Consider the following 1,068,203-nt stretch of genomic DNA (forward strand, 5'->3'; position numbering starts at 1 on the left):
GAAGAAAGTCCAGAGAAGAGCAAAAAAGTTAACTAAAGGTCTAGAAAACATGACCTATGAGGGAAGATTGAAAAAATTGAGTTTGTTTAATCTGGAGATGAGAAGACTGAAGGGAGACATGATGACAATTTTTAAGTATGTAAAAGGTTGTGCAAGGAGGAGGGAGAAAAAATATTCTCCTTAACCTTTGAATATAGGACAAGATGCAATGGTCTTAATTTGCAGTGAGAGTGGTTTAAGTGGGATATTAGGAAAAACTTCCTAACTGTCAAGGTAGTTAAGCACTGTAATAAATTGCCTAGGGAGGTTGCAGAATCTTAGGGATTTTTAAGAGCAGGTTGGACAAACACCTGTCAGGGATGATCTAGATAATGCTTGATCCTGCCTTGAGAGCAGGGGACTGGTCTAGAAGACTTCTTGAGGTCCCTTTCAGTCCTGTGATTCTGTGAACTCAGAAATTTTATTTCCATCCGTTTGTTTTGTGATTGGTGACATTCAAAATGAGCAATATCAGTCAATCTATATTTGTTCCACTGGAAAATTTCCTTTATTGTTTTTAACTGTTTTCTATTTTTATCAAAGCTTAATGTTTGCAAAAAACAATACATCCCAATAAACAAAGTACCCACTGTAATTTTCCAACTATTCCTTCCCACTGCAAGCAAGCCAGTTTTAGATCAAGCTGGAGGACTGTAACTCAAGGTTATTGAGGTTTTTTGTGTTTTTTTTTTCATGAAATAAATGTTAGAATAAATATTAAGTTACACTAAAATATCAGGTTATGTATGTTAAGGATTAGACTTAACCTGAAAAAGTTATATTTTACACTGTAATGGAAACAAGGATTTAAATTTGTGAAAGGGCTTCCTGACTCTTACATTCCATGCCATTCTGGATTATGAGTTTTGACCCCTAGCTTCAGATACAACTAACTAAGGCGTTTTTCAAAATAAAAAACGAGACATGGGATCATTTGGGCGGGGTGGGGGTTCAAAATACACATACAAAAGTACATTTAAAAAACATTGTGGAATGGAGTTCCTACAGCTATCTTCTGACCCAACAGTGATGTATGCATTTCTCTTAGTGGAGGATCATTTTATTAATTTAGTGTTCTGAATGAATTTATAATAAAATATTGAACAGGTGTTGTTGACTTTAATTTTGAGTAAAAGAACAGTTTTCTCTTCAACTTTTATATTCACTCTAAACACCATTCCTCCTGTGGAATACTTGTTCCATTGAACTATTTTCCCTTCATAAACACAGAGCAAATTCTATATAGTATAGCAATATATCTTGACAAACATTTTATAGCTTGAAAAAAACCAAACGTTTCAGGTTTCCTGAAAGAAGTTCCTGGAATACAATATAAAAAAGTAAGATGTATGATTATTTTACTTATATCAGTCCTGGTTGTTGTACCATGCTATTGAACCCTACTATGATAAAACATGTCCCTATTTGGAGATACAATTTATAATCCTTACAGGTATGTAAATCTCACTGAAGCCCCCTGGGTTGTTTGCATGGGTGTAAAAGCTTGAGGATCAACCTCTAAGATTGTTATAGAAAAACTTGATGTTTCACTGACTTTTTGGTATTTTTTGAAGATATTACAGTAAGAATAAATATAGAGAGGGGGACATAATATGCAAGATTTTCAGAGAACATTTAAGAAACTTCCACATCAGAAGATCACATCTAACGCAATATGGTCTTGGAACAAGTTCAGTGTTGTCACTGTAGATAAAAATAGCTTAAAGGTCAAAGAGCTATGCTTAAATAACCCACTGTTTTTCCTCTATGAGAGGGCAAAAGATTGAAAGCCTTATTACTAATTATATACATGCATTGAATAATGCTATTGAAAGGTAGATTTCCAAGCATGCAAATAACATTTAAGGTGGGTGGAAGAGCAAATATTAAAATGATATAAAATACTTAACCTATTTACATGCCTGGGATAATGACAAATATATAGTTTATTTTCATAATAGAAAATCTTTGAGCAAGGAGTAAATAGATGCTATTGTTCCTAATAGTGAAACGAAAGATGTATGTATTTACGTATTTGTGTGTGTATGATAGTTGTAAATCTGACTAAAATACTTCCTCTTTAAATAGCAAAACCTGCATAAACAGAAGAAATGAAGTATATCCTTCTTTATTTTCTACATGAAGTCACCATCACTATTTTGTAGGGGGAAAAAAAACATCTGTAGGTAGTCCATTGTATCACCCGAATACATCAGAAGCAACCTGAGAGGGAGACCACATACATAAAGCAGACAACAGAACATTAGGAAGACTTAAATAATACTGGAAATCATATAATCTTGTTATAGCATGATCTTGTGCAACAGAGCCAAAAAGTTTGCATCAAATTGCTTCATAAAATACACATCTCCCCAGTCTGGCAACTACTAACTATTATGTTCTGTTTATCGGATGCCTATTGAGGCACAACCATGCATCTGTTGCGGTCAACGGGATTTTTGCCATTAATTTAAATGAACACAATATTGGTAAACTCCTGAACCTGCAACTTGTTTCATGTGGGCAGCTTGCTGCATGCACATGGAGTCTTACAAGAAGACTGTAGCCTGAAAAACCAGAATGGGGCAGTTGTTCTATACCTAGTAGGACACAGAGCAAGTCAGATGCTTCATATATAGAATTTTGTTTTACCAAGAGATAACAACATGTATCTTTTGCTTCTATTTAAAAGCTGTTTTTGCTGCTGTACATCTCATTGTTCAATGTCTTGGACAAAGTTGCAGGTAAACGTGTTTTTGTTTAAAACTTGGAACATTTTATTAGGAATAAATGCTGTCTCAATCCCATATGGCTGTCTTTATGTAGGGCTTGCTCCTGCTCCCACTGCCCTAGGGAGTAGAATTTGGCCTTTAGTGATCAGAAAATGTACACAACACTTCCTATCCTTTGAGACCATTTACTTATTCATATATATTTCTGCCTGTTGAGATGCTGCCTCAGAAATGGAACTTTAAGTTAATTTCCTGTCATAGGATGTTCACAAGAATTACCAGAATCAACCCAGGTATGTTAACCAAAATGGTTATATATTTAGAGTCAAATACTGTCCCCCTTCAATGGCCACAGATACCTCCAGACATAACAGAACTGGTCCCATTTCATTTACACAAAGAGTGAAAGGGCACTTCAATTATTAGAAACTGAATGATACATGAAAGCCAGTCTACCACCATTAAGAATAACCAAACTCCAAGAGGTACAGTGGATACATGAAAATTGTATACCCCTTTTAAAACTATACAAATTAAAGGAGAAAAGGTTACTTTATATTACTGCAGAGAAGGAGTTTTGTAATTTACGCTGCTCAGTTTAAAAGCATCACATTTTTTATACAATAACAAAAAAGCAGAAAGTCTGAGTCATTAGAAAAATACTTGCACAGCTGGTAAATTGTATTTTCTATGGATCTTATACATGTGATTCTAGGTGCTATGTACACACATTATAGGGTCAATCTAAATCCAGGCTGTTGAAAAATCCTGAGTGTTGGAGGATTTAGGATCTTCCTGTGGATTTTGTTGTAGCCTTCAATCTATGCTTTCATTAAACTAATACATGTTCCAACTTTCTGGGTTCTAAAGGGAGCCTTCACAATGTAAGCCAATGTACTGTCATTGATTATACAGCCAAGTAGGCTGAAACAATACCACAAAGATGTATAAAATAATATTTTGTTCTGTATTTTTGTCTTTTCATAACAGATTAATTCATCAGTTCAGAAGTGAAGTGCTACTGTGACATGGCCCCAGTCCCTCAATCACATGAAGGTAGCTCTGTTGAGATATTTTGATAGCAAACATCCTTTTAAGAAAGGACATGAACTGCCTGGTGTCCCTCTACTAGAAGGCAAGGAGCTAGGAGCACTCTCTCATTCTTTTCTGATTTTCTGGACTACCAGAAGGGAATGGGAAGGGACAATATTGGTCTGCTGAAGAGATGACATCTGTTCTCCATCAGTTCTCTGTCCTACTGTCTGAAAATAAATGTGTAATCAAATTTCATGCTTCAGCAGGTCTCCTGCAGGGGTCAGCAAAGAATTTCCCCACCCAATACACAATTAGTCAGATGTATCCTGGGTTTTTTTTTGGTTGGTTTGTTTGTTTTTTTCACCTTCCTCTGATGCATCAGGGATTAGCTACAGCTGAAGATGGGACAGTGGATGGTAGGACAGATAGTATAGAGAATCTTTTCTAGATGCCTAGCTGATGTGTCTTGCTCATGTGCTTGTGGTCCAACTCATCAGAAGATTTGGCATCAGGAAGGAATTTTCCCACATATCAAACTGGTTAGGACCCTGGGTTTTATTCAACTTATTTTGCAGCATAGAGCACAGATCACCTGCTAGGATCATCTGGGCATATTTCACTTAATCAATTCTTTGCCATTGCAGGGGCCTCAGGAACTGGTGGGACTTTGGTCTCTCCTGTTCTCTGCCTGTGCCACATAATAGATGATCTAATGATCCCTTCTGGCCTTAAACTCTGAAATAAACACAGGGCCAAACAGGGTCCTAATGCATAATTGAGAAAGCCCTATAAATAACTAATATAAGTAACTGGATATTTAGCAGTCTTCAAATGAAAAGTAGCTGCCATTTCCTACACCAATTCCATTCTCCACAGAGACAAACGTTAGCTTCAATGCTATCATTCACTTGTTACACTTTTTCTGACTGTAAAAGTGATATTAAAAAGTAACATTAGGACAAAATTGACTTATAAAATTAATATTTACGCTTAAAGTAAATGGACATTATTCTCATCACACATTTTCTCCTTAAGCCTTCAAACAGGACTATTTCAGAGGAAGGGTATGTTGGATATTGCCATTGAAGTAACTATTTTTTTGCTTGAACAGTACAGCAAGACAGGCAAAATCTGTATGAAAATTTTAGCATATAAATCTACTGATGCCTGGAGGTTGTAATAAATTACATGTTTCTTTACAAATATGATTTAAAACTATTTGTCATACTTACACTGCATGTACTGAAACCAGCAATAACATCATTTTGGCTAACTTTGCTTGTTTTTGGATGTATTCACAAGTTAGTTGAACAAATGAAAGATGTCCTTTTATACCCAAAGGCTACATAAAACAATAAAGAGTGTGAAAATGGGCCAACATTTTTTTATTCACTAAAACCTTAATATTGAATGAATGGTAATCTGACTCTTTTGTTTCCAATGTATCTAAAACTTTGAGTACTGTAAGTTTTAACCCTAAAAAATTAGACATGCATACACACTTCCACATTTCACTTATAAATTATACCCTTAAAGACTAATAATACATTCTGTGTACACTACAACTCTATTCAGGGTTCTTGTACTACACCTGTCATCAGGGGCATGCACAAGTGGGGTCAAGCAGGGGCCTGGGCCGCCCTGATAATTTTTGGGGACATAGAACTCTGGCCCTGGGGCTGCGGAGGGGAGGGGAGGGGAAAAGGGAGATGGACAGTGAGCTTCTGCTGGGGCAGGGAGAGCGATACCCCTGTCAGGGTGGGGTGGGAGGGAAGAGTTAGCACCTGCCGGGTCTGGAGGGGTGGGGAGAAAGTGAGGACCTTTCAGGGTTGGTGTCAAATTTAAATTCTTGCACATGCGCCTGCCTCTCATTGTGGTATTTGAATGTAAGATTAGGTTCCAGCCCCCAATGTTCTGGGGAAAAAATGCAGTGGTCATAGTAATTCCAAAAGCAAACTGAATTTATGTAAATGGACTTTTTGTATGTATCTTATTATGTTATAGTACTTTTAATTTGTGTTTAAACCCTTATACATTTGAGAAAACACACACATATCCCCTGGCTGCTCTGATCATTCTCTTTCCCAGTCAGCACTGCTCACTCCTGGTAGGTTGCTGGTGCCCTTTGTACCCTCTTAAAGAAGGGAGGTTGTAGATGATTTGTGAAAAACGACACAATCCACTGAGAGAACAACCCACTGACGGGACGCACTGGAGGAAGCAGGCAAAGATACTGAGTAAATCTGGCCCAAATAGGGTAAGGCCCAAATATTCATAAATGTGCACTAATATGCCTCAAAAATAGTTTGGTGGCCAACTTGAGACACCTAAGGCATTATGGGCTCAGTCCTGAAAGGGGCCAAGCACTCTGGTCTTGATCCTCCAGAGTGCACCCAAATTTAGTGGATACATTGGTAAGTGTTGGCTAGAGTGATTTCATAGAAGTGTAGGGCTGGAAGGAACCTTGAGATGTTATCTAGGCTATCATGCTGAGGCAGTCCAAATATATCTAGATCTTCCTTGACAGGTGTTTGTGTTGTTTCCTGGGGGTACCCAAGGTTTTGAGGTACCTCATTACCACCTGCCCTTAGCACAAGAAAGCCTTGTCTGTGCCCAATGCGGGTCAGCTCCCTCACTCCAATGGCCATAGGCAACACAAGCACTCCCCTCTAGGCCTTGCAGGTCCTGCTGTTACTTTACAGGTTAGTGATTGGCGCACCCCAACCCTCGAGCCTTCTGAATGTCTCCCTGAAGTGTCTAGCCCCTGGTCCACTCGCAGTATTCACAGATTTTCTTCTTCCAAAAAAACAGAACACTTTAGCTGACCAGTTCCACCTCAGATCAATGCTCTGCTTAACATGCAGCACTTAGATATGTTTACAGCAAAGTCAAATCAAAACATATTCAAGTAACAACAAGTAGAAGTATTGGAAACAAAGGGTTGCAGATAAAATAAAATTATAACATGCATTCTAGAGTCTAGACTTAATTAACAAGAGACTCTCATGTCCTGTAAAATAATGCTAATCCAAAATCCTTGCAGCACTTTACAGCCAGGTTGGCTGTGACCCTCCTTTCATGAGACAAGCATGCTGTTCGTTTACCTCCTAGGTGAAGGATCAAGTGTCGTTTTGCACTCCAAGATATAGCAGACCAAACCATTGTCTTTGTTCATAAACAGGACACCACTGCTGTTTTTTATTCATGTAGATTTGCTCTCTTATAGAATTTATAATATCTTATTTCGCCTGTGGCTCGGTATGCAATGCACTGATGGTCAGACCAGTAATAGGTGTCTCTTATCTCCTGCCTGAAAGGAACATTTCTGAGATATGTTACCTTCTGGTGACCTGCCTTAACTCCAAGACCTTAAGAACATAATTTTCAGTACAGATACGTAACTTCTTAAATATTATCCCTACATACATTTTGCAACAATTATGATGAACAATGGGCTACTGACTCTTAGTAGATACCTCACATGCCCCTCCGCCTTTGGTGAACTATTATGCATATATCTGACTCAAGGGATCCTTATAAAAACCCTATGCATCCCCTGTGACCTCTGCCAGTAAGCACCAAGGGATCTCCAGGTCACAGTGTCTGTCTAACTTGGTCTTAAAAGCCTGTATTGACAGGGATTCTACAACCTCCCTTGGAAGCCTATTTCAGTACTTAACTATCTTTACAGAGCAAGACTTTTTCCTAATATCTAATCTAAATCTCTCTTTCTGCAGATTAAGTCTATTACTTCTTGTCCTACCTTCAGTGGACATGAACAATTTCTCACTGTCCACTTCGTAATAGCCCTAACATATTTGAAGACTGTTATCAGGTCTCCCCTCAGTCTTTTTTCACAAGACTAAACATGCCCAGTTTTTTTAACCTTTCCTCATGGGCCAGGTTTTCTAAACCTTTTATCATTTTTGTTGCTCTCCTCTGGACTCTTTCCAGTTTGTCCACATCTTTCCTAAAGTGTGGTGCCCAAAACTAGGCACAATGCTCCAGATGAGGCCTCTCTAGGGCTGAGGAGAGTGGGATAATTACCTCCTGTGTCTTACATATGAAACTCCTGTTAAAACACTAGAATTATATTAGACTTTTTAGCAATCGCATCACATTGTTGACTCATATTCAGTTCCATTCTAGCTCCCAGAACCTTTTCTGCAGTACTATTGCATAGCCAATTATTCCCCATTTTGAATTTGTGTGTTTGATTTTTCCTTCGTAAATGTAGGACTTTACACTTGTCTTTATTGAATTTCATCTTGTTGATTTCAAACCAATGCTCCAATGTATCTAGGTTTTTTTTAATTCTAATCCTGTCCTCCAAAATGCTTGTAATCCCTGCCAATTCATTATCATCTGCAAATTTTATAAGCACTCTCTCCCACCTATTATTAAAGTGATTAATGAAAATATTGAATAGTACCAGACCCAGGACCAACCTCTTTGGGACCCCACTACGTACAGTCTCCCAGTTTGACAGCATATCATTGATAACTACTCTCTGAGTATGGTTTCCAACCAGTTATGCACCCACCATATAGTAGATTGCACGCTCAGCAAGTTTGCGGACGACACTAAGCTGGGGGGAGTGGTAGATACCCTGGAGGGTAGGGATAGGATACAGAGTGACCTAAACAAACTGGAGGATTGGGCCAAAAGAAATCTAATGAGGTTCAACAAGGACAAGTGCAGAGTCCTCCACTTAGGAAGGAAGAATCCCATGCACAGCTATAGACTGGGGACCGACGAGCTGGGCAGCAGCTCTGCAGAAAAGGATCTGGGGGTAACGGTGGATAAAAAGCTGGACATGAGTCAGCAGTGTGCCCTGGTTGTCAAGAAGGCTAATGGCATATTGGGCTGCATTAGGAGGGGCATTGCCAGCAGGTCACGGGAAGTGATTATTCCCCTCTATTTGGCATTGGTGAGGCCGCATTTAGAATATTGTGTCCAGTTTTGGGCCCCCCACTACAAAAAGGATGTGGACAAGTTGGAGAGAGTGCAGCGGAGGGCAACCAAAATGATTAGGGGGCTGGAGCACAGGACTTATGAGGAGAGGCTGAGGGAACTGGGCTTGTTTAGTCTGCAAAAGAGAAGAGTGAGGGGGGATTTGATAGCGGCCTTTAACTACCTGAAAGGGGGTTCCAGGGAGGAGGGGGCTAGGCTGTTCTCGGTGGTGGCAGATGACAGAACAAGGAGCAACGGTCTCAAGTTGCAGGGCGGGAGATCTAGGTTGGACATTAGGAAAAAGTTTTTTACTAGGAGGGTGGTGAAGCACTGGAATGGGTTACCTAGGGAGGTGGTGGAATCTCCATCCTTAGAGGTTTTTAAGCTGAGGCTTGACAAAGCCCTGGTTGGGATGATATAGCTGAGGTTAGTCCTGCTTTGAGCAGGGGGTTGGACTAGATGACCTCCTGAGGTCCCTTCCAACTCTAATATTCTATGATTCTATAATTTCATCTAAACCACATTTCCCTAGTTTGCTTATGAGAATGTCATGTGCAGCAGTGTCAAAAGCCTTACTAAAATCAAAATATATCATTTACTTAAAACAACATAATGAGTCAGTGATGAGCTGGGATTAGATATCAGAAGTTACCTGTCTTCAAATCCTAGACTACATCAGTTTGCCATACTACATTTTCCAATTTTCATCTCGTTTCTCCTCACCACAAGCTCACACTAATACTCAGACACGGTTGTAAATTTTAACCGCACATTTACAAGACTTTTTGAACTCTGAACATCTATTTTTAGGCTGCAATAATTCAAAAACCCTTGGCCAATTCCCTTAAAATGTTGCTGAAAAAATTTCCTCTGGCCAAGACCTAATCTACCAATGTTGATGCCAATTTTACTTTTCTAGTGGATTTTAGAGGGATAGTAGAACAAAACTATGCTAAAATACTTATAAAAGAAAATTACTTGCAGTTTTAACTATACAGTGACAGTGTGAATAAAGAGACTTAAAACCTTAGGCTGACAAAGTACCAAAGCTTTGATGATCCCTAGTTTCACAGGACAGAGACTGAAGCAGACACTGCCCCTGCATACAGCTTGATGAGTAATATCATACAAGCTTCCAGGGTGAGAAACTAAAATACCTTACAGAGAACCAGCATGCAGCTGAAAGCTAAGGACTCGCTCAGATGTTAGCTTTTTATGCTGTTGTATGAGTACAACTCATATAACAGTTGTACTCACCTTACTCCTCTATGACTGTGAGACATGGATGCTCTACCAACGCCCCATCAAACAGCAGGAGACTTCCATTTTTGCTGCCTAAGATCTATCTGTAACATCAAGTAGCAGGTCAGGATCCCAAACACAGAAGTTCTTGAGATGCCAAATCCCTGGCATTGACAGCATGTTCATCAGGGCTCAACTTCATTGGGTCAGACACATGGTCCACATGGAGGTTACCAAAAGCAGTGCTCTACAGCTAACTGAGCACAGGAACCCACTCTAAGGCCCATCCTCAGATATAAAGACATCTTGAAGGCCAACCTTGAAGTATGCAAGATAGATATTAAAACTTGGGAATTCATTGCACTGGACAGACCCAAAGGGAGAGATCTGTACTATGAGGGCATGTCCGCTTTTGAGGAGTGGAGTGCGAGGTCTCTGCAGGACAAGAGAGCACATCATAAGGCTAATGCCTCAAACCCTGCCTCCAACAACTACACCTGCAAGATATGCAAGTGAATTTGCAAATCCAGGATCGGACTCATTTCCCATGTGAGAAGCCAGGAAAATAAATAAATCCAGAACTCACGTAAATACTAGCTGAACATTCATCCGTCAAAGCGATGGGAGATTCCATCATCATTAATCCTGTTATATGTTGTAATATCTCATAAATAAGATATCAAGCCAAACTAGCTTTTCTTAATATAGTGATAATCTAATTATGTTTATATTCTGCTTTCTTTTTAGTTGGAGGGATTTTTTCTCAATTTTCAATTCTTTATTCAATTTTTTGAGGGGACTTTATTTAAATATATCCTCATAGGAGTAAAAATTGGGTTGGACCTTTTGTGCCTTTTTACAAAGAAAGTCTGAAAGCTTTTTTCATACATTTTTTGAAAACTACACAGTCAGAGAATCAGAATTATGACATCACAGATAAGCAAGTAAATCTTCATTAAAAGGGGAGGAGATTTTTATTCATATTGTTTAAGATTATTTTTTGTTTTTGGTGACATATGTAACTTAAAAATGCCCTTTAATCTGTTAGAAGAAAAGATCTGTTTGTTAAAGATTCAGCTTTCCCTTTCCCATCAGTTGGAGACTGAGAAAGCCTCCAATAAAAACAGGAAGAACAAGATCTGACATTTTGATATTGCTAAGGTAAAAAGCAGAAACAAACAAACAAAAATTTAACCCTTCTTTAAACATCACCAAGCTGTGGGGAAAAAGATGCATAAATCCATTTTTGTCTTCCATAGGTGACATTAAAAAAATCTCAAAACTGCTTGCTGGATGTATTGAAGGGAAGAAACCCAGATTCTGACACTAGAGGGGTACGGGTAACAGCTTTAGCTGTCAAAAAACAGAACTATAGGGACCTTTCCAAAAGCTGCAGCAAAGAAGAAGTAGGGTGTAGTTTGTGTGAACAGAGTATGAGAAGCAAAACTGAAGGGGGACTATATATTTTTTATTCACTTTATTGTCTAATTCCTTTTGGCTTTAATATTCATTTCAGCCTCTGGCAGTAAGTTAGCCACTTAATCACCATCTGGATGTCCTTATTTTCCTCCTCTTTCCTCAACTTTTCTACTGTCTTTATATCTCTATTTTACCCATCTAAGATTTGATCCTACATCCAAAATATTGAACCGCAAAATGTGTACCGTATCAATAACCCAAATGACTCTGCACCTTTTATATGAGATGTGATCTGCTTTATTTAAAAGTACAAGAACTACTGATATTCATGGTAACTTAAGGAGCTGAGACCCTTTTAAATCATTAGATTTAGGATCAGCCCCTTAATCCCCCTTGTCAGCATGTATTTTCTTCCATATTTTTTTCTAACTATTGTAAGAAAATTACAAGTCTAAGGAAAATACTCTGGGTAGAGAAGTTTCTTGAGAAACTTCAGTTAGACCCTAATTTTTGAGGAAGAACCAGCCAGCCAAGCACCTGAGAAAGAGAATGCTTGGTGCCACCTCAGAGCACCAATCTTCCCCATCCAGTGTCCCATCTCCAGCCATGGCCATCCCTGATGCTTCAGAAGGAGGGGAAAAATCCCCCACCCATAAACACCTGAATAGATTGGGGAGGAAAAAATATTCCTTCCTGGCCCTACAAGTGGCTGGTGAAAGCCCTGAAACGAGTTTTTAGGAACAGAAGTGAGTGCCAGAGCTGTTGAGCCCTGCCCCCATCATCACACGCAACTCTGTCATACAATTGCACTCATAAATTTGTCCAGCTCTGTTTTAAAACTATTTGTATACCCCCACAATTCTTATTGGGAGGTTGTTCCAGAACCTCATTCCTCTTACGGTTAGAAACCTTCATGTAATTTTCAGCCTGAATTTGTTCATGGTTAGTTTACCCATTTGTTCTTGTGGCAACATTGTCCTTTAGCTTAAATAGTTCTTAATGCTCTCTTGTGTTTACCCCCAATGTATTTATAGACAGCAGTCATGTCCCCTGTCAGCCTTTGTTTTGCTAGGCTAAACAGGCCATGCTCTTCCAGTCCCATCTCATAAGATAGGCCCTCTATTCCCCTGACCATCCTAGAAGTTCTTCTCTGCGTCTGTTCCAGTCTGAATTCATCTTTCTTTCACAAGGGTGACCAGAATTATATACAATATTCCAAACGAGCTCTTACCAGTGCCTTGTATAATGGCATTAATACTTCTCTATCTTTACTGCAAATGTCTTGCCTGATTCATCCTAGGATCATATGTGCCTTTTTCACAGCCATATCATACAGGTGGCTCATAGTCATTCTGTGATCAAAAAACAAAGCAAGGACTCTCTCCTCTGTCACTTCCAACTTGTAACAAATATTTATTATTAGATCCAAAGCACATGACTTTGCACTTTGTACTATTAAATTTCATCCCATTTCTGTTGCTCCACTCCGGTCCTCCTTTGTAGTGATCATGCCCCCAAACTTTATATCATCGAATTTAATTAGCACACTCCTACTTTTTGTGCCATTAATAAAAATATTGAATAAGATTGGTCCCAAGACTGATCTCTATTAACCTTCCTCCAGTCCAGTAATTCACCTTTCAGTACACCCCTCTGACTCCCCTCTTTAGTTCTTTATCCACCTTACAATTTTTATACTAATCCCCGTCTTCTCTAATAATTTCCTAAGCGGTACCATGTCAAATGCTTTCATGATGTCCAAGTATATTAGATTTACTATATTTCCCTTATCTAAAAAAAATAAGTTATTTTCTCAAAGAAGGAAATCAGGTCAGTCTGGTATGACTTTCCTTTAGTAAACTCATTTTGCATTGCAAACCCTTTACTTCCATGAATTTAATTATTCCTTCATTCACAATTTGTTCTAAATATTTGCATATTCCTGAGGTCAGACTAATGAGTCTGTAATTGCCCAGATCACTTTTCTCCCTTTCTTAAATATAAGTACAACTCTAGCTATTCTATAGTCACAAGTACTACTATATATATAGTATATATATATATCAGATAGTATATATCTGAATAGATATATTTATTAAAAACCCTTGCTACTGGGCTGGCAATCTCTTGTATCAATTCTTTCAGTAGTCTAGGATGGAAATAATCTGGCCGCCTGATTTGAGCATGTTAAGGTCTTTTAAGTTTTTCTTTCATCATAGATGTGGTAATATCCATTTCTATACCCATTTCTATCACTCATCCTGCCCTCATGCCCATGTTTCACTTTATCTTCCTTATTAAAAAATGAGGCAAAGTACTGAGTTAATTTTTGGGCTGTATGTAGATTAACTTTAATCTCCTTCTCATCCACACTGCATATAAACCCAACCCCATCCTTCCTTATTCTCAGTTATGTAACTAAAACCCACTATTTTAATTTCTTTGTCAGGAGCAATTCACCATGACTTTTAGCAATTCTCACTTTATTTCTACATTTTCTAACCTCTAATCTTTGCTGCTTAATCCCTTTTCCCATTCCATATAGCTCTCTACATACTCCTAATAATCTTTTTGAGGTGGTGATTCACCCAGCTGTGTCTGGAGCATTTCCCAACCAGTTTTTTCCCCCCTTGCTTGGGATGCAAATTTCAAATAGTTTTGTATACCTGATTTAAAGAAATTTCAACTCTCCTCCACATTTAAGTCCCTGAGTTCTTCAGTGCAACTGACTTCTTTAACTAGTGGGTGCACACATAAAGAGTTGCACTTTGTTGCTTTCATAAGTCGAACACTTTGCACACTAGGAGCTCCTTGCATTCCTCCATTCCCCACAAAAGGTCCATGTGCCATCCTATTACCCCCCTTTGTATCAAAGACTCCCTACAATCCCCTTCTCCGGCTCTGTGTGACCTCCATTCCTCCTCCACCACATTCCAGTTTTTTGTGTTCCCACCTATTCCCCCCTTTTGCACGTGCCAGGAACCGTATGTCTTTGTTGTTCCCCCTATACCATTTTCCCCTGTTCTCCTCCCATCCCCATGCTAGGGCTATGTATGCTTCTTCATTCTCCCCATACAAGGATCCCATTCTTCCAGCTATGGCAGGGGCTCTGTGTCCCCTTCCCCCACTATTTTTCTTTCTGAGAGATAAGTCATTCAGAGTGTCAACATTTTAAAACTGTATTGGGATGAGCAGAGCTGAGAAGGTAGTATGTGTTATGATGGAAGGTGTTAATGGTTGCTATCAACTGGTCCTTTGATTTATAGACATTTCAGAAGTGGTTGAAACTACTGGCTCTGCTAACCAGATGCCAGGGGCTCTGCATCCCTCAATCTCCTCTTCTGGTTGTCTTAATTTTCACCAGGCAAAAAGGGTTGAGGGTTCAGTGCCTAAAACATTCCCTAAAGTGTTGGAATTGATCAGATGTGGTGTTCAAAAGTTATGTTACGAAGGGACAGACAAACAAAGAATGCCATTGAATTGAGTGTAAGATCCTGCTTTGCTCAGCAAAGTCTGAATATAATCCTGGTACTGTAGTTTCAATAATGCTCCATACTTAAAAATTACAGTAAAATTATCACTGTTTAGTCCACAATTCAAAATGAATCTCTTACACATCATACATAAAACTGAGAATGGCTACTTCGATTATCTGTTTTATACATTTAAATAAATTACACAGCGGGGTGGAAAAAGTAGGACTCTCCTCCCTCATGATGGAAGTCAGCAGACAGTAACTCCGGTATGGGAGGATTTTCTTGTGTTTCAGGGCGAGATTTCCAGCCTCGTTTACCACACGGGGAGACTCAACAGGTGCAAACCCAACCCTGTCCCTCACACACAGCACAGCAGGTCCATCCCTCTCTGACTCTGCTCAGTGGTGTCTGGCTTCTGTCTCCCTTTAGCTCAGGGCCCTGCTGCTACCCAGGCAAGGCTCATCGAAATGAACAGGCTCAGCCACAAGTTTAAAAAGAACAACCCCATCCCAAGCCATATTACTACCTTTTCCACAGCTGGGGGCTGTTACCTCAGAACAATTACTCCCCCATCTGCACTCGGCGGGGCTGCGCCTTCCTCCCCGCGCGGTGCTGAGCCCCTACCCCTGCCACGCCACGCCACGCCACACCACACCGCAACAACTGCATCGAGGATACCACGGCCAGCCAAGGCCTGCGCGCCCGCCTCCCGTTCCCAGTCCCGGTGTCACCGCCCGGCCTTCCGGCCGAGTAGCACAACCGAGCCTGCGCCGAAGCCGCGGGGGGCGCGTGAGGGGAAGACACATCAGCCCGGGAACCCGGAACTGCCCGGCCGAGCGGTAACGGCCGCGGCTGCCAGCCGTCACGGTGAGTCGCAGGGGCAGGTTAGCGCAGGGCGGGGCGCAGAAGCTCAGCTCTCGGGGTCGGCGCGGGGAGAGGCCGGGCCCTGGGCACAGTGTTAGGTACGGGAAGAGTGGCGGGAAGGTGGGGCGTGCTGAGGGCAGTAGCGTTAAGGGGTTGGTAGTAGTCGTGAGTGGGGGGACGTGGGGTGGTGAGGAGGGAACTGTTGGGGGGGAGGACGGAGGGTTGGGGCAGCAAGGGGCGAGCGTGGAAGGATTGGGGCAGGCGCAGGGGTGGGGGGGGGGTGAGTGTGGGAGGATTGGGTAGGCGGGAGGAGGGGGTCAGGCGGTAAAGGGTGGGGGGGAAGGTCGGGAACTTTTACCCCAGCACAATTACCCCCTATCTCCACCTGGGGGGCCTTTACCCTGGCACCATTTACCCTTCTCTGGAGGTGGGGGGCTTTTATCCCTGCACCATTTACCATTGCCCCAGTGGAGATGGGGTCAGGTGGCAGTAAGGGGTGGGGGTGAGATTGGGGGAAGGCAGGGTGAGGGGTTGGTGGGGAGGGGGTGATGGGGCAGGAGATAATAAGGGGCGAGTGGGAGGGGGTGGATGTTGGGGCAGGCAGGGGTGAGGGAGGGAGGAAGGGTTGGGGGTGGGAGCAGGAGCAGGTGATGGTGAGGGGCAGGTGGAAGGTTGGAGGCACATGGGTGTGAGTGTGGGAAGGTTGAGGGCAGGCAGGGGTGAGATGTGATGATGAGGGTGAGAATTTCGGGGGCAGGTGCTGGTGAGGGGTGAATGTTCTGATTGTAGATAGGCTTGGAATGATTAGAATTGTATTGGTAAATGTCGGGAAATGTTAATTTCACAGTTGACACACAAACTTACACAAAATTTTCTTTGATAATAGAAATTTACAAATAGGCAAAGTAAGAAAAATACTGCTTGAGAACTTATTAGAGTTTGATATAAGGATATTTACTTTGTTTTGATATGTGATGTTGACAATTTGTGTTTTAATGTTCATAAAGCTTTAACTTTTTGAATCTGAGTTTCTACTTTAATTAAAAAAAATATTCTGACCCACCCCCCATAATTTCCTGCAAATGTGAAAATGTATATGGATGATAATTGAGAAAAGTGCTTAAAATAAATATTATCTGTCAAAATTATAAAATAAATAAAAATCAAATTCTGCCAGTCCTATTTTTAGGATTTATGTAGTTCTGAAGTGGGTTGACATAAGATGTCATGAAAATAAGATGTGCAGGTCTTGTGGCTATCCATGTCAGAGACCGTGCTATGCTAAATGCAATTTATGTTTAGCTGGATTTTGAAAAACTTTGGTTTTCCAAGAATGGCAGGAAATTGAACTTCTCTCTTGATATCCAAAAATTGTTCAAAACTCATTATAAGATCAGTGCCAGTTCAGTGTGAGTCAATGTTCTAATCTGTCTTGTCATCAGCGAAAGGTGAGTTTATGAATTGACACGATTTGTATAGATCCAGAGATTACTATTTTCCTGTAAAGTGTTATATAAGGATATGGCAGGCATGCTGTCCTGCTGCTTTATTTTTTTATATATTGTACAATATATATTTTTATATATTATACCTGATTCTAGTGCAAATGGGTTGGAAATTCATGAACTTAAATATTGAATGTATGTACGTTTTGAGTCTTCAGTGTTTTCTTTTCATAGATATAACTCCTCTTTAGTAAGCAAAACTTGAAATAAATTTTCATATTTCCAAACATTGCGTTAAATAATGCTGCTAATTTTTAATGTGACATCTTATTGATATTTTTTAGTGCTTGGCATATAATCCAGAAATCTACCACGATGCTAGAGTCCTACGTGACTCCTATTTTAATGAGTTACGTGAACCGCTACATTAAGAACTTGAAGCCCTCAGATCTACAGCTGTCACTATGGGGAGGAGATGTGGTTCTTAGCAAACTTGAATTAAAGCTGGATGTACTTGAACAGGTATGTTGAATTATAATAGCTACTGTGTATGTGGCTCAGTTTAAAATAAGTTAAGTAAAATGTTCAAGTTGCTATCTGTAGATCAATATTCACTTACAATCATGATTATATTTGCTATCTGTTTTGTTTCCATCTACACCCCTTTGGAGCTTTTTTCTCTCGTTGGTCAGCCTTTAGCTGATCTGGGAGTGGATGAACAGGGAACATTTACGTTTTTGCAAATCACTGGGCTTGCGGAGACAGCCATCTCTTTATGAGCACATCCCTTCTTTCAGTGACCAGTCATTTCACAGTACCAGTGCTTAACTGAAGTGCTTCTCCCATTTAAAAATATTACCAATCTTTTCTTTTACTAACTGAATTTAATGATATTAAAACCATTCAAAATGTTGTGAATCAAATTGAAATCCTCTTTTAATCATTTAGATGCAGATTTTAACTTACAGGACTCATTGCAGAGAGCCTCTAACTTCTTAAGTAGCAGTTTTCCTCATTCTACTGGGCTGTGCATGGCAAGACTGTAGTTCTACAGCAAATTCCATTCCCTCACAGAGTGTCCGATTCCTTTTGGTGATCTCAGTTTGCAAGTCCACGTCCAGCTGGGTATCCTTGCTGGTATCTGATGTTTTTGGCATATTCAGTTTCCTCAGGTCATTTGTCAATTCATATGGGGACTCTTCTACCCCTTAGCTGAGTCATGGCAGGTGAAATTGATGGCTGGCTCCAAACTTCATATCAGAGGTTTGTACCAACTCAGTTTCTCTTGTTGTGGTTTAAGTTCTACAGCACCATCAAAGCTGGTCCACTCAAATTAGCAGTGAGAACACCCTCAGCCCCAAACACTCTTCTGTTCATATCACCAACCATTCATTCAGGGTATGGTGAAATGAGCTACGAAAGCCTCCCAGGAAGTTTTTCCATCAAAGATAGTGGGACTTTTGAATTATTTTAGCCCTTAAACATCTTCCTAATCAGAACTTTTGCAGTGTACAAACAGGGTGGAAAGCATTTTAAATCTCCAGTTTTACCTAAATTCTCTGGTTGGGCCTGATTTGTATGCCAATTAACTAACTTCTAAGGTTGTCTGTACCTCTTGAGTCTTCTCTCAAAACAATTTTTCAGTCCTTTCTGCATCTCATCTTTGTTATCATGTTCTGTGTTGGCCAAAGATTTCTGGTTATTTCCATGTCCTGAAAAACTTTTTGGTCCATGGTAGTCAAGTCATTGGTCACCTGTTCAATCCACTTTGCAGCAGAGACTAGGTGTTTTGTAGCTGGGTTTCAAAACCTGTCCTGACCCTTCATGTCGTCTTAACCAATAGAGATTTTGTTTCCAGCTGATTACATTTGATCTTTGCCTTTGGGCTATCCCTCATTTCTTCCTGAGAAGTTTCCAGATCCTGTCTGGTTGTCTTTTAATTTCTTCTGGAGTACTTTGATTTCTACTAGTGCCTCATCTATTTGTTCCGTCTTGGTTCAGCAGCAATATCAGCTCACAATTTATCTCCTTGGAAAGTATCCTATTTTGAGGAACACCTGTATTGCGCCTCTAATGAGTGATAGAACCTTGTAGGTCAGTTTTCCTTTGAAGGAGAAATTGGTAGTGTGGACTATGAGTATTTTCTTTGGGTAACTTGTTTTTATTTACACCGTATACACTAATCCTTGAGCAAGTGCATTCACAAATAGTATGTAGACAATCCCCTCTTTCAGGAATCTCAGTTCCTGGTTCTTAAGAAGCCAGTCTGTACCTAGACTTGACTTCAGTTAAATTAAGGCAGACAGCAAAACATCTTGTTGCTTTCCACAACTCCCTCAAAGGGAAACTGTTTAGCAGCCCTACCAGAATTCAGAGTGTGAATAGAAATTAAGGATGGACTACATTTTGCCTTATAGAGCTAGTTGCTCCAAGCTGGGGTGGAGGTTCACTGCAAAAGCAACACAAAGAAGTGTGTTGAATCCATTCTGTCAATGCAGAGTTGGAGCCAGTACTCAGTAAAGTCAACTGAAAGTTTTTCAGTCTTCAGGGCTGTCAGGCCAGCCTCCTATTAACGTAATTTTTTTTTAAAATAGTGTGCAGAATTTTACCTAAATAATGCTAAGAAGTGCATATAAATGACATTTAACTGTGGTTCAATTTACCTCAAGACCATATGTATTTTTTCTTTATTATGGAGGCACTGGCTGCAACTGTGTAGTTAAGCCTGAGTCCCATTTTGCACTTAGAGCAGAGATTCAACCTCTTTGTTATGAATGAAAAATGTGTGTCTACATCAAAATGACAGCACCTACTCTTAGAGTACAGAATTATTTTTCTGAGAATTTACAAGTAGATCTTTAGTTAGAGTTAAAATTAATTAAAAATATGGTCCTTTAAGAAACTTTGGACATCAGTCTTTGCCTTGGGCCAAATGATCTTAAGAATGGAATAATGGAGACTCATCAAACTTTTTATATAATTAAAATCTTGTACATAGACTGTAGTGGAAGAAATAATGTTGAAATTAAGTTAACTATTTTGTATTGTTATTATAAGCACTATAGAAGGGGTCATTTCAACAGCTGAGGTAACTGTTAAGTGGGTGGGCCACTGCGGTATCAGAGGAAACTCGACAAATCACAATCTTTCCTTTACAGCTGTCTTACATGCAACATTTCTATTGGTTGTAATGAATCAGTAGCATGAGGGAGATGGGATACATGTCAGGCATTCTCTTTGGTATTATTATTTGTATTACCGTTGCCCTTAGAAGCAGTAGTCATAGACCAGGATTCCACTCTGTTAAGTATTGTACAAACACAGGAAAAAAACGATCGTCTTTTATAGATTCTTTGGTCTGTTCCACTGCTGTTTAAAGGTTCTGTGGCTGCATGATGATTGAGTGTTTGTGGTCAAAAGGCTCTCTGCTGTGCTCAAAGTAGCGGTGCCGGGGAACTGAGCCAGAAATGCAGAGATCCCTTATCACATACAACCAATAGGAGTTTGGGGCTGACTCCTCCTACCTCTTTCTCATATTGCTGGTCTCACTAACACAGCTGCATAAATCAATAAGTCAACTGCAAAGTAAGGGACAGATTCACCTAACATTTTGATAGTTTATGCTTCTTTGGCAATGCAAAGCAGCTGTAAACCTCGCTTAAATGGCGAGTACACTCTGTCTGCTCTGTGTTTCTCCAGCGTATTGGTGAATTTGCCCTTAAAAGTTAAACTAAAATAATGTTTTAAAGTTGTTGTGGTATATCTTCAAATCATTAGAAGTACTGAAAGGTAGCAGTCTCATTGGGTTTCTTGTTTAGTGTTGCTGTCTTTTTAATAACTTTTTTAAAAACCAAGACATTTCCAGACAAAAACTACTTTAAAATAGTTAAAACTGAGGGTACGTATCAGTACCTTAAGGGCAAAAAGCATTACAAGGATATTACAGCAAAACAATGAGAGTTCTGTGGCACCTTAAAGACTTAACACATTTGTTTGGGAATAAGCTTTCGTGGGCAGAAACCCACTTCATCGGATGCATAAAGGATATTACAATTATCCCAAAACAAGGTGGATTAATTTAAATCAAGGCAATTTAAATCATGATTTAAATCACGAAGAGAAAATCATTGATTTAGATCAAGTTTCTCACTGATACTTCTTCACATATTTCTTAAACAATGATGCAGATCTGATCACTAAAGTATATTAATTTACAGCTCAATATATAGCATTTTACAACATCTAGGAGAGTATACTTTGTGTAATTTTTTAGTTAACTTAATTTTTATTAATTTAGGAAATAGCACATAATACTCATTACCTATTCAAGCTACATATGCAGCAGTAGTACATTAGGAATGGTAAGAACTAAATCACAAACACAATAGCGCTTATATTTTATTAAACTAAATCTTAAATGTTGCATAAATGTTTCATATTTGCAATTGCAGCAGTCTCCTGAATTGCTGTCTGATGGCTGTCCTTAAACGCTTTTTAAAATTTTAAAAATTTTTGATTAACTCTAACAGACAAGTTATCACAACACTAAATGTACACAGTCCTTAAAACTTCTACAACTAACTCTCATCTTCCCCACTCCCACTGTCATTTTTATTCATGGAGTGGAACAGAAATACAAGTTTCCCTGCTTTTTCAACTCCCAGTCAATTTTTTAGCTTTGAGTGAATAATATCAAACGATGGAAATATTCTCTCTGTGCCTGTAGAGGAAGCTACTGCTGTGAAAAGTTGGCTTAGCAACTGAAGGAACTCTGTTTCAAGGTGCCTGGCTAATGATTTCCACCAATTCAAAGGAGTGACTTTGTTCAAAACATCATCATCAGTAAACATGTACTGTTTTTAAATGGTTCCGCTCCAGCTCTGACATTTATTATGACTGGCATAATTGAGGAGTGATTTTGAGATGCCCATGCCATGGCAGCAGCATCATCTTCAGAAGTTAAGCATCTGCCTTTATATCTGGGGTCGAGAATGTTTGCAAGAAAGTGAGGTGGAGTTAGTGCTTGATCCTTTCGCTTCTTCATTGCCTGCAGTTTAACTTTCTGGTGAGGTATTTCTTCAACGTCTCTTTAAGTGCCTTCCAAATTTCGATAGCATGAGCAATGCAGCAGCAATTTCTCTGAAGTTTAAGGCTATGGATATAGGCTTCAGCTACTGAGCATATCTTGTACATTCCTTTTTAATCCAATGTTAGATACTTTGGATGTGATACTTCCATCTATTTTATCAGGGTTTTCTTCACAAAGTTTTATGAGAATAGGCCAGTTCTTAATAAATTGTTCAAAACAATCAACCACAGAATTCCATCGAACATTTTGAGGGAGAATTAGTTTGGATCCTCCTGCTCTCTTCAGTGAAGCTGAAGCAAAATGGTTGTTACGGAAGTATTTTGCGACTTCAGCAACATTTTCTTTTATTCCTGGAGAAGATGTACTTAAGTCTTTGGCTAAAAGATGCATTAAATGGGCACTGCAGCCATATGTTATTAAGGAGCATCCTTCCATTTCTTCTTCTAAGTATTTTCTCATCTTTGCAACTTTTGCAGCACTGAGTGAATAATACCAAACAATGAAAATATTCTTTCTGTATCTTTAAGACAGTGTCTTAACTAACTCCTCTGCCTTGTTTGGCCCAGCTCCACCACCATATAAGCACAGAACAACAACAGTCCTATCCAGCCTGTGTCTTTTGCACATGTGACTTTAGTCTGCTGAGAAACAGAAACTGAAAGCCCAGAACGTTCAAGAAGCGTAGTTAGGCTGGACAGACTAGAGCCATTAATTCATTTTTATGAGACTGTAAGTGTAAGTTTAGCATGTGTGTGATGAGATTTAATTGTAACTTGTTTTTTAAATGAGAGAGAAATTTAGTATTGATTTAAAAAAAAAAATCTATTTAATAAAAAATCATTGATTTTTATCCACTCTGTCCCAAAAACAAGCATTACAGATCCAGGAAATAGATAGATTCCAAAGTCAGAAGAGACCATTGTGATCATCTGGTATTACCTCTTATATAACACAAGCCATAGAACTTCCCGAAAATAATACTGAGAGCATAGCTTCTAGAAAAACATCCAAGCTTGATTTAAAAATTGCCAGTGATGGAGAATCCACCATGACCTTTGGAAATTGTTAGAATGGTTAATTACCCTCACTGTTAAAATTGACTCCTTATTGCAGTATGCATTTATCTAGTTTCATCTTGCAGCCATTGGATCTTGTTATACCTTTCTCTGCTAGACTGAAGAGACCATTATCTAATATTTCCATGTAGGTACTTATAAACTGTAATTAAGTCACTCTTTAATCTTCTCTTTGTTAAGAGAAAGATATAGATTCTAGGAGCTCAGTCACTAAAGGCATGTTTTCTAATCATTCTCATGGCTCTTCTCTGAACTCTCTTGAATTTATCAATAACCTTGAATTGTGGACATCAGAACTGGGCAGAGTATTCTGGCATTGGTTGCATCAGTGCCAAATACAGAGGTGAAATACCTGCTACTGCATCTCAGTAGTCCCTTATTTATGCATCCAAGGATTGTATTAGCTCTTTTGGTCTCAGTATTGCACTGGGAGCCTATGTTCAGCTGATTATCCACCATGACCTCCAATTTTTTTTTAGTCACTGCTTCCATGGTTGGATCCCCTATCCTGTAAGTAAGGCCTACATTCTCTGTTCCTAGAGATATACATTTACATTTAGCCATATTAAAACACACATTGTTTGCCTGCGCTCAGTTTACCAAGCGATGCAAAGATCGCTCTAAATCACTGACCTGCCCTCTTCATTATTTACCACTTCACCCATTTTTGGGTCATCTGTAAACTATCAGTGATGATTTTATGTTTTCTTCCAGGTCATTTATAAAAATATTAAATAGCATAGGGCCGAGAACCAATCCCTGTGAGACCCCACAAGAAACACAACCCCTTAATGATGATTCCCTGTTTACAATGACATTTTGAGATCTATCAGTTATCCAGTTTTTAATCTATTTAATGTCATATTAATTTTTGTATAGTTCAAGTTTTTTAATCAAAAAGTCATGTGTTACCATGTCAAATACCTTACAGATGTCTAAATATATTATATCAACACTGTTTCCTTTATCAACAAACCTTTAAAAAAAGATACCAAGTTATTTTGACAGGATCTATTTTCCATAAATCTAGTTTGTGTGGCCTTAATTATATTACCTTCCTTTAACTATTTATTAATTAAATACCATACCAGTCCCTCCATTATCTTGACCAGGCTTAGAGTTAAGTTGTCAGGTCTATAATTATTTAGGTCCCATTTACCCTTTTAAAATATTGGCACAATGTTAACTTCCAGTGTTCTGAAGCTTCCCAAACATTTGCTGAAAATCAACATCAGTGGTCCAGCAAGCTACTCAGCCTGCTGTTTTAAAACTTTTGGATGCAAGTTACCTGGACCTGCTCATTTTAAAATGTCTAACTTTAGTAGTTGCTGCTTAAAATCCTCCTGAGATACTAGTAGAATTTAAAGAATGTTATATGAGGTGACTATATCATCTGTTTTTCCGCAAACACAGAACAGACATATATATTGAACTCTTTTGCCTTTTCTGCATTATTATTTATAATTCTACTATTTTCATCTAGTAATGGACCAATACTATTGTTAGGATTCTTTTTATTCCTAATGGACTTAAAAAAATTCCTTTTAATTGTTCTTAACTCTTCTGGCCATAGATTTCTCCTTATGTTCGTCGTGCTTCTTCTATCGATTTTTTTCTACGGTTTCTAACTTTTGGTTTATATTCATTACTATAAACTTCCCTTCTCCTCCATGTAGTTTTTTTAAAATTTTTTATTTTTTATAACTACCTTTATTTCACCTCTAAACTAAATCAGTATTTTAGCTGATATGGTCTTCTTTGCTTGTGGGATTGTGGCTTGTGGAGCATATAGTAAAGTGTTTTGTAACATTCCCAAATCATCATTACATTCTTCTGATTAAAATGTTTCTCCAGGCTGATTTGGTTCATAACTGCTTTCAGTATTGTGAAATTGGCCCTTTTAGATTAGTTTTGGATATGGTTACATTTAAGAGAAGTCCAAACATGTTAAGGTACAAAAATGCACAGTTAAAGCACTCAAACAACCTTAACCGTGCTTTGTAGCAGTACAATGAAGGAAAAAATATGAAAAAACTCTGTTTCTTTAAAAATTAGTTTAATCTAATCTGGGAACTTCTAACACTAAAATGCCTTAATTATTAATATATGGCTGTTGAATGGTATCACTGTAATATATTATTTGTAGAGCAGAGTCTTGAATGTTAGGAAGACAAGTTTGATTTTAATATGGAAGTAGAGGTGACAATACTTGATTTACCTACCTATCCCACAGGGATGTTGAGGATTTGTAGATTTTTTTTTTTTTTTTTTTTTAAGGCTAGAAGGGATCATTAAAATAATCTAGTCTGACCTCCTGTAATAACACAGGCCAAAGAATCTAACCTAACAGTTTCTGCATTGAACCTGTATCTTCTGTTTGAGCTACAGCATATATTTTTTAGTGTTTGTATAGTACTTCAAACATATAAAATGCTATATAAGTGAAGTATTAAACAAATTTAATCTAGTATAGTTACAAGAAATATTATTCAACATTTCTTGTAATACTTAGTTTAAGGGGAAAAGATTCCATGGGAATGGAATGGGAATAAAAATAAAGCCTCTGTTATGATTTGTTTGTTAAATTACTAAATGTGGCACACACATTTGTTCTGTGTTGCCTCAGTTATCTTTCTGAAGTACCACAACAAAGGGTTTGCATTCTATCACTGCAGAGACAACTATTTGTCCAGTTAGGATAATGTCAGACAACATTTGTATCAAAATTTCTTTGACACAGGAAGGTTGACTTACCTTCTAAACATATAGGCAATCTGTGTGTGTCTGCATTTTGCTCCACTTCCTGCTTTCAGAAGTGTGTGTTTTTTTTCTTCAAAGGGTTTTTCCATATCTTGTAACATTTGGACACAAATGGGACTTTGAGTGAAATCCATCTGGTAAATACTGGGAAAAAAAAACTATTTCAGAATGCCTTTTAAAGTAAACTTAGAATTCCCACATGTAAAGACAAATCAGGGTCAAAATAAACATTGCTATACTGATGATTGGCATAGAAATTAAATATTTGAGAGACAAGAAGCCTAGCTTACTTCCATAACTCAATTAAATTGCTGCTAATACTAGCCTGTTACCTTGCTGTGTGGAAACCTCATCTGTATGCTGTAAATTTTTTATTTTGTCTAGCTGTTGGAGAGCAGAGAGCTTTTTATTTTTAACCACTTGTTTCTTGTAGGTTCTTGGAAAGCAGATATAAAGTAATTGGCTCCATTTGTTACAGGCAGCAAAATGTAGAAATTCTTATAGTTAAGTTTGCTCTACACTGTCCATTATAAGACTCTGTTTTCAGCTGCTTATAACTTTTCCAAATATAGACAGTTCAGGTTAAAATGTTCTTGCCGGATGTCTGCTGATTTTTTTCTTTTAAGGGAAGTTTCAGCTAAAATGGTTCAGCTGTTTCTGAGAATGAGGTTAAGGAAAAATACATTTTGCACATTTAAAAAAAAAATCTTATAGCTGTTTCCTTGAGAAAATCTAGAGCCTTCATGCTCTGGAACATGGACTTGAAATTGGCAAGAGAGTAGCCGTGTGAAAATTCATCCACATTTGGCCAAATTCTAAGCCTCTGAAAAATTGCAGCTTTCACATGGTCAGTAGAGGTTTGAGAGTTTGGCAGCTATCCTTTTTGAAGATTTTGTCTGCACTTAGCATGCTGCATTCCCTCACAACTCCTATGTGCTGTGTGGATGAAGTGGAGACAGCCTGACTGCAATGCAAATGGGGGAGGGTGAGGTCTGATGTGGGAAGAAGAGATGTGGAGGGAGAGAAGGTGGTTAGGATCTTGGCAGGGAAGGTGGTTAGGAGCAACAGCTGGGAGTGGGGAACAATGGCAGGAGAAGGGGGTGCAGAAGCCTGATGGAAAGGTGGATTAAAAACAAGGATGGGGAGGAAGGCAGGGACCCAGGATTAGTGAAGACAGAAACAGAGGGAAGTGGGATCATGTGCCGGAGCAGAGGGGAGGGTGGGGCAGGAGCAAAAGCAGAAGGGAACCACAAAAGGTTGTGGAGTATGGGATGGAAGAGTGTATGACCACTACACAAAAAACTCCACCACAACCTGGAACTGAACCCAGGAGTCCCGAGTCTTACCATTTCTTTGTTGTCTAGTAAATAGTAGAGATCTGTGGTGTGGATCTAAAAATCTGAGCTTTGCTGATGATCTATGGTGGGTTAATGCTGTTCTAAAGGATGAATTTTTTTGATTTTTTTTCCAATTTAAGTTTAAAAAAAAAATTAAGAAATTACATTAAAAAAAATAGAATACTGTTAAGGCTGCAAAGTCTAGCACTCAAAAGTTAGGAAATGTCAGATTTAAGGTTGCACATGGACTCCTGCCTCAATCATTGCACAGGCCAGACTGTGCTGTCAGAGTTAAGCAGGGTTCTGTAGCGAAGGAGGCAGTTTTCTGTAGAATCTCAGCTTCATTTATTGCTGAATTTGAAAGGTGTGTGGTGAATGAGTCAGGGAACTACAGGAAGAAAAAAGATGATGATGTGGTTAGTGTAGTTGAATGCTACCCTGGAGAATTCATTGCTTTTGCCACAGAATTCCTATGTGATTCTGAGCAAATCATGTAAACCAAAATTTTTACAGGTGGCCACTGTGTCCTTCATTTTTTGGGTACCCAACTTGAAACAACTGGGCTCTGATTTGCACAAGTGCTGCGTATTCTCATGTGCTACTGAGGTCAATTGGAGTTGTGGCTTGAATATATAAAAAGTGTAGTATTATATGCTAAATACTCATTAAAAAATTAGGCCTTATGCCTCTCAAATTGGGCACCTAATATTTATTGACACATCTGACAGCTTTGGCTTTAATCTCTGTGCCTTATTTCCACCACTGTAAAATGGAGATGGTAGCACCACCTTACCTCACAAGGGTATTGTGAAGATATATTCATTAATATTTGTAAATCACTACGATATTATGATCAGACTACCACAGAAAAGCTCATGAAGAATTTAATTCTCAATTCTGTGCAGGGTTTAGATGATATGCAATAAATAATATCTGGGGCCATACGCTGGATGATGAGGATAAAAAAGAAATGTATTTGAAAAGCTGCTCATTCAGCTAATACCATCCATCCTGTTCATTGCGTGAGGCAGGGGTTGAGTGAAAGAAGAATGTGACTGGGATATGACTGTATCATAATGCATTCACACAAGGGGGCCGAATAAATGGTTGCACAGGCAACCTTAATTCTGGTACTTCCTAATCTTTAAGTGGTTGACTTTGCAACCTATATGTTCTTTTAACTAGTCTTTTTTAATATATTTTTTGTTTTAAATTTGTGGGTTTTTTTATACATATAATGCAAACATCTAAATGTATTTCACCCTGACAGTGTTCAGTATTTTGTTGTGTATACAATATGTTCAGAAACTCTCATCAGTATGTCAAATAAACTACAAAGTAAATCTTTGCTGTATGGAGTGTAGCCTGATTTGATTAGTCTTCCAATGCTGAACTCCTTTCCTCCTATTTTCCTTGCTCCCTTAATTTTGAATATTATGTACAATTGGAGGAAAAGAGCACAAACTCAATTTTGTATATAAAAAAGAACCAACAAGATACATGTGTAATAAAATCATCTCTTATAATCTTTTACCATAGCCTTCATTCTTTAACTACCTGCTCCATCTTCATGTTTGTCATTTCTTGGTGTCTGTCATCTGATTTGGGCCTGTTCGCAAGAGGTACTGAGCGCTTGCAACTCCTGCTAATGTATGAAAAGGCTTTTTGAGGCAAAGACCTCCTCTGCCCCCATGCCTTTTTAATATTAATCTGTAAAGCGCTATGTACTGTCCAATCACTTTGAAATAATACAGTACAGTATATGTATGACTATAATTAACTTTCATATAGTTAATTGTTGTAAGTATGCTCTAGTTATGTTTCTAGAGTAGTGATACATTTCACTGTAGCTGCATATAAGAGAGACTGTGTTTTTAAACCTTTTTTAATTATCAGGGACATAGTATAATCCAGATGTTTCCTTTGAACACACAAGTGCAGTAAATGTGTGTGAGTAAATGCATGTGACCAATTGTTAACAAAAGTGCCAAGAATTATGCCATATGACTGACTGTAGAGAAAAGAACTTTTGAGGGTTTTGGAGGGGCGGCCCTTAAGATTTTATCGTTAGTCTTTATGTAAAGTAGCAAATGTGTCTTTGACAATTTTGATTTAGTTTTTAATTAATTTTTAATATCTAATTGGTTAATTCACATTTTTTAGGAGCTGAAACTACCATTTACTTTTTTAAGTGGACATATTCATGAATTACGAATCCATGTACCATGGACAAAACTAGGCTCAGAACCCGTTGTCATCACTATCAATACAATGGAGTGCATCTTGAAACTAAAAGATGGAGTCCAGGTAAGAAGCCTTTAATGAGTTTACATAAAATAGAGTTGTTAAAATTGAGGGTTTTAAAAAAAATTGATAAAGTAGTTAATGTTGTATTATAGGAAGGCTAAAGATTTTTTGTTTGTCATGTCTGTCCAAAAATCTTTGTCTGCACTCAAGCAGTAATTAGGGTTAGTGTTACTGGGGCTGTGATGCTTTCTGTTTAAATTTTTCCTATTCTCTCACTTTATTTGCTGTAGTGTTGTGTCTGCAGGTGTAAAAGCAGGTTAATGGAGCTCTCTGCCAAAATTTTCTTTTGACTAGGCAGCAAATGAATCTCAAGAGCAACATAGCATCTTAAGTGCTTCCAGCTTCGTCTACCACCCAAGAAGCTGTGTCCTGCTGCTGGATTAAGTTATATAGAGCATCACTAGGCTGTGTCGTCAAGAGATGAATTATTACTATAGGAGTGCTCTATTAAAGTTCCTATTAATTCAGTATAACTATCTTTTTTTATTTTGATGTAATAAGTTATTTGCTTAAAGTATAATGTCTTCTTGGAAGACATTTTGTGTCTTTTAAAAGCTTTTTATTTAGTGGTTCGTGACAGACACACAGCATTTCAAGTCTGTAAAATTTTTATTCCACCATGATGAAATTTGGTATCACACCAGCAACTGGATATTATTATTTTTTGCATATATATGAGTCAAAGAAAGCTCTGAGCTTTGTAAAAGATGCAATACTGTAGTATCTTGCCATATTTTAGCATTCATTGTCAATTAACAAATATTTGGGAACACTTGAACAGTAAGGTATACTGTTGGAAGTAGGAGTTTTCTGTAATAGTTTTAAGAATGATATTCATGGCAGTGTCTTATTTGACTAGAGATTGCTACCCAGGGGTTCAGAAGGGTTAAAATATATATGGTTAATACATATAAAGTAAAAAAAATATATAAAGTAAAAAAAACTAGAACTAAAACAGAGCATGTTTTAGTTCTAGTTTTTTACTTTGTCTAAACATTTATTTCATTTCAATAGATACTTCAGTTGTATTTAGTTTAGAGCTCTGGGAAATAAACATGAGATTTACACATCTCCTATGGAACTTCCACAATTTGCTTAATGATCCGTTAAAATTTGATATGAATATTTAGATATCTGAAAGTAATTACATTAGAACAGTTCTGCATTACATTTATATGATGAATGTTCTGTGATGAAAATCAGTCTATTTCTGGAATTAGAGATTTTTTTGTTGTTGAAAAACCTGGTCCTGGTTATGCCACCCATGCAATGTTCTTTCTCTCACTGTCTCTTTCATATATATCTCTCTATATATCTATATATATATTAAAAAAAAAACATTCGACGACTAAGTATTTTTTCAATGCTAAGGTAGAGGATTCAACGCCAGATGTCCCATAAGAAACACATTTTAGAAGCGGCAAATTACAATTAATTATAGATGCTTTGGAAAAAGATTTGTAACACATGACTTTGTGCAACCCAGAACTAATATTTGATATTGGACCATGCAGATGGCTACTGCTGGTATGATCAGATTTCCTGCTTGCATGGTATTTGAAACTTACATTTTGTGGTGCATGCAGCAAAAGGTCAGATGTCATGAATGTAAAGCACTCTCAAAACAAGTATTTGTTACAGATGTTTAAGATTCAGAGGCAAGAAAGGATTTTTGAAAATTACAACTGACATTTGGACAAATTATTCAGTGGTATGTACACCCTGGAGAGTAACACTTGGGTCTGTGCCAATTATAGTGTTTATCTTTAAGTAGTAATAATGCAAATGAAAACATTTTATTGTTTTCTATGAGTATATTTTTAAAAGAAACTATGGATTTAATTTTTTTATTTCATGAAAAAATACTTCTATTAGAAATAAAGTATCAAGGAAAAAATGAAAATATCTCATGACTTCCATGTCAAATTCATTTAAGTATTTTTAGGTTATTTTAGTTTTGTGCTATGTAATTGTAGGTTGAATGACTAAGACGAAGTCTTTTATCAAAATATTTGCTTCTTAGAAACTGTCGAAATGTATACGTATTGTAATAGGTAAAACGTCTTCTCAAAACACTGATGATAGAATGAACTTTTAAAAACATTTTATTTTGAATTAATTATCAACTAAAATAATTGCACCAAATAAGGTCAAATCAGCAAGTTAGTAAGAAAACTTTGTATCCTATCCAGTGTTAATTCTCAAAGATTATGGGCTTAATTCTGGCCTTCCTGCCTCAGGCAAAATGTCTATTGGACTCATGAATAGTTTTGTCTGAACAAAGTGTGTGCAATCTTTGGACTAACTTACAACCACGAAAACCTGTGGTGAAACCTGTGGAGAAGAGGTGAAGTTAGTTGGGTTTCTGATTAATATTGCCGTGGGCTTACAAAGGAGATAGTGTGTCATGGTTTTAAAACATGATGATCCTATGGGTCTCCATGGAAAGGAAGCTCTGATCTTGTAGTGTGCTTCCATATATTCCTCACAATGGGGATCATACACCTGCAACTCTTTAGGAGCTGTGCTGCTGCTGGTTCCTTTGTCCATGTTTTTGCAATATCCCCTCCCCAAGTGAAATGAAGGCATGGAGTGGAAGATCAGGCTGATTCTAGTAGTTTTAACTTCTGCTTAACTTCCATAATGATGATTACCTTTTTAGAAGAGGAGAATGTTTCTGTTTATTCCCTCTGAAACATCTGGCACTGGCCACTGTCCGAAGACAGGATGCTAGGCTAGATGGAACATTGGTCTGTCCCAGTATGTCTGTTTTTATGTTCTGATGTAGTGTACAGTGATTTATTTCACCCAGACATACTGTAAACCCACAAAGTAGAAGTAGAGGTATTACCGTAAATTCCTGGGGATTAAGGGTGCATGTAGACACTGCCTCTCTAACTTTTGTGCTTCCCAATTTATTTTTGCTCAGTTACGCTTTCTGTGATGAAGTAGGAGTTTTTTGTAATAGTTTTATGAATGATATTCATGGCAATGACTTATTTGATTAGGGATTGCTACCCAGAGGTTCAGAAGCGTTAAAATGCAAAGTGGGAGATGTGAGGTATTTGTGTCATGTAACTATCAGGGTGGTATAAATGGTTTATTAAAGACTGGCTGAAACTCACACCAGTGGAGGATCTGGAAAGACAGTGGGAACCCCAGTGATGAACAGGTGACACCTAATGATAGGAGACTCTAGCAGGCAGAATATGTGAACTCAGCAATGGTCCTTCGGGAGGAGGGCAGTAGAACGAGAGGTGAAAGGAGGTTAGCATAAGACCTGGCCTTTTTGAGAGATAGAGGAAGCTCTGACCTGGAGCTGATAAGCAAAGAGACAGAGAAAAAGAAAACCAAGATGGTTCCTAGAGTAGCATGGTGTAAGGATGCCTTGGCTTTAGCCAGTATGGAGTACATCTTAACCTTAGTTTCTCTGTACTAACCTCAGGACTTTCCAGTGCTGTATTCCAGTTGATTAATAAGCTCTACAGTTTTAAAAAGTTGGCATTGTGGCTCTGCAAATATTTGTTGAGATGCATTAATCCCTGAAGAGGGTGAAAGTCTCTGAACAGAAGTCTATTTTGGTTGGACTTGCTGGGCAGAGCTCACAGTCAGACCCAGGAATGCTGGAGCTCAGAAATTCAGTCTCAGAGGTGTTGGAACCATGTGGCCTCTCCTTAAGGAAGAGTGAGGAGGTCTGGCACACTAAGGGACTGTTTAAAACCTGAGGCATAGTATTGATCATGTGGATCTGTGACCCTTTCTTCGTCCCACAGGTGGATGAGAGCATTAAGTAAGCATGACAATTTACTAGCTAGAAAAATAGGTTGCTAAGTATGTTCTTTCTATTTGGAGAGGGAGTTTTTGAGTGAGCCATTCATAAGATGTGCAGCTGAATATATCTTGATTACAGTTTCTACAATACCACAGTAGTGGTTGCATTAGAAATCGGGTCCATTCTTGCAAAATACCCTAATGCCTGTATGGCAACTCAGTGAGTCAGTGGAACTCATGGAGGTGTATGGATCACCCTGGTTGTCTTTCACGTTTTGTGGCCTAAACAGCAGCGTTTGATGTCAACTTATGTAACTGGCTTACCTGAGTGTTACTGTAAGGTGTAATACCCAAATAAGTGAGATTCTGAAATAGGGACACTTGGGCGGTATTTACTTGTGGTGATTATTTCTCAGATAAGTTGAAGTTTTGCTGATCATGAACATAGGTGAGTTGTTCAGTCCTGCTGGAAATTGTTGTTAGAAAATTACCTATAAATGATGGAATAGTAATTTCAGGTATTGGGCTTACAGGGAACCACTTAGCAGTGTACATAATCAAGCAATTTAAGCTACCAGATGCCAGAGAAGGGTTGTTTGAAACTGGGGGTTGGAAGAGAGGGATGCAATAAAACAGAATAAAAATGAAATGAGTGAGCATTTATATTTAATATTCCAAACAAAAAGCCTACATTTGAGTTTCATTTTGCAGTCGAATGTTCTTTAAAATCAGGAAATGGTAGGTAAGGTAAGTTTACTTGTATAACCTTAACTATGTCTATGTAGATTCTCATATAATCTATAGTTGCATAACTACACACTATCCTGTCCCATTCAGTGTGCAGGATTGATGGTGCTTGGTGAATGAGACAGTTGCCTTGTATATTTTAATTTATAATTCAGTGTGTTTGACTCATTCCTCATGTTCTGCAGTGTCATTCTTTCCCTGTCCTGAGTAAAGTATGTCAACTCCAAAACTCTACTTCATTCACTGTACATCATCCAACTTCAGTAGTTAGTGAGAAGTGATTTTATACCCCAACAGCATTTGCTACACAACACATGCTTATACACTGTGCATTTTCAGAGGCAGGACCTTGCATTAAAAGATGAAACACTGTTTAATTGTGTAATAAAAGACTATATTGTAATGTATATTCATAAGGTAGTTTACATTTGTTTGCACAACCTTGACTTTTCCTGACTTTGAAGAAGATTGATTAAGAAATAAATTCCATCATAGGTAACTATTTGCTAGACAGAAGTAGAATGCTCTTTACAGCACAGTATGTGCAATTAATTGAGGTGAGAAAGCTTGTCTCTGCCTATATACACTTTCATTTATGGAAACTGGCTAAGCCCTGTCAGTTTAAAAAAAAAAAAAAAACAAACCCTTTCTTTTAGCACTTAGCCTACTTTAACATTAAAATAGATATTTAGTTTAGTAAATCTCGCTATAATATCAAGTTTTAATCTTTGTGTATGAATGTAAAACTTAAAAAGTGAAAGACCTGTCCTGTAGGCAGCAGTACAAACCATCTGGGCTGGCAGCCAGAGTTACTTGAACTCAGAATCTCAGGTTCTCATTAAAGTGCCTTGTGTCCACGCACAAGCTTTTTGAAAAATGAATTATGTGAGGTGTCAGGTCTCAGTAATTAATCCTGTTTGGAATTGGAGTAACTCTACTTCATGGTGAATTTGTTAGCTTATGATTCATATGGATGTATTCCTAACTACTCTGCTTCTGGCAGTTCTCCCACGGCTATCCCACATTGCATTGCTTCACCCTTGGATCAGCCTGTCTTTGTATCTGTATGCCCTTCCCTGCTCCAGTTTAATTTTGACTGGATGTTACCTTTCTGTTTCAATGTTGGTATGCAGCCATGTATGCTCCTTTTTGATATTTCATTTGTCCATTATAGCAGCCATGCCCCTTTGTGCTTTTTTGTGTGGACACTTGCAGAGCTCCTGGAATTGATTTGCCCTCTTTAGACAACTGTATGTCCAATCCCAACTGGAGAAGTCACTGGAATGCAAACATCTACAAGACATTGTCATAGCAAATGACAGCAATGGTCACTCCCAGACTTGTTCCCAGTGCCAAGTCAAAGCAAAGGAGCTCTGGCAGAAGTACCTGAAGACAAGGGACCACTAGTAATGTTCCTACTACCTGCCTGTACCGTAAGTAACTGGACTGGATTTTTGCAAGCGATGCCACTGCTTCACCCAAGAGTGGTGTGGTGGGCAGTTTTCCATAAAGCACATGAGATACCCAAGCATCTAATACACCACAGAAAACATCCTTGACCTCACGTATAGCATGGGGTCTGACCAGGAGGAATTTCTTCAGGGGAACTAATAACTGTACGACGTAGCAGATTGGGAGATTACACAATTACCCCATGCAGACAGCCATACTGAAGCTGCTGTGGAGGAGAGCTCTCCCTCTTTAAGTATTCAGTAAAAGGCTTCTTAAGCAAGGGAAGCAGTCATAACTCTGTTAACGTCTATAGTGGTCTGCGGTGTAAAAATTCACCTGCTCATTGCAGCAAACATGCCTGAGTTTCTAAAGATCCTGACATCATGGTTCTTTCCAGACTGCCTATGTGAATATTGGTGAATCTTCCACAGTGATCTACCAGGACTTTCAGCACCATGGAGAAATATCCCTTCTTGTAGATGATAAAGGCATTGGCCTGCCGTGGGAGGCAAACAGTAGGTATGTGGGTCCCGTCAGTAATGCATATGCAGTTTGGGAGCCCCATCAATGCAAAGCTATCAGTAACCTGTGCATTGCCAAGTTTGCAACATGGCACAGTAGGACCCTCCTCATAGCACTGGAAACCTCCATAACAGTATCTTCATCAGTTGATCTACTTATGCCAAACTAGTAAACTACTGATTGACAGTCCTCAAGAGTGGTGAGCTTTCAAATGGTAATGGCCACACATTTCTCTCTGGTGAGGAGAACTCTTTTATGTTGGTGTTCTGCTGCTGTAGCTCTGGTAAGAGATCTTCATAAGCTTTAGGAAAGTAGTCTTCTGCATCCGGAAGTTCTGCTGCCACTGCTGGCCATCCCAGTTCTGTGTCATTATCTTGTCCTACCAGTCAGTGCTAGTTGATTACTTCCAGAAGTGGCACTCCACTGAATAAAGCCCCTCCAGGTACATGCTGTGCAAAAGTAACCGCTTGATTTCATCCTTCTGCTCCTTCTGTAGCCATATTGCCATGGCAGAGTCAAATGCAGTCAGCTGAACAACTGCAGTAAATGTGAATCATCCTGTTTGTACTAATTATTGTGATGATTACGGTGTTCAGCAGTATGTCCTCCATACTGTCTGACAGCAGTTTGTATTTTGCCAGCGCCAATTTTCAGATGATTCCTGTCTTGGCAACCCATAGTTCATGGGAATTGATTAGTGTGACCCTACATCCCAGAATTCCTGTAGCTTCTGGTAGGCATTCCACAATGTATCCTAAGAAAAATCCCAGAAAATAGAGCTGAGAGGCAGAATATTGCACCATGGGATGTCTGTTCACTATGCTGCATGGTTATCTTGAAAAAGCAGAGAGGTGTGGTGGATGCAAAGGTTAACAAGGAAAATATCATAAAACCAGCATAACAAAGCATCATGGATTCACTTACTTTCCCATCTATCTGTACTCATCTGTTGTCTCTTGTCTTATATTTAGATTTAAATTCTGTCATTTTTTGTTCTGTTTGTACAGTATCTAGCACAATAGGATTGTCTTGTGACTATGGTAATACAAATAATAACAATGGTTGCACCTCTTTATGGGAGTTTTTCTGGAGATCTCACAGTGGTTGGCTGTAGTGCCTTGAGCACCTTTGAAAGCGTATAGTCTTAATTTACATTAATTTTATTATGTTACAGTGTCAGCCTATTGGACATGTAATTTCTTTAGGACTGTTGTTTGGATATTGGTTCTATATTCATTTTCTGTGCTATTTTCAAATCAAGACCAACTTTTGAAAAATTAATCTCCAGATGTTTTCCTATTTAACACCCTTCATTAAAATTCATCTGCAGTAAACTTTTATTAAGGGTCATTATGGTTCTTTTTTAGTCTCTAGTTTCTTGTTTCTACTGATCTTTTAGTAAGTTTTGAACTATGTATTTTACCTGTGTGATTCGAGAGGAAACATAGAAAACTTACCGTTATGCATTTTGGCTTTTGGCACAAATTGAACTGATGATCTCAATTATGGCTGTGTGATAATGCAGTTTTCATTCAAAGGGTTAGCACATATGAAGTATATGTAATGGGTAGGTATCTTTAGTCACCAACACCTGGTTGGGCCGATTTGAGTATTGGAAAAATTGTACTACAGATTGGGTCACTAGAAAGTTGTTTTTATGAATAGATAGTGGCACTGCAATGTCTAACTTTAGATCATTCTTGAACAAAATTTATGGGTGAATGTGGTATGCTATTTAACCTCTCTAGAGCTAAATCTTTTTTCCTTCATGAAATGGTTTTATAAAAAGAGCATGGATTTGAAGGTCTGACTTTCAAAGTAGTAAGAGGAGGAGAGTGAAGCTAGCGACAGTGAATTGTGGAGAAATGAGTCAAGATGGAGGAACAGAACAGAGGAAAAGGATAGTTGTGTGGAGAAGAAAGGGTGCTACTTTAAGCAAGTAAGAGATCAGTTTCCCTTTAACTTAATCATATTAATAAATAATAGGCAATATAAAACAAATAGTTTAATCATCTGAGGTAGCATTCTTGCATCAAGATTATCAATGGCCTCTTGTGAATCACATGGCTGATAATGAAACCTTTTATTTCTTTGAATGGAGCCTTGCCATGATGCTACTGTCTTTTGTTGTTTTAATGTTGCAAGTGTAGGAATAGTCTTCTTAAACATATTGGGTATTTCAGGAAATTCTGGATCGTATCACTCAGGCCAGGGTCTACACTACCACTTACTTTGGTATAACTTACATCGCTCAGGAGTATGAATAAGTCACTCTCCTGAGCGACGCATGTTACACCGACCTAAGCACTGGTGTGCACAGCACTATGTTGTCAGGAGAGCCCCTCTTGCTGACATAGCTACAGCCTCTTTCGGAGGTGGATTTATTATGCTGATAGGAGAGCTCTCTTCTGTTGGCATTGAGCATCTACAGCGGTGCCGCTGCACTGACGTAGTGCTTCTATTGTAGATTAGCCCCGAGTTTCTTGCCTTTGTGGTAATCCTGAAACCTTAATCACTTAGCATGATAGTTTGTCTCTGTTCTCTCCCCCCCACCCCCAAAATCTTAACAAATGAATATGATAAATAAATAGTTCTTTAATAATGTGCCCGAAATGTGTGGATGCCAGTGGGCAGTATTTGAAATTTGTTTAACTTTTGTATAGTACAGTAAAATTGCAGTTGGAACCAGTGCATCTTGTCTCCTCATTTGCTCCTGACCTGTAATGACTTATGTACTTGTTTTAAGTGTTAAATTTTAATGTAATACTTATAAAAAACCAGATGACTAAAAGTACCCTTTTATCCCCATTTCAAGTGTCTGTTTTAAAATGTATGATTTTTCCCTGTTCTCTGAACTGAGGCATGTTCCTGCAAAATGCACTTTATTTTATGCCACACATGTTTCCGATCTGTACGTTTGGTTTGGAAAGCCCATAACATTTGGGCAAAGATGTTTTTTGTTTTCAGTCTTTTTCATTCCCTGTTGCTTCTTTTGTTCTATTCTTGGATCTTCTTATGCTGCTTTTTAAGTTCGTATGAAGTCTTGAACACTGTTTTCTTAATTACCTGCTGAAGCTTTTCCTTCTTGTTTGGAACTTTAGTTTAGAAGTCATTGTTCTTTTTCAGTGGTCAGTAGAATTTAATTCATATTCTTTGTTTAACCTCTTCACCCTTCTGATTTAGGGCTGTTTTTTCTCTGTCAGTGTTCTAATGCTTTTGTTCCTGAATACTAGAAAATACATTTAAGACTTTTGATATTATAATGTTTCACTGGTTCCCATAGGGTTGTGAATACTGTACATTTTGAAAGAAAGAGGATATATTGTGAGGTAGGTTTATCTTGTCTCTGAGGATGTAAGCAGAAATGAGCAACAAGTGTTTTAAGTACTAAGGACCAAATAATTTTCCTATTTAAGCAAATGGGGAAAAAAAATCATGCTGACTTAAATTTTGGGCCCCATCCTGTTTCCAATAAAGGACTGGTTTGGTAATTAGGGTGGAAGAATTTTAATCAAGGCAGTTTTAAATCACGATTTAAATTGCTTGATTTAAAAAAAAAAAAAAAAAAAGACAAATCAAGTTGTGGCTTTATAAAACCAATTGAAAACTTGTGCTATGGCAACTTTTTATTAACAGTGACAATGAACTAAATTGTAAATGCTGTTTTTTAAAAAACAGATGCCAGTATTGGTGAAGATATTTGAAGTTTACAAAACTGCTCTGGGCAAAAAACAAAAATTGATAATAATCCTGATCCTATCATCACTTAAGCAGTTACAACTTGACATATTATGAAGGTCTGGAAGCATTGTTGCTGGAGAGGGGAATTATTTTGTTTACTGTCCAGCAACACTTCTCCTTTGATTGACTCATAGAGTGGTGTTAATAGGCTTAAAGAGTGAACCAGAATGAACATGGAGCCCTTGGGAGGAGGAAGAGAGGAAAAATGAGGGTTCATGGAAGACTTGACTCATTCCTTACACTGCTGTACAAAGGGATGAGAGGACTATTTCAATGGCATGGATATTCGTGGGGAGTGAAAATGTATCACACTTCTTCAAATAATAGGGATACTGATTGTGAGTCCATAATTAAAGTTGAGTTTTGCATTTAAAACGGAGATCCAGCCTCTTTATGTAGAAAGAATTCAGTATAAGAGCACTTACTTTTTTAAACACAGAATGAACTTTACAAGTACATCTGTTAGTTTGAGTTAAAATCTCAGAGAATTAATTAATTTTTTGTCCTGAATTCTTTTGACTGAATAACACAATCTTTAAATATTTGATATAGTTAACTCATTGAAATCACATGGATAGACTATATTTGTGAAAATTGGAATGTAACTAATGTTGCTAAGTTACTAATGAATGTTATATGTAATTATGATTATGTAGGCTTCACCATGGCCAGCTTATTTCACTCTGGTGCGATTGTGACCTCATAGGTATGACCAGTATTGCCACCCCAACTGTTCAAAATCATGAGTGTGGCCCCAAAGAAGATAAGTTTCATTTAAAATCATGGGGGAAAATTTGGGGGTTTCTTTTTATTTGCTGTCTGAGTTTTGAACGTATAGGGTACCCTTAGGTCATGTTCTCAAGCCTTTCTCTGCAGCCGTAAGGGCTTGAAACTTACTTATTTTTAAATGAAAGCTGAGAGTCTCGCATAATTACATGATTCCGGGAGCTTGTACTTCAAGAGAAATACTAAGTACTGCAAGTGTCATGATAAAATTACAAGAGTTGATAATGCTGGGGAACTCAACCAATCATCACCCTTCCCTTATGCTTGGTCAGAGGGTCAGTTGACTGGTCATATAATATAAATTAACTGCCTATTATTTGGACATGGTCAAATATTGTCAAATATTCCAGCAAGAATGCTCTAAGATAGCGGTGGTCTATCATTTTGATTGCATCATGGTGCCATATGTTAGCAAGCCTACTTAAATGTCTTGATCACTCATTTTACTATGTGCTAATGCCATATACTGGGAAAAAGATTAACTAACAAAGTTGAAAATCTTGATTGGCTGTAAACTTCTAGAACAAACATTGTATGTATGTATGTATGTATGTATGTATATATGTCTTTATTTGTATACCAGGCCATCAGTGTGTGTGTGGAGGTTTACAAACCATGTTAAAACAAACAAGTTAAAAGGCATGGTCCTTGCCCTAAACAGCTCACAATCTAAACCGACTAGATAAACATACAGAAATTAACTCAGAAGGGAGTTGGGGAGGCAGAGGAGGGTTCACAGTCATTAATCCACCTCCCCCAACATAGAGAATAGATACACAGCCATTAAGTTGCTTGAAGAGTTGGCCTGCTGCCTACCTAGCGAGAGACAAGATGGGTGGGTGAATAGCTCCATGTAAGCTCAAAAGCTTGTCTCTCTCACCAACAGAATTTGGTCCAATAAAAGACATTACCTTACCCATCTTGTAACCATGTTGATCCCAGGATATTAGAAAAACAACAGCACTTCATATGTAGCATAAGTGCATTTATTTTTTTCTTTTATAGTTGTTTGTTTTATTTTTGTTTAATTAAATTATTCTTTTGTTAACTGTTCAGTGTAGAATAATGTTCACATTAAATGCTAACATAACATTGCTAAAGTTAATTATTTTCTTTTTAGAATTTCACTTCCTTTTATATTTTTGAGTTAAAATAACTCAATTAAGTACTTGCTTTTTTGTAACTAAGCATAAGTATCTAAGGTGAAGCCTATTGGAGACCATCAAGTCTTACTTGTTTTTTGTAACTGTTGCTTTTTTGTTAAATTAGTGCTTTAAAATGAACTTTAAATTTTTTTTACATTATTTCACCATTCAACCGACCAGTTATTTTTGGACCGGTCAGATTCCCCAACCTTACTTCCTCTACAGTGAATTTTCATGCTAAAATTCTGTCCGTTGTAATGTCAGTGGTATGAGAGACTGGATTCATGTATCGAGATATCATTTTGTAGATGAAGTTGGGACCAAGGCCTGATCTAACCTACAGGTTGAGGTTGATGTAAGCTGCCTTGTGTTAACCTAGCTGTGGAAGTGTCCTCTCTTAAATTTGGCTTCTGCTGGTGGAAGTGCCTCTCTATGCCAATTTCATAATGCCACCTCCTCAAGTGGCATAGAGTCATGGTCGATGTAATTGGGTCAATGCAGTATCAGTGTGTAAACACTGCGTTGCTTATGTTGACCGTTACTGGCTTTCAGGAGCCATATCACAGTGCCCCCACTGACAATATAATTTATGTAAGCACTCCTAATGAGGATGTGCACTGTTGACACAAGGAGTCAAGTATGCGCACTGGCAGTTTAATAACTGCGGTGGCTGTTAGGCTGATATAGTTTTGTAATGTAGACATGCTCCAAGTCTTTAAGGCTGACTTCACTAGGAAGAAAGTTGTGTTCTTAACAATAGTTGGTACTAGTTATGTAAAACAAATCCCAATTTTAACTTAATTTGCCACAAGTTCTATTTTAAAAAAAAAATCAAACACCACACCAAAAGCCAGCAAAACCACTGGACCCCAGATTCACGCATTTCTTGTAATCAGTCATGCTCGTGGAAACACATAAACCCATGCCAAATGCCAACACTAACAAGGCCTATATTATTTATATAAACCTAAAGCAGGTTCTTCCCTATCCTTTATGTATGAAGGTCAGGCTACTGTGTGTATCTACCATCCAAAGATTCTTTCAAGCTGCCACCTACGTTATCGTTTCCCTTGACATGGTTTTCCCTATATTTATCTGAGCCCTTTACTTCCATGTAAGTCTCCTCCTCTGTTTCCCTCCTCTTTCATTCTCCCTATTCTGTTCTTCTCTCTCTTTTTCTTGCACGAGTCTTATCTATCATCTGTTCTCCCTCTAGAGGGGTTGGGGAGGTGAGAGTAGAATAGTTTTCTTGTGAAGGGGAGAGAGCAGTTAGGGGTCACCAGGTTGGGACATCTTTTCTCATGTCAGCTGCTGCTTCCTGTACTGGTGTTAAAACTAGGAGCTCCAAAAACTCTCCAGCTGTGCATCCATATCACCTGCTTCTTCTACTTCATGTTCCTTTGCCTGGTGGACCCTTCTCTAACCAGTGAGGAAGCAGGAAAAAGTAGTCACCTTGGGAAGCTCTACAGCTTTGATGTTCCCCTGTACTCTCACCTCAGCATTAGGGTTTTTCTACACTGCAGCTAAACAGCTGTGGCTGGCCTGTGTCAACTGACTTGTGCTCCCGATGCTTGGGCTATAGGGATGTAAAATTGTGGTGCAGGCATTTGGACTTGGGCTGGAGCCCAGGCTCTGGGACCCTCTCCTCTTGGAGGGTCCTAGAGAAAGTACCCTAGGCTGCAGGTGACTCAGAGGTCTTGTCCATTCCATTACTAGCCAACGTGAATGGCTGAGCTGCCCAGGAAGAAGCCCAGCTTCACTAAGAAAGGACTGTTCTCTACTGTGACCTCCTAAGTGATGACATCCTCAAAATGACCATTTTGACCTGCTGGCTGAGGATCACGAACCCTCTCCTGCTCTGGATTTTATGCTGCAGATGTCTTCCCTCCATCCCAGGGGAGCCATCTCACACATTTCCTACATTTCTAGGAGCTCATCACCTTGGACAGATGGACCCTGGAAGTGATATCTACAGGTTACTTCATCCTATTCAGCTCATTTCCACCCCCTTATTCCCTCCCCCATCCCCTACTGCCTTCTTCAGGCACTCCTCTCACAAGAGTCTCTTGAGAGAGGAGGCACAATCTCCCCTAACACTGGGGGTGATCAAACTTATCCCATTGAACTTCCTTTGGAAAGGATTTTGTTCCAGGTGTTTCCTGGGCCCGAAGAAAAACAGGATGGAGACCATTTCAGGACCGTAGGACACTAAATGCCTTTGTCCATGCTCAATGATTGAGAATGGTAACCCTAGCAATGATAATTCCCTCTCTGGACCCGGGAAATTGTCTACTTCGACCTCCAGGATGCTTATTTCCATATAACCATGCATTCTTTTGCATGGATATTTCCTATGTTTTGTCATGGGTAGAGACCATTACTGGTATCTCATCCTACCTTTTGGTCTTTCCACTGCTCAGAGGATCTTTACCAAAGTTCTGTTGGCCATCACTGCCCATTTTTGTCAAATGCGAATAATAGTTTTTCGCTAGCTGAATGATTGGCTCCTGAAAGATCAGTTATTCTTTGAAGCACAAACAGCAACCAGCAGGGACCTGTCTCTGTTCTGCTCTCCGTGCCTCCACCACAATGCCAGAAAGTCTGTTCTAACACCCACCTAACAAAATGAATAGACCTCATCAGAGCTACTCTAGAATCTTTTCCTGTCAGAACAGATTCAACACTGTATCCCGCCTTATCTCAACAATACAGCAGGGCCCACAAACCAGAGGAAAGGTTTGCCTATAACTTGTGTATTGTATGGCTCCTTGTCCATTTGTGAGACCCTCGACAACACTACACTTCCAGTGTCTTTAGGCCTGGAGTAGCCTATGTTTGCTGGATTATGGGTGGTTCTATACAAGCAGGTGTTGGTAGCCCGGAGAGTTCTTGATTTTCTACTTTGGTGGAAGTATCCACAGAAGATGCGTGTAGGAGCTCCCTTCTTACCGCTTCCTCCCACAAAAATCATCTCTGTAGATGCCTCTCTGATAGGATGTGGCACACATTCAAAACCTCACAGCTCAGGGCAAGTAGTCCCCTTGAGGCTGTCCTCCATATCAGTAAACTAGAGTTCAGAGCAGTTCCACTTGCCAGTACTTCCTTCTACACATCAGTGGCCTCTCAATCAGAATAATGCTTGACAACAGAGCAGCAGTATATTATAACAATTGGCAAGGAGGAGCAAAATCCCAATCCTTATGTGCCGAATCAGTAAAACCATTGAACTAGTGCATATTGCACCACCTGCAGAGCTCAGTGGTTTGTCTACCAGGACTATGGAATACAGTAGCCGGTTTGCTCTGCAGACATTTCGGTATTGGCCACGAGTGGGAACTGAACTATGAGGTATTCAGAGAGCTATGTTTTACAAGGGGCCATCCAAATGGCAACAAAAATGATTAGGGGGCTGGAGCACAGGACTTATGATGAGAGGCTGAGGGAACTGGGCTTGTTTAGTCTGCAAAAGAGAAGAATGAGGGGGGATTTGATAGCGGCCTTTAACTACCTGAAAGGGGGTTCCAGGGAGGATGGGGCTAGGCTGTTCTCGGTGGTGGCAGATGACAGAACAAGGAGCAACGGTCTCAAGTTGCAGGGCGGGAGGTCTAGGTTGGACATTAGGAAAAAGTTTTTCACTAGGAGGGTGGTGAAGCACTGGAATGGGTTACCTAGGGAGGTGGTGGAATCTCCATCCTTAGAGGTTTTTAAGCTGAGGCTTGACAAAGCCCTGGCTGGGATGGTGTAGCTGAGATTGGTCCTGCTTTGAGCAGGGGTTGGACTAGATGACCTCCTGAGGTCCCTTCCAACTCTAATATTCTATGATTCTATGATTCTATGATCCACAGATAGATCTCTTTGCAACTCCATCCAAAGCAAAGTGCAGATGATTCTGCATGGCTGGAACTCGATGACAGATGCCCTAATCATTCCTTGGCCTTACGTACTGCTGTAGGCTTATCCCCTGACTCTGCTATGCTCAAGGTTCTGAACAAATTGAAACAAAAAAAAAAAAGAATTTGTAGCTATCCTCATAGCACTGTCATGGCCAAGATAGGTGTGGTTCTCAGAACTGGTTCGCATGTCTCCATCACTGACACACCACTTTCCCCTGACTATGAATCGTCTCACTTCCCAGGATCCATCACCCATCCTAATCTCTTGATGCATCTCAAGGCATGGCTACTAGATGATCCTGACGTAGAACTAGACTGCTCTCCAGAAGTACAAACAGTGCTGTTTCATAGCAAAAAATCTGCAAGAGAAAGACATCTGTAGAAGTGGAAACAGTTTTAAACTTGGTGCAGTCACCGATCTATGCTTCCTCTTGAGTTTCATCTAACATACATTCTTGATTACTTATTCAGTTAAAAAACACAGGGTTATCCCTGAGTTTGATTAAAGTTCACCTAGCTGCTATAACACCCTTTCACTCTCCCGCTGAGGGGTTTTAGTCTTCATTCATCTAATCATGGTGAAGTTTCTCCAAGGCCTCTTCAACCTCTTCTGTCCAGTTAAAGAACCCACTCCACCATGGGACCTCAACTTAGTCCGTAATGTGCTGAGGAAACCCCCATTTGAACCTATGGCAAACTGTTCTCTCCTCCATCTTAGAGAGAAAATGTGAGTGAGATAATGTCTTGTCCAATAAAAGATGTTACTTCACCTATCTTGTATCTCTAATATCCTGGGACCAGCATGGCTACATCAGCTCTCCTCCATCTGTCTCTTAAAACCTCATTCCTCAGAGCCATTATCTTGGCCAGGATGGTAGGGGAGTGTGAAGCCCTTGTGGTTGACCCACTGTATGCGGTGTTCTAACTCAACAAAGAGATTCACCTACTGGTGTTTTACCCCAAATCTCATTCTTCAAGAGATTAAATGAACCTTCATATGCTGGATATAAGAAGAGCTCTTGCCTTTTACTTAGACAGGAGGGCTTTACCCAGACTTCTTATCTCAATTGCAGAATGTATGAAAAAACAGGTGATTTCCACTCAAAAACTGTCCAAATGTGTTGTAGGATGCATCTTAACCTGTTACAAAGTCTCAGGAGTTTTACCCACTCCAAGAATTATTGCTCACTTCACCAGCAGTCAATCCAACCCTGTTGCCCCACTGAGAAATGTACCTATTTCAGACATTTGCACAGCAGCACCTTGGTGTTAGATATACAAGTTCTCCCAGCACGGCACTCTTGTGACTGCTTCCAGAGCTGATGTGGCTTTTGGTAATACTGTTCTACAATCTGAGCTGAAACCACCTCCAAAGTGATGGAGGAACTGCTTGGGTGTCTCGTGACATGGGACACCCACACTCAAAGATACTACTACTTAAAGAAGGAGAGATTACCCTCATACCTTAACTGGAATTCTTTGAGATATGTCCCTTTTGGGTGCTCCACTACCCACCTTCCTTCTCCTCTGGCTCAGAGTCTCTCATTGGACTTCCAGGGTTGAGAAGGCACTGAAGTGGCAGGTCCATTCCTCCCTATATGCTCTGACTGGGGCACAAGGCCATCTAGGGTACAGATGCTACTGATGAAAAATTTCTGATTCAGAGTACGCAGGTGCATACACATACTGATGTGGAGCACCCTTAGGGGGACATATCTCGAAGAATGCTAGTTACTATAAAAGGTGAATAATTACATCAGTTATATCAAAATAAGTGGGGATATGGCAGAACATCTTGTCAGACTTTCATAAATTAATAAATATGCGGAAAATTGTAAAATGTATAAATACTCTGCGTGCATATTGGTTAACATTTACACCATTGGTATAATGCAATTGCAAGTTTTGGGAGAATGCAACCTTGCATTTTCAAGAGAATCAAGAGCATAACACAAATGTTGATTTGGTTGAGGAACTGCTTCCTTTGATTTTTCAGGTGTCCTTCTGGTTAGAAGAATAAGATGAAAATGGCATCTTCCTAATCAGTAGATATGCTTCTTCTATTCAAATTCTGTTGCTTTTTTTAGTGACAAAAGTAAGTTTTTTAATACTTCATTGTACTGCTGAGCCAAAACAGCTCTGGGAGTGGAAGCTGGATTCTGTTCTGGTTTGCACATCATTTGACATAATTAAATTCTAATTTCAAGGCAAATTTTGCTCTTGTTTACCCTGCTGTATCCTATTTAAAAACATTTGGGTTGCACAAGGTTGAGGTCAGAACTGGATAAAAATCTTAATACCGGTGATGAGGCATGAGCTAGAAAGAAGGCATCTTGACTCTTGGGTCCCATGCTGAATTTGATGAATTTGTAGGACTGATAATTGGGAGGGGGGGGGTGGGTTAGGTGGGGGAAGGGAACATGTTTGGTATGAGAATCAATATACAAATACTGAACCCTCACAATGCTATTTCTGTAGAATCGCACATTACAGCAGAACTGCATTTGAAGTTGATATAAGGGAGCATAAGTTTTAGCCTGTTTCTTTTATGGAGTTGCTATTTCAAGTAGCTGAGTTAAAAGGTTTTTTTTGTTTGGTTTTTTTGGCAGTTTCCTGTGTGGCTGACTGGTTCTCGGTGTTTATCTTATAAAATATTTTAGTGACTCTAAGTTATTAATTTATTTTGTGTTCTATGAATAGTCATGGTTTTTCATGACATTTGCATTAGTGCTTCTCACTATTTTCCAGAATAACACAAATTCTTTCTATTTTTAGATTAATATATTACTTTACTTCTGGATTTGCCATAGTAATTTTGTTTATTTATAGAGCCAATGATTGTGGTAGTTTAGGAATACATTTCTTATAGTAAAATACAGAGAAAACATTACTCTGGTAAATGTAGAAAATATATTTTATATTAGAACTACAAAACTACAGTACTTATTGGTTCACAGTCAAGCTGGAAGGGCATAGTGAGTGGGGTACCGCAGGATTGTTCCAGTTCTGTTCAAATCTTCATAAATGATTTAGATAATGGCATAGAGAATACACTTATAAAGTTTGCAGATAATACCAACCTGGGAATGGTTGGAACTGCTTTGGAGGCTAGGATTAAAATTTAAAATGATCTGGACAAACTGGAGAAATGTTCTGAAGTAAATAGGAGGAAATTCAATAAGGACAAATGCAAAGTATTTCATGGAGGAAAGAATGATTAGTTGCACGCATACAAAATGGGGAACAACTGCCTAGGAAGGAGAACTGCGAAAAAGAATCTGAGCGTTACAGTGGATCACAAGTTAAATATGAGTCAACAGTGTAACACTGTTGTAAACAAAGCAAACATCGTTCTAAGGTGTATCAGCAGGAGTGTTGTAAGCAAGACACGAGAAGTAGTTCTTCCTCTTTACTCCATGCTGATAAGGCCTCAACTTGAGTATTATGTCCGCTTTTGAGCGCTGCATTTCAGGAAAGATGTGTACAAATTGGAGAAAGTTCAGAGAAGGAAAAAAAAATGATTAAGGTCTCGAAAATGACCTAGGAGGAAATATGACAAAATTGGGTTTGTTTAGTCTGGGGAGGAGAAGACTGATGGGGGAGATAATAGTTTTCAAGTACATAAAAGGTTGTTAGGAGGAGGAGGGTGAAAAATTGTTCTCCTTAACCTCTGAGGAAAGGACAAGAACCAATGGGCTTAAATTGCAGCAATTTGGCAGCAATTTGGTGAGGAGAGTTAAGAGCCTTAGTAGCTGACCCTCCCTACACAGTCTTTCATAGAAACAAAAGTGTACTTAACCCGCATACAACATTTTTTACTAAAGTTAGTACTGGAGTTCCACCTCAATGAACTTACCAAGTTTCTTTCCTAAGCCTCATTCTCATAAGGATGAGGAGAGACTCCATACCTTAGATGTTGGAAAGACATTGGGTTTTTACTTGGGCAGGACTTAATTGTTTTAGTCTTCATCTCAATTATTTATGGCAGTTGCAGAGAGAATGAAGGGCCTTCCAGTTTAGATGCAGAGGATCTTGTTGTGGATTTCCTCATGCATATGCATGTGCTGTTACATTGTCAATGTAACCTTGGCAAGCAGAATGATAGCACACTTGACAAGATCTCAAGCAATTGCAGCACTTTTTTAGCTGAAGTGCCTAAAGTAGATATTTGTAGGTTTGCAATTTGGTTGTTGGGTCATACCTTTGACACATTATGCCACATCTCAGTATTCCGGAGACTATGCTAAATTTAGATGTGTAATCCTTCAGTTATAGTTCAGGTAGACTCCAGTCCTGCCTCTGGCTTGAACTGCTTGTGAGTCACTTGAAGTGGAATGGTGGACATGTGCATCACTTGAAGAAGAAGAAAAAATGGTTACTAATTTGTCCTAAAACTGTTCCTTGAGATGTGTTGCACATGTCTATTCCACGATGCATTTCCTCCCCACCCTTCTGTATATTGGAGTCTGTCCAATTAAAAATGAACAGAGGAGGGTCAGGGGATGGCTTTGCCCTTTATATCATTGTGCAGCTGCATGGGGCAACCGAGGGTGCATGAGCCACCTTAGGTACTGCTAAGGGAAAAAATCTCTGACTGGCGAATCTTCAACTCTTGTTCACTGGGTACTCACATGGCTGAACTGGAATGGACATATCCAATACATCTTGAACAACAATAGTTATAGGACAGGTTAGTAACTCCTTTTTTCCTGTGCTTGATATACTAAGTATCTAATATTTCTGATGCAGATGTCATCATCTTCCAATAATCTGTTTATATTAGTAAAAATACAGCCAAGCTTTTGTACTGTATCAGTTTCCTATTAATAAATCAGCTGTAGAGAGAACTGGTTGGAAATTTTCCATCCAAATGATTTTTCTAAAATAACTAGTTTCTATAAAATCATAATGTAATTTTTCCCTTTAAATGTGGCACATTGATTTACAGGAGTTGTAGTTTGGACCTCATACTTTCCTATGGGCAGAGCTCCCTCGAGGACTACATGTCCCATGATGCAGCGCAGATTCCTTTCTCACTAAGCTACATGATGTATCATGTGAATTACATGAGTGAAGATGTATCATGGGAGCTGTAGTCTGCCAGGGAGCCTGGCATATAGGGCATTTGGCTCCCAAAGTACAGTTCCGATTAGGCAGTACACCACAATAAGGAAATGCAGTTCAACAACCTGAAGCAAAACATTCCAATTTGGGAATGTTGAAGTTTTTCATTTAGAACAAAAATGTCAAAACACTTGGACATTTCTAAATCAAAAATTTTTGGAATATCATTCAACAAAATATTTCAATGTTTTGTCCCAAATTGGGATGAAAACAAAAGTTGAAATATCAAAATTTCCAGCATGATAGAAATTTTTAATTTTTCTCAGCTCTCGTTAATATAAAGAAATGCGATTTACATCTTTTTTATTTACTTTCAGTGTACAATATACTGTTCCCAAAAAGTATCTATCCAAGATTTTTGATATCCTTGGTAGACTTTCTGATTCACTCACTGCTTTGGGGATTGTAGTAAAGGAAAAAACCTTAAAATTGTTCAGTTTCCACTGAATTCTTTCTTGTATTAATGAATGGTGTAGGACTGAGACTGTTCACCACTCTTCATTTCTGATGGCTTGTTATACTATGGCATCCTCTTGGTTAGAATGGAATTCTGCCTTTGCCATTCAAGTTTGCCTTTCTACTGGCTGGGGGTTTCTTTACTATTTGGGTCCTACACATGTAGGTTGTGCAGCCTAGAGCTCAGTTTCTGTATTGGGTCCCAGTTTGAGGAGGGGGGAGGAGAACATATTAATCTTTTCCTGTAAATTAGATGTAACACCAATATTGATACTTTCTCATATTTTCTCAGTCTACCATCCTCTCTCTTTCCAAATCACTTTGTATTTATTAGGACCCTTGTATGCTCTTTTAAGTTAACATGATATTTCTAAGTGAATAGTGACTGCAGTGTGAGAGAAAGCACTTCTGCCTCCAACTGGAGGCACCAGAAGCCAGGTTTTCAGTTGGTTTCTATTTCCAGTAGAAGGCCAGATGTTAATGCTGGTTTTAAAGATAAAATGTATTTATTCATTACTTGAATGTAGCGGTAGCTTTTATTTGTCTCTCTAAAATGTTGTTACAATTTTAAAATTAGTAGTGAAGGAAGGAAGCCTGAATTTTTAAATATTTAATAATAATACCTAGCTTTTAAAGTGCTTTTGTACACAGATCTCAAAGCATTTTATAAAGGAGGCTAAGTATAATTAATTCAGTTTTACAGATTGGGAAAGTGTGGAACAGAAAAGTATTCATGCATCAGTTTTAGTTACAAATAGTGCAATAACTTTTTCTTTACAACTTAATCACTTTCTTGCTAAGACTATTTAGTTTTGCAGAGTACTATAAAGTCTTAGTAGTATTATATCTTGTGTTTTGGTAAAATAGAACATGACATTAAAGCATCTGTTCTTCTATACTTGTCAGAGGATAGGCTACTTAAGTTTTGTGTTCTCAAGTTACTTAACTTAGATATGATCTGATGTGAGTCCTAAACTATTCTATTCACCTCTTCGTTAAACCAGCCTCCTTGTAACACCAGCTATGGCCAACTTAGTCAACATACCATAAATTGCAGTATTCAGAAAAGAAGAGATCAGAGTAAAATTGACAGTTTTTTATCATTTTAAAAGCAGAATTTAGAATACATATCTAGCTGAAGCTGATTTCAGCTGTTTTTATTATATTAACATACAATTAATAACTGAAAGTTAAATGGAGGGTGTAGTCTTTGCTTTAGTGGAAATAGTCATTGGATATGTTTGTTTTATACTATTTCTAGTGTTCAGTAAAGCATTTTACTGTCTATCTCACTGTATTAAAAGCTTTGTTGTGGTTTATAATATATGCACAATAACCCATCTACTACCTTTTCAGGAAAAAGTTTGGCTTTTTTCCTCCTACAGATGCTGAGCACTTGCAGCTCCATTTGTTGTCAGTGGCAACTGTTGTGGCGCAGCAGCTCTGAAAATCCGGTCCTATTTATTTTTAATTTTATTAGATATTTGCAGTTAGTGACATGCCTCCAATTGCTTATCTTGAACACTTGAACAGAATATCTTTGGCATTGTCAGAACTGCATTGTTTTGTACAGTCCTGTTTTACATCAGGAGCAGCTGGATGCATCTGAAGTGAACATTAGATCCTGTACTCTGAATGTTCTGCCATGAGGTATTCAGATGGTTGAAGAGTAATCACCTAAACAAATGTAGGTTAATAAGGTAAAGGATATTTGTAATAACTATTATAAATAATACTGAATTTACATGTGACTATAGATATGATTGATTAGTCTGTAGGAAGGAAATTGATTAATCAGACTTAATTTTGTTTTTTGATGCTAAACTAAATTTTACTGTGAAAGCTGTTGTTTTTTGGCAGCTAATAGTACTAGAATTAAGATTTACTGCACTGTATATATTTCATCTTGGTATTTTGCAGTTGACTGAAGTATTGCCATGGGATGCTTGTGGGAGTTTTTTTTCATACTCTTTGGTTTGGCTGTTATTCAGAGAGCCATTTTCAGAAACTTCTTTCAAACTCTTTTGGTAAATGTACTGGACTTGTAAATAATGAGTCACTTAGTGAAGTTTGGTGCACTCTGACCTTTAGACACACAACCACACATACTTAGCTTTCACTTCAGAAATTTCGCGAAAAGGGACAGCAATCTTTGAAGGAAAATATTAAGGGTCATAATACAGTTTTTGTCTCAGCTTGCATCATGTGGCCTACCATCTATTTCCTACGATTGAACATGTTCTACTGAAGGCAGCATTTGTGGTGGTGGTTGTGGTGGGATAATTTTTTGTTGTTGTTGTTTCTGCCTCACCACTTTTGTCTTTTTTTCCCCCTCTCCTGTTATCTGCATTTTATCACACCTCCTCCTTACCTTCTCCCACTTACAAGTCTCTTCTTTCTCCAACTAGCAGCAGTTTTGTCATCTAATGCTAGATGTCGTACAAGCAATAGCTGGTAAATGTTGATGGTGCTTCTTGTCATTCTAGATTCATAGTGTGGCCAGAAGGGACTCTTAGAACTAATCTGACTTCCTGTATAACACAGGCCATAGAATCAGTTATCCTGGTATTGAGCCCAATAATTTGTTTGACTAAATTACATCTTGAAAGGCATCTAGACCTCAAGAGATGGAGAATCTGTCACTTCCCTTGATAGTTTGTTTTAAAGGCAAATCACCCTCACTGTTAAAAATGTATGCTTTATTTCTAATTTGAATTTGTCTGGCTTTCAGCCATTGGATCTTATGTCTTTCTGCATTGTGTTAGAGTCTTTTAGTGCATGGTATTTTCTCCCTGTAATCCAGTCAACCTCTTGAGCTCCTTTTTGGTAAACTCAACAGATTGAGTTTTTTAAATCTCTCACTACAAAGCATGTTTTTTCCAGCCGTTGGATCACTTTTCATGCTTCTTTTCTGCATCCTTTCTAATTTTTGAACAACTTTAAAAAAGTTATTAGTTATTAGAATTGCTGTTAATTCTAATTGTAGGTGTGGTTGGCAGGATAATTAAGTATGCTAGTTACTGGCTTTCAATGCTGTGGTGTCAACATCTGATATGTAGGGTGTGACGTCACTGCAGGTTTAACCTGGGCTCTTACCCAGGTTTTGGTCCAAGACCCCCTACTGTCCACACAGAAAAATCTCTGACCCTGGTTTGGAGGTGCTTTTTAGCTCAGGTTAGCTTACTTGGCTGCGGTTATAGGTTGGAGCTCTACTTCAATAAGTCAGGCTGGACTCTGCTTACTCTGCAGTGAGCACACAAGCAAAATCACTTGAGTGCTATTAGTCCTTCATTACCCTTCCCACAATTCCTCCTGAAGGACAGACAAGTTCTCCCAGTATTGGCAGAATTGAATGGGAAAAATCTTAGTGTGTCTTTGCACAAAGAATCATGGACTATGCCCCCAGACGCAAATTGGCGAGTGCAGAAACAGTGAAGGCTCAATAAAGTTAGTAGGGTTTTGCAGTGGGAATACTTATAACTGAGGTAGGCTAAACTGGATGCTCAGACCTAAGTGTCAGTGCACCCAGGTTAATTGTGCAGTCAAGATCTACCCTATATAACAGCTCTTCTCACATCCAGAACTTACTGTTATAAGGGATACGGTTTTGTTCATTATTAAATTGACATTGGACATTTAGGATGCCTCTGACCAGTAATATATTTGAATTTTACAATTGAAAAAAGGAGATTCAAGGGGCAGTTGTCTGGATTTTACTGAGTTATTTTATATATTTGTGCATATTTTAATAATGCTCAAGATATTGCTCAGTCAAATTTAAAAAATGCAGTGCTGTCACTCACTTTTTTAAAAAAATGAATAAAATGTTCTAACATGATTTAATAGAAAATCGGATTTGTGGCTTTATTTTGAATTTGACAGGAATATGGAAATTTGGAGTCTTTGAGAGCCAACCGCGTTTCACGTTTGATCAATGCCAGCAGTCTGATATTAGGATTTTTGTTCCTTGTTGCTTTTCTTAAACCTGGATGATGAATTATAGTGCAGTGAAAGTGAATTAAATACACTCTTCTTATTATTGTTCACTTTTCTGGTGAGGTGGGGAGAAATCTTTAAATGCTATCTTTTGGCCCCAGTTGCTCTGTATTTGCTTGGTTGCAGCTTGCTTGTAAGAACAGGTGAGTGGGAGGTTTGACTGGGGCAGCTCATCTGTTAATGTGTAAAAGTAAGTGTTCTCAAATGAGCTCAGAGGACAAAAATTTCAATGGAGCAAAAGAGCATTTACTTTATCATACTTTTGCTTGAATTGCAGAATCTTCCTTACAAAGCTCTGTTCGTGCACCTCAGATCTAACCTCTATACACCCTGACTGTTCTACACACCAATGCCTCTCAAGTGCATAAATACAATGTTTTGAAATATAAATTGTTGGTTATTTGTTTAAAAGGGGTAGAGAAATAGAATGCCAAACACATTCAGAACTAGCCTATACAGACTGCAAAAAATACAACTGAGAATAAATAAAACATCCATATTTTTTAAATTGAGCTGCAAGCAGAACAAAGACTGAGGCATGAGTGTAATCTTGGCCTTCTGGTACTGAGTCCAGTTGCAACTTTTCAAGGATTCTCAGGCTGACATATATTGTACGGAGGGTTAAAAAGTTTTCTTCTTAAAGAATATATTTCAAAATCATGGCCACCTATGAGAGAAGAAATATAAAATAAATTCCTGGTTTAGTAAATCATATTGGTTACCTTTGATTCAGTTTCAAGTCTGATTATAGTATTAAAATTTTAAATCACACAAACAGAAAAAACACTAGAACTAACAGTGTATTTACATTTAAAAACTGAGCAATTTATCAACCTTAAAGTAAAACAATAAATCTTCACTTCACCTAGTGCCAAATGTCCAAAAAAAAACAAACCAAACCAAAACAAAACAAAAAAACAACTTAGATTGTTTTTGTGCACAGATTACTCATTTTAGTGTGTATGTAAGTCATACATGAAGTTTCTGTTTTTATCAATCCATCCATGCAACCTAATTTAACTTTTTCACAGCATCTTTAACAATATTAAAACAGAACAATTTCCCGAGTTTCCAACATGTTTTAACTTTCCATCCTCTCCCACAAAACCCTTCTTCATACATTAAGAATGGCATTCACCATGAAAACAAGTTAATTTTTTTGTTCCTCAGGACATTAGCTTCTCTGGGTTTTCTGCTACAATCTGAAAAAGAGAGAAGAAAGGAAAGGGGTAGCAGGTCATGTTCATGGTTCACATTTAGCTCCCAAAATAAATTGTTCAAATAAGTTTTAAATAAATTATTGCCCTCACCTCCAACAATAACTAGACTTGGGAAAGAGATATAAAGTAGCCAAGATCCACTCACTTAACATAATAGCAGGCTGGAGGCTCTGAAGTGCAAAGTGGGAACAGAGAGAGAAAATCCTCCTTCACTCTGAGATGGTGTGTGAGTGGGGAGGGGTGAAGACTTTAAATTTATCATACCACTAGCCAGAGGCTGATATGAAAAATGGGAGCCCCAGAGCAGGGGTTCATGGGCGACACTGTTTGGAATCCTAGCAGCTGTAGCCCGAGGCAAGGGGGATCTTTTGTTAGGGTTCTGTGGCTAGTAGGCTTTGTTCCACATCAAGTATGGGCCATAATATCTGAACTATGTCAGTGGTTACTTGGATGAGTGTGCATGGTGGGCATGAGAGTGGAGGGAAGATTGGTTGGAAAATTTAGAAAAGACAAGCACAGTATACATGCAGAAATACTGGGGGAGAGAATTTGGAGATGAAAGGAGAGTCAAAATAAAGAGAAAGAGGTAGTTCATAGTTTGGTTCTTCTCAGCCACTCTAGAGTGTGATGTGCAGCATAGTTTTTAGGGTTTCATGTCTGCTTCCATAGCGCTATGTGGGATACTCTCAATTTATAGATTAGATTTGTTGCTTCTGTTTTCCAAATCCTTTCGTTCATTCAGCAGAAAAACCATCTCTGCTTTCAGTTGCTTAATGTCCTTGTGTTCTTTATAGTTCCCAGCCCTCTATGTCTTTGATAAGCAACTTCAAATATTTTCTGGAAACCTTCTAATTTTTACTCTATTATTTATTTTTAGTTGTGGAGACTTTAATTTTGGGTTACTCAGTTAAAATATTTTGGGAGGATTTAATCTCCTTCATGAAGTTTACCAGACCCATCTCTTCTACTTCAGAGAAATTCTCCTTCTTTTCCAGATGGCTGCAGCCTGCCTGTCCAGCCAGGATGCTCCACTGGGAACTCTTTCTCTTTGGGAACTGTAATCCCTCACAGTAGCTTTAGGTTTTATATATGCTTTGCTGCTTTATTCAACTGTAAATTACACATTTGATCAGCAGGGTGAAAAGCAAAAGCATAATGCGATCAGTGGGTTCCAACCTTTTCCATACTGGGGTTCCCCAACAGCCTCATAACTCCGTTTCCACTTTAGGCAGTACCAATCTTCGATTTAGCAGTATGGGAAGATAGAATAGTCATAGTCTCTGATGCTGTATATGACCCTCAGGTTGAGAAACCCTGGGTTGGTCAATGCTGTGCCGTCTGGTGGCTCTACAGAGTGGATTTTTAAAAATGATTTATACTAATGTTTTCCTTAATGATTTAAACAAAGGTCTCTAAAGGTGAAAAGCTAGCATACTCATTGCATTTCCTAGTTCCACCACACAACTTCTTAAAATTAAATTAAATTAAATAAATCCTAGTCTGAAACCTTGTATATTAGGTTTCTTCACTGAGCAAATTATTAGGTCAAAGCTGTAATGTTTATAATAGAAATGTTACAAGGATCTTCATTAGTGGTCATAAAGCTTTACTACATTATATTCCAGAAAATAAATCATTTTTGTACATTTAGAGCAGAAACTTTAGAAATGCCTACTTTCAGTTATCTTTATTCAGCTTTTAAAGTAGTCTGTTTAAAGCACAAAAATGGATATACGAGTCATTTTTCTGTTTTTTAAGGTCAAATGTGCATATGTGTAAATATTAAACGAATAAGTTTTAAACTTATACATTGTGTTTGGTTTAACCCACGAAGCGATTCTTGACTACATGTTTGATTGCATTATGATAGTGTTCAATTATTTTGTACTATAAATTAAGTATAGCAACACAAATTAATAGTGAAAATTTGTTAGTATAGATAGGCCATGTACATTTTCATCTTAATTTCATAGTTAAATGCCATTCTCTTGTATTTTATCTAAGAGTGTACTGATGATTGAAAAGAGATTATATAGTAGTTTGCTGCTGATTAAGTTTTTAAAAATCTTGCTATAGAGAGAAGAAAATATAGTTTCTAAAATGTCTGTCTACAAAATATACTGGATCATTATGATGGTGTAAATAGTATAAATATACCAGTATGAAAAATTACAATTACAAGATTCTACAGTGAAGAGAATTTTATCACATTAGTGTTTATATAAAGAGAGGCTACTTACTAGTAACTGTTGTTACTTGAGAATTGCAATCACATTAGTGTGCCTGAAGATGAAGGTAGGCTGCTTGATACCACCACCATGACAATCTTGGAGCTCATTTGGGCCAGGATAGAGCTCTGTAAACAGGAAGTAGCAGAAAAAGAGCGTGAGCCCCAGCAACGGATGGCAGAAATTGCAGCCAAGAAGAATGAAGTGGCACACTAGGAACAGCTGGAGGTGGATGTGACGGGGGTCCCCCAGGGTGCAATCTCAAAACTGTGGGAATGCTGTGCCCTCTTCACTGTCCAGCCTGGCCTGTCTCTCACAGTGCCTTGCTAGTGACAAGCAGCAAGCCCCTCCAGACGCTATCATCACCTAGCCCAATGGCATGCAGAGCATCACACCCAGCTAGATCTCATGAATGTTAACCTGGGTTGCTTCTCACTCTGTGATGCTGTCAGAAAGCTACATTTACTCAGCCAGCTACAGACAGAGACACACTCAATAGATATGAGTGCCTTGCCTAGCCACTCACAAACCAACAATAGAATGCACCAGCCAATTACCACCCCCCCCGCTCCCTCAGTTTGTAAAAACTGCACCGAAAGGAGTCTGTCCCTCAAATTATATTAATAAGTCTGCTCCACGCTTGTTGTGAGGAAAACATGTAACAGCTTTTGTTACTGAGCTAAGATTTCTAGACACTCCAATTCGAGACCACACTGGTTGAGAGAAAACATTAAACAAGTTTATTAACTACAGAAAAATAGATTGTGATTATAAGTGGCAAATGTAAAGAGATTAAAAGAAATTACCAAATGAAATAAACATAAAATTGCAGTCTAAATTCTACACACTAACAAGATCTTGAATTAGCAATGTCTCACCCTTGTTAGCTGGTACAAACAGTTTCTTAAATGCAGACTGGGCAACCATCCCTGCTTGGGACTCCACTCCTCTCTTTCAAAGTCCTTTTGTCTTCCAGACAACCCTTCAGGTGTTCAGATGAATGGGAGTGAGCCCCTCTATGATGTCACTCCTTTTCTTTTATAGTCTGTCCCAGCATGCTAGAACACTCTGTGCATATGATGTGGGGGCTGTTGCCCTTTGTGTACATGCTTTCTTGGTGAAGTGTCCAGGGATGGGGATAGAGAGAGGGAATCCTCCTTGATAGGCCATTAGCACGCCTGGTAACTTCATTGTTGTACCTGAATGGCTGGTTTAGGTGTTTCACACCTCACAACATGTTCTAATAGCATTTGCAACAATATTTCATAACTTCACATACCATGGTAGCACATACAATTCAACAGGATATTAATTTATAGCAGATCGACTTTTAAAATAATATGAAACAAAGGCATACCTTGTACTGAACACATAATTACATGATATTGGTGAATATGGAGTTTCTGGGGTGTTGTTCTCAGACATGGGTGTCATAGTGGAAGAAGCCGCTCATCAGCGAGCCATGGAGCTGCATACGAGAGCATAATATAAAACTCCTTCGTGCTGGAGGCAGGTGGAAACAAGGTGAATCTCAGCCCTGGGAGCCCTGAGAAGAATTATTATGACCTCTCTTCCTTCACTGAGAGTTTTGTGCATTCCTGTTGCTGGGAGATTAGAAATCACAGTCCCCATCAAAAAAATGGTGGGCAAAAATGAAGTGAAAGACTCCTCTACTGAATAGAGCAACAGAATATGATTCCAAGTTCAATGAGTAGTGTTTAGTGTAGCCTGATCTATAGATTATATTGTTTACTTAAGAATACCCAGTTATCACTTTGAGGGTTGAAAGGTTCTTGTGCCAAGATCAGGCCCAGCATTATTCAAATATTATATAGTTGGAAACCCCGATGTCTACAGTTACAACATTCACACTATAGAAACTCTTCTGTAATTACAAATAGCTTTATTAATACATTTAGCACAGTCACAAACACTCCAGCTCAGTAAGGTAGATAGAGATACTATAGAATGTACATCTGCACATGCATATACTCATACCATCCCTTGTAGAACAACCTGAAATGTTAGCCGTCATCTTCCTCATCACCGTCATTTTCCCCTTCATCACCAGTGGCCATTATTCTAGTACCTCTCAAGTATTACATCTTTTTCTCCTGCGGTCCCAAGGCTGGGATGTAACTTTTATAATATGATATGCTGACACCACTATGTTTGATGCATATTCAACAGAGGATTTCCCCCTTTTTCTTATTTGTATTTTCTCACCTTACTTATGTTGGAGTGTTCTCCTCCTGTAGGTTAGTATATCAATGACGTCAATTTGTTACCATGGCCATCTTATGATTAGGTATCTGCGGATGGAGTTCATGTACCTGTTATGTAAGTCAGTTCGTTGCCATGATCTTGTGGTTGAGTCATGTACCTGTGGTTAGAAATTCTTCTTAAACACTCTATTTGCAGCTCCCAGTACTTGAGGGTTCTCTTTGGGTCATTTATCTGTTCAAAGTTTCTCTGTTCAAAGTTCTTAGGCCTTAAGTTTTATGCTAACTTGCTGAAGCTAATGTCTTACACCGTATACAGGCTTGAAGGTTCCTTGCATTACTGCTGAATATAATAGAAAGCAGTGAATAGAATAAAGGCAAGTTAGCCCTATGGGCTACATTAGTGAAAATATGACCTGAGCTCCATGTTGCTGCTTTGCAAATATCTGCTGAGGAAACTCACCTTAAGCAGGCTACAGAGGTATCTGTGGCCCTAGTGGAGTGCATGTTTAACTTCATGGGTAATGGTTTCCTAAATAAGAAGTAGCTTTGTTTCGTACATCTCGTGATTAAGTGGGAAGGCGTCTGCTTATTAATAGGTTCTCCTCTACATATCTCCCATAAGCCACAAACAGTTTGTTTGATTTTCAATAGGTTCAGTCCTCCCTAAATAATGACATAGGGCTCTTTTAACATCTAATGGTTATGTGTACACTGCAGCTAAAAACCTGTGGCTGGCCTGTGCCAGCTGACTCAGGCTCGCAGGGCTTGGGCTAATATTTAAAGCAATGTTTCAATGCAATGTAGATATTCAGGCTTGGGCTGGAACCTGAGTTCTAGACCTGTGAGGTGGGAGAGTCCCAGAGCTTGGGCTGAAAATTGAGACTGAACGTCTCCACTGAGGTTCACAGAGGTCCTTGTAGGAGAACCCGTGTGGTTCTCCATCCCTCTGTAGTAGCAGACCACAAAGAGACTGATAAGTCAGCTACAGGTTTTGAGCTAACCATTCTGAGTCTTTTAGCTCAGGCAGTAGATGCTCATTTTTTAGATCTATATAGTCTTGGATTCAATCCCTTGGAGTTGATGGCGTCCCACCATGGAGCAATGTGTTACATTTAGATAGACACTGTTGGCCGTTGTTAAATAAATTCTCTTAATTAGGTTGCATTCCTTGGGAGGTAGCATGTGATTGTCTAATTAGACTGTCTTGTAATGCATGCACATAAAGGGGCAGTGTGAAGATTGTGTGGACAACCTACTTAGCATTTACTGCTTAAGTTCTTAACTATGTAATGTTAATTTAAAAATATTTTTATGGACTATATTTGCATCATCTATATGGTTTAATATTTTAAGGTCAAATTGTGGCAAATTTAATTTAGGGAGTTGTGATGTGAAAAAAGTGACAAGTTTAGCTGATCCAGCACAGCTTGATTGAGGATTGTTAATGTTTGCCTTTCTTTTGGGGATGTCATGAAAATACATAGCAGAGTATAAAATTCAAAGCTCTCATTTGAGTGTTTTCTGAATCATGATTTGGACTGCAAACTTGATTCCATAAGAATGAATAATTTTGTACTGCAGGAGAGTAACTGCATAGATGGAATTAATTCCATGTAGTGCTATTAAAACATTTAAACGGGCATCTGCATTTTATTTTTTAACCATTACATGTTACAATGAAATTTAATCTGAATTTTTAAGTAAAGTTTAATATGGAATACCCTATCTGTTCATTCTAAAGCCTGTCAAAAATGTAATAGATTTAAAAAAAATGAGCACATAGAGTATGTAACAAGGTAGCATATTTTGTTGGAGATGTTGTGCATATTTTGTGTATGTGCGTAAATAGTGTATGGTAGGAATGAAGCTCATAGTAAAAATAACAGATGTTGGGGAAATTATAAAGTCATAAAAAAACCAGTAATATTTAATGATGTTGCTAATGGTAAATGACTAAATCATTCTTAATTTTAGAATAAAGGTTACTTTTGTGCTTTTGCTTTCTAAACTTCATAATTTGTTTGCTACTTCTGGTGTCCCAAAAGCACACGTCTAAAAATTTCAAAATATCATAATGAAGGAAATATAGGTAAAAACACCAATATTTAAATATCAGTGTATGATTAGTATATGATAGGAATTATTGCAGTATAGAGCACTACCATGGATGTGTCCTGTGGTAGTTTTCTGGACATGTATCGGAGTACATGTATTTATGTGGGCTCTATAATAATATTTAAATCCTGGTTTTGATGCATATATAGGTACCGAAACTAAGTAAATGGGAATCTGCATATATTTATGTATCTATTTGAGCATCTGTAGTCTAATAGCTTATTTTTAGGGTTGAACCTGAAAAATATAAAATTTCCAACATCTGATTGTCATCTTAACTGTGCTGTTTGCTGATGTTTTTATTTTGTTGATTAGTTACCAGGACAATAGTTTAAATTTTCATTGCTGGCTATTAGCCAATTTGTAAATAACAGTCCTCCAAATGACCTTTGAGCAGCCACTGTTGCTAGCCCCAAAACAAAAAAGAGATACCTGAGCTTCTTACTGCAATTAGACAGAGCTTCTGCTCTAAGTTTTATGTAAATATTGTTGTTTAAAAATTAGGGTATTCACTCCATATTCTGCAGTGTTTATTCAAGGAAGATGAAATTGAAGATGAACAAGTGAACTCATTCAGAATTGAAGTGTGTTTTCTAAGGAGCTGAAAAAATATTAACTTATAAAATAATTAGCTTTTACATTGAATTGTCTAGTTTTGTTTAGTTGGTACAGCCATAGGCATGGTAGAAATTCATACATTAAAATTGTAAAATGCCCTTCATATTGATTCTAAAAACGTTTTTAGTATGAATATGGGAAATTATTATTGTATTTTATTTTTGAGAACTTGTGGAGGACAGGTGAAGTCCCAGTGTATCTCAGAAGGGCAAACATAGTATTTATCTTCAAAAAGTGGAAAAAAGAGGATCCGGGGAATTATAGACCAGTCAGTCTAACTTCAACACCAAGAAAGATACTGGAACAAATTAAACTATCGGGTTATTCAAAACTGGAGGATAGTAAGGTGATAAGTAATAGCCAGCATGGATTTGTCAAAAACAAATCATACCAAATCAATCTAATTTTCTAAAAGGATAACTGGCCTAGTGGATGGGGGGGAAACATTAGAGGTGATATATTTTGATTTTAGTAAGGGTTTTGACACTGTTTCACATGGAAGTTTCAAAAGAAAACTAGGAAATTATGAAAGATCAGATTACTATCTGGTGGGTGCACAACTGATTGAAAATCTGTACTTAGTAGTTATCAGTGGTTTGCTGTCACATTGGGAGGATATTACAAATGGGGTCCATTGCTATTCGAAAGGGTCTGTTTTTGGGTCCATTGCTATTCAATATTTGCATTAACAACTTGGACGATGGAGTGGAAAGTATGCTTATAAACTCTGAGGACAGCACCAAGTTGAGAGGTGTTGCAAGCACTTTGGAGGACAGGATTAAGAATTCAGAATGATCTTGATAAATTGGAGAACTGTTCTGAAGTCAATAAGATGAAATTCAATAAGGACAAGTGCAAAGTGCTACACTTAGGAAGAAAAAATGGAAATAACTGGTTAGGCAGCAGTACTATATAAAAGGATCCAAGGATGATAGTGGATCACAAATTGAATGCGAGTCAACAATGTGATACTCTGGCAAAAAAGGCAAGTGTCACTCTGATTTGTATCAACATGAGGGTCATCTGTAAGACATGTGATGTAACTGTTTCACTCTGTTCGACCCTAGTAAAGTCTCCGGTGGAGTACAATGTCCAGTTTTGGGCACCACACTGTAACAAAGATATGAATCAATTGGAGAGAGTCCAGAGGAGAGCAACAAAAAAGATAAACCGTTTAGAAAACCTGACCCATGAGGAAAGACTGAAAGAATTGGGTATATTTAATCTAAAGAAGAGAAGGCTGAAGGGGCACATGGTAACAGTCTTCAAATATGTTAAGGGCTGTCATAAAGAAGATCATGACCAATTGTTCTCCATGTCCACCAAGGGTAGGATAAATAGTAATCAGCTTAGTTTTGGAAGCAAAGGAGGTTCAGATTACATATTAGGAAAAGCTTTCTAACTATGACAATTGTTAAATACTGAAACAGGTTACTTAGGAAGGTTATGGAATCCCCATCATCAGAGGTTAGAAACAGCTTAGACAAACACCTGTCAAGAATGGTCTACGTATACTTAATTCTGCCTCAGCATGGGAGGGCTGGACTTAGATGATCTCTTGAGGTCCCTTCTAGCCTTATTTCTATATTTCTGTGCATTATTTACCTGTACTGTGCAAGCGCACTGTAGTGTATACAGCACTGGATTGGGATTCAGGAGGCCCGGATTCTATTTCTGGCTCTGCCACTGGCCTGCTGGGTGATGTTGGGCAAGTCACTTCCACACACTGCTTTTTTTTCTGTAAAATGTTGATAGTGATACTGACCTCCTCTGTCAAGTGTTTGAGATCTTCTGATCTATATAAGAGCTAGATACTATTATTTATTATTTTATTTATTTTTTGCTTGATTTAAAAAGAACCCCAAACAAACAACAGCTTCATCTATTTGGAAAAAGTGGTCTGTTAAATATGTCATTTATTTAAATTTCATTTTTTTTAAAAGTGCAGTGCTTTTGAGGTTAATTTATAGTGTCAACACAGTTCTCCAAATTTACACAGAAAGCTGATTAAAAATATTTGCCATGCCCAAAAATACTGTTAGAGAAACCTGGATGACTTGGAGACTTGCATACTTGTTTTTTTCCATGTGAGAAGAATTGGGCAAATTAATGACTATGTCTACAGTACAGTCACTATAGTGATACAGCTACAGCGCTGCAGCATCATAGTGCAGATGCTTCCTACAGTGATGGAAGGGCTTTTTCCATTTCCCTAGTATCCCTGTCTCTTAACTAGGGGTTGGTTTAATTATGGTGCTCAAAGGTGTGAGGCTGAGCACTATAGCTGTGTTAAACCTAACTTTTAAATGTAGATCAGGCCTAAGCCACAAAGACAAACTTTATCACTATAATATGAACATCAGTTAGAACACTGAAAAAAAATTATAGACTTAATAGTTATTTTTTATTTTCAGCTTGACTCTAAATCTGCCATAAGCTATATAAACTGCTTGTTCTATATTATTCAGTAGTACTGTTGCAAAGGTTATTCTGTGCTTTACTTCAGTTTAAAATGAGATGCATTCTTTTCTCCTTACACACTAAAATACTCCCTGAGCTATTCTGTTTGGCATTATATAAGATTAGAAGATGTTTCCAAATTTTTCATTTTCCCACACTCATATTTTTTTCCCAAGTTACTTTTAAATCTTTTTTTCTCCACTCTGTTGGCCAGTTATTAACCTTTGCTTTTGCCTATGTTCAGAGTACAGCTGAACACCACACAGTAACAATCTTTTCCCCCTTTCAGAAATATTTATATATTTTGTTTCCCTTGGGTATCTAGAATCCACTCAGTTCCATTTCTTGCTGACACTTATTTTCCTTCCTCTTTTTAAATCTTTACTATTTCTTTCATTAGAAATTAGACCATGGATGACAGAAAAATTAACTTCTTTTCCAGGAAGAACTAGTGCCAAAGACTAATAAAATGAGCGTTTGCAGTCCTTATTTTTAACTAGAAATATTCTGATTAGTTAGTAACAACAACAACAACAACAAAAAAGTTTGGTTTGAAGAATTGCTCATGTCAGTCTTCATGTAAGAAAAAATATTTGTCATGGATGTGGTCACTTGAAAGGATAATAAACAGTGTGCTATTAAAAAGTATCAACTAGTTGAGATGAAACACATTGCTTTTTAAATTGACTAATGTGATAAGAATTTACATGTTATGATATTATAATTACGGAGATCTTTTGTAAAGCTTTCTGACAGTTATAATGTGCAGTTGACATTTGCACGCCTTTTAATGTATAAAATTTTTGGCGGTTTCGGTGATACATATCTAAGGCCTGTTTTGGAAGATAAATAGTTGTTAGCTCAGCATTAAGTTACTAGTTTGAAAGCCTTTCTTGGTATTTGAAAAGTGATGCATTATAAATAGTATTAAATTCTATGAAACAGTGTACACATCACAAAGATTGACACTTATATAAAAGAAATGATTGATTGTAAGTAGAAATAGCAGGCTTAATTTAAATGTCTTCAATGAGTTGTGCCTATGTGTGCTCTTGACACACATTAATCAGAAAGCTTGTAGAGTGACCCAGCTACCTTTGCAGTTTAATCCACTGGTTTTACAAGTCTTTTATCTGAGCACTTGGACTATTTTAGTTCACTAATTACATTTGGTGAAAATTAATTTTTGGTCCTTACTGGTATATAACAGTAATTTAAAATATAACTAAGAAGTAAGTGTGAAAATAAAGGAAGCTTAATGTATTTCTAATTACAAAATACAGTAGATTTAGTGCATTAATACTATTTGAGTAAAAGTTTAAAAAGCAAATGGAAGAAACAAGCACACTTATTTTATGGAATCTCTTTTCTTTTTTGAATCTTTTATGGAAGGCCGTTTCAGTAAATCGTATCTGAAGAAGTTGTCTGAGTAGCTAGGGATAAGTGGAACTCAGCACTAACTTGACTTCTATATTGGAAGATTTTGACCAACTTGAGATGTATAAAGTTAACTAAAGTCATAGCTTAGGTAATAGTCCTCTTGCCAGGTAAAATAAATATTTTAAAACTTTGCACACTGTTACATTCAACTAATGTTTAATTTGTGGTACAGCCATCCTAAAAAGAGAGCTTATTTTGAGTGTAGTAGTATGTGCATGTGTGGGTAAAATGCAAAAAAGTACATTGTAGAAATATAAATTTGCAGAGTAAGAATACATATTCTTATAGTAATTAAGTTGGCCTTGTTCCACATACATAGTGTTCATGTGTTTTTTGAGAAATATATTTAATTTCCTTGCTCTTTTAAAAAGAAAAAAAAGGGAGGACAGATTTTTTTTGTTATTTGATGATTATATTTAATTGGTTCTAATTTGTCTTAATTTGTGGGATTTTTTTAAAACGCCTTTGAATTTGCAGAATGCAGCATAAATTGTGGAGACACTCAAATATGTTTACACCCATAGGATGAGACTCCAGTCCCTTTATTCGGGGTAAACTGGAGTGTAGTAAAGAGTTCTGAAAAACCCAGTTCCAATTGGGAGAGGATTCCCCCCGACGTGGAAGACATCCACAAGCACATTTGATTCTTGTCATCTGGAAGAGAAACAAGTGCCATAATTTTATAGTGGAATTGTGAACAGGAAGAGGGAGAACTGCTGTCAAGCTAACATTAAAATTAAATAGTTAATTTGGCAATGTGAGCACAATGAGGGTTCTACTTGGCTAGACTGCACTAGTCTCAAACAGTGACCAATAAAAAGAAAACTCTGCTAGATTGATAACCATGATCCCACCACATTTGTGTGTATGTGTTTTGTTATGAATGGGGAAAAAAATTTTTAGATAAAATTTCTTGTGGTTTAAGACCCTAGGCTGGGACTTGGGAGATATGGATTTAATTCCTAATTTTGTCAGAGATTTCTGTGTGATTCTGGGTAGGTCATTTAATCTTTCTGTGCTTTGCCTCTTTGTGTGTAAAATGAAGATACCAATAATTCCCTACCTCACAAGAGAATTGGGAGGGTAGGTTCATTGGGTGGGTCACAAACAACAAATATTCTGGTGATGAGGGCCATGTAAGTATCTAGATAATCATTTCTTTTACAGTCTTATAATCATCTAACAGCATTATGGGAAGCAATAAATCTCCAAGAAGTTAGTCTGCCCTGAAGAGGGTGAATCTTTTCTTCTTGCAGTGGGCTTAGCCAGCTCAAGAAGATGCAGTTTTTGTCTCCCTGTATCAGCTTTGTTGAATTTGGCCCAGTGTTTTGAATTATTTATAAATATTCACTCCCATAGTATGATCACTTATGTTTGGACAATCGAAAAGGAAGTCATGACTGGGAAAAGTTTGGGGAAAAAGGGAAAGGCTTGGGCTAAAATAGTTTTGTTTTACACATTTTTATGTTGTTAAAGTGCCAGGTGGATTAGGAACAAATTTAAGTGCTCAGGGTGCAAATGAGCTAGAAAATTCACTGATAGACCTGGGGGAGAGCATGTCACTTGTTTGGGCCATAGAAGAAAATCTGAGGCCTTTACTCACTGAAACTCAATGGGAGTTTTTCTTGAGTAATTACAGAATTTGACCCTTCATTATTAGTCAGTTTTTTCAAACTTGTTGGAGGATGTACCATAGAATGAGCATTATGTATCAAATTTGAAAGCTCACACATTTGTGTGTGTTTGGGGATAGGGTAACAGTGTTTTAACAGTGTGAAAAGTTTTTTGCCCCCTAAATCTATCCATAACTCAACAAATTTTGAATCAGTTCTTCAAAACTTCCCCCCAAAACAAAATATCTTTCAATGAGATCAAAAATAGAAAATTTTAGGCTAAAAGAATATTCAGAAAGTAACTGAACATGATGGATTTATAGTTGAAATCGTTTTGAAATTGTAATTAATGATTTTCTAGCAACCAGTTGTTTTTTTAAAAAAAACCCAAAACATATATGAACTACAATCTACTATATTTAATTACATAGTATGTAATTCTAAGTGTATGTCTGGTACAGTGAGGAGGTAGCCCCCCCCCTTTTTGCCTCTCCCCATAACCCTCAGATGAGGGAGGATGGTGGGGTCTCAATGATTCTGGGACTAGGCTAACTGAATTAGGGGCTGATGGCAGGCCCCTATGTGGTGGAACGGATTATAATATAAAGGATGATTTGCATTGGACAAGTTATTGCTGGATAGTTCCTGTATGTGTTACTTAATAAAGCGTTAGCCTGGTTAAACCACATTCCTGGTGTTTTGCCTTTCTTCCTATGGTGTTCAAGATAATGCCCTTGCTAAACACTGTAGGCACTGTGCTGCTAGTAATTCTTTTAAAAGAAGTGCCCTGACTATTCATAATTACTGAAGGTGTCATGGCACTTTTCACAGGAATAGGGATATTAATAACATTTGATGCAATGTCTTTACAAAATCTTACTTATAAAATAAATTAATACTGGCTTGGCAATTAATCGTCACATGGACTGGAAAGAGGCTGAAGGAACTCAAAGGAAAGGGTTGTGGGCACACAGGAGAGAGTGTCTAGCAAGGTGCTGCAAGTGTTAGTTCTTGTCTTTATATGGAGCTCTTGTACTTTGAATTCGCACCCTACCTTAATACGAATTAATTTTCAAGAGTGGAGAAGACCCTGATGCTGATCTTATTTAAAATGTTAATGATTGGGACGAGGGCATTAACAATATCTTAGTATCTATGAATGTCATTAAATTGGGTTCTGTGAACACCAGTCAAGAGAGCAAAAAGATACCTAGAGGACTGTGACCTCTGTGGGACAGGCACTCAATGTTTATTATTTTCCTTTTAGTGCTTACTACAGTGAAGTCATTGAATGGGACTTGTAGGTGCTAGTGTAATACACATAATATTATGACATTTAAAAAAGTTTTATTTTAAGCTAAACATCAGGAAAAACTTCCTGAAATATTAGGAAGAATGATGTGTCTTTGGATTAGTCTCCTAAGGGAAGTTTAAGAAGCCCTATATATGGAGATATGCATTATTTTTATGCTTTTATTTTGATTTTTTACAATAAAAAGATACTTTCATCAAGTTCTAGGTGGTCTGATATTTTTTAAAAATCACAGCAAATACAACAAATATACCTATTCCAGTAGATGACCCGGCTCCCATATAATCAAATCTGAGACAGTCAACAGGATTACAGTATAAATCACCCTCCCCCAAAAGAAAAAATAACATCCAACCAAGTCAACCCTGTCAAAGAGTCTAGACAAATAAAATGGACATTGATGAATTTTGAATATTGCTAACCAAGATGATGAATGAATTCAGAATTGAGGGGCCGTAATGGCGTACAGTCCCTCTTATCTGTCTGTGCTTTTGTGGACCTTATCACCATAGTTTTTCAGAACCTAGCAACTCCCTCTTATGTAAACCAAGGGATGTTGTACCCAGGTACTTGTTCTAATCACAACAGTAACAGTACTGCACATAGCAGTGGTTCCTCTCAGAAACTAATAGGCAGCCAGTGCATTTCCCAGAGCACCAGTTCCAAATGTTCCCTGCAAGCCAACTTGCTTCCAAAGTGGGCTGCTGCTGCTTCATTCTGGATTGTCTTAAGCTTTCAAATAGATTTAAATTATAGAACCATTTAGAGCACATTGTTTTCGTTAGCTCTATATTATTTTACAGCATAGATAATGGTAGCAAGTTCTGCAATCAAGAATAATGGATTCAACTGCCTGACCTGATGCAGATGGTAAAAAGCTTTCGTCATTGTTGCCATTGCTTATTTGAGTCTAAAATCAGCTTGGGATCTAAGTCCTACTTGGGAAACCTAGTAACAAATGCAGACAAACACTCTCAATCAGAATACCTGTTACAGTCTTTTCTAAATCCTTTGGTTGTTTTCTCCACCAACCTTCCTCATTTATGCAGGCTGAGCCTTTACCTCTTTACCCTCATCCATGGCCAGTCTCAACTAGACAATCATTAAGGTTCCACACCAGCTGGCTCGGATGAGAAAGAGAGAAAGAGATGGATATCTTCATTGTACTGAAAATACCTCAGACTGGGACTCCTTACTATCCCTTCTAATAGTCTGATATATATTTGAATAGAAGAAATGATAAAATGGACCCTTGTGGAACCTCACATGAGAGCACTCTTGGGAGCAAAATACAGACCCTCACAACAAGCTCCTTTGGGGTCTCTGGAGAGAGAAACAGCCATTCATGACCTACTTTGTCAACTTCCGTCCTGGTCTGCAAGTGAGTCAGTAACATCTCTTTATTAAAGGCAACTTGATAGCTCTAATATCAGTATGGGCACCTAAAACATCTACTGGAAGATATTTAAAGCTAGACTGCATAATAGTGCAAGAAAATATGCTCTCATAAACAATCTAACTCTGGCATGGGGATAAATATCTAATTCATGACTTCATAATAGTAATTCCAAAGTAGTAGCCAAATTCCAACCTGGATAATTTTATTTACTTAAAAGTGCCCCCTGCACTGTCAGTTAAACATATTCTTTGTTTCCCCTTCAAGGAAACAGTTGCTATTACTGTGCAAAACAGTTCTGTGAAAAATTGATACCACATACGACCACTCTTGGGACAGAATTTCAGTGTTGGAGGAGTATACAATCTCTAAATCATTTTGGAACCCTTCAAAATTAAAAATGCTATATTTTTTAGAGTTTTGAATAACTTTGCCTCTTTTCTTTTTAGGCTAAATAATGCTGATTTTAGCAATACTTTTCATAAGTGTTGCCATCTCTTTAACCAGATGATTATTCTGTGAATTTTGAAGTGCCTTTAGATACATAACATGGCAATCATATTTCATTCTATTATCTGTTGGTTTCTACTAGTCAGTCTGCTGTTAAAGTTCCCAAGAGCCCAAATTTTATCACAGTTAAGTTTATATCAAACAGATCAAAGCAAATTAATTTTCTGTATCCTCTGTTTTTACTTGTTTAGATTGCTCGTCATTAGAACAATAGTAAAATTTAGTCTGCATTTTTCATGGTTTAGTTCGACTTTAATATTTATTCCCAATAAAGTAGCTTTGCAAAATCTGCTTGCCTGCTTTTACCTTTAATATTAATCTGGGGAACAAGAAATATTTTACTCAGAAGTAGTACTCATCTTGGATGAATAGCCAGTTAGAATTTTGCAAGGGTGTAATGAAGTGCTCTATTAATGTATTTTTCAGATACGTGCATCTAAATTTTGATGCCCATAGGGTTGAACTCTTTAGGAGACTATACCACCACTGTATTTTTTTCTGCAGTGAAATTCTGCAAGTCCTAACCAGTTTAACATAGATTTGTAAGAGATCATGAAATGGTTCTTTGCTCAACTTCCTATGGGTAAGAATGTTTAATTTTAATATACCCCTATGTTTAGAAGCTATTTTGTGGCGCACCAACCTTCCATCCATTAATAGGAATTGGATTAATCATTTTGGGTTTCTGCAAGAATCTTGGAAAGGAAATTAGGTTTATTCGTTTAGAAATAATAACTGTTAGAGTAGCAAGAGGATGAAGAAGAAATTTGTTAGGGGTAGTCAGAGTGGAGGAGGGAGGGAATCAAAACACTAACTTGAAACAACCTATCAATATAAGTGTGCAAGAAGTTTTCTTTAAAGTAGGTAGTTAGACTGCGTCACTATGATTTCGCCATGTAATTTCACAACTGGCACTGATTTTTTTTTTACTGCATTTCTCCCTATTTTAAAAAAATGACGTTATTACTTGGTCTCTTGAGAGCATAGGGCAATATTTGCAGAAATAGCCATGTGGTCCCCAAGAGAAAACATTCTTCTCCCATGAAGTATTCTCATTAGACATCTTGGAAGTCTTGCAAATTAAACAAAGCTTGTGTTGTGAAGCATGTTTTAAAATGGAAAAAAAAATCTTCTAAAATTAATTAAAGCAAAAGAGTTGTCTGTTGTATTTAAATAAAATATTTAATAGACTATTTGGAAAATTATGGTAAAATTCAGAGCATGCTGTCAAATATGACTTGTTTGTGACAAAATGGCAATAGCTGTTTTATTTATAAAATATTTCACGTCAAATTTGATTGACAGAATATTAATCTTAATTTATTAAAACATGTCTCCAAGGATATTTTACTTATTACTTATATAGCACTAGAGGTGCATGTGGTGCTTTTAGAAAACATTAAAATGAAGTCCCTTGGCTGAAGAGCTTGGGGGGTAGGTGGGAGGAGGCCAGATTCTGCAAATATTTATGTATATGAGTAACTTTACGCATGTGAGGATTATATGCATGAGATTTGTAAGATCAGCAGCCAAGTTAGAAAAAGAATAACACAAGTAGATGACATACTCTGGGGTGGTTGAATGAAGGGGAAGATAGGAAATCATAACTTTCAGTATAGTTACTTTCTATTAGAGAAGTATGGATAGTTTATTTTTGTTTAGGAAGGAGATATCTATCTTCTTTATTTACACTAAAGATGATTCTTCTTGTGTCTAGTATTAAAAGCAAACCTAAATTATTGTTAAAGGCCAGCATTATAAGTTATTGCATAGTTATTTCACAAAACATTTTTAGTAAATTATCATTGTGTTTCTCTGTAAAGATCAACACTTAAAATACCCTTTTGTGTCTTTTTACAGTCTAGATAGCTTTTGTTATCATTTATGTTTGCAATCATTCCCATTACTGTTAAAATAAATATGCAGTTTACTAAACTTAATAGCTAATGATATTTTAGAAATATATGTATATTTTTAAAAGTGTTCCTTTAACTTTAAAATATTTGTCATCTGGTGTGATCTAGATTTATTAGACTGCAGTAGTTTTAGTGCATTTTGGCTGTGATGTTTATGATGACATCACTATAATCTATATACAGTATGTGATTTCAGTTGGTTCCAGTGTTAAATATTTTCATAATTATGCTAGTTTTGGCAGTTCACTTGGAACGTTTTCTCTTTAATGAACATGTTTTACTTCTGGGCTTATGAAACAGCCACATGGTTGAAAAATTAATAGCATGCTTTTAAAGTTAACATTGAGCAGAAGTGTATAACTACAGAACTTTTTTTGAATGTAAGTATAATTAAATAGGAGCCTAGTTCCTGTAAGGGCATGGCCACAGTAATTGTCATCTAGTCATTAGTGACATTTATTTTACAAAACATCAGTAGCTGTTATGGAAAAAATGTTTCGTTTAAAAAAAAAAAAAAAAATACATGCTATGCAAAAGCTGTTGGATAATTGTGTAGTTTTAAGTAAACTAGTGCGTATTATCTAGCATTAAATATAGCACTTAAACATTATTGTATCATGTTGAGCTCTTTTTACTCTATAGCTAGATACATAGTGGTACAAGTGTTCACATATCTGGGAGTAAAGTTGTGAGTCTTCTATTAGAATGTTTTTAGTAATAGCCATGTATAGTTATGTTTCCAGTGTAGTGCTTATGTATTATTTTTGTCGCCATCCTGGATCATGTAAATATTATTTTGACTACCTTGTTGGAGCCAACACACTAAACAAACTATTGCATCCTCTTCCCCCCTCAGCGAAGACTAATTTCTCAGTAAGTTGTAAAATTATAAACAAATGCAATATAACAAAAATATAATAAAATGACAGAATCTTAAAATTTTTTATTCAAACCACAAATGAAGGGATTCATTTAAATAAAACAGATTGAAACAAAGGTCTTTGTTCTTAAAAAATCCTTAAGAGGATGAAAAAAGCTTTAAAGCGCTTTTTATAAATGGAGAGGAATGAAATGAGACTGATTTTAGACATAAGCGAGTTCTATACTATGTAGGAGTCATGTTGCAAAAGTGCAATTGCCAGCAGACTTTGCATGTGCTGATGGGATCCTTGTATAACAGGTGGTTTTGCGTGTGCCTGCTGGTCAGTACAAGGCTGAAAAAGTAGTACTTGAATGAATCTAGAGTCAACACAGTTTAATGGCTTAAAAATAGGTAATGATAATTTAAAGGCAATCTGTCTTTTTATTGGTAGTTCAACATCATGGTTGTCATCAGCTATCCCTTGATCTGAGGGTACTGTCTGTCAGGAGGAGAATCATTGATGAGACTTAAGATGGCTGAGGAATCCAATTTGTACTCTACAGATTTTTTCACAAATGTGACAGGTGGTTGCTTGGAGAGAACACAACTGCAGGCCAGGATGCTGTACACTTTCCTTCCTCCTCTGCCGTTTCTCAGCCTCTTGAGCAAGGCAGTTCTCTTCAAAATGGGCTAAGGCTTGATGTATGATGTGATGCCATTTCAGTCTATTGCCGGCCAGCTCTTCCCAATTCATGGGGTCAATGCCTCCCTTCTTAAGATATATTTTCAAATATTCTTATAGCATTTCCTCTGTCCCCTGTGGATCCTCTTACCATGATTAAGTTGAGAAAAGAGGACTTGCTTTGGAAGACGAGTATCAGCCATCCATACATAATGAGCAGCCCAATGAAGTTGATGATTCATAATCTTTGCCTCAACACTGGAGATGTTAGCTGCAGAGAGAAGGCTGGCATTGGTACGATGGTCTCTCCATCTGATATGGAGAATCTTCTTGAGGCAGCTCTGTTGGTGCCACTCCAGATGCTTAAGATGGCTTAAATATGTCACCTGTGCCTCACACCCATAAATAAGAGTGGGGAAGACTGTTTCCTTGTAGACCAGGTTCTTAGTTTCTATCCGCAGATCTCTGTCAATAAAGACACAATGGAACAATTTTCCGAAGGATACACTGGCCCAACGGATCCTGTGTTCAATCTCCACATCAAGATTGGCTGTCTGGGAGAGGTAGCTGCCAAGGTAAGGGAAATGCTCAGTGTTTTCCAGGGGATCACCACCGATGACAATTTGTGGGAGGAGGAAGGCAAGTTGTGCAAGACAGAATGGTGGAGCACCTTAGTCTTCCCTATGTTGAGGGAGAATCGTAGGCTATGATAGGCGTCTGAGAAAAAGATCTAGGTTGGATTGCAATTCAGTCTTTGTGTGCACGAGGATAGCACAGTTGTTAGCATACTGAAAGTAAGTAATAACAGTCTTGATAAGCTTAGTTTTAGAATGAAAACACTGCAGATTGAAGAGCTGGCTGTCCATGTGATACTCAGTCACAATTCCAGAAGAAAGGTGATCACGAATAAGAAACAATATTACTACAAGATCGATGGAGAAAGGGTTGGGGCAGTAACACAGCTCCACGTAATGCCAGTACAGATGGAGAATGGGTCCGTCTCCAAACCATTACAAAGGATGATAGCGGTCATTCCATCATGAAGTAGCCTGAGAATACAAATTAACTTCAGTGGACAACAAAACCTAGACAGCACTTTCCATAATGTTTCACAATTGATGGTAATCAACATAACTATCGCAGGGCAAACATAATATGATCGTAGTGGTTCATATCAATAAGGAGTCCTTCCAAAACATTGTGTCCAAGAAGGAAGTGACAGAGTGGCTCTACCACAACGCAGGAAAGAGGAAATCATGCTTATTGAGCTGTGTAGTCACCACTATATCTGTTGTTTTTGCAAGGTCAAAAGATAAATAAAAGTGCAGTGACTCATCTGAAAAATGCTTACATGTGGAATCTGAAACATAGTTTTCTAAAGAAAGGGCATGATCAAAATGATGCCAAAATTCTAAGCTTGAAATCTGTGAACAAATTTTCCTCAATAAATTGGGACATGAAAATTGAGCAAGCTTCCTGTTAATGAAGATCTCTAACAGCAAAACTCCTGTTTTCCAGTATTGAGGATGAGAGAGGGCAAGTGTATCCAGGTGTCATTAGTGCTCAGCTATCCTTCCAAATCAGAAACTGAATTTGCAAGATCAATGGACAAGAGAACAATGATGATGATGATTACTGATGATACTCTACCATATGTTTAGAAGTGCTGAACAACAGGTGTTAAAACAAAATATTGGTGAGATGCTCTATTATCCATAATCACCAACTGATTCCTATCTTCTAATTTTGTCCAGAATCGCTGGAATATAGTCCCAGACAGAACCAGCAACATTCCTTAGTTGTTTATACAATTGATCAATTATATAAAAAGAAAAGAGGTCCAGTATCACCCAAGTGACTAGCCAATTCTAACTTAAGATCAATGGAAGATCACTGGTAATTTCTGCATGCACGATTTCAACTCCAAAGAAGTCTGGAGAATTTACAACGGTTATTTCCTGGAAACAAGTGTCTCTTTTGCATTCCCCTTTGCAAAAACCCGTGGAGGATTGAGAAAGACAGTCTTTGACATCCAACTTGTTCCATCGTGGCTGCAATGAGCCTTGTACAAAAACCAGGATCGATCTGCCATCAGCGTTCTCTGCTTTCTCATTTTCTCAAAGCTATTAAGAGAAGTGCTGCATCTGGACCTGCCAAAACATATATGCAGTCTCACCCTGAAAAGCAGATGGAAGTAGATCTTCAAATTGTGCACACTCCTACTTTCCAGAAGTATTTGGGAAACTTTTTTCTTCACTGTTATGATGCTAGGAGAGTAGACACTGCAGTGATCTCTAATTCTTCAGCAGAAAATTTGAGATAATGAAGAAATCAGGACCTTACTCTTACAGGCTTCTTATAGATCAAGTTTCTGTCCTTTTATAGATCATGAGGAAGGTGCAAAGTAGTAGCATCTTCATATGTTGTATTAATAAGATTTGAGAAAGTTTGTTTTATTGTACTCTCCTACCTTCCCAGATTTAGGATATCTCTTTTGTGTTTGCAGTGCAGAAGCCCACTGATGCCAGCTAGAAAATGATTCCCTATGCTGTTGTGATACAGAGGTCGGTGGGTGCCAGCTGGCAAAGGGTTCACTACTCTGTGTCAGCACTCCTACCAGGCCTGACAAACTCACTACATCCAACACATTGCTTTTGTCATACTTATCCAAAATGTGTCTTATAAGTTATCAAATGAAAGCTGATGACACACTGGTCATTAATGTCATTGTGAAATGTATGTATTGACAATTTCAGTATATATACACACAATTTCTTATATATTATGTTTTAAAGTCTGTAACAAGGCAGAGTGGACAAACAAGTCTGCATATATGTGTCTGATGCAAATTAAGGATTGTAAGGCAACACAGTGGAAACCCTATTTACATGTGGAGTCAACAGAAAAATGGTTGATGGGGTGGGGAGAAATGTGAAACCAGCAGTGGGCAGCACACTGGAGAACAAGCCACAGGGGAGAAGAGTCTTGTCTGGGATAATACCACTTCAAAAGGGATATTTCAAAGATGTATTGAACTATAAGAGGAAGAAACAAGGGCCCCTTTCTTATCCTTCACGGAGGAAGCAAAAAGGACAGCACTTCTTGCATTCCTGAAAGTTGGATCCAGGCCATGAGAGCTAGTGATGTTGGGAGCTTGCTTTAAGTGAGAAATTGCTTAAGACAAGGATTTTAGCCTGTTAAAAGTTAAGTTTAGACTCTAAGAGAAGCATGTTATACCTTTTGTTTTACATATAACCTGTTTATTATCCTTGCTCATTAGCTCTTATCTTAATCTTTGTAAATAAATTTGTTTTCACTATAAGTAGATTCTGGTACTGTGTTGTTATAAAGGACCTAATCCTGAGTTGTGCAAGTCAAGTTGTGTGTACACTGTCTCTTCAGAGACAGCTTACCTGGTTATTTCTCTGAGTGTCCAGTGATGGGCTGGATACTACAGAGAGTCACACTGGCAGAGGGGTTCGGGGATTGGTTTGTGTTTGTCTCTAGTCTACACAAGAGAGGGGTGAGGTCTGTGGAGGCCTGGAAGACGGTACTTATCGGTGGCTGGAGGCTGTTTGTTTCAGGGAGCTGAGACACAGCAGGCATCAGGCAGAACTGCTTCATGCTAAGAGTGGGCGGTGGTGAGGTACTTCACAGCCCTGGATATCCCTGGCAAATGTCACAGTGGTGTCTTAAGTGTTATTTTTAAAATAAGCTTTCTCTTCTGCCCTCCTAGCATTTGGGATCCATTTTTTTCTGTAAAAGACCTATTCTTACCTGTCCTCCATATTTAGGTGGGTCAATTAGTTATTGATTTTTATGTTCTGTCTTATATTTAGTTTTCTTCCAGACCAAGGTGGTGGTATGTATGATCTCTGCCTTTCTTTCTAATATGTTCTTTAATTTATGTCAATCAGTGAAATCTTCCCTTCCCCCGCCAGTTTTTCTCCCTCTTCCAAATATGAAATGGTGGAAAGGTTGTGGCATTCCCTTGAATGTTTTTACATCTCTTTAAGTTCTATTTAGATACAGACTTTTTCATAAGTCAGACATGCTTAAATGTTGTTTGAGGAAACATAGAAAAGCCAAGAAATATGAAATTAAGGTAATCCTTACAAGAATACTAAACAAGAAGTGTTAGAAAATCAGGAAATACAGACTGATGACACTTTTCACACACCATAACCACTCAACTTTAACTGTGTTGTCGCAGGAATGTCACACTATCTTACCTCTCCATAAAAAATGGCCACTATATTGCCCACCATAGTTCCATATCAGGATTTCTTTTCATACCCTTCAGCAACCCTTGTGATCTGGGGAGCAGCATGATCCAGGACATACTTGCTGCTGATAGGCTGAAATCACATCAGATAGAAAGATTTAAGAATTGATAAGGTACCATGATCTCCCCAGGGGAACTCAGGACAGGGATCACAAAGCAGCAGAATTACGTTTTTTTTTCCATGTAATATTAATATTATTGTGAGAGGGCACTAACTGTAATTTCTGGTTTTCTAACGTGAGCTTAGGTAATTAAAATCACATTCTGGAAGGGCACAGGAAACATGGCACAATAGTTGAGCCTTTGCAATCCTAATTCCACACTGTTTTTTGTGTGTGAATTTTCCATGTTGCCAGTATTTATTATTTGAGATATATTTTTAACCCAATTATTTTATGAGTGAGCCATGTTTTCTGTTGCCAAACTGCTGAAGGTAAACCAGTCATATAAAAGCTTAAAAGATGAGCAGTTACTCCAGGTTTGTTTATCTACTTTAGGGCAGTGTTTGCTGTTTTAAGGGTCTGAGAGAATGTCTTGCTTCATGAGGCAGCTTTAATTAACTGTGATAGAAAGGACATGACTCTGACATGTTGGAACTGTTGGAGATTGTTTCATGAGCAAACACTTAGGCTAATCCGATAAAGGTGGATAGTGTTTCTCACATTTATTTTTATAGTCTATAGGTTTTTTTCTTTGATTTTTTCAGGAATGTTTTGGCTGAATTGCAGCTAATTACGGTCATCACTATATGTGTGACAGTTGCTAAAAGAAAACCAATAAATTAAAAATTGGATTGAAACTCAGCTTTTATTTGCATTTCAAATAATTTATTTTACTTTCTAGTTAATTCCTAATTACTGTATAATTTATGGCTAAACACAAACTATAGTGCTCAAAGAACAATACTGGCAAAAATATTATGTTTATCAAATCTAGTAATCATAAATCCCTTACATTCAGCTGCTCTTTCAGTTTTTTTTCTTCTTTGAATAATTCAGATGAATATTTGTTTCATTTACAGGAGGACCATGAAAGCAGTGGTTCTAGTTCAACGAACCGCAGTACCACAGAGAGTGCAAAATGTGTGAAACCACGACGAATCCAGCAAACTGCTCCTTCTGACCCTGATTTACCACCAGGTAATGTACAACATAGCTTTCATGAACTGGATTGTATTTGTGTTTATGTATATGCTTTTTATAGATTTTATAAATAAAACTGGTTAAATGTTTATTAACTTGGGTCCAAATTTTCAAATCTGTATACTTAAAGCTAGGTGCATTAAACATATTTAGGCACATAACAGTGGCCTTATGTTTCAGAAGTGCTGACCATCCACAAATCATGCACAAAGATCTACCAGGATTCCAAAGCACAACTAAATTAAAATAAAACTTGAAGTTAAAAAAGAAAAGACAAATCTTGTCCTGCTAATTCCTCATAGGTCTTTGCACAAAAACTAGCTCTCTCTTCACAAAGACTAGTTATTTTTATCTGATGGCCCTGTGATCTCAGGTTCATGTAGGCATTACTCTAGCTTTAAGAATATTAAATATGAGGTTGCTTCATCCTTGAGTTGTCTGTCCATTGGTAGAAACACTGATCAATTGTTTTCTGATGAAGATTTTGACTCTATTGAGCCCGAGGACATTGGCTTGCTCTTTATATATATGTCTGCCTAGTTGAACTGAGGATAGTGGCTTTGTCTGTGATGTTTCTCTCTCTATGTTTAGATGGAAGGCAGTTACTTTTATATGAAGTGTACATCTGTGTGTTCAGAATGATAAAGATTGAGAAGCTTATCTTAACATCTTATTTTCTTTGTCTTCTTACCAGGTTTTCAGTGTGTGCTAATGTGAATTTGAGAAATCATCCTCTTTTGTGCACATAGCATTGGATGTTTTCCTTGTGGTGTTTCTCTTGCTGGCAAACTTCTTGATCTAGGGCACACCAGGTTTTGTTTTTTGTTTTTGGACATTATCATTCTGGGCCTTCGGAGTTGATAAGGCATTTCTCTACCTCTTCATAGCAGCAGAAGGCTCAAGTTAGTAGTTGTCTCATTAATCTGACCTCAGGAGAGGACATTAGTTTATGTGCAGAGCAGTTTGTGTTAGGGAATATCATGATAGCATGAGGATAATCCTGCCTCAATGTATAGAAATGGACTATTGGACTCTTGAGGTGCCCTACATTTCTATGATTCTATTATATGTGGTTTTGGCTCACTTTGGTACATGGGCACCTGTGTCAGAGCCAAGGGTTTAAAGACTGCGTTGATTTGTTTGCCTTCATATTTTGGTGTTGAAGGCAGTCTGGAACTTTAGTGACTTGTAAATACAGGAGTTTTGGCACACATTATTTCCTACCTGCGCAGCGCTTCAGCTCATTGATTCCACTAGATGAGCTGGTCAAGCATTCATCATCAGTTAGCTGATACCACTCGTTTGTCCATCTTGGCTCATTGTGTCCTATCTCTGCATCATGAGGTTCAGAGACCTAGATATCCTGACCCAACCCACGAAAGACTTGTGAGGGAGATTGTCAGTGCCTCAGTGATGGTTTTGGCACATTGAAATATTGGTTTCTCTGAGAATCTTCGTAACATAGGTGTTCTGGAGGCATCCTTTTTGGAACACAGGCATCTCATGGAGTGTAGGGCAATCCAAAAGGAACACTTCTCCAACGACAAATGCATCATGGAGTGTGCTTTTCCAGGCATGGCCTTTAATTGCCTAAGCTGAGCACCTTGTTGGGCATATCAGTATCTTGTCAAAGCATCAAAACCTGGTGGCTATCACTTCTCATGTTTTTCTCTTAGTGCTTCAGTGGTTACTTCGTGACCTTGATGCTCTTGTGGATCTGTAAGTACATTGTCACCTCTGGTCTGCAGGCACATACTATGCATTCATTGGTAAAAGAAGGAACAGACACTCAATGCATCAGCTCAACAACTTGGACTCTTACCAGGGAGCATCAGTAAGAGATGGTGTCTTTGGCTGGATCATGACAGACTTTCAGTGTAACTAAATTGTCCAAGTTCTGTTTTGTTTCTTTGATGCATTTAGCATCAGGAACCTGCCATGTCACTGAAAGGTTCTATATGATACACAACATAGGAATCCCAATACTCTGACTCGTTCTCTGATTTGGAAGCCATGTCCTAGGTAGCCTTTAATCCACATACCTCACTCTTATTAAAGCAGCAGATCTCCCACTGCAAACAGACTGCATTTGGTGTTTAGCAAGCATTACACCAGAGTGCTGGAATCACTCAATTCAATATCAGGTGCCCAGAGGCTCAGGTATTTTCTCAGAGACAGGTGTAGTGTAATGAAAGAAAGTGCTGCTCAGTAGAAATCAGCACAAAATCTTCCAGTGTGGGACAAAATTCAGGGCTGTTAGTCTGCAAGGAGACATTACCAGTCCAGTAGAAATAGTTTTCAAGGGTCAACAGATGACTGCCCAGATTATACTGTAAGTGGCGGTAGTGCCAACTGAGAGGGGGCACAGCAGGTTTGTAGAGTTTTACAGGGATGCCCTAAGTCATATATATGCATAATAGTTCACTGAAGGGTGGCATGTGAGGACTCTACTGAGAGCCAGTAGGCCACTGGTCGTCATAGGCATTGCAAAATATGTGTATGGATAATATTAAGGATTATATGTTTATACTGAAAATTATATTCAGAGTTGACATGGGTCATACATGTTTTTTCAGGCAGAAGGTAACATGCTTATCTCTCTGTCTGGTCATGTGTATATTGTATGCCTCACAACGTAGGCCTATTTGCATATTGAGCCATAGGCAGAAGAAAATATTGTGAAATCTATAAGAGAAGAAATTCACAGGGTGAAACAAACATCAGGCAGTGCCGTTAAAGACTAAAGACAAAGGATTGTTAGGTCATTAGGTCTTAAGTACCGGACTCCACCTCCCCCATTGTTCTCAATGCACCTGGATATCTATAAGATGCCTCTGTGTTACCTATTTTCTGTATTACTGCATCTAAAGAAAGCTGAAGTCTCTCGAAAGCTTATGTCTGCAAATATTAAATTTGTTAGTCTTTAAAGTGCCACAGAACTCTTGTTGTTAGTTTATCAGTAGGACATAAGTCCCTGTCGTCAGTGGACTTATCGTTCCTGGGGCCAAGTATGCCCCGGTTTCTGGGTTTCAAACCCTTTGCCTCCTGTGGAAAGCACATGCCCATCAGTGACCCATATGTCAACTACTTGAAGAGCATGGGATTGTTGCATCGCAGAGATAATTGCCAGATTTGCCGGGGCTTCACACCTCACACTAGAAAGGAGCGGGATATAAGGCTAAAGGCTATCCTTATGGAAGGCACCTTCCAATCTGCCTCAGAGCCCAGATGCTCTGATTCCACACTGAGCACGTTGGTCTCGGTGCAGGGTGTGCCACTGGTACCTAGTTCTTCCTGGCACCGTTCTCCATCTCCGGTGCTGAGGAAGAAGCATAAAAAGCAGCACACTGACAAAGAGCGCTCATCAGCAGAAAAAAAGGATAAGCGAGCAGAGGGAGTGCAACCCGAGCCAGGCCACTCCACTACCCCGGAACCTATGTTGGTGCCATCGAATCCTCCATGTTGGAGTGTCGAGTCTGGTGCAGGACCCCCTGCCAACTCTGGGCATGACCAGCAGCCTGGTGGTCCCGTCAAAGTCAGAAGCTTTACAGGCAGTCAGAGACCTGCTGTCCCTGCAGGTTCCACCAACTCCATCGGGATACTGGACACCGATGGTTCCTTCCGACAAAGGAGGCCCCAAACACCTTGCTGGCACTGGGTTCTTGGACACCTTCCAGAGGCAAGCCCCAGATGACTCTGGTGTCCCAATCCCCGGCACACTACTGGTCCCCAAAACGGCACCAATCACCAACACAGCGCCGGTTTCCAATGTGATACCGATCTCTAGTATGGCATTGGTCCTCAGAGCTCTGGTGCCCGACAGAGGCAGAAGCTGGCATTGCTCCACCATGGTCGCAGGGAGAGGAATCCTCTTCGGGATCCATGGGAGAAGAGGTGCAAGTGAGAGGACATCATAGGCACCCAGCTTACCCCTCCTTGGGCTTTGGCACTGGCCATCCAGCAGCTGGCTGGCCAATGCATTGGCCCTATTGGCATCCCTGAGTGTTCCCTCCAGTGCAGGCTGCTCCCTTGTACTATTCATACTATGGAGAATCTGAAAAACGGCACCACGTCTTCTCATTCAGCACCGGACCGCAATTCCAGTACTGATGGGCAGGAATTGCTGCCAGGGAATGTTGTCGAGGAGGGAGCCCCTCTCCTAGTACAACCCTCCGCTTTGTCCTCACCAGATGGGGCAGTGGTGGGACCAAGTTAAACCACTGTCCCAGCACGACATTAAAGCCCACAGGACTTACTAAAGCTGGTGGCATCAAACCTGGGCTTAGAGATGGAGGAACTCAGCGAGATTTCTCACAGCCTCATAGATATCCTGGCTGCAGCTGCCCCAGTCAAGGTTGCCTTGTGTTTCGACAAGGCAGTGATAGGCCCAGTCAGAATCGTCTGGCAGATGCCTTTCTCTCTGGCCCCTATGTCAAAAAAGATAGAGGAAAAACTACTATGTCCCAGCAAAACAGTTTGAATACCTGTTCTCTCACCCTTCCTCTGGTTCCCTGGTGGTGGCCGCAGCAAATGAGAGGGACTGACTGGGACGGCTGAGTATTACCCCTAAGCAAAAAGACGTCAAGAAGTTGGACCTTTTTGGTAGAAAGATTTATTCAATGGTTAGCCTCCAGCTTCGTATCACCAATCAGCAGGTGCTCCTCGGCAAATATGATTTTAATCTGTGGGACTCTGTAAATTCAAGGATTCACTGCCCCAATAGTTGAGGCAGGAGTCCTTGGCCCTCTTGGAGGATGACAAAAGTGTGGCCAGGACGTCCCTGCAGGTGGTTTTGGATGCAGCTAACTTGGCAACCTGGACGGTGGCCTCTGCAGTCACGATGAGGCGAAGCTCCTAGATGCAGTCCTCTGGCCTTCCCCAAGAAGTCCAGTAGTCTATCCAGGACCTCTGGTTTGAGGGATCCGTGCTCTTTTCAGAGCAGATGGTTACCAGGCTACATGAACTAAAAGAGTCAAGGGCCACCCTTTGCTCCCTGGGCATGTATGCTCTGCCGGCTTCCAGCTTCAGGCCTCAGCAACCCCCATGATTTTCAGGGCTTCCTAGACATGAGCCCTATAAAAGAAAGAGCAAGGGTTAGAAATGGCGCCACCCATTCCTGTCTTCCTTTGACCCCCTCCTCGTCTGTCGGGTACTCAGGGGTATTTGGGCAGGTCTAACCCGACCTTTTTAAGGTGTGTCCAGGGGCGCTGTATCAGTCACCACTGTACCACCCAGTGCTTCTGTTTCATCCTGCCTTTTATTTTGGGACTGTCTGTTGCCTTTTTGCCCTGCATGGGCACCTATAACATCAGACTGTTGGGTCCTTAACATGGTGACAGTCGAGTACACCCTGCAGTTTTTGTCCACCCCTCTCTCCGATCCCCCTTCTCCTGTCTGTTTTCAGGGACCCTTCTCTTGAGCAACTATTTGTCCAGGAGGTTCAGACCCTCTTATGCATGGGAGCTGTGAAGTTCCTCAAAACCTGAGCTAGAAGGGGTTTTAGTCCCGATACTTTCTCGGATTCCAAAGGCCAAAGGGGTACTCCGGACCATTCTGGACCTACATCACCTTAACAAATATCTCAAGAAGCTGAGATTTCATGTGGTCTCTCTGGCCTGTATTATCCCCTCCCTAGACCCAGGAGATTGGTATGCTTCCCTCAATTTAAAGGATGTATATTTTTATGTCTTCCCTGGCCACAGAAGGTTCCTCAGGTTCGTGATGGACCGTTGCCACTTTCAATTCACTGCCCTTCCCTTTGGCCTGTCAGCAGCCCCGAGGGTCTTCACAAAATGTATGATGGTTGTGGCAGCTTTCCTCAGACATTGAGGTGTGCAGGTGTAGCCCTACCTTGACGGTCAAGGGTTGGTCGCTGGCACAGGTGCAACACAACATCAGCATGGATCGCGCCACCTTCCAAGAACTGGGCCTGCTGATAACTGAGCAAAAGTCAGTTCTGGTCCCTGTTCAGAGAATAGAATTCATTGGGGTAGTGCTTGACTAGATCCATGTCAGAGCCTTCCTCCTGGAGGCACGTTTCTGGATCATGTTGGATCTTATTTCCAAGTTACAGCTTACCCCATAATGACAGCGCAGACCTGCCTCAAGCTGTTGGGCCACATGGTGGCATGTACTTACCTGGTACAACGTGCAAGAATACACCTCAGACCCTCCAAAAATGGCTGTCGTCAGTTTACACTCCAAGCAAACATCAGTTGGACTCTGTTCTTACAGTCCTGCCTTTGGTTATCCGTCCTGGCGGAATGACCCCAGTGCAGTATTGAAAGGGTGCCCTTTGTGCCCCCTTCTACCATCGGTGACATTAATCATGGATGTATCGGACTTAGGATGGGGAGCCCACCTTGGCAGCCTCAAGACTCAAGACCTCTGGTCCCAAGAGGATCTTGTGATGCACATAAATGTCAGAGAACTCAGGCTGGTATGTTTGGCTTGCCAGGTGTTCCTCCCCAGAATCTCGGGTACAGTGGTACAGGTCCTGACAGACAATAGCACTTCCTTGTTTTACATAAACAAGCAGGGGGGCGTCTAGTCCTCGGCCCTGTGTCAGGAAGTCCTGCATCTCTCTGGGACTTCTGTGTGCAGCACGACATTAATGTTGAAGCAGCATACTTTCCGGGGGTCAGAAATGTGCTCACGGATCACCTCAACAGGACATTCTCTTCTCACCAAGAGTGGTCCCTCCACCCGGAGGTCATGAGGGTCATCTTCCAGAGACGGGGATTTCCCCAGGTAGACCTATTTGCCACCAAGCAGAACAGAAAATGCCAGCAGTTCTGCTCACTGAGTGGGCACAGGCTGGCTCTGTTTTGGATGCCTTCCTGCTCTAGCGGGCAGACCGTCTTCTGTCTGTCTTTCCTCCGGTCCTTCTGGTTCAGAATGCTCCTGAAAATCAGACCAAACAAGGTGAAGGTCATCCTTATAGCACTGGCATGGCCATGCCAGCATTGGTTTGGCATGCTGATGGACCTTTTGGTGGCAGAGTCCCTTACGCTTCTGCTGTGATTGGATATGATTTCGCAGGATCATGGTAGGCTACTGCACCCAAACCTCGCTTCCATGCACCTGACAGCATGGTTACTGCATGGCTGAACCCTGCAGAGCACGCCTGTTTGGAACAAGTTAGATGGGTCTTGTTAGGTAGTAGAAAGTTTTCTCTCAGAGCAACTTACCTGGTGAAATGGAAATGTTTCACTTACTGAGCCTCTGGACGGAATCTCGCTCCATCTTATTCTTCATTGGTCCCTATTAAACTATCTGCTCCATCTGAAGCGCCAGGGCTTGGCGCTCTCATCTATAAAGGTCCACTTGGCAGCCATCTCAGTCTTTCACCCGCCGGTGGGTGGCAGGTCAGTGATCTCTCATGAAATGATGGTTAGGTTCCTTAAAGGGCTAGAGATACTCTATCCTCAAGTTCGTGTGCCTACTCTGCCATGGGACTTGAATCTGGTTCCATCCAGGCTTACAGGGCCCCTCTACGAGCTGTTGGCCTCGTGCTCCCTGTTTCTTCTGTCTTGGAAGGTCGCCTTCCTGGTCGCAACTACATCAACCAGAAGGGTTTCCAACATGGTTTTCTTCAAAGACAAGGTCCAATTGTATCCGCATCCAATCTTCCTGCCAAAAATTGTCACAGTTTCATATCAGTTAGGACATCTTTCTTCCGGTTTTCGTCCCAAAACCTCACAAGTCTGCTGAAGAGTGGAGGCTCCATACCTCAGATGTTAGGAGAGCCCTTGCCTTTTACATTAAGAGGACTAAGCCTTTCTGCAAGTCCATGCAGCTCTTTGTAGCGATGACAGAGATTATGAATGGACTACCAATATCATCTCGGAGAATAACGTCATGGCTAACTGCCTGTCTCAAAGCTTGCTATGAGCAGGCGAATGTCACACCTCCAGCCATAGTGACAGCCCATGCCACCAGAGCCCAAGCATCCTCGGCAGCTTTCCTTGCTCAGGTACCAATCCAGGACATCTGCAGAGCCGCAACATGGTCATCAGTGCATACCTTGTGTCCAACTAGGCTATCACTCAACAAGCCAGAGACAACACCAGTTTTAGGAGGGTAGTGTTGCAACAAGCACGTCTATGAACTCCAAGCCCACATCTGGGGGTACTGCTTGTGAGTTACCTAACATGGAATGGACATGAGCAAGCACTCGAAGAAGAAAAAACAGTTACCAGCTTTTTGTAACTGTTGTTCTTCCAGATGTGTTGCTCATGTCCATTCCATGACCCGCCTTCTTACCCCTCTGTTGGAGTCACCGGTAAGAAAGAACTGAGAGGGCCATGGTGCCCCTTATACTGGCGCATATGAGAGTGTCCCCCCAAGGGCACTAGAGCCAGTCCTACAGATACCAGTAGGGGAAAAAATCTCTGGCAACTGTGCATGTGGCGTGCACAGACCTAACATGGAATGGACATAAGCTACACATCTCATAGAACAATAGTTATGAAAGGTTAGTAACCATTTTTCTACTTGCTATTACTTGAATCTTTGTGTTTTGTTAAATAAACTTTTATACCTGATTTCACTATAAACATATCTAAGTGTTGTGTGTTAAGTTGAATGGTGATCTGAGGTTAAACTGATAAGATGGGGAGTACTATTTCTTTGGAAACAGTGAATCTGTGAGTACTGTGAGTGGAACAAGGGCTGAACATTTCAGAGAAATGCTTGGAGGGTTCAAGAGTTGGAGTGTGCCTATCGCTCACATGTAAAGAAAGAATGGGGCCAGCAGGGCATAGAAGGGAGTGTTTGTATTGCTTATGGCTGGTGGAGTTTAGAAGCTGATCATATATAAGGCTTCCTCATACTAATGGCATGTGTTAGCGAGGTGTCTCATGATCCTGGGTAGCCCTGGGAAGTATCTCACTCATCCAGCCTGATCCTATTTAGTTTGGAAGATCCAGTTTCTCCTTCTCTTTATATTTGAGCAATGTAATTATTGACGAAAGATTAACGACTTCAGATTTTTTTTAAACTTTGATAATTGTTTTGCACCAAAACTGTGTGGGAGATGATTGATATAACTTGCTTCCAATTTTTTGTTCTCATAATCAGCGTTTTCTACAGCCAGAAACCTTACTACTTTGTGGTTATGCAAACGATGGTGAATCACTGAGAGAACATCATGGATGTCAAAACTGCCTGGCTTTGAAAGGCTTATGAAGTCAGGATATTAAACAATTTCCATTTGGACAGGTGGAGGACAGGTTCCACAAAGCTGGAACACTTGTTGTTTCTGTGTCAATGATATCTGGGGACTCTGTCTACCCTTTGATGCCAGTGTAGTGAAGCCATACCCAGATTTTGAGGGTTCTGAAAAATAATGGTTGAACTATTCAATCATGCCAGAACGTTGCCTTCTGGAGACTGAAGGGGAATTAGCCATTCCTTCTGAAATAAAATTGTACAAACCTGTAGTACATCCCTGCAGTAATTGCTGCTAGCTGTGTGGTCCGTAACATCTGCGAACAGAAGGGATCATTATGACTAAGATATTAGGAAAGCAGTTATCAGTATTTTAGAAAAGAATTGCATTCCATTTACATTTCAGAAATTAAATTTATAAGCTTACTGCTCTCTGAATTTTCTCATGTTTCATGCTTCTTACACATTTTGCCACAGTTCACTATATGCAGTTGTGAATATTTTCCCCTATATTTAGGAATTTTATACATTTTGATGTACTTTAGTCTATCATATCTTAACAATTAGAACCCTTTTCATTATACATTGAAATATGGGTAAAATCCTGAGCCTACTGAAGTCAGTGGGACTTTTGACATTGATTTTTACTGGGTAATGATTTCACTTTTTGTACTGAACCTGATTCTGTTTGTCTGTTGCAAATCAGTAGTAACTCCATTTAATTTACTAAAGTTATACCAGAAGGAAACAATATAAGTTTAATCAGAATCAGACCACTTTCATTTTTACCATATAATATAGTCTAATTGATATTTGTGTTGTGCACATTACAACTTTTAAAAAAACCTAAATACTTTGATTCCCATTTCCTATTTGCAGTCAGGCCACTTTACACCACTCTAATCATGTAAAGGGGCATTAATGTAGATGTAAGTATAACTTACTCCCACTTTTTTCCTTTACACCTCCAGAGCAGTTTAAAGTGGACTTAGTGTAAATAAGCATCAAGCCCGTTATAATTTACAAAGCCTTCTAAAAATATTTTTAATCTATATTTTAGTGTTCATCAAGGGTAAACTAATACATTTCACCCTTTCTCATCTTCTGAATTTCAATTACAAGTTTGGTTTTTTCAGCAGATTTTATACTTCTGCATGTTCATTTCAGCAGTTAGTTGGTTGACAGTAGGGCAGAAGGGCAGATTCAGTTAGTGAAAAGGTCATGTCAGGTTAGAGAACTGTAAGTGTTACATCTTAATATTGACAACTTTCACTTGGCCTCCTGCATTCCATCTTGTTTCCTTACACAAGTCTCCAGCAAAACACTTCTCATGACTTAATATCATATTTATCATGTTTTAATACAATCATGATAGTGGCAAGATCATAGCATAATAGAAATGGCTAAAAATAAATAATTCTGTGGGTATTAAATTTGTTCAACAGCTACATAATCCAAAAATATTTTTCATATAATGAAATATTTATTGCACCTTTCATATTAAATCTTTAAAAAACACTCAAACACTGAATACTGTTGATTCTGGATACGTTCTAGGGAAATCTTAAAACCACAGTTGGTTATATGTGAAATAACTGGTTTGAAACATGCAGTTGAAGACTTCAGTTTCAGCCATTTTTGATTTATGCAGGTGTAGATCTTCCAACAGGACCATTTTCAAGGGAAGTATGTGAATTGTAGTTTATATAACTTGAAAATGGCTAATAAATTTTGCTCAAATGTGGACCAACCTCACCCCCCACATTTTAGGATAAAATGAAGAAGAAAAAAAAAAAAAAAAGAAAATTGCAGCCCAAATTTTGTATGAGGAAGTTCTGAGCAATTGGAAAAAGGAGAGTTGGAATAGAAGTTGATTGTCAGCTTTAATGCTAGTTACCTTAGCTGACTGAATTTTTTTTTTAATTGCATACAAATCTATTAACATGGAGGGATGGTTCCTGATGTCCTTTCTTAAAAGACAAATATTAAAACTGCAGGAAATCCTGAATCGTGGGTCTTTCACAAACTTCAGAAATCACATCCCCTTTTTATACATATTTCAATCAATACCTTCATATGCAAGTACAAATAAGAAATCAAAATTTACATATTTGCTTCAGCTCTGACCACAGTAAATATGAATTCAATTTTCAGTACATATAATTAGGCATATTTATATGCTTAGAACTTTTGTAGGCCATTTTTGAATTCTCAGTTTTTAACAATTATAGCCTTACAACATTTCTCATGTTTGTGTTTATGTAAAATAGTATTACACCAAAGTGATTCGTATATCAGAAAACATTTTCTCAATGTATTTTACAACATAAAATTACTGAAACAGGAAGAAAAATTACAGAATTCTGCATAAAAATATTTTTAAAATAATCCTGATTTGTATTTGTTTCATAATCTTTAAAAATCACTTTATTTCAGATATTATTTCTAACTGCACATCTCCACATGCTCTGATCCAAAATGCTGCATTAATCTGGAGTAAACAGCACACGTTAAAATAACATTCTTGTACTCTTATATAAAAACTCCTAATCATACTTTAAAGTATAATATGAGAAATGTGTATGTGGTCAGGGTTCAGGTATATTCAGGGTTCATGTGTATATGATCAGGGTTCAGATATCTTCAGCTCATGCATAACTATGGAGCTACGACCAGCACCGACATAATTTATACTTAAATGTCACCATACTACCTGCAATATTGTGTCTGAAAGAGGAAATAATTCTACACTTTGTGAAAGAACCACAACTTTGGGGTTTCTTGCATTTTTATATTTAGGAATGGACTTCAATTACTCAATATTGAAATAGATTTTTTTGTGTTGAAACTTGGGTTTTTTTTTCTTTTTTTTCTTTTTTTTTGGAGTGTGAATGAAGAATTATTAACACATAAGCACAGGTTAAATGAGGTTGATGAAGGAACAATTTTTATTAAGTAAATATTATAAAATTTAACAAACTCCCACCTAACTAAGTAACAAAATTTTCCAGTTTTACCAGCCAGTGAGGATCCTGTAGTGAGAGACAAAAGCAGGAGTACTGTATTTCCTCTGAGGCCCTGTCAACACAGGGATACTCAAGAAAATTGAGATGAATTAATTAAAGGTGTGAAATGAAAGCACATTTGTTAGTGCAGATTGCTGTCATTCAGAAGTAAAGAGGCCTTAGTTTGCCATTTAATCCTTAGGATTAGTCCATATGTTCAGTATGTTAACTCTGCATTTACACTTTAAAAAACAAGGGAGGTGTCAATTCAAAAATTCCTTTAATATTTGGTTATTGAAGTCCATTCCCAAACACAGGCCTTGGGATTAAGCTCTAAAAGACCTCTTAAATCTAGTTCACCATCAGTTTCTATAAAGAGATTATCCTCAAAATAATCTTTATTTATAATTTAGTGCAGAGGGCAGATCCCACTTTATATAAAGTGTATCAAGAAATAGAGCTCCACATTAAAAGCAACATTATGAGCTCTCATTAATATAGTAACTGAACTCACTGAGAATGTGAAGGCTCTTAAGAAAGTGAATGTTGGCAATCTGTCTCCTAGTGATAATGCCCTATCCTGGGCAGATGGTACACATTTGTAACAGGGACCTAAGTGTTGACTGTCTCTTGAGCGTTGACACTACTTGTATTCTGTGTCATGGCAATGAGGTGGTATTGAAAAAAATTAATTGAATTTAGCAGTGGTGTCTAACTGAATGAGGGATGAGGCATTAAACAAGGGAGGTGGAGTGTGAGGCACAACGGAGTCCTCTGGGAGGAAAGCATGGGATTGCAGGAATGCTACATGTTTAGTTTCAAAGAGTGAGGCTGCTGCATGGAACTGGGCCACAGAGAGCCCTGTTTTGACAGCTTGTTGATGGCCCTATAAATCCTATGTGCAGCCCCAGTTAAAGGCATCTTTACATTTGCTCTTGTTTGGTAAAAATGCCTTTCCTGTCCATAGAAAATGACATCCATCACCAAATGTCTTGACCACCATGAGTGAAGTTATGGAAGTTGTATAAATAAATGTTTTATTGTGTAAATATTAAATTCATTGTGAATCCTATACTTGAGACATTATTATCAGTACCTGTAGTATGTTTGCATTTGCTACATTTTAATAACATTGTTTGAGAAGGGCCCAAACAACTGTTAAAGATTGGGGGTGGGAGGAGTTCAAAAGTAGGCCATTTTTAAATACTTCTCATTTTTAGCTGACTCAGTGGATTTAAAACACTAAAAAGTAAATCAGACTCCATTAGTATGTGACATGAGTTCGTGAAGGCAATATTTTATTTTGCATAATCAGTGGAATAAGTTCCAACTTTAACTGCCTTTTTTCAATCAACTTTAACCATGGTGAACATCAGGGTCTCCATAATATGTAATTTGCATGTGTTTTTACATATGATGTGCAATGTATGGGTAAGTAATAACTTAAAATATAGTGATGTATAAGTAATGTAACTTAAAATTTAATAATTTTTGGATAGTTGTATCTGTGTTTTTTCTTTAGCAGCATAAATTAATTGGCATTGTTAATACATTCCATATATAGGAAAAATTTCAACATGGATAGAATTGCATTTCTTTCCTGTATTGTTCAGATGAGAATTTTTACCCTCCACTGGGAAAGCATAAAAGAGTTCGTTTTTCCAGCCATGTTATGGTTGAACAAATTTAAATAGGTTTCTTCCCAGTAGGCTTGATTGAAGGTGCTAACTATGTGAGTTGTTGACAGAAATTGATTCTGTTATACCTAACAGAGTTCTTACTGAGGAGCACATGAATATATTGGTCATTAAAATTTAAATTGAGTCATAAAAGTACTAGAAAGATGGATATTGTTCTGTGACTTTTTGTAGACTGATTGATTGAAAGAGAAAAATATATGTAAAGGCATGTATATTTGACTAATGTTCTCATAACTTTGTATATTTAGTCTTTCCAAGTTCATTTCTATCTCTCTTTGAATATAGTTATTTTTGTGTCTTCACATAACAAAATACTGCTACTAAAAGATTTTATCTATGGGGGAAAATTTTTTTTGCACTATTCTGAAAAATTAAATGCGAAGGTTAATTTTTGCCATCAGGTTTCCACGTAATAATCTAGTACTGATACTGCATTAAAGTCTTAGTAGATGAAAATTTTTTTTTATATTTTCTCTGCCACACTTGCTAGAGGCTAATTCACTCAGTAACACTGAATACAGTTTTAAAGCCATTATGTGCATTGTGCTTTTGGCTAGGGAAAGGTTAGTGTGATGCTGGTATTCTGATGAATGGGAACAGAGTGCACCTTGGAAATAATTTGTTGGGGTTTTTTTTGGTAATAATTAACAAATTTGTGGGGAGAGATTAATAGCAGCATCTTCCCCACAGCTTCTGAGAACTCTGACAATCTTTCTAACCATTTAATTCTCTTTTTTGTTTCCATTTGATAGGTTACGTACAGAGTTTGATTAGGCGTGTTGTAAACAATGTCAACATTGTGATCAACAATCTCATATTAAAGTATGTGGAGGATGATATTGTTCTCTCAGTCAATATCACTTCTGCAGAATGCTTTACAGTGGATGAATTTTGGGATCGTGCATTCATGGACATCTCTGGTGAGTAGATATTTTGGGTCTTAGATTCTACAGTACTAGGACTCTTATGCCTTAGATGAGAGTATAAATTTCATACAAGTAGCTTTCTAATTTTGGAAGTGAAATTGCTTCCTATTATATTTTCAATTTTCTTTTTTTCCTGTTACTTATATCTGGCGGGCCATAGTATGGTAACTTTATATGTTTACTGTTAAGTAGGCTGGATGGAAATGCAAAAACATGCATTGCATTATATGGGATAGAAAGATCATCAGTTATTGTATCAATTATGTGAAATAATACATGCCACACCACATTTCAGTAGGGGAAAATATCAAGTTATCTTTTCATTTTAGGTGAGGTGTATAGTCCCCAATATCTTGGTATCTGAGAGTCTCATAATCTTTAATCTATTTATCTTCACAATTACCTTGTGAGGTTGGGAAGTCCTATTATCCCCATTTTACAAATGAGGCACTGAGGCAGAAGAGAAACTTTTCCAGGATAACATAGTAAGTATGCAGCAGAGCAGAAAAGTGAACATGGGTCTCTTGAGTAGTGTGCCATTACCCTAATGGCTGGACCATCTTCTCTTGGTAAAATTATTTATAAATTAGTTTAATTTAATAGCATTATAAAATATAGTTGAAGCAGAGATTATTATAAAATATTTTATTTTATTTTGGTTCAGAAATTACAGGATAAAAACTTAACCATCCAAAAATGCACATTTTTGTCAGGTATCAAAATCTACAGAACTCTCCCAGGGAGAGAAAAATTAGTAGGGTGGTCTCATCCTTGTGCATAGACTACAATAGCTAGGCGTGTTTTAAAGTGAGCTCTGAGGTCTGGAGTAAGTTGGGAAATTGGCATTGTGCATGGCTGTAGCCTCTGTTGTTCTCGCTTTTATGACCACCAAATTCACAAAAAAGACCATCTTTGAAATATGCATTTTATTAAAAGTTAAACTGATCACAGCATGGAAAAACAGGTAAAGGCACACTGCCCTTCTTAGCTATCGTTGGATTGCGGAGAATGGTCTGGAGGGTGATCCATACCTCATGGCTACCCAGTTGCCCCAGTCATGCTAAGTAGAGTTCCTCTAAGAGGAAGGGTCTTACTGGGTAATCCATTTGACTGGGGCATAGGACAGTTGATAAAAGGACCAAGCAAGGAGAAAACCTTCTGTTGCAAAATATAAAATTCTTCTTAAATGCGGGAAAAATATAAATTTTTTTCTCATTTAGTCAAGGCCACGCAAGTTCTTAGAAAGAAACTCCTTTTTTTTTTTTTTTTTGTGAAATAATTTTGTATCTTTAGGTTTTACTACAACTCTGTCATTTCTAGCAAAATTGGGACTATAGGGAAAAGTTCATTTGTTTTAGGTTTATGATAATGCAAGGATTTTTTTTGTCCTTGCTGATTTATAATCAAATTGAGAAAATATTTTGGATATTCACGTTTCAAATTCTCTATTGCCTAATTTTTAACTATTGGCTTCAGCTGTTTTTTTGTATTCTGATTAAAACTGAAAGTACCCTTTGAGTGTATTATCGGAGGTCTTAATGTTTAGATTTATTACTTTATTTTCTCTTTCTTTGAAGATCAACTCCCTCCTACCCCATTCCACTCTTTCTTGGGTAATCATTATTGCCTGGGATTTGAGGCCTCTGGTATGTTTGGGACAATAGTTTTCAAGTATGAGTGGGATTGTTATCTTTGTGGAAGTGTTTTGTCCTAAATACTTTGAAGAGCAGATTCATATAATGACGTTTTTTAAAAAAGTGTAAAACATACATTTTAAAGTGTATGTTTAAATACAACACATTTTAATAAGTTGTAAAGATAAATATACTATTACCAAATGCTTACTTAGAAAATTACTGTTTTTGCTAAAGCTCTTTATTTTAGCCATGTGAGCCGGTAATATTTGTGGTAGCTTAAATAAAAGATAACATTGTTAACTACAATGGTAGTCTCTTCTTTTTCTGTCAATCTGTTTAATTTTTATTGCTGTTTGTTCATAGATTAGTATTCCATGCATATTATAGTATTTACTTTTTATATTTTATGTTTATAAACTGTTAATATTTGTTCTTATCTTTTTTTAAAGCAACTGATCTGGTACTAAGGAAGGTGATTGATTTTTCTGACTGTACAGTATGTCTTGATAAGAGAAATGCTAGTGGTAAAATTGAATTTTACCAGGACCCTCTTCTTTACAAGTGTTCCTTCAGAACTCGTCTGCATTTTACGTATGATAACCTTAATTCCAAGATGCCATCTGTTATCAAAGTAGGTACCAAAGTGTCCTTTTCCCCCCTCAAATCCATATGTATGAAGTACTTTTCAGGTTTTAATTGTACAGTTTGATATTCATAAAAAACCCAAAGAACATGAACACTAATATAGTACATTAACTACTATGGAATTTTTGTGTCTTGGTTTATTAATAAACTGCATGTATTATGTATACTAACAGCTTTAAACGAAGAGTCATGCTCAATTCAGACAGTTATTTGCCTGAGCTTAAAAAATGATTGTATTAATTGTACCACAGAATAAAGATTTGAGAAAACAGACCAAAAAAAAAAAAAAAAAAAAGAGAGAGAGAGAGAGAAATTTAAAGTTTAGTTGGGGAACTGCATGATTTAGGAGACTAGTAATGGGACATAGAGGTGAAATGCTCTAAGTTGTTGTTTCAAATCTGGACCAGACATTAGTATGTATTAAGCAAAACTTAAAAAAATTAGTGGTCCAATCCAGTTCTTAATGTGCAGGTGTCTAGTATCACACACACATATCTGGCACTAAATTATATCTTTATTGGTAGTCAAAACATAGAAGCCAATAGCCCAATGGGCACAGAGGCCGAATTTCCTTTTCACCCTTCAGAACTTTTCCTTCAGTTCAAGTTGTAGGACAGAATGGGGGGAAGCTTTTTGCTACTACCTGTTCTGTAAACATAGCACTATTGATCTTGAAGATCCCAAAGCATTTTGCAGACACTTAATGCTTATCCAGAAATGTGTTCATGCAAAATGCTGTACAAACATTTGTTTTGCACACATGAACATCCAGTAACATACATGCAAAGCAGGCAATCAGCATCTCTCATGAAAATAAATTTAATTTTTCCTGATACCTATGTCTGATTGGAAAAATTACAAGAGTGTATCTTAGTACATGAAATAGACCCTATCATGCACTGATCATAAATTCATATAATACTTAGGCACAGTGGGACCAGTTAATCTTGTGTTAAATTTTTTTTATTTTCCCAGGTTGAGTTGCAATTTTTAATTTTTTTGTGATTTCATTTCTTTTGTGTTATTTTAGAAATGAGTAAGAGCTGAATATTTAAAGATGTTAGGCCCTTTTAACTAAATGGTCAAAGATTTTAAAACCTACATGGACAATCCTGATATTTATCATATGATTGGCTGTGACATACTTATAAGGTCTTTACTATCTGTAATATTAGTACAGCTGGCGCATAATGTTCAGTAAAAATGCATCCTAAAAATCCTGTATTTTTTGCATTTAAAATCAGTCAAGTTATTCTTTTTAATTTTGGAAAAATATTCAGTGACAGGCTTGAGATCTTTTATGCCAAATTGTAACACAGAACAATTTTTTATGGGCTGAATTACAAATCTCTGACAACAGACATTTATAGTGGAAACATTGACACAGTCTTCAGGATAGTGTCAAATAGTGTTGCTATTTTAATAATGAGTTCTTTCTTTTACTTTATTATAAAAAAAAGTTTTTATGGATCCTAGATTACCATAAAACACGTGCCAGAGTACATGGAGCAGGGTTAGTGTAATTAAATTTATACTTATATGAAACCCACCTGTTTATCTCTGTTGGTGGTCAGTCAATTCCATTTTTTTACACAATTCAGTATGTTCAAAGCTGTATCTTACCCACTCTCCATAATTTGTGATTTTTGGTGATATTGTCCCTTGTTGCCATATTGTTTTTCATTTTCAGAATGTGATTTACAGATAGATTATCTTAACTTTGTACATTGTCCTTAGAGATATCAGTAAAATAGATTACACTATTTGGTCTTATGCTGCTGGGTGAGTATTGAAGTGAATCATCAATTGTTGTTAATAAAATAAGCAGCACAGTAATATTCAATGGCAATGTTCTTTTATACTATTCTAAAACTATTTTTATACTACTTGATTCCTATAGGTTTAAACACTGGTGCCGTGATTTTTGATCTAGTAGAGAAATATTTGCTCCATATATCATTAATAATTTTTTGCATTCTGATTGATATAAACAAGATGGTTGCATGCTTTAGCTAGTCAGGGAGCAATTATTGAAAAAAATATCATTTAAAAATATATATACTATTTTAAATGTTAGGTTTCTGATTGGATAAGGTGTTCTTTAAATGTACTGTTGTGATTTATACTAAATGAAGTCTGTGCTAGCAAATCAGATCACTGGATGACTGACAGTCATTCATGAAAACTTTAAAAATGTTAAACTTCACTGCTGTATGTGAAATTAATTTATAGCTTCAACCATCTCTTCTAGTAGGTAAGCGTATATATCTCCAAAATCTTTATTACTGCAGTTGTCACTAATTAGTTGTCTGTCATAGCGAAGAGGCTAGAGGCTGGAAAGGTCTGGCCCTTATTTCTGTAACCTTAAACCCAAATATGCAGCCTATTCCCCTGGAACAGGTATGAGGAAGGCTGTCAGATAGTTTGCATTAATACTTCCTATACTATCCTGGTTCTGTATCTAAGCAGTCTAGGTGCAGTCTGTAAGAATATTTGTTTCACTTCATGGAATTACATTTATTTAAAAATTTTTTTTTGCATAGCTGGAGACTAGTGTATTCATAAATTGTCTCTTTGGGGGAAAAAAACCCACAAAGACATTTGGCTTCCAATCTACGATTTCTCCTTTATGGTGTTTTCCAGTCTTAGTCCCACTGATTTCTTTAAATTACAGGAAACTTTGAGATCCAACCCACAAATTCAGTCTAGATTACCCCTGGCAGCTCTGTCTTCTGCTGGCACTGGGCTGGATCTGACTGGTGCTCAAAATGGCTGCCAGTTTTGTATCCCTGATAGAACTCACTACTTTCCTGGTTAGGAGCTTCCAGCTTCTAATTAAGAGTGCATGTGTGTACATGTAAGAATGTCTGCACATGTAAGAATGTCTGCTGTTAATGAAGCCTTCCACATCAGCTTCAAAGCAGCTATTGAGTAGTTCTCTTTCTGAACTCCTTTTAGTGTGCTGAAATAGCAACTATTTGTTTGCAGTCACTCAAATCTCTATTCTGCCACCTTGACTAGGAGTGTTTCCAAATCGACTCAGAGCAAGTAAAAACTGCAGCTGCAATTACAGCAATCAGGATTTTGGCTGAACACCAGAAAAAAAAAGAAAAGAAAAGGGGGATACAGGAGCACAAAGATTTCCTTGTATTTTTCTACATTCTTGGATGTCATCATGAGCATCTTGGACTATGTTTGTGATTTTATTTTGAGATGTAGAGTCAATACCAATATGCAGAAATGCATTTTGCCCTGTGTGGATACTTGGGTCTATTATCAAATCACTTTTCATGTTTCATGAATGTATATAGACTTTAAAGTCAGAAGGGACCATTATGATCATCTAGTCTGACCACCTGCACAATGCAGGCCACAGAACCTCACTTACCTACTTCTGTAATAGACTCGTAAACTATGATTGAGTTATTGAAGTCCTCAAATCATGGTTTAAAAAGACTTCAAGGTATAGCGAATCCACCAACGCGTGATCTGTGCCCCATTCTGCAGCGGAAGGCGAAATCCCCCCAGGGCCTCTGCCAATTTGCCCTGGGGGAAAATTCCTTCCCACCCGAAATATGATGATCAGCTAAACCCTGAGGTTGTGGGCAAGACTCACCAGCCTGACACCCAGGAAAGAATTCCCTGTAGTATCTCAGAACCCATTCCATCACAAGCCCTTGGGCATATTTACCACTGGTAGTCAAAGATCAGTCAATTGCCAAATTAGGCTGTCCCAACATACCATCCCCTCCATAAACTTATCAAGCTCAGTCTTGAAGCCAGCTATATTTTTTGCCCCCACTGCTCCCCTTGGAAGGCTGTTCCAGAACTTCACTCCTCTGATGTTAGAAACCATCAAATTTCAAGTCTAAACTTCTGATGGCCAGTTTATATCCATTTGTTTTTGTGTCTACATTAGCGCTGAGCTTAAATAATTCCTCTCCTTCCCTGGTATTTATTCCTCTGATGTATTTATAGAGAGCAATCATATCTCCCCTCAGCTTCTTTTGGTTAGGCTAAACAGGCCACGCTCTTTGAGTCTTGATGCTCTTTGAGTATTAATGTCAATATTGATTCTTTTAGTTCTTCTTTTTAATTTTTCCTGTGTTTCACTGGCAGCATCTATTAGTGGATCTGTGAGTTTAAATCTGCCTGGCAGAATATATCTAGGATGATACGTAATTTATTATAATAGCTGATTTTGTGCTACACGGAAGATTAAAAAAGAAGGTAGCAACCTTTTTATTAAGTTTGGGTTTTTGCCTTTCAAATGTTTGTTCTGCATATTTCCACTTATTGGTAATGCCCTGACCAGTCTACCCCTCTCTGCATCTTTGAACGTTTTGAGGACAAGGTTATGCAAGGAGGTGTTGCACACTGTACTGCCTCTGTTCCTTCCAACTGAACTGCTTCTGCCAGCTAAAAGTGAACTGATCCGATCCTTTGGAGCCAAGTTTTTTTCTCCTGTAGAAGAGCCTTCGATAATTGTTGTTGGTAGTGAATTGTAAAGCACGAAGGATTCTTTCTCCAAGAATCAGGCAGCACAGACAATACTGAAGAGGTTTATTCACGATACCAGGAAGTCTGATAAATCAGCTTCAACTTCATGGTGTTACAGTGGTCAGATATATACCCTTTCTTATCGATTACATAGTACGTTTTAAATTCTTTATCTATTCACTTACAAATACAGACATTGTCCTATCCGGAGAGAACAACAGTGATAATGGTCGTTACACACATGCAGAAACACTTTTAATCACTTTACTTACATCAAGGATGCTAGGGTTACACTCGGTGGGGGGTAGGTTGGAGGAAGAAGAGGCGGGGAGGATCCTTACAGATCCGTGACAGATAGACAGAAATTCTAAAAGCAAATGTGCCGTTCTCATTGGAATTAGAATCACTAAGAGGACATCTGGGTTTCTGAGCCATCGGCTGTTTACACTAGCCATTATCCTTGAGGATCAGGTATGCTCATTAGCCATTTACATGAGATTCGATTTACAACTTGTTAGCTGAAAACCATCTCAAGCCTTACAGTAGTGTTACTTAATATAGAGAGTGGGGTTCAACAGAAGTGCTAGCTGTAGTGTCTTTCCCAAGCACATCCCTTCAATAATGCTCAGCCCAACTCCCACCCTGGCAAAAGGGGGAGGATAGGCTCAGGGAAGGGAATTCCAGGGCAGGAGGCTGGGACAGAAGCTGCTTGCCCCCCCCTTGTGCATGCCTCTGTGTGGAAGAGTTACCTAAGGATCTGTGGGGCCAAGAGTTTTATTCAAGGTATTTCTTGGTATGGAAAAAAGCTGGGGGTTTCTGACCAGTTTTGGATTTAAGAAACTTGAACAGGTTGGTTTGGAAGTTTCATTTTTGAATACTAATTTTAGCCTCCATAAGTCCCTCACTTTCAATTATGGATTGGTTTACAGCTCTTGATATAGAAGACATGTATTTTGTGATACGTCAAGGTTGAAGGGCAGCCAGAGACTGGTCTATTTGTGTTCCAGGAAGTGCTAAAGACCCCTCCCTCAGCCTAAGGGGAGGAGTCACTGGACCCGGGATGCAACTGATTCCGTGGGACAACTGACAAAACAGGAACTGGTGTGGGGGTCATAGGGTCAAATGGAGGGAACTGGAAGGGGACACCAAGCAGAGAACCCCGGACAGTGCCCACTGCTCCCGGAAGGCATCTAGGGAGCCAGCAGGTGTTGCCCAGAGGAACTCTGCCCGGATGCGTGAATGGATGGAGGAACGGAAATAGGCCTGACAGACGCAGAGCAATCCCCCCCAGCCAGCCTCGTCTCTCTGGTTTAGTAGATGGCCACTTTGGCCAGCACTAGGAGGAGGTTGACAAGGAGGTCCTGTGATTTTGTGGGGTCACAGATGGTGCGTGCGTGCGTGCGTGCGCGCCCATGCTCACGGCTCCGTGAAGGAGCCGCCAACTGATGTCCCCGGTGGACCGTGCAGTCAGGGTGGAATAGAGACTGGCCCACTGGAAGTCCTCACCCTCCACAGCTGGTATCAGGTCCTGCCATTTGGTGTCTGGGTGGTAAATGAGGATGAGGAAATGGAGGGTGTTGAGCATGAGCAGCTGGAGAATGGTAGAAGGGAGGTATAGAAGTCCTAGAATGATCAGGGCCTTGTTCCCTGTGGACTAAGCAGAGGTTATTACAGGGCAATTAGGAGCACCTGAGGCCAATTAAGGCACAGCCAGGGGCCTGATAAAAACCCCTGCTCCAGACAGACAGAGGGGAGCAAGCTGGAGCTAGAGTAGGAGGAGTGCTCCGATTGACTGGAGGATTAGAGAAGAACCTCGAGAAAGGTACAGGGACCAGGAGGGGGAAAACTTGCTCTAGCAGAGAGGAGACCCTCCCTAGTCACAGAGGCCTGAGATAAGAGAGGGGGCAGGGAACGAGGAGCTTGAAGGGGCAGAGGGAAAAGTAGCTCAGGGAAAATAATTGCAGCCTCGAACATTGTCAGCAGTACATAGCTGCTATTCATAGGGTCCCATGGGCTGGGATCCGGAGTAGAGGGTGGGCCTGGGTCCTTTCCCTCTCCCCTCCCCTCTGGACATCACTGGAGGGGCCCGATGCTTGAAGATGGGGTAACTGTGGTTCCCTGGCTCACCAGAAGAAGGAAAACTGAGAGACCTACTGGAGCAGAGCTGGCAGTTTGCCACAATTTCCATATTTCTGTCCGCAAAATCATGAGGAGTACTTAAATTTTGTGATGGCACAAAGACATTTTCAATACAAGGTCCTGCTTTTTGTCCTTTCTACTGTCTGAGTCTTTACAATATAACTTTCTATAGAATCATCTGATGAAGTGGGTTACAGCCCATGAAAGCTAATGCCTGCAGAAATTAAATTTGTTAGTCTTTAAAGTGCTACAGAACTCTCGTTGTGGGTTTTTTTTTTTTTTAAATAGAATCATTGCATCTCAGAAGACAGAATATTTATGTTTACCCATATTTAGGTGATTAACTGCCAAAGTCTCCTTCACACAAAGATCTGCTGTTTACTACATCCTGTTTACTACCTCCCTTCTTATAGATTTATGATTGCTTTTGAATATCAAAAAGTCAAATCTATACTCAACTCAGAAGATCCATTTTATAGGGTCTATACTGGACTCAGTAGTAGGAAGAGCTTTTCTCCCAGAGGAAAAATTCCTGAAGATAGTGCAATCTGCTTTTGAAATAGATCATTGTTGAACCCAGAAAGTGATTTTCTTTTTGGGTCTGATGGATCTTATGGCAGCAATTATTTATGTCACTCCACTTATATACCGCAGAATGAGGCAAAGTGATGCTGGTTGTCTTGAGTTTACAAGCTGAATCTGGACAGCCTTCGCATGTTAGTCACCATGCTTAAGAACATTTTAGAGTCTTTGGAAATATGAATCTGTCCCATATATGTCCATATAATATTTCAGAATGATACTTCCAAAAAATGAGGGCGGGGGGGAGAACCTTCCAAAATGTAATTGATTTATATTTTTTTTCAGGGTGGTGTGTATTTGTGGTTGTGATTTTTATAGCCTTGAAATGCTGTGACCATTTTGTCCTACATAGCAAAATGTGTTTAGTTTCATGCACTGCAAACTTTCGTTGAGAATTTTATCCTTTATTATAACACAAGTTGTTTTAAAAATGTAAATTAAAATATTTTTTATGCAAATCTCTCTACCATTAACACAGTAAAACTGTTTGTTTTTATTTAGGCTCCAAAATGTCAATGTTTTTGACCTAAAGATGTTATAACTGTGGGTTTTTAAAGAGAAAATATAGAAGTCTGTACAGTAAGCATTATATCTTACATTTTAAAACTTTTTTTATTGAAGACAAAATTATATTATTTCTTTGCTTCTTTATTTTTTATGCTGTAGATTCATACGTTAGTTGAAAGTTTAAAGCTTTCCATCACTGATCAGCAGCTTCCTATGTTTATACGCATAATGCAGCTTGGGATTGCTCTTTACTATGGAGAATTGGGAAACTTTAAAGAAGGAGAAAATGAAGACCTGGTTTGTCATACTAAAGATATATTGGGAAACATCTCAGGTATGTACAACTATTATTTCTCAACCAAAAATAACATTTAAAAACATTCTGGTTTATTTTCTGATATTTAAAAATGTGAGGGTTCAGGACAAACTATTACAGTGCCTTGACAATCTGTAATTTGTTAGAGCCAATGTATTTTGCCATGTAAGTGTGTAATACTCTAGCATTATTTGTGTGTTATGATGAGAAAGCTATTTTGATGATCCTAGCTAAGCTGAGATTGTGCTTTCTGGACAGTGTTTGTCTTGAGAGTCGGAAGCAGCAAGGGAATTTAGATTTTGATGATCCGAATGTGGCAGGAACTTGGTATTAGCTTTTGATATTTTAAAATTTATTTAGAATATCACACCTGGACTCCAATATCTTCTTTGTGTTCAGACTTTGGAACTTTTTTTTTTTTTTTTTTACTTTGAATAGAAATGTTATCAACATTGTTGTTCTTCTTTGAGTGGTTGCACATGTGAATTTCTACTCTTGGTGTCTGTATGCCCAGTGTACAGCCATCAGAAACTTTTCACCTCAGTGGTACCTGCTGCGTGGCTTGAGCATCCTCTGCTGTTGCCTGCCAGTGTAAAAGGCACCCAGCCCCTCTCAGTTCCTTCTAAACACCTGCGAAAGTTGTTGGAACCCCTATTCATTGCTAGAACAGTTTTCTAGCAGCCTTCATGTACATAGTCTTGTTGTAGTAAGTAGTTGTAGTTTAGTTTTAGTTGTCAAAAAAAAATTATGCTTTTACAGTTTTTCCTCATTTTGGATTTCTGTTGCCAACCCCAAGGCATGCCCATGTCACCGGGCTTTAAACTATGTGCTTCCTGCTCAAAGCCTATGCCTGAGAGCAACCCACACAGCAGTTGTAACAAGTGCCTGGGCGGGGCACATGTGAGGTACCAGTGCCAGATTTGCCAGAACTTCAAATTTAGGATGAAAAGAGATACAAAGTTTAGTCTGAAGTTCCAACTAACGGAGATGGAGCTGAGATGACTCTCAGAGCTGTTCTGGTCTGACTTGGTGCTGAGTGCTGAAGCTTCAATCAGAAGTTTGCTTCCAAGACTGTCAGAGTCCCAGTGCGGGTGACCTGTGCTGTCACCTAGGCCTAGGAAGACGCATAAGTCTTCCAGAGAAGCTCCAACAGAGGAAGATCTCCACCCCCATGTCTGCAAAGCAGGGGAAAAGGGAGTTAAGTAGAGGACAACCAAGATCTAATCACTCCTCCTCAAAAATCAGTGCCTAAGACTGCACGGTTGGCTCCAGTGCCAGAACAAGCACTGTTGAGTCCTTTGCCAGAAATGGCGCTATCAATTTCAGCAGCACTGCATCAACCAGATATGATCTTGGTACTGACTACGCTGGAGGTGTTCGCAGCAGCGAGGAGTTTACTTTGTTCGTGTTGGTGGTACAGGAATCAGCTTTCTCGGTACTTTGTAAATCACCCTGTGCCAACAGCTGTGGTGCAGCACCCAGTAGCTCACCAGCTGCCTACTTCCTAGACCCTCTACCCATTGGTGCCATCTAAAGGAAAGCCGGCAATGATGGATTCTCTCTAACTAGCACTGGGATCTTGGCACCAGTCCCTGGAACCAATAGGGACAGCCCCTTCATGGTCTGCAGAAAAGGAGTCATCTTCTTGGTGGTGATGGGAGACTTCAACTACCCTGACATCTGTTGGGTAAATAACACCTCAGGGCACAGATTATCCAACAAGTTCTTGGAATGTATTGGAGGTGGTGGTGATGTCTCCAAGGAAACCACATCATCCAGAGAGGACGAGGATGAAGCCAAGATTAGAAGTGGTTGAACTTCTTTTATAAGAAGAACCTAACATAGCTAATATATCAATCTGGTGATGAGAGGATTCTCTGACTTCCTCAACCTGAATGCCTCAGTCTGAAGTGCTGAGTTACGGTTGCTAGATGATATTTCATCCCCTTGTAGAATGCTGAAAACCAGGAAATGCACAGTTAAGGTAGCCCTCTTTCAGCAATGCCCCAACATGTCCCATTAACACACATACCTTTATTGCCAGCCCCACAGCTGCTGGAAACGTACAAGCTTTTCACCCCATTATACAACCCATTCACTTGGTACAACTCACTAGCCATGCACCTGACCCATTCACTGTATTTCCCTCTCCATTCTGCTCCCCAACTCCCCCTCCCGCTCCCCTGACATCTCCCTGAAGTGTTGGCTTCCTGATATACAAACTTTACTGTTTTAATTACTTCCTCCCCCTATCTGTAATCCAACTCATATGCAGTGTCTTGAGTGAAGGAGAATTATGTTACAGTGAACTGGTGCTCCTGTTCATTTTTCAGAATTGTTGGAAGGAGGTGTTTGTGGTAGGACTGGTGAGAGAAATCAGACATGTTTTCTGTTCCAAAACTGACAGTTTCATGTTAGAGAGAGTCTCTCACCCTGTCCAATAGATGTACCCCCATCTCCGAGAAACTGTGAGGTGTCAGAGCTTCTAATCCACACCCCTGAGATGATTAGGGTAATTATAGGCCTGCCAGGCTGACATCAATCCTGAGCAAATCAATCTCTAGTAAAGAAAGATATAACATGACTCAGTGGCTGTAAATTGAAGCTAGACAAATTCAGATTGGAAATAAGGTGTAAATTTTTAATGGTGAGGGTAATTAACTATAGGAACTCTTTACCATGGGTTGTGGTAGATTCCAGCAATTTTAAAGTCAAGATTGGATGTTTTTCTAAAAGATATGCTCTAGGAATTATTTTCTGGAAGTTCTGTGGCCTATGTTATGCAGGAGGTCAGAATAGATCATCACAATGATCCCTTCTGTCCTGGAAACTATTAAAGCAATGCAAGTCAGCCAAAGGAAAGATATCCTAGAGTTTTATAGGATGGTTTGAGGATCAGGACTAACACTTGGAAAATACTGTATTGAACTGTAACTGCAACTGTATTGAACTGTAAGAAACAAAGGAGAATATCTAATTACCATCACATGACCAGATTTTTTAGTGCCACCAACTTCAGCTTCCCAATAACATGCAGATTCCCATCATGAAACTTGAACTGTGTGGTCCATACCCTAATAAAACTACAGTTCTAATCTTCTAAGTCGGTATCTGTGTACTACTACTCATTGGAAGTATCTTTCCTATTTGCTATGACTTTATTCAGGCAGATTTCAGCATTTGGTAGACCCTCTGTTTTATTATCATGGTAGTTCTTGAGGTCGTCATGCCCAAGGTCAACACACTATCCTAGAGAGGGCAGAAAGCAATATTTGTATCATTCTGACAAAATCTGGAACATCCAAAGGAAGTAGAATAGCATAAGTAAGAAAGTGTTGATTTTTTTGCTTTCTACACCTCACTGTTGAAATTGTCAGACGTGGAAGCTTCAGCTAAGGGAAAATCTGGTCTGTCTTGTGAACTTTTTTTCTTGGGTACTCCGTGTCCAGAAGTCTGATCCTTTCGTGGAGGATCACTTTGTCTTCAAAGTGGTTATGGCAATTACTTTCTTGTTAAAGAATTTTAAAAGGATACAGTGTTTGATTTTTCTTCCATGAAATCCCTTACATTTCTTTTCAAAGCTCTGAGCTTTGAGCTGAATATTATTTGTTACCATTCTTGCCTATAATAAAAGTTATCATCAGGTATTACTAAGCTTGCCCGACACTTCCTATTCTAAGACCCTGTTTTCAGTTGCTTATAACTGTGCCAATCTTCAGTCATTTGGAATGAAATTTTCTATGCCAGGTGTCTGCTTCAGGCTGAAAATTTTTGGAAAATTTCAGCCAAAACAATTATCCATTTCCCAGAACAAGGCTAGAGAAAAATACAGTATTTTACCCAAATTGAAAAAATTCTTGTCTTTTTCTTTTAGAAGCACTAGCAATCCCATTCTTTGTGGGGGGGAGGAGGGCTTGAAATTTGGCATGGGGGTGTTTTATATCAGGGATATACTTTTTGAATATCTGTAAATCTGCCCGAATTTGGCCAAGTAATAAGACTTTGAAAAATCTCACTTGGGATGTGCTCAGTAGGGTCTCACTATAGCTTCATAGTTAATCTCCTAAATTTCCATCCTCACTGAGCATGCTGTAGTCCAGGGCTGAAAAGGACTTTCTGTGCAGTTTCAGCTCTGGGGTCTGGGTATCAGAACTGAAAGCAGGAAGAGACTACACCGCCTCACTCAATCACCAGCTATTGGCAGGGGGAATTAGCCAATAAATCATTAATCGCTCCTGGCCTTTGAACAGGGCAGGGCAGACACACGGTCTGTAGCCCCCAGCCCTTAGGGACAAATAAGCAGGCTGTGGAGCTCCGGTCCTTCGGTAGGGGCAGGGCCGATTAGCAGTCTATTGCTCCTGGCCCTCAGGCAGGGCCAGGCAAGCAAGCAGTCTATTGTCCCACATGGGGTTGGTGCACCAAGCGGTCTCGGGACTCACGCCTCCAGTGGGGGAGTTTCCACCCCAGAGGTAGGGTGGTAGGGGGATGCAGGCCCACTCGACTCCACTCCATTCCAGCCCAGGGCCCTAATAGAGGGGGTGGCAGGTTGTGCCCCACCACTGGGTCAATGGTCAACTCTCTGTAATGCGCTGACCGTGCCTCTGACGGCACTACAGCCGGACTGGAGTCAGTTGCTCCTGAGCTACTTCCTACTCTTTCCTTGGGGTGTACCTGGGTCCCCTCTGATCAGGGGGAGGCCACACTACCTCACTGCAAGTGTGATCAAGTAATTAGACTCTATCATAATGCATGTACATAAAGGACCAAATTAAGGTTGCACAGACAACTTTAATTTTGGCATTTCCTAACTTTTGAATACTTGACTTTACATCCTTAATAATCTTTTAATGTATTTGTTTTGTGTGTGACAGAGTATATATTTTTGGTTCTGGAATTTATTTTTCTGGAGAGTTCTTCCTGAGGCATGGTACTAAATCCTAGCTTTAAGCCAAACATCTGGTCTGCCTTTGGTTTATAAAGTGAAGAAGAATGCCTAGTATAGAGATTGTTGGACATGTAGATTAGCAGAAAACAACTCTCAGGTGAAACCAGATTTTCTCAACTCAGTGTGTTGAGCACATGTCAGGCCTCTGGCATGGAATTATAAACAGACATTATTAGCTTTGCTGATTAATCTCAAGTAAACAGGAGTGCATGTGTGTCAATGGACAAAACTGAATTTGTTGCAGCTTTTGAATTTTACATCTATTGGGACTCAGAGAGAGGGTTTCTATTTCCGGAAATATTTTGAAAAATTGCTGTAGTCAGAAAACATTTTAATATCAAAAGGAACAGGACTTAACACCCTTGCTCATCTTTTTCTCTTCTTTGTGTTCGTATTTTTCACTTTTGCTACTTTTAGGTCAGGTGATTCAAACCCTTGGATATAGTGATCTTGAGTCCAGGGATATTGGCTCATAAAGCTTTAAAACTCTCTTCTAACAAGCAGCAAGCTGTATTAGTCTCTCACAAAGAAGTTACAGATCAGATACATTTATTTGTTTTCAAGGGCCTGTGAACATCCAAAGCATCAGTTTCTGGCTTTAACTCTGAATATGCAGATTGCCCAAATGCTCTTGAGGGACTTGGAGTGGGTCAAGGCACATTCCTGCAGAAGTTTAGTCATCTCCTTAGTAGAGGTTCAGACATTGGCTGTTGATATTTGTAAGACTGCTGTTTGCATCAATCCCTATTCTTTTGAGGGCCATGACAATGTTTCCTATTTTTTCAGCCAATATATAGTGCAGACTTAAAGATCTTGAAGCAGTTATCTATGTCCAGCTCCTTCTTCATTGTAAAATACTTTGTCAAATGGAAGCCAAAAAATTTAGCAGCAGCTTTTCTTATATTTTCTTAGCTAATTCTTATGTTTGTTTTTTGGATGGTGAGTCAATCATAAAAAGATTGCAAATATCTAGTGTTAGCTTTTCTTTCTTTTTGACTTAGAGTAATTAAGCAGAACTGTCATAATGGAGACTTGCAAAATTATCTGTACACTAACGTGTTAGTTAATACTGCCTATATTTTTAAAAAAAATTTTTATATTATCTCTGAGTGGGCGCTGGATAACATTTTTCCTTAGTTCTTCATAGTGTATTAGTCATCCAAATTTCCAACCACAGATTTGAATTTTTCTGAGGAAACTTCAGCATGCTGCTTTTTTCAGACAATTCTATTATCACATTGACTAGTATAATAAATAATATCTGTTATCTGCTGTGCTATACAAATCACATGCTTTTCAATAGCAACACTTATTGATTCTCAGAAGTAATTTGAGTGAAGTTACCATCGACAATAAATGGGAAATGATGCAGATTGGGATAAATAAAGAACACATCAGAGGTCTTCTGACCAATTTGAATTAATTCAAATCAGCAGGGCCAGATGCTATTCATCCCAGGGTACTGAAGAAATTAGCTGAAGAAATCTTGGGGCTGCTGGCAATATTTACAAACTCATGGATAACAGGAGAGGTGCCGGAAGAAATGCCCATTTTTAAAACAGGGGAAAAGGAAAAGCCAGGAAACTATAGATCAGTCAGCCTGACTTTGATACCTGAGAAGCTACTAAAGCAATGTATAACATATTCAATTTGTAAATAGCTGGAGGATGAAGGGGTAATCTGGGCTATAGACAAGAAAATGAAATTTAACAAAGACAAATGTAAGGTGCTACACTTAGGAAAGAAAAACCAAATGCACAAATACGGAATGGGGTATAACTATCTTGGCAGGAGCACTGCTGAGAATAATCTGGGAGTTGTGGTGAATTACAATCTCAGTATGAGTCAGCAATGTGAAGCTCTTGCAAAAAATACCAAATGCAATTTTAGGTTGCATTAACAGAGGTATAGCATGCAAGTCACAGGAGGTGATAGAACTGCTGTACTTGGTGCTAGAGAGGACTCAGCTGGAATACTATGTCCAATTTTGGTCACCAATGTATAGAAAGGATGTAGAGAAACTGGAAAAGATACAGATGCAAGCGACAAAGATGATTAAGGGGATGGAATGCAAGCCATATGAATAAAGGCTGAAGGAATTGGCTATGTTTAGTTTGGAAAAGAGGAGATTGTGGGGGACCTGATAGTGGTCTTTAAACACTTGTAAGGCTGTCATAAAAAAGACCGAGAAAAGTTGTTCTCTCTTGCAACAGGGGGCAGGACAAGAGGCAATGGGTTCAAACTACAACATAGCACATTTTGATTAAATCTTAGGAAAAAGTTTAACTGTGAGAACAGTAGGACAATGGAACAGACTGCCTTGGGAGTTTGTGGAAGCTCCTTCACTGGAGGTTTCCAAAAGGAGGCTGGATAGCCATCTGTCTTGGACGGTTTAGACCAACAAATCCTGTATCTTTTCTGTGGGTTAGACTAGATGACCCTTGCAGTCCTTCTAACCCTGTGGTTCTATGATTCTCATCCTTTTTGAGACCCAAACCTTTAAAATGGAAATAACTGCATGCTCAAGTGCTTCTTATAGAAAATTCAGGAAGAAGAAGAGTGGTACCATGAGGAGATCCTATAATAAAATAAATAGGGTTAATTGATCTATGGAACTGCTTGGGTCTGAACTGGAGAGGGTTTGTCACAGAATCCCCTACCGGCCAGCTCAAAAGAATTTGTGCCACCAAGAAAACCCAGTGCAAGTTTCAAAGTTGGAGAAAGGAAGATTATACTCTGCAGTGTCTTAGAAGGGTAAAAACGGACAAGCCAGAGTAGGTTCCCTTTTTCTACATTTACTTGAGACACACAGCTCTGTGCTCAAGGAGCCAGGGAGTTTGCACAGAGGAGGGGCAGTCCCAATGAGCAGACAGTGACAGCAACACTGATTCTCAGATACTCTCCAGTTAGGCACTTCCTGCTGGGGTCTGAGTGTAAAGAATGGGGATATTTGAGAAAAATGCCTTTTGTCTCCATTTTGACTGAAACCTTGCCAGATAAAGACGTAGAGATTAGATTTTTTAAAATATACTTTCCTGTGCATTTTTCTCCTCTTTTTTTTTTTTTTTCCCCCTTTTTTGCGGATAGAAGTGATTGGGGCTTTCATAAGGAAGTAAACGTTGTACACTGCTGTTTCAGCCAATAAAGGGGCTAATGAGTAACATTTTTAGGCCTATTTGCACACTTCTGTTTTGTTTAGGTGTTCAGATCTTTTGGTGATGAGCATGATACTAATGACATTGAAAGGAAATTTTTCTTCAATGGACTTGATGTCCAAAGTCCTGTGGATACAGCCACAATCCATGAATTATAGCGTGTGGGTTGAGGTATAAGTTTAGGACTATGTACAGTGGATCTCCCACTCATGTCAGTGAGTGGTTTGCACAAATATCAATAGTAGAACAAGGTCATTATTCAACTTTTACTTATCAGTATTTATTATTTGTTCAGTACCTTATTGTCACAGTCAGCATTACTCAGTGGGAAAATACCCTTCCTTTTTCTCTGTTGCAACTTTTGGTCTTGTTTTTTACCTTTTCTAAGAGAAGCAGCTGCAGAAGTGATAGTCACACAGTGGGGAAGGGGAGCACCTCTGCCCCCCACAGAAGTGTGCAAGGGAGGCAACAGGCTTTTAGGGACACCAGGCTCCATGCAGCTTTTAATTCCTGTCCTCCCATAACAAATAAAAATAAAAAATTGTGGAACTAATACAACATTTGCAAGACATCACATTGTTAACTCTGCCTCTGTTTTCCCTGCCCAACCCCAGCCATTTGTTTATCTTGTCTTTTTAGTGTGTAAACTCTTTTTGGAGCAGGGACTGTCTCTTAGTCTAGTACCTAGCACAATGGAATTCTGATCTGAGTTGGACTGCTGAGCACTATAATAGTAATAAATAACTATGATGCTCTGTTTTTTTTCCTTTTATCTCTCTGTTTTTTTACCCATTTTATTCCTTTCAGCATTTCCTAATTCCTTCTCTCATGGGCTTTATTTCCACTCAACCAGTAAGCTTAATAGCGTCAGTTTTGTTGCATACTCTTACATTAAAGGGCTGTCATTTTAATTGGAATAATTTTGCCCAGGTTATTTGCCTGGGCAACAGCTTTGCCAAGCGCTGAGACTTTCTGTAGATGCATTGTACAGAGTTATTCAGATTTTATTTGGCATCTTCTCCTCTCAAAGGGAAACATTAATATTCCCCATCAGTCATGGACCCCAAAAACTCTACTAGCTTTCTTCAATTTTGAGAGCTGTAGGTTTGTCTCACAGGTTTATTTGCTTTATTAATTGCTCATAAAAAGCTAAATACCAGATTCTTTTTCTAGTATTTTCTTTAAAGGGCTTTTCTGTGGATATGTAGCAGCCTAGTAGAGGAGAAAAACTGAGACTTTATGTTTGATTTCTGTAATGTATCTGCATGTGCACCTCCATATGTTACTTGTTTGCCTGAAAAAAAGATGGAAGTTGCTAGGTTGACACAGTTGCAAAATGTCGGCAATTTTTTGAGTGTTTCCTAAGAGTGAAGCCTTAATTCCCATCACTTTTTTTAGATTGACCTACAGGAGTCAAAACAAACATTATTGGTTCATCATTTACTGTATTTGTGGCCTGGTTCTTTGATCAAATTGGTGGATGAATTCTGTATGCTCTTTAGCTAGACGGGATTTCCCTAACAAGTTTGGATGATTATTTTTTCCTCCCTTTTCTCTCCACTTGTTGGCTCTGGTTTTAGCTAGTTTCAATTTATAATAAACTTAAAAGAGTTGTATGTGGATAGGAAGACCATGTGTGGAAACACCATCTAACAAATGGCAGCATGATTCTGACTTGGAGCGTCTCTTGAGACAGTGCACCTTGTGAAACAGAAGCTGAAACTTCCCTATAACAGAACACATAAAGAGTATTCCATGTCTAGCAGGCTGTATGACAGCTCAGTTGTGAAAGAGAGTTCTAATTTCTTCTTTTAAGACTATTGTTGGCCTACAAGGCACCTGTTTGTCTGGCCCAGTAGCATCCAGAAATTGTTCCAGGTTAATCTGGATGCTATTCTTGACATGGGAATCAATAATAATCCCTAAATCCTACTATATTTCAGTTTTAGACCCCAAGCTACTTGAACCATCATGTGGATTATCTTCTTGTATAAAAAGATGAAAATATTTGGTAACTTAATGTAGGCATTCTCCACTAATAATATGGCTGTTATAACATTGCATTCACACTGCAGTTGTCATGATGTAAAGTTTTCTAGAATTTAATACTCTTTTGAGCAGGAGTTGTGGAGAATGACTTTCAGACTAGAATTTGGTCTATAGGATTTTGGTTTCTGGTGGTGGTGGTGGTATCACCTCCAATGGCATAAAAACTTCTGCATCAGCATTCCTTGCTGTCCATGTACATGTATGGATCCCCATTCTTTGTTACATGCCATGTAGTAAGTGCATTTAAACATCTGAAGTTGGAAATACTGGCATAGTCAATAAACATCAGTTACTTTGTGACACTTGAGTTTTTGTCTTGTATCATTTGGATTCACATACTATATATTTTTTTGGAATAAGAACCTTTGTGGTATCACTGCTATCTGATAACTGTATGAAGCACGTTGGGGAATTTGCTCAAAAAATGAATCCAGTAATTTCCTTGTACTGGCAATAATAAATAGATTTGGGGCAGTGAGGAAGTTGCAAGAAAAAAATGTCTTCCTGATGTTAAAAGGAAGCCTATTTGGATTTAATAATTTGAGATGGTTCAAGAACCAGTTAATTCTTACATAACGCTCGTGCCTGTAGGGCTGCCAAGATTAACATCAAGCTTGCATTATTAACCATGTAAATCTTGACTGCACAATGTAGAACTCTTTAGGGAATTTATTCCAGAATATTTTGAGTGTTAAAGTTAGTGTAATTATTGTTTTATACTGGGTCCTCCTTCCCTTTCCCCACTTTTTAACTTGTTTACCCACTCTTTCCTTTGAGGTATAGCAAATGAAAGAATCGCTAGACAATGCATGTTGTTGTAAATTGGATAAGATTACTTTGTCAATTTTGAATGATGAAAAACTTAAGCTTTTTATGCAGGACAAGACACAGAATGTTAACAGTTAAAAGCTCAGTGTGACTGAAAAATGAATTATGACAATATATTTAAATACTTTATAATCGACTCTGTTTCACTCCTCAATGAATTCAATAAGTAAAAAGTCTTCAGATATACTCCTGATGTAATTCTACAATATATCACTAACAGCTGTGTGTTTATAGCTTTTCCTTTCATGGTCTAAAGCTGATAAAAGATATGGCTGTCAAATCTCATCCTTTTATCCAATACTCAAAGCTACAGGAACAGATAATTGCAGCTTCACCCCTGAAGCTCTTACTCAGCCTCATTAATCTAAAGCTTTCACTTAGCATCGCTAGTCAGCAATTTGTCAGTTATATGTTCCTAATCTTTAGTCTTCACTATCAGAAATCTGAAGAATTCTAATCCACAAAACCCTTTTTAAAAAGGATAGTGGAATTAACTTGATATGGACACAGAAACAGTAAGACATGGGCACCATAATATGGTTAAATACAAAGGCAGAAACTTTATAGCAAAACTGTTGCTGAACTGGGGTAGCCATTCTAGATTATGTGGTAGGTTGTGCCAGTCTAGATCTCAACTGGCACCAATGGCCTCAGTGGACTATAAACCGATGGTGAGTGTGAAGAGCATGCCCCCTTTATACTCTCAGGGCTGTCAAGGGACTTTGACTGGAAACCAGAGTCCCAACCTGAACTCACTCTGGAGATAGGAGAAATAATATGAAGGGGAGCCATAAACTGTGTGAATCACAGAGGCATACCCCCCAAGACCAATGCCCAAACAGCTCCCTGGATTATAGTGACTTCACATCAGACTCCTTCTAACCCACCAACTGCACTGGAGCCTGCCAAAGTTGCACAATTGTAACTTAAGTCCAAAGGCAGACCTCCCGGACACTGGGTGGATGGTGAAAAAACCCACATGTTTACCAGTGTTGCCCTATGGAAGAAAAATCCCTTTCAGACCCAATCATCTTAGCCCTTGTCATTACCAGAGATTCAGCAACAAGATTAAGAATGGGGCTGAAACCGAGAGCCCATAATGGCTACCTGCCCCAGGCAGCAAGCTGTATCAACCCCTTTCATGCACCACTGCCACCACATGAGTGCCAATCACCTGGCCTTAGCACCACCTCCACTGTCTGGTGGCAGTGGCAGAAGGTGAGACAGACCCCTGAGCTCAAGCCCAGATGCAGCATGTTACTCTCTTCTTTCCCATGCCCTACAACAGGAGGAAAGGGGAAGAAAGAAGCAACTCCCAGATCTTGAAGGCAAAAGGAATGGTAGAGCTGACGGGACATGGAGAGGGATGATTATACCAGGGCCCTGACCTTAGGGGGACCCCCAAAGCATCTGTAACATCTGTATGGGAAAGAAGTAAAATGGGAGGGGTGAAATCCCAGCAAACCTAATGTACCCAGGCCCCAAATTTCTCTTGACTGGCCTGGTGAGAGTAAAGGAGAAGTGGTTATATTGAACACTACCTCAGCTCTTCACAGTTGAGTCTGTCCTTTCCCCATCCCAGAGGGCATCTTCACTGCTCTTGAAGCCACAGTGCCCCACTCTGACTAACGGGGTGAGCACTACTCATCATCTTTTATAGTTTAATGCTGCTGGCTGGAAAAGATGGGTTTTTTAGAAATCTCTTAATAAAGTAAATTACTAAATATTTGCTATTTCTTGTGGTTTGGATAATACCCCTACTTGGAAAGTATTTTAATGTATAAGGAGCTGGCAGTTGGCTAGATAGCCTCATCCAGCATCACAAACATCGCCATTTCCTCTTCCTTTGTTTGCCCCATAGTTTTTATCCCTTGTGCCTCTAGTTGAGAGCTAGTTCATGTGCATGAGGCAATTAAGTTCTATTTTGAGAAGGAGAAAATGAATATGGCTTAAACATTTATTTCCTCTGGTGGTGGTGAAGTAATTTTTGTGGGAGTTTTGACTGCTGTGCAGTATGTGTTGGGACAAAACGCTCTCTCACTGTTAAAATATATGGACACACACAGTCAAAACATAAGGTTGTTATTAGTATCGCTATAAAATTCTTACTATTAAAAATACTAAACCAAAAGTGGACATTAGTTTTGGGGTTTTTGGAGGATTAAGATGTGATAAAAACATTATTTGAATTTTATATATACTGGCTATCCCTTATAGTGGATATAGAGTATCAGAACAATGAGAAAAAAAATTTATTTCCAAACCCAAGCTGAATTTCCATGTGACCCATGTTGTTGTTTTTAAGATGTACAGAAAATCACTTTGGACAGAGACTTTCCCTCCCCTCTACAGTATCAGACTGTCTTCTGCTTCCTCTGTGAAACTGGCAATGGAAGGCAGACCATTTTGTCTCTGGGTCACAGGTTCAGAGTTGGCTCAGATCAATAACAGTAATTTCCAGTTGCTGGCTTTTTCTGTGGCCTATGTGAAACCAGTGGATAGGTGTCTAAATTCCCTCCAAAAACCCATCAGCCAGAACTGTTTGTTTTTTCTTCAAATAATGTCCCCATGGGTGCATCCATTTCAGGTGTCCTTACACCTCATGCACCTTTGATGAGAGATTTTTGGTTAGTAGTGCTGGTTTAACTTGAGCATGAGCAAAGCTTTTTATAAGGTCTCTCACAGTATTCTTATCAGCAAGTTAAAGATTGGATGAATGGACTATGAAATGGATAGAGAACTGGCTAGAGCATAGGGCTCAACGAGTAGTGATTAATGGCTCCATGTCTAGCTGGCAGCCAGTCATAAGTGGAGTGCCCCAGGGGTCGGTCCTGGGGCTGGTTTTGTTCAACATCTTCATTAATGATCTGGAGGATGGGGTAGATTGCACCTTCAGCAAATTTGCAGATGACACTAAGCTGGGGGGAGTGGTAGATACCCTGGAAGGTAGGTATAAGATACAGAAGGACCTAAACAAACTGGAGGATTGTGCCAAAAGAAATCTGATGAGGTTCAACCAGGGCAAGTGCAGAGTCCTGCACTTAGGATGGAAGAATCCCATGCACAGCTACAGACTGGGGACCGATGAGCTAGGCAGCAGTTCTGCAGAAAAGGACCTGGGGGTTACAGTGGATAAGAAGCTGGATCTGAGTCAGCAGTGTGCCCTGCATGCCAAGAAGGCTAATAGCATATTGGGCTGCATTAGTAGGAGCATTGCCAAGAGATCGAGGGAAGTGATTATTTCCCTCTATTCGGCATTGGTGAGGCTGCATTTGGAGTATTGTGTCCAGTTTTGGGCCCCCTACTACAAAAAGAATGTGGACAAGTTGGAGAATCCAGCGGAGGGCAACAAAAATGATTAGGGGGCTGGTGCACAAGACTTATGAGGAGAGCCTGAGGGAACTAGGCTTGTTTAGTCTGCAGAAGAGAAGAATGAGGGGGTATTTGATAACAGCCTTTAACTACCTGAAAGGGGGTTCCAGGGAGGATGGAGCTAGGCTGTTCTCAGTGGTGGCAGATGACAGAACAAGGAGCAATGGTGTCAAGTTGCAGTGGGGGAAGTCTAGTTTGGACATTAGGAAAAAGGTTTTCACTAGGAGGGTGGTGAATGGGTTACCTAGAGAGATGGTGGAATCTCCATCTTTAGATGTTTTTAAGCTGCGGCTTGACAAAGCCCTGGCTGGGATTATTTAGCTGAGGTTAGTCCTGCTTTGAGCAGGGGGTTGGACTAGATGACCTCCTGAGGTCCCTTCCAACTCTGATTCTATGAGCCCTGAGCATCCTTGTGTCCCACACTGAGGCTACATAAGACTGTGTGGTCAAACTACCCTCAATTCTTTCTCAGCTGCCTCATCCTGAGATGGAGCATTAGTGTGCCTCTCTGTTTGAAAATATTCTTTCTTTCTTTTGGAGGGATTGGTCTCAATCCCTTCCCCCTTTATTGGGGAGAACTTTCTCCTCAGATCATTACTCTGGGGTACGCCAGGCTCTCCAGGTTTCAAATGGTGCCTCTCTTGCCCAGAAGCTATCCAGGTCAGTTATGGCCATTCCCATTGTATCTGCTCCTCGCGGGAGTTGCATATCCCTCAAAAGTGCTCCATCTGCTCTTCTTTTAAGGGCAGGGCTAGGAAGAATCCATCAAACTCTTAATGATGGAGTGTGCTTTCCATGCAGCCTCAGATCCAAGCCAGAACATCCCCTGACCCATCAGACATAGGCCTGGCAGTGAACACAGTACCCCTTTGATTTCAGCACGTTCACCCGGATTTGTTTGTGGTAAATCTTCAAAGACCCGTAAGAAGAGAGCATGTTCTCCTCAAGAGCAGCCTATTTCAGAGAAGTCTGATTCCTCCAAGTAAGACCATTTCAGAGACCTTATGTCTCACTCTAGGTACCATGAGGCTCCAGGCATCATCAGTACCAACCTCATATCAGGGCTTCCAACTCTTCTAAAAATAGAGGCATCGAACATGCTTCGGTATTGAGACTGTACTGCAGAAGCAGAGCAGTGCACCTCAGGAGTCTAAGCACTTTTCTTCTCAGAAGGCAGTACTTACATCTCCTTTGGTACCATCTGTACCAATATCATCCTCTAAGACATTCTTGGTACCAGATAAGCACCATGCCTGTCATATAATCTCAGTGCCTCCTAAGGCATCATCATTAGTACTGCAGGAGAGACCTGCTGGAACAGCTTACGTCCTCTGTACCAATAGCAGAAGTGTCCCTGAACCTCAAACGTACCTAGTACCATAGTAATTCAGATATTCCAGAGATCTTTTTTTCTGATAAAATGGAGTCTCCATTGCGGGTCAGATGTTTCACCCCAACCTGAGGATTTTTCATCATAAAGCTTGGCTCCTCAATGGTCTTGGGAATAGATACTTCCTGTTCTGAGGAGTTACAAGAGGTATTAATAGAATGGAGTCCATGAGGTACATTATCTTCAGAAGTGGAAAAGGTTCAGCTTTTGGTGTAATCAGAGATATTCTCCATCTGCTCATTAGTCCCTCATGACCGTTTTGGACACTACCGTCTAGAGTTCTAAAGACTGAATTATCATGAGTTCCATCAGGGTACATATAGCAGCCATAACAGCCTTCATTCCTCCGTTGAGGGATTCTCAGTTTTCGCTTATCCCACAGCTCTGAGGTTTCTCAGAGTATTGGGGAACCTTTCCCATCAAGTTAAGAAACCCACTCCAATTTGGGATTTGGATCTATTGCCTTTTGCCTTATGAAATTTTATGAATTTTTTCTTTTCAGCCAATGGCTACCTCTTTCTGCATTTATTTATCTAGGAAGACAATCTTTCTGGTGGCTATCACCTCTGCCCAAAGGGTTGGAAAAATAGGAGTTCTAATGTTGGACCCCCCTTTTTATAGTATAGTATTTTTTCCCATGCATGCTCTCCTGTGAGAGCAGCTTGAGTGCCTTCTGCTGGCACTCACCCTTGCTTGCAGAAGTACAGAGTGGAGTTGCCCCTGTCCCTTACCAACTAGGATGGTTGTTGGAATCTGTTGGTTGTACATTAGGAAGTTTTTTGCATGTTTATTTTTGTAGATAGTTGCTTATTGGCTCATTGTTAGAGTTAGTGGATTAGTTTTTGTTCAGGGGAAAAAATAATTTTTTTCAGTTCATATGTTTGTGGTCCCATATTTAATACTAAGGAATGACTTGGTTACTGGGCTTCCAAGCCCTATTTTTCTTGTTTCAAGCTGATGCGTATGAGTGACCTGCACTCCAGCTGTTTAAAGTGTTTGGGCGAATCTCTCGTAAGGAATCACTGTCAAGTTTGTAAGGACTTAAGCTATAAAAGATAGAGAGGCCAGGCTGAAGTTTTTTTTTGGTGAAGGTTACATTGAGACCACATGGAGAGGGTGTGGAGCGCTTCAGCTTCCGTAAGATATGCTTCCCTCAATGATGGCTGAGTCCTGGCACCACTCGCTATCTCCAGTGCCGAGGAGGAAGTATAAGGCTTCTAAAGAAGCTGCCAGAAAAGGAAGAACTCCTGTGCCTAAGTCCATCAAGCAGGGGGATGGAGGTTCAAATAGAGTGCATTCATAATCTAAGCACTCCTCATCTCAGTCATCAGCTAAAGAGGCATCGTTGACTGAGTAGTCGCTCTTGAGTCCAATACCTAAAGTGGCACCTTCAATTACTGTGGTGTTGTCTTCTTCTGTTACTCACCAATCAGAAACTATGCCAGTACTATCCATGCAGAAGGAATTTGCAGAAGCAAGGAATTTGAGTTTGTCAGTGCTGGTTTCCCCAGTGGTGCAGGAAATTGCTCTGCTGGTACCATCTGCATACACTATGTCAGCTCCCTCAGTGTAGCACCTGGTATAGCATCAGCCTATCATCTCTTGGAGCTCTAATCCTATGGTACTGTGAAGGGGAAAGCCAGCAGTGATGGCTTTGCTTCTGTTGTCTCTGGGTTCTCAGCACTGGTCCCAGTGCTGACGGGGATAGCCACCCCGTGGTCACAGGATGCTGATTCTTCAAGAGATGGTCTCCTATGTCTTACAAGTGCATAGTGCTTCTCACTAATCCCCTCCTAGAGCTGACCACCTAGGATACTTCCGAGATCCTGCAGCCTGCACTGGTAGGAACATGTGGCTGGGAAGGCATTGGGGTCCAGTGCCTTTTCAGTGGCCTTTTGAGAACCCCTGGGGGTTCCCTCCCAACTCCTGGTCCTCCCCACTCCATTTCCATTCAGTTTCATTGACTAGGCATGGGGAGTTTTCCTGTCAAGTTCCTTGTGATCTCACACCCAATACTGAGCAGGAAGTAACAATTCAGGGGAATACTGCCAGTCATCAGAGGAGGCTCCTCTTCTTCCCTAGATGAAGCAGTATCCCCGTGAGTGTCCTGGCCCTACCTACTAACTCTAAGGCTCACCAGGAGCTCTTAAAAAGGGTTGCCTCAGTCTTGGATATCCAAGTAGAGGGAAGTTGGGGAGTCGTACTGTAGAATTATTGACATTGTGGCCACAGTTGGCTATCTCATGTGGCCTTACCAATTAATGAGTTGATTTTACAGTCCATCAATGCCCTGTGGCATATCCCCTCCTTCCACACTCAAGAGGGCTGAGTGTCGCTTCTGTGTACCCTTCCAAGGCTTTGAGAATTTCTGTTCTTTTCCCCCATTAGGGTTGTTGGTTGTCTCTGCTGCCAACTAGAGGGAATTCCAGAGCAGCCAGCTGCTACCCCTAAATCAAAGGATGCCAAAAATACTTGACTTGTTTGGAAGAAAAATCTTTTTTACAGCTGTGTTACAACTTAGAATCGCCAACCAACAGGCTTTATTAGGGCATTATGAATTTAATATCTGGAACTCTATATTGAAGTTTAAGGACAATTTGTTGGAGGATGCAAAACGAGTTTCGCTGGTAGATGAAGGGAAGCTGGTGGCTAGAACATCACCACTGGCCAGTTTGGATGGCTGCTTGGACCATGGCCTTTGCCACCATCATGATGCAGGTGCTCATGGCTGCAGTCTTTGGGACTGCCTTGAGAAGTCCAGCAAACTGTTCAGGACCAGCAATTTGAAAGGTCATCACTCTCTCAATAGAGATGGATGAGAAACTTGATGGTTTAAAGGACTTCAGGGCAACTTTATGTTGTTGGGTATATATACATTGGCCCTGAAAGGGAAACACTTTTGTCCTCAGCAGTTCCACTGATATTCTGTTCTGGAGGTTTTCCAAGATCTGCCAAGGAAAAAGAGTAGGGATTATAGGTGAAAACCATATCCTTCTATTGCAGCAGCTCCTGATTTATCTAGACACTCTGGGGGCGCTAAACAAAAATTTTAATGGATTGATCAAATATGCCATACCAGTCTCCAAAATTCCAGCCTCTCCTTGCTCTCTTTGCAAACAGTCTATCCTACTTCCTAAGTTCTTGGTCCTGAATTGCTTCAGACCAATGGTTCTCAAGCACTGCGAAAGTAGGATACACCCTTCAATTTGTTTCTACCCCTCCTTCCGACCTTCTTTCTTTGTCCCTCTTCAGGGACCACTCTCATAGGGAAGTGCTCCTCCAGGAGTTACAGTAGCTCCTGGGGTTGGGAGCCAAAGAATGGGTTCCCTACCTGGACAACTGGCTTGTGAGAGGCTGGTCCAGAGTTCATGTACTGTCCAGTGTAACTCTTATCCGGTCAACATTCAGTGCACTGGGACTGTTAATCAACACAGAGAAGTCTATCCTCTTCCTAGTTCAGAGGATAGAATTCATAGGAATTGTATGAGACTTCTGGAGCACATGCCCTCTTACATATACATAGTCTGGCATGCCAGGTTGTGCCTTAGGGAACTACGGATTTGCCTCTCCCTCCATATTCTCTCCGAACTGTCACCTTTTAAGCTTTGTGGTGGGGATACACTTTGTTTTAGTTTCTCTGGATTGGTGGATGAACCCTTTAGACATATGTGTTGGTGTTCCCATTGTCCTGTGTTAGCCTTCATTGATGTTAGTGACACGCATCTGGGTTTGGGAGCTCATCTGGGTTCCCTACAGATGCAAGGTTTATGGTCCACAAAGGACATGTCTCTACACATAAGTGTCAGGGAGTTGAGAGCTAGCCAACTGGTGTGTTAGGCTTTGCTAACCCACATCCAGGGAAAAAGCCTGCTCACTGTCGAAGATAACACAGTAGTGATGATCTACCTCAACAGGCAAGAAGGGGCCTGATCATCCCTGATCAGCGAAAGGCAATCCAAATCTGGGATTTTTGCATTGCCAATTTGATTGATCTCAAAGCGTCTTACCTTCCAGAAGTGCAGAATGAGCTTGCAGACCACCTAAACAGATCATTTACAAGTCACCATGAGTGCTCTTCATTTGGATGTCGGCAAATACATTTTTGGGACTGAACAGGCGGACTTGTTTGCAGTGAGAGCCAACAGGAAGTGCCTGCATTTTGCTTTCTGCAAGGTCGCATTCCAGGTTTCTTCATGGATGTTTTTCTGTTGACCGGGAGATGCAAGCTCCTGTATGTTTTCCCACCAATCCTACTCTTTAGAGTGTTGCTAAAAATCAGACAGGACTATGCTTGAATCACACTTATAGCCCCAACTTACCCTTGACAGCACTAGTTCCCATTCTCCTGTTCCTTTCAGTGAAAGCTCTGATATCAGTTCCATTGGACCCAGAACTAATTTCTCAAGACCATATTGTCTACTTCATCCAAACTTGCAGACGATTCATTTAACAGTCTGTATGCTCTATAGTTAGACCCTTCAGAAGAGTCATAATCAAAAGAGGTTCAGGATGTGCTATTAAATAGTAGGAAGCCATCTACTTGATCTATTTACTTGGCTAATTGGAAGCAATTCTCTGTCTGGTCTTGATAATCTAGAGTGTCACCGACACATTCTTAGATCCAGTTTATTTTTGACTCTATTACCCCTAAAACAACAAAGGTTGGCTGTTAGTTCTGTTAACGTCTAACTAGCAGCTGCTTCAGCTTTCTACTGAGTTGATAATCCATCTGTATTTGATAAGTTGTCATAAGATTTTTGACGAGCCTGGAACAGTTGTACCTTCAAGTACAAGATCCTGCTCCCCTGTGGAACTTGAACTTGGTATTGTCAAAGCTTATGGGACTTCCCTTTGAGCTTTTAGCTACAGGCATGTTTGGAGTCCATCACTTCTGCCAGGAGGGTAGATGAGTTATGTGCACTGATGTCTGGCCCTCCTTGTACAATTTTCTTTAGAGATAACGTTTACCTATGTCCTAATCTGAAGTTTATTTCAAAAGTGTCTAAGTTCCATATCAACCAGGCAGCTTACATACTTTTGTTCTTCCCAAAGCTTATTTGAATAAAGATGAGGAGTGGCTGCATACTCAGGTGGTCAGGAGAGTATTGGTACCCTACCTTGACATGTCTCAGCAGTTTCTCTTGTCTTTGTAGCTGTTTGGGGTAGTCACAGACAGGATGAAAGAGCTCTCAGTCTCTTCTCAGAGATCTTCTCATTTAAGATTGCTTCTTATTTTTGTTTGTGCTACAACTTGGCTAGTGTTACACCTCCAAGCAGAGTGACACCACATTCGACAAGATTGAAAGTGACCTCTGTGGCCTTTCTGGCTCAAGTGCCTATCCTAGATATTTGTAGGATAGCAGCTTGGTCTTAAACACACAAGTTTCAATCCTATTATGCCATCACACAACATTCTAAAGATGATTAGAGATTTGGGCAAGTTGTCATCCAGTCCTTATTCAGACAGACTTCAATCCTACCTCTTGTTTTCACAGCTTGAGTCGCCAAGACAGAATGTACATGTGCAATCATTTGAAAAAGAAAAAATGGTTACTAACCTGTTCCGTAACTGTTGTTCTTCCAAATGTGTTGCACATGTCTGTCACAACCTGCCCTCCTACCCCTCTTCATGGAATTTTCCAGCAAGAAGGAACTTGGAGGATTCAGGGGTGGCTTTGTCCTTTATTCTTGCACACAGAGGGCGTGCAGCAGCAGAGGGCACTTGTCCTCCTCCAGAGGTTACCATTGAGGGGAAAAATTTCCTACAAACATGCGCACACACTAAGAGTGGAAAGGATGTGCAGCATATCATGAAGAACAATAGTTACGGAACAGATTAGTAACACATTTTTCTCTCCCTGGCTCTGGTTCATGCTATAATGGTCTCTTGACTGGAACTCTGGAACTTCTTCCTCTTCAGTCTTCTCAGCTGTTTCCTCTTCAGTTTATCCAAAATGCTGCAGCTGAAACCACCTTCTTTCCCACCACTCTATCCAGTTGACCCCTTTCTCTTTAGAGTCCCTTTACTGACTCTGGCCTGTTTCCACACAGAACTTAACCCCCTCAATCTCATTTTACTTAATTCTTCTTTGCTTAATTTCTGCCCTTGTTTCCTTTTACCAGGGGTTTGAAAAAATTACTTAATATCCACTCACCAGGGTGAAAAAAAACCCCGTGCTGCCTTGCCCTTTAAAATTCACACTTTTTGCAATTTAAAAAGGACGAAACAGTTGTTTATGGTTTGTAGTCCTGTTTATACTTAATTGTAACTAGGACTGTCAATTAATTGCAGTTAATAATTTGATTAGTTCAAAACAGATTAACTAGATTAAAAATAGTTGCAATTAATTACAATTTTAATTGCATGGTTAAAATACTAATTTAAATTTATTATAAATATTTCAGATGTTTTTCAAATATGTTAATTTTAGTTAGAACCCAGAGTACGAAGTCTACAGTGCACACTTTATATTATTTTGGATTGCAAATATTTGCACTGTAAGAAAGGTAAATAAAAGGTGAACTGAAAATGCTATTTGTAACTTATTGTAAATTAACTTTCTATTAAACCTTTGCAATTATAAATTACACAGCTCTCATTTTTTGTATAGCATGTTTCCTTTGTTGGCTTCCCTCTCGTCCCCTCCGCCCCACCTCCTCTTTTTGGAACAGTGGGAATTGAGCTCTCTTTCTGCAGACTTTGGAAGACAGCACTGCACTGATTTACATCAGGAGTAGTCAGTTATTTTTTGCCATGGTCCAGATTTTTTGGTCAAGGTATAGACAAGGTCCAAACTTTAGAAAAAGATTTAGAAAATAACAACAGTAATGATAATAAGTAAATAAAAAGATTTCAGAGCCTGTTCAAAAGTATCTGGCGGTCCAGATTTGGCCCTTGGTCCACTTATTGACTGTCCCTGGTTTACACTGTGCTCCTATTTGCAAGGTCATCTGCACAATCATAAGGATTGAAATCTTTCATTTAAATGGAAACTCAAATTTTGCAGGAGTTGATGGTACTCCAACTCCAAAAAGCTGTCTAATAACCTAAGGAGAGTGATTTTTTCCCAGCCTTGCCTTTTATTACTTCTCTTTTTAGGGTTGCCAACTTTCTAATCTCTGGAAACCGGACACTCCTGCCTTTTCTCTTCCCCCTGAAGTCCTGTGCCCCCCGTTCTTTCTTTTATCCCCCCACTTGCTCCCCTGTCCCAGGAAGCTGATATAATTGAGAAAGATGGTGTGGTTTAAAAGAAGTGTTTGTTCTTTGCCTTTTGGAAAACTTTTTCCCCATACTTGATTCCTTTCTATAACAAAATTCTCCACAGAGAAGTCATATAGAAAAACCTCTAGCTTTAGGAGCATCCATTAAATGCCTCATCTGTTCTGTAGGTAGGCTTTCTCCACACACCTTCTCAGGGACTTCTTTTATTTTTAAAATAACTTAAATGAAGCAAACCTAGTGAATCGATTCAGCATGGTAATATACAATACTTATGGACATTTACTCAGTGTGCATCTATTTGCAATTGTGTCCTAATACTTAGGGCTTGTCTATATTAGAAATGTTGTACAGTCTTAACTACATTAATTTGAAGTCTGTGCAGTTAAACAGATGTAGATGCACTTAAACCTGTTTAATGTAGATGCACTTAAACCCATTTAATCCTTGTTTATCATCTACTAGTAAATTCCTAAATTAAACTAAACTGGTTTAAATGAGGGTTAAACAGGTTTAAATGTATCTACATTAAGTGAGAAACCACCACTAGTATCCAAAACCAAAATTTAAAAAACTTCCTATAAATTGGTTAAAAGCCCATCCCACCTCTTTTCTATGTACCACACGATACAAGAATGTGAATTTTTTCTTGGGGTGAGGGCTAATGAGAAGTTCCACAAACTTAGAAAAGGAAGGTTTTAGCTATACAAATAAGAATGGTTTGCTAAAACATAATATCCCAAGATAATGCCAAACAAACCTGGCAGTACATGTAATTCTGCTATAAAATGCAGCAACCCATTTGCCAGGCTGCTGCTAGCTACCCAGCTTTCATTGTCCTAATTATCTTATTTCTGTTTTAGAATTTCTAAATTTGGTACAAATTTTATGCTTCTGGCATATGATGCACAGTAAGGGCTGGTGTACACTACAGTTTTGTCGTCAAAAGTCAGCTTTTGGTGACAAAACAGTGGGGTTTAAACACTACAATGTTCTCCCTGCTGACAAAACTCCTCTGCTTTGGTGACCAAATAAAACCACCACGACGAGAGGCGTAGAGCTTTTTGCGGCAAAGTTAGAGCGACAAAGCATCAAGTTAGGTGCCGTGTGCGGTAACTGGGCTCTAGGCTAAGAGCTATCCCATGGTGCCCACCCTGACTGCTCTGCTCACTGTTTTGAACTCTGCTGCACTGCCCTTCTGCATTCCAGCTACTCAGGCATGTGCCCCTCCCCTTTCAAAGCCTCAAGAAGATGTGAAATTGCTCAGCGTGGAGAGCTCAGGCAGCTATTGCCCAGCTGAGTATGCCAGCTCCCAGCAGCAAACACAATTTTGCCTGGACTACAGGAGAGGGGATGGATCATTCTCATGGGTCCATCATTCTTTGACATTAAGTTAATAGTTCTCCTGTGCTAAAGGAGAAGTTATAGTATACACCTCTGAAAACAAGGGGTTGTTATATAATTGAGATTCTGAGCGTGATGAAACCTTAAATATAGTGTATTTATAGGGTACCGATCACTATAGTATATAGCATACGACTGTGTTAAACTTTCATTGCTGTGGGTTTTAAAAACAAAGCTTGCCACCCTTCTTTTTTTATAAAATTAACTTAAAAGTTGTAATATTGCCTTACTTAATCAGATTCAGTTTAAAACGTCAAGAATAGCCTCAGTGAAGGACGTCTGAATGTGACTGAGCAGCATGTACCATAGAGGAAAACACTTGAAGTCCATAGCATTTCTGTATTATAATGAAATATATTGGTGAAAGTCATCAGAGTTTAGATTTGCTACCTTAAAATACAAAAAAATGTTTTTAGGTGCTCAGGAAGCCTTAGAGGGAAGCTTTTATTTATAAAAATCTGTATGGACATTAATGAGACCAGAGACAAGAGAATGGTGTGTGAAACTTACCCCATATAAACTGCTTACGTATTATAATTGTGGGCAATGCATTAAAGAAGATCCTTTAAGCATTGCTGAGTTGAAATTTGACTTATATTTTGTATCAAAAGGTGTAGAAGATGAAAGCAGTTCAGATATGCAATATTCTACACAGTATATTAACCAAGAACCCTACATGCATCAAGATGATGATCAGCAGCAGGGATGGGTTTCGTGGGCCTGGTCTTTTGTTCCTGCTATTGTGAGTTATGATGATGGAGAGGAGGACTATGCTGAGTTAGAAGGTGGAACAATACTGCATCAGCAGAAGTCTCAGGCCTTTAAGGATCCTATTGCTTCTATTGGGTTTTACTGCACAAAGGCAACTGTAACTTTCAAGGTAAGTACATCTCTACATTATATAGAGTGTAATAATTGTTTTGTTGAGCAATAAATTAATGTATTAGGTTTGTGTATGGTCATTTGTCTTTTTAGTAAAGAGAGGAAAAGCTTATATTGCTGAAAATATTAGGCAATTGAAAAGTTTTATTCTTATCAAACAATTTGTAGCTAACTAGGATTTGTGAGATGATGATTGATGTAAAATTTAGTCCAATGAAAAAAATACGTAGTTATGAATGGAAACTATTTTAATTTAGCACTATAATAGATAAAAATGAAAAAGTTCTTCATACTAAAGAGTATCCATGAACATTCATTTTAATATTATCTTCTGAGTTTACATAAAGTTTATGCAAATTCACTTGACTTCTTTGCAAATTACTTTTGCTGATATATCAGTCAACTGATATAATTTTCTTTACTGTATAGTAATAGATAGAAATGGATGTGTTACTCTGGAACACCCAGAATTAATGTAAATTTTAATTGAGATAATTTTTAAATACGTGTAGTTCTATTGGGAATAACCTTAGGAACAGTAAAAGTAAGAAATATATATATTTAATTATAAATTTTCTTAAATCACTTATCAAAATAATCTCAAACAACAAATGAATAAATCTCTACATATTCCTCTTGTGAGTTTTCAGAAAGCAATACTGTTGCACTCATTGTTTTTATGCAATTAACTTCTTTACTGGTAAAGCACTGAGAATTACTGACAGGATTTGATAAAAACTGGGGCCCAGTTTAGCAAGGTACTTTAACACATGATGAATTTTATCTCTGTGAGTAGCCTGACTGAAGACTACTTATGAGTTTATAGTTAGGCACATGTTAAGAAAGGCCAGAGTGCTTTAGAGCAGGAAAAGAATGGATGATGGAGAATCTGCATTTTAAAAAGACATGTAGATGAAAAAGGGCTGAAAGTCAACCACTTCATTTCTGAAAGTTGCTAATTATTTGACACTTTAATCTGATATAATAATGTGAATATTTTATTTAAAGTATTTATTACGTACTTTAAACACATCTTCAGGTCTCCTGTTTAGTTAAAAATGTTTGTTAATATTAGTGGAAGAAAATATGCAGCTTTTCCATGGTTTTCACGCACCTTCTTTTGTTTAAAAGAATGTTAGTTGTAATTTTTTTAAAATCAAAATTGGAACTTAAACAGTTTTGCCTTTTTTGTATTCTCATGTCTAGTACTAAATCTTGGTTCTACAGCCCTTGCTCACATGAAGAATCCTATTGAAGTCCTTGGAACTATTTACGTGAGCAAGGGTTGCAGGATTGGGCTTATTAATGTTGCGTTAACAGGCTTGTGCATTTAATGTTAGGATGTGGTAAAAATTACTTACTATGGCATCTTGCATTTTATATTTTTAGAATGTAAAGTGGTGTATGAGAGCAGTATGGTGACATTTAGGAGGAAAACATTAGAATTCATTGTTCTTCTTGCATGCAAAGAATGTATGGAATTAATTTGTGGTTCATATTTTGGTCAAAAAATAAGGTCAAGTTTCTGCATTAGCATTCTGAACAGTTGATACCATTCCAGCTAAAAAATCATGCCAAATTAAATGTAGCATTTTTCTAATAATGTTGAAAATTGTTCTTGTAATGTCTGAGTTCTTTTAATCAATTAATTGCTTTTCCTCTACAATAATTGCACACAGCTGAAGGGTGATCAGTTTTTTGGTTTTTTTTAAATCAATTTTACTTGAGCTTTTGGATTACGGATTTTTACTGAGAAACTGCAACCATTTGTACACGCTCTTGGAACTAACTAAGTAATGAGAGCTGGTGGATACTTTATATAAAAATTAAAATTTGTCTTATTCATTTCAGCACATGAAAGAATTCAAAAGTAAGAAAAGTTATGTTAAAACGTAAACCCTTCTCTGTTAACGTACCTTTTCCTTTCATATAATAATTATTGAATGTTTACCTGTATAATATACTTTTTCCATTGTGTGTTTTAAAGTTTTGATAAGTATAAGTATTTGTGAGTATCTAGAGCATACAAAAATAAAATTGAATAGTTTTCTTTTAAAATAACATGACAAAAAGACATCCAGGTATGATTCAAATTCATAATGTTTTCTTTAATGATATTTATGTTGTGAATTATTTACTATGCAGCATAAATCTTTTAATAAGTTTTTGGATTTTTAGAGCAGTTTATAAACTGGCATGTGTGTTGCAGCTGTATATCTGTTATTTTACCTTTTATATATTGTTGACATAAGAAGAGAAGCTAAATAAAAATACTACAGTATTTAAAGCTTTCTTATGCAATACTTGAGATTAAATTGGCATATTCAACTAGAAGTTCTTGTGTTCTAATATGGATAATGTGTTACAGCTGTTTTTACTGCACCTGTTTCCTGCCTAATAACATTTTTTGACCTATACTAAAGTTTAATATGTCTTCATCAATTCTATATAGTAATGACAGATTACTACTATTTAATGCTAATATTGGCTTATATAAGGTGTTTATCATATTGTTTCATAGCTTACTGAAATGCAAGCGGAGAGTAGTTATTATAGCCCTCAGAAAGTAAAATCCAAAGAAGTTATACGTTGGGAGCAAGAAGGAACCACAATTGAGGTAATGTTCCACTATGACTAAATTTTTCAGGTTATAGTAAATGTCTTGGCAAATTGATGTTTAATAAATATTTCTCATCAGTTAAATATTTTGAAATGGCAATTAATATTTGGTTTTATATTTATATTGTATTAGATAGTTCACTAAAGTAATTCCTATTCTCAGTTACTACAAAGTTAGAACACCATAGCACTAAGATTTGCTAAGAGTGTACTTCTAAAGATATTACTGAATTAATTTCTTGATTAATTAAAAACTGCACTTGTAAAGCTTACCATATAATATATTTTCATTTTCTCTGCTTTTTCTATTTTAAGTTTTTAATATCTTCAGTTGTATAGTTCTTGTCGTCATTTTACTTTTTTCCTCCAATAGGCCCTTATGATGGGAGAACCTTTCTTTGACTGCCAAATAGGTTTTGTTGGTTGCCAAGCTGTATGCCTTAAAGGAATTATGGGAGTTAAAGACTTTGAAGACAATATGAATAGAAGTGATACAGTAAGTACATTTGAAATACTGCTTGATTGTTAAATACAGCAATGATTATGTGCTTTATTGATTAAAAATATTTATTTTTCTTAGGTGTGGCAAAGGATATAGTCTCACAGTTTAGTGGTAGCATGTATAACTGGCACGATTTTGGGGAATTGTCTCAGTCAGAAAGCAGAGATGCTGTATAGTTACTGAATCATAAAAACTATACTTATTTCTTAGCACTGCAATTTCCAGCACATTTATTTGCCAAGAGTTTCTGATTTAATAATCGTACAGCTACTGATACTTTGCAGTTATGCAGCACCTTCCATCTAAACATTTCTAAAGGTCTTTCAAAGATAGTTATTTTGCAGCAGTCATACTGTCTGATTTTTCTATATTGAATCCTGGCTGCTACCCTCAGATCACCCTATCCTTATGCCTGCAACAACCATGGTTACCTTAATTTTTTACTGTGTTCCCACAGTGTCATCCTACCTAATTTCAGATAAGATTATGTCCTTTGTAAAATGATAATTTAATAGGAAGTGAGAATGCTTAGCTTCACTCAGAAGGCAAGGAGGAGCAGTTGGAGGGCTACAGACAAGACTGTGGCTGGAGGGGGAGAAGGTAGTGAGGAGGTCATAGGTTGAAGTAGCCATGTTTATTGTGGGTGGATAAATGATTGTGAGGGCAGTAAACTAGGAAATGGGATTTATAATGGTAAGGCAGAGCACAGAATTGAGAAGATGGAGTGCATATTTCAGTATAATAATAGTTTGAGTGTGATCCTGTTAATATCAAGTTAACAGTATTCTGGGCCAGCAAACTACAGAACGGTAGAGTTCATTAGCCCAGGATATTTTTATTAACTTGTAAATGGGGAAAAGCCTTGAAGTTAATTAAATAATTCTGTTTTAATGTCTTGAGATATACCAATATTTCTTCTGAAAACTGAGAAGTGGATTTAAGTTTCATCCTGTTTCAAGTTTTCATGAGAATTCATGTGCATTTTGCACATACATCGTTGTATGAAGAAACAACAGAAATGTTTGGTCATACTAATCTAACTTTTTTTCTCATGTTTGCTCTCTCTCTTTTTTTTAAACCCACCTTTTAAGGAGGCCTGCTTCTTCAGTTGTGGAGAAAATCTGAGTACAAAAGGAATGACATACCTTACCAATTCACTATTTGATTATAGAAGTCCTGAAAATAATGGTATTCGTGCAGAATTTATTTTAGATGCAGCTCATCATAAGGTTAGAGAATTAATTTTTTCTTTTTTAAACTTTTAAATGGATTTTGAAATCTATGTATTTTCTAAAGGCCAGATCCTGCCACCCTTTCTTATGTTGAATAGCACCATACTCTACAAAAGGTCTTGATGCCCCCCCAAAAGGGCAAATTTGGCCTTCAGTATGTATTTTCAAAAGATACTTAAGAAAACTAGGCACCTAAATTAGTGGCCTGATTTTCAAAAGTGCAGCACACCCAATACCTACATTGATATGAGAGCCTGAGCACCTGAAGAAGAAACCAGAAATGAAGAGGAACACCAGCATCATGTATTCAGACAATTCTTCATATACCACCAGCAAGTGCTTCTCAAATCTACCAATGGTCTATGGACTATGGGTTGGGAAATGTTTCTTACAGGCCCAAGTCTGGGAGAATGTAAATCTTATTGTCCTTGCATGCCATATCTGTCTACTTGCAAGCTGTACAGCTAATTCTGCTTGTATCTTTGGTGATGGGGCAGTTGTATGCTTTGACAGCTATTGTGTTACACAACATGTAACATTTGTTACCTCTTCAGTCAGATATCAATATACAGCTTCACTCTAAATTAGATTGTCTCTTATGTTCACTAATAAGGTGTTTGGCAGTCATTTGTTCACTGTGTAATAATTTCTCATTCCCATTAGAGAAACACAGTAATTTTAAATTACTAGAATAGATGTCCTTTGGCATTTCATCTTCACTATTGTTGTTCTACACTGTTGAAGAGAAACATGCTGCTTCTCTTGCTATGACTGTCTGGGTTAGCTGGGATTCAGTAATTTTTCACATCACTCCATATTACTTCTGTATTTGGATCTGATCATGTTTTATGAGATTATACAAAGAATTTAAGAAATTGAATCAATTGAATAACTTGAATATGGTATTCACATATTGGAGAAAAGGGGTATAATATTTAGTAATTAACAAAATCCCTATGCTTTATAATGCCTACAGATTAGAAGTGGTTCAGAGAAAACTTGCGCAACATGGAGTACCAGACCAACACATTTCTGACAATTAGACCACACACAAAATTCTTTATTGAATAAGAAGTTTTTTTAGGTAGAAGCCTTTGTACTGTTTCAAAGGAGATGAAATTAATTTTCCCTGAGTCATTCTGATCATGTATCTGATTTGTAAGGCTGGCCACATTCTCAAATACACACACTTTTTAGAACTTCATGTGCCAAGAGAGGTATTTTTGGATTTAGTCTAACAAGTCTCCTTTCTTTGTACATCATTAGAGTTATTAGAGAGCACGTCCACTTTACAATCAGGACTATTCTGAATCAAATCTGTCAGATTGCAAATTACGGGTATAATTTTGAAAACCTGCAAAGTCCCATTTTCAAAAGAGATTTGGGCACATAAGAGTCTGAGGTCTGGTCTACACAACAGATTTTCTGGCATAGGTACGTTGTCTAGGAATGTGAAAAAAATCACACACCCAAGCTGACATAGCTATGCTGGCAGAACTCCCTGTATAGCCCCAACTATCCTAACAGAAGAGTGCCTCTATTTGCATAGGGGAGCTGGTGTAGCTATGTTGGCAGCAGAACTGTTGACATACGTTGCATCTGCACTAGTGAGCTGTATTGGTATAGCTATACCGGTCAAGATTCTGTAGTGTAAACAAACCCTGCACTATGTCTTTCAATGAGACACAGATTCGTAAGTGCCTAAGTCACTTATAGACATACCCTCAGTGACTTATGTGACTATTGCAGTTTAAAATCACTGCTGGCCCATGTCAGCTGACTCAGTTGGAGCCTGAGCCTGAATGTCTACATTGCAATTAAACAGCCTTTTTGCTCAAGCCCTGGGAGCCTGAATCAGCTGACATGGGCCAGCTGTAGCTATCTAATTGCAGTGTAGATATACCCGTAGGCACTTCTGAAAATGTTATTCTACAAATCTTGAAATTTGGAATAAGGTACATGTTGATAAGATAACACTCTGATTTTTTAAAAAAAATTAAGTCTTATGATAGAAAGCTTTGTGTCAGTATTATCTTATAAATATATATGACATTTTTAGAACAAGAAACAGAAGTCTCCAGAACACAAGACATGATAGTAATGGGGGATTTTAGCCACCTTGACATGTGTTGGAACAGTAATATAGCAAAACATACAATTTCCAAGAAGGAGGAGGATGTAAGCAGAGGGGAAGCCCATTATAAACTTCATTATGTCTAACCAGGGAGGAATTGTGTATGAGGCTGGAAAGCAGTTATGGTGATCATGAATTGATAGTTTCTGTGATCCATGGAAAGGAAGGAATGAGAGCAGCAGAATAAGAACAATGGACTTCAGAAAAAACAGACTTTAACAAACTCAGGACTGGTAGAGGAGGTCTCTCGGGAAGAAAAGCCAGGGGAAAAAGGAGTTCAGAAAAACTGGCAGTTTCTCAGAGGCAATGCTTAAGGCACAGCAGCAAAATATCCTGATGTAAAGAAAAATAGGAAGAATAGTAAGAGGCCAGTATGAGTCCACCAGAAGCTCTTTAATGAGCTGAAAATCATAAAGGAATACTGAAAAGGACAGCTGCTGTGGGTGTGATATCTTGATTTTAGTAAGGCTTTTTGACATAGTTTCATATGTCCATCTCAAAAGCAAACTAGGGAAATGCAGTCAAGATGAAATTACTATAATGGTGGGTGCACAACTGTCTGAAAGACCATACTCAGAATAATTACCAATGGTTCGCTGTCAAACTGGGAGGACATATCTTGTGAGGTCCTTGGAGGGTTCTCTCCTAGGTCTAGTACTATTTAACATTTTCATTAATGACTTGGATAATAGAATGGAGTGTATGCTTATAAAATTTGCAGATTACAAAAGATGGGAAGGGATATAAGAATTTTGGAGAACAGGATTGGAATTGAAAAGGACCATGACAAATTAGAGAATTGGCTTGAAATCAACAGGATGAAATTTAATAAAGATAAGTTCAAAGTACTGTACTTGGGAAGGAAAAATCAAATGCACAACTATAAAACTCTAGTGACACCATCACAGGTCCTAACCACATCAGCCACACCATAAGGAGCTCATTCACCTGCACATCTACTAATGTAATATATGCCATCATGTGCCAGCAATGCCCCTCTGCCGTGTACATTGGCCAAACCGGACTGTCACTACGCAAAAGAATAAATGGACACAAATCAGACATAAAAAATGGTAACATCCATAAAACAGTCGGAGAGCACTTCAATCTCTCAAGACACTCCAGCTGACTTGAAAGTTGCTATACTTCTACAAAAAAACTTCAAAAACAGACTTCAAAGAGAAACTGCAGAACTGCAACTCATATGCAAACTCGACACAATTAAACTGAGTCTAAATAGGGACTTGGAATGGTTATCTCATTACAAGAAGTAATTGTCACTGTTCACACATTCTCACCTCCTAATCAATGGTTGTGAATAGACCTCAACTACTCTAACTGAATGGACTTTGCTCATACCTAAGTTCCCCACTGTTGTTCCTTATCCTTAGATGTGTATATATATATACCTCCTCTCTGATTTCTATTCCTTACATCTGACAAAGAGGGTTACAGCCCACGAAAGCTTATGCCTGCAGAAATTTAATTTGTTAGTCTTTAAAGTGCTACAGAACTCTTGTTGTTTTAACTATAAAATAGGGACTAAATGACTAGACAGTAGTATTGAGGAAAAGGATAAAAAAATGATAGAAGGTTTAGAAAACCTGACCTTTGAGGAAAGGTTAAAAAAACTGGGCATGTTTAATCTTGAGAAAAGAAGATGGAGGGCGGGATCTGGTCATTTTGGAAATATGTTAAGGCAGTGGTTCCCAACCTATGGCCCAAAGGCCAAAAGTGGCCCATGGGAGCTTTCAAAGTGGCCTGCCACTCCCTTCCTGCTGATTACAGAAGGAAGCTGCTGCCTGAGGGCCCAGGCAGAGCGTATTGCTGCGGGGCTAAAAGACCAGTGCAGGCTCCTTGCTGCAGCCAATGGGATGGGAGATCATCACTCCCCTTCCTCTGGCTGTAGCAAGGAGTATGGCAAAGCACTCCGCCTGGGTCTATAGGCGCTGGGGTCCCTGCTGGAGCCAGAGGGAGGGGAGCACTGATCTCCCATCCCCCTGGCTGCGGAAGGGACCCACTGCCTGAGGACCCAGGTGGAGTGCGTAGGGATATAGGACATGTGCGGTTTCCCTGCTGCAGCAAGGAGGATGAGAGAACAGCAAGGAGGGAGGCAGCCTTTTGCTGAACTCCTTCCATCTGGCTGCAGTGGAGGGTGGCGGGGGGACTGCTGGCGGAGACTGATGACCTTTCAGGGTTGTAAAAATGAAATCTGTGGCCCTCGAGCGAAAAAGGTTGGGAAACACTGTGTTAAGGCTTTTGTAAAGAGGATGGTGACCATTTGTTCTCCATGTTCACTGAAGGTAGGACAAGAAGTAATGAGCTTAATTTGCAGCAAGAGAGATTTAAGTTAGATATTAGGAAAGATTTCTAACTATATGGATAATAAAGTATTGGAATAGGCTTCCCAGGAAGGTTGTGGAATCCCTGTCACTGGAGGTTTTTAAGAACAGGTTGGACAAACACCTGTCAGGGATTGTCTAGGTATGCTTGGTACTGCCTCAGAATGTGGGTGGATGGACTAGGTCATCTTTCAAGGTCTCTTTCAGCTCTACATTTCTATGATTCTATATACTAATTATAACAAAAAGAAAAACAATTAAGAGCAGTACAGTAGGTGTAAATGGGAGATGCCACCACAGAGTGAAATTGGTAAAGCCCCAAAACATTTCTGGTTGTTCATGAATGCTCTTTACTTCCCCTGAATTAAAAAATGCTCTTTCCTGGGCAATTTTTCAATGGTTCTCTTTCATCTATGAAAATACATTGTGGAATATTTTCTGAAAATTGTGATGATGTGTAGTGACTTGGTTTCCAAAAGGCTAAAGATAAAATGCATTCTTTTGTGTAAAATAATCCAAATATTTTAGAATTAACAAGCTTTAGTTTTAAGTTTACTGTATTAGACAGGTCTGGTGGGATGTGGGGGAGGTTAAATCAAGATTATTTACTCCATTAAAGGTATTAATTAACTGGATGTTATTGGTAAAGAGGTCAAAATGTCCAGCAGAACTATGGATCTCCTTTTTGTGTGATTGCAATAGAAGTTAGATTACCCATCTCAAAGGTGAGTTCTCTGAGATAACCTCTGTCTTTTGTTTTGATAAGCCTTTCCGTGTGTTAATGCACAAACCCAAACAAGCATATATGTCTTTGATAATAGGTCTATTAGTATGTAATCTCAAGATTCTTTCCTTATACAACTTCTGTTTTATTTGCTTTGCTTTGCTTTGTTGGTAGGAGACATACACAGAGATAGCTGGAATGCAGAGGTTTGGAGCCTTTTACATGGATTACTTGTACACAATGGAAAGCACCAGTTGCAAAGGTACTCCTTTTCTTTGTTTTGCCCTCCCTTGAATAACAGAAAGCAAAGACTTTTTGAGAGCCACCTGGGCCTTGACCGGCTGTCCTCTACTTTACCTTAGATTTATCTTTGGGTTGCTTGTTGGAATGGTTTAATCTGCACTGACACATTTGAGTTTTCTTAAAATCTTGGAATTTTAACTTGTTTTTTCTCAGAGGTGATTGGAAAAATATTTTTTATGACCAACAGTTAAACTTAAAGTAGTTTTCATATGCACTAGATAGAATTTCATGTGAAATGTCATATTTGAATGACTTGAAAAAAAATCCAGCACTGTTTAAAAAAAATTGAGAAATAATTTTAGGTTTAGAATATAATATTTTCTGTGCTTTCTTCTCATTTTATATTTAGTTGATTTATATGATAAGATCTTTATTTCTTAAGAATTAATCTGTTTTTGCTGTTTATTTTCTACTTGATATCTTAGGGCCATATCACATTCTTCTTTGAAAAAAAGTTCAGAAGAAGAAAATTACAACATCTAAATCACATGGCTGAGTGTATAGACAACCCTACACATTTATTATTTTGAGATGGTGGGATTAGCAAGTGCACAGAAGATGGCAGAGGGTGTGGTATTTTAATTATGCAGACTTTGAGGATTTATGAGAAATATTGGCTCAAACAATGTATATATAGACTTCTGCACTAATTATCAGTCATTCTTGATCTTTCTAATTTTGACAACATGTCTGGCGCTGTTAAAAGAGCACTTGTTCCTTTGAGGATAGTTATTGCCACAGAAGGTTAGTTAATGTTTCAACATGTAGCATTTTTTACATTATAATTTTGCCATAAGTAACTCAAGGTCATTTTCTTTGAAAGAATACCATATAGAGCTGCTATTCCATAGCTCCATCCCCTGGTTGGGTAACTGCTTCTTTCCCTACTTGCATCTATATACAAATGAATATAGTTGCCATGCAGGTTCTGCTGGTGCCTACTTTGTGAGCATCTGACCAAGCAGATGTATATGTGCCTAACTGCTCAGCGCTCCATAGGAGCTGTTTTCTGCATATATGCTTACTTCCATGCTATGGAACTCACAATTGTCTGTTGTAAAAAAATTATCAGATAGATAGATTAATGATATCAGCTGGGGAATGGTGAACAGATACTCTTAAAGAAAATATGTTGTTCTTATGCAAAGCCCTCAATTTAAAATACATTTAAGTTTAGTACCTCTAAAATTGGATATTTGTCTTCAGATGTCCTGTCCATACTCCCACTCTTGAGATGCTTGGGACTGGTGCAGCCTGACCCATAGAGCTTTAACTGGCAGTAGTCATTAGAGCGCTCATACTCCTCTCTTGCCCCTTCACACAGAGAACATCGAATGTTCCATGGCAAGGGTATAAAAAGGGTGTGACACTTCAGCTGTCTCAGTTCCTTCTAACTGCAACTAGCTGAATGTTTTTGTGGAGCTCTGGTATCCTCTCAGATCTGTGATTAATTAGTTTAAAATCTTAATTGTTAGTAGTTTTAGAGAGTTCAGTCTTATTGTTCGTATTAGTAAAGAGAGTTTTTGATGGAACCAAAAAAGAAACCCGTTTTCAAAAGATGTGTATCTTGTCTGGTGATGTTCCCAGCATCTGGGGCACATGCTGGGGAAGGGCACTCACCCTCCAAGTGCTCGCTTTGCTCCACAAAGAAAGAAAGACAGAATAGATTACAAGCAATCCTGTTGAAAGAAGCCGTGGCTGCAAAGCCATCTGGGACCAGCCATAAACAGACTCCCAAGATGACACATAGACTATCATCCGCCCCTGATGATTCTATGGGTAAAAAAAATGTCACCTTTGTTGGACTCTAAGAGGAAAACCTCTATGGTGTCAGCCTCTATGTAGAAAGCCAGTCCTCTTGATAGCGATTTATCCACCCAGGCAGATGTCTGTAGTCAGTCCTCGATAGTGTTGGCCTCTGTTAAGAGAGCCAATCCATGAGTGAAGGATTCCATTATACAAACTAAATGTAAGGAACCAAATACTGACATGCAGCTGCATGGAAAGATGAGGAAACCTTTTTCGGATCTGTTACCTTCAGATTTGGGCAAGGCAGTTCCAAAAAGGAGACTTGAGCTGGTGAAGCAAGGGCATACTGTTACATCAGTGACTGATCGTACAGCACATGATTGTTCAGGTGCAGGTTTATAGACTGGATCTGACCTCAAATCTGCCAAGTATGGATTCAGTTATGTTATTGGAGCAAGGAGAAATCATACTCCAAAAGTCTCAAATATGTCTGTCTCCAGAAGAGAGAGGCTATGTAGAGGAGTTTGGAGATTCCCTTTCCCTTCAACTTCAAGGACGTTTTCTGGATCCCTAGAAAATATTTTTTCCAGCTTCCCTTGTTCAGTCAAGGTTATTGTTATCTTCAATTTTGTTGGAACTGAGAGCAGTTTTGGACTAGAGAGAGAATTTGTGGACTGGATCCGCGAAAGGAGTCTTATGAGCAAAGTCACCTGTACGATGTAGAGCTGTATGAACAAAGATATATGCATCCAGATCCAAATATGCGGTTTTGGCTGGACTGGTAAATACTACAGTGGATGTGTTGGCCTCATTGGCTTTCCCCGGTTCCTTATCAACAAATCTCGATGTATCAGGAATAGGGCTTCTCTGAATGTATGTATAGATGAGGTTCAGCCTCCAGATCTGAAAGACACTGATCTGATAGAGTCTGTGGGCCCTGATAAGTCTCCTATAACACAGAAGGCATTTTGTTGGAAAAGGAAGAACTAGTGGGATTGAGAGCCAGATTCATACTCTGCATGCATGACATCCCCAGATGAAAATGTGTGAGCTAAGTCAGCTTCATCACCTTTAGAAAATTCGGTGGCTTTTTCATGAGTTAGTGGACTGCATAGCAAGGACTCTTCTAGCACTGGTTGGCAATAAACTACAGATCAAGTTTAAAAAGTATGCACCATAGATTAATAAATTCCACAGCAAGTGTTTCCAACACTAATGTGGTGGACAAATGCTCAAAATGTAATGATGGGTATGCCCTTTAGTAGTTCTTCCCCATCACTGATACTTACCGCAGATGTGTCTACACAGAGTTGGGGGCCCATTTAAACAGCAAGCTATTAGTCAGAGCTCATTGGACACAGAAACAAATAAACAAACGATCTCAACATCAAAAATTAGAACTGGGATTCCTTAAAGGCATTTTTTATCTTAGGTACAACACAAGGTAGTTCAAGTAGTAACAGACAATATGACATGCTGTATTATCTGAACAAATAAGGAGGCTCATTCTCTACAGTTGTGTGTGAAGGAAAAGAGCCTTTGGAACTGGTTTATAAGTCACGATGTTCACCCAATAGTGATCCGTATAGCTGGGGAGCAAAACACTCATGCAGAAAATCTGAGCAGGTCAAAATGTCAGATGCATGAATGGTTTTTTGAAGAATAGAGTAGTAATACACCTCTTCAATATTTGGGGGAATCTGATAATTTTTTTGCATTCAGTAACAACAAAAAGCATCAAAAATTTTTGCTCAAGAGAATCAATGTCAGATACTTTTCTAATTAATTGAGGTCAGGGTCTGACGGATGCATTTCCCCCAATTCTCATTCAAAAAGTCATAAACAAAATAAGACCGGACAAGGCCAAGGTAATTTTAATTGCACCAGTTTGGACAAAGCAGCAATAATATCTAGACTTAGTTCACCTGTCAACAGGTGTAATGGAATCTCTACTGGTACTGGACTTGTTGTCACAGCAGCATGGCATGATTTATTATCCAAATCTTCTGTCTCATCATCTAACAGCATGAGGGATAGTTCTCTGGGAAGTTTAGAAATGAGTTGCTTCTTGGAAGTACAGGACGTAATGTTACATTCTAAAAAGGAATCCACAAGGCAATATTACATCACAAATGAGAGAGGTTTTATTGTGGATTTTTGTGTGTGATATCTATTCATATATAGCACCAGTTAGTTACCTTTTTCTGTATCTGTTGTGCTTAAAAATAAGCAGATCTCTCACCGTTTTTAATAAAAATTCATCTCTCAGCCATATCTGTGTATTACTTACCTGTGGAGTAACTATGCTATTAGTAAAAAAAAAAAAAATTTTTTACTAATAGCATAATTAAAAGGTTTTTAAAAGGCTTGAATAACTTATACTCTCCAATAAGACACCCTATCCAATCTTGGGATTTGAATATAGTACTTTCACAGTTGATGAGCCTTTGAGTAGCTGTGATTTATCTTATTTGTCTAGTAAGACTGTGTATTTGGTAATCATTACATCTGTTGAAGCATATAAGTGAAGTGCATGCATTGATGGCTGATCCACCATACCTGAAGACTAATTTATATAATTCTCACAAAACTTATAGGACTAAAATTGAAGTCAGAAGGCGTTTTGCATGATGTTCAGTTATTTTAGGCCCCTTTTCACTCCTGGTTGGTATAAAAGGGCCTTAATATAACTTAAAATTAGACATTAGTCTTTAGAGGTTTATTAGTTTTTGTCTGTGGTTTTCAATACAGTTGCTAAACCCATGACCTATATACCCGCTGGAAGAGTTTGGAAAATTTTTCATGACATATCACATTGTGTTATATTGCCACAGACCACTACTTCCATAGAAGGCTATAGCTTGTGGCCAATTTAACTTGTTTAGATACAGTAATGGAATTATATTAGCAAATTATAGGGTGCCATTAGCAAAATTGTCATGGTACAGTTGCATTACATAAATCTAATATCATGCTATGAGGGTCCTAGCACTTTTGCTTTCTGAATTTATTTGACAGATCTCTGATAACTAGTTTAGTAGAATCATTAATTGGTAGACTGTTCAGTGGGTATATTTTAAGCTATACTTTGGGTCAGAAGTGAGAAAATATATATGAACTTGAGTGTCTGTTGCAGTTTGTGTGTGTTGTGATTGGTGACACAGTTATACTTCGACAATGTGTTTACAATGATCATGTAAATAAATATGAGGACAAGTGTTAAGAGTTTCCTATGTTAGCTTCCCAGATAAACATCTTCTGCCTTTTTTATCTCATCTTGACTTTTTATATCTGAAGTCACTTCAAAAAGATAATGTGCTAAAAATAATATGCCCAAATATATACAGAAGTTTTAAAAAAATCAAATTTTGTTGAAGAGGTTCTAAAATATTTCAGGATTTTAATAACAATACAAATCCTACTACTTCATTTTAAAGAGACAAGGTGGGTGAGGTAATATCTTTTTATTGGATCAGCTTCTGTTGGTGTGAAAGACAAGCTTTTCAGCTTATGCAGAGCTCTTCTTCAGGTCTTCTTCAGCTCTGTAAGCTCAAAAGTTTGGTCAGAAGCTGTTCCAATAAAAGATATTACCTCACGTACCTTGTGTCTCTAATATCCTGGGACCAATCTGGTTACAACTACACTGCATACTTCATTTTAAAATATCAAGTGGGAATTTAAAGAAAAAATCTTCAAGATTTTTACTGTTTGTGATTCTGACAGTGTTACACATCTGATATTATATACTGTAAATATGTAAATTAAAATAGTAACTATGATTGTAAGATTTTTATCTGTCAAATAATTTTGGTCTGTCACCTTCATTGGCCTTTGAACCTTCCCTGGAACATACAATTACTCATTAAACTGCAAGTGTATTAACCTTAGGAGGTTCATCTGTCATTTATTTAAGTGCACTAATCATTTCTAGTATTTTGAGTAAAAACAAGATTGTTTGTTTTGAAAAACTAACTATGCCCAGTAGTTTAATTTTGAAATTTCCACCCTGTCCCCATCCTCTTTGCCTCAGTATTCTATGCTATGGATCTGAATAGAAAATATGACTTTTATTTATCTGACAGAATGTGTAGTATATCAGCTCCCCTAATGAACAAGCAGATTCAGATGATGTACAAATGAAATAAAATGTATTTTTGGAATGTCATGCTGCACATTAGTATAGGTATGTGTTTTTTTAAATATGCAACACTCTCTCAATTTAATATGCATTTCCAAAGTATTAGAAATGGTTTTTCCTAGGGCCAAATTTTCAAATGGTTCTTAACCCATCCTTCCATTTGTACATATACGAACTTTCAAGTGCAGTTCTTGAGCATTTAATGCTTGTACATATAACTGATAGAATGTACCTTCACACATCCTTTCTGTGCTTAATTTCTACTAAACTTTTTGTGCAAATGGGGTTTGTACAAATTCTGTCACTTGTATATACAAAGAGTAGTACTCAAAAATTGTGCATACAAGTAACTTTTTTTGAAAGTGTGGGCCATTATTATTAAAAGACTTGTGATCCCAGTATCACATGATATCTTGTGTGAAGTTATGTTTTCTGTCCCCTCTTTGTTGATCTTCACAGTGGGATATTCCCCTTCTCTTGAAAACTGGAAGCACAGAAATCTTTGGCTCTGAGTCAAGGTTTGCCTCTAGCCCTGAGGAAGAATGTTTCAATGTTCTCGGTATTCAAGCCTGTGCAGATTGCAGACTCTAGATTTCCCTTTTAGTAAAACCTTTCACAGGATTTTAAGAGTTCTTAAATTAAATTCTTAATCTTTTCAGTGCTTTTGAGGTTTTTTCTCTTCAAAACTTCTGCCTTATTTGTCTTGGGCTTCTGAGCATATTTTATGGGGCTAGTACCTTTTCCTGTCTCTTTCTCCTCAGAAACGGCAAACAAAAACAGCAAGTGGAAGCAGAGGACAATAAATGCTGTCATTGCCTAGTCCTCAAAGGCTGACGGACTCCTAGGGAGAAAGGTGGAGCTATTAGGTAGTATGTAGGCAAGGTCCATGCAGAGCCAGCTAAATAGATTTCAGGGAATGTGTGTGTCTAACTGGAGCATAGATTGGGTTCATTCTGAGCAAACTGAGCAGGCTGCAGGATAGCTCCCTTCACAAAAGCTAGCTAAGATCCAGTAGCAATTTACCAAGGATACCAAAAAAAGAAATCCTTCTACCTGAACAGGGGACCCTAACTTCCATAGATGGCAGAACTGGCAAGAAAGCTTTACAGTGCTTCCTCAATCATGGGGAAAGTATAGGTCTCTCCTTATAGCAACCAGAAGGAAGAAATTATTTTTTCAAACTAGTCTATAGGTGAGGTTTCCCCCTTAATTGGTTGAGAAGGCTGTAGAGTTACACCCAACCCCAGGTGGCTTAACAGTAATGCCTTAGCCACCCAGAAATGTGCTAGCTCCTACTACAGCCCCTTGAAAAGACAGGTATGTATCTGTGCAGTAGCTCTGGTTCCCACCCATCTCCCACTCCCATCTGAGTATTTGATTCCTTTTTGCAGTTCCCTAAAATATGTCAGTCCAGACAGATTGTCACTGAGGAAGGTGATATACATTCTTCAGGTCGTGAGGTCCGTGGAGATATCACATCAGTGACCATCTTGCTTAATTGGTTTAAAAATTTAAAAAATTCACTGTTACAAAAAAAAATTGAACCGAAGTTATTTAATCTCAACATTTACATAGAACATTGTGCAGACAGACAAAGGTTCATAGCTTCGTTCCTTTTTTGTAACAGGAAAGCTGGAAAGGTGCTTACTTCTTGTTTACCATATTGGCTAAGTAAGCTTGTTGGTTCTGGACACTTTGTGATCAGTGTGAATACCCCTGAGACATGGTACGCCTGATTTGCAGATCAATAATTAATGTGCCAGGTTTTCTATAAATATACTAGTTAGATACAAAGCCTAAAATTAGCTACAATATATCATACTCACTAAGCCTGGAGAGCTAAGCAGTCACTCAGAAGGCTGTATATGGGAATGGCTTTCTTCAGGGGCCCCGCCAGGGAGTCAGTGGCCTCTGGTCCCACCGGCAGCTCCTCCCGCGGAGTCAGGTGTTGATGGAGCGCCCTCCTTTGTCTAAGTGGTAACTACTTATACCCTTCCATAAACAACCTTCACCTAATTATTTTTCTCATCATATATACTAATTACCTACTTTGGGTTTCCACCCTTAACTACATTTCATTCTTACCATAATAATTGGGGTCGTCAAAACAACATCTGGTGATAGGAGGGGCAGAGTAAAAATATGCCCCTTGGCAATAAAACAGTGTACCCCAGAGGTTCAAGGATAGCTTCTTGTTCCCATCACCATTATCTATGTGCAGCTTCAAGCATACAGTATCTGTATTTTGTCTTATGTGCCGTGCTATGCCGAAACTGAGACATGTATACTGTTATTCAGTCTCTGCCAACTGAAAGATGTCATGCTATAGGGGTCAGAATAGCCAAGCAAGCAACTGAATGCTATGCTAAGCCTGTAGGACAGTGGTCAAGCAACTCAAATTGTACTGGGCCCCCAACAAGCTGACTGCCAAAACAGAATCAGTGTTATGATAGAAATCGGATCATCAGTCTACCATGGTTTTACTTTAATAAAAAATTTGGGATTTAGGGCCTTGAATTTTCAGGGTTGTTTTTAAGACCCTACATAAATTCAGACATTTTTAATAGTGACTATAGAACTGTGGTACAAGGTCTACATTGATTATTAATTTTACATTAAGAATTTTTTACCTGGGGCTCTGGTGACCACACTGTAGCACACAGTCGCAAGTCAAATGAGCTAAATCCGAGACTCCCTAGCACCCTCCTGAAATGTGGTTGCTCTAGCCCTTTGACTGTGGTGCACTGTGGGAAAACTTTACTATCCAACCTGAATGTTACAGGAAATTTCAACAGCCCACCCACACATCCTGCTGAACAAACTGGAGGAGGCACCTTTTCTAGAACTTTTCTTGCTTGTACTTTCACTCCTGTGTTAGGAATTAGGCAAAGCTTCTGTGAGGTGCTGGTGGACATTTCAGCAGTGCTTTCTGATCCACCAAGGCACTTGACAAAGCATCTGATGGAGCAGGAGAAGGAGGAGGCTGTGGCAGAGGAAGAGGAGTACCCAGGCATGGCAGACTCAGACTGGCTGATGCTGCTCATGACACTCAATATAGCTGCTGATGCCCTCTCTGTAGACTGGTGTTTCTGCCACAAGGCCACAAGCAAAGACTGTGGGATCACATTGTCATGCAGACCTGGGATGACAGCAGTAGGTCCAGAACTTTCGTATGAAGAAAGCTACATTTGTGGAGCTTTGTGAGCACCTTTCCTTGACCCTCCAGCATTAAGACAAACAGATAAGAGCGTCCTTGCAGGTGTGGAAGAGAATGGCCCACAGTTGCCCTGTCCTGTTCAAAACGAGTTCAGAGATGACCACAGGTGCCTTGACAGATCAAAGCCTGGTGGACAGATGGTTGGGTTAGTCATCATCATTGACAACTTGTTGCACCAAGCAGATTCCACTTTCATGTCCTGTGGTGGTATAAATGACCATTAATGGCATCTAGAAGACAGATGAGCTGGTGCGTGGTTGAAGAGGTCTGCATACAATGGACGGTCGCTATTCTCACAGAACTTAGCCAGCAACATGATAGAGGCCTTTTCACAGCAAATATGGGGCAGTTCTATATTGCTAAGTATCAATAACCATGGCAACGGAGTTGCCTGTAATTCCCGGTAACGATACACATAGCATGGAGGTGGCTGCATCTGGGCAACAGAAGTCAGGGATGCTTTGTGCTCCCATGTTACAGATTGCATGGCCCAATGGAACAGGAGTAATAGTACTTTTATGAATGTGCCTTTGATGATGAAGGGGGCAGGGGTTGATTATTATGCAGTGTACTTAAGAATGACATGACCTCTTATGAAGTGGGTGGGGGATGATTGACAATGTGGATTTAGATAAGGAGGTGATTGACATATGGATGATGTACATGAGTGTATAGAGGAGTAGTGTTTCCTTACTAATTCTTAATTGTCCCTGGTCATGTTTACTTTTATTATTTCAAATACAAATTTTATGATAAGATGCTCCATTTTGAAGCACTTGGATGAGGGGAAGGTGACCAGGAACTGTCAGCATGGATTCACCAAGGGCAAGTCATGCCTGACACATCTGATTGCCTTCTATGAGGCGATAACTGGCTCTGTCGATGTGGGGAAAGCTGTGGACATGATATACCTTGACTTTAGCAGAGCTTTTGATACGGTCTCCCTCAGTGTTCTAGCCAGAAAGTTAAAGAATTATTGGTTGGATGAATGGACTATAAAATGGATAGAAAGCTGGTTAGATCATTGGGCTCAATGGGTAGTGATCAACGGCTCGATATCAAGTTGGCAGCTGGTGTGAAGGGGAGTGCCCCAATGGTAGGTCCTGGGGCCGGTTTTGTTCAACATCTTCATTAATGATCTGAATGATGGGGTGGATTGCACCCTCTGCAAGTTCGCAGATGACACTAAGCTGTCGGGAGTGGTAGATATGCTGGAGGGTTGGGATACTATACAGAGTAGCTAGACAAATTGGAGGATTGGGCCAAAAGAAATCTGATGAAGTTCAACAAGGATAAGTACTGAGTCTTGCACTTACGACAGAAGAATGCCATGCACTGCTACAGACTGGAGACCGAATGGCTAGGCAGCAGTTCACTAGAAAAGGACCAGGGAGTTACAGTGGACAAGAAGCTGGATATGAATCAAAAGTGTGCCCTGGTTGCCATGAAGGCTAATAGCATATTGGGCTACATTAGTTGGCGCATTGCCAGCAGATCAAGGGAAGTGCTTATTCCCTTCTATTTGGCACTGGTGAGGCCACATTTGGAGTATTGTGTCCAGTTTTGGGACCCCCCCCCACAAAAAGGATGTGGACAAATTGGAGCGAGTCCAGCAGAGGGAAAGAAAAATGGTTAGGGGGCTGGGGCACATGACTTAGGAGGAGAGGTTGAGGGAAGTGGGCTTGTTTAGTCTGCAGAAGAGAATAGTGAGGGGGGATTTGATAGCAGCCTTTAACTACCTGAAGGGGGGTTCCAGGGAGGATGGAGCTAGGCTGTTCTCAATGGTAGTAGATTACAGAACAAGGAGTAATGGTCTCAATTTGCAGGGGGAGGTCTAGGTTGGATATTAGGAAAAAGTTTTTCACTAGGAGGGCGGTGAAGCATCGTAATGGGTTACCTAGGGAGGTGGTGGAATCTCCATCTTTAGAGGTTTTTAAGCTGCAGCTTGACAAAGCCCTGACTGGGAAGATTTAGCTAAGGTTAGTCCTGCTTTGAGCAAGGGGTTGGACTAGATGACCTCCTGAGGCCCCTTCCAACTCTGATATTCTATGATGTAGCAAAAATCTGTGCTTTTCAAGTAAAAATACACTTTAAAGATGTTCTTTTCTGTTCTGATTTCCCTGATACCATTTTGAATTCCACATGTCGGGGGCAGGGCGAGTGACGCAAAGGCACTGGCATACAATTCTCCATTAATGGATACACCCTGTGGGCTGGGGCATTTCATAACTTTTGCATACATTCATAGAGCAGAAAACTCTCCAATTATTGCATTAATAAACACTAAAATGGAGCCAGAAACTTACCGGGCTCAGGGGCAGCTTCTATACTTTCTGTGTCTGCTTTAGGCTCCACTACTGACTGTTCCTCGGGGCGAGGGTATCAGATGGTTTCTCTGGGTATGGACCCCAGAATGTGCTGCTACTGCTTGTGCTCCAGACCCTGTTCTGGGATTGGTTTCAGCAACAGAGTGACTTCATTGTCCTCAACCAGTGCCTGCTGCTGGCTCCCATCAATCCTCATGCTGGATTCTGGGTCCAGCAGGGCTTCCGCCTGGCTAACTGGGTCATCTTGCATCACCATTGGCTCCATGCTGGGTGCAGTGTCCAGCACCCTGTCAAACTCCTCATAAAATGGGCATGATGTTGGTGAGTTGCCTGAGGTGCATTTCTGGTCTCTGGTTTTCTGGTACTTTGCTCATGAGCCACTTAATTCAGTCCCTGCACTGGTCACAAGTCCAAGAAATTTGTAACGCTGCCATCTTCTTTGCTATTTGCTGGTATGCCTGGTCCTGTTACTCTTATTAAAGTCAAAGTTTTGCTGGCTTTGCACCAGAGATTTACCAAAATTTGTCTGTGCTCCTGTGACCATGAAGCAGCGCATTTTGCAAAAGCTTTGTTCTGTTCATTGGAAACACATAAGACTCTCAGACGTGTTTGCTGCGTGGTGGTCAGAAGACAATAGAAGGGTCAATGGCTGACTCAATGTGCTGCTGATGTACAGCAAGGGGGGGTTGTTTCCATTTTCATTGGAGTCAATTGGAGATTCTTGGGAGAGGATATAGAAATTTGGCCCATAGAATTGTGAGATACTTTTGACGGACTTCCAGAACCTGAGCTTAGGTCACGGCTTGACTCTGGCTCAGACCCTGGAGATCTGCAAAGTCCTGGGACTCTGGATCCAAGCCTTGAGTTAGTGTGATTTGTGTGTAGATAGAAGTGGGGTTAGGCTTTATTTGGAGTCTGAGCCCAACCTTGTACTGCAGTGTAGACATACCCTCAGAGGAAATTCAGATGATATTTATGGAATCAATTAGGCAAGTATTAGTGTTCTCAAAGCCAATTAAAGTAAAAGACATTATAGCTTCTACAAGACAGCTTGACTGGGGAACTCAAGGATTACATTTTGGTGAGACAGGTGGCTGCAAGTGAAAGGTTTGGTAAACTCCAAGAAACCAAGGTGATACTCTAACCATCATCACCTTACCAGATTTACTACTCACCAGTCTTCCAATAGTGCACAGTAATACATATTGGGTGCTGCAGGCTCTCATAAATCCATCTTCGTAGCCTCCACGGTCAGTGTGTCCATACTTTAGTTTTGGTAAAAATGTGTTTGCTATTACGTTTCCTATTTGTCACCACTTTGGTGAGGTGGAGTTTGGGGTTTGGTGTGCTTTCTAAAGAACATCAGTTATCCACATACCATCAAGATATGATAGTTCTTTGAATGGACTAGGCTCTTATTCCTCATTCTTGACTGAGATTTTTCTTGTTTTTGTGAGTTTGCCCTATTCTTTTGTGTGTTGTTAGAGAAATAGGCTGGGAGTTAATCTGATCTTGGTTCTAATTTTGTGTGACCTTGAGCAAGCCATTTGATATTTCAAATCTAGAAGGACATTCTAAAAACTGCTTGCCACTGAAAATGAAATGAGTCTGAATGGACCTTTCCTGAGGAAATCTTTTAATGAATAATAAAAAGAAAAAAAAAGATGTTTTAACATCTTAATCACTCAAGTTTGAAGAATTAGGCGGAAATATTTTACTATAAAATAGCTTTTTAATAAACTAGTCTCTACTGTCTTATGGTTAATCAGTGGTGTGTGTACAATGAGTTGGTCGTTTCAATCCATTTTCTCCAAATGTCTATATCACAAGAACTACCATCACATTTAGCTCTAATTAGTATACATATTGGCAGTCTCAGAACAGAGAGCAAAAATCAATTGGTCATGGAGACTGAACAACCCTTTCATCCCTGGGGTGGTCCTTCAAAAACAGAAATGAGGTACATTGGTGAGGAAGTTTGCATTCTCACTGCCTGGGTTGTACCTCACCTGTGAATGAACAAGAGACATTTATCTCCCAGGGTTCTCAATCCAGTTTATATCACAAGAATTTAGGTTAAGATTCTCAGTTCTCCTCATGCCCCTTTACATCAGGTAAAGGGGCTTTAAAAGCCCAATTCCAACTTTGGGAGAATTCCTCCGATGCAGGAACTGAGGTCACATGAGAGGTTATTGGGATTTGAGGCTACAATACAACACATTGCAGAGATTTTGAGTAGCACAGCTACCCATAGGTAGCTGGGATCAAGCTTATGTAATTTAGACAGCTTCCCAGGGCTGCCCAAATTATCAGGGGCTGGTTTTTAGCTTCCAAAAACATGATTTAAAGCCATTTTAGTGGTTCCTCCCTTTCTCCCTGGTCTGCTTTTATATATTGCACAGCACAGAATCTCACCCTTAGTTTGCTCAACATTTAAAAGGAACAATAATTCTTTAAAATATAGATTAGCTCTGTGTTAACAGAAATGTTGCATTTACTTTATATTTCCTGTGATTTTTTTTCTGCTAATATATCTGGAGTCATAATAACTGCATCAAAAATAATTGACAAAGTTAATACTTTGACATTCCCAGTTGTCACCGTTCATGTTACTGACTGAAAAACATACACTTTTATTTAGTTTCTGGAAATCAGCAAGACCTTTCTTCAACAAAAAGTGAAGATTTTGTAAATGTGCAGGAGATGTCTACGAAAAGCCTCATTGTGGGTCCACTTAATCTTCAATTGGATAGCAGTGCAATACACAGGATTATGAAAATGATAGTTTGTTCTGTGGAACATGAATATGAGCCATATAACAAGCCCAAAACAGGTATGCTACTTACTTATGAGTATGTTTTTGTCAATAATAATAGACCAGATTCAGCACTGCTGAAAAGTGCAAAGTGCAAATATTGGAAGTGAGGATGCAGAGAGGAAATTTAATCTCTGACTGTATCTTCATGGGAGTTGCACCAGCGAAAGCTAGAGGGAGGGTAAAATGAATCAGCATATGCCCTGGCAATCCTAGCTACACCCTTCTCTGGCTAGCACAGACCACTTTTATGGCTATGCTGTTCACCTACAAGTCCTCTGGTGAGAGGAGGCTTTGTATCATTTCAATAGCCACATTTCTCAGTGCACTTTCTCCTCTAAAATCCCAGAGAATAAAGGAAATCCTTAATGTGAGTTAATGTATGTGAAATAATGGGATTAAACAGAAAAAGTGAATGACGCTAATTATGACCAGCTATTAAGGTTAACATTTTAGATAAGACAGAGAGCCCAGTGGAATTCCAAGTGAGGAAAGAATTTATTATTATTATATTTAACATTAGGTTGAGCCTAATGTACAAGGCATAATATTTCCAAATATAGAGAGATACATAAAGATTACAAAATTGCATTTCAGTTTTACTAATCCACAAAAAAATACTGGACTAGTCACTGGGGAAAATATTTATAGATAATTCTAGGCCTATCAGCCTGACATCAATCCTGGGCAATATAATGGAGTGGCTGATATGGGACTCAATTAATAAAGAACTATAAAGGAGGGTAATGTAATTAATTCAAATCAACATGGGTATATGGAAAATAGTTCCTGTCAAACTAACTTGATATCTTTTTGATGAGATTACAAATGTGGTTGATGATGTTAATACTGTGTGTGTAAAATACTTAGACCTTGGTAAGGTGTTTGACTCGGTTCTGCAGAACATTTTGATTTAAAAAAATTAGAATGATGTAAAGTTAATATAGCACATATTAAATTGATTAAAAACTGGCTAACTGATAGGTTTCAAAGTGTAACTGTGAACAGGGAATCGTCATCGAACAGGTCTGTTTCTAGTGGGCCCTGCAGGAATCAGTTCTTGGCCATATGCTGGTGAACGTTTTTATGAATGACCTGGAAGAAAATGTAAAATCATCACTAATATAGTTTGCAGATGAGACAAAAATTGGGGCATAGTAAATAATGCAGAGGACATGCCACTGATTTAGACTGATCTGGGTGGCTTGGCAAATAATCTGTGTTTTAATATAGCTAAATGTAAATGTATACATCTAGGAACAATGTAGGCCATATTTTCAAGGTCGCAGACTCTATCCTGGCAAGCAGACACTTTGAAAAAGATTTGGGGGTTGTGGTGGATAATGAGTTGAACGTGAGTTCCCTGTGCAACACTGCGACCAAAGGACCTAGTGCAAACCTGGGATGCATACACAAGGGAAATCTTGAGCAGGAGAAGAGAGGTTATTTTACCTCTTCTTTGGCACTGGTGCAAGCACTGCTGGAATACTGTGTCCTATTCTGGTGCCCACAATTCAAGAAGGATATTGATAAATTGGAGAGGGTACAGAGAAGAGCCACAAGAATGATTAAAGGATTAGAACACATGCTTCATGGTGATAGACTCAGCGAGCTCACTCTATTTAGATTAACAAAGAGAAGGTGAAGAGGTGACTTATAGTCTCTGAGTATCTACGTGAGGAACAAATGTTTAATAATGTTCAAGTAGAGACATATGTAATTCGATCCAATGGCTGCAAGTTGAAGCTAGACAAATTTAGATTGCAAATAGGCATATATTTTTAACAATGAGAGTAATTAGCCATTGGAAAAATTGACTAAGGATTGTGGTCGAGGGAAATTCTGTGGACTGTGTTATACAGGATGGCAGACTAGATAGTCACAATGGTCCTTTCTAGCCTTAGGATTTATGAATTTTAAGATAATTCATTTACATATTTTAGTCATATGCCCAGTTTATATGTCTAATTCTGATTGATTTTAGATATTGTGGAAGGAAATAGAACTATGCCAAACTCAGAAGAAATAGCATCTTTGGAGGAATACATTCCCACTCGACTCACAAGTTTTACCATTCTTAAGTGCACCATTACAATCTCTATGGCTGAATTCAATTTACTGGGCCATTTGCTGCCTATAATCATGCGACAGAAGGTATGATGTTTTTATCTACAGTAAAATTTGTATATATTTGCTCAGTTTGCGTGTATATATATTTTTGTCATAAAAATAACCTAAGATTAAAGTACATTAAAGTTGAATATTCAAGCTTTCATTGTCATGGTTACAGGGCTAGCTCCATCTGAGTCCACTTTTTGTGGTTTATCTCAGTGCACTCCATCAAGTCCTATGCTTATGCCTTTAGATTCTCCCTTTCTTAGACCAGGCAGTGCAGTACAGAACCCTCGTGTCAACCAGTCTTACCAAGCAGGTCCAAATAGGTTTAGTATCTGTTGGTCTTCCCTTCAGGAGTTTGTGACCAGTGGTGTGTACAATAACCAGACAACCTTTTCAAAACTAAAGTATCATTTATCATAACATTAGAAACAAAGTATTTAGAGAAAAAGTATTTGAAAACTACTACCAGTCTACAGGCATGTCTATTTTACCATTCTTTGATAGTATCCTTAACTGGCCTACCTTCTTCAGCCATGTGAGTGAGTACCTGTTTCAGTATGCTCTCCCAGAACAGCTCCTGAATAGTCAGCACCTATCTCCATTGAGAGTCCCTTTTTAAACTGCTGTAGTCCTTTGTTCTTGTCAGTTTGTTCTTGTCAGTTGTCCCTTGTCATTAAAACTGGGTCTGCAAATTGGCTAGGTTCAGGTGGTAGAATTTTCAAAACTAGTATAGTTTGGGTATCGTCTTTCAACAACCATTAAGTGTTTACTGCAAGTTGGCTTATCTTGAGCCATAGTTTGCTTGCTTTTGCTTACAGCCTACTAAACCAAATTACATATTCATACAGTAAGCATCCCAGTAACCAGGTCAACATACAGTATTCATAGATTATTACAGAGCAGCTCCACTTCTGTCAAATTCATATGCTAGGAGATGCCAGAATTAAGTTTACCTGTGCAAACTTCATTTCCTTGTGCCGTATGCATTATGATACTGTGTTTAATTACATGATCATATACTACTTTTTCCATGGAATTCCTGCCTCATTCATTGCACAGGATTAGAAGGTATTAAGTGAACAAGCGTTGCTGTGCAGTATTTCTTTTTATCCTAATCCTTCAATGTGTGATCCCATGACTTGCTTACTACACACCATCCAATATTTACATGGAGTATGAATTTATTTCCTCATGGGATTTCTGTTGCACTCATCACCATGGTTTCTGATTGCCTCGTAAACATTAACTAATTTATCTTCACAATACTCTTGTGAAATGGGGATGTACCAGGGTGTAATCAACTCTTGCCTTCTTGAGGGTTGGACTAGATGACGACCTGAGGTCCCTTCCAACCCTAATATTCTGTGATTCTTGCACCACAGAAATCTGCTCAGACTCCACTGGTTGGGTATCCACACTGTGCTGTTTGTTTATGTTCTTTCCACCAATACTTTTACAGTTTTGTGCAGCAATACTATTTACAATATCACTTTTATCCTTGGCTCTCTCTCAGTGCTTAAAGAAGAGAAAAGGTTGCCCTTCCCTGAGATCTCTCTCTCTGGGCTTAGCTAGCCCTGCTCCTCTCTCTTGCACTTCCTTCCTGCACCTTTTATTATCAGTCCTTAGCTGATGGGGGCTAATTAATTTTTTAGCTCACCCAGTCTACTCTTCTGATTAGCTAATTACATTTCATTCCCCAGTCTGACCTCTCTTGGGAAACTAATTAATACCAGAATGATCAGAGTGCTGGTTCACTTGCTAGCTGCCAGCATTCTGTCACAAGGGATAATAACACTTTCTTATTTAACAGGTGGAGAAATGAAGTGCAGAGATATTTAGGCCAAAATTTATTAGTAGACTCACAGATTTTTGGGTGTGTCAATAAGTGGGTGCCCAATCTGAGATAATTAGGGCCTGATTTTTTTCAGAGGTTCTGAGCAGTTGCAGTTCTGAGTGTGCAGAACATCTGAAAATCAGACCTTAGGGGGTGTCAGATTGTACACCCAGAAAATGAGGAATAAACAGTTTGTGGCTACTTACAAAAATTCTGGTTTAAATGACTTCCCTAATATCATACAGAAAGTCTGTAGCAGACAGAGGTAAGGGTGGAAACCAGTGCTCACAGATTTAATTTAGCACCTTAATCACAAACACATCTTTTCTCTTGCTGAAGGCCCCTTCCTCATTCATTATACGCTTTAAAAACATTGTCAGCCAACGAGGCAGGTGTTTTCTGAACAACAGTCTTGTTGACTACAGAATCTTGCCATATTCACTGCATGCTACCCTGTGTACTGAATGAGGCAATGAATTTTTTCCTTGGAAAAATTTTTCGATGATATAATTAAAGATAGTTTCATAAGACATAAACAGAAGGAGGCATGCAGCTTTGATTCTGTCATTTCCTAGTTTTTGAGTGCTTGACTTTGCAATCTCATAATGTTTAACCTTATTTTTGTATGGAATTTTCTAGGTGTTTTTCAGGAGGAAAACTGAAAGGAATCTAAGAAATTGTATCATGTGCAACTGTTACTCCCCACAAACATTGTCAGACAGACCTCTTCCATTTGATCTGAAGGAATAAGCAGCTGTAACAGGCTGTTATCCTCCATGTAAAGGGGTCAGTGGTGATGGGAAATATGAGCAGGGGAGGTGACTGTAAGCCAGGGTAGTGGAGAGAGAAAGATCAGATGAGGGACTAGAAGGGAGCAAGCTGGGAGGGACTTGCTGGCAAGGAGCGGTGAGATGGAAACTTGGTACGGTTGCATAAGGTGACTAGGACTGACAGTAGAGGGGAGACTGTGAGGAGAAACCTTGAGGAGTGGAAATTGAGACAGGTTATATGAGGAGAATAGGACCGGTATGAGGAGCTGGAATACCACAGAGACAAGACAGGGACAGGTTGAGAGGAGACTGGGCTTGGGATTGGTTCTGTACCTAATAGAACACTTCTTCAGAGCCTGGAAGGAAACCCAAGAGTACTGAGTCTTATGATTCTTCTGCTTTCAGCAAATATCTGTGAAACCCACTGATAATTTGTGTTTCATCTCCTGATAGTGCCAGTGCTGTTCCACACTGAGAATAGCACCATATTATTGCTATTGGTTATTCAATTAGCTTAAGTTGCAGAGATCTGTGTGGGAGATCTAAGGGTTCAAACCCTCCTGATGACCCATGTGTGGGTTTCTATATGTTGTATATGATAGAATGCTATTTTTTCAGTTTCCTTTTGTAAAAACCTATGATGATGCACGTGCGCATGTGCACACACATTAAAAACCCCTGTTGAAATTACACAATTTAGGTTCTGTTCTGCATAGGTTTTATACCACACTCATCACTATGGTATCTGTGCGCCTTCCTGTAGTGCATTAAGCCACTTGCATACGTGTCACACATTGTTCTCTCATCTTCTCCCCAGAGGGAGATGCATGTGTAGTGGAGTGTCCTGTTTTGATAGAGTTTTATTTTAATTTAATTTTAATTTTTTTTATAAGTTGAACTGTTGCTATGTGTCTAAATTAGAAAAGGCAAGGTTAAAGAAGCGTGCTGTGCATTTGGAGTGAAAAGTGGTAAAATTTGTGATGGCACTTCATTCTTTGGTGAGTTCATTCCATGCTCTTGGGCTGCCTCTGGAGAAAGTTCTGTCTTCTGTACAAATGAGCTTTACTCTTATTGTTGAGAATTCCATTGTGCCAGAGGAATGTATTTATCAACCATGTTCTTTGTCCTGGACCTTTAGATAGTCTGTAGGCATCCTAGGCCCAGCCCTTGGAGTGATTTGAGGAGAGGGTCCAGACCTTGAAGTTGATTTGAAGTTCTATTGGAAGCCATTGTAGAGAGTGGAGGACAGACGTAATGTAATTGTGGAAGCCTAGGTTGCTCATGAGATGTCCTAGAGTTCTGTACTAGCTGGTGTTTCCTAAGTGCTGAAGGTTTCATGCCCAGATATTGCATTGCTGTAATCCACCTGAGAAGTGACAAAGGTCTGAATGGTTGAGGCCAGATCTTTATCCGCTAGGATGGAATGGAGTTTCTTAGCCAACTGGAGATGGTAGAAAGTGTTACTTTTGACTCTTGCTATGTGAAGTTGCAAAGTGAAGCACACAAAAGTTAGGAGATGCTAGAACTAAGGTTCCCTGGGCATCCTGTGAATGGAAGGAGGCGGGGGTGTTGTGGAAAAAATAGTCTTTATTTACATGATCACATACTATCAATGCATACACACACATGAGCCAAATTAAGGATACCTTATTTCTGGCATCTCTTTACTTTACAGTGCTTCATTTTGCACTGATTTTCTTTTAATGTTTATGTCTAGTAAAGTAATTATATGATACCTGCCTGAAACGTTACCTTCCTGAACCTTAACCCACCTGAAATATTATCTTCTGTCCCTCAAATTTGGAATTCTTACCTTTCCTCAGATTTCTAGCTTTCCAGTGGGAAACAACACTTACTTGACTCTGGAGTGAGTCAAGAGATTGGACTTTAAAACTGCAACAATTTTCTGACTATCAAAGCTATTTTAGAAGTTTTTAAAATGTCTCATTTATAATTCTTTGTTTCCTCTGAGACCTTTACAGTTTGACTTGTGGTGTTACTAAGTGAGCCTGCATTTACAGGCTGAGGAATATGAAAAATAGCTTCCGTAAAGAAATTAAAACCCTTTCTGAAGGATTTGTATTTTTAATTGGACTTGTTTGTGTTGAGTGAATGGCTTGCTTGTGGTTTAGTCTCTTTTGAGTTATGTAGCCATCTCAAACTCCAGTTGGTAAAACCTTTATAGCAGACCATCATGTATTCTGTATAAACATTTAAATGTTATAATCATTGGGTGTCAGTGACCAGGCCAATGGTGGCTTGTCATCCAATTTGTTATGCTAAAGCTGAAATAGCCAGTGTGCAGTTCGTGGGTCACATGTCATCTAGCACATATCTGAATCTTTTCTGTTAGACATCACTAGTGATTTACAGTTAGATAAATGTGTTAATTTTAATTGGTTAGTACCTTTTCTTTATCTTTTTGATGCTCTTGAGCTCCAATTATTTGGCTCTTAGCATACTCCTCCGTAGTAAATCCATCTTTCAATGCTGACATTCATGAGCATCATTCTGAATAACTCAGTGAAGCCATCACTCAGTGTGTCTTGGGCTGCAGATTTGTCATGGCATTTTTTACCAAAAATCATGGAGCAGTAACTGTATATGTAGTAAAAGTCATGGGTTTCATGATTTTTTTATTAAAAAAAATGCTTTGACAAATGAGGAGCAGCAGCCCCGGCAGTCGGGGGGTAAAGGGGGGAAGGGAGCAGGCAGGGTGTGCAGGATGAACCTACCCTGCACTCACCCCTCAGTGGCAGCTCCTGTGGCTGCTGTCGCACAAGGGTTGGACCCGGTTCTGTGCTCCAGGTGTTGTGACCTGCACATGGGGTCATAGCACTGCTCAGGATTTGACCCATCTTCCCCTCCATCATGAAGAATTTATTGCATTTGTACCAATAGCTACAGTTAGCTTTGCAGCTAGCTGGCTAGTGAAACAGCATAGGGGCTGAGGCAAAGACTCCTCTAGCCTTTGGTAAAATGCACGAAGTCTGAGGTAAAGGCTTTGGACAACCTTGAAAGGTGATCATGCATTATGGCAAGAGTGCCAGCTAACCTTACAGGGTTTCATATTTCTCCTGTGTACTTAAGCAGGGGTGGTTCTGTTGAATTGTGGCAGAGTTAAAGTTTCATGTGCATCCTTAAACTCTGGCATTTCCTAACTTTCCAGGGTTTACACTGAAAACATAACACTTTTTTGCTTTACATACAATTCTATAAAAAAAAGTAATCTTAGACATGGAGAATTGAACTGCCAAAGTAAGCAATGTAGCTGCTAGGAAATTACAAGCATGACACATGGACTTATTAGCCATTCCAAAACTGACAAACTTCTAGCAGAATTTCACCAAGAGCATTATTTATAGCTTGTCTGTTTAGTACAGGTCCATAGTGGTGCTGCAGAGATAGACTTGTTCTAACTGACTGAGCCAGACTCTCATTACATAGAAAGCAAAAAGAGAAAAATAGGAATAAGTAGTAGAAGGAAAAATGGCACCCTGTGGAGAGGATCATATTGGGAACCTTAGGTTCATATCTCAGGTTTTGATTAAGATTAATTGTACCCAAATTAGATATTGGCGTCCTCTGATTTACTTCCCTCATATGGTCATTTTTCATGTTTAGAACACTGGAGGTCTAATGGTTTGGTGGTAGGTCCCTGTAGGAGTGGCGGCAGCCATAATGATGAAGTTTGCTTCCACTTCTGCAGTTAGATCCTTTTAGCTGTAGGAAGCAGTCAAGCCAAGTTAAACAAGATGTCAGATGACCATCAGAAAAGCCAGGATAGGGGGAAACTTTTCCATCAAAATGAACCAATAAAAACACATAACTGGTGAGTCCTTTTACTGTCTTTCTCATACCCTTGTAGTTGTCTATTATAGCAGTTTTGTGGCCTCACGAGAGATCTTGAAAACCCCCAATCAGTTTTTAGTTGAAACACATCCTGTTTGTACTAGCTTATTTCGTAAACAATCTTTATGTAACATGTTTATGGATCAAAATGAACTTTATTACTTTTCACCCATTTTGGACATCTTTGCATAAAGACCAGCCGTACAACATCACCACAATGAAAGGGACCATCTGTTTGTGTAGAGCTGATATAGCAGCTTCTATGCCATGCCCCTTTCTGCAGCCAGAGTATGGCCAGAGCTTGATATGTTAAAATTTCAAAATTTTAATTTTTGGAAATGAAATGCATTATTTTATTCTAATAGTTAAGATATCTGACACAGTTATAAATACCTGATGGTTCAGAGTAGTGTAAAGGTTATATCAGCATGAGTTTGGCATGGGTACTTCACTTTCAAGTGGTGACGCAATGAGTAAATAACTGTTATAGTATAGTATACTGTACCTTCACATATTCTGTGCATAAAAATTTGTTACAGGAAAATTATTTTAGATAGAAGTGTTTCAGACTCTTAAAAAATGTTATTGATAGAAGTATGAGGTCCTACATAGGGTACTGCATAAAAGTTTGCTATTAGAATATTTTTTTCTTTTTCTTTCTAGAATTCAAGTGGCTTGTTAAATGCTACAAGCTTCCAGCCTTTACGGCCTTTGCCTGCCATTAGAATATTGATGGACAAAATTAACTTGGAACATTCTGTGCCAATGTATGCTGAACAACTTGTGCAAACAGTCAGCAGCCTTAGCCAATCTTCTGATAACCTGCTTCATTACTGTTATGCACACTGCTACCTTAAGGTAAATGAAAATATGAATTGTATTTATTATTATAGAACACTGAAAAGAATTAATGCAAATACAGATAATCCTATATGCTAAGAGTTGTGATCACCCAGAGCATGTTCAGTTTTCCCAAAGGGATATATAGCAAATATCAAATGCTTAGTTTTGCACTATTACCTTATGCAAAATTTCCCATTACTGGAATGAGAATTCCATCTCTATAAGGAGTGCAGGCTGATGCCCTACTGAGCTAATTATTTATTATTGTTGTTTATTCAAATTATTTGGAGCAAAACATTTGCGAAATTGTATTTCATACTAACATAGTTAATACATTTGTAACAAATCTTTATAAATTTTGTAAGATGCTATGAAGAACATGTTTAGTATGAAATTGTTATGGTAATATTTGCCCTTGATTACAGTGAGCCACACATTTTAAGACTCTTTTTTGCAGAACATTAATTCCAGCACTGTTGCATGTGGGAGGAGAACCTCTAAACACTGCATTTTAATATCCTTTGTGGGGGGAGGGGCCCTTTTGCTAGGTTAAGAGACATTTCAAAAAGCCATTGAAAAATCACTTTGAGAATGTACAATAGGTATCTGCTAAGATTTTAGAAGAATCTGTTGAAACTCTGCCCCTTTTAGATCGTCAGGACAGTTAGTTTCCCTTCCAGGCCAAGTGCTGTAGTTAGAACAGTTTGAAGGGTCTTTGGGTGTGACCATAATATAATAATTTAGTACCATGACTACTAATATTACTACTAACTGTAACTGTCTCATTTGAAACTAGGGTGACCAGATAGCAAGTGTGAAAAATTGGGAGGGAGTGGGGAATAACAGGCACCTGTATAAGAAAAAAGCCTGAATATTGGGACTGTCCCTATAAAATCGGGACATCTGATTTCACCCTATTTAACACACAGAAGCATGAGTCTCCCATCCTCCAGTGCAGTTGTCTACTTATACCATAACATTCTTAGAATGTCCTTGTAAAACAATAATACTGTGTTCCATAATTACATGGCAAGTTTTCAGTTTTCAGTTAACCTCGTATCACATTTAAAATAATTGGGACAGCAATATCACATTCAACCCTCCTAAATGCTTTTCAAGCTTTCATTAGGATTTTTCTTTTCCCAAAGTTAATATATAAATGTTAAAGAAAACCCTTGATGTTTTCAGTACTGAAGGGTACAGTTTCTCTCCCATGGATTCGGAGCAGTTGATGGGATCAGTATTTAAGCCCATTTTTTATCTTCCAGTTTTAGTGTAAACATATGAATTGTACTCTCACTGGAGGTGTGGCAACCCGTGTGGAAAAGATTCAGCTGCACAATAATTAATTTTCACTAGTACAGAAAAAAATTAAAGAACAATTGTAAAATACTGTGTAGAATACAATTTAAATCTAAACACATTTTATTCAAAATAACAAAAGTTTTGAAGAAAACTACGTTTGTCACTTAACCCCACTGTTTTTGTAAAAATATTACTCTGACTACAAAACAACTTCATATGATTTGCATTTTGTTGATATAACGCCTCTCTCCCCCACTTCCCATTTTCTTCTCTTTCAACTCTTCTCGCCTCCCTCTCTCCTTTTTGCTGTCATCTACCATTCACCTAGCTCCCCACTATCAGCCTTCCTCTCTGATTTTGACTCCTGGCTCTCTCTCACTCATCCTCAGTGATTTCAGCTTCCATGTTGATGACCCATTCAACCCCTTAGTTGTGTGTTTCCTCACCCTGTGGTCTTCATTCGACCTGTAGTTCTGGTTCAATTTTCCCACTCACTGAAAGGACCACTCACTTGTCCTGATCTTCACCAAGCACAGCTCTGTCACTTATCTCTCTGTTGCTGACTTTCCCATCTCTGACCATCACATGGTATCATTATCACCATCCATTAGGCTCCTTTACCCCAAAAAATCTTTTATGTTCCCTACCCTTGACTCTTTTGCCCCTCTCTCTCATCTCAAGGTCTGCCCTGCAACCCCTCACCCGGGCTCACCCCCAAAATTAATTTCCTCTCTCCTGTTCTCATGCTGTCAAGTATCTCTGGTGGAAATCCCAGGACCAGTCTGACTTTCCTTCATTACAAATTTGTTCTCTCCTCTTTCACTTCAGCCATCTTCCTAGTTATGCAACTCTACTTTTCCAATTTACTTGAATCTCATATCCACCATCTCAGCCAGCTTTTCAGCACCTTTGAGTCACTCTTTGAACCCTCTCCTTCTGCTGCCTCCACTTCTCTGTGCACGATCTTGCCATTTTCTTTCAAAAAAAAATTGACAGAATTCGACATGAGGTAGCCTACCCTTCTCCCTTTTCCTCCCACAACTCTCTTTCTCTTTTCCTGACACAGATGCAGAAATTTTTCATCTGCTCTCCCCCTTTAACCTCTATACTTGCCCCAGTGACCCCATGCATCCCATCTCATGAAATCCCTCGTGCCCACTTTCATCTTCCTCCCTTACTCTCTCCTTAACCTCTCACTTTCCTCTGGCACTTCCCCTCACAATACAAAACTTGTTTTAATCTCTCCTATCTTTAAAAAAATCCATCCTTGATCCCATTTGCCTCTCTAACTACATTCCCATCTCCCTTTCATTTCTAATTTATTTGAACTAATTTATTTCAACTGCTGTCTGGAGTTTCTCTCTTCCATTTCCATCCTAGACTCTGCAGTCTGGCTTCCACCCCTTTCACTTAACTGAAGCAGCTGTCGTCAAAGTCACTATTGACCTCTTCCTAGCCAAAACTTGGAACTATTACACCGTCCTCATCCTTCATGACCTGTCAGCCACTTTCAACATAGTTTACCCATGCTGCTCTTCTGGAAAGTTTACTCTCCTATGCCTTCTGTGACTGTCCACTTCTGGTTCTCCTTTCTCTAATTGCTCCTTCTGCATGGCCTTTGGAGGATCCTCCATATCTCCCCTCTAGCTTTCTATGGGAGCTCTACAGGGCTGTGTCCTTGGTCATCTTGTCTGGATAATCTCATTCACAATCATAAATTCAACTACCATCTCTATGCTGATGATTCACAGATCTGTGTCTCTACTCCAGACCCGTCTCCTGTCCAAACTAAAATCTCAGCCTTCCTCTCTGATATTTCCTCATGTATGTCTAGCTATCAGATAAAGCTCAGCATAGCTAAAATGGAGCTCTTAATCTCCCTCCTCCTCCCTAAAGCCTCTTTCCTGATGACTGTGGATAACACCACTATCCTGCCCTTTACTGTCCATAACCTAGGTGTCATGTTTGACTCAAACCTCTCTATAGAGCCTCACATCTAGGCTATGTCTAAATCTTGCAGATTCATTCTGCATCAACAGTCTTTCCTGTCCATCCATTCAGCTGCAACTCTTGACCAGGTTCTTATCATCTTGCGTCTTGATTACTGCAACATCTTTCTCTGTGTCCTTGACAAATGCAGTCTTTCTCCACTCATCAAAGATCCTCTTCAAAGATCATTTTCCTAGCTTTCACTTTAAAAATGTTACCCCTCCCTTTGTATTCCTCCAGTGGTTCCCTCTTCTGTAGTGTATCAAACATAAACTATTTGTCTTCACTTTCAAGTCCCTTCCCAGATTACCTCCAGCCTATTGATCCTCTCTCATTCAGTATCGAAAAGTTGAAAAAATTAGCCTCTATTGTCCTCTTGTTAAATTTTCAAACAGGCTCATTTGTGCTTTCTCCCCTCAAATCCTTCCTTCAAACTCTGCTTTTCTGTGGTACCTACAAATAACTTAACAATAGTTTGGCTGCTGGTGTGCTGAGAACACAGCCTATCATGCCAACCAATATTTTCTCATTGTTTTTTTGTACTCTGTCAATCTGTCTGTATCCATCTCTTGTCTCTTGTCTTGTACTTAGATGTAAGCTATTCTGGGTAGGGATTGTCTTTTTGTTTTGTGTTTGTGCAGTACCTAGAACCTATGATTGGGGCTTCTAGGTGCTATGATGATAAAAATAACTATGCTATTGTAAGGAAGCGTATGGGATGATGTTTAAATCTTAATGGGTGAATTAAAATAAATTTTAAGTTGTTTTTTCAGCAGATCTATTTCTCTTAAAGTAAAACACTTGCACATTTTTATTTTTGGAAAGAACTTGGACATGAGGAATTTTTAAGTTATTTGTGTGTGCTGGGAAAGTGTTCTCTAATTATGATCAATAATTATTTTATGTTTAATTTTAGAAAGTTGATATTTTGGGGAGTTGGATTGAAAACTAGAAAGTTTATTTGTACAGTTATTGTAAAGAAAATTTAAACTGGTAGATCTAATCTTGTGCTTATTAAATGTTAGAACATAGTTTGACCTTTTTTTGTTTTTGTTTCAGGTGTTTGGTTTTCAGGCAGGATTGACCTCTTTGGACATTAGAGGATCATACTGCTTACCTGCTCCAATTATCCCCTCGTTTAGCACTGCTATTTATGGCAAACTGCTTAAGTTTCCCAAATATTGGTGAGTATTAAACTTTTACAATAGGAAACAGTAACAGATAATCTTTCACTTAATTTTTGTGTTTATACTTATTGACATAGGTTAAACATAAATGGAACTGTAATTAATATAGTCCCAAATTTATTTCTAGGTCTTTTTATTTCTTGTAGCATATATTATCATGTTTGTCAGCAATAAAATGTACTGGTGTGGATGTTGCTGTTAATTGGCATTGTAGGCCCTTCTTTAGTTGAATAAACAAAAGGAACAAGCTACAAAAGCCTATAGCAAATGTTTTGCTTTTAAAAATAATGGAAGTCTTATGGACCAGTTCTTCTTTGAGTGCTGGTCCGTGTGTGTATTCCACACATGAATATGCATGTGCACTATGGGCCTGAGATTGAAGATTTCTAGCAAGGAATGTCTGTTGGTCTGTGCCTGCACAGTTGCTCCTCTTGTACTCTGAGCCAAGGGCATGGGTAGTGGTATGGGCCACCCCCTCTACATTTCCTTCTTGCTGCTGCATGGCCTGAGTTGGAATCTTGTGTCTAAATGGGTCAGTCCAGTCAATGACTCTTTTTGCTCCATCTTCTGGCAGCCTTGGGAATTTGTGTCAACAAAGTAAAGTTGACGTTGATTCTCACAAAGACTATGGACTTTGTAGGAGTTACCCTAGATTTGACCTCGGCAAGGGCCTACCACCTTACAGAAAAATTCCAGACCATGAACAATTTGATAAGACATAACTTTTTCAGACCAAGAACCACTGTCAGTTGGCCTTTTCCTACAAGGCCACACGGTATCACGTACTTACGTAACACCATTTGCCAAACTTCACATACGTTGCCTACAAGACTGTTTCTTAGTCCATTTACTCACCAAACAGAGACCACATAAACAGCAGAATAACAAGAGCCACCTTGTCTGGTGGATGAACCTGGAACAAGTATATGTGGGAGTTCCTTTCACTGCATCCACACCAAATGTGACTGTTCTCCCAGAGGCATCTCTTATTGAATGGGGAGTCCATCTGGATAATCACACCACACAATTCATTTGAACTCCATGTGAGGCCAGAATGCACATCAGCCTGTTAAAACTGAGAGCCATCCATCTAGCCTGCAATGTATTCCTCCTGCTATATCCAAATAACGTCAGACAGCATGACAACTCTCTTTTACGTAAACAAAGTGGAGCAAATTTCTTTCTCTGAAGCAATAAGTTTATGGAATGACTGTATCAGAAACCAAATAATTGTCTTGGCTACATACTGGCCAGGTGCACAGAATTCTATAGTGGACATTCTCAGCAGATACTTCTCCACAAACCATGAGTGTTCCATCCTGAATGATACACATGGTGGGAAACACCTTCTTGGGATGTGTTCGCATACCAAATGAATAAGTAGCTCACCATTTACTGCTCCAGGACAGCTCTGGATAATTGCTCAATGGGCAGTGCCCTTCTGTTATCCTGGAGAGACTTGCTCAGATAACCTTTCTTCCCACCCCTCTGCTACCACAAGTTCCACAAAAGATTCGCTATGACCAAGCTCAAATAATTCTCATAGCATCCAGCAGGCCCATACAATTCTGGTTTCTGGACCTTTTGCAAATGTCACCCCATTCTTCCATAAACATCCAATTCTACTTGGGCACAACACAATCAGTCATCTCCAGAATCTGCAGCTATCCTTACTATTTTAGACTATCTCCTGTCCCAGAAAACTTCAACGCTTTCCACTAGTTCCCTCCAGGTCCATCTAGCAGCAGTTAGTGCCTTCCATCCTCTAGAAGTGGTATATACCATTTTTACTCACCCAATAACAATTAGATTCCTGAAATTCCTTATTAGGACCATTCCACCAGTGGTGAAATCTGCACCACAATGGAACCTCAACCTTGTACTGTGAGTACTTACCAGACCACCATTTGTTTGAACCACTGGCCACATGTTCTGTGACCCACCTTAACATGAAGATTGCCTTTTGAATTGCCATCACATCAGCTAGAAGGGTGAATGAACTGGGAATGCTCATGGCTGACCCACCATACTCTGTTTTTCATATGCCTTCACCTGAAATTTGTCCCTAAAGTAATTTCTGAGTTTTCCATAAATCAACCTGTTCACTTACAGGTATTCTTCCCAAAGCTTCATGCTTTTAATGAGGAGGGGAGACTTCATTCTCTGGACATCACATGAGCTCTGGCATTCTGCCTGCAAAAGACAAAACCAATTAGAAAATCAACAAGACTGTTTGCCGCTATAGTGTAGTAGTCACAAGGACAAGCATTATCTGCTTAGAGATTCTCTAAGTGAATCTCTCGCTGCATCATTCTGTGTTACCAATTAGTATTTATTCCTTCCCAGGATGGGGTGAGAGCCCATTCCATTAGGGCACAAGCAATCTCAAGAACATTTCTTTGAGAGGTATCTGTAGGGCGGCCACCTGGAACTCCATCCATACATTCATGAAGCATTACGCGTTAGTTCAAGCCATCTCTGGAGATGCAGCTGTTGAGACTGCAATATTATAATCACCTATACTAACTGTATCCTTGCTCCTCCCGTCTTGTTTAAATATTGCTTATCAGTCACCCACATCTGGAATACACATAGGGACCAGCACTCGAAGAAGAAATGGAGGTTACTTATCTGTAACTGGACGTTCTTCATGATGTGTGGTCCCTGTCTGTATTCCACTACCTGCCCTTCCTTTTCTCTGCTTCAGATTGTATCTGATTTGCAGTAAGAAGAGGAACTGGAGAAGCAGTTGGTGTGCACTGCCCCTTATAGCCTTGGTTTGGAGCCCAAGTGGAGCAACTATACAGGTGCGACTAATGCTGATCTAAGGTGCATATGCTTTACCCACATATGGAATACAGACCACATATCTCAAAGAGCCCACTGTTACAGGTAAATAATGTCCATTTCTCATTTTTTCTTGGATGAATACCAAAGATAACTTTATCAGTTGACATCAAGTCTAACATATGTAACTGAAGAGCTCCGCTGTTTAATCAAAATCAACGAAACACAGGGTTTGAAACAAAGTAAGGCACTAATCTACAATCTAGCTCCACAAATTAGGTTTTATGTTTAAAATAGTATAATAGTTTATATTATATGCTGTATAATAATTTATTTTTATATAACAATTTATTTTTGTTTTAAAAAGCATTTTCAATTAAATATGCCTTTTTGCCTGTCATAGTAGGCAAAACATCAGAAATTGTTAGGTTTTTGCCTCTGGTTCTAAAATATAATATATATATTTTTGATAATATTGAATGAAAGTCTTCAATTTGAGGAATATTATTAAAAAAGAATCAGAAATCAAGGGAAAAAAGTTAGCATGTTAGAAACACTATCATATTTAATAATTTATACACATTAATGGGAAAGATTTACAATAATTTTTGTCCTATTAATATTTATGAAATATGCAAATTGACTTGCCATTTATATATAATGATACACTGGAATATATTTATTTGTTAACATAGTGTAGCTATTAGTAGTAATCTTAATGGATAAGAATATTTTAACATAATCAGTACACCACCAGATGGTGGTAGATTAATTTTAGTTGGTTATATTTTTCATTGATACTTCACAAAAACACCTAATACTTTATGTGAAATAGTGTACTGACCTTTAATTTTGCTGATGAAATACTGACTTTATTATGAAGTTTATTTAGAAGTGATGTAAATTGTCACCACTGGTGAAGAGTACATTAGTAGTTTGATTAGATTAGGAAGAACAAACTTTTTTCACTCAAGTTTAGTTTGCTGTACTTGTTAACAAGTATTAACTTGTAAAAATGAATTAGATGTTTGAAACCTAAATATAAACTTTGGTTTTACATTATTTTGAAAAGTTTGTGTACATGTACAAAATGAAATTTTAAAATGATCTAATTCTTTTAAAGATAAGTCAGTCCTGAAAATCTGTTAGAAGGCAAACTACCTGTTAGTGTTTAACAATGTACGCCTCCATGCATATTATGCCTTATTATACCATTCTTTTTTATTTGTACACCATAGGTTGCTTTATATGATATAACATGATAAATTCCCGAGCCAGAAAAAACAACTCAAAATGCCATCAACAAAAAAACCCCCTCATAATTTAAACAATTTAGGTGTTGCCTTAGAATGAGAAAACATTTATTAATATTTGAGAGCAGGACTTATAACCAGAATAGCATCTATAGCTTACTACATTTCTAAATTCTTTTAATAGTGAGTTTGATCATTTGTCTTTAGGGCATAATACATTTATATTTTTTTAAAAAATCTAGAAAAGCATTTCACAATCTTAATAAGATAAAACTAATTTATGCAAACAATTTATCTAAACCAAGCAACACCAATTTGAGGGTAATAAAGTAGAAAAAATGAGTACAACAGCAGCCTACTTAAATGAAGTGTAGTTTGAAGTGAATAAAACGCCAGATGAAATGAATCAAATAGCACTTGAACTAAATCGAAATCAGCATGAGGACTGAGAGCTTCCTTGAAGTCATGCACTGAGTGAGAATTAGTCTGGTAGAATAACCTGGTAATGTCATTAAATTTCAACTCATTTTTTTCTTCAAAATTATACCACCTGCTTTATTTGGATTTTTAGATTTCACATTCCAGAATTTCTTAAAGTACACACATCTGATGCTACAGATGTTCTTCTATTTCTTGGGAGAAAATATATACCACAGACCATAGCTTTTAAAAACAAAGACATTTTATGAACTGTTATGGAATCCCTTAGGTAGTATGTTTTTAGTTAGCAGTAAAAATCTCAACTTTATTTCTGACATAAATCAACAGAATAGCTTTCATTTTTCTTGTTTCAAAATAAAAATCCCAAACTGTATACTAACTATATACAATATGTGGCATTTTAGTTACATTTACATTTTTAAAGTTTAGTTGAGAAACCTAGGTAACATACTTTGATAGATGAAAGTATCAAACTAGTTTCCCCCCCCGTCCCACCACATAAAGATGCTGGCAACTATTTTTCATCATTTCAACAAATATTTGTTTTTGTTTACTAATTTGGTGTCTTAATACCAATTAATACATGGGCTTAATGCCAAGAGATTTGCTCGGAGCAATTAGTTCAATGTGTTGACTGTATTTTAAATTCCTGCATATGTAACTTAATTTTAACGATAAAATTAAAAATAACTTCTATGTCATTGTTCACAATGGCAGTAAACTATGAAATACAATATTAATATTTGTGTTTTACAACTAATTCATATAGTGTTGCATGCCAGGCTATTAAGCAGCTTTCTAAGCTTTCAGGCAAATGCTTAAACGCAACTAAAATATTAGCAGAATATGGCTGGATAGATATACTGACTAACAACAACACTTAGCGTGAAACAGAAATCTTGAGAGGAATTAACTGTTTTTCATTTTTCTTTTGGCTATAATTTATTTTTCAGCAGATGAGGTAATTGGGTGTAGGGCAGTATAGTATTGTAACACAGTTTCACCAGTAGAATAGCACTTTGTTGTTCTGCAGATGAATTTTTGTTAAGGTTCCTGTGGTATTAAAGATTAGGTTCCTAAGAGCATTCTGTGTTTTGTTTTTTGTTTTAAATATCTGGGTTGATAAAGAAGTGTTTCATCTATATGTTTTATGAGCTAGACTTTGGTTCAGCTCATAAGTCATTTATATAATTCTTTTCTAATTTGCACATTCCCGTGCTTGGGATGCACCAACAGTGCAGCCTGGACTAATGCAAACTGCTGGAAGCAGTGTCAGTTGGACTGTCCTCAAATCGACTCTTTCCTCCCCTGGGAAATCTGAATGTCTGGAGGGTGAAAACAAAAAAGAGGGGCAGATTGACCGAGTCACCGCAGTTCCTTCCAGGTGTGGTACTAAGTGGACCAGGAGCTTCCCTCGCTTCACAGACCCAGTCTTTTTTGGAACAGTTGTTCCCGGTTAATTCACTATATTTTAGCTACATCTACTTAGTACAGTCCAGGCTAATGTTAGTTTAGTGTTGTTTCATGTATTTCTTCTTTTCTTTGAGAGGGTTGTGTTGCCCTGGCATGGGATCTTTGGTTCCGCTGAGGAGGAACAAAAAGCAAAGAAACTGCAGTTCAAGAGTTGTGCCGCTGCCTCTGCTGTTTTCTCTTCCTTGGATGCTCATGCTTGGTGCCTGGACTGTCAGGAGGAAAGCCATTCCTCCATCCTTCATCCCAAGGAATAGAAAAGAGGGACAAAATGGATTCCAAGCAGTGCTGCTCCAGGAAGCCTTAGCATCAAAGACTCCTGATTCTGAGGGACAGGATTTTATAAATGCCCAGAGATCTGTTTCAGTTCCAAACATCAAGGATGTTAAGGTTGCTTGGCCAGTGCAAACCCTATAAAGTAAGGAAATACAAAGGGTATGTCTATACAGCAAGTTAGTGCATGATAAGCTGGATTGTTCCAGCTGGTTTGCACTAACTGTCCATGTGAACCCTGCTGTTGCAGACTGAAAGTTCTGTAGCGTGCTTTGTGTACTGCTAGTAGGTCAGAGATTGTCATGTACTAACACTGTGTATCAATAAGCCTACATTACAAGATATGTTTCTTAAACACATCCTAATGTACCACACAGGACATTTCCAGTGATTTATCCAGAATCCTGTCAAAGAACTTCCTTCTGTTGTTAAGGAAACACACAACAGGAGAAAATTCCTCATGGATAACCAAAAACTTAATTATGGTCTCATGCCTCGCCCTTAAGCACTCTCAATCTATGCACATATGTCAACCCAAAGTATTTGCTGATGTTGCTAAGGTTTGTAATTAAAGTTGTAGAAAGGGGTATTATGCTGCAGCATAATACATCAGGAAGAAGAGGATCTACTTTGCCTGCATCCTGTTTGGAGCTCTGGTTCTGTGGGTATCATGTGAAGGAAGCTCAGTGGGCCTTGGGAGCATGTGTAATGCAGTTGGAATGTTAAAGAAATTAAGGGATAAGCATATGACAAGTTATTTTGCACAGCTTCTCTCCTCATTTGTCACTAATGGGTTAATGTCCTGCACCTGTGCAATTTGGAGGCAGTCTGGTGTTGTTGCTGGAGACTTCTGGACTAAGCTTTGTCTTGCTGCTCGGGCCACCAGATTGTCTGCCTCTATCACTGGAACAAATTGTCAATTCAGTTCGTCCCAATCATTTTGTTTTGTAACTTTAATTTCTATTTGTTTTTATGCTGTAGTGATTTATAATCTTTCTTCCACCACCTCCTGGATTGGGTATCTGGCAGCATGGTGGTTTCAATCACCTGGATCTGTTATTATAGTGCCTCCCTTCTGGGCTTCTGTTGTCCCCACTCAGGCATGGCAGAGAAGTCCTGCAAATTCTGGGCTAATTATAACTAGTGTTTCCTTTGTGAGGCAACATTTATACTCTCTACAGAGGGCAAATTAAGTTCTGCCTGTTCACAGCCATATGACCTTGCACTGCCAGTGCACAAGACTCCATTGGACTGGCATTTTGGGTCCCCTCCCTGTCCTGAGAAGCCACGACTATGAAACAGAAAAGCCTGATCAGGAGCTTCTGATGATTTGGGAAAGAGTGTCTAAGGATGAGGAAGACACTATTCAGCCAGCTCAAGGGGCAAATCCCACAACAGACCTTAACCAGAGGGGAAAACCTCCTGAAGAGGATCCAAAATCCAACCCCCACATACTGGAGTGGGTCCTCGGCTCCCTGGGGAAAGAAGCAGGGCTCCCACACAACTCCCTTTCCTCCATCTGTACATCAGGGCATTCTTATGATTCTCAGGTGTGAGTCTTGCAAACCCTAGAAACTTTGGGTCCCAGAATGGTAAAAGCAACCATCATGTTGGACAACATCAACCTTGCAACAGTTAGTGTGATTAATGAGCAAGTGGGGTGAAAATCAGGGTTTAACTCCCTTCTCCTTTGCCTGAAAGAGTGTTTGTTGAGGCCTCTCCTGCACTGCAAAGAAAAAATGATGGCACTGAGTCTCAGAACCTGGGTCAGTTGACTTGGGCTCACAAGGCTTGGGCTGTGGGGCTTAAAAATAGCAGTGTAAATGTTTAGACTTGGGTTGGAGCCTGGACTCTGAAACCTGAGGATCTTGGGCTGGAGACTGGGCTCTGTCCAAGCCCAAAGGTCTACACTGCTATTTTTAGCCCTGAACCCTGAGCCTGAGTCAGTTGAACCAGGTTCTGAGATTCGATGCTGTGGGTTTTTCTTTGCAGTCTAGAGATACCCAGAGCAGCTCCTGTGGTGCTCTGTATCAAGCTCACTGCCACTCTCCCACACTGCAGCATATCTGGGCGTACCGAGGATCCTGACGCTGTTCTATGAAATCATTCCTCAGGTTGCAATGTAAAGGGAAGTGCGCCTCTCTGATTTTCAACCCAAGGACCCTTGTTCTGCCAGGAAAAAGGGCTCAGATTCAGGCAGCTGTAGAATGGGATTTGTGCCTTCTGATCATCAGCTGTAAACCATTGTTATGTCAGAAAAGGGTCTCCGAGTCTGAAAAGCAGAAAGTGGTTTCTCTCTCCTCCCTTTTCCCACTTCACATATTGGCTCCACATTAAAATGTAGGCAATCTGTGACCAGAACAGAGGCACACAAGGATTCTACTCCTCAGAAACCTGTACCATCATGGGATTACTGGGGCTGGGGGTGGTGGAAAGAATCCCTTCCCATGTTCAAAATGATCCTGATTTACTGATAAAAGCCCTGAGTGCTACTAGGTTGTTTCTATAGTAATTACTTGGGTGCTAGACAACCTGGGGGAGTAGGCAGGCAGCCTTTCAGGCTCCCAGGGATATTTAGCAAGCAATTTCTATGGTTGAGGTATTTGTATGTTACCACAATGGTAAAAATTTGCAAAGGTCCTAAACTTCATTGCATCAAGGCATTTCCTGGCAGTGGTCATATGTAGCAAATTATCTCTAATGGCTAGGATTGCTGGTGCCATGCATCAGCTTCATCCACTGAGCGGGTTTGTTAAATTATGCCTACAGAATTTCCATCTGATTACATGGAAGCACACACCTGATGGAATGCAAAATTAGATGTTATTCTCAGATCACAGCCAAATGTCCTTTTGTGGGTAACTAAGTACAAACAACACACTGACTGCCAACCCAGTATTCAGTCCAGACCCTGCATTCTCAGCATTATTAGTATGGAAGCAAGAGAGTACACATCCATTTATTCATGTCTGAACAAAAAAAAACCCCTAACCTATGACTATGGCCTTATAGGATTGACCAGTGGTCCCTCAAATCCAGTATTGTCTCTAGGACAGTGGTCAGTGCTAGCTGGTTTAGAAGAACGTGCTAAGAAATCATATAGTGGGAAATTATGGTGCTCACAGGGGAAGTCTCTTTCTACCTCCTATTAGAGATTGGCTTATGATTCAGGCATGAGTGTTTATATTCCTTCCAAAACTAGTGAGTAACCAGAGTTCAGGTTTTTTCACAGAAATGGGAATAATGTCCAGGGCAGAGGAGAATCTGCCATCTTTCAAAGCAGTTCACATAAAGGGTATAGAAAAATTGAAAAGGGAAAATTGAAGTTGTCGTCCTATTCTTCCAATAACTTAGAAGGCACTTTGAATTTGCTAGACAATCATTGAACCAATTCTGGCACTAAAGATTCTTCTTCGAGTGATGGTCCCTATGTGGATTCCACTACGGGTGCACATGCGCGCCATGTGCTGGAGCCGGAACTGTTGAAAGCTGTGTCCATCGACCCGCGTGCATGCCTCACGTTGCCCGCATAGTACGTCCGAGGTCTTGTATGTCTGCGCGGGTAGACGCCCACTCAGTTTTCTCTTACCACCGCATGACTAGTCGGAATTCCATCTTCTCCTCGTAGATCCTGCGTAGCAAGTAACATTTTTATTAGAAATAGTTGTTAGCTTTTAGTCTCAGCATAGTTAGTGTAAAAAAAAAAAAAAAAGAGTTTTTCAAAGTTAAAGTTAGAATTAGATAAGTCTCCAGGGTTGTTCCCCACCCTGAAAATAAAACAATCAAAACAAGCCGGTTTTAAAAACTGCACCATGTGCCCTCAGTCCTTCTCGATGAGTGATGGGCACCAACACTGTTTGTACTGTTTGGGGACTCCCACGTAGTTTCACAGTGCTCTGTTTGTCACGCCTTCCCTTTAAGAACCCGAGAAGTGAGACAATTTAGGCTTCGCAAGTTCCTGTTGGAAGAAGCTATGTGACCATGTGCACACCAGAAGGTGGCACTGGCAGACCCGCTTAAGCTTTAATTACAATCAACGGCTCCAGTGCCAGCGGCTGCATCAGTACTGGCTGCGCCGATAACACTGGCCAAGTCTCATAAGAAAAGACATGGTCACGGGCACAAAGGCAGATCCCTGAGAGGGACCACCCCTAAACATCATGTTCTTTTTCGAGTGCTTGCTCATGTCAATTCTATTGTAAGTGTGTGCGCATTTCCATGCATGGTTATCGGAAGTTTTTTCCCCTTAGCAGTACCCGTAGGGCCAGCTTTGGCACCCCCTGGAGTCCCGCACACATGCCACAGTATATTAGGTGCCACCGGCCCTATACCCCCTCTGTTCCTCCTTTCCACCACTGATGGTTACTGGAACTGCATTTGTCTCTTGCTTCTGCAAGTGCCTCTTAGCATTTTAGCCTCTTAGTCAAGTGTTCTTAAGTAGTTGTTAAGTAGAAGTAATTGGTGCATTGTAGTAAATAGTTGTTAATAGTTTGGTAGTTAAAATTTAGTCTCCTTAGGGACCTCTGCCTGGCAGTGGGGCATGCCCCGATCCCTGGGCTTCTAGCCCTGTAAGTCTTGTGGCAAGCCCTTCCTGCTTAGCGATCCTCACGACTGTTGTCTGAAGTGTCTGGGGGAGTTGCATAGAAAGGACAAGTGCTGCATCTGTAAGGCACTCGGACCAAGGATGCAGAAGGAGAGAGATATTCATCTGAAGGCCTTACTGATGGAGGCTGCCTTAAGACCTGCCTTGGAGCCGTCTCTCACTCTCTCGGTGCCGAGTACCTCGTTGGTGCAGAGTGCCCCGCCAGCACTGGAACCTCCATGGCACCAATCTTCTGCTTCACCTTCAAAGAGAAGCAGAAGAAGCAATGTTTGGAGAGGGGCTGCTCCCCCACACCTAAGAAATCCAGGGATGCAGGGTCGAGCAACGGACCATTGCAGAGCCAATAGGCTGAGCACACTCTGCAGAAGCAAGGCTCGTTGCCTGGGACCTTACGTCCTCCAAGGGAGCCTCCTCCAACTCTGAAGAATGGAAGAGGGCCTCCACAGATCGTGGTGTTGTCGACGCCAAAGGCGTTTCAAGCAGCCAGGGACTTAATGGCATTGCCCTTGCCCCGACGCCTATGTCCCGGGAAAGGCTCTGGTCTCAAAAGGGAAGCCCCTGATGGGACCCCCCTGATGGCTGCACTCCTCTCTGGAGCCCTGGCATACCTCCTTGTTTCCCAGGTCACCAGGGAGAAGATCTCCTCCATCCCAGCATCGGTCCCTGAGGGTGCGTCCACTGTCCGGACAGGTCAGCAGGGAAGGAGAGCCAACAGCGCAGGCCCTCAGCGGCGTCAACTCAGCACCGGTCTTGGTCGATGACCCCTAAGACCTCAGGCCCGGCAGGGCGGCACCGTTCTAGATGGATGTTCACCATCGGGGAGTCGGCACCGATCGATTTCACCCATGCGTTCACAGACCAGAATCCAGTCGTCAGCATCAGGATGTTTCCATAGGGAGGAGCAGTGCCTGCATCAATCCCCGGCACCGGGGCACTCACCTGTAGCGTGGTGCCATTCCCTCCCTGGGATGGTGGTTAGACCCCAGGTCAGTGATGGAAGGGATCCCCTTTGCTGACCCCTCGGTGACTCTTGTATTGGATGCATCGGACTTGGGGTGGGGGTCGCACATCAGCTTGGGTCACAGCACACACGGGACCTTGTCAAGGAAGGACCAGGGGTTGCACATAAATATCAGGGAGCTCAGGACAATCCGACTGGCATGTGGAGTATTCCTTCCTTTCCTGAGAGGCAAGGTGGTCCAGGTTCTGATGGATAACACTGCTGCAATGTATTATATCAACAGGAAGGGCAGGGCCCACTCCCCAGCCCTCTGTCAGGAGGCAGTGAACCTGTGGAACCTAGTGATAGGGCATGATATTCACCTGGTGGCTTCACACCTCCCCGATATCAGGAACACCACAGTGGACCGCCTCAGCAGGACGTTCGTACCTTTCCATGAGTGGTCTCTCCATCTGTCAGTAGCAGATATGATTTTATGGAGGTGGGGGTTTCTCCAAATGGATCTCTTTGCTTCCAGGATCAACAGGAAATGCAGTCAGTTTTGCTCCATTCGAGGGCTAGATGACGGAGCTCTGTCAGACGTCTTCCTGTATTCATGGTCGGGGAGGCGTCTGTATGGTTTCCCTCCCATTCCGTTGATTCCTAGGGTCCTGTTAAAAATCAAATGAGACAAGGCGAATGTCATTCTTATAGCACCCGCGTGGCCCAGGCAGCACTGGTTCAGAATGCTACTGGAGCTGTCAGTTGCCCACCTCCTAGAGCTGTCGCGTTGGCACAACCTGCTTTCCCAGTACCAGGGGTGCCTTCTGCACCCGGACTTGGAGTCCCTGCACCTGATGGCATGGAGGATGAGTGGCTGAGCCTAGAGGAATGGGCTTGCTCATCTCAGGTGCAGGCTATACTAATGGGTAGCAGGAAACCTTCCACCAGGGCATCATATTTAGCCAGGTGGAAGAGATTCACTTGCTGGGCCGTACTAGGCATCAATCCAGATGGTGTTGGATTACCTGTTGCATCTTAAGCTCCAGAGCCTAGCCACTGCGTCGTTGATGGTGCAATATCAGCCTTCCATCCACCAATTCAAGGGAGGTCAGTCTTCTCTCATGCAATTGTGGTTAGGTTCCTGAAGGGTATAGAGAGACTTTACCCCCAGGCTAGGGACCTATTGCCCCCCTGGGACCTGAACTGAGTCCTCTCCAGGCTCACGGGGACACCATTCGAGCCTTTGGCTACCTGCTCCCTGTTGTTGCTCTCGTGGAAAGTAGCCTTCCTAGTGATCATCACCTTGGCTAGGAGTGTATTGGAGATTAGAGCACTCTACCTCGGCGTCAAAACATCTTCCTGCCTGTATTCTTCCTGAAGCCACATGCCTCAGAGGAAGAATGGAGGTGGCACATGCTGGACGAGCACAGAGCCCTGGCTTTTTATATCGAGAGGACGAAACCGTTTCGTAAGTCTATGCAGCTGTTCGTGGCGGTGGCTGACAGGATGAAAGGCTCACCTGTCTCTTCGCAGCGGATCTCCTCTTGGATAACCCCCTGCATTAGGTTCTGCTATGAGCAGGTGAAGGTTCCCCTTCCAGGAAGTGTCACAGCTCACTCTACTAGAGCGCAGGCCTCTTCTGTGGCATTTCTGGCATAAGTGAGGACATGTGCAAAGCTGCTACTTGGTTGTCGGTGCACACCTTTACATCCCACTACACCATTGTTCAGCAGGCAAGGGACGACTCATCTTCGGCTGGGCGGTGCTGCAGTCAGCTCATCTGTGAACTCTGAATCCGCCTCCAAGGTACTGACTGTGGGTCACTTACAATGGAATCAACATGAGCAAGCATTTGAAGAAAAGACAATTACTTACCTTGTTACTGTTGTTCTTCAAGATGTGTTGCTCATGTCCATTCCATGACCTGCCCCCGGTCCCCATGGTTGGAATTGACAGCAAAAAGGGGCGTAGGCTGGTGACCCCTAATATATTGTGGCATGTGCGTGGGACTACAGGGGGCGCTGAAGCCAGCCCTACAGGTACTGCTAAGGGGAAAAAAATTCCAATAACCGTGCATGGGATTGTGCACACACCTATAATAGAATGGACATGAGCAACACATCTCGAAGAACAACAGTTACAAGGTAAGTAACTGTCTCTTTCCTCCCTGAGCCACGAACAGCCGCATGACAAGTCGTGAGCAGACTCAGCAGTTCTAGTGCCCAAGAGGGCAAAGACAGACAGAAAATCAAAGCACACCACTAGTGCGGCTGCTTCCGGGGCACCTGCAGACTACAGGCCATCGCTGAGCCCGCCGGATCCGGTACCTCGCACTTCAGGCCATCTGTTGCTGGTAACCCCCATGCCATTATCCCACCATCTGCATCACCAGCCAATGATCATGGCCAATATCAAGATCTACTGAGATATATGGCAACAACCCTCAAATTACCTGCAAAGATGTCACAGAATCTCAGGATGAGTTTCTGGATGTTCTCCAGCCAGCAGGCTCTTCCAGGATAGCTTTGCCCATTCATAAAGCCATCTTACAGCAGCACAAACAATCTGGCATACCCCAGCATCCTGTGCTCCATCACCTAAACGTGCAGAACACAGGTATCTGATCCTGGGTAAGAACACAGACTTCCTTTTCATGCACCCACCACCCAATTCATTGGTGGTCCAGGCCACGGTGCAACGAGCCAGACAGCAACATCCTAGAGCTACTCCCCCAGAACAGGCAGCAAAGAAACTGGACTTCATTGGCCACAAGGTATACTCATCAACAGGCTTACGGTTCCATATAGCCAGCTATCCGGCCATATTAGCTAAGTACGATTTTAAATCATACTCCAAGCTAGTGGAATTTCAGGCCTCGCCACTGGAAGACAGACACGCAGAATTCCAGACTCTAATCAAGGAGAGCAAACTGGTATCCAAAGTTTCTTTCCAGGCAGCAGTGAATGCCGCAGATACAGTGGCACGATCCCTAGCTTCAGGTCTTATATTGAGGAGGGACTCATGGCTTCAGACCTCTGGATTCCCTAAAGAGGTTCAGACGACCCTAGAAGATTTGCCATTCGACAATCAGAAATTATTTAGTGATTAAAATATGGAAGCCTACACTCATTGAAGGACTCCAGGGCTACCCTCTGCTCCCTGGGCCTCTATACTCTGACCCCCACACATTTTTAGCAGACAAGCATATCGACTCTGGTACCAACCTAGACCCACTTACCAACCCTTCCAGCCTTACCCCCTACATCCACAGAAGCAACAGCAGCACCACCAGCAACGCTTGCAACGGCCTAGTCATTCCCCTGCTACCACCCCAGCGGCCTCTACCCCTTACCAACACCGAAGACTGCACTTTTGACTCTCTCACAGAGATCCACAAACCTTTTCCCCATCCAACCTCAGGCCCTCCCACTTGCTTTGGAGGCCGTCTTGCCTCATTTTACAACAACTGGAGCCAGATCATCACTAACCATTGGGTCTTAGACGTACAACAAGGGTATTCCATAGAATTTCACAGCTTTCCGCATCGTCACCCATCATGGGCCACCGAGGTGTATGCAAACCAAACTCAGCTCCTGCACAAGGAAACGTTATCTCTGCTCCAAAAAGATGCCATAGCGCAAGTCCCACCCAGATATCGGGACCATGGATTCTACTCCCCATACTTCCTTGTTCCAAAGAAGGGTGAAGACCCATTTTGGATCTACGGGCACTCAACAAATTCATCCACAAATTTTGTTTCCAAATGGTAACAATACCTCAAATCACCCTTTCCCTTCAACGTGGGGTCTGGTTCGTGGCTCTCGATACGAAAGATGCTTATTTTCACATCAACGTAACCCTGCCCATCGCAAGTTCCTCTGCTTCTGAATAGGACATTCACACTACCAGTTCCACATCCTCCCCTTTGGGATAGCCACTGCCCCATGGGTATTCACAAAGGCTTTCTCAGTAGTGGTGGCCTACATGAGACAACTAGGTCACTCGTTATTCCCCTACCTAGACAATGGTTACTAGTGACACCCTCGCACGAACATCTGCTAGTGATCATTCAGACTCTACAAGACTTGTTGACCAACCTCAGTACATGTATCAACGAAGAAAAGTTCACCCTCATCCCTACCAAAAAGCTCATGTTCATTGGAGCCCACTCTAGATTCTCGAGTGGCACAGGTGGTTCTCCCCAAAGATCACTATTCCACCCTCACAAACATCATTATACGGCCACAACACCATCCTCACATATGTGTTAGTCTGTGCATCTGACTCCTTGGACACGTGGCAACATCCTCATCAGTCACCCCACATGCTCGACTTCATATGCGCTTCCTGGAACATTAGCTACGAACGTTTTAGGATCCCACCTGAACAAACGGATTTCCCTTCCCCCCACTAGTGCTGGCCTCCGTGAAATAGTGGCAGGACCCGACCAAAGTCTTGGTGGGCCTACTGTTCCACTAACCCAAACCAGTTATTACACTAGTGACAAATGCATCCCTCAGTTGGGGTGCCCATGTGCAGGGCTGCACAACACAATGACTGTGGTCCCCCAGGGAGGCATGGATGCATATCAACATCCTAGAAATGAGAGCAGTCATATGAGCTTGCCATGACCTCCTTCCTCTGCTCTGGGGCAGACATGTTCAGCTTCTAATGGACAACATGTCGACACTTTGCTATGTAAACAAACAAGGGGGAGCCAGATCAATATCTCTATACCAGAAAGTGGTCCGCCTCTGGAACTAGTGTTTGAAACACAACATAACATTACAGGCAACACACTTACCTAGGACAGACAATGTCCTTGCAGACAAACTGAGTTGCTCCTTCCATCTCTCTCACGAATGGGAGCTCCATGACCCCTTTCCCCACGACATCTTTCAACAGTGGGGAATCCCAACGTGGGACCTTTTTGCCTCGTCGATGAACAGCAAGCTCCCCTTCTTCTGCTTCAGAGGTTTGCTGGGAAAGGGATTGATGGGGGACCCCTTTCTCATGCCCTGGACATCAGCTCTCCGATACGCCTTCCCGCCCATTCCGCTAATTCCTCAGATGCTCCACAAACTGAAGCAAGACCGGGCACAGGTCATACTTATAGCCCCATTGTGGCCCAGACAACACTGGTACTTGGACCTGCTACACCCCTCCATCCACCCCCAGATCTCCCTTCCCCTCCCACCAAATCTTCTCTCACAGCAACACAGACACATCCAACACCCCAACCCAGCAGCACTCCACCTCACAGCATGGTTTTTGGATGGGGCTCATGAATAGATAACGGCAGTTCTTCCCCAATATGACAGGTACTTATGCACAGCCAACGTCCGGCAACCAGAGCCTGTTATCAAGCTAAGTGGCAGCGATTCACTCAATGGGCTTTGAACAATCATCATCTTTTATCCAGCATGTCTGTTCTGGGAGTCCTAGACTACCTCCTCCACCTACAACAATCCGGCCTTGCACACTGCTCCATAAATGTTCATCTGGCGGCCATTAGTGCTTTCCTCCTGCCAGTGGATGGATTATCTGTCTTTAGCCATCTGGCTGTCACTAGATTTTTACAAGACTTGCTTAATTTGTTCCCAGCCATAAGAAGCCCCACCCCTGCCTGGGACCTTAATCTAGTCCTTTCTGCACTCACAAGGCTTCCCTTTGAACCCTTATCCTCCTGTTTGCTTACTCACCTGTCTATGAATGTGGTCTTCCTTATGGCGATTACCTCAGTTCAGCGGGTTAGTAAGCTAGCAGCCATGATGGCAGCCCCCCCCCCCCCCCCTTACTTTCTTCCACAAGGACAAAGTCTCTCTCCAGCTTCACCCTACATTCCTTTCTAAGGTAACATCTCAGTTTCACCTTAACCAGGTAACCCACCTTCCTGTTTTCTACCCCTAACCTCACTCTTTCACCAGGGAGCGAAACCTCCAATGAACTCGTCCCTATAGGATGTTGCCAAAACTCTTTGTGGCTATAGCAGACCACTGCAAGGGACATGCACTCTCTTCCCAGCATATCTCCCGCTGGATTGTCTGCTGCATCATGGAGTGCTACTCCCTCTCTAACGTTCAACTCCTGCCAAGTATCAGGGCACACGCCACAAGGGCACAGGTGGCTATGACAGCCTTCTTTGCTGACGTCCCTTGGCAGGACATTTGTAAAGCAGCAACATGGACCTCCATGCATACGTTAACAGTTCACTATGTGTTGGCTAACACTACCTCCATTGATGCAACTGTAGATACTTCAGTCCTGGAAACTTAAGCTTCTGCAGAGCCTTAGCCCCACCTCCATTCTGGTTATTGCTCACTACGTTTCCCACGGTGGAATCCACATAGGAACCATCACTCGAAGGAGAGATTACTTACTATAACGGATGGTCCTTTGAAATGTGTGGTCCCTATCTGGAATCCAATTCTGCCCCCTGTCTGCTCTGCTTAGGGCTTGATGACTAGGAGTAAGAGGAAACTGAGGGGGCATCGACCCATGCAGACATATAAGACCTCAGATGTACCACGTGGGCAATGTGAGGCGTGCACGTGGGTCGACGGACACTGCTTCCAACAGTTCCGGCTCTGGCGCATTGAGCGCTTGCACACCCACGATGGAATCCAGATAGGGACCACACATCTCAAAGAACCATCAGTTACAGTAAGTAGTCTCCCCTTATACCTACAGGAAAGTACATAGGAGGAATGGTGATGCATGTACTTTGATTTTAGGGCAAAAAAAAAAAATAGGGGGGATTATGCACTAAGCAAAGGTGGGCTTATCATGGGTGTCAGGGATGGGCTTCAGGAGTGTTTCTGCAACAAATATTTTCTCAGGATAAGCCTGTAGAATTTACGGTGTGTATATATATTGTAAGTTTTGTCTCTGATTTTATCATGTATGTTGTGTACATATTTTTTAAAAAATTAATTGTAGGTCTGTTGTCAGTTAACCAGTCAGTTAAGAAGGGGTGAAAGGCAAAATGACACGAGAAGTTTTGAAAGTTCCGAATCCAAGCTAGTGTTGACATTTTTTTATGTTGTTTTAAATTCTTTGGATTTTCATTAATATGTAACTCAAAAACATCTCGACCAATTTCTCTCAAACATACCCCCCCAACAATGTCCACATACTCTATTTTCTCACCTGAAATGAAGTATGTGAGTTTACAACCAAATGTTTTTGTTTGTTTGACAAAGTCAGGGGAGCAGAGTTGTGAAGATAGAGAATTATTCCATTCCTGAACATTTAAAAATGCACAATGGTTCCCAAATAAAGTATTCAGAAGAACAGTAAACATTATGTAAGAAACAAGGATCTAGGAAACATTTGCCTAACATGGTTTTGGTATTTCTTTTGTAAATCAAAGAATGTGCAAATGTATTTATGAAGATGGATTTTAGGATTATTTTTTAATATTGGGTACTATTTACTTTGCTAAGAATTTACGTAAAGTATTTAATAGTTATATAAGATAAGGCACATTCTAGTGGCTAAAGAGCAGGACCGAAAGACTGGCTATCTGTTATTTATATGCATAAAATATGACTTCAGTACTTTGCCAACTTTTTTTCTTTTTTAAATAAGGTGTTTCCAGTTGGCTGAAGCACAAGTCTGTTTTTCAGTCAATCTATTTAGGTGTGCAATTTCATATGCAAAAATTGTATGGATGAAATCCTGGTCTCACTGAAGTAAAAAATTTCAGCATTTCAACCTCTTTTCTAGTTACTTGTGGAATTACATCTTGCTGAGTGCTTAAAATGCATTTTTTGCAGTCTCCAGTATACTGAAGTCATTTGGCATAACAGAATTGAAGTTATTGTAGTGGAATATTGTCTCAGACTGAAAGTCTCTTGCTTTGAAAATAAGTATATCAACTTGTATAATATGTATAAGCAACATATATTTTTCATAAATGTCTTGGCTTTGCCTTTGCATTTATGTTACAGCGGGAGAATGTTATTCTGTGACATTTTATTATACTGACAGTATCTTTTTAAATATGTCTGTATCTGATTATTTTGAGGGTCTTGAGACTCACCAGGGTTTATAGAACTATTTAATGTTAAATAATAGTAACAAGACACTTTCAAAGTAAGTAGGCCAAAACTAAAGCCACCTTTTTTTTTCTTACGTCTGCGAGGTCTTTTTGTGTGTGTTTAAAAACTGCTTCAGAGTTCTTAATTCTTTTTAGAAAGCCATTGAATTTAAATCTAAAATACAGTTTTTAGTAAGGGCTAGCATAACTGTTGGAAAGAAATTGAACACATTTACTTAGTATACAATTATTTACATTTAATACAAACGACTTTTTAAATAGTACCTTAAATACTTTACAATTTTTTAAAATAAATTTAAGTTGTGAGACTGCCAATAAAACCTTTCCTTTTCAGCCTTCACACTTTCTGCTACTTATACAATTCATATTCATAGAACATAAACATGAACTGTAATGTCTCCATCAGTACCATGTTTCAGCTGGACATTTACAGGTTTTTTTGTTGTTTTTTCCTCTCTCTCTCTCACTTACCCCATGCCTCAATCCTTTTATTCTTTCTCCTCTGATCTTTTCTAGTGATGATTTCTTCAGCCCAGTATTCACTAGAAAAGGTTGCTGGTATAGGTATACCTGTGGAGATGTAGTTTATTCTGGCAAAAAAAAAGTATCCTTGCCAGTATAGCCCATGCTAGTTTCCCAAGTGAAATTAGCTGTGCCATCGAAAGCACTTTTATACTGATAGAACTGCTTCTACACTAGGATTTTGCTGGCATAGACATGTAAGAAGAAAAATCACACCCCAATTAACATTACTATGCCAGCAAAACTTTCAAATGTAAACTTTAGCTTAGTCTGTAGTGTGACCTAAACAGTTGTGTATTGTGTGAATCTTCAGAAATAGAAATGAAACCAGTGTCTTAGTCCACAGCCAAATTCCGGCCTTAAAAAAAAATACGGTCTATGAGTTCCTTTCAGTAAGCAGTAGTCAATCCTCTGCTTACGATAAACTCATACATGCCAACATCTTTAAAGCAAAAAGCACCAGATGAACAAATTTATTTCAATTTGTCTATTTTGCGAACATTTAAATATATTTTCATGGGAGTACTTAGAGCTGAGGATAGAAATGGTATGCAAAAATAGTATAGAGGGAACAAAGGGGAAGGGAAGGAAAGGAGAGGGTTAGGACTCCAGCCTTTAATTCTCTTCCCCTTCCCAGCATCAGCATTTCATTCCACAGCCACCATCCACTTCTGTCTCCACAAAGAAATTTCATTCTTCCTAGCCCTCACTTCCTCTTCCCAAGTATTTCTACTGTACACACTCCTACTACCCCCCCTCACCTTCCAAGTATTCCCCCCACCCTTACACCCTCCTCTGCAAGCATTTCAACTTAACTACTTCATCCCATATTGCCATTCCTTCATCCCCAGACCTTCCCATTCTTCTCCTCTCCTAGCACTTCATTTGACTCCTCTCCTCACATTAGAAACCTGGGAAAAGTGGAAGTGATGGGAACCTCTTCTGCCCCATGAGCATCCTGGCTCTGCAGCTTCCCACCCTTTTTTGGCTTCTTGTGCTCCTCTGCCTCCAGGCCAGGGAGGAGATGAAGACACTGGTATTGTCCCGTTTGAGAACTCAGAATGAGATGATGAAATCCTTGGATTTCCACCACCTCCCAGGTGGCTCCTGCCCAGAGGACCCCTATCTTTGCTTCCACCAGCAAGGTAGCACTTATCCAGAACTTGTTCCTGCCTACCTGACCCTTCTTCCCAGTCCTATGCTGGCTCCCACAAGCCACCACTCCTAATCCCAGGACATAAGTCCCCCTGTATCTCAGGTGTCTTCTGGGAGGGTCTCATGGCTTCCCATCTGCCCCATACATGTGGCCAAATGCTCCCCATCTCTAGTCTTTGTGGGGAGGATGCAAGCTAAGGGGAAGCTCCACCCATGTGAATGGCGTTTGCCTGCCCATGTGTTGGAGATTCTTTTGGTCCCTGTACAGCTGGTAGTGTAAAGCAGGTGAGTTACATAAGGATATGGTTTAATCTACAAACTTCCAAAGAGTTGTAAGAAAAAATAATTAAAGATGAGATCAACTACAACATTTCGGATAGGGAGGGAGTTCAGTCTTAAATTATTCATAGTGTTTTGGCAGACTTAAAAGATTAAGGCACATTTACTTTTTAAAATACTATATTTGAAAATACTCATTTTCCTTTGACCTGCCAGCTCCTGCATTTGTTGTTCTCTGTTTCCCATGCAAAAGTTGATAACTTGGTGACAACCTAAAATAATATGAGAATTAAAAATAAAACAATCCAGAGAGTTTATATATATATATATATATATATATATATATATATATATAATTAATTTAATTATAATTATATTATAAAATTATAAAATATATTATAATTTTAATTATATATATTGTGGTAGGATGGCCTTTGTGCTCCTGTGGGCTGAGCGCTTTTTCAGTATGGTGAGCACAAAATGGCCACCCGGGGCTCCCACCAGTCTTAAGATAGCAGCCGTCTCGCTTCTGTCCTGTCCTCCTTCAGGCCTTTGCAGGCCGAGCAGTGCCCTTGGGACCTTAGGTTCTAAGGTTGGGGTAGGGGGTGTCCGAGCCCGCCCTCTTCTTTGGACACCAGCCCAGAGACCCTGGCTGACAGCAGTGGCTGGCTGCTGCTATAAGGCACTGTGTAAGACTTCTCTCTGGGCTGCTTCCCTACCCTGGTCTTTGTTGGGGCTAAGTAGCTACTCCAACGGGCAAGCCCCTGCTTTCCTCTGGCTCCTGCCACTCACAGTTCATTCTCCTTCTCCTGCTCTCCAAAGCTCCAAACTCCAAGAGCACCCTGCTTGCCTGTCAGGGAGCTTTTATCTGCTCCCAGGCAGCCCTTAATTGGTCTCAACTGACCCTGGCCTCAGCTGGCCCTAATCAGCCTGAGGGAAACCTTGGGCAGCTGCTAGGGGAACAGAACCTTGGCCATTCTTAGGCTAACATAGCATCCTTCTACTACCTTCCGGTAGCCCCTGTCACAATATATATATAAAACTCCCTGGATTGTTAAAACTGAAAGAATTTTAAAAATCTATAATACTTTCTACTGCATTTACTTTTTCCATTTCCTGAGCTTGGATGATGAAGATGGATCATTTAGTTAAGATGGATCATTTAGTTTATCTTTTGCATCTAATCAGTTTTTAATCAGTTTAACTTCTAAATTCTCATGCATGAGCATAATGATACAATGCTAGATTTACAAATAATATGAGGAAATGCTTTTTTGGTTCAATGTCTTTAGCCAGCTGCTGTCATTCAGAAGTAAAGGAGCTTCCTCACTTAGTGGTACTGCATGACATTTTGATTAAAAAACTAGAACAATACAAAATGTACATGGCTCACGTTAAATGGATTAATAACTGGCTAACTGACAGGACTAAAAATGTAATTGTAAGTGGGAAATCATCTTCAAGTGAGTGTATTTCTGATGCAGCCTATAGGGAACGGTTCTTGGCCCTACACTATTCAACATATTTATCAATATTAAATTCTACACCTTACTTAGGATTATTCTCTAAAGTGTCACTGAAGCTTGCATTTTGTTTTTTCCCTCACAATTGTTTCTAGCAAATGTTTTGTCAATCTATTTTTTTTAAAAGGCAGTGTTGTTGTCAGTTGTTGGATGTGTGTGTGTTCTCCTAGTGTGTATGCTGTTTCAGCTCTGTGCAGGTAACTGAGACAACACTCCATGATCAAATGATTCAATAAGACCCCAGATCCTTTCAGTAATAAAGGCACCAGGCCAGGTTTATTGTAGACAAGCATGGTCCTAGTATCCCGCAGACTCTACAGGACCGCTAACACATGTATGCTTGTTACAATGGATCAGCTCAGTAAACGGCAGGACTTTCCATTTCCCCCTCGGCAGACAAAGATGCTTCCTCTGAGTCCCTATTTTATACATTGATACAAATAAGTTGCATATTGCTCCTCTGACGTGTGTGTAGTTGCCACCCCCTGACAGGGCAAGGTACCACCCTTGGACATCGTAAGATACCACCCATTACCTTGTACTGAATGGTTTGGTCAAAACATCTCTTCATCACATTAACAAGACATTCCTCTCCATTATAGCGTAATTCGGAGAGATCAATAAGCCCTCGTTATCTTTGGGGTATTAGAATATCCTGGTACCTTCCTTGAATGTGCTTGTGCCTAGCACTTCTTTGGAATATGTGTTTGTTATTCCAGCTCTGTTCTTTCCCATTACTGTAAACCTGCTAGCATTCACAGCATGACTTTTGCTAATTTTGCTTTATAGCAGACTTGACTATTACTTTAGCTCAGACCTCATATTTGGCCTGTTATGCTAGGCCTCAGCTTCATACATGGCCTGTTTTATTAGGCCTCACGTCTCAGGCTCTTACTTTCTACTATAAGTGTGTCCTCTGAATTTTCAGAGAACAGAAATGAAACTTCATTACTACCCAGCAAGACTTTTCAGCCTTGCCATTAAACAGAAAAACTTTGGTTTGTGAATACCACAATTTAGTGGTTTCACCCTTCTGATGAATTGTCTGACTAGCATGCTTTATAGAGGTCAGGTTAGAAAAAATGAGTGGTACATCCTGAACTTTCACCCATTTGAAAGACCAAAATGAGATGCCATGCAGTCAGTTCTTCTTCGAGTGCTTGCTCATGCACATTCTCATGTGTGCCTGTGCTATGTGCATGTCGCTGGAAGCTTTTTTACTAGTGAGATGTTCTGGGTTGGCTCTGGTGCCCCCTGGAGAGGCACCTTCATGGCGCGGTATATAGGTAGCTGCTGCCCTGCCACTCTGTCAGTTCCTTCTTTCCATTGGTGACAGTCACTGGAACGCTGTTCTTCTCTTGCTTTGCAAGTATCAACCAGTGGTAGTGCCTGTAATTATTTGTAAACAGTTAGTTTATTAAAGTATAAATAGTTAAATAGTGTATATTAGATTAGTTAAGCACTTAAGTTCCCCGCCCTGTGGGGCTTGCCTGCCCGGGGCACTGGGGCATGCCTCGTTCCCAGGGTTTCAAGCAGTGTGCTATCTGATTAAAGAAGATACCAGTGAACGACCCACACAACAGCTGCCTGAAGTGCCTGGGAGAGGGGCATGTCCTGGCGAAGTGTCGAATTTGCAAGAACTTCAAGCCCAGTACCAAAAAGGACAGAGACAGTAGATTGAAGTTCCTCCTAATGGAGGCTGCACGTCACCTGGCGTCAGAGCAACAACCAGACCCAGTGTCGAGCACCTCCCTGGTGAGAAGCACATCAACTCTATCAGCCTCAAAGAGGCCGGGTGTCCCTGGCATCTAAAGCCCCCCCGGTGCTGTGCTTCTCCCTTGACAGCCAGATCATTGGTACCGCTGGTTCGGCACTATGCCACATGACTGGTGCCAAGGAAGAGATTGAAGAAATCAGATCATGGAGGCTCCTCAACAAGGAAGGGCATGGAGAGGGTGAGGCTGTTAATGGGCTCCTCTTAGATAGCAGTTGGCCACCCGGCACTGTTGACTCCAGCCCCGCAAGGGGTAATGTAGAGCCTGGTGCACATGGACTCCTCATTGAGGGTGAGTCAGGAAGGGGATTTGACCCTGGCAGCACTATGAATGCCAGAGGCTTACGAGACAGCAAGGAGTCTCTTGATCTTCCTGGTGCTTCCATCTCCCTGAAGCCGTGACCTGCAAGGTGCAGCCCTGCCCCATGAGGCCACTATGTGGAGACCGACTCCCAGCATGGGAAAGCTGGCAGTGATGTTGAGGCACTGTCCCCCAGCTCGTCCAGACTCATGAACCTTGGCGCCACAACAGCATTTGCCGGCATGGCATGGGTCAAGATCCCACCAATGGTTAGAGTCCCGGCACTGATCATGGTTGCAACGATGGTCCAGGTCATGGTGCCGTTCTGGGTCAAGACAGCTCACCATCTCTGTGCTGATCACCGTATAGGCCAGGGGTCCTGAAACTTTTGACTCTATGCCCCCCTTTATCTCTGTATGCATCCCTCCCCTAGCTGGGACCAGCCTTCTGGGGGCTGTGGCGGGCCCTGGTGACCAGGAGCCCGGCTAGGGCCCGTGCACTGCAAGGCCTAGAGCTGAGCTCGGGAATGGGGCTGGGTGGTTCTCCCTCCCTGCTCCCGGGTGGGGGTGGGCCTGGGCCTGGCTGTGCCCTACCAAACGTTCTATGGCGGTGCACCCCACACTGAGAAACTCTGGTCTAGGCACTGCTCACCATCATCTCGGCACCCCTTACCATCACAGCACTACTTGATATCGCAGCACTGATACACAGCACAAAGGGGCATGGTGCCACCATGGTTGCCCAGAAATTACTCCCCTGGATTAGCATCCCAGGTGGACCCACAAGGATCGTGATGAAGCAGATACTGGTCAGGCTAGGGATATGAGGCAACATCTCAAGGGCACATGCCACCAAAATGGAGCCAAACCCAGTGGCAGATGCTGCCCCAGTGGCCACTGTTGGTCCTGTGGATGCCCCAGATCTTCCAAAGCTCCCACATGGGTTGGTCATACTTAATCCACTCGGAGGCGACAGCACCTTCTCCTCCCCTGTTGGAGAGCGAATCGGTACCGGGAGCAGTGATGGAGGAGGCCTGCGAGCCTTTGGCGGGAGATCCGCCAACACTGGAGGAGCTTCAATACCTTAGGGTGATCCTGGCCACATCATCATCTTCTCTGGCTGAGGTGGTAGCAGATATGTCGTAGCCCCAAAGCAGGACGATTACAAGGCCCACCAGGAACTCTTAAATAGGATGTCCCAAGGCCTTGGTTTGAAGGTAAAGGAAATCCAGGAGTCTGACCTGGCATTGGTGGGCATACTGACACCGCCAGTTTAACAAGGGTGGGCTTTACCCATCAGTGAGGCCATTTCAAAGTCAATAGAAGCACTATGACAAACTCCCGCATCCCTCCAGCCCATGGCGAAACGGGTAGAGAGGAAGTACTTCTCACCCTCCAAGGTGTACGAATACTTGTATATACACCCTTCTCCAGCATCCCTAGTGATAGCCGTAGCCAATGAGCAGGAGCAGCCAAGGGCAGTAGGGTCCATCTCCCAAGTCTAAGGAAGCCAGGCAATTGGGCCTGCTAGGGAGAAAGTTATACTCCACAGGGGGTTTCCAGTTAAGAATGTCAAACCTCTAAGCCCTCTTAATCTTATGCGACTTCAACCCGTGGAGTCACGTCTAAGTTTTAGGAACTCCTTCCATCGGAGTCTTCGGTGGAGTTTGCGGCTTTGATGGTGGAAGACAGGACTATAGCCACGGCATCGCTTTAGGCCTCCTTGGATGCAACGGAGTGTGCCATGGCACAGCGGTGGTAATGATGTGCAGTGCCTGGCTTCAGTCGTCAGGTCTATCCTGAGAGGTACAGATGATGGTACAGGACCTACCGTTCGAAGGAGGCTCCCTCTTCTCTGACCAAATGGACTCTCACTACTGCACAGCCTGGTGAAGCACTGGAATGGGTTACCTAGGGAGGTGGTGGAATCTCCATTCTTAGCAGTTTTTAAGGCCTGGCTTGACAAAGCCTTAGCTGGAATGATTTAGTTGGATTTGTTCCTGCTTTGAGCAGGGCATTGGACTAGATGACCTCCTGAGGTCCCTTCCATCCTTCATCTTTTATGATTCTATACTACCCTCGACTTACTTTCATACTTTCACACAGGGATATTCCCAGGCCACAGGAAGTTCCTCCGATTCATCGTAGGCCAAAACCATTATGAATCACTACTGTTTACCCTTTTGGCAGCACCCAGGGTATTTATAAAGTACATGGCGGTGGTGGCATCCACCCTCAGGAAAGCAGGAGTGCTGGTTTGCCCATACCTGGAGGACTGGCAGATCAGGGGCTGCTCCAAGGAGTTGGTAGAAAGGCACGTGAGGCTTTCTCAGTTCAGTTTTTCGAACCTGGGGCTTTTGATAAACCAGCAGAAGTCAACATTTTTGCCAGTGCAGAGGATAGAATTTATAGGAGCGGTCCTCTATTTGACCAGGGCCAGAGCTTACCTACCAGAAGTTTGTTTCGAGACATCAAAACCCTCATACAGGGCCCAAGAGCTTTTCCCATCAGCATAGTGAGGAACTGCCTGAAGCTTCTGGGTCACATGGCCTCTTGTACCTACATGGTGCAGCACGTTCGTCTCAGACCTTTCCAGGCATCAGTATATACACCAAGCTGTCACCCTTTCAACAAGGTGGTCATAGTCCCAACAGTGGTGACCTTTGCCCTGCAATTGTGACTTGACCAGGACATGGTGTGTGGCAGTATCCCATTGTCAAGACCAGTCCTGTCAATGATTTTGGTCACTGATGCCTCAGATATGGGATAGGGAGCCCCTCAGGACCCAGGTCCTGTGAGCACCAGACGAATTGTCCCTTCATGTTAATGTCAGGGAACTTAGAGCAGTATGCTTGATGTGCTAGACGGTTCAGTCCCACCTGCAGGGCAAATTCATCTCCTTAGTCACAGACAATACCATGGTAGTTTTCTTCATAAACAGACAAGGCAGGGCCCTCTCCTCCCCCCATTTTGGGAGGCGTTGAGTCTTTGGGACTACTGCATAGCCAAGTCCATTCACTTGGGGACTTCTTACCTGCCAGGTTCTCAGAACAAGCTGTCAGAGCACCTGAGCAGATCCTTTGTCAACCATCACGAGTGGTCTATTTGCCCAGGTGTCCTAAATACCATTTTCCAGAAGTGGGGATTTCCCAGAGTAGATAGAATCAACAGAAAATGTTCCCAGTTCTGCTCATATCTGGGGCACAGCCCGGGATCCCTCTGACACCTTTCTCTTTCCCTGGGGAGGGAGCCTGTTTTACACTTTCCCGTCCACTGCTCTGATTCACAGGGTGTTGGTCAAGGTCAGGAGGGACAAAGCGAGGATGATCCTTATAGCCCCAGCATGGCCACGATAGCATTGGTTCTCAACCCTCCTGCGCCTGTCAGAGGACAAATCTATAAGCCTGCTGATGCTCCCAGATCTGATCTCTCAGGAACACTGCAGCCTACTTCACCCAAACCTCCCGTTGCTGCATCTGACAGCATGGAAGCTGCATAGTTGAGTGAAGTGGAGCAGGGCTTGTTCAGACGGTCCTTATGAACAGAAGGGAGCCATCAACCAGATTGGTGTACCTGGTGAAATGGAAGAGATTCTCGTTGTGGGCATCAAGGAAAGGAGTCCTGCTAACAAGACACTCTTGCCTCTTATCCTGGACTACCTGCTTTACTTGAAAAAAGAAGGCTTTGTGATAACATCCATAGAAGTGCATTTGACTACGATCTTGGCTTTCCCTCCACCGGTCAATGGCAGAAAAGTCTTCGCTAATCAGATTTGCTCCTGTATTTTGAAAGAACTGGAACACTTATACCCCAGGTGCACCAGCCCCTGCCTCCATGGGACCTCAACCTGGTGCTGTCGAAGCTCATGGGGCCCCCATTCAAGTCTATAGCGATGTGTTCCTTACTGCACGTTTCCTGGAAAGTAGTCTTCTTAGTTGCCATCACTTCGGCTAGAAGGGTTTCAGTGATCAGGGCCCTTATCGCCGAACCATCATATACTGTATCCTTTAAGGACAAAGTGCAACTTCGGCCACATCCATCCTTTCTTCCAAAAGTGGTCTCACACTTTCACAGTAACCAGGACATTTTTCTCCTGGTCTTTTATCCAAAGCCAAATGCTACCAGGGAGATACAAAGGCTTCATTGGTTAGATGTTAGGCATGCCTTCAGATTTTACATAGAGAGAACCAAACCATTTCGAAATACCGCTCAGCTTTTCGTAGCAACTGCAGAAAGAATGAAAGGGGATCCAGTCTCAGCCCAGATAATCCCCTAATGGATTATGTCATGCATACGTAGTTCTATGATCTGGTGAAAGTCCTGCCTCCCCACCTGACAGCACATTCCACAAGACCATAAGCTTCATCAGCAACATTTGTGGCACAGTTTCCTGTCTTAGACGTCTGCAGGGCGGCGACTTGGTCGTCTATACGCACATTTACTACTCACTATGACATCCCACAGCCAGCAAGGAGTGATGCTGCCTTAGATCAAGCAGTCTTATGGTCATCTCAGCATGGAATGCCAACCCCACCGCCTGATTCACTGCTTGGAATTACCTACATGGGAATGGATATGAGCAAGCACTTGGAAAAAAAAAACAAAAACGGTTACTAACCTTTCTGTAACTGTTGTTCTTTGAGATGTGTTGCTCATGTCCATTCCAAAACCCGCCTACCCGCCCCTCCATTGGAGTAGCCTGCAGGAAGGGACTGAGAGTGCAGTTGGTCGGCAGCTGCCTATATAATGCGCCATGAATGCACCACTCCAGGGAGCACCAGAGCTGACCCAGCACATGCCACTAGGAAAATGCTTCTGGCGACAGTGCAATGTGCGCACACCTACATGAGAATGGACATGAGCAATACATCTTGAAGAACAAAAGTTATAGAAAGATTAGTAACCGTTTTTTATGCAGAACTTAAATAAATAGAGGTGACTTCTAATGGATCACACTTGAGGCTTATTAATAGATCAAAGGAATACATTTTTATTGCATCTGGTAGTGTTATATTTATTTTTGTTTAATTTGTTTTATTGGCATTTCTGTAGCACTGATAGTGCCTCAAGAGTGAAGATGCATCATTTATTTCTACAAGGTAGAATTTCCTCCTATAAATTTGTGTGAATGTCTACCAAAATTATTTAGGCTTTTAAAGTATGTTTAGGTTCTTTTCAAGCACATTCACTAGGTTCTAGTAGCAGGTTACCAGTTTTGTTGTTTTGGAAAAAATGAACTAATCGTATTTTACTGTACAGGATATGAGTAATAACAAAAATTAAATTTTTGGAAACATTTTGCAGGTTCCAGTCCTGCATTTTGGGACTCTGTATAAACCTCTGGAGCCAGCTGTTCACCACTATATTCTTTCCGTCACTATGAGGTGTTGATTTTAAAAGAATGGATTGCTGTTCCTTAAGTCTATACACTGCAAATATTTCTTGGCAACTCTGTGAACTTGCATGGATTGGTTATATTAATGCCTATGTTTGGAGCATAATAAGGACCAATTCATGATTTCATCCAAAAACACTGAAGAAAGCTATTTTCTTTAATGATATGCCAGATTTATTTAAATATCTCAGCAAGTTGGTATTACAGTTTGTCAGCAAACAAGGTACAGCAAAGTGTATTTAAAAATCATTTAGTTAGGACAGATTCATTTTCACTCCATGCCTCTACACAGCAAGACTTGCTTGTTCTTATTTCCTTAAATTTATCCTGGAATTGGTCCAGGTTTAGCTTTAATGAGTTGCCTAACCCGCTAGTTACATTAGGATTTATTTTGCCCTAGAGAATAGTGTTTGAATTGATAGTTTTTTAACTTGTTCTGTTAAATGAACATATGTTCAGATTTGGATATAAGAAAGATTTGAGAAATAATTATTTCTATTATCGGTGTTAATTAGATTTTTAAATGCAATTTGATTAGTACTTTTTAAAGCATAGAAGTCATCAGTAAGTTTTAATATGATTTTAGTATGAATTCATATTCAGTTATTTCTTAAATGAGCTACCAAAATGTAATGCCACAAATTTGAAATAAAGATCTGACTTGGTTCAATGAAAAAAAGTTAGTTTTACTTGAATGTTCATTTATATTGTTTGTTTGAATATATCTCTTTCGTCATAAAAGCTGATTAAATATAGCTCATTAAATTTATTAATAGTGGATTTTTTGTATTAACAGGTATAGTTTGGTAGCACGTATCTATTATAAAGTACTTTTAAATGCATTGTTTTACTTCAAAACCATTATAATAAAATTTGAATTAGAAAATGAACTTTCATCGTTAGCCAGTCCTAGTTAAAATTTCATTTAAGAAACATTTGCTGCACACATGGTACAGAAGAATTTTTTTCTCCTTTTTTGTTTCCTGCCTTTCTGTATATAAAAGGATTTATTTTCTTCACTTCCCCAAAAATTCTCTGAAAATGAACAGTATATTTTGTCCTAATGGTATTATAGAAAACTACAGTAAGTTTAGAATTTGTATACTGTAAAAAACATTTTCATTTAATACACAATTACTACCCATCAGGGAATCTTTTACATGAAATTTGTAAGTGTAAAAGTCACTATAGTTCAGAACGGTAGCTGCACTTCACATTAAATGAATAGTCTGTTTTTAAAACGAAGTTTTTCCAAGATGTTACATTGTAAATCACTATTGTTGCAGCTCTCTGGAGATTCCCTTTTCTCTACAAGTACATTTATTAGTCGTTAGAAATGCATCACTATGGAGACATGATGAATTTGTAATTATATTAGTCTTAAATTTTGTTGAATTAGGAGTTTTGTGTGCTATTACTTTTTGCTGTCTTTTTTTCAAATGTATGTTACAAAACATTCTTCTGTCAGATTACATATTAAGGAAATTGGAAACGTTTAGTTTAAGGAGCCAGACATTAAAACCAAAGAAATCATGCTGTGGAAGAAGAAAACAAAAAGTAGAAGTGGAGTATATTTTTAAGAGATATTAAGGAAAACGGAGCTATGACACTAACGCATTGGGATCTATATTACAAATGTGGGTGCGGCTTGAGAGAAGACATGGTAGGAAGGATGACAATTGGCAGCACTGTAGTAGTACATCAACATTTAGTAGTTTCCCTTCAGGGAAATTTGGAGATTTTCTGTTAATGTCTGCAAAAACCTCTGCTAACATGCATTTTTGGGCTTCGGCTTGTGACTGTTGTAACTTTGCACTTTTGACTTTCACATGGGCTAATGGTGTGTTGTGCCATGTTAGAGAGAGGGGACTAGTGGTATGAGACTCATGGCACCCCTCTTTCTGCATAATGTTTTTATCTTGGGTATTATAAATTAATGTTATATTTATGAATATGCTATTGCATATATTTCCACAGTGAATTCCTCTTCAATATAAAATTTATTTTTGTATTTTCCCATATGAGATTTCACTGAGAGATTTGGGTTTGAATAATTCAAGAGAAGCAGGCTCAGATTTTAGCATGAGGCACAGACAATAGAAAAATCTTTAGTGAGTTGTCATAGCACTGCACCAAGAGTGAGTGGCACAGTGTGCGGAATGTTGGCATGTCCATGATGCCCAGAGTATTAGGTATTTCATCTGGGCATGCTCAACTAGTATGGCTTCTGTAGAGTTTTAGGTGCCAATTATCTGCTTTTTCCCAGAGGAAAAAAGAAGGTTCCCCTGGCCTGAAGAGCTTCCAGTCTCTAATTTTTTTAGATGTGACATGACAGGTGAGAATATCAAACAAAAAACTGTTTATAATAATTAATTTTTACATATTCTCAGTCCACCATCTTTATACAAAACTAGCCTATTTAACCACTTATTGCTGCTATCCTCTCCACTCACCCTTCCCTTTTTTTGTTTCCTACACTCACTTGTGTCTCATCTTGCATTAGTCACCAGTACTACAAAAATATATCCTATGTTTAACTTTTCTCCTGTCAGTATTCCCATTGAAGTCTATACGACTTCTTGACTGTATGACCCTCAAATAGTGGCAGTAAATGAATGGTTACACAGGTGGCGACGGTGAGGGCTTTGGCTTGTTCGACAATGAGCTGATGTTCCAGGAAAGAGGATTACTTTGTTGGGATGGGCTCCATCTATCAAATACTGGGAAGAATATCTTTGGATATCATCTGGCTAACTTGCTAAGGAGAGTGTAAGCGTTGTGGCTCCGTGGGAGGCCACAGCGGCTTCCCACGGACAGGGGAATAGCTCGCGTTTGGCGAGTGATCAGTTTAGGCAATTCACCCAAATGTAGGGTGAGCACTCAGTCTACCGCTCAGGCCCCCAGTCGGGGCGAGCGAACAAGGAGTCTGTTGCTCCAACCCCTAGGCAGGGTGAGCAGAGGTGGATCGCTCAGGCTCTCAGGCAGGGCGAGCGAACAGGAGTCTATTGCTCCAACCCCTAGGCAGGGTGAGCAGAGGCGGCAACCCCTAGGCAGGGTTCAGGCGGGGTCGGGGGAGAGCAATTCTCCTGGGGTGGCTAGGGACAAGGGGAGGGGGACGCAGGCCTACCCGTCTCCACTGCGTCCCAGCCCAGGGCCCTAGCAGTGGCAGAAGCGGCTGCCACTGTGTCGGCGCGGCTTCAGCCACGGGCCGTGGCTGTCCCTGGGCTACTTCCTCCCCACTGACCCTATACCTGCCTCCTCTGTGTCGCAAGGATAGTCCACCTGGGGTAGCGCTGTTAGTCCTTCCTCATCAACTGGGGGTAAGGCAGGAAACTCCTCTTCAGGGGGCAGCTCCTCCAGGTCGTTGTATGTTGGGAGCGGCTCAGCCTCGGGCAGCTCCTCCAAGTCCTGCCCCGCTGCAGGGAGGGGCTTGGCGGCCGGCAGTTCCTCCAAATCCGGCCCGGCCTCTGGGGGTGCCCGCCACTCGGGCTGCTCTGGGGTCTCGGCCCAGTCTGGTGGTTCCAGAGCACGGCCCCAGGCTCGGGGTCGGGGTAACTTGGCCCAGTCGTCCTGGCCGGGTTGCCTAGTCCAGCTTCTCGAGGGCCCTATCTAATCCCCGGGTCCAGGTGGGGCCGGGGTTCGGCGGCGGCTAGGCTCTGGCCTAGGCCTCTGCTGGTGGGGCAGCACGTCTGCCTCTGGCAGCAGTCTGGGCCCTACTGAGCTCAGGGGCCAGGCTTTTGTACTTCCCCTTCCTGTTGGGGCTCCGCCCCGCGGCTGCCAATTGGCCTGGTTGGGTGGTCGTATCCCGGCCCGGGTCCCTTGTTGCTGGGCAGACTCCGGGGCAGGGCGTGAGTTGGGCCAATCAGAGCTCTCGGGCCCTTCCCCAGGCTCTGGCTCCGTGGGAGGCCACAGCGGCTTCCTACAGAGAGCTTTAAACTAAGTCCTATGGGGGATGGTGATAAAAAAACGGCCAATGTGCATCTAGGCTCAAGTAATGAAGACAAGGGGAAGGGGCTAATTTCTGGAGAAGGGTCTAAAAATCACAACTGCATTAAAAAGGCAAAAAGAAAAGCAACTGTGTAGTCTGCAAAATATCTTTGATAACTGTATATAAATATAAGGAGTATGGGTAACGAGCAGGTTGAACTGGAAGGCATGGTATATGAAGAAAATTATGACTTAATTGGCATCGCAGAGACTTGGTGGGACAACTCCCATGATTGGAGTATCAGCATTGACGCTATAGCTTGTTCCGAAAGGGTAGGTATGGGGAAAAGGGTGGAGGTGTTGCACTGTATGTCAAGAATGTATACACTTGCTCTGAGGTCCAAAAGAAAGTGAGTGACAGACATACTGAGAGTCTCTGGGTGTGGATAAAAATGGAAAAGAACAGTAGTGATGTTATAGTGGGGGTCTATTATAGACCACTAAATCAGGGAGAGGAAGTGGATGAGTCAGTCTACAAGCAGGTAATAAGATTAGTTAACACACATGAGCTAGTATTAATGGGGGATTTTTACTTCCCTGGTATCTGTTGGAAGATTACTGCAGTAAAACATATGTCCTGCAAATTCTTAGTTTGTGTAAGGGACAGCTCTCTGATTCAGAAAGTTGAGGAAACAACTACGGGGTTATCCATTTTGGAACTGATTTTGATCAGAAGGGATGAATTATTTTTTGCGAATGTGAACCTGGTCAGGAGTTTGGGATCATGATCTGATAGAATTCAAGATCCGATGAAAAGGAGAACATGAGAACAAGAAAACAAAGACACTGGACTTCAGGAAAGTGGATTTCAACTGACTCAGAGAAACAGTAGGAAAGATAAGAAGAGCCACATAAGGCCAATGTGGTTGCACAAGGAGTTTTTTAGCTATCTAAAAACCAAAGGGGATATTACAGGAAATGGAAGAAGGGGCATGTCACCCAGGAAGCATACATGAGAATACACGAGCATGTAGGGACAGAATCAAGAAAGTCAAGACAAAGGATAAGTTATAGCTGGCAAGAAATGTTAAAGACAACAAGAAGAGATTCTTCAAACAAGACAAAAAAGAAAGATCAAGGATGGTGTGGATCCACTGCTCAGTGGAAAAGGTGAGCTGATAACAGAGGATGATAGGAAGATAGAGCTGCTCAAAGCCTTCTTTGTTCCAGTCTTCTCACAAAAAACGTGTGACTGGATGACTAGCGAAGTTACCATAGACAATAAAGGGGAAGGGATGCAGATCACGATAAGCAAAGAACACGTCAGATATCTTCTGACCAATTTGAATGAATTCAAATGAATGGGGCCAGATGCTATTCACTCAAGGGAACTGAAGGAATTAGCTGAAGAAATTTCGGAGCCCTTGGCAATAATATTTACAAACTAATGGATGACAGGAGAAGTCCCAGAAGACTAGAGAAGGGGTAACATAGTGCCCATATTTTAAAAGGGGTAAAAGAAGAAGATGGGGAACTATGGACCAGTCAGCCTGATTTTGATACCTGGGGAGCTACTAGAGCAATGTATAAAACATTCAATTTGCAGATACCTGGAGGATGAAGAGGTAATCCCTAGCAGCTGCAATGGATTTACCAAGAACAAATCATGCCAAACCAGCTTAATTTCTTTCTTTGACAGTGTAGCTTGTTTGGTGGATGGGGGAATGCAGTGGATATAATATATTTGGACTTCAGCAAGGCTTTTAACACAGTTCCACATGACATTCTGATAGGTAAGGTGGAGAAATGTGGGTTTGGTGGAATTACCATTAAATGAATACATAATTAGTTAAACAACTGCAAACAAAGAGTAACTATTAATGGAATGATTGGAGGGAAGTCTCAAGTGGGGTTCCACAGGGATTTGTTCTGGGTGTGGTGATATTTAATATCTTTATTAATGACCTGGATGTAAGAGTAGAGAGCATACTGATCAAGTTTGCCGATGTCAAAAGCTAGGGGGGTTGCCCATACTTTGGGGGATAGAGCTAAAATTTAAAGGGATCTTGATAAATTGGAAAATTGGGCTTTCAACAAAGATTAATGTAAGGTGCTACATTTAGGGAAGAAAAAACAAATACAGAATGGGGGTGTGGCATTCTGTGCCTCAAAGCAAAACCTTGAAAACCCCATATTCACTACTGTCATATAATTCTGATATGTTTTGTACAAAGTATGCCTTTGTACACCTATGAGGTGTCATTTTAAAAATCTTGATCTGTTGAACATTAATATTCTGTTGGATTGTATGTGCAGTTATGAAGTATTGCTGTATATGTTACTAGAATATTTTGTGTGGAGGGAAACACCTGCAACCAGCCTTTCAGATAGAACAATGGAGTAGCCAAACAGTATTAATGATTCACCAGCACCCATAAATGAAAGAATCCACTCTCTTAGGAACTGTTTACAATGAAGACCTCACAGAGAGAGCACGGAGACAATGGACACTGCTTGACCAGTGAGGGCAAACCCCCTCCCGCCCACAAGCATGAATCTTTCCAGCAAGCTGGAAGAAGCTATAAAAGAGGGTGGTGACATCATTACTTGGTTTAACCCTCCCTCCCTGCCCCCCCCCAACTCAACATCTGGAAGGATGTGGCCATCCGGAGGACAAAGACTTTTGAAATGGGGAGGGAGTCCTGGGGTGGAAAAGAGTTCCAGCCTGTGTATTGAGGAACAGAAATCTGTTTGTACCATCTGTTAGGGTGAGACACTTCTTCATTTAAATCCTGTTTGGTTTGTGGAACTTAGACTGCAAATTTACTTTTGTTTCTTAAGTAACTAACTCTGATCTTTTATGCCTGTCACTTAAAATCTACCTTTCTGTAGTTTAATAAATCTGTTTTATATTTTACCTAAACAGTGTGTTTGGGTTGAAGTGATTGGGAAATCTGCTCAGATTACAAAGGCTGGTGCATGTCCACTTGGCTTTGAAGAAGTGGCAAACTAAATAATGAATTTACACTGGCCAGGATTATGACCAGTGCAACACAGTACAGCTCTGGGGTGTAGTGCTGGGAGCTGGGTGGGAAGTGGCTGATGCCTCTCTATTGTTGGTTTATGAGTGGCTGGAGAAAGCATACATGTAACTCAGTGGGGTGTGTCTCTGCCTGTGGATCTCTGTGTAGGTGCACTATCTGCCAGAGGTTTGTAGCTTGTTAGCATCACAGTGTGAGAGGCAACCCAGGTAAACATTCATGCAATCTAACTGGATATGGGGCTTCACATGCTGTTGTGCTAGGTGGTAACAGCACCTGGAGGTGTTTGTTGCTGTCAGTAGCAAAGCATTGTGAGAGAGAGCCCAGGCTGGAGAGTTAAAGGGGCACAGCGGTCCTACAGTTCCAGGCTGCACCCCAGGAGTTCCTTTCACAGGGAGATTACTGTCTTGGCAGTAGCACTGCTAAAAAGGACCAGGAAGTTGTGATGAATCACGACCTCAACATGAATCAGTTATGCAATGCTGTTGCGCAAAAAAAAAAAAAAAAGTAAATGCAATTTTAGATTGCATTAACAAGGGCAAAACATGCAAGTCACAAGAGGTAATAGTACTGCTCTACGCAGTGCTGGTTAGGCCTCAGCTGGAGTTCTGTATCCAGTTTTGGTCACCAATGTATAGAAAGGATGTGGAGAAACTGGAGAGGATCCAGAGGCGAGTGACAACAATGATCAAAGAGATGGAATGCAAGCCATATGAACAAAGGCTGAGGGAACTGGGTATGTTTAGTTTGGAAAAGAGGAGATTATGCGGAGACATGATAGTGGTCTTCAGATACTTGAAAGACTGCCATAAAAAAGATGGAGAAAAGTTGTTCTTTTTTGCCACAGAGGACAGGACAAGAGGCAATGGGATCATACTACAGCATAGCAGATTTAGATTAAATCTCAGGAAAAACTTAACCTCCCACGGCAGTCTGCTCCATTGTCCTACTGTTCTTACAGTTATCACTGGGGTTTTCAAACGGAGGCTGGATAACCATCTGTCTTGGATGGTTTAAACACAAAAATCCTGTATCTTGGCAGGGAGTTAGACTAGATGACCCTTGAAGTCCCTTCTAACCCTATGATTCTTTGACAATTTGTATGAGTAAACTTATACATAAGCATATGAGAGTCTATGGGATCAGGACCCTGAATTGTAATGTTTGGCGGCTGGGACTGTATCTTTTTCTGTGTATAAGCAGCTTCTTTTACAATCATGCTCCTACCTTGATTGAGATCTCTGGGCCCTACCACAATATAAGCAAATAATAAAATGGATGGGGAAGGACATAGGTTAATGTGATAACATGGAGATTTACATAGTCCTGATTATATGCACACCGGCTTGGTTGTATAAAATGTGTATTTACACACAATTTAAAAAATCTTGTTAATTAACATATTAGTAGGTAACAGTAAAAATGAGTTTATAGTAAGAATATGAATTAGGAGTGGATAAAGATTTTGTATGCAGTGATTGAAAGGTATACCAGGCATAGGGAGCAGTATATATATATATATAAAAAAAAGACCTTGAGACAGAAGTGGGAGAAGGAAAGAAAGGGGGTATCAAAGCTGGTGTGACTGGCAGAGTAAGGGGTGGAATATATGAAAGAATTGAGATCAAGGAGGTGTGTTTGGGAAGAGTAGTGTAGCACCTTGAAAGTGAAGATAAGAAATGTAATATGATGTGTGGGGCACTGGGAAGCCAGTTGAAAGATTTTAAATGGATGGTACCATAATCTAAATGGATGGGTATGAAAAATAATTTTGATGGCATTGACAGGATTTTGGACAGATTGATGGGGACTAATATGAATGTCAGGAACAGCAGATTGCCATGATCAAGGTAGATGATAAGGGTAAGGACAAGAAAGTGTCAGATTTTAGATCTATTGTGAAGCAAGAAACTGGAGGATGAAACTATTGGTATGTCTTTGGTTTTCAGTGGATACATCTATTTGTTGTTTATAACATATAAATATTACCTGAAGCTTAAAGGTATATGTAACTCCTGACTACAGATGTAAATTGTAACTTGCCAGCATTGTGTTCAGTAGGCTACAAATGTATTTTTATGTCTTTTCCAGAAGTGCTGTCCTTGGAAGCAGATGTACCTAGAAAAAAATTAAGATAATATAGTGAAAAGGAATCAAACCATGAATAAGAGCTTGAAATATGATAGTGGCTAAGTAGAGTCCATATTCAGTGAGTTCTAAGTATGTGAGTCAAGTATAGTGTTTGAGGAAGAGATCGTTTCTCTGACTGTATCTCGGCAAATAAAAGTAAATGTGGCTGCTTTTATTTTCTTCTAGTAGTTTAACATAGCAGATGTTTCACTTAGTGACTCACTACATTTTTTAAAATAAAATATTTGCGTATAGTTCCATTTATAAACATTTTCTTCCATTTTAGTATTGTTAAACAGCTAAATTGCAAAATCTATAACTAGTATGTAACAAAAATAATTAAAAAACATGCTGTATATTAATATTTCATATGTATTTGTACATAATTTATATCTATTTTACTAGCTTTAAATATAGTTAAGATCAGAAAAATGACGCATGGGTTTTATGAGGCTAAATCCCTAAATACTTGGGAAATGTTCAGATACACTAGTGGTGGGTAGGTCACAAATACATAGATAGAAAATAGAACAGCTAGATCTGATGGAGTGGTCGGGGAAGGTTCAGAAGCAGGTCAAGATATGAATAGCTGGAAATGCAGTAGTGATAGGAGGATTGATGGTGAATGAGGATGGACAATGGAAGTGGGGGAGAATTTAGGGGAAGATCTGCAGTAGCAGTTTGGGGCATCTGAGGTTGGAAGATGGTGACAGTAGCAGCTCTGAGAGAAGAAAAAGGTGAAGAGAGCATTAATTGGAGTACAGAGGGAGCAGCATGTGCCTTGATTCATATTTTATATTAAAAACCTCTCAGGAATATTTGAATTATGGAGCAATAATACCATTGAGGAGTTCTGGGGATTAGATTAAATATTTGAGATTTGTTCTTGTGGTTTGTCATCACTAGCACTCACCAATGGACTATAACCCCATAAGTCATTTTCCTGTTGTTTGTTCTGTATTTTGTGCACTGTGTGGTTGCTGTACATGTGCCTGATGATTAGATTTACAAGAGTGAAAACACCAAGTACTATTTTAGCGGGAACATATCAATATAACAAGGTTGATTTTGTTAAACATTTTAAGATTTTGAGATAAAGGCATGAGAAGTCAGTTATTTTTTCTAATTGTGCATGATATATACATTTTCTTTAGGCTGATGATGAAAAATGAATTTTCGTTTGATATTCAATCATATTTGTAGTCTAGTGATTTTCTTAGTTGTGAAATGCCACCAATAAAGTATAACTTGAACCTTATAAGCCAGCTGCTTGCAGCTTCAGCTGTCAGGATTACAGTTTTTTGGTGTTGTTGCCAGTATTATGCACTAAATTAATCACTTTCTCTTTTGTCTTTCAATTTTTAAAACAGGACCAAGCGATCTCATGTTCCCCTAACAGAATACATATTTGAACTTCCCAATCTGACAGTTCAAGCAACTAGAGCTCAGACACTTCTGCTACAAACTATTTATCAAAGCTGGTCTCATCATGTTGGGAATGTGAGTTCTGCAGCGGTAAATGAAGTTTTGCTGAATGAAGTCTTCCAAACTTTAGGTAAAAACATAATATTTCTGACAAATATGGTAGATTAAAATCTCTACGATAATATAAAGCACTGTTAATAGCAAATGAATGCACATACAACTGCATCTTTTAAATCCAGGTTTTAGCATACTGTAGTTAATTGACAGAATGTTTTTGTGTGCATATTGTATTTATAACTTATGCTTAAAATCCAGGATGTAAGCTAAGCCACCAAGCTTCGCTCTCTGGCACCAGTTTCTGGATGTATTTAATATTCCCTTACAGGATAATTTTTCCATATTTCCTTCATCATTTGAGACATCCAGCCTTGTTTCCTTATATTGTGTAATGTAGTAATTTAAGATCATTCAAAGGTGAAGTTGTTGAATGAAATACAAAGCAGTAGGTTTAAGGGCTTTATTCATCAAGGACATTTTGTGGTATGCGGATGTGGATTTGTGTAGAAAGAGCTGCAAATGTTCCTCGTCTTAGCCAATTTAATTAAAAACTGTTTCTGACTCTTCTGACGTGATGCAAATCCAAGAGGTGCAAGAAATAAAGGAGCTGACTACCTGGATTCATAATGCAAAACATGGAGGGTTTTCAGAAAAAAAAGTTGTTTGTGCAAATTAAGAACTGATTCAACAAAACTCTTGAGCATATACTTATAACCATTTTTGCACAGCTGTACACATGCTTTAAAATAATCAGGTACTTAAGTGTTTGGCTTAATCTGGGCCTTGGTTAGCCCAAAGACAAGTCAGGTTACTTTGTTCAAGTTTACATAAATCCAAGTATTCACTGGCCTTGGCAGCATTATGTGACTAATAGTTTTACTATGGATGAATACTTTCTTCAATGTACTGATTCAAAGTCTTTGAGAAAGCCTGCCTTCTTTTTCCACCTATTTTTCCCCATGAACAAATCCATTTATTTTGCCCAAAGAAGGGGAAAAAAACCACTCTTTTATTTCATTTTTTCCCCTAGTACGGTATAAGGGCCTTGATTCAGTGTACAATTGTATGTTCACTCCGTGGTGGGTATTTTTTTCAAGACTTTTATGTCATCCAAGGTTATATGCTGGCTGAAGAGGATTAAAGGCAACATCTAGTAGGACACCAGAAGAGAGAGCATGAGCTCCATCTCTAAAAGCAGACTATGGTGAGGTCTGATGAGGTCAAACTATAGTGAGGTATGGTGAGGTCAGACTATGATGATGTCCACCTCTTTGAAAAAGGTGTAAAGCAATACAAGTAGTCCATTTTGACTCGGGGCTGGCCCTTTCCAAGACTAGCAAGGACTAAAAAAAACTGGAGTTAGTTTGGCGGTTGGTTGTTAATTGACCGATTAAAGCTACATAAATTGCTTATCTTGTCTGAGTGTACCTAGAGAGGAAGCTAACAGAACTGTCAGACATTTCCCTAATAAGAACTCTAGAGCAGATATCTGGGAAAAGAATTCTGCTGCTGTATTTTGGTACTATATATTTTTTATGATAACCAATGCTCTTAAAACTATAACCAGGGCCCTGTATACTCCTCTGAATTGTTACAGAATTATGCTTTAGAATCTGTTTTCATTTTTAAAATAATGTATTTAGCCCGTATGGTTGTGATAAAAACATTAAAAAGGTATACTGAGTGGAAACCAATGCAATATTATCTTCCTGGATCCGAAGAAGGCCTGAAACAATAGCTCTGAGAGAAATGAATTATTCTATTCATCTCAGTGAGGGTCCTTGCATATATTGTGATTCTGTGGCCACAAAAATTGACATTTTCCCAAGATGCTGAAGAATTCAGCAGTTTTACAATGGAATTTACCATTTTTCTGCAGCCAGACACCCAGTATTTTTTTTAATGTCTTTTGACTGGCCTGCACCTGCCTCTTGCTCTCCACCTTTTTCCATAAGAGAATGATAGTTGGGCTACAGTGCATGCCTCCTGTATTATTTAAGGCAGCAGAAGGTCAGAGAGCCAGAGCTGGAGTCCAATGTGTTGCTAGAGGGCAGAGAGAGCCAGAAGTGTAGATATCTTTAATTCAGCATGGCGATTTCTTAAGCATACTGTAACAGAATTACAAAAAGTATGCATGCCCCTAAACAATAAAGAAATAAGGAATAAAAGAAAAAAAAATAGTATGGTTAAATGGCAAAGTTCAAAAAGTTCTCCAAGCCAAACATACATCTTCAGAAAATGGAAATCCAAATCAAGTGAAACCAGTAGAAAAGAGAATAAATTATGGTAGGTACAATGTAAGATGGAAATTCAGAGGTCTAAGAGGGAATTTGAAGACCATAAATAGCCAAAGAGATAAAAACAAAATAAAAAGAAATTATTTAAGCATATTGGAAGCCTATGAAATTCAAAGGCTCCAATCTTTTCCCAGGGAGTAAAGTGAGCAATTTGAGGTTAAGGACAGAGTTGTTAAATGATTGGTTTGCATCTGTTTTCACCACAGACAATATTTGAGGGGAGTTAACAAGTTGTGATTTTTTCCGAATCTGAGAAAAAAATCAGTGGTTTTTTTTTTTTTTTTTAGAGGAAATTTTTTTTAAAAGGTACACATTTTATTAAATGAAACAAAAGATTATGTGTTTCATTTTGTAAGCACGTTTATTCAACAAATATAAAAATGAACTTGTACCCACAATGGATGAAATTGCAATTCTCTTAGTAAAACAGAACATAGTAATTGAGTCACCTGTCCACTAACTAGTTGGGTCTATCACTCTTCACAATTTCCCCTTCAATAGTGATACACTTTGACCAATTTATGTTCTTTTTCAGTACCTAGCTTACTACAGAGTTTCATCCAAACTAAGCTGACTATGTGCACTCACTTGACTGATCTTCAGCTGGTTGATTGGTATTGCAGATGTTCTAAAAATTGACACAATTCTGAGTTCAACTTCCATCTTCAGTCATGTTACATCTACAAGTTTCCACCATTTTGATTCAACAAATTGTGAAACAATCTCATTCACAAACACTGATTTGGAGTAGAAATCTGAATCCTAAATTTTAAATGCTTGAAGGAGAAGGAAGGAAATTATCTGTCTTCTGAAACAATCACTTATTTCCTGCCACTTCCTTCCATTTTCTGTGTGTTGAATCAATGTATGCACTTGCAATACTGGTCGTCAGCTATCACATTTATAATGAAAAAAACCACCTTGTGAATTCAACAATCAGGCTGAAAAATAAGATGAGAAAGTCAATATTATGCCATAATTTTATCAGAAGTGTTTCTTACCTTCCATGTATGTCTAGTTACTAGCAAACATAACCCCATATCAATTTACAGCTTAATCCACTTCCCTCTCTAGCATCTAAGGACAGTAGAAGATTTTTATTTCTTCTTGTCTTTTATTATTTGTGTTCCAGTAGCTATGTCCCTTTCTCCAATAACCAGTGACTCCATCCATTCCCCTTCTTCTCTGCACTTCTGTATAGTACTTTTTTGTTTCCTAATATGTGTAAAAGTAACTTTGATCTCATAGCTACCATCTTAACCTTTTTAGAATAATTAAAGTTTGGATTCACAGATTGAATTGTCCAAATGAGAGGTGTTGGGGAAAAATAATAAATTTACTAACAAGATGACCAGAGTTCTGAGGGAATTTAAGAATTAAATGGTTGACCTGCTTGCAAAATTATGATACTTATAGACACATTATTGTAGTCTGTTAATTTTAACCATTGAATAAAAAGGCCTGGACAGCATTGTGGGTAGCTCAATAATCCTGGGACTCACGAGCAGATCAATGTGCAACAACAGTTAAACGAACAAACAAACAAGTTGTTAGAATGCATGAGGGATGGGTTAGGGAAAAAATGGTGAAATTATTTTAATGCAATTCTATATCACTGAGCCTTATGCTATCACCTAGAACGCTTTAATTCACTTCTGCTAAGCTAGTGCCAGATTTTTAAAAGGTGTTTTATGCACCTAAAGCTGCAGATAGGCACCTAGTGGGATTTTCAAAAGTACCTACATTCCTAACTCTGATTGAAATCACTGAGAGTCAGGTGCCTAACCGGTTTAGGTGCTTTTGAAAATCCCCCTGGGTACTTACCTGCATCTTTAGGAATCTAAATACCTTTGAAAATCTGGCCTTCAGTGTCAAGAAATATACAACAGAAACGGGCATTCAGAGGTGAGTAATGAAAATCATTAGAGGAATGAACAGAGTTCAGTGTTGAGACATTGAAAAAATTGGGACTGCTTAGAACAGGAGATGTATAAGAGGGATGTGGTAAAAATAATACATATATAATTTATACAAAATGATAAATGGAAAAAGAATACACAAGCTAGATGGGGCAAATATTCACTATATTTCATAATTTGAGAACAAGGGGGACATTTAATGAAATTGGAAAGGCAATAAATTTTAAACTGATAAAAAGAATTAGAAATAAGGTGTCCCAACCTTATGCTCTTTTCTTTAGGTTAGTGCTGCCTCATGTTTTTTCAAAATATTTCCCGCTGTTATAATATGTGAGTATTAGTAGTAGTATACACATTTTAATTAACATACTATGCCAGTAATGAGAGAGGCATATTTAATAATTCAGTTTCAGTGAGAGAGGAAGCTTGGGTCTGAAATGCTTCATGTTCTCTGCATATGAACAGTGAGCATTGGTGATTACAATAAACTCAGACAAGAAAATATTATCACATTTGATTATAAAAAATACAAATATAGGAAATAGTTAAACATTGCAAAGCAATATTTTCATTAAAGAGCTATATAATTATTAATCCTTTGGAGTTATTGTTACATATTTTTTTCAGTTAGTGTGTACCTAAACCACTTCGTTTCTAACCATATCAGCCTGCCAAGAAAACACATACACAGTCACATATGGCTTTACTTTGCTCTGGAAAACTGGAACTTGCTACCACTTTTACCTTGTCCTGTTCAGGTAGTTCATTATTTTATTGACAGTCCAGTTCCATTAATCTGGCATATTTGGGAAAATTGGTTGCAGACCTTAAATTTCTCTGTTGAAGGCGATCAAATAGGCATTGGAATCCCCCATGTAAATGATGTCTTAAAGTTAAAATAAAATCTACTTTCCAGAAAGTAACTGTAAAACTATTTTATGCAAGATTTCATGTGGGATACCTTAATGGTTGAATAATAAATTTTACCTCATAAAAATGAAATTCAATAATACAGTAGCTTTCTCAGCGCAGTAGCATCTGGTTGAATCTCATGAGAGCCAATATTTTCCAACTCATTAGGATCATGTCGTTCTGTATGTCGTCAACATTGACTTAGCCAAGCTACCTTTACTTACATAACCGCCAAACTATTAAATAGGTCTCTTGTGGAGTGAAGTCAAATATTCCTCTTATTTTGCTTTTGCCTGGGAAGAAGAGAAGAAAATGTGCATACTGTAACATTTAAACATCTGGTCTAAACCACATCAGGGTAGCGCTGAGGAAAGTAACAGCAGTATTCTTCCCAGGTGTACATATAAAAAAGGGTTTTGGAATTGCTGCATAGTTTTTTAACCACTTAGGAAAAAGATTGAAATATAGTGATTCGCTGTTCTAATGCTCCTATTTTAAAACTACTTTTCCCCTCTTTACATTTCTAAATTCAGTTGTAATGCAGATTGCTGAGCTGTAATCATTTCCTTGCAATGTACTGGCTTTGAATCTCTGTTCCACATAACGTGGCCAAGGTTGGCATTCATTTTGAGGACTATGAGTTAGACTTTCTGTTTAAAATCAAAGTGCAAGAGTGCATTCTCTTGAGTAATTGTTTGGGAGGGGCAGAGCACAGCTGTATAAAACTTGCATAGTATAAACATTTTTCTGTCTTTCATGGATGATTGTACCCACATGTGTTCTGATCCTTTATGTAGGTTTCTGCATACAATGCATAAATAGAAGTGTTTTTTTACATCCAGTTCACTTCTGTGCAAGTAGTACATTTGAAATTATATAGAAACTGATAATCTGCAGATAGTTTGGAAATACAGATCAGGATCAAATTGTGGTTAATTCAGATATGTTGATTGATTGGCATATATGTGATCATATCACCTTTAATTGTTATGATGATGAATATTCAAGAATATTCTTAAAACATGAAGATGTGGGAGCACTGCAGAGATAATAACATTGATTTCAGTGGGAAGGTGACAGTGTGTTACTCTTACAATCACCATTTGTGTCTAAATTATGGAGAAGTTTCTTGTGTCTTAGAGAGAACTTCCTGCTACAGCAGTGGTTTTGGAGTGACCCAGCACTGATAAAAAAAAGTTAACAAAATAAAAAAAAAAAAAAAAAAGGATCTAGCATGTGAAGTGTGTTGTTTATAGAGCACAGTGGTTAAATAATTTTAATTAACAATTTCAGATTTTTTTTATTAACTTTGTTTAAATTCGTGTTGCTCAGTCTAAATATGTAAATTAAAGACTTCTATAGTTGCAAGTTTTGTTAACCTAAATAAAATTCAAAGTTAAAATAAAATAATGTTACAAAAAGTGAAAGAAACAGTAAGGAAATGTACAGTTAAGACACCCAAACAACCTTAACTCCACTTGGTAAACAGGATGGGGGGGGGGAAAGAAAAGAAAACAAACAAACGTCTTTAAAAATCATTTTAATCTTCTTTGGGACTACAAATGAAATGGCCACATTTGCTGAAAATGTAAAAATGGGGGCTCAGTAATCCAATGAAAAGGAATAAATAAGCCAATAATATGGTATCCCAGAGGGCACTCACCTCCTGAGTGCCTCCTATCAGCTGGATGTTGTGCTGCAATTGTTTTTTCTGCTCCTGGTGCCCCCTGAAGGTTGCCAACCTCACTAGGCAGGTCTTCAGTGGCTCAGCCCTCTGGCCAAGTTACCCAGTCAATGTGAATGAACCTTTTCTAGGGTAGCAAAAGTCCAACAAAATTATCTGCCTTCACTAAGGTCTTCAACCCTGTATCTGGGCCCTTTTTAATCCAGCCCTTTGCTTAGCCTTCTTTCCCCTTTCTTGGGGCTTAGGCCACTTTCCCTGTGCCCGGTGGCAGAACCCGGGTCTGCCCACTACTCCAGGCCCTGACCCAGGGACCTTATGAACAGCAGACACATACTACTACTTCTGACTGTTTGCTTCTGTTTTCCCTGGGCTTCTTCCCATCTGCTCCCTTTCCTTTCACCATTTACCTTAGGGTTACAGTTCTCAGGTTCTCTCTCCCATGCCCAGTAAATGCAACCCATCAATCTCCTTTGGCCACAGCAGAACACTTTTCCTTGCGCCTCTGGTCCCAGCCAGGAACTCACCTGCTCAGGTCCAGCAGCTCTCTTTATCTGAGCCTGCTGGGCTTTGGTTGGCTGCTTCTATGATGCCTCTCTAGGCAGGCCTGGAGGGACCCACCTTCGCTGCTCTTTTCCTGGGATGGAGTGAGGTAGGACCATGGGGCCTCCAGCAAGTGGCCATGAAGGCCTAGTACACCCCGTCACACATAGAAAAGGAAGGAATGATTAGATTTGGTCCAAAAGATGAACACTACTGGATTAATACTGCCACACACGTGGAACCCCCTTAACTTGAACAGAGTTATACTGTTGTTGAAGGCACAGTTTAGCCTTGTGTGTTTGTTTAGGGTAACATAAGCTCCTGTGGGCACAATGATGGGCTACCAAGAACAACAACAAGCCAAACATGGGTAAGCAACACTACCCTTATTCTGAGAATTTGGTTCATTTGCACTGATAGTGGCCATGGAAGCACTGCTGGCAATCAGGCCACCATATGTGACTCTGATCCCTTCCTTCCTACACTGGGGGGAGGGGGGAGAGAGGAGAGAATGCTGGGATCCTGACTAAAAGTGATTATTGACACCTCTTTTGATGGGAAAAATTTGCTACCCACCCTAATATATGCAATAGTCCAACAATCACTCAGTGAGAGTAATTGCTCAAACTACTGCCCAAAGTCTAACCTCAGCTTTCTAAGCACCCTAATGAAACTAGCATAAAGCACTCTTTAATGAAAAGTCACCTGCCAGTCTTCTGGGTCCTTCTCAGTGAGGTTTTAGATCTGTTCATGGTACAGAGGCAGCACTTATTATGCCAATGGATGTCCTCCTCTTGTCCGTAAATGAAGAAAATAAATCTATACTTATTGTGTGATGACCCGGCTAGGCTAGGCTATGCTAACTGTGAGGTGAGGCAGAGGCAACAAAGACAAAAGGGATCATATTAACTTTTTAGAACTTTGTAAGGGAAAACCCTCAAATTGTACAATGAACAAACATACATAATATAGAATATTACCAAAGACTTACTATTTATAATTATAATCTATGGGTTACCAATTCATTAATCTTTATAACATTGTACACAGGTGCTGTGCAGTTAGTACCAAATGAATTGTTGTTAACAAAAACAAGAGACATTACTCTACAATATATTGTGTCACTTCAGAGAAGAATCAGCTTTTTTATCCTTGGCTGTAAGTCCAGCTCCACTCTTGTTGTTCTATTGTTTGTATCTCTTCAGATTGAAGTGCTTCTTAGACTTAATGTTCCTGTGACTGTATCTCTTTTCACCGAATTTATCCACAAGTGGGGTTCCTTCAACTAGTGGACCCTCACATTTCCATTAGGTAGCCTTTAACGGTATTCCTTCAATAGATCTTCAGTCCATTCATGTCCTTTAGGTCCTTTGTGCGTGGGCTTCTTGCTTACTGTTTCCAGATCTGTTTGCACATAGCTTTTTGATCAATTCCCTTTTTCACTAATTATATTTCCTTTCAATTGTTTTCCCTTGATATTCGCTCTTTGGTAAGTCTGTAGATTTTATTTCCCTCTACTTCCTTTTTCTAATAGTGTCGGCTCATGTACCCAGCTTTGTTTTTTCTGCTTATCCTGACCTGAAATCATTCCTGTTTTCCTTCATCCCTCCTTCTCACTTCCTAGTTCCTTACTTTTATTCCCCTGTTCTTCTTTTATTTTATCACCTCACCACCTACCCAGGCTCCAGTTCTTCTGCTAGCTCAGCATATCAGTTCTTCTCCTTCTCTCTCAGGTTTTTCCAACTGCCTCTTCAGATGGATTCAATGTCTAGTGGCAGATGGTAAGAAGCCAAGTACCTCAGGGGTCGGAGCTGGGGCCAATTTTGTTCAACATCTTTCTCAATGATCTGGAGGATGGGGTGGATTGCACCCTCAGGAAGTTTGCAGATGACACTAAACTGGGGAGAGTGGCAGATACACTGGAGGGCCGGGATAGGATACAGAATGATTTAGAAAAATTAGAGGATTGGACCAAAAGAAATCTGATGAGATTCAACAAGGAAAAGTGCAGAGTCCTGCCCTTAGGACAGAAGAATTCCATGCACTGCTACAGACTGGGGACTGAATGGCAGTTCAGTAGAAAAGGACCTGGGAGTTACAGTGGATAAGAAGCTGGAAATGAGTCAACATTGTGCCCTTATTGCCAAGAAGGCTAATGGCATATTGGGCTCCATTAGTAGGAGCATTGCCAGCAGATGGAGGGAAGTGATTATTCCCCTCTATGCGGCACTGGTGAGGTCTCTTTTGGAGTAGTATACAGTTTTGTACACTATAGAAGGGATGTGGACAAATTGGAGAAAGTCCAGCGAAGGGCATCAAAAATAATTAGGGGGTTGTTGCACGTGACTTATGAGGAGAGGCTGAGGGAACTAGGCTTTTTTAGTCTGCAGAAGAGAAAAATGAGGGGGGATTTGATAACAGCCTTTAACTACCTGAAAGGGAGTTGCACAGAGGATGGAACTAGGCTATTCTCGGAGGTAGTAGATGACAGAACAAGGAGCAATGGTCTGAAGTTGCAGTGGGGGAGATCTAGGTTGGACATTACGAAAAAGTTTTTCATTAGGAGGGTGTTGAAGCACTGGGATAAGTTACCTCCGGAGATGGTGGAATCCCCATCCTTAGATATTTTTAAGGTGCAGCTTGACAAAACTCTGGCTGGGATAGTTTAGTTGGGGTTGGTCCTGCTTTGAGCAAGGGGTTGAACTAGATGACCTCCTGAGGTCCCTTCCAATCCTAATCTTCTTTGATTCTATGAAATGACTAAGTTCCTCCTTCTTAGATCACAATTGGAGGGTCTATTATGCACAACTGTGCCTCTGTCTCTAGAATCCTCGCCTGCAGAGTCCCAAAACGCTCATTTTTCTCCTGTACTATTCAACATCCACATTAAACATTTGGGAGGAGCTGCTGAGATGACACTAGTTGAATTGGTAACATTACATAGATGACACCAAGCCCTATAGCTCCTTCATATCAAATGTGTAACAGTGCTATTTCCCAGCTTTCTCAATGAGTAGCTAAAAATCAGCATTTGGATGAAGAGCCGTCTGACTGGAGCTCAACTCAGACAAGACTGAGCTGATGTTCGTGGAAAGAGGGAAACTTGTCAAAAATGTATCTCCTTTATAACCTCTCCCTCTATTGATATGTATGTTGTCACTTAGGCGAGACTGAAGTGCCGTTCATTATGACTTCATCAAAATGGTACAACTCGTCATTTAAGCCTAAATAGTCTGGTAGCATCAATGGTGAAATACACCACTTTCTGTTTTCAGCTTGTTAGGAAAGATTTTCTTCTTCGAGTGCTTGCTCATGTCCATTCCATTATAGGTGTGTGTACACCTCCATGCATGGCTACCCAGAACTTTTTTCCCCTTAGCAGATCCCGTAGGGCTGGCTCCGGTGCTCCCTGGAGCCCCGCACACATGCCGCGGCATATGAAGCGCTGCCGGCCCTATGCCCCCTCTGTTCCTTCTTTCTGCCCGTGTTGGTTGCTGGAACTAGCCTTGCTCTCAGCAAATACTATTCCCCTTGTTTGGACTTGTTTGATATTCTAAGTTAGTTTTAGTTAGTTAAGTAGTCGTTAAGTGTTGTTAAGAGTAGTTAGAGATAAGCTTCGAGGTGCCGGGTCATGCACCGGTCGCTGGGATTCAAGCTGTATGCCTCCTGCGGGAAGGCCTTCACACTCAGCGACCTCCACGACTGCTGCCTTAAGTGCTTGAGGGAAGCCCACAGAAAAGAGAAGTGCAAGATCTGCAGGGCTTTCAAACCGAGGACTCAAAAAGACTGAGAAATCCGGTTGAAAGCCCTGTTGATGGAGGCAGCGCTCCACCCAGCGTCCGAGCCGACCCGCTCCGCCTCAGTACCGAGTGTGACCTCAGTACAGAGCGCACTGTCGGCACCACCCTCGACTTGGCACCGCGCCACGTCACCGGCACCGAAGAGGAAAAAGCAACGTGCGGAGTGCGGACATTCCCCAGCGCTGTCGGTCCGGGCAGGGTCGAGTACGAAGCTGCACCGGACCTGGCCCGTCGAGACTTTTCCGGTGCCTGCATCTCCAGTCAGGTAGCCTCCCCTGAATCCCGTCAACACCGGAGGCTTTTTAGGTGGCAAGAGCCTCGTTGGCCTTGCCTACGCCACCTCCGCCGCCCCCTCCGTCGTTGCAGAAGGGGCCGGTGTCACGGGGGAAACCTGCGTTGGGTTCCCCTGAATGGTGGTGGAGATTCCCAGTGCAGGGAAGAAGATCTCCCCCTGGATGGTCTCTGAGGGTAAAGCAGAGCTGCTCCCCCAGTAGTCACTCCTGGTCGATGTCATCGAACCGACTTGCTCCGGCACAGGACATGGAGTCTCCCTCTCGGCGCCGACGTCAATCCCTGTCACCGAAGGGAGCGCATGCCAGGAGGCGGCACCGGTCGAGGTCTGCCAGGCGGTGCTCAGATAGCTCCTGTTCCAGATCCCCGGCACCGAGGAGTTCGCCTGTACCTAGATGGTGCAGAACCCGGTTGCCGTTGGAGGACCCGGCACCGAGGAGTTCGCCCACAATGAGATGGCGTGGAACCCGGTTGCCAGGGGAAGATCCGGCACCGCGCAGTCCGTGATGCAGAACCAGGTCGCCGGAGTCCGGCTCGGCATCGAGGAGTTCAGAGTGGTCACCGAAGGTGTATGCAGGGCCGCAAGGGACGCGGCAGTGGAAATCATCGGTACCGAGACGACACTTCGGTACCTCTAGCTCTTTGGAGCGCACCCCTGTTGGTCGGCACTGCTCGTGGCGACGGAGGCAGTCCTCATCATCCTCCAGGTCAGAGGCGTCAAGAGGGCAGTCCCCGGCATGGATGGGTGCCCGGGACAGAGGACATACATGGCACTGCCGGTCTAGGGCCTCTGACTATGAGGATGACTCGGGGTCTCCCAGGAAGGACAGTCGTCGGGCGAGCCGACACCCCCACGAAGCGTCAGAGCATGTGGCACAGTCAGCCCTGGGTTGGCCCCAGGGACAGTGGCCGCAACAATGGCCTTATTGGGCCCCATGGGGTATCCAGGTGGGGCCGGGGTCCCAATCCATTATGTCATCGGGGGTGCAGTCCATACCTCTGGAACAGGAGAAGGCCCATAGACACCACTCCTTGGATGAGGAGTCAGACCCCATGGAGGGACCCTCAGCAGGTGCAACCCTTGGCCACTTCACGGCCTGGAGGCTCTGTGGCTGACGGAAGGAGAGAGAGCCTGCTCGGTACAGGTCCAGCAAGTCCTTCTTGGCAGCAGGAAGCCTTATTCACAGATTGTGTATCAGGCTAAGTGGAGGCGGTTTACCTGTTGGGCGGAGTCCTGGGGTATTCCGCCCAGCTTCTTGCCTATACAGGCAATCCTAGAGTACCTGCTCCAGCTAAAGCTCCAGGGTGTGGCGCTGGCCTCGTTGAAGGTTCACCTGGCGGCCATTTCGGCCTTCCATCAGCCGCTAGAGGGGAGATGACTGTTCTTCCATCCCATGTCGGTAGTTTCTTCAAAGGGGTGGAGAGGCTTTATCAGCGGGTCCTTGACCCTGTGCCCAGCCTGGTCCTCTCGAGACTCATGGAGCCCCCCCTTTGAACCCATGGCTTCATGCCCTCTGCTCAACCTTTCATGGAAGGTAGCCTTCCTGTTGGCCATTACCTCAGCCAGGATGGTCTCCGAGATTAGGGCCTTGACCTCGGAGTCCCCTTATACAGTATTCTATAAGGACAAGGTTCAGCTGAGGCCATATCAGGCCTTCCTACCCAAGGTGGTTTCCCAATTTCATTGTAATCAAGATATTTTTCTCCCCATGTTTTTTCCCACACCTCACGGTTTGGAGGAGGAGAGGAGATGGCATTTGCTGGACGTGAGACAAGCCCTGGCCTTCTACATCGAGTGCACAAAGCCGTTCTGGAAATTGATGCAGCTCTTCATCGCAGTGGCCGACCGGATGAAAGGCTTATCTGTCTCCACTCAGCGCATCTCCTCATGGATTACATCACGCATCAAGTTCTGCTACGAGCAGGCGAAGGTGCTGCTTCCGGGAACCATCACAGTGCACTCAACCAGAGCTGAAGCCTCATCGACAGCCTTCCTGGAGAGAGTGCCCCTGCAGGACATCTGCAAAGCTGCCACCTGGTCGTCGGTGCATACCTTCACGTCCCACTACACCACCATCCAGCAGGCGAGAGAGGACGCGGGATTCGGCAGAGTGGTGCTGAGGGCAGCTCACTGGTAACTCCGACCTACCTCCAAAGGTATTGCCTGGTCAACTACAGTGGAATGGACATGAGCAAGCACTAGAAGAAAACAAGGTTCCTTATCAGTAGCTGATGTTCTTTGAGATGTGTTGCTCCTGTGCATTCCACAACCCACCCTGTCCCCACTGCCGGAGTTGGCAGAAAGAAGGGACTGAGGGGACATAGGGCCGGCAGTGCATCATATACTGCAGCATGTGCGCGGGGCTTCAGGGGGTGCCAGAACCGACCCTGCAGGATATGCTAAGAGGAAAAAAGTTCAGGGTAACCATGCACAGAGGCGTGCACACACCTATAGTGGAATGGACATGAGCAACACATCTCAAAGTACATCAGTTACTGGTAAGTAACCTTGTTTTTTTCTTCTTGATGAAGATATGGCTACAGTCATCCATACATTCTTCATTTCCAAACCAGATGATTGTCACTGGGACTGAATATGGGAGCAGTGTATAGACTCCATCTTGTGCAAAATGCAACTGTCCACAGCTTCAGTGGAGCAGGACCTTGCACACTTATTGTCTTCCATTACCTTGTTGTGTTGCTAGCTGAGGCCTTGGTCCTGAACTTCAAAACTTTCAAGGAGTGAATAACCCAGATGCATCACCGATCAGTAAATATGTTGGTGTATGCTATTGGTGTACTGTGATGAGTATGTTCAGCAACTGTGGCACTACATTTGATTGGTAGATTGACAGCTGTAGAAATATCAGCTCTTAATTTCTGTCCTTTCAGACTGCTTCTTTCTAGATTAAAGAATCATGAAAGAATGCTTTGAATGGTTTTGTTTCTAGCATGCTCATACGGTGAGATACTATGCGAGAGAAGTGAAAATACAGATAACTTAAGAATTAATCAGGCCAAAGAATATATACAGAAGTCAACTAATTAACAATAAGCCTTTCAACATAGGTTTTCTTAAAAGCTTCTTTTACTTTAAAACACTATAACCTTCTTCAGCTACAGGTGCTGATTCAGCCTTTACAGAGTTCTGTTGGCTTCATCTCCACTTTTTGGGTTTGATGTCTAGTGGTAGTTATTTTTAAAATAATAAGTATATGAATATCACGTGAATCAAAGTCGTAATTATTGTTCGAAAAGGAGGCTGCCACGTTAAATATCAGAGTATTAACTAAAGTTGAATTCCTTTTTGTTACTAGATTGTTAAAATTGAAGTAATTTTGAAAAAAATAATTTGTTTACTATGTTTTACTTTTGCATTTCACTTAGTCTGAATAGAAGTAGATTAGTTAGTTCTGCTTTCTGGCTTTGCTTCACTAACAATATGGTCATGGTGACAGCATACCTCAAGAAGAAGGGACTCCATGTCTTCCTGCATCTAGAAGACTTTCTACAAAGGGGTAAATTCAGAGAAGTAATACTTTCTCATATGTTTATTGCACTATGCATACACGACTGTCTGGGTCTCATCCCAAACATCTGAAAGTTAACATTGTCCCCAGCCCCCCACAGAAAATCGTGTTTATTTGAGCCCTCTATGAGTTTGTGTGTGTCTGTAGACTCACTGTTTCCAGACAATTTGTCACCTTCATTTTGGTCTGCAATCTCAACCTTCTGTGATAGTTTGCGTGTGCCTGAGTGTCTTGGGCCACATGAATGCAGGAGGTTCAGTTTGCAAGGTTGTGCCTTCGCCCTCTCTAAATGTGACTCAAGACAGTTTACTGTCTGACCCTTCAATCCTTGGACAGGTTGGCCCGCTTCCCCCATTGATCCTGGACTCCTTGCACTGGTAGACAGTTCAGGGGAATGTATGTCAAGACATTCCCTTCATCTGGCCCTTACTAATCAGGACTGTTGTCACCGACACCTCCCTGATGGGTTGGGAGTGCATCTGGGGTCGCTGAAGATTCAGGGTCTGTGGTCAGAGCAGGAAGCTTCACTGCGTATCAGTGTCCTGTAGCTTTTGGTCATCTATAATACCTGTCACGCTTTCCTAGACCACATCAAGAGTTCAGTGGTTCGCACACTTACCAACAATATCACCCTCATGTATTATGTGAATAGTCGGAGCATGCTCCAGGGTGCTCTGCCAAGAGGCAATGAGACTGTGGCAGCTCTGCATTGAAGAGAGTATCATTCCAATAATAGATCACTTGCCCAGGGTCCATAATCCTCCAAAGAACTATTTCAGCAGGAATTTTTTCCCTAAAGGCCCAGTGTTCTGAGAGTCATCTTTATAGCATGGGGCATTCCAATGATTGATTTATTTGCTACAATGGACAACAGTAAATGTCTGTTCTGCTCTCGAGGAGGCCTCATTCCGGGGTGCCTGATTGACACCTTCCATTTCAACTGGCAGTCAACTCTCCTATATGCTTTTCCTTTGATTCTGATAATTTCACAGATTATCCTCAAAATGAAAGTGGATTAGGCCAAGGTCATCCTTATTGCCCCAGCATGGCTGAGAAAGCGTTGGTTTTCTGACTTTCTTGTGTTGTTGATTCTGCCTTCCATATTCCTCCCTCTCGATCCTAACCTACTCACACAGAAACACGGTCGTACTTTGCATCCCACACAGCTCCCTGCATCTCACAGCATGGCTGCTCCATGGTTGAATGAGGTGGAAGAGCAATATTCGGCAGCTGTTTGACAGGTCCTATTTAGTAGTAGAAAACCCTCTACCAGGATGGCTTGTCAGCAAATTAGAAGCGTTTTTCAATGTGGTCATTGGCCTGTGGAGTTCAGCTGATGCTGGCTAGTATCCAAGACATCTTGGAGTATTATCTGCATTTTCAGTCATTCGGCCTCATGTTTATCTCATTGAGGGTATATCTAGTGGTGATCTCACCCTTTCATCAACCCATTCATAGAAGATCAGTCTTTTTCAATGCCGTAGTGGTGAGATTCTTAAAAGGAATCCATCTCCGTTTGCTGGTGTGGGAATTGGTTCCCTTGTAGGACCTTAATATGGTCTTGGCGGCTATAATGGGACCTCTTGCATCCTGTCCCTTTCCTCTTACGTCAAAAAAAATTACATTCCTTGTGGTGATCATATCTGCGAGAAGAGTGTGGGAGTTGCAGGCTGTGATGACACTGTCTCCTTACATGCAATTTTCCATAGATAAAGTAATGATGTGGTCACACCCAAAATTTGTTATGGTATGCTTGTTTGGGTTTTTTCCTAAACCACATTCATCTCTAGAGGAGCAGTGTCTTCACACATAAGATGTTAAATGATGTTTGGTCTTTTATCTGGACAGGACTAAACTCTTTTGGGCTTCAACTCCTCTGTTTGTGTCGTGTGCAGACTATATGAAGGGGCGGGTAGTCTTCTCACAGACTATCTCTGAATGGATAACTTCCTGCATCAAGACTACATATGAAACAGCTTTGGGCTATACCCCCTCTACAGGTGCGAGCTCATTCTATACGAGTGCAATCTATATCAATAGTGTTTATAAGTATTTGCAGGGCTGCCACATAGTTGTTGATACATACTTTTACAAACCATTATGCCATTACTGCAGCATCCAGAGCAGATGCAAACAAGTCCTGCAGTTCTTGTTTAAATAGACTCCAAGCTCCACCTTCTGTGGATACTGCTTGTGAGTAACCCAAGTGGAATACACAGCTGCATCTATTCAAAGAAGAAGAAATGGTTACTTACTGTGACTATGGTGCTTTGAGATGTGATGCAGGCTTTGTATTCCATGACCCATCCTCTGTCCCCTCTGCTTTGGAGTCCAGTCTCTGGGCATTTGGTGCAAAGGAACTGAGGGGGGTGAGGGTAGCGCTGCTTCTTATAGCCAGGTGAGGGGCTATGAACACGAGGCACTTGTGCTGCCTTTTTACAGGTAAATTCAGTAAGGGTGGATGAGGCCATTCACAACAGTTGATGAGAAGGTGTGCACTCTCACTGTTTTGCTAAAAACAGACTAACAGGGCTACCACTCTGGAACTCAACAATACATAGAAACTTTTAAAAGGCTTTTAAAGCAAGCAACAATACATAGAAAACTTTAAAAGGAAACATTTAAAATTTCACTTTGGTCAAAAATGTGTAAAGTTATTCGAGGGGAGAAAAAGTAACTAAATGGGGAAAAGAGATTATCAGTCTACTAGAGTATAGGTTACTACTATTCATTGAAGAGCTGCTCTGTCTATGTGAAATGAAAGCTGAGAAGGAGAAAGAATAAGAGAAATTTAAAGATTTGTTGCTTTCTCCAAACATCTTTTTAGCTTTATAGATATGCACCTGAAGATGCAAGCCCTTCTGTTTTTCCGCTCTGAAGTGCGGGCACATCACAACAGAGAATAATCTGAGAAAGATGTGCCTCAGAATTCTTTCTGCTTTGCTGGGTAGCTGCAACACTTTTCAAACAAACACCCTCTGTGGGTGGTGTTGTGTGGTATTATATTAAATCATAAAGCAATTGCAAACTATGTCAGTGGATTCCATGTAGAAAGACCAGAGGTGGTCAATACCTGAGCTTTGTCTGACTAAAAAGAGGATCCCTACGTCTGCCCAGCAATCTTTAGCTATTCGCTGTGGAACTGTCATAATACTGACTCAGAGAGAGGATGTCATCAACATTATTTCCTGAAACACCTTTGGAACCTCCTAAATAAGTACTGTCCCTAGCCTGAGCTTGCTTAGCTTTTCTCTTTTGAGACTATATCATGAGGTTGCGAGGGCTGCAGATTATATCAAAAGTGTCATACACTTTTCCCTTATTTTTTTTATCTCTGGCTTGGTCTTTTTCCTTTGTTTTGGGGCCAGCGCAAGACACAGATCCTATCCTTAACTCTCCTCCTTGTGATGATGACTGGGCTGCATCTGAACCTTAACCCTTCCTTTTTTTACTTGTGGCTGCTGCACGTGATCCCAGGGACATCCTACTACCTTTCCTTTTCTTAGGCATCCTCATCTCTGATGTTTCCTCTCTCCACTTATTGGCTGCCCTCTCTGTTCCGGTTTTCCTTAATTAGTTAGTAACAGTGAGCTATTTACAAAGTGGGATTTGATCTTCTCTTGAATGAATCATATTCTACTGAAGTTAACTCATCACTTGCTGTTGAATAGTTAAAGTAAAAACTATGTGGAAAGTGCCACATTTTTAACATATAATGTTAATGCTCTTGAAAATTAGGGTTAAATGAATATACTTTTAATTAACTAAAGATTTAGTCTTACAAAAGATTCCCCATCCAAGAAGTGGTCTATAAAAGCCCCAGCTGTTTCTCAGATGGCAAAAGCAGCAGTGGACCAGCCAAAGAAAGAGTCCCTCTTGGCCTCACTCCTTGATTGGTATTTTGAAGGGGGGAGTTTTGAATTCCTCCTCTCCCCACTGAGCTCATGGATCCTACAATACTTCCCTGAAGCCTGGTGCCAGGCAGCAGCTTGTAAAATACTCCTGCTCTGCCTAAGAGGGCAGGAGGAGCCATGGCAGCAGCAGAATACCTGGGAGTAGGAGGATTTCAGCTGGAGAAACCTTATTGTACAATAGCTGATTATAGACCACAGAGCTCTTTAAAAATCTTCCATCAGATAGGAGACTTCAGCAAAATGTAAACTAATGGCACTTCTTTATTCCTACAAACATTTCTTTGGTCTGCCATTTGACCAAAGACCTTTAAAGACCTAGCTTGAAATAAAAAGTTCATGTATTTCATGCAGAAAAAGAGCAAAAACTCGATATCTAGGGATTATTCTTGCCTCAAGACTAATTTATTTCTGCAAACCATGGAGAAAGAGGGATTTAGATAGTGATTAGTCACCAGAGACTACAGCTGCCATAACTGAAATGTAATTACAATTTTCTCTGATTTTAATACCCCTAAATCTCTCTACTTTTAGGGCTACTCGTCTTATTTTCAAAACCTATTTCTGGGTATTTCACATTGTTATTGGTGGTTTTGGTATAGATTTGCTATAGCTCTCCTCATTCATCCCACACCCAATATGTTGTGTTCTCTTTTCTCTTGGGAGAAAGGAAACCTAGAACGTAAGAACAGCCATACTGGATCAGAAATGGTCCATCTAGCCCATTATCCTGTCTTCTGACAGTGGCCAATGCCAGGAGCTACAGAGGAAATGAATAGAACAGGTAATCATCAAGTGATCCATCCCGTCGCCCATTCCCAGCCTCTGGCAAACAGCAATCCCTGTTTATCCTAGCTAATAGCCATTGACCTATTCTCCATGAACTTATCTAGTTCTCTTTTGAACCCCGTTCTAGTCTTGGCCTTCACAACATCCTCTGGCAAGGAGTTCCATACATTAACTGTGCATTGTGTGAAGAAATACTTCCTTTTGTCCATTTTAAACTTGCTGCCTATTAATTTCATTTGGTGACCTCCTAGTTTTTGTGTTACGAGAAGGAGTAAATAACACTTCCTTATTTATGTTCTCCATACCAGTCATGATTTTATAGACCTCTATCATATCCCCCACTAGTCATCTCTTTTCCAAGCTGAAAAGTCCCAGTCTTATTTCTCTCTCCTCTTATGGAAGCTTTTCCATACCCCTAATCATTTTTCTTGCCCTTTTCTGTATCTTTTCCAATTCCATTATATCTTTTTTTTGAGATGGAGCGACCAGATCTTCACATAGTATTCAAGATGTAGGCATACCATGGATTTAGAAAGATGTAATTCAATATTTTCTGTCTTATCATCTTTCCCTTTCCTAATGATTCCTAACATTCTGTTAGCTTTTTTGATTGCTGCTGCACATTGAGTTGATATTTTCGGAAAACTATCCACAATGATTCCAAGATCTCTTTCTTGAGTAGTAACAGCTAATTTAGACCCCATCATTTTATATGTATAGTTGGGATTATGTTTTCCAGTGTGCATTACTTTGCATGTATCAAATTGAATTTCATCTGCCATTTTATTTCCCAGTCACTCAGTTTTTTGAGATCCCTTTGTAGCTCTTTGCAATTTGCTTTGGACTTCACTATCAGGAGTTATGTCATTTGCAAATTTTGCCACCTCACTGTTTATCCTTTTTTTCCAGATCATTTATGAATATGTTGAACAGTACTGGTTCCTGTACAGACCCCTGGGGGACACCACTATTTACCATTCTCTATTCTGAGAACTGACCATTTATTCCTACCCTTTGTTTCCTATCTTTTAACCAGTTACTGATCCAGGAGAGGACCATCTCTCTTATCCCATGATCACTTAGTTTGCTTACAGGACTTTGATGAGGGACCTTCTCAAAGGCTTTCTGAAAATCTAAGTACACTATATCCACTTGTCCATATGTTTTTTGAAACCCTCAAAGAATTCTAGTAGATTGGTGAGGCATGATTTTACTTTACAAAAACCATGTTGATTCTTCCTCAACAAATTGTATTAATCTATATGTCTTATAATTCTGTTCTTTACTATAGTTTGAACCAATTTGCCTCGTACTGAAATTAGGGTTTCTGTCCTGTAATTGCCAGGAGGGCCTCTGGAGCCTTTTTAAAAAGTAGAGTTAAATTAGCTATCCTCCAGTCATGTGGTACAGAGGCTAATTTAAATGATAGGTTACATACCACGGTTAGTATCTGCAGTTTCACACATGAGTTCCTTCAGAACTCTTGGGTGGATACCATCTGGTCCTGGTGACTTATTACTGTTTAATTTATCAATTTGTTTCAAAACTTCCTCTAATGACACTTCAACCTGGGCCAGTTCCTCAGATTTGTCATCTAAAAGGAATGGCTCAGGTTTGGGAATCTCCCTCACATCCTCAGCCGTGAAGACCAATGCAAAAATTGATTTAGTTTCTTAATAATAGCCTTATCTTCCTTGAGTGGTCCTTTATCAGCTTGATCGTCCAGTGGCCCCACTGGTTTTTTAGCAGGCTTCTTGCTTCCGATGTACTTAAAAAAATGTTTGCTGTTACTTTTTCAGTCTTAGGCTAGCTGTTCTTCAAATTCTTTTTTGGCCTACCTAATTATATTTTTACATTTCTATTGCCAGATTTTATGCTCCTTTCTATTTTCCTCATTAGAACTTTAACTTCCACTTTTTAAAGGATGCCTTTTTGCCTCTAACTGCTTCTTTTACTTTGTTGTTTAGCCAAGGTGGCACTCTTTTGGTCCTCTTACTAAGTTTTTTTAATTTGGGATATACATTTAAATTGAGCCTCTATTATGGTGTCTTTAAAAAGTTTCCATGCAGCTTGCTGGGTTTTTTTGCATTGTACCTTTTAATTTCTGTTGAACTAAGCTCTTCATTTTTGTGTAGTTCTCCTTTCTGAAATTAAATGCTGCTGTGGTGGGCTGCTTTGCTTCCCTTCCTCCTTCCCCCCCCCAGATGTTAAATTTTATTTTGTTATGGTTAGTATTACCAAGCAGTTAAGGTATATTCATTTCTTGGACCAGAACCTGTACTCCACTTAGGACTAAATCAAGAATTGCCTCCTTTTGTGGATTCCAGGATTAGCTGCTCCAAGAAGCAGTCATTTAAGGTGTCAAGAAACTTTATCTCTGCATCCCATTCTGAGGTGACGTATACCCAGTCAATACTGAAAAACAATGAGAGTTCTGTGGCACTTTAAAGATTAACAAATTTGTCTGAAGACTAACAAATTTGTTAGTCTTTAAAGTGCCACAGAACTCTCGTTGTTTTTGCTGTATACACGGCTACCCCTCTGGAACCAGTCAATACTGAATAGCTGAAATCCCCCATTATTATTGAGATTTTTGTCTTCCCTACTGCTATAATCTTATTATTCAAGCATGGAATTATTATCCATAGAGATTCTGTGGCCCAGTTTGGTTCATTTAAGATATTATTTCATTTGACTCTATGCTTTCTTTCACATATAGTGCCAGTCTCCCACCATTACAACCTGTTCTGTCATTCTGATAAATTTTGTACCTTGGTATTACTGTGTCCCATTGATTATTGTCATCCCACCACGTTTCTGTGATGCCTATTATATCAATATCCTCATTTAATATGAGGCACTCAAGTTCACCCATCTTAATATTTAGACTTCTAGCATTTGTATATAAGCACTTTAAAAAAATTGTCACATTTTAGCTCTCTGCCATTATGTGATACAATTGAATGGGACTGTCTTTCATTTGACTGTTTCTCATCATAGTCTACCCATATTTTATCCTCTTCCATCCTCTCCTCCTTACTAGGATATAGAGAATCTCATTAATAAATCATCCCCTATGGGATATCTCTGTCCAAATCATATTCTCCTCCACACCTGTCAACTTTTCTCCAGCCCTTAGTTTAAAAACTGCTCTACAACCTTTTTAATTTTACGTGCCAGCAATCCGATTCCATTTTGGCTTAGGTGGAGCCCATCCTTCATGTATAAGCTCCCCCATTCCCAAAAGGTTCCCCAGTTGCTAATAAATCTAAACCCTTCCTCCTACACAATCATTTCATTCATGCATTTAGACCCTGAAGTTGTGCCTGTCTAACTGGCCATGCATGTGGAACTGGAAGCATTTCAAAGAATGCCACCATGGAGGTCCTGGATTTCAATCTCTTTACTTAACAGCGTAAATTGGGCCTCCATGACTTCTCTCCTATCCTTCCCTATGTCATTGTTACCTACATGTACCATGACCACCGGCTCCTCCCCAGCACTACACATAAGTCTGTCTAGATGTCTTGAGAGATCCGCAACCTTTGCACCCAGCATGGAAGTCACCATGCAATTCTCAAGGTCATCACAAACCAAGCTATCTATTTTTCTAATGATCGAGTCCCCCGTTACTGTTACCTGTCTTTTCCTAATAAGTGGAGTTCTCTCCTCTGAAGAGGTATCCTCAATGCGAGAGGATACTATGACATCATCGAGAAGGAGGGTCCCAACTATGGGATCATTTCCCTTCGGTTCAGTTTGATGTTCTCCTTCCCTGACACTTTCATTCTCTCTAACAGTACTGGGAGGTGGGACTGTTCCACTGTGTCCCAGAAAGTCTCATCTATGTACCATAGCTCCTCCAGTTCAGCTGGCCTGGTCTCCGAAGCCCGTATGCAGTCTCTGAGGGTTAGTAGCTCCTTGCACCAAATGCACATGTACACCACACGCCCATAGGGCAGATAACCATACATGTTGCATTCAGAGCAATAAACTGGATAGCCCCCAATCAGTTGCTGGACTTCTGCCTGCATCTCTTTTTAATCCTGTAGTTATTGCCTTTATTGTTTTTTTTATCGGGTGGGTGGGGTGGGGTGGTTATTGTCTTTAGTTTACAGAATGTTAATGAAGTGTATCTACCCCTTCAAACTCCCTCACAAAAATCCCCTGTTAGCTGCCCCTGGTCGCTAGGTCCTCTGGTCACTTAGGAATGGGCTTTTTAAACTCTACTTCTCCCTGAGTAGCCCCATCCCCTAATTAAGAGTTGATGGATACTAAAAGGGTTGGGGATCAAAGCCTCTTTAAAAAGCTTGCAGCCTTGCCGAGCAGGCTGCTAGGATCAGCACACAGTCCCCCGAACAAACAGACCACACAGTATACGTCAGGGAAGCAGCAAGCATACCAGAAACATAAATATATACTCTACAGACAACAAATTCACCCTAAGGGTCATGTAGTCATTCCTCCTTCAGCTGGAGAACTCCCTTGCAAAATTCCCGTTAGATGTTCTTATGTTCTCTTATCTTTTAAGGGGGGCTTTTTCTAATTTTTCTTGGGCTTTTATAACAGTTTATAACTGTTGTTTTTTTTGGGGTAGAGTAAGGTGAATGTAGGACATGGAAGATGGTTCAGGAGAAATGCAGCTCTGAGTGAGTTCTATAGAATTGTTTTATAGTTAAGAATTGTAAGGGTCATGTTTATTTTCTGTGGACTTCATCAATTATAGCTTGTATGACTTGACATGGGGGGTAATGAGAGTCCTTAGTTTTTATCAGTCAGCCTGTCATTCTATTGGAATTAGAAAAAACGTCATTGTTCAAAGAAATTTAAACTAGTTAAGATGTTTAACTTAATTTTTTTAACATTGTGCGAACCATAGTGGCTCAGACTAGTGGTTCATCTAGATCTGTATCCTCTCTGTGACAGTGGCCAGTACCTGATGATTCAGAGGAATGTACAAGAAATCCAACCATGCACAATTATGGAAGAACCAATGCCATGGTCATGATTATACCTCTCTCCTCTTTCTGCTTTTTCCTGTGCTGGACTGCTTGCCTTGGGGTGAAATATCACAATTCTCCCATTCTTATACTAGGTTCTGGATACAACTTCCCATCTGTGTCAAATGCTTTCAGGCAAACCTGATTGGAGTTCAGTCACCTGCTTGATCCTCTCTTTGGGGTCCTGTGACCAGTGATACAGTGACTTCTTAAAACAAGTATGTTTATTATCCAGTGGAACAAAGAATTAGAGAGAATTATTTCAAAATAGTTAACAGCCTACGAACACACACATTGACTTCAAGACAGGTTAGATGGGATTCCCTCTAGAGTTACAGAAAAAGAACAGATCCTTCTTACACTCTGTTAGAAAGCCAAGGCACTTCTGCGACCAGGCTTTGTCTCTGTGTGTCTATCCATCTGTTCGCCTCTTTCTCAGGGAAACAGCCTTTTCTGAAAGATGCTATGTATATCTGAGCCGAGGTTTCCATATTGCTCAGTGGTCTTTGTTACAGGGCCTGGGTGTGAAGTTTTCTTTCTGCATCTGACTGGTTTTTCTTAGTTGGCTAGATTGGCCATTTAGGGAAATGCCCCATGATGGCTGTTCGTTGTTTGACAGTTAGACTCATTCAGCCCTACTGGCTTGAAATTACTGTCTGCTCCCCTCTGAAGAAATCCAATCCATCTCAAGAAATCCAATACATAATCCCTATTTTGGGGGACAAATCAATATTCCTTACTGAGCACCCTTACATTTTTCGCAACCTGTAGAAAGGGGAAATTATCAATTCTTCAAGTAGTATCCCTATGGGTGCTCCATTATAGGTGTGTCTGTGTCCCCGCACTGCTGATTGGAGATTTTCAGTAGCAGTCCGTACCACCCACACATGTGCTGCTCCTCACCAGCCAAGAGGCTAGCGATGTGCGCGGGCATTCTGTCCTCAGTTCCTTTTCAACTCCCCCTGGCTGGAGACGGATCTAAGAGCTGTTGGTTTACAGATTGTTAATTCTTTTAGAATTGCTAATTTAAGCTTTTCTGAAGCTTTCTTTCTTTATTAGTTTGCATTTACTTTGGCCATGCCTTAAAAATAATAATAAAATTAAATTAAAAATAAAATAAAAAAGAAATAATGATGAAGAACAGAGAGGGACTCTGTCCTCCAGAACCCCAGTGTGAAGGGCTAACCCTGGACAAGGGTATGCCCGGCTCTCCTGCCTTCAAAAAGTGCACTAGCTGTAAGGAATTGATTTTGATCACTGACGGACATTCACAGTGTATTTACTGCCTGGGAGAAAAGCTCATTTCACAGAAGTGTGGATTATGTCAACAACTGAAGCCCAGGTCAAGGAAAGATAGAAAGCTGAGACTGAAACTGCTGCTTATGGAGTCAGCACTTTGACTCCCGGAGCCATGGCAAGAACCCTCCCCACAACCCTCTACTTTGAAAGGAGATGAGTCCAGGCAAAAGCCTGTAAGCCACTCACGAAAGGTCTCTTAAGAAAATGTCAGTGAGTTCCCATCACGTGTCCAGACTAAGCCAAAAACACTTTCTGGCTCGGTGAACTACATCGGTACTAGCAGCATTGAGACAGCCTAAACCAGGTATCCAGGGCACACGCAATACCAAACTGACAAAACAAGTTGGAACGCCTACAGACGCAATTGGCACAGACAAGGAAGGTTTGGTACCACGGAGGCATGAAAAGCAAAGAAGATCCACCTTGGGGATGGCTTTGTCGGTACAGTCATCAGTTTCGGTACCACCTACCATCAGTTCCACATTGCTGACCCCGTTGGTACAAGCCTCATGGCACCGACAGCCAACCCTTGTATCATTGCCTCCTGCACTGCCCAACTTTCAGTGCATGATGGATTTTTCAGTGTTGGACGCACCAGACTCTCTGCTGCTCAGTACCGGGGCCCCAGTACGGAACCCACCCAGCACCCTGGGCTCACCAGAAACCGCATGCCACGCACCGCCACTCTCATAAGTGGAGTGAGAAAGTGAGCAAGAGGACTTGATTTCCCAACGTTCATCTCCCCCACCCTATGGTGTCCAATCCTATAGACAAATGGAATTACGACCTGGCTGACCAACCTTCTCTGTTTGGACAGCCATGGTTCCAACCACTGGCACTCTTTCCAGGCCAATGGCCATGTTGGGGCCCTTGGGAGGCCCAAAGGCAACATACCTCATTGGGCCCTAGTAGAACCTTACACCAACAGAGGAAGTACCCTCCCTCAGCTGCTGCCTCCAGGGCGCCTGGAGCGAATACAAGAGGAACCAATGCGCGAACCAGAAGTGGAGGAAGACATCACTCCTCAGACCCAACTGTCATTGTCAACAGACGAGACTGTCATGCTCCGTCCGCCCTCCATGGCAGATGATTTCAAAACATATCAGAATTTGGCATAAAGAGTAGCGAAAGCTCTGAAAATACCACTTCAAGAAGTGACTGTGTCACATCATAAGGTGGCAGACATCTTATATTCATCCCCAGCTGTAAACGTTGCTCTAACAATCAATGAGACCCTACTGGATCCTGCCAAATCAGTATGGCAGACTCTGACATCCATCCCTCTAACATGTAAAAGGGTGGGTAAAAAATATTATGTTCCCTCAAAGAGCACAGAATTTTTGTTCTTGCACCCATCTTCTAATTCCATCATTGTGGACGCAGTAAACTCTAAAGGATGACAATACTATTTTAAGTCCATCCCTTATGACCAGGACTGCAAACGGCTAGACTTATATTGGCAGAAAAGCCTATTCATCAACAACCCTCGAGTTCAGAGAGGCAAATTATCAAGCCCTATGGACAAAATACAATTACAAGTTGTTGGCAAAGACATCTCTTCAGTCAGCTCTGGATGCAGCTAACATGGTGGCCTGTTCTATTTCAACAGCCCTGGTGATGAGATGGGCTTTTCTAAGGAGATGCAAACAACAATAGAATACCTCCCATTCAAAGGAGCGACCCTGTTCACTGAAAAGCAACATTGCCCTATAAAGGACTCAAGAGCCATTCTCAGATCCTTAGGGATATACACACCTGGTTATAAAAGGAAATAAAACCCTCAATCATCATTTAAATCCAGATTACAGTATTCTTACTCATACTTCTCTCAATACCCAGCTCAATACCCCCATACCTCCATACAAGCCACAAAGGAAGAAACCAAGGTTCCAAACCAGACATAAGACATCAGGTTCCCAATAAGCTTTTTCTCAGCCCCCCACATATGAGACAATTTTGTCTCCAATTATGTGTTGGTTGAGACGCCATTCGCAGTACCTGAGAATGAATAACCTCCGACAAGTGGGTGTTGGGGATTGTCAGCAATGAATACTCCATCCATTTTTCTTTCCTCCCACTTTCCAAACCTCCTTCCCCTTCCCTCTTCAGGCACCTTTCTCATGAGAGCTTACAGGAGATAGACCACCCCCTTAGCGTAGGAGCAATAGAGCCAATGCCTGTGTATCTAAGGGGCAAAGGCTTCTATTTATTTTACTTCCTGATACCAAAGTAAAAAGACTGTTGGATACCTATGCTGGTCCTCAGAGCACTCAACAAATTCATCAAAGCTCAGAAGTTCAAGATGGTTACGTTATCTGTGATTATTCCAGCGTTAGAAAAGGAAGATTGGTTCTTGGCCCTCAAGACTGAAGATGTATATTTCCACACGTAAATTATACCGAGCCACAGGTGTTACCGCAGATTCACAGTAGAACAGGACCGCTGTTAGTACAGGGTACTCCTTTTTGGCCTCTCATCAGCCTCCCGAGTATTCTCCAAGGTCCTGTTGGTGATGGCGGTAGCCCACCTATGTTCTGAAGGCATCATGATTTATCCTTACATGGACGATTGCCTCTTTAAGGTTCGATCCTTCATAGATGCCCAGCAGGTCACTCGGGTCACTTTGGACCTGTTTCAAAGTCTGGCTTGCAAGTCAATGAACAAAAGTCAACACTGATATCAGTACAAAGGCTGGAATTCATATGAGCAGATCTCAGCTCTGTTCAAGTGAGAGTGCTCTTACCACATCACAGATTCCTGCCTCTCCTCATTGATAGAGAAAGTACAGTCTAGTCCTCAAATGTCAGGTAAATGTTGCCTCCAGCTTCTGGAATACATGGCGGCAGGGACATAACTGGTAGCCCATGCCAGATTACATATGAGATACTTGCAAGCTTGATTTGGTTCGGTTTACAAACTGAACAGAGACAGCATAAACAAATGATTGTCAATACCCGCCAGGGTCAAGCAATCCCTGAACTGGAGAAAATATCCAGTAAACGTCTGTGCAGGAATCCTGTTCACCCAGCCTTCCTCATCAGTATTCCTGACCACTGATGCATCCGTCAGAGGGTGGGGTGTGCATTTCAATGGCAACATGAATCAGAGCAAATGGTCCTCAAGCAAGATATGCCTATACATCAATCTGCTCGAACTCAGAACCATCAGAAATGCATGTGCTCATTTCCTAACACTGATAAAAGGCGCACACACCAGGGTTATGACAGACAACATGGCCTTCATTTATTATATAAACAGGCAGGGAGGGGCCAGATTGCACTCACTATGCACAGAAGCACTAAAGCTATGGAACTGGTGCATAGCCCACAACATATTAATAGCAGCATCCTACCTACCAGGAATACACAATGCAACAGCAGACAGCTTGAGCTGCAGATTTACTCATTACCACAAGTGGGAGTTAGATTCCATGATCTTCCACAATATTTTTCAACTATGGGGGACTCCAGCAATAAATGTGTTCACCATCTACCAGAACAGGAGATGTCCGTAGTACTATTCCAGAGCAGGAATCGGCCGCTACTCTCTTCCTCCCGTGGGACGAAGGCTTACTATACGCCTTTTCCCCATTCCCTGTACTGTTAAACTGTACCTACTAACGATGAAGGGGAAAAACAACCGTCATACTGATTGCTCCTATGTGGCCCAGAGAGACGTGGTATCCTTATCTGTCTCAGCTGGCACTTTGCCTGCCATTGACTCTCCTGACCATTCTAGGGCTCCGGTCACAGGATAGAGGATGTACTTTCCAACCCAGTTTGAGGGTCCTTCAGCTCAAAGGGTGGCTTCGTCATGGTTTCAGCACATAGAGACATCCTGTTCTGAGGAGGTACAGGGGGCTTTGCTGCACAGCAGAAAGGGAAGTAAGTACTCATCATACCTACTTGCAGGAATGGAAGAGATTCCGGTTGTGGTGCTAACCCAAGAGTGTCACCCCAAATGTAACCACCTTGCCTATGGTTTTGGACTATATGTTAGCCCTCAAGAAATTGGGCCTGTCTGTGAGCTCACTGAAAGTCCACCTGGCAGCAATCTCAACCTTTCACTGATTGGTGGAAGGATATCCCTTCTTCTTCCACCCAACCACAAAGGGGTTTATCAAGAGCATAGAGAACCTCTTTCCACAGCCCAGACCACTCACCCCTCAGTGGGACCTTGTTCTGGTGCTAAAATAACTTATTAGACTGCCATTTGAACCCATGGCTATATGTTCTTTAACTTACTTGTCCATGAAGATGGTGTTTCTCATTGCCATTACTTCAGCGAGAAAAATAGGGGAAATAGTAGCCCTAATGGCTCATCTCCCTTTCACGGTGTTTTTCCCAGATAAGGTCATGCTTGGACTGCATCCAGATTTCATTCCCAAGGTGACTTCGGTGTTCTACATAAATCAGCTAATTCAGTTTCCAGCCTTCTATCCCTAGTCTCTTCAGGATAATAAGGAAGCCATTCTCCATACACTTGCTGTAAGGCGAGCTTTGGCCTTCTACTTGGATAGGATGAAGGCATTCAGAAAATCCCCTAGACTTTTATTGCAGAAAGATCAAAGGGAACAGCTGTTTTAGCCCAAAGGCTGTCCAAATGGGTTTTAGGATGCATTAAACTCTTACCAATTGCGTAATGCAACACCTCCACCTGCAATACACAGGCATGCTACAAGATTGGTCTTCTGGTCAGTTGCCTTTTTGAGAGGTATCCCAATATCAGAAATATGTAGAGCAGCAACCTGAACATCTTCACATACATTCACAGAACACTATGCCATCCAGGGGGAATCAGATGCAGACACCAGGTTTGGTGTCACATTATTATCATCTATGATACAATTGGCTCTGAAGTCCTAGCCTTCAGTGATGTGCACTGCTTGGGAATCACCTACAGTGGAGCACCCATAGGGACACTACTTGAAGAAGTAGTTACTCACCTTGTGAAGTAACGATGGTTCTTTGAGAAGTGTGTTCTTATGGGTGCTCCATGACCCACGCTCCTCCCCTCTACTTTGGAGCTTGATTAGTTGGCTCTGCATAGAGAAGGAACTGATGAGGGAATGCCTGTGCATTCTGTTAGCCTCATGGCTGGTGAGGAGCAGCACATGCGTGGACGGTACGGACTGCTACCGAAAATCTCCGATTAGCAGTGTGGGAGCGCAGTGGAGCATCCATAGGAGGACACATCTCAAAGAACCATCATTACTGCACAAGGTGAGTAACTTCTTTTTCTAACAATAGTTACATTAATTATATCATTTTCCTTTCCTTCTCTGAAATCTTTTTGTGAACAATCATTAATAATATATTGAAATTTGCATTTTCCTTGATAAATTACTTTAAGCCTGAATGAGACTCTTTTTTGTCTAACCAATTACTTTTCAACAAGTTGTCTTATGCTTCCCAGTTTTAAAGCATGTCTTTTATTGTAGATGCTTAGCAGTGAGTATTTGCCAGTTGTTGTTCTGAATCTTTATATTCACTACTGAAGATACGTTTATGGTATATTGCTTTTCTACTTACTGTATTTGAGTCTGTTCCAAATTCATTGCATATTGTTGTCAATAAAAATCTGTAATTGTGGTACATTTAGAACACTGCTGTGGAAAGCAGGGGTTCTCAGCCTGTTTTTTTCTGAGGCCCCCCAACATGCTATAAAAACTCCATGGCCCACCCGTGTCACAACAACTGTTTATCTGCATATAAATCCTGGACCGGCATTAGGGGGTAGCAAGCAGGGCAATTGCCCGGGGCCCCAAACCACAAGGGACCCTGTGAAGCTAAGTTGCACAGGCTTCAACATCAGCCCTGGGTGGGGGCTTTTAGGGCCCCGGGCTTCTTTGTGTGACTGAGCTGCCAGCCCTGCTTGGTGGACCCTCTGAAACCTGCTTGTGACTCCCCCAAGGGGTCTGGGACCCCTGGATGAGAACTGCTCGTGTAAAGTTTAAAAATTACATTCTGTATATTGTCTAACTTAATGTAATCTAAGAAGTTTAGTCATTTACCTAGGGCTTTTCCCTTTCTTTTAAGATGTCTCTCTCAGTAGACTCATTTCCATATTCTTGAACTTTATTTAATGTAAGATTTAAAATATGACTTTGTCACATTGACTCAACAGTGATTTCAACTCTGTCATGGGCAATAGGAATGTCTAGGATCCAATACATTTCACTGTGTAAAAGACTGTATGTTCTTTTGCGAATAGGATCTGGACCTTTAGCTTTCTCTTGCAGCCCCACGACCTATGAAGGTTTAGTTTGTTGTTTTCAAAAAATACTTCCTCTAAAAAGAGGGCAAGCTCTCTCTCTGTTCTTGTTAATTTATAGTTTTAAAAAATGTATTGTCATGTCTCTGTAAAACTTCAGGTTTTTTAGGTCTTGGTGATAAATCATCCACCTTGTCTTCTACATACTTAATGACACTAAAGTAATAAAGCTATCCCCGTGGAAGTGCTTCTTTCTAGTGTTGTTTACCCTGTAAGAAATGATCTCAGTTCAAGGTTGCTTTGTGACTTCCTCCCCTATTCAGAAGCTGCCAGTAGTCAAGTTGATCCTCTGGTACAGGTGAGCTCAGTGATGCAGAAAACCCTTTACAGGCCATTGCAGCAATGCAGGGGACCCCATCCACTTTCCCTCGATCCCTCACACTGCATTGGGAAGAAGAAGTGCACAGCTGGCTCTGTGGCTCCCAGAGATAGCTTCTTGGTATTTGGAGTATTTCATGGGGAGCTTATGCAGCTGTTTTGGAACAATTTTGTGCCAACTATACTGGCAAAAGGAGCCACAAAGCAATCCACTTTGGACCTTCAATAGGCAAGAGTTTAAACACTCTTACAGAGATTCAGTTGCAGCATGAGATGTTTAGTTAGGTTTGTTGTCCCACAAAGTTACAAGATGCTAGAACAAAAACAGAAACAAAAAACAAAACAAACTAATCAATGCTATATTTGTATTGCTATTCACTAGTTTTAATTGAACTCGTAAAGAAATCATAAAATTGGGGGCATGACATGAGCCATTCACAAAGGTGTACAGACATAATGAAAAGTATGAAAAAATGTTTGCATTCTGTTTAAAATTGTGTGTACACCCTTAACTTTTTTTATACATTGAGGCCTGTTTCAAGCATTCTGCATATTTCTTGCAATTGGGAGACAATTCCTTCACAATATGCAGCTCAGATTATTTTGAGCTATAGTTTACTTTGCTACTGGTTTCTTTAGTTAATTCTGAATTCCTTCTACTGGATTTAGATTAGGTGGCTGTGATTACCAAGGTGCCAAGTACTTGATCTTCTTTCCTTAAGAAAACTTTTTATAAAACCTGTTTCGAAGTGTGAAGCTTCTTTTCCATTGGGATAATTTTTTATGCTGTTATCCCTTCATACATTGCACTATCCCATATGTTATCAATAAAGCACAGCTTGCCAACGAATTTAGAAGAGATTTGGTCTTCACTAAGACAGTGCCTCCACCATGCTTTACAGTAGGAACCAACCATTTTTCTTTATTTAGCTAGCTTTTTATTTATAAAATTCTAAACTCTGAATACATCTCAGTGCACATTTAAAAACACAGAATTTTACCTTGATAACAATTAAAGGACCATCCTCAAAAGAGAACAGATAATCCCATACCAACCTTCATTGCTATTATCCTCATCCTTTCTCATTCCATCCTCTCCCAACTCTTTTCTCACTTTTATTTGTTTTACAACATGTACATTTAGATGGCTAGCTCTTTGGGAACTGTCTTTTTGTGACATGAATAAAGAACAATCCTAGCCCAGCCTCCTGAGGGCAAATGACTGACAGAAGAGCGAGGCCTTGCAGTATGAAATAAACATCAACAGATGTGAGCACTGTCAGACCAGTGAATTAAACATTCCAGAATCTTCAATGAAAGTATATTCCAACTCCCTTCACCAAACATTAACCCAAATGATTCAATTACCATGTTACTTGTGATGAAAGGTGGCCTCCTAGAAAAACAGGACTTAAGTTATATAGAGCTTTTAAACACCTTGAGTTGCACACAGAAGTGAAGAAAAAGATGGTGAGTTTCTGGTGAACTAGTATAATATGTTCTTACAGCTGCCACATTCTGAAGTAGTTATAGCTACTGAATTTGCCTACGAGTACTTAACGCCATGTAGAATGTCTGGGCTTTCTCCTTATCCATGTACAATATTTAAATATTTGCATCATGGTGAACATGTTAATATGTTTTATCATACCTGATAACTTTGCTCCAAAATTTTTCATCCTTCTTGCAGATTGTCTTGAATACTTGAGTTTTGTTGTTTCTTTCATGCAGGGATGATGCAAGCCTCTTCGGGATGGGGGGTGCTGTGCTATGCATCTTGTGGGTACACATTTATATATTTATTTAACAATATGCAGTTAAACATTTTAATCTATCTTCAAAAGGAGAATAAAAATGTAAACAGACAGATTGGTTTAGACTTCATGTATGGTAGCACAGCATTTAATCACAGAAAATCAATAGGAAAAAAACCTAAGCAAATAAATAAACTAATAATATTAACAATAATAATAATAATAAACAAATGCAAACTTCTGGTAAAAATGACTGGCTAAATAATACTAATAGCTAATTACTTTAAATCGGAGAATGTACTGTTTTATATTTTAAAATTAGCCATTTGCATGCACAAAGAAATCGAATCAACACCACACACACAGCACTACTATTTAAAGCAAAATAAACAACAACCGGCCAAAATGAAATACACATTTTTTTCCATGGCCGATCAGCCTGTATTTCTATTTCAGTCAAATCAAACCCAATCAAATACATACAATCTGAAAGTTCAAAACATTTTAAAATCTGGGGGGGGGAGTTTGGGAGGAGGGCACTTTTCCCGTGAGTGTTGTGCAAAAGAATTCAGCTCTTAACTAAATGTACTGACAATTAATACAAAAACAAAAAAAAGCACAAAATAAATAAAGCACTGCATAAAGCACAAAAACAACATTTGACAGGCAGCAAACATCAAGATGTAAATATAAGTAATTTCTTAAACATATAGTGTGGGGCAAGTGTTTTTTAAGATTTCCGCTAAATCAGTGAAAAACTGATGTACGTTGTGAAACAAAAAAATGCATGCACAAAGATTGAGCTACTACTCACCACAGAAAAGACGTTTCACTTAAGGACCATGAGTCTGTTGTGATTTGCAACAAAAGACTCAATAACATAATCAACATTTAGTCCTTTTTTTTATTGGACTTATGCAAAGTAAGGCGAGATTACGGATTCCGCAATCTCCCTGGCAGTTTCATAAGTAGTTTTTTAGTCATAGGCAGGGAAAGCTACATTCGCATGCAGCTGAATTGATTGCTAATGTCACACGAATGCACACAAGTTTGTACAAATCAATAAATGCATCTCGATATGGTTGAAAATTCAAGTGTAGAGTTAACATGTCCCTACTGCTTTTTTCTTTCAAGAAAATGTTGACCTTAATGAAGTTTGGCGGCCAGATTGTCTTTGCAAATCCCATATTGGTGGGCCATTGGCAGAACGCACTGTTTGTCCAGGAATTAGTTATATTTTGGATGAAGTGCAGACACACCTTTGAGAATATCACAAGAGTCATGCGAAAAGCGCTGATTCAGTTCATTAACCAAGTTGTCTATGACTGGTTAGAAGCAGTGGTTTCGATCATCATCAGGTGATGTCAAGGGCTGTTGTTCCTCTATTTGAGAATCCACAATGAAATCGTATAAATGGCGTGGCTGTGCTTTTCTTCACTGTTGATTCTGCTCTATATTGATTCCAGCTAGTCCACATAGGTTCTTTGCACTGGTCCTTCCTATGTTCTTTGTTGCACTTATTCATTAGGGCAGATATGATTGATCTTGTTGATTCAATCTCAGAGGCCAGTTGCATTTCAGGGGATTGTAGATGATCGAATAATGTTTTTGTATGACTGAGAAAGCACTCCATCATAGTGAGACTAAATGTAAATGACTGATCTATCAGTGTATTCAAAGCTGTTGCCTAAGTTGCTATGTGAGCGTTTGACTGGTTCATGACATCCATTAGTGTTGCACATATAGCTGGCAATGTTTTTTGTATTGCCCAGCAAGCAGCATATTGACAAGCCCATCATGTGTCAGATAGTTTTTTCAGTTCAGCAGGCTTTTTGTGGGCTCAAGTTCCTTATGTTTTTGAATGAACAGGTCGTGTACAACTGTTCCAGAAAAGAATATCTGAATTGTGGCAAAAAACTCAGCAATTGTTTGCACATTGCAAACACAGTCAACTAAAACTGAACTGAGTCGATGAGCATAGCAGAATACATAAACAGCTTGTGGCATTTCTTTCTGAAACATCTTCTGAACATTCTGATTGCACCCTGAGCATTACAGTAACTCCATCATAGCATTGACCTACGCATGCATTTTTATCAGTCTTGTATTTGCATAGTGTATGCTTTATTTTCTCCACAAGGGAGTGTGTGTCAAGACCTTCTTTTGGGGTGAATTATAAAAACCTCTTTGTGAATGCTGTTGTTCAGGTAGCACACAACTACAGATATCTATCCTTCTTGCTGATATCTTTGCACTCGTATACTTGCAAAGTCAAGTGCTCTGCTGCCTTCACTTATTTGTTTTCTAATCACGTTTGCAGTTATATGCACAGCTTCATTCTGTATGTCATGATTGACATATTTTGCATTACCTGGACCATCTGACAGTTTTTTTTTTTAACCACTGTGTCGAAATTGCTTAGCAGATGTAAAAGTTCTAAAAAGTGACCTCTGTTGGTAGACTGCTCATCTGCCTTGTATACACATTGTGCAATATTTTGACATGCAGTGAAATAAAGTGATTCTACTACTGCTCACATGTATCTTCGATTCTTCTCAACAACTTTTGCATGAACAAATTTCATTAAATTTTTTGTCTTGGACCCCTTTTCCTTTCGAAGCTTGAATTCGGCCCAGAATTTCATGGAATATCTGTGCAGTGTAGCTGTATCGTGGGTCTTCAGAGAGACACTTGCTTTCTTCCAGTTCCTGAAATGGTCATGGGTAATGGTAGTTTCGGTATGTCCAGGCTGTCCAACATGTGCAAAATGCGGCAAGCAAAACAAAAAATGGCGTCCAATGCAATTGAATATTCTAACTAAGAGTATTGTTCATATTAGCGAGTGAAAAACTGTCTTGTTTATCAATATTTGTGATGGATATCTTTTAAGTTCAGGGTGCCGTGGTCCATCATCTGGAAGTAAACTGATATCATCAGGCCCTGGGGGGGCTATTGCAGTATTAACAGCAGTAGCACATTTTTATTTGTTGTCTTCTACCTCATTTAAAATAGTGACATACCGTTCATCACTCTCATTGCTGAGAGAGAGAGAGAGATTAGATTACTGTAGTCATTGGTCTTTTTGGTTTATCTTTCTAGCAGCAGATGTGGGGAGGTGATGGGGTGAAGGCTCTTCAGTCTATCGGGCAAAGGTATAACAAAACACAGTGACTGCAAGCTGAAGACAAATTCAGACGGGAATAAGGTATACATTTTTAACAGTTAGGGTACCATTGGAACAGTTTACAAAGCATTGTGGTGCATTCTCTGTCACTGAAAATTTAAAAATCAAGACTGGATATTTTTCTAAAATATATGCTGTAGTTCAAACAGGAATTAATTCAGGGAAGTCCTATGAACTACATTATACAGGAGAGCAGACTAGATGATCACAGTGGTCCCTTCTCCTGTATAATTTATTAATCCAGTCCAAGACCTGCTCTTAACACAAGCTCTATCCATGTTAGTCACCAAAATGAGAGTATGCAGTGCTCACAATATATTGTGCGGATGTTCAAAATATCACTAGGTGCTCTCTGAACTCTATTATGCTCTTTGACCTTGGCTGTCCCTCACTGGGGTTGGATTATACACACTACTCTGCTGAGCTCCTTAGGCTTCCTTCTTTGTTTGGGAAAAATGAAAGTGGCAGTATCTCCCAAATAGGAGTTACATGGTTCACCAATGTGAAACCACAGAATACTGTGTCGATTTGTGATCTTCCCTCTTTTTTCTTACAGGAGGAGTGAGATAATTCAAATGACAAACAAATTAACTATCACTGGGCATCAGGGGGCTGGAGCACATGACTTATGAGGAGAGGCTGAGGAAACTAGGCTTGTTTAGTTTGTAGAAGAGAAGAGTGAGGGGGGAATTGACAGTGGCCTTCAACTACCTGAAGGGAGGTTCCAGGAAGGATGGAGCCAGGCTGCTCTCAGTGGTGGCAGATGACAGAACAAGGAGCAATGATCTCAAGTTGCAATGGGGGAGACCTAGGTTGGATATTAGGAAAAACGTTTTCAATAGGAAGTTGGTGAAGCACTGGAATGGATTATCTAGGGAGGTAGTAGAATCTCCATCCTTAGAGGTTTTTAAGGCTCAGCTTGACAAAACCTTGGCTAGTCTGGTTTAGTTGGGGTTGGTCCTGCTTTGGACTAGATGACCTCCAGTGGTCCTTCCAATCCTAATATTCTATGATTCGAGTTAACACCCAACTGAGAAGAATGAGTCAGTTTACAACTCCCTAAACTATTGTTTCAGGCTCTCTGTAGACTTGGATAGATATCCCTTTGTCAGTTACACTTGGTTCAACATATTTGTGGTTTACATATCACCATAATAGCTAGACATACTTTTATCTTTAAAAAAAAAAAAAAAAAAAGCTGAGGTTCTGCAGAAACAGATAAGAGTGAGAGGCCATGTAAAGTATTCCCCCTTCTTTCCCCCCGTGATATGAGTAGTGCCCAAGGTTGCCAACTGATAATGCCAAGGTCAGGGCAGGCTGCAAAAGGGGAGAGCAGATTCTCCCCACGCTGGTGGGTGACACTGAAGCCTGGCTTCCCAACCAGCCACGAACTGCTTCTGATTACCCCACACTGGATATCAAGAAGCCAGTCCACAAATGCCCACAGCCCCCTTTACTGCATCTCAGCTCCAGGCTCCCAAATCGGCACTAGGTCCAGCAAAGAGACCAGTTATTAGAACTCGGTGCTCTTTACTAAAAAGGTTCCCTCTGACCCCAAAGGGCCAGCCACAGCACCAGACCAATATAAGTTTGGACCTTACCTAAAATATCACGCTGCCAGCCAATCCTTTAGTATCTTAAACTAAAGGTTTATTGTACAAAGAAAGAAAGAAACAATGAGAGAAATGTTAAAGGGCTAAAGTAAATCACAGATATACAAATGATTAAAAGTCCATATACTTCAGGTTTCTGGAAGAAATGTGGATTTGCAGGCTTGTGTAGTTCTCTCTGGTTCACATCCAATATCTGGATGTGTCTGAGCCGTTCGGTTCAGTTGCAAGATGAATTGGTCCAGAGATAGGTGTATGTCTGCAGACTGGACAGGAACAATGACAAGATGGTTTCTCTGGCTTGATCTTATAAACCCCCTCTTCTGGCCATGCGGCCTTTGGGCAATCACAAGACCCAAAATGGAGTCCATAGTCACATGGGCCAATCCTGGTGACTCCCCTGGTGTGCCTGGGGTCCATAGTCACATGGGACAGTCCTGATGCTTCATCAGGAAGGCTGCCTGCAATGGAGTCCAGAGTCAGTAAGCAGGTTCTGGTGACTCAGTGGTGATGCTGGCCTCTCCCTCAGGGCCCCTTGCACCTGGGAATGCCTTAATGGGCCATTATGCAGGCCATTGTTCTGCAGCCTATCTGGGGTGTTGCCCAGGCAGAACAATTTGAAATACAGGTATCTCAAATACATCTATAACTTCCATTTCAAATATCACACATGAACATAAGTATTATTATCTTACTTAGCACATTATAACCTTCCTAACCGTACCTGACATGGCATATCCCACGTGGATTATTATGATTCTGCCATACTGATGTCACCCAATATAATGCCCCCCACTCAAGCCAGCTCGCATGACACCCCCAACGCGAGACTGGTGTAGAAAGGAGTAATTGGAGCTCCTGAATACACCTCAGAGGCCCCCCTTATCCAGACAGCATGACACCCCCCGTAAGGGTTAATATATTAATTATGTAAGTGGTACCCAAACACTACGGTGATGGAACCGTATAAATGATCAAGAAGAATTGACACACACAATTCATTAGATAAAATAGTTTAAGGTTGGTATTGCACAAATACTGAAGGAATGAAGAGACCATAAATACGCTATCCCCTCTCTTTCAACTCTGCTTTGTGAGGGCTGAGGACAATGGGAATCCCTGTGCTCAAGAATATGAGAACTTCGTAGAATAAGTGTTGCTAACTTCCAAGTCCTCCACTTTCTTCCCACTCTGCTGACCAGTCACAGCGGGTAGTGCACCCTACAGCCCTTCCAAGGTGTAGGAGTAGCCTCTCTAATTCTGTGCTACTTGGTGCTCCAGGCAGCATTGCCCCCTTTAAGTACAATTCTATCCAGATCTCTGATTGGGGCACTGTGCCTCTGCACTACCCCCAATACAGGCTGTGGCTATTAACAATAATCAAGCCCTTTGGTTTTTCTTGGTAGATGTCATCCAATGTCATTGTAAGACAATCTGTGTTCCATTTTTACTGAGGTTTTATATTTAATTTGTCTCTTTTGCTGATACAAGGTTTCTTTGTCTGAGATGTTTGTTCTTCTTCAAGTGCTTGCTCATGTCCCTTCCCAATTAGGTGTGTGTGCACCACATGCACTGGTGCTGGAAATTTTTCCGTTAGTGGTATCCGTAGGGACGGCTCTAGTGCCCTCTGCAGTGGCACACAATGGGCCAGTATACTGGGTGCTGCCGGACCCCCTCCCTCTCAGTTCTTTCTAACTGCCTGTGACAGTGCTAGAACACTCTCTTGCTATGGCAAGCTCTTCCAACTAGTGTTTTTTATTTCTTAGTTACATAGTTCAGTTGTTTGTTGTTAAGTGTTAGTATTAGTAATAGTATTAGTTTAGAGATTGGCACAGTGATGGAGCACGCCCCAGTCTCTGGGTTTTAAACCCTGCGCTTCACGTAAGAAGCCTCTGCTAGTTACCGACTTGCACCAGAGCTCTTTGAAGTGCTTGGGAGAGGTTCACATGTGGGAAAAGTGCAAGATGTGCAAAGGTTTCAGGCCCCGTACCAAGAAAGATTGGAACATTAGACTGAGGGCACTTCTAGTGGAATCAGCACTTAGACCAGTATTGTAACCGAATTGGTTGGACTTGGCGGCACGTACATCTGCCTCAGTGTGGAGTGCCCCTTCGGTGCTGTCATCTTCCCAGCACTGATCACTATCTTTGGTGCCTAAGCCAAGCTCAGAAGAGACAAAAAGGGCAAGATCGGCCTGTGTTGGGCCACTTGTCCCCACCAACTCATGGCACCCACACTCATCCAGGTCTTGAGCCCAACTCCAGACCCACCATCCACTTCGGGGAGCGGCAAGAGTCCCCAGCGCCTGACGATGCCCATGAGGCTGGACACTTTCCAGGTGATCAAGGACATCAAGTGACCATCCCAGTGCCTTCAGTGTCCTGAGAAGGAAGACCCCCAGCACCACCTTCATCCACGAGACTTCTCAGGGGAACCAACAATGAGACCTCCGCAGCACTCCCGGACACCGAGGTGCTGGTCTTGGATTCGGTCTCTGGACCCACAGTGCTGGTCCGCAGAACTGCACTGTGGGCGGTTGGGCTCTCACCACATCTCCAGCCACACGGCACTGGTCTCCAGACGGACGGCACCAGTCACTGGAATGTCGGTGGTCTCATGAGTCCCGGTAGCAATCCCTGTATAGTCGGCACAAATCTCTGGTATTCCAACCCCGATCACTGAGCCCCTACCAGAAGACAAGGATGAGAGCCGATCATGAGATAAGCAGCACTCAGACTCCCAACACCACTCCCAAGCACAAGAGCATCCATGCTCCAGCTTCAGTGCGGAAGGGCAAATGGCTTCGGCACCCCCATGGTTCCCGAGAAGCAGTTCAGACTCGGAGGGAGAGGAGGTAGTCTTGCCCAAGTCTTGCTGCAGTGACTACAGGCTTCCTCTTAACACCTCAGATAGGAACATAGCTCCAAGGTCAATGGGCAGAGCCCTGGCAGTTTTGGAACCCGTGGGATCTTCCTCCAATCACAGGCTCACAAAGATACTCCCTTTCTGGAGTCTCGGTGCCGTGAACATGGGCGGCCGCTCACCTGGCACTGAACCTAGATGGGGACTCAGACCAAGAGGAAGCCCCTACAGAGGATCCAGAGGAGGCTACACTGACTAGGGAGGACAGCCCTATTCCTCCGTCTTTACCAGCCTCCTCCTCGCCAGACGAAGCCATGGCAGGATACTCTTATCACTGACCTACTGGATCGTTTCAAGACTCATCAGCAGTTATTGAAATAGGTGGCATTGAATCTGGGGCTTAAGGTGGAGGAACTAAAAAAGCCTGAAGATGACCAGTTTGGCATCCTGGCTGCAGCAGTCCTATCCACGGTGGCCATCCCTGTTCCTGAGTCAGTGGTGAAACTGGTGAAGACCCTGTGGCAGACCCCAGCCTCCCTGCTTCCTATGTCCAAGCAGGCAGAAAAGAAATATTATGTTCCTGCGATGGGGGTTGAATATTTTCATACCCACCCCTCCCCAGGGTCATGGGTAGTAACAGCTGCCAATGACAGAGATAGGCACCGACAGGCAGGTTCGACCCCAAAAAATAAGGACGCAAAAAAGCTAGACTTTTCTGGACAGAAGGTCCAATACAGCTGGTCCACAAAGTCCTAATAAAAGAGAGAAAGGGCCTGGTCATCCTGATGGCCCCTGCATGGCCACTCCAGGATTGGTTTGGGATGCTCCTTGATTTGTCCATAGCATGCCCCTGGGCACTCCCATCATGTCTGGATCTTCTCTCCCAGGAACATGGCCAGCGGCTTCATCTGGACCTCGCCTCCCTGCACCTGACTGTGTGGATGCTCCATGACTGAGCCTGGAAGAGCAGTCCTGTTTGGCATAAGTCCAGCAGATCTTGTTGGGAAGCAGGAAATCTTCCACCATGGTGTCATACCTGGCCAAGTGCAAACACTTCACCTGCTGGGCATCTCTTCACAACATTTCCCCATCTAAATCATCAATCCAAGTTATGTTGGATTACCTGCTCCATCTAAAACAAGAAGGTTTGGCCTTGTTGTCAATCAAGGTACACCTAGTAGCCATATCGGCTTTTCATCCTCTTGTACAGGGTAGAACAGTCTTCTCACACAACATGACAGACAGATTCCTCAAGGGCCTTGTGATGGGGGGTATCAGCCACGCACTGGTATAGCGAGGGTTAAGGATTCATTGCAGGGTGAAGATACCACACACCCCCACCTTTCTTGGGACTGCTCAACTGGGAAGGGGGGTATAAAAGCCAGTCACCCAGCTCAGTTGGGGCAGACGGCTGAGCAGGGAGAAAGCATGCTGCTGGCTCTCTCCAGGCAACCGCTACCGATGCTGGGGACAGAACCAAACACTGCCAAACCCCAATCGGAGCCCAGGCTGGCAGGCAAGCCCTGAACAGGGACCGAGCCATCAGGAGCCACACAAATGGGGGACCCTGTAGGCCCCGGAAGAGCATGGAACATTGACGATGACGACAGGGCAGGAAGTAGCCCAGGGGCCCTGAGGAGTGTAAAAGGGAGAGCAGCAGTGTCGCTGTCAGTGTGTTTCGAGTGGAGCCCCGCTGACTTGGTGACCAACACCCTCGACAACACAGGTGGCGCCCCACTACCCCAACGGGTTGTTAGGCCATGCTGCCCCGACGAGGAGGCTGCGCTACTGACTCTGGCTACTAGACCACATGGCCCTGATTACGGGGGCACCCTGCTAACTCCAACCGTTAGGCCACACTGCCCGGAAGGAAGGGCGACCCTCAGTGACTGAGATTGCCCTGTTGCCATCCCGGAAGAAGAGCTAATGGAGTAGGCGTATGCCCAGGGCCTTTTCCCCTCCTCCCCCGCATACGTGAACTGATGCCCGTGCTGGGGTGTGGCAGCCCCATAACAAAGTGGTGGAGAATGTGAGCGTAGGTCAGAACTTGCTTGGAAGGTCCAGGAAGGAGGGATTTGTCCTGGGCTTGCTATACGAACAAGCCATGGATACGAGAAATTTCTGAAGTGGGTGCTGGAGAGCCAGCAGCAGCAGGTGACACCAGCAGCAGCAGAACAACAGCAACCTGCAGCAAATCGCCAGGCAACACATGCTCCAAGTTGACACAGCAGCATGAGCAACAGCAGCAACTGTTGCAGGAATTGTCAGTCTAGCACTAGACCTAAGAAGAGCACCTGATTCAACAGGTAGCGATGCTCTTACAGCCAGCAGGGCCATCCGGATCTAACCCTGATGGCAGGCTGGTGGGTGCCATTGCTGGCCTACCCATCAAACTCACTAAAATGGGGCCTGAAGATGAGCCCGAGATATTTCTCGTTACCTTCGAATGGGTCACTACGGCAGCCCGCTGTTCCCCAGGACACTGGGCCAACTTTTGGCACCATACTTGACTGACCCTGCCCAGATTTTGTACCGTAACCTAAAGCCCAGGACTATGATGGGGTGAAAGCCGCTAAACTAGATCAGACAGGCATCTCCCTGGAGACCTACTGACAGCGGTTTCGTAAAGAATGATTCCCAACTAGAGCTTGGCCCCGTGCCGTGGCCCAATGGTTGTGAGACACTTCCTGGAGATGGTTAGCTCCCGAGGGCCTAACAGGCCCCAAGATGGCAGAGGCGATGGTTCTCGAGCAATTTACCGAAATCTTACCTGCTGGGGGAAGGAAATGGGTGCAGCGCCACTGCCACTTAACTCTCACTGAGGCCGTCTCCCTGATGGAAAACTACCAGGCGGCTGCGGATGCGGAACAGACCAACCTCAAATTGGAGGGCATGACAGGACGAAGACAGAACCCAGACCACAGAGCATTGCAGCCGGGGATAACAAGTCCCCGCCAGCACCTCAACATCGTCGGGTCCCCACCGATTGTTCGGGAGAACAGGGTGATGCCCCCCACCCCATGAAAGGATGGGGTCTCCTGGCCCACAACCAGTAACCCATAGCCCTGTCCGTGGATTGAAACGCCGAAGGGCCACTGCTATGAGTGTGGGCATGAGTGGCATTTTGGAGAGATTGCCCATCCATGGATTGCACCTAGGGGAAAGTATGGACGGCAGACCATTGGGCTCGGTGCAGAGACCCAGCTAAGTTACTGGTGATGGTGCAGGTGGAGGGGACCCCACAGACCGCCGTCGTAGGTTCGGGATGCAGCCAGACTTTGGCTCGTGCCGAATTAGTGAAACTTCCAGACCCTGCAGGGAAGCCCATCTACATGCAGTGTATCTTTGGAGACATACGACTGTATCCCACGGCGAGGGTCCGGCTGCTAATTGGGGGCCATGAGGCTGAGTGTCGGGTGGGTCTAATACGAGCCTTAGCCTACCCCGTGGTCCTAGGATGGGACTGGCCATGGTTCCAGGAAATTTTACGAGACTGTAGGCATTCATGTAGAGAAGAGGAGACCCTGGTACCCTCACAGAAGGAACTCTTGTGCAAGGAGCAACAAGATGATCTCGGTGAGTGGCCCTCCAAGTAGGGGGGCCGCTCCTCACAACCCCAGGTGAAGTTAGACCCCAAAAACAACAGAGACCAAGACTGGCTGGCTGTGGACAGGGATATTTTCCGAGAGCAGAGAGAGGACCGAACCCTCAGTTGAGCATGGGAGCAGGTCCAAGAAGAGGAATCAACTGCCAACCATAGCACCAGAAGCTTCAAGGGACCCCGTTTTGAGGTCCATCAAGAATGTCTTTACTGGGTGACCTGACTATCCCAGACATGGGAGGAGCTCCACCAGTTATTGGTTCTGCAATGGTTCTGAAGGGTTCTGTTACAGCTAGCACACGCCATATCCTATGTGGGACATATGGATGAGAGAAGATATTATAGCAAGTGACAATGAGATTATTGTAGCCCTCCATCCACCAGGAGGTGCAGAGCTTCTGTGCTTCCTGCCCTGAATGCCAGCAGGTCAGCCCAAAGGGAATACAGATGGCACCCCTCATCCCACTTCCAGGGGTCGGGGTTCCATTCGAACGGGTCGGGCTAGACTTGGTGGGCCTCTTAGAGAAGTGTGTGTCACGGTTCCAATACATCATGGTGGTCATCGACTATGCGACTCGCTACCCGGAAGCGGTTCCGATGCAGAACGCTACAGCGCCCACCATCGTCATGGAGCTTCTCAAGATCTTCGCCCAGGTGGGCCTACCCAAGGAGATCTTGACTGACCGGGGAACTAACATTTTTTCCAAACTAATGGCTGAACTGTACCAGCTGTTGAACATATGGGACCTCAAGACCTCTGTCTATCATCCACAGACTGATGGACTGGTGGAAAGGTTCAATGGTACCCTGAAGACGATACTCCGGAATTTTGTAGAAGGTGACCCCTGGCAATGGTCCAAGTGATTACCAGCACTCCTATTTGCAGTGCGTGAAGTGCACCAAGCCTCCACAGGATTCTCTCCTTTTGAACTCCTTTATGGGAGATCACCTAGTGGAATCCTAAAACTTCTCTGCGAAACCTGGGAGGAACAGGAGTCTAGGGTCATGGGGTCTGTCCCTTCCATTCTACAACTAAGGGAGCGCCTTCAGAAACTCTGAGTTTGCACAAGAAAACCTGAGGCAGGCGCAGCCAGGAGCTCCAATACAACCATGGGACCAGGCTGCGAACCTTTGAACCCGGCAACCATGTCCTGTTCCTGTTACCATCTTCCAAGGTGAAGCTACTCGCTAAGTGGCAAGGGCTGTTTGAGGTCATGTGGCATTCAGGATCCATAGACTATGAAATCCGAATTCCCAGATGGCAGAAAGACCCCCGGCTCTATCATGTGAACCTTTTAAAAGAATGGAAGGAGCAGGAGGGTCTACTGATCACCCATTTCCCAACGGAACCAGAATTGGAACCAACGGCTGCGGGGGGCCTCCCGACCCCGCTATGTTCACACTAGGGAAAGACTTTGTACTGGAACAACAAGCTCTGCTGTGATGTTTGGCCCAAGATTTCCCCTCAGGGTTTTCAGCCCACCCAGGCAGGACCGAAGTTATGAGCTGCCATATCAAGACCATTCCCAGACAAAGGGTCCAAAACCAACATTGGCCCCTACCGTGGGAAGTGGTTCAAAAGGAGCTTGAGGCGATGCTGACTCTTGGGATAGTTGAATCCCAGAGCGACTGGCACAGCCTCATCATCCTGGTCCCTAATCCTGACGGAACAATGAGGTTGTGGATCGACTTCAGGGGTGCCTAATGCCATCTCCTGCTTTAATGTCTATCCAATGCCCTGTGTTGATGAACTTTTGGAATGGCTGGGGAGTGCCAAATTCCTGTCTACCCTCGACTTGACAAAAGGGTACTGGCAGATACCCCTTACTCCATCGTCCATGGAGAAGACAGCCTTCCCAATGCCATTTGGGCTGTATCATTTTGTCACCATGCCCTTTGAGCTACACGGGACCGCAGTTACATTCCAGCAGTTGATGGACCAGCTACTACAATCACATCGGCAATACGTGGCCGCGTATGTTGACAACATAGTAGTTTACAGCGGAACGTGGGAAGAACACCTATGACACCTCACTACAGTACTGTGAGCTCTGAAGGAAGCGGGACTCACTGCCAACCCTGCCAAGTTTCACCTCTGGCATTGGGAAATAATTTACTTGGGTACACTGTGGGGGCCGGACAACTCCGCCCCTTGTAGATAAGGTACAGGCCCTGAGAGACTGCCCCACTTCTACAAGAAAAAGGAAGGTGAGGCAGTTCCTTGGCTTGACAGGATACTACTGATGGTTCGTCCCCGACTTTGCCACGATCGCAGCTCCCCTGACCTACCTCACAAAGAACTCGCAGCCGTGGCATGTGCGGTGGGCAGCTGAATGCGACCGGGCCTTCCAGACCCTAAAAGAACGGTTCACTTGGGAACCAGTCCTGATTCACCCTGACTTCTTGAAAGAGTTTATTTTATAGACCGACGCATCAGAAGTAGGGCTGGGGGCCGTGCCCATTTGGCTGTCACAGGAAAGAGAGGGAGAAGAGCACCTGGTGCTGTACATTAGTCAGAAGGTATTCCCCTGAGAGGTCAAATATTGCACCATCAAGAAGGAAGCCTTGGCGATGAAATGGGTAGGATGAAATAGATATTACCTATTAGGGAGCCGGTTCTGCCTCATTACAGCCCACGCACCCCTGCGCTGGTTTCACACAGTGAAGGAGAGCAATGCCAGGATCATGACTTCATGGTGTCGCATTGGCCTGGGAAAGCCCATGTAAATGCCAGCTTCTTCACACGAGCACAGAAAGAGTAAGGTGAGGAAGAACCTCGGCACACTCCTGTCTTGAGTGGTATGGTGTGTGACAGGGCATATCAGCCCTGCACTGTTATAGCAAGGGTCAAGGACTCATTGCAGGCTGAAGATGCCATGCCCCCCCTGACCTTTGCTGGGCATGCTCAGCTGGGAAGAGGGGTATAAAAGCCAGTCAGTCAGCTCAGTTGAGGTGGACTGCTGAGCAGGGAGGAAGCACTCCGCTGGCTCTCTCCAGGAGACCGCTGCCGACACCGGGGACAGAGCCAAACACGAAGCCACAACCAGAGCCCAGGCTGGCAGGCAAGCCCCGAAGAGGGACTGAGCTGTTGGGAGCCACAGGGATGGGGGACCCCACAGACACCAAAGCAGTGTGAAGCATCGACAATGACAGGGCAAGAAGTAGCCCTGGGAGCCCGAGGGGTGTAAAAGGGGGAGCAGCAGAGTCACCATCAGCGTGTTTCAGGCGGCGCCCCAACAGGCTGTTAGGCCGTGCTGCCCCGACGCAGGGGGCTTCTTCATGGACTCTGGCCATTAGGCCATGCTGCCCCAACAAGGAGGCCACGTTACTCTGCCCATTCGGCCATGCTACCCTGATGAGGAGGCTGTGCTATTGACTCTAGCCTTTAGACATGCTGCCCCGACGAGGAAGCTGCGCTTCAGACTCTATTAGGCCACGCTGTCCCGACAAGGAGGCTGCTTTACTGACTCTGGCTACTAGACCACGTGGCCCTGATTACTCAAGAATTAGACCACACTGCCCGGAAGGAAAGGCAATACTCAATGACTTGGACCACCCTGCTGCCATCCCGGAAGAGGATCTAATGGAGTTGGTCTTTTCCCCTCCTCCCTCACATACGTGAACCAACACCTGCGCCAGGGTTTAGTAGCTCTACGACAAGTCTAGAAAGGTTCTTTCCGCTGGTGTGGGACTCAATCCCCCAATGGCATCTGTACCTTGTCCTCTCCAGGCTCACATGCCTGCCCTTTGAGCCTCTGGCTTTCTGCTTTCTCCTGTATCTGTCCTGGAAAGTGGCTTTCTTGGTGGCTATCACATTGGCAAGGTGAGTCTTGGAGATGAAGGCTTTGATTTTTTAACCCCCTTATACAGTTTTTCTACAAGGGCAAGGTTCAACTGTGTCCGCACCCAGCTTTCTTGAAAAAAAAGTGTCTCATTTCTATGTAAATCAGGATATTTTCCAACTGGTTTTCTTTCTGAAGCCCCACAATTCCAAAAAGGAGAGGAGGGCTGTAGCATTCTACATTGATAGGAACAAACATTTCCATAGATCCATGTAAGTCTTCATTGTGGTTGCCAAAAGGATGAAAGGGTTGCCGATGTCATCCCAGAAAATGTCATCCTGGATCACCACCTTCATCAGAGCATGCGCTGAGCAAGTGGGAGTTGCGTCTCTGGCCTCTTTGACAGCCCACCCAACAAGAGTGCAGATGTCATCAGCGACCTTCCTGGCTCAGGTTCCAGTCCAGGACATCTGTAGAGCCACAACCTGATCTTCCGTGCATACTTTGATGTCCCACTACACCATTACACAGCAGGCCCAGGACCACGCTGGCTTTGACAGAGCAGTGTTGCTATCAGCACATCTATAAACTCCTGCCCGCTGCCAGAGGTACTGCTGGTAAGTCACCTAATTGGGAAAGAACATGAGCACGCACTCGAAGAAGAAAGAATGGTTATTTACCTTCATAATTGTTCTTCAAAATGTGTTGCTTATGTCCCCTCTTTCGGCGTTCTGGTAAGAAGGAACTGAGAGGGGCGAGGGCCAGTAGTACCCTATGTATAGGTGCATTTGTATGCTGCAGCTGGGGGCACTAGAGCCAACCTTATGGATACCACTAGGGGAAAAATTCCTGGTACCAGTGCATGTGGCGCACACACACCTAATTGGAAATGGACATGAGCAGCACATCTCAAAGAGCAACAGTTACGAAGCAAGTAACCATTCTTTCCTGCTGCATGTTCAACTAACTGGACACTTATGAGTATTACATTTTTTATCTGTAGTAAATCGTGGCTGTGTTTATAAGCTTTTATTTTTGGTAACCTAACTTTGAAGTTCTCAAAACCAAATGAGCGAACAAAGCTTATTGGCTGTGCCTCATTATAAAAGAGATGAGTTTGGTTCTTGTTTCTCACAAATCCTTCCAGAGTTGAAATGCTTTACTGATGAAATTTTTTTAATATAGCTGTTAAGTTGGTTTAAAATAAACTCCTTAAAGTGACTGTGTTGGTTAAACTAGTCTGAAATACTAATTCCTGATGGCTATCATTTCATTAATGAATGGAATCATGACATGCTTTTACAAGAGAGAATAGAAATGTTTATTGTTAATATACAACTGTTCATAGTGATTTCTTATATTACTGGAGTCTTTTTTTACATTATTTAGAGACCATCCAAGAAGTAACTATGTAATTTTTAAACTTGTACATATTACCAATCCTTTAGAATTACATTGTAATTTTAGAAATTGTACAGTAGTTGCCTTGTTTTACTGAAGATACAGTAGGTTTGTTTATATTTGTATATAATATAATAAATATCTATTATATATAATACAATATATATAATATCATAAATATTTATATTTATATTTGTTTATATTTAGTTGACCATCTCAGTTTTTAAAAATATTTTTGGTACTTTCTTTCAACAAAGAAAACTTTGTGGTAATAGAAGAAAAGATTACATTTTAAAGATTTATAAAAAAAATGATTACTTTCGTGGAGTGGTAGCTTGGGTCAGCACCATTGAAGGTAGGTTATGGAACTGGTGGGCATAGACTTACCTCCCTGCCAGCACTGCTATTCATGCCAATTTGTTTTTTCACAAAAATGAGATGTTGTCCAGAAGAAAGCTGGATTTATGTGAGATCACCATATAGTGATCAGCCTGTTGCCCATGCAGGTTGACCATGTTGGATGTGAACATGGAACTGGGAATCTGGAATCACTGCTCTTGAGCTAATGCCTTTTGGCGTAATTGGGAAAATAATGTAATCTCCCCAGCTTAGTTTCCACATTTGCAAAATGAGTCAGTCATCATTCTTGGCCCTGGAATCCAACTTCATCAGCTGAATTCTGTAGACCTACTAGCAAGACAGTCATGTCATTCTTGAACCCAAGTCTTCTCACTACTGCACAGTGTCCTGCAATACTACTATTTTTGTAGAATTTTTTTAATTCTGCATATATTTTTCAGAAAAGTCTTCCGTAATTTTTAAGCACAATAGAGTTATTTTTACATCATTCTCATCTGTGTTAAGAACTCTTTTATTTTAAGTTGTAGGAGACTATTTCCCAACAAAAGTCATGTGACATAAGCAGAGAGGTGCAATAAAAGCTCTCTTAGGATTACTTTAAATAGAATGGAAGACTTTGGGTATGTAAGGTTGTGTGGCCTTGAATGTGATTTTTATTTGATATATGAGCTGTGACATAGCTATTGCATGACTGAGATGGGCCTGTAAGCGATGTAGTATACAGATGGAGTTTCTCTGAAACAAAGCCAGAGACTAAATCTGAATGTGCTCATTTAGAGGGTAAAGAATACTTCATAAAACATATGGAAACATTTCTATGTTTTTTCATTAAATAGGCTTTTTTAGTCTTTAAGCCCTTTTTTTTATGATTGATCATGTTAATGTGTCATTTACCTGAATCAAGACCACCTACATCTATATGGGTTAGTAAAAAGAGAGGTGGGGGAGAGAAGAGAGAGAAAGTACTGTTACAATGTTATGAAATATTTACAAAAATAATTTGAGAAATTTTTGTATTTTATGATTCCAAAATTTTTAGTGTATTTAAGTGTTTAAAAGTTGAGAAACAATATACTTCTACACAGTCGTTTCATTTGTCAAATGGTTAATGCTGAAATACATGTATGGTTTATGCAGCATTGTAAATAATGAGAAGGACAGGGCACTCATACAGCGTGATCTGGATTGTTTGGTAATTGGGGCCTATTAAAATAAAATGCATTTTAATACAGCCAAATGCAAAGTTATAAATCTAGGCGCAAGGAATACAGGCCATGCATACAGAAAGGGATACTGGAAGGCAGTGACTATGAAAAGGATTAAGAGGTCAGAGTGAATGAACAACTTAACATGAGCTCCCAGGATGTTTGTGGCATAACAGGTTAATGCAATCTTTGGATGTATAACTAAGGAGTAGGTATAGGAAGGTGATTTTACCTTGATCTACAGCATTGGCGAGACCCATACTAGAATACTATATACAGTTCTGGTATCCCCATTTTTAAAAAGATGTTGAAAAATTGGAGAGGCTGCAGAAAAGAGCCACAAAAACAGTTTGAGGGCTGGAGAAAATGCTTTACAGTGGGAGACTTAAGAGTCTGATTGTGTATTAAATGAAATTTTAATATTGTTTGAGATGGTATACAATGGTAGTATGTTCCAGTTTAAGAACTTTCACTAGATCAAATTGCCCAACTTGAATAAGATAATATGTACTGTTCAATATGTTTGTGTGTGCACATGCATACACATTTGTTTAATTGATATAGCAACAATCCCATAGTTATTTCTGACCTGTAAGCAGAGACTGTGGGGTTTACTTTTCATTCTGTTATACCAGTTTAACATTAGTGTAACTCCATTGATTTCTATGGAGTTTATACTAACATAAAACTAATGGGATGGAGAATAATGCCTTACTTATATCTTAAGTTTGTGTGGAAACTTACCCTGTAAAAGAAACACAAAACAATATTCACATCATTTTAATTGTTAGTACTGGCATATGCAAATGACTAAAGTCAGCTAGTGACTAAGATTCACAATCTGAGGATGATTCTGGATACTCTGCTGATTTTGGATTCTCATGTAGCATTGGTGTCCACAGGTGCGTATTTTTTATCTATTCAGCTAAGTGAATATGTTACTCTAAACTTCAAACCCAAAAGACCCTATACTGGCTTGGGTGTACTAATGAACCAATCTGAAGGCTTACTTCTATAAGCAGGTAACTAAAAGTGGTTTGGAGATTTACAAGGATTTACCAGGGGTTTCCATTAAAATCATTAGGAAACTCTTTAGACCTGCCTGCTTTGAGGGGACATGGATGCAGCCCTCCATTCAAAGGATTGACACTCAGACAGTAATTTCTTCAAAAACAAAATATCTCCTTATTAAATACTAATTATAATACAAGTGGATTTTAAATAAAAAAAAATCAACATAATGTAACATATGAAATAAGCTGCTTTAGACCATACAAAACACAATAAACTATATAACTTAATGCGACAAAATCAAATATAATGTAAACCATAAAATTGCAATGCAATACTCACAGCACAATGTAACATTTCCTTAGCACATATTACAATGTTATGAATACTTAATTGTGATGCGGCATAATAAACATACAATGTTGCAACATATAAAAAAATTCTGGATGCATGCGTATAAAGCCTTAATACAATGTTATATTAGAATACCATACAACTCTTTTCTATACAGGTATACGGTAACCTTATACTAATACATATTTAATACTATTACTACAAACTAATTAACATTCTATGAGTATTGATCAGACAATAATAGAACATGTGGGGTAGGTGAACATTCAGGCACAAGCATCCAGCTTTATTCACAATCATAACATCATAGGGCTGGAAGGGACCTCAAGAGGTCATCTAGTCCAGTCCCCTGCACTCATGGCAGGACTAAGTAATATCTAGACCATCCCTGACAGGTGTTTGTCTAACCTGCTCTTAAAAATCTCCAATGATGGAGATTCCACAACCTTCTTAGGCAATTTATTCCAGTGACTAACCACCCTGACAGTTTTTGTTTTGTCTGTGGTCCTTCTGTTCTGTCATTCAGATGGTCTCCGTTCTGCAACTGTTGCTGAAGTTCTCTAGATGTCTTGTCCTCTGATTGTGATCACACACACCCAAGCTGCCGGATATACTATTTTCTGCCCTTTCCTGATTGGTTGCTTTCTTGATATCAATCAACAGCATCTTCCCCACCAGAGGTGATGATATTTTCAACCAGTCAGCTGTCCAATTTGCTAATTAGCTTTACTTGTTTACCTCAAACGTGGACCTCCTTTGGATCCTTCTTCGTACTACTGACCCCTCCCTGCAGGTTTTAGGAGTGATCTTTATTTCACCCCAGTCTACCTTTCTGCTATTGATCAGTTTCTTAACATCTCCATTTTGTTTCTCTCTCTCTTAGCAGTAACATCATTGGCCACCATTTTAGATTTCTAGCTAAAACTTGCTCTAAACTATAATTATTTATTACTTATCCAAAGCCTTAAACTTAAAACTAACTATATTTCTATTCATGTCTAATCATTGTGATACTGTTACCATCTTTATTGTTTAAATTAGAACAGATAAAATCCATGATGTTTTCTCCCCCTCTGCCTGCTTTTCAGCTGTGTGGCTAAATGCTGTCTCTCTGGTTCTGATCTCCTTACATGGTCTAGAACAGCTTAAAAATCCCTTGTATCAAATACATTACTCCTAATATAGACCTTGTCACAGATGCATGTGCTTTTGTGAGCTGAAGGTTTGATGTTACCTTTGAAGGTTGAAGAACGATTTGTGGTTAAACCTAAGATTAACAATTGGAAGTTCTGGGTTCCAGTCCAAACTCTGCGGGACATGCTGTGTGATATTGGCAAAGGCATTTCGTATTACATTGTTTGTTTGCTCATCTGTAAAATGAAGGTAATGACTTGCCTCTGCAGGGTGTTGTGAGACTTAATTCATTAATTTTTATAGATTGCTTTAAGATCTTCAGATGGATGGTGTCAGTTTATTATGCCAGTTTTCTGAAGTATGCTCTGACTTCCTCTTGATTTCCAGCTGCAATTAGAATAATAGAATCATAGAATATTAGGGCTGGAAGAGACCTAAGGAGGTCAATCTAGTCCAACCCCCTGTCAAAGCAGGACCAACCCCAATTAAACCATCCCAGCCAGGGCTTTGTCAAGCTGCACCTTAAAAACCTATAACAACGGAGAATCCACCACCTCTCTAGGTAACCCATTCCAGTGCTTCACCACCTCCTAGTGAAAATCTTTTTCCTAATATCCAACCTAGACCTCCCCCACTGCAACTTGAGACCATTGCACCTAATTCTGTCATCTACTACCACTGAGAATAGCCTAGTTCCATCCTCTGTGCAACTCCGTTTCAGGTAGTTAAAGGCTACAATCAAATCCCCCCTTATTCTTCTCTTCTGCAGACTAAACAAGCCAAGTTCCCTCCACTTCTCCTCATAAGTCATGTGCTCCAGCCTGCTAATTATTTTTGTTGCTCTCCTCTAGACTCTCCAATTTGTCCACATCCTTTTTGTAGTAGGGGGCCCAAAACTGGACACAATACTCCAAATGTGGCCTCACCAGTGCTGAACAGAGGGGAATAATCACTTTCCTTGATCTGCTGGCAGTGATCCTACTAATGCAACCCAATATGCTGTTAGCCTTCTAGGCAAGAAGGGCACACTGTTGACTCATATCCAGTTTCTTGTCCACTATAACCCCCAGGTCCTTTTCTGCAGAACTGCTGCCTAGCCGTTCGGTCCTTAGTCTGTAGCAGTGCATGGGATTCTTCCATCCTAATTTCAGGACTCTGCACTTGTCGTTGAATCTCATCAGATTTTTTTTTGGCCAAATCCTTTTTGGTCACTGTGTATCCTATCCCTATCCTCCAGGGTATCTACCAATTTGAAGGGTTGATATTAACCTGTAAAGCCATATATTTCGATGGGTTTAGATCCTGGTTACTTGGGAATCTTCCATCTTTTTATGCAGCTGAGCTCAGATAACATACTTTTTCTTACAGTAGTAAGGTATGAATTTCTGGGGACAGGCTACTTTTCACACCCCCTAATCAATGTACTGTGTCAACCTAACTTCTAAGTGTATACTCAGCCTCAAATTATAAGCTCTTTGGATCAGGAATCATCTTTTCATTATGTGTATACACTGGGTATGTCTGCACAGCAATGTAAGCCCAGGCTGAAGCCTAATCCCTCCTTGTGTTCACACGCCTATTTTGTTAACCTGGGGCTCAAACCTAGGACCCTATAGGGCTGGAGGGTCTGAGCCAGTGTTAAACTGGGACTTAAGGTCCAAGCCCTATTGTTTTCCTGTGTGCATGTGGCCCCGGCTTGACTCGGGTCCTGGAAGTTCTTGGATGTATCCCAGAGTTTCCTGGAGCAACTTCCTTAGTCCTCTCTATGCCGACAATCTGTGGTCCAGTCTTTTGCACTTTATTACAAATGGAAGTCATATCTTCCTTTATGGAAGGCTGCAGCTCAGATCAGCATTAATCCACTGTCTTCTGGACACCAATCTGCAAGCACACTGTCCAAGAGCCTACCAGATATTCAATGGAGACTGATCAGAAGAAGCTTTTTACAAAAATTGTTGCTTCCTGGTCAAAAGAGCACAGATTTTTGTGCACACTGCCTGGGTGCCGCTGTACATGTAGCCCCAGGGAGAGCGAGAGGGGACTAAGCATTTGCCCAGCAGGGAGGGGGAGCAGCAGAGCCCTGGGCTCAGCACGGCTGGGGAAAGGATGATCCCCAACATCCTGGTTGCTCCCCTTCCCTCAGGGCAGCTCTTTGGTCCCTGCTCCACTCTCTGGCCCACCCTGGAGCTGTGTGTGTGCAGAGGCACCTGCCAGTGCACTGTCAGGGTGGTGAGTGGGAGCCAACCCCAAAACTTCCCCGCAGCCTCCTCGGGATTACTCCGAATATATACCTTGTCACTGTTGTGTGCGCTTTTATGAGCTGAAGGTTTGAGTAATAACATGTTACCTTTGAAGGGTTGAAGGAAGGTTTGTGCATCCAGCAATGCGGCGGGGGCAGGGATAAAGGATCCCAGGAGGGATTCTGGAGAACACTACACCCCAAGTCCTGGAGTTGCACTTTACCACTTTGCAGCCAGCAGCAGCCAGGCTGGTGTGTGTGTGTTTTTTTTCCTCTGAAATCTGCATTTTATGTCAAACTTCCAAATAGACAAAAATAAATAAACCAATCAAACAAAATACCTTCTTGAACATCCCCTTTTAAAAATTAAGAATTGCAAATTTCATTTGAATAGTTTGACAGTACCGGAGACTATTGATGTAATTATCTTCAGGACAGGTGCACATGGGCATTTTCTTGCCAATGTGACTCAGTTTAGAGGTGGAGAGCACAATTCTCAGATTAGATGGTAGTTCAGTATAAAGCCTTCTCAAACTGCAATCATTCTATGAGACAGCAACAAAAGGAGCTAATTATGTAGTTTATGTATTCACGTCCCCTGATGGTCACCTGAGTCTCATCAATAGTTAGGAAAAAAGACTGGCAGTAGAGTTTTCCCACAGCATAACACATTCATAGGGTTCTAGTGTCAACAATGGGAGAAGGGGGGCCAAGCTCTCTGAGATAGGGTTAGTGTTAGTTGGATGTGTGAACGCCAGTGCCCTAGTTTCGAGCATGGGTCAGAAAATCTTTAACCTAGGTTTAAAATGCAGTGTAGACGCTCAAGACTAGGGTTTCCTGACATGGCTCAGCTGACTCGAGTCCCACTAACCATAGGCTTATGTTGCTGTGTAGACATATCCAATGCTACCACAGGGCTCAGATACCTGATTGATGCCTCTATGCCCTACCCCAATATAAATAATATTTCTTGTCTCAAGGAAAGATGTCAGGTTCTTTACTTAGAAGAAAAATCATAGAATCATAGAAGATAGGATTGGAAGAGACCTCAGGAGATCATCTAGTTCAACCCCTTGCTCAAAGCAGGATCAGCCCCAACTAAATCATTCCAGCAAGGGCTTTGTCAAGCCGCACCTTAAAAACCTCTAAGGATGGAGATTCCACCACTTCCCTAGGTAACTCATTCCAGTGTTTCACCACCCTCCTAGTGAAAAAGTTTTTTCTCATATCCAAACTAGACCTCCCCCACTTCAGCTTGAGACCATTGCTCCTAGTTCTGTCATCTACTACCACTGATAACAGCCTTGCTCCATCCTCCCTGGAACCTCCTTTCAGGAAGTTAAAGGCTGCTATCAAGTCCCCCCCCCTCCTTATTCTTCTCTTGTGTAGACTAAACAGGCCTAGTTCCTTCAGCTTCTCCTCATAAGTCATGTGCTCCAGCCCCCAATCATTTTTGTTGCCTTCCTCTGGACTCTCCAATTTATCCACATTCTTTTTGTAGTAGGGGGCCCAAAACTGGACACAATACTCCAAATATGGCCTCACCAGTGCTGAATAGAGTGGAACAATTACTTCTCTTGGTCTGCTGGCAATGCTCCTACTTATGCAGCCCAATATGCCATTAGCCTTCTAGGCAACAAGGGCGCACTGTTGACTCATATCCAGCTTTGTGTCCACTGTAACACCCAGGTCCTTTTCTGTGGAACTGCTGCCTCGTCTTTCGGTCCCCAGTCTGTAGCAGTGCATGGGATTCTTCCGTCCTAAGTGCAGAGCTCTGCACTTGTCCTTGAATCTCATCAGATTTTTTTGGATCTCATCAGATTTTTTTTGGCCCAATCTTCCAATTTGTCTAGATCACTCTGTATCCCAGCCCTACCCTGCAGTGTATCTACCACTCCCCACAGCTTAGTGTCGTCTGCAAACTTGCTCAGGGTGCAATCCACTGCATCATTCAGATCATTAATGAATATGTTGAAATATACCAGGACAGACCTCTGGAGCACTCTGCTTGTTACCGGTTGCCAACTAGACATCGAGCCTTTGATCGGTTGCCAACTAGACATCGAGCCTGTTGAGCCCGATGATCTTACCAGCTTTCTATCCACCAATGGCTCTGCAAGCACATCAGCCAACTACCTCAGCATCCTCGGATGCATTGCATCTGGCCCCATGAACTTGTGTATGTTCACCCTTTCTAAATAGTCCTGAATCTTTTAGTTCAGCACTGAGGGCTGCTCACCTCCTACCCATTCTGCCCAGTGCACTAGTCTGGGAGCTGACCTTGTTTGTGAAGACACAGGCAAAAAAATCCCTTTATCTGAAGACAGTTGCTGGTTTATTCCTAAAGAATTATTGCATTTGTGTGAGCAAGTCACAGTTTTTTTCTTTTGGAATCATGAAAATCTTCCTTTAGACTGTCATGCTTGTAAGTGAAAACAGTTTCACGCTTGTACCCAGTACTAAGTGTTGTTTGAGCTCTTCATTTTTAGTAGTTGCATCTTATCTGTGATGGATTCAGTATTATTTAGTTCTTTGTGGTTAAAGCATATTTAGCAGCCAGTCTACCTACCTTGTTTTTGTTCATTCTTTTCTTATTCTTCAGCAAAACATTTTCTTTAAGCGCCTGATGAATGGGTATACTATGGTTTATATATCTGTGAGACTGAGACTTATATCTAGTCCTCACAAACTCATAGATGTTGTTTTTGAACCTTTTTGGTGCCTGTTCCTTCTAGCATATATTGTTAGAGTTTTTTCTGTGTGACTTTTCCATCAGCCAGGAGAGTTTCACTTGGAGACTTTGATAGCAAACATTTCTAATGTTAATTTTTCATAAGAATAAGATCATTTTAAGACATTGTCTGAAATGTTTTACTTAGGCAGTCTCAGATATTTCATTTTAATTAGTTGGTCTTCGCTACCATTTTTTCTGAAAGCTTCATAATCTTCAAGGTGAAGCTTTGTTACACTGCTTGCTTGTTTAAAAAGGTTCTTCATTATTGTGAGTTCTAAATCCTTTATAAAATTGGATAAAGTTATTTGTGACTCTTGCTTAAAAATAAAGGCCAAGCTATGTCAGTCCAGAGGCCATCAAAATGGATTAAATTATGTGCTTTGTCAAGCTGTGACCTAGCTGGAACTGCTCCTCCAAAATTAATAGGTGCCCAGTATTCTAAAGGGGAAATAGCCTTTACAGTTTTTTGTCAGTGCTGATTTGTAAAGCTCTGATACCTGGAGTTCAATTAATATGGTTGCAAAGTAGTATTTTCTCAGTGCTGAGCACAAAGTAAATGTTCAATTAAGGAATACAGTGCTTCAGTTTCTTTTTAATTAGTGATAGTACTACTTGTTCATTCTTTTGAGGATTGTCATTTCAAATTAGTCTTCTACAGTGGGTTATCAACAGAGGCAATGCCTTTAAGAAGAAGGAAAGGTTATTTGCTAAGAACTAGTGTTCTTTCAGTGTATTGCCTCTACAGATCAAAACTTGAAGCTTCCTCCTCCTGTCTACTTCAGAAATTTAAAAATATGTTTCCAGAGAGAGAGAAATCTGGGGTGGATATGGCGCAGAGGCTTATAGTTTCATGGATGCAGAATGCCACATCTGAAGGACATGCTCATAGAAACTGATGGCTTTCTCTCTTGAAAAAGGGTTCTGTCTCTTGCATGGCAAAGTTCCTAATGCCTACAGTGTAAATCAGCAGGGGCAATATGTTCAGAGAATAAGCAACTGATAAGTAATTTTCCCCCTTCCCCTTATAAAATTTAAGCATTTATATCATGGACACCATAGTATTGGTGTAGTATGCATACCATAGTATTTTACAAAGACTATTATAACCATATTATGCCTGTGGTGTAGTTTCCTCTTTTTAATTGGAAATATTCTTATTAAATAACATTGGAACAAATGTGGAGGTATATCTGCCAAAAGTCTTTTGATTTTTGTTATACTGGCTGTATAACTAAGTATGATACTTGTGTGTTTCTTCATCTAAATGTTGTCATTCTGGCATGTTTCGTATTTCCTTCTTAATACATGGATTATTACTGTATTTCCTTCTACATGGTAGCCATACAAGAACTCTTTGTACTTCTGGCTGTACATTATACAGTTCCTGACTAAAGTAAGTAAATAAATTACCTCAACCGTTAATCAGCTCATTGCTGCCACTGATGACCCAGTATTTATGCTGTAATACTGCTGCCGTTGAAGCTCAACCAGACTCTGGGGACTCTTTTGTAACACAGTGCTGTAGGCAAATCTTAGGGTGTGGAGCCAAACAGCTTTTTACTGTGGTTTCATTTCCACTTTCATTTCCTATGGGATTTTTATTTTCTATGGAGGGTTAATCTTTCCTTCAACTGCTTGAATGTTTAAATTGCCTATCTGTTGTGTGGACACTGTGTGGAATACAATAAACTGTTTTCTATTGTTTTTATCCTCTCCTCTTCACCATTTCCTTTTTTTCTTTTACATACTTTGTATGTATATGCTAAATAGCAACTTAATTGCTGTATAACACTGTTGTGATTTCTTCAGACTACAGTACTTTAAAAGACTTGTTCTTTTTGATATTTTGTTTTTGTGTTTTTTATTATTTTTATTTCATGCGTTACTGGTAAGAATGTGTTAGAACCATTCTGGCCTTTGGCGAAAGTAACTAAGAACTGTAAGCTATGTGCAGTTGAAAAGAAGTTTAATGAATTGTAAAGCTGTGCTGTCCACATTTTCTTTGTAACAAATGCATTTTCTGTGAGGAAGTGATTGGAATAATTCTAAATGAATAGGCCCCTAAAACTGCTAGCAGCCTCCATTTTTAACATTAACAACTGTCTTTTAGAAAAATAAAATTTGATCACCAGAAAGATTATTCTTAATCTTTCTTATTAAAACATCTGGATATTTTTGGCCTGACCCTACAGCGATGACATATTCTGCAGTAGAAATAAAATATGCATTCCACATATGTGAAATGACATCCTTAGATTTATAAGATGGCTTTCTTTCTTTCACACTGCACATTGTACATGTGTGGCTTTTTTTTTTTTTTTTTTTTTGTCTGTTAAAAGGGATTTGAATCTCAGCTTTGTGGTATGTGTTGTGATGGTACATATATATAATGTTGCTGCATTTCTAGAGCTCTGTTTCTATCTTTTTCTTAAGAGCAGCTTTAGGTCACTACTTTTAGCATAAATTTATTTAGCAAATTATATTAACATCCTCGGTTTGCTTTATTTTAAAATGTGTCCTATTGTATTGGCTTACATATTTTATAAGGTCCTCCTTCAAAATATTTTATCCCCTATTTCCATTAGATATTTTGGTGTTAGCCCAGCAATAACCACTATCTTTTTGTATCGGCCAACATTTTCACAGGTTATCACAGATATAATGCCTTTTGTGTTTTTTTTTCTTTTTTGACCATTTTTTGTTGTATAATGAGTTGGTACTTCTGTTGTTTGCTCCCCATACCTCTTCTGTTTACACTCTGCTTACAATAAGAGGTAAACAATTAACTGAATTCGCTGTAGGATTTCTTTGGAGCATCTGCCTGATTATTAATTCTGCATTATTATTTTGTATTACTGTAGTCCCTAAGAGATCTGTTCATGGTTGAGGATTGCATTGTGTGTGGTGCTGTACAAACAGAACAAAAACAGTCCCTGCCCCAGAGAGCTTACAATCTAAATACTGGTCAGCATATTGGAGAAGATTATTCATTATGTTGAATAGAGGATGTCTGAAGTCTTGAGAAGTAGAATAAGTGTAATCACTTATTATTGAAAGTTTAATGATTCATTGCTTAACTGTTAAACAAATTTACTATATATTTGATTTGTAAATTAGTCAGAATTTGCACAAACTCACAAAGAATTTAATCTCAGTACATACATTTATGAATATCTCTATAGTAGTGTCTTGTCATGTAAACAAAGATTTTTAACATTAGGGTATTAGTATTTTTAATTTATTTTAATATGCCTACAAACAAAATATTCATTAAAAAACAGTTAAGGTTGCTTAAATGTACCCCTCTCCTTCTGCGCTTAAATGTACCCTCCCCTTCCGCAAATTCTTAAAAACAGTAAAATAAGTTAAGAGAACCTTCTTTACATACACCCATGCATCACATTAACCATTCTCACTGACAGACTATATGCTTGTCTTAACCACAAAGTTAATTCCCCTAATTTGCATTCTGATGTAGAACCTCAACTTCTGACCTCTGTAACAATAACGTATATTTACTATAGAAGTGTGTACTGATCAAGTGTAAGGTGTATTGTTTGTTCATGTGGAAAGTAGAAGGTAGGAAGTAATGTTCCATTATAATGCAAGTTAGAGAAATTTTGTGTGTGTGTGTACTGTTTCTTTCTTAGTTGTAAGAGGTGAAAGGGTGTTCCTCAGAGAAACTGTGTATGCCAGCAATAGTGATAATGTGAAGCATGGGCTTAAGGTACGGTAACAAGGTTCTCTCTTTTTTCTTGCTTTTACAGTTTTGTGAGGGTTGGTTTGCAGAGTATGTTGGTTTGCAGTATGTAGTGTACTTTCTTAACAGGTGGTATAGTAGACCTACACACCAGCTCTATACCACCTCTGTTGTGGGCTTGTGCCCATAAGATAGAATGGAACCTTGGAAATTGTATTCAAAATTTATATGGTTATTTGTTGTATTGCAAGCTTCCCATACTGTCATGAGAGGGGAAGAGAGATAAAGGGAGAAATCTTTTCCTAGTGTGACACACGTAATGTTGAATTAATTTCCAAAGGAATGTCTGCTTCTCATTTTTAAGATGATACTGTATTTAATGCATACTAGGCATATGAAAATGATTATGGAAATGAAGGTATGTGATCTAAGCTTCACTGCCAGTTTGGTGCATAGTACAGCTTCTGTTAAAGACCATGTTATTCAATACCTCTGCTAATAGAGATATTGACGTTTCCTTTTAAGGACAATGATCTATCCTATCTTAATATATTTCTGTATGGTATTTTTTTAAAATTTGGAGGCCTGACTGTTTCCACAGTTAAAGTTGCATTTAAAGTTCCTCTGTCAGTGTATTTTGAGACCTTTCCTCCAATTTTTGATCTGAGTAAGTGATTTGTTTGAAAATATCTGTGTGATATAAAGTGTCATGTTTGGTGGTTGAGGTTGGCCAGGGGGTAATCCAGAGCAGTAGTCAAGTATGCACGGGTGGTCAGATAGCTGGCAGGTCATTCTGTCTCAGAGTCAGTCCAAGGTAATGGTTGAGTTCTTGGACGGACCAGTTGCCAAAAGATCAAATTCAAGGGGCTGGGTCAGTGGATTGGGGAGATGAAGTCAGATGAGGCCGCGAGGCAACAGGCCAAGGTCAGGGGATGCAGTGAGGCAAGACGATCTGGGGAGCAACTAGCAGGCACTTGTTTGTTGCTCAGACAACTTCCTTTTCCTGTTGTGGCCTTTATATAATCCAGGTACTCAAATGAGAGTGCTGACTGTCTATCCAATGAGGGATCTGGGGCATGGCTTTGTGGGCCTGTGGACCTTTAACACTATGGCTGTTGGTCAGGCATTCTGGTTCAGTGTATCGCTGTGGCACAGTGGTTAAGGATGCTGTTTAAGGACCTTGTGGGCCTGGCTTCAATCCTGGGGTCCTGGCATATAGCCTGGAAGAATTTTTTTCAGAAAATTTCCTAATTCTAGGGTATGTAGCTTTCCCATACTATTAAAAAACAAAATTAAAAAACAAAAATCACAACACCCACTTTGAAAAAAATGTCATCATATCTCCCCCGATCATGGTACTTGGAGAACTCTGCTGCTGCCTGCCTTTCTCCTTGTTGAATGCAGAAGATTTATACCAAAACATGCTCCTTGTATACAGTTCCTCTCACTCCACTTCTATAATCTATAGAATTGTGGCATGCCAATAAACTGGAGAAGAATGGTGATGACTCACTGAATTACTTCTCTCATAGTGACACTGCTTAAGAATGACCTGAGCTATTGATCTGGACCTGACTGTAATCATAACAGTTAGTTAGATACAACAATCGTTTATAACTTTGCTTGATTGCAACTTAATGTCTTCAAATATAGCCTGTGCATGAGTTTTCAATGAGTTTTAACTATATGGAACATTTGAAGGGTTAATAAATCATTTGTTAGCTAGGGAGAAACGAGATAAGACTAATGGAAAAATGTCTTAAAGGACCCATTCAATATTAATTATAAACTATCAGCTAGTAATTGTGAATTCTCAAAATTAATTCTGTTCTGAGAGATTTAGTGCTGTAAATGTGGGACAGATGCACTATATTATTCATACATAACAAGGAGTATGTCTTCACAGAATGGTAAGCCTGGGTGATAGCCAGGTGTTTCCCCTAATCCTCCCTCACTCCACACACACACACCTCTAATGTGACTTTGAGGGTGTGTTTTCAGCTAGGACTAGCGTAGTTTGAGGGTATACTCTTACGCTCATGTTTTGATTCAGCCCAGGCTGGCAGTTCACCTACTTTACAGTGAAAATACAGGCTAATCAAGCCTAGGTGCTTTTTGTCCTCCAATTCTATCCCACGATTCCACCTGAGTTGTATTTTTTGTCTAATTCCTCCAGTCTTCTGTTCAGGAGTTTAACCCCAGGGCTGCCTGTTCCATTTCTGCTGCAATTCCACATTTTAAACCTAAGAAACCTAAGAAATACTCCCACCATGTTGTCAGCATGCCAGATTCTGACACCAGCCTTGTGGTAAAGTTGTGATGTGATATCCGTATGACCCATAATTTGGGGAAATGTACCCAAAATTACATTTTTATATTTCATGGACAGGAAAGAAATGGAGAGGAAGAAAAGTCAGTCAGGAGCTCTACGAATCACTTTGTGGTTTGCAAATTGAATTTCTTAATGACATTCTTATTAGAAGTTCTTGCTGCCAAATGCTGTTTGCTTTCGCCTACAGGAATCTCTGCATTAATAATGAATGACTCCACTAGGAAGTAATTTACATCAAGTATTGTTCTCACATCAGTGCTACAAACTTCAGCTCCATGCTACGTGGGGGATAGAGAGAGAGAGAACAATGAATAAGTTCATAGAGCAACCCAGTTTAATGCATCACTGAGAACTGGGGGATATCCTACCAAAAATCCATCCCAGCCACACAAGTTTGTATAGCACCATTGTGTATGCAGTAATATGGGTCTGGCACAGGTAGCTGTTTGCCATAGGGATGTTCCACTCATGTTAAAGACATGTCTACACATAAACTGCTTCAACAGTACAGCTGCACTGCTGCAGCTGTGCTACTGTAGTACTTCAGTGAAGACAGAGCCTATGCGGACAGGAGGGGTTCTCCAATTGGTGTAGGAGCTCCACCTCCCTGAGAGTTGGTAGTTAGGTCAACCGGAGAATTCTCCTGTCAATCTAGCACTTGTCTACATGGGAGTCAGTTCAGTTTAACAGCATTGCTCAGGAGTGTGGATTTTTTACACTCTGAGCAGGGTAGTTATACCGACCTAATTTCCTAATGTAAAACCAGGCTTAAGATAGCCTTGGCTAACTCTGCAGTGAAAAACTTACCCAAAGAGGTTTAATCCCTATTTTAAGGAAAAATATTCAACTTGGCCTTAAACATGGAGTCATGACCAGTACAGAAATAATTTTAGAAATACTAGAAGTAAATGTGTTAAATTAAAAACATCTGTTTTATCCTTCCGGACTTCAAAATAGAGATGAATATTTCTTATTTTAGTAAATAACCCACTAGATATTCAGTTGAATAAACTATATATGGAGGATATATTAAAAGTTTTAAAATCTACAGGACCATAACAACTGCCAAAAGATTTTCTCTATCAAACTGTGTAAAATAAATATTATGTTAAACCCACAGTATATGGACATGTAATGAAAGGAAGGTACTTATCAATGCATACATTATATCCAGCAGGTAATACACAAATACATGATCCCATTTTCCCCATTTTGATCTTTCCCTCATATCTTTGAATAAGAGATTAAATGAAATTATAACTAATGGGGAAATAAAAAGAAAATATAGAAATTTATTGAGATGCTTTGCCTTAAAATCGTATAATAAAATACAGAATAGTGGTAGTCACTTACTGGTTTAATTAGCAATAGATGCAAGAGATAGTATTTGCTAGCAAAAAAAAAAAAAAAAAAAAAAAAAAAAAAAAAAGAATAAAATGCTAAGGGTTAAGCAGTTGTGTAGATTCCAAACATGTAATACGGGACACATTTCAATAACATAAGAAGTGATTTAATTTCATTAACTGCGGTCTAATATGTTGTGCATCCCACTCTTGGTAAACCACAGTGGCATTTACTGGCTATTGCTTCAAAGCACTACTATTTTTCATCCATTTTCATTGGCCAAATGTGTCATAAGAGCATTAACTGAAGTCTGGAAAACAGTTCTCATGGATTTTGCATTAATGATAAATCTAACATATAGTACACTTGCTGATATAATCAAGTGAATGGAATTTCCAAAATCTTGACTTAATGTCTTTTAAGTATGAAGCAATAATGTTTTTATGAAGTAGCTTTTAAATAGCATTTGTTGAAGTGGAGAGCAGATGGATTAGAAGGGTCTGTTTTTAACTGCAATCAGCAATGATCATAGTATCATATTACAATCACCCTATAAAATACCCTGTATTTTTAAAAAATGGAAAAAAATGCATGGAGATATGTGTTGCCCGTAGGGGTCTGGAGCCAGTTACAGCTTGATAATGTTGCTTCAGCTGTTTTGGCTAACAATGCAGTTTTCAATCTGAGAATTCCTCTGTCAATTAGGTTTTTATCAAGTTTTCTGTTCAGTTTTGCATACACTTATTAGGTTTGGGCTGAATATAGAAAAATAATGTTTTTCTTTTTTTTTTCCTCTCTCTCCCCATGTACTTTTAATGTGTTACACAGGTGTTTAGTTGCAATGTTTGCCAAACTGCTACTTATAAGAATTAAGACTATTACCATAGCATGTTATCCAGTTCTTTTCTCCCTTCCCCCACACGTGAGAAAGTGGTAAATGCATATTCAGTCTCACCATCTCTGCTACTGCTGTGCTTGCATATAGTCTAAAACAGAATATTCCTCTGGGTCTCCCAGCACATTTTTGTATTGTCAATTTGTTCAGATTATAAATTCTTTTTGGCCAGCACAGTATTTTCTTCTGTGTCATGTACAATTCTAAACACAAAAATGAATAATAATAATTGTTTGTACTTTAAGGCTCAAAAGTCTACTTTTAAGACTTTTGAATTCCAACCTCCTTATCTACTACTTCTATTCCTACCTTTCTAGCAAAGATATTGGGTTCCTCTTCCCAGTTATTTACCAATTCTCTGCATCAATGGGAAATTTGCCTGCACTCCCGTTTAGTCTGTTTCAGGTTTGAATTTCAGGGATAACTTTCAGGTTTTCAGTATTAGTCATCAAGTTGCATATGCCTCACTACATTTTTAAGCTGGTGTATATGAAAATTATTGAAGATTGTTGATTTAAGGTTTTGTACTAAGATCTCAGCATTTGGCATCAGTGAAATGTCAGCACATTCAAAACAAGAAGTGGCTTCCATTGAGCAGTGATTGTGTTATCCTGTTCTTTCCAAATGGGATTTACTTGACAGACAAACCTGATAGTCTTTATTTTTTCAATTATCAAATTAGTCATGGTCTTTGCCCCTCTGAAAAATCCTCTTCATGCTTTCAGTGCATTGAAGGCCCATAATATAGCAGTGTACTGAGTTGGGGAGATGTCCAATGGGATATTACAGAAATAGGGGTTAAGTTACTTTTGAAATTTAACATCTTTATTATTAGGGGAATAAAAGTAAATGGAACATTAATTCACAAATGACACCGTGGATTTGTCTACACTGCAGTTAAACACTTGCGGCTGGCCTATGTCAGCTCATTCAGGCTTGTGGGGCTCGGGCAATGGGACTGTTGAATTGCTGTGTAGACATTCAGGCTTGGGCTGGAGCTTTGGCCCTGGGACCCCATGAGGGAGGACAGTCCCCGATTGGGTGGTAATTGTTTTCCATGTGGCTCTGATGAGACTTTTAACAGGGTTCTCTATTCACTGCTGGGGTGCCTCTTTGTGGCTGCGTCTTGGGAATAGCTCCACATGGTCTGATGCCCCTTTCCATCTCTTATTCCTGCTGCAGCTCCTCTCATGCTCCGAGAGTTGCAGTGCTTCCTCTTTGTGACTCAGGGTGCTCCCTTTTCATGGCCTGGCCCTCTGGCCATGTCACTAAGTGATTTCCCCCATCCTGGTTATAAATGTTTCACTGGGTTGGCTGACCAGGTAGAGCAGTTCTCCAAATCCAATGCAATGCCACTTCCCCAATGTCTGGTAGGTGAACCTGGGCCCATCCTCTAATCAGCAGCCATGGTCTACTCCATCTCAAACCTTACTGCCATTTCCCTGAGCCTTTTCCTACTGCACCTTTCTCAAGCTTCCACTCCACCACTACCGTCACTTTGTGCTGCCAGCTTCCTGCCTTATACCAGCCCCTCCTGCTCCTGCTCAGCTAAGCTTCATCCTTGGTTAGGTATTGCCTGTCAAGCCTAACTCTCCCTCAGGTGTGGATTATCAGGTTACTTAACCCTCCTCTGAGCCACATTAATTGTTTCCATACTAGTGTGGGGTTGATACCCCATCGCAACACCGTACCTAGAATACTGTGTTCTGTTTGGTACTGGAACACCTAAGTACTAAAAGGATGTTTCAGACCTGAAAGACAGTCAGTAAAACGAAGCAACGATGATTAACAGAGCTGTACCCAAATGAAAACTGTGGAGCAAGGGCTTAAATTGGTGGCAAGGAGGGAGAGGGTGGGAAGGAAGGGGATAGTGGTACATTCACAGAAGATAATACAGATTTTCAAAATATAATTAGTTCTGCTCGGCTCTCCTAGGCTTCTCAGGTTTGGTTCATCTTAGTGGGGCTTGGAAATATTCATGGGCAGGGTTGGATTAAGGCATAAGCACAATAGTCATGTGTCTAAATTCCCCATTTTCTAGACTCAAAGGATGAGTTAGATTGTGAGCTTTCATTAGAAATGAATTATTTCTAGCACCCATTGTTGGAAAACCTTGAAATCATGAACTCAGTGTCATTGATGCATTCAGCACTGGCTTAAGGTATAGACATTAAAAGTTTATGTATAGGGTGCCAGCTCAGTCAACATGACTGAGTTCAGAATCTATAACACTCATGGTTGTGAAGAAAAGCTTGTAAAGGTGTGACCAAAATGTAACCAGTGCAGTAATGTTTGAGACTGCAGACGGCTTAGAACAGTAGCTCTGTGAGGCATGAAGTACTCCATTGCATCTCAGTGCAATATTAATGTCATAACCAACTGCTGTAGGGAGCCCCCACCAACAACACCCCAGAAGAGGACTCTGTATGTGGCAGAAACATGCAGCTGGTCCAGCCCATTGGTTTATTCTGAATCAACCCCAACTGCTGGAATAAGTATTGCCTTCCCCCTTCTGTCACCCTGAGATAGAGAGGGATACCTACTCCTCCCAGGGGAATTATTCCTATTATTCTGCGGGGAGCCCCATTCCACTAATCTTGCCTTTCTGAGGGCAAGGCCCCTGCCACTACCATTCGAGATGGGGGACAGCCACTGCACGGGGATGGAGCTAAGAGAGGCTCTGAGTCCTGATATGCCTAGGGTGCTGGATTGCCTTAATCTGTTTTAGGATGCACTGATACCTGTAGATACCAACCACCAGACCAGATGCCTACTGGATCTGGTTAGGGAGACAGGTATTGTATGCATCACTGGGCTCTATAGGATTGGCTCCACCTTGATGAAGCTCAGTTGTCCCCACCCCCTACCTCCAGGTCTCTGCATCTTTCCAATGGCCTTTTGTCTCCTGATCTGGGTCAAACTTGTAGAAAATCAGAAGTGGCGGTTCTCTCCCAAGCACTACTCACTTCTTAGCACCAAAGTGAGGTGACAGTCACAGTAGATTGTGCAGATCTTTATAATGTGATCATGTTTCTCCTTTCTTAACTACTTTGATTTTGAAATAGTTAACCTTTCATAAAGGCTGGATCTGAATGTCCCTAGACTTTTAGAAGATCAGATTTGAACTTGATGGCATGGGTCCATCTCTCTGATTAATAGATGGTAGGGACTGATTTATATAGAGAGATTTAAAGAGGTAAATATATATTATGGCCAACATTTTCAAACGTGGGTATCTAAATAAGATAATTAAATAAGCAGCCTGATTTTTCAAAGGTGCTGAGATCCTCTGAACTCTCACTGACTTCACTGAGAGCTACAGATTCTTAGCGCCACTGAAAATCTTTCAGAAGTAGGTTTCTAACAAAGATGAAATTAACTTGTACTCAATACTTTGGGGGTAATTTGTGTCATTCTTTTCAAACCTTAGAAGAACAATTTCTTCTGTAGGTTTCTATGTGTACAAATTAGAATTTCTCCTAAGCCTACATATATAATACTGGAAGTACTATAGTGGCTCCATAGTTAAGGTATGTGGAGATTTATTTATATAGTACTTTCCAAAGAACTATCAAAATATAAATCCTCCCCTGTGTAATAGCCTCCATTTCTCTTTTGAGGGAAACAGGGACACAGAGAGATTATGTAGCTTGCCTAAATTCACACAGTAAATCAGTTCCAAAACCAAGATTAGAACTCAAATCTTCTGGAATTTAGGCCTATGCCTAATCTACTAGACTACTGTGCCTCCTTGGAAAAAAGTAATTTAACCTGTCTTCTTTTTTTGTCATAACATCAATACCCTGGACATACCACACACATAGGCCCCATTGTCTGAGGCCACAGACGCAGATGAGAAAGAACCGGTCACTCATCTACATCGCTCTGAAGTACTTCAAAATTTTCTCTTATCTTGACTAAATAATTTAGCATCTTCTGAAAATGTTGCTACCTCACTTGTTCTGCCATGTTCCCTGATTAATAATATACTAAACATCCATATCAAAACTTGGGACACACAACTGATCATAGTTTGAAAATTAGGAACTTATTTCTAATTTTTATGCCATGTAGCTAATTTTTGATCTGTAAAAGTATTTATCCTGTCCCCTTATGTCTTACTATCTTCAGTAGCCTTTTATGAAAGACTTTTTCAAAAGGCTTTTTGAAAGTTCAGATACATTTAATAAACTCTGATAAAAGATTTCTGGTAGATTAGAGAAGCACAATTTTCCTTTATGGAAGCCATGTTTTGGCCTTATAATATCATTGACATTTTAGTGCTTTGCAGTGCCATTTAATATGATTTCAACTGATTTGTCTGGCACTGAAGTAATTTTTACTTACCTGTAATTCCTAGGATCATCAAAATGCTTTTTTAAAAACATAGAACATTTTAATTAAAGAATGCATGTTTTTCTTAGCAGCTCAATTACATCATTCCTAAATTCCTTCAGAACTGCTGGATATTTATCATCTAATCCTGGTGACTTTTCCCTTTAAATTATCAGTTTGTTCCAATATCATCTTTTTTGACCCTTCTGTTTTTCTGAGTATTTCACCTTAATTTATCTGAAAAAATTAGGAGCCGGATAAGTATCTTGCCTACATCTTACAGGAATGAAGATTGATCCAAAGAATCAGTCAGCTTCTTTGTAATGTCCTTATTCCCCTTAATTGTTCACTTGTTGTAGATCACACCCACAGATTGTTTTATAGGCTTCCTGCTTGATATATCGTAAAAAAGAACAAAACAAAACAAAAAAACACCCAAAAACCCAGAAACCCAACAAAACAAATTACAGGAAATTATTTGGTTTTTGGCTATTTTCTCCTCAAAATTTCTATAAAGCTTCACTAGGTTGACTTCATTCTTCTGAAGAATATCTGTTTGCCTAAAATAATGTCCTGAATCTTGCCATTTATCTGTATTGAGTTTTCCATGCCTTCCTGCTTCCTTTGCTGTCTTGAAACGTGTGCTTTCTGTGGTACTATTATGATTTGCTTAAGTAGCCTTCATACTGAGTATTCTACAGCTCCTTGTATCATTGGTACTAATATATACCATGACCAAGGGCTTCCCCTGCTATATCCCTTTTCCCCAACACATACTCACTAGTAGTCTATAGATCTTGTGAGAACTCCATCTTTGCACTGAGTAGGCAAGTCACTGGATACCCAGCTATCGATATTTCTGATAGAAATGCTGGGGTGGCAGAGAATTTGACTGTGTTGCACAATTGTAACTGGATCTCTCTATGTCTTGGAGCACTGGGAAGTTTCAGAAGATTGGAATAAAGCTAATGTTGTACCAGTATTTAAAAAGGGTAAACAGAATGACCTGGGTAATTATAGGCTGTTAGGCTGACATTGATCCTAGGCAAGATAATAGAGCAGCTGCTGGGGACTCCATTAATAAAGAATTAAAGGAGGGTAATACAATTAATGCCAATCAACATGACTATATGGAAAATAGATCCTGTGTAACTTGATATCTCTTGTTTGATGAGATTACAAGTTTGACTGATAAAGGGAATAGTTTTGATGTAATATATTTAGAATTCTGAAAGACATTTGACTTGATAACGCCCAACATTTTGATTAAAAAAACTAGAATGAAAAAAAATTAACATGGCACACATTAAATGGATTAATAACTGGTTAAGTGTAATTATAAATGGGGTATTATCATCAAGTGGTCATGTTTCTAGATGGATTCCACAGGGGTCTGTTTCTGCTCTACTCTGCTTAACATTTTTATCAATGACCCGGAAGAAAATATAAAATCATCACTGATAAAGTTTATAGGCAATACTAAGATTGAGGGAGTAGTAAATAATGAAGAGGACAGATTGTTAATACCGAATAATCTGGATGATTTGGTAAAATGGGTGCAAACAAATAATATGTGTTTTAATACAGCTAAATGTAAATGTGTTCTTCCAGTAACAAAGACAGTAGGACATACCGAGGCCTGGTCTACACTGCTGTCGATGGGAAATACGCAAACATTGCACAATGGAGCTTGTGTATCTCCCATCGACATACTTACGTTTATGTAACAACGAGTCTTTACAGCGCTGCCGACACTAACTGAAGAGGCCATCTGGGATCGATTGCAGCGGAGCCTGCAGTATAGGCATACCCATAGAAGATAACGGGACTCCATTCTTGGATTCAGTGACTCTGAAAAAGATTTGGGGGTCATGGTGGGTAATCAGCTGAATATGAGCTCCTGTTGTGACACTGTGGGTGAAAGGGTTAATGTGTTCCTTGGATGTATAAATGGGAATCTTGAGTAAGAGTAGAGTGGTTATTTTCCCTATATATCTGACATGGGAATAATGTGTCCAGTTCTGGTGTCTGCAGTTCAATACGGATGTTGATAAATTGGAAAGAGTTCAGAGAAAGCCGTGATAAGGTATGTCTTCTAATTCTTTAATCATTATTGTGATTGGAGTTCAATGCTTTGTGGTGATAAGAGCTCAATCTATTTATTTCAACAAAGAGAAGATTAAGGGGTGATTTGATCATAGTGTTTAAGTAGCTACATGGAAAACAAATGTTTGATAATGGGATCTTCATTCTAGCAGATAATGATAGAACACAACCCTATGGTTGGAAGATGAAGCTAGACAGATTCAGACTGGTAATAAGGCATACATTTTTAATAGTGAAAGTCACTTACCAAGGGTTGTGGTGGATTCTCCATCACTGGTAATTATTAAATAAAGATTAGATTTTTTTTAAAGATATGCTCTAGTTCAAAAGGAATTATTTTGGGGAAGTTCTGTGGTCTCTGTTATACAGGAGGTCAGACTAGATGATCACAGTGGACTCTCTGAATCGGTAAGAGACTTTTTGGTGTATGAAGAATGGTCAGCCTTCTCTACCTCTCTTGAAATGTGTGTGGGTCACATTTAAGAGAGTTTGGTCCTCCATTTTTCCTTGTTTAACTCCAGTCATGAAGTTGGCTTCCTAAGCTGGAGGGCTGGGGTAGAGAGTTCTAAAGTGGGCCTGTGTTACACTGATTATATATGCTGTCAAAAATTGGTCTCTTCTGGAAGAAGATGTGGGAACCCATTCCTCCAAATGTGTCCATAACTGGCCTAATGACTGTCTCATGGTAAAAGTCTTATTTCCTGAATTTTGAATTTGCACCCAAAAAACTGGCACAGATTGTTACTAAAATTAGTATAACTATGTTACTTTTAGAAAACCCTGCTTACTAGTAAGGTATTTTATTTTTGTGCGATTTCCATAATATTTCAAAGTAAAGACCATTGACAAATAACATTAAGGGATATGTGTTTTATTTTATTAATGGAAAATTAAGACTTAATATCTGCACAGTTTTGTAGATAGCTTTCCTATTTTGTCATCGTTATTAGTCAGTGTTTATACTTAGGAGTTTATACTTAGTGTTTATACCTGCCGTTAATTTTTAAAAATATAACAAGGTTTTTTAGTGGAGACTTGCACAAAATAATTCTTTAAGACATTGTTATCTCTGCTTTAATAAAGTTATTTTAACCCTTACATGACTGAGAAGAGCTAAGCATGTGTCTTCCAAATGTGTTTTTGACAGGAGAAATCTCTCCCTTTACATTTTAACATTGACATGATACTATTAAAAATAAGATGATCAGAATTATAAATCAGATTTACTCTATACTGTCCTTTTTATCAGGTATACATATAATATAGAATTCACCTGAGTTAAGCAATTCATCTTAGAGCTAAACATATAAAGATAGAAAAATGCTATGTAATTACAATAAATGTGACAAAATATAATATATAACTAGCAAGAAGTTTTATGATATACTAACTGTAATTGATTCCAGTGATTTGTGTCTGTTATTGCCAATGCAAATAATTGTAACATCTGTCAAAAACCAACCACTACTATGAAAACCTTTTAACATTTTGCACATAATAAACTATTTTATATATAAACTACCTTATTGTTTATATTAAAAACTAAAAAATATCAGTCTCTTCCAGCCATTCTAACAAAAACTTTAATAAGTAGATATTTCATAAAAATGACACAATCCAGCAGTTATTTGGTAAGACCAGCGCAATCATAAATTTACCATCCATGCTTTTCCAAAAATACTAACCCATATTGTTCTCTCTGGACCTGTTGCAGGGATGACTAATCCAGCTGCTGAGGTCTCCCTTTATGTGTTTGATGGAACACTTGGCTTGCTAGACTACAGCTGTGTGTTTATGTGCAGTGCACACCTGCAGGGCCTGACAAATAGCTGTAGTATGCAGAGTATACAAAATTACCCTGGCAGTGCTGCAAATAAGGAAGTTTCTGTTTTGAAGTCCATATGTGTGTGAGCTTGAGATGCCAGCTGGGGTATTTATGTTGCATTGCACAGATGTAAAACTGCCAACTGATTTTATACCAAATAAAGACTAATCTTTTTATACATACTTAGTGTCAGAGTTATGAAGTGGTACATAAGAATGTTCTCACGATTTAGCTCTTTTAAAGTAAAAGCTGACATTAAAATACTTTCTATTCATATTGTGAGTTCAAGCAAACTGAGTGCATTTATTTACATATGTGCTGTATTACAGTATCTTAAGTGTTTTCTTATTAGTGATGTACATTTAAGGGTAAATAATTATAAGAACTTGATTTATTGTATGCACATACAGTGTGCTACATATCCTTTTTTCCTGTAGATTGGTTTAGCTCTGTGTTGAATCCAGTTTATGGGTTCTGAAATGTTAAAGCCAAATTTATATAGGTATTTAACTTGAAAGCTTTACCTTCCTGTTTTCAAGTGTGCTTAATTTATAGCAGACTGAAATTTTTATCAAATAAAACGGAGATTGAACATCTTTTGCATTATGTTAGTAAGTCCTGTGTATAAGAAATAATTTTTTATTAAATGTAATAATTTTTCCAAATGTGTGGAAAATATAAATAGTGAAGTTAATTTATTTGTTAAAATAAATTAAAAGTAGTGCAGATTTAGGGCCCAATTCTGTTACCATTGAAGTCAGTGGCCAAACATTCAGTAGGAACAGGATTGGGGCCAGTAGTAAAGAAAAAAACGTAGATGAAGTCATTAATTTATAATATTCTGTTTTCCCATATAACATTTATTTTTTAAAGCATATAAAAAGGGGTATTTTTGTAAAGGTGTAGAATTTCAATCAGTTTCTAATGCACCCTCACATTTTTTAACACATACACACTGACTTCAGTTTCAGATTTGTTTACCCTTATCCCCAAAATATACTGTTTTGAATATATGTTGAATTCTTTTTACACTTGTGTTTTTGAAAAATTGCTGTTTACTTCAAACCACCGACTCTCTGAAGGCATGTGCAGTTTTGCTTTCGTGTCTCCTTCTGTCAAATTATACATTTGAAACACATTTATCTAGAAGTGTGCAAACAAATACAGCCTGATGAAATGGGCACAGCTCCCATTAAAAATGGGAGGTACATCTGTGTATATTAGATTGAATTTTGCCCATAGATCTTAGAAATGTTTCTTTTCCCAAAGGCAGATGTACAACTTAAAAATTTTGTTGTCAGTGCTCACCTTTTTTTATAGTAAACAGGACAAAAGTAGATAAATAATATATGAAACGGACAAACTAGGCTGAGGCACTGATACTGCAAAGTCTTATATGCATGTTTTACTGATTTGTATGAGTAGTGCCCTAAAATTAGGCATGTGTGCAAGTCTTTGCAGGATCTGTGTCTAGATCATTTAAAAGCATGGCATCACACCATATTTATTATAACTATAAAAAGTGTTTCTAGAAGGTAAACTGGCTGGCATACTTCCTGCCTAAATAAACAATGTTTTCTGTTTATACAGCATGACCTATAATCTGATTTTTTTCACCTTTTTTGTGTGTGAAAAAGGATATTTAACAAAAATATTGTTAAATTTGTCAATAAGTATAGACTGTAAATGACAAACATTATCCAGATTCAGAAATATAGAATTTTGTTTTTTAATTTAGAGTGTTTAGGAAGAAACCAGGGATCTTGGACTTTAGGGCTGAGCTTAGGTGAAGAGATGATGATGATGATGATATATTTAGTGTGGAAGGAAAAGGGGGGAGGGGTGTACCCACATTGTTTCAAAAGCATCATCTCCAATCAGCTGACCTATAATGTAATATTAGAACAAACATGCTCTTGTGGCCCTCCAGCTCACAGGAAACTTTGTACTAGATATTATAATTGCTGAGGGCAGAGCTATACAACAGAGAGAATTGAAAAACAATTGAGAAACACAAGTCAAACTGGAAGACAAAATCACTTCAAAAGAGATTATTTCTGCTGTATGGGATATAAGAAATCTTAATTATTGTTATATTACCTTATTTATCAAGTAATTTTAAAAGAAATAACTAAATTATAAGACCAGAAGGACTGAAGTCTTTATTACTCATGTGAGAGATTATGTTGCAAAGATGGCCTGGTTATTTAGTGTCAAAGCCAGCGTTCTTATAGAAGGATATCACTTCAAACAGTGCTGCCGCCACTGCATGTTGCAAACACACAATTGAAGGCTTCTAGTTCTCAGCTCATGCACAGATGTCTTTCAATAACTTTAGCCAGTAATTTCTTCAAATTGCTCAGTTTATCAGCAGCACATGTCATCAATCCTGGAGTGGTTGTTCAAGTCATACTACAGAATCCTTAGCTTACAGACGCAGCTGCAAACAGGTGAACAGGCAGAAAGTAATTTGTGCAGCTTGGTGGCTGTCAGACGAAAGACAGACAATCTGTGTTTAAAACAGATTGCAGGCCTTGCATAAGCCAGACAAAAGGCATTTCTACAACTGCAAATAATTCTAAGGTTAGGATATTTTCCTTTCTGCCATTAGGTGATTTGTTAAAATTGGAAACAATGAACATTATAAATCTACACAGAAACTAGAGGTAAGTTGAAAGAGAAAAACAGATCACTCAATAAGTTTACATCGTTCTGTCGAATAGGATACAACTGGCATTCATATAGGCCTCCTTCTAGCAAATTAAGCCAAGTTATAAAATAATTCTTTGTAAGTTATAAGGACATGTCAGTACACATTTTACATTATAGTAAAGACTTTTAATTGCCAAAAGAAATAATGCTGGAATAAGAATAAGTACATAGTACTAAATCTTTACATTCAAATATTGATTTATTTTTTTCAGCGGCAAAAAGAAAACCAAGAAAGGTGAAAGTTTTCCAGTTCACAGATTGTTAGTATTTGCATTTGTTGTGTCAGAAGTTCTATCAAAATACTCCTGCAGATTTTTTGCTGACATACTGAAAAGATGTATAAGGATCTCATTTGAACTTTGTTATTCCAGTGCTTCAAATGTTACAAGATATTACTTGCTAGATTTATAAAGTTTTACTTTACTAAAAAACTAAGAACATGAAAAGATTTTGGAAGTATTATAAAGAGATTAACTGCAACACTAACCTAATTACAGTAGACATTTTCAAATTTGCTGGAGATACCAATTTATGCTTGTTTTCCTGATAACGAGTATTAGGTGTACTATGTAGTAACACAGAAGGGCTAATCCTTCCATTTCTCATGAGCTATATAAACTTCCATTGACCTCACAACTTCTTTAGTAGTCTTCCATGAGGTACTCATCAAGCTAATGTAATATAGCCCTTCTTCCTGTTTAGTTTAGTGAGTAAGTAGTTATGTGGACTAATATTGACAGGTAATACTATGCTTGGTTCAGGTTGTTCTGGCAAAGTTTATCAACTTAGAGATTTATAGAAGAAAAAGGTCCACAGCCTAATTTTTTATCATGAGGTAGAGAGTAGTTTTCTGTAGACGCTTTCAACAATTTGCACAGAATTATATATCAACAACTTTATTTATACTAAATTATCATAATTACAATGATTTTTAAATAAATGAAGGCCAAGGTATTTTCCCTGCTTTATAAAAAGTATTTAATCAATATTCTAATACTTGTTGGGTTTTTGTTAATTATACAAAAATGCTATATATGTATAATTAACTTGGACTCTTCCTCTCACAATTTGTGCAGTCAAATATTTTAAAGATACATTGTAATAAAAAGTAATATGTTCATCCTACTGTAAAGTTAGGCATATAGGACATGCTCCGATCCCATGATAATATTCTTACAGTGGAATAAATACTTCTGAACTGTTAGAATGTCTATTTTGTAAATTTAAATGTCTGTGTTCATGAATATATATTTATCAATAATCTTATAGGGAATGTTGTGTTGAGATTGAAATGAAGAAGAACATGACATTTCTTGATAGCTGAGAAATTTAAGGCATTGCAGAGGCTTGTGTTTTATTATATACAGTGTTTTTGTTTATGAAATGCGAATTCCAAAGATATATAGTGTTCTTGAAATCCTTCATATTTTTAAATATTTTAGATAATAAGATGTTTTAAACCTTTGACAAAGAATTAATTTGAAATAAAGGATGTCTTCTAACTTTGGCCTATTAGAAGAATATATGATTTTATTTACAGTTTAATTGTATTTTTAAAATACATGTAGATGATTTTTCTTTTAATTCATATCAAGTCAGAGAGATCTGTAACATCTTATGAATTAACAAATCATAATTAAAGAGAATTGAGATTATTTGGACAATGAAACCTAACATTAAAAAAATTAATTTTTTTAATGATGCTGCTAGCATATCTTTTTTCATTTAGGGTGCAGGGTAATTTGTTTTTGAATATGGTAGTTTGATAGTGTATTATACACATACATAATGTACACATATATTTGTTACATATATTCACTGTGAAGATGAGATCATCGTCTTATAAAGGATGGTTTTAATTTGTTGTAGTGAATCAAGTGGATACTGTATTAGGAAAAAAATGCACTCATGCAGGTTGCTGTCTGCAGTCCAAATTGCTGATCAGAGAGTCTTTATACACATCGGTAATGTGCTGTGCAATATAAGCTGAAATACATTCCACAAGGGAGGAAAACGGAATAGGTTACATACGCTGTTCCTAAGTGCAATGAATATAAAACTCCATTACTCACTTTAAGCAGGTGCTTTTTATATGAGACTTTAAAGAAATATAAAACTGCTAGTGAAATGATTGGTTTGTACGGACACAACTCAACTTCCAGTGCTTTAACCAGATAAAAAGAGTCTAAGAATATTCCTACAACATTTCTTTAATGATTTCAGGATGAAAGGTTAGTATCCTTCTGGTGTAAAAAACTGCCTCTCCAGATGCTAAATGTACTTTTTTTTTAATTCTCAGTAATGATACAGAATATTTTTGGGAAAATAAAAACATTTCTTACTCTTTTTTCCCATTAGAATTAGAACACTGTGTTTTTAAGTTTAATTTAAAACATTCATATTTAAATTATTAGGGAGAATGGTGTGATTTTTAAGAGAAAACAAATGGGAAGATGTACAGAAGATAATCTGAGTGAATTAGAATGTTACTGAAATTAAAAATAAAATACACCTTTTGATGTAGTGAAATTTTGGCCTCTAGCTACAGAAAGTTAGGAATGAAGGTTCAGATTCAAATATTATTTGGGTTTTTTGTTTTGTTTTTTGTTTAAACAGAACAATGGAATGGTTGCTTTTAAATAATGTTGGTAAAAAGCAGCTCACCCTTTTCACATGTAATCCATACCACTTCTTACCTTTTCATTCCTTCAGGCTCCTACCTCAATCACTGTTGTTCTCGAATGTGTTTTCAACAGCAACCTGCATTGCCACAACACAGCTGTAGTGTATATCCGTATTGTAGTGTGTATCCCTATTGATGCTTCCCATTGGGTCCCCATCACCTTCCCTGATTCTGCTATTATACTTGCTGTCTTTAAAGTCCAATCTGTTAATGAAAAATGTCTACTCTTACATGTTGAAAAGTTCCAGAGGGATAGCCGTGTTAGTCTGTATACAGCAAAAACAACGAGAATTTTGTAGCACTTTAAAGACTAACAAATTTAATTTCTGCAGGCATAAGCTTTTGTGGGCTGTTAACCCACTGTAACATCCGACGAAGTGAGTTACAGCCCACAAAAGCTTATGCCTGCAGAAATTAAATTTGTTAGTCTTTAAAGTGCTACAGAACTCTCGTTGTTTTTATTCTTACATGAGCACCTTGATGACTAATTGGTGCCTTTGCCTGAGACTCAGAATTCATGCTCTAACCTCTTTGGTCTACTTGGAGGAAGTGTCTTTTCCCATCTCATTTGTTTCGAATAATTCTGCTTCTAAACCTATAAAAGGTAAGCCAGTTGCTGGTAAATTTGGATTTGTTCTCATCTCAATGTACACTCACTTCAAATACATCACTACCCTTCTTACATCTTATTCAGAATGGAAGTTCTTGACTTCCATAGTTTCTCTGGTTTCATCACAAAGATAGGCCTTTTCTCTTCTGATGTAATCATCACTTGACTGTCATTATCTCTGGAGACAGCCATTCTGACCACCTTGCTTCTAGGTTCCTTTACCTCATAAAGGTGTAAGATACTAATGACCTTTTACATTTTCACACCATTAACCCCTATACACTTTAAATACCTCTCCCTTACTCTTTCTGATCCTGCCGTTATTGAACATTCCTGTATTAGTTTGTATCTCCTCTCCTCTGACTCTTACCATCCTCTACAACTCCTGTACCACTCTGTTTTCTGAGTGAAACTTTTCTCTTGATCCTTGATTTACTAATGACCACGTTTCATTAGTCTGTTGTCAGTTCATATTTATTACACTGTCCTTTTCTTGATTCTAATTAACTTGTTCTCATCCTTGAGTTTTATCCAATTCCCCTTCTCCCACATAATGTGGTACGCAAGTAACTTCAATAAATTTAGTTCTATCTACTGGCATCTGGAGAGAAAAAAGTGCTTCTTGGAATTCTGTAGAAAACCTTGGAAGTCCATGCCTTCCCAGAGGGCAGAGACATAGTTCCCTGTCATTCATAAATGAGGAAACTAGTGACTCATTAGGCTTGTTCTAGATTATTATTTTAAGTAGTAAAATTTGCTTTGTCCTCCCTTTAGAAGATTGAAAATATACTGGATCCTCTTGTAATCTCAAGGGCAGCTGTCTATTTCTATTCTGTATGTGTTAGCAACCCTGAATCCACTTCCAGCCATTTTTTCTTCTAGGATCTGCTATCATCCCTTGTATCTCTCATGTTATCAACAACTCTATCTCCTCTGATTCTTCCCCTATCACACTTAAAATGATTGCTACTATCCATTTCATTGAAAAATTGCTCACTTTAATTTTGGTCTTAGACATAGTTAACTACTGCTCTCCAGTGCTCTTATTCTATTATATTCAGGTTCTTACATTGTCTTTATCAATGTAGTATCTGAGCACATTCCAGCAGTGCATTAAGCAGCATGACTAACATCTGTCACATGTAGTTCAATCTCTTTCATCCTCTCCCCAGGGGCACAATTTTACATGCTGTGTAGTGTTTTGTTTTGCTTTTTAAATGTACATACTGCTATATGTGTGAGAAAAGGCAAGGTTGAAAAAGTGCACCATACTCTTAGAACAGAAGGTTGTGAGGTTTGTGACGGGCTCCTGTGGGAGTTCATTCAGCTGTCTCATACTAGTCCCCAAGAAACACTGCCTCCTGTGTAGACTTCCCTTTAGGGTAGGTGGTAGTTTTCATTGTGCCTGTGCAGCGGAGTTGTTAAACACAGTATTCATCCTAGAGTTGAAGGCGATATTTTAGATATTCTGAGGCCAGGCCATGGAGCACCTTGAAGATAAGATTTGAGGCCTTGAGCTTGACTCTATGTTCTGTGGGAAGCCATAGAAAGTGGAGGCCAGGTTTGGTGTGCTTATGGTAGTTCGGGTTGCTAAGGAGATATGCTGTAGTGTTCTGTACCAGTTGGAGTTTTGTAAGGATGACTGGCTTCGTGCCCAGGTATACTGGATTGCTGTAATCCAGTTGAGAGGGAGATGAAGGTGTATAATGAGGCCAGGTCATCATCTTCCAGGGTAGGATGGAATCTCCTAGCCAGGATGATGATAGAAAGCATTATATGTGGATGCTGCTATGTGAGAGCTTGGAATTCAGGAGTGTTGCTAAAGTGTGTACACAATTGAAGTGTGCACAATTGACCAATAGTGGTTTTATACTTTCAGCCAAAAGAGATCCAACCTTGGCTACAAACTCTCCAAAGGGCTTTCCTCTTTTCCCCCAACGCTTCTGTCTTGTTCAAGTTCAACTTCAATCAGGTTTTTCCAGTTAGTGGACTATCTTGGTGGTAATGGTATGGTCATTTGTGATAGAGCTGTGTGTTATCTGTATATTGCTGGCACTTGAGTCAGTGTCATTTTACCAATTTACCTATTGGCTGAATGTGAATGCTGATAGGTTCAAAGAGAGATTGATCCTTGTGGGGCTCCACAAGTAAGGTGTTTGATGGCAGAGGTTTAGTTTCCCATCACTGCTTATTGGATGCCTCCCTTTAGAAGGGACTCAAGCCATTTTTACCACAGTTGCCTGGGTCCTACTGCTTTTCTTAGGTAGGACATGAGGATGAGAATGAAAGTCTTCCTCTCTCCATTTACACAAGAGAGCATCATCCATCAATGACATCAAAGCTGTTTACATCCTATGTCCTGGCTGAATCCAGATTGTTTCAGATCTAGTATTTTACTCTCAATTAGATGAGCTTGTAGCTAGCTTCTGTTTGAGCTTGCTTAGGAATGGAAGATTTAAAACTGGGCAGTAATTGGCTAGAATTGATGTGTCCCAGGTTGGTTTCTTTATTGTTGGTTGCACTATTGCATATTTGAAGGAGGAAGGAAATACTCTTTCCCTTTATGAAACGTTAGTATTTGTCATGAATAGCACAAGTTGCTCATGACTCTTTTTCACCAACCAGGAAAGGGTCTGGGTTGGATTCACATATCTTGGGTTGAGATTCCTTTTAGAGTGTCCAATGCTTCTTGGTGAGTGAATGTACTGAAATCCAGGAAAACAGACAGGCTGTTTGCTGCCAGGGTAGGTGAAGAGGATCTGCGCTGTTTGAGAAGCCTTCTCACATGCACATGATCTTTTCAATGAAGTAGTTCTTTGCAGCACTTTGTGGTGGTTTTGGTTATAGGCTATAGACACTCAGGACTGATGAAGTGGTTTACCACTTTGGATAGCTACTTAGGGTGGGATTTGGCATCTTCAGTGGAGGTTGATAAAACAGGTTTCTTGGCCTGTAATACAGCCTTAGCATAATCTTTGAATTTCTTTAACCTGTAGTTTTAGCTGGTTTTTTTGCCATAGGTGCTTGAGTTTTCAACCTCCCTCTCATCTGGGGTGGAGTATCAGAAAAACAAGGAAATCTGTGTGGGTGAAGAGAAGGGATGAGCTGTGTGTGGACCGGTGTCATAGAATCGTAGACGATTAGGGTTGGATGGGACCTCAGGAGGTCATCTAGTACAACCCCCTGCTCAAAGCAGGACCACCCCAACTAAATCATCCCATCCACGGTCAAGCCAGGCCTTAAAAACCTCTGAGGATGGAGATTCCATCAGCTCCCTAGGTAACCCTTTCAAGTGCTTCACCACCCTCCTAATGAAAAAGTTTTTCCTAATGTCCAACCTAGACCTCCTGCAATGCAACTTGAGATCATTGCTCCTTGTTCTGTTATCTGCCACCACTGAGAACTGCCTAGCTCCATCCTCTTTGGAACCGCCCCCTTCAGGTAGTTGAAGGTTGCTGTCAAATCCCCTCTCACTGGCAAAGTATGACTTCAGGTAGTACACAAAGTTTGTGGAGTTCCAAGCCTCCCTACTGGAGGACAAACAGATTGAGTTTCAATCCCTCATCGATGAGGGCAACCTGGTGGCCAAGGTCACCCTCCAGGCAGCGTTTGGTGCAACGGACACAGTGGCGCAGTCTCTTGTCTCAGGGGTGGTACTCAAAAGGGACTCATGGCTTCAAACATTGGGATTCCCCAAGGAAGTCCAAGCCACCCAAGACCTCCCATTTGATAACCAAAAGTTTAGTGATAAGACTGATGAGGGTCTGCACTCTGTGAAGGACTCCCGAGCTACCCTGTGGTCCTTGGGCCTTAATATTCAGGCCTCCGCCTGCTACCACAACAGACCACCTTTCGAACCATGGTACCCCTCCTAACCTGCCTACCAACCCTATCCACAGCGCCAACAAGACCAGCCACACTGCCATCCACAATCTCAGTGGCCTAGCTTTTCTGCCACCTCTACTTCTACTGCTTCTACCTCTCAGCAGCTCTCATTGTAACATCCCTTTTGACTTCTCAATAGAGAACTGCGGACACTGCCCCAACCCTTCCCTGGCTTCCCTGATCATCTTTGGGGGCCTAGCCCTATTGAAGGGTGCTAGATGTCATAACATGGGATACCTTATAGAATTCCACACTGTCCCCCCCACATGCCACCCTCGCCAGGGCAACCGGGCCCACCCAATGCAACTGGACCTCCTCCAAAAGGAAGCATGCACACTCCCCGACAAAGGAGCCATAGAGCAGGTCCCACGGCTTCTACTTCCCCTATTTTCTCATACCAAAAAAGGGAGGAGATCTCCACCCCATCCTGGATCAGTGGACACTGAACCAATTTATCCACAAATTCCACTTCTGTATGATGACTCTCCCCCAAATCATTCCCTCCTTTTCCTCTGGAGCATGGTTCGTAGCTCTCGATATGAAGGATGCATACTTCCATGTGGACCTCCACCCTGTCCAGTGCAGATTTCTCCGCTTTATGTTGGGACACTTCCATTACCAATTCTGCATACTCTCATTTGGGATAGCTACTGTCCCTCACATGTTCACAAAGGTCTTCGCCGTGGTGACAGCGCAGATAAGACACTTGGGCCACTCGTTTTTTCTTTACCTGAGCGACTGGCTCCTAGTGGTGGCATCATGCAACCTCCTTCCTGTCACTATCCTCACACTGTGGGAACTCCTCACCAGCCTGGGCATATTCGTCAATGAGATGAAGTACACCATGGTGCCAAGCAGACACCTTACCTTTATAGGAGCCTGTCTGGACTCCCGTGTAGGAAGGGCATTCCTTCTGAAAGACTGGTTTGCGACTCTCACCTCCCTAATCATGTGACTTCGGTGCCACGCATGCACGCACCTTTATTACTGCCTGTCAATCCTGGGACATTTGGCAGCATGCACTGCCGTCACACCATACACCCACCTTCACATGAGGTGCCTTCAATTATGGCTTCGCTCAGTGTATGACCCACAGAGGGACTACCTCAGCAAATGGGTCTTTCTCCCTCTCTCCTTCCCTATCTTGGTGGTGTGACCCGTTCAAGGTAATGCAGGCACCCCCTTCAACCTGCCTACCCCACATACCACTCTGACCACGGATGCTTGCCTCATAGGCTGGGGAACCCACATACAGGATCATACAAGGTCTCTGGTCTCCGACTCTTTTGCTCTAGGGTCGTCATTGGACAGGGCTCAGAAGGGGATGCTCTCCTTCTCCCCTGGACATCAGAGCTGTGTTATGTTTTCCCTCCCCTCCCACTTCCCCTACAAGTACTCCACAAGGTGAGGCGGGACTGAGCAGCCCTCATAGCTCCTGCCACTATTGGTTCACAGATCTTCTTCACCTTTTCTTCTGCCCACCAATACGTCTTCCCCCTCTCCTTAACCTCCTCACCCAACAACTGGGCTAAATCTGCCACCTCAACCCAGACCTTCTTCACCTCACAGCCTGGTATTTGGATGGGGCTTGCGAGTAGACAACATGTGCTGTCCACCAGTATGGGATATACTCACCCACAGCCAATGCTCCACCACAAGGGCATGCTACCAAGCCAAGTGGCAACATTTCACAGAGTGGGCAGCATGCAGTCATCACTCTATAAACACAGCGTCCATGTCCAGTAGTTGGGTACCTCCAGAGAGCAGGATGGGGCCAGATTATGACAAAGCGTTCATCATTGTCTGCTATAGGTATTCTTGAATTTTGCTCTGAAGCATTTGGTAGTGGCCAATGTTAAATAAAAATACTGGACTAGATGGATCACTAAGTTGCTAGGGTGTTGGTTTGGGATTTGGGGGACCTTGGTTAATTTATTGGCTGTGCCTCAGGCTTCTTATATGATTTTCGGTGAGTCACTCAGTCTCTATATGCCCCAATTCACCATCTGTAAAATGGGGAGAAGATTGCTTCCCTACCTCACAGAGGTTTTGTGTGTATAGGTGCTGGAACTAGGAATGCTGGGGAATGCTGCTGCGCCCCTTGATTTGAAGTGGTTTTCATTATATATAAGGTTTTCAGTTTGGTTCAATGGCTCTCAGCACTGCTACTATAAAAATTGTTCCAGCACCCCTGGTCTTGTGAGATACATGTGTTAAAAGATTGTGAGGCACTTAGGTACTTATGTGGTTCCCATTGTAGTATCTAAGATAGATAGCAAGTTCTATATTCCTGTCATGTATTGGTTTCTGCTGGACTAGAAATTATAATTATTTGAGCCACTGCTGTTTATTTTGTGATATTTAATTTATGTCTAGTTCCATATTACTATGTACATAACTTCATTTATACATCAGCTGTCCTTAGCAGATATCATGGTTTTACATAAGGGACTTTGGTGCTCTCTACTTTTCCCTGTAGCTCCTAATTTAAATAATCTCCCAAAATTTGCCCAGTCCTGAAACCCTTAGATGAGTTGTCATTGTGTGAAAGCCCTAATGTGTTCATTTGGAATTCAGTGTTGCTACTCACATGATTGTGTTACCTGTAGAGGGATTACTTGTGTAATTTTAATTTTTAGTTTATTCCATGGTACAGGTATGTTGCAAAGGACTCTTGACAGTAAGTAATTATATATGCCTTACTGAATGTGCTCTACTATCTATACACAATTAAATGTATTAAACACAGACTTTCAGACTTAATTCTGAGTTTTCTGCATCTTGTCATTATGTAAGTTAAGTTCCAAGTTTTTTTTTTCTGGGTTATTTAAATAATCAAATGAATAATCTTTAATGCAAGTGTCTTTGAGAGCTGATGGAAGAAAATATAATTGGTTAAGTATTTACGGGACTTAAAATAGGTATTTTAGTTACCTTAATGTCTCCAGCTATCATGAAAATATATATCAAAGTGCTTTTTAAAAAAAAAATTTTTTTTTACCTGATGGATCATAATAGTTTCTTTGTATAAATATGGATTTTAGCAGAAATACTATGTTAGGTATGCACTGAAAGAACCCCATAGTTAGGCTAATGCTTGAATAATGAACAAAGTGCTTGCCAAATCTAACTTTTGAATTGAATGTCAGTTCTGTGTAGGGAAAAAAAAATCATTTGTAAAATAGTGACTTCTATTCCCTCCTTCCTCCCAACCTCATGCTCTTTACAAGTGTCCAAACCATTTTTTAAAAAATTTGTAAGTAAATGTAATTTTCTTGATGGTGAAAATCTATGGAATAATAGAGCTAGCTTGAGCCGTATGTGGTGTGCGTAGCTGGGTGTTGTGTAAACTTCCCCATAGAATTCTGCCAGTGTACCTAAATCCTGACCTGCAACATCCCCTGCTGTTACAGTTCTAGGCATTTCTTCAGTAAAGGCTGCCAATAGCACTGATTTGCCCTACATTGTGTGGTAGCTTTCTGGTGCGCACAAATGGGGACTAAGAAAAGACCACCAAACTTATTTCCCCTTATGACCTAAGGTGAGGTTTGAACTCTGGTTTCCGTAGCAAAATGGCAAGTGCACTAACCTGCTGTGCCACTCAGCTGTATGTGTTTAATGTTTTGATTTTGCTACTGAATGAAACCCTGTTTTCTACATTTCAGCTGAAAACATTTTTAGTCATTTAAGATAATCAAATTAAAGGATTATAATGAAAATGTTGATAGAGAGCAATTGAAGTGTCATAGCTCAGGTATAAAATGAAACAAAAATATATGGATTTGTGTATATACACATTTATTCTAAAATTGTAATTTTGTCATATGTGTATGAAAATAAGAACAGATATACATATTTTATGCATTATATGTATATGTATAAAAAGTATATAACAATATTCTCTCACTTCACAAAGTCAGCTATGAATAGCAACAAAAACGCTGTAAGAACATCTAACGTAGATAATTAAAGTGTAATTAAGTTTAAATACCTTGGTGAAGGAATATAAAAATATTTAAATTCAACAGGCTAGTACATTTGCAGTTTTCTTTTATTAGGTGTGAAATCTAAGAATCCCCTGCCAACTCTTGAGGGCTCAGTCCAGAATGTTGAATTGAAGTACTGCAGCACATCATTGGTCAAATGTGCCTCTGGGACCGTGGGATCAATAAAAATTTGTGCCAAAGCCCCAGGTATGTGCAGCTGGACCATGTAAAACTTTATTGCCTGTATAGGAGAATTGGCCTTGTTTTTTACAAGGAGAGTTACTGAAATAAGAATTGTTCCTATGAATCAGAGAGGGTTTTTTTGTATTCTGTTTTTTTTTAAATTGTGCCAGGATGATACATCATGGCCATAGTAAATTCAATTTTGACAATAAATAAATAAAATTAAAACCCGTTGGATTTTGAACTCAAAAATCAGGTTCTATCAATATTGAAGAAAATTGATATGAAAACTGGATTTTCATTTCTGTTTCACCTCATTTTCTTTATAATTATGATAATATATTATGCTTTTTTAAAAATCTGTCTCATCATTTTCAAATAAAACACAACTAAAATTTTCAGTTGTGGAGTTTTTAAGAGATTTTGTAGTGTAATGAATCTTTACCACTTCTAGTGAAGAGAGTGGTATACAGTAGATATTTCCAACTAATACATATACCTGATGTAGCAAGTGTAGAGAGCTTTTTAAAGATAGTAAATATAACTAAATGTGATTTATGCGTTCACAAGTGATTGTTGAGATAAGTGACTATTTTATTAGATGATAGTAATTTACAAATTATTTAATGGGATTTGATTAATTTATCTGGGGACATGACTTTAAATTCTGTTATATATAAATAAATTTGCAAAATAACTTTATAAGGAAGTTGTTTATTACTAACAAGTATATAAATGCTGTTCATTCTTTGTATTTTGTCACTTTATTCTATACTTGTGTATTTAATAGCTGCCCTAATCAGGCTAGTGAAAGTTTGTGCTGAATTACATTGTTGTAAGAAAAGGCGTAAGAAGTTGAACCTTTATTTAGGTGCTGGTGGAAAAGAGAAGCTGATTCCTTTAATTCAAGGCCCTTCTGACACCAGAGACCTACACAGCAGCAAATGGCTCAGTGAAAGCAGAAAGCCAGAATCTCTCTTAGCTCCAGATTTGGTAGCCTTTACAATCCAGAGTCCACAGTATATGGACTACTGCCATAATTCAGGTAAGTGCAAAACTCTCGTTAAGCTGGTATCACATTACATTTTCATATCCAATGTAGGTTTTGAAAGGGGGACTTGATATAATATGTGCCAAATGCCAGAGTATCTGTTTCACATACTGCACACACATAGCTTCACTCTAGTTCACGCTGAAACATAAAAGACAAAACACACCATTATAATATGTATCTTCTTAGATGAGTCATACTTAATTGACTTTATTTGCTTTTTTTAAATCGTATTCTTTCTTCTGCCTGCTTTTTTTTTAGTTTGACAAAATCCATGTTGTAGATGTTAATTTTATTTCAGTTTCCTATCTAACTAGAGTTTCAGATACAGAAGCAATAGGTTAGTCCTTGAGTTGACATATTGGATTCAAAATGGCTCATGTAAAAACTGTAGCATAATTCATTTCCATTAAAATGTGTTAATCCATATAGTAAGAAGTGTCTAAACTTTGAAAACAGTTTGGAAACCATACATTTAACTTCATCTATCTTGCTACAGTGTTATAGATGTAAATGGTAAGCAAGTATAGCATTTCTGAATAGCTTGTGTAGGAGCTGAAGGAAGTTGCTGGTTTGAAAGGTTTAGTGATGCCTGTGTAGGTATGAGCACTCATGTAGCATTCTCATAAATTCCATAGGATTTAAACAAAACATTGGTGACTGGTGGTCTGTTTAAAGGGACATGGTCAATTTGAAATCTAGTTAGTTAAAAACAATTATATAAAAGCAATTTCGGGTACTATATCTGGCCTTACATCCTCCTGCTAAAACATGCTGATGTAGTAATTACATTTTTCTATTTTTAAAATGTTGTTCTTACCCTTGTTACTGTATTAAAGATCAAAACAAATAATACGGGAAGCTGACAAATGTACTGATTGTACCAGGGAAACAATAAAATTAACTGCACATACAGCGCTGCAAAACAAAAATAAACTTTTGTGAGCACAAAATTACATGTGTACACATGGAGGCTACATTAAGGCCCCTTTGAATATCTTGTTTTATGTGTGCTATATGTAGTCTGTTTTTTTTTTTTTTTTTTTTTGTCTTCACTAAGTGGTCTGTGCAATAGCTCTGCACAGTCATGTTGGAAATATTTATAGCAAGATTTTTATAATGATTATCTTAGATATTTCAAGTATTGCGATGAACAGTTGCCTTGAGCAATCAATTGATAAACATTCAAACACCCCGTTTTCCTTCCTTTGAAAAACTTCTGAACACCTACCTATTCCTTTGCAGTTTTTTCACTCAATAACTACACACCACAAATGTTTATGGCACTTGTTCATGACATTTGTATTGTTTTGTATCTTTTATGCCTTCTCTTATTCCAAGGATCATACGTTTGGCTAGCACATATAACTCATTTTAAAAGACTATATACCTACCATCTTTATATAAATTAATTATGATGTACAGTGTATATTTTAGATCACCATGCAAGTAGTTCCATTTACTATTTGAGCTTTTAAAAATATATTTTAATTGATTTTTGGAGGAGGATATTTGAGGGAATTGAAAACAAAATGAAAATAGGACCAGATTTATGTACATTGGCTTTGAGAGGCCAATTAAAGTGATGCAAGCAAAATAAGTCCTAATAAGGAGTTTCAGTAAGTGTTGTGTAGCTGAATTGACAAGAATAATTAACAGATGTGTGAGTTTAAATGCTGCCACAAATCAAGTAGTCAATTTAATTCTTAGCAAATTGGAGAGGTTTCAGAGAAGAGCCATGAGAATGATTAAAGGATTAGAAAACATGCTTCACAGTGATAGACTCAAGGAGTTATATCTGTTTAGTTTAACAAAGAGGAGCTTAAGGGATGACTTGATCACAATTTGTAAGTACTTTCACAAAGAACAAATATTTGATAATGGGCAATTCAATCTAGCAGAAAAAGGTATAGCACAATCCAATGGCTTGAAGATAGACAAATTCAGATGGGAAATACAACATTTTAACCATGAGGGTAATTGATCATTGGAACACTTTACCAAGCATTGTGATGGATTCTGCATCACTGGCAATTTTAAAATCAAGATTGGATGTTTTTCTAAAAGATATGCTCTAGGAATTATTTTGGAGAAGTTCTATTGCTTGTGTTACACAGGATGTCAGACTTGATGCTCACAGTGGTCCCTTCTGGCCTTGGAATCTATGAATCTATAAAATGAATGGCTGCTAAAGAAACTGCCATGCTGAAAATGGACAATTTTCTTGTTTTGCTTCTTTTGGAATGAAGGCCAGGAAATCTACATATGCACAAAGTATATGCTGTTTTCCATTTTGGAGTGTACAAAGCTGAAGCCATTGACAGAAAACAGAAAAACTAAACTGGATAGTTTGAGAGCTATAATAGGTTTAAACTACATTGGGATGGATATGGAAGATGAAGGGGTATTGAAAGATTATGGTGCAACCATTTTAGAAGAAGAATGGAGAAGTTCCCCCCAAAGGGGAAATAGAAACAATTGTTCTGTACTGGTAATTTGATAGTGAATAACACTGAGCAGGCAATATATGATCCAGATAAAGAGGTCTGGATGCTGTGCTAGGTGCCAAGGCATGGGATATGACCAGAAAGGCCAAAGACAGATTAATTATAGATAAATTCCTAATTACTGTGGCGAACATAGGAACTAGTGACACAAGAGAGATTAATTAGAATAAAGGATAATTTTCCAGATCTTGGAAGAGAATTAAAAATGCCTTGAAGATTGCAAGTATATGGGTGAAGGAAGAATGACTAACTAATTTTGCCCATGGTGTAGACAGGAGGTTTTGGCATTATACAGAACTGATTGCTTTCTGTAATGAATGTGACTAGGTTATAAATCTCTGCTTAGATTGGAAATCAACTTCAAGTGTACGCAACTAGTGGAGTGGGTAGACTGCCTTTAAACTGGTTATAAATTGGGAGGAGGACATTGTGGTCAGTTTAAAAAAAAGTGTTAGTATTCACTTGGGAGTACATCCCAAGAAAATGTTATCAAAAAGTGAATAATAACAATAAAAACCCTACATTAACATTTTATATGTCTGTATCGAACTTAATGATGAGAGATGAAAGATAATGTAGAATTAATATTAAATGGCAGTGATTGTAACCTAGTGGAGAAAACTGAATCTTGGTAAAATAACTTTTACAAAAGTGTTAACAGGAAAAGGAAAAATGATATATAATAGCCTGTGTTTACAATAAAGTGTGACACAGCAATATCAGTTTGCCTTGTGCAAATAGCAAAGTATTTTCTAATATAGAAAATAAGTTAATTATGATTTTAATATTAACAGTTCTGGCCCTTAAATGTAACTTTGTATGTTAACACTCTTAATTCTGTAATCATTCATCAGTTTCAAAATCTACCACTAGATTGCTCAGTGTTTTTTAATAGTCTTGTCCCCTTGAATATCTATGTAGCTTTACTGCTCCCTCACCTTTTTCTAGATCACAACATATAATAATAGAGAGGGGGTGATTGGCAGAATTTTCTCTGTTAAGGGACCTAGGGTTTGGGAATGCCCTCCTACTCCATCTGAAATATCCTTGATATATTGACTTTCATAGCAAGGTGCAGAGCCCATTTGTTTCACCTAGCATTTGAAGACAGGTGGGGGACTTTGAAGATGAATGGTAGTGTTAGTGTTTAATTATGAGCTTCTACTGAAAAGATGACGTGAGCTGATTAAACTGTTTCGGATTGTACTATTAAATAATTGGCAATGTCCTCAGAGCCTGTGTACGGACACTTTTTATTACTTAAATCAGAAGGATGTAAAATTATACATTTAATTAATAAATGATCTTCCTTGAACTGGACTTAAATATTCAATACTACAGTTGTAAAGCAAGGAAGTAAACAAAAGCAATCGTTACTTTTGGGTTCATTTGAGATAAATTAGTGCATCCAATGGAAAAGGACCAAATTGATAAAGAAGATTTTCCTAGTTTTTCTGAGGGAATTTCTAACAATGGAGAGCAAAAATTTTCAAACTATTTTAAATGTTAAGCAGGAATTGGCAGTGCCTCATCTTTCCTTTCTTATGTTGGCAAGCACTTTGAGACACTTCTATTTAAAAATAGTTGGAATATATGCATAATTTCACAAATCTGAAAATACATTACTCTGAAATGGAGTATTTAGAAGTGTTTATATTTCTCAGCTTCCTAAAAATCCTATAAAAAGAGTGCATTGAAATTTACAAAAGTGTCATAAATTATAACACTAACAACAATGTTATTTGATACTTTTCCTACTATGCAAAGGTTAATTTTGTTCAGTAGGGTCAATTGGAAAGGAAAGGGTGGGCTTAAAATCCAATTTTGCTTTTAAAAAAAAAAAAAAAAAAAAGCCAAGAGGTTAAAATGAAGTTGTCAATAGCAGTTGTTTTTCCATTTCACTGCTCAGATCTGGAATACTGTAAATTCTAGAAGTTAGATTTTAAAGTTGGAACAATGATGTTTTATAAATTTTCAATTTTAATTTAGATGTATGTCTTTGTGTTGTTAAAAAAATGTAAAAGAAACCTTAATGAACTGCCTGAAGTACCTTTTTAAAGTATGTTTGACATGACAAATAAGTAAGAAAGTTTATATATTGTAGTAAGTAAAGAGAATTCACATTTGTGGTTTGGACATAAATGTGTAAAAATATACCCATCTATCTTATTACATTTCCTCTCCTGTCCCTGAGGACTTTGCTATGTACATTATCTGTAATTGTTGCCAGTTTTCTATCATGTTCCCACTGGCTTTTGGTGCAAAAAACCTTATCCTCTCGATGACAGAGCTTGCCTGAATGATTTCATGCTCTTAGCATTTTTGTTCACAGGAATTAGTAGCAAAATGCAACTACAGCTGAACATAGCATCTATTTTTGTAATTTTGAAGTTTAAACTCTGTTATTGGAACTAAATGAAGAGATGCAGGTGTTCTCCAGTTCAAGTCCTTTGGGATTTTTTGATGGTAGACGCTTGAAAAGAAAATGCATGTGTTTCCAGAGTCAAACAGCAGCTGTGGACAAGGATTTATGTTTTTCTCAGAACTTTGGGATTTCAAAATGTTACATTTAATCACATGCACAGAAAGGAGAGCAAATGTTAAAGATGTTACATATAAAACTAGGGGTCTGATCTCTTTACCATACCAACTAGTTGTGGGAATACAGGAACAAAGTGATCTTTAATCTTAATATCAACAATTTCAAAAGGATTATGATAGTTGCCAGGACTCAGTCTTTTGAGAACTCTGCAGTTGCAGCACAGAACATTTTTATCCTCTTAATTACTTTTAAAATATAGTTTATTCTCATTATTTTGCCTTTTTAAAAAAAAATTCCAGTGCAAGTAATATATGTCCCTGAAAACATGATGTTTGTATTGTACTTTTGTTAGGATAAGGTAAATTGGATTTCAGGCAATTATATATTCTAAGATGAATTCCATTAACTATGTCCTGTAGTTTTCAAAATTGAATTGACAACAATACTTAAAATACTTGGAGTGTGAGGCTAAAATTAGAAAAGTTGCCAAGTTATAAACCTTGCCAAAATGAATGTTTTACTGGTAATGAGTGTGCTGTCAATTCTGTACATTTTAAGAATTTGAGATTTGTTAATGATACTAAGTGAAAAGTGCTGTCTACAGATGCGTCATCCATGATGAGTAATCTCCTGTGTATAGGTTTTGAAAGTGGTGACTTTCTGTGTGTTACTTTTTTATGAGGAAAGAACAATTAACTTGAATAATGTGAGTAAACTTGATTACAAAATTTTTAAACACAGAGCAAGATAACCTTTTAGTAATTGTATGTGACCCTGATTCACCAAAATGCTTATGTACTTTAGCCAGGGCCTGCAGCTAGCCTGCTTACCTGCTAGCTTAACCCCCAGGCAGTCTAATGAGCACAGCTGGGTCCGAATTGAACTTTCGGATTGGCCTAACTGCCCGATTGGCTGACAGATCTGCAGACCTGTTCTTAAGACCGGCAGCAGGATGTTGTCTACTCAAAGTATTTTCCAGCAGCAGCACTAGCTCCTGCCTTGTTCCAGCCCTGCTGCTGCCTCACAGATCTGACCTTAGGCTCCAATTCCTGCCTTTGACTCTGGCTTGACCTTTGGCTCTGGCATCTGGCTTCTGACTGGTTCTGACCATCAGGACCTTTTCCTGGCTCCTGCTTCCACCACTAGGCAAGACTGCCCACATCCCATTCTCTAACAGTTGAGCACCCTAAAAGGAGCCATCACGGGGGAAAAAGGGCCTGGTTCCCCGCTGACATGGATCCCACCAAGACAGACGCCTCTCTGTTGGAGATAGTGGGTGCTGTATACAATCTGCAGGCTCAGGTTTTTATCCTGCAGGCGTGGAATACAGTCCTGCAGACACAAGCCACAGCTGCAACTCTGGCTCCCCACAAACCGAAGATTCTTCTTCGAGGAGTGTCTCTATAGGTGCTCCACTTCAGGTGATGGTGTGCCCCTATGACTTTGATTGGAAATTTTTGGCAACAGTGGTCATCTGGGTCGCTCATGTGCTCTCCCCATCTTGCACTGTTGTCAGATTCTATCCAGCACTGTGCAAACAGACCCCCACTCAGTTTCTTCTCAACTGTCCTCGACCTGAGACGGAGCTCCCAGCACTGTTAAGACTGATAGCTATACTTAGTGTTTAAAATAGTTTAGAGTAGTGTTTAGTGCCAAGTTAGATTTACTTATCCCTGTCTCCCTGTTTATTTTCTTTAAAAAAAAAAAAAATCTTTTTATTCCAAGTTTGTACACCACTCTAGCATAGTTAGTGTTCACCATTTGGTTTGAACGGCCATAATTTGATCATGCCTAGTTCATCAGGCTTTAAGCACTGCTTTTCCTTCCGGGAAGCGATCCTAGTCTCGGATGGACACTCTCAGTGCATGCCTATGAGAGACACACGTACCACAGAAGTGCTCTCACAGCACCACCTGTAAGTCTCACTCCAGGAAGGACAGAGACCTATGTCTCAAAGTCCTATTAATGGAGAAGTCTCTGCATCTGGCATTCAATCCCAGTCTGCAGACTCCCCTCTGGACAATGGTCTCTGGTGAATCTGGTGACTTAACCCTCCTCACAGTGGAAGGCTCACTCCTCCAAAAAGGTAGCAAGGAAAAGAACATCAACTTCCCCCCTCAAGGAGACACCAAAAAAGAAGTGGTCTCCGGCCCACTCTGTATTCTCAGTACTAACTGCACTGCAGCTGAGTACTTAAGTCACTGGGATTCTCTGTTACTGCAAAAGCCAGTGACCCCCAGTGGGTAGGCTCTGAGTCAAGGGGCAAACAGGCTCTGCACTGGCTATCCACCTTCGGTCCAACAGTCCAGAGCGCTCAGATGTTGGAACCAACAGCCACAACTACAACAGCATCATCGGCACTGACCACCTTGGTACCGAAATCATTGGCACTGCATGTTTTCCTACACCATAGGGATCTCCTCATTTCATTGATGCTGGAATCACCTCTCTTTACCACTGATGTTTCTCCAGCACTCACGACACCGTGTCAGCCAACTTCACCTCTGGCCCCTCCGTTTTCTAGCGAGGAGGAAGATACTGAGGAGGAGGTGCTTTTTCATCACACCACTCCTTTCCCATCCAATCTACTGCAGCATTGGTCCCACCTGTGCAGCCATAGCTCTTCACAGGGCTGACATCCAGACCTGGTATGACCCCTCATGGATACCACCATCTATGCCATTCCCCACTCAGTGGTTCTTCAGGACCTGTGGGGGGCATACAAGAGACAGTACCCCAGACTCCCAAGCCCAAGCAAGGAGAGGATTAGATCTCCCCCACCACCCTCAGTGACTGCACCTTCAGAGCTCCCTAAGGAAAGCTTTGAAGAACAGGAGGAGGCCCTAGAACAGGACATGACACTAGCAACCATTATTTTCTTCTCTTCCCCACACGAAGCCATAATGCTACTGCCATCTACAGCTGCGGACAGTTTTAAACCTTTTCAAGAGCTTTTTAAAAGAATTGCTGATTCTCTGGAGATCCCTCTAGAGGAGCTCCCAGAGTCTCAATACAAATTACTGGACATTCTATATGCATCTTCCTCATTGAAAATTGTACATCTGGTAAACGACACACTCATGGAGCTGGCTAAAAACATATGGCAGATGCCGGCTACAATATCACCCACCTGTAAGATTGTGGATAAAAAGTACTATGTACCCTCTAAGGGAATGGACTTCTTATTTTCGCACCCCACACTGAACTCCATAGTGATCAATGCTGTCAACTAATGAGGCAGACAATAACAACCCAGATCCATCCCAAATGACAAAGAGTGGGAACACTTAAATCTCTTTGGCTGCAAGGCCTGTTCATCAGCCACTCTTCAATTCTAGATTGCTAATTACACTGTTCTAATGGCAAAATGCAAGCACTCAAATTATTCCAAACTCACAGAATTTATTGATATCATCCCGGAGGACAAAGGTGACCAATTTAAATCCATCATTTCAGAGGGCCAACTCCTAGCCAGAACTGCCTTACAGGTGTCTCTAGAAGTGGTTGATATGGCAGCATGCTCCATGGCCACTGCCATAGCTATGCGCTGGGCTTCATGGCTCCACCTGCCTGGCTTCCCAAGGGAGGTACAATCCACAATGGAGGACGTCCCTTTTGATGGCCAAAAGCTGTTCACAATGAGTCCCTTCATACCCTGAAGGACTCGCGTCACCTTCACTCCCTACACACCTGCATCAAAAAGAAAAGAAAGTAAATATCCCACCCAGCATACAAGGTCTATTCCATATGCCCCATGACAGAGGCACTATGACACACAAAGGCGCAGACAGATTCCTCCAAAGCATTGTCCATCTCCAGTTCAATCATCTATGTCTCATCAACCTTCTGAAAAATAACAGTTTTGAGGGTTTTATCAAGGGCCTAAGGGACCTCCCCCATTCCTCAGTGCTGACACCATCACTGACCATTCCCTGTTTCGGTTACTGTTTGACCCCTTTCTATTCAGTGTATCAATCCACCACCATGGATAAATGGGTTCTAAAAATAATCCACTGAGGCTATGAGATACCATTCATCTCCATCCCCCCCAGCCAACCTCCCTCCCTGTCCCTCTCAGGGACTGCTCTCACGAACAACTTCTATGGCAAGAAGTAAAGAAGTATGGGTTGGATGAATGGACTATAAAATGGATAGAGAACTGGCTAGGGCATAGGGCTCAACGAGTAGTGATCAATGGCTCCATGTCTAGCTGGCAACCGGTCACAAGCGGAGTTCCCCAGGGGTCGGTCCTGGGGCCGGTTTTGTTCAACATCTTTATTAATGATCTGGAGGATGGGGTAGATTGCACCCTCAGCAAGTTTGCGGATGACACTAAGCTGGGGGGAGTGGTAGATACCTTGCAAGGTATGGATAGGATACAGAGTGACCTAAACAAACTGGAGGATTGGGCCAAAAGAAATCTAATGAGGTTCAACAAAGATAAGTGCAGAGTCCTCCACTTAGGAAGGAAGAATCCCATGCACAGCTATAGACTGGGGACCGACAAACTGGGCAGCAGCTCTGCAGAAAGGGACCTGGGGGTAATGGTGGATAAAAAGCTGGATATGAGTCAGCAGTGTGCCCTGGTTGTCAAGAAGGCTAATGGCATATTGGGCTGCATTAGGAGGGGCATTGCCAGCAGGTCACGGAAAGTGATTATTCCCCTCTATTCGGCATTGGTGAGGCCGCATTTAGAATATTGTGTCCAGTTTTGGGCCCCCCACTACAAAAAGGATGTGGACAAGTTGGAGAGAGTGCAGCAGAGGGCAACAAAAATGACTAGGGGGCTGGAACACAGGACTTATGAGGAGAGGCTGAGGGAACTGGGCTTGTTTAGTCTGCAAAAGAGAAGAATGAGGGGGGATTTGATAGCGGCCTTTAACTACCTGAAAGGGGGTTCCAGGGAGGATGGGGCTAGGCTGTTCTCGGTGGTGGCAGATGACAGAACAAGGAGCAACGGTCTCAAGTTGCAGGGCGGGAGGTCTAGGTTGGACATTAGGAAAAAGTTTTTTTACTAGGAGGGTGGTGAAGCACTGGAATAGGTTACCTAGGGAGGTGGTGGAATCTCCATCCTTAGAGGTTTTTAAGCTGAGGCTTGACAAAGCCCTGGTTGGGATGATATAGCTGAGGTTAGTCCTGCTTTGAGCAGGGGGTTGGACTAGATGACCTCCTGAGGTCCCTTCCAACTCTAATATTCTATGATTCTATAAGTAAACCACCTCCTACATTTGGCACCATGGAACAGGTACCATCACAACACAGAGGGAAGGATTTTTACTCTCACTACTTCTTAACTGAGAAAAAGAACTGAGGATGGAGGCTTATTTTAGACCTCAAAAAACAACAAATTCATAAGGGCCCAATGGTTCAGGATGGTCACTTTAGCAGTAGTAATACCAGCACTGGAACAGTGGGACTGGTTTTCAACTCTTGACCTCTAAGATGCTTATTTTCCCATAACATACATCCAGTGCACAGGAGGTTCCTCAGGGTTACTCTGGAGACAGAACATTATCAATACAAAGTTCTGCCTTTTGGCCTTTCAACAGCACTGTGGGTGTTTTCCAAAATTCTCGTGGTAGTGGCAGCACACCTCCACAAAAAGGGAGTGACAATTTTTTCCTATTTGGACAATTGCCTGTTAAAAGCATCGATCCGGTTAAATGTCATACACATTACATAAAGGACAATCACCCTCTTCTCATGGCTGGAAATACAACTTAAACATATAAAAATCAACAATGACACCTGTGCAGAAACTGGACTTCATTGGGGCCCATCTCGATGTGCTAGAGGCCAAAGCGTCACTACCACTGACCAGATTCTTCACCATAGTCAATCTGATCTCCACAGTACTGAACAGCCCACAGACATCAGTATGGAGCTGTCTCCAGCTATTAGGCCATATGGCAGCAAACACATTCGTCTTCACATGCACTGCTTTCAGGGTTGGTTAAGAACCATCTACATACCACAGAAACACAGCCTAAACAGATGCCTCGCAATGCCGCTTATGGTCAAAGACTCTACAATGGTGGGCGCAACCCAACTATGTGTGCATGGGAGTCTCTTTCACACATGCCACCTTCAATGATTCTCACAACTTATGCCTCCTTAATAGGCTGGGGAGGCCGTCTACAGCACTACACAATTCAGGGAGGTGGTCTCCTTCCGAGAAATACTTACATATAATTTCCTGGAACTGTGTGCAGTTTGCAATGCATGCTTGCACTTCCTGCCATTGATAAGGAATGAAACCATACAGGTAATGATGAACAACAATGCCTGCATGTTTTATATAAGCAGATAGGTAGGGGCCAAGTTTGCACTCCCTATGCACCATGAAGCTATGAATCTATGGAACTGGTGCATCCAACACGTATCTCCCAGGATGTCAAAACACCACAGCGTTGAGCAGGGAATTCTCTTAGGTCCATAAGCGGGAGCTAAACAATACAGTCCTGCAGAACATATTCAAACACTGGGGTCACCCATCCATAGACATCTTCGCGATATCCCAGAATTACAAATGCCCTCAATTATGCTTGAGAGCCAGGATTGGGCTCCTGATCCCTGGGCTATGCCTTTCTCCTCAAATGGGACGTCCCTCTGCTATACACGTTTCCCCCATCACCCTGCTATCAAGGGCAATGCACAAAATAAGAGATGACCAGGCCAAAGTCATCCTGATGCCCCCGCACATGGCCCAGACAGATTTGATATTCGTGCCTGTTGATGGCAGTATGTGCACCGTGTACTCTTCCACTCTTGCCGAATCTTCTATTGCAGAATGCTGGACAGACTTCAGCTGAGTGTGTGGCTCTTGCATGGCTCCATCACAGTGAACTGACCTGCTAGGAACAGGTGAAAGGTGAACAGTAGAAGGACAACCACATGGAATGCTTACCTGCATAAATGGAAGAGATTCTCCATCTGGTGCCAAAACAAACTAGCTTGGCCCATTACCACATCCTTATCAATGATTTTAGAATGCATGCTAGAACTAAAGAACTCTGGCCTATCCCTTAGCTCACTTACAATGCACCCACCACCATTACTGCTTTTCACCAGAAGGTGGACGGGATATTGATATTTGCCCATCCTATCATCAAACGCTTTCTTAAGGGTATCAGAAACATCTACCCCAAAATAAGAGTACCTACCCCACCTTGGGACTTGAACTTGGTACTACACTGCCTTATCGGGGCCCCATTCAGACCATTAGCAACATGCTCTCTAACACATCTGTCAATGAAGATGGCATTCCTAGTCACTATCTTGTCTTCCCAATGAGTGGGAGAGTTAAGGGCCCTCATGGTGCACCCACCATATACCATCTTTTTCAAGGACAAGGTCACCCTAAGTCGTCATCCTAAATTTTTACCCAAAATGCCTTCCTTTTTCCACTTAAATCAACCAATCCGTCTTCCCTTGTTCTTCCCTAAACCTCATGTGAATAAACGGTACTCAATATTTTACACTCTGGATGTCAGATGTGCACTAGCATTCTACCTTGAGAATACCAAGACATTCACATAGTCATAGAGACTTTTTATTTCAACTTCGGAATTATCTAAAAGTTCCAAGCAGAGACTGTTTAAATGGATTTCTGGATGCATCCACCTTTGCTACCAACAGGAGGATATACAACCTCCATTGGAGATCTGAATCCACTCTACCAGTCATTATCAATCTCAGTAGCCTTTCTCAACAATGGACCTGTAAAGTGGCCAACTGGGCGTCCACACACATTTACAAAACACTATGTGATCAGAGTTTGAGATCAGACACATTGATAGGACTTACTGTATTATCCTAAATTACCCACACCACTATGAAGCCCCCTCCATCCACTGAGGGGCACTGCTCGACAGTCCCCTGAAGTGGATCACCCACAGGGACACTTTGAAGAAGAAGAGAAAGCTACTCACCCTATGCAGTAACTGAGGTTCTTCGAGGTGGTGTCCCTGTGGGTACTCACTATCCATCCTCCTCCCTTCTACTTCGGAGTTCAATCTATGGCTTGGCAGTGGAGAAGGAACTGAGGGAGGTTTTGGTCGTGTGGTGCTAGGTAGCTGCCAACAATGGTGTGAGATGAGGAGAGTGCATGTGCGACCCAAACAACCACTGCTGCTGAAATTCTCTGACCAAAGGCACAGGGATGCACCATCATCTGAAGTGGAGTCACCCACAGGGACACCATCTTGAAGAACCTCAATTATTGCACAGGGTGAGTAAGCTTCTCTTCCACTGACAGGTGAGTGTAATGGTGATTGTGCAAACTCCACAGATTTTTTAAATCAGTTTCTGTTTCTATTGCCACTGTGAGCATTCCTCACCAACCAAGCTTGACTAGGACTTACGATCAACCTTCTAACTGTGGAGGTCCTGGTCTGGACTTTCCTACTCCTGGAGAAATCTAGTCCTCCCTAGGCTAGTTTGAAAACAATGTGCAAGCCTCAGTGCTAATTTTTAATGATCCAAACCACACATGCACAGCACAGGCTGAGCTCCAAACATTGTGACGGAAGTGCTGATTGATTGCCAAATTCACCATGGAATTTCAGTGCCTGGTAACCGACACCAAGTGGAATGAGGCTCTGCAGCATTACCACTTCCAGCCTAGCCTCAACAAAGAAATCAAGGAGGTTTTTCACCTTCCTCTGTAGCATGGGGCATGACTCACTTGCTGGTGGATTCTCTGTACCTTAAAGTTTTTAAACCATGATTTGAGGACTTTAATAACTCAGTCATAGGTTAGAGGTTTATTACAGGAGTGGGTGGTTGAGGTTCTGTGGCCTGTGTTATGCAGGAGGTCAAACTAGATTATCATATTGGTCCCTTCTGACCTTAGAGTCTATGAGCTGGTGTATGTGGCGTCCCCATCCAGCTTGGATGAAATAATTGAACTATGCATAAGGATTGATAGCTCTCTGACAGAGCACCCTGAAGAGCTAAGTTTAGTCTCCTGTGCCCCACTGGTTTCTCTGGCCCCAGCGTGTCAGTCATCTGCTTTGTCCCTCCAGATTGAACCCTGCCTTTCTGACATATGAGAAAAATAAGTACCAAATGGTGGGCTTATGCCTGTCCTATGGAGAGCCTAGATACATCACATTGGGCTGTCTTGCAAAGGCCCAACCTGTGAAACACCAAGTCCCAACCCCAACAAAAGGGTCTTGGCTGAACTGGTCTTCTTCCCCTCCCTCCAGTAACCAATGTCAATATATGACTACTGGTACTCTGCCAATGGCTAAACAGAACCTGTCAGAGCTCCGGCCCCTCTTTCAACTTCAACACCCCACCATGTCTGAGATCTATTGAAAGCACTGGTGTATTTGGGTGCCTCCGGTAATTTCATGGACTTGGACATTGCATGAGCACATACAATTCCCATCTACTGTAAAAACTCTCCAGACTTGAAGGAGTCTATTAACAGGTCACTTCTCTCATGAGGCCTGGGTACCAACCAGACTGTTTCCTTAGAGGTTACCATCCTCCAGGGTCATCGAGAAATCCTCCAATTCAGGCTCATCCAAGGCCCTCTGTTCTCTGATTATCCTTTGCATGCCTTGGCTCTCCATCCAACATCTTTATATCTGTTGGGAGGTGAGTGCAGTATGTTTCAGTTTCCTGCATTGTCAGCACTCTTGTCTCCCAAAACCCAGACATGGGCCAGAAGTCCTCTGTAACTTGATATGCCTTTTCGGAAAACCTGAGTTTGAGACTTTTAGTTCGCAGGGAATCTCAGCACCTCTGTGCTGCTTCCTACAACTTCAGCGATACCTGTTAAATACCAAGAATTTGTCAAACATGTTTGATAAGAAGAATATGTACATCTTGCTTGCCCCTTGCAGTAATGACTGCCCCATTAACCTTCAGCTGGGAGCAGAGATCCCTTTTAATCACATCTACTCTCTCTCTGGGCCTGTGCTGTAGGCACTCTGGAGCTATCTTCAAGAGAACTTTCAAAAGGATTTCATCCATCCATCCATTCACATCTCCAACTGATTTTCATTGTAAAGAAGGAGGATGAATCCCAGTGGTTCTGTGTGGACTCCAGAGCACTAAACAAGATCACCATCCAGAACTGGTACACCTTTCCCCTTATCAATGAGCTTTGTGAGTGATTTTGCTCCGCCAAGGTCTTCACGAATTTGGACCGCCATGGAGCTTACAAGTTGGTGCACAGTAGGAAGGGAGATGAGTGGAAAACTGCCTCTTACCTTTCTTAATTCTGAGTAACCTGGTTCTGACCTTTGACTCCAGTTCCTGGCTCTCACTTTAGGTTACCTATCATTTTCCATTATAAAAAAAAAAAAAAATCTTGTGACTTTTTTTTTTTTTTTTTTTTTTTTAAACACATTAACAGTTTTATTATTTGGAGCAGCACATTGAAATTCAGTGGGGGGAAGCCCAGTGACCAGAGAAATGCCTTTTCTTTGTCCCATTTGATGAAAATAGTAATTTACCTTACCTTGTTTGCATTATTCAGGAAAAGTTTGGCAATAAGCCTAAATAATAACTGAACATGAACCTTTTAAGGTTGGATCCACCCCATTGCCAAAGCAGCAGCAGCAGCTAGACACTGTACTGGGAGCGTCTGTTAGGCAAGCACCAGACTCCACTGATTTAGATGACTTAATGGACTCTCTCTACACAGATGCACATTATATATAATTTGAAAGTTTATTATGTCTACTTAATACAAGGTATGAGGTGGGGCTGTCAAGTGGTGCCGTTACTATAGAAACAAGATTAAACAATAACACTGTCAACATGTTAAAATGACCACTTTGAAATATTTGTGTTAGTTTCTGTTAGTTTAATGGATCACATAATTATTTTGTGACATAAAATTGTATTTTGGAACCTCAAAGCATCACAATAACAACGTAAAGGGTAAAACAAAATCTAATAATAAATTTGTTCAGGTATTGTTGAAATCTTGTTCATGATTATTATCTCTCTTGAGCGTGTGTGGGTTACTATAATGTTCGTTGCCTTGGCATGTATGCAGTTCTGTGTAAGAAAGATTGTTCTGACTACAGACACAGTTGATTTTTTTCTCAAGCACTTTTTCATGATAAATTGATTCTGGATGTTTTCTAGGTTTTTCAGATATTGCACACTGCATAAAAGACTCCATCTGCCTGAGAGAAGTAAATGACTTTTTTTCCCCACAGTTCAGTGATATTTCTTGTGATACTGGACTGTCTGCAGACTGTTCTTGAAATAACACACTAGCCACTGAATGGAATGTATTCTTTCCATCAGTAGCCTCTGTGTTGCTGTCTATATTTTCTTCTTCTTCATGGATGAGATTTCCACCAGCATGAAGTGGTACAGTTCCGTTTAGAATGAGCACATCTCCCTGAAGTCTTTCTACTTCAGTGCCTGCAACATAAGTAATGAACCACCTCAGCTCTTCATAACTGATGCAGAATCCATAAAAGTGTAGTATGTCACCTAAATTGTGAGATCCAAACTCATGGTGTAGCTGCGCAACAAGACTAATGTGCAGTGGTGTGATAATTTTGGAACTCCTAAATACTGTCCACTCTGCAATTGAGGGACGCCTTGTTTGAATGTCTTCTGAAGGATGATGCTCGTTGCTGACTGAATTATATGCCTCTTTGTCAGTCAAAGGACAAACTCCTGCACCAGTTGGGGCACAACAGTAGTTGACCTCTGTAAATTAATATCACTTGGCTTTGGATAATATTCTGAGACTTTCATGTTGGCTATTTCAGACCAAAGGATTGAAGCAGCTTTAAACAAAACCACTTGTTCATTTGAAAGCTGTTCAAGAAGAACAGTCACAAAACATTTGGATTTCTTAAATTCGTGTTTCAGATTACTATCAACTTGTATAGCATCAACTATATGTTGTTGAGCTATATAGAAAAATGGTAGACTTGCCTTGTCCATGCTGTGCATGGAATGAAATTTGAGAACCATAGTGTCTTTCTTATCTTGCCTGTAATTTGCCACTGGAATAGCTTTCAGTTTCTACATCTGAGGGAAGAAGGGCTTTATATTTTCTCTAGCTTGGACAGGAGAAGCACCTTCTTATGCATAATATCACAGTCTCTTCAACACATCTTCACTCAAGTAGGAAGAAAGGCATGTTGAGTGATAAACAGCATGCTTAGCAATCAAGTCTTCCACAGATATTCTGTGCAATATGTCATCATCTCCTCTTTGAAGTGCTGCCTCCCTTAGGTTGGTTGCTCTCTTAGATGTTTCTGTTTTTTAAGAAGTTTTTTGTCTTGTATGCTTTTCCTCAAGCAAATAATGTAAAGGACCAGTCACTGGAGGACATGCTTGCTCTGGGGGCTATAGAAGCAGGGGAACATGATGCTCTCTGATTAGGTTCAGAGTCTGTTTTATTTCCTGGGTTCAGTACAACTTTGACATGTGTAAATTTGATTTGCTTGTATATTTTTCAAAGCAATCCTTGTAATAGTATTGGTGGCAGATCATCTAAACAAGAAAACTCATCTAGTAGCTGCCAACAGAATTCATCTCTCCTGGCTTCTGCGGCAAATAATTGCATAATTGCAGTGCTGACCCTGTTGATGATGCATAATTGGGAAAGGCTGTTAGTTGTACATAATAGAACTTATTTTCATTTAAAAAGAAAAAAGCCTAGGAAATTCTGTACAAAAAATTATATTAAGGGTATTGTTTAGGAGGTTTCAAAGTTATACATTTGAAAGATAGGAAATGATAGATATAAGGTTACCTGTGCAGCCTTAATTCCGCCCTCTCATGTGTAAGTATTATAATACAGTTTTTAATAATATGATCACATACTATTGTTTTCCATAGGACTCCTGCATCATTTAGTTCACTGGTTGGCAGAATTAAAGTTGCAGAGGCATCCTTACACCTGGCATCTCCTAATTGCAAATGCTTGTTTTAGCAATCTAAATAACATATCTTAGGTGTTTTTTGCATGTAATAAATTATATATGGCAGGTCAAACGTAAAATTTTATTTCATTAACTATATGGGCTAATACATTTTTCTATAATATATTGTGTAAAGCAACTTTCCCACTCAAGGCACCTCTCAGCATTTTAATAATCTAGGTGACTAGGTGCTGATTGTGAAGAAAATTTTTTGGAAACCTGACACCCATTATACTCTTAGTAGTTGCTGACACATAGCTTTGGACATTAAAATCTGTTTTTAATTGAGAGGGTATATGTTGGCCAAGATATTGGGATAGCTCCTATTCATTTTGAAAAATTGCCTTGGGATCTTTAACTTCCATCTGGATGCTCACCAGAGATGGGTAGAAAGGACCATAGCTGTTCACTTTCATGTAATGTTTAAATTTCCTCCAACTTTTATAATTTAGTTAAATTGCCATTACTGTTCTTTTTTTTGACATTATATGCTGCATACATATAATGTTTCTAATAAAAAATGAGAAAAATATTGCACTGAAAATAAATGGAATATACATAAAGCAGAAATGTATTTTGCATGTTGCTTCTTTTTGTTTTAGATTAATCTTTTTTTCAGATGACATTATTTTCATCAAAAAGCATAATAATAAATTAAATATCAATATATTGAAACTGTTTTTCTTTAAAGATGCTGTATTTTAATGCAGTGTAACGTTTATTAAGTATTTCATCTAAAGTTATTTTAAGTATGCTCAAATAGTTATGATTGTACTTAGTGTTTTAATTATTATTCTGAAACTCTAATTACTACCTAATACTCGTACTATTATTTTATACCAGTGGTTTTCAACCTTTTTTCATTTGCGGACCTCTAAATATTTTTGAACGGTGGTGCAAACCCCTTTGGAAATCTTCGATATAATGTGTGAACCGTGAGCGGTCTTTGGATCACAGGTTGAAAACCAGTATTCTATGGTAATGACAACTTTTCCCAGTCCCCATAGACATAGTCTATGGATCCCTGATTGAAAACCAGGATTTTATACAATTGAAATGTTCTTTTTAATTAGATGGTCTAATATTTGTTCTCTCTTCGAGAGTTGCTCATATGCATTCCATGTAGGTGAGTGTGCGCCCCGTGCACGAGCCTGCGGAAACTTTTCTGCCCTAGCAACCCCAGCGGTTGGTCCCGGCGCCCCCTGGAGTGGTGCGCGCATAGCGCGGTATATAGGGCGCCACCGACCGCGCGGGCCCCCAGTTCCTTCTTTCCGCCCGTGACGGTCAGTGGAACGTCTGCCCCTTGCCTCTTCAGCAAGTAGCAACCTCGAATCGTGTAGATAAGTTCTTTTGTTGTTTTCTTAGTTACTAATCATTAGTAGATAGCAGTTAAAATAGTGTAAATAGTTAGCCCTTAGGGGCTCCCTTAGGAGCCATGCCGGGCTCCACCGGATTTAAGTCATGTGCGGCCTGCGGCAAGGTGTTCTCCGTCAGCGACCCCCATGATCGCTGCCTTCGGTGCCTCGGGGAACAACACCGCAAGGACAAGTGCCGCATATGTAAGGCATTCAAACCCCGCACCCAAAAAGATAGAGACGCTCGCCTCTGGGCGATCTTGATGGAGACGGCACTTCGTCCCGACTCGGAGCCGTCCAGATCACCTACGGCACCGAGCATCTTGTCGGTGCGCAGCGCACCATCGGCACCGACAGCAACACCATCGGTACCGCCCAAGACGGCACCGAAAACGAAAAAAAGGCCGGCGGCCGTATCTATGGACTCCCCCCTGTGACCGGTACAGCAGGGGGTGATACAGGAGATGCCCCAGCCACGTGCCGTTGAAATAGTCCCGGCACCGGCATCTCCTTGTAGAGAGCCTCCCCCAAACCCGGGGGGTGGGGGAGCGCCTCTACAAGGGCCGTCGAAGCCGGAGGCATTTACAGCGGCACGAGCCCTCATGGCCTTGCCTACGCCTCCGTCCCCCCCTCGGCCGAGGGCCTCGGGGACAGCGTCTCGGGGTAAGCCCGCGCTGGGCTACTCCGGTGGGAGGTCGAGACGGGACTCGGTGTCTCCCCCAGACGGTCGGGGAGAGGGAGAGCAACATCCTCCCCTCCCAGCTCCGACCGCGAGTCGTCGAGCTCCTCCAAGTCCCGGCACCGTGCGGATTCTGGAGGTTCCCGGGGGAGCTCCGTGTCTAGATTAAGGTCTCCGGAGCCTCAGCACCGGTCAACCCTGCGGGGAAAGACCAGACCGAAAGACCCACGGCACCGCTCCAAGTCATCATCGGGCTCACGGCACCAACCATCGCCGGTGCCAGCAAAAGATCGTCAGGAGCACAGTCCGGTGCGGGTCCCGGTGCCGGAGACACAAACTCGGCACCGGTCCAGATCCCCGGCTGTGCGTAGAGGCAGCCGATCCCGCTCGGCCAGTGGGCAGCGGGGCAGCCGGGCTCGGTCACGGTCTCGGACTCCGAACCCATCTCGCCTTTCGCGAAGGGCCCCGGCGTCCCAGAGCCCTCCGGTACCGAGAGCACGAGACCGGTACCGCCATACCCGGTCTCGATCATCCAGTCCGGTGCAATCGGCGGCACCGAAGAAGACACCAGCACACCACCGATGCTCTCAGTCCCCGGTACCCAGAGACAGCATGCTGTACCGATACAGATCGCGGTCGCCAACGTGTTCCCTGACGTGGCGTACGGTACCGAGGGAGGACACGGCACCGCGTCGGCGCCCTGAATCCCCGGCACCGAAAGACGGGCACTACCGCCGACGCTCCAGGTCTCCCACAGGCAGCCCGGTGCAGCACGATCGGCACCGAAGGGTCACTCAAGCCCGTTCTCGCAGCCCGCCACGAGCCCCGGCGCCGGGCCCCTCGGCACCGAAGGTCTCTCCGGTACCGCATGTCAGCCCAGAGAGACGATATTCGAGGAGTCCCAGGAGACATACAGGGAAACACCGCCGCAAGACGCGGAGGTTCTCATCTTCCTCCAGCGGCTCTCCATCATGCCGACACGGCAAGCGGCGCCACCACTCCTCCTCATCGCGCAGCCCGTCTACAGCTAAAGGGCAGCGCAAAAGGAGCCGCAAATCCCTAAGCCCGGCTCCCGCAAGCATGGCGCCGTACCCGGCACCGGGCCCGGTACCGGCATGGGGACAAGGCCCATGGCAATGGCCTTACTGGGGGCCCTGGCCGCCACAGACACTACAGGGGACGGGGTCACTCCCCTCATCCTCAAAGCCCCAGCCTCCTCCTCCACCCAAGAGTGCATCACAGGAGGAGCGCCCACAAGGGGATGACCAGTCGTCGGAGTACGAGTCCGACCCTATGGAGGGCCCCTCCACGGGTCCCCTGTTGCAGTCCTCCTCCTCTTCTCCCCCGACACAACATCCAGGGACCGGAGGACCCCATTGCCTGATTTCAAGGCACATCAGGAGCTCCTGAAGAGGCTGGCAGAAAACTTAAAAATAGACCTTCGGGAGCTCTCTGAGGAGGAGGACCCCATATTTGGCTTCCCGGCCTCGGCGGGGCCTTCTAGAGTAGCACTCCCAATGCATGATAGGGTGCTAAGGCTCGTTAGACCTATTTGGGAGATCCCTGCATCCATAGCTCCCACATCAAAAACGGCGGAGCGTAAATACTATGTCCCGCAGCAAGGGTTCGAATACCTTTTTAACCACCCAACCCCGGGCACCCTGGTAGTGGACGCAGTAAATCAGCGGGAACGGCAAGGTGCCCAGGCTAATACTCCCAAAAACAAGGAGTACAAAAAGCTAGACCTTTTTGGGAGGAAGGTATACTCGACCGCTGCCCTACAGCTCCGTATAGCTAATCACCAGGCTCTCTTGGGGCGTTATAATCTTAATCTCTGGTCATCTCTCCAGAGATTTACATCGGCCCTACCCCAAGACCTAGCACTGGATTTCACCACGTTGCTCCAGGAAGGGTCAACAGTGGGGGGAGCTACGCTGCAGTCGGCCAGTGACGCTACAGACGCAGCGGGCAGAGCCATGGCATCTGGTATAGTTATGAGACGCTCGTCCTGGCTTCAATCCTCCGGCCTCTCAACAGAGGTACAGCAGGCCATCCAAGATCTGCCTTTCAACGGCTCAGGCTTGTTTTCGGACAAAACAGACAGCAAGCTGCATGCCTTGAAGGACTCGAGGGCCACTCTGAGGTCCTTGGGCCTGTATGTACCTCAGGACACGAGACGCCAGGGCAAACAACAGCCTCAGAGGCAGCAGCAGACAGCTCCGAGGTTGCCCCCCCGTCCACCACAACCCAGGAGAGCTCGGGACCGGTTTAGACAAACTAACCGCCGAGACCGCCCAGGCCCTGCCAAGGGCTCTCAGTCAGGGCCGCGTAAAAATAACAAGCGCCCTTTTTGATGGGACGCTCGAGAGCGGCACCTCTGCCATTCCCACGGCCCTCGTAGCCGACCAGGATCACACCCTGCCCTTCAGAGACAGGCTTCGGCCTTTCCTCCGAGAGTGGCAGGGCATAACCTCAGACCGCTGGGTGCTAAGTGTGGTGCGGAGAGGTTACGCCTTGCAGCTTTCGGCTTTCCCACCGGACTCCCCCTACCCCGTCCCTCTTCAGGGACCCCTCTCACGAGCAACTCCTCCTGCAGGAGGTCCGCTCCCTGCTCCACCTAGGGGCAGTAGAGGAAGTCCCACCCACGGAAAGGGGCAGGGGGTTTTATTCCCGATACTTCCTTATTCCCAAGGCAAAGGGAGGCCTCCGGCCTATTCTGGATCTGCGCCGCCTCAACAAATTCATCAGGCGGCTCAAGTTCCACATGGTCTCCCTAGCCTCCATCATTCCCACCCTGGATCCTGGGGACTGGTATGCCGCTCTCGACTTAAAAGATGCATATTTTCATGTCTCTATCCTCCCTGGCCACAGACGTTTTCTACGATTCATGGTAGCTGGTGGCCACTACCAATTTGCAGCCCTCCCCTTTGGCCTTTCCTCAGCGCCCAGGGTCTTCACCAAGTGCATAGCGGTGGTAGCGGCCTACCTGCGGCGCAAAGGGGTTCAAATCTTCCCCTACCTAGATGATTGGTTACTTCGGGGGAGGTCCAGACTTCACGTAACAAACAGTTTAGCCCTAACGTGCGCGACATGCAACAGACTGGGGCTGCTCATAAACTAGCAGAAATCCACGCTGACCCCAGTACAGCGCATAGAATTCATTGGGGCAACCCTAGATGCAGTACAGGCCAGGGCCTTCCTTCCACAGCCCCGGTTCCTAGCTATGACAACCATCATTTCCGAGCTACAGAGATTCCCCATGACAACAGCCAGGCGCTGCCTTCAGCTGTTGGGGCACATGGCGGCATGCACATACGTGGTGAGGCTGGCTCGTCTCAGACTCAGACCCCTGCAGGGGTGGTTAGCCTCAGTTTATGCCCCAGCCAGACATTCTCTGGGCAAGGTAGTCACGGTCCCACCCCAGGTACTAGCGTCCCTGAACTGGTGGACAGACCCAAGACAGGTAATGGAAGGAGTTCCATTTGCAGACATGGTTCCCTCTGTAACGCTGATCACAGATGCTTCCGACACCGGGTGGGGGGCCCACATGTCCCACGACCTGAGTACACAAGGTCGATGGTCAATACAAGACAGAATGCTCTACATAAACATTTGGGAGCTCCGAGCAGTACTTTTAGCCTGCAAGGTTTTTCTCCGCTTTCTCAAAGGGAGGGTGGTGCAAGTCCTTACAGACAACACCGCAATGATGTTCTACATCAACAGACGGGGGGAGCACGCTCCTCGACCTTGTGCCACGAGGCGTTGCAACTATGGGACCTGGCGGTGAGATACGATTTCCATCTGGTTGCGTCTCACCTCCCAGGGGTGAGGAACGACGAGGCAGACCGCCTCAGCAGGTCGTTCTTACCGCGCCACGAATGGTCTCTTCATGGGGAGGTTACAGCGTTTCTCTTCCGCAAGTGGGGAGTTCCCCATCTGGACCTCTTTGCCATGCTACAGAACAGGAAATGCCCACTATTTTGCTCCCTGCGCGGGCGCGAACAGAACTCCATTTCGGACGCGTTCCTGATAGACTGGTCGGGGCCACTTCTCTATGCGTTTCCCCCGATTCCACTGCTCCCCAAGGTGCTCTTGAAGGTCAAGAGGGACAGAGCGGATATCATCCTGGTCGCACCGGCATGGCCGAGGCAGCACTGGTACAGTATGCTGCTCGACCTCTCCATCGCCACACCGATCCCGCTCCCGAGACGCTATGATCTCCTCTCCCAGGAACAGGGTCGCCTGCTCCACCCAGACCTGGACTCCCTCCACCTGACGGCATGGAGGCTCCATGGCTAACGGAGGGAGAGAGGGCTTGTTCTGCACAAGTCCAAAGCGTCCTGCTGGGGAGCAGGAAACCTTCCACCCAGGTTGTATACCGGGCAAAGTGGAAACGCTTCACTTATTGGGCACAGTCACGTGGCATTTTGCCTCTGGACTCAACTATCCAGGCCATCTTAGACTACCTCCTACACCTAAAAACACAGGGTCTTGCCCTGGCCTCCCTAAGGGTGCATCTGGCGGCCTTCCATTGCCCAGTGGCGGGAGGTCTATATTTTCTCACCCAATGTCCATCAGGTTTCTCAAAGGAATAGAGAGGTTGTTCCCACAAGTCCGTGAACCTCTGCCTCTCTGGGACTTAAATCTAGTCCTCACTATTCTCACAGGTCCCCCCTTTGAGCCTATGGCTACATGCCCACTTCTGGTCTTGTCATGGAAGGTAGCCTTCCTGGTAGCCATTACATCGGCTAGGAGGGTCTCCGAGCTAAGAGCCCTAACCTCAGACCCTCCTTACACGGTGTTTTATAAAGATAAAGTGCGACTGAGACCTCACCCGGCCTTCTTGCCTAAGGTGGTGTCCCAGTTTCATTATAACCAGGATATCTTCCTCCCCGTGTTTTTTCCCAAACCACACGGATCGGAGGAGGAGCAGAGATGGCACTCATTAGACGTCAGGCGAGCCTTGGCTTTCTACATAGACCGGACCAGACCGTTCCGGAAGTCCACGCAACTCTTCGTCGCAGTGGCGGACCGCATGAAAGGCTCACCTGTCTCCACCCAGTGCATCTCCTCCTGGATCACCACTTGCATCCGCACCTGCTATGAGAGGGCGAAGGTACCACTCCCGGGACTGATTACGGCGCACTCAACCAGAGCCCAAGCCACCTCGGCGGCTTTTCTGGAACGAGTGCCCCTGCAGGATATCTGCAGAGCTGCAACCTGGTCATCGGTCCATACCTTCACCTCCCATTATGCCATCGTGCAACAAGCAGGAGAAGACGCAGCAGTTGGCAGAGCCGTGCTGAGAAGGGCTTCGTGCCACTGACTCCTTCGCACCACCAAAGGTATGGCTATATAATCACCTACATGGAATGCATATGAGCAACTCTCGAAGAGAGAAAACAGGGTTACTTACCAGTAACTGTTGTTCTTCGAGATGTGTTGCTCATATCCATTCCAAACCCACCCTCCGTCCCCGCTGTCGGAGTCGGCAGAAAGAAGGGACTGGGGGCCCGCGCGGTCGGTGGCGCCCTATATACTGCGCTATGCGCGCGCCACTCCAGGGGGCGCCAGGACCGACCGCTGGGGTTGGTAGGGCAGAAAAGTTTCCGCAGGCTCGTGCACGGGGCGCGCACTCACCTACATGAAATGGATATGAGCAACACATCTCGAAGAACAACAGTTACTCGTAAGTAACCCTGTTTTTTAAACTTTAAATATTTTCCTCATGCTACTTCTTCTATACTGCATTAGTCACCACAGCCCTGCCTCTGTTGTAGATGAAGAGGGCATGTAGGTTGTTCCACAAACGTTTTCTAGAAATGAACACAGATTCAAAAGTTCTGATTGAACACATGTGAAAGCTTACTGAAAATCTTTGATATGCAGGGTTTTTTTATTAAAACCCAGACTTCTTGTTCTAGGATATAATCTCAAATCTCCAAAGCAACGAACATTTTTAGAACATTAACAATTTCAATGAAGAAGTGCCTTATTGATTTGCGGTTCATAGGAATCGCCATGCCAGATTACAACCATTGTCACAAGATAAAATTATGAAATTACTATGTGACTAAAGAAGTGTGGTGCCTTATGAGATATGGAACAGATAAGAACTAAGATTAGACAGCCCCAAAACTTCTTGGAATTTTATCAATAAGATAATTATAACCCACAAAGACAACGCCAGTGACAAACTCTGAGCTAAAACAATATTTTTCTATACCTAGAAAAGTTGACCAAGATTTTTAGAAGTGACTAGTGATTGTGGAAACCTCAGTTTTTGGGTGACCAACTTCAGAAATGCTAAGGATGCATATTTTCATAAAGTGCTGAGTACTCACCATCTGAAAATCAGATCCCCTAAAGTTGGGCATCCAAAAATTGACACTCCCAATATCACTGCTCATTTTTGAAAATCTTGACTATTAAACTTCTATGTACTGAATAAGTAGCATTTGCATTTTTCTCCAAAGCATCTAAGTACAACTACTTTGCACTAAATACCAGTATGCCTACCTATGTATAACAATGATGCGTTAAATAGCTAGCTATTGTGTGTGCTTAAGAAGTATGTAAGATAGATATATTATTATGTAGAATAATAGTGAATTGTGCAAATAATTTTTTCTGAATAATACCATATTTAAATCAGCATCGTTAGTAAAGTACGTTATATTTATATTATGTGCTCATAGCTGAAATATTTCCATAAAACAAAGTTTAAAAAAAAACTGTAACTTCAAACACAGGCACTTTAACACAGTAGAATATTTAATTTACAAGCAACATAGTAATTTGTTTGAGCAAGAGGTTATCTGTTAGAAAGGCACCCCGTCCTGATTTAAAGAGCTCAAGTGATAGAGAATCCACCACACCCAAAGGTAAGTTGTTTCAATGGTTAATTACCCTCACTGTAAAAAATTGTCTTATTTCTAGTTTGAATTTGTCTAGTTTCAGCTTCCAACTATTGGATCTTATTGTGCCTGTCTGCTAGATTAAAGAGCCCGCTATTAGCAATCTAAAATGTTCTTCTAATGTAGGTAGATGTAGATAACGATCAAGTTACCTTTTAACCTATTGTTTAAGATTTGATAGTTGTCTTCCCCCCTTTGTTTGTTTTATTTCTAAGATTAAACTACTTGTAAAGTATAAGGATATTGTTAAAATATGCAAGAAGTAGAATAATAATTGGATTTGAGAAAGATTAGGAGTGGCTTTAAGTGCTAAAATAAGGGGGGGGCGGAAGAAGGGGAATCAATGAATGTTTTATAAATATCTATTATTCATCACTTAAACTAGTCCTTTAGGAATCACATTTGATGAAGCATTATGCTACATTGACTGTTAAAGTTCAGTGACAGGCAGTATAAGACGTGTGTGGTGGATCAACCTCTTTGAATAGTATTCTTGTTTTCTGTTCATCCATATTTTGCTCAGATCTGCATATAGATTTTTGGGAGCGAACAGTGCCCCTAATTTGGGGAAATAATTCTAGCCACAAATGGTTAATGTATTTTTCTATGTGCTGGCATCCTACCCCCTTGAACTTCATGTGAATTATGTGTACTGAAATTTTGTTTTTTAATGTAAGTATATTAATGTCTGATTCTGTTTCCATTGGACTGATAAGCAATCACTCATATTTGTTGAAAGGGGCATATAAATTCTCTTCTCTCTTAGCCCATAGAGAGAATGTCCTTTTCCTTGGCCTTTGTGTGGGGACAGAAAAAGGGAATTCCAACTTGTGTGCACCTATTCTATGACCTGTGAACTGAAAATTAATAAATGCAAAGTTAGAAAAAATAACCACTATATTATTTGCAAAGCATTTTAAATTGTTAAATTATGCTTTAAATATGTGTACCAGTGTAGTTAACTCATTAACATTTCCTAAAATACATTTTCATGTTCAAAATTTATTGAATAATAGTTAACAGCTATTTAGTAAATATTTTATTATAGACTCACTAAGTTACATTCTTAAAGATGCATTATATTCTAGCAATTATATTAAAATGTCTTTATTTAAATTAGTTTTCTGAAGACTCATCGGCTGGGCAGTGAAAAAATAGAACTTTTGATTCATGGGCCAAATAGATACACAAACTTTAATACAGTTGAATATTCTAAAAACAAATGTATAGTTTAAATGGATGGTTAATATATTATAATGCTTGATTTTTAAATAATGTGATACTTACTTGAATTAAGGCAGCAGTCAGTGAAAGAAATTATTTTTAATTCATTAACCAAGAGTTAAGTTCTTGTGAAAATAAGTGTCAAAGTTAATAATGATTCTTTATTTTTCGATGGTAACAAAACATGGCATAAGTAAGCCTAATCAGCCTGTGAAAAGGATGACTTAACACAACTGTTGATGCACTTGGAGTGAAACATCTTTATCAAGTTAATACAAGAAGCAGTCATGCCCTACTTGAATTACTCATTTATAATAGCTGAGTAGCACCCTGCATGTGGACTTTGAAATCCTGGGAAAATAAGATACATGCATGTCTAAAGGCTTTACTCTAGAGCAGCTGGAAAATGTTGAAGTTAGTTGTCAGCTACTAGCCGTTGTCTACATTTTTGGTCTTGAAGGAAATGTGATCAGTTTAATTACTGACCAGCTTCACTAATACTTGGTCCTGGATTTATGAAAACTCTGGAATTTATAGTTTCAAGAGCCAGTTGACCAATTAGGATCCAAGTTACAAAATGCTCATCTACTTTTTGCACATTTTTAATGCATAAATTTAGCTGACCTAACATTACTTACCTTTAAAAATGTGTATATAATAATTATGTAGTTTTTTCTATATTTACAATACCATAAATGTTCACCACAGTGTAAAAAATCAAACACAATCCTCTGGGTTTGTAGGTGGAAAAAGAGCAGAGTAAGGCATAAATGTAGCAGTGGTGATTTCAAAGAGCATTATCTGTCTGCTTGGTAAGGGCTGGATTCTAGTGTCTTTGGTAGAATGCATATCTTTAAAAGTAGGTATATTTCTTTACACTATGCAACACAGCTTGCACCACTTAGGTTATTACTCTGTTTTGGTAAATTACTTTGTTAGATCTTCCTATGGGCAGGGTTTCCATAGCCAAGCTCCTTGCAAACATAGTTGTTTAACTGATACCGTACCTAAGCCACCCAATATGGTTTTTTTTGTTCATGTTTTTGTCTACTGTATAGTTCAAGAATAAGCTTCCTACTAGTCTCTTCTTTAAGTGGCTGGTCCCTATGTGTATTCCAAACATGAGTTTGTATGCATGCCATGCGCCTGAGTTTGGAAATTCTAATAAGCAGCGTCTTTTGGCCCACACATACATGGTCGTGCTTTTGTTCCAGACCTCGTATATCAGAGGCAGAGTCGGCTGCTGCCTCTCTACTACTTTCTTACCGTAGCATGGCCTGAGTCGGAATCCCTGTCTATAGATTTCTCCAGCTGTTATCTTCAATAGCCTGTAAATAGATATTGTAAATAGTTTTTAATTTGTATTGTTAGAATTTTATAATATAGTTGGTATTGCTGGTTCTTTCTCCATACCGGGGACTCCTTCCCTCCATTCTGGGACTATGCCCAGAGTCTCGGGGTTCAAGAACTGTGTCTTCTGCCCTCACTCCTTCTCCATGAGTGACAGACATCAAAGCTGTCTCTACTGCTGGGGTGAGATACATGTTGTTGCAAAGTGCAACATCTGTTGCTCATTTCCACTGCGAACATGTGAAGCTCATGAGCTTCAGTTAAGGAAACACCTTATGGAAAAGGCTCTGAGGCCTCATTCTGATATGGGCCAGGGAGACCCACCCTGTATGTCGGCCCATCAGAGGATCACACCCTTTCAAGAACAAACTTAGGAGCAGAGTCTATAGCTGCTAAGTCCACGAACTCTTCTTCCCAGGTTTTCCATGAGAGTAGGGGGCATTCTCATGGTTTAAAGGACAGATCACCATCCAGATCTGCCCGTGAAAGAAGAGATCCCTCCTTGAGCCTGCCCAGGCCAGGCTGCATGCAGATCCTGTGGGTCCAGGATCATGAAAGATCCCCCCATGCTGGAGGATAGTGCACAATAAGAAGGTTCCATTAGTACCTGTGGCTCCAAAACGCAAGGACTGACATCCACCGGATCCGTCTACAAGTGTTGGATCTGACTCTTCATCAGTGTCGACCCGCCCTTCAAAGGACTGCCCAACTACAACTTCTCGTGTCATGTCAGAACCATTGGTCCTGATTGTTACAATGCCCTGAACACAGGGTTGTATGGATATGTATGTTACTTTGGAAGTTCTGTTCCTCCCTTACCCTCAGTCTCTTCTCTCCTGCCTGGTCCTCCTGAGGGTCATTGCCACACCAGAGGATGAAACTACCTTGGTGACACAAGAACCATCCTTTTCCAACTTTTGGGCAGGAGTGTCCATTTTTTGGTACCGTAGGTCCCACCAATGGAGAGAGAGCAGTTCTCAGACTTGGATGAGTTGGACGCCCTGCCTTTCCATCATCTCATTGTAGAGAGCTGAGTCCTGATAGACAGTTGGGATCTGGATTCTATCCTCTCCGATGTGATTTTCTCAAAGATGTATATACCCAATGCAGTGGTCCTCCCCTCCCCCCATCCAGTCGATCTCTCCTTTTTGACTTTATTGGGGCTCATGGGACACCTATGGGAGATGCCCTGATGTGTCCATGAGTCATGTCATATACCTCTCCTAGTTGGCATCCACTGGATCCATTGGCATACAAGGAAGAGGAGGACATTGATCTAAATCCGCAGGTACCAATGGGAATCTCATCCTCTTCTCCAGATGAAGCTGTCACTTCATCCTCACCATCTGCACCAGATGACCATAGGCAGTATCAGGAACTACTTCAGAGAACAGCCAGTGACTTTCAGATATCACTAGAAGAGGTCCAGAACTGTCAATACTTGCTCCTAGATATACTGATATCCAAGCAAGGTGGCACACTCAGTTAATGAGGCCATCATGGAGCAAGCCAGATGGCACATTCCAGCCTCAGGCACCCCCACACCTAAGAAGATAGAGAGTTGCTATTTTGTCTTTGCCAAAAGGACTGAATTTGTTTTCTCCCACCCTGATGGTCCAGGCAGCCCTGGAGAGAGCAAGATTGCAGCATCCCAATACCATTCTGTTTGACAAGGGCTCGAAGAAGTTGGACCTCTTGGGAAGAAAGGTGTTTTCTTTTGTGAGCCTGCAATTTTATATAGTTAACTATCAGGCCTTGTTACCCAAATATGATTTAAACAATTACCCCAGACTGGCTGATTTTAAGGACAAGCTCCCCCTGATGACAGCCCAATTTCAGTCTTTTATAGAGGAGGGCAAGTTAGTGGCAAAAACATCCCTTCAAGCTGCAGTGGATGCATCAGACAGTGCATCCAGAGTCATGGCCACTGGCATAGTGATGAGGCTTGAGTCTTGGCCTCACTCTTTGGAACTTTCCAGTGAGGTCCAGAACATCATACAGGATCTCGTAGATTATAACGCCATTATGATCTTCTAGTCTGACCTGACCTGCCTTTCAACAAGTCACATTTTTTTCAGTGAGAAAACATGAGTCCCTTGACTCATTGAAAGACTCGAGGTTGACTCTATGGTCCCTGGGACTTTATACTCCAGCCCCAAGTTGCAACCAAGAGGCAGGTGTATAGGCCATCCCTTCCAGAGACATTAAATCACCAGTGTCCAGCTGAACCTGTGTGTAAATGTCAGAGGACTCATAGGTTTTGATTTTCAGCCCCCTCTGCTACCATGGCCTCTGCTCATTCCCAGCCAAACCAACTTGTTTCAAAACAACTTGATAGCTTTCTTTGATAGGGTAACAAGCCTTGTGGATAGGGGGTAAACAGTAAATGTGGTATATCTTGACTTCAGTAAGGCTTTTGATACTGTCTTGCATGACCTTCTCATAAACAAACTAGGGAAATACAACCTAGATAGAGCTACGATAAGACGTTTGCATAACTGGTTGGAAAAGCACTCCCAAAGAGTAGTTATAGCGGTTCACAGTCAAGCTGGAAAGGTATATCGATTGGGGTCCTGCAGAGATCATTTCTGGGTCCGGTTTGTTCAATATCGTCATAAATGATTTAGATAATGGCATAGAGAATACACTCATAAAGCTTGCAGTTGATTTGAAGCTGGGAGGGGTTGCAACTACTTTGGAGGCTAGGATTAAAATTCAAAATGATGTGGACAAACTGGAGAAATGATCTGAAGTGAATAGGATGAAATTCAATAAGGACAAATGCAAAGTACTCCACCTGGAAGGAACAATCAATTGCATGCGTACAAAATGGGAAATGACTGCCTAGGAAGGAGTACTGCAGAAAGGGATCTGGGGGTCATAGTGAATAAGGTAAATATGAGTCATCAGTGTAACCCTGTTGCAAAAAAAGCAAACATCATTCTGGGATGTATTAGTAGGAGAGTTGTAAACAAGACACGACAATAATTCTTTCATCCCAGCCAGGGCTTTATCAAGCCAGGCCTTAAAAACCTCAAAGGATGGAGAGTCCTCTACTCCTCTAGGCAACCCATTCCAGTGCTTTACCACCCTCCTAGTGAAAACGTTTTTCCTAATATCCAACCTAGATCTCCCCCACTGCAACTTGAGACCACTACTCCTTGTTCTATCATCTGCCACCACTGAGAACAGCCTAGCTCCATCCTCCCAGGAACCTTCCTTCAGGAAGTTGAAGGCCGCTATCAAGAAAGTGGTCAGGGAAAGTGTGGGCTCCTTACAGAATGGGAGAGGCAACCTAGTGACAGACGATATAGAAAAAGCGGAAGTACTCAATGCTTTTTTGCCTCTGTCTTCACAGACAAGGTCAGCTACCAGACTACTGCACTGGGCAGCAGAGAATAAGGAGGAGGTGAGTAGCCCTCAGTGCTGAAAGAACAGGTTCAGGACTATTTAGAAAGGGTGGACATGCACAAGTGCATGGGCCCAAATGCAATGAATCTGAGGGTGCTGAGGGAGCTGGCTGATGTGATTGCAGAGCCATTGGCCATTATCTCTGAAAACTCGTGGTGATTAGGGGAGGTCCCAGATGAATGGAAAAAGGCAAATATAGTGCCCATCTTCAAAAAAGAGAAGGAGGAGGATCTGGGGAACTACAGACCGGTCAGCCTCACCTCAGTTCCCAGAAAAATCATGGAGGTGGTCCTCAAGGAATCAGTTTTGAGGCACTTGGTATAGTCAAGGTATATCATCTACACCGCTTTCTCCACATCCACAGAGCCAGTGATCTCATCATAGAAGGCAATCAGGTTGGTCAGGCATGACTTGCACTTGGTGAATTCATGCTGGCTGTTCTTGATCACATTCCTCTCCTCCAAGTGCTTCAAAATGGATTATATTTTGTATATATTATATAGATTATATTTAGTCCTGCCTTGAGTTCAGGGGACTGGGCTAGACTACCTTTCAAGGTCTCTCCCAGTCTTACAGTTCTATAATTTTGCAGCAGCCAGATGCTCAATGGTGTTTTTTTTTTTGGTCTCCCTGATCTGCTGGGACCTGCCTGCAGTTACAGCTTGTGCTCCAGTCTCCCTACAATTGGATAACAATACTTGTTCCCTGCAGCCAGACAGTAGGGAGTCAATGAGCCAAAGCTGGAGTTCAGATTCTAGACAGGGAGTAAAGGGAACCAGAAATTTAGGCTGGTGGTGAGCTGGGCTGCCTGCACAGCTGGAGAGATCAGGCATTGATTCCATTGCTTCAAAACGACCTCCTTTCCTGGTACATATGGGGGAAGAAGATGCTGAATTTGGCTGCCTGGAAAACCTCAGTGTGAATGAAACCTGGCTTCCTGGAGAGCACAGTGAGGGGGGAAAAGATCTTCCTGTAAAATAGTCAGTCTTGATAATCCCAATGAATTTTACATCAGTGATTATTTTCAACTATGAGGCATAGTTGTGTGTGTTTGTGTGGGTGTTGGGAGATGGAAATAAAGGATATTTTAGGTGATAGAAAAAATTGATATGGAATTTGGGGTTGATGTGACAGAATTTGGTTCCATTGCACAGCGCCCTGGCTAGTAGTTATTACAAGTGACTCTCTTCTCGCTGAAAATACTTAAATATCCAAGGAAATTTGCTTAAACGCTATTTTGTTCAGCTTGCTCAGAGTTATTGTCACATTCCATAAAGTCCTTGAAAATGAGTCCTCTGGTGAGGATATCTCAATTCATTGGTAAAATAATAATGTAGTAATAATAATGTGTCTTCACCAAAATTACAGGGGAAAATTACATTTAAGAACCAGTATGTCATAAAGCATGTATACACAGTGTATGTATGATTTGGGAGTATATGTATATTTTAAAATAATTATTTTATGAATATAGTTTATTGGTAGCACACATGGTCAGTTGAAACTGACACATTATTTCTCTGCATAAACATTTCTCCGCAGTAATCTCAAAATATGTCTGTTTCATAGCTAGCCAAGGACACACTTTATACCACAACTATTGTACACTATTTGCTACTATTAAAAAACCTGTCTGTAAAAAGCCCATTAATGTACTGTGTGGAATAAACATCAGTAAAGGTTTCTCTTAACTAGGCTTTTCCAGCAGTTCAGGTAGTAATTGGAAACACTGTTCATTTTTCAAATAATCTGTCTGTTTTTGAGATTTGCATTTCTGAGGTATTAATTTTCATATCTGCATAATAGGCTATTTCAATATATATCTTATATTTGACGTAGGATAATATCAAGGGAACGGTTTTACAGCGGTACACAGTACATGGCATGGCATCATAGTCTTCTCCTGCTTGCCACCTAATTAGTTGGTTCTGTACCTCTAGTGGTAGAAGTCTGTGCAGAAACACTGAAGGTTTAGGGTTCAAACTGCTGACGTTGCATAATTGTGGGTTGGGATTCCACAGTTGAAAATAATATAATTTATTTGTACATTTTTCCTTACAAAATTTAGGAAAATAACCTTACAATCTTAATTCTGCTCATTTGTGTGTATACATTCTGACACAGTCTTTTCTGTTTGTTATAGGTGGAGGGATATGAAATACAGTATCAATTAAAAATCTCTTTAAAAAATCCTAAAGCTATTCAATAACAGATTTTCTGTAAGATATGTCATAATGCACAGGTTACATCATGATGTGGTATAAAGTTTTTTCTTCTTATAAGCTATATTACCTTTTCTATTAAATCTATAGTAAAGATAATGATAACATAATGTTATCTAGCTGGAAATCTTAAACTATAAACGACAAGTGTGGGAGCTGAAATTTGTAAAGAGTAGCTGGTTTTTAAGTGTATTAATTAAACAGTAGTGCTCTGATATTGAGTCAGAATGATAATATTTGTGTTGCATGATAATGTATGGAGTCAAATAGATGTTTAGAGTTTTCTAAGAATTTTTTATTATTATATTTCTCCTACTAAGTGCAATTTAATACTTAGCTACTGACAGTGTTAATTATTACTGTTATAGTTTATATCAAAATAAAGATAACATAGTTACATGTTACAAAGCATTGAATAATTTGATTTTTGTACCTAGGAAATCACTAAAAGAAGTGCACTGAAGTTCAGATTTATATAGTGAATGAGTCTGAGTAGTTTTCTGTGCCATTAGCGGAACAAATTAAACTTTCACTGGTTGAGTGCATATTCCTAAACAGTGTAGTGTGGGAGGATTATCTGCCAGTTACTCTTATTGGTTTATTGGCAGCAGAGCAGATTTAAGCCAAATTTTCCCATGTCAGAGGTACTGTACTAAAAATTCCAGAAGTTCTGCTAAGAAATTTATGAAGTGGTATGAAAGTAAATTACTGAAGAGCCATCAAAGCAAGTATGTTATTAATTGACAATTTATTGACTTCATCCTCAATGCTAGTTTAAAAGAAAAAAAAGGATTAGGTTTCAGATTACACTTTGAAAGCTGCGTGAGGTCTTTTGTAAGATATTTCAGTTAAGCTGTAATTAATTAACTTGATTAAACAAATATTAGTAAAAGAGTAAAGCACACTTATTCTTATGGATCTATAAAAGTAGTAGTCATGAGATTAATATAAATAACTAATGGAAAGTGTGAATCTGGGTCTGTTTAGGACAGAGTGCAACACTAGTTATCTTTGATCTTCTGAGAAATGTAGTCTTTACTCAATTAAATCTCACACTGACATCATTGATTTATTGACTAAGAACTGCAGGGTCCTTTCCTTCCAGGGTAAGATTTAGTTAATATACTACTGTTCATCACACTGAACTATTGCATTGTGCTAAGCGGTACAATTCAAATGGCATTACCATTTACTTTCGTTGTTTATAATTTTACCATTATTGATTCTGTGGGCCAGGTATTACAGCAGAAAGATTCCATCCTCTGATGTATTCTTGTCTTTTCCACTGACTTACTGACCTTGTCTGTGTCACGGAACTTCTCTGTGTATCAGTTTATTTATAAAATGTGTTCTAACATCATCTACCTCAAAGAAGTGTTGCTAAACTCACTGTATAGTGCTTTCAGAATCTCATTTGGAAAGTACTACATGAAGTGTGGAACATTATAATTGAGCATGCTTGTATCTTTAAGCATTAGTAAAACTTTGATTTAAAAAATTATTTTTAAGCAATCAGGATAAGATTTTTAGTAGTGGCTAAGTGATTTGGGCACCTAACCCTACCCATTGACTTTCAGTGAAAGTGGAGAACCTAACTCCCTTAGTTATTTTTGAAAAATCCCATCTCGTGTCTTTTCCAGATTCATTATGTGTAATTTAAATATTTGGTCTCTTGAATTTGTGTGTAGGTGAAAATGTGTTATAAATTTGTACTCTGCAGATACATTTTCCTATTAGTAGCAATCCCAAAAGCCTACTTCACATAGTACCTGATCAAGTGCCTACTGAAATCATGAAGAGTCTTTCCACTGACTTGAATGGATGCTAGATGGGGGGCCCCCAGCAGCTTGCAAGATGCAGCTGAGAGAGCTCATTGCATATGTGTCAAAGTGCAATTTCTTATAAAAATATTGTGGTGAATAAAAAAAGTACAGCAGCCACTTTTAATACATTACAACACTAATTATTATTATGGAATAAAATCACTTTTTATTCTGGAATGGTATCTACATATGGGAGCTACTCCAGAATAGCTATAGCAGGATAGTTTATTCTGCTATAGTTATGCCGGTCAATTTCCCTGGGTAGACAAGCCCTCAGAAGTTTACCTAATCAGAAATATTATTATTAATATAGCTAGTGTCTAAAAGTTTCCTTCCCTTTTCAATCAGGGGCTTGAAGCAAGATAAAGCGTCTACTTTATTATTTTTTGAGTCAGCAGTGATATAAATATCTTCCTTGCTAATGTCAATTTTACCTACTGTTCACAGTGTTTTAACTTTGATCTTAGCTAATTGCTATTAAATTCATACCATTTACTCATTTGGCACGACAGAACAAGTTAATTCTATTTATCATAATGACGCCAGTAACTTTGTTCTGTTCCCTTCCAGGATTGGATGTGTTTACTTAGCAGGCGGAAAATACTTGTGCAATTTTGCATATGCTGTTCAAGGACTTTTCCATGTGAAAATCAGCTTTTGAAATATGTTGCTGACTTGTGCAGTTGAAACATTTCCTACATTAATGTATTGCATAATATCTACCTATGTGAAGATAGTTTTTCCACAGTATTTGCTTTGCTGTATTTGCCCATGTTGCAAATATTACAGTGCCTTTACATCTTAATAAGTTAAGCAGTTAGCAATGTTGGTGGACATGGAGAACAGAAAATTAGAAAGCTCTAGTCAATCTGTGTTGTTTAACATAACAAGATTCCAGTTTTCTAAACTAAAGGAGCAGTATGCAACTTATTAATAACAATTTGTAATTTGAAGTATAGTTTTCCATCTTGTAGTGCAAAACATTTATTTACTAAAAGCTCAGCTTGGTTGTGTACATTATGGTCTTGATTCACCACTGTGTTGGTGTACTTATGCTGAGATACCTCCATTAAAATAATTTAAATTACACCAAAAGAAAACTGGAATAAGACCGAACAACCAATCAAGCCCTATAGATGGTGGATAGTGAATTTTATTTGCGTATGTAAATAATTAAAAAAAGACAAGAACTTTGTGAGAGCTCCTGTAGGCACAGCTGAGGAAAAGGATACCTCATCCTGTTCAGTCTCTTGGTTCTCAGTAACTTCTTGCCTCAAGACGTCACATGAGGAAAACACTTGAGACATCCTTGTGGGGTGAAATCTCTGAGCCATCAATTCTTCTGTTAGTTTTGGCAAAGTGGTAAGAGCACTTGCTTCCTTTTGCACCCTCCTTTAACCTTATTATTTAGAGGTTGAAGGCCTTATAGACTTCTGGGTTCTGGTTGGAGCCTGGGCTCTAGCCCGTGTGTGGTGGGAGGGCCCCAGAACTCAGGCCACAACTCAAGCCTCAAAGTCTACACAGCAATGAAACAACCCTGCAGCCCAAGCCCCATGAACCCGAGTCAACTAGCATGGGCCAGCTGCGGGTGTCCAGCTGCTGTTTAGACGTGCCCTTTGAGTCTTAATACCAAAGGGAGAAAATTTATCCAAAAAAGTTACATGTTGAAAATAAAACAAGATTTGGTGAAACTAAATATATTATATGTAAGTTAATATACTAACTTCTACTGTGGGCTCAGAGATAAAGGAGTAGAATTTTATTCTGTAGTAGTAGGAATCTATAAGAAAATTTTTCTAGTTCATTATCACCCTTAAAAGAAAAATCTATTTCACTGTAGAAGCTACTTTTCTATCATTAATGACCACATGCATCTGGGAGCAGGACGGAGCCAGAGACTAATAACATAAAGAGCTCCTTTACACTGGTAAAAGAAATTTCAGTTGATGTCAGTGGTTTGTAAATCAAATGGTCCAGTATGTTACCTGTCAGTAAATGTTACTATTGAAACTTTCATGATCTTTGCATCCTTGGCTATTAATTTCACTCTGTTTCCCACCAAAGAGCATCCATGAATTGATGGACAGTTCCATAGATTTTTCCAGATTTTGATGAGTGGGAACCTCTTTCTGATAATAATAATAAAGTTTGCTGTGCATGTCAGGGGAGGGACATATTGGGAATGCACATGTGAAAGGTCAGATATGCACTTATATGTTTACACAAAAAAAACATTACTTTTTATCTTTGAAATTGTTTAGTCTTGACAAAATTATTCCATTCTTTTTTCTTTCTAAGAGTCCAGAGCAGAATTCTTTCTCTCTTCTCTTTTGTGTCAATTGCTCTTGATGCAGTCACTCTAGGGATCCCAGCTTCCTTGTAATTGGACCATTTTAATTTGCTTACAATTATACCAGTCCATAAACTTCTACCCTAAATTGAGTCTATCAGTCCTTAAATTCCAGGGCTTGCTGCCTTCTTTTGTCTCCTTGTCAGTTTCTGAGAGGCAGCCTGGTATGGGGTTGTCATCCTTCTGCCACCCCATGCCTTTCTGCCTCCCTTTTCCTCTCTGTCCTGGATACTTTATAGCTGGGCTTATTTTCTTTATTGGACACAGCTGTGGGTGCAGGCCTCCACAATTGGCAGTTCTGGCACCTGCCTGGAGGTGTAGTCAGCCTTATGGCCTGTAAGCAGGGAAGACTCTCCTTTCCCTTCTGCATGTTCTCAGTATCGGGTTTGTAAACCCTGTTTCACTTCTCTGTGTTCATCCTTTCCGTGATCTTTCCTTCTCTGTTAGCTCTCTGTCCTTCCCTGTTTTACTGATTGGATGTCTCTGGCTTCCCATTCCTTCTTACTTCTCTTGGTCACGTGCCTCAATTTTTCCTTCCTATCTTGTTTGATTCCTCTCCATAACCCTCTAGTCCTTTGTGCTATTTGTACTGGGAACCTGCAACATGAAACTTAATTATCAGTAAATTTTATTCTGCAACCCATATTGTTTGTGGATAATATGAATGCATGGATCAGAGAAGATAGGCTGTCGGCTGATAAGCTCTGTCCTGTAGCTTTTCCCTATGTAGATAATAGATTGATAAGTGAAACTTAACAAATAATTAATTGTGTTTGTTTGCACGTCTACTGTGCTGTGCATAACGACTGGGAACATAGAGTGGGGGAAAGAAGTAATGATGCTAGCAGGATGTCAAAGTAAAGATGTGAGCTTGCAGGAAGGGTGCAGTGCTTCTTGTAGGAGAGCCAGCTAAGTCTCTGAACAGTAGTATGAGGTTCCAAAGAAGTACTGAAAAATCCCTTTAAATTCTATTTACAAATCTATGTACTAATTTACAAATCTATTTACAAATCTATGTACTAATCCAGAAGAGATACTACCATGCTCCAATTTTTGTCAAATGCCAAAATTCAGTATTTGCTTTTATTTTGAATTGCACCATCTCTTAAACATTAGTAACAAAAGATGGCACTTTTCAAGTTTAGGTAATAGTGTTAGAAGAAAGGACATTTATTTATACTTTCATACTGTGTGTGTAATAAAAAAAAAAAAAAAAAAAAAAAAAAAACCTAAATACAACACAAACTACAGTATAGTCAACTGGAACTGCTAGAGATAATGTTACCAGTAGATGAATAGCTTTCAGGGAGTTAAAGATTTTACAATACTGCACAGATACATTAAATATTTAGAGTTCTTTTGGTATTGTATATCTATTATCTGATAGATTTTTTTTTAAACTAAGTCAGCTTGCTGTCACTTGGCAAACAAAATTAAATAACCATATGTGATGTGGGGTTTCTCGTAAGATAAATGTTCACATTTAAAAAGCAAGATTGAGGCAGAAAGGTGTTTCTTCTTTTACTGAAATTTGAGTTCTGTAGCCAGAAAAGTAAAATGTGATATAAAACAGTTAAGTACAGTACAAACCGGATTAAGCCACCCAAGCTGGAGTCTCTGGACCACCCATGTCTTAGACCACCCAAGGGACCAACAAGAATCAGTTGCATGGAAAAGGTGGCCTTTCACTAAAGGTCAAATGAATTGTGCTACAAACCTTAGAGATGTATTAAAGTGGTTTCTTCAGCTAGTGGGTTGTCTGTTGGAAGTGGTCCTTATTGCAAATGTCTGTGCGAACATGTCCTCTCCTGCACCAGTGACCTTAACCCTAATACTGTTTCCTTTGGGAACGAGAAAAATTTGGTTAATTAGCAGAGAGTTTTCCCCAAACAGAGGTTCCAAGTCATTAAATGTCGTGTGGTACCATTTCTGTGTGAGATTTTGAATTAGAAATAATTGATGGATTTCATTTTCAGGACTTCACGTGAGAAATCAAATTGAGAACCCCCATAAATAAAGAACTTTATCCCTTTAGATACCCAACTTCTTTCCCAGCTGTGAAAAATATTAAACATGAAATCCATTTAAATGAATGTTATGTCACCAGGTCCCAGGGCTCATCTACTCTGCTGCTATTACTTGATAATTAAAAGCTCTTTCTATTGAAATTATACAGTGTAGTATGTTTCATTCTTAAAACCACAGTGAAGTGACATGAATTACTGATGTTTGCTTTATTGATTCATTGAGAAAGATAAAAGATCAACTAATGCTGGGGAATATCCTGTGGTCAAAAGTCATCCTGGGGCAACACACCATTATCTTTTTCAGTACTGAAAATAAGGCATCTATTCTGTTTTCCTGTCTCTTATATGATGTGTAGCTCATCTCAGAATATTACATCTCTTCCACATTTTTGGTATATATTCTTTTACTAACTGTTTTGAAGAGTTCTTGCAAATTAGAATGGAATGTTTTACAAAACTTCTCAAAAGGTACATTGGTTTATCTCCCTTCTATTCTATTCATTTACATGCTTTATAACACTGTATTTTCTGATTTTCTCAAATACTTTTTCCTGTTATTGAAGTAAGGGTGACAGATCAACACCTGCTTTCTCTTTTTTGAAAGATTGGTGAAACACTGGTAACCCTTTATTGCACCTGCATAGTGTCAGTTTAAATTTACATATTTTTGTTAGTAGCTGGGAAATTTTATTCTTCTGAAGTCTAGAATGAATACCAACTAGTGTTGTCATCCTTTTCTCCTACCAAAAGGATACAAAAACTTCCACTGATTTACAAAAAGGAAAAAAATTTGAAGCATGTAAAGTAAAGCCAAAGAAGCATATCAGATATAGGAAGCCTCCAGAGGAACAGTAGACTATCAAGCTACAGGTACAGCAGGCCAGAGGACATAGATATTGTAGAGAGAGAAGCTAAATGATTTCTTTTTTGCTTTGATTTTCACAAGATGATTGTTTAAATGAGGCACTATCAGACATGATTTTTTTTTTAAATGATAGAACAACTCAAGAAATTAAAGTTACACAAAGACATCAAAGACTCTATTTTCCAATTGCAGGTTATAAATAACTCAAGTCTCATAAATTTTTAGGGTAACAACACACCAGATTTTAACAATAAAACATGTCTATCAGTAAGATCTTAATCTTTCTATTGTCAGAGTTAAGTTTGTTTGGAGTTGTGTGTTTTTGACTACTAGGATGTGTGCCTTGTAGATGGTTGAATATTGAAATGGAAAAGAAGCTTGTTGAGGAATCAGCGCGTTTTGGTATTATGATGTTTGGATAATAAGGTATGTGGATTGAGGTTAATCTGAATGTTAATGTTGGGCACTTCACTTTTGGGTTCCTAGAATTTTAGTGATAGTAAATGCATTTGAGAAACATCAACTGTAAGATAATACTTTTTTGTTGTTTGTTGTTTTTATTTTTGGCATTTTTTGTGGTGAAATGTAACTTCCAAGGCTTCCCTTGTACAACTCATTATTCCTGTGAGACACTTGTGGGTGTCAGATTTGTGCTCTTTGTCTCATTTACCTGATGAAGCACCTGAGAACAGGTATACACTGGTGTTAGTGTGCCACAACTTTTCTGTATGTTGAACGTATCATGCACTCACTCTTTGATTTAGGTAATGTCAGGAATTCATTAGCAAGAATGAAAGATAGGAAATCTTCAGGACATTTGAGAGATGTATTTTTCCTATTCACTGCTCTTTTATCTCCTTTTCCTCTTTCTGTATTTCACCCTTGATGCTAATGCTGATGAAGCAAAGTTTGGAGCAATCTAGACAATACATTTTTTTTGTTATTTCTATGGCTATTAAGTATACCAAGTCTTTTATTTTTTTTAAATCAATAAAATAGGATTACCAAAAATCTATTAGTGTTTTATTAATACTTGCGTGTGTTTTGACATATTTTGCATATTTCAGTATCCATTTTCTTCAATTTTCATCCAGTTTCATACTGACAATAATTCACTGAGAATCTCTGTAAACAGCTTCTTGACAGGCAATATATTAAGAGGAAATTTCTGGCTGAGGCTTTTCGTTAACCTGACATTTTGTGGTTTCGCCTCATAAAACTGGCAAAGGACTCTGCACGGAATGTTAATGGGGTGAAGTAATGAATGCAGGATGGGATGTAAGACATGAGTAAGCATAAAGTCCATACTTTAAGGTTCTTGGGGAGGTCCTTGTAGACAGTAGCTTTACTAATAGATAAAAGTAGTGGGAAGACTTTTAAAACCAGCACTTGGATCCACCCACCCCGACCCAACAACTTGGAATTTGAAGCTAAGTGGTGTTATGTATGTAGGAAAGTCTTTAAAGTTATGACATTTCATAATTTGGTATTGTTGAAAGAAGCATAGTTGAAATAAAGTTATAACACCATTTTACAGCTTCATCTCTTTCCTTAGTACAATAATCTGTGAATGGGATTATTGTTTTCAGTAGTTTATGTATTTTGTGATGACTATTAAATATTTTTAGAGAAAAAAAAGTCACTTTTCTTTTAATAAGAATTTGTTAGTACCTTTACTTACACGTTAAAAATACGACTTCAGATGGCATCAGTTACAGCTCATTTAAAACACATATGTTTATTTGTCTCTCTCTTTGGAGGGGTATTTATTGAATGCTTTTCCTTAGCATTCCTATACAATATGTAACAGAGAATATTTAGGGTAGATGCTCTTTGGGCAAGAACACATATGTTTTATTAATAATAATATGAAGATCTCAATGCTTTTTTGAAAACCTCACAATGCTCCTGAGTTAGAGACATAATATTATACACATTTATCAAGTATACTGAGTTGCAGAAAAGTTGAATTCTCAAGATCACACAGCTAACCAAGGCAGGGTTAGATGCCAAGAATACTGATTTTCAGGAGAGTTTGACACTCATGCAGTTACCCATGTTTCAGTATCTGATGCCTAATGGGTAAGACACCAAAATCAGAGGCAGTACAAAATCAGTACAAGAGGCAGGTCAGCAGGAGGGGATCCAGTTTTATCTGGAGACAGAGATTTTGTACTGCTGGATATTATTATAAAAATAAAGTTTCATCCTTGTTTTTAAAATTGATAAATATATGTTGATAACAATGTAGGTCTAAGTTCCACCCTAATATCATCCCTTTTATTCTTTTCCAGAGAGTAAACTGCACTTCAGTTAATCAACTTGTAATTTTAAAATGGATGCTTAGACTTTGAGAAATCCCAAATATATGAAATAACTGAATGGTTCAATTTTTGTTCAGTTTCAATTGAATGAAAAAAATATTTTTGACTGCTACAATATGTGGATCTTCACTTAATATGAACTTTAAGAACTGAAGGAAGTTAAAGCAAGTGTAGTCTATGTTAGGATTGGCTGATAGGATTTATAAATTCTTGTGGGGTAAAAGCCTGAAAATACAAATTGATCTAAAATGGACTTACTGTGAGTTAACAGTTTTTAATCTGATTGTCTGAGATGAGTTGGAGTAATTTACTATTACAAGTGCTTGAGAAAGATCTTCAAAGATTTCAGGAGAATGTTCTTACATATGGAACTCATGTATAAATTTGAATAGTAGCATGTAATCTGAAAATTTAATTTAGTACTGTAATGTCGTCCCTTTAAGGCCAGAGTAAGCAGTCTGGGAGGCTAGTTACATCATTCCAGGTGTCTGGAGAAGGTGAATGAAAGCCATAGGAATAATTGAAACTGACTTTGAATGAGAGGAAGATGGTCCTGAGGAATGTTAGTGTCTGAGAGGAGGAAAGAGTAGGAAAACCCAAGCCATTGTTCCTTTAAGGGCCCACCACCAGGAACCTTGTAGAGAGCAGGATTAAGGTCTCCTTTGTCCTAGGGTTCAGACAGATATTTGGAGTTATTAGACCTAGCTGGGAATGATCAAGGGAATAGTCAGATGATTGAGTGGGTGAATTGGAGAGGAGGTTCCAAGTCTAGTCAAGGAGAGCCTGCTAAGAGGAAGAAGTCATCCAGGTCATACAGCTCTAGGAGGTCTATGTATACTGGGGATCGTCAATAGGCAGACCGTGAGCCAAATCTGGACCTCCAGATGCTTTTGAACGGACCCCAAAATCTTTTATTTATTTATCATCATCATTATTATTATTTTCTCTGGAGTATGGACCTTGACTGTTCCATGACCGAGAAATTTGGACCTTGACAAAAAATAATTGACTACCCCTGTTGTAAACCCTGAAATTTAAGAGACCGGGACTGGAAACATGCAGTGTTGAGGAGGAGCACAATGGAGTGCTGTACCTAAGGGGGAGCCAAAAGAGGGTGGACTTTTTTGGAAGCTGGGCATTGTTTAATAAATTAGACCCTAGGAGAGGCAGGGGATATTGTTTTGAAGACTCTGGGTGTGAGTAGATTATTTCTGAAATTCAGAGGCAGACTGAGCCAGGGGATTGCAGTGGAACACCATGCCACAAGGGTGCATGCTCAGGCTGCATTATTCCTATATAGATTAATTGTTATATTGTCTATAAAAATATTATACTATTTTGAGCCTTAGGCAGCTTGGCAAGTCCCACACACCCCACCCCTTGCACATTTAGAAGGCTTATAAGGGAATTCCCTGCATCCACAGGCATTAGGAGGCTTGTTTGGGCTTTCCCTGAGCTTTAGAAGGCTGATGGAAGTCTCCGAGTCTGCACACTGCATGTGAGCTTTAGGAGTTTCAGGGGTCATCCGTTACCTCTCTTTCTCCCACCCCCGTGCTTTAAGAGGTTGTCCTTGTCTGATAAACAAAAGTTGGATCATCAGCTATCAACAAGCCTATCCAATGGTTTTTCAATGACTATTTTAAGCTTATCAAGAGGGCTGCTGTGTTATGCCAAGCTTAGTAAGTCTTCAGCTTGTTCGCTGCCAGGGATCCCATGATCCTACTCAGGTTGGAGAACAGAGGGGAGCCTAATGAGCCACTAAGATTAGTAGTAGGTGGATAGGTTGCCCAACAAACCACATAAGGCTTGTAGTAGGACAGTGAACCTCACAGAGTGATGCAACTAATTCTTCTTCCCCTTTCCCCTTCCCCCCATTCTTTCTTTCTCTACCCTCCCCTGCACTTCTGCTCCCCCAAGCTCCATGCTTTCCCAGACCACTTCCTCACCCATGCACCACATACACCTTTGAAGATCTCCAGGAAGTGTGCACCTTGGGAGGGCTGAAGAAGAGTAGTATTTGGGCTAGCAAGGGACTTGGGGTGGGGTCAGTACAGAGGGATCCTCTCCTCAAATGTACGAATCAGATAAACTTCATTTAAAATCACTCCCATTTTCCATTCTCAAGTTTGGAACTTACAATAAAAGTTTTGCAAGAATTCTAACTGGTGACTACCCTTTGTTTAATGTGTCTTCATATGAAGTCAAGAGAGTTATGCCAATATGCCTCACCTGATCTCCTCTGTAATTTTCTTTTAAATTAGCACTTAAATGAGTCATTTGATGCCCTATCATACAATATTTGCATCAGAACAGTAAGATAGTCATTCTGTCATTATTATTTAAAATCTTAAACTATTCAAAATCAAAATTTAATCGACTAATTTCTCTCTGCGCAATGGAAGATGGAAGTATAGTAAACTAAATGTATATTCCTCTTTCTTTCAATGTTTTCTTAAATTGCAAATGACAAAGGAAAAAAGGCCAAATTCTAATAAACATTTATTTTTAGGATGTCAGATGGAGGAACTTGTTGTCTAATGTACTCCAAATTTGGCAGAAAATTCTACCTCAGCCCCAGACCTAATTTACCAATTTTGAGGTGCTTTTTCTCTGTGAATTTCTTAGGGGGAGCCAAAATGGGCTTAAAATGGAAACTCCTTGGTTGCTACGGCTCTATAATTTGAAGTATAATTAAATAGTAATGAACTGGTCTTTACTTCATTCATCTTTCTCAGTAAAAGTGGCTGATATCTTTATAAATATGAACAGTTTTTGATTCCTACTGACTTTCTGGCTTTGTGATTTGATAAACCAAATCATTAATAATTCTACTTCATTAAAATGTCAAAGGTCTAGATCTGTCTTTTGCATGATAGAGAGCAGACCTAAAGGCTTTAGAGCTGTCACTACTGTCTGATTGAATTATACTGCTAATTTATGGACTTATCTGTAGAAGAACTCTCTGGTGACAGCAAATTCCATTGTTAACACCTTTCTTATCACATTTTTTTTCTCAACTACTTATTTATTTCTGTTTCCTCTCCTGTGGGGTCTACTGAGGAGAAAGTAATGGTAGACTTTCATGTGTTGTGATGAACAATTTAATCAGTAGCTACAATGATGGCACTAGGAAGCTTAGGGCAGTGCTTTAAAGTAGTATCATATTAGTTTTGATTCTATTTTATCTGTGTAGTAGAGTGAGTAGTTTGACTTGCTTTGTTACTTGATGTGGAAAATTATCTTAGCCCTCCAGGTGCAGTACTGGCTTCTGTTGATTTGACTGCCTTCCTCAAGAGTTGTTAATTGGTTACTTTATGGCATTTGTTATGTTTGAAATGTTTATTTGTGCATGTTCTTGGTAAGGTTGAGATGGAATGAAGGCTATACTTGTGTTGATTAAAATGGTGATCAAACAAATTATATTGAAGAGGGGACTGTTCAGTTTCTGAAGTCTTGTGACAATTTTTCTGTTCTGCATATATCAGTGGATAGAATTTGATATCTCTTTTGACTGTTTGCTAAGGAGGCAGTGATGAAATGATAAATGGTTTCTGTAATCAACAGTATTTCATTTAACTGAAAAATGCCCTCCTTTTTAAAAAACTACATACAGTACTGTACTTCCAGCCTAGAGCTATTGTTTCTGACCTTTTCCTTTTCCTTTACATATTCATGACCCCACTAATATAGGGTTGCTAATTACAGTAGAACCTCAAAGGTATGAACACCAGAGTTACGAACTGACCCCTTAGCTGAACACCCTGTCAACCCAGAAGTAAGCAGTGGAGGGGCTAAAAACAAAAAACAAACAAACAAACAAACAAAAAAAGGTATTATACAATGCCTGGAATGCATCTTAAAGGTACAATAGGCATATCTGGGTTTTCTGTCCCCAACTCTAATCCCCATGTGAGGGGCCCCATCCCACTGGGAGGAGGATACTGTTTTCACCCCCCACCCCGACCCTCAGTAGAGGGACAAGCTCAAGCTTGTTTGGCTGGTGTTGCAGCCAAAGCCTGGCCTAGAGTAGGAGCCAGAATCAGAGCTGCTGTCCACAGGCTGTGCTTTGGTGAAGTTTTCAAAGGCCACAGCTGGTGCCCTGAAGCAGCCCAAGCTTTGCCTGCGGCTGTGTTCCAGGGTCTTGCCAGCACCTCTGGCAGTGCAAGGGGAAGGGGTGGGAGGGCCACTGACAATGGGCTGGTGGCCACAGCATACCATTAAAGGTTTTTTCAAGTCTACATAATTTTCTGCATAAGAACTACAGGATAAAAAATAAAGTATTCAAACTTAGTTTAATTGTTGTTATAAAGACTAGTGCCAGCACTTTTAGTGTTATTTAAATGGATATTTAAATCAGTGAGCTTTTCTGTTGGCTTTTCTTTTCATCCATAACGAATATTAAAAAAAGAAGCAGGAGAAATTACTTAAAACTGAAATATAGTTAAATGTAAACTACAGTACTAAAAAGTAAAAGGAAAATTTAAAATAGAAGATTTGACAAGATAAAGAAACTGTTTTTGTGCTTGTTTCATTTACATTAATACAGTTAAAAGCAGCATTTTCCTTCTTCATAGTAAGTTTCAAAGCTGTATTTAGTCAATGTTCAGTTTTAAACTTTTGAAAGAATTACCATAATGTTTTGTTCAGAGTTACGAACAACCTCCATTTCTGAGTTGTTTGTATCTTTAAGGTTATACTGTATATGAAAAATGTACATGCTGCTCTAAGATACACTGTTTTGATTGTTTTGGCAGTACTGGGCAATGACAATTTTAACATTGATATACATGTGCAAAATGTGTATTATTGAGAGTTGTTAGAAACCACTTTATACATTTTCAAGTCCGTTGCGGTGGTGGTCTTTTTCTTTGGACATTAATGGAGGGATGTACTTTTTGTCTTTTATAAATAATTATTTTAATAGGATTATAACAAAAAGATGCAAATATTGATAAATGACCCTATCACACTCACTGCTGATGTGACCAAATGGATTTTTTTTAATGGGGGAGGAGGAGAAACCCAACTAATTCCCTGGAAAATATCTTTGATTCTTATGGCTGGAAGTGTGGACTCATGAGTTGCATGGCCTTAAGTGGAAATGATGACAGATTCTTAATTAGAGTGAGATTAGTGGAAAGCCCTGTAACAACCTACAAAGTGATTTCACAGTTGTCATTGATATTGTGATGAATTAATAATGAAATATTGACTTGTTCTGTTGGTATGCTGAAAAATAATTAATTGCAATTATATGAAATGTTAATTCATTTATTCAAAAGTTTTAAAAGCCACAACAAAAAGCATCTCTATATAAAGAATTTTATATAATTTGGAAATACATAAGCCCATCAGACTTTAATATAATCGTTGCCAAAAGGACATTAAAATGGCAAAACAGCATCATGCTCTCCTTTTAAATGTCAGAAATTGGCCTTCTTCCCAAGTCCCAATTCCCCCCCCCCCCATTCTCATCATCACTTTCCCCATGCTGTCCCTATGCATGCAACTCCTTCCCTCTTTACATTGAAATTCCTTTTTAAAAAGTCATCTTCTATGAGTACTGTCAGTTATGGAAATAAGCAATGGAAAAGGCTTGGTAGGTCGTCCAGTCAGTCTTGTTGCTGACAAAGTGAGAAGGGGTCAGCAGAGCAGGGAGGAATATTTCTGTTTCCTTTAATGCATTTTCAAATAATTAATGACCAAAATGTCCAAAGTAAAGCCCCATTGGGTCCTTGTTTTTTGCTCATTAGTACTCATTGGCCTAGTAGATGTTTCTGTAGCCAAATCTTCAAACTTTGCATTATGAATAAAGCTCTGGATTTAATACTAGATAGATGAGACCTAGAAAAGAAACCAAAGACATGAGAATAAGGAACACACACAAAAAATCTTATTGATGAGATAATAAGTGGGGAAAAAGAGAGATAGGAATGCATATATAGTACTTGAAGCAATGGAACATTATCTGCCAATAACCTCAACCTCTTATGTAGTCAGACTAGAGCTTGAAGTGATGGACACCCTGATCATAAAGGCATCTGACTTAAAGTTTCCTGGAAGAAGAACAAAGCCTTTAAAAATTTTTTTTTTAAGGATATGTTTTTAATTCAAGGGAATCATAGATTCCGTCATTCAATCTGTAACGGAATTAGAGGACGTAGTAAGAGTAGCACTCCTCTATACAAATTTGTTGACCCAAGTAAAAGAAAATTAATTGCAGTCATTTGTGAGGCATTTGTGATTACTTACAAGAATAATAAAAACAGATGAATAATGAGACTGAACTAGTACAGGAAGATTTTGAAGTGGCTATTAAAATAATAGTGTTAGCTGCTATAATAGATACAACAGAAAACTTATTGACCAATATATACACTTATTATCTATTATTTACTTGGTTTTGGAGGTTCTGTTGTAGTGAAATAGCTTTATGTCTGTTTATTTATTTGGTATCTAAGTAGGTAGTTAAACAGAAATTAAAGGACCTTCTTGTTAATCCCAGCGTGATAGTGAAAACCTCAAATCAATGGGAATTGAGGACACACAGGATCAGGACCTGCCTTCTTGGCTTTTCGTTATTGCTTGTACCATGATTTTTACTGTAATGTGCTATGAACATTTTAAAGAAAATTTTCCTTTCACCTGTGATAAGTCCCAAGGTACCAGGGGTGAGGTGTGTTCATTTATTTGCCATTTAAGCAAAATGCTTTCTTAGAAACATTAACAAACAGGGAACTGATAATACTCAGCTGACAAATTATTATTTTTTTCCTGAAAAATATACTGTGCATATTAATAGTTTAGTACAGTGTTCAAGTAGTGTTGTTTGAAGGGATGGCATGGAAAATGGGTAAAGATGGAATAAGTCATCTCTGACAGGGATGATTTGTAGCACTCCCCAGAGACCAGGAATCACCTCAATTTCAGCTTGGTGGGGGAATTTTAATAAAGGACTACAAATCTCCCTCGAGAGCCTGTTCCAGTACAAAACTGAATTTTTATTTTTTATTGCAATATGCTTGCAATTATTTTAAAACAATGGTTTTCTAATTAGAAAAAAAACCCATCATGGTTCAGTAACCCCAGTCTTTTCAATCCAAAGGGTTAAATTCCACCTTCTCTTTGCAGTCAGGCAGTGGCCACAAAAGAGAATTTGAAACATTCCACACATGGAGGCATTGTTACATTTCTTTCTCTGGTTCAGAAAAAATACAATCTAGTCTTTGCCTTTGAGATTTGAAGGAGGGTAATTTAGTGGCATTGTGTATTTTTACCAGGATCTCCTTCCATGAATAAAGAACACAGTGGGAGAATACGTCCAAACTCACTTTGAGAGAGTGGAACTAGAGATGTTGCAAATCTGCTTTCCTGGAGCAAACTTATTCCAGGCTTCTTTTCTTCACCAGAATAAGTCAGAGGAAAGGCTGCAACAATCTAGATCACAGCCAAAGTGTGCATCTGAGAAATTCTGACTGAGTGGGACAGAGAGCAGTGAGGGGAAAGAGTCCTATCTGATGTAATAGCTCTTTAAGTCTAGATCACTTTTGGATATCCTGATCAGAATTTCAGTTAAGACAGTTGTTAGTTTTCTCTCTCTTTTTTTTTTTCTTTTGACTATACAGGTACTTAGTGTTAACAGTCAAGCTCCTTCTCAATTGGCCAGAGAAAATCCATCTGCCTTCAGAGGAAACTCTCTATTAGTTCCAAATTATGAAGAAAACTGATCTCTTTTCAGTCTTAACGCCAACTTCATCTGTAATACCACCCTACAATTCCCTCTGGCTGTCGGCTGGGGTGATGGCTATCAACATAATCACCAGAAATACTCTGTAGCTTTGACCCTTTTCTGCCCTTTATATAGGGTAGTGTCTGTTCTATTAGCTAATGACCAGACACAGATAATAAGGATTTCTTTTCCTTTGCCCGGAAATCCACATCAGGCTTGTCATTCTCTGCCCAGTAAGGTTGCTATGTAGTCATAATACTTCCCTCCATACCGCAAAAGTAACAACTCTCCTCTCCATAAGTCTTTTCGAAAGTGTAAGCTAAGCTTATGGAGAACTAGCTTCTTCAGAACTTTGTAGGGGTGATTCCTATTTGTCTGCCTCCTCTTCAGAATTACAGATATGCTTCACATTTATACAAAATCATATTAGATAGTGGGTCCTTGCAGTTCAAGAGAAGCTACAGATTAAAATTCTTCCTTCCATCTAATGATCTGGTTCTTTAACTCATTCCTTCCAATACATCATTGCCCTGGGACAATTTCTTTCCACAATAGTTATTTGCTTAGTGCAACAAGAAGAGATTTGAAAGTTTATACTGCCTCTGCTTCATACTTCTACATGGGTCACGGAAATCCCTACTGATCCATAAGAAAAACAACAACAAATGACTGAACCAGTGCTGGTTATCATCAGCAAATACAAAGTTCTTGAGATCAAAGAAAAATGAGCCAAGATTTTCTCACATCAGAAAACTGGAAGTTGTGGTCATTCCATGTCATTTTGGAGACTTTGGTTAAAATTTTCAAAACTGGGTGCTGAAGGTTAGGCTTCTATATTTAAAGATGGGAAGAAGTGGTCTGATTTTCAAAAGTTTTCAGCACGCAGCAGCTCCCATTAAGGTCAAAATTCAGTGCAAAGTGTGGGTATTCAACACTTCATAATCTGGCCGCTTATAGAATCATAGAATCATAGAGTTGGAAGGGACCTCAGGAGGTCATCTAGTCCAACCCCCTGCTCAAAGCAGGACTAACCTCGGCTAAATCATCCCAGCCAGGGCTTTGTCAAGCCGCATCTTAAAAACCTCTAAAGATGGAGATTCCACCATCTTACTAAGTAACCCATTCCAGTGCTTCACCACTCTCTTAGTGAAAAACTTTTTCCTAATATCCAACCTAGACCTCCCCCACTGCAACTCGAGACATTGCTCCTTGTTCTGTTATCTACCACCATTGAGAATAGCCTAGCTCCATCCTCCCTAGAACTCCCTTTCAGGTAGTTAAAGGCTGCTATCAAATCCCCCCTCATTCTTCTCTTCTGCAGACTAAACAAGCCTAGTTTAACATTTAATGTAAGCCTAGTTCCCTGGTTAACCAGTTAACCAGCTTCTTATCCACTGTCACCCCCAGGTCCTTTTCTGCAGAACTGCTGCCTAGCCAGTCAATCCCCAGTCTGTAGATGTGCATGGGATTCTTTCCTCCTAGGTGCAGGACTCTGCACTTGTCCTTGTTGAACCTCATCAGATTTCTTTTGCCCAATTTTCCAATTTGTCTAGGTCACTCTGTATCCTATCCCTACCTTCCAGAGTATCTACCACTCCCACTAGCTTAGTGTCATCTACAAACTCTTTGAGGGTACAATCTACCACATCCTCCAGATCATTAATGAAGATGCTGAACAAAACCGGCCCCAGGACCGACCCCTGAGGCATTCCGATTGTGACAGGCTGCCAGCTACACATGAAGCCATTGATCACTACCCGTTGACCCTGGTGATCTAGCCAACTCTCTATCCATTTTATAGTCCATTCATCCAACCTATACTTCTTTAACTTGCTGATAAGAATACTGTGGGAGACGGTATCAAAAGCTTTGCTAAAGTCAAGGGTATATCTCATCCACCGCTTTCCCCACATCCACAGAGCCAGTCACCTCTTCATAGAAAGCAATCAGGTTGGTCAGGTATGACTTTCCCTTGGTGAATCTATGTTGACTGTTCCTGATCACCTTTCTCTCTTCCAAGTGCCTTAAAATGGATTACTTGAGGGACCTGCTCAATGATTTTTCCAGGGATTGAGGTGAGGCTGACCGGTCTGTAGTTCCCTGGATCCTCTTTCTTCCCTTTCTTGAAGATGGGCACTATATTTGCTTTTTTCCAGTCATCAGGGACCTCCCCCAATTGCCACGAGCTTTCAAAGATAATAGCCAATGGCTCTGAAATCACATCAGCCAACTCCCTCAGCACCCTCGGATGCACTGCATCTGGCCCCATAGAATTGTGTATGTCCAATCTTTCTAAATAGTCCTGAACCTGTTTCTTCAGCACTAAGGAATGTTCACCTCCTCCCCATTCTGTGCCACCCAGTGCAGTAGTCTATGTGCTGACCTAGTCTGTGAAGACAGAGGCAAAAAAGGCATTGAGTACCTCAGCTTTCTGTACATCCTCTGTCACTAGGTTGCCTTCCCCATTCTGTAAGGGGCCCACACTTTCCCTACTCTTCCTCTTGTTGGTAACATACCTGTAGAAACCCTTCTTGTTCCCCTTCACGTCCCTTGCTAGCTGCAACTCCAATTGTGCTTTGGCCTTCCTGATTTCATTCCTGCATGCTTGAGCAGTATTTTTATAATCCTTCCTAGTCGTCTGACCAAGCTTCCACTTCTGGATCCACTTATCTGGGTCCTCAAAATACACCTATAAGTCTATTTGAAAATCTTGGGCTTCATGCTTATTTTTGATATAATATTGCCAACCATTGTGATTTTATCACAAGTCTCACTTCGGTGCAAGAATTCTCTCTCTTTCTGTGTTTGTACAGTGCCCAGCACAATGGGCTCTAATTCTGATTGGGACCTTTGGTTACTAACATAATATAAATATTTGCTATAACCATTACTAGAAGATTTTTTGTTTCTTTCAAGTTTCAGATGACCTCAGATTTGTAGCTTCAAAATATGCGAAGTTTTCCATTATTCAAAATGCCCCCTATCTCCCTTTACTTCAATGGGAAAATGTCAAACTGCTCTCAGGAGTGCAGGATACTGTAAAGGGAAAGTGGAACAATTGAATGTAGGGGTCAGCTGAGAACATTTTTGTAACTACCAGCTTTGTGGGCTCTGGTGTTGGGGTATGGAGGAGGAATGTGAGAAGGGGAGAAGACTGGGTGGGATAAGGAAGGGAGACAAAGAGGGAAAGGAGACAAGATAGTGATAAGGGAGGGGGATAGGATGACAGCTAACCCACTCAAAGGTATTGGGAATCCCCCTCCAAGCAGCCAGTGGGGATGCCTGCATTTTTAAATATGCATTTCAGGAAGAATTTTTATCCTGAAATGGTTACGTAGTTTGGGGGTCGGTGGCTTCCTTCTAAAGGCTCAAAAACTAGAAAGCAAATAACCTCCCTCCTCAGCACTCCAAATTTATATTATTTTTAAATTCTTGTGAAAAAAAACAATTCCAAGATTTTTAGGAGCTAACTCACGATTTTTGAAAACGTGGAGTTGACAGTACTGTGAGGCAGATTACAGAGAAAATGTGAGATTTATATGGTTAGATGGATTAACAGAATTATATAATTTCCAGCCACAAATAGCACAGTTATAATAGCGGCATATGATTTTATGGATATGAATGACTTTTTAAAAAAATTATAGACTCATTGCCATTGTATTATGTACAGAAAGAGGTGTTCATTTTGACCAAGCCTCTTTTTTTCTTGAGTCTGTGTTGTTGTAATCTGGGAACCCTTTTTTAAAAACAATTAGTGCATTTCATTGTTTCTATTTTTAAGTGAAAGATTCATTATTATTTAGCATTTACATTGCAGGAGAACTACAATGTGCTAAGTGCTTCCTAAATAGTGTACTTTCTGAAAAGAAAAAGACAAGATTGGAGGGAAAGGATGTTACAGTCAAGGGAAGTGATCGGAGTGATGGTGTCTCATCGGTTACATGTTTGTTTGCTTTTGTTAAACACACTAAATTCCCCATCTTCCATAATTCAAGCTTCGTATCTTTCACCTATATCAATTCCTAGCTTCAAATTCTGTGTCTTTACAACCTTCCCTGTCATCATTAAATCAATTTCCTATCTATAGATTAGCAGTACATTCAGGAGATAGATAAATTAGATAGATGAGCTACATGACTTAATCAGCTAGTTTGGTGTAGATGACATGGAAGAATTGGATTTTCTGGATGGATGCAAATGAGAAGAATTAGTGCCTTTGCAGGCTAGCTCTGGAAGGTGTTAAATTTACAGTGTGTGTTGTGAAATAAAGCACAGTGGTAAGAGAGAACCATTCTGCTTCAGGTTTGCTTCAAACCTCAGGAAGAAACTCAGATGTGGAAAATACAGTGCGAGTTATTGAGGGGGAGCATTACATACAGTTAAGAGTGGGAAATAGACACCAGTTGGTTTTAAGTACAGTTTTCTAGTGGTAGCATTTTACAGGTAGTTGTTTGACAGGCAATAACCTTAATATTTTGTATTATTTCTTCTTGCTAATGGCTAGATATGTTTAAAATTTCACTGATTGTGTTCAAGAAAGGTCTTTGTGAACAAATTAATTAGGCAACTATAATGGAGTTCTTATTTTCTTAAACATTACTGCCCCCACATGGACATAATAAGAACATGCATGACTGTAGGGAAAGTATTTTGTATATTAAGTAGTTTTAAAAGCCAAATCAAAGTCAACTCTGCAGTTGTCTATTAAATTTCAAGTGGCTTTTTATTGTTTGATAGTTGAACAAGGTTACAAAGTGTGTGTAAGAAAAGTATATGGTAACGTATCAGCCGATGCTGTGAAAACGATATTTTGAAGATATTTTATTTATTAATATTTGCAAATGCACCTGCTGTCAACGAGATTTTATTACTTTCTAAATTCCTTCATGTTTAGAAATTAATGCATTTATGCCCAATCTTCTTTACTTTGTAGATTAATTTTACCTAAGCGTGGAACATGTCTTAAATTAAAAACCTTTAAAATGTATTTGTAAGGTTATTTTATAAGATTTGGTAAGTATCCGCAACAGCTTTCTTACTGATTGACATCCAAGTCTCTTGGCTGTTAGCTGAAACTGAATTAGAGGTCTCTTTTTGCAAATTCCTCAACAAATAAATCAAATGGAAGAAATGTGTTTTATCTTTGGAAATATCTGTAGCAACATCAATTAAGCTAAACTTGCTGACAGAATTCACTGGCTCACATGAATAAGGAACAACATGTGACTTATCTTTTTCCAATATTTGCCTGTGGTTCACTGGATCAGTACTAAATTTCTAAGCCTGAACTGGTTGGATTCAAAAGATTATTTTTAACAAGCCCCATGTATGTGCAGGGAAATCCAAAAATAAGGAATTAATAAAGTTACGATTTACTGTTGCCACAGCAGAATTGTTTTTAAATGGCCATTTCCGTGCAAGTAGGGGAACAGTTAAAACTTTTTTTTAATCAGTTAAAGTGTTACAGGCCAAGTCAAGTGTTCTTTATTTATTCCGAGTAGCTCATTCAGTAAATTCTTTGAATGTCCCAAAGGGCTCAGTGTGGAAAGGATGTTTATGAGTATAAAGTCAGTGTTATACTTACACTATATGCCTTTTTAACTCCATTTGTTTTTATACATGTAACATAGGTTACCATTTGCAACAACATTAAATGTATGCTGCACAGAAGGACAAAGGTTTTATTTAGTCAGCAGCATAGCAAAAATATAAAATTTAAAACACAAATTTCTATCAAAAGTTTTCTTTTTAGTTTCTCCCCCGTATTCTCATACTAACATATTTGTAAACAAAAAGTCCAGTTATAAAATTACAACAAATTACAATATTTTGATGCCCATTCAGTTTTGGGGAACAACTTTCTCCCTCTCTAGTTGTGTGTAGAATACAGCGGTCCTGCATTGTTTTACACCTGCATTGAAAAGAATGCAATAATATCTACTCTGTTTTCCTACATTGAGATGATCTAGTGAAATGGTACTATTTAATTCATTTTATAGGGGAATGAATGATTTAGTAAGATTAACTTAGAATATTTCACAAAGTAAGCAATAATTTTACTGATTTTTGCTCAAAGAGAGAATATTTTCAATTCTGGGGTATACACTTTTGGAACAGAAACTTCTATTCCCCAGAAGAAATCTTTGTAAATACCAATAATTTATCCATTCTGTAATTCATATCTTCACTCTTCAAGTTTACCATTAGATATAAGTTATCTGTTTATAACACAAAAATCAGACCAACAGCAAAATAACATAGATCATGACCAAGAAAATTCTTTTGTTAACAAATATATATTCTTCATGGTTTGGGTACTAAAATAATAAAATCACCTTGTATGCACTAGAAGTGGTATGACGATGTGGTTATATCAGCAAACCCTCCTGATGGAGATGTAGCTTATACTGGCAAAAGAGCTCATTTGCCAGTATGGTTTATACCAATTCCGTGGACGAAATAAACTCTATTGGCGATAAGATTTTGTGTTGGTATAACTGCATCTGTATTAGGGCTATTACTTCTGTACCTATGTCAATTGGGAGAGAATTTTTTCACATTTTTAACTGTCATAGCTATACCAGCAAAGTTTTAAGTGCAGACCAGGTCATATATTAAGTCTTCTCTTGTTTACAATAGATCAGAAAGGAGTAGATGCCATTGCTGGATGTGCAGAAGGGGAAAAAGTAGACCCAAAACAGATAATCCATTCCACCATCTTATGTCTACAAGTTAGGAATGCTGTGAATTGGCAGGGGTTCACATAGGTGCATTTAGGGAAGAAGCTGCTACAGCACTGCCACATGCTTCCCTCTAAACCTGACATATAACTAAGCAAGAACAAATGCCATGCGAAGCATTAATTTCCCTTGCACACTTGTGACCCTTTAGAAAGGACATTTAAACTAACTGCATAGGAGCCAATAGCAAAATAAGTCTAGAAGAAACTCTTGTCATAGGATGGGGGAAGGGAACAGCCATCTAAGCGGAAATGATTGGCACACAGAGCTTCCTCTTACTTTCCCTAGAGAAACATGAAATTCATACAGTTTCTAGGTTGTGTCCTCTGCTGCTTTTGCTGTCCTACATTCTTCTATCTCTAAGGCAGCATTACAAGGAACCTCCATGAGTTGAGCCTTGTACAGGAGTTTAGGCCTCTTGTCCCATTCCCACAGGTTTTACTAAAGGGAAGGTACAGTATGATTGTGATAGGCCGTATAAACCCTGCTCCAGTGACAAAAATTGATGTGCCTCCAACCCTATCAGTCATGTCATGAATGGAAAACAGTTTTAAAAGTAGGAAGATCCAGATATTTACTGGGTAGCTCTGGGAGAGAGAAGACCACAGCTCTATAGCTCCCAAGAGGGATTTCTGGAAAGCTTCAGGGAAACTGCCCTCAAAAAGGTCAAACACTGACCCTACAAGTAGACAGCCAACTCCAGTATTCCAGCCAGGCAGGGTGGTTTTGGCAGTACCAAAGCAACCTGTTAAGTGGTCGATACCGCTATCCTCAATCCCTCATGGAGTTAGGGAATCTAGGACTATACTGAAAAGATTTTGGTAATGGGAGCCATGAGCCCCATCCCCTTCAAACATAATCAGACTATTTGGCTCAATTTAGTATCACTGAAACTCCTGGTTATGTAGACAAAGATGCCATATGGGTTTTGCAGCACCCAAATTAGCAGGAGGTCCCCATCAGTAACCTGAGAATTGTGACACATGGTGGAGAACACGGGCATCTGATCACCCCTGAGCTAAGGAAAAGCACTACAAAAATTACTTATATGTGGCCTAAGCAAGATGGAATTGGACAGGCTACAGAAATTGCTGACAGAAAGTCAACAGCAGCAGGCTGTGCAGCAGCAGCAACAGCAGTTGCCACAACAGTTAGCTACACAGAAGCAGCCACAGATGGCGCAGCAACAACAGCTCCTGCTGCTAAGGGGAATAACACCATGGCAGCAAGACCAACAACTACAGTTGGTCCAACAAATGTTATCCTTTTTTAAGCCAACTGCAGCAGCTCAGAGCCAGCAATGAACCCAGCAAATCTGGTGATGGGAATCCCACCCATACTGATGAAAATGGGTTCAGATGATGAGTGGCTCTGGGCTGCCTCAATAACACTGGGCTGTCCTGCTGACTTCCCTCCTTTACCAGATCAGCCCAGGCAGCGTACTGAGAACTGGATGCAATGGTCGCTCAGAACTACTTTAAAGTCAGAATTGCTATCTTCAGTTACTTAGATATTGCAGAATAAATTATCTCTGACGCTTCCAAGAGAAGAAGTACCCCTACCTCTCCCCTTGGAGCATGACCCTGAGTAGTGGCTCTGTGCTTGAGATATCATTGCTGGTGCTGGTTAAAGCCAGGACAGGGGTATAAGTAACTGAACTTGTGTTGGTGGAACAGTTCACACACGTCCTATCTGCTAGGGGAAGGGTCTGAGTGTTAAAACATTGCCCAGAAATATAAGCAGAGGTAATTTGCCTCATGGAAAACTATATGGCTGCTGATAGCCTACTGGCAGCAATGGGGAGCAGTATACGGGGAACGAGAGGATTTGATTGAACTGTACCTGAGACCAGTTGGGGAGACAGAGCTCCTCACCATGGGCCCCTAGAAACAGATGTGATGGTGGCAAGGAACACAAGCAAAGGAGCTGTGGCATGGTCTGGAGTCCCCAGGAAACTAGTCATCGAGAGAGGGACTTCCTTACACAAAACCAGAGGCTCATTAGACACATCAGGAAGACCAACTGGGGGCTCCTAAAGGACTTCTCCTGAGAGAATTACAACCTCCTAAAGCAGAATCCTATGTGTCTGCAACCCCAGGGACATACTTTTCATGAGATCACCCAGGACATTTCCACTGTGACTGTCCCTATATGGAATGTAATTCTGAGCTAGTATGGACAGTGGATACCCAGCTCAGAAGAAGGGACAGGCCATGCTAGTGGTACCTGTATGAGTCAATGGCCTAGTAGACTATGGCTATGTACAGACTCTGGTATGGGAACAATTACTCGGTCAGTAAGGTGAGGCTAGAGAGCCAGTCAGTCTCTAGTATATACATGGAAATGTGAAACCCTGGCATGAAATATACAACTAATGGTGGGGGTCTCTAAAGCAAATCTTGTCGCGTTAGCTCCTGCCTTGGCATACTCAATTATACTGGGACGAGATTGAAAATAGTTTCAAGAAATCCTCCAGAGTGTGGGTGAAAGTCCTGTGAGAAGGCCAGCCCCTCCAGACAGTTGGAGATAATGGCTGGCTGACGTGATCTTGTTGGGGTAAGTAAACAACTTATCCCAAGGGAAGGTCCCTCCGTGCCCGGGAACTGACCACCAGTATCTCTGGGTCTCAATGACCTTATAGGAACTGATGACCCCAGCATCAACATTCATGCCCAAAATACTGACTTTGTACAGGAACAGCTGGCCAACCCTATGCTTAGCTGGGCTGCCAATCAACTTGCTATGATAAACAGTGAATTGCTGAACCCCAACTACTGAATTAGTGGTCTCATTTCTAACTCTAGGATGAGCAGATTTACCTCACTGAGAAAGACAAACATACGAGTGAAGTCAGGCCCTGTTTCCTGGTCCCTGCCTTATAGAGGAAGGAGATGATGAGGCTAGCCTAGGAAATACTGTGTACAGGACACTTGGGAAGGGAGAAAACCTTTAACCAAATCATGGCCCATTGTTATAGGCTCAGCATCCATAAAGATGTGAGTAACTATTGTGGATCCAGCCCAGAGTTTCAGTTGATAGGCTCCCAGTGCATCCCCAAAGCACCCCTCATTCTATTTTAATTTGTGCGTGTACCATTTGAAAGGATAGAAATAGACTCGGTCGTATCCTTGGAAAAGTGTGTTGCCAGCTTTCAGCACATTTTGGTCTACCGTTTGCAATGCTGAGGCCTTTCTGCTGCGACTGACCAATGCGGACACCATTGAAACAGAGGTCGTGAAACTGTTTTCTTGCATGGAACTTCTTAAAAAAAAAAGTCCTGATGGATCAAGGCTGTCATTTCACATCCTGGTTGATGAAGGAACTATTCAACCTTTTGAAAGTCAACGCATTGTGAACATTGGCCTACCCATCTGCAAATGGATTGCCTGATAGAATACTGTAATTAAACTTTAAAAGAAATATTAAGAAAATTTGTAATTGTGGACCCAAAGCACTGGGACTAGCTACTCCCACCCCTAGTATTTACCATCTGGGAAGTCCCTCAGTCCTCCATGGGCTTTTCATCTGTGGAGTTCTTATATGGGAGGCAACCCTGGGACATCCTAGACTCTCAGGCATTCAAAACACTACAGCAGATGCCCTGAACAGGCTCATTCTGCAGAACTACGAATGGGAACTAGACCCTTGGATATTTCAAATTTGGAAAGTTCCAGAAATGGATCTCTTTCTCCATCTCCAAGAATGCAAATGATGTCTGCTCTGTTTAAGAGGGGGTTATGCCACCATCCCTAGAGGATGCCTTCCTCCTTCCTTGGACAAAGGGACTGTTCTACCCCTTTTCCCCAATGCCTTTGCTACTGAGGGTGATGAACAAGATCAGACGGGACAGCCAGAGTTATTTTAATAGTTCCAACAAGGCCAAGACAAGTGTAGTATTCTTACCTGTTTCACCTGTCTCTTGGTCCAGCAATCAATCTTCCAGTCATCCCTCATCTCCTCTCACAAGATGGTCAGCTATTTCATCCCAACGTGGGATTTTTCTGTCTCAAGGTGTGGCTCCTTGGTGGTTCATGGGGTTCTGCAGAGGTATAACATTTGTTACCCAACAGTAGAAAAGATTCTACCCAAAACACTTATTCTCCAAAGTGGAGAAGATTTAGCCATTGGTATGAACTTCAGAAAGTCAGACCAAAATCCTCATCAGTGCTATTTGTCCTGAATTACCTGCTAGAAATAAAAAAGACAGGATTGTCAACCAGCTAGCTCAAGATTCATTTGGCCACCATAACAGCCTTTCATTCACCATTGGAGGTGTTCTCAGTATTTGTTTGCCGCGAAACTGTAAGGTTCATTAAAGGTCTGGGGAACTGTTTCCCTCAAGTGAAAGACCCCCCTCTGGCTTGGGATCTCAATCTAGTAGTCAAATATCTCGCAAGACCTCCCTTTGAACCTATGATGACCTATTGCTTACTGAAACTGTCTATAAAGGCCTCATTTTTGGTAGCCATCACATGTCTGAAGAGTTAGAGAAATTGGGGCCTCAATGGCAGACCCTCCTTTCACAGTATTCGTCAAAGACAAGTTTTCTTTATGTGTACACCCTAATTTTCTGCATAAGGTGTCTTCCAAGTTTCATCTTAATCAAACCATTCTTTTTGTCAGTTTTTCTTTACGAAACCTCATAATTTTAAACAGAAGGCTTCCTTCCATACTTTTGATGTCAGAAGGATGTTGGCCTTCTACCTGTATAGGACTAAACTATTTCAGAAGTCTCTTAGACTTCCATTGCAGATAGATGTATAGGATCCACAATGTCCACCCAAAGACTATGCAGATGGGTCTCTGCATATATTACTGCATGTTATGGTGTTGCTAACATCCAGCTTCCTTGTAGGGTCCTTGTTTAGTCCAATCTACAAGGTCACAGTCAACGTCTGTGGCATTATTTAGACAATCTAGTATCTGAGATCTGCACAGCTACTACATGGGAAGAGATGGGGTCCATTGACCAAGACGGGGAAGAACAACTTCACATGCCGACTCATCAGTGTTGTGAGGAGGGATTTAAACAAGATTCAAAGGGGGCAGGTGACAAAAGGCCACAAGTAAGTATAAAAAAAGGCAACCTTAATAGAGGATTAGATGCTGTGGGGTACATGAAAAATGAGGGCCATAGGACCAGCAAGAAGGAAATTAGTGGGGGAATCTGCTAAACATCTTAGATGGCTATACACAAATGCAAGGAGTGTGGGGAATAAACAGAAAGAACTGGAAGTATGAATATATAATCCCATGATTTACTTGATATCACAGAGACTTGGTGGGATAAGTTTTATGACTGGAATATTGGAACAGAAGGGTATAGCTTGTTCAGGAAGGATACATAGGATAAAAAGGGAGAAGGTTTGCATCATATATCAAGAATAGATACACTTGTTGTGGGGTCCAAAATGAGGTGGGATGCAGACCAGCGGAGAGTCTCTGGGTAAACATAAAAGGGATAAAAATAGGAGCGATGCCATGGTAGAGCCTGACTATAGATCACCAAATCAGGAAGTGGAGGTGGATTAGGCATTTCTAGAACAAATAACAGAAATATTCAAAGCAGAAGACCTGGTAGTAATGGGGAGTTGAACTACCCAGACATCTGTTGGAAGAGTAATATGGCAAAACACAAAATTACCAGTAAATTCTTGGAATGTGTTGGGGACAACTTATTGTTCCAGAAAGTGGAGAAAATAACCTGGGGACAGCCATTTTTACTTGATTGTGACAACCATTGGTAGTAAATCAGAAGGTAGAAGGCAATTTGGGTGTAAGTGATCATAAAATGATAGATTCCATAATTCTAAGGACAATAAAGTGTGAGAGCAGCAGAATAAGGACAATGGATTTCAAACAGGCAGAATTTAACAAACTCTGAGAACTGGTAGGTAAGGTCCCAATGGAAGGAGATCTAAAGTTTTTCAAGTAGACAAAATTTAAAGGCACAACTGCAAACTATCATAGTGCGAAGGAAAGATGGAAGTAATAGTAAGATGAAATTCCTCTTAAAGTATATAAGGAACAGGCTGAGGCAATCTCAGAACTGTAAACAATTATCTTTGAGAACTCTTGGGGAACAGGGGAGATCCCAGAAGAATGGAGAAGGGCAAACATAGTGCCTGTCTTTAAAAAGGGGAACAAAGTGGCCCTGGGGAATTATAGACCAGTCAGTCTAACTTTGATACTTGGAAATATACCGGAACAAATTGTTAAACAATCAGGTTGTAAGCACCTGGATAATAGGGTTTTAAGGTATAGCCTGCATGGACTTGTCAATAACAAATCATGCCAAACTAACCAAATTTCCTTCTTTAATGGGGTACTGGCCAAATGAGTAGGGGGAAGCAGTAGATGCTTTTGACAAAGTCCTACATGACATTCTCATAAGTAAACTAGGGAAATGTGATCTAGACAATATTGCTATAAGATGGATGTACAACTTGTTGAAAGACTCTACTCAAAGAGTAGTTATCATTGGTTTCCTATCAATCTGGGAGATTGTATCTAGTCGGGTCCCGCAGGAGTTACTCCTAGATCAGATACTATTTAATATTTTCATTAATGATTTGGATAATGGAGGGGAGAGTGTGCTAATAAAATTTGCAGATGACACAAAGCTGGGAGAGATCGCAAGTAAATAATTAGAATTCAAAAAGACCTTGACAAATTGGAGAATTGATCTGAATTCAACAAGATGAAATTCAATAAGGACAAGTGCAAAGTACTTCCTTAGGAAAGAAAAATAAAATGGTCAACTACAAAATGAAGAATAACTGGGTATGGGTAGTATTGCTGAAAAGGATCTGGGGGTTATAGTGGATCACAAATTGAATGAGAGTCATCAATATGATGCAGTTGTGAAAAATATCATATCATCATTCTGGGATATATTAACAAGAATTGTCGTATGTAAGACACGAGAGGTAATTGTTCCATTCTACTCAGCATCGGTGAGGCCTCAGCTGGAGTGTTGTGTGTGACCAATTCATGGCACCAGACTTTAGGAAAAATGTGGACAAATTGGAGAGAGTCCAGAAGAGAGCAAAATAAATTATAAAAGATTTAGAAACCTGACCTGTAAGTTGCCCTGTCTATGCTAGGATTTTATGTATTACTTAACACATGCTTGCTATCTCATAAAAACACACCTTTTTCCTAGTGGAGACATGGCCTATGTGGAGACATGGCCTAGTGGAGACATGGCCTATGTCACCTTCATAGGATATTGCCATCAATACTCCTGTGCGTAGATTAACTGATAGGAACATTCACTTTTGCTGAGTTAGAACCTGGCAGACAGACCCGGGGGTGGCAAAGTTGCTGAGGGTTAGGTTAGGGGATGTGAGTCAGCCAGCATAGCCCCAGAAGTGTGCCAGTGACTCATAAGGAGGAGGCATAGCTAGAGCAGTTGGGAAGATGCACTGATTCAGTGTATCCCCATTGCGGGTTCTACTGGTGGGGATCTTTAGGGATCCTACACCAGAGAAGAAATTTGCTCTGAACAGTGGAAATGGCAGAGGGGAGGGATGGAAACATTTTCTGCCTTCTTTTCCCTATCTTGGGTGAATTCCTCTATGGTTGTAGCATCCTTTACTGGTTCACAAGGCTCATTTTGCCTCTCCTGACAACAGTGGGGATGAACCTGGTTTGTGATGTTCAGATAACTTTTAAATCAGATATACAATCTTTTGGGATGTAAATTATTTTTTTCCATCTTAGCCTATGTTAGTAGTATAAAAACCATATTATCTATGTCTCATCCACAAAGAGTGTAAGAGAAGAGTTAACTGTTATGATAGCTCTTCTACCGTGCAATAGGACTGAATTCATTTGTAATTTATCCCAGTAAAAGATTTCTTCTAATGTTGATATTGTGTAGATTATCCACTAGTAGTGTTTGTTTTAGTTGCCTTATATGATAATTAAAATATTAGTTTCAGTTTATAAAATATTTTGCAAGTCAAGTGTGTGGTTGGTAAAATCCCTGCTAAATGTTGCCAGTGTGCTGATATCACATTTTCCCCCACAATGCTTATAGATATTCTACATGCCCCCTAGGGCAGGTGAAGAAAATAAGAGTGCATAAATTCAAAAATTCAGGTTAGATCCCCAAGTATGTGTGTACACTGCTTTGCTTTATTTATATTCATATGAAAAAAGATCATATTTATTATACAAGCACAGAATAGGTTCTTTGATGATTAAAACATCCACCTGTCACCTCTGAGGACTCATTTTGATTGTTTTCTAGGTTGATTGGCTGTAAAATTAGCAGTCAATAGATAGTGATCTGTCACAAATTGGCTGCCACTCCATTCTTGATCTGACTGCACTTAACTGATGTACTACCAGTATACGTGTACTATAGCATGCTTACACCTTTGATACATATATCAATTTAAATATATTTTAGAAAAAAATCTTAACATCCTAGATAATTAAAACTGAAAAAAGTTTTTTTTTTAAATCTAGAATCAGATTTTCAAATTTGTGTGCAATTAGCCTGTATCTAGTAACCTGATATATATGAAATTCTGTGTTTGAGTAGGGATATGATCGGTCTTAAATTTTTTAAAAGCTTGTTTTTGTGAACCTAAATTTTGAGCCAGATTTGACCAAAAAATGTTACTTTTGCTATAAACTGTATCTTGGAATGCCTGTCCACATGAGTGTGTTCTTGTTTTAACAATTGAGCTAATTTTTTGTTTTGTTTTGTTTTAATATTCAGTCTCTCAGGAGGGGAAAAACCAAATGCTGAAATGTTTTAGATTAGGGTGACAAACATTTGGACATTTGAACCAGACATTGCAGTGAGAAAATCAGAAACACTAGTTCCCTACAGAAATGTTAGGTAAGAAAGAAAAATGATATTTAAGATTAGTGTTATCACTTGGATGTCAGTGTGAAATGGCAAAGCATTTTCTGGAGATGAATTCTGGAATGAAGACAAATGTTTCTGTTAAATATTTGATCTGTTCTCTATAGATTTTGCTTTGTTAAAAGGAAGTTCTTTATTTTACCAATGTTTTCTTTTAAGTGAAGGTTCTTACCCAAAGAAGGTGAAAGGAAGCATAAGTCGTCATATGGACTGGCTATAGAGCTGGATCCTTTGTCCTTGGGGCACTTTTTAAGCCTTCTTTGGTGATCTTGGCAGAAAGCCTTATTCAAATAGGAAGGGGGATTTTCCAGGAGTACTTTCATGCCAGTGGTTGACTTACCAATGAGGAGACTATTTAAATATTCCCTTCAAGACTTGTAATAGTCTACCGAACCCCCCCCCCCCAAAAAAAAAAAAAAAAAAAAAAGTAGTAGTACTTTTACATCATTTGTCTTAACCGTATGAAGTGTGATTGTCCCACTAGGAAGGAAATTATATTAATCTTACTAAAAATTATTGCTAAATCCAGGATTAAGGAAAATGCGTGAATGCCTCATGTTATATAAATTATATTCAGTTTGGATTAAAGGTTTTGTTCTTTTTTTCAGCCAGAAATGTATGCTAAAGAGGCCATATACACTATTCACTCTTCGTGAGTTTAATCAGTATATTTTCTTTATGCTTTTAAAGTTTGTGAGATGAGGCGATGGAAGTTAGTGAACCAAATAGTCAAAGAATGCCATTCTTAGAACCTAATTTTATATGTAGAGTATGCATGTGTGTATACATATATCATGAGCAATCTTTCCACAATAATAGGGACATGATAAAATGTGAGAGAAGGACAGAATTTGAGAGAAATATTTACATTCGTGGTTTTCAAACTGGGGTATGCATACCTCTAGGGGTATGTGAGCTCTCATCAGGGGATATGCCAAAAAGATTCAGTAATGGTGGACAACTCATTTTATTTAGTAAGACTTGGCAATCTAATCCATGTTTAATCTTTCAGTTAAAACTGCAGCCTCATTGGTGTATGTTTCCTTTCTGCTGTGCGAGGTTAATGCTATAAACATGTATAAATGCTATAAGAATGAGGCCAATTGGACATAATTAGTAAGGTTAATGCTAATGCGGTCTAATTGGCCTCATTCTTTCAAGCTGTAATTGACGTCTGGTGTCAGAGTTAAGAGTTTTTAGTCTTCAATTCAATGAAAAAGTATGGCTCATTGGCTGAACACTGGCGCATTAGCAGTGGGTGGAACACATACGGATCAGCAGAAGTGCAACCACAGTTTCAGCTGATTCATTTACTACTGCTGGCTCTAGTGGTGCAAATGCAGAGGAGGCCATGAATGATTTACAAGTTCAACCTGGGAAGTGTGCAACAGATCAGGAGAAAGAAAGGATGTAAAAAAATCCACAAGTATGATGAAAATTACATTGAACTTTGATTTACATGGGTTGTGGAGGCTGGACATCCTCAGCTAGAGTGTGTCCTATTCTGTGAAGTTTTATCAAACAGTCTTAAACTGTCCCTTCTTCACTGACATTTAGAGACTAAACACAGTCAATGTAAAGACAATCCAGTTCAGTTTTTCAATTGCAAACTGGAAGAGGTAAAAAGCAGTAAAAAAATATTCTGCAATTGAATTCCTGCATGGGAAACATAAACTTCAAGCTTCATATCTCTTGAGTTAGAGAGTGGCTAAAACAGGGAAACCACACATTGTTGTGGAAGATTTAATTATACCTGCTGCAAAAGACACGATGAAGTTCATGCTCAGTGAAAAAGCAGAAAAAACCTTGATACCATACCCCTGTTGGATAACACTGTGTCGTGCTGCAATGACGATGTGGCTGAAAATGTTCTTTCTCATCTTGTGAATCATATTAGATACAATGACTATTATTCTCTGCAACTAGACAAATCCACAGATTTAGCTAGCCTAGCTAGTCTTTTGGTTTATGTTCGTTATATGTTTGAAAGTACCATACATGAAGATTTTCTCTTTTGTTGCCCCCCTGCATACCCCAACAATGGAAGACTTTTTTTTTTTTTTACTGCTTGATAACTTCATGTGTGAGAATAGAATTGACTGGTCTTGCTGTGTAGGGATTTATACTGATGAGGCAAAATCATTGATGGGAAAGCACAGTGGAGTCGTGGTTCTCATCAAGGCTGTAGCAACAGAAGTCACATGTGTGCCTTGCAGCATCCACAGAGAGGCCTTTGCTTCCAAAAATATGCCTGGAGACTTGATGTCAATGCTGTCTGATGCAGTCAAAATAGTTAACTTTGTTAAGGCTTGGCCTCTAAATTCAATAAATTTTGCTACGCTGTGTGACAAAATGGGAAGTAACTATTTGATGCTACAAATGCACACTGAGGTTCACTGGCTGTCGCATGGCAAAATGCTGACACAACTCTTTGAGCTGTACAGCAAGCTTCAAGTTTTTTATACCGACCGCCATCCCTTTGCGCTGTCTTCTTGCTTAGAAGATTCTGCCTGGCTTCAGCAATTAGCCTAGTTTGCAGATATTTTTTGTTGCCTCAGCAAGCCCAGTTTAGGCCGTCAGGGCTTAAGCACCACTATTTTCAAAATAGAAGACAAAATCGAATCCATGATTAAGAAACTACTATTTTGGGGTAGCTGCTTAAAGAGAAATTAACTTGCTTTCCAATACTACAAGAATTTCTCACAACAAATGACAATATGCAGTTACATGAGAGTGTGAAAGCTGACATTATGGTGCACTTGCAACAGTTAGCCAGCAACTTTGAAAATATTTCCCCAAACTGAACAATGCAAATGTTTGGATATGCATTCCATTTGAGGTGCCTGAATCTCTCCCAATCCCTCATCTGTCAGTGCATGAGCAGGAGAAACGTTTAGATCTCTCTTCTGACAGAGGGCTTAAATTAGACTTTTCTGGCAAACCTTTTGTAAACTTTTGGCTGCAAAGGATGGAACATTACCTGCACCAGTCAAAATGAGCTGTCAAGTTTCTGATGCCCTTCTCAACAACATACCTTTGCTTGACTGGATTCTCTGCCCCCACAGCAATCAAAAAGTAAATATGCTGCTGATACTGTGATTCAGAAATAGTTTGAGAAACGGATTTAACTGGGCAGTATTCTGGAATTATTAAAATAAGTGTACAAGATTAGATTAATCATTTTTCCAAGAAGTAGTTTTAGTGGCAGTAATTACAATGGTTAAAAACTTTTACTTGGAAAACAGGGATTATATTGCAAATACATGGATGCATTAAGTATAGTGCAATTCCAACAAAATAAATCTTGTAATTTAGGAATATTAACCATGATATGTGCTGATAGATTACTGAATTCATATTACCTCTATTAATTATGAGATTTAGCCAATCTGCCACTGCTAAGGTTATGGTGAGTGAAGAGAGATTGACTATTGCTTGGTTTTAAAAACCATTAATTCCTTATTTTAGGCCTTCTTATTGTTAAACAATTGTGACCATTTACTATTGTCTGATATTTTGTGTGTCTCTCTGAATATAATGAATATTACAGTAAGATTGCAAACTGTATGACAATAAGATGGGTCTCTGAGGCTATTTCAGGATATTAAAATCACATATCTTAGGTTCAAAGTTTAGAAAGTTGCAAGTTACAAAGAGGAGAATTTTTCCTCTTCAGCTAAACGGTGCAGCAGGAAACAACTTTAAATACAACCTGTGAACCTAGATATAACCATTGACGTGCATTACAGATAGAAATTAATTGTGTATGCTTTGGTTCTTTTTTCGTGAATGTGCACTCATTTCTTATGTGAGGTGACTGGAAGTTAGTTTTCTGCCTATTGCATTGATTAACTGAAGAAATATATTAGGGGAGCTTTCCTCTTCATATTTCAGATATGCAATAAAGCAATATTTATGGTAAACTAGCTTGGGAATCTAAATATATTTAAAAAAATAAAGGAAGTCATTTCATTTATTTTAAAAATACATTCTGAAATTTATACTTCACTCTGCCATAAAGATGTAAAACACCAGAGTTAACTTAATTATTCAATTTTATGCCCTCCTCCCGAACTATAAGGATATACTTTCATTATTCATCTCTCCAATCGTGATTAGATAACATTAATTAAACTATTGGCAAAGTTATTCCAAAACTGATTTCTGAATTTTGTTCAATATGACTGAGCACTTCAAAGTCATTGATCCAGATGAATCTCTCAAAGTTCAAAATAAAATATTCGGAGTTACACTTAGACAGAAAGGTGGAACTAGCAACAGTCTCATCCAAGGTTATTCTCATTGGTGTTTTGTATTGGACCCTTTCTTTCCCAGCACCAGTTGGTTCACCTCTATAGGAGGTATGAACATCAACTTTAACAGTTAAAACTTGGGTTCTGAGTTTGCTCTCACTTGGGGTTCCTGCACAAAAGGATGAAGTGTTGCTGTTATATTCCTCTAACAGGTCCCTTTAAAACATATTACCTGAAAATATCAGTGCCAAATTCTACCATTTACTTTTTACCTCAGAAAGGAGTAAACTATTGTTGCAAAAGCAGATAAAGTAGGCTGTTCCAGATATTCAGGAGTAGTACAGAAGATGACTCTCAAAGCCCCAATGCAGCAGTAATGTGTAGGAGCAGAAAGGAAGCCCTTGCTAAGCAATGAGAAGTAGCTGGGCGGAGAAGACAGAAAGAGAAACAAAGAGGGAAATCCTGGTATAATTGACAATCATGGCAGAACTCCCATTAACTTCAATAGAGCCAGGATTTTCATCCACAGTCAGATTCTGATCTCAGATTCTGAATAACTCCACTGAACTTCAGTAACTTAACTGGAGTTACTCTGCATTTGAACCAATGTAAATGAGATCAGAATCTGACCCAAGGTCTGTTTTATGGGTCTTTGTTTACACAGTTTCATATTAATGTTATTACAGTATAATGTTTCTTGGATGTAATTTATTCATAAACCACATGAAGAATTAAATGCATTTGAAACAAATCAGTTGAAAAACATAGCTGTGTACAATCAATGTAATCTTAAAATAATTTAATTTTCACTCTCACACAAACTTTCTCTTGCTCATCCAAATTTTTTGTCTAATCACTGGTGGGACCATCACCACAGTTTCTAGATGCCATTTTGATTTGCATTTAGACATACAGTATCTTAGATGTTTCTAACAGATTAATCTAAAAGTGATTAAGGAAAGATGTTATACCAATTGTTTTTAGAGTAACTAGTAAATATAGATCTGCCTTCCTTGTAGTAAATATCATTAGTACCAGTGAGGTAACAGTTTCACAGTACAAGTCTTGAAGCTATGATTAACAGAATTCATATGTACTATTTATAGAGTTTTCATTTACTTTGCAAGAAGAATGTGCAAATTAACATTTATGTATTTTATTGAATTTACTGAAATTGCATTTGAAAGTAAGAGACAGAACACTAACTGAACCTGGGAAAGTGAAAACAAGAACTGCAAGTTCACTGTATGCAATAGACCTGCTAATGTACCTGTTCTAATTTACAACAACTCTATTTGAGTATTGGGGCTCTTCTGACAGAGTGAAAACTGTACTAAATTTGAAGTAATACGTGTTTTGTACTACTTTAGTGAGCACTTGTGATCTTAGCAGATTGACCCCTGTCCTAAAGAGAGCATCTAATGCAATAAGATACTATTTCAGCTAGCAGACTTTTGTCCCTTTCTTTATGAAGTTCTTGAGACCATGGATTTTACCTGTATGTCCAGTGTAATCCTTTCCTGCAATGGAACCAGTGCAAAAGGTAATATCATAAAATGTAACTACAGGCTAAATTATCCTCACTATTTATGCTATGTGGATGTGTCACAGTTTGCATATAAGCAGTACTCTGTGAATCTAGGAGTTCCTTCCTTGTAATCCTGTAGTTTCACCTGTTCATTCCCATGAAAAGTCAGTACACTCCCATTACTTCTCAATACTTGTTCATAGTTTTTCATCTCCAGTAAATGTAAGTAGAGTCATCCCCGAATGTATTGGGGCTGTCTGTTTGTGTCCCTTAGTGCAAGCATTTCAGAAGTAGTAAAAGGAGCTGGAAGAATGAGACAAGTATTCATGAGTTTCCATCTCCCTTCCTCTGTTACGTGTGCAGTTGTTGGTTGAGGACTGTTTACCTTACATCCTCCATGCAAAATCAAGAATCATCAAAATATTGCAAAATACCTGTGTTATAGTTGTGGTGCTAAGAATTAAAATACATTTTGAAAATGTGCTTTGACAGCTCATTAAAATGAAGCTAGTTCTCTGTTTATTGAATTTTTAAAAAATTTTTAGTTATTTTAATTTGTGACTTGCAAACCTATTTAAATGAATAAACTGAATGCAAATTTAGTGTAAATGGGCTTTCTATCCATATGTCACAGGGTCTCCTGGCCACTCTGGGGATCAGCCCTTTCCAGGTTTGATGCCCCCTTCTGCGGCTCGCTGAATGCCTTACTGCCTCTCTCTCTCTCTCTCTCTCTCTCTCTCTGTGATTCAGGGTGCTCCGTTTTCGTGGTTTGGCCCTCCAGCCAGGTTACTACAGTCCTCCACTTCCAGGGTATCAAAGTCTTTCTGTACATTCTGTCCCAGGCAGTCTTCTCATTCACTGCCCAGCAAGTGCCACTTCCCCAGTGGCTGGTAGGAGAACCTGGGCCTGCCCTCTTTGGTGGGTTCCAGTCAGCAACCACAGTCCGCACTATCCTAAACCTTGCTGCCTTTTCCCTGAGCCTTTCCTATACCTTCTGGCTCCACCCCTTGTGGATTTGCCAGTCCAAACTCCCTCCTAGGGAGTGATTGCAGAATAAAATTCCATAGGTCCAACCACACCTCTCTTTCCTAGGGAGCGACTGCAGACTACTTCCCTGAAGCCCCTTTCTGTTGCCAACTTCCTGGCTTTATCCTAGTCCAACCTGTTCCTTGTCAGCTGGGCTCTGTCATCATTCAGGGGATTACTTAGGCCCTCTAATTCCCCTCAACTGTGTCCCATCTGGTTAATTGGTACTGGCTCAGCCTCATTAACCCTTTCCACGCTGGTGTGGGGTGAACATCCCATCACTCCATTTCATTCCATCATTCATGTACACAAAAACTTCACGTGCAACTCATTGTGCAAAGTTTCACATACAAAGATAAGCTTATGCCTCCTTGGAGAATTTGGCTTCTTTAAGTGTATAGTATCTGAAAGTATTAAACTTCTATTTCCTTGGAACCTTGTAACTCAAAAACTAAGAGTCAGATTTTTTTCAAAGTTTATCAGAAAACATTTGCTCTCAAGCTGAGACCTCATGTGCCAAGTTTCAGTTGGAGTGTGCTTGTAAAAAAAACAAAAAAAAAGTTTATGGTGGAACTGCCTGCACAATCTTAATGACACAGTAGTGTCACAAATGTGATACTGTAATGAACTACAGATGATTTTTTTTCTGCCACTCTGTTAGAATAATATCCTAGCACAGAAGATAGTTAATTGTTTGGCAAATACATTTATTTGGTATTTATTGCCATTTTGAATTTCTGAAGTATTGCATGAGGGACTAGATGAATTAATTGAGGTTTTCTATTTAGAATACATCATATACTTCAGGTTATCTTTCCTTTTCTTCTATTTGTGTTTTTCTCTCTCCTATACAAAAGGATAGTCTGTAAACTGGTTTGTTCTGTAAGAACTGTTTGCCCCTTAAAATTATTTTCTTTTGCCTCAACTGCTCTGGTAATATATATATTTTTATTGAGCACCTAAGAAAGTGTGTGAAATCTTCAGTGTGTTTCCTGTTGCCTCTAGGGAACTATAATGTTTAAGAATAAAAGGAAACATAGAGTTACAGCTGCATATTGTTCAAATTACTTTTAAGGGAAGGTTCATGAAGCATCTACTGGTAAAGTGATTTTAGGTTAGAAATTTTAAGTGCCGGACCTGTTGGTATCCATAGTCACTATGCTACAAACATTCTATTGCTAGAGAAAGAAGGAAAATAGTTCCCTTGATGTACTGTTATCATAGGGGAAGAAAGATCTGTTGCAATTCACAGAGGAATATTGCAGTAAGAAATTCCAGAATAACACTTCAGCAGATGATATGAGGTATTTACAAATACAGAAGCTACACTGTTCTAGGAAACTTCCAGGCATGTATAAAAATGTGGCTGCTCCCATTTTAAGACCGATGAAAAAAATAATAAATGATTGTACAAAATTATCTGAATAAATGAATGTAAAAGACCCCACCATAGTACAGACTGGTTCATATCAACTTTTGTTTTTACTAGTAGTACCATTATATTAGGAAAACTGATGTTATTAATGAATCCATGAATATATTGCAATTTTCCAAAATGAGCTATACTGACCCAGCATTCACCCTATGTTAGCAACAGAAATAAGTTTTGGGCCACCCCTGCCATTTAGGCATAAATAAAAGAAGGTCGTCTGCAACACCTAGGATAAAAAACTGTCATGTAGATAATTAAGCACAGCTAATTGTCCTGTAAATTATGGACTTTTTTTAACAAAAAATTAGCAGAATGTCATAACGAAAGCAGGCCTACATAGTTCTGATAGAGAGACATACTGTGTTGAGGTACTCAGATACTACAGTTACAGCCATAGTATAACAATCTAGATATAATCATGATATAACAATCTAGAAGTCAAGGGATATTTAAGATTGTATTGCCACATAGCCTTACCATATAGTAATTTATAGTTAATTTAGATAATAACTGTCCCCGGCATCGGGTGAAGTTCGTTCCAGGAGGTGGCACCTGTCTGGGTCACCTGCAAGAGGCTGCTCCCTAGAAGGAAGCCAGCACCCCCCACACTTCCTGGCACCGAGGACTTCGTCTGCACAACACAGGTCACCGTAGGCAGACCTGGCACTGAGGGGGAAGCAGCGCCTTAAGTCATTGGTGCCCAGACCCCGCTTCAGGCGTTCCAGTTTCCGGTTGGAGCATGATTCCCCACGTCAGCACCGGTCATGGCAACAGGGCTCAATTCTCCAGAGCACTGTATTACCCACAAATCGGGTCATCACTCCCCTTCCAATCTGCACCATACAGCGTGAGCCTCCGATGCAGCCCCACCATGATCATCTGACAGTGAGTCGGCATCCCCTCGAGAGGACAGCCACTGGGACAGTCGTCGCTGCCGGCAAAAGATGCTGGAGTCCCTCTGCTCAGACAGCCCCGGGATGACCTCAGGGCAGTGGCCACTCCAATGGCTGTATTGGGGAGCTTGGGAGTTTCTGGTGGGGCCAGGTCCTCAGTCGTTCAGGTTGTCTGGGGTGCAGTCTGCACCACCGGCGCCAGAGAAGGGCCATCATTCGGTCTCCGATGACGATTCAGACCCCCAGGAAGGGATCTCTGTTGGGGCCCCTCGTCAGCGGGAAGTGATGCCACCACCCACCATGCAAATCCAATCCTCCTCTTCTTCCCCAGATGAGGCGGTCACCCAGGGACCATCGGCGCCCCTGGATGATTTCAGGGCGCATCAAGAGCTTCTCAAGAGGGTGGCTTCCAACTTGGGTTTGGAAGTGGAGGAGCTGAAGGAGGCGTCAGACAATCTCTTTAATGTCCTGGCAGCAGCCGCTCCAATCCGGGTTGCCCTCCCTGTGCATTAGGGGGTATTAAAGATAGTGAAATGTGTGGCGGTAGTGGCGGAGCATCTGAGGTGCGGGGGGGGGTGTCCAAATTTCCCCCAATCCTGGATGATTGGCTAATCAGGGGCAGGTCCAGGGCCCAGGTCCAGGACAGTGTAAATCTGACATGTGCCATCTGCTGCAAACTGGGCCTGCTAATAAACGAGCAGAAAGCCACATTAACTCGGTGCAGTGGATAGAGTTCATCAGGGCAGTCCTGGACGCTTCCCAAGCCAGAGATTTCCTGCCCCAGCCACGCTTTGAGGCAATGTCCACCATCATCACTCGCCTGCACCTCTGCCCGACTACAACAGCCGGGCACTGTCTGCAGCTGGTATGCCACATGGCAGCCTGCATTTACATGGTGAAGCTGACTTGGCTAAGACTCAGACTGCTTCAGTCGTGGCTTGCTTCGGTTTATGCCCCAAGCAAACATTCCCTGGACCAGGTGGTCACAGCCCCCTCCCCACCCCAATCCTGGCTGCACTAGACTGGTAGCGGAGCCGCCGGGCAGTGTTGAGGGGTGTGCAGTTCGAGGAGCTAGTACCCTTGGTCACTCTGGTATTGGATGCCTCGGACTTAGGATGGGGTGCCCATATCTGCACCAACCTCAGCACTCCAGGGGTCTGCTTGAGGGAGGGAGAGGCACATGTACATCAACGTGAGAGAGTTATGGACTATTTGACTAGTTTGTGGAGTGTTCCTCCACTTTATTGCGGGCAAGGTGGTGCAGGTACTGACAGACAATACAGTGGCCACGTATTACATCAACAGACAAGGGGAGCCTGTTCCTCTGCCCTCTACAAAGAAGCAATTTGTCTGTGGGACCTGGCGTTGAGGCACAATTTTCACTTAATAGCCTCTCACCTACCTGGAGTGAGGTCCAACAAGGCAGACTGCTTCAGTGGGCTGTTCTTTCCTTGCCACGACTAGTCTCTTTATGCAGAGGTGATCTCTATGATTTTCCAAAGGTGGGGCTCACCCTAGGTGGACCAGTTTGCGTCAGCATGGAACAAGAAATATCTGCAGTTCTGCTCCCTCCGCGGTCTGGAGGCTGGGTCGCTCTCTGACGCTTTCCTTCTGCAATGGTCGGGGAGCTTCATGTACACATTTCCGCCCATTCCTCTTCTTCACAAGGTCCTGCTGAAAATCAAGAGGGACAAGGCAGACGTTATCTTAATTGTGCCGGCCTGGCTGCACCAGCACTGGTTCAGCATGCTGCTGGATCTATCGATCGCTCACACCCCACTGGAGCTACTGAGATGGCACGATCTCCTGTCCCAGGATTGCAATCCCTTGCTACACCCGGACCTAGGCTCCCTATACCTCATGGCATGGAGGCTCCATGGCTGAGCGCAGACGAGTGAACTTGTTCAGCACAAGTCCAGCAAATCCTAGTGGGTAGCTATATCAGCATTCCATCAGCCTTTGGAGGGGAGATCAGTTTTCTCTCACCCTATGATAGTTAGAGCCTCTCCACCCCTTTCAGGAACCTATCTGCAGGTCCGTGACCCAGTGTCTTCCTGGGATCTCTGCTACATGCCCTTTATTGCTGCTGTCGTGGAAGGTGGCCTTCCTAATGGCCATTACCTCAGCAAGGAGGGTCTCCGAGATTAGGGTGCTGACCTCGGAGCCTCCTTATACTGTGTTCTATAAAGATAAAGTTCAGTTGTGGCCACTCCCGGCCTTCCTGCGTAAGGTGGTTTCCCAATTTCATTTTAACCAAGACATTTTTCTCCCCATCTTTTTTCCCAAACTGCATGGTTCGGAGGAGGAGAGGAGGTGGCACACGCTAGATCTTAGGCGGGTGCTAGTATTCTACATCAAGCGCACGAGGCTGTTCTGGAGATCTACACAACTCTTTGTCACGATGGATGATTAGATGAAAGGCTTACCTTTTTCTGCCCAGCACATCTCATTGTGGATAACTTCCTGCATCAAGTTCTGCTATGAGCAGGCAAGGTGCCACTTCCGGGGATAATTACAACCCACTCAACCAGAGCTCAAGCTTCGTCCACAGCCTTCCTAGAGAGAGTGTCTGTGCAAGACATCTGCAGGGCTGCCACCTGGTCCTCTGTACACACCTTCATGTTCCACTACCTCATCGTCCAGCAGGTGTGGGGTGACGCGGGCTTTGGCAGAGCGGTGCTGCAGGTAGCTCATCTGTAACTCTAGCCCACCTCCAAGGTATTGCTTGTGAGTCACCTACAATAGAATAGACATGAGCAAGCACTCGAAGAAGAAAAGACGATTACTTACCTTCTAACTGTTGTTCTCCGAGATGTGTTGCTCATGTCCATTCCATGACCCACCCCTCATCCCCACTGCTGGAGCAAGAAGGAACTGAGGGGGCGTAGGGCCGGCAGCACCTCATATACCGTGGCATGTGCATGGGGCTTCAGGGAGTGCCGGAGCTGGCCCTACGGGTACTGGTAAAGGGAAAAAAGTTCTGGTAACCGTGCACAGAGGCACGCACACACGTACAATGGAATGGACATGAGCAACACATCTCGAAGAACAACAGTTACAAGGTAAGTAACAATCTTTTATCTTTTAACTCTGTTTGTCACGTATGCAAGAAACTGCATTTGTTTCTAAAATAAGGTCCAAATTTTAACCTATAATAAAGGTATGGATTTGAATGGACTTAGCTCCAATCTTAACATCAGAGGGCAGAAGTAGGCCCTGAGTTTTTACATGAATGATGAGAGCATGATGAGAACTATTCATAACAGCCTGATTGTGTATTCCTCACTTTGAGATCTGATTCTGATCTCATTCCTTTTTTACAGCAGTGTAACTCCTTTCACTTCAGTGAAGTTATACCTGATTTACAGCAATAAGAAGCAGAACCTTTTGTGTTTAGTGAGTGTGTTGAATTAATTTGTGTATTTTGATGTTGTCTTCTTTAATTTCATCCCTAGTAGGTTCCATGTGTTTGGATTGCGTATATAGATGGCCATAAATACTTTGATTTTCATGAACTGCTAAAATTGTTTGTTAGAACATGTGCTTGAAAATTATTCTACCACAATTTATATATTTTTATGGGAAACAGCTCAAAACATGACATTTATGTTATTTACATATTGTTTTTACTACTACGTACAATACATACTTAACTACGGTACATAACATACAAGTATTGACCATTAAACTATGAAATGCAGTTGAACGGCAGAGTTATGAACACGATAGTTATGAACTGACCAGTCAGCCACACACATCATTTGGAACTGGAAGTATGCAATGAGAGAACAGCAGAGACAAAAAACAAACAAAAAAGCAAATACAGTACAGTACTCTGTTAAACATAAACTACTAAAACATAAAGGAAAAGCAGCATTTTTCTTCTGCTTAGTAAAGTTTTAAAGCTGTAATAAGTCAATGTTAAATGTAAACTTTTGAAAGAACAACCATGATATTTTGTTCAGAGTTATGAATATTTCAGAATTTGAATAACCTCCATTCCGGAGGTGCTGTTAACTCTGAGGTTCTAATGTATTTTCTCAGACCAAAAGCTGTTACTTGGAAGGAGAATAGCATTAAAACATAATTAAATATTTAGGATTGTTTTTATGTGTTTGGGAGAACATGTGCATATGAGTGATCTGTGAAAAACTATAGTTTAAGTTGTGGATTGAAATGCCTGAATTGAAGGAGAAAGCTGTTTTTAACATTTGTAATGGGAAAAATACTGTGGTGGTTACAATGTTTTGAATATGGGCCTAAACAACTAACCTTTTAAATTGTTCTTATGAGTTTTAAAACGAAAAGAAAACTTCACTAATGTAAGCATGGAACTTTACAAATATGTATTCATTTTTTTAAGTTTCTGTGCACTGTCTGTCAAATAGCTTTTCCTAGTGAATATTTTTGTCTTTAAGAACCTATATAATGTTAAATTAAGGTTTATGGTTTTTGTTTATTATTTTATAGGATTTTCAAACAATAGGAGAGAGTTGAGACAAAATATACTAGACACTTTGACTGCTAACATTTCAGCATTACATTAAAATGAAGTTTAGAACAATCATATTGGGCCTGATCCAACTCCCATTGAAGTCAATTAGGATTTTTTCAGTGATATTGATGGGATCATGACTGGCCCCATATTGGTTTTCCCAGTTTCCTTAAGCATCAGGTACTCTTTCTGCCAAAACCCAGCCCATTTGGTTGTATTTTTTCTCGAAGATAAGGTAATGTGTAAGATTTTTATCTAAAATATCAGTCTATAATTAGATCTTTTTTAAAAGTCACTCAAATAAGCCTTAAATAGTGAGACCTGCAGACAGATATCTCGATGGGTAGATGATAAAAAGTTGTTGACTTACTGTAGCTGCTGTTATGCAAAATATAAGTTTTCACAGTCACTTAAACTTCGATGTAGATTGATATGTCTGCTCTCCCTGTCTGGTTCAGTGATTCCAGATAAAAAGCAGGACACTTTGTCCTTAGATAAGTTGATATTTTACAAGGCAATCTTATTGCCTTGTCATATATGTTATAAAACTGACAAAAAATGTGCATGTTTAATTTTTATGCTGTGTAACTTCAATCTCTAACCCCTGCTTCAGTTTAGGATTTAACTGAAAATGATTGTGGTGCCCTGGGATAGCTAATTGGTAAAGCCTGCTTGGAATGTGGCTAAGTGAGCCATTTTGGCAGTAAGCAGAGTAGCAAAGCACACTTTTTTCCCTCAGTTGTCTCCTAGGCTAAAATTAAACAGAGTTAGATATTTTCATTTTTAGTGATTTACAGTGGATCTGTTCTGAGTCAAAACAGCATAAAGATAATTGCCTGCACACTCTTGTACAAAAGAACTCTTTATTTGTGTGTAATACGTAGGACTCTGTCTTGTACAGTGTATTGGGGGTCAAATAATCTGATGATGATAAATGAAAAACAAGACTTTTTTTTCATTCCCCTTCCCATTTGAAATAATTGGATATTAAATTTATAATGCTAAGTTAACCCTACATCAGCACCTGTTTAGCATTCATGGACTCCAAGACACCTCAAAGTGATGAGGTCATTGCTAGAATAATTTATGATGCAGTTTATGTAGCATGTTGGTGTAATGTTTTCTTAAGCTACTTAGTTACTAAAAAATTAAAAACTTGTCAGAATTAATTTTCATTGCAAACCATTTTTACAAACCATAATTATTTTATTTGTCATCCCTTCCTAAACAAAATTCCCAAATTTATTGAAACTAAAAAAGCTGCTGCTGCTTTTCATAAAGGTTCTATTATTTTTTTTTCTGAGAAATACTTAAAATCTTGAGATGAAAAGTTTAATTTCTGAAGTTTTTCATTGGAAACAATTTAAAGATACATATTTTTAATTGAAAGGAGAGTTCAGGAAGTGTTCTGACAGTAGAGTGTCATTGCTTTTCTTTCAGTAGCTGTATATGTTGAGCGCAATCTCTATCAGTCTTGTTCACAAAGTCTCAAGACTGCTTCTTATCCCAGATCATCCACAAAATTAGCCGTAACACTGCTGTCATGTACTCGCTGTTGAGTTAGAATAATAATTCCATTTACTATTGGAATACTCCTGTCCACCATAAGCAGTGGACTCATTTTTCTAAAAAGATGGGAGGGACACAGACACTGAGTCCCAGTAGCCCTTCTCCAAGAAGACCCCTGCAATAAAAGTACACTCCTACACCTCCACAACCCAGACTCTTCACACCTCTCCTCCCCAAACAATTTGCTCCCTCAAATCTCCATTCTCTCCTCCCAAGGTACTCCTCCATCAATCATCCTTTTTTCACTCTCCACCTACCAAACCCCTTCATTAGCCTATCCTCTCCTCGTTCACCAAACTCCTTCTCTCTGCCACCAAACACCTCCTCTTCCCCACCACATCCCCACAAAACTGTCACCCCAAGGCTCCTCCAAGCCTATTTAGCTCTCTTTTTATTATGAGGCTGGTCCCTGCCACCAGATTTCCTCCCATAAATCCCAGCACGCTCTTCCAAGGTTGTGCCTTCTCCCAAATTCTTCTCTCAGACACCAATATCCCCAAAAATGTGTCCCACCCTCTGCACAGGCCCCTTCTCTCATACCTGATCCTCCCTTTTGGGTGTGCGAGGGGGAGGGAATGAGGGACTGGAGTTGATGCTTCTGGGCAAAGGGGCTGATGGCTGAGTCCTACCAAACTTGGGTGCACTCTGCTCTGTATTTAGAGGTGGAAGTGGTGATGGCAGAAGGAGGGTTGGATTGGAAGGGAATAGAGAGAATCGCCTGCCTCCCTATCCGGGGGACTGAGTTGGTTCCTAGAGGCACGAGATTGCAACTTCTTCAGGGAGTGTCCGTGTGGGTACTCCACTTTAGGTGATCGTGCACCCCTGTGCCTATAATCAGAGATTTGTTGTAGCAGTGCCTGGTTGGGTGGAACATGCGCTGTCCCCGTCTCGCAGATCCTAAGGTGGTTGCATAGCGCTATGCGACCAAGCCCCCTTTCAGTTCCTTCTCTACCACTTTTGGCTTGAGTCGGAACACTAAGCAGTGCCTCTCTACCTCAATTAGTTAGTCTAGTTATTTTTTAAGAGTTAGTTGATGGTTTATAGTTACATTTTCCTCACCGTTTATATTATTTTATTTTCTTATTGAAATTTTTTCTCTTATATTAGGAAATTAAGTTTTCAGTTATTAGTGACCCTTTAGAGTAGTATAGTTGTCCTCCCTTATGGGAGAAAACTCTTTTCTGAGGGACATGCCCTGCTCCCCGGGATTCAAACTCTGCCTTACATGAAGACTCTCTATCCTGATCTTGGACGGGCATGCACAATGTTTCCGCTGCCTTGGTGAGACATGCATCCCACAGAAGTGTTCACACTGCCATAATTTGAAAGCACAAGCCAGGAAGGTGAGAGACCTCTAATTGAAACTCCTCATAATGGAGAAATCTCTGCTCCCAGTGTCCAAGCCCGAATCATAGAACCCCTGCTGGACAATGGTCTCCTGCGACAGTGTCTGATAGAGGCTCCCCTTCATGGGCTCAGGCAAAGGAGCACTCTGCCAAGAACCCACCAAGAAATGATACTCTCCAGCCCAGCAGATCCTACCAGTACCAACTGCATCGGGACCTTTCACCTCCAAGATACAGGGAACATCCAAAACTGTGGGTATCACATGAGCCAAAGGCCCTAACCCGGCTAGCTCAGACAAGGGCAGCAAAGAGAAATTGAAACGCTTTGCCTCGGTATCATTGGAGCCAACAAAACACTCGGCACTGAGCAGCTTGACTTTTTTGCAGGCTATTGCATCACCTCCCTCCTGCACAATACAACATCCTTGGCACTGACCATTGCATCGCAGATGTAGGTACTGCCAAGAACACCTTCATCGATTCTGATGTTCTCAGTACCACATCAGTTCCTCGAACCTGAGGACCTACTGGTCTCCTCAGTGCCACAATTACCTCTTCTTAGTACCGACCTCACTTCAACATGCTCAGTACTGAGCCATCTTACCACACTGCCCAGGTCTGCTCCTCCTTTTTTGAGTGATGAGGACAATGAAGATGAAGGAGAAATATACTCCTCCCATCACTCTTCACCCCCCATACACCTACCAGACCAGGACCATCTCAACAAAGGAGTTATCACCCAGCCTCTGAAACTCAGAGCTGGTATGGACATCAATGAATGTCACCACCCATGCCTTTTCCACTACAGTGACCTTATTGGGACCCATGGGCAGCACACAGAGCACAATACCAAAAGCATCCCAGTCCACTTTGGGGGAGATCACGATGTTCCCCTTCACTGTCTATACCAGGACCCTCTGAGCCCCCGGAGTAGGCAGCCAAGGAAGTGGGGGAAATTTCAGATCAAGAAGCCGCACCACCAGCCAACTTGTCATCATCTTCACTGGACGAGACTGTCATGCTCCCTACCCCCACCATGGGGGATGATTTTAAACAATTCCAAGAGCTCTTTAAGAGTGTGGCAGATTCATTGGACATTTCATTGGTGGAAGTAGCTGAGTGCCAGCATAAGCTGCTGGACATATTACACATATCAACCTCCTCCAAAATTGCCCTACTAATTAATGATGCCATTATAGAACTGGCCAAAACAATCTGGTAAACTCTTGCAATAGTCCCACCAACGTGCAAAAGGGCTGATAAAAAATATTATGTATCCTCTAAGGGAATGGAATTCCTTTTTTCACACCCCACACCAAACTCCCTGGTGGTGAAGGCAGTGAATGAATGGGAAAGCAACACCACTCTAGAACCCATCCCGGATGACATGGGCTTGAAGAGGCTAGACCTCTTGGTCACAAGACCTACTCATTGGTGACCCTACAATTTAGGATCGCCAACTACTAGGCCTTAATGTCATACAATCTTTCTAAAAATGTCAGATTTTATTGAATGCCTGCCTGAAGAAAAGAGAGACTAATTCAGGGCTAACATCTCTGAGGGCCATCTTATTGCTTGAACAGCATTGCAAGCCTCACTTGACTGCAGAGACTGCGGTATGTTCCGTTGCAACGACCATAGTCATGTGATGTGCATCCTAGCTTCATCTCTCTGGATTTCCCAGAGAAATACAATCAACGGTCAATGATCTTCCGTTTGAAGGACCTAAATTATTCGCTTCCAAAACCTATGAGTCCCTTCACACGTTGAAAGACTCCAGGGTGACACTAAAATCCTTGTGCATATACACACCTACAAATAAGGAAAAAACAGGGCAAATATTATGCATCAGAAAGATTCTGCTCTATTGCCTTATTCAGAACCTCAGAGACAATATGAGCAAAGACAAAAGCAGAGACCCATAAGACGACAACAGCCCCCATCTCAACCTTCGACGTCCCAACAACCTCCTTCAGGACAACAATTTTGAGGTTTTAGTTGAGGGTCTAAGATACCCACAACTTCAAGTGCTGGAAACAACTGCTACCTCCCATCCCTTTGGAGACCGTCCTGACTCCTTTGTATCCAGCCTGGCAGACCATCACATGAGACAGATGGGAATTAGAGATAATCAAGATAATCCATCCCATTTACCTCCATCCCACCTACTCACCCTTCCTCCCCATCCCTCTTCAGGGACCCTTCTCACAAGCATCTACTGCAACAGGAGGTAAACTACTTCATAAACCTCAGCTCTGTAGAACCAGTACCAACACACCACATAGGGAAGGGATTCTACTCATGTTATTGTCTAACCCAGAAAAAAATGGAGGCTGGAGGCCCATTCTCGATTTAAGAAAACTCAAGAAATTTGTGAAGACCCAGTGCTTCAGGAAAGTTATAATAGCAGGCATAATTCCAACATTGGAAAGAGGGGACTGGTTCTCGACCCTTGACTTTTAGGATGCATATTTTCATATAACAATACACCCCTCTCACAGGAGGTTCCTAAAGTTCATCCTAGGAACACATCACTTGTAATACAAGGTGCTGCCTTTTGGACAGTCCACTGCCCCATAGGTATTTTCCAAGGTTCTATTGGTGATGGCGGCTCACTTCCGCAGACAAGAAATCATAATATTCCCATATCTGGACGATTACTTAATCAAAGCATCAACTTAACAAGAGGCCATAGAGGCTTCTTGGAATACAATAACTCTTTTCACAAGTCTAGGTCTACAAATAAACACACACAAATCAGTGCTTGCACCTGTACAAAAACTGGAGTTCATCGGGGTTTACCTCAACTCCCCAAAGACTACAGCTTCTCTGCCTAAAAAAGAATTCACTATGTTACTCAGTCTGATCTCCATGAAACTAGACAGTCCTCAGACATCAGCCAGGACTTGCCTACAACTCTTGGGCCACATGTCTGCAACAATGTTTGTCGTCAAATGCACCAGACTATGCATGTGATGCCTACAAGTCTGGCTCTGAATAGTGTATATACTTCACAGACACACAAACACCTCAGAATGCCAAATAAAGTAAAAGACTCCCTACATTGGTGGACACAACCAAACAATGTCTGTGCAAGAGTCCCCTTTACACAAAAGCCTCCAATGATGATAATCATCACAGACACTTCCATACTAAGTTTGGGGGCAAACTTGCACAATTGCACAGTCAAAGGCCACTGGTCCCCATTGGAATCCACCCTACATATAAACCTTCTGGAGCTACGAGCAGTTCGCAGTGCATGTTCCCATTTCCTACTCATGATCAAGAACAACCACTGGACTGACATACATACACAAATGGGGGCAATTCAATACATGATGCCAGAATAAACAAATCACAGTGGTATCCTCTCCATTACCACTGGTACTGGACTGTATATCGGAACTTAAAGTTGGGTCTGTCCATAAGCTGGGTCAGAGTACATCCCATAGCTATCACAGCATTCCACCACAAGGTGTATGAGTTCTCTATTTTTGCTCATCCAATCACTAAGCCTTTTCTCAAGGGCCTTTGCAACATTTACCCTGAAATAGAAATCGCTACTCTTTCATAGGACCTCAATCTAGTCTTACGGGGACTTATCGGAACCCCATTTGAACCCCCTAGTGATGTGTTCACTACTCCATCTTTTGATGAAGGTGGCCATTCTTGTCGTCAATCATGTCTGCCAGATGAGCGGGGAAACTAGGGGCCTTCATGGCACACCACTCATATACAACATTCTTCAAAGATAAAGTTACCTTAAGACCACACCCTAAGCTCTTACCCAAGATTGTTTCCTTATTCCATCTAAGTCACCCCATTCATCTCCCATTGTTATTCCCAAAACTTCATGGGAATAAGCAAGATGCAGCACTCCCCACACTGCACATTCAAAGAATACTAGCTTTTTACACCGAAAGAAGAAAGAATTTCAGAAAGTCATCAAAATAATTCCTTGCCATCACAGAATGATCAAAAGGACAGGCCATATCTAAATAGAGGCTATCTAAATGTATCTACGGATGCATCCATTTTTGCTATCACCAGCAATAGCTACAACCTCCACCAGGGACCTGCACACATTCCTGTAGAGCAGCGGTTCTCAACCTTTTTTTCCCGAGTACCACTTGACCCGACTGTACCCGACCCGAGTACCACTTGGGAAAAAAAAGGGAGGGGATTTGCGGCGGGGTTTCATGGCGGCGGCGGGAGGGATTTGCGGCGGGGTTTCGCGGTGGCGGGGAGAGATGGGCAGCGGGGTTTTGCGGCGGAAACAATACCCGCCGCCAAAACCCTTCCGCTGTTTCCCCATTTTCGGCAGCATGGTTTCACACGGGCAGGTGGGAGGGCCCTTCCGGCGGCGGCGGATTCAGCGGCGCACGTACCACCCAGCCTTCCGGTAAGTACCACCGGTTGAGAACCGCTGCTGTAGAGCCCTACCTACTTTGATAGCCTTACTTAATAATGTCTCCCTTAGGGACATCTGCAAAGCAGCAACCTGGCCTTCAGCTCACACATTCACACAACACTGTGCCATAGAGCAGCATTCATCATCAGATGCTGTATTTGGACTCATGGTACTATCATCCCCCATCAGCAACTCTGAAACCCCTTCCTTCCATTGAGGGGCACTACTCTACAGTCATCTAAAGTGGAGCACTCACAGGGATGCTCCTCGAAGAAGAAGAAGAGAAGGTTACTCACCTTGTGCAGTAACTGAGGTTCTTCGAAATGCTTGTCCCTCTGGGTGTTCCACTATCCTCCTTCCTCTCCTCTACGTTGGAGTTTTTCACAATTGATACTCTGCAGTAGAGAAGGAACCAAGAAGGGCTTGGTCACACGGTGCTATGTAACTGCCTGAGGTGGCGCGGCACGTGGACAGCGCATGTGCAACCCCTCAGGCACTGCTACTACAAATCTCCGATTACAGGCACAGGGAGCACCCTCGGGACAATCTTCTCGAAGAATCTCAGTTACTGCACAAGGTGATGTGCCTCTTCTGATGCCTCCTCCCTGTCCAGCTCATCAGCAATCTCATCCATGGGGACAGAGTGCTGAGTGCAACTGTAGGTAAACTCAGATTACTCCCGCCTCTCCTCTTTCTGCCTGGCCCCTTCCCTCTTTCTTCTTCCTCCAGGTGGGGGCTGAAAGTTAGGGGAAGAAATAAGTTGTTTTTCACTCAAACTGAACTTTGTTTTGGGTTTTTGGTGTGTGGGCGGTAGAGATGTACCCCCCCCCCCATATATCCATAAAAACTACACTCTTACTGTAAGGGCCTATTACTTCATATTCTCAAAGATTGCATAACAATTGTTGTTAATATTTATATTTTGTCCTGGTTAACTAGAAAATGGTAGGAGATAAATATGTGTGAATTGGGCTTTGAAAATGAAACACAGTATGTCAATAAGATCAATTCTTCATTGAAATCTGAATTTAATTCACAGAGGGAGTGAAAAAAGTTCAAACCACTCTTAATGAAATTCAGGAAATTTTAGTGCTTTTCCCTGAAAAAAGGGTAAAATAGTCATGAAAAAATCTTTAGTTAAATATAAAACCTGCCTCTAAAGAATCTGTTTATGGCCTGATCCTAATGCCAGTGGAGGCAATGAGAAACTGCTGTGGGAGCTGGGTCAACCCTTAATTTTTGGCATGGTAGCTAAATTGAAGTTAGCTGATTAACTAGAATCCTTTTATGCTTGGATCTCTTGAGAGATATCCCATAAAAAGGATGTCTATATTTCATGTACTTATATTTGCCCATCAACATAGTATCAAAGTAGCAAATGCTGAAGTAAAATTTAGTACGTGGTTAGTAGCAAGCCAAACTTACCTGGAGCTCAAACTAAAAAGCAAAATAATTTAATTATTTATCTGGCTACTTGAGCTGTTTTTCTCAGATTTAAGGGATGAACAACTTCAGAGGTCTGAAAAACTAAACTACAATGTCCTCCTCCAGCTTCCCTTTTATCTTTATGGGGCCATGATAGCAACTCCTTAGTTAAGATTGAAAGATAGTTAAAATCATGCTTTAATTTGAAATTGTTTTCAACCTCCTAACAGTTTGAGTTGAGTTCATTTTTTGCAGTACACAGAACATTAAATTATGTTCTCTGCTAACATTATTTTCATTTTGGTTTTTTTGGGATTCTGTTATAAATGTTTTTTTCCACTATTTTTTGCCCATATGCTGACTCCTCCCCAGCTCCCGCCCCTGGGGAAGTCTGTCCAGTTCATATTTTTTATTTGGCACATATATTGAATCTGTCATTAAAATTTCATCACATGAGACAACATCTTTTAAAGATGCTGGACTCCCCCATTATTTTGGCTGCTAAAATTTTGATAAATGCTAATTATTGTAATATACTCCATACCAACCTTCCAGCATTTTCTGTTTCCAGTCTCCAATCTGCTCAAGATCCTGCTGCAAGGCTTATTTATCGTTGTTCTCATTTTACACATGTTACTCTTTTATTTTATGTCCTACCACTGGCTTCTCCTTAAATTGAAGATTTATTTTTAAGGTTTATTACTGACATTTAAAACTATCAGATCACAAAGTCTACTCTATCTACAGGAGTTCCTCAGTGTGTGTGTTCCGGCTCAGAGCCTGTGCTATGCTGATGATTTATCTGTGTGTATTTTTGACTGCCTCTTGCACATTGTAGTCCTCAAGCCTTCCTCACTTAACCCCAATTTGATAGTACTTCCTGCCCTATGAAATTCAACAGGTTTGCTCACTTTTTATATAAAATAAATTTGAAATGTAATAGCTTAGCTTTTTTAATTTTGTGAAGTATCCTATATCGTTGAACGGTATGTCTTTGCTGTCTGCGTCTAAAGTGTGTTGATATAAATGAAAGGATTGTATACATTTTTAAAATATTGTTCTATCTACTTATAAAATATAATACATTATTTGGGGAAGTCAATGTTTTTGTTCTCCTTGAACAGTATTAATACTGAAAATATCTGGATTTTGATGCTCCATCTTCCAGTAATTAGCTGCTTTTTATGGACTGAATTTCATTTTTTATTGCTAAAATTTCAAATCTGATGTAAAGATAGACCAAGTAGATACATTAATCTTCATCATTTTTTGCATTATTTATCCTTTTGGTTTCAAATTTTACAATTGTTCAGTTAAATTACTATATTAATATGAATATTTTGAAGTACATACAAATAAATACCATGATAGTCATGAATGCAGAAAACTCACTACATTAACAATTGTTGATGCAGTTAGTGTAACTTAAAAAAAAATTAAGTTCATTTTAGTGTTCATGAAAATGCTCCATTGTCTTCATTTGAAGATATCTAGATACAGAATTCTTCTAACACACAACAATGGCAGTTCACATTTCTCCACCCATTCTGCTAATGCATCTTCTCCAGGACTTGAAAATTCCATCTCCAGGGCAGAGAGAATAGTACATTCAGCATGCCCAATTAATCCTGAGTTTTCTACCTAGACTGAAGTATTGCCAACCCCAAACATACAAGAATCATGAGTCAGCCCCCAAATGATCATTAAATTGATTTGAAAATAATTAAGTATTAAAAAAAAATTCTGGGATCTTTTTATTTGCTTTCTGGTTTTTGAGCTTTAAGTCCCTTTCCAAGCTTTTCTCCATAATTCTGCGGGCTAGAAACTTATAAAAATGAAAACTAAAATTATTGTAGAACCCAGAAACTGGTGTTTTAAGAAAAAACACCAAATATTGTGAGGCTCATGATAAAATTGTAAGGAGTGGCAACCCTGAGACTGCTGACAATGGTAGTGTTTAAAATGTATTTTAAGAATAGAAAAATGCAGTCTTAATGTACTGGAAGGATAAAGAATGTGATATTACATAAACAGATGCTAACTGTAATTGACACAAGAGACAAGGGTGCTGGTCCTGCAATTGGACAACTTGTGTGTGAAGTTGGAATTCAGTGGGATTCAGGCACCTACCTCTCATACATTCCTTTGAAAATCCCATCTTAAACCTTATTAATCATCAGTTAAGACACCATACAGAAAGTCATAGTTGCTAAATGATTACATATGTGGGAATTAAAATAAATTGATAGTAAATTGCTTATACTGAAGAAAATAAATGATTTTTTTTCAAGAATCTATTAAAATGTTAAATGTAAAATTTTGAATAATGAGGAATTTTGTGCTAATTATGTTTTAACGAATAAAGTTTTAAGGCGTTATTTCTATTTATAATTACTAGCTTTGCTTCTGCTCATACCCTATAGTCTTCTTTAAACTTCATTAAGTTACTTTATGTTTAGGTTCCAGTAGTTCATTTCCTTGTGTGAGATGAAAAAGTATTTTCCCAGGAAGACCTCCAAAACTCTCTGTTCACAGGGGTAACTGATTCTAAGGATTCCATAAATTGAAGAGATCCCCAGCAGAAATATTTCACAGCACTTCCTATCTTCATGATCTTTTAAAACATTGGTTATAAAAGAGATGGGAATGCAAGTGAATATTAATATTTAGAAAGCCCTGGTCTTTCTCATAACATTTTGAATACAAACTTTTAAAAACCAATACATTGATTGATTGATTGTTTCCTTTTCATGGTGGTGCAGTTTCACCTTTTCTCCTTTCTAACTTTTTTCTTTTTAAATCTTTTGGTCAGTCTTGTAGGAGAGCCTTTTCTAGTGTTTATATTGTCTCCCTCTCTAGCGGACCAGTAAGATATCTGACAACATCCATCCAAATAATGTTCTGCCCAGGACAGAGAGATAATTGAAGTCTGCTTTGGGCATAGCTGGAGGAATGCTCCATGGCATCCCCCTCTAGCTCACTATAGAGAAAGTGGACCCCACTATCTGATTACAAGTGTTTTCTTTTTGGGGAGAAGAATGGGTTACATTTATTTTCTTTGAGCGTGGGGCTACAAGGCTCAATTCTTGCATAAGTGTTTCTGTTGGCTGAGAAGAGTGTCTAGGGAGAAAAGTTGTGAGCTTTGGGTTACAGTCACAATTTTTTGTGAAAACAGCTGTGCTTGCAACAAAAGAAAGTACAAAGCAAAACCAAGACATTTTGTGCATTTTCTCCATTTTGTTTTCTACTTCCTTTTCTCAACACCATTTGCAAAGCTGCCAAGTTTTTCACTTTTGTAATGTGATGAATAGGGGTTTAGAGGATATGCACAGTTCTGCCGTCTTGTAATTTGCACAATTCACTAATCTTCCCTAAAGGTCTCTTCTGGATATTTGGGTGTGTTCTTTCTCCAACTTTTATCACTCTAATTGTGAGAGAAACACAGAAGCCTGAGCAGTTGCTGGGAACAAAAGAGTGGTTATGAATTGTCAGACTGACCACTTGCCAGAAGCAAAAGGCATGTGACTACAGTTGAGAGGCCCCTATAAGTTGGGGGTCCTGTGGGCAATAAGAATGGTAGTCAGTTGCATTGGCCTTTGTGACAGTCTCCACTGTAAATGAAGCAAGCTATAACTTTGTGTCTGAAATCCTTTCAACATTTGAGGTTCATTATTTGGGTCTATTCCAAATTTTCATGTAATCTGGTGCATGGGTGTTGGAGTAAGGCCTGTCTTTCTCAATAGGAACAATTAGCAGAAATACAGATCCTAGCCAGAACTGGAAAGTCAGAGTTGAACAGGAATATGCATTTTGACACCCCTCCCCCCCAAATTAGGGCAACTTTGTGAAATGTAGGTGTTTAGAGGAGTTGATCGGTAGATATTTAGAATCATGAAGGCCAAAGACAGTTGTGTAAGACTTCACCTAAAGGTTGTGAATAGTTTATGGAATCTCTGACAATCAAAAAAATAACAACAATCCTATGTGATGTCAAAGGTGCTTTTAACATTGTGCAGAACGATTCTCTTCTGTAAGATTTTTTGATTTTCCATTCTTCTTCCCCCTTTTCCAACTTCCTTTTTTCATTTTTATTTATAAATATTAGGGTCATATTTTTTGCTTCGAAATGTTTATCACTTTCAAAATTGCCATTTTGCAAAAGCATTTATTTAAAATAAAGCAAAACAAAATATTGTATTATGATACCATACCATCAACAAAACAAATACACTATCCTAATCAAAAGAGGCGTGTGGCAAATTTACAGAACAAAATGTGTTCACAGTTAGAATATTTTAAAATGGAATTCATTTTTATCAGTTTATGTGGTGGTACTTAGTCTTAAAATGGTGAATACCTCTAGAACTGGTAAAATCTCTAAAACTGGAGTGAACTTTTAAAGTGTAATCACTGCACAATGCTAAATTTTTCTTTTTCGAAAAGGATTTGTGTACTATTAAAGAAAATATATGTGTTTGTGTTTATATATTTTACCTTTTTAATTTCATTTTCTCTTTATCCTATCTAGGTGCTGTACTTTTGGCCAGTGTGCAGGGATTAGCAGTCAATATTGATCCAGTGTTATATACTTGGCTTATGTACCAACCTCAGAAACGAAGTAGTAGACACATCCAACAGGTAGGAATCCTTCAGAAATCAATTCTTTGTGTGTATAAAAGTAACCTTTTCCTATACCACATTCTCTCAATTAATGTGAAAATTTTATGTTATATCACTCCAGACCAGTGGTTCTTAACCTTTCCAAACTACTGTACCCTTGAATCCTGAGTCCCACCCCCACGGGGCTGAGGCATGTAACTTAGTTTCATGGCGCCCCTGTGGCTCCAGGCAATTACCTTTCTTGCCACCCCAATACCAGCTCTGCACTTGCGACCCCTCTAAAACTCCAGGTTAAGAAACACTGCTCCAGACTATATTTATTATTAAGGATACTGTCACAACCTGTCCCACATTCTGTTTTGATTATATCCAACCTCTGAATCCCACATGCTTCAAGCCACTGGGTCTAGAGAGTGACTGATCACTACCTCTGGGGGCATGTATACACAGCAGCTGGAAGGTGTAATTCCCAGTTTGAGTGGACATACATGAGTTTAACTCTGTTTGAGATAGTGTACTAAAAATAGCAGTGCGGCCATGGTGGTACAGCTGGCAGCGTGGATTAGCTGCCTGAGTGCAATCCTGTACTACCCCCTGGGTAGGTACCTGGGTGTCTGACCAAAAGCCACAGCCCATGCCACTGGGACCTCTGACATTCCCCTAGTGCAATCTGACCTGGTGAATCGCTGTGTCACCCAAATCCCCCACTCCTGAAGCCCGTCTTACTCTGTTTTGCTGTGAGGGCTCCCATTCCTGGATGTCCACACACAGCTTCCAGCAAGTAAGTTGCCCCCAACTACGTGCGTGAGTGCTTCTAGCCAGCCACTCTTTGGGTTATGCAACAGAATGACCCCAGCGAAAATCCCCAGTCCAGATGCAACTCTAGGAACTGCCGTCTTACAATGTTCAGTGCTGCCCACTGAACACTGCAAGTTCATATGTTCATCAGTTTATCAAAGAAATTGACATGCACCAGCCTTGTCGCTTCAAATGGAGTCTTTAACACACCTGAAACCAAATGCACTGTTTTAGGTGAAATAAACAAATGTATTAAACTACAGAAGGATTTTAAGTTATTATAAATCAGAGGAAAGCAAGTCAGGTTTAGTCAAAATAAATAAAAGCCAAACACATTCTAAACTAAGCTTAACGCTTTCAGCATCCTCATAAACTCCGATGATTCTCATGCAGGCTGGCTTGGATTCCTTTCTAGCCAGGCTCCCTCCCTGGGTCAGCACTTCAGTTGCTTGGTGGTGTTTGTAGATGGAGGTGGAAGAGAGAGAGAGAGAGAATGGGGAAAAGTCTCTGCTTTTTAAAATGTTCCTTCTCCGTTCTGGGGCTTTGCCCCCCTTTTCAGGGTCTGGCAACAAACAATGTCCATGTATGGTTCCCTCCATGTCCTGAGTCAGGACCTTTGCTGATTCCTTTGTTGACAACTGGGCCAGTCCTTTGTTCTTGGAATACAGAACTGAATTTGTTCTATATAAGCCTGAATGAGGTGTGTACTGCCCCTTCTACTCAGAGAGTCTTGCTTGGATATGTTTTAAGTCATGAGACACATCTTTGGGTTATCACATAGCGAGGCCTCATAACCATACACATGACATTGCAACAAACATATTACTATAACAATAATGTTCAGTATGTCATGAGCATTCCAAAAACATCTTGCATGTCATGCTTTTCATTAAACAATACATAATTCACTACAAGGGTTATCATGGGAGGTGCAGTGTGTCACAGGACCACACAGCTATTTTCAGAGCACTAGCTCAAGCAGAACTAGCATATGTATGTCTACAAACACTGGGAATCACACCTCCCAGCTGCTGTGTAGACATACCCTGAATGTCTCATATGCACTTCCAAGTATAGGCCTCCTTTCTGAAACCCTTTTTAGGCAGTGGGATCCTGCAATCCAGCCATCAACATCCTAGAACCAGTGCCACAGCTTTCTCAAACCCCCAGTTGCTTAGACATACTCCCCACAGAGTCCACCTGGCTGTGGGAAACTTGGGTTTCTTTCTTACACCGTCAGAGACAATGTGGCAATAAAGCAAGGCAGCACAGACTTGTAAAAGGAGTATCTTTTCACACATACTTTACTCTTAAAGAAGCACAAGAGAGTTACAGATTTATGGAAAACAACCACCTTCTGATCAGTTTCCCTCATCTGACCTCACCACCCAGAGAGTTGTGGGTTTGGTCTGAGAACTTAGGCCAGGCAGCCTTTCTGGCCTTCTCAGCCTGGCCATCTTGGTTTCTCTGGCTTAGAGAAATAGCTCTTTTAAAACTGACTCTGTCTCCTGCAGTGAGATGGGGGCAGGTCCGAGCTTCAGGCCTCTTCACCTGCTGGCTTCCCTGTAGAAAGGCATTCAAAGTCAATGCTGCTGGTTGAACCTGCTGGTTGAAAACCCATTATTTTGGTAGGAAACAGTCATTCACTGTTGATGGCCGTTGACTGTTCTGTCACAGTTGCTCAAACATAGTTTGTCTAGTAGGTGTCAAGCCTCTGCTACACAATCTATAATGAAGGTTCTTCTTCAAGTGATTGCACATTTTACTCCTGGGGGAATTCTGTACAACTCTGGCATTTCCCCAAAAAGCAAAGTAACTGCTCATTCCACAAGAACTCAAGCGGCCTTGGTGGCATTTCTTGCACAAGTCCCCATCCAGAACATGTGTAGAGCAACAACCTGGTCTTCAGTCCACACCTTCGTATCCCATTATGTCATCATTCAGTATTCAAGAGACGGTGCTTAATTTGGATGAGTGATCCTCCAATCTGTATTATATTGACTCCAGTCCCTCCTCCTTTTTTTATGGCTTGTGAGTCACCAAGAGTGGAATACTCATGTGTAAACAGTTGAAGAATAAAAAATGGTTACTAGCCTTCTGTAACTGATTTTGAGATGTGTTGCACACTTCCATACCATAACCCATCCTCCTACCCCTATGCATTGGAATTGTCTGGCAAGAAGAAACTGAGGGGGCTGTGGGACAGCAGGACCCTTTTTAGTGGAACATAGTGGCACTTGTCAGCAGAGGAAATTCAAGTTTCCTGACAGGTACTGCTGAGGGAAAATTTTCCAACGACTGTGCAGAGCATATGCACATCAAGAGTGAAATGGACGTGTGCAACACATTTTGAAGAACAGCAGTTATGGAAGGTTAATAACAATTTTTTCCTATTACAAATGGCATGGCATCATAATTTGATACACCTCTCCATCTATCACAGCCCCTATACGTGATCTGTAATTGCATGTGCTCTAAATATATATTTGTATGTGATATACATAGAAGAAATACAGGGAACCAATGTGTTTGTGTCCATCTGACAAGGTGTTCTCTGTGAAGCATTCTTAATTATACCATTTGGTTCCTCTTCAGTCTGGCAAAGCTTGAGTTTGAAGGCCTATAGGATATGTTGCAAGGCCCATCTTTTTTTGTAGGCTTCTCCAGGAGGATGCTGGATTGTTGGGCACTATTGTTAACATGTTGATATATTATGTTCTCAAGATTTGTGTCCTTCGAGTTACGATATTTTGTACAGTGATATTGGGTGCCAAAATGAATGTAGCTATTTTTTTAAAGTTTTGTATAAAATCCACCTCCGGTTTATATAGAGACATTCAAAGTTTAAATGAACAAAAACATTAAACCCTTCAAGAACAACCCTTCTAGTCAATTACTGAATAAGATTATGAAAGTCATCTGGTTTGGCAGTTTGTTCCAAACTCAAAAATTGGCTCAGCTTCGTTCAGGTTCTACTCATGATTTGGAAAACATCCAGGAATTTCAGGCTAGGCCTTAAACAAGCCACGTTTTGCCTGATTTTGAATTTTGTTTTAGTTGGGACATCTCCTTCATTTTTTGTTGTCTTCTGTGGTAAGCAGGCCAATGGCCTCTTAACATTGTTATTGCTGATGTCTTAGTCAGGGCAACAGCTTTAAAAGAACATTAAAATTGCCATAATGGATCAGACCAATGGTCTGTCTAGTTTACTTTCCTGCCTCATTGTGGCCAATACCAGATGCTTGAGAGAGAGAAGCAAGATACCCCATAATTACAGAACAAGATTTCCATAGTGGAAGTTTCTTCAAGGCCACTCTTGCCAGAAGTTACTGGTTGGCATGTGCCCTCAAGCATGGGGATTCATATGCTCTGTACATTAGATAAAATAAGAAGTTGTAATTATGGATGTCCTGATTAGCCCTTTAAATATCTAATCCTTGTTTGAATCCTACTAAATTCTTGCTCCCAATGATATTTTGTGAAACTGAATTCCACAGGTTAATTAAGTGTTATGTATAAAACAAAGAAAAAGATATTCTCTTCATTCATTTGTGATTGTTTTCTTTCAATTTCATTGAATGTTTCATTGTTCTTGTAGTATGAGAGGGAGAAATAGGCATGCCTGATTTTCTTGATCTTTCCCATTCTTATTTCCCCCTCCCCCCTACAATTTTGCCATGTCTCCTTTCAAAACTAAGTGGTCCCAATCTTCTCTTTATATGGAAGTCTCTCTATGCCTTCCATCATTTTCATCAGCTGTTTCTCAACTCTTTCTATTTCTGCTCTATCTGCTGCTGCTGTTGATGTTAGCAGGCTTTATGATTGTTCAAGACATTTGAAAATCAGACCACTTTCATTCAGATGTTTAAATATGGATTCTTCTTTGCGTATTGTCTCCATTGTAGGAGTCTCTGCGCTGCTGATCAGAGAACATGTGCAGGCTAACCATCCTTAGTTCCTTCTCAATTGCTGGACGGAGCGATTAGCTGTCTGTTAGCGGATCATTAACTTCTCTTTCAGTTGTTAATCTTTACTTTGCAAGCCTCCCTGTTTGCTTTTTTTTACCTTTTATTTGGCTGTGCCTTTTTAAAAAAAAAAAATCAAGTAAAAAGAAAAAACTTGTACATTGACCCCAGTCGGGGGACAGACCCCCTGGTTGCAGACAAGCGTTCTCAGTGCATTTGCTGTCTGGGCGAGGGCCACAATCAAAGCAAGTGTTCCCTCTGCCAACAACTCCAACTGAGATATCATAAAGACAGGGAGCTGTGCCAGAAGATCATCTTTATGGAGGGGGCTCTCCGACCACAGCCTTCAGGCAGTCATGAGTCTTCCCGCAACCTTCTCCATTGATGGATAGCAGGTCGAAAAGACTGTCAGGGGACTCCTCTCATAAGTAAAAGAAGAGAGCTGGGAGCCCCATTAGTGAACACAGGGAAAACCCAAAGTAATCTCTACCTCTGTCAGTATCCTCGGCACCGCCAACACTGAGACAGTCCAGTACTCTGGCCTCCCATCAGCCATCCAGCATTGCTGATAAGCCCATGGACCCTTTGGGCATGGGCACTGAAGTTGCAGTACACAAGAACAAGCATGGACACCCTAAAATGCTCTCAGTACTGAACTGGTATCTGTACCACCAGCAGCACTGGCACATTTGGCACCAGAGAGATTGGCACAGGGAAGATCCTGATCACCAGCGCCACTGCCGATACCAGGGCGATTGGTATCAACGCACTCCCATTGGTCCGAAGACCAGACGAATCCCAACTTTCCGCACCCTTGTACAGGGCTGGAACCATGCCGTAGGGCTTTAGATTCAGTTCTCCGCAGCCATACCCGGCCTTGCCATTGTCGAGCAATGGTTTGGAGATCGAGCTAGATGACTCCTCCCAAGCTCCATATGGGACCCATTACCAACAGGCTCCATGGATGTATTGTCAGATGGCACCGCCGCCATCCTCGTATGGGCACCCATGAGCTCCTTTACCAGGCCCTATGCCACTGCAATGGCCCTAGTGGGATGCGTGGGCTCCGTATCAGCAACCAGCCTCGGAGGCACCGAGTGTGGTCCAAGATTCTCTCAGACATGCTTCCTCAGTAGCAGCATCTCGAGCTTCGATACAAGATGTGGAGGAGCAAGGAAGGATCACAGAAGAGGAGGCCATGCCCAAGGGTATCTCCTCTTTGTCCATGGATGATGCAGTCACTACCATCTATGGCGGATGACTTCAGACAATTTCAGGGCCTGGCAAAAAGGATAGCTGACACCCTTCATATACTCCTGGAGGAGGTGAAGAGTGCTCCCCATGAGCGGATAGACATTATACATTCCTCATCTACCTACAAAATTGCTCTGCCAATTAACCAAAACATTTAGATCCAGACAAGATAATATAGCAAACCTCAGCCTCAATAGCTTTGATTTGCAAGTGAGCAGACAAGAAATATTATGTCCTCGCTGAGGACTCAGAGTTCCTTTTTAACTACCTGCCATCCAGCTCCCTGGAGGTCAAAGCAGTTAATTCCTGAGGATGGCAACATGGTGCTCAAAATGTGCCATACGACACAGATTGGAAGTGCATGGTCCTCTTCCATAGCCAGACATATTAATTGGTCTCGCTGCAGTTTCAAATTGCAAACTACCAGGTGCTACTATCAAAGTATGACTACACAAACTATAGTAAACTCAATGACTTTATTGAGAAATTGCCAGAAGCCTCTTGGGACACTTCTAAAATCATCGTCCAAGAGGGACATTTAGTGGCAAAGAAGGCCCTACAATTGACCCTAAGTGCAGCTGATATTGTGGCCAGGACCTTCTGTACGACTGTGGTGATGAGTCAGGCATCATGACTCCACCTCTCTGGATTCCCGAAGGAGATGTAGACCACAGCTGAAAACCTTCCTTTCAAGGATGTAAATCTCTTTGCGGAGAAGACTGACGCTTTGCTACACTCCTTAAAGGACTCCAGGGCAACTCTCAGGTCTCTGAGCATCTATACGTTGGGACAAAAGAGACATTTTAGTGTTTAATACCAACAAAGACCATGCTTGGCCCAATTACAAGCCTCACAGAAAGAGAAATAAATTCTCTCGACACAAGCCTTCTGGGTCTCAGCCCTCTACCCAGCCATCTGCCCAGAGACACTTTTGATGGGCAGGTCGAGGCAGCGCAAGACCACTCCCAAGTGTCATCTCCACCATTTGGTTGCTGTTTGTTAGCGTTCATAGCACCTGGGAGTGCATAACCACAGACAAATGGGTCCTGGAAATTGTCAAGCTTTGTTTCTCCATCCACTTCCCTTCCACATCCCCCTTCACTGTCCCTCTTCAGAGAGCCTGCTAAGGCAGAATATACATCACTTCCTATAACTCAGAGCCGTAGACCCAGTACCCCAACATCTCCAAGGCAAAAAGTTCTACTCTAGTTATTTCCTAATACCCAAAAGGAAGGGAGGTTGGAGACCAATGTTGGACCTCAGAGCTCTCAACAAGTTTATCAAAGCTCAGAAATTCAAGAAGGTTACCTCGTCGACGATCTTTCCCTCATTGGAACAGAGAGAGAGGTTTTTGGCCCTCGACCTACATGATGCCTATTTTCATGTCTCGATATTACTGGCTCACAGATATTTCCTAAGGTTCACTGAAGGAAACAATCACTATCAGTACACGGTGCTTCCCTTCGGGCTGTCATTGACCCTGAGAGTATTCTCCAAAGTCCTCTCAGTGGTAGCCACTCACCTACACTCTCAAGGGATTATGATTTATCCTTACCTGGACAACTGCTTCCTCAGGGACTGATCGCTACAGGAGGAACATCAAGCCACCGAAAACACAGTATACGTGTTCACAGAGCTAGATCTCCAAATCAGTTCCCAGAAGTTGTCCCTTGTACCAGCCCAACATCTGAAGTTCATAGGGGCTGACCTGGACTCCCTACAGGCCAAAGCCTTTCTTCGTCAGGACAGATTCCTATCCTTGATATCGCTTATAGACACGACTCAATACAGCCCTCAAGTGTTGGCCAGAATCTGCCTCCAAATCCTGGGGCATATGGTAGCCAGCACTTCTGTGGTTCTGCACGCCAGGCTCCACATGCAATGCCTATAGATGTGGTTTGGCCTGATCTAGAAGCTGAACAGACACAGTCTGCAAAAACCTTCGTTACTGCCCACCAAAGTCAATTGGTGGAGGAACCCGGCAAACATTGGAAAAGGAACTCCTTTTCTTCAGATACAGCCATTCGCACTCCTTACTACTGACATATCCTTCTTGGGATGGAGGCTGCATCTCAAGAACCTAAAAGCTCTCAATTTCCAGAGTTTGTAATGTTTGTTTTGGGGATAATTATAATATCCCTGTAGTGTGTTTTACTCTAAATTATTCATATGCACTTTTAACTGTAACCCTGTTTTAATATAGTTTTGTCTGGGTATACAAAGAGAGGTTGAAAAGACTGGGATTTGTATAATTTTGATAACAGATGAATAAGAGAGGGCTATGACAGGCACGCAAAGTTGTGAGTAGTACAGAGGATACAGATGAGTGCTGTATTTGCCTTCTTTCTCATACTACAAGAACAAGAAGACATTCAAAGACATTGAAGACATTAAATTTGATAATTTTTAAAACTTTTTTAAACAAAACACATAATTAAATTATGGAACTGACAGCCACAAGATATAATTGAAATGAAGATATTAGTAAGACTTTTCCCTGGTTTTCATGTAAGATGACTTAAATATATCAGTTCTACATGCACTATTATCTCTAAAGGGAATCTTGATGGTACTCTATTTATACATACTGCAGTTCAACATCTGTATGGTTTTTTTAGCAACAAGATTTCCACATGCTTGTGAACCAGAAAGTTTAATAAGTTTTTTCATTAATTTTCCAGAAGATCCAAAATACTAATTGGTAAGATGGAGTAATAGACAGTTTTCAGTGATTCAGAAAACTAATGATTTGGTCCAGCATGCAGTTTAATGTCTTGTGTAAAATTAATACAACTATGCATCTTTCTGTGAGAAAGTCATGGAAATAATTGTGTCTATCCTTACTGAGAGACCAGCCAGTAGGAGTGGCTGCAGAAGCATCTAAAGCAGGAACCTACAATATTAAGAGAACTACAGTTTTGGTTCTCTCTTCCCCTCCCTCCCAGTCTCTTCATATGTACTTCACTCCACATCTTCCCCTTTTTCTTTCCCTTCAGTGTCCTCTCTCTCTCCATTTTTCTTTCCATTCATCTTACCCCTGTGTAAACCCACCATAATAATATTGAATAATAGTTGTGGAACTAGCATGATGTTTGCTGTCATCTGCTTGTGTATTATTCCTCTTTCCCTATCCTGTTTGTCTTATTCATTTAGATTGTAAGCTCTTTGGGGGCAGCAGCTTTTATTACTCTGTGTTTGTGCTTGGCACTATACAATTGGGACCCATTCTTGGTTCATTCCCAGGCCCTACCATAATAAACATGAATGATAATAACAATAGACTGAAAGATAGCCAATGTATACTATGGCAAATTCAACTTTGCATTAGTACTTGATTTCATGCAATTTAAAATTCACAAATGCTTTAATTGTAAAGTGCATTAAAAATGGTAGCATACCAACAGGATTTTTAGGATTTTTGAGAAGTAATTTCTGAGCTATGCTCATATCAACTGTGCTGTCTGTTCACATTCAGGTTACATACACCATTCTTTAAACTAGTAATGGAATAGTGAAGGGAAAGTTAGGAGCAGTATAGCTCTGCTTATAAGCTTCCAGCATAACTTTGGAGGAAGAATGGAATTTTGGGACTCGGATACTGTCAATGTATGGTTTAACAACGTATTATGTTTGTGTGTTTTTTCCTCAGCATATGAATGTACATGCCAAAATGTGGCTGCTGTTACCTATTTGAGTGGGGATCCATGTAGTTCCTGTTGTGACTATGTGGTCAGTGCTCTAGGGGTAAAGGAGGATGTTTTCCTATAGTCATATTTGGTTTCCACATGCATCTATCCATTTTTTATTTTAAATAAAATGAACAACGTGAATATTGATTTAATATGTAAAAAAAATCCATGACAAACTTTCTAAATGCCTGCATAAATCTGCATAATGCCTTTGAATTTCTCCATTGGATACTAGTGAAATATGGCATTGATTTTAAGCTTCTTTTGCTTAACTGCATTCTCAGGAGGGGAAGACCAGTCTATATCTCCAGCCTTGTGTCATCATCTCCTTATCAGTGACTGAGCTGTAGTGTGGTATAATCCCATATTTAATGAAAGGCTCTGGGATTTTGATTTTCAGTAATAATGCCCCATAACTGTAAAATCTGGCTGAAATGAAAAACTGAACCATTTTTGTTTATAATTGTAAATTGGATGCTTTTAATATTTTTAATTATTTTTGTAAAATATCTTAGTAATATTTCTGGAGGAGTAGCTATAAAGCATATTTATTAAGTATGTGCTATTATGATGTATAAATAAGCAGTAAAACATTCCACAGTATACATTTGTCAAAAAGTTATTCATATTCACACACTAATGTGTTTTCTATTTATAAGATGGCTATTTACATTTTTAAAAATAAATGACTTCTTTCACCAAAAAATGTATCAGTTGCAGAAATCTGCATCGTGTGGATGTATACGCATGTACATACAAATTATATATAAAATGAAAATTTATGAAATTTCCTTCATAGGTCACTAGCTGGGTTTGAATACAGAACCTTCAGTTCCACAGTTCAGACCTCTTTCACTTCAGCTGTAAGAGTAAAGTTGGGAGGAGGTAGTTTTCCTGTCCCATGAGACTTTTTGAGGTTTTTTAAAGTTTTCCCATCCCAGATTGGAATAAAAAAAAATCACAGAAATATTAACAGCATTCAGTGGAAAAACTGGGACTAGAGCTCAGGGACTCCTGGCTTGAGCTCAGCACATTTTCCCATAAACTACAAAGCATTGTCTTGGGAGTCTTTCTCCCTCTTCCTCTGAAATCACATGACTGCAGGAGTTTATCACGTATTTGCAAGCGCTCCTGCAGAAGGGGCCAAATCACTTTACTTGCATAAATTCAGTAGAGGTGGCAACACTGAAATCCTTTAAAATTGATACTGGCTAACTTCACAGATGATAAAAGCAACAAGGATTGCTTGTTATTTTGTAGAAAAAGACAAAACAAACAAACAAAAAAACAAAAACAAAAAAAAAACCCACCTACCATTAGTTCTTAGAAAGCCTTGCAATCTTCTATATAATTAAACAAATCAAGGTTGTTTTTTTCTAATGCTCATTACTCTGTTCTGAACCACAGTAATTTCAAAGATGTACTCTCCTTTCACAGAAGTAAGTGGCTTCAGCAGAGATTCTTAAAAGAGGAAATTTAATCAACAATCACTTTTGTCAAAAAACTCTGCAGGCCATGCAGTAAAGTACCAAATGTCCTTAGAGGTCTTACTCTGTGCAAAGAGGTTAATAAAGAGCTGACACAACAAAGTGCAATAGCCATTTTTGGGTGCCTCAATTTTGTGGTATTCAACCTGAGATGTCCTAAAGGAAACTGATTTTCAGAGGGTGAATGGTTCAGGATTTTCTAAAAATCAAGCCTCTTTAAGGCAGTGATATACCCCAAATCAAAAGTTGCTTTAAAAATGTTGGCCTACATATTTCACATGTAAAAGAGGGGGTATACTTATCATGAGGCCTTGCTAGGGATCACCTATACATTGTCTGGGTAGAAAGGACCTCTCACTCTCCTAGGTTCTTTCTCAGCTGGTGGGAGTTTTTAACTTTTACTTTGTAATGTGACTTTCCTTGTGTTTTAAAATAATTTGTAGTTATTATTGTGTATTTAATTAAGTAAGCTAAACATAGTTTGAATTTTCAATATCTTATTGACAGTGCTTAATTTATGCCAGGGCTGAGTCCCGGTGCCTCTAGGCTCGCAGTTCATAGCCCCAGCACCTCTGGACTTGCTGCATCAGTTATGAAAGTAAAAAAAATTACTTGAGCCCTGACACCTCTTTTGTTAAAAATTAAGCATTGCTTATTGACTGTTCAATATTTTCAAAATATTCATTGCAAAATATTGAGTGGTAATGTGTTCAAAACATTAGGAAGGATTTAGCAGGAACATTTGGCTTCAAGAAAAAAAGGAGTTTTTCAAAACACATGAAGTGGATGTATTGTTCGTCCAGGTGGCAGTAGCTTTCTTTAATGAGTAGTAACCTCTCCATTTAATCAAAGTGCTCTACTAATTGGCTGGTGTCAAAAGTTTTGTCCAGTCTTCCTTGAGTGGTCGGATGTGGTCATAACGCAGAAGTCAGCAAGGTGGGGAAAATATTGCTCAGGTTTCCTTTAGAAAGGTGGGAGTATCATTAGTGGGGGGAAATAGTGAAACTTCCTTTGAAGTATAGATCATGGTTATAAAAATATAGCTAAATAGTTGTACCATGTTTGTTTTGCTTTCCTTTAGTTTAAAAGCAATATAACAGGTTTAAAACAAAATCCTGGAGAGAGAGCTTCAATTCCAAATTTCAATTTAGAGCAAATTATGTACACCTGCACTTAGTGATATATAATAATAATATATAGGTCTTATACAATGGAAATAGCAAGACAGGCTTAAAGATAGCAGTACTTCTAAGCGTTGCTCCAATATTTGACACATTTGGGTTAATTTTCAAAGAATTGCATAGGGTTTTAGCCACATAACTCCTATCAACTTTAATGGATATAAAACCCCACCCACAGCTTTGAAAGTATATCTCATAGTGTTTGCTCTGTGGCTTTGTGTTCTGAAATGTAATGCGTCAAGAGGAAAGCTAGTAAAAACATGTAATTTTTGTGCATTGTATATAATCCTTATGACTGCTCAAAAGAAAAATTAGCATACATCAGGATACATTGTACTCTGACCATCTGTTCTACATAAAAATCACATACTTTACATTATTTGGGTATTAAAAATAATCACATCTTTAGTTTTCTAGATTTGTTATAGTTCTCTGAAATAGACTTATGTTACCATCACTTTTGTAGTGGCTGGCAATAAGCCACAGACGAAAGGCAGCAAATTCAAAAGATATTTTTCTGTAACTTTTTTGGTCGTTGATGAAACATTGTTAGGAAATAGTTTAGTAGAATTTTTTTTCTATAAAATATTCCAGTATGTGAGAGACTTGGTCACAGATGCTGTCAGTTTTAAATTCTATTTGTATTAAATATTTAGTTAAACTAAACTAGATTTGGAGCAAGTTTAGTCATTTCTTTGTTAAGGTTGAGGTTAGATCCCCATTTGACCATTAAGCCTGATTTTCAAAGCCCCTTCTGTTCCCCACCTCCTGCCCAAGAAATCAACTTTTATGAAATTTTGCGTCCCACAGATCATTGCAGAGTTGTTTTCTGAGAAATTGAGTATAGAAATCAGGCAACATTTTAAAGTTATGGTATTTTGAAAAAACTAGCTATAGTTTACTATTTGTATCTTGTAATTTGTTTGGTTTGGTTGATTTTGCCGACTAGAAGTGCCTTTTGGTTTTGGGGCAGTTAGTTCGAGGCACAGATTAAAAAGATATAAGGAGTTTTTAGTTGCATAAACAGAAGGTAGTATAATCCTTGTTCACTTATTATTATACCATCTAAACATCTACCTTTTATCATATATTAACATTACCTCCTTATAAAAAGAGTACAAAATCCCATTCTGTGTTTGAGGGTTCCATTTTCTGTAATCTCATGATGTCATTTTGATCTCTGTCTCTCTTTCTCTCATATGCAAGCAAATTTTATAAGGCTGCATTATTAAGTTTTAGTGGATAGTCTGTATTTATCTTAGCTCTACCTGTAGTTGTCTGTTCTCTTGTGTTTCCTTTCATTACTTACAGTTATCTACATATTTAATTTATACATCAATATTTGTTTCATGTAATGTTTAAGCTTTAGTTAATAACTCTAATTTAGCTTTGCGTGCGGGACTGATTGTCTTTCAAAAAATAGTATTACCTATATTTCGGTGTGATAACTCCTCCACAGATCCTGACATATCGGTATCAGGTATTCAGCATTAAATGTTTTTTGGTATTTTTGTACATGGTATATGGATGTGTGTGTGAAATCTCCATTTTTAAGGACGTGCACATCAGGCTTTAAACTCTTTTCATTTGTAAAATTTCTAAGTGTTGTTGGGTTTTGTTTTTATAATTGTTTTACAATTTGTAAATTTCATGTTATTGCCAACATTGTTTGTTATAGGGTAAGGAGATCTCTGTGTGTATGTTTGTGCCTAATGGATGTGTCCTTCTTTAAAATTATTCAGGGAAGAGAACAGGGTTGTATGAAGCTGACATGTACCAGGGGTGTGACTAAGGAACAACCTTTTTACCTCTATAGATTAATCAGTTTCCATGGCATCCAGTGTATGTTCTCTTCCATTTCTGATTCTTGCATTTTTCTCACCTTTCAGAAGAAATATTTTTCATCTTGTCATGTTGTTAAAGGTCTGTAAGGGTCTTTCAAAAGCTGTTGCAATGAAAAGTGAGAGCTACAGTATTTTTTTCTTCTGTTTAGGGTAAAGTCTTCAAGGTGTTTCAAATAATGCATGTGCATAGAGGGAAAGAAAACTTCCATACTGATGAGGATTTGTTGGATCAAGCTAAAGATATCTGAGCCCAGCCTGCTTCATCTTTTTAGTTGCTAGCAGGCCTTTTAGGCTTTCTTTTTTTCTCTCTCTGACCTATTATTTGACGCCTTTGAAGGCTTGATACCATAAGAATGGTCAACAGCTTTGAAGATGTTGTACAGCGGCTGCCCATAAACTTCGTTTGTTCAAACAGGAACAGAGGTAGAAAGGGTGATCTAATAGGAAGTGTACTGGACTGGGCCTCAGGAATCCTACGTATCATTCCCAGCTTTACCACCACCAGGCAGTGTCCTTAGGCAAGTCATTTAATCTATATATTGTGCTTCAGTACCCCATCTGTAGACCTGTGATAATTCCTCCCTACCTCAGAGGGGTGTTGTGAAGATAAAATCTATAATGATTGTGGAGGTGCTCTGATTTTGCAATCATGAGGGCCATCATCTATCTAGGCAGATGACATTACCTCAGCATTTACAATAATCCCTTATTCTAAGGTATCTAGCTATCAAAAGTGAAAGTGGAAATTTTAGAGAATAACAGACCACTTTATTCTGCTTCCCCTGATAGAGTCAAGATATCTAGAAATATAAGAGGAAATCTTCAGACTTCTTGAGGATGAACAACAATAATAATATTTTATTTATATTCACCCCTCAGAAAGATATTTCAGTGTTTTTCAATCTATAAAACTTGCCCATTACTAAAATGAACTACTTTTGGATTAGCATATGACAAGTTTTCTGGGCCAGTAACAATAAGAAACTTTTTTTCATAAGAGAAAATGTGAACAAAAACTTTTGTATCGAAACTCCAAAGGGAAATATGGAAGGACAGTCACTTGGCTGCCTACTCTTCTTTGTTTTATCCTTTCATTGAGCATTTTCTTGACCTATTCACTTCAATATTTGTCAGATTATTATAGTTGAGGTTAAAGTTCTAACGGTCTTTTAAAGAAAATTTCTGTATCAGATAGTAAATTTGGTATTTGGCATATTTCCACTTCTTTGTACACCAGGAAATATTTGAGATTTTATATTTCTGGCAGGTTATTTTTTAGTTTGGTCTCTTTTTTTATAGTTCCTGTGCCTGCCTTTGATTTTACATTGTTCTTTATCAGTTCCAGAATCATAGTGACTATATAGTATAATGAGAAATAAAGAAATAAATGGTCCTCTGTGTAAATGTAATTGGTCCTTTTTAATACCTTAATAGCTGAAACAAAATCTGAAATTGAAGATGCTTTGTTTCTGTTGGGTTTTAGCCTCCATTTAAAAAAATAATTTTAACAATTTAATTATTTTGAAAAGGAAGTGATAAAAACACTCATTTTAAAGACCATGAGTTATTTTTAATCTAGCATAAAATTTATGTTAACTATACTATTAATGCATTGGTAAAACCACTCACTGGTCAGGAGTAGAATTCAGTTATCTCTCTTGCTGGGATCAAAGCAGCCTAAAACTATAATATAAAACCCAGTTGACTGGTAATTAATCCAGTCAGACCTTCTTTCTGATGTTAGTCAAACTCTGTCATCTTCCCTAATATTTTTAATTACCATGAAAACATAGACATTGAAAACAATCTTCATGCAACAGAAGGCTACTACTGGTCATGTATTTTCAAAATCTAAAGAGAAGTTGTGTTTTTTATTATTGGGGGAGCTGATAGTGACTGCTACATTTATACCGTCTAACATTTTTCACTATGAAAGATTCTTGTGGCCTTTTTTGAAAAGCGCTAACTTCTCCAGTGTTTCAAGTGGGCCTTTGAAATTCAGCAGAGAGTGAGCCTGGGGCCAGAGAAGTGCCTTTTTCTTTGTCCCATGAAATTACATTGGGTTACTAAAAACTGTTGAAAATTACCATTTCCCTTCTGTCGTTTGCATTGTCCACAGAATGGTATCAGCCTGCCAACTTAATAATTGAACATTAACATTCTAGTCTTAATCCAGGCCCTTATTGCTGCCAAACCACCACCACCACCACTAATACACAATGAACTGGGAACCTTGGGAGCAGACAACATCTCTGGGGCAGAGAAGGGGAGCCAGGCTCAGCTCCCCTCAATGCCCTACCTAATACATGGCCTCAATGGCCTGCCTTTCCATCTGGGGGCATCATGTGGAGCAGTAACTTCCCCCACCTCCAAGAAGGAGGAAGAGAGAGCTGAGCAAGATTTTCATGGACCATGCTTTGAATTGAGTACATTGCCCCAATGTCCAGTGGTACCACCTCATGCAGGAGCATCCCCTACCTTCTTGTTAGAGTGAAAGAGCTGAGCTGGGCTTTCATCAACCATCTCCTGAACCCAGCACACTTGGGCCCAGTCTCCCATCATTTCTCTGGGATAATAATCTGCTGTTGCTGCCAGCTAATGTAATTAATCCTTTAGGTCAAGTGATAGAAATGCATGATGCAGTGCTTGAGCTTAATGGTTCAAACATGATGATAGTGTGCAACGAGGAGAGGGTGTCAGTTACCTGTTACGGAATTTATTTTTATCTTTTTCCTTTAAAAAACAAACAAAAACTAAACTCTGGATATTTCTCTTACTAAAATATTATTAAGATTGAAAACTGAGTACACAAAAGTTAGGAAATGACAGTATTAAGTTTGCCTGTGCAGTCTTCAATTACATGAGCACATTCTTTTTTTCAATGGGACCCCAGCCATATTCAGTGCACAGAATGGGCAATATTCAGGGAATGAGGTGCTCTATAGTATCCCTGCCTCACTTGCTCTAAAAGTTGGAAAGTGTATAGAGAATAAGACACGAAGAGGGAGAATGTTCTGTTGGTTAAGGCAATTACTGACTGCATCATGGTTACATGCAGGAGCTGAATTAAGGGTGCACAGGCAACCTAATATGTTGCATTTCCTGATTTCTGGATCAACTTTGCAACTAAAATAATATTATTTTAACATGGTGAGTGGGGGGTGGTTTTGTTTTTGTTTTGAATTTAAAAAAGACTTTAGGGAGACAGCCTGGGTGCTTCATCGGGTATTGGAGATCTGGTTTCCATTCCCAGGTCTGCCATTGACTTGTTGTATGGCTTTGGGCAAGTCACTTCACCTCTGTGCCTCTGCTCCTTCTCACCTTTCTATTGTCTACGTAGATTGTAAGCTCCTCTGGGCAGGGTCTATATCTAATTATGTATTTTATAGAGTGTCTAGTACAATGCAACTCCAGTCTTAGTTTGGGCCTCTAGGCACTATTCCAGTGAAAATAATATCTTTTAAAACTCTCGCTTATATAAATATATGCAGTTCTAATTACTGTGGTGAAATTCTACAAAGTGTGGAGCTGATCCTGTCAATACATATATGCACAGCGTTAGCAACCCCAAAGGTTAAAAAATCATGAGTCAGACACCCCAAAATAATGAGAAAAGAAAAAGGAACAAAAAGAGGGTTTATTTAATTGTTTTTAGTCTGTCCTGTGATTTTTCAATTCCCCCTTCTACTCTCATTGTCTGTGTGATAACTTTAGTGTTGCCAGCTCTTGTAAACTTCCATGAGTAAAGCAATTTTGGACAGTGTTTCAGGGATTCTTAATGGAGTACTTAACTGAGGCTATGTCTACCCTGACGGCGGCGAATTCGCCGAGGTCAGATCGACTTATCTGGATCGACTGAGCGGTCAGTGAAGACCTACTCAGTCGATCCAGAAATCGACTTAAGACCACCTCCTCAAGCTGCGTCGATGGGAACTACGCAGTGCATTGAAGTCGGAGTGCAGAACAAAAGCACAGAAGTCAACGGGACTTACGCAAGTTTTTTGCGTAGTTTGCGTAACTCCGGTCGACTGCTGCCGAATCTCTGAGGTAAGTGTAGACAAGCTCTGAGATTGGGTCACCATTTTGCTAAGTGCTGTTCAAAGACATAATAGGGAATAAGTCCCTGTGATGAACAGTTCACAATCTAAAGCAAAATTTGTGACGTGGGAGCTGAAACTGGGACTCTTCAACTTCATTTTATTTGTGGACTATCAAACACCCATCAGATGGGAACAACTTCTTACACCTACAGAGCTGGGCAGGATTCAAACTGGTGACCTTTAGTCTGGGAGCATAATGTAGTAAAATCTCATCTTGTGGGCAAGTTAGTGATGCAAAAGTAAGGGAGGTGTGATTTCATTAGTAAAAATCTACAGCATCGTAATTTCAATGGCATCACTCTCTGTGGCATGGCAGGTGAGATTTGCTCCCTCTCTTCCCCCCCGCCCCACCTCTAACTGGCTCCTAACTCCAGGTCCTCTGGTTGGTGGACATTTTGATAAGATAGCGTTTGTCAGAAAAGGGTTGAGTTGGATTTCATTTGAAAGCCTTTCTCCTACGAATACAATGGCACCAAACATGACAAACCTACAACAATTATGTAAATATATATTCAAGAAAATGTTTTTAAAATAAATGTTTTTAATTATATTTTAACACAGGGATCCATTGCTTACATAACAAAAGACATTGATCTTTGGTAATCCAAGGGAAGTTAGCCTTGACATGTGGGACTGAAAACATTTATTCATCTAAGTTATCCTCAGTGTCATCTTCATTTAGGGCATCACTGCTAGACACATCACACTCATCCTTGTCTGTGCCACACTTGCACATCTCTGTACAAGGCAGGCTGCTGGCCAAACATTTTCAGGATGGTGAATGTAGTGTTTGCACATGAGCAATTGATTAGCTGAAGGATTGATTCAGAAGTGCATGGTATTTCACATCAGTCCATCCTAAAAGACCCATTCATGCCTGAATGGGGAGGGTAGTTTTGAATGTTCTCAATCACCCCACTCATTCCATTGCTTGATGATTCTCTTCTTGATAGCAGATGTAAATTCCCCCTTGGTCAGTGGCAATTTTTCTGAGCGAACTGAGCAATCAGTGGGGCTGGCAGGTATGATTGGCAGGATGCATACAACGATCATTTGCTCTGACAGCTGACCATGTTGGAATATACCTTCCTCCTGAAATGGTGTGGTATGGTATGTCCTAGGAGTCCAGATCATTTGAGGGTACATCTTCTATCTCTTCAGTTGAAGCCATACTCAATTACTTTTCGCCTTTGCAGTGCATCTCACTTTTTCACAAAAACTAAGTGAGGTCAAGGTAGTGAATGCAGAAAGCTGTACTATAGTCAATTTAACCACTACTTTATTGAAAACTGGGCTTTTTGGCTTCAGAATTTTTGGACTTGGTAGGAAAGTAAGTGAGGCTGGGACTGATCCCAATTAAGAGAGTCCTGATAGCACACCATAACAGCAGCATGAAGGGTATCTGTGCCAGCTGCTGTATCTTCAGGGAAGTCTAAGTTATTGGCAGCACAGTAACAAACTTACTGCGGAAGAAACAGGTGTTCTTCTTGAACCACATGCCAGGCTACCTAGGCTAAGGTGTATCTCACCCACAGATGGCAGTTGTCTTGGAATCTTAAACATCTAACTGTTGTTAGATGTACATCTTCTCCAGCCTTGCCAAATTCAGTTTATACATGCATTTCTTATAGCACATAAGGTGCCACTGAGCATTTAACCTGGTCTTCCACAGTGGTATTCTCCAAAGATTTAGCTTCTAATCGGTACTCTGTCTTTCCATTGATTCCTAAAATGATCAAGATCAGAGTAAAAACAAGGATACTGTAATAAATTACTTTGGGATTATGATTACGTTATGTAATCTATGTTACGTAACTATGTGCATACTGTTTGTACATGGACTTCAGTAATTTCTGGCTGGATGCTGACGTCTTCAGCAGTGCTTCAGTACAACTTTTTGGCATAGCAAACGAAATTGATAACACCTCTGAAACACTTTTTGTTTGTTTGCTGATAATGATGGCAAATCAACTTGATGTATTCCTTCCTTTTATAGTAATTTGTATCATTAAAGAAATTAATCAGGTATCATATTCTGAGAATTAACTGATAACACAGGTGAGGGCCACAATTTAACTTCGTGATAGTTACATATTGGACATGTCTTTGTTAAAATATAATTTTTAAAAGTTTATTTTTAAGCTTTTTCTTGACTATATAGCTACATAATTGTTCTAGGTTTGTCATGTTTGGTACCATTGTGTTTGTGGGTGAAGGGCTTTAGAATTATATCCAACTTGACCTGTTTCTGACTATATTGTATTATCAAAATTTCCACCAGCTGGGGGACTTAGAGCTGGGAGCCGGGGGAATGGTGAGTCTCACCAGCCATGCCAGTGAGGATGACTCTATTGAAATTATGATTCTATAGATTTTTACAAATGACACCTCCCCTATCTTTCTGTCATTAACTTGCCCACGGAATTATACAAGCCCCCGACTACTACAGGTGAAAGGCTCTATAGCTCCAAAGCAATATTCTGAGACATCCAATCCCTGATAAGCATTAATGTTACACTTTTAAGAATTGTTTGCTTTTTGAAAAGTTTATTAAATCAAGTTCTGTCCTTTTTGAACTTTACGTCAGTAGGGTCTTCCAGTTCCTGGATACAATGGTAAAATCTTCCACACATTGCTGTCAGTCTGAAACTTCCTCTATGTCTTCCACACCCTATTCTTAAAAGGGCAGCTTCCATTAAACATATACAAATAATACAAAAACAACAATAAAACAAATTATTAGATCAAGATGCACATTCACTTTAATAAATACAATTTTTACAATATAAAATCATTCTAACAATTATTTTTGTGTCCACTAACTTTAACTTATACACACACACAACATTTCTCATATTCTCATGGATAATCAGCAGGTTTTGAACCCACAACCTTCAGACCTACTGTATAGTTCCCTTACACTACAGCTCTAAGAGTAAAGAGGGAGAAATATGTTGTTGTTCTCTATGTGGATTAGGCCATACAGAGAGATACAACACTCTCATTGCCAGTGGGTTACACAAGTTTTTGTCAGACAGCAGTAGAATGATGGGCATCAGGAGTCTTGGTTTCTATTCCTGGCTGTGGGAGTGGATTGTGGTCCAACGGTTACAGACAGCATCGCTAAATGTGACAATGCCTTTGTTTGGGTCCTCTGTGAGTACTGAAACTAGTACCTCTGGATTTAAAAGTGGGCTTTTCCACTTGAGATAAAGAGCCCAATCTCTTAGCACAAAAATACTCGCATACGTGTAGCTGGTAGAGAGTGATGCAGAAAAACAGTGTTGCAAAGTGGATGAGAGTTGGCTCTGTTATAGCTTTATTCCTGGTTTCTATTCAGTTATTTGTAAAATGGTGAATGATAGTTTTCCCCCAACAAGTTATGAAACGCTGGCTCATAGTATGAGTTGTGAAGGGCACAGAAATATTAAGAGCAGTCAGTGGAAGAGTAGAGAGTAGACGCATGGGCTCTCGGCTTGCTGTTTAGTGCACATACTTCTAGATTACAAAGCTTTGTGTTCTTTCTATTTGTCCCCTACTCCTGCCCCCCTAAATACGTGAAGGCTGGAATGAGGGCTAACATCACATGGTTTTGTGAGAATTAATATTGCATACACATATCGTTATACCATAAGGATTCTCAGTGACTTCAGGGGGACTTCCTGAGGGAATACAAGAATCCTCTTGGGTAAATGAAGTCCAATTACAAGAATACAGTCGACTTGAAATACACTCAGTCTCACTAATATCACTTTCATTTCAGTTTTTTTAAACTGAGTGGCTTTCAAGTTGGCAGTGTCCTTGCAACTGGATTTTACTTAGTGATGTCATTGCAAAACAATTACAAAAATTAGAACAGCCTTTAGTGCACTTATTTTTCTTTTATGACAATATTGTATGAAAGTCTTATCTCTATAATTAAATCTTTTTGATTTCCAATCATAAACGCTGAACCTGGAAGCAGTTACTCATACATGGAGTCCCACTGAAGTCAATGAATTTTACAAATCACCTTCTTCTTTTTTTAATTTTGTTTCCTCTCTTGCCATGTGAAAAACCTATACAAACAAAAAGAGGAGGTGATTTCTGGAGGGCAAGCAGTGGAGCTGAATATATCCAAAGTGCTATCTAATACACAAAGTAAACACTGGAAAAATAGAGAATAAATCTTTTTCAGCTATTGAAACATTAGGAGTTACTTGTAACAATGGCATGTTAAAAAATGCAAAGTGAAGTAAGATTTTTTTAAGTAGATAAAATGAACCTTTAAATCTAATTTATTATATATTCCCTGTTTTGATTATTCAGAATAGTTCTTTAAAATTCTCCATGTGATCATTTAGATTTACATGATGCTTATTACCAGCTAGTTTCTTCCTGTCATGAGCAGATGATTGGTCTTGAAAACTAAAACTAGCATTGCATGTATTTTAACCTTGACAGTTATTTTTCTTCGGACTTCATCCTTGGGGTTCTCAGTTGATCTAGCCGAAGTCATTGGTATATAAAAGATAGGAATTATTCATGATATTATCAATTTTAGAAAGTTTAGAAATTTGACACTATCAGATTAGGGCTGAATAGAAACTGGGAGTGGCTAGCCCACTACAAAAAATAATGTTCCCTCTTTTGACATTCACACCTTCTCATCAACTGTTGTGAATGGCCTCATCCACCCTGACTGAATTTACCTCCTTAACACTTGCTCTCCTCACTGTGATGTAACTCACTCATCCTTGCATATGTATATATACCTACCAAACTGAAGTTTCCACTTCATGCATCCAACGAAGTGGGTTTCTGCCCACGAAAGCTTATGCCCAAATAAATTTGTTAGTCTTTAAGGTGCCGCAGGACTCTTGCAATTTTAGAAAGATATCTCTGAACAATTTGTGTATTAAATTGACACTATGGAATTTGCTCTTTTATTGCAAAGGGGGCAGGTAGTAACAGAAAATAAGACAAGAAACTTGTTCCACATTTAAAACAATGCAAAAAGTACTGTATAATGGGCATGAATTTTAGGTAGTTTGAATCACTATTAAATATTTTTAGGTAACTATAATTTTTGCTGTAGTATCTGAGCTCCTTCCAAATTAATTAGATTAGCAATAATCAGGTTGCTGGTGGACTTTTTGGAGTCTCTGGTTTATCTCCCTTTCTGTGTTATACAAAGTTCTGCTTGTGGTAGCTTATTCTTTTTTGGATGAGATAGAGAGGGGATGTCTGATGTGGATGGAATTCTGGGTAAGATGGAAAAGCTTTATCAAAGAGATTTATACAGTGTTTCATAATGGTCGTCAGACTGTGGATTAATACATGTCACAGCCAGATCCCCTTAACTGAGAATTGTTTTGTGATCTTTCACTGTCCCAAAGAAGCGCAGTAATCTCCTTTATTAAAATATGTGAAAGGCATACTGAAAAAAAATTCAGTCTTTGATCATTTGCACGTAGAAATCCCTCTCTATTCCATACCTACCAATAGCAACAACAGTTCCCTAAGAAGCCCTTTGTAAGGATAGCTGCTCTGGCCATACAGGTGGTGGTTTACAGACGTGTATCCGTTTTTCCCCCCAAGCTAGATTTATGGGACTTCATGTGCTTTACTCTAGGCTATGTGCAACTTCTGCAAGTGTGTACTCCTACCAACAAAGCATTTACAGTTGCAGGAAAGTGGAACAGTATTATATATTATGTCACTCATAGGGGAGGGGACTTCTTACTTACAAACAGGAAGAAAGCAGGGAAAACCACAGGGGAGCCAAATACAATTTAAAATTAAACAAAAATAATTTTAATTACATCAGTATGACTTTTATTCAATAAGACAATAAACATTTTTATGACATTAGTTCAATGAGCATAAATATACTTCAAATTCCCTGAGCTTTGATTCATTTATTTCTAGACACAATTTTTTATTTTTTCAAGATCAGCAGAAAAATTGATGTGGCATTAATATTTTTTTTCCTTTGTAACATACAAGATGTCCTGCCATCTGTTCTGTTGCAGGGCACTCCCTCTTCTCTCAGTGTCCTCCAACGTGCTACAACTTTGTATAAAAAACTGCTATAATTTTTCATAGCTATATTAAGTCTTTTGTATGTTTACCCTTGCTATAACAATACCGATTAATAATCAAAAGGTTGGTTCCCAATAGATGTAGCAACTAATGTGCAGTAGAGTTTATTTGTACATTTTTGATGTGATGAAATGCTGATGATAATACTTGACTGCATCATTACCTTTACCATCAGATTCATCATCTTCTGATACAGCTATGGTGCTGTTGTCAACTGCTATTTCCCAAATCACAATTTCCCTGTCAGTTTGTGGCGAAAATCCAACATCTTGATGATCCTTTTCCATCCAATTCAACATTGATCTTTCATCTGCTGCATACTTATAACCAGCATTTTTTTTTTTTTTTTGCCAAAAAACTGACAAGACTGTATTGGGTGTCATCAACAGCAACATCAGGCTTGATTTTGGAGAGCAAAGATAAAACAGCTGTTTCATTGTCCAGATCAGCACTCATGCACTCAATATATGGCCATAATTTTTTCCATCTTTCTCTGGCTGTGATAATCTTGATGGTTTTCCCTACATGTCTAATGGTGTAACATATACTACTACATTGTTGAGCCAGTTCTACGAGGTTCAGAACTAAATTTTGTCTCTTAAGGCAATATTTTCCATTATTCCACTTTCATTGCCCCTCATTCTCTGGTCATTTTTTTTTTCAAGCTACTGCTTTAATTTGGCATGCCAGCACTCTTTGCCATGTCATATCTAGAAATGCCAAATTGTAGAAAGAAAAGGTTCTTAATTGTATGTGGTAGAAATGCCGCAGTCATTTTTGCCATATAAAATAGTCATAGCAGGATAAGTGGCTAAAATTTCAGAACAGAAATGCAGTATTACTAAATTTGTCTTGACAAAAATGTGTTTGACACTTTCCTTTGACATGCCTTTCTGTGTGGAAAATAATTTTATGGCATATACCTTGTCTTGCTTTTTCAGTGCTGATTGAAAATACCTTTTGCATTGCTAGGGGGAGCACAAGTGGCACACTTCTGTTTTTATAGAATTATTTTAGGGCTTTCTGGTGCATGGCTGGTGTTTGATGGACATATCCTGGGGTGGTCTCTTCGTCTACAGCAGCGGGGCTCCCCTTTTCTGCCTCACATCCCACTATAGGTGCATCCATGTTGGTTTCTTTGGGCTATAATTAAAGCATGCTACTTCCTCAGCTAGATGGTGGATTTTCTGATGAACCGTTTGTTTTTCTTGCACTAACTTATTTTCCTAGTGGAGTTCCAGAGCATTATTAAAGGTGTTTAGCAATCACTCGTCCATAGATGATATTTTGTGTGTGCACGCTCACGCTGCTTAATGCAGTGATCTGTTTTCCATTGGGGAAAATTTACAAGCGCATAACCATGCCTCACACGAACTCTTTCCCACAAAGATTCCTCATGCAATGTGTGAGGTTTCTTTTTTCCTGCTATATGAATTACATTATTCTCTGATACCAACAAATTTAAACAAAACTAAAAAAGTTGATTAAAATATGTGTAACCATGCTGTCTGATCTTCAGAGAAACTGTATCATCTTTAAATAATAAACCAAAGCAAAATCAGCATTAGGAATGTGTAGTAGTTCTCTCCTATTGATTGTCAGGCACTGGAGTGAAAAATCTCCTACTTCCCAGCAGCTGTTGTCAGCTAGGGTATAGCTTCTAAGATAATTTGAGGGGCTGTTTACTTAAAGATCCTACTTATCAATTGTGGAGTGATAGCCTACAATCCTGTCATTTTGATTTTTTTTAATAATGTACATTAGAAAAGAAAATATGTTTTGATGCTTTGAAGACGTACCTTGGAGCCAGGCACTCCTGTTTTCTAATCTCAGCATTGCCACTGACTCGCTTTTTGGCCTTGTATAAATCATTTAATCTCTCTGGACTTGTTTCTCCACTCCATAAAATGGGAATGCAATACTTAATTTAGGACCAGATGCTAATACCCTTACTCACATTAAGCAGCGTTTTACTCCCTGTGTAGTCATATTGATTTTACTGGGACTGCTCAAGAAATAAGGTATTATTCAACATTAGTAACTATAGAATGTGACCCTTAGTATTTAAGGTATAGATTCCATCTTTTTCTTTTTCTATAAAGCACAAGGCATGCACATGGCATTGTGTAAATAATAATAATGTTTACTTCATTCTATATTTTGAGGCTTAATTAATTAGTTTGTAAATTGCTTTGTGTATATATATATAAAGGACAGCACAATTTATTTATTTATTAATTAAAATGTCTTAGAATTCATATCTCACAACAAAATTTTTCAGTTTTGAGGAACCTCAGACATCCAGACTTCCATTTTTCTTTGGTCATTGTCATTTGTCCAGATTTATTCTTTAAGTTTTGGTTAATTTACAGGTAAAATATTATAATTTCACTGTCTTTGACATTTTTGATATTTCAGAGCATTTCTTGCAGATTAAGAGGAACAAAAGAAAGAGTTGCTTGCAGAAATCTGGATCTAAAAACATTTAAGGATTTGAATATATTTAATATCTACTGAAGGAGTTCAGTGTGCAAATTTTTCACATTATATGTGCTTTGATTATAATTTCTGGGAGTTTTTTGGGAGGAAATAACCATTTATGATGCACTTTCTATGATGTTCATATGTTCTATCATATATATTCATTGTCTCTGAATTAGTCACCATGTAGCACTTACTTTTTTCCTGTTTCTAGCAGCCTGTAGGAGCTGTTCCTCTTGGTATGACAGTAACTAGAAAAAAAGAGGATGAGGTGTCGGTTGGAAGCATGCCTTTAGCAAAGCAGTCAAATCAAGCCTCTGAGTATGCCAGCAGCCCTGTCAAAACAAAAACTGTAACAGGTATGTTTTCTTTTTAATTGAATCTAGCCATTTTATCTTCCCACCCCAACAACACATACACACAAGCATTTTTAGCAGCATCAGCTGTGCAAATATAGTGGAACACTTTTCAGACTTAAATAAACAGTTTCTCAGAAGAAACATTCATTTAATTTAAAGTTTATATACTTAAAAACCATCAGACTTTTCATTTCTAAAATACATTTTATTTTCCATCTTGCCTCTTGTTTTGATATTAGTATTGAGTCACATGCTCTTTCACACAGTGCTCTTGCTAAGCTGGATGAAGGAGATGCTCTTACAATAGAATTTTAATTATTGTCTTGATGTATAATGTCTTATGCTTTGATCCTTATGCACATATTTAACATTATTCACTGTGAGTAGACGAATTGATGTCAGTGGGACTACTCACATAATCTTATTGCTTATCGGAAGTCTTTTCTGAATCAGGATTTTACGTTTAATCAAAGTACAATACAGTATTTTCAAGACCACTAGTTATGGGAAGTGTATTAGCCACCATTTTGTTTTCTGTCTTTAACGAAAACTTATATGTTAGAAGAGCTTGTGGTCCTTTACAAATGTCTATGCTTATGTTACAGTGCACTGTTACTGATTGAGAAGAGACAATCTGTACATTTCTGAGCAATTATAGCTTGCCTCAGGTATTATTATAAGGCACAAGCCAACTAATTAATTTTGTCCATTTGAAAAGTGTAGTAATCCTTATAAAAACATGGGGCCAAATTCTGCTTTCATTTACACTGTTGTATATTCCCATATAGAACTTATTGTTATTCGCATTGCTATGTTCTTATGTCAACACACAGCACTATATGATTGACATCTTTAGGAATCTGGTTTGGAATTTGGCAAAAATTATGTTTTGGTTAATAGGTTCCCAGTTGAGTGTTTTTTCTGCAGAATCTGTTATAATAAGATCTACTCCCTCTGAGGGTTTGTGGTCACTGTGACCTGAGTAAATGAGGTGTTTCTTCTCTTGCTTGAAGCATTTGTTATCCGCACCTGTGAATCTGCTCTCATTGATGTCCAGCATTTCAAGTCTATAGTTGTCCATCTCCCTTATGATCTCCGAGATCTTTGATAGCTGAAACATTGTTCTCATGTTCCAGTAACCAACTCTGAAGTGTTTTCTTGCTGCTAGTATCCAAGGTTTTGGGTTCTTGTCTTCCAGAGACAGGCTTTCACTAGGAGCTTTCATGCAGCATTAGGGGTTGGCAAAGTTTATTTTTACCAGAATGGTAGCCTGGTTCCATTTCTATAACCAGTAAGGTGTTTGTGCAAAGCTAGATGGTTAGCTTTGTGTTCATCCTTCCCCACTTTCTCATGGCTTGGGACCAGCAGCCACATCAATGTGCAGCAGGTGGGGTTATTTTGAAGAGCTAGCAGCTGAAGCTGCTGCTATCATAGGAAACCACAGAGCTGTTTACCAAGTGACTAAAATGCTGTGTGAAAATTTCAGAACAGGAAATGGGCCAATAAAAAGTAAAGATGGAAAAATGCTTACAACTGAGGTAGAACAGAAAAACAAATAGGCTGAACATTTCAAAGAAGTACTCAAGAGACCCAGCCCCACCTCAGCCCCAGATTTGATGAAACATGAATTTTATCAACTTGACATTAACATTGATCCAATAGAGATGTCCTAAGTGCAGGTTGCAATCAAAAAGCTGAAAAATAAGAAAGCAGTGAGGAATGATCAAATTACAGCAGAAATGCTAAAAGTATTTGATACCATCATTTAATGAAATTGACAGAATTGTTCAATGAAGTTTGGGGAAAAAGAGCCCTCCTGATTAGTGGAAACATGGAACCATCCAAAATATCACCAACCAGCAGCTTGTTTGCACCAGAATCAGAAGGGAGTGCTAGGCATATTTGGGGCACATACTTAGGATGCCATCACACAGACTCCCACGTGAAGCTGTTCAAGAAATGAGGATGCCCTAGAGAAGCCTTAAAAAGAACCTTCAGCAGGAAAGGGAGTATAGTTGATCTGAACACCACAGATCAGATGGAAGCAACAACAAATGACAGAGAGGAATGGAAGAGACTGGTTTCTGCCCTGTGTACCAACATTGGTGTGGGACGGATGTAAAAATATATATATGTATATATTTTCTCAGGTATTCAGTGGAATTACTCAAGATTTTCACTGACATAACTGAAATCAGAATCTGATTCTCTGATTCTAGTACTTTTGTATTGATATTTTGTTACTGAATTTATGCATTTAAAAAGAAACAGTGACAGAAAATATGCCTTTATATTGGATATTACAGATGTAAGTATGACATTATTGATGGTGAAAACATCTGAAAATTGTCCAAAGATTTAGGCCGCTTCATTATTTCACATATGTTTGGTCTTTATGTACTACATTTATTAAATACATTTTTCTGTTACTAAGAATATGTCTTCTAGTATTTTTCATATATTAGCATAATAAATGAAATATTTTGCTTCAAAATAGTTATTTTCTCTTGTTGCTAATTACCTGGTTCCACACTTACAAGACACAGAGTTATAGCTTTCTAGTGAAACTTTTGTGATGTTGAATGTTTGAGTGGCAATCAAAAATAGGATTTGAAATGTGTTTTATAAATCTTTGTCACATAGAGACTACTAGAATGAATACTAACCTGATAAGGGAAAGTAGTTTGTTTAGTGGTCTGCTATTTCAAAGAATTAAATCAATTTAAAAAGGCAAATTATGCATTTAATATGATTTCTTGTCAGAAGAAAAAGGATACCTCAAGAATTTACTTTACTGGAGATTTTATTTGCATAAGATATGTAAGTAATTCTAGTAATATACGTATACTTTCAGTGGTTAATATCCATATGAAAGTTTGTTCTGTAACTAATTATGAAGCCACAATATGTGTTCTGAAATTGATTATAGTGTTGTCATAAATATGTGACTGAGACTGATTGAAATTATGTTAGGTGCTGAATATTTGTGAATATAATTTCAGTAATGAACTGTTGATCAACAAAAAGAGTAGAATGGTGACAGGAACCCAAGCTGAAAACATTTATTTTTTCATAAACAGAAAAGGAAATTTTGGGGAAAACATAGTCTTTATTAACACAATATTCATCTTAGCTCAGAAGTGGGGATTACAAAGTGGGATTTACAAAGGCAAATTAGAGAGAGGGAGTTGGGAGTGATAAAATAGGATGATAAGATTTCTACCCTTTGCTCCTTCAAATCTTTCCTCAATACCATCCTTCAATGATGCCTATAAGAAATCAGTCAATTAATGATGGTTTGGTGGACTAACAGAATATCTGTTGGCATTTTATCGATTTACATAAATTGTGTATATGTACATTGTGAGAGAGAAGAGGGAGTTGGGGCAATATGCAGGAAACTTAATGCCTGAAGCAGGCTTGCTGAATGAGCAACTGGAGACACCTGGTGCAGGGAAGGAACCTCAAACACCTGGTTCCTTATAAGAGAGTTTATGCTGCTCTGGAAGGAAAGACTGACTCTGAGAAGCTGCGAGGGAGTCAGCTTGCTCAGGGCAGCTGCAAGCTGATAAGAGAGACTGTGTGAGGAAACCTTTTTCCACTCCCCATGGCACTGAGGTAAGAGCCATGCTCTGGGACAGATTTCTGGGTACTCTGTGAGTGATTAGGGAAATTCCTTTTTTGTTTCTGTTTTCTTTTTTGGAACATTGTAAATAACGAAACCAGACCCTAAGAAGGACTGTGATTGAAGGAAAAAGAATATGTGGGGTTTGTTTAAGGAGCCCTGAAGAAGAGGAAGTGGGCAGGCCACTTCAGAGGCACCCTTGGCCACCAGACATAAACATATATATATTTGACTATATCCCTCTTCCACCTCACCCTTCATATATGCCTCTTATCTCATTATATTGTAAGCTCTTCAGAACAGAGACCTTGTCTTCATATCTGTTTTGTTCAGAGTCTAGCAAAATGAGGCTTGTATTCTAATTAGGGTTTCTGGCTTGCTGCTAAAATTCTTCTTCTTCTAGCCTTAATAATATCTATATGGGGTCGGTTCTTCAAGACCTTTTTCTCCATTCCAGTCTTTCTTGACTCAGTTCCTCAGAAACTCCACAATTAATCAGATCTTTTTGTATGACATCCATCCACCTAATTTTGAGTCTTCCAACTCTTCTCTTACCCTCCACTTCCAAGTTTAACAACCTGTTGTTCTTCCATTCTTGCACACGTACAAAGTTGCCAGAAATTTTTCCCTCAACAATACCCATTGGGGCAGCTTACGTGCCTGCTGCTGCTGCTGCATGCTGCTGACAGCAGTAAAAAGTGCCCAGTCAACCCCATGCTCCCTCAGTTTGTTCTTACTGCCCATAATGGTCACTGAAACGGGTCTTCTTGCATTTGCAAGCTTTTTTCAACGTATTAACCCTGTATATTGTAAATAGTTAGTTTTAGTAAAGTTATTAGTTAAGTAATTAGTTTTCAGTATTTGTCTATTTTTCAGCCAATTCCCGGTGCCAAGCAATGCCTTAATCACCAGGCTTCAAGCCCTGCGTTTCTCGCAACAAGGTTATGCCCTGGAGTGATCCAAACTCAAGTTGCTGGAAGTGCCTAGAGGAAGCGAATACTGGGGACCATTGCCAAATCTGCAAAGACTATGAGCCTCACACAAAGAAGGATCAGGAGGCCAGGCTAAAGGTTCTGCTCATGGAGGTGATAGTGAGACCTCCATCTGAGCCAGGCCAGTCAGACTCAACACCAGGTGTCTGTAAGGAGTGCTCCTCCTACCGTACCAGAATCCCAGCCCCAATCACTATCCCCAGTGCCTAGAAAAAAGCATAACAAATAGACTGCCAAAAGGAAGCATTCCCTGGCAACAAAGGCTGCCAAGCATGGGGATCAGAGTAGAATGCACTCTTCTGCCTGAGTACCGCAGAAGCCAGCACCATTAACTCTAGCATGTATTCAGGTACTTTCAAGTCTGGAGCCAGAAGAGGCTTCCATATTGTTGGCACTGCGCTGTACCAATACTATCTTGGTACCGACCACAATGGAGGCATTTGCAGCTGCCAGGGATCTCCTTTTGCTGTCAGTACCAGTATTGCCAGCAGTACAAGAGTCATAGTTTTCAGTGTCAGTGGGTATGGGGCCAGATTGTTACATTGCTCAGTACCATGTGTGACAGCGTCAGACCGGATGGCTACCGGAGAGTGCTAGAAAGCTGATATGAGTCCCAGGATCAGTAATTCCCTTTTCCCCTAGTAGCAGAGCAGGGGTTATTCCCCATTAATTAATACACCTGGAGGCAACCAAGGACTTGTTAAGAAGTCTCCCCTCCAGAGAAAGGGTGTGGCTGGAGTTGTGGGAGTGAGGCGAGCTACCAGAGAGTGTTTGAGCAGGCAAGACGCTGTCAAGAGCCGGGAGGGTTTAGGAGAAGGAGCAGAACGCTGGCAGAAGAGGACTTTGCAGGTACAAAGACTGGGGGAGGAAAAACCCTGCCTGAAGAGGGCAAAGGACCTTTCCCAGGCCTGGAGGCCTAAGGGAAGAAACCCTGCTAGAAGGGAAAGATTGAACTGGACATTTGATTTGGGCACAACCACACCTGTAGGTCTGTCAGAGGTCAAGAACCTTCTCTGGCAAGGAGGCCAGGAAGGATCCCTGTCCAAATGGGCTATGGACATTAATTCAAGGGGCACAGGGAAGTAACCCAGGGAAGCCATCAGCTTTCCTGAAGCCGCAGCATGAGACTGCTGCTTCCAGGGTCCCTGGGTTGGGGCCTGGAATCAAGGGTGAGAGCAGGCCCCCCATGATCCTCCACTGGCTATTTATTGGAGGGGAAAGAACCTCACCAAAGAGGCAAGGGGCTAAGAGAACCAAAGGCAGGGCAGGGAGCCAGCGGGGAGCAGTGATCTTAGAGCGACTGCATTACCCTCACCCAGCACTAGAGGGTGGAAGAAACACTAAGAGGTGAAGCAATTCCCTGATCTACCGATAGAAGGAGGCGCTGGACCCTCCAAGGTAGAGGAAGAGCTTTGTCACACAAGCCAGTCTCACATGCCCAGTGCAGTTTGCCCTTCAGTACCATCAAAGGGAAAATCTGTGGTGCTTGCTGGCACCATTGGAAATGGCATCCAGGTGGTCAGCAGAAGATTTGTCCTCTTCTGAGTCGGCAATCAGATGCTACCCTTACCACCCTCAAGCCATTTTCTCTACTTATCTAGATGTTTCCACCCTTCTGTGGATCTTGTCACAGGCCTGCCATTGAGTGGTTGACCAGGAAGTCATTGGAAATCTGCGTCAGTCCAGTGACCCTTTTGGGATCCATGGGGATTTCCCCCAATTTCTAGGACGTATTCCAGGCACTCCTATTCGGTGGCCTCAGAAACATGTGCGGTGCCTTCCCACTGGGTGGACTCTGGTACCATCCCAGTGCTGGGCCCCAAAATCCAGCTAAACACGACCCTGCAGATGAAGAAAGGAAAGAAGAGCACACGCAGCCGCTGCTGACCTCCTTTTTCTCCTTCTCAGATGAGGCAACATCTGAAGGGGGCATGTTGTCTCCCCCACATGACTATAAGGCTCACCAAGAGTTGTTAAAGAGGGTGGCCTTACATCTGGGCATTCAGATGGAGGTAGTAAAAAATTTCTCCCACAGCCTGGTTGATATTCTAGCTGCTGCCTTTCAATGAGGCCATTATGGACCCCGTTAAGAGTCTGTGGCAGCCCCCCACATCCTTTCCTCCCACTTCAAAATGGTTCTGAATGAAAATACTGCGTACCTGCCTAAGGTTATGAATTCCTCTACCCTCATCCTTGTCCCCACCTCTGTTCACTAGGATCCCTTATAGTAGCTGCTGCCAACGAGAGAGAAAGGCGGGAACATCAGAGTGCAACCCAAAATCAAAGGACTCAAAGAAGCTAGAACTGTTTGGTAGGAAAGTTTATTCTACTGAGGTGTTACAACCCAGGATTGCAAACCAGCAGGTGCTACTGGGCAGGTAAGATTTCAACTTCTGAGACTCCATGCAAAAATTCAAAGACTTGCTGCCACAAGAGGCTAGCCAGGCGTTTTCCTTGCTACTGGATAAGGAAAATCAGTGGTGAGAGCCTCTTTACAGGCTGCTCTGAATGCAGCTGACTCGGCTGTCAGATCCATGGCTTCCACAGTGACCAAGCATCAGAGTTCCTGGATAAGTCCTCTAGGATCCCGCTGGAGGTTCAACAAACTGTTCAGGACCTGTTCTTTGAAAGAGCCTCACTTTTTTCAGAGCAAACGGACATCAAACTTCATTGGCTAATGGACTCACAAGCAAGCCTAAAGTCCCTTAGGTTGTACACACCAGCCCCATCCAGGAAGCACTACAGGCCGCAACAACCACTCTGATGCTGTACTCCAGCACCTGTCAGGACCAGCAAAGAAAAAGAAATGGGGATTATAGGCATACACTAGTACCCCCTTCTACTTCTGGATCAATGCCTGCCTCACCCAACATCTAGGAGGTTGTAAGAAGATGTTTTGATGGGATGCTCAAGGATGCCATGCCAGTTCCCGGGATGCCAGACCTTGTTTTTCCTTTATTTGCAAACTGTGTTTCCCACTTCATCAGGGCTTGGTCCCATATCACCAGAGACTATTTAGTGTGGAGCACTGTAGAAGTGGGATACACCTTCCAATTATTTTCTACCTCTCCTACCCACCCTGTCTCCCCATCCCTCTTCAGAGACCTCTCTCACAAAAAACTTCTACACTAGGAGATTCAATCCGTCATTTAAGTGGGAGCCATAAAAAAGGTTCCACAGAATTTAAGGGTGAAGGGTTTTTACTCCATTATTTCCTAATTCTGAAGGCTAAGGGAGGTCTGAGGCCTATTTTAGACCTGTGTCAACAAAACAACTATCTCAGAACGATAAAATTCTGTATGGTCACCCTGGCTACCATTATTTCCTCTCTGGATCCCAGAGACTGGTATGCCACCCTTGATTTAATAGATATCTACTTTCATGTGTGAATATACTGAGGGCGCAGAAGGTTCCTCAGGCTTATAGTGAACCATTCACATTACCAATTCATGGTGCTTGCATTTGGCCTGTCTACAGCTCCCCGCGTGTTTACAAAATGTATGACTGTCATGGCAGCTTTTTTGAGGAGGTTAGGTGTTCCGGTCTACCTTATCTGGATGACTGGCCAATCAAGGATCGGTTCAGGTTGTGTTCAGTGTTTAACTCATCCAGTCAATGTTCCTGGCCCTAGGCCCTCTGATCAATGCAGACAAGTCCACCCTTTGTCCGGTACAGAGGATAGAGTTTATTGGGGCAGTGTTGGACTGTACCCCGGCCAGGGTGTTCCTCTTAGAGTGACAATATCAAACAATCCAAAACTTGGTGACACACCTCAAAGAGCCTGAAACTGTATGAGTCTCCTAAGCCACATGGCCTCATTTACATATGTGGTTCAACACACACAACTGCATCTCAGACCTTTCGAGATGTGGCTGTACTCAGTGTACTCACCAAGCCATCTCTATCTGGACATTGTACTCACGGTACCTTTACAGGTTCTCATCTCTCTGAATTGGTGTTTGGATCCTCTCAACATTTGTATGGGCATTCCCTTCATTCACTCTCAACCATCAATGACTCTGCTCTCAGACGCATCAACACTAGGGTGGGGAGCTCACCTGGGGCCCCTCAGAACTCAGGGTCTTTGGTCTCTGGCAAAGCTTTCTGTTCATATCAATGTCAGAGAGCACAGGGTGGTTTGTCTTGCCTGTCAGATGTTCCTGCCTTATATAATGGGCAAAAGCTTATTTGTTCTTACAGACAACACTGCAGCCATGTTTTACATGAACAGGTAAGGAGAGAATTCCTTCTACCCTCCTTTGTCAGGAAGCAATTCACCTATGGGAATTTTGTATAGCCCATTCAGTCAACCTCGAGGGTTACCTTCCAGGAGTGTGGAATGAGCTGGCAGATCACCTAAGCACATCTTTCTCCAGTCACCACGAGTGGTCTCTTTGACCGGATGTAGCCAGAAGCATTTGCCAGCACTGGGGGACTCCCCAAATAGACCTGTTTGCGAACAAGGACGACAGAGTAACAAATTCTGCTCCCTTCAAGACTGCAGTCCAGGTTCCATGTCGGGCACCTTCCTGCTACACTGGATTGTATGCTCTTTTCTCTCAATCCCACTCCTACACAAATCGCTACTAAAAGATCAAGTGGGACCACACCTGGGTTACATTCATAGCCTCAGCTGGGCCCTGCCAACACTGGTTCTCTGCTCTGCCAGACCTCTCAGTAGAAACTCCAATCTCGCTCCTGCTGCATGTGGATCTCTTAGGACCATGGTTGGCTGCTCCACCTGAACCTGAGTTCCCTTCATTTAACTGTCTGAAAGCTCCATGGCTAAATTCCAGAAAATAGGCTTGCTCAGAGCAAGTTCACCAGGTCTTACTAAGTAGTAAAAACCCCTCCACCATGGCTGCCTACCTGTCAAAATGGAAGCGGTTTTCGTTGTAGGCTTCCCAAACCAGAGTCTTGACAATGCATTCATCCATCCAAAATATACTCAACTATTTGTTGCACCTGAAACAGCAAGGCTTAGCAATTTCCTTTATCAGGATCCACCCTTGGGTGGATAACCGCACTGTTTTTTTAAATGATATGGCATCAGATTGCTCAGAAAAATTGTACCCTCAAATAAGGGAACTTATTCCCCCTTGGGATTTGAACCTGGTCTTATCAAAACTTATGGGACCACCGTCTAAGCCTTCAGCAATGTGCTTCATACTATACCTTTCCTGCAAGGTGATTTTCTTAATTGCCAGCATGTCTGCCAGAAGAGTTTCTGAACTGTGTGCCTTCACATTGGAGCTATCGTACAGTCTTCTTTAAAAATAAGGTGTATTTATGTCCTCATCTGAGTTTCTTCCCAAAAGTAGTTTAGTAATTTATTAGCAATCAAGCACTTTACCTGCCTGTGTTTTACCCAGAGCCTCATGCAAATAAGAATGAACAATGACTACACTTATCAGATGTTAGACACATTCTAGCATTCTACATAGAAAGGACTAAACAGTTTCAGTGCTCCACCTAAATGTTCATGGCTATAGCAGACAAAATGAGAGGTCTCCCAATGTCTTCATAGAAAATTTCATCTTGGATAACTTCATGTATCCGCACTCGTTATGATTAAGCAGATATTTAGCCACTAAGTAACCTGACCTTTCATACCACAAGATCTCAGGCATCCTTAGCTTCATTCGTCGTGCAGATCCGTATCAGGACATTTGTAAAGCAGCAACTTGGTCATCATTGCTTACTTTTTCCTCCCATTATGTCGTAACCCATTTCTCTAGGGACGATGCAAAATTTGGTCAAGCTGTGTTATGGTTTGTGAATAAGTGAACTCTGATCTCTCTGCTTGGAAGTCACCAAGAGTGGCATGCACAAGTGAAATCACTCTAAGAAGAAAAAACAGTTAGTCGCCTTTTGTAACTGTTGTTCTCTGAGATGTGTTGCCACATGTCCTTTCCACGACCTGCCTCCTACCCCTTTATTAGCATGTCTGGAAAGAAGGAACTGAGATGACGCGGGGTCGACTGGGCACTTTAAACTGGCACTAGCAGTGTGCAGCAGCAGAGGGCGCTGAAGCTGCCCCAACGGGTACCTCTGAGGGAAAAATTTCTGGTGACTGTGTGGTATGTGCGCACACCAAGAGTAAAATGCACGTGCAACACATCTCAAAAAACAACAGTTACGAAAAAGCTCATGACCATTTTTTCCTATATACTTTTCCGATCTTTTCACATGTCAAAACCGTCAAAATGTGGATTCCCTGAGCTTTTCTATAATTGGTACCATCATAACATTTCTACTATTTTGTTCATTCTGAATATGGTTCATCCTTGTAACTCCAAGCATCCATCTTGTTGGGTTTAGTATCTGGTCCTGGGTGGCATTGGTGGCCTTTGATATACAGGAAGTCAGACTAGATGATCTAATGGTCCCTTGTGGCCTTAAACTCGCATTTTAATTTCCACTGTACTCTACTTCCATGGAGTGAGAGTAGAGGCAAGTGTGTATATGTACCAAATGAGATATTCAATACGTGGGATTCTATATTGCACTGCAAAAACTGCACACACTTTCATTTTGCACAGATAATTGCTCATGCAAATATTTGCATGCACACAAGCAACATTAGTATGTGGCTGTTATCCATTTATGCAAGCATCTGCATTTTATTTGGACATAACTTTGGACCTGAGTTTTGAGAATTCATCCCTGTGGCTGACTCCTTTTCTTGTTCAGCTCTCTAGCTGATTCTGACCTTTGACCTTTGCTACTATCTTCTTCATAAGGGAATCATATTTCCTGTTGCTGGTAAAGGTCAAACCAGAAATTACTAGTTAAAAAAGTCTGTTGTTCAAAATCTGGAGGTGTCAAGAACGATGATGTTGAGTTTACAGACAACCTCTTCTTTTGTAGCAATAATTTTTGTAGGAAAAAATTGATAAATGATAAATATAGCTAAGAATAAACACAAACAACTATTTTCTTGGGTAATCAAATTACTCCTTAGTTTTCTAATACAAAACTGTTCAGTTTAAATTAAAAGTGGATGTTGAGACGTTATGTTTTTAATTATTTAGCAACATGGACATTACTGCAGCAAAAGAGAAAATTTACTTGTTAGATTTCATTTATATTAGGAATTGCTCACTTTAATCATGTACTATATCTTCCTAGTTTAGACTAAATCCCATTCCTTTTGTGATTAATCGGGTATTTAGTTTCATTGTAAAATAATTTCATGGCACAGAGTTTGACACTAATGAATAAAATATGATAGCTCTGTTTCTCTCAGGAGATAGAGTGGTTTGACTAAGTATTCATTTTACTTTTTGAATTAAAAGTAGTTAGTCTTTTGAAGAATGCATTATGGAATTTGGCATAGTTAATTCCTGCTTTGTTAAAGACTTCCAAATTATGTGAAAGTGGGAAAATATTTTATAAGACAAGCAGAGCTACAGCACAGCACTGTTTGTTTAAAAAGAGATCTTTTCAAAATGTGTTCTTTTATCTTTTTTTTAAGATTGTGATGTACATGACAAAAGGTATGGTTCTAGATCTCAACTTCTAAATATGTTCACATTTTTACATGTTCTGGAGTTGCAGGTGTAAAATGCCTGATGTACAGATGTAGATAGGAGATGCATCTGCACCCGGGTATGCAGATCTCTGTCTTGTCCACGTACAACTTGTGCACATGTGGTTTTATGTACACACTTATATTTAAACCTCAACGAATAAAAGTAAAAGCTAAAATGTTGGTTAATAAAGTGACTTAAAGGAACATCACGTTCACCTCAAATGGACTTTTAATGGTAAAAGTGAGATAGTAGAGTTCTGGAAATGGTGACACTCTTAGCTTCTGTACACCTCTGTTTTTCATCAATAGTTTGCTGGAAGTGGATAGGATAACAGATGCTTTTTTTCTAGGATTCATATTGTAGCCTATTGGGCAGAATTGATTTCTGGTTAGAGGATTCTGGGACTACATGTAAGGGAAGATCTGACCTATCAGTAGAGTTGAAGAGCGCTAGCCTTGAACTCCCATTTCCCAGGTTTGTGGTTTGATTAGCCTAGGAAGAGTTTTGCTGTGGATGTGAGGCCACAGGAGATTATGGTCATGAGAGTTTGGAAAGGTTCAGCTTTGGAGGTGATATTTCCACATCAAAAGAATTGCAGTTGACTCTTTACCCTCTCTTTCAGCTCCTCTTTTCTGATAGATATGTATAACTTCATATTGGAATATGAATACATTAATATGTAACGTACTAACTTTAAATTTGTGCATCTGTGATTTTTTTCCATTTCTTTAGTCCCTTTGTTGCCACCATCTCCTGCTTTAATTGTCTCCATCTGCCATATTTCCTGTTTCATTTTACCTTTTTATATGTACAGTTTTCTCTTACGACTCCTCTGCTTCTCTCCCTTTTCTCCATAAAACAAGGAATAAAAATCACACTAATTATAGGTCCAGGCCTTTGTCTTACTCAGTATCAGACCAGTGTCAAAAAACACTTTTCAATAGAGAGATCAGTAATTATTTTAAGACTGGTATCTCATTAGCCATCAGGGCTTAAATACCTTAAATGGTCAGAAAGCTGGGAGTCCTACATTAGTGTAAGATGTGTGTGTAGTCCTTGCCGGTTGAAAGAGATAGTATCTTAAAATCACACAATTCCAATAATTGTCTTGATTTTATCCGTTTCTACTCTAGCATACTCTTAGAAGTCACTCTCTTGAGAATAGCTAGAAATCAAGCCTGTATATTAACTGACAGCAGCTTGGAATTGCTGTGAAATTATTTAAAACACTGATCTCTAATTGTAAATGCTTGTGAGATAAAGGCTGCTGAAACCTTGCTAGAAATGAAGTATGGGAAAAGAGCAAAATCGTTAAATGGTACCTAAATAGTGCTCAGCAAATAAATAAGACATAGCCCCTGCTCCATGTGTCAAACTATTGTTATTATTTATCAAGCACCCAACAATGGGGAAGGGGAGAGAAAAGGGACAAGCGTGACAAGGGTAAATTCACATAGTTATTCAGTAAGAAAATGAATGGTTGCCTGACCTCTCTTATTTATTTGTTGTTTATCCATCCTCTCTATTGCTTCTTGGAGGTGATATAACACAGTGATGAGGATGCAAAAATGATGTTCACCATTTTTATTTTTCCATAGATTGTTTTTTCCCCCCTTTCCTCTTCCTCAGTCTGTTTCTATTTCATCATCTCCACATGGAAAGACTGTGACTGGGCTTAATAGACATTATAGAAAAAGAAGTGTGTTAAGGCAGTGAATGTGGTTTAAAGTTCCTATAGCTCAGAACCTGTCAAGGCTAGAAACATTTTGCTGGACCAATATTTTCAGGATTTTACTTTCCCAGTACTAGTGCTGGACCAATGAAGAGGAGCTAGTTTGCTTAAAAAAAAAATGTAAATGACCCTCCTTCTGCACTTTAAAGTATTCCTTCCCTTTCTCTTTTACTTTTAAGAATCTTTTAGTTTTCTCCGTTCCTGGTTTTCTGCTCTCTCTCCTCTCCAAATTTTGCTCACAGACTTTTTCCTAAGCTGTTTTCATTATTTTCTTCTTCCTCCTTTTATCCTCTGTTTATTCTGTTGTCTAGCTACCCCACTGTCTTTCTTGTCTTTACTCCAAAGATTGACGGTTATCCCCCTTGTTTTGTTTCACCTTTTTCATCTCCCACTTCTAGATATTCATGTCTCCCCTCTAGGTGCTAGTCACCCACACAAACGCCACAAAATTGTTTCCACTCACTCTCACCTTCCCTCATCACCTTTTCTGATCGTTTTCACTGTTCCAAGCCCCTTTATACTTCCAAAGTTCACCACAGTCATTGCTTTCACCACTCAAACTCCCTTTTGATATCTGTTCTTCCCTTCATTGAGGCCCCATTTCAGCCTCTGCTCTTTCCCTTCTCTGAACTGGGGCCCTATCAAAGAAGAGACATGCCAGCTGAGTTCTTCTGTCAACTCCTACATCCACCCAGATCTGCTCCCATTCTCAGCAGTTATATCAGCTGAAAGAAGAAAATAGGTAGTTAGTTGACTTGCAGCCAGCTAGAAAACTGTATCCATCATCAGGAGGCCTTAGCAAAATATTCATGTATGTAATCTGTATGACACAGGTGGGTAAGGAACTACTATAGATCACTGTAACAGGAAAGACCAGCTGTGGGGAAGCTTGTGTGCCAATACGTTCAGGCTTCCAAAAGTGCTAATATGTCAGGATACCAACTACAATTTCAGCTGGATCTTTTGTAGTGTTCTGTAAAAACTGTATTTGATCATCTTTATTTTATAAAATTTTAGTTATTATAACTTTTTCTCTGAGAACTGAATTACTTTAAAAAATGTAATATTAAAAATGTTTTAAACTTGCTTCTGAAATAGTAAGTTGTAACCTTGTGGTTGTGACATCTGATATGCATCAATCAGTAACACAGTAGAATAAAATTGTTTTGATATAGAATATTTCATATGCAAGATACCCAAAAACTTTGAAGGGAAATGAATTAGATATTGTACATGCAGTGAGTGACTCTGTAAGTAAATCCAGCAAGTGTTATACACTCATCAGTAGCTCACATACAGCCACTGGTATTAGAAACTGTTTTAATGAGAGAAACAGTTTTGTCAGGTTATCAGAATGATCTCTTGCTCTTTTTTCATTAAATGTCTTAAGATCTTTAATTTCCACATGGACACCCATCACTTAGAGAAATGGGATCTTGATTTAATATGTCATCCAAAGCAGCGGTTCTCAACCAGTGGTACGCGTACCACCAGTGGTACTTTGCAGAAGGCTGGGTGGTACGTGAGCCGTACTGCGCCGCCGAATCCGCCGCCGGAAGTGCTCACCCACCCACCCCTGGGAAACCCTGCCGCCGAAAAGGGGCAAACAGCGGAAGGGTTTCGGCGGAGGGCATTGTTCCCCCCATGTAACCTGCCACCGCCGTAAGTCCCCCCCCGCCGCGAAACCCTGCCGCCGCCGAAGGTCCCCCCCTCCCTTTTTTCCCCGAGTGGTACTCGGGGAGAAAAAGGTTGAGAACCGCTGATCCAAAGGATTGCAGTGTTGTAGCTGTGTTGGTCCTAGGATATTAGAGAGACAAGGTGGGTGAGGGAATATCTTTTCTTCTTCAAGGAATAGGTGCTTCTCTTTAGGTGTCCAGGAACCCTGCACCTGACATCAGAGATTTATGGTAGCAGTGCTCGGTTGGGTCGCACATGCCCTGTCACAGCCTTGCACCGTTCCTGGCCGTTACATAGTGCGGTGCAACCAACCATCCCTCAGTTCCTTCTCTAGTTCTTTTGGCTTGAGTTGGAGCCCTTAGCAGCGCCCTTCTTTCAAATTTAGAATTTTGATAGATTAGAGTCATTAGTGATTAGGAGCTAAATTACAGTTAGATAGCTTATCCTTATTTTCTGTTCACCTTAAATTTAAAAAACAAACAAACAAAAATCCTTTAATAGTAAATCACTAGGTTTCTTTTCATTTTAGATTTTAGGATAACTTTATCACCCACATACATCTTGGGGCAGAAAAAACTCTGGCATACCCGGCTCTCCGGGATTTAAGAGGTGCCTGACCTGTAGGATCTCTATACCTCTCTGAGATGGCTGTGCACAGCGCATCCGTTATCTTGGCGAGTCACACATTCCTCAGAAGTGCTCGCATTGCAACAACCTAAGGTCAGGGCAAGGAAGGCTAGAGACCTTCAACTTAAACTCCAGATGATGGAGAAATCAAAGACATGCATCAGACCCTGAGTCACAGTCCCTTCTGTGTCAACGGTTGCCATCGGCAGCCTTCAAAATAGGGCTGGCTACAGAAACGACCACTAAAGAGCCTGTGCTCTCCAACCCTGCCTCAGAGAGCACCAGCTAAGAAAAAGCGCTCTTCAGTCATGGAAACTGCTCCGGTACCGTCAGCACCAAGCATTTCAGATTCCTATACTCTGGGACAATCAGGTATCACCAGTACCCAGAGAGATAAAGATCCTAAGAGGGCTAGCTCTGAAAAGGGCACTAATGGTAAGATGAAGCCCACAGCCTCGGCACCCACAGAACTGAAAAGACTTGCTGCACTGAGCACTTCTACCATGTAGTGGCCAATGACGCTACCTACGGTACTGACAGCACACAGCACAAAATCTGTGGCACCATCGTCAGCTCCACATACGTCGGTACCACCATCTGCGCGAACTTTTATACTGTCCCTCCCGGAATCTCAGCAATTCCTGAGACAAAGAGACCTAATGGTATCATCCACTCCAGAATCTCCTCTCTTCAGCATCGACATTACCCCAGCCTGCTCACTCCAATCAGGTCTGCTCCACCACTATCCAGTGATGACAAGGAAGAAGAGGAAGGGCAAATACATTCACCCATCACTCCTCTCCGAATCATTCCACCTTTTATTTAGCTGTGACTCTCAGGATAACTGTCCCAGACTTGATGAAGAGCTTGGTGTAGCTCAGAAGCTTGATTCTTTGACTAACAGAAATTGGTCCAATAAAAGATACTCCCTTACCCACCTTATTTATCCAAAAGATGACACCACTAGTTGTACTCTGCTAGTACTGGAAACCCATCAGTGAGCATTACACCAAATCCAAAGCTGAGACATGAACCCAGAACTTTCTGGTTCAGCATTAAGAGGTCATGCCAATACACATGAACATACTGTACAGTAAACCATTCCAGTTTTAGAATCTCTTATTCATGTTAAGGAAATTTCAGTGTATTGTTCTAAGAAGATAGAACGCAGTTCATTCTAAATCAAAAACCTACAATGTGTTAAGTTTTATTTATTAAAATGTTTTGTATAAAGTTTATTCTTAATATTTGATTGCTGGTGATATCTGTAAAAAAAATCAATATAGTTGGTAGCCACATGGTTGTATCTGTGATACTACAGTTATTTCTTATCATTGCTGCATCTTGTATACTATGGTAACTGTTGATAAGCATTCAGTTTTAATGGTGACCAGTGTACCACTGCTACACAAATAATTTTCTTGGACTACTTCACATTATACATATGGGATTTGAATTTGAATTATTAATACTGACCAAGAAATGTAAGGAAAAAAGGGGATACTGTTTCATTCATTAGATATGTCACTCATCTATTTCATTGATGTATTTTAATTTAATCATTTCCACTTTCGTAAATCCTAAAGTCATGCAGTATGTTACATTTTGAAAATTAATTGTGGAAGTTTCTCAATATTATGCTGATCAAAATAATGTTCACTACCTATCTAATGAAGCATTGATTATGGTAATATATGGTAAACATAAACTGTAGTTCACAGTAAAAAACAAAGGGCAAAATCCTTAGTTCTGCAGGAGTAAAATTCTAAGCCACACTTTTTGTCTCCTGAGTCCTGAGGCTGGCCACGCACCAAATCAACTACTGGCACAAATTAGAAGAGTATAACTTCCCTTGGCCCATAATAGATAGACAGAATACATTGTACTCTGGCCCCTCCTCCTGTTCCAGTGTATCTTTTATATCAATGTGAATGGGAATGGGTGGTAGATCTCTGATTACCCTGGATTTATGCCACTCTGGGATTCCTCTACACCAAGGAAATCCTCAACATCTCTCTTAGGTCATCTTTCCAGCTGGTTTGTCATGCTGAAGCAGATAAAAACAGCCAGAATGGGTCCTGAGGATCTGGGCCAAAACTTTACTGCCTACAGTTTTCCTAGAGTATTTTATTTTAACTATTCTATACTCAATGTACTACTACAGAATATACTAAATTATGTTGAATATCACTATTACAATGGAGATATGATCTAAATAATTTTGTTTTATCATGATTGAATGGTAATAGACATAATCATTTAGGCAATCTCAAACGTTTTGATATTTTTTAGAAAGTGCACTGTGGAGGCAGACTGACCCCATGTAGAAATAGTCTTTAAGTTTATAAGTACAATTTTGATCTCTGGCAACATTTCTGTTGACTTACAAAATGGCAGGATTTGATCATTAGTTAGTAAATTAAGTACAAGTATGCATTTTGTCTGAGATACAGTTAGAATGCTGAACTAGATACCTCCTAAAATGAACTCCTGGAATGCAGGAAACTAGTAGCTATGAGGGTAGGCTGACTGGTGAGAAATCATTGACTTATCTGAAGTATTTGAATTAGGAGATCACATATTTCTGCTCCAATGAACTGAATGATTATCGTTTATTCATGCCTGCTGTGCAGTGGATGACCACTGATTTAAATGAACAAGAGCACTTTTTGTAGCTTAATGAAAGTAAATAGACAGCAGAGAGGTACAGTGTAATATATAAATGTATGTCTGAGGTACCTTTCCCCCAAGACTTAGAGGCACTCTGATTTCTAGGCTTCTGTAAACACATTTAAAATCTTAAGAGGATAAGCAATTTCCCTGGATTCGAATGGCTTACTGTAGCTTCTACATGAACTGGCAGCAGTTCAACAAAATGAACTGAACCAAATTATTTTGTAAAGAAGACAGTTTTTAGTAGGCAGAATTAATGAGGGAGCTCACAGTAGTTAGTCCTAATGCTCAGTAATCTAACATGTATTTTTGTTGTATATCAATGTCTTCACTTTTGACTTTCTCCTCCAGACAACAGCACTATCACTTGGGGTCTTTAAGAGTGTTAGGGACACAAAACTGTGCAGTTCTGTCATCTTGTGTGGTGACATTCAGAACCAAGGGAACAGCCATCAGACTTTTGGAAATAGTTTTCAGAAATTGCTTAATTTAAGTTTGGAGTTTAAAAAAAACAACATTATTTTTATTTTAAAATGTATTCTGTGAATAAATTCTGTGAATATAAGGCAAAACAAAGAGCATGTCATGCATATACTTGGCAAAGTTCTTACAAATTACAGATTGACACTCTGAGTGTGAAATTTAATAAAAATTATAACATGGCATGGTTTTATGGAACGTATTGATAACTACAAAAATTGTTCGATGTTGTTTATGAAAATAAGTATTAAATAGGAAGATTTATAAGCAAGATTTACCTAAGAGTAAGCCAGTCAATGAAATATCCAGAATAAAACACATAACTAAATGAATATGGAGTTGAACAATTGCTCACAAGTGGAGAGACTTTCTTTGAGCCATCACAAGAAAAAAAATGGCTTTCAGGATTTTCCTTGTTGGGACTCAGCCTCTTTCGTGGGCTGGAGGAAAGCAGAAGTGGGACTGATTGGATGGATAGAAAGGTGTAGCAGAAACCCATTGGTTCCTGCACATCTGAGTAGAGGGCTTATAAACCTTCTCTCCTGCTCAGGTTGTCACTCAGTGCCTCGGAGCAATAGCTCCCTTCTTCCCGTGGATTAGAATAGGATCAAGTTTCCAGGTCTTATTGTCGATATCATACTAGTCACTTTTTTGGATCTGGGAAGAATTTTTTCCTTGTCCTGAATGGTGTGGGTTTTTCCACCTTCTTGTCAGCATCCCAGGGCCCGCTTGTTAGGTTAGGTGATAAAGGCGGTCATGTTGTGACAACCCGGCAAGGTGCTTGTTTTATTGGGGGTCTGGTTCCCTGAAAACTGGAATTTGAATCAGGTTTAGAGGAGGAATTAGTTTGGGACTTGTAATGATTGGCATCAACTCTTTTTTCCCCATACTCTCAATCCTCACATGAGGGAAAGGTGGTGGGGCATGACGAGGTTAAAGGTTTGGAGGGTGACAGAGCTGAGGTCAATCTTTCGGCAGGTGGTACAGATTACCGAAGAAAGGTTGATCTGCACTGGATGAGTTACTGTCGGATACTTTCCCAGATATGTTAATAACATTGCAGCCTAGATAAAGCACATTCCTGATGTAATGTCTTGTCTTCCTGTGGTGTCCAGGACAATGCTACATACATATTTTGTTTTAGTATTTAGTTCATGCTAGTTTAAAATTCTGGAGTTTAAAATATTGCAGAACAATCAAGTAAGCATTATAAGTAGGCATAAGTAACTTACTGTTACTTCTTCCTTAATCAATTTCTCAAAAAAGACAGCTCTCCAGCATCTGTGTCCCCCTACATCTATACTTTCCTTTGGTCCAGTTTAGTAAGGTACTTAAAGCTTCTGTCTGCCTTTAAGTGTGCAATTGGCTTCAACAGGGGAACTCTTCTGTCTAAAATTAGGTATATGTTTAAATATCTTGGCAAATCAGGGACATTGTGCATTATCAGGTTCCTTAGAATACTTTGTACTTTGCTGAGCCAACAGTTAAAAAAAGTCATAATTAAGATGGATATACTCTATGTAACAGAAGTGGTTGTAAATGCTTCTCCATTCTTCTGTATGTTGGCTCTATTTCTAACTGATCTTCCTTCTCTTCCAAGTCAGCTTATATACTTCTATTGAGGTTGTTTTTCGTTCTGCTGATCTGTCAGTTCATGAAATCTCAATTTAAAAAGTTCTGAAGTTAAAAACTAGCACCTCCTCTCTCACATATATAAACATGAGTTCAATCAGAAAGAAAGCAGTTCCTTCTAAAATACAAATTGCACACATTCAATGAAAAAATATTTTAAGTATCTGAAAAGAATGGTGAAAAATTAAGTTTGTCTGAGTAAAGTGTAAATTTGTGCTCTATTTATTTAGGATTTGTTGTGCTTATTGCACAGCTATTAAAAAAACCAGTGAATTCATAACACTTACTGTAGCACTTTTCATCTTCAAAGCATTTTACAAACATTAACTAATTAATACATAGCATAAAAAGCAACCACAGTTTCAGTAAATACTAGAAAAAATATTTTTGTTATTGGAAGCATCCATTTCTCTGCTTACAATTTATTTTTCACTAAATTACTATACAAGTCCATATAAATCTACTGTTTAACTGTCTAGTTATTTAAAAAAAATACTTCAACATGTATACTGTATTACCTGTACACTTCTATTTCTTTTTGAGTTCATGTTGTATAATTACAACCCTTCCCTAAAAGTTTGTTAAAATGTAAACATTATAAATGATAGTTTCCAGATGAAATATAGCATATAATTTTCCTATTTTGCATAATGGCTTAGCAAAGTATATAGTTTTGTATTCTGTGGCTTGCATGTTTCAGGTGATGTGATATTCAGAATGATAGTGAGAATGACAGTGATAATATGAAACTTAGCACACATCACCACAGTAGGTCTCAAATTATATTGATTTTAGACTAGCTGCCTGGATAAAGTGACAAATTACATAACTTCTGTAGAAAGTCTCTCTGTGATTGCACTGCCACATTATTATCCTATTCATCTTCATTTGCTGACACCCATTGACTAGAAGGGCAGGAATATGGGGTTAGAAGTCATCGATTGTGTTGTAATACTGACTCTACCATTGACTCACTGAGAGACCCTGGGTAAGCCACTACACCTCTCTGCTTCAGTTTTCCCAGATATCAAATGGGATAATATTTACCTTGCCTACTGGACAGGGTGTGGTGAGAATCAAGTGTTAGCATAAGTGATTATAATAATCACTTTTATCATAGTCCTTAATAAAAATAAAGTAGAATGCAAAAACACTGAAAGTGCAGTAGAGAAATTGAAGACCTATAGATTATGTGTGTGTGGATTGTATTGCATTGAGTTGATGGCTGGTAAGTTTACCAAGACAGATACTAAAATATACAGTATATTGACAAGCATAGCCTGTAAAAGCTGCATTCTAAGGCAAATCAATGCAGAAGAGTGTAGGGGCAAACTTATTCCAGAACAGGCAATCATGCAAAGCCTAAATTGCAAGTTATATACTTTCCTCAAGAAATCTTCAATTATTCATATAGTTCTAACACCAGAAATCCAGCAAGAGGGTGTACAGTAGCTGTTAACGTTGTGCCAGAGCAAAAATAAAAGGTTGGTGAATATTCTACCTGCTTTTTAAACACCCTTGATTCTGCCTGGTGATGGTTCAGGCAACTGTAAATAAAGTTTTTCATGATACTCACCTAACAGTTGTGCCCATAATACCCTCTGGACAGAAATAAATTACCATATATTGTTGCAACTTTAATGGGGCAAAACCTGGAGCTGTTACAATAAATTAGCAGGATTCAGAGAGATGTAAGTGTGTGGAACAGTCTGCTACAGGATGTTTTCACTGTGGTTTAGCAAGTCCTATTTTGCATATATCTACATACTAAACTAGCAATAATACATCATGCAATAAAATCTCTGTTGAAAAAGGGCATCAACTTCAGTGGGACTGTACTCATATAAATGTGAGTAAAAATTTGCCCTGTAAGTGTAAGCCACTTTATATACATAGACAAAGGAGTTACGATTTCATGGTCTATAGTGGTTACAAGGATATCGTTAATTCAACTCCTTTGTAATTAAAAAAATAAAAGGTCTAATTTTAAGTGTGTAAGTGTAAAGCAGGTTTAGGTGTGTCTAAACTGCTCACTTTTCTCCCTTTGGTGTAGTGAGAAGGAGCTATTCTTATGGAGCAAGCCTCAGTGAGTTATCTAGTCAAGTGGTTTTGCTTCTGTATAATACATGTAACAGAACTCAAACTGTTTTAGAAAAAGGAAAGGAGGAAAAAAAAAGAATGTTTTAGTTAGTTTTGAACATATATAGATACCTAATTGAATGATTGGATCTTTCACAAGATAATCTGTGGTCCATTCAGGTATTTAAATCTTTTTTTAAATAAAAGGTATTTGGAGTCTGAATTTTCCCCTTGACTGCCTTTAAATCACATTTCTAATCCCTTGATCAATTACTTAGTGGCTTATGTTGTAGCAAACTCCTAGGTTTTATCATTTTTCTTCCAGATTAAAAGCCAGATGTATACAGTGTCTTAATGCACACATAAACATAATCATATGATGATCCCCCATCCAATTGTTTATAACATTTTAAACTATTCTAGATGTAATGAGTACTTAGAAGGTTTAAAAATATTTTTTTTTAGATTGTAAACTCCTCTGGGCAGGGTCCTCCTTATTTGTAAAATTCTTTGGATACATAAGGCACTTGAAACAATAAATATGACCCCAAAAATATCTTTTCTAGGGTAGCCAAAAGGAACTTATTAATTTCAGTGATGTTTTATTTTAATACCTATTTCTGTCTGTGTTTTTCGCTGTCATGCCCATTAGAGTATATGGATAGCTAGTACTTTGCAAGAGCTAGGAAGTATTTATTTGTAATGCATTTTACCTGCCCCACAATTTAGCAGACTATGATTAGGCAACATTCCACAAGTGTTCCACAGGCCACCAGCAGTCCCCAGCCCACAGCTGGAGAACCTCTGATCTAAAGTCTTACCCACTTTTACCTAATGAGGACATTTCCATTCCTCCTTTCTGCCACAAACCTTCCTGTTCCAAAAAAGGTATACTCTATTCCTTAAATATTAACATCTCCTTTTAAGAAATTCTCTGGTTACCTCATAACCATCTTAAAAGCAAAGGATTCTAAAGCAACAATTTCCCAATGGGTTAAAATTGCAGAGAAAGAGGAATATGTCAGTTTTAAAAGCACAACTGTTTCTGCAATGCATTTCTATTAATCTTATTGAGTTGTATCTTACTGGAAAGAGAGGAATTAAATGGTGGCCTTTTATGATTAAATTTCACAACACTGACACTTGGAGCCTAATTAGACACTAAAAATAGATGTCATCCTTGCAAGATTCTTTTTTGGTTCCAAATTCTGAAGGCCATACATCCTTGGGGTTTTTTTGTTTTGTTTTGTTTGTGTTTTAAGTCTCTATCCCCGTGTGTCTCCCCTCTCTAGATATACTTTGCTATGGTTTCTAAATTTGTTTCCTGGCTGGAAAGCTTTTGTTCTCTTCTGCTGTTTTCCCTGCCTTCCTTTTCTACTACTTCCTATATGCCAGTAGTATCTCTAAATTGACACGTTTATGCTCATGAGACAGATGGACAATTTTGTAATACATGTATATTGATTTTCTCTTAGATTCCACATTGGCCAACCTCTAGCAGCCCTTCTTTTCCTTGTGAACTTATAAATTTTTATTTCAGCCAGGGGATTTTCCTATCAGGCCATTGGTGCCCAGCTCTTAACCAAGTCTGGTTTCAGTGTGAAGAAGAAATTGTGCTAGATTTTTCACAAAGATGTGATCAGTTTAACAGAAGCCACTGAGTGGCATAATTATCCTGTGAAATGTCCAGCTCAGAACTGAGACAAAAAATTGAGCTGATGATATCTGGTCCAGCTTGTGGAGCAGGGGCTGGTAGAGCAGGTCACATCACATCCCTGACAATGTCACCACAACTGCCATCTAATAATAGTCCTCCCTTATTGGCAGGTTGCCCCTGGCCTATCGCAGCACATCTCAAATATTTTGACTGATCAGAGAGATACTTGGGACTGTTCACAAAAGGCAGTGCTGGACAGAAGGCTTCTTTCCATTCCACCCTTCATCACACATTCCCATCCCTACTTCCTTCTCTGGCACAGAAAAATCACACCCTCACTTGTCCTTTCTTTCAGATTATTGGTTGAAGGAATTATCATTTTTGTCTGGAAAGAGTTCTACTTGTTGAGCATAGGTTTAAGATCAGATGTTAGGTTATAAGCAACGCTGGAAACGTAAGGACTTTGAAGTAATTGTTCAGGTTTGATTTGCATAAGTAAATCTAGACTTTGAGGTAACTGTATGGGCACTGTTTATTGGAAAACAATCACGGTTTCATGTTGCACTTAGTTTTATCTTTGATTCACTGGATCACAACTTCATGTGTTTGTTCGTGACAGCAGGGTATCAATTCCCATCAGCAGGGATAGAATAAATAGATAAAGGGGTTTGTTGGTTCTCCCAGCTTACTAGATAGGAAATTGGGAAAGTGCCCCCGGTTCTGAGAATTAGGCATCAATCTACCTTCATTGCAGAAGGGGACTGGATTTGCAAGGAAGCTCAAGCTTGTTGGATGCCTTGTGCCGAACCCTGTGAGAGGTTGTTGCAGCTTTGATGGGACTTTGAAATGGCTGCAGGCGTTGCTTAGGCCTTGGAATAATGTAGACCAGATAAGACCTCAGTTCTAAGAAAGCTGGGTTAGGCTTGGGACGTGTCAGGATGCTCCTGATGAGTCTCAATTTGAAGGAAGGCTGGCAACAGCTCAGGATGGTTAATGTTTCCCCCCACTTTTATTGCTTCCAGGACTGGTTACCTTTTAAGAGTTACAGTGAGATCCCTAATTTATGAACTAATTGGGGATTAAGGAGTTGATTAAAATCAATAAATTCATAAAACTGATCTCAAAATCATTGTGGGTAAGGTGCATAAGTTAATGTATTAATCATTCACTGATAGTGTACATAATGAATAGTAACAAATGTATATAGTGTTTAATTGTTCTTTAAGAGAACTACATCTCTTCTCTGCTGCCAAATCTCCGTCTTTTCAAACCTATATAGCTGCTTGAACATTGGCTGAACAGCAGCAAAAAGATTACTTGGTGACAGAAAAGTTGTTCCTGTGATTTATTGTTCACTAAATCATGGTTCTACTATACCGTGTTTTAAGTTAAAAGTTTAATAAAGTTGCAGTTACTTAGCCAAAAGATTCTAATATCTTTCTCTTTACTAGCCCATTTGCAGTTGTTCCATTGCTCAGGAATAATCCCATATTGGAATGGTAAGAATGTTTCATATTAGAGTTTCAAAATTTTCAGGGGAAACTTCCTCAGAGCCTTTTGGCATAATGCTTTCGCACAGCGATAGGATGATGGTCCATATATGTTCTGAAACACACACAAAAATCTCCACCTGACTCTCATCTATTTGGAGGTGAAATGTATCTAAAGGTTCTCTTTTGTGTGTTTCCATATGTCCATTACACTGTAGGTGCGTGTGTGTCTTGTGAACCAATGCTTGAGAGTTTCTCTAGCAGTACCCTTACGGGCTGATCCACCCATCTTGGCTCCTCATGTTTTGGGACATGGGTAAAAAAGGCAGAGCCTTCAGTTCAACCCTCCTTCAGCTCCTTCTTATCATCTGTGGCAGTAGTCAGAGTGCTGTGTGTTCACAGTCTTTTTCCTTGATAACCAAGTTTGGGTACTTTAGCTCACTTTTTTGCCTAGTGGTACAGTTTTTTTGTCCCTTGGACTACTCCCCTTCCCCCCCCCCCATTTTAATTTTTTTCCCCCTGTTCATTTTTTGAATCGTGCAGCCCTCGCCCAGTACCAGGAGAGCCAATGCCAAGGTTCCCAGATTCCAGACCTTGTTCTGGTTGTTGACGATTGATGCCTATTGATGAACCTCATTCTTACTATCTAAAGTGTTCATTTGAGGGCCACATAAGAGGTGCTCAATTTGCTGTGGCTTCCAGACCAGAATGAAAAAGCTGACAGAAGAGCGATGTTAGATAGCTCTTCAGCTGGTGTCTAAAACCCCTTGGCTGTTGAAAGGGAGCTCATTGATTATTCCTTCCCAAAATGCTCTCCAGCTTTACCAGCAGACAGAAGTCTTAGAAGATCCCGGTCATCTGGACAGTCGTTTTCAAGGTCTAATACATTAGAGCTATTCTAGCCTTAGAAATATAAGAAGTCGCCATTGAGTTCTTCAAAGTCCAGGGTATGGAACTCCTCTGCAGAAGGTCACTCTAGTACCAATGGTAGAGGACATCCTTGAGTTCACCATTCCGTGGTAGTACCTTACACTGACTGATAGACCTGAACCTTTAACTCCAGTACCTCTCAGGGACCATTAAGAGTGGCTTTAGCTATGACAATAGATCAGTTATCTTTGATCATGGTAAGATAATCACCTATATTGTACCAACAATGCCAGAGGCCTATATGACAGTGAAAGACACATTATGCTTTTGTGATTCTGCCATCTATGTGATCCAGGGCAAAGACCCTATTTTGGCACTGTCACAGGCACGCCACTCATTTGCTCCAGTGCACTCTGCTTTGGGCCCACTGACCTTAGGCCTGGTACCACATTCATTGGTCTCCTTTCCCATCTCATCACATGGCCCCAGTAGCTAAGAAGCCTTCCCACCTTATCTGGTACTGCATTCTCAGCATAGATCATGGTCACAGTCTCCAAGGACTTCTCCCTTTATGGCACTGACTTGGCTTTCCAAATACTTTGATCCTTTGTTGGAGTCTGAGGTGGGCTGTCGGGTCTCATACTTCTGAGAGTCCAGAGCTTCCTCCAGATTACCTTGCTGCCCTGTGTACTTCCATGTGGCAATCCACTCTGGTCACAGGAGGTTCCTAAGGTTTGTGGTAGGAGAAGATCATTACTAATTTCACTGTACTGCCCTTTGGTCTGTCATTGACACTGATGGCTTTCACGAGGTGCATGTCTGTGGTCACAGCCTACCTCCACCAGAGAGACATCCATATATATCCTTATCTGGATGATTGGTTGGTTAGGGGTCACTCCATACATCAAGAAGAGGCTCACTAACTGTTCAGCAACCTGATTCTGAAAATAAAGAAGAAGAATCAATGTTATCATATCTACAACTCTAAAAAGAATAGAGTTCATTGGAGTGGTCCTGGACTCAACCTCTGCTAGGGCCTTTAGCCTCTTCCCAGATGCTAGTCTATATGGGATCTGGATGTGATGCTCAAGGATCAGTCACAAATCACAGTGAGGAATTGCCTGTCTCACCTGACCACATGTACATATGTGGCCGCTTACACTAGGCTATACCTCAGAACAAGGCAGGCATGGCTCAAATCAGTCCGTTGCCTTCAGATATACCATCTGGAAAACACGGTATGCATCCTGGGCAGGGTGTTCTCATCTCTGAAAGGGTGGATGAACCAAGACGATGTGTGCAGGAGTCCCCTTCTATCCACCTCTCCACATGCGGGGTCAGTTAGGCAGACAGAATTGCAGGGTCTCAATGTGTGAATGAGACAATTTTCCTACTTCCATACTCTTTTTAGTCAAGCATGGAATTTCTATCCATTGAAATTCTATGATACAGTTTGGAGGAGAGATTTAGATTTATTAATAACCGGGGAATCCTTTTGGGAAAGGAGGCGCCTACACAGGAAGGATGGGCTCCTCCTAAACCAAAACAGGACCAAATTGTTGTTATATAAAATTTAAAAGATCACAGAGGCATTTGAATATTAAGGCCTGGGGAAATCCGACAGGTGCGAAGAAGCACACTGTTTGAACATACACATCCACTAGGGAAGGATTTATTAAAGGGGTTAGAGTATATCCTAGTAAAGAGAAAAGGATAGAAGTTGACAAAGTACAGGTAGGAACTGAAGAAAAACAGTCAAATGAAAAAGTGTGACATTCAATTACATCACATAGAGGCAGACCATTAAATACTGACAAATGTTATAAGTGCTTATGTAGAAGTCTAAATACTAAGATGAGTGAGCTTGAGTGCCTGCTATTAAATGAGGATATTGATGTAATAGGCACCACAGAAACTTGGTGGACCCATGAGAATCAATAGGACATGATAATACTAGATACAAAATATATAGGAATGATAGAGTAGGTCCTGTTGGTGGCGAAGTGGCACTATATGTGAAAGAAAACATAGTCAAATATAATATAAATCTTAAATTAATCAAACTGTGTCATAGAATTTCAATGGATAGAAATTCCATGCTTGAATAATAGTAGTATATCAGTAAAAATATACTACTGATCACCTGACCAGGATGGTGAAGGTGATCATTAAATGCTCAGGGGAGATTAGAGAGGCTATAAAAATGGAAAAACCAATAATAATGGAGAATTTCAACTATCCCCTGAAAACATGTCACTTTAAGATGGGATGCAGAGATAGCATTTAATTTCAAAAAAGAGAACTACACAAAAATGAGGAAGCTACTTAAATGGAAATTAAAAGGAACTGTCATAAGGGTGTAATGCCTGAAAGCTGCATGGAAACTCTTTTAAAACACCATAATAGAGGCTCAAACTATATGTATATCCCAATTTAAAAAAAATGCCACCATGGCTAAAAGGCATAGAAAAAGTGGTTAGAAAAAAATACATCCTCTAAAAATTGGAAGTCAAATCCTACTGAGGAAAATAGAAAGGAGCATTAACTCTGACAAGTCAGGTATAAAAAAGAATAATTAGAGAGGCCAAAAAAGAATTTGAAGAACAACTAGCAAACACAAAAACTAACAGCATTTTTTTAAGTACATCAGAAGCAGGAAGCCTGCCAAACAATTAGTAGGGCACTGGACAATCAGGGTGCTAAAGGAGCACTCAAAGAAGACCAAAGCTTTGCAGAGAAGCTAAATGAATTCTATGCATCGGTCTTCATTGCAAGGATGCGTGGGAGATTCCCACACCTGAGCCGTTCTTTTTAGGTGACAGATCTGAGCGACTGTCCCCAACTGAGGTGTCAGTAGGGGAGATTTTGGAACATACAGATAAATTAAACAGTAATAAATCACTGGGAACAGATAGTATATAGCCAAGAGTTCTGAAGGAAGTCAAATATGAAATTGCAGAACTACTAACTGAGGGATGTAACCTGTTGCTTAAATCAGCCTCTCTACCAGATGACTGGTGGCTAGTTAATGTAACAATGATTTTTTAAAATGCCTCCAGAGGCAATCCTGGCAATTACAGGCCAGTAAGCCTAACTTCAAGAACAGAAGTATTAGACACATAGATGAATGTGATCTGTTGGGGAAGAGTTAAGATGACTTTTGTAAAGTGAAATCATGACACACGAATCTATTAGAATTTTTTGAGAGTCAACAAATGAGTGGACAAGGGTGATCCAGTGGATAAAGTGTTCTTGGACTTTCAGAAAGTTTTTGACAAGGTCCCTTACCAAAGGTTCTTAAGAAAAATAGGCAGTCATGGGGAAAGAGGGAAGGTCCTTTCCTGGATCAGTAACTGGTTGAAAAAAAGGAAACAAAGGATAGGAATAAATGGTCAGTTTTCACAGTGGAGAGAAGTAAATAGCATGGTCCCCCTAGGATCTGTACTGGGACCAGTACTGTTGAACATATTGATAAATGATCTGGAAAAGTGATAAAGAGTGAGGTGGCAAAATTGCAGATGATATAAAATTACTCAAGATATTTAAGTCGAAAGCTGACTGTGAAGAGTTACAAAGGGATCTCACAAAACTGGGTGTCCAGGAAACAAAATGGCAGATGAAATTCAATGTTGATAAATGCAAAGTAATGCATACTGGAAAACATAATCCCAACTATCCATACATAATAATGGGGTTTAAGTTAGCTGTTATAACTCAAGAAAGAAATCTTGGCGATATCGTGGATAGCTCTCTGAAAACATCTGCTCAATATGCAGTATCAGTCAAAAAAAAAACCCCAGAATATTAGGAATCATTAGAAAAGGGATAGATAAGATGGAAAATATCATAATACCACTATATAAATCTATGGTATACCTACACCTTGAATACTGTATATAGTTCTGGTTGCCCATCTCAGAGAAGATATATTAGAATTGGAAAAGTACAGGGAAGGACAACAAAATGGTTGTGAGTGAGGAACAGCTTCTATATGAAGAGAGGGACTGTTCAGTTTAGAAAAGAGACTACTAACGTGGGATATGGTAGAGGTCTATAAAGTCATGAATGGTGTAGAGAAAGTGAATAAAGAAGTGTTATTTGCCACTTTACATAGCACAAGAACCAGGGGTCATCCAATGAAATTAATGAACAGCAAGTTCAAAACAAAGATAAGGAAGTATTTCTTCACACAATGCACAGTCAAGCTGTGGAACTTGTTGCCAAGGGATCTTGTGAAGGCTAAAAGTATAACTGGATTTTAAAAAACATTAGATAAATTCCTGGAGGGTAGGTCCATCAGTGACTATTAGCCAAGATGGTCAGGGAGGTAACCGCATGCTCTGGTAGCCCTAAACCTCTGACTGCTAGAAGATGGGACTGGAGGACAAGGGGGATGGATCACTCAATAATTGCCCTGTTCTATTCATTCCCTCTGAAGCAGCTGGCATCGGCCGCTGTCAGAAGCCAGAAACTGAACTGGATGGACCATTAGTGTGACCAAACATGGCCATTCTTATATTCTCCCTTCTATGACTTTGGTGACAGATGCTTCTGCTATGGGATGGGGAGTGCATTTGGAAAATCTTCAGGCTCAGAATTTGTGGCCTGCCCACAAGGCCAAGTTATATACAAATATTCTCGAGTTGCACACAGTATTTCATACATACCAGCAGTTTCTGCCTCACATTCAGGGCAAGGCTGTCCAGGTGCTCACTGAAAACACCACAGCGGCATTTTATGTGAACAAACAAATAGGCACCAGGTCAGATAATCTGTGCCAGGATAAACTCAAGTTGTGGAATTTTTGCATATGGAGCTCAATTACTCTAAGGGTGTCTCACTTGTGGGTGTTCAGAAAGGCCTGGTAAAACACTCGAGGAGATCCTTCAACTTAGACAACAAATCGTCTCTCAACACCTCCGTTCTAACTTCAGTATTGTGCCTGGAGTTTTTTTCAGTGGCGAATCTGTTCAGTTGCGAATGGTTCTGTTCCAGAGTGGTCATAGCCCCAGATCACTTTTGACGCTTTCCTGTTTCCATGGAACAAGAATCTGCCATATGTGTACCCACCACTACCCCTGATTCCCCAGGTAATTCTCAGTCTGAAGGAGAAGGATCCTCATAGCTCCATCCTGGCCAAGGCAGCCATGATATTCAAACCTATGCAAACTGTCCACTTGGGAACCATTGCTCTTGCCACTAATCATCATTGGCAACTGTCAATCCAAACTGGATCATAGCATACGTGTAAGAGGTCTAATTAGGTGACTGATGAATCCTCTGACAAGCCCAGTTTCAGAGCAACACACAGCTTGTTACAAATTTCACAGATCCATGTGTTGTCCAAGCTAGCGTCCAAGATTACAGCACACTGCTTTCTTCTTTCTCGCTTTGCTTCCATCCTCTGGATTGAAGCTGCTTCATGTTGAGCTGACCCAGTGCCAGATATTCCCTCCAAATTGGATGGGATTCTCTGTTCGTCTGCCAGCTTTCTACATTGATGCTGAATGACTTTGTCATTTTTACACACATTGTGGTGCTGCCATAAAGGGTGACCCCGATTTCAAGAGCCATCCCAAATTTCACTATATAAAATATTCTGGGGAATACAGTCTCCTCCCATTCATGACATGACTGAGTCATCGCAACCTCCTTTTTATTCATAGTGGTGTCTAAGTGTGTCAGTCCTGTGTGCTTTAGCACCTCTGTGTTTGGTATTTTGTCTTTCCACTTTATTTTCAGAATTTTACACAGGCATCTCACTAATGCCACTAAGGAGAGACTTAACTCAGAATCATGGGCAGATGCTGCACCCCAATCTTCAGATGCTGTACCTCACAGCTATCCAGTGGCAGTCCAGAACTTCCTCCTTAATAGTAGGAAACCTTTCATGAGAGCTGAGTACCATAGTAAACTGAAGCACTTCTTCATCTGGCCAGAGACCCATTATGTTTCTCCTATAATTCCAAAAATTCTGGACTTCCTTTTACATCTTAAGGAGTCAGATCTAGTACTCAGCTCCATTAAGATGCATCTGGCTTCAATCTCAGTGTTTCATTCTCGATATGATGATAGAATTGTTTTTAGTAATCCTGTCATGACAAAGTTTCGGAAACGCCTAGTATCCCCACCTATTCAGGATCCAGAGTCACCTTGGAATTTGTATTTATTGTTGTCTGCACTTATGGGCCTCCATCTGAGCCTTTAGCTTCCTGCTCATTCTTACACCTCTCAGCGAATGTGGCCTTCTTAGTAGACATCACCACAGCTAGGAAAGTGGGTGAACTACGTGTCTTTGTAAGTGATCTGCCATACATCATTTTTTACAAAGACAAGGTCCAGCTTAGGCTGCACCCCAAGTTTCTGTCAGAGGTGGCATCTGTTTTCCATCTGAATCAGTCTGTATACTTGCCATTCCTCTTCCCAAAGCCACTTGTACCCAAGGGTGAACAAAAGCTGCACACTTTGGGTGTGTATCAAGCTTTGTCTTTTTACCTAGACAGGACAGAGCCCTTTCAGGTTTCTTCCCAGCTCTTTGTTTTCTATGCAGAATGTATGAGAGGTCACTCAGTTACAGCACAACAATTCTCAAAATGGATTACCAGCTGCATTGTGTGTATTGAGCTGCCAAGGGCATAGCACCTCCTGAGAACACACTCAACGAGAAAACAGTCAGCATCTGAAGCATTTGTTGACATGTGCCTATCGTGGACACCTGGGGCTGTGATGTGGTCCTCCATCTACAAAGCACATTTCAAGATCCATGAGTCCTACACATGCTTATCACAACATGTTTTTTAACCTCATCCAGTGCACTATATGCCTCCAAAACACCTAGGTGGCTAAAATGAGACCATCACTATGCTCCCAAATGAAGTCCCAAAGAAAAATAATAAAAGACCAAAAAAACACTTATCATCCATCATAAGTTTTCACAGAATGATCACTCCATATCTGACCTCTCAGTCGTCATCTTCAAAGGAAACCTGCACAATACCTTCAAAAGACGAGCCTGAGAGTTAAATTCATAACTTTGCAAGACACTGAAAATAATGTACTCAGTAAAGACACTGGATTTATGGCTCATTGTAACAATCTGTAACCTGTTAACTCTCCTTTGTCCCATGACTGCAGAAGTATTAACTGCCCAAATCACCTTGAATGGTCTCTTGCAACATGTGTTAACTCCTTATGTTTAACCATCTGTTCCACCTTGTATTTAACTGTGACGCTCTGTGTATCTTTCCCAGACCTGAAGACAGCTCTGTGTAAACTTGAAAGTTTGTTCCTTTCATCAACACAAGTTAGTCCAATAAAAGATATTACCTCACCCACTTTGTCTGTCTAATACCCCAGGACCAGCACAATTACAAAAACAATTAAAACTACAGTTTAATGGACATATGTCAGGACTCAAAGAAAAGATGGTTACTCACACTTTAGTAACTTTTCTTTGAGATGTGTTGCATGTGTCCATAACGCAACTCTTCCTCAATCCCCAATGTGGAATCTATCATTGGGATCTCATTAAGAAGAAACTGAAGGAGTGGTGGGGTAGTTCCTCCCTTTGTGCTGTCTTCCCTGAGCATGAGGAGCTGTGGATGGGCAGTGCTACTTCTATGAGCACTGCTAGGAAAAAACTCTGGCACTGGTATATGAGACATGCACACAGCCACAGTGTAATGGACATATGCAACACATCTCAAAGAGCAGTTACTAAAGAATGATAACATTTTTTCCTTAAGAATTAATTTTTATGATTAAAAAAAGTAATATATTTGGTTAGAATATATCACTGTGGAGTTTTGCCAACAAAAATACATATGAAGCATTAAAAAAGTGACATTCTTACATTTCTTGTCAAGTAAGTGGTTAAGAAAAAAAACTGTTACCCCTTGATATTTTTGTTCTTTTGAATGCCAAATGTTGAAATACAGATGAGTGATTAATCTTCTATGATGTTAGCATTAATCCAGCAGATTCCATTTTATATTACAAATCTGGCATTTTAATCTATTCTAGTTTTCTGAGGTATTCATTTTTAAGGAGATATCTAAAAGTCCATAAGATACAGAAAGTCTGCAGTGAAGACTCGTTTGTAATCAAACTGAGGGCTGCTAAGATTCAAGATGACTGTTTACTGCTCTAGAAAGTAAATTTTAACACTAGTTAATTTCTTTTTTAAGTTTGTTTTGCTAATGTTTAAACAAATGCTGCCAGAAATTCAAAGTGTACCATATGATCATTTTAAAACTTTGCCCTATACTAAACTTTAATTCAGGTGCAGTTATCTCTCTGTTCAGCATTAATTTAAACCAGAAAGTAAATTTAATATTTCCAACTGCTAATAAGTATATTTTCAGCATATGTTGTCTCCTGAGGAGTGCTCTGATATAGCTGACTTGTTTTGACACTCCTAGTGACTGATATCTGGAACAGTAATATTTTCATTTACATTTAACTTGTTTGTTCATCATCCCCTTCCACTTCTACACTGATTTCTACCCTCTGTCTGTCTGTCTGTCTCTTTCTCAGGAATCTCTGCCTGTCTATGAAATTTCCTCATAGTTAAGTTACTATTCTCTCTATTATCCAGATGTGCATCTGTCTAGAGTCCATCAACCCTTCTGTTTATTTTTTTCCCCTTCACATTTGGACTCTTACCAAATCCTGATACTTCCATCTGTATAATATCTCTAGTATTACTTTTGTTTTTTTTCTCTCTAACTCAACTGGTAACATCCACTGCCCATTTCCTAGTTCTTCTTCAAGTAGATGCAGACCTGTGTTCCAAGTAGGTGTGTGCACACCCTGTGTGCCAGAGCCAGAGACTTTTGCCTAGTGGTACCCAAAGAGGGGTGGCGCTCATGCTTCTAGCCCCTCTGCTGTAGCCCCTTCGCTGGCGCTGCCCTGAGTCCCCTCAGTTCCTTCTCACCTTCTCTCAGCTGGAGATGGAGCTCTGTGTGGTTGTTCCTTCACAATCTCATAATTTATCTCATAGCCTCATTTTTGTTGTAAATAGTTAAGTTAGTTAGTAGTGTTAGTTAAAGGTTATAGTATATAGTACAGTGTTAGTAGTCGTGCTCCCTAGTGATGCCCTCATCAGGGTTCAAGCATTGCCCTTCGTGTGGAATGGTGACTCCCAATAGTGACCCTCAGATGGATTGCTTTCTCTGCCTTGGTGAAAGGAAAGCTTAAGCTTAAGGAAAGCTGTTCGATCTGCAGATCATTCAAGAAGAGGACTCAGGTGGTGCGGGACCTTTGCCCTAAGCAGCACCTGCTAGAGCAGGCCATGAAGCCTGACGTGGTACCGAGGCCTTCCATGGGCCACAGATCATCCTTGGCTTGGAGAGTGCTGCTGCCTTCCATTCTGGGGGAGGGATCTCTCCGAAGAGGAACAGGAGTTGTTCTCTGCAGTCGGTGCCAAAGAAGAGGTCACATAAGACCTACAGCACTGACCCTTTTGGCATTGGTGAATGCCAATCCCGACTTTGTTCTGGGCTATGGATGAGTCGGATCACCTGTTGGCTGCCTCTGGAGTCGCCCCTCCCATGTCTCCGAGGTCCTGGGACTCCTATGCTTCAGAATCGGGTTCCTCATCCTCCTGCTCCACTTCACCCGAAGGAGTCCAGAGGCCACCGATGGACCAATATGGCTACCAAAGTTGGCATTCGCCTTGAGGCCAGGATAGAGGCCCCTGTCCTGGCACCTACTGGCCACCAATGTCTACCCATACCAGCGGCTGCCTTGGGCCCAGTGGGAAGCTCCTTGCTCCCGTAGCTCTCACTCATTGTCAAAGTCAAGAGCAAGATCCCCTACTCGTGCAACATTGGTGGCTGCAGAACAGTTGCAAGTCCAGATATCTGTGTTTCCTCTTCCTATGGAGCCACCGGAGTTTCCTCATCCAGACACACTGCTCCAGGAGCAGGATCTGATGTTAGTGCAGCCAACAGCTGATGCAGTGTTGCCTGGTTCATCCTCCCTGTCAGTCCCAGAGGACTTCAAGGCATACCAGGACCTGTTACATCAGGTGACCTCATCAGTGGGTATTCAGATGGAGTTTCTCCAGGAGAATACCCATAAACTCGTGGACATTCTCTAGTCCTGTATCCCTGGGAGAGTGGCCCTCCTGATTAAGGAGGTGCTCCTCAAGCCTGCGAGGACTCTTAAGGGTACACCAGCCTTGGCACTGCCGGTGTCCTGTTAGATTCCACGAAGTTGAGGGTGTTCCAGGGGATTCAATAGCTGTGCCTCAGTTTGCAATCCCAACCGTCCATGACAGTCCATGTGTGCCTCAGCCTATTGGGCCACCTGTCCACTTGTGCAATGCAGTCCAATGGGTCCCCTTTACCTGGCTCTCTCTGACAAGGTCAGTGGTTACCGATGAGTCCCTTCTGGGTTGGGGAGCACATCTGGACTTGCTGCAGATGCAGGATCTGTTGTTGGAACAGGAGGCCTTGCTCCATATCAACCTGTTGGAGCTTTGGGCAATCTGCATCATGTGTTGTGCCTTTCAGGACCACATCAGGAATTCAGTAATTTATGCGCTCATGGACAATATCATCGTAATGTATGATGTGAATAAACAAAGGGAGCTCACTCCACATCACTCTGCCTGGAGGCAATCAGCCTGTGGCAGTTCTGCATCGACGAGGACATCGCCCTGATAGCTGTCCACTTACCAGGTGTCAAGAACTGTCTCACGGATCATCTCAGCAAGGTTTTCTCCCCAGCCATAAGTGGTCCCTAAAAATGGAGGTCCTTTGGCTGGTGTTCACAGTGTGGGGCATTCCCAAGATCAACCTCATTGTGACAAGGGAAAACAAAGTGTCAATGTTTTTGCTCTCAGGAGGGGCTCAGCTGATGCTTTCCACTGCAGCTTGAAGTCAACTCTGCTGTACATTCCCTCCTGCCCCAGTCCTTCACAAGTCATCACGAAGTTCAAGGCAGATCAAGCCAGACTCATCCTGATTTCCCTTGGCATGGCTGAGGCAGCACTGGTTCTCAGATCTCACTCTGTTGGTTTGGCCTCCTATGCCATTTCCTCTCCTTCCAGACCTTCTCACACAGGACTGCGGCTACACCGCACATCCGGCAATAAGCTCTCTGCAGCTTATGGGGTGGCTGCTGCATACCTGAACGAGGAGGAAGGGTGTTTCTCAGAGGCTGTCCAACATGTCCTACTTAACAGTAGGAAGACTTCCACTAGAATGGCTTACTTGGCTAAAGGGAAGAGGTTTTTCATGTGGTCCTTGGCCTGTGGGACCCATCTGGTGGATGCTTCCATCCAGGACTTTTTGGAGTACCTGTTATACCTTCAAGAATCAGGCCTAGCACTGTACGCAGCATTACCGCCAGCAGCAGCACAGAAATAAGGATGGCATGGTATGGTATCGCCATAAAAACTGTAACCCCCACCTTGTCAAGTTTACTCTTTCTCTGGCAGTATCCGCTATTTGAGAACTTGAAATATGGTAACCATGCCTAGAAGGAATTTTTTTCTAAGGGGCCTATTTAAGTCACATGGACCCATAAGTCATATGACCATACTGACTCTCACCACTAGGGGAGGCAAGCTAATTGTGTCACAGGTGGAACTGAGACCCATCTCCTCTTAAAGGGCCAGACGCTGTGACAGTCTGATACTTCAATTCCGCTGACATGTTTGTAAATGTATTCCTTGTCTAAATTGTTTTTATATTACATATTATAATTAAATTAAATATATTGTTACTATAATATGGTGCACTGACTTTTTGTGTTTTTTCCTTACTAGAAAACATTATTTTTTCCAACATTTTATGATACTTTTTATGTATTTTAGCATTTTTTTAAAGCCCATTAGATTTTTTTTTTTTTTTAATTTAGGAACAGTATTTAAATGATGGTTTAATTTTCTTGAATATTTTGGCATGCTTGCCCAAAAACCTTTCCTTAAATGAATAGCTAAAGATACCAAATCAAAACTGAATTTTAAAAAAGACACACTGTTGCTTTTTGCAACAAGTTTACAGACCTAAATCTTTGTTCAGATTAGCCATGCAGCAAATTACGTGGAAAACTGTCATTACTATTACCTTATCAAATATGCCATCACACTTTGAAAGCTGACTTTATTTGCCTAGATCAAGCATTCTTCATAATATTTTCTTAACAGTTTACACTGGAAAAATTTAGGATATTTCCAAAGGTTAAAATGTTGAATTTTTCACCACACTTAATTGATACAGTGCTCTTGCAAGCGTAAAACTAGTAAATAAAACAACACTAATTTGCTCAAGTTTCTGCTATACAGTATTATTGGTGAAACATACATTTTAAATTGGGGAGTGGAGACAAACTATTTATAGATTTCAAAGAAAAAAATAATGAACTGTCAGTAATATTAGTAATCAGATACTGAGTAAGGTACATATCATCCAGATAACTCATCTGTGTTGTTTGCTTTAGAATCTAGGCCTTTGTCACTTCCATTGAAAGCCATGTTGAACTCATCTGAAAGCTGCAGAAGTCCTGAGGAGAGAATGAAAGAATTTATTGGGATAGTGTGGAATGCAGTTAAACGCCTTACACTTCAGGTAAGATGAAAAGGGAGTGAGTAAAGTTTTATATCTTCCCACATTTTATGATACTTTTTATGCACTGTAGCACTTTTAAAAAATCTCTATAAAAATAGCTCCCCAATTTTAATATCATATTTTAGTTTAAAAATACTATAGACTGAAAATTAAAATACGGCTATTTGGTAACTTCACTAAGGATTCATGGAATTTAAAATACATGTATTTGATGCACTTACCTTTCTACTTAACTTTAAAAGGAGAAGAATCTTGAAAAATGTTTATTTGGAGAAGTACATTTCTTTTAGCTCACACAGAAAGAGGTCTTGTACCATCTGTAATTGGCTCCACAGAACAGTTTTCTTTCTAAAAACAAACTATATGAGCGCTTTTAAGTGGAAATTCTTTTCATAGTATGTACAATTAATGCACTTATAGTGGTATCTCATCTGCTTAAATTTTTGCCTCTTTGTCAAGATAACAAGTAGACCACTCAGACTAAACTGTACCATTCTGTTCTGCAAAAATTTCAATTCAATAGAAGCAATGCTTTTTTATAACTATGTACATATATGCCCACGTACACATAAATTGCAAACAAATAAACATTAAACTTTAAAAGAACATTATTAAGGTAGCAAATGCAAGCATTTAAAAGTTATGAAATGCCTGAATTAAGGTTTTCTATGTAACCTTAATTTGACCCGCTGGTATGTGTGCTTTATGATAGTATTGAATTACATGATCACACACAATTTTTTTCCCAGCCAGTCCCAGTTCTCTCTGGGCCCCCGCTTTTTGTCAAATCTGTTTTTTTCATCCCCATATGTGTACACATACATACATACATGCATATGTGCACACATTCACACACACTCAGAAATTATCTGGAGTTAACATAATATTTGTGGAATGCCTAATAGATTTTTTCTTTATTGAGACCACTATATTGTGGTATAAAAATATGACAGCAATACAATTTTCATGTTAAACTTAAAATTTATTATTGAGGGAGCCTAATCTTTGGACCTTCCTTTACCCCTTCTTGCGTACCAATTTATTCACTTTGATATAGCCAAATACCAAATCCTTCGTTCAGTTTTTATTTATTCCTTACTTAGACAAAATTTTCATTGACTTTATTATAGGTTAGGGTGTAACAGTTGGAGTTCTTTGTTAGGTGAATCTGCGCCTCTGCACTTGTAATCGGAGGTTTTTAGTAGCGGTGCCTGGTTGGGTTGTATATGCGCTGTTCTCGCCTGGTTCCACCTCTGGTAGTTACATAGCGCTGTGTGACCAACCATCACCCCGCTCCCACTTCCTTCTCTTCCACCCTCAGCTTCAGACATAGCACTTAGTAGCACCTCTGTACTTCATTTTCTTCTCTAGTTTTAACTTTAGAATACTAGTTAGTTAAGCAATAACTAATTAATAGTTAGTCAATAGTTTACTTCCTCTTCCCTGTTTATTTTTCTTTAAAATAAATCTTATTTTAGGAATTTAAGTTTCAGTAATTATGATGCTTCTTAGTGTAGGGAGAAACTACTCTTGAGGGGCATGCCTGGCTCCCCGGGTTTTAAACGTTGCCTTACTTGCCACTCTTCTATCCCAGTGTCTGATGAGAACTCACCGTGTGTCTGCTGCCTCAGCTAGACACATATACCTCAAAAGTGTTCCTACTGCCACAATTTGGAAACTTGTGTCAGGAAGGTGAGGGAAATATAGCTAAAATGTCTCATAATGGAGAAGTTCTTGCGCCCTGTGTCCAATCTAGGATCACAGACCCCTCCTGGGCAACGGTCTCCCACAGCGGCATCTGACAGAGGTTCTGCTCCACCCTTCCGGGGAAGGGGCACTCCACCAAAAAGTGACAAAGAAGCAGGCTCCTACTTCCCCTCTTCAGAAATCTGCCAAAAAGTGATGTTCCCTGACTGGGCAGACTCCATTGGTACCAACTGCACCAAGACCGTCCACTTCTGAGGTAATGGTATCGTGGGTACCATGCAACCCAAAGACCGTAAGTAGGCTAGCTCGGAGAAAGGCATTGAAGGAAGATCTATAATCCCTGCCTCAGTACCTCCGGAGACATTCAAACACATGGAACCTAGCAGTACGACAGTGCTACAGGCTGTGGTGCTATCTTCTGCCTCCACAGCACATAGCACACGACCCTCGGCACCGACACCCTCAGTAAAGGCATTGGTACCGCAGAAGGAAAAATAAACGCGGAAGAGGAAGTAAAATATTGACTAAATATTAACAAACTATTGCTTAACTAAACAGCATTCTGAAATTAAACACCCTCTTCTGTATCGATGCTCTTGGTACCACAGTAGTTTCTCCACCACAAAGATCTTCTGGTCTCTTCAGCACCTGAATCTCCACTCCTTGGAACCAATCTCATTCCAGCACGCTTGGTACTGAGCCAGCTCACCACACCATTCAGATCAGCTCCTCCTTTATCCAGTGATAAGGATGATGACGATGAAGGGGAAATCTACTTCTCCTATCACTTCTTGCCTATCCACACAACTACTAGACCAGGCCCACCAGAGCACTAGGTATGCCACCCAGGACCTGACACTCATGGGTGTCACCACCTATGCTATTTCCACTACACTTACTAGGCCCCATGGGCAGTGTACCCCCAACACTACCTTAAGCCTTCCAGTCCACACAGGGTGAAGTTGAGGCACTCTTCTTCGCCCTCTGTACTGGACTCTCTGAACCAGAGACTTTGGATCAGGAAGTTGCATCAGCTGCCAACTTTTCATCCTCGTCCCCAGGTGAAGCTATCACCTATCATGGGGGATGACTTTAAACAGTTCCTGGAACTGTTTAAGAGGATTGCAGATTCCCTGGAGTTACTGCTGGAAGAAGGGCGGAGTCCCAACATAAGATGCTGGACATCCTCCAGACTTCAACCTCCTCCAAGATTGCCCTCCCAATAAACGAAGCTCTCATGGACCCAGCCAAGACAATGTGGCAAACCCCAGTAACAATTCCACCTACCTGCAAAAGAGTGGATAAAAAAATTGTCCTTCCAAGTGGATGGAATTCCTAATCTAACACTCCACACCAAACTCTCTGGTGGTAGAGGCCATGAACAAGTGGGGCAGGCAACATCATTCCAGATCCATCCCATATGACAGGAACTGGAAGAGACTGGATCTTTTTGGGGGCAAAGCCTACTCTTCAGTGACCCTACAGTTTAGGATTGCAAGCTATGAAGCGCTAATGGCCAAATATAACCACTCAAATTACTCTAAGCTGTCTGATTTTATTAAACATATACCTGAGGATAAAAAAGAACAATTTAAGTCTTTTCTATCTAAAGGTCAACTACTAGCTTGCATAGTGTTACAAGCTTCACTGGATTCTGCTGACATGGTGGCACGTTCCACAGCCATAGTGAGGTGACGAGCATCCTGGCTCAACCTTTCCAGGTTTCCCAAGGAGGTGCAATCAACTGTTGAGGACCTTCTGTTTGAAGGCCCCCAGAGTGACTTTGAGTGTTTGGGCACATACACACCTACACAGAAGAAAAAACAGGGGAAGTATTACTTGGAGCAAAGATCTAGGTCTGTGCCTTATACTTAACTCCTGAGGCAATATGACCTGTAAAGGCAGAGGCAGAGACTTGCAAGATGGCGGTCACTCCCTTCCCAGCCTTCGACGTCCCAACAACTTCCCTCCAAACAACAATTTTGAGGGTTTGGTCAAGGGCTCGAGATTCCTCCCACATTTTCAAGTGCTGGAACCATTCACAACTACCCATCCATTCAGAGACCGTCTGACCCCATTTCAGCCAGCTTGGCAGAACATCATGTCAGACAAATGGGTATTGGAGATCATCGAGACTGACTGTTCCATCCAATTTTCATCCCTCCCTCTCCAGGGACCCTTCTCACAAATATCTACTCTGACAGTATCAACAAAGCCATCTCATACACCTAGGTGCAGGAGAACCAGTACCAACACAACACAGGAGAAAGAGTTTCTATTCTGATTATTTTCTAACCCAGAAAAAAACTGGACGATGGAAAGGCCCATTCTCAACTTAAGAAGACTCAACAAACTCAACAGGATGGTCACGCTAGCAACTATAATTCCAACACTAGAACAAGGGGACTGGTTCTCAGTCCTCGACCTCCAGGACATATATTTTCATATAACAACACATCTCTCACACAGATTTCTCCGATTTTTCAGTACGTAGTACTCCCTTTCAGACTGTCTTTGACTCCATGGGTATTCTCAAAAGTCCACATGATGGTGGCGGTTCACCTCTGCAGACAAGAGGTCATAATATTCCTCTCTCTGGACAATAGCTTGCTCAAAGCCTCGACTTGAGAAGAGGCACTAGAAGCTGCCTAAAAGACAGTAGCTCTCTTCACACAGCTAGGTCTGCAAATAAACTAACAAAAATGAACATACATACTTGTGTAGAGACTGGAGTTCATCAGGGCCTACCTCAACTCTTTGGAAGCTACATCCTGTGACAGCACAGATTTACAACTCTGGTCAGCTTAATTGCCACAGCACACAGCAGTTATCAAGTCATCCATCCCCTGTTGTCCGTTCCCAGCTTTTGGCAATCAGAGGTTTAGAGATACCCAGAGCGTGGGGTTGCGTCCCTGACCATCTTGGCTAATAGACATTGATGGACCTATTTTCCATTAATTTATCTAATTCTTTTTTGAACCCAGCTATATTTTTGGCCATGTCTTCCTTGAATTCTCCTTTACACCTTAATCATCCAGTGGTCCTTCTAATTGTTTGGCAGGTTTCCTGTTTCTGATAGTTTTTGTGCTTTTTGCTAGTTGATCTTCAAATTCTTTTTTTGCCTGCATAATTATACCTTTTACACTTGACTTGCCAGAGTTTGTGCTCCTTTTTCAGTAAGATTTTGCTTCCAAATTTTAAAGGTGGTTTGAGTTTTTTTTGGAAATGAAGCTTATAAATTGCAATATTTTAAAACAGAGAATGAGGTAAGGTGATTATTTTTGTTACTAGTGCTAAGTGAGTTAGTTAGGGCATTTCTACACTGCCCCACAGTCTACAGGAGTTTGAATAGTAGTGTGCACCAAAGTGCTGTGCTGTAACTTCTTGTATGGATGCTGCAAGTGTGAACTAAAAAGTTTCTAGTTCACATTAACTTAGTCCTCTTCAAACAGGATTACACTAATGTGACTAGAAACTTGTATTTTCATGCCTGCACATCCAGTGAACACAGCATTTTGGTGTGCACTGCTATTCACACCCCCATAGTGCAGATTGCTGGGGCAGTGTAGTTATGCTCTTAGAGTTGCCTAGGAAATGTAGCAATTTGCATGCCCAACTTTTTAATAACTTTTCTATGTTTTGTGTCCCTAAATCACATTACTTGCTCATTTGTCCTGGTTTCTTCTCCATTTTCCCTTTTTCTTTACTGCTTTTTCATCACCATAAAGTCTCAGTGAGGACATGTCTACTCTACAGCCTTAAGACAACCTTTGTTAGGTCGACTTACAGCTGATGTCCACACTACCCCCCTTCTGTCAGTGGTGCATGTCCTCACCAGGAGTGCTTTCACTGACTGAAGAGGGGCAGTGTGGGGAGCTCCCCAGCTGCTCTGGGCTTTCACCTCTCCCGCTGCCCATCTGCAGCAGAGTCCCTGCTGCTGCAGCTTCTTGCAACTCCGCTCTGAGCCACAAGTGAGGTCCCAGCCTCCCAGGTTCATTACTCTCCACTTTAGTCCAGCTGCCCCAGCTTCTTGGTCCCTCCCACCCACTCCAAGCTGGTAGCTGGGCAATAAATTGACAAGGCTGTACTGCTCCCAGGGTCGAAGCTGCCAGGGGTTCTGCCCTGGCTCCTAGCAGGAGCCAGGGGAAAAAACCACCTGGTCTTTTCGCTCCGGCTCTGAGCTAGGAAGGGGTGAAGAAGCTACCTGGACTTCTCACAATGGCTCCCAGCTGGAGGAGGAGAAGAAGCTGCCCGGGCTTTTCCCCACCATCCCAGCTGGGAGCGGAGGTAAGAGGGGAAGAAGCCGGTGGGCTGCTCGCCCCAGCTCCAGGCTATGCCGGGGGAGGGGGCAGGGGCAGGGGCAGGGAGGGTGGAGAAACCATCCCTGAGTCACACTGTGCTCAGATTATTAATATCAAATCCCTGGATTTTAACCTTTTTTTCTAAAACAGCTTTTATGTTCCTCAATCTTTTATGAACACAATTGTACAACAAAAAGGTCTGTAGTTGGCCATTGGATAAAACAGAACTTGATAATTTACAATCATCAGAGGATTATTCTTTTAGTGAAAGTTTGAGTAAATAAATGTTTGGATCCAAAGTAGGTGGAAAGTTTATTTTGGAGCCAAAGCTGGTACTGGCTTAGCCTTGGCCCCTTTTGCTCATGATAGACCCTTGCACGAAGACATTGTGCATTGGACTTGCTGTAAGCTATTAGTATTTCAGTGAAAAAGACTTTCAGTCTTAACTATAAAAAGTTATTATTTAGTTGTGGGGTTTTATGTGCAGCCTTGAAGTTTTTTTTGGCAGCTAGACTGTGGGGGAGGGAGGTACTCACTTTTCACTTGTTCCTGGTATTAGTAGTTGCTAAAATCATGAAGCCACACAAACAATTATTTTTAATTGGTTGTTAATGCTGAATTCCAGTGGGAATAGTGAGGCATCTGTAATAAACCAAATGAATTAAAGAGCAATGTTACAGTGAATGACAACCAAATAAGTGTACATGATTATGTATAAGGCTTAATAGATATACTGTATGCTTCAAAATATTTTGAACAATAAGTCTGTTTCCTGCAATTTGAAGTAATATTTTCTCTAACAAGTATAATTTCCCCTGAATTGTATTTAAAAAGCAATATTGTTTGAAAGGGTAGAAATCTAATCATGAAGGTAACTTATGTTCTTGTTCCTTGCACAGGACACAGAGAATTTGTAACATGTAACTCAGCAATAATATACAGTATTGTGGGGGGGGAAGGGGGGAAGAGACTATTAATTGGCTGGTTATTTATCACAGGGTTAGTCAGACTGATAGGATGAACCTGCTCATTTCCTGCTAACACCAGAAAGAGAGTCCCTAAAATTTTCACAAGAATTTCTATAAAATGTTTCCATTTCAGAAGATTTATCTACAAATTTAATTTCCATTTTGATTTTTGTAGTTTATGACCAAATAAAAATATTGTTTTAAATTTGGTCAATAGTGAACTGTGCATTATTCAGAAAGTAGTAGGAAATCAGTCAAATTATCAGTATGTTTTAACAAACTTTAAGTGTGAAATTCTGCTCTCTCTTGTAACATACAAATAAGTGGAGCATGTGTGATACACCAGCAGAAAAGCTAGATAGGTTGAATGCTACTACCCAACTTGGAAGTAGGAGACAAGCATCTGTGTAGCTTGGCCACTGCAGCCCTCATTATTGACCTCATCCCACTCCTCTCCAGACTTCTGGCCAGTGGATATCTGCACTTTGTGGATCTCATATATGTTACCTCACCCCCTCCAAAAAGAAAAAAACACCCCACAAACCCCAACACACCATCCTTTTTACCACAGGAATGCATTTGGAGGGCTGGTAGTTAGAGGGGATGGAGGCCACACTGCTTAAGGGCTTCCTTACAAGGTTGTCCTCATTGGGCAATTTCCATCACCTATTGGGATTGGGTTTGGCCTGTGCTGGCTATCAAGGGTTCAGCAGGGAAGATATGAATCTTTTTATTGTTATCACTGTGAAGCATAATGGGCTGTAGATATCCTGTGCGCAGCTTCTCCGCTCTCCTACACAGCAGAACGGTGGCAACTCTGCAATGCATTTTGGGCCTTTAGTGGGCCTATAGGAAGATTTTGCCCTAATATAGTACATATTTTACAGTTCTCTCTACTGAACAACATTCCTTTTTATGCAGTATATAATTTAAAAATTAGTGCAAACTGCTTTAACAATTCTTGTGCCATCACTTTAGTATATTAATATTTTCCTTTTTAATTAACTGAGATCTGGTGATCCACTCACCTTTCAATGTATATATGTTAGGGAAAACTTAAAGCAAATACAATACGGTTCACTTATTTTTTTTTAATTAGAAGGCAAAACAGTTTTTTCGTCCTTGTTTTATCATTAATATATGTTATAGCCTTTGACACAATAGAAACCAAAATAGGAGGTAATTCCATTTCAAGAATTTGTAATAATTCTTTCTCTTTAGCACATGAATGTGTTCAGTATTGGCAAAAGAACATGTTGCTACCAAAACTGAAATAAGATCCTTGAAACAGAAAGGATGTTGCCATGGAAAAATGAAGTAACACTCAGTGCAGCTGCGATACATTAATGAATAGGATATTTTTTTAAAAGATCATTTGTGTTTGGTGTGGCTTGGAGGGTCCCAACCAGATGGTTTCCATGAACAGGATCTGACCCCCAGCTTGAGGACTTCTTACTGGCAGATTACTTCATTTTCTTTCCCCTGGATTGTCAGATCCTTACATTAATGCAAGATTTACTGCTACAGATTTATATTCAGTTACATAAATCAGTCACATTTTACATTGAAGTCACAATTTTAGACATACCATTTAACAGTTATTTTAAAAGGTAAAAAGATTTATATGGTAGCTTTAATATATGCTATTGATGTAACTTTAATTTTAAAGTATTTGGATTGCATCTATTTTAAAGTACTTTTCCTATCAATAAAATGATGTATAACATACATTGTTATTATTTAATTCAACATGTAGTACACCAGTTTTAGGTGTATTCTTTCCTTTCTTTACTAGAACTTGCTATGAGCCAAATTTCCGAGGGGGGCCAGATTCTGCTCTCAGATGCATGTGCAAATCCCACTGAAACTTTCCAGAATTGCATGAGGGCAAAATTTAGCCCAGTCAGAAGCATATTCCTCAAGAACCTACTGTTGAATGCTCTAACAGCTATTTCCACATCTAAACTGATAATTTCCTGGAAACAGGTAGTAATTGCCTGATTTGTACTGGAAAATGTGTATTTTTATAGGTTCATCTACTTTTCCCTCCTTTGAAAACCTTGAACTATATATTTCTCTAATTTAAGACCTCCTATATGATGCATGTATTCATGCATGCATGCTTTTTCACTTACATTGCCTTGAATTTATATAGAAATATATTATTACACTTTTTGGACCAGATTCTACCACCCATTAGTCCATGAGCCATCCCATCAAAATCAATGAGCCAACTCACATTAACTGAAAGTACTACTGAACATGAAGGGTGGTACAATCAAGGCCTTATGTGAGTGGTAGTTCCTTTTAAATAATATAAGGAGTGTTACAGTTGTTTCCAATTTTATATTCTTGATATAGTAAAATCAAATTAAAGAGAGGAAAATGACCTGAGCAATTTGTATTCAACACAATTTTGCAGACAAGGTGTAAAAAGCTTATGGAGTTTCCTGGTTCTGTATACTTCTAAAGTGAACTTTGTAAAACATTTACTGTAGACCCTTGCTGTTGGTAAACTAATAGAGCATTGTATATCTCAGTGGTGGAATTTGTGGGTTATTATTACCACATGCCTTGTATATTCTGGCAACATTTGATGTTAATCATTATGGAGATATATATTGGGTGATTTGTTATAAATTGCTTACTCAGTAAGTGCATTGATAAAACAAAAGCTACTCTGATCATAACTTCGTTGTCTTTGTCATCTGTTTATCACTGCCTCACAGTGGCTTGAACTGCAACTTATTGCTAATAGACCAGAAAATGCTCTTATATGTCACCATAAAAATCTTTGAAAATGGAAACAATGATTAATTTTAACAGGGTTTTTGAAAATCGAAATGTTTTACATCTGTAACAATACACAATTGCTTCTCGTCCGGTATAAATAAAGTACATTCTGCAACCTTGGATCAATAAATTACTTATCAAAGATGTAATTAACTTCATGTTACAGCTCAAATAACTCTAAAACTAGAAACAGACACAGACTTAATGTAATGTATTTAATTTTGCAAAATTCGTCTTGTATTTTTTAACAATGAATTCTTGTCAGTTTATCTCTGTTCATCAGGCTAGCAAATTATTTATGGTATTGAGGAATTCCAATCCCGTTATACATCATTATTGCTCTCCTGGGGGAATGTTAGCCTTGAGGGGAGGGTATCATATACTAGATCTTCATTGGCATTTGTGATATAGTTTCTTTAATTATATGAATTTACCTAATCTTAAATCATTTATCGGACATTGCTAAAGGAGTTACAAAACAGCAAACAAAAGTACTTCATCACATCTTCAAATAACATCTTGCATTCAAAATATTGTGAAGAAACTGACTGAATCATAGTTTGTATTTGCTTAACAAAGCATTCAAGTGTGCAGGCTGTTAAGGTTATTTGATATCCAGGTGCAGAATATTACTTGCAAGAGCCAAGTAAGGCTAACAGTCTTTAGTATACACTACCTCTGAATTAAGAAGTCATGATGAGTTCAGTCCTTGGTCTGGGCTTACTTAGCCTTGCTAGAAGTCTCTAAGGATTTAGCAGAATTATCAAAACTGCTTCACGACAGACTAAGTAACTGTGCACTGTATGGAAACAGAGGTTTCATATGAAATCACATCTACTTGTTCTAATCTGAAAGGTGACAAAAGGAGACAAACTTCTTAGTTTCTAAACTTTATGAACTTTTTTCATTTCTATATGTCTTGGTACTAATGAACATGTCAATATTTGGCTGAGGCTTTTATTTATGTTTGATTGAGCTTGACCTTTTTATACATTTTAGTCACTGTTACCTACAAAGTAAGGGAAGAATTCTCACTGAAATAAATCTCTTTTAGAAAGTAACAGCATATAAAACGTTAGTCAGCTCTAGAGCTTTAGCTAGTGATAACAAAAGCTAATGAACTGCAAAAGGAGGAGGATTTTGTCACCTTTTTTACCAGCACTTTCTAACTCCATCATCTTTTCTGAAAAGAGCTGTGGAAACAAAGTTATGTGTTCAGCTTATGTGACTGCACCTTTTTGATCTAATTTATAGACCAAAATGGCAACTTTTCAGGTGTTACTTTCTATAAATGTAACTTATGAAAGTGTAAGCATCTGCCATTTCTGTTGTCCTTTCTTTTTATTCTGTTTAAGAATTTAGGTGGATTTTTAATCCACTCATGATATCTGGGATTCTGTGTCATAAATGAATAAATACATTGGGAGAACATTGAGATCTATCTCTGAGAATACTGTCTTGGAATTGTTTTTTGTTTTTCCAGCTTGAAGTGCAGTCCTGTTGTGTGTTCATTCCAAATGACAGCCTGCCATCCCCAAGTACAATCGTGTCTGGTGACATTCCTGGAACTGTTCGAAGTTGGTACCATGGGCAGGCTGGTATGCCTGGAACGCTTGTTCTTTGTTTGCCCCAGATAAAGATTATGAGTGCCGGACATAAGTACATGGAACCACTGCAAGAAATCCCCTTTGTTGTACTAAGATCCATTCTTGAAGAAGGTATAGTATGAGAAATTTGGAAAGTTTTCCTGTGGTAATTTCAATGTATAATTGTGTTGTATGATCATTCTTTTATATTGCCAACATTTTTATATAAATCTGTCTTCTTACTAAAAGATTTCATATCCAAAATATGCGAGCTAAGTGCCACAGACAAACTTGCTTTCTTTAACCATGATCCATGAGCTGTACAACTATAGCAAAAATTTAAACTTTCTGGAAGTGTCCATGTGCATTTAATTCATTACTATAATCTTGAAACTATTAATTTTTTGAAAGAGGGTTTGCTGTTTTTGTGTATTTGCACTAAAGTGAGCAGAGAAAATGGAGAACTTGTTAAAAGGTTTTCATAGGAGCATTTTGTATATAACTTTTTCTCCTTTTTTGCACACAAAGCTTACTAATGAAATTTAACAAAAAATTATAAAGGATAGATTATGAAAAACTGAGTTAAAAGTATTTTCAAGTACTACATTTGCTCCTTAATGTCTGCCAATTTTTGTGGTTTTACAACTACATTTTCCTATATTTTTTATTGATTTTTCCCTCCTCTTTTGCTCTATAACAACGCCAGTCTCCTCCTCCTCCACGCCACATGCACAACAGAGGAAACAGATTACAGTGAATTTTTTAAACAATTAAACACTTTGTAATGGTACTATAAGCACTGTAAAATGCACAAAGTAAACAATAATAGAGAAATAAATGTTTCTTCTAATTTCTTTCAGGTATGATAATCTTATTAGTTATTCTAACAATAGAAGGTTTAAACAGAAAGGTGATGTTTTAAAGTTGGTGATGTCCTTTTATGAATACAGACCACACTTGAATTTTCTCAAAAACAGAAAGAAAGGAGCAGTCTAAGTAAGAGAGATGAATCCCCTTGGTTGTGATAAATCCTACTGTAAGGGATTTATTTGTGTGTGGCTTTGTGCTCTGGGAATAATGCCAAACAGAAGTTCTCACAATCTTGATATTTTTGATTCTCTAATGGAGCTGTGGCCTTCTCCCATGCCAAAACTCCCCCTTAAACAGACTAATAAGAAAATAATTTCAAAGCTTTTAAATCACCTTCTTTGTTTTCTCTCATGCAGAGGTAAGTAATTTTTATAAACTTTTATTAGGGAGACTCTAAATTACTATCTATATTAAACAAGACTCCAGTAATAATGTATCATTCTTAAAAAGTATTACCTTCTTTGTGAAATGATAGGCATTCAACCTTACTCTTCCTGAAAGCTATTTTTGATTTATTCTTCTTCAAATGGTGTCCCTATGGGAGCTCCAATCTAGGTGTTGGCACATTTTCGCATCTTTGATCGGAGATTTTGACAGCTGTGCTCATCTGAGTTGCGTATGCGCAGCCCCGTCTCGCGGCACCATTGGTGCCTCTTTTGGTGTGCGTGATACTTGACCCCCCCTCAGTTCCTTCTCAACTGTTCACTGTCTGAGATGGAGCCCTCAGCAGCGCTTACTTTAGTTTGTCCTAATAGTTAGACAATCTGAAAATATAATAGTTGTTTTAGTCAGTAGTTAGTATTACTTACCTTCCCTATTATTAAAAAAAAATAAATCTTTTTTCCTTCTTTCCCTCATAGAGTAGAATATGTTTCTGTTCCCTTCAGGGAACCTCGCATTATGCCTGGTTCACCAGGATTCAAAAGATGTACGTCTTGTAGAGACAGCATCCCAGCATGTGTCCAATGTTTGGGTGAGGGACACGTATCCCAAAAATGTGACCACGGCAAAATCCTTAAAGCTAGAAGAGACATGGATCTCTGACTAAAATGCATGCTGATGGAAAAGTCGTTGAGATCCTTCTCTGGCCCTGGACTAGACAACTCTTCAGTTAAAATTACTGAAAAGGCTTCCCGTAAAAGAGCCTCAACATCACCTACCAGAGAGCCAGCAAAGAAGAAGAGCCCATTAACAAAAGCTCTTTTAATGGCATCTTCGGCACCAAGGTTAAGTAACTATGAGGCATCAGGTTCCTCTGGTACCATTCATGCCAAGATACCGAAGGACTCCCATTGTCCCGGTGCGGAGACGAGAGGTAGAACAAAAACAACCTCCTCCACTACGGTCAAACCTGCATCAGCCGCCTTAATAGCAACTATGGCACCAACCTTGGTTATGGCACACCGACGGCAGTTACAGCACCAATTACAGCACTGATGGTGGCTGCCGCACCAACACTGATGGCGGAACTATTACAGCACCAACATCAGCACCGGTTCTCAAACACACCGAAAAACACCACCACTGCCAACAGAGAGACCTCACCTCAGTCCCCGCAGTTTGGCACAGATACCTCTCCAGTGTACTTCTCATATGTTGAGGCCATCTCCGCAAATCCATTCACAAGCACCAATGAGGGAAAGGAAGAGGAAAGTGTTTTCTCCTCACAACATTCCTCTCCTACTAGACCAATCCCAGAAGCATCAAGACAGAGATCATACACCAGATGCCACACACAACCATGGTATGTACCACCATGGTTTGGACCCACCCATGCGTTATCCTATGCAATGGCCCAGGTGGGATACATGGTCAACTTATACTAGGAGTCACAGTAGATCTCTCAGCCCTTATAAGGACAAATACAGATCCTCCACACGATCTGTTCCAATGGTTTCTGAACCAACACCAGAAACCCTTGAAAAAAGGGAGAGCATTGAATGAAATACATCACCTCCGGCACACGATTCATCTTCCTCACCTCCTCTGCCTATTACTGCCGATGACTTCAAGCAGTTCCAGGAACTTTTCAAGAGAGTGGCTGATAATTTAGAAATCCCACTCGAGGATGTTACGGAGACCTACCACAAATTGTTATGCAGCCTACACACTTCAGCCTCATCAAAAATCGCCCTACCAATCAATGAAGCATTAATGGAACCAGCTAATAACATCTGACAAACACCAGCCATCATCCCACCAACCTGAAAGAGGGCGGTTAAGAAATATTACGTTCTTGCCAAAGGGATGGAATTTCTTTTTACAATCCCATTCCCAACTCTCTTGTTATAAAGTCAGCAAATCAAAGGGCCAAACAGCCCACATTTAAATCTATTCCCAATGACAAGGAATGGAAATGTTTAGATTTATTTGGCAGAAAAGTATACTCATCTGCCACATTACAACTACGGGTACCCAACTATGCGGCATTGATATCGAATTATGATTGCAACAATTACACCAAAATTTTGGAATTTATCAATGACATTCCAGACAGCAAAAGAGAGCAATTTAGATTGCTCATTAATGAAGATCAAATGGTTGCAAGAACCGCCCTACAGGCCTCCCTTGATATTGCCAATACAGCTACAAGGATAACAGCTACGATGGTGGTCATGCACAAGGCATCATGGCTTCACTCCGCGAGTCTACCCAAAGAGTTACAGTCTAAAAGAGAGGATCTTCCTTTCGATAAGGTCAAGCTCTTTGCAGAAAAAAATGAGGTACTTCATGCTATGAAGAACTCATGAGCCACTCTGCGCACCCTCGGCATCTATACACCTGTAACAAGGAAAATACTGTTCAGGTACCAATCAGATGCCAACAATATTCACATCAAAGACACTACGACCCACAAAGAAACAAGCAGAGAGCACAAAGATGATGACTGAGACCCATCAACAAACAACGACATCTCAAGTGTCGTCTTCAAAACAGCAATTTTGAAGTCTTGGTCGAGGGTCTGAACGACCTCCCTCACCACCCGGTGCTAATAACAACCATACATTTCGACCATCAACTACTACCCTTCTATCATAATTGGGCAGCGATTACAATGGACAAATGGGTCTTAGAGATTGTACAGTCAGGATATACCATCCCCTTTACTTCTATCCTTCCTACCCAACCCTCTTCTTTGTCCCTCTTCAGGGACACATCTCACAAACACCTATTACAACAAGAAGTAAACCATTTACTATTTCTAGATGTAACAGAACACATTTCCCAACAGCACAGAGGGAAGGTTTTCTACTCCCACTACTTTTTAATCCAAAATAAAAATGGAAGAGGTCCATTGTGGATCTCAGAAAATTAAACAAGTTTGTAAAACTACAAAGATTCAGAATGGTCACACTGTCCACTACAATGCCGGCATTGGAACAGGGGGACTGGTTTTTAGCCCTACGAGACATTTATTTTCATGCGACTTATCCACCCAATGCACAGATGCTTTTTCAGATTCACACAGAAAGACAACCATTACCAATACAAGGTACTATCCTTTGGCCTCTCTACAGCTCCAAGGGTTTTTTCCAAGATGCTCGCTGTAGTGGTGGCACATTTGCGGAGGAAAAGGATTATAATATTTCCCTACCTAGACAACTGCCTAGTAAAGGCACATAGCCAATCCCTAGCCATACAAGTTACCCAACAAACAAGATCAATGTTTCAAAACTTAGGACTCATGATAATCAAACAAAAGTCCACTTTGATCCCAGTAGAACAACTGGAATTTATCGGAGCACACCTGGACTCAAAAACAGCCAGGGCATCACTACTGGAAACCAGGTTTCATACCATGATAGACCTAACAGCATTCATAAGAAACAGTCCAGCGTTAATGTATGTATATGCTTACAATTGCTAAGACACATGGCAGCCACTGCCTTCATGGTGCAACACGCGTCTATACATGCGCTGCCTACATGGGTGGCTATCAACTGTCTACAAGCCACATTTTTCCACAAAGACAAAGTCACTCTCAGACTTCATCCAAAGTTTCTACCGAAAGTTAATTCAGCTTTTTCACATAAATCAACCAGTTCACTTACCCACATTCTGCCCAAAACCCCATAATAACGCACGATGCCATACTACACACATTGGACATCAGATGTGCAATAGCTTTCTACCTAGATAAGACAAAACATTTCAGGAAATCCTCTAAACTCTGTGTATCTATCATGGAATGAACTAAAGCTACTGCCATCTCTACTCAGAGATTATCAAAGTGGATATGAGGTTACATTCATTCATGCTACAAACAGAAAAATATACAAGTTCACCACAGGATCAGAACACACTCCATGAGAGCAACATCCACATTTACAGCATTCCTCAATAATGTACCAATCGCAGATATATGAAGAACAGCTACTTCGGCCACAGCACATACATTTACAAAACATTATGCCATTGATGAGGCATCCAGATTGACACATCAGTAGGTCTAACAGTACTCTCCTCCATTCAAAGGATTGACATTGAAGTCCCTCCAGCAAATGAAGGGCACTGTTCTAGAGTCACCTAGAGTGGTTCACCCACAGGGACACCACTCGAAGAAGAAAAGAAGATTACTCTTCTTGTGCTGTAACTGAGGTTCTCTGAGATGTGTCCCACTGTGGGAGTTCCACTACCTACCCTACTCCCCTCTACTTTGGAGTTCAAACAAGGGACTCTACAGTAGAGAAGGAACAGGGGGTTGGGTAGCACACACCCCCAAAAAAGTGCAGAAAGACAGGGCCGCGCATGCATGACCTGGATGAGCACGGCTCTCAAAATCTCCGATCAAGGACGCGACGATGCACCAACACCTAGAGGGGAGCACTCACAGGGAAACACATCTTGAAGAATCTTAGTTACTGCACAGGATTCTTCTACTCTTTTATTCTTCTATTCTTTAATGAAGAAGATACAAGCAAATATCCAATTTCTTACATGAGTACATAGTTACTCTGACTCCTGTTTGCTGTCTCTCACATTTTCTTACTACTTTAAAAGAAAAAGTAGCACAGTCATGCTGTCATCTAGGAATATTGCAACTTTGTCAGGAAGGTTTATTGACCTTCAAATGTCAACATACAACAAAAATAACTCCCACACTCAAATCTTTATATTTGTTTCTAGAGCTCTGACAAAAGCATTTTGCTGAAATAACTGTAAACTGTAGGAGTACTATTGGTTATCGCATTCAAAGGAGCATATTATGCATGGCACTTTGATTCAGAATTACTGTAATTAGGACAGTATTACCAACTAGCTTGTGAAAAAGGAGCTGGGTTTACCCAGGCCATGTGTGTAATCATAGAAGATTAGGATAGGAAGGGACCTCAGGAGGTCATCTAGTCCAACCCCCTGTTCAAAGCAGGACCAACCCCAACTAAATTATGCCAGCCATGCCTTTGTCAAGGCTGACTTTTTAAAAACCTCTAAGGATGGAGATTCCACCACCTTCCTAGGTAACCTATTACAGTGGGTTCCACCACCTCCCTAGGTAACCCATTGCAGTGCTTCACCACCTTCCTAGTGAAAAAGTTTTTCCTAATATCCAACCTAGACCACCCCCACCGCAACTTGAGACCATTGTTCCTTGTTCTGTCATCTGCCACCACTGAGAAAAGCCTAGCTCCATCCTCTTTGGAATCCCCCTTCAGGTAGTTGAAAGCTGCTATCAAATCCCCCCTTACTCTTGTCTTCTGCAAACTAAATAAGCCCAGTTCCCTCAGCCTCTCCTCATAAGTCAGGAGGTCCATCCCTTTAATCATTTTCATTGTCCTGTGCTGGACTTTCTCCAATTTGTCCACATCCTTCCTGTAGCGAGGGGCCCAAAACTGGACACAATACTCCAGATGTGGCTCATCAGATCTGATGAGCGTTCTATCCCTCCCCTCCAGCATAGCTACCACTCCCCCCAGCTTAGTGTCATCTGCGAACTTGCTGAGGGTGCAATCCACCCCATCTTCCAAATCATTAATGAAGATTTGAACAAAATCGGCCCCTGTACTGACCCCTGGGGCACTCCACTTGATACCAGCTGCTAACTAGACATTGAGCCGTTGATCACAACCGTTGAGCCCGATGATCTAGCCAGCTTTTTATCGACTTTATAATCCATTCATCCAGTCAGTACTTCTTTAACTTGCTGGCAAGAATACTGTGGGAAACCATATAAAAAAGTTTGCTAAAGACAAGTTATATCACTCTTTCCCCACATCCACAGAGCCAGTCATCTGATCAGAAAAGGCAATGAGGTACGTCAGGCATGACTTGCCCTTGGTGAATCCATGCTGGCTGTTCCTGATCATTTTCGCCTCCTGTAAGTGCTTCAAAATAGATTCCTTGAAGACCTGCTCCATGATTTTTCTAGGGACTGAGGTGAGGCTGACCAGTCTGTAGTTCCCCAGATCCTCCTCCTTCCCTTTTTGTAAAGATGGACACTGTATTTGCCTTTTTCCAATCATCCAGGACCTTGCCCGATCACCATGGGTTTTCAAAGATAATGGCCAATGGCTCTGCAATCACATCAGCCAACTGCCTCAGCATCCTTGGATGCATTGCATTCGGCCCCATGGACTTGTGCATGTCCAGCTTTTCTTAATAGTTCTTAACATGTTCTTTCACCACTGAAGGCTCTTCACCTCCTCCCCATGGACAGGGTTTCTAGACTGTCTTGGACACATCATCTGATCAGACAAGTCTATCTTTTCAGGAACTGCTGGTACTTGATACATAGGGGTCTCCCTAACCAGACTTTGAACCATAATGTTGGCCTGTTGGGTTCCATGGGATCCCTATGAACAGCACCCTGGATCTCAGCAAGAGTCTAACTGACCCTCTTTCCCTGGGCAACAGCAACCAGCTCTGCCAGAGTATATGAAGGAGGAAGATATCAAGCCAGATCCACCGGTACCAGCAATACCGATAGGAGTATCAATCTCCTCACCCGATGATGCCAAAGGTGATACCAAGAACTACTGCAGAGGATGGCAACTGATCTTCAGATACCCCTTAAGGAAGTTCGTGATGCAGCATGTGCTCTTGGACATTCTACAGCCCAATGGACCCGGCTGGGTAGTTCTTCCAGTGAATGAGGCTATTATGGAGCCATCCAGGGTGGCATAGCACACAGCTGCATCATGCACCCCTACCACCAAATAAGTTGAGAGATGATACTTTATCCTGCAAAAGGGGCAGAATTTTTGTTCATTCATCCTGCCCCAAATACCCTATTAGAACAATCAGCCACAGAAAGATCCAGGCAACAAAACCTCAAGACCACCCAGGTGGACAAGGGCACTAAACCTCTTGTCCTTCTGGGGAGGAAAGTGTTCACATCCACCGGCTTCCAGTTTAGAATCACTAACTACCAGGACCTGTCAGCAAAGTATGGTTCTATGAACTATTGCAAGTTCTTGGAGTTTAAAGATAAATTTTCTTAGGAGGACAGGGCCCAATTCTAAGTCCTTGTTGATGAGAGTAGACACGTGGCAAAAACTTCACTCCATGTCACGTTCTATGTGTCTGATACTGCATCTAGAATTATAGCAACTGAAATAGTAGTGGTATCCCAGAGTAGCCACCTGTTGCCACCTTTGCAAGTTGCATGGCCCAACTCTGACCTTTCAAGATATATTATAGGAAAATACAGTGGTAGTGTGGGTCATTCCTTATAAGTAGACTAGAGCTTTGATATGCAAGTGTATTGTTGGTAGTTATTTGATGTTATTTACATATCTCTTGTTAGAGGTTAGCAATGTAGATAAAACTGATTTCCGATCTATCACTGTTCTATTGATTAAGAGTTCAAAGGAAACATATGAACGTTTAGATGGAACTTTGAACGTAACAATACTATTGTTTGTATTTCTCTTTGAAGTTTAAGTAGTAAATACCTGTAAATGGTTGTAAATGGCCAATTACCTTGTGCTAATGTAACTAGTTACTGGTGTGCTCAGGACATAGGAGATGGTACTTTGCAGTCCCAAGTAATCATCTATTAATTGTTCAAGGAGATACCTGCTGTCAAGAAAATATTGGTCAACCTACATGGATCTATAAAAGACTCTAGTGGACTAATCCTTTTTATCTCAAATCTGCCCAAGCTTGTCAGGGAAAGTTTGGATTGCAAGACTGAGATTCCAGCACCAACCTGGAATCATCCTGCTAATTCTTATGGGATAATTTGAATAAACTCTGCACATGGACTATTTAGTCTTCATTCCTCTGGATCAATTCATCTACAACTGAAGCTGTGAATTAAAGGACTGAGACCCATCCAGGTACTGGTTGTACACCAGAGGGACTATACAAGCCTGCAAATGCCACAATTCTAGTGGAAAACTGATAATACAGACTTTCCAATCATTTGTATGTATGTGATTGCTTTAATCATCTAACATTTCTCTTATAGTTTATTTCTTTCCTTTTATAATAAACCTTTAGTTTTAGTTACTAAAGGATTGGTTGGCAGTGTGGTATTTTGGGTAAGATCCAAACTTATAATGATTTGGTAATATGGCTGACCCTTTGAGGTCAGGAGAACCTTTTTGGTAAAGTTTTAAATAACTTACCTCTTTACTGGACCTACTGGTTGATTGGGAGCCAGAGACTGAAATGCAATAAAGGGGGCTTTGTATACTTTTGTATTAGCTTCTTGATAAACAGTGTGCGAAATCAGAAGCATTGTTTATGGTTGGTTGGGAAGTCTGACTTCAGTGTCACCCACCAGTGCTGGGAGAATCTGCTTTCCCTTTGCAGCCTGCCCTGACCTTGGCGTTTTCAGGTGGTCTGCCCTAGGCACAGACAGGTCACACCACCTGTGGTAGTTGGCCCTTGTCTGTAAAATGTTATGTTTCATTGTTACAGGGTAGCTGGTCTCTGCATCTCTGGACTGGAGCAAGTGAGGCCAGTACAGCTAATTAAAGAGGACTTCGCTATACATGGGTCTATAAAGGACTGCTGGTAGGGAGCTGCAGGGAGGAATGACTGACACAATCTGGTGGGGAAAGCCACACTGGGAGTGGAGCTAGCTCCTGTGGTGATTCCCTGGAGCAAGGGGCTAAGGGCCCAGGGAAACAGCCCTGCAGCTGCTGCTCCAGGAAGGGAGCAGAGCTGATTGAGCCTGTCACTAAGGATTGAGTTAAGACTATGTTCTGTTTCTTTGTTAATCTCTGTTATGAAAATAAGGCTTCTTAACTAAGACTCGGTGTGGCAGCACATGCTTTGAGAGTGGGTGTGGCAGTGCATGCTATGGAGCAGCGACGGCTCTGGCAACATTCATGATATAACACAAGCACAGGTTTCTACACTGAATAGACCATCAATTGACTTCAGAAGGACTGGAAGATTAGGACCTTAACTACAGTTGTATGAGTGAGCTATAAGTAAATATGTTGGCTATAAGATCTTACTGTCTAACATGTACAAGTATGTATGGTTGCAAATACAGCAATAATTCAGTTAATATTTATGGCACAGCACAGTATATTGGTCACTCTTAACTGGAAAATTTCTTAGATAAACAAATATATTCACCTCAGCATGTGCAAGATTCCATCAACTTCAGCATAATTGTCAGGGAATATCTAGTTGTGACTTTAAGAGCATTCCAGTGCCAGAGGGAAAAGGGCTCACTGGTATAAGGTAATAACTTTAAGCTGGCCTGACCAATTCAGTGTACCCCAACTCACTATGGTTATAATCTGTATTAAAAGGTGTAATGTAATATGTCATTGTAAAACTAACAAGTCACAGATCCTTAATATTCTTGTGTGATGTATGCATGTGGTGTGTATTAGGAGTTATGAATATAGGCTAGAATGATGACTAAAATGTCTTTAAACCAGGCATATCAGAGACAGATTTTGGGGGAAATTCAGGACCGGGAGTGTGTTGGGGTCACCTTGCTGGTTGTAACCAAGGCCTGTGGAAGCAAGGGTGGGTCTGTAAGCAGGCTGTTGAGGCCAGAACTACTGAACCAGGGCTGTCCAGTACACAGACACTCAGGGAGTGACCTGCATGTTTGTAGACTGGCTCTGAGTATCCCAGGCTGGGAACTACAGCATCAGGGTATTTCAGGCACCCAGGGTTACAGGGCAAGTGGCAGCAAAACCCCTCACCAGTCTGAATTGCACCTCCTCCCGAATGCCGTGACACTAGTTTCTGCATATGATGAGGTAACATTACTTTGTTGAGGCAACTGGCAAGTTTTTAATGCTGACTATGATGTGTGATATTTAAATATTGCATGTCACTCATTTGTTTACTCATTGCCATTGTCTATAAAATAAATTAATAATTATAATATGTAGCTCAAAGAAAGCTATCTAATGGATTTAGAAAATCTTATTGTTGCATCAGAACACTAATGAAAGTTGCATTTAAATAGCCTCTTGTCACATACAGGATTTTGACTCTTGCTAGTATAGATTTTGATTCTGTAAGGTGCTTAGCATTCAGGCCCAATCCAGCAAAGTGCTTAAAAGTATATGCTTAAGTTTGCAGTCAACAGTACTACTCACTTGCTTAAAGTTAAACATGGTGAAGTGTTTTGCTGGATTGAGCAAGAGTATGCAGCAGCATGCAGGACCCAGCATAGGATTCTAAGAACCACAAACAGTGATTGCTTAAATGAAAGAACCTTAAAAATGTATCTGCTGTATTTGCACTGCACAACAGAAACTTACATAGTCTCTTTATATTGCTATCTCTACTTCTGTCTTTTCTATCATAAAGTGTTGTCAGCCCAGCTGCAATAAACAATACTTACGTAAAACTAGTGATAATCTGTGCACATGGTTCATAAATTGGACCAACCTGTGGCCAAACTCCTCACCATTCCAAACACAGCCATTTAATGTTCTCAGAACAGTCCCAGCTGAAAGTGCATCAAAACCTGAAAATAAGCAGAAATGTCTGGCTATATGGCCTTAAAACACTTAGTTCCCTGTGGTTTAAACTTGGAAGAAAATACAGTATGTCTATTTAATATTGAAGTGACTGGAATTCTCATTGAGAGTTTCTAATATAGTGTTCCATGGAACAACTATTCAGAGTCCCTAATTGTAAACCTCTTGTTTGTTGTTTAATAATATATTTTACTTCTTGACATAAGGGAAAAACTTAAGTAATTATAAAATGTTTTCCTGGATTGTTGTTTCTCAAGGATCCTATCTCTCTATTAAAAATGGTTTCTATCCACGAAAGCTTATGCCCAAATAAATTTGTTAGTCTTTAAGGTGACACAGAACTCTCGCTATTTTGCTAAAAACAGACTAACATGGCTACCGCTCTGGAACTCTATCTCTCTATTGTAACTTTGTGGGAATAAAAATATAAATATGCTTTTCAACACTGGAAAGCCTTTATTCAAAAAGAAACATGGGGAAAGCCTTTATTCAAAAAGAAACATGGTGTTGGAGTGAAGAAGTACAAATGATACAAGATAAGGGAAAAAAGTTTAAACTCTGGCAAAGAAGTAGGAGCAAATGAGACCTAGAGGAATACTAGGATGTAAAGAAAATGGCCAGGAATGTCGTCAAGCACTTTATGCAAGACTTAGAACAAAGGAAGAGGAAAAAGAAGTGTATGGACTAGCAAAATCGTGTGTCAGAATTACCAAAGATGTAAAGGAAGTGAGGTTCATCAACGATGAAACCGGTGTGATGTGGATTGATGATATCGCATAAATCATCAATGGAAGAGGTACCCAAGAGAGCAATGTGACTTCAAAATGATGAACTTTGGTGTAATAGAGCCTATCACACCAGATGAAGTGGCAAATACTGTAAATGAAATTAAAAATAATAAGCCCGAGGCCCAGATAAATCCCTATTGAGGCATTGAAAAAGCTTAGAATAGAAGACATCCATTTGCTGATGTCCTTGTTCAGTTTAATCATGAGATGGGAAAGGATATTAAACGTATGGAGAAAAAGTAGCTTGGTGCTGATATAGATGGAAAAGTTGACAATCAACTGCACAAATTATAGAGGTATTAAGCTGATGAATCTCATGATGAAACTGTGGGAGACAGTCGTTGATAAAAGACTAAGAAGTGAAGTGAATATTAACAGATCAATATGCCTTCATGCCAGGAAGGTTGACAATTTTTGAACTTAGAGAGATAGTGGAAAAATATATAGAGAAAAGGAAAAACATTCACATGATATTCATTGAACTTGAAAAAGTCTTTGACCGAATTCCCAGAGAATTCATCTGGTCGTGTATGAGGGAGAAAATGGTACCAGAACTTTGTGTGGCTTGTTCAAGCCATGGATGAAGGTGCAACGTCTATAGTCAAAACTTCTGTTGGTGAAACGGATGTACTATCAGTGAAGATGGGAGTGCATCAGAGATCAGCACTAAGCTCTTTCTTGTTTATTCTCATCCTGGATATCCTCACAAGGAACATACAGAAGGAAGCATATTGGTGCATGCTTTTTGCAGATAATATCATTCTAGGCAATGAGGAGAAAGATAGTCTTAGAAATGGATCTTGATAAATGGAGAGATGTGTTGAAGAGACATGGGCTCAAAATAAGCAGAGGAAAAACAGAGTATATGGTATGTAATTTCAATAATGTGAACACTGAAGAATTGTCCTTGAAACTAGGTGAGTATACAATACAAAAATCCAGTTTCAATATCTGGGTTCCGGAATCTGGGGAAATGGAGGATAAAATTAGACCTAGGATAATAAATGCCCAGCTCCGATGGAAAGAGATAAGAGATGTAATATATATCTGGAAGATAACAGCAAAAATATAAGGAAAAGCAGCATGTTACAATGAACAGAGAAACTCTAGAGAAACCCTTTTTTATGATATTTAGTAAAAACAGATTTTATCCCACAGAGGAGAGAATTCTTGCCATGCTGGCAGCATATAACAGATCAATGATTAATATTAAAGGGGATACCCTGATGTCAAGGAGAAATTCTTTCCCTACCCTGAAAGTGGCATTTATAAACAGAGGAAGTTGTTAAACCAGTTGAAATATAACTGTTACCATCTTTTGCATTAATTTTCAAGTCAACTAACAGTTTAATAACTGTCCCATTCAGAGGCAGGCATTCAGGTCAGACTCCCCCACTTCTTAGCACAAGAAGCATGATGCAAGAATACAACCATAAAGGCATAAACTTACAGAGAGTTCATAGTATCTAACAGAATTCATAAATTGTACATAGATTCCCCCAAATAGTTCCACAGGGTAATCATATTCCTATGCCTATTAATCTCTTAAGGTGCATAAAAGAAGGGTAAAAGCCCCTGATGGCCTGGCAAGCTGCTACCAAGGGGAAATTCCTCTCCACCATGGAAGTGGTAATTAGCTAGGCCATTTGTAAATAAACAAGGATACATATGCATATGTCTGGCCTTTACTTATCTTGCTGTAGAATAGGTTCCTCTCTGTTATCCAATCACTCACTATCTAGACAAGATCAGTAACAGCAATCTTTGGAGAGGATGGGTGAGAATATTACCCTAAGTAACAAGGCACGCCCAAGTGCTCACTCTGGCTCCCAGCTCTTCACTCCCACCACCTGGGCCAGTCAGCACATTTGATGGGTTTATACCCAAGGAGCACTGGCTTCCCACAGAGCAGGAAAAAGCTATGGTAGCAGGGGGGCTTCATGGTGCCAAGTACCACAGATACCAGAGAAAACTGTGTCCCTTGCTGAGTAGTGATCAAAATCTATGATACAGTTCCATGGTAACTTGTTTCACAAAATATGTCACCGTTATGATGAGAAACAATTTTAAATTTGCAAAAGGATAATTCTCCATCGTGACTCCTACTCTCAGTAGTAGTTGTATGAAAAATTTCATAGACTATATAGAGAGAGTGTGTGATTAAGGTCTGACTTTTGCTACCTATACACTGAAGTCAGTTGTACTGCTCACAATGCTAGATACTTTTCAAAGCGAGTAAGGTGGCTGGTCCCTTAATTAAGAAAAACTCTTCAATACAAGGCAATAAAAGACATTTACAGCAGATATATGCTCACTTAGTTTTAATGTATTCAGGTGGATTTTTGAAAACACAGTGCGAGAACCCAAGTAAAGTAACAAGATATTGTCCTTTAACATTGTGCTGCCAGATTTGTTTGCAGGGTGAGATGAAAATTCAAATCAGACTTCTCTTTTTTTATCTCCAGTCACCATATCAAAGAGTAATTTATTAGGATTTAGGGGCTGATCCAAGTGCCCATTGAAGACTTCTGTTAACTTCAGTGGGTTTTGGATCGCGCCCTTTCTGAACTTCATTTAACACTTCCTGTTTGAATAATGTTGAGAAAAATCATCACTTAACATTTAGAGGTATGTAGTTATAAAATTATGTTTTCTCTTTAATCACCAGGTGATGCCTTCCCTTGGACAATCAGTCTGTATCATTTCAGTGTGTATACTCTTCTTGGACAACAAATGACACTTAATTTAGTGGAACCCATGGGCTGTACTTCTACTCTAGCTGTCACTTCACAAAAACTGCTTGCCTCAGGGCCAGAATCCAGACACTCGTTTGTTGTCTGCCTGCATGTCGACCTTGAGTCACTTGAAATAAAATGCTCAAACCCCCAGGTTGGTGTATTTAATTGATTATGAAAGGAATTTAAAAATAACTTGAATTAAGTACAATTGTTCTGCGTTTTGTTGAGGAGGTTCTCATTTATTAAACATCTTAATTTTTTTTAAACTGGGCCATCAAGATCAGGGTACTTAGATTAAGATTTGCTTTGAAGCTCTCTCAAGTTTTGTAATTTAAACTTCTCTCAGAATGTAATAGCTACAGTATAAATGCATCTTTTGGCTGATGGAATTAAATCAGTTGCAGATGTACCATTGTTAAATGCTGAAGCACTGCTCAACTGTCACTGTGAATGCATTTGTTGAAATGGTCTAATGTAATTTTTTATCAAATTCTCACACAGTTAATCTCTCATTCTGCATGGAATGTTTTCAAACAAGCTATGGTATCCTTTATTAAAGGGGAAAACTGAAAGGGAATTGTTTAAAAGAATGCAAGTTGTCACTATACATTTATTCTTTAAAAGGCAGGTGTGTTACGTGTACTACTGAAAACTGCATTTTAATTGAGTCTGATCCAAGTTACTCTACAGTGGCTTGAAGTCACTCTAAATAGGAAAGATTTTCTATGCAAATTTTCATTGCTCTGAATTATGTCTTTAATAACATTTTTGTTGACAGTTGTACCATCTTAACTGTAGTTCTAATGAAGCTGGCACCTCTTGTTATTGATGTTTATAATTCAGGCATCATCCAATGTGCTTGGTACTGTACAAGACATTGCATTCAGACAACTACTTCTACAAAGAGTTAACAATGAGACAAAACAGAGAAAAGAGACACAATGGGAAGCCCTAGTGAAGAGGATACTTGGATTTTTCAGCTATTACTGCTTAATTAACAAAATAAAATAAAAGTATGTCATAAGAATGGTCCATCTAGCTCAGTGTCCTGTCTTTAGACAGTGGCCAGTGCAAGATGCTTCAAAGGGAATCAGCAGAACAGGGTAATTATCAAGTGATCCATTCCCTGTCATCTATTCCCAGTTTCTGGCAGTCAGAGGCTTAGGGACATCCAAAGCATGGCTAATAGCCATTGATGGACATATCCTCCATCAACTTAGCTAATTCTTTTTTAAACCCAGTTATACTTTTGGCCTTCACAACATCCCCTGGCAATAAATTCCACAAGTTGACTGTGCGTGATGTGAAGAGGTGCTACCATTTGTTTGTTTTAAATCTGCTGCCTATTAATTTAGGCTATTAAACCCCTGGTTCTTGTGTTATATGAAGGGGTAAATCACACTTCCTCAATAACTTTCTCCACACCATTAATGATTTTATAGACCTCTGTCAATCCCCACTTAGCTGTCTGTTTTCTAAACTGAACAGTCCCAGTCTTGTTCGTCTCTCCTCATACAGAAGCTATTCCATACCTTTAATTGTTTTTGCTACCCTTCTCTGAACCTTTTCCATTTCTAATATACCTTTTTTGAGATGGGGTGACCAGAACCCAACACAGAATTCAAGGTATGGACATACAATGGATTTGTATAGTGACATTATGATATTTATTGTCTTATTATCTATCCCTTTCTAATGGTTCCTAACATTCTGACTTTTTTGACTGCCCATTGAACGGATGATTTCAGAGAACTATCCACAATGACACTTTCTTGAGTGGTAACAACTAATTTAAACCCCATCATTTTGTATGTATAGTTGTGATTATGTTTTCCTATATGCATTTATTAGTGCTGAATTTTCATGTATCATTATGTTGCCCAGTCACCCAGTTTTGTGAGATCCCATTGTAACTCTTCGCACTCTACTTTAGACTTAACTATCTTGAGTAATTTTATATCATCTGCACACTTTGCCACCTTGCTGTTAATCCCTTTTTCCAGATCGTTTATAAATATGTTGAAAAGAACTGGTCCCAGTAAAGATCCCTAGGGGACCCTGCTATGTACCTCTATCCATGCTGAAAACTGACCATTTGTTTCTACCCTTTGTTTCCTGACTTTTGTCCAGTTACTGATGCATGAGAGGACCTTCCCTTTTATCCCATGACTTCTTAGTTTGATTTAGAGTCTTTGGTGAGGGACATTGTCAAATGCTTTGTTGAAGTTCAAGTACAGTGTTTCGACTCGATCAGCCTTGTCCAAATGTTTGTTGACCCCCTCAAAAAATTTGAATAGATGTTGAGGCATGATTTCCTTTTACAAAAGCCATGTTGACTCTCAACAAATCATGTTCATCTATGTGCCTGATAATCATGTTCTTTACTATAGTTTCAACCAATTTATCTGGTACTGTAGTTAGGCTTACTGGCCTGTAATTGCCAGGATTGCATCTGAAGCCTTTTTTAAAAATTGGCATCACATCAGCTATCTTCCAGTCATCTGGTGTAGAAGCTGATTTAAGTGATAAGTTACATACCTCAGTTAGTAGTTCTGCAGTTTCTTATTTGAGTTCCTTCTGAACTCTTGGGTGAATATCATCTGGTCCTTGTGACTTCTTATTGTATAATTTGTCAATTAGTTCCAAAACCGCCTCTATTGACACTTCAATCAGGGACAGTTTCACAGATTTGTCACCTAAAAAGAATAGCTCAGATATGGGAATCTCCCTCATGTCCTCTGCAGTGAAGACCAATGTAAAGAATTAATTTAGCTTCTCTGTAATGGCCTTGTCTTCCTTGAGTGTTCCTTTGGCACCTCGATCATCCAGTGACCCCACTGGTGGTTTGGCAAGCTTCCTGCTTCTGATGTACTTGAAAATCTTTTTGCTTTTTTTAGTCTTATACTAGTTGCTCTTTGCTAGTTGCTCTTCAAATTCATTTTTGGTCTGACTAATTATACTTTTACACGTGTCTTGCCAGAATTTATGTCCTTTCTATTTTCCTCAGTAGCACTTGATTTCCAATTTTTAAAGGATGTCTTTTTGCCTCTTACCACCTTTTACTCTGTTGTTTAACCATTTTTTTGGTTCTCTACTATTTATTTTAGTTGGGGTATACATTTAATTTGCGTCTCTATTATGGAGTTTTTAAAAAGTTTCCATGGAGCTTGCAGGCATTTCGCTCTTGTGATTGTTAATTTATATTTAACTAGTTTCCTAATGTTTGTGTAGTTTCATTTTCTGAAGTTAAGTGCTATGGAGGTAGGCTTCTTTTGTGTTTCCTCTCACCACACAAGGATGTTAAATTTAGTTATTTTATGGTCGCTATTACTCAGCTGTTTAGCTGTTCACCTCTTTGACCAGATCCTGTGCTCTACTTCGGACTAAAATCAAGAATTGCCTCTCCCCTTGTGAGTTCCAGGAGTAACTGCTCCAAGAAGCATTCATTAATGATGTAGAGAAACTTTATCTCTGAATCCCATCCTGGTGATGTATGCACTCAATATGGGGATAGTTGAAATTTCCCATTATTATTGGGTTTTCTATTTTATAGCCTCTCTAATCTCCCTGAGCATTTCTCATTCACCATCAACATCTTAGTCAGGTGGTTGGTAGAATATTCCTCCTGCTATATTCTATTACTCAAGCATGGAATTTCTATTCATAGAGATTCTGTGGTACTGTTTGAGTCATTTAAGATTTTACTATATATGACTCTATACTTTCTTTCACACAGAGTGCCACTCCCCCACCAGCACAAGCTCCACTGTCATTCCTATATATTTTATATCTTTACATTGCCATGTCCCATTGATTGTCATCATTCCTCCGCGTTTCGGTGATGCCTGTTGTATCAATATCTTCATTTAATACCAGGCACTCAGGTTCACCCATCTTAGTATTTAGACTTCTTGTATTTGTATACAAGCACTTATGAAATTTGTCAATATTTAGTTGTCTGCCTTAATATGATGTAATTGAATGGGACTCTTTTTCATTGGACTGTTTCTCTTCAGCTCCTGCTTGTACTTTATCGACTGCTATCCTCTCCTCTTCACTTGGATATAGAGAAACCCCATTAACAGATCTTCCCCTGTGGGTTGTCTCTGTCCAAACCATGTCTCCTCTGCACCTGTTGGCTTTCTCCAGCCCAAAGTTTAAAAACTCTTCTATGATCTTTTTAATTTTACTTGCCAAGAGTCTGATTCCATTTTGGTTTAGGTGGAGCTCATCCTTTCTGCATTGGTTCCTCTTTTCCCAAAAGGTTCCCCAGTTTCTAATAAATCTAAAACCCTCCTTCCTACACCATTGTGTCATCCATGCATTGAGACCCTGCAGTTCTACCTATCTAACTGCCCTGTGCATTGAACTAGAAGCATTTCAGAGAATGCTACCAAAGAGATCCTGGACTTTAATCTCTTTCCTAGCAGCCTAAATTTGGCCTCTAGAACCTCTCTCCTACCTTTCCCTATGCCATTGGTACCTATGTGTACCATGACCACCGGTTCCTCCCCAGCACTGCAGATAAGACTGTCTAGATATCTTGAGAAATCTGCAGTCTTTGCACCTGGCATGCAATTCATCATGTAATTCTCTCAGTCATCCCAAACCCAGATGTCTATATTTCTAATAATCCAATCCCCCATTACTATTACCAGTCTCTTCCTAATACCTGGGATTCCTTCCCCCAGAGGGATATCCTTAGTGTGAGAGGACACCATGACATCATCTGGAAGGAGGGTCCTAACTATGGGATCATTTTCCTCCACTTGTTTGATGTTCTCCTTCCCTGAGACTTTCATCCTCCTCATCAGCAGAGGCTGTCAGACTGGAGGTGGGACTACTCTACTGTGTCCCGAAAAGTCTCTTCTGTGTACCTCTCTGTCTCTCTTCGTTCCTCCAGTTTAGTCACTCTGGTCTCAATACTTTGTACTCGGTCTCTGAGGGCCATGAGTTGCTTGCACCTAATGCACATATATGCCACATGCCCACAAGGCCATATACTGCATTTAGTGTAATAAACTGGATAACTCCCACTCTGCTACTGGGGTTCTGCCTGCATTCTTTTTACAGCCTCCTTTGCTTTTTTTGTTTTTTTGTTTTGTCAAAGGTTTTTCTTCAAGTGGGGACCTCTATCTGTGTGTTCCATTCATGGAGTGCATATGTCCCATGAACCTGAGACTGGAAGATTTTTTTGTTAACACCGTGCATTGTTCTGCATATGCGCCCTACTGTCCATGCTCCCAGTCAAGAGTATAAGGTGTGGTTCAAACTGACCACCTCTCCAATTCCTTTCTTCCACCAATGGTCTGAGATGGAACTTCCCTAGTGTCTGCAGCTTTACCTAGTGTTCTTTGTTTTATTAGTTGTAAATAAATCTTTTTTAGTTCAGTTATAGTTTTAGATAAGCGTCTTACAGAGCACTGGTGGTTTTGGGTATGCCACCCATCTCTGGGTACTTGGTACCTACCATGCCCAAGGCCCCAAGTTTCCAGAACTGGGTGGTCTGTCTCTGGACCTTCATGGCCAATTACAGCCCAGACACACATTTCTGTTGCAACAGGAAAGCATATATTCCCTCCAACTGTGGCATGTGCCAGACTTTCCATAGCCAAACTCATCTATCTTCTGAGTTCAGACTTTGAACATTCCTGATGGATATCTTGATGAAACCAGAGTCCAACCCAACCCATGCCCTTTTGAACACAGTTGTCTCCAGCTCTAGGACCGCTGTAAGGAGAGTTAAGGACTCGAGCAGAAAACGGGAAACATGAAGAGGTTAAAAGTGAACACCCTCACAAGGACAAACGTAAGAAATCCTCTTCTAAATTCTCATCTAAGGAAAGGACTTCTTTCCTGACCCAGTCCGTTAAGTAAGACTACGCATTCCGGCACGCATGTGTCAGGAGCTCAAAAAGAATATGGTACTCATCCCTCAGCACTGGGAACCAAAAGGATTCTGAGGCTGCTATCTACTAAAACATCAGCACTGGGACTGTCCTTGATACCAGTGAGGGAAAGGAGTGATTGGATGCCTCCAGGACCGATGGTACTGACTCACCTGGAGAAGAAATTGCTGATACTGAGAACCGCTGCCTGACCAAAACTGACACCACCAGTGTCAACAAAGGAGAGAAGCCCCATTCACCGACCAGTGCCTGGGACCAGATATACAGTTCCAGAAAACTAAATGGTCTGTGCAGACCAGAATTGCTAATACTATCAGATCTGATCCTGTCAACAGAGGTCCTAACACCATCAGTTTGGCACTTGTCATTACTGTCTGCCAGCTGAGTCAGAGGAAAACCACTATCAGCACCAATGGCTCTGCCCATTGATACAGATGCCTCGTACTCCTCAGAGGAATCAGGGATCAGTGGTAGAGCTTTTTCAAGACAGAAGGCCAGACTCAATAGAAGCTTTAGGGTGTTGTGGGCACCTACCCACTCCCACAGGAGAGACCACCCAACTTAGAACTAGTTGTACCCTTCACCCTGGGGGCCACCCCATTTCCTTTATTATCCCTGTCAGTGGCCTTATTGGGGTCCCTGGGATCCATACATGAGACATCCCAGGTACAACAGTAGCAGATGCGGCACACATCCCACACAGGGAGAGACCTCTTCCACCTACATAGGAACACTCTGACGAGGAAAAAATCTGATCAATCTGAGCCACTGGCCTTCAAAGGTTTATCATCATCCCTAGAAGAGGCGATCATACAACTTCATTGTCACCCCGCAATGATTACAGCATCTTCCAAACCTCTTAGGGAGAACTGCAGATACACTCCAGATTACCCTGGAAGAAATACAGGATATCTCTTATAAATTACTGGATCACCTCTAGAGCACAGGCCTTAGTAAGGTGGCATTGCCAATCAATGAGGCAATCTTAGAACTGGCCAAAATTGTCTGATATACTTGACCTATCTGCACTCCAACTCCAAAAAGAATGGAGAAAAAATACTTTGCCATCTAAACACTCTGAATATTTGTTCTCACACACCATTCCAAACTCCGTGGTAATGAAGCTGTTACCAAAAAAACAAGCAACACCAACCCAGATCAAACACAAAAAGGATCAAACACAAAAAAGAGACCAAATATCTGGATCTCTTTATGAGAAAGAACTTTATGGCTGCAAATTTACAATTTTGCATCGTGAACTACCAGGCATCTAATGGTAAAGTATGATTTTATTAATTGCAATAGATTCTCTGAATTTACCAACAAGATGCCTCAGAAACACAGAAAATAGTTCCAGGCAATCATCGAAAAGGAAAAATTGCTAACCAGATCTGTTCTTAAGGCTTCTGTAGATGCAAAAGATAGTCTCATGCTTGTTGTCAACATCTGTCTTTGTGAGGAGTGCTTCATGGCTAAAATCTTTTGTATTACCCAAGGAGGTCTTACTCTTTCAGTGGAATAACATATTCAGTGAAAAAAAAGATGAGTTGTTACATACCCTCATAGATTCAAGAGCAACCCTCTGCTGTCTGAATGTATACTCTTGCACCACTATGGAAATATCCCAACCCTCAGCCTTATCACTGGCAACAAGCCACCGTACGACCCTTTTACCACTAAAGAATTTTTGAGTCTCCAAAAAACTCCAGACAATGTAACATAGAAAGCAAAACATTTCCCCTTTGTTCTCCTCTTAGCCCCAGCCTCCTCCGAAGCAGTCTTTGGAAAGGACCTCTGAGAAACCAATCCTCCCACCATGTCTATCCCCCAGACTACATTTTCCCACCCCTTTTAGTGGCCGCTGAGGTCACTTTTCTCAGCAGCCTGCCATATACCATCAGTGAAATGGGAACTGGAAATCATCACCACTGGATACACTATAGAATTCCATTCTTATTCCTTCTCCCAATCCTTCTCTGTCTCTCTTCAGGGATCTCTCTCATGAGATGATGTTCAGACAGAAAGTAAACCCCCTTCTTCAATTGGGAGCTATAGCACCTAGTGGCACCTCAGCACAGAGGAAAAGTATTCTCAATATAATTCCTCATCCCCAAAAAGAAGGGAGTCTGGAGGCTTGTTCTGGGTCTGACACAGCTGAACATCTTCAACCACTGCTTGAAGTTTAGAATGATCACCCTGGCCTCTTCAATCCCTCCCTATACAAAGAAGATTGGTTTACAGCTCTCCATCTGAAAGATGCTTATTTCCACTTAGATATCCCCCTTGCACACCCAGAGATTCCTAAGATTTACCATCAGTCAAGGTGATTACCAATACAGAGAACTCCCCTTTGGAGTCTCAACAACACTGAAGGTATGTCTACACTGCAATTAGACACCCTCAGCTGACCCGTTCCCACAGCTGACCTGTGGCTTGGTTGGGCTCACAGGGCTTGGGCTGCAGAGCTGTTTAATTGCCGCGTAGACTTCTGGGCTCAGGCTAGAGCCTGGACTCTAGGATTCTGTAAGGTAGGAGGGTATATGAGGCTTGTGAACAGTTTCTGCCGCTTATCTAGAACTTCCCACCTTGCAGGGTCCTAGAGCTTAGGCTCCAGCCTGAGCCTGGAAGTCTACACTGCAGTTCAACATCCCCACAGCCCAAGCTCTGTGAGCCTGAGTCAGCTGGCATGGGCCAGCTGTAGGTTTTTAATTGCAGTGTAGACACAACTTGAGAGTGTTCACGAAGGTATTATCAGTAGAGTTTGTGAATCTGTGTCATGAGGACATACTGGTGTTCCCTTACCTGGACAACTGGTTGTTCACAGGGAAATCATGCCAGGAAGTTCAGGTAGCAACTCTACCCTTACCTGGCTTTTTAAAATAATTAGGACTCTAATGCCTGATCTACACTGCCGCCAGGGGTCGATGGGAGATACAAAAGCTACATAATGTACATCGACGTACAATGGCGTCTACACGGTCCTCCCTGTCAACGCAGCCTTATTCCTTTTGGGGAGTTGGACTAATGGCATTGACCGGAGAGCCCATCTCCCATTGATTAAGTGGGTTTGCATCGATCGCTGCAGAGCCCACAATGTAGATAAGCCTTTAATAAATTCAGAAAAGTCCACGTTAGCCCCCACACAGACTCTATTGGAACAACTCTGCACTCAGATACTGCCAGGGCATGCCTACTTCATGACTGATTCCAGGCTATGATGATGCTCATCATATCAGTGCTGAGAGAACAAACAACAATGAGATCCTGTCTCACCCTTGTAGGCCTTATTTCCTCATGTACATATGAGACACCCTTTGCGAGACTTCAGCTTCAGTGTCCATTGTCTTGGTTATGGATGATCTATGCAGATGCAGTCTAAACAAGTTGGTCTTGCTCCACCACAGGTTACTAACCTCACTCACCTAGCGGAAAAACATGGAAACAGTATATGTAGGGATTCCGTTTCTCTCTCCTCCACCCACTAAAAGTTCATTACAGATGCCTCCCTAGGTTGGGGAGCCCATATAAATGAGCACATATCCCAAGGCACTTAGATCCCTTAGGAAGCTATATTGGACATAAATCTTTTAGAACTGCGTGCAGTATACAAGGCTTGAAAACAGTTCCTGCCACTTATCCAGAATTTATACATCTAAGTCAAAACAACATGACAACAGTTTATTACTTCAACAAGCCTGGAGGGACACGATCCACCCTATTTATGCATAGTGGCCATCAGTGTCTGGAATTGTATCCACCACTGCATCACCCTCTCGGCTGTGCACTTACCAGGGGTGCAGAACTCTTTGTCAGACTTCTACAGAGATCACAAATGAGAACTTTTCAACTCAGTGGTTCAGAACATCTTCCTACAATGGGGGTTCCCATCATGGGATCCTTTTGCATCTTATAAGAACAAGAAATGCCTGGCCTGCTGCTCTCAAGCAGCCCAACTCCAGGGGAGGCATTTCTAGGTCAGTGACTGGAACAACTATTGTACACATTCCTGCCCATCCCACTCTTACCACAAGTCCTGAGGAAGATCAGGAAGGACAAAGTGACAGCGATCCTTGTGGCTCTCATGTGGCTAAGACAGTTTGGATTCACCAGCATCCTCCAGATGACTGTGTATCCATACATCTTCATGCAGCTACTATCAGGCCTCTTAACCCAGGACAGAGGCATGATCTTCCATCTGAATTCAGCATCTCTCATCTGGCAGCTTGATACTTGGTTGGACAATTAACTAGAAAGATCTTGCTCAGCTACTGTACAGTCTATCCTTAGCAACAATAGAAAAGAGTCTATGAGGAAATGCTAAGCAGATCTTTAAAATAAAGGTGTATAATGGGAAATCTGATCACTAAATTCTGCTGTCATGGACAGTGCTTCTATAATCCATGATGTTATTCATTTATTTGCTAATAATTTTAAATGCTATACAAAATGAAACCAATAGGGATTAACAATTTATTTGTGTTTAGTGACGAGCCTTGGGGGGTTCCTTGTAGTCCCTGCTTTATTTAAGCAAAAGTCATAACCATCAGATTTTGAATTTTTTGCCAGATGTTCAAGAATGGAAGTTGGAAAATAAAATTACATAAACAGCATCTGATACCTATAAATTCACAGTAGGATAACTGATTCTTTACTGTGGCAGACTATATTTTGTCTGTGGATGACAGCCTTAAATTATCTTATACTTTCTGAGTTTGTTAGATGGTAACAAAGAACAAAATATTTTACTAATGAATTCCTATGTATTTATTTGGGGCTAAATTCTAATATTCTTATTCCCTTGAAACCAATGGGAGTTTTCCATGAATAATGTCTTCAGGATTTGACAATTAGTTTGTATCATTTTGTTTTCAATTTTGTGCTAACAAGTTATTCTAAAAACATGAAATACCTGTAAAGAAAGAGATTATTTTAACAACCACTAGCAGTTACTCTTTGTTAATCATCCATTTATTTCTAATTTTGAACAGAGATTACTGTACCTAATGATAATTATATATCTACCCCAAAGTTTAAGAAGTGTCGCCAGTGCTAGGAACAAAAGGAGACTTCACGCTGATGTTGGCCCTTCTTTAATTATTAACTATATGTGGGAATGTTCAAACGGTTTTATTACAAATGTTGTCACCAGCATGGTAAATAGAAACCTCCTTCTTTTTTAACAAACAGAAGCCACTAAAATGTAATGAACTGTATTTCCAAATATTAGCAAATAAAGATGCAGCTTTACTACTCTGTCTGCAGTATTGGATTGTAATATAAGTTTGGGGTATAGATATGCCTCTTTTCTCTGTTTGGTATTTTTTCTGTTTTTTGTATATATTCTTGAAAAATATTTTCTCTCACCTAACGGTATTTAGATTTTCTTTTTAATCTGAAAGATGTATTTCCGCTTGCTTTTGGCCCTGATTGTAGCCATATTTTGTTCATCATGACCCAGTCTCTGACTGCTGACATAGATGTTGCCTGCTGAGATAATTTTATATACTTCCACCAACCAGCTCCATTTAAAATAATATCCTCTTAATACTGGAAAGAACTGTTAGAACATAGTGAAAGTTGAAACTTGGTTTCCAACTCCTCAGCTCTGGGACACTCTGGTAATAAACTTCTTTACTGGCTTGTTTGTGATTGTGGACATGCACATGACAATGACACCATCCCTTCACTCTCTCTGCTTCTGCCTTTCTTATGAGCAAGCGGGCTACTGAAATTGTCAGAAATCTTGCTTTCTTGGCACACCAATTGCTTAAACTATCCACTAGTGTCTTTACCAACAAATATTTTGGAGAAATTTCCAAGAATGTAGAGTTTGGGACTGTCCAATTGTCCCATTAAATTCTCAGAAATCATTGATGTTATCAGATCATTTATTTTTAAAATTGATATAATTATGGGGAAGTTTTGCTGTTGTTTCTTTTGCCAGTGTAGAATTAGCCCCAGTTAATAATATACAACGTAATCAGTCTGAACTGTGTTATTTACAATTATGTGGAAACAGGTATGAAAATCTGAATATAAGTTTTTAAATAATACAGTTTAATGACTGTGGTTAGCTACCATAATTAAAGTAATAATTAAATAACTGTCACTGAAAGTACTCAGGACATATGAGACCTTTCTAAACTTTATAAAAATAAATTTGTGCTATAGACAGAACAAGCATATTTGTTTGCTTATTGATTATTACTCTTAATGTAGGGAGACATAAAAGGCAATTCATCTACTTTTAACAAAAAATGTGTGTCAGAAATTTACATGACCTGCTCTTTGTAAATCTTGAAACTTTCAAAAGAAAAACCTAGATGAATTAAGAAGCGTTTTATAAAACTCCAGCACTTCACCTCTTAAGAAGTGACTGTAGCATAATCTTTGAGACTTCATCACACATTTAGACACACAAAATCAAGTACTGTTTTATATCAAATATAGATTGACAGCAATGTTTTCCTGCATCTGTTCTGCCCACATAAGAAGCCTGCTTCATAGACTGGATGTGTCCCGAGGCTGAAACTTCTTATAAATATGAGAATTTTCATTTTTTATAATAGCAGCTCAGTATGGTATCCAGCTGTGGGTCTGCTTATATATTGTTTGCAGCATTCTCTGGACTTGTTTTATATAGTATATAGCAATATGTTGTCATACAAATGTCATGATTAATGCTTATTTATGAAAGCTTGTGTAAATATCTTAGAACTGAGTCAAACAACGTGCAAGTTAAACAGTATGTTTTCTGAATATTGGAATGACATATCCCAGGAGGCTATTGAGTTGGATAGTGGATGTTCTTTCTGCATATATAGAACAGTTTCATATGCAGCATGGAATCATCATTTTGATACCGTTAAAAAGGATTTTCTCTTACATTGTGAATACTTTACATCGTTCATATTCCTTTTTACATATGAGTTTGCCTTTTCATAAGAGTCAATTAAAAGGTCAGTCAGTATCTGTGTGAGACAATCCAGAAATTAGATAGTTGGTTTTTTATTGCTAAAACTTTTACTAATGAAAATTTTACAAGACCAGATTTATGACATATTTTTATGGACTATGTATTGTAGTTTGATTTTCTACTATATGTTTAGATTAGCAGTGCTTTCTGAGCAAAACCACCATGTTGTAACTGTTGTTAATTCATTTTATAGCAGCATAGTCTCTTATCAGGATTGTAAAGTATTAAGTTCTGATATGTAGTTTAAATCTCACTAGAGGATTTTCATGGATGTGATGGGTTTTCCTACACCTAATTGTGAAGAACTTTTTTTTCTTTAGGTACAGCTTCTATATGAACTAGCAGACATCATGAGCAAAGTCTGGAATAAGATTCAGAAGAGAGGTATGCTGTATCAACCTTCTGTCTACACGGAGTCCATGACAGGGCCTGCTCCTCCTAGCTCTCCAATTAAAAGTAGTGTTGGTACAGCTCCACTGGATACCAGCACATATAGCCCATCTGCTGACTTTGGAACCACTACAGAAGTAAGTGTTTCTGGAAAAAAAAGTCGTATGAAGGGTGATCTGCAAGATGTGGCAAGTGATCAATTAAGAATTACAAAGCTAAAATAAGAGGAACAGGGTTCCTATATACTGTAGTTTTGCCTGTAATCTTCTAAACATGTAATACTCTAAATTTGGGGAAACAGGAGACGGAAGGAAGGAAAATGGTTACAATATTGCTACCATATTAATTATATAACTAGCTCACTGCTATTAGAAATGGATGAAAGCTGATTCTTTTATACTATAGGTGTAAGAAAATTATATTTATGTGATTTTTAAAATAGAATATGAAGTTTTTCAGGTACAGAATTATAAAGGTAGTGCTGGCTGGTGTATATGTTTTTGCTTCCTCAGCCCCAGAATTTCTGCTGGGGCTAGGACAAGGTGAGTTGGGATTTTGTCCTTAGTTGGCTGCCTGGTCCAAGTTTCTACAGCTTGCACCAGCTTGTGTTGATAGCCATATTTGGACGTGGAGAGGAATTTTCTTTCCCTCTCCCCCCATACTGGCTGAATCAAGGTGGGTTTTTCATCTTTAGAGGTGCATCTGCTGAGCCTCTTTTATGAATGTGGTGCCTTTGAGGCAGTTGTCCCTGGGCTGATATATTAATGCTCATGGCAACTGGAAGCTATGCGGTTGGACAGTCATGGGCATTGTGACTTTGCATTAATGTGGTTGTTAAAATCAGCTGGTTAAATGAATTAGCTGACCTAATACAAGCTCAGCTCATGGGTATATAGATGGGGCAAGGAGTTCGAGATAAACACATCGGGTGGGATGGGGATAGACTGAGCTGCATGTATGAAGTGTCTGGCTCTTTGCACAGACATGAGAGTATGGGAAGTACAGTTCTGGAGAGACAGTTTCCCATTTTTTGGAGAAGTTTGGCTGTTCTTAGAGCAGGCCTTTATGACACATTTGCAGGAACAGGATTATCCAGTTAGTTTGAATTCTGAAGTTCTATTGAATAAAGTTGTGACCAAAATTGCTTTAACCCTATGCAAAGTGTCAGTGTGTTAATTTTAAGATAGTTGGGGGCAGAGGTAGTGACTGGCATTGCCCACTTTTTCACATCCATCTTACATAGAAACAGAGAGATTACTGTCATTAAAAACGTGGAGTTGGAATTTCTCTTGTTAAGCTAGTTCCACTACAATATTTGCCTTTGGATTACTGGAGTTGCCTGGGTTTCATTTTTATTGATATGTTAGTTTATTATGCTCTACCATGCAAAATCTAGGCAGGGGTACAAAAGTTAAGATAAACAGTAACAGTGACAAAACATGGATACAAATCAACAGTTCATCACCTACTGACTTTAAATCCCTTGTTCAAAACAATAACCACCACTGCCATTATAAATAACTATATGTTTTGCACCCTTTTTTCTTTATATAAATAGCAGTATATAAGCATTTGGAGTACTGACTGTTCCCAGACAACTACTTGAAACTGATTCAGTAATTTTTAAAATCAATTTGTGGCTAAGGTGGTTGTGGTATTATGAATCCAAGTTAAACTTCTGTATCCTTTCCACTTGAAAATTTTGTTTCACCATTTATTTCACTTCAGTTTTTTCTCCTGCTCTCAAAAAAATGTCGAGTTCAAGCCAAACAAAATTTGCATCTTTACCTGAATCTAGGTGTACCTTTGTGAGTTAGTCAACAAAGGATGATATCAGAAAATGCAGTCAATAATTTTCCTTTCTGAGATTGAGTGCATCATCTCAGTCAGCTATTGTTTCAGTACAAAGAGCCAGTTTTATCACGTCAGGATTACCAGGTTGTCAGGTGTTGGCTGCATGTATGTTCTTTCAGTGTGCTGCCATCCCAGCTTTGCACAGATAGCTGACACAGCAGACCTTAATTGAGCTGCCCAATAAATCCACACAGACCCGGATTCAGTAGCAAAGGGACCTGGCCAAGTTTATTGTAGACAAAGCACAGTGCTAGTTCCCTGGATCAATGTCTACAATTATGCTATGCTCATTACAATGGACCAGCTCAGTGAATGGTGGGATTTTCTGTTTTCCCCCCCTCAAGGCCAGCCAAAGATATTCCCTTTGAGACTCTTTTATACACTGATACAAACCAGTTACGTATTGCCCGTCTGACATGATTAATACCACCCTTTACCTTGTACACGTTGATTCGATCAAAACATCTCTATCCATAATAATGGTCTTAGCTAAAAGAGGGGTCAAAATGTTCTTATCTTTGGAGAGTGTGTTTATACCATCCCGGATATTTGGGGTGATCTGGTACCACCTTTCTGGGATGTGCTTGCGTGAGTGTTCTGTGCCTAGTACTACTTTAGGAATGTGTGTTTTTGCAATTTCAGCTCTTTTCTTGCCAGTTTCTGTGAACTTGCCAGCAGGTTCATAGCTTGACTTCTGCTAACTTTGCTTTATAACAAACTACTACTTTAGCTCAGGCCTCATACCTGGCCTGTTATACTAGGCCTAATATCTCAGGTGCTCACTGTCTACTACATCAGTATTTGTGCCCAGCGTTTGATTTCTCAGTTAGAAGCTTACTACAGAACCATCAGGCTAACTACCCAGTTTTTATCCTTTTTTTCAATGTGTATTGCATCATCACACAGGACAATTATTTTAATGCTTGCATTTTTATAAAGTAGCAGATTTTGCAAAGTAAAAGATTTTACTTTTACATACCTCTGAAATTCTAATTCTGAGAGATCATGAGGATATTGTAGTGGTAAACTAAACTGAACTTGTGAATTACCAGCAAAGCAAAAGTATATCTACAGTATATTAAAATAAATGTAAATACATGTCAGAATGGCAGCATATTACACTGAACCAGTAGCCTTAATCCTAGATTATTGATAGTGATTCAGAATGAAATAGTTAATTTATACAGTACTTTCTAATCAATGATCTCAAAGCACTTTACAAAGAAAAATATAATTGTGCTAGGGACTGTACAAACACATTGTAAAAGATAGGCCTTGCCGTAAAGAGCTTGCCGTCTAAACATGCAATCAAAGAATAAAAGGGGCACAGTCAGAAAAAATGAGCTGTCCAAGGCCACACACCATGTTACTGGCAGAGTTGGGAATAGAATGCACATATCCAAGTCCAGTGGCCTAAACGCTGGACCACACTAACTCTTGATTGCGACTGGATGCAATTCATGCATATGGGGCACCATGGAAGAAGGCACAAAGATATAAATGGAAGAAAACAAAAGGGCGTTTAGCTTGGTAGCATTTGTGGAATGAAGGGAATGAGGGGGGAAATGGTAGAAAATGAAACCTGAGTTATGCTTTGTGTGGAGCTTTGTTGTGTAGGAACTTGAAAGTGAGGATGAGAAGATTAAATTTGATACCATTAGTAGGAGGACTCAAAGAGTCCGCAGACTCAAAGAGGGGACTAATGTTGTCTGATCAACAGACAAGGTCAATCATATTGACTGCAATGTTTTAGTGAATTAGATGGGAACCGCAGGCGTATTGGGTCAGAGAGGAGACAGCAGTCAGAGTTGGAGATAAGCATGTGCACAGGTTTTTTAGCTAGTGGAAAAGAAAGGAAAAATTGCAGCATTGTGAAGAAAGAAGCAATAAGATTTAGGAATAGCTTATATGTGTGAGAGAAGGAGTCAGGTCGTGCTCTAAGGGAAACCAGGAGGCTGACAATGGTGCAGAGGAAAAAAGCTTGTAGGAACCCATGCATTTGGAAAGCAAATGGTTGAAATATCCTGTGAGAATCCTGATCCAGTGGCTTGTTGCCATAAGCCAAGATAGCAATCTGAAAACTAATAGTATTCATTAGCCTTTGAGGACAGATCAACATGGTATCAAAGTCTCCCAGAAGGGCTCTAACCTCAGCCCAAAGGGAGGTGATAGCTAAAGGTAATAGGAAAGTATCTACTTTCACCCAACATCTCAACAACCAAACTGAAAATCAAGCTTAAAGTGTCTGGCTGTGTGAGGATAAATATGGAGACTTCGTATTAATAAAACATATAACCATGAGATGCTGGGCTAGCATTAGTAGTGTTATCAGTATGGCTATTGAAGTCCTTCATAAGTCTTTGAGAGGGCAGTACCAAGTTCAGTGTCAGTATCAGGTTCAGTCAATTCTGGGGCAAAGCCAGTCACCGGTAGGTGTGTCCCATATACCACTAGGATACCCACATTCCTCTTGGTTCCCATGACTCCCTTAACATGTAGTCACACCCCAAAGAACCTCTTTTTGATCTGTCCCTTTCTTGAATCTGAGGATGGATGTAAAAAGTATGGTCATCCCTCCTAACTGTAGGCTTTTTTCTGCACCAGCTGGAACAAGCTGAACTAATATAGGGCCTGTTATGTCATCCAACTAGGTCTTGATGATGCAAACAAGGTCAGGTGTATCAAGTATGGTATTAACAAGCCCCTGCTCATTTAATGGAAAACTGACACTACTATTTAGTGCCCAGATTTTACCTTGTTTAAAATTGTTATGATCGGGTGGGCAGTCTTCCTGATTCTGCTTATTTTTCTTTTAATTTCTTCACTTAATTGCTGAGATTTTAAAATGAAGATAGCCACTATTTTGACATGACAGACTGAAACAGTGTGGGCTGCTGTGGGAAGCACACTGTTTCTAGATCTATGTACTTTCCTTATGACATCATTGACATTGCAGGTGCACAGGGAAAATTGTAAAAGAAAAGGCCATAGTCTATTTCACACAGAGGAAAAAATTAGCGTTGGCGAAAAAGATCGTGACACAATCAAAGGAAAATAAACCTTATCCTCAAGTTTTTAATAGGCTATTGCTGACAGAGTAAAAATAAAATTATAAAGTAATTCTGTTGTGTAGTTGTTATTGGTTGTTTCAGAAATTATACACAGTGTGAGTACGGTGGCCATGTAGTTCTGGTCCTCCCTTGACCTGGGGGGATGGGACTAAGGAGAAAAGAGAAAATCTCTTGACTTAAGTCCCCTCCTCTCCACTTCAAGCTGCAAAGCTCCATCAAAGATTACCACCTTCCTGCTGAAAGCTTTAGGCCCCATCTAAACAGGGTTTATTTGCACCAGTGGAGTTAAACCACTGCAAATCACCACTGTAGAAGCAATAGTGCAATGCATCAACATTGGGAGTTTGTAGCTATGTAGTTATTCTGCTACACAAAATCCCCCAAATAACCCACAACAATAAAGCCTGCATAGACAAATTCTGAGCTTTTTTATGTCTGCCACTTTATGAGACACAGTTATCAGCTCCATCTTTCAACGGCCCAGTGTCAGCCCCTAAAACCAAGGCAGTTCTGACAGGTGAAGCTTTTCTTGTTAGCTCAGTGTAAGGGTTTAGTCCCTTCATGGTTTAGCCACTGATGGGTTACTATATATACACCCTGTTATACTCATACTTAAGAACTCTGTAAAGATCCCTTTTCTGCCTGTATGGACTGAATTGCAATTGCATGCCTCCTGCTTGCATTTTTAAGCCTATATTGCATTAACTGTTACTCTCTTGTTGCAGTTATTCCTTGCTAATCACTTTCTAATTAGTCCTTGCTAATCACTTTCTGGGTGTTTATTGATCAATGGGAAGAGTGTGTGTGTGGGAGGGGGGAGCTAATGGGAAACAGAGGCATCAGGAAAAGAGTGTGGCAGAGGGAGCCTATTAGCCTTTTTGATGGGGTGGTGGAAAGATCAAGTGAGCCAGAAACAGCCTGTGGGAGATTGTTGAGGAAGTATAGAACAGCCTCTCTCCACTTCTGCTCCTCATTTCCTAGATTTTAGTCAAGCTGATTCCCCTTATTTTCCACACTACCTGGATTCCAGCCTGGGATGCGTTGAAATCACAGGAGAGACAGTCTTCCTCCTGTCAATGCTGGCACCCAGTGGCCAGGAGAATTAATTGCAGGAAACATTCTGCTTGATCCCTGAGCACTACTATATGCATGACACTTGGCAAGTCTGCTGGTGGTTAAAAACCTTATTCTGAACAACATTTGACCATTTCCTTTTACCAAACATTTGAGAAATACTTCTATCATCACAATTTACATCTCTCTTTGAGGTGGAATGTTTAACTGTTCATACCTACTAGTACTTAATATAAAACTTCTCGATATCTAGATTTTGTTTTTTAAGGGTGGGATTTTCAAAAGCACTCAGCATGGGCCTGGCTCTGCTCCCAATGAAGTCAATGGGAGTTGATGTCAATGGGAGCAACGATAGGCTCAGGCGGGGTGCTTTTGAAAATCTCATATTATATTTTTAACTTTATAATTTTCTGTTCAACTTTTGATAAATTTACAGATCAAAATGTTTAGAATTTTGTGACACTAGAACATTTTAAAGAAAAGAATTGAGTAGATAACATGTTAAAGTAGGTCAGGTGAACCACGGTATTCAAATTTACTTCCCAAAGTTAAGTAGGTACACTTTTTATATTCAGTGCTGCAAACTAACAGCAACAACGATGTAGGTAGACTCATTACATCACAATATTTATTTTTACTGGTTTGACTTTGTATGTGCGTTTTTTAATTCCAAATATTTTAGTTCCATGATTGGAGATTGACATTGAAATTCACTATGGTATAACATTTAATTTATATATTTATATTATTACTGTCTTTTGGGACCATTTTGGAATTACAGATTCTGTTTTGTTTATATGTTCCTACAATTTACATTTAAAACTTTGACTATTGTCAAACAAAAATACCCCATGCCATAGATATGAATTTTTGAACTTTACACATTTTACAGTTTAAAGCATTACACTATTCTGGTGGGGCCAAATGATTATTTTTAAAGGCTTCTTTCAAGTGCAGTAGGCTTACTATAAATGAATTTGAAAAAAGCACACTCTACAAATTGTTTATATTAAACAGCAAAAGAAGTATTTGTTTATAAGATCCATAGATTATTTATACTTTAAGCGGTGAGTAATTCATTTCATGCTGACAAGTTGATAGGGAGCACTGCACTCCTGTGCGAGTAAAGCTATCTAGCTTCCTGAATTTCAATCTGGGTGGTGGCAGAGGAAAACCGTGAGTGAGAGGCTTAAGTACAGGGGCTTAGAAACAGTTAATCATTTTTACCACCCCTGCATTGGAACAGCAAGAGCAAAGGTAGTGCATACACAACAGGCCACTTGTTTCTGTTTACTTAAGTACAAACAGTGGTAGAAGTGTTTAGTCCTTGGGGAAGCTCTGTGATTGAACAAGAACGCAGAAGTTATTTTGATAAGGCATAGCAGTAGTGTGGCCAAAACTGTGATCATTCCTGAGCTCTAAGGCAGGCCAAGGATGAAGGCCTCATATGTTTGGTTCTTCCTGATGAACAAAGATAAATTCTGCTAAGAAAATAAACTCGGTATTTTGGTCAATTTGCAACAATTGGTGAAAGAATTAAATTGTATATTTTAGGACTTGGCATGAGGAGGTGTGGGAAAATAGTTTAGCATTGCTGATTCTGGCTTGATCTTTCTGTAGATCTGGAAACAGAGCAGAAAATTAATGCATAAACATCTTTAACAATACCATGCTGGGTGCTGGAAATCCAAAATGAAAATTGAAACTGCATGAGGAATGAGAGCATGATCTCTCACTGCAATTTCGAATGTTTATAATTCAAAGCAACACATTTCTAAGGATTTTAACATATTTTTTAAAAAATAAAATAAAATTAGACTTCTTCATGCAGTTGCTCGGCAGATCCTCAGTCTTTCAATCCTTGAGCTGCTGTACACCAAGCTTTAGTGGATGCGGAACCATTAAGAGCTAAATTCTGTCTGGCCCTGTGGTAGAAACTCCATCCCTCTAACTCCCACTTTTCAGTAGCCAGCCACAACAGCAGTTCCTGCACTCATGGGAGTACATGTATTTCTCCTGCTTACTGTCACTGAGGAGAATGAGTCAGTCCAACTATTTAAATCTGTCTGATTTGTGCAAGAAATCAAGTAGTCAGACATCTAAATGCTCTTGTTTGCAGCCATAATTAATTGTCTGCAATAAAATACAGGCACAAAAGTAAATCAGTTTAAAAAATTGCCCCCAAATGTCCGAAGAAGCATTAAAACAAACTGCTAGATTTGTGCTTCTCCTGTTGATACCCATCACAGATATATTGCAATGATAACATATGCAAATATATGGAAAAGGTATTTATTAAATAATGTATCATGCAGAGAGCAGTTTATACCACTGTTCTGTGCTGTGCACAGTTTAAAGTAATGCTGTTAATCTATAGAGCCCAAAATAGTTTGGAGCTTTGGATACTTGAGAGATCAGTTCTCTCTACAATGTTGTCACATTTTCTAGGAGCATTTACATGACATCTGGAGTCCCCTCAGTTCAGACAAGAGTGGACTGCTGTCACGGCATTCTTTCTGAAGGTTTCGTGACTTTGGAACTTGTAATCCATTTTGGTTCACCAAAGCCCAGATTTGTTAACCTTGTGGGCACACTGCAAAGTCCTCCATTTTTCACAGCCATTTAGGAAGGAAGAGGATTGATGGGCTGACAAAGCTGGAGTGGAGTGGTTGGGCTAAGGGTGTAGAATGCTGTTTTGTTTAATTAGCCCTGTTTAGCACTATGGTATTAGATATTTTAATTTTTGTGATGCACAAAAACAGTAAGATTGATGCTATAAGAAAATAAGTATACAGCAATACAGTGTAATAACTGTACAGCAGTGCAAGGCAGCCTAAGGATATGTCTTCAGTGTAGCGTTAATGGAGGCTCTTGCTCGAATGTTGCACTTAACCCCCCGCTCCCATCCACATACAAAACTCTATCACTTGAGATTGGTAGCACTTTAAACTTGGGCTAGTCTCGGAAGATAGGCCAGAGTGCGAGTGCCACGTTCACTCGGCTTGGTAACCTGCACACTTTGCAGTGAGGAAGGACACAGGCTAAAGCACTGGATAGTATAGTTCTCCCACAATTCACTGGGGAAGAATCACTGAGCAGCTCAGTCTGCAGCACAAGGAACCATAGGATATGCCCCTAGAAGTCCTAGATTCACATGACTTTGCAGTGTGGCTGCTCACACCTGAGCTTTGCTAACCTGCATGCTCAACTGGAATGTTGATCGCTCAGGTTAACGCTGCAGTGAAGACATATCCTGAGTATGCTGGGTAATCTGATCATGGAAGTTTAATTTTATTTTACTTTTTAAAATCTAAGTTATTAGTATTATAAGTAAGGAAATGTACATTTCTACAACATTATTTTTAAGTTGGCAATGTCCTGTTGACTTCTGACAAATTGAGCATTGAGTCTCCTTTTTAAGTTCACTTCCAGCCATGTACTGCACGTGCAAACTTTACTTGTATCATTACATTTTAACACACAATTTCTATGCAATTTTTAAAAGCCACTTCACATAGAAGAGAGATTAAAGTCTGCTCCTAGGAAACATCTGCAAATCAGGCAACCCTGAGCATAAACCTAGTTGGAATCATGCCAATTCAAGTTTAGCTCCAACAGTAGAGAAAATTTTGAACACCTTGTCTTCTTTCTAAGTCTGTGTACTTGTCCATTATTGTTATGTCAATAGCACTGTCTGTTTCAATGCATGGTGTATCCAGAAAAAGGGGCTAGCCCCATGCAGACATCCAGGACTGAATTCTTGGTAGATTTTGGGTGTTAGTTACTTGACTGGTAGTATTCACATTCCCTAAAACTCAGTGTGCACTGCTTTCAAAATTTCATTGCACATTCCTCTGTCACTGCACATTTTATATGCCCTGGTTCATGCTAGATAAATGCATTTCTTCAAGAATCTCCCTAATGTTGCCACAAGGAAACTTATGCCAAAATTATTAATAAGCGGATTCTTTGAGGAGCATGATGCATCATTTTAATATTTTCAGAAAAATATGTTTAAAAAAAAAACTGTGGGAAAATGCCTAAATTTTGTACAGCCAAAGTTATCTGTATCCTCAACCACTAAAGAAAAACATCTTTCAGTGGAAAAAAATTATACAACATAGGCTTAAACTCTGAAAAACATGAAACATCTGAATACATAAAATTGGAGGGGGGGGGAGGAAGATCCAATTTATAAAATGCAAACGTTGCCAAGGTGGCGGGGTGTATTATTTGTGAAATGTGTCCGTTTGTATTTAATTTACTATTGTTTTTCTCTTGTTTTTTTAACTATTCAAAAATGGAGAGCTCTGCCAAAATTTAGAAAAAAAATTCACTTTCATATGAAAAGCATTCTGGAACACTTGAGCAGATCCTATGGGAGAGGGAGAGAGGGAAGACCCCCCCAAACCTACAGAGTTCGTAAATTAGGTTGGTAAATGGAGTGTGCCAGCACTAGAAAAAGAACTTCAAAAATTCTCCATCTGAAAAACAAGGGGAAAAAAGCACTCTATAAAATGAAAAGAATAGAGAGTAGCAAATCAATTCATAGAGCATCAAAATTGGCTTGAACATCAGTTTGAACTGAGCTTGAACATATTTTTAGGTTTAAATAAGTATTGTTTCTTCGTTTCCTTGACCCTCAATTGGCCTCTAATTCTTGATATCTTGTGAAATCCATCTCAGGGTCTTAGCTACAGAGCCTGTCCTTGGCTGGCTGCTGTCTTCAGATCTCACGTGCTCCAGTGCTTCCCCTGTGTTTCAAAGTGCTTGTGAGCCAGAAGTCTCTAAAGCCTGTGAGGTTACAATAAAATAGCCATCCTAGACCTGACTGAAGACTCCACAGTGAAAACATCTTATATGTAAGCCTATTAGGAAACCAATTATGGAAGTGTGGAAATCTATTAGGAGATGAGTACCATGCTAAGGAAGAACCATCTGGTAGGATTATGAGAGAGGAATAACAAAGATGCAATGTCATTGCCATTGCTGGCAATAAAGTGGGAAGATGGTATTGATATGCAGAAATTACTGTTTAGGAAGCAAAGGAACATCTTCTGATGAGGAAGTGAGATTGAATATCAGTGCTTTGATCTGAAAGTGCTGTCTGCTGTCTTTGCAGGATATTCCTCTTCTTTGGTTCTCCTATTCAACTTTACACAGGCTTCCATGTCAGAGAGTTCACCTTCTCATGGGGCAGTAGTAGGTCCTGGGGGGAGCAGGGTTCTATGTAAAGATATGGGGAAATCTGTGGTGAGTAGGATTCAGGATGGGCATGAAGGTGACTTGGGCTGTGGGGAGGCATGAGAATTTGAGCTGTTTGTGTAGGGCATGAGGAGGAGTGGAGTTTGAAGTGATAAGGGCCTGGCAGGGAGAAGCAGAGGAAAGAAGTCTGTCTGCATTCTGACAAATCACACTTGGCTTGGCAGAAAGGAATGAGTCTCTGGTCTGAAAAATCTCCTATAATTTGTGAGAGTGTGGTGCTTCTCTTGCCTCTGCCTTCCTACTCCAACCACTCAGCCTGAGCCCATTTTTCCCTGCTTCCTCATTCTGCTCCCCATAGTGCAGCTGAATTGTGCTTTGGAGAAACCAACACACAGGGATGAGCAGAGACATGAATGGAACCAAAGTAACCCCCAGGGGGGATTAGTTGTGGGGGCCTGAAATTCTGTGAGTTGTCCAAGAAGGGGAACTCATGGCATTGGCACCAAAGTATCTCTATTTGAAGGGCCCACTGGTGCTGCTGCTTTGTCTCCCTGTTCCACCAAAGCAGCTGTGTTGTGGGTATCCCTTGATCCACTGTTGCCTCAGCACAGATACACTGGACTCCATGCCCCCAATTCCCATCAGCGTATATTTTTGGACCTCCTTGCCCTTCTGTATGTTCTCTCACATCCTTTCTCCCAAGTTGTGAGCAGCCTTTTCAGGGAGTGTGTAATCAGTTCTATAGGGGGTGTCCTTCAAGTGTCCTGTGTTGGTACTGAATCATTGGCTTCTCCCGACTGTTCTGCCCACAGAGCCTCAGTACACCACAACCAAATATGTTTTCCCATAACACCCCCATCTCCCATACTGTTGCATCCCTGAATACCCTTAGTTCTATCCTCAGGTAGCCTCCCTCTCTCTGGCACACTTTGTGTGTTATGCCAGGTGCAACATCTCAGTGAGAGAGATCTGATGATAATATTATTATATATGATTTGCATTATGGTAGTGTCTAAAGGCCCCACCAAGACTTTGTACTAGTCACTGTACAAAACATAGAAAGCGACAGTTCCCTGCCACAAAGAGTTTACAATCCAAATGGACAGGGCAGACAAAGGTTGAGGAGGTGGGAGTAGTGATATAATATACAAGCAGCGTGAATAACGTTATCCTGGTTTTCAATCAGGTTAATTTCATGATTTGAAAAGGGAGAAATTTGTTTGTTCTTAATTTTTGAGATGTGCATTTGTTGTGGAATTAGCTACGTGAAAAGACAAAGAAGAGAGAAGGGATCACTGAAGGGAGGAAGGTAAGAGGGATGAGGTGTGGAGCACAGAAGGCTGGTTGAGTGTGGCTGAAGTTAACTAGGTAGCTCTTGGTGTGTCTCACCTCTCTCCATGGTGGTGATTTATCAGACTGGGATTGTAGCAGGGGACAGTTAAAACATAACAGGGAGATGTGAAGAAAAGAAAGAGAGTCATAAATTGGAAGGGGTTTACTATTACAGCTAGGAAAGGTCATGGAGGTACCCAGGAAGAATAATTGGAGGGACCTGGATGACATCCCACCAGTTCATCTCCTATTGTCTTCCTCCTCCCCACTATCTCACAAAATTTCTGGCCCTATTCCCGTTTGAGGAGACATAAATGGGCATGAACACCTTCACATTTTCCCACCTTTCTATCCCTGACTCCCCTTTCACACACACACGTTCATTCCATCTTTCCCTGCCTTCCCTTCCAAACATATGCACTGTTAGCTTCTTCATTCTGCCCCTCCCTCTAAAATGTATATATACATTGTTTTTCTCACAGTTTAATCTTCCCCACACACACTTTCCTAGTTCTGTCCAACCACCTCGCTACTCACCCGGGCACCCTTACTTATATCCCACTACCTACCCCAACCCTCTACACACAAACATTCCTCCAGCCTTGCTTGCCCCTTTTCCCCCACAACAGACATTTCAGATTCTCCCATTCCCCGCACACACACTCATGCACATTTTTTGCTCTATCCACCTGTCCGCTGTCCAGGCTTATAAATTGATTAAATGTCATTTTGTAAATCTTATGGCAGTGCTAAAACTTTTAGGACTCTTATCATCTAAGGATTTAACTCCTTAATAACCACACTTGATGTAAACCACTCCTTTTATTAAATGTGCAGGATAATTCCAAGTTTCAAAATAATCTTTTTTCTTTTGTAAACTTTTTCTTGAATGATGGCAATCTAAGAACGTTGTAACTAGAATTTTTTCTGCTTACTTCCGAGTTATTAATTTGTCAAGTCAGTTTCCCCAATCAATTACAGACAGCTAGGAACCAGTTAAGACAATGTCCAGAAGGGAGTTAGGGAACTTGGATGAAATCTGAGAAAGCACTGAGGGATGAGGTTTCATAAACTTCTCATCTAATAGAACCTAAAATAGAGAGGAAAATAAGAAAAGCAAGGAACAGGATAGACACCAAAATGCCAGATGAACAAAACTGACCAAAATCCATGCTCCCCTTTTCCAGTTTCTTTTGTCTTTCTATAACTGATCAGTCCATGGAAAAGTACCTAATATGTTATATTAGTTCTTTCCTGTAATCATAGAATCATAAAAATGTAGGGCAGGAAGGGACCTCAAGAGATCATCAATTCCAGCCCTCTGAACTGAAGTGGTACCAAGCAAACATAGAGCATCCCAGGTAGGTGTTTGTCTAACTTGTTCTTAAAAACCTCCAATGATGAGGATTCTACAGCCTCCCTGGGAAGCCTATTCCAGAGCTTAACTATCCTTATAATTATATTTTCCTAATATGTAACCTGAATCTCCCTTACTGGAGATTGAACCCACTGTTTCTTAGCCTCCCTTCAGTAGACACGGAGAACAACTGATCCCCGTCCTCTTTTTAGCCAAGAGGTTCATGTTGTTGCCTGCTCTCCATTTGCTGCTCATTTCCTCCACAGTCTCATGAGGCTAGAGAACTTTGCCTCCGGAAACCTAATGGAGGAGGCAATGCACCCGCATGCGCATTCAGGTTCAGGACTGGCGGATCCACTGGACTACCACGCTTCACCATTGGTGAGCACTCCCCTGGCTCCCTCCCAAGCAGTACCAGCACTATTGATGAAGGCCCACCATGATCATAAGCAGCACAGTCACAGGCATAAGGGCAGCTCCCCGATTGGGACTGCCCTGAAACGCAGTGTTCCCTCCTGAACCACGCCAGGTCAGTTGAGAAGTCACACATCAATAGGGCTGTTCCACCGCTGAAGAAGACCAGAATGGTGCACAAGTCTAAGCACCATAAAGATCAGCCTGTTCCATCCTCGGCACTGGTGCCCGGGGCTCCACCTTTACCCCTGGCACCATCCACGCCAGTGGGACTGTCTGGACTTTCGTGCCCGGTCCTGCACACACCTGGCTTCTTGTCTCAACTTACCCCAACGGCCAAACTCCTGCTGCCATATGCTGGCTCCTCTTTGCATCCTGGTTTGTTGGCAGTCCTGGAGCTCCCGTTCATTGCAGATGAGCCACTGTTGCTCAATGAGTGCACTGCTCCACTCCCATTCGCTCTGCTAGTTCCATCGCTGAACAGATCAGCTTCATTGCTGACCCATTCTGATGGCGCTGCCTTTCCCGGACCAGCCTTCTGACTCCAAATGGTCTTTGGAACCAGACTCTACTTTTTCACTGGCATGATCATTCAGCCCCGAAGCTAAATGCCTACTCTACACACCGGCATATGGACCCGCTGTGGAGGTATGGCTCTGCTACACTCATGGGCACCCAATTCCCAAAGAGCCCTATGCCTGGTCCTACTGGCATGCTTGGGACCCCTACCACGGACACGGCAGACCATTGCCCCCTCATTTTCAGCCCTCACCCATTCACTTTGCCCCTCCCTCAGTCTACGAGGAATCTCAGGACACTGTTTCACCGCCCGCACCGCCAGAACTGCCAGTTTTGACAGGCACCTGATCGTCCCCAAATAAGGCATTCATACCACCTTCTCTTTCACCCTCGGATAACCACAACCAATATCAGGACTTGCTTCGCTGCATGCCTGGGGCTCACAACCTTCCGGTTGAAGACGTGCAAGACCAGGACCAATTCCTGGACATTTTGCAACTGGCTAGCCCTTCATGAACAGCACTCCACATCCAGAGCGTGCTTCTTCAACCAGCTCAGGACATCTGGCACACCCCAACTTCTTGTGCTCCCACACCAAAGCAGGCAGAGTGGTACTACTATGTCCCTGCCAAGCACACAGACTTCTTGTTCTCCCATCCCCCTCCGAACTCTCTTGTGGTACAGGCAGCAGCTGAGCATGCCTGCCAGAAGGACCTCAAAGCCACTCCTCCAGATTGGGCAGCCAAAAACTTGACCTGCTGTGTCCAATCAGTTATCCAACATGGGGAGCCCCTAGCTATCACTGCTGGTCTGCTCACATCTAGCCTCCAGCTTGTAAGTTACCCCCAGCTATAATATATGAGAGCTTGTGATGGGGCAGACTTGCCCCTCACTGGCCTAATGGGTTAACTCCACCCTGTTGGCCGAGATGTCCATGCCCCGTTGACCCTGGTGGGCATGCTTAAGCTGGAACCCAGGTATAAAAGGGAGCTACTCAGCTCAGTTGGGGCTGACACCTGAAGGTGGAGGACATGGGTTGCCAGATCCAGCCTGGGAGCAGCTGAATCTCCAGTCCACGGAAGTCAGCCACATTAAGACCAAGGCATATGCCAGGATGACAGAAGATACCCAAGAGGGGCCAGAGCAGCCAGGAGCCACCCAAGCGGAGGGACCCAAAGACACCGGGGATGACCAGATCGCCACATGAGGGGGACAGGATATAAAGTGGCCCAAGGGGACAACCAATTGGTTTGGGCACTGTCAGCATGTGGCAGTTGACACTCCACTGACCTCAGTGGCGGGTCCTCCTACCCCATTGCTGCCAGCCCCAGTCTTGGGGTGGCAGCCTCCCCACCTTAGGCCTGACGGCCTGTGTTTGCTGGCCCACTGTGCCTGGGAGCCTGGGCTCTTAGACTGTTTGCTGACCTCCCTGCCTAAGAGCTAGAGCCCCATGTCTGTTTGAATGGAGCTCAGCCCTGCCCAAGGGCCTGGGCTCATAGACTGTTTTCTGCCCTGCTCTCCCTGAGGGCCTGAGCCCTTAGACAGTTGGTGGCTTTGTCCTACTTGAAGGCCTAGGACTGCCATTAAGCCACACTGCCTGGGGACTAAGGACATCTGAGCCAACTCAGCCGTGAGCCTGTAGCTGCCCTCACTCCGCGCCCCTCCAAAAAGGGACAGGGTGCAGTGGCTCTATGACAATGTGGTGGAGAATGCGGACATCACCCAAGACTTCCTGAGAGGTCTACTGGAAGAAATCCTATTCTATTTCTCTTTTCGCCATTGCCCCCTCATGTCTAAGGAAGATGGAGGCCAAGAAAGTCCTGAAATGGCTGCTGGAGAGCCAACAACAGCACACAACCCAGCATCAGGTGCAACTGCTGCAACAGATGGTGATACAGCAACAACAGCAAATGTCCCAGCAACAAGAGCAGCAGCAGCAGTTACTACAGAAGGTATCAACCCTACATGAGGCCCTGCAGGAATGCCTGGTACAACAAATGTCACCGCTATTACAAACCACCATCTCACCGGACCCCAACACTGGCGGGCTAAGAGGCGCGGGCAGTATTACAGGGCTGACCAAGCTGTGACCCCAAGACCTTTTTGGTAACTTTCAAAAGGTTGTCCACAGCTGCCTGGTGGCCAGAGGGGCACTGGGTCATCTTCCTGGCATTGTATCTGACAGGCCCAGCACAAGCAACCTACCATAATCTGGACCACCAGGACACACTAGAGTACCTTAAAGATGAAGGAGCCATCCTTGACCATAGAGGCACCAACCCCAACATGTATCGACAAAAGTTCCATCGGGAGTGATGTCTACCTAGAGCCAGGCCGAGGGCTGTAGCCCAGAAGCTCCAGGACTAGTGCTGGCACTGGCTAGAGCCAGAGAAACTTACGGAGAACTACATGGCAGAGGTGGTGACATTAGAACAATTCACATAGATCTTCCCCACTGGGGGGAAGAGTGGGTAAAATGACATCGGCCAGCCTTGCTCGCAGAAGTGGTCTCTCTAATGGAGCACCATCTGGCTGCTGAAGGGTCGGACACATGAGTCCGGTGGATGGAAGCCCACAAGGACCCTGGGCCAACCATGGGAGTGAAACCCCCATAGACCTCAGATGGGGATCCGAGCCTCCAGCTTAGACAGATGATGACCGGGGAAGCATTAGCCAGAAGATGGCAGGGTGACCCATCCCTGGGGCAAGGGAAGAGCAGCCCTCAGGGAAGACTGGCAATCATGACTCTGGGGTCATCAGTGGGGGCAGCCTGAGAGAAGTGCTATGAGTGTGGACAGGAAGGGCATTTCTGTCTCAATTGCCCATTCATGAACTGCAGCTATGGCCATGTGTTGGCTGCAGGCTCCCAGGCAAGAAAGAAAGGTCCCAACAAGCTTCTGGTAACCCTGTGGATGGAAGGCACCCCGGTGACAGTGACAGTTGACTCAGGGTGCAGCCAGATGCTGGTCTCAACCAATCTGGTAAAGTCCCCCGATCCCGTGGGGCCCCCCATCCTCCTGCAACATGTTCATGGAGATATACAATCATATCCAGCTGCCTGGGTTCGGCTGACAGATGAACATTTTGAAGAGATGCGCCGGCTCGGCTTGGCCCTGACGCTGGCTTACCTGTTGATCTTGGGATGAGACTTGTGGGGGTTCTGCAAGATTGTGCAGGACCGGAGCCATCAGGCACCAGGGGAAGACAAGTGTGCACCTGCTGAAGAGGGGGCTCTTAGCACAGAAAGGGACTAGAGGGCATAGAGAGAGGTTCAAATCATGTCAAGTGGTAAGTATTTCAGCCCATTTGAAAAATCAGTGTCTGTTATAACACTGAAAATTACTCTGGTTGAAGTTCCGTTAGTTTACAATTACCGAGGGTACAGCTGGTTGTGTTACAACAAACTACAACAATCAAAACCACATTTTCATGGTTTGGTTATAATTTGATTAATTTTTTTCAAATATGCTGAGGGAAGCCATGCATTTTACATATTTCTCCTAAAATAATACCCAAATATTAGCACCACTGAAAGCAAAATTGACACGGCCAAAGTGATGATTGACATAACTAAGGTGCTATGAATCAAATAATTTTGTGAGAGAAGCTGCAATTTTTCAAGTGGTTCAATGTTTTCCCCCTTATTAGGGTTTGTAGCAAGACTGCAGATATCATTGTAATGTAGTTTGAATGGCACGAGTGCAATTTCATCAGCAATTTGTATGTCTTCAATACATGAATCAACCATTTCTATATCTGTATCTCACCATTTTGGGTCCACATATTGTAAGGAAAGTGTTATCTCTTATGTGGAAAGCTTCCCAATTATAACAACATTATTCTTGGGTACTTGAGTGAAACAAACATGGAATGACAGTGTATGTTCATCATACACTTTGGCTCTTTCACAAAAATCAATTATTATTTTATTTGGTGTGCTCGCCAGCCATCGTTCATCAATAATGACAACTTCAGAATCTGGCTTTAAGAGGTTTGTATAGCTGAACTTGGCAATTTTTAGAAACATATAAGATATTTTCATTCCACACAGTGCCTGGATATTATTTCTTACAAATGATCTTTCTGGACATACACACAAATCTCTGACTTTTCTCCACATATTTAAATTAGGCAGTAGGTACACATCAGGAGATTCTTCTTGATAAGCCACCATTGGATGAGGTTATCATTATGACTTTGATCGAATCTTTTCAGGTGCCTACATTTAGAACCGATTTAAGCTTAAAAATGTAATCCATTTTTACAAGTTGGATTTGAAGAAGAAAGCCAATTTCCAACTGAATGAAATTTAAATAAAGTGGAATGCTGCTTCCCAAACTATAAGTTACATGAAGTTGAAGTGAATCTATAAAATCAACATTAGCAGTGTTTAAAACATCATTAATGAATGCATCTGTGATTATATACAATGGTATTGAGCCATTTCTAATATTACATATACTATCTGATTTTCTTTTTAAATTCATTGGTTAGGGATAGTACAGCTTTTATCTGTTTTTTCTGAATTGTGTAATTTCCACTACTTGAGTAAATATTACAAAGGTTTCCCCCAGGGTTTTATTCTGTATGTTTTTCTTATCTGCGGTGCATCCTAATTCCCTTTTTAGTGCTTGCATTTGTTCTAATAACTGGGTTCAAGAAATTGAGCTTCCTCTAATCCTAGTCAACCCTAATGCTACATTAGTGCTAGCTGTTTTCCAGTCAATCCTATAGAGCAGTGTTTCTCAATTATATTTCGCCGCGGCACCCTTGCGCGGCCATGCGATACCCTCCGCTGACAAGTCCAGGAAATCTTCCCCTTTTCGGTGGCGCGGCATAGGCTGGTTTCGGCGGCGCGCTCTGTTAGCAGTTTTCGGCAGCGCGATCAGCTGTTTGGCGGTGCGTTCACATCAGTTCGACGGTGCCATCTGCTGTTCGGCAGCGCGCTCACGGCTTTTCGGCGGTGCCATCAGCTGTTCGGCGGCTCACGATTTGTGTTGATTTCGGCAGCGTGGTTCCGCTTTTTCACGGAACCCTTCAACTCTGGGGTTCCGTGGAACACTATTTGAGAAACACTGCTATAGAGTCAAGATGAATTTTTCTGCAGATAGTCTCCCATGTGTCTTCCCTAATTGTACCAATTCAGCAGTAGCCTCCTTTTTTACTTGACATACAACTCAGGTACCATTCATTAAACTCAGTCTTGTTATGAAATTTACCTAACTTCCTCTCTGCAAGAAAGTCAGGATTTAGGGACACAGATATATATTTGGTTATCATTTGAGTCTTTGTAACCCTGTATTCAGATATTTCCTTCAAAACTATTCCTGATGCAGGTCCTGCAGCTGTAAATTCCATGAACTGATGAGGTTGTATGGTAGCTTCCAATGCAAATAACATTCCTAAAACAAATACCATCAAATGTCTTTAAAATCAAACAAAACATATTAATTTCCATGCCACTTAATACCTTATATGTTTATTACAGAGTTCCTAAAAATTCACCTAACTTTTTTAATAACACTGGTGATGTTTTTAAAACACAGAGGTGATTTCAATTTGCTTCACAGTAATTTTAGTTAATTATTGGCTCAATCTCAACCTTCCTCATGTGTATTGGAATGATAATGAATAAATACTCTACACTGCTTTATATGCCACCACAGATTATATTTTTCCTATGATTCCATAAGAACCTTTCCAAGGGTATTACATTTTTCAGGGGCCTTTCTGTTTGTGGATGTAGATAAAGTAAAATACCTTTATCACCTGTCTGGTATTCCTTACGTGAGGATTTCTTGGCATAATAAGCTTTGTATCCATTTCCTGACCTTTGTAGGTTTTCCTGGGACAAGGAAAAACCTGCCACCAAATGTTCTTTAACTGAGAAATGTACTGTTTAATGCTTAAAGCAGAGGTTCAAATTTCAGTGTTTATCCGATAAAGAATGTGATAAGGTAATTGTATTTTTCTTTCTATGATTAGCTTGAAAGTCATAAAACCTGTGTATCTATTTGGTGTAGATTGAACATCCCAAAAAGCTAAGGAATAATTGTGCAAAACTTTTTCATGATCTGATTGTTTGCCCCATATCAATGTCCAGAAAGCTATGGGTGGTATGAAGTGTATAACTTTTGTTTAATCCCCAGTTAAAAATTCCCAGTTTTTTGCACACATCTGCTGGTTTATCTGGCTTTGTGCTGTAAGGTTCAGGTCTCTGTGTTTGAAAACATGATTCATCAATACAAATGCTTTGGTGTGAGCTATGTCGTCTGTTGTGGGAATACCTTCTACCCATTACGAAAACAGAAACATAACAATAGCCATTTCCTTAATCCCTCTCTTGGTCTGTAGAATGGGCCTAATAAAGTAAAATTGTAAAGTCTGACCACTGAACCATAAAATTCTCTGGACTTTAGAAAACCTCTGAAATTTGGTTTGGTGGATTATAATGTACAGGAAATGAGACCCTTTCATATAGTTATTTCCACATTTAAAATGCATGCCCCAATATGCTATTTGTTTCCATGACTGATAGATAACTGTGATTCCTGGATGACTTCTACACAAGCCATCATGCCACTTTAGACTTTATTCTGACAAACAGGAGGAACCAGTTGCAGTTCTCAAGTCTGAAGGCAATTTGGGTGAAAGTGATCATGAAATGATTGCTTTCATGATTCTAAGGAAAGGAAGTGAGAGCAACAGAAAAAGGAAAATGGAAAAAGGCAGGTGTTAATGAACTCAGAGAATGGGTAGGTAAGGTCCCATGGCAAAAAAAAAAAAATAATAATAATGGAGACAGGAATTCAGGAGATCTACTCATCATATTTTGTCCATCACATTGATGTAAATCAGCAGTTCTTTTAAAATATTGAACCATTGTTTTCACTTGTCATGATTTATAATTTCGTTCTTATCCTTATGTTCTTTCTGGTTTGGAAATAAAGTATTTGTTAGGGTACTTTATATACCTGTAAATCTTAGAAATGACTTTGTTCTCGTAGTTGTGGCTTCACTAAGTCTGAGTCTGGTTATTCTCTAGTCAAAGCAATAATAACTTTATCTTTGTCACTTGTGCCTGAAGGAGTGGTGTCAGTGTGATCTGATTTGCAGCATAAGAAAACTCTTGCAGTAATTCCTATGTTTGCAGTATTTTAACTATTTAAAATGGATTTAGCTATAGAAAATCCCCATGGAATTCTACAGAAGTTCCTATTTATCACTAGCATTGTCATTGCTAGTGTGATCTTATACAATTGTATAAAAATGGCTGTTTGCTTTATTCTAGTAAATAGTCAGGTTAAATAATAATAAAAAAAAAATCTGATGAATTGCTGCAATCAGATTTTTGTTTCAAATTTACTTTGGAGCCATGAAACCCTATTGTTCCTCCAGGTGGGTAGATAAAACAAGAAGTTGTTTTGATTAAACTTGGAATCTGTAAGCAAAGCCAAATCAATAATGACTACCTTTAAAATAATTTGCTGCTATAGCCACATTTTGATTTAGTAACACTGCAGATTACATTTCTGTGATTTCTCTGATTTACAAAAGAAAAGGTAGAATGCAAAGAGGAGGGATTACCCTGTATCAAAATATTCATTAGATGCTTCCCCCACAAATGGAACAGCAGAGTCACGCCATATTGGTGTTACTACTGTACCAATTTCACTCTTTGCCAAGATGGTAATAGTTTCAAGGATGTTATTCTATAGCAAAACAAAAGCAATTCTTCTGGAAAAATCAAGAACATTTGCAACACCTTCTAGTGTCAGTCCAGATTGCACAACATTTTTAAATGATGGGATGTGGAAATACCGACGGGTTGAGGAGCACACAGTTCGGACAGACACATCATTTAGGGGAGGATTTAGTAAGGGGTTACTCTATATCCTAGTAAGGAGGAGAGGATAGAAGTTGATAAAATACAAGTAGGAGCTGAACAGAAACAGTCAAATGAAAAAGAGTCCTATTCAATTACATCACATGAAGTCACAACTAAATATTGACAAATGTTATAAGTATTTGTATACAAATTCAAGAACTCTAAATACTAAAATGGGTGAACTTGAGTGCCTGGTATTAAATGAAGATGTTGATATAATAGGTGTCACAGAAATTTGGTGGGATGATGATAATCCATGGGACATGGTAATACCAAGATACAAAATATATGGAAATGAGAGAGGATGTCGTACTGGTGAGGGAGTGGCACTCTATGTGAAAAAAAGTATAGAGTCATATATAGTAAAATCTTAAATGAATCAAATAGTACCATAGAGTCTCTATGGATAGAAATTTCATCCTTGAATAATAAGAGCATAGCAATAAGAATGTACCACCAACCACCTGACCCAGATAGTATTGTTGATTGTGATGTACTCAAGGGAGATTAGAGAGGCTACAAAAACAGAAAACCCAATAATAATGGTGGATTTCAACTATCCCCGTATTGACTAGACACATGTCACCTCAGGATAGGACGCAGAGATAAAAGTTTCTTGACACCATTAATGACTGCTGCTTGGAGCAGCTAGTCCTGGAACCCACTTGGAGAGAGGCAATTCTTGGTTTAGTTCTAAGGGCGCACTGGATCTGGTCAAAGAGGTGAATATAGCTGAAGTGCTCAGTAATAGCAACCATAATATAATTCAATGTACACCTTTGTAGGGGGGAATACTAAAGAAACCCACCATAGTATCATTTAACTTCAAAAAGGGGAACTACACAAAAATAAGGTAGCTAGTTAAATGGAAATTAAAAGGAAAAGTCACAAGAATGAAATGCCTGCAAGCTGCATGGAAACTACCATAATAGAGGCTCAAACTATATGTATACCCCAAATTAAAAAAAACAACAATAAGAGGACCAAAAAAATGCCACCATGGCTAAACAACAGAATAAAAAGAGAGGCATTAAGAGACAAAAATACATCCTTTAAGAATTGGAAGTCAAATCCTACTGAGGAAAATAGAAAGGAACATAAATTCTGGCAAGTCAAGTGTAAAAGTATGATTAGACAGGCCAAAATAGAATTTGAAGAGCAACTAGTAAAAGACACAAAAACTAATAGCAATATTTTAAGTATATCAGAAGCAGAAAGCCTGTGTGGCTATTGATTGATCAAGGTGCTAAAAGAGCACTTGAAATCAAGGCCGTTGTGGAGAAGCTAAATGAATTTTTTTCATTGGTCTATGCAGCTGAGGATGTGAGGGAGATTCCCACACCTGTGTCATTCTTTTTAGGTGACAAATCCAAGGAACTGTTCCAGGTTGAGTTGTCAGTAGAGGAAGTTTTGAAATAAACTGATAAACAGTAATAAGTCACTTGGACCAGATTGTATTCAGTCCAGAGTTCTGAAGGAAATCAAATATAAAATTACAGAACCACCAATTGTAGGATGTAACCTATCGCTTAAGTCAACTTCTGTACCAGATGACTGGTGGATAGCTAATGTAATACCAATTTTTAAAAAAGATTTCAGAAGTGATCCTCATTTGCAGTCCAGTAAGCCTAACTTCTGCACCAGGCAAATTGTTTGAAATTATAGTAAAGAACAGAATTATCAGATATGGAGGTGAACACAATTTGTTGAGGAAGAATCATCATGCCTCACCAATCAATTAGAATTCTTTGAGGGAGTCAACAAACATATATGAGGCAGATCCAGTGGTTATACTGTTTTGGGGCTTTCAGAAAGCCTTTGACAGGGTCCCTCAGCACAGACTCTTAAGCAAAGTAAGGAGTCATGGGTTAAGAGGGAAAGTCCTCTCATGGATCAGTAACTAGTTAAAACATAGAAAACAAAGGGTAGAAATAAATGGTCAGCTTTCGCAGTGGAGAGAAGTACATAGCAATGTCCTCCAAAGACCTGTACTGGGACTAGTGCTGTTCAACATATTTATAAATTATCTGGAAAAAGGGGTAAACAGGTGAGGTAGCAAAGTTTGCAGATCATACAAAGTTACTCAAGATATTTAAATCCAAAGTAGACTGCAAAGAGTGACAAAGGGATCTCACAGAACTGGATGATTGAGCAATAAAATGGCAGATGATATTCAATGTTGATAAATGCAAAGTAATGCACATTGAAAAACATAATTGCAACATATAAAATGATGGTGTCTAAATTAGCTGTTACCACTCAAGAAAGATGTCTTGGAGTCATTGTGGATACTTCCCTGAAAACATCAGCTCAATAAGCAGCAGCAACCAAAAAAGCTAACAGAATGTTAGGAATCATTATGAAAGGGATAGCTAATAACAGAGAAAATATCATAATGCCAGTATATAAATCCACAGTATGCCCATATCCTGAATACTAAGTGCAGCGCTGGTCACCCCATCTCAACAGAGATATATTAGAATTGGAAAAAGTATAGAGAGGGGCAACAAAATAATTGTGGGTAAGGAACAGCTTCCATATGAGGAGAGATTAAAAATACTGGGATTATTCAGTTTAGAAAAGAGACTACTAATGAGTGATAGGATAGAGGTCTATAAAATCATGAATGGTGTGGAAAAAGTGAATAAGGAAGTGTTATTTACCCCTTCACGTAGCACAAGTGCTAGGTGGTCACCCAATGAAATTAATAGGCAGCAGGTTTAAAATAAACATAAGAAAGTACTTCTTCATACAACACACAGTCAACTTGTGAAACTCACTGCCATGGGATGTTGTGCATGCCAAAAGCATAAATGGATTAAAAAAAGAATTAGATAAATTCATGGAGAATAGGGTCCTCAATGGCTATTAAACAAGATGATTAGGGTTGCAATCCCATGCTCTGGGTGTCCTTAAACCTCTAACTGCCAGAAGCTGGGACTGGACAACAGGAGATAGATCACTTGATAAATTGTCCTGTTTGTTCACTACTTCTGAAGCATCAAGCATCCAGCCACTGTCGGAAGACAGGATACTGGGCTAGATGGACCATTGGTCTGACCCAGTGTGGCCATTCTTACGTTCTTGCTCCCAGAATAGAATCTTCAAATTCTTAACCACAAAAATATGCTGCTTCTAAAATAACACATTTCCAATTTTCAAGAAAATTTTCACAGTGCCAGTGATTTAATTTCTTATTGGAGCCAGGCAAATATTCTTCCTGGCCGATCTGTTTGCATAAAATCTTTTTTAAATTTAAAAATTCTTAGTCATTCATCCAAATTCAATGCCAATTTTGGATTGAAACATTTATAGCCATGGGTAGCCAATTCATATCCAGACTTTAAAGTCATAGAGACATCATACAATAGTGCATCATGTCTGCAGCATTGCCAACATGAAGCTTTTAAAAATAATGAGTCGGGCCCAAAAACATCATGAGATTAAAATAAATTTGTGGTTCTTTTCATTTCCCTTTTATTTTTTCTGCCCTTAGGATACACTTAAGTCACATATTCAAACTTTTCTCCACAACCATATGTGACAGGGTGCTATCTGTAGCACCCTGGTCACTGAGGTTTCTGCAGCATTGGGAAGACTCCAAACTTAATTGAAGTCAATTAACTGGTTTCTGTTGGGGATTACAGACACTTGGGTGGCAATTGTCGGGCTAATGAGAGAATTGGCTTAGTGGCTGGGAGGATATATTGGGGAAGAATTGAAAAGTAAAGAGAAGGGCTCAAAAAGTGAACTGGGAAGAAGAGCGGTGTGAAAGTATTCCTCCTGCTGTATACCTGTGGTTCCTTCTGTTATGCTTTGAAATTGAAGATTAAAAAGCACATGTGGTGAAAGGGAAACAGCCTGCATGTGTTTGTGGCTAAGAGACCACAAGAACAGGGTAGGTGAAGTGATGACCTGTGACACCATGAAAGTTGGAAACTAACTTTATTTTAATGACAGTTCTGAGTTTTTCATGTGATCACTTGATTTCAGGAGCTGAGGCATTAAGAAGAACACCAAATAAATTGCAAGTGTTGGAAACATTGTGTCTCTTTTGGTCACAGATTCACTGGCAAAATTGACAGCTATCTCTTGTTTACAGTGAGACCTTAATGCAAGTTAAAACAACAACAACAAATCTGTACACACTCACAACTGGAAAGAAAAGGATTTGTCCCACTATTTTCTATGCTGCCTGTTTGCATCTGCATCTCGCTGAGATTTTACAATGCATTTTGAAATGGGATTCTTTGCACTTTCACACGTTAAAATTAATGGCAATGGGTTTTTCAAGCAAGTTTTCAAAAAGCTTTTCCTCTTAGTCAGGTTTCCCAACTGGTGCATCAACAGTGGAGAGGGGTATAGAAGCAAGGAAAAGAATAGGGGGGTCAGTCCCAGGCTCATGAGAACTGCAGTTTAGGGAAGCAACACTCCTGTCTGAATCTAGTCTTTGATTTTAGTGGCACACAAGCACATTTAAGATGATAGGATATTCCTCCAAAATCTCCTTGGGGAGAGTAAGTTCTTGGTCTCTGTCCTATGTTCCATATAGGAGGGGAAATAAATAGTGTGGGTCAGTCTAGAGCAGAAGCTCCCCTCTGTCTGATCAGCTCTCATCTGAACAGGTTTTTCAATGTGGCTTTCATATATCTTATTCTTTCTCAGAGAGCACTCATCTTTGTGCCCTTGTCTGTCAAGCCTTTACATTTTTAGGGAAGGAACAGAGTTTACTAGTGCAACAGAAGTTTCTGTACTCTCATCTGTGTAAAATTCCTTTGTATAGCTCAAAAAGCTCCCATAGGTTAACACTTTTATTGTAAGGAGAGACCAATCAAGAAAATCAGACACTCCACCAACATTTTGAGAAGCAAATACAAAACAAGTATAGTCCCACTGTCCTTGTTTCATATTAGAGAGAGAACCCATACCACCTGGTGGGAAAAAGGGGAAAATCCTTACTTAACACTTCAGTCAAAATGGTGGGGGTTATGAGTTAATTAGATATTGTGTGTACCTTTCAGCAGTAATAAAACTGTTAGTGATCTGTCCCATGGTTTAAGGCTTTAACTCCTTAATAATCATGCATGGTTGTTAGTATTATCTGTTTGTATTGTTGTAGGGTCTAGAACAGTGTTTCTGAACCTTTTTGATACCAGGGATCAGCTTCCTATACTGTGTCAGGGAGATTGCAGGGACTGGTGCCGGTCCATGGACCTGTCATTAAGAAACACTGGTCTAAAAGCCCCAGGCAAGGATCCCACATTGTACCAGAGACTATATATACATATTACAGAAAGACAAATGAAATCACTTAAATGTGTAAGAATATTGCAGGTAACAAGTTTTCTTCATGAGTAATGGAAATATTAATAGGGCTGCAACCAAAATATTCTGTTTACTCACAAAGCTGTTAATTTGTCAAATAAATTTCTCCATGCAAACAGAGACAAACAAATAAAAGAAAAGAGGAAGAAAAAGTAGAAAAATAGGCTCCTGTAGTGTCAGAGATGTATGAATATTTGTGATGTTAGTTCAAGCTGAAGCTTTCTTTGGTCAGACAAAGTCTGCTGTTTCACTGAAGGTCAGGCTGGAAGGTAATCAGAGGCAAGTTCCAGTTATTGGCTGAAATTTCCTCTTCTTTCCCAGTGTCAGGAACCAGCTAAGAAAGCATCAGCCAAGCAGGCAAACACCAAATCTAGAAGAGATTAAGGGATATTGTTAAAACTAAAAAACACATGGCCTGTGGCCCAATAAGTTTTGTATCCATTAAACCCACAGTTTAAAAAGAAAAGTAAAAAAAGCAAAGGGGAGACTAGGCATTGAAACTCCAGTGAAATAAAACCACAAACTGAGCAAAGCTTTGGGTTTTTTAACTGCATAGTCCATGGAAAAATACCCAGTCTGTTATGGCATTTATTTCCAGTACTCTTAACCCAAACAATCTTAACTTGTAAACAAATCATCCTTGAACACAGTCTCGGAAGGTATTAACAGTCCTCAAAACAAGGTTCCCCACATTCATTGTTTTCTCCTTAGCTTGACTTTGGGTAAGTATTTTGGGGCTTTTCTAAAAATTCCAGGATAAAAGTCCAGAGTGCAAAGATCATAAATGTACAGGTTGGTCATGTCAGTTGCACACATTTGCACATTGTCCACAAATGTTCCTGGACGTGCCACTCTGACCAGCTCTGTGGTCTTCACCATGGCAGCAGTGCAAAATACTGATATATTCAAGTTGCCCATGGTTCTGCTGCCTCAAGTCTCCAAGCACATCTGTTATGGCAGTGTGAAGAACCATAGATGCCGAGGCACTATTGCCTTGGCTGCCTCAGCCCAGCAGGCAGAAGTGCAATGGAGAACTCCACCTGTATGTGCCAAAGAAATGGTGCATACATATTGGGGTCCAATCCTTCAGCCCCCCTGCAAAGTACAACCCCACTTTCACTTCCCTTCTTCCTATTCTCCTTCATAGACCTAATCAAACCTCTTTTTCCCCACACAGAGCCTAAATTTCACCCTCTGTTATGCACAAATACACTATCTTTCCCACATCAACCTCAGAGCTCCCTATTAGCCAGCCATGCTCACCAAGGTTTTTGTGAAGAAAAGAGCTAATGAGGCAGGCTAGTGGTATTGGAAAATGGAAGTAAGTGATAGAACTTGACAGTTTCTTCAGATAATCTGGGCAAAACTCCATCAGGTTTTCCTGAATAAGGAGACTAACTCGTCATGTGTCTAATTTTAAATGTTCAAAAATGGCCTATGTCCAAGATGTTATCAGAATGTGTGTGTGTGAAGTTTGGAGGTCTGTAGTAGTTCAGCTGGAAGAACCTTCAGAGGTGTGATGAAAACTGGAAAATTAAAAAAAGAGGGATTTTTATGTATAATTTTCCTCTTGCAAATTTAGTAATGATTTTGCCCAAAAAATACATAGAAAATTCAGTGGTCCTATGGAGAGCTATTGAGCCAAATTTGGACACTAATTTCAATGCAAAGAGATGAAAGACTGAGATATCAGTTCTGTATTAAGAGCAAATCTCAATGTACCCTTAAGTATAGAGTTGTTACCAATGCTTCCATAATCTGCGGTGCTTTTGCATTTTAAAAAGTAAATATTTTTTTAAAAAAATAATTGATATTTTGTCTAGAAAAATTCATCATATTGTATGAAGTGATGTAGATTTGACCATGTTTCCTATATGTAATTAGTGTTGCCAAGTAACTGAATAATACTGATTAATTAAGTAACCGTATGTTTCTCTGAAGATAATCATCTTATTATATAAGTGCTATGAGCAGGGGTATTATTATTTATTATCTGTGCTACTCAATACAGTGATGAAATGCTAGTTTAGTACCACACTGGAAGGTGGTTTACAAATAAGTGTATAAGCATATTATATACAGTATATATAAATGACCTGTTATAGTATTTTAGACATTCATGTAAGGTATTTCTGAATGATAACATAATCTGGTTGGTCATTAAGCCTTTTCAGTTAGTATTTCTGCTTTTATAGCCTGATTCTGTACAAGGAGGTGATGATTCTCCATTCTCAGACTCTGTTACCTTGGAGCAAACAACAAGTAACATTGGAATATCAAGTGGACGTGTTAGCTTGTGGATGCAATGGATGTTGCCAAAAATCACTGTAAAGCTTTTTGCATCAGATCATGGAAGTAAAGGCACAGGTATTATACATAAAATCATCTATTTTAATTTAGTACTTTAATTTCTATTGTTATTTTAAGATAAAACCAATTGCTATTTAGGGCACGTATTCATGAGTTAAAAACTTGGACAATTATAAAAAGATGCATATGTTTGTCCAGTGTTTTAGCATACTGCAATATGCTGTCATGCATGGGATCAGACTTCAATGTGGTCCTTTGGATCTGGACTGGCAGAGATGGGGAGCATTGCAAAGGCAGTCTTGGGATTTAGGCTTGGTCTACACTTACCTCCGCGATTCTGCAGCAGTCGATGGGAGTTATGCAAAGTACGCAAAGAACTTGCGTAACTCCCGTGAACTGCTGTGCTTCTCTTCTGTGCGCCGTCTTCACTGCACTGTGCCACTTGTGGGGGTGGATTAATAACATCAACTTCACTGACCGCTCAGATGATCCAGATAAGTCAATCTGATGGCGGCGACGACTTTGCCGTCAGTGTAGACATAGCCTTAGTCTTAGCCCACAAAGTGGTTTTTTTTTAAGTTTGAAGGCAATTCATTCACTTCTTTGAGTTATGCAAGTAAGAAAAACAGTATATTTTTTCCCACTCAGAGACTTCAAAAACAGACAGCCGTTAAAATTTAATTTAGCAAATGGCTCATCTTTGATAATCTGAATTAAAAGTTTGTTAGCCATTTAAAAAGATATAGGACTAAAGTTTGTGCATCAGTAGTGTGCACATTTCAGTAAGTTTTTCTTGTGTTGGTATGTGCCCATCTGAAAGCTGCTACTTACCATTTTGCATTTTTCTATCAACATTTAAAAATGTTTATTTTTAAAGAAGAAAATTTACCATAATCTAGTATTTTAAAAATAAGAAGGAATTTAATGTTTCAAGTTACTTTATGTTGAAAATAGAAATATGATTTAATGATAGGAGTACACAATTCACTTATCTTATTAACTTTTTTCTTTGGGCAATACCACTTCTGTCTGCACTGATGTGATTTATAAATAACTCATCATGCAGATTTTGTAAATAACTTGTTATTGTATGAACTTCAGTACATATTTTCTTAGGATGCATGCTTGACATCCTAGTCAATATAATGTGCTTTTGCCCTGTTTTAAACAATGAAGAAACTAACTATCTGATTAAAGTTAATTTACAAAGAAATGCAGCAGAACATTTGACAACAGAAACTTAACAGGAAACAATTTGAAAATTTAGTAGACATGATGATCATGATAAAAAAAACTTGAGACTTGTACTTTGAAAATGAAAAGCATTTTCTGATATGATCTAAATTACTCTCATCACCATGATGGTTGTTATGTAAGTATTATTATGCACACTTTTTAATAGATGAGGATACCAGAGCAAAGAGGTTAGGTGACTTATCAAAGCTTTAATAAGGGGTTTCTGCCGGAGCTGGGATTATAGTTGAGGAATTCCTCGTTCTCAGTCATGTTCTTACACCTCTAAACAAAGTCTCTCTCAGTTTATACTGTTGCATGACTTTGAGTATCTCCTGCCTGTTTAATGGTATCTAAGGCTATAGAGAAAGTTATATACTGTTCTCTGTCCACAGAATTGCCGTTGATGTCAATATTATCAGTTCATACGATCAAGAGCTATAAATGGTCCTGATTCTGTTTAATTGGTTTTCAAGCCAAAATGTATGGAACAAAAATCCTATACTCATATTTTTCCCTAAATTTTGAAGGGAAGATGTTCTATTGTTTCAATACGGTAGTTAAAAAAAGCACATTTTTCTAAATTTAGCAATAACTGCAGCATTAACATATTGAAATCTGAAAGCACCTTTACTTAATGATGTGCTATTCTTTTCTGAAGCTGAAAAGTAAAGTAATCTATCACTATTTTCAGTGACTCACTGTGGAGCTGTCCATTTGGAAAGCACATTGAGAGGAAAGCATCCCCAAAAATATCTTGAAAAAATTTGACACCAACTGTCTCAGGTTTAATTTCTCAACAGTACTTTGTAAATATTAACATTGCTCTTATGTTTTAAATTAAGAGTCAGTGTCAGTCTAATTTCTGTCCCTTTTTAGTGTGTTTTGCCCATTTATGATCTGAGGAGTCTTTTTAGGAGTAATTGTGGAGGGATTACTGTTGTAATTATTAATCACATCTGTCTCTCTTCTAGTGGATCTTAGATTATAAATTTCTCATGACAGATATCTTGCAAATATTGGATGTAAAGTTCCACATATACTTATTGTGCTGTATAAATGATTACACACAAAAATAATGTTAAAAAAACATTGAAGTTGGTTGCAAAGTCGAGCTCTCAAAAGTTAGGAAATCTCAGAATTAAAGTTACCTGTGCAGCCTTAATTCATCCCCTTGGTGCATGTGCCTTATGATAATTTTTAATTACATGATCACATACTACTTTCCCACATAATAGCTATATCAGACAGACACATAAAGTGACAAATATTAACTTGATCTTGGTAACAGGTTAAGTGGAGCAGTAGTATCACAACCAGGAAAGAAAAGTTGCATTAAGAAAACTGTTCATTTTTGAGAGCTAATTTACTCTTTATGAAAAAAGTGGAGGAAGTGGTAGGGGATATTATCCATCTTGTAGTCAGTGGAACTGTCTATTCAGATTTTAAGACATCTTTGATAGCTGCTAAACTTAGAAGTCTCTAGAATGTATCTAATCTATCCAGGTTTCTATGCTGCATTTGTCACTATAATATTGGATTAACTGATATTTTTCCATTCTGAGCCATTTTGACATTTTATCCTCTGTTGTAAGCTTTACAGCAGAGTTGAACCCAAGCCAAAAGAGTTTCAGCATTTTTAAGAGAGGTTTGGATTATGAATCTGGATCTGAATTTTGTGACTGATTCCTGTCTGCATGATGTTTGAAGAAAAATCCACTATGTGAAAAGCCGTGAACTTTGTAGGATGGGAATGAGAGATCCAAATGCAAATTGTGATGCCCCAGCACATTTCTGGTTTATAAACAGTGTTTTATTTATAACACACATTTAGAGATTGTAATTCACGTATGTTCATTTTGATTATCACTGGTTATTGCAGAGATTTGTGTTGTCAGTGAATTAGAAGATCTCAGTGCTTCAGTAGATGTACAAGATGTATATACCAAAGTCAAATGTAAAATAGAAAGCTTCAACATTGACCACTACAGAAACAGGTAATTACTGGAAATCATGCTACATTAATTCCATTTTGAAACAACAAAGCAGCTTTTTTTTCTAGAGAGAATTATTATTTGACTTTTAATTTAAAATATTAATTGTGGAATATAGTGAAATAAGCCATAATTCTACTTTCAATAAACACTGATGATTAGAGTTTCCCAGAATTATACTTTCTTGAAAAGGGGGTATTCATAAGCCATTTCAGCCTTTGGAGACAAATACTTTTTTTGTGTGTGTGTGGGCACCATTAAAACTTGGTATTTGTTGGACTAAATCAGTAGCTATTGTCAAAATGCTTACAATGGGAAATGCCTTGTATACTATACTATGATTAATTTTATTCTAGAAAATGGTAAATGTCTAGCTTTTTATAGCTCCTCCTTGATAAATTGTTTATTTTTAAAACATCAGAAGGAAATTTCTAGCAAAATAAATGTTTTTGTTGTTGTGGAGTAACTGTACCTGTAATGCAGGAAACTGAGTTAATTACCATTGTACCAGGTGCTAGTCTAATACATAGAGTAGCCTTGACAAGCTCTGAGGGAGCCACGTATAGTCTTCATCAGCTGGATGTGGTGGGTTGTCAGGAAGCAGAATCTCTGACGGTTTGTAGGAGATGGTAATTAAGAGAAAATGGGGCAATTCTATAGTGTCTTTCCCTGGGAGAAAAATCAACAAATAGACTTACAAATATTTTAATGGATTTTAATTAGGGTGAAAACTTTCAAAAGTGCCTAAGGAATTTAGGAGCACAAGTGCTACTGACTTGCAGGGAGAGTTGTACTCCTAAATCCCATAGGCATATTTGAAAGTCTCCCGTAAGAACAATAGGAAGGAAATACACTGTAAACCTCTCATTCTGTCCTTAACTCATTTTTTAGCTAGTTTGAGACATGCTACAATAAACAAACACTACAGAGTGTGTATGAAAAGTAGAGCCATTGTGAATTTCCTTTTTTTTCTCTGAATTAGAAATATATATTTGTTTGAACATTTTGTAACAATTATTGATCAAACATTATATTTTATTTTTAGAAACTTCTGTTGCAATCTATACCATGATGTTTTTAGATACATTGGAGTACACCAAGCCTTCAAACTATTAACAAGTTAGATTGTCCACAGGTTCTTTGAAAGGCTTAAGAGAGGTTCTTTGTTCTAAATAGTCTCAGTTTCAAACTCTCAACTGAAAATGCTTCCTTCCACCTTAGTAGTGTTCTTTTCTTTGCTAAAGTTATATCAGGTTATTAAGTTACTCCACTTAACATAATTGCATTGTCAAATCCAGTTTCAATTCATAAGCTATTCAAAGTGCACTCTATATATGACTAAATTCTGTAGGCTCAAAGAACAGATAAGGTGAAAATTCTGTTTTCCAGGCCAGGGGAAGGCTGGCAATCAGGACATTCTGAAGGAATATTTCTACAATGCAAAGAAAAACTTGTGGTGAGATTCTGTAGTGGAATAAGATGCTTAACAAAATAACTCTGTTCTAAAACTTAGACAATAAAATTTTTCTTTGTCCTCAGACATGTTCAGAAGAATGATTGCAAGAATTATAATACAAAACATAATTTTACCTCTTCATAACCAATTTTGTGCTTATGAACAAGTACTATAAATTTAAAATGTAATCAGGTACTGTTTTCCTTTCTCAAGTTTTTTGGTTCTTGTAATCATCCTCTTTCATATTAATCAAGCTTTTTGCTGAATTTTTAATTCGGAGAAAATCAAGTGGTAAGTCTGTTTTGTGATTTTAATTCCATGACCTCTTGCTTGGGTTGTCCTTTCCCATACTTTACAATTTTTCAAAATTTAGATTTTTCACACCAGTTTTTCTTTTGATTTCCCTGAATTTGGACATTTGGAGAAGGTATGTGTGACACAGCTATATCCCATAGCTAAGCAGGTTTCAGCATAATTTAAAATTCTAAATTTTTTTGGATTATGGCTGTTTTGTTTTATTTTTCTTGTTGTCTTTTTTCCCTCCTCTCTGTTCATCACCTCAAGCCTTGGGGAAGACTGTTGGTCTCTGGGGCAATACGGAGGTGTATTCCTTTCCTGTACTGACAAGCTGAACAGACGTACCTTGTTGGTTCGACCCGTCAGCAAGCAGGACCCTTTCAGTAATTTCTCTGGCTTCTTTCCTCCTGTAAGAAATCCTTTAAAAATTTATACTACAGAACTTCCATTAACAAACAGCAGTAGGAGAAAAAATTTCTCAAATGTTACTAGTTTCTTCCCATTATTTATCATTTATATTTTCTCTGTACTGAATATATTTATTATCAGTTTATTCCCCTTTTGTTCTCTGGCAACAATTGTCAAACTCCTTTGCCTGGGCAAAAGTGTCATTTGTGTTCCTCTGAAATGTACACCATTGCTACTTGATAAAGTGGCAAAGTTAGAATGCCTCATTTAAAGTAACTAAGGTCCTGATCGCAGAACACCCTTAAGCACGTGTGTAAACTTAAGCATGTGAATAGTTCCCTTGAAATCAGTCGGACTACTCAAATACTTTAAAGATAAGCATGTTTGCTGGATTGGGGCCTGAATGTGTGAGCAAAAGCTAGTATTGTACATTGTTTATGGTGACTCCAATGATATTCTCAGTGCATTTAATTACTTTATGTAACTAATTTATTCACATATATTATGTACAATATACACAGTAATTACAGCAAACATTTCATATGGTCACAATTCCTTGGAAGTCTCAGAACATTACAGTATTCTCAGCCAGCAAACAATCTGAGTTACTTAACTGTTACTCATGCATGACCTTTTTTCTTTTTGATATTTGATTAAAAGTAATGAGCAAGCACAAAACTTGAAGTGGCCTGGAAGTAATTCAAAAAAGAGCATAAAGGGCCAAAATGTGCTAATTTGCATTGCTATTGTCAGACTGGGTTTGATTCCCTGCTTCGAGTGTTGCTATCTGGCTCCTGGTGCACAGGATCACAGTGCTGCTCAGATTTTGCCCTAATCCCCTGAGGGGAGCTAGCCAGGCCAAATTTGAGTAAATGATGTTGCAACCTGGCATACAGGGTCACAACGGCACTCTCACAATTGTGGCCTGGGCACACTACCTTCAGAGAGAACCAGGCCAAACCTGAGCAACGCTGCGAGCCCATGCACCATGGGCCAGATCATAATACCTGAAGCAGGGAGCTGAGCCCAGCTAGTCCTGCGGGATAGGAGTTGCTTCAACCAGGACAGGAGGTTTTGTGGGTTAAAGCAGACAGTCCTACAAAACTCATGACTATTGGGTTGCCTTACTGCACACTACCGTGTCTACTCTTGTGAGGGTGTGTAGGGTAAATGTACTACACTTCTCAGTGAAGAGTAGCTTCACACAGCAGAGAGAGGCTCTGGCAGGGAGGAGGCAGCAGGAGAAGGTTCTGACAGTGGGAGCCTCATCCCACAGCCAGAGCCTTTCCCTGCTGTGGACAATAAATAGCAGTGTAGAGATGGGAGTCATTGATTGGGCATGTAGAAAGCCTTGAAGGGTACATATTTTAAGGTTCTGGCATGTCCTTACTCACCTAAGCAGTGCCTCACAATCCACAGTTAAATTTATCCCCGTGCTAGGAGGACATGCAGTGTTTGTACTCTATATGCTGCCATAAGTATAATCATAGCCTAAGAGTGCTTTCAGGCACTTTAGCTTAGAATTTCTTCTGAAGTGTATTAAGCTAATGTGCACAAAAGTACTCTTAGTGTGCAGTATAAATGTCCACACGGGGAGTTAATGCAGAGAAACTAGTGCAGGCTTTTTTCCCATGTAGACAAACCCTATGTATTAAGTGTCCAAGTCTCTCGCATTCACAGAAATGAAAAAATTTAAAAATTAATAAAAATACAATCATAAATTTTTCACCAACTCCCATTGAAGTTAATGGGAGTAGAGACCTCAACAGGTTACAGTAGGGGCCCTTTATCCTTAACAGTGTAACAGTCTAGAATATTTTTATGTTAGTGGAAGTTCTTTGCCATTTGATTTATTTTCTGTCATATGTCCATATGAATCATTTCTTTTACTTATTCTAGCTGTTTAAAATTGTTCTAATAAGAATGAAAGCTAACTTACTAATTTGTTATAATTCACTTTAATTATATGATCTTTCAACTTCTCAGTATTTAAAATACTTATTACGTTTATGTAAGAAGTTAATGCTTACATTTATAAAAACATTTTAAAAATACATTACAGTTTCTGAATAAATACAATCTGAGAGTGTTAAAAGAAGCATCTACTTTGTTTACAAAACGCAGTTGCTATACTTATGCTTGAGTGATTAAACACTATTAACGTAATGATATAATATGTCAAAACCAATTGGATTTGTATTTGCTTTCCTTTATTAAAAATATTTGTTTTATTATTTTATTTTAAAATTCTCAACTTTTGCAGTAGCCTGCTCAAGGTTAACTTTCAGTCAGAAATGAATGGTTCATCTAGATACTGGAGGAGATTTTTCAAAGGTACAGATGTCAGTTAGGAGCCTTATACACATTGACAGCCAATGGAAGTTAGGCGCCTAACTTACAAATGTGCGTGTGAAAATCTTTCTCTCTGTGTAAAGAACTCTTGCAAATTTCTGAAGAATAAAGTAATAAATGTTTAAAGTTTTTTTTAATATATTGAGATTAATCATTTAGTATATATTGTGTAGTAGCTAGTATTATGGATGCTCTGCAGGAGAACCCTGAAATACAAAGTTATCTCGCCAACTCTGTTACAGAGTACTGGTTGGACACACAGAAAGGGAATAAAAGTGATGATAAAACTCTCTACAATGAAGAAAAAGTAATGGAATGTAGATAATTCTAAGTTTATGCAAAAAATTTTAATAACAAATATTTGTTGGGTACATTTTGACTTTCCGAAGTGCAAGAATTATTTTGGGTAGTAGTATTTGAGGGATACTAAGTTACCAGGTTGTGTTCTAAATGGTTTATATACAGCACAGATGAACAGAAAAAACAAAGCTTTAGTGTCACTAAAATATTCAACAGCCTCCATCTTACATTGGGCTGTGCTGTGACAACATGTAGTCATACTGTGAAGTAGATGGCCCTTCTAAAGATTTATTTAAATCTTTTCTGCAGTTGTTTGAAGAAAGTGAGAAACTAAAAATACCCTGAAAAGATTAGCTAACAAAGAAATAATAGCAATTGCTCTCTCTTTAAGATGTTTAAGCTGTTCTGTTTACAGCAGTTTTCATTGTTGTTTCTTTTTCTTGGAACAGACAACTGCAAAACTTTTAGATGGCTCACACCAACAACATGGATTTCTCTCTCTCACTTATACAAAGGCTGTGACAAAAAATGTCCGGCACAAGTTGATATCAAGAAATGAACGAAGAACTTTCCATAAGTTATCTGAAGGTCTCAGTGATGGTTCTCCTCATTTTCTTCATGAGATCCTTCTTTCTGCTCAAGCATTTGATGTTGTCCTCTGTTTCCCTTTGCTTAATGCAATTACAAATATATTTCAAGCAAGGCTGCCAAGGAATCAAAAAGAGAAAAGCAAATCACCTGGCCAACCCATGAGGACTCATGCTCTAACGTCTCGGAACTTACCTCTGATTTATATCAACACAGGTGTAATCAGAGTCTTCTTTCCCAAAACTGAGGAAATGCAACATGATACAGGAGGTACTATGTGCTGTATGAAAATATTTATGATGTGAAACATTTACTTCCTCCAGTTTCTTTGTTGAAGGTTAAACTCCACAAGATGAAACAGATCTCTTAAGCAAATTTCTTTGCACTCTAGACAGGTGAATTCTAGGGAAATCTAGTCCCTTTGACCAAAAGGGTCCATCTCAATTATCTCACTGCTCTTTGTGATAAGGGCATAGTTAGGAATGTCCCTGGAACTCTCGTACTGCAAGGCACAGAGATGGAGAGCATAATTAATGATAAACACTAGATTTCTTAAGAGTTGTAGAAATAATTACTTTGGAGGTCTAACTTGGTCTGTCCTAATGTCCATAGAGTTTGGACTATGATTGTGATTGTTAAAGGAGTTGTTCAGGAGTTGCATGGAGAGAACTTAAGCCCTGAGTCTGCAATTAGATCTGCATTGGTGGAGTCTTGTGCCAGCACTGAACCAGTTTGAGACCAACAGAAGTCCATGTGGATACAAGAATCCACTTGGGTCGATCCATTTGCAGGAACAGGACCTTAGATACTATGGTAGGAAACTATTGAAAGAGCTTGCCTACATGAACATTTAGCTCGTGGCAAGCTAGAGTGTGACTCTATCCCCTCACTAGCCTGTCACAGACTAACTGTCTAGGTGGACCCTGCTGATGTGTGTTAACAGTTTGTTAATGTGACTAGATTTAGTCCCATTTCAAAGAGAACTAGATCAAAGCTCATTGACAAACTGTTCATGTACATCAGCAGGATCCAGAGATAGTCAGTCTGTGTCAGACTAGTACAAGGCAGATTCACACCTCAGCTTGCCACAAATTACATGTTCATGTAGCTAAGCCCTCGGACAGATGGATGTTTACATAGAAAGATGGGCTGTGTAAAAGCCTTGTGCTTAGTTAAACCACTGCTTTAAGTCTCTGTCTTAAGCGGATTGATGCCTGCCAAAAAAAATGTCAGTGTTCGTTATGTAAGTGCTATGAGTGTCACTCAATAAGTTCTCATACAAGAGGGAATTTTCAGGGTATTTAACGTATGGCAGGCAACATAAAACAATCTTTCAGACAATGAGTTAGGTACATGAACTATGGATAATGAAGGTTTTAACTTTTTTTAAAATACACAGTTACACCTCTTATCTCTCTCACATAAAATATATTTATTATGTTTATATTCATACTTTAATTCTTACATCTACATAGAAAGCCATTAAGGTTAAAAGTACACGTACAGACAGTTAGAGACAATGCAATTGCAAGTATTATATTCCTACTGTCAACTACCCTTCTGAGAAAGGAATAAAATATATTACTGATATAATGATACATTTACATAAGACATATAGGTATGGTTTTGTTACCATTATCTGCAATAATACATAGTCTAAACCCATGAGAATAGAGTTTAAATTTTCTCATAACCTAACAACAAGAGGTGCAGACAGAGAGAGCTTAGTTGGATTATTTTTTTGCCAACATCCTCTACAATTTTCCAACTGGGAATGGCAGAAATACAGTAAGATAAAATTAGAATGGCTTTGTTGGCAAGGAAGAGTTATTGTTCTGCTGGGAATAGAGTCTGGGGCATGCTGTCAAGGAAATTTTTTAAAGAATATGTTTTTGCAACATCTGTAGCTTTGCACTTCATTAAAATTAAATGTATAAAAAATGCACGGTCTCGCTGAGAGAGAAAGATCCTGTGCTATTCACGTTTTTAAGTAATTCACAAATAGCAGAACTGCTGTGGTTAAGTTTGAATGAAAGTAGTAAACACACATTCATGTGTAAAGAATGGCTGAAAAGGCTAAAACTTTATTGAAATAAAAACAGAACATTCTTTTTCAAGTCCCTATTGTATTCCACTAAGGGTTATGCGCATGTGCTAGGCGCCCAGCGCCGGAGCTTTTAAAAGTAGTAGTAGTCTGTTGGTCTGCACGTGCACCCTTATACTGCCTCATGGTTTCAACCAAGGTGATAAAGGGAGTGGTGGACTGACTGCATCCTCTATTCCTTCTCACTGTCCCACAGTCCGAGTCAGACCATCTGCTGTTCTCTCATCCCTTGTGACATAAAAAAGACTGTTTTATTCTTCTACATAGTTAGAATTTTCTTATTTTTGTAGTATATTTTAGCATCAGTAGTAGTTTTCTTAAGATTTAAGGACTTGGGACCCTGCCTCAGAGGTTTTCTTGCCAACCCTTCCCACCTTCCCCCATGCCTGGGTACTGGATTATGCCAAAGATTCTGGGGTTCAAGATCTGAACCACCAGCCCTCCTTCATTTTCTACCACTGATGAGCACCAATGCAGCCTGTATTTCTTGGGGGAAGCCCACGTTGCGTCCAGGTGCAGTATCTGCCTCTCCTTCCCTGCCTGCACCTGGGAAGGCCAGCCTCTCCTCCTTCAGGTGCACCTCTTGTAGGTTGTCATGAGGCGGCAGTTAGATCCAGGCCGGGGAACCCTCCCTGTACATTGGCCTGAGAAATCCAGGAGTTCGCCTCCTACCGCAGTGCTCCAGTCCGGTTCCACTGTTACCATCACTATGGACCCTGTGCTGGGGCTTACAAAGACACAAGGAAGCATGCACATAAGCATGGCAGTAAGTCTTCCTCAAGACCCAAGAAAGACACTGCATCATCCATGAGTTCCAGCCATGCAGAAGCTCCAAGGTCCACAAGCACGGCAAAAAGTCACATCACATGCCAGATCTGTCACACCCCTTCCACATCAGTTCCACTGAAGTCCCGTGAATCATCGGTTCTGAGGCAACTTCCCAGTCCCATTCCAGTTCTGTCTGTGAACGTGTGCTGTTGATTCCATGGAGACTCGAGTCTTCTCCCGGGTTTCATGAGCTGTTTGCCCTAGATGAGGTGAGGTGTCTGTGTCTTCAGGTACATTTGCCTCATAAGAGAGCCCATTCTCCTACTTTAGACTTGCCACATTTTAGCTGTGCTCGTGAATGCTCCCCTGTGGTTCATTCCATCCAATCGGTTCTGAGAGCACCGCCCTTTGAACAAGAATCTGATTCCTCCATGTCAGAGGACTCAGACAATGCACATGATCCACCGCTCCCGTTCTGGTGGCATGATTAATCGATGGTTCTGATGGCCCAGTTGCATTGACCTCCATAGTCCCAGCACAGGAGCCGCTGGGTATCCAGCTCCATTGTCACCATCACAGCAATTGCATGATCCACCTAGTTGGCCACACTGGGGTTCTTGGCTCCAATATCTGCTTTCGGAACTGTTCTGATCTGCCTGGGAGGAATCCCTCCTTTCAGCACTCCATCCTTCATCGAGTTGGCATTCAGAATTGGGATTAGCCCAGATCTAACAGTACGGCCAGATCCAGAGCCGTTTCCCTCATCATCTCCTGATGTGGCCATGTCATCAATGCCTTCCTCTCCCCCGACAACTACTGTAAATCCCAGGAGTTGTTTGGAAGGATGGCTCTTCACATTCACGCACATGCTATTCACATTGAAGGATGGGCAGGACAGTCAGCATCAGTTGCTGGACATTCTGCATGCATCGGTACTGGCCAGAGTGGCGCTACTGATCAATGATGCCATTCTCCAGTTGGCTCATACTGTGTGGTATACCTTGGCCACATGTGCTCCCACCCCAAAGGGTGCAGAAAAGAGGTATTATGTTCCTTTGAAGGAGTCTGAGTTTCTGTTTTCTCACCCCCTATCTAACTCCTTAGTTATCTAGGCCACTGTGGCACAGCCCAGGCAACAGCACCCGTGTTCCACTCTGACCAACATGGAGGGTAAAAGGTTAGACCTTCTAGGTAGAAAGGTCCTTTCCTCACACAGTGTTCAGATCCGCATCTCTAACTTTCTGGCACTGCTGGCTAAATCTGACTTTTTTTTAACTATGGCCCGTTAGCGGACTTTGCAGGCAAGATGCCCCAACAGGATCATGCCTGCTTCCAACCTATTATAGAGAAGGGCAAATTAGTTGCCAGAACCACGCTTCAGATGGCGATAGATTCCGCAGCCATGTCTTTGTGCCCTATGGCTACTGGAATCATCATGAGAAGGGAATCCTGGTTACACTCCACTGGTTTCCCTAGAGGTACAGAACTCAACTGAAGACCTCCCCTTCAATGCCTCTGGCCTCATCCAGAAAACCAGTGATTCCCTACACTCGTTTAAAGACTGTAGAGCCACCCTGTGATTGCTGGGCATTTATACACCAGCACCCAAGTGAAAGTTTTATCATCTGCCTCCCGCACAGCGATATAGACTTCTCCAATTCTCTCACCAGTGATCCTAGGAGCCTCCACAGAAATGTACAAAGACCCAGAGGTCCTGTCCGCTTGATCCATTGGCACAATCTTCCGCACAACACACTCAATCTTTGCATAAGCAGTATTTCTGAGTGCATCTAGAGAGTCATCAACTACTTTGCACCCACCACTCTTGCCAGTCATCCTCTTCGGGAATGTCTGAGACTCTTTCTACCAGCATGGAGTGCAATAACAACAGACAAGTGGATCCTGGATGTCACTCAATATGGCTATACGATTGAGATCACGATGCTACCTCATCCCCCATCCCGATACCCCCCTCTGGAACCACTCTCATGACAGTATCCTTGCCCTAGAGGTGGACTCGAGGAGCGATAGAGCCAGTCCCCACAGCCTTTCAGGGCAGAGGGTTCTATTCCACCTACTTTCTAGTATCCAAAAAGAAAGGGGGATAGAGACCAATCCTGGATCTCCGCCATCTCAACCATTTCATATGCAAGCCATAGTTTATGCTTGCGACCAGCATATCCTATCTAGAAAAAGTCATGTGGTTTACGGCTCTTGACATTCAAAATGCTTACTTTCATGTAGACATCCACCTAACCCGTAGATGATTCCTGATATTCATGGTGGGCCCTCAACACTTCCAATACAGGCTTTTCTCATTTGGATTCACCATTGCAACATGAGCCTTCACCAAGGCTTTCTCTGTGGTAGTGATCCACCTCTGGTGTCTGGCTGCTGGCAGTGTGGTCCAGATGAGAGACTTGAGAGTTGATGTCCCAGCTACTTCTGCTCCTCTCATCCCTAGGAGTGGGAGTGAACATCAAAAAATAGACTTTGGACCCTACACAGTCCCTGGAATTCATCGGAGCATTCATTAATGTGACCTCCTCACATGCTTATCTGCCGGAGGACAGAGTCCAGACATTGCTGGACCTGATTGCTGCAGTGACATCCAACTCCTCAGTTCTGACGAGAACTTGCTTTTTCCCTTCTTGGTCACATGACAGTGTGCACGTACATCGTGACCTTCACTCATCTACACTTCCGCTGCCTACAACTATGGCTACATAGAGGCTATTCTCCTGTGCTCCATTCCATGGACACCATTCTGATTGCTACAACTGAGATCCTCTCTTCCTTTCAGCAGTGGACGGACCCAGACCAGTTTTGCTCCAAAATGTCCTACCTTCCATCATCCCCAAGTGTGACAATCATAACAGATGCATCACTGAACGGATCAGGTGCCCACATGGGCAAACACGTAACGTGGGGAACTTGTGTCGCTCAGCAGTCCAGGATGCACATCAACATCCTGGAACTTCGGGCAGTAAGGAGAGCATGTCATGCATTTCTACTGTCCATTCACTCCTGTCATATTCTTGTCATGTCAGACAACACCACTACAGTTTACTAGATAAACAAACGAGAGCACAAGGTCACCAGAGCTTTGTGCGGAAGCAGTGTGCCTCTGAGAAAGGTGCATTGCACACCATATTCTGTCATCTGCGGCATATCTCCTGGGGACTCAGAATATAATTGCCTATGCTCTCAACAGGAATCTCATGACCATCCATTAATGGGAGCTACACGACACAGTAGTCAGAGACATTTTTGATCGCTGGAGGACCCCAATTAGGGATCTCTTTGCCTCTCTCACCGACACCAAATGCGTCCAGTATTGTTTCAGAGGCAGAGCAGACTCAGAGCCCACTGCCAGGGTAACAACCTAGTAATCGACTGGTTGGACTGGATCAGTTATGCCTTCCCTATCCTACTACTCCTGCTCTATATCCTTCACAAACTTCAGCAGGAGAGAGTGATAGTCATTCTGATCGCCCCATTCTGGCCTCGCCAATTCTGGTTTCCTCTTCTTCCTGCATGTCAAAGCATCCTCCATGCTTTCCTGATAACAATTATCTCTGCAAGAATGGTTGGAGAATGGGGAGCTATAATGGCAACCCCCCACTCTTTCAGCAGGTTTCATAAGCACAAAGATTTCCTGCGTTTGCATCCCAGGTTTCTGCCAAAAGTGGTTTCTTGCTTTTATCTCAACCAACCCATATGCTTACATGCCTTCTTTCTGAAGCTGCATGCCTCAGAGTAGGAACAGCACCGTCACTCCCTTGATATCCGTAGAGCCCTGGCCTTATACCTGCAGAGGGTGAAACCATTCCAGAAGTCTTCTAGACTATTTGTTGCTATAGTAGAGAGAATTAAAGGGCAGCCATATCCAGTCAGAGAATTTTGAAGTGGGTTTTGCGCTGCATTACGCTCTGTTATCAATTATCGTGACTGGCTCCACCCCTAGGAGCACATGCCTCAGCTATGGCCGTGCTTCATGACATGCTGCTCACAGACATATGTGGGGTTGCCACATGAAGTTCAGTAAACACCTTTTCTTCCCATTATGCCCCAGTGCAAGACTCTGCGGCTGATGCCTCATTTGGTGCAGCATCCTCCATTCCACAGTCCCATCATCTTCCTTGCATTCTCCTCCAAACTAGGTACTGCTTGTCAATCACCATCAGTGGAATACAATAGGGACCATCACTCAGAGAAAAAGAAGAGGTTACTTACCTGTGACTGGAGGTTCTTCAAGATGTTTTGTCTTTATCTGTATTCCAATCCCTCCCTCCTTCCCTTTTATTGCGGATTTGTGTTGGAGATGGAACTGAGCATTTGGTCAGTCTGCCCCACCCTTTATTGCCTTGGTTGAAACCATGAGGCAGTACAAGGGTGCATGTGTAGACCAATGGATGCTGCTATTTTAAAAGTTCCAGCTCTGGGCGCATAGTGTATATGCATAGCCCTCAGTGGAATACAAATGGGGACCACAGATGTCAAATTACAGATAAGTAACCACCTCAGCTAACCCCAAAAACTAGAAGTTCTGAAGTTTCATGAAAATGAAAGTCAATACCAGCCCCTTTCCATCTCTTTCTTCTTTTGCCCCAACGCTTTCTTAAGTACTTCTGAATGAAGACATTGAGGTCCCTTGTCCATGAATTTTATAGACCATAACAAAGGCCAAGACTTGAATATAACTAGCTGTTTTGTTAAATTGACAGTGGCCCTTTAAATATTAGGTTTTTAACTGCTTTTAAAGGCTTCTGTAGTATATAGTCTGACTGTAAGAGGTGTTCACATAGTAATTTCAGGTAATTCCAGTATACCAAAAAAATTGCTATTTCAATCTGACAAATTAATATGTTATATGGTACTATACTGGGCACATTTTCTCTAAATGCTTCATAAATTAAGTATTGAAAATATATTTGATCTTTCCTTTGCCATCAGTTAGGGCATCTATTAATCACAGACCTGTGATACACTGATGCTTGTTTTCTTTTTAAAAACTTTTCTTTTCTTCACCACAAAATGTTCAGACTGCCATATGTTTCTTTGAGAGTTGTTTCAATAGCACAACCAGATTAGAGGTATTTTTTAGCAAGTCTCATGCTGGACTTGGCAATACCAAAGACGATATGCTGTAATTTTGCTCTCTCCATTTTGATCATAAATTTTTTCTCAGTCCTCTTTATCTAAGAACATGATTACACTGAAACAAATGCTGTACAAGACAGTCTCTTTAATACCAGGAAAGTTAAAGGTGTTACAAAGGTAAATGCTGATATTATGTAGTGTATTATAAACACTTACTAACTAGGACCCTGATCCTGAAAACATTTATGCATAGCTTAACACTCATGAGTTCCATTGAATTCAAAAGGACTACTTACAGTAATGAAGTTAATGTCCATGTGTCTGTGTCTGCAATTTGGGGCCTAGATAAACTGTATAAAAATGATTTATTTAATTGTGCCACTATTCTAGAGGGTTAAATCTTTCTTTATGTGATAAGTCAAAAAGCATAAAGAGCTTCACCTAGTGCAAATACAGTGCTAAACAAAGAACCTTAACTCTTGAGGTTATATAACAGTTGGATTAAATAAACATTTAAGAATTACTTCTAAAATAACTGTTTAAAGAATCCTAAAACATAACAATTGCAGTAGTGCACCTTACTTTATGTACTGTAACTTCTGTTTTCTACTTTTGCAGTACGTTTATAGTCATCTAATTTAACAAAAGAATAAAATGGGTTTTTATGTACTCATGAAATATAGTTTAATTCATTTAACAGCCCATGTAAAGAATGAAACAAAATTTTTTTAAAAAAACCTCATCTGAAGGATAAAAAATACAAGATTAGCTTTCCCACACATTAGTCAAGTGAGTGAGTTGCCAGTGAGCCACAGGTGTGCAACACTAGGGGTAGATGAAAACAAATGTGATTGTGAGGGGTTTTATGACCTATATATGTATAATAAATTTGTCCCAGGGTGCATTTATTATGTGTAATATTTACATTCTTACTCATAGTTTTAGAAATACATAAGCAGGTGACCATGGTTTTACTCATTATTTTTTCCCCATAGAAGATTTCCCCTGAAAAGCTGAGGACACTATGTGTGGCAGAATATGAGTTAAGAGATATACTCTGCATCAGTAAATCATGACATAAATCACCACTATTCAACACAGAAGCATCAAAATATTGATTAGTACAGTACTCTGTATATGTTAAAGAATTAATGTATTAAATCACATGACATTATATTACTCCTTGATATATTTTGTAGTAGGTAAGCTACAAGTTTTGGCCATACTAATAGTATTAAATACATTTACACCTTTTGTTTCTTTACCAAAACCCAAACACTTGCTTAAAAAAAAAAAAAAAAAAAAAAAGGGGGGGGGGGGAGGTAGACCTTTCTCAAGGGCTACTTTTTTGCCTACTTTTCTCACAAATAACATCATGTACTACAGCATAGGTGTGGTGATGATCCAAGTAATACTGAGAGTAATTAATAGGATTCTATTTATTTCACTGTAATAAATGATCAAAGTGACAACAATGGAAACAAGAGACCCAAAATCACTTTTGTTCAGTATTCTGAAATCCTTATAAAAAGGATTTGGGCAAGAAAGGGAGAAAATGTGATACTTAGCATGGGGATCTATCATCAAAAGCCTCTAAAATATTAATTTAAACACATTTAATAACCTTCCCTCTTTCCCCCACATCTATTGTAAAGCACATTATGTTAATTCAGCACTGGCAGGAGATAGTTTAAATCTAATATTTAGGCTTTGTAAAAAAAATCAAAACTATTTGGCTTTGGTTAAAAATAATTGGCACAAAAAGTTTTTTAGGGGCATTTAAAAATTCCCCTTTCAGTGTCTGTAACCAAAACAACTGAACATCATTTTGGTCAGATTAAGGATTAAAGGATCCGGCCTCTGATTTTGGAATAGACAGGTTTCCTTCAAGCAAATCATTTGTAAATCACTCAGTGGTTTACTTCGCTGCATCTTGCATTGTGTGGTTTTTCCTGTAGGTATTACCCAGAATTATGTGATACCTGAGATCCATTCACAAAAATTATGTCTAGATTCTAAGCATGGTTTAGGAATGTGCTGACTGTCACCAAGAAAAGAACTGGTCTGTAGAAGCCATTAAAAAAAAAATCAACTGTGGGCTGACTAGTTCTTTCCACATCAAGCAATGCATTATTTAGTAAAGTACTTAAACTCTCTTCTGTGGCTGAACATTTAGTTTTAGAACAAGATAACTGAACTATCTTACTGGGTGGCCACAGATGGTAAAATGGGTTGGGTTTAAGTACTTGCCTATTAAATGGGTTGATATGTGTAATATATGTAATATGTATAATACTGAAAATGGGGTGAGCAATGCCATGAGCATGCTCAATCATATACCTCATATTACTGACAGCTTCCCAATTGCATAAAATCCTTCAAAGTAGGAGTGTTGCAAAATACCTAATGTAGTTCTTTGTGGCTGTAGAAATAGGAACCCAATTCTTTCTTCAGTGATGATGCAAGAGAGTGTACAATGAGCAACAGAGTCTAAATTTTTTCTCCACAGACCTCTGGTTTTATATCTAATACAGCATTCAGTTAAAGTAAACATTTTCTTCATCTGGCTAAAATATACAACATAATGCAGACAAAGGAGAAAGCAGAACTTTTTCATTATAGCCGTTGAGAATGTCACAAAAGAGACTTCTCTTCACTGATACATATCCCATCTTTTTATTTTTTCAAAGTGTGTAGGGTATTATATACTGTAACTGAATATATGTTGCACATCACAGAACCCAATCTTGCAATCTTTGGGTGTATCATATTTGTTGCAATCAGTAATGTGTCCTCCAGGGAATAACTGGTGAAAGATCTGCTGTTGTGTTGGTGAGATTGGAAAAATCTTGCATTCTTTGATTCATACCTTCCAAAGGGGCCCATAATAAAAAGCAGACTAATATTTTAACATTTTAGATATTCATATACTTCAGTGAGGAAGCAGCTATAGAGTACGAAAATCTGCTGGAATCAACATCCTTTTGAAAAGGTATTTTTAAAATGAGATAGTTCAAGCTAGAGCAAGAGGTCACAGATTATGATTTAAGTGCAAGATAGAACTCTGTGGGGAGTTAGACACCAAGTAGCAGCCTGCTTTGTTGTATATTATCATGGTAGTGCCATTGACTGCAATGGAATTATTTGCACAGGTAGTAACTCTTGGGCATAAATTTTTGCTGGATTGAATCCTTAGTACCTATTTTGATTCAGAGATTCTTAATAAACAGTCTTTTATATACGTCTATCATGTACCTCTGTGCACACACTCACTTATAAAACAGATGTGTGTTTTCTCTCTCCTTAGCTGAAGTTAATGAGGCAATAAAAGAAGACACTTTGATTCTCAAGATTGGCTCTGTCTCTATGGCTCCTCAGGCTGACAACCCGCTTAGCAGAGCTGTGCTCAGAAAAGACATTTACCAGTAAGTATTTTTCTTATATCTAAACTCACAAATATTCCATTTGTAGGGAAAGTTAATTGATCAATAAAACTTGGTCTGTGCAGCCTGTAAAAATACTTTTGATATTCAAAACCAGGTTTTTTTGATTTTCTTCACTTGCAGGCTTTCAAATCCATTCAGACATATCAAGTATTTCTGTGAAGTGTTGATGAATAACAGAATTTAAATGTCAAATAATTATGAAAGTAAAGATCACAGATGAAAGCATTTTAAAAGACTTGGTTTTATTTAGCTAAAACTCAGATCACCTTGGAAGAAAAGGGACTGTTTGTGACTACCATAGCTCTCAGTAGCAGTGTAGCGTGAAAGTGGTAGATACTCATAATGTAAATGGTAAGCACACATTCAAAATGCAGGACTGTTGATGGTCATGTGGATCAAAGATGTAAAGGAGAGCAAACTTCTAAAGAGGCATTTCACAGTAAACATATTTTCTGGGAAAATGTCATGCTCTGTATTGTGTCATTGAATATGTGCAAACCACACTAATCATATGTAGGCAGCAAAACTGGCAAACATATGTAATCAACATGATAAAAATAATGTATGATGCTTAAAGAGTTGGCTCTGATGCCAGACATGAAAGACAAATAATACCAAGTGAGAAAAGTCACAGAAATATAGATGAACAAGTGTCTTATACTTCCTGTTGGTCTGTTTCTCAGATGTGGCAATATTTTTGTTTGAAAAGTACTTCATACTACACTTCAATAGAAGTTACAAACATCAAAATCCTTTCCCAGCAGTAAAACATTTACTGCCTAGAAAATGACAGCAATTTTACTTTCTGTCACGTGTAGGAGTTTTTAGGATGGCAGGAGACCATGAAATTTCTCCAACTCCTTGTCTCTTCTGTTCATTTAGAAGTTGTAAGGCAAAGTCCTTTCTTCTCCAAATACTTGTCAAATTTCCATTTGAAAATATTTGAATTATTGTATTTGCTCATATGTTTGTCACTAGTAGCTTATTCCTTATATTAAATGGTCTGTGACTATTATCATGTTAGGATTCCTTCTGTGAAAGTTCTCTTTGTCCTGTTGCCAGTGACAGTTTTCGATGAGGAGGTCTGAATCAGTTTCCACTCTGCTCACAAATGTACTGGCTTCTACCTCTATGGTTCCTCCACTCTAAGTATGAAAAGGTACTCCCCACCCCTCAAACTGGTTCTTGGTTTATGAGGAGCAAAACCAAAACTAGGTCCTACTGTCCTTCTCCTTCTCTCTTCCCATCTGAAACCTAAAAACTAATTTAAAAAATTCCCCTAGCACAAATTTGAATCTACAAGCTCTAGCTTCAGTAAAGTAATTGCCAGTGCTGTTATAGTAGCCATGTGGCATTCCCTGCATAGATTAGAAACTCAATGTGATAAATTCTCAGTTAGTGTAAATTGGTGTAGCTTCACTGACTTCAGTGGAATTTATGGTGAAAATTGGCATAAATTCCGCTAAAGTCAGTGAAGCTACACCAATTTACACTGAGGATCTGGCCCAGTTCTCTTTCATCTCTGGATGCATCTTACACGCAGTACACCACTACATTTCCTGAGCTGGTAGTCACTGGTTCTGTCTGTTGATTGGGGTCCTGAAGCTTTCTCTTAAGTTGACTCTTTATAATGCACTAGACCAGTGGTTTTCAACCATTTTTCATTTGCGGACCTCTAAAAAATTTCAAATGGAGGTTCGGGCCTCTTTGGAAATCTTAGATGGTCTGCAGACCCCAAGTTGAAAACCACTGCACTTGTTTTCTGCAACATATATTCTTCTTGTTATTCTATTCTTGCTCATCTCCATTCCACTATAGGTGTGTGCATGCCTCTGTGCATGGTTACCTGGAACTTTTTTCCCCTGAGCAGATCCCGTAGAGCTGACTCTGGCACCCCCTGGAGCATCGCGCACATGCCGTGGTATATGAGGCGCTGCCAGCCCTACGCCCCCTCTGTTCCTTCTTTCTGCCCGTGATGATTGCTGGAACTAGCCTTGCTCTCAGCAAGTGCCATTCCCCTTGTTTGGACTTGTTTGATATTCTAAGTTAGTTTTAGTTAGTTAAGTGGTGTTAAGTGTTGTTAAGAGTAGTTAGAGATAAGGCAAGTCCCTGCGGGGACTTCAAGCGGCCGGGCCATGCACAGGTCACCGGGCTTCAAGCCATGTGCCTCCTGTGGGAAGGCCTTCCCACTCAGCGACCCCCATGACTGCTGTCTTAAGTGCTTGGGAGAAGCCCACAGGAAAGAGAAGTGCAAGATCTCCAAGACTTTCAAACCGAGGACTCAAAAAGACCAGGAAATCCGTTTGAAAGCCCTGCTGATGGAGGCAGCACTCCGTCTGGCGTCGAAGCCGGCCCGCTCCGCCTCAGTACTGAGCGTGGCCTCGGTACAGAGGCACCGTTGGCACCGCCCTCAACTTGGCACCGTGCAACATCGCCGGCACTGAAAAGGAAGAAGCAGCGCTGACAGTATGGGCAGGGTCGAGTATGGAGAGGCACTGGACCTGGCCGTCGAGACTTCTCCGGTGCCTGCATCTCTGGTCAGCGAATCTCCCCCGACTCCTGGGAGTGGGAAAGTGCCCTTGCCTACGCCACCTCCGCGTCCCCTTCCCCCACTGAGGGAAAAGGTGCCGGTGTCATGGGGGAAACCCGAATTGGGTCCCCCTGAATGGTGGTGGAGATCCCTGGTACAAGGAGGACCGTCTCCGAGGATAGAGCAGAGCCGCTCCCCCAGTAGTCGCTCCAGGTTGGTGGCGTCAAGCTGACCTGTCCTGGCACAGGACATGGAGTCTCCCTCTCAGCGCCAATGTCAATCCCCGGCACCAGAGACAGTGCACACCAGGAGGCGGCACCGGTCGAGGTCTGCCTGGCGGTGCTAGAACAGCTCCCGTTCCAGATCCCTGGCACTGAGAAGTTGACCCGTACCCAGACAGCGCAGAACCCGGTCGCCATCAGAGGACCCGGCACTGATGGGTTCACTCTCACCGAGGCGGCGTGGAACCCGGTAGCCGGAGGAAGACCCGGCACCGCAGAGTTTGCGGCGCGAAACCCAGTTGCTGGAGTCTGGCTCAGCACTGAGGAGGTCGGGGCGGCGCCGATCTCGGTCACCGAAGGGGTCTGCAGGACTGCAACGCAAGCAGCACTGGAAATCATCAGTACTGAAACGATGCTCCGGTACCTCTAGCTCTTCAGAGCGCACCCCCGCTCGTCGGCACCACTCGCGGCGACAGAGGCAGTCCTTATTGTCCTCCAGGTCGGAGGCATCAAGAGGGCGGTCCCAGCATGGAAGAGTGCCCAGGCCCAAGGACGAACACGGCACCGCTGGTCCAGGGCCTCTGACTATGATGATGGCTCGGAGTCTCCCAGGGGCACAGTTGTCGGGCGAGCCAACACCCCCACAAAGCATCACAGCCTGTGGTGCAGTCAGCCTCGGGTTGGCCTCAGGGACAATGGCCGCAACAATGGCCTTATATTGGGGCCCATGGGGTAACCAGGTGGGGCCGGGGCCCCAATCCATTATGTCGTCAGGGGTGCAGTCCGTGCCTCCAGCACAGGAGAAGGCCCATAGGCACCACTCTTTGGATGAGGAGTCTCACGAGCAACTCCTCTTGCAGGACTCCTCAACCTGGGAGCGGTGGAAATGGTCCCTCCAGGCAGAAGGGGGAAGGGATTCTATTCGAGGTACTTCCTCATCCCCAAGGTGAAGGCGGGGCTAAGACCCATATTAGACCTGCATTGTCTAAACAAATATGTCAAACAACTCAGGTTTTGCATGGTCTCCATAGCCTCCATAATCCCTTCCCTGGATCCAGGAGACTGGTATGCCACCCTCGATCTCAAGGACGCATACTTCCATGTGTCTATCCTCCCCAGCCACAGGTGTTTTCTCCATTTCACGGTGACTGGCTTCCACCACCAGTTTACAGCCCTGCCCTTTGGCTTATCTTTGGCTCCAAGGGTGTTTACCAAGTACATGGCGGTAGTGGCTGCCCACCTGAGATGAAAGGGTGTGCAAATTTTTCCTTACCTGGACGATTGGCTGATCAAGGGCCAGGTCCAGGTCCCAAGTGCAGGAAAGTGTGACCCTCACTTGCTCCATGTGCAGCAGCCTCGGACTACTTATAAACGACCAGAAGTCCACACTGACCCCCGTGCAACAAATAGAATTCATTGGGGCTACCCTAGACACTTCCCAGGCCAGAGCCTTCCTACCTCAGCCACATTTCAAGGCAATGGTCTCTATTATCTCCCAGCTGAACTGATGCCCCTGGACAACAGCCAGGCACTGCCTACAGCTGTTAGGCCACATGGCAGCCTGCATGTACGTAGTGAGACTAGCTCACCAGAGGCTCAGACCACTTCAGGCATGGTTGGCCTCGGTATATGTTCCGAGCAGACACGCATTGGACCGGGTGGTCACAGTTCCCCCGCTCGTCTTAGCCTCCCTAAATTGGTGGCGGACTCCCAGGGCAGTGATGAAGGCCATTCCGTTCAGGGAACTGGTCCCATCAGTCACCCTAATTTCCAACGCCTCGGATGCAGGATGGGGAGCCCACATCAGCGCCAACCTAGGCACTCAGGGGCTCTGGTTGAGGGGAGGAGAGGCGCCTGCACATCAGTGTGAAGGAGCTGAGGGCCATTTGCATAGCGTGCAAGGTGTTTCTTCGATTCCTGACAGGCAGAGTGGTGCAGGTGCTGACGGATAACACCACAGCTATGTTTTACATAAACAGGCTGTGGGGGAGTGCGCTCCTCAGCCCTCTGCGAGGAAGCTATCCATCTGTGGGACTTTGCTGTGAGGCATGATTTCCACTTGACTGCCTCTCACCACCCAGGAGTGAGGAACAATGAGGCGGATCACTTCAGCAGGTTGTTTCTACCCGCCACGACTGGTTGTTGCATCCAGAGGTGGTGGCTGTGATCTTCCAGAAGTGGGGCGTTCCCCAACTGGACCTATTCGCGTCGGCCTGGAACACGAAGTGTCCAAGGTTCTGCTTGCTCCAGGGTTACAAGACTGGGTCAATCTCCAACACGTTCCTCATGGACTGGACGGAGACCCTCATGCATGCATTTCCGCCCATTCCGCTCCTACCCAAGGTCCTGCTGAAAATAAAGAGGGAGAGTGCGAACATTATACTCATCACTCCAGCCTGGCCAAGACAGCACTATTTCAGCATGCTGCTGGACCTTTCAGTTGCCCCACCCCTGGAGCTCCCAATGCAACACGACCTTCTATCCCAGGACCACGGTCACCTGTTGCACCTGAACCTGGACTGCCTGCACCTCACGGCCTGGAGACTCTGTGGCTGATGGAAGGAGAGAGAGCCTGCTTGGTGCAGGTCCAGCAGGTCCTGCTCGGCAGCAGGAAACCTTCTACACAGGTCGTGTATTGGACTAAGTGGAGGTGGTTTACCTAGTGGGCAGAGTCCCGGGGTATTCCACCCAGCCTTTCATCTATACAAGCGATCTTGGAGTACCTGCTCCAGCTAAAGCTCCAAGGTCTGGCACTGGCCTCGCTGAAGGTTCACCTGGTGGCCATTTCAGCCTTCCATCAGCCGCTAGAGGGGAGATCTCTGTTCTCCCACCCCAGGTCGGTCAGGTTCCTCAAGGGGGTGGAGAGGCTTTATCTATAGGTCCGTAACCCGGTGCTTCCCTGGGATCTCAGCCTGGTCCTCTCAAGACTCACGGGGCACCCCGTTGAACCCATGGCTTCATGCCCTCTGCTCATGCTTTCATGGAAGGTATCCTTCCTGGTGGCCATTATCTCAGCTAGGAGGGTCTCCGAGATTAAGGCCTTGACCTCGGAGCCCCCTTATACGGTATTTTTTAAGGATAAGGATAAGGTACAGTTGAGGCCGCATCCAGCCTTCCTGCCCAAGGTGGTTTCCCAATTTCATTGTAACCAAGATATTTTTCTCTCCGTGTTTTTTCCCAAACCGCACAGTTTGGAGGAGATGGCATTCGCTGGACGTGAGACAAGCCTTCTACATCGAGCGTACAAAGCCATTCCGGAAATCGACGCAGCTCTTCGTCACAGTGCCCAACCGGATGAAAGGCTCACCTGTCTCCACCCAGCGCATCTCCTTGTGGATTACATCATGCATCAAGTTCTGCTATGAGCAGGCGAGGGTTCCGCTTCCAGGAACCATCACAGCGCACTCAATCAGAGCTCAAGCCTCATCTACAGCCTTCCTGGAGAGCGAGCTTCTGCAGGACATCTGCAAAGTCACCACCTAGTCATCGATGCACACCTTCATGTCCCACTACGCCATCGTCCAGCATGCCAGAGAAGACGTGGGATTCGGCAGAGCAGTGCTGAGGGCAGTTCGCCGGTAACTCCGACCCACCTCCAAAGGTATTGCTTGTTAGTCATCTATAGTGGAATGGACATGAGCAAGCACTCGAAGAAGAAAACAAGGTTACTTACCAGTAACTAATATTCTTCGAGATGTGTTGCTCCTGTCCATTCCACAATCCACCCTCTGTCCCCGCTGCCGGAGTTGGCAGAAAGAAGGGACTGAGGGGGCGTAGGGCCAGCAGTGCCTCATATACTGCGGCATGTGTGTGGGGCTCCATGGGGCACCGGAACCGGCCCTACGGGATCTGCTAAGGGGAAAAAAGTTCCGGGTAACCGTGCACAGAGGCGTGCACACACCTATAGTGGAATGGACATGAGCAACACATCTCGAAAAACATCAGTTACTGGTAAGTAACCTTGTTTTTTGTTCTCTCAGTTCTACAACCCAGAATGTTGTCTTTTGTTTTGTGCTGCTAAGTTTTAGATTTTTTTAACATTTTTTTCTAATAAGCAAGTCATTAAAAAGTCCAGATATAATACAACAGACTAATCAAAGTCCAGGTAAAATCGGGTAGGATGAAAAGAAGTGTTGGATCACAAAAATCCTCCATCTGCCTGTCTGACACTGACCAAATCATTGACCCTATACACTGTGTCACACTTCTTAGTACAGTAACATTCTCCTCAGCAACTTCTGCAGTCTCCACTGCAGTTTTCCCATATCTGCTTCATTCACTCATCATCTCATTTCACAACATAGATGAAAGGCATATCTTTTGTCTCTTAATTGTGCAATTGTATTATTGACAACAAATTTTAAAAGCCTTTTGGGGCACAGTTTTCATAAAGGATACTTTGCAAAATTATATTGTATGAGATTGTAATCCTGCTGGTTTTTTTTTTTTTTTTTAAAGTGTTTTACTGTTGAGGCAAGCCACAGCAAATTTCATTTATCAAAATATATGAAGCAATTTTTAACACTAAAAATTTTAGGGTACCAGCTTTGTGCCACAGTGGTAAATTTTCTGTACTTCTAATTGGCAGTTCAGGATTCAAATCCAGGATTCAGTCTGTGTTCCCAGGCATGATGTAGATTTTGGGAGTATTGTGGAGAGGATACACTCAGTCTTCAATAGCAGATGCTAGACCAATGGAGTTCTGAAGGGAGCTCATTTCAAAACTCTTGTTTGAAAAGAACATAAGAATGCCCGTACTGGCTTAGACCAATGGTCCATCTAGCCCAGTATCCTGTCTTCCGGCAGTGGCCAATGCCAGGTGCTTCAGAGGGAATGAATAGAACAGGTAATCATCAATTGAAAGGAGAATAATACAAAAACTTTGTATAATTAGGGCATGGGTGGAAAGTAGAAAAGAATAAAAGTAAGGCATTTATGATTATGTTGGTTCAACTTCAACCTTCTGCTGCTCACAGATTAGATTTCATTAACTGACCAGGATTCTCACTCTCTGGAAGGACTCCATCCTGTGGGGGATAGTGTTGGATGGCAACGGTATAGTGCCTGGGGAATTGTAATATTAGTAAGTGGTTGTCATAAAGCAAATAAAAATGAAAACAACAAACCCATAAAATTTAACCCACCCATTTTGTTTAAAAATTGATAATAAATATCATTTGCAACATATGTAATGTACTGTCCAATATAGAACATTTTGAAATATAAAAAAGTATGTTGTTTACTGGAGATTTATCTGCTACAGTATCATAATAATCCCAACATGTCATCTTCCCCCTCTTTCCATCCTTCCCCCTGCTTCCATTTATTATTACTGTTTTTAATAGAATATAAGAAAATAAATCATTGTCTGAATCACTGACTTTACAGTGTGACTGGAGTGGGGAGACACAACCTTTTAATTTGTGGTGTGACTTTGGTTTAAACAGTCTTCTGTTTAGGTCTGTGCTGCAACCACATGGAATTAGTGTCACTTTTTGTAGTGTTCCTCATGAAGAAGAATTTTCTCCTCACATTTAGAAACTCTCCGTATTGGAAAACAGCTTTCTTCTTTAACTTGGAGAGAAAACTAAATTAAAAAAGGAATTGTAGAAAAGCAATTCACCCCGAAAGTTTGGATGCAAACATTTCCCCATGTGAATATTGGCATTTAGCAAGCAACATTTTGACAAAATGACTCAATTTTTATTTTACCGTATAAAACAGAGACCCCAAATTAACGATTTCCTCTCATCCTTAAAATACTTTAAAGTACTTTAAAATACTTAAATTGCATAAAAGTAGGGTTTAATTTCTTTTAAAATAACTAATAATTAGCAAGATATAACAAATAAGATAAATGTACCATAACATAAAAAATAAGACTCTTTTAAAATAAGCATTGTTATACCATTTTGCTGCCTCCAGTAAGGGGCAATTCCTGCTCCATCCTTGGAGATATTTGTGTGTGGGATGGTGGAGTTTATTTGCTTGTTTTTGTTTTTTTAAGATTTCTTAGGAATTTCTGATGTCTGCATTACAAATTATAAAGTTTTGCCATTTAAGAAAATGGCCAACATTTCCCATTCCTATCAGTGTTGGAATTCGTTAAATACAAAATTGTGAATGGTGATTATCACTACTACAAAAAGCGAAAACAAACATGGAAAATGCTTTAGAGCCACTTCAAAATTGCTAGTCATCAGGGCTGGCCCGAGACCAAAAGGCGCCCCAAGTGAGGAGCGTCTTCAGCATTCGCTCCCTCCTTTTGCTAAACTTTTGAATACCTTATTTTTTATTGCATTTGTAGCCCATTTCAGGACTTTGATGCACAATTTGCATGCATGATTTATCCCCCTATCATATAAGACGATAAATTTGCATGCTAGGATTTGTAAAACATTTTACTTTAAATATTCTAGTTTCCCTTTTTTCACAAACAACAAAAACAGCACCCTGAGCCTGGTACCTCCCAAGTCCAGCACCTCAGATGGTTGACTGGGTTGCCTGCCCCTAAATCCGGCTCTCTTTGTCATATGCGAACTGAAATTTATTGATAAAGCATTTCTCACTGGAACTTTACCATCTGACGCTAACCAAGAGCACCAAGTATCCCCCTCCTTCTGCCAAGTGGGCTAGGGGAAGCAGGGCAAGAGTTCTTGGGATGGAACCAGCTCTCAGGAGCAGCAGGAACTTCTCTCACTCCTTTATTCCTATTTACTGACCCCCTCTCCTCTTGCCATTTCTGCAGTCCACACCTCTGCCCCATGATCAATGCATATATATATATTATATATATATATATATATATATATATACACACACATACACACACCACAGAATAATATGAATTAATATCAATGAATTAAAATGTTTTACATAAATAGTAATAAGATATGTGCCTATTATCACCTTAAACCATTTTCTGTCCCATTATATTCATTGTCTGTTTTTCATCTTTTTAGATAAGTTTTCTGGGCCAGCGGCTTTTGTTTTCCTGTGTTTGTGTACAGTGCCTAACACAATAAAGCCTGATCCTGATTTGGGTCTTTGAGCGCTAAAACAGCAATATAAATAACATTCGGCAAGTGAAACCCAGCATAAAAGAGAACAGCAATTGAGACTCTCTCATTATTTTTATTATTATGAATTATAATATTGGGAGAACTGAAGTGTGGGAAAGTGTATAGTGCCTCCCTATGAGAAGCACCAGGATAGAAATGTGCTTTAGAGACTAACTTCTTTACAAGATACAGCATGCCAGTTTTATCTGCTGGCGTGTAAGGGGGAGTAGAACCATAGCTCTGTCTACTCCCTCTTCCATACACCACCCCTGTCTAGCTGTTTATGGTGAGGCAATATCAGATGCGTAGCCCCTGCTTTACCCTTGCACCTGGTCCCAAGTTCCAGGTAGCATGATCACATGGGATTAGGGCATATTCTAGTTCTAAATCAGAACTGTACTAGGTGCTGCCCAAACACATACAAACACCTTACAGTTTAAGAAACTGACCCGTTCCTAGAATCAGTAGGTTAAAATAATTCATTGCACATATAAATATTTCATATTGCTCCATTAAATGACTTATCGAGGCTAGAAAAGAAATACTGACCAGGAGCAGTACAGACTCTTTGAAGGCTACTGTGAAAAGGCCTGGCATTTAAGGTGCCAAAGATCTCCTGTGAGACTGTGAAGTCACTTGAAGGTTAGCGCACTCAGCACATGTAAGGGGATCATTGGGCCTGTAGTTGGTCAATAGGGAATCCCCAATCATTTTCACAATCCAAGCTTCTCATTCATGCCATATGCCAATGTTTAAAAGTCCAGATCCATGTGTTCTGTGGTCACTTCCAAATGCAAATATTTCATAAAACGAAGCAACTGTAGGCCGGTTCCAATTTGTGAATGTAGTCTGGAATTCTTAAAGCAAAAAATTACACATAAAGAGTATAATAGTTGAGAATAGCTTCATGTTATTTGGGTAATTTTGCTGAAAATCTTTCATCAACACAGTTTGTCTTCCTTTGTAAATGCAATATCCCGTTCACTGTCATTTTTTTCAGTTTCTGTACTTCCCTCTTTCCCATTTTTTTCAAATATCAAACATTTAATAATAAAACAATAATGCTTATTTGTTAGATTATATATCTCCTATACCTTTTTGTTTTAAGGAGCTTTTTTAAAATGTATATGCAATAGTCATATAGCAACCATAATTGGTTAATGAAAATCCTTTAATTAAAAAAGGCAATAATATTTAACTTTCATGTGTTTGTGCCGATAATGCTGGAGTTAAGGAGGGAACGAGTGATAGATGGGCTTCTGACAGAAAATAAATACATTGCCAAAAAGCTGGATGGAAATCTGTTCTCTTTTTCAAATGTGGTTTGGAAAATGAAATGCATTTCTAATGTTTTCCACCAAGCACCCAAATTTCTAAGCATGTAGTCTTCAGCTATACTATCTTCCTTATTTTTGATACTACTGTGGGCTACATTTATGTCATAAAAGCATACCTATTGATGATCAATTTATAGAACACTGTTTCTTGTGACCACAATATAAGCATTAGTGTACCTTGTAACCTTTCATCATTTTTTGTAAGACCAGTTAACATAGCTGAAATAATTTTTTATGGTTTAAAAGTTTAATACCCAAATATCTGAATGTAATTTATGGACTGCAGTTGAGACACATAATTCTTGCTTTTTTTTATAAAAATTGTTGCCTTATTTTCCATTCTAATGTTTAGAATACATAATTGCAAGCTTTAGTAGGTGAACAAAGAATTTACCAAGCTCTAAAAAAAAAAAAAAAAGATAAAGAAACAATCTGTTACACTACTGCTGGATAAACATTGAAATGCAATCATTTAAAAATATATATGTAAAAGGATTGTTGGTGGAAACATTAGCAAGTCGTTAAAAATTCACAGATTTTACCACAAGATACTAAGAAAACAAAGTTTTCTAATGAACTCTAGTTATATTGTTTTGTTTAGCTCTCTGCTGCTGCTATTAGGCTAGTGATTTTTTTAAAACCATAAAGGGAAAAGTTATGTACAAAAATTAATCTTATGAAATATTTTTTCAATATTTTGTAAGGAAATACTTGATTTATAGATAGAAGCAATTAAAACAAATGAGAGAGATATTTGTTCTTTATTTTCTTCCCATATTATAGTCTTAAATTGCTAAAGTGGATGTTTTGTAAGTCTTTTTAATTAGTTTCCTTTGTTGTTAGAATTTCAGATTTTTACACAGTAATTTTTCTCTTAAGAAAAATATTTTTAAAGAAATTTCACTATAAACTTTAATCTACAATTGTAATAGCACAAGTTTTCTAATTGTTTTACAAAGCCTTGATTGATTTTTTTAAAGATATTTAAATCAAATCAGTTATTTAAACTGTCTTGATTTCAGTCATTTCACCCTGTTATACCACTTGAATTGATGCTTGTTTATAAATACCTTTTATGGAAATCCTTCTTGTTCTTATTTTCTAGAAGGGTCCATGATCACTCCCTCTAAGATGTTATGGAAAGAAAAGTTGTCCTTCTCTTTTAGTCTCTTACATTGTCTCTTCATTTTCTACACTAATTAGAATGGCTCAAGATGTCGATCTCAACCATTGTTCCAATAAAACATTCAACTATTTGGATAGCATTACATGAAAACTTCATTTCTAATTAGCACTGGCACTTCTGAGGTCATTATAAGAGTTATTAATTTGAGAACATCAGTGGAAATGAATTGTAAAATTACAACTAGAACTGCCCATTTTATTTCAGACATATAGCTTATTAGTTTCCAATACCAAAAGATATCCAAACCTACAGAATGAATTTCACTAATCTTAAACTGTATATTTCACTTTTATTTTGGACTTTGCTTTTTTATTGTGAAGTGGATTGGCATATGCAATAAAATTTGTTTAATTGAGCCAAATATAGTAGAATAAATCTCCCCTCCTCACATTGTGGCTGGTAGAAATAAAAACAAAATTCCAAAAGAAAAATACTACTATAATTTTCTATTTCCTACTTTACCCCAAATACTTGTTTCAAAACTGCGAGTACCCCTTTCACAAATTATTTTTCTCTTAGTGGAATGAATTTTACTTGCAAATCCTTGCTCAGTGTGAATTTTAAATTTTCACATGCAAATATTCATGGATAGTAAATTTGAAATTTGCTTTATCTGAGCATTCCAATCAGAGAACAAAAACATTATGTGATATAGGTGTCCAATGGTAACTAATCATTGCTGCTCATAAGAAAGCCACATTAAACAAAAGTTTTGACTTTCTTTCAAATAATTTTCAATCAGTGGACAGTCTCCAAACAGAGAAAAGATTAAACTGGTCAGTTGTATTATTTGTTACAAATTATTTGCTCAGTTCTCTAGTAACTCTCAACTTAAGAATGTTTTTATAAAACAACTGAAGAAATCAAAAAGGACCTCACCCTAAAAAAAAAAGAAAGAAAGAGAGCTTCAATAATTTATTGTTTCTTTATTGTCTTTGGTCTTCAGATTACTTTTTTAACTCTCCAAAGTTTCCATTTTACATTTTATCTGCCATAGTTTGTTCCTTTCTGTTGGTTTCACTTGGGCTGGATTTCAGTTTTCTGAAGGGTACCTCTGCAACTCAGATAACCTCTTACATCTTTTTTTTTTCTTTTCCTTTCTTATTTTGGGCCATGTGTGCCTTTTGTAACTGCATGTTTATGTAGCTCAGGTGCTGAATCTGAGGATTTTACTAAAATTCTAAATCTTCTAGGGTGAGATTCTGTGCTGTGCTTTTAAGAGGTGTGGCACAGAACTCTCAACTTCAGGGAAGGGACCTACAATTTCATTAAGCCACCATTTCATCTTTCCAATCCTGGGCTGTGCCAGCAAACACAAAGACTCTGCCTGGAATCTCTGCATCACTGTATTCTTTGCCCTGCTCCCAACACACCCGTCCCACGCCCAGCCCAGCCCTCCAGCATGCTGCTTATGCCAGGAGTTGCAAGAGGGTGCTCCAAGATCAGCCTGATGGCTGTCTTCTACATTTCCTCCCCTGGATGAGTATGGAGATTTTAGAGGCCTTTTATAACACTCTGTGCCTTTCGCATGTCATAAAGCGGCTGGAGTAAGGTGAAGCTCTCAACCCCAATGTTTAATGTAACAGTGCTAATATTTGGTATGATCCCTCCCATAAGGATTTTGAATTTAATTATATTGTGTCATAAATATTTGGTGGCTCAGGTGCAGCTTCCTGAACTAACATTTGTGGGTTATTTAGGAATAAATCAGGAGTAGTCTGTCAACTTGGATGGTCTAGAACTAGCTGTTCAAAGAATCAATTGTTAAAGGGGGCTAAAATTTGCTCTTCTAAACCTTGTCCCTGCATGACATTTGACCAGTTTATATGTAGGCAACTGAGGTGACCTATTACAAGATTTAGTTGCTGAAAAATTGGTTCATTTGGATTCTTCAAGATTAAATTTTCCATTGAATGAAACATTGCCTATTGAAGTGAAAACAAACCATTGATGAGTTTGATTATACTGCAAGTGAGACAACTTTGGTATCATCATCATCGAAACATATTCTTGTGTAATTTATACTAACTGGCATAAAAAGTATGATATTGCTTAATCATATTTTACAACATAATACATTGATTGCAGTGCTGACTCTCATTTCTATGACTGTTAAGTAAAGGTACCACCATTTGATTGACAGTTTGTAATATTGAAGGTCAGACATAAATCCCCAAAAGCACAGCAATTATAAATAAAGGTTTCTTTAAGATATTTGCCTTTCTGTATTGTGCCTTTATTCAGCAATTTACATTATAAAAAAGTCTCACAACTGCAGGTGAAATCTTACCTACCATGTGTTCTCTAAAGCCAACACAAAATTGGCAGGCTGTCCTCAGAGTTTCCTTGCTTTTATGATTTTTATTTCTGCCTATAATACTATTTTAACACAGTTATCTTGTATTTGATATATGGCATATATAAAGCTTGATACATGCATTTCATATAACTTCTGTTTTGAAATCCATAATGTTTTTAAGTTGCTGCAGTGGAAGGGGAGAAAGGATTTGTTTTCTGTGTCTGAGGTGTAGTTTAACATAATTAAATTGTTTCCATTTCGTGACCAAAAAACTGCAATTTTATTATAGTGAAGCCATTTATAGTGAAGCCAATTAAAATAAAATAAAATAATCATTTGAACTATGGTTAGTTTTAATTTGTTTAAACTTTTCATGTTCTGACATCATTTTATATGCTGAAATACTTAGTATTTTAAATTTTTCTCTTGATTTGTATTAACTCTTAGAACAATAAATACAAGTATACTTGTCCTTAGTGCACTTTACTGAGGCAATAGATTTATTCCTGTTTTTTCTCTTCCTCTCTCTAGCAGGAGCAATGACTCCTTCCCCTCTTCTGCTCCCAATCTCTTTGCCCATTTAAAACAAAAAAAAGGTACTCCGCTCCCTTACTTCTCCCCTAGAAGCACTGAAACATATCTCCTTCCTAGAAGCCATGAACAGACTCTTTGCTCACCTTGACTCTAATGCGAGTCCCACATCCCCTCTTAAAATATACTGTGTTCCAGGCCATACCTTCCTGCTTCAGCTCCTGATTCAATATGTCCTTTACTAGAGTCACTGCAGGTATCAGAGGGGCTCCTGAGTAGATTTTCAACTCCCGTTGAAAGTCAGTCCTCTGCCCACTTCAGTGGTCTCTTGGGAGGATGTAGACTGTCTTTGAGCTCCTATGGCCTGGATCCTAGGCCACTGGGGAAGAGTACTGCTCCCCGAGTCCAGGTGGGATATTGGGCTACAGAGCTCCAACGTTCAGTTTACTGCTGCCTTCTCTCCTGTCCCCCATGGCTGCCTCAGTCCTACTGATTGAAACTATTGACTTCATGGGGCTCCTGAGACTTTAAAGGAGTCTGCTGCTGCTGTGAGAGGACTGCAGGGACCGTATGCCCCAAAGTCCTACCAACAGAAGGAGGGGGGCATCAGGGGAAGTTGGCTAGCCTATTCCCCGGTCCCTTGGTATGCTGACAGATGCTGCAGGGGTCTCCTTTGTGTGGAGGATACTAGCGCATTCTTAAAGGACTGCTGCCCCTGGCAAATTCCATGAAGAACGGCAACCTAGATGGTTGCTCCAGAGAAGGGAATTAGCTGGGCCACATGACTCACAAAGTCTTGGCTTTGCTGAGTTCTGTAGCTGCTGCTCCCACTACTGTAAGTTGCAGTATTTTGGACAGTTACTGTAGAATACTGTAATACCTAGTAACAGAGGGCTGCATTAGTTGGACCAGGAGAAATAACTTGGGTTTTTTTTAAGGTTTAAATAGAGCAGTACCATTACAGAAGTTACTTGTATTTAATAAATCCCAGTTGGGGGCATAGTTTACTTTCCATAAAATGTTTAGCTGTTTGTTTGTCCTCTGGTTTCTTATAGTTGATTTTAATAATATGTGCTTGAACACTCATTTCAAGGATATTTTGCTGTTATATATAATTAAAATTGACATCGAAAGGTCTTGATTGTGGTAATTTACTATAAAATAATTCAGAAAAGATTTTTTTAAAACTTACTGTTACACTTTTTATATTAACTGTGAGTAAATACAATTTACATCATATTTGGTTTCAAATGTTTTGTTTGTTGAAAAGTATTTTCCAGTAATATTTAAAGCAGATTTTTTTCTTTTGTAGTATTTTTAATTATAACAAGATCTTAAGTTGAATATAATATGAGTGCTATGCTTCTGTTACTGGGAGACCCATGCCCCATTTGTAATGAGACATTTGTTAACTTCTGTATACAGCTTGTGGTTCATTCCATAAATATTTGTGGGTTCTCTGATGTCCCTCACAGAGTTTTATCTATGACAAATTTATACCATAGTTCTTGAAGTGCTTTGTGAATGGTTGGATCTTTTTGCAAAATGGTTTGCTAAAATCTTTCTGTTCTATGTATAACATTTTTATAAGCATTTCTATTATCAGTTTTGCAGCCATTCAGCTGGGGGAAAAATTAATTCTGTGTTTATATATAATTTGATTCTATTGAGAAACTTGCACAGACAACCATATGCTGATTTAGTCAAGAGAAAGGATTTGAACAAATTATTATACATTTGAGCACCATTCAAAGCTGTAATAGCAAAATGCTCAACAATCTAGGGTGGCTTTTTTTTTTATGTGAGTTGGGCCCTTAACTCCCACTGACTTTCAGTGGGTGTTGGGCAGCTGTCTCCTGTAAGTGCTTTTCAAAATCCTATCCTTAATATTCTTCTAATGTTTCAGCTCTTATTCTCCACATCGGTGTCTTATCTCATTGCATTGTTGATCAGGTTGATTACACAGTACTAGAATATTGATAAGGGTAACATGCAGTGTTTTGGGTGCATTTTAGGGACCATTTAAACTTTGTTTACTGGCAGAACTCTAACTCATTTCCAAATTCTAAAAGCATTTCATATGCTTTCTCACTGGCTTGTCTGAATTTTCCCATTAGAGAACAGTGGACGATACTCTGATTAATCACTGGTAGTCTAGACTAGGGAAAATAATGAGATAGTAGCTGGCATCATTATTGGCCTAGTTGGTTTTCTTGAGTCCTTATGACTTCTAGTGGCAAGGCAGTTTGGATTAAATGGCAAAAGGCACTACAACTGTGAAGGTGACACTGAACAGAATATTGCAAGAATATAGCTATGTACAGATGAAAATTGTCCTTACAGACTAGGGAGAAGACAGTTTTTGGTTCACAATAACAGAACATTGGGAATCATTAGGAAAATGATAGATAATAAGACAGAAAATATCATATTGCATCTTTATAAATCCATGGTACACTCACATCTTGAATACTACATGCAGATCTGGTTGCCCCATCTCAAAAAAGATACATTGGAATTGGAAAAGGTATAGAAAAAGGCAACAAATATTATTAGGGGTATGGAACAGCTTCCATAGGAGGACAGATTAATAGGACTGGGACTTTTCAGCTTGGAAAAAAGACGACTAAGGGGGGATATGATAGAGGTCTCTAAAATCATGACTGGTGTGGAGAAAGTAAATAAGGAAGTTTTATTTACTCCTTTTCATGACACAAGAACTAGGGGTCACCAAATGAAATTAATAGGCAGCAGGTTTAAAATGAACAAAAGGAAGCATTTATTTACACAATGCACAATCAACCTGTGGAACTCTTTGCCAGAGGATGTTGTGAAGGCCAAGATTATAAGAGGGTTCAAAAAAGAACAAGATAAGTTCATGGAGGATAGTCCATCAGTGTCTATTAGCCAAGATGGGCAAGGATGCAAAACCATGCTTTGAAGTGTCCCTCACCCCTGTTGCCAGAAGCTGGGAATAGGCAACAAGGGATGGATCACTTGATGATTACCTGTTCTGTTCATTCCCTCTGAAGCACCTGGCATTGGCCACTGTCAGAAGACCAAATACTGGGCTAGATGGACCACTGATCTCACCCAGTGTGGATGTTCTTATGTTCTTACAACAATATCCATATTTATTTAAACCAGGGGATGATGATAATATTTTTTTAAATGTATTTGGTATCAGCTTTATTTTTCAAATGGCAAAAAGAAGCTCAGGACTTAGGAGTGTAAGAGAAGAGAAAAGTCTAAGATTTCTCAGTTCTTCTTCAAGTGATGTCCCTATGGATGCTCCACTTTAGGTGTCGTCACGTCCCACAGCCTCGATTGGAGATCTTCTCAGCAGTACTCACTCAGGCCGCGTGCACGCAGCTCCTGTCTCGTGGAGCTATTGGCGCGTCTTCTATCGTGTACGCTGCCCAACCCTCTCAGTTCCTTCTCAACTGTCCATGGGCCAAGATGGAGCGTTACCAGCAGTCAGAAATTTTTTCCTCATTAACGGTTTTAGAATTAGTTATTAGTCTAGTTTAGCATAGTTACGTTTAATTTAGTCATTTATTTGTTCTAAAAAAATTTTAAAAATTAATAAACGTATTAGAACTTTGGGCAGTGCGCAACGCTTGCCGACACTTTCTACCGCACATAAGGAACAAATCAATACAGATAATGACGGACAACATCGCGTGCATGTTCTACATAAACTGCCAGATGGGAGCAAGATCCCCACTCCCAGTGCAGCGAATCAGTGAGACCATGAAATTGATGTATACAAGACAATATCAACATACTGGCAGCATATGTGCCTAGCAAACAAAACATCATCGCAGACAATCTAAGACGACATTTCGCACAAAATCATGAGTGGGAATTGAACAACGAAGACATCAAAGAAATTTTCCACCAATGGAGACATCCAGCGATAGATCTCTTTGCCACGAAACAGAATTGCAAATTCCACCTTTTCTACTCGAGAGCATGACTGAGACCAGGATCGATGGTAGATGCCTCCATACTCAACTGGGGCAAAGGACTACTATATGCGTTTCCATCCATCCCAATGATACACAAGACCATGCAAAAATTCAAGGCTGCCAAGGCAACTGTGGTAATGATAGCACCAGCTTGGCTGAGACAAACTTGGTTCTCAGATCTCCTGAGCATGTCAATACACAAACTGATCACGCTTCCCCCCGAGACTCGATCTTCTCTATCAGGATGCGGGCCAAATTTATCACCCAGAAATATGAAAACTTCACTTCATAGCATGGCTAATAAGTGGTTCTGTCCTGAAGAATTGCAATGCTCTGAACAGGTGAGACAGATATTAATAAACAGCAGAAAGCTAACAACAAGGAAGACTTACTTGCAGAAATGGCATAGATTCCAATCAAGGTGTGAAGAGCGATGAATTGACGCATCATCTTCTTCTATTCCAATAGTTCTCAAATATATAATGGAACTAAAGAAATCAGGGTTATCAATTAGTTCTGTAAGAGTACATCTGTCGGTGATCACCGTATTCCACAACAAAATAAACGATAAGACAGTATTCTCTCACCCGATAGTAAAAAGATTTTTATCAGGGTTACAGAGAGTATTTCCAGTAGTTCGTGCCCCTGCGCCATCGTGGGATTTAAGTTTGGTACTCAGAGCCGTTACAAGATCACCATTTGAGCCTCTAGCAACATGTTCATTCCTCCACATGTCCATGAAGGTTTCATTTCTGGTTGTTATTTCATCTGCCTGATGAGTAGGAGAGATTAGCGTGCTGATGGCTTATCCCCCCTACATGATATTTCACAAAAATAAAATCACCCTTAGACCACACCCTAAATTCCTACCAAAGGTAGTGTTGGATTTCCATATTAACTAACCCATACACCTACCTACCTTTTATCTGAAACCACATTCCAATCCACATGAGGCGGCACTACACACTCTGGACATCAGAAGGGCCATAGCTTTCTACCCGGAGAGAACAAAACCACTTTGAAAATCAGACAAATTGTTCATGACATTAGCAGAGCACTCGAAGGACAAGGCCATCACCAGCCAAAGACTATCTACGTGGATTTCAACATGCATTCACTTATACTATGGGCAAAAAGGCTTACAGGTTCCCTCAGGGATCAGAACTCATTCCACGAGAGCAATATCCACTTCCATAGCCTTCTTGAATGATGTTCCTTTAACAGACATATGCAAGGCTGCAACATGGGCATCAACTCATACTTTTATAAAACATTATGCTATTGATCAGGCATCAGCCAGGGATGCCTCATTAGGACTAACAGTACTGTCATCCATACAAAACAATTAATTCCGAAGTCCCTCCTCCTATACAGGGTACTGTTCAACAGTCACCTAAAGTGGAGCACCCACAGGGACATCACTCGAAGAAGAAAAGGTTACTCACCTGGTGCAGTAACTGGTGTTCTTCGAGATGTGTCCGCCTGTGGGTGCTCCATTATCCTCCCTCCTCCCCTCTACTTGGGAGTTCTAATCATGGACTCTGTAGTGGAGAAGGAACTGAGGGGGTTGGCGCTCACGCGATAGAAGACGCATCAGCGGCGCCGGAAGACGAGAGCTGTGCACGTGTGGGCCGAACAAGTACTGCTGAGATCTCCGATCGAGGCCACGGGATGCAATGACACCTAAAATGGAGCACCCACAGGGGGACACATCTCGAAGAACACCAGTTACTGCACCAGTTGAGTAATCTTTTCTTTCCCATTGTAAGCAGATATAAGTATATAATGATTATCCAGCAGAAATTCAAAAGGTGCTTTGCTATCATTTATCTATAGATTCGACTTTTCTTGTAGAAATTTGATTTTCCACAGACAGTGTTCAGCATTCTCAGCTTAATTATTTAATACCTGGTATGTTATGTAAATAGATGCATCTAATAAAAAACCATTTTAAAAAAATCCAATAGATCACACCATGTTTGAAATGCAACTGATCAGAAATTTAAAGAAATATGTTTATTCAACTGTGCTCAGAAGAGTCTGCTTTAAATAAATACAGCAGACAGAATTAATTGTGTATTTCTAGACTTGGCAGTGAAGTGCATGTGTGTATGTGTATGTGTCATTAATTGTTCCCTGCTCTATTTTACTTCTGACAGAAATGCAGGACACCCAACTGCATTTATAACCGCCACAATTTCTGGGTTTTTTGGTGTTTGACAGAGCCTGTTTAGACACATGATAATTTAATCCATAATCCTAATGGTCACTGTTGTCATGCAAGTGGGTATTCTAGCAAGTGTGGATTGGTTTTATCTGGCAATAAGTGCAACTGCAACTTGCTTAAATCCGGTATTTGAAAACATCTTTGGCAAGCTTTTCATACATACTGTATATAATAGTGTTTAACTGATTTCGTCTGAAGGCTTTGTATTTAAATTTGGCATTCACAAAAGCAATGGTGTATTCTGAGGCTTCCTGTGGCAGGATGTAGGTTTCTAAGAATATGTTGCCTCTTGCTGCCAAAAACTACCTCAACAACAGTGTTCAAAAGGACTGAGAGTCCTACTGCCTTTGAGTTTTGCTGCTTTTATGATGTTAACCCTTTCCCCTCTGTTTCCCTTATAGTTTTGCTTTACATTTTACTATAAAAAGAACTTCTGAGATCAGCCTTCACGCTGACCTCATTTGCTTAGATACTCACCTTATAAAATCAGTATGTCTGTTGCTAATATCTACAGGTCTACAACAGTTGTAAAGTGTCTCCAGAAATAAATTATCACTTTATTCTTAATCACAGAAACAAAGAATGCACAATCACTTTAGTCTCAAATAATTATTTGCAAATTTAAATTGCAGTGTGGATTGCTAATAAAGAGGAAGAAGTAGTGGTTTTATGGTTAAGGTAGGAATGTGAAGTCAAGAGACTTAGTTTGTATTTGTGGCTTTGCTACAAATTCTCTGTGTGACCTTGAGCAAATCACTTACCTGATTTTCAGTGGTGTCTCTTCCTCCATCAGGTTCTCTCAAGTCCTTGGTCTATTTTCCGAGTCCCTCATAGTGGGGTCTTGGCTACCCCAAGGCCCTCTGATCGATGATTCCTCAGACCAGAATTTAGGTTACCCTGAGGCCCTCTGGTCTTAATCCTTCTTCTGTCCGTCAGTATCACTGGCCCTCTTGGCTATATGAAATATAGATAGAAAAGCTAGATACCATGTGATCTTCCCAGTTCTTATACCCTCTTCCCAAAGAAGTCACATGTCCCCAAGATATGCAAAATATGCTTTGCCAGCGAATTATCTGACACGTTCCAATTAATTCATAATTTGGGAGAGGGCTGCAGGGATTGGCTGATACTCATTTATCGTGGACTACTCCCCTCCAGGCACCTGTCGTCATGTTATTCTATAGGGTCAGTTGACTGAGGTCAGCTCACCCCAGATTCGCCATTACATGCTTCCACATGTACACACCAGGCGAACTGGCCATTGGCTGATCGTGACCATTGGTCTTCCACACCAGCATACCTGCTTACACAGGGTCTGGACAAACATTTGTGACACATATTGATGCCAACTGCAAATTTGGCCTTTTCAGTGATTTTCCACAGTCTAGTGCTATGAGGCACTGCTTCCAGAATCCTCTAGCACTCAGGCTCATCAAACTTGTCCATTGTGATACTATATGGTAATTTAGCACTGTTCAATACAGAGTTCCTCTTGGCAGTGTCCGCTGATTCCCTAGATGCCTTTGAGGAGCAGTGGGTGTTCTCTGGGGTTCTCTGCTCAGTGTCCCCTTCCTTGAGTGTAACCGTTTGACCCCCACACCTATCCCTGTTTTTTCATTTATCGTCGCCCGTAATCAGTTAAGTCCCAGGTCCAATGAATCCTCCTCTTAGGCTGGGGGAGGGGCCTTTAGCCATTGGCGGGCTTTTGCCTGCCCAGTTCCCAGAACACAATAGGATCACCCTCCTGCTGCCTTCTGACCCTGATGTCTCACAGTACCTTATTCTAAATAGTGTGCTTCGTTCTTTACTGATAAAAGAAGTGGTCCCTGCCTCAAAGAGAATTCATTCTAATTTTAGACATGATCTAGTGAGTGAGTGTCGGAAACAATAGAAAGACTATTGAAAAGAGAAGTCCATGGTACCAATAATAACACACATTTAAGCTCCAGTAGGTATCCCAGAAGAACCACTGATAAATCCTCAAAGGAGACATCATCTCCAAACCCAGAGACAGTGTGCCATAAACGAAGAGCACTCACTTTCCTTTGTAGCAGTTCCCTCTTAGGAAAGCCACAGCAAACAGGAAAATGGGGGGAGGAGAAATAGTTCCTGATTCCAAAGTAGTGATTGTGCTTTCATAATAATTAGAAAGGTTGAGTCTCAAAAGTTATTTTTTCTCGGGAAAAGCTATAGGGAAAATCCTAGTTTTTTGAAATATTCATCTACCTTATCCTTAGAACAGTAGAGACAAAGAAAGTTAAAATGAAGTAAGAAAAAATCCAAGAGGATGAAGTATAAGCACATACACTAGCATGTTTTCCTCTGAGGAAGGAGAAATCTCAGAATTCAGACATGAAAAACAAGAGCAGGATCTCAGGTAAATTGCTTCATGCCTGGTACTTTGATAAAAATGATTCAAAAGATAATTAACACCTTGAATGTTAAGTCCCAGAACCTAACCAAAAGAAGAGAGATGAAGAAGATAAATCTGCTGCCCAGGAAGTACATTCCCTCAAGAACTAAAATGACTGTTCCTACTCCTCACCAAGCAAAAGGGAAATGTCTAACTGAATCTAAAAAACTGAAGAGACAGTTCTAAAGTTTTTATTTATACTTTAAAAAAAAAAAAAAAAAGGATTGGTGCTATGGGATGGTAGAATCATTAGTCAATGAAGCTATCCTTTCCCTCTCAAAGGAACTTCCTTCCTCATGATGAAAAGCAGAATAATCACTTAGTCATAATTATTAGGCCTTGGCTGTTGTCTTAAAAGTGTAGTCAGCCTCTACCTGATTTGCAAGAGCTACACTGTCATGGATGCATGAACTGAAAGCTGCAATTCCTTCCATAGAAAAATAACAAAAAGCCATGGTTCTTAAGATTTCACTAGATTTTTTCAGTCGATGCCCTTAGAATCTGAGACTTCTCAATGGCCTCCAACGGTGTATCTAGGGTGAAATCCATATTGAAATTGATGATGATTTTGCCATGGACTTCAATGGAGTTAGGATTTCAGCCCTGTTTTTGTTCCTCAGAAGGAGAGAGGCCAAATAGCTACTGAAAATGCTCAGTAGGGAAACTTGTTTGGTGAACCTCTGAATGGGCAGTAATTCAGATGGCTAATTTTAAAAAGGCTCTAATTTGATGAAACAAGAAAGGAAAAATTTCAGACTTACAGGAGAAAGCAGCCATTTTGAATACAGCAGATTTAATATACTCATGAAAGAAAACCAACTTCAGAGGATAATATTCTAACAAGCCCAGCTCCCACCCACAAAACCACAACATGGCTGGAATCCAGTTTTTTATCCATGGTTTTACCACAAGTGAAGGGGAGACTGCAGCAATTTTGCCATCAGTGGAGATTAACACATTCAAAAGATATTCAGGAAGATCTGAAAAGACAAATTCATAGCAATTATATACCTTTACATCAGTCTCACTTCTATCTAAAGTTATAAAGAAGAAAGGAAAAATGTGGCCCGCTGACCACAATTTCATAACCTGTGATCTAGAAGGGTTTCTGATGAACCTCATTATTGTGCTATCCACAGAGAGGTTCTTAGGATTAGACACAGCCTTTAATACAATATCACTAGCTCTTTTTGTAACTGTTCTCAGGAAATCTCACAACTATCAGTTTGTTAGGCTTTCAAAGCATCAATTGTCACATAGCTCAGAGCATGTATGAAAGCATAGGGAGCTGTTAGCTCAAAAAACCTCCAGACATTTTTTTCTTCATGTTATGATAATGACCTGAGCAGAAAGATTAGTACACGTCTTATGATCAGATTTGTAGTTTGACTATGAAGGTTTTGGCCCACATATTTTTTGGATTCTACAAGCTGATAAATTAGCATCTTCCAAAGGTTTCCTTTGGCAGAAGATTGTTAAAAAGTGGCTTAGTAGGTCAGTCTTAATCCCTTATGGTTCAATTTTGCTTACACTGAAGTCAATAACAACACTTCCATTCACTTCAGTAGGCACAGGATTGATACCTTAGAGTCACGGGATACCTAAAATGTACATGGTTCAATAAATAAACCTATTACTTTTCTGGAGTGAGTAATTACTGCTTGTTACATCCTACTGTGAGGATTATTGGGAATGAATAGCCCAAAAATCCAACCCATTTTAGGTAATTTTTCCTTACTCATAGATTCATTTGAACTCAGACATACTCTTAAAAATCATTTAAGAGAGTATGTACAAAAATAATTTTATTGTTATTGTAAAGTTTTACTGTGTTTCACTTTTGGAAGACTTTGATTCTGGGATGGATCTTCTAGGAGATAATCTCCCAGATGGTGGTGAAGTAGGAGAAGCAATGTGAGGATAGTACAATAGAAAAATATTCAGAGAGTAAATTTTCAGGAAAGGACAATTATCTATCCTGAGGCTTCTTTTATATTGATGTTGAAGTATCTTTATCAAGATAAAATTACTTTTAAAAATTAACTGGAACCATTCTTAAATTCAAACTTTTTAGTAACGTCTTTTGTATCTAATTTAATATGATTATTTCTAGCTTGACGTGAATGCAGTGATTTCAGAAAAAACAAAATATGAACTTACTATGCAAGAGTTTTGTTTCTTTAATTTTCCTTTAACTTATTCATTATCAAAGATGGAAGCAATGTACCACTGAGGAATTAGATACTTAATAATAAATGTTTTAAATTAATTTGTACCTATTGTACTATATATAGTATGCACTACTTATATTGTTATGAAATTATTTGTTACAGCTATATAGATGTAGCATGTGTGTATATAAGTTATTTAATGTGTATACAAAATGCAATCTACATCATAACTAAAATGTATTATTTTTTCCAGGCATGCTTTTTATAGGATTTGACTGATGTCTTGGTGTGGGTTTGATAAACTGATACAACTGTGAAAAGAACTCCTGTCCCATGTCAGCTTATCAAACACGCTATGGACAGTATGTCTTTCATATTGCTCACTGTGCTCTTTAAATAAGTTCCATACTGACAACATGCAGCCTATATTCAGTGAAACTCAACCTCAGTTTTTCCAGGTGAATTTACAGAACACCTGGTAAGACTGAGGTATTGTACCACTAAACTACGTTATACAACCAGTTAATACAAAATAAAATACAGGATGAAAACAACTGCAGAATCACAAGTTTATTTGTCTCAGCTTTTGTGGTAAGCCAAGTATTTATGAAATGTTTGGGAAAGTCAAAACTTCATGTCCTATTACTACAAAACAATGTTAAATTATAAGGTAAAATTATTTCCACTGTAAAACAAAAGAGTAAAGAATTTCATTTATGTTCTTGCATCTTGTTTTCCACCAGCTCTCCCTTACCTCCCTACCTAACCACTCCAAGTTTTGTCCTCACTGAATCTGTTTAGAGAAATTATATCCTGCTTGTTTTTTATGGAAATGTTTTGTCATCCACAAATATCATTCAGACCTTCATTTGGAATTATGCATATTAATCATTTATATGGTCTGCCAACTGTACATTTACATTATGCTCTCAGCATTTGGTGAACGCTTCAAAACTATATCAAGATTCCTCAAGCTGTTTAATCACTGATCAGTGTAAAAATGAAAGATTAATCTTTAAATATTCAAACTCTGTTTCAGACTGTAATTTTTGTTGCGGAATTTAAACAATAAAGTTATAAAAATAATTAAAAACAGATGAGACCTATATTCACATCTGAAAGCATCAGCTGTGAAGTTTTATTTTATACTTTTTTTTACAGTTAGCCTAAAATGGCAGTACTAGCTTATCATCACCAGGTCATTCATTTCTGGGTTCTAGATATGGCTGTAGAAGACTACTGTAGTGCAAAAGTTCTTATTTGTGTGAAATTACTGTACACAGGGCTTTTGGAACAAGGGACTACTTTTATATGTCTAGTCGCCTCACAGGATATGTAGAGCATTTCCTGCCTGTAGGATTAGAGGAAGCAAGCACAAGGCCAAAGTGTTTGATGGGTGATCTACTGTAATTCCTTTCATGTGCTCAGTGGCTTTTATCTGATCAATGCAGTGCTACCAGTTCTGACCTTGGTATGATCCAGTGTATTTAAATTTGACCTTCCTAAATGAATATTACAGTGGCACCCAGCTGCCACCACCACTATAATTAACATTTTGTTTGTGTTTCCTTAAAGATGTACCATAGTAAGTCCTAAAGTCAAAGTAATTGAAATAATTAAATATTTTATGTATGTTGTATATATTTGCCAGGCTTTAATTTTTATATATAATACAATACCCTTTCACTCCATCAGAGAATCTCACAGTGCTTTAAAAAGAATTAATTAATTAAGTCTCACAACCGCACTTTGAGGTAGAGAAATATTATCTCCATCATACTTATGAATAAACTGATGGACAAAGAAATTAAGTTACCTCCCTAGATCACATGGAAAGTCAGTACAGTGGGAGAGCAGGAATGAAATATGGGTCTCCTGATTTCTGCTTCTATGCTGTAACCAGAGCACCACATTCAGTTCCATAGGAAGGATTATTAGGAGAAAGCATGCTCTGACAACCTCAAGAAATGAATCCAGATGTCCTGACTTCTACTCCCGTGCATTTACACAGAACCATCTTTCTTCTCTTTTTTTCAACCTTTTCTATGAAAATTAGTCCTGTGAAAAAGATATGCAATTGAAAGGTAAATAGATACTGATGATTCAGCCACAATGGTTGATGGAATTGATCAAGAAAAGGGCACAAAGTTAATGATACCTTTTGCACCTTAAGTGGGGATAGGCTTTCCAGGGGAAAGAGGCATAGTGCTTTACAGTAAGGGAGGGAAGTGAGAGAGAGGCACAGAAGCTGTTGCAAATCTAGAGTGGGTCAGTGTGGTGAAACTGACTCAACCCCCAGGGAGTGGAAGGGCTAGGGAGTTGATAACGGGCAAGCCTGGTGGAAAAAGCCCCTTTTTCCCTGACCAGGCAGAGCAGGGCCCACCCTTCCTCCTCTGGAAAATGGCAAAAAAATACCAGGTTTGATCCAGACCTGCTGTGGGCGTTATGCTAGCTCCTTCTTTCTTGAGGGGGCTATGAAGGAATTTTTTCCTCACCACCAGATCAGCTAATGTGGAATGGGTTTTTTTTCGCCTTCCCAACAGTGGATTCAGGAGGGCTTTCTTAGGTGGAATAGGGAAGGGAGTTAGGCTATGATGTCACAATCCATTACATAAGTTTGGGGCAGATTTCCAGTGCGGGTACTCCATAGGGAAGGTATAAAGTGATTAGTTAAACGTTTTGGTAAAGGACTTAAAGGAGGTGTTTGTTAAAGGAGTAGAAGAGGTGGGGGGTGTTCGGGACCAACTCTTCCCCCTTTCCCACCTTAACCCTCATTCCAGGAGGAGTGGGATAGTAAAGTCCCAGCAATGGATTGGCTGGGGACCATGATGGAAAAAGAGGGGACTTGTGGAAGCCCCTGGGTAGATATTAAAATGATCATGGAGTTACCTGTACCATACACTTTTATCTGCCAGGTAGTCCCAGATATCTAATAATAAAGTTGCGGCCTGATTAAATCATTTCAGTGTCTCCTGTCCTTCTTTCAATATAGTTAGACAATTAATAATTTATAATGCACAAGCTGTCATCTGAAACCAGTCCCTCAGAGTAAATTCGATTTTTTCCTATCTTGTAAGTATTTCTGTTCTGAAGAAACACCTTTCAGAACAATTATATGGGAAAAAATGGACTGCACCAGCTGGGGCAAGAGTAGTGCTTGAAACTCCCCTTTAACAACTGCTTGATCTCATCATTTCTCAGTACATAAATTTTATTTTCAATGCAGTTACCCATACATATCTGCTAAGGTATCAAGGATTTCTTCCAATGCCAGTACTTGATTCCTTTGAATACTATATAGGTCGTTGTATTAGAAATTTGGTTATTGTCAGAGTGCCTGTCTGCCTTTTATTTTGGAACGCTTTGACTCTGAAAATTTGTTAGCTGATGATAATGCTCTTTAGAAGCTCTGCCATATTTTGTTTTGAGACATTAATGTCTCAGATCCTTAAGTATATATATTTTGTTTCTAAATGCGCGTGTGCAGGGGGAGAAGTTAGTGCAGTAAATGAACTAAAAGTGGTTTCACATATTACGCTAGTCCTGCAGTCTCTCCTACCTATTTTTGTCACATGTTCATCCTTTTAAAAAATATTTTTATCTATCTATTCTTTTGCAATGTGAAACACCCTCACAAACAAAAGGTGAAAATGACTAATATGGGGAAATCAGTAAAATTGACTCTAAAGGGTTGTCAAATGTACAAAGAAAAAGTAGTGAAAATATTTTTTCTCTAATCTCTTTCAGATGTTAGTAATCTTATGTGCTACTTGTCACACTAGTCAGACCAAAATAATTCAGACAATATTATTTTAAGTTGACAGTGTCTAATATTTAAATATTTTAATAGTCCTAGAAGAATTTAAGACCTTAGATTTTGAGACCTGGCTTGACATTTTCCTCTGTTATAGAGTAATTTGCTTAAAACACACATATTATTCATATGAAAATAAAACTATTCAAAATGATATATATTATAAGCTATTCTATATACTGTTTATCTAGCTATCATAGGTATTTCGGTAGGGTCCATCATGACAGTATACATTGTCTTTTTGCAAATCAAACATGCGCACATGACTTTTTAGCCACATGCATGCACAAATACCTGACCTGTATTTATTTGTGAAACTTTATGATTCAAATACAAGATTTTAAAGTATTGCATTAGCAGATATGGCAATGCTAATGTTATTCTGTAGTTGTGAAGCATGTAATAGAGTATTATACTAATACAGCATACAATTGCATATTAGAATTCTTCCAACTCCCTATTCTTTTTGACGTATAGGATATTGACAACTGTTTTAAAAGTGTTGGTATATGTAATGTTGAGTCTTTTGCAAAAGTTAAGTTAGTGTTTTAATTCATAGTGATAGATGGAGATCTGTGCACACAGGATATCCACTCAATTACTGTTATCTGCATTTCTGCAGAATCTATATATATATTTTTTTTTTACATGAAGTTCCTAGCTGCTGGTTATGAAGCTAGCCATCTCAACAGGTGCCATGTTGTCTTAGTAAATATGCCCCCTGCCGGAGTGATACAATAGCACAAAGGGAAGTATTAAGATGATCTTACTTTGCTGCTTTCCTATCCTTCCCCCTCCAACTCCTCCCGGCCTTCTGTTTCACATTTTTCATGTTCTAAAGGGCCTATAGCATGTAGTGTCAGAATAGTTTGGTGTGAATATGCAGTTTAGACACAGCAATGTGTCCATCTAAGTGTGTAGTGTGATCTCTTGTTCACACATTCATATAAATGACCCTAATACCCTCCCATCTGCCAAATCTGCCCATTCATTTTGAGACAATTCCACCAACCCACCTCCCAACTTTTTCCCACCTCGGTGTTGTAACTGTGTACCCACACAAGCTGGAGAAAGCATGCTGAATCCCCCCTCACTCACAAATGCCCTAATACACCTCAAATTTGCATATGGCAATGCTCAGAAAGCAAGTATTAAAATATATGCAAATATAAATTTAAAACCTTTTGTGACTGCACAGTCAGATAAATGGAAAGGTGTCTGAGTTCATCCTATACCTAACCTCAAGTCATTCAGAATAAATGAACTTCCAGGCATATTAGTATCTTGGCTAAGATGGACTGCTCAAATACTTTCACTGACAGTACTGTACGCCACAGCTGGTGTATCAGGAAAATTCTAAAAGTAGGTTCTGACCAGTGCAAGAGGGTTTGTTTCTCAAAGTACCTAGTGTTAACCAAAAACCAAGCTCCCTATTCAAAAGTTGATTTTAAAAAGATGACCTCTCCTCAATGCTTAACAATCCAGGCTTTGATACCAATTTGCTAAAAATATTGGTGGGACCAGATTGCACAAAATAAAACTGAATTGTCTGGCTCTACCAAAAGAAGGACAGGAGACATTTGATATAGTTTTAATCAGGCCTCAACTTTATTATTAGGTGTCTGGGACTACCCAGCAGATAAGTGTACAGTGCAGGTAACCCCATGTTCATTCAATATTTATCGGGGGGCTTCTGCCAGCTCCCCCTCTTTTTCCATCCAGGTTCCCCATCCAATCCATTGCTGGAACCTTACCATACACCTCCAAATTAAGAATGTGGGCTATAAAAGGGGGGGGATTGGCTTCCTGCCATACCATTCATAAGAGCCCTAATCCCCATTCCATTCCTTTAATGAACACCTCCTTTTTAAGTCATTTTCTAGCCCATTTATCCAGTCACTGGTTACCTTTCCTATGGAGTACCTGCACTGGACACCTGCCCAATACTTACATATTGAGTTGCGACATATAGCTTTCTTCCCTTCAGGCCACACATGAACAAAGCCGTTCCTGAACCCGATGTGGGGAAAGCTAAAAACCCCAACTCCACCTAGGCCAATCCGGTGGTAAGGAAAAAATTCCTTGTTAGCTCCCCTAAAAAGGGGGCGGCTAGCACAATGCCCATGGCAGGTGTTGACCAAACCTGGAATTTCACCACCTAAAGGAGAAGGTGAGTGCTGCCTCAGCCTGCTCCTTGTTAAAGGGGGGCTTTTCGCACAGGCTGCCCCCTTTTAAACTCTTTTGTCCATCCAGTTCCCAAGGGAAAAATCAGTATCGCCACGCTGGCTCCTTGTCCCATTTTGCAGCAGTTTGACCTTTCTCCTCCCCAGCCCAGCCATAAAGCAATTGTTCCCTTCATTCAGCCACCTGCACAATTCTCCCCTGCTTAAACCTGCGATGTCATCATTATCACCCACCAGGTCTTAGTAACACTCAATCAACTCCCCTTCCTCCTAAAAAACATATTCAAAAGAGCAAGTGGTTTATTCACACCACAGACTAACACTGATCATCAGCATTTTGCATGATGTCCTAGTACTCACTAATCCCATAATCAATACATCATTTGATCCAATAGTATCAAGGACCGTGGTGTCTCCAGCGTCCCTCCACTGGAGTCATCTAGAGGTCTTTACAACCTTTATATCATCTGATCCTCTCTCTTTTCTTAGAAACCTCCCCCATGGTCACTTAACTTTCATTGCAACACTACATGTGAACAGAAAGAGGCAAAGGCCATGGGGTTCACAGGAACTTGCATGGCACTTACCAGCATTAGTTTAAAAGAGAACAAAATGTTCATGGGGAATGTTTAGATTATAGATTTTTTTTTTTAAAGTTTTTAACTACATCAGTCATTTGAAACAGTAAAGAACAATCAGGAATGAATTTTGTTTACAGCTCATTGGTGTATGTTTCAGTCACTGTTTGCCATTTATTTTCAACATACTAATTGCAAAAGTAATCCATCTCACAGTTGGTTTATATGTCTATTCAAGAGTTATAAACACCACAAATCGATTATACAGTTATAAATGTGACTCTTGATGACTACATAAATTATCTTTTGTGAATTCAATTAATAACTTTTACATCAATTTTAGTATCTACTATATGCTATAGAAAAGTTTAGAAATGGCATATCAAGGATATTTTCATTTTTTATTTGTGTTCACTGAGCTGGTAATGACCACCTTTTGAGAATGAGGTTTTCTTTTACATGGGTCCTGCAAATCAAATCTGAAATTGAAGCAGTGTCTCAACTTGTTGTTTCTCTGCTGTTGCTTCTGCTAGAGTGGGCATCTGCTGTAACCATAATTTCCTGTGAAACATCAGGAGACACAGAACATCTCCTGCTGGACCCAAAGAAATGATTTTGCTAAATGTGGTGTACGCAGTAGACAGGACCAAGCACAAAATCAGATAAGGGGAAATGTAGTTCTCATTGTAAAAATAAATGAATTAATTTAAAGGTGAAAAGCAAAGCTAAAATAAGTGAGTTAAGCCCAGAAATGTGTACAAAATGCCCTTATTAACTAGACAGTGGGACGCACTGAGCAAATAAGTTTTATTGTACCTTGTTTATAATATTTTATTCTCACAGTACAATGTGGGTAAGAAATTAGTTTGTAAAGTTCTTTGAAGAAGAAATGCATGGAGTGATAAATAATATTTGTATTTGCTAGACAAGTTCAAGTCATACATATCATGGTATCCAATCTTGAGAAATAATATCTGTTGAACGAGCAATAGAAACCCTCAGTGAATAAATTAAAGAAAAGCAAACTTGTGGTTACTTTGTGAATGTAGATGTGGAGCTTTTCACATATGACAAAATGTATAGCAGAGGATTGTGGCTTAGGAAAACAGCTTGAAAAATCAACTCACCGAGGGCATCTTTCCTGGGTCAGGATTTTGATACTGAATACAAAAGACTAATTTTCCAGGACATCGGCTTTAATATGTTACAAATAAAATATATCATTATAGAAATCAATTATAGAAATATATCATTATAGAAATCATTGTAGAAATTAAATTCAGTCGCCAGTTTATCTATTTCGGGGTAGTTGAGCTAAAGTTTTGTGAAAGAACAAGTTGCTAGCAGAGCTTTGAATTTGAATGGCAATACCAAAGTGCAGTAGCATGGGAAATAAATGCATCTCGAATGTAAAAGAGGGATTACCCCAAAGGTTTTTCAAAGTATAAATCATTCTGAATTGGGTATCATTTATTCCATTGTCTTTTCTTATGCTGTAATCTATAATTAAATAAAATTGAAGTTACTTCTTTTCTTTGGACTGAGTGGGCTACAAACTCCACTAAAAAAACTACATTTTTGTTCTTGGGCAAGCTTACACTTTACTAATAAAAAAAGAGACAAATCCGTCACAGAACCGTGTGAGAATAGAAAATGGATTGTAATTGCTTTTAGCGAGATGACAGTCTATTTTGTAAAGAGGATTTCAGGATTGTTTAAAGTATGATTTATGTAAATTTGTATTTAAGGACTTTTAAAAATGCCTAGTATTGACAAGGCATATTACAAATATAGCTTTTTGGGGGGTAGAACCTTTATTTTTGTTCTGTGTTTGTACATTGCCTAACACAGTGGGGTCCTAGGCACGACAGTAATGCAAATAAATAGCTTTTATTCCTCATTTCCTTCATATAGTTCCATTGATTAAGAGAGTTTTCTGACATGGTGTTTTAGTTCATAGAACCTGTATATTCTCCAAGACCAGTACTATTCCCAATGGATGTTGACACTGCCTGTCTACCCTCCCCAATTTTCCCTATCAACTGTTGCTTTCAGCACCCCCCTCCAGGAGAGGTTTCCGAACCCATAGGGGGAATCTCTAACCCAGTCAGCAATAACACAAGCAGGGAATCACCATGGAGTTGAGGGAGAAAAAATGGGGAGTTCAAGGAGTACAGTACCACAGAGGACAAACCTCTAACCCCAACCTAGTTCAGCCATTATCCACTCATAGATCAGGGTTTCCACACTGTATCTGGGAATAGGTTATGAGAGTTAAGGTGAGGAGGGGAAAAACACTCTAGAGATAGCATTCCCCCTTTCTGTGCCCAGATCCAAAATGAATTCAGATCTGCCACTCATAGAAGCAATGGGAACAATTTGACCTACATGTACTGGGAGTCACTCTGCTTTGGATTTAGGATAAAGAGACACTGTCACCTTCAAAACACTGTCTTCAGTGTTTGTGGTTTGAACCAGATAGATGTTGTCCTTTTATTTGGGAAAGAAAAGAAATATGTTGATAGATCCAATTAAGTTCTGACTGACAATGACTTTCATTACACAATGTAAAATATTTGTTAATCACAACATAGTTTATATTAATTTTAAAATGCTCTTTTCTCTGGTTTGTTTAGCATTTTGTAGATCACAGTTGAACTCAATTGATTTGACTTCTTTATCATGAGTCTCAGAATTATGCCTATTCAGCAGCGAGTAGTAACTGGTTCAACATGAGCTGTTTCTTGTATAAACATACAAAAGACTTGACCCAGACTAAATCAATTTAAAAAGAAAAACATTAAAGCTATGTTTCCTGTTACATGCTTAAGGTCTTATTTGGTTGCTTATGATATTACTGCATTATTGACCAACTATTGTAGGCTTTTGTTTATCCTCCTACACCACCTGCTGAACAGTTCAAATGGGATAGTGGAATTATTTTCGGAAGGGCAAAATAATGACAATTATAACTCCTACAGCGTATTTCAGCTGGTAAAGCAGCTTTTATGCTCGGGGTATGGAAGTCATATGAATCTTGGCTTACCCTTTTTCCTGATTTCAGTTGCTAGGAGGGTTTCAAAAGCGGCAAAATGAAAAAAGGGTGCAAAGTTCATAGAATGTGGAACATACATATTCAAGGCAAGGTTCATTCTAATACATTTTAACTTATTCTGGTCCATTCAGGAAATATACTGAATAGACTTTAAAGAGAAACTGCTGAGCTAGAAATCATCTGCAAACTTGACACAATCAAACTTTAGAGGTTTTTAAGCTGAGGCTTGACAAAGCCCTGGCTAGGATGATATAGCTGAGGTTAGTCCTGCTTTGAGCAGGGGGTTGGACTAGATAACCTACTGAGGTCCCTTCCAACTCTAATATTCTGTGATTCTATGAAACTGGGTCTGAATTGGGACTTGGAATGGTTATCTCATTACAAGAAGTAATTGTCACTGTTCAACCATTCTCACCTCCTAATCAATGGTTGTGAATAGGCCTCAACTACTCTAACTGAATGGACTTTGCTTTTATCTACCTTCCCCATTGTTGCTACTTACCCTTGGATAAGTATATATATACTGCCTATGTGATTTCTATTCCTTACATCTGACGAAGTGAGTTACAGCCCACAAAAGCTTATGCCTGCAGAAATTAAATTTGTTAGTCTTTAAAGTGCTGCAGGACTCTCGTTGGTGGGGTTGTTTGTTTGTTTTTTTAAAGTGTTATTCATGTAAGTAATTGACAGAAAAACTCATGAGATTTTATTTATAGATATGTATCTGTGTGTGTATATATACAGCTGGAAAAATTAGAAGCATTTTTTTCCTCTTAATATAAACTGACACAATTCAATTTCAGATTGGTAATCAGTCATTAGCTAAATGTCACCGGCCATTAATGTGTTAATTCTTCTGATTCTTTTATAAAAGTCCTTGAAACTACACCTATGTGGTTGAACTGTTTTATTTGTAACAAGGGTTGAGTATCTCAGCTCATATCCCCTGCATGACTTACTTTCATAACTGGTTTGAAAAAGCAATTGCAAATCTTCTTTTGGACTCATGCTTTGCATAGGCAGATTAGTCTTTCTCAACTACAAGAATGGAGTACTGTGCATGTGTGTTTTGAATAGAGCCCTTAAATAACCCTTAATGCAAAGCAATACAAGCTAACAACTCTGGGGGAAAATAACCCAAAACACACATACTTGTTGAGAAGGAAGTGCCTAGAAAGCTGAAATACTGAGGTGCCTCTCAAGATGATGATAGTGGACAGAAAGTTACACATTAGTTTACAGTGTGATCTGGCAGCAAAAAAGCTAACAAAATTAGGGCCACATACACAAAAGCGCCATGCCATGAAATAGGGTGATCATGCAGTGTTTTATATTGTAGTTCTGGTGTGAACACATCTGGGATACTATATATACCTCCGGGCCCCACCTTACAGAAAGTTATTAATCAACTGGAGGGGTTCAGAGAAAAGTAACAAAAGTAGAGACTGGAAGGATTGATTTACAGTGTGAGAACTGAGATTTAAAAGAACTACATTTGTGTGGAATGGTAAAGATATGGAAAAATTGGGAGGGTTGCAGAAACATAATGGACTAATATTTCAAAGGTGTACACCTGAAAGATGGAAAGGAATTATTGAGGTTGTTACATGGGCTATTACTAGGAGCAAAAAGATGCAGTTAAGACAGAGAAAATGTAGATTAAGTATCAGCATGATAGTGAGATGTATTAGGGTGTGGAATAGTACCCTAAGGGAAGTGGCACAAACATCATTGCTTAAGATTTTTTTAAACTATATTGAATGAAATACTAGAAAAAAGACAGTATGGGAACAACTTTGTATTGACAGTGGAATGGACTGGTTGTCCAATGAGTCTTTTCTATCTCTAGCTTGTTTGAATCTATGAATTCATTGCACCTGAAGATAAATGCCGGAAAGTTATTTAATTTTTATTTATATTGAGATAATTAAATCTAGTCATAACACAGAATAAGGGCCAAACTCACCCTGGTCAGCACAAAGATGAGTTGCAGGTACACAGTAAGAATGCATCTATTGTTCCAGTAATCCTGTTAGCCAGGATATGATTGTGCAGGATAAACCTGGGGGATGCAATGCTGGGTGTAGCTTACTCCTTCTCTGAAAAGCAGAAACTGCACCCTTAGTTGTTGTATGATACTAACTGCCTTTGATTGAGAGGCTGAATATGCCACCTAACTGACAGACCATATCTTGAATTCCCTTTCCTTGTGCTTTCATGACTATTGGGAAAAGATCCTGTCCTCCTGCTTGCACTGTGAGAGGGAAGGCTTGCACTGCAAGGGCACTCTTTCCTTTCTGCTCTTCTCTCCACAACATAGGCATGATCTAGTCTAAGGTTTTCTCACTTTATAATAATAAGTTAAGGAAACAATTTGGAAAGCAAAAAAAAAAAAAAAATTTAGTCTGATATGAGGTGTAGAGAGGACATGATTTTTGTAAAGAACCGCTTTTTGTATCAGACTTACTTCAGATGTTGCCTTGTGTTCTTTCTACTCTGTTTTCTCACTGTGTTTTCTCACTTATGCATCTAATTTATCTCACGAGTGTTTTGGAATGAAGGACAATCGAAATAAAAATGGCCGTTAGTCCAAGTATGTCAAATTTTCCTTAAATTTTTAGATCTTATACTTGCAGCTGCATTCTACCTTTCAGATGTGAAGTAATAAAGATGAACTTTAGCTAAAATACAAATGTGTTGCTTGATAGTCCTCACAGACAATAGTAGCAACAGCAGAAAAAGCATATGTGAAATAATTTAGTTTTGTTAGATAAGTAGTTTAAATCCATCTATAAATGTGTATAAATGAAAGTTAATTAAAACAACGTATTGTAGTTCCTTTTTGCCCACTTGCATTTTTCACTTCTTTTAGGCTCTTGTTTGGAAATATAGAATTTAAATGTTTTTTATCTGGTGTGTCTGACTTAAAAATAATAATTAAAAATGTGTTTTTTTGGAATTTGATTGTGGAGGAGGAGAGAAGAAGGATTTCACTATGCCAGGACACTAAATAACCATATATTGTATTTATTTTTGTAAAAAAATCTAAACACATAGATTTCACAGGATGAGTCTCTTGGTGCTTCTATTTTGATAATATTTTCCAAAATAGATGCTTCAGTTTTTATTTGGATTAAACAAAGCAAATAATCAAGTTATCATATGACCCACCGTCACTTGGTAATTTGTAATATAAATCACTATACATACATCTATGTCTTGCAAGGGAAATAAATGACATTATAGTTGTTATGACTTAGACTTCTCAGGAGAGAGGGTTGACAATCACAACATATTTTGTAATATCACTGGTGACATAAATTGTATGCAGTATACTTTTGCTTAAGTAATGGAGAAAAGTATAGGACTACTGCACAGTGCCTCTACATTGCATAAACATGAATGTTTTGTTCAAAACAATAGGCCCTATGACCATTCATGTGATTCTACATATAAACACGTTTTGTCCTCTGTGTGTGTGTGTGTGCAACTTACTTTAGTTTAACACCAATAATTAAATATTTTTGTAAAATTCATCAGTTACCTACGAAGATCAGAAATGATATATGAATTAGAAGCTCAAGTTTAAAATATGCAATAGGTAAATTCATGAGGAAGAGATTACAAACCGGCATTGTGCCTTTTAAGGAAAAATTGTAGAAACATCCAATTTACCTTATTTTCCAGTGTATTTTAAAATTAATATTAAGTTAGTTACACCTTTTTATTATATTATCAAATGAACAGCTTTCATAACTCTGTATGGTTTCAAGATAGAGTGGGGAAGCTGATTTCTCCAAAGATTCTTCACTGATCTTTAGTAGAAATCTGAAGACAACTGGTGGTACAGTAATTCTCTGATAACAATTGTATCGCCTTCATAATTATCTCAGCTTCCTCCTCTGGTCCAGAAAACTCTTGAATATGTTGCTTAAACTTGGGTTTCTTTATGTGTCCTTAAAGAAGGATGAAAGTACTGATTAATATACTGAAAAATACAATGCAGCAGAACCTCTCATTATCCACACATTATATAATTTGCTCAAAAATTTGCTGTCTGTTTCTCATTTGTCAGCAAAATTTAATAACAAAATACTGTAAGAAAACTCATATTACTACAATTACATTATTTTTACACAATAAGGCATATTATGGAAAATGTATTCAAACCTTTAGCTACTTATAGCGAGTGCTATGAATGGTTAAAATGAAATTTGTCAAAATAAAGTAACAAAATACATTTTGAAATATCCTTGCTATTTATATTCTCTCATGGTGCAAAATTTGAAAAGATGAGCAATTAGCCTATAGTGGAGTTGCTTACAATACTCTACTGCATACTGGTTACAGAACACTTTTGGGTGACTTTGATAGCATATGTGCAAAACTCTTTGGCTGGAATTTTCAAAGGGGCCTAAGGTAATTAAGCACCTAACATTTTCCATGGAATTTGGGTACCTTACTCCCTTAGACTCCTTGGAAAATCCCAGCTTCCCTTTTTATAAGCTTCTAGTTCTGTATAGTCTTTTAAAGGTTTAAGTAATTAAGTATGCACTTAATATATCTTATCGTTAGAGATCAGATCCTGAAGTCCTTACTGAGGACTTGATTCTACCATCCTTACTCTCACTAAATGATTCCCTACGCCTACTGTTTTCAGTGGGGCTTCTCATACGGGCCCGATCCAAAGTTCATTGAAGTAAATGGAAAGACCTCCCATTGACTTCAATGGTGCAGCCTGTGGTATGGCACTATTCAACATGAGTAAGGGTGGCAAAACTGAGTCCTCCAAACTTTGGGAATACTCCCATTGAGGTTAATAGAAGTTTTGCTTGACCATGATCTTCAGTATTTAGACCATAGTTTATAACCCTGTATAGAGTGAAAACTTTATTTTTTTTTAACTCACAAAAATCTTTCTATCATGATAGGAGAGCGCTGAATTTGGGAATACTTCGAGACCCGGGATCAGAGGTTGAAGATAGACAATACCAAATAGATCTGCAGTCTATCAACATTGGTACAGCGCAGTGGGATCAATTGAAACCAGAGAAGGACAATAGTAAAGGAGGTGTTCTGACAGAGAGTGAAAGAAATTCTCAAAACCCAGCGCTTGAATGGAATATGGCCAGTAGGTAGGAAATAATTCAAAACTTTGTGTTTTCTGGACAAGAACATTAGGAATACAATCTACAGTATCTCTGAAGAAAGTATTTTTGCACTGTCTTATGAAATAGAGTTTTGAATTGTATATTTGAAACTGATATTAGTATTGTTACACTGTAATTATTGTATTGGTCTTCTGTGTGTTTCTGTTAGAAACTCCTTTTTTGAATGGCTTATTATATGGCCATTGAAAATAACTCCAGGCTCAGACTTGGCATTTAAGTTCTTAGTTTAGGAACAAAGGGGGTTTGTTTTGTTTGCTCTGTTTGTATTTTTACAAAATTTGAATGAAGCAGCTTAGGCATTTCTAAGTAGAATTTTTTCTATTGGCTCCTAACTGGTTTTTGTGCTTCTGTAAGGGAAAACAGCTGCATTTATAGAAGGACATATTATAGCTAATTTGTCCTTAATGTGGACTGTAAGATATGCAAAAGAAACTTCCAGCTGAAACAGGTTTAGTACAGTTACTCCTAGATTGCCCATTGGGAGACTACCATTTGGTTCACCTACTAAAATTGCTGACAGTGGACTTTGAGGCTCTCGTTCAATTCTGGATCATAATGAGTCCAGCATAAGATGGGGGACTTTGCTGTGGGTTAAATCCAGACTATAGTGTAGTCACACATAGTAGATTCAGCATAAATATATTTGTGTGGTATTTTAAATTTAAAAAGTGATACTTCGGTTACTATGAATAATTATAGTCATACACAGTTTTGTAGCATTCCATGTATTTTCATTGTAATGGCTCAAATACAATGCTTTTGCAATTCACATTGAGATGAATTTATCTTCTCATGAATGAGCATGTTACAATGTGTACTTTCATTATTCTATGGTGCAGACAGAATGTACACCTGAGGAGGTTTCACTCTTGTAACTCTATTGACTTTCATTGTGTTGTATATGTGTAACTGAGTGTAGAATTTGAACTATGGTATGTTGAGAATCTAAAGTTTGGAAATACCTGAAAACAGACTGAAAAGAAGTACAGCAAAGAACATGCAGAGATTAAATGCTTGGTAGTTAGAGAGAAAAAATGTATTTATTTATCTACCTATTTACTTTAGACTTTATGTTTTTATTTCTAAATTGTAGTTGAGATCAGGATTAAATCTTTTTGAAAACAAAATGAAAATGACTAGCGAGACAAGATGGGTGAAATAATATCTTTTATTGGACCCACTTCTGTTGGTGAGTGAGACAAGCTCAAAAGCTTGTCTCTCTCATCAACAGAAGTGGGTCCAATAAAAGATATTACCTCACCCCCTTGTTTCTATAATATCTTGGGACCAACACAGCTACAACATTACTGTATACATGAAAATGGTTAGACATACTAAACATAGATGAATAGGCATTAGAAATACTAGATAGGGAGAAGGGGAGAGACAAAGTAACAAAAGCAAAGCATAGTTCAAACTCTACCTTCACTCTTATCAAGTTTTGCATGGATCTGAGAGAACTCTGACAGATTGATGGGAAAAACGCTGTAGGATTTTGATCTGCCCCACAGGACCAATCACACCACAGCTACATATAGCATTCTGGAACTCCTGTGGCTAATTCTGAAGTTTTAAAATCTTCATTCTCTTTTTCAATTGACTGAATTCTGTCAGAGTTCAAATAGGCATTTTAAAAATAAAACAAAAGTTCTCTCTTCAAATGATTGCTCATGTGCATTCCAATATAGGTGAGTGTGCACCCCGTGCACGAGTCTCTGGAAGCTTTTTTGCCCTAGCAACCCCCGCAGGGCTGGTTCCAGTGCCCCCTGGAGTGCCTCTTCATTCCCAGCTGAAACAACTGCTAGGGACCAGAGGACTCCTCTGCCAGATTTTAAAACTCATCGAGAACTCCTGAAAAGACTGGCGGACAATTTAAAATTGGATATTAAGGATATTATTATTATTATTAAGGATATTAAGGAGCCTCTTTGGGGCTTTAGAACCAGCGGGCCCATCTAGAGTTGCGCTCCCAGTACACGATCGGGTTCTTAAATTAGTTAAGCCCCTCTGGGAGACCCCAGCCTCGGTGGCACCCACTTCTAAGACAGCGGAGCGAAAGTACTGTGTCCCACCGCAAGGTTTTGAATATCTTTATAACCACCCCGCCCTGGGGACTTTGGTGGTTGATGTGGTGAACCAGTGGGACAGACAGGGTGCCCAGGCCAATACTCCAAAGAACAAGGAGAATAAAAAGCCAGACCTTTTTGGGAGGAAGGTCTACTCCACAGCAGCGCTACAGCTCCGCATTGCAAATTACCAAGTGCTGCTGGGGCGCTACAACCTAAATTTATGATCCTCCCTCCAGAGGTTTGTCCAAGCCCTTCCCCAGGACATGGTAATGGACTTTAATACACTAGTCCAGGAAGGTTCCTTGGTCGCGGGGGCTGCCTTACAATCAGCCAGTGACGCTACAGACGCTGCAGGGAGGGCTATGGCTTCCGGCATTGTCATGCGCCAGTCGGCATGGCTACAATCCTCCGGCCTCTCATCAGAAGTTCAATAGGCCATTCAGGACCTGCCCTTCTCTGGAGCAGGCCTCTTCTCAGACAGAACTGATGAGAAGTTGCACGCCTTGAAAGACTCCAGGGCCACCTTAAAGTCCTTAGGCCTATACCTGCCACAAGCCGCATGGCGTCAGGGCAGACCACGCCCCCCGAGACAACAACAGCCTCCGCCCAGACCACCTCCTAGACCTACACAGACAAGGGGGGTTGGGACCACCAAGGCCCTGCCGGGGGCCCCCAACAAGAGCCGCAGAAAGGCACTAAGCAGCCGTTTTGATGGTGCGCACGAGGGTGGCACCCCCTCCCCATTTCCTTGGATCTCACTCAGCCTTTCATGAACGGACTGCGGCCATTCTTCCCAAAGTGGCAGAGCATAACCTCAGACCGCTGGGTGCTGAGCGTAGTGCAGAGAGGTTATGTCCTGCAACTCTTGGCCTTCCCACCGGACTCTCCCCCATCCCGTCCCTCTTCAGGGACCCCTCTCACGAGCTGCTCCTCATTCAGGAGGTACACACACTCCTCCTCCTCGAGGCGGTGGAAGAGGTTCCTTCCCAGGAAAGAGGCAGGGGGTTTTATTCCCGATACTTCCTTATCCCCAAGGCGAAGGGAGGCCTCAGGCCAATTCTGGACCTTCAGCATCTAAACAAGTTTATCAAGCGCCTCAAATTCCGCATGGTCTCCCTAGCCTCCATCATTCCTGCTCTAGATCCAGGGGATTGGTATGCTGCTCTCGACCTCAGGGACGCCTATTTCCATATTTCTATCCTCCCGGGACACAGAAGGTTTCTGCGCTTTCAAGTGGCTGGTGGCCACTACCAGTTTTTGGCCCTACCCTTTGGCCTCTCTTCAGCACCCAGGGTCTTCACAAAATGTATGGCGGTGGTGGTTGCCCACCTCCGCCGCAAGGGGGTTCAGATCTTCCCCTATCTTGATGACTGGTTAATCCGGGGCAGGTTCAGAGACCACATTCAGAACAGCCTGGCACTGATTTGCGCAATATGCACCAGGCTGGGGCTGCTCATAAACGAGCAGAAGTCCACCCTCACACCTGTATAACGCATAAACTTCATCGGGGCCACCCTGGATGCTGTTCAAGCCAGGGCCTTCCTTCCACAGCCCCGCTTCGAGGCAATGACCGCCATAATTGCAGATCTTCACAGGTTCCCCACGACGACAGCCAGGCACTGCCTTCAGCTGTTGGGGCACATGGCGGCATGTACTTACCTGGTGAGGCTGGCTCACTTCAAACTCAGGCCCCTCCAAGGTTGGTTGGCCTCTGTATACACCCCGGCCAGGCACTCTCTGAGAAAGGTAGTCACTGTCCCGGCCCAAGTACTAGCGTCACTCAATTGGTGAACAGACCCGAGGGAGGTATTGAGGGGTGTCCCCTTTGCAGACTTGACACCCTCCATAACCCTGATCACGGACGCTTCGGATGTGGGTTGGGGGGCCCACATGAGCAGCGACCTCAACACACAAGGGCTTTGGTTGACACAGGAACAGCGCCTCCATATCAATGTGCGGGAGCTCCGGGCAGTCCGCCTGGCCTGCAAGGTGTTCCTCAGGTTCCTGAGGGGCAAGGTGGTTCAGGTCATGACGGACAATACAGCAGCCATGTTTTATGTAAACAGGCAGAGGGGAGCTTGCTTCTCGGCCCTTTGCCATGAGGCGGTGCGACTTTGGGACCCTGCGGTGAGGCACGACTTCCACTTGTCTGCCTCTCACCTCCCGGGGGTCAGGAACGACGAGGCAGATCGCCTCAGCAGGTCGTTCTTACCCCGCCACCACTGGTCACTACACGGTGAGGTGACAACTTTTCTTTTCCACAATTGGAGTGTTCTCCAACTGGACCTATTCATGTCGGCATGGAACAAGAAGTGCCCAAAGTTCTGCTCGCTCCGGGGTCGCAAGCTGGGCTCCATCTCCGACACCTTCCTTATAACGTGGACGGGGTCTCTAATGTATGCCTTTCCCCCCCCGTCCTGCTGCTGTCCAAAGTACTCTTAAAATCAAGAGAGATAAAGCGAACGTCATCCTGATTGCACCGGCTTGGCCGAGACAGCACTAGTTCAGCCTGTTGCTGGACCTCTCCATAGCCACGCCAATACCGCTTCCGAAACGCTACGACCTGCTCTCCCAGGACCAGGGTCACCTGTTGCACCTGGACCTGGACTCCCTCCACCTGACAGCATGGAGGCTCTGTGGTTGACGGAGGGAGAGAGAGCCTGTTCGGCACAGGTCCAGCAAGTCTTGCTGGGAAGCAGGAAGCAGTCTACCTAGGTGGTGTACAGAGCTAAATGGAGGCGTTTCACTGTTTGGGTGGAGTCCTGGGGTATCCCGCCAAGCTGTTCGCCCCTACAGGCGATTTTGGAGTACCTGCTCCACCTAAAGACACAGGGCCTGGCACTGGCCTCCCTCAGGGTACACCTAGCGGCCATCTCGGCCTTCCACAGACCAATGGAAGGAAGGTCGATCTTTTCACACCATATGTCCCTTAGGTTCCTCAAAGGGGTAGAGAGGCTATATCCACAGGTCCGTGACCCAGTGCCTCTCTGGGATCTGAACCTGGTCTTCACCATGCTGACAGGACTCCCCTTCGAGCCCATGGCTGCATGCCCACTGCTAGTCCTCTCATTGAAGGTAGCCTTCCTGGTGGCCATTACATCAGCTAGGAGGGTCTCCGAGACAAGAGCATTGACCTCGGAGCCCCCCTACATGGTCTTCTATAAAGATAAAGTGTGGCTGTGACCCTACCTGGCCTTCCTACCCAAGGTGGTGTCTCAGTTTCACTACAACCAGGATATCTTCCTCCCCGTGTTCTTTCCTAAGCCACACAGTTCGGAGGAGGAGCGGAGATGGCACTCGCTAGACGTCAGACAAGCCTTGGCATACTATATCGAGCGGACCAGGCCGTTCCGGAAGCTATTCGTGGCAGTGGCGGAACGGATGAAAGGCTCACCTGTCTCCACCCGGCGCATCTCCACCTGGATCACTGCCTGCATACGGACCTGCTACGAGCAGGCGAAGGTGCCGCTCCCAGGACCTGTCACGGCGCACTCAACCAGAGCCCAGGCCTCATCTGTGGCCTTCCTGGAACTACTGCCTCTGCAGGACATCTGCAGAGCAGTGACTTGGTCGTCGGTCACACCTTCACGTCCCACTACGCCATTGTACAGCAGGCGAGAGAGGATGCGGGCGTCGGTGGAGCCATGCTGAGAAGGGCTACTCGCCAGTGACTCCTACCCACCTCCAAGGTATGGCTATTTAATCATCTATATTGGAATGCATATGTGCAATCACTCGAAGAGAGAAAACAAGGTTACTTACCAGTAACTGTTGTTCTTCGAGATGTGTTGCTCATGTCCATTCCAAATCCGCCCTCCGTCCCCGCTGTCAGAGTCGGCAGAAAGAAGGGACTGGGGGCCCGCAGCGTCGGCAGCGCCATATATACCACGGCATAAGTGCAGCACTCCAGGGGGCGCCGGAGCCAGCCCAGCGGGAGTTGCTAGGGCCAAAAAGCTTCCAGAGACTCGTGCATGGGGCGCACACTCTCCTATATTAGAATGGATATGAGCAACACATCTCGAAGAACAACAGTTACTGGTAAGTAACCTTGTTTTTTCATATATTTTAAAACAGCCACACACTTCAGAGTGAAGGAAGATGGTATGATGACTAGGAGCAAGTGCTCACAGCTCATTTTGAAGTGTATGTGCTGGAAAAAGCCTGTTTGTCCAAGCTCAAAGACAGTTTTTTCAATCACAAACACAAAGTTTTTCAAACTTCTCTGGAACTTGTCCAGTCCATATTCAGTGCATGCATGGCTTTGTGGGTTTCAGAATAGAGGTTCTTCCCCCGTGGGGAGGGTGTTTTCTCAAAGACAATGAAGAAGGATAGGAGAAAAGATAGCAGTTCAGTTTTTGCCATTTTAATTTTTTTTAAATCCAAGAGGATGTGCAGAAAGATATTATAAGCCATAGCAAATGGAGAAGGGTCAGGAATAGGCTGGCAGATCTGAGAGTTATCAGCGATGAAGTGATGAAAGACTATGGGAGCGGATGAGGCCACTCTGGGTGACTGTAAGGGATGATCAAGGACAGATCCCTAGAGAACACCAAAAAGATAGAGGAAGGAAAAAGAAAAAGATCCACCAAAAGTAATGACGAAGGGGCAGGAACAGAATGGGGGAGGTGCAAGGAAACTGATTAATTGCAGTAATAATGTCTGCTGTTTATAAAGCATCGTAGTTGTTTTCCTGTCTTTTGAAACATTAATTTTACTAGTAAAATACCACAGTGGTTTCTTCTTCTTTAAAATACTTAGCTTAAAATATTTTGCCAAGACCAGATTGGTGCTGCAATGTTACAGCTGCATGGATAACTTGCCCTTCTCACAAAATGTTGCTGTCCAATGGAGCTTCTTGAAGGGCAAGATGGCATTGACCCCAACAGACCTGCTAATTGGCGAGCCCAAAGGCCAGACTGGCTTTTTCAAAGTGGGCCATGTGAGGAAATTGCCTTAGTCTGTCCCACAACTGACTGGCATCAGTACAATCAGCAGGCTTTGTTTGAGCCTTATGGGTACATTCTTTGACCATGATAGGGATTCCTAAAACAGTATTGAGATTCCAGGATAAAGAAGGCAGCTATTACAGGCAAGCTGAGCATTCTTCTTTTCATAACTGCTAGAACTTTCTTCCATCTTGAACAAAATTCTGATTGTTTTCTTTTGAGATTGTATTCAATGACAGTGTGTCGTTTTGCTTTGAAAGAGTTTTAACGAAGATTTAATGTGACATTTTAATTAGCTGCATTGACTTTTTCTTCATGATATGCAGCACTACTCTTAATTTTAGTCTGCATTTGTTTAATGCAGAGAGGAACTGGTATGTGTATTTTCTTGTTAGTTTGGTTTAATCTTATATACACGTACTACAGTCCATTTTCAGGATGTTCACATTTTTGCTTTTTACTTGGCAATCAGTTTTCCTGCATCTGGGTTTATTTTATGATCTGTGGAAGTGATGTGCTGAGAACTGGAAGAACCTGTACTGATGTCTGCCATGTGCAAGGATATTTTCAGCATGCACCAAAGGAGTGACTGCATGGTGCTTAGTGTTTCCAGGGTGAAGTTTATCTTGAAATTTCCTGAGAATGTCACGGAGACTTTATTCTTTGAGCTAGCAGTTATGCTATTTTCTTTATTGATTTTTTGTAAGTTACGTTGATATATTTAGCATGGAAGATAGGGTATTTTAAAGTATTTTGGGTTAGTTTCATTGTTTTGATTTGAATACATTTGTTTGTTTTTAATTCTCTAGTCCGAGTGCTCTAGTTTAGTAGTCTAATTGGTTTTTTAAGGTTTGTCTTGTTAGATGTGTGTCTGTAACTGTGTATCATATTCGATTTGTTATTTTTTTATGTTTAGCTGTTTCACGTGTGGTAAAGTATAGAATCAAATCTATGTCTTTTCCCCTGTGTAACAATGTTTGATTACTGGGGTACCTTATAGAAAAGAATTCCAGGAAAACTACTGTACTTTCATTTTCCATATGTATGTTCCAGTTTCCAACATTCCAAGTATATTATTGTAAATATATTGACCTTGGTAATTTTTAACAAAATCCTAAAACAGATGCTACCAATACAGTCCATCCACCCCGGAAGAAAGACAGGAGGCTATGGATGTGGTTTAATTAGGCTGCAGCTTTATTCACTTATAAAATCTGGCAGTACCTGACAACGAATTGTGTAGTATAGAGAGGAGGGGGTCAGCTCCCTGCTGCTCAAGATGTAGGACCCTCAAATGCACTTCCTTGGCTCTCTTAAAAGGGGCCAGGAAAAGGAGGGAACTCTGCTCCTCACTGATGAGACATGGGAGCCCCAAACCTCCCTTACTCAGAGAACTGGGTGAATGGGCAACAAAATGGCAAATGAACTTAGTTCTTAGATCTTGAACTAAGATTTTGATTTCAATTTGGATCTCCTACATTGCAGGAGAGGGCCCTAGCCACTAGGCTATGGGGTATTTTGGTGTGGAAATCTTTGTTGAAACTGTTCCACCTTATATAAATAAATAGTAATTGGAGCAGGGACTTGAGTTTCCCACATCCTAGGTTAGTGCCCTAACAACCAGGCTTATAGAGAGTCATTTTCACTCTTTCTCTCTGGACTGTTCATTGTCCTTATGAATGACTGTGAATTTGCCACTATGAATATCAATGTCTAAATGAATCCAAACATTTTTATTTTTCTGTTCAGTCAAGACTATTTGGTGAACTTGGCAGGAATTCAGAAATAGTTTCAGATTGACCAATACTGCATTTCTTAATCAATAAACTATTCACTGAAAATATTTCACCTATCTCCCTCTAATAACAATAGATTCAGATCACCTTGAAGTATGATCTAAATAGGAAGGAAAATTAATAAGAAGGAATTAAAATGTGTAAAAAAATGTCAAGAACGTGTAACTGAGATAAAGGAACTAAAATGGGGAAAGAACAAAGGAAACTAATAGACTGGGAAAGAACATAAGAGCAGAAGGGAGAAAAAGAAACAAAAAAGACTGAGAAATTCAGTTGAAATAAGGTTGTCACCTTGGTTGTCACCTCTGTCTGCAGTGAGGGCATATGAGTTTGTGCCTGACCTGCATTCTAAGTCTGTATGAAAAAATTTATCTTCACTGTAGGGTTCACTACTGAGTGTTACAATATGGACTGAATTGTAATAAAGATTAAAGCCATGTTCTCAAAGTTGGAAGCCTGAATTTAGGGTACCTCTAGGTCCTCACATCCAAGCTATGCCTGATTCTTTCTGGATAACATCTCTAACATAAGGCCTTTCCTATCCATCCACACAACTGAAACGCTTGTCCAGGCTCTCATCATCTCACATATTGATTACTGCAATATCGTTAACTCTGGCCTTGCAAAAATACAGTCTTGCCCCACTCATACCCATTCAAAATGCTGCTGCAAATATCATTTTCCTAGCCCATCACATTAAGTCTGTCACACCTGTCTTTGAATCCCTCCACTGGCTCTACCTTCTCTATCTTATCAAACATAAGCTGTTTGTCTTCACCTTGAAGGCCTTTCATGGCTTACCACTTCTCTACCTCTCATCTGTCATTCACCATCAAGATGTTGATTCCCTCCTCTGATCAGCCCATAATGCCAGCCTCATTCACCCATGTGTTAAATTTTCAAACAAGCACCATTGTGCTTATTCCTATGCTGCTGCTCATGCTTGGAAGGAGCTCCCCATAAACATCTACAAAACTACCTCATTCTCCTCCTCCAAAATTCCCCTTAAAACTCTTTTTGGTTTGATGCCTACAAAAAGCTTGACAATAGTTAGGCTGGTGCTGTGCTTATACAGCAGCTTATTTATTGTCTCATTGTTTCCTTGTGCTCCCCTGTGTCCATCTGTTGTCTCTTGTGTTATACTTAGATTGTAATCTCTGTGGGGCAGGGACCATCTCTTTGTTCAGTGTCTGTGCATCACTTAGTTCAATGGAGTCCTGGTCCATGATTACAGCTGATAGGTGTACTCAGGTATACCCTTAGTTCTGCAATCGGTGGCCAGCAATCAATATTGGGCACCAGTGTACCTTATCACAACAGTTTTATTGCTTCACAACCTTGTGTTAACATATGGTCTTTTAAATGTACTGTACTTTTAAGTGTAGATGATCGACTACTTTAATGTCTGTGAAAGCACTGGTTTAAAAAAAGACATAAATATATAACAGATGCACTCTGGACATAGAGCCATCATTACACCCTTCACAATCAAGTTTTTTCATGAGCTCATGTGGTGTACACCTGTCTCAAGTTAGCAGTGCACTTAGGTGCAGTGTGGAAAACTTAGTAATTCAAAGTGGAACTTGTTTCTTTGTTCATTTTGTGATCTCCCCATTCCCTCTCCCCCAATGTGTTGTGTTTGGCTTCTGTTTGCACTTACAGCTGTTTTGCTAATACTTGATTTGGCCCTCTTTCAGATTTACCAACTAATATTAAATTGAAGCGAAGAAACTAGTATTAATTGATAGGTAAATTAGTACAAGTAAAGTAGTAAAGGTACATGGTGTAGGGCTTATAAAGAAAGCAATAAGCAGTCATGAACCTGTGTTACATAAAAAAATATTTTAAAATGCAGCACAATGTACACCCATTAAATCAAAATATCACATTTAAGAAATGGGAATATTTATTGGCCAAAATTTATTTACACAAAGATTGAGAGGAGCAGGTTGGTGTTTTTGTGTCCATGTACTAATGCATTTTTATTGCTCTTTTCTCTTTTGTATACTTAAATCATATTTGCCAGCAATTTTATATACATTTGGACAGAAAATTATCTAGCATGTAGCAGTATGCTCTTTCAGTGTCAACGGTATGCCTGTGCCACTCAACTCTTATTTTCTTTTCATCAAAGACAAAAACACTTACTTGTTTTCCCATTGTGCAGTAGAAATAAGACGTGGACAAAAGCCATTTGTTTTAAACTTAATCTAGACTAGAAAGAGGAGATGGTGACTGGCAAGGAAAAGCATTTGGCAAAATCATAGAATCGTAGAACTGGAAGGGACTCGAGAGGTCTTGTAGTCCAGTCCCCTGCACTCAAGGCAGGACTAAGTATTATCTAGACCATCCCTGATGGGAGTTTTTCTAATCTACTATTAAAAATCTCCAAGAATGGAGATTCCACAACCTTCCTATACAATTTATTCCAGTACTTAAGTACCCTGACAGTAAAAAAGATTTTCCTGATGTCCAACCTAAACCACTCTTGCTGCCACTGCTTCTTGTCCTATCCTCAGAAGTTAACAAGAACAATTTTTCTTCTTCTTGTTTATAACAAACTCTTATGTACTTGAAAACTGTTATCATGTCTCCCCTCAGTCTTCTCTTCTCCAGACTAAACATGCACACGCCATCGCCAAGGGAGGGACAAATTAATGCAGGTAGGAAGAGGGGAAGCATTGCAGGAGGGGTGGTCCTAGCCCCCACGTGAGCTGCAGGGGCTGGTGGTGCTGTGTGCTAATGCCCAGCATGGCGACCAGTTTAACCCTAACCCCTTAAACTGCATTATTTTATTATTTTTACAGTGGAGTGGGGGCATGGCTTGAGAATTGGGCTCCCTCCTCCCTCCCTGGTTGGGTGCCACCCTGTGGCTGCCAGAGGCTGGAGCAGAGGCCTCAGCCCCCAGGAGCCTGGGGTCAGAATGACTCAGCCCTGCCCTGCCAGAGCAAGGAGGGGCCGCCTGGGGAAACAACAATTCACAGCTGATTGATTTAATCCAATTAAATTAAACAGCTAATCAGCAGCCATGTGGGTGGGGCAAAACAAATTGCAGCCACAGTCCCTGGTTGAAATAGCTGATCTGCGGACTCTGCCAATAGCTAATCACCCCGACTGTCCCAGTGACTGAGCACCCACTATTTTTTTTTCCTGCAGGGTTCTGGGCCTCCTGTGCACCCTCAAAGTTGGTGCCTATGAATCAGCATTGAGTAGAGGAGAATTCATTCCTGTATCTTATTTACAACACTCCTGCTAATATATCCCAGAATGATGTTTGATTTTTGTGCAACAGGGTTACACCGTTGGCTCATATTTAGCTTGTGATCCACCATGACCTCCAGATCCCTGTCTGCAGTACTCCTTTCTAAGCAGTTATTTCCCATTTTGTATGCGTGAAACTGATTGTTCCTTCCTAAGTGGAGTACTTTGCATTTCTCCTTATTAAATTTCATCCTATTTTCTTCACATCATTTCTCCAGTTCGTCCAGATCATTTCTGAATTTTAATCCTACCCTCCAAAACACTTGTAATCCCTCCCATTTTGGAATCATCTGCAAACTTTATAAGTGTATTCTCTGTGCTATTATCTAAACAATTTATGAAGATATTGAACAGAACCGGACCCAGAACTGATCCCTGCGGGACACCACTTGATATGCCCTTCCAGCTTGACTGTGAACCACTGATAATTACTCTCTGGGAACAGTTTTGCAAACAGTTATGCACCCACCTTATATTAGCTCCATCTAGGTTGTATTTCCCTAATTTGTTTGAGGTCATGCGAGAGCGTATCAAAAGCCCTTACTGAAATCAGGACATACCACATCTACCGCTTCCCCCACATCCACAAGGCCTGTTACCCTGTCAAAGAAAGCTATTAGTAAGGATAAGATTATGTCACAGAGGTCACAGAAGTCACCGATTCCGTGACTTTCAGAGACCTCCGAGACATTTTCCACTTCAGCCCCAGGGCGGTGGGGCCAGAGCTCTCAGCTGAGAGGGGCCCCACAGCTCTCAGCCGCCTGCAGTTGCAGGGGTACCCCCCAGTGGTGCTCAGGGTCTCATCACCTTCCCTCCACTTCTCAGGCTTCAATCTTCCCCCGTCAATCCCTCCCCTCCATTATTTCTAGTAAAAGTCAGATAGGTTGCAGGCTTTCATGAATTTTTGTTTATTGCCCACAATCTGTCCATGACTTTTACTAAAAATAACCATGATAAAATCTTAACCTTAGCTATTAGTTTTATATAACAATTTGTTCTTGACAAATCCATGCTGACTGGTACTTATTACGCTATTATCTTCTAGGTGTTTGAAAATTGATTGCTTAATTATTTGCTCCATTATCTTTCCAGGTATTGAAGTTAAGCTGCCTGATCTGTAATTCCCAGGGTTATTCCCTTTTTTATAAATTGGCACTATATTTGCCCTTTTCCATTCCTCTGGAATCTCTCCTGTCTTCCATGACTTTTCAAAAACAATTGGTAATGGCTTAGATATCTCATCAGTCAGTTTATGTATTCTAGGATGTATTTCATCAGGCCCTGATGACTTGAAGACATCTAACTTGTCTAAGTCATTTTTAACTTGTTCTTTCCCTATTTTAGCATCTAATCCTACCTCATTTTCACTGGCATTATCTATGTTAGCTGTCCAATCACTACTAAACTTTTTGGTGAAAACTGAAACAAAAAAAGCATTTAGCACTTCTGCCATTTCCACGTTTTCTGTTATTGCTTTTCCTCCCTCATTTAGTAATGGGCCTATCCTGTCCTTGATCTTCCTAGAATTTTTTTGCTACCCTTTATGTTTCTAGCTAGTTTAGTCTCGTTTTGTCCATTTCTAATTTTGTCCATACATACTTGAGTTATTTGTTTATATTCATCCTTTGTAATTTGACCAAGTTTCCACTTTTTGTAGGACTCTTTTTTGAGCTTTCAGATCATTGGAGATCTCCTGGTTAAGCCAGGGTGGTCAGTTGCCATACTTCCTATCTTTCCTACTCAGTGGGATAGTTTGCTCTTGTGCCTATAATAACGTCTCTTTGAAAAACTGCCAACTCTCTTCAACTGTTTTTCCCCTTAGACTTGCTCTCCATGGGATCTTACCTACCAACTCCCTGAGTTTGCTAAAGTCTTTCTTTTTGAAATTCATTATCTTTATTGCGCTGTTTTCCCTCCTACCAGTCCTTAGAATCATGAACCCTATCATTTCATGATCACTTTCACCCAAGCTGCCTTCCACTTTCAAATTCTCAATCAGTTTCCCCCTATTTGTCAAAATCAAATCTAGAACACCTCTCCCCTACTAGCTTTCTTCATGTTTTGACATAAAATATTGTTTCCACTATATTCCAAGAAGTTGTTGGATAATCTGTGCCCTATTATGTTATTTTCCAAACAGATGTCTGGATAGGTGAAGTTCCCCATCACCACCAAGTCCTGTGCTTTGGATGATTTTGTTAATTGTTTTTAAAAAGCCTCATTCACCTCTTCTTCCTGGTTAGGTGGGCTGCAGTAGACCCCTATCATTACATCACCATTGTTTTTTTTACCTCTTTTATCCTCACCCAAAAACTTTCAACAAGTCTGTCTCCTATTTCCGTCTCAACCTCAGTCCAAGTGTATTCAAGTGTATGTATTTTTTGTATATAAAGCAACATCTCCTCCTTTTTATGACCACTTTTTCAATTGAGGAAGTCTGCCAACTGACTGTCAATATGCTTTGCAATCCTGGGGTCTGACTAGACTCATCATTGCTCATGGACTACCACTTAACATCACAGGCCAGAAGGGCCTTTTTTCATCTGAATGACCAAAATATTCCATTGTTTTCCCTCAGATGCTGATCTTTTCATAGTCATCCATCTGTTGTTGTTTCCGGATTAGACTATTGCAACATACTGTACCTGGGATTGAACATGAAAGGCAGTCAGAAGCTTCCATTAATGCAGATGCCCATCTTCTGGGCAAGAGCATATTATACCTGTGTCCAGAAATATTAAAGCAATATTCTGTACTGGCTGCCAATCAACTTGTGTGTAAAACTGAAGTTGCCCTAAATAATCTTAAATAGCCTAGGATCTACTAGCTCTGAGATGGCTTATTCCTATATAATTTACCATGCTTTCTGCATACATCACATCCAGAGCACGTAAGCTAATTGCCAGCAGAGTAAAATTCAAGGCAGCAAGGAGTACGGAATTCAAAGTAGCAGATCTTCAGTGATATCTTTGGGTTCAACCCACACCGGTAAGGGTTTGTGTCATTGCCTGGCCTGCAACTCTGGATGCCTAAATGCTATGGTGCTGTGGTTCAACATCAACGGCCCACCTACACTCTGACTTCTGCCACCCAGTTACTTTTCGCAGAGTGACCCCAACACTCTCCTACTCCTGAATTTTCCCCAAATCATCTGCCTCTATAGTGTCCAGACTTCTCCTAGAATATGTACAGAAGTTAACTTTGTGGCTGCATTAAAAAGGGAATACACTGCAACTCATTAATTTGACTGGTGTTTGACAAATATTCTTATTTTAATCACAGCGCTGAATTGGTTTATGATAAAACAAGTTTATTTAATCACAGAGAGATTTTATGAGTTCAAATATAAGGAATAAAGAGAGACAGGGTTACAAGCAAAGTAAAGTAAAAAAATATGCTTATCAGACTAAAACTTAATTTCAGTATGTTGCAAACTAAACTTAGCTCCCAGAGATTTCTGCCCCCTTGGCTGAAGGACCCAACGTTCTGTGATTTCAAGAGCTCCAGCCCCTTGAATTCCCCAAGTAATGGACAACTATGGGATTCTCTCTCCTTTCTTTTTATAGTCAAGTAAACCTTGTAAATGTATTCTTTGAAAAGTAAACTCTGTCAAAGCACCTTTTCCTTGATGGGTGTGGACGCCATGCTGTAGATGTAGACTACAAACTGTCTTCTCTTCCACTGGTGATTTTTACAATGCAAATTATCGCTTCCTGCAACCTCAGATACAAATGAATAGCCCACTGATTTTGGCCATACCTGGTTTGATGCATTAGCCTCTTTCTTTTGTCTAGAGAAAACCTGTTTGTCAACTCCCCCTGACATGCCTGTTTAAACACAGTTTAATCACATATTTCCAACATATATCTATAACGTCCTTTGTGGATTTACCATACATATATCACACAATAATATTAATGATCAGTGACTTATTAGTTTTCCAGTGATATATTATGACATGCCACCTTTTGGGTAAAAATCATGACAATAGGGTATTAGCTGTAGTGATTATGTCAGGACTGACAAGAGTTGCTGACAGTAATGAGCCCCCAATAGGCCTCTTGTGTTCCACCCTCATCTCTGGAGTTTGCTCACTAGAAATATATCTAAACCTGAGCCTAGCCCCATTCAAGAATCACTATGAGAGCCACTTACTTTTCTTCTCCATGTGTCTGCAGATCACCATTGTGAGAGATTGTGTGCCTACAACAAAACCAATTTCAAGGCAGTTTGCCATGGTAGAATGTGTATGCAAGTCTCTGTTCTAGCATTCTAGAGACAAAGATTGAAAAGCTCTTATGCCACAATTGTCTCTTAGTTTTTCTTTTTTACATGAGCCAGAGAAAATGCATAACCCTGGCATTTTGTTGGGATATGTGTTAAAATAGTTAATATATTGTTTGAACTTAAATTATTAGTTTAGTAGCTCGTTAGCTGTTTCTTATGAACGTGCAGAAATTGGTTTAATACAAGTCACATTCTAAGAGTTGTCAGGGTTTTCCTTTATGGAACTCAGCCATTAGCTTGTCTGGATAAGATAGGTAGACTTAGAGCAGATGCTGTCAGTGACCAGCTCTCAAGGCAATTGTTCAACTAGATATTACCCAGAGGACTTGTAATACACAAGATCTTGTTGAGGTTGAGGGACATCTGATTTCATTTCAGCTTTTTCTCATTCAGCTTTCCTCATTAGAGGAAGAGGTGCTCATAGACAACACTCTGTAGCAAGTTTATTTGAATTAACAGGGAGATCCTAGTCTGGTATGTTGTGTCAATAAAGGCTATTGTTTGATGCATCCAAAACAGGGAAATGTCTTCAGCTTGCATTTTGGTAGGAGTGAATAACAACCAGAAGGTAACTTTTAAGCATCCAACTCACTGACACAAATGTTCATGGAAATTGCATGTCAGTATTCTGATTAGAAGGGGCTAAATTTTGACATGCTCATCCAGTCACAGAAAGGAGTGCTGGAAAGCTGGCATTGCTTTACTATGGGGACAGAATTAAGGTGCCTATGTGTGGTTTGTGGTGTAAAGTACTTAAGATAGTGAATGATAAGGTGTGGATGGTGGAGTAGAGGTTTGGTATTGTTAGATTGCTTAACTTTTCATCTCCTTAGTTTTGTGATTTTGTGCAACTTGTGTGTGTGGCAACTTTAACTGTTTTATTACAGAGTATTTTCTGCATGAAGTAAATGTTTTGTTGGATATACAAGAACACCTATTTAAATATAAAGATAACTAACACATCTTGAAAATTATTTTTATGTGGTTTGTAGGTCAAATGTGTGTGGCCTAAACTGCTTCAAAGTGATTAATTTTTAAATGTATATTAATTCAGTAAAATTAAAAACAACAATGCATCACTCTGTATGGTGTGTATACTGGTGGATTGTTTGCAGGGTAAAAGGTTTAGTTTCAAACACACTGAGGTCACTATGGATTTGTGCGATATATTAATAGTTAACATTAGAAAAATGTGTAATTTTGTCTTAATTGTGAGGTAATTCATTTTAATTATTGGCCCTGATCCTGCAATTGGATCTATCTGGGCCTTATACTGCATTGAGCTCCACTGATTTCACTGGCACTGTTCCTGGGGCTAATGGCCTGATGCAGGATTGGAGCCATTGTTGTTAATAATTATTTATTATTTGTGTTGTGGTAGTACCAAAGGCCCCAATCAGGATTGAGGTCCCATTATGCTAGACCCTGTACACAGGAAGGACACAGGAAGATGTAGTCTCTGCCCTGAGCATCTTACAATCTAATTTAATAATATTCCATTTTTTTCTTTTAGCATAAGGCGGCATCAAGAACGGAGAGCAATTTTAACTCCAATTTTAACAGATTTCACAGTGCGAATAACTGCAGCTCCTGCAATCATTTTCACAAAAGTAATTTCACCAGAGAACTTGCACACGGAGGTTAGTACAGAATTTAAACAAAAATAACTGCGTTTTTAACATATACATTGTTGTTCCCTTAGCAAATTTTAATCTTGATAGAAAATATTGTATTAAACAATATTAATTGTTTTATGCAAAAGGACTAGATTTTTTTAAATTCTTCATAAGGATTCTATAGGTTTGGTATTTAACTAAGGCACGGTTATGGTTTATTATTTGTATCGTTGAACAGTTATTTTTTATTTAATTGCATTATGATAGCACTCAAAGGCCTCATCATGACCATGATCTCACTGTGCTATGTGCTGTACAAACACACAGAAATAGTTTGTGTCCCTAAGAGCTTACAATCTCTTCTCAAAAACCTGATGAAAGGAGGGGAAACATGATACATCAGACATACAAACGGGTCAGCTTTATGATAGACACACTGCAGAAGGATTTATAACAAAAAGAGTTGAGAAGACATGATCCAACACAATATTTAAGAAACACTATTTTCATGAGCCTCATAAAAGCAAACCTGAAAACTACATTATCTCTGCAAGAATCAAATAAACACAGTGTACTACGGTCAAATTTCCAAAGGCATACTACTTTTCTTAGTAGGAGTAAAAGGGGTACCTCAGGATATTCCAGATTGACTGGAAAGATTTAGCAGTAACTTTTACCAGTCCGTGAGTCAGCTCATTAGAGGAGCCTGGTAGACACAAGAGACTGTGGTTCATTTCTTGGCATTAGCATGTGGATGGGGAATTTAAAGCACATTATTTGGAGAGAGGTGCCAGTCATTGTTTGCCAACTAGCAGGAGTGATTTTTCATAATAGCTACCTTCTGGGAAGGGCAAAACAGAGGAGGGAATGAAAATCATATTTGCACTATTTGTAACAGGTGCAAGTTGATGGAGAAGGAACAGACATTGATTACATGAGGGAAAGATTACAGTGAGTTTGTGTTTTGTGTAGTGTCATCTCGAGTGTGGGAGGAAGAGAGTTTTAAATTAAAAGAAAAAATTAGAAAATTCTGGTGATAGCTGAGATGCCTGGAAAGGATTCAGTGAAAAGAAACATATGAACATTACTGTTGCTCAGATTCAGGAATTTAAATGTTTTAGCTAGTCAAATTCTCCTTGAATCTGTTCTCTGGGGGATGCTTAATGATGAAGGGAGGAGTCTACTATAGATTACCAAGAATTTGAACATTATTCACATGTGCTTCATGAGAAGGGGCAAGGCTTCTGCTTATTAAGCAAACCTTCTGGACTGGTTCCGTTGTTCATCTCTGAATTGTTTGCCAACAATGGTCAAAAACTTTAGTTGTTCTCTATAACACCTGTAAAATAGTGGTCATCCAGCTAACTGCCAAGATATTAACAATGGTTTACAGGCAAAGAGAAATCAGTTAGGCTGGTTATCTTTAAATTCCAGTATTTGATTTCATTATAAATGGAGCTAAATTTATAGTCCAAAAAAGTATATCTTCTTGGAAGGACAAGGCGAAGAAGAATTGTAGCTCATTGCCAAGAAAATGAAAAACAAAAATCTGACAGTCCAGTGTCTGATATTACAAAGAAATGGAAACAAGACCTCACACATAAAACACTTGACATACAACATTTGTCTTAGTGGTTACATATACTGTTGAATGCAAAGCCAGGTATCAAACACACCTTCACAGAAGCCTTATAACTGGCATGCCATTCTTTGTTATTAAAAGAGATTAATAGATTTAACAATCCCAATTGACAATTGTGTAAATTGTTTAAATTGGGTATGACAAAGAATCATGATATAGTTACCTTTAAAATGTAAATTATCTGCCTAGTTACTAGTATCTGACATGGTTTTTCTCCACAGGAGATTTTAGTGTGCGGCCATTCTTTGGAGGTGAATATGACCACAAACCTGGACTTTTTCCTCAGCGTAGCTCAAGTACAACTTTTACAGCAGCTAATACAAGCCAATTTGGTTGGACTGGAGCCTTCTGGCAAGGTCACTGAGGTACGTTATATAACCTGTTTTCTTTTAGTATTACTGTGCCTCACATCAGGCATTTACATTATCTGTGGTGGTAGAAAAAATGGTGTAAGTAAATGAATTACACACATTATTGTTTATTGAGCTTTATTGATACTGTATTCCACTGTATTTTTGAAAATTAAGCTGTGCCTACCACTCCTTTAATTATAAATATGCTTCAGAAAGTCATTATGGGCTGGCTTTGGAAAAGCTTCCTCATGAGAGAACATTGATCAGAAGACATGGGAGAATGAAGACACATGGATGAATTTTAAGGCAGAAGGCTGCAATGTTATTAATGTTTAATTTTTGTGGGACATTGGACAATTTACTCCCCCCCAAGATATACCACTCGTTTACTTGAATCCAATACAGTGGTAAATGACCTCCATGCCAAATAACCAATATTCAGGGTTGATCCCCTTTACTGTAGCTTCTAGGATTCAGCCCACTTTTGAATTGTCTTGCCTTTCGCCTGCAAGGAGAAAGGAGGGTACACATAAAAGGTACTGCTGGCTGTGAACACTTAACATCTCCCCTTCTTCCTTGAAGCTAATAGGGTCTATCAGCCACCCCTCAGGCCTCTCACTCATGTTAACTTCCAGGTGCCAAGCCCCTATGAGCCTATCACTGGCAATGAACACCAGTCACAAGTTGCGATGAAATTACAAACTCCACTTACTAAATTTTGAACTTTTAAATTCTGCCCTTATTCATTAAAACTGGGCCTCCAGGATGCTTTGAGGAAGGTGAAAAAGCCAACCAGACACCTTGCCCTTCTGATCCACAAAACTGCTTCCTGAACCACAAAATTGGAGATCTGGTCAGACCCACAGCATCTTGGAAACACAACTCAGATTATATCTCGGTTATAGAGTGGGGTGGAGCAGGACAGCAGCAGCAGCCCCAGAAGAATGATTGCTATATGCCCTAGGAGCTTCATCTCTAGCAGGGGGAACACAATTGATTGAGACAATCAGTTCCCCCCAAAAGCCTAAGAAATGGGTAGCAGGGAGAGGTGGAGAAATCTCTCTTCCCTGTACTTCACTGCCTACCCAGGCACAATCTCCACCTGCATTCTGGGCTGGGGGAAGTGGGAAGTGCTCTGAAACAACTGAGTCCACACTTCCCTTCCCCTCTCCTCTCAGGACCCCATGGGCTATACAGCTTGTCTGATGAAACCTCACTCTCTGGCCCCTGCCCCGAGACTGGGGTAGGAGTGTGGACATCATTACATTACACTTTTGAAATATTACACTATATTTCTTTTATTACATTGTTATCTTTCTCTTCTTTGGATACTTTGCAGATCCACCGCTTCTTGTGGAAATGAGTATTGTAAGCAGGTATACTGTGGGAATATCTTCAATAAATAACTTACAGGGCACTGTTTTCCCATCCCCAGTGGAATGCACATAATCATAAACATTGAATGGATGCCCAGAATTTTAATTTTGAGCTGGCACTGTGCCGATGTCCTGCCCTATTAGTGCTGAATATACAAACTTGCTTCAGTAAAAGCCACTAAGCCCTGGTCTACACTTACCTGGAGATTTGGCGGCAGTCGACGGGAGTTACACCAACTACGCAGAGTAGCTTGCATAACTCCCGTCAACTGCTGTGCTTCCTTCTCCATGCTGTCTTCACTGCACTGTGCCAATGGGAACTGCGTTCCCGTCGACGCAGTGCTACTCTACTTGAGGGGGTGGTTTTACACAGTCGACTTCCTGATCGATTGAGTGGGTCTACAGTGACCACTCAATTGATCCAGAAAGATCGATCTGGCGGCGGCGACTTTGCCACCGTCAGTATAGACGTACCCTTAGTAGATTATTTCAGAGTGCTTTTTCTTCACTATATCCAGAGATGCTCGTTTGTCCTTCATTAATTCCTTCTGTACATACTGTAGGTAATGAATAAAGGAAAACATTTCTAGTTCAAGTTATTATTCTTACTTATGTCATAAATAGAAAAACTATATCTGGATTAAGTACAGTGAAGTGTAACAATGCACTTTATTTCCATTACTGTTTTCTCCAGTTATTTTCTCTAAAATAACAAAGTAAAGCCAGTTATACACCAGTGCCTCGATACCTTTTCTCCACATGCCTTTCACCTCATGTTGTCTTCTTGAGTTTTTAGAGGGTGAAGTAATAACTGATGGATGTGAACTGCCCTATTCATATCAATGAATTACGTCTGAAATCTAGAAATGACCATTCAAATGTCAACACTGTTGACAGTTTGACTGCTAACCATTTGACCAGAAACATCTAGCTGTAGTTATCCCGCATTCCCCAGGGGGTCTGTCTAAGTTGTGGCAACCTCCTTGGACTGCCCTATGAGTTACAGTGCTACCTGGAAACTGCGCTGCAGTCTACCCAGCAGCCTTGCCTCTAGCATGCCCCCTACACCAGGGCTTCCCTGGCTGTCCTCAGAAAGAAACTTTACAGTTGTTTCACACAGTTCCTGAATCAGATAATTCTCTCCCAGACAGATCCAGAGATTCTGGGGTCTCTTAAACCACTTCAGTCCTTTTACTTGGTATAACAGGGGCAGAGCAGGGGTGAAGATTTCACCCTATCTTTATATAAGTGCTGACTGTGTTTGATACTGTACAGAACACAGAAGAAGAGACAATATCTGCCCCAACGAGCTTACCTGCTAAATAGGCAGACAATGTATAATGCACTGGGAGACCCAGAGGAAGGGTCCACATATGAGATCCTCATAGTGAGATTGGTTTTGCTTCCAATACAAAATGTATAAGGCCTCTCTTCCAAACCTGAGACAAGATAATGTGGCAGGTTTTTAAAGAAGCAGAAGTCTTTAGTTGTATAACAGACATTATGATGCATTCTGGATGTAATTTTTATTCTGGAGAGAGTCCATGCATGAATTTCCAACACCAAAAATAAGCCCTCATGCTGCTGCTTTAAACAATACTCAGAGCTCCACAGGCATATAATGTTGAAATGGACCAGGTGAAAGTCTGTCATTTCACATGTTTTAATGATACACAGTATGAGGGAATTGGGAAACTTTTAGTTCATGTTCCTTGTTTAGCATATTTTGTTTCTCTTCAGAGACACCTGGATAGATCACATGTAACCAAGTAATAAACACAGGTCACTAATAAAATATGCATTTGTGCATTCTCTAAAATGGAGAATGAGTTCAGGGAATACCTTGAATTTCTTGAGGTTATGATCTGTAAAAGAAATGTAAGTGTTTTACCTCCTGTTCATCCCCTGCTAAACACAATGGGAAGACTTGGTTTGAAACACATATGACAGAGCTTTTGTTAATAATCTGTCAAAGACAGTTACATTTATGCTGAAAAATTAACCTGTAACTGAGGGTGTAGGACACTGGAATTGTCTAAGAATAGGAGAACATAGTCTAAAGCAATAAAAGTTTTTAATACTTCAGATTTCTCTTTATAGTAGTGCTTTTCTTATGGATGGTGAATTCTTCAAGTGTCTCCAGGTGAAGATTTGAATACTTAAAGATCTTCCTAGAAATATTGCATAATGAAATTGTTTAGGGGCAGATCATGGAACATTGGTGCTTGCTGGAGACTAGATTTCATGTAGTATGCGACGTCCAGTTGACCGTGAACCTTTGTATGGTTAGCAAGTATCCTGCCTCTTGTTTACTGTATGTTGAAGAAAGTGGTTGGCCTGGAAGCAGGAAATGGAAAAAAGAACCCTGCAAGTAGAATGGAAAGACAAGAGAAAGATTAACATCAGTGCATTTTTGTAGGGCAGTGTTTAAAAGTTACTAGCAACTCCCTTTATTTCTTAATATGTTTTTTTCAACAGTCAGATATATTAAGTAACAAATATTTTTCCAAATTCAAAAGTAAGTCAAGCTTAATACTTCTCCTGTTATGCTTAAAATCTCCCAGAAAGGTTATGTTTTATCTGGACATATCCAAACAGTGCCAGAGGTATTCAACTTCCATTTCACACTGGGGGCACACAGGTGATTTGAATAAATCAAGCTTATTTAATCTTTTGGAGTGAAATAAGTATTGCTCTGACAAATTAATTAATGGGAAGGCATGGAAGGATTAGATTTTTATCAGTAAATGTCAGTAAAAGTCAATATCACCATACACACACAAACGAACAAAACAATATTTCCATTGATGATAATCAAAATTTACAGATGAACAAAATAAGAAAAATGCTGCTTGAGACCTTATTAGAGTTTGATTGAAGGATATTTACTTTGTATATTTTGACATGTGATGTTGACAGTTTGTGTTTTAATGGTTATAAAACTTTAACTTTTTGAATCTCAGCAACTGCTATAATTAAATAATTGTCTGAACCTGCCTATTTTCTGACACCCTACCCAATTTTCTGCCATTGTGAAAATTTAAATAGATAAAAATTGAAAAAAAGTTTTAAAATAGACATCAATATTATCTGTCAACATTATTTTTTTAAATCAAAATCTGCCAAGTCTATTCATATGGCAGCTATGCTCATTCTCAGGCTACCCTCCTTTCTCTAGTTTCCATGTTTAAACCTTTATTTAATTCAGACCCCTTTTCATCATCTTGATCAAGCCTTTTATATGCTGATTGTAAATAAGTTTTGGTTAGCAGAAACCTTAATTTTGGTAGGATTTTTTAATATATTTCATGCATCTGAAATAACTCTTCTTCACCACTACAAATGAGAAACTCACACTTTGCTAGTTGGCTTTCATACAGTTTTTGGTATGATTAAAGCTAGGGGAGAAACATTGATATCATTATTGATGAAGATTGTTACAGTTCTTGTTCAAGCTGTTATCATCTCATGCCTTGACAACTGAAATCTCCTCTTCTCTGGACCACAACCTTTCCCTCCTCACATCAGTAGAAAAGCTGCTTATCTTGGTGGACCATTATTATGATACCACCATTCTTGAATTGTCTCCCTCCACTGACTTATCTTTCTCCACATATCACATACAGGCTTAATGTCTTCACCTTTATGGCTCTCCACCCTACCTATCAAATATAATTTCTTCTTGGGAGATTAACCACTGCCTTTTTGTGCTTTCTCCCGTGTTGCCTCCTATGCATGGGAACAACTCTCAGTAAGAATTCCCAGAGTCGCCATCTCATCCTTTTTTAAATTCCTCCTTAAAATGTGTCTTTTCCTTGATGCCTCTAAATCACTACCAATCTGATATTGGTTAGGCTGGTGGCCACCTGTGATCACCGATCACTGAGGCTATTAATTTATGCAAACATCCTAACCTTTGCTGTTATATTATCCCTGTTCCTACTTGTTTGCTTATCTACTTGTTGTGTCTTGTCATAATCCTAGATTGTGAGCTCCCTGGGACCGGGACTTTCTTTGATTTACTTCTGTCACTATTGCAGTATGAATACTCAGTAACAATTAGATAATCATCTGGATTACTCAAGCAGCCACAATTACAGAAATGGTATTTATTCTCCTTTTCACCAAACATTTAACATCTGCCTTTTTTAGGAAAAAAAGGGCTGTGATTAGTTATCTCCAGATACACCCCATTCCACGCGTGTGTGTATTCTATTTTAGTCTGGGTTCAGATGTGGTTATGGAATAGAGACCCTGGTGATATCATTGATTGTTGTTTTCTTTTCTTTTTTTTTCTTTTTTTTTTTTTTTACAAGCACTCAAGCCTTAAGGTGGCCAACCTGACTCGGTTAAATGTATCAGTAACTTTTGATACCATTGAGGCACTGTCCCATCTGGATTATCTTGTTTGAAGATCACTTCGGCTCCTTTCTCCCCAAGAGATCCCAGAGGTAGAATTGGGCAATTGTTTGTCCTCCCTAAGAGCCTTAACATGGAGATTTGCAGGATTCCATCTTGTCATCCCTCCTGTTCAATGTGTATGTAAGCTACAAGGGGAGACTGAGACATGTTTTGGGCTGAGGTGTCGTCAGGATAGTGCCGATACTTACCCCCAAAGGACAAATACGCTACTGATGCTACCTCATTTACTTTCGTGAAGGTGAACTTGTACATACCAGAAGTGAAATTGGGTCTCATTTTTATCACACCTGGATCGAACAGTTTCACTAATTTCCCAATAATGAACCATGATAGGGATGTGGATGAGAGCAAATTGGCTGTAACTAAAAACAAGAAGTGATGCTTGTGGTAGGGAGAAGCATTTAGAAAACTGGTGGCTCTTAAGCTATTAGAATAGAATAGATACTGCTCCCAGAATTAATATAATATTTAACATGCTATCTTAATAAATGATTCAGAAAAGGGGGCTAATAGCATATTAGTGCACATTGTGGGTGATACTATTTTGGGATGGTTGTAAGCACCAGTGATGACTGGGAATAATACTAAAGGACCTAGAGAGTTTGAAAATATGGACAGAAAACAAAGCAATGGTAGTCAACCTGTTTAAGTGCAAGCTAATAATTCTAAACTGAAATAATCCAAAGCAGAGATGCAGTGTATGTGTGAAACCTGGAAAGCAGTAATACTAAAAGATACCTAGGGTAATATTGAAAAAATAAATCACACATAAGTTTGCAATGAGCTGTAGAAGCAAAATAAGACTATTCACTTTAGGACTGCAAATGTAAAGATCACTCTCTGGAACAGGGGGATAACGGTCCCCTCTGTAGGGCTCTGATGTAGCTGTATCTGGAATATTGCTTTCAGTCTCTTCTTATCCCAATCACCCATTCCCACAAAGAGTTAACCTCCTGCTCTGTAGCTTTGGAGGCAGGACCATATCTGTCAATCACAGCTAATAGGACATTTTTCTGTCTACCTTTTTTGTTCTTTTTCTGTGCTTTGTTCCCCTTCAGAGCCACAGCTTTCCTCTGCCTGAGGTGGATGCCAGAAAAGGAAGAAACATGGCTCCAAAAATACTTCTCTTGCTCTGCTCCTGTCTAGCCCCATGTAGAGGCTCCCCTGTGTTTCTTTCACCTACAAGGGGGCCTCCTCTATCTGCTCCTGGTATCTAGGGCTGAAGTAAGCTCCTCCAGCAGGCAGCCCTTTGAAGCATCTTACAAAGTGGAATTTCAAAGAAAAATACAGAAATGTTTAGGGGATTTGGGAATTGATTTATGGCGAAAGATTTTAGAGCCGAACATGCCTAGTTTGGCTGAGAGATGACAAAGAGGAAGAGTGGGGCCATAAATTTGCAGATATTGGAAGGGGTAAACACGAAGTTAAGAGGAGAATTATTTAGGGTTGTAGAATGGATTTTAACTAGGAATTATGTTTAAGAAGAGCAAGTTAAATGTTTATACTTTTTAATGAAATAAAAAACATATTTTAAGGGGGCAGGAAGGAACCACATCATTAAGGAAGTCAAAGATGGTGGTGCTCTTTGATCTATGTACTCTAGAAAGCATCCTGGAGAAAAAACTAATTTGACATCCTTTCCTTCTCCCTATCTCCTAACCCCTTTTTACCTCACAAATTTCCTTCTTCTACAGCCTTCTTCTCGTTGCCTAATCCATATGTGTCTATCTTGCTTTTCAGTAGGCTTACTTTAGCCTTGACATGAATATGCAGTTTCCCAATCATTTCATTTTGCACATTTGTTCTGTAAGAGAAATTAAAAAATAAAAAACTAGAGAAATGTGCGTTTGTAGAATTGCCATAGTTCTGTGAACTGTTTTTTCCCCCAGAATTTTAATCATCATGTACATTCTTCAGTTTTCTGCTCAATTAACAAAATATAGGGAAGGAAACTGATCTTTTCTCTGAAGGTGTTCTGTGGTATTAATTAATTTAGATGTCAGGAGAACTTTTCTGTTCTCTCCTTGATTATCTTTGATAATCTTTTAAAACAGAGCTAGAGCTAGAAAGGTTCTATTTATGAACATAAATCTTGCTTCTGTTACCATGCCATTTGAATCCTCTTATATTATTCATAGATTTTAAAAACCAGAAGGAACCATTGTGATCATCTAATCTAATCACCTACATAACACAGGCCACAGAATTTCACCCAGCGGGCTTATCTACACCCCTCTAGGACAGACTAAAGCACTGTCTAGGCAAGACCAGTGATTCCTACAACAAGCCCATAACTTCTGATTCTGCTAGAGCACATCTTTTAGAAAGAGATCCAATCTTGATTTAAACACTTCAAGTAATGGAGAATCCTCCCCATCCCTAGGTAAATATTGACCGCTGAAGTGCAGTGAATAGCACACTGCTTGTCAACTTTGACGAACTTATCCTCAGAATTTACTCTTGCCTCAGCAGTCTAATACCCAAGACCCCAGTGGGTCCCTCGGGGTCCAAAAAGAACCCCACTGAAGTAAAGAGGGCTCAGTTTTGGTGCAGAGTATATTTAATGGAGATGCGCTCATTGCAGATATGTTCGCGAAATCTTTTATTCTTTTAATGACTTGTTCATTTCTCCAAATTCATCTGCCTTTGTCTGTTACATTTTCAGCAGCAGAGGGTCAGAACATACAACAACAAGATTTGAAGCAAATGGCTATTCTATCTTAGGGTTTTATTAAAAAGTTTAGATCAGTCACTTGCCAGTATATGTATTAGTCTCATCACCTATATGGTAATGTTGTGTCTTTTCCTATTTAATTTTGTACATTAAATGTTCTGGAAGATCTTGTGTCTTTTATTCAATATTGAGAACATTCTGTTGATGTAAACTCTCTTTCTGGAGAGTTCCTCCAATCTAGAGGAAATCTAAGTTGGCATCATCAACTCCACCATCTCCTTTGCCAGAAATCCACCCTCCCAGTATAAGGGGAGGAAGGGAACATGTTGGGGTGTGGCAGGATATGTGAAGGGAGAGAGAGATCAACATTTTGCCTGTAAAATAATTTATGCTGGGTGCTTGCATGGGTTGAAAACTTAGGTTCTACCATCTTCCTGGAGGAATTTTGTTAATTATGTATAGTATCTGGCTATTCACTGTTGCCTTTGGATGTTTAGATCCATCTGGTCAGGGTCAGCAGTGGGTCATATTGGTTCTGGACTCTCTCCTGAAGTTCTAGCATCTTTTTTCCTGTTTCTTTTCCATTTTGAACATAGCGCATTTTGATTTTGTGCATTAGGAAAGTTTCACATATTATTTTAAGTAATAGCTACAGTATGTAACTCTATCCTAGATGGATCTTACTTCTGAGAAATACATGAGGTATGTGTTTTCCAGTTTGACAACACTTATCCAGTGTGTTGTGCCAATAACATCAATAACATCTCATTGTATTGTGGGAGGCGGGATTGGCACTTCCCAGTTGTAGCTTATAGGACTAGCCTGTTTGCTTGCACACATATACCTTTCCTTACAGATTTAAGTATTGCTGTTTTATTATACTAGAGTCATAGATTCATATTAACATATTATAGCTGTAATGCAAGGTACCTTACAGGCCACATCCTGTATGAAAGCTAAGGCAGTTATCATACATATGTTCGGGACCTTTGGCCCAGATAAGTAATGATGAGTTAAAGGATAAGACATGTGGTTATAACCTTTACCCTAGATAAGTCAGGAGGCATCAAGACAGTGGGGCTGCCTCAGTTTTTATGCCCTCAGTAAACGTCACAGGTACGCCACAAAACCCACAGAAAGGGCCAGAAATAACAAAGATGAGATGAGCGAACCATCTGGAAAGGATATGGATATGTCATTAATATGCACAAATCTGCCAGCCTACAGAATACGCGTACCCTAATAATTTGAGGGTGAAGAAACCAAGTTTGGACTTCAAAGGAGGACCAATATTGTTCAGGATATAAAAAGGGGCAAACCATGTTACTTGGGGTAATTGTCAGTTACTCCTTCTTTAAGCTTCTTTTAGTTAGTGTTTGTTAAAATCTTTTGTTCTTAGTTTATACTTAATATTATTTGTAGTCTTAGTCTTAGCCTTACAGCTCTTAGCTCTCGAGCATTGCCTAGCTCTCCACCCTTCCACTTAAGAGTTGAGGAACTGGACATTTCTCTCAACCAGGTCATCAGGGAAGGGTGTGACTGTGACTATATTAATCCAAAGCATACTGTATAAATATATATATCACATGTGTCCTTAGAATAAGACTGTAATTCTATTATCCATTTGATTATACATTTTCTTTTAATCAGTTATTTATCTATTATTTTATGTTATCTTAATAAAAGCTTATAAAATTATACAGATTCAGTTATCAGTGTGAACATTCCTGTCGTGCACCCCAGGGGTCCCTGTAAAATCTCTTCTGGAGCCTGATTCCGGGACTAGAATCTCATTATCTTCTGAACAAATCAGTTGGTGAGCCTATAACCCCATTCAAATTACTAAACACCCAGAAATCAGGCAACACAGTTGGTGCTTGATACCGGAGGTATTTATGAAATGTTAGCACAGATGTAATATATCAAAGGTAACAAGGTAATCTCTGAATTCTCAGTATAATTGTAGTCTAGTTAATGTTTTCATTGCTTTTGTTTGCTATGTAAATTAGGGTGTCTTTGGAGAAGAGGTAAAAGCAGCCTTTCAAGGCACTACATTTGAGCTGGGTTAGATTGGAAGCAAGTGATCATCCAGATTGTGTCACAATTTTGTCATATCATTCATTAAGAGGACCTATGCTACTGAAATGTATTCACGCTTAACAGATGTACACTACCATGAAGGGATTGTTGACACCAATCATTTGAAATAAAACACATTTCTTTTGATGTTTTGAATTAGGTTCTGTAGATATTAAACATTTGTTTCACATGTTGAGAACAGAAGTGCTTTTTCTTCTACAAATTTTATATATACATGCACATTCAATTGTACGGATCTGCCCATATGATAAATATTTTAAAGACTAATGGTGGGATCTCCAAAACTGTCTCACTGACTTAGGAGCACAAATCTCATTGAAAGACAGTGACACTTGTGCTCCTGAATCACTTAAGTGATTTTGAAAATCTCACACTGAAGAATTAAATCTAGACTGTGTGCACAGGTAACCAAACTACAGAAGTAAACTGATGCAGTACTTGTAGCTGATTCTTGCTTGCTTGCTATGACCTTGTCTCTGAATGTTAAGTGCAGAAGTTCAAACAATAAATGATGACATTAATTGTACATTTTAAATCAAGATTGGGGACGCTTTTTTAACGCTATGCTCTAGTTCAAAAGGAGTTATTTGGAGGAAATTCTTCGGCCCATATTGCACTGGAGGTCAGACAAAATTATCAGAATGGTCCCTGCTGGCCTTGGAATCTGTGAATGAACATATCTGTGATTGACTAAAAACACTCCTGCCAGGCTTATAAATGATAGGAGAAGACCTCAGTTGTAATGAGTTTCCCTGAATTTAGACATTAGCCTTGCTCTTATATTGTTACACATTGGGACTGTTTAAAATGTTCTGGAATTTAAGTGTTTACAAGATGTCATGGCAGGTTAGGTGCATTCTACACTGAATTGTGGCATTTGAGCTGAAGTGAAAATTCTGCCTTAACTATTTTGGGTTTTCCTTTCCATACACATGTACCTCATAATTGTATTTTATTTATTTGCCTGCTTAGTCTAATGGACAGTAAGTGGGTTACTTAAAGGGTCAGATAATTAAGACTACAAGTGGACTTTTGTTTGCAGCCTTTCTGTCCCAATACAAGAGCTGTTTTCATATTAATATACATAAACATTTCACTAGGAGACCCCCTCCCTCCCATCACCCGCAAAGCAAGGGAAAGGACCCAGTTAGTCATGTTCTGCATTTGGAAGTGAGGAATAACTAAATACCCTCCTGGTTACAGAAGGTGGAGTTAAGCTGTCTAAGCAGACTAAGGGAACTTAGTTGGGGAGAGACTGCAGACAAGACAGGTCTCCCTGACAGAGAGAAGCCCTGCACTAGGTCTTAACAGGCAGGATACAATAAGGGAACTATAGTGAAGCCTGAATGTGGTGGAAGGGCTGTTAAATTGAAGACTCGTTTGAATCTTTTTTTGGACTTTTGTGCTACTCCAGAAGGGGGTTTGACTTTTACGTGACTTGACCAGAGGGTCTAGTCATAGAATACCCCACTGGGAGTCAGGAAAAGACACAGGTGGAGAAAGGCCATTGCAAGTCCAAGGGAGAGCCCAGCTGGGGGCACTAGAGTCAAGGATCCCATGCAACACTGTGGCCAGAGAGGACGGGCGCTCACAAGGTGAGAAAACGCTCTTACAGAAACTTATATGAAATAATAACAAATATTTTATTATAAGAGAATTACAGCTTTCTGGTAACAATGTCTGTAGCAGCACTGGATATCAATAAAATATTTTTGTCTCTAAAGTGCAAGCATTTATAAAGATTTTTTGATATTCATGTTGAAATCAGTCTGTTGAGTACTGCAGTATATGAATCTGAAGCCTTTTAGCAGCTTCATATACTGAAAGCCAAAAACAGCTGCAGTAATTAAAAGAAAAAAATAGAGGTTCTAAAAATTATGATGTAAGTCTTAAAACATTTAGTGATCATTTGATGGTCCATGGACCTGAAGATGTTGGGCCAGATCATCAGATTGTGAAGATTGGCATAGCTCCATTGAAGTCAGTGTTGCTATGCCAATTTACACCAGCTGAAGTTCTGGCACACTGACTTTCAATGAATCTACATGCTTGATCTGTTTGTGGATACAAATTTCCGAGAATGAATGAATACCCATATCTGCTGAGTTTTAGCCATCTAACCAAGGGAAGTTTTTGCTGCAGAAAAGCTTGTTACTCAAGAAAGTTCTATTAAGAGAGGGTGAAAAAAGTGTTGCCCTGGACTATAAGCTATACCATTTTTTTCAAGATGGAGATGATGAGGTATATTTTGATGTGTATTTTAATAATACTGTGTAATTTCTTTTACAGGCTTTTTGTTGACCCATTCTGAATGAGTGAGAGTATGTATTACATACAATACATTTTCAACGCAGAATATGTTTAAAGATTTCTTTTTTCCTTTCATTCTGGATCTGAAGTAGATACATTTTAATAATGGGTGATGTGATCTTTGCATATAATGTATGCTCGGTAATCATTTTGTTGGGTGCTTTGGATCAGTTAATAATAATAATAATAATAATAATAATAATAAATCACTTAAATGCTAATTTAATATAATTAATAACTGCTATTTGTATAATAATTTTAATTCAAACATCTCTCAGTGCTTGAAAATGTGATTCTTCTTCAAGTGGTGGTCCCTATATGGATTCCAAACATGGGTGTGCATGTGTGCCGTGCAGAGGAGCCAGAAGGTTTCCGCAGCAGTGCCCATCAACCTACACATCCCACTCATGCTCACAGCCAAGGCTATAATAGACAGTGCAAGTCAACGCTGCTCTAGTTCCCTCTTACTGCTACATGGCTGGAGTCAGAATCTCTGTCCCTCCACACCCTTGGCTCCTCTAAGAGACTGCTTTTTCCACTCATGACCACATCCTCCCGCCTTGCACACGTACCATGGCAAAACATCTGTCGCACCACCACAGGGCACTCCATTCATACCTTCACAGCTCACTATGCCATTGCACCAGCGACAGCAGCGGACGCAGCCATAGGCTGTGCTGTGTACTCCAGAAGGCACTACCTTGCGAGTTCTCGCACCCATCTCCGTGCTGATCACTGCTTGCTACTCACACCCATGTTTGGAATTTATATAGAGACTATCACTCAACGAAGAAGAGGTAACTTACCTGTAACTGGAGGTTCTTCGAGATTCATGGTCCCTATTTGGATTCGAATACCTGCTCTCCATCCCTTCTGCTGCAGACTGGACTTCTTAGTGATAAGGATACTAGAGCAGTGTCGACCTGCACAGCCTATTGTACCCTTGGCTGGAAGCACAAGGGAACACACGATGTGCATGTGGGTCAACTGGCACTGCTACAGAAACCTTCCAGCTCTGGCACACGCCGCACATGCGCACCTCTCATTTAGGGACCACACATCTCGAAGAACCTCCCATTACAGGTAAGTAATCTCCTCTTACAGAAAACAAGCATAGTATATTTGAGCAATCACATCCTGAGTGAATGGCAGAAGCAGAGTGCTATGCTACAGTTCAAGATAATTTGTCTCTGCTAATGGAAGCTGCTATTTTAATGACACTTCTTAACACAGGTTGTCTTTGAAAGATTAATTTTCCCCTTAGAAGTTTTGAAATAGAAAATTTCAAAGCTTTAATAAGATACAGTAAGTTGATATATTGACCTAGCTATATAGAGATAGATCCAGACAGATAAAAGATATTTAAACATTGTGAAGCAGGGGCTGAACCAATAGTTAAGTCAGCAAAAAGAGATGGATTTTTAAAACATGTTTATAGTACATACCCTGCAACAATTTTTAACTTTCCAATTTTACAACAGGAGACACTATTCTGTCAGCCCTAGTTTGTATACTCAAATTGTCAGGATGGCAGCTTCCTGTTTGATTGTGCCTTGAATATAATTTTTCAAAAGAACTAAAAAAACAAATCTTCCTTTTAAACAGCAAACTGAGTTTGATAGGTTACTTTATGGCCCCAGTGAAATTATGGAGCCAGGATTTCAATGAATGGGAGATGATTCAGTTAATGAGATTTTAAAAGATATTTTAAGAGTAAAGTTGCTCATTTGGATGAATAAATGTTAAAATTTTTTAAGAAAATACATAGATTTCTGTAACATAACTGAACCAAAGGCACTTGATTAATTGACTAAAGACATTAGCCGGTGAAAGGAAAGAGAATTTAAGTCTTGACACTACTTGCTTGTTCTAAATTCCCAGAATACGGTATGTTTGTTTCTAATGATGTTGGGAATCTGCAGAAATCATCTGAGAGACAGAGGCCATCACTCGATAATTATCTTCTGCAGCTTGGCATCTGACATAAAGAAGTGCTAGATGGGTGGAGTGCTAATTCAATTTAGAAGTAACAAGGAGGGATTTTTTTTAATAATCTGTACTGATACAGGGACTCAGAAAATGTATCTAAACATTAATTCAAAATGTCTTGGATACAAATACTGTTGCATGGATTAAAATCTGTCTGAAGTACTGTATGCAAAGGATAATCTATGCCATAAATATCAGTGTTGCCTGTTGGAGGGTGGTGTCAAGTGAGTTGTGAGGGATTGGTATTAGGACTGAATTTATTCAATTTCTTTATCAGTGATCTAAACGGGTAAACACCATAGTTAAAACAGATTTGCAAATTATGAAAAGGCAGATATTGCAAATATCTGAGAAACACTAAGAGATGTTAGAAGTATGAATAAGAAATAAAAAAAAATTCAGCTTGGAAAAACATTTGCAGAAAAACAATGAAAAATCTGGTGATCAGTAGGAGTGAGATAATTGAATAGCATTAATGCTGAAAAAAACAGCCCCTGTACTTTGATATGCCTTTGCAAATGCATCTCAAAAACCACATCACAATCTTATATTTAATTGAGATTTATCTATCACTCTGTTTCTTTCAACATCAATGCTACTCAATTATGGCACCCAATGATCACCAAATTGTGGCAGAAACTCTTTTTCTCTTTTTTGTTGCATCCTAGTTAAGGTGCATATAATGTTATCACAAACAGGGGGTGCTCTTTAACTTGGATTCGTAAAGCCATCTGCCTGTCACTCTAAAAACTAAAATCACTAGCTTTCTCAGCTCTCCTCTAACAAGCACACCACCCATTTTCGTCACCCATGTAGAAGAGTTTGCACTCAGTGGGCTCATTTGCACTCAGTGGATTCACTTCTTTTTCTTTATGTGCCATTTTCTTGTTTTGGATTACTTACCTGCACTTCGTCAGTCTACCACTACTCCTCTTTTTCTCTTGGCTTTTCCCATCTTCATTATCCACAAAACTCTTTAGCCAACACAACAATCCACATTGTTTTGAGGTAGTTCTATGCCTCTTCAGCTGATGCCAAATCTGTTGCCAGATCTTTTCCTGTACTACTTGCACAAACTTCTCTGTCATATTGCCTCTTAACTTAAGTGCTCTGGCTAAGATATGTGCTGGAAGAAAAGATACTATTTTTTGTGTATGCATTTTTGGAGAAAGGAGCATTTGAGCACTGAAAAAACTTTACTCTTTCCCAAATGTCTTTGTGGGCCAAATCCTGAGATTTGCTGACCACCCGCAACTGCCATTAATTCCAGTTAGAAGTTTCATTTCAATTCAAGTTTCAAATGCTTAGAAAGATTAAGTATTTCTCCCACTGCTTAAAAAATAAAATACATTGTGGTTCCATGTATTTCTGTTTATTTACATAATTTTAGACAGTCAGCAAAACAGTAATCACCTGTTTAAACTGTGAAGGGATGATTTCTAAATCCACTATCTTTGATTTATAGAATAATGTAGTGAAGATTGATGTAGACACAATAATAAAAGAGTAATGACTGTGTGTTTAAATCAGATTTGTTTTAATTTTTTTTTAAAGTATTTAATATACTATAGATTGTTATGCCAGGTCTGCACTGATGTGTTTTTTATTACTGTAAGCCTTTGCTGTATGCTCTCTTTTCATAAAACCATCTTTGATGTACAGTAGACTCATTGTGCTGGCTTCTTCATAAAGTGTACTCTGTTATCACAAAGAGAATTGCTTTGATCTGCTTGGCAGTCTTAGAGTGTGGACACACATGTTGTTTGATAAATTACCTGAAGGACAAGGAATTTTGCTGCCTTTTCATAATTATTCACTTTTTAAAATTAATACATGCCAAAATCCTGCAAAAAGAAAAATAATCTGTGCACATGGAGAACAGAAGTAGAGGTAGTGGCAGAAGGAACATAAAGTAAAAGGTTGAAGGGCAGTTAACATGTTTTACTTCTTTAGTAATTCAGCTAAGAGTATTGCTACATTATTACAGGGACTTCACTTCCTCTATCTTTAGATTTTTTAAATGTTGTTAGAGTGAAAATCTTTAAAATATAAATGTTATGCTGTACTGTTGTTTTTCCATAATAAAACAAGTGAGCCTCAGAGGAACATGTTTCTTAGGTTTACAAATCAGGTTCTTCATGTCCTTAGCTTTACCACCCAGGGTTCATCTACAAGGGAATAAAAGACATAAGGCACAGCCACAACTGGCTTGGGTCAGCTGAGTCAGGTTTGCAGGGCTCAGGCTGCAGGTTAAATATTGCTGTGTAAACATTCAGGCTTGGGTTGAAGACTGAACTCTGGGACCCTGCATGGGTGAAGGCTCGATCAAAGCTAGTGCATGTACATCTACCTATGTTGGCAATAAACATACCATGAATGACTTGGGTACCTAAGTACCACTTAAGAGCCTAAGTCTCATTGAAAGTCACTTAGGTACTTTCGAAAATGTTACCATACGTCGTCATAAACTATTCTATAAAAGTCATTTTATTATTCCTCAAGCTTCAAGATGAACTCAGGAAAACAGTGCCCTAATATAAATTTCTACACCATGTTTCTTTTTAGTTATATTTATCCCAATATTAATAATATCTAATCAGATTCTACATTGATGTTGATAAACCTGGGGTTTTTCGCCTTCCTCTGCACATGGGGCATGGGTCATTTGCAGGTTTAAACTAGTGTAAATGGTGAATTCTCTGTAACTTGAAGTCTTTAAACCATGGTTTGAGGACTTCAGTAACTCAGCCAGAGGTTAGGAGTCTATTTCAGGAGTTGGTGGGTGAGGTTCTGTGGCTTGCAATGTGCAGGAAATCCAACTAGATGATCATGTTTGTCCCTTTTGACCTTAATTTCCATGAATCTATACTTTGCATTCAGATAGCACCTTCCAGCTAATAATCTATAAATCCTTTATAAACGTTTAATTTATCCTCACAATACGTGAGGTAAATATGTGGAGTTAACCCCATTTTGCAGAGAGATTCAGTGATTTACCCATTGTAACACAGTATGTCAGTGGGAGAGCTGGGATAGACGCTAGGACTCCTGACTCCCAGTCTCCTATTTTGTTGTGACAGGATGCAGGCCCAACTATTCGTTAAGCAGTATTAAGGAGAAGACTTTCAGAAATGTGGGAATTTATTCATCTGATTTTTATAGAAATCTGTATTAAACTTTGGGAATTTTATGTAAACGGAAAATTAGAAAGGTCAGATATATTATTGCCTCGCTTTACAAGCTGCCTTTTGTAGCTGGAGACTATTTTTCAAAGAGTTACTTAGAGAAAAATTTCAGAGAGATCTTTCCATTTTGCAGTGGGTTGTTGAGTTATGGTCTCAGTGTATTGTATATTAGGGTCTTGAAGTTCCTGGTAACTTTGGCATGTTGTTGAAAACCAAGTTCTATTACTGGACCTGTGCTCCTAGTATAGCTCCCAGCACATGACTTGCAAGACTTACGAAGTTAGCCCATTTTAACTTTAGGATGCAAGGTAACTAACCAATCTCTTAGCAGTTCTGAGGTTAATTTGGTGTATCTTGCCCAAAGAAATGGCTAGAAGAAGGTGTAACTTTAGACTTCCCTCGGAATTTGTTGCCTAGAGAGGAAGGATACTTAAAAGACGACACTTAAGATATCCAGAAGTCTCAGTAATCAGACTTGTCATTCCAGTAATTCAAACCTCATCCATTCTGAACTCCTGACAGTGACATTAGATCCAAAGAGCATAGCTCCATTTCTGACAGCAGTTTTTATCATCTAGGAATGAGAATGAAAGATAAGTACTTTTCTTTTTTTATAATAACTGACAAATAAGTCACTTTGTTTTACCATTTGGACTTGCTTGCAGTTTATCCCCACCACACATGATATATAAGATCCCTTTAAGAAGTAGAGTATTTCTGATCCAATCAGGAGCTGGAGGTACCAGAAGTCTTGCAATAAGCCTTTTCTTGCAAGATTTTTATTTCAGGTTTTCTAATCAAAGAGGTTTGGTTAAGGTTTGAATAACTATTCAGACTTCTGAGTGATTATCCAGACTGGCCCCCTCAATCTTTTTAGCATCATCTAATACTAATCTCTTCTCTAATATACATGCAGTTTAGTAAATTCTAAAAATTCCTTGGTTTAATCTCTTCCATTTTATGCATATATCAATTCATAAAAGTAGAGAAATTTCAGAAGACTTCTTTTCACAATAAAAAATATTTTGATATTAGGCAAAGTAAGTTTGATAGTGTACTCATACCAGCAGTAGCCCTAGGAAGCATTGTGACTTAGACATACCTGTGATTTACACTTCCTCCCGTGTTTCCTCGAGGCTCCAGGGATGGCAGTAGTTATTTTATGCTGGTTAAACATAGCAATAAATTACAGCACGTGCATCCTTTTTAAAAAATATGTGCCCATATATTTAACTGTGCATTGGCAGTCAATTTTTAGTTATATTTACTTAAATATTAACATCTAGTTAAATTCCACATGCTATTTTGCACAGGCCAGCAAGTCAGAGGTGGCACCGAGTTGCTGTGTGTTCTCCACCCACCTGCTTCAAGAAGGTTGCATATCCCTGTTTTCTCCTGAATACCTGGTCCCACACTCTTGCGGTAGCCCACAAGTCCAAGTCACAGTCTAGCCTATAGATTTTAAATTCACTAGGTTAGCTATTGTATTAGTAATAATTGGTGAAAATTAATTTAAAAGTATTAGAATAAAATCAACCTTAATTTTAGTCCACCATGCAGTTTTCTTTCATTCAAAACTTCTTTTAATGGTAGTTATGAATGCAGCACTTAACAGTAAGTAGTTGCAAATGCTGAAATAGTTGAGTACTGTTAAAGCAGAGATAAAAAAAAATCTCTTCCGCTTTGGCTCTCCTTTTATTCCTTCTGCTTTCAGTTTCTTCTCCAATCCAAGCTTGAAGAATCGAAAAGGGCTAAATTTCCAGAATTCTTGACATTTACTTGCAATAAGAGTAAATCTTTACATATCTTGTATTGACTGTTAAGAGATCCCTCTTCTCATAAGAAACACTTTAAAGTTCTCTTGTTCTTTAAATCAGAAAGAAAGAAATTGTATTCATTGATATCGTCAACAGAAAGCTGCAGTCTTACAATGACATCTGCAGAGGCACAGGGATTTGCCTGTGTGGACGTGATTACAGGACTGGGGTCTAAGAAAGTATGTTTTATTCAATGACTTGCTGAATGTGTAACACTTATTTTTGCAGTAATATTTCTGTTTATGCCATTACTGAATCAATATTCTATTTCTGTTTCTTATTTACAACACAAAGCATATAGTTCATCCAATCCAATAGGGGGATATAAAAATGTAAGTACTGGGATTTTATTTCTCATTTACTTATAATTTGAAGGGATTGCTATCTCTTATATTTAGGTAATTATATGTTTCCCTTCACCAGGACCTAATGGAACCATTGACATTCAATCTTACCAGCACTAAAGTTTCAGCAGGCAAGCCCCCTGAGTTAAATGCAGATTTAACAGAAACTTTAGTTATGGTTACAGAGTCACGTAGGTAGAGAACCAAAATGAATCAGGCAATGTACTTATTGTTTAAAATAAACATAATGCCTTTCCCATTTGTATTTTATTAAAAATCATAAAACTGGTAACACGAGTTCCAGAGAATATGTCTCAAGAAGCCAGGCAACCTAAGTGTGAAGTGGCAGATGCATATGTTGTGCAGACCTTGTGTTGACTAGTTAGCATCCTATGGAAAAGTGGTGTAATTAAAGTATTTTTAGTATATGTAAATTCTGAGAAGTTGACAGCCCAATTGCTATGTTTCTTTTGAGTGAGCTGTTATCTTTTGTGCTTTTGATTCCTGAAATCAAAAGTAATCAGGGTTAGAGCAATGTCTCTAATGCTATAATTTGTACAAGTCAAATAAATTTAGGTATGTCTGCTCTAGTGGTGTGTGTTGGCATAGAAGAAGATAATGTTGGGTAAATAACAGTTTTGGAGGGAAGGAGGTGCTAAATACACTTTTCATTATTCATTTGGAATTTACTGCAGTGACTGGAAGCTGAGAAAACATAAGCGGCAACAATAATATCCCTTAAGAAGTGGACATTCGAATGACATTCACTAATATACTATTCAGAGAGTTTTGCCTTTCTCATAGTTTGCATATAGCAAGAGCCAAATCCTGAAATCCCTACAGAGTTTTACTCAGTTCTTACTCAGGCAAAATGCTCTTTGAAGCACTGGATTCTCACCACAGAGAAATGAGAGCTCTGGAGGCTTATAGTTTGACATACAGCATCTTTCATTAACTGGGGCTCTGAGGTGTCTATTGGCAGTTTAGCTCTACATTGACTGAAGGAGCAGGGACTTATTGCCACTAGTAAATAGGCTGAATTTATTAATAAAGTTTCCATCAAAGGGCTTATCCTCTGAGACGTGGGCTAGATCTATATTTGCAAACGGTCCAAAGAGATGGTGTTCAATAAAGACTATGGGTATGTCTTCACTTCGGGATCGATTGAGCGGAAGTGAAGACCCCCTCAATCAATCCAGAAGTCGACCAAATAAATCCACCCCCAGAAAAAGAGTAACGCTGCGTCAACGGGAAGACATTTCCCATTGCCTCAGTGTACTAGGGACGCCACACTATTTAGGAAGTCGACAGGAGATACGCAAGCTACTCTGTGTAGCTTGCGTATCTCCCGTTGACTGCCGCTGAATTTCCTGGTAAGTGTAGACTGGGCCTAAGTTTCTTTTCTGAATGAGTAAAACAAAATGATTTTAAAAGTATGATCATTGAAGAATTTCCAGTTCAGTTAGAAAGAGTACAACATAAGGTAACAATGATAAAAGGATTGGAGAGCCTCACAAATGGTGTAAAGAGAGATTAACAAAATTTGGCTTATTTAACTTTGAGATTATTAAGAAGTAACTTGATGGAGGTGCTTAAACTAGCTAAGAGGTAGCATAAAATTCAACTTGATATATCTGATAATATTTTGTGGTTTAGGAGAGAATGGGATATTCTCAAAGGGACAGATTCTCAGCTGAGGAAGATGATTGCAGGAAACTGTTTGCTGCTCTCAGATCCATGCCACCCAGCTGTGGCATCAATTAGAGCTTGACTGACGAGTCAAGACCTATGCCAGTGGAAATCAGGCTCACTTCACTCCACCAACAGAATGCTTCTGGCATGCCTACTTCCTCCCCATACTCAGTGGTAAGAGGCAGCTGGTGAAGGAGACATCTATGCTGTCAGAGAGTCTATGCAGGGGAAATTCTCTGCTGGCAATATCCATGTGTCCTAAATCCAGTTTGTGCCACATGCACAGCACAAAGTGGATTTAAAGGACTAGAGAATCTGACCCATAATGTAAAAGGTTGTAGAAGGTCTAAGACAGAGGAATATTAGTTTCTTATGGATCTGGCTACCATGTCTAGAGTATGAAAAAATAAGGCAAAATCAACAGAGAACTGGGAAATACAGAAAATTTTGTTTTACAGTAAAATATTTTCTGTCTGTAGCATCTATTCTGGTAATGTAGGGAATGAACAGAAATGATGAATGTTAAACATTATCATCTATATCAGCTCTTACACCAAAAATAGTTACTGTAGTTACTGAATTTTGCAATGTAACAATGATTTTTCCTTGTAGATGCACAAACTCTAAAAAAAATTAATAAAAAGTTGAAATGAATAAACAAATGTTAACTCTGAGATTCCAAAACTAAGATAATTAAGTTAAATTATTAGGGAATATTTAAGAAGAATTGGGAATGATTTTATTCAAAAAGAATTGTAAGCAAGAAAAATTGGTTCAAAATGAAGGTGATGAAGTTAAACAGTATTAATATAGTCATGCAAAAATGTAATGACTGTATGTTATATTATAAATTTGAGAGATTTGTTCCCTATTAGGGAGTAAGTGACCGTAGTTTTGGGAGCAGCAAAAAATGTGTAAACACATGGTGGAGTTGTTATCAAAATGCTTTGAACGTGTTTGTGGGCCATAATTTTCTTAATATTTTGCCACTACTGAAATAAACTGGATGAAATATTTGCCTTGAATTAAGGTTGTAAGAATTTCAGTCATAGTTTGATTTGACATAGAATATAATTAAGGTATCTTTTTATTTCTTTTCTTTTCATGATGATAGTTTGGAAATTGAATAATATATGGATTCCAGATAGCCTTTGCCTGAGTTCACCCCTACAGCTTCCAAAAGTATTTTGTAATATTTGGAAGGGAAAAGGTTAAATGTTAAAGTTCTGTTTCATGTACTGTGCAATTTCATATTGATAAGGTTTAAAGACTTCATATTTCCTTTAACTGTAATGAAACTAGCATGTTGGCACATGACCAGTAGAAAAGTACCCCCAAAGCAATCACTGTTTTCCCCTAGAAAAGCACCTAAAGAAATATGTTGTAAAAAATCTAAGGGTTTAATAACTATTAGTGGAGACAAAGAGGATTTTCAAGGGCTTTTTTCAATAAAACCTTTATCTTATTTTATAATTATTTTTATTTATTTTTCCAAGTGTTTGAGAGTGGAGCCTCATGGGCCACAGCAATTTTAACCTGAGTGTTAAGTGCGAGTTTGGGCTCAATCCAGCTTTTTTATTTTTTTAAGGTCTACATTACTTGATTATCTAAAACAGACCTTCTTGCCTCTGTTGTTTGGATTACATTTCTTTTGTCTCATACTAATCTTTGTGTAATGGTCTAAAGAAGATGAATATTCTAGCCAATCTCTGTATCAAATAGTATGGATATCAAAATTTGGACAATATTTTGTGGCTATTGTTTGTCTTAACAATAATTTAAATAAATGTTATTGCATGCCCTCCCCAACATAAGCGTTATGTTAATAACTCAGTAATTTCACTAATTCAGTAATTTCATTTAGAAACAAAATAACTTATATTTTTCATATTCTACATTGAAAAGAGAATGAACAATATTAGCGCTCAGCTGCTTACACTGTCACCACTACCTCTAAAAAAACAGGTGCTGTTTTCTTTTCAAATTGTGAAAGGCCAGTGAAAATTCTGCATAGTTCAGGTGTACAGTATACTATTTTTGGTACTGTAAAAGTAGGTTAACACCATGCAAAATGCGTAGATTGGAAAACCAAGAAATTGGCATCATCATCATAAGTGTGGTCATATTTTTGGCCACATTTTGCAAATCTAATTGATTGCTGGAAAACATACATAGCAAAATGAATACAGACAGCACAACATCATCAGTAAGTGATGAAATGTGAGAGAACATGGATTTGAACTTTCTTGCACTGTAGACACTGTATCTGTCATGGTGATGATGTGCTTAGTCTATGCATGAAGAAACTCAAACATTTTATATGTTCCCTCAGGTCACATGATATTTGACCCAATCTGATGGTTCTGAATTCTTTGATTTTTTTTTTAAACTAATCTTCTGTATGGCTCTATGGCAATATTACCTTCAAAGAACAACAATAAACAATTTTTCCCTATGCAGAACATCCCCTGCTTGCTGATGCAATGAGCTAGATTCTTGTCTGTAATGATAAACATTTGTGTACCTACAAATCTAAACTGTTGTTTGTTTGTGTACCTACAAATCTAAACCTACAAATCATTTAAACTGTTGGCTTTTTAGAAAAGGCTGAGGAATAAAAAGTAGATTGAAACAGCAACGAGGAGAAGGGTTGACTGAAATATGTCTCCTCCTAAGGCTAAACCCAAGGTATAGAAAATGAACAAGGTTGACAGGAAAAAAAAGAATATTCGTTTAATCAGAACTCTTAAAAATGTTCATTTTCTTTGTGGGAAGGAGTCTCACATTTCTATGACGTCCTTGTGCAGGAGCCACCCAAGTCTTTTCTGTATTTTTAATGTATGTGATATCAAAGCAAGCATCAGGCTTTGTTGTTTCTTAAAAAAATGCCTCTATCAGATCCACAGAAAAATAACTTTTTAGATGTTGCTTTTCACGTTAGTACCTTTAATTCAACTTAAATGTCTTTAAAGAAAAAAATATACCTTTGGTGATGGTGTGCTTGTAGTGTCCTTTTGACACTCATTCTGTAGCCCAGATTCTCTGCATCAAAAATTTGCTTAGCACATCAGAAAGGAAGGGAACTCTCGAGGGACTGGTTACTGTGCCCAGTTCTCTGGCCAGATTCTTGCACAAATAGGATCTGATCAAAATTTCATCAGCTGGAGTGCAGTGTACTCCAGCCATACTGGGGCCAGGAGGTGTCATAGGAGCAAACTTTGTCAATTTTAGACCAGTTGAACAGTATTGAGTACTCAATTGCAGCCTATTTTCAAAATCAGGTCATTATCAAAATCATCATATGAGGAAATTTTTATAAACATGGCAATTTGTGCTACAGATCTTGGCAGGAGAAAATAAAAGCATTTTGTCACAATCTGATTAGTCTGGGATAGTTATAGCACAATTTGGAGTGAATTTCACACTTATTTAAACTATGCCAAGAATATCCATATCCATAATTTTTTCTCTTTTTCAATAACCTTTACATTAAGTGGTGGTGGAACTATATTTATATAATAACATCAAAGGGATACAAAGCCATTCAATAGGAATAAATCCATGTTGTTTATTTTCAAAGAATGGATATTTCCGATTTCTTTTCAAGTGAATTTCAACCCTAGCTACATATCATTAGTGTCCAAGAGTCTTTTTTTTATCATAATCATTTGTGTTATGCAGGATAGTTATGTTATAGTCATACTATTTTTTTTTATTTCAATTTATACATTTTTTTACTAAGTAGATACAAGACTTTTTTCATTGGGAAACGCCAAACTGTGTTCAGATTTTTTATTCATTAAAACTTCCTTTAAAAAGCATGTTTGAAATCCCAGATGAGTCAGCCTCTCCTTCCAAAAAACCATAAAGACCTGCACCCTATAGTACCTTTGTAAAGTGAGCTATGTGACTATGGCTTAAATACAGACAAAAGTAAACTATAAAATATGGAAAGGATAAGATCATTTAAGAGGGAAATTTATGACTAAGCATCTTTTCCAAATGGCTCTGAGTAATATGCTGAAATTGTGTCCATTACATGAGCTAATCTTAGGTAAACATGTGCACAAAGCCAATGAGCCAAATTTATCCTTCATATAATATCATTTGTTTCTGTTGTTATAAACCAGGGATGAATTTGACCCATTGTAATAGTGCCCTGGAATTGTATTGGTATTTTTTATTACAGGATAGTCTGAATCTAATATACTAAAAATCAAAACACTTTTGATGTCTACATAATATCTTTTTGCTTTTAGGTGGAAAAACTGTTGCCCATGTGTTTTTCTCCATATGGTTGTCAGCAGTTTGCTGTGTTGTACTACAAATTCAAACTACTATTTTTCTCCTACAGAAAGGAAATTCCTGTTAGTGTAGAAAGGCAACTTCACATTTTCTTTGTTTTACTTTTGTTTGGCCACAGAAGCAATGGAACTTCTACAGTTCCACTACCAGGAGACAGGATTGCAGGGTGTGAATAGAGGTTTTACGCCATGTTAAGTCCTCACAGATCTATCCATAGGACTGGCTTCAGTCTAAAGCGTTGGGGCTTCTATACTTCACACCCAACTGCTCGTGGACTCTTCTGACCCTCCCATCAGCTTTTTATAGTACAGGAGCTGTTGATTGCCCGGACATAGAGATGCACTGCACACCTACCATGCACTAGAATCCAAGGGATGGTGTAAGGAGTCACTATACCAGCCTTCTACCACCAGATAATTCCCACAGGATCGGACAATCCTCAACTTGCCACTGAAGATTGTTTTAAGGATGTTTTGTGTCATTAGAACAGTGCAGAGCAACCTTAAACAATGCTGAGGAGCTGGCCCAGGATGTGTATATCCAACCCTGCAAATTATAGAGCCCAGCTTCACTTGAGCTCCCTGCAAATTCCTGTGGAGCAGGGTGTGGATGGTGGGGAAAAAGCAGAGATGAGGTTAGCATCAGTCATTGACCCTAAGCGTATGTCTACACAGCGACTAGACACCCTCAGCTGGCCCATGCCCGCCTACTTGGGCTGCGGAGCTGTTTCATTGCTGAGTAGACTTCCAGGCCCAGAAGTCTACACATCAATGAAATAGCAAGCCCCATGAGCCCAAGTCAGCTGGCATGAGCCAGTCACAAGTTGTCTAGTTGCTGTGTAGACATAGCCTCAGAGAGCAGGAGCATAAGAGTGCTAGGGGCATTTCAGTGGCATACCGAGTGGGAAGTGAGAGGGGCCAGGCCCCGGATGCCGGCCTGCGGGAGGGGGGAGGCCCTTCATGACACCCAGGGGACGGGGCACTGCCCCCCCACCCCCCACAGTGCTCCCTGTGTATCGTGAAGGGCAGGATCGGCCCGCCACTTCCCCCCCTCCGGCCACCCTGTCCAAGCCAGGGCCGGGCTGTGGGACTGGAGTGGCAGGTAAGTGTGGGGGGGCAGCAGGCCGGCCCTATACGATGGGCAGAGGGGTGTTGGAAGCTGAGAGGCAGCTGCTCCCGCTCCTGTGCACCCCCCCCCCCCGTGTGTTGTGAAGGGCCAGTCTGGTGCCCTGAGGCCAGGGGGTGAGGCCACCCCCATCCAAGCTGCCACTGAACTGCAGGGCTGGAGAGGGAGAGGCAGACGCCATGCAGCGGGTAAATGCAGGGGATATGGGGGGCAGCAGTCTCAAGCCTGTATTTGTGGTGTCAGGACCTCTCCTGCCCTGCGCAGGAGGGAGGGGACGTGATTGGGGGCGGGGGAGCGCAAATGCAGGCTTGGTCCCTGGGCACTGGAGACTCAAGGTACGCCACTGGGGCATTTGTTTACGTCCATTTCAGTCATGCTCTTCACCACAGTATCTGAGCATATCACACATTAATTAATTGATCCCTAAAACACCCTTGTGAAGCAAGGAAGTATAACGATTTCCATTTTACAGATGGGGGGAACCAAGACACAGAGACATTAAATAGTGTGCACAAGGTCACAAATGAGGATTGGAATAACCAGGAAAAGACTCAGATCTCCTGAGTCCCAGTCCAGTATTCTTGGGCGGCTGTAGTGGCCATGGAATGTCTCTACAGCTTATTCAAGGCCTTGAAGGGGACTGTTCCTTCCCTTGCCTCACAGAACAGTTGCCAAGCTGATACTCAAACTTATTGTGGACATAGGATTTAATACAATATGGCTTTACATTTCGGGAGGCATGGGAATTCCAGTAATATACAGTACACCAAAGTCCGGCTTGAAATTTTAGGCAGAATTCTATTCCAGCGGTACTAAACTTGTACCAAATGCAAAGCCTTCACACCTTAGGTAAAAAGTACGTGCCAGAGCTGAATTAATTTTGAAAATCCATAAATAATGTTCATTGCCGTGTAAAGAGTTTCCGGCTTTAGTGAGTCTGGATTAGTGTTTCACAAAGAAAAATATAGTGAAGTTTCTTGCCTTTTTTTTGGCTTTTTCATATGATGTACAGTAGTTGGCCCCCCCAAAAAAAATTCCTCAGCTCAGAGGGCAAGGCAGATGTGTGACCTTTTCCATTTTGGAGTTCTGCTTTAATGTTTGTGCTGAATAAAATCTTCATCATTACTTTGATACATTGACTTGTCAGTAATTTGGGTGAAGGCAAATAAACTTTTTCTGGTTCATGTATACATGAATGTAGTTATGGTCAGTTTCTGTCCAGTTCTGCTTTTAATGCAATAATTTTAAGCTTTGGAATGGCTCACTTTGGAACTTAACTGACTTTAGATGCTCATCTTTTGCATAATTTTTACCACGGGGCTATTTTGTTAATAAAATTTCAGAATCAGAGAAAGCTTGTAGCTTGATAGTATTGAAGAGAGTGCCAAAAGTGTCACTTCAGGAGAATGCCAATGAAACCCCTGAACTGGAATACTTGAATAACATTTGCATCATTTTCCTGGTAGGTTTTACCACAACTTGAATCCAACTTAGCCATTCGTAAGATTTTTTTTCCCCTGAAAATAAAGTGAACTTTGATTATTTGAGGTACACTAACTATCAAAATAAATTGTTTGCCAATGTTTTGAGTCATCATCCTCCCATCTTTCCATTGTAAGGAAGCTTTGCTTCATCATTTCATTTTATTTCCAAAAACATCAGTAATATATCTTTGTGTTTGATTGTACTGTACTTTTTAGATATTTCCTATAAGCAAATATTTTAATTCCAGTGGAAACCTAGCTATAACTCTTGTGTTTGTGAGAGAGGGTGTGCATTTACTTTGTCACTAAGTGAGACTATTTTAAGCAGAAATTTTATTTTTCAACATAGCAACAACAACAAAAAACCAAACCAAAGCTCTGTAATATGATAACCCCAAAATAGCCACTTTATCGGAAGAGTCCATTTCACAGATAAAAAGGTACAAAGTGAATATCACAGTTTAATCAACTGTGCATGTGCACAAAAGCAGACATAAAAAGCTGAAATGAGAAGGCTGTTACCATTTTAAATTAAACGAACAGCAAATGGAAATGCACAGTTTAGGATTAAAATTCCAAAATATAGACAAAATTGTAGTCATGGTATAATTAACATGGTTTAGATATTGAAGAAGGTCATGATATCATTGTTTATATTTCCAGAGGGGTAGCCGTGTTAGTCTGTATACAGCAAAAATGAGAGTCCTGTAGCATCTTAAAGATCAACAAATTTCTGCGGACATAAGCTTTCGTAGGCTACAACCCACTTCGTCAGATGCACGATGTAGCCTACGAAAGCTTATGTCCGCAGAAATTTGTTGATCTTTAAGATGCTACAGGACTCTCGTTGTTTATGTTGAATTTCTTGGCCTTTGTCCACCCTCAGCTTAGTCGCAGTGCACAAATTGTATCAGCATATATGGCAAGAGAATTTTCAGACACTGGGACAAGACAGACATTTTGCAATTCCACCCTAGCCAGCAGTTCTTACAGGAGAGAGAAGCTTGAACTTTAAATTAGAGATGGAGTCCATACAGGATATTGCTGATTCAGCGATCTTGACCATGTTCTCTCCCTGTCCTGCAACACACACCTTTAGAGTTTGCTGGCCAGTTCTGGGATCCTAGGCACAGCAGGCGGGTTGTGGAGATTCCCCTGGGCCATTCCAAAAGGTACTAAGAAACCACTGCTTCATTACTTTTGCTCCATTACTGTGGAAATACTTTTATTTTTATATATTTATTTCAGTTTATACAATGTGCCAATTCAGTTCTGTTAGAGTTAAAATTTTCCAAACTCAGTTAACTAATGGCAGGCATCTAACTTCATATTTAGGTACCGTAAGTGGCTTAAATATCAGATATTTAATCATTATCAAATTTTTAGTATTAATTTAATATTTAATTCAATAATGCAGAGTTGTTAACAGGAAAGGCGGAGGATGTTGAGCAGTTCCTTCCTTACGTGCTCACCAAGGGTAAAGAGTTAGACAAATACTAACTCAAGGGAATCTCCACAACTCCCCTGCTGTGCCTAGGATCCCAGAACTGGCCAGCAAACTCTAAAAGTGTGTGTTGCAGGTCAGGGAGAGAACATGGTCAAGATCACTGAATCAACACATCCTGCATGGACTCCATCTAACAAAGGCTCGAGCAACTCAGACACTAACTAAGTATAATAAGCTTTTGTAATAAGGCATACTGGTTAAACTGGTTTTGAGATTTCAGTCTGAGAAACGGGAATATTGGTCAGGTATTTCATTGGTTAATGTCAGTGATCCAGTCATTCACGATTCACACTCCTCTTGCATGGAAGAAGACTCTCCTGCCTTGGTGACCATATTCCTCACATTCTGTGGTATCAGGTATCACAGTTTCAGAATAACTGTGTACCATGCCCCCTCTGTGGTCCGCACTAGGGTCTCCAAGTCTCCAGCTATCCTCACTATCTAGATAGGGACTGTTGTCCCACTCCCTTTTGACCAGTGGATTTTAAGGCTGCATAGCCCTCTGCCTTACACTGTGATATCCCCAACAAGCCAGTCTGTCTAAAGGTCAGTGCCTGTGCTTGGCTTTCTCTCTGTGAACTAGGAACAGTGTACTGTTAGCAGTTCCAAGTTACCACACAGTTTCTTTTTAAGCAAGCACATTTATTCTTAAGATAAAAGCATTACAGAGAAAACATAATGAAAACAATAAATAGGTTTAAACACACGCTAAACATGTCAGAGGTCATTCATCAGTCTTATGGGGCCCCAATAGGTCAGTCTTTCCAATCCTTCTGTAAGGATTGGGGCCTCTCTTGGATAAAAAAATCTTGTCCAGATCTTTCTGCTGGACCAGAATGAAGGCCTTGAGTCAGTTTAAAACCAGTCTTTGCCAAAAGTCCTTTTTTGTCATCTGGTCTCTGTAGAATTCAGTTTGAATCAGAATATGCACCTTCATCATCCCTCATTCTTCTTAGTTCCTGGTGGAGCTGTGGCAACCCTCCATGCTCCACTCCCTGGAGTTGTTTACAGTCCCTGGGCCCCAGTGATACATAATACATACACTTAATACAATATGGTCCCCAAATATACTGTATGCAGTTGAAGATCTGTAGGGAGCCTGGAGTGACTCTAGGTATGTTCCAGAGGTAATTAACATTGTCCTCCAACACACATGAACGTATCGGACTAAAAATATAATACAACCCCAAACTGCATTGCATTTATTTTCACTGGGTTCTTAAGGCTTCCATTGATTGCAGAAGCCCTTATAGCACAATTCCAACTGAACTGTGCTGTAATGGGAGGTACAGAGTCAGTGCAGAACTTCCAGGCATAGGACTCTGGCCCATTTCTCATTCTCCAGGATCCACAAGTTATGTGAGCATGTTCCATAGCTTGTTCCACAATAGGGCAGACCTCACTGTGATGACGCACTCCAACAATTCTTCAGGAAAAGAAGTTTATAGGGAGTTTTTCCCCTTAACACCGTCTTGCAGGTTTTCATATGGGAGAGGGTGATCAAATCCACTGCTGTTTGTGATTTCTCTTTAAATGGTAGAGGTAGCTGTCATATTGATCAGGAGTGGCATTACAAAGTTTTTTGATGAGTGTGGGGAGAATTAGGAAGCAGCAAAATATTGCCATTTGTATATCTCTATGACTAGTCCTGCTCTGGTGCAGTTATGCTACACTATATAATGTGATGAAATCATAAATTTTAAATGTGATACTGGTTTGAGTCTGATGTGATATTAATAACATAAGGTGAATCAAATTTAGATATTCAGATCATGATCTCATTTCTATAGATAATTGGTCACTCACACATCTCTAATATTTTTGCTATATCTCAAGTTCTATTGCCCTTCCTCCTCCTTCCTCATTTCTCCTCTTCCCACATCACTGTTTATTGGAGGACTTATCTATCTGATGATGAGTCTTCTATAAAGTATTTTTGTCCTGTTCTTCCATAAGTAGAATATCACCCTAATCTTTTATTTGGATGTTTCTGCCATATTAATATATTTGCTTAATAACCCTTTCCCATTAGCAACTCTTTCTCTTGTATTGATGTGATGTTACCTATTACTTTCAAGTTGTTTCATTCTACTCACACTAGAGTTACAGGTTACCCTGTGTCAACTTGTATGAGTAAAGAGGGAAGCTTCAATCTTGACTCATGACCAGCAGATAGGCTCTCTCACTAATTTCATCTGTCTCTGTCAAAGAAACGATGGTAAAGTTCACACAGTACCTTTTTCAGAAATAAACTGTATCAGTCACTTTTCAATTTAAAGAAAAAAAATATTTTGTAGCATATAGGTTGTGAAAGACAGCACCTATAAAACTAAAAAGTTGTTAAAAATTTAACTTCCCTGTTATGTGTCTCATCTAGAAGACTCATGAATTTCATCTACCTCAGAAATAAAAAGGAAAAGGAAATTTTAAGGTAGTCAAAAATCTTATCTGTATATTTCCCTGGTTGGGTCTCTTTCTCCTAGTCAGCATGTGTTCTCATAGTGAAGTGTGCCTCTGGCATGCCAACTGAAAGCACATCCCTTCTGGTCTCTGGGATCTAGTTGATAAAGCAATCTCCCCCTCAGCTTCTCAGATGATGGGGGATAACACTTGCAAAATACATAGATACTGTGTAGGAAAATTTCAAAAGCGCAAATGAGAGTTATGTGCCCAGCTCACACTGACTTTCAATGACAAATAACTGCCTTTTGTTTCTTTGAAAATCTCTTGCTCATTAAGATCCAGCCTGTCTACTTATCAGCCATTTCCCCTCACATAAAGTCACATCGCACATTGAATGTTTGTTTTTTAGCCATTCTATTTATTGGATTTATTGTTTTTTGTGTAAAATTTTCTCCATAGGCATTTGAGTGCTGGTCTGGGTTGGGCACCTCATTGACTGAGTGCCCAGATTCATCCCTGATGGAAGTTCATTAAAATCAATGGAGTTATACCAATGATCAATTTGGCCCAGCTATTATAATAATAAAATGCAGAAAGTTAACTTGAATGGATTGCACTTCCTGCATAAGCAAGGCTCCATATATTCCTCAGCAAGTTGCATTTAAATTCCCTAGCAAAGGTCTAGGACTCTTCTGCTTTCTGGTGCTGCAGCCTGGAAATTTTGTAGCAGTTTCTTTTAAACTTAAAAAGAGAGAGATTTTTAATTAATGAAAGCTAAAAATAATTCAATCAGTACAGTAGTCCCTGTGTTTATTTTGTTGTTATACTAATTTATTTTATGTAGTTTTATTTAGGCCAAAGTTGTTTGTATTGACAACTCATAAGTGCATCACAGAAGTTGTCAGAGGGAAAGGTGAAGGTTTTGGCAACTGAGTGGGCTGTATTCTGGCTTTTGTCATCTAAAGAGTCTTTGGAGGCAGGTAGGGATTGTGAGATATACTGCTAAAATATTTAGTGGTGACATAGTTAATGAAGTTGACATTTAAATCAACATGTTAAGATTTCAAATTTAGCACCCGATTGAGACAAATGGGGCAGTTAGTTCATAATTCTTTAAATGGTTTGTTCGGGCTGTCTGCAGATTCAAGCAGACAACATTGCATGGCTTTACTCTTGCTTCACATTTTAAAGGTTATTTCTGAAACCATGAGGGCTAAAATTATAACTGTTTTAAAAAATGAAAACTTAGATTCTGGAGCACGGTTCTGCAGAGAGGGGTGTATTATATGGCAAATTCCATGGCAGAAGAATTATAGAATATGTAGAACCCTGTCCTTAAGGCAGGGCTTCATAAATCTTTTAATAGGGTGGATCACACTAAAGAAGTCCAGCTAGAATTGGACTTACAGAAGTTAGAGAAAAGTGTGTGTATGATACATACACACACACACACATATACAAAAATGCATAAAGATTGGGCAGAATCATGTGTGTATGATATATACACACACACATTTTTCTGTAAGTCAGAAAGGCAGAAGAGATTTTGCTCAGTCTTTATGCATATACACACTTTGCCTTTGAACAGAGACCAATGAAACTCAGCCCAAAAGGTGAATGCTTCCATTCAGATCTGTTGCAGAGTTTCTCTTGAATGGCTCTGCTTCATTTTTTTCAGGGAGAACACAGACAGTAGTTTTGGGAAATTGTGCCTTGGCCCTGAGAGCTCGCTTTTCAAAGGCAGTGAGGTAATGCTTATAGTTCTTTGAAGCAACTCAGTAAAGTGGCTGAGATTATAGCAATTCTTCTGACTGAGGAAGTCATTTGTTATTCATGTTCTGAAACCTGTCTGTTGATCCTTTGCTGCTTCCACGTGCACATGTAAAAGCAATTGCTACAAGTGCTTTTTATCATTTGGGTTTGGCAATAAGATGGGACTTTTTCTTTTGGATACAGACCTCTCCACAGTTAGCCGTGCTATTGTCAGCCCAAGGTAGGATTGCTCCAATTCACTCTGTGGGGCTACAGCAGCTAGTGCAGAATGTGGCAACTTGCTTATTAACTTACATTTCACACAGAAGTACATGTCACCTCTTCTCTTTATTTTGTAATGGCTGCCAATTGATTTTCCTGCAAAGGATAAGATGTGATTTTGTCATATAAAATATGGTTTGGGTCCTGGCTACTTTGGAAACAGTCACCCTCCTTTCAGGATACTACAGCAGCTGGAACCATGGCCAGCTAGGTCAGTTGGTAAAGCATAAGGTTTCTAATTTCAGGGTTGTGGGTTCAAGTGCCACTTTGTGTACTTTAGTTCCCTAGGATACCTTTCTGGAAGATATGCTGTAGCCAAACACAGTTTACCCTTTAGTCCAACACAATTTATTAGGCTCAGTACAGGGGTAACTAGGTGAAATTGAATGGCCTGTGATATACATGTCAGAATAGATGATCTAATGTCCCCTTCTGTTCTTAAACACTAAGAATTTATGAAAATGAAGTGTTAATACTGACAGCTCTCTGATTTCAATGAAATAGAGTTGTTTGCATGGTATTTCTAGCTGAGTCGTCCTCAACTTTGGAATTCTTTCTCCCATCCCTTTGTCTGACATAGCTCAGATTTTCTGGTCTTCAGGACATTCTGTAAGGCTAATTCATTTACTCAGACTTTTTAGGGGGTGAGGAGGAGGCAGGTGGAGTTTATTTTCTTGGGCCAAGAAAGCTTTATTGACATCTTTGATCTAATAAGTTTCTGGACATATTTTTAATTGATTGTACGATGCCCAAAATCTAGGACAGGCACTTTTATACATTTGAAAGACACTAAATGTAACATTCAATATTTGGGATATTGCAGTAACAGTACACATAGTTTCAGCAAAGGGGCTGTCAGTAGGCTTTTATCTTGTAAAAGTCATCTTAAAAGTTATTTTTGTTTAATGCATTATGTAATTTCATTATATTTGATGCTAAAAGCTAACCTCATTGGTGGTAATCATTTTGTTCAGGAAAAACAACCTCTGGCTTTCTTTCTGTAGTTCTGATGAGTCCTGCTCTCAATCATAGTCCTGGTAACTGGCATCTGACTTTAGTTAGTTAGTTCTGCATCTTTTCATTTTTCTCACAGTACATTCAATGTTTATTAATTGGAAATATCAGGTAATTGCTTTTCATGCTTTTTATTTGTAGATGTCATTAAAGAAATGTGTTTGGTATTTTCTTATTTTAAAATTGTTTCCCCCTAAGTTCATGATCAAATGAGAAGATTTTTGATACAGTAGTTGAGCTGTTGGTCAAGAAAACACTGATGCAATATTTTAAATAGCAACCTTCCTTGTTACTCAGTTCAGTATTGCAACACTTACAGGACAGTAAGTTACTTTAAATTACACAGCTCAGTTACATCAAATATGCTGTTGAGTTTAGAGTTGATCTAGCCCTAGCAGCACTTTCAGATAGTTTGATGGGACACAGTTGTTTCCATTGAGATCAGTTCAACTCTAAAAGACTATTCAGTTCAATCCAATCCCGTTTTAATGGAAATATATGTGAAATAGGCTCAAAATTAAGACTGATGAAATTGCAAAACTTTATTTGAATTCTTAAAACCAAGAGGATCTCTCTGAAAGTCTGTCAGAAACTATGATGCAAAATAGAGTTAAAGCTTTGATCGCATCATTTTGAAAAGTAGTTAAGTTGAATGTACAGCAGCCATTTTAAAAATAAAAAAGCTAAACTTCAGCCTTCTGACAACAAACATATACAAATTACAGTTTTGATTAAGGTTCAAATATATGTATTTTTTTAACCTAAACCATGATTTTCTTACAAAACGCAAAGAAGCAAAAATATAATTGAAACTTACTTTAGAGAAAAAATGTGTTAAAAAACATACAAAAAAGTGGCCAAACGTTTTTATTTAGAATTTAAAATATACATTGCTCTTGGACTAAGACCTGTATGCTAAGTTTCATCCTTGAATTACTTTTTTTTAATTGAAAGTATATCTCTCTAAAAAGAAGCTTGTACAAGTCTCCATAGACTCTGAATAATATAACATAGTAAACATGCTGTCTATATTAAGAAGAAAACTTATTCATTCTACCTGGGTTAGTAGGAATTTCCATATTTGGCTATAACCACATTACAGCTGGAACATTTAGCACAGCTTTGATATATGAATATTTGAGCTGATATTTAACAGACAGTAGCCTCTTACTCTAACTTCAAAGAGCTGGAAAAATTACTTCATGAAAGAGGAAGCTGAAACTGTAGTACTTACCATCCTATCAGTTATGCGATGATGATGTATATAATTAGTTCTGCTCTTTTTGCATAATTACTCTAGTATTGTGAAAACTTCAGTTGTATTCCACTTGGAATAATTATATGATATCATGTATAATATTATGCTCAGTGAAATTGACTTCAAAATAGCTTTTACTTTGCAGCAAGCTCTGGTGAAAACAGCTTCTTCAAATGAGAGATAAATTGGATTTTTGATTCTACATCTGTAGTCAAATGACCTAGCTCCTCATCCTGCAATTGGATCCATGCAGGCACATCAGGCTGCCTGCCAAGACCAATTGCAGAATTGAGACCTTAGTTTAAAATTCAGCAAACTGCAAATACAAAATTATGAATGATAATGGTGACATAATTTTAAAATAATAGTCCAAAAATGTGTGTTTTTTAACATTACTTGTGAGTTAATATGTCAAATTAGAAAAATGTTTTCATAATTGTCAGAATTATAATCTGTGTTTATTTGTATAAATAGTTTGTAAAGCAAAACAAGTCATTAGTTTTAACTGTTATGTTCATAAGAACAATGTGGTAAACTGTAGTTAACAAAGAAAAGGATCTTTAGACTACAATGATAGTAGTCAAATATGTTTGCATCTCTTTGGTTTGAGATGCTTTGATGAAGGACTTTTATTTATTTATTTATTTTTAAAGTTGAAATGAAACCACAATGTTTTTTCTCTGTAATTCTAGTTTAAGGACAATATAAAAAAACTGGAACTAATGCTCTTTCTGTATTTGATTTTATAGGATAGACAAGATGTTTATTTCCATGAAAATACTACTACTTTTTAGCAAGAGCAATAAAATTAGGTCATATGTCACAATGATGTACCAGATGTGATTGGCACTTTGATTCTGTGGTTTCACACTTGTGACATTTTTCCATAATTTATGTTATGTGAAGAATGATCTCACAATTGGCTGAAGCTATTTTGATCAGAGTTAGGGAATGACTGTTGCAAGCTGGAAATATTACTTCAATAGTGCCGTTATGTAACCATAATTAATATTAGAAACTGGAAAAATTATGCAGATGTACATTAGCACATTTCAAAAAATTATTTTGCTTGCAATGATTCTACCAATTTGACTGCTATTCTCTGTACTTGAAGTAGAACCAGTCATATCTCTCAAACAGGTAGGAACTTTTTAAGTGCAACCATTATATATACAGACATGTTGCTGATCAAATGATTGAAGAATCAAGAAAATGAAAACAATAGATACAATAAAGTTGCCATTTGTTTTAAAATATTTCTCCTTTGGTTAAAAAACATTAAATATAGATCTAAACTACCATTTTCAAAGTTTATGTGAATAGTTTAATTTGCTCCCCTTTAAAATGTTGAGTTCTGAAGGACTTGTCTTTTAAGGAAAATCTTTCATATATGAACTTATCAAAATTGGGCCACAATTGATTGATTGATTGATGAAAATTTATCAGATATAGTTTGTCCTAGACTATAAACAATATTGCTAACTTGAGATTGTAATTTGGAAAGGCAATTCCATTTATTTACATTGGATTTTATGAGGCACTGCACAATGTGTGTTCATGAGGACATGCTAGTATCAGACCCCTTCACTAGATAGATATATACTGTATGCCCCTTTGAACTCAAGAGGTTAAGCTAGTAAAATTACCTCTCTCAACACATGAAAAGGAAGACTTAGCCACAGTTCCCTAGCTACTAGTGTAGCTTTCAACACCTTTTCCTTGCTGGCTAGTATTGATAAGGTATATAACTGTGAAAGGATGGGGAAATGCATTGAAGTCATCTAAGAAGTAAACTATCAACTTGACATGTTTTTCTAGCTATTGAAAACCTTTTCATATTGCAACTCATTCTGACAGTGAGACTATAGAATTCTTCTGATTTAAGTACCATCTGGTTATGCTCAAAGCTTTAAAGCTATTTTCTCAGCATAAAATTTCAGAGTCCTATATTTTTTTCTTCACCAAACTATCCATTTTTAAGCCACAAATATTTTTCCAGTCCTTTCAGATTTTATCTATAAGTATATTTTAACAGTATTTAAATAGTTCTTAAACAATAACAATTTATCTTGATAGATGACATGCTGTGTTTTTTCATTTTATTTTAATTAGCCATTGTGGAACCAAATTCCCTTTTGTTTTATTCCTTTGAATACTGTTTAATTACAGTTATCATGCCAGATATCTTAAAGGTTATTGTACCAATACAGTTTCATTTAACATAAGCCATGTGGAATCAATAGTCCTGTTTCCTAAAGTGAATGCTTGGAAAATCTTACATTCATATGTTAAGAGTACACATCCTTTCCTCATTAGTTGGAAAGTACAGGGATTTTGGCACAGGTTCTGTGTGGAAGCATTGTGCAGCTTTTATATGGATTTTGTTTTTAGCCTTTGATGACACTGTTTAGAATAGGAAGTATCTAATAAGTAAAGCATTTTGTCTAATGTGCTGCCAGTGTGTTTAATATATGCCTGGAGGTCTGAAACATTATCTTCTCCACTACAGTAATATGCATTTAATTCTCTGAGAGCAGAAGGTTGAACTTTTAAAAGGGACTCAAAGTACATTTTCAACTAAATAATTTAAAACATATGGGATAAGGGACCAGAGTAATGTACAGTTGGTTTTTATGGTTTAATCATGATCATGTTAATGCACACCAGTAGCTAATTAAAGAAAACTTTTATTGTTCACTTTAAATGGGTTATGTAAAGAATAAGAGAACTAATACAATACAACCCAATGATAAATGTTACCATTATATTTGCTGGTTTTGACATCTTAAAGTATGGGCCCATTTATTCCATAACAAAGCAAAAAATTTCTTTTGAGTTTTTCCATTGGGAGTCCCACTACCACTACTGCCCCTTTAACAGAGTATTTAATTGATGCCCAGTTTTATTACCAGGCATATTTTAAAGTTAACTGCAAATCTTAGCTGAGTAACTGGCCAAGAGTTCCATAGAGATTGATATGCAAAGTTCCATCCTGCTACTTTTGTTTTGTATTCAAAAATCATATAATAAAAATGAGGTACTGTGTTGCAAATTATTATTTGTTTGTTCCAATCTTTATAATAGGTACATAAGAAAATGTAAAAATCAAGATTCCGGTATGGAGCTGGGTGGCATGGGTGATAGGTAATGGGATATAGTACCTTTCACCTTTAGGTCACTAGTTCATGTTCCTTGCTGCTTGGTACTAATCAGAAGTAGTTACCATCTGACTGCTGTTCAGTGACATGTGAATTGATTTGGTAGTCTCAATAACGTTTCTATTAGTCAAATGTCCACATCACAAGAAACTTCACAGTTGGGACCAATTAACACCCGTATTGGTAGTCTTAGAAGAAAGGTCAAGGACCAACTGGAAGTGGAGGAAGAGCTACTCTCTTACCCTCCTGCAGGTGTTTTTGTCCAGCTCAGTACATTTAACAAATATTAAATTTGCTTTAAAAAAATGAAGAAGAAAGTAGGCTTCTAAATCAAACTAAACCTATAAAAAACTCAGAAAATATATTAATTTGCAGACTGGAAGTAAAAGGTTTTTTTCGTTTGTAAAATAGATTATCCTTCAGTAACTGAAATTGCATTTTCATTTCTTATGGCCAAATCCAGTTCTCCCTGTACATGGAGGAACTGTCATGATTCTGCTGCATGTATCAGAAGGATGGCAAATCACAGTGGCTCCACATGAGGAGTCTGCAGCCTCCATCCACTGTTACCTGATGACTCTCTTCACAGGCTAAACTTGTGGCTACGGACCAATTTGGAGCTGCTATTGGCCTGTTTTGGCAGCTGTTGGCCTGTTTTGTCGATGCAGCTGTTGGCCCAAATGCCCCTCCACTGTGCTGTGGAGAGTGGCGTCATGAAGTGCCACTGTAGAGTTTCTTCACAGCTGACTCTTCTGTCCATACAGAGGTGTTGTGGCTGAGTCAGTTCCAGGGTATTAGAGAGACAAGGTTGGAGAGGTAATATCTCTTATTAGATCAATTTCTTTTGGTGAGAGAGACAAGCACACCCACATAATGGAACTTCATCTGACATTTATAAAGCACCTATCATCACAGGATCTAGGTTAGTTAAGTATTATTGCCAGTTTACAGATGAGGAGACTGAGGTAGAAAGGTTAAGTTACTTGGCCGCAGTATCAGATTGAATCAATGGCTGAGGAATTCCTGGCTCGCTCCAATGATTCATTAAGGCTGCTTCTAGTAAGTTATTTTTGTGAAAGCTACATTAAAAGTGATATCATATTTATGAGCCAATGATATGAGTCTGTCATAGAAATCAGCCACAAGGATTTTTATTGGTGATTTGAAAAATATGTACATGAGTGAAACTGCAAAGTTTGTAACCAGAGCTGACAAAAACCATTTCAAAGAAAATCTCAGCTACTTAATGGTTCTGTTTAGGATTTCCATGTAATACTTTTCTCTAGCATATTTACTTTTTTAAGGAAATCTTTACTGTTCCCTTTGATTCAAAGAAAAGCACGATATAAAGGAATTACAATAAACCTCCCCAGCTTTTCTTAGAAAAAGAAAACAAAACAAAAGAAACCCAATTTCTTAGTATGTTATACAGTAGAAAGTCTAAGGAGAAAGAAATCCAGTACTTCAATGCCCTTCACTCCCATTGTGTTATATTGTTGATAAATATTGTAAGTACATATAATTCATAATCATAATTTTTCTAATGGAAGATACTGTATATTTTGGGCCAGGTTGTGTCTGTCCCTTCACGGGTACACAAGGGGTAGGGAGAATGTGTAAGGAGGCCTCACCTTGCAAAGGATTCTAGGGCAGGGGACAGAGACATCCCACTCACTGCATCCAGAGGAACATGTGACTGGGGAGCCTAGAGTCACGGCCTACGCTAAAGGAGGAGGATAGAGTAAGCAGTCAATAGAGTTGGCCCTGTTTCGTCGTCGTTGTTATGGCATATATGCTGCACCTTATAAAAGAGTTTATCTGCAGCCATGCTTATACTTTACCTCAGGAACAATGTCTCTTGGGAGCTTCTGCTTGGGTCATGCACCTCTGAAGTGTCCCTAATGAGGACTATGCCTTAAAGGCACAATATAACCCTTGATTAGTAGTATTTCCTTCACTGTGAAAAGAACTAAAATCTATTACTGTTTATTCCGTAGTACAAACTGTCTTTCTAAAGTGTTGCTATAAGCAGTGATGTCTAGCTAAACATTTCTATTTGATGAGATCTTGTGAAGGTCATAGCCAAATGCATAAAACTGTAGTGAGTAAATATACCACTTATACCACCATAGCGGCAGGCTTTATAAGTAGCTGACATTTACCTGAGCAGTAAGCCATGTTGTTTTATATAATGCATCTGGCATTTGCATGACTAAGAAAACATTTTTTCAAGTCCTCCAGCACAGGATTTATATCTTACAATTTCTATTTAGCTTTTTTTTATGAATTTGAAATTAATTAATACTTTTTCATTTTGTGTAAACACGCTAAAGCATTTTTAATGGCAGTGGGGATTATTTTTAAGTATTAACAAATAAAACTTGGAAGAAAATCTGATTGTCATCCTTTTATTTTAAATAGTCATATATAATATTGTTTCATAGAGGCAGAATTTTGTTTTAACCCATATATTTCCTTTAGATTTATTAGAATATAAAGAATTAGTTGAAAAAATGTAGTTTGAGCCTAGAAATCATTATTTATTTTTTTTTTCCCTTCATATATTCCTTTGGCACTTCATCTGATGTGAGTCATCATTTCTTCTGAAAGTACACCTGCTGTGTTTTCATGAGTGATTACTCTGTTAAAAGTTAACTTGGCAGATTTTTTATAATTCCCTTTTTTGAAATCATGTTTAAATAGCAATTGTTTGCTGCCACTGAAATGGAAATACTTGGGATATGGCTAGTAAAATATAATATAATATATTTTCCTTCACAGGTTTCCAAACAAGAACAGAAAAAAATGGATATGTCTGATGGAGGAACAGTTGAAACTTCTTCACGATACAGTGGTGCCCAAGACAGTGGCATTGGCAGTGACAGTGTTAAAATCAGAATAGTTCAAATAGAACAACATAGTGGCACAAGCCAACACCGTATTGCCCGTCCTTCCCGACAGTCTTCCATTGTGAAGAACCTGAACTTCATTCCCTTTGACATTTTTATTACAGCAAGCCGGATCTCCTTAATGTCTTACTCATGTACTCCTTTACCTAAAACTAAAGCATTGCAAGATCAGAAAGATGGTGATAAAATAAGCAAAAGTTCATTAAACCTTCTAGAAACAGATTCAGGTGGTAGCCAAGCCACTGAGAAGCCAAGTCAGGCATGTATTTCATCAGTAACAGCAGATGATCTCTTGAACAGTAACAGTTCTTTGCCCACTGGGAAAAAAACAGGTCTTCTGTCACTAGAAAGTCTTCATGCTTCCACAAGGTCATCTGCTCGACAAGCCCTTGGTATAACTATTGTTCGACAGCCTGGTCGCAGAGGAACTGGTGACCTACAGTTAGAACCTTTTTTGCATCTTGTTGTATCCCAACCTTCTGTACTCTTGAGCTGTCACCACAGAAAACAGAGAGTGGAAATATCCATGTTTGATGCTGTGCTTAAAGGAGTAACCTCAGACTACAAGTGTACAGGTAAGATCATTTAAAGTCCAGAGGGTGTTAACAACTGCCATAACAATCAGACTTCCTCAGAGTTTCAGGGATGATCAAACAGAAAACAGCTGGCAGACCAGACAAGACATCTTAATTTAAAAAAACCAAAAACAAAGTAAAGTTTATATTCCATAGGTGAGTCAAGTTTAAGAATAGAAGATGTTTGAAATGAATTAAGGCTTACCCTTCAAGAACCCAATTCTTACTGTTACTGAATATTGCTTTCTCAGCACAAGAAAAATAAAAGTGTCTGTCACAGTACTTTAGCATATCAAAAGTTTCTAAACCAATACTACAAGCAATGAGTTGTAAGTCAAATTTCTTTCATAAAGGATCTTTTTATGGCTGAAAACCATTATATTTTCCCATATTAGTCCTCTGCTAAAATTCAAAGAAAAACTTTCAGAAACACATGGCATTTTTATCATAAATTGTATAGTAGTCTTCTAAATGATATCTTCATAATGTCAAATAAAACAGAGCACAAGATGTTTAAAATCCTTAAATTGAAAACATTTTTAGCAAACCTTTTATAAAAAACTATTTAAATTGCAAACCAGCAACTTCATGACATATCTATCTACTACATACCACTTCCCCAACAGAGTCTTTAACTCAGGATGGGGCTTGATGGTGGAAAGTTTGACTTGAACTCACTGTAAGGAAGAGAAAAGAAGTGGCACCTGCTATGGGGGAGGGATGAAAAAGAAGCAGATCATTCTGATCATTTCTTCTCTTGAATCGATGATGGACAACTGTCAGAATGATCACCAAAAACAGAGGTAGAAGTGACCAATTCAGTTGGGATGTAGCCTGAGTGCAATGCCTCCTCTTAAGTATTCAACTTCACAGAGATATTTTTAAATGAAAAATTATTTGACCCAAGCTAAATATCAAACTTTCAGACATAATTCACCCAAATTCCTATTTATATGAGAATTTTTCATATATCTCTAATATATGCTAATTTAGGAAATAATATATTTTAGGTTCTCACTCAACTAAGCAATAAGGTTTTATAAGAGTTTCCTTTATTTAAACAAAGGTGGCCAATTATTGGCTTTTCTGTAGGTGTCATATTTGCTGTATTTCATGTGAAGTATTTATAACAATGAAAAGTCACATTTGTGATTGAAAATGTATTTGTCTGCCTGTGAACCTTCCCTCCAGCAATAAGTCCAGAGCTCACTGCACAGAGTTACAAAGGGATCTCACAAAACTGGGTGACTGGGCAACAAAATGGCCAATGAAATGCAATGCTGATAAAAGGAAAGTAATGCACATAGTATAATCCCAACTATTTATACAAAATGATAGGCTCTAAATTAACTCTTCCCACTCAAGAAAGAGATCTTGGACTTGTTGTGGATAGTTCTCTAAAAACATCTGCTCAGTGTGCAGCAGCAATAAAAAGCTAACAGAATGTTAGGAACCATTAGGAAAATGACAGAAAATAAGACAGAAAATATCATAAAGCCACTATATAAATCTATGGTATGCCGACACCTTGAATACTGCATGCTGTTCTGAACGCTGCATCTCAAAAAAGGATATATTAGAATTGGAAAAAGTACAGAGAAGGGTATGTTACAGCTTCCATATGAGGAGAAATTAAAAAGACTGGGACTGTTCAGCTTAGAAAAGAGACTGTGAAAGGCGTGGGGGGATATAATAGAGGTCTATAAAATCATGAATGATGTGTAGTAGATGAATAAAGAAGTGTTATTCACCCCTTCACATGACACAAGAACCAGGAATCACCCAATGAAATTAATAGGTAGCAAGTTTAAAACAAACATAAGGAAGTACTTTTTCACACAGTACACAGTCAACCTGTGAAACTCATTGCTAGGGGATGTTGTGAAGGCCAAAAACATGACTGGGTTCAAAAAAGAATTAGATAGCCATTGATGGACCTATCCTCCATGAATCTATTGGTCAGGGATGCAACCCCATGCTCTGGGTATCCCTAAACCCCTGAATGCCAGATGCTGGGACTGGGTGACGGGGGATAGAACACTTGATAAATTGCCTCTTCTGTTCATTCATTCTGAAGTGTCTGGCACCGACCATTGTCAGAAGACTGGATACCGGACTAGATAGACCATTAGTCTGACCCACTATGGCCATTCTTATGTTCTTACAGTGAGTGACATTACAATTCTGCCCTATACCAACAACCAATGGGGCAAGAATGCCACAAGACATTCCATTAGCCCAGCAAGATACTAGGGACTAAAATGTGGGCAAATCAGGACCCTTGGAAGTGATGCAAGACCACCCAAAGAAGGACAACGTGCTCTCCAGGTGTAGACCTTCTGGAGATTATTGATCAGATGAGGGCCCTGGGTGAAAAACATCATTATTTCTTCTCTCATTAAATTTCATACAACACATTTAATTTTCAAATAATTTCATAAAGAAAAAATACATTTTAACCCTGCTGTACTGGATTATTACTGAACAAAATAGCACCTAAATGGCATTTGAATGGTTGTCTGTGGAAGAGATCAACATAACTGCTGGTTTTTATAAATCTAAATTAAAAAAAAAAAACTCTTAAAATCATTATACATTTTTAAAGGAAGAAAAGAAAAGAAGATTGGATGGCTAAGAGAAGAAGATAGAGTGAAAACACAAGGAGAGGGATAAGGTTCCCTGGCTCCATATCTCCTTCCTTTTTTTTCTCTTCTGTTTCTTTTTCTAATTCCAATTTTCCTCCCCTCTCCTCTTCCCATCTACTAGTATCCTTATCTCTTTGTGAGAAACACTTGCTGCCTCAAAACTTTTGCTGTAAGACTGACAGGGAGCTCCCTGTACATTTATTGAATACTACCTGATATACTTGCAGCTGGTACTTATTATCCAGTCACCCCAGAAGAAAGACAGAAGGCAATGGATGTGGATTAATTAATTTTATTCACTTAAAATACCTTGGAATACCTGACAATAAATTACAAAATGCAGTTCATCATCATTTCCATATAAAGCCCAGCTTGGTCCCAGCCATGCCTGGTTGCTGAGAATATAAGAATGGCTATACTGGGTCAGCCCAATGGACCATCTAGCCCAGTATCCTGTCTTCCAACAGTGTCTAATGCTAGATGCTTGAGAGGGAAAGAACAGAATGAGGCAATTATTGAGTGATAAATCCCCTGTCCAGTCACAGGTTCTGTCAATCAGGGGTTTAGGAATACCCAGAGCAAGGGGTTGTGCCCCTGACCATCGTGGCTAATACCCCCTGATAGAGCTATCCTCTATGAACTTATCTAATTCTTTTTTAAACCCAGCTATATTTTTGGCCTTCCTCTGGGAATGGGTTCCACAGGTTGACGGTGTGTTGCATGAAGAAGAATCTCCCTCACATTCTCTGCGGTGAAGACCAATTTAAATAATTCATTTAATTTCTCCTCAAGGCCTTGTCTTCCTGAGTGCTCCTTTAGCATCTTAATTGTCCAGTGGCACCACTGATTGTTTGGCAGGCATTCTGCTGCAAATGTACTTAAAACTATTTTTGTTGTTAGCTTTTGTGTCTTTTGCTAGTTGCCCTTCAAATTCTTTTTTGGCCTGCCTAATTATACTTTTACACCCCACCAACCTCCCCTCATGTGAGATGAAAGGGGGCTATTAAAGGAGAGTGGGGTCAGCTCCATGCTGTTCCAGGTTTAGGAACCCTAAGCCTTAAAAGGAGCTAAAAAAAGAGGGGGTTGGCTCCATTGTGTACCAGATACTAAGGAGTCCCAAATCCTCCTCCTTCAGCTTCCTTAAGGAATACTTTCTTTCAAATCCTTTTCTAGTCCATTTTATCTGAAAACAATATCCTTTCCATAATGAGCACCTGCACTGGATATCTGTCACAAGTTTTAGATCGTAAATTGTGATATAATCTAACTCCCCTGCTTCACCCTACAGGTTACCAGATCTGCTTTTGGGAGGGCGAATAAACCACCCCATCTTGGCCAAATTGGCAATGAGGGAAAAATTCCATCCCAGCCCCCAAGGAAAAGAGTGACTGGTGTAATGCCCACAGTAGGTCATGCGGAAACCCAGTCCTTTTGCAAATTTCAGGGTGGATGGGTGGGTACTGCCTGCCCTTTCCCAGGCTATGTCTACATTTGCTGCCAAATTTGGCAGCAGTCGACAGGAGATATGCAAGCTATGTAAAGCAGCTTGCGTATCTCCCATTGACTTCCTAACTTCTACTTAGTGCAGTGTCTTCAGTTCACTGCGCCAACGGGAAATGCCCTCCTGTCAACGCAGCGTTACTCCACCTAGTGGAGGTCGATTAGTAGCGTTGATTTCCAGGTCGATTGAGTGAGTTTCCACTTCCGCTAAATGGATCCAGATAAATCAATCTGATGGCAGCGAATTCGCCACCGTCAAGACATAGCCCCAGTAAAAACGGGTTTTTCTGGGGCTCCATAAAGTATAAATACCCCAAGTTCTTCCAGTCAGCAGGAAGAGCTGGACCTGATTCCCAGCTGCTTCATGCTCTTCCTGTCCATTGCTGTAAATTTCTCTCTCTGCCCTCTCTACCCTTGTTTTTGGGGGCCCTTAAAGGGTCAATACCCCTTTTCTTCTGGGAAGTCAGACAAGGCCCATCCCACCCATGGTGAGAACACTGTAGTAGTTAGTACAAACATAGAGCAGTCAATAAACATGGTAATTTTGCTGCCTTATTTGGCTTTTTAAAAAACATGTCTGCAAAAAAGAAGCTTATAAGAAGTGGAAGCTTGGTCAGATGACTTGGGAGGATTATAAAAATACTGCTCAAACATGCAGGAATGAAATCAGGAAGGCCAAAGCGCAATTGTAGTTGCAGCTAGCAAGAACATGAAAGGGAACAAGAATGTATGTTACCAACAAGAGGAAGATTAGGGAAAGTGTGGGCCTTTTATAGAATGGGGGAGGCAACCTAGTGACAGAGGATGTGGAGAAAACTGAGGTACTCAATACCTTTTTTGCCTCTGTCTTCACAGACAAGGTCAGCTCCCAGACTACTGCACTGGGTGGCACAGAATGGGGGGGCCGTGAACATCCCTCAGTGCTGAAGGAAAAGGTCCAGGACTATTTAGAAAGATTGGACATACATGCATGCCAGATGCAATGCATTCTAGGGTGCTGAGGGAGTTAGCTGATGTGATTTCAGAGCCATTGGCTATTATCTTTGAAAGCTCATGGCAATTGGGGGAGGTCCCTGATGATTGGAAAAAGGCAAATATAGTGCCCCTTTTCAAGAAAGGGAAGAAAGGATCCAGGGAACTACAGACTGGTCAGCCTCACTTCAATCCCTGGAAAAATCATGGAGCAGGTCCTCAAGAAATCCATTTTAAGGCACTTGGAAGAGAGGAAGGTGATCAGGAACAGTCAAATTGGATTCACCAAGGACAAGTCTTGCCTGCCCAACTTGATTGCCTTCTCTGAAGACATGACTGGCTCTGTGGATGGGGGGAAAGCAGTGGACGTGATATACCTTGACTTTAGCAAAGCTTGAGATACAGTCTCCCACAATATTCTTATAAGCAAGTTACAGAAGTATGGGTTGGATGAAAGGACTATAAAATGGATAGAGAACTGGCTAGCTCATCAGGCTCAACGGGTAGTGATCAATGGCTCCGTGTCTAGCTGGCAGCTGGTCACAAGTGGAGTGCCCCAGAGGTCGGTGCTGGGTCTGGTTTTGTTCAACATCTTCATTATTGATCTAGAGGATAGAGGGGTAGATTGCACCCTCAGCAAGTTTGCAGATGACACTAAGCGAGGGGGAGTGGTAGATGCCCTGGAAGGTAGGGATAGGATACAAAAAGACCTAAACAAATTGGAGGTTTGGGCCAAAAGAAATCTGATGAGGTTCAACAAAGACAAGTGCAGAGTCCTCCACTTAGAACAAAAGAATCCAATGAACAGCTACAGACTAGGGACCAACAAACTAGGCAGCAGTTCTGCAGAAAAGGACCTGGGGGTTACAGTGGATAAGAAGCTGGATATGAGTCAACAGTGTGCCCTGCTTGCCAAGAAGGCTAATAGCATATTGGGTTGCATTAGTAGGAGCATTGCCAGCATATCGAGGGAAGTTCCCTCTATTCGGCATTGGTGAGGTCACATTTGGAGCATTGTGTCCAGTTTTGGGCTCCCCACTACAAAAAAGATGTGGACAAGTTGGAGATAGTCCAGCAGAGGGCAACAAAAATGATTAGGGGACTGGAGCACAAGATGTATGAGGAGAGGCTGAGGGAACTAGGCTTGTTTAGTCTGCAAAAGAGAAGAATGAGGGGGGATTAGATAGCAGCCTTTAACTACCTGAAAGGGAGGATGGAGCTAGACTGTTCTCAATGGTAGTAGATGACAGAACAAGGAGAAATGGTCCCAAGTTGCCATGTGGTAGGTTTAGGTTGGATATTAGGAAAAAGTTTTTCACTAGGAGAGGGGTGAAGCACTGGAATGGGTTACATGGGGAGGTGGTGGAATCTCTATCTTTAGAGGTTTTTAAGGTGTAACTTGACAAAGCCCTGGCTGGGATGATTTAGCTGAGGTTAGTCCTGCTTTGAGCAGGGGGTTGGACTAGATGAGCTCCTGAGGTCCCTTCCAACTCTAATATTCTATGATTCTATGGTTTTAAAAAATATAATATTTAACAAAGCCCTATTTAGAAGTTTTGTGACTTCCGCCAGTAAATGAGTTCATCAATATAATTGCTAAACCAAATACCATCTATAGAAGTGTGGTTGACCAGAGGAAAATGATCAAGAGAAATGTAATGACTTACTGCCTGTGTGAGATTTACAGCTGAACTGTTTGAAGAAAGATGGGTCAAATGGGTTAAAGTGATAAAATTCAGACCCTTTATAAGCTGATACTATTCTTCATCTCTTTATATCAAATTATATCAATGCATTATTTAGATCTAAAACAAGCCCTCAGATATTCATGCACCACTACTATTGTCTTAATGAGAACCGTGTATTTTTGATCGGGACACTCAAGTGAATGAAGATAGACATGGATGGAATTAAGAGGCAGGCCACGACTTTATTTACTTATTACTGCAGAAGGGTGCTATACACCTACCTCCCCTCTCTTTCATAGATCAGACACTTTGGTGGGTCTAGTGTGGGAATACAGGGCTTCCACCTTATAACCAATAACTTGGGGTAGACCCTCTCCAGCCTACTCCTAGAATTCAGCTCTCTTCTTCTCCCCCTCTCCCCCCCCAAGTGGGGTAGAGATTACCAAGTGGTGACCTCCGTCTGCAAAAACTTCAGATCTCCCTTTTTCCTATAGACACAAGGTCCACCAATGAATCTCAGGTCTCTTTTACCTCTGGGACCTATCCCTTTTGGCCTTTATCTGTACTGCACACTGGACACAAGTTGTGATTCCTAGCATTACAAATTCCTAATATTAATGTCTAAATCCTACTACCTTTAACCAAACTGTTCCTCCTCCATAATGCTCTGAGGAAGGTGAAAAAACCTACCAGGTTTCTGCTAGTTTGGCCCAATGGCAAAAATTCCTTACTGATCCCAAAACAGGTGATTGATCAGACTCTTAGCATCTTAAAACACGGCTCCTATACTATGATTACATGGAGGGCAGCTAAAGGGAACAAGAGGTCCCCAAAAACCCTGGAAGAGCTTTACATTAATGAAGGCTTGGGGAGCAAGGGGCCAGTGAGTTCTCAGCTCCCTCTTGGCAAGCGAATCAGAGGAGGAGATGCTCAGACCTGCATTCCCAGGAATGCACTTTCCCGGTTTTTTCTGGGCTCTCTATTCCACTGCTGATGCCATCAACCTTCTGACCAGGTAAGGAAAGGGGAGCATTGTGTGAGGGCAGAACTTAGGACCTGATTCTGCTGCATTAAAATCAATGTTAAAAGTTTCATTAATTTTAATGAAGCAGAATCAGGTGTTTCATAGAGCTGGGAGAAAAGTTTTAGACAAAGCCTTTTTCACCAAAAATGCAGATTCGGGTTGATCAAAACATTTAACAAATTTGTGCTGATTTTGGCTAGTTTTGGTTGGAAAAAAAAAATTGTGAAACATCAAAGTGAGCTGTTATGACACTGTCAGGCTAGATTCACAAGGAGACTGTGGGTATGTCTATAGCGCAATTAAAAATCCGCAGCTGGCCTGTGCCAACTGACTCGGCTTTGTGGGGATCGGGCTAAGGGGCTGTTTAATTACGGTGTAAATGTTCAGGCTCACGGTGGAACCCAGGCTGTAGGACCCTACAAGATGGGAGGGTCCCAGACCGAACGTTCACCGCAATTAAACAGAATCTTACCCCAAGCATCGCAAGCCTGAGTCAACTGGCATGGCCAGCCATGGGTGTCTAATTGCAGTGTAGGCATACCCTTAGGCACCATTCACAAAACTCTAACATTGCCCATACACACCTAGCAGCCTCGTAGTTAGATCACTCACCTAGGATGTTTGAATCCTTACTCTGAAGCAAGGACTTGCACCCAGATCTCCTTCATCATAGGTGATAGCTCTGATCACCAGGCAGCAAGGTATTCTAGGGTAGGTCTTTCTCAATATCTGTTGGAGTGGTTCCACTTTGTATAAACAGTTAACTATTGATTGGAGCAGGGACTTGAACTCTGATGTCCCCCTTTTCAAGGGAGTGCCCTAACCACCGGTCTATCAAGTCATTCTCAGTCTCTGTCTCTGGCCCAATGAATATTTATTTATTTATAACTACAAAGTAGAACAGCTTGAAGAGGAGAAATAGAGAAAAACACACTTCAGAATAGCCAATAATCTGGTGATTAGGAAGTTGGAGACTTATTTTCAAGCCCCTGCTCCATACTGGGATTCAAGCCTGCCTCTCCCATGTCATCTCCTATGTCCTAATCACTGGGCTGTTAGGTATAATGGACCAGCATCAGCACCACTTTTTGCTCCTCCTGTTGAGTTTTGTGAATCTAGCCCTTCATTTCCAAGTTTCCTTTGCTTTTATTTAAAAAATAAATACATTTAAAAATGCCTGAAATTGGAACAAAACATTTCAATCAACTCAAAATGAATGTTTTTTTTTTTTACTTTTCAATTTGCCAGAAATTCCTAAATGTTTTGTCTGCAGGTTGAACCAGAAAGAAAAGGTTTTTTCCATTTTTTGGAACTATCAGCTAACTGAAAAATCAGTTATTCACACAGCTCTGGTCATCAGTGCCTAAAAGTAAGGACTGGGATTTTCAAAGGAATTTAAAAGAGTTAGGCACCCAACTCCCAGTGCCTGATGGCTATAAAATCTCTTGAAAATTTCAACATAAAAGCATAAAGAGATACTAAGCTAAAACCATTATATGTCTTAAATAGGTGATGGTGCAGCGATATGAAGTTAGTATTGCCTCTTGTTTGGGAAAACCTTCCATATTCATAACTCATGGTTCCATCACTCATGATTAATGCCATCATCCCAATGTGGTAACATAGTGGTTTTTCAAATTATTTTTATTTCTGGGATCTACCACACGTTTTTTGAGGGCAAATTGCCACAAACTACATTATTTACTGCCATAAAATATAGTATCAGGAGCTTTGCACCACATTTGTTAATCTGCTGCAGTCAGTTGGTATGATTGATATTCAGGCAAATTTCTTTGACATATTCTGACCACCTGCTAATAGTTTTGTCTGAAAGACATGTATCTTCAAAATAGAACAACAATATATATATATTTATTGAAGGGAGCCAATTAGCTTCTGTTTTCTCTGTACAACCATTTGCTGTATTCCTTCATATATCAAGGATTGTTGGAAAAGAAAACTAGTGTTTCATTTACATCTTACAAATCAGTGCTGTTTTCATTAAATCTTTCTAGTAGAGGTACAGTTTGTGTGTGTGTGAGAGAGAGAGAGAAAAAAAAATATGTGATGGTGTGCTATAAATTTTTTCTTGGCACTCGTTTGGGATGTCCCCATTAATCTCAACTGGCAAAGCCATGAGTGAGTTATGCAGATCGTCCCAAATAAATGCCAATAAAAACTTTATGCCATCCAACCCCATTGTGCATTTAGTATATGCCATATATGTTACAGAAAACTATTTTAGGAATGTTTCAGAGAGTTCTGAAAGATTGCATTTTTGTGCCCCTGCAAAGAGAGGCCCCTTACTTATTATTAATCCAACTATATTGGACTCAGGTTTTGTAAAAACCTATAAAATATTTTATAGCTCTTCTATAGGAAAAGTCTATCATCTCAGAACCCTGTAGGAGAGGAAGCAAGAGCAGGGTTCTGTTGTGAGGAAATGTAGAAATCTTTCATTTCTCATGCAGTATAGCTCCTGAGACATGTTAATGTGTAGAAAAATTGTCACTTGTCCAGACCTGAATTTTGTCCATCCCTACATGGGTATAATTTTGAGGGATATCTGCATTTGTAGAACAACAAAGAAATGTTTCTTTTGCAGATTATTTTGCAGAAATAAATTAAGACTAATAGTTGCCAGAGGATGATGAGGTGGTCAGACATGCATGTTAAATTAATATATCACGTGGTTACACAATATATTACATGGATATTACCTCTGCATATGTGGTGTACATGGTATGGTATACATACGCATACACACACAGTCAAATCATACTAATTGAATAATTTATTTGATTAATTTTGTGGTGCTGTTCAAATAATTTATTTAATACATCTATTTTTCATTAGTCACGCAGTTCATGGAATGGTATGAATAATCTGTGAATATTCTCAACTTTTAAAAAAAATTAAACAAAATGTTAGCAAAAGTATTTTTCATTACTTGTCAAGCTCACGCCACATGATAAACTGGAGAGCTGTAATGATTGCATTTATCATGAACTGTTAAGCACCACACCTGCTCTCTGCCCACTGATCCAGCTCCCCTGAAACAACTTCTCAGATATCAGATTTTTGAATGACTTCCCCAAACTGTAAACATTTTCCTACAAAATTTTGCATGCTGATGAGACCTCCACTGGAGTATTGTGTCCAGTTTTGGGCACCACATTTCAAGAAAGATGTGGACAAACTGGGGAAAGTCCAGAGGAGAACAAAAATGATTAAAGGACTAGAAAACATAATGTATGAGGAAAAATTTTAAAAATTGAGTTTGTTTAGTATGGAGGAGAGACGACTGAGTGGGGACATAGCAGTTTTCATGTACATAAAAGGTTGTTACAAGAAGGAGAGTGAAATATTGTTCTCATTAACCTCTAAGGATAGGACAAGAAGCAATGGATTTAAATTGCAGCAAGGGAGGTTTAGGGTTGGACATTAGGAAAATCTTCCTACCGGGGTAGTTCAGCACTGGAACAAACTGCCTACAGAGATTGTGGAATATCTGTCATTAGAGGTTTTTAAGAACAGGTTAGAAAAACTCCTGTCAGGAGTCCTGCCTTTAGTGCAGGGGATTGGACTAGATGACATACTGAGGTCCCTTCCACTCCTACACTTCTATGATTCTATAATAAACTTGAAGTAACTCAATGCCTAGGACAAGATTTAGTCCTGGACCAGTGACAAAATTAAGATCTCATATCCTGTTACTTTGATCAGGGATAGTAATGAGGGTTTAACACCATTATAAAACCAAGAATCCCCCTTTCCTTTGGTATAAGGCTTTTCCCCCCTGTTTTGGAAGATTGTAATTTATCTGATCTTAAAATTGCAATAAAATTATGTATGGAAAAGATAAGAATAGATATTTTTTGAGATTTCTAAAATTCATTTGCTATAATTCTCTCTCTTTCTGAGCTATGTCCAAATGGACTCATCTAGCTTTACAAAGAGACAAAAATTATCATTTAACAGAGATAAAACTTAAAAAAATAGCTATAAAATAGCATAGCCACATAAAAAAGAAGCAGATACAGTATGAGTGGTGACATGGCATGATACGAAAGTTTTATTGATACTTATTTAGACTAATTTGTATAACTGGGCTAATTAGTAAATCCTTTATGCCATATTGCTTCATTGTTTGTCCTTTGTCTTGGAAAGTATCACCACCAGTAGCACTCTTATCATTATGGTAAGGCCATAAGTTGGTTATTTATATGTGGTAACCAAAGTTTACTGGCCTGAGTTTGGGGTGGTTGCATGTCTCATGAATAGTGAATCTAAGAGTGAATTTTGCAGGTCACTCCAAATCAGACTCAGTAAACTTCAGGCAGCTTTTTCTGATGGAATCCCTACAGAGTACCAGTAAGACTTTAAAGTTCCATGCCCTGGCAGAATCCTTGAAGAAATCTGTTGCAGTGCCACCTGCCCCCCTCAGAGTAAATTCACTTTTCAGCACAGCTGCATCTAAGAATATCGGGAAGCACAAATTGTACTACCTGGACCAGCAGGGATTAAAGTTTGCTGTGGGTATTTAGTTTTGCAAAAAGTTTGAACTTCCTGTCACAAGGTATTCAGTGGATACTTCGGAAAAATATAATCCAGAATTTAGTTTTAAGCTAATTTAAATGTTTCCCTACTTCCGTTCTTTACATTCCAATGGAAACAATTTTTTTCTTCTTCTTCTTATTTTTATTTATTTATTTTTATTTTATTTTACCATAGAGCCTAGGAGCCTCAGTCATGGATTAAGACCCCTTTATGCTAAGTGCTTTATAAACACAAAACAAAAAGACAGTCTCTGCCCCACAGAGTTTACAAGCTAAGTATAAGACGAGACAACAGATGGATACAGACAGACCAATGGGAGAGTTCAAGAAAACAATGAGAGAATATTGATCAGCACATTAAGCAATGATCTCGGCACACTAGCAGCCAGACTCTTTTCAAGTTTTTTGTAGGCATCATGGCAAAGGAGAGTTTTAAGGAAGGTTTTCAAGGAGGATAATGAAGCAGTTTTGCAGATATTTACAGGGAACTTCTCCCAGGTTTGAGAGGCAGCATGAGAGAAAGCACGAAGTTGCTTGTTTGAAAATTGAACAAGATGGCATCTGACATCATGGGTTAATCAGAGGTAGGGGGCAACCTTTTAGTACTGAATGAGAGATCATAGTTTGGTGGGAATTGGTTACGGAGGGCCTTGAAAGTGAAGACAGGTACTTTGTTTGATACAGTAGAAAAGAGGGAGCCAGTGAAGCAATTAAAATAACCAAACTTTCTGCTTTAGCATTTACAACCAACACAGGTTGCCATATTATGCTAATGCATGAGAAACTGCATGTGAAATTGACTGAGTGCTAACTATATACGAAAGTGAAACTGTTGTTATACTTTAATTGTCCAAGGTGGGGGAGAGAAAAAGTAAACAAATAGCCTGAAGAGTGAAAAGTATTAATATATGTATTAATATAGAGTAAAGTTTTCAAAAATGCCTAGGACTTAGGGTCCAGAGTGATATTGGCACTTTAAAAAAATTTCACTCAAAGTGTAGCTAGCAAAAAAATTAAATACTGATTTTTTTTCTTTGAAACTACAGTTTTGAACTTGACTCTCTGTCCCTTTTAATGATCTCCATAAAATAATATGAAGACAAATATAGGAACAGTTTTTGTATAGATTTGTTATAATTGAATTAATTTACAATGATAAATCAACTAATAGAATTAATTAATTTCTAATATTTAACTCATTTATACTGAATAAAATCTCATTTCCTTGTTTGGTTAGCTACTCTAGTTTTATAATTATTTGTCTTTTGTCTTCCACTTCTGCCTTTTTTAAGTACATAATTTAATTGGTTTATAAAACATGAAGATACTACTTTGCACTTTTGAACAGCCTTCCATGCCAGTATCTCAAACTGCATTGCAAACACTAATACATTTAGGCTCACAACACCCCTGTTAGGTAGGGAAATGTTATCCTTCCAGTTTTACAGAGGAGCAAAACAATTCACAGAGAGGTTAAAAGACTTACCCAAGATCACATTGGAAGATAGTAATACAACCAGGATTTGTCTTGTACTAGAAACACATTTAAGCTTACTTCTGGCTACATTTAGGCCTTGATTTTGCAAAGAGCTCCACACAGATGGGCCCATGTGCAGAGAGAGGGCCTTAGAACGCATTGCAAGATGTATTTCCTTATCCAGGCTTTTCCACTATGTGCTTAGCCATTAATCTCCCATAGCCACATGAAAGGAGAATGCCGTGGACAGTCTGTGAGGTGAATTTTATAGCGTTTTAGGACTCATTTTTTCCCCTTAAACAGGTGCTTGTGCTGGAAAGTATGACAGGTCCTTTACAATTTAAAATATTCCAACCCATGCTTCTGTGTAAGATTAATGGCAGATGAAATTCAACTCTGAACTACTCATACATTGTAAAAATTCTAAATTAACAGTATTGATTTAGAAAAAGGACATGGGCATCAGTGTGGTCAATTCAGTAGAGACCTCTGCACAATGTGTAACTGCAATCAAAAAAGCAAACAAAATGTAAGAATGCATAAAAAATGGGATTGAGAGTAATACAGAAAACACTATAATGCCATTATATAAATACATGGTTTTCCCTCATCTAGAATATTGCGTGCAGTACTGGTCAGAGCCCTCACATGGGTGGGGGGAACGGTAAAGTTTACCAAGACCTGGAGGCCCTGGGGGGCCCGACCCATTACCATGAGGAAAAATATTTTCATGGCTCATGAGATTGTATGTATGGGATGAAGGATCGTGGTATGTGTGTGAGAGGGGGCCCGTGTTACACGTTTGTACTGGGACTGAAAAAATTATGCTTGGGCTCTGGTACTGGTGACCACATTTCAAAAAAGGATGTTGCAATAATAGAAAAGGCTCAGAAATGGACACTGAGAATGATTAGGGGCATACACAACTCTCGTATGTATAGATTCTCTGATTCTAAGGCCAGAACAGACCTCTGTGATCATCTAGTCTGACTTCCTGCACAGCACATGCCATAGAATTTCCCCCCAAAATAATTCCTAGAACATATCTTTTAGAAAAACATCCAATCTTGATTTAAAATTGTCAGTGATGGAGAATCCACCGTGACCATTGGTAAATTGTTTCAATGATTAATTACTCTCACAGTTAAAAATGTACACCTTATTTCCAATCTGAATTTGTCTAACTTCAACTTCTAGCCATTGGATTGTGTTATACATCTTTCTCCACTAGATTGAAGAGCCCATCATTAAATATTTGTTCCTCATGTATGTACTTATAGACTGTAGTCAAGTTACCCCTGAACCTTCCCTTTGTTAAGCTAAATCAATTGATTTCCTTGAATTTGTCATTGTAAGGGTTATTTTCTAATTTTTTAATCATTCCTGTGGCTCTGCTCTGAACCTTCTCTAATTTGTCAACATCCTTCTTGAATTGTGGGCACCAGAACTGGACATAGTATTCCGGCAGCACCAAAATATAGAGCCAAATACACAGTGCCAAATATAGAGCTAATGTAACCTCTCTATTTCTACTCAAGATTCCTCTTTTTATGCATCCCAGAATTCCATTAGCACTTTTGGCCACAGCATAACACTGGGAGCTCATGTTCAACTGTCTATGCACCACAGCCCCCAGGTATTTTTCAGAGACATACTTCGCAGGATAGTGCCCCATCCTATCAGTATGGCCTACATTCTTTATTCCCAGATGTATATATTTACATTTAGCCGTAATAAAATGCATATTGTTTGCTTGAATCCTGTTTACAAAGCAATCTAGATCATTCTGAATCAGTAATCTATCCTCTTCACTATTTACCACTCTGACAATTTTCAAATTATCTGCAAACTTTATCAGTGATGATTCTGTGTGTTCTTCCAGGTCATTGATAAAGGTGTTAAATAGTGTAGGGCCAAGAACTGAACTGTGTGGGATCCCACTGGAATCAGACCCATGCAGTGGCAATTCCCCATTTATAGTTAAAATTTGAGACTGAAAAGATTGTTACCTTAGAAAGGAGATGAATAAGAAGGGGTATAATAAAATAATACAAAATAATGCATGTTATAGAGAAGATAGATCAGGAGTAGAAATAGTTGGAGAAATATTTTTCCATGGGAATTTGTGGATTCATCAAAATGTTTTGTGGAGGTGATTCAATTTCACCAAAGTTACCACAAAAATCTGCCTGCTTCCCTGCCAGCTTGCCCATCTGGCTTCTTGGCAACTTCCTAGCAAACTGATGGTGAACTTGGGGCACCATGCGAGGCAGAATGCATTCAGCCCAGGTTGCTTTCCCTTTCACAAAGAATTTTGAAATATTTGGGTTTTGTCCCAAATTGAAATGAAACCAACTTTAGAAATGGTGAAATCCTCCAAAGAATGGACGTATCTTTCTCCAATCACGTCTAATCAGGAGTTCCTGTTTTTTACCTGTCTTATAACACAATTGAGAGGGCATTCTGTGAAATCAAAAAGCTAAAAATTCAAAACCGATAAAAGAACAACACAGTATTAGATGTTCAACTCATTGGCACATGGCATCATTGGGGCCAAGAACTCAGCAACATTCAAAGAGGGTTTGTATTTATAGATAACAGTAATGGCCAGTTATAATAGTTAATTCTAAAATAAGAATTTTGGAAAAGATATAAAACTTCATTTATCAAACTTTAAACCAATCTCTAACTATTAAGGATCAGGATGAGATTTTCATTGGGAATAGAATAACCACATTTGTCTACTTCAGGGTTTCTTGCACCTTCCTCTGACGTATCTGGTACTGGCCCCCATCAGACAGGGTACTGGACTATTGCCATACTGGGTCTGATCCAGTATGGCAATTCCCATGTTCCAGTGTTTCACTCTCATTATGGTGAAGCCTATATCATCATTTTTCTGTATGAGAAAGCTTCTGGCAGAGATATAATCCATTCATTTTCAGTTGACAGAGCCTCTGATTCTCAGGGTATGTCTATACTGATGGCGGCAAAGTTGCTGCCATCAGATCAACCTATCTGGATCGATTGAGCGGTCAGTGAAGACCTGCTCAATTGATCCGGAAGTCAACACTGGTAAGCCACCCCTTCGAGTGGCGTAGCACTACGTCGACAGGAACGCGGTTCCCGTTGGCGCAGTGCAGTGAAGGCACCACGCAGAAGGGAAGCACAGCAGTCAACGGGAGTTACGCAACCTACTCTGTGTACCTTGCCTAACTGCCGGTCAGTGTAGACCAGGGCAATATGTTACAAAATACTATCTTGACTGTCTGTCAATACATAATAATTATTCATATGCTTTTTATCTTTGATACCACAGAGTAATCAATCACATAAAAACAGTATATAACATTTCTGACTTTTCTCTCTTTCGCCTCCTTGAATGTTTCATCTACTTCTCTCCACTTTTCAGCCCTTCGTTTTCCTTCCCTCTGGTTCCTCCATAGTGATCCTGCCTTTTCCTTTTTACTCAATCTCCATCCCTCTGGCTTCCAAAGGCTTTTATTTAAACAAATAACTGCAAATTCAAGTGTTGATTTTTGAGAGAATCATAGGAAATGGAGATGGCAATGACCTATTATAGTACTTCATCTAGCCAAATTCCCTGCCAATGCATAATTGTTCCCCACTGTACATTTTATAGTGTTTTCTTCTGTCTATTTTAAATATTCCCAACTATAGTGTTTCCACCAGTTCCCTGAAGAGATTATTCCATAGTCTAGTAGATCTCACCATCAGGACGTTCTTTAATATTCAGCCTAAATTTTCTCTCTTTAAATTTCATTCCATTACTTCTATGATAATTTATATCCCTTGGGGCACACTATATGATTTATTCCTTCCTTGGTGCTTAACTCAACAATGTTTTCCTCCTTAGGTTATACCTTAGTCAAGCAATTCATATTTAGCTCCTTTTACCTTTCCTCATAAATGAATCTGTCCATCCTCCTGGTAATTTTTGTTGCTCATGCCAATTACTCAATATTAGCATCTGAATAACCCAATTTACACCACCACCCAATCTTAACTTCACAGTCTCTCCATCATAATTTTCTTCTCATTACTTAAGAACTACATTAATGGTCCAGATTTGACATCATTTGGATCCTTTAGGCTATTGGGAGAATTAAAAATCTCCCATGAGCAAAAATAGTATCCTGCAGTTTCAAGCACCTTGAACTGCATTTGAATATCTAGTATGTAATCAAAGAGCTTTCCCATATGTTAACACTTTTCACCTATGTTGTTGGATATCTTCATATTTAAAGAGTAACAATTAGACATTTTATAACATAAATAGTTCTTTAGATAGATGATAAAAAAGTGCATGAATGTATTAAGTAACAGAAAAGGGGGACAAAATTTGCAGATTTATTCTAGCAACAATACCTACCTGTCAGTCTATATGAGTTAGTGACATTCATTGTGTTATATTCCATAATCTTCACGAGGCTTCCATTATGTGATAATTGAGCTTAGTATGACGTTTGTAACAGTATGATGGACAATTAGTACAAAAAATAAGACATTGTGGTATGGAACCAAAACAAAAATGATAAAGTTTAGAACATCAAAAGTATTTTGGAAATATCAGCAGTCTCTGCAGAAACCATATTGTTGTGAGTTGTTCTAAAGCTGTGCATTTAAAAGAAGGAAATGAGAATATAAGAATGTAGCATAATTTATAAACCGTGACACACAAACCTACATAGTAATAAAAAATTGTTGTTATTTATTATTGACACTTGTAACACCTGTAATATGCTAGGCACTGTTTAGAGACAGAGAGAGACACACCCTTGCCCTGAAATTTAATAATATATGAAGAATACACCATACCACACTGTTCAGCATAATTAAAGAGAAAGTATAATAACCATAGAAAATGCAGAAATCCAAATGGACAAAGTATGTGTATACTGTATGCAATGATCAGGAATGAAGAGCTCTTAAAATAACTGTTAAAAAGTGACTTTATAAATGGATAGTGGAGAGAAAGTAAAGGAAAAAAAGTATTTTGGCTGTAATGTAAATACCACACAGTACGTATACTGCACTGAAGTCATTGCTTGCCTGAAAATTGATCAAATAAAAGCAGAAGAATGTGCTAACTTTTGATCTTTTCCATATAGATCTGAAGTCACGATCAATTGGTTTCCGTCTGTTCTTTGAAATCACATAAGGTTCATATGTGCCACGTTTTATATGAATCACATGATAAGGTCAAGTAATACAAATTCCAAGGCTGACTTTATATACCCAGGTCACATATGACTGTGATACTATATTACCATATGTTGACTGTAATGGTTGGTATGTAAATGCTGATCTTGAAAAGGAATCCCATCAGTAAAACCCAAGATAAATAAAATTGTATTAAACCTTTTCAAATTAACTAAAACTGAGAGAGGGAAACTCGAAGGCAAGAAAATTATTACAAAATAGAAAGGGTCAAGTGTGAGGGGAGCATTCTGTGATCATAAAACTAGAGAGAGAACTAAAGAAAAACTGTGAATATTTAGACTTTTTTTAAAAAATCATGAAATGCCAAAACTCAGCAGTCATTTTTTAATAGAGTTATTACAAAAAAATGCTGTGAATTGTCAGAGATTAAAAATAACCTGGTGCTGTTTTTGTCATCTATGGGAGCCAGAAAATAAAGAAATACACAGCACTGAGCAGAAGTTAATTTGAACTATTATTCATAATTGTGAACATTATGGATTGACAAAAGGAATACTGTTAAAAGCGGTCTGCAGCAGTAACTGAAGTACATTTCAAAAGCCTAGTAGTAAAAAGTGATTGCAGTGTCAGTGAAAGTCAAAATAACTGCATTGCATGCTTGAGCATTTAACATGCTGATCTTTTAGACTTCTGTACAGTTTGTGCTTTTTGTTGTTATTTCGTTTATACCATGATGCAAAGAAAATATAGAAGTAGCTAGTAAAGGTTTCATTTCACTAATAGCAACTTTTAGTTCATACATCCATTTTGGGAAGAATAAGTTAATGTTCAGGAATCTTTCCTAGCAGTCAAGCTAAAACAAATGGATACTAAGAATAGCCATGTCAATATCTTTTTACATTTACTACTATTTTGGACACATTACAAATTAAGTATAATTATTGTAATATACTCTGGCATATTGTACATACGCACACACTAATATATATGCAGGTATATTGGTTCTGTGTATATAACTGCAAACACTGCATATGAAATAGTATATAAATGCTATAGTAAAGTGTATATTCTTAACTTTGTTTTGTTTTGCTTCCTGTAGTCTGTTTTGTCACACTACTACTGGTAGTAATAGACCTACTAGCATATCATTAATACATTTGATGATTATCTTATCACCTGCAGATCCTGGAAAGACACTTCCAGAAGCTCTTGATTATTATGAGGTTTGGCTGCACACAGTAGCAGGAGAGATAGATGCTAAAAGTGGCATTCCACCTCCTCTCATCACACTGCAAATTAAAGACTTTCTCAATGGGCCAGGTAAGAGGTGCACTTTTAATCAAAATGAATTTTCTAACATTATCTCTATATGCACACATAGGCATCATTTCTTTGTAAATGAACACGCCAGAAAAATGTTTCCTTCTTTCTCCATAACTGTGGATTTATTTATTTATTTATTTATTTATTTTTGCCAAAAACTAAAATGGACAGAAGCCCAGGCTGAACAGAACTAAAATGACAGGTTTAAGGCTGGATAAGCTTATTATCTTTCAAAACTAGATATGGGAGCCTTAAACCTATAGAAATGTGAAATTTGTAGATTTCTAGTAGAACACAAAATACCTGCTTCTAGCCCTTGGAAGTCTATGAGAATGTAAAATTTATGACACATGTATAGAAGGGCCTGTTTAAAGTCATTTTTAGAGGTTTATACTGTTCCCTCTGAACCCTGTTCAGTTGGACTCATGATAACCTAGGCACCTGGTATTACAGGTGCAAATATACAAAACAAAAATACTCTGAATAAAATTTTCATCTTCCAAAATAGTTAATTTTATGAAATAAAATAACCACTGTAGAACTATTTTTATAACTCATATAGCATATTTGGAATATATGGTAGCATAGTATAAAAGTTTTATCAGCACTTCTTTGAGACAACATGCATAATTTGTGGTTTGCCAATATTGAACAATCCCCAACTCACGTCAATAAAAGTTTATAGCAAACAACATCATGTATTCTCTATATATGAATTCACATGAAGAAAAACCATGTGCAAAAGGGTGGCTTTCTCCGGGGGGCTGGAGAGCCTGGGGCTAAGTCAACCCTGATTACAGGATAAGCTTCAGCTGAGAGGAATCATTGATTCCAATACAAAAGAAGGATGTTGCAGTAAAGAGGGGAAGCCCAGGAATCTGCATTTATGTCTGCAGAACACTGCAGCGTCCTGAGTCAGTAAGGGAAAAGCTCAAGAAGCAGGAGAGCAGAGGCAACTTGGGAGTGAGAGGCAGACGGGATGATGACATTTCTGCCATCCCCCAGAGTTGCTGCTTGGCTTGTACTGAGCATGCTCACTTGGACTGAGCATGCTCAGTAACATCTGCTGAAGCTGCTGGCCTCACTCTGCCCCCCTCCCCACTATCAGCAGGTATGGGTTGTGTCTGCAGGAGAGTGAGGAAAACTCTCCAAGCAGGGAGTCCTTGGATAGACTACAAAGGCCCAGCTGGAAAGGCCTGTGAAGAAGACAAACTCCAGGCAGGACGTGCTGAGAAGCAAAAAGAGGGTTCTTTCAGAGAGGTGGGGCTGTGCCTAGCTGGGTTGGAGTTTCAGCTGCGTGCATTTGTGTTCTGTTTTTGAAAGATTTGTGTTACACTGAACTACTAGGAGACAGAAACTGAACTGGGGCTGGGGGCCTAGAGGGCCAGTATACACCTGAGGACTCAATAAATTGGACCCCATGAGGGACTTGTTTGTACTACCTTTGAACTGAGTGGGTTCTTAAAGGGCCCTGAAAAGGGGGAAAGCAAAGGCAGAGAACCATAGTGCAACTTCTGGCCTTGGATGCTGTTCAAAAGGCAGCTGCCTGTGTTACAGCATGTTAAAAAAAAACGTGAATAAGGTTGCAAAGATTGCATGTGCAACCTTAATATATCCCTTTTCTGCATATGAATTACGTTACGGTCTTTAATTACATGATAACATTCTATTTTTTCCACTGGATCCTTGCCTCATTCAGTGCACAAAATGGACAGGGCTCATTTAATACTTTGTTTTCTCTACATTGTTCAGTGAGTAGCCCCCATGCTTTATTTCCTGCACACTGTTCAAACCTGTTCTGAAGAATTATTAATATCCTCATGGGCTTTTCTATGGCACTCATTACTATAAAATTTAAGTACTTCACAAACATTAATGGATTTACCTTCACAACTCCCCTGTGAGGTACTGAGAAACTAAGGCAAAGAAAGATTTAAGTTCAAAAGTTTCCATAATTTTAATACCCAAATCGAAACACCTAGGACCTGATTTTTTTGAGTAGTTAGCATTATAGAGCATTTTATATGTTCAAAGGACAGCTCCCATTGACTTCAGTTGCTGTCAGCTCAGTACTTTTGCAAATCAGACCCCAGGATATCAAGTTAGGCTTCCAGAGAGAGACATACACACAATTAGTGACCCCCTTGAAAAAGGCTTGGTTTAAGTGTCTTGCCTGGCATCACACAGGAACTCTGTGGAAGAGGCAGGAATAGAATCCAGTTCTCCAAGGCAGTATTCAACTGCATTAACCAGGATAGCATTCTTTCTCTTCCTGTAATCCTTTACCTCATTCAATACACACCTTCCAACTTCTGAATGAGGCAGGGGTCCTACAAACAACAGGCTTCTTTCCTACGTAGCCCTGTTTCATCCACAGAGTAGGTCCATCCTATTCACTGAATGCGACAGGAATTCTATGGAAGAAATTGTGATCATATAATTACAGACAGTATTATATGGTTTACATAGAAGGGGGGGAGGCTTAATTAGGATTACATTTGTAACCTTAGTTCTGGCATTTCTTAGCTTTTGTGTTTTTGACTTTGCAACCTTAATAATATTATTTTAATGTGGTTTTTGTATGTGTAATTTCCCATGATTTTAAAAAAGGAAAACTGAAGAAATGGATATTCCATCATCTGGCATCCTGGTGACACCTACATGGGTCATCTGCAGTGTTTGGATCCTCCACACAGACCTCTGCCATTTGCACTAACAGGGTAACTGATAGCAATGATAGGCTGTCTTCCTCTGTGTGGAGCAGCACGAGAGGGGTGAGAGACCTATTTTGCCATTGGGTTTCCACAGATATTTGTGACAGCAGAGGAATGGTGAGACTCAGGAATCTTGGATTCCATTCCAGGCTCTGAAGAGAAGCGTGCTTTATTGGGCATGAACTCTTCTGCTTATTGTCCCCTAGTTTGACCTCTTCTGCCTCGTTGAGAAGAGTTGAGGTTGCTGCTAGGCAAAGGCAAGCAGTCTCTACTGGAGGGTTTTACTTTCCCATGACTTAAATGATTCCCCCATGTCCTTGGTAGACAATAAATCTCCTACCTCCAAATATAATGGTGTGAATAAGATGAGTCTCTTTCTGACCCATACTCAACAATGCAGGCAGATCCTGAGTCAGTGTTCAATTCACTCCTTCATGATCTTTGGCATTATAGGCAACTCCAAAACAATAATGCAGTATAAACCTCAGCATGTTTCCTTCCAGATCTTGGCTGTTTCTAGAATTTTCTTCCAGGAACTCTTTTGACATAAGAGACATACCTACATTTTAATCATTTGGCTAGTGCTAGTTGGACCCATCTCTCCGCATGACACAGCAGTAATTACCGTGAATCTTAACATAGCATTTTGACTCAGGGTAGTTCAACAGAATATCCCTGCCTTCCTGTACAGAGTTTTATAATCTGTAACCTGCTACAATTGAGAGCTTGGTCAAATAATTTAATCTTCTTTAAGAGCTATTCCACAATGTTCGAGCTTTGACTAGATTGCTAAAATAAGGACCATACTTGCATAAAACAACACAACTGCAATAAGTACTGTTTCAGTATCTAGTGAAAAGAAAAGATGAAGTGATTTAATTCAACAACATGCTAACATCAATAATATAATAAAAACTTCCCAATCAAGACTCTTTCCAACACATTGTTGGGCATCTGGGAAGTAGCTGAGCCCACCAGAAGGGAGAAGAATGGCTCCTTAGTGGTTCCGTGGCAAGGAGTCGGGTGGCCAGACACACAGTCAGCCTGCGATCATCCAGCAAGGGCAAGGACCTCAGCAGTCATCTTCAGAGGACCTCAGTGAGGCCATCCAGGTACACATGGTATTGGTGACAGCTGGGTCAACCAATATATCATTAATGAATAGAATAAATGAATAAATCAGAGGTCATGGTTCTTTCCTGGAACAAAGTGGAGTGTTCTCTCCAGGTCAAAGAGGAACAGCTGCCCTTAGTGGAAGAGTTTAAGTATCTGTGGGTCTTGTTCACAAGTGATGGTAAGCGGGAGCATGAGACTGACCAGCGGATTAGTGTGGCGGTGGCAGTGATGCAGGCGCTGGACTGATCCATGGTGGTAAAGTGGGAGCTAAGTTTTCGGACGAAGCTCTCAGTTTACAGGTCAATCTATGTGCCCATCCTCATATATGGTCATGAACTTTGGGTAATGACTGAAAGGACAAGATCACGGGTACAAGCAGCTGAAATGAGGTTTCTCTGAAAGGTGGCTGTGCTGACTCTTCAAGATAGGGTGAGGGGCTCAGCTATTCAGGAGAGCTGCTACTCCTCCAGATCGGAGAGAGTCATCTGAGGTGTTTTGGGCACCTGATAAGGATGCCCTATGGTAGGCTTCCTTTGGAACTATACCAGGCATGGCCCACTGGGAGGAGGCTTTGAGGTCAACCCAGGACATGCTGAAGGATTAAATCTCCCGGCTGGCCTGGGAATGTTTGGGAATCACCCAGACAAGCTGGAACCTGTTGCAGAAGAAAGGGAGGTCTAGTCCTCCCTACACTCCATGCTGCTGCTGTGACCCCCACCAGGAAAAGCGGCATAAAGGAAAAGAAGAAGAAGAATTGAATAAATACATTGCTAAAAATTCTTTCACAGGTAGTAGTGCATATATCGCACTAAGTCTGTCAACAATTTAGTAATTTATTATGAACATTTGTAAAATAGTATATTACTACTATAAATATTTTCTAAGGACTTGTTTATGTTCATTTTTATGTATTTATTTTATAATAAATTGATACAGACAAGTGCAATAGATGATTGCCGTTGAAGACAGCTGATCTGCTTTTCAGCACATTTGTCAAAGTTGTGCAAATACAATCAGAAACCTGGATATAACTATTGCAGTGACTACTGAATATACTTGTGTATATGTATCAAAGGTTCAATGTTTTTTAGTAAGTATAAAGTATAAAACATTCTTCCTAAGAAAGATATTTTTGGAAAGGTGAGTTTGAAGTATCATCTCCAAAGATGTGTATAATTTATGATGCAAACTACAGCATAGCAGTTAGAAAAAAGCGTGTAAATGGTTTTCAGAATTTGCTATCTTAGATGAAACTTATTGTAAACAGTTTTCAGCTCAAGTAGATAAATAGATGTTGTTTAGTAAGTATAAAGTAGAAAACATTCTTCCTAAGAAAAATACTTTTGGAAAGATGAGTTTGCAAGCTATAATATAGCAGTTAGAAAAAAGTCTGTAAATGGTTCCCAGAATTTGCTATCTTAGATGAAACTTTAGTTATTGTAAACAGTTTGTCAACTCAAGTAGATAAGTAGATGTTGTTCCATAGAAAAATTGTATTCTTTCACCATGCAGGAAGCCAGATTGTCACTCTATATTAACTTAAAGATCAAAAAATTACAGCAAGTAGCTAGACTTGGAAACCACCAATTAAATGGAAATAACAGGATACTTTAATACACTTCTTGCCACATGAGTGGATTATTTTGTACATTTCTGGCAACTAACGAAAAATGATATTTCTTCCAGATTTTAGGTAATAGGATCCTAGGAGAAATAAGCATACATCACTGACCCTGTGGGAACAGATCTCAACTTTACCCCCCAAAAATGAATTAAAGAACCATTCTTTCCTTTTCTGCAGTAACTAATTATCTACAAATTTTTAAATTTTTATTAGATCAACACACACAACCAGTGTTATATTAAATCTAATTCTGGACTTGCATATTTCATTCTTCACAAGTAGGATTACATTAGATACAAATGAACTGATGATTACTTTCTGGCCAATTATCTTCTTAGACAAAGAATAAAGATGACCATGTTGTTTTATTACTACAGTACTTGCTATCCCTATCAATTAACTCTTACTTTAGAACAAAAAACCCACATATTTTTGCTGTATGTAATATATTACCAAAGGTTTCAATAATTTATTAAATATAACTCATCTTATAATTTGCCTTAAAAGTACAATTGTAAGCAAAATACAACTCCTTCTGTGCCAAAATCCTCTTCCCCTAACATTTTCTTGGAAAGATGATAGTTTAAGTATGAAATTATTAAGCTTTTTGATTTTTTGCCATTTGGAATAATTTTCTGTAGAACACTTTATCCAGTCAAATTAAGAAATATGATGTAGTCCCTATGCTGAATGATAAAACAGAGGTCAAGATTTTTCTTTTGTGTTTGCCTATCCATTTGTCTTTCCTTTCCATTGCTTGTATGTTGTAATAAATATTGTGCCTCTAGTTGTATATAAAAAACCACCAACCCCCATTTAAAAAAAAAAATTCTACCTCCAAAGGCAACAATTGTACCCATTAGCAAGGTCAGTGATTTGTAGAAACCTGGTAAATAGCAGCTACCAGAAATCCACTAGAATAGTATCTCCAGCAGGTGATAGATTAGTTGGAACAAATTGGAACCATTGCACTTCGGCAATCCTGGTTTCTTTCAAGCTGTTTTAAAAATGTCGTCATTTTAATACACAATCTCAACCCTGTGGAACAGTCCACAGCAGGTTAATTTGAATCATATGATGTGTCACTGCCCTCAGCTGACATGAGCTCCATTCCATGTGTGAAGCCATAATAAATCCATTCCCAACCGAAGCAAATTCCCTGTGAGAAGGTGAACTAATCCAGGCCTCACACTGGCATGTTAGCCCTCCGTAATTGAAAGCAGGGCCACCTGTTCCCAGCACACTTAGCCTAGAGAGAGAAAATTAGCATTAGATCAGATACTTAATATATTGAAAAATCATTCATACTTCTTGCAAGTTCAGCTGTGGGCTGCTTAACATGACATCATATATAAACCTAGGAATGTGCCCACTTGATCCCATTTTAACAGTTTTGTTAACCATGGTGTTCGTTAACTTTGAAATGAGAATTTTTTGATTTAATGAGAGCTGACACGTGAGAAGGGGAACTGGCCAGGGTGCAGACTTTTCTAATTAACTCAGGGTCATTTGCAAAAACATTTGAACTCTCTGGTATTTTTTTCATTGTTCTTTTACAAACAAGTTTTTGAAACACTGACGCTATAGTCATGAAATGACATTTATTTGACTAAGAGGAGAAACAGAAATATGCCAGATAAGTATCGTAGTGTGCAGATATTATTTTTTATTAACATAGTTATTTTATTTTTATTAATAAAATACAATTTAAGGGCTGAATGAGGAGTAAAGATAATGCAAGTAAAATTTTCAAAAGTGATTTAGGCACGTAACAGCCTAAGTCCCATTGACTTTAAGTGAAACATAGACTCCTAAATGCCTATTTCACTTTTGAAAATGGAATGTAGGCTCTTAAGTCATATAGGTGGTTTTGAAAAATTTACTCTATATCTTTTTCATCATTTTGAAGTGTCTTACATGCTTTTAAAGTCTGTTTTTACCTTTTCCTGATTCTTTGTTTCTTCTCTTAGGATTTTTTCATTTCCGTCTTCCACCTTATCATTCTTAATAATGATATAGACAGGACTTTGGGGTTGTCTATGCTTACAAAGCTACAGCAGTGCAGCTGCATCTCTGCTGCTGTAGTGTCTTAGTGAAGACACTTCCTACACTGACAGGAGGGGTTCTCCAATAGGTGTAGGTGCTTCACCTGGCAAAGAAGTGGCAGTAGGTCGATGGGAGAATTCTGCCACTAACCTAGTGCTGTCTACACCAGGAATTAGGTCGGTTTAACTGCAGCGCTCAGGGGAATGGATTTTTCATTCTGAGTGACATAGTTATACCAGCCTAATTTCTTAGTGTAGACAAGGCCTCTAAGTCACAGGCTCTGGGGGCTTTTCCATGTTCTTCCACAGATTTACTGAACCTCTTTGTGCGTCAATTTCCCCATCTGTATAAAGGAAATATTAATACTTCTTTTAACTACTTTTCACCTTCCTGATGATGCCTCAACAGACCTCAACTGTAGTTGTTTGCCTAGCTGCACAGCCCCTGAAATATTTTTGAATAGTTACCAGTTAGGGGCATACATAATTCCCTCAGTGTCAATATTCCATAGATCATAGGTGTTACTACCCCACCCCCTCTTATGGTCTCTCTGTTCCTCTATGCCATTTTTACCATTTCTTTAAAATTTTAGTTGTTAGTTCACCTGCTCAAGATGGCCAACCCAGGGATTGGCTGGTCATTAGGGATTAAAGGGGTTAAACCTACACATAGTGTCACAACTGTGTAATGTGAGTGATGTGCTGCAGGGCCCATTACTGCTATTAGCTATTACTGCTGTGGAACTCCTCTTGTGGCTGGAGCTGATTCAGGTCCCTCAAGGTTGCAGTACACCTCATTGTCATTAGGGAACTCCTGGCCAGGCTGTGAGACATAGCCTGCAGGCAATAGAGGAAGGAAGCACTGAACAGGGACTACAGGCTTCTTTGGGGCTAATTGACATCTGTCTCACAGAAGCAGGACTGTCTGCACAGGGTCTGTGAAGCCCACAGCCCCTACAGTTCCTGCAGCACATGAACTTCAGGCAGAAGAGAAGAGAAATAGACCAGGAATATAGGCTTATATGGTGCTAATTAAGAGTATATGGTTCCTGGAGGTCACAGCCCTCCTTATTGCTTCTGCTCCTGATTCTTCATCCCAGCAACAAGCAAGGGGACGTTTCTGATCCTGGTGCTAGTACTGGTTAGTGTCAGGTTGGAGAGGGAAGGATTCTGAGCCTTGGGATAGATTGTCTATGTCTAGAAGGGTTTGTGTGCATACACAATAGACATTCAGAATTTAGGGGGAGGCTTCTGAGCTACCAAGGCTGGATAAGAAGAGAAGGGGTTTTCTGCTTTGGGGACAAGTGTATGTGGGAGGGCATTTCTGGGCAGTTGGGTTGGAGGGAAGTGGGGAAATTCTGCTTTAGGAATGGAATGGGTTGAGTTGCAGGATTAACGCAGGAGGGAATAGATCGGTGGTGTCAAGGCGATAGGAAGCAGATCTTAGGATAGCGCTAGACTGGAGGGGGTAAGGTATCAGTACTGGAAAGGAATAGTGAATGGACAACAGGGGAGATAAATACTGTTTTCTCCCACCATCTTCTTTTCTGTCATGTGTCCCAATTTTTAAGTTACCCCCTTCTCACAAATCTCTCATTCTTACGCCAAAAGGCTTCCCTGTGACAGTCCTGAACACACAGTCTCAATTATCCACTTTGTAAATATGATCCACTTGCAGAGAAGCAGAGGATGGCAGGGAGGGGGGGAAGGACCTGCTACCTACAGCCCCACCCATTATCTTGAACACCAAGCTGCCATTAGGCTGACCCGTCTTAAAATAATTGGGCTGAAGAAGCGTTTCTCTTGCCTTGGAATATTCTTGTTTCAGATGGGCATAAAAATGTTTTTTATGCCTCAGGGAAGGGCTCTTAATTAATGCCTGTGATGGCTGCAAGAAAGGGCCCAAAATGACCATAAGACACTGCTTCACAATATGCTTCTGCATTAAATCCTGGGAGACCTTTTCCTAAAGAACTCCCCCTAGGCATGAACAGGTCCTGAGTTGTTAGGGCTCCAAGCCTTCCATGAGTGCCAAAGCTTGCATTAAAATCTGAGATTAATAGGAGTCATTCTCTTGAAAAGGCACCCTATGGTGAACCATGAAAACAATTTGACTGGCTCAGGATCTGAGTTCTGTGTGGGGAAGAGTTGGCATGTTCAAGGGGACACATGATTAAACAAAATGTAGTGCTCCAGATGCAAGATTTGACCAGACCCCTGTGTGATTGGCTTTTCCAGATTTTAGGAGCCCTTAGAAAGGAAAGGCCTCCTAGGATCCAGGCTGTTCATCCATATCAGGGTTCAGATAAAATATATCTAGCCAAATCATCAGGGAGCCAAAATGTCATTTGAAGGTTTTGGTGAAATCTGAAATAAAATCCTAAACCTAATGCATTAATTTTTTCCCTGTTTCATCATTTGTTTGTCTCCTTTCACTTCATGTTTATTTCAGTGGTTCTCCATGGAGAATTCCTCACTCCTTCCCTCCTTTTCTCCATTCTTCTCTGTATTCTCTCTGTCATCTTCTTATAGTTTCCCCTTCATGTCCTTTTGTCTTAATAGTGGGCCCTCTCTGTTTGGTGATTGGAGGCAGAGTAACCTTTTGTTCTGACTGGAGTATAGGACCACCCATATTTCCCTCCTTCCAAAGCAATGTGAACAGCTGGCTACAGACTTCTGTTTGTGACACAGCTTTTTCAGGCATCTTAACTAAAACATTTTCCTTACTCAGTTTTATTTGGAATGTAAGATTTGTTAAAGAAAATCTGCAAATATTTGGAGCTTTGGGGTTGAGGTTTTCTGATGTATTTTCCTGTCCCCATTATTCTGCTGAGCCAAAGATAGCAGACAAGTAGAAGAAAGGGAAAACCAAGGCCAAGAGATGCATTGTATGCTCATATATATCCTGGCACAGAGCATCTGGCTTGTTTGTCTTGTCATGGGGTCCACTCACTGCAGATGGTGCCTCTTCCTGGTGTCTCTGGGGGTTACCTCTTTTCAGGTCCAAGGCCCCCTTCTGCTGCTCTCTGTATGCCCTGCTGCCACTCTTTCTCTCGGTCTCTGCAACTCCGGATGCTCCTTCTTCATGACTTGGCCCTCCGGCCAGGTCACTATACGTTTCCCCTTCCAGGATATGAAAGTCTTTCCTTACTAGTAGTCTTCCATTCACTGTCCCTTTGGTTTCACTTCCTTAGTGGCTAGGAACCCGGGCCCATTCTCTACCCGGGGTTCTAGCTCAGGGACCCTCTAGTCAGCACACCAGATCTGTTCCATCCTGGACCTTACTGCCTTTTCCCTGAGCCTTTCCTTACCTTCTGGCTCTCTCCCCTTCTCTAGGCTTGCCAGTGATCGTGAAATGATAGATTTCATGATACTGTGAAAAGGAAGGTGTGAGCAGCAGAATAAAGGCAATGGACTTCAAAAAGCAGATTTTAACAAACTCAGAGAATGGGTAGGTAAGGTCCCATAGACAGAAAATGTAAGGGAAGAGATAGCTCAGAAGAGCTGGCAGTTTCTCAAGGAGGCAATATTAAAGGCACAGCAGCAAACTATTCTGATGCAAAGGAAAGATAGGAAGAATAGCAAGAAGCCAATATGGCTGCATCAGGAGCTTTTTAATAACCTGAAAATCAAAAAAGAACCCTATAAAAATGGAAACATGGACAAATTACTAAGGATGAGGTCAAAAGAACAGAACAAGCATGTAAGGAAACATCAGAAAGGTACGGCACAATATGAGTTACTAGCAAGAAACCTAAAAGACAAGGAGATGAGGCTCTAGGAATGCATTAGGAGCATGAGAAAGATGAAGCTTATTTAGCATGGAAAGAGAGCTAATAAGGGACGACATCTAGAAGGCTGAGGTGTTTAATGCCTATTTTGCTTCAGTCTTCACTAAAAACGTAAATTGTGGCCAGATACTTAATACAATATTATCAGCAATGGGGAAGAAATGCAAGACAAAATAGGGAAAGAACAGGTTAAAGAATATTTAGATAAGTTAGATGTATTCAAGTGGGCAAGGCCTGATGAAATTCACACTAGGGTACTTAAGGAGCTAACTGAAGCAATCTCACAATGATTAGCAATTATCTTTGAGAACTCATGGAGGGTGGAGGAGATCTCAAAGACTTGGAGAAGGGAAAACAGAGTATCTGTCTTTAAAGAGGGGAACAAAGAGGACCCAGGGAATTATAGAGCAGCCAGCCTAATTTTGTTACTTAGAAAGATATTGGAACAAATTAATAAAAAATTGATTTGTTAGCACCTAGAGGAAAATAGGGTTATAAGTAATAACCAACATGGATTTCACAAGAACAAATCATGCCAAACCAATTAATTTCCTTCTTTAACAGGTTTACTAGCCTAATGAATAGGAGGAAGATGTAAATATAATATATCTTGATTTTAGTAAGGCTTTTGACACAGTCCCACATGACACTGTCATAAACCAAACTAGGAATATGTGGTCTGAAATTACAATAAAACTGCAAAACTGGTTCAAAAACTGTACTCAAAGAGTAGTTATCAATGGTTTGCTGTCAAACTGAGAGGATGTATCTAGTGGGATCCTGCAGGGGTCTGTCCTGGGTTTGGTACTATTCAATATTTTCATTAATGACTTGAATAATTGAGCGGAGAATATGCTTATAAAATGTGTGGATGGCACCAAGATGGGAGGGGTTGTTATCACTTTGGAGGACTGGATTAGAATTCAAAATTACCTTAATAAATTGAAGGATCAGTTTGAAATCAGCAAGATGACATTCAGTAAAGACAAGTGCAAAGTCCTACACTTAAGAAGGAAAAATCAAATACACAGATTTAAAATGTAACTGGCTGGGCAATAATACTGCTGAAAAGGATCAGGGGATTATAGTGGATCACAAACTGAATATGAGTCGTCAATGTGATGTGGTTGCAAAAAAGTCTAATATCATTCTGGGGTGTTTTAACAGGAGTGTTGTGTGTAAAACACAAGAGGTAATTGTCTCACTTTTCTTGTTAAGGCCTCAGCTAGAGTATTGTGTCTGTTCTTGGTGCCTCACTTTTAAGAAAAATATGGACAAATTGGAGAGAGCTGAGGAGAACAACAAAAATGATGAAAAGTTTAGAAAACCTGACCTACAAGGAAAGGTTAAAAACACTGGGCATGTTTAGTCTTGAGAAAAGACAACTGAGAGGGGATCTGATAGTAGTGTTCCAATATGTTATAGGCTGTTATTAAGAAGATGGTGATCGATTGTTCTCACTGAAAGTAGGACAGCAAGAAATCTGCTTAATCTACAGCAACGGAGATTTAGGTTACATATTAGGAAAAACTTTCTAACTATAAGGACAGCGAAGTATTGGACTAGGCTTCTAAGGGAGGTTGTGGAATCTCTGTCAATGGAGGTTTGTACGGACAGGTTAGACACACCTCTCGGGGTCTAGGTATATTTGGTCCTGCCTCAGTGCAGGAGGCTGGAATAGATGTACTTTCCAGCCCTATATTTCTATGATTTTGTAAGAGATGAAAGCAGTTGTCTAGAAACAGAAAATTTGTGCCCACCAGTCTTCTAAGTTCTGAAGACTATTCATCAGGAAGAGGATATAGATTGATCTGGATTTTCCTCCCCTGCTCAGACTACAAAAACAGGCTTCCTAATATGGGAACCAACCTCTACCCATTGGTCATCAGATCACCCTCAAGAAAGAAAGGAGGCCCAGGCATGGCAGAAGCTGTAGAAATACGGCTTTATGGCAAACAAAGAAAAAAATCATCTTTTTCAAATACAAAGACTATAACTTCTGGTGGGTCATGTTAGACACAACTGAGAACAGTGCCTTATTTTGAAAGAGAAACAGAAGAAGATTACAAACACGACTCACCTAATATCAGTAACACTCCAGATTTGTCATATTTCTTATGCAGCTAGCTAGTAGTCATGCTGGTATCATGTGGAACCAAACAGTTCTTACAATCTAACTCCATTAGAGAACTATTTCTTAGAAGATTTAAGGTGTTTCTCCAGTCCTAATAATTGAAAGCTCTATTCCAAACAGGTATTAGTTTCCTTTGTAACAGGATTAAATCTTGGGATTATGAAAAAGTTTAGTATTTTGCAACTCTGGAAGGTGGTGTTCTGCAAAATATGCTGAGGGGATAGTCCTGTGTCCCAGCCTGGGCAAAAGGCCTGAGCTTCCTCCAATCCCCTGGGAGAGAGAGGAAATCCATTTAAGATCATGGGATCCTATGGGTCCAAGAAAAGAAACTCTCAGCAAAGAACATATTTTCCTTTAATCCTTGCTTCCGTCTCTTCACTGCTCTGTTAAAAGATCCTGTACCTATGAGATCTATGACTTTTTTACACCCATAATTTTCATTGTGCCTTCTCATGAAGTTTCTTTACTGATTCACCAAATCAAATGTACAGTGCCTAGCACACTGTAGGCACTATATAAATTAACAGAAATAATTACCTATTATATTTTCAGTTATGTCACTTCTCAGGATCAAGCCCATTGACATCAACAGGAGCTTAAGGCACTTAGCACCTTGCAGAATGAGGCTCTTATTTGCTACTCTCAGTATACGGAAGTACTGTAGTACATCAGATATAATTGTATCATATCTGTGGAGAATGTGGACTTTGTAACTGTGGACTGTATGGACTGTGACACCAATCTGTCAAGTACCTAGGCATTACAAGTTAAAGCATATTGCCATTATCTCCACAGTAGGTGGTAAGGATAAATATTAATATTTTCAGAATTGAGATATGTAAAATATATATTTTCTCTTTTAAGATATATTTCATATCTATCAAAAGCAAATAGTAATGGTTCTGTCAGTTTCCCAGCCTTTTAAACAGTCACCCAGTAATTAACTTAGCCATGGATTCTAACTTAGACTCTATTGGAAATGGCACAACCCACTGCTGAGAAAATTGACCAACAGAATCCAACTTTAAAATGCTAAGCAGGAGAAGAAATATAATATTGTCTGGTATTATTTTAATAGATTGGTCCATGTATATGTAGAATTTTTCATTTCACTCGTTGGGGTTGATCAACTCAACTCACTCATGGCTCTGCCACTTTTGAATTACACCGTCACCTCTAATTCATGGAATAAAAAGACATCATCACAGTGCAAACATGAATATTTCACAGAAAGAGAAAATCAGTGCTTAATTTGTGCCAGGGCTTCCCAGGGTTGAGCCCCAGCACCTCTAGGCTTGGCAGTTCATACCCTGGCACCTCTGGCTGCTTGATGCATCAGTTCTGAATGTAAAAAAATTGCTTAAGCCCTGGCATCTCTTTCATTACCCATAGTGCTGTAAGTCTGCACCTATTTTTGATACACCTTTTATAATAAAATGTCAAAGGAAGAAATTGTTTCAGACAGAATTTTCAGAGTGCTGCTTATACATTTTCTTTTATAGATGTTATGATTTTGTTAAAACGGACCATATTGAATCCATTGAGTTTTCTGTAATAGATTTCAAAATACATAATAAATGTATGTAATATGATGACTAATGGGTCAAGTGAAGTTGGAACATTTTAAATAAGAAAATAGCTGGAAATAGTTTTCAGGAAACTATTCCAGTTGATTTTTGGTCCCCCACAAGGTATACTTTAACATAAACTCCATAGAATCGCCTCTGGGATCTGAATTCCCTCTCTGATTTCATTATTGCAACGTGATTCTTTTCCTTTCACTGTTAAGTCATCTCCTGGTGTGGTGGGAGCATATAATAAGTGTAATTTATTTATGTTTGTCTAATCTCCTTTTAACTCAATAGTCATTTCATCATTCTGTTTCCTAGTAGCTGTTCAGAAAGTTGTGAAGGGTAATTAGAAACTAATAACTGACAGACATGGATTTACTTGGTAATCTAAAGATATGTGGCAAGGGAATGGAGAGAGAAGTACAACAAACAGGAAAGCAGATTAATTAAGTGCACTTTTCACTGGAAGAAAATATTTTTCCATGAGATCCTCTAATACAGTTTGTTCCTGTGTAGATATGTAATTTGGAATAGTCCACTTTATCACAATCTGTTAAGGATCCCTTTATTGTTTATTTGCAGTGGAAGCCCCTCAGACAAGGAAAGGGTGGGAATTATCTGTCTGTTTCGACGCTGATTCTGTGCTGCAGGGCAGAGATTCTAGTAGTGTAATTTAGATAGCTCTGAAGGGCTATCTAAATTACTGCAGCCTGTGTGGTGTTTACCTGCTTGTGGCCAGCAACACTTCCCAGTATCTTCTCTGTGTTATGTGCTGTGGGCCTACCCCAGACATTCCATCCTACCTGCATGTCAGGCTTGTAAAGGTGTCCTCAAAGGACAGTCTTCAGCTGTATTCCTTAGTTCTTGCACTTGGGGAATTCTCTCCCAGCTGGATCTAGGGTTTTGAGTTCTGTGTCCCTTTATGATGCAATGGCCCTTTTACCTGGCATGAAGGGGCCAAGTAAGAGGTTGAAAATTTCACCCATTATGATCTTTATCTGCTGCTGTAAGATGCCACCAATCTACACTGATATATATTATGTCCATCACTTAAACAAGTTCTCAGAGTGAATGTTAATGTTCCTTTCACAGTGTTAAGGAGAAAGTATAAAACAGGGCAATGAATAAAATCATGTAGATTTCTCAGTTTTATTTTTATGTTTTACTTAAAATGCCAAAGAATCTTGTTGCATAATTTTTGACATTATGAGATTGTTAAAATATTTGCAATAAAGGCACCAGTGTTAAATTTTCTGCAATTATGTCTTTGGCTGACACCAATATCTGTAAGGCCTGATTCCATGTATAATAATAACTTGACAAAATTTTATATTAGGTTATCAGGAATGGCAACTGTTTCAGTGTAGAAAACAGGGAAGCCATCCACTTAGCCTGGCTTGCATTGCTCCTGTGTTTTAGTGCTCTTTTTGTTTTTTTTTTTTTTTTTTTTTTGGGGGGGTGGGGGGTGGGGGGTGTAATTGCTTTTTTGGATGAATTCAAGGCTTAGGAAAGCAAGTGACTAATAGCACTGATTAAATACAGACATAATGAGACAGGTGTTGTGCAAGTTTCCCTATTCATCTCTGCAAGTGCACCTCAATCCAGTCTCTATGACTAATCTATCCCTATATCTTTCTGTGTCTCAGAGATCCCAAGAGAGTACTGTTGGGCAATTACTCATCTGTCCCTTAAGGCTCTCTCATGCAGAATGATCTAGGATTTCATCTTGTCACCTCTCCTGTGGAACATGTATATTAGGATGCATTTATTCTTGCTGTCTGCAAAAGTAGAATATACTGCTATAGGAAAGCATCAGTAGTCAAATGTGCTCTGAGGCTTTTAAGGCCTAAATCCCTTTTAAAATTGAGATGTAGGCTCCTAAATCAGTTATGCATTGCAGTGACACCTAAATACTTTTAAAAATCTGAACCTTAGTGACTTCTCATGCCCTTTCTTTCTCAGTTTATTTCAAGATGATACTTATTTTATTTTCTGCCCATCCTTCTAGTATGTGCCTTTCTATTATTTACCTGTCTTAGCTAGTGTAACACTTTTCAATTCAACATGAAAGTTTTGGCACAAAAGGAAAATTTTTCAGAAAGATATTAATTAAAATAGTGAGTTATTATTAAAATAGTTTTTCAACTGTAACTTACAGCTAACAGCCCCCAATGAAGCATTAATAATATTTTTCTAGGAAGGTTTTATTTCAAATTCCATATTCGTTTCCTTTAAGATACAGTGGAAGTCCGATCTCCCCACTAGTAAGTTTATGTCCTGTCTTTGTAGGAAAATAGTTCTAGTTTTACTTTTAGAGATTAAGGCCCTGATTCAGAAAAGCTTTTAAGCGTCTACTTAAGCTTATTGAAATCAATAGTAAATTTAAGTGTGTGCTTAAGTGATTTTCTGAATTAGGGTATAGGGGCCTAATCTTGCAGACCCTTACCCTTCAAGTAAAAAGTTTCATTGTGCCTCTGGAGCAGAAGTTCATTTGGCCATATCCCAAATCTCAAATGGTTTTGTCTTAAAAGAACAAGTTGGCTCAGATTAATTTGAAACTTGGCCCAACTTTAATTTAAAGGTTTATCAAACTCTGTGAACCTTTCAACAAACTGCCTGCAACATGAACTTATAATAAAACCTAAAAGCAGGCAGTTTTGTGTTTTGTTGTGAACATTTCACACAGTTTATTTGTGTGAGTTAAAGTGATCACCTTGTGCTCTGCAACTGAAAAGAACAACATAGTGAAAAAAACAATCTTTTTTACTTGAAAGGACAACTACCATTTTTCATTCTTCATTATTGAATGAAAGCTGAACTGCACAGCAAATACGTGCTCATCGCAAGTGTATGCAGTGAGTCCGTGTCTGGCTGGATGGAAGAAAAGGGTTTGTTGCCCCTATAGGGAAAACAATTAAGGAAATATTGATGACCTGCGCTGTATGATTTATTGTTAAGTATGCCCAGATATTTTAAGTGGATACAGTTTTGTTTTAATTAAACCACATCTATTGCCCCCTGTCTTTTTTACGGTGTGGCCAGGACAATGAAAACTGAGTTAAACCTGGATTTCGGAGCTGAATGCCCCAACTCACCAGCTGTGAGAAGCATTCAGCAGCATAGAAATAAGATTTAAATAACCTAAACATTCTGCTGCCCACCTGCCATAAATGTCTTTGTACTTTACGGGAATGCAATATCATAACTATCAGAAATTTCATTGCAACCCAGGAAATTCACTGTATTGTGATTTCTCAAAATAATTCATTGTGAGACATTTTAATTAAACCAGGAAATATCAATATAATTTCACAGAACGTACCAAGAGGATTTCACAGAGGGGGAAAAGTATTTGTAAAAGGTTATGTTATTTCTGGGCTAAATGTTCCCCAAAGCAGAGAGATTATGCATAATTAATTTTTCAGGTTTGCATCACAGTTCATATTTAAGTACAAAATACATTTAGAACAGTATTGTTTCTGAATGTAAAACCAAAAAAGTATACACATTATCCATCAATTTAAGTGTGGTGAAAATTTCCACTGTCAGCTTTATAGTTTATATACAGTACCAGTAGAGTTGCTTGACTAAAACTCAAGGGAATGAGAAATATATATATTTCAGTCTGATGCACAAGGTTTTATGTACTTGCCCTCCTACACACTGGAGTTTGTCTATGTCTTTTCATGATGCTGTGATGATCCTTTAACAGAAACAAGAAAATAAGATTTTTGTTAGATTTCTTCCATTAAAATTGAAAACAGTGATTACTGTTTTTAGTAATTTTATTGAAATGTCAAAATCATCCAGTTTACTCATTGAAAAATTGCTTTATGTTTTAATATTGATTGTCAAATGAACAAAACATAAGATAAATAACTTTATCTCTACATACTTCAAGTAAATAGTAATTATTTTTTCCATAAAATGAGTAATTGATAATGTTTTTGTATCTCTTAAAACTTTCCTACAGCTGACATAAACATGGCTGTATCAAAGCCTTTGAAAGCAAACCTGAACTTTGTCAAACTTGATCAAATACACCATTTCCTGAAGAAAATCATAAGGACAAATGATTATGAGACTTGCAAGGATGCTGCTTCTTCAGCTGATAACATTCCAAACAAGGATGACATATCAGCACCCAAATATTCCAGGAGAAAAGATTCTCCACCTGCAGTAAATGCTAATGAAGAGCAACTGGCTTCAGTCCAGGAAAACTTGTGGAGAGTTGTTTCCTGCTTTCAAAAGATTTCAATTCATACTGCCCAAATCGTTGTTTCTATGGAAACCATCCCACACCCAAATAAACCTTGCCTGTTAGCATCTTTATCAAACCTCAATGGAAGTCTGAATGTCAAAGCTGGACATAAAACTACAGGTAAGAGCTTTTAAAAATGAAAAATACTACTTATTTGTGTGTCAGTATGTTATCCATTTTACAGCTTAGTAAAGCAAGATATAGAGATTTTAGGTTTGTTGTCCAAGGTAACACAGTGGATCAGCAGCAGAAACAAGTACCTTAATTCTCTACTCTGAGGGAGGAGCTGGGGGTGATACGGCGCTCAGTAAACTGGTTTCAGTTCCCTGATTCAGGGCTGCCTGAGCTGAAGCAAGTTATGGCTACACAGGGGCATCCTTAACTTATGCTGACAGTATAAGGTTACCTATGATAGTAGAGGATTGGATGTAGTAGAGCTCCACTCTGCCCATCTTCCTCTCCTGTCTGTTCTGCCCCCCATACAGTCCCTTTAGCCCATACCCCAAGGGGAGTGAAGGTGGCTGTCAAAGGAGGTAGCAGAGCTGTCTCCACCAGCTTTCTGCTGGCAGAGTGTTCCCGTGGAATTCTCCATTAGCTTTTTCCAGTCACTTTAAGGCCTCTTTGCACAGCTTACACAGCACAAAATGGCCTTAGTGGAATGGAGAATCTAGCCCCGTGAATCCTGATTTCCAATCTTTTACTGTAACCAGTAGACCACCAAAAAAAGCCAACCTCCCCACCTCTCAAAAAAACCCAAAGTCACTCACACTCTGTAAATTTTAGAACTACAAATTTTATGCAGGTATTCACCAGTATCAGAGAAGCCAAGCCTGCTCTGTCCTGTATTCTTTGTCATAATGGGTAGTAATTAGAACTGGGGACTGGAATTCAGGATTACTGAGTACAATTTCTGGCTTTGCCTTGGCCTCACTATGTGATCCTTGAACCAATCAGCTAGTCTGTCTCTGCCTCAGTTTCTCCATTAGTTAAGTGGAGGGAATAGTTTCAGTACTTCCAGTACCTGTCAGGGATGTTATATGGTTTAATGGTATTTGTAAAATGTTTGAGGGCCTGGGATGAATTGCTGCATAATTGCAAAGTATTATAACTATTAATCACTACTGTTTTATTATTAATTTGTCATAATTCTCGGTTGAATTCTGGCTATATGGACACTGCAAGACATGCTGCTAATATGCTGTGCACACAAGAGAGACAAAGTGGGACTTCCCCACAGTAGATACTAGACACCAGATTTTTAAAGGTATTTAGGTACCAAAAGATGCAGATAGACACGCGGTGGGATTTTCAAAAGTGCTAGGCACCTAACTCCCACTAAAATCAATGGGAGTTAGCAAAGAGAAAATGAAACTTCCATTTGTGACAACTGTTGTCACTGCTATGAGACAAAATGTGAGAAATTAGCAAAACGCCAAACATAAATAGATTCCCTCTTTAGGTCTAAGGATTTTTGCACTACTTTATAAACTGTATTGGTTAGTTTCTTAGTAAAATTAATACAATGGGGCATTTGCATGATCTGGAAGTTAGCCAGTTCTAGCCAGCTGGCAATGTAGCTTAAGAGATAAAGAAAATGGTTTGTAGCTGAGAAGTATGAGTTCTAGGCCAAACTAGGTGATTTATTTCTTTTTCATCAGAAATATTCCTGCTCAGGCCAATAAACTTCAGTGCTTTTTTATTGTTTTAAAAGTTGAAAATGAAAAATTCAAGGTTCATAGAACATGAAAGGCTATGAAAGTGCTAGAGGCTGAAATTCTTGATTTATCCACAAATAAATTGCAGTACAGACAGGAACAATGAATGCATTCCCACGCTTTTCCAATCATATCTCAATCCTCGTATGGAAAAGGCAGCAACTGAGTAGAGTAAAGGGCATTTTTAATATCCTTTACATAGTTTTAGCCTTCTTTGTGTATTCTAATCCTCTTTCTTTCCATCACTTCCCCTTTGTCACTCGTACTTTATCCCTCCTCTGGTACATTACTGTGTCCACAGCAAACTTCTATATATCAAAACCAAGCCTGTTCTGTCACTGTACTATAAAACAATTTGGCAAACTCAACAGTGTATATCACTTCCCCTTGAGTTTTCATCCTCCCAGAAGGACTTACCTTGACTTGCACATTAAGCCTCAGAAATATTCTGCTACAAAGTTATATTTCTTAATCTTTCTGGCAACATCAGGAGACAGATTGTTTTTTTGAATGCTGTAAACTATATGCAAGTCTCCAGTATGTTTGTATTTTGGCAAGCATTTTAAATAAAGCAATACTAGTGTCGAATCGAATCAAAATGGATACGAATCATTTCATATGAATAACTTCCCTAGCCAGACAATAAAGTGAAATCAGCGGACACTCTTCACATTTCTCTGATTAAAGTTACTGTATCTTTCTGTTTTGTAAGAAAAAAAAATACATCACATACACAAAAGCTTTTGAATTCCAACACAGCAATGTGGGAAATTGTTTTTAGGTTTCAATAACAGAAAAACACATTTCCAATGAACTGTGTTTAAAACTGACTTATTTAATACATTCTAAAGGTAACTTTTGGGAAAAAAGATAAATTACTGTGAAAGTACTTATGTTATATTTTTGTTTCAAAGATCTTCAGAAGACAAAAGAATACTATTGTTACTAGCAAGATTTGGATTTTTAAATATAAAAATGTCATATGAGTTAGCTGAATGGAAAAAGTCAGTAGCTGTGTCAATCAGATCTTTGAGAGCAAGGAGTATTTAAAATATGTCAGTACTTCAGAATTTTCTTTTTAAAAAGTTTTATAGATATACCTTCTAAGTTGAACAGGGTTAATGTCAGATATTTTATAGTATGAAACTAATACGCAAATACTTTATTGTGTCTTTGATTTTATAGTCATATAAGTATTGTGACCATCTGTAGCAGCTGCATTTTACGAATTATTTACTGAACCAAACTGAGCACAGTGACAAAAGTAGTCCTCTCAGATGTACTGTTAAAACAGAGAAAGAAAAAGGAATATTGCTTGCCTTTTGTACAGTATGGCCATCTGTTGTACAGATGTTATATAGAATGACTTCAGATTCAATAATTGTTGAAAATTTTCATTAAAACCTCAACAATTTGCACTTGTTTACTTGAATCTGCATAACTCCCCAGTGAGACAACACAATACACTTGGGGTTTCTTTGGTTCTCACTAGCTTTCTCTTTGATCCTTTCTGATGTGCTGACTTTAATAAACATAGTTAAAAACACTGTTCAAAAAACATCATGGAAAAAACTACAAAGGAACAATTATTTCAGTAGAAAGTACTCTAATCCCTTACTTACGCAAGCTATTTTTAGTGAAATATGTTTTTTTACACATTTTATGTGACAGTGTTTTATAAACAGTGTAAATTGCCCCATTTCCAGATGAGTTTTAATGTAAAAGATGAAGTTGGTTTATAATGCTAGAGGACTCTTCAGTGCTAAGAATTATTTAGAAAAACACACACGGGAATGTGTTGTCGGCTTGTTTCCTCCCCTGTGGGGGGAGAGAGGGAACAAATCTTACGACCTTGTGTAATGACTTTGGTTGTATTTGTTTTGTTTTGTTTCTTTAAAATTAACAAAGAAGCTCGCCATATATAACTTTTGAAAAACTATTATTTTTCTCTCAAGACATTTATCGTTAGTGTCACTTAACCATGGAAACTCAAAAGCTTCTGATTTTTTTTTCTTTTTTCCCTCTATTTAAAGAAGAAAATTCATGACTTGAAAAGTACAATGACTAATCATTTGAATTATTTTTTTCAGTTTTTGACAGGATAAAATTGTAGTAGTGATTGCACACATCACAACTTTGGATATTTTAGACCTAGTTAAAAAACCTCCCTTCTACTTAGCCTGTTGCAATATTATACAACCCCAAACCATTAGTGTTTCAAGGGACTTCATTTTTGGACACTCTGCAGGTTCTAATACAACAGTGACTTATAATAAACATGATTCCAATTTCTGCTAGAATACTTATACTCTCCTCTGTACTTTTGGCAAAGTCCTGAATGGTTTAGTAATGTAATATTATTATAGAATGTGATGTACTATATTGCAGAAAACTCTGTGACTAGAGTTATCAACAGTAGTTTTAATTTTAGTTTAATAAAGTCAAAAGTTATAGCTTTGTGACATATTCAAGGACAGTAATTTAAATTTGAAAATAAATAAAAAATGTAAATGTAACCAATTTATGTGGTTTAAAGATAGAAGTTGACACTTCGTTTCTGCTTTAGCAGGGTAAATCTGGAGCCACATCTTGAAATAGTGAATGTTGTGAGTTTGCTTAGGTAACTTGCAGGCACTTTATTTGTACAGTTGACCAGGAAGCCCAAGTTCAGGAGCAATCTCAGGAATTACTCATAATGGGCTTGATCCTGTGAGGCGCTGGGCATCTCCTACATGGTGTCTTACATCTTTCATGTCTAATTGTAGTCAGTGGCACTTGACAGTGCTCAGCAGGTCACATGAGGTACAGAGCTCATTGGTGTGTAGTGCCTCATGTCATTAAATTCTAGAAAGCAGAGTGCTAATGTCCCACACACATGCCCTATTAGCTAATTTAGATTGGCTTTAAAATTGGAGCTACCCATTTGGTAAGATTGTAGAAGAGAGTTGGGAACCATACTGTCTCCAGAGTGAAAGAGAAGAGAAAAACCATAACTCTGTCTGGACCAGTGTCCTGTTCCAGGAAGGCACAAGGGAGAAGACTCTCTGCTCAGTGCCTGAAACATTGGGAACTCCCACCATAAAAAATCCAGTTAATTGTTTTCTTCTTGGTTAAAGACTAGCAGTTTAAATAACTTTCAGTATCCTTCCTCTATCATGCAGATATAATTATCTTAGCATGCAAATAAGAAGAAAAAAACATTCAATTTCTCACATGAAAATTGCATGTATTTCTACTAGTCACAACTTAAAAATGTAATGAACTTAAGATCCTTTTGATAAATATAAAAAAATAAAATGTAGCTGTTAATTGGTATAAAGCAAATACCAAACTTTTCATTTCATAGTTAACTGGCCCTCTTGAGAAAATTCTGCTAAGGCGTTGTCATAGCCTTTGGATTCTGCAGATATGCAAGTTAGCCTAAGGGGAAATAAAACATTAAATTAGATATGACTACCTAAAATAATATGCAGCAGTAACAAGCCATTTACAACACCCAGAAGACCTTTGTTACTTTTAGAAGAAATATAAACTCTTTCCAACAATTGAACAATAGGAAATGAATTCTTTGTCAGTAAAAGCCAGAGGACAAACTAAATATTTAAATGGCCACTGAGGATTGAAGTGGAAGTGCAGCTTGTAGACAGCTATACAAATCACTAACAAACCTTAATGAATATTGGGTGTGGGCATCAGGGTCCTGTCAGTTTTGACACTATGTCCCAAGTAGCTTAAACCCAACACTCAAGAAAAGGTGGAGACCTCAGCAGGTCTCTAACATCTGGGATTTTATTTGTCATTATGGCATACCCTGCAAGCGCAAAAGAAAGAGTAAAAGGGGATTATCCTGACAATGAAATGAGTTACTGAATCTTGTGATAATGAAAAGCAGAAGAATTCTAATTCCTTTCTATAGTCCCTGAGGTGGAGGTGCGTTTATCGTTCTGCAGAAGTAAAATGTAGGAGGGAAGAACAGATGGCCTAAAATCCATGAAACAAGACACCACCTAATCCCAGGACTGAGTACTACTATTAATCCTGGTCCGATTCCCTACTGTTACTTTATAACAGGGTTCTGAGTTGCTACTGATGAACTGGCATGTCTAGGGGTTTTTGAGGGGTTGGGTTTTTTGGGTTATTATTTTAAAATTATAAATTAACTGTAGGTTGCTGATTTAAGAAAGAAAATATGTTCTAAATGTGTGGGACCATTAATTAACATAGCTTAACCTCCAATGAATGGATGACTGCCAAATGGAACTGAATTAAACCATTTTATGTTTATCCAGAATAAATAACATTGTTTTTTAAATCTCTCTTGCTACCTTCATAATGCAAACAATCACCTATACTTACTGTATGAGATGGGAATTTCATTTCAGGATCTGTGATTTGGGGATTTCTTGTTTTGTATTTTGTTATATAGCTGCATATGCTATGTATGACAATAACGGAAGCTCTGTTATTCTCATACTACAGCTTTTAACTGTGAGTCTACAGAAGACTTGCATTAACCAGAAAATGTGTAATAGCTGAAGAGTAGTGCTTTGATTTTTTTTTTTTTTATTTTTTTTTTTTAAACATTCTGTATTTTTCTGTATAATGGCTGCATTATAAAAGGGTTTTCATCTAATACATGGATCAATTGTTTTAGTAGAGCAGCTGGGATCTAGTGAATCAAGCATGTAGTGGGGAGTCAGGAGACCTGAGCTCTAATTCCAACTCTGCCTTGGGCTAATTACTTAGGCCTACATTTTCAGGGCTGCCCATTAGTTTTGGCTACCTTCAGTGTTGAGTGCCCAATGTAAGACACCCACAGCCTGACTTTTAGTAATTCTGAATGCCCACAACTGAAATCAATGGGAGCTGCAGGTGCTAAGCACTTCTGAAAATCAACCCCTAAGAGAATGTCTGTATTTCATGAGATGCATCTGACGTGGGTTGCAGCCCACGAAAGCGTATGCCCGCAGAAATGTGTTAGTCTTTAAGGTGCTACAGGACTCTCGTTGTTTTGCTGTATACAGACTAACACGGCTACCCCTCTGGAACTTTATACCAGAGCAGGAGATGTAACTTCCAACTCAGGTAGAACTACCCACACTTGTTTTTAATAGAGCTGGCATGTTAAAAATAGCAGTCTCGCTGCAGCAAGGCAAGCAGTGGGATGGGCTAGCTGCTCCAAGCATGTGCCTAAGGCTTCAGATGGGATTGTACTCAGGGCAGCTAGCCTGTCCTGCCACCTAAGCAGCCCATGGTATTTTTAACAAGCTAGCTCAATGACAGCTGATGTGGGCATGTCTACCCAAGCTGGAAATTATACCTCCAAGTCCAGTATGGAGCCCTTTTGGAGTCCGCAGGATCAATCATCCCAGCTGGAGCAATAGACTTGAGGGGGGTTCCCCTCATCCCCCAGACTTTGGAGCCCAAGGTCCAGCCTGAACTGCAACTTCAAAGCACTGTCTACACAGCTATTTTTAGAGTCCTAGCCCAAGTCTGTCAACCGAGGCTGGGATGCTTGCTCCTGCAGGCTCCAAAATGCTCTGTAAACATACCCTAAGTGTCTCAAGTTGAACACCCAAAAATGGACACGTCCAAAATTAAAAGTCTGAGCTGCAGACTCTCTGTGCTGCACTTACCTCATCTGTAATATGGGGATAAGAATGTTTAGCCACCTTTCTAAAACGTTTTGACATCTAAAGATGGAAAGTGCTCTTATATTAAAGCTTAAGTATTATTATTACGTTCATGTTATTAGTAGTTCATTGTCAGTGACAGTGGATGAAATCCTGGCCCCATTGAAGTGATGGGAATTTTGCCATTGACTTCACTGGGGCCAGGATTTCACTCAATGTCTGTAACACCAGGGATGAATACAAGCCCTACATTTTTTGTTATTATTCTACTACATATTTTTCTCTATTAGAATTAATTTTTCTTTAGCTAGTGTAACATAGTAGCATAATGATTTACAAATAAATTGTAAATCATTCTATACATATGACAATAATTGATCAAAAATTAAAGAGATTCTGTCTAGCCCTAAATTTTCATATGCTTGCAGTAACCTGGCACCACAAATTCAGAAATGATCAAATCGCCCATCAACTTATGATTTCTATGCTATTTAGCACTCAGTAGGGTAATGAATGTGATGTACCTGTCTAGCCTTTCTTTAGGGGAGATGAGCTCATTTTAGATAGATAACCATCTCTGACTTTTCTTCTGATTCATCACTGACCTGAACTTCATTTGAACCTTGTTAGACACAAAACAAGCAGGATTCCTGGCCCAAGCTATAAAATATAATTAAGCCCTTTTGAAATGATGTGTAAAAGAGCATTGCGCTACCCCCACTATAACCACTACCACCACCACAACCAATAAAGTTAAATCAAGCACTGCCTGTAATGGATTAAAATAATAAATGTTCCTGGTTTTTAGTGTTTGAAGTACTTGAAGAAAACAGGCTCCCAGCAGCCAGGGCTGCTGAATGCAGGGGGACATTTATTAATGACGAGTTCAAGGATTTGGCCTGTTTAAGATCATTACTTTCTGTTTACCGAGTGTTACACGTCTCTTGTTTTTACAGAGCCCATATGTGTCCCTATACAATGCTGAAAAGCTTTCTTTCAGTAAAGAATTGTTAATCAGTAATGTGCAAATATTGTTCTCCTGGGGAGAAGGAACCATCATAAGAGTCTGTTCCATACTAATGGGAAATCCAGAGCAGTCAGTAGATTGTTAACTTAATCTCTTCTGGGAAATTATCCCTAACTAGATGTCTCACCATTTTCTAGTTGTTGTTGTTAGTCACTATTCAGTCTGGTGACTTTTGCATTAACTGGAGTTTTTCCCCACATGGTTATTTGATCCAGAACTACTACCCCATTTTCTTTGCAGCTGTTTGTTACAGAATGCCAATAGAGAATACAGCTTAACTGTTCGACCCATTTATGACATGACACATCTGAAGTTTACTAAAGGAGGAGAGAGAAATTTACTGTTCATTCTAGATGTAACCTATGTACATATAAAAAAACCTTCTAATTTCTCTGGAAAATGCAAAACAGACTCTGAAGATAGACATGATGGACACTAGCAACCAGATTTCACTGTTCATTAGCACCTTTATAACATATCAAAATATGGATATGAAAGTAGTTAGAAAATGCTTAATAAACAATTCTTTTTTGGGGGAAGGAACTTTGTTGGATAAATAAATAATGACATACAGAAGCCTGGTAAATAACTCTATACCAACAATTCTATCTGCATCACCAAAAAAAAAAAAAAGAAAAGAAATAAAACCCCCACCTTCTCAAGCAGTTAGAAATATTTCCTCCTTTAGTTAAATTAATAAAGAAAAGTATATGGTAATTAATTTTCTGAGGGCCAGATCACAGCCCATCCTATGCATCTGCAATGGAGGAAGCTGTCTCCACAAAGCTACTACTCCCCTTCTGCTTTGAGGTTGAGAGTTGAGAGCTCCCTCTACCCACAAAGAATTGGCATGCCAAGTGCTACTCCCCCCATCACACACACACACCCTAAACAAGTGGAAATGGAAGCAGATTATGATTCTATGACACAATCTCCTTTGTGGATGCTTCCTTGGGCAGCACAACAATGCACTGCTCCATATATGGGACTTGTGGCAAAGCCATGAATGGCCTCAAGAAACTTTTTCCAAATATAGTCTGTCTTAATGTTCAGTGCTGTTCATTTTATTTTACAAATAAATCGTCACCTGTTTGCTCTTTTCAAAAAATGTTTCCCATACACACATCAAAACTCTGCTCTGAATTCTGTCAATGTGACAGTGCAGCCAAATCAAATATCATCTTTCAACTATTTCCTGGGAAACTAATGACATGCAGCAATCCAATGCGCACAGTAGAAGGGGGAGAAACATTCTGTAGCATTTTCACTTATTTCAATACTTGGGAATTGTTAAAACTGTTACCAAATTATCAGTATTTTAAAATACTGTGGAAGACAATGACTACACAATTTGTTTGATGATAGCCCCTTCCTTCATTTGTGACTCAGTAGGACTAAAAGAACTATCCTCTTGTCACTTGTTATGTATACTCTAATACCTAAAGTGATCATTAATGAAAAGGGAGGCTGTTCCCTCTCCTCTGTTGCATTTGTTAGAATTTGTCTCTACCTTTTTATCTCCATTGCAATAATATCAGACAAGGTCAGGCTCCTTATCTGGACCCCTTCTCTCACACACGCACAACTTGACCACTGAAGAATCTTCTAATACTGATAATAGTAAATCCTCACATCTTTATTTTAGCATATTTGGCTCCACATACATGACCCTGTCAAGTGTCCTTGTAGTGTCTGATAGTATAAATCAAGTCATTGACATTAAAAATTTAAAGATAATATGATTTGAACATCAAAAGCTGTCTCTGTCTTTATAGGAAGTTTTCTTGTACTCAGTGTTCTTTTTTAATGGTATTCATACTTTTTAATAGTCTTCACTATTATTCAAATCAGCTTCTGGATAGTATCTAACACATGCATGCAGTTTTTCAAGTAGTCATAGATTATTTCCAGCTGTATAAAAAATACCTGGATATGCCCTTCCAGCAAATGTCATCATAGTATAATTTTTATAATGACATACAGAAGCCTGATTTAAATTGCATTTTGCTCAGTCAGCATGGCAGCGCACTGAAGTGCTATCATGGATCTGAGTGGAGCCTGACAATGGAGAGTTGGCAGCATTTGGTAAACAGTGTCCAAAGCAACTGGTTCACATTTATTAGTCTCCTAAACAAGTATTTTAAAAGTCATTAAACTAATTGTTCCTAGAGCTAAATTATTGCGCTTACTGAAAAATATGTCAGTGTTCAGCAAGCAATAATCCAACCAGAGCAAGTTAACTTCTGCATATCACAACAATTGTTTATGAAGATATATTACTTCTGTATGTTGCCATATCAAGTTCACTTTAAATGGTGACCATGATTTAATCTGTTTAAACTGAAGTCAGAATTCTACCCAAGAAGTTTGAGAGAGATCCATGAAAGAGCTGGCTGAAAGTAGTGTGTAGGAGGGGAGCACAGAAGAGGAGAATTAGTTTTTTTACTTTTCCAAGATGATCTATTCAGTAATAGGAATGGAGCTTCGCAAGTTCAGTTCATGCTCTGTATTTCAATATGGTGTTTAGAAATCCTAAAATAAGACCCTTGTGCATACTGATGTTACAATGATATTTCTTCACTCCCTTTCCCTTACAATATGAGTATACTTCTCCCCTAATGTCAGCCTTCTGGGATTTTTGTTGCAGCGATGCTCCAGTGAAAGAAGCTTCCCTAAAGCCCATGCATCTCTTCACTCACCTGCTTTTGCACTTTGTACCTGTCTATCAGTCTTCATCTGTTTTCTTTAAGTAAAAACAATGAGAGTCCTGTAGCACAAAGTGGGTTACAGCCCACGAAAGCTTATGCCTGCAGAAATTAAATTTGTTAGTCTTTAAAGTGCTACAGAACTCTCGTTGTTTTTGCTGTATACAGACTAACATGGCTATCCCTCTGGAACTTTTCTTTACTTATTCTCCAAGCTCTCTCAAGACTGCCTTTTGTGCAAGTTTATCTGACTATTCTTTGCATTTTTTTTGTTAAGTGCATATTAATTTATATAGTAAGATTCATTTCATTCCAAAGAGGTCATTTATAACTGCTGAGAAAGAAACTATGATGCCCTGCCCATAAAGTGAGAAATTCTGATTCCTTATAAGAAAAAATAAATAAAACTGTGGCCCATGTCCCTGGAATTCTTCTGGTATTTTTAGTACATAATCTGTTTAGTTGTTTTGCACTATATAAATTACCTTGTTTGAAATTCATCAACATGTCATTTTCCTTTATTAATGATTGTCTCAGTTTCTCACTGGGATATATACCAGTTGGAAAGAGGAATCTATCCATCTATCTATTATCATTCAGATGATTACAGTATTATGTAGGCACTGAACCAGATGAAGTAACTCTTCTGCATCAATGTTTTTAAAATTACAAAAAGGTCTTAAAAATATTTCACATCTGCCTTCAACTCATGAATTCATTATCAACTCTGAAGCTTCATGTTTAATTCATTTTATTGTGCCTACTTTTTGTGTATCTATCTATCAGAGGAAACTAAAAGTGCTGTGTGATCTCATATAACATACCAGCTGCAATACGTAGGCACAGTGGAATGAGTTAAGGATGGTGTTTCTGTCTTCCAATAGACCTGCGATTATTTTAAAATGGCAGAGCCAAATTCACTGCTACACTTTGGTGACAAAGTGCTAGTCCAGCTACACAGTCATAAATCCAGGTGAACTGGAAACTGTGTAATTTAAAAAAAAAAATTCTGCATAAGCTTTATAAATTGACTCTACATTCGAGCCAAGTTTTGTGGTGGCTTTTACATCATTGTCACATGACTGGGACATGTGCAGTCTTGTCTAGTGGTCTGAGGAGAAGTCATGTCTAATGATCAGAGTGGGAATCATGCATAGTGGTTAAAATAGGAGTTGATAGCCAGGAATCGGAGCCCAGGCTCAGAGCTGTAGTCAGAGGACAGGTGCCAGAGCCCAGGGTCACAGCCGGAGGAGTCGGGGGCTAGGAATCGGAGCCATGGGGACAATGCTGGGTTTCCAGAAGTGAGGGAAGGCTGGGGCCACTGCAGGAGCAGGGCTGGGAGAAAGCCTACAAGCCTGCACAGGAGCTGTCATAGCTGTGGAGTGAATGCTTTGATTAGCCACTGAACTGCTGCTGCTGGGTTTAAGAGCTGATCTGCTAGTGCTGATTCTTCCAGCCAATCAGGTGGCGTAGCCTAACAGGTTGCCTACTACAGGCTAGCTGCACTTGTTAGGTTACCTAGAGACAGGATCTGTTGTGGGCCCTGGTTCCTGACAATCACCAGCATAGTGTATGCTGCAATGTGTTGTACTATAGCATCTGACAAAATGGAATTCAGGATGAGTAATGAGATTAAAAGATGTGACTAAAATCTCTTATGTACTCAAAGTCTTTCTTCCCAATGCAATTTGGGGCACTCCGCACATACCATACATATCATTCATATTAAAAACAAAAACAAACAAAAAAATCCTTGAACTTGCAGGTCATTTTTGCCATATTACAAATTGTGAAAATAATCTACACAAAAACATATTTCTGCTTTTTAGAATGTAATTTCATCAGAGAAGTGCAAGATAACTTTGAAATAATTAAATATTTTGATTTTGGTGCTCCTAAAAATAACTAATTTAATTAAAGAACCAAATAAACTATTTTCTTTGGCTAAGAGCATTTTTGTATTGTATACTGTATGTTGCTTTGAATCCACTGTTCTCCTGGATATGCTGTGCTTCTCAAAAACAGTGACAAAAGGAAAGGATGTAGTATTATTGAAACTATAAACATATACTTAGTGAGGTTTAGTCTCCTGTTTAATTTTTCTTTTTTTTAATTTTGAAAGAACCTCATCAAATTGGACCGCATTCTTCCCTTGTACATTCACAGAGGGCCAAATCCAGGGATCCAGCACCAAGATTGAGTAATCTAATCTAATCTTATCTAATCTAATCTAATCTAATCTAATCTAATCAACAGCTCTCCTGTTGACTGCCATGGGGCTGGGATTCCATCCCAGAATTTAAGTAATAATCCCCACTACACTTCAAAGTAGCTCCATGGAGGCTACTTCAGCTGAAGTAGCTCTCTTTGGTACCAGCACCCCTCTGCCACGGTAGGGTCCCTTCCACCTCCACCCCTGTACTAGCATGCCTCCTGCACTCTGGTCCACATGGAACTCTGCAGAGGTGGGCTCCATACTGCCCAGCAGGTGGATAATACTTTCAAGACACACACAGTGCAATGGCACCTGTTCAGCTATGGAAGTGATATTGGATTTTTCCAGTAGTTCCTACTGGAATTGATGGAAGCTGTAACATGCATCTCAGGAAAGAATTTTGTCCATTATGTGCTTTCTTCCATAACACAAGCCACTTTCTTAAGAGACAACAGATCAGTACATTATAAAATTATTCTTGGCATTATAGTACTATTAAACTCTCAGGAGATAGACAGATTTTTCCTGGATTCTGAAAGTGGTTTATCAGAGAAGTTTGTCCTCCCACATATTTAACACAGGTATATTTATACTGTACACAGGATAGTGTTCCTTTTTAGTGGGATATTTCTTCTATCAAAAGTTTGAAAATTCAAAATAGTACAGTACTTTGAAACATCTGTATGTTGTAGGCCTTGGGTGTTTTTTAATCTTTCATCTTTTGTAAGTATCAAATTTCATTAGAAAAATAAGCTATAGGCATTGTAAACTAAGAATGGTGAAAGTCAATAAGTCCAAAAATTAGCAGCAAAAGGGAAAAATGTATCCCAACCTCTAGTATAGTACTGTGCATCTAAATATCCTAAAGAGTAGAGAGATATTAGGTATAGTTTGTTTTATTAAATCATTTTGATTTGCACTAAGTTAAATTCACAAGACAACTTAAATTTTTAGGTGGTGGTGCTCTTCTAAAAATCTAACCGGACTTTAACTATTTAAAGGTTTTATAATATTCTGTACACTGTGAATGGTTATGATGTGAAAAGTTTGGATTAAATTGATTTTTTTAGTAAACACATGTTATGTATTTTGAGTTACTGTGATTGTTCCAAGTTGTTGAATTCAAGCAAAAGTCTTATTCTTGTTAAGATCTCTAGACTTTATCAAGGCAATATATTATATTAAGAAATCTGAATGAATGTAGAGAAAATAATTCAAAATGGCTATTTCCTATCAGTTTAGAATATAATAAGTGAAGCAGCTGTTCTTTTCCTTAATATACTCTTTTGAAAAAATTGCATAGTTTAATGAAAAATGTCTCTATTCATAAAACTTAAAATACTTACACATGGAAATGGTCATAAAATTTTGGCAAATAGTACTTTGTAAGGAATGTGCATGAAACATACCTGCTCCCTGACTAGAGCTCAGTATAAAGTGTACTCAATAATGTTGGAAAAGCAAACTGAAAACAAACCAAAAGGAGTATGGCCAGATTGTGAACGCCTTATTTACATTGGTGAGGCATTGACTTACACAAGTAGTCCTACTGAAGTTAATGGGACTACTTGTGTGAATAATTGCTCACCAGTAGCAGTAAGGGATCCACAATCTGGCCCCAAGAGACAATATATATCTTGGGAGAACACACACAGCACTAAGCTAAATGATATCTTTTACCTTTTTCTTCAGGTGTAATTCATGGATCATCATTCGTTCTTGACATAAATGATTTTCTCCTTAAAACAAGTTTCAAAGAAAGAAGCAGAGCTCTGATAGGCCCTTACTGCTGTTCTGTCAATGTGGCGGCTAAGTGGTGTAAGCACAGTGGTAATCCTGGTCCAGAGCAATCCATTCCAAAAATACATATTGACTTGAGAGGAGGACTGATACAGGTCTGTATGTTTTTGGTTCTGGTATTTATCTGAATTTGCCTTGAATAATTCTGATTCTCTGTCTAAACTGCACAGAAAGCTTGTAATTCTTTGCATCGTGAGACAGTTTACTACATTTGAAAGTTTTTACATTTTAAAAGAAGTGTGTGTTTATGTGAAACTACTGATTAAACAAAATGAAACTACATACAGTATTATCTAGAACTGTTCAGGCCATTTTACTGTTGTGTAGCTGTATGTGTGTTCCCTTAAAAGTACTGTATCGGGTTACTAACACTTAACATTTGGGGGCCTGTTTTGATTTGTGTGTGCGTGCATGTGTGCATAATGCCTTGAGGAAGCTCTAACAAATGCACTTCAGTTTCTTAAACTTACAAAAAATATTCTCAGGGGAATAATGGATAACTGTTGTTTGTGGCAATTAACACTCAGTTTTACATGCTATCCTCCCCTTCAGTTGGATGTGTCTGTAACTTGAAGATAGTCCAAGAGACATGGAGTTTTTGAAATGAAGAATTCTGATTTTGTACAACTTAAGCAAGAGGATTGTAATATAGTTAGAGCAGGATATACATATATTTACAATAAGATTTATAAGTACCAAATATTAAAAATACATAAATAAACTCCAGCATGTATAACATAAAAAGGAAATACTGATATTTTCTTGTATGTTGGACCTTTTCCCCTCACCTAAATAAGTAAATTATTAAAGCCTCAGTGTTATGATAAGAGCTTGTGGAACAATACAAAAATTATTACAATATTTTCATGAATAGAATCATTGAATTTGGTTCACTGGTATTTGTTTGCTAATTGTTGTTCACAAGTATTTGGATAGCTACCATTCATGAAAATGTTCCTAAATCCCAAATTTGATCACTAACGATTATTAGTACAAAATTTATTATTGAAGCATACTATTCATTATTCACTGTTCATGATACTTTTTTTAAAACTTTTGTCATTCAGAAAAGGAGCAGATAGCATTTGACTAAAGTGACCAATCACAGACCACAAATAGTAAATGGCTGAAGTGAGAACTGTTAAACAACCGCCAACCAAATTTGTTTGCATACACTGTTCAATAAATATTTATAAACAAAATATTTGCAGAAATCTGGATCAGTTTGTAAATGTTGGCAAAATGAAAACAGGCTATATTTACAATTAATCATTCACAACAAATAATTTCACCAGCTCTAAATATGACTGCATCTGTCATTATTAATGTGTACTACGGGAGTGCCTAAAAGTCCCAAATGATATTGGTGCCTCTTTGTGTTAGGTTCTGTATCTACATATAGACAGGGAGTTGCTGCCATGAAAATCTTTCAATCTAAATTGACAAGACCGATAAAGAGTAGGAGAAAGGAATTGTTTATCCCACTTCACAGATGAAGAACTGAGGCACAGTGAGATTACCTGTGCAGCTTTTGGCAAGTCACTGAATTTGTGGCAGAGCCAAGAATTAAACTAAGCCTTTTGAGTCCCAGTCCAGTGCCTTAACCACAGGACCATCCTTCCTCACTGCCACACCATAATTGAGGCAAAAAAGTATTGTCAGCTTTGACTGTAAGGCACCCTCATTCTCCTTGCAAAATGAGCATTAAATGTTACCACTGAATCTTTCAGACCATTCTTTCAGGTGCTTCTCTTTTCTGATCTTTGTTTCCCTTTCCCATACACTTATAATTCATAGTTGTAGGAGGTTACTTCCAGTTCAGGACCATTTGCAATTCTATTTCCATAAGGCCGTATTTTCTCCCACAATTTATGAATCGCTGCAGAGGAAGGAAAAACATGGTTCTCAGCCAGCTATACTGCAAGTCTTTTTAGGTCTTCTTAGACTTCCTGCTTCTGTACTCCATAGTGAAAAGATCTTTTGTCTCTGGAGAAGTTAATACTCTGTTCCTCTGTGCAGACTACATCATTGGTTTACTTCCACCCACCACCTGCAAACTTTTGACCTGCCATCTGGTGGTTTCATCCCATGATGAAATCAATAGATAAGGTTGCTTCTGTTTTTCTCTTTGCCTCTGGGTGCACTTCTGCACTCAGAGTCCTGAATTGTTGGTTGTCAACTCCTTGTTGTCAGACATATACTAAAGATACTGCATTCTAGATAACCTAAATTTTTGGTTTCTTGATATTCCACTGGGTCCAACACTGGGATGAATTTCAAGGACCAGGACTCAATTACATTTTGAGTGATGTGGCATGGATTAGACCAGCTACCTCTTTAAGTGAGGTGCAGAGGGAGTTCCGGGGGCGTATGCCATGGGGCAATTGTTGAAAAATTACTTTGTCATCATTTTGTCACTGGTTTGTCCAAGTCTTCAGGATTGCTGCAGATAGCTGTGTGAATGCAGAAATGCAGCACTACTTGGCAAGGTGAAGGGGAACTGTTTATCAGTTTCTCACTTTGCTGGGAAAGACTGATCCATTCATTCCTCAGTGCACTCACTGCCTGTTGAAAGCACCCAGATAGGATTAGACATATTAGTGTTGAAATACCTGAGATTACAAATCATTTAGGATTATATGATTCACCCTGCAGAGCCAGTTAACAGGTAACAAACTGCAGAAATCCTTTCAACATTTTTTTAAACCTTGTCAATTTTCTTTTCTTTTCTTTTTCTTTCTTTCTTTCTTTCTTTCTTTCTTTCTTTCTTTCTTTCTTTCTTTCATTCTGCTGGAAATGTTTATGTATCTTCAGGATTTTTAAGTCTATTTTCCTCATTTTTTTCTACACACCTTAGTGCTTTGATTAAATATAGCCTGAACTGGAGCCCTGGATATGCACCTCCCTAAAATTTTGGAACTGAGATCTACTCCAAATTCAAACTTTGCTCAAAATCAATAGCACTCCTTTCTGAAGGTGGACTCTCCCCCCTAGAAGTGTGGTTCTAGATCCTAATCTGCCCTTTCCTCAAATTAAAAATTGCTGAGATTCAGGATTATGGTATGTCTGTCTGTCTAAGGTACTAATACCATAGTATCTGAGCATTTCAGATTTTTTGTATTTAAAATACATTTAGAGCATATTTATCCTTATGAGTCCATTATAAAGATAATCCTGAACTGCAAAGATTGGATCTAAATCTGCAACACATGGTAGAATGTACATTAAAACAAACAAAAAAAAACCCTACCACAACAAAACACTGCACTACACACACACAGAATTTTCCCCTGGGGAGAGGATGAGAGAAAGAACAGGGAGATGGGAGGACAAGGGATTGGGTCTGGGATTCTGACTGTTATTTCTTCACCTCTTTTTTTCTATTGTATCTCTGCTTCCCCCATGTTCTCTCACTTTCACTTATCCTCCCTGTTTTCTCTAAACACGTCTTCTTTCCTTTTCTCATGATGTCACTCCCATCTTCTTGTTCTGTTTTTTTTTTTTCTTTCCCATTATTGTTCTGCCTCACTGCTCTCTTTTGCCCAAATACCAGAAATAAATACTTGTTATGTGGTTTCTTGCTTGGGCAACATATCCAGGTCTTTCTCTCCCAAGAAATATTGTGAAATTTACTTCATGCTGCTCTTCTTTATCCTCCCTGTTATATATTAGACATTTTTAATCAGCACATGCTCATGAATTGTGGGATGATGAGGGACTACTGTATCAATAATTGGATGATTCAGAACCGGTACCTCCCCAGGCTCAAAATAGCCTGAATGTGACTGTCTTCAGGCTTGCTGGACAACTGTTGGGGGGTGAAGGAGATTTAAGCTTTAAAGTTGCCTGGTTTGCTGGCAGTGAGTTATATTGAATTTTACTGCTAAACTTTTAGGGTATTATTTGTGATGTGTTTTTAAGATATGTTAAGGATGGCTGCAGTTTATGGAAGGGCATTTTTTGTGTGCTTGCATAAATCTAAATAAATAAAATAATAGATAAATATTAAGTAATCTTCTGATTTGTTCACTGGCATCTCTTTAAAGCACCATAATATATATAGTGTTGTGCATTTTCAGTTTTTACAGATTTTTACTGATAAATTACCAGGTTTTTTTAATTAAAGGAGTTCAGTTTTTACTGATTTACACCCATATATCAATCCATTCAATATTTTTTCAGGTACTTATTTTTGTTAAACACTAATGCTTTACACAATTGTTTTGCTCTGAAGCTCTGAGTTTGAAGCAGTTCTGCAGTGTAAAATGCAGAATACACCCATGGTGGAGGTTGGCAAATCAAACAACGTTAATATCGCACTGTGATTGACTCACAAGGAGACATTGCTTTCCTAGTTCTTTGCATCCATTTAGTGCAGCGCCAAATTTAAACAATCAATCTTCCAGAGATAAAGTTAATAAGGTAAAAAGGTAAATATGGGGCAAAAATACAAATCTGTGCCTGAATATCAACAAGAAAATCAGTGCTTAGAAATTTTCAAGAGAGGTAAAGATGGTAGTGAAGAAGATGCATTGCACTGCAAATACTGCAGCACTGACAGAATAAAGGAGCATGTCGAAAGCAAGTGACACAAGAAGCTTAAGGAAGAAAGTGAGCTTTGTAATAAACAGTGAATATCAGGAGCTTTCACCAGGGCTTTAATGAAAGAGAAGACACAGCATGATTGTGTCAGTGAATATGTGCATGATCTTTGTTTCACGGGACAACCACTGTTAATTACAGAGGGGCCTATTGGTGACTTTGTGCACAATAGAGCAGCAAAAACCCTTCCTAAAGCACGCAACCTCACTTCTAAATATCTGAAAGAAAATGATGATGCTTTAGTATCTAAACTGATGGAATGAATTGGTGGAGTCTCATCTAATTTTTGGTAAATCTCCTGATGCTTTGAACCATCCCATTCTTGGCTTTTGTTTTTGTTTTTTTATTTCAGAGTGAATAAACCTGCATTGTTTTGTGCTGATGTGACATTCATCCTCTCTGCAAACAGCTGTTTAGTTGATGCAGCAATAACTGACATGTTTGATATGTACCAACTAACTTGGGAAAATGTGGCCACAACTAATATAGATTCTGCTTCCTACATTGCTAAGTTTGCACGGAAGATTAAACTTAATCAGAAACCGGAGCTGCTATGTATTACCTGTCATGCTCATCTGATTAATGTTGAGCTGTCAGCAGCTACTGCTACAGAAGAAATGAAAGATGCAAAATCTTGCATTATTGGGTTCGGGGCCATTTTCAAGCATGCAAACAAGATGAAGGCTTTGTTTTACACAGTCTGAGACCAGTGCAGACTGCTGATTACCCATCCCTGTTCTGCCACATTGGTGGATGAGCTTGTACTTCGTTGCCTGTCATTGTCATGGGGAGTACCACTCATCACTGGGCTGGTGCCACCTCTTCCTGGTCATTCTGGGGATTAACTCGAGGCCGAATCCCCGTGTCCACGGTTTGCATACCGTCACTCCATCTCTGCTGTCCACCTGCAGACCCTCTCGTAGCCTTAGGAACCACAGTGTCCTCTTCATGGCTTGGCCCTCTGGCAGTGTCACTGTCCATGTTCCCCCCTTCTAAGAGAGGTTTACCTCCGCAATAGTCCTTGGCAGTCCTCTTGCTCACTGCCTTCCTGCCACTTGCCCAGTGGCTGGTAGGGAAACCTGAGTCCGTCCTCTTCTCTGTGTTACAGCCCAGGGACCCTCGGTTGAGCAGCCTGGGCCTTCTCTCTTTGGCCTCAATGCTCTATCCCTAGGCCACTTCCTACTGTAGTTCCCCTTTTCTTTCTGGGCCTATCAGTTCCCAAAGCCTCCTCCCTCTTCCCAAGGAGTGCATGCAGTCTCCACCTACTTCCCTTCTCTTGGGAGTGTCTGCCTTTTCCCAGCAGCCTCTTCTCCTTTCAGTTCCTGGGCTTTATAGGCCCTGCCTATTCCAACCCAGTTGAGCCTCCTTAATTAGCTGCCTGATGGGTTAATTGTCCCATCTGTCCCGCATCTGTCACCCTATCACAGTCATGGAAATAACGTGTGGACTATGCTAATGCATCTCCTGTATCAACCTGTGTTTGTTGGTTCTAAAGAAGAAACTCTGAAGAGACTTGCAAATAACCAAAATGATCGCCAGATTCTGTGCACCAAGATAATGTTCATTGTTGAAAACTTGGAATCACTGTGTGACACACAGAAAACACTGGAGTTTTCTCCAACTACTGCCAACGCATTTGCCAGTAAAGATGTTTACCAGATCTCGACAACCAAAATCTTAGCTGAATTGAGCACAAAAGCTGCAGGAAAAACATATGGTGAGAAAACTCAACTATTTCTGGAAATCCTTCCAACCCCAGAACACGAGAAAACCAAAAAAAGCATTCAAAACCTTCAACACGGCTCTCAGCCAAAAATGGGAGATGACCGTGGCCCGAAATCTGAACCCCAAAGTATTTGGTGCTGAAGATTATTTTTGCAATGTCATCCAGGTGTTGTATCCCTTCCTCAAGGCAAATTTTGCAGCAAACTATGACTGTTATGCCAGAGTGGTTCAACCATTTGCCATTAAAGATGAAATTTCAAATCTGAAAGAGGAATTTACAACTTACATGAACATGCCTAACCCAGACAATGTGAAACTGGATATGCTTTTTTTTTTGGAACAGTCATCAGCCATCCCAACTTAAGCAAAATGGCATAGTGATCTTTGAGTTGTACCCCCTGGATTTGTTGATGCAGAGTGCTTATTTTCAAAGTTGGACTACCTCCAAGACAGAAAGAAGCTCAACATGAGTGAGGATACTTTGAAGAAAATTACGTGAGCGTAGACAAACCAGGATTTCTGGGAAAACAACTAGCTCTGAGAGACAAAAAAACCCTTTGTATATTAAAAAGAAGTTTCAATTATATTGCAGTAAAATATATATATTGTGAATTTTTTTTCTTTGTTTTTGCCCTGGTTTTTCCCAATTTTTGTTTTAAATTTAATCTGATTTCATCCCAATTTTAATGTTTGGAAAATAAACACTGAAAAATCCCCAGAATTATTTTTTTTAAATAAAAACTGAAAACACAGAACATTAAATATTTATAATAGGGGTTCATCTTACTCTCTGCATTGTTCCTTCCTAGTTGCCTTCTCTTTCCACCAATTCTAAGTGTAATGGAAATGTATAAATAGACTTGAAGGTTTAAGAAAATCCATAAAAACACTAACTAAAAGATCTTCCATGGGAACTTATTGCCAAACATATATATCGCAAGAAGATAATTTTAAGGAACCAGACCTAATGACCTCAGAAGAATCACATTCCTAAATGCCCTGTTTTGGAACACTATGCCCTGAACAATTGAAACTTTGCAATTATTTTCCTCATAAGCTTATCCTAAAACCTGGCTCAGTGGGAATACTCCTAGCATTAAGCAATATGCCCAACAGTAAGTATGCTTTGGGTACCAAATAAATAATAAAAATAAGTGTGGTCCTTGGACTGGAGAAAAAGACAAATTTGCCAAATGGCATTCTAGAATCTTTATGCCCTTAAGTAGGTTTGCAGAAAGTTACAGTATATGAAGACTGTGCTGCGAAGAGAATATAGTTTTTTTAAATTTTTATTTATTGATTTATTTAGTTAATTTGTTTTAAATGATTACATATTTTTAAATCAATTTTTTGTTATCTTTTTTGGTTTTTTCTTTTCTTTATTTTTTTAATAAGATCTTCTGGGGTCAAGAGCATTTGAATTGTTTAGTTCTTCTCCATGAACTTCTGCAAGGATACCTTACTGAAAAAGGCAAGATGGAGACGCTGATCTCTGATCAAACATATCGGACTCTGTCTCCTGTCATAAGGAATCAGACCTCAAAAACTGAGCATACCTCAGATGATCTGAGAACAGGCCTGTTCCAGTACATACAGGATGCAGGTAGGAATATTATTATTAGTTTTTTTTAAATTACAAAGTAAGTACAGTAGTAACCTTTTAAAGATCACTTACCTATTACAAAGTTCTTTACCTTTTTTGGTAAGGAAATTGAAAACAACATCTGCTGCATCAACATCTTTTTGATTCCTTTCCATTTAGCTGTAATCTTTTGAAAGTCAGGGAAATTGCCTTTTTATTTTCTCTTCTTTTGATCCTAAGAGATTTATTTTTAACTACTTTTGACTCATAAACTAGCATGTTCCCTTTTAGAAATTATATAACAGATTATAGCTTTCTTTCATTTGACAGAAGCACAGAAACTGCCAGGTGCCTATGAAGTTGTGTTTTACAATGAAACTGAGGATAGTCCAGGAATAATGTTATGGAGATATCCAGAACCCAGAGTGCTTACTCTTGTAAGAATAACTCCTGTTCCTTTTAATACAACTGAAGATCCGGATATTAGCACTGCAGACCTTGGAGATGTTCTTCAGGTTGGTAATGGGGATTCCTACTTTAATTAACAAAAGAAAATGTTGTTATAAAGTTTATTCAGTGTTTTAGAAATCACTGTTAGTAAAAATTGTACATAAAACAAACATCAGAGGCCTAATGATCTCAGCAGGAGGTGAATTTTGTAGCTTAAACACATAGCTAATTTAAAATGACTCAAACAGTGCTTTCTACCATTTACCTGTGACGGCTTTTCCTCAGTGTAATAAACCACAGCAAACCTCAGCAATTCTGGTTTGCAGGAGATTGTGTGAACTTTTTAATTTGGGTTCATGTGGTCTCACCCCTCTGAGTTTTGATTTGAGCTTTTGATTTGAATCAACCTGAAAAACACAAACGGAAACTGAGCCCAAAGTATCAAGTTTTCCCTGGTTTCAGGTGGAAACTACACAGAACTTCTGAGCATTGCGTATCTTCTACCTGAAACTAAACTGGAACCTCCTTCCACCAGCAGGCTCTTCAGGATTTTCCTTTTGTCTTTTGGTGTCTTCTAAGGTTCTTGGGGACCTGGAAACCCTCGCTCTGTCATTACCTTCAGTGTCTCTGGTGACAGATGGTTGTCTCTTTTCTATGTTCTTCAGGGCAGATGGTAATGAGCCTGCTTTTCCATCTTCTTGCTTTGGGAGGGCTGTCCACAGTGCAGTCCAAACCTGTTGTCCCAATCCATGGATCTCCTCTTCAGTGGAGCACTGTCTGCCTCCCTCTATTCAGCTGGAGTGTGGCTATTCTAAAGTAGTAGTGGTCCTGCAACTGCCAACTGCATTGCTCTTCTATTACTTATGAGGCCCGTTGCTCCCCAAAATACATGATTAGGAATTTTGTACTATCTACTGTAATCCATCTTTATTATTTCCCTTATTCTCTGCATTTCTATATAGATATTTATTCAACTGTCAAGTCACTAATATTACCTTTCACCTTTTTCTGCAGGCCAAATCCATCTCCTGGCTCAGTCAGATCTGCTTATTAGAATTATAGAATTGTAGGACTGGAAGGGACCTTGAGAGGCCATTTGGTCCAGTCCCCTGCACTTATGGCAGGACTAAGTATTATCTAGACCAGTGTTTCTCAATTGGTGTTCCGCGGAACCCTGGGGTTCCGTGGGAACACTGTTAGGGTTCCGCAAGCAGCTGTTCTCCGCACTGCCGAAAAAGGGAAGATGTCCCAGATTTTTCGGCAGAGGGTATCAAGTGTAAGTGTAATTTAATTGAGAAACGGTGACCTAGTTGTTTGTATATAATTTGCTTATTTCAACATTTTTTTTGGCCCCATATGTAAAAATACTGTTAAGAGTTTGGGGGGTTCCGCAATTATTTATCGAGTTCAAAAGGGTTCCGTGGCCAAATTTAATTGAGAAACACTGATCTAGACCATCCCTGACAGATGTTTGTCTAACCTGCTATTAAAAATTCGAAGGATGTAGGTTACACAACCTCTCTAGGCAATTTATTCCATCCAGTGTTTATCTTCCCTGACAGTCAAGAAGTTTTTCCTAATATACCGCCTTTGCTGCAATTTAAGCCCATTGCTTCTTGTCCTATCCTCAGAGGCTAAGGAGAATAATTTTTCTCCCTCCTCCTTCTAACAACCTTTTATGTACTTGAAAACTGTTATCATGTCCCCTCTCAGTCTTCTTTTCTCCAAACTAAACAAACCCATGTTTTCAATCTTCCCTCATAGGTCATGTTTTCCAGCCCTTTAATCATTTTTGTTGCTCTTCTCTGGGCTTTCTCTAATTTGTCCACATCTTTCTTGAAATGTGGTGCCCAGACCTGAACTCAGTACTCCAGTTCAGGCCTAATTAATGCGTGGAAGAATTACTTCTCGTGTCTTGCTTACAACTCTCATGCTAATACATCCCAGAATGATGTTTGCTTTTTTTGCAACAGGGTTACTCTGTTGACTCATATTTAGCTTGTGATCCACTCTGACCCCCAGATCCCTTTCCACAATACTCCTTCCTAAAAAGTCATTTCCCATTTTGTATGTGTGCAACTGATTGTTCCTTCCTAAGTGGAGTACTTTGCATGTGTCCTTATTGAATGTCATCCTGTTTACTTCAGACCATTTCTCCAGTTTGCCCAGATCATTTTGAATTGTAATCCTATCCTCCAAAGCATTTGCAACCCCTCCCAGTTTGGTATCGTCCACAAACTTTATAAGTGTAGTCTCTATGCCATTATCTAAATCTTTGATGAAGATATTGAACAGAACGGGACCCAGAACTGATCCCTGCGGGACCCCTCTCAATAGGTCCTTCCAGCTTGACTGTAAGCCACTGATAACTACTCTTTGGAAATGATTTTCCAACCAGTTATGCACCCACCTTATAGTAGCTCCATCTAAGTTGTATTTCCCTAATTTGTTTATGAGGTCATGTGAGACCGTATCAAAAGCCTTACTGAAGTCAAGACATACCACATTTACCGCTGCTTCCCATCCACAAGGCATGTTAGCCTGTCAAAAAAAAGGGTGGTTTAACATGATTTGTTGTTGACAAATCCATACTGACTGTTACTTATTTTATTATCTTGTAGGTGTTTGCAAATTGATTGTTTAATTATTTGCTCCATTATCTTTCTGGGTACTGAAGTTAAGCTGACTGGTCTGTGATTCCCCAGGTTGTCCTTATTCCCCTTTTTATAGATTGGCACTATTGTTCCTTTCCCCCTTCCCCCTCCCAAGCATTGAATAACAGACTTACACTGTCCTTGGTCTTTCTCTTGCTTCTAATGTATTTGTAGAATGTTTTTGTGTTACCCTTTATGTTTCTAGCTAGTTTACTCTCATTTTATGCTTTAGCCTTTCTAATTTTTTCACTATGTACTTGTGTTATTTGTTTATATTTATCCTTTGTAATTTGACCTAGTTTCCACTTTTTGTAGAACTGTTTTCTGAGTTTCAGATCAGTGAAGATCTCCTGGTTAAGCCAGGGTGGTCAGTTGCCATACTTCCTATCTTTCCTACACAGTGGGATAGTTTGCTCTTGTGCCCTTAATAATGTCTCTTTGAAAAACCGCCAACTCTCTTCAGCAGTTTTTCCCCTTAGACTTGCTTTATGGGATTTTACCTACCAATCCCCTGAGTTTGCTAACGTCTGCTTTCTTGAAATCCATTAACTTTATTGTGCTTTTTCCCTCCTACCATTCTTTAAAATCATTAACTCCGCTATTTTATGATCACTTTGAAATATTATTCAGCTTTGAAATAGTAATGCAAATTATATTAATTAAATAAAATGTCCCCCTCCTTTCCAAGTGAGAGATATTACATTTTATTTTGTTATTGTTATAACTGTAATGGAAGAGTTTCTGTTTTAAGAATTTAATTATGCAACAGTATGCATTAAGTTATGGATCAGGCTAATCTCCCACAGAAATGTATAATAGCATTATATTGCACAAAGTGTTAATGAGATCATGAAGGTGTCCTGCCAATTTCTTTGCTCTCTAGACAGGCAAGTTTCAATTCCCTTAAATTATATGAAGGTTAACAACTAAATTGAAGAAATCAGCTAAGGTTGGCCTGGGGTCTTATCAAAGATCAAAATAATGTTATCATGCATTTTCCTGAGGACTCCGTTCAGTTCATGTAGACCATAAAGATTATATTTTCAAAGCAATATGCAACTAGTCTTCTGAATACATCTCATTATAGTTAGCAGGCTATGTGGGCAAAATTCCATGTGTACCACTTTAAAAATCTAGCCCTATGTGTCAGTACATGTTCTTGAGTACATGTTCTTGAGTACATGTCAGCGTGGTTCACACTGTAGTTGTGCATACCCCTCATGCATGCAACACTGGAGTTTTTTAAATAGCACTGTCTGTTGGGGCTGCATATAAACACTGTGCCTTCTCATGTTCCCATACAAGGGCATACGGGGCAAGGCATTTGCAACCCTCTCTCAGATCCCTCTTACCAGGTGGCAGTGAGATGGAATCTGGCAAGTATACAAGCCACTAGTTCTTAGCTCTTGCTAAACTTATACAATTCTTTGAGAAAATCTTCAGAATTACTTCTCATATTCTGTATTGACTACCATGAATTTTTCCATCCATTTGAACTGAACTGTACTGATCAGAACCCCTCATACACCTATGTATGTTGTCCTTTAATGTGGCAGGATTTAAGTCCTGTCCATCCTGTGATGGACTAATAGGGTGACTACATGGCAAGTGTGAAAAATTGGGACAAGTGTATGGGGGATAATAGGAGCCTATATAAGACAAAGCCCCAAATAGCGGGACTGTCCCTATAAAATTGGACTAATGCTCACCTATGGACTAATCCCTCTGAAAGATGGAAATAGCAGGTTTCTCTTCTGTGTGGGGACATCTCCAATACTGAGCAGATTCTCTGTCAGCTTGCCATTCTCCATGAGAATGAGTGAGTTGCAAGACGCAAAGCTAAACCTCTACAATCTGGAAAACCCTATGAAGGTGTCTGCAGATCCTGAGATTAGCTCTCGAGTGGAGCTGTCAGACAAGCCAGCTTCATTCAGCACCCCATCCAACAGAAAAGCAACAGCAAAGACCAGTGCAGAGAAGATGGCACTGTTACTCAGTATCAATGCCAATATTGACATCACCGGCACCAAAGCTGTCCTCAAAAATCTAAGATTGTGTCACCTCCTCTGGCATCTACATCTGGCTCCAAGAAGGGCCACTCCAAACAGAGGAACAGATTTCAGACAGAACTCAATTTCCTCCTGTACGGACTGTACGGTCACTGAAGATAAATCCACCAGGTACCACATAGTATTAAGGGTTGGGAAAAAGGAGCATCTTACAGTGCAGCAGACTCCTCCAGCACCAACCCCAGCTCTGATGATGCACCCATCAGTGTTAATGCCCACCATGGAGGATAAGCCCAGAGGAGAACCAAGACCACCATTGGTATCGAGACACCCACCTGCACCAGTACAAACTCTGATACGAGAATGCTGTATATTTTGACACTACCCTGAAGGAGGTCTACTCCTCTTCACCATCATCGTGGCATATGTTCTTCCCATCATCCAGTAGAAAACTTTATTCTCTGAGATCAGTGATCAACACCACAGAGATATCTACCAGCTTACCCTATAGGACTCAGCCACCATCCGTCCATCAGGAATAACGCTGGACTGACCATTAACCAATAAGCCAGCCTTATTCCCACGGCATGACACCATGGCCCTATTGGGGTAGCGGGGCCCACCATCTCAGGCATAAAGAAGCCAATCTTCACTGTACTCAAAGAAGAGGAAGGAGAATACTCTCCCAATCAGCATCCCTGGCTGAATCATCTATGCCAGAATACCAAGAAGATCCAGGGACAGAGCAGCACCAGCCCCCTGTATTACCACCAAAGGACCTTTCATCTTTGTCACTTGATGGAATGATATCCTTGGCACTACCCTGAGGAGGAGTGGTCGATGTTGGAGTGTTTGATGTTGCATGCACAGGAAGTTGGAGAACCAGACAGCCCCAGGCATCCAACATCCTGAGAAAGACACTGACAACAATCAAGGGCTCTCTGGGGATGTCTATCAGCTTTTGGCCCAGCTGCAAAATTGATGGAGAAGAGGTACCAGGTACCTTCCACAGGATTTGAGTATTTTTATACCCACCTCAACCTGGGCTACTTAGTCATGTCAAAGGTACAACAAAAGTCAAGGTCAAGTAAGAGTAGCCCCAACCCCAAAAGGCTTGACCTTTTGTGAGAAAGTCACACCCTATTTTTTCCTGCAGGGGCTAATTGTTAGGCCTTCCTGGCCAAATATTATCAGGACATAGTGTAAGAGGATGAACAGAAGAAAGGATTCACATGCCTTCTGTACTGCCTGTAGTTCCAGGACATTGATGTGCATTCTGGACTCTAGGGATGTCCATGTTCCTTGAGGGGTCCCAGTAATGGAGTGTATATCCCCAGAGAGCACAGGGTGGCTTTTGAATCAGTGAGTACAAAACACTGTCTGTCCTCTGGCAGAATAGCTCTGAGCCCTTGATTGTGGTCAGAGTCTTTCTCAGGATGTTGGATGCCTGGGGCTGTCTGGTTCCCCAACCTCCTGCACATGTCATCTCACCCACTGATTACCCTCCAACATTCCCCAAACTCCTGACCCAGTGCAATGGCAACATCGAACACTTCAGTGCACAACCACTCCACCTCAGGGTGTGGTATTTGAATGGGCATCATCCCTAGAATGTGCATGCTCCTCAACGGTATGAGACATCCTTTCTTATAGCAGAAAGGACTCTACTAGAAAATATTACTTAGCTAAATGGCAATGCTTCTTATTCTGGACTCAGCAAAGAGGCATTTAATCAGAAGCTAGAGATATTCCCCTTATCCTAGACTATATCCTATCTTTGAAAACATTGGATCTATCCCTCAGCTCATTGCGAATACACTTAGTTGCAATCAGTGCATACCATCCACCTGCTCAGGGCTACTCCATTTTCGCTCATCCACTAACCAATAGATTCTGGAAAGGCTTGATAAGAACTTTCCCACCTCCTCAGAAGATTGTTCCCCCCTGGGACCTGAATCTTGTTCTTTCTTTACTAACAAGGCCCCCCTTTGAGTCATTAGCTACTTGCTCCATGTCCCTCCTCTCCATGAAGGTCGCCATTCTTGTAGCTATCACATCAACAAGAAGGGTCAGCGAGCTAGGAGTAATGATGGTAGACCCTCCATACATGGTGTTCCATAAAGATAATGCTTTTTTACATCTATATTCCAAATTTATCCCTAAAGTAGTTTGGAATTTCACCTTAACCAGTCTATTCACTTACCGATATTCTGCCCAAAACTGCACCCATCTGCAGAAGAACACTCCCTTGATGTTCAACAAGCCTTGGTCTTTTACCTGCAGAGAACATGACCAATCAGTAAGTCTCCAAAACTCTGTCGCTATTGCAGAAAGAGTAAGAGGCACACCAGCTCCATGCAAAGAATTTCCAAATGGATATCTGGCAGCATTCTATTCTTTTGGCTCTCAAACCTCCCTCCCCCTCACACCACTGAAGCCCAAGCAATGACCATAGCGTCTTCAGGATGTACCCCTCCTGGACATCTGTAAAGCAGCCATGTGGAGTTTCATTCACATGTTTGCAAGGCATTATGCCCTGCTGCAGGACTCAGCTGCCGATGCCTCCTTTGAGACAGAGGTTCTCCGCTCAGCCCTACAGTCTTCATCCTTGCATCTTCCTCCTACTTAAGTACTGCTTGTCAAGCACCCACAGTGGAATACAATAGGGACCATCCCTCACAGAAGAGGGAAGTTACTTACCTGTAACTGGAAGTTCTTCAAGATGTGTGGTCCCTATCTGTATTCCACTACCCACCCTCCTTTCCCTCTGCTGCGGATCTTCTCTGATTCACAGTGGAAAAGGAACTGAAGAGGTGGTTGGTCCACCCCACCCTTTATCACCTCAGTTGGAGGCATGAGGCAAGCCAGTGCACAAGCACGGATCAATGGACACTATTTTCAAATTCTCTGATTCTAGGCACCTGGTGCACATGTGTTACCCATAGTGGAATACAGATAGGAACCACACATCTCGAAGAACCTCCAGTTACAGGTAAGTAACTTCCTCTTACTTTCTCTACAGTAACTGTGGATCTTCGAGATGTTATAATCACTGTGGATCCCATGACCTGCTCTCCATCCCAACTTTTCAATGGCCTTAGCAACATGGGTTATGAACAGCAAGGCAACTGAGGGAGAATCACAGCCTCTTTGCCCTTTATGGGAATATAAAGAGGCACAGTGTCCATATGAGGCCCCGATGAACACTGCTATTAAAAAAAATTCATCTCAAGTGCAAGAGGCACATGCACTTCTACATTAGGATCTCCACTAACAACTTGAAGAACCACAGTTACCATACCGTAAGTAACCATTCTGAACATGCTTTTTGATTAGAATAATGTTGCTTTTTGCGTGAGAGAGGTAATATTCAGTGATTTTCAAGATCTTCTAGGTGAGGTAGTTGGTCTTGGACTTAAGTATCAGCCCAGATGGAACAAAAGACCTTTCAGCATGGGTGCAAAATTTTATTCTAGAGTTTTTTTCAAAAAGTCCAATGATGACTACAAGGTGTTCTTGTTCTTCACTTGCAACATATTTATAAAGTACAGAAACAGGAAATATCATCCCTAAAAGGACAATTTACAAGATAAAGGAAAGAGAAAAGACAAAAAATTATTTTTATGTGAATTCAGTTGTTGTGGTGAAACAGTACGAAGGCTTCAACATTTTTGTCAACAATGTACTTATGATTAGCATATTTAAAAAGGGAACCAAATAAGTTTTAAAAACAATAAAGATACAAAAGTGCATAGAAACCATATTTAAAACAACTTTCCCAATAGGGAGCATATCTTGACATTCTAGGGGGTCCTATACTATAACCAGCTGTGATATCAACAGGCCTCTATACTGTCAGGTAAATTCACTCTAAGAGGTAAGCATGTATTTTTACTTGTATTTAATATTTAGCCAGTTGTATGTTCATGCATTGTGACATTTCATCTGGCTTTCTGACTTTACTAAACTCTTTTATGGTGCATCTTTTTAATCATCATGAATAAATGTTGGAAGCATCTTTATTTCTATAACTTCTTCAGATTCTTAGAATTTATGAAAACTTCACTCTAAACAGAACTTTGTTAAATATCAGAGTTCATTACATGATGGCTGCAATTTTACTGTAACCTAAGGATAACTGCTTCAGATAAATAAGAACTGATCTGAACCATCATGTCTCTCTCAAATCAAATTTTAATGTAGGTTCAAAAATGTTCCAATAGCTTGTTCTCTCACTTTTACACCATTGAGTGTAAACATTTGTCTTACTCAAGTTTCTTAGGTTATTTTTTTTTTTAATATTTTGTACTTTATTTACTTTTCGTGTGGGGGAAAAGCAAGCTTTACATCTGTGATTTTGTTTTAAAAGTTTGGTCTTTGTGTTTCGGGGAAAAGAGAGAGGAAGCCATCCCCAGCTTGGTTGCATACATGAGAATCCCCATTCTGCCCGTTTTACATCCTACAAAAACTCTTCTGGCTCCTCATGACTCATCGTCTTTCCAGACAAAAAGGACTTGATTAAACTTATTTGGAACTTGCGGATATCTCTTCTTAATTTGTTAGAGGAGCCGTTATTCAGTAACATGAGGTATTTCCTATCTCCATGTGCTAAGAGACCAATACCTCTGCAGCATACCCAACCCCGTTGACCCAGACAGCAAGAAACCAGGACCTGAAATATTTTTCTGGCTCTTCTACATGGTTATTCTCTGGCAGGTCAGGTCCTAATTTATCCCTCCCCCATCCTCCCACTCTCTCCAAATTGTTTCCTTGGCTCTGCACAGCATCTGTTAATGACAACAGAGATCTACACATACACTGCATAGCACATATGAAATTTTTTAAGCTTCATGTACTCCATTTTTGAAATTAGACCTCAAAATGTAGACAGTGACAAAATTATACTGGTTTCAGTGTAAGATTTGGTCTATGCCAAAAAAGCATTGCTACACCATAGGAATGATAATTTTAAAGCTCAATATCTGGCAGACCATTATGGCTAGAAACATATGCCTTATATCATTAGAAACCATGTGATCTTAAAGAAAAGTTCTAGCTTCTTAATTAGCACAAAAAGATATCACATATCATTTACAGGAGACATTGTCCCCTCCAAACTTGACTTTTCCAAAATTTAAATGAGCAAAGGTAAATATGTTTCATATTGTTCAACTATGGTGTCTTACCACTACCTGTAATCTTGAATCATCACTGAGATCTTCTCTGGAGCTACCTTCTCCTATTTTCAGGTCTTATATACTAATTTAGGCCCATTTCCTGCACATACTTTTATGTGTGCTTAACTTTAAGTACTCATACTGCCCATTAATTTCAAATTAAGGCTAATTAAAGTTAAGCATATGTATTTTCTGGAATGGGGCCTTATTAATGAAAAAAGGACGTGTGATAGAATATTTTGGAAACACAAACACAGTGCCTTAGGAAGAGGAGTTTGCAAACTCCCCAGTTCCAGTCTCAGCCTGCCCCTCTCTCATGTCCACCCAGATTTTTTTGGAATAGCATCACTGCATCATAGGATCACAGCTTTCTATAAGACTCTTTTGTCTATCTGTTACAGTCTAGCCTGTGATCAGTTTAATAACCATATTTTAACTTTATATTGCATTGGATAAAGATATATTGCAGTCTAGACTTTAGAAAGCTTGGATGGTGAATGGGTTGTTGAATCAAAAGCCAGAAAATCATTTGAAATGCTAACATTCCATATGCTTTAAAAATGTGGGAAATCTATCTTTATAATAATGTACATGTTTAACTAATTAAAAACACTTGACAACTGAAAAAAATTCTAACCATCTTAAACCATCACATCATTTACTAACAGATATTTATTAGTTTGGTTCTTTTTTTTCCATACAAATCTACTTGATTTTAGTCTGGAAACTATTTCTGTTTCTCCACTATGCTGAACCATTAAATAGTATTGACCTCTGAGCAATGAAGCCTTTTGTTTTTTAATGTTGTGATGGTGGAAGTGATGAGTTTCAAAATATATTTTAGCTAATCTTCCTTTCTTCTTCATCTCTTGAAGTGGAGACAGCATTTAGAGCCACTGCAAGCTCACTGCTGCATAGCTATTGTCTGTTAATGATCAGTGTCGTAAATATTCAAAATCACGAGGAAATGTTAAGATCTGTTTTTCCTTCCCTACAAACAACTATTCTCATTACTCAGAATGAACGACATTGATCCCCATCAGCCAGCAAATTTATAATCCACAATAATTTACAAATTTTTGCTTCAGTACAAGCTCATTTTGAAAATAAAAATGAAAGTGATAGAATTATTATGAATCCCTCAATATGTGTGTGTGTGTGTATTTTACTGAAGAAAAATTCAACAATCCCAAGTGGTTTTAGGCATAACCACCAAGTGTTTGGTTGTGTGTGTTCCAGTATATGGTTGTGTACACAAACGCACATTTTACAGAGGCTAATGGGTAGTGGAGCAACTCATATCTTGGTTCAGTACTTTAAGGAGGGGCTATTAAAGGCTATTTACTTATATATCTCCTATCATATTCATTTATAAAGCCCTGAATGTCCTATTATAAAAATAATATAAAATATTGATCAGTATATATGGTATATACTTTTCACTTTTCTAGCATTTTTCATCCAAATATATCAAAGCACTTTACAAGGGTGTCTAAGCTTTGTTATTTACATATTGCAAGCAGTCCAAGCATCTGAGATGACACCAGTAAGAAGAGGGACCAGAAAGTTCAAGAAGTACTAATTTGCATAAATTCAAGAAAAGCAAAACAATTTGGAAGTGTAAATGTCCATGATTTACTCATGCAAATTGTTGTGGATGCAACTTTGAGTGGTCACTTGAAATTTTGACTCTATATGAAGAAAGAGGTGTGGTCTGAGTGTACAACAAAGAGTCTGGAGACTCCTAAGTGAATGCTCTACACTGACATGTCCCGCTACATTCATGAACAAATCAATCTCTGTGCTTTTGTTTCCATCTCCTTAAAATTGGAGTAGCAATGCTTGCCTATCCAGCTCACTGGTGAGATTTCCTTGATTAGTATTTGTAAAGTGCTGTGAAAATTAAAAGCCCTATATATGAGCTAGATATTTTAGTAAAAGTCATTGTGGGAGGAAGGGACACATATTAGAATGGCAGTTTCATGTTCTCAGAGGAATAAATCTAACAGCACATATATTGTACCTTGTCCATGTGATGTAATACATACTGACTCTAAACCACAGCTAGTATACCCTTTATGTAAAGGGGAAACCACTAAAGATCTTATTAGACAGTAGGAAATTCAAATGTTGCTAAATGCGTAGAAGTTCAATCTAGATGAGCTAATATGATAAAACATACATGGGGAAGAAAAAGCATATCCCACTGACAATTTGACTTAGCGGAAGACAACATATATTTCCTGAGAATGGAGTTAATCCCAGAGCTGTCTCCATTTATAGTGATGTTAGGCAAGGGCAATCCATTATTGCTCAAATTGGTGACAGCAAAAAAGAACAGGACGTCAGTGATGTAGTGAGGATCATACTCATATCTTGAAAACAGGGAAAAGTCCAAAGTATGGAAATCTTTCAGGAAATTGATCCAAAGGATAAAATGAAGACCAAGAGAGAGGTAGAAATACCACTTTTCTTAAATGTTTAAGATAGGTGCTAGCCAGAAAGGATTCCTTGAGACTTTTCCAAGTTTTAAATCACAGATGAAAGCCTTACATCAATATGTCAAAAAAGGGACTAGAATGAAGGTAGAGGAAAATTTTGTGGTGGTTGAAGATATATGAATAAGTTTTTTAAAAGATCCTGCTTTTTTACGTACAAATGAAAGAAAAACCAGCTCTATGTTATGGGAGGTTCATATTACATTTAAGACACTGTCTTGTGCTAGCAATTTCTGAAATGAAAAGACTAGGGAAATGTACAGAAGTATCCGTTTTTACTTACCACGTATTCACATGTGAAAACAGATTTGCAAATTTGTCTAATGATGAAATTTTACAATTTTAAAGAATAGTGTGATTGTTAAAAGGCAGGACTGGGAGTCAGGAAATCAGGATTCTGTCCTACCATTGCCAGAAGCTAGCATTATGATTTTCTTAACCTTTCTGTGCCTCAGTTTCTCCATATAAGTGTAAATTGTTCTTCATAATGCAAACAGTTGTGGCCAACCTGGATTTGTAGGTCAGCATGGTTTCGATCTGTGTATTGCTTTAGCTAGGGAAAAAGGGAGGAGCAACAGTGTACAAAAGAAACTTGTTTCCATTTTCAGAGAACGCTTTGGGCTGGGGCACATAACGTCACTGTCCTTATACAAAAAAATGCCTCCTACAAAATGAAAAGGGCTGCAGAATAAATAGGGATGATAATATGTACCTCAGAGGTATATTGTAATGCTAAATCCACTAAGGTTTGCAAAGTTTCTTGAGACCCTCAGCTGGACAGCACTATAGAAAGGAGAATTGTTATTTTTCCTCTTTTTTATTATTAGGGATTAAGGGCTGGGGGAGAGAGTGTTGGGGGACAAAAATTGGTTAAATATTGTTTTTGTAATTCTTTCAGTAGTGACCCTAAAATTTTACGAAGTCAGAACTTGATGGATCTTGTAGGGTCAACTTTAAAGAAAATAGGGGAGAAATGAACTTTGGGGAGCTATGTGCTGTACTTCCACTTCTCCTCCCACAAGGTCCTCCCATGTTCTCCTAAACTCCATGGAATCCCTGATTAGCTTTTGCATTGTATGTTGTTTAATAATAAAGGTGCTTGCCAGAGCTCTGCTTCACAGTTGTAATCCCAATTTTACTTGGGGAGTTTCCTCAAAGGTGTTTGATATCTGCTGTTCCTTTCTATATCTTATCTCTGTAGCAAAGGATATCACTGGCACTACCCCGTACTTCCTAAAAACATACTCATTGTCACTGAACTGTTTACACAAGTGGCCATGGAGTAAGTGGTGGAGAGATTGGATAATCAAATATAAACTGTTTTATATTGTTGCTGTTTGTGATTATATCAAGTGGTACTCCAAATTCTGATCCTTAAGACCTACCCAAGCCACTTTCACAACAAAGACCTTAATGCAATTTTCTCCTGAATACTATTCAGAGAGATAGTCCAGGCAAGTCATAAACTCTGTGTTGAAAGAATATTAGACTGTTAGAAATTATAGGGGCGCTGAGACAAAAGGAGCATGATAGATGACTCTTGTTCATTTCTGCATATGAAGTTAAAATAAAACATCTATCAGGCTGTAACACAGAAACAATTTTGTGTGTGTGTGTGTTTCCCTTGTGAACCAGCTAGTATTCCAATTGCATGCAAGTGCAATCAGTTTTATGAGTTGGTGAAAATATTATTATGTGCTTGCCATCTTTTTTGCCCTTTCACCTTCACACAGTCTCTTTGTAAGCAGGTTAAAAAGCCCACTTTCTTGTTCTAGAGAATGGTGGTTAATTCAGCCTGGTCTCTCAGACGGCAGAAAAAACATAGAGGAATACATAGTTTTGAGATTACAAGGGCTTATTTTAGACTTAAATAGGGAAAAGACCAAGTTAGTAACCCATCTCTGGAAGGTTTCCTCTGTAAATCCTCTGAGGTGAAGAGAGCTCCTTTAAGAGAATATAAATGTCTGCAACATCTGGGAAAGTTGGGGATTCAAGAGAATTGTCTGTTACATCACATTAATCGCCTACACACTTTAAATAAAACATTTGTAAACTACAAAACCTTGGGCTTGATGTTTTCAACACTATGCTATCGTAGAAACAGACATATTTGCTAACACCTAGTGGCTACTTAAACAGTGGCTCAAGGAAGTCTGAGCTTAAGAATGATGGGCATTAGACCTACTCTAAGGCATTACTCCAGGAAAGACTTGACATGACAGTCAACAAGAAAGGAATTATGATCAATGTCAAAGGCATTCATTTTTCCTTTTAATGAAGAATACCTCATTTTTGGCTGACTCTGTTTCCTTTTAGCTTTTTATTCCCCATTGGGGCTACAGTGTTGAGCTGGGCATTTGAAAGAGCTAGGAAAAGAGGTTTTTGGGAAACCACAAATTTTACTCATGTTTGGTTCATTTCTCACATTTCAGAAGCAAGTATTTTGGAAATCCAAATAATTTGTGTTTGGCAGGTTAATGATTTAGGTTTGTGGTATTATTGGTTAAGCAAGCTGTAAAGTTCAGCCACACTTATCAACAGCATGGATTGAAATTTTGAATATTTCAAAGTCTGCAATTACACTTACTCCTCGTGCTTTAATTGGTCAGACTTTTCTAAAGTATGATAAAATATGTTGTCCAATTATTTTAGCTAGTACAAAGAACAAGCAGAATTTGTTATCTTGTAAGGGATCCTGCCTTAAAGATGCATGCCTTAAAGATCCATGCCTTAAAGATGTCATTTGTTGTTTTAAGTAATCCTTTTAAAAGGGAAGTAATATATAACTTAATGTATTCATTTATCTGATATTTGCACAGGTGAAACAAGCATAACATGAAATATTAGTCTGTTTTATTCTGAAAATCATATTTGATCATCTAATAATTCACCCTTCCAAAAATGCCCTTCATCCTAGTGTCTCAAATTTCTTTCATAGACCCACATTTTCAGAAATGCACATGTGCAAAAATGTACACACAAACTTTGTGTGTACAATGATAGTATTACCAAGGATTGGAGACTTGCATGTACCAATAACTAATTAGACTTCAAATTATCTAACTGATCATTGGTGTGCACAAACATAATGATGATATGCACAATTTTGCAAACCCTATTTCTGCACATTAGGGCTTAATTATTTAAGACTGGGATAGCTATTGGGTATTTATCTTCATTCTGCTTCATGGAGGGGAAATGGAGGCAGAGAGGTTTATTGACTAAGATTGTACAGTGAGTCTGAGGCAGATGCAGAAACAGCTAATTTTTTTAGGAATTGTAGATTTAAACATTTATGAATTATCTTGCTTGGAGGGACAGGGTGTATCTTAAAACTTTACTACCCTGTAAATGTATTTGTGAATGACTATAATCTTAATGTTTTTGTTGTGTTTTGCATGTTATGTGCAAAACTTTCTGTGCATCAAGATGAGAGACTGTATCCTTTAGGGGTACATTTTCAGTAAACTCTGCATGGAATTATGCGTAACTCCTTGGGAATGTTAATGATCATTGTGCATAATTTGCCTGTGCATCACACTTTTACTCTGTGGGGTTATTGAGCCAGTGAAGAGTCTGCCTGATGCCAGAAGACTGACGAAACCATCGGAGTATTTTAATGACAGATTTATACTCTGGTTGAGCTCTGTACTTTTCAGACTTCATGTCTCTGATTTATGAAACTTTAGAAATTGAGGTTCTCTCTACTACAACTGGATGCTGAAGACCTTGTGCCACTTTCTGTGAGAATAAGGGTTTGTTCTGGTATCCTTGGCCAAAAATCCCATCAGCCCGCTATTGTGCAATATATATTATACACTTTTGGCTGCAGCCTCAATCCCAGAGGTGGCTGCGTTTCATTGGTGCTATATATATATAATTTGTGAAGTGCTTGGATCCTTCAAGATGAAAAGCACTATATAAATGTGGACTATTTTTACTCTATCAGAAAAAAGAACAATATGAAAAACATTGTAATGGTTAGATGAGGTTATATACCAACAGCTTTTTTGTTAACCTGTTTCTGACTATTCGCAAGGTTCAATAGAGAAAATAGACCAAAAGAATCCAAATCCTAGAGTATTGTACAGTTTCTTACTACCTTTTCAGCAGGAAGTGTAAGTGACCCCACTTATACTCAGTGTAAAGATGAATGACATATGAAACTAGTTCTCCACTTGAGTATGCTTTGTTTTGTTTTTCAAGTTCCTACAGAAGTCCTCTCATATCCAACTTGGTACTGCTTTACTATCTCTGTTCTAACAAAAGCTATTAGTATGTTTATATTAATTTCTCTTTAATGAGAAAAAATTCAGTCTGTGACGGATTGTTTTCTATCAGGCACACCTGCATTTGCTCTGAACTTGGTAGCTTGATAAATTGATAAGATAAGTTGGTCACATGTTTTTTAAAAAAACACAAAACATAGGCCTTAATAAAAGAATGCTACATATTTCTTCTTAAAAGGTTAAAAAGTATTTCTCAGGGCTCTTAAATTACCATATTCTGATACCAAGGGAAAATAAAACCTGGGCTTAAAGTCTTGTTTGTACTTAGAGGGCTTTCCAGGCAGGAAGGCAATCTTGATGCAATACAGTAAGCCACAATACCAGTGGGGCATTACAGGTGAAAAATTTGCAGCTGTACCCCTCACCACAATGTATTACAACTATACAGTGGAATATTTCCTGTACAGAAATAGGGCTTGGTTAACTTTGTTTCCCAAGAGTAGATCACATTAAAATGTTATAAAATCTTGATTTCCTGCATTTGAATACTTGTGGTTTCTCAACTGGTTCCAATATTACAAAGGGTTTTTTTTATGGCTTCTATTAGTTGAAGATGTATAGAAGCTTTTTTCTAAACTCAGCTAAAAGGCATTTAGGTGTTTTTTGGTTTTTTTTGTTTTGTTTTTTCTTTTAATGTTTCTTTTTCCAGAAAAGATATTTTTTCTTTGATATCTCTGTGTTGTAATTGAAAGTTAGGTGTTTATGTTATATTCTGTAGTACAGTAAATAGAATAAATACCATATAACTAACAACAGTAGCAGACTTCGATAAATATATTTGATTTAACTGAGATAGAACGTCTGAGATGCTATTCTTTATTTAAAAAAAAAAAGTATGTTCCCCTTTCAGCCAAAGATTTCAAAGTACTTTGGAAAGCTCAGTAAGCATTATTATCCTCCTTTTACAGATGAAAAACCTGAGATTAGATGAATAGTACAAGGTCCCACCATTGTATGTATATGTAAACACATACATATAGACACATTTACAGTTGAACTAAAGGACTGTGATTTTCAAACAGGAATTGTTAAACCCAATTCAAATCAAGCCCCAAAACTCTCTGTGAAGAAAAGGTAGTGTACAGTTCCTTAAAGCTTTTCTGTTTGCAATATCTGCTTATCATTATATGTTGAGCACTGAGAGTGTGCTGTTGAGGAAGAATTTTCAGTGACCAAATTCTAAGGATATAGCAAAATAGTGTGAATGTAACAAAATCAACATAGCAAAAATTCAGAAGAAATTTGAAAAAGGAATAACATAATTTGCTTTGTGCAGCTATAATTTATTGGACCATATAACAGCTGAAACTTTATTATGCTGTGTCTGACTTTGAGTCACCACCATTTTTCATTTGGAGCCTCATCAAAAGTCTAATGAAGTGAATTTCCAGAACATATGTATACCAGAAAAGGTTATTTTTCACAGTGATGAGATATAATCTTAATCCCTTGAGAAGGAGGTCAAAAAATGTTATCCAGCTCCTAGAAGGCAGCTTGTTCTGTACTATGAGTTCACAACCCTCAGTTGCATTAGAAGCTAGTCTGGCAGGTGTGTATTAAAGTGTTCTGAAATTGTTAAAAAAAGATTTTGTCAGAATTGTTCTAGAGATCAACTTAGATTGTTTATTAGCTATGTACATAGACATGTTTAGTTTTTTTATATCTGTTCATCTTTAATTTTCTTTTGAATTCACCTTCTCTGTCATACACTTTTCAACTAACATTTCTTTTACAGTTTTGATACAAATCACTGTTAAAAATAAAATAAAAAATACAGACTGCTGGTGAACATTGTCAGGAATTTTCTTCTTATAGTAATGTGGACAAGAGTTTTTATTTTTTTTCTGCTACTTTTTCAGTTCACCTAAAGGGAGAATTGTATTTTCAAGGCACTTGGCTGTAGAACAGAAAAATATCCTAATACGAGGATAGCCGAATTATGGAGCAATCAGTTATTATTCATGCAGGAAGCTTGGGTTAAAATCGCAGCATGGGTTGGCGTTTGACACAAAGTACAAGGTTGTTTTGTATTCCGCCTCTCTTTCACTTAGGTGGCCCTGTTAGGAGATAATAAAACACACACATGCTTCCTGTCGTCTGTGAACATTTTGTTGTACAGTAGTTGTTTCTGGAACAAGAGTGACTTCATCTCCAAGGGGAAGCACCCACCATGTGAGGGATAGCACTTCAAGAAGTGAACATTTAATCTTTAGAAGCTTTTTTCCAAACAAAAAAATGAAACAAAACATAAATAAAAGGCCATAGTAGCATCTCTGAAGGCAGCACATGAACACATAAGTCTGTAATCCAGCTGTTCCCTTCTTTAACTCTTTCTCAAAGCCACCAAAAAAGAGATTGAAGCTTTCCGTGCCTGTATTTCTTTGCATTGCAGAATCCCTACATGGAGGGAGGCTGCTGCTTCTTTTAAATAAGGTATTTGTGTATTCAATTATGTAGCAGCCATTTTGCAAAGTTGAGTTTGGGGATTCTGAGTTCAGTCTGAGTCTAGGGGTGCTTAAATAATATCTTTGCTCTCCAGGTAACAAGTGAGACTGGGAGATATAAACTATACTCACAGGATTCTTTTTCTATTTTGATGATGAGCATGATGACAGCTATGGACCTTTTTGATAACTAGGAAAAAAAGGAAAGGTCTGTCAGCAGGAATGCCAGAAAAAGAACTGTGGATTCTTGTGTGTGTTTGTTGTTTAATAGTGGAGTCTATGTGGCTAGCTTTGTAGCTGTGGTGTTTACCCTAGTTTTCTAGAGGCGATCACAGTGGCCACATCCGAAGAGATAACAATTATTTGAATCATAGCTAGAGCGTTACTCAAACATTTCAAGATGAAAGAACCATATTTAATTTTACACAAGGGGCATTTTCTAGTGCATCTAATTCACTCATTCCCCCTGCCAATGACTCAGTTTTGGGGATATAGCCTATTTTCAGTCTTTCACAACTATTGTTTTTGGCTGCTAATGTTGCCCAGAGCACCCATCATCCCTTAAATTTATCCAGATCAGGCATTAACAATAAGCCCCCTAGAATGAATAAATCTAGATGTTTAGGAATAGAGGATTCTAAATCAAGTAAATCTTTTGCATTCTTTAGCCCAATATGCTTGGAGTTTGGGACAGTCCCAAAACATATGAGGTGTAGTTAGTTTAGGGAGATCCCATAAACTGCATATTTGACCTTTTAGTTTATAACCTATAAATGATATCTTGAAATCTAATATATCTGTCTACACTACATTTCTTATGTACTATATATATTAAAATAAAGTTAGAGGGGAAAACTGTGCGTACAAATAAGTCTCTTCAAGTGTTAAAACTGTTTTTTCTCATTTTAATTCATGCATGGTGTGGTTTTCCTCCTTAGTCAGACACCCTATTTCTTTGGTCATTTTTGTAGCTTCCCCTGAACTCTCTCCAGTTTGTATATCTTTCTGTTAATGAGGGCCCAGAAATTAAGAACACTATTTCAGATCACACTAAAGCCTAAAAAGGAACTGTGCTTTTCAACCCCATAATATTATGTCTCTACAAATGCAGTCTAAAATTGCATTGGCCTTTTTTACTGTCATATTGTGTTCCAAGCTCATTTAATTTTGATGTCTTGCACAGTTACTGCTTTCAAGGTTTCTTCCACCTATTGAATATTCATGCTTCAAATTATTTTCCTTCCAGAATACTGTGTATTAGCTTGCATTTCTGCAAGGTCAGTCTCATGTCATTGTTTTCTATCTGTCTGTTTTGCTGACCTCTCTAGGTCCGATTGTACAATAGTTGCAGACTGTAGAATCATTTGTAAATTTCTTTGTGCTGTTAACTCATTCTTTCAGCTCATTAATCTTGATTGGAGGGAAACTTGCAGGCTATTCTTAGCAAAAAAGGCTTTTTTCAAAACGGCCACCACCTACCATTCTTCCCAATAAAAATGAAGCAGGGCCTTTAGAGAAGATGGCCATTGCCACCGAGAACAATAGGCTGTGGTAGCCATTCTGAAAGAGGACCATTCTTTGTGAAATTCTTTGTAGAAGAACATTGTTTTTCAGACCGTATTGAAGAAAATCTTTCAATTATGAAGAATAACCTAAAAAAGACTATTAATCCTAAACAATTACTTTAACCAGAACTACTCAACAGCAAGGGTAAGAGGAAAGAACTTGCGGAGGTGGCATGCAGAAGAATGTGAGGGACAGGAGCCAGGGGGATACTGGTATAAGTGTGCACCAGCACAGTATTGCCAACCCTAAGCCTTCAAAAATCATGAGATTGGCTTAAATATCCTGAGGTTTTTTAAAAAATACATTTCGGGTTTTTTTTATTTGCCTTTTGGCATTTAAGCCGTTAGGGTACATTTGGGTCATGTTTTCAAGCTTTTCTCTGCAACCATGAGGGCTACAAACTTTTATTTTAAATGAAAACTGAGATACTCATGTAATCACATAATTCTAGGAACACCAGAAACTCAAATCTTGCAATAAAATCACAGGAGTTGGCATAACTGGGAGTATAGCGGGCAAGAGAAATGGGGAAACTTGTGGGTGTGTGTGCAGAGTGTTGTGCAAGTCAGGCACTGAGGGAAATTGGCTGCTTTGGCTGTTTTGCACTGCGCAGAGAGGGATCATGCATACTGGTGAACCTGACCCTAAAAGTTAAAATAAAATAAAATAATGTAAGCTACATATCTTTAAATTTTTAGTAATATCACATGGTAACATTCTCATTGGGTTTCCTGTTTAGTGTTCAGATATGAACATTTTTTTTAAATCAAGGACATTTCCAAATAAAAACGACATTGTAGTGAAAATAAGATGGAGTATACATAGTACATAACACGTTGCCTTCTAGGAGTTCACAACACAGTTGCATGGGAAGCTAGTCTGACAGGTGTATACTGAAGTGTTCTGAAATTGCTAAAGAAGAATGTGCATACGTGAACACTATATTACATGTTTTATAGGTATTAATTCAAATACAATTAGGAAGAGTTTTGTGGGGATTATTATTTATTAATTATTTGTATTGCTGTAGCACTCTAGTGATGAAACAAGACCCCATTGTGCTAGGCACTGTACAAACACAGAACAAAAAGTTGGCCCTGCCCCACAGCTTACAATATAAGATAAGAGACAACAGATGTATACAGATAGACTGATGGAGCAGTAAAGTACTCGATGCTATAGTCACATCCAGTGGATCTTTTGAGTACCTAATGTGAGTGAGATTTTTTGTATTGTCTTTGTCATGCATGTGTACTTCCATGTAAATAAGTATTTCTTTTCCCAGTACATAAGATGATGTTTTAAGTAACATCTTGATAGAAAGGTCTAATAATAATGTAACTTATATGTATGAAGGCAACACATAATAAGAATCACAAATTCTCTCGGTCATTTGGCAATTATTTTTGTTTAATTTTGCAGTTATAAAGTGTACTGTAGATACCTGTTTTTTATACTAATATAGAAGTATAAAGTAACTGGGATTTCTTTTATATCACAGATTCCTTGTAGCTTGGAGTACTGGGATGAGCTCCAGAAATCATTTGTTGCATTCCGGGAATTCAGTCTATCAGAAAGCAAAGTTTGTGATCTGCAGCTGCCCAGTATCAGCCTTGTGAATGATCAGAAAGAGCTTGTAGCCTCAGATCTTTGGAGGATTGTCCTGAACAGCAGTCAGAATGGAGCTGATGACCAAAGGTAATCTTAAAACAAGGGAAAGCTAATACTACTCCCTGGAGAGACCTGGTTCAAGAGACTTGGTGAAACTGATGTTCTTTCATTTATGCTAGAAGTATTTGCTCCTAACTGAGCTTCAGATTGTGGTTGACCCTCACATAAGTTCATGGAGTGGGGGAAAAGAGCCTCCTCCTCCTGCAGATTCCTGAATTAGCTGGCAACATTGCAATCCTTAGACTCTCTGAGCACAAAGATTATTAAAAGGGAGAAGGAGGCAGCCAGACCATGCCTCTGCCTCACCCACCTGCACTAGGCAGCAAAACTGACTCATTAAGGAGGGGAGAATGTGCCACAATCCATTGAGTGGTGGAATAGGAGACATGCTTTCCCTGTATACCTGAGAGCTACCACCTGAGTTGTGTGGTCTTTGCACAGTTCAGTTGTGCGTGCATAGCTCCATGATTATACATTAATTATAATCCTAGTGATTCTTTATCGTCATTACATATCAATCACACTGTGTTTTTACTATGCCACCAAATGCAAATTTACCATCAGGAGATTTCAGAAACTCTTATTATTTCAGAAGATAAATGTTTTCATTTCTTCTCAGCTGGAAGCTTCATAAGTGGTTAACCATGATAGAAGTGCACCGAGAGTCAAAGTTTGGATTTTGTTGATGAGTTTAGGATTACCATACAGAGTTTGAAAAAAAACTATTAAGAGGACGTTATTGTATGTGAAATTCACAAATTTGCAAATAACAATGCAAGTGAATTCAAACTGTCCTCCTTCCAGTCCTTTTAGTGAATTATACCAGATGGATTGGGAGATTGCCTACTGCAAACGCGTATTGATTGTTAATGCCATTTGTGTGTGTGTGTAAGAACCCATAGAATTCAGGGTGAGTCAGGAAATAGGAAAATGGATAACAAAATCAATAAAATATTAAACATCTGGTTTCCATTAATAATATCAGGTTAGAAATGATTTCTTGATGTTAATTGTGAAAGAATGCATTTTCATCATTGAGAAGTTAAGTGTTTTAGACAAGGTTAATTCCTCTGAATATGTGACCTTTGCAGAATTACCTTTGTGGTCAACTTCGCACCATAGAAATGTGAACTCTGTGGGAATTGGAAATGAAGCTAGTGAAATTCAGTAGATTTTTTTCATCAAAGCATTTGACATTGCAGTCACAGCTATTGTTTTCTGCTCAGATGGGATTTATCATTGTATCTAATATTTCACACACACAATTCTATGAAAAAGTTTTGTAAGCAACAACCATTAAGGAACAATGCTAGTGTTTAAATAAAATGCCAAAAACTTTGAAAGCTAATAGAGTAAACCAATTTAACCTGGAAAACTCTGATGAGCATAAGAAACATTTCATAGCACAACACAAATTCACACATGTAAAATATATTAATGTGCGGTTTTCAACCTCTGAGTTCCAGCACATGTGGGTATGGTCACAGCTCCAATGTGGAGTGATGCCCACCTTCCCTTTCTTTGTAGCTAGACCGGGACAAACTTTTCTGTTGTAACATGGGCTTGTAATATGGAAAAGGTTGAGAACCACTTTATTAAATAAACATATCTGTAGAAAAATTAATGGTACAGTGACATGAAACTTTTAATCTACTATGATAACTTTAATTGCACACATCCAACTAATTTCCATAATTTTGTGGTCATAGGAAAAGCACAAAACAAAAGACTTTTTTTTAATAAAGGTTTTAGCTCAGTATTACATGGTTAACACAAGGTCTTATCACACCAGGAGATCTAGATTCAGGAGCATGTTTGAGTCTCTAAAGAGACTAGAAGAAAGTATAAACTAGTGCAAATTGTGGTCTTCCTTAGATTCATTTCTAGCTCTTATGAGGAAGCAGGGATGAGGTAATATGGAGAATAAGGACACACAAAATGAACACCTGATGGTGGACACTCTAAGAGCTCCCTTTAGACCAAATAATATCTGGAATTGCTACACTGGCCTTCTTTATTATACATCCCAAGGACTGATGGTGCAAAAAGTGAGAGAATCTATACCTAGATACCTGTATCACTCCATCCTCAAGAAGTAGCAAAATCACATTTGTGTGCAGATAAGTCATTTTGTATTATTGCTTCATATTTACATAGCATTTGATATTTTAAGTGATGTAAAAGGACATGATTAATGAGTTTATTAATTTTTAAAATATCTAATATAGAATTGTCCTACAAAAACTTTAATTTGATTGGAGTTTATTTCTTTATTTGATTTTTATATTTTGGATCAGACTGCCACATTGGTGCCATATACAGGCAGTTGGTGCTCATTATCAATAACTTCTGTTAAAAACACCAAACAAACAAAAAAATACTCAGAAAACCCTGCAGGTTTCTGTTGTGATCTCTCTGATATGCTAATAACTAGTACTAAAAGGCTAATCCCTTGTTTTTTAAGTACTTTATTATTGATTCCTAAATCAAAATAAAGGATGAAACCTATGTCTTATATTATTTGGTGAGAAGAAAATTGCAGGGTTTGTGGGAAGATATGGATTCAGCTGACATGATGCTGAGTAGTAGATGACAGGCTGTGGTAATGTTGGCCGTGATGGCTTTTATGCTGTCCAAAGACGGTATTGTCCAAAATCAATGGCATGCTCACTGTTTGCTAAATTTATTAAGGAGTGATGCATAATACAGAAATGGATAATCTGGGGCCAGGGTAGTTTAGTTTATAAATAACTCTTATTTCACTTTTAAGGCCATTCATTGATCAAATCCATTGTGAGGTCCAGAGTGAAATAATTTTAGTGGCCCTTAAAATCTTTAGTAAATAATCCACAGCAGAAACCATCCCACATAATATGGGATAATTGGCAGTTGCAGCTCATGACAGTCCTAACATAAGAAGGTAAAGGAGCAGAATTATGTTCTTTCCCTAGAATAAATTACCTTTGTAGGTAAAGGTTTCATGTGGCAGGGATGGAAAGTGCTCATTACAGAGGCTTCAGGGTATTGTACTGGGCCTAAATAGAAAAAGGGAGGCTCCACTGATTTCCATTCATACTGGTTATCATACCAAAGATTTTAAAGGCATTATACATTTTATGTACTGAATAGCAGCATTCCTATAATCATGGACATATTACAAATCATATTCTGAAAAATGGAAAATGCCTTAGCAGAAGTATCTTCAAATCTAAGATACCATAAAACAATTGCAAACAAATTGCAATATACCTTTGACATCTACTTTTTACAAATTCATGTGGGAAATCACAGTTGTGTTTCTGGTTAATTGTTTTGGTTTAGATTCAAAGTAGTTTGATGTAGTGAACTTAGATTTCTAGGCACCTGTGTTCAAACCATTATTTGGATCATAAATTAAATGAGTTAAGTGGTCTCTTTCTTCTCCTGGTGGATATTTTTCCTTGTCACAATTTGTCATAAATGGCAGCTTTGCTTTAAAGAACTCCACTATTGGAATAGCAGGAATAATGCAGGTCATGGTTAGTCGTTGTTCCCAGTCATCACGCATTTAGCCAGAGGAGCTCTTAGTTTGCAAGATGTGAAATTATAATTTAATATATTTTATCTGTATTGTAGAAGTTATCCATTTTGCAGACTCAGACACTTCATGTGAATCTTTGGAAATAATTCAACAATATTAGAATCAATTCTGTTTGTATTTATATTTTCTCTGTTTCTGTTGCTCCCTTTTCCAGTACAATCACGCGTCAATATACTATGCCATATTTGGAGCTGTATGAGCTACCTGTCTCTTTTATTACTAGCAGGGAAGTTGCAGACAGTCTCTGTTATCTTTGTGCCTGTGGAGCAGGCCAGAGAATTTTGCCCACTGTCATATGTTTGTGACATCACAATTATTTATTGTCACAATCAGGAGATTATTTAATGTACTTCTTCAAAGTAAGAACTCCTACTTTTACTTCAACAGGACTCAACAGAATGAGTGTTTCTGGACTATCAGATAATTCTTTTTTACTACCAGATTGTATATGACATATAATGGGAAGTAAAATGAAGGATAGAAAATTCAGGGCTCGAACTCTCATTGCTTGCACTTTAAGACTATAGCAGTACTGGAGGTCAATCTGAAGTCTAGCCAGCCAATGTATCTGGTTGCAATCACTATATATCAAGCATTTAAATAGGAAAAGCTCTAAATAAATTCTAAGTCCCGTGGTCCCCTTTTAAAAATAAATATTTACAGCTGGTTTTATCACAAAATTATATCTGAAATACTGCAATTCTTTTCTTCTCTGAGTGGGGTGACATTCTGGTATCCCAGATGCTACTGAAGTAACTGTTAGCAAATACTGGCATTTGTTTAATGCTGACAGCTTTATTGTTGTTGTTATTTTGAATACCAATGTGGGAAGTAGTGACCCTGAAAGTGGTTGCTGAGAAAGAGAACAATGGATCCTCTTACTCATAATAGCGTCATTTCCCCAGCCGTGGCCAAGCAGTTCTGAAAATGAAGAACCCCAGAAACTCTTTAGATGTGAGAGAAATAAACAAAGAATCCTAATTTTGTTTTGCCTCAAATGATTTCCAGGGGAAACTGATTTTCTCTGAGTAGCATGAGGTCACCTTCAGAAGCTTAAAATTACCCTCTGTGTTGTTACCTCTGCTCTCCTGTTTCTCCCCCTCCTTCTCCACCAGCAAAGATACTCAGCTTCACTAACATGTGCAACAATTTTATGCTCATTTTGTTGCAGAAAAACATTGTTCTACATAAGCTTGCTATTTAACTCTAGATTGCTAGACTTAATTGGATCAAGCATAATTGCTTGCTATTTCAAGTTTCTCTTGGTGTTGGTCTCAGTAACCAGTGATATGGTGGTTCTTTTTCACAATGAGGTTTCTCCATATGAATAAATGAAAGTAGTTTAGAGTCTTTAAAGTAGTTTAGAGCTTTTTGGTCGTGACATTTTGAGTGCCCACCTATTATACCCACTTGATGTGTTGTTTGTAGGGCAAGGAGATGACAGTAAAGTATGGATAAATGCCTAAAATTACTTCCTAGGTGTGACGCTTCTGACACATGTCCACCTACATCAACCATGTCATGCTACCCCACCATCATTATTATGATTAGGGATGGGAAATAAAGGCCTAACACACTAAGACTCCATAAATAAAAATATGTAAGAAGTAGGTTATATTGATTCTGAAGAAACAAGGAGTTTGATTTTGATGAACATATCCTAGTAATAACAAATGAGAAAAGAAAAACAGAATCACTGGTACAGTGGTTTCTGAAAAGAAAAATGTTTGAGTTTAAAGAAAATTTGAGGTGCTCATACTTCTTTGCTCTGGTTTTTACCACAATTAATAATTACTTTGGAGGATGCATTTCTGGGAGGTTACTGTGAACTGGGATAAATGAATCAGTTTGGATAAATTAAAAGCTGACTCAGAAAAAAACTCAAATCTTTTTTAAGGTTCTGAAAAGTTAGATTAACTTTTCTTTTCCCGTACTTCTCTTGTTCATTTTTTTGTGTGTCTCTCTCTAGACAGAACTGGGAGTGCCAAAATATCATGAGAAGGCCTTAGTATTGCTAGTTCTTATGAGATTACTAACCAATTTTGCAAACTCAAAAACACTGGATGATCCAGATAACCATTTGAACTTTGGGTGGTTGTCCCTCCTTGAGATTACTATAATAATAATTAGTTCTTGCATAATATTTTTCATCTGTAGATTTCCAAATATTTTACAAAGGAGAGTAAGTATAATTTTCTGTCTTACATATGCAGAAATTGAGGCATAGCGTTTGCATGCCAGAACCAAAATTGGAACCTAGGTCTCCCAGTCCAATTGCCTATCCATTAGCCCACTCCATCTCAAAGAATTATTTATTTCTAGAGATACCAACTGGCATGGCAGAAATCAGCTGTACTGTAGAGAGAGTTATAAATATGGACAATGGAAGAGGTGATGGACGGCCTATGATTTTGGCCATTTTCAAAGTAATAGGGGACAAGTGGAAGAGGGAAAGGAAGCATAGGAAATAAACTATAAATCTAGTATGCAGTGTTGTTTTAGCTGTGTCAGTCCCAGGACATTAGAAAGTCAAGGTGGCTGTGGTAATATCTTTTATTTGACCAACTTCTGTAGGTGAGAGAGACAAGCTTTTGAGCTACACAGAGCATGTTGGTTACATTTTTGGAATGTTTAATCCAAATCTGCTCCAAATTTTATATATCTTCATTATTTACTACATTTAGGCTAGCCTAATGTATTTAATATTTGGTTAAAGTTGAACACCAAACCAGTGTTTAATTGTAGACAAAAACTCAGAGTTTTTTGGTCTCAAACAAAACCTGGGATTTACAAACCCAAAATTCTAAGATTGCAAAATAGCTAAGGGAGTGGGAGCGAGGAGCATTAATGATGGATTTCGCTTAAATTAGAAAGATTATTTGTACTGCTGTGATGTTTTAGCAAGCTATAGGATTGTGAGGTAGTGTTAGCTGTTCTCAAGAGAACTTCAGGATAAGTCTTGGAAATATTCACAGTGTCAGGAATTGTCATTAGCAAGAGAAAATTCAACTGGGATGGCATTTTTAAATTGTTCAATTATTATCTCATAATAGATGTTATAGGGCTCCATGCTGAGCTTATAACAGTACAGATTTTTGCCTAAGACATATTTTTCTAAAGTGCTGACTGTACAATGGAAGAGGACAAAAAGAAAGAGGCTTGCAGGAGAGGGATTCAAATGTGGAAAACATAGCTATAGTATATAAATGATGGAGTACTTTCTTTTAAAAAATTCTTCTTTGTCTTAGTAAAATGAGTTTTCAAATCTTTCTTATGGCATGTGCACTGGCAACACACTTAGTTGATCACTACACTTTAACAAACATTTAAACATCTTTGCCATTGTTCATTAATTTCTAAAAGTTTAATTTGTTCATTTTTTTTGGTTCACATATTTCAGTAAGTAAATTGAATGCATTCTATTCTAATCATAGAATTGTTTGATTGAAATATTGCCTATCTGATTCTGCTGGGAAAAAATATGTGTGCCTGTATTGTATGCAGTGTTGTTGACTGACCCCTGTGGGTCCCAGGAAATTAGAAAGACAAGATGGGCGAGTTAATATCTTTTATTGGATCAACTTCTATTGGTGAGAGAGACAAGCTTTCAAGCTTACACAGAGCTCTGCTTCAGCTCTGTGTAGCTTGAAAGCTTGTCTCTCCTGTGCCAGTATTAACAATTAAACATAAAATAGAATGGTTATTTTGGCTGTGTCAGAAAAACAGCATGGCAAATGGTCAAATCCTGTTATAAAGTGATAAAGACCTGGAATTGTTGAGGTACTGCTTCATTATATATTTTCCACAGCTCTGAAAGTGAATCTGGCTCACAAAGTGCATGCGATCAGCTTGTAACTCCGACAGCATTAGCAGCCTGCACCAGGGTTGACTCCTGTTTTACTCCTTGGTTTGTGCCTTCACTTGGTGTTTCGGTCCAGTTTGCTCATTTGGAACTCCATCTCTGCCACCATCTTGATCAGCTGGGCACAGGTTCGTACCTCTTGACTCACAATAAAGAAAACATTTAATTATGATTTACTATCATTTTGCCTTCTATATTCCCAGTTTCTTATTCAGGCAGCTATCAGTATGAAAAATCACTACTAGGAAAGACCATTGGTAAATACTCATGACTTCTGTTCTGTTTGGATTGATAGTACACATTCCAAAAGCAGTGTGACTGACTGATCAGCTTCACTTTGTCCCTTGGGATTGAGTGATTTTATGTAAAAGCAGTTCAGTTTCCTTAGTTCTGACTAGTGATAGCAGGTGGCAGTTCACCCTCAAGCCAACTTATAGAACCAATTCAACTTTTAAACTTTCCAGCATGTTTATGCTTTTGTTGAAATATTTGACAGTTTTGCAACTTCTTTAGTAAGGATTCCTTGGAAAAAGAACTGCAGATATTATTGTTATTCAAGTTATGACCATTTTTAGAAAGAGATTAATCTTTTTTTGTTCAGTGCTCTCTGTCATTGCATTAAAGTCAAATACATTCCAAGAGATTTTTCAGTTGTCTGATTTCAAATACCAGGAATGCTTTTCTTGTTATATGAACAAATATTTAAGATACATTTTAAAGGAACTACTTTTTTCATTAGTAGTTTTGTGTTTTTCTGCAAAACTAAAATATATCAATTATCAAATTTTACTAACATCAGTGCTCAAAATCTAGTAAATTAATTGTATGCCAGCTAGCCTTGTATGGTACTTAAATTTTCTAGCTTTTATACTCCAATTCCAGTTGCTGGAGCCATGGAATTACATATAATAGAAAAAGCAACATTCAGATTAAAATCAAACACAGCTGTTTCATTGTTCAGCAACCACTGAGTTTATGCTGATGCTGTTCTAATCTTTATTGTACCAGTATTGGGGTCTATTGTGCTAGGTGCTGTACAAATAGAGCGCAAAACTTACTGAATCCATCACATTTTTTAAAGATAGTAGGGCTTGATTGTGCACAGGGCTGAGCATTTTGGTTCTAATGCAGCAAAGCATTTGAACATATGCTAATTTTGAGCATGTGAGTAGTCCTGGTAACATAAATAATAACAACTTCAACATGTCTACTCACATGCTTAATATTAGACAAGTGTTTAGGTTCTTTGCTGAATCTTGGCCAGAGCACCCAGCACTTTTCTGGATCAAACATTTAATGAGCCACATGAAAGCCTTTTTATATATTTCTCAATCTTGGCATTTCAGGATTATGTTTTGGTTTGTTTTACATTTTTGAGTGATTATGTCGCTTATGAAAGCGAGGCTATGCTTGTGGTTTTTAAATACTCTGCTAATCAGAGCAAATATAGAAATTTCATTATAAAACCTGTTCATCTGCAAAATGGCAGTTCAACAAGAATGACGATGTTACTGGTATTCATTATTTACATAGACTCAGAAATGTGTATGGCATTTTACATACATACAACACACACACAAAACTGACAAGAATTTGGTCCCTACGCCAAATAAGTTTACAATGTAAGGCCTCAATTCTGCATTGTGTAGTGTGTTAGTACAGGAATCTGCCTGCACACCACAAAATACAGAAATGGGGCCTAAACATTGGACTTAACAGACAAAATGTGAACGACAGAGATAGGACAAGGATAACCTAGATAAGGTTCTTTGATTGCTTAAGTTTATGGATATATCTGGATGTATTTTATTTTTAAGCACATTTTGTTTGCAGGGTATAAAGTTATGTTAAACAAAATAAAACTATAATTAATAAATACTGTGCACTATCACCAATAATTTTACATTTCAGACATTTATCCTAGCATTTTACATATTTGGGCCAGGATGAAAAGCTCCTCCCAATAAAAAATAATTTGGGAATTCACAGACGTTTTTGCAGCTTGACAGCAGTATTGGTATCCTATTTTAGTTTTATTTATTCTTTAATTTCACAGCCCCACCAATGTTCCTCCAACCATTTATCTCTGATAAAAATGTTCCATCTGAACTAGAATACATGATAGTTTCCTTCAAAGAACCCCACGTTTATCTGCGGCAGTGGAGTGATGAATCAGTCTTCAATGAGATCCAGTTTTCCACGCGGGCTGACTGTAAACTTTTGGAGTGCCGAAATGTTACTATGCAGAGTGTCGTGAAGCCTTTTAGAATCTGCGGGCAGATTGCCATTTCCAGAAGTGCAACAGAAAAGCTGCTGGACTGCACTGTGATGGTGGACCCTTTTTTCGTAAACTTTGGGCAGCATACAGTTCATTCTCTGAATACAGCATTTCAGGCTTGGCAACAGGTATGCAAATACAGTAGCATGAAAGAAGTTAAATATTCTGGCTATTTGGATTCATTTAAAAAAATCAAAGTTGTTGCTAATTAAATTTATTAACACTAGTCAAAGATGTAAAAGACTTACTACAGTAGAAGTCCTTCTACTACTGAACATTAATTCAAAGACAGCAGTGAAAATTGGGAGATAATGGATCACATTCTGCTCTGTTATACTTGAGTAAATCCAGACTAACTGTTTGAGCGTCAGTGGAGTTGCAGGAATTTATACTGCTATAACTGTGATCAGAAGCTAACCCAATGGATCTCTGAAATACAAAATATTCAGTTAATATATTAAAAAGTGAGTGATGTGCTATATGCAAGACTAGTTCATTCTTAGTAGTATGACATTTTGTTTCCAACAGCTACTGCTTTTATTCTTATTGAAGTTCAGTGCTAGTCTCAGATTACATTCTGTATATGCAGCATTAATGACCAAGACCAATTCCGGTGCAAAGAACATTGCTTCTGCAGTGACCTTTCTAAGATATATAATGCTCTCTCAATACAGCCCTGAAAGCAAATCATTTTCTTTATCTGCCTAAAGACCAATATGGAGCTTGTGAATTAATTATCTATAATGGTACTACAATAGCAAAGTAAAAAAAAAAAAAAAAAAGATAAAACATCTGTTTTATATCAAAAAAATTCTTTTAAGGGCACTTTATGGTTTTCTTGTTGCAAAAGGACATTCGTAAAACAAGAGCTAGTGTGATTTAAATCTTTACAGCTGGTTCAAATATCACTGTGAACAAAGATCTTTGTAGCTCCAATTTCTGTCTTTTGTCATATTTTGAACAATGCATTTAATAAAAAACAAACATAGAGAAAAATACAAGAGTCCTTGATAGCCCAGTTAAGCCCAGAATATTTCTGTTTTAGAACCAGAGCCTCATCTAACATATGTGTGGCAACTACTGCAACATGGCCTTCAGAATGGTCAGTTTCCTCTTAGGATAAAAAATGTCTCTCAGACACAGTTATACATCTAAATAAAATATGGTGCATAAATATTTAAATGTTACCACATCAGAGTGTAAATGACTGACTGACTACACAGTGCCTTGAAGGAATATTCTGAGTTGAAAAAATAGAGTAGTTGTATATTTGATTAAGTAGAGCCATATGTCGCATAGTATATTGCTGACAGGTACATTCTATGAATAGTTGGTTCTGATTTATACATGGATTTGGCAATGTTAACATGAGCCACAGGAGGATATACTTCTGTAATTGTTGCTGTAATTTTCTCGTTTCCTCTCATGTCAAGGGTACTTGCCACCATGTTCTGATGTGGTGGGTATCTAGCCCTGAGTATTCTAGATTAAAAACTTGCACTACTTTGAAATTAGGGGACATTTGACAGAGAAGTGGGTTCAAAACTGCTTATTAAATAAATTGTTACCAAGATGTTATGTATGTGGTTTTACCTCCACAAGGGGGAAAAATGAATTTCCAAATTTTAAGTATTGTTTGTTGTACGGTGTTCACATGAAGTACAATGTAAATGCTGCCAACAAGAAACATGAATTTAATAAGAAGGAAAAGTAATTCTCCACATATTTTTTACTGGATTAATACATGACACAAGTAATTTTATACTCTGTGTGGATGGGACAGACAGATGAAGCCTGAAGCAATTTGGCCTTGCACCTTTAGGTCAAGAGTGCAAGATTAACAGAAGCCTTTGTCAGTGTCTTTGTTTCCTGGATATGGATTGACTTTTTGCTTAGTAATGATGAAAGTTTTAAAAGTAGATTAGGCCTAAAACACACCAAGCACACATTTTGCTTTATACTTCTAAGTCACATGCTGAAAACCTGAGAGGATTAGCACTTCTTTAAAAAAACAAAAACAAAAAACAGTTTTCCTTATCGAGTTTGTGTTTCATTGTCTAATCTTTTATAATATGACATACCTGTTTAAATACAAATTGTAACAATATAATGCACATCTGAATGCAAAATTTAAAGTAAATAAGTTTTAATATAAAATGAATGTAAAGGGACATTAAGGGGTTATTATTTAATAATATCCTACAGCATATAGGCTGAAACAGAAAATGCACGCTTCCCTTGAATAATGATGCTATGTTTTTTACTGTATATGAACATTTAAACTATTCCAAATTGGTTTGAATCATTAGTGTTTCACTGAATTCCATAGGCAAAGGGTCGGTTGAGAAAATAGCTCCCCAAGTACGGTACTATGTGAGTATTTTTTATAAAAATGTAAACATCCCCTTTGTGGCCTAAATGATTTTCTGAACCCCTTAGAATTTATTAAACATCACTTTTTAAAGATGAGGAAACCAATACAGTTTTTTCTCCTTAATGTCCATCTGGTGCTTAATCTCTCTATTACTAGCAAATTGATCCCAGTTCATTCAGAAAACTCAGTCTGATTCCCAAGACTTCCAGTAGGGCAGATATCTGTGATCACAGCAGCTTCGTTACGTCTCTGCTATAAGGATTGGAAAAAGGAAAGGTATATGGAAAACATGCATATAGCTGCGATTTAAATTCCAGTTGATAATGTCAGAACACAGCAGGGATCTCATAACTTAGATTTTGACTGTAACAATCATCAAAGGTTGCTGTTCTGTCTTAGAGAAACACTTGGAAAGGATATGTGAAATTACTGAAGTCCTTTCATTGGAACAGCCACATTAAGTAATATATATTAAGTAATATATTCAAAACTCTCCCACAACTGTACAGTAGCTTGCAAAACAACAGAAAATAACCCTGTGCACGAGGCCTACTCATTTATGATTCATTCCCAGCCCCAGCACTGCTTTGAAATAGCTGTGAGCTGGAAGATCTTTCTGGCTATGGTCATACAAATGAGCACAGAGCCCTGAGACGAGGGAAAGCTTCAGGAACAGCAGTATATATAGAGAGGGATTTTCTCTCTGAAGTGCGTTCACAAATTATTTGAAAGCCCTGTGAACAAGAGAGACTTTCCAGGCTTTCCTGAAGGAAAAGAAAGACCTAGGAACAGACTAGAGAGGGCAGGGCATTGTTCCCCAGGAACTAACCCTTGTCCATACCTAGTTGAGAGCATTGATCTTTTGTCAATTATTTTGATTATTATTTTGATTCAAGAGGGCATTTTTCCCTAACCCAGTTTTAAGCATGTTTTTTGTTTTCAGCTCCTTTACTGGCCAGTCAGTCCTCTCCTGACATGACTCCTGCAGAATGCCCCGGTTTCTGTTTGTTTTCTTTCTTTATATCTGGTGATTAGGTCCTACCCTTTAGCCCATTATTCCCTCCCCTTTGCCCATCTACACTTCTCCTCTCACCATTTTTCTCCCTTTCAGACCTCTCCCACCCCAGGCAGCTCTAGTATTAGACATTAGCAGCAGCTTTTGGGCTAAATTCACCCACTGTGCCTCAGAGGGTGCTAAGATCAAGGAAGAGCAGGCAGTGTTCTGCTGGAGAAAGAAATATTTCATCAATAATGTGGGGTATAGAGCAGCCCCACCAGCAGAGGCTCCATGCATGGTGTGCTCAGTTAGCACATCCGCAAGACGCTCTTGACATACCCTCTCCATGCCTGATGTTGTTTTCCTTTTGGGCATTAGTGGCTACTTCTAAGCCACACAGCATGTGACAGGTGTCTTGTGCCACTGCAACTCCCCTACAGGTAAAATTTCCACTACTTGGAGCTCTGTGACCTCAGTTACATAAATAGAATCCCCTTGCGTCTAAGTCAGAAACCCTGCTACTAAAGACAATAGATGCTGGTAGCACTTCTATCATTTAAGGCTAGTAATTGCTCTCACTATTTGACAGCTAAATATGGTTAGTGCTGTTAGTATACTCTGATGGAACAGTGCTGCATGCTGCCCTAGGAGATAAATGAAAGGAAGGATGATCCGATGATTAGAGTACTAGCCTAGATTTGGAAGACGTAGTTCGATTCCCTGTTTCACACAAATTTCCTGTGTTACTTCAGGCAAGTAACTGTAACTCAGTTTCCTATGTGTAAAATGGGATAATAGCACTTCCCTACCTCACAGCAATTTTGTGAGGATAAATATATTAAAAATAGTGAGTGGGCTCAGATGCCACATTGATGGGAGCCATATGACTACCTTAGACAAGTACATACAATGTTAAATCAGGGTGTGTAATGTGTGCAACCCCATAGTTTGTAAAGCATCTATTCTGGTATCTTAAATGCGATCTTGATCCCCAGGCACTGATCATTAATTATACATATGCACTGGTGCAAAATTTAAAGTAGGCCTGGCCTTTTGGATTCTTTTTGCACTTCAATAAATGTGTGACGTTACTGTCCAGGGTAATTAAACTTCATATTAATACTCCATTAAGAAGAATGAAGCTCAAACTTCATGTAATGCTATTGTTTCAGGCTTTATGGCAGCAGACTCCACAAAACAAATCCAGTGGCTGTTTCCTTGGGGAACAAAATGTTTTATTAAATTCACTAAGATCTTAGCTAGGTTTGGCTACACTAAAATACTGAGTTCCTTAGATTTTAAATCCTCTCTTTAAAATAAGAACATTTCATAAACCTGTAACAAGAAAATTTATGTTTGTGGTAGATATCTGGGTATGGCAGCTTGACAATGAGAAGTCATAGATCCAACACTAGAGAATGCCAAAATAAACTGTGCACTTTGAAGTGGCACTGTATGTGTCAGCATCTAGTATACCCAGATCAGCTACTGAGTACAATGCATACAGATGCTCTGTAATGAGTTTTACGCCTTACAAAAAGTGAGATTTTGACTGCTCTGTTAACTGAAGTGACTATCTTTTCATGGAAGATATGTAGCATAATGCAGAGAAATTCATGACAGAGGGTCAGATTTTCAGAAGAGTTAGATGTCCAGTTATACACCTGATTGCTCTTGCAAACCAGTTAATTTGGTATACAAATACAGTTAATTAATCATTTGCATGCTGTTACCTAAATTGTGCACGTAGTCACTGTAAGGGCCAAATTTTACCTTTAGATATGCACCTGAAGCTCACACTGAATTCATTGATAGCCATGCACTCACATCCGAGGGCACAATTTGGCATAATTTGAGTTTAAATTAAGCACACATCTTGCACACCAGCTTTTTGAAAAACTGGCCCACAGTGTTTTTCTTACTATTGTGACAATTGCAGGTACCAAACTGTAGTTCATGGACCATTAGTGGTCCGTAGAGAGCTATCCAGTCATATGTTCCTGGATCTCTTCCTTGCTTCCAGATGCTTTTACAAGTTTCCAGACACATCACTGACAGAGACCTTGGGAGGCTTGTGAAAGTAGATATAGGAAGAGCCAGCCTCACTTTTTCTACTAAGGAACTCTGCTACATAAGACAGGGAGTAAAGGAAATAGAAGTAGCTCTCAAAGACTTTTTGAAGCTACCTGTGAGCCTGGAGCTGCTTGCCAACAGGAAAAAAATATCCTAGGAAGGAGAAATGGGAACAGAGCAGTTGGACAACATGTTGAGGGGAGGAAGGGAGCCAAGTAGCAGAGCGAGAGAAGAGGAGAGCAAGTGATAGAGAAGCATGTGCAGGGAAAGATGGGTGGAAAATAAATGAAAACCAAAAATAAACAATGTGATAATTTATATGTTATTTACATAAAATTGCATAAATAGTATCCCAATATTACTTCCTCATGTAAGCAATTGCTCCATTTGCCACAAGGATGTTATGTGATAGCAAGTGGAAAAGGAGAGAGGTTGGCACAATGGTGACGAGGGTGAGGGAGAGAAACAGTGAGATGATTTCTTTGTGAAGCTCTGGTTCACACTATGAAAATGTTTGAGAGCACTGCATTACAGAAACCTGCCATTTAAGGGGTGAAAGGATTATTTAGTTAAGTTGTTTCAGCTGAGCTAAACCATGGGCCCTGATCAGTCTCGGGCTCCAGGATCCCAGTAGCAGAAAGTTCACCTGAGAAACTTGCAGCCCCTACAGGGGACAAATTTGGCATAATTGTGAGAGCAGCCCAGAAAGTGGGTGAGCGTATAGGAGGGGAAGGCTATGGTACTCATCACATTCCCCAGGCAGCTTCCATTGACAAGGTTGCTGTGCAAGCCTGGAGTACTCTTTTCAGCGGCTTCATCCTGACAAAACCCTCCCTGGGGAGGGTGGCAGTATTGCCTCCAACTCTTCCTTTGCAATGAATGCTTCTCCTGGTGCAGGGGATTGCAGTTTGTGCCTGCAGGGGTGAATAAAGGCATGTGGCTTTGATAATTTATATTGACTGTCATGGAGTCCCATCATGCAAATAGAATAAGTGGTGGAAAGATGCCCGGAATGCTCTTTGCTGTGCCGTGATACCTCAGAATTGAAAAGGAGCCAGATACAAAGAGTGGAGGAGGGACTGCTACATTGAGCAGGGAGTATTTCTACCAAGTTAAAATGATGTTATGAAAATGCATTAGACAGTTTAATATTTTGCATGTTGAGCTATTAAGCTGCATAATGTATTTTCAAAAAAGCCCTGTGGCTTTGTGGAACTACTCCCCAAGTTGCAGCCCCAGCTGTCCTGCTTCTTTGAAGTGTTGCAGCATCACAAGAGAAAGCCTCCTGGGAGGAAAGATTTGCTCCAGAATGTTCCACAGCAGCATTTCCATGTAAAAGAAGAAGCTGGGGAGCAGGACATATGCCCTGTTGGCCTTGCAGGTCTTTTATCAAGCTTGGAGGAACTATAGCACTGCTATTTATTCAGGCTCTAATGCATTGTCTGCATCATATAACCCATTATTTCCAACGTATGTTAATTTTGCACTAGTCATTTTTAAAAGTTGGGAAATTTCATTTTCCTTTTAGCTTTATGATTTAGTTTATGATTTACAGTAGAAGAACAAAAATTAAAATATGTTCTTGGGATACACATTTTAGACCCCAGAACTTGTTTGTGCTTATGCTGGCAGTGTAGACTACTTTGTAACCAAAGCTAATGACAACAGATCTTACAGCGTTTCTGTGTTGTAACAATCGCCACTGGGCAGACAGCTGCCAAACATCTTGCAATTAATCTGATGCTTGTTGGCTTTCATATTCTTTTTCTTTCAGAACCAATGCCCGGAGGCAGAGGAGTTGGTCTTTAGCCATTATGTGATCTGTAATGACACACAGGAGACACTGCGGTTTGGCCAGGTGGATACTGACGAAAATGTTTTGCTGGCTAGTCTCCACAGTCACCAGTACAGCTGGCGCTCTCACAAGTCCCCACAGGTATGTCAGAAACAGCATTACAAATGCAGCAATTGTTAAAGTTGGCTGGTGTTTTTATTCATTGATTCTACATTTTTATTCATGTACTCAGCTATCTTTAGCTTTCCAATTCCATCAGGAGCCACATTCTGTAGCTGCATCAGACATACGAGATAAACAAAGGGATGAGGAAATCCAGAAGTGTTTACACATGATTCAGGTTTGGAACTGTACATGCACACACCCTTCCCAAAGAAAAATTATGTTCATAGAAATTCAAGCTTCTGAACCAAAGCAAAAATATTAATTTGCCAGGTTTTTAAAATTGATTTTCTCAGTGCATTGTTTTTTGGGATCTGTTCTTCACATGGTGTTCACACCGTTCTGATTGAAAGGAGATCATATACCATTAAAAGCTTATTTCCACCCTGTTTGGCAATCTGTACTTCTGGAGCCAAACATTTGGGATCGGATTTTTAAAGACACCTAAGATAAATTCAGTGGGAACTGGGTGCCTAATTCCCTTAGGCACCTTGAAAATTTCAATCTTGATATGTAAGAAAGGGGTGATGTTTAGGGAGAAATTATGATGGATAATGGATGTGGCTGAGATCTATAGGCCAGATTCACAGATGATAAAGTTTATGTTGATCAGGAAACAGATGTAAGTGGCAAACTGACTGTAACTTGCGCTGAAGTGGCAGTCAGTGGGTGTGCAAAACAAGCATACCTTATGTTGACTTGGAAATCTGTGTGGACCAAACTCAGCCCCAGAGTAAGTCATTGCAGTTGCCATTGAAGTTAATGAAAGGTGACCATTTATGTCTATGCTGAATTAATCAAAAATCTTTGAGATTGTGTAGGCATAACTTAAAATGGGTAATGGGGCTGTTGTGTTAATAAGGGGATGTCTTGGGCCCAGAAAGGGATAAGATGTTAGGGCTTGTCTATATGGTCTATCAATGTGCAGAAGCCGGGATATAAATCTACAGTGCTCTAGCCTGCTATGCACTAAGTGGCCATGTGAACCCTGCTACCCTGCACTAAAAGTTCCATTTAATTTTTCTAACTGTCCGTTAAAATCAACCATATAAAACACATTTTGATTATTTCAATTATAAACATTTCCTCCTATTTCTAGAATCTTTCAGATCTTTGTCATGCCAATCTATGATATTATCAGGAATCTTGAAGACCTTTTATTGCAGTTCTTTTAATCTGAACAATCCAGCTTGTGTCACTCTTTCTGTCTTTAACTTGTGCTTACTTTTCTAAGCAATTGTATATAATGAGCAGAGTTGCACGTTTATTACCTTGGACAACTTGCAGTACAGGACTATGTACAACAGGACCTACTTTATCTCCCATCCCCCTATTAGTTGCTGTTGCTGCTATACAACTTCCTTCTTTCAACTTCTGTGGCAGAGGCCAGAGGCTTTGTTTTGTTTGTTTATTTTGATGGGTGGAGGTGTCGTGGGGCAGGTATGCCCCGTCAGGAGGCTGTCAGGTTGTGAGAATAATTAAAGCAGAGTTTGGGTGGCTCAAGTGGCCTAATCTCCTGAGCCGTCAACAGAACTCGCCAGAGTCAACAGAACTCGCCTTCAGGGCAGAACAATGTGGCCTAATGGCCAAAGGAGAGTGGGCTGTCACCCAGGGGTGGGTGGCGGCCCAGGTAGGGGGACCCACGCCCTCCCTGTTCCATTGGGTTCCAGCCCAGGGTCCTGCCTGTGGTGGGGGTATCCGCTATCATTCCAGTGGGGATCCTTCTGAAACAAGCTGGGTTGAATCCTGCTTCCACAACCGGATCAATGTTTAGTTTCCCTTGGCTACTTCCTACTTGTGCTTCCAAGGCTGGTAGTCTCGAGGTTTCTGAGGTCTCTCCTCTGTCGGCCGTATCAGGTGGCTGAGGATTAGTTGGAGCCACAGCCCGGCTGGCCTCTGTGTCCTGGAGCACTGGCAGTCTCTTCACAGGAGCCTGCAACACACATCTGCTCCCTTCGGCAGCCAGCTGAGATTGAGCTGAGCTACTCTCTTTTATATCCTGGTTCCAGCTGGAGCATGCCCAGCAGGGACAAGAGGGCCCACAGAGTGTGATTAACCCCTGCTGAACTAGTGCAGGGAAGGTACACCACATCACAGGGGGGTAAATACCAAGAGACAGGGACATTGTGAAAAATGCTTTTCCTAATTGGTGCCCATATGCAAATCCTTTTTGCGTTCAAAGAAGAATGTTTGCAAAGTAATGGCAACATTAAGATCAGAGACCCCACTCCTTCATCAGTGAAGCGAATGGACGTTTTGCCATTGACTTCACTGAGAGCCAAATAGACAGAGCATGGGAAACTTTCTACTACAGAATGTGGCTGATCACAGAGCCAACACCTTCAAAATGCTAACATCTACACGGTATCAAGATCAGGGCTGTGTTATGCTAGGGTACGTATAAACACATAGGTTGGCATGATCCTTTCCCCAAAGAGTTTACAATCTAAGGGTCAAATTCTGCTACCCTCACACTGAGTAATCTTTTTTTGTGGGTAGTCTCAGGGGTTTCAATTAGTCTACTTGTGGAGTAAGGTACTGCTCGACCTGAGTACAGGTGGCAGAACTCGGTCCTAAGAAATTAATTACTGTACATTAAATTAGTCATCAATAGACATGCAAAATCTGCAGTTTGAGAGGCAACATTTTTGGAGAGAAAGCCAGGCAAGGCTTTATAATTAGCTTCTGTAGTTCTGCCAGCCACCTTGGGTGAAGCACTGCATTGTATTCCAGCTACATGTGAGGAAGGGACAGTGCACAGCTGGAAGAAAGAAAGGGAATGGATAGAAAAGACAGGGCTTGAAAAGGAGGGACAAAGAAAGGCAGTCCAAGACAGAGCTAGAGGTCTCACTGAGGGGAGCAGGCTTAATGTAAAAGTAAGACAGGAATCCCTAGATCTTTGAGCTAGTGCACTAAAGGGTCCACAATACAGAGATGTGGCATCAAATTTTAGAGCCCTTGTGCACTACCTGGGCTGACACTGGATGACTGCACTGTTATGTTGAACCTATCCCAACCCCCTGCAATAGCCTCTGGATTATTATTGTTCTGTTAAAATTTTCACTGCTCTTCCCATAATAGCAAATTTAGGGATTAAAACTGGGAATTGAGGCAGCTTCACTAATGATGTATGGAAGCGTAGGTTTTCCACACACTATTCAATTATAAGATATTTTTCTTTACAAAATTTTCAGAACCTTCTCATCCAAATGTAAGTTTGGTTCATGTGGTTAATTTTAGGTAGGAATCATTGTAAATGCCACTTGCTTTAGAAAGATGGTTCATCTGAACTGTCAAAAGCATAATAATTTGTCGTTTTAGGTCTCACAAACCATGTTTATTAAGAATATTACAAATAGCATCATGTGTAAAAAGTGATTTTTTTAATGTGGGATATTAACACAAATCTGTTTGTAATTAAAATAGCAACTTGATTAAGACTTCATGTTATACCTGTTACGTTGTGGCACTTTTCTAATCGTTCCAAACTGAACTGGATATTGAAGAGCCTATTATCTAAAGGTCAGAATAATGCCCAAGCCTGGACAAGCCCTGTGAGTGTCAGATTCATGGAATGCTACATGACTTCATAGTTATGAAATTATTTCATTTCTCATGATAATTCCTGACTTGCCAAGTTAGTGAATTTTAAGAACTCTGAGAGCAGATTGTAAGATAAATGTGAAATAATCCATACTTTTGGAGTCAGGGACTTCCCTCCAGGCATTAGTTCATACTTGACTTACTTGACTTACACTTGGGGATAAAATGAGTTAGGACAAGGTCTTAGATACCACATTCTGTTACTGGGAAAGAAAACCAACTTGCACAACTTTGGCTGGCTCATGTTTCTTGTTACACAGGCACTAAGCAGCAGCGATTGCTATGAAATACTTTATTTAACCTTTGTAAAAATGTTTTTTTTAGTATGGCAAGGCAGTTCAGTTAAATGAAAATAAATAGTTTTAAAAGGATTGTGTTTCTTTTACATTCATACCAATAAAATTCCCAGTTTTCTTTTGCTAATTAAAATTAGGAAGAGAAATTGTAATTGGCTAGTCAAAATATTGAACAAAAATAAACAAAAGAAGTGTATAAAACATGTTGTTTAATAGAGGCATATAGTTAAAGCATTTTAAGTGTTTTATTTTAGTTCTGAATGGATTTTGCTGCATTAATGATGCTACAGTGGATCAGAGTTAAAAGTTATTTAACCTTTTAATATAAAAATGCATTTGGCATGGCATTTCAGATTATCAGTTATTGGTCATGACTCTCAAAAGGTTTGGCCTTGATAAGTAAGGATGCTTACCTTAATGTATCTGAACATTCTGAGAAACCTTTCCTCCTCTCCATTTCTTTTCCGAGTCCAAACCCTCCACATTTCAGTCAATCTAACCCTTCCCTTCCTCTATCCTTCAGTTTGCTCTCTGATTCTTACAAATCTTTCAAACTTGGTTAATATTTCATAACAGAGTCTTATGTCTGACACACTTTCTTCTGGGCTCCAGACAGTCATTTTCTTCAAATTTCATGAGTTCTTGACCTTTCTTGTTTCCAAGGCATCCCCAAATGTATTGTCCCTCTCTGACTTAGGGGGAGTACAGAACTCATAACATTGGCAATGCTGGGTCAGACCAGTCTAGCCCAGCATCATGTCTTCTGACAGTGGCTGGTGTCAGATACTTCACAGAGAATGAACAGAATAGGGAAATGTTGAGTGGTCCATCCCTTCTCATCCAGTCCCAGCTTCTGGCAGTTAGAGGTTTAGGGAGCTTGGAGGATGGGATTGCATCTCTGACCATATTGGCTAATAGCTATTGATTGGCCTATCTTCCATGAATTTACCTAATTCTGTTTTAAACCTAATTATACTTTTGACCTTCACAGCATACCATAGCAACAAATTCTACAGGGTGACTGTGGGTTATGTGAAGAAGTTCTTCCTTTTGTTTGTTTTAAACCTGCTGCCTATTCATTTAATTGGGTGACACCTGGCTCTTGTGTTATGTGAAGGGGTAAACAACACTTCCTTATTCATTTTCTCCACACCATTCATGATTTTATACACCTCTATCATATCCCCTCCTTAGTTGTCATTTTCTCCGCTGAACAGTCCCAGTCTTTTTACTATCTCCTCATATGGAAGCTGTTCCATACACCTAATCATTTTTGTTGCCTTTTTTTGTACTTTTTCCAATTCTAATACATTTTTGGGGGGATGGGATAACCAGAACTGTACGCAGTATTCAAGATGTGGGCATACTAGGAATTTATATAATGGCATTATGATATTTTCTATCGTATTTTGTCTCCATTTCCTAACGGTTCCTAATGTGTTAGCTTTTTTGACTGCTGCTGCACGTTGCGTGTATGTTTTCAGAGAACTATCCACAAGGACTCCAAAATCTCTTTCTTGTGTGGCATCAGCTAATTTAGACCCCATCCTTGTGTTTGTATAGTTGGGTTTACTTTTTCTAATGTGCATTACTTTGCTCCAATCAACATTGAATTTCATTTGTCATTTTGTCACCCAGTCACCCAGGTTAGTGAGATCCTTTTGTAACTCTTCACAGTCATCTTTAGACTTAACTATCTTGAATAATGTTGAATTGACTATAAATTTTGTCACCTCACTGTTCACCCCTTTTTCTAGATCATTAATGAATATGTTAAACAGCACAGGTCCTAGTACAGATCTTTGGCGGACCCTGCCATTTATCTGTCTCAATTGTGAAAACTGACCATTTATTCCTACACTTGGTTTCCTATCGTTCAACCAATTACTGATCCATGGGCAGACCTTCCCTCCTATCACATGACTGCTTAGTTTGCTTAAGAGCCTTTGGTGAGGGACCTGGTCAAAGGCTCTCTGAAAGTCCGAGTACACTATGTAGACTGGATCACACTTGTCCATTGTTGATTCAAAGAATTTTAGTAGATTGATGAGGAATGATTTCCTTTTATGAAAGCCGTGTATCGTGAAATTTGAAGCTGTCAGAAATCCTAGCAAAGATTGCCATACCTTGTTAGAGCCTGATGTGGATTTTAGTGAAAGTAAGAGGTCTGTTAGGGGTCACTAAAAGGGATGGGCCGCTACATTTCTGCAGTGGCTCTGCAAACTACACTGGATCCACTTCAAGGTCCTTATCTTGATCTTCAAGCCCATTACTGGGATAGGCCCCAGTTATCTCAGAAGCCACATTTGTCTCCAAGACAGCTGTGTTCCTTAGGAATACCAGAGCATATGGTATTTATCATAAGCACAGGGGATAAGTTCTTCTCAGCAGCTGGCTCACAGTTATGGAATTCTGTCTTGCAAGACAGTAGACTGACCAAGGAACTCACTGCTTTCACAAGTGTAAAACCTATTTGGTTACATTAGATTCTCCTGAATTGTTTTCCTGAAGACAATTTGTTTGCAAATAATCACCCAAAAATGTCTATAACATACTCTTTCTCAGCACTGTGCAAGGCAAGGGGACACTGACTGTTTACTTTTTAAATTTTGGCTGAACTCAAACTTCAGTGGAGGCCCTTGATAAATTAATGTGCAGGAAGGCATTTTTTTCAATTTTTGGCTCAATTTGAAGTTTGGGCCAGGTCGCCTATCCTTAGTATCATTTCCTTATTATCAACTTCGCTTTAACCATTTGTTTTTAATACTTAACACTCCTCTTACTAACTTTCTCTATTATGAATCTATTTGCTAAAGAAAATGGACTGGATTTTAATGTTAGTTACACTGGTTCAACTCTAATGAAAATCCACTGAATTCAGTAGAATTAATCCAGTGTTTGTGAGTGTGACAGAGATCAGAATGTGCCCCATATATTCTTCACTTTTCCTAAGCCATACTTGGGTGTAGATAAGTTATTTCTGTTTTTCTTTTCCTTCATTATGTAGCAAGGAAATGGTCCCACTATTGTGAGGAACTTTCCTTCTTATACACTATTCCAGTGGAATTGGCTAGCAAAAGGATCTAGACCTTGATCCCACTCCGTTTATCCAGAGGCCTGCCTGACCTCAAGGACTCCCCTCCCACTTTCCTGTGTGGCAGAGTCATTGTAACCCCGACAAGGCTGTGCCCACGATTCCTGGGGGGCTCGACCCCTGATCTTCTCATGATCATTTAGGACAAGGGCTAATGTGTCCCCATTCTGGGGTACTTTCTCTGCACTGGATGCTTCCCTGACCCCACCGATCATAGCATATAGTTCAAAGCAAATACAATTTATTAAACAATAATCAATTTCAAAAAAAGAAAACAAATGGGAAAGGTTAAAGGAAAACATCTAATACCGCCCCGTGGGTATTAGGTATTCCCAATGTCAGCCCCCTTGTTGGGGTCACGATCCCCCTCCAAGTCTGGCCTGCAAATCCTCTTGGCTGATGGAGTCTCCCTGTGCTGGGCCCTCTGCCCAGGGCCTGCCTTGCTTTCCCCAGCTGCTCACCGCACCCAGCTCCAGTGAGCTCCAGCCCCTGCTCCGCTCTGCCTCAACGCGGCCGCTGCTCTGCCTCCAGCTCCTCTGGCCACTCTGATTCTGGCTGCTACAGCTCTGTTCCCAGCACAGCTCTGCTCCCTGGGCAACTTCTCTGGCTCCGGCTGCCATGGCTCTGGGAGCGGCTGTCTCCTTAGCTCAGCCTGCTCTGCCCAGGCAGCTCCAGCTCACTCAGAGCATGGGATCCCGAGCCTCCTGGCTCCCTCATTGGCCTGTCTGTTCTGTCAATCATGCTGACCTGGAGCGTTGGCCTCTCCCCACTGGCCATGGGGACTGTCAGTCTCAGGGTCCTGATTTCTCATCGACCCTTCCCCTAATCCCCTTTCCTTTGGTACTGAGAGATGGCCAACCAAAAAACTCCCACTAAGTTTCAGTAAGGGCCCAACAGTACCCTTACACTTTTTTCAAAATGGTGCTGATCCCAAATAAAGCACACTCAGTCCCTCTTGATATCTGTCTGTAATGCTGTAATGTTCAGCTTTAACAATCATGGGGCTGACACATGCCCTCCAGCCCATATTGTTTTAATGGTGATTGTTATTTGAGAGAGACTGATAAGTTTATATGGTATTTGATGGGGGGAAAAGACAGTCTCTATTGTAAACAGTTTACAGTCTAAAGCCCTGATCTTACAAGCACTAGTTTACATGAGTAATTATGAATGTGAGTAGTCTCATTCAGTTCAGTGGGAATACTCGTATGCAGAAATGTTTGCACGTTCAGGCTAAGTTAGACAAACAAAGGAAATGTTGACACCAAACGTAGGATGGGGCAGAGAAGGAAGATGCAAGTTCTATAAAAACAAAAATGTGATTAATATTGTGTTGCATATAAAGCTGAAATTACTGCACCAGAGAGCCCCAGGAGGCATTGTGTGTTCCACACAGCTTGTAAGGTAGGCTTGTGTCTAGCAGGCTCAGTCTAGCCCCACACTTCTAGACTATAAGAGTGCTAAGAGCAAGAAACAATAATAAAATTATGATGATCCATAGGTTTCTTGGGTAATAAAAATCCTTATCTGTCCAAGATATTATCTGGAAAGTAAATTAAATATAATTTAGTTAAATCATTAATTTGGAATGTGGAATCCCAAGTGGAATTGACAATGCATTTCACACTTCTTAAATAGTGTAAAAATAAAATAAAGCATTATTTTGCCTGCTGTTGTTCTGTAAATGGCCTGGGAGGGATTAAGTTAAGTACCAAAGGTTGTTCAGAGAATCTGTAACATCCCTAAACAATTAAACAGGAAAATTTCCAGATAGTGACTGATGTTTGATGTCACGGTTTCTATATGTTTGAACCCACAGAGTACTGTATATCCTTTTACACTTTATGGGACATAACCTAGTACCTGAAAGAATGGCAGCTTGGAAATAAGTAATGATGAATTATTATCCTGTTAGAGAAGAAGCATAAGTTACATTTGGCTTCATTTTTTTTCTTTGGGGAAAGGGGAGGAGGTTCTTAATAAAAGTCTTTCCAAATCTACAAATCCCTTTTTTAAAAAGTCATTTATACAGTTCTGTGTATTGATTCCAGTATTAAACTGAAAGTGTTACTAACATTTGTGTAAATAGGTATAATATATTTTATCTGGTATATTCACTAAAGCATTACGCAAATCATGTGAATTCCAAACCAAAATTATACAGTATTATTATTATTTTTTAGATTTGAGAATAAGAGGAATAGGTAGCACAAGAGAAGAGGTCAGGATATAAAGCTAGCTAAAGAAAGTGGTTTTTGAGGAAGGATTTGAATCGGAGAAGCAGGATAATTGGTGTGCTGGAAGAGGTCTTTTCCATCCTGCTTTCATTGAGTCAAAGCCAAAGATGATTCTTGTAGGGAAGTTGATAGGCATTCAGAGCAGATGACCTCACCACCTTAAAGAGGGTGACCATTTGAGAGAGCGGGACCTGTTTAGTTAGGAAGCTGATCTCTTCATTTGACTTGAATTTGTACTTTTGATGTTTTTGATTATTCAGAGATGCTTCATCTGAATGGGGTCCAACTTCTTTTCAGTCGTGAGAAGAAGGGGCCATGTTTCAATTTCAGAGGTCAAATATTGACCCATTGAAGTATTATCTATCCTTTGCTTCATCTTCCCACTTATCAGGGTGTTTGATTTACAAAACACTTTCTTGATAAGGCATCCCATTACTGATGATATTTTTGCCATGCGAGCTTTAAGTTCTTTCTCAACGACAGAGCTGAGGTAGCTGAAATCACTGATAATCTTGATTGTGTGGTCACCCACTAAGATGCTAAAGGCTTCAGGATGTTTGAAATTGACAAGAAAAAGAATTGTGCTTTTACCCCAATTAATTTTCAGGTCAACTTCTGCAGCTGAGCTTTACAGAGCTTTAAGAGCCACAACTGGCTTGTCCTTTGATTCAACAACTAGCGCTATGTTGTCAGCAAAATCAACATCAGTCAGGTTCTTATAATCAAAGTGTATGCCTCAAATGCATTTATTAGTGTCTACAACAATACTGAGGAGTTTGGGGGTGGCAACACATACTTGTTGAAGGCCCAACCTGATTTGAAAGAAGGCAATTCTTTTCCCATTTACAAGAAAGTTGCTTGAGGAATCATCATATAAAAGAAAGAACATTCTAAAGAGCTTGTGATGGAGGCCAGCAAGTTTTAGGATCATACAAAGTGATTCCCTGTCAAGAGTCACATGCGGCTTTGATATCCACAAATGTAATGTGAACAGAGCACTTGAATTCTTGGGCTACAGAATTAATAATCCAGTACTCCAGCACAGTTCAGTCCAAGCAAAAAACTGTATTTATCAACATATTATATAGTAGAGAGAGAACATAGAAATCAAAAGGATGGTAAATCATGCACATCTGAATAAATACAATAAAGTATTTTAGATTGGCTCTAAACTTTAAATTAGAGAAGGGTTACGTTGATCAGAACATCTTTGAACTCTAGTCATCATGTTGTTCCAGCTGTAAACTCTTTAGCAGCGACACCTCTTTTCTCAGATCGTCCCTCTCCTAATGATCTCTCTGTTTTATAAATCCTTTAGTTCTTAAACAGAATTGCTGAAGTACACTTAGCATTTGCTTATATTATCTTGGTGGATGAAGGGAGTTGTGTGGCAATTATTTTGCATATACACCTTTAGGTCAGTTTATTAAAATTAGGGACAGAGCACATATTAAGTGTCTCATTAAACATCCTTTCTGATACTGGATTATGATAAAATGTTTATCCCTGATTACTTAATTTTAAAATTACATCAGTCTCCAGTTCCAATTTTTTACATACATAAAACTTAGATGCCTTCGTGTTTTGCAAATGATTCCAGGTCTTGCTTTCCAAAGAACATCATGAACATGGATTTAAAAGTAGACGAAAGTATAATACAGACTACTAGTGTTAATAAGTCATGAAGATGGGTATATTAGGTGAAATTAAAATAAATTACCTTGGTTATTCCATGTCACATGGTAATATTTACAAATATCAGAGCGATATGGCTTGAGAGGAAAAAGTTGCTATGTAATCAGTCTGTTCCTCACTTTTCTTAATTTTTTTTTCTGAACCATAGAATCAAATGCACATAAATCTTTGTGATACAAAGAAAATTACTAAATCAACATTCTGTAAATTAATGACTGCTGACTGACAACATATTCCTTGGTATGTTCAGTTAGTGAACAAGTTGTTTATACAGGTTAGGAGTCATCTTAAAGTTGGGATTACAAGCAAATGCTAATTATCAATTACATGTTCATGTATGGCATCTGTATTTGGCATGTATTTTGAGTATATTCTAACTGGGACTGACTCTTTAGTACCTTTTTTCATTATTTTGTTATCATTTCCAGCTACTCGTCTCTCCAAAGTAAACAGCTTACTTGTTCCTTTTAGTTTTATATGCCCAGCTGTTGCTGTAAGAAACTGAAATGGTTCCAGCCACTACAATTGTTTTTCTTTTTCTGTAACTAATATTTAAATATCAAAGCTATTAGGAGCTTTTATGTCACACAACACACTTTGCCTCAAGGTACTTTTTTGGTTTTAAGCCAGTAAGCCTGCTTCTAAGGTGAAGTAATTTGAATGGGAATGCAGCAGTCATCACTTGAATGATTCAGAAGCCACCCACTGTATGGATGTTATTGTTTTGTGTGTAATCTTATGCTGAAGACACCACAAATTACAAACAGGCTACTGAGTTGTAAAGTCTTAGAAGGCGGTTACTGTGGCTGCTTCCTAAAGGTCAAAGTAGAATGCAGTCCTAAGACACTGCAAAAGCATAACATCCGGACAGTCACTCAGCCAACAACCCTGACCTACAAACTTCACAATCACACTTTTAAAATTATTTTTTAAACATGGCAGGACATAATAATTACAACTTCTATTTTTCATTAGTACAAGTAATCATACTATCGGCCTGCTCCTGCTTCCAATTAATTAATGACAGAACTCCCATTCACTTCAGGCCCCAGATGCCCAAATAGAGAGTGAAATGCAACCTTGCACAGAGGGTTTTCATAAGGCCTTTACACAACTCTCTTAAGAATTTAAGTGGGTGCTTGGTCTATGTGCTGGCTCTCTGCAAAGAAACGCTTGTTGCTTTTATTTTGCATATGTAAACTCATATTCTTAACTTTGCACAGCCATGAATTATCTATATAAAGCTAAATGGCCAACTCCTCAGCTGGTGTAAATTGGTGTAACTCCATTGACTTAAATAGAACTATATCAATTTTCATTAGCTGAGGACCCTGGCTCACAGAATCTCCGGGGTAGGTACGTACTGTGCATAGTGGTTGAAAGACTTTTTGAATGATGAAAGACTGAGGCGCTTGTCTGCAGAGTGCATTAGTGAGCACCAGCTGAGATATAAATTTTAGTACACATAAACGTATGATGAATTAACCCTCTGTGTGGACCCTACTGTTGCACACTAAAAGTTCCTTACTGCACATTGATGCAATTCTGCTTCAAATAGTACTATGTCAATGTGCACTAGGGAAGTTTGAGTATGTTCCAGCAAGGTCCACACGGAGAGTTTGTACACAACACCCTTGTGTGCACTAGAATTTACACTCCTGTACTACATACTGATGCACAGTGTAGACAAGCCCTACTTTGCTTTAGCAATGGTTTAAACTAAACCAGAAAAAAGCATTCCTATTCCAGAATAAGTGTGTCTACACAGGGACTAATAGTGGTATAACTATATAATTATAGTGATATAATTATGCCTGCAAAAGCCCTTTATCACCACTTTGATTCAAATGAGATGTTCCCCATCTCTAAGCAACATATTTAGATGCTGTTACATTTGATATACCCATGAGCACAAATGAGCCCTCCCCCTACACACACAAAAATGGATTTGTTTGGAGGGTTTTTGGGTGGGAGAATGGGGTTTGTATTCATGAATGTCAGCTTTAAGATTTAAAAAAAAATGGCCTAGATCTGAATTACTTGCTAACCATAAAGAGAGTGGATTTCCAGAGCAATTTCCAGAACAGTAAAGGAACTCTCTTATTTCCTTTACCCTGGCTTATATTGCCTTTTGTTAACAAATGGTGTGCTAGATCTTTACCCTTCAAGAACATATATTATTTGCAGTATAGAGTATGGAAATTTATTTTGGTAATACTGTAATGTAACCATGCAGAGTATTATATTCCAAAAAATGGGTGAGTTATACAGATTTCAATTAAAGTATTTGCTTGGCATTTTTAAATTTTACAGATAGAAAGATTTCCCAGCATTGGAACTAATATTCTTGGGCAAGCCTTTTTTGCAGTTTTGTATTGAAGGAGTGATTGTTTCCTCTCCAGCTGTTACACATCTGTATTGAAGGTTGGGGAAACTGGCGCTGGTCTGAGCCATTCTGTGTGGACAATGCAGGAACCTTTATCAGAACCATTCAGTACAAAGGCAGGACAGCATCACTTATCATCAAGATTCAACAGCTCAGTGGAGTACAAAAACAAGTAAGTGCCCTTATATACGGTATAGGGGAATCATTTTTAATCTGAGTAAATTAGATGATGCTTTTTGCATGAATAATACATCATTCATTTTAAAATTATAATATTTCCCTGTAATTATAGTTCCAGAGGGGTAGCCGTGTTAGTCTGTATACGAGAGTTCTGTAGCACTTTAAAGACTAACAAATTTAATTTCATCAGGCATAAGCTTTCGTGGGCTTCAGTGCACTTCCTCAGATGCAGTTGGTAGAAATAATACAGCAAATATTGGCAACATATATAGGAGGCAACATATATGTTTCCAATATTTGCTGTATTATTTCTACCAACTGCATCTGAGGAAGTGGGCTGAAGCCCATGAAAGCTTATGCCTGCTGAAATTAAATTTGTTGGTCTTTAAAGTGCTACAGAACTCTCGTTGTTTTTGCTGTAATTATAGTGTTGCTCACTAATGCCATTATATTTAATGAGGCTAGCAGGACTTATGTGACAGAGATTCTTTCAGGAGTTAATACAACTCTGCTGTAAGAATTCACTTTGCTATGAATCTTGGCACACAAAATCTCAGTCCTCAGCACATTTTTTACACATTTTGTAAAACATCCTTTTCCCTGGTTTATAATTTCTAACAGTGCAAAGTTATACAGTTTCTGGCACGTTTTTTTTACTCTTGAAAAATAGGAATTTGTTTTGTTTTTTAAAAAGACATTATTCATTTTTTTATTCCACAGTATGACTCAGGCCCTTACATTATTCAAAAAGAGGGGGAAAAAGAAGTGACCAAATTAAATTTCAAAAGCTGTGTTGTCCCTTTAAAGAACAGAGAGTCAGAGTTACTTTCTATGGCAGCTTCATACTAGGTCAGCACAGGGATGCTGATCCCACACCCTATGGTTCCCGGCCAGGTGACCAGAAGAGATTGGGGACTATTTATGTCCATGCTAGTGTAGGAAAAGCCCTCTTTTATATGGAACCAGGCAGAGCAGCACCTATTCTTCCACCCAGAGAAATAGCTAAAATATCAGGTTTAGTCATAATCCTCTGTGGGCATCACTTCTTTCTCGGGAGGCTGGGAAGGAATTTTTTCCCTCACCACCAAATTGGCCAAGGTGAGGAGGGTTTGGGGGGATTTTGCCTTCCCCAAAGTAGTCTGGGGGCTTAGTTGGGGCAAAATATAAAATGAGGGCTAAGCTATGGTGTAACAGCTCTTTATGTAAGCGTGGTGTGGATGTCCAGTTCAGATACTCTATGAGGAAGGGATGTAGTGATCAGATAAAATGGATTGGTAAAGGATTTAATGCGGGTTTTCTTTAAAGGATCAGAAAAAGGAAGAATTCAGGGCTCCTATGACTGGGACAGCAGGGAGACAATGCCTTCTCCTTTATGGCCTCCTTAACCTTCATTCGGGGTGTGTGTGCGTGTGTGTGTGTGCTAGCTCCCAGCAGTGAGCTGGCTGGGTACCTGGCTGCTGTTACTCCCTCCAGAAATATATAAATTACTATGGAATTACCTGCACTGTACAATTTTATCTGCCAGGTACTCCAGGACATTTAGGAATAAAGTTGAAGCCTAATTAAACCACATCCAGTGTCTCCTGTCCTTCTGGCCTCGCCAAACTATGGGTTACTGTGCAGATGTTTTCCCATAAAGTGTTAATATATCTAATAATATTGTAATAGTTCTGCCTCAATTGGTAGAAGCCAGGTCATATGGTGGACATAACACATTTAGTCTATAGACATAGTAGAGCACCTTGTGTTGCTCAATGGTGATTCATCTGTTTCAGACAATAGCAGCTCTGAACCTGTAGGTCAAATTTTAGGTGAACATGTTTAATACACACTGTGAATGGCCTCCCAGCTGGTTGAAAGCTTTGTTTTTTATTTTAATGTTCAGATGGCTTTTTTAATTGAAAGGTAAGCTTTAAATCTGTAAACATACTTCAGAGACTTGCTTCTTTGAGAAAGTGAACCCTAGATAGTGACCAGGATTTGGGGTTTCAGTGGAACCTTTCAAAAGCCCTTGCAGCTACAACACAATATTTCCATAGTGATGATACCATATGCTAAGATAATTGCAATTCATAGGGACATCAGGGAAAGGCAAAGACAGAGTTACAGTCACAGAGCACAATCCTACTAAATGCTGAGTTCTATAGGCATTGAGGACACTAACACCATACAGGCCCTAACTTGAATTTTTTGCATAATACCCATTTATATCAAACCCATAAATTATTTTAGCATAGTTTGGCGTGTCTTAATATTTATGTTTCTCTTGAATTATCAATGCATTTAGCCAGTCATAAGAATATTTTTTTTTACAAATCAACACACTGCTGGAGTATCTAAAGTGAAACACACATCACTTTCAGCAACTCTCAGAAACAAAATATTTCTTGAGTTTTTCACTGTAGATTGTTCTTGTAAAATTACTCAAGAGCAATTTAAGAATAGTACAGTTCTAAGGTATTTGAAGAAACTAGTCTCTTAAAATTTAATTTCACAGTGACACCTTGGAGTTTTCTTTTCAGAAGTTGATAATGCATAGGTTGTCTATTTTTATGTTTTAGATCATAATCTGTGGAAGACAGATGGTCTGTAGTTATCTGGCTGACAGCATCGAATTGAAAGTGGTTCAGCACTACATTGGTCAGGATGAGCAGGCAGTTGTTAAAGAACATTTTGACTGCCTTGTAGCCAAACAAAAGCTGCCTTCTTATGTCCTAGAAAATGATGAGCTGACTGAGTTGAGTGTGAAAGCTAAAGGAGATGAAGACTGGTCAAGAGATGTATGTCTCAATTCCAAACACACAGAATATAGCACAGTCATTCAGGTATGAAGATAAATAGATGTTTGACTATTGCATTTAAAAATTTCCTTGGGAGTTGGGAACCTAAACCTCACAGGCTCCTTTGCAAATTCCATCCTAGAGTACCTTGTGAAAACCTCACAGCCTGATTATCCATGTACACTTATTGAAATGGCACTTTCTTCTGGTCCAAACTACCTTCCCTCCTCTTATCAGTAGCACATAGCTGGTAGGAGAGCTTCAGATTGCATCCTTAATTATATTAGTCCTCTTCGACTCCATTAGAGTAAAAATATATGGTAATACATACCTTAAATATGTCACATGTAGGATCCTATGTAAATTTTAAAAAAGAGAGAGAGAGCAATGTTGTTCTGAGTGGTGAAGTGTTCTCTGCTTTTTGACTTACAGGATCTCAGAGTTCTAACTGATGTGATCAAATGTTCAGCTTTATAAGGTTGAAAAAATCGTACTTAATGCTGTTTATTCATCTCTCTGTGTGCAGGTGCCATCATCAAACAGTTCTATTATTTATGTGTGGTGCACCGTTTTGACATTAGAACCCAACACTCAAGTACAACAACGACTAGTGAGTCCATTCACCATTCTCAGAATTCTGTATCGCTCTGACCTTTCATGTTCTGAAATAAATTGTCAGAATGACCCAGAGTAAAGATTTATTAACAGCTTGTTTCAGCAGCTGGAATAGAATTAACATTAAGTTGGTCTCTTATTTTTTGTTTGTTTTCTGTTTTGTTTTTGTTTTTGTTTTTCTTTGTAGATTGTTTTCAGCCCTCTTTTTATCATGAGGAGTCATCTTCCAGATCCCATTATCATACATTTGGAGAAAAGAAGTCTGGGGTTGAGTGAAACACAAATGATTCCAGGAAAAGGGCAGGAGAAATCATTGCAAAATATAGAGCCTGATCTTATCCATCACCTGACATTTCAAGCCAGGTATGACTGATGCATTTTCCTGAAAATGCTCTAAAAGGAGTCATTGTTTGTAATTTAACTTTCAGTGCACTATTTCCAAGGATATTCCCTTGCATTGCATGTATAGAACAGATAATTGCATTGGCTACTAAAAATGATATGATGGAAAATTATAAACTGTGCAGTTATTCTTGGTGCACCTATATCTGTTTATGTTAAGCATACAAATTAAGTGCATAAGTTTTGGTATTTTGAAAAAAAAAATAGTTTCTATAGTCTCCTGTGTTGCCATATTCTACCAAGTCTTGGGAGTCCATTTTCTTTTACATTTCTGATTAATCTAATCCTGGTTTCATATGAGATCATTCAAGTTTCAGAGTGCACTCTTATTGCTGCACTAAAGAAAATGTTAGCCATAGTTTGGACAATCTCATACTGTAATTGATTACTGTTTCTGTTTTAATTTGACAGGGAAGAGGATGATCCATCAGAGTGTGCAGTTCCTATCTCAACAGCACTTATTAAACAGATAGCTACCAAATCCCAAGAAGGTGGCACAGTGAATCAGATACTCTCTGACTTCTATGGAATTAATGGCTCTCCCCAGCCTGTGTGGCCATATAATAAAAAGGATTCAGAGAGGTAATATAGGCTTTGCCAAGTGTTGCCTACTGACGTTGCATTGTCATGAAATTAAAGAAATACATATGCAAATAAAGCAATATGTTAAAAATCCTACACATTTCAACTATAATAAAGGATATAAAATCGAAATGTCTTTAATTTTGTTCATACTTAGGTAACTGGTTGATAGTTTTATAAATATTTTCTGTAGTAAGGAGCTTCATAAATCATTGCAGATAACCTAGTGATACATTTTTTACCAGATTTTCACCAAAATATCTTTTACCAAAGAGCCTGTCTCTGCGTGCTATACTCCATTCAAAAATACATACATTAGTAAAAGTAGCTTTTTTTATTTTATTTTTTTTTATTTTTTTTTGAGCTGACCAACAACAGTGACCACATGGCACAACTGACATATTTGGATTTATGACCAGAAAGACAATTTGTTCATTTAGCCTAACTTTCCTCGAATGCAAGTGGTATTTAGCAAGTGGATCATTGCACTGATTTCCTTTATTTAATTTCTTCTTCCGGTGGTTGTGCAAACTAAGAGAGAGTTTTCTTTCAGTTGTTATGAGCCTAGACTTCGTAGGAAGCCTAGAATTCGTAAATTGGTGCTGAGGGAGTGATAATACAACAAAAAACATATAAATGCTTTAACGGTCAGGACACTGAAATGTAGCTATGTGACTTGTCCTGCACAATAACCACAGCTGATATATGACTCAGGCCCTGATCCTGCAAAATGTACATGCTTAACTTTAAACACTTAAATAATCTCATTGAAATCCAAGGAACTATTCACATGCTTAAAAGTTAATAAATACTCATGTTCTTTGTTGGATCAGGACCTTATTGAATATATCACCTCATAACATGAGGTCCTCAGTTAGCTAAGAACTAATGTCAATGTTCTAAAACTAAAGCTAAGAATTAATCTCAATGTACTAAAAATTGTTGTCTATGGCTTGTTAAAGCCTAAAATTCTTCTGAAAGTTCTTGAGAATAGGTAAGTAGGGTTTTTCAGTGGTAATGCAGTTACCCTAAAATTCATTTTTAATCTGTTCTGATATCTGTTGTATTGTTATTAATAATTATTATGCAACATTTTTTACTAAACTAGCTAGAGTTTTGTCCAACTTTGAATCTTTACTGTTAAGCTAATCATTTGGAAGTAACTAAAAATATAGAAGCAGGTATTTTTACCGTACTTTCTTTACTAGAGAAAGTTAGCAAGGATCAGTTTCTTTGTGTGTGTGTATGTTTAGCCAGATTTGTAAAACCAAGCTGAAAGGACTATATCTAGTTTAAGTCATATGTGGTATTCAAACATATCTTTCCCTATGTTTGAATACCATATATGACATTTGCACTGATTCTTTAAACTGGCAACAGAGTCCTGTGCAGCCAGAGAATTTAGATTAGCCCAGAGGCTGCTCAAAATTATACAGTAGCGGCCATATCAGCCTTGTTTGCCCGCATAATTGAGGAGTCTCAGCCATTTTTTGTGGTTCCCACACCTCTACTGTGCCTAGCAAAGGCTGTTGTTTATGAAAATGTGATTTTATAACTATTAAAATTGGCAAGCAATCAGAGCAGGTGTAGTCATTAAACTACTTTTAATGCTTTTTTTTTTTTTTTTAAATGACCGGATTACAAATTGATTGTGCCTTTAATAAATACCTGCTTTTACAACCTGCATTTAGGGCCTTTTTTTTCCTGACAGTACCTCTATGCATTTCAGAATGATATGTCATGATGAGGTATTGTAAAATAGTTTTCTGAATAGCTAGAATGACTCAATACAATTTTAACATTGAATTTATAATTTTATTTTTTCTTTCTTTTGATATATTATTTGGAACAGGAGTGAACAGCTCACTCAGTGGGATAGCCCAATGCGGGTGAAGCTGTCAGTGTGGAAGCCATGTGTTAAAACTCTGCTGGTAGAACTCCTGCCCTGGGCTCTGCTTATCAATCAGTCCAAATGGGATCTCTGGCTATTTGAAGGAGAGAAGATAGTTCTGCAGATACCTGCTGGGAAAAGAATTATTCCTCCAAATTTCCAGGTAGCCACACTGTTCCAGTTAACATGCACAAGTTCTCTAAACATTCGTACCTTATTTCAAGGCTATATTTCAATACATGTGGTCCATACGATATTCCTACATTCTAATCCATATGTGATCCAGTAGTACAGTTAGGGTCAGGGTATAAATATGAGCTGGAATCCACCATGCTGATCGGGTAAAATAAGCAGATGTAGTTCAGGGCACCTTGGTAGGATATGGTGCAATACAGTGATTGATAAGTTAGGGTTGCTGCACAATGTGACTTTATGCCAATGAAAAAATCTGCTTTGAGAGACGGTGTAGACCAGATCTTATATACTAGGTAAGCTACTTATGCACAGATAGATTGCATTCTTCACTGTTTCTTTCTGGGCATCTGTAGTGCATACTTGGTTCTAATTATGTATCAATACTTGGGAGAATCTGGCTCTGCCATCCAGGTAACCAGTGGTAGCTGTTGACCACAGTGGAAGATTGCACAGCTATCTTCCCACTGTCCCAGTAGCCAGTTACACAGCTATCTTCCTATTTGCACAATGCTGGGTGCAAAGGCTATTTTGTCCCTTATGGATGTATGTTCGCTTAGGTGGCCCAGCTGATGGCCTGTGAAGAATGTTTGTCTTGAGAGTAGTTTTTTTCATGACTTGGGCTGTGTACGTAGTTTATGTGCTTCCCAGAATGTTGATGATTCTTGTTGTGACACAGATGGATTTCAAATGGGGGAGATGGGAGGACTGCTTAATTATACACTCTGCAACTTGAATTTGGTTCACAAAATAGATTTGAGTTGGATTTTCCCTTTAACATGTCCTCTTTTTGGCCACCCATACGCTTTTCTTATTACAACTCCCAACCATTTATCTGAGTTTAAGCAGAATTAAACTTATTTTGCACATCTAGTCAGTGCCTCATCAGTGCAAGTTAAGACAACTTCGTGGTATATACCTGTTTTCCAGATACATTGCTCTGATTGACTAGCTATACCAACTTGTATTTGTCACTAAATTTTGCCCATAATTTTTTAGATATTTATACAATAGCATTAGCATGTCTTTTCTAAAAGGTATACTATATGGAAAGAAGTAAAGGGGGAAATATGGGTCTCCAGAAGAGCAATAAAGGAAGTTGATTGTAGGTATATGCACAATTGAAAACTACTGTTAACTATAGTATGAGTGTAAAAGTTAACAGAAAGTTCTAAATATGATTTTTTCCATTTACAGGAAGCTTTTCAAATTGGAATATACTGGGCAAACACTAACACTGTGCACAAATCAGTGGCAATCAAACTAGTTCATAACATGACATCTCCAAAATGGAAGGATGCAGACAATGGAGAAGTGGTAACATTGGATGAAGAAGGATTTGTTGAAGCTGAAATAAAATTTGGTGCCTTCCCAGGTCATAAAAAGGTTAGGAAGATATTGTGATGATTTATAACTTTATCATTTCAAAAAGAGAATAATCAAACAGCAGATGAAAACTGTCAAATATATAACAATGCACAAACTTCACTCAAAAATATGTTAATATATTCAAAAGCACAAGGTAAAGAATACATAATGGATCAAATGTAATTTAAAAATTTAGATCATCTATAAACTGCACGAAATCACATTAAGCAAATTAAAATGATGCATTCTCAGTCTTGTTTGAAAAATATTGACTGCTACAACTAGGAGGAATTTTGCTACAAAATTTGATGCAGATCACATTATAAAGCAGATGAATTAAAACAGCCTAAATATTGTTTCTTACTGTATTACAGAATCTTTCTTTTTATGTCTGCTAACATATTTTTTTTTAATTATCCTGCAGTTGTGTCAGTTCTGCATTTCCTCTATGGTTCGGCATGGTATTCAAATTCTACAGATTGAAGATAAGACAACAGTAATCAATAATACACCATACCATATCTACTGTATACCACAGCTGTCTATTTCAATGCCTCAGTCAGGAGAGGAGGTAAAGTATTTTGGATATTATTTTTGTTTGGCTTCTGTAATAGGTACGGTTATATATTTATTTAAAGTCTCAAATTTGTCTTGCAAAAATTGAACACAAAAAATAAAAAGTTAAGAGTTAATAAATATAAGTCATTTCATATTGTTTTAATTAAAAATGGGGACGCTATGGTAAATTCAGCCACGGTAATTAACTGTGATAGAAATCTGTGCAAAGTGGCAGGTCTCTATACATTGCAAGATTAGTTCTGCCTGGTCTCCATCTGTTCAGAGAATGAAGACCATTGCTGTAATATAGGCAGTATAATCCATAATAGCTGTTGAAGCACTTCTGAGAATTTGTACTAAGTTCTCATGTAGAAGAGGTACATCTGCGTTGCAGGATGAAATATTTGAAGTATCCTTTTGGGAAGATTCCAGTACCTGATCATAAGCCATGGATCTGTAGATATTCCCTAAATTTATGTATTTCAGGAACTGCATCAATTCATTAATATAAGTTTTCTGGTGACAGCACTGTATCTTTAAGAAATAAGCTTACAGTAAGCAGAATCCATGCAGGCACAAACATATTTTTAATTAGTCATTTATGTATCGATCAGGGCATGCAGGTAAATTAACAACAGACATGTGGGATGTATTTAAGGGGCGGCCTGCAACTTTATTAATTTAACACTGGGGAGGGGTGCTGCATGCCCACCCCCCACTGTTACATACCAGGCATTTACCTGGTTCTAGTGCAGTGTTGCAGACAATAGACCAAAGAATTCAGGGTAGAACAACCTACGCCTATCCCTGGGACTCAGTTAACTTCTGAATCCTCTCTGCTTCCCCCCTTATGAAGGGTGTGGACAGAGGTTGCCAAGGAGGACTACAGTCCACAAAGACTTCAGGTGTCCCTTTCTATAGGCAACAAGATTCACCAACAAAAATTCCAGGTCTTATTTACATTTAGGAGATGGCCCTTTTGGCCTTTATACACACTGGGGGTACCAGCCATTAGTGTGTTTGCACTCCTCACCCATATTGCATGGTATCTGTTCCTACCTGATCCAATCCTGAAAGTCACAGAGCCAAATGTCATCCCTCACATCTGATAGATAGACTTCTCATCCCTAAAAAGCTTGGGCCAAGAGTATCAGATGTCTCTGTATGTGATCACCGAGCCACCTGCCCATGAGAGTTTAAATATGCAGGGGTGGTTTGGGGAGAGGGTATACAAGACAATTGACTAATCCAGTTACCTACCCACATCCAATGGGAAGGTAACAAACCTGGGTCAGGTTTTTTTTTGCCACATGTGCCCTCTTGCATCCTCCCTCCATATAGACATACACACGTACCTGTGGGACATTGCATTGCATCCCTGCAGTGTGTTTAAGATCCATCTCCCCCATTAACAGTGCGGAAAGGGCATTTACAGAAGGTTATGTTTATTATTGTGGACCTTCTAAAAGAATTCATATGGATCTGAAAAGAGATACCAAAAAAGTGCTAGTGCAGTTTGCAGAAAACATTTATTTTAAAAGCTGCCCTCTTCTAAACAGTTGTACTTAAACCTGAATTGATTTCTCAGAGATATCTGCATTTCGTGATAATATTAAAACCAAATATATGGTGAATCCAAAGATTTTTACAGGCAAAATTCAGCTCTTAGTTCCTTATTTGCAACAAAGTAAGCCAGATTCTCCTCTCGCTTATACTGGTTTAACTCCATCAACTACAATGGAATTATTCCTGATTTATATCTGAATAACTAAGAACAAATTTAACTCACTGATTTAAGTTTGATCACATGGGTGTAACTGAGGACAGAATATGGCTGAATATCTGTTGAATGCTGCAGCCCCATTGATGCTGAACTTTTAGTTACAATTTTCTAAATGGTCACTTACAACTGTTCATAGTAAAGGTTAAATATAAATGGATTGTTCTTATGACCCAACATATCTTTGAGTTATCTTCTTTTTCTTTCCAGTATTTACATATACCAGACAGTACTTCAGTCAACATCTGCCCAGCTGGGGCACCAACTACTGAAAAATTGAGTTCTATTCCTTGCTGGGACCTGATGTCGGACATAAGTCAATCAACTTCAGAAGTGTCCCTTATTCAAAAGCACATATTGCTAAGTTTCAGTCCAGTTGTGTCTGCTGACAGCTCACAGTGCTGGAGCCTGCCAGCTGTGATTAGACAAGAGTTTCCTAGACAGAGTGTGTCAATACCTATCGGAGTTTGTAATGAAAGTGGATTTTGTACCAGGTACATTGAATAAATGTGAATGATGTTCTTCTTTGACTGTCAGTATAAAGCTTTATCTAGAAACAAAGCATAAGAGATTAATAGAAAAGTTAAAATAACACATGTCTGCCATATGTAAAGTCAGATCTCACTTTAATTTAAAAAAACTGTTACTCTTTGATGTTTTAGACACTTTTAATAAATGGTTGAATGTTATGATCATGTACAAGTTGTACTATTTTACTATTTACATGGCTCCTCCTTTTATATGTATAATATTATACAGAATAAGAGAGAATGAAAAGAAGTCCTTTCAAGATTTTTGAAAATGTGTATGAAATAATACAAATTAAGAGTTGGTGGTACAATATTAAGTAACGTAATTTCAAAATATGGTTTTTGTTTTTAAAAGATTTGACAAAACCAATTAATATACAAATACTTTCAGGATTATCTTCTGTCAATGAAAACAATTTTTAGTTTGGATTTAAACAATTTCATACAGTGTTTGCAATCCAGATATTGCATCATTAAGAGACAGGAAATGAAACTGACTGACAGAGAGTTTATTGTCCAGGCCAAATGAAATGCAAAAAGTAAGCAAGTGGAATAAATGGTGAAAAATATAATTGATTTAAAATCATTTCAGTTTTATTAATCTAAGTTGTTAGTGTCACAGGGAAGAAAAATTGTTTTTTATTTTTAGATTTTTAACTTCGTAGTAGCTCTTTAAGAAACATGCAAAAAAACAAAACAAAACAATGAAGTATAATTTGAAAAAGAAAATTGTACTTTTCTCTCTCCAAATATTTCTAGAAATCATAACAGAACTTGAGAAGATGTCTTCTTTGTTCAGAGATGTTGTGATCCACTATATTTTAACTATGTAAATTTAATCTGTCTAACCATTTTAATTTTTAATCTAGCAATTTGGGGAAGTATTTTTGAAAGCTGTGCAAAAATGCACAATAACATTTAATAAGAGTAAGAGAGAAGAGTAGTAAAAGCAACATTGAGGAGAAACTATTTTGAGAATGTAGAAAGAAAAGATCAAGTTTTAAGGCTTGCTATATCCAGATATGTGTTCCCCTTTCTAAACAAGAAATGCATCCAGCAAGTTAAAAATAAAACTACATTGCCGTGCAGGGATGTGAAGGATCCCTACCACTCCCTTTCAAAAACTGGCATAGTCATATTTTTAGACATGTTATGTCATAAAAATCACTTTTAAAAAGTAGATTTTCAGAAGCGACCACTAAAATTGCACATGCAAGCAAGCAGTTCTGTGTGCAAATTAGGAAATGGTACCTCTTACTACTAATGATAGTGCACAATTAATTGATTTTGTTTTTTAAAATTTCAACAGTAGTGATCCAAATGCTAAGGTTTAAAATAGAGTATTGGTTTGGATCATTACTGCAGAGTATTGTGTTGTTGTATTTTTCAAATAACATTTACACGTACAACAAAGATATACATGCAAATTTTCTTGAGCAGTTTCAGAAGTCATTTTTCAAAATTTGGCCCTGAAATTCTCATTGTTTTTAGTTCTTTATAAGTCTGCAGTTCAAGGTGTTGATCCTGCAAGCATGTATGCGCTTAATTTTACACACATGAGTAGTCCCATTAAAGTCAATTTATTCTCTAATATCCTATTTTTCTCTTGCTTTTATTTTAAAATGTATAGTCAGTGGGACTTCTTACATGCTCAATGTGCATAAGTATCTGCAGAATTGGGCATAAGAGCAAAGAATCTTATAGAAGGGGGGGTTGATTTTTTTTTTATTGCTAAATAATAGTAAATTTGAAGTTCATCAAAGAATTCTATAATCACACGTATAATCTTGTTCTTCTTTAGAGCCATAGCACTGACTTATCAAGAGCATCTTGGGGTGACATACTTAACTCTTACGGTAGACCCCAGTCCTCGCATAATTATCCACAACAGGTGTTCTGTCTCATTGCTTATCAAGGAAAACATCAAAGGTATGGAATTTATGTTGCAACACAGTAATGAGAAGCAAAGCATTGTCATAATAAAACCATTATACTCTTTATTTCTACTGTAATTTTTAATTCTGTATGTGCAGTAGTTATGACTAGTGCTGGATGGAAAAAGGTAATTCCATTTTATTAAGGATTGATGCCCAATTTTTAGTGAGTTAGACATTGTAGTGCGCAGTGTTGCAATGCCTAACTGATTTAGGATCCTATGCCTATGTCCCATTTTCAAAACTAAATTAGGCATTTGGGAGGCTAAATCTCATTGCAATGAGAGATAGGCTCCGAAATCAGTTAGGCATTGCAATGTTGAGTGCTGCAATACCTAAATATCTTTAAAAATCTGAACCTTAGAGATTTCAAACTCCTGGTTTCATTTTGATTCAGAATGACAGTCTAAAATTTTAAATTCTCCACAAAATGGAATTACTGTTCTTTGTCCAGCTCTACTGGGAGTCCCAGATCTGGAGCAGTCCACCTCATGTGTTGCTTTAGAGCTGGGGAGCCTACAAGCCTTCAGAGTCTGAGTTGTCAAGAAGCTAGGAGTCTGGGCTACCAAAGAGCTGCAAGCCTGGTAGCCAGGGCTTCCAGGCTCTCAGCTCCCCATCAGACCATCAGGTGGGCTTCAGAGGAGCTAGAAGAATGGAAGCCGGTCTCCCCAGTAACCTGCCTGTGGAACCAGGTGGACAAACTGGCAGGAATCCAGGCAGGTTTCAGTGGAATTTATTGAAATTGACATGGCCCCATGGAAAATTTGGATTTTAACCAGTTGACCAAATTCTGACAAAAACGGTTTGTTGAATAATTTTCAATCAGGTCTAGTTATGACAAATTACTGTACTCAACAATAGAATAGAAGTTTTGGGGGGAAAAACCTATTTTAAAAAACATAAACATAAAAAGACAAAAGTAAGCTTTGTTTGAGTTTTGATTCTGTTGTAAGTACAAACATTTAAAGAGCCTAATCTACATATTTTGTAAAATTTCAGAGACACCAAAGTTTGAAGTTTATTGCAAGAAGATTCCAGCTCAATGTTCTATTCATCATGAGCTTTATCATCAACTCTCCAGCTACCCAGACTGCAAAACCAAAGACTTGCTGCCCAGCATTCTTCTGAAAGTGATGGCATCAGAAGAACTTACTAATGAATGGAGTGATTTTGTGGATATTAATAATCAAGGAACACAGGTAAATCAGTAAAAAATATTTCTCAAGTTAGAGGGTAAATGTCTTTAAAATGTGGGATAAATGGCCTGAACCAGGCACGCAGTAATAAGTAGGCAGCTCCACATGCAAAGGCAATTTCACATGGAAATACATTTTTTCCATCATACTCCTAGGGTTTTTGCATAGAAACTGCCCAGATGAGTATAGTCATTTTGCTTTTGTAATTTACAATAGTAGAACTATGTTCTGCATCTGCACAGAACCAAACTACATGCTAAACATGTAATTACCTTTTTCATGCGTGGCCTTATTAGTTGTGTTTTCTATTTAAATCCTAGGAGCTCTCTCCAAGCCTGTGTTTACTGAAGTTTTAGATCCTGCCTCAGTGGAAGGGACTGAACTAAATGACCTATCAAGGTCTCTTCCAGTCCTACATTTCTATGTTTCTATTATTGATTACTTTCTCATAAGCGAATTAGGGAAATATGGACAGTATGAAATTACTGTAAGGTGGATATACATCAGTTGAATAACCATACTCAAAGAGAACTTATCAATGGTTCACTGTCAAACTGAGAGGATATATCTAGTGAAATCCAATGGGGGTCTGTCCTGTCAACATTTTCATTAATCATTAATGATTCATAATAATCAATAATGATTATGCTTATAAAATTTGTGGATGACACCAATTTGGGAGGGATTGCAAGAATTTTGAAAAACAGGATTAGAATTCATAATGATCTTGACAAATTGGAGAATTGGTCTGAAATCAATGAGATGAAATTCAGTAAAAACAAGTGCAAAGTACTGCACTTAGGAAGAAAAATCAAATACAAAATGGAGAATAACTGGCTAAGCCGTAGTGCTACAGAAAAGGATCTGAGGGTTATAGTGGATCACAAATTGAATATGAGCCAACAATAGGATGAAGTTGTGAAAAAGACTAATATCCTTGGGGTATATAACGGAAGTGTTGTATGTAAGACAAGAGATATATTTGTTCCACTTGGTGTTGGAGAGGCCTTAACTAGAGTATTGTGTCCAGTTTTGGGTGCCTCACTTTAACAAAGATGTGAAGAAATTGGAGAGAGTCCAGAGTACAGCAACAAAATTGATAAAAGTTTAGAGAATCTGACCTATTAGGAAAGGTTTAAAAAACTGGGCATGTTTAGTCTAGAGAAGAGAAGACTGTGGTGGAAAGTCTGTTCTAAGGGCTGTTCTAAAGAGGACAGTGATTAATTGTTCTCCATGTACACATAAGGTAGGACAAAAAATCATGAGCTTAATCTGCAATACGAAAGATTTCGGTTAGATATTAGGGAAAACTTTCTAATTTAAGAACTGGAATAGGTTATCAAGGAAGATTGTGGAATCCCTGTCATTGGAGGTTTTTAAGAACATGTTAGATAAACAGCTGTCATGATGGTTTAGGTTTATTTTGGTCCTGCATCACCATGGGGGAATGGATTAGATGATCTCTTGAGGACTCTTCCAGGTCTACATTTTTATGAATCTGTTATTCTTGGATAGCTGTTTTTAACTATATATATGACAAAAAATACAAATTTTCCCGTTTTAAATTATGTCACTCCTTTTTGATCAACATATTCATACTCCCAAAAGCTTTGCTTTGAAATTACGTGGTCTAGACACATCAATCTTGAGAAACTCTGGCCTCCTGAAGCAAAAAATGCAAGATCCAACAGAGTAAATTCCTCTCGTTTAGTAACTTCACTATTCCAGCTTCCTTGTCCTTCCAAATCCCACAGGACCCATCATTGTCATTATCCCTATGCAGCTTCATGGGAATGAAGTTTATGTGTATACGAAAGGGGGTGTTATTTTATTCTTCAAATGGTTTTTCTCCTGTTTTGAGGTAAATGAAAGCTTCCTTGCCTGAGATAGTTTTTTTAAACGGGAATTTTTCCATCTTTGAAATCATTAGCATACATGGAATCAACGCAAACAGCTTGGCCACTTAAAAAAATCATAGTAGTTTCAGATGTTTTCCTTTGGGACCACTCACAAAATGTTCTTGATTATTGACTGGTATGTTAATTAGCAAGTAGTTCAATTGAGTTCAGTGAGCCAGTCAGGCAATGTGATGTTTTCAATTCCAGTCATTAATATTATGCCAGTCCAGTGTTCTTTATAAAAAATCAGGTTCCAAGAAGGAATTAGATGTTTTGACAGCATTTGGAGATCATATCCTAGTATAAGAATTCTCTCCAGTTAAAAATTCTGACACTTCAGACCCTCAACTTGATTAACTCAAGCATTAAGAGTCCCTTTGACTTACTTGTACGAAACATCTCAATTTCTTGGACTTTCTGAATCCATGGCATTGAGGATAATAACAAAACTTTATTTGCTCAATAGTGAAGTATTGCTTGAGAAACAGATTTTTTTTTAAAAATAGATCAATCCAAGATTAAACTTTGTAGTTGTTTATGTATTATGTTGGTATTTTTGTGCGCACAATATAACTACTCCACCTTAATTATCTACCTTAAAAATAAAGAGATGGCAGCAGCTCTCTTAATTCTGTCTCTGTAGAAAAATATTAGATGTTGTTGCTGACTTACAGCAGCTGTGTTCTTTAATTTCTGTGATTATTTAAAAACAACGAGAGTCCTGTAGCACTTTAAAGACTAACAAATTTAATTTCTGCAGGCATAAGCTTTCATGGGCTCTAACCCACTTCGTAGTTTCTTCAGTTTATCTAAGGGCTTGTCTACACAGCAAGTTACTGCATGGAAAGTCAGGGTGTGACTCTACAGCTCAACATCTCGCCATGCTGGAATGTCTCGTGCACACTGCTACACTGCACTGAAAGTCCTGGAGTGCAAATTAGCATATGATTACTTGAAAGCATAGCATGGCAAGCCACAGTCTGAACTTTCAGTGCACTGAAGCAGTGCCCTCACAGGATGTTACTGTGAAGCCGTAGATTCACACACAGGCTTGCCACACTGTAACTTGCCATGTAGAAAAGCCATAACTCTCACAGTTTTATCATGAGGCTTGTGATATTTGGAGTTCTTATTAAGGGTCGAGTGATTATGTGAGAATCACAGGTTTCATTAAAAAAATACATTTCTAGATCTTATGGTTACAGAGAAAAGCCTGAAAACATGTCCAGAACAAACCCTAAAGGTTCAAAATCCAGAAAGCAAACAAAATGCACTCCAAAAATATATTATGTTTTTAAAATCTCATGATTTTTCATCCCATTTCATTATTTTGAGTGGGTCTGACTCACATTTTTAAACATTTTGGGTTGACAATTTTTTCCTTTGATCATCAGAGCATGTTAGACCTTCAACAGTCATATAAAAGCTTGGTAGCATCCGGTTTTAGACTTTTTAAAAGTGTATCAAAGTCCTAATGGAAGGGTTACATTGAGGATTGTTTCTACCATCCCATGTGTTGGGGTCTCCTTTTTCCCTACTTTTCATACAGCCTTTATAGATATAAATGCTTCAAAGCTGCGGGAAAAAACATTCTTCTTCAAGTTCTTGCTCCAGTGTACAAGTGTGCTCACCCGAAGCACCGCCAACAGAAGGGTTTTCCCTCAGTGGTAGCCATCAGGTCGCTTCCGGTGACCCCTGGAGTCACACACTTATGGCGTCAGTATAAAGGGCTCTGCTGCCCCCTCAGTTCCTTCTTACCACCTGTGATGGTTGCTAAAACTACTTCGCTCTTGCATTCTCAAGTACTCCTGTGACATTCCCCTCTGCACTCTGAACTGGTGAATCATTGTGTCACCTCAGTCCCCCACTCCTGTATCTCATCTTACTCTGCTTTGCTGTGTGAACTCCCACTCCTGGGCAGATCACGCACAGCCTCCAGCAAGCAAGGTGCTCCCAACTCAGTGAGTGACTGCCTCTAGCCAGCCACTTATGAGGTTATGCAATGGTACAACCACAGCCAGTGTCCCCAGTCCCAGATACAACCCTAGGAACTGCCGTCTTACAATGTTCAGTGTTGCCACTGAACACTGCAAGCTCATATGTTTGTCAGTTTATCAAAGAAATTGATATGCACCTACCTTGTCACTTCAAATGGAGTCTCTAACACACCTTAAACCAAAGGCACTGCTTTAGATAAAACAAACAAACAAATTTATTCAGTACAGAAAGATTTTAAATGATTATAAATCAGAGGAAAGCAAGATTTGATCAAGAGAAAATAAAAGGCAAATCACATTCTAAACTAAGCTTAACACTTTCAGCAACCTTACAAACTCAGATGATTCTCCCCACAGGCTGACTGGTCTGCCTCCAGCCAGGCTCTCCCCCTCTGATCAACACTTCAGTAGCTTGGTGGTGTTTGTAGATAGAGGTGGAAGAGAGAGAGAACAGAAAAATGTCTCTTCTTTTTAAAATGTTCCTTCTCCCCGCTGGGTCTTCGCCTCCCTCGCTTCAGGGTCAGGTGACAAACAGTGTCCGTATATGGTTCCCTCCATGCCATGAGTCACTGTGGTCCTTGTGAATTCATTTGTTGACATCTAAGCCAGTCCTCTGTTCCTTGAATGCTGAGCTGGGTTGTTCTATACAAGTCCTAATGAGGTGAGAACTGCCCCTCTGCTTAGAGATTCTTGCTTGAGTATGTTTTAAGCCATGAGACACATCTTTGCTAGCGAAGCCTCATAATCATACACATCACATTGCAACCAACATATTGCTATAACAATAATGTTCAGTTTGCTCTGAGCATTCCAAAAACATCTTACATGACATACTTTGCATTAAACAATACACAATTACATTATAAGGGTGAACATGAATGATACACAATTACACCATAAGTGTGTACATTGGGATGCAGTGTGTCACAATTCTCAGTGGAGTTTTTCTAACTTGTTGTATAGAGTTACCGTTATTACAGTTGTTGAATTTTAGTTGTTAGAATGCTTAGTTAGGTTAGCGAACCCCACACTGTGGGACCAGTCCCTGCTTGAGGTTTAAGCCTTGTGGTTCTTGCCACTAGCCTGTGTGGGTGAGCAGCCCCATTCCAGCTGCCTTAAAGTGCCTGGGGGAAGCTCATGTGCAAAAGCGCTGCAGGATCTGCAAGGACCTCAGGCCCCACACCAAGAAAGGCAGGGAAGTGAGACTAAAAGTTATCCTCAGGGAGGCAGCTCTCCAGACTCAGCATTGAGTACTTCAGCTTCTGTCAGGAGCGCCCCGGTGACTATTAAAACTCAGCACCAGTCTCCATCCCTGGCATCAAGAAGGGATGTTGATTCTATCTTCCGGGAGCCTCTGCACCATCCATCAGCTCCGGGGCCAAAGAAGATTGCTCCGGCCAGGCACTCTTGGCCCCACTCTCCATCATCAGTGCCAAAAAAGAAGCAGAGCAAGACAGACAGTGGTTGACTCCTGACCCTGAGGTTGCAGAGAGACTCTAGTAGAATGCAACCCGCGCTAGGCCACTCTGAGACCTCTATAGCCTATCAAGTCCGGCACAGTTGGAGTCCCCGGAGAAACACCAGATTCCTACTGCCCTGGCGATACCTTCAATACCAGAGGCGTTTGTGGCTGTGAGAGACTTGCTGTCTCTTCCAGTTCTGCCATCTCCACCAGCACAGAAGTCAGCAGCAGTACCGACAGGAAGATCTACCACTATACTGAGACTACAGGTGCCTTCAAAAGGGAAACCAGCCATGATGGCTCAGCACCAGTCTCCTCCTCCCTCTCAGCGCCATTCACTGGCACCAATGGCACTGGCTGGCACCACTCCATCTTGGTCTCCAGGAAGGGATTCCTTGGGGATAGACTCAGAGGCAGAGTCATACATCTCCCGCAGGAGTTGGCACCAACACTCCAGCCGGCAGTACACAACAGCGGACCAGAGCCAGGGCTTCCCATTTCCAGAATGGCCACAAGTACAGTGGCAGATGCCAGCACACTGGCCCTTCTGGCATCCCTTGGCGTTCCCCACTGCACAGGAATCACATTCCAAGAGATCATACTCTATGGCCTCAGAGTCTGTAGAGCCTCCTCCACCATTGGAGCAGTATCCAACTCCCGGTACCAAGGCCAGTACCGAATATCAGGACCTGGCACCCATCTGATACTGAGGACAAGGAACTGAGCCCCCACCTGGTACAGGCATCCTCCTCTTCCTCCCCAGATGAGGAGGTCACAGACGTGGAAACAGCATCCTCTCAAGATGATTACAGGGCACATGAGGAACTCCTTAAAAGAATGGCCCAAAACCGGGGATTCAGGCACAGGAGATCAAGGAGTTCTCCCACGCCGTAGTGGACACCTTAACAGCTTTAGGCTCTTCAAGACTGGCATTGCCATCAAACAAGGACATTATGGACCCTATCAAGGCCTGATGGCAAACTCCAGCATCCCTTCAGCTGACGGAGAAGAGATTAGGACAAAAATACTTTGTACGGCTAAGGGATTCGAATTCCTGTACACCCATCTCCCACTGGGCTCTTTGGTGGTGTCAGCAGCCAATAAGTGGGAACGGCAGGGTCTACAGGAACCAAGGCCATGGATGCCAAGAAATTAGACCTCTTTGGCACAAAGATCTATTCAAATGGGGGACTCCAGCTCAGGATTGCAGATCAGCAGGCACTCCTGATCCAGTATGACTTTAACTCCTGGGACTCTATGGCAAAATTTAAAGAACTGATACTACAGAAGTCCAGGTGTGAGTTTGCTGCCATAGTGGAGGAAGACAAGTCAGTTGCAAGAGCATCCATGCAGACAGCATTGAACACAGCAGGCTCGGCAGGCCAGTCCATGGCCTCTTTAGTGGCTATGCACAGAAGCCCTTAGCTTCAAGCCTTTGACCTACCACATGAGGTGCAGCAGATCTTACAATACTTTCCATTCAAAGGGATATCGCTCTTCTCCGAGCAGATGGATTTAAAACTGCACAATGTGAAGTCCCTAAGACTGCATGCACCAGATCCCTCGAGGAAGCACTATAAACCTCAGCCGTCTGCTTGGTTCTTCCCACCTCCTGCCAGGCAGGACTACAGTAGGAGAAAGAGTAGGGGCTTTAGGAAGAGATCTCCGCCCCAGTCTTCATCTGCATCCATGTCTCCCTCCCAGTAGACACTCGGCGGGGTCCAAGGAGGCCTTTTGATGTGATGCTCAGGGGAGACATACCAGGCCAAAGCATGGATCTAGATTCCCCAGTTTTTGTGGATTGTTTACCTCACTTCTATTGGGCATGGGGCCACATTACCTCAGGCTGGTGGATGCTAGACATGATAGCATTGGGATTTACCCTTCAGTTCAGTTGTTTCCTTCCTTCCCACCCTCCCTCTCCATCCCTCTTCAGGACCCTTCTCACAAGCAAATTCTTATTCAAGAGGTGCAGTCAATTCTAAGGTGAGAGCAGTGGAAGAGGTTCCACAGGAGCTAAGGGGCCAGGGGTTCTACTCCCATTATTTCCTAATCCTGAAGGCCAACAGCAGTCTCAGACCGATTCCGGATCTGCGGAAGCTAATCAAGTTCATGAAGAAACTGAAATTCAGCATGATTTACTTGGCTTCCATCATGCCCTCCCTGGATCCAGGGAACTGGTACGCCACCCTCAATTTGAAGGATGCTTATTTTCGTATTGTGATCTGTCAGGGACACAGAAGTTTCCTCATATTCATAGTGAACCATGTTCACTGCCAGTTTGCAGTGTTCCTGTTCAGCCTGTCAGTGGCCCGTCAGTTGTTCATGAAGTCTGTGGCAGTTGTCACGGCCTTCCTGAGGAATCAAGAGGTTCAGATCTACCCTTACCTCGACAACTGGCTGATCAGAGGTCGGACCAAGGCCCAGGTAGAGGGAAATGTAAAGTTTATACTGTCAACTTTCTGGGACTTGGGCCTGTTAATAAATATCCAGAAGTTTAACGTCTCCCTGATTCAAAGGATAGAATTTATTGGGGCTATCCTTGACTCAGTCCAAGCTAGAGCCTTCCTCCCGGAAGCCCAGTTCCAAGTGATAGGGGCACTCGTTGAAAGCCTCAGGAACCACCCTATCACCATGATAAGGGACTTCCTAAAGCTCCTGGGTCATATGGTATCATGCACCTATGGGGTGCAACATATGAATCTACAGCTCAGACCTCTCCAGGTTTAGTTGGCATTGGTATATGCACCGGGCCAACACCACTTGGACACACTAGACACACTTCTCCCATCAGTGATCACTTTCCTTATTTGGTGGCTGGAACTGCTGGCAGTGTGTGCTGGAGTTCCGTTGTCGAATCCCCATCCATCAATGTCTCTCATCACAGATGCTTCGGCGATCCCATGGGCTGGATAGCTCATTTAGGGCCTCTCAGAACTCAGGGCCTCTGATCTCCAGAGGAGTTCGTGTTACACATGAATGTCAGGGAGCTCATGGCAGTTTGCCTAGCTTGCCAGGTGTTCCAAATCCACTTGGAGGGCAAGTGTGTATCAGTTCTCACAGGCAACATGACAGCGATGTTTTATATTAACAGGCAAGGTGGGGCACACTCCTCTCACCTGGGCCAGGAAGCTCTCCATTTGTGGGAATTCTGCATAACCCACTCTATCCACCTCAAGGCCTCCTATCTGCTGGGGTGACAGAATGAGCTAGCAGATCATCTCAGCAGATCTTTCTCCAGCCACCACGAGTGGTCCATCCATCCAGATGTCATGGAATACATCTTCCAGAAGTAGCGGACTCCTCACATAGATCTGTTCACAAGGAGGCACAACTGGAAGTGTCTTCAGTTCTGTTCTTTCCTGGGCCACAGCCAGTGGTCACTCATAGATGCTTTTTCTCCTCCCTTAGACAGGCAACCTCTTCTACACATTGTTCTTTGAGTTGTGTTGCTCATGTCCATTCCAAACCTGCCCAACCCCCTGCCTGCCCTTCTATCAGAGTTAGCCAGCAAGAAGGGAACTGGGGTGGCGGGCGGCGAGGCCCTTTAAACCAGCATCTTGAGCGCATGACTCCAAAAGGCACCAGAGCTGACCCAAAGGATACCACTGAGAGAAAATCTTTCCGCCGGCGGTCTCAGGGTGAGCACACACCTACATTAGAATGAAAATGAACAATATATCTTGAAGAACAACAGTTACGGAAGGTTAGTAACTTTTTTATTCAAGCTCCCTTATTATCTGTGTTTTGAACCCAAAGAAGTCCTGCTTTACATCCCTGTTTTGAAAGAAGGATCATTCAAAATTCTTATAGATAACACCTCAGTGGTATGCTATGTGAATTATCACGAAAGGAGTCTGCTTTCCCTGATGAAAAGAAATAATTTATGTGGAAGACTGAGAGGAAGTAAGTTTTTATTGGAGAGCCTTTCCATCAACTATTAATCTGAAGAGTAGCATAAACAGCTTCACTTAAAGTCCCCACAAATAATCTGTTGTATGAACAACATTTGTCCCACCTTTGACATGTAGGGTACTTCCTGAATCCAGCTGGAAAGTTATTGCACTGCAGAGGTGCAGAAATTCTAAGTGGCAGGTACTTTTAGAACATTCTAATTAAGACATCTTGTCTGTCCCTTCCAGTATCATTAGAAAGATTCATGTTAAGTCTGCAGTGAATCTGAAAGCCTCATCAACACTGGTTTTCCATTCTTTAGAATCTATCTGTAGCCCTGCTTAGAACCTTTCAACCATCACTTAATTCTGTCTCACAAATAGGATCACGCAAGTATACTGGCAAGTGATCTGGATATTGTGCCTGTGACCTAGATATTGAAATTCTAGGGTATATAAATAGTGATTTTTCTTTCAAGGAGCCTTGAGGTTTCTTCAAAACAAATTTTCTACTAGAAAAATGCTAGTACCTGAAATAAGTAACGAGTATGCTATTAAATAACTAGGCATGTTCCTTTTCTGTACAACCCAAGTTTGAACCCTGGAGTTTCTGAGATTTACAGGATCATAAATAATTTCCTTTCTTTATGTCCACTCAAGATATCAAAGTACAAACAGGCACATTTTATTCCTCTAGAAAAAAGTGCTTTACTAATTTACTAAAAGAATTAGTCACATCTAGTATCCATTATCAGAGCCAACTGAGATTGGGATTAAAAGGATACTTGATTGAAATGTACAGAATAGGTGCAGTGAAAACTCATCAGACACTTCTGTTTCATAATATAAGAATAAGAGGATCCTTGGTGAAAGTGAAAGGCTGTACATTTAAAGCAGCTAAATGGAAATACTTTTTTATGTAGTATACAGTTAACCTGTGAATTCATTGACTCAGAAACTCTTTAAAACAAATAATTTAGCAATATATTTGTAATTCGTTTGACAATTGTATGATCATAAATAACATTTTTAAGCTAAGGTAACAATAGAAGGGAAATTAAAATTCATGCTTCCAGGCATAAACTGATCACATTTGGGGCTTGAAAAGGAGCCATCCCTCTCAGCTAGATAGGGGCATTCTAAGGTTATGCAATTTCCTCAGATACAACAAGCTTTGGTTACTGCTAGAGACACAGTACTGGAGTAGATAGACCAATGGTGTGATCTGATTTGTAACAATAACTACAGTTACTCCTAACTCTGGGACCTAAACTTACTCCGAGGGCAGCTAAAAATGATGAAAATACCATGACAGTGATTTAAATGTGTATATAATACCTTTCATCCAAAAAAATCCAAAAGTGCTCTATAAATAGAGCCCCGCATGGATACAAATATGGGGCTCCTCATCCACAGGAATAAACTTTCACCCAAACCCCGATCTGCCCTCCCTCTTTTAGATTTACCCACATCTGCACATCAGCTGTTTTGGAGCCAGCAGCCCCCCCATCAGCTGTTGAGCCCTTCCAACCTCAAACAACTGGTGAACCTGTTGGCCACCGAACAGCTGATTAGCCCTGCCCACGCTCCTAACAGCATCATCGGTTGAGCCCTGCCAGCTGCCTACCAGCTGATCAGCCCTGTCCTCCTGGCTAACAGCTGGTCAGCTGTTTTGGCTGAGCCCTTGGCTAGTAGCTGCTCCAGCCCTGTCCCAGAAATCATGGAGGTCTCGACCTCCATGACCATCTGATCCACAATCTGCAAGAAATGGTCCACAGATATCCACATCCAGGGATGTGGTTATCTGCAGCTATAAAGCAGATATCCACAGATTTGCAGGGCTCCATCTATAAATGTTATAAGCTATGCTAGCTTTTCAAGTTGTCGGGCATCACTGTGTTGTAGGGCATCACGAGTTTGTGCATAAGAGACTGGTAAAGAGTCTTTATGTTCTCTCCCTACACTCTTTCACACCCATGGAAGAATGGCCAGAATCTGTCTTTACATGTGGAAATAATTTTACCCAAAACAGAGATGCAGCCACAACAGAAATGTGGCAAAAAAGTGCATAGCAAACAACATTCCACAAGAGTTTAGGACAGGAGGCTAGGAATACTGTATCCAGTTGAAAGTGTGAGGGAATGGTAGGTGGGTAGAATGTATAGTAATCCTTGAGTTGAAATTAGACTATGACACAAAGCTAACACTCCTGTTCTTGCAAAATGTGCCATAGGATTTTAATGTCTATAAATGGTCAGGACTTCAGTTTTACATCCCATTTAAAAAAACACCACCTTAAGCATAGATACTGTGTTCAAATACCACTGTGATGATTTCAGACAGCTGAATAGCAGAACCATACCACAGTGCCTGGACATTGGTTCAGCACTCAGAATGAAGAGCGCCACCTATTGAATCACGCACACTGTATCACTTCCTTCAGCACCTACTTTCACCTCAGAGAGCTCTCATCCAACAGCTGACCACAGCTCATGTGGTATGTTGAGGTCACAGTCTGAGGCTGTATAGCTGCAAATAATGTCCATTCACGATAGTCCTGCTATTGTTCAATTTTTTGTTCCATAAAAAACAAATTTTGCACTTCTAATGTGGAAAATGTAAACCAGATTACAGCTATAATAACATCAAACTATTATCATTCTTATCTTAAATCCAACAATCACACATAAACTTGGATTCCTTATGAACTACTGGATGTTATTTAATGTTCTCACAGTTGGTTTGTCAACAATCAAGTCACCTCTTCATCAGAGCGGGATACTGAGTTTCCTGTGTTTGCTTCTAATTTTGCCTAGCCAATTCTCTGTTTTTGTATTTCTTTCCTTTGTACCTGACCTTAAGTTTTGAAGAACAGAAGAATCCCTTCTATGTCTTATCAGTAAATGTCCTTGTTTATGCAATGCAGCTTTTTACATTTGGCTTATCCTAAAGATCTCAAGTCTGGAAGCTTGCTTCTCCATGTGTATTATTTCAAGCTACCAACACTATATTTTCTTTGTCTCTTAGAATTAATTCTTTTAATATGGCATTGTGGAGTTCCATGTTTATTGTTTTTCAATGGGTTCCTGGTCAGTGTGCTGAACTTGCGAGTAAAAATACGTTTTTTCTAAGTGTCAGCCCTGAAAAATTCTACCTGAGGATCTGAAACTCAAGCAGGGTTCTTTTCTTCTGGTGAATCATCACCAGCAATAAAGATTCTGGAGGACACATTCTTTGTTACACCTGTGCTACCCCATTATCTTCAAATTAGTCCTTGAGTTTGAAATGTGTAAATGATAAGTCCTGTAATTAGAATTTAGTAAACAATTCTGTTAGCGATGGACAAGAAGGTATAGAATGCTGTCTCTTCTGCAGGGCTAACCAAGTTTGTTGTGGTTTTTCCACACCTGAAAAATATACTCTTTTTTTCTTGAAAAACATGAAAATCTGTGAAGGTTTCATGAAAAAGAAGTACAAAACATATGCTATATGTGATTCACTTCATAAGCACATTTACTTCTCAAACACACATTGCAAATCTGTAAGCAAAAAACAGCAACACAATAATTAAATCCTCAGGCTACTGACTAGTTAATTAGGCCTTCCATACTTTTGTAGCTGTCCTTAGATACTTATATGCTTTTACCAATTCTTTGTTGGTCAGGACATTCAAGTGAATGAAATGCAGACACTGGAATTGTTTTTAAGGGGCAGGCTGCAACTTTATTAACTTAAAACTGGGTAAGATCAATACACGCCTACCCATCTCACATACCAGGCATTTAACTGGGTCTTGTGCAGGGTTACAGGGCTTCCATCAGATAACCAATAACTCAAGGTAGACCCCCTTACTGTTACTCCCCAGGATGTAGCTCACTTCTGAGTCCTTTAGCCCTCCCCCTTCCCTTGCTGGGAGGGATTGAGAGTACCAAGGAGGACCTCAGTCTGTGAAATCTTCAGGCCCCAATACAGGCACAACATCCACCAGCTAAAATCCTAGGTCTCATTTATCTCTAGAGGGAGCTGGCCCTTTTCGTCTTTGTCCACCATGGACACCAAGTGCAACTTTTGACACCTGCATATTGTTGGGACTGGATCAATTCATGTATCCACAGCTGGGCACTCAATAACCATACCAATGAAGACTGGGATTCAGTCTCTTCAATGCAAAGCTATTTATTGGAAAGTGGGTATCACAGACAAACAGAAAAGCTGTACAATGCCTCTCCTTAATAAGCCTCAATTCCCCAAGCATAAATCCTCAGTAACTATGCTGGTCCCACATAGTATCCTGATTAGCAAACAAAGCAGGTATAGACACCAATTCTAGATGGAGACTGTCCCCTTCCTTATTTTGATTCCTTTAGGTACTTGATCTGTTTTCTGAGTCCCCTGTAGCAGGGTCTTGGCTACCCTGACTTTGGTTTTAAAGTCCCTCTTCAGATGTTAACTGGGATGTCTACATGGCATGTGATATTCCCCAGTACTTATACCCTTTTCCCAGAGGGGTCACATGTCCCCAAAATATGCTCTGCTAGCACTTATTTAGCATATCATGATTATTTATGACTTGTTTTTCCAATTAATTTTAGGAGGGACAACAGGGATCGGCTGACATTGTCAAATATTCACCCAGGCACCTAATGTTGTGCTGTTCTACAGTTGACCCAGGTCAGTTGACCCAGGTCAGTTAGTCCCAGATTCACCATTACACACACCCACGTCTATATTCTAGGCGAACTGACCATTGGCTGACCATGACCATTGGTCTGTCATATCAGCCCAGCTACAAACACAGGTGCTGGATAAACATTCATGGCTTATGTCAGTACCAAGTGCAAGTTCTGGATTCTTAGTAATTTGCCATGTAATCTGTCTAATGCTAAGAGGCCTTGCTCCCAGAATCATTTAGCATTCAGACTTACCAAGCTTTACCAGACTTATGTCAACCACCGTGATTTATAGTAATTTAGTACCGACCCAACACACATTCCTGTATTTTATTTTAAAATTATGTTTCTACATCCTAGTATTGGTTACCCCAACTGTGCTACCACAATGCTACAAGGAAGGCAAAAAAACCCATCGGATCTCAGCCAGTTTGTCCCAAAAGGAAAAATTCCTTCCGGATCCTAAAAAAAACAGGAGATTGGCTGGAAACACAGTTCACTGTAGCTAGCGGGAGGGTAAAAGGAGCATCTGAAAAGGCAAGAGGCTGGAGCAGCATGAGGAAAGATTTAAAATATCGGGTGGGGGGTGGAAGACTGTGGGAGTCAATCAGCTACCTTCCTCTACTGGCCGGCTAGTGGGATGCAGCAAAAGCTGAGTGGGAGGGCAGCTCTGGCATATGCTCTTCTCCTTCCTCATGGGAGCAGCACAACTCTTTTCTTGGCCTGACCTTCAACTATCCTCTGACCCAATGAGGTGTGCCAAGACATTCAGGCATAGGCTGTATGACTGCACGAGACGCTTCCCTTCCAGGAACAATATGTTCTTCCTACAGTCTGACCAAATGCTCCCCTCTGTCCCAAGGTATTGGGGGCCGGAAATGTATTTCAGCCCCCTAGCCTATGGTAATATTTTAACCAAACCAATTTGAATGTTCTAAAAACAAGCTCAGTTGATGGTGACCTGGCTGATTAGGCATGTGCATCTTTGAAAAGTTGACGACATTTTGAAATTAGCTGCCTTTTCTTCTGTGAGTTTCCTTCCATATTTCTCACCATTTTGATACAAGTGATACCCTTTGATACAAGTGATACCCTTTCTCATAACCACAAATTTGGGTAGAGAACAGGATCTTTGATTTTAAATGCTAAAAAACTGGAAGGAATTCAGGATTTTGTTCAAATATAACATTAAAGTTTGTAGAAGCATATTTACGCTGTACTTGATTGTTTTAGAGTGAATTGGAGACACCTCCAGTGAGGCACAGCAGTTTCTCTCATTGCATTAAAAGGGTTCTAACTTGCAAAGAGTCTTGATGGTGCATCTTAATTCTGTTTGTTTGTTTGTTGGGGACGGGGGGGGAGGGGGAGACTTGGACAGCTCCAGGGAGATTCTTTGCTCAGTGGTCTGAAATCAAAGTATTTGAAAGTCATTAGTTATTTTTATAGCATTTAAACTGGTTTTTCCCACCCATATCCAGCTTAGACTCTAAGAACTTCTACCCTGTTAATATGTATTTATCAGTTTTTGGACGTAAGGAATGAGGAACTAATTTTCTCTCTCATTTATAATATTCTTCTCTATTAACGTTACAGATGGACTATTTAAGAATCTGGATTTAATCTTGTTTTTTTCTTTTGAAAGCAAAGTTTCTGCCTCTCAACAGAATGTGTGATTTGAGATGAAAAATTGCAACTAGAAAGTGTTAATAGCATTGAATCAAATTGTAATAGAGTAAAATCAGCAATTTCAGTAGCATTTTATTTATTTCTAATTAGATTTTAAATATTCTCTTTTAGATTGTGTTCTTAACTGGTTTTGGCTATGTTTATGTGGACATTGCTCATCGATGTGGTACAATAATAATAACTTTGGCACCAGAAGGAAGACCAGGATCTGTCCAGATCAGCCTGAACAGGTATATAAAACACGTGAAATATCATAAAGAACATTGGTAAATTTAAAAACTTATCCTGGGAAGTCATTAAGCCCTCTAAATGTGAAGTGACTTATGAAATCTGGCATAACTGTTTGTTTTGTCTAATACCACTGCATACTCAGTGGCATTAAGTTTAGACCACATGTTACATTTTGTATATCACAGTAAAACATGACAATCTGACATCTGAGGTCATGTCACTCTAGGATAAACACTCATGTCTGGTATAATAAACAGTACTGAGCTGTTCATTTTAAAGAATTAAAAATAGTTTCTGTTCTAATTTTGAGTATATTCACAAGTTTAAAGTTTATTTGGCCAGTTCCTCTGATCCTTACTCATGCAAAATTCCCACTGAAACTAGGGAGAGTTTTCTAGAGTAAGGGCTGCAGGAATGGTCCTATACACAGTATTTAACTATGCACTCCATCATCTTTATAGTACTCTTCCTTAGTAGACTCTTTCCCACTGCTGTAATGCTGCTAAAACTTGGCTCTCAAATCCATTCAACTTTAATTATAACATCACCTATTTATAACATTCAAAATGCTTGGCTTCCAGAGACGATGTTACAATGAGAGAGGAATGTGTATTTGCAGAGTTTTTATTTGAGCTATAATTAAGGATTAATTCCTGAAAAATTGCTCATCAGCAGTACGTGTGACTCCTGATAACTTTTTGGAAAAACATGCCAGGTCAAATCAAATCAAATTACAAACTCATATTTTCCTTTCCTCCTATCTAGAACTCAGGAGCAGACCGTTCTATTTAAAATGTTCATCAGCCAGGCAAGCCTTGCAGTGTTTGATGATATCACAAATCATAAAATGTCATCTGAACTTCTGCGGCTCACAATGGACAACATTTTCCTTAACATGGCATCAGTAGCCAACTACTTGAGAGCCCTCTCTCATGAATTTCAAGGAGAGACCTCCGAGGGTCTTCCTCAATTTTATAGCCTCCAACTCTATTGTGGAGACTTGCAACTGGACAATCAGCTGTATAATAAATCCAGTTTCCATTTTGCAGTCCTGCTGTGCCAGGGAGAGAAAAATGAAACCATGCAGTGGTCCAAAGTGAACAACCTCATTGTATCCAACAAAGATTTGGAAGAATATAAGGAAAACTGTTTCATAAAACTCTGCATCACTTTGTCAGAGGAACAGAATTTCTTGTTTCACGTTAATGACCTCAGCTTCGAACTGAAACCAGCCAGGCTATATGTGGAAGACACATTTGTTTATTACATTAAGACCTTATTTGATACATATCCTCCAGATAGCAAAGTGATTGGTCGTTCCATGAAAACCTCAGCTATTACCCAGATACTGCCTGAACAAGTGAGACAGCATGCTAAAGCTTTAGTCAACCCAGTGAAGTTAAGGAAATTAACAATACAACCAGTTAACCTCCTTGTCAGTATCCATGCTTCACTAAAGCTGTATATAGCTTCAGATCACACCCCTCTCTCTTTCTCCGTGTTTGAACGAGGACCCATCTACACCACTGCCAGACAGCTTATCCATGCCTTGGCCATGCATTATGCTGCAGGGGCACTGTTCAGAGCAGGTCAGTGTTTTTTTCTTACGCTTAGAATTGTAATATTTTCATTATGTACCAGTATCAAGTAATTCTCTCACAAGCTGCTTACTACAGCCAGGTATGTTGTTTGTGCTTTAGATGGTCTTGCAAAATGACAGTGATGGTCTAAGAAACATTTGATATTCTGCAATATGATGGGAGTCAAATAAAATGGTGCAGCTGAAATTGATGTACATTTAAAATTGTGGTGAACATTAGTTGGCCACCTGAAGACTTTTCCAAAGCTCTGTAAAAACTATAGCAATGTATTTTATCTGTTTTGGTTTTTGTTGTCTCAGATTATAAATACAGTCAGAATCAAAACACAGATTCCTAACATGAACTCACAAAAATCCCAGAGTTTATTTAATCAAATTATTCAATAAGTTGCTGTGCATACAAAGAAAATTATACCACTGAATGTTGTTTTCTTGTTAAACCTTTTGGCTGCAGTTTATGATTAGGAATCTGTCTTTCTTCATAGAGCCTTCATGCTAAACTGGCACACAGATGTTTATTGTCCTTTGATCCATGAAGTATGTAGTTTGCTGTACTGACTTTTTCCCATACAGGATCAATAGTGAGCCATTAGCCTCTTAGATTAATAGGTGCATTCTTAAAATTCTGTCTCCCATAAATTCATAAATAAAGTGACTCGATTGTTTCTGTACCTTAATAGGCACGGGAATTTGTAAATGATCCCATAAAGCTAATGTACTACTTATTGCAACATCATATTTCTTTTTCTAAGTATCTAGAGTCAGATTTTTTCAAAATCTTTTTTTTCCACTTTTGCTACACGCATAAAAGTGTGTACACAATTGTGCACCTAATTTCCATGCACAATTACCATGATTGTGCATGCATATCAATTATTTATATATGAGTATAGCCATTGAGATGCCTAATGGGCCTTTCCCATGTGCAAATGTCTGATTTGCACAGTTGATCATGCCATAATGGTGCACACCAATTAGATAGTCATTATTTTCATGTGCACTTGCGTGCAAATGTTTTTCAAAGCTGGCCCGTATAGTACTAAAAGAAAGATTTAACTTCCTGCTAATTAAGAGCCCAGATTGTGGTCCAACTAATGCAAGTGGCACAAGATGCCCACTTACCTCCATGCACCAGCTATCCACATGACAGGTAGCAGCGTGGTAGGGGAAGCAGTTTATGTGGAGCTGCTGTGTCCACCTTCTCACACAGGTGGGTGGAGGGAATGGACTGGAGCAGGGACTGGGCAGAAGATTGGCTTCACCTCCCCAACATGCCAGGTGAGATAGCTGTGCCAGTTATAGACCCAGAGTGGCAGAGTCACAGTCTCCCTCCTGGGCTGCTCCTGGAGCAGCATTGTAGTGTGCTGATTGCCCCACACTCTGGGCTCATTGCAAAGATGCAGTGGAGCCATAAGTAATTAAGGAACAAGGTCCTGGTTCAGAAAACCATATGAACATATGCTTAACTTTTTGCATGTGCATAAGTCCCATTGATATCAGTAGAACATAAGTACTTAAGTGCTTTCCTGTATTTCCTTTATTAGTGGCCTCCTGCGCAAATACAGAAAGTTTCATACTTCAGAGAGTTTGTTGTTTTGAGGTCTGCAGTGCCAACAAAGCTAGAAGGGGGGAAAAGTTTCATGAACAAAGGTTCACATGATTCACAAAACCCCAAATCCTCACCACAGCACACAGCCCGATGAGATGAGTTACGCACTAAGTAGGCCATCTGATATTGAGTGGGGGAAGAGGGTATGGAAGTGAAGTCACTCCCTAACATCTATTCCTGTGTCCATTCTCTGCAAGAGGAATGGCCAGTGGATCCAGCCTGCTCACTTCCACTCTCTCCCTGAATCTCCTCAGTGAAGTGATGGAGAGCCCCCGTATAGCTGAGATCTATGGTACTCATGCAGTATGCACCACTGCATGGTACAATCAAATTTGACTCCCGTCCTGCTCACTAGTTCTCCTTCGGGCAGGGCCATCTGCACCTATGGAATAACAGACAGGATTTGCCTCAAATCTTGCAGACTGGAAAGTTCACTGGAATAGGTTACCTTGGCAGGTTTTTAATGTGTGGCTTGACAAAGCCCTGACTAGAAGTTGGTCCTGCCCTGACAAAGCCCTGACTAGAGGTTGGTCCTGAGGTCCCTTCCAACCCTAATCTTCTATGATTCTATGGTTCACCTTTTGGCTTTGGAGTTAGCCATCCCACATCCTCCAAAGAATTTACAGGAAATGACAACTTTGGTGATTTGGGCTGAGTTTGTAGGGAATGCTGTTTACAAATGTTGGTTACACTGTCACATTCAATTAGCAAAAGTCATAGTGGATTTCTATTCCTTTTCTAATCTGAATGTGATGTAATATTTTTTAATTTTATAAGCTAAAATTAACCCCAATAGGTTGCCTATTAAGAAAACATGGTTGGTTTACTAAGACAGTGTGGTGGGTCTTTTCAAAGACATTGTAGTAATAGTTATTTCTTGTTAGTAGATACAAATACTAAGTGCCTTCTAATGTGCAGTGGACTAAGGCTAATGTAACAGTACAAATGTAATATTAATTTGGGGGATTCCGCTCAGTTCCTCATTTCTCCCCATATACACACACTTCATCCCACACTTACGTCCTTCATTAAAAGGGGTTGAGTCGCAGTGATCTGACCTCTAGGCATGATGCTGGACAAAGTTTCATTCAGAGCCCATTAGCTTCCCTCCTGAGTATGGGTCAGAAAGGGTTGCTCATGATGCAAAGTAACTCTGTTTCACACACACACACCATAAAGGTGAGCTTGCTGCCTCCCCAGCCTTGCCAGAACCAACAGCTCATGATCTAAAGCCAGACTGTGGTGCAGTCATTGAAATGCCAGTTTGTCCCTGAACTTTGTATTTAAACAGTTTCAAACCTGCCTATCCGTACTAGTTGAAAAAGCCGATTGGCCTAATGGATGAGCAGAGTTCAGGCAAGTTCAGTATCCCACACCTCAGACTGGCAGTCTGTCGGTTATGTGGAAAGGCTATGTCTTCAGCCCTCTGTGGGATGGAGCATCTTAGGTCATTCACAAGCAATCCATGCTCAGTGATCAGATCCACACTGATGATTTCTTGGGCATCTGCATCCATTCTTCCTCAGCTGGAGAACCATTGTTTTGTTGATGGGATAGAAGCAGCTCCTGGAAGGACTCCATTTCCTAAAACATTTGAAGACACCTGAAATGTACATGTACATGAGATGTAAATGATCGTTGCAACATTATTAATCAGAAAGAATTCTGAGCAGATATAGCATTCGTTCCATCTGCACACCACTCCTGGCCTCATCCTGTTTTCCATCAGTTTATACAGCAGCAAATACTTTTTTTGTAGAAATATTACACTGAAGTGAGTTAGTAGGCCCAGACTGGAGCACAGGCTTCCCCTGAACTCCCAACAAGAGAGGATTGCCAATGTGACGCAGCTCTGCAGGGCAGCAACAGCAGGACTTTTGCCAATGTCCAAAGGCTTTCATTTCTGTGTTGCCAGTAGTACTTGTTTTTTGTTTTTGTACTCATCCCAGCCTCTCCCTCATGTCCACTATGACCCCTGCTTTTCATGAGTACTGACAAAGCTGAAATGTGGGACAGATTCTACAAGAATAAGATTTTCCAAGGGCTTAAAATGATAGCACAAGATTAATTTCTTTCACATGAGTAACATTTTCTCTCTGCTCAGTCAGTTTCATGATTCAGCCATACTTAGGAGTGGCTGTGAGGGATAACGAGGAAAGCATCTGGAGAACAGGAGTCCACAATGATGGGGTGGGAATGAGGAGGGCAGTTTCACAACTCTCAGCAAGAATACAAGAGGCAGTCCAGTCCATCTTTTACTATTCTGTCCCTATTATGTACCATGCAGCTGAGCAGGCCGTTTCCAATGATTCTTTGTTGCTGTTTCTGAATCAATCTCTATGGACTGCTGAAAACAGCAGTTATGGCAGCACCATCTCTTTAACAACCTCTTGCCAATCCACCAGTCTGAGAAAGAAGAGACCTGCAAACCAGATTTACAGTGAGACTCGCAGCAGAGCACTATACAGTGGCCATCAGGCTGGCCTCTGGCAACCCTGCTTTATATAGGAAACCAGATCCTCAGCTACCTCTCCTGGGATATTCGTAAGGAATACTCCCTTCTGAGTAATCTAATCAGCATGAATATGTCATTGCTGTTTACACAACTGTACTGAGAAAAAGACATTTGTCTGGCTAGAACTAGACTCAAGAAGAAAGTGATCAGCTCAGAAGGGCTGGGGTGGATTTAAAAAAAAAAACTTCTTATGCACTTGTCAAAAATCTGCATCCCCTTTTCCAACACCCCATCAAGCAATTGACCTCCATGCTCCCATAAGTCTGTACATTGTATCACTGTAAACTGGGTGTCATGATTCTCTCACATAAGGATGAGAAATGTTGCCTACAAAACAAGCTAAACCTCCAGGACTGTTACTCCTAGCTGTTAGAATCTAGCATCCATCTCTCCACGCACACTTTTAGCAGAAATACGGGAGGCTCATGGAAGGAAGTCATTCCAAAGCTATTTGTGAGTTTGCCAAAGGGATTTCTTTGATTTACAAAGTATGAAAGATTGCCATTTCTGAATTCATAGTGGATGAGTTATTTCCCGTGTTTTGCTCAAAGGAAGTTCATAATGTGGTGAATTCTAATGTTTAAAAAAAAAAAGCGATTAAGGAATAACTTTTTCACAACTTCCACATTTTAGTGAATGTAACACTTGTCTTGTTTCTTCACATAGGCTGGGTTGTCGGATCTTTAGAAATTCTTGGAAGCCCAGCTAGCTTGGTGCGAAGTATAGGGAATGGCATAGCTGACTTCTTTAGGCTGCCATATGAGGGGCTGACCAGAGGCCCAGGAGCATTTGTCAGTGGAGTTTCCAGAGGAACAACATCATTTGTTAAACACATTTCCAAAGGTAGATCTTTCACTTCATTGCTCGTACTACTGCCTTGTTGTCATGCATTGTTAAAGAATGTGTTAAAGTTTAAAATGAAATTGCCTGCAGCTTTGTTTGGCTTGTTAGGTTGCAATGAAATGCAGAGAGGATAACAAAGCTCATATATAATGTCTTATGTATTAAACAGATCACTTCTTGACTACAGTATTCTAGAATGTTTCAGAAACTTCAGAATTTTAAACCTCCCATTGGGGAAACCACGATTGGCTTGGCCATTATTCCATGTGATAACTACAGAAATATTAAAGGTGTTCAGTACTTCTGCTAAACATCAGAAATTCTACCCTACATTGCCTCATCATATTTATTATTTCTAAAAAAATGTAGATACAGTTGTCATAACTTTTGTAAGTATGTGGATACATTTTGACGTGAAGGCAGATCTGGATTTAAAACACAGCCAGCTTTTCTTTTACAAGAATACATAAACAGTGCCATCTTGTGGCTTAACAAGGTCAGCAACAGAAAATGGAGCAGTAGCTGTTCGCTAGCAATTCAGATTCATGCAAGAGAAGCCCTTGCAGGCTCATTTTGTGAATCTGGGTTTCCTGTTCCATCCATCCCCATTATGCTCATGTCAGACTCGTAATAGTTTGGGAACCAGTGAAGGACATTTGGGTGAGGTGCGCTTGTCACTGGTAAGGCAGGCCTGGTGAAGGGCAATGTAAAAGGCATGATATGCACCAATGAAGCACATCCATAGTGCTTAACATAAATTCATTATTATTTGTTACACATGGGCAACTTATTCAGTTGAATTGCTGTTCTGTTGGTAAGCATAATATTGCAGTGAGACTTAGAATATTTCTGTGTATTACATTAAAGCAGTTTGATCCAGATTCAAACATATATCAACGTTTATTTAGGTACGCTGACATCAATTACCAATCTTGCAACTAGTCTTGCTCGGAATATGGATCGGCTGTCACTGGATGAGGAGCATTACAACAGACAAGAAGAATGGAGAAGGCAGCTTCCAGAGAATTTGGGAGAAGGACTGAGACAGGGACTTTCCCGCTTAGGCATCAGTCTTCTAGGTAATGTATTGTTATCATATTTATTATAATTGTACTAAATATTTATGATCTACTCATCAGTCTTTCATACTGTTGTATGCAATTTACCGACACAAAAGCCAACACTTTCTTAACTGGCCATAGAGTTACTTATAAAAGATACTGTTTCTGTTCATTCAGGATTAGGGTGAGTTTAAAATGTTACTTTTCCTGTTAATAATAATTGCAGATATAGAATAATTTCATATTCTCATGCTGCTCATGTGAAATGCTTTTACTGGTACACAATGTATAGCTCAAAATGAAAGACTGATTCTGTACTGGGCATGCTGACTTGTAGGCAAGTGAGCATACAGACATCATCATTCCAGTGTTTACTTTCCAGTGAATTATAGGAAAACTTTCTAAAACTGATTGTTTCTACTGCACAACAGATATCAGAGATCCTTGTTTTTGTTTGAAAACTACTTGAGCACAGTGCAAATGTCAAGTAAACTTTGATGAAGAATTCTACTTTTGCAAAGAAAGCCAGATTGGCCTGACTCAGTATAATTATATTAGTCAAGCAGCCAAATGGTTTGGTCAGAGGTGAAGATCACTATGGATATTTCAAAATATTACATAAAAGTTTGAAAACTAAACCACTTTGGAAAATCTCTGAAAGGAAGTTTTCTAGTTAAAACGTTCAGGAACTGGATTTTCTAGGGTGCTTCTATTTGTCACACTAGCAAAGGAATGCAAAATTGTATTCTTTGGCAAGATGCCTTCATGCATATGAAGGAGTATGAATCCCTTAGAGATCAAAGTGACCAAAAACAGTCCAGAGCAAAAGGTTAGAAGAGATGAGCTTGAAAGGATTTGTCCTCATTCCTAATCTTTAGTACTATACACAACTCCTAAATTTACAACCGCAATCCTGAAAGCCCCGAAGAGGAAGTGGTAAAATGTTACAAGTTCAGGTTAAGTTACTGAAAATTATTTTAAGCGAAAACATTAGATGATATGAAGCACTGTCATTTGATAATGCTTGTAACCTGGCAAGCTAGCGAGAAATGTCCTGGGAGAAAATGTGCATGAAGCAGCAATTTCATATATTAGTAGCCACTAACCCAATAGTAAACTGTTACTCATATTGCAAATCACAGGCAGTTTAGAGAAGGTTTTTTTTTCTTTTTCTTTTATTGGGCTGGGGGCAGTCAAGTTGAGTAGCTGGATGAAAGATTTCACTTTTGGAAGAGTTGCATCAGTCCAGTATGTGGATGCTGATGAGAAATAGTTTGGTGATCTTAGCTCATTCACAAATAAGATCAGAGGCCAGTGTGATGGCTATTCTTTTGGCCAACACATTGGCAACTGAACCAGGCACCTCCAGAGTTGAAAAGCATGAACTGCTACAACTTGAGCTAAAGAGCCAACACTTTGTACCTTGTGGCTGTAACAGCTAATATCCTCAGTGGATTGGCACATACAGGTGACCTGTAGCACACACATACCAGTGGATTACACCACACTTGTCACATACACCCATGAACAATGCATTAAGTAGTCTAATATCTTTTTGAAAGGCTACTGTGGTTATGTGGATACTCCTGGGTTTATGAAAATAGCAGGAATTAGAATGCTGGAGCCTCCTTGATCCCCGAGAACTCAAACATTAAGTTGGAAATATGAGGATATTACTATTGCACTTAAACAGTACTCATCTACATACCAAATAACTCCTTGCTTTTAGTTGCTGCTGTTCTTCAAAGTATGGAAGAAGAGCAATAGTTTACATGTTGGCTTAGACTGCAGTTCCAGCACTGTCTTATTCTAAAATTTCAACAGACCCAGGAATAAGGAACTTGTATTCTCTGTCTCCCTGGTTCTGTTTACAAATTCTTCATTGCTAAAGTAATACCTACTATTCTTAGCAGTAGAAATAATTAACCACCCAAATAAATACCTGTGGTTATTCTATAACTGGAATTGACAAGAATGGAGCCTGTGTGTATAAATGAGGAATCAGCAGACATGCATCATCACAATCATCTCAGGCTAATCTTGATTTCGTCTTGATAACATCAAAAGACTGATTTTCTTATTCTATATACAAATACAGTATGCATGTAAATTATGAACATAATACACATAAATTCCAGCTGTTACAAATACATCATAATGTCATTTCTCCACTGACCATTCAGTTTTAGGGATATTAGAAATCCATCCAAAACAGATTTGGTTAGAGTAAAGTGCTGCAGTGCTGATTTGCTTTACCAGCACATTTATAGAAAGCTCGAAAAAATACCTCCAGTTTCTTTCTTGTACAATGAAGTGAAATGAAGTGGTACCGCTGTGTTCTTTTCTCTCATAAGCAGGAAGCATACAGAATGAATCTAAAGATAGGGATTGTTAAATCCTTTATAGAAATAATTTCTATGATTGCATAGATTAATAGAAACAAAAAGAACGTGGAAAAGACCTATAGGATCAGATAACCAAGCAGGATAATGTGTGTACAAGTCACCCCAACTGTGCAGACAGTTTGGGTAATTGCATATGCAAATGGCCAGTTTTAATCATATGCATGCACAATTACTTGATTTACATACGTATTTGTGGTAACTGCACAGAAAAAAAATGAGTGCACATTTTCAAACACAACTTGCTCGACAATCCAGCCCATTATGGCCCCAATTCAGCAAAGCACTTAAGCACGTGCTTAAGTGCTTTGCTGAATCAGGGCCAAAGTCATGTACTCTGTCTCCTTCTCAGTGCAAGTTGTTCCCCACAGTGCATTCTTAAGTGCTTCGTCCTGTCTAGTTTTAAATGACTCAAGCATTGTCAGGGTGTTGTTTGATTTGATTGTTATCTCTGGCTCGCTATTTTCTTATTTTCTAGTTATGGGAAGACTGCTGTGTTTCTGTCATATTTTTTATATCAAAAGAGGCTAGGCATTTTTTGTGTTATAGATCTAAATATAAGAATGTATAAAATATAAAAGTGGAGATCATGGTATTTAGATTAGGGCAGGGGGCCATGTCCTCTTGTGCATCTCGTATAGCATTAATCACACTATCACGCCTTAAATAATAACTAATAATTATATGAGAGAGAATATTGATGCTATGGGATCAGTTTCAGAAATGCTGGCTATGGTGAAAGACACCACATTGAATCAGCTCCTTTTTATGAAACGGAACATTTTTGAGTAATTGAACAGCTGTCAAATCCTAGAGAAACAGACTTTTCAGAAAGAACGAAGACTGTACACACCACTCACGCTACACTTATGCTAGCAAGCAATCTTGTTGAACAGAGTGGGTTACTAGTGATATTAGTACACAGCATGAACAAAGTAGTTATTTTGTTGTTAGACAATGTAAAGCCTGGCTTTTGGAAGCTGCAATTTCCATTACTGACAACCCAGACCTGAAGAAGAGCTCTGTGTAAGCTCAAAAACTTGTCTCTTTCACCAAAAGAAGTTGATCCAATAAACAATATTACCTCACCTTGTCTCTCTAACCTTTATTATTCGCAATAGTGGTACAATGACAGTGGCACCCATTGGGATCAGGGCTCCATTACATTTGGCTCTGTACAAACAAGTTAATAAGACTCTGTCCCTGTCCTGAAGACCTTGTAATCTAAGACCCTAATCCAGCAAATGTTTATGCACATGCTGAATTCTATGCACAAGTGGTCCTGTTAATTCCATTAGCGCTACCCAGTGCTTAAAAGTGAAAAGCACATGCTGTTTGCAGTAAGGCGACCACTTTCTGACCATATTTTCAGAAACTAGAACACATGTGGCAATAGAGTTATACAACCGACAAAAGTACTCTTTTTTAAAGATGTGTGCTGATGTCTCTGTTGCCAGTTTCTGACTCATTATTTTCATAGTGAAAGATTTTTTTCCTGTAACCTACTGGTCTAAATTAATGAATCATGAATGAAACAGTGAACAAGTGGCATTAACATTCACTATTCACCCTGAGCAAAAGAACAGTTTACATAGATTCTATGCCATTTGATGTTTCTCTTCACTCCAAATGCTCTTCATCACTCTGAGCATTAGTTCCACTGAAGTGTTCTCTTTGTTCCTGGCAAGGAACTTCAACTTGCCCTGTACACACATTTTTTAGTTATAAAAATACCCCTTTTTTTAGTCAGCAGGGATACAGTATAAAAGCAGAATAATCTGGTTGATGGTTGGCAGATGTCATGGCCGTTGTGCAATTTTTTTGGTGTGGAAGAAGGGAAATGGGTTTTGCTTTTATTTCATTGGGGTTTTCTTTTTGTCTACACACACACATACACGCACACAATCTGTGTGTATATATGTATATGCACACACAAATATCATGGTGTGAATGGGTTAAGGGGCAGGTGTGGGGTGAGAGAGGGAAGGCAGGATGGAGATTAGTTAATATAAAATTAAAATAATGGACAGGGGACATTGAGGGAGAGGGGAAGTAAGAGGGGATAGGGGAAAGGAAGAAATGAAGATACGGAGGAGCATGGAAGAGTGGAGAATGAGCCTGGGAGTGAAGGGCCTCTGAAAAAGAAGAACAGGAAGAGGTTGGAGTGAACAGACAATAACTAGAGGGGGGAAAATGTCCAAAGTGCAAACTACAGAGGGCATAGTTCTGATGACTACACCATTGTCTAGGACCTGCAAGGGTGAGGGTGGATGCAGGAATCCCTAGCTAAGCCTCATCCTCTGCTTCCCCCAAATCCTGCTGGTAAGAAATCCGTGCTCCTGGGCTGGCTACATCTTGGGAGCTGCTTCTTCTGTCAACCTCATATATGAGTGGGGAGGGATGGAGCCACATAGGGCCAGCTGCCCCCAGAGGATAATCTTCCCTGCAACATTCCACATGCTAGGAGATATGGAGAGACCTAGCTAGGCTTCACAGATACATGTTCATCTGTATTGCTGCTTCTGGCTTCTGCTTGGGACAAGTCTCTGGTCTTCGGCTTGCTTGGCCTGGGAGCTTCTTCCTTTCCTGAACCCACATGATTGAGGGAGGGTGGAAGCTGCATGGGGCCAACTTCCCCATGGAAGTGGGAGTACCCCAAAGGGGAAATCTTCCCTGCACTTTTCCAACCACAGGTACTGAAAGGTTAGTTAGATTTGAGTATTGTTATATGGATTGTGGTAGTATTCACAGTATGCTAGACACTTCCTGAATACTAAAGACACCAGCCGAGAGAGTGCACAATCTATTTAGACATGTGACTGCAAAGGGTGCGGAGAAACAGAAAGCACACTATTGGTTGGTTTTTTAATTGTCTGCCTTGCCTGTTGGCAATTTTTTGTAGGCATCATGGCAGAATTGTGTCTTGAGGAGGGCTTTGAAGGAGGGGAGAGGAGAGGCTTAATAGGCAAGTTAAGGGTCAAATTGCATGTGTAAGTGTCAACATGGAAGAAAGTGTGGAAGTAGTAAACAACTAGCTAATTAATCTATGTATTATCTTGAGCACTATATAAATAACAATCTTATGTAACATAGTCACAGCAGTTTCCATTCTGCTGTACTGTCCTCTGGGCCTGATTTCATCAGAAACAAGAGTGTGCACAAGGGGGAACAAGCAAGGGCACCCCCCCCTAGTAATCGGTGGACGGACAGAGCTCCTCTGGGACGGGGGAGAACAAGCTCCTCCGGGGTCAGTGGCACAGAACGTGCCCCTCTAAAAGCAGTGAAATTTAAATTCCTGGGCAGGCCCCTGATCAGAGAAGTGCATGGAGCGCACCACAAGTTCCTTGGAGCAAGTCCTCATTTATTGTTACCTTATAACATTGCTCAAGTGTATTACAGTAAGTAATTTACTAGTGCTAGAACGTAGGTGGATTACATTTAATAAGGCAATAACTTTTGTTCGAGAGTGCAGTTGCTGTGCATGACCTCTATAGGTTGAGTGAAAGAAGTCAAGAGGTCTCGTAATGCGGGAACTCAGTACAACACAAAGTATTATTTTGTTTCTTCAGGTGTGTTAACAGCTGCACAAGAACAAAGAATGGTTGAACACCCCCAGTTATGTAATGGGGTTTGTGTATTTTGAAGCTAACCAGCATGAGCAGTTGTTAACTATTAATGAAATGGAACTGAATTGAAAACTACATCTCTTCCACAGCATATAGTTAAGAAAGCTTCATAGCCTGGCATTATAATACAAATAGTTAAAAATGTGACTGAAATAAAGATATAATGAATGTTCACAGTAGAGGGTAGGTCTCATACAAACAATTGGGGCAGCAATAGACACACGCTTTTCTGGGAAATGATATACGCATAACAGGTGGAAGAGGTGTCTGTAACTGGAGGCAGGTTTATAGTGTTCTCATATTACATGACTTTTTGGGGTGCAATATTTTAGAGGACAAGAATAGGAGTAAATGTGGATATTATTTTTCCCCAATCTCATTTATTATTTGGAAAGTACACCAGTTCTGATCATTCAAAATCAGCAGCTCCTTCATTAATTCAGTGACCATTTCTTAAAATCATTTTTAAACCATTTAGGGGTTAGCTAGCGTATGTCAGTCTAGTAAACATATTTGGCCAAAGGCATCCCCAGTGTAACTCCATTGAAATCAGTGGAATTATTTCAGGGTGCATTTGCACAATTAGTGCCAGATACAAAGTGAGATCTTCAGCGTTTTCCATACCTTAGGAGAAATGCATGGCTATAAAGGTAACACTTCCAAGCGATTTCCTAGTCCTTAAGTGACTGCTTTATCTTGATAGTTGCAGCAGGAACTGCAAACTGAGAGCTATCTGAGGGATCTGCAAACTTGCACCCCGCGAATTGCTTTGCAGTGAGCAAAGAGCTTTAGATCAGGCAGCCCATTCTCTAATTGATGTAATTTAACTAGCACCCTGTCACTTTGTCCAATCATTGTACTGTTAGTGATTTCCAAATAGCTTATCTATCAAAATTACAATAACTAGAGACATGTCTGTGGTAAGTGGCTTGAGTAAACTCAAGATCAAAGAAATGTACCACCTCACATACCTGTTTACATTTAGGAAGATTTAAGTTGGAGTCCTCTGTTGATACTAAAAGCTGGAGAGGTCATTGTGTCACTTGTAAAAGTTTGAACCATGCACATTAAAGTAAAATATGATTGTTTTAACAAAAAAGTAACGAAAAGTCCTAAAGTCTAATTCTACTAATCTTAGTAGTATATCAAAAGTTGCATTAGCTTATGAACATTTCTGGCAGTGGAAGAGGATATTAAAATGATCTATTGAATGCAAGCAATTTTTATTCTCATGAAGTCAATCTCAGGTTTACATGAAAATCTCATTTCCATAACTGCTAAAATTCTTTCAAAACTAGTGGATATTTATTCCACTCCCAGCACTTCCAGAAGCCACATATAGAGTGAACTAAATTATATCAAGTCAGCCAAAGCATTTAATAAAAAGTAGTTGAAAGACAAAAACAAATTATGAAGTTAAGTGCTTTAAAAGTTTAAACAGTGAGACACGTGAAAGGGGAGTAGAGGTTTAATCTAACCTGAAGTGAAGATACTGTTTTAGATAATTCGTAAATGTGTGCTAATAGTTGTATAAGAAGGCGGAGAGCAATGTCCAGTCCAAACAAAGCTCTTTTTCAGTGTTAAGATTTGATCTTGTTCTGGATTTCTAATCTTCATTAATTATTGTTTTTTCAGGTGCAATTGCTGGTATTGTAGATCAGCCAATGCAGAATTTTCAGAAAATATCTGAGGCCCAAGCTTCAGCAAGGCACAAGGCCAAAGGTGTTATCTCTGGTGTAGGAAAAGGAATTATGGGGGTGTTTACTAAGCCAATTGGAGGAGCAGCTGAATTTGTCTCCCAGACGGGCTATGGTGAGTTTCAATAATTCTGAGATCTCAGTATTAACTTTAAAGAATATTTTTAAGATCTGGTCATGAAATATAGCTTTTCGTGTCTGTTTATATGACTCAGTAGCTATTTTCCTTGCAAAAAGATTAAAAATACTACAGATAAATTGTTATAAATGTTGTCTTTCTCCCTTAAAAGTCATCCTGTCGTGCTCTCTTGCATTGAGATCACAGTCTTGTGTAGCACCAGAAACACAGAATGTACTAACTATGAAGTAATTCTTGGACGCCAGGGGAATTAGTTACAGAAACATATGTGCTGCAAGAGAGTTTTCAACAGTAAATATAATGCAGCAATAATAGATCCAATTAGAGCATTATTTTGAGGGTGCTTGATCTGTTACAGCAAAGAAAAAGTTGTATTTTCTTTAAATAAAAAATCTGAGGAAAAAATGAATTATGTGATAGGCATATCCCATTTAAATTGTAGTGCTTCCTGGCAGGGAATTGAGTTCTGGTTTTGGATATGCTGGTAACACTTTATGATGCGGGGATGGGCATTCCAAGTACAATAAGCACTAACAGTAGTGATGGCAAATCGTTTCAAATCTAGGTGATGCACTTTGGGCCAGTAAAATATGTGAAAGAGGAACAAGAAATTATCTAAACTGGCTAATAGCATTTGTTTCTGGTGTCATGAATCCTCAACTCCAAGACGAAGGGGTTAAAAAAAGGTGACAAGATACTTATTGACTACAAACCTGCCATTAAGTTAACTTCAACCAAATTTTTAAATGGATCTTTTGACTCTTAGAGTGGTGCTTTTAATCTGAGAGCACGCTCCACTTCATCTTGATATATTGATTCATTAAGCCAAAGTTATTTGTGAGTGGAATATGAAGACTTCCTTAGAGTTAAATTTAAAAAAATTGTCTCCACATTTCCCTTTACACATGGAATACCTCCCTGACCTAATCTGGGAGATAGTAAATAATTAAATGACAAGCAAACATGCTTGGTAATCTTTTTTATATCCTATTAGTAAAAAAGCTCCTGTACAGCTCAATCCCTTCTTCGGTAGTTTTACAATACTGCCTGCCTGATTTTCTCTCTCTTATACTAGTGTGGCTCAGGAGTAATTCCCCTGAAATCTGTATTCCACAAGTGTAAAACTAATGTCAGTGAGATCAGAATCTGGCCCTATATTGTGGGAACAATGTTCTTTTTGTTAACTGTAGAATCATTGTTTCTAGGTTTAAATCCAAAGCACAATCATTATCAAACTACAAGAAATCCGTAACTGCAGAGGGACAGTTTTCACTGCAGATATTGTATACAACACATCATGTTTTCCATGAACATATGACAAAAAGAGTTAGCCAGAGAAAGACATAAAAATTATATCAATAATAAATAGCAGTGCGTGAGAGAGAAACACACAACAGTTAGAGTAGCTCTCAGCCACAACTGGATAGGAAGTTGGGTCTGTGCCTCTTGGGAGGGACCCTGGGGTGGGGGACCACACAGAAATAAACACATGTTCTCTCTCCATCTGTAAATGACATTTTCACTTGCATAATGCTGAGAACTTTGGTAAGCCAATTGTTACAAGTGGGAGGCTTCTTTTAAGTATTACCATCAACGTGTGTTAAAAATTAAAGTATTTTTTCAAATACTGATGTTTTGTTTAAATTATTACCCATTTGATAAAAAGAAATCTAAGTTACTGACACCATAATGTAAAAATGCCTTTTGCTTCATTGGAGTGCTTAATTTAACAAAATCATTTTCCTCTGTTGTTTACTTATGAAGGGCTCAGTACTGTACCTTGTTACACTGCTCAACTCTTAAGCTAGTCTCTGTCACTCTTGTTAAAAAACGTATTGTATCTATGAAGTTTTTACAAACAAGTAATTCTTAGTCTAATGACCATACCTCATTTATAAAAATTTACAAGCCATCAGAAAGAACACATACTGTATCATCGTCAGCTCTGGATACTCTATTTGGAGAATATCCTATTTAACTGCTTCTTGTAGTCTTCATTCTGTGCTGGCACTAAGAAGAACTCATAATAAACCAGATGCCCCAGGAGATCTCATAAACGTATATAGATCCATGTTTAACAGCTGGATTAAGTAACGTAACATTTAATTACTGTACCTAGGCAAACTTTTCTTCTAATTTTTACCAATCATGACACATACGTGGTAGAATTTTAATATTAAACAAGGAAGTTAACAGTGGTCTTGACTTTTTATACATAAATTGTAAATGATGTGTCTGATCCTGTTTTGGAATGATGGCTCTCAGGGGCATTATGTTTCTCCTAATTGCTAATATATGACTGACTTTTAGACCATTCATTTTTTTGTTTCTTGCTAATGCAAGATACTAGGGTTAAATGCACAGCTATTACATTGTAATGTTTAATGAATTATCTTTATTACAGCTTCCAAAAATGTGACATCAGTTTGTATCTGCACTATTTTATGGACCACTCTAAACAGATGACATCACTGCAACATGTAACTGTTTTCCAGAAAACAACTAGTAAAAATCTTAAATTCTCTTACCACAGGTATTTTGCATGGAGCTGGACTTTCTCAGCTTCCCAAACAGCGCTATCATCCAAGTGATCAACATGTTGAGCAGGCTCCAAACAGCCACGTCAAATATGTCTGGTAAAATTATTTAGACACTTGCTCATTTTTACATCCACATTGTTTATTAATAGTTTCTGGCTTGTGGTCAAGTTAACAGGCTTCTTCCCTAGGAAGAGCTGAGTTATAGCAGTTTATTTAGGAATGTTAAACACAAAGGTACAGCATAGAAACCCAATCTGCAAATGATGGACTGCTGATCTGCTTCCAGCTTCAAAACTACAGAGCTAATCTTTATTTAATGGCATTCAGTAAGTTTTTACTTATTTATCATTGTACTGAGCCCAAGAAAAATACTGCACATCTCCAGAAATAGCTGTCACTGAAGATAGGTTTACTTTCTGCACTGGATTTGGATCCAGCTTCTCAGGGTGATATTTCTATTGGGATGAGAAATTGGTTGACCTAGGTGAACATAATTATGAATAGCCATGAAGTTATTACATCAATTTTGCAACAAATCATTAAGGAGTTATAATAAACTTTACAGAATAAATGTGAAACCTTGTTATTTAAATCTTGCCCATGAGGATTGCAGGAAATGTGGTATTAGTTATTTTAAAAACCAATCTCCAGTTTATCATGTATTTTTAGGTGGCAGCTACAAGCTTGAGTGAAAACCTGGATGAACAAAAGAGTTACTACCTTACAGATCCAATTTCTAACCCTGACTTATTTTTCAAATAGGAAAATGCTTCAGTCTCTAGGAAGGCCAGAGGTCCATATGGCACTAGACGTGGTTATTGTGAGTGGATCAGGCCACGAACATGAAGGTTGCTTGCTGCTTACATCAGAGGTGCTATTTGTGGTCAGTGTCAGTGAAGACACACAGCAGCAGGCATTCCCTGTGACTGAAATTGAGTGTGTAGAAGACCATCAACAAAAGAACCTGCTGAAGGTGCAGCTCAAACAACAAAGAGTGCCTTGTGATTTGGAGGTAAAGACATTCAGTAATATCTTCATTTAAAAAATAAAGTTGCATTGATGTGTTTGTCAAGAGTATCAGCAGGGATCAGTTGGTGGCACACAAATCTCTAGGTCAAGAGGTCAGAGATTAAAGTCCCAGGCCAGCCCCCGGTATTCTTACTCTTCTCAGTAGTAGAGGCGCTATCATTTGGATGAAGCATCAAACCTATCCCTTCCCTTCCGCCTTCTTTGAGTCATTTTCCAGATTAAATTTCAACACCCACCATAGCACTTTTATGGAATAAACTAGATATCTCGGCCAATATTAGCTCTCTGAATAAGAGGTTCTAATGTCTGAAGCTGTGTATGTAAGATGTTTATTGCTCAGAACATTAGGGCTGCTCCATTTGCCTGCAAGTTTACAATGAAAATAGTTAAACCAAACTCTGTTTGATGGTTTACCTAACAGTTCAGCAATTAAATGCATGGTTCATCTGTTAATCTAATCCTAACAAGCCACTTTAATTTAATAACACTTTCATTTAATAACATTTGAACAACATGGTTTTAGTTGGTCACTTTCATCCAGTTATACTCAATTTTACAACTCCCTTCTCTTTTTCCTGCAAACTGAGCAAGTTCTGTCTGACCATCAAATCTCATCATCCCATATGTCAGGGAAGCGTATGAGAGGCATTGTCAAACTCAAACATGATATCAGTCTTTTTATCTATACCGTGACAACAGGTAATTCGTAGATCCATATAAAGACAAGCTCCCTGCCCCAAAGAGCTCACAATCCAAACAGAGAGTGTAAATACAAAGGAAAGGGAAACTCAATACACTGAAAAAGCAGAGAATGGTTAAGCACCATGGGTGATAACCTGACCTGAATGAAGTCAATGGGAGTTTTGGGACTGATTCCAGTGTGGCCTGGATTTCACTGTTAGTTCCATGATTTTTGTAAGATACTTTCTTCTTCGAGTGCTTGCTCATGTCGCTTCCAAGTAGGTGTGTGCATGCCATGTGCACAGTCACCGGAAGGTTTTTCCCCTAATGGTATCGGTAGGTTAGGTTCTGGACCCCACCGGAATCGTGCCTTCCTGACGCCATATATAGGGCTCTGCTGACCTCCGGTCCCTTCAGTTCCTTTTTACCACCCGTGATCACTCCTAGAAAATTGATCTTCTCTTGCTTTGCAAGCACTTTCCTTGTGGTTGTTTGAACTGATACCTGTAAATGGTCAAATAGTTTGTTAGTTTGTTGTTACAGTTAGTCTTGTTAGATAGTCATCTCCCCTTCCCTGGGGCCGGGACATGCCTCATTGCCCTGACTTTAAACCATGCAGGGCTTGCAAAAAGCCCATACTCAGGAGCGATCCCCATACCATTTTTCTTAAGTGTCTCAGGGAGACCCATCAGAGGGGTTGCTGTAAGATCTGCAGAGATTCCACCCAAGGACAAAGAAGAAGAGGAGCCAGAGATTGAAGTTCTTTCTGATGGAGGCTGCTCTCCAGTTACACTCAGCACTGAGCCCGGCCAAGCCAACACCTAGTACGTTGGCGCCAAGGAAGGACTGTGTGTCTAGAGACCCCTGGCACCGGCACCGAGGGACGCCTCCTGGATGCGGCACCAATTGCATTCCTCTGCACTGCGTAAGAAGCAGAGGAAGACAGACAGGGGGCGTGCACTGACGCCCAAAACAATGGGGCATAAGGGGTCAAGCGGAGTGCGACCCGCGTTGGGCCACTCAAGTGCTGCACCCTTGGCAACAGTACCATTGACTCCGGCCTCGGGAAGGGGTCTGTCAAATCCGGTGCCTTTGGAATCCCCGCCCAGGGAGACCCGTGAGGAGGACTTACAGCTCCTCTGAAGTGACCAGGGAACTGATAGAGAGCATGACATCGCCGTCCCTTCCCAGGCACAAGTGTGCTCCAGACAACAGTGCACCAGTGCTGAAGAGGCACCCAGTGCCATTCAAAGGAAAGCCCACTATGATGCTGCAGTCGCCATCTCCCTGGCACTGCTCTCTGGCACCAAAGGGAACCATATGACCCTGGTCCCTGCGGAATGAGGTGTCAGCTCTGACTCTTAAGAGTCCTCTAGGCAAAGCCAATGCTGATCTTAGAAGCGACACCAGAGGAGTGAGACGAGTCACCCCTTTCTAGTGCCTTGGCTGCCACAGTGGCAAATGCCAGCTCAGTGGCCTTTTTAGACCCCTCACGCATTCCATCAGGCTTAAGGGTCACAATCAGGATGGTCACTATCGCTTGCTTCCAAGAGCAGATGTCACTCACCTCAATCGGAGAACGTGCTACTGTTTGGTACCAAAACTGGTACTGAATACAATGCCATGTCCGGTACCGAGCATGACATCGACTCCAGCACCGAGTTTGAGGAAACGGCACCATGGGACCCTCTGGGGCAGAATATCAAGAGACCGCCCCGGCCAGAACATCATCGTCTTTGTCCCAAGACAAAGCAGTTGTGGGGTCCTCAGCAGCACCAGTTGTGGATGACAGCCATGCCCGTCAGAAGCTCTTGAAGAGAGTGGTGCAGAATTTGGGGCTCCAAATTGAGGAGGTCTCTGACAATGCAGACTGTATGGTAGACATTGTAGCCCCTGTGGGCCCATCCAGGATAGCACTGCCACTAATAAAGACCATTCGTGACACTTTGGCAGACCCCAGCTTCCCTGCCTCCAACTGCAAAGAGGGTAGAGAAAAATACTTTGTACCCTCCAAGGACCATGAATACCTACATACTCATCCCCACCAGGGTCGCTCGTAGCTGCAGTGGCCAAAGAGCATGAGAGGCAAGGCCAGCAAGGCCCCATGCCAAAGACAAAGGATGCAAAAAAAATTGGACCTCTTTGGGAGAAAGGTGTATTCCACTGGGGGGCTTCAACTCTGTATTGCGAACCAATAAGCAGTATTAATTAGATACAATTTTAACTCTTGGGGATCTATGTCAAAATTCTCAGAGGCTATACGTCAGACTCCAGAGTGGAGTTCACAATCCTGATAGAGGAAGGCGAGATGGATGAAAGAGTCTAGCTTCTGGCGGCACTGGATGTGGCGGATGCCGCAGCTTGTACCATGTCATCAGTGGTAGTGATGCTTGGAGCTCATGGCTACAAGCCTTGGGCATCCCCCGCAAGGTCCAGCAGATGATCCAGGACCTTCCCTTCGAAGGCCCAGCGCTGTTCTCTGAGCAGACAGACTCGAAACTGCACAGCCTTAAGGACTCTCAGGTTACTTTAAAGTCCTTAGGCCGCCACACTCCAGCGCCGCAAAGGAGGCATTTCAAATCTCAACCCCTGCCTCAGTTCTACCAATCCCAACCCAGACAGGAGTATAATCTTAAAAGGGGCAGGACTTACAGGAGGAAACCCTCTCAACCGTCTACTGGCGAGGCAATCCTCCAGTCCCAAACAGGACTTGTGTGTGTGCCCGAGTATGTTGTACCAATTCAGGACTTGGATCCTTCACCCCTATTCTTTTCGGACTGATTATTCCACTTCTACAATGCATGGGCCCAGATCACATCGTAACATTGGGTGCTACACACAGTAGAACTGGGATACTGCCTTCATTTCAGTTCCTCCCCTCTATCCCACCCTCCATGCTCCCTGTCACTGTTCAGGGACTCTTCTCACAAGCAACTTCTAATCTAAGAGGTGCACGCGCTCCTAAAGATAGAAGTGGTGAAAAAGGCAGGAGCTAAAAGGCAAAGGGTTCTACTTCCGCTACTTCCTAATCCTGAAAACCAAAGGCCTCATTCTGGACTTACAAAACCTCAACAGATTCATGAAGATTTTGACGTTCCGCATGGTCACTTTGGCCTTGATTATTTCCTCCTTGGATCCGGAGGATTGGTACACCTTCCTCGACTTGAAGGATGTGCATTTTCATGTGTTGATCATTCCAAGTCTTAGAAGATTTCTCCAGTTCATAGTCAACCAGACCCACTACCATTTCACGGTACTTCTATTCAGCCTTTTTGCGGGACTTCAAGTGTTTACCAAGTGTGTGGTGGTCTTCGCCGCATTCCTCAGGAAGTGGAAGGTGCAAGTCTATCCATACCTCGACCACTGGTTGATCAAAGGTTGCACCAAAGCACAGGTGGAAGCAGAAATAAAATTGATTAAGGTCAACCTTCGCCAACTTGAGCCTCCTGGTCAATGTGGAGAACTCAACTTTGACGCTCACTCATAGGATAGAGTTCATAGGAACAGCTAGATTCAAACCAGGCCAGGCGTTTTCTTCCAGAATCTCAATTCTGGACTATATGCTCCATCATAGAAGAGTTGAAACGGTACCCCACTACCATGGCCCAAAACTGGCTGAAACTGCTGGGGCACTTAGCAACATGCATATGCCAGGCTACGTCTCAGACCACGCCAGACTTGGCTAACCTCAAAGTATCATGTCTCGAGACCACATTGACAGAGTAGTCTCACTCCCCCGCCCGTGTGTTTGAAACCCTCCACTGGTGGCTTAATCCAAAGTTGGTCTGTGCAGGAGTCCCCTTCTCCACACTTTAGCCCCTTACTGTCCCTGGTCACCAACACCTCAGCGATGGGCTGGGGAGCTCATCTAGGAGCACTCAGGACCCAAGGCCTCTGGTCCCAGGCAGAGCTCTTGCTTCACATCAGTGTGAGAGAACTGAGGGTGGTAAACGTGGCCTGTCAGACCTTCCAATCCCATCTGGAAGGCAAATGTGTATTGGTCATGACAGACAATGCAAAGTGATGTTCTATATAAACAGACAGGCTGGAGCATGCTCCTCTCTCCTATGCCAGGAAGTCCTCAAACTGTGGGACTTCTGCATAGCCCACTTGATTCACCTCAAGGTGTCCTACCTGCCTGGGTTGCAGAATGAGTTGGCGGACCACCTCAGCAGGTCTTTCTCCAACCATGATTGGTCTCTCCGCCCGGATGTGGTGAATGACATCTTCCAATGGTGGGAAGTTCCCCACATAGACTTATTTGCGACAAGATGCAACAGGAAGTGCATGCAGTTCTGCTCCTTCCAGAATCATAGCCCAGGATCAATCATAGACACATTTCTCATCCTTTGGTCAGGCCATCTCTTCTATGCATTTCCACCAATCCTGTTGGTTCACTAGGTCCTGCTGAAAGTCAGAAAGGAAAGGCCATCGTAGTTCAAGGCCATGCCAACACTGCTACACCATGCTCCTCAACCTCTCAGTGGAAACTTGCTTGCCGCTGGTTCCAGACTTCACCACTCAGGACCATCACCACCTTCGTCACCCCAATCTAGAGTCTCTCCACCTCACAGCATGGAAGCTCCATAGCTGAATCTTCTGGAACTACAGTGCTCAGAATCAGTCAGAGAGGTCCTCCTTGGAAGCAGTAAACCTTCCATCAGGGCCACTTACCTAGCTAAGTGGAAGTGGTTCTCCATCTGGTCAATGCAGAAGGGTGCTCCACCTGTGCTGTCGTCATTACCTCTCATCTTGAACTATCTGTTACATCTCAAACAGCAGGGGCAGTCGGTGTCGTCAATCAAGGTCCACCTGGCCGCAATCTCTGCATTTAATCCCTGGGTTGCAGACCTTTGACAACCCCCTGGTAGGGCATTTTCTTAAAGATCTAGACAGATTATATCCTCAAACGTATCAGCCGATTCCCCAATGGGATCTCAACTTTGTACTGTCAGGACTGATGGTTCCTCCATTCGAAACTCTAGCGACATGCTCACTTCTCTGTCTGTCCTGGAAGATAGCCTTTCTCGTGGCCATAACTTTGGCCAGGAGAGTCTCAGAGCCCTCACGTCTGAGCCTCTATATGATTTTCTTCAAATACAAGGTTCAACTGTACCCTTACCCAGCTTTCCTTTTGAAGGTCACAGTTCCACTCAAACCAGGACATATTCATTCCAGTTTCCTACCCAAAGCCACACGCTAACAGCTGACAGCAGAGGCTGCATTCTCTGGATGTTAGACAGGCTTTGGCTCTTTATATCAAGAGGACTAAACCCTTTAGAAAAACAAAGCAATTCTTCGTAGCAATAGCAGCCAGGATCATCACAAATAATCTCTTCATGGATAACATTGTGTATCAGGACGTGTTATGACTTGGTGAAAATATTGGCTCTGATGCTGACAGCTCACTCCACAAGGGCACAGGCATCCTCAGCAGTATTCCTTGCTCAGATCCTGATCCAAGATATTTATAGAGCTGCAACATGGTCCTCTCTTCACACCTTTATGGCACAGTATGCTATTACAGAGCAAGCCAGAGACGATGCTGCATTTGGCAGAGCGGTACTGCAATCTGCAGGTCACTGAACTCTGACCGCTGCTCCTATGGATCTGCTTGGGCGTTACCTACTTGGAATCAACATGAGCAAGCACTCAAAGAAGAAAAAACGGTTACTAACCTTCTGTAACTCTTGTTCATCGAGATGTGTTGCTCATGTTCATTTCAAGACCCACCCGCCTACCTCTCTGTCGGAGCCAGTCGGCAAGAAGGAACTGAAGAGGCAGGGGGTTGGCAGGATCCTATATATGTCATCATGAAGGCGCAACTCCGGGGGCTCCATAGCCAACCCTACAGATACCATTAAGGGAAAAACCTTCCAGTGATTTTGCATGCAGCGCGCACACATCCATTTGGAATAGAGATGAGCAACACATCTCAAAAAACAATTACAGAAGGTTAGTAACCGGTTGGTTTTTTTTACCCAATGAAGTGTCAATGGACCTGGTGAAAGTCTTGGGTGAGAGGAGCATAAAGTGGATGAGCAGAGTGGTTAAACTGTATGGCAGGCAAGAGAATCCCTGAAAATTGGTCCAAGCCTATCTTGATCTCACTACATAAGAAGGGCAACATCCATGACTGTGGAAATTATCGAGGGATAAGGTTATTTTTGCATGGGATGAAGATACTGGAATACATCTTGGATGCTAGGATTAGGAGAATGGTGGAATCCCTCCTCAAACAAGAACAGTTCAGCTTTAGGAAGGGACGAGGAACCCCAGTTTCTGTGTTTGTAGTTCAGCAAGCATAACAGAGAAGCAGCTAGAGTAAGAACAGGATAGCTTCTTGGCTTTTATAGACAAAGTAAAGGTGTACAATAATGTGGACAGAAGGAAACTTACAACAGTGCTGAGTGTCTGAGGATTTAATAACTTTGCTGAATGCACGATATAGTGCACATAAAACAGAAATCTGAACATATTTTGGAACAAGCCCATTTGAAATGGAAGTCAGACTGCATCAGGGATCGGCTGTCAGTCTGGTGCTGTTTAGTATTGAGTGACTGCGTCAGCAGGGAGATCCCAGTGAGAAAAGATGAGAAGCTGCTCTATGCAGACAACATAGCAATAAGGGCATCCTCAAAAGAAGACAAAAGGGAAGTAATGAAATCAATGGTATAGTCAGCTAAGTAGGTATGAGATGAAAATGACTAAGACTGAGGTTATATGGGTTAGTAGAGGTGCCACAGGGAAACTGGATATAGAAATTGAGTAAAACTAAACCAGATTGACCATAGAATCATAGAGTTGGAAGAGACCTCAGAAGGTCATCTAGTCCAAGCCCCTGCTCAAAGCAGGACTCCCTTGTTACCAGCTGCCATCTCGACATCAAGCCATTGATCACTACCCATTGAGCCCGATTATCTAGCCAACTCTCTATCCATTTTATAATCCATTCATCCAACCCATACTACTTTAACTTGATGATAAGAATACTGTGGGAGACTGTATCAAAGAGACCAGTTCAAGTATGTAGGCTGCTGGGGTACAGAAGATGGCAAACTTGAATGTGAGATACATTCCAGACTGGGGACTGCTGGAAGAGTGAGGAATAACTTCACAGATGTTGTGTATGCCTAGGGTTAAGATTTTGTCATGGCTGTTTTTAGTAAAAGTTAAGGACAGATCACGGGCAGTAAACAAAAAATCACAGAAAATTCGCCTGACCCTGACTTTTACTAAAAATAACCATGACAAAATGGGAATGAGAGCCCAAGCCCTGCTGCAGGAGAGGAGTAGAGAAGGGTGGGGTCCAGCACCCATGCCATGGAGGCTCAGAGCTCCACAGAGTAGGTTACCTGCCCCTCATGGCAGTTTGGAGCTGCGGGGGCCCCTGCCTGGGTTCTGTGGGGTCTGGCTGAGCTCCGGGCTCCCACCACCAACAGGTAGCTGCACGTCTCAGAGCCCCAGGCTGTCCTACCACCCATGGGGGCTCGGAGCCACAGGATCCCCCTGCCACTGGTGACAGGGAGCTGCAAGGTCCCCATGCTGCCTGTGGTGGCTAGGAGCTGCAGGGGCCCAACACAGAGCTCTGGGCTTCCCCCGTGGCAGCTAAAAGCTCCAAGCTCCCTCCGCCACCCATGCCAACAGGGAGCTGCAGGGTCCCAGCTCAACCGGGCTCCCCCCAACAGCAGCTGGGAGCTCTGGGTTCCCCTCACTATTGGCGACGATTCCAAGCTGTGGGGTCCCTGTCGCCCATCGGTGGCGGTTCTGAGCTGGAGGTTCCCTGCCGCCCACCACTGGTGGCTCGAAGCTGTGGGGCTTCTGCCGCCAGTGGCTATTTGCAGCTGCAGGGTCCCTGTGGCTCCGAGCCACGGGGTCCCTGCCACTCGCTACTGGTGACACTGGGATCCCTGCCCACAGCAGTGGTTTGTAGCCATGGGATCCCTGCCACTGGCAGTGGTGGCTCCAAACCACGGGGCCCCTGCTGGCCACCGGATGGTGGTTTCGAGATGCAGAATTGTTTACTGGCCAGCCCTGACAGGAAGCTGAGAACCTAGTTCAGTATCTTAGTGTGGGGAATGACTTTGGATCTTTTAAGGAGTTTTTCCTTCTGGCTGGGGTCTTGTGTGGGACTTACCCCCTGAGCTGGCTGGATAGCTTCCTCTTTAAACTCTCTTCCCTGAAATGCTCAGAAGCTCCTGACTGGACTTTACTGCACTGGAGTCACAGCTCTTCAGGGAGAGAGTGTCCTGATATGCCAGTCTAGTTCTAAGCCCCATGCCCTGGCTGTGTGATGGTTGGCTGGCTGGGAACAGGCAGGACATAATTCACCCTCTGAAAGCCTGTGACTGCTGCCTCATATATAGATTTAGCCTGATGTTTGCTGGACAGCTCTGCCATTGCCTGCGAGGCGGGAAGGTTTGGGAGTCCCAGAGTAGAGAGACTGTAACAACTGATCCCGGTGGCTAAGACCATCATGCTGCCAGATAGCTGATCTGGGTGGGCGTTAGCAATGAAAATGCTTGGGAGGAAACCAAACTTCCACTAACCACTGCCACAGAGGCTGAAGTTCTGGTGGGAAGCTAGAGAAGGGGGGACATTGAACTGCTACCAGAACTGCAGAGAAAGGGAGCAGTCATGTGTCACAGAATTGTGGGAGACACAAAGGATGAAACATCAACATTACAAATCTATGATAGGAAGGTTTTGCTTGATAAACTAATGCAGAAGTATCTTTGCTAAGTATGAACAGTAAGTGCAGATACTATACATTCCAATAATAAATCTGTATTATCTGATTTTAGGCAGATGGAGTTAGAGAGAGACTTTCTGAACAACAATTCAACCGGCTTGTGGACTTTATCACCAAAACATCCTACCACGTTGCTCCAAGCAACTCTTCTGTACAAACAACATCACAAGTTGTAGCTGCAGAGCCTCTTCCAAGTACAATTAAGACATATCAGTACCTAGTTGATCCAAATTTTGCTCAGGTATTCATTAGTAAATTTACTATAGTAAAAAATAAAGCCTTGCGGAAGGGATTTAATTAAGAACAACTTATGGCAAGAGTGACTGTGCATTAGCATTTTTAAAGTCATGCTTTCTATGCGGTCACCTAATGTGAACTTTTCTAATGTCAGTTTTGTGAGGTGGTGGGTGATAGGAAAATTAAAAACTAGCTTTTCTGACTTGACTACAAGGACAGCTTTGGGATTCCTGGTCTCTACTTAAGATGTTAGCATTAGAAGAAAAGCAAAGCCGGTGCATGAAATAACCTCCTTAGCAGACAGATATTCAGCTAAAGAGAAAGGTGGTAAGTGAATGAAAATCCTTTGTTCTTTCAATAAGCAGAAATCAAGGGAAATCCTATTAATTGAGACATTTTTGTCACACACAAAAAATAGATATTCATACCTACTATATCATATTTTAGGGTCTGCCAGTCTCTGTTATAAGCAAAGTTTATAACTCAGCTGTAAAAACTTGCTCAAGTCTGAAACGTTTTTTCCCCAATGTCTAGTCCTGAAGCAAAACATATTCCCCCACTAAATCTGATAGACCTGGTGTGGCCTTTTTAAGTTACTAGCAACAGCTGGGTTTTAGCACCACTCTAACCTTAAAATAGCTTCCTTTATTTAACTGAAATTTTGAAGGACGTTAGTCCTTAAATAAACTAGTGCCTTTGTGTGGTTTGAAGAACAAAATGGAAATTACAATATTAATTTACTTTTAAAACTGTCTGTATATGGAAATCTTATTTTATCCACCAATCAAATTTTCATAAGAATTTTCTATATATATGCTATTGTGGATTAGTTGGTAATATGTAATTATGTCAGAAACAGGAACATTCTAGAGCCAATACATGCATTTTAAAAAGCTTTAGGAGCAGTGTTTATTCTCATTAATATGTACCAAAAATTCATAAACACATTACTCCTTTTAAACCCAAGTGCTAAACTTCATCCTTAGCTCACCTTGTTAGTCCCTATTATTTCTGGAATCCACAACAGAACACAGAGTGCTTCTTCACTTAGGCCATCTGTAATTCATTTTATGCTTATCACCCTTAAAATGTCAGAAACCAGGAAATTCAGAATCCAGACCAAGAAGTCAGTTATTACATCAGACCATTCAGAAATATTTATGCATAGAAATTATACCTATTTTGCACAGCAGAGCAACTGGAAAATTCTTGGAGTTAGGCTCATTTCTCACTACATGTAACAACTGTAAAAGATGGAATTGAATGAAAACTGCAATATTGGAGTCCAGTGAAAACCACTACCTTTCAGCAAGAGGACTACTACCAGCAGTAGGCTTACAAATGTCAATTACATCATCAGTTAGATGACACTTGTAACAATATTAGGTAAAACACTTTGATAGAAATGTGCTTTTCAAGTGTTCTTTAGCCTTTATTTTCAAATCTGTTTTATAATATTGGCTCTCATCACAAGAGCAGTTAGATTGCTTTGCAGAGCAAACACAGATACAGCAATTTTCATTTTCAATTGTAAAAGCTAACTTGATTCAGTTTCTTGGCTTTTGTGAGTTTCTACATTCAACTATGCCCATGACTTCTTGCCTTCTCACCATGAGTTTCAGTACATGAACTAACTTACCGTTTGGGTATGCCTGCTGTACCTGAATACAACCAGCAACTAAAAAAAGTTAGGAACTGGAGTCGTCTTTGCCACTGCCCTTAATGTTCAGCACTTGCTATTTACTTATGTTAGCATCTGCTATACATAGCTGATATGACCAAATGGACATAAAATAAGAATATATTAATTGCAATATGTTTCTCATGAGTTCTGCTTTTTTTAAGCTACTCCTGAAAGTCATGTCTTTTGTGTATTAACAAGGAAGAAGCTCAGGATTTGAATAGCCCTTTACTGAATGTGAAATGAACCCATCCATTATTAATGTTTCATATAGTCATCTAACAACTTGGTTATTGTTTGCCTTTAAATGACATTATTTAAAAATGCAAATATAGAGATTCTTCATTCCTGAAGCTTTTATGGTAAATAGTTTACTACTGCTAATTTTACATACTGATGCATAAATTGTAATATAAGATTGTTTAAAGTTAATAAAGCTATTCCTACAATACTTGGTTTCTTTATGCTCCACAAGTCATGTTATACTTCCTTTATGCTATACAAATCTAATGAGCAGAATATTGACTATAATAGTGATACTGAATCTCTGAGAGCTCAACTCCCAGCAAGTTAATGAGCTGTTCTGTACCCCAGAAAATGCAGCAAGCCACGAAATGCATTTTGAAATTAATAAAGAAAGACCAATGACTAGCTGGCCAAAACAGGTGCTAAAGAGTTTTTTACGACTCCATGTACTGAGTCAAAATTGCAGCATAGTCACAACCCAGACTAGAATAATCTGTTGGAATATTGGCTGAATGTCAAAAACACACACCTGTAAAACATATGGGAGGAGACAGCAGGTTTTCTAAAGTGTCTGACCAATATTGGTGGAATTATGCTGACATTTTTCTTCCTGAATTATGCTCTTTTTCTGGCAAAAATACTTATATTGTACACTCATCTGCCATGAAACAAGCTAGTGTATGTATTGCATTAGGCAGAATGTTGTTTCGCCCCCTTCTGTGAATGCAGTTACAGAAACATGTGGTAACTTCACATAAATCAGCCTCTCTTACATATGATCTGTGCGAATGGTGAAAACAAAACTGTCCACAGAACAGATGCCTGACACCTGTACTTGGCTGGCTGAAGCTTTCCAATTTGTGCTTTTAGAAATATACCTGGTCTCATAACATTCTTTGGGGCTGGAGGGTCTAAAACCTCCACGCATTTTTTTTTTTTTTTTTTTTAACGTTTGGGCCTTGTTCAAGATTTTTGGCTTGCTAGCTTTATTCGGGTGTGTTTAAGGGATGCTTGTTTGCTCTGGGAGCATGTTGTGGTGCAGTTGTCAGGAAAGAACTTGTATGTGTCATATGGTTCCCTTCTACATGTTTTTTCACTTGACCATCACAGAAAAGCATTATCAGCCACTGGGGACAGTCTCATAAAATTCTCTTAACCATTAGCTGGTTTCTGGGTCAATTATGTCTAGAAATAGTAGTCCAAAGGCTGTGAAGAGCTGTTTAAGGCACATCTCATCAGGCAGGGGGAGTAAGAGAGTAAATATATCCATCTGGGGCATATAGTGTACTTCTGAAAAAGAAAGTGCTGGGAAGCTGTTTGACCCACAGCTGATGACAGGTGGTTCAGTTTAGTTGTCTAGCAGAAAGAAACCGGCTCACAAGGACTCCAGGCCAGCGATGAAGGACAGATGTTAGGACAAGGTCCATTTAGCATCAGAAGCTTAAAGCACTATACAGAAAATGTGCATACTGACAAGCTGAAAATGCCTAGTCACATAGGACTGTGTCTTTAGTTCCTCCTTTACAATTGACTTATGGATCAGTTAACTATCATAGCAGGAATACACCCCTCTATTTTGTGAAAGCCAACAGAAAACATGTTAATAAATATTGCTCTGTCAGTATTAGCCAGCTGCTTCTCACCTTTCTTTTGCTTTTGCTGAGCACAAAAGGCGATAATGCAGGCTAGTGCTGTTCAGTGATGAAGGAAACAGCAAAGAAAGGTCTGATCCAAACTACATCAGGCCATATTCTGTTCCTTGTAAAATCCCTCAATGCTTGATGTAAAGCAAGGGACTTTTGCTTATCTGTAGTTATAAAGCAGTACACATCATGACCGGGCCTGCGATAGCTACTGTCAGACCACCTAATATAATATGTTCTACTGTCCTCTAGCAGAGCAACTCTGCTCCTTCTAAGAGTGGCCTGAACGCCTGCATGGACCTACGTGACCTGCCAACAAGAGAATATGCAAAAGTACTCCAAGTCAGCATGGTGGCTTGTGAATGGTACTGGTCAGACTCTGCAGGCATGAAACCCACTTAAGCTAAAACTTTTTAATTTATTATAACTATGTACACATGTTCTGAGGTCTAGTAGGAGGTGAGTGGCAGTCCACCGTTTATCTTTATCCAGAGACCTTCAGCTGGAGTAGCAGTGTTGAGGTCTACACTAAACCACCAAATCAAGACGAGGTGGATGAAGCATTTCTAGAACAAAACATTTTAAAAAAACAAAATATGGTCTTAATGGGAGCACTTTAACTATTCAAACATCTAGTGGACAAGTAAGATAGCAACACATGGTCTTAGCACGCACTGGGAACAACTGTTTTTGTTTTGGAAGGTGGAGAAAATAGCCACGTGGACAGCAGTTTTTTTAGATTTGCTTCTGACCAACACAGAGGACTGGTTTGTGAAGCTGAATGTGGAAAGAAATGTAAAAGTGATACTTAAAAGCTAGATTTCATGCATCTAGGGCTATAAAAGCAGAAGGGTAGCAGCATAAAGATGACAGTCTTCAAACAAAGCAGATTATAACAGAGTACTGGTAGGGCCAGGCCTAAGGGAAGAAAATCTAAGGTCAAATGGCATTCAGGCAAGCTTGCAGGTACCACTAGTAAAGGCACAACTGCAAACAATCCCACTGCAAAGGAACACTAGGCAACATAATACGATGGCAATATAGCACCGCCCCTTGTTAATGAGCTGAAAAAAATCAAAAGGGGGCACCATGGACAAATTGCTAAGGAGTCATACAAAATAGCACAAGTACATAGGCAAAAAAAAATCAGAACAGCACAAAAATGGGTGACACCAACTAAGGGACATAAAGCATTTCTTTAACTCCATTAGGAGCAAGAAAGGGCTAGTCATCTACTTAGGGGAAGATGACCCAAGACAGAGCTGGTTAATGCTTATTTGGCTTCAGATTTAATGGTGGCCAGCTACTTAACGCACATCACAAGGACACTCTAGGGTGAGGTTAACAAATTGTTAGTTAAGCAGATGTCGTCAAGCTGATTGGGGGAAGGGGAGGGGCGCTAATGACCGTCAGCCTAGAGTACTTAAGGCACCATTAGCCATTATCCTTGAGAACTCATGGTGGTTGCATGAGCACCAAGAGGACTAGAAAAGAGCAACCATAGTCCCGATCTTTAAAAAGAAGAAATAAAGTACTGAGGGCCTTATAGACTAGGCAGCCCGTTGGCTATCTGGAAAGCTACTGAAACAATTTATTAAACAAGCAATTTGTAAGCACCTGGCAGCTATTAGGAATAGGGTTATAAGTAATAGCCAGCATGGCTTTGTCAAGGACAAATCATGGCAAACCAACCTATTTTCCCTTCAACATGCTTATTGGCCTCCTGAAAAGCTGGGGGGGGGAATCTAGATTATAGCTTGATTTTTAGTAAGGGTGTCTGATACGTCCCACCTGCCAGCCTCATAAGCAAACCAGGGACCTGGCATCTAGGTGAAATTACTGTCTGGTGGTTGCCCAACTGCTCAAAAGACCAAAAAGTAGTTATAAATGGTTTGCTGTCAAACCGGGAGGGTAGATCTTGGTTTGGCGGAGGGGTGTCAATTCTGGGTCCAGTACAATTCCCTATTTTCATTAATGACGTGGCTAAAGGGTTGGAGCATATGCCAATCAAAATTGCAGATGACAAGAAGCTTGGAAGTCATTAGAATTCAAAATGCCCTTTACAAGTTAGATAACTGATCTGAAATCAAGAAGATGACATTAAAATGCAAAGTACTACACTTGGGAAGGAAAAAAACAAGCAAATGCAAACTACAAAATAGAGAATAACTGGCCAGGCAGTAATACTGCTGAAAAGCCTCTGGGGATTATAGTGGATCACCAATTGAATATTCATCCACAAAGTGATGCAGTATTGAAAAAGGCTAATTTTCTGGGGTGCATTAACAGGCATCTCCTATGTAAAGCACAGGGGGAGTTGGTAAGTGTCCCACTCAGCCTTTGGGAGGCCTCAAATGAAATACTGTATCCAATTTGGATGCCATGCATTAGGAAAGATGCGAACAAATTGTAGAGAGATCAACAAAAATGATAAAAGCTTTAGAAAACCTGACCTATGGGCATCTTTAGTCTTGTGCAAGAAGACTGAGGGGGAGAAATTGATAACATTTGAAGCTTAAGGGGTGATCAGGATAATGATCCATTGTGCTCCCTGGCCAATGAAGGTTGAACAGGAAGTAATCATCTGCAGCAAGGGAGGTTTAGGCTAGTTATTAGGAAAAACTTTCTAATTCTTAGGATAGTTAAATTCTGGAACAAGTTTCCAAGGAAGGTTGTGGAATCCCCCTCAATGGAAGTAAATGCAGGTTGGACGATACCTGTCACACGTTTTAGATTTCTTTAGTCCTGCCTCCTCGGTTCCTTTCAGCCCCTATGTTTCTGTAAGAAAGGCACATTTCTTCTACAGTTGCTGGACAGGCTTTTTTTTTTTGGGGGGGGGGACTGGAGCAGTCTGCTTTTTCTTATCAGTCTCTACTGCAACAATGAAACTTAGTAAAACAGAAGGCAGACTTAAAAATTTAAAAACCTAAATTTGCAGAAAGCAATGAGAAAAATATAAATGTGTGTATAGAGTGGCCTGCAAAAGAAACTGACTCCACTAGCCTGCATCTGCCATTAATAAGTTTTTCTGCTTCCAAAGCTGTGAGAAACTAAAAACTTGCGCTATTAGAACCTATAGATATGCTTGAGACAACATTAGTCAGTAAAAATGCTCACTGCACATGCTTAACGGCTAGGCTATTTATATTTTTGGAAGGTTAAGCTGTGTCATTTTCTATCATGCTAAAATAATCAGTTTACATTCATGGTAGCAGTGTGTTTCCCCACCACCAATATTTTCTATATAAAGCTCAAATGAAAGTGCATTCCCTACTTCACAGCAAAACCTATATACATAGGATTTTCTTCAAACTTCAGTGTTGCTACATATTAGTGTTTTGAATCAACTAAAAGTTGCACAAGGAGCTTCATTACTCTAAGTGTTTCTACATGGTACATATTGAGTGTTGAGAAGTTAGTTGTCTCTCTGAAATAATAAAAACTATGCCAACAGGATTCGAACTTAAGACTTTCCAAATATAATACAGATGGCTTAATTTGCTGTGCTTCTTCCTGGGAAGAGTGTACTGTCTGCTTATGGGAGAACTGGAGTCTATGTTCTCTGAGCAGTGGGTATTACAAGAAAAATACTTTAGAGACACTGTAGGCTCTTATTGAGCAACTCTAGAATTTTCTGTCTAGCCAAAAAACCTCTAAAGCAGTTTCCTACATTCTAGCAATAAATGTGACAGTGATTCACATTATTTGAGGCTAGTATGTTCTGCTTAATGTAAGAACAAGAGTGTTTCAATTACTTATTGTTACAGCTTGTCCAAATTTGAGACTGTACAGGATAGCTTGGCCTAAATTCAGCATGGAGGGTAGGCTGGAGCATGAGGGTGACTGAGACCAAACCTCAGTATATATTCCTAGAGCTTATCTATGGTAAAATGAAATTACAGTTGAGAGTATACATAGTTACCTTAAGGGTAAAACACATTGCATGGCTGCTGTAGTTATCCCTGAACCAGAAAGCCAATGTTAAGATTACACTTTGGATTCTTTTTAAACATGTTAAGGTAAGAAATGCAAGTAAGGTATCCAACACACCTTAACAGCCCTACATTGATGTCATCCAGTAACCATTAATCACAATGGACATTTTAATGCTTGCAGTCCCAGAATAAATTAAATTGACTTTCAAAGAACATTTTCCTCTCATGTCATCACCACACCAAAAAGGAATTTGTTTAGGTACCTTAATCATGCATTTTCTTACTTTAACATGTTTGGATTTCTTTTGAGTACCTTTAGCTGCCGCTAGGTGAACTTGCTGTTGTGTCTTTAGCCCTCCTCCCTGCCACCAAAGTATCTGAGGTACAGGCATATACCTAGGATTTGGGGCCTTGAGTAGTTAATCTCCCACTTGTTATACACTGCTGCCTACACCCAGACATAGGGGGCTGGTGCCAGCCCTAGGAGTAATATACAGTATTATTAAAAGGAGGATGAAGGGAGAGGGGAGGAGACACATAGGAGAGGGAAAATAAATAAGACAACGTTTTCAGCAGAAAGGGAAACAAATGGGCCTTCAGCTTGTAGCAGGAACAGTGAGAGTTCAAGCTTCTGGAATGGGTTGGAGAAACAGAGAATTGCCGGAGTGAGGGGAATACTACTACTAAGAGTAGACTACTACTAAGAGGGAAAAGGGAAGTGAGCCAAAGACTAAAATGGAGGAGAGATGAAAACCAACAGAGAACCCTGGAGTAGTGAATCTAGGAACAAAAGGGAGGAGACCAAAGAACAAGCCAACAAAAAGCTTGACAGGCGATTAAAGTATAAAAATACACTGGGGGGAGGTGGGCATATCGTACTGTTTTCTCACCTTGTCCTTCACTGTCTGTTTCCTCCCCTCTGGCCCCAATGAATGGGAGAGTGATAGGGAAGGAAGTATCAGTGAGTCAAAACCTTGTCATGCACACCTCGTCAACCCAAAACCCCTTAAAAGGTCATTTTATTTTAGAGTTCCAACAGTCAAACGCTTGTAAATGCCAGATTAAGGTTGCATGGGCAATATTAATTTGCAGCTTCTTCTGTGTATGCATTATGATACTGTCTTTAATTACATGATCACATATTTTTAAGAAGATCCCTGCCTCATTCAATGCTACAGGTCGGTTGTGGAGGGGGAGAGGACTTAAGGAAACCTTAAGTCTAGTATATTTTTGCTTTGCAACCTAGGCAAAAAAACTTTCAATTTTTTGTAAACACTATATATAGGAATCTTCTGAAAGTACTGTCCAAACAGCTATTGCCTATTGAACACTTTAGGCCAAGAAACAAACAATACTATCCGCACTGCCCACCTGCAAATTTGTTGGCAGAGTGGATTTTCACCAGAATAATGGAGTTAACACTCCTTGGAAAAACTAGTTGTTGTAACCACAAAGGTTCAGGGTCTCTACTTTCTCTCTCAACTTGTCTTTAGCATTATATAAAGAGTACTACCTGAATCGCCACTCTTTCCCTCAGCATCTAAACAGTCACGATCACCAGTTAACATAATTAAAGCTCTGTTAGACATAAGCATTTACTTTATTGAATTACACTACAGTACACTCAGCACTGAAGTGTATTACACATTTTTTACAGTTGACTGAAGAAACAAGTTTCAGTTGTCAAGTCTCCTTGAAGATTATCTGCAAAATAAGAAAAACATGAGTTAATACATTTGGACAATCCTAGCTCTCAGAAGTAAATACCTTAATATGTATGAATTTAAACAGAGAGAGTAAGTGTTTATGCTAATAGTTTAGTCTAGAGGAATTTCTCACCACTATTTCCTCCTGGCTTATTAAGACTCCCTTCATGTGGTAAATATAATTGAAACACAGAACAAATCAAGAGCTACACAATTAAGATCTGGAACAGTCTTCAAGATTCACTATATACACAGCATTGATAAATACACAAATTTATGATGAAAAAAATATGACATCTTCCTAAGTAAGCAGGTGAACTACTTGGAAAGGAAGAAATCCAAGTTTGTTAAATTACTTCTCTATATTAAATTGAACACCCTCAATCCCTATCCTTCACCAACTGTGCTCCATGATAACAATCATGCAAGACGGCAGCACAAGAACATCTATATTGTATGTCCCCATTACCACAGTATCTGAACACCTCATAGCCTTTGTGTATTTATCCTCAACACACCTGTGAGGAAGTGCTATTATCCCCATTTTACAGGTGGAGAACTGAAGTAAAAAGATTAAGGGCTAAATCCACAAAAGAACTTGGTGGTTCCTATATGTTGGACCAAGGCATCTAAGTTCCTCAATACCCCCACTCAGTTGCTACCTAACTCTGTAGGTCCCCATGGCACCTAAAAATCTGGCTGAGCTTGCACACAGCTGCCTTAGTTTAGATGCCTAGCTTATGTCTGAGACCCAGCAGAATCCTGAAACTAGGTGTTCCTCCACCTCTCTCCTATGCATGGTCCTATCCAATAGGCACTCACAACACAATTAAACCCACCCAAAATAGCTGGAGGAGCCATTGCTCCCCCTTACAACTTTTAGTCTTGTGATTAGGGCACTCACACAAGCTGTAGGACACCCAGGTTCAATTCCCCCCCATCCCCCAAGGGATTTGAACTCTGGTCTTCCCATTCCTAGGAGACTGGGCTATGGGGAATTCTGGAGCTGGTCTCAATCTCTCTTGTAGATGCTGTTCCACTGTGTATAAATACTTAAACATGCACTAAGCAGAGGCAAAGACTGAGCAAGACCTGGCTCAGAATACCCCACTGCACAGTGTTTAGGGCACTCTCCAGAGAGGACAAAAAACAGAGTTTAATCTCCCTTCTCCACATCAGGCAGATAAGAGAATTGAACCCAGGTCTCCCACAGCCTGGGAAAGAGTGGCTCTCCTGCTGCCACCACCTTTTTTGGGAGGAGGGGAGGGGAGGGAGGACAAGAAATTTCTGGAGAGGGTTCATTCACAGCTGTGAATGCAAGCAGACAGAACAGCTTCCCTCCCGGCCAGACCAAGTCACCTGTCTCTGAGGAGTGGAGTGGGGCTTAGGTCACACTACTCTCCTCAACATTTCCTCTCGGATAGCTTAGGCAGCTCCCCACTGAGCATGCTGGTTTTTCTAGGTCCCATTCTTCCGCATCTAAGGCTTCCCACGTATTATAAAGGACCCTAAGTGTCTACATTGGGGCTGTGCATTCCACTGGTAGCAAGGCACCTGAAAGTCAGACATCACAAGGCTAAGCACTGCAGTGCCTAAGGCCATTTGAAGTACTAGTCTTAAGCAACTTGCCCGATGCCACACACACGTTTATAACAGAACGGGGAATTGAACCTCAGTCTCTCAAGTCCCATGCTAATATGCTAACCTCTGAATTATTTCCTCTTCGGTAACTGCAAGAAACATTCTAAAAACAACAGGTTAAAAGAAATAGTGTTAACCCTAAAACTGGGGAGGGGGCAAGAAGAGGAATTTAAGAGTCTATTTTTTAGTCAGTCCAAACCACTGACTTGCTGCAGTATTAGATATAGTCTAACAGATCTTCAGCATGGGTTAGGAAAGCCTATGACAAATATGCTATTTACTTATCCAGACCTTCAATGGGTTGCTATTAGTACAGTTTCTACAAGAGAGGTGTCCACAGCAAAGACAGCATCAAAACTGAACCTCCATCCAGTTTCGTATGTATTTGGAGGGGACAGGAGATCTCCCATTGACTTTATAGGCAGAAAGTATAGGTGTAATCTTTCAGAGATATGGGAAGCAGCATGAGAAATTACATCTCTTCCTTCCCCCTCCTTCTGTTTTGCCTAGTCATATGCACCCTGTTACCTAGCAGCTCTGTGTTCTTGGGGAACCAGGGTGCAAAACCCCAACTCTCTCTCTCTCTGGCTCACCTGAATTACCCCCCCACCAGCCCATGCTTGAACCAGAAACCAAAGGCTGCTTGAACCAGAAACCAAAGGCATTTCAATATGAAAAGGCAGGGGACACAACTGAAACCCTCCCATTAAGGGTGAGACAACTCCCCATGCTTCATACAAGAGACACAATTGGAACCCTCCCATCAAAGGTGGGACAACTCCCCATGCCTCATACAAGAGACACACTTGGAACCCTCCCATCAAGGGTGGGACAACTCCCCATGCCTCATAAGCATCTCAGTTAGCACATGAATGAAGAACAGAAGCCTCATCTACATCGAAGATGGAACACGCACTGAACTCTGGGATTGCTGAAGCAGGGAAGCACTGCATTTTGGGAAATCTCTGCTCTCGATGTAACTGAACTCACACCTGTGCACACCCAGCTCCGCAGTTATCAGACCATTCTAGTTATTGGTATGCAAAACACTGAAACCTGGTTGCATTGTGGGCTCTCTCTCAAGAAAGGACGCCCTTCCAGGAATGATCAGCTCTTTTTGTCCAGACATTGTTTATCCATAAACAAACCTGGCATCTACAAATCCCCTATCAAAGCTCAAACCTCTGTTCTGATGCTTGGATCCAAACTCTGCATCAGTTCCACTGTAACCTGTCTTGTCTTCCTGACTGATCGTGTTGGGGGCTCTGCCAGACTCAAAGCCCTCCAGACCCTGAACTGACAAGCCTCTTCCTGGGAACCTCTGAACTGCATGGAGTGGTGAGACCAAACCCCCACCCTCCTCCTTTTCCCCCAACACAACTTATCTCTCCCTCTCTCTCTCTCCCTCTCTTAGTCCAGGTATAACTTTCTACTTTTGTAATCAAACCTGGGATAGCTTTCTCCAATACCCCCAACTGTAATTGTGTAGTACTGTAAGTGTTTTGATTGTTTTTCTCTCCTGGTATGGTATTACTATTAGTATTGTAAGTTTTATATACCTAGCAATAAAATAACTGTTATAATCAAGCTGGTTGCCACTTTCTCTCTCTATCTCTCCAACCTTTATTTTCTTCCTTTGTGTCCTTGGTCCCTATCTTGCTCTGTAGTAACGCTTCTCTTACCTAAGCCAAAGATCTCGGGAGTGCCCAAAAATTCTATGGGGTTTGCTCATCAAGGGGGTTACTGCTAGAACAATTGTGTGTAAAGGGGCATATGAAGGGGACAGCCAGGAAGTGCTACTCTGCCTAGCCTACGGAGTCCAGGGGCAAATGAGGGTGCAGCTCAAGTGCTGTTTGACCCAGCCTGATTGATTCCAAGGGGCAATTAAGGGGAGTAGCCAAAAAGGTGCTGTTTGGATCCAGCCTGCTCTATTCTGGTGTGTTGCAAAGGGGCATATAAGGGTAGCCACTGAGAGTGTGGTGTCACCCAGCCTGCTGAGTTCAGGGATATATAAGGGGTCAGCTGAGAGTGCTGATAGCCCGGTCTGCTCAGACGCACTAAGTTGAGCTGAACTGTGTATGTGTGTGTGTGCGTATCTGTGGGGGGTTGTGCTGGAGAAACCCAGCCCTGAAAACCTTAGGTCCTGCAGGATACCTCCATTGGGAGGGGGCTTGTAGCCCTATGAACACACAAGTAACACAAGCAGTACATTAGTAGAATCACACCCCTAGAATCACACCCCCCTTCCAGGAAGGTAACCCTAATAAATGAGCATACCCCAAGGAGAAGGGCAAATCTGGTAACAACCCTACAATCAATATAGACACACACACATTCCACTCCTCCCCAATTACATAGGTCCCAACCCGTAGGTCCTCTCTACTGCAGAATTGGAGGATATTTTTGCACTACACCTCCACATCTGCTCATAATTTTTCTGATGCACCACCTAAACAGAGTTACAGATTAAGATTATGCTATCCCTGCCACTTTCTCTCAACCAGTGCTACTGGGTCAATGATGAAGAAAGGATAATCCCAATATCCCTTTAAAGCCTTAGCTAGTTTCACAGTTCTAACAAACAGGTACACTCAACCTGGTGAAAGAAAGACTTTTCTACTTTGGTTGCAAACTGGAATGCTGGCAGCCTACTGGTGTAATCAAGTGTTTCTTTTAGCTTTCTCTGCACAGCCAAGCCCTGTTCTTGGTTTCCATTAGCGTTTTAAACTTGCATCTTTTGTTGGAGTATTCTTTGTTTCAGTTGATTTTTCTCCCATACTTAGATCTGACATTTCTGCCAGATGGCCTTTCAAAACATTTCAAGGAAGGCCACCTAACCAAAGCGTTGGTGATATAAGTACCTGAGAAAGTTAGTTTACTGCTAACGTATATTTCAGTATTCTTTATTATAATCTTAAACTGGAGGTAGGAACATGAAAGTATAACGGTAAAGTGATTCCTTCATTATTTACCAGGCTCTGACTTGTTGCTAAAAACAATTGTAGAATTTCCATTGGAAGGAAGAATAAAAGATGGTCAGTAATCCCATCATTAGTTTATGCTACTCTGTTTTGCATTTTTACTTTACAACTATATGAAGAGCATCATCCATAGTTTTTTTGTTATACTGGAATCAGCTGCTGACATCGTTTGTGTGTGGAAGCAAGATATAAACATTAACACCATTAAGTCCAGTACTTGCAGCATTCACTTAACAATTAACAAAACTGAATGAGACTGAAAGTCAAACCCTAGTTTGCCAGGATAATTCAGAAAGACAAATCACCATGTGGTGGTCACACGAAAAATTCCTGAGCACTTAAGAATGTAGAACCCATTGCCCTTGATCAGTCTCCGAAGTAGTAGTTTTAAGAGAAGTGGAAGAAAACGATCAATGAAGAAATTGAGCTCAGTTTCACATGTAGTTTTTTTTTCCTTCCCTGTCTATCATATGGGTTGGAGAAGCTATTTTTTTTAAGCTACTATGCCAAGTTACAGCATATTTTAACACTGATGTTTCTGTTCACAGCATCTGGAAGAGAGGAGGCAGAGTTCTGGGGACGTGTAAGAGCAAAGTTATTAGCTGTTTGGAATTTTTTTGTCTGGAAAACCCTTTGTAGTTATATTGAGGAAACAGTTAAGTCCATTAAGCGGAAAAATCAAATGCTACTATTTACAAAGTACGTGAGAAGGCATGTATCACTATGCTCCCTTGTACCACATTTTTTTAATATAGAAACTCAGCTTGTGGCCAGTTATCTTCCCTTTCCCTCAAGCTTTGGAGACAGAGGATGATGTGCTGGAAGCTGCCTCCATGACCCATGAACACGCACTCCCTCCTTCCCTCCCCAAAAGAAGTGATCTTTTGGTTTTCTCCCTCTCCTTTTTGGTCATAGGAAACACAGGAATTGCCATAATCAGTGAGGCCCTTGGCCTATCTAGTCCAGGTTTTTCTTCAACAGCCAGCACCAAATGCTGCAGAGGAAGGTGCAAGAAACCCTGTACTAGGCATATGTGAAATAACCTACCCCCAGCTTGATTAAGCCAATCTTTAATTAAACCTTGGAGCACAAGGGTTTATATATCCCTTCCAAATCTTAATTTTTACCAATAACTTTCATGACTGGACATGCTTGTAGTATGTGTCCGATCCTTCTTTCAGTCTTGAGAAGGTTTTGGCCTCAATATCCTATGGCAAATAGTTCCAAAGACTAAACAATTATGTAAAAGAGTTGCTTTTCAATTCTGAATGTGCCATTCTCCAGTTTCACTGGTTGTCTCTCTTCGTTCTTGTATTGAAACCAGGAAAAACAGAAACCCCAAGCCTACCTTCTCTATACCATTAATTATTTTGTATATTTTTATCATACTTCATAAAGGAAAAAAACTTCCATATCCCAGTTCTTCATATGAGAGTGTCTTCCATACACTGTCACTCTTATAGGTGTTCTCTGAACCATATAATTCTGAAATATCCTTTTTGAGATTGGAATACTGCAGTACTGGTAAACCTAATTAGGGCAAACCACTGATTTATACTATGTCAGTATTTTCCATATTTCTATTCCTTATGCATCTTAACTCTTTGCTTTTTTGACAACTGCACACATGCAGTGATAACGATGCCCAGTACTTTCCTTAAGTTAACACTGTTAATTTATTACCCACAAAGGGTGTATAAGTAGTTCAATTTTTTCCCTTCGACATGCAATACTTTGCATTTATCAACATTGGCCCTGCTGGTCTAGTAACAAAAGAAACATTATCTGTAACTCCCACTGAGACCTTTTTTCCTTTTCTAAACTTCAGGAACATTCACCTCCATTTAATTGGATGTCAATTTAAGGGTAAACTTTGATCAAAAAACATCAAAATGGGAAGTTTCCAGTGTATCAGTATAAACAGTAGTTAGTCATATCAGTTTGATGCAAGGTATCCGTCTATTACCTATATATGCTGCTTATGAATTTTTGGGTTGTACACTGTCAAACACACCAGCATCCCTCTTTGCCTCGAAGTCCTTTATAGGATCATAGTTTTTATAGAAGTCTGCATATGCTCGTTTTCTGGGTTCAGCCACACCATACTGAAATGCAAAATGTAGAGAATTAAGTCTTAAGAATAGAAAAAATTGTTCAATAGATGCAGAAAGCTTTTAATTCACTTGATGGTGTTGTATCACCTGATACAAAACTACTGTATTCTCAAAAAAGAGCTGTTTTTAGTTTCAACACAGAATAGTTAGATATTAGAGGGTTACAGCAATACTTATACTCAGTTTTAGAGCCTGAACTAATTAACAGATAGAAAAACAAATGCTTAGTGTTGTTTCAGCTAAAAAAATAGAACCAGATTTACAAACAGCATTACTGAATTTTCAGGACACCAATACATTTATTCTTCCTTGTCAGCTAATATGTACAAGTCCAAGTGACCATCATCTACCAAAAATGGTAACCACCTGGTAATGGTTTTATTCTTAAAGGATTTCCAAATAAACTTTTAATATGCCCATGGACAATCACACAATTAAGTGATTTAGTGATACCCTTTTATCTATAGTTCCTACAAAAACTGAGTTACAGTTAGAGCAAATCTGTGAGGTTACAAAAGGAGGGAAGAGGCTGTTAAAGGAAATAGCCAAAGTGATGCCCCCACTTTGGTCACATCTTCACTAAGAAAAAGGTGTGTTCACACTCAATACATGTGAGCAGTACAAACTGCTTTGTCTTCACTATTTTACATTGTGCTAGTTAGCATGTGTTCAGACATAAGGTAAGAACACCCACACCACCTTTTTCCTAGTGTTAACACAGCCTTTGGCTCCATGCTGTGGTTCGTTTTGACAGAATCTTTCAGTCAACTGAATGGCCATATAAATCTGGGAGTCCTTCAGGAATCATCTGATTGGACCCTGCAGTGGCAAAGGGCAAGATACCATTTATAAATTTCTTTACCCCTCCCCACCTTCCTCAAATTCCATACCAGTTGCCATACCAGCTATGGGCATAGCTGGCTAGGAAAGAAGAGAAGACAATTGGTAATATTCCCAGACCAGGGGCACATTCTGCATGTATTTTACAGCGATGTAAATCTAGAATAATGCCAGAGGTCCATGGAGTGATACACCTGTACATTTGCAGGATTTGGCCATGTGTGCACATAGTTAAGGGAACAAAAGGATGGAAACCAGTCTTCCCACCCATCCTTTCTGTTCAATAAAGTGTGCCCTAGCAAAGGACAAGAGGGTAGGAGACTAACTGCTCTTACATGAGGAGCTTGGCTCTCCACACAGGAGCCTCAGGTGGAAAAAGCACAAAACTGAGATTTATGCCACATCTGCATTCCCAGTTTTTGTGGTGTGCTCTTTGTACATACCCGTATATTTTTGTAAACCCATCACATATACTCCAGAGTTGTTAAAAAAAGAAGTATTGCTGTGGTTAAAGATATATCACGTCAGTTTAGCTAAGTCCTGGTAAGTTGCTCTTTTACTTTAATTGACTCTTTTTCACATCTCCAAAGAAAAGCTGAAGCCTCTCTGACTGTGCTGGTGACAGAGCTAGGTTTACTGACGAATAACAGTAATTAAACCTTAATATTTACAGGTGTCTTCAGTCAGAGCTTTCTGAAAATTTAAATATGTTGCAAGTGACAGAAAAAGTTTAGTAATGAACTGACGGTTCAGTTATTCCGTGTATTTAGAAATGTTTTGCTCATTTTTGTGTGTTTTGATTGCCTACGTAATCCATTTTCAGTTAAAACTTTTTGCAAGCTATCATGCCTCAGAAATCTAGCAAACACTTAGTAATAAAGGCAATCAAGATATCCTAGGACATAAAAAGTCATGGTTGTGCACTCAGTGTATTAAAGGTATTTAAGTATTTAACTACCACTATTCTGTCTGTACAACTCTTTAAGGATTGGGGTAATGCCAGATGAATGAAGCTTTGTTTTCTGGGATCCCTAAAGAAAGAGATCTCCAACCCCACCCTTGTATCACAGTTCTATTTTTTCCACTGTGTTGTCCTTACCATGTACCATTACTTTTCACCATGTAGCCCTCCAAAGAGATCTTGTATCAACATTGCCAACAATAATGATAGAGGGCTCCACTGAGCACACAGGTAGTCTTCTGACCAAAGCATGATGTCAAGGCTGCGGTGACTAAAGATTGTTGAAAAGGTGGCCCCTCAGCCTTTATGAACATCCAGCAGACAGTATTATATTCATTATTACTTCTATTGAAGCAGCAGCCAAAGCATATTAAGCACTTTGCAAACACAAAGGAAGACCCTGTCCTAAAAGGACCAGTCTCTAGATGTTTATTTTACACTCTACAACATCTTTACAAAATATTCAGATGCCAAGAAGGGTTAACACACTCTACGACACCAGAAATGGAGCACAGTTTGAACAACACCAATTTTAAATTTTTTAGGCTGAGCCAGCATGAGCTGTACACAGGACTAGGGCTATGTCTAAACTGCACAAGTAACCTGAGTGATTGTCACCCTCATTAGCCTATCCTCAGTGTGAGCATCCCCACGGCAAAGCCCTATCTGTATTAGTGTGTCCTCATTCGCCCACATGTGTCTGCAGGCATATCTCACTGTTCTTTGTGCTGAGATGCCCTAGGATTCTTTCCTAGTCAACTGCATGAAAACTTGTCTGTCCTTCAGGAAAAATTGCGGGAAGGAATTGGAAGACTATCAGCACTTAGGCAAAATTTCTTATCGCCTAACTGAAAAGCAGTCCAAACTAAAGTGGAGCCTATATTCTAACCCATACCCCCACCCTATAAAATAGTCCAGTCTTAACATATCTCCAAACCTGTATTAGATTTTTTTTTTCCTGTATGAACACTTTGGGCTAAAAGCTGAGTAAGAGTTCATGTTAATTGAGCAGTGTATACATGAATTGTGTTCCTAGAATTAGTCCAAAGTTTCCTCAACAACTATGTGGCCTTGGTCAGGTGACAAACTATCAGAGGTTAAAAATAGGAACAACTCCCCTCAAAGGAACACCAAAAGGTTTTATACAGCACCCTGGAGACATGCTTGTCAGAAATCCAGCACAGCAGTTTTCTGATTAACAGATCAACGAAGTCAAAGCCCAGAACAGAAAGCTATACAGATTAAGCTGAACTGGGCTCACAAATGTTAGTGAAATTGAGAAACGTAGTTAAGACCTCACCTTGTACAAAAGTGCACTTCCCACGGATACAATCACTGCCCCTACCATGTGGAATCTCAAACGTTTGCTCAGGAGGCCCCTCATCTGTGGTTTGGGCAACCGAGCCACTGACATGGTGATGATTTCGCCTAAGAAAGCCATACATTGGAAATGTATTAAGAGATATACACAGGAACTTCCTGTCTTAATTAATGCATTTTGTTTTCTATGTACAGTATATTTCAGGCTTATTAGACTAACTATTTCAAAAGAGGATATAGAATACCTTCACAACATTTGCAAGGTAGGTAGTCCCCTCCATTAAAATACCTCCTTACAATATATGAGATGCCTTTTGATGACAACCTATTTGTGAAATAAATCTACCAAATTTACAACAGACCTTAAATAGCTTACATATAAAACACCCCATTAACCAGTCTTTCCTTTCTACTGTATACTGTATTTCATCCACACCATATCCTTTCCTCTCTTATAAGGTATACTATCATTGTACATTCCTGAGACAAGTTATACTCAGATATTTTAGGCCAGGGACCATATTTTATTGACTTAAATGACATCATGTATAACTAACACACTAGATTAAAATATGAAGGTGGCCAAGAACCCTACTGTAGAGCAATACATCCCTTCAACAGGATGTTATTGTGCCATGTACACAGTACTGCAGCAAACTGTACACACAGCTGTATGAGAGACATAAGACAGAATATTGGAAATTGGCTATACATAAGTTGTGTGAGTGTAGCAGGGCCAGCAAGGCCCACCTCATACAGATGCAGTTGTGCTGGGATAAAGGGCCTTTGCTGAAAAAGCTCAGTTTGTACCTAACTGTTCTGTCATCTCTTGGCAGGAAACACAGGCAGGGGTAGTTTGTGGTCAGTGGTTCAGACCCCACCTCTGCTGTCCAACTTCACACACACCCTTAGGGGACTATCTGCACGGTAAGAACTAGACCAGCTCGCGTCCCCGGCCTGCGGCAGGTGCCTAGCCCACGAACAGCCAAAGAGGGACAAACTGGAGACCAGGTTCACCCCGCCCAGGCGCGCCTGGCTCCGAACCGGGCCCAGAGGGCCCGAGCCTCCTGGGAAGCTGTTTCGCACATGCCCCGGCCACCCGCCCCTCGCCGCGCCCGGCTTCCCCGTGGCTTCCCCCACAGCGGGCACTTGCCCCCGCATCCCATCCCATCCCATCCCCCCACGCCTCCCCGCCGCGCCGCGCCGCGCCCCTCATTCTCAGCCGCAACCAGGCCCTTCCTGCCGCGCGGCGCCGCAGGCCTCCGGGACACCGAGGTCAGAGCGGCCGCGGGGCTCCCGCAGCGCCGGGGCGGGGGCAGTACCCGGGCCGGGGCCGGAGGGAGGGGCTGGTGGAAGGAGGGGACGCCTGGCTAGCGGCCCAGCCCCGGGAGAGCGGGCGGGGGGGGGGGGGGGGCCGCCCGTTCTCTCACCTCAGCCCAGTACCAAGGTTCTTCCGCACTGAGAGCCAGGCACCGACTGACGTCTGAGACTAACGCGAGAAAGGCTGCAGCCGCGCATGCGCAACACACTGCCTCGGCTACGGCGAGCCGTCCGGCTCAAGCCGCTGGCGATTGAGATTCAGATTCTGGTGGAGGTGGGGCTGAAGGGCACAACAGAAGAGGCCCATCATGGCGGAGGAGGGGCAGGAGGGCAAAGGAAAAGCAGAGGAGAAGGAGAGGAGAAATCCCCTGCAGTGCCTCTGGCTGCCCCGCCATCGCCTCCCTCTATGCAAGGGCAGGACAAGAGCAGCCCCCATCCCTGTGCTGCTCCTTCTGCAGGCGCCTTCAGTGTGCCAGCCTCATCGCCCCATGCCCACTGCCACGAGCAGCAGTGTCCTGTCCACCCTGACCCATGACAGCCCTGACCCGACCAGCCCACCCAAACCAACCAATGACAGCTCTGACCTGACTATCTCCAAATGACGGACGACAGGCCCACCCCAACCAACCGGGGACAGCCCTGCCCCAACCTACGAATGACTGACGACAGTGCCACCCTGACCAATCAAGGACAGCCTCACCCTGACCAGCTCCAACTAACAGATGACAGGCCCGCCCCAACCGAAGACAGCCCCACTACAACCAACCAAGGACAGCCCCAACCTGACCTGCTCCAACTGACTCTCAACAGCCCCACTCTGCTCCACTCAACCGACAACAGCCCCGCTGCCCTACTCCAAGTGACCAATGACAGCCCTGCCCCAACCAACCAAGGACAGCTGTGGCCCAACCTGCTCCAACCAACTGATGACAGTCCTGCCCCAACTGACCAAAGACAGCCCCAACCCAACCTGCTCCGACTGACTGATGACAGCCCCACCCCAACCAAGGGCAGCCCCAGCTCAGCCCCAACCTGCTCAGATCAATGACAGCCCTTCTCTGACCAACCAACGACAGCCCTGGCCTGATCTGCTCCGACCAAATGACGACAGCCCCACCCCACCCTAACCGACAATAGCCACGCCCTGTCAATGACAGCCCTGCTCTGCCCCCATTGTTGACAGTCCCGCCCTGCTCCAACCAAGCGACAACAGTTCAGTCCTGACTGACCAAGGACAGCCCTGGCACGACCTGCTCCAGCCGAACAGTGATAGCCCCACTGCACCCCAACTGATGACAGTCCTGCCCTGCCCCCATTGGTGACAGCCCTGCCCCCCTCCGACCATTTGACAACTGTTCCACCCTGCCCATCTGATGGCAGTCCTGCCACAACCTGCTCCAACTGACTGATGACAGCTCCACCCCACTCCAACCAATCAACAAAAGCCCCACTCTGACTGACAGCCCCACTCCAACTGACCAACAGCTTTGTCCTGTCCTGCCCTGCCTCGATCAACCGACAACAACCTTGCCCTGCTACTACTGATGACAGCAACACCCCAACCCCCCCCAACCAATCAATGACAACCCGATACCAACCAACCAGAGACAGCCCTGCCACAATCCACCACAACTGACCAACAACAGCCACATCCCAACCAACCAACAACAGCTCTGCCTCAACCAACCAAGAACAGCCCCACCCTAACCTGCTCAGACTGATCAATGTCAGCACTGTCCTGCTGACTGATGACAGCCTCAACCCAACCTGCTCCAACTGACAACAGCTCTGCCACAACTGACCAACAACAGCAATGTCCGGACCTTCCCCACATAACCGAAGACAGCCCTGCCCTGACCAACCCCCAACAACTCTGCCCTACCCACAAACAGCTCTGCCCTGTCCCTATTGATGACAGCCCCGCCCCCTACCAACAGCCTCATCCCAACTGGCAGACAGATCTACCCCAACTAACTGAAGACAGCCCTGCCCTGGCCAACTGTCAACACTCCGCCCTGACCAACAACAGCCCCATCCCAACTGATTGATGACAGCCCTGCCCTGCCCTGACCAATGACAGCCCTACCCCAACCAACTGGCGACAGCCCTGCCCTGCCTCAACAGAGGACAGGCCCACCCTGACCAAGGACAGTACCATCCTAACTGATGACAGCCCCATCCTGTCCCAGCCAACAGACGACCTCCATGACTGACAGACAACAGCCCCATCCCAATTGACTGATGACAGCCCGACCTTGACCAATCAATTACAGCCCTGCCCCAACCATCAATAGTTCTGACCCAGTGACCAACAACAGCCCCATCCCGGCTGATGACAGCCCCCCGCCCTGCCCTGACTGACCAACGACAGTCCCTACGAAACAACGATGACCTTGCCCTGCCCTGCCCAATGACAGCCTGTTCCATCTGACAGACAACAGCCCTGACTGACTGACGACCACCCCACCCTAACCATCAATAGCCCCACCCTATCCCACTCCGACCAATGACAGCCCTGCCCTGACCAACCAATGACAGCCCTGACCAACCAATGACAGGTCTGACCCACCCCACCGACAACACCCCCGCTCTGACCGACAGCAGCCCTACAGTGTTCCAACTGACGACAGCCCCGCCTGCCCCATCCAACAACAGCCTTGTCCCACCCTGACTAACCAACAACAGCCCCAATCGACTGACTGACAACAGCCCCTGCTCATCTGACTGACCATAGCCGCATACTACCCCTCCCAAATGACGACAGCCCCATCCCACCCCACCAGATGACAGACCCATCCCCATTTCCAGACCAATGACAGGCCTGCCCTGGCCCTCATAAATAAAAGGCCATCATGTCCAATACAGAAAAATCATAGAATCACACCCAGGAGGCAAACAATGTTGTGACATTGCAACAAAGAAACGTGTTTCCAGCTTGAAATCAGTCCAAATTAGACCCCTGTGCCACCTTGTTGAGGCCTGCATTTCAGGACTGCAGGTGTTCTTCTACTTTGAGCAGTGATTACATAGCTGATCTTAGTAGGTTTGTGCACATACCTGGTGGCACTGGTCCCCTTCCATCTAGTCATCCTTGTCATAAATAGTCTCCTTACAAATCAGAGCCCTTCCCATACCTCCTACTCACAATGGTGGTTCTCACATATCTTCAGAATTGCGGCAAGAGCAGATGATACATAAAATGACATGATCTAGATCACTGATGAGCATGATTGGTCCAGTCTATAAATAAAACAAGAACTTTGTTGATCTTTAGCAACTAATCAGAAGATTTTTTGTATTTCACTTTAAAATAAGGTGATGATTTTCCCATCTAACTACTACCTTAGTTTTCTGTTATGCTAGCCCATTCCTGGAACAGTCTCTCCTGTCCATGTAACTTACACTACTGTTACTTCTATTCATCATCACCTTGAATAACTTCTAAAACCACACCTGTTCAAAGGATCTAACCATAGTGCCCCCACATCATCCTGTGAGTCTTATTCTGAAGGGAGCTGGTCACCTCCCACTGAACTCCCACTGAAGGCATAACCAATCAGCAGATACACAGTGACTGTAGCTTTAATGACTACCATGGTTATAAATCACATCAGGGAGGTAAATCCTTGAGTAATAATAACCTTTACCAAGGCTGAAAGTCCCAGTGAATAGAACTGTGACTGTGTGTAAGAAGACCTGAAGTTTCCATGCCTGGATCTTTCAGTGACTTGTCACGTAACCTCTCTGTGCCACAGTTTCTGTCCATCTGTAAAATGGAGGTAATGGTAGTCAGTCACCTTTATGCTAACTGTTGTCATTGTCTGACATCATTACTGTGGGACATATATTGTGAATGACCAGAGGTTGATCATGTAAAGAAACCAGAGGCCCTGCCTCTTGATACTTGAAATTTTTAAGTTCTAGTAAATTGGATCTATCATGCTTTCTAGAGTGGTTCACTGGTGCCAACCACAGAGGAGACTGTCAAGAAGCAAGGCAGGGACCCCATACTTCTGGTATGTTCTATAATTAGGTTTCACCAACTCAGTAACAAGTGTGAACTCCTAAAGCACTATAACAGTCTTACCATGGAGACGACCCCCTTGGGCATTCCAGTCTATCTTGCCACCCAGGCAAGCTGGACTTAGTGATATATGGCCACTTTACACCAAAAACCACAGCAGTATTCAGGTTACTCCCAGTCGTAAAGGATCAGTTACTTACCCCAGGTCAATTTGCACCTTAGATCTCAACCAAAGACAAAGCTTGAAGCCAATCCTATAGTAAAATATCTAAGGATGTATTAACTAAGAAAAGAAATGAGAGAGTTATTACAAAGTTAAAGCAGGCAAGCATGGTTCTAAAAGGTGACCTTTGTAGTAATCTGTCAGCTCTGAATGTCTTTTAGGGTTTTAATCCTGGGGCTCTCTGCTTCTGTTTCATAGCTCCTGTGAGAGTCCAAACAGCAAAAGAGATGAAAAATTTTCTTGTCAGCTATTTTTATTTCCTTCTTCCAGAATTCAACCTGATGGGATGAGCTCTTTTTCACGTAGCTTCTCCATGGGCTCAGGGAGATAGTTAACAAAGGCTTTGTATTGTGATGTTTGACAGTGGCCCGTTTAGTTTTGATAGGCCTTCTTGATGGGAAGGAGATGATCTCTCCTGACCGGGTTCACAGTTTCAGAGCAAACATTTTTTACAGTTACAAATCAAAACTTAAATATTACCTTATAGCAGGTGATAAAGATATTATAAGTGAGATTAATGCATGCAGCACCTTACAAGCATTTCATAAAGTCAAAACACTAAACACATTGTTATAAGTCCAATACCCATCTTAACCATACTAACACATAGGTGAAACAGACTGATTCTCAGCAATGAATTTGTCAGTGCTCGGCTGAGGCCTATAGTCTTGGCAAGAGCTGGCACCTGGTCTGCCTGCATCACAGTGCCTATTTCAAACTTGTTATAATCTAATCAAACCACTCTTTTGAGCATTAAGGGCCAGATTTTTAAAGGTGTTGAGGCATTGCTCAGCTGAGTGGTGCAAAACCTAATCCCTAGGTAGCATGCTGCCTAGTAGAATTTTCAGCTCCAAATTAGGTAGCTCAGTACCACGTAGGCTTCTTATAGCAGAGGTCCCCAAACTGCAGGGTGTGCCCCCCCAGAGGGCTGTGGCGGGGCCTGAGCCTAGGCCAGAGCCCATGGGTGGCCAAGAGGGAGTGCAACCCAGTCCCACTCAGGCCTTGGAATGTGTGAGTCTACGATTGTCATTATCATCTCTGTTCTAGTCCTTCAGTTTGTCCAATTTGGGCCTTGTTCATCTAAGTCTTTGTATACGTTTCCTCGTTACATATTTCTTAATCTTTCTTCAGTCAGTGTTAAGCCCGTTAAGTATTTGCTTTAGGTAACTGTACAATATGCATGTGCAAGCTTCAATTTACAGAACTTTTGTCATTCTGTTTCTGTGTCATCCTGATCCTGGGTTTTCCCAGTAAAGGGGGTTTCTTGTCATTAAAGGTTTGTGTATTTTTTATCTAAAATCTTCCAAGCACAACATGTTACCTTTGTCCTATCAGCAATAACATCATGTTAAGCAAATCAGCAGTTCTTTGTAAAAGGAGAATTGGCTAAACAACACTCATGTTGACCTAAATGTTACCTCATCTAAACTCATTCACTATTGTATACACATAATTGTAATTATTACAGTGTAAATAACAAAGCTCTTCATCTTATCATTTAGCAATTCTTTATATTTCTATATTGTAATTCAGTACATGTGTATTATCATACCCTCTTCATCTGTTTGGGGCAGGAGGGTTAAAAGGCACTGTGACCCCCAAAATGCATGGGTGTTCAGGAACTCTTTTTCACTCAAAGTCCAGCCTTATGTTTGTGAATTGTTAGAAAAAGCTTCACTAGTAGTTTTCCTTGTGTTGCATTCTGATGGGAGCCTATATTTCAGAGTGCTGCCCCTTATCGTTGGCTGCAGAGTCTTACATATCAGGTGTTAGGCATACTCTGATCATGCATAAGGATTGGGTCCCTCTGGTGAGATATGCGTTCCCTTACTTACTTTAAAAATCCTTCTTTTGGGCCTCAGCTTGAGCTAAGCCTCCGAGCAGCTTGTTATCTGTGGGGCAGCATCAGAGCTCAGGCAGCTTTGACAAAACTGACTGATGGTAACTTAGGTTGGGGAACCTGGCGCCCAGAAAGGTTAGGTGGCGCCTGAGCTTTGGCTCTGAAAATAGCAGCGGCACCAACCTGATGGTTTTAGGTACCTATCTGCCTGTTTAGGCAACTAAATCCCTTTTAAAATCTGGTCCTACATATCTAGTTTGTTTGCTTGAGTTTTTTATTTGGTTTGTAAAGAAAAGGTGCCAGATTTGCAACCCTGGAAATGAAAGTCCTTATCCCCAGGATGGTGTATCACACGCAACAACTGAAGCACCCTACTACCCCTTGGGTAAACAGATCAATTCTACAGGCAGGAAGGAGGTAGTCAAAGATCATTTATTGCCTGCTCCTGCTCCCACAGAAGTCAGTGTAAGTTTTCCACTGACTTCAAGGGGAACAGGATAGGGCTCTGAATCCTTGGCTTTGCTGATGAGACTGCCAGCAAGGGAACCCATTACAAGAGTGGTTTTTATGAAGTAGACAACGATCCACTAGGAACAACACTGCAACAACCAACTACTTTCACTCAGGCCACAAAACAGTCATTTGATGGTAATGATTGTCAGCCAACCTAGATCAAATTAGAACCAATACTCGAGTGGTAAAAGGCTCTGTGTCACAACAACAATCCTCCGAGCCTGCCACTTTCCTAGTTTGTTTGTTATAAAATCCACTCCTCTATCATCAAGAAAGGCTGGGTTTTTTTGTTTTTTTTTTAATAAAAACAACACTAGCTGCTAGCTTTGTGCCACATAGAAAAACATATGTGCGCCCCATGCTGTCGCTGAGCCAGAAATTAAATAATTTACAGATTTCTTTTCTAAGAACTGGGTTGGCATCCGTCAGTGGTGCTGGGGCACAAACAAAGATGCTATGGTATGATAAGGCATTTTATAAACCTGAAGTGGCAGTTAAGCAAAACCGCTGTTTTCATCTCAGCTGCATTCAGAGCGTCAGGGATGGGGCAAATCAATAATTCCTAAATGGAAAAATACAAAATCAGTAGGGGAAAATAATCATTTTCAAACATCTAAAAGGGTACCCCCAAACAATGGAGGAAAAAAGCATACGTTAAAACCAAAATAAACCCAGGGGATGGGGATTTCATAAGCCTTTTGCTGATTTCATAAACTATTTTTATAGTTTTAAAATCTCACTTTACAATTTTTTTTAACTTTGTTGAACTTTTTAAAGCGCCAGATTCTAATACCTAAGCTCATGTTGAACAGAACCTTATTCCATGAGCGGCCCCCATTGATTGTCCAGTATGTGGTGTCAGGATTCATCAAATTATTAAATAGGAGACTCAACTATTTCCCAAAATAGACAAATGTCATGGCTGCAGGGCTAACTGCACCTGTGTCGCCTTTCTGGTCCCTCTGTGTGCACACCTTCAGGTGTTAGTCCTCATGCCTTTACTTGTCTGAAGGTGCAATTTTGCAATTCTCCCATTCATAGACAGCATCCTGGGCTACAGTATCATGTATATCAACCGCTTGTACCCTGAGGGTCCAACTGAGTTCAGGTACCTCCAGTTCTTCCCTTTGGGAGTCTGTGACAAGTGGAATACAGCATTCAGACAGCCTCCTTAAAACAAAAGTATTGTTTATTTTAGCAGTAAGAACAAAGTTTTTAGATAAATAGGATTTTAAATCAACAGCATACACACGTCTATCTTACCTAAAGGCTTACCATCCCCTGATGCTAACCTGGGCAGCGCTAGCTTCTTCAGATCCACCGTTGAGGTCCTGTTTCTCAGTCTGACTCCCCTGAATGATCACTGCATCTCTCTTTTTAACCCTGCCAAAGTTCTTTTGTTCTTCTGTGTTTGTGGGCCTTTTCTTGTTCTGGTGCAAACCAGTTTCATAGGCTTGCTGGAGAGTAGGCAAAATCTTCAAAGCTAATAATTTTGGTCTTGCCCCTTAACAACTCTTAAATGTTTGCTGAGAGCTGACTTATCCAGAGCCATTTTTTCCTGACTGCCTGGTTTTCTAGACAGAGTCCTGTTGAGTTAAATCAATATAGTCATACAGAAAACACCCCAATAACTAGGCCAACATATAATATTCATAAATCATTAGAGAGTTGCTCCAGATCCATCACTGCAAATATCAGTCCATAAAGTTTGGCTCATTAGCACCAATAGTTTAGGTCCACTTCTAGAACATACTCCACACAATAACAATATGACAACAAATCTCAGCCCAAATCTCAGGCAAAAGGGCAAAGATATCACACTTCTCTTCAGAGTAATATTTGGTTCATGTGCACTCAAGGAAAAACTCTGATTTCATACATATAGCTGAGGAATGTTTATATGACTTGGCCAGCAGTCAAGATGAGTCAGTATCCATTGGTACAATGTCCTGCAATTTAACTATGCTTCTTTCCCTCCCCACTGCTGCTTCACTGCAAGTGCGAGCTACTGATATCTTGGGGCCTGGTCCAAAGCCCACTGAAGAAATGTGAGTCATTCCATTGACTTCAATGGTCTTTAGATCAGGCCCTTCATTGAGTCTTATTATTACTAAATCTGGCCTGTGATGACAGATGTTTGACTACCTCACTTCACCTAAAAATCAGGAAGTATCTAACTGCCAATATTTCTTCAAGGAATTAATTCTGCCTGCAAAATTGCATCTGCAATTATTTGCTGGCACAAAATTGTGGGTGCAAATTTGGAAGCTAACTTTAAAGACCAGCTTTTTATTGTTAGCTAACATCTATTTTTCACATGGGACAGCTTCATTTTTCCCTTCTGTGGCATATATTGGAGATCGACATTAAGATGGTTGCCTGTATATCCTGTATATCCTCTGCACTTTTTTAAAATAAAGAAATGTGACTATGCAAAGCTTGTTCAGGTATAAAAACGTTGTACATTTCCAAGCTTCCAGGCATCAAAGTTATTCTAAAGTTACTTGCAGCTGCAGCCTTTTAAACAAACTTTCTTAGCCCTCCTGTTTTAGTGTTTTAATTCCTGCTGAGATGCTGATATGACAAATCTTATAAGATTATTGCAAACTTTCCCTTCCAGTTCTGAAATTCTTACAGGCTAAGAGAAGGTGCATTTTTGATGGAGCTAAATGCCCCACATTAGCTTATTCTAGTGACAGGTCAGACAGATAATGTCCACCGTTTGAGAAATCATAAACACTCCTGGCTCCTGCTTGCAGTATAATGTAGAACTAGACCCATAATGGATATAACACACTAGAGATCTCCAGGAGCAAACTGACATGTAAAAGGTGAGTCATTTTCTTTTTTGGTGAATATCCAGCAACAGCCAGCTTTGGAAGAGGAGGTGAACAGAACCATCGCAGACTTGACAAAGAACACAGTCCACTGGGACTAATTCTCCCTCAGCCAGTACAATGTTTGAGCCAGAACCATTCCTCCCTGATTTTGATATACAGTTAAAATCTCTACCATCCCCTCTAATTTTTTGGATGGGTTATGATAGGCACAGGCCTTAACATATCATAATCACAGGCCCCTACAATCTCAGCTCTGATGCTGACTCCCTCTATGGCTATGGCAAATTTGCTTAATCTGTGTCTCAGTTTCTCTATCTATAAAAAGGGGATAATATTGACTTTACTGTCTCATAGCAGTATGGTAAGGCTTAATTAGCTAATGTCAGTAAAGCAGTTTGAAGATATAAAGTGCTATGTGTTTATTATGATCTATGTAAGTATTAAGCAGACCAGAGGGATTATATGAAAGGGAAACAATTAGAAAAACAATTGGCCCTTCAGCAAATAAAGTACCTGTATTCTAAATCAATCATCTTCTCACAAAGAGTCAGCACCCAGGATAGTCCCGTGTTTTGAAGTAGTTTGATTCTGCTGTTAGTGTAATCTCATGCATATCACAGAACACTGGGGAAACTTAATAGTTTAAGGCTTTATTTTTTCTTCTGCAGCAAGTGTGTTCTCTCACCAAAACCAAAAAAAATAATAATAAAAAAACCCTTAGGTAGAAACACAACACTACAGATTACTAACTGTAAAAATAATATCTAATAATACTTAGCATTAACATAGTCCTTTCGCAATGAGGATCTCAAAGGGAAACTGAAGTGCTAAGAATGGAATTGACTGATCCAAAGTCACACACAACAAAATTGTGAACCCCTTTGTCAATGGATACGTCTTCACTGCAGAGTTAATGCAGATGATCAGCATCCAGGTCTGAGCACCCAAGTTAACCAAGTTGTGAACAGCCACACTGCAAAGCCACACTCGAGTTACTCTGTCCTCACTGGTGGCTGGCTCACCAAAGTGTGTGTGTCACTACGATTTCTGGGGCCTATTCCGTGGTTCTTTGTGAAGCATTAAGATGAGTTGAGTCTTTCCCAGGAAAATGTGGGCAAACTTGTCTGTCCTTCTGGGCACACAGGGAGAAGTGTGGGAAGGGATTGGAGGACTATCAGCACTTTGGTGGTTCAGCCTGCATCTTTACTACAAAGTGGGCAGGTTCCAGCCTAAGGCCTGGTCTACACTGCCGGTGAAATTCAGCGGCAGTCGACGGGAGTTATGCAAGCTACGTGTAACTCCCGTTGACTTTGTCATTTCCATTTAGCACGCCATCTCCACTGCGCTTCACTGACAGGAAATGCATACCTGTCGACGCAGTGCTATGCTTTTTGGGGAAGTGGTTTTATTATATCAACTTCCAGATCGATTAAGCGAGTCTTCACTTCTGCTCAGTCGATCCGGATAAGTCGATCTGATGATGGCAAATTTGCCGCCGTCAGTGTAGACATACCCTCAGTGAAAGCCACACTCAGGCTTTAGCCTATAGTCCCAGAGAAGATAGCTAACTTGGGGAAAAAGCACCACTGAACTTTTATCAGAGGTTTTTCTGTGTGGATGGAGGGAATTTAGGGGGAACACCCAAACAAAAGCCTGGGTTAACTCAGCACTGCAGACATACCCAGTGGGACTACTCCTGGGAGAAGCTGCTCACAAATGGGAATAAGGAGGACTGCCCACAAAGAGACAGTGGCAGTCAGAAACAGAATCCAGCTTTCCTGTCTCTCAGGCCCTGCTCTCTCCACTAGATTATGCCACACAGTACATATCAGACTAATTAAACTATTCTGTCTGGGGTATTATTTTTAGTATAAGAATGTTAGCACAGGTAAAGTATTATCATCTCATTTGACCCACTTTGCATTTCTTCATGGTTCTGTAACCCCTGCCACTTGCAAGGCAACACTTTTCTAACAAAAGCATTCTTCCGTGGTTCCATTCATGCATGGAACGCCAGTCACAAACTGATCTGGAAGGCCATTTCACCTTCCCCAAGACCTGCTTTTTCCATGATACCTACAAAAATGTATAGATTGAGGAACAGTTGGATATCCCTGAGGTGTTTATGCTCATTATTTAAAAAAATGTTGAAGTATTTAATTTGCATATAAATATTGTATAATTTGATTGTATCCCACTCCCTTACTCTTTGCATGCTGCTTGTCTTCTCAATATGTAAGTTCCTTGCAGCAGGGACCATTTCTGCCTCTGCCTGGTACAGCACCTAGCACAGTGGGGTGCCCAATCCAGGGACCTCTGGCACTATTGCAATACAAATAATAACCTAAAAAAAAAAAAAAAAAAAAAAAAAAGGATCCTGGATGATATGGATTCATTTACAATGTGTGATGGACCATCAACAAGAGTGTTATGCTCAACTGCTATGCTGTATGCCTATGCAGGTAATGTCATTTGATGTTCAAGATTTTATAAATAAAACTGATTTTCTTTATGATCATGACATTAACAAGGCTTGTCATCCTACTAGATAGTGATTCAAGTTTAGTTGCTGTCATCATTCTGCACACAAGATTCCTAATGAAGGTAAAATCAATGCCAGGTTATGGTCCCAAGTCTGAAAGATTAGACAAGGTCATAAGTCAGGGGCTTTCAGAAAACCACAGAATCATCTCTTTTTATTTTATTTTTTTAGCTAAACCATTGTTGGCATAAAGCTTTTTAAAAATTGTAGAATGGCCTGTTTTTACTTTATTGTTGTGTTTGAAAAGAATTTAATTAGGAAATTGTAGAGCTCATATTTCTGCTGCATTGAAATGTTTGAGTCTCGTGATTAACAGAACTGGCAATAGATAACAGTGTAAACAATCCTCACTAAATGTATTTTGATTAAATGAGTTTAGAGTGCACTTTCTTAAGACACATTTGGCCATGTTCAATATGGTGCTAGATGTACATGAGTGGAAAAATTGCAGCATTTTTCCAAGCAGGAGGCATGAGATTGCTACAAGCCATAGCCTCCACCACGGTATTAATTAGCATGTCTCACCACCCAGAGCTGTAATATTTGTAAATGAAATTCTAGAAAGCCATCAGCAAAGAACAGGGCGAGGAAGCCAAATGGAAAACTTGAACCAATAAAAAGGCTGAGCTAGCTAGAAGTGCAAGCTCAGCCTTTGAAGTCAGTTCAAGCACTGCATGCTTTAATTTTGGTGTAATCTTGTGATGAGGGGTACAAACAACTCAGAAACAGCTTTTGTAACTTTTGGCCCTCTTGTAGATGAATCAGTTTGTTGATGGTTACCAGTGATTGCACTGCCAACAAAGCTGTGGTCTTTATTATGTTAGATTTCAATAACTGGCTTCAGTGGAAGTTTTGGGTGCAGTGGGAGTGTGGTGTCATGCCCTGAACCGTGCTTTAATAGAGATTGAGCAGTTGAATTCGGAGGAAACTATATCTCAGTAACTTGGAAACCCAGATACTTCTTTATGTCTTTTTATTAGTAGTTTTCCTTTGCTTTTTTTATGTTGGCCTCAGCTGTAGAGCTGAGGTGGCACAGGATCTTGTGCTGCCCTGGCATTTCAATATGTGGATGGTGGATAAGCAATGGAAGGACCAGCTGGGTTACAAGCTGGGCATAGCTTTCTTAGGGTCTTCTATTGCCAGGTGCTGAGCAGCTCCTAAGATACCAATGAAGTCAGTGGGAACTCAGAGTGCTCAGCATGTGCAGGATCAGGCAGTCAGGCATTAAGAGGGCCCAGGAATGGTCTAAACACAAGTATCATTACTGAGAGATAAACACACTTCTTTCTTAGATCAAACGTCAGTGATTATTTCTCCAGCTTGAAAACAGTAACTCATTAGTCTCAAAGTCTGTGGCCAGCAGTTAGCCACCTGCTGTTAATTACTACTCAGTAAAACCTATGTGTCTATTTGGGAAGAAAGAATAAAGAGTGAGTTATTCTTCTCTAGTAGCTGTTTCACAAGGCAAACACACTTAAAGCAGGGGTGCATTTTCTTTCCCCAGGGGGTGATACATGAGTATAGAGTAGTAAAGGGGGAATAACTCTGGACCAAGCCTGTATTATATCTGCATCCTCTGATATGCAAATGGGTAAAGAACCAAACACTTTAACCAGATACCAAAGTTTAAACAGTGATACAGAAGAAAATGGGTGGAAAATTTATTAGGGGAATGTGGTGTACACTGAACTTAAACCCCCATTGACTGCAACATTGAAAGAGTTCACAGAATAAGACAATTTAATGTTTTGTAGATTTTAAATTTGAAAATATTTCCCAAGTGGCAACGTTTAAATTATCATAGATGTGGTTGGTTCAGGCATGAATGGTATTCAAACCCATGGGGATCTTTTGTTTACAAGAATAATGCCTGAACACTTGGCCACCACACTGATGGGAGAAAAAAATGCCTTTACATGCAAACAGGTAAAGATTACCAATGAAGACTGAACAATGGTTAGAGAGCTAATTGTTTAATAAATGCCCTTACTTAGCTTTGTGTATTTCAGATTAGAATTGTTTATATATCGACAGCCCAATCTCTTTATTTGCTTGACTTGACAGCCGCTGCGTTATGGTTTGCCATTGTGTGCTAGTGCATGCCTCAGGTATAACAAAGGTGGGTTTTTTTTACTTGTTTGTGCTATCGTTTGTTTCATTAAACTTTCTTGCTGAGAACAAGATCACCTTTCTTTGTTCAAGAATCCTTTTCTGAGAAGTGATAGTTCCTTTAAAAAAATTATTGTTAACAAAAGACCTTCAAACGCATATGGCACAAAGCGATAAGGTTCAAAATTGTTTTAAGACAGAAAAGAAATATCCCAAATTAAGAGTAATACTGTGCATTCCTCTTTTCTTTTGACATTTCAGAAATGAAAAGCTAAAATGAATACACATCATTCATCAGAATACTAAATAAGTACATGTTCTAAACAAATAATATGTGGAACAAGCAACAGAGTTGTCAACATATTTAATGTTTTTTTAAAAAAGTAAACTTTTAAAATTCAATAGTAGAAAAATAATAGCAAATCCAATATAATAAAACCAGTGTGCATTAGAGATGTTAAAAAGCTTGGCTAACTGATCATTTAAAATAGAAACAGGACCTCATATTTATATCTAGAATATCCATATCATGTTCTGACAAGCCCAGTAGACCTCTGCATATCCCTACATTTCTCTAGTATCTATGCAGTGTGGAAAATTATTATTTGGCACTAAAACAATTCAGTGTATTGTTTATTCATTTGTAGCTACGTTATTATATTACCAGTGCAAATTGCAGAGTATGAGTACATTTGTATGGAGGTGGAAAATGTATACTTTTGTGTGTCATATCAGTCCAATACATGGAATTTTGGTGCAAGGTTTGTCTGCATATTAAAGGAAAAATTACAAATGGAGTGCAGCAATTCTGTGTGGTTTCTAGTTTGGGAACTACAAACTTAAAATACTAGATATGGCTCTGTACCAACACAGCACATTCAAACAGCCTTGGATATAGGGGTTCAAAATACAGATTTGAATAGTAAATTTCCTTGATCCTGGGAGTGTTCTGAATCCGGTCATTAGAGAGAAGTGTGAACTGTGACTCAGATCTAAACCCAGGTCCAGATCTGGAATTTTAATGCAAGCCCATCTCTAAATATATTTACAGAAATTATCAAAACCACCAATATTCTGCAAACATTTTGATGACAAAGTTTAAAAACTCTAACCTTATCTTAGCTGTATTCTGAAATAATTTACAATTGTTAATGGAGAGCACTGCAATCAAAAGATAAAAAAAAAATTGACCAATAAACTATATAGCAGGGCAATTTTAAACAACTTGGTCAAGTTCATGCCTGGTGTAACTCCCCTTCCTTCCATGTATTTACAGCAGGGATGAATTTTGTCCCATTATTTAAAATTGGATACAAAAATTATTTCAGGCATTTTATTCATAATGGGGTGAAATCTGGAAGCATTTACTCTGGTTTCAATCAATTTTTACCCAAGCAAAACTCCCATTGCAATCAATAGTTTGAGTAAAAACTAAGGACTAGATTGTGTCTGCCCTTCTAAAATTTGCAAAGTGGGAAGGACACCAAGAATCTTTCTCCTGCCTCACCTTGCACATGTGTGTACACTGGTTGTTGTTGTATAAGGAGAAGGGTTTGTAGATGTCATTTTCCCTTTTGGCAGCCAGGGTGCTAGACTGCAGGAAGCTGAGGGCTGCAGTCAGCACTAGCCTCTGGTTTCAGAATTTGATAGTTAAATACAAGTTCTCCATGCCTTAATAAGAACAACACAGCCTCAAACACATGGACTATAAGATTGTTCCCAGCTGGTAGCCTCTCAAGCAAGGTCACCCCACATACATCAGGATGTAGGAAAGACAATGGCCAGCAGCACTGACTGGATACACAGGGAAGATCATTCTGCTTCCTTTTAAAGGTTGGTGCAGTGGCCGATCTCAGCCTGCATATCAGTGGATTTATGCCTTAATATCACAGAATGCAGGAGAGAAGAGTTTAAAGGAAGCAACAGGAAGTCAATCTGTGTGCACAGGGCTGGAATGCTAGCTGCAGTTGCAACATCTCTGTAAATTCTGTAAATAATCCTTTTAATAAAGAGCCAGTTTAGCTTTGGAAACATGGATTCCTCTCCTGTTATTACTCAGCATATGGTATATGAAACATTGGCCATTCTTCCCACAGTTTGATAGCTTGTGTCACACACTGGCAGGTTTGAAGGCTGAGAGGTATATATAGTGCCCAATCCTGAAGTCGTTATTCAGTCAAAACTCCTATTGAAATTAAGGGGAATTTTGAATGAATAACTTAATGGCTGGGCTTTCAAAAATAAACTGTCCACTCTAGTCTAAGAATACAATTTTCATAAAAAATGCCGATATGATGGGAGAAATGTGAAGTAATTTGATAAAGGTACTTAGTATAAATACCTATAGATTCAGTACATCAATTAAGAGAATTCCAAAAGAGTTTCAATATATTTAGGCTTATAAGGATTAGATTTTATTGTTAAATATTGGTGAACATCGACTGCACACACAAAGTATGAAAACATGTTTCCATCAATAATAATTGAAATTTACAGCTAGACAAAGAAAAATGCTGCTTGAGAACTTATTAAACTTTGATTTAAGGATATTTACTTTGTATATTTTGACATGTCATGTTGACAATTTGTGTTTTAACAGTTCTGAAGCTTAAACTTTTTAAATCTCAATGTCTATGTCATTAAATAATTATTGCCTGACCTCCCTGTAATTTCCCACAACTGTGAAAATTTAAATTGATAAAAATTGGAAAAAAATGCTTATTGATATTATCCTTCTAAATTATTTTTTTTTAAATTGAATTCTGCTAAGCCTAAATATATTGTATCCCATGGCACTAAACAAAAAAAGTATATTTTCAAGTAAGTGTAATTAGACTCTGTGTTTTGACCACCACTAAAGCAGATAAATCACCAGTCAGGCTGGAATAGTTTCTGATACTGCGTCTTGCTAAATAACAGGAGTTTTTTCCCAAACTGTAGCAACAAACTCCATACAAAACGATTGTTCTAATAGAACCCTACAGTTTTTTAAAAAGTGCATTTGATCAAACCAAAAGTTACCCATGGCTGAAGATAATGGAAATTAAGTGTAGTTTGACAAAAAGGAGAGGGCTTAGACATACATAATGCAACTTTTTTACTTCTTTCAAAAAATATTGCCTGCATTTAGTGCTGAAGAAAAGTGCTGGATTGACAGCCCTAGAGATGATTTATTCATAGAACAGGTAAAGGCAGTGCAAACATTGCCACCAATTTCTGAATGATCTAGAGTAATCCCCTCTCTTGGGCAAGAAAATAATTTAATCTCCAGACCTATTCAATCCTCAGTCACTCTGCTGAGACTGGTAATTGCCAATACCTGACACAATGCTACAGACTAAAGCTACCAATGCATTTCAGATACATCACCAAACAGCCATCAGGTGGCAACTTTCAGTCACTATTGGATAAGATTAGAGCCAGTAAGCTAGAACCAAAAGGAGGTCTGTCTCTTAGCTCTGTCCCCTCAGTCATCCTTCCCCAAAACTTACACCCAACTAATTTGCCTCTTTCTGTCTAGAACTAATGTATTAAAATGATATTTTCCTTATATTTGTTGATATTAATAACATACACGCCTCATCAGATGTGTATTCAACAGGAAACTGGCTACATGTGATTTTATATATAATGTAGAAATTCAAATGCAAAATGGACTGAGGAACATCAGAGACATAGTGGGTGGGACAGTATCTTTTGCTGGACCAACTTCTATTGGTGAGAGAGACAAACTTTTGAGCAACACAGAGATCTTCGTCGGGTCTGGGAAAGGTACTTCTAGCATCAGAGCTAACTGCAACATGGAACAGATTAAAAAAAAACAAGAGTCCTGTAGCACTTTAAAGACTAACAGATTTAATTTCTGCAGGCATAAGTTTTTGTGGGCTGCAACCCACTTTATCAGATGCAAGAAACAGAAATCAGATAGCCAGTGTATATATATACACACACACATATATACATCCAAGGGTAAGGAACAACAATGGGGAGGGTAGGTGTTAGCAAAGTCCATTCAGTTAGAGTAGATGAGGCCTATTCACAACCATTGATTAGGAAGTGAGAATGTGTGAACAATGACAATTACTTCTTGTAATGAGATAACCATTCCAAGTCCCTATTCAGACCCAGTTTGATTGTGTCAAGTTTGCATATGAGTTCCAGCTCTACAGTTTCTCGCTGAAGTCTGTTTTTGAAGTTTTTTTGTAGAAGTATGGGAACTTTCAAGTCAGCTACAGAGTGTCCTGGGAGATTGAAGTGCTCTCCGACTGGTTTATGGATGTTACCATTTTTTTATGTCTGATTTGTGTCCATTTATTCTTTTGTGTAATGACAGTCAGGTTTAGCCAATGTATATGGCAGAGGGACATTGCTGGCACATGATGGCATATATTACATTAGTAGATGTGCAGGTGAATGAGCTCCTTATGGTGTGGCTGATGTGGTTAGGACCTGTGATGGTGTCACTAGAGTTGATGTGCGGGCAGAGTTGGCAATGGGGTTTATTGCAGGGATAGGTTCCTGGGTTAGTGTTTTTGTTGTATGGTGTATGGTTGCTGGTGAGTATTTGCTTCAGGTTGGGGGGCTGTCTGTAAGCAAGGATAGGTCTGCCTCCCATGGCTTGAGCGAGTGAGGGATCATCTGCTAGGATAGGTTGTAGATCCTTAATGATGTGTTGGAGAGATTTTAGCTGGGGGCTGTAGGTGATGGCCAGTGGTGTTCTGTTGTTTTCTTTGTTGGGTCTGTCCTGTAGTAGGTGACTTCTGGGTACCCGTCTGGCTCTATGAATTTGTTTCTTCCCTCTCCAGGTGGGTATTGTAGTTTTAAGAATGTTTTATGGAGATCTTGTAGGTGTTTGTCTCTGTCTGAGGGATCGGAGCAAATCCAGTTGTATTTTAGGGCTTAGCTTTAGACAATGAATCGTGTAATGTGTCCAGGGTGGAAGCTGGAGGCATGAAGATACGTATTGCGGTCAGTTGGTTTTCGGTATAGGGTGGTATTAATGTGACCATCCTTAATTTGTACTGTAGTGTCCAGGAAGTGGATTTCTTGTGTGGACTGGTCCAGGCTGAGGTTGATGGTGAGGTGGAAATTATTGAAATCCTGGTGGAATTCTTCGAGGGACTCTTTCCTGTGGGTCCAGATGATGAAAATGTCATCAATGTAGCGTAGGTAAAGAAGAGGTACTTGGGGATGAGTTTTGAGGAAGCGATGTTCTAGGTCAGCCATAAAAATGTTGGCATACTGTGGAGCCATGCGGGTGCCCATAGCTGTGCCACTGACTTGAAGGTATAGATTGCCTCCAAATCTGAAGTAGTTGTGGGTCAGGACAAAGTCACAAAGTTCAGCTACCAGGTGTTCCATGAAGTAGTTAGCACATGTTGTAAAGGACCACTCAAGGTAGAATGACCCATTAACTCCTCTGCAGTCATAGGACAAAACAGGGGGGCTAGTGTGTTACAGATTGTTGTAAACAGATTGTTGTAAGACATAAATCCAGTGTCTCTGTTCAGTTCATGATTTTTACTGTCTAGAAGAGTTATGAATTTAAGTTGCCAGCCTCATCTTTTGAAAGTTTTGTGCAGGTTGCCTTTGAGGATGAGGCCTGACAGGTCAGATATAGAGTGATCGCTGTGTGACACCATCTGGGGGACTTTGTGGGGATAAAGTAATGACTGGATGTACCGGCCTTGCACAATTCTAATCACTCACTGAAGGAAGTAATATTTATTTTAAGTGGGCAAGTAAGGTAACTTTTTCATCACCATCATTGACATGGTAATGGATGGGAGAGTAGTTTTTGTGCGTGGGCTGGTAAATGTTCGTGACAATTTTGCAAGGCTGGAATTGATTCATGTGGAGTTTTATCATCTCTGACAGATATCTGGATAATAGTTTTCATTTAATAAGTAATCCAAGTATGACTCAAGTAAAAAACTACTAATGAAAGATAAACATTGTCTTCATGCTATTTAACTGTTTCAGAATACCATACAGGCGAGAATATAACAAACAAGAAACAGACCATCAGTTTGCAGCATTTCGTAGCATGCCACACACTTCCAAGAACACAGGAAGAGTCACTCAATGACTTTTCCACTAAGACTTGCCACTGCCTTGGTGGCATGGCACAACTCTTCTTTGCCTTCCACTTTAATGAGAAGCAGGCCACATGTCACTGTATGTGCTGTGCTAACTGTAAATTGTTGCAATATATGTTATTCAGACATGCTGAATAGTACAGATTAAGTCTGGGAAATTTGAGATTACAACAACCATGACCAGGCTCTGAGAACTGAGAGCAGATATTCTACATTGTAGGTCCTGGTCACAAGTACACAGATTATTTCTCACATAATTCTGATCAGTTAATATGCTCATTTCTGTTATGTCACATGAAGAAAAGAAGTGACTCTGGTTTGGAGAGTCATGCTGATATACATGCAACAAGTGCAGAAATAATAGAACTAAAACTCCATCTGAACCTTAGGAAAATTGGAACTGGACTAGAGGTCCCAATGGTCCACTCTGTGTATATGTGACAGGAGGGGCTGCACCCATGAAAGTGAGGTTGCACCCTCTTTGCCCTCAAATCCTGCAGAAGCCCTTCCATAGCAGTTGCGTATGGTTCCAGCTCCCTGAGCTTGAAGATTAGGGACTGGCTAGACTCCTCCAGATTCCCCACCTGCACCCACAACCCACATGCTGCATTAACTTCACACAGCCCCAGCCTACCACTCCAGGCTGTAGATTGAAACCTTTAAGGGGAGGGGCTCTAGGAATAGCAGAGGGCAACGGTGTTCTTGGCAGGCTGACTACACTGGATTTACATTGGAGAGTCCAGGTCTCTGGCAGATCCCTGAGATCTAAATGGATCCCTGCCTTCTTCCACTGTGTGTGGGGAGAGAAGAACCCTGTCCTATAATTGGAATAATTCTTAGGAACCGCCAGAAGCTGGAACTCAATAAATTTCCTTTCCCATACCTGGGTTATGCCCACATACAGCACAACTTTGTGGCTTAGAATCATAGACTAAACAACAGCGATAGGGTTGTATTTGACAGCCATTGTCAGTCAATGGAAGTTGCATGCAAGTAGATGAAGGCAGACTTGGGGCCACAGTGCACAAAGCCATACTGCATTACAATTATAGAACCCAGGGCAGGGAGAGTCTTTAGCTAAATGCACTGTGCTATATTTAAGCACTTATTCACTAGCTCAGGCACTGATGAAGCTGAATCCAACTGTAAGATTTTTGGGGCAGGAACCAGACCTACCCCCTGTGTGTTTGTATAGCACCTACTCCAGCTTGCAGCCTCTAGGCACCACCCAGTGCAAATAAGAACAATAATATTATATTGCCATTGAGTAAGTTGAAGGGCTTCTCTCTACTATCTTGACTCTATCTGTTGGTTCTTATGATATCCCAACTGATTATCTGTGCTCTGAAAACATGAGCGCAAAACAAACCACAATTTTTATTTTGACCGCTAGCTCATCCCAAGAACACCATAATTCATTGTCTCCGCATTCCATTCTTCACTTAGGTTTTAAATCCTCCTGCAAAAGGTAACAGGATACCATTAACAATGTGGCAGCCATGTAGGGATGAAACTTGTAAACCCCAAGGTGTCAAGAGGCTGTAGTTCATATCCAGGCAATAAAGAGATGTGCTGCTCTTTGGTAATACAAGGAGAGGAGCAAGCACTTGCAGGAGCAGTGCTAAGAATGAGCTGTGTTCTCATGTCGCAGGCAGAGTCACAAGACCTGGCAATCACATCACAGAAGGAGAGGTTGGGAACAATCAGAGGCTCATGGCTAAGTGCCATCCTAAGGCAGTCAAAACCCTGGGTTGTTTGTGGGGAAAAGGAAGGGACAGAAAAGGAGATGGCATACTAAGGAAGTGGGATGGGATGAAGGGATGAGAGGAAAGGGGATTGATAATGAGGGACCAAAGGTGTGGGAGTGAGTTAGAGAGTATGAGAGAAAAAGGAGGAGAGTAGTGAGGGGAAGGGTTGAACAGAAAGACAGAAAGAAAGGAAAACTTGAAACAGAAATGAAGAAAGCTTAGCCTGTTGCAAATTGCTCCTCCTGCTGGTCACAGACAGAAGGTGCTGCCTCAAGAAGGCTCCATCCAGGCATTGTGAAGTGCAATAGCAATAGGGAAGGGTTGAGTCCACCTGGCCTAAAGTGGGAAAATTAAAATAAAGCAATAAAAGAGGAAGGGAAAACAGAAAGGGAATAGAAGCATGCTTCCATTGACATTACAATAATTCTAAAAAAAAAATTGAGAGGCATTATAGGTTCAGCCTTGTGTGAAGGAATCCAGGGGACATTTAACCTTGGATTTAAACTGTAATAAAATCTGTTTTTTCTTTTGACACCTCTTTCATTCTCTCTCCTCTACCCCTTCTTATTCTATACCAGCTGCAGTGGCAGAGTTGGTCTCTAGCTAGCTCCGGGTTGGAACCTGAGAATTTCAGAATCCAAGGATGTAATTCAACAATGAATACCAAACAGAAGCAAATTATTAACTATCTGAGACTCACTTCCCATGTCTTTGGGAAGATTTGACTGTTTCTCCCAAGTCAGACTACTGTTTGATGAAGTGATGGATTTCTCTGGATTTGCAGTGAAGTCAGGCTTCAAATAAGTCATGGATGAGACACCTGCATAAAGAAAGCAATTTGAAATTGAGCAAAACTGTGCTTTTCCTTAGAAGTGCCTATTTTATGGTAATATACAATCTTTAAGAAATGAATGGAACACCACAGTTGATTGTACTTTTTGGGGGCAAGGACTACGAGAACATTAAATTCAATGTTGACACAAGCTGCAGCAACTCCTGGTACCTTCAGTGTTGAAGAATGTTTATACTTATTTTGCCCACATAAGGCTCAAGTGGCTGCAGTGCAAGGAACTGGAGAGGTAAAATGCACCCTACAGCACAGAGCTGCAATGCAGGGCTGCGGTGTACTCCCCCTATGGCTGCTGTGTAAGTGTATGGGCTGAAATAGTGTACATACTCCTCTATGCTACATATGTACTGAGTGGTAACATTGACATTTATGTGGATCCATGGCCCTTCCCCTGGCTGCTCTCAACACCACCCTCATCACTGAGCTATATGGGGCTGGTGTGAAGAGCCACTCCACAGCAGACGGGGGAGTGGAGGTGATGAGACCACACATACAGCCCTAAAGCAGAGCAAATGAGGAGGGCCTCATGCTGTGTGAATTTCACCATAAAATGTTTAGCAGTCAGAATAATATCATTGTCCGTCTAAACCGCAGAACTTGATTAATAACCTGAAGAAAATAATGATGTCCTTTTCTCCAGATCTTCTTGTATTTTAAGGAGTACTCTCTCCTGCTCCAGGGCTTCTATGTACTTGGAGTAAGACCAGGAAACCTGCAAGAACCATTTTCAAAAATCAGCCTCTGTACCATGTGACTGGTAATTGATGGTCTATTTCAGCAGCGGGAGTGCTTGTTTATGTTAATAGGATACCATCTTTCTCACAGCTGAAGAAGTTATTGAAAGGAGTTGTGCCACTAAAATACTGAAATTGTTAAACAGCTAAATAGGAATATTAGTAGCAGGAAGTGAATCAAAAGCGTTGGGAGGTGCAAATCAGAGATGTCTGATAGATTGGATGCTTATCCTAATTTATTCAGGTCTCCATTTTCTTTCACTCTCCCCTTCTCCGTGTCAAATTCCTTTTCCTTTCCTCTTCCTAAAACACTATAGAATCTTTCCCCTGCCAAAAGTTCATCATTTTTTGTTCCCTTGAGCACCAAAATGCACCCACTCTCTCTGACACATCCCTCCCCCCACAGGTGAGCCTCTCTACCTTTTAAACTACTCAGCCCAAATCCCAGCAGGTCATATGCAATCTCCTGATTCTTTCTGCCCACATCTGGCAGCACTCTTCTACCAACTGAGATGGTTGGTCTACAACATGGTACCTTCTCTCCTGCACTAAAGAAAAAATGTCAGGTTCAAAGTTGCTTTAGGTTGCTCACCCAAACATTATGAGACTGTTTGGTTTAAGGCATGGCCCTTAAAATCTGTTTGGTAGAAGACATAGCCCTGGTAGGAATGTTCTGTATCAGTCTTTTTTCCTGAAACATTAAAAGTCTGAAGCCAGTTTTAGATTTGGTGGCTCAGTCTGAGGAACTGTAAATCACTTCCTACAATAGCACAGGATTTGAAGACTGAAGCTGGCTCAGCAGAGATGACCAGACTCCTAGAAATTCGGAAGCCTCTCCACCCTGGCCTGTGCATGTAAGATAGCATCCTGGCTTCAGAATCAGCCAATCTGGGTGTCAGCAAAGGTAAAAGGCCTGTTTGAGTGAGAGGAATGTGCGGAGGAGAGTGTGCTTATCCAAACTTCACTGAACCTAAAAACATGGTTTGGATTTAGGTTGATTTGAGATTTTGGATGAACTTAAGGCTGGTCTATATTCCAAACTATATTCCATCCATCCATTTTACACTATAAACCATCACTTGGTGTTCAGAAGATGCTGTGCTCATTCCTTCTGTTATGTTAAAGAAAAAAAATTACTATTTCTCTGACATTATAGATCCCCCCCCCACCCTCTAGATTTGAATATCCCCATCTTTGGGAAAGTTCTGATATGAATCTGAAGCTCCACTGCCTTCAGCTTATCTCAAATTTAAATCGGTGCAACCCTCGCTTCTAAATTCAAAAGCCCAAAAGTTGCTAGAAATAATCCCCAGCATCTAAAAATCAAAGAACATCATAAGAAGCAGGGCAGGGTTTTAATCTGCAAAGTTAACATGGCAGAAATGAGCAGTTCTTTAAGAACCCTGCAACAGCAGCATTAGAAGCCAATCCTCCACCTTCCAATTACATCAGCACTCTGCCTTGCTTCTCTTCATTGATCAGGTGGGGTTATGGATATCTGTAGCAAGATATTTTATTACTCACCTGTCGTCCATATCCAGTTACAGATGAAGGTGTTCCTCTACCCACACTGATCTCATCTACAGAAATACTGTCTGATAAGCTGACAACTTTTTTCACTTGCTGTTATCAATAGAAACAATTCTTTGATTAGTTGCAAATAATTGCAGCTGAGCTGGGGTGAAGAATAAGGTCAGAGAAGATGGAATTATTGCATTTCAGCTGACACATGCAATATCACATAGCACTACAAGCACATTTTGTACAGAGCTTTCTAATGCCCAGGTTTGTAGTTCATCATTCTAGAATGCTAATAAGATTTTGGTTTTTATAGGTGTTTCTTTGCCCAATTCAAAGTTTTTCCCGCTCTAAATTTCTGCCAACCATTTTCATTGTGGACAGTTCCCATCCATCCTTTCGGGCCCTAAGTGGCACGATGAACCAGCAATGGAATACGTTTCCATAGTGCTTGTCTACACAAACATTTAGTTTTCAGCAAGCTGGAATGTGAATCTACCCTGCCGCGGACTGTTTGTGTGGACCCTGCTGGTGCACATTAACAATTTGATAAGGCACTTTGATCTAGTTCTCTTTGAAATAGGAGTAGGTCATAGCTCATTAACAAACTGTTAATGCATGTCAGCAGAGTCCACATGGACAATTAGTTCACGGCAGGCTACAGCGGAGTAGATTTACACCCCAGTTTGCCACAAACTAAATGTAGACAAACCCATATAATCTAGATTTTTAAGGCCAGAAGGGACTGTTGTGATTATCTAATCTGACTACCTTCATAAACAGGCCACAGGACTTCCATGAATAACTCCTGCTTTAAATCCAGTAGCTGTGCATAAACTAGAGCAGATTTTTTTTACAAAAACCATCCAATCTCAATTTAAACATTTTCAGTGATGGAGAATCCACCACAACCCTTGATAAATTGTTCCAGTGGTTAATTGCCCTCACTGTGAATGGTTTTTTGATATCATAATAATGCTTTGGGTTTGAACCGTCTGTCTGAGGAACACAAAGTCCTTTACAAACATTGATTAATTAAGGCTCACAACAACCTTGTGAGGCAGGTGTTACCCCCATTTTGCAGATGGCACAATTGAGCAAGAGAGATTAAATGGCTTGTCCATGGTCACACTGAGGATATGATAAGAGCTGGTAAAAGAACCAATATCTTTCAATTCCCTGCCACAGAAAAGTATCTTTCCTCTATACTTCTCTCATTCTCCTCACCTTCCTACTGATCAGAGCTCCTGAAACACTGCCCGACAGGGTCCTGAGCTGCCCTCCATTCAAACAACAGTCTCCCCAAAAAGAAAACTAGTGGGAAGGAAACGTCTGTTTTTACTGAGACGAAAACACAAACATGCACTACCTATAAACATTGCTCCCTTTATATACCCATACCCATGGCCCATGTAGGCATTTCAGTGCGGAGGCAATGTGCTCTGAAGGAATGAACCTGAGTTGCGGGTTTCAATCTTGGCTTGACACTGATTGCTGTGTGGCCTTGGGAAAGTCACAGCATCTCTCTGTGTCTCAGTCTCCCCATCTATGAAGGGGATAATAATAGTTACATGATCTCACAGGCTGTTGTGGGGATTCATTGGTTAATATCTCTGCCTATCTAGATACTCAGATAGTTCCCCTCGCTACAGTATCTGAGCACCTGCTTGTATGGGTATTTTGAATATGTACAGCGCTGCACACATGCTAATTATGAGTCTTGCAGGTGTAATAGTTTCTTTGTTCTTAAAGGGACACACACATCACATTTGGTCCAACATTTAGATTTTGTGAAAATAACCTTTCATCAAACAAAATATCAACAGAAATTTTTCCATATTTTAAAAACAAAATTTCAAGAGAAACAGTTTCACAAATATTCCCCTGTAGTAGCTGCATTCCAAACACAGCCTATTTCTACTAGTGAATAAGAAACTAACAACTCAAACAGATTAGAAATTGCCTGCTAACAAAAGTGAAAGCGAGTAATCTAATAATTTCATTGTCAAAACAGAGGGAAATGCAAAAAATAAACAAAGAGGATAAAGAGTGAACGCTGCATCAGCATTTCAAAATCTTTGTCTGAATAATCTAAAGTGCTTTTTGTTACATATGTAAGGAAACCTGTTTATTTTAAATATAATTTGTGGCCTGACAGTAAACAGCTAAGCATAGCCTGCTGAGAATGACAATGCGTACCAATGCAACTCTATGGGCACAGCTATACTAGAGAATTTAAAGCTCTCTAATTTAAGATGCTCTAAGCCAACAGGAGAGAGCTCTGCTGTCCCCTTATCTAGTCCAGCCCCTGCAACCGGCAGTAGCTATGTTGGCAAGAGAAGCTCTCCCGTTAATATAGCGCTGTCCATACTGGTGCTTATGTCGGTGTAATTTATGTCACTCAAGGGGATAGTTTATTCACATCCCTGAGTGACATACATTATGCTGACATGGGCTAAAGCGTAGATATAGCCTTTGTGTATGTAGATGTGCAACTGTCAGTTTTACACATGCAGCATATGCAGATCTGTTTGAAAATTTATCCCTCTGTGTTTTTACTTTTTTCCTCACCACAAGAGATGAACAGAAATATATTTCTACCCTATTTAAAATGAGAGAGAGGACAAATGCCCCAACCCTGTAAACACTTACACATGGGTTTATCTTGAAGCACCAATTTAATATACGTGAGTGTTTGCAGGATTGGAGCCTAACTCCCCAAGGACTGAATGGTACCTGAAGCTTTATGCTAACAAAAGACATTCAGGGCCTGATTCAAAGCCCACTGAAGTCAATGGGAGTCTTTTCATGGCCCTTAGGGGGAATATTTGAATGTTTTACCTTGTTTACTGAAAAATGTGTTTATGATATTTCAGCCTCTCACCTTTACAAGTGCAAGTCTTTCCTCTGTTGTTTTTCTTTTCACCTTTTCTCTCTTCTTTTCCTTTTTTCTCTCCAAAGTAGGCAAAATTTTCTCATCAGCCAAATTGCTTCGAAACTCACAAAATTTTGGCCAAAATTTAAACAGAAGAGCAAAAATAGTCATCTGAGCAGAAAGAAAAGGAAGTCTAACATGACTATGTTAAGAAAACGGAGTGTACTGTAAAAAGTAAATGTAGTTTACCATAACAATGCAATAACTATTTCTTTTTTAGTACACAGCACATTTCCTCCCACATATTGTCTCCTGACATTTCAGTCCAACTTTGCTCTGCACATGCTTCTCATCAGTATGTTTGTTACTGGTGAGAAATATTCCTAAAACACAGCTAAAAAGCACTCTTTTTCAAAAATATTTCCCTAAACAATTGTTTGCATTAATGAAAACATCCATCATTTTTACAGGTATTCTTTATAAAATATTCACAACGTGGATTGCTTTTTACACCACTCTTCTGTTCAAGTATTCCAAATATTCTGTTCATCAGGGAGAGCCCCCTGTTTTTTTCTTTCCTTAAGAAAAAGGAAATATTTTTTTCTTTTTCTTTTTTTCTTCTTTTGCCTCTGGAAAAGCTCTTAAACCACATTAGAGATCTATGAGTAAATCTTGGATAATTTTTAAATGATATAATCTCTCATGGGATCTTTTTTGAACTGGAATAAGAAAAAATTAAAAAAAAAAACAATCAGAGAGGTTCAGTGCATTTCAGTGCCTCTTCCCTTATATTACTATCTGTATGAATCCTCTTGCCTTCCAAATCATTCACCTCATGATCTGAATGTTTTATGGATTTGCATTAGTAAATCTTTAAAAGGGGTGGAGACAGTTTGGTGGGAAAGGGGAAAGAAACAGCTACATGTTTCTGAGGAATAGAAGTATAAAAGGTAATGACCGTAAAAGGTAAAAACTATGGGTTTACAAATGACCCTATTTGGTCTGTGCAGCAGAACAAGCAGAAAGAAAAAACCTGTCCACAGCCAGTCCCTATTAACCAGACCTTCTGAAGAAAAGGAAAAAGAAAAGGCAGCATTTTCAGTAAATTATAAGCTACTTTTGTGCTTTGCTCATGTCTACAACATTTTTTATATTTACATAAGTGGTTCCTCAAACCACAAAATTTGGTCTCTACTGTTTAACTATTCACATCAAGCAATTCAGGAAAATGAAATAGTATGTCTAAAGCAAGAACGCCTAATGCAGGGATGATCACCCCTTCCTATGGTAAAACCAGTTGAAAAAAATCATAGTTTATTGGTGAGTACTAATATTCAGAGGTCTCTCCCCCATCTTTACCCCAAAACTGTGCCCATAATAACAGAGACCATCTCTAAAAATCAGGCACAATATCTAAAGCCAAATCTGATACTGTTTCTCCCCACCCATCCCCATCTTCTTACCTGTGCCTCTCTAAATACATATGGCCCTAGTTCTCTCCTGTGCTCTATGATCTTCTGAGCTTGCTCTGGTGGGATGTCAATTTGCAGAGCTGGTGGGATGGTGGAATTAATAAAGCAGTTGATGATTGCTGTGATCTTATTCTGGATAGTGGCATCATCACAGTGAGAATGGCACAAGTCCTGACCAGTGAAAAATGCAGCATGCAGTGAATGTATATAATTACTCACCAGTAACTAGCCGCTTAGTTCTTTACAAAAGTTAAGCAATCTGAAGCAGCTATATACAAAAAATTATAACCCACCACACACAAACCCTTAATTGAGATGCAACAGAACTTTTGCATTGACTTTCTTAATAGTAAATGGCACCCAAAAAAAAAAGGCTAGTGACATAGTAGGCAGCATTTGTAGTCATGGAGCAAAGGTGATAGTCCCTGTATGTGCTTCTGGTGAGGCTATACATTTGTTATTCTAGGTTCCATGTGAGCAGGTTATTGACAAAAGTAAGGTAGTTCCTAACAAATGAACGAGTAGGAAGGACTGATTTCCAAAACAGATGAGCTAACTAGGGAGAGCATGGTGAGTCATAACGAAAGGGGACAAGGAGACTCCCTATAAACATCAAGAAGAGTTAAGAATTATTTGGGATGGTATAAAGAGCTATAACCAGGAGTAATGGCATGAAATTAAGAAAGGGAACAATTAAGGCTATCAGCAAAACATTCCTGACACTCAGTCCTACTAGATTGTGTTATAGTTTCTCAAAGCCTTATGGTTTGGGACTATTAAAAGTAGTGGACACAGTGCTAAAAACACATACAAAAGGAATTCAGTTACAAGGGTCTCATTTCTATGATGCTCTATTTCTGATAAAACCTGTGACTGAAAGCAAGTGTTGTATAGTCATGCTCTGATGAAGTGCAGTGGCGATATTAACCTGAGAGAAAATGTTGTGACGAACTGCCTTCAAATCCTTTGAGATGCACTTTCCTTCTATGCACAAATACCTAACTTTCCATAGTACTATGAGTTTATCACAGCCCCTTAAATTTCTCTATTAAGATGTAGTGAGCACTCTAGAGAGCAGATCTGTGGGAGCAGATCTGAGTTCAAGAATTTGGGTTAACTTTTGATAGAAGAATTCATCTTGCAACTTGATCTTTAATCAGAAAATAAATTAAACCCCAGGATTTTTAATGAGCTATTTTCTAATTGAGAGAACTGTTTTATTTTTATTATTAACACTTATTAATTGTGTGAAGGGAAAAAATAATAACAATTACAATGAGAAAAGATAAACACATGTTTGAAAGGACAATACAAAACCATTTTCAGCATATCATAAAATAATATTATGCCTTTTCCTACTAATTTAAGATGTAAAAACATTCAAATAAATCAGAGGAAAGAGAAACAAGCCATTGGATATAAAAGGAAAGATGAGAGGCAGAACATAAGGTAGAAGAAAGAAAAAAATCCCAGAGTCTAATATTTTTTCATATTTCTTTTAAAAGTCATTTCCTCTTATTTATTATCTTTCAGTTACCCAAAAATGTGCTACCAGTCTGCCAGGTGGTGGTAAGGAGCACTGTACACATCAACTCCTACAGGGAGTTCTGTCTGAAAACCAATGGCACGATATGACTCAGACACTGCAGGCAGGCAGTATGCAAAGTTCTGCACACAGCTTTTGGCAATGGTCCTGTGGTACATCCTGACCTGCAATGCGCCTGCTAGTTTAGTTCTTGGCATGTACGAAGAGCAGCAGCTGCCAACCCTGCCAAATTGTGTGCATGTATAATTATGGTCAGATTGTACTTTTCTTTGTTAGATAGGAAAACAAATCAAATTAACATAAATGGAGGGTAAAACAATAATGGCTTTCTTCATAGAATAGGTCTACAAAGAAAACACTTTAAATTGGAGCCCACTTTTCTCCATAATGTAGCTCCATAGAACCACAAACCAACACAAACCTCAGATATTTGTGTGTGGGCTTTGGCCTGCCAGCTCCCCTCAGTTCTGGGGTAACAAGTGAATCACTGTCTCATAGTTTTAGCTACAATCCCAGTTCTGCTGTGCCTTCTGAACCAGCTGGCCTTGGGGAAGCACTTAGGGTCCAGCAATTTCAAAGCCTGGTGAGCCAGCTCTGCTTTTCTGTGCTGGTAATATTCAGGTGCTAACTTGTATTTATGATGGCTAGGTAGGTGGCCAGCAGTGGTTCCTGGTATCATTAGTATCTCATTTATTTAAAGCTATTAATGACTTTTTTTTAAAAACCTTGAACCATGGAAATTACGCTCATAGCTTGCCAGAGTAATCACGTATTCTTACACTATTATCCTCATCCTCCTTCCTGCCATGCCTTCCATCTGTTTGTTACAACTACTTGGCACCGTCTTTAATGTGTGTGCATACCGTGCCTGGCACAACTGGGCCCCAATCCTGACCAAGATCTCCAGCTGTAATTGCAATATGGTACAAATGATAAATAATAATAAATGATTGACCATATTAACTGATCACGGCAGCCTTCTCACTCTCTGCAACCTGTGTGCAAGGGCCTGGTATAGTCATTGTCCTTGTGCTCTCCTGAACATGGGCATGACTTACTTCCTGCTAGTACTCGGGTGTAGCTCCATTAAAGTCAATATAGCTATGCTGATCTACCTCTGTGGAGGTTTTGGCCCAGAGGATACATGACAAGCTGGAGAACCAGAGGATGATGTCAACTCAGATTGCATCTTTCCTGAACACTTACCCTTTGTAAAATTGTATAGATATTGAATATAAAATAGTATTCCCCTTACTTACAATGGGGAATAATACTGGAACTGTAAAGTTTCTATGACCTGAGTAAATATTTTAAGTGTGCCCTCTGTATTTTGTATAGCACAGTGCGCATCAATGCTCAATATATAAATAATAATAAAATTTCAGACATGAGCTAATTGACAATATCCCTGCAATGATCACTATGATTATATAGTGTATATAAGCATAAAGGAATATGGGTATGAAATCCTTAATTAATTTAAAATATTTTCCATGTGGAATGGAGGATCTGCATGGAGGAAAGAACAATAAATAAAGCAATCAAATAGGTGGCATTGATGTTGACAGTAAATTGCATAAAGGCACAATAGTTAAAAGTCTCCTGAAATACGTTAATGGATATATAGTTTTAAATCTTCATGATACTCCCCTGTTGCCATTATAGCACCATACCTTATATTTCTGTACTTCTTGCCAGAAAAGCACTCCGTTCTCCAGTAAGTCTCCTTTCAAAGACACAAAGCGCTGAAACTGTATTGCTGTTACTGGATTCAAGAGCGCTTTACGGAAAGTGATTATTTCTTTAGATGAAGAAACCCACTTATTGTCCACGTGCTGGCAAAAGAAAAAAAATGCACTGAATAAACTCTGTTTCGAAAGCAATAACAAAAGCATTAATTGGGGTAAGCTTTCTGACACTTATCTTTGCACTGTCCCTAACTTTCAGTAGTGTATGACAGGGAGAATTTGGCAATTTTCTTTTCTTTCTTTCTTTCTTTCCTTTCTTTCTTTGTGTGTGTGGTTGGTTGGGGCAACATTTTTTGGAAAGGATGGATGAGAGAGGAAACGGAAACAACCATTCCAATTAATTATGGCAACAGGCTATGTTTTAGGGAACAGTCTGAGTTTTATACAAACAAACAACAGCAACAAAGAGAAAGAAACAGACAAACCACATTGCTAAAAACTTTTAAATACTTTTGACATGGACCTCACTAACAAAAACAGTGTTGAAATGTGTTGCCATGATCACCAACAGAAGCTGGAGAGTTTGCTGTTTCTGGAATGAATTCTGCTAATGGTAAAATGTGATTTAAAGTCATCAAGACATTTTGGAAATCTTCCTGCTTCAAAATAGACAGTGAAACAGAATGCATGAAAGGGTGAGCTAAAAGAAAAGCCAGAGGGGGTAGAGAGAGAAAGACAATGTATGCAGAAGAAATTCATTTGACATGAAGTATAGAATGGAAAGCAACCCTTTACTGAGCCCAGAGTTCTCATGCTTTGCAATTCATTGAACAATAAGCCAAACCATTCCTCATTGTTATCAGATGGATGACTGAAAACTACCTTATAACATCAGTATGCAATCCATGAGGACCTAGAGGGAGGGAGTAATGTCCAGTGGCTAGCAAGCAAGGCGCAGAGGAATATTTTCTGTTGCAGATAGCCTTAGAAATGTAATATGAGAGCTAGAGCTGAAAGTCTGTCAGTGGTTTCTCTTAAGAATAAAGTAAAATCACAGGTTAGATCTAGTCCCCTGCTATAGTCACCCAGCCTAACTTTTGGGCTCTGTGGTAATCATGACAAATCCCTCAATGTTTGGGAAAGCCACAGACAGAATCATGGCTGGGAATGCTGCCTAGGCTGCTGGTGGTGATGCTAGTGCAATTGCAAACTCCCTTCTGGCTGTCAGCCGTTTGGGTTGAACTGGTTCCCCTGCTGAACAGCCAGTGTGGCTTCTGGCCACCAAGAGGGCAGTTGAAGAGAATCAGAGTCAGCACAGTTTAGTGGGCTAAGGACAGGACTGAGAGCAAGGGATTCTCGCTTGCTAATCCTGTATCTGATAGAGATAGAGTGACCAGACAGCAAGTGTGAAAAATTGGGATGGGGTTGGGGAATAATAGGCACCCATATAAGAAAAAGCCCTGATTATCGGGACTGTCCCTATAAAATCAGGATATCTGGTCACCCTAGATACAGATTCTGACTGGCCTTAGCCTTTCTACCTAAGTTTCCCCATCTGTAGAATATTGATGTTACTATTATGGGCTGTGCTTGATTCTCTAGTTCAATAACTGTATAAAAACCCCAGACCAAACAGGGGTAAATAACCCCAACGCATCAGGATGACTAGCCGCCTCAACTCTTTTGATGCCCCTGATCATGAGGTTTTGTTAATTCACCTGCAGTCATAGCAAGGGTGGTCAGGACTGCTTCCATTCAGAGTGATGTGATTGATCACTGTGACCAGGAATTGATTAAGTGTTGAGAGATTGGAGTGAAAAAATCATCAAATGCATCCTGCTTATCTGATGAGATGTGACAAGAGTGCAGCTCTAAGTGACATGCTGCAAATAACTTTTTCCCTAAACACAGATACCAGGTAAAAAACTAGTTAACAGACCCCCCTTGCAATTTGGATTTCTCTCTATCTAGTGGTTTGCAGAGGTAACTGGTGACCCAGTCTCTAGTTTGAATTCAGCAGACAATAAAATTTAGACCGAATAAATGTATACAACTTGTAGGTTGGCAACCACAGAGCTCACTGCTCTTCAAGGGGGAAAAAACTGGCAAATGTCTCCTGAAATGTCATATTACTGAAGTTTAAGATGTTTAAAATTGATATTATCTTAGTGCTGTAAAGTTAAAATACAATTCTAAATGAAACAGATACTGTGTGATATGATTAAACTTGCCCATTCTGCTGCATACTTCACATTCTCTTTTGTGTCTGCATGTAATCTACTCTCAATAATAAATAAACTACCAGATGCTGGAATGAACAGCTTGTCCTAATAAGTCCACTGCATGGGAAATACAGATGAATGTGCATTAAAGATCCAGTACCAATTCTGAGTCTGAGAGGGGCTCAGACTGCTGCACAGAGATTGGGGAAAGACTTGAATTACACCAAAGAGACCCCTCTGGCCAATACAAGAAAGGTACTGATGGGAGTCCCATCCATTTGGGGGCCAAATTAACTACTAATGTCAGCAAGTACAACTCCATTGAAGTCAATATAATTACACCCACTCATGTCAGCAGTGAACTTGGGCCCCGATACGTAAAGCAGGGAAACAATGAAGAAATCTCCAGGCCCTAACAGAGAGGCAGATGAATACCAGGGAAAAGAGACATAACTCGCTTTACTTGCCTTCCAGGCCTCAATCTTCTTCTCATTTCTCTGGATTAGGAGATCTTCAGCTATGTCCCTTATCTGTGGCTGAACACAAGATCATCAGTACGTTCATATGCCAAGTACTAAACTCTTCTTGTTTAATGTGCAGACTATAATGGGTTTGGATATAATAAATGCTCCTACTTTTTAAGTCATCTGCTTTAGAAAAAGTAGATTTGATCAGGCAGCCCCATTGCAGCCAAAACACTCACATCAAGGGAAGATTGTCTGAATAAGAGTTGCATAGTCAAACCCAGCATGTTTGGGCACCCTGAATTATTAAGGTGGATGGAGAATGTCAACTGGTTTCACTTCCACTAAATAAGACTCTGATTTAGTCAGAGGCTCTAAAGGACCTTTTCATCCTCCCACTCTGCAGTAAGAAAGGGAACATAGTAAGGATATAAATGGAGGTAGGAAAAGACTAAAAGCTCCTGTGATTGTTACAAATCATAGTCTTGCAAAAAAAAATCGCAATTTGGCTTACCTAAAAATCTACAAAATTCAAATTTGTGAAAAGTGTTCAGTGCTCTAAATCAACAAATAGAGTGCCACAGAACTCTCGTTGTTTTAACAAATAGAGAGATGGATGATCCAATCTGCCTATGGTTTTGTCATCCCATTGAACCTCCTTGATGTTAAAAAAGAATTAAAACTAAGTTACATGTCTAATTTGAATTAATTCAGTGGCTGGTTGGAAATGGCAGGTTTTTCTTCAATCGATACAATACAAACTCTCCGTTCAGTGTGTGTGTGTGTACATGCTAAAAACAGGATTTTTTGCTATTCTCACCAGCAGTGTAATTTCCCCCCCATTCCTGCCAGAGATCCCATCCTAGCTTCACTGCCATAAAAGTCAGTGAGGTGGAAGCTATGCCCTTCTACTCGATGTGCCAGCAGGAGCAAATCTCTCCCTAATCTCAACACTCGTGTGACATTTAACTGATCATTCTTTAACGTAACCAGTCAGAAGCCAGGCCTGTTGCCAGCCAGTCTTCCCACTCAGCAGTTCTGCAGGAGGCCTGGAGTAACTCCGGAAGGCTCTACAGCTTCAGGTGGGAGGACATGGGTAGTGTGAGAAACAGGAGTAGCAGAGTGTGAGAAGCCAGCTCATTTGTTTCTGCTCTTGTCTCCCTGAGCATCTCTGCAACTCCTTTCTGTGGAGCTGAATTTCTTGTGTGTGTGAATATGTGGCCGGGGTATAGAGGGTGAACTCTGCTTCAAAGATCAAACTTCAAAGATCCTCTGATAGGCTGATTGGCTGGCTGTGGAGGCAGCATTAATTGCCTTCTTCATCTTCAGTGGCTAGCAAGGCCATCAGCAGGATTGGGCTGTTAGAGAAAAAACTCATTCACAGGCATCAGCTTCTCACTGCAAACTGCATGCACAAGTCATTTCCCTTCAATTTAAATTGAATAGGAGCGATGATTGTCATTTTTCTGCACCATCTTACCCTAACGATAAGCTATGTCCCAGCATGAAAACAGTAATAGGATGGGCTGTATTTGAAACATTACCTTTGTTTTTCTATGTGCTCCAGATTGTTCTCTTGCCAGGAACAAGGGAAGCCACTTTTTTTCTAACCTCATCTGGATGTATTTTTGAATTTCTAGCAGAACTGCTGAGGAAAGTTGATCGTGAAGAATGTGTCCCCAGCCTCCACCTAACTGCATTAGCTAAACAATCCAAATACAATAACAGGTTAGAGAAGCTCTTCTGTGTATGGGCAAAAGACATCTATCCCTTGTGACAGATGCAATGCTGTGGAAACATGGAATATTCAAAGACTATTGTGTTAACTTCATAAATATTACATGTATCTTTAAGGGCTGGCTATTGACTGCATTCCTGGCTAAATGGGTCAGATAAGAAATGGTTCCTGCAAGAACTAAAGTCAATGGGAGTAATTAATGCAAATTCCCAATAATGAAACAATGCAGGTACAAGTCTTTTTCAAGTTTCTACCCGTAAGGAATAGCCTAGACTGGCCTGACCTGGTTCAAAGGCATTGGTGCACAAAGGACTTTAAACTGTATAAAATACCTGTCCTGAGTTCAGGAGGGTCTCACACACATTACCCAAAAACTGACAGGCAGGAGGCTGTGTCCAACAGAATCAGGCCCTATGAGAGTTCATTAGATCAATCAGAGTCTGCACGTGGGAGATGGGAGACCACCTGGTAAGGTAGGCATACGTATAAGCTGTTTATCATTTTTACAATGTGTTTTCTCTGGAATTCTTTTGTTCTGAATAAATAGTACTTTGCTTTCTGAGAGCTGGCTGGTCCTTGAATAACACTGTCATTGCCCCAGAGAAAGCATAAACTGCAGGTGCTGACCTGAAGTCAGATCTGCTGAGGCAGTCAGAGTGAATTGCAGGAGCAAAGCACTTAAACCAAAGCTTGCGTAGCCAAGGATCACATGTAATTTTCACAAAATGGAGCAGATTGCAGTTGGCCCTACTTATAACACAGAGATCTACAGAGTCTAATGAGACTATAAATTGAGCATATAATGCTCCATCCTGATCCAAGCAAATGTTACAAGCATCAGGATAGAACACCGCACCACATGCTTTAGACATGCTGTTACCTACAGGTGGCTTAACCTCCATATTAAAGATGAGAGCCGGAACAAACCACTTTGGCTTAAAGCTACTTTTTGAATGCCTCTTTCTGACCAATATTGTGCATCACTTGGCTGAAGCCTAGGATCTAGACCAAATTAGGTGTAAATTAATTAGGCACTGGGAAATTTTTGAGGAAGAGAGAGCCTATATAAGGGGGATGGAGTACATCTTATCCAAAATTGAACCAGACTCTGGAATGGAAATTTACAAGGTTTTAGGAGGATTGTTTAAAAGCAGAGCTGAGAAAAAGCTAATGCACTCAGGTTAGGCACAGGTATCTGCTAGGGATATCAAAAATACAAAAGTAACTTGCGATTAAAACGTCTGTTAGAATAATACATTTTCTATGCATCAAATGACAGCTAACTAAAGTGGACTTCACAAGGGTGTTATCAATTGTCAAGGTTCTGCTGAAATATACATGTATTTGCATAATTGTTATTGTGATGATTTGGGAAATCTGATTAATTCTATTTGATGCTGCAGTTTCTCTATGTGTATCTGGGTCAGACTGCAAAGTGAATGTGTGACTTATTTGCTTTATTTGCCGTCTTTTGCCTCAGTTTTGAGCTAACACCCACAGGAGGTGAAGGAGACATTTGTGCACCTGGCACAGGGCTGAAAATAGAGGGTTGTTAAATTCTGGAGATCATCCATTTAAATGAAGTACCTTTGGACAAAGACAGCTACTGCAAACCAGTTTTTCCATGTCTGAGCTCCTGAACGGGGAGAAAGTAAATAATCAACAGTTGGTGAAGACTTTGATCACCTGACAAAGAGGACTGACTCAATGATTCAGGGGAGAAGCCCACGTGCAGGAGAAGAATCCTGAACACACAAGAGGACTCTGACATAAGCCCAAAGAATATTCAAGAGTGGTGAGTAAACTGAGGCAAGGAAATGTGTAAAGGCATTTTATTGTTTTGTCTAGATCTCTATAATTCTTTAGCTATCTACAGTAAAGAGTGATTGCTTTTGGAACCTTGCAAAGTCTGTATGTCTTTCTGCCCTGAAGACATGAACTGTAAGTTTGAGTGCCCACAAAGTGGAACTCTGGGTAAGGATGTTTGTAAGCAACTGCGATGTCTATGATGAGTAGTTAGGGCAGCTGGAATGTGAAGTCCCATTTATGCAAAGGGGTAACATACAGCTGTGATCACAAAATGTGCCAGAGAGGCAAAGAGAGATGGTGGTGGAGCCTATTCAGATTCAGGAAGCTTAAAGCATGCATGCCCAGTACGTAGAACTCAAACACAGCAGCCTGGAGAGTGTCCAGCAGGGGGAACTCTACTGGGACTGTGACAGCTATGTATAAACCTTGTTTTATATACTGATACCTGGTCTTGCTGTTCTTTTGTAGCTGGACTATTGGGTCCAAAGAAGTATTTTTTATTTAGGTACTTGTTTTTAATATCTTTTGATTTTTCCTCTCTTTTTTCTTTTTCCTTGTGGAGCATCCTTCTGAATTGTTCAATGTCTGTCCAGCACATGAGATCCATGCTACAAAGAAATCAATGGGAACATTCTTCATTATTCCATGTTGATGTCATTTTCATCAGAATTCTAACAAGTTATTATTTTAAGCACAATTAACAGAAGTGGAATCAAGTGTCCAGATCCTGCATGCTAAATCAGGGGACTTTTTGCCTCAGTTGTTCCCTGCTAGATGAGAAATAAGCTAATATGAAAATGACAATGCCACTTGTTCACCATTCAGATGTAGAAGGCGAATGCCTTTAAAAAAGTCTTAGTCTACAGTAGGCCAGACCAAACCATATCTTTGATGAATTTGCCTCTTGTGCTGTTTTTGATTATTAAGCTATTAATAAATTCCTATTTCCTCAAAAAATTTATTATTCATATTAACCAATGAATAATTTTTACATAAAATTCTTGGCCTGTAGATTGCTCATAATCAATTCAATATGAGTATTTGATATTAAACATTCCATCTCTTTGATGGGTTAAATCTTGATTGGACACACAGGTTACATGATACCAGTTTTGTTCCTTAACTGGAGAAGAGAAATACTCAGAATACTCACACTTCCAAGTTCGCTTTCTATTATTATTCCCTATTTAAAGTTGGTGTTTCTGTGAACATTCCTGACAGTAAACTTGTTTGCTAGAATATTTGCAGAAAGTGAAACATGAAGAAGCAGACCCAGCCAAACCACTTCAATATTTTGTCCTAATAAATATTTGCTGACTTTTATTTCATTTTTTGAGGTATTAGCTCATGGGTAAAACTTACAAAAGCATCATATTGACTTAGAAATTGAGTCCCATTTTCAAAAGTCTCTTGGGTACTTTGAAGCTTAAATCCTACTAGGACTTAGGCTCCTTAGTAGAGCTGGTTGGAAAAATTCTAACAAAAGAACATTCCATTGGAATTTTTTCAATTTGTCCAAATTGGAATGTTTCACGGAGACAGTTCAATTTTAAAAAAGTTCAGCTGAAACCCTGCCTTGTTTCCTTGCAGCTTACCCACTCAAACTCCTTGGCATCCCATCATGCAGACTGCCTCAGAGTTGGGGACCACAGAGCTTCCAGGTTTTGTGATTATGGGGCAGCCCACCAGGCAGACTTCCTCCGAGTCAGGGACCCCAACACTTCCAAATCAGAACAAAACCATAGTTTGAAATTTTAATATCCTCCATGAAACGGAATGCCTTTTCTCAACACAACGATACTCCTAAATCACTTAGGCACTTTTGACTCTTTTGCCCCATGCCTAATCTACAATGCTATTAATGTTTACCCAGAGTCAGTAGGCAAGACCTTCAGCATTATTTAAAGAAACCGTTGGAAAAAAAGGGGATTAGGAGGCTGAAAAAGGAAATGTTTTAACTATTTTCAGCAGTTACTTAAGAACTGAATACGTTTGCAATTTTCTGGAATATTAAAAGTATGGGAACTAATGTGGAAAGATATAGGGAAGTTAGGGACAAAACTCACATTTACTTCTGCATAAATTACACAGTTGCAGTTACACTACAGACCTTACAGTGGCACAGCTGTACCGCTGCAGCTGCTTCACGATTAGGTCTACTGTGTAGCCGCTCTATGCCAACGGGAGAGAGCTCTCCCTCTGGCATAATCAAACCACCCTCAATGAGTGGTGGGAGCTATGTTGGCGGGTAAGCATCCACAGGGGCGCTTTTGTTAGTGAAACTTATATCAGTCAGGGGTATGTTTTGCCGATAAAAGTGCTAGTGTAGACAAAGCCCTATGATTGTGTACTTAATTGTGTTAACTGCATGAACCAAAACTTCAGTTGCTTACACACTTGTGAAAGCTGTGTGACCAAATTCTGTGTGTATATATTTTTAAATTTGAGCCTTCAAAAAAAAAAAAAAAAAAAAGATTCAAATTGTGCTACCAAAATGAAGTTTTACTCATTATAGATCAAATTCTTCCTTGGATGCATGCTTTTAAATGGCCCTGGGACACATGCAGGCAGAATTTGACCACAAATGATTTTATAAAAGGTGATTTATTCCTAACAAACAGCTGAGACAGCCATTGTGATATCTGAACAAAATGCTGGGTTTAGTGCATACATCTAATTCTCAAAAAAACGGATAGACTGCAATCCTGTACCCCTTACATCGCCCAAACTCAGATAAAAAGACAATGGCCATTTTGAGTGCAGAAATGATTGAGGAACAATAAACATACACTGCAGAATGCTCTTCAAGAAATAGTCGGAACTGTTCTAACTTCAGTCTGTTGTGTATCAGGTCGTGAAGGCTACAACCTCTGTATTCCTCAGGGACTTCACTCAAGAGCCATTCTTCTTTGAGAACATCAGGCTGAGATAGAGGACTGATTTCAGGAGCAACGCTCTAACAGAAGAAACAATTTCAATTATACAAAGAAGTCTTCTGCCTCTATAAGCTGCATAATCTAATCATTTCCCATTAGATAACTTCCTTAATCACTCTTTGTTGTTTTTAATGCCTCCTTCTCTTCTGTTGTTGCCAATTGCTGCCATGCAGTCACCTTTGTTCCTATTACAGGAAACAATACTCTATCATGACCAAGCAGACAAGGAATGATGCTGCTACATAGAAATTACTATCATTGCTGAAGAGGGGCAGAATCTGTCTTCATATAAAAACTTCCTGATCCCTAAGGAAATGAGCTTCATATATCACTAAGGTATGTCATGGGCTTTTTTTTAAACACATTGGACCAAATTCTATCCTCAAATAAACCAGTCACTCAATTGATATCAAGGGATTTACTGAAGATTTAGGGCCCAATCCACCGCCCACTGAAGTCAGTAGAATTCGGACCATTGGCTTCCATGGAGGTTGGATCAGGCCCCAATACTGATGTAAATGAGAGCAGAATGGACCCATAATTAAAACACTGATGGCTGTCAAGCATTCCTTAAAATTGAATGCTAGTGAACAGTACTGTTGGTCCATCAAACCTGCTCACAATCTCCTTTTATTGCTGATACACAAAGCGTTAAACCTCTCTGATAGAAAAAGAGTTTGTTTTTGTTAGTAGGTGCTTGTCTTACCTCATCCTTCTTGGAAACACTCTCTTGATGCAAAGCCTGCAGCTTTCTAAAGTACACTGAGTCCAGCTGTCGACTTTCTTCCACCAGCTCCACCTAATAAAAATAATATCTTATGTCATCCCCACAGTACATATTATAGAAAGATGGAGAGTTGGGCAGGCAACTTGCCAGTGACAGTGCGTAGAAAAGAAACACCCTTGCCAATAACCAGACAGATGTTTAGAAGAAAAAAAATCTCACTGTAAGTTGCATCCCTATGACAGCCACTGAGAAGCAGCAGTCCAGTTCTTAGAATTATAGCATTCACTAGGAAATGATGCTCACCACCAATTTTGAAACACGAGCACCTCAACAGAGAATCCAACCAATAAACATGAAAGCTATAAGACAACTACTCTGTGCTTGTCCTGTTTTGTTCCATATTGTGTCAAGCAGTGCCTTTAGACTGTAAGTTGTTTAAGACAAGTACTCGAATGGTATTTTTTAATCTGTGTAGCACCAAGCACATATATGATGCTTAACAATAACAACAACATCAACAGTAGTCCTGCATTTGTATGCTCAGATCAACAAGTAGGTGCATAATTAACTGTTTTGTACACCTATTGTTGATTGGAATATTCAAATGTGACATTTACCAAACTTGGACCTAAAGGTTGTACTGGTGTAGTAATCCATGACAGACAGACCTTCTCCACAATGGTCTTTAATTGTGCAAAAGCGTATATGGAAGAGAGAGAACAGTATTTCCAAGTTAACGTCTATCTAGACACTAATATCATATTCATCCTCATATATCTGAATGCCCTCCAGCCATGATCTAACCCTGTTCTACTGCTACACAACCCTTTTTTGTTTCTTTATTTTTTTGAGAAATAATATGTAGTTTTAAAATAAGTAGGAAAATAATTTCAGACCATTTTGTACAAAGATTAAATTGATAGAAATGGGATGAGACTCCATAATGAAAAAGAAGGTTATTTGATTTGGTGTTATGGTTTTTATAAAAGATATTTTGACCATGCCCCAAATGTATGATTTAAGACCCCTCCTTTATTGCTGGTTGAAATATCTTGTTTTCTATGGACTAAATGTACCTGTTCTGTGTTGCCCAGCAAGTGGAAAAGGAGGGCCCAGGGAGTCTCCTCTCCCTACAGAAGTAGAAAAGCTGGATCTTTCCTAGTGCTCTAGGACAGAGGAGGGCTCAATTACTGAACAGTGCACTGCATCAAGAGGGCATAGTCTGAGAGGAGCATCACAGGGCTCTCCAGAGAATGTGCTGTCCTATCCAGCACAAGGAATGTGTCTTCTCCTTTTTGCTGGACCCAACAGGATCAGGCCCTATATTTTTTTCACACATCTGCCCACGTCTCTTCTGTTATTAGAGTATTGTCATATGAAAAGTTTATGCACAACCAAACAACAGGAAGGCAAAGATAAAGTATCAACTGAGCTGAAAAGATGATAGAAGATTTGCATGATATCACTAATAGAGACATCATATGATACATGCATGAAATTAATATAAAGTAACCACAGGTTTTAGATTTTCAATATTTAGAAGTATTTGAAGAAGCTATACTGTCACTAGAAACGATTAAGACGATATGTTAAAAGAATGCTCAGAAAACGTCATCTTGTGATGGGGTGTACCAGACCCTTTGAGGCCCTCCAGAGGGCCCTGAAGTCTTATCACATCCTGCCCCTGAAAAAGGCAATAGAGTGGGGTCCTCCAAGCAATCTAGAGAGGCTGCAGGGGAGGCAGCCAATCAGGGCTCAGCAGGCTAGTCTAAAAAGAGCTGCAGGGCCAGATTGTGAGTTTAGTTCCTTGCTAGAGGTGGAGGAGTGTAGATAATATGCCTGGCTGGCTGAGGGAGCTACAGGACTTTAGACAGAACAGTGCAGGCAGAGACTAGGGAGAGTGAGAAGGAGCTCCTGGCTGGCTGTGGGGACTCAGCCCAGACAAAGCCCTGAGGTAAAGGTGAAGAATGTGCTGGTGCTGTGGGGAAGTGGCCCAGGGAGTCATTGCAGCATTGCAGTGTAGATAAAAAGGCATGGTGGATGGCTGCTATCTATAGGATCCCTGGGCCGGGTTCCCTTCTCCCCCCATTGGCCACTGGGAAAGTGACCTGGACTTTGATAGACCCCAGAAGGGGAACTGAACTCTTTTGTTGGCCCAACAGGAGAGTTGGGGCCAGAAGCCTAGTGAGGGTGAGGACATTGTCTCCAAGGAGGGTGCCCTGGAGTACAGCTCAATACCAGGGCTGAGACCATTTAAAGACTACAGGACTAATTAAGAAGCTGAGCCCAGGGAGGGCTACAGGGAGATAAAGGGCAGGCACATGCACTCTGCAAAGGGATAACTCCTGAGAGGTGTGCCATCCCTCTACACATTTCTTTAATAAAAATATGTTATCGTACTGATCTGTGTATGCTTTACAATTAAACCATTTGGTCAAAGGGGCTGCTATTCTCAGTGCATGTGACATGTTTGATGTATGAAAAAGGTGTAATGCTTAGTATAACATTAGTCTGGCAAAGTCTACGTGAAATTTCATACTGATGAATGGGTTGGCCCATTACAGTATAGTCTGTAGATAACTAAGAACTGTAGTTGAAAGATCTTTCTCATGACAAAGCTTGGAAAGAAGAGAATATGGCACAAAATGTACTGCATGGCAGAATTCTGTTATCAGGTCTAAATGTCAGTCCTCAGTGCTGATATCCTGATCTCCCCGTATGTATGGCACTCTCATAGCTGTTCATGCATATAAGGAGACTATAATAAAATAATACTTTGTGCTGCTGTAGGGATTTCCAACAAAAGATCTCAAAGTGCTTTATAAACATGAATAAATACCCTCACCTAAGGAGATGTTATGTTACATATAAGAAAAGAAAGTCACTTAACCCAAGGTCATAGTGAAAATACTAGAACCAGAAGCCAGGTTTCCTGACTCCCACACCTGTTAAAAACATCTCTGTCCCTCCTCACCTAATCCACAGATACATTTTATGAATCTGAGAGCAGAACTTTGTCCTAATTTTTGTAACTGCTTGTGAGCAGTTACATGTCCCAACATGCTCTTAAACAAAATCCACATACAGAATACAGTAAAAACAATCTTGCCTGGTTACTGCTTGTTTTGATTTTCTTTTTAAGAAGCAAAATTAAAATGTCCAACTTTCTCTTCTGGCTTCGCTGCTCTTATAGTTCCTGCCTCAGGATTGCTCATCTCATATTTTCGATGCTCTCTCTAGAGCCACTCCCACCTCATACCTGGGTGTGGTACTGGGCAACCTTCCTCCGTAAGCCTGTCCAACACACTTAATTCTTTCACAGCAGGCTCACCACCTGCCTACATGGTACGCAAACATTGCTAGCCTGTTGTACAACATTTCCTCTTACTCAAGTACTAGCTACAACTTAATTCTGAGCACCATGACATGTTTGAGGCAGTTAGTCTTGTCTTAAGGTCATCATGACATTCTGACAACACTGCTTATTATCTCTATGTTAAAAAAAAATGGCTCCTTGGCCACCCATGCAAAGTAAAATCAATGGCATGACTGAGGTAGCACAGAGCACACCGTCCCATAGGGAAAGCCGGTGCCTCAGGAAGTTACATTCCCTCCCAGAGCAGAGTGATCCAGTTCATTAGAATACTGTGCAGGTTGCACAACCCCTCAGAATGGTGTAGCCTGCTTTCCACAGTGTGTCCTACTCACTCCATGGGTCAGTGCAGAGGGGAATTGTAGCCATGGCCTCATTCTGTCCCTTAGGAGGAACACTGGGGGATCAATATCTGCATTCACTGCAGCCCAGTGACTGAAAATGGAACAGGCCCTCGAATGGGGCTGATTAAGGGACAGGTGAGAAGGCCCTTGCAATAATCTCCCTCCTCCATCATAAGGGCCCCTCACTAGCTGGCCTTATAAATTACCTTTCCATAAATGTTTTTGTCTATTTCCACCATTTTCATCCATGGTACCAGCAGAAGGGTGAGGATGTATTCTTCTGCTGGATCGAAAAGATCCTCAAAAGGTGGCTCAATTTGCTGATAAATTTCATTTTTTTTAGTCTGTTGCAGTCCAATATCCATGCTAGCAGAAGGAGCGATGTAAGTGGCATAAAGGAACTACAGTAAAAGAAGAAAACAGAATTTTAACCACCATCCATTTTAGTGGCCACAGTAAATAAGTTAGCTGAAGAAGAATGTGGTAGCATACTGTTTATTATCCTAGTTACATTCTTGGTAACATCAGCTTTCCACCCCTCTATTCACTCTACTACTAAATTTTCCAAAATACAGTTTCTGCCACAGCTCCTTGACTTCCTTACTCCTACTTTTTCTGCTTATTAAAAGCTTCTTTGATGCCAAAATCATGCATAATGGTGATGGTAATGCTTACACAGACATTTTGCTGATCCTTAGTTACATTCAAGAAATCATAATAGCAACAACAAATATGGATCTTCATCTATGAGTTACGCACTGTTATTACGCTAAACATTTAATTGTAACAGGATGTGCTGTTCTATAGCATAATAAAACCATTTTGTGAAAGATGATTACTACTTGTTCTGGTTGGTTTGTTAGAAGCAAGGTTAGAATTCCAAAAAATACCAGTAAAACACCAGTCCTGCTATGGGATCCATAGACTTCTGCCTCATGCAAAGTCCCATCAATTTCACTGGGACTCTGCCAGAGCACAGGCCCACTTCAACAGATCCCAATGTAGAACTGGCCCCCAAAATTTCACCAAAGCAAACATCTGACTCTATGATAAAATTCATATAGTTCTAACATTCTTTGGCTATTAGCACCTTGAGTTAAAGTTGTAAGAATATTCAAAAATACAATAAAATTTTGGGGGCAGATTCTCAGCTGGGATAAATCAGCATGGCTCAGTGACTTGAATGGAACTACACTAATTTACCCCAGCTGAGAAAATAGCCTTTTCTGTTTTCTCTCAGCTTCAATCAGTGGTTCTCAACCCGGAGCCCAATCAGCATGTAGCTGCGGCCCATACAACAGCCTCAAGGGCCATCCTGTGTGTGTTTGTGTAATCTGTTGTGTGGATGGAAAGCTGCATATGCACCCCACAATGGTAAATAGGTTGAGAACCACTGGCTTAGACAATGAAGTGAGGCTGCTCAGTTTTACTTTCTGGTTCTTAGTCATTAACAAAATACTATTGTGTCTGGGTGTCTAGCACATCAAAGGAATGTCTGAATAGTTAAAAAGTATCTTTTCTTTATTTAGCACATCAAGTTTTGTCAAACTTCAGTAACAAAACCAACATTTTGGACCTGACACTTGACAGTGGCTCTTTAAACTCTGCAAATGTCCTCAAAGCCCAGTGAGCTTTCACAACTGTCATTCTGGAGTCCGAATTTTAATGACTAGCATCTTTAACCACCATACAGGACTCCACCCATTTTCTACATAGATGTAGGCAACTAAAAAGCAAGATGTGTTTGGTTTTAAGTACCATGTAAACATTGTTAGCCTAGCTAAAGGTTCCCATGTGTAGGGGTGAGACTAAGGAAATAACAAATCCGTAGGTAAAGCTCAGCTGAAGAACTCAACCAAATTTAACAGATCATTGCCTGCCCCTGCCTAATTATAAAATTGAAATTTTACAGATACAGCACTAATTAGACTCAGTGACGTCAAACCTTGGAAGTTACTTAAAACTAATAAAGTTACAATTACATCATTTTAATCTGATCCAAAACATTTCACATGTAAAAAAGCCAAGTTCGAAAAAGAACAGTCTAGCTATATAAAGATGGGATAGCTATAAAAATAGTCATCGTATAAAGGGGTTTGCCATTTTATTTAAGTCAAATTAGACAGCAGTAGGACTAAGTTGGTCCACTTACTATGATTCATAAAACCATACATGGGAGCTCTGAATTAGTGAAGACCCCAATATATTACATTAAGTTGGTCATTTAAATGGCTAACCTTCTTGTAATATAGTTTTTTTAAAAACAAAACATATTTCTCTTTGATGGAACTGTTCTCTTGCTAAACTGACTTTTTGTATACAAAACGTTTATGTTCAAATGTCTGTCTGTTTTGTTTTAGAAATTGGAAAAGTGGCAAAAATTAATCTATATAATTGCCTTGATAGGCAATGTCACAAATTACTAACCAGTTTTGAACACACTTCCTTTGCAATATCAGAATCTGATTCTGCAGCTGCTCCACATTTGGGACTGCTATGCACACCACTTCCATTTCACAGGTGGAGATATTACAGAATGAAATCATGCATAAAGACAGCCATTATATCCACTAATCCAGTATTTCTCAACGACCGATCCATGGACTGGTGCTGGTCCCTGAGATCTCCCAGACATAGCTTACACACAGCTTAGGAAGGCAGCAAGCCAGTCCCTGATATTGAAAAGGTTGAGAAACAGTGCACTAGGCTATATATTACTTACTAGACATGGGAATTTACTGATGTTAAACTACAGGAGGGCTCTCTTCATTTTCCCTAATTAAGGGAATGTCTATATGGCACATGAAGCCCACGCTCTGACTCAGGCTTGAGCCCAAGCCCTGCTTCCGTCCACACACAAATCAATCTGACTTAGGTCAACAAGCACTCAGGACCTTGTCCTGGGACTCTGCTAGGTCAGAGCCTGAGTCCCACTGTGACTTGGGTACAAGCCCTATTTTTTTGCAATGTGGATGCAGTTCAAGCCGCAGACTTGAGTCAGAAGTTTGCATAGCTGTGAGACCTGGGTCCAGCAATTGTAAACCCAGGCTTACAATTCAGTGTGGACACTCGAGTTTACAGTGCAATGTAGCCATAACCCTGAGGACCAATTCTGAGCTGCTTTCGCCTGACGTAGCTCCATTGACTTCAAGGGAGATGCACAGATTTATGACATCTGAGAAACTGGCACACAACCTACCTTTCTATCTAAATTTTTGTACTATGTCCATCACTGTAGGATCTGAGCTCCCATGTCGAAATATAGGGCCAGAATATGACTAAGTGCTTGCGCTTTTGCATGATGGGAAAGGTGACAAGGATCCTTCCACCACCTTGTGTTCCCTGCACAAGGCTCAGTCACAACTGCAGACCTTGCCCTAACCTGAATGTAAGGACTGAATGGGACACTACTGCAACTGGTGCTGGTCATCACAAACAAGCGGAGGAGAAGCGGTGCCCTTCTCCCTTCTGCACTGTACAGTGGAGCCAGCCAATTTCAGAGGAAAGAATACACTACACCTCTTTAAAGGGGGTATCCAAGAATGCTTTCCGGGTGGAAAACATTTTCAGTGGTCATGTCCACTGTTTGAGTGGCTGAGACAAAAAAAAAAAAGAAAAGCTGAGCTGCTCGGCAGTTTGGCTCCTCCTGGAAGCTGATGCCGAGTGACTGCCCTCCTCATCTGCCCTGGTGTATCAGCGGCCATGCTTCCTCTCCATGTCAGTGAACTATAGGAAGCATTATGCTTCACAGCCCCATAGAAAATCTGGAAACTCCTGAATGTCCTCTATGTGAGCTTGTGACTAAGGAATTCATAGAGTATTATATTGTGCATTACAAGAAAACTCAGTTTAAATTAAATGAATACAAGGCTGTAAAATTCAAATAAATATCTTTGTGCATGTAAAATCTCAGGCTCATCAGACTTAATTTATTCAATGTTTTGCAACTTCAGTAAAACATAGAAAGAATTTTCCTACCTTCCAGCTATGTATTTTCCTACAAAAGTATTAAAGTTAGTGATGGGTTCAAACCAAAACCCAGATCTGGAGTCTGATCAGAGTTTGCATCTTGAAGTTATTTATAATGGACCAAATGCAAAGATACCAAATTTCTGGGAAGTTTGGATTAGGATTCAGGTCTGGATTATGAACTCCCAAATTTGGGAGTGTTCAGATCTGGGATATTGGTTAAACTCATCACTAAGCATAAAGCTTTTCAGTATGTACTCTCAGAATGCTTTGTTTTATATAAAAACACAAAAAGAATGCAAAGCGCTTAGTATAGTTCCCCAACAAGTTCGTGCTAATGATAACTCTTCATCTAAATTGGCTCTAGTATTAAAATTTCTAATAATGGTATTAAATTTGTCTCATCCTAAATAACTATTTTTCATAGCAGATTGCAACATGTGTTTCTTTGTTTTCCTTTTCCAATTTGTTTTACACTCCAGCATGTATGTTTATAGTGAAATAACCACATACATTCCTGGATGATTACTGCCACTCATCTTTTTTTCTAGTGCATCACATTTCATCCTCACTCGAGTTTCTTTTACTATACACACTGATATATTAAGAAAACGCATTCCAGAGTGTATCACAAAGCTTCGATAAAACACTGCACAGGAAGATATAGCGATCAAAGTTTCTTCTTGCTTCTAACTGTGTCATGTACAGAAAATTGTATGAAACACTCTCAATCTCTCTCTGGTAGTAAATCATAAAACATATGACAATGTGCTTTTAGAAATCTGATTGATGTTAGGAGTAGTTGGAATAATGATCTCATTGTTTCGAAGGTGAGTGCAGAATTTGAGAAGACATCTTTTCCATAAGCAGGCCCTTTTGCTTGGATGCAGCTAGACTCTCATCTGCGTTCCACTGAAAACAAGAATAATTTGTGTGCAGCCTTAAAAGGCAAACTTGAGAATGATACCAAATGTTTCAGCACATGTGTTGATTTGTTATGTTTCATTTCAGCTGTTATGCTAATGGAACAGTTTCACATATTTCGTTCTGATGTATTTACTTTAATGGTCATGTGTATGTAGCTTTCTGAGATTGCCTAGTAACACTGGTTGTATGATGTTTTGCTGTCACCACCAGGCCACGGGTGGAAATAAGATAAAAGATTAAAGGCTTGATATTCAGTCATGCACTCACTTTGCCCTGGAGTAAAAGGCTACAAGTAAGTATAAAACACAACCAAATCAGAATGATAGCATTTCATATCCACTTTGCATGGGTGCAAATGACTGCACAAGGTATAAGGCAATGGAGAATGAGGCCCAAAGGCTAAAAATTTGAAACCTAAATTTTGGCTCCTAAATCCATATTAAGGCACCTAAATAAAATGTGCTTGATTTTTCAAAGGTGCTATGTACATGCAGCTCCCATTAATTTCTGTGTGTTCTGTGGGTACTCAAGTCAGGCCCCTTACATATTTAGATGCCTAGATGTGGGTTTAAAAGTCAAACTTTAGGCATCTAGGTTTGAAATTTCAGTTTTTAAGACTGAGACCAACACAACTTAATAACGTGTCCTCCTCAATTTTAGGAAAAAGATGAAAAACTCAACATTGTGACTGCTTCAAATGTCTGTTATCCGTGAGTTACTGTGGTGTTCCCTTATTGCCCAGGGAACCAGAACATTTAGAGCAGAACATGCAGAAGAATGAAGACACAGAACTGGAAATGGAATTAAAGCAGCAGGCTTTGACTTTATTAACTTCAAACAAGCTGCCCACACCCCATTCTCACCCCTTCAAACTACCAGGCATTAATAGGGTCTAGTGTGGGATTAACCAGCCATAAGCATTAACACCTTACTGAATGAGGGTTGGCCCCTTTAGCCTAACCCTCCTTAACTGAAGACAGGATTCAACCCAGCTGCTGAGTCCTGTAACTCTCCCACTCTGAAGAAGAGGGAGGGTATAGACATAGGACACCTCAGTCTGCATGCAGCTTAAAACCTCCCTGTGCCCCACAGGCTATTGTGGCCCATTACAATCACTCGTGGGTCCTATGCTTGGGTTTAGCCCAGGAGCTGGCCCCTAAAGCCCCTCATGTGCAGTGGACCCCGGACACAAGTATTGACAATTACTCTGTTTTATTACCCCTTACTAATTTCTATTCTTTGTTTTCATTGTGATCCCTTTTCCTTCATTTCCTAAATCACCAGGCCTCCAGGATGCTGCAGGTACAGGAAATAAAAATAGAAAACACCTGACAATCTTGTCCAAAGGCAAAAATTCCTCTCTAGTCCCCCAAAAGACAAACTGGTCAGACCCACAGCAAACCCAAAAATCCAGCTGTGACAACTGCAACTAAAGGGCTAGGGCCACCAGGACAGCACCAAGATCCAAGATGGCTCCAAGGGGGCCTTAAGCAATGGGGGAGGAGAGGGTCCATGTCTCCAGTGAGCCAGCCAATGGGAGGTTGAGACTTGCCAGATCCTCATGGCCATACATGGACTCCTCGTGTTTCTGGGCAGATGTGAGAGGATGAAGTAGGAGGTGCCTCCCCCTTCCCCTGATAAGGACCCCAAGGAGCAGCCATCCTCTTGCCAGTTTAGTCAATGCCCACAATGCCATCCCCCACAGTTTAGTCAATGTCCATGAACTCTCAATGTTATGGAAAAGCCAAGGAGGGCAAGTTACTACTGCTCAGTACCGCAATAACTTTAAAATACAAATTGCACTGTAATTACCCTGTTTGTGTAAGATGCCATTCCTCTGTCTACAGACAGATGCTTTATGGACACGGGAAGTGGTGCTCTCCATGTGATACTCGGGTCTGCTCTCTTTGGAGCAACAAGCACATATTTAAAGGTTTAGATACAATTTGTCCAGGCACAAGATAATTTAGAAAGGAAAAGGAGACCTAAGTTTCTCAAAATGGCAGTAAAAACTGCATGGCATACTTAAGATGGCTGTAAATGGCTATATCTTCCTCCCCCTGTCAGCATCCAGCAGTCTTATAGGGACCAGGTCTGAGTTATCTGCACTGCTGGTGTATGGGAAAATAACTTTTTCATCGCAGCTGAACTTACAGTGTATAGCCAGTGAAGAACTCTCACATGTAGGCAATCTCATTAGCACTCTAAAATCTATGAAGTAGCTTAACACCAAGGAGGGAGAGCAAGTGTATAATCAGGAGTAAAATGGGCTGAAAATAAGAAAAGAAAAACTATAGGAATGACCCACTTTCATGACTAAAGTCAATATCCTAAGCCTAGGCTTCAGGATTTGAAATTCTAACTCTCATAGGAGAGAACTGATTTACCAAAAACAAGAAAAATCAGCATTAACAGTAGAGGAGGCTATTTCCAAATAAGAAATGGCAGTGACTAGCAAAGGGGAAACTATGCAAACTGAATATAAATTGATAAAACTGGGAATGGAAGAGAGATTCTAGGAATCAAAGTATGCATGGCTAACATTTAAGTCAACCAATTCCATGGTAACAATTTAAAGCTGGATTTATTGTCCACAACCTCAAATTTCCTTTGCTTGAGGTTGGGGAGACTTGGAAACGCTTTCAGTTCTTCTGTCTTTTTTAAACAGTCTTACATTGAACAAATATATTAATGAAGGGAAAACACATTTATAACTTACTTGAGCTTGCTTGCATAGTTTAAAAGGCTGAAGGGTTTCTTGGTAGAAAAGTTGATGATAAGCCTGTAGGTCAAACCAAAAGTACGCACTGTTCTTCCACAGCTACAGATGGAAAAAGAATATAAGTTATTACTACCCAATTATCAGGGCTTTATAAAAGCTTGGGTTTCCAATCCAAGTAATTGTTTAGCTCCTTGGGGTCATCATAAATCAAGCTCAATTTAAGATGGTTTTAATCTTCTGTTGCATACTGGCAACAGGACAACATGTTTAATGGCATTGTCACTGCGATATTATATCTTTTATTGAATCCTTTGCACATAATTGCCCATTAAAATTGTTAATGTTACAGTTAACATTTGAAGAGTAACCGCATTTTGATGGCGTGAAGCCAGCACTTAAGAAATGTTGATAATGTACGTGCAGAACTTGTGCCATGGTGGGATAGCATTTTGCAGCAATAACTGAGACAATTAAATGTTTTATACTGGGCATATGTTATTGTGACTATATAACATCGTCATTATATGTGTTTCTAAGGCACCCATTTAATTGATTCAAACAAATATCAAATATCTTTAGAAGGAGCTAGCTCTTCTCTCCCCTCCTCCCCCCACCTCTCTGTTTTAGCCATTCACTTAAGTGGGTTGGGTCTTGGTGATTGTCCCAAGAGCACATAACAGGGGCTGGCTGCTTCATAAGATTGCCACGTATTCATTTATTATCAAAGCGGTCGTCTTTGCTCCATAACCTGTTGATTACAGACTTGTGCTCAGCCTGACCTCTGATTGAAACAAATTCCACAGTTGAAGACACTTGATAAAAATGGCTTTATTTTTCTGGGGGGGGGGGGGGGGGGGGGGGGGTGAGCACCAAAGATCCCATTTACTTCTGTGGGACTTGTGGATGCTTATCCTCTTTGAAAAGTCAAGTGATTTTTATAAAGTTGTCAAAATGTAAATTTAGGATTCTGTCATAAGGCACCCAGGTTTGACAAATTTTGGCTCTTGTCTCCTGGACAGCCAAAGGCAGAAGAAAGCATTTCTGGCCACCACTGCTGCATGCTGGTCATCTGTGAGAAGTCTAGAAGAATCCTGCCAATGGATAGCATGACCTCTGCCTCCATCCTCATCTTTTTCAAATCCCTCCTAAAGATTCACTGCTTCTGCAAAGCTGAGGCACACTGACATAGGTTGATGACTAGCTCCAACCCGTCCTCCACCTACATCCTGCAGTTAATAGTGGCTCTGCAGACAAGAAATATAATTATGTTTCCCAGAAGTCCATGGAGATCAATGAACACTGAGGAACTTTATTTAAGAGGTGGATACTTCTGGACATTACTGACACAACAAGGAAGGAGGGGAAAGGCTAGCATGTGAAAGAGATTATATTTCAGTAGGTATTCTTTTCTTCCCTTTTTTTAAAAGACTTTCTGGAGGCCAAGATCTCATATTGTTTTTCTGTCAGATGGAAAGGCAGTTATTCACAATGAATGGTCCCTTTCATCCCTGATGGTACACTCAGATTTCAAATAGGTTTGGGACAGTTAGGTTAAGGCCCATCTTTAGATTCAAAATATGCATGAACATCACCCCTTTTCTTTCTCCAGTTGTTTTTCAGCCTGGCTGCTCTCTGTATCTTGGTATTCAGTCAATTGTGGAATAAATTATCACAGGATAAGAAAATGCTCATACCTTATTCCCTGACTTCTCACAGAAGTGTGTGAAGAAGTAGCCTGTTCTGTTTTCCACATAAAGAGACTGTAGCATGCATTCCATTTTAGAACCCCCTAGGACAACACTGTCTGTAGGACTTTTACCCTAGATAACAAAACAGCAAGAAATAATGGAGGTTAATTTTTCTTAGATGTCAGTAAGTTGAAATGGGGTGTCACGCAGACTGTTCAACTCACATCTTCACTCCAGTCAACCAGATTTTACATTATATTGCCCGTACAATTGATGCATGGAGGTCATGTACTCCATTCCCCTGTGTTGAGGCAGGGCCCAAATTAGATCATCCCTGATTGGTGTTCGTCTAACAAGTTCTTAAAAACCTCCAATGAAGGGAATTCCATAACCTTCCTTGGGACTTAAATATCCTTATAATTAGAACATTTCTCCTTATATCTGAACTAATTCTCCCTTCCTGAAGATTAAGCTAATTACTTCTTGTTCCTTCAATGGACATGGAGAACAATTGATCATCGTCCTCTCTATAACAGCCTTTAATATATTTGAAGACTTATCGTATTGCCCCTCTGTGTTCTTTTTTCAAGACTAAACATGCCCAGTTTTTTAAATCTTTCCTCATAGGTCAGGTTTTCTAAACCTTTTATCATTTTTGTTGCCCTCCTCTGGACTCTCTCCTCAACTTGTCTCCTCATTCTTAAAGCATGGTGCCCAAAACTGGACAATACTCCAGTTGACAACTCAATAGTCCCAAGTAGAATGAGACAATTACCACTGTTTATTACATGCAACACTCCTGTTAAAATACCCGAGAATATTAACTTTTTTTACAACTGCATCACAGTGTTGACTCAGTCAGTTTGTGAGTCATACCATCTAGCTAGTTATTCCCCATTTTGTAGCTGTGCATTTGATTTTTCTTTCCTAAGTGTAATATTTTGCCTTTCTCTTTACTGAATTTTATTGTGTTGATTTCCGACCAATTCATCAAGGTTGTTTTGAATTCTAATCCTGTCCTCCAAACTGCTTGCAACTCCTCCCAACTTGGTGTCATACACTCCATTAATGAAAATGTTAAAGCATACCCGACTGAGAACAAGCCCCCTACAGTACTCCATGAGATATATCCTCCCCATTTGACAGCAAACCATTGATAATTCTGAGTACGATCTTCAACCAGTTGTGCACCCACCTTTTAGAATTTCATCTAGACAGCATTTCCCTAGTATGCTTATGGAAATGTCACATGCAATTGTTTCAAAAACCTTATTAAAAATCAAGGAAAATCACATTTATTGCTTCTCCCACATCCACTAGGCTAGTAGCCCTGTCAAAGAAGGAAATTAGGTTGGTTTGGCAGGATTAGTTCTTGGCAAATCCATGCTGGTTATTCCAGGTGCTTACAAATTGATTGATAATTTATTCCAGTAACTTTCCAGGTATCAAAGTGTCCAGGAGTATTGAGTAGGACAGGAAAGATTTGAGGGAGAGAGGGTTTATTTTGACACAAACATCCCTCCGTCCCTGCAAAGAATCCCAAGGAGAATGCAAGCCAGAGAGCTGACCTCTGAAGAGCTGAGGAGATAGGATGTGACCAGTCTGCCACATATGAGGACACTGGGAGCGGATTAAGGAGTGGGCATGTAAGGATAACAGGTTTCTCTCCAAAGATTGCTCAAGGGCAGGTAAGGAAGAAAGACAGTGCCTGTTGAGAGAGTGTCTTGTGAGAAAAGGGTCCCAATTGGAAGCTGTGGGCATGGGAGAGTTAAGGCCCTTGATACTCAATGTATGCACAGCGTCCCCAGCCATTTGATAGCATCATCATCAGCCAGGTGAAGAGCCAGTAGCCCACTGTTGAAGTAAGTAAGTGGGCACTCATCAAGGATATGCAACATAGTCTGAAGTTAACTACATCTACATTGCGGGTTGTTAGAGAAACCCCATTTGAAGAGATTGGCCACACGATTTCCCTGTCCTGTTCAAAACCACTTCAGGAATGACCACAGGTGCCTCAGCAGGTCAAAACCTGGTGGGCAGATGATTGGGTTGGTGATGAGTGATTAATGACTGTCATCACTGACCACTGGTTATGCCAAGCAGATTCCATCATCAAGTTCTGTGACAGCGTAAGTAACCATAAGGGCCTGGACAGCCTCCAGGGATAACCAAGTTGAGAATAAGTGGCTGGGCCTCTCTTCCCCTCAGCCAGAGATAGACTCCCCCAGACAGAAGACAGTGATGTACGAATAGGTATATTCAGTGGTGTGAACATTTCCTGAATATTGGGTCCCCCAATATAAATATCACTTGACTACAAATATCAACCTGTTCCCCCATTTCTTCTGTAAACTAAACAAGAATACCTTCAGCAAAGGAATAAACAGGAGTACAATCCTAATGAAAAAAAAACCAAAACAGTCTGTTAACAGATTAAGGAACTCAATGCACACATGAATGGTCCAACCATTACAGTTTATTCCTGAACTAGGACTCCAGCAGTACCAGCCTCTCTGTAAAAGAGCAGGACACCTTTGGAATATTCAATGGACATGAAGAGGTTGGAATTTATAGTTGTACGTGTGGCATTATTTCTTAATTCTTGGACTTCAAGAAGCAGGAAGCCCCCAAAGCCTACATCATTTCAACAAAAATCAAGAAAACATTCTTCTGTGCAATCTGATCCTCCTGGGGTTCTCTGGATGAAGGGAGTTGCTTTTGGAGGCAGGAAGCAGTAATTTTACAAGCCATACAATAAAATGTAGGAGTAATGAAAACATTTTAGAACTGGAACATGTTCCTGCTGTATATTTTACTGTTTTCATCACTGCATACTTTAAGCTCATAATCAAGCTCTCACTCCACTTGTCACTGAAATATTGCCCAAAACTAAGGTACTAAGGTGTGGGAATGTCTCTGTTGAAGCATTTATCCATTAACTCACACATAATAATCCTTTTAACTATCATACAAGGCACATTATTATGATTAAAACATAATCAATTACTAGTAGTTACCACACCACAGTAATATCTGAGTTACTACCATTATTTCCTATTCTAAGCATAAAGAAATAGTACAGACCAATGGATACCATACAGTGGTAATTATGGGTGAATGTTGGCTTTGTAATTAAAACACTGCACAAGGCAAAGATATCATCTGTATAATCAAACACATTTTCCAAAATCACTAGGTATATATCCCCTTTGATTGGTCTTACTGTAAAATAAAGCGTCTTCAACCATAGATTCAGGAGAGCCACGTTCTTCCAGGGCTACTTACTGGGAGCAGCTCAGCATAGGTGTATTTTCTGTCTGGCTGGGACTTCAGGCATTTTGTATAATCAGTAACAGCTGAGAGATGAGTCATGTTGCTTTCCATTGATTTTGGCCTGGACCCACAGAAACAAATATGTTTGATAACTTCTTAAGAAAAGATTAGGACTGTTTAGTTTAGAAAGGAAACAAATAAGAGGGGACATGATATAGGTATATGATATAGGTGTAACAAATAATTAATGGTATGGAGAAGATAAACTGAGCATTCCTATTTAGCCTGTCTTATTATAGAAGGAACAAGTAGATATTCAATGAAACTGAAAGGCAACAGATTTAAAACTAAATTAGAGGAAATACTTTTTTTACATAAAACATAATTAACCTGTGGAACTCCTTGCCACTAGTTATCCTGGAGGCCAAGTGATTAGAAGATTTAAAAAATAGATATTTATATGTATAGTCAGAACATTGACAGTTACATCAGAATAGATAAAAAATGTGTAGAAGAGATAATCTCTCATGCTCCTGGGCATAAGCAAATCACTAACAGAGAGGGGTTAGGAAGAAACTTCCACTACAGGCAGATTATATCATAACTGTGCTCTTATGAGCAGAATATTGCATTAAATTAGTGGGTAACTGAAAAGTTGCATTCCATGAAAATAGTGAGCATCTTAAAAGACTTTTGTAAAACCATGTTATATAGTTGAGAAGTATGGATTTACAGACTGATATACAAGAGATTTTTGCACCTACCACTTTCTACTAACATCAGGTTTACTGATTAGGCTGCAGAAATCATCTCTTCTGATGGTTTGACTTGGTAGCAGAGTAGCTGACGATAACCTGGTAGCTCTCTTCGAAGATAAATCCATCAACTTTGTTTTTAATAAGGTTGTGGGTGAGCTTGTTTCACTTCTCTAAAGGAATAGTAGAAAAATAGAATGACTCAGAAATAAATTTTCCCACCATTGTTCTTTCTGATGCTCACCAATTAAAAGTTTCTTTTGACATCAGGGACTTTCTTTTCAGTCACAATATGTAAAGTACGTTCACGCTTTTTCATCATCCTTTAGTAACTACTAAGCATTAAAAGTTCCATTGCTAACAGAGGGAAATATTTCATCCTCCATCTTTACATAAAATTCCAATTGACATCAGTGGATTTCTGCAAATGGAATGACGGTACAGGAGAACATGGTGTATCTTGTTTAACATGACCCATATTAAACAAATCAACCATCACCTAAACAATCAAGAGCCTTCAATTTTAATTAAACTTTTTTTGTCTTTGTAGGTCCTGAATCCAGATTTGATCCAGCAGGCATGTAACCTCCAAAACACAGCAGATAAGCTGTGTTTCCATTACACAGGGCAGAGGCCAGGCAGCAGACAACCTGTGTAGGGGGAAGCTGCACATTATTATGCTGTTCACCATAAGGGGGAAAATGTGGGCACACCCAGGGCATGGCCAATGGATTCATGCACACAGTGCAGATGCAATCTCCTACTCCTCTCTTTATCCAGTGGTGGAAGCCTCGATGAGCCGGTGCCCTAGCCCCTGCCCTTCTGCTTGAGCTTTGCTCACAGGACCAGGATTTGTTCCTTTATAAACTCTAAGGATGCTAATGAAAATGAATAGCTGCAGTTGAATGTCCTCCAGTTTATAAATCTGTTGAGATGTTCTGAGGATAACTTAGAATTAGAGCTATGCAAAATGTTCATGACTAAACTTGAGACCAGACAAAGCTCACCTAATTTCAGTTTTCCTAAAAACTCAGCTATCTGTAGTCAGGTTCACAAAACCTAAAATGCAAAATTCTAAAATGCAAAATTCTTCCAAGCAAATCTGAGCCAATTTAGGCTACACCATGAAACTGTGCAGTTGTGTATGAGTTTGAAGTGAAAACAGGTGAAATGTATTGGTTTCCACTAAGACGGCTGTGGGTTCATTCAAGACTCAGTGAATACCTCAAAGGATCCAAGCCAATGTCATTAAAAACAACAACCAGAAAAATGTTGCATAAATCCCTATTAAGTGAAACCAAGAAATTTCATGAAACTTTAATAAAACTGCTGAAGCAGATTGCTGTAACATCAGGGCACCAAGATGGAAATTAGACCATAATGAACCAGCCATCTCCATTAGTCTTTCATACACATAGATATCAAAATTACATTCTAAAAATTATTCCAGTAAAAATATTAGAGGTGGGCTTGAACTCAACCCCTGAATCAGAACATCCCTTATTCTTGGGAGTGTTTGAAATCTGAACTGTGATAGGGATTCACAATTTATAAATAGCTCCCCTCTTGAGAACTGATCCTGAATGTTGCTGAGTACCTGCAACTTCCATTGAAGTAACTTCTCTTATTCAGGCTCTTTATTATGACTTGAATCAAGAGCCCTGATCTCGCAGTGTACAGAGTCTAGTATATTAAAAATCCATACCTAGATCCGAGTTTTACAGCTTGAGACCATCTCTAGAAAAAATATCACATCTGGTTATTCTGACTGAACAATTATGATTTGAGAGACAACGGGACAAATTCTGCTCTCAGTTACACCAGTAAGTGTGACGCAGAGTAACTTCATTTAAACTAGTGGAATTACTCCAGAGTTATACCAGGATACTAAAGGGCAGAATCTTGCCTTCTAGCTCTTACATAACTCTGTGAATGGTTTTGAAATTTTCAGCTAACATCTGCTCTCAGGTGTAACCATGTGGCCTACTGACATCAATGGAGTTGTCAGGGTGTAACTGTGAACAGAATTTGGCCTGCAGTTTGTATTGGAGCTACTGTACAAAACACAGTAGAATTCTACTGCATTTTACACACAGATTTTGGATGAGACAAGCTTAGATTAACTAGATCAGACTCTATAAATTAACGCACAGAATCAGGATCAAATCTATGTCCCTTTTAGTTCAATAGAACTTTCGCTATTAACTCCAATGGGACCAGGATTTATTTCTGAGAGTCCTTGACATGCCTACCTGGGGATGGGAAGGTCCTAGCCTTGGAATGCAAGATTTAGCTCTCAGTGGCAACAATGTCACCATTTGTGGGTAAGGATCAATATCCATCCTTGGTCTCTCTTGAGAGGTGTGCCACTGCTTCAACTTTGCACTGGCAGTTTGTATTGCAGTTTTATGAGTGACACAAAATCTGGGACCCCTGGGGAGGAAATACATACAGATAGTTTGTGTTTTGAATAAATTCTATCGGACTAATGTAATGTAATCGGACTACTATATCAGTGTATGGTGCTATTAATAATTAGAATTAAAAAACAGAGCCCAGACAACAGAAAAGATAAATTTACACCTTACACTTTTCTAAATACAAAAGTGACCTATTGCATAAATACGTTAGGGTTCCAAATAGCATACTGTAATACAGCTGCCTTTTTTTATGAGACTGCAATTTACATTCAATCTAACATGCTATGCCCAGTCTATAAGGAAGATTGAAGGCATGAGACACACAAACTACAACTCCCATGAGGCACTGTGGTAGCACGAATTAATTTGATAGTCTTAGCTCATGACTGCAGGTATTCACTTGTGGGAGGTGGGGAAAATGAAAAAGAATATGGTTGATTACGCTTTGGAAAATAGCTTAGAATCTGAATAATCTTCTACAGCAGAAGAAAAATTAATATGAAGACAGATGATTTACTGTAAAGTCCTTGTGAGAACAGCCTTTGTAAATCAAAGCTAAATAAATAATAAGAATCAGCTCTATATAACATTTTTAACCCTCAGATCTCAAAGTACTTTACCATAGGGCAAGTATAGCAAACCACATTTAAACTCTTAGCAGCAGTACAATAAGCAGGCTTTCAAAGTTATAGCAAGACAGATAATAATATTCTGAATAACAGAGGTCCAATAGTAAACTGTCAGGCTCAAACTCTGCATGAATTTATATCATGTGCAACACCAACAACTTTAGATGGGCTGTACAGAGTGTAGTTTAATATAGAACTTGATCTTGAGTCTCAGGTTTCTCAAAAAAATTCACAGGACCAAGATCTGCTATCATTTATCTAACACCAGCTCCATGGGGTTGTACTAGAGTAAATGAGGTCAGAATTTGCCTCACAACTTTAGCAGACAGGGATCAAAGTAAAAGGAAGTATACATTACAAAAATAAAAACAACAGTTTTACAGTTAGTTCATCTTCAGTTATTCCTACCAGTAAAGAAGTAAAGGTTTCACTACTTCAGGCTGAATCCATTTTAAGTGTCTTGTATTCCACTGATCTCCATGTAGCAGATCCAATTTGAATAAGACTTCTGAGTTGAGAAAATAATCTCCACTGCTCACTAGATAGAGTTTTTTCATTTTATCAAGCTGTCTTGAGTTAAAGAAAACACATATGCACGTATTACACCCTGCACGTACATTCATAGATTCCAAGGACAGAAGGGACCATTGTGATCATCTCGTCAGACTTCTTGTACAATACAGGCCACGGAACTTCCCCAAAATAATTCCCAGAGGATATTTGTTAGAAAAAACATCCAATCTTGATTTTAAAATTGTCAGTGTTGGAGAATCCACCACAACCTTTGTTAAATCGTTCCAATAGTTAATTACCCCCGCTGTTAAAAATTTATTTCAAATCTGAATTTGTCTATCTTCAACTTCCACCCATTGGATCATGTTATAACTTTCTCTGCTAGATTGAAGAGCCCATCATCAAAAATGTGTTTCCCCATATAGGTACTTATAAGGTATGTCTACACTTACAGTGACATGTAAGTACAGACACTGCACACCCATTTAGCATGGGTATAAATAGCAGTGTAGATAGTGAGCATAGCTTAAGCAAGCAGAATAAAGTAGAGTGCCCTTTATGTCTGAACCTCCAGGGTATACATCCTACACATCTCTCTACATGCCCAAGCACAGCCTCCCATGTCTATACTGCTATTTTTAGCAATGTAGTGTCCTGCTGGCTTGCCTGCTGCTGGAGCCTTTCCCCACCACAGGGAAAGGCTCCAGCAGTGGAGAAAGATTCCAGCAGCTCCCTGCAGCCAGAGCCTTCTCCAGGGTATGTAGCTACACACCACAGTGACAAGTGTGGATGCAGCTTGCCTTTCACTGGGACGCTTAGCCACATCTATAGTGCCTGTGCTCTACATGCTGCTGTAGCTTTAGACTGTAATCTATTACCTAATAGAGAGGTAAAATAACTTCTTTACTTTGTGATGGTCTATACTATTATGGTCACCACTTTCACAGGACGATGATAAATTTTGTACAAAGTATGCCTTGTAAGGTAGCATTTGAAAAGGCACAACCTGCTGAATATTATTGTCCTGGTGAAATATGTGTATCAACATTGAATGTAAAGTTATAAGTTTCTACTGTATAACATTGCTGCAACATGCTCCAAGTTTAGGAAAAGCAGGCCCAAACCAGTTCCTCAGGAACAAAGAATAGACAAACACCACAGCCAGGTGTTAAAGAGCTGGCAGTTGCTTAAGCAGCCATTCTCTGGCAGGGAGAAGGTGTGAATGAGAAATTTACATTTCATCACACAGAGGCTTCAAAGCTCACATCCTCAAGAGACTACTTGTCGCCTGCACCCCAGCTGGAGGTAATCCTCAAAGAGGAGAGAGTGGTATAAGAATGAGAGACAGTGGCCTCCACTTTATCCCTCTCTCCTCCCATCTCTATTCAGGGCAGCTACAATACTTGAAAGACAAAGACAACATCTTTGAACTGGGAGAAGGGTCCTGGCTGGAAGGTTTTTCAGCCAGTATGGACTGTTGTATATGGTGAGACAAAACCCTTTTGTTTTTAAATTCACTTAGCTTGTTAAGTTAAGTATTAGCTTGCATTTTATTCTTTTATTTTCTTTTTGTAACCAATCCTGACTTTTATGCATCATCACTTGTAATCACTTAAAATCTATCTTCCTATAGTTAATAAACTTATCTTATTTTACCTTATTCAGTGTGTTTTGGTTAAAGTGTGTGCAGAAATTCCATTTGAGATAACAAGGCTGCTGCATTATCATTTCCTTTGATGAAACGATGGACTTTCTAGGAGCTTGTACTGTTCAGAAGGCTACTGAACAATACAAGACGCAAATATTTTTGGGGGGGGACAAAGCTGAAACTGGGAATTTGCAGGTGTTGCCCTGTATGTAATTCATGAGTGACTGGTCAGAATGCTTATATATGTATCTGGGAGTGAATGTGCATACTGAAGGCAGTGTAAACAGGCCAGGAGTGGATGTTCTGACAGCAAAGCAGTGTAAAAGGCACCCCAGGCTAGAGAATTAAGGGGACACAGCTGTTCACCTGTCCAGATTGTACCCAGGGTAATGTCACATACTCTAACTCAAGATTCCCCTGTTTTTGCCACCAAGGAGTGCATTAGCCTTATTGGCCACAGCATTGCACTGGGAGCTAATGTTCAGCTAATTATCCATCATGACCCTCATATAATTGTTTACTTGCACCCAGCTTACAAACGATCCAGATTGCTCTGTATTTGTGACCCATCCTCTTCATTATTTACCACTCCCCCAATTTTTTTGTCATCTGCCAACTGTAACAGTGATGATTTAATGTTTTCTTCTAGGTCATTCATAAAAATATTAAAAAGCACAGGACCAAGATCCAATCCCTGTGGGATGCCACTAGAAACACACCTGCTTGTGTGATGTTTTTCCATTAACAATTACGTTTGGAGACCTATCAGCTGGCCAGCTTTTAAGACATTTAACGTGTGTCGTATTAATTTTGTATCATTTATGTCATGTGGTACCAAGTTCAATGCCACACAAAAGTTTAAGTATATTACATCAACATTATCTTTTGTGATGTTATAGGATTAAAAATAGGACCATACATCTTATTGTTACTACCAATGTTATGTAATTGCAACAAATCTTATACGAAGTATGTCATGTAAGATAGTAATCGAAAAGTTGCAATAAAATATATGATTACCCTATTTATATGCATGTATCATACCTATATATGCTTTGTATCTGAAGTTATGAATATGATTATCTGTATTTCAAATGTATTTATTCCTGGGGTAACATCCACAAGGTAGTTTGTATCCAGTCTAATCAGCCCATTGTGAATGAACTATACAATTTAATGGCCCATTAAAGGACATTTAGCTCACACAATAGACCATAGAAAAAGCCTGTCCCCACCTGATGGGCCTTCCTGTGGACATTTTAGTCAGGATATGAGTAATGGCTTCTCCTGTGAGTCAACACAGCAAGCAAGGGCATGTGACCCTGGACTCCATCTTGTGCTTGCAATTTTGCACAAACTGAGACTGAAAGCATCTACCCACGTGGGAGAAGGTATATAAGGCCATAGAAGCATCTCCATTTTGCCTCTTTTCTGCTCTGATCTCTGGACTATAGGTTTACACTAAAAGGAGCATTCCAAACAATGGACTGAAAACATTTCAATCTTTTGGAAGTTACCAGAGACTCTTCAAGCCAGTAGTCTGTAACATCACTGCTACAAACCTGATCCAAGAATGGTTGTATGTAGACAATGGTTGTATGTAGACGATATCATTTTAACTCTTCTTTTTCCCTATAAATAAACCTTTAGATATTCGATACTAAACGATTATTGGGTAAGATCTGAGTTATATATTTACCTGGCTGTGTGGCTGATCTCTTGGGATCAGAAGAACCCTTTGTTTGATTGAAATGGTTTTAAATAACCATTAGATTACATACACATATATATCTAGTCTTGATAACCACTAAATATATATATTAAATAACGTCTAGAGCAGTGTTTCTTAACCTGGGGTTTTAGAGGGGTCGCAAGTGCAGAGCTGGTATTGGGGGTGGCAAGAAAGGCAATTGCCTGGAGCCACAGGGCGCCATGAAACTAAGTTACATGCCTCAGCCCCGTGGGGGTGGGACTCAGGCTTCAGGGGTACAGTAGTTTGGAAAGGTTAAGAACCACTGGTCTAGAGGCAGGATGGTGAATTAAAGGCTTGGATACCTAAGGAGACTACATTTCTGACTTCATGTTAACCAGTGTGGACTAAAGGAAAGCATTCCAATTCAAAAGGCTATCATTCTTCAGCAGTGGGGGAGGCACAGGCTAATGCTTCTCCCATTAGCTGGCTCACCTTAGACAAATCTGAGGTGTAGGTCTGGGGACGCATCAAGAACAGAGGGTGGCATTGGTTAATGAAGCCCCGGAACCACTGGCAGGACCATCAAAACATTCTGGCAGGGGAACCTTAAGACTCTCTTCAGGATAGGGCTCTTCAAGGAGGGTCCAAACTGTGGTGTTTTCTGCACACAGCTGGTCTACTTGTACCTGGAATAGCTGGTTCACCATGGTCAGCTATGTGACCCAATCCAGCAGGACTTGATTAGCCACCTGAAAGCGGGTGGCTCATTCAGGTGAGTCCAGTGCTTCCAGAGGCAGTGGCTGGGCCCATTTGTCTCATACTGGGCCCACTCCTGCAGGATAGTGTAGTCCGTACAAGCTGTCAGGGCTGTGGCATGGGAGGCCTAGCCTAGGGGTTAGCATCAAGTGCAGGTGAAGGGACCAGGAGCCAGTTATTAGAAATCAGGCCACGTTGGAATGCCTGGACATCAGACCCGTGAGAGAAACCAGTAGGCAGGGTTCAAGAGTCAGTTACCAAGAGTCAGGTTGAGTCAGAACACCAGGTGGTCAGGTTCAGGTGACAGAACCAGAAGGCAGGAAACAGTATTGAGAGTCAGGAGATCAGGATCAGAAGGCAGAAGCACATAAACACCAGACCAGCAGCCCACAGACAACTTTTTGTTTCCTCTTCTGTCTTCAATAGGGGCTACAGCCGAGTCAGGAGCCTTGGATTTCTCCCAATCAGAACAAAGGGGTGGGGCTTGTTGCCCAGTTGGGTTTTATGGACCCTGCTCCCAGATGCTGTCTGTGAGATGCTGGGTGGAGGATCAGAGTCTGATGACTGCCCCCTGGACCTGGGTTCAAGACCTGAGGAACTTGACACACAGCCTTCTTCCTTGATTGTGGCTTTTGGGGCATCTAGTAAAGTGTTCTTAAACAACTCCCAATTATGATTACATTTTTCTGATTAAATTCCTCCTCCCATCTGATTTGGGTCATAATTATTTTCAGCTTTCTGAAAATTGCCCTTTTAAAGCATCAGATATATATATTACTGATTTGGACTTTATTCTCCACATAACAAATGTGCTCAAGTCATGATCCATTATACCTAAGCTACCATTAATTTTTAGTTCTATGATCATTTCCTCTTTATCTGTCAAGACTAGATCTAATATAGAATTCCCCCATGTAAGTTGTAACACATTTGAGTTAGGAAAATTGTCAGCTATAATATTTAGAAATTCCAAGGACGTTTTAATACTGTCAGCATAAGAACTCCTGCATGTGCCACTCAAATTGGAGTCCCCCATGATCATGCAGCGTTTTTTCCTACATATTATAGACAAGCACATAGTTCCCTAATAAGATTTGGTGGTCTGTAGCAGATGCCAACTAATACCAAAACTTGTGGTTTATTAGTTAAGACACTGATCTATAATCATTCAAGATCATGTTCTGTCAAGTTATCAGTGACTTGGAAACAGGCGCTACCATTTTTTATATAAAGTGCCACTCCCCTTTCCCTTATGCCCACTAATCTTTTCTAAATAGGTTATAATCATTGATTTTAACATTCTATCATAAAAGGCATGATTCATCCCACTGAGCAAACAGCTGTCATTTTGGAAATATGTTTTCAAACATTTCTAAATAGCAGAAGCCAAAACATTTCTATTACCATTTAAGCCAACTTTTGTGCAAAATAAACATTTCTACGCTTAGGACAGGTGACCTAAATCTAATAAAACATATTGTTAAGAAAGTGTGTCATACTTTATACCCTGCTTGTGACTTTAAAATCTTACGTTTACAGAGCATCTTTCATTTTATTTTCATTAAGACATCTATTCATATTCAGTTTTGTAAAAACCCTGTTTGAATAAAGCTTTAATTTTAACCCTGATTCTGATCTCTCACTAGTTTTGCATACATATAATATAATAACTCAGTCAGCTTCAGTGGAGTTATTCCTGAATTACCCTTGTATTAGTGAAATCATCAGAATTAGAGCTCTGTGTCTGCATTATTCACTCATCTCTATTATGCATGAGTAATTCTAAATGCTCACAAACAAAATTTTACTAGCCTTCGTTATAAGCATTAAAAACAATGGGAAATACCTTTGCTGCCTTCTAGTGTCCTTAAGGACCTTTAGTCTTTCAATGTCCATCCAGAGCCACCAGTACCTTTCCCCCAAAGTTCCTTTTACGAACTTCTTGAATCTTTCAAACTCATTTCTGTTGCCAATGTCATACATTCTGTGACTAGTACACCAGGCAGCCCTGCTGTCTGAGACATCACTTTCAGACCTTGAACTTGAACTCACTTCTTCGGTCTCCTGTTTTACGCAATTCCCCTCAGAGTCTAACTTGTTGGATGGAGAGACACTTTGGGAAGTAAGTGGCTCTGCAGCAGTAGCAGAAAGTTTATTATCTGATAACTTGTGTATAAATACTTTGGACAGTTTACTGAAGTTCATATCAGTCTTGCTCTTAGCAGCCGGTTGTCCAGTCAGTTTTGAGACTGATTCTTTCACTATATACTGAATATAAGCTGAGGTAAACTCTTCTAATGTTTGAAAAGCTGCCGTTTCCTGTCTACCATCACATTCCAGATTTTCTTCCTCCTCAGCATCATTCTCCCATTTCTGGTCTAGGTATACTCTTAACATAGGGTGGGAAGGAGGGTCAGCAATGGATACAGAAGTGTCATCCACTGTATTTTTGGATCTCCCACTGACATTGCTAGTTTTTGCAGTTCCTTCCCTCTGGGGGTGGGGGAGACTCCTTTGACTGTAGTCCATAGCCAGGGAATCCACTCCTGCATTAAATCAGAAGAGATCATTGGAAACTCTCTCAGATTCAGAATCATTCTCCTGACCAACATAAAAAAGCTTTCAAGTTACAAAAAGTGGAACATATTTGCATTTTATTATTGGCAGCAATGGGAAAATGCCATACTGCCACAGCTGGGATCAGCAGAGGTGCTTGAGCTGCAGCTACCTTGCTATAAACAGGAGGGGGCTCTGCTGTCGTGTTCTCTGTGAGAGCCCCTTGAGTCTGAAACTCACTCTCCACCTTGGTCCACCAGCTCCCCATGTTTCCAGGCATTCTACTCCAATACCCTCCAAGGCAACCTGTCTTGCAAGCATCTCACCAACTGGCATCCCAACCCTTAGGCACCTCCACCCCCAGAGCATCTGTTAAACCTTCTGGTCATGCTGCAAGGCTCATCTTTTCTCCCATGAATTTGGCAAGATGGTGATTTGAAGTGGGAGATGTTTTTTTTTATTTAGGAGAAACAGGGAACAGTAAGTGATAGCTGTTTATCTACCTATGATAGAATGAAAAGTCTGTTATTTGTCATATTGGAAAATGGCATGAGGTTATCAATTTTAATTGCTGTCAGGGTGCTCAGAACATTGGACAAGCACCTCTCAGTAGAATAACATCTTTTTTATACATGGAAAGAGTAAATAAACAAATAAACATGTCTGGGATCTTGCATCCACATTTAGGAACCCTGTGATCAGATCTGTAACCCAAAAACAACTCAGTTCCATTTACAAATGTTTTATTAATAATGCGTTTAGATAAATAACCAGCTCCCCTCTCTCTCCCTCTACTCGTCCCCTTGAGCCATTCTCCCGTTGGTTGGCAGCTCAATGCAGCTGTATCTCATGTTATTAAACTGGCCTCCAGCCTTGCCTGTTGTTCTTATCTACGGAGCAGAAAACCTGACACTTTTACTTGTCCAGAGTCCTTCTGCTTATCCCAGGCTCCTGGGCAATGGGATTTTTCCAGTTGAGATAGTAGCTGGCACAAGTGACCACTTATCTATAAATATTGCTTACCTAGATTACTGCTGCTACTTCTGTATGAACCAGCCCTGTAAAACTGAGTGGAAAAACTGCATGTGCCTTCAGAAGGAATGGAATCTAAATGAAAAGCAAGAAGAAAAAGTCATAATTCTACCATTGCTATACAGCATCTGGGTTTCAATTTGATTTTTAAATTTATGGGTTAACTGAATCTCATCCATATTCCTGTAACCATTCAGTAATGCAAAGGACATAACTTCCATGTTTCAGTGCATAACACATCCATTGCTAGTCAGAGGTTAGGATGGGCAGGTTGTTACATAATTTTCCATTGCAGTATTTCTTGTGACTTCCTGTGAATGATCTAGTGATGGCCACTGTCACAGTCAGAATACTGAAGTGAATGGACCACTGGTCTGATCTGGTATAGAAATCCCTGGGTTCCATACGCGCACTATTCCACATTTTAAAAGTATTTTTATATTTCAAAAACCCACCAATTTTCATAATGCTGAATCTAATCTAATTTAGTCTAATTCCTAATCCACATTGATGAAGAAATAATTCACGTATTGTTCTATCACATAGCAGATTAAAAATATCATGAGATATACAAAAAATGTAGGGCTAACCAATGGCCCTGTTCCCTCTGTGGCATAAATTCCAGCTAGCGCTGTATGTCAGGAATCCCCGCCTGCAGCACAACTAGTCTCCAGGCAGCCTCATCAATACAGCGGGCCTGCAGCAGGCTGCCTGATTAGCCACACAACCTGAGGCAGAGACAACATGTAACTGTTGATAGTGGGGGGACAGGAGGTACAATTTAAATGTTGGGGGTGGGGCATATGACTGCCCAATGCGTTGCCTCTGAATGTAGGAACCTTCCAGCACTACCTCCCTGGGCCAGGGCAGCCAATCCCACTGGCGCCTGGGGCGCTGGGGCTGCAGGAGTGGGGAGCATGTGCCTCTGGGCCAGCCCCAGGGATAGGGGGAAGGGACTCATAGCAACAAAGTTTCCCCCAGGAGCTCCTGCATCCTTTCGGACACCTCAGCAGGGAAAGTGGCATGGGCAATACTCCTAACATGGGCTGAACACAGGGAACTTGCTCCTGGAGCCTTTCCCCTTTCCTGTGCCTGGCCCAGGGCCACTGCGCTCTCCCTGCCCTGCAAGGATTACCTGCCATGTGGGCCGCCACCGCCTCTGAGTCCTGAGCCAGGCTCTCACAGGCAGCTGCTGCGCTGCACAGAGGCAGGGACCTGGAGTGGCCACCCTCACCCAGCAGGAGAAGCAGCTCGGTCCTGCCTCCGCCACTCCCTGCCCTGGCCCGGCTGCTGGGGAGAGAGGCCAAGCAAGCTGGAAATGTACTGGCAGGGGGAGGAGGGCGCAGCATGAGAAGGGCAGAGTCCCCCTACCTCCGCAGCAGGCGGAGCAGAGCAAGCCCTGCAAAGGCAGCTCAGCACTCACAGAAATCTGGGGGCGCGTGCCCCCTCCACATGTCGTCTCCCTGCCTGATTGGCTGCAGACGCCAGCAGCAGCTCACTGGCTTCTGAGTGCTCATGCTCACCACTGTGCCTGCTCCTGCCTTGAACCGCTCCTTGCCTGCTACCCTACCTGCTCCTGTTCCTGTCCTGTGATTTGACCCTCAGCTCTGGCTCCTGACTATGAACTCCAGCTTGACCCTTGGCTCTGGTACCCGCTTTCTGCCTTCCAGTTTTACCCTTGGCTTTAGCTCCCGATGACTGACTACAGCTCTGACTCTGGCCATTAGGCTAGCCTGCCCTCATCCTAGTTGGTTGACACTGCTGTCTGACCATGTCCTGCACCCACAGCGTATAACTCATAGTCCAAGGATGTTCCCATGAGATAACTATACTACAACCAAACCTCTCCCTTGCCCATAAGCTAACTCTGCCTCCAGTCCATGGAGGTTTAGGAGGCGAAGTGCTGTGCACACATAATGCCTTTTGGATTGAAGGAGCAGCAGATTTTGCATGACAGAGTAATAGCCAAATGCAAATGAAAAACAGATCTTTACACTAGAAGAACAAGTTCTCGGGCACGAGAGCTAATAGATCCATAGAGTGAAAACTCACTGATTACTAGGACCACTGAGGCAAGGGGCAAGAAGAGAGACTGTCCACATGACTACTAGCAACCCTCACTAAGGAGGAAATGAAAGTGTTGAAGTAGGGGGTGCCCTGCTAAGGGACTCATTGCAGTGTTGCGGTTACAAGTTCTTGCAAATTTAGATTAAGCAAAGACACTTCACTGCTCTCCCCAGCATTTGAAGCCACTCTACTCTGAGCCACTATACTCTGTCCACTAACAGCAAATTCCTGCTGATACCCATTCCTACCCCTGTCCCAGACCAATGCCATACAGGTCCTGCAAGAGCTGTGCAATCTAGACCTGGCTACCTGCAGCTCTGCATAAACTAATGATTAAGTCCTGATTTACAAATTAGTGCAACCTGCATAAATTAATGATTAATGAATGAGTCAGCAGTATTTTACAGAAGTAGATTTCCAGATCAGTAATGTCCTGAGGAGTTATCGTACCACGCCATCCACGCTTTGGATTCGAAAGGCCCTCATGAGGCAATTCTTAAATGGAATGACTTCTGGGTTCACACAGGACAGGAGAGAGACATAGTTCCAACACTTCCCCATGTGTTGGGGCTCTTCTGACCCTTTTTGCTTCCCTCTGCTCTGCATAGCAAAGGAGAGATTATGGCCCATTTATGAGCTGCATTTCCATTTAATATTGTGGGAGTGGAGAGGAAATTACACCTATTCTCTTCCCCATACAATTTCCTACTGTAGGCCACAATACAGCCAAGACAAGCAGATATAGCAGCAATACCCTAACTCTAGAATAGCTTTGATTTCAATCTTGTCATATTTGTTATCTACATAACATGGCCGCACCATTACTACTTACCTTGGCTGACGTTGTGGCTGTATGAAATAACTCTCTGAGGGCGTGTAGACCAATACTGTGCACCTTGAATTTGAGTGGAAACTAAAGGATGAGTAATTGTGTCTGTAGTTGTTGTTTGCTGACTTTTTTTGGCTAATGTAAACCAATCCTTTGTCTGAGTAACTGTAGCCTATGAAAAGCAACATTACATGAGTTCAACATAGCTTACACAGTAATTCATTTTTATCTATTTGCTGCAAGGCTTCTGAGAGCAGAAAGCTTATTGTCTATGGTTATTCTGTGCTCTCTCACCACATAGGTTTTGTTATAATGATGGTTCACAATGGATGTAGAAATACTGAGAGAAACCTGCCACAGAATTAAAGCAGGGCCTCTGAACCAAAGAGAGGAGTTTAAGACCAGGGCCAGGAAGCAGTGGCGTACCGTGGGTCTCCGGTGCCTGGGGTCCAAGTCTGCATTTGCGCCCCTTCCCCAGGCCTCAAGCCTCTCTCCCTGCCCCTGCACAAGGCAGGAAGGGTCCCTGGCTCCTACCAAACAGTGTCACCCTTCAGCTGCCCTGGGGGGGATCTGTACCCATCAGAGGGGGACACACACTGCTTATGTCCTCTTGCACAGGGGACTTTTTGGTGCTCATTGCGGCAGCAGCTGCGTCCCATCCTCCCCCTTACCCATCATGCAGCACCTGCCTCTCCCGCTCCAGCCCCACAACCCAGTGCCAGCTTGGGCAGAGTGACCTCACCCCCTGGCCAGACAGTAGAGGGAGGGGGATCTCCTCCTAGTCACCACAGCTACCCACCCCCTGCCTGCCCCTGCGCTCTATCTAGCCGCCCCTCAGAGCCTCCTGCACCCCCCGCCCACTGTGCGTCATAAAGGGCCGGCCTGGCAACCCCCCAGGCTGGTGCCCAGAGGCCTGACCCCCCCGCATGGTACGCCACTGCCAGGAAGAGATATGGGGGGAGGTCTCTTCAGAGAGACCACAGTGGTATGAATATGAAAGCTAGGAAGCCAGCCAGGAGTGGAACACAGCTTTATGGAAGGAGGGATATTCTATCCCAAGGGAGAATAAGGTGGAGCCCAGGATTCAGGGCTAGGCAGAAACCTGAAGGAAAAGACTCTCCAGAGAGGCCAAGGACTGGTGTGGAAACAACAGAGCTCCCACTGCACTTAGAGGAAACTGGAAGTGTTGTGATAAATGGGTCTACAAATTTACCCTGATTGTGAACTTAACTGAAAAGTGAGTGAAAGTTATAAAAAGACAATAACCTATGACACCAAATGTTGATGGGAAAAGATGCAGGAAGGAGACAGACAGACTAAATTAGCACATAGGGGCTTAGTCCAGTGTGCTCAGTCCAGCACAAAATTGCTGCCATTGCCTAGACATTCTGCACTTTTTACCTGGCCAAGTGAAACATAGAATTTTCTCATAATTAATTCATCTTCACCCTCCTCAGGGAAAGGAGGTGTCAGCTCTTTTTTCATAATCCAGGGATAATATGTTGTATCTATAATGAAGTTAATACCAGTTCCACTCCATTCCACCTGCGAAAGCAGTTTAGCTAACCTACAGTTTAAAAATATTAGGAAACAAACAAGTAGTTCAGTTTAAGCATTCAGCCAGACATTCATTTGATTTATCTTTACAACTGGCAGCAAGAAACATTAGCATTCTCAAAATAAATTCTAATGGGGAACTTCATGTTCTGCTTTTCTTCTATTTTAGCCCCTTGACCCACTTCACATACATGAAGAATAACAACCAGAGACATAGATGGAAGAATTCTTCCAAAAGCTAGACTTGGTATACATTAGGCTTGAGCCATAGAGTTTGTATCTGAATCCAGCTCCAAATCCAAACTTAACCAGCGATGGTGGGGAAGGGAGAGGGTGTTCAGATTTGGTGTTCTGGGTCAGATTCACTCTCTTTTTTCTTCCCATCGGTGCTCACTTTGGCCCTGATTCAGGAAGGTACTTAAGCATGTGCTTAGTTATAAACACTAATCTCAGTGGGAGTTAAGTGCATGATTAGAGTTCATTTTATATAATTTTATTTTGTTTAATCAAGAAAATGGTATGATGCAGCAGAAAACGGAAGATAGCAATGCTCTTGAAGGCTTAGGCATGTGGGAAAATAGGGCATTTCTCTAGGATTTGTTATCCTTTGTACAATTTTCCCTCCAATGTAAGCATAGTCTTCAGTAGATTGAATATTGTTACAGTTACTGCAAATATTTTTAAACATTTGTATGTGGCTCTCAGTACCCAAAGAACTGGTCAATTTCTACAATAAAAAAGGGGCTTGATAAGCCAGGCTACCTGGCGACCACTCTTTCTTGGACTCACCAACACAACTATGATCATCCTGCACAGTACAACTATCAGAACCCAAACATGAACTTTAGGGACCTGGAGGTAGGGCCTTTCCCACAGCAGGTCCAAGGCTCTGGAACGCCTTCTCAAAGGAGGTCAGGAAGTGTATAAGTATCTCAGGTCATGCTGCAAGGCTCACCATTTGCCATAGCATTCCTCAAAGAACCTGGGCAGAGGAAAATCTAGCTACATTCCCAAAGGTGAAACAGTAATTAAAATAAAGAGGATAACGAAGAATCAGCTTTCCCTTCCAGACAGATTCCAAATACTTTTTATAATTCATTTATATTACCTAGATACGGATAGATAGATTCTAAGGGCAGAATGAACCACTGTGATTATCTAGTCTGACTTCATACATAACACAAGCCATAGAATATCCCTGAAATAATTCCTAGTTCAACTACAGCCTAGCTTTTAGAGAAACATCCAATCTTGATTTAAAAGATAGACTAGACACATGTTACCATGGCACTTTGTGGAAGAGAGAGAGTCACAAATGGATAAACACCAGTAATATTCTGTAGCAGTTCCATATGGCATGTAACTTATGGGCAAGGGAAATTAGAGTCAAGAGGAATGAAGAAAAGGCATTAGTCTCATTTTAATTTATCCAAGTCACTAAAATTGTGTGGGTTACATGGGGCAAAGGTATAAGAAAATGTTGCAATTGTGTCAAGATGAATTAGATAGAGGAGATAAATTAACAAATTTAAAACTTGAGCTGACATTAGAGAGGGCAATACCTGTACTCAAAGTAACAATCACTCTCTAGAAAGGCTGGGAGTCTTTCTTGCTTAATCCACTGAATTCCTTGTTCTCGTTCAAGACGCTATTTAAAAAAAACACACCAAATATCTGTTAACGCTTCAGTCATCAGGTTTTATTTGCCACATAGTTAATTGACAGGTTATTTTGTAGTAAGTCTAGAAAAGTAAACAACTTTCCTTCTCAAACATAGTCTACCCAGACAAGTGAATTAATTTACCTTTCTATAACAAATGAGGGTCTGAATCTGATCTTTTTTGAACAGGCATACATAGAAACTTAAGCCACTGGAATTCCCCTGTTCAAAACTGGTGCAAGTGATAGAGGAATGCAAATCAGAGCACCACTTGCCCACAAATCATCTGCAATATGAAATAGGTAACTTTGCTGACTATACCAATATTTTTAAAATAACCACAATTAGTGTTTTCCTCAATATTTTGGGGGCTGAGGAAGCTTTCAAATGGTCTTAACAAGTGCCTCAAGCTAGAACTGTGGATATTTAAAAACAAAACACAGTTTTCACTTACACCATTGTGGCGTATAGAGGACTGTGTTGGAATTGCAAGCTATCACTTTAAGTATGTGTGTGTGTTGGGGGAGGGGTTGGTTCCTGGTCTTGCTTGCAGGGTAGGAAGCTCCTTATCAAAGCATGCAATCCACATCAGTCTGGAAAGAGTCATCTTAAAGCAAAGGGGGATGAGTTGTGCCTCTCTGCCTTAGAGATCAGCCTATTTTTTCTCCTTTTTTGGGTTCTTGTGTGTTATAGTTTTGAATTCTAAGAAATAAAGTAGTGGTACATTGCAGCCTTCCAGCAAGAGTATTTATGTTTTATCTAATTTTTCAGGGTGTATGCCATGAACATAATAAGCAGTTCTATATTGGGTTAATTCTGACATCAGTGGAATTATTGCTGATTTACACCAGCATAAGTGAGAGAAGAATTAGGCCCATAGTGTCTCTCTATTATCTACACAAGAAGTAAACCTGAAATCTGGCACCTTTGACAACCTTATACATCCTTAAGAGTTTTTCACCTATCTCAGGTGTATTTCTTTTTTCCTGGACTTTATTTTAGTGACATGACTGCTCGTGAAATTGATGGCCTGGAAGAATGAAATTCTCAATTTATCCACAGAAACAGGTGTAGCATAGGCAGGGACAAAAGGATTGGTATTTGGCATTTTGCTATCTCAAGTAATCAGTAGTGGGCTAAGTCCTCAATTATCTTTCTGTGATCAAATATTTCATAAGGGACAAGGGTTATTTTTGCTCCATAAATATGCTCAAGGGATTTAAAATTAATCTAAATTACTTTGAAAAGTAGGTGGTTTCTTTTAAATAAAAGAAAATATATCAAAACAGGGAAGGCTTATGTTGGCTGTGGTCATATCTTGTGGTCATATATGTGTGGAGATAAAGAATAATTATTCCCATCCCTATAATGTATGCCTCCTTTTGGTAACTGAGAAGGCTTTTGGAAATACAGAAGGTTATCTCTTTATTTTGGCCAGTCTCTCCAGATGTAAGAAAAATATTTGTAACATTGATGTACCAGTTGAATCAAATCCTGGTGTTTTATCTGAGTTATTTATAACATGTTTAAATCTGCTGTGGGTGGATGATATTCAAAATCATATTTATCATCTGAAGGAAAAGGGTCTAAGAAAAAGAGTTCTAAGTTTAATACAGTACATTTTGTAACTAGGACTAGCTTTAAGCATTGAGGGACCCAGTCCAGCATAGCTTTTAAGCATGTGTTTAACTTTAAGCATGTGGATAGTCTCATAGACTGCTCATGTGCTTAAAGTTGAACACATATTTAAAGGCTTTGCTGGATTGGGATCTATGTGAAGTAAGATATGCAGAACCTCTGTGAGTTTCTTTCTCTAACTGTTAATGGTTCTTCCCATTACTGCATATGCCTTTCCTTCATATATTTCACCCCCCATTGATTGTTGACCAACACATACATAGCCCACATCTGTAATAAACTAACGCATGTACCCTTTTCCTGTTTGAAGTCTTAACAGGCTGGGCAGGAGATGAAGACTGAGAAATAGAACACAAGATGTATTATCACTGTTGGCAAAATACAACAGCTGTGGCTGACTTTTTCCACTTTGTGTAGCTGCTGTACTGATTTTTGGTAGGCCAATATGCCCCAGCAGCTTCTGAGTTCATGCCTGTCAATCATAGGTGTCACATAAGTTGAGGGGCATACAAATCACCCATCCAGAATGCTAGAAGGCAGAACAGAGGTGCAACGTACCAAAAAAAAAAATTATGTCGGGAATGCGCTGAAGAATATTTTTCTTTATAAAGGTCACAATATTTCCCTTATGTGGAAAATCTCATGGAGGGTAAATTACTCTTAGAAACAATGCAGAACTGTCCCTCTGTACCAACCCATGTGAGAGGCATTAGTGGTGATGAAGAAGAGGTACGGCCATAGAGCTCAAGGATATTAAGAGAAGCCCAACTAAAATCCTGCAGATCTTAGGACATCACAGAGAGAAACATATGCCACTCTTTGCAACACCATTGAAAACAATGTACTTGATTATTTCAAGGCTGAATTTGACCTAGAGCAGTGGTTCATAACCATTTTTGGTACCTTATCTGGCCCTTAGATGTTAAACCTAATTATACTGTGTTCACTATTACTTAGTGACTCAGCTACCATCACTTCTTGAATTTGCTTCTGTGTGTTACTCAAGACTAAGTCAAGTACAGTTTTGCTTCTTGTGTGCTCTACAACTTTCTGTTCCAAGAAGCAATCACTTAAAATGTCAAGAAATTGTTTCTCCAAACTTTGTTCCATTGTGTCATTTGACTCGTTTATATCTGGGCAGTTGAAGTCCCCCATTACTATACTTCTGTTAGGTTTTGCTGCCTCTTTGACCTCTCTCAACATTGTGCATTCAATTTTCTTTTCTTATCTGGAGGCCAATATAGTGCTACTCCTCCACCTCTTCAGCCTAGTCTGTCCTTCCTGTTTAGTTTGCCACCAGATATTGCAATACTGCATAGATTTTTCTCATTCTGTTATGAGCCAAAATCTCTGCTTCACCAAGTTTATGCTCAGCAAAGCGGAGAGACAGCCAGTTACAGTTCCCTGACTCTCTACCTGGCCTCCAGCCCTGGCATAAGTTAGAGCAGCCTAGTTCCTAAATTTGACAAGACATTAAAACAGCTTTGAATATAAGAAACTAGAATTACATAATTTATACCAGAACAGTACAAGCAAGAATGGGAATAAACCAAGTTTTCAGTGTGCTGAATGGTATTTTCTTTCTATACAGCTTTGGCAGTATAGCTGCATCTATACTAGGAATGCTTTGTCGGTAGAGTATTATGGTATTCCTATACTAGTAAAGTACTCCCAGTGTAGACATGGTCTAACTTTTGCCTTAATATTAGTGAACAATACTTTTCTCTTAATATTAAAAAGCATTCAGACCACGGAAACAAATTCTACTTTACAGGATATACATGTGCAGTTCCATTCACTTGAATGGAAGACACATGTGCATCTCAAGACATAATTTGGCCTATCATAGTGTTTTCCTAATACACAAACTAACATTTTTCCCAAGATAACAAGCCAAACACAACAGTACTGCTGTCAGTATCCATACAATTAGATTTAAATATAAAGCCAGTGGACATAACATGCTTACCATAATACTGTAATTTGGGTCAACATTGAAGCCTGGAAAAGTGCAGCTCTTTTTGGAAAGCTGCCCATCATTCTTTGCCTTTCTTGTAATATCGCAAATGGGATTGGGAGGTTTCTGATCATGCAGAATTTTTTTCAGCTGGTTTTCCAGGCGTTGTGGGGTATCATTAACTACTTCAAAAACTCCAAAATCAGGATTAAACTTAACTGGCTCTGCAAAGGTCTGCAAAAGAAGTTGTAATGAGAGAAACCTATCATATGAGAATGCCTGTTTCTGCAGTATGGAAGCACAGAATGCAAGATAGTATCATTAGACATTTTCCTTCTTCATTCCATGGCTTCTGCAATGGACTAAAATAGTATTTCTTCTGCAAGCTTGCCACTTTGCCTTTTCATTGTAAGGTTTTCCAATAAATTACCACAGCTCTCAACTATACCTACTTGCAAACTATGTCACTCAGTTTAGACCCTAATTCACCTTCTTCCCATGCAAATATAGGCCCCAATACAGCAAGGCCTCACACACACAACTCCCATTGGGTTCAATAACAGTTCTGCAAGCAGCTCACATATAGGATCAGGTCCCTACTGTTACTTCCCTGTTTATACCATAAATTATTGATATCAGAAATGATTAATCATGAAAATGTGTTATAGAAAACCATTTATATGTGAAATAAATGAATCCCACATGCAATGAAGCTTCTTGCTCTACTATTTTGGTGGGTTAAGCATTCTGGGTGTTTGGCATACATAGTAAAGGCTTATGCCTCATATTCAGCCATAGTAGGTCCAAGAGCCTACCAAAAGTCAAGACCAATAGCCTTACCACATACTGCCAATTCAATCAGGTACTGTGTAGTATATATGGTGGGCCAAATCCCACTTTTAGCTATGCATATGCAACTTTTGTCAGCTCCAATGGGAGTTGTCTGAGCAATACCCAAAAGCAGGGTATTGTCATAATTAGTTTGTTGAGTTTTGTGGATATCAGATTTTCCACTGCCATTTTTCCTACAAACCCAAACTAATCCTACCTTTCACTTTTTACTTTCAGCAGAAATGTTGGGGAAAATTACAGATAGATTTGATCAAAAATCTTGTAGAATGCCCAAAACATTTGTGAAATTGCAACTTGTAAAAGCAGAACATACAGATAGCCCGCTATCAAACTGAAGCAAACAAAAACATTTTACATTAAAAAAGAATTTCATAAAAATTAGAAGGTTAAATCCTGGTTTTATTCAAGTCAATGGCAAAACTCCCATTGGCTTCATACAATAAGGTCAGGATTTCACACAGAGTTTGTAAAATTGGTGTTTACCTATACAGTAGATGCTTGTTTGCAGCAACACCTTCTAAGAGCAACCACCGCTTACAAGCAACATTTCCCCTGGGAACACTTTCCCTACTTTGAATTGTCCACTTGGTAACAGCAACATAGCCGTCTCATAAGAACAACTTTTGTGATGTTGTGATGTCACATCCAGGGATGGCAATTGGGGGGGGGGGGCATGTAGGGGAGTTGCTCCCCAAAACTGCATCTTTCCACTCCCCTCTGGATCCTGGCCCTTCAACGCAGCTCCAGGGCACACAGCCCCGTCTACTTCCCCTGCCTGACAGAGCCTGCATGGAGATCATGGGGATGGGGTGGGAGGGTCTGGAAGAGAGAGATTTTTCATGGGGAGGGGGGAATGCTGCGGTTGGAGGAGAAGCAGAGGTGCAGCTGGAAGGTTTCCTCCTCCCTTCTTCAGAGTCTGGCTTGCAGCTGGAGGGGGTGGGAGGCTGCTATTTTGCAGTGAGAAGTACCAGGACCCCCTGTGCACTGAGCTGTCCCCTCCATCTCTGTCACTGTGCTGTTCTGCAGTGGAGAGGTTGGGTGACCTCCCCCATCCCCAGGGCACTAACCTGTCCTCTTCCCCACTCCCATCGCCGCTGTCCATGCTAGGAGACATCCCCCCCTCCTTTGCAGGCTGCGCATGGTGCCCTCCCCAGCCATCCATGCCTCATTAGAATGGAGCATGAAGTTGCCAATGAAAGCATCCTCAGCCTGTCCCTGGCAGCCGGGCTTGCTCTGCCATTTTGCCGACTGCCGACATTTTCCCCTGACAAACCCAGGAATCCCCTGCCTCATTCACCCCAAACTTGGGGTTCCCCCACCTCAAGCCCCTCAACTCCCCCCCACAACGTGGCTGCCCCACCCCTTCTGAAATACCCTTAACTCTTCAGATGCCTTTGGTCAGATGACGCTCCCCATAACAGCAGCAGCCGCTTAGGAGCAACATAGCAAAAGGGCACCGATATATTGCTACTAACGAGCATCTATTGTATTTGGAGAATTAGATTATCTTCTTTCACTGGGCATAACATTTTTCATTTCATTTAGCTTCTTGCTTTTTTAATGAGAATGCATATTATAGGCCAGATTCTGCTCTATGTTACACTGGTGTAAATCCAAAGTAACCACAATGAACTCCCTCAAATTTGTCAGTCTTTCTGGTAACGAGGTGCCCAGATCTGACCACAATATCCTCTGTGTGGCTGCAACAGAATCATAGAATGGTCTGTTACATTTCTTTTGCATCATGCAATGCCTCTGCCTATAGGCCCTGATCCAGCAAAACATTTAATCCATGCATAACTTCAAGCATGTAAGTAGTCAGTAGAACCACTCACTTGGTTAAAGTTAAGCATGTGTTTAAGGTCTTTATTGAGTCAGGACTATATAGCCCAGAATTGTATTGGCATGCTTCGCGGCCATATCACACTACAAAGGCACATCTAATTTTCTGTTCACCCGTGAATCTCTTCTGACATTGTTATGTTCCAGGTTTCTTTGTGGTTTCAATTCTTTTTCCCCAGAGTCAGTAGCTTGAATTTTAAAGTGGTTTTGTTGTTTTATATTGTCTCTATCTTTGCTTGTGTCTAGAATTCCCCCCAATTTAATATCTGCACATTTCTTATATATTCAACCTTAATTTTGACATTTTCTGACTTTTGAGTGATGAACTGTGCAACCTTAATATTGACTGAATATATTTTTATTATTTCATTTCCTATTATTTTTAAAAAGAGGGGAGGAGAGAGAAAAATAAATAAAAAGAAGGAGCTTTAATCCCCAAAGCTTTGATGTGTTCTCCCTTGCAGAAAAATGCAAACGAGGCATAGAAATTCCATAATCTAGAACTATTTGACTAGACATCACCAGATTATTTTAGTTCTATGGTATTTAAATTGAAAACTAACCAAAGAAAACATTAATTTATCACTCATATCTACTTTTACTCAGTCTCTAGTATTTGAGTTCTAAGCTAGATTTTTCAGTGTGCATTCTAATTAACTGAACAGAAAACATATGGCAATATTAATGTAGTGAAACAGATGCCAATGACAACTTTTAAAATATAAATTCTATTGTCATTTTGGATGTTTGACCTCTAATCATTTATAAGACATATACACTAATGGAATGAAAAAAGTAAGACTTCAAATAATGTGCGTGAGACCAAAGCAGCTACATTCATCAAAGATGTAGTTTCCTCTTACCAAGATTAGTATGTACACACATACACACAAAACTAAAACTATACCAGACAGAGAATTTCATCAGTGCTGCAAATAGAAACATCCTTAGAACAGTTAAAACCTTTAAGGGGAAGGAAGCATTTACATCACTGCTCCAAAACAATACAATAAAAAATGTTGTTGATGATATGATGATTATAATAATTTTACACGGATGATAAAATATACAATAAATTCAGGACCCTCAAAAATGTTATGATAAAATTTGAAAGGCAAAAATTAACTTAGTTTGGCCTGGTCCCTCCTGCTTCTGAAAGCCATAAGTGCCACCCCATCCTAAACATAATTCAGTATGTAGGACATAAGCTCAGTTTCACGAATCTCACTAAGAAAAACAAACAAACAAAAAAAAAAACATTTTCATATTGCTGCTTTGGAGAAATCTTAATAAACAATCACACACAATCAAAAGCAAATAAACCTCTCAGATGTCAAATGCAAACACAGGAGCCAAATATGTTCTTGGCTGAAGAACAAACTGAACCCACAGTTCTGAAAGCTATGAGTTGTGAAGTCTTATAATTAATTGTACTGGTGGCAACTGTCTTTTATTCCTCCCAAAACAGCAACCAAAACAGCATCCATCACCATATTCCCAGGACATCAGATGTATCCATCTCCATGGTCTCAGCTTTTACAGCTGTCAAATATATTTAACTTCAGCTGAGGTTCCCAAATGTGTAAATATGCTCACCAAAACCCACCTCCAGTTTCATACCCTAAGCCTAAGAGAAAATAAGTGACAACAGCTCAGCACCTCTGAGGACCAGAATGTAAACAGGCAGAGAATGAACAGAGTAAGTCTTAATAAATCATATAATGTCTTTTTGACTTTGCCAAAATTTCCTTAAGATGTGTACTCTAGATAAATGTCAATGAAAGTCCAAACCAGAACAAGTGATTAAGCATCTTTAGGAATCCAGGGCGAAATCCTAGTGAAGATAAGTCAATAGCAAAACTCCCACTGACTTCAGTGGGGCCAGGATTTCAGTCCGAATAGTGAATAAGGAACAAATCACAGGCAACTGGTAAAAATCTAATTAGTGGAGAAGAAATGAGCTTTTTGTCAATCAGTCAGTCTAGTGTCAGTAAAGAGAGAAACAAGGACACCTTCTTCTGATGGTCTGCATTACTTCTCGAAGGCTTTCATTTAGATTTAGTCCTGGGTTGGGCCAGTTTCTGGCAATATAATCTAGGTTGCAGGGACTCAGTTGTGAAAAAGCCATTTGGAGACAGGTTGTGGTGGTGCCAAGGCACACACAACTTCCCTCTGTGCAGCCTGGAAATTGTGGGGATCTACTGACCATGATATGGGGCCTCCAAAGAGGTTTAGAGCTGTCTTAAAAATGGGGCATACTCTAATTTTTGTCAGCCACATGATTTGTTTTCTCCCACTCATACATAGTCTGATTTTGCTTCAGTAACACCAGTTTTAAACCAGTGTACTCTTGATTTAAACTCGCATAAGTAAGAGGGCAATCAGGTCCATAGTGTCTATTTTCTGAAAGTGCAATTAGCCTAAACATTGTTTTATTTCTTTTGTTTAAGTTATTTTCAGGATAATTTCAATAGGCCAAATCCTAGAGTCCTTCTTTACTAAGGCAAAACTCCCAATGAAGTTAATAGGAGTTTTGCCTGCATAAAGATTCCAGACCCCTATCTAGACTGTCTGTCTAGGTATTTCTTTTGCACCTATCATCATCATACTGGGATGCCAATAAAACCATGCAACAAAGTAACAAATCAATCTGCAGAACTATATTTGTCTTCCTCACCACATTACATCATTAATATATCTGTGTGTGTGTTTGTCTGTGTACACAGAAGAGAAAGGAAAATGTATCTATTTTTAATACCACAGGAGTGTTGAAATGCTTTTTTTTTTAATCTCCAGAGAAGTAACACTGTCTATTCTTTACGGCTTTTTATAGCAGAAAGGCTTTTGAAAAAAAGCCAGTCTTCCTAAAATTTGAAATTGGTAAAATCCCTGATCATCCTGATTTCTGCTGTAAGGGAAGTCCACAGCCAAGGGCATGTCACCAAGAATGACCACTCCCTATGAGTTTCAAGCTGGATACTGTCAGCTCTCTGTGTCCCTGATGAATGCAGCTTTTGCGGCAGGTCACAAAGAAAAGGATAGTGCCTTAGATAACCAGAACCCAGCCCACTGAATGCATTGAAAATGACCTTAAAAGGGATCTGGAATGCAATGGGAAGCCAGGGTAGCTTGCAGAGTACAGGAGAGAGGTGTTCCCATTCAGCTGTGTTACTAAGACTATGTATACACTACAAAATTGACTTCAGTTACATTGACATACAGGCACCACTGTAATTAAACTGCTGTTGCATGTCCACACTATGCTCCTTGTGTCGGCGGAGCGCATCCACGGTAGCAGCTCTTGCATCGACACAGAGAGCAGTGCACCGTAGGTAGCTATCCCACTGTGCAACTGGCCACAGGGGGTTTTGGGAAGGGTTTGCAATGCCTCATGGGGGTAGGTACAGCATCACATGATGCAGGTTTCTCAATCCCATCATTCATGGGCATCCTATTAGGTTTCCAGCTGCTTTTCAACTGCCCTGGTAACCTGTAACAGCCATCTGTGTCAGAAAGCCTGGATCATGCACTGCTCTTCAGTGCTGTGCTGTGTATTATGAACACAAGACTACAAGAGGAGCTCAACGGGGTGTGTGTGTGTGTGTGTGTGTGTGTGTGTGTGTGTGTGTGTGTGTGTGTGTGTGTGTGTGTGTGTGACGACTATTCATCACCCCCTGATTCCAGCCCCCTTTGTGTAAAATTGACATGTCTATGGCTCTGCACCAGAGGCGACTATTTGCCTCTCCTGCCTTCTGCTATGCCTGCTGCAGCTTTTTGAGTTTTACACAGCACTGCTGCGTGTCCCTATCACAGCCCTTCTCCTCCATGCTCCAAGCAAGTTCCTGCAGCACAAGCAGAGCTGTGCCTACACAGCCTCCTCTTCCCACAGATCCTGGAGATCCACCACCTCCTGTGTATTCCAGGCAGGAGCATTTGCTACGTGGAGCCAGCCTGTTCAGTGGGGCAGATAGTTATGTGAACTCTCCCCACCGAGCAAACACGAAGAGCAAATTCAAAACTTCCTGGGGCTTTAACAGGGGAGGGGCATTCACCTGTGTACCTGGCTGCAAGGCAACGGAGTTCAAAATGGTGACCAGAATAGTCATGGTGGGCATTGTGGGATACCTCTTGGAGGTCACTTAGGGTGATGTATGCAACACAGTGTTTACACTGATATTGCATCACTCTAACTACATCACTCTAAGCTCTATGCATCTCATTGAGGTGTTTTTATTATGTTGGAATAGCAGGCGAGTTAAAGCAGTGGAAGGAGCTTTGCAGTGTGTACACCTCCATAGTTAGATCCACGTAAGCTGCCTTATGTCAACAAAACTATGCAGTGTAGACATGGCCTATGTATATGGGCCTGTGCATATTGAAGCAGATGGAGCTATATTTTGTCCTTAACTGTCATGCTCTGGTAAACTGTATTCCTGGAGGTGACAAATGCATAGTTCACAGTGCCCAGGTCCACATCCAACAGAAAAAGGTGTGTAGCTACCTGGCCAGCTGGAGATGGAAATATGCTTATTACAATATTTCTGTTTTAAATCTTTTATAAAGGAGCACTGATCTGAAATTAGTCACTGAGATAGATCTAAATTATTTTTATGTCATGTACTCACTTTCTAACCTTCTCAAATCACTGTACCTCAGACCAAAAGAGAAGTGTCCTTTTGGTTATTCTGCATAATTTTATCTTTCAAAAAACATTTTTGACAACTTATCCTTCATTAGAAAATACAGCATTTGGTGTCAGAATGTACTAACTGAATAGTAGTGCTGATAACCTAATTGTTTAAAGAATGTACTGAAAATTACAACAGGGTATTGCTCAGCTGCTATACAGAGCCCCCAGTGCTGTAATTTTACCATACACTGATGTTATATTAAAAATCAAAAGAGAGAGCCCCTTAAACTAAGCATATGCTGCCTCTGATTTGTTGCACCAAGTCACATGATATTTCTTCAGTTTAATTTGTTGCCTAAATACTAACAGATCTGGGTAATAAAGTTTCTAGGCAACAGCTATATCAGCATAACCAAGTAAAAAAGACAGAATTTTCAGTGGAGTGCTCTGACATTTACACTATCTCATAGTCAGTCTTCTGAGAAAAGGAGGGAAGTTGGGTGTATAAAATATTCAGGCTACAATACTCCAGATGTTAAAGGAACTTAATTCTGAAGAGAGAAAACACTCAGAAGAAATCAAAGGCAAAATAAAAGTGATGAGACCACTATTAATAAAAAGATCTAATACATGTTAGTTTCCATTAAAATATTTAGGATAAACGTGTAAGAAAGACTCTGCGGCATTGTCCCCCCAGGAACCCCTCAGGGGTTACCTATGTAAAACAATGCTTTCTCAGTCAGCATTGTCAATGTGAGTTGTCTTCTATAGGTTTCAGGAACAGCCAGGAGTGTTCAGACCATGGAAGCACGGCTCAAGATCTGTGCTGCCATAGAGGCAAAATGGTAGACTAAGCACTGTGGAACCACAGGGATTGCTGACAGACAGCCCTCCTGTGAACTAGATGTCTTGAGCTTTGTGCAGGGCAGGTCCAATGACCTTCATGAGTTTAGGGAAGCAGACTCCATCCCCGCCATCCTTTGTGATGGAATGATTTGGAGGAAATTCAAATGGAAACTCAGTTTCCAAACAAACATGGGACAGATGTAGTATTCTTGTGATGAGGAAAATCTGGTCCATTGAAGCTAAAAACTGCTACATCAGAGAACAGTCCAGCTTTCTCAATAGATAGACTAGGCTTAAAGAACATCAAATTTAGGTTGGATTCAGGCATCCTAAAGCAGCTGGAGAGAGAACTCCCATGTTCTTTTTACTGTGCCTTCATTGTTTAGCTGAGAGAGTTTCCATACAGTGAGAGGTACCATACAGTATATAGGGAAAGAGTTCCTGTAAGAAGACAGCATCATCACTGTGGGCCATATCCACATCCTGGTATACTCTTTTTCATGCTCACAAATTGTATTTAAAAATAAAAAACTGATGTGTAGAATTCAATTCTACTATCTTCACCCAGGCAAAATTCCCAGTGAAATCAGAAAAATTTACTTATGGAGCGATTCAATAAAGGTGGGGAGTGGGTGGAAAAACTCTAAATCAAATCAGTGGAGTTGCACCACTGCTGAATTTGGTCCATAGTCTCAAGGACAGAGATATGGACTAGGACTAATATTTGCAAACCTGAATGCCTTAAATTAGGCACCTGAATAAAAGTGGCCTGATTTTCAAAGGTATTTTAACATAAGTGCTAAATATACCTTCTTCACCTCTAATCTGTAATATTTTGATGCACTGCAAGTTACATATATAGATCGACCTAAAGCAAGAGAAATTATATTCCAAAAAGTCCAGATACTATGTTGTATTTAAAGATATTAGCAAAGATTTACTGATGATAACATCTTAAGACATTAGATGCTACTGTTAAAATATAGAAACCCTTCAAAAGAACTGGAAAATCAACAGAACACTTTAATTTAAAAAAAGACAAACACAATAAGCATTTCCAAGCCAGTTTGCCTTACTACTAGTCACAATAAAGTTTTTTGTGGGGTTGGGAAGAAATTAATATAACGTACTTACTGGAAGACTCAAGAATTCATTAAAGTAGTTCACAAGCATATCATCTGTTGCTAAATAGTCTTCCTATGGGAACATGAAAACACAACACAATGTTTACAGGAAAGTATGTTAAAGTGTATTTGTATATATTATTGTCTTAGTTATACTATGATTTGCCTTAAAGCAGATCATCAGAACTTTTGCACAAAAGTAGACTTTTCACTGCCATATTGTTATTTAATATTCATTGTACACCAGTGATGTGCTCAGCACCATACAAAACATACAAAGACAGTCTATGTGGCAAAGAACTTAGAGGCAAAACGCTTAAAACCTAAAAGCTAGAAAAAGTGGGAAATCTGGAAATTTACTTTTGAAAAAAATTGGTATGCAAGTAGTCTACATATCAAGTAGCCTACATATCTCCAACTTGTTCCACACTCTTCCATCTATCTGCACCTGAGAAAGAGGAATGTAGCAGCTCTATGGAGCCTTTTTCTACCCACAAACTGATACATGTGATGGGCAGCCAAGGGAAAGAAGAAGGTGCTAGCCAGATCATAATTTGGCCCACCATATGAAGCAGTAGTATGCCATATTTGGGGCCTGGCCCAAACTGGTAATTCTCCTGTTGTCTTAACTGGGAGTGGGATTGAGCTCTGGATTTGCAGTTTTCTGTATTTATGTTGTTCATCATCATTATATTTCAATATTAGAAATATAATTTACTATATATATAATATATATTATATATATATAATCTAATTTATAATATATTGAAAGGAAACAATTCAAAATTATTTTCTTTTTGAACTTGCCAGATCAATAAATCTAGAACCCAATCTTGCTTCTACTGAAATCAATGGTAAAACTCTCGCTTGTGTCAATGGGAAAAGGAACAAACCAGAGTAGAAAATATTCTCCGTTGGCTTTTTAAAAATCTGTTAGCTTTATCGCACAGAATCTTATCTAGTTTTCAATAATGTCAATTATTAATGAGCTACTCAAAAACCCCGAGACAACCTGCTTCAATACAGAAATAAAACCCCCTCTGACCAGACACCCCTAGCTGTCACCTATCACCCCACACTGGAACCATCCAAGTATTCTCAAACACTATAACCCATACTTGATGAGGACCCATCCTGAAATAAATTGTTCCTGAAACTCCTCTTCTGGCTTTCAAACAACCCCCCAGTCTCTCCAAGCTCATGAACAGAAGCAAGCTCCCTACAAACCAGGACACACAAACTCTAAGTGGTACCTGACCCTGCCAGAACAGCAGATGCAAAACCTGCAGCCATAACTGCACTGCTACAATGATCAACATGCCCCCCAACACACCTCTCAAGATCCCTAGGTCCTAGACATGCCTATCACAACGTGTGGTGTACCTTATCCACTGCACTAAACCCATAATAGCAACTATATGGATGAAACCAGATAATCACTATGCTCATGAATGAATTCACACAGGAAAATGATAAAACACAAGAACACCATATCACCTGCGGGTGAACACTTTTCACAAAATGGTCACTCTATATCTGACCTATCAGTCCTCATCCTCAAAGGAAACCGGCACAACACTGTCAAAAGACAAGCCTGGGAGCTTAAATTCATAACTTTGCTAGAAACTAAAAAATCATGGTTTTAATAAAGACACTAGATTTATGGTTTATTACAATAATCTGTAACCCACTAACTCCCACCCACTTTTTTGTCCTGTGACTACGGGGGTGTTAATGGGTCACCTGAAATGGTCCCTTAGAATATATGCTAACTATTTATGTTAAACTATCTGTTGAATCTTGTATTCAACTATGACACTCTGAGTACCTTTCCCAGACCAGAAAAAGAGCTCTGTGTAGTTTGAAAGCTTGTCTCTCTTACCAACAGAAGTCAGTCCAATAAAAGATATTACCTCACCCACCTTGTCTTTCTAATACATAGGTCCACAAACTGTGGAGGAATGTTAGAGGGGGTGCAGCAGGGTCTGGGCCAACCCCGATGGGTGGGCAGAGAGGGAGCACCGCTTTGCCCCGAGTTCTGTTCTGGCCCTAGCCCCCAGCCATGGCTCCAACCTTGGCTCCTGGAACTGCCCCCTAACCCTGGCTGCTGGCCGCAGTTCCGGGCTTGGCCCCTGGCCTCGCTCCCAGCCTCAGCCACCAGAGCTCCACCACTAGCCGTGGCCTCGATCCCAGGCCACTGTTGCCCACTCGGCTCCCAGTGGCCGCAGCCCTCCGGCTACTGTTCCCTGCTTAGCACCCAGCAGCCACAGTCCCCCAGCTGCTGTTCCCTGCTCAGTCCCCAGCTGCCGTGGCCCCGTTCCCGGTCTCGGCCCCCAGCCACTGTGGCCCCGCTTGGCCTCCAGCAACCCCGGCCACCATGGCCCTGCTTGGATGCCGGTACCCCACCGCCATGGCCCCACTCCCAGTTTTGGCTCGCAGCCGCCGCAGCCCTGCTCCCAGCCTTGGCCTCTGGCCCGCTGGGGCCACAGCCTCAGTCCCCAGCCTTGGCCATCGGCTGCTGTTCCAGACTTGGCCCATAGTCGCCCAGCCCTGCTCCCAGCCTTGGCTCCCGTGGCCCTACTCCCAGCCACAGCCCCCAGCCCCGACTGTGGACCCACTCCCTGCCCCTGCTGGGGAGAATGGGGTGGGGGGGCATGAACAGGGGTAAGAGGGGGTGTGAACTAAAAGGTTTGGGGACCACTGTTCTAATATCATGGGATTGACACAGCTTCAACAATACTGCATATAATTTCTCAAAACTTTATTATTTCTGCCCATAAAAACTGTCTGTAGTCAAAATCTATCTATTGGCTCTGTTAAAGTTCTTAAGAAAGCAAATACTAATGCTTCCTCCATGGTGATTAAGTGCAATTACGCATCGTGGTGACAGTATTTGGTGGGGCATATGGAGCATGAACATTCCTAGCATCAAGCTCAGCTCCAGGGTGGCTTCCTGTGTACCAGCACTCAGGACCTGGGAGAGACATGGAAGAGGAAGGGCAAAGATATTTGGACTAATTATTAAACAGGAAAATTTTGGATCAAAGGGTCTGATCCAAAGCGCACTGAAGTCAGTGGAAAGACTCCTGTTGCTTTCAATGAGCTTTGAACCAGGCAGGTTCTTAGCCCACAGTTCAGCAAAGCACTTAAGCATATGCTTAACTTCAACCTTGAAATGCTTTAAATAAACATATGCTTAAGATGTCTCCTGAATCAAGGCATAAGGGCCTGATCTAATGCCCAATGAAATTAGTGGAAGAATCCTATTTAGTTCAGTGGACATTGGATTGAGCCATAAGTATATAAGGATTTTCTTATTTATGTTTCTTATATAAAGTTTTGTTAGAAAAAGGCTATGCATGTATAAAAAGTATCTGTGTTTCACATTTGCCATGCATAAATAATACACCATTAGATTTGAAATGGGTAAAGACTAGTTTGATAACGATTAGATACAATAATATGTAGTGTAAATTATTTGAAACAAAGTATTTATTAGTCACTGAATTAGAAATCCTATGAAAATATACAGGTACATGTGTTTTTTATTTGCCAGGAATATGTCCTTTAAAGTCTCATATAACAGCAAGAAATATAAATAAACTGGGTCATTAATCAATAAAACTTTTACTACACTGTTAACACAAGCTTTGCTACTTATTGCATCTATCTGCACATTTTTTAAAGAATATGAAAAAACAATAAAACTTTCCTATGGGATTTTTATTTCAGCAATCAGTCTTGTTCTCATTTCAAAATAATGTTTACACACCTCATATTTGCCCATTAGAGTTTATATAATTTTACATTCAATAAACCATTTTAAATTTTTGTAGCAATAGGCATTTTCTTTTTATCCTTTCCCTGATGTACTCTATGGTGTACAATCCAAGTTTTAACTATTAAAAGCATTCTCATGATTCCAATAGTCAGTCTGGATGGACTACAAATGATTTGAACTTCCAGTCTGTATGCAGGCAAAACTTACTGAAGTAACTGGGAATTTTGCCTGCATACAATATACAGGTATCAGGGGTCCTATTACTGTCAGTCTTAAAGCAGTGAAAGGGATATTAAAATCATTTTGTCAGTGGTATCCTGTAAAATTGCTTTTTAGATTTTCTAGGGAAACATATCCCATGACATTACATCTATTCTATATACTAGCTTTCTCCATGTCACTGTCATGAGTGTGCTTGCACAGATATAGAGTGATGTTATAAGATACCTAAGGAAGGTCTGAACACAGACAGAATTGGTAAGACAATAGTACATCAAATGCAGCTTCTACTGAAATGAAAAGTGCTCACAAATAAAAATCAAGTATCACTTTAAATGTCAAAGTCTTAAAGTGAATACAGAAATCCCAATCCTGTGCTGAATTCTGTATAGTGGATCCATGCACCCACTTGAGTTCTATTTAAGTCAAGGGGGCCTACCCACATGGAACAGACTGCAGAATCAGAGTCTAACCTAAAATTTTGGTTCAACTAGATTATGAATATCTTATTATACATATTTTTGTTTATTCCTAACTGAAATGAACCTGGATTCCAATATTTATTATTTATATTAGAATAGCACCTAGAGATCTCCATCACGGACAGCAGAAAATGTGTTTTAAAACATGCATGTTGCATAGGTGTTCAAATAGGGAAAGGGTTGTCATTTGATATGAAGCAATAAGCAGAGAGCAGATTAATCAGCTCTCAAAATGGTAAGAAAAATGCATCTGTAGAACCTACCAGATTGGATAGGTTCAATTAACCATTTCCCTATTTCCTTCCTTTCTTATTTCATCTTCCACTGTGCTTTTCTTTATCTTTGCAATCTGATTCCCTTTACATTTCTGTTTCACTTTTTCTAACACTTCAGCATTTTCTTCTTACTCAAATGAAACAATGAGAATCATTTTTAAAAGAAACATTGTCAGAAGTAGCACTATCCCTGTTGAGAAAAACATGTCAATTCTCAGCTGCTACAATGGAAGAAATAAGAAACCATATAGTAGTTTTCCATGACCTGCTATTTTCTCTGTAGTCCCAAAACAAAATAAATTATCAGTCCTTTTAAAGTTTACTTACAAATACATCTTCTGTTATAGCTGGAGGCTCTGAAACACATATAAAATACTAAATATTATTCATCCAATATATTTCCATTTATGTTTGTTGAGGTCTGTTTGACTGCACACATAATTTAGAGATTACTTTGAAAAATTAAGTAAGTGATGGGACTCTACAAATTTACTGGGTTGTCTGAAATAAAAAAACCTGATCTGAGGAAATACAACAAACTCTAGGGAAATGCTGTATTGCCAATGCCAAGCATTTAAAAATTATGAATCAGATCTCAAAAACCCATGAGATTAGTTTAAATATCATGAGATTTTTTTTTGGAAAAATCATATATTTTGGAGTTTTTTAATTTGTCTTCTGTTTTTTGAGCCTTATGTTGCACTCAGGTCACATTTTCCAGCTTTACTCTAAAATCATGAAGACTAGAAACTTGATCTCTTTATAAAGAAAGCTGAGATTCCCATGTAATCCCATGACTCCAGAAGCTGGGGCTAAAAACACTAGATATTGTGAGACTCATAATAAAATCATGAGAACCGACAACACAAGAAATGTTCTCAGGTGAAACAGACATGCTCCAAGTCTCACCCACTTGAGACGGAGCTTCCCTCCTTTGGGATGCATATGAAGAAAGTGTTTAAGGTCTTTCATTCTTAGGATTGAAGAATTTTGCTATATGAATTTCAATTATATAATTTAAATCTCCCTCCTTGGGGCTGTTGCCCCATAGCCTGAGACACAGCCCTAAGTGGTTACTGCCCCTTTCCTGTGTTGGAAGAGCTTTACATACCAGTGGTGAGCCTCTTCTCCCTCATGTTGGAATGTTTTGCACAGAGACTGATCTCCCGTTGTGTTAAAGCTGCATTGTCCCTGGGACAGCAGGGAAATCCTTGCTTGGGGACCCGGAAAGAGAAGCTGCAGCACCTTGGATCTGGCTCAGGCCACACAGGCTGCAGCAACCTGACCTGGCTTTCTTGTGTGGCTCACAGCAAGTCTGGGTTGCTATGGAATTGCAGACAATGCACAGAAAGAACATGAGCCATTAACAAATACTTTCCCTCCTCTCTGAGCGTGACTCATCGAAACAGACTCACCAATTAGCAGGCTGGGAGGTTTATCACTGTTCATCTACAGAGGAGATATTCATTAATTAGTGACCGGGGGATATTCATTATTCATTGATACCAGGCGGGCAGGAAAAAAGATTAGACCAAACAAACTTCCTTAAATGAAACCTAAGCTGCTCTTAGCCCAAGAAGATTCTGTTTTTCCCCTGAGGTACCATGCTGTGCCCTCACTCTCTCTCTAGTCTTGATTTAAGGGGCTGAGTATTATATGCACAACATTAGCCAATAGGTTTGCACCCATGTATCAAATAATTCCATGTCTGTAACTGGATTCTGGGGCCTGTTTACACAAGAGCCACTGGAAATCCCAGGCACTGTCTGCAGTTCCCACCACACACAAGCAGAAAGGGGAAGGAAGGAGGGGTTGTGTCACTGAGTCTGAGGTGGCAGCCCAAGGGTTTCTCTAACAGGTACAGCAGACTCCATTGTGATGTGTTAGCTGCTGCCCTTGTGACAGCCTCCCCCTGTTGGCCTTGTACTTGCTGCTGCTGCTGCTCACATGGCCCTGATTCAGCAGGAACACAAAGGTAGCTGCGATTTCTCATAAGAAGAGAGAGGCTATAAATGACCTGGGTGAGCAAGGAAGAGACCAAGGGAGTCAGAAAAGGGGGTGATCCTGGTCTAAGAGTGTCAGTTTTTCCCTTCCCTGAGGAGAGCACCCTGGGAAAAGAAAGGAAAGAGCCTTCCAGTTAAATAGATACCTGAGACCTTCTCTTGTACCTCAAATGAAATAAGTAGCCAATCCTTATAAATTATGTCATTAATGTGAATAATTTATTATCTTTTTCTTGTGCCTGAAATTACTGACATGGTAGTGACCTGAAGCCTGGTAGAAAGAGAGAACAGTTGTTACAATCCAACTGATCAAAAAAGTTTACATGTGCAAAACAGCCAAGTTAGCCTATGGGCCAGTCAGCCTTATATAAAGATGTGTTATTAGTAAAGAAATATCCAGCTAGACTGAGATTTTCAAAGGAGCCTAAGGGAATTAGGCACCTAGTTCCCACTGAAATCAATGGCATTTGGCCCACTCAACTCCTTTTGGCTCCTTTAAAAATCTCAGCCTGAAATTTTTAAATCAAACAAAACACATTTAAAGCTATTTGGTTCAGAGACCTCAGTTCAGAGACCCTTTATGCAGGTACATTTACCTTAAGTGGGGTACCAAGTCAGCCTTAGCTTTTGTTTACCATGGTTGTTTTCAAAGCCATTATTCCTCAAGCTGAACTGGGTTTTTTTCCAAATATAAAATATGCTTTATTGAATATTATTACTCTTCATTTGGAAGTTCCTTCCAAGAGTAAGTAATGTTCTGAGAACTAGCCAGAGAAATCCTGCTGGTATGGCTGCTCTTGGGTCAGAATGCTGCTGGAATCTGAACAGTGATAATAAAGCATTATAAATGAGATTGGTTTAGTGCTGGGAGGAAAATGTTACAAATTTCCAGAATTAAGTGGAAATTACAGCCACGTAATTAAAACACTAATGCATCCAACTGTCTAGATGAGAAATTGTTAGCTGTAACTGGAGTTCGTTTAAAGTACTACTCTCTATTTAAGCAATAAGTCATAAACTGTACAGCAGTAGCACTGAGTAATATATAGCTGAGGTGTGCAGGGAAGACACAGGTAAAGCCAAATGCTTCTGATACACTTGAGAAGTGTATTATTTAAAACAAGTGTAACACAAAATGTAAAATCCTTCCAAATTAAGTGGTTTATAGATAATTACAATATCCGCATATTCAGTATTCTAGCAGCTGATTGAAAATTGTTTAATTACTTGTAAGTGGAGTTCCATGTAGGTAGTTTATAAGTACTGAGGTATCACAGACCAAGGGTTCGTGCTGAATAATGCACATCTAAATGCATTATTCACTACTGCTACACAATTTGACATTTTTATTGTAATTATAAAATAACTTTTAAAAAAGAAACATTTTAAATATTTAAAGTATTTTTTTTTAATTCTCCCACGTAGTACTTTGGAAGAGAGGAAATAGCTGCAACACTTTAACATAATACAGATTAAATACAATTCTTTCCAAAAGATATTGCTTTGAATTCTTTCATCCATTCTTTGAATTACACTGCATTTAATTCTTCCTTTTTAGCATTGTAATGACAACTAATAAAAATAATTTAAAATATATGTTAAATCAATTATTAAAATAGTGAATCTACCTATCTCTCTTCCTTGCTCTCTAGGTTTCTCTAGGCTTCTAATAGCTCCTTATCTGCAGCCAATTGCTTATAATTTTCTAATTAAAAAATGATAATAATAAATAGGAACTGGTTAATGTACCCTATTTGAAAATAAAAAGTGAGTTACAAATTAACTCCATTGTGAGTAAAGTATCTTTATAACATGCAGTCATGTGATTCCATTCTGATCACTCCATTTGGATACACCCATTAAGTTCAGTCAACAGGAAATAACATTTCTTATCTATCTTTCTCATATTCTCAGTGAATGAAATTCACTTTGGTGTAGGGCAGTGTTTCTCAATTAAATTTGGCCACGGAACCCTCTTGAACTCGATAAATAATTGCGGAACCCCCCAAACTCTTAACAGTATTTTTACATATGGGGCCAAAAAAAAATGTCGAAATAAGCAAATTATATACAAACAACTAGCTCAGTGTTTCTCAATTAAATATAAATTAAATTACACTTACACTCGATACCCTCCGCCGAAAAATCCGGGACATCGTCCCTTTTTCGGCGGCGCAGAGAACAGCTGCTCTCGGCGGCACGGAGAACAGCTGCTCTCGGCGGCGCGGAGAACAGCTGCTCTCGGCGGCGCGGAGAACAGCTGCTCGCAGAACCCTAACAGTGTTCCCACGGAACCCTGGGGTTTCACGGAACACCAATTGAGAAACACTGGTGTAGGGCACCTCAAAGCCCTCCATAACACTGAAGTCCCACAATGGGACTAGGAAGTAGAGTTGCAGGGGACTCTCCATTTTCTGCATATCATGGAGGGGGACTCAATGCCAACTCTGAATAGGCTTGTGTAGATTATTAGGAATCACAATATTTATTTATGTATTAATTATTATTATTCCTATTTGGGATTTTAGTAATGTTTGAAAGCCCTAATCAATATCAGGATCTCATTGTGTTCATCACTGAAAATAAACATAAGAAGATACAGTCCCTGCCCTAAAGATCTTCCATTCTGGAACTCAATTTCAGCTGCTTGTCTGGTTCACTCCTTCATGAGCTCACCTCACTGCTGAATAGTTCCACTTGCAAAAGCTCAGTCTTGAGTAATTTCCAACTACTCCTCCTGTTCCTAAATTGCCCAGGCATAAATAAGTTGCTTTTTGTTCAGAAACTAGTATAATATCTCTCAATCATATCCCATGGACCGTCAATTTTTCCACTGGGGTTGGAGAGCCAACTCACACCCAAAATAAAAATTGCAAGAAAAAAAAAACAAAAAAACCTTCTTTGTGCATCTTGAGTTTAGTCTGTCAGTATTTTGAACTCTCTTAGTAACATTTGTGTCCTACCACTCACTAGCAGTTTATCATGGGCTCCTCTGATATTCACCCCCACTCCAATTCTTTCTGAATTTATTGCCACCACTATTATCCATAACCTGGGACTATACATCCACACTTATATGAAGCGCAAAAGTCCACGAAGGACCCCAGTTAACTTAATATTTATAGCATCTCTTTGGTTGATGGAATGTTACGGAGAAGAATTCGTTCAGTCACTTATCCTAATGTATACCGTCTTTATTTACAAAACAAAAATGTATGTAGGTTAAGTATGCCAAAGGTCAAAACCGAATCCCAGTCAAAAAACAACTAGCTCATTCAATGAAAATCAAATCAAAAGAATTCCTTCCTGTCCAATAGAACTGTAATTCTGATGCCACCAGTTCCATGCATTCTGAAGTCATCACATACTACTCTCTTCCCATCACTATAACATCCAATGCTTTCTTTGTTGCTAAGCACCCTATACTGTGACAGTTACATTTATATCTATTTTGGTTTGGAAAAAAAATGTATAATTTTGGTGCCTTTTGCCATTTGTGGCATCTGGATTACTCTATTATATATAGTGTTTGCTTAATTTCCTTTTTCTGCCTTAAATCTATAGGTAATATACTCCCTTAAAATACTGTCTAGTTGCCTATCCTAGCACAGGCATAATCAATATTCCATCCCCTCTTCTTTTTTCTTCCACTTTCTCTCCTCTCCTTTCCCCTTTGTCCTGTGGTATATTTAGCTATATAAGACTTAAGTCTTTGTTTTCCTTGTACTGCACCTTTAAATCTCTTTTGTCCGATATTTCAGTAGCAGTTCAGTACAGATCATCAGGAGACACAGACTGTGCTTTCTCATGGAGAATTTGCTTTTATTTCCTCTTGCTCTCTTAATCTAGGAAGGTACTAAAGGTCATTCTGATGGAATGTATCTTTTTGGTGTTTGTGTATGGAGAAATTTAACACTTCCTTCCCCCACTTCCCATCTCCTTTCTCATGTCTTCTTCTCCTTTTTTATTGCCTGTAGAAAGATTATCAGAGGGTGGAACACAGTCATAGGAAGTAGCTCCTACTCTTTCTCCCGCTTTTTTTCTCCTTCCCTATCTATCCCATCTGCATTATTAATTGACATTTTGATTGTTGTGACAATTAAATATTTATATAGGGCTGTAAATCTAAAAAGTGTTTGATAAGCATAGATTACATATGGTCTGACTCCTGTTAGACAAGATAAGCACAATAAAAGATATAGAACAAGTGCCAGAAAGGGAAGGTAGTGCAGTGGTTATTGGGAGAAGGTGATAGGAGAAAGAACTGGAGGAAGTAGGTTTTAAAAAGGGATTAGAAGAGGAAAAGACAGGATGCCCAAGAGACATGTGATAGGAGAAGCAGCATGATATAAGGCACAAATCCAACTGACAAAGGGAGCAGTAAAGCAAGAGGACTTGGGAAGAACATAGAGCTTGAGTCAGGGGGAGTAGGAGGATATGTAATAAAATATGAAGGTGGAGATGAGATTATACAACTTTGAAGGTGAGTAGATGAGGTAACACCTCCTCTTCCCATCATCATCCCTTCGGACATCCAGCTTTATTGCTCTTGCCCTAGGAAGAGCTATTTTTGGGTGGTGGATTTGTAATAACGCCCGCCCTTGTCTTTCTTTTCTATCCTTCTTCTCATCATCTTCTCCCAGAAGTTTAAAAAATGTCTTTTGGTATCTGGACAGCTACAGGAAAAGGTAATTCAAAATACCCCTCTCATCCAAATCGTATTAGAACTGTAAAAGTAATGCACTGCACATAGAAACAAGTCTACAGAATACGCTGGCTTGACGTGTGAGCATGTCTCCCTCTAGTGGCTATCCTCAGTGAAGATAACAGCTGGCTCTTGGGGTATTTCGTTAGCTCAAATGATACGTGGTTGTACTTTTGGTGTTATATCATGTTTGATACCTGTTGGAGATCATGGTGTCCATATGTAGGCTGCCAAAATATATAATACCTGTAGGAGAGGATTTTCAAAAGCACAAAAAGTCTCACTGGAACAACTGAATGTTATGGATATATTATACAGGTAAAGAACAGTTTTTATCTTACAGTAACTCGTTGGATGTACTGTCCATATGGATTCCATTTTTGGTGTACATGTTCCCCCATACCTATGAGATCAGATTATTTTGGCCAACAGTTTCCACTGGGGCTGTGCCTACACCTTAAATGTCATCAGGTCCCCCTCCCATCCCAGGCCATACAGGGTGGAGCGGGCCCAACTGTTCCTCAGTTCCTTTGCCAATACAGAATCCAGGTGTTTTAGGACTCTGTAGTAGCAGGGAAGGAAGGAGGGTTGTGGAATCCATGAAGCCTATTCATCTCGAAGAACCATAGTTACTGTTAGGTAAGTAACTGTTCTTTCTTCTTTGAATGACTGTTCATATGTATTCCACTCTGGAAACTAGCAAGCAGTGACCTCACAATCACGAATTCAGAAAATTCTTGAGTATCTCTGACTCTGCATTTTTCACAGAAAAAGAATTTCAATAGAAAAATGTCACCTAGTTCTCCTTTATGTTCTTGAGTAAGTTTCTCAATAAACTGTAATACTTCGTCACATTTAAGGTAATCATACGTTGAGAGAAGGATCTGGTAATTTGCGACGTGCATCTGCAGACTTGATAAATAATTTTTCTTGACAAATAAATCTAATGTTTTTGGATCCTTGTCTCTTGGAGTCATTTCTGGGGGCGCCTGCTGTCTGGACCTTTCATGAACTTGCCACCACTTCCAGCGACTGAGAAACAGGAGGCACAAAAAATATTCAAACCCATTTGAAGGGACTGAAAGCACCTATCTGCTTTTTTAGAGGTAGGTACTACGGACACTGAAGTCTACCATAATTTTTTACTGGTTCCAATAGTCCTTCATTAATTGGCACAGCAAGTTTACCAGGCATGGAGGAGTGCAGAATGTCCAGTAGCTTGTGCAATTTTTACTGCACTACCTCCGCAGAGATTTCTAATGTATCTGCCATGAGACACAGAAGTTCCTGAATTGTTTTGAACTTTTCAGGTTGAGTGGAAGTGTAGGGCACTACTACCTTGCCCAGTGAGGAAGAAAAGATCACTGCTGGGATCAAGTGCTCTTTTGTCTGCATACTGTTCCTCACATTCCTGTTTTTCCTGGCATGTTGTGTGAGTCTGTGCCTGATACCCTTCTTCAGCAAATCAACAAGGTTTTACAAGGGAGGGAGATTAACTCTGGGGAGGTTGAAAGGTAGGTTTCCTCACCTCTTGCATATCCCAAGGGGGTCAATAGGGCCAAGATTGTACATTGGTAAGGGTAAGAGGTAAAGGACTGGGGGGACAGAGGGGTCAATATGAAGGTGACGGTTTCCCTGAAATCCCATAGGTCTCTGCTTACAATGACAGTTGCTAGTTTCCCTTTCAGACCAATAGGGGTCATATGAATGAAAATGAGGTGAGTGAGTGAGTGAGGACTCTTCCCTATTGTGCTCTGAAGGGAAGGAAGAAAATGAGTATTTCTCCTCTAATACCCTATCTAGACTTCTACGGTGAATTTGAGTGTCCCCTACCAGTGGAACTGAAGAGCTGACTGGTACCATCACAGTATTGATAGTCATTACCAAAGTACAGGGTATTCTTAGCAGCTGAAGATAGTAGTGATTCAGGCTGGGCTATCATCAAAAGATCACTTGGTACCATAAATAACTTAGGTGTGGAAAACGTTGGTGCTGGGAGTAGCTGCATCACAGATGCTGGCACTGGAGTCATGGGCCCTGGGGTCACAGGCACCCATGTCAGTACTGAGACGTTGGTACCAAGTGAAGTGCAAACTGCTGCCTGGGTGCCAGAGGGACCGACTCTGGGCCATGAACTGCTCTTGGGCTGAGTGGTCTGGGATCTATGACTCCATTTACTAGGTCCAAAGGAAGGTGACCTTGGTCTGTGCTTACTGTAGGACAGATATTCCTTCTTACCCCTTTTAAACAACTGGGTTGAGGAGAACTTAGCTGCTCTGCCAGTCTCAGTGGATGTTGCTTTCGGTGTCTTAGAAGAGTGAGCCTGGGAGCTCAGAATTGATGTTCAGCTCACAGGAGCATTAACTTAGAACTTACAGCATGTTTGGAGCCAGTAGACCCTTTTGTCTCCAATTCTGAGGAACCTTTCATAGAGCACACCAGCAGAGAACTATTTTAAACAGACCTCTCTCTCCTTCTGTGTTCTCTTGGAGAATGAGTGACAGACTGAGCGTTATGAGGGATATGTTCCTCTTCAAGACACTTCAAGTACTTGTCATTAAGCAGACTAAACATTATGAGGGATATGTTCCTCTTCAAGACACTTCAAGTACTTGTCATTAAGCAGACTAGCTGTATCCCATAAGGGGCAAGTTTTGAACTCAGGGACTTTGTTTCAGCCATAGCAGCTAAATCTCAGGACTGAGGAAATCTCTAAAACTAATACAAGTGATTCACACACAGCCAACAACTGTAACAAGAAGAAAAATACTATATTAATTATACCACTGTACTAACTCTACTAATATTGCTAACTGTATCTGTACAAAATTAGTAAAGTCATATAATGCACAGAGAAGCAAACACTGGAGAGGTTCTGTCTCACAGCCACAGATGGTAAGAAGAAACCGATGGATGGTCTACTCTGCATTGTATTATCTTGTTGGGGGAGACACATGAGGGCATCCATGGCACAGACACAGCCTCTACGGACACTGCTGGTCAAAAAAATCAAATCATACGGAGGCTGGATGTACCCCAGAAGTGGAATGCATGTGGACAGTCATTCAAAGAACTGTGAACTACAAGAATATCATGGGGTTTTGGTGACCTTAAAACTCGAAAAATGACGTTTATGTAGTTTGCAATGGCATAAGAAATATGTGTACTGCCATAACCATATATTTCTTGTGTTGTTTTACAAATCTGAAAGAAATTACAAGTTTGAATGACAAGTCATAAAGACCAATGCTTAAAAGGCCCAGCCCTTGAGTCATTCAGTGCATGGAATTCTCATCAAAGTCAGTGAGAGTTTTGCATATGGACAGAAGGGATCTGGATTAAAAAAGCTGTACTATTAGTAAAAGAGATACAAGGAACAAGAAAAAGGGCTTTAATGAGTCCATAAGAAGCAAAATGATAGCAAAGGAAAGTCAAAGTCACCTACTTAACAGAGGAGAGCCAATACCAAAAAACAAAGGCAAGGTTAATATACATAACTATTTTTCTTTAGTCTTGATTGAAAAGGATAACATAGTTGTAACAATATATCTAATCCAATTAAAACTAATAAAGAGAGAGCGGACACAAGGCAGATTCAGAATGAAATAATTGCAACAACAATTCAAGAATTCTTAGATAAGTGAAATAGCAGAATTAGTATCAGAAGCACAGGCCATTACTGTTGAGAACTCATGGATGAGATCTGTTGTGATAACTGGGCCTACAAATTTACTCTAATTGTGAGCCCAACTATAACCAGTATGTAAATATTCCAAAAATGTCACAATAATAATAACAAATGTTGATTGGAAAAGGTACAAAAAAGAGACAGATGGAATTAGCTTAAACAAAAAAGGCTGCTGGTATGGTTCAATGATTATGTTAAAATCATGCTTGGTTAAAAACAGGATGTGGAACCAGAAATTAATTAACTAAAAATTGGTATGTTGAATATTAAACCTAAATGGTGGACAAAATAATGAGGGGATGGGCTATTTCACCCATCACTCCCTTTCTGGGTCCTTAAATAAAGAGACGTTGGAAGAAAAATAGAACAGAACAGATGAAGACTACTGAAGTAAGCTTCACCTTTATGGCTGCCACTTCGACAATCTCCTGGGACCCCGGGCTTTCGTCAGGCTACTCCTGAGAGATGTTCTGATCAGATCAGGCCAGACGGAGGGACCCAGAAAACATTGCCACCTCGACTGACCTGAATCCCAAATGCCACCTGGGATAAAATGGGATTTAACAACAGTTCTAGCCCATCTCAAACTAATTGCTTTTTTCCCCAAAAAGACAGTTATTACCATCTTTAACACCATCAAAGAGACTGTCAGACAAATGGCTTTTCCTTCTAAAAACTCTCTCCAGCTAACGGGGAAAAAGAATGGAAGAACAGACGGAGGCTACTGTTGTGAGTTTCCCCATCATGGCTACGACCCCATCATTTCCTTGGACTCTGGGCCTTTGTCATTCTGATCCTGAGAAATGTGCTGACTGGATGGGGCTAGAGAGAGGGATCTAGATGATATCATCACTGCTACCATCTAACAGACTAACAGGGGAGAGTATATTCCTTCTAAAACTATCTCCAGCTAAAGGGAAAGGGAACAAGAAATGTTATTAAAATGAAAGCCTTACTTAATACTTTACATTTCAAATGATTTAACTGTTATTTCTTCTCTGTATCTTTAATAAAGGGTTAAAAGGATTTTTAATGGTGTGTTTGTCATGGTACTAAGCAGGCTGAAGTCTCTGTATACCAAACCCCGGGCCTTGTTTAACACTGTTTAATGTTGGACAGTGACTTGTCCAACATTATGTTAACACCTTTAGCCCATATATCACGTCTAAATCAATGCAACAGGTCTCAAAGGAATGACAAGGGCAAACACAATGCTTATTTTAGATTGGGGAAAAGGTTAATTCATGGAATTATAGAACTCTAAATTACATTTTAATATCTGGCAAATTGCTAGAATTAATAAAGAAGTTAATTTGTAATCACCTAGAGGGAGATAAGGTCATACACATAGTGGTAAGCATAACAATTAATCAAAAATAAATCATAACTATAAATTTTTCTCTTTGATATAATAACAAGTTAGTGGAAAAGGAAACAGTTATTTCTTGATAGGATATATGTCAGCTGTAATAAGGCTTGTGATATAATTTCATAGAAAACTCTTACAGGAAAACTGGAAAAATGTGTATTAGATGGAACTCCAATCAGAATGATATACAAATTATTTTAAAAATCAAACACATTGATCATTAAAAGCTTGATTATGCTCCCAATTATACCTACTGGTTTTACACCAGTGTAAATCCACTGACTTTAATTAATTTAATCCTGATTTACCACAGTGTGAGAACAGAATTAGGCCTAAAGAATATACAATAAGATATAGTAGCAATCTGTTCTGGGTCCAATTATATTAAACATTTTTACTGGTGCCTTAGGAGAGTAGAATAGTATTGTAATCAACTTCACAGATGAATTTGGAAAGAAGTCACTAATACTTTGGTGCAAAGGATAAAAACTCATTGAGATCTTGGTAGTTTGGAGAAATGGGTTAAAATAATTAAATAAAATATCAGGCAGACAAATATGAAGTGTTGAAAGGAGTTACCAGATTTACAAATATGAATCAGCACAGTACAAAAAGATCATGAATCAGCAATAAAATAATTTCAGCAAGGCATATATATGGTGCAGAATATTCTTTGAACAGAACCATTCACTTTATTGTCAGCGGTCACATTGCAGTTGGATCATCATTGATTTCAATGGGAACTGAGGCTACTCAACACCTTACAGGATTAGGTCCACAATAGACAGAGAATGAACTATGATGTAGTCTTACTTTCTACACTCCTGCAGTCAGAATTGAGGTATGTTGGTGGGACAGTGTACAAAAGTTTGCACTGTTACTGCCTATGCTGAACCTATCCTGTGGGTTGACAGAGGACTTTGGTCCCTAGGACTGGCTAGCACCTTTCACAATCACTAAATGTGCATGTGTGCATTCTCCCACATACTTAGTTTTTTGAATTGTTGTTGTTGCTGTTAAAGTATTTAATACCAACCCCTATCCCCAGAATTTCTCAATCTCTGACAGAGTTGGGGTGTGGTGGAGTGTTCATACATCCACTATTTTGCAGCAACCGAGTTTCACTGAACAGAGCCTTGCTGCCGTTTGCTAACATCTATTTAAGATTTTGTTTTAGAATAAGGAGAGGATGGGAGATGAACACATTAGTTTCCCGAATTCTAACCCAATTTTCATCTAATAGGATAAAATTAAAGGTACACCATCATCTTGATATCTAATCAGTTTTTTAAAAAATTAATGAGGAATACAGTTTCAGGTACTACACATGCCCATGTGTCCCCCTCCCACTTTTTTTTTTATTATTTACAGCTATATTTTCGTATCTTTAAAAAATATTTTTCTCTCCCCTGTTGCTATGTGGAAGACCCCATAAACAATAGGGGAAATAACTATATGCAAGGTTCTGAAATGCCTGCACTGAAAAAAACATTTCCCCTAATCTCCTTCAGCTATGGTAACTTTGTGCATTGTTTATAAATTAAAAGTAGATAAATATAGTGAGATTTTTAATATTAATCAGCCATTTTTTCCAAATGCAGCAAATATCAGAGCATTAAGATACTACAACATAAAATGTTTTTAATATTAAATTAATTTGCCAGGCTTATTGCAAGCAAGGAAAATAATTACAAGTACTAAACAGTTTCCTTTCTTTCACAAATCTTTGGTGTCCCCTAGTGGTAAAACATTTCAAACACACTCTCTGCTGTTCACCAGGCAACATCCAATTAATTTAAAATTAAGGGCCAAAGTTAGGAAGAAAAACACCCTTTGAAACCTCACAATGTAAGCATATCTAAATTGATTAACAGCAATCTTCAGTGACACGTGTTCTTCCTTCTCCTCCTTTCCCTGTTGGATGTAACAGATAAGTGAGGATATACTATACATCAGACTGTAAGCTCTTCAGCATGGGGCCTGTCTTCTGTGTGAAGTTCCTAGCACACTTGTGAATGCTATAAAATAATTAATATAGTCCTTATTCATACAAAACTCATAATGTAATCAATATGCCAGTATTTTAATCCACATTAACTAGATAAAAATGGAATAAAGAGGAGGGGTAAATATTTTCAAAAGTACCTAAATTATTTCAGAGACTAAGTCTTGTTGAAGGTCAGACTTGAGGACCTATTTTTAAAGGTATTTAGCCACCTAAAGATGCAAAATCTGACCTTTAGGCTCCTAATTCATGCTTGAAAATGGAATTTATGCTTCTAATTACTTAGGCACTTTTGAAAAAATACTCATAATTTTAAATTGGAGGAACTATTAAGTTAAATAGAAGTTTGTCAGTGAAATACAACCTCAAAAAGGAAATGGCTTAAACTGACAGGTATAATAGGTTACAAGATTATTCTTCTTCTATATCTGCACTTTTAGAAAATATCCTTAGTTCACTTAGGGACTGACCCAACTAAAATTAATGGAAAGATTCTCCTTGATTTTGGTGGGTGTTGGATTGAGCCCTCAGGACAAATTTTTGCTTATTTTTGGGAATAGCGACATGGATAAGGATGGTCTTGTAGTTACGGCATTGGGCCATGGCTCAGGAGATCCAACTTCAATTCCCTTTTCTGCCATAGACACCATGTGACCTTTGGCTCTAGTTTCTCATCTGTAAGATGAGGATATTTCTACTTTCCCATCCTTTGTCTTTCTCATCAAGTTAGATTGTAAACTAGTTGAGAAGGGATGTTCTACCTCTTTACTATGGGTACATACATCTAGCACAATGGGGCCTGGATCTCTGTTGAAGTCTCTAGGCTCTACCCCTCCATAAATAACTGAGGGCTGGTTCACACTTACCGCGCGATTCGGTGGCAGTCGACGGGGGTTACACAAATTATGCAGAGTAGTTTGCGTAACTCACGTCAATTGCTCTGCTTCCCTTCTGTGCTGTTTACATTGCGCTGAGCTGTTCCCGTCGGCTCAGTGCTATGCCACTTGAGGGGTGGACTTACTCAGTCGACTTCCTGATCAACTGAGTGGGTCTCACTGACCGTTCAATCGATCCAGAAAGATCGATAGCGGCGAATTTGCTGCCATCAGTATAAACGTAGCCTAAGAGATGGTGATGCAGGCCTGTAAGGAGAGTTAATACAATGAGATTTAAGAAAATGCATTAAAGTGCTATAATCTGTATTTTATAAATGAAAATTGAGTTCAGTGCATATTTCTACAGTGAATGTTCCCACCACCAGGCTGCAAGGGGTAGTCAGAATGGAAGTACATTTTAGCTAACATTTTTTAGCCAAATATTTTTTCCTTTTCTGTGAAATATAGTTGGTACCTTCTCATTCACTGAAGTTAGAATGTGAATGTGGCATACTGCCTTTTTTTTTTTTTTTGAAATGCATTCTATTCTATATAGGGTCTTGTACTGCACTCATGACCATAGTATCTGAGTGCTGTCCAATAGTGCATTAAACAACATGCCTACACATCTGTCACTTGTTGTTTGTTTTCTCATCTTCTCCCCAGGAGAGACTACCATCAGAGAGCTTAGAAAACTCATTGCAATTCATAGCATTAGCAATGTTAAAGGAAAATACATTCTGTGACCATAACATCGCCTGAGGAAATACTTAGGGGGTTTCATGATAGGGGGAAAGAGGAGCCAGTGTGAGAACTTCTAAAACTTTAGATAAACTTATTTTTGTGTTGACTGTCTGCATGATCTGGTTAATGGCTGAGGCATTCAGAACAAAAAACTAAATGTTTCTCTACTGATTAATTACCCTAGATCATGGGTATTAATACTATACATCAATAATCTGCAGTATGTTTTTATATCCATTTGCTGAGTATATTAGAAAGTTATTTGAAGCACATAAAGTTATTAATTTTTATAATATGCTCAAATGCCCACTACTAACATTGCTTGATATTGTTGCCCTTTATTGACCCAAACAGTTAAACACAATTTGGGGGTCGGGTGATTATTTCGATTAGGAAGAGAAATTGATGGAGTCAGGTATTAATTTGATGCAGGGCTGTTTATTTACAAAGAACATACACAAGTCCTGTTTCCCTGAACATAGTAGGAATTAAACAGGAGACAGTTCTTTGCTCAGTTCCAAACCACTTTTCAGCCAGCATCAAGCCCAAAAGCACTCTCTCTCTAGACTTTTCTCAGGGCCATGTTGCCAGTACTTGTTCTGGCTGTATCCTTGGCTTCCTACTGCATCCAGCACTGCTTTTTCTGATGTTTCTCCTGCTTCTCTCTCACACATACCTCCCGCAAACATCCAGTGTGACATACCGGGATACAATCCAGACTGCTTGGGATCTGTCTGACCCTTGCCCTGCAACCTTGGATGCCTTACAATGCCTTGCTGAAGTAGCTTGCACCTTGGCCTTTCAGCATGCAAACCACACCCTGATTGTCTGTGTGTAACTGCAGCCTGCAGATATACCTTGGCTCTCACTAATCTTGGTTATGCAGCAGGATCACCCCAACACACCCTCAGTCCTGGATCTTCCCCCAGAAATGTATCTCCTGTACTACCCAGCCCTCTCCTGGACAGTACAAATATATTAAGTCCGTTATTCCTTTAAGGGAATAACATACCATTTTATTATCTTAAATAGAGGTAACCAGACACTTTATTTTAAACACACTGGGTTAGATAAAACATTAAACAAGTTTATTAACTACAAAGAACTAGATTTTAAGTGAGTACAAGTAATGAGGCATAAAAGTCAGAAATGGTTACAAGAAAAATGAAGATAAAACACTTACTAGTATGCACTTAAGAAACTCTCTTAGTTTGCCTTTCAACTTTCTCACCACATGCTCCAGAAGATTACTGACCAACCTTTCAGGTCAGGACCCCACCCCCAAAGTCCAACAATTGTTTCCTTTTGTCTTCTCAGGTGCAGAGAATGCAATGGTTGGGGGGGGAGAGAGAGGGAGTGTCTGTCCCTTCTTTTTAATAGTCCTTTCAAAAGCATTTCCAGCTGGAAGCAAGGCGATAGGCAGCCTGGTGAAGAAAGGAAACTCCATGCTGTTTCTTTGCTAAGATGTAGATTTTTGTCCCTGCCTCCTTTCTCATGAAAGAATGGCCACTTAGCAGGTGTCACCTTGCCGACACCTGGCTGAGGCATCAACTTGCCCTTTGGCTATATCTACACTACCACTTCTGCCGGTATAATTTATGTCACTCAGGGATGTGAATAAGCCACCTCACTGAGCAGCATAAGTTACACCAACCTAAACACTGGTGTGGACAGCGCTACGTTGGCAGGAAAATTTCTCCTGCTGACATAGCTACTGCCGCTCATTGGGGATGGATTAATTAAGTCGAGGGGAGAGTTTTCTCCCATTAGCTTGGAGCAGCTATTGTTGTAGCTGTGCTGCAGTAAGCTCTCTAGTGTATCCATAACCTAAGTCTCTGAGGAACTGGTTTAGCCACTCCTCAGACTTATCTGGGAAACATACTTCACTCATGCTTTCAGCTTATGTTCATAACTTTACATATAATGTTGCTATGTGCATTTTGCCAAGATATTATTGATTAGCAAGTTGAGTTTTTAAATTATACCTCCCAAGGCATACCTTGTACAAACATTATTACAATAGTGTGCAGGGTAAGAACACAGGATCATATACTGTCACACTCAGCAAAACCCCTTTTCCCACATGATTCTATTTCTGAGGTGTTACATGTACCTTTGTTTTGAGTGGTGACACATACCTGTGTTTTGGGTAGATGATCCTATCTTAAATGAAGTTCAAGTAGTTACAGCCACTTTCTTCAATGACGTATCACCCAACCAATAATAATATCCATATATTTTCAATATATTTTAAGTATAGTTTAAGATATTTGTGTACATGCTATCAAAGCCCTTTGTTAATGTTTGTACAGTAAATTACAAAGGATAGAAAAAGATGTGGAATGGTTATATAATTGCACTAATGAGTTCACAGCCGACTTTTGGTCCCCCACTATTATGTATGCAAAGCATATCTGAAAGTTTTGGGCTTCAAAGGAAATCTTGGGCAAGTGATTTTGGAAAAGGAAGATGTATTTGAGCGTAGCAGCCACTAACTCCCAAGATTTGAAAGATACCTTATAAAGTCATGATGGACTCAGCCCAAGTCAATAATACCATAAAAACTCTTTATAAATTGTGAAGTATTTTATTGATTTTTCCTTCTTTTTTAAGCTATCCCCTTAATAAGGAAGATTACAGACTTCATACAGCCTTTTCATGGCTCATCTATTCTTAAGTGTTCTTATGTATTCAAGCAGTCTCCTTTATCTAAATGAGTTCATGTTCATCTCTCCTCCTACATTAAGTGCTATTAGATATTTTCCTTAAGCAGGGAGCTGAAAGATTACTTAGCAGTAACCATGGCTCTTAAGAGTAAATTGTCCCTGTTGCTTGCTACTTAAGGGGTACACACATTCCAGAAGCATCCTATTTATACTGAGAAATACTGTTTAAACTGTCAATACATAAGCTACTCACTGATTCATCAAGGGCTGGGGCTGTAATACAGTGCATCAAGGTCCTGATCTAAGTCCAATTAAAGTCAGTGGAAAGACTCCTATTGACTATAAGGGAATTGTATTGAGCCCCAAATGCACCCTTTTCAGGAGACTTCACAAGATGCACTTTTTTAAATGTAGGACCCACTGGACTGAATGCTATGGTAACACGATGTTGGATTCTGTGTTGTAGGTACTACTATGCCCCTGTATCATCTTTGCCAGTACACCAAACATAGCTGATATTACTACTTGCTGCAGTCATTTTAGAGTAATGAAGGAATTTGGGTGCATAAAACTGGTGATTGTTTAGAGATGGGCTTTACAACTGGGAACTTCTCTTCAACCTAGTAATAGGGCCTTCTTTTGATTCAGCAAAAAGAAAAGGTCCTGAACCCCAGCAGGAGTGTTAGAAAGCCTTTGGTCTACTAGAGCCCTATAAAACTGATGGGTGAGCTCTGGTAAGCTTTTAGCATATGTACAGGAATTTTTATTGGATTTTTTTTTAAATTATTTTCTCCGCAATGCTGTTACTATAAGAATAAATGTAATTTTTTGCTTTGTGAGGCATAGAAATGTCGGGTTGGAAGGAACCTCAAGAACTCATCAAGTCAAGTCCTCTACAGTGAGGAAAGACAAAGCAAACCTACACCATCAAAGGGTGTTTGTCCAACCTGTTCTTAAAAACCTCCATTGCAGGTTCCACAAACTTTCTTGGAAGCCTATTCCAAAAGTTAACTACCCCTATAGTTAGAAAGTTTTTCCTACTATCTAACCTAAACCTCCCTTGCTGCAGATTGAGCCCATTACTTCTTGTCCTACCTTCAATGGACATGGAAAACAATTGATCCCCATTCTCTTTATAAGAACGCTCAGTGTATCTGAAGACTGATAACAGGTCTCCTTCTCAGTCTTCTTTGCTCGAAGCTAAACATCATCAATTTTTTTTTTTAAACTTTTCCTAAACCTTGTATCATTTTTGTTGTTCTCCTCTGTACTCTCTCTCCAATTTGTCCACATCTTTCCTAAATTGTGGCACCCAGAATTGAACACAGAACTCCAAATGAGGCCACATCGGGGCAAGTAGAGCGGAACAACTACCTCATGTCTTATATTAATATTCTAACATGCTAATACTCTTGTTAATATGCCTCAGAAGTACATTAGCCTTTTTCACAACTGCATCACAGTGTTGATTCATATTCAATTTGTGATCCATTATAACCCCACACACATCCTTTTCAGCAGTAATATTACCTAGCCAGTTATTCCCCATTGTGTAGTTGTGCATTGGATTTTTTCCTTTGTACGTGAAATACTTTGCACTTATCTTTATTGAATTTCATCTTGAATTCAGACCAATTCTCCAGTTTATCAGTCATTTTGAATTCTAATCCTGTCCTCTAAAGTACTTACAACCCCTCCCAGCTTAGTGTACTCTGCCAACTTTATAAGCATACTTTCACCACTCCATTATCCAAGTCATTAATGAAAAATATTGATTAGTATCAGACCCAGGACCAACCCCTGCAAATCCCCACTAGTTATGTCCTCCCACTTTGACAGTGAACTCTTGATAACTACTCTTTGAGTATGGTCTTTCTACCAGTTGTGCACCCACCTGCTTGTAATTTCATCTAGACCCCATTTCCCTAGTTTTCTTATGAGAACGTCACATGGGATTGTGTCAAAAGCCTTACTAAAATCAAGATCTATCACATCTACTCCTTCCTCCGTGCCACTAAGCCAGTCAAAGAAGGAAATTAGGTTAGTTTGGCATGATTTGTTCTTGACAAATCCATGCTGGCTATTCCTTAGAACCCTATTCTCCTGTAGATCAGGGGTAGGCAAACTTTTTGGCCTGAGGGCCACATCTGGGATGGGGGGGAAGGGGTGGGGCTGCGCAGGGCCAGGAGCAGCTCCAGGTCAGGGCACAGCTGGGCCCATGTGGTCGGAGAAGGGCGGGTTGGAAGGGGCGAAGCCGGAAGGGGGAGCAGGCCTGATGAAATGCCATATGTGGGCCGCAGGCTGTAGTTTGCCCACCCCTGCTCTAGATGCTTATAAATTGATTATTTTTTCCAGTACCTTTCCAGCTATTGAAGTTTAGCTAACTTGTCTATAATTCTCTATGTCCTCTTGGTACCTTTCACAAATAAATAAATAAATAAATAAGTCCTATGCTTGCCCTTCTCCAATCCTCCATTCACCTTTCAGGAGTTCTCAAAGTAAGTGCTAATGGTAATGAAATTGCCTCAGCTAGTTCTTGATCTGAAGATGAATTTAATCAGACCCTGCCAACTTACTTATCTAAATATTACTTATCTAAATATTTGTTAGGTTTACTTATCTAAATATTACTTATCTAAATATTTGTTAGGTTGTTCTTTTCCTATTTGGACTTGCATTCATTCCCTCTTGTTAATATTAATTGTGCTGAGTATCTGTCACCATTATCCTTTTTAATGAAGACTGAAGCAAAACAGGTATTAAATACCTTAGCCTTGTTGGTGTCATCTCCATCCTCATTCAGTAGAGGACCTACACCTTCCTTTCTCTGTCTCTTGCTCCCACTGTATTTTAAAAAGGTTCGTTGGTAACTGGTATACACTGTTGTAGCCCTTAGAGAAGAGTTATCCACAGGTGCTGGATCCTGGTCAGACTTGCTGGGAAAATCACTGTGCAGTGCAGAGGGGCTGCAAGCCTAAATTCCCAGTCTGGAGGGAGAGAGATGCAGGTCTCCGCCCAAGAGAGATGACAGGTAGCCTGAAACTTTAAGTGTGTGCCCTCGAGGAAGACTGGGAGCAAGGGGTATGCTAAGGTGCAGCTAACCCTGAAACTGTGACAGATGGCTGTTTAGCAGAAAAAGGCATAACAAGGTCCAATGTATGGAAGCTGAAGTTAGACATATTCAGACTAGAAATAAGGTGCACATTTTTAAAACATGGGGATAATTAACCACCAGAACAACTACATAGGGGGATTATCCATCACCAGAACTCTTTAAATCAAGACTGGATATCTTTCTAAAAGATATGTTATAGCTCAAACAGAAGTTATGGGCTTGATGCAGAAGTTACTGGGGGAGGTTCTTCAGCCTGTGTAATACAGGAGATTAAACTAAATCATCATAATGGTCCTGTCTGGTTTAAGAAAAAAATCTAATCTATTTTAGCAGCATTGTCGATAGAACAGGTGATAAGCACTGACTCAGAGGAAATGCTATCATAGCATTAAAAAAAAAAAAAAAAAAAAAAAAAAAGCGCCTAGTTGTAATTTTTAAGTGTCTCATAAAAAGCCTATAGAAAAGATAAAATTAAATTATTCATTCTCTTTAATTTGTCATTGAGACAAGAATCACAAAGTTTATATTTTCAAATGATGTTGTAAAATAAGACTATATTGAATGTACTTTATTGAAAAATTAAGATGTTGAAAGTGTCTGGCTACATGACAAGTAAAACAAGACATAAAAATAAGTTTAAAATTTTTTCACTTTTTTCAAAAACTTATCAAAAATATACTAAGTTAGTTTAAGATATGTACATGAGAAATCAGCAGCTTAATTATTGGGCAAAATGACAATATTACTTTCCAAATATGCATAATTAATAAAAATATAGACAAGATCAAGAATCAAGAGAGAATAGGGAAACCTATGTTCCTTACAAATTTAGAGTCGTTTTAAATTTCTCTTGCTTTGGGCACTTCCTGGAAGAGCATCTTTTTTATTTCGCCATTTTGCAGATGCACTGCTGCATTCTTTTGACCCATGGAAGGTGCACAAACATAAAATACAAAAGTCAAATGCACAAGCTTCTCGGCTACATAGTCCCCTTTTCTTTAAGGGCTGATACTTAGCTGGGCACTGACATCTTGGACAGGGTTTTAAAGCTTCGTCAATAAAAAGGGTTTTGGCAACCTGTAGCAAGAGGGGGGGAAAACAACATTTAATTCCTTCAATTCTTGAATGTACATCTTAAGAAGTCCAAGATTCATCTAAAGAAATCTTTATAATCAATTCTAACAATTGGCTACATTGCTTACCTTAAGATACTCTTCCTGTTTACTAGTTGACTGGGGAACAGAACTGCATCCTGTAGGTGTTAAATGGTCATTGCAAGAAGGTGATGTTTGTAACACAGCAGTTTTGGCTTGAGCTTGAACAGGTCTTAGAGCAGATCTACTTAGAATATTAAGTCTTGTGGCAGCATCTTCAACATGCAAGAGACCTCCCTGTTACAGATGATGATCATAAAAACAGAATTCAGTTTCAGTGAGTACCAAGATAAGTACCAGAGCTTTGTTTAATATAGGGGTTTTTGTTTTAGAACTATTTTTATTTTTCACAATAAAGAGGTACAAAACACATTGTGTACATTTCTGCAAGCAAAAGTTTAGTATTTAATGGACAGGTGGGACAAAACAGAAAAAGAAGAAGAAGAAATTGAAAACATTGTGGTCTATGAAGATCAGTTCTGTGATCAAATTGACTCTCCTTTATCATTTACAAGACCTTATCTCTCCCTGCAACTCCCTCTGATATCTTTCCTACTTCAGAAATCTCAATAGTAAGCACTTTCAACTGCTTATAGGATAATCACTTCACATCTTCATCACTTCCAGGTCATTTCAGGGAACCCCGACTCTAGAGGTAAATTAAGCCACAAAGAAAAAACAAATCAAACAATTGGGAAGGAGTCACAATTTTAGTTCTACTGGACCTGCAAGCAGTGAGTAAAATGGAAAAGGAAGAAAGGAGAGGTTGAAACGAGGCATGTGACAGTAAGAAGAAGGGAAAGGATTTTAGGCCACAAAACCTGGTTCACTTTAAATTTGTTATAATTTGAGGAAAGTCCTATTGATTCCAACAAGTATTACATGTTTTAAACATTTTCCTTGAAGTTTGGCTAGAGGAAAAAAAGCTGACTAAAAATAACATTTTTATTCAGAATGGCTGTGTTCTGAATCATATCTACTGGGTAAAGATTTAACAACTCATTGTCAGCTGGCAGATTTCTGCAGTTCGCTAGGATCTTTATATTCTTCCCCTCACCTCACCACAAATCTTCCTTCCCCCCATATTTAGAAAAATACTGCCTTTGGGAGATACATTACCCCAGCTTCTGCCTTCAGTTGTTTTATGTACAGCTTTCTCCTCTGATACGCATTTTTATCTTGTATAACAATTTCACGCCAGTTTTTGCTTACTTTCCAAATACTGAAACAAACAAAAACCAAACAAAGTATCATCCACCTTTCAAATCTTGCTTAAGTTTTTATGAGTGGCTCATTAAGATCTTAATACTAAGATTAACCCTTTCCAAATTTTATCATGTCTTAAAGTGTTACCTTGATTATTTTGCAGACTATTGCAACTGTAACAAAGTCCACTTTATAGACTTGACTTGAAACATAATATTGCCTCACATATGCTTCTGCATCATCATGTGGAATTAAATACAGGAGATCCACCACCCCCCACCCACCCCCAGAGGACAGAACACAATGTAAAAATTATTGGCTGCTTTGCATAGGATAGAAGAGTGGGGAGGGTTAGGAGCTAGGGAGCAGAGGTTTGGAGCAGAACTGGGGAGTTGGATCAGAGCTGTTGAGAGTGGGGGAAGGCGTTGGAGTGGAACTGAAGGGGACCCAGGTCAGGGGGTTGCATCAGTCCTTGGGGAGCTCATGGTGGACTGAAGGAGGCACCAGCTGGGGGAGATGCTAGGCATCTGGAGGGGTGGATATGGGAATTGAGAAGGGGCTGGGTAACCTATTCTTACACCAGAACTCCCTGGGGCCTTGTTATGCTAATGATTAATTTATTTATTTATTTTACTAAAATATTCTTTAAAAACTTACAGCTATTCAAATATTGCAGCATCATAAACTTATGTTTTGGGAACTGAGTTGAGCTTAACATTTATGAATATTTTCCACTGATAGTTACCATATTTTGTTGTAAATACTGTAAGTCTATTATTGTTAGCTAGAATGCACTTGTAATTAAGTTCTTACATCTCTTTGTTGCTTCAAATGCATCAGTAGTAAATTAATGTTATTTTTGTTACATGGGAGTAACACTGTTCAGGCCACTGTTCCAGCTCCCCATCTCATTAGCAGGAAAAAATCCTAATTTTCAAAATGTTGAGAAAGAATATATACAGTTGTATTTCTTACCTGCATAGGCTTTCCACAGTCAAAGCACCTAAAACTATAGCAAGAATATGCTTTAAATCTCTGTATTTTAATTCTGTTAAAATATCTAATTTTTCAAGGCCCATTTTCTTGCCTATGAGTCCAGCAAGAATATATTCTAATACAGACATTTCAGCTCTCTCAGTGTTCTCCAAGAGTCCATTTTGCTCTGGTCTTTTTCTTTTGCTTCGCATGAAGATTTCATGGACTACTTGTAAAGCAGGTGTTCTTGATAAATCTGCAAGACTTAGAACCAAATCTCCACTATTCTCCTTATTAAAAACCAATCCACTGTCTTCACTGGCAGGGTCTCTTGCTACTTTTAATTTATATTCTGAATTAATTAGTGTAATATGATAGTCTTCCTCTGTCTCGGACTGTGAACCCCGTTCTTGAAGGGTGGATAACCTCCTCACTCGGTCTAGTTTTCTTAGCTTTCTTTTAGCATCCAGAGGTTTGGAAACTTCCTTCTGTTTTCGAAGTTCTTGGAAAGATCCCTCATAATCTGAGGAGGAATCTTCTGATTTATCCAAGCCAAGGGAATTAAACCCACTGTCTTCAGGTGCTGAAAGGTCCGAGTCATTTACTACATGAGTGGGGGGAGTATTTATGTCAAGTAAATCAAAGTTAAAATCTGATATTAGGTTGCTGACGGGAGTCAGAAATTTATCCTTATTTGTCTCAGACAACATACAGCATGTAGGGGTTCTAAGAAATTCCAGGTAGGTGCTTTCATCATTAATGCTTGTAAGGGCACTATCACTGAACTCATTAAGAGTCTCGTCAATAATAGTTTCCTTAGAAGTATTACGGAGAATTGGAGATAAACATTCAGGTTCGGACAACAAGTTGTTTTTACATTTGGAATCATCTACTGTAGAAGTCCTTTGCTGTGAAAAAGCAAGCCTCAATTTTTGGCAAGCAGGACTAGCCTCCTCAGTTTTTAAAGTGCTAGTAACTAGAGGTTTGTAAGTGTTATCTCTTGGAGAATAAGAAGAACTTTTTGAAAGTCTCTCTTCAAAACTGAGAATAGGAGATGTTTTTTTCCTACTGCACCCTGAAGAACTGGCTTGTCTTTCAAAGCATCCCACAATGCCACCCAAAGCAGTTTTAGACTGAAGCAATCTCCTACGCAGTGATAAATCTTTTTTACTTACTTTAGGAGTTTCAAAAAAATCTGTAGTTACATTTGCTTCTTTTCTTTCAGCTATGGAGATAGAATTCCTTTCATTTTCAATAGGAGACAACACTGAAATTACTAAATTAGGGTATGAATGTTCAGAATACTCATGTAGTAATGATAGACCTCTTGTGCTCTGTTCATCTTTACGTTCTCCATCAGCATGATCAAAACTAGGGTCTTTTAATGATCCATTGTATCCGCTGTCCTGAAATATGGACGTTGAACAAGAGTCTTTGAAGCTGGAGTATTTCACATTGTTGCTGGGAGAAGTCAACCTGCCTCTTTTAAGAATAGACAGTACTGAGCAGCTTTCTGACATCTTTCACTTGGAATTTCTCTGATTCTGTAAAATTAAGATAGCATTTTATCTCTAAAATGAACCATAAAGAACTTATTTTAAAATTACAGTTACCAATGTATATCAAATTATATCTAAGATGATTTCTTTTCATTTAAGTCATGTTCTTTTATCATCAAAATAGTAACCATAGTGGAAAAAAAATAGTTTTACTGCATTTCTATGGAAACAGCATTCACACACTAGTATGATGGATGCATTATAGATATTTAAAAAGATAGTAAATACTTTAATGCTGTGTTCATCCTCATTATTTTACATCAATCCTCTTCGTGATCTAGGGTAAAATAGCTCGTACTCTATGGTTATACAGTTTATGGAGACTGGGAGACTAGGCATTCTCCCCAGGGTATGTGGGGAGAAAAAGCTTTTGATAATAGTTTTTTGCATAGTGAGAAAGGATATATTCTTTTCAAATGACGGGAACAACAGACACTCCAATTCCAAGCTTTTTAGCTATGTATAAGTTTCTAACTCTTGTAATTTGGAAAATATACCTAAAGATTGTTGCTGGTCTCTCATCCTAGACAAAAATATGTCTTCATAGGCCAGAGTAGGATGTTTTCAGTGTACCAAGAATCCTAAACCTCCCACTGCTAAGAGAGAGAAAAAAAAAGGGTGTTGTGCCACCCTCTGTTATGTAGGATTATGCTTTGATGGGTTCAGGGCATTGAATTACCAAAAATCACCATAAATGAAAGGTCATTCTTCTTGTTACAGTCGAACATCAGAGTTACGAACACCTCAAGAATGGAGGTTGTTCATAACTCTGAAATGTTCATAACTCTGAACAAAACATTATGGTTGTTCTTTCAAAAGTTTACAACTGAACATTGATTTAATTCAGTTCTGAAACTTTACTATACAAATGAAAAACGCTGCTTTTAACCATATTAATTTAAATGAGACAAGCACAGAAACAGTTTTACCTCGTCAAATGTTTTTAAAAAAAAAAAAAAAAAAAAAGATGTTCCCCCCCCCCCCCTTTTTTTTTAGTAGTTGACATTTAACACAGTACTTTAACGTACAGTATATTTTTGGTCTCTGCTGCCTGATTGCATACTTCCAGCTCCAAATACGGTGTGTGGTTGACTAGTCAGTTTGTAACTCTAAGGTTACACTGTATTCCATTTGCTAGTGGTGGATGTGTAAAGAGAGAGAATTTTTCTTTGTAGTAACAAGACCACAACACACAGTGTGGGGAAACTAATGCTTAGGAAAAGGCAAGAACAAGGCAGATGCAGAATACTGGCAGGTGATGAGGTAAAAGACTGAGTTTTGCCAGTAAAATAATAAATACTTGTAAGTGTAGGCTGAGATGAAAAGATGACACATGACCAGACTTGTACTGGGACCATCAGAGGAGGCGGTTCCTATGCCAGAAGTCCAAACATCTCCAGAGTGAGTGGATCAGAACATACTGTGACCCGTCCATGTCCAGGGTAGCCAACTGATAATGCCAAGGTCAGGGCAGGCTGCAAAAGGAGAGAAGATTCTCCCCGTGCTGGTGGGTGACACTGAAGCCCAGCTTCCCAACCAGCCATGAACTGCTTCTGATTTCCCCACACTGGATATCAAGAAGCCAGTCCACAAATGCCCCCAGCTCCCTTTACTGCATTCCAGTTCCTGGCTCCCAAATCAGCACTAGGTCCAGTAAAGAGACCGGTTACTTAAAAAGGTTCTCCTGACCCCAAGGTGTCAGACACAGTACCAGTCCAATATAAGTGTGGATCTTACCTAAAATACCATTCTACCAGCGAATCCTTTAGTAACTAAAACTAAAAGTTTATAATAAAGAGGAAGAAAAACCATGAGAGGAATGTTAAAGGGTCAAAGCAAATCACATACATACAAATGATTAAAAGTCCATATACATCAGGTTTCTGGAAGAAATATGGAGTTGCAGGCTTGTATAGTTCCTTCTGTTTCACATCCAGTACCTGGATGGATCTAAGTCCTTCGTTCAGTTGCAAAATGAGTTGATCCAGAGGTAGAGGTAGGTGTGTGTCTGCAGCTGGACAGGAACATAGACAAAATGGTTCCTCTGGTTTGATCTTGTATATCCTCTGCCTCTGGCCATGCGGCCTGTGAAAACTTACAGGAACTAAAATGGAGTCCAGAGTCACATGGGCCAATCCTGGTAATTCTTCAGGTATGCCTTTAGTTTCTTCCTGGGCCTCTTGCATCTGCGAGTGTCTCAATGGGCCATCAAGCAGGCTATTGTTCTGCCGCCTCTCTGTCTGGGGTGTGTCCCAGTCAGCCCAAATTGACATACAGAAATATCAAATACATTCATAATTTCCATTTCACATATAATACATGAACATGAGTATATTTATCTTACTCAGCACGATATAGCCCTTCTAACAGTACCTGACATGATATATCTCACACAAAATTATGATTCTGCCATACTGATGTCACACAATATACTAAATGCCGCCCCCACTCAAGTCAGCCCGCGTGACACCCCCAACGCGAGACTGGTGTAGAAAGGGGTGTCCCTAGACACTGCTGAATACATCATAGGAACTTTCCCTCTTCAGTTTTAAACATGTTTCAAGGGTTTCACAAAATATCAGGCACACGGTACATTTTTACAATTCTTGCACTAACAACAAATTAACTACAAGACTTAACAATGGCACACATATCATCAGCAAAATCATGTTTAGCTAAAACAGGCTTCTTTCTTGTAAGGTTCATCATGGAGGTAACAATGTTATTCAATTTTTTACGAACAGTTGTAAGGGTTTAGTTAGTTCACTAGTGACACATACTTCCCCACTGGTTGCTCTGTTACCTCTACATTACCCGCCTGCTGGGGCTAGGCTTTGGGCCCCCACTCTGGCCCCCTCTAAAGAAACATTTTTTCGTTGAGCTCTAACAAACTCATTCTGCATGTGGCTCCAATTCAGAGCCGTTCCAGACACGCCCAACTCACTTTCAGCTGGCCACACCTGTCTCCTTTCCCTCCCCTGTCAGGCAGGTAATTTGCATCAAACACCCCCACTAGCTAGTTCACTGGTTTCCAAGTTCTTAACTGTTATCCCTTTCCAGTCTGGACTAGGTTTTAAAGAGATATCCACCATTTTCACTAGCATCTCATAAACAGGGTTAAGCACAGTCACTTGGTTACAGGGCTGTTTAAGCCTTTTGATAATTTTCACCCCATCTGGAACCTTTTCCAAGGTATCCAAACTGGACCTTTCTAAAACGAAGTCAGTGAATCCATCCACATTTGGAAAACTTCAGCAGTTAGAAACTGAATCACTTTTCCCAACATCTAAGCTGTTGCTTGCTACAGGCAATGACTCATCCTGAGCTAACTCAATCAATTCGCTTTCACACCCTTCAGTTGCAGAAAACTGCTTGCAAAAGCCATCAGGAGGTTTTATTCTTTCAGGAGCAGCTTTAGGCAACAATCCATTTCTCACAGAAATTCTGCCCCTACCCTTTTCATCCATGGCCTGCTCAAAAGAAACATTTCCCTGATCCCTAACAGACTCTTTCTGGGTTTCAGTTAAGTCCAGGACCAAATCTGATACCATTGGCACCCCCTCAATTTGCATAAACTGAGAGGCACACCCTGTCTCCTCTTTAGACAGAAGCAGGGAGATGAACTCTTTCTCAGCAGATAACCTGCCTTTCTTAACATCCAAACAATCTGAAATTTTCCCTCCTTTGTCCCAGCCCACATGGCTGTTCTCCGACAAACTTTCGGGGACCGGGGCAGCTTCCCCCATGGGCAAATTACTACCCCCAACAGACCCAGGTTTAGGAACACTTCCTTCCTGGGTCTCAGTTGAATCCAGAACCACTTCAGGTATATCAACTGATAAATCCTGCACCAGCATAAGCTGTGAGGCACCCTCTGCCTGCTCCACGGACAGAACACTGGAGATTTTTTCTCCCCCAGCAGATTAGCAGCTTGTATGTTCAGAAAAGCAATCCCAAGGCTAGAGACACTCTCTTCCTTGTCACAGCATACCTGGTTAGACATGGACAACTGCTCACAGTCATGCACCCCCCCCCTTTCATAAATTTCCCTATTGATTACAGGTAACACAGGAGACTTACATTCATACTCCCTCTGGGACTGGGTGACATTACCTGGTTACATATATTTACCATACCAGTATTAAACACATCAAAAGCATCATAAATTGGCAAGATTTCTTCCCAATCGCTGTTAAGAGAAGCTGGGCTTCCAGAGCAATACAGTTTCTGCTTTTCCAGGATCTGCAGGTGGAGTCTGGCTTTTTCCATCCACTCTTGATGAGCTTCCAACCATTGCTGATGAGCTCTCTCTCTCTCATTTCATCTATTTTTTGGAGTCTGAAAATTCTTGCCTCAGATTCTAGTCTCATCCTTCTGAGCTCCTCCTCAGAATCTCTTTCTCTCTCATGCTGCAGACCCGGTCTCTCTCTCTCTCACGGCTTGCTGCCGATCTTTCGCCGCTGCTGTCTCTGTGAGGAAGTTAGCTGGAGACCTTGCTTTCAGATCCTTGTCTCTGAGCAGATCTCTCATTTTCCGCTTTGAGATATCCCTCTTAAGGGCTAATTTTCTCTCTTTAAATAACTGTTTAAGCTGTTTTCCACTCATAGCATCATATGATCTCTGCTCACTCATCTTGACTAACTTTAACCTTTAACACTCTCAATATAAAATTATAAAATTTGGAATAGCGTGAGGTTCTGATCCAAAACCCAAATGTTCTGGTTCTGTGGATTCTGCTACGACTATGCCACTGTGACCCGTCTGTGCCCAGGGTAGCCAACTGATAATGCCAAGGTCAGGGCAGGCTGCAAAAGGAGAGGAGATTCTCCCCGTGCTGGTGGGTGACACTGAAGCCCAGCTTCCCAACCAGCCATGAACTGCTTCTGATTTCCCCACGCTGGATATCAAAAAGCCAGTCCACAAATGCCCCCAGCCCCCTTTACTGCATTCCAGTTCCTGGCTCCCAAATCAGCACTAGGTCCAGTAAAGAGACTGGTTACTTAAAAAGGTTCTCCTGACCCCAAGGTGTCAGATAAAGTACCAGTCCAATATAAGTTTGGATCTTACCTAAAATACCACACTGCCAGCCAATCCTTTAGTAACTAAAACTAAAGGTTTATTATAAAGAGGAAGAAACAAACCATGAGAGAAATGTTAAAGGGTCAAGGCAAATCAGATACATACAAATGATTGAAAGTCCATATACATCAGGTTTCTGGAAGAAATGTGGAGTTGCAGGCTTGTATAGTTCCTTCTGGTTCACATCCAGTACCTGGATGGATCTAAGTCCTTCGTTCAGTTGCAAAATGAGTTGATCCAGAGGTAGAGGTAGGTGTGTGTCTGCAGCTGGACAGGAACATAGACAAAATGGTTCCTCTGGTTTGATCTTATATACCCTCTGTTTCTGGCCATGCGGCCTGTGAAAACTTGCAGGAACTAAAATGGAGTCCAGAGTCACATGGGCCAATCCTGGTGACTTTCAGGTATGCCTTTAGTTTCTTCCTGGGCCCCTTGCATCCACGAGAGTCTCAATGGGCCATCATGCAGGCTATTGTTCTGCCTTCTCTCTGTCTGGGGTGTGTCCCAGCCAGCCCAATTTGACATACAGAAATATCAAATACATTCATAACTTCCATTTCACATATAATACATGAACATGAGTATATTTATCTTACTCAGCACAATATAGCCCTTCAAACAGTACCTGACATGATATATCTCACACGAATTATTATGATTTTGCCATACTGATGTCACACAATATACTAAATGCCACCCCCAACTCAAGCCAGCCCACGTGACACCCCCAACATGAGACTGGTGTAGAAAAGAGTAATCAGAGCTCCTGAATACACCTCAGGGGCCCCCCTTATCTAGACAGCGTAACACATACAAGTACAGGACACAAGGACTAGGTAGGCCTAGTTGAATATGTTGGAAGTGCTCAGAGCAGAGCCCCTTACAGAGTACACAACAGAAACATGCTGAGGGGATCGATATAAATCAGCCATATGAAGAGAAAGGCACTTTGTCTGCAAAGAGATTGCTGAAAGCCTTCCAGAAGGGAATGAGACAAAGCTGTTTTAGCATTAATTGCTAAATATTTTTAAATAGCTGTTAAAAAAGCCATTCAACGCTCCAATACTGCAAAAACATATACATACTTACTTATCTTTAAACACATTAATAGTGCCATTGTATTTCATGAGACTATGCACGTATTTAAAGTGAAGCACATGCCTAAGTGTTTGCAGGATCAGGGCTTTGCTTTCCAATACAGTCAAAATACAGTGAGGATGGAGGAGAGGTGGGAAATCAATATTTACTTTTAGCTGTAACATTACAGATAACTGAAAGTAGAAGAAATGAAAAGCTGTTGTTAGGACCCTATACTTTTTAAAAGGTAACATTTCATCATTTCTTTTTGTCTCAAAGGAATGGATTACTGTGAAGGGAAAAAAACCGTCATGTAACAGTATAGCAGAGATCTTAACTGGCACAGAAATAAGGCGAAAATTATTAAATAAGGCTACATTAAATAACATCCCAAGCACTACAAATTTAACAAAATTTGGTGCAGGTGTAAGAAGGGAACAAAGCTTCCGAACTTCCTTGGGTTGCTATCACACTATGTTTTCTTAAAATTCTAGGGGAGAAGCACTGCAATAGAGCAGACAAACAGAACATGATCCATAATCATTCTTGATAACAGTTCCTAACATGCACCCCAATCTTGCAAACCCTTATTGCACATATTTGACTTCAATTTCAATGGGACTACTCACAATAGGAAAGTTCAGCTTGTGCATAAGATTTTGCAGGATTGAGGGCCTAATGATGCATATCCAACAATAAAGGGAAAAAACCTTTGCAAAGCCTACTAACGTACATTTATCCATCAAATTCATACAAAGCATGTCTAATTCCATTTGAGGATTAATTGATATTTCCCACTAGAGTGAAATATTTTCTTCTTTTGTAATTCAGTGAGATATTTAAAACCTCCCTTAGGATTCCTTTTTCAAAAATTTTTTTATTCAAGTTATTCTAGATTTGGTGTTTTATAAGAGTTTTCTCCTTTAACACAACAAAACATGTTTAATCCAATAATTTGGTAGCACAATGACATTTAGATGCCATACAGTACTTTTCAATTGCAGATCTCAGAGTACTTTACAAAAGGAAGTGTCATCATCCCCATTTCACATGTGCGGAAACTGAGACAGAGAACTGGAGAATTGATCAAGGCCACAAAGCATGTCAGTTTCCACAGCCAGGAACAACACACATCTCCTGATGCCTATTCTACCTCCTTTATATACCATAGTTCAATTATACTAATGCAGTGGTTCTCAAACTATGATCTATGGGCCACCAATGAGCTGCAGAGTGCATCTTGACAGTCTGCAGAATGAAATATTTTGAGAACCAAGCTATGGGAGGATTAGGATGTCTAGAGTGGAGGTGTTCCATGAGAAAATCCCTCTGATGAAGTGGCCCAAAGACGCATTGATTACTGGAAAACAAAAAAAAGAGCAGAATGGCTAGAAGAACTACCAGTTGGAGGACTGGGCTCTGAACTCACTCAGCCACAAGTCTCCCTTGTAGATTAGTAATATAAAGGTGTACATTACCTTCATCACCAAATTTATTTCTGTCCTCCTTTCTTAGGACACCTGCTATTTTAAGCAAAAGGATGGAGAAGAATTCTTGGTACAGACACCAATAGTCTTTTCCAGTACTTAAATCAAGTCTGGTCGCTGCAGCAAGCAAACCTTACCTGATGATTCTCCTCCATTCATCAAGCTGTGCGAGCCTCCCAATCTAATTGGCTCAAAATGAGTCGTTGCACCCCAACAATGTGAATTGCTATGGAGGAGGCTGTAGCTAAATCCCTCTGCACAACGGGTATGCTACTTACCCAGCGCTGGGAAGCAATTTGAGCGCCTCAGACGAGGAGTGCTACCTGAGGGGAACAGCAGCCTTAGTTACTTTACTGGGGGCCCGGGTTCCAGAACCAGGCAAAGGCAGCAGCAAAAATAATTCAGTGTTCCAAAGGTCGTAGGCAGCTCAGAGGCAAAATCCGTTCAAGCCACAACAATACTTAATGTAACCGAGTAGTCGATGCATGTATTGGCCGTAAGCTGGGCAGTTAGCGCCTTTAACAGCAGCAATGAGGCTAATTGACTAGACCAGGCATAACACGTGTGGGTCTCTCAGCCACCTTGAATGATGGACGCCGGCAAGGCAGTAGCTTCCCACCCACCCCACCTTCCTCCTCCGGCAACTCAAGGGAGATCTCTGCCCCCAAGTGACGGGGTTTCTCCGAGGGAGTCAATGGGGCTGAGTGATGGGGACTGAGGTTAACATCATCCCACCCGCAGGCCGAGATGCGGTGGTGGTCACAAATCCTGCCGCCCCCCCAGGACGCCGCTCTCTGCCTCTTGCCGCCGCAGTAGCCACCGAGCCTCTCTCGCCCGCAGGCTCCAGCCCCAGCTCGTTGCCCTGGTGAGGAGCTGCCGCCTCCAGCCCGCAGCAGCTCCCCTCATGCGGCTGCTGTGAGTTTCCCTCGCTTGGATTTGAACTGCCCGCCCTTTATCAACCGCTGTAGCTTTTCCTCCCTCCTCCCCCGCCCCAGCGCTGCTTCCTGGCACGGGGGCAAAGCCAAGAAAGGTTCCAGAGCAAACACAGCGGGGGAGGCGGCTACAGCTGCAGCCCCTCCACCCCAGTGCGTGTGACTGGGGGTATCCGAGGGAGTTCTGTTGAAGAGACCAACCCCCTTTCTCCCCACCTTCAATACTTCCAGTTCCAGGGCTGTGTCCTTCCCCCACCTCCATTGCACCGTTCTCAGGCTTTTTTCCTCCTCGTTTTCCATAGTCTCTCCTCCACCCTTCCCAGGGCTAGACTCCGTGTCCCGCTTCTCCCCACACATCTAGGGCTGCTTCTCTCCCCCTTTTCCCACCCTTTTCCATTGCTATGTGTCTCCCTTCTCTCCCGCAGCATCTCCAATCGCCTCAAGGGGGTACTGCTTCTAGAGAGCCTGCTTGAGATGAGACTTTACCCTAAGGTGAAACCTTAAGAGCCTAACATCCAGCATGATCAAACAAAACGTTTTTAAAGGAACTAAGCCTTGTCTACACAACCACTATGTATATACTAAAACATTTAACTTGAGTTGGATGATTGCCAATTAACTCAGATTAGTTCACACATTTGTACATGCAACAAACATTTTTGGAGCAACCAGACTAGCATATACAAGTGTATTAACTGACAATCAGTTAAGGTGAGTTTAAAAAAAAACAACCTAGAATAGATAAACCCTAGGTATTAATGTGTTAAGGAGTACCCTGTTAAAACGTGTCAGCTAACATGTATTAAACTAAAGAAAACAAAACACCTGCTTTCCTGTTCTAAAGCTGCCAAAATCCCTTCTCGTTGCCACTGACTACACACATACACTCAATTAATCCACCACAAAGCAAGACTGGGAGTTTACACAGTGAGAAGACTTGAGAGGTTGTCTTGAAACCAAGTTATACAATAGGAAGGAAGACATTTATAACTCAAAGGTATGAAATACCAAACAGCATGATGTAAATCATCTTTGTGCTCTTTCTACTTAGGTATTACTTTCTCCCCCATTTCAGGGGTCATATTCCACCCACTTTCTCCTTACCGTTTGAATCTTTATTTGTCTCTTTTCCTTTTTCAACTTCCATTTTTCTCCCATCTTCAGGGCAGTGTCAAATCTGAATTAGGGATTTGAAAAAAAAATTGGATTTCAATATCTCATTGAAACAAACATCAACATCCAATGTAACAAGAGAGGGAGGACTCAGAAATAACTTTGAGCCAAAATCCCAAGGCTTGTGATTTGGCAAGTGTGCTTCCCCTCTCCCCTTTCTCATATCAGCTTTTGTTTTTCCTACCTTTTAAACCAAAACACCAAGATGTTTTGACACCATGGACATCAGTAACTAGGCAGACAGCAAAACCTCACAACTTTTAGGAGCCTGAGGAAATCTGATTTTAAAAGCTACAAAACCAAAGCATGGGACATTCTGAAATTTATTTTACTTTTTATGTCAGACTAATATTGTATTAGATTAATGCAATTGCAAATGTATCCAATTCACCTATTTGGGGAATCTAACTGAACTACTGGGGCAAAAGAAAAAAAACCATATTGATAAGTACTATTCTTTGTCCTTGTGGGAGGGAAGTTTTAAAAATTGATTTCTATTATTTTGATTCTTTAGTTATTATTGAAGGATGCAAAGTGAAAAGAAAAAGAGAAGGAGGAAACTAAATTAATAGAATACTTTAGTATTTTAACAGTAAATAGACTGCAAAGATTTACTATAGCAATATCTATTTCATAAGATTTGGAAGATCCTTATAACTAAATAAAAAACATTTGGGGATAAAAATGTACTTTTTCTGTATCATTGGCAGGAGTTTAGCTCTTTATAGATAAGCATGTCCAGAAGTTGTGCAAAACCCATGTCTGACATTCAAACCCAGGTGGAACTATTTTACTTCAGTCAAAAATTTTTAACGTCTAATAAATTGTGGGGGGCGGGCTGGGATTTATGCTCTCCTGATCAACATGCAAAAGCAGCAAAGAAAGAAAACTGACAGCAGTATAAGTGAGACAAGGTGGGTGAGGTAATATCTTTTATTGGACCCAACTTTTATTTCCCCACCTTGTCTCTCTAATATCCATGGACCAACATGGCTACAAGAACACTGTATATAGCTCTGTAAGCATCCATGTCAAGTCAGGGTGGTTTAGGCTAACAACATATTCACCTCAAAACAAAAAATACCCATATGTCTCCCCCTTTTATAAAAGGGGAAAAATAATCAGCTTTTCAAAACAAAAGATGCAACTTTTATATGCTGAATATTTTAAATAAATAAAGCAGTGGGCATTTTAAATCTTGCTCTTCCCATACCCTCCCACCTTCTTCTGCAAATCCAAAGCACATCTCTCAAATCACTGGTTCCTAGTCCATCAAAACTGGCTTTTGGCATTTACAAAAGCTACCTCAAAGTGAAGGTCCCAATCAATTATACATGTCAAGGCAGAGACTCTCATGAACATGTTTAGTGACCAAAGTCAAGTCTTGAGATCTTTTTTTGAACCTCAAGTTCTCTCAAGGGAACAAGTTACATAATTAATCAATTTATTGCTTAATTTATTAAACCTTTCTTTCACTCAAATTATATGGTTAAAGTGACTCTTAAGGTTGGATTATGACTAAATTACCTTGAAAATATGAATGGACCTAGAAGAAGCAATACCGGAGGAGGACAATTTTATGAGTTTGTAAAAAAACCCTAATGCACTTAAAGTGTACTGGAAAAAAATAACGAATGAATTAACTAGCTGGAAGAGGCTGAATGGGCACTGCTGATACTTGTTAAGGACACTTGTAGAGATTGGCTGCATAAATCACCAGTTTTTATTATTATTAGTGTGTGACTGCAAGAGCGCACTTTAATTTTTTTTTCTCCAGCAAAAACTCTTGATTGTTTTAAGATTATTTGAATTTTTGATCGGGGAGAGAACTTTGGTGCTATGGTTAAAATAAATTAATAATATAATAATAATGGAAAAGATATTGTACATGGAAATTGTGTGAACCTTAGCTTTTTTTTTACAGTACATTTCCTACCCGCTTTATAATATTTTTAAGGAAAAATGCAAATTTAGAAAACATGAAGAAAACCAAAATGATTAACTAGTGTAACTCCCAAAAGTATATTTTAGATATACCATAGATCACATGTGAGATAAATTTGGCAATATCAAGCAAGTGTCTGGAAAACATAAACCATAAAACCATCATGTTTCAAAAAGTTTGATAGTTTAATTAAGAAAAATCAAACTAAGTTGCTTTCAGCATTCAGGCATGCTGATAGAACTCCTCAGAGAAGTGCATCACTTTAATGACTTATATGTGGCATATTTGCAGCATACTGGACATTCTACAATATTTATTTAGCATTTTGTAGGGGAAATTTAATTCTTGTGGCATTGAGGTACCATGGCTAAACCTATACAATGACCATCATATATACAGAATGTATCTTAAAATTTGTGTTGAGCCTGTGAATAAGAGAGCAGTTGGAATTTTTTTCACAGTTTAGTTTGTGACTGCTGATATGTGCACTGAAACTGAAACTGAAAATTGATTTATAACAAAATCCTATTCTACTGCACTGAAAATATAACTGTATTTTAGCTTGAAAGTTTCTTAATTAATGTGGGAATATAATAGTAAGTCCCACACAACATATATCTATATTTTCCTTTACCTGGATCTTTCTCTGTGGAACTTAAATGATATACTTCTAAAAATAAAAAAGGAGCTTCAAGCAAAGACCAGCCCTCCTTGGATTAAAATTCTGATGTCATGGGATCATGTCTGTGTCAGATGTTTGCTTTCCCCAAACTATATAGACCAGCTAAGGTACAGTCAAATATATACTACTGAGATCAGTAGATTCCAAATTAATTGTAACTTGTAGTTTTCTTTGCATCTGCTTACTAAATCCATGCAGTTATTTATATTCAAGTTTATATTTAATAAAATTGTTGTTTTTTCATGTTTTCAAAATGAAAAATGTTAATATCCTAGCGTTGGTTGCTCCAATTTCCATCAGTATTATGTGCTCAGTAAGCCAGATCCACTCCATGCTGGTGTGGACAATAATGCAGAGACCAAAGGGTGATGGTGGCTTGTGTTCCCCATTGCTAGGGATTGGCTTAGCCCCCTTGCACAGGGTAGGGCAGCCCTTAATTTGCAATAGCCCTTATGAGCTGTTGTGTCGTACTGTGTATTATTCAAAAGTACTGGTATGCCCTTGCCATGGCTCTCCTATCTCTATCAGTCCCCAGAATACCCTCCAACATGATTTCTGTGCTTGGGGGGGGGGAGGGGAGCTCCTGCATGAGAAAAGGGACACAGCTGTGCCATTTCTGTGATTTCCTGAAAGCTCCCCTACTCCCAGGGTGGTGGTGCTGGTGAATTCATGGCTGTGGTACACCTGTATATTTCCCACAATATCCTTTTTCTGGTTCAGGAGACTGGTAGTATAATTGCACTAGCATCAGTGTTTAATTTGTGCCAGGGTATGGCAGTTCATAGCCCCAGCACCTCTAGGCTTGCTGCATCAGTTATGAATATAAAAAAATTGCTTGAGCCCTAGACCTAATTGCTTTGAGCCATGGGTGGTGAGTCCATAAGGCCAGGGAAGGCTTAGCCTTCCCTGACAGCCAGGCGTGGCCCCGCCCCCTCCTGCTGCATCCCCTGGTGGGCCCACAGCTGAGGGGCACTGCGCCAGCCACTGCTGTGCTCACCAGCCTCTCTCATGCCCTGAAGTGGGCTGGGGACTGGGGCAGCATGGCCCGGGCCAGCACTCCGCGGTTGGGGTGGGCTAGGGCTTGGGCTGGCCGGACATAGTGCTGTGGCTGCCTGGCCTGGCCCAGCCTAGCACTTTGGGGCTGTGGATGGTGGTGGCACTCAGGCAGCTGGGGGCTGGGCTGGCCGGACATAGTGCTGTGGCCAGGGACGTAGCCAGAACTGATTTTTTGGCAGGGCCTGTGGTTGACATGGGTGGGCATAAGCCTTGTGTCACAGTGAAACAGCCATGCTAACTACACTAATATGAACATTGCTATAGCTAGTTTATGATATACCAGATACTATAGATTTGTAGGTAAACAGTCTGCAAAAGTTCTCATACATCATAGATGATACTTCAAATATTTTAAACTATTATTAATGACTTAAAGCACTCAGCAAAATCAGATTGTGATGCTCAAACATGTAGCTTTTAAACTTGACACAGCAATTTCACTAGAAAACACATTGACTTATGGGTAGGTTTTTAAAAATGGAATACAAAATATTCAGGGTAATAGCTAAACCAGATTCTTTCAGAGATCTATGAAATAATTCAATAGCTGCCTGCCTTATTAATTTGAAACAATAAACCTTTGAAGCTGTCTCCCGTCCCTAAAGAATGAGGTGCTGGGGCTTGCTGTTGAATACAACAATAATGCTGTCATAGTCCAATGAATCCAATGAGTTCCCTTTTGAATGATAACTGACAGGTGATTGAGGCGGCTGGTGAGCATTGATGCCCTTGTTGCTGTCTTGATCCTGTTTGTTGGAGAGAAGAGCCTTTCCACAGTGCAAGTTGTCATTGTAAGAATGATCAGTGCTCTTAAAATGGCATACTTTAGATGCTGTGCAGAGAACCAGATTGAGGTGACAGGAGTTACAATGCACATAAACAGCTCAGCAAAACGTGTTTTTTTAAATGATGGGAACCCCTCCTTTGTTTCCAGACATCCCTGCACCGTCAAAACTGAAGCCAACACACAGTTCAGGGTCTAATTCAAGCACTTTGAGTACTTTCATAATCTTTTCTGAAATTCCATTTGTAGTCAGGTCAGCAGTGTCAACAAATCCAATAGCTCTTTCCTTTATTACCCCATTATGTATGTATCTGATGCACATTGAAACGAGCTCGCATTTTGACAAATCTTTACATTCATCATCCAGAATTGCATAGTAAGTGTTGGGGGTTTCATGTAGCTCACTTTTGATTTTGTGTAACAGTAGTAAAGCTGCAGATTCCAAAAGCTCGTTTTGAATATCTGGGCTCATGAAAGTTGCATTCTTAGGGAGTTTTTCAAGATGAGATTGTATTTCTCTGTCTTATTTGCTTAAGAGTTTAAACAATTCTAAAAAGTTTCCTTTATTTAGAGCTTCATCACTCTCTCTCTGCCTACACAATGGAATCTCTTGCTTTGTGCAAACCATCACAACATCAAGCACTACTTAAATGTGTTCCCGATTTCTCTCTGTCAAAATGATTTAAAATGTTTCCATGACCGAGCGGTAGGTGACTTTGTCGGTAATTGTCAGATTTCCCCATTGCAATGGAGTGTGTTTTGCTTGATTTGTGTTTTGAGCAGCTCTGAGTTAAATGCTTCCAATCTTTAAAACTAGTCCTAGTGAAAGTCTCTTCAGTGTGGCCATCTGAAAAATATCTGCATACTTTGCAAAATACTGCATTTTTGATTATACTGTACTCCAACCAATGGAACTTTTTGTACCAGTGTGAAGAAAAACTTCAGGATTTGCCACTGATGATGCTAATGGGGAATGACTGTAACTTTGGTTGAGTAGGCGACTCATTGATGCGAGATAAATCTGAAGGAAATTCAAGCTTTTCCTTACCGAATCCACTAGCCTGTGGGCCTACAGAACACTTGGTGCTTGATGAGGGTGCTTCCGCTAATCCATTTTTGATTGTGTCTTTACTGTGCTCTAGAGGTGGTTTTTTAAAATAGTCTAGTCATGAATTTTGCTTCACCATTTTTGGCTGTCACAATACTGGGAATTTGAGAACTTATTTGATGTATTGTCACGAAATTGTGCAAAGCTTTGATTTAGATATTCTACAGTCGCTGACAGACAACAGAGAGTGATGTCAAATGTTGCTGGGACACCTAGTGTCACTCTGACATCTGACCTGATCTGATCCCCCCTTGCTAAACATATACTCTCTTTATAGAGGCTGCATGTTTTGGTGTGTTAAAATAAGATCGATGACTAGTTGAATTATAACTTTTTCTCAAAAGGATCTTAGGACTCTGAAGAAACAACTGGCCCTTGCTTTGAAGAAAATAAACAATCCTATTCAGAGCTATTGTAGTGTAATGTATTAACTTGGGCAGTAGAAAAATCTTTTATGAAAAATAGTTACAGATCTTGGAACCTGCCATATGTGACAACAGAAGCTTAGACTATGTTGTTAGCAGAAGGGGTTTAGTTAATTTTACCAATACAAGGTTAGTTTGAAAGGCATTTGAAGGATGGGGGAGGGGGAGGAAAGGACTTCCTTTTTATTTCTTACAACAGCAGCCCAAGGTAGCTTATCATAAGCAGAGTGTTGCCTCTTGCTTTTTTTTGGACGGCGGAAGTTTGACCGGTCAAAAAACGAGTGAAAGCGTGGCTGCTGCCAAAGCTCCACTTAACTTGCTATGTAGCAACTGGAGCATTGGGCAGCTTTTGGCCAGTGGCTTGCCTGAACTTCCGGCTTCTGGTCACGTGGCTGGAAGCCAGAAGTTCAAGCAAGCAACTGGCCAAAAGCTGCTTGACAGTTGCCAGACAGTAAGTTAAAGCATCAGCAGCAGAAACAAGCAACCAATTGGGTGGGCCTGCTTTCAAAGTAGGTGGACCATGGCCCACCCAAGCCCATCCGTAGCTACGTCCCTGGGTGGCAGTGCTTGGCCCAGCACTCCAGGGCTGGGGCCACCTGTCCTGGGCTACTGCTGCGGGGCTGGGCTGGCACTAGGGTGGGCAGGTCAGGGCTTGGGCCCATGCTCTGAGGTTGATCTGGCCCTCTGGGGCTAGGGCAGGCTGGTGGTGCTTGGGCCACTGTGGGCTGGGGCCGACCGTAGAGCTTGGCCTGGCCCTCTGAGGCTCGGGCTGCCTGGCCTGGCCCTCTGGGGCTGGGGCAGACTGGCAGCACACAGCCAGCATTCCTGTGCCCAGTCAGGCACTCCGGAGATGGGGTGGGCCAGTGCTAGGGCAGGCGGGCCAGGGCTCAGGCCAGCTGGGCCGAATCTCCGGGGCTGCCAGGCCCAGCCCAGCCTGGCAGTCTGGCCTGAGGCAAGCCAGCATTCTGGGGCTGTGGCTGCCTGGGACTGGCAGCGTGGGGGACTGGGTCTGGGACTCAGGCCGGTTGAGGCCTGGGCAGGGTCTGACAGGGGAGCACTGAAGCCTCTAGTGGAAGGGGTGGGAGCAAGGGTTAGCCTCCCTGAACCGGCGGTTCATGCACTGCCTATGCTTTGAGCCCAGGCATCTCTTTCATTACAAAGAAAGCACTGACTAACATATTTGTATTCTTACTATTTGGGATTTTCATCCACACAGATTCTGCTGTATTCACCTCTCCACTCAGAAATTTTCTCTAATTACATTCTGAGGAATCCTTAACTGTCATGATCTAAACTTTCTATAAACCTAAATGCACATGTGTAGCATGATCATAAACAAAACATTATTGTAATGCATATGTATAAGTGCATTGAGTTGAGAGGGTTGTCAAATCCTTAACTTTGCTTTTCCTACTTTTGTTCAATTAAAATCACAGCCTTGGTTTAATGCATAATTATATTTGCATTTAACATGGAAGCTTTGTCAAATCCTCTGTTACATCACCACAAACAGATTGTTATAATAATTTTGGAATCGTTCAGAATTGCCAACATTCAAAAAACATGAGTCAGGCCTCCCAAAATCACAAGTGACTTAAAAATGATGAGAATTAAAAAAATTGTAATACATCTGGGGCTCTTTTTATTTGCTCTCTGGTTTCTGAGCCCTTAGGGGTGTACTTGCTTCCTGTTTTCAAACTTTTCTCCACAACCATGAATGCTAAAAAACCATTTATTAATGTCAATTCATTAATAAATAATAATAATAAAGAGATTATCATGCAATCGCTTGATTTCAGCAGCTGAGGCTTACATAAAGCCATCACCTATCATAAGATTCCTGGTAAAAGCATGAGAGTGGGCACTAGCACCTACTGATGTTACCTGCTGACCCCTTTGCTTCCTGAAGGAGCTATGTGGGGAGTCACCAAGGCTAGTGACGGGGGCTGAGAGACAGGCACAACCTCCGGGAAAGGAGCTACTCAGGGGCAGTCAGCACCCCAGGTGCAGGAGGTCCTCCTGGGACAAGCGTATACAGGGGACGAGAGGCGCGGGTCAGAGCACCAGGTTGCAGGGGCGATTCACTTTCAGAGGGAGACGCAGCCCTAGCGCAAGGTAGCTGCGGGCGGAGGTGGAATGACATCCACCCCCGCTGCAGCGAGCGCAGCGCAGCGCAGCGGTACACAGCTGGAACAACAGCTCCTCCCGCACGGCCGCCCCGAGCGCGACTCCGCCTCCTCCGTACACGTCAGGCCAGACTCCGATTGCTGCGAGTGCGCCTGCGCCCTGCGCGTTTCGGGAGGCCTGAGCCTCGCGGCCGCACTAGTACCCCGCGCCACACTCCATAGTGCCCGGGCCCCTGAGGTCCGGTAGCTGGCAGCAGCCTCAGCTTGGGCCCGAGCGGAGCGGAGCCTGGTGCGGCGAGCTGTGGTGAGCGCGGTCCCGCACAGGTACGGAGCGGCGTGAGTGTCTCTTTTCCCTCCCACCCCTGCTCCCTCCTCCAGGCCGCGCTTCTCCTGGGCTCCCCATACCCGCGCTGCTATCGAGGTCTCGCCTTGTCTTCCCCAGGGGCGGGGTCCTGAGCCCTTCGCCCCCATCCTGGAGACGGGGAGAGGCAGGTGCCCCTCCGCGCCGCTGGGGATAGAAACGTCCCTGCCGCTCCGCAGCTAGCCCCCGGCTCTCTGTGCGTGCGGGAGGGGCTGCACCCTGCAACCATCCCGCCCTGGGCACAGGCTGCGTGGGGGTCAAAGAAACCACCACCAGGCCAACGTTTGTCCCCTTGTGCCGTGGGGCGCGCTGCTGCCGCCGCCGGGGGGTGCGGAGCAGAGACCCTAGCCCTAGGGCCAAGCTAATCAGCTCTGCGCGGGGAGAGTGCTCTGCAGCGGGGCCCTGAATCTGGCCCTCTAGAGAGACAGACAGGTCACGCAATCATAGGCACGTGTAGGATGTGCAGAGGTCCCCCAATGAGGGGGAGGAACGGAGTTCTTGTAAGTGTCCCGCATTAGAAGGACAGCTGTCTTTTGTTAAGCCAGTTGGTGGTATTTTCACCCGAGTTTGCACCCAAGCTGTAAGTGTTTTCATAACATAGTCGTGCCACCATGATGTGCGACTGAGTTTATCACCCGGCCTTCTTGGGTTCTTTTATCAGTGTATTCTGGGCAGCTACTGGTTTGCCTGGAAGACATGCACTGATAAAGTGCATGGCATAACTTTTAACAGTCTGTAACTGATTAGTGAAATGTCTGACTTTAAACATGGTTGGTATCCACACAATGTGGTTGACATTAGTAAACAATAGCAGCTCTTGCTAGTGGACTCAGTTGGCATGTGGATATGTACCAGTTACCAAGTATGTTATTTTTGCTCTACGGATGGGACTGCCTGTGTAGTTGGGTTAGCTGGCCCTCTTCCCAGATCTTTGTGCAGTAGAATGTTTCAGAAGATAGTGCATAGATTAAGACATGCAAACATAGTAGCAACATCATCACATCAGGAAACTGACCAGATTTTCTCTGAATACATTGATACCTACTATGCTCTTTTTTGGTATGAGCATGTATGTACACATGTAGCTAACACCAATTGTGTCATGAAAAAAATCTGCTGTACTTAGGTCAGATCAGAGTGGTATGACTTGGGGCAGTGGCTCTCAACCTTTCCAGACTATTGTATCCCTTTTAGGAGTCTGATTAGTCCTGCATACTCCAAGTTTCACCTAACTTAAAAACTACTTGTTTGCAAAATCAGACATAAAAATACAAGTGTCACAGTAAACTTTTACTGAAAAATTGCTTATTTTCTCATTTTTACCATATAATTATAAAATAAATCAATTGGTGTATAAATATTGTACTTACATTTAAATGTATAGTATACAGTGCAGTGTAAACAAGTCGTATGAAATTTTAGTTTGTACTGATTTTGCTAATGCTTTTTATGTAAAGCTAGGCAAATATCTTGATGTACTATGTACCCCAGGGATACGCGTACCCCTGGTTGAGAACCACTGACTTGAGGTAGAGCAATATTATTGTAAGTGGTTTGTGACCTACTTATCTGTCCTCGTGACTGAAAATGAAGTTTTAGTGGCTTCTACCATGCCACTTTTTTTGTCATGGCTGAGCCATGCAAGTCCTTACATTCTATCTGTATTTGTATTGTATCTATTCCTTAGTGCTTCAATAGGGGCCAGAGTGCCTGCAGGACATGAATGCAGAGTAGCACCATCAGCACATAAGGCAATGCATTCTGCATTGTCCTGTTGTATAGGACAGTGTTTCTCAACAATCAGTCCATGGACCGGCACCGGTTCTTGAGATCTCTCGGAAAGGCAGCAAATCGGTCCCTGGCATCAAAAAGGTTGAGCAACACTGGTATAGAAGGACAGACCATACTGGTAATGCAGCCGTATCCCCATCACCAAAGAATCCTTAAATACTTGAACCAGCTACAAGAAAATAAGGTCCTGCTAATCTAAGCTAAATTGCTGCAAAATCTTTCATTAGTGGGAGAGACTGATGCTCACCCAACTTTATCCAAAGAAGGATATCTAGCACATTGAATGAAGATGGGTGTGGCGTTAGGTCTGTCTTCAGAAGCTTTTGTCTCCCAATCCTCCCTTATTAATCACAAACATGGATTTTGTATTGACAGAACATGGATTCCCAAAAGGATGTTCAGCCTCCAAAGCAACAGCCAATGATTTACATCTGTGGAGGTAAGAATAAAACCAAATATTTAATAATGTCTTCTGATCCCCAGCTTATTCCCACTAACTTTTGAATAATGTTGAGGCAAGTCTTTGCTTTAGAGGCTGTTTTCTGGAGATGGTTCTGAAAGGTGAGTGTATGGTCAAGAATGACACTGAGATATATTGGCTTTGGGTCCATATTGCACAGTTTCACCACCAAACTCAAGAGTGAGTGTTTTGTGCGATTCTATTGTCAAGGTGGAAAAAAGTAGAGACCACTGATATACTCCAATTTTATCTCAGCCTCCACTTTTGGAAGTACTCCTCTATGATCTTATGGTCAGATGTAAGGGTTACTTCAGATTCTTTAAAGCTGTGGGCCTGAGTTGCAAGTGCATTGCTCTGGTGCTACAAACAGTGGCCTTAGTCTTGGTGTACCTAGTTGCAGAGTACTGTGCACAGATGCGAACAAGAAGCTGCCATGCAACTTGTGGATTGGCTGCTGAATCAGACCATGTGAATCGTCATGGGAACTTTAAAATCAACACTTCTACTGTGGCTTTCTGTATTAGCAAACATTGGACCTCCAGATATCCATCAAAAGATAGCTGCAACATGAGAACATAAATGTGCCGAAGATTATCCAGAACTTCCTATCTGGCAGGCTATGGACAAGATCTCCCAACAATGGCTGAAATTGTGAAATCCGACTGTGGATCACACATTACCATATCATGTCTCTGGATCTGGCCAGGGAATGGCAAAGTATCTGGTCCTTATCTACTCTAAACAAGCATGTTATCACTGACCCAATAAGCTGCTGTCCCAGTTTCAACCTACCATGCAGACTGTGGACCACACTGAACTGCATCTGAACGAACCATGGAAGAAGTGGCTATTTGATGCACAAATGGAAAATCAGACATCCAGTCCTGTGACTGCGGTGAGAACGTGCAAATCATTGAACACATCGTAATGCAGTGCCCCAAATATGGATTCAAAGGTGAATTGGATGATATCCACAAAATCACAGAGAAGGCCTTGAAACGGCATATGGACCTACAACTGCATCTATAGAACGTTGCTCTGTAGATGCTGTGCATGTGAGTGAGAGAAATAATGTCTGCTGCACCTAGCATCGCTGTTAGTAGTAAGTTGTAGTGTATGCACAGGGTGACGTCATCTAACTGCAAATGGTGCAGAATAATTATACTAAAATGATGGATTTTTGCTTCATGAAGTGATAATGTTGAAATAGCTCTTTAGAACTTCTGTCATTGGGCACATATAACATGTTGCAGTTCTTTCAAAGTACCTATTATAATCTGTTCTGTTTGTAATGTGTGGTACATTGTCTGTAGAGTTTATTTGCCCCCTATTTTATCTAAGTTTTATTCTTATTTACAATGTGGTCACTTTACTTTTAGCTAAACTTGTAATGGGAAGTGTTCAAATGCAATAATTTGTAGAGAGATACTCTCTTCTGGGGACATTTTTTAAAATACTATACCTTCCATTTGGAGCAACCAAAAGGCAAAATTGTTTTGTCCTTCAGAAATATCCAAGGAGAAGCCATCCCTGGCAGATGATTGAGCTCGGGGTGGGCAAACTTTTTTAGACTGAGGGCCACATCTGGGTATAGAAATTGTATGGTGGGCCATTAATGCTCTGGGAGCAGTTCCAGTCTGGGTGCCATTGGGCCCAGGTGGGGGGAGAAGGGCAGGTGGGAAGGGGTGGGGCTGGGCTGGGAGGGGGGAGCAGCTGCCACGCTCCGGCTGGGGCACTGCTGGGCTTTTGTGGTGGGAGAGGGGCAGAGGGAAGAGGTGGGGCTGGGAGGGGGAGCGGCTGCCACCGCATAGCTTGTTCCGCAACTTTTCCACAGATCATCTGAATGGACTTGCGGACCACTGGTTGAGCTGGAGAGCCTGATGAAAAGCTCAGACGGGTCATATGCGGCCCGAGGGCCGTAGTTTGCCCATTGCTGGTTTATTAGCAACCAGAGAGAGGGGTTGTACTCCTCAAAAGATAGTCTTTTCTCAATGTCCTCAATCTTTTAGAGTGAATAAAGGTTATTAGCATCACATGACCCTACTGTACAGCCAATCACTTTAGATAATTGTATGATATTTTGGATTGCAGTATGTTAATATCATTCAGCTGCTGGCACTGTTGGGCAATTATTTGTGAGCACATTTTTGTAATATGTCTATAGCTTTATTATAGGTAATTTGAATACCATATACTATGATGTCATTAAAGGTGATAGAACATAAACTGTAACTTCACAGGTTAGCTAAAAGTGTTTACCCTGAAGAGAAATCAAGAACTTGACTTTTAGCAGTGATATTAATTCACTAAAGTTATTTTGTTTGCCACAAATGCAGATCGTGAATTTTGTTATAGTTTACTTTTGGAAAAGGTAACATCTTACATTTTGTATTTCTTGTTACATTGATCTAATAACATTGTTTTTTCTTCCCCAGAATGTCACACAGAAAATGAAATAAAAGCAAGAGATCCTATCAGGTGTCGAGAATGTGGATATAGAATAATGTACAAGAAAAGAACAAAAAGATGTATCCTTTCATACATGCATCTTAAATTGTTTGAGTGGGCGGGGGAAGATAGTGGCTTTAAATAGAATACAATAAAATAAATTGGGGTGGTACTGAAAGATTGGTCCAGTGCCAAAAAAACCCCTTAAAAACGAGTACCTATATGAGGAAGAACATGTAACCTCTTAATTATTTTCAGTGATGACCTTGTTAATTAAAATAAAATACAAAGAACTTTGGTAGCCTTGTATTGCAATGCAAACAGGTAAAAAGTACAGTGGATAATTAGATACTGTCATGCATGCAGAGTATATTACAGTTTTTAAAAGCATACAAACAAATGCTAAATGTGTTGGTAACTGAAAATGAGCCATGAAACTTGTATAATTTAGTTGTGAGTGCATTTTTTAAAAAGTTTTTCCCTGTCATTTTCTTTAACTCTATTACTTACAGTGGTTGTCTTTGATGCCCGGTGATGTGAACTCAAGATGTAGCTGTTTTGTTCTGGTTCATTTTAATATATTGATAACTTTGGTTTGTATACACATCTGTTGTGGACAAATATATACTTTTTCATTCTGATATCAGTTGTAAATTATTCAAGTAGTTTAATAAAGCTTTTAATATCAAATATTCCGTCTGCTTGTCTAGAATAGTGATTTGTGTCTGATTTCTAAAATTATGGGTCAAATTTATTTCTGCTGTAAATTTATAGAAGGTTTTTTAATTCAGTGGAGTTATGCTTACGTACACCAGAGCTAAACTTGGCCCCATATCGCCATGTTCTCTGACTTTCTATTCCCATCTCGGAACCTAACTAAGGCATCAATCCTGTAGAGACTTTAAACATTTTTAACTTTATGCATTGAGTAGTCCCGTAAACTTGAAAGTGAATACTTGCTGAATAATAAAGTCAAACATGCATAAATCTTAGTAGGTTTAGGGGGCTGAATCTAGGCAAAAGGGCATGGTCTGTAGAACAACAAACTAACACTGCTATATATATGTGTTCTTGATAGTCTGAAAACATCACTTCTCTATGAAATAGAAAAACCTTACAAATTAAGTATCCAATGTTCAAGAAATGCAGAGTTGAGTTTGAATGATCTGAGAATTAATTGGTTGCTTTGTCAATATGGTTATAATGGCACAGATCCACAAATATCCTTAGGCACCCAAGTCCCAGTTTTAGGCTCTGCTGTGATCCACAAAACTCTCCCCAAAATCTGTAGATGCTTCAACAGACTTGGGGTCTAACTTCATGGTAAAAGTTCCCTCTGTGTCTAAGTTTCATTTCTGGGCATGTGCACGGCAGGCTCTTGTAGGCAGCTGGCTGTCTATTTCCCATGTAACCCCAAGAGTGATCCAGAAACCAGGGGAAGATAGGTGTTCATCTGTCTAACTCACATGTAAGGACCGATTTGGTAGGTGTGCTCAGGGGCTTCCTACTGGACTGGGTCCCATTTAGAATTGAGGAGAAGATAGTGGTTGTGATACACTGTACCTCCAAAACAGCATACTGTAAACTTCTTAGTCATCATTTCTGTATACTTGTAATGAAAGGTTATAATCTGCTAAAACCTATTATGCTGTCAAAATAAGTATATTTGTAGTATGTATCACGTTATAATATTTTGCTGTTACTACAATGTTATAAACTTGCTAGTAACACCAGAGGAGGTATCCCTGCCCAGAAGGGGCTCAGCAGCCATCAATCAATGAAGCAGTTGTAAACAAAGGATTTACAGTACAATGACCATGGCACAAGACTATACAGTAGAGATTGCTCAACTCTGACTCACTTGCGTGGGAGGGATTAAGCAACCTGATAACTCAGCAGAGCCCACCTGGCCATGCCTAGACTGTCTAGTGGCTGCATGGTCAAAAGGTACATGCCCCCTCTGGTCCTTTCTCCTCCCCATCTACACTGAAAGCAACAGGAATGCTAAAACACTGAGACTGGACCCAGGCTTGGGAGAAACCTGTATATTGAGAACTGGGAACATCCAAGTGGGGTGAGAAAACTGCCTAATCTAGATGCCTAATGTTAGAGGTTTAAGATTTATATTGCGTGTTTATCTTTATTTTCTTAGGTACCAATCTCTAATCAATTGTGCCTGCCACTTATACTCAAAGTCCACCTTTCTGTAGTTAATCTGTTTTATATTCTTAATTAAAACAGTGTATTTCAGTGAAGTGTTTGGAAAAGGCCCCACTCAGTTAACAAAAGTTGATGTGTCTTCACGTGGAGGGAGGGGCGAACTGGGTGATAAATTTACTAGTCAGACTTCTGACAGGGCAGAACAGGGCAACTTCAGGGTGCAGGGCAGGGAATGGGAGTGGATTGGCTGTGGCCTTTTTCTGTCAGATTCGTGAGTGGCTCTGAGCATTCATGCAATCTAGTTGAATGTAAGGCTTCACCTGCTGTTGGACTGAGTGATAACACAGCAGCTGGAGGGGTTTGCTGTTTGTCACTAGCAAAGTAGTGTGGGAGACAATCCAGTCTAGGGAGTTAAGGGGGCACAGTGGTACCCCAGTTCCAGGGGACACCCTGGGGGACCTGTCCCAGTGGTACCCCTCAACTTCTAGCCCAGTAGCTAAAGTACTTGCTTGGAATGTGGGAGAACTGGGTTCAATTTTCCCCCTTTGCCTGGGGGCAGGGAGAGGATGTGAACAAGAGTCTCCCTACATCTCAGGAGAGGTACTCTAACCATTGAACGGTGGTATGGTCTCATATGAGGCTTCCTCTGTCTTTCCTGCTGAAGCTGTTCTTCTGTGGATAAATACTTAGCAGGTAAGAGGAGAATCACCCTGTAGCCTGGTGGCTCAGGCACCCACCAAGGAGGCAGGAGACTGAAGATAGTCTTTCTGTGCCAATGAATTTTTAAGTAGTTATTTAATGGAACAGCTTCAACAGAAGAGATTGAAGGAGCCCCACCTAAGAATCTTCCATATCTTAGTGCTTCTAGCTTCTCTGGTATGGAAGACACTTGTTCAAATTCTTTCTTCTTAGGCACAGTGGGAATGCTGGTCTCCCCACATCCTAGATGAGTGCTCTAACCACAGGACTTAAAAGTTGTAAGGTAGGCAACAAGAAATACCTTGGGTACCTAGGTGATCTGACTGCAGGAGAGGGATTTCTGGTTGTAGGTCACTAGCAGATAGGCATCTAACCTATCTCTGTGAGAGGGGCAGCGCTTATAACAGCTAGTTTGGGAATTGCATTCTGAAGCAATTATCTTCCCCATTCATTATATAGGGAGCTAGGCACAGACTTTGTGAATTCCAGTGTTGCTTCTAAGATTTTCTAGGCACCTAAAGTTAGGTGTTGTGACACTAAGCCTCATAAGTTCCTTTGTGGATTTGTGCAATGTCCTTAACTGGTCATTCTATTGCTGTTAAAAACTCAAAATTTTGTAAATGATATATTTTCACTAATCAACTTTCATTGGTTCTTGAAGGGAAACAATGTTTCTAGGACCTCTTCTTTTGCAACTTCGCAGGGGTATTACGTTTTCCACTTTTCGGTTGTGTAGATAAATGAAGATACTTTTTAATGGGACAATGTATTTCATCACCTTCCTAAATTAAGGAAGTGAGGTGTGCTGCCCAAGGTAATGATGGCTGTTTTTTTCAAAATACACCTGCCAAAAATTCATTCCAGTGAGTAGGATAACCTAAAGCAATGATGGCTACTGTGGGGTTTGATTTTTCTCCTTAAACCAGTGGGTCCTGACCATTTCTTTGCCATGGCATACCTTGATACCTTTAATTATTTTGAGGCACACCACCATATAGTCTCCAGATGAACTCATGAATATTCATGAGCCACTCCAGAACTCCTCAAGTAGTTTTTCAGAAAATTCTGTGGTGCACCTGCTCAGGCCTGATGCACACGGGTTGGAAAACACTGCTTTAAACACTGGGCTTTCCACTGACTTTCACTGGGAGATCCTGGCATAGGGTGCTATTGCACCCGAACGCTGGGCTGTATTAATGAAACAATCTCCCTACCATACTGCCCCATCTTCCTCGCTGGCCTGCCAGGCAGCATCTGCCCACAACGTGCCGGGAACTGGTGCCCCCACATACATCCGTGCATCAATTCCCTCACTTTCCTCCCGGCCTAAGAGGACGCAGTCGGCTACAACTACCCTATATAAAGTAGGCACCCTTCTCCCTCGCGCAGAGCAGCTGCAAGAGGGACTTGGCCAAGCTGCCGCCAGCTCGGGCTCGCTGTGGGAGAGTCTAGGGGGCGGGGTGCACGTGCATCCCCGCGCGTCCAACGGTAGCGCTGCGGCGTCCAGTGCCCACCCAATGCGCATGCGCTGAGTGGCCGGGGTGCGCGGCGCTGTGGCTGCTTTGTGGTGCCTGAGTCTAGTTGCTCCCTCCGTCCGCACCGCAGATTGAGAGCCTGGGGGTGAAGTCACCGTCCTTCCTCCGCAGTTACTTAAGGCGGCACCTGGGCAGGTCGGTCGGCCGCCGTCCCGCTCCTTCAGGGCTGGTATCTCTTACCCCCCCCCCCCACCTCTGCCGCGCGAGTCCTGGTCCCTGCGCCCGCCGGCCTCCCCTGGAGCTGGGCGAGGGAGTGGGGAGAGGTCAGGGGTGCCTGGGGCTGGGGTGTGTGGAGAGGCGGGGTGCCTGGGGCTGGGCAGTGAGGTGCGCGTGGAGGGGCTGGGGCTGGGGAGGGTGTGAGGGGATAACGACCCGCCGTGCCCTGGAGCTGGGGGCCCCCTGGACAAAGCCCTTGCCTTGCCGTGGGTGGTGCGGGGCGCGTGCTCCCACACAGCGTATAGCCCCTTCCCGAGGGGTTGGATCATCCTGGCAGCTAGTGCCTTGTGCCGTTTTGCTGTGTGTGAAACGGGGCCGTGGCAGGTGGCGGACAGGGCAGCATGAGAGGTAACTCCTGGTGTTTCCTGATCCGCTATGGAAGGGGCCATACTGCAATGTTAATGTTATTACTTCTCTCTCCTACCACCAGCTGTTACGGAAGATGAGCCCCCCGGCCTGGCTGAGTGGTGGGGCTTGGTCCCTACCTCGTGCTGCTGCACTCTCCAGAAGCCATGCTGTACATAGAAACAGTTGCTAGGGTAGGACAGGCTTTGCTGCTCTCTAAGTCCCCTGCTGCAGAGCGAGTTTTGCTAGGATCATTCCCTTTGTTGTCGGGGTTACAAAGATAACCAAGAACATATGTTTGAGCTCAGTTCTGCTGGTGTTAGGTGGTGACACGCCTATTGACTGTCAGAGGAGTTGCATCTATGCTAATTAAAGAGAAGTGTGGGGCCCTTTGTCGTCTTTACAATAAAGAATAGAACAAAGAAAAGTATGATTGTAAAAACACTGATGGTTGCACAAATACATGGGTGCGAGAAGAATTAATTTTGAATATTCAAACTGTATATTTCCCCCAGTGCAAAAGAAAAGTAAACATATTATTTGTGTTAATGGTGTGCTTAGGAGTCTGTCGTGTACCCAATTGTACTGTGTACTATACAAACAGAACAAAGACAGTCCCTGCCCTAAAGAGTTTAAAGTCTAAAATAAGAGGCAGCAGATGGATACAGATAGATAGATGGGGAGTACAAAGAAACAATGAGACAATATTAGTATGATAGGTGGTGGTATTAGTGCACGGTGGCACACCTCTTGGCAAAGTAGAGATTTAAAGTGGGATTTGAAAGAGGTGAATGAGTGCTGATGGGAGTGGCATGGAGAGTGTGGTGAGATGCCTCTTTTGTATTGTATGAGCCTAATCATCTTGGTGAGTCTTAATCTGCCACTGGGAATTTCCTCATTTTATAATTGAGATGTTTCCTATTAAAATAGCATGCTTTTTTAATTTTTTTAAAGATCACAAGAAACATCTGTCTGAATAACAGCAATATATGCTCAAATTAATATTTTTAGACATTTTCACATTTATCAGCAGCAACTCCACTTCAAAATGCATGACAGTCCCGCAAAAACTCCTCCAATAGAGTTATCCTCACCTATGCCTGTGGAGGATAAATTAGTTGCCTCAATTTAATAATAGTTTTAAAAATATTTTTCTTCTATACATTTCCTTTTCTTTATGAGGGACAGAATAAATTAGAGATATTCACTTAACAGGCATATTACCCTGCATGAGAGGAACAGAAGCCAAAGGGTTTTGCAAAGAAGAAACTTGTATGTGTAATCTGTGAAGTTTCTAATTTTGCTTACATTATTATAATTTTATTCTTTCTGCAGTACTATATGTTTGTGGCACTTTATGGTCACAGTAGAAGAGAGTGGTTTTGCCTCAGAGTTCACAATTTGGGGCCTCTGTCCTGCAAGCTGCTCCATATGGATAGATCCTTATGGCCACTCCAGTGAAGTTAGTGGGGCTCTATGCAGGTGGAACCGTTTGCAGGACCAGGGCCTCATATTGGCAACTCCCTTCATCATGTCAATGGGACTATGTACACGAGTAAGGGTTAGGTGTGAATTAAGAGCAAGACTATATCATAAAATTGGAATTGCCTCAAAGTATATCTGAATACCACTTCAAGTAGCAGAATAATAAGGCTTATCTTTCAATTTTTTAGGTATGAGTCACCAGCCAGTTTCATCTTTGTGGGACCAAGGAACAACAAAAACATATCAAATTCCTATTAATCATCTGGACTACACATTCATTGAAAAATGCTCAGATGTTAAACACCTGGAAAAGATTCTTAGAGTATTGAGGTAAACGTTTAAAATTCTGTCTTCATTATTATTTACATTACTGCTTTTTTAATTTTGTTTTTACTTAATAGTTTCTTTATTGGTAAGATTCAGAGGATTTGACCCAACAGTATTGGGCTCAATACTCATATGTTAAGTCACCAACACTTTTAAGATGTTAAATCACTAAATTAAAATAAAAAATTTAACTAATGCTTATGAAAAAGTCCTTATTGATGGCACTGGAAATAGAAGTTCTTTGTTACTCCAAAGAACAGGTACAGCTTGAGTAGCAGCAGTGGAAGAGTTTTCTCATTGTTCCACCACTGCGCCTAATTTGTGGCAAGGAGGGACCTATGTTATTTCAGACACTGTGCTGATTTAATCTTTGCAATTTTTGCTGAGAGTGACAAGAATATTTACATATGCAGTGTTTTTGTAGCCGAGTCGGTCCACTGAGAATATTTACAGTTAGTACTAATTGCAATGGTTTTTGTAATGTGGACATTTCCCATTAGATATTGGACGAAAGGCACCAACTCATTTTCTAGTTATCATCAAATTGCTGTAAGATGGTAATAACAACTTTTAGACACTAGGAAGTAAAAGAGTCCTCTATAGTCACTGCTGTATTGTGTAAATATAGAAATTAGAGGAGAATGCAATATTGTGTGTTTGGTTTTTAGCTCATCTTTTAAATGATGCGACATCTTTTTACCTTTAAGGTCTGGAGAGGAAGGATATTATCCAGATCTTACATTATTCTGTGAAAAACGCATTGAATGTTTAGCTCCAGGAAGCAGAGCTCTGCGAAAAGATAAACCTCCAGCCTCTGCATCTGACTTTACAACTGAAGAATGGGAAAAAATTAATGATGAAATGATGGTGAAGTATAATTTGAATCTATAGTGTGTATAGTACTGGCAATGAAAATATACTAAAATGATTAGTGATCATCCTTTTTGGTAAACCTAATTAGAATTTGATTGTCTCTTTTGTTCTCAAACTGATTACATATCAGTAATACAACAGTTTAGAGTTGTTCACATTGCCTTGTATATTAGTTTCATTAAGTGAGGAAATATTGAACAGAACACTCTAATTATCCATCTTATTTGGATATGACCCCTGAATCTTTAACTTCCAGCTGAACAGCCATAATAAACAATCACACATTCATATAACACCTTTTGATTCAGAAAAATCACAAAGCATCTATCTATTCAGTGAAACGCATCACTCACAACTGAAAAATGTAGCATCTGATTATGTTGTGGCACGGTAACACTGCATCATACTTTTAGGACAGAAATTAAAGAATTTCATATCTAGCTGAAAATGCAGAGGGAACTTAGTGAGGTGGAAGAGTCCTTAGCTTTAATGTTTCATCTTAAGGACAACAGTTTTAATAATGTGACACCTCAACAGTCACAACTGGATGCGAGTCCAAGTCCTAATGTGAAGTATGAACCTGTGATTTTTCTGACCGAGTTGAGAATGATGCTTGAGTCATATTGGGGTTGATCCTGAGAGGTATTCAGCACTTGTGGAATTTTTTTAATTTCATAATCTGAGCCCTATTTTTGAGCCCTACTCCTATTTTTGGTTAGAGAAACTTCAAAATTTTGAAGTTTAACATGTGAGAGATGGTTTGGAAAGGGATTCCTTACAATAATGATGCATAGGTAGATGTTTTGTGGTGGTGGATTTTTTTTTTTTAACATATCATTTGCAAGTTAGTCTAGTGTGTCCTAATCAAATTTATGCTGTTTCTGGCTTTGTTTAATTATTGCCATTTTCCCCAAAAAGGATCTTCTGAGCTCTTGTCAAAGACCCAAAACATCTTTTTTTTTTTTAAAAAATACTTGTTCCTGTCACAACTCTCCAAAATCCTGCTTATGATGACTATCACACCAACAGAGTAGTGCTCAGACTTGACGCTCACTGAAGTCCATCAATATCACTCCTTGAGTTGGACATATATAGTCTAGTATATTATATTGGACCCTGAAGGGGTCTGCATTTACTATTTTAAGGTACAGTGATATTATCTGTTTATTTTCAGAGCTGGGTGACAGAAATGAAGGAAGATGAATATAAAATACAATTTCCTGTAACAGCAACACTTCATGAGAGACTAGACAATTTGCCAGCAATTCGTGGTTCAAATAGCTGTCTTCATGTTGGTCAGGTATCTCTTTTCTTAAAAGATTGTGTAACAAATGCATTTTAACTTTTTATTTCTATTATATATACATAAATAATGTGTTAATTGAGCCTTTCTTGACTGTTTGTTGTAACCAGCTGTATACCAGTGAACAAGGCCTGGTGGGGCTCTGACCAGCTCTGCACTGGCCTGGGGAGAGAGCACCACCTCCACTCCAACTCACCTCAGCAGGCCACCCAGCTTGTCTGGCTTTGGTCAGAGGGTGCAACTAATAATTATAACTCAAAGTGGGGACTCAGCTGAAAAAGTTTGAAAACTGCTCAGGGTGTAGGGAGGGAGTTAGCTAGGGGCTGCCTGCTGGGAGGGGTGTAATTGCACCCATTCTTGAAAGTGACCAAAATTAAAACAAAACTACCCCTTCAGTACTGTACTCCACCTCTTCATATTTTATACCCTGAGTTATTTCTAGTGCTTTTTCTTAGAGACAACCACCTTCCTAATATAATTGTAAGACATATTTAAAAAATCCTCACAAAACATACACAATAAATAATATCTTGTTTTCCTACAAAGTGCAATACTGTAGAATGGATTGAGAGAAAAATATGATTTGCCAGTGAGATGTTTGAATCCTTGGATGTTATAATAAATAATCCTATCGAATTCCCATGCAGCATTTAGAATTCTGGGGCACTGATAGACCCAGTAAACTCTTACCTATTAATGGTATTTGAATTTCTGATTTGTATCTTTTTTTATATAAGAGATCTTTAAGCGATTGCTAGATTAATTAATTGAGAATGCATCTGCATTAACAAACTAGTTAATAATTATAATCATACTGATCACATATGCCCTTAAACTGTGAAGTTGCAGAATTCAGGTGGATATGAGGAACAGTTCTAGGGAACATGGTTTATTAAAAGTCAGACAGACCATCAGCAACATAGAGTTGAGAGCATTGTTGGATTACAGATCTTCAGAAATTTGATTTCCAAACATGTACTTTGTTCAGTCAAAACAACTAAGTAGTGATGTACTACTATTAAATAAGTTGTGAATAAAAGGATCAATTCTTTTTAGTTCATTCAGATTTAATTTGAATTTCCATCCAAAGAGTCTTCTCTCATGAGTGGTCCCTAGATCAGAATGGCACAAGATTTTTCCTGGGCAAAAGGAATCCAGAAATGGAAATATTATCACAAACCTGAACAGGTCACTAAGGCCTGGTCTACGCTGCCAGCGAAATTCGGTGGCAGTTGACGGGTGTTACACAAACTACGCAGAATAACTTGTGTAACTCCTGTTGACTTCATAACTTCTGTTCAGTGCACCGTCCCTGCTGCGCCGAAGGGAAATGCGTACCCGTCGGCACAGCCCTATGCTTTTTGGGGAGGTGGTTTTATTAAATCGACTTCCGGAATGATTGAGCATGTCTTCACTGCCGCTCAGTTGAACCAGAAAAATTGATCTGATCGTGGCGAATTTGCCACCATCACTGTAGAAATAGCCTAAGTCTTCAGCATAGAAAAGTATGCTGAACAGGATGGATTGATTTAAATCAGCAAGTAGGAAACCTTGATTTAAATAATTTGTTTTAATAATGTTTTGCATTGGTAGTTCATAGTTATTTTCCTAAAGAAAGATTGATTCTCATTAGTTGGTAACCACTAGAACTGGTTTATTTGCACTGTATTTGGTGTTACTTTTTGCTAAGTAGGAGGGTAAAGTACATCTACACACATTTATTTAAGCAATATATAACATTTATTCAAATTCTTAGTTTTTACATTTTTTATTATGTTAGAAAATGGTGAGTGGTGCTTTTCTTATTTCCTAGATGATTAATTTTTTACTTGTGATTTGTATGAAGCTCTTTGGATGGAAATTCAAATTAAATTAAAAATGCACAAAAACAGCATTTAATTGTTTTATTAAATCTACCTGTTATAAGCGGTTTGATAAAGTTTCTAAAACTGATTTATTAAACAGTTTGTGTAGTATAGGTGGTAGTGATTATTTCTCGTCACTGTGTCCTTTGAGATTTTAGAACTGGTAGATTTCACTCTGTCACATCTAGTTTTCATTCATAAATTGGAAAAGAAAACAAGCTTTTCTGTTTTTTCAACTCCAAATTGGGTTCTCAACTTTGAATGAAGTAGTCGTTGAACTTAAATGAAGAAAATATTCTCTGTCTGCAGAAAAGCTACTGCTGTCACTAGCCGGTTTAGCACTTCAACAAACCCTGAGTCCAGGTGCTTAGCCATTGACTTCCACCAGTTCAGTGATTTGACTTTCTTTAAAATTTGGTAGCAAACATATACTGCTTAATTGTGTTTATTTAAACGATTTTAATAGATTCTAATAAGTTTATACCTTACATAGGTTTTCAATTTCAAATTTAATTTGAAATAGGTTTATTTTTAAAAAATAAACACATTTAATTGAAATTAAATAAAAAATTCTGATTTTAATTTAAAAAATCTGGTTTGCTTTGTTTTACTTTTTAATTATTGATTTTTTTTTTTTTTTTACCACTGTGGAAGTGGTCATGTTCTCCCTTCGCAGATGGAATTTATTCATGTGGGTTTTTCCCCACTGCTTGGAACTATGGCACACACTCTTACTTTCACAATTCATCCTGCTTTATTTCCTTCACTCTCAAATTATCTGTGTTATGGCAACCATCTTTCTAGTCAAGGAGATCTGGATGTAGCTAGGAGGGATGACTCGGTAGCATTATCAGTTATATACAACCTCCGTTCCCTACGTCCCTTCCTTTGGGACTAGCAAACTGCAATACTCATAGCCTCTTGTGGTATTTGTGGGAGGGACCTGAAACTGAGTTTTGAACTTGGGACATTCTTTGTGGTAATGCAGTTATGGTACTGCTAGATAATCGGACTAATTGGAAGATTTTTGTGCAGCATGTACTTACCTTCAGAACCTTGAAATATCAAAGCTCAGAGACAAAAAAATTAATAATTCAGGTGCTTAATCAATTGTGACTACTTTGGTTTCCTTTCCTCCTGGAAAAAGTCATTCCTGATCCAATAATTAGACTTCAAACTTCTCCTGCCTGATCACTCAATAGTGTAGTTCTTCTTTGTACTAGCACCACATAATCTTATAATATGATTGAGTGCTTCTAGTTCTCCTGTCTGCTAGAAGGAAATCCACAAGAGCAGCATGGAATTTGTAACTACATCATTTGGTGTCAGACCAAATATTTTTATTTCTTATTTTATCCGATGGATAAGCAGACCAAGTAACTAGTGTGGAACTAATCCTGTAATCTTTATTCAATTCACCCTCACCTAAATCAGTGAGACTGCACCCAGGAGTACAAGTTTGCAAAACAGGATCTTATATTTTTTGTGTATTAGATCTTATTGCTGAAACTGTAACTAGATACAGTTTGAACTTACTTGCAATTAGTATTTTATAGTGCCATACTCTTCTTTCCCTTGGAGTTAAATCATGATGTGCCAGATTGTATCCCGTGATCTGCGTACAGAGAGAGCCTTCTACATGCAAATAGTCCTCTTATGGGCTGGGGGGAGGAGAGGGAAGCTGTTTGCCTTTACATCACTATTTCCCCTTTCCACTTTCTAGTACCTTGCAGAGGGCTTTCTGGTGGCCCAGTGATTCCTGCATGGTGAGTGGGTAGGGTATAAAGGTGGTCAGGGATTTTTTTTGGCAAAACAGTTTTTAGTTGGAAAATGTCAGTTCATAAAATGGAAACTTTTCATGGAAATGAATCAATTTTAAGGAAACTTTTGTAGGGAAAGTTTCTCAGGTTCAGGGTTGAATTTCTGGTTAAAATGAGAGAGAGATGGACAAACCAGCCTCCACCCCATGGTAACCCAATGGTTAGGATACACACATGAGATGTGGGAAACCCAGGCTCAAGTCTCTGCTCTGCATGGTTCAGATCAGGGACTTGAACTTGAGTTTCCCACATGCCAGATGAGTTTCTTAGCCACTTGGCTGTTCTGGTGTGAGTCTTGCTCTGTTTTGTTGTGAAAATTTTTGAAAGGTCTAAGTTTTATCCCAAAGCAGAAAGAGAATATTTCTGAAATCTCAGAAATTTATATGGGAAAGGAAAACCATTTCCTGCCCCATTCAAGTAGGGTATTACAGGATAGTGATTCTGAACTATTTTCCCTGTATTTAGTGCAAATACCAGAAGAAAGTTAATACAGTCAGACTTTTAACTTTCCATTGGAGCCCGTGGGTGCAAAGGAACCCCTGTGGAGGTAGGTGTTGGGGTATCATCAACAAAATATCTGTGACGTGGTTCTATTGAGGTTACCATTTTGGATGTAGGTGCTAGGGTCCCAAGAGCATGAGGGCCTGTCTTTTGAGGGCTTTTATGTTTTTGGGGCTGGATCCACAAGAGGGAAAACCCTGTTTTCATCTCCTCATGCTGGAACAATATGGGGATAACTGCACAAGTGAAACCTCAGTGAGTTTTCTTACCTTAGGTTTCACCATGTGATTTAGGATGATTTATCCTTCAGTTTTACATTTAGTACTTACAGGTTGAAAAGAAACCTGATGATTGATGCATGAGTGAGTTTATAGTGCTGGAATCATGAATATCAAATATCTAAAAGATTTTCCTTAAAACAAATGTCAGGACTAGGGAAGTCTTGAAAAATAGTGAAGTTTTGAAAACAGCTATATGCTGAAGACCAAACATGAATAGTGTTGAGCCCAGATGAGAATAACTGGGAATGAAAAAGAAAACTGCCAATCAGGGAATTTGTTAAAAAATTAATTCTTAGCCTATTTCTTTTCCTTTTAGAGCAAAGAAAATAGACAAAGAAAGAAGAAAAATATACCACGAGATTACAGGGAATGGGACAAGTATGTTAAATCATCTACTTTTAATTTCTTATTGAACTTCTTTACTTTATTTTTGTAATAGAACACTAGTAGGTAATGTGTACCAATTTAGATTTTTTTAAAAAGAGAAATGTTTCATGCACCTAACATATTTCATGAAATTATAAAAATAGAGTGAGATTTGTTTTTGTTTTAATATAAACATTCCTTTTACAATACAAACAATGTAGCATGGAGCTAGTACCAGAGAACAAAAAGGAAGCTGCAAAGTCTATTGTATTTGTTCAAGCTGAATATGTAGACTTAAAAAGTAAACCGACTACATTAATAATAAATAATTTAATTTTTCAAATTTCATTTCTAATCATATAAGACTTCAAAGTCTAAGGAGATATTAATAAAACAAGTAAGGAAATTTAAAATGTGATTTTTACTTAACAATTTAAAAAATAATCATTACTACTGTTTTGTATGTTCTTTAATGTGTTGTTTGTGTGCTTTAGGCCATACTCCTGCACTAAGACACCAAGTAGATGGATTTCTACTCCTGCACTGAGCTCCATTGACTTCATAGACTTGGGCTTGGTGCAGGCACACCAGCCTGCCCACACACAGTCAGTTGCAGAAGCAGGGTCTTATACAGAATCTGACCATTTTATAAGGTCATATTAGTTACTTACGTGCGTAAGTGTTTACAAAAACAGAACTTTAGTATTGGCATGTGAACTAGAAAATAGTTTGCCAAAAATAATTTTTACAGAAATTCATTCTTTGGTCATGTGCTCTCTGTTCGGTAGCACTCTGAGTTGTCAGTCAATTTGTTTCAAATAACCTGTTCCAGGTTACTTGCGTGTAAGAATAAATGGAGTGGGGGGTTTTGTTTTCCTTGTTGACCTACACACTAGAAAGCAGCTGCCACATTTATTGCTGTGAAAAATACAAGATGTATTTAAAATACTTCAGTGTAATATCTCTTATATTTATTTCAGTTTTACTTATCTATTCTGTCTTCCAATTCTTGAATTTAATTGGGTGTACTGAAAGTTATTAAAATTAGACCTGATTGGAAATTTTTCAACAAAACTTTTTTTTGTCAGAAAATGCCAGTTCATAGAAATGGAAACTCTTCATGGGGAAAAGTCTGTTTTGATGAATTTCCTGTTCTGAAAACATTTGGAAATAATAGGTTCAAATTTGACATTTTCTAAATTAAAAAGTTCTATTTTTCAGTTTGAAAGGACTTTTCAGGTTGAAATTTTAGTTAATTTAAGGTAAAACTGTTTTTTAAAAGGTCAAAGTCAAAATGAAACATTTTGATTGACCCGATCTGAATTTTTTAAAAATTTTTGCTTCAAAATTTATTTTCAAGATTGACTTTTCATCCAGGTTTGGGACAGAATAAACTTTGAAATCTTGAAAATTTTTGCAAGATGGAGAAATTGTTTCCCATCCAGGTCTTCATTGTTTGTAGGTAGTGGATGACGTGGTTCTGACTGCCTTTCTTTTCTTTAGTTGGATTGTGTTACATCTATAACATTTACTTGAAATTAATTAATCAAAGATCTTTGAAAAACGCAGCTTGAAAGTAGTTGTGGAATGGTGGCTAAAATATTGTTTTCCCTTTGGTCTTCCAGTTGCAATATTAAATCACTTTTGAGTCTGTTCCTGAGAAGTGCAGAGTATCCAGTTGTCTTCAGTGGAAATTACAAGTGCTCTGTAGTTTTTAGGGTTGGCCCTTTAAAACACAGTAGTTTGAATTTTGCTTGGTTCTTAAAATGCCATTATTTGGCATACTGAGTTTGAAGAGTATGTGGAGTGGACAGCATGGAAAAAGACACACAAAGGAGATAGAAATTGTTTTAAAAAATTATATTTTCTCCTCAATAATTTTGGATTGTTGAACAGATTGACAGAATCTTTGCCCAATTTAGTTTATATCTCATTCTGTGGGTAAAGAAATCTTGTTTTGCTGCATTTTAGTGTATATGTAATATAGATGTATAGGTTTTTTTAAATTTTTTTTATTTTAAGGTTTGATGTGGAAAAGGAGTGTTCAAAACTTGATGAGGGCTATGAAGAAAATAATTCAAAAGAAGGCTTCAATATTAATTCAAGTTTACCCGTAATTGAGAAGAGAATAGAGACAACAGGTAAATGGTGACTTAGTATCAAAATTGTCTTTTCTTTGATTAGATATAGAATTAATATTGCTCGGTAGAATGTTCATACAAATTGAAGAAACGTGATAGAGGAAAAATATGCTTTTGCTGTATATCTCTTCCTTGCTTTTTTCAACCATCACAGGAAAGTAAACAGTGTTCTTACTTGGTCATCCCAGAAAAGGGCCATCTTTGCAGAAATTGTGATATATCTTCTAATAATGCTTGTTGGAAAAGATTTGCTTTAAATATAAACTTAAGAAATTGGGTTTGGGGGTGCTGAGGAAAAATATAGCCTCAAGATCCCATTGTAAACAAAGAACATAAAGAACACATCAGGGCATAATTATGATATTCTCATAAAGTTTAAAATCACTTTCCACTTACTGTTTATACAAAACAAAACAGTAGAAGCTTGAAACAGATTTTAATTTTTCTTCTATAATGCTGGTATTACTTTGTTCTTGTAGCATTGCTCATACATGTTGGTATGCTAGTTGTGTGTGTGGATGCACGTGCACGCTTTAAAGGATAAAAAGAGTATTGCAACCACAGTTGTCTTTAAATTATCTGAATAAAAATAATTGGGACAGTACACAAGTGATAAGCAAGAAGACAGCATGCATTAGTGAGAGAGTCCAGTTCTGCTTATTGTCTGTTAATGGTTGCAAGTTAACGTGAGGCGTGCTTGTTCACCTCTGAATTGCTCTGCTTTGTTCTCCTTCTCAATCATTCAGCTTCCTTTCCAAGATGACTTGGTTTCCCATCATCTTTCAACACATTGACCCATTTCCTCAGATGGCCAGATGATAGAAGCTTGTCCTAACAAAGCGGGAAACAGATTTTAGCCAAAACAAATTATCCTTCTGCAGTGCTAGTTATTTCAAACATGCTAGCTTCTACTACAACTGCGGAAGGATCAGTTGTTCAGCTGAAAGCGTTTTTCTACATAGTTAGCTTATCAAAGTGAAAGCATGTTCTCTTTTGGTAAAGAAGAATATTTTCAATAGAAATATCTTTAAATATCAGTTTAATGTTTTGTGTAATTATACTCTGTGTTTAATAATAATTCATAATGGAAGAAAATTGCAAAGACACTAAGCCCATTTTTTCCTGTACAGTATATATAATGTATCTACAGAGTGAATTTGTTATTTGGCATCCCAGTGCTTACTTTATTTACTTATTTAAACTCCAGTATAATCAACTAAGATTTTATAGATGGCATGAAGAGGTGGCAAGGGTCTTAAGTCCTGTTGCAAATGCTTCCAAGAGGCACAAATTTTTCAGAGTATTACCTTTCTAATGCATACACAATTTTCTCTGCCCTTGGACTCTTTGTTCATCTCTGAAAATTTCAGGGCAAATTTTCCACTCAGAAGAGTCTTGAAAATGTGTTCTAGTCACTTGAACATTGCTGAATACAAAATAGCCTCATAAAATCTTTTATCCTGAAATATACACACTAAAAAAATTCCCTTTGTTTCATTTTAGGAGTTTTTAAACTTCTTTTATTAACATGGACCATGTTATAAAAACATGTCTTAAAAAAGAGGTTGTCTTGTCGTCCACTTTCTTTTTAAACCTATGTACACAATATAATTAAATTAAAATACTTCTATGTTAAAAGTCATATTTTGCATCTGTAAATAGTTAGCTGTTTTCATATCTAAAGGTTATGTTCTAGGTATGACTAAGAAAGAGAGAATTTTTATTGCTAACCGTGAAAAAGAAAAGGGTAATGAAGCTTTTGCCATTGGGGATTATAAAGAAGCAGTGACCTATTACACTCGGTGAGTTAATGCCATCTGAACCATTATTTTACTTCTCGTCATTATTAATATTATGTGTATATCACTCTAGTTAAAGGTATTTCTTGTTGAAGCAACAAATGATCAACTTTCAAAAATGGCAAAAAATTTCACATTGGGGTACCTCAAGATTCTACATGTTGATTAATTATTATTGGTGACCAGGAAAAATGGGTGAAGAGTGAGCTGGCAAAAATTGCAGATGACACAAAACTATTTAGGTTATTCAAGACTAGAGGGACTTCTCAAAAGTGTGGATGAATAGCATGGTGCTCAATGAAAGTCATTGTTGACAAATGCAACCTAATGTATATTGGTAGGAATAATTTCAACTACTAATACACTGTTGGGTTCTAATGTAAGTATTAACTACTTAGGAAAATGACTGAACATTATTGTGGACAGCTCCATTAGAACATCCTCTCTGATATGTAGTGGTCAAGAATGCAAAAGTACTGGGATACAAAATGATGCTGGGTTTCTATAGGATCGTTGCCTCATTAAGAGCACAGGATAGACTATGCTTTGAAAATGAATCAGGTTGTATAGTGAATGAAGCTGTTACCTGTGGGCCTCCTGTCTCATTTGTTACAGAGGTTGGAAGATGTGTGGTAGGGAACTGCAGGAACATAAAGGATAGTCTTGTGGTTAAGGCATTTGAATGCTACTCTGGAGAATTGGATTATATCCCTGCTTCTGCCACAGAGTTAGCGTGTGATCGTGGGCAAATCTGTAAAGCAAAATTTTCAAAGGTGGCCACTGTGTGTTTCATTTTCTGGGTATGCAGTTCGAGACACCTGGGTCTGATTTGCAGAAGTGCTGAGTGCTCACTGCTGCAACTGAAGTCAGTAGGAATTATGCTCTGAACATATGAAGTGCTATAAAATGGTGAGCACTTAAAAAAAAAAAAAAAAGTCAGGCTGTAGGCTTCTTAAACTGGACATCCAAAATTTGTGGACACTTGACAATTTTGGTCTTAATTTCTGTGCCTCATTTCCCTATGTGTAAAATGAGAATAATAATATCACCTCACCTCATAAGGGTTCTTGTCAGGATAAATCGATTAAATATATAAAGCACTAAGATACTATGATGAGACCACCACAGAAAAGCCTATAAGAAAATTAATTATTCTGTGCTCAGTGTAGACTGGTGTGCAATAAATAAGGTGTGGGGCTACACATGAAATGATGAGGATAAAAATAAATATTGACTGGATACCCATTCGTTGAGCATCATTCATTCTGTGCACTGAATGAGGCAGGGTCTCGTTGAAAAAATAGAATGTGATCAAATAATTAAACAGGTTATCATAATACATACATACAAGAGAACGCACAGGCGACCTTAATTCTGGTGTTTTCTGTCTTTTGTAACTGACTTTGCAACTTTAATGTTTTTTTAATGTAGTTTTTTTGGGTATAATGTGGATATCAAGAACATCTACAGTTGCATTATATAAGATTTTTATTATTTATTTTATTTTTATAGAAGGAACATAAGCTCTCATTCTTCAGGGCCTGAGCCAACTACTAATTTGCAGGGATAGGAAACTTCCCCAGTGAACAAATTATTCCACATTTGACCACAATGTTTTGTTTTGGTTTTTCTTCTACCTTCATCTGAAACATCTGGCATTGGTCACTATCAGAGACAGGATACTATGCTGAATGGACTACTGATCTGATCCAGTATGGCAGTTATTTATTGAAGTTTATAAATTCATGAAATTTGAAGAAAGTGTGTTTTAGAGTGGATTGAAAGCAATTTTAAGTGACTACAGTCCTATCTAACATAATGCTATATAGAATAAGGTTATATAATGTGATTATTCTATACTGCACTTTCGTCTTTTTTCCCAAATAGAAAGTAGGTTTTATTTTAGTTGTCATAATTTACAAGAAAGATTGAATAAGAGATTAGGAGCCTCGAAGTTCTCTAAATGGTTTTTGCACATTGCATGCTTTGATGCAGTTCTTCTATGTTGCCATGATTTTAAAATAAATGGATCTGATGTACTTTTTCACAGTCCTCTAGTTGAAATTGAATTGCTTAGTCATTTTAATTTTATTATAACACTTTACAATTTAAAGCTGACTTTAATGAAGATTTTATATACTCTTGTTTTCTTTCTAGCATATAGCTCACTTTGTCTTGTCTTTTACAGGAGCATATCGGTATTGCCCACAGTGGCAGCATATAATAATAGAGCTCAAGCAGAAATCAAACTACAAAACTGGCATAATGCTTTTCAGGATTGTGAGAAAGTGTTAGATTTGGAGCCTGGCAATCTAAAAGGTGAAATATAAACTGGCATTTCTGAGATTTTATTTCTAGTGAAAAGTCTTTATTTTTTATTTTATATTTTTGGTGGGCCTGGTTTAGCATCCATTCATATCAATGGGAGGTCTTTCTGTTGACTTCAGTTATCAGACCTGAAATGTGGGGGAAAAAATCCCAGATTAACTCCACCTGTGCTAGTTTAAATGGGGATTAGTGCAGGTTTGTGTTGCCTATCCTTGTTGATCAGTATTCTAATACTGGGCTGATGTTTGATCAGATCAGGCTTTCAGAATGGTGATTGTTAGCCACCTCATCTTGGTGACATGCACTGTTTCCTAGTCACAGAAAAGCACCTCTTTTAACAAGCTTAAGAGCTGCATTAAACAGCAGTGAAAGGTGCTCATTGCTTGCTTTCTTATTAAGGTGTTTGAAAGCAGCTAACTAAACTTACATGGAGAGAGTGGGACAGATTGGAAAATTAAAAGAGGAATAATAGTTCATATGTCACCATATAAATGTAGGGTATGTCATCAAATTACATGATCAGGAAAAAAATCAGTAACTTAAAACATAGCCATTGTGAAGTGGATGCAAGGCTTTATGAAATTTAATGCAGAATTGTTTTACACTTTACACTGTAGTTTCTCTAATTAAATGTGAATTAATTGTAGTCTGCTGTATCATTTAGAACAGTACAATATAAATAATTAATAAATCTGTTAATTTGTAGCTCTTATGCGCCGTGCTGCTGTACACAAGCATCTACAGAATTATCAGGCAGCTATAGAGGATTTGACCAAAGTATTACATGTTGAACCAGAAAATGCCATAGCTAAGGTAACTGTATTTCAAATGTGTGTTTATAGAGCAAGGTGCATGTTGCTTGTATTATGTGTTTGATGTAAATGCACAAGATAAAAATGATATACTATAGTATAATAGACATATATCTTTACTCACTTTTTATTCAGGCAAACTCCACTAAAGTTCTGTTTGGCGAACTGACTTCTCTTTTCTGAATGAATTTACTTTATATTGAGGGCTGAGCTTCTGCATTTTTTATAATGGCAAATATACAAATATGAATCATAAGAGTCTAGCTCAAAATACTTGTTAAAACATTAATATATATTATTTTTAATGACTATATTTTAAAATGCATCCTAAACAATATAATCCTCTGTTTGCGATTACAGATGAGATTGTAATTATAATAAAAACGCGTGACTGATCTATATGCCCAGTCATATAGTCAGTGGTAGAGGAGGCACTGCTGAATCATTTCTGTGAGGTTCTCCCCCTCTCCCAAAAAATCCCCAAAAAACTAAAGCTTGTTATCTTGTCTCTTTGCCATTATTAATATTTACATTTTACTAGGAATTATCAATAACAGTAAAATTAAACTTCAGTAATTCACACTTTACTGTTCTCCTTTCTCTGTATTTCATGCACACACAATGGCAATCTTTCTCCACTTCTCAGAAAAGATTTGGTAAAAACAACTGTGGTTAGATCTGATATTATACTAAAATTTCATATCTTGTTTAATTTTACTTGTTAATTTCCCAAAATAAGTAGTTTCCCATGGTTTCCAATAGTTATCACAGGCTTTAATGTCCTGATCATCCTGCAAGGTGCTGAGCACCTCTGGAGGGTGTTAAACACCCTCAATTCCCATTGACTCTCATGGGTGTGGAGTGCACTAGGCTCTCTGATGTCTTACAGGATCAGGCCCTAAATCCATGCACAGTATCAAAACATAAAATTTACAGAATAAATCCATAACAGTTAACGCTCTGACCCACCCCTGTCTCCAAAGCCCTGGAAAATATATTGTCCTTGCCAGTATGCCCTTAAAGTCAACAAACTAAGGGTTTTGTTGGACCAACGTAGGAAGTTTGCTCCAGAGCTGAAGTTCCTTCACTGTGAACGCCTGGCCTGCAGCCTTCTCATATCTATAGTAGGAGGCTGTTGATTTGAGTGCCTAGACTACCCGTCAGTGCAAATTAGCAAGATTTTGCTGTGCCTCAATCTCATTATTACTGTGGAAATTTGTGATAGTAATGTTTTCTTAGAATTAAATAGGAATGTGGCAAAGTCTGGCAAATGTTTTGCCAGATTTTATTTCTGTGTGTGTGGTCATGGTGACATTAAGTGGTCATTTAGGTATCAGATAAATCAGAAATTCAGCTGTTACCTTTTGGCTTAATAGTATCATTCAGACATCAGAAGTTAAACATGTGCATTAAGTACCAGAAAGATATTGCACTCATATTTGTTTAGCAGAATAAGGTGGTGTGTTTTAAAAGATAAAAACAAATTTTATTATTTTTCTTTAGTAGAGACTTAGTGTAGAGAGAGCGTGTATAGTCAAAAATGTGTGAATTCCACAATGGGGTGTTCTCCTGGCAATCTCAGAATGTGGATGGTAGAAGAAAGGAAGAAAATATATAATCAGGATAGCTCTACTCAAATGAGGCACTTGCTTTGCTGAGAAGTCTTGCTTTAGCAAGTTTTACAGTTGGGTTGATTAAGTTAAGTGGCTTGCCCAAGAGTATGCAAATTAGTGACACAGTTGATAATTGGAACAAAATTTTTCTTGAATTCTAATAATTAGCTGTAACTTCTAGGACACATGTCCAATCTAGCCTTTTAGGAGCTTTTTACAAACGGAAATTAGCAGCTTTAGAATTCCTCTAGTATTTTTCATATGGTTATGATGATGAAATAAATGGCAGAATTGTAGTTCTTGCAAGATCGTGCTCCTCTTCAGCATAACTTTTCGTCAGTCAGCAGTGCACTTCTACTAGACTCTGCAAGAAATTATCATTTTCTATGATTGCTGCCAGCTGTTAGTTTAACTTTTTTTAAAGAAAACAAAAGTCCCCAGCAGACATTGGGCTCTCCATACTGTTGATTTTGATTAAATTATTTTTAAGTCTTTTCTAAAGTTCCAGTGTAATAGTCCTTAGGCCTTAAATCGGTTAGTCTCTCTCCTTGAGATAGACCATGCCAGTTGGCTCTATTGTCATTATTGCATTGTCTTCACTCAGAGGTAAACGCAATCTATGTTTCAAAGAATTTATTAACAAATGGTACCTTTGGATTTGTATAATGTTTATATGCAGTAGGCATTGGATATAACATTGGAATGGGAGCTAGAAATAATTTAGTTCTAATCCCAGGTCTGAAACTGACTCACTATTTAGTCTTGAAGAAATCATTTAACCTATCTCTGTTTCCTTATTTGTGAGGTAGTACTGAGTGATTACTTCTCAGGCGTGTTGTAGGCATTATTTAGAGACTGGAAAGTCCTTTGCAAAGGTAAAGCACTATCTGAATGCTAATTTTTTTTAAGACTTCTAAAATTGCTATTACTGTCCTTCAGAAAAATCTGTCCGATATTGAGCAGAAGCTGAAAGATTTAGAGCCTGTATCTGAGATTCAGACCAAAGGAAAAAGAATATTTATTCAAGATATAGAGGAATCGGATGGTGATGAAGAAAGAGGAGGAAATGGAGAAGAACATGAAAGTGGCCGTGGAGATAAAAGTAGTATGTTTGTCTTTGTAATTGTTATCTGGGTTACTGATCTTGGCAATTTAAAGGTTGTAAGCAGTATGACTGTCTGACTCTCACTGTATCTTTAGCCCATTCTTTTTTTTTTTTTTTTAACTTTGCAGTGACACCCAAGATCACAGAACCAACTTTAATTTTTTCCCCATTATTTTGAGGACTGTTATCCCATTTACTTCCAGTATGGCTTTTCATTACCCTGGACTGCTGGGTCCTTGATAATTGAGAAGGGCACAGCCCTTCAGTTAAATGTTATGGTGCACCTGCAACCGCTCCATTTTTAGGCCTTTATGCCATGTCTGAATTCTCCCTCTGCCCAATCTGAATACTTTATAGAGATCCTTCTTGCAAATACTTTACTGTGATAACTTGTTGCTCTCCTATTGGAGATTAGAATAATAGGCAGAGGCAAAAGGGTTACATGGTGATGTCTTGTAGCAAGACATTTAGCCCTCATTTACTTACTTAGATATCCTGGCCATCATTTTCCTTGTTGCCCCTCCCGTATTGCAATGCATTTGTTCATCTCATCCACCTGTTATGTCTTGTCTTTTTTTTTAGACTGTAAACTGGCACAGGGACTGTAATTTATTATTTGTTTGTACCTTGACTAGCACAGTGGCCTTTAAGCACTACTATCATGTAGATGTTGTTAATAATAGCTCTTCCTTAGTGCAGTTTAGGAGGAAAGACTGTAACCTTCTTCATTCCCATGGCTAGGACACAGGCTGTCACTTGTGTAGAATAATATTTCTCAAGGTGATCCCAAATGCTGTAATCTTTCATCAGAACTGATTCTTTGCTCTTCGTCCTCAGAATATTGTCTTCCACATTCTGAAAATAACAATTGATATGAAAGAGAAACTAGGTGGGTGAGGTAATATCTTTTACTGAACCAACTTCTGTTGGTAAGCTTGTCTCTCTCACCAACAGGAGTTGGTCCAGTAAAAGGTAATACCTCACTCACTTTGTCTCTCTAATATCCTGGAACCAACATAGCTACAATAACACTGCATACAATTGATATGACGTATCTGCTATTCTAGCTCATCTGTTATTCCTACTTTTGCTTTGCCTGTGGCACCTTGAGTGTTCACCAAGTTCTTGAAAGTGGGTATCTTGGTTCCTGTCTCCTCTGCCAGGTTTCATATGACAATGGTAAAGAATCACAGAAAAAGTCATTTTCTTCTGATGCTGAACAAGAAACTTTATTAGAATATGGAAAAAAAGAATTATCTCAAAGCTACTCTGTGTCCCTTTCTGCTTTACCGTAAAACTTTTGCCTAGAGTCTTCCCCAGTTCCCCACTGCCTGGCTTCCTGCATCAGATTTAAGAATTGGTATTTTCTCGTCTTATTAGGTAATACATAGAATCCTCTAGGTTTTGGCTGATGGCAAATCAATTTTTCTATTCTGTATCATGATAACTCCACTCCTCTCTGGTTTGATTTGGGTAATTTTAAAAAAAAATTAATTTGGAAACAATTTGGGCATCATAGATTATGTATTTTTATATAATCTTTTGAAATATTGACTAGTTTGAACCATCTGAAATCTATATTTAAAAATATGAGAGCATGAAAAATTCCTGTGGGATCTTTGGGCACCACAGCATGTCAGTTAAGATAAAAAGAAAACCAGCATCTAGAATGATGATACCAAGATACAAAAAAAATCAACAATTGCCTTATTGATATTTTCAAGGGTCAAAATTTCTGTTTAAAATTAATACCTACATACTAAGGTGATAGGTCATTCTGATAGATGAAGAATTGTCCAAGGTTACATTCAATGCAGTAATTTTGTAGTTTTTCTTAATTTCTGGACATTTGTTTTAAAGCTAATTTTAGGGTTAATTTTCATTATTTATCTTTAATCTGAAATAGCATAAGGCTATAGTTTGTCCTTATGTTTACCTTTTATATGAAACCTCTTTTTCTTGAGCTCCATTGATATATTACAAGAGGACAAATTAATAATTTCTCCCTTCTGTGTTATAATTCACAGGGACTTCTTATGGGTAGATAGTTCATGAAAAAATATATATCAGTAAAACCATTTAATTTGATGCTAATATTAATTTTGACAGGTAATTGTGATTTGCTGATAGAAAAACTGAATCTGCATTTTCATGTAAATTAAAGTATCTGCTTTTTATTTAACATTCAGTATTTAAATGGTTAAGTTCAAGGTGAATTCTGTACCATTCCATTTCCTAAGAACAAGGGGGATTATAAATTGTTCATCAGTAAGGAGAAAACAGAATTAACAGTATTACTTTCTTAGTATCTTTTGCAAACTGTTTATTACTACAAATTAATCTGTGTTCTGAGAGCATGTTTTCTGTGGCAAATGAATTTTTATAAATGAAGATTCTTGAAATATTTTATGCAGTGGACTTTGCTAGCGCACCCCTCCTTTGTCTTTACAATAGTTTCTTCCGATGATGCAAATTCTAACCTAGTTGATTAACTTCCTTGTAGAAACTGGTGTGCTACTGGGAGGCGAGATTGCAACTAAAAGTGAAATGGGGAATGTACAAAAAAAGTTTTCTAGTAAAGGAGATGGCTCTATGTCAGAGACGCAGAAGAACAGGGAGTACACTGAGCGTAAAGTAAAAAAAGGCATATCGGAGAAAAAGACACCTGAGCATTTATCAGACCAAGAAGGTGAAGTTAATGGTTATCTAAACAATGGTAAAAAAAAGGATGAAAACAATGAAGTTAAGGAGACCTCCACTTCACATGGGACAGAATCTTCATCAACTGGGAAAAGCATTTCTAATTTGCTTCTTCCTACTGCAGCAAAACTGAAAAGCGAAGGAAATGAGTTATTTAGGAATGGACAGTTTGGAGAGGCTTTGCTCAGATATTCAGAGGCAATTGAAAATGTCATCAATTTAGGTGAGTTGTAATACCTTATGAAAAAAGTAAAATTGCTATTATTTAAAAGAACCACAATTTAATCATTGTAGCCTATTCACAGTTTTCTGACAGAAGCTGATGGACTGTAAATTCCTCTGTGATGAATAATGAAATCAATTTACAAAATGATTCATATAAGGTTCAGTAGAGTGAAATGAGTAGAAAGGCTGATAAAATTCTTAGTGACAGGGACGTTTGCATATGTTCACGTATTAGAATAATTATGGGTATTGTAGGTGACATACTGAATAAACAAAAGCTCCTTGAAATTTTGCATCATCAGCAAACTGCAGCAGTAAAGTGTAACTCAAACATATTTTAGAATTTTAATTCTAATGAAAAGATGTTTAAATAATTTTCATTGTACTTGCATATAATTTTAGGAGTACAAAGTCGAGATGATTTAAGTATCTTGTATTCAAACAGAGCAGCATGTTACCTCAAAGAAGGCAACTGCAATGACTGCATTCAAGACTGTAACAGGTAAATAGCACTCTTCCTTGCACAGAAACAACATTCCTACTGATGATTAAATATTCTTAATTGATTTCTCTTTATTAAAATACTATTTTAACTGAGTCATTCTAAGGAAGGGCTAGTTCCTTGTCCTATTGACCTGAATCTTTATCTGTTAAAATATGTTGTGAATCACTTACTACTAGGGGAGAGGTAATTTTAAGAATATTCTGTAAGTTGATGTGTAAAGGCAATTAAATTTTTCCAAATGTACACAGAAATGCATGCAAGGCTTAAATTAACAAAATGTTAACGTTCAGTAAAGAGCCTGTTTTCATTTAACTGTTTGTCAGTGCTACATGGTATTTTATACAGTCTCTTTTCACCCTAGGACAATAACCTTGTTTGAAACCATTTTTAAGCACATTTAAAGTAGAAATGATTTTGCACATACATTCAGCATATTCACAAACTGTTACAACTATGTTCAGAAACTGAGCTAGAATTAATGTCTTCTGTTGTATTTCATATGCAGTGATTAATTAATGTAAGGTTTTAGGGGTTAAACAGGATTCCATGCAGTCAGAGCTCTCATTAGCCAAACAAATTTCTTCTTTTTTAATGCCATGCTGTCACATTCTGGGGTGCAATCCGGATGAGTGGAAAGTGGGGTGCCATCTTACCAGGCAGGCTCCTGGAATAAAGCATTGGACCAGGGCTACCCAAAATGTAGACATGAGTGCATGCTTGTTGCTGACAGTGGGTGTCCCAGGCAGAGAGTCACAGTGACAAGGCATTGTGACGCATTCAGGGTTACAGGGTAAGAGATGGCCCAACAGTTCACTGGTTTGGATTTCACCCCACAATGTGACACATACACAACTGTAGTATAAAAATATTAATAACTAGATATATTAACATAGATTTAGCTTTGAGTTTTTATTAATTAAGCTGCTAGTATGTAATAGATAACTCCTAAAGCATATGGTAGACTTTCTTAGGATGAGCAGTATTTTTTTCATATACTTTCTAATATGCTGTATAATTTAAACTTTAGTGTAATTAGTGAAGAGGTAAGATAGTTGAAAAAGACAGACATTTACTGACCAAATAAAGTTACAACATTACAGCAATAAATTGTTTGTTTGTTCTGGTTCTTTGAGTATAATTCTCCCATTGAAAACAATACTATGAACCTGTCTTTTTGTATTCCCACTAAGTGGAAACCCATATTATCATCATCATCAACATAATATTAATTTATGGTAGTACCCATAATATGCTATACACTTTCTGTGTAGAATCATAGAATCGTAGGACTGGAAGGGACCTCACAAAGTCATCTAGTCCAGTCCCCTGCATTTATGGCAGGACCAAACATTATCTAAACCATCCCTGACAGGTGTTTGTTTATCCTGTTCTTAAAAATCTCCAGTGATGGAGATTCCGCACCCTCCCTAGGCAATTTATTCCAGTGCTTAATTACCCTGACAGGAAGTTTTTTCTAATGTCCAATTTAAACACCCTTGCTGCAATTTAAGCCCATTGCTTCTTATCCTATCCTCAGAGGTTAAGGAGAACAATTTTTTCCTTCCTCCTTATAACAACCTCTTATGTACTTGAAAACTGTTATCATGTCCCCCCTCAGTCTTCTCTTCTCCAGACTAAACAAAACTCAGTTTTTTCAATCTTCCCTCATAGGTCATGTTTTCTAGACCTTGAATAATTTTTGTTGCTCTTCTCTGGACTGTCTCCAGTTTGTCCACATCTTTCCTGAAATGTGGCGCCCAGAACTGGACACAGTATTCCAATTGAAGTCTAATTAGCGCAGAGTAGAGCAGAAGAATTACTTCTCATGTCTTGCTTACTACACTCCTGGGATGTATTAGTAGAATGATATTTGCTTTTTTTGCAATAATGTTACACTGTTGACTCATATTTAGCTTGTGATCCACTATGAGTTCCAGATCTTTCTGCAGTACTCTTTCTTAGGGAGTCATTTCCCATTTTGTATGTGTGTTCCTTCCTAAATGCAGTACTTTGCATTTGTCCTTATTGAATTTCAGCCTATTTACTTCAGACCTATAGACAGAGAGGTATGGTTCCTGCCACAAGGCATAGAGACAGCAAGTAGACAGAAGTTAGAAAGAATGGGAAATAGAAACAATATTTTTTTTAAAAGTATATTTGTCAAATAGATTCGCTGTAGGCAGCACAACAGAAATGGACAAGGCGTAAGAATGGTTTGTGATTGACTTCAGCAAGGCCCTGGATGGGATAGTGCTTGTACTCTTGATGTAAAAAAAAACCAAAAAAACCCAAAAAATGTTTTGCACATTTCTCTTCTAATATTTGTTTCTTGAGAGTCTTCCAGGAATCCTTTATTAGCTCCTTTTCTCTGAGGGCTTGGTTTGGAGTAATTTACCCTTTGTCTGTGGAAGGCAGGTTGTAGCTCCGTTATACTAGCTTTGACTTCTCCATATTACTGCTATGGCAAGATCTGCCACCTGGCTGCCGTTACCCTCCAGCTATACCCTGGGAAGTGCCTGCTAGCTAGTTTTACCTCCCAGTTGCTGTAGTCCCCAAGAAATGGACCCCTTCCATTTGACTTTGAATCCATTCTTTAGATTGCACAGAATTTCTAGGTGTTATGAACCTGAAAATTGGTTAGTGTTGTTAAAGTTAAAAGATAGTTAAAATCAATAGCTGAGCCTTGGTAAGTACTATGGAGTGATGCATAGTTGCAATTCTAAACTGTACTTAGCAGTAAAAGAGATCTTGAAAGCTTTTAAATATAACTGTCTTCATTAGTTAGATGTATACAGCAGTTACATATCCTAACATCTAGCTGCCTAGAATCCATACTCCTATTGTTCCATTAACAAAAGACACTTTTTAAATAATAATGCTTTTATGGGCATTTTGTGCGCCCATTATGTCACTAGAGCAATCCATGTAATTTAGAAGGAGTGCTCATTGCCCTGCACTAGGGATTGAGCTTGCTGCCTGGTAGTGTCAGCAGCCATGGCATCTGTGAGACAACATGTCAAAACAGTTATTTCCTTGCATGCTAGCCTCCGTTGCTCACAGCCAACAGGCAGTGGTGTACTGCATGTATTATTGTTAAATATTTTCTTCATGTTTTACAACTAAGGAGGAACTGAAAGCTGTTAGAGGAACAAACAGACAGAATGAGCATAAGATTGAGATCCACACATCTTGATACCTCTTTAGCAAAATAATCATCCCATTAAGATTAAGCAGAATAACCATCCACATTAAGATGCTGTAGAGTATCATGGGCCTTAAATATGTTCACTGTGGAGGGAGTAGGTTACCAGACCAAGTTAACAAATTTAAGTTGAATAAATTGTAATAAAATACACTAGCATGTACATGGCTGCAATCCCATTTGGGGTTTTTAGTTCTTAATAAACCACTCCAGATCTGCTTTCCTAATTGGTCAAGATAACCCCAAAATTAAATTATGGACATACTATGTATAGTTCTTTATATCATTGGATAGCTTCATTAGATTTACGTGACAATTCTATTTTCATTCCTGCACTGCTTATAATCTTTTTGTCTTTTTGAATTCTCAAGAGCTCTGGAACTTCATCCATTTTCCCTTAAACCTCTTCTACGACGAGCATTGGCATACGAGTCTGTGGAGCGATATCGGCAGGCATATGTTGATTATAAAACAGTACTACAAATAGACAGTGGGATCCAAGCAGCAAATGACAGTATTAATAGGTAACCTCAATTTGTGACTTTTGTTTTCATATAAGATGCTGAATGGAAGAATAGGGTTTTATATTTTATTTTATTTGTTTCTTTATCTACTCTCTCTCCTCTATAGCTATAATCACTGTTTAGAGAGTGTGTAGTTTAAGAAATAGAATTTTTCTAACTTTAGTAATAGCTTCTAACCTCCATCATTCTTGCTGCTAACTGTAGATCATTAATTTCTGTAATTATATTTATAATAAAAATGTCTATAATTGGGCTTGATAGGTCAAACATTGTCACATATTTCCTTTAGCTTATAGTAAGTAATTCTGTGAATCATAGAACTGTATTTGCTTCTTTTCTAGTTTAAATATTGAGTATGAGAACAGATAAGTCATTATGCATCGAGAAATAGCTCATGTACATTCAACCTTCAACATTAGAACTTGTTTTATAAGGGAGGGACAGGGCATTGAGGTTATTCCCTATGCTTCTTGAAAAGTGCACAGTGTCTTAACTTCTACCTGTAGGTGTATGTGCATCAGGGATGGACAGAGGGGATCTCAATTTAACATTTTCTGTAAAGGATGTTGTCTTTAGCTACACAGTAAGCTTGCTAGTATATTGATGAGTTCCTGATGTGGATGTCAAACTATTTGTGTGCGTGGCTTTGCCTCCTATATCTCTATCTTTTATTTATGAACAGGCACTTTAGAAATTTCTCCTGATTGAGATTCTTGTAACTTGTTTAGTGTTTAAGCTTCCTATTTTTTTCTTCCTAAATATTTTTTTTTCTTTTTTTTTTTTCTCTCTAGGCCTTCCTTATGCTTTTAGCTTCACTGCTCATCTCTTTCCTCCCTGGCAACCATCATCTTATTTCAGCTGCTTCTTCCTCCTTCTCCTTCTTTGCTGGTAATTCATTTTTGGCTTTCAGATTTTGTTTTTAGAGCATAGCTTGCTTGCATAAGTTAGTCTTTAAATACAATTTATTTTAAAATTTTTATAATTTCTAAATTCAATTTAAATAACTGACCAAATAAAGAGAATACTCAGTTTCAGTGAAGAAGAGAAACAATTTTAAAAGAAAAAGTTTAAGAAGTGAACTGCAAAGTGAAAAAGATGGCATTTCTACCTTTTTATCCCTTTTTTGATGTAAAGGGATGATCCTGAGGTTCCTATTATTAGTCATGTAAAAGATAAGCAGAATTTTTAAAATAAAACTGTTTGTGTACATCATAAAGAAAGCATTTTAAGGGTTTAAGGTATTTATTTTTACTTTGAAGCTCACCATTAATAAGTGAATTTGTCATGTTGGTTAGAATATGTTGGGTGACTTCTTTTGTGGTTTCCTGAAATTCTACCCCGCAGGAGTGGCAGCAAGCACTCAAATTATTTGAGGGACCTTACTTATGAAAACTGTTCTCTGTAATCGTGGGTCAGAACCTAGGTCTGGCAAACTTCTTTTCAACGAGGCTTTTAACCAGTGGCATTTTACCAATGTCTGCACACCATCAGGTTTCCTTGGCTAATTTATTTTTGAATTTTCAGTTGGGTTGACTGATATTTTTACGGTTCCTTTTTAATTATTGTGAGGAGCCTATATGTCATAGCAATGGGGACTGTGTATATGCACTTCCATTCACTAAATGGACTCTTTTTTCATATTGACTCTAGCTCCAATGTTTCCTGTAATACAAGTTATTCAATTTCATTACAACAACTCTGCAGCTTTTGTTACACATTTTTGCATGAACAGTATACTGTAGAAACATAGCCCTACCAAATTCACAATCCATTTTTGTAAATTTCACAGTCATAGCATTTTAAAAATCTTGGATTTCATGGTTTCAGATATTTAAATCTTAAATTTCACGTTGTTGTAACAAATCTGAATATTTATTTTAAAACAGCAAAATATAAACATGTAAAAGCCCTTAAGTCCGCGTTGCTCAAACTGGTGGTCCTGACCCGAAAGGGGTTAAGAAAGGTCATGGTATTGCCACCCTTACTTTTGCGCTGCCTTCAGAACTGGGTGGCCAGAGAGTGGCGGCTGCTGGCTGGGTGCCTAGCTCTGAAGGCAGCACTGCCATCAGCATCAGTGCAGAAGTAAGGATGGCATGGTATGGTATTGCCACCTTTCTGTGCTGCTGTTGGTGGTGGTGTTGCCTTCAGAGCAGGATGCCCAGCCAGCAGCCGCCACTCTCTGGCCAGCCAGCTCTAAAGGCAGTGCAAAAGTAAGGGTGGCCGCACCGCTACCGACCTACAATAGCCTTTGGGTTGGAACCCCAGTTTGAGAAATACTGCCTATAGCATAGGGTAGAAGTACACAAAAGACCATATTTCACTGGAGAGACCAGATTTTTATAGTCTGACACGCATTTTTCATGCTGTGAATTTGGTAGGGCCCTATATATAAAATATATGCTTGTGGTAGATACCAGTAAACCCCAGCATTGCAACATGACTGTTGGAATGTTTTCTTGTAAAAACACCATTTTTGGCACAAGACTGTCCCTGGCATAGTGGAGTGACTGGGTGAGGTGCAGGATACAAGGAGCCACTTTCCTAGCCCATGCATCTTGTATAAGCGCCAAAGACAAATATAGTCTTGCTCCCTTTGAGACTGATTCAATACCCGTTGAGGTCAATAGAACACACATTTCCACAAATGGAGAAGGGAGGAAACAGGGTCCTTGTTCAGTGTGGAATTACTCTGCTCTCTACTCAGAACAATACCTAAATACTGTGATCTGCCTTCTGTGTAACATGGCTTATTTTACAGTGCTGTTCAACTTGCATAGTACCCCTAATTTTATATAAGTATTTCATTCAAGTTGGAGTGAGAGAATATTTTGCCTAGATTAAAATAAAATTATAGCTCAGTGATCCAACACCACCAGGTACCCTTACCTATCTTTTACTGAAAGGCAACTGTTGTTACTATTGTCATGCACACAGTGCTCCATGCGCTGCTGCCAGAGTACACAGATCTCGTGGCAGTGTACCCTCTGGTGGCAGCGCGTGATGCTGCGAAATCTCGCGGCAGCGCGCGATGCTGCGGAAGGCCAGACCAAAAAGGTTGGCAGGCTGTATCCGGCCTGTGGGCTGGATGTTTGACACTCCTGCAGTATCTCATACAAATCAGCATATCGGCATCCATTTCAATCTGTTTTATTCTGTAAAATAGTATAGCAATTCTTCTGTGGTCTGCATTACACAAAATATATTGAAATAGTTACAACCTCTTATAGGGGAAACAAGGTGGGTGAGGTAATATCTTTTATTAGACCAACTTCTGTGAGAGGCAAGCTTTTGAGCTTCCACAGATCTTGTCTTCAGGTCTGGGAAATGTACTCAGAGCTAAATACAAGATGCAATAGATTGTTTAATATAAGTAGTTAACACATATTTCAAGGGACCATTCAAGGTAAAGTGGTCTGTTAACACCTCTCCAGTCATTTGGAGAGGGATGGGGAACTGGGGGTAGTGTTTAGTGGGTTACAGATTGTGGTAATAAACCATAAATCCAGTGTCTTTATTCACTGGCTGCCATGAATGAGCTTGCTTATACACACCAGATGTGTTCATCATAAGATCCTTTAATGCTTTCTCAGGTATGGCTGAGGTTTGTTTAAATAAGATATTTCACACACATTGCAACATAGTGGCTGAACAGTATAATACAGAATAGCATTCTATTATATTTCCCCCCTTTAAGTTCTACAGTCCTACCATATACAGTGTTTGCACTATCATGCTATCTTTGAAGTTCAATAGGTATCAGTCTGTTACGTGCGTCTGACTCATACTGGTTTTCGAATTACATGACCCAAACATGTAAGAGCTTGGTCATCTGGCTGTCCATTAGTTGCAATGACTGTCTGCGGTTGGTTTGGAAGTCTTGAGTCGTCATGATCATCTTTTTCTGTTCTCTATTCTCTTCATGGGCCACTGAAGAAGAATTTCTGAACAGATGCACCATCAAAACAATGATATATCTGAAATATCTGATATTTTCCTCTTCTGGACAGACATCCTAGACAATCTCATAGATGTCCAGCACAACTTTAACCACTATCACCCATCCATTATATCCTCTTTTAAACACTCCTACACTAGCATCAATTTTCTGGACACCATGATGGGCTTCAGCAGTGGAACCCTACAAACAACTATATATAAGAAACCAATGGCTCTTACCTTCACAGATCCAGTAACCACCCCAAACACACCAAGAAATATTATCTTCAACCAGGCACTCACATACCGTAAAATATGCTCCAAGGAGAAAGTCTGGATTACACACCTCAACACACTTAAAACTGCCTTCACCAAACAAGAACATTCCACCAGCGAAGTAGATCACATCATGGAAAAGCCTGAGAACTTGTTTCAATACAGAAATAAAAACCTCTCTGATTACACACCCCTAGTTGTCACCTATCGCCCCACACTGGAATCCATAGTGTATCATCAAACAATTACAACCCATACTCAATGGGAACCACATACTAAAAGAAATCTTTCCAGAACCCCCTCTTCTGACCTTCAAACAACACCCCCTTGCCAACCACATTATCAGAAGCAAACTCCCTACAGACCAGAATACGCCAAATCAAAGCAGCACCAGACCCTGCCAGAACAACAGATGCAAAACCTGTAGACATCTCCACTACTATAATTTCCCCCACAACACAGAAGCTCTTCTGCCAACATAATGCTGTCCACACCAGCATTTAGGTCAGCATAACTTATGTCGCTCAGGGAGGTGGCTTATTGACACCCTCAAACAATGTAATTTATACTGAAATAAGTGGTAATGTAGACCTGGCCTATCAGAATTTTAGAAATTAGTCCCTTTATTGATAGCTACTTAAATATTTTAGTAGAAGAATTGAAGAGCAGTGATATTTTTAAAATTAAGGTTAAGTTGTACAAAAAATAACTAAACAAAAAAAAATTTTTTTTTTTTGTGGAAAAACCATGTGTATGTTTTTGTCTTCAGAATAACAAGAACTTTAATAGCCGAAGATGGTCCAAGTTGGAGAGAGAAGCTATCACCAATTCCAGTTGTCCCTGTTTCAGCTCAACTACACAAATGGGATGGAGAAAGCTTTACTTCAGAGTCGAAGCGAAAGAAGTCTGCAGACTTCAGTGGAGACAGACAATCAGAGATTAATAGTATGTATAGTATATGCATATATGTACAAGTAGAAAAATGGGAATATAGTTTAACAAAAGTTAAGCATACCATTGCTTTTCAGAATATTATCTGAAGAAGCAAGGTTCGTGGAAGGGCAGCAAAGATAATTAAGGGTATAGAACAGCTTCCATGCAAAGAGATTAAAAGATTATGGCTGTTCAGCTTGCAAAAGAGATGACTCGGGGGGAGGGAGGAATATGATAGAGGTTTGCAGAATCATGAATGGAGTGGAAAAAGCGAATAGAGAAATGTTTTATTTACCCTTTCCTACAATACACAAACCAGGGGTCACCCCCAGAAGTTAGTCGACAGCAGATTTAATACAAACAAGAGGAAGCGCTTTTTCACACAACTCACAACTAACCTGTGGAACTTATTGTCATGGGATGTTGTAATGGCAAAAGTGTAACTGGGTTCAAAAAAGAACTAGGTGAGTTCATGGAGGATAGGTCTATCAATGGCTATTAGCTAAGATGGTCAGGGTTGTAACCCAATGTTCAGGTTACCCTAAGCCTTTGGCTGCCAGAAACACGGAGGGGAAGACAGGTGAATCTTTCCAAAATTACCCTGCTCTGTACACTCCCCCTGCAGCTCTAGTACTTGCCACTGTTGGAGACAGGATACTGGGCTAGATGGACTATTGGTCTGACTGAGTATGGCAGTTCTTATGTTCAATTAGATATATTGCTTAATAAATGTTTACATTTTTAGCCTGAAAAGGTGCTTTTGGTAAGTGTTGATGGTATACCTTTTTGTAAATTGATTAATGGAATTTGTTTGTTTTGAATTACAATTTAAAAATTACCTATTTAATGTAAACCTCTCTAGTTATAAGCATTAAAGTGTTGGCTATAGTACCCTGTAACAGTCTTTCCATGAGGAAGAATTGGCAGGTAATCATGGAGAGAAGTGCTCAGATTTCTAGTGATAAGGTCTAATCTGTTCTGAAAATTAATTAAATTAGTTATAATTGTCTCCATCAAAAGATGATAGTCTGATATAAAATTTGCCTATTGACCCTATTGTGTAGATTTGGCCTTGTTTGCATTCTTCGTTGAATGATTGCAGATGTCCATTCACTTCAGATGTGTGTGTGCCCAGTGGTCAGTAATTTTTCCCTTAGCGGTACCCATTGGGATAGCATATGCACCCTCTGCTGCCTCACATCACTGCATGAAGGTATAAAAGGCAGAGCTACCACCAACCCACTCTTGTTCTGTCTTATTGCCTGTGATGGTTGTTGGAATGCAGTATTGCAGTTATTTTCCCCTCATATTTGTGTACAGTTGGTATTTGTTTTAGTAGTTTACCGTGTTAGTTATAGAAATAGGTTTTCTTTTAAAGCATTTTTAAACACTTCAGTTCCCGTTGGCCAGGGTGTACCTTGGTCACCAGCATCAAGCTCTGACATTCCTGCAAGAAATGTCCAGTGAGTCACTCACTGTCCAGTTGCCTGACATGTTTCAAGGACACTCACATCAAGGATCAGTGTCAAATTTGCATGGATTTTAATCCAAAAACCAAAGAAGACAGAAGACAGAAGTTTCTTCTGATGGAGGTGGTCCTGTGTCCACCTTTGGAGCCTTCTTGCTTGGAGTGGGTACCGAGCATGTCTGCATCTGTCAGAAATGCTCCCCCAGTTTTGACTGAGTCTCGGAGCTGATTGCCCTGCCCATTACCTAGGAAGAGGGACCAGAAGATAGCATCTAAGGGCTCAGTATCTGGTAGATCGAGGTACCTAGCACCAAAATTCAGCAAGCATGTGGACAAGCATGCTTAGGGCAAAGCACTTTCCAGATCAGTTTTCTTCTCAGGAGGGACTGTCAACTCTGACCCCAGCACCAGTGCCATTAAGATCGACCCTGAAGTGGCTGCATCTAATTCAACACTACAGGAAACTGTCTTAGTACTGTGTACTCCGGAGGCTTATCTGGCAGCTCAGGATCTGCTGAGTTCTCTGTGCATGTTTTGCTGGCAATCCAAGAGTCTTCTCGCCAGGTATCGGCACCTACTGTAACTTTGTCTTCGTCCCAGCATAGGGTATTGAGGGTGCCTCCATTTCCCTACATGCCACTTCATGTGGTACCATCCAGAGGTCCGCCAATCATTATCTCACCAGAACCGCTGGCTCCAGCTCCCAACATCAGTCCTTGGCACTGATGGGAATAGTCCTCCCTTGGTCAGAGGAGGCTGCTTCATCTGTGGATTCCAAGGTCAGTCCCTTCAGAGAATCATAAGACTGGAAGGGACCTCAAGAGGTCATTTAGTCCAGTCCCTTGCCCTTATGGCAGGACTAAGTATTTTCTAGACTGTCCCTGACAGGTGTTTGTCTAACTTGCTCTTAAAAATCTCCTATTATGGAGATTCCACAACCCGCTTAGGCAATTTATTCCAATGCTTAACTACCCTGACAGTTAGGAAGTTTTTCTTAATGTCCAATGCCCTAATGTTAAATTGCTGCAATTTAAGCCCATTGCTTTTTGTCCTATCCTCAGAGGTTAAGGAGAACAATTTTTCTCCCTCCTCCTTGTAACAACCTTTTGTGAAACCTTTTACTTGAAAACTGTTACCATGTCCCCCTTTAGCTTCTCTTCTCCACACTAAACAAACCAGTTTTTTCAATTGTTCTTTATAGGTCATGTTTTCTAGACATTAATCATTTTTGTTGCTTGTCTCTGGACTGTCTCCAGTTTGTCAACTTTTTTCCTGAAATGTGGCACCCAGAAATGGACACCATACTTCAACTGAGGCCTAATCAGCACAGAGTAGAGCAGAAGAATTACTTCTCGAGTCTTGTTACAACACTCCTGCTAATACATCCCAGAATGATGGTTGCTTTTTTTGGAACAGTGTTACACTGTTGACTTATATTTAGCTTGTGATCTACCAAGAGCCCCAGATTTCTTTCTGCAGTACTCTTTCCTACGGAGCCATTTCCCATTTTGTATGTGTGCAACTGATTGTTCCTTCCTAAGTGGAGTACTTTGCATTTGTCCTTATTGAATTTCATCCTGTTAACTTCAGACCATTTCTTCAGTTTGTCCAGATTGTTTGAATTTTAATCTTATCCTCCAAAGCACTTGCAACCCCCTCCCAGCTTGGTACTGTCCATAAACTTTATAAGTGTACTCTCTATGCCAGCAGTTCCCAACCTGTGGTCTGTGGACTCTTGGTGATCCACAAGACTACTACCAGAGGTCCACGGAAAAGAAAAATAACAACATCCTCACCAAGAAAATATACAATTTCAAATAAAACTAGTAGCATGTGGTGGTCCGTGAAATGTTTGGAGGTTGAAAAGGGGTCTGCACACTCGAGAAGGTTGGGAACTGCTGCTCTATGCCATTATCTAAATCATTAATGAAGGCATTGAATAGAACCGGACCTAGAACTGATCCCTGTGGAACCCTACTTAATATATCCTTCCAGCTTGACTGTGAACCACTGATAACAACTCTCTGGGAACGGGTTTCCAACCATACATGTCACACCTGCACCACAAACATCATTGTTCTCTTTCTACTACCTATTATTGTTGGTATCTTTTGGAGGCTCTGTCTTGGCCATCAAGAAGAAACTTATGGGCTCTGGTGCCTTACCAATGGCCATTTTGAACCCCAGAAGGGTTTCTGCATAACTCCAGGTCATAACTCCTTGCTCTGCTTCATTGAATAGGTACCAAGATTTACCACACCAGGTAGAGCGGGAGATCACTCCCAGTTCCAGGCATGGTGTCGAGCTGGAGAGAATTGCTCTGGTGGATCTCCCTTTAGAGAAATTGGTGGAGGCTCCACCACAGTCAGGTTGGTCTTCCTCCTCTTCATCGCTTGACAGTGCAGTGGTGTTGGAATGTGCCTCATCGCCCCCTGAGGATTACAGGGTTCATCAGGACCTGTTAAAGAGGGTGGCTTCCACTCTGACTATCCAGGTGGGAGAGGTTGAAGAAAGATCTCAGTGGCTGATTCACATCTTAGCTTCTGTGGGACCATCTAGAGTGGCACTCCAATTAATGAAGCTATCTTGGAGCCCACTAACATGCTGTGGCAGACTCCACCTTCCCCACCCTCCATCCCCCCAGCAAAAAAGGGCAGAATGCAGATATTCTATCTCCTCACAGGGATATGAACATTTTTATACTCACCCCCTTCCAGGTTTGTTGTTGGTCTTAGCTGCCAATGAGAGAGAATACCAGGTTTAACAGGCATCTATCCCAAAAGAAAAGGATGCTAACAAGCATCTCTTTAGCAGAACACTTTATTCAACAGTAGGTCTTCAACCTAGTCTTGCTAACCAGTAGTCTTTGTTGGGACACTGACTTTAGTCTCTGGGACAATATATTAAATGTAAAGACAAAAAAGAGTGTGGGTTTGGATACTGCTGGCATGGCAGCTAGAGCCATGTCTTTGGCCATTACGATATGCAGATGGCCATGACTCCAGTCATTGGATCTTCCTCAAGAGGTCCAACAGATGATACAGGACGTGTCCTTTGACAGGTTATCTCTCTTCTATCAGAAGACAAATGACAAGATGCATAGCCTAAAAGATTCCAGGGCAATGCTCAAATATTTGGGCACTTATGCACCAAGGAGGAAGCAGTTCTGTCCTCAGCAGCTTCAGTGTTATCCTGCTTTCACACCTCGTCACAAAGACCTGGCCAGGAAAAATGGCAGATATTATAGAAGACCCCCCCCCCATCCTCTTCTTCTTCTGCAACAGCTGCTTGTTCATCCAGACTGCCTGGGAGTTCTAAGCAAACATTTTGACATGTTTGTCGAGGTCAGCCTATTAATTTCTGGAGTGCCAGCCTTTCCTACCTCACTGTTAGCCAACCAGTTATTTCACTACCTAAGTGTGTAGTCCAACATCACTAGAGACAAGTGGATCATATGCATAGTGGAGTTTCTTTCTATTCACATTTCTATCTTCCCTGTCCATCCCCTTTCAGAGACCTCTGTCACAAGGTTAGAAGAGGCAATCTCTTCTCTAGTTGGGAGCCATAAAGGAAGTTCCTCAGTTATACAGAGTGAAGGGGTTTTATTCCTCTGATCCATTATTTCTTGATCCTGAAAGGGAGATCTCAGACCCATACTAGATCTGTGACATACCAACAAACATCTGAAGAAAATTAAGTTTTGCATGGTCATCCTTGTTTCCATTATCCCCTTCCTGGAGACTAGTATGCTGCCCTCGATTTAAAAGATGCATATTTCCATGTGGCAGTGCATCAAAGCCACAGGAAATCTTCAGGTTTCTGGTAAATCAGTCCCACTGCCAGTTTACAGTTCTGCCATTTGGTCTGTCTGCAGCTCCATAGGCATTCACAAAGTGTGTGGCAGTGGTGGGTAGCATTCCTGAAGAAGTCAGGAGTTCACATTTCCCTACCTGAGCGATTGGTTGGTGACAGGCCAGTCCAAAGTGCAGGTGCTGTCCAGAGTGTCTGTCATCCAATCCACCTTCAACATCCTAGGGTAGCTCATCAACACAAAGAAGTCAGTCCTGTCACCTGTATAAAAGATAAAGTTTACAGGAGTGGACTTGGACTCTGCAGAAGCCGAGACCTTCTTTCCCCAGATAAGATTCCAGATGTTGCTGACCATTGGGTTACACCTGAAGGCCCATCCTATCATGACAAAACAGACTTGCCTCAGACTTCTGGGGCATATGGCTTCATGCACTTACATGCTTGCCAGGCTGTGTCTCCAGAAGCTGCAGAGGTGGCTGCTGTCTGTGTACTCTCTGAGTCATCCCCTAGACATGGTGGGTCAGGTGCCCATTCAAATCTTGGTCTCTTTGTACTGGTGGATAGACCCTTCGTGTGTGTGGGGGAGGGGGAAAAGGGGAGGCGGTGGTTCTGTTTGTTCCTTCTCAACCAACTTTGACCTAGTTACAGATGCTTCTGCCCTAGGTTGGGGGCTCACCTGTGGTCCCTGCAGACTCAAGATTTATGGTCTGCTTAGGATTTAATTCTACATATAAATGTCAGAGAACTGAGGGCCATCTGGCTAACTTGTCAAGCCTTTCTTCCCCATATTAAGGGAAGAAATCTGCTCATTCTCACAGACAATACAGCAGCTGTGTTCTGTGTGAACAGGCAAGGAGGGGCCCATTTGACTCTGCTATTCCAGGATACAGTGTGGCTGTAGGACTCTTATATTATCAGTTCAGTCCATCTCAAGGCCTCTCACCTTCTGGGTGTTCAAGCTGAAAGGCTGTTTAACCAGATCTTTCATCAGTCACCACAAAAGGTGTCTCCCTGCAGATAAGGCCAGATTCATTTTCAAACTGTAGAGGGCTCCCCATACGAACCTGTTTGCAACAACAGTCAACAGGAAGTATCATCAGTTTTGCCTTTGAGCAGGTCAGAGCCTAAGGTCTCTGCTGGATACTTCCCTATTGCCCTGGACAAACAAGCTCCTGTACTCTTTTTTTTTTGCAGTTCCACGTCTGTCCAGAATGTTACTGAAAATCAGGCAGGATCATGCATTGAGTCATACTCATAGCTCCAATGTGGCCTCTGCAACGTTGGTTTGCCACATTACTGACCCTGTCTCTGAGCTTCATTGCCCCTTCCACTGGACGCAGACCTAATCTCTCAGGACCATAGCCACCCCCTTCACCTGATTGCCTGGATGCTCTGAGCTAACTCCTCAGGAGAAGGTTTGTTCACAGGGGGTTGCGGATGTACTTTTAAATAGTAGAAAGCCTTTTACTGGTTTACTTACCTGGCAAAGTGGAAAAGATTCTCCATTTGGTCCTAGCAAAAATACTTTTCTCTGGTCTGGGCTCTGATCCATCAAGTGTTGGACTATTTTTGTTATACCTTGAAACAACAAGGTCTTGTCATTAGTTCCATCAAGATCTATCTAGCAGCTGTCTCAGCTCTCCACCCACCAATTGAGAATCACTCATTTTTCTCCAGCCCTATGACAGTTAGATTTCTGAAGGGTTTGGTCTAGTTATATCAAATACAGGATCCAATTCCTCCTTGGGACTTAAATCTGGTATTAACAATGTTAATGGGTTCTTCTTTTGAATCATTGGGTACCTGTTCACTGTTCCATCTCTGTGAAGGTAGCCTTTTTGGTTGCAGTCACCTTGGCCAGGAGAGTGGGCAGATTACAAGCACTAGTTTTCTGAACCTCCATATATGGGCTTCTACAAGGATGATATTCCTTTGCCCTCATCCAAAGTTTCTCACCAAGGCAGTATCTCACTTCCACATCAATCAGGCATTAATATGTTTACCAACTTTCTTTAAGACTTATAATCATAGGGATGAGGAGGAACTTCACACTAAGACGTTAGAAGATCATTAATGTTTTACTTGGCAGGATTAAATTATTTAGGTTCTCATCTCAATTGTTCATAACAATTGCAAAAGGAATGAAGGGCCTTTCAGTCTCTTCTGAAAAGATCTCCTTGTGGATTTCCTCTTGCCTTTGTTTGTGCTACAGCTTGGCTGATGTATTGCCACCAAATAGAGTGCTAGCACATTCAACCAGATCTCACACAGCCTCTGCAGCTTTTTTGGCCTAGCTGTCTATTCTGAACATTTGCACAGTGGCTGCTTGGTCATCGGTGCATGCCTTTGTGTCACATGTCATCTCTTAGCAATCAAGAGATCATGCCAGATTTGGATGTGTTATACTCCAATCATTATTCAGGGAGACTCCGATCCCCCCGCTCCAAATCGAACTGCTTGAAGTCATCTGAAGTGGAATGGACATGTGCATTCACTTGAAGAGGAAAAAAGGGTTACTAACCTGTTAGTAAGAACTGTTGTTCTTCAAGATGTGTGGCATATATCCATTCCTACCCTCCTTCCCCTCTCTATTGGAGTCTTTTGTTAAAAAAAAAGAAACGGGGGAGTTGGGGTGGCTATGCCTTTCTTTTGCAAGGTGATGCAAGGCAGTTGAGGTTGCATGTGCCACCCCAGTGGGTACTGCTGAGGGAAAAATCTGACAACTGTGCACTGGATGGGCACTCACCTGAAGTGGAATGGACATGGGCAATGCATCTCAAAGGAGAACAGTTACAGAACAGGTTAGTAACCTTTTTGTTTTCATTTTCAAAGGAATTAAATCAAGTCTGCATAATCACTTCCTCCAGTAGGCTAACCCCTGAACACAGGGCTACTAGAGAGTACTTCTTTCAGATGAGATATAAAACTATGGTCTCTTGGCACTCTTTGCAGCATTTGGAAGCATTAGTCCTGGTGTTCTGGTCACATTCTGACTCAGGCTATTTACATGTTGCCTGTCTAATTCCCCTCTGATTTCAAGTGGATAAGTTACTCTTTATTTTCCCTGAAGTACATTATTGTCTAGAATTTCTGGTGCAGAATAGCTGCCATGTTTTCCCCCTAGAATTTATTAGTTTCATTATTGGCTAAAATGATCCTTATGTATACAGTGTGTCAAGCATGTGGGTCTCTTTATATTTACTGAATCTAAGAAATTCTACAAGCTTAAGCCTGGCAGGATTTTTAATAGCAGTAAATTTAGTTTTTCTTTACTGCACACTAAGGGCTATGTTGTTGTTGTTAATGATTTGTGTTACAGTATTGCTTAGAGCCCCCAATCAGGACTGGTATCCCATTGTGTTATGCATTTTACAAATGCATAGTAAGAAAGAGGTCTTGCCAGAAAAACTTATAGTTTAATTCAAGACAAGATGCAATAAAATGATGTAACAGAAGGAGTGAATGTGGGAGGGAGGACAAGTGTAACCAGGGTGGATTGATTAAAGTCAAAGTGATTTTAATTCACTGATTTTAATCATGATTTCAGTTAATTTTAATTGTTTTCCGTTTGTACTTATTTTCCTAAAGAAAAGTTGATTCTCTTTGGTTGGTAACCATTAAAACATGTTGATTCGCAACTAAATACCGCTTTTATGCTAAATTTGGTGCTTTTTTGCTAATCAAGAAGATACACTAAATCTATATACATTTAAGCCATTATGTAGTTTAGCTTACATTTATTCAAATTTCTTAATTTTTGGATTTTTATTATGTTTAAAAAATGCATCATTCACTATTTTCTATTTACTAGATTAATTTTTTACTTGTGATTTGTGTCAAGCTCTATTTGGATTGAAATTCAGATTCAATTAATATAAAACCCAGAATTTTTTAAAATTAGTAAATTAAACTACCTTAAATGCGCTGGATACATAACAATCAAAATGTGTTTTTGCATTTGAAAACTGATTTATTAAACAAAGGAAGTTATCATCTGTAGTAAGTGAATTGAACTGATTATTTCTGATCACTGTGTCCTTCAGGATTTAGAACTAGTATATCTCACATTTAGGGTATGTCTATACTGATGGCGGCAAAGTCGCCGCCGCCAGATCGATCTTTCTTGATCGATTGAGCGGTCAGTGTACACCCGCTCAATCGATCAGGAAGTTGACTGAGTAAAACCACCCCCTCAAGTAGCTTAGCGCTGCGTCGATGGGAATGCAGTTCCCATCGGCGCAGTGTAGTGAAGACGGCGCGCAGAAGGGAAGCACAGCAGTCGATGGGAGTTACATAAGCTACTCTGTGTAGTTTGCGTAACTTCCGTCGACTGCCGCTGAATCCCCAGGGCCCAGTCTTTATTTCATAGCTTTGAAGAGGAAAACAAGCTTTCATGCTTTTTCAACTCCCACTTGATTTCTTAACTTTGAATGCATTAGTCATATAACTAGTTGAATAAACTGAAAAAATACTTCGTGTACTTACAGAAAAGGCTACTGCTTTCAAAAGCTGGTTTAGCATTTCAAATTCAGGTACTTCGCTAGTGACTTCCATTAGTTCAGTGGTTTGACTTTCTTTAAAACTTGGCACCAAATATGTACTGCTTAATATTATTTTTGATGTTAGCTTATAGGTATAGGCCTCAACACAGGTTGTCAACTTCAATTTAATATTAAATAAGTTTTTATTTTTTTTAAAAACCCTGTTTTTAATTTAAATAAAAAATTCAGTTTAAATCAAAATCTGATTTTTTTTATTTTAAAAAAGTAATTGATTTTTATCTACCCTACATGATAGGAACACATTATTACGTAGACAAAGTATGTGCACAACTAGTTTGCTTCAACACATTCAGAGTTGTTGTTTTTTCTTTTCAATAATATATAATATATAAAATTGTTTTTGTTTATTAATTATCATTAATCCCTACTGACATCCTATTAGTTGTTATCAGTTGCCAATTTACCATAGGCATTGTGAAAGATGAATTGTCTTCAAAACAAATATTAGGCTCAAATTGTGTTCTGGCTAGTGAGGTGGTGCAGGTATGTGAGGGACCTCCATACAGCTCTACTTCATCCCATATTGGTAGCAGCAGAGGAGGGGAAGCAGGTTTTGTAGTGCAGCTATGTCATCCCTCCTGAGCATGCAGAGGTGAATGGGAGGATGGAGGTGGTGAATATATGGAACCTTGGCTCTACCTTCTCTCCCAATGTATAGCAGCATTTTTAGAGAGCATACGCTGTGCCAGGTTTATACCTGGTACAATTTGTTCACTCTTTGGAGCAGTGAGACGAGATAGGACCCTCAAACTACTCCAGGGGCGGTGGATTGTTGCTTAATCTGGATTATTAATCTACCCTTAATTAACTGGTAGCCTTTAAAATAACATTTTAGTCCTTTTGTTGTCAAGGTGAAAAAGCTGAAGAGAGGTTCAAGACCCTTAAGAATGAAGGAAATGAATTTGTGAAGAAGGGTAAATATAAAGAAGCTCTAATGAAATACAGTGAGTGCATGAAATTAAATTCCAAGGAATGTACTATCTACACTAACAGGTAAAGAGCTGAAATCTCTTCCACACTTTCAAGTATACTAAATAAGAATATATTATGACGATTATTTTTGTGTCTGCAGATATTAATTTTGTGCCATCTGAGTCATCTTTTTATATAAACAAAGAATTAGATTTTTCCCAAGTTTCGTTGTAGTTCAAATAACTATTGTTTTTATTTTAATCCTTATCTATCATTCTTCAAATGGTTCTGCATATTTCCACTTATGGGTACTGCACTGTATTGTGGAGTGTGACACTGGCCTTTATGGGGAGCCATGCTGAGATAGCTTAAAACGGGCAAAACTGCAAAGAATGGGGTAGGGAGACCCCTAAATACTGGTGGATTTTCCTCCATAAAATATACCAAGCCAGCAACAAACAGCTTCTACAACTGGTCACTTAGCAATCAAAAACAGTCCCTTTGAAACTATCTAGCCCTTTGGCTAGCATCCAGACAGCCAAGTCAAATATGATGGGGATTACTGAAAATCTTTATCCATCATACGTAAAAACATTCTACCAATCCCAAAGGATTGGACACATTACCAAACAGGTCAATGAATATTTCAGATCTTACCCAAATACATGCTTAAAGCCAATGCTTATTAACTAAACTAATAATTATAAAAAAAGAAAGAAAGAATGGTTAAAATCTCATTATATATACACAGGTGAAAATAAAGTTCATAAATCAATTTCAAAGTAGGGATGATAACTGAGTTGCAAAATTCTTAATTTGCAAAGTCTCTGGAAATTACCCAAACAGCTTGGGGGTCATTATTCCTTGTTTAGAGCTTCTTTGTTAGAAATGCAGTCCAGAGAAATGAAGTCTAAATAGTTCATGTACAGAGTTCATTCAAATTCTTCCATGAGAATTAGCAGGATGATTCCAAGCTGGTGTTGGGATTCCAATTTTGAGATCCAGTCTTTCCCTGACAAGCTTGGACAGATTTGAGATAAAAAGGCTCAGTCCCTTAGAGTCTTATAGATCTGTGCAGTCTTATTGAGATCTTCTTGACAGTTGGTATCACAGTAGGTAATCCTTGGGTGCATAATAGGTCATTACTTGTAGCTTTGAAGTAACATCTAATTTTTATGCTCACCGGTAACTAGCTGCATTAATATAACGCAATCGGCAATTTACAACCATTCACAGGTATTTACTACTTAAATTTAAAAGAGAAATAAAAATAATAGTATTGTTATACTTGAGTTCCATCTAAATGTTAATATCTTCCTTTGATTTTTGACTAACAGAGTATAATGACAGACAGGAACTATTTGTTTATGTTGATAATCACTAGCGAGATTATAGGTGATCAGACGTATTTACTTCTAAACTCTATCAATGCAGGATTTAACTTCAAAGTCTTAGCTATTTACAATGAATAGCCCTAATTGCCATTTGTATACCTTTAAACATATCCTTAAAGGTTGATTTTGGGTTATTTCACCCTGCTAGGCTCAACCCTTCTTGGCCCAGTGTCACATGGTGTCTTGCGATGGAAGCTTCTTCTAGCAGTGCCAGCTACAGCACTCATGCTCCCTGGTCTTCCACTCAGTGTCACTGACGTTCTGAGGGCAAGGCCATATAGGAGGTGGAGCCCTCTCACCACCTCAGTTCCTTCCAGTAGTTTACCGCGACAGATGTGAACTTCTCTAGTCTCTCTGACGCCAGAGCCTCTCTCTTCTTAGATAGTGTTTTTCCTGGTTCCAGGTTATGACAGAATCGAAGCAGAAGAAGGTGGGATTCAAGAAGTACCCTTCTTGCCCAACTGTCTTGCTGGCTTCTGACGACAGCAGTGGGGTCTCAGGTGCCTGGGAGGAGGACATTCACCTTCTGGATGTTCGATTTGTCAGACCTTCACTTCCAGAGCTTGCAAGAACAAGGTGACTAGTTTGCAGTTCCTCCATCTCAAGATAACTCTTGAGGCTATACCCTTTGAATCGCTTCAGTCCTCAGATACAGGATCTAAGAGGCCAGTTTCAGCTCCTGCGGCTTCCAGTGGCTTCCAGTGATGGAAGGGTTCAAAGAGGCTGCAACCCCTGTCAAGGCCAGATTGTGTTCTTGTGGCTCACTCTTCCAAGCTCCAAAAGCTATGCATGTCCAAACCGAAGACCAACTGTGAGCTCTGACTGCCCCTGTTCTGAAAGAGAAGTCAAGAGACCGTTCATCCATCATCACTGGTGCCAACCTTCGTGTTTTGCATATACTTGACCCTGGCTGAACTGAAGCTGCAGGACCAGTGTCAGTTCTGATTTCCACCTCCAGATCCAGGAACATGGAATTAATTGGTGCCAGAATCAGAGCCATCAGCTCCTTCAGTTACATCTGTCCTGGCACCGAAGAAAAAGAGGCTTATGGATATAACTGCATCTGTTAGCAGTGCCAGTTCCTATGCCTCAGAACTTTTTGATCTGTCTGATTCTGACAAGACCACTACAGTTACGAAGCAAAGGCCTGTTCCATCCTGGGCTTCAATAGCTAGGGAAATGGATTTGTTTATAATGTTGGATCTGATGTTCTCCATTTCTTCAAATCCATTATTGTCCCTAAGTCTGTTCCAGCTAGATCCTTGGTCCCAGGGAGCTTTGTCACCTTGGCAGCCTAAGTTCACTTCCTGGCTCTGGTATGTTCATTAGTTCCAAATATAAAATATAAGATTTCCAAAAGAAGGCACGTTCCCAAGGTCATCTGCCTCATCTCCTGTTAGGAAGAATTGGAAAGAGGGTGCTTCTGGTTCTTCCCTGGAACACCTTGTGCTTCTTACTCCTAGGAGTCCTATGGGTCTCCACAAAGAGCTGCATCTCCATAGTTTCCTGTGGAACCACTGCTATCTGTGTTGCATTCTATCTCTGATCCAGACCTGGATTTTTACCAGGAGGAAAACAGAGGAAAAATGTAAAGACCTGTGGCTTGATTTGTATCACCCTATGGTCTGCATCCTGCAGGAATGTTCCCAAACCCCAGTTGCTGTGGAGATTGGCAGTCCTGAGGGCCATTTTAGGAATTTTTCAGTTACCCTCTGTGTGGATGGAGAGGGAATGTTTTTTCTGCAAAGGATGCAGCAGTCCTGCGATCCTTGGATCAGACTCTTCCAGATCTGCCAACGTTATAGATAGTCATGCCAGAAATGTTTTCTGAAGAGGAAGATGAGGAGGTAACTTTCCTCTTTGAGTAGGAGATTTGGAAACTGATTCTGAACCCTGTTTATCACCAGATGAATGTGTAGGCTTGGCTTCGGCCTGCTCGCCTTCTGAGGACGTGTAATGGGGTGGCACTCATCTCTCATGAGAATCCCATGTCCAAGTGCTTATGAATGCACTCTGTCTCAGTTTGTGGTGGGTCTTCGGCAACTCAGCCCTTTCTGACTCTGGCTGAGTCACATACAGTCTGTATGTGAAGTAAAAATCAAATCAAACCCCTTCTGGGATACAAGTCTAACAGAGGGCTATCTCAATGCCCTCTAATGTGTCTTTCTCTTCAGCCCTATCCCTGGGCTCGATCCTCAATCAGTCCAGCAGGGCTTATCACAGTAGCCTGGTTTGAACCTTCTCTCAGCCCCTTCTGGGCTCTCTCAAATTGTCTCTGCTTTGGTATGGAGTGTGGTAGTCGGTGTGTTGGTCACCGGTATTTATCAGTGTAGGCTGCGTGCGTGTGTCCCTGTGTAGATGCTGTCCCAGCTCTGGCCAGGAAACTGAGACGGCTCTCACGATCAAATGAGTCGACACGACCACAGTTTAGCTGAGCAACGAAGGCGCCCAGGCCAGGTTTATTGCGTGCGGCACAATGAGAAATGACTTAGAGTATCTCTGGGTCAGTTTCGCATAGGCGGCGTTACAATGGTCTCGGCCCAACGGCGGGACTTTCCGTTATCCCCTAGACGGGACACCGGTATTCCCTCTGACACCCTCTTTTATACACTGTTACATACACTTTCGGTCTGCCCCCTTTCACGTAGATAGTTGCCACCCTCCTGACGTAGTCTAATACCACCTTTTTCCGTTGATTGGCTGATTTGGGCACCGCCACTCCATGTATCATTTCTACCCATAAAAGTGTCATTTCAGAGAGTTAGTATCTTGGTACCTCCTATCCCTGCTACATATTTTAGTAATATTTTGGCAGTCTTACAACCTTGCAGAATCAGCACTTTCCTATACCAGTCTCAGTTAACTTGAGTGACCCCCTTATACTTCTGTTCACTCGGCTTTTTCCATTTAGGCCTTAGCCTGTTTTACAGGCCTTAAGCTCTCACTTCTTACTACATGGAGCAGTATGGTATAGTATGGGCTCCCTCCCCTTTTTGTCCTTTCTGGGCCTTTTTGGCCTCAGCTCTCCAGCTGGGTCACTAAATAGTTCAGTTTCCCTTATGGGGAGCATGTGCTACTTCCCCAGTGGCTAATGGGGGAGACCCAGGCCGGGCCACTTCCCCAGTGGCTAATGGGGGGACCTGGGCCCGCCCAATACTCTGGGTCCCACCCCAGGGACTCTATAGGTAGCAGCCATCCGCTGTGTCCCTTTAGATAAAATGCATCGCTGCTATGATTCCCTGGGCCACCTCCTCGTGGCTCCAGCATATTCTTCATCCTTACCTTGAGGCCTTGTCCTGAGTCTCAGCTGCCAGCCAGGAGCTGCCAACCTTCTCACTCCCCCAGCAGGTGCTCTGTCTAAGGTCCTGGAGATCCTTCAGTCAGCCAGGAATACCATCTTAACTCCTCTGACTCTGCAGTTCTTTTTGTACTAGCCTGCTGGGCCCTGATTGGCTGCTCCCTGCAGTCCCTTTTCTGATTGGCTGCATCTCACACAGCCTCTCTAGGCAGCTTGGAGGACCCTCTCCACTGCTGTTTTTTGGGACGGGGTGTGGCAGAGCCACGAGGCCTCCTGGAGGGGGCCTCAGGGCCTAGACCACACTGTCACAGGAAGCTATGCAATTCCACAGTTTGGTGGATTGTATGGTGTCCTTTTTAAATCTTCCTGCAGTACCTATGGGAGAGACTTTTCACCCAGTGTTTTATATGCTTGGTGCTACTTTGAAGAGTAGGATATCCTTACCTATTTTGGATGGTTTGCTACAGCTGGCTAAATCCATGTAGACCATGTCTGCTTTTTGTCAACCTGCTTCTCAGGGTACATATATACACTGCAAAAGAAAACCTGCGACACTGAGTCTCATAGTCCAGGTCAACCTTGTCTTTTCATGGAATTCCAGAGCCTGTGCTCCAATCTGAGCCAGAATGTCTACAGTGCTATTTTTAGCTTAAGCTACAGAGTCATTTGATCTGGAATCTGAGACTCGATGCTGCAGGTCTTTTATTGCAGTGTAGGCACATCCTAAGAAAGCTGACAAGTTGGATCAGATACCCTCTGAGGGGATTTTCCTGCTTTGATACCCACTCTATCCCTAAATCACTGGTGGTGGCTGCTGCCAATTACAGGGCAGGATCTGGACAATGATACTCCACCCAGCTGAAAAGGAAGGGAAAAGGTTGATTCTTTTTTGAGTAGTGTTCCTATGGGTGCTCCACTGCAGGTGTGTCTGCGTCCCTGCAATGCTGATCAGAGAACTTCGGTAGTAGTTTCCACTGGGCCTGCACATGTGCTGTCTCTTGTGCTGTGCCATGAGGTTAGCCAGCACGCATGGGCTAACCGTCCTCAGTTCCTTCTGAACTGCCCCTGGCTAGAGACAAAGCCTTTAGCTGTCCATTAGTGGATTGTTAACTCTCCTTTACATAGTTAATTTTTAGCTTTTAAAAACCTTTTAGCTTTTTTCTGACTTTATTTGGCTGTGCCTTAATTAAAAAGAAGAAAGAGAAGACTTCATTCTTGTGTCGACCCCTGGTGGGGGACATCCTCCTCACTTCCCCTCCCCTCCCAGACAAGGGTATTCCTGGCTCTTCAGGCTTGAAGAAGTGACGCACTTGCAATGAGGTGATCCTGGTCGTGAACAAGCACTTCCAGTGCATTCGCTGCCTCAGTGAGAGCCACATTCAACAAAAGTGCTCCCTCTGCAAGCAGCTCTGACCAAGATCCTGCAAGGACGGAGAGCTCCACCAAAAATCATTTTTGTGGAGGTGGCTCTCCATCCCAACCCTCTGGTGGGCATGAGTCTTCCCCTGAACCATCCACTTTGAAGGACAGTAGGTCAAAGAAATGGTCAAGGGACTTCTCTTATAAGTTGAAAAGAAAGAAGGAAGTACCCCTAAGCTAGCCTAGGGATAACCGAAATCGATCACCATCTTGCTTGGTATACTCGGCACTGCTGACACCGAACCTTCCATACAGAGAGATGAAGGCAAACAAACTAAGACACTTCTGGTACGTGAGCTGATGTCTGTACCATCAACAGCATTGGGCCCATCTGGCATCGGAGAGATTGATATAGGAGAAGTTTCCAATCTCCCCCTCCCACAGCACCACCTCCGATGCCAGGACACTTGGTACTGGCTGAATTCTATCAGGCCGGGGACCTGGCTACAGGGAGACTCTCCACCCCTCAGTACCAAGATCACAGCACCGAACCATAGCCGACAAAGGGTTATCTCCCGGCAGGCAATCATGCCATGCCCCTCCATTGTCAAGTGAGAGATCATACAGTAAGCCAGAAGGCGTTGCTTAATACTCTTCCCAAGCTCCATATGGGACCCAATATCAGCAGGTTCCAGGAATGTACCACTAGATGGCACCACCACCATCTTGGTAGATCACCCGTGGCACCTCCACCTATGCTACCACGGTGGCCATACTGGGACCCTGGGTAGCGCATCAACAGCTTGCCTGAGGGGCATCGAGCATTACCCAAGAAACTTCCACGCATGTTCCTTCAGCCACATCATCGTGGGCCTCAGAACCTCAAAATGTGAAAGGAACAGGAGGTAGACGCAGAAGAGGAGGCAATACCTGAGTCCATATCCTCTTCTTCACTGGTGAAGTAGTCATGCCATCACCTCCTTCCACGGTGGACAACTTCTATTTGTTCCAAAAGCTGGCGAAAAAAGTGGCCGACACCCTCCGCATACCATTGGAGGAGGTTAAAGATACACACCACCAGCTTATTGACATTCTCCGGGCTTCATCTGCGTCCAAAATCACCCTCCCAATTAACGAGGCCATCCTAGACCTATCTAACTAAGACGGTGTGACAAAACTTGGTTCCGGAGGCCCCGATATGCAAGCAATTGGACAAAAAATATTATTCCCTGTGAAAGAATTAGAGTTCCTGTTCACCCAACCGCCACCTAATTCCATCGTGGTGGATGCTGTGAACTCTTGTGGCCAACAGCACCCCTCTAGGACAATACCCTATGATAGAGAATGGAAGCACCTTGATCTCTTTGGTAAGAAGGTGTACTCCTCAGTCACCCTACAGATTTGAATTGCCATGTAACAGGTGCTTACAGAAAAGTACAATTACACGAATTACCATAAATTGCACAACTTTATTGATAAACTGCCAGAGAGCTCCTGGGACTCCTTCAAGGCCATCATCCAGGAAGGGCAGCTAGTAGCAAAAACATCTTTGCAATTGGCCCTTGATGCCGCTGACATGGCTGCCAGGACCATCTCCACAGCTGTGGTGATGAGATGGGCATCATGGCTTCATCTCTTGGTATTCCTGAAGGAGGTTCAGACCTCAGTGGAGGACCTTCCCTTTGAGGGTGTCAAGCTCTTCACAGAGAAGACCAACACCTCCCTTCACTCCTTGAAGTATTCCAGAGCCACTGTCAGATTACTGGGAATCTACACACTGTGGCAAAACAGACATTTTAGCCCTTAATACCAACAGAGGTTTTATTCCTCCCAATGGCACTATGAGCCCCAAAGGAAGAAATTCCCAAAACGGAAGCCTTTGGGCTCCCAGTCCTTTCAACAGGTGGATTGAGGCACTGCGAGACCTCTCCCTACTACTACATGTGCCTACACACCATTTGGCCACAGTTTGGTAGCGTTCTGCAGTGCCTGGGAGCACATAATGTCAGACAGATGGATCCTAGAGATCGTCAAATCAGGTTATTCCGTCCACTTCACCTCCCCTACCCCCTTCACAACATCCTTCCCCATCCCGCTTCAGGGACCCTTCTCACGAGAGTCTGCCATGACAGGAGATAGATCACCTCCTGCAGTTAGGAGCCATAGAATCAGTACTTCAGCACCTGTGAGGCAAGGGGTTCTACTTTTGTTATTTCCTAATATCCAAAAGGAAGGGAGTTTGGAGACCCATCCTGGTTCTCAGAGCTCTCAACAAGTTTGTCAAAGCTCAGAAGTTCAAGTTGGTCACCTAATTGACGATCATTCCATCACTGAAACAGAGAGATTGGTTTTCAGCCCTCGACCTACAAGACCCCTTCTTTCACATACTGCCAGCTCATTGATGTTTTCTCAGGTTCACTCTGGGACACGACCACTACCAATACAGAGTCCTCCCCTTGGGACTTTCATAGGCTCCAAGCATGTTTTCCAAAGGTTTTTTTTGGTGACTGCTCATTTACGATCACAAAAGATAACAATCTACCCTTACCTGGACGATTGTCTCCTTAGAGCTTGGTCACTTCAGGAGGCTTATCAAGCCACCGAGGACACGATATGCTTGTTCACAGAACTGGCCCTGTAGATCAATTCCCAGAAGATGACCTTCACACCAGTGCAACACTTAGAGTTCATATGGGCTGACCTCAGTGTGCTACAGGTCAAAGCCTTCCTACCTCAAGAAAGGTTTCTATCCCTGGTCTCACTTATAGAACCAGCTCAATGCAGCCCTCAAATGCCAGCCACAATCTACTTCCAGCTCCTGGGGCATATGGTGGCAAGCACGGTGGTGACTCCGCTTGCCAGACTTCATATGCCATGCCTGTAGCTGTGGTTCAGTTCGATTTTGCAGTCTGAACAGACACAGTCTGGACAAACCTGTCACTGCTCACCAGGATCAACAACTCCCTAGAGTGGTGGAAGAACCTGGCCAATGCATGCAATGGGACTCCCTTTTTTGAGGTGCCACCTTCATCTTTCCTTACCACCAACACATCCCTCATTGGATGGGGCATGCATTTAAACGGTCTTACAACACAAGGCAAATGATCACCTGCAGAGATATCCTTCCATATCAATCTCCTTGAATTGAGAGCGGTCAGGAACACCTGCGCCCGTTTCCTCCTTTAATAACAGGATCACATCCAGAGATCCTAATAGGCAACATAGTTTGCATGTGTTATATCAACTTACAGGGAGAAGCCAGGTTGCATTCCCTATGCTCGGAGGTGATGAAACTATGGAACTGGTGCATCTCTCATAATGTCACCTTGTCCGAAAGCTCGATGGCAGATAAACTCAATCGCAAATTCCCACATGACCACAAGTGGGAGATGCACCAGTCAGTACTTCACAATTTGTTTTCACAATGTGGAACACCGTCCGCAGATCTATTTGCCACTTACCAGAACAAGAAGTGTCCGCCATACTGTTCCAGAGCAGGGATTGGTCAGCACTCTCTGGGCGATGCTCTTCTCTTCCTGTGGGACAAGGACCTTCTTTATGCCTTCCCTCCATTTCCTCTTCTGTTGAAGGTCCCACTAAAGATAAAGAGAGGTGGAGCTTATGTAATTTTGGTTGCTCCCATGTGGCCAAGACAGATCTGGTACAAAATTATCTGATGGAGCTCGCGATGTGCCCACCAATCTCCCTTCTGGCCACTCCACACCTTCTCTTAGGAGAAGGGGTTTACCATACATCTCAACCTGGCAATCCTCCACCTCAGAGCATGGCTCCTACATGGTTGCTGTCCCAAGACAGCTCATGCTCAAAGGGAGTGCAAGAGGTTTTACTACATAGTGGAAAGTTCTCCACACGACACTCTTATTTGCAGAAATGTTCCAGATTTGGTGCACGTCCCAACAAATCTCTCCAGTGTCAGCAACTCTTCCACATATTCTGGAATATGCCCTGACCTTTTAAAAAAAAATTGGGGTTATCCCTGAGCTCTCTCAGAATCCACCTCGCATTTCACTAACGCTTGGAGGGGTAATCAGTACTATTGCACCCGACCACTAAAAGGTTCCTTAAGGAAATAACAAACCTCTTCCCTCAACCCTGACTTCCTCTACCCCCTCATGGGACCTAAATCTAGTGCTGAAAGGGCTGACTAGGCTTTTTTTAACCTTTCGTCACCTGTTCACTAGCATGCCTATTAATGAAAATGGTCTTTCTGATTTAAATTACCTTGACTAGCAGAATAGGGGAAATAGCAGCTCTGATGATACAACCTCCATACACAGTGTTCTTCACAGATGAGGTTATGCTCAGGCCTCATCTGAAGTTCATCCCTAAAGTGACCACCTCGTTTCACATGAAATCAGTCTGTTCGCCTTCCTGCCTTTTACCCTAAGCTTCACCAAGACAATATGGAGGCCATAGTGCATATCTTAAACATCAGGAGAGCCCTGGCATTCTACCTCAATAGCACAGAGCCTTTCAAGAAGTCCTCTGAACTATTTCTCTTCATGGCAGAAAGGTCTAAGAGCTCAGCGATACTAGCCCAAACACTCTCCAAGTGGGTCTCGAATTGCATCAGACAGTGCTACCAAATTCGTAATGTGTGTACGCATTCCAGAAGATCGATCTTCTCATCTATCACCTCCTTTAAGGATGTCCCCATCTCAGAGATCTGCACAGTGACAACATGGGCGTCAGTCCACACCTCTGCAGAACATTATGCGATCACCGGGGACTCTGCCTCTGATGCAGTCTTGGCTCCACAATACTGTCATCTGTGACTAACTCAACTCCGAAGTCCCAGTCCTCAAAGGGTGATACTGCTTGGGACTCAACTACAGTGAAGCACCCCTAGGGACACTACTTGAAGAAGAAGAAGTTACTGACTATGTGCAGTAATGATGGTTTTTCGAATAACTTCTTCATTGGGAAGAAAGGTATTCTCTTCATCCACCTTCAGTATTAGGGTGGCAAATTATCAGTCAATCATGGCCTGCTACTAATTCCATTTATGGGAGATGACTGTTTGTTTTTTTACAAGACTTTCTTGACTACAGAAGAAGGTCGGCAAATGGCATTTTAATGCAGGACCAAAATGTAGTCAAAAGAGGCCCTGAGGGAGTACTTGGCATTTTGGACTCTGCTGCCAGAGAATTGATATCTGCTGTGATTATGAGGAGGTACGTGTGATTTCATTCATCCTATCCAGATCTAGACACTAGGAGTAAGCTGGAGTACTCTCCTTTGAAAGGGAGGGTCTTTTCAGTGAAAAGACAGGCTAATTGATGGAAAAACTAAATGATACAAGATTGATGGTTTGCGCTCTTGGTTTGATTCCCTCTGTTGGGAGGATGCCCTTTATGCCTCCTTTCCAGTACCAGAGACAGTCCCATCCCTAGCCTTCATTGTTTTATTCTTTGTGGAATCAGAGACATCAACAATACCCGCAGCCTTTCAAAGGCAACACAGAAAGAGGACTTTGGATTCCTTAATTTCTTTACGGCTGATCAGGGATTGGTTTGCGATTCTTGCCTTAAAGGATGCATATTTTCATACATCGGTTTGTAACAATCATCACAAATATCTTTTGGTTTGCGGTGGACAGAAACCATTCCCAGTACAAGATGGACCCATTTGACCGCTCCACAGCACCCAGAATTTTTACAAAGTATCTCCCTTTATGGTAGTGGTTCACATGAGGGAATCAAGATGCTTTTGTTTACCCCCATTTGAAAGATTGGCTGCTGAAGGCCACTGTGCGCAGAGATCTGTTACTCCATATTGCTTTGATATCCAATCTCTTTTTGGACCTTGGACTACTTTGCAGTTGCCCAAAGTTTGACGTTGAACAGATTAGCAGTGACTACAGAGCTCTGGGAGCTAGGGTGGAGGGGCCAGAGGTGCAGGTTGTATTCTTGTCCATCCTCCTGGCTGAGGATCAGGGCCCAGTCATGGACACGTGCATTCTGGAGATAAATACATGGCTGCACATGTGGTGCCGATGGAAGGGCTTCAGCTTCCTCAACCAAGGGATGCTGTTCTGAGAAGGTTTGCTGGGAAGAGATCGGGTCCATCTGACCAACAAGGGTTAGAGTATCTTCATGCGTCTACTTGCCATTCTAATGAGCACTTTAAACTAGGCTCAAATGTGGCAGGTGACAGAAGGCCACAGACAAGTATTAAAAAAAGGCAACCTTAACAGAGGGTAGATATTGCAGGGAACACAAAAGATTACAATAGGATCATAGGAGCAACAAGAGGGAAATCAGTGGTGGAATCTGCTCACCATCTTAGATGTCTATACACGAATGCAAGGAGCATGGGGAATAAATAGAACTATTTTTGAGTTTTTAAGGAAACTCCTCTGGCATGCCTCATAGGTGAGACTAGGCAGGGCAGCCTAAGCCCAAAGCTGCTCTTTAACCCCTTATTGTGTTGTGCAGATTTCTATACCCAATTGCACAAATGAGTTTTATTGAATTTGTAATGTGACCTGAATGTAGTAACAGTATTTTGTTCCATTTTCCAAGATTATCAGTGTCTTTTATTTAAAAACTGATATGTGATAGTAACATCTGAAATATGGGGAAAAAATTCACAGAAAAATATTCATTTTTGGCAAGAAATAGGTAGAAATGGTAATGCAGCAGTATTAATTTTGAAAGAATTGCTTAATCCCATTAGCTGTTACAAACTAAGCAGGATTCGATTGGGTCAGTATTTGGATATGAGACCTCCAAGTAATACTTAGCTGCAAAGTGCTGCAGCAAGTAGTGGTAGTGATTTAGTAGGTGGCTTTCTTTTTTCCTTAGCCACTATCAAACTAATGCCCCATTACAGTATTGGGGGAATTATGCTGACATAGGCCTTGATCCTGCAAACATTTACCCATGTGTTTAATTTAACCGTGCAAGTTCCATTGCGTTTTGCTTGAGAAAAGGCTGTAGGAATTGGTCATGTGGAAATATTATAAACCCAATGCTGTAATAACTTGTGCTATAAATATTTTTGAAGCACTCCAAAGCTTTTTTTTAAAAAAAATAATTGGTGCTGAATTCTAACAAGCAACGTTGTTAACGTTTGAGAGTCAGAAACTGTTGGCACTGCAATATGTTACAATTCCCTTACATAGAACTGTATTCTATTGTTAGGGCTCTCTGTTACTTAAAACTGTGTCAATATGAAGAGGCTAAACAGGATTGTGATCGTGTTCTTCAGCTAGAAGACGCTAATGTCAAAGCTTTTTATAGAAGAGCTCTAGCATACAAAGGACTACAGGTAAGAAAAAAGAAGGCAGGTGTTCCTAAATATTTTTAAATGTGCAGGTATCTAGTTAAAAAGCAATTACAAGATTATAATGCATATGTAAATACAAGGGAGGTGTGGAAAGTTGGGTATTTATTAATGTTGGTAAAGCACTTGGCAAATGTAAAGCACTATAGAAATATTTTGGGGCCATAATCATTCTGAATAATAATTTCATGTAATTGATTCATGCATGCCGTAATGTCAGGTAATAACTCAGAGTTTTTGTTAACTGGGATTGAGTTAAACAAGATTCTACTGTTTTTTTAATTTTTTTCTTATACTCGCAGTCTCCTTCCCCTGCTGAGGTCTCACCAATGTAATGGTGAGCACCATTGAGCATGCAGTAAAGAATCGTTTGAAACCAAGTAATGCAGCAGACTGAATGTACACTGAATGTTGCCTTCATATGCTGTTATGATTTCCAAATGTAGGCCTTAGTAAGCATGATAGTTTTTGATGACAGATTCGTTTTCTTATTTAAAAAATCTGTAAAACTACAAGCAGTTAACAAATGAAAATTTCACTTTTCTGCAAAACCAGTGGGAAAACAAAACTTGCTTTGTGTTAAATGTTTTCCTTAACTCTATTAAGTAACCTGTAATTTGATCAGCTGCAATCTGTGTCATTGTAGTCCATAGAAATTAGTATAAGTGACCGTGAAACCTGATAGTGATTTAACCAGACAAACGGGTAGTCATAGATCAGTATTGCAGTTGTTCTTCTAAAATAATATAGGAAAAAAATACAAGAATCTAAGAAACTTTCCCCTGTTTTTTGTGTACTCTTGAAAAATGTTTGCAATTTTATTGAAGACATATGCAGAAATACACTTTACATAGTGTTGTGACATTCTGCCCCCTGCAATCTATACTAGTGTGTATCTGTGTCATCTCAGTTCCTCACTCTTGGGTCCCAATTTACCCCGCTTTGCTGTGTGAACCACCCACACCTGGGTAAGCCCACGCCCAGCTTCTTGTGAGTAATCAGTTCCTGATCTAGTGAAGGAGCGCTTCTCTCCAGCCACCCATGGGATAGACCCCCAGCAAACACCCCAGTCCCAGATGCAACCCCAGACACTGCCATCTTGCAGGGTGCAGTGCAATACACTGCACCCTGCAAGCTCATTTACATTTGTCCATCACTTTATCAAAAAAATTGATATGCACCAGCTCTGTCACTCTAAATGAGGTCTCTGCTCACACTCAATCCACATGCACTGTTTTAGATAAAACAAACAAATAAGTGTATTGATTACAGCAAGATTTTAAGTGAATCTAAGTCAGATTAATATAAATCAAAAGATTAATAATGAGTCAGGGAGTTAATCACAATTAACTAAAAGATAACTCATATCCTAAACTAAGATTAATATTTCAGTCTCTTTCAATCTATGATGTTAGCTTACCACACAGGCTGGTTGTGACATGTCTTGCAACCAGGCTCCTCCCTCCCCTCATAGGTAGTTGCCAGTCTTTGATATTGCTTGGAAGATAGATTCCAGGGTAGAGCCCTGAGACAAAGATGCCTCTTTCTTTTTAACAAGTTTCCTCAACATCTCCTGGAGTCAGGTGATCGTCCATGTTCAGCAATGGGTGTGAGTTTTCCCTTTTGGGCCAAAGTGCTCAAAGGTGCTTAGGCCAGTCCATTGTTCCTGTATGCATTCCTCTGCTGGGTGTGGAACCACAGCTTTGTGTTTGTCTGCATCTATCCAAGTCATGTGAGACATAAGTTTGGGGATATGACATAGCAGAGTTTCATATCTGCACACTCTAAGCATGGGCTTTTCATTTGATGAAGAATGCATTTTGAGGCTCTGACCTTGAGTCACTGAATCAAGGACCACTTGCTTTGAAATTAACATTTTACTTCCTATGCATGTACAAGTAATTCAGTTACAGTGATATTCATAATGTAATTGCCAGCTATTCATTATAATAGGGATGGATAAGTGAAAACAATACAGATAACATCCATTGGTTTTCAGAAAGGATAAGAAATTACTCGATGTGCAAACTAACACATCTTTGGTCTAAGGTTAAGTACAAAGATAGCAATCACAGGAAACAAATAGGTAAATATAATAACATAATTTCACTAGCTTTCATGCATGTGAAGCATACGTAATTGTTGGGTACATGTCATGTACGTGTAAACATGATAATATCCCCTTTTTGTTCTGTTCTAATAAGTGAATTGGTACACTTCCTTAAGGTTGTGACCTGAAGTGGTTAGCTGTCAGCACCACATCATCTAACTGACTTCAATTTGGAAAAGACATTCAAGCAGTGTTGCCGACTCCAAGAATTATAAATAACTAAACAAAAATGGAAGAAAACAACAAAACTGATCTCAGATGTGGAGGGAGAGATTGATTGATTTATGAGGAAAGAATTCAATATCTAAAGATGTAAAAGGGAGGAAGGAAAACGCACTATAAATATAAAGCTTTTTATAAATATATGAAGAGTATCCAAAGATGGAGTGAATTTTAATGTGGTATATGTAGATGTTAGTAAGATTATTGAGATGTTTTTGAGAGGGAGAATTTAGGGTGAGTAACAGGAAAAGTTCCTGCTAGTGAAATGAATAGGGCAGGCTATGAAATAGTCTCCAAAGGCAGGAGGGAGCTCAATTTAAATATAAAGAAATTACTTGGGACATTTAAAACTTAAATCTGAAGGTGGTCAAGATTGAAAGGATAAATAAAGAGATCAGGACGTGGAAGAAAAACAATTCTATACTGGAAGTTTACAACAGGAGAGACTGAGGAAGCTCCCTGCTACCATTCCCGTCCCTGCCTATCTCTCCTGTTGAAGCTGTTCCACTGTGGAGAAATAACTGAAAAAAGTCAGTGAAGCAGGGGGACAGAGTCATTCTCATGCTTCCTTCTCTCCTCCCACAATGATTTTTGTATTATTTATGCACAGTGGAACAGCTTCAACAGGAGAGGCTGAGGGAGCCCCAGAACAGAATAGCCATAGTCCAGGATTTAGGGCACTTATCTGAGAGGTGGAGATCCCTTTTCAAATCCCTCCTCCCCACTGGGCTAAAAGTTATAAGGGAGGTCCTCCTCACCCTCACCAAAACAGTGTAGGTGCCTAACTGCCCTCCCCAAAAAAGAAAAGGTTTGCAACTGATAATCCCAAGCAGAGGGAAATCTGGGAAGACATAGGCGCTTCCCTTGAGCCCGAATTTAGGTGCCTATCTCCAAGAGACAGGTGCAATTTAGCACCCTCCACCCCATCTTGATATCTGCCATTGGCTAGCTTAGGCGAGGAGTCTGGCAACATGCTGGTTTTTGTGGATCCCATTGTAAGGCGTCTATCTCTCCCCCTTTCATTGTGTATGAGTCTAGGCACTAAACTCAAGCTTTGTGAATCCTAGTCATTTTCTAGGCACCGAAAAGTTAGGCATGGCAATGCTCAGCATCACCACGCTGAAATTTCTTTGTGAATCTAACCCTTTGTGTCTAGCTGTTAACAGATTATGGAGCTGTAGCCTATTTGGCTGTTCCGGTGCATATGATGATTTGAGGGGGGTTTAATTAATATCAGTTTAAAACTTTGCATCTTGGCAGAATTTGTATGTTAAGTATAGCTGGACCATATTATATTAATCTTGAAAAGGTGTGACATTAAATATTGTGTCAGCAAATTGAAAATACACATAGAAGCAGCATTATTGAATAAATAATTCTCTAATGAAGGTGGATTTTCTGAAAGCAAATGATTCACAATTTAGATATTTACAGAGATCATCTGTAAATATTTAGCTGCATAAAATTAATTAAAGGTTACAAAGAACCCATTTAGCTTGTTTTCATTAGTAATATTGTACATGTTTAAGTCTAAATCTACATTCTTTCTGCCCATTCATTGTCAATATCCCAGCATTTTTTAAAATAATTGTGAAAGGGAGTGTGACAGTTACCTAATTCTCCTACTGTGTCATCTGGAATTGCTTTGTGAAAACAATCTTTTTCCCCTTTGACTTTCAGAATTACCAAGCCAGTGTTGATGATCTCAGCAAAGTACTTGTAATAGATCCAAATGTTGCTGAAGCAAAGAGTGAATTACAAGAGATCACCCAGTTGCTTAACCTTAAAAGTGAAGTTGGAGCCAGTAGTCAACAAAAGCAAAGGAAGAAAATAAAAATACAAGAGGTATTTCAGTTCTTTTGAAAAGCAGGCAGTATTGCAGTCACATACTTAAGAAGATTAAAATAGGGCTTTTGTTCTGTAATGTTGACAGATACTTTGAACTCGTACTACTTACATGCTTATGTTTATTCATATGCTTGCTATTTTTAAAAACATGCCAATGTACTCATGTCTTAAATGTGGTGTGTGTTGGTGTCAGTCAGACTCAATAATCAAGTCTGATTTTCCAGATTATATCCAAAATACCAGCAGAAATAAACCAATTGTAATGCCTAAACAAGAAACTTTTCAGATGGAATTAAAGTTGAGGACATGTTCCTTTTAAAAAAATAAACAAATCAGTAAGTATTCAAAATATCTGTCACATCTGGCAGTGCAACATTTCAATTTTCTTTCAAATTTTGTTTTTGGGAAGCCAGCAAGAGACTGTTCTGTCCAGGAGGCCCCTGTGACTGTGTGCTGTCAGAGGCTCTCTCTTTAGTTAGGTGTGGCAGTTTGATGGAAGAATGGAATACTAAGTATGCATTGGAGAAGTGGAGTGTGGGTGAAAAATCTAGTTTGTGGTCCAGTAAGCATGGGTGTCTGTCTTGTTTTGTTACAAGAAATGTGGCTACTGATCTATACAGTGTGACATTAGAATTTGGGCCTCTCATTTTAAAACTGTTGTATTAAAACTGGAACTGCAGATGATGATATAAACCCTTAGGGCCTGATTATGCAAGTGCTCCCATGCAGGAATCCCATCAAAGTCAAAGGAATTTTGGGAACTTCATGTAACTGGCATAAGCTAGAAGCTGGCTTTTTCATTTTAAACAAAATGTACTACCTCTGAGATCAAGAAACCTCCCCTAATAGCAACAAGTAGAGACCACAATTAGATTATTGAAGAGAGGAAAAGAATGGCAAACTAGGCACAAAGACATTACAATGTACCCTAAAATTTTTCCAAAAAGTTTTATATAAATTTCAAGAGATGCTAACCACTGAATTTTTATTGTTAACCCAATTTCATGACTCCTAATGTTTTGAAAAAGGTAGCATATTTTTAGTAGAAATGAGTAAAATACAGCTCTACTCTTGATCTGTAATTCACACAGATAGTATGTATATTCAAACTATTATGTTGTTGGTCCTATTTTTAGTTTTCCACCAGAAACTTGCAGCACCTTAAGAAAAGGGTGCAAAACACTAAACAAGTTTAAAATATCCATTGTTGACTAAGAAAAACAGCCTGTTTTACATGCAAGGCAAAAAATGGGACATAGAAGAAAGGAGAATAGCCATCATATTCTGAAAATCTTCCCTTAAGAGGAGGAAAGTGGTAAACTGTAATTTTAAGTGGTATCAGTGCTGGACATACTGTCATCTGGTTTATGAAACTTGAGATATTATATATGTCAAAATGATTTGTTGTTTTCTTGTGAAGGTGAACGAGAGTAATGAAGAGGAGAGACAGACTAGTTCTTCAGAGGATGGTGTGATTAATTACCAAGTTGCCAAAGAAAGAACTGAAAACAGTGAGCCATTGAAAATCTCTGAAAAATTGCTCATTTCAGAACCATCTAATGCCTATGAGTTTGGTCAGATTATAAATGCGGTGAATGCTAAGAAGGATGAAGCTGCCTGTGCAGATCTTTTAACCATTATTGATCCAAAAAAATTGCCAATGCTGCTAAGTAACAAACTAGAAGGGGATACCTTTCTGATCTTTATGCAGGCACTGAAATGTCATATACTTGGAAAAGACCCATGCCTTGTGTATCAGCACCTTCTTTATCTGAGTAAAGCAGAGAGGTTTAAGGTAAGAGCGTATCTTCAATGCAATTTCTCTCTGTGAAAATGTCAAGAAACTCAAAATGAATTCAATGCAATATAAAGCTTGTTAAATTTAGTATTTAACAGAAAAACAGAAGACTTATACCTAACTGCACTAACCATACAACATATATTTTTTCAGGTAGTGCTGACACTTCTTAGCAAGAACGAAAAAGAGCTGGTTCAGCAGTTGTTTGACTCTCTTTCAAAAAAGCAAAATCACCAGTTTTCTGTAGAAGACCTGGAGAGCCTTAAAAGAGTTTATGAACTTTAAACAGAATGTTAACTTTTACACACACTTACACACACACACACACACACACAAGTTGATGTTGGTAGGCTGAGTGTATGAACTATGCAGACTTGCATGGGATAAAGTCAGTCTTTTACCTGGATTGTTCAAGGTGCTGTATTTTTATAGTGTGTATAAAAAAACCAAAAAAAGTCCTTAGGGTACGGCATGTATCAGATTCCTAGCCATTCATTTGTCATATAATTTTAAGATCAGATTATATTTTCTTGTGCTAAAGAAGTGTCCTTAAGATAAGTGGGTTATTAGTTAGAAATAGCTTTACTAAAATGCTTGTCTGCATGGTGAGTTAGTCTGCCTCAGAGAGGTGTAAACTCTAGCGAGCACTGGCATGGGCCACTTGAACTGGCCTGTGTGGACCCTTCTGATCTGCATTAAAAGTTTCCTAGTGCGCATTAATCTTGTATTGCTTGAAATGGGACTACATTAACACACACGAGGGAACTTTTAGTGTGTGCCAGCAGGGTCCACGTGGACCAGTTAGTGCGCAACACATTAGTGTGCACTAGAATTCACACTCCTATAGTGCAGACTAACACACTGTATAGACAAGCCCTGCATTTACAAAAAATATTTTGTTAACTTTTCCTGATGTTAAATAACTGCTTCATGTAATATTTCTTGGAATGTACAAAAACCATATTTTTATACTGTTTGTGCAATACAGGTTAACAACAAAGATTAAGCAAAATAGATTAGTTTGTCATGGAACACTTCGAAGGAACATAATTGTTAAATTGTGAAGTTTTTTAAATGGAGAAGAGTATAATAATTTATAGTTATACATATAGAACATTTTTTGTGGCAGGATTGCTGATACTTTTGTACTGTTTTTGAAAATGGTGCCTAATGGTAGTGACACAATTCTTCATTGATGGATCCTCCGTTGTATGTTTGTTGAAATACTATATGCTAGCTTAATATTTTATTCAGTTGTAAATTAATTTTTGCTTAATTTATCCTAAGAAAAAGTGACTGCAATTAGAAATAAAGATACTTGACTCTTCTGAAATTTACATAATTATTTAAAACATCATCAACTCTGGTGTTTTCAGTCATGCTTGTGAAGATAGAAACAAAACTTATTTAGTTTGTAAAACTATTTAACAGTTCTGCTTTGTTTTGAGTTGTGCTATACTGACATTTTCATATTTGAAAGCGGAGGAGCTATATTTTAAAAAAGAAGTGTTTTCCCCTTTAACTCAGTTTCTTTTTTTAACTTGACCACACTCCATCCCCAGTGTTCCTTAAACCTCTAGGTGCTTTATGAAAATGAGAGCGCTTGGGACTGTTATTTTCATGTAAATTTGTCTCAGGCATATATTAGTACAAAATAAATTTTTCTCTAAAGGTATAGAAAAGCAGCGGCACAGCAGCCAGCAAACAGAGCTGTTAAATAGGGAATTCAAGTGGGAGTTCTGTTGAAAGAGAAGGGACAAGGCAAGTCCCTGTTCCTTAAGGGCAGTGAGTGAGTTTTTGTGTGTATTGTATGTTTTTTCTGTTTTGTGGTTTGTTTGGGTTTTTTTCCTGTTCCGTTTGCAGAGGCTAGCAGGGGGCAATATTCTGTGAGAGAAGCAGAACCGTGATTAGTGGACAGGGCTTCCCTGATTAGGGGTCCTATAAATGCAGCCAGCAGCACAGGAGCCAGCAAACAAAGCCATAAATGGGAGTTTGAGTGGGAGATTGTAAGGGGAGTTTGGGGGAGGGTGTGTGTGGTTATTCTCGTTTTGTTTTGGTGTGTTAGGTTTTTTGGTTTTGCTTGTGGCTTTTTCTTTTTCCTGAACAGGACTTTAGGTGGGAAGGCTATGACAGATACAGAGGCAACCATGATAGTGACCCAAGGAATGGAAAAGACCATGAAGATAACTGGATGTGGAAGCTGCGGGATGTACATGATCCTGGAGCAAGTACGTGAAAAAAGCTTCATTTATATGAAGTGCCACCTGATAAAGCTGATGGAAGAGAAGAGCCGAGCTTTGGAGATACAGGTGGAAACTGTGGTTGAGTTTTGAAGGGGATTTGAGCAGATGGTGGAGGGAAAGGTGAGAGGAGGCTGAAGGGAAAAGTTAAGACTCAAAGATGCAAGCTGGACTAAAGAGCTCTGAGGGGAGACTGCTGCGTGAGGAAAGTGGACGGTGGAAGCATGTGACATGAGAACCAGGTAGAGGAAAAGACTGACCAGTGAAGGAAAAATAGAGCTCAGAAACAGGTTTGTTGAGTTGGAAAACAAAGAAGGGACACAGCAGGCAGTAACTGAGGCCATGTCTACACCGCCGAGGGAAGTCGACTTACTTTAAGCCAAGTTTCAGCAGCCGATTTTTAGAAGTCGCAGCAACGTGTATACACTATGCTGTTTGCGCAGGTCTCCTGCGTTTACACTGAGCACTCTTAATTCGAATTGCAAAGCAGTGCAATGTGGGTAGCTATCCCACAGTGCAACTAGTCGTGGTGGCTGTTGGGACGAGTGTCATCGTCCAAGGATGCAATGCTGCTTCCCCTTCTCTTCTTCCCCTCCCTCCCCCCCAAACAAACAGGAAAAATATTTTTGCGCCGTTTTTTTTACTCCCCGCGCTCACCATTGCTGCAGAGACATGGAGTCAGCTCAACTCTGCACTATTATTGTGAGCGTGACAAATACATCGCGGCTTATCATCAATTATTTTCGAAATAGAGCAAGAAGCCAAAGCACAGACAACACAGATGCCACCGAGGCTGCCCTGCTACAAGCCATCGAGGAGCACAATTCTTGGTTGCTGCAGGCTGTAATGAGTCATCTGCAGTCCGTGGAGCGCCAGTTCTGGTGCAGGGAAACAAGCACAGACTGGTGGGACCACATCGTTATGCAGCTGTGGGATGATGATCAATGGCTGCAGAACTTGTGTGCGAAAGGCAACTTTCCTCTAACTGTGCTTGGAGCTGGCCCCGTCCCTGAAGCATGTGAATACTTGCTTGAGACAAGCTCTGGCAGTGAAGAAGAGCGTCTGCATCGCTGTCTGGAAGCTGGCAACCCCCGACTGTTACCGCTCGGTTGGGAATCAATTTGGAGTCGGTAAATCTACAGTGGGCATCGCAGTGATTCATGTATGCAGGGCCATCAGTAGGCTTCTGCTACAAAGGATAGTGACTTTGGGAAATGTGCAGGACATAGTGGAGGGGTTTGCCATGATGGGGTTCCCAAACTGCGGGGGGGCCATTGATGGGATGCAAATCCCTATCTTAGCGCCTGCCCACCTTCCAACCGAGTACATAAACCGCAAGGGGTACTCTTCCATGGTCCTGCAGGGGCTTGTGGATCACAGGGGTTGTTTCACTGACATTTATGTGGGGTGGTCTGGGAAGGTGCATGACACGCATATTTCGTAATTCGGGGCTGTTCTCTAATATGCAGGCGGACACTTTTTTCCCAGACCAAAAGATTCAAATTGGGGGTGTGGAAATGCCCATAGTGATCCTGGGGGATCCTGCTTACCCCTTGCTCCCTTGGCTAATGAAGCCGTACACCGGTCACCTTGGCAGCGACAAGGAGTGTTTTAATAAGAGGTTAAGCAGGTGCAGAATGGTTGTAAAATGTGCCTTTGGGCGTTTAAAAGGTAGATGGAGGAGTCTCCTCACTAGGTTGGATATGACTGAGAAGAACCTCCTTTCTGTGATATCTGCGTGCTGTGTTCTTCATAATGTGTGTGAAGCGAAGGGTGAGAGGTTTCCCCATGGTTCGGCTGTGGAGGCAGAAAGACTGGCTGCCAATTATGAGCAGCCAGATGCCAGCACTACGCTGAGAGCTAACCGCAGAACGCTTTTCATTAGGAAAGCTTTGAAAACCAGGTTCTGCAATGAGATGCAGGATTGATTTCTGTTCCTGTATATTGTTTGCCTTTGGTGAAACCACCCTCCCTCGATATTTGTACCCACCAAATCCCTCCAGAACAAGATATGATTTAATAAAGAAACGTGTTGAAATGATGCTTTATTTTATTTCTGAACATTCAAGTCATGAGGGAAGGGGGGAGTGTTCATTCACTGTCTCAAGGGGTAGGGTGGTAGTTTGCTCGACAGTTGTCAGCGTGGCCCCTGCTGCTTTCTGCTTGCCTCCACCGGGGTGGAGGCGAGCATGTGCTGCAGCCTGGACAGTCTCCTCTGAGACCTCTTGGGGGCGGAGGAGGGGGAGGGCAGCAAAGCCCTTGGTTGAGGAGCATTATGGAGGGGCTGCAGCGGGACACTGTCCTGTCTCCGCTCCTCCTGAAATTCCACAAGCCGCCGGAGCATGTCTGCCTGGTCCCGCATGATTCACAGCATCTCCTGCATGGTACTGAGATCATGCTCCATTATTTCGCTGCGACTCTCCTTGTCCATGTCCATATTCTGGCACAAGGTCAGCCGCCACGCTCTTTGTTCTGTTTCTGCGGCCGCTGAGGCATTCATGAGCTTGCCAAACATGTCATCTCTGGTTTTTTTTTCCTCTTTCTAATCTGCGATA

General features: G+C 40.0%; 6 protein-coding genes across 21 annotated transcripts; 3 read left to right on the forward strand and 3 right to left on the reverse strand.

The window, feature by feature from the left end:
- The first annotated feature begins 15,444 nt into the window (after positions 1-15,444).
- Positions 15,445-835,228, forward strand: VPS13B (vacuolar protein sorting 13 homolog B). Of its 12 annotated transcripts, none has more exons than XM_067537148.1 (62): positions 15,445-15,763; positions 17,550-17,727; positions 29,631-29,774; positions 81,311-81,428; positions 96,060-96,227; positions 98,320-98,501; positions 106,403-106,577; positions 131,533-131,801; positions 134,325-134,420; positions 134,796-134,918; positions 136,016-136,153; positions 141,531-141,618; positions 155,732-155,923; positions 157,890-158,059; positions 165,143-165,337; positions 169,676-169,800; positions 211,052-211,236; positions 301,443-301,577; positions 302,425-302,598; positions 397,377-397,486; positions 424,566-424,710; positions 464,230-464,357; positions 475,610-475,844; positions 490,946-491,166; positions 504,221-504,427; positions 534,525-534,696; positions 537,755-537,869; positions 539,256-539,322; positions 543,129-543,537; positions 554,550-554,667; positions 595,197-595,400; positions 613,309-613,435; positions 615,275-615,418; positions 658,385-659,087; positions 679,319-679,456; positions 698,428-698,835; positions 713,703-713,905; positions 721,533-721,740; positions 722,050-722,234; positions 744,308-744,504; positions 751,866-752,047; positions 753,976-754,325; positions 761,416-761,577; positions 774,926-775,081; positions 777,651-777,914; positions 778,396-778,479; positions 778,672-778,847; positions 779,298-779,468; positions 781,321-781,522; positions 782,749-782,937; positions 783,344-783,490; positions 785,468-785,751; positions 787,589-787,716; positions 788,721-788,920; positions 804,635-804,753; positions 805,520-806,343; positions 811,145-811,321; positions 812,230-812,400; positions 820,046-820,222; positions 822,780-822,882; positions 823,549-823,798; positions 833,301-835,228. In XM_067537148.1, the coding sequence occupies exons 2-62, from the start codon at positions 17,581-17,583 to the stop codon at positions 833,547-833,549; spliced, it is 12,033 nt and encodes a 4,010-aa protein (XP_067393249.1). In that variant the 5' UTR covers positions 15,445-15,763; positions 17,550-17,580; the 3' UTR covers positions 833,550-835,228. The 12 variants fall into 12 exon arrangements, with proteins under 12 accessions (XP_067393249.1, XP_067393222.1, XP_067393239.1 ...); XM_067537121.1 differs by lacking the exon at positions 539,256-539,322 and adding an exon at positions 539,887-540,028; XM_067537138.1 differs by lacking the exon at positions 539,256-539,322 and adding an exon at positions 539,887-540,028 and having other exon boundaries at positions 424,569-424,710.
- A 7,343-nt stretch (positions 835,229-842,571) lies between these two features.
- COX6C (cytochrome c oxidase subunit 6C) lies at positions 842,572-854,112 on the reverse strand. The gene is made up of 4 exons (XM_067537227.1): positions 853,984-854,112; positions 852,534-852,661; positions 849,285-849,423; positions 842,572-842,694 (listed from the first exon to the last, which is right to left on the reverse strand). Exons 2-3 carry the CDS (start codon positions 852,645-852,647, stop codon positions 849,298-849,300), a joined length of 240 nt encoding a protein of 79 aa, XP_067393328.1. The 5' UTR covers positions 852,648-852,661; positions 853,984-854,112; the 3' UTR covers positions 842,572-842,694; positions 849,285-849,297.
- Positions 854,113-874,485: 20,373 nt separating this feature from the next.
- RGS22 (regulator of G protein signaling 22) lies at positions 874,486-949,602 on the reverse strand. Its single transcript, XM_067535928.1, has 28 exons — positions 949,558-949,602; positions 948,774-948,802; positions 943,700-943,762; positions 934,408-934,629; positions 930,703-930,788; positions 928,985-929,150; positions 927,587-927,755; positions 924,679-924,762; positions 922,946-923,645; positions 916,898-917,059; positions 915,693-915,873; positions 913,450-913,613; positions 912,698-912,806; positions 909,419-909,544; positions 907,722-907,823; positions 900,313-900,507; positions 896,369-896,461; positions 895,516-895,682; positions 893,172-893,334; positions 890,724-890,882; positions 889,174-889,251; positions 886,479-886,640; positions 883,251-883,430; positions 881,797-881,958; positions 878,919-879,017; positions 877,270-877,372; positions 876,511-876,630; positions 874,486-875,521 (listed from the first exon to the last, which is right to left on the reverse strand). Exons 1-28 carry the CDS (start codon positions 949,580-949,582, stop codon positions 875,505-875,507), a joined length of 4,086 nt encoding a protein of 1,361 aa, XP_067392029.1. The 5' UTR covers positions 949,583-949,602; the 3' UTR covers positions 874,486-875,504.
- Positions 949,603-970,046: 20,444 nt separating this feature from the next.
- On the reverse strand, positions 970,047-983,480 carry FBXO43 (F-box protein 43). 2 transcript variants are annotated; one of them, XM_067535951.1, is made up of 6 exons: positions 983,302-983,480; positions 982,432-982,476; positions 972,952-974,495; positions 971,890-971,992; positions 970,819-971,007; positions 970,047-970,693 (listed from the first exon to the last, which is right to left on the reverse strand). In XM_067535951.1, exons 3-6 carry the CDS (start codon positions 974,469-974,471, stop codon positions 970,445-970,447), a joined length of 2,061 nt encoding a protein of 686 aa, XP_067392052.1. In that variant the 5' UTR covers positions 974,472-974,495; positions 982,432-982,476; positions 983,302-983,480; the 3' UTR covers positions 970,047-970,444. The 2 variants fall into 2 exon arrangements, with proteins under 2 accessions (XP_067392052.1, XP_067392043.1); XM_067535942.1 differs by lacking the exon at positions 983,302-983,480 and having other exon boundaries at positions 970,085-970,693; positions 982,432-983,291.
- Positions 983,481-983,973: 493 nt separating this feature from the next.
- POLR2K (RNA polymerase II, I and III subunit K) lies at positions 983,974-998,134 on the forward strand. Of its 3 annotated transcripts, none has more exons than XM_067535977.1 (4): positions 983,974-984,082; positions 994,912-994,975; positions 997,432-997,524; positions 997,957-998,134. In XM_067535977.1, the coding sequence occupies exons 2-4, from the start codon at positions 994,915-994,917 to the stop codon at positions 997,977-997,979; spliced, it is 177 nt and encodes a 58-aa protein (XP_067392078.1). In that variant the 5' UTR covers positions 983,974-984,082; positions 994,912-994,914; the 3' UTR covers positions 997,980-998,134. The 3 variants fall into 3 exon arrangements, with proteins under 3 accessions (XP_067392078.1, XP_067392071.1, XP_067392066.1); XM_067535970.1 differs by lacking the exon at positions 983,974-984,082 and adding an exon at positions 992,529-992,720; XM_067535965.1 differs by lacking the exon at positions 983,974-984,082 and adding an exon at positions 992,532-992,708.
- A 3,768-nt stretch (positions 998,135-1,001,902) lies between these two features.
- On the forward strand, positions 1,001,903-1,064,741 carry SPAG1 (sperm associated antigen 1). Of its 2 annotated transcripts, none has more exons than XM_067537239.1 (19): positions 1,001,903-1,001,973; positions 1,004,073-1,004,214; positions 1,004,919-1,005,078; positions 1,006,259-1,006,384; positions 1,011,171-1,011,232; positions 1,013,243-1,013,361; positions 1,015,058-1,015,163; positions 1,017,349-1,017,479; positions 1,018,195-1,018,301; positions 1,020,853-1,021,018; positions 1,023,522-1,023,941; positions 1,024,346-1,024,445; positions 1,028,022-1,028,174; positions 1,033,156-1,033,331; positions 1,044,011-1,044,152; positions 1,057,289-1,057,415; positions 1,061,443-1,061,607; positions 1,063,031-1,063,405; positions 1,063,562-1,064,741. In XM_067537239.1, exons 2-19 carry the CDS (start codon positions 1,004,075-1,004,077, stop codon positions 1,063,691-1,063,693), a joined length of 2,907 nt encoding a protein of 968 aa, XP_067393340.1. In that variant the 5' UTR covers positions 1,001,903-1,001,973; positions 1,004,073-1,004,074; the 3' UTR covers positions 1,063,694-1,064,741. The 2 variants fall into 2 exon arrangements, with proteins under 2 accessions (XP_067393340.1, XP_067393348.1); XM_067537247.1 differs by having other exon boundaries at positions 1,020,853-1,021,015.
- Positions 1,064,742-1,068,203: the final 3,462 nt, after the last annotated feature.

Source organism: Emydura macquarii, unplaced genomic scaffold (genome assembly GCF_026122565.2).
Source record: "Emydura macquarii macquarii isolate MOO-44397 ecotype Brisbane River unplaced genomic scaffold, CSIRO-AGI_Emac_v2 contig_383, whole genome shotgun sequence".
NCBI classification, from domain to species: domain Eukaryota; kingdom Metazoa; phylum Chordata; order Testudines; family Chelidae; genus Emydura; species Emydura macquarii.

What these genes read in the sequence shown, in the direction of transcription:
- POLR2K (XM_067535977.1), top strand. Translation starts at nt 994,915, where the DNA reads ATGGATTCCCAAAAGGATGTTCAGCCTCCAAAGCAACAGCCAATGATT. An exon ending in AATGATTTACATCTGTGGAG is followed by an intron (nt 994,976 to 997,431) that starts GTAAGAATAAAA and finishes TTTCTTCCCCAG; the next exon opens with AATGTCACACAGAAAATGAA. An exon ending in CAAGAAAAGAACAAAAAGAT is followed by an intron (nt 997,525 to 997,956) that starts GTATCCTTTCAT and finishes TATTACTTACAG; the next exon opens with TGGTTGTCTTTGATGCCCGG.
- RGS22 (XM_067535928.1), bottom strand. Translation starts at nt 949,582, where the DNA reads ATGAGGGAGAAGAGGCTCACCACTG. An exon ending in GTGTTTCCAAGAAGGATGAG is followed by an intron (nt 895,683 to 896,368) that starts GTAAGACAAGCA and finishes TTCTTCTGTTAG; the next exon opens with AGCGTTGCTCCTGAAATCAG. An exon ending in AAGAAGTACAGAAATATAAG is followed by an intron (nt 883,431 to 886,478) that starts GTATGGTGCTAT and finishes TTCACTGGTCAG; the next exon opens with GACTTGTGCCATTCTCACTG.
- COX6C (XM_067537227.1), bottom strand. Translation starts at nt 852,647, where the DNA reads ATGTCAGTGGCTCGGTTGCCCAAACCACAGATGAGGGGCCTCCTGAGC. An exon ending in GAAGTGCACTTTTGTACAAG is followed by an intron (nt 849,424 to 852,533) that starts GTGAGGTCTTAA and finishes TTTGCATTTCAG; the next exon opens with TATGGTGTGGCTGAACCCAG.
- FBXO43 (XM_067535951.1), bottom strand. Translation starts at nt 974,471, where the DNA reads ATGTCAGAAAGCTGCTCAGTACTGTCTATTCTTAAAAGAGGCAGGTTG. An exon ending in AACTGAAGGCAGAAGCTGGG is followed by an intron (nt 971,008 to 971,889) that starts GTAATGTATCTC and finishes CATCTGTAACAG; the next exon opens with GGAGGTCTCTTGCATGTTGA. An exon ending in AACAGGAAGAGTATCTTAAG is followed by an intron (nt 970,694 to 970,818) that starts GTAAGCAATGTA and finishes CTCTTGCTACAG; the next exon opens with GTTGCCAAAACCCTTTTTAT.
- SPAG1 (XM_067537239.1), top strand. Translation starts at nt 1,004,075, where the DNA reads ATGAGTCACCAGCCAGTTTCATCTTTGTGGGACCAAGGAACAACAAAA. An exon ending in AAATTAATGATGAAATGATG is followed by an intron (nt 1,005,079 to 1,006,258) that starts GTGAAGTATAAT and finishes GTTTATTTTCAG; the next exon opens with AGCTGGGTGACAGAAATGAA. An exon ending in TGAAAATGTCATCAATTTAG is followed by an intron (nt 1,023,942 to 1,024,345) that starts GTGAGTTGTAAT and finishes ATATAATTTTAG; the next exon opens with GAGTACAAAGTCGAGATGAT.
- VPS13B (XM_067537121.1), top strand. Translation starts at nt 17,581, where the DNA reads ATGCTAGAGTCCTACGTGACTCCTATTTTAATGAGTTACGTGAACCGC. An exon ending in AATTTGTGCCAAAGCCCCAG is followed by an intron (nt 301,578 to 302,424) that starts GTATGTGCAGCT and finishes ACCTTTATTTAG; the next exon opens with GTGCTGGTGGAAAAGAGAAG. An exon ending in CAGAGAACTTGCACACGGAG is followed by an intron (nt 613,436 to 615,274) that starts GTTAGTACAGAA and finishes TTTTCTCCACAG; the next exon opens with GAGATTTTAGTGTGCGGCCA.